At 38.5% G+C, this 1112526-nt stretch overlaps 6 protein-coding genes and 1 non-coding gene across 8 annotated transcripts; 3 read left to right on the forward strand and 4 right to left on the reverse strand.

Annotated features, from left to right (window-relative positions):
- Positions 1-9163: 9163 nt before the first annotated feature.
- Sos (Son of sevenless guanine nucleotide exchange factor) lies at positions 9164-539322 on the reverse strand. 2 transcript variants are annotated; one of them, XM_089247363.1, is made up of 26 exons: positions 539115-539322; positions 530788-530965; positions 512807-512974; positions 484775-485035; positions 465214-465297; positions 442857-442937; positions 417063-417257; positions 403707-403847; positions 351220-351330; positions 347440-347538; positions 326601-326728; positions 298351-298481; positions 271135-271329; positions 238247-238364; positions 214748-214831; positions 193425-193634; positions 190564-190701; positions 173158-173314; positions 152306-152413; positions 123891-124046; positions 112364-112546; positions 100547-100664; positions 60440-60609; positions 56815-56931; positions 33605-33878; positions 9164-10270 (listed from the first exon to the last, which is right to left on the reverse strand). In XM_089247363.1, exons 3-26 carry the CDS (start codon positions 512891-512893, stop codon positions 9699-9701), a joined length of 3918 nt encoding a protein of 1305 aa, XP_089103489.1. In that variant the 5' UTR covers positions 512894-512974; positions 530788-530965; positions 539115-539322; the 3' UTR covers positions 9164-9698. The 2 variants fall into 2 exon arrangements, with proteins under 2 accessions (XP_089103489.1, XP_089103488.1); XM_089247362.1 differs by lacking the exon at positions 530788-530965 and having other exon boundaries at positions 539115-539320.
- A 19917-nt stretch (positions 539323-559239) lies between these two features.
- Positions 559240-560520, reverse strand: LOC149088351 (uncharacterized protein F54H12.2-like). Its single transcript, XM_089251874.1, has 2 exons — positions 560052-560520; positions 559240-559892 (listed from the first exon to the last, which is right to left on the reverse strand). Exons 1-2 carry the CDS (start codon positions 560518-560520, stop codon positions 559240-559242), a joined length of 1122 nt encoding a protein of 373 aa, XP_089108000.1.
- A 49729-nt stretch (positions 560521-610249) lies between these two features.
- Positions 610250-892936, forward strand: LOC149088352 (ferric reductase 1-like). Its single transcript, XM_089252900.1, has 7 exons — positions 610250-610663; positions 730767-731013; positions 732228-732298; positions 793854-794050; positions 833287-833391; positions 875333-875486; positions 892454-892936. The coding sequence occupies exons 1-7, from the start codon at positions 610384-610386 to the stop codon at positions 892627-892629; spliced, it is 1230 nt and encodes a 409-aa protein (XP_089109026.1). The 5' UTR covers positions 610250-610383; the 3' UTR covers positions 892630-892936.
- LOC149088353 (U6atac minor spliceosomal RNA) lies at positions 658736-658855 on the forward strand. The gene has a single exon (XR_016195452.1). It is a non-coding gene; the product is annotated as a U6atac minor spliceosomal RNA (small nuclear RNA).
- A 158273-nt stretch (positions 892937-1051209) lies between the features above and the next one.
- LOC149088354 (uncharacterized) lies at positions 1051210-1051677 on the forward strand. The gene has a single exon (XM_089251882.1). The coding sequence runs from the start codon at positions 1051210-1051212 to the stop codon at positions 1051675-1051677; it is 468 nt and encodes a 155-aa protein (XP_089108008.1).
- A 12751-nt stretch (positions 1051678-1064428) lies between these two features.
- On the reverse strand, positions 1064429-1065178 carry LOC149088355 (uncharacterized). The gene has a single exon (XM_089251889.1). The coding sequence runs from the start codon at positions 1065176-1065178 to the stop codon at positions 1064429-1064431; it is 750 nt and encodes a 249-aa protein (XP_089108015.1).
- Positions 1065179-1079262: 14084 nt separating this feature from the next.
- On the reverse strand, positions 1079263-1079691 carry LOC149088356 (uncharacterized). The gene has a single exon (XM_089251905.1). It carries the CDS (start codon positions 1079689-1079691, stop codon positions 1079263-1079265), a length of 429 nt encoding a protein of 142 aa, XP_089108031.1.
- Positions 1079692-1112526: the final 32835 nt, after the last annotated feature.

The raw sequence follows: 1112526 nt of genomic DNA on the forward strand, positions 1-1112526 counted from the left end.
GGTATGAGAAACACACGGATTCCATAGGTGACGCAAAATTTTCGCTGCCACAGGTGCAGCTACAGCCGATCAAATTTCAGATTCCTTTTTCTTGATATATCTCACCGTAGATTCACTGATTCCGTAATGGCGAGCCACAGCAACAATAGACTTACTTTTGTCAAGCTTAGCCAATATATCCAATTTTTCTTGTAAAGTTTTCACTTTTTTTGTCTTTTCAGAGCATTATCAGTAGCACTAGACAAATGAGCCATCCTAAACACGCACAATTCAAATTTTGTAAAAAAACACGTGAATAACGATTGCTAAAAAAAATTCCAATAAAGGAAAACAACCTGCAAATATGGGAGAGGCGACTTAAATCATTTTGTGGTAATATACCATTGTGAAAAGCACATTACAGGCAGAATGTTAATATATATAAATGTCCTTTCCACTTGTTAATACAAGATTCATTGAAAGACTGGTTATTTGTAGAGATGTGTGAAGATTACAAGGAAGAAAATTCACCACTGCCCCCCCCCCCCATGGGGACACTAAACCCCTGTCTCTTGCTTGCTGAAGGAGTGCTCTACCATCTAAGCTATGGAAGCAGATAGAATATTTCAACTTTGGAGAGTACATATATATGTTGAAAGGCTCCATACACTGATGGCGGCAGCAATCAACTAAAAGTCCCACAACTGTCCCTGTGGGGGCAGTGGTGAATTTTCTTCCTTGTAATCTTCATCTCCACAAATAACCAGTCTTTCAATGAACCTTTGAATATTGATACTTTGCCACCATCACCCCTTACAAAATCAAATTGTGTATATGATCTTGCACACAATACCAGTTTCCTTGGAAATCTCACACAGAGATAATTGAATTCAAATCTTTTTCAACATATAAAGGTTAAAGGTTCTTTACCCGCAGGCAGGAAAAAAAAGCAAGAGGATAAAATGTTTTTTCAGAAGAGATAGAAAAGAAATTAAGAGCTGGTATTGCCTTTGTTTTCAACAATGGAAAGAAGGGTCGCTCCATTTTAGATCCCTTCATCTTTTAATGAGAGGGTAGATTGTTCCTTGGCCAATATTGTTTTCCAGTATGTAAAATCCCACCCTTCAACTGATAAGACATTTCTCTCAGTGGGAAAATGCTGATAAGGATTTTTTTTTCTCTCCCTGAGGATCTGAAAAATAATCTTCCATGGAAAAAAAGTGAAGGTAAACCACTTGAATGTAGATTTATCCTCTTTAATTTTTTTCCCCTTTAGATTTTCCCTGACTTTTGACAATTATTTCACATGTTCCCTGCCCATTTTCTGATTCCCTGATCGTTGGGAACCCTGTATGAGCTGTTTTTTGAAAAGAAATGCGACTCATGGTGGAAAAAAATCTGTGGATGTTTGTAGCAGCAAAGCTCCCCAGCTCAGTCGCAGGCACTTATCTACAATGGGGATATACACATTTTTTTTTTCATCCACATTTGTTTCTTTTTCAGGAGACTATTGTACAGGGCCTGACATCCTAGACACCAGGTTGTCATGGCAAAACGAGAAAATTGGGATTGATGGTTATAATTTCATGTTTGTAAATACAACAGGGTGTCCAATAAATTTTTAAATACATTAAAAATTTAATTTAAAAAATAAAAGGAATTTTTGAATGCAGTTTGTGAAAAAATTAATTCTCACGAAGGGGGATTTTTCCTTGTATAGAAAAAAAAAATCTAATTTTTCCCAAAAGAGGGTGTTGCACAAAAGAAAATCACTAAAAATCTTATTTTATTTATCCATACAATATTGTTTGGCCAAGGTCTATACAAGAGGATTTGACATACGCGATTGATGCTGTATACAAAATCAGAGATTAAACTACATAATTTGATGGAACAATCAATAATCGGGGATGGAATGATGTGATGAAGGAAAAAATTAACAAAGGGAGCTTTGTGGTTGGATTAATCATCATAAATAGAGATTTTAAACAGATACCGAGATTTTGTTGGAAAAAGCAATTAGATGTCTAGAATAGTAAAATATTCTAGTTAGTTCTGAAATGGCTTGAACGAGATCAGACTTGAGGAAAATATATATAACACCATTGTTGATACTGTGATTGCCTGAAACAGACTGCATTTTATGCCAATCTCTATTCCGGGTAAATTCCAATCACCAGTAATAATTACGTTGTGAGAGTTAAAAAAATTATCTGGAATTGATTCAAATTCTATGGAACAGTTTGTGGTGCAAAGTAAAGGGGTAAAATGGCTGTAGGGGTGCAGGTGGGATAACACCTTTCAGGACCAACGATTTCTAAATTAAAAACCACAGGAATTTCGATAAGAGGGATAGAGCTGTTAAAGACAAGGGTGACACCGCCCCATGGGAGTTAGTCTTTGCTGAAAGCAGAATAGTTTGGAGGTAAAATTTCAGAGTTGCTGTGTGATGTTGCTATTTAGCCATGTTTTGGTGACAGCTAGAAAATCAGGATTATGAATTAATAGGATTGATTTGAAGGAACAAATTTCATTGACTATACTTCTGTTTATGGTTTCGATTCTGAAGGGTTTTTTATTTTTTTAGATATCTCATGGGAAACTAAGGGAATGCTGCTCGTGGGGTGGGACCTAAAGGGGCGGAAGGAGAAGGTCAAAGGGGGTTTAGTTCTAGAAAGATCATACAAGAACAGGACCAACGACGACTGACGAGAATCATTAAACGTGACAGACGTGCAACCCTTCCGCAAATTGCTGCAGATTTCAATACTGGGCCATCAACAAGTGTCAGCGTCTAGATACAACTCTAGTCCATCTAGATCCGACGGAATTGGACAATTTCAGCAGGACAATGCGACACCCCACACGTCCAGAATTGCTACAAAGTGGCTCCAGGAACACTCTTCTGACTTCAGACACTTCCACTGGCCACCTAAATCCCCAGACATGAACATTATTGAACATATCTGGGATGCCTTGCAACGTGCTGTTCAGAAGAGATCTCCACCCCCTCTTACTCCTACGGATTTATGGACAGCCCTGCAGGATTCATGGTGTCAATTACCTCCAGCACTACTTCAGACATTAGTCGAGTCCATGTCACGTCGTGTTGCGGCACTTCTGCGTGCTCGCGGGGGCCCTACATGATATTAGGCAGGTGTACCCGTTTTTTTGGCTCTTCGGTGTATTTGGTGTTCTTGTAAGGGCGGAGTTGTGAAATAATTTGACCTTCAAGACGTTACTGCAGAATTTCTGGAAAGCCCTCCAAATTTCATCTCTTAGTCTACGTGTCTCAGATGAAAAGTCCTCGGAAACTGAAAAGCAGCTGTCTTTAAAATTGTAGACATTTTTTAGAATTTCAGATTTGACTTTGAATTTGTTGAATTTAATCATTGAAAGTCTGGGTTTAAGGCTCCTTTTGGAGCCAAGTCTATGGCAACAACTGATATCGGATGGTGAAACTTCAATATTTAATAGTTCGGAGCAACATTTGATTATTTTACATTTAAGAACAGGGGGATTTAACGTCTGAGGCTTCCTCTGGGATACCGCAAAAAATCAGATTGGCACTGCGGTCCTCCAGATCTATTAGTTTGTAGGAAAGTGAGGAACAAAACTCTGAAAAGTCTAAAGAAAGGTCAGAGATTTGGTTTTGAAGATCATCGATAGGGAAAAAATTTCTCTTCCACCGCACTTAAACGTTGAGACCATCCATTTGTGTGCCGAGGAATTCATGTTTTTGTCAGAGGAGTTTGTCTAGAATGGCTATTTAAGTATCATGGAAATATGCAAATCAGAGTCCTACTAAATGCAAGGTGTACAATTAACAGCTCATTTCCGAATGTCTCCTGTCACTGACACTTGCATAAGGTTTTTGTGAGGTTGGGATTGGTGAATAAAGCACTATTTGTGAAGTTGTTTTACCTCGGCCATGAATTTCTGGCTGAAGCTTTATAAACACTTCAGATCAGGCACGGATCCAGGGTGATGTTGGTGGGGGGAGGTGATTTTTTATAGGAAGGTTTCTCATCTTTCTGCTTGTATGATTTTTAGACTGTGGCTTTAGTCTGTTGAGCATGAACCAGGCCACGGTCGCCCCACGGTATGAGTAATGCTAACTCATAAATTCTTTGATTTCTCTAGATACTTCTCTTTTTATAGATCTGTATCTATCTTGGTAGTACTGATTTAACGTTCTTTGCCATTTCCTCCTAAATTTGTTTTTTAATTTGATGTGTTCCTTAATTCAGCGGGGAATACCCAGTGGATTATTAGTGGGAGCATCTCGGGTGGATTCCTTAGCAGTGTTAGTGATGGTTTCTGTGAGAAACAATAACTCAGATTCAATTTGATCAATATTGCCACCTGTGAAGGAAGACAAGGTGATTCTGGCTAGCTTTCGCTTAAATAATGGCTATATCACTATTTTCTTTGGTTTACACATAAAAGGAATATTGAAATCCGCCACCAGAAATATAGGGTTGTGATCACAATCCGTGACAGGTTGAACGTGAACCGACATAGCAAATGTAAGGTTCTTAGCAAGCACTATGTCAAGAATATCTGGTGACTAGCCACCCTGGTCAGGAAAATGAGTTGGAGTGTATGGCGCATAAGGTTGAATGTTCTTTCTGATACAAAAATTTTTGAGCACCCTGCCTTGGGTGTTTGTAGAGTATGAGTTCCACAGAAAGGATTTAGCATTCATGTCCCCACACATTATCACTGGGTACTGACAATTGAAAAATTCGTTAAAAAGTGGAATGTCCATAGTGTTTCTCGGAGGTTTATAGCACACTCCTATCCTAAGTTTTTGATTGTTTACGTAGATCTCTATTGCTATTACCTCACATTGTGTCGAGGGAGGTAGCTGAATAATATCATAATTAATGTGTCACTTTACATATATAGCTACTCCTCACCCTGGACCAAAGCTTCTATCCTGTCTGATAGTCATAATTTGCTACTTTGGCAGTGTGATAAGGACGAAGCCAAGTTTCCCCCACCAGTGCCAAGTGAACACCCCTCAGTGTCAAGGATGTCCCTGAACTCAGTCATGCTAGAGACCAAGCTTTGGGCATTCCAAGCCATTATCTTCATGTTATGCAACACAATGTTTGATGTACTAGTACATTTGTGAGTGTTGAAGCAAATAAGTGTTCAGCTGCTGTTAGAAAACAGTTGAAGAAAATTTCTATTTTCTCTTCGTTTGAAGTAGCTCTGAGGATTTTCAGAAAGCAGTCCTTCGTAATAGATATTAGTTGTTGAATTGGGAAAATTATGCTATTAGAGTTCATATTGATATCGTTATTTGCTATTTTCGTGGGTTTTTTCTCCACATGGTTGCCACCACACATGTCAGATCGTTGATTGGAAGCCGTTGGTTTCACCACATTGCAGTTTGTTACTTTACTGCTATTGGAAGCTGCTTTGGAGACCCGCACGTCTCTGACAGCTGTTGCCGGTGATTCACTTCGTCGAGGACCTCAGTATTTTGGCAAAAGGCACCATCTCGTCGGTAGCCCGCTGAACCACAACACTCTCGTCATCATGAGTTGGCACTGCCTCGGCCGTTGGTACAGTAGAAGTCCTTTTAGGTTCGTTGAACCTTCCCTTCCTTCCTTTGGGCCAGCCTCTGGCTGAACTGACGCTTGAGCAGTCATCATCATGGTCATCTTGAGATTTATATTGAGATTTGTGACTTAGTCTCAACTTGTCGGATTGTCTATCATTTTCACGATTATGCATACCTATATTTGGTCTTTTTCTTGGTATATCTGGACGTCTTGTCGTGTTTTCATTTCTGGCCATTCTGCCTTTGCTAGTGGGGCACGATAAACAGCCTCTGTAATTTGCACTGTGTTTTCCTCCACAGTTGGTGCATATCAGGTCTTGCTCACCCCGCTTCAGGCTGCATTCAGAGGAGTGATGTACCCCTGGAGACACTTGACACAGCGTGGATCACTATGACATGACTTCGATGTATGTTGCCAGGCCTGACAATTGAAACACTGGACCACGCCCTGGCATTTTCTATACATCTCAACTCGAATTCTGATGTAGTTCAAAAGAAGTCAACTCATAAATTTCCTTACTCCTGTTTTTTCAGGGCATTTCCACTAGCCAAATCGAAATTGGTACTATTATTCTGTCAGGGCCCTGTCCTCTATGGCTTTTTAATTGAGCAACATTTATAATTTCAAAGCCCTTGGCTTCAAGCGACTCTTTGATCACTTCACAGGGGGTATTTTTTTTAAGTCCTTGATAACCACTTATATTGTCTTATCTGAATGAAGCATGTATGTGCTATACTTTATGTTATTCGCATCGAACATTTTTGTAATTGCACGGTGGTCATTTTCACAGTTCAAAAACAACATCATATTTTTACCAGTTGTTTTTGCCGGAAAAATCTCTTGGCAGGCTTTTAATTTTTTGCAGCAATTCCATCCAGTTCCCATACTTGGTAAGAGTCAATGGGGGAAATGCGAACTTTCTTATGAGAGACTTCTCTCCATTGATTAGGATTATCAGGGTCTGGATCATCAATTTCTTCATTTTCTGAATTATTTCCCGAGTTTCCGATATTTTGTCCTGTATTTCCCGCATTTCCTACGGTACTTGTTGATAGTACAGCTTCATTGACATGCGCTCCTGCGCGTCTTATTGCTGGTTGAGTCCTGATTGGCTGTAGCAATAACGTCACAAGTAGCTGTTTGTCCATTGACTGGAGCGACTACGTCATTACTTGCTGTTATAGCATTGGTCAAATCGACCTGTGATGTGCTGGCCACAGCGTAGGCGCTAATAAGTGGGGATTCGTTTGAATCATCATTACACAGGGTACCCTGCGGCACCTCACACCTTTCTACAGTAATGGGCTCACAAATAATGTCCTTCAGGCCATTATCTCTCTTCTTTTTCTTCCTATTTCTTTTTTTCTTCTGACCTCCCTTTCCATTGACGCTATTTGCATCGCCATCAGATGATTGATTTCAGTTTCCATATCATAGCATCCTCAATTTCGTACTTGTCATAATCAACTTCACAGTTTACGAGCCTAAAGCCCAGTTCAATAAGTTCATAGAAAGAATTGTTACCACTGCACGCGCCTCTTAAAGACGATTTAATCTCTGCATGTCTCGTATGGGACGAATGCATGTCGAGAGTTTTTAGTATGGTGACTATTAGGTTGTGTCTAACACTAGCTTCGTTAGGGGCCCCATCGTTGTCACTACGTGCATTCATATCATATTCAATTAATGAAATATGAGCATTAGATACCTTATTCCATGCCGCACAATGGCTGGCAAAAGAAATCCCATTAAAAACACAATTGCCACATACTCTTACTTCTCATTTTACAAGCGCACTGACTGCCCAACAAAAATGAAATCGCCAAATCAGAAGACTCACCCCTTACAGCAACCCATGGCGGCATTATGAATGTGTCAATGCACCCAAAAGAAAAGCTGGTTGGAGGTTACCGAAGCCTGTTCGTCAGTCAGAAAAAGTGAAACTGATAAGCGCAATTGACGTGTGTGTGTGTTTTTAATATCATATATACACTGCTGGCCACCCAAATTGCAACACCAAGAAAGACAAGAGATATCACAACAATATTTATTTTGTAGATAACATGTTGACCAAGCATCAAATGATTAAATTTATAGACTTCTGTGAAGTGTGGTTCCTGCCAAAATCAGTAGCCAGAGTAGCCGCCATTGTTGGAGATCACCGCTGCCACACGACTCGGCATTGATTCAAAGAGACTTTGGATGTGTTCTTGGGGTACAGCAGACCAAGCAGCTTCCACGCGTTGCCAAAGTTGATCTGGTGTGGCAGCTGGGGATGTAATCTGCGTCAATCGTTGAGCAACCATGGACCACATGTTTTCTATCGGCGAAAGATCCGGAGAGCGAGCTGGCCAGGGAAGCAATTCAATCTGGCGATTGACAAAGAACCTTTGGACAATGCGTGCCACGTGTGGTCGCGCATTATCCTGTTGAAATATGGCTGTGGGCAAGCCCTGAAGGTAAGGAAGGACAACTGGCTCCAACACCTCGGAGATGTAGCGCTGGCTTTTTAAAGTACCGGCAATGCGTACTAGAGGAGTGCGAGAGTGATATCCAATACCGCCCCATACCATAATACCCGGTGCAGGACCAGTGTGGCGGTGGATAACGCAGCTGTTCAGCATCCTCTCTCCACGGTGTCTCCAGACTCGAATCCGACCATCGTGGTTTGGCAGACAGAAGCGTGACTCGTCAGTAAAGACAATTTCATTCCATTGTGCCGTCTACATCCTTCTTTCATCGCACCAATGGCGGCAGAGATGTCTGTAGTTCTGCATGAAGGGTAGACGAAGCAATGGACGTCTTGTGGACAGACCACTCTGCTGTAAACGGCGTCGAATGGTACGTGCAGACACTGGATGATGCGGTACAGACTGAATGTGCTGTGCTATGGTTCGTGATGTGGCTGAGCGATCCGTCACTGCCATATGCACAATACGCCTATCATCACGTGAAGTGGTGCACTGAGGTGGATGCGATCGAACACGTCGGTCTGTCGTACCCTCCTGCATCCAACGATCACATATCCGCATTACAGTTGTTTGGTTTCGTCCAACACGACTACCGATTTCCCTGAAAGATAATCCACAATCTCGGTAGGCCACTATCCTTCCTCTGTCGAACTCGGATACTTGATCAAAAGATGATCGCTGTTTTCTATGAGGCATAATTGATCGTTTTTTTGAAAAAACCACAAGAAAAACACAATTGCCATACTTCAAATCATCGAAATCTCCAAGCCTTAAATAGCGCTTTGAAGTGGCGCCACAGGCGCACGTGATGTGCGTCTGCGCTGAAATTCTAACATTTGCATATCTCACCTCTGCTAATGCATGTTGTAAATTTCATATTATTTGCATGCTTCCTTCAGGGTGTTGCATTTACGGTGGCCAGCAGTGTATATATATCTTCGCATCAGCGCCAGCTAGTGATAATAACCTTGTCAAGCGAAATTTCCCTCGTGTCATCAATGTTTTTGTTGGCTCTGTATGTAATTAAAGACATTCAGAAATAAAACACCTTATTTATAAATACTAACCTTTTTTTAATGAATTTCAACATATTTTACACAAAGCTATAATATAAAGCATGATATATATATATATATATATATATATATATAATAAATATTCATATGTCCATGCACGAGTTATATTTACAAATAATGTTTTTACAGACATAATATTAACAGCTAAACACATAAAAGATATTACTGTTTTTATCTTCTGAAACAAAAAGGTATACAGCAAATGTCGCATATCACGAATCCTCAGAGTAATTTCCATCAGTAGGCCTATTCAGCATAATTTTTCACTAATTTGCCACAGATTGTTCAATATACTGGACATGAAGACATCTGTTGAACCTGTAGCATATCAGCCAAAATTTTACACATACAGTGATAATGTGTTTTCCTAAAGTAGACACACACAGTTTTTCTTCTGAAAATGAACAATTTATTTCATGGGAAATACCTGACCTAATGACCATGTGTGGTGGAAATCCATATAACTTTGAAGACTAATTGGTATGTGATATTTTATTATATATTTTATTTATTCACTATTTGCTGTGCACCTGTTTATTACACTTAAAAACAGTAAGAGCCTTGTTGGCTACCTTGTGTTTATGATGTAAGAAATGCTACCTTGGTGGAATATCCCTATAGGAACTTATTGTTTGTCTATAAGTCTTTGGAGGCAGCTGTGGTGTACTATTATTACACGTAGCACTTTCTTCAGAAGTATTGCTACGGTTTATCACAGGTGAAGAAAAACTGCTGCACTGTAAATTCATTAATGCTTGCTCTTCAACAGACATTTGGGATTCACATCTTTCAGCAATTTGTGAACTGGGAGCTACAATATCCATAGCTGAATTTCTTCTTGGCAGACCAATACTATCGCTAATAGAAACACAACATCCTGTTTTCTGCGCTGGAGATAAATGTGAACTAGAATGATGGCGCAATAAAGTGCCAAAACTAAAAGAGTCTCTTCGAGGGGGTAATGGTGGTGGACTGCAATCCCTTGGAGGAATATTGGGTAAGTAATCCTGCTTGGTATTTAAAGATGCATCAATAACACTTTCTCTCTTCCTTCTAGGTGGCAAAGGTGGTGGTGGTGGTGGTAAGGAAGGCATTGATGCAAATGAGATAAATGTTGGACTTGATGGGTGGCTATTGTTCCCCAACATTTCAATGCCCAAATCTGGAGCTAGAAATACAATAAATTACAATATAGACACAAAAAGATCAATCATTTAAAGAACTGAACGTACATAACTTAATCATTCAAGAAATAGATAAAAATATGTATACGTGTTTTGAAATCCAGGAATCTAACCAAGGTCTTTTTACAAGCTAGGCAAGTGTGCTACACCAGACCTAAAGGGGTCTTTGTAAGCAACTGTCTGGCATGGTCGGGGATTGTATATATCAGTGCTTCTCAACCACCAGGCCGTGAGTGATTCATCCTTTAATTTTCCCCCCATTAGTCATGCTTATGACTGAGCCTTCAACTCATTGAGAAAACCACTGGTGTATATATATAGTGCCATATATTTTCTGGGGGGGGGGGGGGGTGTTGATTTATTTTTTTATTCTGAAGGGGTTTTTTTTTTACATAGTTTCCTGCAAAATAATACTATGATCTTAGATGGGGGAGACTTCCTGAATACTCTAATGTATAGTGTTGTGTGCACTGATGATGTGTGGGGAGATGTATTTCAGGTTCTATTTCCCAGATGCTTGGTTCCCGAAACATCTATTTCATACATGTTTCATTCCCTACATTGAGGTGTAAATGTGACACAATCTCCCTGTTCGCTACAGAGAACAACCGTCCTACAATGGTACAATTATTGAATCGTTACACTTCACTCATAATCAGAAAGATTGATGGTAGATGGTAGCACATCACATAGAAACAAACTTCACATTACGTTTTTCAAATTGCACCAATTCATTAGAAGTTCTGCATAAGAGTATGGGTGAGGTGCACATGTGGTTTAGTAGCACATACAAATAAACATGAATGTAATGGTCGCATTGATCATTACTAATTCTGTGTCCAACAACAATATCGCCAATAGTTTGAAATTTAATACTTCATAAATATTTTTCGTTTTTATTTTGTAATACTTCATTTTTTTGGTTTTATGAATGAAAGTCATGCATTTTGTCCACTCTATTACAAAAACAAATATCACTGTAAACAATTATTTCTGCTTTTTTTTATCTCTTAAAATAATGAAATCAGCTTATTTCTTACACATGTGCTGAAAAAAGGACAAAGTTTAAAAAAAATTGACTTTTACCCCGTCATTTTTATTTTTATGGTTTTTCATAATTTTTTCAAAATAGCATACAGAAAAGTTTATTTTTTACATATATTTAGAACTTAAAATGAAAACTTTTTATATCTGACAGACAATGGGTTGGTAATTAATAATTTAACATCTTAGTTTGAAGAGTTCTTAATTTTTTTTTTTTCCTGTGAACAGCAGAAATACTTCTTGTAACAGAGTGAACAGAAATGTTTAACTGACAGAAAGATACCTCATGTATTCTAAATATTTTTAATTACAATAAGGTTTCAAATGTGCAGCTACTTAAAACCGCAAAATTTATTTGAGGGGTTGTATACATGAAAAAATAAAGAAAAATTAACTTTTTTCTAAAAATTAATGAATTGGAATATCTCTGTGAATCACTTGGAAATTATATATATTTTTTCATGTAGATGACCTCTGAGACAAATTTTGCGGTGTTAAGTAACTGCACATCATTTGAAAACTTTTTTGTAATTGAAAGTATGTTTTGAAAGTCAATAGCTATAGAAATACAATATCCGCTATGAAAACAATGAGACAGTTCTTATAGTGTAATACAGCCTCACACTGATTGTCTTCTGAGCCCCAGTGACAAGAATAATGAGAATTTTTAAATTTTAACGTCATGTTTTTTCATCACATTTATTAACCAACAAATTGTAGTTAAAAACTGCTTATTATATCAGTGAGTTCTGGGTGATCAAAGCGATCTAGACGTCAGATGTCAACAGCAATACTCCTCCCCTTCTGATGCATCGATTTTCACAAGCCAAGTTTATCACTAAAAATGCTACTAACTTGGTGGAAACCCTGATGAAAAATTATTTTTGTAGCAGCAAAAAAGTTGTTTTTGTAACAGCATTTATCAGTTTTGTAACACTTTAAAATTTTGGCAGTGAATAAAATACAGTTTTTATTTTCATATATGCTGTATCAAGGACGTAGCGGGGACGGATGGACTTGAGGGTCTGGTCCCCCTCCCCCGAAATGTGCGAAAATGACTGGAAAAAGATGGCCAAATCTATTGTTCTATCACTTTGGTCTCCCCCACCCCGAACGAATTTTCTGGCTATGCCCCTGTGCGGTAGCATACACAGGATTACATTTTACTTCAAGAAACAGTGCTTTTGTTCTCTTCAGTTTGTAGCATTTTTGAACGTTTGATCTTGCTTCTTTTACCAGAATTTACCCGTTTCATATTTAAAATGATAAGTGTTTCTTTTTGAGTTTGCTCTTGATTATATTACCTCAATTTCATTCAACATACTTCAAGATAACTTCTTTTGCTGGGTCATTCTTTGAATATTTATTAGAAATTCTCGGAAATTTAATAGTGATTAAAAATTAGACTCTTGAATTGTTTTTAACTACAGAAATAAATCTATAGAATAATGATTAAACTACTAGAAATTTACACTGCAGAGCCAAAAAAACTGGTACAACTGCCTAATAGTATCATGTAGGGCCCCTGCGAGCCCGCAGAAGTGCCGCACCATGACGTGGCATGGATTCGACTAATGTCTGAAGTAGTGCTGGAGGTAATTGACACCATGAATCCTGCAGGGCTGTCCATAAATCCGTAGGAGTAAGAGGGAGTGGAGATCTCTTCTGAACAGCACGTTGCAAGGCATCCCAGATATGTTCAATAATGTTCATGTCTGGGGATTTTGGTGGCCAGCGGAAGTGTCTAAAGTTAGAAGAGTGTTCGTGGAGCCACTTAGTAGGAATTCTGGATGTGTGGGGTGTCGCATTGTCCTGCTGAAATTGTCCAAGTCCGTTGGAATGCATAATGGACATGAATGGGTGCAGGTGATCAGACAGGACGCTTACATACCTGTCACCTGTCAGAGTCGTATCTAGACGTATCAGAGGTCCCATATCACGCCAACTGCATGCGCCCCATACCATCACAGAGCCTCTACCAGCTTGAACAGTCCCCTGTTGATATGTAGGGTCCACGGATTCATGAGGTTGTCTCCATACCTGTACTCATCCATCAGCTTGAAGCAATCGGAACCGAGACTCGTCAGACCAGGCAACGTGTTTCCAGTCCTCAACAGTCCAACATCAGTGTTGTCCGGCCCAGGCGAGGCGTAAAGCTTTGTGTTGTGCAGTCATCAAGAGTACACGAGTGGGACTTCGGCTCCGAAAGCCCATATCGATGATGTTTCGTTGAATGGTTCGCACGCTGACACTTGTTGATGATCCGGCATTGAACTCTGCAGCAATTTGCGGAAGGGTTGCACGTCTGTCACGTTTAATGATTCTCGTCAGTGGTCATTGGTCCCGTTCTTGCATGATCTTTTTCCGGCCGCAGCGATGTCGTAGATTTAATTTTTTACCGGATTCCCGATATTCACGGTACACTCGTGAAATTGTCGTACCTGAAAATCCAAATTTCATCGCTACCTAGGAGATGCTATGTCCCATCTCTTGTGTGCCGACTATAACACCACGTTCAAACTCACTTAAATCTCGATAACCTGATATTGTAGCAGCAGTAACCGATCTAACAACAGACACTTGTGTTATATAGGCGTTGCCGACCGCAGCACTGTACTCTGATTGGTTCCATATCTCTTTATTTGCATACGCATGCCTGTACCAGTTTTTTTGGATCTTCAGTTTAATAGAATGATTCTATTTTCACAAAAAATTCGATCCGAGTACATTTGTTTTCACTCTTTATTTTTAACTGATTTGTGATTGCCCCGTGCATTTTACTTTCCATCATCTTAAACAGATTTCCAGTCTCTTGTTTTGCTTTCAAGTTCCTTATTATTCATTTCCTACTATTCATTCTCTTGATATGCCATTTCCTTTTACAGCATTCACTGACATGTTTAGTGTTTAAGGCCCTCCGCACACGGAGCGATTTTTTTTTCCAACCGAGCACAACTCTGGTCTATCGCCATAGGCCTACCTACTGAGTTGTGGCAGAAGTGTAAGTGTGTGTGTACCTAACAGTCTGAGTGTGTATGATTTTTCAGTGCTACCATATATATCTCAGAAGTGAAGTGAGTGATGTGTAGTGACTGAATATTTGTACTGTTTGTAGGGCTGCTGCTCTCTGTGGCGAGACTTTTTAACGGGGAGATCGGCTCGCATTTGCGCCTCGAAGTTGAAAACCATCTTCAGCCGACCACCACTGTGGTGACGGTGGGGCTCAAACCCAGGTACCCGCGATGCGAGTCCGTCACTATGACCACTCGACCACCACAGAGCACATGGAGCGATTACTGGGCGAGAGAGTCAAGCAGCGAGTCACGAGCGATCGCGGCAAATTTCCAACGATACAGGCGATTATACGATTGGCATCCGCTAATGGGCCGATTTTTTGCGCCAGCGAACTGGACGATTTTTTGCCTTTGCACCCGTGCTCTTCCTACTTTCCCGCCACTTCTTCCACCTGTTCTCTGCCTTGTTATTTTCTTATTTTGTGCACTTAATAAAAGTATAATTTTCTAACATGTATTCTATTTTTCATTGTTGAATTATGGAAAGTTCTAGCGACGAAGAGGCTATCCTCATGTTCTATTTCCACAAAAAAAAAGCAAAAAAAAAAAAAAAGCAAAAAAAAAAAAAGCAAGCATTGGGTTCATCCCTACATAGAAAGGAACTTGCATTGCAGGCTGTTTGTGGCAGCAAGAGAACTGCAGGAAAGTGATGCTAAGTTCATGGCATTTTATAGAATGTCCAAACAGACATATAATGAGCTGGTGGAAATTATTTCGCCAGCTATAAGGAAACAAAACACCAACATGCGAGAATGTATAGGTACACAAGAACGACTTCTGATCACATTGAGGTAAGTTTTTTTCATATTACTTTATGTATCAAAATTTGAACAATGAATAGACACCCCAATTTATTTAAAAATGAATTTATTAATTTAGGAAATTATATAAAAAGTCAATATTTCTCCAAGGGGCACATAAATACCATGTTGGAAAATGAAAAGGCACATAAAACATAAATCATATTACACAAGTGGGGAAAAAATATTGATACATAAAAAGTTAATTTATATATATAAAATTGATTTTCTGTGTGTCTGTGTGTGTGTGTATGTTCTCTATACAAATGTACAATTTTAGATCGATCGTCGCCAAATTTTGCATATATACCAAATGGAACCCGACTTGAACGATAGGCTACTTTAAAATTTCGTCAGACCAGGGCAAATGCCCCAAATGGGCAAAAAACTGTCCGGCAACAATGGTTTTTGGGCCTCAACAATCACTTTCCGAACGTTTACTTTGGTTACCGTGGTTCCCTAGCGATGAGTTTCAGACGTGTTTGTGTCTTTACAATGGTTTGTCACTTCTTTAATGCTGCCAGTTATGTATAATAGTTTATGCCTTTATAATGGTTTGCCACATTTTCAATACTATCAGTAATGAGGCTTTTTGAATAGACGTTATAATCATCACCATCATCACTTTCATGGTCAGGAAAAGGGTGATCCTCATAGAAATCAGTATTAAAATTGCCGATTTAACTGCATAAATACGGAAATTTAGGGCGGGGGAGGGTTTTCCTGCCACATCAATAATTTTAAAAATTAAATTGAATTCTCGATTTTTGAAATATTGAATTCACTTGGAGATACGAAGCCCAGAAAATTAAAAATATGAATAATTTGCCGGATCTTTTGAGTTGGATATCCATGTAATAACATTGATTTCAACTTTTTATTTATATCTTCTCAAGCATGAAAATTAATGTCTCCGTATTGTCTTTTGATATTTATTTGCATAAATTCATATAGTTTAGGATGTTTTTAAAATTAGTTTTGGGCCCCGTAAAGTGCATCGAAAAAATTCCACAGCTTTAATTAAGCATTTTTGGAAGCTCAAACAGGCAGAAATAGATAACTTGAAGTTCAGGGGGAGGGAATCGAAATACCTTACACCCATAAAAAAAAGGGGGGGGGGAACTATTCATTTCTACGTTTCTTTAAATGTAGATTTGTTTCTTTCATGAGTCGCGCAGGACGTTGCCATATTGGTTAACTTAGACACGGTTTGCATGTCCCTCAAAGAAAGAAGGAGATATCGCATGATCCAAAAAGCCTCATTGAAGAAAACCCGGGCAGCGCCGGGTATTGTAGCTAGTTATATATATAAAATTCACAAACAGATATAAAATTGATCCAAGGACCTGCTAGATACCCGCATTGGGAAATTGTGAAACAAGTAAACAAAAATGCACCATCTAATATTACTCATAGAAAATGCAAGACGTATATGGGTCAGTAGCCCAAAATTGGACAGAGATTTATCAAAAATGAATCATCGTCATAAAGGGATAAACATGTCTGAAACGCATTATTTTGTAACCAAAGTAAACATTCCAAAAGATAGAGGTCCACGAACCATTTTACCCAACCTCCAACCACTCCAACATTTCTTTTTCCCAGCTTTGCCAAACTTCTACAGTAGCCTATCATTCAAGTCTGGCATAAAATTGTAGATTTATTTAGAGAACGCACACAGCAGATAAAAAAATTAATGATACACACAGATCATACTACTTCCTAACAGAATATGGCAATTTAAATTAGCCTCATTTTAATAATGAATAAAATGGCCAATAGTAAATTCAAATTACCTAATTTTTTTTTAATTTAAACATCATACATTCATCGAAGGACGATATCACTCTCGGCTATCCATAGAAGGTTTTTTACAGCTGGCTGATGCAAAGACATATTCAGGAAAGAGAGAAAATTCAACTGCCCTTGTGAGTAATCGAACCCCCTCTCCTCTCACTTGCCAGGTGAGTGCCCTACACCACGAAGGCAACAAATATTTTGATCTTTTCTTGGAGCTTGCATGCACTGAACGGGACCTTACATGGATGGTTAAATGTAGTTACGTAGCCATCTGGTGGCAGTGTCAACAATTGCGAGCTTTGGCCTAAATTGAGTCAGACAGCCCATGTACAGTGGCGTTCAGTGCACATGAGCACCAAGGAAAGACTAAGATTTTCATTGCCTTTGTAGTCAAGGGTGCTCACCCTTCAAGTGAGAGGATGTGGGTTCGATTCCCCGCAAGGGCAGTTGAATTTTCTCTTTCCTATATATATCTCCCATTCAGCCAGCTGTTAAAACCTTCATATTATACATTTAAATTATAAAATTCAAACATCAATAACCTAATAATGTAGTTGGCATATGAAAAATATTTCTTCATAAAAGAAATAATGTATGTGAAGAAAACAAATTTTAGAATAGGTAAATATCAGACTGGAACCATATCTCTAGATACAATGCAGAAAGTATACAATTATATTAAGTGGTATATAATTAATGTTTGTCACAAGATGAATAAAAGCAGTGAAATAAACATATTTCTCGATAAAATCAAATGATGAGATTAAATAAAAAGGTCTAGAATGAAAACAACTCAAGTTTGGCTTCTTTTGGTCTTTTTCATATTAGACCTTTTATTTAATTTTAATTCTTTGATAACGAAATCCATAGTTTCAAAATGATAATGAAGTTTTATCTAAACATTTGATTTGAATTTGTTGAGAAATACATTGATTTCACCGAGTTTATTCAGTCAAACTTGTATCAGCCTGTTCATATGGAAGGAAGGATGCTAGAATTGAAGCTAACATCTGAGCACTGATGTATCAATTCCACTGGTTGGGCAACAGCTTGTGTTGTCTCAAAGGGACTGGTTCCAAGAATTTCGTCTATCAAAAGGATCAACTTCCTCTTAAATAATCTGAGCTGTGTGCTAGTCATCAACCTGAGATCGGGTAAAAGGCATCCGATGAACTGTTGCATGGACTCTTTCAGATCATCTGTAGGAAGAGGTGCAGCAGAAACAGCAGTCATTTTTGCCTTCTTTATGCTGAAATATTCGGCAAAGGCGGCATCTGCATTGTTGGTGCTGCAGGTCTTTCACTTTTGGGATATCCCACTGCTGCTCTGAAATTGTGTGTTAGGAAGTGATGCTGCAGCTAATGTTAACGGAGGAGTGGTGGTTGGTTTGGGTGGCGAGTCTGGGATATCTATGTCATCAAGACCCAAAGAGTTGTCACCAGTTGACACTTGAGAGCTTTCAAGTTGATTAGCGATTTGGGAATGTTCCATTGGAACAGGCAACAAATTCCCACTCGGCGCCCCCACAGTCTTCACAAAAGGTAGGGCAATCTGCATGGCTTCATTCAAATAATAAGGTTTTTTGACTTGTGTTCCTGAACCGCTTGGAAGAAGTCTCAGTTTTCGCACAAAGGTAGTTCTCAAATTTTTCCATTTATCTTTGCAGTCGTGCACTGCAAAATAAAAACACGAAAAATTAACACAGAAGGCCTAGGATGAAATGCATATTCAATGACCAAGTTATAAAGTATATATAGTCAAACCCTGTTGTAACGCCAACCCCGCTTAGTGACAAAATTTTCCAGTGAACAAATCCTTCACATAAAAGGAATTAAAAGTGTTAATTTGTTATTGGATATGACGCCAAACTCATTATAGCGCCAGAAACCTGCAAGACAAATGGTGGCGTTACATCAGGGTTAGACTGTATATTTTAAAAGTGAGGTGAAATACAATTTTCAGTTTTTTAAAAAAATTCAGCAAAATAAAAATAATTTTTGGTTTGAATTTCGATACATTTCTGTTGTCCCCAACCCCCATGTAATTGATATAAATTATTTTGCAGGTATCTGGCTACAGGATGTACCTTTGTCTCCCTCGGTCTGAACTTTGCCCGAGGGAAGACCACAATCGGGCAGATTGTAGCTGAGACTACAATCTGCCTGAATATTGTGGGATGAGCTAGACGCGCAATATTTGGCAAAATCAGACACGCAGCAACGATGGAGAAAAATTGCAGAACGTTTTCTGTCATTGCGGAACCTGCCAAACTGCATAGGTGCAGTAGACGGAAAACATATCCGTATAGAAAAACTTCCAAAGACAGGTTCTACCAACTTCAACTACAAATCGTACCACTCCATCGTGCTGTTAGCAAGCTGCGATGCAGATGGTGTATTCACGATGGTAGAGCCGGGTATGCGGGTAGGAGTAGTGATGGCGGCATATTTCGAGCATCTGCTATGAAACATTGGTTGACACATTCGCAACTGGAGATTCCTGCTCCTTCTAGACTGCTCTGCCATGAACATGACAGTGCTTTCCCCCATTACTTTGTGGCAGATGAGGCATTCCCGTTGTCGCAAAATTTAATGTGTAAGAGAGTCTTCAATTATAGATTGTGAGGGGAAGGAAAACAATTGAATGCACCTTTGGCATGATGACTGAAAAGTTTCAAGTGCTAAGTGTGCCAATACGGTGCCGCAACAACAGCAAAGTAGTGGATATAGTGAAGAGTGTGTGTGTGCTACACAATTTCATCCGGAAAAAAGAGGGATGTACATATACCCCGAAGCAATTTGAAGCAGCAACCGAGGCACACACCATCTTTACATCTTCATCGCCGCCAAGTGTTCTGCACCATAATTCTACTGCAAACACTGTCAGGAATTACTTGACACATTATTTTTTGAGTCCTCAGGGGTCAGTGCCTTGGCAATGGAATTATTGTATAATTCTTTATACAATTCCCATTACATAATATGCATAAAATATTGTAATTACTGTACATATAGTGTGATTTATATATCCTCACACACACACACACATCTATGTTTTCCTGTGCACCTTGAAAATTAATGTTAAAAGTTTTTGAAACCAACTGCACACTGCTTATAACGGTGGCTCCACCTTTGACACTGGGGGAATTCTGCCTCCTCTTCCCCCCAGATCTCTGCCCATGCTGATTTATAACAAATAATTCTTATAGGGGTGTAATGCTACACGGCACACTTCAATGAAATTACAGTAGTTGGCTGTAAACAGTGTTTATTATGCAGGGTGTTTCAAAGTTAATGTTTTTGTGTAATTTCTAGGAGAAATTTTTTTCATAGAGACCATTGTTACAGGAATCACATATCTTGATATGCTTGAAAACGCTTTTCCCACAGTTAGAAACCGATTCGGATGGCTTCATTTTCCAGTAAAATTTTGAAACAAATTTGACTACTGTATAGACATGCCGTGCATCCCAAGGTGGACATATTAAGCATCTTTAATATGATTTATAAAAAAACTATGGTTAGCCCTGTAGTATAAAATTAATTGTAATTAGCACCAATGTTCAATATTTTTCGTAATATACACATTTCAAATCGGGTGATTCTTTTTTAAACACACTGTATACCAAATAAAAAGCTTTCAACATAGGTTGAAGTTTGATAGACGTAAACGTACACATCTTTTGTATCTAAATTTTTCTAGCTGGCCCTAAAGCAGAATGTTTTGCAACGAGCCCTCAGCTGAGAAAAAATGTTCTGCAGTGAAAATTCCATGATAGTGTTTCATGTGCAGAAGAGAGTTCTGTTCTTAAAGTTTTACCGACATTGTTTTGCAACAACACTGAATGTTCTGCAACATATGTTGCAGTTTCTAGTATATTCTGCCACAACCTTCCCTCAGGCATATTATCAAGTCATTGTTAAGATTTGAGCATGTTTGCACCTTGTTTGGAAATGTTTGTAATCAAAATAAACACTACAGAAGCATGTACTTGATGTCTAAAAAGCAATGGTGTGTTTTTTTTCTCATCTCAATTTCAATCATCTGTCACAGTGTTAAATTTTTTTGAAGTAATTAGGCCTTCATGTCAGTAAATAGTGGAACCTCCACAACTCTGGAGTGTCCATGTTGACCTAAAGCAGATGTTATGTTCGTGAAGAGTTTTATGTGATCGTACTTTCACAATGGTTTGTTATCATTGTTGTATTCATGCATAATCATATATATGTGTGAACAATTCTATATCTCAAACAAAATTACCTAATTTTTTTTTGCAAAAAGTTTTTAAATCTCATATTAGAGTCGCGATAGCTGTGTTTCAAAAAAGTGGGATAATTTATTTGGGTCGTAGCCAGTAGGTTTAATTTTCAGGTTCCAAACAAAGGGAAGTGACCCGAGGTGTGAAGAATATCTGAAGTGTTTCACACCTGTGGATGACCATCTTGAGCTGTAAGAAGGTTGGTTTAATTTTTGAATAAAATGTGCTTGCCACAATTCTGTGGGTACTCGAGTACACTCCCGGCACTGACACCGCTATGAGTAAAAACAATGAAATGAGGAAATGTTGAAATATGAGTGAGCAATGTTTTGAAACTTCATTGACTTGACCAATGCAAGGGTAATTTGAAAAATTAATGGTGATAGCACAGCACAAATTTCAGTTGACTTAAACAGGGTTTAGACATCTTGGAGGTTTCTCCCGTTGAGTTTAGTAATATGCCAAACATGAAAATAATATTTGTCAAGTTACCAGGGTAGTCGCTTATCTAGGTTCTGCAGCATTTATTTTTAAACACGTACTAAAAGGGCTAATATTTCTAAAAATATTTTCGCAAAATGTAACAAGGAAACTGGTTTTTTTTTAGCTTAGGTTTTTTAGGGCATAAATGCATTTGTTTAGTAATTCCCAGATCATAAAAAACCCTTTTATAATGACCATAATATAATGAACAGTAATTATAAAGATCTGACACTTATTTTTTTCACAACAAAAAAAAATTATCCACATAATAAATAAGCAGAACCTAATTCATTTATTAAATCATCGAAAAGCAAACCACATATTAAGTTTTTAAGACAAAGTTTACGATAACATTGCATACCCAGCTAAAAGCACGTGGGATACAGCATGCTTTTGCCTCCCCCCCCCCCCCCCATGGGCTGAAATTTTTCACAGACCCCCCCCCATTAAAAGCAAATCCTACTGTATTAAGCCAGAAACTAAACAACAATTCATCCCGTACCGGCTGAATGCCATGAAAATATGTCCAGTTTTCATCACGTTCATATATGTAAACAGTGAAAAAATAGCTATACTGTGATGAATTAGTATGGTGTTTATTATATGAAAAAAAAATGCTACATACCTGATAAATTTACTTCCTTCCCTATTTCACTCCAGGCTTTCTCAACAGCATCCTTCCTGGAGTAACTGAGCCTCATGTAGTCGTACGATTCCGGATATCTCTCAACGAAACTCACAAATTTTAGATTGAAAGCCTCCGTTTTTTCCTGACGATTTGGACGATTCGATTAGGATCGCACTTCTTTCCAGATTGCTCGAAGCACCAATCACTTGCTCGGCAATCGCGCCGTTGGCGGTGTCCAACTCATTTAGTTGAGAAGTGAGGGAGAGGGAAAAAAGAATTGTAGTTCGCTCGCCACGGAATCACTCCGTGTGCGGACGGCCTAATGGAAAATGGTTTCCAGATAAGCATTAATTAAAATTACTTTGTCTAGACTAGCGGTTCTCGACCGGTGATCTGCAGAGTTCTTGGGGATCAGTGTGCACTTCCCAGAGGCTCTGCAGCCACTCAAGGATAATAAAATAAATCAGTAAAGTTGATAAAGAAAAAAAAAAGGCCTAAAGGACACTGCCATATAAATAATATATTAAAAAGGGCTTCTCGAGTTAAGCAGGGCTATGCCATAGAAATTATACACTGAAAAGGGCTCCACAAGTCAGAAAAGGTTGAGAACGGCTGATCTAGACCATAGTCGTGTTTGGTACAAAAAGATAATTCATGTAAGGGGCAATTCAAGTATTATGTCAGCAAATATTTAGCTATTTTTAAACCCCTCCTCCGTTAGCAAAACTCTGACCCCCCTCCCCCTTGTCAGCAAAATTTCGTCTGCACTGCCCCCTACCTTCTAACTGGATGGGGCATAGGGGACTCGTGTGCCTCCCCCAGACAAAAAAATTTTAATGTAAAAAACATTTAAAAAAATTAAAATTTGAAAGAAAATGTCGTTTTATGTTATTATAATCAATTTCTGTTAATTTCAATGCTATTTGAAGGGTAAGAACTCAAACTTTCTCTTTAAAAAACTCATTGCGACCCACCCTTTAAGCCGTATAAGGTCAGGGCTGGGCTTAGGAATTTCGCGGCCCGGTGCAAAAAAAATTTTATGCAGTCTCTGATCGATCTGTAGGGCTCTTTCGAGTTGTGAATAATTCTCTTTTATCTGATGTATTATTTGGAATAATCATTATTGTTTCTGTAGTTGAAACATAACTACCTCGTTGTATTATAGTGAAAAAAACTTTTTTTTATATTCCCACATATGCGGGACTCCTCCAAGTGCGGAGTCCTGTGTCGCCGCAGATGTCGCACACCCTAGACGGGAGGATGACTGGTCAATTTAATGGAATAATAAAAAATATGTATGTAAAATGAATAGCCATAGTTTTTTTCAGTGCATTTGTGGTGTGAAAACAAAATCAAAACAACATTTGGGTCCACGGAGCTGTCTTCTTCTACTCCGCCTTGGGTGTACCTCTGGAAGTAGTCATCGGTCAGCTATACATATACAATATAGTCCAATGCTTGAGCGAGTCATATGATGTGAATCATGTAGAGAAGCAAAAAAGTTCTGATTTTCCTCTGCTTTTCTAGCATGGGCTACATCCAACTGAAACACCACGACTAACAGCCATGGACCCCACACGGGTGGGATTGACAGGACTTCAGCCAGGGGGGACCCGATAACTATTTTTTTTCTTCTATGGGATCAGTGAAACATGTGACAAGGAGGCCTGCCAAAGATCCCAGCCCGGGTAAAACTTATGCAAAAAACTTCAATGCTTAATTGATTTGAGTTGCTTTGTATTATTTTTAAAATTCAACTTCATTCTTTTTATTATATCTAGAACTTAAATAAGTATTTTTCTCCCTAGACTCAAATCCCGCTACAACAATTTTTTTTTTTTGCGCATGTTAAAAATTGGAAATTCCTTTATAATGAAATTTCGTTATAACGAAGTGATTTCTTTGGTCTCCTGGAGTATGTTATAATGGGACTCGACTGTATAATTTATTTAATAGTAGGCAAACATTGTCTTATCAGAGAATGAACTATCGGGGCAGCCGGAAGAAGGAAAAATATCAGGGAGGCTCCGCCGCAATCAACATAGCCTACATCCTAAATTTTCTGACCTTTGTGCTCTTTTGTTTCTATGCATGAACTCTCTATTCACGAAACAAAATATCTCATGTTGGTACTGTACTAGGTGATAATCAAATTGACAAAAAAAAAATCAGAGAGAGAACCGTCTTAACTTTTTTTTCGGAAGAGAGTTCAGTAGTAAAAATTGCCAAAATTTATAATTTACACATTATATATCCGTCTTCTGGAATATATGAGAGAATGATTCAGATGGTAGTGTTTATGACTTGTGGTGAGATTCGATTTGTATTTTATCTCACAGATGGCGGCACTTGTAAAGCCGACGCCATCGGATTGTCACGCGGGAAATCGGAGGAGAAGCGATCGAACCATCAAGAGCTCAATATGTCGCTCCGTAGATTTTTATTTTGTCTTATGTTTCGTGTTGTAAATAAATAATTATTTTAAGAAACTAATCAATTATCGGGAATCCTTCGTTTTATACAAATCACGCAACCTAATAACCCAAAGTATGGTGACCGCGGACTTCAAACAAGTTCCAGTTTCTTCATGCGGCACGAGGCAATCTACGGGCGTTTCCCGTCAGTGAACTTTCGCTTTCCGGAACTTGACATCACTTTTCCTGGATTTTCAGCATGGAAGTAAGTGCCGCTCAGATACCACTTTTTAACCACCATGATCCAGCGCTGTGGTTCATCATGTGTGAAAGCACTTTCGCTCTCGCTGTTCCGAAACCGATAACCGAATCTGTCTCAAAGTACAACTCTGTTGTCACGAATCTGCCTCCGGAAAGTGCGGCTCTTGTCCGAGACATTCTCGTTAATCCGCCGGCCACGGATCCGTATGAAAGGCTGAAATCGGAACTGATTAAACGGTCGAGCGAGTCGTCGTCCACTCAACTTCGAAAGCTCTTAACATGCGAGTCATTGGGAGATCGGAAACCATCCGACATTATCCGCGAATTGCGACGACGAGCGGAAACCATCCGACATTATCCGCGAATTGCGACGACGAGCGGAATCGCATTCTGTCTCCGACGAATTGCTGATGGAGCTTTTTCTCCAGCACCTACCGGCATCAACTCAGTCCATTCTCGCTGCTGTCACTCCACTCGTTCTCGAGAAAGCTGCTCAACTCGCCGATAAAATTCACGAAGTGAACCCTCAGCATGTTGACGCAGTTGAGAAACCGCAACAGCCGTATTCCGTCGCGCAACTTCGGGACGAAGTGGCTCAGTTACGCCGCGAGTTGAAAAACGCCCTGCGTTCGCGTAGCAACTCTCGTCAACGTACCTCACGTGCGCGCAGTCCGCATCCACGATCGGAAAACTGCTGGTATCAACGGTATCAATTCGGCAACAACGCCAAAAAGTGCGTGTCGCCGTGCAAGTTTAAAAAAAACGCGAAATGCTCCTTGCCACAGGCATCTCGTCGCCTTTTTACCATGGACAGAAATTCCAAAATTCGATTCCTGATTGACACTGGATCCGATGTTTCTATCCTTCCGGCACCACCATCACAACGACGCCGTGACGCCACTATGAAGCTCTCTGCTGCTAATGCTTCATCCATTAGTGTTTATGGTCAAAAGAGGGTGACATTAGATTTCAATCTCCGTTGTAATTTCACTTGGACTTTCTTACTGGCAAATGTTTCTACACCCATCATTGGGGCAGACTTTCTGTTCAACTTTGATCTTGTTCCGGATCTCAGACGACGATGTTTACTGGATAGGACAACAAAACTCAATGCTGACTGTGATCTTCACATTGCTGAAGTTCACTCAATCAAACTCATCGAAGGTGACACCATCTACCACAGCCTTCTCAGCAAGTTTCCCGACATCATCAAGCCACCACAACCAGGACAACCTGTGAAACACTCTGTCGTGCATCATATCGAGACTGTTGGTCCACCTGTGCATGCCAAACCAAGACGTCTAGCTCCTGATCGATTGAAAATCGTGAAGCAAGAATTTCAGCAGATGCTTGACCTCGGCCATTTACGACCATCTAACAGCTGCTATGCATCACCTCTGCATTGGTCCCGAAAAAGGACAGTGATGAATGGCGTCCAGTTGGTGATTACCGAGCTTTAAATGCACAGACTATGAAGGACCGGTACAGTGTTCCAAATGTTCTGGACTTTACATCTGAATTGCATGGTAGTAAAATCTTTTCTCACATAGATCTCATCAGGGCCTATCATCAGATTCCTATACATAGAAGAGTTGATCCACTTTGCCCAAGAATATTTAGAAGACACCAACGAATAAGGCAAATATACAAAAAATAATAAAAGTCCTAATGCATTTCAACACCAATGGGTGCCGTCTTCAGAGGAAAAATTTAACCACTAGTTTCGCTGACCGAGTTTCCCATTTGGGTTGAATACCAAATCTTCACGCTCGGTTGCTCAGCGGAAGAAGTACGTCTGTTCACTTTAAATGGCGTGGTCAGAATGAAGCTGTGAGCCTGCGTGAGATACTAATGCAGCGTCCTGGTTGGACCTTTGCGGAATAGTGCTATCCGATTGGTCCATTCGAATTTTCTTGTAATTCCCGCTCAAAATGAATTTAAGCCATGGTGTTGCGATCGGGGGTGTAGATTTATTATCGTTCACTAGTATATTTTTGAAGGCCCGAATATATGTGCCTTCGTAGAAATCTAGATCAACTGTGGACTTGACTTTGTGACTTTGCCGTCTTCAGAGGAAAAATTTTTCCTCTGAAGACGGCACCCATTGGTGTTGAAATGCATTAGGACTTTTATTATTTTTTGTATATTTGCCTTATTCGTTGGTGTCTTCTAAATAAAAAAGATTCCTATACATCCTGAAGATGTCCATAAAAGTGCTATTATCACACCGTTTGGGTTATTCGAGACCACTCGAATGCAATTCGGCCTTTGCAACGCTGCAGCCACATTCCAAAGGTTTATTGACGAGGTCACTCGTGGACTTCCATTTGTATATGCCTTTGTTGATGACATACTGCTAGCCTCGAAATCACCAGAAGAGAACATCGAACATCTAAGGTTGTTATTCGAATGTCTGCAAATATATGGCCTCAGCATCAAGCCCTCTAAATGTGTATTTGGTGTTTCATCAATTGAATTTTTGGGTTACAAAGTTTCTGGATGTGGCATCGAGCCTTTAACAGATCGTGTTAATTGCATCCTGAACTTTCCTAAGCCAAACACCATCACTCAACTACGACGTTTTCTTGGTCTCTTCAACTTTTATCGTCGTTTTGTGCCCAGAGCTGCACACATCTTAACACCCTTACACAAGTTTTTGGAGGGGATAAAAAAAAAGAAGAAATCCAAAAGAGCTACTCAAATCAAACCAGCTGATATCCTTCAGTGGACTGATCCAGCTGAGCAAGCATTCATCGATGCAAAGCAAGCTTTAGCAGGTGCAACATTACTTCACCATCCGATTCCTGGTGCCAAGCTAAGTCTTTGGGTCGACACCAGTGGTTTAGCAGTCGGTGGTTCGCTAATGCAATCAAATGGAAGGGGAGGGGAACCCATTGCATTCCTGTCCATGAAACTGACAAAAAGTCAACAGAAGTTCTCCACTTACGACCGAGAACTGTTAGCAATGTACACTGCTGCTAAAAGATTCTGGCGCATGCTAGATGGCCGTGAGTTCACAATTTTCACCGATCAGAAACCTCTTGTCTTCGCCTTCAAGCAAAATCCTGATAAATGCAGCCCACGTCAATGGCGACACCTTGACTTCATTTTGCAATTCAGCACTGATGTTTGTCATACTAAAGGTGCAGATAATGTGGTAGCTGACACTCTTTCAAGAATAGAAATCAACTCGATTTCCGAATCACCATTCCTGGGTTTTGACCTTTTTGCAACTGCTCAACGAGAGGATTCTGAATTGAAACAGTTACAGCAAGATAACTCCAGTTCACTGACTTTCACGTCAATGACAAGTCCATTTACCTCAACAGAACTGGTATGTGATGCGTCTACAGACTCACCAAGACCATTTGTTCCAGCGAGCTTCCGCAAGACTATTTTTCATCATTTCCACAATCTTGCTCATGCAGGGGTAACATCATCTACTCAGCTAATATCTGCAAGATACGTTTGACCGAACATGAGAAGGAACATCAAAGATTGGGTAAAGTGTTGCAATGAGTGCCAACGCTCAAAGGTTCATAAGCATACCAAAACACCTTTAGGCACCTTTGCAATACCCGATGCAAGATTTTCTCATATTCATATCAATCTGGTTGGACCTCTGCCTCCTTCAGAAGGAAAGACATACTGCTTAACAGTAATTGATCGCTACACCAGATGGCCGGAAGTCATACCTGTAGCAGACATCACAGCAGACACAGTTTGTCGTGCCTTGTTCGATGGTTGGATTTGCTGTTATGGATGTCCATCAACCATAACAACCGATCAAGGACGGCAGTTCGAATCATCACTCTTCAGAGAACTGATCAACCTGCTTGGCACTAGCAGGATTCGTACCACTGCTTACCACCCACAGGCCAATGGCATGGTCGAACGGTTCCACAGTGTCTTAAAAAGCTCATTGAAGGCACATGAGAATCCAAAGTGGACCGTCACATTGCCAGCCATCTTACTTGGTCTCAGGGCAGCCGTCAAGCCGGATATCAAAGCCTCTAGTGCCAAGTTAGTTTTTGGTACATCTTTGAGATTACCTGCAGATCTCTGCACGGATACACCCGGTCAGCTCTCATCAACAAACACATATGTACAACAGCTCAGAGAGCGTATGAATAGTATCAAACCATGCAAAACATCAGCTCATGGTCAATCCAAAATTTATGTGCATCCTCAACTGCAAACATGCTCACATGTGTTTCTTCGAATTGACAAGATCACACAACCATATACTGGACCCCATGAAGTGCTTTCTCGTAATGAAAAAAAATCACTTTAAATCTAAATGGGAGAAAGACCTGTGTTTCACTTGACAGAGTGAAACCCGCATTTATCTTTAACGATGTCTGCGTGGAACTTGACAAAAACAAGCTCGAAGAAAAGAAAAATGACGCTGTGCCAGTACAACCATATGTCACTAGGTCTGGCAGAAAAGTCAAATTCAGTCGTAGGCTGATAACCGAAATTCATTTTATTTCGAACTGTGCATCATAATATTTTTTTTTTGCATCATATTATTCTACATTTCATTAATTTTTTTTTCCATCTTGTATTTCATGCATCTCATTTATATTATGCATCCGATATATATATTTTTACACCTTATTGAATTTTCTGCATTTAATTTTACATTGTATATTTTTAAGTGTTTACTTATTCCACATGATTTCCTGCATCATTGTATTATGTCTTGCACATCTATTATTCTGCATCTTATGATTAATTTTTTGTATCTCATTTATCGTTCACTCACCATGTTCCTTCACTGGGGGGGAAAACTCATGTGGTGAGATTCGATTTGTATTTTATCTCACAGATGGCGGCACTTGTAAAGCAGACGCCATCGGATTGTCATGCGGGAAATCGGAGGAGAAGCGATCGAACCATCAAGAGCTCAACATGTCGCTCCATAGATTTTTATTTTATATTAGATTATTATACGAATCACGCAACCTCATAACCCAAAGACAAACTAAGAAGTTCTCAAGCCTCCCTAGAGAAACATCATGACACTTCAGAGATTCCCAGGAAAGCACGCAATTAACACTCTGGAAGACAGTCGAAGTTGCCTCGCTCCAGGGCAGTCATCATCTAGAGATGTCCATGCTACAGACCAGATAGTAACTCTAACGAGAGGGGAGGTTTTCAAGGAGAAAAAGTTACTAGATTTCTTTTAAGGTGCTCATTTTCACTTGCTGCCCTACTCATTTTTTTTCTTGGTTAATTCTGTTATTCTTTACTTGCGGAAAGAAAGGCCAGACTTTTTTTCAGGGGTAAAGAATGCGACCACCTGCATGCACTCTTTTCCTCTTTGAAATAAGCCAGATAATAAGCCATGCCCGATACAGGGTTCATACTCATTTTCGTAAAAAAATTTTGCTGACTTTTCCAGGTTTTCCAGTCAAATTTTCAAAAAATTCCAGGTTTTTTTTTAAATCAAAAAATTGATATAAATTAATAAAAATTTAGAAAAAATTATTTATATTAATTATAAAATTAATAATTTTAATTACAATATCATAATGACATCATAATCGTAGATTTTTTTTACACACATTTATGCTTTTCAAATACACCTGATGGAGAAGAAAAATGGAACACAATTAAGGAATGAAAGATTTCCCTTTTCGGCAATTTCAATGCCCACAAGATTTAAGCCTTTACAGTTGTTTCCTTTGTGACATAATTAGTCAAAGATGTAGTTGGTTTCACTGCATCAAAATTTTTTAAAGTTGGCTTGCACTCGCGTAAGCACTAGAACCGAGAAGCAACGCAATCGGGGGTTGTTCACTGAACTCTGATTTCATGTGCTTGGCATAGTTTTGCCCATGTTGCGAGTTTTACCACAAAACTGCCACCATGCTTTATACGGGTCATTTTTGACTGCTTCGATCCAATCAGCCTACTGACGATCCGCTCAGACAAGTTTTCTTACAACGTATTGTTTTCAAATAAAAATACTCACGTGGAAAATCAAAACATACCCGTGCGTCATCTGTCGTTGCTAACTGAAGTCAACTTACGAAATTATCGCAACTGCGCTTTGTACCCATGGCTTTCCAGGATGCATAGTTATGATGTTTCTGGGGAAGCACTAGAAAAAGTTACGATAAAGTCGTAGCAATACGCTTTTCCAAGCGGACTTACGAAATCCTCGTTCCTCCTAGGCAGTATCTAACGTTTTTTGCGATATATTGTAATATTTTACGGATTATCAATATTTACGATGTTATCGGAATTCCCTTTTTCATCCTGACGGATTTTTTTTTCCTCATTATTATTTTTGATCAATCTTTTTTCCCGATCAGATGACAATCGTGACGATTTTCCAGGTCGTTGTCTGAAATTTCCAGGTTTTAAAGCAAAAATGGGCCATTTTTCCTGACTTTTCCAGGTTTTCCCTGACCCGTACGAACCCTGTGATAACACTAAAAATGATGTTACTGTATAGGGGATTTAAACTGATAGCCTCCTTTCACACAATCAATATGGGAAAAAAATTAAATTTTAATCAAAAATTTCCAAAACATCTGCTGAAAAAGGAAAAGGTTTTTGTTTGGAAAAATTGCGGCCCCTGAAATTTTGCGGCCCAGTGCGACCGCACTTTTCGCACCCCCCTAAGTCCGGCCCTGTATAAAGTATACCCTTGACCTGGGGACCAAATGTGGCTCTGAAGGTTATCTGATGCGGCTTGCTAATTCAAACCTAATTTTGTAAAAATGAATTTGGCAAATTTACAAATCACCCGTGGCACAATTCCAGAGCATTTAAGTGGCCTGTACCACATTTTCAGATCACTGAAGTAGGCCCGTGTCACATTCAAAGATCACTTAAGTAACCAGACACAGTTCCAGTACACTTAAAGATCCCTTGAGTGACATGCGACTCAATTTTAGAGCACTTAAGAGGCCCTCTAGTGTGGTTCTACATCGCTCAAGTTATCTGCGGAACATTCCCAGATTACTTAAGTGATCTGTGGCATAATTATGGATCACTTAAGTGATGCGTTGCACAGTTCCAGAGCACTTAAGCAGCCCGGACACATTTCCTGAGCTTTTGAAGGATCCGTGAAACATTTAGAGATCGCTGAAGTGGCTCTGTAAGGGATTTATCATTAGGGAGAATGTCAGTTCAGGTGCCCACAAACTAGCGAAAGATTTATCTCATTTTTGGCACACCGTGAAAGATGCCATAAGCAGCATCCAAACCCCTTACCCCCTTGTCATCAAAAGTCAGCAAATCGGAAACCCCCCCCCCCTCCCCATCGATGCTGACGCAATACTTGAATGACCCTTAAGTGTTATGCTTGTTATGTGTTCAAGTGTTTTGCGATCTATCTTCCAAATCAAAAACAAACATTTTTCCTGCAAATTTCATACTATGGCTGTATTGGATGGAATAATTTTCAGAAACCATTGTAATTTCTGATTCATTTCATCTAGCTGGAACACCACTCAGATAGTATACAATAAATATGTATAAGTTTATGAAGTAAGTGAATATAAACGTATACAGTCAAACCTCGTTAATGAGTCACTCTTGGGAGAACAAAAATATGACTTGGTAAGTGGAGTGACTCGTTAAACGGAGTAAGCCATAGCTGTGCCGTGAAAAAAATTACTCACTTGGGGGGGGGGGGAACCGAGAACAAAATGGCCGAAATGAGTGTCTAAACATGATTTAGCAGAAATCTGGTATTTTGTGCTTCTGCACATGGTATTTTGTGGAAGAGCCACTCAATGAGCTAAAGAGCCGCATATGGCTCTCGGAGCCACGGTTTGCAGACCACTGGTCTAGACAAAGTAATTTTAATTAATGCGCAACTGGAAACCATTTTCCATTAAACATGTCTGTGAATGGCGTAAAAGGAAATGGCATATCAAGAGAATGAATAGTAGAAAATGAATAATAGAAAACTTGTAAGTAAAACAAGAGAAAGAAAATCTGTTACAGATTCTGGAGAATAAAATATGTGGAGCAATCACAAATCAGTTAAAAATAGGGAGTGAAAACAGATGTTACTCGGATGGAATTTTTGTGAAAATAAATTAAATCAGTCAGTCGACTTTTTTTTGTTGAAAAAATAGCTGGAAACAGCGTTTGAAGGTTTTTTTTTCGTTCTGTGGATGAGCGGTAATTCACTTAGTTTGACCCCATTTTATACCTTGTCGGAAGCTTATGTGCCAAATTTTGGAGGGGGTGCCTCAAGCTAATTCCATTTACAGCCCCCAAAAAATAAAATTGTGAAGAGGACAAATGGCGTCATTGAAAAGTATACTTCTATTGCGACACAACTTCCAAGTTTCTTAAGGGAATTTTTTTTTTTTGGCACAAGATAGCGCAGAATTTTCAGTGTTTTTGTAGTAGTATGAAGGGAAAATTGTCAAAATTGTAGCAGAATGTAGCAGACGTGGAAAATTGTTGCAGGTTTTCCACTCCTGTTTGCTGTAAAAGGTATATCTTATATTGGGAATTAACCTGTTGGTTTTTCAATAAATAACCTAAAAAATCTTGTAGAAAAAAAAGTAGTTAAAAAATTACCATTTCCAGCAGCTGCTCCAATCATCACAGGAGCAAAAATACTATGATCACTGTTGGGACAGACAGCGCATGGAGATGTTAGTGGGGTTGAGGAGTTTGGTGGTGTGACAATATAAAACTGACAGTCATCTCCACTTTCTTGTAAACTTGATGTTACTTGATTGTTCAAGATCATTCCTCTGCAGTCAGACGATAATGATGGGTGACCATATCTTCCAAGAAGACGAGATTTGATGCCAGGCGATTTCAGAGGAACATCAGGCCATTTTCTTGGCTAGAATTATCAGGCATATATATACAATTATATAAAATGTTTACCAGAAATATTTAGCATTGAATGATGGAACAGTAGATAAATGAAAAAATTCACATGCAATTCAACTGCCTCAAAGAAAAAAATAAGTACACGGGCATCGAAGAGATTCTATGAATTTCTGGCAAGGTCGCCGCTTTTAACAAAAAAGCATGACATGAAATCAAATGCTGGTCTGATGTTTCGTTATGATTAGTGTGATCATATTTGAACGAGATAAAACAGTAAAGTGGCCATAAATATGAGATATCACTAATTCTCGCCAAAAATATTACTGTCAGAGAAATTACCAAACATGGTTTTAAGGACCCCTGGCGAAAAATACAGTATTAGAAAATATATGCAATGGTTAGAAATTTCATGGGAATAAAAATATCATGGGAAATAAGTGAGATAAATCAGTCATATTCACTTTTTACACAATTTGAAATCATGTAAAACAGGCCTGTAGCCAAAAATTTCGTTCAGGGGACCAAAGTGTTAGAACAATAGTAGATTCGGCCATCTTTTTTAATTTTTTCTGTGATTTTCTCACATTTTGGGGGGAGGGGACCAGAGCCCCAAAGTCTCCTCCCTCGCTACTGCCTTGATGCCAAATACTTCTATCTTTGATTCTAGTTCAGATTAATGCAAAATTTCATCCAAAAAACGGGAAAAAAATGACGTTTTTGTAATGGAAAAGTCTGAAAGGGTAAAATTATGGGAAAATACAGTTATGTTCTGTATATGGGTCTTGTTAATTAAGAGCATGTCAGAATGCCTAACATCTTAAAAATCCTTTTTCACATCATTAGAGATGTCAAAAACACCATACAACAACTGAAAATGTGTTATATTCAAGTTCATAGCATTTTCATTGATATTAAAAGCAAGGTTCATTAACATTATTTTCTAAATTATCAGCCCAGACTGTCAATTTTTGGTGCAATAACTGACGTGTAGTTATTTGACAAACTTGAATTGATTTACACTTCACTTAACCTAGATTTTGTTCAATATGAAATCAGGATAAACTTGATATTTCTGACACAAGTTCTACAGCTATAACAAGGTAAGGGCACTTTATAGAACAAGGGGCACTGTGAAGAGTGACTGGTACTTGCAGTTTTTCAAGTTGCATTATAAAAAAATGAGAGACGATTTCTTTTTTATCATTGCATTCGATTGACATACAAAATTATAGTTTTGATTCAGTTCTGTTCATTTCAGTCAAGTTTATCTAATGCAAAATGCTGATGTTTTAAAGAAACATTTAATCAATTAAATACTAAAACTAACAATGGCTGCTTAGCACGAAAGAAAATCTTATTCAATACAAAATGTTTTTAATTATACATAATCAATGCTAGATCAGTTTGCAATAATTTACGATATGAACAGTTGATAATTTTTTTGAATTACTTCATTATATTACTGTTGCTTCACAAAACAATAAAATAGATAACAAGAAATTTATTCATATGAATGTGGTACAACCTTGTCGAGCGAGGGAAGCAAGACCAATGAATTCTTTTCTTCCTCCCCGGAAGTGAGCTTTTTCTTAATGATCACAGCGACACAGTAACACCCCCCCCCCCGTGCGGATTGTGCAAACTAATTATTGACAACAAAAGAAAAAAAAAGATACATACACTCATAAGGACGTAATCCTATATAAATATACACATTAGATTAGTCTACTCCACCGTTAACGCTGGGGGGGGGGGCGGTGTGTATCTCCGCCCATGCTCTATACCCATTACTTTTTCATTAATTTATACTCATTTACTGCTGAAAATCATAAGCAAGCTTATTGCTATTATGCCATGTAAAAGGGATAAAACATCAATCAATAGTCTCATCAGTGTAGTTAAAAAAATTAAAAAAAAAGTTGATGAGAAAATAAAACTTGTAAAATAAAACAAAAAATAATAATAAATGCAATAATGACATAGCTTTGTTATCTGAAATTCATACCACATAAAAAAATCATACTACAAAATCATTTATTCCAGCGCTAGTACCAAAATTAAAATTCAAAGCTCAACGTAAGTATAAATAAACAAGTACACACAGAAACATGTATTAAAAAAACATCCTAGTAAAATGAGATGCTGTATATTGAGATTCAAAGATGGAGAAATGGTTCAACGTTTATTTTTCCCATTTTTCACCATTTCTGACAGTGTGGGGGAAGAATTTGTGAAGAAAAAAATACATAAATGACTTCAAATAAAAAGAAAAGATACACAATGTTTTAATTATCACAATGAAGTCGAAAACACCAGGAAACCTCTCCGCTACTACTTCCAAAACACATTTTGGCATTCTATATTTACAGAAGACAAATCTCAACGATGATTCTTCTGCATGAAAGAAAATATGATTCGATAAATGTGATCAAACACTGATTGCATGCACCATGAAAATTAAGACATTAAGAAAATTAATGTCTCGTGCATCTCTTTTCTGGACATACATGCATACACAAATTATACATCATGTGCAATGGAAAAGTGAAGGAATTTTTTAAGTAATTAAAAAAAATATTTTAATTAAATCACTATATTTATTTTAATTTGCATGGTTTTTTTTTTCATTATTTTTCCGCACTGCCAACAGTAAAAGCCACCATCCACCCCCCTCACACAAGGAGAACCTACAAATTCATAGAACCAGAATCACAATTTTAAGGTGATCATCATCAACAACCATTTTCAATCCACTGCTGGATGAAGGTCTCCTCTAATTTTTCTTTTTTTTAAGGTGATGCCTGGCCCATTGAACACTTTTCCAGACGTCTGGCTTGCTCATTATCCCCTAGGGTTGACGAAACAGAATTTTGCTTAAAAAAGGACACCATTAACCGAATATCGTTGTCATTTTCTTCCCACATTTCTTGTATTCATATACCCATGTGATTTGCGTTGTGTTGTTCAAAATCAAAGCCCACACCGATGCCTGTGGGCACCACAGGGAAATGGGAGTTGCAAACGGATATAGCTTCTTTATAAATGGAACCAAATATTTCTATAGGAAGAGGAAAAAATCGTTTTGCAGAGCCATTCAACACATGCGTTCAATTAACAATATTTCAGCTGTCTGTCTTTTTTCTACTCAGCGAAAAGAGAGCCGCTGATATAGCATACAATTAGCGTGCAGCCTGGCTGTTCCTTGAATAGATATACAGTATACCTACCATATGAAGGGGAAAAAATCGTTTCTGCTGGACTTCCTATGGTGTATACTTTTTTCTCCGCTCAATGTGTCTGTCGGATGACCAGCTACATGTAGAGAATCGAACCATTCCTTGCCGTTCGTGTAAGATTCAACTATTTATATCAAATAGTAGTAATCACAAATTTGCTCTATTCTAATAATGAAACGCTCCTATGTGAGCAAAACAAAATGCTCCGGATTAGTTTTTTTTTAAAGGATTTCATAGTGACATATTGATGAAGTAAATTCTACCCCACGTAAGTTTTCTTTCATCTAAATGACATTTTTTTTGGCTTTGTTTTATGTAATTAACTGTAGAAAAACCACTGTCGTTAAACTGGGAATATTGCCAATAACTTTCAAGTTCAGCTCTTAAATTCCGTAAATTGTACGTTGTGCAGATGTCGACGCCCAATTTCCGTATGGCCAAGTTCAGCATTTGACCTCACTAGGCTAGGGCTGACATGGGAACAGGTGGGACAATTACCATAATTTTTTGGGTTTTTTAAAGCTCTAAATTAACTACAGAAGGGCCCCATGAGAAGTTTTGCTGGGGGGGCAGATGCAAATTAAAGTCAGTTGAGGCCCCGGACGCAAAAGTAAATACTGGACCCCTTAAATTAGACAAAAAGTGTAATGTTTGGGTTTTACGCGGCTCAGGGTGTGCGCCTGCCCTTAAATCTGCCTCTACTTGGGCCCGCCAAAAATCCCGGTCTATGGGATGTGAGGGCATAGCCCAGCCAACAAAATTTAAACAACAGATATTCACTGACTGGCCAAGCATCTCTTCACCTTAGTCTCGGCACCCTGTTCTCTGATTCTTGCTTTGCCGTCAGTGGAGAAAACGGTTGAGGCTTCCAAAGAGAAATGAGAAAAAGTGATTTCCACTGTGAACGTGAAAGCCCCTCTTAGGAATGTGCGATAGGAGCGGTCGCACCGTGCTTTATGGGGCCCCCCACACTCACGGTAAAATATTGGAGGCTTTCATGAATTTTGAAATTACTTCTTGCATTAATTCTGACGTTTCAATAATTCTGAACCCCCCCCCCCCCCAAAGAGAAAAGAATTAGCTTCTCACAGAATTTAACCCTTTACCGATTCTTGAAGGATACTGGGAGGTTCGTGAAAATAACCTATTTTTGCTTTCTGAAATGGACTCGTCCAAACTTTTACCCCTCACCTAATCCCCCGTCCTTCCTTCCATTCAGTTCCTATTCATGCTGGCCACAGCATTGCTGTTCACGGTAAACTGAAATCACCCTTCTTTATATAGCATTTTTCTTTTATGTAAAAAGGAGTAGGCACCCAACCCTTTTTTCTTCATGAAAGACATGTATATATGCATACAAGTTAATTTTATCCCTGTACGCGTATACAGGTCCAGCTGAAGGTCCGGTTAGTTATTTATTCGTGAGCGGCGCGGTATATCGGCCTTTCTCTTCAAGATATTCTCGCCAACTTTGCGAATTTTTTTTTCCTTTTCCCAATTGTTTTATTTTGTAGAAATGAACTACACTGCTCAAAACAATTAGGGAAGCAAGCAAAAAAGTGAAGAAAACCGTGCGAGATAGCCACGTATTGGCATACAATGGATAGTACACGCGTATCAATGCGCAATACAGAAAAAAGACGTAAAAAAATTTGGAATTAAGCTTTAATTCAGCGTTAATTGGAAAAAACATGAAAAGATGATTTAGGGCAACAATTTGGTTACATGTAAATGATAAAAAAAAGTACTGTTTAGACATCATGCATGAGTTTTAATAGGGCGTGTGGTCTCCTCGAACAGCTAAGACTGCTGCACACCTGTTTGCCATGGATGCGATGAGGTTATCGATCAGACTTTGGGGAATACTGTTCCACTCCTCAAGAAGTGCAATCTGCAAGTCTCGGACAGTAACAGGCGGCCTTGGTCGCGCAGCAATGCGTCGTCCGAGCATGCTCGATTGGATTCAGGTCAGGAGAGTACGCTGGCGATTCCATACGCTGTATTGTTTCAGCTTCAAGCATGTTCTCCACCAGACGAGCTCTATGCGGTCGGGCATTATCATCCTTGAAAACAAAGGAATCTCCAATGGCTCCAGCGTAAGGGATGACATGAGGTCGCAGTATCTCGTCTGCATACCTTCGGGCCGTCAAAGTGCCATTCCGAATGATATGCAGGTTCGTACGTCCGTCTATGCTGATTCCACCCCATACCATCCAACCAGCTCGTCTGTATTGTGACCTTTCACGAACGAATCGGGGTTATTTTGAGTGCCCCTGTCCCTCCATACCAGAACACGTCGGGTGTCACACTCCAGACTGAATCGGGACTCGTCTGTAAACAGCACTTGGCTCCAATCATGTTGCTCCCAATCTCGATGTTCAGCAGCCCATCTTCTTCGGGCCGCACGGTGGCGGGGGGTCAACGGAATGCAGACCACGTGCATAGAGCCCTCCCTCATGAAGCCGATTACGTACTGTTTGGCTGAACACCCTTTGTCCTGTTGCCAAGAGCAACCGTCTTAGCAGCTGCATAGCATTCTCTGTTCTGTTTCGACGGGCTGTTAACCGTACATACCGGTCATCAGTTGCTGTAGCCGACCTTGCCCTGGTCGACGTCTAACATTTCCTGTTTCTTGGAATCGATTCCACAGCCTTGCAACAACACTTCTGGCGACTCCAACAGCGTCTGCGACACTACGTTGTGTTTGCCCAGATTCCAGTCTGCCTATAACATGCCATGCCATGGATTCCGGTAAATCACATTGTTGAGACATCCTCAAGTCATCTCGTCTCAAAAAAAAAAATACTGCGCAATCGAATTTCACAGTTACGGCAGTAAAACAGATGTTTCTGCAACATCCCGATTTCTGCCCTTATCTCCTTTTTCTGGTTTTTGACGTCATGAACTTTGATTTGCATATGAAGTTTTCTTCTGTTTCCTGCTAGGCTTTAAATTATGGATGATTCATTTTATGTTACTTATCGGTGTACATCTTTGCGTAATTTTGTTAAAACCATGTGCTCCCCTAATTGTTTTGAGCAGTGTATTAATATGAATTTTTAATTCAAAAGAGAACTTCAAAAATGAGAAAAGACAAGGGTTCCCAGATATAAACTTTCGTGTATCTCAATATGAAAACAAATAAGCTTTACCAAAAAAAATTCAGGCCCCATTCCAATTTTACGTTAGCATCAGGAGGGGGAGGGGGTGTATTCGTTGATTTTTGATTACGAGAAGGGCGACAGTACGAAGCTTGTAAAAACATGAAATTGGGTCCAGCCTGGTCTAATTTTTTTGAGTGGAGTGTCTGTGCTATGCTGACTTTTGACAAAGACAGGAGTAAAAATATTGCCAAAATTCTGCCGACAAAAGAGGAATCTAATTTATTTTTGGTTCTGTCAGAGAAATTACGAATAACTGACGTTCTCCCCAGGGCCGCAACCAGATGCTTGGTCACCTGGGGCAAGTGCGCATTTTGGCACCCCTTTGTAATGTTGAAGGTAAGGTTTGAGAATGAAATTTGCGCCCCCCTCTGGTCCAGCACCTGGGACACGAGACCCGCCTGCTTCCCCCTAGTTGCGGCTTTGGTTCTCCCTCTCCATTAGAAACAAAAAGTGAAGATGTAACATAATATTTTTGCACACTTGTTGCTGATGTTACGTTGAAACTTACAGGCCTACAACTAGGAACATGATCGGAATGTATTGGAGGTGAGAGGATAAACTTAATTTTCCCGCTTGCAAAGTTGCAAAAAGTGCTTATGCGCAGTATATCTCCTTGAAAAATTTCACCCTGCTACTGTACCTCTAGTTCCAACTATATTGAACTTCCTCCAACTCTTCTTGTGATTGGGGGGGGGGGGTGATACGGAAGGGCATTATGTTTACAGTTTACCCATGCATACAAAAGCGACATGAGATATTCACAAATATACGGATAATCATTCAATCGTAATTCAACCTCCCTCCTCCCAGCTGTGGCCCTCTTGCATTTTCAGTGTATCTCTGTCATAGGCACCTGCAGAATTTTCTCGAGGGGTTCAAAATTTTTTCCTTCTGGGGGGGGGGGTTACGTTTTTTCCTGCAAAATAACACTATAATCTCGGTGTTTGAGGGGAGGGATTAGAACCTCAATATTTCCCCCCCCCATGTAGCCAATGATCTCTGTCCATGCTTATGCTTGTGATAAAAAGTAATCAGAAAGGGAATTATTTGATGCTGCGTGTCCTTTTTTTGCACATAAGCTGGCTCTAATTGTAAGTCAAGTTCCAGGAAAACGCAACAATCGCAAAAGTACAAGATACCATAAATTCTAAATATCTAAAAAATATAATCTATTACAAGAAATAAATTTAACACATCTTAATAATTTTAAAATTCTGTTCCCAAAATTATTTCGCAAACATCGTGGGTAGTATAGGCCTATCTGTACAGCTGCATATAAAATTACACAGGTTAGTTCATTTTTTACTATTACATGAAATGCATTGATGAATATTCTGTAATATTATTATTGCAAATATAGTTAATTTCATAATCCCAATTTTCATAAACTCAGTGCTCTACATAGGGACAGGGCTTTATTAAGTTAATTGATAATATTGGCACTGTGCTATTTGAATCTTTTTTTTTTAATGTTATCCTTCAACATAAGAAGTTTTTAAAGAATAAACAGTTGGAGGGAATTTAGAATAATTACAGAAAATATATTTCATGGGCCGCCACCTCCTCACATCCAGGAGCCGAGCTTCTATAAAATTTTTAGTGGATCCCACTCTAATATTTCTCATTGGAGCCTTTGATGGAACTTCAAATAATTACGTGAAAGGAAATATTTTATTTCATGCCCCCTTTTCCTGAAACTGGGTCCCTTGGTAAGACCTGCTAGGGTCAAAACAATGAAAATTCTAATTTTTTTAATGTTATAATTTCAACTAAATACATTCACAAATTTTGAAAAAATTCAAACATCTAATGATGCTTTTATTTCATGTCAATAGGTGTGTATGACTTGGACAGTATCATGGGATCAGATCAGAATCATGTGAATTTGCTGATCGCCCAAGAAGAGTGAGGACTGGATAGAACCACCAGACCAGCATCAAAGTTTTCCTCCATGCCCAGCTCCATAAGGGCTGACTGTAGGACTACAGATGGGCCCAGATAGGCATAGGCGTAAACTTCTATACGGCCCATGGGCCCAAGCCCCCCCAACAACATTTTTGAAGACACGGCTCAGCCCCCCCCCCCAAAAATTCGTATGAATATATGGCTTATTCATTTTGCAATGATGAAAAATTTTTTTTTAACCAAAAGTTGTCCTAATTATGAATTAGTTAATGGAAACACAATCTGCTCAAAATTCAAAATTTTAGTTCTTTTAAAAAATCTGGATGGTCTTTGGCTTTCTTGTTCCATGACAATACGTTTATCTCATTTCTTCCCTGCCGTTCAATCCCCAATTGCACCCTCCATCGGTTTTCCAATCCTTACTGCCAAAAGGCACGGCTGAGAGGAAGATTCTTTGAGGTGTTGAGGGGGCTCTTTATTCTTTGCCTGTGGCAAAAACTGAGTGTCTCTTCTTTTGTTCACTGCGACCGGAGGACGGCCATGGTGCCAACATGAAAATAAGCCCAAAGATGCATGGAGGGGGGAGGTTGAAAATTGGGAAGCAATGATATTGAAACCGAAATAAATGACACTCTATAAAGAATAGGTGCCAGAACCTAGAGGCTGAGGCCATTTGAGCTTCCCCCCCCCCCCGCCGCAATAAATTTTGTAAGGGGACTGAGCCTCCCCAGTAATTACTGAAAAAAACCATTGTGCAATGCATTCTCCCTCTCCTTCGTACACGCTTGAGTCCCGTATATGCGGGAGGACCAATAACTTTTAGGCCCCCCCCCCAATGTTTTTTTAAAAATATTGGGGAAAAAAAGCATATTCTAAATGCCCATTCATAACAGATCTTGAGGACCGATGCCGAAACATTTTTCAAGCCCCTTTACAACAAAATTTGACTGGGGGTGGGGGTAGAACATAGAATCAAATAAACAACAAGTGAATTATAATATTGATTTTAAAAAAGGAAATGAAAAATAAATGATAATTTTTCAAAGGTCCAAGACCAACAGCTCGACCGGGTTTTATTGGCCCATTCGTTAAGTCACCACTACATTTTAACAATTAATACAAAATATTATCTCTATAACTAAGGGATTCCTGAACTATTTACGTTCGCAGCACTCATGGAAATTTTAAATGTTGCCCAACACCTCAGCCAACGTCTTCCTAAAGAGTGTAGTCAACACCATAACCCTTGTTTTGTGGAAAAGATTTGCACCCTCCACTAATATAATTTGACTGGCTGTTCGTTTTCGTAAGACTGCTCATTTAGGAAAGAAAATTAGAATTTTTTTTTTGAATTTTTGAGTAGGAAAACTGAATATCCTAATCTAAATTGTGCATGTGTATCAATAAAAATTGTACAAACTGTATAATTTTTATTGATGAGGTGACTGAAAAGGCAGTGACAGCAACGCCAATGAGGTATGTGATATCCCCGCCCCCTCAACGCTTTCTCCCCATCTGGTTGGGAATTTCGAAGATGAGAAACAAAACTAAAACTAATTCAATAAAAAGTTATCAATTAGGTCATTGCAAAGATGGCCTACTACACATTATCGGTGAGGGGGGGGGGAAGGGAGATAGCCTACAAGTTGGCTACAAGACTCATTCATTCATAAGAAAAATATCGCTTACAAATTGAAAAGAATTTCTTCAATTTAAAAAGTAAAAATTACTCTTCAATTACCTAAGGAAGCTGGTTGGCCACCCCTTTATAAATAGTGAAATGCATGCACAATATCGGTATGTAAGTGCCGCAAAATGTATCTATTTAAAATTCAATAAATCATAAATAGTCAGTCCTCGGTATAACGTCACTCGGGGACCAAATAAAAATGACCGGAATCTGCGATAACTTGATAACGAGTAATCCCATTTCACTAATTTTGTTGGCAAGGACTATAAAAGAGATGTTATAGGCATCCCCTATCCTGCATCAGGGCCTCAGGCTGGGGCCTTTGGTGGATATAGTGAATTTTTCGTGTGAAAAACAAAAAAATGATAGGGAGGGGAGGGGGGATCATCCCCCCACACTGGAGCCCTGTTAATCCAATACCTTCTAAAGCAGCTTGCTCTAGAAGGTGTTGGTTAGTCCCACCGTTGAGCGGGGGGGGGGGCATGTTTATAGTGCAATGTATGTCTGATGATAATGACTTTACAACGAGATCTTTGGACGAGAGATCTTTTCAAGCCTCTCTCACTGTCATCCGTTTATAAGATTTCAAATTGTTCAACAAAGAAAAAATTATAGGTTTTCTTTCCATGTTTAGCGAGAAAATTCTTTTTCTATGAACACAGGACCATAGCGTGCCTTTTCGGGGCCCCCAGGGCACACTTTTTCTGGGGGCCCTTGGAAAGGATTATTATTATGCAAAATAAATGTACATTATTTTGTGGCGCCCAATTAGGCATGTGGCCCTGGTGCAATGCCCCGGTTGCTCCAGCCTAGTTAGGGGGCCTGTATGACCATATAGTAGTTATTCCAGACAACCAGCTTTCGCGGGTAGATAGGACAAGGCAAATCGCTTTGGGACAAGATCAAAGAAAAGCGTTGGGTCGCAATAGGCAGGATTAACCATTGAGGACAACAAAGCACGTACTTCTGACACGGGCATCAGAAAAGAGCAATCACTAATTTATTTTTTCTTAGCTGAGGATTGTTTACTGTCACTGTAGATCGGCTGGCGACAAAAGTAGAAAATGCCATCAGTGAATCCTCTTGAATGCACTTCTGTACTATGCTTGTGACAGATACCCATTATGAGTTTAAAGAAAAAAGAAAAAAAAAGGAGAAAACTGTTCAACAGAATACACCCCAACCCCCTCCCTCACTTGTTAACTTGGGAACTGGTTGACGGGTCTATATCGCTTCCTGTACGATCTCCTTCCTCATTGTTCGTACACCCCTCTGGAGGTAGCAATGTATTATATGATTGCAATAATGAGATGGATGTTGTAGTTTTCCTGTCAGCGGCGCTTTGACTATTTTTGTTCCACTGTAGAAATTTAGTAGCCTTTCTAGAATACAACTACCCTGAAGCGAGGCGGAGCATACACAAACACACACATATATATAGGTGAATTCCGAACAAAGACGCACCCGAATGGGCAGCCAGATGTATTGGAAATTTTTCCCTGAGAAAGCGTGAGAACTTTCCCGAAATTTTCAGTCATGGATACCGCCATCTAACTGAATCATGTGTTTATAGGTGTTTAAGTAACACACATCTATGTGTCCCTCCTTCAGGAAGCTAGCACAGTGTTACATTTTTATGTTGTCCAGATGTACTAACCATGAGAAAAAAACTAAGAATAAGACATCCGAAATGTTCACAAAAGATGAATTCGGCTGGTCAAATGGTGATTTGACCAGCCGAACTATAGTAGTTACAAAAGGTAATTGCCGACAAATGGTTGCGCACGAAGACGTGAGAAATTTTTCTGTACAGAGTTGACAATACCGAAAACAGGATTGTCATATTAACTATAGCATATAAGAAGAGGAAGAAACATCCAGTTGTTTTTGAATACAAGTGTCATCGTTGAGTGTTCATGTTACAAATTTTCAAGTCAACGCTGATCGATCGTTGCATCCTTACTCATCCTTCATGATGAAGGAATCATCATCAAAGCCCAATTTGTAGCAGAGCAACAATAATCTTGGTGAGTACAACCTCATTAGCAGTTTCTCTAATTTTTTGGGAATTTTGCGATTGCATAAAATGTTTATACAGATATTCTTGAGACCAAAAGCTTTTACGACAAACATTGTTTGGAACAAGATTGCTAAAGAAATCTAAAGTACAATAGAACCTCGATTATCCGAGGGTGGATTATCCGGAGTTCAGAAATTACAAAACTACAAAAGGTGAAAGAAAACCGACCATGAAATTATTGATCAGACAACACAAGAGATTTTGGTAATAATATTCGGTGATAGTGATTAGAAGAATGGGAACAGAGATTATTATTGAAGTTATGATCAGTTAGATCAGAGTATCCGATAATGGGCAATATTGCCCCTTGGGGGCATGGAAAGGTCTGGGGGGGGGGGGGATTGAGAAAAAAACAAATTCTGAAGAGGAGGACGATGAAACAAAAAGTTTGGAAAACTGCGAGTTGGATTATTCAAATTTGTTTTGCTTAAACAGTGGTCTCTAATAACAAGGAACAAAATAAGTCGAAAATAATTTGTGTAAAAAAACATCTTATGACACCCAAATTTTTTGGTTTTTCTGCAAGTCAGGACCTTTGACTTGAAGTGCCCCTAGAAAAAAGTGGACAATTATAACCCTGCATAAATAGGGTCAAAGATGTTTAGTTTATTAGCGAATAGAGTAAATACTGTGCTGTTTAAATTAAATGGGCCACTTCATGCAGAAATTAGGACCAGTTCAGAAACTATATAATTGTATAAATAGGTTCTTGTGTGTATTTTTTGCGTAAATTTAAATGTGAGTATTTGACATGAACAACATGAGGATACAATAAATATTTATTTTAAATCAACGAAATGTATAAATATGCGTTTCATTCGAACTGTTTGCTATTGCTGCTATGTTTGGTTATTCCTGGTGATTTAAACCGTGGTTTTCGATAGGCCGTGGTCAGCATTACATGATTGAAAATTTTTATATCGTTAGATTATTAAATTATTTTTGTTAAAATTAATTTTTAGGATAAAATATGAATGGCATTTCTATCACGTGGGTGTTTATGGTCAAAACTGATACCAATTGATTTATTGAAAATGATTGCAAATAAGATAATGCTTGACCAAAAATAATTACTGGTCCTGCAGGTCCTTCAACATTGAAATTTTTTACATACATCAGTAGTATATGAGCAAAAAAACACTATATGTTGAATATAAGTGTTATACAAATACTAAAATTTCGGTTAATAAGCACTCGCTCAGACGTATATTACATGTAAACAAAGATTTTCCCCCTTCTGATTTATGAATTTAAAAAAAAAGTATTTATACTTTTACTGATATCAGTATGACTTCGGTATTATACTAATACTGAAATGTTTGTTGTTAAGAAAAATAAGCGAGCTGCTATGCCAATGGATTTTTAAACGTTTGCTATCTGCGGCACACCTTAATATTAATAGCAACTGATCACCTATGTTGGCCAAATAAAATCGAAACCAATGTTTTTATACCCTCTATGGTTCTCCTCCATAAAACGTATTGAAAATTATTTTTTTTCCAGAAACCGATGTAAATTGGCACTGTTAGCATATTTTTAACTGAAACAATACATCATCACAGCAATTTAATTAATTATAATGGATTTAACTAGCTAAAATAATTAATTAAGGGTAAAATATAGTCTGCCTTAATTTTAATGTTATCTATAAACAGATAGAATTTTGCTCAGCAAAGTTGAATAGTTTCGTCCTTGAATTTTATTTCCATTTCCCTCAATTTGGTGCTATAATATAAATCTCTGAGCACGTAAAATTGGGACAGCTCTCAAATATGACACCAACAAGGAGTCGGCTTTTTCTAGATAGATAAAAATTATTGTACTTATATAGCTGTACCTTGTACTGAAATGACACTAAAGGATGTACTTTCTGAAATACCAAAAAACCTGTTTGTGTTTTTTGACCATTTACCATGTCTATTCAAAAATCAATGGGACTATATAGGGTTAATGCGCAAAAAAGTTGCTCTTCCTTCACATTTTTTTGATTGATTTCATAATGAGATTATCACCATATCAGATATTATCTACACCGAACTTTTGTCATTAATTACGCAATAATAATTTTCTCATTATTAATACGTGAAAGAGCTCAGTATGGTGTTGCATTTTTCCTCTCTTTAAACACTGCACTCACTCAGACATTTTAATATTTTTTGTTTTGTTTGTTTATATTGAATTTTTTGAAAATCAAATACGGTACTCCTGTACTATATTGAAATGCACATTATTGAACACAAATGAAACGAAATTAAGTATTTCTGCTCGAAGAAATGCCGACCAACAAAAAACCAAAATATCAAATAGTAATATTTTCAGTGATTTTGTCCTCTTCCCTCCCCCCACCTCTAAAGAGAAAAAAAAAATGAACATGAAGTAAAATCATTTGTCAAACATTTTATAGGATAGCGGCTCTGGCTGCATAAGCCTATATGACCATGCTTTTTGAATTTTTCATCGAGTATAAATTTCAATACTGTTTTAAAACATTGAATGATTCCTGTTTTGATGTCATTTGAATATAGCCGATCTTGACAAATCAAAAACTATGGAGGAAACAGCCATATTCCTGAAGCGCCAAGCATGGTTTTTGCTGAAGAAGTTTTTTAGATTTTTTCAGGACTTACGGAGACCCCCCCCCCCCCCCATGTTGAAAGCCACACTGTTTTCGTCATCCTATGATTCCACTCTAGCAATCACATGCAGAGAATGTTTGGTGCCGATACAGATTTTCTAGTCGCCATGGTGACCTGGAGCCCGAGATTTGTCAAGCCCTGGTATATAGGGACAGAGTTTGTACCCTCCTTGAAAATCCTTGGAGAAAAAGTTCATTTTCAAGTCTTTAAAAGTCCTTGAAAAAAATTATAATCATTTTCAAAGTGTTCCTGCGGATGTGACCACGGAATGGAGGTGGCTTCAACAATATCTGTTGCAAGTTCCGAAATGAACTGACTGCTAACGGAGGTTGATTGTTGACCGTAGATGCACGCAAAAACAGTTCTTTAAAACAGAACTGATTTTTTTCAGAAGAGCTGAACTCGATGCTTTATTGACTTTTTTCTTGAATATAGAAATCGAACAACACAGACGAATTTTTTGTTTAAGTTTATAAATAACGCATTTTTGTATTTCAAATCTTGAAAGGAACATCATAAGAGTGCTTGAGGTTTATGAAACAGCAATGTTATGTCAATCTTAGTGCTGTATTTCGAGTAATTTTTTTTTGTAATATAATTTTTTCTTGATTTCAATTTCATGAAATATGGTTTTGAATTACAATAATTTTTAGTTTTTTTAGGGAAATTTTTGCGGAAGAGTAAGGTAGAGATAACGTTTCAGTTATACGATTTTTGCATTTATACGACGCTTTGACCCGACTGTTCGGCGACGTGCTTAAAAACCTCGTTTATACGACGCGAATTATCAAAATGGGAGAAAACATTTTCCCCATAAATGATGGCCTTTTGATATTCAACGTTCAGTGGGAATGGGGCCGTTCAAGTATTACGTCATCATCAATGGGGGGGGGGGGAGGTGTTTCTGATTTGCTGACTTTTGATGACAAGGGGGGAGGGGGAGTTTGGATAATGCTTACGTCATCAACTACCCTTTATGAAAATTTGAGTTAGGATTCAGAGGGGCAGAGCTGATGACTAAATTTTGCTGACAAGAAGGGGGGGAGGGGGTCAAAAATGGCTAAAAATTTGCTTACGTAATACTCTTGAAAGGTCCCAATGTATAAATTGGAATAAGTTATGTTTTAATCTTTTTCTTATAACTCGGCCTTACATTCAGAGCCGCAACTGGGGTAGAGCAGGCGGGCTTGGTTTGAGGGGGGGGGGGGTAAATTTCACCCTTTCCCCTCTCCTTCAATCAACATAACAAGCAGGGCCGCAACTAGATGTTTGGTCACCAGAGGCAAGTGCACATTTTAGCACCATCTTGTAATGTTGAAGGAGAGGTTTGGGAATAAAATTTGCGCCCCCTCTGGTCCAGCGCCCTGGGCACGAGACCCCTCCCCCTCCAGTTGCGACCCTGATTACAAGGGAATGCCAGAATATGTACTTGCTTGGCTGACCAAGCATCGGTTGCGGTTCTGCCCACATTACTTGTTGAACATAGAACAGGGCCTGATTTCCGCATGGGGAAGTGAAGCATTTGCTCTGGGACAGGACCGGAAATAGATGCTTGATCAGTCGGAGCAAGCAAGTATTTTGGCGTCCCCTTGTAATGTCGAAAGAAAGGTTAGAGGATAAAATTTAGCCCAGGATCTGGAGCACCAGACCCACCCGTTCCCCTCCGGGTTACGGCCCTGACCGGCAGCTCCAACATTTAAATAACATGCGTTCACTGATTAACAAAACGTCTTTGATCCAGGTTACGGATACCCCCATGTCTGATTTGGTCCCCGACATGGATGTTCAAACTCTTCGGTTTGCGGGCCATATGACAATGAAACCCAGGATAAAATTCATTTCATGTGAAAAAAAATTTCATAATAAGAAATGTTTAATTCATGCTTGAATAATTTCTGCATAGTTACTACTGCATCACAATCATTAGTGCATTATATAACATAATTCGATTTCACATACGTGTTACCCAGGCGTGTACTTTTTAGCTGCAGGCCACAAACTCTCTCTGATACAATTATCGTGTTGTAAGCACTAGGTACTTCCTTAACAACACTTTTTCGCAAGCCGTATGGAATCTCTTGTCATCCCACCACTGTAGGTGGTTGTCCCGTATATACGGGACTCTAGCCCTTATCCGGGAGGGGCAGTGGATGTTGCATTGTATATTTATTAATTATGGGGGGGGGGACTCAGCCCCCTCGCAAAATTTATTAGGGAGGGATTGAACAGCCTCAACCCCAGGTTCCAGTGCCTATGTCCCGGGGGCAGGACTGGGTTTAATCATTCAGCGGTCTGGTGCAAGAACAGTTTTGCGGTCCTAGTGATAGGGGGTTAGGCCCTGAGGTTAACTAATTTTTGCTCTATAAATCCCCCGAAATTTCTTTTAGGGGGTGGGGGAGGGTCTTCGAATTTAGATCCGTAAAAAATCTTTCCGAGGAGGAGGCTCCAGTAAGTAGGGTCGTTCTAGCGCATAGGCAGTGCAGGTGGTTACAAAGCTTCACGTTTACGAGAAATATGTAAAAAATTTTAATGTCTAACAGGGCTGCAATTAGGGGGTGCAGGCAGGTCTGGTACCCCGGGCGCTGTACTAGAGGGGGCGCCAAAATTCATGCTTACCCCGGCCTGGGCCGTCTTAAGAGTATCATGGGCCCATGGGCCAAGTGGTTTTTCGGAGGCCCTACCTGGTAAATCCTAGAAAATTTCAACCAGATCTCATTTTTGTGAGGCTCCCGGGCTGTGTCAGGGTGGGCCCATGCGTTAAGACGGCACTGGCCCCAGCTGACCAAGCATCTAGTTGCGGCCCTGATGTCTAATAATGTGAAATAAGATTTTGAATCTGGATGAGACTGGCGCTATGAGTCTGATAGGGTAAGTCCCTTGCACAGAGGGCTCATCACAGTGTTAAGGATCAGCAGAATATTTGCGGTACAAAAAGCAATGGCATCTCAAGATGATGTGGCTCACCATTTAGGAATCACAGCCCTGTCACTGTCTTCAATATAATCCCTAACATATCTCGCGGCACTGCCGTACTCGGAGGGAAGAGCAGAATCGTCTTAAGAGCATCTTGGGGTCCCCGGGAAAATTGTTTTTTTTTTAAAACCTCCCTACCTAACTAGAAATGGTTACACAGTGCCGCAACTAGATGATTGGTCAGTCGGGGCAAGCACGCATTTTAGTGACTCCTTTTAATATACAAGGAGAGGTTAAATGTTGAAATTTTCGCCCCTTCTGGTTCAGCGCCCAGGGCACCAGACATGACTGCTCTCTCCTCCTTGTGGCCCCTGTGATTGCTTATCAATTTGCATGCCTAATCTCGAACGATATACCATTATCATGAGGGCCACCTCTGCGTGAGACCCCCCAGGCCATGTCTGGGTGGACCCATGCGTTAAGCCTACACTAGGAAAGAGCTTGATTACTTTTTTTAATGCAGTTAAAAAACGAACGAAAACCCCTTCCTCTTGTTATTGCCCCTTACCCACGGTCCCGTGGCATCCTGTTTGGGAATCAATTTCACTATATTATAACTGTTTAAAAAGTTCAGGTGTGGGCGAGTTCAAAAAAAAAAAAATTAATAATAATAAAAAAAAATTAATAATAATTTACCAAGAAATTTTTCATCTTTCCCATTGTACGATTTTTAGGCTGAAAAATTAAAATAATATGTACCATAATGGTGAGATAAACCAATTAGTTATTCTTGGAAATGCTTTGAAAAATGAAAAGGTAATGAATATATTCTCGCGGCCCAGTACGATTGATGTCATGGTGTGGTACCGGGCTGCAGCTTGGCAGTTGAGAAACACTGTTTTAGACGACAACTTCATGGTGATAATCAAAAAAGTCTTTGAAAAGTCATTTATGTTTTTTTTCACAAATTATCCCTCACACTGCCAGAAGTCATGAAAAATGGAAAAAACAAGCGTCGAACCATTTCTCATTTGACTAGGATGTTTTTTGTTTAATACATGTTTCTCTGTCCGTATTTGTTTATTTAAACTTATGTTGAGCTTTGAATTTTAATTTTGGTAATAGCATTGGAATAAACAATTCTGTATTCTGATTTTTTTTTGCGGTATAAACTTCAGATAACAAAGCTATGCCATTATTGCATTTATTATTATTTGTTGTTTTATTTTACAAATTTTATTTTCTCAGCGACTTTTTTTTTGTACTTTTCAAGTTCATCGATGACACTATTGATTGATGCCTTTTAACCCTTTACACGGCAGAATAGCAATAAGCTTCCTTATAATTTTCACCAGTAAATGAGTATATAAAGTAATGAAAGAGTAATGGGTATGGAGAAGTTTTTTCAAAGTGTGCATCACGGTTTCTAGAGGCATTGTCAACCTTTATGTGCGGTGTTGTGACGACATGGGCAGAGGGACGTGGAGGGTGGGTGCCCCCCCCCAGAGTCAATATATATATATATATATGAATTGACATCATCATCATTGTGCCCCCCCCAGACTTCCAAGTCTATCTCCGCCTATGCATGGAGAGCTTGAGATATTGATTTGTGCACCTATTTATGCTTTGAAGGAGTTATTTTATACAGGAAAATATCTATTAATCTATCCTGAACAGCAGCTGATGAATCATGAATTAGGCAAGGAAGCCGTGGTTGACAAAAGTTAGTGAAACATTGGTATAGGGAAAAGTGTTCCACTGAGAGAGGGATTCACGTTACAAAATATTTGGGCTTGCCAATGCTAAAATAAGGAGGCGAGTTATATCTTGTTAATGCCACTTCAAAGGGTTGAGATTCGTCTGAAATCAGCGATAAAATGTACTGTCTCAAGTCTATTGCTGTGTGACTACTGTTGCAGTATTCAGATTCTATGATTCTCATTTTATTCTCATGCTTAATAGACACATAGGGTGTATGGGAAAGTCCCTTGGACCTAAAATGATTTGCAAACAAAAAGAGCTACAGCAATGCAACTTCTTACAAGGAAAGGGTTCCACGGATATGTCTCCAAAATTTTAATTAAAAAAAACACTTGCAGTGCAATATTTGAGCTATGTTCAAATGATTTTAGCGCAAATCAGTTTTCACTGTAATAGCAACAATCTTTGTAACCAAAATTTCTTGTATGTCCTACCATACCAAACTAACGTGTTGGAAAATACTCCTCTTTTCTGCTTCCTCAAGTGTGGAAGTTCTCACGTGCTTTTATAACTTTTTTTTCTCTTCTTTTTTGTACACACATATGGTATTATTTGTATTATATTTATTTGTGTTATTATTATTGTGCCGTTATTATTTGTATTGTTCTTTGCCCTTCTGTATTGCAACGTGCTATTTATGTTTGTTTTTTACTTTTTGCTTCACTCCACTGTAATTGGGCATACGCCTGTTATGTGAGTTTATATATATATAAATAAATTATAAACGAAAGCAAATATGTCCCGGTATTCCTGTTTATACAAAAATATGTTTGTTTTTTTTAATATTTATTTTCAAATACGTTTTCAATTGTTTATATCTTTCAAGGGGGTTGCCCCCGGAGTACGCCTATGCAAGTACCCACTCGTCAAAAATAATTCTGACGCCCGATTATTAAGGTGTTTATTCTGAAATAATTTCTATCAGAAATTAGGAAATTATTTCTTTTATTGATTTATAAGATATCTCTTACTAATTTTGAAATTGTGTTTCAAAAATTCTAGAATTATTTTTCAGTAATTCAGAATTTTTGCCAATTCTGGAATTATTCTTTTATTTATTCTAGAATAATTTCTTTTCTCAATTCCAAAATATGTCTTTCATGAATTATAAAATTAATCATTTTTCAATGATGTCAACCATTTTCAAAAAATTATCGGCGGACCACGCCGAAAAGCTTTGAGAGCCAAATCGGGTCATACATTGAATTTCTTTTGAAAAATAATAGTATAAGAACTAATCTAGTAGTCACCGCACCCTTTGGCACGTGTACTTTAGTCCACTCTCATGTTATTTCTCAAATGCTATCAATTGGGTTATTTATTATTATCTATTATTATTACTATGCATTTTTATGTCTTTTTATAATTACTAAATTCAGTCAACTTAAATTTTATTTCTAAGCAAAGAAAAAGGCCTAGTGAAGCTTTAAAAGAGGGAAAAAACAATTTTTTGTTTTTGATTGTCTTCTTGTATAATAGTAATTACAAGATTTGATTCAAAAAGTTTGTTCTTTCTGTTGAAAAATTTCTGTTCAAAATAATCTGATGGAAAATCACTCGTATACAGGGGCTTGAAAAATCCCAGGCACTAGGTCATCGTGGCGACTAAGTGAAATTGGCTTTAAGGCCTAATATTTTTATGTACGACAACTGATAACTAAATTGAAGTCTCAGGACAGTACAGAGTTATCGAAAATTGTATCGACTTGTCTACTAGCATGGAAGGGTTCCTGGACAAATCAGAATACAAATTTTTGGATGGATTTTGTCGGGGAAAAAAATCTTGTTGCCTCTAATATTCTGTTCGCACCTAAATTGTTTTTTGTCTAAATTGTAATTGTCAAGCCCTGCTCACATATATGCACTCATGTATTTGAGCATATGTATAACATTAATAGGCCTACATATACTGTTTGCAGACTCAGGGACATGCACAGAACCAAACTTTGTGGGAGGGTATGTCTCCCAGAGGAATTTTGAATCGTTAACCTTTAAAAAGGATTTAAAATAAACTGCAAAAAGAAAATGCATATAAATGTTATACGCAACTTCTGTTGATATTTTAATTTATTCAATAAGAAAAATACTTTTAAATTTTTGGTCATCTTGAGGCAGACACCCATAGATTTACCATATTTTACTGAGGTAAAAATCCAAGTTCTTCCACCTTCGTAGGTTGAATTACCCATTATCTCTGAAATCAAATACAGATTCGGGACAAAAAAAACAGTCTAGTTCGAAAAAGGACACATGGTCAATGGTAATTTGGTTCCCTTTGCCTGACCTGCTTGTTCAGTGTGTTGCTCTCATGCAAGTAATATAGTTTCTCCTTTTTCATTATGCTGAATTAATCTTGTTAACCAATGTAAATAGTTTTCTAAAATTAAACTACCTTAAATTATCTACTATTATCTTATTCTTTAATTGGAGTCAGAATATACACCATCCACAATGAGTGCCATCTTACATCACAGTGGTGACTAGGATAACAATGCAACAGCACAGTAAGTGACTAGGATAACAATGCAACAGCACAGTACGTGACTAGGATAACAATGCAACAGCACAGTACGTGACTAGGATAACAATGCAACAGCACAGTAAGTGACTTTTAAATGTTTCTCATCTTGTTTCTAAAACCACACTAGTTTCGTTGACGCATATTAAACTCTCAGCATATTAAACAGTTTCAAGAGTGGCTGTTAAGCCAATTATGGCGTTATAATATTGAGCTATCATCCTCAGCTCGATAAGGGCACCCATATCTTCATGACCGCGATGAAAAAACCTTTACAGCAAGCATACGATGGACCGTTCAAAGTGTACAAATGTTCTGAGAAACATTTCACAATCGACCAAGGTACTACGGAAGCCACAATTGGTGTAGACAGGATAAAACCCGCCTTCACATTTCTAGACACATTGACGATACCAAGTCATACTCAAACTATCACAACAATACGCTCTGGTAGGAGCATGCTTTTCAACCCTAAGTACAGCTACTCGTATGTATAATCAGAAATCATACCGTTGATACTTGGTGGGGGGAATAGTGTGATGTATCTAGTGCATCCCAGAAGCACCCAATGCAGACAGATCCAGTGTTGCCAGGAAGAAGCAGAAAAAGAGATATGAATCTAGCAACACTGGGAGTTAATATACTTGGCCAGACCACTCGATTCTGATATAGGATGCTCTTCCGCCTCTCTACTTAAAAATATGTAATCATTCTGATAATTATATTTCGCCGATGAAACTAAATTGGTTCTACAGTCCAACTCTTATAACAAATACGGATAATACAAATTCTCACGTATAAAAGAAGTTTTTTCTCATTTCCTGTGAGTTTCATATCACTTATCAACCTGGTAAAGATATAACAAAGTTTGCAAATAATGAATATTTTAGCTGTTTTTCAGACTTTGAAAAGCGGGTATTTGTAAGCTGTATTTTGTTTTGGCCAATATTACTAAAATATTTTGCAATTTCTCAAAAACAAAAAAAAAACATCTTTGATGAAGTGGTGAAGAACAAATAAAAAATATTTAAACTACTTACAAATTTTGGTGGCTGTTTACAACTACGTGGTTCGATTTCCAAAGACTTGGTATACAAGTAGTCATTGAAAGCTTTTTCAGAAAGCCCTTCTAAAGGGTCCAAATTTTCCAAGAATTTCTGCGAAAAAAAAAATCATGCATGCTATCAATTTGAATGCTTCAGAAATGTATTCTTCAAAATAATCCTATGTGAATTTAATTTCTTACGTAGAGACCAGAACTGCTAACAGTTAAAAAAACTCTTTCTAACAAAAGAGGTGAAAATCATTTGTAATATCAACTGGTTACCAGAAATCCTTTATAATAAAATTTATTGTAAAAAAATATTAATTCAAAAAAATTTCTTTTGAAACAATAATTGCACTAATACAAACACAAAGGCCACAACAGGCAAAATGCCTGGTGAGATGGCTGAAAGAAAGGAGCCCATAAAAAATATGGATATCTAACATCACCAAAATACAGCAACCCAATATAAAAGCATATATCATGAAAGAAAAAACTAATAATTAATACTATATATACACTAGAAGATTATGGTTGTCTTAAGTACAGATAGCTTCTCAATTTATTCTACTGTGTTTATTGTACTTCTTTTTAAGCATGTCAATTGTGTTCGCATTTGCAACCCCTAGGGGTAAGCTATTCTATTTATTAATAACCTTATTAAAGAAAAAATGCCCTGCGACACCACAACCTAGAACTGTCCCTTACTAAATGATTCTTTCTTTCAAACCGAGCACAACTCAGGTCTATCACCAACTTCTAAATAAATAAAAATAATATAAAATAATAAATTAAATTAAATAATTTATTATTAAATAAATTAAAATAAAATGTTTATTAATGTAATTAATACTATTCCCATATTAATTAATCAATAAATATTTCTTACATTTTTAAAAAACCAACGTTTGCAATTTAATTATTTTTTCCTTAACTCAATGGATTACTTTGTGTTTGAAAAAATATAAAGATGTTTTCTCCAGTTACTTTCAGTATGCTTAATTAGGAAGCTATTTTGCAAAAACTGTAATAAAAAAAATACTTGAATATAATGTATTCAATGAAGCATAAATAATGCAGATTAATTAGCAATGATTTATGATATACAATGTGATTATAACTAAGGTTCTGATTTCAAAACACTGTAAAAAAAAGGAACGATTGTCAGAATGGCTTGAAAACTGACATGAATATTCCTGAAGAAATGGAATTTTATTAAGTAAAAGGGGAAAAAAATACTTAAAAATGTAAAATTAATGACATCCAACACGTGGGAAATTTGCTCGGAGAATGGAAACAATAGCCAGTCATGGCAAAATGATAACTTAATTATAGCATTACACAATTTTATAATTCATGGAAAAATCACAAAAATAGAGTGGAGTAATTGAAAAAATAACTACAACTTACTCAAGAAATGCTAAATATGTTGTCCACTGTGTTCTGGCTATGAGGTGAAAGCACAAAAATTCTTGTTCAACAACAGATAAGAGTATGCGATGGTCATGATGTGGATGTGCTTGCATTAACCTTTATTAAACCACAAACGTGCCCCACGTTAATATTCCTGAGGAACTTCTGACATATAGAGGATGCGCTGAAGCTTGCAATTCACCAAAGTTTGCAATCCGACCTCAGACCACTGTTCATATCATTTTGAGGTACCACCCACAGCCAGAAGTTGCAAAGGTTCAGGTCAAGTGAACTGACGGCTGGCCAGGTGTCGTGCTATCCTGTTATTGTCAAAATGGGTATTCAGCAGCTGCTTTGCTGGTATGGCAATGTGCATCTTGATAAAAGTTGTGCTATCCACACACTGATGCTGTTGAAATGCCAAGATGATGTGATTGCACAACATAAATTATAGGCCTACTGCTGGCCAAGTACAGCATCATCTACTTGCACATTTTGTACTACTCGTACTTTTTTTCCCTTTTCTTTTGTCAAAGAAACTTCCATTGCTTCAGGAGTATCTATGCAAATTTTCAAGTCATTCTGACCAGTACTTATTGTATAATTTTAGAATCAAAACTTCAATTATAATCACCCTGTTTATAGCTGATTATTTTTCATAAATCTGTTACTACTACTATACAGTAGAACCCTGATTAACTGGGCCTAATAGTGAAAGTATATATATAATATGTTATATTACAATTATGTAAATAAGGTCCTACTACTACTACCCTGAGCCATTGATGACCTCATTGCTCTAGTCGTCGAGATGGTATTATTGATTTGGACACTAAAGGAACTGGCAGTGAAATATTATCTCACAAATTTGTTTATGCTAAAAAGAAAGGTGATTCTAATCATTTTATAGAACAAATCTTTATGCCAGACCTTTTCAAACGAATTTTGTAAGCCTGAAAAAGCCACAGCAGCCATATATTCTAGCTTCTCATAGAGTTTCTATAACTCGAAGTAGCTGTGTTGTTGTTGAGTGTCCTTCCCTGAAACCATGTTGTTCAAGACCCAATGCAGGATTTGTTTTTCATAATTGAAAATTCCTGATGCTACTACTCTCTCAAATAATTTTCCAAGATTGCTCAAAAAGGAAATGAGCCTCCAATTACTTGAAAAATGTAAATATTGTCCAGATTTAGGGATTAATTTAACTATTTCTCTGGCTTCAAATTTGATGAAATTGTAATTTAATTCCAGTAATGTATTAAAAATTTTGGAAAAGTCAAAATATTATCTGGCAAGGATTTTATGGTAAGATTTGAGATAGAATCATAACCTGAAGCTTCTTGAAATTTTAAATGTTTGATAATTCCTTTTAATTCTTCATTTCTGTCTGTTGAGTAGAGAGCAGTTTGTGGTTCAGAAGGTGGATTACCAAATTGCCCTTGAACTCTTTCAACTTGAATGTGTAGTGTGTCTGAGTCCATATAGATGATGATTGTTTGTAAAAAGTTGAGTTTGACTTGTACTGCCAATATGTAAACTATGTCTTATTTCTTGTAATGCTTCTTCCTCAATTTAATTCTTCTCAACAAAATCGCCAGCTATTAGGCGACCGCTGTTCTAGAGCTTGTTTTTACCAGCTAGATGTATGAGTATCTGGATCCATTGGCATACATAAAGGGGGTTTTGGGGTTCTAACCCCCCCCCCCAAGCCGAGATTATAGTGTTATTTCGCAGAAACAATATAACATTTACACAACAATATAACACCCCCCCTTAAGAAGAAAAAAAATTGGACCCCCCCCCCCCCCCCAGAAAATGCTATGTATGAGACAGAGCAATAAGCTGGCCACATCACGTAAGGGAGAACACCCACGAACCACCACACTGTATTGTTACTTGGTGTAAAATAAAAATACCTTCAGCACCTCATCTTCCTTTGAATTCTACATCCAGCTGTTCATCTCAGCCTTTAGTAAATTTTTAATTTTTTTTCATAGTGCTTCTTTGTGTTTTATAGAAATTATATTTTAATTCTGATTGTACCTAGAATGAATTAAATGATTTTTTACAGAAACCTATGAAACAAAAATCTAAATTCTTCTAATGAATGTGATTCTGGAACAAATTTTCACCATTAGCATAGCATCATTGTATCTAAGGACGTACTGTTTTAAATGTTCAAGCTAGAATACAATAAAACTACTTACTCTTATATCTGGAAGAACAGTTAAACAATAAGGCTGATTTTGATATTGCTGGATTTCTGCAGTAATCTCAGCAACTTTTCTTCTTTTGCTGAAATTAACTAAACCTTCAAAATTCGGAAGAAAATCTGGGTTTCCTTCCTCAATATGCAGTATATTTGTCAAGTACATGCCTAAAAAAAAAAATTCCATTTCAAATGACGTCATCGTTTTTTTTTTATATCAAGTGAAAATATTACTTGAAAATGGTTTGAGATAGGACAGGGTGTTAGTGGAGTATTTCATGATCCCCATGGGCTCATCTGTCAGCCTCTCCTTTGGCCTGTTCTCAGACTTCAATTTAGTTATCAGTTATCATACTTAAGATTATTAGGCACCAAAGCTAATTTCTAAGTCACCATGGTGACCTAGCACCTGGGACAGTGCCGTCTTAATGCATGGGCTCATCCGGGCACAGCCCAGGAGCCTTGAGAGGAGAGGGCCTCAGTAAAATGAGTAGTTTAATTTTTTGAGAATTTTCCATGTAGGGCCTCAGAAAAATCACCTTGACTGCAGGCCCATGATGCTCTAAGGGTGACTCTGTGCCTGCAATTTGTCAAGCCCTGCATATAAGTGATTTTTCCATCAGACTATTTCGAACATAAATTTAACAGAAGGAAGGTTCAAATTTTCTGAACCAAATCTTATAATTACTATTATGCATGAAGACACAATCAGAAATGGTCTTTTTTCCTCTCAAAAAAGCTCAACTGCGTCTTTTTCTTAGCTCAGAAATAAAATTGAAGTTGACTGAATTTAGTACTAATAAAAAGACACAAAAATACATAATAAAATTATTAGAAATAAAAAAAAAATTAATAGATAACAAGAATTAACTGAACTAATAGCATTTGATGGGTCCAGGGGGAAAAACAACTTCACAGAAATTTTACGAAAATGAGATAGCAGTGTCTTCTTTTAGCTTTTAAGAAATACTATCCCCATATGCATACATTTTTGGGGCACAACGATTTTGAAGCAGTAAAAATAGCGATAATATTTTGGTTTAATGGGAAAAACCATTATAATTCAAACTTTCAAACTTTTTTTTTTCTCAAAATCTAATTTTTGCTGTAAAGTAGTTTTCCCCATGGACCCTTCATTTAAGAAATAACATGAGAGGTAAATGATTTACATGCACCAAAGGGTGTGGTGACCTACTAGATTAGATCTGATACTATATTTTTCAAAGGTACTTAAATATGGATGGCTCTAAGCCAGGACTCTTCAATGCATGGCCCGATTTGGCCCTCAAAGTTTTTCGGCGTGGCCCGCCAATGATTTTCAGAAAATGGTTGACACTGAAAAACGATTAATTCTAGAATTGATGAAAAACATACTTTTGGCATTGAGAAAAAAAAAAAATTTCGGAATTGATGAAAGACATTATTCTAAAATAAATGAAAGAATAATTCCAGAATTGGCAAAAATTCTGAATTACTAAAAGAAATAATTACAGAATTTTAATAAATAACATCTTAATTATTGTAAGAGAAATAAATGATTTCCAGATGTTTTGAGAAGAAAAATAATTTTAGAATTACCAAAATAAATAGTTAAAGAATCATTTAAAGTGGTTTCAGATAATAATTAATTTTGTAATTAACTAATTTAATCAGCAATTAATCAGACATTTTCAGAATTAGTGAAAAAAAATTACTTCAGAACTAATTAAAATTAATAATTATTAAAAGAAATAATTTCAGAACAGATAAGTCTTCAATTACTTTTCTCCAGGTTTAATTCGGAGCCCTATTCGCCTCTTCTATTAATATGTCATGATATTACATGATTTGGTGGCCCGCGGGTTTCCTAGAAAGTTTAAATTTGACATGCCGCGTTTAAAGGTCAAGTTCCCTGTTGTAAGCTGATACCTCCAGCAATACGGAACCACCAGATCAACACTTTGCCAAAAAAGCCCATGTTTTGAGACAGCCTTGAATAGAACCAGGGCAATTAGAGAACAACACCATCTGTGTAGTGAAGCTCACTAAACTCGAGATCCCAGGAGTCCTGAGACCAACAAATTTATAAAAATTTTGTTCACTATAAATTTGCTGAGTTAAATAAGTAGCGAGTGTCTTGCTCCTCGAGAAGTGGGAAGCGCCTAATGATAAGACAAGGGAACATGAGAAAATATTGTTTGGGGGGGGGGGAAGTACATGGCCAAAAAAAAGACACTGATATTTCTACATGCTGTGATTCCTAAATTTTTTTTAGTTCACAATGTTGTTTGTGTATCAAAATTTTCTCTAGTGTAGGGTGGTGAAATCCCAAGCACCAGATCATCATGGTGACAAGAAAATTGATATCAGTACTTAAAATTTTACATAAATAGAAATAAAAGGCCACAACAGACGAAATCCCAAACGAGGTGATTGAGAAAAATTGTGCATCATTGCTAAACTGAAGTGTATGACAATTTTTTTTATTTTATAACAACACATGGAAAGGGTCATAAAATCCCGGAAAGTTAAAATATATATATATATATATTTTAACTTTCCGGGATTTTATGACCCTTTCCATGTGTTGTTATAAATAAATAAATAAATATATATATATATATTTTTAGGACTGTTCTTTCTTGAGGAAAAACATGTTTGGCTCCTAAGAAACTTGGCTGAATTTTTCTTTATTTGTCCAGCCATGCTCTCATTGAAATATCATTAAAAATATTATTAAAATATTTAACCACAACGAAGAAGTTTGAGATTTCTTTGATCAAATTTTAAAAGAATTTTTTTTTTTTAATTACGAAAGAAGTACAGTATTTATGAATGGATCTCAAATCTTTTAAGAGCAGAACAGTTTCCTTCATTTTGAATCAATTTCTATTTAATTACATTGATATCAGTACTACAGCTATAGAAGAGCATATCATTCTTTTTGCCAGAACCTGGTTCTGTTTATATAGCACATGCGACCAGGGATGCAACTGTGGGAGAAGATGTAAAGGGTTTTTTTTGAGGCACTTCGTAAGTCTGGCTCAAGGGCGCGGTCGGTGCGCCCACCATTAAATCTGCCTCTGCTTATCACTTGCATGCAAGTTAACCAAGTGTTTATCAGCCTGATGACCAATTTTCATTTGATTTGAAAAATACTGTGTTAAAGAAATGTCGAATTGAATTGCAAGAATTCAAGACCTTTTCACAAATTGTTCTCCTTTCAATCATTTTTGGGCCATGGTATTTTGTTAACATTCAAATAAAGTTAGAAAATATATATATACAGTCAAACCTCGTTAGTGCGTCACCCGGTTAACACGTCACTCCGCTTACCGGGTCATTTTTTGGAACTCCCAATTGGAATTGGCACAGCTATGGCTTACTCCGCTTAACGAATCACTCCGCTTACTAAGTCATATTTTTGCTCTCCCAAGAGTAACTCATTAACGAGGTTTGACTGTATATATATATATATTGCACAGATTTCATTCTTAGATACAATGTAATTTTCAACAAAAATTGTACATCATAAATTTCGATCAGATGATTTTTTCAAAATAATTTCCTTCTATTGTGGGTAATAAATTCAAAATATGTTTACCTGCTTAAACCTTGACCGGAAACAAAAATGTTTTCTCTCGCTGTATGCAAGCCAGCAAAGCTGCATTAATTAATTAATTTATTTATTTAAATACAAACTACAGGCAAAAGCCCCGTTGCAGTTTGCATATAAGAATACAAGAAAAACATGTATATACAAAATTCAAAGTTTAAAAATATGCATCATCAGCATTACTGCATCTCAGAAATCGGTACAATGGAGAATTTTTCTAAACATCAGAAAGATATGGAGGGACATAAAAAAGATTACGGCATCTAAGATTAATTTGTGGGCAATAAAAAGTAATAAAGTTTAGAATATCAGTTGCATCAATATCAGAGTGAAGAATTTTTACAAAAAACAGAGTAAGGACCCTGAGACGGTGAGTTTCAAGGGAATCATAATTGAACAATGAGTGAAGTATTTCGTTTATCAAGTAGTGATTGTATGACTGATGTTTCTTAAAATATACATAGCGTAAAAACCTGTTTTGAACATGTTCAATTTTAACTATATTAAATAAGCAATGTGGATTTCAAATTATGCTACAGTATTCCAAAACAGATCAAACAAAATAGTTTCAACATTGTGAAAAAGCTTACTATTACGAATTACTTAAATTAAGCTTACTATTAATAGCATAATAAGCCTCTTAATAGTATAATTAACTTTCAAGTGGTTTTGCAAGTCAGTTTCTACATGGCACTTTTACATTTTCATTTCAAATAAAGTTGAAAAAAATCAACAAAAATGATGATGAAAAAAATCAACAAAAATACGGCTAGGACAAACAACAAATGTAACTTAAGCGATGCTCCAACAAAGGAATTTGGCCCTTGGAAGAACCTTTTAAAAATTAAATAAAATAATGGATGAATTTCAAGTATGAAAATGAAACAATGAGTAAGCACAAGGGGCAATAAAAAAGAATGGTAGTAGAGGAAAATACACTCGCCTCAGTTGCCCGAGCATAGTTATGGCCCTACCTTGAACCCGTAAAGTTCTTCCTTGAAGAAAAGAGAAACATCCACAGTGGAATAGCGAAAGAGACTGAGGTCAGTTTTTTTTAACTTTTAGTGTAAAAAGTACCCCGTGCGAAAGTGAAAAACTTTGTGAAACCCATTGGCATGACATAAATAGTGTATAGAAATACAGAGAGTATAAAAAACTTGAAGATTTGCTGAAACAAAAAATCAAATTCCTCAAAAGATATATATTTTCAAAATGAATTTCTTAAATGTGATAAAAACAATCCAGATTAGTGAACTTAAGAAAAATTGGTCATGAATTGTTTTATGATGAATTGCTAAATGATGTTAAATTGGCTGAGGTTTTTAATGATTTTGTCATCAATACAGTTGAAACATTTCTCTCAATCTAAATGTAAATATGGATTCTATTCTCATAGATTCACATTTTCATTCCAAAGAAGATTCAATGGTATTTAGCCAAATAAGTGAAAAAATTTACGAATAACAGTATAGTTTGTATAATAATAAAGCGAGTGGTTATGATGGTATTACTGAAAAGATGTTAAAAATAGTGTAGAAATATCATTCCATTCAAAAACATAGATTTTTGCTCTATCTTGTAATTTGCACTCCTACGTAATAAGGTAAATTTGTGGAAAAATTAAAATATGCAATCGTGTGTAAAACCCATCTATAAGATCTGAAATAAAAATGATTTAACAAATTTTTGCCCATATTTTCAAAAGTAATTGAATCAGTCATGAGAAATCAAATTGTTGGTTTTGTTGACAGAGTCATTTCCGAGTTCATGTTTTCGTTTCTGAAAAAATATGAATACAGAAAAGGCCAATCGGAAAATTTTTGAACATATCTATACAGGAAATAAAACAAAATAATAAAAACTTAACGATTTTCTTAGATATAAAGAAAGTATTTGAGAGCATTTGATTATGATATATTAAAGAAAAAATTCTGCAGGTTTAAGAGGGAAAATCTATAACTGGCTAGCAAGGTCTTGAAAATAGAAAGCAAGCTGTTAGAATAAATAATATTATAAGTGATTACAAGATAAGAAAAAATTCCCCAGGAATCAAATTTAGGACCACTGGCATTTTTAGTACATATAAACGATATTCATTCTTTGTAACTGCATAGGAAAATAGTCACATTTGCTGATGATGCTGCATTGAACAGCTTCAAACGATCAAGTATTAAAGCAATATACAAAAAAAGACTTGAAAAAAATTCAATATTCGCTCTATAAAAATAAACTTCAGTTATACGTCACAAAAACAAAATACATAAAAACTGCTTTTCAAAGCTATGATGTTGATCATTTATTTCACCACCCATGACCCCAAATCCTGGATCAGGGCCCCTAGGCTGGGATCTTTTGCTTGGCCCTGGTCAGACTGTTCACGGACCCTTCTGTACTTAATTTACAGCATAAAAAAGCAAAAAATGACAAGAATTGTCTCAGGCTCCAGGGTTAGAGCCCTGTCAGCTCCAACCTTGTGCAGGCCATGATTACACCCAAACAGGGAAGCCAGAACATATCTGCTCAGGTTGCTAAAGCAATACCAATCATTTGAATGGTATTGATCAGCAATACCACAATTACCATTTGAACATAGCTCAAATATTGCACTAAAAGCGCCTTTTTTAAAAAATTCAAATTTTTGAAAACATATCCATGGGACCCTTTCCTTGTAAGGAGTTGCATTGCTGTAGCTCTTTTTGTTTGCAAATCATTTCAGGTCCACGGGACTTTCCCATACACTCTATATGTCTATTAAGCATGAGAATAAAATGATCACCATAGAATCTGAATACTGTAACAGTAGTCACACAGCAATATACTTGAGACAGTACATTTTATCGCTGATTTCAGACGAATCTCAACCCTTTGAAGTGGCATTCACAAGATATCTCGCCTCCTTATTTTAGCATTGGCCAGGGTTGTTTGGTTTAAACCTTGGTTTTAACCAACTGGTTTTTTTCAAAAAATCAGATAAAAGTGGCCTAAATATCATTTTTTTCCCTGAAAAATATATTTGTTCATTATTAGCCAAAATGTTTCATTTTTACCTCATTTTATATCCTTGGGGTACATTCTGACGGTATATCTTTAAATGACATAAGATTTTATGAGTGGTTTTTTCAAAAAGTCTCATAAAAGTGGCCAGAATATATATATATTTTTCATATGAAGTATCTTAGTCATTTAAAGTTATATATAACAGCCAAAACTTCTCATTCTTACAACATTTTCTAACCTTTGGCTACATTCTGATGCTCTCTCTATCTTAAGCAAATTCATGAATAATCATCACACATCTAAATGTAGTGGTGTATTATCTCACATGGTTTCTTTTTCCCTTCACAAAGAAGCAGCTGCAGTAGTGACACCATCATGCTAGGAGCAGGTGGTCCTATAATCCAATAAAGACACCAGCTGTCCTTAAAGGACAAACACTAATGAACTAGTTGTTACATTACCTCACATACATTTTCATTTTCTTTCCCATAAGAAGTAGCACATCTCCTACTGTATATCTCCCAGTCTTAATACTCAATAGTTGTTTTTTTTTATACTTTCACACACACACTGTTAAGCCCAGTTAATCAAGGTTCTACTGTATAGTAGTAACAGATTTATGAAAAATAATCAGCTATATACAGGGTGATTATAATTTAAGATTTGATTCCAAAACTATACAATAAGTACTGATCGGAATGACTTGAAAATTTGCATGGATACTCCTGAAGCAATGGACGAAATCTTTCGCAAAGGAAAAAAGTGCAAAATGTGCAATTAGATGATACTGTACTTGGCCAGCAGTATAATCTATTTTGTGCAACCACATCATTTCGGCACTTCCACAGCATCAGTGTGTGGATAGAACTTCTATCAAGATGCACATTGCAATACCAGCAAAGCAGCTGTTGAAGACCCATTTTGACAGGATGCACCTTAACCCTTGCCACTTCTGGCTGTGAGGGTACCTCAAAATGTTATAAACAGTGGTCAGATTGCAAACTTTGGTGAATTGTAATCTCCAGCACATTCCCTATATGTTAGAAGTTCCTCATTCCTCAGGAATATGAACGGGGGAAAGGGGGCGCGTTTGGTTTAATAAAGCTGAATTGCAAGCACATCCACATTATGACCATGGCATACTCCGATTCTGCTGTTGAATAAGAATTTTTGTGCTTTCAGCCTCATAGCCAGACACGTGGTGGACAACATACACTCATTGCCATAAAAATTTGCGCACCAAGAAATAATTGTGGGATCGAAACGAAAGTTGGCCTGAAGGTACATGTCGGGCAGATATGCAAATGATTAGAAATGCAGCGTGATTGCGCATTGCATAATGCCACTAGAGGGCGTTGAACTTCGTTCTCCTTGGAGTATAAAACAGGTAAGCAGAGCTTGCTGGAGTGTATTTAATCGTTTGCAAAGGAAATGCTGAGGTAGACATGCCGTTACGGCGCCGTCGAAGACCATATGAGCAGTTGTCAGAGTTCGATAGGGGAAGAATCATCGGGATTATGGAAGCTGGGTGGTCAGCTTGGCGAGTAGCTCGTCAACTAGGCCATTCTGATTTTACTGTGAGGAGGTGTTGGGACCAGTGGACAGAAGAGACGTCATTTACACGGCGACCAGGTTCAGGACGCCCTCGACAGACCAGTCGTCGAGAAAACTGTCACATCATCCGAAACGCACGCGTAGAGCCAACTGCCTCATTGGCCGCTATCCAGACACAGGCAGCAGCTTCACTACAGGCCCCTGTGTCTTCCCGAACCATCGCAAGGCGCCTGGCTGAAGGACATTGCTTCAATCCTGCCTTCGCTTTACAGCGACACACCGCTCCCACAGCTGGTGTCATGGTATGGGGTGCCATTGCTTACGATACACGGTCACCCCTAATATTGATCCATGGCACAATGACAGTCCAGCGGTACGTCCATAACATCCTTCAGCCACATGTGTTGCCACTCATGGCAGGGCTCTCAGGAGCCATTTTTCAACAAGACAATGCTAGGCCACACACAGCAAGGATGTCACAAGACTGCCTCCACCACATTACCACTCTTCCCTGGCCTGTTCTATCCCTAAATTTGTCACCAATCGAGCATATCTGGGATCATTTGGGACGGCAAGTTGGACACCCTACGAGGTTGGTTGAACTAGAGGCGCATTTACAGCAACTGTGGAACGAGATGTCTCAGGACATCATACGGAACTTGTATGCCTCAATGCCCGCTCGTATCGCATCATGCATTCGCGCTAGAGGGGGTCCAACAGAGTACTAAAACTTCTGTTCATCTGTACCTTTTCTGCAATAAATTATCCTTTTTCTTGGATTTTCTAATCACTTACTTATATCAACATAGTACTTCCATGTGTAAAATTTCGTTTCATTTCGACGACTTCTTCTGGGTGCGCAAATTTTTATGGCAATGAGTGTATTTAACATTTTTTGAGTAAGTTGTAGTTATTTGTTCAATTACTTCATTTTTTTTGTGATGTTTCCGTGAATTATGGACTCGTGCAATGCTATAATTAAGTTATAATTTTGCCATGACTGGCTATCGTTTCCATTCTGCGAGCAAATTTCCCACATGTTGGATGATGTCATTAATTTTACATTTTTAAGTATTTTTTCCCCTTTACCAAATAAAATTGCATTTTTTCAGGAATATTCATGTCAATTTTCAAGTCATTCTGACAATCACTCTTTTTTTACAGTGTTTTGAAATCAGAACCTTAGTTATAATCACCCTGTATATCGTAAATCATCGTTAATTAATCTGCATTATTTATGCTTCATTAAATGCATTATATTCACCTAATTTTTATTACTTTTTGCAAAATAGCTACGTAATTAAGTATACTGAAAGTAACTGGAGAAAACCCTTTATATATTATATGATTAATAATAACATTAAAAGAATTTTCAAACACACAGTAATCCATTGAGTTAAGCAAAAAATAATTAAATGGCAAAAGTTGGTTTTTGTTAAAATTTAATAAATATTTAATGATTAATTAGCATGGGAATAGTGTTAATTACATTAATAAATATTTTATTTTAGTTAATTATTGGAAGTTCAAATGATTTTTCAGAAAATTTCATTGTTTTTAATGTTAATACTATTTAAAACAAAAAAACCGGTTTAAACCAAAAAAACCTGGTTTAAACCAAAAAAAACCCGGTTTTTTGGTTTTTTTCAAAAAAACCGGTTTTTTGGTTTTTTTCAAAAAAACCGGTTTTTTTACGAACCCTGGCATTGGCAAACCCAAATATTTTGTAATGTGAATCCCTCTCTCAGTGGAACACTTTTCCCTATACCAATGTTTCACAAACTTTTGTCAACCACGGCTCCCTTGCCTAATTCATGATTCATCAGCTGCTGTTCAGGATAGATTAATAGATATTTTCCTGTATAAAAGAACTCCTTCAAAGCATAAATAGGTGCACAAATCAATATTTCAAGCTCGCTACGACACGCCACATAAAGGTTGCCGATGTCCCTAGAAACAGCGACGCACACTTTGAAAACACTAATTTATACATATTACTTTTTCATTACTTTGTACACCCATTTACTGCTGAAAATCATAAGAAAGCTTATTGCTATTATACAAATACAAATACAATGGCGCAACAGGCAAAATGCCCAACGAGGTGGCTGATAAAAAGATGCCCATAAAAATACGGATGTCATATATTTAAAAAATACAGCAACCCAATTAAAAATGTAATTAACACAAATTATAAACAATATATACACATGATAAAATATTATACAACACCCATAAAGAATACTTATAGTTGTCTTATTCTAAGAATGGATAGCTTCTCGATTTACCCCAACATGTTTATCGTATTTCTTTTTAAACGTGTCAATTGTGTTACAATTTACTACCTCCGGGGGTTAGCTATTCCATTTATTAACAACCCTATTAGAGAAAAATTCTATGCGACACCATAACCTTGCATTGTCCCTCACAAATCGATACTGGTGTCCCCTTGTAAAAGCAGTCGATTGGCAGTGTACTAAAGGTTCATGGTCCATCCTATCCATCCCATTGAAAATTTTGAACACTTCGATCATATCTCCTTGACACCTGCGTTCATCCAATGTAAACATATTCAAAAAATGAAGTCTCTCTTCATAACTCAAGCCCGTGTGCCAATAAGGATACGCGTAGCTCTTCTCTGCACCCCTTCAACCACGTCTATGTCCCTCTGTAGGTATGGTCTCCAAAACCTTACAGCATACTCCAGTCCAGGAAGATATATTTTGGAAAGAGAGACATTTAACTGCCCCTGCGGGGAATCGAACTCACGTCCTTTCACTAGGGCGTTCACCCGGAAAGTGAAAGGACGTGGGTTCGATTCCCCGCAGGGGCAGTTGAATTTTCTCTCTTTCCAAAATATATCTTCGCAACAGCTAGTTGTTAAAAAACCTTCGTTTGATATAAATATACTTGATAATAATGAAATCTCTAATTACTTAGATATAATGGCTGTTGGTGGCTTTGTGTCCTTACAGGAATCTATTACAAGAGAAACTGAAGTAGGAGGCATGTGTATTGATCATGTTTTTTTATAGAACGAAGAAAAATACTACACAAAAATTTAATGTGTTCAAAACTCAACTAACAGACCATTATCCAATATTAGGATACATTGATTTTCAAGATATAAAAAAAGTAACAAATAATATTGAATGTACTAAAACCATAATTGATTATAATAAATTAAAACTTTATATCAAATATCTCTTTTAAAAACGTCTGTGATGAGAAGTTGGTCCATCAAAAATATAACCGCTTTCTAGTTATTATAACACTCAACTCAAACCTGTCGACTAGGAAAAAGGCAAAAAGATCAACAGGTAAAAATAAATGGATTAAAAAAGAGCTCATACAAAGAAAATAAACATCAAAGAAAAATTATATAAAAAATACAAAAAGTATCCAGGCATAATTACATATGAAATGGAATACAAAAACCATGATGAGACACTGAAAAACCAAATTAAGCAAGCCAAATGTGAATATCAAAAAAACAAATTTTTTGAATGTCATAAAGACAAAAGAAAACAAATATATAAACAACTTTGTACTCAGCAAAAATAATTCAAATAAAATTCTTCCAAATCACCAAGACTCAATAATATTGGCAAATGAACTTAACATAGACTTTACTACAAGAAACCTGGATAGAGAAGATAATGAACACATGTATGAAGATGACAATGACTGTGTTTCAAGTTCAATGGTCAGCATGGAAATCAAAATACCCATTTAAAAAAAATTAATAAATGATTTAAATGAACATAAATCAAGTGGGTATGACGGGCTAACACCAAAAATGTTGAAAATTATTGCACTATACCACACTGATATCTCTCTTGAAACAACTAATTGATTCATGCATTTAGAAAAATCCTCTCCACTTGTCAATACAAGATTCATCGAAAGACTGGTTTAACCAGTCTTTCGATGAATCTTGTACCTAATTGATTCTTCAGTAAGTAAAAGTCATTTTTACGATGAACTTAAGTTCTCCCTCGTACATCCAATCTACAAAAAAGGAGATCCTAACAATATGGCTAACTACAGACCAATCTCAGTTCCAATATTTTCAAAAGTTATTGAAAAACATATGAATGGACAACTAATTAGCTTCGTAGACCATAACAACTTTATTGCATGCAACCAGTATGGATTCCAGCAAAACAAAAATACGGAAATATCTATACTAAAAGTCTGTAATAATCTAAATAATGGTTACAATAATAACAAATACGTATTGCATAATAGTCTATATGGATTTAAAGCAAGCATTTGATAATGTAGACTTAAATATATTAACAATAAAATTACATAAGGCTGGAGTCAGGGGAAATTTACTTTAATGGTTCAAAACTTATTATTTACATAGACACCAAGCTGTTACTATAAATAAGAAAATGATTACCACGAAACCAAAAAAGGTGTTCCCCAGGGATCAGTGTTGGGTCACACATTATTCTTAATTTAGATAAATGACTTTTGCAAAATGCACCTGAACGGACAGCTAATCTCATTTGCAGACGATGCAGCATTATATATAGAAAATGACGATATAACTAATCTTTTAATAAAAACTGAAAATTACCAGAGAAATATCAATCAGTGGATGACAAAAAATAAACTTAAACTAAACATTAGTAAAACAAAATATCAATGCATAAAAACATGAAGCATTTGTGGGGATTATTATTATAAATTTTGCAAAAAGCATGTTTTAGCCCGATGAGCCAATTTTGCCTGCATAATCGAGCGAGTAGTTTCTTTCTATGCTACAGCCACGAGGATGAGGCGTTCCCAGTGAGTTCGCTCTGGATTTTCGACATGTATAGTTAGTTCTCAATTTTCTCCGTGTATATTTCTTTTTAGAAGAGTTGATCCATTTGCCCAAGAATATTTAGAAGACACCAACGAATAAGGCAAATACACAAAAAATAATAAAAGTCCTAATGCATTTCAACACCAATGGGTGCCGTCTTCAGAGGAAAAATTTAACCACTAGTTTCGCTGACCGAGTTTCCCATTTGGGTTGAATACCAAATCTTCACGCTATTTCTTTTCCTTAATAATTGTGATGTCATGTTTAATTATGGATTAAAATGTTTAATACGTTCGCGAGTCGCTCATCTCTTTTTTCCACATCATCGGCAATACCCTTCCACATTGGTGACCCAAAATCCTGTAACATCGCATGGACGACGATATTCATTCCTGACTATGGTGCTGCTGATTCTTCACGCCTATACATTTACCGGGTGAACGACACTTCGCTGGGGGGGGGGGGGATTTCAATGCTCAAGTTTGCCGTTTTAAGGGGCGAGTTGCTTGTTTCTTATTTTGTTGGCCGCCGCTAAATTTATTTTTCGTCATGCCAACCGAAACTTCAACCACAGCGATTACGCCTCAATCTCAACTCACTAGAGTTGCATTTCGTGCACCCCCTTTTTGGAAAAATAACGCCGAACTATGGTTCATTCAGGTTGAATCCCAATTTCAAGTTGCTGGTATAACTAATGACCAAACTAAATTCAACAACGTTGTCGCCGTGCTTGATAATGATGTACTGCTTTCTGTTAGCGATATAGTACGCAACCCCCCCAGCGAAGGTGCCTACGACGCAATTAAAAACCGTATAATCGCCCAGTACGCAGAATCTGAAAATGCGCGATTACGTTCGCTTCACCAAGACTTACAATTGGGTGATGAGAAACCTTCTCAGCTGTTGCGACAGATGAAAGATTTAGCACAAGACCATGTCTCTGACGATGTGTTGAGATCATTGTTTTTACAACAACTCCCAGTAAACATGCAGCAAATATTATCAGTCAGCAAAGATCAACTGACAGAGTTGGCCTTGGTCGCAGACAAAATCGCCGAAGTTACCGACATTTCACCGGTTATCGCGGCTACCTCTACAGACACGATCATTCAAACTTTTGAAAAATAATTAGAAGCTCTCAGCGAGCAAATTGAGCTTTTGTCGCGGGGGCGTTCTCCGACAAGACAAGACATTTTCAGAGCTGAAATCGTTCGAATTCGAGAACTAGAAATCGTTCTAAAAATCGTGTTTCCTCCGAAAATCATTGTTGGTATCACAGGCGTTTCGCTGAGAAAGCTCGCAAATGCATCAGCCCCTGTAGTTTTTCGGGAAACGCGCGAGATCATCAGAACTAGCGGCATCTGATGTTAGCCGACTCAACTGCCGCTTATTCATTCCAGATCGCAACACTGGGTTGCGTTTTCTGACCAATTCAGGCGCGGCATATTCCGTCTTTCCCGTGAGTCACATACGTGATCGCAAACCAGTTGTGGACGAAAACTTCATTTCATAAGCTGCCAATGGAACCGCTATTAATACATATGGCAATAAACATTTAGTGCTCGACTTGGGTTTACGCAGAGACTTTCCTTGGTCATTTGTCATCGGCAATGTCTCCGGCCCTATCTTGGGAGCTGATTTTATGCAGCGATTTGAGTTATTGGTTGATATCAAGAACCGTCGACTCATTGATCAATTGACATCTCTTAACGCACGAGGTAATGTTTTGCCCGGTCAGCCTCCTGGTTTGAAGACCATTTTTGGTACTTCCCAGTACCATCAGCTACTGTCCGAATTCCAAAACATTACGCAGACTGCCCTCAATCAAGTTCCTATTGATCATTCAACAACACACTGTATTCTCACTGATGCTCCACCTGTAGCTTCAAAAGCCAGACGTCTTAGCCCAGAGAAGTTGGACGCGGTACGACAAGAATTTCAGATGCTCTTGGCTCAGGGTATAGTTCGCCCGTCCTCAAGTCCTTGGGCGAGTCCCATTCATCTCGTTCCGAAGAAAGATGGATCCTGGCGTGTCTATGGAGACTTTCGTAGGCTCAACGCCGTCACAATCCCGGACCGATACCCACTGCCACTCATCCAAGATGTTGGCATGGAGTTGAATGGTAAAATTTTTTTCTCCAAATTGGATCTCGTGAGAGCTTACAACCAAATTCCAGTTAATGAGGAAGATATACAAAAAACAGCTGTCATAACTCCGATAGGACTTTTTGAATACACTCGCATGACTTTTGGTTTGAGAAATGCAGGCCAGACATTCCAGCGATTCATTGACGAAGTCGTTCGTGGTCTCAATTGCTATGTATACATCAGCGAACTGATCCTCCACGAACTATCACAACTCGTTCTGGACGAACTGTAAGGTTTCGAATTCCTCCAGTCTGACCGACTTACGGTCTCAGGGGGGAGTACTGTGGGGATTATTATTATAATTTTTGTAAAAAGCATGTTTTGGCCCGGTGAGCCAATTTTGCCTGTATAATCGAGCGAGTAATTTCTATGTTACAGCCACGAGGCTGAGGCGTTCCCAGTGAGTTCGCTCTGGATTTTCGACATGTATAGTTAGTTCTCAATTTTCTCCGTGTATATTTCTTTTCCTTAATAATTGTGATGTCGTGTTTAATTATGGATTAAAATGTTTAATACGTTCGCGAGTCGCTCATCTCTTTTTTCCACATCATCGGCAATACCCTCCCACACATTCATCATGACACTGAAATTCCCGTTAAAATCCATAGCTGTCACCCACAGGAACAACATAACTGTAATTGTGAACTCATAGAAAGAGTTTACGAGTATGAATATCTAGGAATAATCATTCAAGATGACCTAAAATGGAGTGTTCATTGTAACAAACTTGTCAAAAAACTTAGATTACACACAGTTCTGATATATAGATTGAAGTACCTAAGGCCCCTTTCACACGGAGCGGATGCGGATGCGGAAGCGGGTCCGCATACCCTTTCACACGAGCACTGAAGATGCGGGTGTTTCGCCCGCATCTTTAGGTTGAAATTCGTGCATAAAAACTATTTTTTCGCAATTTTTGTAACTGTTTTTCTCCTTCACCCCTGATTCAGTGCCTATAGGCAGCCTAGAGGTATTCTTTGGTGGTTTAGTCTAGAGCCACATAGAATATGGGAATAAAGATATCTTCATTCCGATCCTCACAAGTAGTCGATGGGAGAAAATGTCTTAAAATATTTTCAAAAGATTTTGAAAACAAATCTGTCTTTCCGGAAAAATATGAAAGAAAAATTCCAAAAACACATCCAATGTTCGAAAAATCCAATCCAAAAACATCCGAAACTAATATGTTCCTAAAAAAAAAATTCAGGAGATATCAAAGAATTTGCAAGTAGAAAAAAAGGGGAGGGGTGGGGACGTTCAAAATGTCTGTGCTTAGAAATATTCACATCACAATTCTGTCTTAGGCCGGGATTACAGTATAAAAGTTTTATAAAAGTTAGTTTATAAAACTTGAAAAATGCAACCGATAGGCCGATCAGTTAAGTTCGTTCGAATGTAACAGATGTGTTTATTGATTACATTTTTCAAGTTTTATAGTGTAATACCAGCCTTAGGCCGGGATTACACTATAAAAGTTTTGTAAAAGCTCTTTGATAAAACGTGAAAAATTCAACCAATATTATCTTATTGGTTGAATTTTTTGAATGCAAAATGTGTGTGCGTGTGCACCGGTTGCATTTTCTGGAATGCAACCGATGCGCCTATTGGTTGAATTTTTCAACTTTCATAAAAGTTCTTTTATAAAACTTTATAGTATAATCCCGGCCGGATTACACTATAAAAATTTTATAACAATTATTTAAAAAAAAGCAACTAATAAATTTATCAGTTGCATTAGAGCAAATGCAACCGATAAATTTATTAGTTGCTTTTTTCAAGTTTTATAAAATAACTTTCATAAACCTTTTATAGTGAAATCCCATCCTTAGATTAGTCATTTCTGAAATATAAAATTTCATTTTTTCAAGTTTATAGACTGAATATCGTGTAAAATAAACTTGTAGGTATCGGGGGAACCACCAAAAATATTCAAGTGCTAGGGTCTTCAAACGACTTAATCCGGCCCTGAGTGAACGTCGTACGGGGATAACGTTGTTTAATAAAAGTATTTTTTTTAAAATTTAAAAAAATTAGATTAAAAATTTAAAAAAATAACAAATATTTAAAATAATATTTCAGATATTTTTTAAATAATTTAAAAAATTTAAAAAGAAAAAAATTAAAATTTTTAAATTAAATTTAAAAGTTATTAAAGTATGTAGTCAATTAAATATTCGTAATGCACAGAACGGCTTATCATTTTTGTTCCGTCAGTGGCCGTTGTTGGCAGGTTTTATTGTATAAAATTGTAAAGTATGGACAAAAGGCAGTTAAAGTTGCTATATCTCAATCTCAGAACGAAACAAAGGGATAGACGTATGTAGGTACATTATATTAATGAGCAGGGACCATCATATGGTGTTTTATGATGGTCATTTTATCATTATGGCAAATAATTAAAAAAAATTCCGTGAAAAATCACCTTCAAAAAGTACCCAAAGATGCGGACGAATTCGCTCCGCATCCGCATCGTCTGAATAGCCCCGAATAAACCTATTGTCAAAACTTCTATGTGCGGATGCGGAGCCCGCACTTAGGTTTTGACACATGCGGACGACGTCCGGACCCGCATGAACATTTCCTAGGTGCGGAGATTTTTCGGCTCGTCTGAAAGGCGCAGTATATTCCAATTGTTAAAACTTCTTCCGGACCCGCATCCGCTCCGTGTGAAAGGGCCCTAATAGAAGTGGACGTCCTAAAAGATATTTTCTATGCTTGGGTTTTCTCTATAATAACCTATGTGCTTGGGGAGGTGCATACCAAACTAACATTGAAAAACTAAGCAACATATATAATAAAATAAGAAGTATGATAATGGATACACATATCGTGAAAACAATAATATAAATAGCCATACTTTTAACATCAGACAGCTATATATTTACAGAATGATTAACTTCTTAACAAGAAACAACGAATGGTTACAGAGAAAAACAAATAAAACCTCGGTAAGACTTAAAAACGAATATCAAATACCAAAAATTAAAAAACATCTCTTCCAGAAAAGTTTCTCTTTCAATGCACCTAAAATAATGAATTTTTTCCAATAGGAGTATCAAACAACTAACAACATTAAGAAAAAGTATGAAATATATCAATATGTAAAAATGTCTGAAATAATGAAAGTGATATTTTCTTAGTACACTATGAAATGTTTTGATTGCTCTATTCCATTTTCACATGTCCTGCTAATAGCATATCTAGACACTATCACATAAATTATGTCTTGCACACTGAATCACCTACAATATATATAATTCTTGAACTTTTTGCGAAACCTTCGCAATTGTGAAATTACAATCGTCTATTTCATATTTTTTCTCTGATAAATTTTATATCATTGCTTTGTCTTTATGCAAATAGAAAACTTAATAACATTGTAATGTACTTTGGTTCAAATTCGCGGCTGAACAAATAGAAATATTCAAAGGAAGAGAAATATATATATATATATATATATATATATGTATGTGTGTGTGTGTGTGTGTGTGTGTGTGTGTGTGCATCACTCATTGTATTACTTTCACTATTACTTTTCTTTTTTATTTCGTATTTAATTATTATTATTTTTCTCTCTTATTTTACTTGTGTAAATAGAGAAGATATAAATCTTATAGGCTTCCTGGAAGGACAATTGTCCCTTGGAGCCACACAGATGTCTTTATTATTTGCGTGCGCGCTCAATTTCATATGTATATTTGTGTATTGTCAAATTAAAAAAAAAAATAATAAATAAAATAAATGCAATAATGGCATGGCTTTGTTATCTGCAGTTTATACAGCAAAAAGAAAAAATCAGACTACAGAATTGTTTATTTCAGTGCTATTATCAAAATTAAAATTCAGACACAGAAACATGTAATTAAAAAAACATCCTAGTAAAATGAGATGCTGTATATTGAGATTCAAAGAGGAAGGAGAAATGGTTCGACGTTTGTTTCCTAATTTTTCACGACTTCTGGCAGTGTGAGGGAGAATTTGTGAAGGAAAAAAAAATACATAAATGAATTCAAAATAAAAATAAAATATACACAAGGTTTTAATTATTACCATGAACTTATCGTCTAAAACTGTTTCTCAACCGCACCGTGACATCAATCGCACCGGGCCGCGAGAATATATTCATTACCCTTTCATTTTTCAAGCATTTCCATGAATAACTAATTGGTTCATTTCACTATTATGTGGTACATATTCTAATTTTTCAGTCTAAAAATCATTTACAAGGGGAAAGATGAAAAACCCTCCCAGAACAAAGGCTTACAGCCGCATTTGTAAATTATAAGAATTTGGAGGAGAGAGGCCCCCCCCCTCTCTCTTCCCCTTATCGCACTGGAAATCCTTCGTTTTGTTGCAAGGCCCAAAGGAAGGGAAACATGTCTCTGGTCCTTCCCTCCCCCTCGAAACTAGTATTTTTTTTTCTCATTTTCATATTTTTGAGTATCTGTCTTCATGAGACCCAAACAATACAGCAGGGGTGGGGAATGTTTTTCCATACTTTTCGTCTCTCTTCCCCAAAAATATCCTACTGCTTTAGGGCTCTCTGTTGACAACCAGATGACCCTGTTGTTTGCGTGTTCACGGTTTGCCATTGTCAGCACCACAGAAAATGACCTGAAGAAATAATGCCATGAGAAAAATCAGTATCCCACGTTCCTTGGAGAAACATCTGTGCTACTCGCCAAGCTGCATAACTTCAAAGGGGAATAAGCTTCTTTTTTTCCTCAGAAACAAATATTTCTATAAAGAGAGGAAAAAATTGTTTTGCAGACCCATTCAACAAATGCGTTCAATTAACAATATTGAAGCTGTCTGTCTTTTTTCACTCAGCGAAAAGAGAGCCGCTGATAGCATGCATTTAGTGTGTGGCTAAAATTCCCTGGCTGTTTTCTTGAATAGATATACAGTATACCTACCGCATGGGGGGGGGGGGGATCGTTTCTGCTATACAGCAATACGGATTCCTATGCTGAACTCAGGGCCACAACTAGATGCTTGGTCATCCGGGGCAAGCACACATTTTGACGCCTCCTTGTAATGTTGAAGGTGAAATTTCAGAATGAAATTTGCACCCCCCTCGGGGTCTAGCGTGCGGGGCAAGCAACCCGTCTGCTCTCCCCCTAGTTGTGGCACTGGCTGGACTGTAATTTTTTTCCCCGCTCAATGTCTGTTGGATGACCAGCTGAATGTAGAGAATCGAACCATTCCTCGTAGTTCGTGTAAGATTGAACTATTCATGTCAGATAGTAGTAATCAAAAATTTGTTATATTGGAATAATGAAACACTCCTATGTGAGCAAAAAAAAAAAATGCTTAAGATTTGTTTTTTTTCAAAGTTCAAAGGATTTCGTAGTGACACATTGATGAACTAGACTTCTACCCCACGTAAGTTTGCTTTTATCTAAATATTTTTTTTCTTTCTTTTGTGTAATTAACTGCAGAAAAACCGCTGTCAACTGGGAATGTTGCCAATAACTTTCAAGTTCAAGTCTTAAATTCCGTAAAATTATTGTGCAGATGTAGAAGCCCGATATCCGTATGGTCAAGTTTGGCATTTGACCCCACAAGCGTAGCCAACATGGGAACAGCTTTTTGGGGCCTGCGACAATTACCATAAATTTTTTGGGGTTTTTTCAAGCTGTAAATTCACTACACAAGAGCCCATGAAAAGTTTTCCTTGGGGGGCAGATGCAGATTAAAGCCAGTTGAGGCCCTGGATGCAAAAGTAAATAATGGACCCCTTAAATTAGAAAAAAGTGTAATGTTTGGGTTTTACATGGCCCAGGGTGTGCGCCTGGTGTGCCCGTCCTTAAATCCGCCTCTGCTTCGGGCCGCCAGAAATCCCAGCCGACGGGATGTGAGGGCATAGCCCGGTCAACAAAATTTAAACAACAAATATTTACTGACAAACGGTTGAGGCTGTCAAAGAGAAATGAGGAAAAGTGATTAACGCTGTGAGAGTGAGAGCCGCTCTTAGGAATGTGCGACAGGAGCTGTCACACTGCACACTGTACTTTGTGGGCCCCTGCACTCACGGTAAACTATTGGAGGCTTTCATGAATTCTGAAATTACTTCTTGCATTAATTCTGAAATTTCATCAATTCTGGAATCATTTCTTTCAACAATTCTGAAATCATTTCTTTCAACAATTCTGAAATTTCTTCCCTCCGTAAATCCTGAATTTTTATTGCGTGTGGTGCAGGAATTATTTCTTTCAATTATTTTTGATTCATCAAGTCCGAAATTTTTTATCAATTTCAGGATTTTATTTTCTCTCATTAGTTTAAAATTACCTTCAGTGCTGAATTTTTGCCAGTTTTTGTGTTAATCTATTGAATTGTGTATTTAACATTTTCTGTATGGATATTTCACAGCATTCTTGTATATTTTGAAATAATGGATACTGAATCATCAGGGGCGTAGCCAGAAATTTCGTTCGGGGGACCACTTTCATTTCAGGGGGGGGGGGGACCAAAGTGATAGAACAATAAATTTGGCCATCTTTTTCCCTTTTTTCGGTCATTTTTCACATTTCGAGAAGGGACCAGACCCTCAAGTTCCCCCTCACTACGCTCTTGCCATTCCAACCCCCAGATATATAAAATCAGGCAAATATTTTTAGTGTCCGAAACTATTGAGACGCACCAGGCCCCTTAGGTAAGCTGTCATTCAAGTATTACGTTAGCATAGATGGTGGGAGAGTTCCGATTTGCTGACAAGGGGGGGAGGGGGGTTTTGGATGATGCTTACGTCACCAACCACCCTTTATGAAAATATAAAATATTATTTGCATCTTACTTGGTCCGTCAAAAACGAAAAACCTTTGGATAGATTGTGGGCGCCTGCACTAACATTCTTCCTAATGATAAATTCCTTACAGAGCCTCTTCAGCGATCTCTAAATGGTTCACGGATCCTTCAAGTACTCAGGAAATGTGTCCGGGCTGCTTAAGTGCTCTGGAACTGTGCAAATGATACCTAATTATGCCACAGATCGCTTAAGTAATCTGGGAATGTTCCAGGGAATGCGTCTTATACACTTATATGTAAGGGACTCTCAAACTTTTTCCACCCGCAGCACCTCTTTTCCTAATCAACGCTTATCCGCAGCTCCCCAGAGTAAATTAACAGTCTCTTCGGAAAACCTTTGCAGGATGCCATGGCACACAGTTCGAGAACCCCTGCATTATGTACTTGCATCACTTTCTGTTTTAAATGTAGGCTTCCCCATTATTCTGAAACACTGTACTCAAATGACCCGCAACATTACCGTGTGGTGATGGTTGTCAATTTAAATTATTGGAGAACTTGAAACACGAATTCAACTAAATCATCAACAATCCAATCCAAAATTATAGATTAAAAACTATAAAATACATACGATAGAACTATTCGATTTCAGAATACGCATTAGCATTGTTTTAAAGAATTAATGATCAAAACCATCATTGATTGATAATTAAACCCATTTTCCACCACTTTATCGGTTTATAATAGAATTCTAGTTTTATGTGAATATTATGAGGGGGCACTCCGGGCATCTGTCCCAGAGACATTTTGAATTCATTACCTTCAAAAAACATTTTAAATTAACAGAAATTGAAAAATATAGCACACTTAAAAAGGTATTTTCTTTCAATATTTTAATTTATTCAAAAAAATAATTTTAATTTTTGATTGTCTCTTGGACAGGGTCGTCTTTAGAGTATCATGGGTCCCAGGGCTAATCGATTTTTCTGAGATCTCGCCTGGCAAATTCTCAAAAACTTTAACTGGTTCTCATTTTTGTGAAATCTGCGTTCTCTTGAGGCCCCTGGGCCGTGCCCAGGTGGGTCCATGCATCAAGACGGCACTTGTCTTGGGGCAGACACGGGACCCCTATACCACCTCCTGCATAGGTTTGTTACATTTTACTGTAGTAAAAATCTTACCACTACTACAAAAGTATGTTGAAGAACGGGTCCTCGTTAAAATCAAATAGATTCGAAAAACAGGACCCTCTACTTCAAAAAAGGGATGTATGGTCAGGCAAAAATATATGTAAATATTATGGCCTGTACAGAGAAATGACTCACATACTTTGAGCAACACCAATCACTTCTGACTTTCGGCGTCCCTGCACCTAAAATTGTATGGATGAACATTGCCCTCAAATATAAAAAACTGCAACCTTCAAGTATTTAGGAATAACATTCAGTAAAGATTTGAAATGGAAAAATCTTATAAAATTATCAACAATAGAATAAAATACACCAATATTAGAATGCATAACCTCCGAAATATTGTATCAGAAAATTTTTTAACAACTATTTAAAATGTATGGATTCTCTCCACTGTTCAATAGGGAATTTGTGTATGACAGAGGGGAGATTATATCTGCAATATCCAAATACTACACAAAACAATAACAAAAAGTATGAATATATAATCACATGTATTTTTAGTTGATCTATGAAATGATTTCATTTATATAATTACACTTTTTTACAATGAATAATGTTTACACAATACAAACGGGAATGCTGGTAGAGGAAAATGTGGCCCGTGCATGGTGAGACACAGACACGCGCGTCGGTGAGTAGGACAACAACAACCGAGCCAGACGCCTTTGACTCCCGATTTCTGTTGTGATGCCACCAGCAGAAAATAGACTGATAATTATACAAGCTGGGAAGATACGCCATCGCGTGGGCAGCACTACAGTACCCCCCTCGCAGTCCGAAGGACGAGGACAAAAGAGAGAGAATTAAAGTTTAAAAGTCACGTGTTTCGATGAACGTAGACGGTTTTTCCAAATATTTTTGCAGGTCGTTGTTTTTTTAAGATGCTTTTCGGAACGACGGAGGAAGTTTTTGGCACGGATACATCTGTGTTTTTGTTGGTTGGCTGAGGCACACTGCCGGTGAGCAGAAAGGCAGGTTTTAACCTGTCGACCGATACCGTGGAAGGCTTTCCTTTTATGAGATTGTATACTTTGTATGGTCCGTTGTAAGTGGGGACGAGTGATCGTTTCAATGTGTCTGACCACAGGAAGACGTGGGTGGTGTTCTTCAGTTCCGAATGTATGTACAGTCGTGCGCTTCACCATGCGCTGTTGCAGGAGTTGGCTGTAGCTGCTGCATCTGGTCCCTTAGAATGGAGGCAAATTCTGTGGGGCACAGTATGTTGTTACTACTGTTGGTGATCAGATCGCCAGGCAATCTGAGCTCTGTGCCGTATACGAGTTGTGCTGGTGTGGCTTTGAGGTCTTCTTTGTAGCAGGAACGTAGCCCTAACAGGACTGTTGGAAGTGTGTTCACCAAGTTCATGTTTCACCTAGCTATCAGAGCTGCTTTCAGTTGTCGATGAACTCTTTCTATCATCCCGTTAGCTTGAGGATGGTAAGGTGTCGTCCTGATGTGCTGAATGCCAAGGAGTTTGGTGAGTTCGTGAAAGATGAAGCTTTCGAACTGTCGACCTTGGTCTGTTGTTATTTTCTCTGGGGTTCCGAAACGACTGATCCAACCAGAATAGAATGTTCAAGCAACAGTGGCTGCTGTCATGTCCTTCATCGGTAGAACTTCGATTCAACGGCTTCATCGATCGATGCAAGTGAGACAATATGTGTAATCTTGGGATGACGGAAGTGGACCAATGATATCGATGTGAACGTGCTTGAAACAAGCGTCTGGCATTTCTATTTTTCCTGGAGCGGAAACAGTATGTTTGTGCAGCTTTGACTTTTGGCAAGGCACACAACATCGAGTCCAGGTGGTGCAGTCTTTCCGAATTGAAGGCCATACAAAGCGATCGTAGACAAGACGTGTAGTGGCTTTGATGCCTGGGTGACATAGATTGTGAAGAACATCGAAAACGTGTCTTCGAAGAGTATTCGGTATATATATGGACGTACTCAATTGCAGGATATGTCACACCAGAGTGGTTTGTCTATACCAACTAAATTGCAGATGTTGAGTTTTAATGAGGAGGAATGCTTGAGAGAGTCAAGTTCGCTGTCGGTCGCTTGAGCTTCTGCAATCTTGGAATAGTCTATTGATGGAGGGCATACAATGGCTTGTATTCTAGAAAGAGCATCAGAGATTAGGTTCTGTACGCCTGATACGTGTCGTAGGTCGGTGGTATGCTGTCCGATGAAGTCAAGATGTCATGTTTGTCTGGGAGATGTCTTGTGAGGCTTTTGACGAAATGCAAACGTCAAGGGTTCATGGTCGGTGTAGCAGATGAAATGTTTTTCTTCGATCATGTGTTGAAACTGCTTCACTGCCACATACGCTGCTAATAGTTCTCTGTCGTAAGCGCTATAATTCATCTCAGCTTTGATAAGCTTCCTGGAGTAAAAAGCGAGAGGTTGCCAGTGCGAGTTGACAAGCTGTTGTAGGCAAGCACCGATTGCTGTGTTGGATGCGTTTACCATGATAGAGAGTTCGGCTGATGGGTGTGGAAAAGCAAGAAGGGTTGCAGAAATGAGTTTTTTCTTGCAATCTACGAAAGCTTGATTTGATGTTTCCGTCCACTCGATCTTCGCGTTGCTTTTGGCTTTTTTTTGAAGATGTAAACATAGTAGAGCTTGTGTTTCTGCTAACCCAGGAAGGAATCTCCGATAAAAATTCAACATTCCTAGAAAACGTCGAAGTTCTTGGATGGTTGCCGGCCTTGGAAAATCTTTTATCGCTTTCACTTTATCATGAAGAGGAGAAATTCCTTTTGATGATATCCTGTGTCTGAGAAATGTGACTTCATCTTGGAAGAATTTATATTTCAGAGAGTTGATCTTTAGACCATGTTCGGCCAGTCGTTTGAAAACTAAGTCCAGGTGCTGTTTATGCTGTTCAGAGTTCGCTGATGCGATGAGGATGTGATCTATGTATCCCGCTGAAAAACTGAGACCAGCCAACACTTGGTCGATGTACCTCTGGAATGTCTGGGCGGCATTGCAAAGTCCGTAGGGCATGAAAGGAAATTCATAAACCCCGAAAGGCATGATGACGGCAGTCTTGGGCACGTCAGCTTCTGCCACTGGAATTTGTTGATACACCGAGACGAGGTCGATGGTCGAGTAGATTGCAGTCCCATGAAGCATGTGGGTTAGGTCATGGATATGAGGAATGGGATATCTGTCTGGTGTGGTGATCTTATTTAGCTGACGGTAATCACCGCAGATACGCCACGCACCATTAGGTTTCTTGACCATATGAATTGGACTGGCCCATGCACTGTTTGATGGCCGACATAATCCTTGTTTTTGCATGTCCAGAAATTGCTTTTTGGCGCAAGATAACTTTTCTGGAGAGAGACGGCGAGCTTTAGCAAAAATTGGTCTACCTGTTGTCTCGATGATATGCTCACAGCACAGTTTGGAGTTCAGCGAAGATTTGCTGAGCAGGCTTTGATAAGTTGCGTCACCGTCAAAAAGTTTGATTGAATGCACTTCTGACTTCTTTAGTTGACAGTTTGAAGTGAGTTTTGTCCTCATGTCGAGGAGACATCGTCGTCGTAAGTCCGGAAGCAAATTGAAGTTGTACAAGAAATCGGCTCCAAGAATCGGTTTCAGTACCGCGGCCAAGAGGAAGACTCTGCTGAGATGAAAATCTAAAGTGACTGTTCGCTCACCATAGACGTTTATTGGAGACGAATTTGCAGCGGAAAGTTGGAGAAGTGGTTGACGTTTGTCAGTGCTGCATGCTGGAAGTATTGAAACCTCAGATCCAGTGTCTACAAGGAATGAAATGTTGGTGCTTCGATCGACTAGAAATAAGCGACGAGATGTCGTTGGCAGGGAGCATGTCGCAACTACTCTCCGCCTTCGTCGTTTTTTGTAAACCTGCATGGTGAAGTGCACCTTCTGGCTTGATTGCCGAATGTCTTATGGTACCAACAAAATTGCCTATCCGGCAACGTAGGTGGTGATGTTGATCTCTTTGAACGGGAGAAACACGAGCGCAAAACACTACAGGAACGCACACGCAAAACTGTTTTCATCTCGCGCATGGTTGGGCAATCTCTCCTTGTAGTTGTGCGTGTGCCTACATGAGGTGGGCTTGCTTCTTGGATTCTGTTGGCCAGCTCTGCCGTTTTGTCAAGGGTTAGTGGGCTCACGACAGCGAGTATAGATCGAGTAGATTTGGGCAGTTGTTGCAGGAAGAGTTCTGTCAATAGTTTGTCCGAAACGCTGAGAGATTCCGCTCTTCGTTTTAATTCACGAAGAATGTCAGACGGTTTCAGATCTCCTAATGGTTCACAAGCGAGAAGTTTCCTAAGCTGTGTAGACGAGGATTCGCTACAATGTGTGACTAGTTCGTGCTTTAGTTTTTCGTATGGCTCCGAAGTTGGCGGGTTCATGAGAATGTCTCGTACTAGAGATGCGTTATCTGGAGGAAGATTTGCAACGATGTAGTTGTATTTCGTTTTTGACTCTGTTATCAGTTTCGGAGCGGCTAACTCAAAAGTGCTTTCACACATCACGAACCATAACGATACATCACGCACGTTGAATGGCGGTATAACTACGGCACTCACCTCTGCCATGGTGGTTTCTTTTGCTTCACGTCCGATGTCGCCAATCTTTAGTTGATCTATGAAATGATTTCGTTAATATAATTACACTTTATTTACAATGAATAATATTTGCACAATACAAACGGGAATGCTGGTAGAGGAAAATGTGGCCCGTGCATGGTGATACACAGACACGCGCGTCGGTAAGTAGGACAACATCAACAACCGAGCCAGATACCTTTGACTCCTGATTTCTGTTGTGATGCCACCAGCAGAAAATAGACTGATAATTATAAAAGCTGGGAAGATACGCCAGCGCCATCATGTGGGCAGCACTATATATTCATCATCCATTAAATATCCAAAAAAATTACTACAGATTCAATATCTGTAAAACTTATGTTTACTATTACACTTTCTATTCCGAAATACAAATTCAAACAAATATCTGACATAACAGAACTCAATTTCTAAATCATTCTTTTCCATAAAACCAGGGATGCCGGAAATAAAAAATAATTGGTGTTGCTTGAAGTGTGTTTTTTTTGCAAAATAATAATAATAATGGAGCAAAATTCTTTAATTTACCAGAGACCATACGTCCTGCTTTCAAGTAGAATGTTCCGTAATGCTCTAGGCGGATGTGCTGTGGATCGGTTGGAATCAGAGTTCACCCTTTCGCTTCTGAATGAACATTGCAAGAGCCTGCCAGAATATAATATGTTCTGGGCAACTTGTTGCCCAGATATTCAATTGCAGATCTGTTACATATTTTACTTATTTTACGCATGTATTGTGGGTTTGGATTGGATTCTGTGTATGGAATGTTTAGCAGAGATAGACTGTATTTTTATTGATAACATGTGTGCACATGGTGGTCACACCCAGGGTCGCAACTAAAATAGTTCAGGGAGTCTGCTGGTGGACCAGAAAGAGTGCTGAATGCCAGAAAGTCACTGCCGGCAGGAAGTGATGGTCTGACACCAAGAATGATTAAGATTATCTATTGTCTCTACCCATCACTAATAACCCATTTAATTAATAAATCTCTAGATAAAGGAATATTTTATAATGAACTCAAAAAGTCTATTCTTACGCCTATATACAAGAAAGGTAACAAAGGTATGTAAATGACATGAACAATTACATACTAATTTTGATTATACCTATGATGTCGAAATTATTAGAGAAATGGGTAAACAACAACTTAATAGTATTATAATTACTTACACATCATCGATTTGGCTTCAGGAAAAGAAGGAATACTGAAATAGCTATGAGATTAAATTAATGGATTACATATAAATTAAATAAAAACAAAAAAGTAGAAGCTGTATTTATATATATCAGTAAAGCATTTGATACTGTAAACTGGGATATCTGATTGGAAAAACTATATAAAAAATATTGGAATAAGAGGGCTCCCGCTCGATCGGTTCAGATCTTTTATAACTGAAGGCAGACCATTAAAGTAGGCAATGCGATAAGTCGCGTAAGGGCAATAGATACAGGCATACCTCAGGGATCTGTTTTGAGGCCAATACTTTTTCTATTTACATTAATGAAATTCATACTATCAATGTTTCCGGTCAACTTGTCTCATTTGCAGATGATACAGTTCTGCACTCAAACAACTGGAAAACTGATAAAAAATTTGGAAAAAGATATCTATACAATAAATAAAAGAATTCAAAATATTTGACTCAGGATAAATGCTAACAAAATTAAATGGGTTCTTTTCAACTTAAACTAAAATACACAGACAGATGTAATGAAATTTCATGAATGTAATGCCTTCCCTTCTAATACTATATGTAACTGTTCATACATCAGGGGTGGGAAGTGACAAAGTCCATTTCGGAGCAGCTCTGGAGCAGCAAAATTCAGGATTTGGAGCAGTAAAATATAAGATTCCGAGCAGATATTTATAAATTGGAGCAGCGAAATTAACAAGAATATTTTCGTTAAGTCCCACCAGGGTTGTTTGGTTTAAACCAAGTGGTTTTTTTTTAAAAATCAAATAAAAGTTGCCTAAATATAATTTTTTTCCTTGAAAAATATGATATTGGTTCATTATTAGCCAAAATATTTAATTTTTACCACATTTTATATCCTTGGGGTACATTCTGATGGTATATCTTTAAATGACATAAGATTTTATAAGTGTTTTTTTTAAAAAGTCTCATAAACGTGGCCAGAATATACATATATATTTTTCATATGAAGTATCTCAGTCATTTAAAGTTATATATAAAAGACATAATTTCTCATTCTTACAACATTTTCTAACCTTTGGCTACATTCTGATGCTCTATATATCTTTAGCAAATTCGTGAATGACGATTGCATCACACATCTAAATGTAGTGGTGTATTACATAGCTGCCAACTTTTGAAAATTAAAATTCGGGAGATTTTCGCGCGAACCCGTATTTTATGCTAAAACCACTCCCTAATAAATACAATAGGGATTTTTCCAAATAAAATAGGGATTTTCCAAACATAAAAATTAAAGCGTAGGGAATAAAATCCCTACTCAAAAACTGAAGTCAAATTAAAATAGGGATTTTACACACATGGAAGTTAAACCCTTGGAAATAAAATTCCTACGCAAAAAACAAGTGAAATTGGAGGCCAAAACTTCAGTGATGTAAAAATAAATATTGTGTTCAATCAGAAACGCTGTGAACAAACATTCTGCGCGAATGACCCCAAAATCATCGGAAGATGATGGAAAACACCGTCAATTTTTGAAGAACACTGATTTTTTGTGACACTTGCTTGATGGTTTTTTTTTTTCATTTCACATGAGTGATGATGTCAGTCTTTCCATGACCGATGTTTATGTCCGTAACACAACTTGTACAAAAAGGAAAAGTCGGCCCTCTTCTGGAACGTTTGATGAAAGGAAATTCATCGGAATAAGTATCTTTAAAATTGATTCAATATGTTTTTGCTTATCAGTATTCATGCTTTGTTATATCGCACGTACGTAACTTCAACAAAAGAAATTTTGACCATATGCGCGTCACTATAATCTTCAATTATTATCCAGGACTATTGGCTGCTAAGAAATTTCCCTGCAGGATAAGACAAACAACTTTCTTGTTACCATCCGAGGGTTTGTAAAACTTCATTAAAAAGGGAATTTCCCCATTTACGACGTGTGACGTCATTTCGAAAGGAAAAAAAAAAGGGCTTCGTGCCCCACAAGAAATTTCTTAGGGATTGTTTTCATAAGCGGGGATTTTTTTTTAATGAAGTAGGGAATGTTTAGGGACAATTAGGGATTTTTGTGATTTTCGTAAAAATTCGGGAGATTTAAGAACTTTTCGGGAGGTCGAGCAATGAAGCTAAAATTCGGGAGATTCCCGAAAAATTCGGGAGACTTGGCAACTATGGTATTATCTCACAGGGTTTCTTTTTCCCTTCACAAAGAAGCAGCTACAGTAGTGACACCATCATGCTAGGGGCAGGTGGTCCTATAATCCAATAAAGACACCAGCTGTCCTTAAAGGACAAAGACTAGTGTATCAGTGGTTACATTACCTCACATACATTTTCATTTTCTTTCCCATAAGAAGTAGCACATCTCCTACTGTATATCTCCCAGTCTTAATATTCAATAGTTGTTTTTTTATACTTTCACACACACACTGTTAAGCTCAGTTAATCCAGGGTCTACTGTATAGTAGTAACAGATTTATGAAAAATAATCAGCTATATACAGGGTGATTATAATTTAAGATTTGATTCCAAAACTATACAATAAGTACTGATCAGAATGACTTGAAAATTTGCATGGATACTCCTGAAGCAATGGAAGTTTCTTTCGCAAAAGAAAAAAGTGCAAAATGTGCAAGTAGATGATGCTGTACTTGGCCAGCAGTATAAATCTATTTTGTGCAACCACATCATTTCGGCACTTCCGCAGCATCAGTGTGTGGATAGAACTTCTATCAAGATGCACATTGCAATACCAGCAAAGCAGCTGCTGTAGACCCATTTTGACAGGATGCACCTTCACCCTTGCAACTTCTGGCTGTGGGGGTACCTCAAAATGTTATAAACAGTGGTCACATTGCAAACTTTTGGTGAATTGCAATCTCCAGCACATCCCCTATATGTTAGAAGTTCCTTAGGAATATTAACGGGGGGGGGGGGGCACGTTTGGTTTAATAAAGCTGAATTGCAAGCACATCCACATTATGACTATGGCATACTCTGATTCCGTTGTTGAACAAGAATTTTTGTGCTTTCAACCTCATAGCCAGAACACGCGGTGGACAACATATTTAACATTTCTTAAGTAAGTTGTAGTCATTTGTTCAATTACTTCGTTTTTTGTGATGTTTCCATGAATTATAAAATCGTGAAATGCTATAATTAAGGTATCATTCTGCCATGACTGGCTATCGTTTCCATTCTGCGAGCAAATTTCCCACATGTTGGATGATGTCATTAATTTTACATTTTTAAGTATTTTTTCCCCTTTACCAAATAAAATTGCATTTTTTCAGGAATATTCATGTCAATTTTCAAGTCATTCTGACAATCACTCTTTTTTTACAGTGTTTTGAAATCAGAACCTTAGTTATAATCACCCTGTATATCGTAAATCATCGTTAATTAATCTGCATTATTTATGCTTCATTAAATGCATTATATTCACCTAATTTTTATTACTTTTTGCAAAATAGCTACGTAATTAAGTATACTGAAAGTAACTGGAGAAAACCCTTTATATATTATATGATTAATAATAACATTAAAAGAATTTTCAAACACACAGTAATCCATTGAGTTAAGCAAAAAATAATTAAATGGCAAAAGTTGGTTTTTGTTAAAATTTAATAAATATTTAATGATTAATTAGCATGGGAATAGTGTTAATTACATTAATAAACATTTTATTTTAGTTAATTATTGGAAGTTTGAATGATTTTTCAGAAATTTCATTGTTTTTAAATGTTAGTACCATTTAAAACAAAAAACCGGTTTAAACCATAAAAAACCCGGTTTTTTGGTTTTTTAAAAAAAAAAAAACGTTTTTTTTACCAACTCTGACTCCCACCCCTTTTCAAAATAAAACAACTGCACTGCCTTTTGTTATCAAACATCTTTTTATCAGCTTGTATTTTGTTTTTGATGTTTCAGGCTCTTGACACCTTGTTTGAAAGAGCGGCTGTGATAAAATATTTCCCACCAGTCTATTTCAGATGATTTTTGCTTACTGAGGGCACTATTTGCTGTCTAGAACAGAAGCAGTTCAAATGGGCTAAAATTTTTCCATAAGTTTTCAATATTTTTATACTCGGAAAGAAATTGTTGAAATATGGGAGAGAATTTCGGAAGAATCTAAACTATGTTTGCGATTCCGCACTCATTATTTGGCGAGATTGGCGATCTTACACTCGTTATTTGGCAGTTTCTAAATTAGCATTTTTAATTCAGCGGACATTTGATTTTTACTTCCAGAATGGAAATTTTTTTCACGAAACATCGGGATTTGATGAATTAGCAATCGACTACAGTAATTTCTGCTGCTTCCAGCAGCGACTTTTTTGAAAACGGAAACTGACTCACATTTGCGCTTTAAAGCTGAAACACCATTGCAAACCACCTTCAGTTGCACGATCACAGATATTATCGGGATTTCGCGATGGAAAGCCTGATAGTTTAAATAAGGCAATAGTTTAAGTACAGTGGAATAAAACGTCTTCTCCTTGGAAAGAATCGTTTCGCAACAAGCAGGAAAAAGAATTTTCCCGGCATACTGCAGCAAAATTCGCTATTTGGCGTAGAAAAATACGAAAATATACTATTGGAGCAAGATGTTAATTTTGGCGCAGAGTTCCCACCCCTGATACATTGAAAGAGCACTGCATTACAAATATCTTGGAATTATTATTCTGGCTAACCTCAAATGGAAAGATCATACTGATCAAACTGTAAATAAATTACGATCAATTACAACAATGATGTATAAATTGAAGATTCTCATCTCATACCAAAGGTTGAAAAAGTGTTTTTTGCATAGGTGTGTTTCCACATATTTTATATGGAATAGAGAAGTTTGGGGGGGGGGACATATAAAATCTATACTATAAATCATCTTTATGACTGCTTTCGATGTGACGTTCTACAAACCAACAGTTCTTATAAGTAACAGAAAATTTATAGAGTATCATTAATCCAATTTAATATATGTCAACTTTATTTTCATAAAGTTTTACTATTCATGTATAAGAATCCACATTGGTACCCCAGAGTGAATATACAAAGAAGCACTATGAGATCACAACATCTATATCATATACCATTACCTAAAAAAAACAATTTTCAAAAAATCATGTTTTTTTCCTCCAAGAATATGTAGAGAATTTGGTGATATTATTAGACAGCAGTATATGTTTAAGAAGGCTATAAAAGATCGCATACTCGAAATAACAGATACTGAGAGGTTCGTTTCATTCAATGGTTAATGAATTTGTAAATTTTAAGGAGTAAAATTTGTATATATGTTTGCTGTAGGAAAATACTTCTAATGTATAACATCAGACTGTAGTATAACATTTGAAAGCAATATATTTGGTGTGACATGCATGCAGCTATTGTAGTAGAATATACCTTTGTATGTTGGCAAAAATTTTTCTATGTACCGTATATACTCGTGTATAAGCCGAGTTTTTTTGTGGAAAAATTTGTTCCCCAATTGGGGGCGGGGGGGCGGGGGTCGACTTATACTTGGGTCAGGTTTTGATGAGAAAATATTGACCCCTAACAATCAGTAGTCATTTTTGTAGCAGTGTTCGAGAAACTGGCATTATTGGTATGGGATATGATCAAACCCCAACAGAACTGATAATGTCAAAGCCGAGGCAAAGAAACCGAAAACATCATTGATTGGTGGTGGCTAACGTTTATTGTACAGCCTTTAGATGTGAGCATCAAAAAGTCTCTCGAAGACTATTTGAGGAATTTGAGGATCAAATGAATGAGTTCCGATGATAAAGAAACTAGATAAAGTGATACTTTGAAGAAACTTGACATTGGCCTAGATGGGTACATGAAGCGTTTAATTCTGTTTCAACCGAAATTATCGTCTGATCCTTGAAAAAGTGTTGCATTAGCAATGTGATGGACCGAACTGAAGATATCCTCTTTGAAAGTGGCAATGGCGTTGAAGATAAAAAACAAAGATGCTGCACCCCCTATGATGATCTGATGGATTACCATGATCTTGGAGACTTAGAAGAAACAGATTAAAAAGTTTGAATCATTTTCTATTGTAAATTTCCGTAAGATATTTTTTCATTTTGCATGAAAATGTAAGAATTTTTCTGTGAAATGCACGAACTTTTTCGGGTCTGCTTATACACAGGTTTTCAATTTATTGCGGTTTTGGTGGTCCTGAAGTGGGGGATCGGCTTATATACGAGTCGGCTTATACACGAGTATATACAGTAATTTACTAGTATGACACTTGGAAGGTTATTCATATCCTTTTGGGTTGAAAAGTGTTCATTTATAATTTTTTGTCTGTTTTCTCCATTGTGCTGTTTGTTCAATAAAAAAAATTAAAAAAATTAATAACTAAAATAAAAACTTTGTCACCTGTTTTCCCTCTCCTGAAGCCATCTGATATCAATATTTTGCACTAAAAAATCATTGAAAGCTGAAGCAATTCATTGGTATTGCTACTTTCTGTGCAAGACATGAAAGTGCAATGCAGTAAACTTCTTCACAGGGCAATACATTTTAGTGAATTTTTATAATAAATTGATCAATTACAATTTTTTGCAGCAAATAAATACATAAAAACACATTTTCTGATGGTATTAACAATGTTGATGCAGAAAAGATGACAATAAAAGCATAAATTAGATCTCACATTAGGATAATTTTGCTTCTCGATATAACTATACTCAATATAAATATACAAAGATATATTTTCTTGGTCTGCAGAACATCGTTATATCGAGGGGTTTCACTATATTAAAAAACTTTAATTTTTGACAAAAGTAAGTGTTCATTTTATTGCTATTCAAGGGAACATTTTTATTATAAAATTCAACTATTAGTGCAATTAAATATGAAATTTCAAATGTATAATTATTTGAAACAGCAGACATGAAAAAATTCAAAATAATAATATGTAAGTCTCTAATTAACACTCGTTGGTTTATAGAAGTTAGGGTGATGTTCTCAAAACTTAAGTTTCATAAATGATAGAAATAAATCACTGCATATTCAGTAAAACCTTGAACAGTCGTCACCTCATCGAAAAATTATGACTGCTTAAGCGGAGTGACGACTTAAGTGAAGTGCCGTCAGTTTTAATGTGCAGTATTGTGAAAATCGTAAAAATTTAAAGTAATATTACATTTATTAAAATATGAATTAAAATTATATTAATACAATTTATAGATTGCAAAAAAAAAAAAAAAGAATTTTTTACCTTTTTTTAGAGCTCTTGTTACTTAAATTATTGTTTTAAAATATACTAGTATACTTTGATTTATACTAGTAATTTTTAATTTAGACTAATCAGAGCAACTGTTAGAATAGTTTGATTTTCTTCACAACAGAAATACTGCACATCAATTTTACGTATAGGTGAAATTTAATTTTAGTGTTTCATGTCTTTATCATGAACTACTACATCTTGGTAAAATTTATCAAGGTAATCTTTCACATACTAACTACAAGGTAATCTCGAACACAGAATCCACAGAATCCAGGGTCTTGTGGAGGGCCCGGGGTAGAGAAAAGCACACATTAGTAGACCTCAACTTTGGAAAAAAATGTCTGGTTTTTCAACAAGGATAATTTGTTTAAATTTGGAGCCCTAAATTAATGGGGCCCATGCAGAAATCAGGTCTTGCTTGAACATAACTTAATGTTTCAAAAACTTATTCGGCAAATGAACTTCCCAGGTATAACTTTCATTACTTGAACTGTTCCGTTTTGACACATAAGGCTTTTATGGTGACTTTTAATACAAATACAACGCCACAACAGGCAAATTGCCCAACGAGGTGGCTGACTTGAGAACATCATGGATCCCCGAGCCATTTTTTGGAGGCCCTACCTACTACTGTTACACCACACATGCACCCCGCCCACACAACCCCCCACGAATCGGTACATGCGGGAATGTGCGTGTACGTGTAGTGAAACCTGACGTGAAGTTTTTTGTTTCTCTGTAATGGTTGTTATGTGTAGTGCTGCCATCTGCCACCAGTTTTTCTAACTATGAGTGAAGTGTTATGATTGAATGATTTATCGTTGTAGGACTGTTGCTCTCTGTGGCGAGACTTTTTAACGGGGAGATCGGCTCGCATTTGCGCCTTGAAGTTGGGAACCACAGAAAACTTCAGCCGACCACCACTGTGGGGTTCGAGCCCGGATCCTCGCATCGCGAGTCCGTCACTATAACCACTCAACCACCACAGCGGCAAAGTGTATTTTTCTGTAGGTGGGTGGGTTTGAACCCATGTACCCTGAACCCATCCCATCTGTAACTCCGCATCTTACCAACCCACCACAACAGAACTAAATAAGTTTATGATAATAAAGCATATGATAATGCTGTTAATAAGCTATTTTTTAAAGGAAGCCATAGAAAGTATCTGTTCCTCACTCTCTCAAACTTTTCCATGGTAAAGAGCTAACGAAAATTAGCGATGAGTAAACGAGGGTTTAATATCATTGTTGTATACGAAAGCTGGACAAGTCTGAAGAAAAAAAACGACTTAACCAGAGTGACGACTTAACAAGGTTTTACTGTATTTTTATGTGCACCTCTATAAATTGAAAACCTGGAAAATAATTTCAATCTCTTGGCCTTCTGTTTTATGCAGGTTTCAATGTACTCATTACAAAATTATCAATAGCAGAAATAAGAAGCAATATGTTAAAATGGTTTGTAACCTCTTATTATAATAGGAAACAGGCTGTTAAAATGAATGAAAAAAATAAGCATATTTCAAGAAGTCAAAAAAGGTGTACCCACGAGGGTCATCATTGTTTTTGAATTATATCAATGATTTTTGTAAATTGAGGCCAAATGGCAAATCGATATCTTGTGCTGATGATACTGTGCTATATATTAAGACGGGGTTTACCAACATCAAAGCTTGTGCGGAACCGTTTATGGTTACAATGCTATTCCGCGGAACCCTTAATAAATTTTGAATATTACTCTAATATACAGTGTCCCAAAAGTTTGCATTTGCTCTGCGGAACAAGAATCCTCATTTGTAGTACATAAAAGTGTCAAATATATATATATATATATATATATATATTCGTGAGTGTGACCATATGATCCCTATTTTACGGGGCAGTATTATTTTTCATAATATTTGGCTGTTTCATCGTTTTAGTAAAAATGTTAATTTTGTCAAGATTGCTAAAAACTCACTTTGAAATTTTTAAATGAAATGTGAAATTTCAAAAAAAAAAAACCTTTCAAATTTTGAATTTGTTATCTTAACATGAGCTATGCACCGATGACAATGTCTGTTTTTTTTTTTCATTTGATCATCCAATATACATAGCTTCAGGATAACCAAAAAAATATTCATTTAATTTTTTTTTCTACAACCTTCATTTTCTGCACAATATGCATAATTATACCGTTACTTATACAGTTCACAGCCGATTCCAAACGGCTTTTATTGTTTCTCACAGAGAGGTTCGAACACCAAATGTTTAATGTGCAGACTTTTTTCAAAAGCAATGTGCTGTTTGATCATCATGGCGCTGTTTTTGCAATAGTCCCTTGTACTAGAAAAGGCACTCCTAACGACAAAAGAGGGTATTGAACACACAACATCTCTGAGCATCTTGTGGCACAGTTCGCAAGTACAGTCAAACCTCGTTAGTGCGTCACCGGGTTAACCCGTCACTCCGCTTACCGGGTCACTTTTTGAAAATCTCAATTGTCCTCTATGGGGTACTAATGATATTGAATTCATGATAATGCGTCACTCTACTCCGCTTAATAAGTCACTTTTGCGAAAGCACCCTTTCGAAAATTATCATTCAAATCCGAAACTCTTCGTACAATATACACGGAAGTTCGTCGTTCACTCTTGCTGTGTCAAAGATTTATTATACCTATAGCATTTCTCAAGCAGAAACCACTGAAGCCGTCTTCATTCCCCCATCCATACCTTTTCCTACAGGCTTGTTAACAGAATCCTTCTGTCAACATTAGGCTGTTTCTTGTTTGGGAATGGTTCATCAAGAATTTTTTTTTTTCAGAAAGTTGCGGTTTTTGGGCAGCATTAGCTGAAAAAGCAGTATCCATGGCAGAAATTCGCCAGGGGTTTTTTTTCCCTTTTAAGGTGAAAAAAATGTTTAGTTTATAGGGCGAATTCAATATTTTTGGCTGCTTTTTGACGTTTGAAACAAATCTTGGCTAGACGATTGTAGAGCATCTATTAACCCTGGTGTTCATTACAGAAAAAAAATCATGAGGTTTATTTTTCTAGTTTTCACCAGACATACACAACATAGTTTTCTGTGTCCGCTCTCATCCAACTGTCAGAATGTTCTCCAAATTTAAAAAAAATTCGTTCACCATTAAAAACAAAGCAGCGTTAGTGGTTGCGTATGAAAAATCGGGAATGAGAAAAGTTGCATTTGCTAAGATGAAGGGAATACCCCGTACAAGTTTAAACAGTATCCTGGTATCTAAGGAGTTTATTATTTCTGCAGCGCACGATGGGGTTACAAAGCGCAAGAGATTTCGAGATTCGAACTTTAAAGACATCGAATCCTGCTTGCTTGAATGGTTCAAGCAAGCCAAGAAAAACAAAAGAAATTAGGAATACAAAAGCAATAAAAAAAGTTGAGCTTGAAAAAAGAAGTTGCAATGTCTTGAAATGCACAATTTAGTAAGCTTACAAGAGGCAAAACAAAAATCTTCATTTGATAAGAAGGGAGAAATTATCCATGATGCAAAGTGAGGGAAAGACTTTCATGACCTTCAAACTCGCAGTGCCATGATCATCTTATCAGCACGATGAGAAAGAAGAGAAAAAAACAGTAGCCTCTGTATGAAAACATTTTTTGGCAGGGAGGTATAGAAAAAAAAGCACTATAACAGTACATTCAAGAGAAAAAAATATTCAAATTATATATGCACGGGATCTGTGGGGGTGAAACAGTACTGAGAGAGAGACATTGTACCACAGGTTTGAAATGGTCAGAGAGCACCAGAATAATATGTCGTGTAAAGGTGCCAGAACAAGTTTTAAATTAAATTAAAATATACTTAACACACTAAAAAATACATTGTGACATTTAGGTTGTGAACAAAATATTAAAACTTTAATTATTTATTATTTAAAAAAATTTCCATTATTTCATATATATATTCTATCACAATATTTCAACTTCATTTTTAGAAGTTAAAATATTGTGATGGGAAAATGGTGTTCATGACAATATTATATATGAAGGAAATTATACTTATCTTCTTACCAAAAAAAGGAACACAAGGTGGATTGATAGAACGCAACTTTTCCTGATACTTTTTGAAATGATCAGAATTGAGGTCTTGAGCTTCTTCCAATGCTTTCTTCAAATTGCATTTTACAGTCTGAAAAAAAATCAGGAAACAATCTTTTTTTATACATGGTGATATAAAAATGATAAATACGTAGTATAGTGCAGTGTTTCTCAACCACCGGGTCGCTGCTCAGTACTGGGCAGTGACATCATTCATACTGGGCCACAACTGATCTGCAGTTTTATATTTCCCTTCATTTATTTTTCATTAGTAGTGTATTTGACTGGACCTTCCACTTACAAAACAAATGAAGGGTAGCGGGCTTCCAAAGGTTGAGAACCACTGGTATAGTGGAGCCTTGATAACTCGACACCTTAAGGGGATTGAAAAACATGTTGACTTGAGCAGATGTCAAGCTAGCAAAGTTTAATTTCAGTTCACCTTTAATAATTTTAGAAAATTGTTTATGCATGTACAGGGTGTTTCACGAAGGACCATTAACTTTGAAAATAAATAACTCGGAAACAGTGATAGATAGAAGCATGAAAGCAGTGGTATATTTATTAAAAAACTAAGAATCTGATAAAGAAGCCGCAATACTTTTAGTTACAAATTAAGCCAGTAGATGATGCCGCGGCGGCATTACAGATTCCTATAAAGAGAGATCAGACACCGAGAACGATCAGTCGTCAAAAATTTCACCGTTGAAATGTGACTGCTATTAGCGTACAATGAAAGAAATTCCGGAAGTGATGTATTCCATGGAGGAACATGTGTTTATTCTGTTGGAGTATCACCGATTAAATTACAGTCCTACTGCTACAAGAAGTTTTCGAATGCAATTTCAAGTCGCAAAGGGCCCAGATGGGAAAACGATTCGTGAGCTACTGAAAAAATTTCGACAGACAGGCAACGTGCTCGATGCATTAGTCGGAAATGAGGGTCCCAGCCACTCCGTTGTTACACCTGAAAACGAAATGACACTTGCTGCAGTTATTTAGTGTGCCGCTGTGGTGGACGAGTGGTCATAATGACGGACTCCCATCGCGGGGATCCGGGTTCGAACCCCACCGTCACCGCAGTGGTGGTTGGCTGAAGTTGGTTTCCTGTGGTTCCCAACTTTGAGGCGAAAATGCAAGCCGATCTCCCCATTAAAAACTCTCGCCACAGAGAGCAACACAGCTACAACGATAAATTATTCAATCATTACACTTCACTCACCATTAGGAAAACTGGTGGCAGATGGCAGCACAACACATAACCAGCATTACACAGAAACAAACTTCACGTCAGGTTTCACTACACGTACACACACATTCCCGCATGTACCAATTTGTTAGAGGTTCCGCAGAGGAATATGGACGAGGTGCATGCGTGGTTTAGATCATTTGATCATTTTCGTTGCACCACGGTCATTTTCTGCACATGAGGGCTAATTAGACTGGGACCTACAATTTATTGCTGATTCCGAACGGCAAGCTTGTTTTTTATACTCGTCGAGAGGTTGGTGCGCTAACCCCTCGATGGGGGACTCCCTGCGGTAGCAATTTTTTGCTGCGGTCAAGTCGCCGTTTTTTTGTTGTACCCCTGTGTCAGGTAAGTTTTCTGACAAGGACGAATCGGGTATCAAACTTGCGACACCTCTAAACATCCTTTGGTACTTTAGGCGAGTATCTTATCGACCTGGGCTACTGCGCCCTAAGCGTGGTTTAGTAGTAGTAGTTATTGAGTGTCATCCGAATAAATCTGTCCGCAGACTTACAGCATGTACAGAATCCTGCGGAACACATTACACGTTTATTTCCGTACAGGATTCAATGCCAGCACCCCATACCAGTTCGAGATGAATGACAAGGAGATTCCATAGGCAAAAACTTATTGAAAATGTTGAGGGGGGGGGGGGCTCAAATAATGGAGCCTCATTTATATGACGCGACATATAACTGCGAAAAATGTATGACTGGAACTTTTTTTGAAAATTATCCCTTCCCTTTTCCACAGATGTTTCCGTTTCCCAAAAAAAGGTTTTGTAAAAATTCTGTCGTTTTGATTCAAAATTATGCTTGAGAAGAAAAATTATACTATCATAACATTACTGCTGCTATAGTCTCAAGCAATCTTACGGTACTCATTTCACGATTTAACAGAAAAAAATGTGTTATTTAAACCTTATGTGAAATGTCCTATACTTGTTTGTTTTGCTCTTTCTCTCTTTCGTTTTCTATATCTAAGCAAAAAGTAGATGTATCGAGTTCCGTTGCTGAATGAAAGATTTTTCTCTTAAAAGAAAGAACTGATAGTGTACATGTTTGCTATCAGCAGGGCCGGAACTAGAGGGGGAGGACAGAGGGGGCAACTGCACCTGGTGCAACGTCCCTTATGGGGGTGACTTGCCCAGTTCGAAATATCCTGTAATTGTAGTAGCAAACAACAAATGGAAAATTATCACAACTAAACTTTCGCATGAAAATATTTATTAAGTTCGGGCGTTAGTCACACAATTTTAACAGAACATTATTCTACATAAAACCCTCTATTCGATATTGAGAAAGGAACCCTCTCACTAGTTTATGGTCAGTAAATAATCAGTCTTTTATTTGCCGGTCGGGAAGCCGTGGTTGACTGGATCACGTCGATCATTTCCAGGGTGCCTCTCGGTTGAGGGAGGGACCAGCTCCAGGGGGGGCCTGTCGGTTGAGGGCCGGACCAGCTCGATGTTACGTTACTGCATGTACCTTTAGACGAGGCCAGCTGCTATGTTATTTTCCGTCCAACACCAACAATGAAGTTTTTTTCAACTATGAAGATAAAATAATTCGGTTCCGGACCTGCCAGAAAACAAATTCAGACACTTTAAACTATTTCATTTTGAATAACTATTGGATCATTTTCCCAGCCTAAGGCCAAATGATGTGGCAGCAAGACGGACAACCGTCCAACTAGAGGGTTTTAGTTTGAATGAACAAAACAAAGGAAGAGAAGAGTTAGCCAAAGAGGGAGGAATTTATACACCCATTTCATAAAATTTTAGGACCACACGTCCTCGCAAGGCCTTTTCGCCTCAACAAAAATATCTCATTTGCATACTCCTGCGTTAATAAATAATAAACATCACAAAGAAAATATCACATCGGAAATCTGGCAACATGACCCAATTCGGAGAGCTGATCAGACTCTCCCGACTATGTAAACATTAAACAAATAACACAAAAAGAAATTAAATGTTCCGACGGAGGTCTGCAGCCCCCCACCAAAAACAAGTGAGTACAACTCTATGTTTTCCACATAACGAGACTTGCAATAACTCCCCCGGGAGGTCCTTTAATGGAAATAAAAACATTTTTCAGGACGAACCCTTAAGCCTCGCCCAACCTACACAAAATCTGAACCAGAACCCTCCACAAAAATAGCAACATCGTCGTCATGAGGAAAATTAATTTATATGGGACATCAGTGGCCCGACCTCAGACCCGTTCTTGTTCGACAGCCGAAAGACCACACCTGCCGAACTAAGCAAACATTCTGGCCCTTACCGGTTTGCTGGCGGGTCCTCAAGTGGTTTCCGGTAACAGAGGTCCCTGGGGTCTAAAATAAGAAGGAATTTCCCACACAACGACAAGACCACCATTAACGTAGAGGGATCGGATCCCGATACGTTAAACTGACAGGAAAATTTAGGTGGTGGCAGTTTTAGATGGGAACAGAGAACACTGTCATAAAATTATCGAATGTGGGGACGGCAAAATCATGTTTGTCCAGGTCGACATAAATCCTAGTTACGGCCCTGGCTAACAGCATACAATAGTCCGTTGAATAATTATTTCAGTACCTTGTCAAAAGCCATTGAACTGGTCAATCATCTTAAATTTTATGGCTTTTTCAGTAAAGAATATAAATGAGAAACAACAGTTGATCCCGCTTACAACGTTCCTGCTTAGCTTGGAACGTTTTTACGCTTAATACGATTTACTTTCGTGTTCCATCTATCTCACAGGAAATCTCAAAATCTCACGGGAAATTAGGCGTTTAAAGCATTTTTCCGCTTACAACGTTTCTTCATGAATGGGTTTTTGAAAAAAAGGATGCATTGTATTTCAGTGACGAATTTTTACCAATAAAAATTATGTGATTCGATTGATAGAAATGATGTTGTTTTCCAAACACAAGAGTTTGAATTGAAAACGTTGATTAATTGAAGTATATACACGAGTGGGCCTTCGGCTCCGAAAGCCCATATCGATGTTGTTTCTTTGAATGGTTCGCACGCTGACACTTGTTGATGACCCAGCTTTGAAATCTGCAGCAATTTGCGGAAGGGTTGCACATCTGTCACGTTTAATGATTCTCGTCAGTCGTCTTTGGTCCCGTTCTTGCATGATCTTTTTCCCGCTGCAGTGATGTCGTAGATTAAATTTTTTACCGGATTCCCGATATTCACAGTACACTCGTGAAATGGTTGTACGTGAAAATCCAAATATCATCGCTACCTCGGAGATGCTATGTCCCATCTCTTGTGCGCCGACTATAACACCACGTTCAAACTCACTCAAATCTCGATAACCTGCCATTGTAGCAGCAGTAACCGATCTAGCAACTATGCCAGACACTTGTTGTGTTATAGGCGTTGCTGACCGCAGCGTCATACTCTGATTGGTTCCATATCTCTTTATTTGCATACGCATGCCTGTACCAGTTTTTTTGGCTCTTCAGTTTATATGGAGTTTTTCAGACGATGTAGAATGCACCCAAACTTTCAAAGTGTTCATGTGGGTCAGGATGGCGTCCACATGTGCCAAAACTGTAGTGTATTTAGATTTGTAAACAAGAAATAACGACTAAATATGTGGACAATGAGATAGACTCAAGACCTGCTGCGTCCGTTTTTCTACTGACATCTTTACTCTACCAAACATAAACAAAACATAGTGTTGCCACACACTTGCAACTAAATAATAAGGATGAACTACATAATCGATATACAATCGATATATCATATAGCAAAAATATCTCTGTACTCATTAACTAGATCCAAAACAGCTTCTTTTGTAGCTTTGACACTTTGTGTTTTTACTTGGTGGATGCGGTCCCACTTCAGCGACAGAGACCCTATCCATTCGCGTCCAAGTATTGAAGAAAAGTCTTGTTCCACAATATAAACAGGCAGTTCCATTCGCTGATTTTCGTATGCAACAGCGACTTTGACAACTCCCATGGGAACAATAACATTCTGACTGTAGGTGTGAAATTTAACGTTGGTCTTGCTGAGAGGCTTGTCCGAAATTTGTCGAAATGTAGAATTGCCACACACTTGCAACTAAATAATAAGGATGAACTAACAATCGATATATCATATTCCTCCCCCTTTACAAATTGAGTCTTTCTGGAGGTTTTATATTTCTTCGGGTCCGTCGCACAGCTAATGGTGTGTCTGGGGACTTCAACACAGGATCATGTCCTTTAACAGCAGTTGGTTGTGTCATGGTTGAACTTTCCACCTCTGGCGATGGAACATCACTGTCTTGAAGTGATGGTGCTTGCACTGGTTCAGGAGTTATTTCCTGTGATGGTGTTGGTATTATCGCTGGAGTTAACGCTATGCTTGGTCCAACTGGACGAATCTGGTCACTGTGTCTCCTCCATAGCTGATTTTGTACCGATATAGTATACTGTAGTTCCCCGTCTCTGGAAACAACAGCACCAAAAACCCACTTTTTATATGGAGATCTGTAGTCTCTTACAGCCACTTTCTGTCCCACCTCGTAAACATGATCAAGAAATGTAACTCTCTTTCTGGTCTTTGCTTCTACTTCTCTGACTATGTCAGGCCGTGATAAGTCCAATCTCGTGTGCAATTCCCTTTTTAAAAATAATGACGCTGGACTATATCCAGTAGAAACCTGAGGTGCTCTTCTATAGGCAAGAAGAAAGATATTGAGAGCTTTCTGTTCGGGTAGGTTTTTACTTTTGAGACATCGTAATGCTTGCTTCAAGTTGAAAACATGTCGTTCCGCCTGTGCATTTAAAGCTGCATGATAAGGTGGTGAAGTGAGGTGTTGTATTCCACATGACTTCAGAAACTGTTGCATCTCTTCCCCCACAAACGTACTTTGATTGTCAGAGACTATGGTACCTGGCATTCCATAACGTGCAAACAAAGAGTCCAGAATACTGATCAATGTCTTAGAGTTCATGTTAGGAACGATGTAAATTTCTGGCCATTTGGAATGAGCATCCACAATAAGTAAGTACGTCTTGTTCCCATACATGGCATAATCTATATGAATTCTTTCCCATGGTTTTGAAGGATATTCCAGTAATGAATGTCATTTTTAGGTGGAGAACCTTTGAACTGAGCACAGCTAGGACAATTTCTGCAAAGTCTTTCAATATCTGTGTCAATTTTTGGCCAGTACACATATGATCTTGCTAACGCTTTCATTTTCACAATTCCCATGTGACCCACATGTAGCTCTTCCAAGATTGAATTTTGAAATTTCTTGGGTATGTAGACTCTAAGTCCATTCATGATGCACCCACTTTGTAAGGAAAAGTTTCTATCTCTTGCACCTAAAGTGATACCTTGGCGTAATTTTTCCAATGTCGGCCTCAATTCAGGGTCTTGAGAAGAAGCGATAGCTATTTCTTTGTAGCTCATAGGAAGTTTTGATATGTGTTCCAGGTGATGCAATGAAACACTGTCCATTGAAAACAGTTCTTCACAAGCAAGTGGAAATCGTGACAGACAATCTGCATTTCCATTATTTTCAGATTTCCTGTAACAAATGTCAAATTGAAAATTTTGCAGGAATAGAGCATAGTGAAGTAAGCGTGTAGCACATAATCCTGGTAACTTTGATTTTTTTCCAAATATGTGTATCAATGGTTGGTGATCTGTGATCAATGTGAATCTACGTCCCATCAAATAATAATGAAATTTTTCGATCCCCCATTTTATGGCTAGTGCTTCCTTATCAATTTGGCTATAGTTCCTTTCGCTATTAGTCAAAGTACGGGATGCAAAAGAAATTGGGCATTCTGATCCATCAGGAAGCATATGCGAGATGACGGCACCCAGTCCTCGAGGCCCTGCATCCACAGCTAACACAATTGGCTTTTGTGGATCATAGTGTACCAGAATTTTGTCCGACGCAATTTCTTCTTTGATTTTCCTGAAGCTTCCCTCACATGCTTGAGACCATTTAAATTTTGTATCCTTCTTTGTGAGATCATGTAAGGGTGCAGCAATTGCAGATAGTTGAGGAAAAAACTTTGCATAAAATGTAGCCATTCCGAGAAAAGATTTCAATTCTTTCACGTTAGAAGGTCTTTGAATTTTTAAAATAGCTTCTACTTTGGCACTGGATTTCTTCACACCACCTGACGAAATAGTAAATCCTAGATAGTTGACTTCTTTGGCAAAAAATTCACACTTCTTAATATTGAGATGTAACCCATTTTCCCGTAAACGTTGGAAAACAGTTCTCAACTTGCAGAGTAACTCATGCTCATTTTCAGCAGCTAACAGAATGTCATCAAAGAAAATACATAGTCCTTCAATGTGGACACTGAGTAAAACTGAATCAATGTACTTTTGCCAGATAGCAGGGGCAGCATTTATTCCAAACATCAATCTTTTCGGTTGATACAGACCTTTATGTGTATTTAATGTGAGCAGCTTTGATGTAGCTTCATCAACAGGTATGCTATGATATGCAGTGCGAATGTCCATCTTTGCAAAAATTTTTCCTTTGGACAACTTGGCAAACAGATCTTCTGTTCTTGGTACAGGATACTGTGGCACTTGTAATTGAGGATTGACTGTATGAGAATAGTCAGCACACAGTCTAAGTGAACCATCTGGTTTTTTGACTGGAACAACTGGTGTAGCAAAGTCAGAAGTTTCTACTTTTTGCAAAATACCTTCCACTTCAAGGCGCTGTAATTCTTTTTCCACCATGGGCTGTAATGCATAAGGAACAGGTCGAGCCTTCTGGAAGACTGGCTGTGAATGTTCTTTGAGAACTAATTTAGCAGTGTAATTAGATGCTTTCCCCGAAGTTTCAGCAAAAATATCTCTGTACTCATTAACTAGATCCAAAACAGCTTCTTTTGTAGCTTTGACACTTTGTGTTTTTACTTGGTGGATGCGGTCCCACTTCAGCGACAGAGACCCTATCCATTCGCGTCCAAGTATTGAAGAAAAGTCTTGTTCCACAATATAAACAGGCAGTTCCATTCGCTGATTTTCGTATGCAACAGCGACTTTGACAACTCCCATGGGAACAATAATATTCTGACTGTAGGTGTGAAATTTAACGTTGGTCTTGCTGAGAGGCTTGTCCGAAATTTGTCGAAATGTAGAATAGCTCAACAGAGCCTTTGCACTACCTGTGTCGATTTCCATTGCAACTGGATGACCTTCGATCAATACTGTAGTGAGCAGCGGATGATCACTTTTTATGTGATTCAATGAAAAAGTCTCACCGACATCCTCTAATTTGTGTAGCTTGGATTTACTTCGGCACACTTGTTGAACATGACCTTTTTTTCCACACAGTTTACAATGAAGATTTTTTTTCCTGCAAGAAGGAGCCTTGTGATTTTCATCACCACAACGGTAGCATTGTATTTTCATTGTAGAAGGAGCTTTAGCCTTTGGTAATTTGGCCTTAGCTTTCTTGTTTACCTCTTGCGTCGTAGATGGCTTGAGTTCATTCATGGACGTGAAAGCAGTATTCTTTGAATGAAGAATATCTTGAGTACTTGACTGTGCTTGCTCTATTGCCAAAGCGCGTTTGAGAACCTTATCCAGATCGGGATCATCTTCTTCGAACATTCGGTCGAGCATGATTTTATCTAATAATCCACTAACGAAGACGTCTCTGAGCATCACCTTCAGCTGAGCCTCTGGGTAATTACATGGAATAGCAAGACGCCGTAATGCTGAAATATAACTGGAGATGCTTTCCCCTTCCCTCTGTCGCCTATTTAGAAACGTATGATGACTTGGAATCACGAGAGGTTTCGGCTTCAGATGGGCTATCAGACGATCCTTGATCGTATCAAATCGTGACGTTTGATATGTCTCTGGATGGAGCAAATTCTTCAGAAGCGAAAATGTACTTGTCGGCAACAACGTAACGAAACTAGCCACCTTTTTCTATTCCGAGTAGCTGTACAGCGTGGTCAAAGTTTCGAATTTGTCCACGAAATCTTCTATGTCCTCTCCCTCCACGTATTTTTCTAAATGCGGCGATGAACTTGAAGCGGTGGAATTCCCCAGTAGTTGTACAATTCTCGTCTGGACCTCCAAGTTCTGACGAAGAAGCTCCTGCAAGTCAGCCATAGTGATAGGAAGGAAAAAGAAACCGAGACGATCACCGTATCACGACGCTGCTTAGACTGTAAACCGGGCTTCGTTATACAATGCCACGTAGAGCGAGAACCGACTGCGCCATTTTGTAGTGTATTTAGATTTGTAAACAAGAAATAACGACTAAATATGTGGACAATGAGACAGACTCAAGACCTGCTGCGTCCGTTTTTCTACTGACATCTTTACTCTACCAAACATAAACAAAACATAGTGTTGCCACACACTTGCAACTAAATAATAAGGATGAACTACATAATCGATATACAATCGATATATCATATAGCAAAAATATCTCTGTACTCATTAACTAGATCCAAAACAGCTTCTTTTGTAGCTTTGACACTTTGTGTTTTTACTTGGTGGATGCGGTCCCACTTCAGCGACAGAGACCCTATCCATTCGCGTCCAAGTATTGAAGAAAAGTCTTGTTCCACAATATAAACAGGCAGTTCCATTCGCTGATTTTCGTATGCAACAGCGACTTTGACAACTCCCATGGGAACAATAACATTCTGACTGTAGGTGTGAAATTTAACGTTGGTCTTGCTGAGAGGCTTGTCCGAAATTTGTCGAAATGTAGAATAGCTCAACAGAGCCTTTGCTAATATTCTGACTAAGTGCGGGCTCCGCCCATCCACACATACAAGTTTCATTCATTCGGTTATTCGGAGCTATTCATACGATGCAGATGCGGGTCGAATTCGTCCACATATTTGGCTACTTCTTCAAGATGATTTTGCATGGAATTTTTTTATTATTTGACATAAATACCCTTAAAAACACCATATGAAGGTCCCTATGCATTAATAGGATGTACCCACATACGTCTATCCCTCCGTTTCCTTCTGAGGTAAAGTAGTTATAGCAACTTTTTTAATATAGTACATAACTGCCTTTTGTCCATACTTTACAATTTTATATAATAAAAACCTGCCAACAATGGACACCGACGGGACCAAAATTATAAGCAGCAGTAACCGATCTAACAACTATGCCAGACATTTGTTGTGTTATATAGGCGTTGCCGACCGCAGCGTCATACTCTGATTGGTTCCATATCTCTTTATTTGCATACGCATGCCTGTGCCAGTTTTTTTGGCTCTTCAGTTTACAATGCAATACATCGTTTTGCCTCCTGCGCACGGGCTGAAGCCCCATATATATGGGACAAATAGTTATTTTCAGCTGCTCTCAATATTCATTTTCTTCATGTCGACACCTCTTGTACCCAGTTTCAACTGGGTCCCTACCAAAGAAAAGTAAGGCACTGCCCCCAGTGCTGTCTTAACTCATGGACCCACCTGGACAGTGCGTAGGGCCTCAAGAGAAGAGGGATCTCAGAAAAACGAGTAGTTGAAATTTGAGAATTTTCTAGGTAGGTTCTCAGAAAAATCACTTAGCCCGGGGGCCCATGATCCTTTTAAGATGGCCCTGACTGCCCCTATGCCCCAAGCAGAATGGGGCCCTACAAAAATTTAAACTTGTTTTGCATAATAATAACCCTTTCAAGAGGGGCCCCCAATTAAAAGTCTGCATGAGGCCACAAGAAGGCACACTATGGCACTGCGATCATGGGAATCTTTTTTTATCCTAAGCACACATCCTGGATCAGGGCCCCTAGGCCAGGATTTTTCATGAGGCCTCTTTATAATAAATCTATAGCATGAAAAAGCATAAATGATGGTAATTACCCAGGCCTGAAGAAATGCCAGCCCTATACCCTTGTGGGGGCCATAAAGCTGGACTCATGAGATATCAGGGCAAGATTTTTTATATGGTTCTCAGTAAATAGTAAATTTTTGCATAAATTATATGGTTGGTGCCATCTGTGGCCACATAGTTCACAGGATTCGAGATCCAGCCCTGAAGTATGTAGGTACATATCAAATATGAACATGGAAATGCATTACTTAAAATCTGTACACTATACCTATTTGAAATTTTACATTCTATGATTTAAACGTGACTGAAACTTCAATACAATGATAATTGGCTATCTTACTCTTGATAACATTCCATCATGTTAATATATTTCATCAATAATAATAAATCGTGTACAAGTATTTTTCTCTCAGTCCTTGAACATCATTAAATTAGGATTTCATTGTTTATGATTTTTTATTTTAAATGGAAGTTATAATGTATGTGTATATATATATACTTACACATAATCATCAGCAGACTGCCAACGACTTGCAGCTTGTGAAGGAAGGAAAAAATTCAAGCATGAACACTAGGATCTCCTATATATGCGCACCCCACAAACGATGCATCCCTAGCTTCATGGATTTATGCACGAAAAATTATGGTCGGATGGTTTTTGAAGAAACCTCGTATAGTAATTATACTATGTCTTTAAAACATTTTTTTAATAGAAATTTTTTTTATTAATTGCAGGATGCACAGTACTTACATTGAAAGTATGCTCTAAACGGTGCACACAAGCTGAATTCATAGCTCCTACCACTTCCAGAACTCCAGTGAAGTTATTTAAGTCCTGCAGAACAATCATAATTTCAAGGATTCGAGAAACAACTGCTATACGCTCTTCAAAATTTTCTGTTTCAACAATACATTTCATCAGCCAGAAACTAAACTAAATAAAAAAAAAATAACATGAATTGTAATTTAAAAAAAAAATATTATTATATTATTTTAAATATGCTAATCATATTAAAAGAAATTCAAACAGCCTTTTTAAGACAGGTATGATAAAAAATTTTCCTGAAGTGGTCATTTTGACCACTACTGTAGAAATACAGCGGAACTTCGGTTAACAAGCAAAAATTTTGACTCGCTAACAAGCAATGATTTACATTACAACCAAAAATTTCAAGCTCTATTTATTGTCATGTTATTGAAACTGAAATGACGGTTTTTGCTTTTGCCCACACGTGTTACGGAACTGTAGGTAATATTCTACCCCAAACTCTCTAGTAAGTGCACCTCACTCAAAAAATTAACACACGTGCGAATAAATACTTTTATGATACAAAACTAGATGTAGCATTGTAGACATGCGTATGTGCGCTTGAAGTTATTTTTCAAATTCTGCTTGGAGTAAACTGTGGGCTGATTGCATTATTGAATGTGGGCATCTTTTTCCTCAGCCACCTCATACCCACATTTTGCCTGTTGCGATCTTGCATTTGTAACTAGCTCAGCGTTTCCCAACCCTTTCAAGTTTGGGGCACCCTTGGGAATAATATTAAAAACTTGAGGCACCCTTTTCCTTGAAAACAGGAAAACCGGACGCACCTCCATGTTAATATTTATATAGCATTTATATAGTGAACGTATAGGAGGCACGCCGGAAAGGCGATAAACCCTCCTGAATTCCCAAGAGCAAAAGGCACCACATGCTGCCACCCACACGGTACATGCTACGCAGGCCTCCCTCTGTACCGGAAACTCCCCATCCTTGAATACAGAATATTTTCAACAAAAATCACTGGGTAAAAAAAAATACATCAATAGAGTTTTGTTTGATTATTTTGAAACTTGTGATTGATACTTTGAGGATACTTCACATTAGGTTCAGAACACATACTTACACATTCCGGCATATACCAATTCATTAGAAATTGCATAGAGGAATGTGTACAAGGTCATGTACGGTTGAGTAGCAGTAGTCTTGCTTTGCATTTTATAGTTAACATAGCAGAGAAGGCTTGCTTGCATAGATATGATGTTAAAAAAAGCATAAGTGCATTAATTGTTTTCTTCATTAGATTGGATAAGCCAAAAAAGCAGGTACCGACGCCTCACTCTTGGTGAACTTACCTTTAAGCAGGGGCGGTCTTAGGGAAGTGCAATCGGTGCAATTGCACTCAGCGCCAAAGAAGAGGCCTCAAAACGTGTTAAATATATTATACACATTTATAAAAAAATAACTATAAAATGTACATGCCTGCTCTTTTCGTTTACCCCTGCTGAGATTATTTGGGGGGGGGGGAGAAGCAATTTCTTTCTCTGTTGTTGTGCAGTAAAAAATAAAAATGATGGAGGAATCGCCCTCGGTCACCCAATTTCTCTACAAACGAGAGCAAAAGTGTTTTCCTTTGTTGTGGGGAGTATTATTGGAATTGAAGGTGTCTTCTGATGTGGGAGAGATTTTGAGCCTTTCATGCCTCTTTTTTCCTGACTTGCATTACTTTTATTAAAAACACAGAATCGAATTGCCAACACAGCACAGTATTTTGAAACAAAACATTTAAGAAAACAAATGAATGAATTAAAACCTATTATCAGCTGACCATTTTAAATAGGGATCCTGCACTTGGTCCTCGTTCCTACCTGTCACACAAGGAGAAACACAAAAATGTGCTCACACGAGAAAACCCATGCACTTTAATGCCCCTGATCACTGGCCAGTCTCCCGACTTGCCAGACTTTCCTATTAGTTCAAAAAGGGGCAGATCAGTGGCACTGGGTGTGCTCTAGAAGGGCATGGGCATCAAATTCGAAGTGAAAGGGTAAAAAAAAAAAAAAATTCGAAAAATTATTTGTGCCCACTGTAGGAGAGGTGCCAAGTCTGAGATAGGCATGGAGAAAAAAAGTTAAGGGAAATTATTTCTGCCCCCCTCTAGAAAGGAGGAGGGCAAAATCCGGCGTAAAAGGGTGAAAGAAATTACAGAAAATTATTTCTGTTCGCTTTAAGAGGGTCGTTATATCTGAAGTGGGAATGCAAAAAAAAAATTAGGAAAACTTATTCATGCCCTTTCTAGGAGGGGTGTTAAGTTTGAGGTAAAAGGGCAAAAAAATGGGCAAATGATTTCTGTCCGCTCTAGGAGGAGCACCAAATCCAAGGTAAAAGGTCAAAAGAAATTCGTCATGATATGTTATGACATAAAATATCACTGTTCCTTTCAACGCATCAAAACAAAGTGATTGAAACAAAAGTTTTTTTTTAATTGGGGAGGTCACGGGCCCAAAAATAGGTCCCACTCGGGTAGAGATTTTTTCTCAAGCTGCCCCTGAGTGCAATGTATGTGTGTGTGGAAAATTTTAACAAACCATACATATACACAATTGAACATCTTTTCAGTTTCATGGATCTTGTTCCAGGTACCCGGTGAGTAATGGTAAAGCCTCCTGAGGTGTGGCCACAACAGGACTCTAAAACGACATCTTTTTCCTTTCAAGAAACTATAAAGAAACGTATGTTGGAAATTAAACTTGATTTTTTTTCAACTGACTTTCAAGGGCCGAAAACCTCAATATAAATTCGATCGAAATGAAAATCTGGTGATCTTAGTGAAATTTTCAATTTTAATTTTTGTTGTATTAGTTTTGTAAGAATTTTAATCATCCTAAAGAAAGTCATTTTGAAGGTAAGTCATTTCCTCTATGGTAATCTTGAATAAGAATTAAACAAACCTATCGAATTTTACAGCTTATAATCTGCAGATGCAAACTTCGCTAGCGTGAGGAAAAAAAGCACCATGTATAGTTCGCGGCAGTATATAACCCACATGAGAAAATTTCATTTATCAATATGAAATTGCTTTCAAGGAGGAGGTGGGGGTTGTTGTTTAACAAGGTTTGGTAGAAAAAATGGCAATTTTTGCACTGGCACCTACTGAATCTATAAATATTTCAAAAATATATGTTTTTGTAATTAAATTTTTAACGTAATCATAACTAATGAAACCTCTCTTGGAAAAAAAATAAAGCTGTAGATAAGACGCAGTGGTGTGTGTATATATAAGTATATTTACGTGTGTGTGTATTCATTATATGCACAACTTTCCATTTCTTACATGTGTATTTTTTTTCCCTTCAAATCTTATATATGTATATATATATTTTTTTAATTTAGCGGAATGTATAACCATGCATGCTTTTCACCTGTGTATCATTTTTTTTTATGTATTTCTTTTTATGTATTTATTTTTTTGTTTTTACTCCAGTTTTTTTTTGTTCGCATATATATATATATATTATATTTATTTATTTATATTTTATATATATATATATTTTTTTTTTACATGCATGTATTTCTTATAAAACAAACATTTAACTGTTTACCTTGTTTCCTTGTAACAGGGCAATTGGCCCTAAACAATAAAGATTATTATTATGCCAATTTTGTGTAACTCATAATGTGATTACAATGTGTGTATATATAATCTTATATATAAATGTGAAAGTATGTATGTATCATAGGCGGAGATAGACTTGGAAGTCTAGGGGGGGGCACGATGATGATGATGTCAGTTCATATATACATTAGATCAGTCGACTTCACCTTTGACGCTAGGGGGGGAGGGCGATGCCCCCACGGCCCTCCCTGTATCTCCGCCCATGGTATGTATGTCTGTTCTTTATACAAATACACAGTTTTAGACCGATTGTTGTCAGATTTTGTATATATACCAAACAAGACAGGGAATGAATCGTAGGTTACTTTTAAAGTTTGTCAGAGCTGAGCGAACGCCGAAATGAGCGAAAATCTGTCAGGCAACAATGGTTTTAGGGCCTCAACAATCACTTACAGAAGGTTCATCTTCGTAACCGTGGTTACCAACAATGCGTTTCAGACGTATACGTGTCTTTACAATGGTTTGTCACATCTTTAATGCTGCCATCATAACGGTTTATTCCTTTATAATGGTTTGTCACTTTTCCAATCCTCCCAGTAATTGAAGGAAACCCTATAATATATAGGCTAGCAAAAATACCCGGGTGTCATGTAAGTGCTAATGTGGCTTTTATCTCATCAACTGTCCATCATAGAGGTATAGCTTCAATTTAAAAAATACTTAAAAGGCGTATGGATAATATTCGGTGCACAAGCTGGACATATGACGTCACTAACAACAGAGAACAACAACTACAACGACAAAACTGAGAATAAATATGTTCAGTGTCAGCTGGTGAACTCAATGCTTGCCTCAAATCATCAACACTCTGGCACAAAGTTAAAAAATTATCATTATACACCAATATGCGAGTTAAACTGCAAAATGACTCAGCACTGCTATCAACTTTCACATCAGTTGATCAAACTTGGCAATGGAAGAATTTCCATAGATGCAAGCACTGGACTGATTACGTTCCCAAATGGATTTTGCCAGTTGTTAAACTCAGTTCAAGAACTTGCAGACAAAGTGTTCCCAAACATTCAGCAAAATCGCAGAAACCATAAGTGGCTTTTTGAGAGCGATTCTGCTGGCACCAACAAATGACAGTGAGAACAAGATCAACGAAAAAATCCTAAAAATTATTCCAGGAGACTCCACATCTTACAAATCGGTTGACACTGTCACAGACACAGCACAGGCAGTTCTGTATAATACAGAATTTCTGAACTCTTTGGATATTCTGGGTGTGCCACCACACAACTTGATCCTCAAAGTCGGAGCACCTATTATGCTTTTAAGAAATTTGGAGACACAGAGACTCTGCAATAGCACCAGACTCTGCGTGAAGAAATTGCACAATTACATCATTGACGCATCGATTCTAACTAGATGTGCCAAAGTAGAAGACGTCTTCATTCCACGTATCCAAATTATCACTGAAAAAATGCCATTCAGTTTCAAGCGATTACAGTTCCAGATTCGTTTAGCTTTTGCCATGATAATCAACAAAGAGCAAGGCCAGTTGTTAACAGTGGCAGGTATCAACCTACTTGAGCACGGTTTTTCTCACGGACAGCTTTACGTCACCTGTTCGCGTACTAGTAATCAAAAAAATTTTTACATCTACATACCAGATGGAAAAACAAAATATTGTGTATCCACAAGCGATTGCCTGAAGTTCTTAATTGAAATATTTAAATTATTAATAGCTAATATTACAATATTAGCTGGTTGATGCGAAGATAAAACGAAGAAAGAAAATTGGTCTTGTGGGAAATCGAACCCATGTCCTCTCACTTGCCGGGTGATCACCTTAGACCAATAGTGCGCAAATCATGGTTCGCATCAATGAACTAGTGGGGGTTGCGGGAGATTCTACAGAATAAAAATTTCCAAATAAGAAATTCATTTTTATTCAAAAATATGTTAGAACTAAAAAATGTCTTTATTCAGCTGAGCCAATTACCATGTACAATTACCAACGTAATTTTATCAAATTCTACCTGTACAATAATCAATACATCGGTTCCGTCATACCAGAATTACAGATGTGCAATGTCCTTCCAAAAAAAGAATGTGGGGAGTGAGGTTTGAATGTTTACTCTACCCATGTTACTTTATGCAAGTTATTTTCCTAAAATGTTTTGTAACATGTGTTTCAATAGGGATACACGTTTACGTTTCAGGCACATCCATGCAGCTGTTTAAAAGAAAGAAAATTTGTGCATTCGTGCTTCTGGCATGCGGCGGACAATATCAAGTTAGTATTTTTACAGGGTTGACTTGGTGAGAATCGCCCGATTTCAAAATTGCCAAGGACCATACATCTCGCTACACTTCCGTCTTGCATAAGGGACACTAAGTACATAAAAAAAACAAAGATATTTAAAAAAAATTGAATGCCTTTGGAAGTCAATATCGCCAAATTAAAACCGGAACAAGCGTTTTGAAAAGGGGTGTTGAGACAGCACTGTTAGTTACAGACACAGTTACACTTTCGGTATAACTCACTAGGTAGTAAATCGCCCATAGATGGTGATTGACCTGAGTTGTACTCGGTTTGAAAGAAAGAAAAGAAAGACCATTTAAACTAGAAAGCCAACGAATCCTCTTTTGTGAGCTGTACATGACAGCCAGACCTAACTCAGACCGAAGCTCACATTGCTGACACTGCCACCAGATAGCGACTTATTCGATAAGTCTGTCACACATGAGAGTAATTAATTTGACTTAATTTAACATCTTAAGTGGAACATATTTTTTTCACTTATCTCCATATTATCTCGCGGCACCCCTCAGCCCTCAGCAAATATTGCGCCACCCTAGGGCAGGGTTTTCCAACATGAAAGCTCATGCGGAACCTTTGATTACGAAATTTTCCGAGCAAATTGGGACACATTTGTAACAATAAACAGGAATTCAATACAGCACTCCTCAATCTTTTCAAAACTGCATCTGGCAACAGTATTCCGACCGCTTTCTTTAACGACATTTCCAGAAAAATCTTCAAAACAACAATCTCTCCATTCTTGAGGTATGTCCAGTGATTTATTGACTACTTTTTTTGGACCTTTCAATTTATTTTTGACATTTTTCATAATCCTTGTAAAATATACACTGTAATTATTTTATTCCTAAAACTTTGTATATATTTTTTTCTCATGCTTCTCTTTGAACTTATAATTTGAAGCTCTGTATATATTTTCTAATATTGTATTTTTAACATTTTTTCATTGTCTTTTTTCATTCAACATGTTTTTGAGAAGGCAGGCGTCGGGGAACAAGGGTTGATTTCTTGATGTATTTAGGCATAGCCACCCTTCAGAAACACCTACACTTTTTCGAACCATGCATGGGGTTCCCTGTGATGAAGACCCACTGCATAGGTTCTATTTCACTCTCATAAAATTCAATTTTTACTGCTTTTTCTAAAAATAATTCTTTTTGTATATATATATATTTGAAAGAACAAGTGAGCAGCACTAGCGCTTTTGTCATTCAAAATATATTTTTCACTACATCTTCATTTTTTATCTTCATTTCTCTTGTATTTTTATCCTACTATATATATAGTTACACATAGTATGACCATATGGCTCATATTTCGTTTCAGTAAGTGTTAATTTTATCAAGCTTGCCAAAAAATGCCTTACCTTTTTGAAATTTTTTAATCATGAATTCGTTATTTTAACATGAGCTACAGGCCTTACATCAATGAAAATGTTCATTTCTTTTATTTTTTTTTATTTGGTCATCCTGGTAATGCACATAGATTCAGAATAATGAAAAACATGCTCGTTTGATTATTTCTTTTCTCCACTACCTTCATTTTCTGTGCAATAGGACTAATTGGACTATTACTTACACAGTTCACAGCCGATTCCAAGAACAGCTTTTTTATGTTTCTTACCAAGAGGTTCGTAAGCCAAATGTTTTTGTGCAGACATTTCTCAATAGCAATGTGCTGTTTGATCACATCATGGCGCTGTTTTTGTAATAGTTCTTATTTCAGAGAAGGCACTGGCAAAGACTAAAAGAGTATCGACACATGAAATACCTGAGCATCGTTTGGCAAAAATTGATGAAATCAGGGTCTGAACTACAGGGGGCAACTGCATCGGGTGCAAAATTTTAGGGAACCGAAAATATCACAGAAAACAAAAACATAGTTATAAAATCATCTGAATTGGAAGTGGAGGAGGTGGAAAAATTATGTTTGCCTTCTCACAAAAATCTTAGTTACGACACAGGATAAAATGGTCTTTAATGATTAATAAATAATACTAATAACAAGATACAGAACAAGAGGAAAAAAAATATTCACTGTACTTGGTCAGCCACGTTGAGTGGAAAATTTGGAATACACCATTCTCATCCAAAATGCTGAACGAGTGGTCAAAGGAAGACAAAGGGTGAATTCTCCCCTCCCGGTCCAGTGTGCCAAACCAGCACCAGCTGGTTAATATAAACAAAAACTATTTATTCTTATGCTTTTGCAAAATAAAACAAGACAAGTTAAGGCTTCACACAAACAAGAACATTGAAAACTACACCAAAGTCACTAGATCACTTCTCCTCTGACGAAAGAGAGCCACAGACTGAAATTGTGGTCTCAGAGGAGCGGAAAATTCCAACTTCAGCAAAAACATGGAACATGAAGTGAAAGGACAGTTTTTAGCAATTGACCATGTATGTCTCTTTAGTTTTTTTAAAAAAGTATGGTAATTGTTTATTTGTCACCTGATGTTATATGACCAGCACTGATAGAACACTGAGAGCGATTATGTGTTACTCGGGTGTGGAATCTTTAAATTTTTGGTGAACTCACCCACATACAATAACTGTCACTAGAGGGAAATTTCCCTTACGCTTTACTTTCAACATTTAACAAAAGAATAATTGGAAGGGAAAAAATTCAGTTCAATGTCAATGCCTTTCTCGAGTTTAATGTAGTTCAAATGGCTAAAGTCCCCCACGGAGGAAGTTGGGAGCAAAAGAAGAGCCATTGAAGTGTGAAATTTGCACCTACTCTGGTCTGGTGAATAGGTCATCAGACTCCCCTATCCCCAGGCTCCTCCTTAGTTTCAACTTTGCTCAGAAATAGTTAAAAAAACACCCACTTCAAAGCATTAAACAGGCAAACAGAAATGTCAAAAGCTTGCCACCAGCACTTGACAAAGGTCGGCGGTGTCCGCTTGAGAGCCATGACGCACGGTTTGAGAAACACTGATGAAGTATTTCGGTTCTTTACTTTTAGACAACTTTTAAAAAGCTGTACTCAATGCACTATCTGCTTTGCTTAGATATGGAAAACAAAAAAAAAATATATTAAAGAGTGAAAAATTACATTTTTCTTTTCAAATCTTCAGGAGAATAATACAACAACACTCAGCATTTAAGCAATGGTGATGTGATGCGAATGACAGCTATTTAAGTAATTTATATGGTTTTGAATAATTTAATGTGTTTAATTTCTCTCAAGAATGGTTATTATATAACAAACCAAATTCAATTAAAACCGTTGAATTTTTGTAGCATTTCCCTTGAGGTATATGGGAAGGGGGCATTTTCAGCGAAGTTTCAGTTGTACGATATCCACCCTTATTCGACGTTTTACAGTGGTTTCTTGAATGCTCCATTTTGTGGTGAAGAATCTGTAGAATGGGAAAATAACCTCAGGCAAAAGTTAGAAAGCCTTTCCTTTTCTCTGGCTTATGATTGCTGCATAGGATTTGCTAATAAGAAAAGCGATAATAATCCGACATCATGAAGCTAGCTCAATTGGCGATCGTAAAAAGAGAGACAGGAGGAACACAGAATGCAAAGAAGCAATTTAAAAGTTTGGTATCTTTGCAGGAAGACCCTCATAAAATCTAAATGTAGGTCTTGAGTATCAGGAATGCCAATTCCCAGGAAGTCTTCTTGACTCTGTTATTGTCTGAAGGACTTGTGTGTGAGAATAGGAAGAAAGAAAGAAACCAACACGAATAATGTTTGTCTCCTAGGTGTCGATCTCAATATGATGTCCAAATTGTTTCAGAGTACATGTTCTCAACAAAAATAAAAAATTGCTTCAGGTGAAACAGTAAAAGAAAGTTTTTGAAGCTATGAGGGTTCCAGGATTCTTGGGGTTCCGTCACTTTTGATACCGCAGAACCCCAAAAATGCTCTCACGGAACCACGGTTCCGTGAACACCAGTTGAAAAACCCTGCCCTAGGTGCCGGGACTAACCAGTTGGGAAACACTGGTCTAGCTCATGAAAAGGAGCCACTGCTTGTGAAAAAAATTGTGTGCTTGGGGAAAGACCATGGACTGGAGGTGCATGAGGATGCCATTCAAGAACTAATGCTGAAAAATGTCTAGGAGTTGACGATAGATGAAGTAATGAATCTTTTTTGCACGCACCAGCAAGAGTTTATGGACGGTATCTCATCTGAGGAAGAGAGAAGTCCCTCACATAAAATGAAATTAGAAAGATGTGTAGAATGTGGGAATCTCTGTGGGAAACTCTGTAGAAAAGAACCACCCAAATAAAGCTGTAGCAGTAAGCGAGCAATGAATCCGTCCAACGAAAACTTCAATTTCCCATTTCCCAGAAATCCAAAAACATTAGGCAAAAGCAAGCAGGATTTGATAATGCCTTTTTGAAAGTCACACAAAAACAGAATTAGTTTGCAAACAAAAGCGAGTCTCTAAATCGTCCTAAACGATAGTTCTCCTCTCTCTTGTCATTTAGAGTAAGTTAATTCGTAAACATTAGCATATTGATCTTTATTTATGGCACTATATATATTATTGTGTTTACTTATTGATTGAATGCCGTTTTTATTAGTCGTTTTTATGTGAATTGTGGATCGAATTACCAGAGTTTCCATAATTTCCTATGGGGAAGTTTGATTCGAATAACGAGCAATTCATATAACGAGCACATTGGTGGTACAAATTAAGATTGTTAACTGAAGTTCCACTGTACAATATACAGCTGTGAATGTGCATTTACTTTTGTGAGACCATAGTATTAGAAAAAAAAGTTACTAAAGGTAAAAATATGTTATGAACAACTATACTTCAAAAACTTTTGGGAGCAACAAAAATTTACACACTAATTCAATACTAATTTATTATTATGAAATGTAATATACAGTAGACAAATGCCATCCTAACACATGGGCCTGACCGGGCATGGCCTTGGATCCTCAAACAGAAAGATACTCATGAAAATGAAATCTGGTTGAAATTTTTGAGAGTAATAATGAATTTCTAACCAGGTAGAGGCTCCACTTTGCCGGGGGCCTATGATACTCTTAAGATGGCCTGACAGAGGACGCTGCTTATTGGAATCACAAATAATTTTATTCATAAAGTATGGATTATCATAACATAAATATGCTTAATACCTAATACCATCAATAGATGGCAGCACAATTCTGCCTTGTAATGTGAGAATTATAGCAATAATAATGAAGAACGAAAGTCTGGCTCTGGACGCCATGCGAACTGGCTAAAGTGTTCATAACTCTGCAATCTATGTTCATCACGGTAGTTGGTGGAACAAAGAGTAAATAACCAAGTAACAAAAATGTATCGCATAACATAGGAAAAATTTGGTCGATAGATTTCATTGAATTTCTAAAACATAAGCTATGTTTAAAGAAGATAAATCTGATTTAGGAAAATTTGAGAGCAGAATAAAGATGAAAATATGAAGGTTAAAATATTTTCAGAAATGTTTCACGCTGTGCTACATGAATTACCAATAGATATTCATAACAAATATAATACAATGTTATAAATTTATATTTAAAAATTGATGGAAGAAGTGTGAAGAAGCATTAGTGTTCAAAAAAATTTACATTTGAGGAATGATGGATCATTTTTAACAAATTTGGTGAAGTTTTGAGTTTTTCTTTTTTCGTCCATACACTGCCAACCAGTTCAGAAGGTTTTACTGCTCTATACAGATCAAATTCCAATAATGTTAGCTGCCTGGCTAATTCAGTCGGATGAAGCTAAAGAAAATAAAATAAATTGATAATATAGATACGCTGCAAAAGTGAACTTAAAAAAATACATAGAAACAAATCTAAACAATATATATGTTCCACATGAAAAAAAATTAAATCCATGCAAGATGTACAAAATTAAAGCTCTCAAATTTCATAATGGTGCATGAAAGAAAAAAAAACCAAGGGTGAGGATTATTTAAATTTTTTTTTCACAAAAATTTTTCAAGGCAATGAAAAATTTTTAACAAGAGGAAAAAAATACTGAAACCAAAATCTATTAATAAAGAACTATTATTACAGGTTTGAGTTCATTATTTACTGTGAACAAAGCATTTAATTTAATAATTTCATTTGTTTTGGCTGTCTCCTTGATCATATCTCCTGATACGCATTTATATAAAAATCCTTATTTTAGAAGTTAAAATTTAAACCAGTAAAAATTTTCAACTGATTCCCAGCCCTACTTAGAATCCGACGAATGTTAATAATATTTCAATGAATGCTACCATGTAAAACAAAGATGTGAAGACAAGATATGCATATTCAAAGGTTTTTAACAGCTTGGCTAATGCGAAGATATATTTCAGAAAGAGAAAATTCAACTGCCCCTACGGAGAATCAAACCCATGGCCTTTCACTTTCCGTTGTTCCGATATTTGTTGCTTTTGTAGTCAAGTGGTCTAGGATGTTCACCTGGAAAATGAAAGTGGATTCGATTCCCTGCAAGGGCAGTAGAATTTCCTCTTTTTCTTAAAGATATCTTCGTATGAGCCAGCTGTTAAAAACCTTTGTATGGATAGTGGAAAGTGACATCATCCTCGGTTAAGTCACCATCTCGTGGCATATAACATTTTAACAAACAATTATCACAGTTAACCTTTTCTCTCAAATATTACGAGACAATAAAACAGAACGATCTCACCGTCATGTCTAGGTATTCACGTATTAGTTAATATCATCCACAAGACACTCCAAGATGTCTACTTCAGGGCAGAAGACTCCCCAACACCAGGTTCAGATGGGTTTGGTGTCTCGAAACAAGTGCTGAGGCCACAGCTCAGCCACTGTGTAGGAAACTGGAGGGGGGGACGTCCGAGGGTAGCCGGTCTGGTCACTAACCAGTCCATAGACGACGGGATCCCGATGACGTTGAATTATCACATGAAGTCAAGCGATGAGACGGTGAGGTGCCAAAGGCACACCTTCCCAATTTTAACACATTGTTCTATCTGAGAGACGATCTGGCTCACACTTCGACAAGGCGTGACACCTTAGTGAGGAAGACAGGAAGTTAGTCGGAAGTAGTAGAGTAAGTCGTGCAGACCTCTATCTGGTTTTTATACAGGAACGTTCCCACAATGCTTCATGACGGAACCAATCACAAGATCGAAGGTGTGGTATTGAGCTTGTGTCTAATTTACATAAATTCATGAGAGAAAAAAAAATATTGTAAAAATTATAATACTGAATCTGGCAACCAATCATAACAAATTGGAGATCTGGCCAGGATCCACAACTCTTAGACCTATTGCACATTGCATAAGCTCATGACATTATGGACCGTGAGGTTGTCCTAGGACCCACCGACGGCGTGGAGGGTGCAATATATTGCACATTTATAAAACACTTTGCTGATCATTTACGTTATATTGCACAATTAATTAAACATTGAGTTTGACAACGACTCGGCGCGGTTCCCACCGAAGAGCCACGGGACCCCCCAGAGAGAAAAAGAAGGTAACTAGATGAGCTATTGGGATCTCTGACATGGATGTAAAACGGAATTAATATGGGACGTCGGCAGCCCGACCTCTGGCCCCATTCTCGTCTGACAGACAAGAGATCCCACCCCACCATCAAACTGGTCTGAACTGGATCACCAGCGGAAGCCCCGGGTGGTTACCGATAGAGAATGAACCCTGGGGCCTAAACAAGATTAAATGAACATTGAGATTGTAAGAGATCCCAGGTCGTCATGTTACAGGCAGTGTCAGCAATTGTGAGCTTCGAGTTAGATCTGACCGTCCATGTACAGTCCAGTTCAGTGCACACGAGCTCCAAGGAAAGATTGAGATATTCGTTGCCTTTGTAGTCTAGCAGTATAGGGCATTCACCCAGAAAGTGAAAGGACGTGGGTTCAATCCCCCACAACAGCAGTTGCATCTTCTCTTTTTCCTAAATATATCTTCGTATCAGCCAGCTGTTAAAACCTTTGTATGGATAGCAGAAAAAATATCATCCTCGGATAAGATATGCATACTTATGAATATATAACACAACATATTTTTACAGTTTTTATACTCCATCACCAGTCATATAGAAACATAATTTTGCATCATAATAAGTAATTTATTTTACTAATGATCATAAACATACTTTTGCAAATATATACAGGGTGATTCAGAAAAGATGGGGAAAAACGGACGCCATCCTATATGTTGTAAATGTTAGAACGGTTGCAAGCTGGAATAACTTCACGGGGATGGCATCCGTGCCTTTTATTCACTGTGACACAGATTTGCATAAGGCTTCTTCTTCTGCAGGTTACATTTGCATGCATGGTGTTCTTTTTCTCCCGATAAATTTTTTAACATGACAACCTAGGATCTTCACAAAATCTTTCATTTCAATTTATTAATTCTAGTTTAAGCCCCAGGGATCCCTCGGTTACTGGAAACCCCTCAAGGTACCCTCTGGCATTCCGGCTCGGACCAGTTATGTTCGCTAAGTCAGGGTGGGGTCTCCAGTCTGGGTCATTCCATGTCAAATCACCGGCCATGACACCCATAGTCTAAGATTTCAATGATTTTTTTGTTTATTTGTTGCTTTCACCATCCTTATTAACTGTGTGAAATATTATTTGCATATCTCTAAAACTTTTCGAGAAAAAAAATGTTGAAATTTATCAAAAAATTATGCAGATGACTTTTCAAAGGCTCAATTTTTAAGTGGCATTGTTTGAGAAAATAAATCGTAACTTTTTCAATTTTCAATATATTCAAGTGAAATTTTCACTAAAGTGTTCACAAAAACATACAGAATATGAATGAAAATAATTCATACGCTTACATTTGAAATTTAAATGCTAAAAAATTATGTAAACTTTGTTTTTGTGGAATTTTTCGTTGGAAAAAATACAATTTTTCTAATGTATTTTTAGACCAGAGGCACAGCAGTTACCAAAACAACTTTTATTTTAAATTCTCATAAATATATGAAGTAAAATACTGGAGAAAAAAAATATTGGTTTTTTGACCGTTAATATATTTATTCTGGCTCGCAACACAAAATTCATCAAAATAAGACTGGATCGCTCCGATTTCAAATTATTCAACTAGATACTGAAATACAACCCATCATCCCAGATTCCAATTATTATTTTTTGTTTATTAATTTTACCATTCTTGTTGATCATGCAAAATTTCATGTACATATCTCAAAAACATTTTGAGAAAAAAAAATGTTTTCTAACCTCACAAATGACGTTTCTAAGGCTAACCCCATTCAAGCAATATTATTTATGAAAATATATCATAACTTTGCAGATTTTCAATACATTCAAAAGAAATTTTCACTAAAATGCTCACAAAAAAAAAAAAAATGCAGATTATGAATAGAAAAGAAAATGTAAACCTTATAGAGGAAAAAGGTCATTTTAATTTAATTTTTTTTATTAATTATTAATTTTTTTATTTTTAACACAATTTTTTAAACACTTTTTTGGATGCACAGCATGAATTTTCAATTTTTTTCAAAATTTAATCCTATTAATATATTAAGAAAGTCTTTAGAAGAGTAAACATTATTTTGACAGTTAATACATTTGAGTAACAAAACAATTGTACTTATATGACTAATTAATTTGTTAATTTGTCACTAAATTAAGTTTCATGAGTAGTTAATGCAAATCATTCAAAACAATTGATAAATTTTAAAATTCTAGGATTAAATGAATTCATGAAATAATTAGAAATGTTAATGTAATGTGTCAAATCAGAGTTGGTTAAAAAAAAAAAGGTTTTGGTTTAAATTCATACTTAAAATAAATTCATTTATTGTTGAATAAAATAATTTTTTAAATTAAACCTTCATGTTCAGATTCTTATAAAAGTGTTCAAATTCCAAATAATTAAAAGAATAATTAATTCCACTTTTAATTGATTTATAAATATTTCTTATGATGCAACAAAGGTGAACTTTTGCAATCTAATATTATATTTTTACATAAAGAATTGTTTTGTATCTGATAAATCCAGATAATATTAATCATATAGATATAGATGTATTTTGAAGTTTTTTTTAACTTAAATTATAAAGTTATTTTACGAAAACAGTTTAAATTTTTTTTTTAATTTGATTTTTACAGCATATATTTTAATAAACATATATTTAATATATATGATAAATATGAAATGGTTATACTTGTGTAACAAAAAATTCTACATTATAATATTTAATGCAGGCCTATAGATTTTTCCCCAGAAATAATTTAAAATTGCTGATAAAAAGCCAGAATAAGAGGCATCAAATCACAAAGAATGAAATAATTATCAGATACAACTTGATTGTTGTAGCTGAGGCAGATGGAAGAGAGTAGAATTAAAACCTAATGTATATAATGCCTGGTGGTGATATATTAGATGTGATGTTTCTTGTTGTGATGATGATTGTAAAAAATAAAAATATCTTCTGTAAAGATATAAACTATGGCACACTGGTCTTTGTCCTTTAGAGGGCAGCTGGTGTCTTGTTTAATTATAAGACTATCATCTGAACAGGTGATGATAAAGTCACTGCTGCTGCTTCATTGAGAAAACTAAAACGAAAGTGTTAGAACTAAACTGCCCCCCCCCCCCATCAAATGATGCAAGCCTTAATTATGATCTTGCAGATCTTGACAGATAATGTGCTCCATAAAGTAGCCTACTCCAGGGTTAGTAAATTTTTCTTATGATAACACAATTTCCATTTGAGGTAAATATTTTATATCATCATTTTGGAATTCAAAGCAAAATGTCAGAAAAGACACTTGAAATTTATAGTGTTGGAAAAGAAACTGGATCTGACCATCATAAAAAGTGTTATGCAAAAGTGAAAAATCTGTTACCCATTATACCATTGGACCCATCAGACAACAAGCTTTTGATCTTGAGGAGTGGAGAAGTTCTGAACATTTATCTACTGTATGTGAGCATCATAGAGCTTTTTTCTCATAGAAGTAAGAAATATACATGAAAGCGTGCTTTAATCCTGTGGCGCTACTTGTCTTGCAAAATTTTTACATTTTTATTATATTTTTTATGCCACTCACTAGCTAGGCATTATCTAGCGTGTTCTTGTATTGGAGTTCAGTCTGGCTCCAACTGTCGACCGAACATGTCGTAAAAATCTCTCTCTCTTCTATTAAATAACTTAAAAAAGAAAAGAAGTCATGACTCTGTATGAAACAAAGACTCATCCACCAGCACTAGCATCACCATAGTACTGGTGACTCGCATAAAGCAGATGTCTGACAGCCACGAACGAAAACAAGTACTCTTTCTCGCTTCGTAATGTGACTTGCTGCCTTTTTTTTTCCCCTGTGTGTGTGGTGCGTTTGCTGACTGATTGAGGGGGCATCTCCTCAATTCTCTTCCTGGATTGTGCTTAACTTTTTTTGGATATGCCAAACGCGATCAAAGAAACAGGTATGTCTTCTGAATTAGACTTTTCGCATGTTTCTTATCGCGCGCCTTCGATTTGGAAATCCGGTGTCGATCTTTGGTTTCTTCAGATTGAATCGAAATTTAAAATAGCCAGAATTACTGATCCTAAAACGCAATTTCACTGTGTTGTGACAGCTCTCGATGTCGAAGTGTTATCATATGTTAGCGATTTGATCAGAGCTCCTGTTACAGATGATTCTTACAACCAGTTAAAAACAAGCATTTGTCAACAGTTTTCACTGTCGGAAACTTCCCACTTATGAGTTCTACTCCAAGAGCTCACTCTTGGGGATAAGCGACCTTCTCAGTTGTTGCATGGGATGCATACATTGGGTGACGAGAAAATTTCAGATGAAGTGCTTAAAACCCTTTGGTTACAACGTTTGCCTATCCATACACAGCAGATACTTTCTGTTAGTAAGGATACATTGCCGGATTTAGCAGAAATGGCAGATAAAATTACCAAAGTCACTGGGCACACACTGACTATTTCTGAGGTCAGTTGTAACAAAACCATCAGCTTACAATCACTTCAAAGTCAAATTTCGACTTTGACCGTTGCTGTTGTCTTCTATGCTTATCCTGCTGAGAAAAATTTAAAAAGAAAAATTTTAACAAAAAGGGAAGAGCTCGTTCAAATTCTCGGTCTAGTGGTGATGGTACATCCAAACGTAAACCTTATTGTTGGTATCATTTCAAATTCAGTAGAAAAGCATCAAAATGCATTAAACCCTGTGACTGGATGGAAAACTAACTGGCCCATCTGTTTTGGTGACAACAGGTGATGGTCGGCATTTAGGTCGTCTTTTTGTTCATGATCGAAAATCTGGTACTGGTTTTTTAGTGGACCCAAGCGCTAGCATTTTGGTTTTCCCACGAGATACACAGGTACATAAAGCAGCAGATACAAACTTTTTGCTATACGCAGATAATGATACTAAAATTTCTACGTATGGTTGCAAATCTTTATCAGTGGATTTAGGGTTATGCAGACTATTTAGATGGTCTTTCGTTATAGCTGATGTTAATCGCCTGATATTAGGTGCTGATTTCTTAGAACATTATGGTCTATTAGTTGACGTAAAAAAGTCTTGTTTGATTGACAGTTTGACTTCACTTTCAATCAAATGTAGCAATGCCAGTTGCACTACCTTAGGCTTAAAGACCATTAGTGGAGATTCGCCCTACTTAAAAATTTTATCTAAATTTCCGAATCTGACGAATCCTTCTATGCTTGGGGCTACTTCTAAAAAACACTGCGTTACATATTGCATTACTACTAAAGGTTCTCCTATCTTTACCAAAGCCCGCAGACTTTCTCCAGAAAAACTTGCTATTGCAAAGCGTGAAGTTCAATCGCTAATGGATCAGGGCATACTGAGACCTTCAAAAAGTCCATGGGCAAGCCCGATACACATTGTTCCTAAACGTAATGGAGAATATTGTTTATGTGGGGATTACAGAAAACTTAATTCTATAACGTGTCCAGACAGATATCCTATACCACATGTTCATGATTTCAGTTACGGTCTGCAGGGAGAAAGCATTTTTTCTAAATTGGACTTGGTTAAGGCTTATTATCAGATACCTTTAGATCCCGAGTCTGTTGAAAAAACTGCCATTATTACCCCATTCGGACTTTATGACTACTTATATATGTGTTTTGGATTGTCTAACGCGGCACAATCATTTCAACGGTTCATAGATATTGTCTTAAGAGACTTGAACTGTTATGCATATTTAGATGATGTACTAGTTGCATCAGCAACAGAAGAAGAACATCTTAAAGATCTAGAATTGGTTTCTGAACGTTTAAACAGTTTTGGTATAATTCTTAACCCTGATAAATGCATATTTGGGAAATCTGAGATAGAGTTCTTAGGATTTTTGTTTAACAGCAACGGCATTTCTCCTTTGCCAGAAAAAGTTGACATTCTTCGTAACTATCCGCAACCAAAAACGGTTGATGAACTTCGAAGATTTCTAGCAATCCTCAACTTTTTCCACCGTTTCTTAAAAAACGCAGCATCTGACCAGGCTCCCTTGCACTATTTGTGCAAAGGAAAGAAGAAAAAAGATAAATCTCTCATCACTTGGTCGGGGGAAACTATTGCTGCTTTCGAAACGTGTTAACATGCTATTACCAACGGCACGCTTTTGGCTCATCCTAAACACGATGCTGATCTTTCGTTGACAGTCGACGCATCAGATTTCGCTCTCGGAGCTGTTTTACAACAAACTTCCGATGGTGTCGTCGTACCACTCTTATTTTTTTCTCGAAAGTTAACGACAACTGAAAAGAACTATAGTACTTATGATCGCGAGTTGCTTGCGGTTTATAGTTCTATTAAACATTTCAGACACATGTTAGAAGGCAGACCATTTACGATCTACAGTGATCATAGGCCTCTAACTTATGTTTTTCACAAAGTTAATGATAACAGCTCTCCCAGACAACGTCGCCATTTAGAGTATATATCACAATTTTCTATGGACATTCGTTACATTCAGGGTGAGCGAAATGTTGTAGCGGATGCTTTTTCCAGATTGTCCGAAATTAATTTACCTGACTCTATTGATTACGCAGCTATTGCTACTTCACAGAGTACAGACGCCGAATTAACGGCCCTCCGACAACCAGGTGGGGTGCTTGATATAAAACCTATCAAATTCTGTCCTCAGGGTACAGAACTTTTTTGTGACTTATCCACTGGAATTATCCGTCCCTACGTGTCAGAAAAACACAGATATCACGTGTTACAGTCCTTCATAACCTCGCCCATCCAGGCGTTAAATCAACTGTAGACCTTATTTGTCAACGATTTGTGTGGAGCAACTATATTGTCAAATCGTCGTACTTATATTGTCAAATCGTCGTACTTATATTGTCAAATCGTCGTACTTATATTGTCAAATCGTCGTACTTATATTGTCAAATCGCCGTACCTATATTATATATTTTTTTTACATTGTGCCATATGCCGTCCTTCAGACTCGTGGGGGAGTACTGTGGCACTACTTGTCTTGTACAATTTTTACATATTTATTATATATTTTATGCCACTCACTAGCTAGGCATTAACTAGCGTGTTCTTGTATTGGTCTAAAATCTCTCTCTCTCTCTCTTCAATTAAATAACTAAAAAAAGAAAGGAGTCATGACTGTATGTTTCTGAAATAACAACCAGACACATCCACCAGCACTAGCATCACCATAATCCTTTTAAATGCCACGAGAAAAAAATAACAAAAGGTTTAAAGATATTAAACTTGTATTTTTCACAGAAAATAAATGAAATAGATGGCTTTACAAAATCAATTTTACGGCAAAAGATATGCCATGCTTGTAGGGACAAAGTGAATAAACACATCAATAAATTAGATGAAGAAACTGAATATTGTGAAGAGATGAACAGTGATATTGATGTAAAAATAAATAACTTGGAAATGTCAATTCCTAAACAAGAAACACTTGAAGAAATAAATTCAACTCTACAGAACATAGAAGAGTCACCAATTAAACTTTATAGGGTAGCTCCACAGTGCAGGTCAAACTATGCCAAAAGAAAAGTTGAATCTACCTATAACACTTTAAAATCAAAGGTTTGTAAAGTTTTTGAAGAAGAATTACTAGAAATGAATCTTAAAGCACACAGTAAAGTTCCCCTCTTCTTCTTATCGGTCGTAGGTCCTCGGCTGTACCTCCACTACGATTCCAGGGCGAAATAACTGGATTCTAGACTCCCAAAAGGAAGAAAACAACACTTTATTTAATTTATTATCCAACACCTCCACGAAACCGTCCTGTCTCTTCGGTACAAACTTTTACACTACTTCTCTTTTTCGAATGTCTCAAATCGTTCTCGTTTCTCTCTCTCGCGACTCCTGTTTCTCCTCGGCCTTTTTCCAACCTCTTTTCTCCTGAACCTTACACGTCCCATCATCGAAAAGCACATCCATCATTTTTAAATGATGATGATGCTTCAAGAGCGTAACTCGGTTTCTCACTGCTACTGTGACAGGGCGTCGGCATTATCTTGCGTATCACCCTTTCGGGACCCCCAGGCCAACGCATGACGCTATCCGGTAGGCGAGTGTTGTACCGTGCAGTAGCAGCTACTTTGGCGGCGGCCATACCACCCTTGAATGGCAAATAACGGTTGTTCATCCAAGAGTTTATGGGGTGGTGGTCACCACCAGCACAAGAGAAGGATGACCTTTCCCTGCCCTGATTCCTGGGTACACCGTTGTTGACGATTGAAGATTTAGCCGGTTGGCTTCTGGTTTTCTCGGTCTTCGACTGCCGGTTCGTAGCTCTGTTGATTCCTTTGGCAAATGGACACGAAAACAATCGCCAGTCCGATTGCTTGGACGTTTCCTGCCTAGCCGGGAACTGGTTCGTTGCCGATCTCCTCCTGTTGACAGCATGACCATCGTCGTATCGTTTCGAGTTCATCTCCTTGAGCTGCGAGGCCTTGCCCTCGGATGCGGACGCGTCCCGATTGGTCTTGCACTTGACGAGGGCGAGCGTCTTCTTCACCATGTTCCCGTTGACGTAGGGACAGCGCCTCGTACAGACATATGGTATCTTGGATCCTCGATTGACGACTGCCACGTCGACGACTTCTCCGTGTTCTGATATAAACTGCGACACTGACTCGGGTGTCATTCCCTTGGACGGCATGTTGCAGACCGGGGTCATTTTAGCGCATCTGGTCTCGCAAGCCGGTACGGGCACAATACAGCGCACTTTAGTGCCTCCTCCGTTGACTTGGAATTTGTTCGAGTTCCTGAGACAGTACCGGACGACCCTCCAGTCCTTGGTCAGAGTCTTGACCTTCCTGAAAGATGAGACCAACCTCAAGCTGATGTAGCCCTCCTTGTTTCTCTGGATTTGTTTCAGCAGAAAGTTGTTCTTCATGATGTTGAAGTTGGTGAAGTAGCTCTCGACTTGGGATATGATCCTCTCTTCAAGTTCTTCGTTAGGTATGCAAAAATCGTTGTTATTGCCGTTGTTGGCCTTCTGTTTGCCATCGGCAGATGAAGTACACACACCGTCCCTACGGCTCGGCTCATTGATCGGACTTGGAACTGGTACATTTTCCAAGAGTGCGTCGTATGCCGTCGGACATATTAACATTTCATTTATCAAGCGACTCGACACTGCGCAAGTAATTGGCACGTATCCGTGTTTGCCGTCGCTGATCTTCATCATACATATTTTGAGAGGGGCTATCTCACTTTCGCCAAATGCGGACTTGATCCTTATTCTCCCCTTGCCTTCACTGTCGTCGATCTCAACCAAATCAGATCTAACGACTGAGATCTGGGTCCCAGAATCAACTACGCCTCTTATTGTCTTCTGACCACATTTCAAACTCATGGTCTGCGGTGTGTCAATGTCCGCACCAACACCAGCTGCCGGCACCGTGATATGTGCTGTTAGAACTGTGGTTTATTCAATCATATCCCCCTCTTCTGTCTGGACAGAGTTCACCTGGGCCCGACTCAATGGCTCCTGCTGGTCTCTTGCAGAACAAAACCTTGCTATATGGCCTTCTGCTCCACACGCGTAACAAGTGACTGCAGCTCTCTCTCTGGAATTCGAACCCATCGTCGCCTTAGGTGTGAAGGACTCACCCTGAAGCCTCTGGTTTCCGCTGGCTTTCCATCTCGGATTTTGATGAACCGGTCTTGGGGTTCTCGTCCTGTCACTAGGAAAGGGTGTCTTCAGAGTCCTCTTCACATCATCGAATCTATCTAGTTTCTCCGATAGCTCACTTGGTGACACCATATCACTCCATTCGTCCAGATAGTGTTCCTTAAAATCTGCTGGGACGCGTTTTTTCATTTGATCGGTGATGATTAAATCTCTTAGTTGCTCAAACGTCGTGACCCCCAAAGCCTCCGTCCATCCATCAAAATAGGTACACAGTTCGTGGTAGAAATCTCTCCAGGTGCCATCTTGATTCTTATGGCACGAAGAAAACATCTGTCGGAACTTCTCTGGGGTGAGTTTGAATCTCCGCAATAACAATTCCTTAACTTGATTATAGTCCTGTACTTGCTCTTCCGGCTCGCGGGCAATTAACTGGTTCATCTCGTAGGGTAGAAGTCCCAAGAGCTCAGCTAACCAATCTTCCTGTGCCAGGGCCGCGCGACGAGCTTGCCGCTCGAACAGCACCAGGTACAGACTTATGTCTTCTTCCATTCTGAACTTTTGCATCATGTTCTGGAAATCCCGGCTGGGGGTTCTGCCGCGCCCAGCTTGATTATTCTCCTCTCTTCTGACTCCTGTCTCGATCCTCAGTCTTTCGAGTTCATGTTCCATCTCCTTTTCTCTACGCCGCTCCTCCATCTCCATCTCTTTCTCTCTACGCCTCTCCTCCATCTCTTTCTCTCTACGTCTCTCCTCCATCTCTTTCTCTCTACGCCTCTCCTCCATCTCTTTCTCTCTACGCCTCTCCTCCACCTCTTTCTCTCTACGCCTCTCCTCCATCTCTTTCTCTCTACGCCTCTCCTCCATCTCTTCTCTTTCTTTCCTATTGCCTATGATCGTTTTCAGCATCTCTCTGCACGTCGCTTCGTTGTACAGTTCACTTTCCTGTATGGTACTCACTAGTTGCATTAAGTTGAACTCCGGTCGGACTTCTACCCCCAAGTTGGCGGCCATGGTCTCCAGATCCTCCTTGTTCCCCTTTGCCAAATACGCCATTTTTATTTATCGTCTCGACACCGCCGTAGAACACTTGCTCCTTTTTGCCTGGGCAGGATTGCCCCTCTCAGCACCGGTTGTCGGGTTGACTTCACGAAAAAAAAAAAAACAGCGTGGGTGCTTGACGCTGCTACTATCCTTCTATACGAACCGGGTGGTTCCACCGTCGCTAGGACACTCTTCTTCGAATTCAGCTCGCAATCTTGAGTCGTTGACGCTACGACCTCATCCTACCGACTGCGCCAGTAAAGATCCCCTCTTCTTCTTATCGGTCGTAGGTCCTCGGCTGTACCTCCACTACGATTCCAGGGCGAAATAACTGGATTCTAGACTCCCAAAAGGAAGAAAACAACACTTTATTTAATTTATTATCCAACACCTCCACGAAACCGTCCTGTCTCTTCGGTACAAACTTTTACACTACTTCTCTTTTTCGAATGTCTCAAATCGTTCTCGTTTCTCTCTCTCGCGACTCCTGTTTCTCCTCTGCCTTTTTCCAACCTCTTTTCTCCTGAACCTTACACACACTTAATGAAGATATTAAACAGAAAGCAAATGATATTATTTTAATAGAGTTAATTCGAAAAAAGACTCAATTTAACCATCACAAGAAGGGAAAAATTTCAAATTTTAACTCTGGCCCTGCTTTGTGGAATAAGAAAAAAAATCTACGAAGAGTTCAATGTCACTGAATATGCTGTGCGAAAAGCAGGAGAGCTTTTGTAAATGAAAAAGCAAAGGTGAGCCATTGTGTTTTTATTATAAAAATAATCAAAAATTAAATTTCAATGATTTTTTTGCAATCTAATTTTTTAATGCAAAAGTTTAAATTTTCTTTCCTAGTCATAATCTAAAATTTTTGTGAGTATTTAAGTGGAAATTTCAATTGAATGTATTGAAAATCTGCAAACTGCAAAGTTATGATACATTTTCACAAATAATATTGCTTGAATGGGGTTAGCCTTATAAGTTAACCTCGATAACTTGACAAATATTATTCTCATGTTTGGCATATTACTAAACTCAATGGGAGAAACCTCCAAGATGTCTAAACCCTGTTTAAGTCAACTGAAATTTGTGCTGTGCTATCACCATTAATTTTTCAAATTACCCTTGCATTGATGAAGTCCATGAAGTTTCAAAACATTGCTCACTCACATTTCAACATTTCCTCATTTCATTGTTTTTACATATAGTGGTGTCAGTGCCGGGAGTGTGCTCCAGCACCCACAGTATTGTGGCAAGGGTCAGAGCACCCACACATTTTATTTAAAAATTAAACCTTCCTTCGTACAGCTCAAGATGGTCATCCACAGGTGTGAAACACTTCCGACGCCCATGTTTGCAGATATTCTTCGCACCTTGGGTCACTTCCCACTGTTTGGAACCAGAAAATTAAACCTACTGGTTACGAGCCAAATAAATAATCCACCTTTTTTTAAACACAGCTACCGTGACATGATACACTTTTTTGCACTCTAATATGAGATTTGGAAACTTTTTGCAAAAAAAAAAATTAGGTAATTTTGTTTATTTGAGATATAGAATTGTTCACATATATATGATTATGCATGCATACAACAATGATAGCAAACCATTGTGAAAGTACGATCACACAAAACTCTTCACGAACATAACATCTGCTTTAGGTCAACATGGACATTCCCGAGTTATGGAGGTTCCACTATTTACTGACATGAAGGCCTAATTATTTTAAAAAATTTAACACTGTGACAGATGATTGAATTGAGAAAAAAAACACACCATTGCTTTTTAGACATCAAGTACATGCTTCTGTAGTGTTTATTTTGATTACAAACATTTCCAAACAAGGTGTAAACATGCTCAAATCTCAACAATGACTTGATAATATGCCTGAGGGAAGGTTGTGGCAGAATATACTAGAAACTGCAACATATGTTGCAGAACATTCAGTGTTGTTGCAAAACAATGTCGGTAAAACTTTAAGAACAGAACTCTCTTCTGCACATGAAACACTATCGTGGAATTTTCACTGCAGAACATTTTTTCTCAGCTGAGGGCTCGTTGCAAAACATTCTGCTTTAGGGCCAGCTAGAAAAATTTAGATACAAAAGATGTGTACGTTTACGTCTATCAAACTTCAACCTATGTTGAAAGCTTTTTATTTGGTATACAGTGTGTTTAAAAAAGAATCACCCGATTTGAAATGTGTATATTACGAAAAATATTGAACATTGGTGCTAATTACAATTAATGTTATACTACATGGCTAACCATAGTTTTTTTATAAATCATATTAAAGATGCTTAATATGTCCACCTTGGGATGCACGGCATGTCTATACAGTAGTCAAATTTGTTTCAAAATTTTACTGGAAAATAAAGCCATCCGAATCGGTTTCTAACTGTGGGAAAAGCGTTTTCAAGCATATCAAGATATGTGATTCCTGTAACAATGGTCTCTATGAAAATAATTTCTCCTAGAAATTACACAAAAACATTAACTTTGAAACACCCTGCATAATAAACACTGTTTACAGCCAACTACTGTAATTTCATTGAAGTGTGCCGTGTAGCATTACACCCCTATAAGAATTATTTGTTATAAATCAGCATGGGCAGAGATCTGGGGGGAAGAGGAGGCAGAATTCCCCCAGTGTCAAAGGTGGAGCCACCGTTATAAGCAGTGTGCAGTTGGTATTTCAAAAACTTTTAACATTAATTTTCAAGGTGCACAGGAAAACATAGATGTGTGTGTGTGTGTGTGTGAGGATATATAAATCACACTACATGTACAGTATTTACAATATTTTATGCATATTATGCCATGGGAATCATAAAAAGAATTATATACAATAATTCCATTGCCAAGGCACTGACCCCTGAGGACTCAAAAAATAATGTGTCAAGTAATTCCTGACAGTGTTTGCAGTAGAATTATGGTGCAGAACACTTGGCGGCGATGAAGATGTAAAGATGGCGTGGCCTCAGTTGCTTCTTCAAATTGCTTCGGGGTATATGTATATCCCTCTTTTTTCCGGATGAAATTGTGTAGCACACACACACTCTTCACTATATCCACTACTTTGCAGTTGTTGCGGCACCGTATTGGCACACTTAGCACTTGGAACTTTTCAGTCATCATGCCAAAGGTGCATTCAATTGTTTTCCTTCCCCTGCTCAATCTATAATTGAAGACTCTCTTCGAATTGTCTAGGATTCTTTTAGAATAGGGACGCATTAAATTTTGCGACAACGGGAATGCCTCATCTGCCACAAAGTAATGGGGGAAAGCACTGTCATGTTCATGGCAGGGCAGTCTAGAGAGAGCAGGAATCTCCAGTTGCGAATGTGCAACCAATGTTTCATAGCAGACGCTTGAAATATGCCGCCATCACTACTCCTACCCGCATACCCGGCTCTACCATCGTGAATACACCATCTGCATCGCAGCTTGCTAACAGCACGATGGAGTGGTACGATTTGTAGTTGAAATTGGTAGAACCTGTCTTTGGAAGTTTTTTTATACGGATATGTTTTCCGTCTACTGCACCCATGCAGTTTGGAAGGTTCCACAATGACAGAAAACGTTCTGCAATTTTTCTCCATCGTTGCTACGTGTCTGATTTTGCCAAATATTGCGCGTGTAGCTCATCCCACAATATTCAGGCAGATTGTAGTCTCAGCTATAATCTGCCTGATTGTGGTCTTCCCTCGGGCAAAGTACAGACCAAGGGAGACAAAGGTACATCCTGTAGCCAGATACCTGCAAAATAATTTATATCAATTACATGGGGGTTGGAGACAACAGAAATATATTGAAATTGAAATTCAAACCAAAAATTATTTTTATTTTGCTGAATTTTTTTAAAAAACTGAAAATTTTATTTCACCTCACTTTTAAAATATACAGTCTAACCCTGATGTAACGCCACCATTTGTCTTGCAGGTTTCTGGCGCTATAATGCGTTTGGCGTCATATCCAATAACAAATTAACACATTTAATTCCTTTGATGTGGAAGATTTGTTCACTGGAAAATTTTGTCACTGAGCGGGGTTGGTCAACAGGGATGTTTGATGATTGAGGATGTCAACAGGGTTTGACTATATGTACACTGCTCAAAACAATTAGGGGAACACATGGTTTTAACAAAATTACGCAAGGATGTATACCGATAAGTAACATAAAATGAATCATCCATAATTTAAAAAAGGAAACGGAAGAAGAAAACTTCATATGCAAATCAAAGTTCATGACGTCAAAAACCAGAAAAAGGAGATAAGGGCAGAAATCGGGATGTTGCAGAAACGTCTGTTTTACTGTCGTAACTGTGAAGTTCGATTGCGCAGTATTTTTTTTTTGAGACAAGGTGACTTGAGGATGTCTCAACAACGTGATTTACCGGAATCCATGGCATGGCATGTTATAGGCAGACTGGAATCTGAACAAACACAACGTAGTGTCGCGGACGCTGTTGGAGTCGCCAGAAGTGTTGTTGCAAGGCTGTGGAATCGATTCCAAGAAAAAGGAAATGTTAGACGTCGACCACGCGCCACTACAGCAACTGATGACCGGTATGGACGGTGAACAGCCCGTCGAAACAGAACAGAGAATGCTACGCAGCTGCAAAGACGGTTGCTCTTGGCAACAGGACGAAGGGTGTCCAGCCAAACAGTACGTAATCGGCTTCATGAGGGAGGGCTCTATGCACGTAGGCCAATGGTCTGCATTCCGTTGACCCCACGCCACCGTGCGGCCAGAAGAAGATGGGATGCTGAACATCGAGATTGGGAGCAACATGATTGGAGCCAAGTGCTGTTTACAGACGAGTCCCGATTCAGTCTGGAGTGTGACACCCGACGTGTTGTGGTATGGAGGGACAGGGGCACTCGAAATAACCCTGCATTCGTTCGTGAAAGGTCACAATACAGACGAGCTGGTTGGATGGTATGGGATGGAATCAGCATAGGCGGACGTACGGACCTGCATATCATTCGGAATGGCACTTTGACGGCCCGAAGGTATGCAGACGAGATACTGCGACCTCATGTCATCCCTTACGCTGGAGCCATTGGAGATTCCTTTGTTTTCCAGGATGATACTGCCCGACCGCATAGAGCTCGTCCGGTGGAGAACATGCTTGAAGCTGAAACAATACAGCGTATGGAATCGCCAGCGTACTCTCCTGACCTGAATCCAATCGAGCATGCTCGGACGACGCATTGCTGCGCGACCAAGGCCGCCTGTTACTGTCCGAGACTTGCAGATTGCACTTCTTGAGGAGTGCAACAGTATTCCCCAAAGTCTGATCGATAACCTCATCGCATCCATGGCAAACAAGTGTGCAGCAGTCTTAGCTGTTCGAGGAGACCACACGCCCTATTAAAACTCATGCATGATGTCTAAACAGTACTTTTTTTTATTGTTTACATGTAACCAAATTGTTGCCCTAAATCATCTTTTCATGTTTTTTCCATATTTTCAAAGAATTAAAGCTTAATTCCAAATTTTTTTACGTCTTTTTTCTGTATTGCGCATTGATACGCGTGTACTATCCATTGTATGCCAATACGTGGCTGTCTCGCACGGTTTTCTTCACTTTTTTGCTTGCTCTCCTAATTGTTTTGCGCAGTGTACTTTATAACTTGGTCATTAAATATGTATTTCATCCTAGGTCTTCTGTGTTAATTTTTCATGTTTTTATTTTGCAGTGCATGACCGCAAAGACAAATGGAAAAAATTGAGAACTACCTTTGTGCGAAAACTGAGACTTCTTCCAAGCGGTTCAGGAACACAAGTCAAAAAACCTTATTATTTGAATGAAGCCATGCAGTTCGCCCTACCTTTTGTGAAGACTGTGGGGGTGCCGAGTGGGAATTTGTTGCCTGTTCCAATGGAACATTCCCAAATCGTTGATCAATCCGAAAGCTCTCAGGTGTCAACTGGTGACAACTCTTTGAGAATTGATGATATAGATATCCCAGACTCGCCACCCAAACCAAGCACTCCTCCGTTAACATCAGCTGCAGCATCACTTCCTAACACACAATCTCAGAGCAGCAGTGGGATATCCCGAAAGCAAAATACCTGCAGCACCAACAATGCAGATGCTGCCTTTGCCGAAAATTTCAGCATAAAGAAGGCAAAAATGACTGCTGTTTCTGCTGCACCTCCTCCGCAACAGTTTATCTGATGCCTTTTACCAGATCTCAGGTTGATGACTAGCGCACAGCTCAGATTATTTAAGAGGAAGTCGATCCTTTTGATAGACAAAATTCTTGGAACCAGTCCCTTTGAGACAACACAAGCTGTTGTCCAACCAGTGGAATTGATACATCAGTGCACAGATGTTAGCTTTAATTCTAGCATCTTTCCTTCCATATGAACAGGCTGATACAAGTTTGACTGAATAAACTCGGTGAAATCAATGTATTTCTCAACAAATTCAAATCAAATGCTTAGATAAAACTTCATTATCATTTTGAAACTATGGATTTCGTTATCAAAGAATTAAAATTAAATAAAAGGTCTAATATGAAAAAGACCAAAAGAAGCCAAACTTGAGTTGTTTTCATTCTAGACCTTTTTATTTAATTTCATCTCTTTTTTGAAAAACTGAGTTTTATCTCATCATTTGATTTTATCGAGAAATATGTTTATTTCACTGCTTTTATTCATCTTGTGACAAACATTAATTATATACCTCTTAATATAATTGTATACTTTCTGCATTGTATCTAGGGATATGGTTCCAGTCTGATATTTACCTATTATAAAATTTGTTTTCTTCACATATATTATTTCTTTTATGAAGAAATATTTTTCATATGCCAACTACATTATTAGGTTATTGATGTTTTAATTTTCTAATTTAAATGTATAATATGAAGGTTTTAACAGCTAGCTGAATGGGAGATATATATAGGAAAGAGAAAATTAAACTGCCCTTGCGGGGAATCGAACTCACATCCTCTCACTTGAAGGGTGAGCACCCTTGACTACAAAGGCAATGAAAATCTTAGTCTTTCCTTGGTGCTCATATGCACTGAACGCCACTGTACACGGGCTGTCTGACTCAATTTAGGCCAAAGCTCGCAATTGTTGACACTGCCACCAGATGGCTACTTAACTAGATTTAACCATCCATGTAAGGTCCCGTTCAGTGCATGCAAGCTCCAAGAAAAGATCAAAATATTTGTTGCCTTCGTGGTGTAGGGTACTCACCTGGCAAGTGAGAGGACAGGGGGTTCGATTACTCACAAGGGCAGTTGAATTTTCTCTCTTTCCTGAATATGTCTTTGCATCAGCCAGCTGTAAAAAACCTTCTATGGATAGCCGAGAGTGATATCGTCCTTCGATGAATGTATGATGTTTAAATTAAAAAAAAATTAGGTAATTTGAATTTACTATTGGCCATTTTATTCATTATTAAAATGAGGCTAATTTAAATTGCCATATTCTGTTAGGAAGTAGTATGATCTGTGTGTATCATTAATTTTTTTATCTGCTGTGTGCGTTCTCTAAATAAATCTACAATTTTATGCCAGACTTGAATGATAGGCTACTGTAGACGTTTGGCAAAGCTGGGAAAAAGAAATGTTGGAGTGATTAGAGGTTGGGTAAAATGGTTCGTGGACCTCTATCTTTTGGAATGTTTACTTTGGTTACAAAATGATGCGTTTCAGACATGTTTATCCCTTTATGACGATGATTCATTTTTGATAAATCTCTGTCCAATTTTGGGCTACTGACCCATATACGTCTTGCATTTTCTATGAGTAATATTAGATGGTGCATTTTTGTTTACTTGTTTCACAATTTCCCAATGCGGGTATCTAGCAGGTCCTTGGATCAATTTTATATCTATTTGTGAATTTTATATATATAATTAACTTTTTATGTATCAATATTTTTTCCCCACTTGTGTAATATGATTTATGTGCCTCTTAATTTTCCAACATGGTATTTATGTGCCCCTTGGAGAAATATTGACTTTTTATATAATTTCCTAAATTAATAAATTCATTTTTAAATAAATTGGGGTGTCTATTCATTGTTCAAATTGTGATACATAAAGTAATATGAAAGAAACTTACCTCAATGTGATCAGAAGTCGTTCTTCTGGACCTATACATTCTCGCATGTTGGTGTTTTGTTTCCTTTTAGCTGGCGAAATAATTTCCACCAGCTCATTATATGTCTGTTTGGACATTCTATAAAATGCCATGAACTTAGCGTCACTTTCCTGCAGTTCTCTTGCTGCCACAAACAGCCTGCAATGCAAGTTCCTTTCTATGTAGGGATGAACTCAATCCTTGCTTTTTTTTTTTGTGGAAATAGAACATGAGGATAGCCTCTTCGTCGCTAGAACTTTCCATAATTCAACAACGAAAAATTGAATATATGTTAGAAAATTATACTTTTATTAAGTGCACAAAATAAGAAAATAACAAGGCAGAGAACAGGTGGAAGAAGTGGCGGGAAAGTAGGAAGAGCACGGGTGCAAAGACGAAATTCGTCCAGTTCGCTGGCACAAAAAATCGGCCCATTAGCGGATACTAATCTTATGAATCGTATAACCTCCCGTATCGTTGGAAATTCGCCGCAATCGCTCGTGACTCGCGCTTGACTCGCTCGCCCAGTAATCGCTCCGTGTGCGGAGGGCCTGAAACGTCATTTGTGAGGTTAGAAAACATTTTTTTTCTCAAAAAGTGTTTGAGATATGTACATGAAATTTTGCATGATCAACAAGAATGGTAAAATTAATAAACAAAAAATAATAATTGGAATCTGGGATGATGGGTTGTATTTCAGTATCTAGTTGAATAATTTGAAATCGGAACGATCCAGTCTTATTTTGATGAATTTTGTGTTGCGAGCCAGAATAAATATATTAACGGTCAAAAAACCATTATTTTTTTTCTCCAGTATTTTACTTCATATATTTATGAGAATTTAAAATAAAAGTTGTTTTGGTAACTGCTGTGCCTCTGGTCTAAAAATACATTAGAAAAATTGTATTTTTTCCAACGAAAAATTCCACAAAAACAAAGTTTACATAATTTTTTAGCATTTAAATTTCAAATGTAAGCGTACGAATTATTTTTATTCATATTCTGTATGTTTTTGTGAACACTTTTGTGGAAATTTCACTTAAATATATTGAAAATTGAAAAAGTTACAATTTATTTTCTCAAACAATGCCACTTAAAAATTGAGCCTCTGAAAGTCATCTGCATAATTTTTTGATAAATTTCAACATTTTTTTCTCAAAAAGTTTTAGAGATATGCAAATAATATTTCACACGGTTAATAAGGATGGTAAAAGCAACAAATAAAAAAAAAATCATTGAAATCTGAGACTATGGGTGTCATTTTGCCGGGTGATTTGAAATGGAATGACCCGGCTGTCAGATGAGAACGGGACCAGAGGTCGGGCTACCAATGTCCCACATAAATTATGCTTACACCCGTGTGGAGGATCCTGGAGCTTTTGTCATATTACCTTCCTCTCCTGATCTTAGGGTCCCGCGGATCGCTGGTGAGGATTCCGCATAGTTGTTGTCTAACTCAGTGTAAAGAATATGAAAATATAATTGTGCAATATTAAATTGTGATAAATGTTTTGCAATATATAAATTATACATGAAAAATGTGCGATGTTTTTACTTCATGCCATTAGTGGGACAGCGGACCACTTTACGGTTAATAACTTCATGAGAATTTCAATGTGCAATAGGCCATTAAAGTGGACCCTGGCCAGGTCTTCAATGTTTATTCCTTCTATGTTGCTAACTTCCATATGTCAAAAGTTGAAATAGTATTTTATTTCGTATGATATGCAAATCAGTTTTACTGTTCGAATATGCTAAGTTTTTACAGGCACTGACTGATCCTGCCATCTGATTGGATGTTGGCATGGGAAGATTCCCTTAAAGGGGGCCAGTGTGCTGAGAAGAGCGGAAAATACACAAACGTACACAATGATCTGCTTTTAACAAGATGTTTCACCCCGAATAGGCATATGTCTCCATGTCCTGATGATCCGACAGTCTAATTCAAGTTCAGACGTAGCGGCTTAGGGCCACCAGGTTCTTGTTCCTGTCCACCATAGCACGGGCATCATGGAATGCTACTATTCTCCCCGGGCTCTTGTTCCTGTCGGCCATAGAACAGGCGTGGTGGAGTTCTGGTCTTCTTGCCTGGATGCTGACTTCTCTCCCGTCTGGAAATCTGGTCGTGTATCATTCCCATAGAGTAAGGAGATCTCGCTCATGATAACCAGGCTGATCTGATGCCATCAAAAAACCTCGACCACCTGTGATGCTGAGCTGATGTAGTCTCAAAGCTCGACCACCTGGGACATACGCCAGTAATACTAGTGTGGGGACAGAGCGGGGGCCACGGTTGGTCTGGAGGTAATACTAGTGCAGTTGAAGAAGGGTGATGCTGATATGGAAATGTGAATCTCGTCTAACAGACTGATAGAGTAGTGAGATCTTATTTATTTTAACCTCACAAAATCTCACTATATGCTGCAAATAGATCCGAAATCTAAACATTTGGCAACAAAAATCTAGTTCTGAATCTTAGACTAAGGAGGGACTTTCCTTCGTTTTCACTGTGGCAGATGCTTCACATCCCATTATTGGAGCTGACTTTTTGGAAAGATTTGGTTACCTTATAGATGCTAAAAATTCTTGTTTGATCGATAACTAAACATCGCTATCAGTGAATGGTTTAGAATCCCAACATGGTTATTTTGGTTTAACGCCGATCTCTGGTGATTCTCCATACCACTGCCTATTAGTCAAATTTCTTCAGCTTACCAGCTCAGTTTTAAATGCAGTTCCAAAGGAACACTCTGTCATGCACCTCATCGAAACTACGGGGCCACCAGTTTTCGCAAAAGCTAGAAGATTGTCTTCTGAAAAACTTGCAGCTGTTGAAAAACAATTCAATGAACTTTTGCAACAAGGGATAATTTGGCCCTTAAAAAGCCCTTGGTCGAGTCCCATCCATCTTGTACCCAAAAAAAGTAACGAATGGAGAATTTGTGGGGACTTCTGTGGACTCAATGCAATAACCATTCCAGATAGATACCCGCTTCCAAATATACAGGACTTTTCCATCAACTTGAGTGGTAAAAATATTTTTCAAAAAATCAATTTAATAAAGGCATATCACCAAATACTTATCAATCCCAAAACCGTCATAATTACGCCCATTGGGCTGTACGAATATGTTTATATGTGATTCAAACTGAAAAATGCAGTTCAAACGTTTCAGCGTTTTACTGACGAACAACTTTGTGACTTAGATTGTTTTTACGCATATCTTGATGATTTGCTAATCGCTTCCAGTGACGAAAAATCTCACGAAGATGACTTAAAATGCGCTTTTCAAAGACTGAATGACTATGGTATCGTGATCAATCCATCTAAATGTGTATTCGGTCAACGTCAAATTAATTTTCTGGGTTTTCTTGTTTCTCCCAACGGGATTGCACCTTTACCAGATCGAGTACAAAAATTGCTCGATTATTCATTGCCATCGACAGTGACTGAATTGAAGTGTTTTTTGGCAATTGTGAATTTCTATCACAGATTCCTTGAAGATGCCGCCAGGGTGCCTTTGCATGAACTAGAAAAAAGCAAGATAAAAAAGATAAAACTGAAATAGTTTGGTCCGAGGAGGTCAAATCCGCTTTTTTGTCATGCAAGCAATCAACTGCCAATGCCACTCTCCTGACCCATCCCGTTCTGAACGCAAAATTGTTTTTGACTGCCGATGCGTCCGACACTTCCTTGGGTACAATCATTCAACAGCAAATAGGAAACAAAACCCAACCATTGCCATTTTTTTCCCGTAAGCTCAGTTCGACTGAGAAAAAGTACAGTACATATGACCAAGAGCTCTTAGCAATATATTCTGCTGTTAAGTATTTCAAACACATTTTGGAGGGACGCAACTTCATAATTTTCAGTGATCATCGTCCTCTCACATATGCTTTCAAACAATGAAATGTTCTCCCAGGCAACTTAGACATCTCAAATATATCAGTCAGTTTTCGACAGATTTGCGATATTTGCCTGAGCATAGTAACGTCATTGCCAGGCAGATGATGACGAATTGCATACCTTGCTTCTTGATCTTTACACATTGCAGTAGATATTACCACCGGAGATATCGAGGCGTTTTAGTTGAAACTGGGCTTCAACTAAAACACCTTGATATCTCAGGTGTTAATATCTACTGCAATGTGTCTACTGACGATATACGCTCGTATGTTCCTGTTTCAATGCAACGTCCAGCGTTCGACTGTGCATAATCTGTTCCATCCTGGGATTAAAACTACTCTAGTGCAACGTCCCTTATGGGAATTGCTTGCCCAGTTCAAAATATCCAGTAATAAGGTGGCAAACGACAAGTGGAAAATGATTGCAAGTAAACTTTCGCATGAAATATCATTTGTTAAATTCAATATAAGGTTAGTCAATTTTATCAGTAGGTTAGTACAACATGGAGCCCTCTATTTGACATTGACAGAAAGATACTGGCTCACCAACTGATGATGATCAACAGTCAAACTTTTATGCTGATCGGACATCCGATGTTGTTAGTCACTTCGATGTAGCTTTTCCCCGCAAGTATCAGTGAAGGTCTCTCGGTTGAGAGCCGGATCGTTTCGATTAACACCAGGAGGCCTCTCGGTTGAGGGCCGGACCACCTTGATCAGCTCCAGGGGGGGGGGGCCTCTCGGTTGAGGGCCAGACCACTTTGATTAGCTCCAGCGGGCCTCTCGGTTGAGGGCCGGACCACTTTGATCAGCTTCAAGGGGCCTCTCGGTTGAGGGCCGAACCACTTTGGTGTCACTTACAATGTGTAGTCTTGACAAGGCCAGCTGCTACGTCTATCATCAGCAATGAAGAATTTTGACTATGAAGATTAATTAATGCTTTCAATTCCGGACCTGCCGGGAAACAAATTCAAATACTGTAAACTATTTCATTTTAACTAATTATCAGCTTATTTTCCCAGCCTAAGGCCAATGGATACGGTAGCAAGACGGTGAACCGTCCTACTAGAGGGATTCAGTTGAAAAGAACAAACAAAGGATGAATGCAGAAAGATAGAGTGAGAGTTGTTACAATGTACGGCCGGTATTTAAAGGAAAAGCTCCCGACCACACGTGTCTAATCAAGCCAATCGGCTTCGAGGTCACCTCATTTGCATGCGATCGTAGGCGGACATCATCATGATTGGCCTTGATCGTCCCCTAACGATCACCGCTGCAGATGAATAGTAACAAAATTTATGACAACAGATTTGCGTGACGGCGACTACAGACTTTTATGCCGGGGGAATATCGGCACGTTACACTAGGTAGGACTAACTACTCTAGCAAACGATTTATTTGGAAATCGATTGTGAAAGACTGCAAAAATTAGTGTCATACTTGCATCGCTTGCCAGAAGTCGAAGGTTATAAAACATACCAAGTCTCTTTTAGGCTCTTTTCAAATTCCTGATTCTTGCTTTGCACATGTTCATCTGGACATTGTAGGACCCTTGAATCCTTCTAAAAGATACATGTATCTCTTGACATGCGTGGATCGGTACACAAGGTGGCCTGAAGCAGTACCAATGTCTAACCAAGCTGCCGAAACTACAGCGGAGACATTTTTTTCTATCTGGATATGTCGGTTTGGCATTCCTAAAAAAGTGACCACAGATCAAGGTTGTCAGTTTGAGAGCAATCTATTTCGCTCTCTTGCACGACTGTGCGGCATCGAAAAATCCTGCACCACTGCCTACAATCCAAAGTGCAACGGCCAGGGCAAGAGATTCCACTGCGATATCGAAGTCTCTCTGATGTGTGTCCTCAAAGGTAATGAGCACTGGACAGAGGTTCTACCTACAGTTCTGTAGGGGTTACATTCCAGCATCAAAGAAGATCCAAGTATCAACCGCTGAGTTGGTATACGGCACAGCCCTACGCCTTCCTGAGGAACTCTACCGACACTCTGATAAGAGACGTCCTACCTCGATATGACTTCTTGAAGAGACGGAGAGACCATTTCTCCCATGTGAGACCAGTACCACCCTCTCATCATAATTCGTCCAAGCCCTTCGTCTAGACGGACTTGCTAACTTCTCCATCAGTATTCATCCAACAAGACTGTGTACGCAAAAAAACCTCTACAACAACCATACACAAGACCATTTGAAATTATTTCAAGAACTGATAAGTATTTTATGTTGAACATGGCAATCATAAAAATTTATCCACAGATCACCTTAAGCCACGTTTTATGTTAAATAATAATTTATGTGACACTTTCAAAAATCGGTATATTTCCAGGTCTGGACAAAGAGAAAGATTTTGTATTGACCCTTCAAAATTGTATGATTCATATTTATGTAAAGTATATATATATATTGCAATTTTTTTTATCTGCATGATTATTATTCAATTTTTTTTTCTGAAATGTTTCGTCTTAGACTGGACGAGGAGCACTGTAGTGCGTTCTTATCCGTATAGATGGTGCACCCACCTCACGCTCCTGGTGATTGTAAAAAAGCATGTAAGTTGAAATTGTACCACCGATTAGTATATAAACATGTCTTCCTTCTCGTTATATTTCTTTTATATATGTATATTAAATCGTTAAGTTTTGATTGTGTTTTATCTCGTCACTACAAGCACTGGATCATAGCCTATATAGACGATGCATTGAGAATCTCAAGAAAAAAACAAGTGCCATCACTTTTTTTTAGTAGACAAAACAGCAAATATTGAAAAATAATGAATATTCTTTTGAGAATAGGAAAAAGAAAATGCTGATATAAAGTACTGGATTAAAGAAAATCCACAATTGCTAATTAAATTCAAAGACAGTTTCGGGACTAAGCGAGAGATAAGAGGTGGACAGCTAAAAAAAATTCATTGATGGTAACACAAGGAACAAACATTAAAATACACAAAGATAAGCACTACTGAATGTATGGATGAAGCACTGTCTGATGTCATTCCTAAGAGCATAAAAAAAAGAAAAAAGTATTTAAGAGGACATTAAAAATTAATGAAAAATACCACCCTTTTCAAAATTTATTTTCTATATCCATTATCTATTTGTCAAGATCATTCCGATCCCAATGATGAAAAAAATTTGACCCTTTAGAAGTCTGGTGCACTGATACAACAGTTGCCTGTAACTGTTACAAAAGCATTGATCCTTTCCTTCCTTGGATGACTATGCAATGGATAGTTGGATACAACAAATTGACTAGCAAATAGAGAGATGATGTTCCTTTCCACTATTTGCGCAAAGCATAGACAAACTGGATACAATGTAGAGATGAATTTTTTTTTGGGGGGGGGGGGGGGAAATGTACAGTGCAGAGAATCAAACCACTTTTCAGGGTAACTAAAAAAAATCAACTGGGACACATTAAGACAGATCTTTTAAACTGGAATATGCCAGTTCACAATGCTTCTGGGTATGCCTAAAATAAAAAATGAATGTTCATTTTAGGATTTGCTAGTGAGTTGAAAAAGATGACTAATAACAAAAAAGAAGAAAGAAAAAGCTGAGATCTATATATTCCAATACACTACATGTTCTTACTTTTAACAGAAAATTGATTTCGTTCATCTCCTTTTGATGTTGCCAGATATTTTTATTTATTGAAAAATATTTATAATTTTTTTCCCTTTCCATATTAAATAATTCCTCTGTAAACTTAAATAATGTAAACTCTGCATCAGTAATAATCTTTCTTTCTAAACCAATTATAGAGATATGCCCCAAATCTTTAGATAGATTTCATTGAATAACAGGAAAACTTCTGACTTACTGTTAGAAGGTCCAAACTTTCTGGTACAATGCTCAAATACTGTTCGATTGGGGGAGGTATTTTTTCAAATCCGAATGTTATTTCTCTGGGCTCTTCAAAAGATTCTACCTGCAACAGATCATAATTTTTGTCAAAACATTTTTTTTTTACTGCAGTCTGTTCGTGGTTAAGTTTTTAGCAAAGCAAAGGGAAAAAAATATATCCTCATGCTGAAAAATATAGTTTCCATATATCGGAGGTTGTGAGAAGAAGCATGTATACGGAAAGTTGCAAAGTTGACTATGGTTTTGGAAAAATACGGCAAAATATGTTGGATCAATTTCAAACCAGTGGAATGAATTTAAGAGTAATTAATTTGAAAAAATAATTTTGTTAATATTATTAATAACCTATAGCACAACTGCTGTCACATTTTGGCTCATTATCTACAAACATTTCTTTGCCAATATCACTGTTTATTTCGTTGATCTGTGTGTATTTTGCTACAATTATTAATATTTTTATTTTGCTTATACTTTAATAAAATAAAAAAGACGAAGCTATGTAACATCATACAGTAGTTACATAGACCCAAACACTCTTATTTTTCTAAGATGACGATGCAGATGAATTCAGATATTCTACCTTTCATTGTTGCCATTTCAAAATGTCTCATGAACCATCATTTGCTATTCTTCTGTATTTTACTCACCGCGTTATAGGGGAAAAAATTAATTGTGTTTAAATTCCGTGTCCAGAAATTTTACTGTAAATCGTTAACTGTAATCACCATCAAGTGAAACAAAGATCTCAACTGAGTAGCGATCTTCCATGAGAAAGATCATGCAACAACATTGATGCACAATCAACCAAGACAGACATCTTCAGCAGGTCATCATTGAAGCTAGCACAGGTGGAAGAGAACAGTTTTTATGGCAATGTTTCCCAAAGTGCGCATCACAGCTCTTGGGGACGTCTCAATCAGCTATTAACATTGAAGTGTGCTATGAAGTTGTTCATTTTTTTTACTATTCTGGAGAGCAATGGTCTGTTTACATGGGTTAAGTAATTTGGTATTCAACTAAATTTTAACTTAATTTTCACTAGTCAAATATTTTCAGATTTGTCTCAACATAAATAACAAGCATTTTAGTTAAGCAAATTACCACTAGATAAAACCAGGCTTACTTTTTCCACAATTTTTATTGCTGTTTACTGAATGTGGATGAGTTTCCACAAACATAAAATAATGATAATTTTTTTCAATTACAAACTATTTTTTTGTATTACAATGTAACATCCCACCTAAATTTCTTTTCTGATTGCAAAAATTGTTTTCTAACTTCGGAGAGAAAGTATCAATAATGCATTATTATTTTTTTAATGTTATAATTATCATTGAAATTATTATGAACATGTTTTTGGTAAAAGCACTACATTTTTTCTCAAGTGAGCTTTGCAAAAATCGATTGTACCTTACAGAGGATGTGCATTGATGCATTAGTTGACAGGCTTTCATTGCCACTGAAACAAATGATGTAGTTTATTTGTAGCTTTCCCTTTACTGCAAACTTAACTATGAACTAACAAATGTATTATGATTATCAGAGTTATGGTTTTAAGATGAGAATGTTACAAATAATAATCTTACAAAACAATTATTAATGCTTAATCAAATGTCACCTACATTAGGAAATGCTTCATTTCAACTATTTTTTTTTGGTAATCTTGTTTTTTGTCTTTTCTTTTTTTAAATTTAAGTTCATTGGGGTCTTAAATTTTCAGATTTCAGTTGAAAATGTATCGTACCAAACCTGAATGCTTTCAATTCCAGAAAATGGTTATTTTGCACGATGAATTGATTTAATTTTAAAAATATGTATATGCCATAAGCTAACTGAAAAATCCAGCTTATTGTAAAGAGCAAAGATGGCACTAGGCTCAACGATGGTGATGAGGTGAGAAAAAAGGAAAACACAGCAATTGACTAAGCCTTACACAAGATACTCATGCCAGAAGAAATAACCAATATGACAGTCAAAGCAGACTTTGAAATCATTGGTGGTCCTTGGGTTTCCTTCCAAGACCATTAAATAAACAATCAGACCACCAAGAAAAAAATTATGATCGTCAGTAGCCGAAAACTTCTTTATCTTCCACATTTTTCCTTCAGATCAATACTCCTTCAGTTCTTGCAGCCATTCAAATGGTGAATTATGACAAAAATTGTCAAATATTGTGTACCAACATTCAAATATTTTATATGCAAACGAAATTTTGTCCTGATAACTATACACAATTTTTTTAAATCATGTTATGATAGTGGTCGATTCAGTGCTTGATGAAACTGATAACAATAGCTGAAAGATAGCTTTACTTGTTATGCTAATGAACAGCAGCTAGTGTACATTTAAGTAAGACACATTTACTAGCTAATCAAATGTATAGTCCGTTTCAGGTTAACTTTGCAGTGAAGGGGAAGCTACGAGGGAACCGCATCACTCGTTGCTATGGGAACGAAAGCCTCTTAACCAATGTATCGATGCGCAGCCTCGGTAAGGTATGGCCGATTCTCGCCAATCTCACTGAGAAAAATATTTTTTACGTGTAACGTAATTGCACAGTTAAATTAGTAATAATTATAGAATTAAAAGAAAACCACTGCCGATACTTTCAGAAATTAAAGTGAGGTTTTTGAAATCATTTGTTTTGTTTTTTGATTAGAAAATGTTTTAAAATTTAGAAAAAAATAATTATCTTCTATCAGCGTGTCACTTGCTCTTCATTGATGTGCCGTAAGTAACATTAAAAATTTCAAAAAAGTCATATATTTTTCTGCAATATTTCCCTTCCCTCAGCTGAAATTTATTTACAAAACAAAATCTAAACAATATTATGAAAGCAACGTGTAATTTTAAAATACTGTATATTAACCATGGCTCTCAAAAACTTGGGGATTTTTAATTTTTTCTTCAATTTATATGGAAAAAATTAATGTTAAATAAATTAAGAAGAAGCAGGTTAACTCTGTTTTCACGTGTAAATGCAGGAATAGCACCAAATAATAATAATGATACGGAAAAGTTTAGAATTTTTCTACTCACTTTTCTTGCCGAAATTTCTGACGCCCATCTCCCCCCCGTCCCCGAACGGTATACGCCGATGCCGCTTGTTTGTTTTCACGACAGTTTTAGTCTTTTGTTACGGTTGATGTGCTGCTCATGGTTGTTACGGATGATTCTTATGGAGTTTTGTTTACAACGAATATTCAAAAACCAAAAATATAGTATTCAGGAATGGAAGAGCAGAGAACTTTAGCGTGGCTATCTCTATTGAAAATTAAGACACAACTGTCACATAACAGATGAAAGCCCAAACCACTGTGGACCCCCCCCCCCCACTCATTTATTGTATCTGAAGAGATGCTAAAGGCAAGGGGCATGAGGAGAGACAGGTGGGTGGAAGACGGCGTCCGTTCGTGTGAGTGGAAGTCGCGACTCTGTCAACATTCTCCGTGATCGGAAACTAAAACTATCCCATAAACATTGCAAAAAATAAATAATTAAAAAAAGGAGGATCTATAACCAAAACTTCTGCACCCATAGAGGGCCTCTCACAAGTCACAATAGTATCGGCACTCTCGTGGAAGAGAAACACTTCTTGTAATCTATGAGTGAATATCTGAACTCACTGAAGCCTATTTTTAGGAGAAAATAAAACTGATTGAATATTCGTTTTTATGTAAGCCTACAACTGCATGTAAAACTGAATGAAAAATTGTATCGTTATGGAAAATTCAACCAAATAACGAAAAAAAAAAATGTATATATACAGTATATAATTGTGTAACGAAAAAAAACACGACAGTGATATTGGCGGGAAAAATTTCTAGGATATCGCGCCAGAGTGTCGTATGGATTTTTAATAATGGTAACCAATATTTTTTATAATTTAAAAATTTTAAACAAGTAAACATCGGTTCAAAACGATTTTTTTTTCAGTATTTTTTTCAAAATCATAGAAAAAATTGAAATATTATGTATAAAGGTTCATCTTAAACCTTCGATATATGAGAACTATATTTTGCGGCGAATGAATACACTCTCTACCTTTCTCTTCACTGCAAAGTTAACCTGAAACATACTATAGATTCTTTTTGGATCGATTTTCCATTCCACAGAACCTTAGCTCTTTCAATAATATCTTCTGATTCATTTAACACTAGAACAGCGGAACTTTTGGTATACCTGGAACTGCGAACAGAATAAAATTGACCCAAACAGTGTTTCATGGCAAAAACTAAAATATATTTTTGGTTCCTGGGTTTTTTCTTTACTTTTATTCAAAGTTGTTTAATTATGTATTCAATAACGGAAAAATATATTTGTTTATGAATATGAAATAAGCTTCAAAATTAGCTAAAAAATTATGTAATTCAGTAAAAATAAGATTTTGTATACAGTACACCATTCAATACAAAAACTTTGTTTCAGTAATTCCATAATATGGCAAAGATGTAGAGTGTGTATGAAAACAAGTATGTCAAATTTAGTATGAGAAAGTCTATAATGAGAAAAATTCTGTCAAAATAAATATTGATTTCTCATCGGTAAATAGAATTAATGATGAGCAGTTTGGAGCAAATTATTTTTGTCATTTTTGTACATTTACCGAATGTTGAAGTTGCACAACCAGTGCAGAAAGTAACCGATTTGTTTCCACATTTTGATGTTGATGATTAACGAACAGTTACATGATCAGGAGAGCATGAATGTGTCCTCTTGCGCAAGGGTGACACGTATGATGCTTTCTGTACAAAATCTTCTATACAAAATCCAGGAATTTATTATAGTAGTAGAAAACATGGACAGAGGCAACCTCCGTTATGCTACCTTTACAAATATTTTCTGGTCATTTGATCCGCTACATCTATGACGAATTTTGTTGAATTTTAGTCTGGAAAAGCTTTTTTTGGGGCTGCTACTGTCAATATTGACTGTCAGATGAAGCGTGCTGACTGATAAAACATTTTTATAATTTTTTCCTAGATAAATTTTCATTATGTCATCACTGTATTCCAGTAGTGATGCTTCATGCGATTGTAGTTTCACTATCTTTATTGTGTCAGGTATTTCTCTTTGGTTTTGTCTCACCGTCCCTACTAAGCTCATATTTTTTTGGCTTTTACTATTTCAGCCAGCTTCAGTGTAGTGAAAAAAGTTGTCAGTTGTGAAATATTTCTGCCCTTGTTCTCAAATGGATCACTAAGTGCTCTGAAAGAGAGGGATTCATTGGACGCTGATCCTTCCCTAGGTTTGGAAATCAATTCAAAATGTATTTAGGGTCTACCTAAAATGTAAGCCATAATTCTATTCCCTCTCTGTGACATTGTTTGCATACAGAAATTTTTTCAGCTACACGTTTTTTCTAGAGTTGAGTTTATATTTTTCCAAAACCTTTTTTGAGTCCCATCAGAATACCAGGTATTCATCAAGTTTACAAAGAAAAAGAAATATTTAGCTCTTTTTGCCATTCCTCAATTGAAAAAAAAAGATAATCTCTTTGGACAAAAAATTGGCCTTTACCTTGAAAGACCTTTATTCTTCACTATTTTCTTTAGAAATACATTTTAGAAAGGAGTAACCACTTCCGAGAAAATTCTACATCCATTTTTCCCCATAGAGTAACATGTTGGGTAAAAATGACCCAAATTGCAGTTCTGGGAATAAGTGCTTATAGCTGTGGAATATGAAATGTGTAGAGAATAAAATTTCCATGAATTAATAATTCATACGACATCATGAAGTCACAAAACTTTTTTACCATCTGCGCTTAAGTTTTCGAGATAAATGAAAAAGCAGTTTCATTTGGGTCAAATTGACCCACCCGCAAAGTTCTAGTGTTAAAGCAGGGGTTTCAAGCTTTTTGAAACGTAACTCTCCCCACATAGGATGTTACATATTTTTAGGACATTTCCCAGTTTTTAAACAAAAATAAATGTGCTTTAATTTTGGAATCGAAGAGATCAAATTATTTTTCAATATTGAGTGGATAGAACTGTTTTATTATGAAATTTCTAACTACCCACACATTTTTTGGCTTTGAATCCTGCAGACAGTATCATCAACACGGCTGCAAGTTGAAGTGGAATGTATCTTGCGCATCGTAATGGTGCAGAGTGGATAACTTTGTAGCCAAACTCCATTCACCATTACCAAACACAAGCAGTGACTTCTTAATGCATGGGCACTGCCCGGGGCCTCACAAAAATGAAATGTGGTTGAAATTTTCGAGAATTTACCTTCTAGGGTCGCAGAAAAATCACTTGGCCCGGGGACCCATGATGCTCCTCAAACGGCCCTGAACACAAGGCCCAGTGCAAAAATATTTTCAAGTTCCTTCATAGGAAAAACAATTTTAGGTGATCTGCTATGTTATTTTAAATATTCTTAACATTTTCATGGTTGTGGCACAGCCACTTTTGCTTTATTATATAGAATTATTTTTCACACTTAAAGTAGTATTTTCTTCTCTAGCGAATACCTGATATTCTCTCAACAATATTTTCATATCCAGTCCTATCTCCCGATATTTTGAGCCTACCTGTTGAATTTGTAAACTTTTCCTTCTCCTCCTAGATGGCACAACACCCCCTAGGTTCTAAGGTCTGGATGTGGTATGGTTAGTTTTGGTTTCACGCCCTGTTTTGGTGTTGTTGCTTAGGGACCTAAACGAAACACTGTCACCCTTTTTTTCTTTCTCTTGTTGTTGCTGCAGCTGTTTTAAAAAGCAGCAAAGATGCTTTATATTTGTGTGAACGTATATGTTATTATTTAGTGTTAAAGCATATTAAACATGATATTTCAAAGATGTAGGAGTTCTCTTGATGAATCCTTTACTCAACAGAGAGACAATTTCAGCTGGAGAAAAATGTCTCTTTACTTTTCCTTTTTGTTCTGAAGAAGCACAACCAAGAAAATCTACACAATCTTGAAAAATGGCTTTTCTTAAGTTTATTAGTAAATTAATATCTCACCCAGATGGTGTCTGGACTAACTGAGATAATTTTATGCGGGTTATCACGTAAAAAGTGGCGAGCCAGCCAGGATGCAAATTATTGAAATTGATATTCATTATTTGAGAAAATAAACATTTCATGACATCCAGTACTTAATTGAAAAAATTTTGAAATTATAACTTTTGTATTGAACTTTTTAGAAATTTTGTGTCAATAATTTTTGTTTAGTAATTTGCAATTTAATTTTTTTTGATAATGGAGAAACTTGTTAAAAGAAGAGCTCCCATTTGAGCATCTTTTACTAGAACTGTGAATCTAATAATTGATGAATTAGATAAAGATTTTATATTTTGGTTTACTAACCGATAAATTCACCAAATTGAGAAATTTAAAAGCCGAATTGTATGAACTTGATAATTTGGTAACGGATGTACTTCTGGATACAGAAAATGTTAAAGATGAGAAAATTTCTAATGAATCACAGGGGTGCAGAGGACTAGGCAGACAGGTTCATAAATATCGAATGATTTGGTGAAAAGACCAGGGTAGCTAACTCTGCTCAGAGTGAAGCAGCCGCAAGAATTCTTTCTGAAAATAAGACAAAATTTAAGCTTTCCAAGATTGAGTTGAAAAAATTTGATGGACAATTGATCAATTTTCTTCCATTTTGACAACAATTTAAGCATATCCATGAGTCTGGGGAGTTATCTCCGCCAGACAAATTTCATTATTTGTGTCAAGCAACGCAGCCGGGCACAAAAGCAAGTAAGTTTATAGATGTGTACCCGCTAAAGGAAGAAAACTACCCAAAAACTATAGACACATTGGAACAGTGCTTCGGGGGAAAAGGAACTTTAGTCGAAGTGTATGTTCGAGAACTATTGAAATTGGTCATTTGTAATGTGGGTAATACTGTGAAAACATCTCTCAGCAAATTAGAAGATAAGATTGAAGCCCATTTAAGAGCAAAGATATTCAATCTCCCCCCTCTTCGGGCATTCATGAGGTTTCCTGATCCTCCCCCCATCAACTTTGACCCCCCCCCCTGAACAGGAAACACACTTAAGACTTTCACGGTTAATGGCTTTTATTCACTCTGAAGTGGAAAATAAAAAGAGACTGACACTAGCTAGGCAGGGTTTTCATACATGTGCGGAAATATTTAAGGACAAACAAAAACTAAAGAAGTCATTGTCACCCCTTTTGTACACACAGAGATCGAAACTAGCTGCGTTTTCTGCAGTCACTCCAATGAAAGTAGGAACTGCCATGCCCATGCTATTAAATGACAGAATCACTAAACTTAAAGAAAAAAGATGCCGCCTGAGATGCTTGAAAAAGGGGCATCTGGCAAGGTTCTGTAGGAGTTTCGTCTGCTGTCACATATGCAAAAAACAGCACTATTCATTGCTCTGAACCGATATTCCTTCTCAAAGATATAATGAGTCCAAGGACTTGGACAAGGAGGAAATTGTATATAGCGGAGTGATAAAAAAAAGCTACAGTGGTTCTGTGTCGTCACTGACGTTAGAAATAAATACCATGGGTAAGTCCAAAAAAAAAAGGTTTGTGCCCTTTTAGATTGTGAGTCACAGAAATCCTATATTAAACAGTCTACTGCTAAAGAAATAGGTTTGACTCCAATCGGAACACATAACATTTCCCATTCCCTTTTTGGAGGGTGTGTAATTGAAGCAAGGTCCCACCCCCCCCCCATGTAAATATCGTGTTAAGGTAGGAGCGGTTGGCAGGTGTGCTAAAGCGGAATTTGAATTTGAAGTTTTGAGTCAGGAAGTCATTTGTGGAAATATTCCTCAAATTTTTCTCGATCATAGACTTTTGAAGGAATTCAAAAGGAATAAGATGTGGGTCCAGATTGGCCCGAGATAAAAGTACTTACTGGAGCGGACTTTTATGGGAGTTTTTTAACTGGGCAGTTAAGGCAATTACAAGGGGGTTGGACAGCTATTGAAACTAAATTGGGATGTGCTGTTTGTGGCGATCTGCAACAGAGAAGTGAATAGCAATGCCAGTGCCACGCATCTCACGAATCTATCCATCCATTGAAAGTTTCAGATTTATTTGAGTTTGGAAACAATTGGTATTGGTGAAAATAGGAGTCATCTGACTAAAGCGGAGGTGGAAAAGCAAAAGAAAATTTTTTTGTATCACTCGATAGGAAACAAAATGATAGATACTGTGTAGGACTACCAAGGTTGAACGGATGTCAAGATATATTCCTTCCAATCTGCACATATCTGAAAAAAGGTTGTATACTGTTACCCAGTGGACGTTCTTTGCTTAGCCTCCTAGACATATCACAATTAAAGTACACACCAGATCCAATGATAATAATTTATAATCACATTACACAGATATCTAAACCAGAACGTTCAACATGCTCTCTCGTCCAACAGTCAATTTATTTGGCCTTTTCACCTGATCCAATTATTATGCATCACTTCATTTAACTTCCAACACAATCCCCCCTTTTATGTTTATTTTTTTCATAAAAATTACTAGTTCATAGTGTCAACTAGCAGATAGTGCCTGGGTTTCCGCACCACATGACCGTATTGTGTTGCTCTGATGGAGATGGATGTTTGTCTTCCTGCTTTCTTGGCAAATTGTCGTCAGATTCTGAAACAGACTCAGGGCATTCAGTCTTGTTCATGTGAAACCGATTGCTTCTCACAGATCCCCTTGGCGTCTTGATGATGAAAGATTTTGGGGTATCTGTCCTGTGCTCGATTTCACCCAGTATTGATGTTCGCCTCCCACACAGCATCTCCTAGATTCAGCTGCTCTCAAGTGCGGACACTATGGCGATCATTGAAATTTTTCCTCTGCTTCTCAATTCTTGCCTTTTCCTTCCCCTTAAGCAATCGTCATCGGGTTGGAAAGGCTTTAGCAGACGAGGGTAAATCAGAACCTGTTCTAAGGTGACGCCCCATCAGTAGTTGAGTGAACTATAGTTATTCTCCAATGGCGTGTTCCTGTACTGCATCAGTGCTAGGTATGGATCTGAATTTTTCTTCATCAGTCCTTTGGCCACCAATCCATACATCCATGCAAGTTCTTGGAATTGGGAGTTTCTCACATTCTTGAATCAACCCCCATTGTCACTGCATACCTCCTTCGAAATGTCATGGTGGGCAAAGATCGATTTGAAGTGCTCAATAACATTTGCAGAAATGAGCGAATTTAGCAACACATACTCTACTACTCTCTCTACCCAATCAGCAAGAAGCAAATACCATTTTCTGTTTAACTTGAACAAATCAATGGCCACCATTTCTCATGATCTAGAAGGGAAGTCTGTAGGAATTAGTGGATCATGTCTGCTGTTCCTATTCTGACAACACATAGCACATTTCTTAACCCTATCTTCAATTTACATTGACAGACTGGGCCACCAAACACACACTCTTGCAAGGGCACGACACTTGTTCACTCCTAAGTGACCATAATGAAGTTGTTCTGGAATGTCTTTCTGTAAGACTGATGGGATTGCAAGGCGATATAAGTCGTCCTCGATGAACACCTTGTCATGTAAGCTTTGGTCTCTTTGTCCAATTCACCAGAATTGTCACTTTCAAGAGGGGGGTCATTCAAATATTACGTCAGCATCGATGGGGGGGGGGGGAGGGGGCGTCCGATTTGCTGACTTTTGATGACAAGGGAGGAGGGGGGGGGGTTTGGATGATGCTTACGTCCTCTAGGGGGACAGAGCAGGGGCCATGGTTGGTCTGGAGGATGATGCTTACGTAATTAACCACCCTTTATGAAGATATGAAGTATTCTTAATGGCATCTTATTCGGAGTGCCAAAAACGGGAAAACCTTTCAATAGTTATTGGACACCTGAACTAACATTCTACCTATTGATAAGTCCCCTACAGCAGGGTTTTCCAACCGATGTTCCGTGGAACCCTTGGGTTCCATGAGAGCTTTTTTGGGGTTCTACGGATACAAAAGGGATGGAATCCCGGAACCCTGGTAGCTTGAAAAATTTTCTTGTTACTGTTTCACCTGAAGCAATTTTTTTTTTTTATTTCTGTTGAGAACGGGTACTATAAAATAATTCAGAGAAAAATATTGGAAAATCAACCAGTAGAAGACAAACAATATTCTTGTTGGCTCTTTTCTTTCTTTCTTCCTATTCTCGCACACAAGTCCTTCAGACAACAACAGTCAAATGACTTCCTGGGAATTAGTATTCCCAAAACTCTCAAGACCTACATGAGGATTTTTATGAGAGTCTTCCTTCAAAGATTCTGACGTATTAAATTGTCCCTTTGCATTCTGTGCCCTCACCAGATTCTTACAAATTCATTACCACAAATGGAACCTTGTTTACACAACGTTCAAGAGGCCACGTCAAAACGTCGTATAAGGGTGAAAATCGTACAATTGAAACCTCTTTGAAAATAACCCCCCCCCCCCATCCCATAGACCTCACAGAAGGTGCGGTAACATCGCCCACGTCAGGGTAAGCTGTCGACATTGCTGATTGCCTATTCAGTGCTTTAAAGGAGTGTTTTTTTAAACTATTCTGAGTAGGGCTGTAACCAGAGAGGAACTTGGGAGTTCTGGTGACCCGGGCGCCGGACCACAGGGGGCGAAAATTTCACTCTTTAACTTATTCCCAACATTAAAAGGGGGGGGGTTTTCTTAATGCGTGTTTGCCCCGGCTGACCAAGCATCTGGTTGCGGCATCTGATACTGTACCTCTGTCAACAATCAGTCAATTAGTTGATCATCAAAGTTTAGGGCTTTTGAAGTGACAATATGCAATGAAAAACAAATATAGTGATAAATTTTTGTAATCCACAATAATTACATCGATTCAAATATATAGAAATGATCATTCTCGGAAGAAGGTCTCAAGAAAGGCATTGACATTGACCTGCGTTTTTTTCTTCCAATTATTCTTTTGTTTAATGTTGAAAGAAAAGAGTAAGGGAAATTTCCCACGAGTGACCATCATTGTACGTGGGTGAATTCACCGAAAATGTCAATATAATTCCCACTCCTAGTAATAACACATAATCGCTCTCAATCTCTAATCAGTGTTGGTCATGTAACATCCCATGACAAGCAAACATTTAGCATGCTCCAGGAAAACAAAATGGTCAATTGCTAAGAACTGAACGTCCTTTCACTTTCATGTTTTTGCTCAAGTTGGAATTTTTCACTCCTCTGAGGCCACGATATCAGTTTGTGCTCTCTTTCATAGCAAGGGAAGTGATCCAGCGATTTGGCTGTAGTTTCGTTGTGTTCTTATTTTTTGAAGCTTCAGCTCGTCTTGTTTTACTCTGTTGAAGCTTAAGAATAAATATTTTTTGTTTATATTCACTATAGGCTGGTGCTGGTTTGGCACCCTGGAAAGGGGGGGGGGGTTATAGTCACCCTTTCACTTACTTTGACCACTCGTTCCACATTTCGGATGAGAATGGTATATGAGAAAATTCACACTCGACCCATGACCAAGTACAGTGAGTAGTATTTTTTTCCTCTTGTTCTGTATTTTGTTATCAATATTATTTATTGTTAACGACAATTTCATCCAGGATAGTGACTACGATTTTTATGAGGAGGGGCAAACATGATTTTGTCACCCCTCGCCACTTAAATTCTGATGATTTTATAACATTATGTTTGTTCTTCACTGATATTTGCCGCCCCCCCCTAAAGTTTGGCGCCCAGGGCAGTTGCCCCCTCCCCAGTTCGGCCTTGATTTCATCTATTTTTTTTACTGGTTTCTTGTTCTTTTGACAGTTTCTTGAATTTCGTGAATTTTAATGTGAATACTTAAACGAGAAATCAGTGATATTGTGTACTAGTTGTCAAGATTAAAAAACTGGGTATTTGTGAAATACTAATTACATAGCAGTGAAATATGGTAGCCTAGGTCGATAAGATACTTGTGAACTGTGCCACAAAATGCTCAGAAATGTCATGTGTTCAATACCCTCTTTTGTCCTTCACAGTGCTTTTTTCTGATACAAGGAACTATTGTGAAAACAGCGTCATGATGATCAAACAGTACATTGCTATTGAAGAAAGTGTGCACACCAAACGTTTGGCGTTCAAAGCCCTCTCAGTGAGAAACAAAAAAGCCGTTTGGGATCGGCTGTGAACTGTATAAGTAACAGTCTAATTAGTTTATTGAAAATGGGGGAAAAAAAAGATTAAATGAGCATGTTTTTCATTATCCTTAAGCTATGTGCATAACTAGGATGACCATATGAAAAACAAACAACAAAAAAAAAAAAAGGACATTTCCATTGATCCATAGCTCATGTTAAAATAATAAATTCACGATTTAAAAATTTCAAAGTGAGTTTTCTTAGAAAGCTTGAAAAAATTAACATTTTTATTAAAATGATGAAATAACTGAATATTATGAAAAATAATTCTGCCCTGTAAAATATGGATCATATGGTCACAGTATGTCTAACTCACAAATATATATATTTTTTGACACTTTTATCTACTGCAAGTGAGGATTCTTGTTTCGCAGAGCAAATGCAGGCTTTTACGACACCCTGTATATTGAAGAAATAATCAAAATTTTTTAATGGTTCCGCGGAATAGCCTCGCTACCATCAAAGTTTCCTTACGAGCTTTCACGTTGGAAAACCCTGTCCTACAGAGCCACTTTAATGATCTCTAAATGTTTCACAGATGCTTCAAGTGCTCTGGAAATGTTTCCGGGCAGCTTAAGTGCCCTGGAAATGTGGCGCGCATCACTCAACTGATTCTTAATTATGCAACGGATCACTTAAGTAATCTGGGAATGTTCCACGGGTAACTTGAGAGATATGTAAAACTATGCCACATGTCAATAAAGGGATCTCTAAATGTGCCACAGATCATTTAAGTGTTCTGTAACTGTGTTGCAGGTTACTTAGGTGATCTTTGAGACCTACCTCAGTGATCTGAAAATGTGCCACGGGCCACTTAAATGCTCTGGAATTTTGTCACTGGTAATTTAAATGATTTGTAAATGTGCCGCTTAGTTCATTTTTACAAAATTAGGTTTGAGGGGAACAAGCCACATCAGATAAACTTAAGGGCCACATTTGGTTTGCAGGTCAAGGGTTTACCATATATGGCTTAAAGGGTGGGTCGCAATGAATTTTTAAAGAGAAAATTTGTGTTCTTACCCTTCAAATAGCATTGAAATTAACAGAAATCAATTATAATAACATATAAAGGTATTTACTTTCAAAATTTTATTTATTTTTCGTCTGGGGGGGCGGGGGAGGGAGGCGTACGAAACCCCTATGCCCACCTTCTGCGTACGTTTTTGATCCTACCAATATGCGTTAGAAGGTAGGGGGCAGTGAAATTTTGCTGACAAGGGGGGGGGGGGCTAAAATTTTGCTCACGTAATACTTTAACGGCCCCAGGGGCTCTTGAGAAGGTGTCTGCTGCTAAAAGCTGTTTACCTGGAGTGTATGAGATTGAGAATGAATATCTTATAATCCGTAGCCTGAAGTGTCGCAAACGAGTCATTAATTCATCCAGTTACTTGGTTGAAAATATGGGCACAAGTGGTTTGTGATCGGTCTCAAGATGCACATCGAGTCCCACAATGAAGTCTTCAAATTTCTCACAAGCTCGAGTGCTAACGCTTCTTTTTCGATTTCAGCGTATCTTCTTTCTGCAATGGACATAGTTCTTGATGCGTAGGCCACAGGGTACCATCCTTTTGTACTTGAAGCAACACTTCCCATGCCATAAGACTATGTAATTTGCAGAGACGATGACTGGTAGCTTAGACACGATTTTCAATAGCGGGTGAATCTGAGCTAAAATTTCGCTAAAATTTGGTATGAACTCAGCCAAATATTTCACCATTCCAATGAAATATTGCATTTCACGTACATATTTTGTTGGTTGAAGATTTTCTGTGGCTTCTACTTTCATTGGGTCTGGCCGGATTCATTTGTGGTCCATCAGATGGCCTAAGAACCTTACTTCAGTGATGCCGAAGACACTTGTCCCTGTTGAGGGTGCAGTTCGCATCACGGAACCATCGAAGAACTTCTCTGAGATGTCTGTCATGTTCTTCGAGTACCCCATACTAAAGTGTTGTCTGTCAGGTTTGTCACGGCTGAGATACCCTGTAGAAGGTTTGCAACGTCGCGTTGAATAACTTCTGGAGCTTAAGAAACTCTGTGTATGTATATATATATATATATATATATATATATAGAAGTTTCAAGAACCTGAACCTCGCAAAAGGCGTGATGAAAGTCATCAACCTTCAAGACTTTTGTGCCAAAATCCTGTTTTGGCATCGATCTTGGAAAAGATCCTGGCTTCTGGGGATATCTGAACATTTGGTTTCGCTGCTAACCCAAGTGGAGCACACCATTCATTCGGTTCTATGACTGATTCAATTATTCCATCCTTCAACATCGCATTGAGATGGTATTACTTTATCCATCAATGGGATAGGAACTAGCCTTGGAACATGAAGTGCAAAGAGTATGACACCAGGATTCAGTTTGATTTCGTATTCTCCCAACAGTTCTCCAAGTCCATCGAAAATTTGAAGAGATTCTTTTTCCAGGTTGACTACTTGAGCTAGGATGTGAGCCGTCACTTTGAGTCGTTGAATCAACTTCAGTTGGATACAATGTTTTCTTGACAATAGTGAACGATCGGGTCCCTTGATCCATAGGTGGAGATAGACTTGGAGGTCTAGGGGGTGGGGGTGAGGTGGGGGGCATGGTGATTATTTCCGGGGGGGGGGGGCACAATGATGATGATGTCAATTCATATATGCATATATACATTAGATCAGTCGACTCCACCTTTGACTCTGGGGTGGGGGGCAATGCCCCCCAACGCCCCTTCCCCCATCCCGTATCTCCGCCCATGCCTTGATCACATAGACTTTTGTTGACGTAGAGGCTGATTTGCAAGCTAGTTGGCACTCAAACATTCTCTTGATGTCCAAATTCGCTGCACCAGGACTCGAAAGGTTTCAGTCAGGAAGTTTGAGTTTTTGAAATCTGTTTTTCTTCCATCTGTAGAAACTAGCTAGGACACCTGTCACGTCTGCTCTTGAATCTACCAGATGAGTTGATTCTGACATTTTCATCCAGTTGACTCTGACATCTCCAACTAAGATGGTTTCCCAAGTCTCTTTGCGCGATGACGCGGATGATACTAAGTAGCCAAGGAATGTCTTTGATGTCTTCATCCCAACTTTACGCACTGGTGAAGTGTTCACAGTTACCCTTGACTTGCAAACCCCAGCAAAGTGATTTTTCTTACCTCACTTATGACACGTGGCATCCTTGGGCAGAAATTCTTGTCATGAAACCGCACCAAAAAGAAGAAGCAGCTTCATTGCTACTACGGGTCTGGCCCTGCTTTTCCTTCATTGATTGCTCTTTTTTCTTGGACTCTGAGCCATGGCTCTCCGGTTGATTCCTGCAACCGTGGCCGGGTTCGTGGGTTCCTAGCTTGCTCTAAGCTGGTTTAACGCAGGGTTATGTATCTCCTCCAGCTGCTTCTTCACCAATTAAAATTGCCTTGCCATGGTGATAGCTTTCTCCAGTCAGACCTTGCTTCAGTTTTGGACAATCCTCGGTTGCTGACACCCACGGCGATGTGGTCGTGGATCATCTCTTTTCCAGCAAGTGGTGAAACATACAAGAAATTGTTGCTGGTGAAGGATCAAAGTACACTGATGCGACTGAAAATTAAAATCATTGAGAGGGATGATGAGTTTTCATTTCGTTATCCTATTCTGCTTCCATCTAAACATCATGTACTGAGGTGTCTAATCAGAGAATATGACATAAAAAATAACCATGCTGATGTTCAAATTCTAGCTTCGAAACTTAGAGAGCTGTATTAGATCTTTTCATCGAGACGAGCTATAAGATATGTGTGATTTCACAGTGTGTGACTTGTAAAAGATTCAACTTGAAAGCCTTGACTAATCTACCCATGTTTCTGCCATTAGATCGAGTGAGAGATGATGCTGTGTTCGAAATCATCAGAATGGATTTGTGTGGTGCTCTATTCCTGAAGAACAATATTTCAAAGAAGTAGGAGTTCTCTTAAAAAATGTTTTCTCTTAAGTTTATGAAATTAAAATCTCAACCCAGATGGCGTCTGGTCTAACAGAGATTACTTTATGTGGGTTATCACACCCCCTTTCAATATTTTCAATAACTTCACTTTTTTATCAAAAAAGAGCTTCATAAACGACACATTAGCGTTATTAATTGTTCATAATTTGAAATGTGAAAATTTTCTTTATACAATTCACATACACTGAAGAGCCAAAAAAACTGGTAAACCTTCCTAATATCGTGTAGGGCCCCGCGAGCCCGCTGAAGTGCGGCAACACGACCTGACATGCACTCGACTGAAGTAGTGCTGGAGGTAATTGACACCATCAATCCTGCAGGGCTGTCCAAATCCATAGGAGTAAGAGGGGGTGGAGATCTCTTCTGAACAGCACGTTGCAAGGCATCCCAGAAATGTTCAATAATGTTCATGTCTGGGGATTTTGGTGGCCAGCAGAAGTGTCTACAGTCAGAAGAGTGTTCCTGGAGCCACTTTGTAGCAATTCTGTCCTGCTGAAATTGTCCAAGTCCGTCGGAATGCACAATGGATATGAATGGGTGCAGGTGATCAGACAGGATGCTTACATACCTGTCACCTGTCAGAGTCATATCTACCAGGTGTACAAGGTTAGGCAAGTTGCCTTTTTGTGGCTTCTGTATTTGTAACTGAATGTACTAGGTGTACAAGTATGAAATGCATCAACAAGTGTCAGATGCGCACGAGTGATAAATTGGAAAAGTGTGTGCATAGTGTTGTATTGTTTTGTTCAATATATCGAAAGTTATACGGACGTTTATATTATATATTATATGTCGAAAGAGCATTCACGGACAGCATTAATTTTTTTGTTTTCATTTGAAGAAAACTGCTGCTGAATCATACCAATTACTTCGAGAAACTTATGGTGAACATGCTCCATCGCAAGATACGTGTGAATGATGGTTTCGGTTTTTCAAAAGCGGCGACTTCGATGTTGCAGACAAGGAACATGGAAAACCGCCAAAAAAAGAAGAAGACGTGGAATTGGAAGCATTTTTGGACGAAGATGATACTACACAGACACAAAAACAACTCGCAGTGCAATTGGGCATTAATCAACAAGCTGTTTACAATCACAATGCCCCATGACAACGTGAAATGCTCCTTGACAATGTTCAATGGTCAATGTGCAATGCTCCATCACATACAGCAAAAGCGGTTCGCGGCACTTTGGAAGCACTCAGCTGGAAGTTCAACCTTATGCGGCTTACTCACCAGACTTGGCTCCTTCCGATTACCACTTGTTTGCTTTGATGGGTCATGCACTTTCTGAGCAACGCTTTGGTTCATACGAAGCTGTGAAAAAATAGCTCGATGAATGGTTCCCAGCAAAAGGGGAAGACTTTTACTGCCGTGGTATTCACAAATTTCAGGAAAGATGGGGGAAATATATAACAAGCAATAAGAGCATACTTTGAATAAAGCACTTTTTATCATTCTTCCGAATTTAACGTGTTTTTTTGAAAAAAAATCCGCATTTTATACTTGTACACCTGATAGACGTATCAGGGGTCCCATATCACTCCAACTGCACATGCCCCATACCATCACCGAGACTCCACCAGCTTGAACAGTCCCCTAATGACATGTAGGGTCCATGGATTCATGAGGTTGTTTCCATACCCATACACGTCCATCAGCTCGAAGCAATTGAAACCGAGACTCGTCACACCAGGCAATGTGTTTCCAGTCCTCAACATTCCAATGTCGATGTTGTTGGGTCCAGGCGAGACGTAAAGCTTTGTGTCGTGCAGTCATCAAGGGTACACGAGTGGGCCTTCGGCTCCGAAAGCCCATATCGATGATGTTTCGTTGAATGGTTCGCACGCTGACACTTGTTGATGACCCAGCTTTGAAATCTGCAGCAATTTGCGGAAGGGTTGCACATCTGTCACGTTTAATGATTCTCGTCAGTCGTCTTTGGTCCCGTTCTTGCATGATCTTTTTCCGGCCGCAGCGATGTCATAGATTCAATTTTTTACCGGATTCCCGATATTCACGGTACACTCGTGAAAGGGTCGTACGTGAAAATCCAAATTTCATCGCTACCTCGGAGATGCTATGTCCCATCTCTCGTGCGCCGACTATAACACCACGTTCAAACTCACTTAAATCTCGATAACCTGCCATTGTAGCAGCAGTAACCGATCTAACAACTATGCCAGACACTTGTTGTGTTATATAGGCATTGCCGACTGCAGCGCCGTACTCCGATTGGTTCCATATCTCTTTATTTGCATATGCATGCCTGTACCAGTTTTTTTGGCCCTTCAGTTTATTACTTATCACTGTTTTTAATTTTTGAAAATATATAAATTTTATGAAATCGTATAATTCTTTCTTAATTCCCCTGTAAAAATATTGATTTGATCTATTTATTATTGCACATGTAGAATTTGATAAAATTACATTGTATGGTAAGTGGCTGTTCAACTGAGTTGAGGTATTTTTTTTAGTTTTGTGATATTTTTATTTACATTGCGAAAAACACTGTTTTATAAGGATTGTTTCATTTTAGAGAATCTCTCCCATGCGATTCAAACTTTCAGAACAACTGATTTCAAGCAAATGATTCCCATGATTATTGTCTGATTCCTATAAATCCTTGTGGAGCAAATTCAAGCTGAAATTTTTCTTTCCTTTCCTGATGGTCAATGATTTAGCTGCTAAATCTTAGGCACTAAAATCTAGAGGCTGAGGCCATTTGAGCCTGCCTCCCCCCAATAATTCCTGAAAAAACAATGCAATGCACTTTCCTTCTCCTGCATATGCACTACGGTGCCATGTATACAGGTACACAGGACGAACAGCAATTTTCAGCTCCCCCAAATGTTTTCTTTATGTTGGCGATTCTGAATATGGGAGCTATGTCAGAATTGCGTTGGTGAAACCCAACCGTGTGCTTGAGCATCCAGCATTGTGTGTGTCTTGCATTCAATAAGTAGGCCTCACGGGAAAAGAGGCCTCATAGAAATGAGAAATGATTGGAAGTTTTGAAAATTTGTCAGGTAAGGCCTCAGGAAAATCACTTAGCCCAGATGGAATTCTTAAGAGTCCATGATGCTCTTAAGACAGCCCTGATCTCTCCTCCAAACTGCCAATGTAGGTTTGCAATTAAATGTATATTTGTGTTGTAAGTCTACAACTACTTTAACCTACATATATTTTTATTGTCAGAGTTGTGCTTGTTTCGTGTTCTTGCTGGTGCTGCCACCTGACTTCTATATTTTGAAGTCAATATGGTAAATGCTTGAATTTCCATGTCGTGAAAGTATCATGTTGAAGGTTTACCTGTCTTCTTTTGACAAGTTCGTTTTTAAGGAAATGCGTTATTATTCTGAAAACAGATTTTTCTTATCAGACTAGTCATGATGTCAGTGAACCCAGTAGGTTTTCATTTTCACTGGCCCGTCGGACTAGTGACTTACTACAAGTAGTGACTTACTTATTTTTCAATTTTAACGTTGCAGAGAAGATAATGTCATTCCAAACTTGACAGAACCTGCTATAATTGAATGTGTATATATATATATATATATATATATATACATGTTTTTTTCCCCATTACTAGTATGTGTATACGGTGAAACCCAGTAATAACAAAGTTCAATTGACTGAACTGGTGTGTCCAGTTATCATCTAAAACATCCTGTGGCAGGTATGAGATTATAATAAAGTAAACAGAGTTTTATAACAAAATAAAAAGTTCTTACCCTGCGTTGTATAACTTTGTTTATTGATTCTGACCACTTTTTCATATTTTTTCCTTTTACTTTTTCAAGAAATGAGTGCAAGTTTTCCAGAAGCATGATGTCTCGTTCAAAATCATAGAAATGATGGTCAACCCAATGGCGCAAAACATTGAGTACTCTTTTGAAAGTAAACAAAACTGACATGTAAACTCATATAACAATTTAAACACTCGATAAATGAAGGGTTCAGCCGAATAACGGTCTATGTGGCTTTTTAAAACTAGACACAAAAAAAGTTGTAGCTGAAACTATGGAAACAACTTTTTTGCCTGGATTGCAGCTGTATAAAGTGGCATAGCTACATCTGTTGGTTTCTGCAGGAGATACCTACTTAATAACAGAAGGTACATATAACAGATGGTACAAGAATGTTATTCAGTAAAAAACCTGATTTTGCACGTTAGTTGTAGAGCGTTATATACTCGGCTGAAACCTTCAAACAAATAACTACCTTCAAATGGGAGATAATTGTCAGATGTGAGAAATAAAGTTCATATTTTATGCCAAAATACTCTGAAAAATTTATCATTTTTATGATCTTTTATGTTTGCTTGAATGCATACCAACACAATTACAGTGGAACTTCAGTTAACTAGCTTAATTTGTTCTGCCAATGTGCTTATTATCCGAATCGCTCATTATGCGAATCAAACTTCCTGATCGGAAATAATGTAAAATTGAATAATTCATTATACAATTATTCATTCGCATGAAAATGACTAATAAAAACGTCATTCATTCACAATTATGCAACATAATAATAATATAATAAATAATAGAGATCATAATATAATTAATAAAATAACGTATTTGAAAAATAATAATACCATAAATAAATATACAATACGATAATGTTTACAAATTAAATTGTTCTAAATGACCAGACACTGGACTACCACCATTTAGGATGACATACGCACTGCACTCACCGTCTGTAAACTTATTTGAAATGGAACTCGATCTATGCCTCTGTTGTTTTTTTTTTTTGGAAATGGGAGATCACACTATCATTTATTATTCGCACTACTGCAGCTTTATTTGGGGGTGCTTCTTTTCTACAAAGTTTTGCACAGATATTCTCAGGTTCTACACATATCTTAATCTCATTTGAAGTGAGGGACTTTTCATTTCTCTCTCCGTCTTCCTAAGAAGTGATCATAATAAGCTGTTGCGTTAATCATAATAAGCAAGATCTTAATTAGCTCAATGGGTATTTGCTTTGCTGTTGCACGCAATGAACATGTTCCTCCCATCATTCTTGAATGTCTGGCTCATGCACCTCTAGTCTCATGGTCTGCGCCTGAGTGGCATGGTGGTAGGATGCTCGTCTACCACCCCGAAGGTTGCTGTCACGGTCCTGAGTTCGAACCTGACGGAGGATATAGATAAGATATTTTCCCTAACAAACTTGAGGCACCCATCAATAGACAGCACCTTCATTTCCAACCAATCTCATTAATGGCAGTAAATTGCAATATAGCGAAATAGCCAGAGTTGGTGATGGTGTAGTAGTCTCATGGTCTTCTCCAAGGACACAATCCCCTAAGAAATGGTGGCTCTTGTTCATGAGCTAGCCCCTCAAAGTCCCGGTCATTAAAGCAATCAGGCCAAAGTTTTTCTCCAAGCAGAATTTGAAAAACATCAAATGCACATATGTGTGGTTATAATGCTACATCTAGTTTCATAGCATAAAACAGTCATGTTTGTAAAGGTGTTTAGTTTTTGAGTTAGGTGCATTGACCGAAGGCTGCTTTTACGGTAAGTACATTACCTATAAATTCACAGCACTTGTGTGGACAAAAGTGAAAACCATCAGCTCAGTTATGATAGCGTGAAAATAAATAAACAAAGCTCAATATTTTTGCTCGTAATGTGAATAATCACTCGTTAACTGAATCAAAATTTGTTCAAAATTTTTGCTCGTTAATTCAAGCTCCACTGTATAGGGCTCCTCCTCAAAAAATGAGAAAAGTAGGACTGAAGTAGGATGAGGGAACCCCTTACACAATATAATCACACACACACACACATACCATAATTACAAAATTCCTCAAAATTTTTTTTTTCAATAAAAAAAAATAATTCATACCACTATTTCAGTATCCTATAAGATTGACTCAAGTTAAAGCAAAATGACAGAAATGACTTGACAAAAGCAACTTTTGGCCAAAACAGTGTACTATAGAAACCACAGATAATTCTTTCCTGTCTCTTCTCACAATATATATTACATTTTTTTTTGGAGTCTTCCACAAACCAGTCTGCCAACTCTCTTCGACAATGCAAAGCAAATTATGAAGACATGAAAGTTTTCTTTTTGAAAGAATGAAGTTTTTTTGAGAGCAGTTTCAAAAGCACAGTGCAAATGTTTAAATTACAGGGTCCAATGTAAATACGTTAGGTCAACTAGATTGTTTTACTGCATTGTCCATCCCTTTTTAAAGGGATTTGTTTAAATTTTACTGTTCAAAGCCAGTGCCATTGTTTTTGACTGAAGAAGCTTTTTCATTTCTAGCTCTTTGCTGAGTATTGTGAATATTGTTTATGCCTCTGCACGCACGCACACACACACACACGCCCTAAAATACAGAAGACAATTGAATGCTATTGGATAGCATCAGAATCAACAAACCTAGAATAGGCCTATGTATTCAACTGCTTTGTTATGCAAACTGTTGTTTCACCTATACACAAAATGTACACCATAATTTTGAATGATGAATGCTATTTACTTTCCAAGAGACAAATGAAGTACCAAATACAAAATTTTTTTCATCCTGATGGAAGTTCTTTATGACTACTCTACTTGTTGAACCCTCAAACTAAGCAAAAGAAAAATTAATAAACCAAATAGTCCACATACTACCCATGAATAACCTGAAAAATGATACAATTTCTGCTTTGGTAGAATCATTAATTTCAATCTATTACATTTGCATTATTTGGCAATATATCGATGATTCCCTCATTAATTAACATCAATTACACAAATTTTGTTAGTAGCATTTGGTAAAAAAAAAAGCAGGGAAAGTAGGACAAAACCTAAAAAGTAGGACCGTGTTTGAATTTATATATGTATTTTTTTTTCTTCCCATGAAAAGTTTATTAGTTTTCAATTTTTTTTATGACCATAACCCCAGTATTGGCAGCCATTTGCCTCTTGGGTGTGTTATTTTTGAGAATGTTAAAAAAATTAGACATTTTACCAAAAAAGTAGGAAAAGTGGGAGCCCTGCAATTATGATGATTTCTATTCCATTTCACATTTTTGTGCAGAATGTTTTTTGGCATATTCAGACAGTGCTCAGCTTTTTGTTAATATGACATATTACTTCTGAATATATTACATTGGATAATTTCTTTTTACATTGACAATAACATTGTATATTAGGTATGTAACTGCAAACAGTTTGCAAAAATGGCATATGTCATACAATAGAGGTAGGTTTTAAACCCTAACATCTCTGCAATATTCTTGTGATTATGCTTCAATTTAAGGAATGAAGCCGGGGGGGGGGGGGGTTACAGAGGGAGCGCATGCTCCCCCAATCAAAATTCTGCCAACATTGGTGTTTATTTTCCTAAGAACGACTAACGAAGTCTTCAAAAATTGCGACAAAAAAACAAGTTCAGAATTTTTTACTGTCATTTTATGTTGATTTTACTGAGGGTCCATACATGCTTAGAAGGGACTGGGGGAGAGGGGTTGGGTTTAGACTTCTTTTGCAGTTACACTGTGAGCTCCCATAGCTTTTCACAGGCATGCACTGGAAGGATAAGGTGCAGTGATGTATTGGAACCCAGCAATGAGTCAGAGTTAGCTTATGTATGAGTCGGGGGGGGGGAATTCAGTACTCTTGAGATAAAACACCCAAGGTCAAACACAACAACAGGGTTTGTTCTAGGAAATGGAAGGTGGGTCCTTAAGTAAAAGAGATCCAAGGCTTGGAAGTTCCTTAAGTTGTTGTGCGCCTTTAAATGATTGCAGTGAGATAGTAAATGACAACTGTGTGTTAAATGTTGGATCCACCAACAGACACGTCTGCCCAGACAGACATTCTAGATCAAATGAGTAGATAATTCTTTTATCTCTCTGGAGGTGTGCATGGTCTGGTGTCAAAATGGCATCATTTTTTCCAAGAGGATGAGTGGCTTCAGAGATATATATGGCAGAAATTATTCCAAGAAAACGACTGATACCTTCAACTCTTTTCCACATATGCACTTGATGGCCGTGTACATACAAAGATGAACACAATTAAGCATACACTATACAATTGATAAAAGCAAGTTTTTGAGTAAGGAAAAAGAGGGCTTAGAATATACATGGATTGCAGTTGTCTCGCAAAGCTCATAACTTTTTCCCAGAAGCTTGTGTTCGTTTTATAGTATCATTGCTTCTCTACCACTTCAATATTGATATCTTCATACCCTATATATAAGTGGAGTACTAAATTATTTTTTTATCAAGTGATCAATATTTTTTCTAGATATTTTCTTTTCCTTAATATTCGATTGGTGAGTACATTTTTGAATACATATTATTTCTTTGTGTTCACATATAATATAAACTACTACTATTTATATTTGTTTCTTCAGTATTATGTTATGCTATTATGACAGCGATGTCATGTTAATACTGTATACCAGGAGCAGTGATTTTGCAAAATCTATAAATGTATGCATTGGAAAAACAGGCACAAGACATTATTGCCATTGGGTATCTCAAAATGGTAGTTGAAATAAAACCAGGAACTGGTTGCTCTAGGACTGGACAAATCTCCAAAAATTTTCATGCTCAAATCAATATTTTGTGTACTAGTGCTGGATACATATGTAGGCAGAGAAAGAGGAGCATGGAGACGATCATCCCCCTCCATGTTTAGTGAAAAAAATTGTTGTATTATTTACATAGGTGGAGGTAGAACTTTGCCACCCGCCCCTGTTCACTGAACACGCTACCTCTGTGATTTGCAACGCCCCCTCCCCCCGTTCAAGGAGTCTGCATTCACTTATAGTTGGGTATTTAAAACTTTTACATACGCCCAAGATTGTCTGACAATAGATTCGTTCAGCCCTGGTTTTCTCCCCAAACAGTAGCATAAAGTTACCTAATGTATTGCGTCAAAGCATCGTTGCAGGGGTTCATGAATTTATACCTCAATTACACTTTCATCATTGAATTCATAAATTCTCATTACAATGAGCACTCAGAATGCATTCTTAAATAACGAAATTCATCCAAATTATGAAAATCAATTTCAGACTCTCGAATCAACTGCTTCCGAATTAGCGGGAAAGTGCAGTATTCCTGTTGAGTACAAAAAATACAGGATGCAAAAAAAACTTTTCCATGATGAGATCACCAAAGATAAAGTTGTGTTGAACAGTCAGGGAAACTTCATCAAAGCTAGTCTCACTAGATTCCATCATTAACATCTTAACAGAAAAATTCAAGCAGTTCGAAGAAAGAGCGTGCAACTTTGTCTCCCTGGATCCAAATCACTTTTCTGAAGACAACACACAAGAAAAAAATAACTGTTTTGGCTAAAGAATGCAACGATGTCTTAGATCAGCGGTTTTCAACTGGTGTTTTTTAGTTCTAGGAAAATAAAAAACACATTAAAATATTTAAAAAAAATAATTATAAATATTTTCAAATAGTAAAAATAAATTAGTAACTTTAATGAATAATTGAAAATGGGCCTACAGGGCTCCGCCATTGAATTTTTATACCAAAAAGGGCTCTGCAAGTCAAAAAATGTTGAGAACCGCTGTCTTAGATAAAGACGAACTGGTGAAGGAATTTCATTCATTTATAAACCTCTGCAAAGATATATATCGGACGACATAAAAGCATTGAATATCAGCACTATGCTAAAATTCATGATTATACATGGAATGAAAGCGGAAAAATTGTACAGAATTTATTTTAGCCAATGAGCTTGATATTCAAAAAATTAATTGAGCACTTTTCGAATATGAAAAAAAGGCAGAAAAAGTTCTGATTATTAATTTTGCTCTTGCAAAAATTTGCGTCAAAGCTCAGAGAGGAAGTGGATCATATAGGTTTTAATCGAACTTTTTTCAGCTTCACTTATGAGTGCAAAACTGTTGCATAAACATCCCATGATAAAACAATATTGCATACAAGATATATAGAAGACTGGATGTTGTGAAGATATTTATTATTTGAGATGTTACTTTTTTAAGGAAGGAAAAAACTCATCTCTGCCTCTACCGGGAGTCGAACCCGGGTCCCTCGATTGCCGGACGAGTGCTCTGACCACTAAGCTACAGAGGAGATAGAGATTTTCCTTCGCTAGAGCGTATATATGCCGAACGGAACCGTGCAATGGACGGTGAAACCAATCAGCTAATAGCTCATGGACGACGAGCCACCAGAGGGCTATATATATGACATGAATGTCGCTCTCCACTTGTTAATACAAGATATATAGAAGACTGGATGTTGACTCCCGGTAGAGGCAGAGATGAGTTTTTTCCTTCCTTAAAAAAGTAACATCTCAAATAATAAATATCTTCACAACATCCAGTCTTCTATATATCTTGTATTAACAAGTGGAGAGCGACATTCATGTCAATATTGCATAGTTCAAGAAACCCATAAATATTTTTTTTCACTGTCGTGACAAGTTCAATTTTTTTATGGTTTTTTGTTCTGCATATCTTGTAGTTTACACTAAACTATATTTACATTTTTATTTTCAGTTATAAAAAAGTTGTGTGAAAAATAAACACTTAAACAAAACATGAACAAATGAAGTTTTTATTGAAATTTTAACAAGTTTCTTTGTATACTTAATTTTTTTTAATTGCGCCTAAATGAGGAACAGAATAAGGCACCTTATTGTATTTCGCTCTCCCACTGATAAAAACCTGGCTACGCCACTGCCTGTATCTAATAATAAAAAGTCTAAATAATCGAGTAAGAATTTCATTTCATTTGGGTACAATACTTGAACACAAAGATAGAAAGAAATCTAGATAAAAGAAAGCCAATATGGACTTTCCAAATAAGCATTTAAGTTGCCAAAATAACACAAATTTCTCAATTATGTTGAAATCTTTGAATATTGCATTTAAAACGATAGAATTTTTTGTAAATGACTTCTCGGAGCAGAATTTAAATTTCACAAAACTGGAAGTTATAGCACTTAAAAGTTAATTTTAGTACTGCTTTACACCACTCAGAAAATATAGACATTTTAAGAAATTGCAGGTTATTTGAAATTTTTTTGATTGGAAGTATATTTCTGAAGTCAGCAGTTTCAGAGATGTCTGCTGGGCAAACAATTCGGGATAGCCTGTATGGAAAAGAGCTACAGGGATTACTATGACAAAAGATGGGACCAGCATGGGTTTTCAGTGACAGATCATTTACTAGTATGCATAATTGATCAAGAGGTCAGAAAAATGTCATGGTAAATTGAAACCTAAGGACCATTTGCAGTTCATAAAAACTTTCATTGATACTCTATTTCAGTGATTCTCAACCGGGGGCCATATGGCCCCAGGGGGGCCCTAGGATATTCCAGGGGGGCCACGGATGAAAATCTTGCAAAAGGGGAGCCACGGCTACTGATACGGGGGCCACGAAGAAATTTGTGACATTACATTTTTTTTAGTCAGAGTGACTAAAAAATTTAATTTCAATCAAAGTGCATAGAATATCTTTTTCGTAATTTTTCCCCATTCAAGTAACATTAACATGAGGAAGAAGGAAATAAAAAAAAGTGGTTCATGTAATCTCGGTGGTTTTACGACTTGGGGTGACAGTAGGCCCTGACACAAACTATAGATGAGGTTTAAGCAAAATGGAATAACTGTAAAGACAGAAAATTGTGTGTGTTCAGACTTTTCATTCAAAGAGGGCTGCCATGAAGAAAACAGACAAAGCTTTGTTGACCATTTATTGACATTCTTTTGAGTGCTGGTAGTAAATGTACTCCCCAGCGCGACCCAACCCGCAAGGGTAAAAGGCTTATATCCCGGGAGGGACAGAGCCTGGGTCGTGTCTGGTCTGTCGGTAGTAAATGTAATCCAAGAAGTAGATGGGTGAAAAATGAAAGCTTGTAAAAAACCCATCATTTTCATGCAATTACAGACGGATAGCCATCTAGTTTAGCACAAAGCTATCTTCAGCCGTGGTCAGATGGTGAATATATTTATAAAAATCGAATAGACAATGATTGCTCTGGGGTATTTTTTTATGAATTTTGAAAGGGGGTGCCAATCCATTGCTCTGCTGAAAAGAAATAAAGTCGAATTCAGTTATAACGAACTCCAAGAGATCATATCATACATGGGGAAAAATACCCGCGAAATTTAAAATTTTTTAAAACTACATTGATGTGATAATGTATTGGGACAAGGGCGGCAAAATTCACGACATCACACTAAAGCGTGATGTCGACTTTAGTAGAGTCCTACTATACCTCGACAATGGAAACGTTGAGAAAATACACAAGGCCTCTGATTGTAATACCAGAAACAAGAATGGAAGCTATCTTGGCGGCTCGAGACTAAATCTGTACCCGTGTGGGACTTATTTTTTGCACCTCCTACCTATTGCTCCCTCCATAGCCCCTACCTCATGCGTCAGGGAATCTTTCGTAGGGTCCATGCCCGATTTTCCACAGGGCCCCTTCTACAGTTAATTTATAGAGTGAAAAAAGAAAAGTTATGAGGATTTTGTCCCGGGCCTCAAGCTATAGCCCTATCAGTCCTACCCTTAGAAGGTGTCATGCCCATCCCTCACAATTTATCCAAAAAATTCCTAACAAAACATTTTTTCGGCCCTTCATTTCCGATTTTGCGCCCCACCCCAGAGCCGACAGTTTGGTTTTTTTTGGCAAATTTAATTTTTTTTTACCCATTCACCCTGGATTTAGCAAGCGGTGCCCCGTGTGGCAGCAATAGGTTGCGTGGCCAAGCGCCACCCCTGTACTCTATTACAAGGGCCATATTGGTTCCCTCACCCATGGCCCCCACAAGAGCCCGGGATAATTCTCATAAATTTTTGGCTTTTTCAGACTATAAATTAACTATAGAAGGGGCCGTGAGAAATCTGACTGGAAGGGGGCCTGCGAAAGATCCCATACCCTCACTCAGAATTTGATCCACAATAGTCAAATGAATGCAAAGGAAAATTTTGGTTTTTCACTTGTCCGGCCCCTGGAATACCAGAAACACCTTTGAAAATTTTTTCTTAATAAAAATTACCCCGTTAAATATCATCTTCACAAAAATAAGTGCTCTTTCAAGGATTAAGTTATCTGGCATTTATTAAGAATGGTAAAATGATTCTAGAACAAAAAATGTTCTACTTCGAAAGCGGGACGTATGGTCACGCACATTTTACACGGTAAACAATAATGTGCGGCATTCTTCTGAAAAAAAATCAGGTTTATCTCGAGGTGCCCTTCACCGAATCCCTATCAGCCTCCTGGCAGGGTCACCAGTAGGGGTGGCACATGAGGCTTCGCACCCGGGCGACAGGTAAGCTCGAGCCGGCCCTGTATTGGGACTTCCTCCAAGATTGACACCACATCTTTAAATTGGTGACCTCCAAACATTGACACCACATCTTTTTTTAATCCATACTGTAATGCTTCCTTTTAACTGCCCTACTACTGGCCTGCTGCATCCTAAATAATTTCAATGCAATTTTCCTATCCTGCAAGAACAATATTGTGGACATTAGAAAAAAAAAATTCTAAAAAGGCGTATGACTACATTTAAAGCAATTTAAATCCGTTCATTAGAGACTCACTGCGTCTGCTGATTTCTAAAAAATAAATAAATTCTCACGTAAGTCTTCACTTTGAAATGTCCATAACCCGCTTAATGCGTCTCTTTGTATGTCAACCTAAAATTTATGGTTTTTAGTGTTACACATGCAAAGCCAATTCAGCGGCGTGTTTTCACAATCTGCAAAAACTGCTTGGATTTGATAGTTGGAAATGATGTTGAGTTTGAATCAAAATGAAAATGTCAAATAATTGAAATTGTGCTTCGTATAAATGAAATATTTTCACGTTTCTAAGTGCAATATTCACCGAGATAAGCGAATTCAAAAACTTGAAGAAATTTGGGAAAAAACCGCATTAGGTAAAATGGTTTCCCCTCATTTAATGCGGTTTTTTCCCCAACTTTTCTCGAATATCTCAGTGAAAATTTGAACTTAGACACGTTGATTTTTTTTGTCGGAGACCAGGAAACAACTTTCCAATTGGGTTTTGGGGCACAGGGTGTCCGCATAAAAAGTTAACATTTTTATTTTAATAACTCTGTAACCCCTGGCAACATGAATCAAATGTCTGAGTACTACACATTATTCGGGTACTTTTTCCAACTGGAAGTATGCCTCTAAGACCAATGGTTCGCCAGTAAAATGCCATATGCCCCGTTACCTATGCGCCCTGTATATGAAATATAGTACGGACTGTTATGTGAAATATTGTGTTGTGTTTAAGCCAACACGCATGTTGCTTCGTTCGCCTGCGAGAGAGCAGTCACATTATGAACCAAAAAGCCACTTGAAGGCTGATGCCATCCAACGAAATGTCAGATTTTCACCGTATCGAAATTGAAGTCAACAAACTGATAATTTTCGCATTTGAAAATCTGATTATTTATATTTTCCAATGGGCTTGAAATCCTGATAATGAATCATTATTATGTTCACACGAACAGTTTTGTCACTGCGTACGATTTCTCTGGAATGAATGGTTCAAACAAATATTTAAAAAAATTTTCACACGCATTTTAGTTTTTTTTTTAAATTCATAGTAGGACATGAACCTATTTCAAGCGCAGAGTTTACATTGATTAAAAAAATATTTTTTTAATTGGACTGACACAACACATAAAACATACAAATCAAACTGAGAAAAACACAAAACAATGAACTTCACAAAAAGTAACATTACGATGATACAGACCCTTTGTGTGACCCCAAGGGATTTATTCTATTTTTACTGTATTCTATTATGTTTGTTTTGCTTTTTCGTTATTTTCATAAATTAAAAATTAAATTAATCAAATTAAATTCAAAAATATTTATACTTCAGACAATTTTTGAATAACTATCTTCTAATGGGAAAACGGGGAGGGGGGGGGGAAATAAAGGAAGGGGGAGTAGAAAATTATTCATGTTCGCAAGAGGGCCACAAGAATGAGAAATGGTTGAAAGGGGGCCATGGACAAAAAAAGGTTCAGAACCACTGCTCTATTTGATTAGGGATTTTGACAATAATGTCAAGAGACATACAGTGAAACCTGCCTATAACTATACTGTAGAGACCAGGAAAAAATATTATTATAGACAGGCTATCGTTGTAGACAGTTCGAGTATTTGTGCAACGAATGTTTATATACATATAATGTATACGTGTAATATAACTAATGCATAGTACTAACTAATTATATTGTGCTTAATGATTCATCTAACCAATTAACAAACTCTTAAACAAATTGAAAATGAAATGAGGTGACAAAAAATACCTACAGCAACAGTCACGTTACTGAGGAGAATGAAAAAAAAGTAAGGGTGAAAGCCACAAAAAAATGCTGAAAACTGTAGTTCTAACCCTTACCACTTTAATCATGTTGGCACGCAAGTTTACGACAGATTTCCTTCATAGACAGAGTGACAATGCTTTATTTTTTAACCAGGTTTGGGTTCGATACTGGCAACATCCCTATCTTATCTATAATGGGTGTTGACAGTGCCCACCCAGAGACAGAGGCAAAGTCCTCTGATCCCTCTGGAATCATTTGTTATTACTCACATGTCACAGTCTTTTGTTATCTCACACTGAAATAATTGGTGGTCCACTGATCTGAGACCACTAATTAAACAATCAGACCATCGAGAAAAAAACTGTGGTGGTCTGAAGGACCAGAAGCAAAAAATTTTACCCCTCCCCCTAATCACAGTGATACATCGATCATGGTAGAATCTCTTATGGGAGAATCACAGATATAGGGTAGTTTTATATTGTCTTGCCTATTGAATGTCATTGAATGATAAATGCTTACTGCTGTAAAAAATGTTTAGAAAACTGCGTTCTCAGCAGAAATTCAAAAATTTATGAGTGAAACTGATTCTTATTTGTTGCATTATACAGTATGAGTATTAAGTGGCGCCTCAATCCTTTTTAGCATCCATTCCATGAATTATTATTTTTCCAACATTTTCATGTCATCCTAATCTTTTATATTCTCACAAATTAAATAACTCATTTTTTGATTCAGGCTGAATTTTTTAAATAAATATTGCCCCAAAAATGAACTTCTATATTCATGCATTTCACAGATCTTTCTATAATGAACTATAAGTTTTTGATCATAGCAGGAGGGACTCCCAGAGCCAAAATCATGTTCTTATGAAGTGAAAAATGAATCCCTCCTCGGGAAGGGAAAAAATTTTCCTTGCTTTGTATTTGTATCCTAAACATGATCTTCATACTGAATTTCATGTTTTTAGGTCTGCCAGAAGTGCTTAGGTTTTTTGATGATTGGTGAGTCAGTGTTAAAATAAAAAAATAACAAAACTTAAATTTCTCAAGAACTACAAATGATAAAAAAGTGAAATTTAGAGGTTTGATTGAATTTGTGAAATACTCTAGATATGAGAAGTTTCAAGTGTCTGAGCAACTTTAATACGAAGATATGAGGGTCTCAAAAGTACCTAAGTTGCTTCCAGAAAAGGATGTTACGCCATACTTGTTTTGCTCAACATGGTGCCCCCAGAAATAACCAATTGTACAAAGAATATGAGCAAATGGAATTGATTTATATTTCAATTAATAAACGTTCATCTTCATTTAATGTGATATCATTAAAAATGTAACTGAACTACTGTACTTTACTTGTGAATGTACCTTTTATGTGAAACTACTAATTTTATATTTTATTAAATGGAATACTTGTGTGAATATACGTTTTAAAAGTAATTAAATAAAATATCTTTTTATTTAAAATAACAAACTATAATATAAAATTAAAACTAACAAAAAATTATTTTATTTTTTTAGCAAATTTCTCATAAATTTAGTGTAGTGACCGGGTGGTAAGGAGCACTCAACAACAGTGTATGCACGAAAACACAATGGAGGTTTAATCCATCAATGTGAACTTATTAATACATTAGAAACTAATCACAGTGCAGTTAAAATGTACAAACGAGGGAGCATCGTTTTGAAACGCTCAAAGGTAGATTGTGAAATCAGAGCATAAGGTGCTCCCGTATCAACTTCCATTTCAAGATCGAATTTTCAACTCGAAGAATCACAAGCACTGGGGGTGGAGCTTGCGGTAATTGCAAAGCAGCAGCGTTAAAGTTTGAGAGTTTGAATAAAATATATGTTTGATTTGAAACTAGCAACACAGAATCATTCTTATTTTTCGGATCAAACCTTTTAACTCCAGACTTGGCATTTGATTTTTGTGACGATTGACATATTTAGGCAAGATGTCTGATTTTTGAAAACGCATGACAAATAGTTTTTATATGCAGACACGAAGATGAAAAATGTTTATTGGATCCGCACTGCATACAGCAATTTTTACGGAAGTTATTTTTAGTAGTACATTTACTAGAATTAACAGGCTGTCGTTCCCGTAATTCTCTATCTCTTGATCGCACCAAGTTAACGCTTGGAGAAGCAGTAGAATTTTTAATGTCACCAACACTGCGTGTACCTGAATCCATGGCGCATAGCTGAATCCATCCCGACGGCACGTTGTAAAGTTAGATTTAGTTCAGCGACCAACTTCAGAGTTATTTCTTCGCATTCAATTCCACAAACTATTCGATCGTGTAACATACAATCCAAGAAATTGGCAAAATTGTGATATTTCAACATGCGATGCAGTTCCACGACGAAGGTTTGTACCGATTACCTGGCAAATGATTTCTCCTAAAAATTTTAGTCTCAATAGTCTCTGAAGGGGTCGGTTCAAAATGTGTTGTTATAAGCTGAACCAACTGCGCTAAAGTTTTGTCAGTGGATAATGCAGGAGAGAGCAAATCGCATAGCCTACTGCAAGTTTCTGAGCCTACTAGCGTTAAAAATACGGCTCTCTCTTGAAGTGGATACACAATTTCATTCACAATGAAATATCACTTCAAACGTGCAACATATGGCAACCAGTGTTCGACGGACGGATTAAAAACTTGAACGCTTCCCGATGTCATGTTCACAAAAATAACAAATTGAAAATCTTACTTCATAATTTACTGTCATCAACTGAACTAATTCTCTTCGTCAGTGTAGTGACCGGGTAGTAAGGAGCACTCGACAACAGTGTATGCAAGAAAACACAACGGTGGTCTAATCCATTAATGTGAACTTATTATTATTATATCATTAGAAACTAATCACAGTGTAGTTAAAACATACAGGCACGCGAACACACATGAGCTTCACCGCGGAAGACATAATGAAAAACAAGCAAGACAGAGAGACAAGCAACAGGTTGCACAGGATATATAGACATACAAAAATTCCAGTGGTGCTACCTAAGGTTTATAAACACAAATATACAACATTCAGTAAAACTATAAGCTCAAAATGGCCACCTTTACAAAGTTTAATTTTTTTACACACTATTTTTAGTTAGTATGTAATTTAGTTAGTACTATTTTAGTATTGTTTGGGTAATTTCAACTAAAATTAGCTCTAAATATACAAGGAAAACAAGTTTATAACAAAATAAGTACAAATTTTCATAAAACCTAAATATTTAAATTTAGGGATGACCGACAATTCTGAGAGTTGTCTAAGGGTATAATTGTCTAACTCATTATTTTATGAGTCTGCATACCTTAAACATCAAATACCAACAATAAAAAAAAACTTATTAGTTCAAAACAGGGTTCGACGAAAAATCTCTATTTGGCTGCTGGACTATAGGTCACGTGACTTTGAAAGTCTGAACCAGGAAAAATATAGTTTCCCCTCTTTCTACTCCTATACTTACTCTAAGCTATAGACAGTCTGTTCCAGTCCTTTTTTTCTTTTTCTTTTGTCTGTCTTGGCAGCTTTGTAGGCACCTGGAAATGTCTTATGTTTTGCTTAGGCATACGCAGAATTTTCTCAAAAGGTGGGGGGGGGGGGGCCTTACAGATTTTTTCCGCCTGGAGGGGTTTACATTTTGTCCTGCGAAATAAAACTACAATCTTGGCTCAAGGAGGGGTGGGGGTGGGGGGTTTAGAACCCCTAACGCCCGCCCCTTTGAGTATGCCAATGGTTAGGTTAAATTAAATTAAAACATGTGCAGCAGCATTCACAGGATTGTCTTGGGGGTGGATTAAAGTTTGTACTGCCAAAATTTCGGCTCAGCCTGTGGGAGTGGGGTGTTAACTCTACCTCCATCTTACAGACTTCATATGGTAGCGGGGTCACAAAATTTGGCAAAAGAAATGGAAGAAATATATATATACAAAATTACTTTCTTTTGTAGTCATGCAATAATAATTATTATTTAACAGCAGTTTATTATAATTTCCTAATGGTTAGGAGAGGAGTTCATTAACTATATTGTTAATAAGTAAGAGACCTGTCAACTCTCCGGAGTTGTTAAAATTTCTCCGGATTCTTGCAGAAAATTCAATTTTATGTGAGCTTTCACGTAGTCGTGATGTCAATGACTGCTGTCGTCGTTAGGGAAAACACTTATAGAGGACAGCTGTGGTCATTCCTATCGAGCAGCTGTAAAAAAGTCATGGTGACCGCGTTTAAGCAACCGGCAAAGACGTGACTTTGTTTAGGTAGCATTTATCTGCAATCATTTATCAGGGGCATGACCTTGGTTGCCAAAATGGCTGTATAATTGATATTTTATTCCATTAACACCCTTGCGGTTGAAGTTTTTTTTAATTGTTTCCTCCAATTAAATATGTCTTCAGAAAGAATATACAAAACTTTAAGCTATATAAAGCTTTTAATAGTTCATATCCCCAAGTTTATCAATCACTGATAGCATCCATGAAAGGAAACTTATGTTTTATGAACAGTTGTAGATGTGATTTCTTTATTCTGCATGGAAAGAGTGACATGGAATTACATTTTGCTCGGGGGGGGGGGGGGCAATGCAAAACCTGTCTTGGGGGGAGAAATTGAACTTTTTCTTAATTGATTAAAAAAAAAATCGAAAAATTTATTTGTGAAGATCGAGTCTATGAGTGCAGGGGGTGGGGGGGGGGGGGGGGGGGTTACCTCTGTTCGGAAGAATCTCCAGATTTCTGGATTCAAAAAGTTGGCACGTCTGGTTTAAATGTTGCTTCATAGATAACAAATACACTCATGTAAGTATCTATTTTGAAAGGTTTTATTAGTTATATATAGTTGGACCCACATATAACAAACCCAGTTTCAGTGAGAGTCTGGATTTAACGAGCAAACTAATGCGTTTTGTTTAATACCATGCTAATTATATAGCAATTCCATCACTCATAATGAGCAGGTTTTTGATAGTATCTCAGATTTAAAGAGAAATTCAAAATGTTATCTTAAAAAAATTGAATAAGAAAATTACACAACTGAGAGAGCGTGAAAAATACTTGAAAATGCAAGGATAACTGAAAAATTATGATTTTTTTTAAACCTATTTACATAATATGGAGATGATGCTTTTTGATAGGGGATAATTATCAATCAAATGGTTAGATATATACTGCATATAGTTAGATTAATAATGCACACCCTGGGATGATATTCTATAATTAAATATAAAAAAATATTGTTTTCTAAACTTATTTGATATTATTTCACACCCATTGAGATGAAATAAGTCTTTATTACATGTACTTATAATCAAAACAAAATAAATAATTAGTGCACTTTATTTTGTTTCAGTTAAAATAATTAGTGCACTTTATTTTGTTTCAGTTAAAATAATTGGTGCACTTTTTTTTCTATTCTTCCATTTCTACCTGTTTTTTCTAGTTTCTTCTACAATCTCATAAGTAGGTTTCTTCTGAAAGAACCTCACCCTGATACATACATAATTATCTAACTGTGCACTGGTTTTACCCTTTATTTAACACATTATGAAAAATAGAATAAGGAGGAAATAATAAAAAATAAAAATATGAATATGGTGATAGTAATATAAATTACCATGTAAATTATTTGGTCAGTATTTTAGTTCTAATTAGATTAAAAAAAAAACAACTAAAAATCTAACCTGGTACTTTAAAGCACCATCAATAGATTAAAGGGTTATATCCTTTCATTTGACTTGATTTTCTCTAAACAGGCTGGCCTCCAATCCTACTTAAGCAGGTTAAGGAATGTTCCATTATACTGATAACTATCAGATATGCTTGATTTACCTGAATTGCACAGGTTGACAATATTCTTTACGGAATTTTTTCAGACCTTCTTTGTAATTTTTATTGATTTCTGATTCAGCTGAATTTAAAGAATCTTCAGAAGCTGTGAAAGGTGGTTCTGGTTCTGGAATTTCAAACCTATGAAATGAATGTAAATAAGTATTAGCTAACGAACAAAAAAAATTTGAAAAGATTTCAGTGCTCGATACTAAAATAGTCATTTCTCATGCAATTTGGTGTGCTAAACACGAATTTGATCATTAAAAATCTAGATCGAATACGGTTTTCCCTGAAATAGCATATTTAATATACATATCCATGCAAGGTCGGTCTTAGATCTAGTGGCACCCTGAGCAAAAACAGTAGTCACAGCCACCCCCCCCCCACGCCAGGCGCGGATCCAGAGTGATGTGTCAGAGGAGCTAGTTTTTGCTAGTCATTATTTTTCCGTAAAATACGGGACAGATTCATTCTCCCATATAATCAGGCTCTTAGTGGGGTGATCATTTCCATTACCCCTACACCTGTCCCCCCTCTTGGTTGAATATAAAGGGATGAAGTCAGAAAAAAGCTTTCTTCCTAGAATGGGACTACTGCTATTTAACTTGTGAACAAGCATAAACACCAACTTGCTTGATTTAATTAAGAGAAGCACACAGACACACATTAGAAAAACAAAACATCACTCATTTTCAAAGGATACTCATCACAAAAAAAAAGGTTACATAAGTTTATCTTCTTCACACAAATTTTAATTGAAAATTTTATGATAAAATATGTATACTATTCTGAGGTAACTTGGGCAGTGCCCCAAGCCAAATGGGGGTGCTCAAAACCTTCGTAGTGAAGTAATAGAGAGTATCATCATCTTCGGATAAGTTGCCATCTGGCGGCAGTGTCAGAAATTGTGAACTTTGCCCTGAGGTAGATCTGGCTGCCCATGTACGGCCCCATTCAGCAAAGACAAGCTCTAAGGAAAGAGGATTCGTTGGCTTTGTGATCTAGGACGCTCACTTAGCAAATGAGAGGACATGGGTTTGATTCCTCACAAGAGCAGTTGAATTTCCTTTCCTGAATATCTTTGCATCAACCAGCTGTCGAAACTTTCGTAGTGTTAGTGGTAAAAGGCATGATCTTTGGATATTATCAAAGACTTTTTGCTAGTAAGAAAAGAAAAGCATTGTCGGGGCGAGCGGGGGGGGGGGGTGACCTTCAATGTCCGTACTTAGAAATATTCACACCATAATTCTGCCTTAGATTAGTTACTTCTGAAATATAAAATTTCATTTGCAATTTTTTTCATTTATAAATTCAATATCGAGCAATTAAGTCTAATACTTGTAGGGACTGGGAAGGGTTTGGGGGCACCAAAACCATTCAAGTGCTTAGGGCCTTCAAACGTCTTAATCTGGCCCTGGTTGCAATGGTATTAAACTCCTGATAATGCATCTCATTATCATCACCCCATCCCGGTTAAGGAATAACTTTCGTGAAAGCACTCTTTCGAAAATTAACATTCAAATCAGAAACTCTTTGTACAATATACACAATATGTTTGATGTTAGCTCTTACCATGCCAAAAGATCTACCTGGCATTTTAAGCAGAAACTACTGAAGCCCCTATTTCTCCCCCCCTCCCTTTTTACAGCAGGCTTTTTGACAGATTCTTTTAACATTGAATTATGTCTTATTTGGGAATGGTTCATCCAGAAATTCTTCTGGATGTCCTGGTGAACAGCACTGACAATAACCACTTAGAACACAGCATTTTTCGGAAACCTACTCATACAGACCGGTACCTCCACAAAAACTCTAATCACCATCCAAAACAGAAGACAGCTGTGCTATAGACACTGGTGAACGGTGCTAACTGCATCTGTGAGTCGTAACATCTAGACATAGAACTGATCTATCTACATAAGCGCTTCAAAGCTAACGGTTATAGGATACAAGAGATTCAAAGAGCCGTAAGACCTCACATTCAAACAACAATATTACCTAAGAAAATCAGGAACCCCAAGTCAGAGCTTATTTAACATACATCCAGAAGGTCATCTATCGAATAAGGAAAGTTTTGGAAAAGTTCAACATGAAGCCCATTTCCAAGCCCACCAGAAACTTAGCACAATTGCTACGATTTGCAAAAAGTCTGAGAGATCTGCTTTGCATGGCAGGTGTTTACTGGGTTTCATGATCGTGTGGAAAAGTATACAAAGGAACAACATAAAGAAGTAGGCCTACTGCTACAAGAATAAAGAAACACCAAGGAAGTTGCTGCTTGGAAAAAGGAGAAGTTCAGCCATTGCAAAAATTCAGCCACATATGTTCTGCAGCCATTGCAAAACATGTATGGGAAACCAAAATTAAATTTAAAATATGGAGATGATGAAGGTGCATCCAACTTCAAGAGCATGACACATTCACACAAGCCAGCCAATGTGGTTCTTTTGAGGCTGATCAAGCCTCAGAAGTGTATATAGAGAACAAGTCTTGATGTAAGAAGCCTTTCTCACTTGTCGCGGAGACCTATGTCCGTTTAACCTCAGAAGATGCCTGCCATAGATGTTAGAGATACATTAAGAAGAAAATGCCTTAGACCATGGCCTAATAGCTCGGAAACCTCTTGTAAGTCATTGTACGCCGACCATGAAAGTAGCATTATAAATAATTTGAGAATAAGAATATCATAAGGATTGGGGGGGGAAGAGAGGATAAAGAGGATGGGAGGGATCCTATTCTCCTAAGGGTTCAAAAGATTTTGATAAGGGTGATACAGTTACAGATTATTACAAAATCTGCTAAATGACAAAGAAATGTTTTCTGAAGGATTCATATATATATACACAGAAAAGAAAACTCACCGCTCTACAAGAAGATCAAGCAATTCTTGGGGTTGACAAAATGATCGATAAGTAGTCAAAAATGTTCGTACAAACATTGGATCTGCATACATATGATAAGTAAGTCTTTCAACAAGCTTCAAGAGAGTAGCACCCTTGATAATGGGAACTCCAAGACTTGATTTAGCTTCCTCAAATATAATATTTTGTTCTGAATCTGCTACAGAATACCTGAATATAAATTACATATATATACTATTTACAAGATTGAAGGAGATAAAATAATTTTATAAAAGCAAATATACAGCTGAGAGAAAGCATAAAAAATAAAAACATTAATAGAAGAAAATGCAAAATTGGGGATAGAAAACTATAAAACATTTAATGCTATGTAATGGACAAATTAATTTAAAAAATAAAACTGCACTTCAAAATTTTTTACAAAATAGTTTAATAGTCAAAAATTGTCTACAGCAGTAAATAACAGTAATTTAAATAAGGATTAAATTTTATAAAAACTGCAAAAGATCAAGCTTCACGTAGATTATAAGGATGAATTCACAAAGTTTTGTCAACTCTTAAGTCTTTAACTTCAAAAATTGTCGATTTGCAGAAAATTAATACATTTTTAAGATAAACTTTTTTTTTATTTTTACTAGTTTATGCCTCTCAGCTTTATAATGCAGAGCTGTCTTCAGAACTTCATGGTCAGAAGCCACACATCAGTAAAACTGTTGAAGAAAGGAGTGATGTTTACTTTTGGTCGTGAGGGAGTTCGCCTTTATATTAGCTTTGTTTGGGGAACATGATGGCCAATCCATTTGAAGGATTCCTTCATCGAAATGGAAGTCATCCACAAGCCGAGCACGAGTAGTATTATTGTCCATGAAAAAGGATTCCTTTCCAACTGTGCAGCATAGGGGGATCACAAAGGGCAGGGGCAGCTCGAGCCTACCTGCAAAGCCTCATATGCCACCATTAATAGTGATCCTGGCAGGAGGCTGTGAGGGCTTCAGTGAAGTTGATCTCAAAATGAACCTGAGTTTTTTTTCCAGAATAAAGTTGTACATCACTGTTTACTGCGCAAAATGTGAATGACCATACGTCCCGCTTTTAAAGTACAATTTGTTTTGTTTTTTTGTTCCAGAATTACTTTACCATTCTTAATAATGCCAAATAACTTAATCCTTCAAACAGCGCTTATTTTTGTGAGCCATCATCATTTATCCTGTAAAATGATTTATAACAAGATTATTTTTATTGAGAATTTTTTTTTCAAAAATGTTTCTGGTATTCCAGAGACCAGACAAATGAAAGGCAGAATTTTTCCTTTGCTTTCATTTGACTAATGTGGAACAAACTCAGGGTGAGGGCATGCCCCTCCTCCTAGAGCAGGGTCCCTAGGCTGGGATCTTTTGCAAAGTCCCCCCCCTCAGTCAGACTTCCCACAGGTCCTTCTATAGTTAATTTATAATGTGAAAAAGCCAAAAAAATTATGAGAATTGTCAGAGGCCCTGTTAGCCCCACCCTTGTGGGGGCCACCATGGGTGAGGGAACCAAAATGAACACTTGCCCTTGTGGTGCAGTACAAGGGCGGCGCTTGGCCGTGTGACCCATAGTGGCCGCACAGGGTGCCACTCAAGAGGGGTGCTAAATCCGAGGTGAATGAGTGAAAAAAAAGTTCCATATTGGCCAAAAAAAAATCAAAGAAAATTTTTTCTGTCAGCTATGGAGGGGTGCAAAATCTGAGATGAAAGGACAAATTTTTTTTTTTGATAGAAATTGTTTGGACTAGTTGTAAGGGAGGGGCATGACCCCAAGGGTAGGGCTAACAGAGCTCTAGCTCGGGGGCCAGGGACTAAATCCTTATAATTTCTTTTTTTCACACTAAAAATTAACTGTAGAAGGTGCTCCATGGAAAATTTGGCTTGGGTCCCACAAAAGATTCCAGCCTGGGGGCCCTGATGACAATGTAGGGGTTGTGGGGGGGAATAGGCAGGAGGCGCAAAAAATAGGTCCTGCACTGGTACAGATTTGGTCTCGAGCCACTCTGATAGCTCACATTCTTGTTTCTGGTATTATGGTCAGAGGCCATCTATTTTTCTCAATGTTTCCATTGTTGAGGTATGACTCAAAAGCACGTCATGTGAATTTTTACTGTGGTAAATCAGGGCCAGATTAAAATGCTTGAAGGCTTTAAGTACTTGAGTAATTCGATGCCTCCTCTCCTGCAATGAATCATTGAATCATTCAATTGAAGAAAAAAAATTGGGGTAAACATGACTTCAAGTTTTGCTGTGAAAACGTTCTTTGTGATTTGAATTACATGGTAGGTAATGACATAATTAAATTGGTATCATAAAATTTGTCAGAAATAACTAATAGATGATACTAATGTTAACCATACGCATTCTGTACCTTTTGTGTGATATATAGTTTAAAACAACGTTACCAACGGGGACAGCGAGCTTGGTGTTGATCTACCCGCAGACATCAATATCACTGATATATACTGGATACTTCTTGATATATGAGCATTTAAATAATGTCATCTTCGAAAAGTTTCACAACTTTTTGTGAAAGTGCCCAATATCATCAAATGATTTAAAAGGGGGGGCCCTCCCTGCTTTTTCTAGTTTTGCAAATTCTTTGATGACATCATCAAAATCAATGCCACATAACACATCTGCTTGTACTTTTAGTTCAGATGAAGCATCAAGCCTCTTTATTGTTCTGCAAATTTTTGTTTCAGTGCTTGACATAATTCTGACTTGAAAATGACAGTGACATTTCTGTAGCTTTTTCAATAAAATTTTTCTTATTTAATATTTCTTGTAATTAGGATGTAGAATTTTCATTTGTTGAATTGAGTAAGCTAAAGAAATGCAAGTCAATGTGACTATTACAGTTTTTTGAATTTTTCAAAATGTATGTTTCAGAATTTTTATTTCATGTTCTCGAAAAAGTCAGACCTCAGATTTTTACCTTTTGTTCTAGTCTAATGTTTCTCAAAGTGGATGATTGAATGGTCCAGGAGGGGAGGGGGAAAGCAATAGAAGCTAAGGATTTAACATACGATCCTATGGGTTCACTTGAGTTGGGAGCGATGAGAGGAAAGCAATTTCTGAAGGGGGCGATGAAATGAAAAGTTTGAAAATTTTTAGTCTTTTACAAACATTTCAAGATATTTCCTCCCATTGACTGCTTTATAGAATTTCCCAAACCAGCTTCAGAAGGAACCATCAGGGGTGCAAGTGCCCCTCACCCATTTTGCAGCAGAAATTTTGATAATGCAGCAGAACTAAAAACCAACTATATCTGCAATATAAGGAGTAATTTTTCTGTGAAATGGCCAAAAGTTTTCCCAAAAATGTTTGGAACGAATAATTTTAAATAAAATTTCTTCACAAATTAAAGTCAATTTAAATTTTTTCTGAAGTATCTTATCTATCACTACTAAAACATGCATTACTGAAATGACGAATAAAAATTATTAGATTTTTTCAAGTTAAACACCATGCATACTGAAAACCTAGGCAGCAAGAATTTCCGCTGCTTGAACACCAAAATCTTATAAAGCGATCATTATAAAATCTTTAAAAGCGAAATGCAAAAAATGAGAAAAATATATATTAAAAAAAAAATACTTTATTTACTTAAACAATTTCTCAACATAATAGCATGTAGACAGATTAAAAACAAAATTTCTGCTGTTTTCTCAACCTGAAATCTGTTACAATATTTTCTATACGAATCACGAGTCGCTTTCAGAAGTTCAGCATCTCAACGACAATTTTTTCTAATTTTTCATGTCCTTGAACATAAGATTTTGTGTGTCTTATTCCATTAAAGCATTGGATGGACAGATTTTTCACTGTTCAAATAGACTTTTGCTAACACTGAATTCTCTTTCACTGTCTGTGTTACCACGTGCTAAAGCTAAAAAGCCTTCATCAAAACTGGCGAAATGTTGAACTTTGGGCTGCTTTCAAGGTTACAAAGTTTGAATATGTCTGCCAGTATCTATCTATCTATCTATTCTCTGTCCTGATTTCACTTCTTATAATTATTTGAATTGTAGTGCAACCCATTCACTCATAATTGATAGTTCTGTTGGTGATACAATGTTAAGAAACATCCCAGCAATACGTGAGGGAGTAATGTACCATCATATCAATGCACGAGATAGAGTGCGAAAAAAAAAGAAGAGAGGGTGCAAACATTTCATTCTCTTCAACAACATGTTTTGGAAAGGTAGGACATTTATATATATAAAAGGTATATCACAGAAGTTATGTAAAATGAGCATGCTCCAGTGCAGAGTTCTTACTTTAACTATTGTTAAAAGAAGTTGTTTTAACTTTTACAGCCATCCACATTTTTGACTTTCAAAAAACTTCTTAAACAATACTTATTTCAAATAGTCAATATTGAAAACTACTTTTGATTTCGTCCTCAAATTCACACTCCCTTTTTTGCTACAGATTGACTTCCCGCTCAAACTGGTTAATTTCTCATTTAAAATTCCTTTTTGTTGTCAGCTCTGCTGTGCTATTTCAAATCATATTATATAAACTCATATATATCATATTATATAAAATATGTTGATTTATTTATCGATTTTTTTTTATATAAGTAATAATGCACCCCCTGCCTGTTACATCATTATATTGTATTTTATATGTAACTTATGTATTATATTTGTGTGTGAGTATATATATTTTGATTTTTTCACTTTATCTTTTTTTTCTCCTCCAAAATTACTAAACACTGTAATTATATTTGATATTGTCATGCTACATGTTTATAAATTAACTTCATTGTAACAACCAGTATGGGACCTATGTGTCTCTTTGATGGTTTTCATTAATCAAATGTAATACTTTTAATAACCTTATATTAATTAATAAATTGATTCAATTTGTAATTTGTGAAGGCACACACACACACACACACTCCTCCCCCACCAATGCAGAAACGGACCGTGCAGCCATATTGGGCACCACTCTAGAAGGGGTGCCAAAAGAAATTGAAAGATCGAAAAACGCTTTTTGATTTAAAAAAAAAACGTGGTTAGCGCCAAAAATGAGTTCTGCATGGGTAGAGATTCTTTCCTCGAGCCGCCCCTGTTTACTAAATCCTGATTTTTGTGATTTGAAATTGTCACAATCACAACCGCCAAGGATAACCACATGACTGCATAGTGGCTAGATGACAAACTATGGATATTTTAGCTGGAGTTTTTACAGATCCTGTTTTTTCTGAACGATCTCAGAAAAATTTTGGTAATTTAAATGAGTGAACCAATCCCCCTTTTCGATTCTTCCCAAAGGCGAGTATGCAATCTTGTGGGAAACAGCTAATTTACGCCATAGATATGATGTCTTTGAACACAGGTTGGTAGTTGCGAAATTACAGTTTTTTTCAGTATAAAACCTGCAGGAGAAACTCTCTGAAATCAGAAAATTCGGCATATTCATTCAGTGACTTTGATAGCCCGCGAGTTATACCAATAACAGTACAGGACTTTGTACTTCAAGGTAGAACTATTTTCCAAGGTCACGAGGTAACGCGATTGTGGTAGATGGCGCAATTATACACGGCCAAGACTGGAAGTCGTCGCTGACTAGTGCATGTATTTTCTAACATTTTGGATATGTCAGCGATAAATGCCTGGATTTTTTACAAACACAAGTCACAAGAAAAAAATCACTCAGATAACTCACATATTGTAGTTATGTGAAGAACTCTGTGCTGAGTATTTCAACTTGAAAACTACAATTCAAAATGTGATAAGATGCAAAACACCTATTGATGGAGACAAAAAACGACAGAAATGCCAAGTGAGAAGGAACTGCACACTCAATAAAACACTTCAGTCTTGTACGGAATGCAAAAAACCTGTGTGCGGCAAATGTCTATCGAGAGAGGTGATTTGTACAGAATGCTTTGAGTGTTACATAAAAACAAAATATATCAACAGACCAGTGGTTTCACCCTTTGTTTTATGTGTTATAACTCTATTTATGTTTTAAAAATAATATACTGTGATTTAAAACATTAAGGTATCAGAAAATTGCAAAAAACGATGGTGGGGGGGGGGGGTCATTTTGACCCCATCCCGTCTTTCTAGGTATACTCTTGCGATCCGTCTTTCTAGTGTTAATGTCTTGTTGAACATTAAATGGGGTGATAAAATGTGTGCTTGCCTTGGCTGATCAAGCATCTAGTTGCAGCCCTGGTAGTCGGTATTCAATCTCACGGTCTTTGAATTTAACGATAACAGCTATACTATGATATTTTTCTTCATCCACAGAATATCGTTATATCAAGATTTCACCTAGTTTTATTATGAATATAGTTTCAAATATATCCTTAGTTTCTCTCAGATAAGTTATCCACCGCATCTCATCAGCTTCTTTGCTTATCAAGCAAGTATACTCATACTATTCTGCAATATTGTTGGAAATAATGTACAGTAATTTTATAAAAAAAATTTAGAAAAATTTACTTAATTACAGAAAAATTGATTTTTTTTCCATTTTGAATAATTTCAATACTTATAGAACAATAATTCAAAAAATTTGAACTAGGTACAGTGATCTCTCACTTATATGTTTCTCTTGGTTATAAGATGATTTTCAGCACTCAATTCAATTCAAATTTATTTTAAAATTTGTGTGAATACATGTTATATGATATTACTGGCAACCAAGGAGACAGATGTCCCATACTGGTTGTTACAATGAATAGGTTTAAAAAATATAGTACAGTGATATTATTTTCAGATATATGATTGGAAAAAAATATAAAAAAGATAGTAGTTACAGATAAAAATAGTATAATTAACAAAAAATGAATGTTAAAAATTGCAATATAAACAATAAAGAATATTCTCATGCAACGGCGGAGGTGCTATAAAAATTACATATGAATAATATCAACATGAGTTCTTAACATAGACTTAATATTTACCCAAAATACACAAAAGAAAAAAAAATATATGAATAACATGTTAACGATATACATAATAAATATGGAGCCAACACATGAATTTGTAAAGGATTATGGGAGGTGATTTAAAGATATGATTTAATTAAGCATAATGTTAGAGGATGTAATCAGAAATGGGACTCAATGTTAATGAGTTCGAGTAGGTAAAGTTTGAGGCGTTTTTTAAAGGAAGTAAATGCAGTAGTGTCAGTGATTTCTCTGGGTAGATTATTATAGAATTTTGGAATCAGAAAGCAAAAATGTTTTTTAAGAATATTTTTTATGAACTAATGGCAGTGAGTAGATGGCATTTAGACGAGCAGAAGTACGAGATACATTAAGAGGTAAGGAGTATTGGTGTTTTTTTATTATTAAAAAGGATTTATAAAAGTAGAGGTAACACACTGGGAGAATTCTTAATCGATGAAATTGATCAATTAGAGGGGAAACATAATCATTAGTGATGCATCTGATAGCTTTATTTTGGAGAGAAATAATAGGCTTAATATTAGTTAGATAATCTCCTCCCCAAACTGAGAGACCATACATTAAATATGAATGAAACATTGAATAATAGAATGTTATAAGGAAATGGTTATTAATGTACGGTTTCAGATGATAGAGCTTATATAAAATGAAATGGAGCCGAGTTTGAAGGTATTTAATTTGCAATTTCCATTTCAAATTTTGGTCAATATGAATGCCAAGGTATTTAATGGATGTTACTTGTTCAAGACATTGGCACGTGCACAAGGTGAAGTGTGAACATACATGGAAAGTTATATTATGGTTGATTTGAGGAATGGATTGAAGAGAAAAATTTATAAATTTACTTTTTGTTACATTTATTTGTAAATCATTGCATTGAAACCAATTTCTAATTTTGATGAGGTCATTGTTAATAATGTTAGTGAGTGACAAATATTCCGTTCCTGAATAAAGTATGACTGTGTCATCAGCAAAGGTTATAATTTTACCTACTATGTCGAGATTACAAAGATCGTTAATAAAGATTATGAATAACAGCGGGCCCATAACCGATCCTTTAGGGACTTCCTTTTTTATTTGCATGACATTACTCAGAAAGCTATTGCATTTTACCATCTGGGTTCTATTGTCAAGATAAGATTTGATGATACTAAATGCATTTCCTCCAATTCCGTAAGCATATAATTTCGAGAGTAGTACACTATGATTAACACTGTCAAATGCTTTCTTGATGACTAGAAATACTCCTATTGTTTTTTTAGAATGATCTATATTCTTATAAACAAATTCAGTGAATGTCAATAGAGCAGTTTCTGTATTACTGACAGGTAAAACACCATGTTGATTTTTCGAAAAAAAAAAAAATTAATAGTAGATAAAAAACAGTAAATTCTGGATTTAATAACTGTTTCAAAAATTTTAGAGATTTGAGATAAGATAGAAATAGGTCTATAGTTATGCAGACAATTTGAATCTCCATTTTTGTAAATAGGGATCACAACTGCTGATTTGAGAGACTTAGGATATTCCCCATTTTCAATACAATTATAAGATCTGTAAGAAGTTGTAAAGTACAGGAAAGAAGACTTTTTAAAGCCTTTGCAGTTATGATATCAAAACAAGTTGCCGAATTGCGCAAGGACCTTACAATTTTTGTAATTTCACCAATATCTGTCGGAGCAAGAAAAATAGAGTTTTCATTGGAACATACAAATTGTAGAAAGTTATTTTGTACCATTGTTTGTTGTGTGATATTTATGAAATGAGTGTTAAAGTTATTAGCAAGGAGGCGTAAATTTGTTTCAGTGGGTAGTATGCGATTTTTGAAGTCGGATCCTAGTATTTTATTCGTTAGTTTCCAGCGTTCAGTTGACGTGTGGCAATTTAAAAATTGTACTGTGTAATAGTTTTGCTTAGCTATTTTTATTTTGTCTTTGAAAAGCTTTGTAACATTTTTGATATAATGTTCAAGCATGCTTACAAAAATGTTACAAAGCTTTTCAAAGACAAAATAAAAATAGCTAAGCAAAACAATTACACAGTAAAATTTTTAAATTGCCCCACGTCAACTGAACGTATGGATATTTTTCAGTTTTTAAATATAATTTTTGTTTAATCTCAATTAAGTGGGCTAAGTCTGAATTTATCCAAGGTTTGTAGGATTTCTTGTTAGGAGTTTTATGGTAGTATTTAGAATGATTGTGTATTAGAGTTTGTAGTTTTAACATAAATTCATCAAAGATGAGTCCAGGGGTGTGGCTCTTAAAAACAAAATTATAGTTTTCTAAGTAAGATGTTAGTGTTATAAAATCCGTTTTTCTAATGTATTTCTCCATCTTATCATCTGATTTTAAAGCATGATAATTGAAGTTTAATTTGCAAATAATAGGGAAATTATCTGTTATTTCTGTATTGTAAATAGATGATGAGATTTCATTAATTTTATTAGAGTTTCGAATAAAGATATGATCAATGCAGATTTGCGAGAGAGATCTAGTTGTATTCATGATTAAGGGTGTAAAACCATGATAACTTAACATGTCCTGATAGTCACAAGAACACTTTCACTCCCGGTCAAAGATATGTTATTCCATTATATGCTTCTCTCACTTATGCGTCTTTTTTCCTTGCTCCCTTGCACTGATGCATGAGAGATCACTGCACATTTTGGTGACAATTCAATTTCAAACTTTGACAATCTTTCAGCGTTTGTAGCTTGTCAATAAATTCAGATATTTCAATGAAAATGTCATCTCTTATAGGATTTTTTCCGTTCTTTTCAAATATGTGCTTAGTTTGCATATAGGTCCCTTAGAAACTTCACAAATGCTGGTTTTTTAAGACTTCACACATATTTTTGTCAATCTATTATCCACCATAACTCGAAAACGTTTTGAGATAGGACAGGGTTGGTGGGGCATCTCATGATTTACTTGGGCTCATCTATCACCCCCCTTTCATTTGGCAGAATAAGTCTGATTCACCCTGAGCGTGTGTGTGTATATATATATAACAGAGAAATAGAACACATACAGGAGAGAAATCTAATGCATCTCCCCCGCCCCTATTTCTGACATGTGAACAAGAAAACCAATTTCTATATATATTTATAGTAGACACTTCAAATACAGGTAGTCCAAATTTGTTGCCAAAAGCTTGTATCTTAAGGGGTTAAAACCTATGTTGGAGACGTCTACCATGAGATACAGTTACTGGCCAGATCAATGAAATGAAAGGGTTGCAACACCCCATTCATAGAATATGATCTTATAGCATTAATGAGGCAGTGTAGAACGAAGAGGGTCAGATTCTGTAAGGGTGGATTCATTTTCCTGTTTTTTATGTTAACCTTCTACATTACTACTCACATCTGCCTCCCACCTATCTATTCTGGAATTTCTTTGATACATGGTTCATACAAAATTTCCTAAATAAAAATTAGAGAGTCTTTAAGGAGTTTCAAGCAGTTTTTAAGGAGCTATGGCAAACTTCATAACTTACAAGTTTTATAGCAGCAAAAAAAAAAAAGTGGGACACATGCAAATTTATTTTTAATTTTTGCCAAACGAATTTTCCCTCTTCTGAAAAATATAGATGTAGAAGTGGTTAAGAAATTACAACTTTTGATTTGTTACCCAGCATCATAAGAATTCATAAAATAATCGATCTACATACATACTTTTCTGTTGTCACCAAAGTGTTCTAAAACCTTCAAGTTTCGGTCGAAAATATAACTCGTACAGCTTCACATATAAATTCTAAAAATTCTAAAAGTGATATTCATTCCCCCTCCAATTATTCAAAATAAAAACAACAGCTGACAAAGATTTTTCTTGCAAAATTATTTATATTTGCAGCAACTCTTTATTCAACTGGATCAACACACAAATTTTTTAAAATTAAGTTTTTAAATTTTCCTTCTTTTTTCAGTTATACTCAGAAAAAACTGTTGCAAAATGGGAGCAAATTTCAGGACATACAACACGATGTTTGGCAATTTAGCACTCATTATTTGGCGAAATTTACAAATTAACTCGTAATTCGGCGGACTAGCTCTTATTCACGAAATGATTTTTTTTTAACAACAAAACATCGGGATTTGACGCAGTGATGATCAACCATAGCAATTTCTGCTGCTTTTTCTGTGCAGTGCTACCTTTTTTTCCTTTTTCTTTTTTTTAAACGGAAACCGCGGTCGGTTGTTGAGAAGCATTGGACTAGAGTAAAACCATATTCAGCTGTAGGATTAAGGATATGATCGGATTTCACGATGAAAAGCCAGATGAGGGGCCGATAATTTGAATAAGGAGCTGCGGTTACCACAATCCGATTTTCAGGGACAAAATCAAAACAAGAGCGGAAACTTGTCGGGAAAATTTAATACGCATCTAAATTCAATTTCAATTTTAAAAATTTTGTAAATGACTGAAAGTTACTTTTTCAAATTTTGCGTAACTTTTTTAACGCTAAAATAACGCTTAAAAAAATAACAAATTTTTAATAATATTAATAAAAAAATTTATTTTTTAAATACCTTGTAAGGTTCAGGAGAAAAGAGGTTGGAAAAAAACCGAGGAGAAACTGGAGTCGCGAGGAGAGAGAAACGAGAACGAGTTGAGACATTCGAAAAAGGGGGAAGCATAAAAGTTTGCACCGAAGAGACAGGACGGTTTCGTTGGAGGTGTTGGATAATAAATTAAATAAATTGTTGTTTTCTTCTTTTGGGAGTCTAGAATCCAGTTATTTCGTCCTGAAATCGTGGTGGAGGTACAGTCGAGGACATACGACCGAGAAGAGGTTGGGGGAAGTTTACTGGCGCATTTGACAGGATGAGGTCGTGGCTTCAACGACTCAAGATTGTGAGCTGAATTCGAAGAAGAGTGTCCTACCGACGGTGGAACCCCCTCGGTTTTTATAGAAGGATAGTAGCAGCGTTGCGCACCAACGCTGTTTTTTCCCCAAGTGAAGTCAACCCGACAACCAGTGCTGAGAGGGGCAATCCTGCCCAGGGAAAAAGGAGCAAGTGTTGTATGGCGGTATCGAGACGATAAATAAAGATGGCGTATTTGGCAAAAGGGAACAAGGAGGATCTGGAGACCATGGCCGCCAACTTGGGGGTAGAAGTCCGACCGGAGTTCAACTTAATGCAACTAGTGAGTACCATACAGGAAAGTGAACTGTACAACGAAGCGACGTGCAGAGAGATGCTGAAAATGATCATAGGCAATAGGAAAGAGAGAGAAGAGATGGAGGGGAGGCGTAGAGAGAAAGATGGAGGAGAGGCGTAGAGAAAGAGATGTAGGAGAGGCGTAGAGAGAAAGAGATGGAGATGGAGGAACGGCGTAGAGAAATGGAGGTGGAACATGAACTCGAAAGACTGAGGATCGAGACAGGAGCCAGAAGAGAGGAGAATAATCAAGCTGGGCGCGGCAGAACCCCCAGCTGGGATTTCCAGAACATGATGCAAAAGTTCAGGATGGAAGAAGACATAAGTCTGTACCTGGTGCTGTTCGAGCGGCAAGCTCGTCGCGCGGCCCTGGCATGGGAAGATTGGTTAGCTGAGCTCTTGCGACTTCTCCCTACGAAATGAACCAGTTAATTGCTCGCGAGCCGGAAGAGCAAGTACAGGACTATAATCAAGTTAAAGAATTGTCATTGCGGAGATTCAAACTCACCCCAGAGAAGTTCCGACAGATGTTTTATTCACGCCACAAGAATCAAGAGGGCACCTGGAGAGATTTCTACCACAAACTGTGTACCTATTTTGATGGATGGATGGCGGCTTTGGGGGTCACGACGTTTGAGCGACTAAGAGATTTAATCATCACCGATCAAATTAAAAAACGCGTCCCAGCAGAATTTAAAGAACACTATCTGGACGAATAGAGTGATATGGTGTCTCCAAGTGAGCTATCGGGGAAACTAGATAGGTTCGATGATATGATGAGGACTCTGAGGACACCCTCCCCTAGTGACAGAACGAGAGCCCCAAGACCTGTTCATCAAAATCTGAGATGGAAAGCCAGCGGAAACCAGAGGCTTCAGGGTGAGTCCTGCCCACCTAAGGCGACGATGGGTTCGAATTCCAGAGAGAGAGATGCAGTCACTTGTTATGCGTGTGGAGCAGAAGGCCATATGGCAAGGTTTTGTCCTGCAAGAGGCCAGCAGGAGCCATTGAGTCGGGCCCAGGTGAACTCTGTCCAGACAGAAGAGGGGGACACGATTGAAGAAACCACAATCCTAACAGCACATATCACGGTGCAGGCAGCTGGTGTGGACATTGACACACCGCAGACCGTGAGTTTGAAATGTGGTCAGAACACAATAAGAGGTGTAGTCGATTCCGGGACCCAGATCTCAGTCCTTAGATCTGATTTGGTTGAGATCAACGACAGTGAAGGCGAGCGGAGAATAAGGATCAAGTCTGCATTTGGCGAAAGTGAGATAGCCCCTCTGAAAATATGTATGATGAAGATCAGCGACGGCAAACACGGGTACGTGCCAATTACTTGAGCAGTGTCGAGTCGCTTGATAAATGAAATGTTAATATGTCCAACGGCATACGACGCACTCTTGGGAAATGCACTAGTTCTAAGTCCGATCAATGAGCCAAGCCGTAAGGAAGGCGTGTGCACTTCATCTGCTGATGGCAAATAGAAGGCCAGCCACGGCAATAACAATGATTTTTGCATACCTAACGAAGAACTTGAAGAGAGGATCATATCCCAAGTCGAGAGCTACTTCACCGACTTCAACATCAGGAAGAACAACTTCCCGCTGAAACAAATACGGAGAAACAAGGAGGGCTACATCAGCCTGAGGTTGGTCTCATCTTTCAGGAAGGTCAAGACCCTGACCAAGGACTGGAGGGTCGTCTGGTACTGTCTCAGAAACTCGAACAAATTCCAAGTCAACGGAGGAGGCACTAAAGTGCGCCGGATTATGCCCATACCGGCTTGCAAGACCGGATGTGCTGAAACGATCCCGGTCTGCAACATGCCGTCCGAGGAAATGACATCCAAGTCAGTGTCGCAGTTTATATCAGAACGCGGAGAAGTCATCGACGTGGCAGTCGTCAATCGAGGATCCAAGATACCAGATGTCTGTACGAGGCGCTGTCCCTACGTCACCGGGAACATGGTGAAGAAGACGCTCGTCCTCGTCAAGTGCAAGACCAATCGGGACGCGCTCGCAACTCAAGGAGATGAACTCGAAACGATGGTCATGCTGTCAACAGGAGGAGATCGGCACTGAACCGGTTCCCAGCTATGCAGGAAACGTCCAAGCAATCGGACTGGCGATTGTTTTCGTGTCCATTTGCCAAAGGAATCAACAGGGCTACGAACTGGCAGTCGAAGACCAAGAAACCAGAAGCCAACTGGCTAAATCTTCAATCGCCAACAACGGTGTACCCAGGAATCAGGGCAGGGAAAGGTCATCCTTCTCTTGTGCGGTGGTGACCACCACCCCATGAACTCTTGGATGAGCAACCGTTATTTGCCATTCAAGGGTGGTATGGCCGCCGCCAAAGTATAAGTAGCTGCTGCTGCACGGTACAACGCTCGCCTACCGGATAGCGTCATGCGTTGGCCTGGGGGACCCGAAAGGGTGATACGCAAGGTAATGCGACGCCCTGTCACGGTAGCAGTGAGAAACCGAGTCACGCTCTTGAAGCATAATCATCATTTAAAAATGATGGATGTGCTTTTCGATAATGGGACGTGTAAGGTTCAGGAGAAAAGAGGTTGGAAAAAGGCTGGGGAGAAACAGGAGTCGCGAGGAGAGAGAAACGAGAACGAGTTGAGACATTCGAAAAAGGGGGAAGGGTAAAAGTTTGTACCGAAGAGACAGGACGGTTTCGTTGGAGGTGTTGGATAATAAATTAAATAAAGTGTTGTTTTCTTCTTTTGGGAGTCTAGAATCCAGTTATTTCATCCTGAAATCGTGGTGGAGGTACAGCCGAGGACCTACGACCGAGAAGAATTCGGGGGAAGTTTACTTACCTCCTCTTAAAATTTTGAAGAGGAGCAAAATTACTCTTCAAATTATTTTCCCGGATAATTCCAAGCGCAACTATGGAAGATGGGAGGAAGGGGTGGTGTTGAAGTACGAAGGAATAAAACACGCTCCTTGGGAAAGAATCGTTTCGTGGAACGCAAAAACTAAACTTTTTTTTGTGCCCTTTTCCGGAAATCTGGGAATTTAATGCGCTGAGCATGTCATTGTACACACGAAAGAGAAGAAATATAAGTATTCCTCTTTCTCCTATAAGGCAGTGGTTCTCAACCTTTTCAAGCCTGCGGCTCGGTTTCATTCACTTTTGTGAGTTGAAGGCCCGGTCAAACACCAAAGGAAAAATTAAATGACTAATCATTTGCGGCCCGGTATGAATGATATCGCGGCCCGGCGGTTGAGAAACACTGCTAGTGTGTTTCTAAGGCCAGGATTACACTTCAAGTTTTTTTAAAAGAGCTTTTTTAAAATTTCAAAAATTCAACAAATAAGATTGTCAGTTGCATTTGCACAAATGTAATCTATGAGCTGTATTGGTTGGATTTTTCAAGTTCTATAAAAGGTATTTTATCAAACTTTCATAGTGTAATCCCGGCCTATGGAGGTATAAAAGTATTTCGAGGAGTTTCCAAAAACAGAAAACAAGCGCTATTTGAAGCAGAAAACTATGAAAATACACTATAGGAGCAAGATGTTAATTTTAGTGAAGAATTTACACCACTGGTAGTAGCATCATTTTCTGGTAGGAATGATAGTTAGAACTTAGCTAACTTCTTTATTTCAATTTCATTGTCAATTTTTTTGACAGCGCAACAATCTTCTTTTCCCGTTTCTCTCAACATATCAGAAGCGGGTGTGGCCACTGTAGTCCAACCAAACAGGTGCCGCTAATCTCTTAGCTGCGCTGGTCGTCGGCAGAGCTGTTCGTTCCCACCCGCTACAGGGTGACCTTGAAATGACTATAAAGAAATCTCCCCCCACCCGCCTTGTTTTCTTTTTCCTTCTTTTTTCCAGGGACTTTCAGCATCAAGTACTACTCATCAACCTTAGCAGGAAATATTTCAGCGTGGGGGAAAAGTCGACTTTTTTAGAAACAGCTGGAAGGATTTTCAGGAGTTTTTTAAGGCTCTTAAAAAGGAAATGAAAATTAAGGAGTTTTTAAGCACTGTACGAACCCTGTGGGAAAATACTGACCACTTTCAGAAACACTGCTTCAGGCGAATAGTAAAATTTTGAAAACATCCCAACCAAAGGCGTAAACTTGTATTTGGCATATAGGCCTGAGCTCCCCCAACATTTTTGAAGAGCCAGCTTGGCCTCCCGAAAAATTTGAATGGATATATTTCTCACACTTGGCTCAGAAAAAATTTTTGACAAAAAATTTCTCTAAATACAGTAAAACCTCGATAAGTCGCAAGTTATCGGAGCCATAAAAATAGTCTGTTCCTCTTTCTCAAACTTTTTCATAGTGACGAGTTAACCGAAATTAGCGACGAGTAAACAAGGGTTTAATAACATTGTGGTCTATGAAAAAGCTGGAAGGCTTGACGAAAAATGCCGACTTAACAAGGTTTTTTACTGAAGTAGAAATCCATCTGCTCGAAATTTTATTTTTTACTTTTCTTTAGAATCTCAATGCACTTGTTCTGTGACAATAGCAGTCTTATCTCACAATCACACTGGCATCCATTCATCCTTAATAGCATCCTCTCAGAGTGGAGAGATAACTTGGGAGGAAGGAATCCTTTCTCTCACTTGTACTGTCGGTAAACTTAAAAGCATCTCTTCTTCTTTTGAGTGACCGTTGGGGATGGGGACATGAGAAAACAAAAAAAAAGTGGGAGGAGGTAAAGTGAGCAACGATTAAGCATATTAATAAGTTCGCGAACGCCGGATTTTTCGAGCCTTCACAACAGAGGCGCGACATGAAGAAATTAACATTGGGTGGAGAGAGAGCGCTGAAAGTTGCTGGCCGTCCCGTATATACGGGGCTGAAGCACATATGCAGGAAACTAGAGGATGCACTGCATTGTTTTTCTAAAATTTATTGGGGGTGGGGCTCAAATATCCACCGCTCCTAGGTTCCGTGCTTTTGATGAGGAATCAAATAATAGTAAAATAAGCCCCTGAGCCAGGTACCATTGCATTCTAATACTAGGAATATGAAATTTCCTCCTTACAAATCAGGGATTCTCAAAGTATTTACGCTCACAGCGCTCTTAGAAATTTTAAATATTTCAAGTTATACTGAAGGGAGGTTAAAGGGTGAAATTTGCACCCCCTCTGGTCCTGCACCCTGAACACTTGACCCTCCAGTTGCAGCCCTGTTTCCAGTACCCCAACACTTAGGTAGCCACAAACTAGGGAAGAAGGCAGTTTTCACAGTCGGAACAGTCCCCCCCCCCCAAGCCAGACCTTTCACAGGTAATGGATTCACTATAATGGATTCATAGCATGAAATACTAAAAATTATGGTAATTGTCCTAGGCTCGTAACTAGGCTGGGGCAACTGGGATAATGCTCTAGGAACCTGAGCTAAATGGGTGGCCCCCAACAAAACAAATTTACACTTATTTTGCAAATTTCTTAAAATCTTTGACGCGTACAGAGGGCAGAAATTTTTGGGAGAAAGAAAGCTGGAAAAGGAAAAAAATCAGTTTCCGAAGTTGTTTCAAACATTTCAAAATTTCTTTATTCCATGTATTTCAGTCTTTTTTTTTTCTTTTCATGATAAAGGCGGCCGCACCCTGCACAGCTGACAAAGATCATTTCAATATGGTTCAGTTTCGGCTGCTTCAATACAGGTTTTCTGAATACAAGCACCATTTCCTAATTAGAAGGACAGGGAGTGTATATATTCTAGAAACCTTGGTATAGCGTGTCCCCTACATGGAGAATATGTCACCTGGAGGCATCAGTCTATATAGGGACTCCTCCTCCATTCTTTTTGACGCCCCTAGCGCCGACCAGGGCTTTGCTAAAAGCTTTTTTTTATTTTTTCTCTTCCGTTTCTTTATTTGCGCTTAATGGATGGTCATCAGTGAAACAGGGACGCCGACAGAAGCAGTTCCATAGATGATCCTATTTGGAATATAAAGAAATTATGGTGGTGAAAAAATCGAATTATAGACATGGTTTGTGGTTCTGCAGAATAAGAATAGCTTTGTTTGGAGCCCCTTGTCTTTCCCTGAAAAAACCCCACAAATGTTGAGATAGGCAGTTCCACAGTATTTTATGGTTTGTGTGGACCACATTCGGTTGTGCATGTACAGCATAACCTTCCGTTAGTAGAACATGTTGCATTACAAGAAAAAACCGAAAAGTTCAAGTTCCTCGTGTTTCTGCACAGTTTCCTGACAGAAAAAGTAAGCAATATATTAAATATAGTTACACATTTTTGATAAATTTATACATTTTTCATTTAAGCATTTTCTTCAATGATAATTTATTCAGAATCTTCAAGATATCTAGATACAGTATTTTTCAGCTCTCTATCATACTTATAATCAATAAAGCGTAGCAAAAGAATTTTTTTTCTGTTAGACATATCAATAAATTAATAAACCTTACCACATGTTTTATTTTTTTCAATCATATTTAAAATTTAAGAAAAACTTAAACTTCATTTGGCTTGCGACTTCGAAAAGTGACAATATTTAAATCAAATTTTTATTAAGAAATTTATGGAACTAGAAATTTTTTTTTCCAATTTAAAACCTGATATATGACTCAATATATGAGTAAATTTAATCTCAAATAAGTGAAATGTAATTTGATTTTGGGGGAAATATACGCTGTATTATAAAATATAAATAAATACAGGGCTTGACAAATCGGAAAAAAATTAGGCGCCAGCCAAATCCCGTAGGAGCCAAGCGTGGTTTTTTTCCGAGAAAAGTGTCTTAATTCTTATTTTTGACCTTTCTGGGAATTGATGACACACCTTCCCAGGGCCAAAACTAGATACTTTGTCACCTAGGGCAAGTCCGAATTTTGGCACCCCTTGCATGCAGAAGAAGAAGTTAAAAGGTTAATTCGACTCCCATTCTGGTCCAGCGTCCGGAGCACCAAAACCGCCTGCTCTCTCTAGTTGGGGCTCTGCTCCTTTCCATGTTGGAAGACAATTAATTATGAAATCAGAAAATTTTGAGCCATCCCTAGATTCAGAGATTTAGCAATCACATATACAAAATTTTAGGCGCCAATACAGATTTTCCAGTCACCATGGTGACCTAGCACCTGGGATTTGTCCAACCCTGGAATAAATAAAGGTGTATATACTGTATAAATTTTTTTGGATATTTTTACTTGCATTCATTGTATAAAATCGTTTTCGTGACCCTTACCAGGGATTTCGGGATTTATGAGATCTGGGGGACCCAAGGGGATATACTCAGATTTACGGCACAACTCGACCTGTAATAAATTGCCTATGGTGATAGACTGGAGTTGTGCTCAGCTTTAATGAGAGAGAGAATGAAAGTATATCTTTAATTGGACCGTGATCAAACTAGAACGGGGCTCAAGGGCAGAGGTGTACGCCCCTCAACAATTAAATAAATTTTTGTTAATTAAATGCTTTTGGAAAATTGGCACCAACTCAAAAATTCTCTGGAAGGAATTCCGCCCCCCCCCCCTGAAATGTGAGAAAATGACTGAAAACAGGAAAAAGATGGCCAAATGTATTGTTTCATCACTTTGCCCCCCCCCCCCAAAATGAAAGTGATCCCCCGAATGAAATTTCTGGCTACGCCCCTGTCCCAATCACTTTGGTACAATACATGAAATGATTGTTATAATTAGAGCCCGAATTTTCACTTAAAAATGGCAAAATATGAACTAAAACTGAAAAAATATATGTTAAAGAACAAATAACCATGCAAAAAACGCAAATGCGTTTTTAAATGCATCTTTTCTATTTGTCTTGGTGCATATTCATTTCAAATACACCTTCTCATGCAAATGACTTTGACATGTATTTTATTTAAGAATTTCTAGTTACTAGTACTAGTAATAGGAAGAAAAATTGCTAGACAAAGAAGCAAACTACACATGCACACAAGTAACAAAACATGAATAATGTCAAAAATGAGCGGATTTTTCACCTGAGAGATTTTACTTTTTACTTGAAAAAGAAATGACAAGCAAATAAAGCACCCAGGCTTTGGGTATGGCCCATTTTAGTTTGAAGTTCCTTGGAGTTGAGCAGCCAAACATCAAACTATTTTAAAATGTCGAATTTCCGATTAGATGGAAAATGTTGACAGATCCATATATCCATGGAAGTGAGCGTGAATGTAAATAGTTCAGACTTTTAATTGTTCAGTTGGCCATCTAAACCGCTTTGATAACACGAAATTCTATGAAAAACGTCTTATACTCTTAGAGAATCAACTGCTTTGAGATCAAAAACCAATTTCATGACGAGAGTTCTTTTCATTCGTTAATATTAGAACGAAATGATCTCGAAGACATTCCAATGCAGATAAAGCAGCAATTTTCAATAGTTTTATGTCCTTACAGACCAAAAAGTGAAAATTCGTTTATAATGAGAAGTACATTGCAACGAAAAATTTTCTACTGTGATTTTGTAAAGGGGTGTTCTGTTCCCAACTAAAACTAACACCCCCTAAATTTTGCTGCCCGGGGCAGTTGCCTTCTCTGCCCCCCTCTAGTCCCGGCCCTGCTGATAGCAAACATGTACACTAATTAGTTCTTTCTTAAAGAGAAAAATCTTTCAACAACGGAACTCAATACATCATCTACTTTTTGCTTAGATATAGAAACTAAAAGCAAAACAAACAAGTATAGGACGACGTTTCACATAAGGTTTAAATAACACTTCTTTTTTCCTTCTGTTAAATCTTGAAATGAGTACCGTAAGATTGCTTGAGACTATAGCAGCAGTAATGTTATGATAGTATAATATTTCTTCTCAAGCATAATTTTGAATAAAAACAACGGATTTTTTACAAAAGCTTTTTTTTGGAAAATGTCTGTGGAAAAGGGGGAATGGATAATTTTCAAAAAAGTTTGTCATATGGTTTTCGCATTTATACGATGCGTCGTATCAATGAGGCTCAATTATTTGACCCTGAGCCCCCCAACATTTTCGATAAGTTTATGCCTATGATCTAAACTACAAACACAGCAATATAAAAATTGAAAAAAAGTTCAGCTAAAGAAATGGAGATTAAAAAATTTCTGGTAAAGGTAACAGAAAAAAAAAAAAAGGTATTGAATAGGCTGGGCATTATTAACCACATGAGCTAGAAATTAACTTAGCAAATTCAATAAGCCGTAGCTTTATGCAGGTAATTTATAATAGCCATTGAAAAGTGTATTTGTACCTGTAATCTTTCTGTGATGGCAACTGCAATGGATGTTTTTTCTCTTCTTCCATGATTATGATGTCGAGAGTCCGTTCTAACATACTGAAAAAAACCAAAAGTGAAGTGAATTTGCGAATATTGAAACTAGCGTTTCTTTATTTCTTTGCCAAATGTTTCTGAATGTTACAGAAAAAGTTGCCCCTTTATTACCTCCCTCCCAGTTCTGACCCTGGTAGGTTGTTAAGAAGTTTTAAGCTATTTTTTTGTGTTTGACATACCAATAAGTTCAATTTGATAAAATAATTAGAGAAGAAAAGAGGTTCAATAGGAGGAGTTTTCACGGCTATAGAGCATTGGTCCAGGCAGAATTAAACCATACATTGGCGGTCTGCACCTATAGTAATTATTTTCAATGTTGACAAAGTGATTTTCCCTAAATATTAGATAAGATTGAAGACAAAATTGGAAATGTGTTGGTAAGTAAGATAAGCGGGGATGTGTTTGTTGTGTATAGTAACTGCAGGCTTATGTTCCATGGGACTAGCGTAGAGTTGTGAATTAATCAAGAGTAACCCAAGCCAGTGTGTTCTGGTATTGTTGTTCACAACTCTACACAAGTTCTATGCAATATATCCACAGTTACTATAAATGACATAAGAATTATAGCTTTGTAATCAGTCATATCTGGTAGTCAATGAGATCACTTCATGGCCACTGAAAATGTCTACTGCAGGCACAGAGGAAATGCCAGGTTTAATTCAGCAGGCAGGACCAGACTGATTTTATGGAGCCCTGGGTGAAAAACATATTGGGGGCAAGGGCGTAGCGAGGGGAGGAAAAAGATGGCTAAATCTGTTATTCTATCACTTTGGTCCCATCCCCTCCGCAAAAAATTTCTCGCTACCGGCCTGTTGGAGGGCTCCCTCGACTATGGTCGAAGAAGAGGTTTACTACATCGGCAACTATAGTACATGTTGTTTGTAAACACATCAAAAAAGTATATGCATTATTTTAAATGAGAAATGTAATGCAAAATTCTCTGTGAAACATATATTACAACAAAGGTTTTTTTGCACTCATATGAGGAAAATCATTGATCAACAAAATCTAATTTTTGAGTTATCTCAGCTTCAACGCACAAAAAAACTAAAGTTGACAATTTTTCTTGTAAAAGACTTGAATGAACTGATGGTTTTATCCTTTTTACTAACAAGAATGATATTTCTCTAGAACAGTTTGATATTGGTGATGTTGTCAATGATGATTCAATGCTGTCTCTCAGCATTTGGACGTGTCTTTTCTCAATTTTTAGCCTCATTTAACACTAGAACCGCGGAGTGGGTCAATTTGACCCAAATCAAAATTCGTTTTCATTTATCTTAAAAACTTACACGCAGATGTTAAAAAAATTTCGTGACTTTTCATGATATTATATACAAATACAAATACAACGCCACAACAGACAAAATGCCCAACGAGGTGGCTGATAAAAAGATGCCCATAAAAATATGGATGTCACATATTTCAAAAATACAGCAACCCAATTAAAAATGCAATTAACACAATATCAATTCACGAACATTTTATCATCTTCACATTTCGTGTTTCAGAGGTATAAGCACTTATATCTAGAGCCGCGGTTTGGGTCATTTTGACCCAACGTACTATTCTATAGGAAAAAAAGGGTGCAGCATTTCCTTGGAAGTGGTTACCCTTTCTAAAAGTATGTGTAAATGAAGACAGTGAAGAATAAAGGTCTTTCAAGGTCAAGGCCAATTCATTGTCAGAGCAGATTATCTTTTTTTCAATGGGGTAATGGCACCAGTAGAGCTAAATATGTTTTTCCTTTGTAAACTTGAATACCTGGAATTCTGACGGGACTCAGTGAAGATTTTAGGAGAGTGAAAGCTTAACTCCAGAAAAAACGTGTAGTTGAAATTTCTGTAGGCAAACGATGTCACAGAAAAAGAGTAATTTTCTAGTTTGCACCAAGTATGTTTTGCACGGATTTCAAAACCTCGGGTATCAGTGTCCAACGAATCTCTCTCTTTCAGAGCACATAGTGATGCAACTGATCAAGCCATTTGAGAACAAGGGCAGAAATGCATCAACCGACACTGTTTTTTGTCACTACACTGAAGCTGGCTCAAATGCTAAAAGCCAAAAAATACGAGCTTAGTAGAGACGATGAGACTAAATCGAAGAGCAATATTATCTCACACAATAAAGATAGTGAAAATACAGTTGTATGGAACAATGATGCCACAATGACAATTTATCAAGGAAAGAACAATATAAGTTTTTCATTACTCAGCACGCTTCATCTGGCAGTCAATATTGGAAGTAGTTAGCTTCAAAAAGCTTCCTCATACACACAGAAACTATTTCACACTACAATTCAACAAAGTGTAACGATCGTAGTTGTAGCCATCAAATGCCCAGAAAATATTCGGCATCATAGACGTTTTCTATAACACCCTGGATCTCACTATAAAAATATTCCTGTATTTTGTATAGAGCAGTACAGAAGGCCAGAACTATTTTTTGAAAGCAGTTCCTCTAAAATCTTATTGAAGAGCTGCGTTCATCATACGTGTTGCCCTTGCGCAAAAGGAAACGTTCGTGCGCTCTTGATCATGTATCTGTTCGTGAGCGATCAAAATAATAATAGTAATAAATAAAAATAAACGAGTCTTATATGTCAGGTAACATAAAAATGTGGAAACAAAACTGTTAATTTTTGCATGGGTTGTGCAAATGTGCAAGAATATTCAAAAAAAAATTTCCTCAACTGCTCATCATAAATTCCACTATCAGTAAGAAATCAATACTTATTTGACAGAATCATATTATAGACTTTTTCATGCTTAATTTGACGTGCTTATTTTACATCTATGTCATATTATGGGATTACTGAAAAATCTTTTTGGACTGAATAGAGTAAATAATGTATACTAAATCTTATTTTTACTGAATTACATAATTTTTTTAGCTAATTTTGAAGCCCATTTTATATTCATAAACAAATATAATTTCCCATTATGAATACGCAATTAAACAACATTGATTAAGAGTAGGGAGAAACCTAGAAACCAAAAATAAATATCCTGTTTTCGCTATGAAACACTGTTTTTTCGAAGTTTGGGTCAATTTGACCCAGGCCGCGGTTCTAGGTATACCGAAAGTGCAGCGGTTCTAGTGTTAAATTTTGTGGTATTATGTCACTAACTTGAACCAAGGATGAAAATTGTTGCAGTTCATTTGAAAAAAAGTTTGCAAGATCAGATGCATAAAGTTTTGCATTGCAAATATACAAAATTTTCATGAAGATTTGAGGATTTCATGTTGATATGACATCGTTGTTTCATACATTGTTTTGCAATCAAAAAGATGTGAAATTGAGGAATTGAACAAAAGACTGACATTGAAACATATTTTTGCCATGGAGTTATTACTGCAATAGATACATTATACATGCTGTGTAAAGTCTATTACTGATTGATATAACATTAAAATTGATATTTAATAGGGTTTGCTAATGATGGGTACTTTAGAAATATCATGATGTGATTCAGAAAAATTCTTTGATTTTCCAAAACTTCACCAAATAAAATTGATAAAAACTGAGTAAAGTACATACTGTTATAAATTTAGGGGGGGGGGCTAAAAATGTGGGCGCTGGGCAAATGCTCATGTTGCCTATGCAGAAATCTGGTCCTGTATATATGGACCATGGCTCTATAGCAGGGAAAATATTTCTAATAAGTTTAATTTGATCTGTAATGGTCCCAATTATATTGCAGCTGGGTACCCTAACCTATTTAAAATTACATTATTAATAGAGTTTTGGATTTATTGGTAAATCATGAAGTCACATATTAATTTCTAAACATTAAAAAAAGGGAAAAATACTTCTGGAAATGTGAACATTTGACTTTAGATGTAACATACAAATATTTTCTGATGATAAAAAAAGGGAAATAAACGTAAGCAAATAATGAAAAAAAAATTATATATACAGTTGAATCCTGTTTTAACGAATACCGTTATAGCAAAAATCTCGTTTTAACGAACACTTTTCTAATCCCCCAAATAAGTTTACATAGAAACAATGCTAGGTAACATGGAATTCCTTTATAATGAAATTTCGTTTTAATGAAGTGACTCCTTCAGTCTCTTGGCGTTCATTATAATGGGATTCGACTGTATATACAGTGAAACCTGTCCAAGACACTGTATGAGATGGAAACCTGTCTGATACACTGTATGAGATGGAAACTTGTCTAAGACACTGTATGAGATGGAAACCTGTCTAAGACACTGTATGAGATGGAAACCTGTCTTAAGCGGAACAAATATATAGTCTAGTGAATTATTAATGCTTTTTCAATATTAAGAAACTTCGTTAATACGGAAACTGTCTAACACAGAAATGGATGACATATTTAGTCTATTTGTAGACACAAAACCTGCTAAAACATAAAAAATGTTTGTCCAAATGCAAGTTTTTGTCCTTTGGATGGGAGGAAAATGTTACGTCGTTCTGATCCCCTTTTTGTTAGGTGAACAATCTTTCACTTCTTGCAGAAACAATGAATGCTTATTATCTATCTGAACTGGTTCTGGGGATTGGGCTTGAGAGGAAGCGGATTTACAAGTCAAAATTTAGTAAAAGTTTGTTTAGCATTTGATTTATGATGGAAATGGTGACTTTGGTTAGAAAACACCCCTATTTCTTGGAAAAAGTTAGATAATTTCAGGAGACAGTAATACAAGAGGGATACTGAATTATTGTTCATAAATTAGCTACTGCAGAGATTTTCATTCAGTGCAGAGATGGCACTGACGTCTGCTGAAGGAGTTGGCTAAGAGCCTGACCTCTTGAATGTTTCTACCAGGCTGTTTCAATCCATATATGTCCTTGAGAAGGTGATGAACCACTTCTCCAGATGGTAATGATAATCCCTTTTCTTTGGAGACTTCCCCAAGGTCTTTAAAAATTTCCATGTAAGGGTCTTCTTACAAATGACCTTGGCAACAACAGCATCTACATCAACAATTGACCAATTGTTCAATGTTGCAAGGGAGATATGAAGAATTTTTAAGATTTCATCTCGAACTGCTGGTGAAAATGTCTCCTTGTAATCTATAAAAACTTTTTTGCAAACAACCCTTTGCTACCAGTCCAGCTTTGTAGTGTTCCTTTGATTCATCTGGGGTTTACTTGATCCAGAACATTGATTTTGTTTTGATAGTTCCTCTACCTCGAGAAGTAGAGCCTATTTCCGATGTTTTGTTTCTATAATGAGAATCCAGTTCTTCTTTGATAACCCCTTTCCCTTAGGCGTGGTTTACTGCTTCTTCATATGAAGATGGAATATGTAATTCATCGATATCCTCTTCGAATACAGTCGACATCATCAAATGGCATTGATGAGATATTCTTGACAGTTCTTAGTCTGATAAGTATGCCAGTTTCTCCAGTTATCGAGCAGATCATCTGACATCATCATTTGGACTAGAGAAATTAGAGTTATTTCTATTTTCGTATCGATTTCTGATGCAGCTAAAGTGGTCATTTCAACAGCAAGAGCTATTCCTTTTTGTAGTAACACTGGAAAAATTAAATGTTATTATAGAGCTGCAGACCAGCTTCAGATGTGATCCCATTGTCACATCCATTTATTTTTTGGAACACAACATCTCTGGCTTCTGTGATCTTGTGTGTTTCAGGATCCAACAGCCTGTATCCTTAGCTGTCCATAGAATATCTGACAAATATATTTTCATTTGCCTTTTCATCCCACTTCTTATGTTGATTTTCAACATAATGCGACTGAAATCCCAACATTCAAATATTTTCAAGTGGCTCAGGCCTGGATTTTCTCCTGTCCACACCTCGAATGGAGGCCTTGAAGTCTACAAATTTGGCAAAAGTACTATCTCCCAACTTCAGGAATAAAACAAAACTCATTCTTGTTTTGTCATCAATTACAGTAATGAAATATTTTGCTCCACCTATGGATGCTAAACCTAGCCACAATTTTATTGCTTAATTTATCAACCGATTTACAACTTTTAACATTGAAAACTGCTCATATATCTCGTTTCTCTGCAAGGTACTTCACTGAAATCAAGTTAGCAGTAAGTTTTGGCACATATAGAACATTGGTAAGTGACCTCAATTATCTGGCTATTTCTTTCAATATTTAGCGTGACCTTACCTTGATCTTCGCTGAAAACCGTGGTCCCACCAGTTTTGATCAGGAATGGTCGTGTTGCATTTCAATAAAGTCCTTGAGAAGACTTTTATGGCATGTTATATGTCTATTGGCTACAGAATCGATGATCTATGGATCATTGCTGTGTTTTCCAGACTGAGTTGTTAACACCCAAGCTTCTTTCTTCATTGGATTGGAATTATTAGTATTCTGTTCCCAATGTTCTGGTTTGGGTGGCAAAACCTCTGTTTATGTCCACTTGACTGATGATTTTCCATTTTACTAAAATTCAACCAACAATTTTTCACATATCTTTAGCAGTGTCATAAGCTTGAATCTCTTTTATTACGTTACTGGAAATTCTGCTTACAATGGCAGGTTATACTTTTTGATCACCTACTGAGTCATAGTTGACATCTGTTGTGCATGCTTCATACAAGTCCCTGTCCCCCAAGTGATACTGTAGCGTAAATTCCCACTTGGCTTAATTCACTCGTCCTCAAAGCTTTTCAAAATTACCCAGGACTGTACTAGGCAGTATCGGCAATAACATACTTTATGGTGTGGCTCTGTTACCTTCACCACTGAGAGAAAATATCCTCTGAGTTTGACAACTACTTTCTGATTTTTTTAGGCTTAACTTATCTGACGCTTGATTTCAGCAGTTTTAGCAAAAGATTCATGCTCACACCTGAACAGCGGTTTCACATCTAGGTAACTCATAACCTGTTAAATATCTCATGAGTTAGCTACACTCAGAGTGGCCTAAATAACTTGAATACATGAACATATGTTTTAAGAAATGAACATCGTCCAAGAAGATAAACAAAACAGCAGCGCCAACCAAACATAAAAACAATATAGTTTCCAAGAGAGTTGTTCATGACTGTGGCATGTGAAATCATTTCAAATTCAATTTCTTAAACACATAAGACTTCGGAAGTCCTAATAATATTAAAAGTGCAACTTCCCTACGCATGAAAGCATAGCTGACATTACACAATTTCAATATAAATCCACCAACATGCCACAGTATGACTGAACAGATTCATCTGGACTCACTGTGGTGTTGAGAAATGTTTTCATGAGCAACAGTATATATGCAAAAGTCTGAACCTTGTATGCATTTCTTGAAGAACTTCCCAGGTGTCCCTGGCACAAGAGCAGTCCCCAATGTCATCTAGATATGTGCATTCTACAATAAGAACCATGAAAGATAAAGCTTCACATTTTTTCTCTCATTTTCAGACATTTCCCATACCATATCCAGGGTCAACTGCTTCCCAGCACCATTTTTGGGACCATCATGGTGTGGGCATGAATCAACTATGACAGGGGTTCTTAAACTTTTTTTCACCCGCAGCACCTTTTTTCCCTAATCAATACTTATTCGTGGCTCCCCAGAGCAGTTTAACAAAGAATCTCTTCAAAAAATCATTGTCAGTGCCGCAGTTGAGCAGCGCTCCTGACAAAGATAATAACCAAAGCTTCTTTGTCAATCTGGGAGTATCCTTGTTCTGATTTCATCGGTGTATGAGAAGCAAAGGCAATTGGTGTTTTTTGTTCCATCAGGTAAGACATGTGATAGAACTGTCCTTATTTCCAATGAAGAAGCATCGGAAGATAGGGTAAAAGGCAGGATCAATGCATGAAATTTGTTTCGAGTAAATTTCCTCCTTGATTTTCTTGATTGTAGTTTCACACTTTTTAGACCAAAGTGACAGAACATCTTTTTTTGTCAGCTCATTGAGAGGATCAGAAGGGAGAGAGAGAGAGAGGATTTGGACAGAATTTCTACGGGAAATTTTGTCGAAATCATCACTCCCAGAAAATTTTTTTTGGTGCTAGAATTTTCAAAATTACCTCAATTCTCTCATTTGTTTCACTTAAGCCGCTTTTATCGATTTTGTGGCATAAGAAATTTATTTCTTTTTTGAAAAAAAAAACATTTCAGATTTAATTTTTTTTCTTTTTTGAAAAATTTCACCAAAGCCAAGAGATGTGATTCATCATTTATTCCAGTCACTCTGGCATCATCCATCAGGGTCAGTGCCAGGTATGAGGAAATGAGGCATTTATTGCGACAGATTTATGATGACTGTTTTCACACTCAAAAACTTTTATGCGTTTAAATAATTTTGAAGAGGGGAAGTGTGAGAGGATAAATAAGCACAGGTAAATGCAATGCTATTCAACTCTTTCCTATTTAATGCTTAATTCATCTCAAAACACCACCTCTCTTGCACTTCCAAAACGTGCCTGCCACCTGTCTCTAGAGAAGAAAAAATCTGTCTCTGAAAAAATAAATAGGTTCCTTCTCTTTTTTCTTAAGAATCGTTTCACTCTTTATTAACATTTTTCCAATCAATTTTCTTTTCTTTAGTTGAATCGCCCAGCACAAGCTTGGATTTCTTGTTCATTTTAAGAGAAATGCCTCTTTCAGCCAACACCATACTAGAAGTATCTCTAGTGTGGTGCTGTATTGGCTCTGGAATGTTCTGACTGCCCATTTCTATATATTTCATACCTGTATCTGTTCTTTATATCAGAGGTTCCAACATTAGATTTATCATGGAACCCTTGATACTTATAAGCATGGCTCCCACATCCTAGAGCAGGGCCCCTTTAGGCTGGGATCTTTTGCGGGACCCCCGACCACACTTTCACGGGCACCTTTATGATGAATTTATAGCGTGAAAAAGCAAAACCATTGACTGTACCCAGATTCAACCCAGATTTTCACCATTTAAAAATGGTGAAAATCGTCCCAGGCCCCAGGGCTGGAGCCTTGTCAGCCCACCTGTTGTGGGGGTCATGCTTATAAGGCTGTTTAGCTGAACCCTTGATAATAATGAATCTGTTCTACAGAACTGATGGAAATAAAACTTCATCGGAAAAAATGTCAAGAAAATATTGAAAAAAATTACACAGTGCAGTATTACATTACATGTGAGAAAGACATCAATGAACTAGAACCAGTTCCTCCATGTATCAGATTAAACGGTTAAAATTCTTCAATCAAAATTAGCGACTAGATTTTGATTAATGTACCGCATGTAACAAGCAATATTATGATACTGGCTATAATACCCGGCGCTGCCTGGGTTTTCTTTAATGAGGCTTTTTGGATCACGGTGATATCTCCCTCTTCTTTGAGATACATGCAAACTGTATTAACCAATATGGCGACTTCCTGCACGACTAATGAAATAAACAATTCTAGATTTTAAGAAACGTAGACATGTATATATTTTTTCCCTTTTTTTAAGAGGCACTAAGTATTTCAATTCCCCCCCCCTCCCCCGAACTTCAAGTCATCCATCTGCCTGTTTCAGCTTTCAAAAATGGTTAATTAAAACTGTGGAATTTTTTCGATGTACTTTTTACGGGGCTATAATTGATTTCAAAATATCCTAACCCACATTAATTTATGATTGAATATCAAATAACAATATGGAGAGATTAATTTTCATACTTGAGAATATATAAATATAAAAAGTTGAAATCAATGTTATTGCATGAATATCCAACTCAAACGTAAAAGTCTGGCCAATTACTTCATATTTAATTTTCTGGGCTTCATATCTCTAAGCAAACTCAATATTTCAAAAATTGACAATTTTTAAAATTACTGATGTGACAAAAAACCCCACCAAATTTCCGCATTTCTACAGTAAAATCGGCAATTTTAACACTGATTTCTATGAGGATCACACTTTTCCTGATCCTCAAAGCGATGCTGAAGATGATTATGACGTCATTCAAAAACCTTATTACTAGGAGTATTGAAAATGTGCCAAACCATTATAAAAAGGCATAAATATTATACATATACTGACAGCCTTGAAGAAATGACAAACCATTGTAAAGGCATATACACGTCTTAAATGCATTGCTAGGGAACCATGGTAACCAAAGTAAACGTTCGGAAAGTGATTGTTGACGTCCAAAAACCATTGATGCGCGACAGTTTTTTGCCCATTTGGTGCATTTGCCCTGCTCTGGGGAGATTTTAAAGTAGCCTATTGTTCAAGTCAGTATATCATTTGGTATATACGCAAAATTTGGCAACGATCGGTCTAAAATTGTAGATTTGTATAAAGAACATACATACACAGATATACAGAAAATCAATTTTATATGTATAGATTAGCTAATATTTTATAAGCAATAATATTAATTGAATTATCAAGTTTGCCTCAAAATTATAACAGTTGCTATTTGTACACAGTAAAACAACATTAGTAAAATTAAAAGTGTAGCAACCCTCAGCTTTCTTTTTTTTTTATTGCAATCACGGGAAGCCTACGATGGCTACACTTTGCGAGTTTTACTAACATTGTTCTACCAAATGCATATAACAACTGTTAAAATTTTGAGGCAAACTTGATAATTTAACTAATATCATTGCTTATAAAATATTAACTAATATTATTGCTTATAAAATATTAACTAATATTATTGCTTATAAAATATTAACTAATATTATTGCTTATAAAATATTAACTAATATTATTGCTTATAAAATATTAACTAATATTATTGCTTATAAAATATTAACTAATATTATTGCTTATAAAATATTAACTAATATTATTGCCTATAAAATATTAACTAATATTATTGCTTATAAAATATTAACTAATATTATTGCTTATAAAATATTAACTAATATTATTGCTTATAAAATATTAACTAATATTATTGCTTATAAAATATTAACTAATATCATATGATATTGCTTGTTCAATGCGGCAAATTAATGAAAATTCGGTAGCTAAATTTCAAAGAATTTTGACAGCTTTATTTGATAGGTGGTGGAAGGGGCTTCTGCTCATTGATGTTTCTCCCATGTAATAAAGGAGGATTCTAAATTCATGGGGCAAACTTTAAGAGGTGATATAAGACAACTGAAAACAAACATTTTTCATCATATAATGTGCGATCAAATAGCAACAGCAAAGGAGGTCGAGAGTATTTTTGGAGAGTACACAACAGCACTTCATCAAAAATAAACATCATATTTTCCAGAGGGATTTGCTATGATACGTTACATCACCCATTCGTGGGTGAATATGCATTTTTGGATTGGATTGGAGTTTGTTTTTTATTGGTGCAAGGACCATCAAGGTTTATGCAGTGCCAAACAATGATCATGTGGTACAATGACTGGTGGTAGAATTTGCATTACCCAAGTTGCATCATAAGAAAACCTACCACATTACAATACCCTGCGCCCTGGTCACGAACATTGGCGTACACAAGATCGGCCTGTAGAAAGGGGGGGGGGGGGAGAACACAAGGAATCTCTCCCAGAGAAATTTTGAGGTACTAATCTTCAAGAAGCATTTCAATTAATAAAAATGGATAAAGATGATAGGTAGTGTGTATAACAGTGATAGGCAGAATAGACTTAAAAGTCTAGCGGGCAGGGCATTATTGCTGGGGGAGGGCATGATGAGGATGTGAATTCATATACATTAGATTTTTTTCCAACGAAAGAAAAAAGATCTAATGTAGACAGAGTTCATATTTATTTTTAGAGGATTTGCAGGAAAAAGAACTGGAAAGAATAAATTGGGACATCTTAGGCATCTGTGAAGTAAAAAGAAAAGGAGAGGAGAAAATTAATCTTGCCAGTGGACATGTATTTTAATACAGAGGAATAGTAGATAATATAGTAGTAGATAATGAAAGAACTAGTGGAATAGGATTTCTAAAAGTAATAAAAAGTATAAATAAAAATAATCTAAAGTATAAATAATAATAAATTTCATAAAAAGTGGAAAAATCACATCATTGAGTTAGATGGTACATCTGATAGAAATGCAAAGTTGGTTATGCAAATATAAAGCAGATATTGAATACAGATCATACAAGTCTAAGCACCAACAAAGCTATTATGAGGAAGAAGACTTTCATAAAGAATTAGACGAGATGAATAGTGAAGGAAACCATCATATATCAAAATAGTAATGGGTGACTTCAATGCTAAAATTGGAGAGAGAAGAAATGGTGAAAGCTCAGTTGGAAGTCATGGTTACAGTGTATGAAACGAAAGAGCAAACAGACTCATTAAATTTGCAGAGTGAACAGTTATGGATCATGAATTAGTTTTTTAAGAATAAATCTCAAAGAAAATGGATCTGGAGAAGCCTAACTGGAACAACATGCGTAAAAAGACTGGTGAGACATAGAATAACACTTAACACTAGAATGGAAATAGTGAAACTTATCAAAAAAAAATACAAAAACTGTCATCGATATGGCAAAGCTTCAAGATTATCAAAATAATAATGATCATATAAATTCCAGAAACGATTAGATTTGCTATATAACACCACTGAAGATGGACAAGATGTTACCACGATGAACAGAACTTTAACCACTACTCAAAAAGAAGTCGCTGGAGAAAAAGAAATCAAACCAATGAAGAAAATAACTGAAGAAACAAAGAAGCTGATGAAAGACTGGAGAGAATTTCAGATTAAGGTGAATGACCCTAAATCCAATGTGGAATATGCAGAACGTTGTAAGACAGTACGAAAGTGGATTACAGAAAATGTCAAGAAGTTTAATTGCAATATTGTAAAGAAAGCACTCGAAGAAAATAAAACGTTAAAATCAGCAAAACAAAAACTGTCTGTTCGAAGAAAAAAAATTTTTGCACTAAAAAGGAAAGATGGAACTATCACAAAAGATGGAAATGAAATTATTAGTATTGTTGAGGAATTTTATAATACTCTATACAAAAATGAAGAACAGGATCGGAACAGAGGAAAGGGAGCAGGAGAAAAAAAGATTGGAGCAAAATTTGTGCAGGTAGTGCCTGTGCTGAAAGAAGACGTCAAAGCTATAAGATGCATGAAAAAGCCTAGGTGAAGATGGGATTTTAATAGACATTGTTAAAGAAGCAGGAGAAGAATTTGTCAGAATGTTAGCTACTTTGTTCACAAATTACCTCACAAAATCAGATGTGCCTGAAAATTGGAATAACGCGATGATGATTCTTCTGTACAAAAAGGGCAAAAAAGAGGATATCAAGAATTATCGACCTAATTTATAATATCTTCACCAACGTGCTGACACATAGGCTTAAATCCCTATTGGACTAAGCCCAACCAAAACAACAAGCAGACTTTCGAAGTGGATTTAGTATAATGGAGATCACATCCAAACAATCAGAGAACTCATAGAGAGACACATATAATACGAATTACCATTGTGTATGGCCTTCATTGATTTTGAGAAAGCGTTTGACACTGTCTTCACATATGCTGTTGTTAAAGCTTAGATGTAATTGGGTTAGAGAAGACTTACATCAATATCATCAAGAAAATATATGACAAAGCAACTGCAACAATTTGTTTGGATAAAGGAAGAGCAGATATTAAACTTGGAAAGGAGTCAGACAGGGTGATACTATCTCACTAAAACTCTTTACCTCTGTTTCAGAAGAGGTATTCAGAAAACTGGATTGGGATGAGAAAAGAATTGAAATAAATGGAGAATTTCCCAACCATTTGCATTTTGCCGACGACATTGTTATCAGCAGTAATCCAGATGAACTAGAAAAAATTATACAAGAACTGGCAAATGCAACTATTCAGTTGGGCTTGAAAATTAATCTGCAAAAGACTAAAGTTATGTTCAACACCTTTGCATTAAAGAGGACAATCTTGCTCAACAACACAGAAATAGAAGAAATAGAAAGCTATGTATACCTGGGACAAGAAATTACAATGGACAACGGAATCATTAATGAAATAAATAGAAGGATCAGGCTTGGATGGAGCATTTTTGGTAAAAACTGTAATTCTGAAGAGTCACATGCCATTATGTCTGAAAAGAAAAGTGTTTAACCAGTGTGTACTACCAGTACTGACTTATGGGGCTGAAACATGCACACTCACAAGCAAGATGATACAAAGGCTACAGATAACACAAAGGAGTATGGAAAGATGTATACTAGGCATCGCAAGAAAACGATTCACTTGGATAAGGAACCACATAAAAGTATATGACATGAATGTCGCTCTCCACTTGTTATAGTATAAAGTATATGATATCATGGAAAGAATTTAAAGTTTGAAATGGAAATGGATGGGACGAGAAGACAGGACAACTGGTGGACTCCAAGTTTTCTACATTGGTACCACCGTGGTGTTAAATGCCGGAGAAGGCGTTCCCACGCAAGATAAATTGATGAGATCAGAAAAGTGACTGGAGTCAACCAGACAGAGCAGTATGGAAAAATTTATAAGAGACCTTCATCCAGCAGTGGATTGAAAATAATTGTTGTTGATGATAATGACATTAGATTGGTTGATGACACCTTTGACACTGGAGGGGCAATGCCCCGTATCTCTGCCAATGGATACAGTATAAAGGTATTTTATTTCAATATTTAAATTCTGTACTAAAATATTTGAAAATATTTTTAATTGGCTTGGGGATGCCACAGGGCCCCCTTTGCTCTCTACTGTGTACAACTCTGGTCACAAATGTATGAACTCTGGGATGTAATTTCGCTAGAAAATTTTGAAGCAACGTATAAATAAAAAGGAAGAAAACCTTATCTTTATGCTACCCAACATAACACGAATAATAACTATTTTAAAAACTAGGAAATGAGGAGAGTGACACTTGAATTTTCAATGAATAATTTTTGTCTTTGGATTCAGAATAAACATAATTTATTAATTTTCATGTGTTCTCATAAAAGAGCACAAAAGCACATTTGTGATACTTGATTGAATAAGACTTTTTCTTCAAATTATTTTATGTAGAATTATAATGTGGAAAATGTACATAAATTTTATGTAGAATTTTAATGCGTTATATGTGCTAAACAGCTCATTTAGTCTTTTGAAAGCAGGCATTTTCCCAAAATCCACAGGAAAAAATTTAAATTGGTGCGCCCCCTATTAATGGGGACACCCCCCCCCCACTTTAAAGAAGAGTTATTATATTGATTTAGCCACACTCAGTGGCTTAAAAATTAGGAAAACTCCTCCCTCAAACTTTGACTCATCTGTATACCGATGTAATAAACTATATTAGCTGATAAAAACTTTCTCCTGGTCAGAAGCATGAGTTTACACTAATTTGCTGTTCATGGGGGGAAACAAAAGATATGAGTGACTTTGAACGGGGAATAATTGTGGGTGCCAGAAGGGGTGGTTCTAGTATCTCAAAAGCCACTAATCTTCTTGGCTGTTCTCCTACAACAGTATCTTGAGTCTTCAAATAATGGCAGTAAGCCAAAAAATTTTGAGGGGGAAAGTGGGATAGTGGACAGAAATCACTTGTCGACAAAAGAGGTGCCAGGCGACTCACATGCAGCAGAAGTGCTACACTGCTACAAAATGTACCACAATATAACTCAGGATCATCATAAAGCATATCTGTATGCTCTACAAGATGGATCTTAAAACAAATTGGTTTTAATAGCCAGCAACTAACAAGAGTCACTTTGATTTCACTCTAAAACTGAAAAAAAAGAAGACTTTTGTGGGTTAGATAATGCCAAAATTGGATGCTTGATGAATGGAAGAAGGTTGTCTGATGAGTCACGATTTCTTCTCCATGACAGTGATGGCAGGATGCGTGTGTAGCACAACCCATGGTGTAAAAAGTAAAAAGCTACATGAAAACTGTTTTAGTGAGTGGTGGCAGAACCACGGTCTGGGTAGTATTTTTCTGGCATACTCTTAGTCCCTTATTTCCACAATAAGCATCCATCAATGCCAGCGCCAACCTCCACATTGTTACTGACCATGTGCACTCGTTTCTAGCAGGGCTGGATTAACTATTAAGCAAAATAAACACATGCTTAGGGCATCAGGAGAAAAGAAGTGCCACAAAAATGATCAAATAGGAAATTTTTTTTAAATGAACAATTTTTTTTTCAAGCATAAACCATCCAGTAGAAAATCCTAAAATTTTAATAGTAGAACAGCCAGATTTTGGACTAACCTAAAACCGCACTTCAGGGTCAACTTGATCCCCCCATAAGAGATTCAAGCCTAATTAAACATAATTGTTGTTTGATTGATGAACAATGTTGAAATGACCATATACAGTAAGACCTCTATGTCTTATGGCTTTGTCCTCTTTTAACCTCACCCTACCTATAATACAATTTTTTCAAAAGTTCTGCTACTTTACCGCACACCAAATCCGGTCATATATTGCCATACGAGAATTTACAACCAGAAGAACTGGGTGGGAAATGAGGGCTCCATCCATCAGTGGTCGCCCCAGGATCGGTAGGTAAAAAACTTGCTTTTGATGCTCTATGCCCAGATTAAAATCCATGGACTTATGGTAACCTTCATAGTGGAAGACGAGCATCTTACCAATGTGCCACTTTGGCTTCGAAAGTTCTGTTAGCAAAATTGGCAAAAAGCTTTACTCGTTATTAAATCATTCCGCTTATGAAGTCAACTGAATATTTTCATTAGGTTCTAGAGGTATATTGTCAGACTTGGGTATAAATTCAAGATTTATAACTTGTTTCACAACTTTTGCATAAATACAAATTATAATAGAGTAAAAAGGGCTTATGTAGGGATATGGCTCAAATGTATTGTAAATTAGTACAGCTCAAAGCAAAACTATATTCATGAGCATGAACGAACCCACAATATGTTCTAAAGTTTGTTAGACATCAGCACAAGTTGTGAACAATATGCATGCTTGACATTGACAGCAGAATGTTTTCCAAAAAACAGTTTTTAGCATCCTTCACACTATTAGAAGCCTCATTTGGTCTCTTGCCAAGTTGAAGGCACATTTCTTTTGCTTTTGGTGTAGGAGAATTGGAGGGCATTTGTTGTGCAAAGCACCAGCACAAAAAGAAATCCTCAACGTGAAACTGTGGAGCCTGAGAATTCCTTGAAAATTATGCAAGCATTGAGTGTGACAATGAAAAGGACGTCGTAAAATACATGAACAGGCTCCCTGTGAGTTCTGCACGTTATAGTGTATTTCCTCAGCATCTCGTCTACTACTACATCAACGCCACACTTAGTGCCATTGTAATAAATGACAGTGTTCAGCAATGGTCCCCCAGCGTCAAAAGTGGAATGGACAGAATCTTAATGCATATATGAACTGGCATCATCATAGTTTGCCCCAAAGCAATAATAACCGTTCCCCTTCCAGACTTCCAAGTCTATCTCTGCCTATGTGTTCAGCTTCTTCTTCGCGCTGCCATATATAAGAAGATATAGAAGATAAGAAAAAGAAAATTCTAAGTTTTTTTTCTCCTTATAACACATCTTGCTCATGCATGGAACTGCAATGTATATATATATGTACAGCTGACTGATCAATGTCCCAAAAGGTCATGAGTTTACGTCTTGGCTATGCAGGAGTTGAAAGGACCCTGCACCTGTATTATATTGAGGCTCATTTTATTTTTTACACCATAAATGTACTGCAAACAACAGTGGCATGTTATTTTAGGTATTTAGTGTTCTACTGAATTGACCAGACTCCCAAAGGGCCATGTGATAAGTGCGGCTACACCGTGCCCTGCCCTTAAAGTATATGTCTGTATATGTTTGGTAGTTGGATTGGATTTTTGATTTAATGGCGCAAGGGCCAATAAGGCCAAAATGCGCCAAAACAAATGATTAATTAAAAATCAGATGAAACTTATTCTTGTCAAATGCAGAAAATAAAACTATGCGTAAAAAATGACATGAATTGTAAAACACTATAATTTGTCAAATAAATCAATGGCTTTGATGAATTTAAAAATGTGAGATGCATCGCTATTGTCACATAAAATGTCACGAAGTGAATGATGATTCTGACCAAAAGCGGTCGTAAAATGATGATGATGATGGTGCGAAGAAGTAAAAGCATGAGCAATGGTAAATGGACTTTGACAATGAGGGCACTGTGGTTGACTCTCTCGTAATAAAAGATATGATTGTGTGATGCGACTGTGTCCTATGCGCAACCGGGCAAGCAGAACTTCCTCCTTTTGGTTAGTTCTGCAGCTCGAACGCCAATGGCCAAGTGTGGGCTTGATAGCATGTAATTTGTTATTAATTTGATTGTCCCAATGATCCTGCCAGCGGCGATACATCATTTCCCGGAGGATTGAGAAGTGGTCACTGACAGGTACCAAAAGGCTATTATCGATATTGGTTGTTGTTCAAGCTGCGGTGTCTGCTTTTTTGTTGCCCAGTGTACCAACATGACCTGGTACCCAGTAAAATTTTATTGTGGTACTGTGATGGATGAGGTAGTGTAATTCATGAAAAATGGCTTGAATGAAAGGATGGGTATGAAAACTTAAGGAACACAGTGCTTGCAGTGCGCTGAGAGAGTCACTGTAAACGATGCATCGGCGGTGGCGTTTGCTTCATATACGACGTAGAGCATGAAGGATAGCGTATAGTTCCGCCGAGTAGATACAGAATGAATCTGATAGTTTAAAAGATGTCTTCTCACAGCAGATGAAGGCACAACCGACATGGCCAGGGCTCTTGGAGCCGTCGGTATATATGGGGAAGTACCTGTTGTACCTACCCCTGTGCCTAAGGAATATTTGTCGATATATGACATCTGTTGTGGTGGCTCTAGGGTATAATGATAATGAAAGAGACACATCTGGCGGAAACTGCTGCCACGGTGCCAGTTGCCGAGCAACAGGTGCCACAGGACTGATGTCTATTTGTAGTTCTTCTGTGAGTGCCCTCATACGAAGACCATAGGATGGAACACATGAAGGGCGAGCAGCAAAAAGTCTATGAAATGAGGGATTGAAAATGACATTATGAAGTGGATGATCTGGCAGAGACTTCATTTTAATATAATATTTCAAAGAGAGCTGTAGGCGTCTTGTTGTAAGAGATGGCTCGTTGCATTCCACAAAGAGACTCTCCATGGGAGAAGTTCGGAAAGCTCCTGACCAAATCCGGAGGGCTAAATGGTGGACTGGGTCGATCACACTCAGATAACTACAGGGTGCTGACCCGTATATGATGGAGCCGTAGTCGAGCTTCGATCTTATCAGAGCTTTATACAGGTGAATAAGAGACTTACGGTCTGCTCCCCATGTTGTAGAAGAGATGACCTTCAAGAGGTTCATCATCTTCATGCAACGAGCTCTCAACTGTGAAATATGAGGTTTAAATATAAGTTTCTTGTCAAATATAATGCAGAGGAATTTTGTGTTCTCTACAATAGGTATTTGACTATTATTTAAAAATAATTGTGGGCCATCATGAAGCTCACGGCGCCGGCAAAAATGCACAGCGACGGTTTTGTCGGCAGAGAAAGAGAAACAGTTATCATGAGCCCACTTGCTGATTTTGTTAAGAGCGGTTTGTAATTGTCTCTCGGCTGAACTCATATTCACTGATTGATACGATATCAGCAGATCATCCCCATATAGTGCGCCAGTGACAGACAACGGGAGTTGGTTCAACACCCCGTTGAGTCTTAAAATAAAAAGTGTTACACTTAAATTGCTACCTTGAGGTGCACCTTGTTCTTGAATTTGGGGAGCTGATAATGTGCTTCCGATCCGTACCTGGAAGATGCGGCGAGCGAGAAAGTTCTTAATAAAAATGGGCAAGTTGCCCCGCAAGCTGCAATTATAGAGGTCGGAAAGAATTCCGTGCCTCCATGTACGGTCATAGGCCTTTTCTATGTCAAAAAATATGGCTATCATGTGCTCCGTCTTTACAAATGCTTGTCTAATTGATGTCTCAAGGCGTAACAGATTGCATGTTGTGGACCTGAACCGTCTAAAGCCGTTTTGATGTTTAGATAAAATATTGTTAACCTCAAGGTAGTGCATAAGGCGATAGTTGACCATGAGTTCCATGAGCTTACATAGACAACTGGTCAAAGCAATAGGTCTGTAACTGTTCGGTTGCTGAGGAGTTTTGCCAGGCTTCGGGAATGCAAGAACTATGGCTGCTCGCCAGATGTCAAGAAATGAATGACTGACCCAGATCCGATTAAATAATATGAGTAGATATGACAGTGATTCTGGTGAGAGATGCCGAATCATGGAATAATGAATGGCATCGGGCCCTACAGCTGAGTCAGGACTTCGCTGCAATGCCATCGTCAGTTCATGAAGGGTGAACAATGAATTGTATCCCTCCGGTGTAAAAGGCCGGAAGGTGTACGATGTACGTTCGGCCGATGATTTAATGGGATGAAACAATGGGGGATAGTTCGCATCATTGGAGACAGCGGCGAAATGGGCAGCGATCGTATTCGCAATATCTTTCACATCGCTGATGATAGTGCCATTGGTGTTTAAAATAGTGATCGGATGAGACTGATAATGACCATTTATTTTTCGGATCCGGTCTCAAATGACTTTAGATGAAGTAGATGAATTGATTCCCGTGGTAAACTTTTGCCAGGACTCGCGTTGAGCCTGGCGCCTGGTTCTTCTCGCTATCGCCTTTGCTTTTAAAAATGCCAACTTGTTGTCATGGGTAGGATACCGCCGGAACCTACTCCATGCTTTCTTTTGTGCTTTAATCGTAAGATTACATTCGTGGTTCCACCAAGGTTTAGGAAATTTAGGAAGTTTCGAGGAGACTTTGGGTATTGTTTCATTTGCTGCAGAGATGATACAACTTGTCACAAGGTCGACGTCGGGTTGCGAAACCATATCCACCGTGATTTCTGCCTAGATCGTGAAGTCTGCCCATCGGGCGGCCACAAGCTTCCACCGAGGAGGTCCCTCAGGTATGCTATGGCGTCGGTCGAGGCACTTAACCACTAGAGGAAAATTATTGCTCCCGTGGAGGTCCGGATCAACCGACCAGGACCAGTTGTGCAAGAGTGAAGGTGAGCATAACGATAAATCTATTGCAGTGAAACTATTGTTTGGGGCATGGAAATGAGTGAAACTGCCATCATTCATGATAGCGAGGTTTATGTCGTCTAACAGACGTTCAACCATTTCCCCACGAGGGGTGGATATGTTTGGTAGTATGAATATTTTTTTTATAACAGTATAACATGGTGGCTGTGTTTCAACCATAAAAATATAATTATAAGTTTTCCAAATAATGCAACCAATAAATGAGAATCATTCATAACTCGAAAGAATAATCCCCACATAATCATTTTCTCTATGGGCTTTGCTTTGAACGGATGGTGTTCGAAATACAGCATTTAGTAATGCTGCTCTGGAATCTTGAGCAATTACAAATACTTTATTTTGGTACAAAACCAATTTGATTTCGAAAATGTAGTTAATATGAGCTATAATTGAAACTGTAGAGGCAGTGAGTACAACCACTTTTTTAACCAATTTTTGAACACTAAATATCTAGGCTTTTAGTAATTTTTTCTTTATCCTGTTAATTATAAATGACTTTTTTAGTGCGTATTCTAAGCTTTTTTAGTGCCTTTTTGTCTGCCTATTTTGACCATTTTTAGTGCCTAAACTTCCGGGCTTTACTAATTATGAATGCACAATAATCAACAGATCAAGTTATTATTAATGTATTAATATACCGTATATACTCGTAGAGAAAATATCGACCCCCGCAATCAGTAGTGATTTTTGTAGCAGTGTTCAAGAAACCGGCATTATTGGTATGGGATATGTTCAAACCCCCACAGAACCGATAATATCAAAGCAGAGGCAAAGAAATCGAAAACATCATTGGCTTTGATACCAGGTGGGCTAACGTCGATTGTACAGCCTTTAGATGTGAGCATCAATAAGCCATTCAGACTATTTGTGGATCGAATGGATGAGTTCCGATGATAAAAAAACTACAAAAAGTGGTGCCTTGGAGAAACCTGACATTGGCCTAGTGTAGTGTGCCAATGGGTGCATGAGGCGTGGAACTCTGTTTCTGCCGAAATTATCATCCGATCCTTCAAAAAGTGTTGCATCAGCAATGTGATGGACGGAACTGAAGATGATATTCTCTTCGAAATTGACAATGGCAATGACAGCCCAGATGAAGACAAAAACGAAGATGTCTAAACTCTTGATGGAAAACTCTTGTCTAAAGGGGGGTTGCGCTCCAAAAATGTTGGTTTGGGAACCATTTACCATATGTTAAACTGCTGCTTATAGATATAATGATGATCTGTAACGAAGGACTTACTGATCATGTTTTATTACTAGGCCCGTACAGAGGAAGATTTAACGGCGGCCGCACTGGGCGCTGCCATCTAAAAGGCTCTGAAAATTAAAACTCCACACTTTTTCCTAATTCAAGGAGCCCAATATTTTCTTTTGCGCCCGGGGCCTCTGTCAACTTTAATCCAATACTGGGCCCGTAACTAGACAAGGCCAATCTATCTTTTTCATGCATAAAGCTATTATATTCCTAAGTTTTCCTCTACCATATGCAACCAAACTACTGATTTTTGAGCGACTTCTGAAGGCTGGAGGAGTGGTTAAAAAAATTACAGTAATTGAGAAATTAAATCCTAAGTACAACATCTGCTCTCTTTGCAGACCAGACACAGTTTAATATCTAGTGTTTAACTTTATTGCAGATCTTAAAAAAAAATAGTGTAATGTGATGATCATTAAGGAAATGAATCTGAAATGATTATTTTTTCAATTTCTGTGGTGAAAATTGTTCTCTGCCGCCAAATACAAGAAACTTATTTCTCTTGATAGACTCTGAGAACATCAAAACATTACACATGCACATACATATGACATTCATTTTCAGAGATTCTAGGGAATACACATATGTCCATGAACCACACTGCAGTAAAAAAAAACAAGTTGAATTTTAAAAAAAATCGTGGGTATTGAAATAACTTCCTTCCCTCAATTTATTGCGTTGTGCAGTAGTCACAAATTTTGATTGCAGTTTTTATTAGAATACAGGATATTTCCTCTAAATTTTGGTCCAGATTTACTCATAATACTTAAAAGTATTTGAATGTAAAATCATGACTTCTTTGGCACATTTATCATCAGTCCCAACAGAGATGTAAGTAGGGGTGGGGACATAGGGAGTCTCATGTCCCTTCCACCAAGACAATAAAAAATTAAATTGAAAAAAGTACTTTCATGAAAGAATAAAAACATCAAAAAAGAAATATTTTTATACCCTATTTGAGCCAATTTTTGTAAATTTAAATGATTTTTAAAAGTTTGCAACTTGAAATTTATCTGGAAGAAATTGCTTGAGCCCCCTCAAGCCCTTTGTTCCCTCCCCCCCAAAAGGTTGATCCACCCCTGGTCCAGCATATCACACAAGTTTAGAAGTATTATTATAAAGAAATTCTAGAGAAATTTTTTGAAAGTTATAATTGAACATACCTTCGAGTATTCAAAATTATTAAATTAGCCATCCAGTTGCTTTTTTCTTCAGATGACTTAGCAAAAAGCACAATATTCATCATGTCACGAGGAGCAATTTCAAAACTATTCTTGAGCTCTTGAAAAAAAAAGAAACCACAGTGTCATGATAGAAAATGCACAATTTCACTTTAAAAAAAACAAACTGTAACTAAGTAACAAATGCATTTTTAGTTTAGTATACCGGTATATATAGGCAAAGATACTGGGAAGAGAACATGGGAGCATCATTGACGACCCCCCCCCCCCAAGACTAACAATGTTTACGGGTGCAGTGGCATATTTACAGGAGGGCTTAGCAAGCCCAGAGTGGTAGGTTTGGAGAGGTGGCAAAAATTTGAGTCATGAGTGGGCAAGAAAAGTAATGGAATGGGAGTAAAGTGGCAAACATTTTTTTTGTCTTCGGCTGTAAAACCATAAATCTGCTTCTGCTGAGAACGAGGGACTAGGTCAGTGAGTGATCAAACGAGTTACTTAGAGAATTTGCAAGCATGTAAATGACCAAAGGAGTGACCTAGAAAACAAGGGATCAGGTCAGTGAGTTACCAAAAGAGTGACCTAGAGAGCCAAAGACCAGGTCAGTGAGTAGAAAAAAAAGAGTTTATGACCAAAATGGTGAAAGCATGTGAGTGACCAAAAACAATTAAGCAGCACGGGATCAGGTCAGTGGGAGATGGTAAGAGTGACCTATTTGTTTTCTTCAAACAAGAGTTTCATTCTGGTTTTTATCAGTCGGCCATAACAAGACCTTTTCTCAGGTTCTTTGAGTAGTAGGTCATTGTCAGAATGAATTTGCAATGGGAACAGTTTCTGCATTGGCCACACAAGGAAACCTGATTCCGTTGAAATCTGAGAAACACGGGGATGTCCATCTCTGCTGGAAAATAATTTTTTCACTTTACCCAGAGGCCAGTGGTTCTCCATGCCAACCGATACAACGCAGCACATTTAATGTGCTGCTCTTCTCACCAGTACATTGCACGAGTTGGCTCAGGTACTCCCAGCGGAAGCGGCTCCTGAGCTGTTCTGTTATACTTTGGGATGTATCTCACGCTCAGGGATTTGGCATGGATGGTGTCGATATCACGTCCCTTATCTGCTGGAGCAACATTGTAGGTGCCAGAGGGAACATTTCCTCTGGTCCATCTGACATGTACGTAAGAGACCTACTGTTGACTGTGGCTTCCACATCACACATGAGTATTAGTAACTCTTCATGTAGCTGAGAGACGCATGTCTGAGTACTCACAGAAAGAGTTGTTTGATGGAACCCATAAGACACTCCCACTGTCCTCTTCACCAGGCGGCTGTAGGAGGAATAAGCTTCCATTGTATGGGCGCAAGATCAGTCAGCACTATTTTGCAATGAAGTATTTCCAGAGAACTACCAGCTCCTGTAAAGTTCATGCTGTTGTCCAAATGGAGGGTTTACCTCTCCTTGCAATGAACCTTCCAAATGACTGGATGAAAGCCTCTGTGCTCAAGGAAATGACTATTTCCAAATGAATAGCCCTATGTACAGCACAAGTATAGAGCACAATCCATCATTTTGTGTTCTTCAGGAATAGAGCACCACACAAATCCATTCTGATGATTTCGAACACAGCATCATCTCTCACTCGATCTAATGGCAGAAACATGGGTAGATTAGTCAAGGCTTTCAAGTTGAATCTTTTGCAAGTCACACACTGTGAAATCACACATATCTTATAGCTCGTCTCGATGAAAAGATCTAATACAGCTCTCTAAGTTTCGAAGCTAGAATTTGAACATCAGCATGGTTATTTTTTATGTCATATTCTCTGATTAGACACCTCAGTACATGATGTTTAGACGGAAGCAGAATAGGATAACGAAATGAAAACTCATCATCCCTCTCAATGATTTTAATTTTCAGTCGCATCAGTGTACTTTGATCCTTCACCAGCAACAATTTCTTGTATGTTTCACCACTTGCTGGAAAAGAGATGATCCACGACCACATCGCCGTGGGTGTCAGCAACCGAGGATTGTCCAAAACTGAAGCAAGGTCTGACTCTGGAGAAAGCTATCACCATGGCAAGGCAATTTTAATTGGTGAAGAAGCAGCTGGAGGAGATACATAACCCTGCGTTAAACCAGCTTAGAGCAAGCTAGGAACCCACGAACCCGGCCACGGTTGCAGGAATCAACCGGAGAGCCATGGCTCAGAGTCCAAGAAAAAAGAGCAATCAATGAAGGAAAAGCAGGGCCAGACCCGTAGTAGCAATGAAGCTGCTTCTTCTTTTTGGTGCGGTTTCATGACAAGAATTTCTGCCCAAGGATGCCACGTGTCATAAGTGAGGTAAGAAAAATCACTTTGCTGGGGTTTGCAAGTCAAGGGTAACTGTGAACACTTCACCAGTGCGTAAAGTTGGGATGAAGACATCAAAGACATTCCTTGGCTACTTAGTATCATCCGCGTCATTGCGCAAAGAGACTTGGGAAACCATCTTAGTTGGAGATGTCAGAGTCAACTGGATGAAAATGTCAGAATCAACTCATCTGGTAGATTCAAGAGCAGACGTGACAGGTGTCCTAGCTAGTTTCTACAGATGGAAGAAAAACAGATTTCAAAAACTCAAACTTCCTGACTGAAACCTTTCGAGTCCTGGTGCAGCGAATTTGGACATCAAGAGAATGTTTGAGTGCCAACTAGCTTGCAAATCAGCCTCTACGTCAACAAAAGTCTATGTGATCAAGGCATGGGCGGAGATACGGGATGGGGGAAGGGGCGTTGGGGGGCATTGCCCCCCACCCCAGAGTCAAAGGTGGAGTCGACTGATCTAATGTATATATGCATATATGAATTGACATCATCATCATTGTGCCCCCCCCCGGAAATAATCACCATGCCCCCCACCCCACCCCCACGACCTCCAAGTCTATCTCCACCTATGGATCAAGGGACCCGATCGTTCACTATTGTCAAGAAAACATTGTATCCAACTGAAGTTGATTCAACGACTCAAAGTGACGGCTCACATCCTAGCTCAAGTCAACCTGGAAAAAGAATCTCTTCAAATTTTCGATGGACTTGGAGAACTGTTGGGAGAATACGAAATCAAACTGAATCCTGGTGTCATACTCTTTGCACTTCATGTTCCAAGGCTAGTTCCTATCCCATTGATGGATAAAGTAATACCATCTCAATGCGATGTTGAAGGATGGAATAATTGAATCAGTCATAGAACCGAATGAATGGTGTGCTCCACTTGGGTTAGCAGCGAAACCAAATGTTCAGATATCCCCAGAAGCCAGGATCTTTTCCAAGATCGATGCCAAAACAGGATTTTGGCACAAAAGTCTTGAAGGTTGATGACTTTCATCACGCCTTTTGCGAGGTTCAGGTTCTTGAAACTTCTATATATATATATATATATATATATATATATACATACACAGAGTTTCTTAAGCTCCAGAAGTTATTCAACGCGACGTTGCAAACCTTCTACAGGGTATCCCAGCTGTGACAAACCTGACAGACAACACTTTAGTATGGGGTACTCAAGAAGAACATGAAGGACATCTCAGAGAAGTTCTTCGATGGTTCCGTGATGCGAACTGCACCCTCAACAAGGACAAGTGTCTTCAGCATCATTGAAGTAAGGTTCTTAGGTCATCTGATAGACCACAAATGAATCCGGCCGGACCCAATGAAAGTAGAAGCCACAGAAAATCTTCAACCAACAAAATATGTACGTGAAATGCAACATTTCATTGGAATGGTGAAATATTTGGCTGAGTTCATACCAAATTTTAGCGAAATTTTAGCTCAGATTCACCCGCTATTGAAAAGCGTGTCTAAGCTACCGGTCATCGTCTCTGCAAATTACATAGTCTTATGGCATGGGAAGTGTTGCTTCAAGTACAAAAGGATGGTACCCTGTGGCCTACGCATCAAGAACTATGTCCATTGCAGAAAGAAGATAAGCTCAAATCGAAAAAGAAGCGTTAGCACTCGAGCTTGTGAGAAATTTGAAGACTTCATTGTGGGACTCGATGTGCATCTTGAGACCGATCACAGACCACTTGTGCCCATATTTTCAACCAAGTAACTGGATGAATTAACGACTCGTTTGCGACACTTCAGGCTAAGGATTATAAGGTATTCATTCTCAATCTCATACACTCCAGCTAAACAGCTTTTAGCAGCAGACACCTTCTCAAGAGCCCCTGGGGCTGTTCAAGTATTACGTAAGCAAAATTTTAGCCCCCCCTCCCTGTCAGCCAAATTTCACTGCCCCTTACCTCCTAACGCATATTGGTGGTATATAACACAACAAGTGTCTGGCATAGTTGTTAGATCGGTTACTGCTGCTACAATGGCAAGTTATCGAGATTTAAGTGAGTTTGAACGTGGTGTTATAGTCGGCTCACGAGAGATGGGACATAGCATTTCCGAGGTAGCGATGAAATTTGGATTTTCATGTATGACCATTTCACGAGTGTACCGTGAATATCGGGAATCCGGTAAGAAATTAAATCTACGACATCGCTGCGGCCGGAAAAAGATCATGCAAGAATGGGATCAACAACGACTGACGAGAATCATTAAACGTGACAGACATGCAACCCTTCCGCAAATTGCTGCAGATTTCAATGCTGGGCCATCAACAAGCGTCAGCGTGCGAACCATTCAACGAAACATCATCGATATGGGCTTTCGGAGCCAAAAGCCCACTCGTGTATCCTTGATGACTGCACGACACAAAGCTTTACGCCTCGCCTGGGCCCGACATCAGACTGTTGAGGACTGGAAACACGTTGCCTGGTCTGACAAGTCTCTGTTCCAATTGCTTCGAGCTGATGGACGTGTACAGGTATGGAGACAACCTCATGAATCCATGGAACCTACGTCAACAGGGGACTGTTCATGCTGGTGGTGGCTCTGTGATGGTATGGGGCGTGTGCAGTTGGAGTGATATGGGACCCCTGATACGTCGAGATATGACTCTGACAGGTGACAGGTATGTAAGCATCCTGTCTGATCACCTGCACCCATTCACGTCCATTGTGCATTCCGACGGACTTGGACAATTTCAGCAGGACAATGCGACACCCCACACGTCCAGAATTGCTACAAAGTGGCTCCAGGAAACACTTCTGACTTTAGACACTTCCGCTGGCCACCAAAATCCCCACACATGAACATTATTGAACATATCTGGGATGCCTTGCAACGTGCTGTTCAAAAGAGATCTCCACCCCCCTCTTACTCCTATGGATTTAAGGACAGCCCTGCTGGATTCATAGTGTCAATTACCTCCAGCACTACTTCAGACATTAGTCGAGTCCATGCCACGTCGTGTTGCGGCACTTCTGCAGGCTCGCTGGGGCCCTACACAGTATTAGGCAGGTGCACCAGTTTTTTTGGCTGCAGTGTAGCTCTAAAATACAGCGGCGGGTTCTCAGGGTCATTTTACAACTTATACGCTAGAAGAGAGCCAAAACTACATCTCACACTATTGACAGTTTAGTCAGGAGCCGCCCTTGATGCTGGGACCTCACACCTTGGTATCAAGCCGCTCGGGCTTGCTTCTTTCACTGAATCCCAGACTTAGATTTTTCGTGCCCCTGCCCTAAATGTCAATACTGTGTTTTGCACAAAATAAAAAATAAACTTCCTATTTCTTGGAACAAGCACCGCGTCAGCATAGTAGTTAGTCTTTTCGCTTGTATTATGCAGGAAAAATATTTGTTAAAACGTCCTTGCTAGATGCTCAGCACTTCCCAGCATGGCCCACACAGTCAAAAGGCTTAAATCCCTGAAGAGACAAAGGCCATGTCTGGTATGACAGACGCTCAGAACTGAATCTCAATAGCATGCAATTTAGTTGATTACTTGAATTTACTTGGGGAGTGAAGAGAATCATGGCTCCCTCGAATTCGGGGCTGACAGGGCTCCAGCCCAGGAGCCCAGTTTTTCACCTTACAACAAATTCTCTTTGTAGGGGCCCATGAAAAATCTGGTCTGGGAGTCCTGCTGCAGCCCATAGCAGGGTGGGGGGGGGGGGATACAGGGAATATCTTATGAAAAATTTTTTATTACTAACGTTAAAAAATTGGCATTTCAAAACGAAGGAATTTAATTAAAATATTATTGATATTTTTCTTTGAATTTTTAAACTATCTATTTCTGATCCCACAAGGAAGAGCAAGAACTGTCTTTGTCCCTTTTTGTCCCTTCTCTGCGTGCGCTTCTAGAGCCATGGTTTCATTTGAAGTGATATTTTTGACTTTCAAAATTAAACAGTGCAGAGTAGAGCCAGCACCTCCTAGAGATAGAGGAAGATCTATCTCTAGGAGGTGCTGGTAGAGCAGTAATTCCTGAACAGGTGTGCCGTGAGATAGGTCAGGGCAGGGTGCCGCTATACAGTATTTCCGAGGTAGAATTCAGTGGCAGCTCCTGGCAGGAAATTTTTTTCAGGATGGGGGGGGGGGGGGGGTTGCTGAATCAAATATTCATTGTTAGATACAGGTGGTCAATTTTCAAAAACATTGTTATTTTAATTAACTTTGATAACTAATTTGTTCTAATTTTTTAGATAATTTGTGAAAAAAACTATTGCTACATAACATCTACATCAGTATAAACCTTGTCGCACAAAATCAAGTCTATTTTCAGTCATCTGAATGTTATATGTATGCAGCATTATTTACAATTTTCCTGGAATACAAATGCAATGCAGGAAAGAGTTTTGTGTAACAAATGAATGATTGGCTGTTCATACGCTGCAGTAAAACTAAATTTTTTGTGTGTTTTTAATTAATTTTTTTTGTCATGCTTTATATCATCCACACCCGAATACATTGAATTATCATTTAGACGTTTCAGGGCATTAAACTGATGGCTCTAGGAAAGTAGGGGAGGGGGAGGGGGAGCTCCTTTCCACCTTCATGACGAGCTGCCCCCTGGTAGAAAATATATTTAACGTGATAATAGAACTGTAATTACCAATTTGTTTGTCACTGTATTTAAGGAATGGTGCTAGTGTACATAGGGATATTTGATGTTTCTAAAATTTATGAAGGGAATAAAAAGATGGAGCCAGGAAACGATGCATAAAGGAAAAGGATAAGAGAAAAAATTTTGACCCTGGCAAAAATCTATGATAATGAGCAGTAGCCAATATAAAATAGTTTTCTTAACAATACTAAATCGTTCGATTTTTTTCGTCTGGTATAATTAAAAAGTGAATGATAAAGTGAGTGAGGCCAAAAAGTCAGCCAAAGGTCTAATTTTTTTCCCATACGATAAATGTATTTGAGAGATGCCCTTAAAAATTCTGGCCTGAAAACCCACTTGGGGGTACATGAATAGCAATTGCTTGAAAAGGGGAGGCACTTTCAACATCCCATATCCTGAAGCCGGGTCCCCAGGCTGAGATTTTTCGAAGAGCCCAAGCCCAAGTTTTTACACAAGCAGCTCTAAAACAAATTTGTAGTATAAAAAATACAAAAATAGGAACTCCCTCAGGGCTGGAGCACTGTTAGTCTCCTCTCCTTCTCATGGAGAGGCCACGATTTTTAGATACTCACTCTAAAACAGAAGTGTTCAACATTTTTCTAGTCGTGAGAACTGCCTGTACCCATCATCAAAAAAAGAACACTCTTACGGCAAGTTTGACATTCCCATGCTTCAACACGATTTGTGCAAGGTATTTACTTGGGCCGTTGATCAAGTGATCGTATGAAAATCGGACATGAGTACTCTGGATGCTTCAAAGAGCACAGCGGTGCTCACGAGTAACGGGTTAAAGATAAGATGCTAGCTCTAAAAGTAGCCTTGTGCATGATCGCATGAGCTCAAACATTCTTTTGGGTTGCATTTTGGTTCTTTGAAAGGATTTCGGGGGGGTTGGATGAGGAAGTAATTTACTCTTTTCTTTTATTATATACTGAATATTATCCTATAAGGGGGTATCTGCGACCACCACAAAGGGTCCGTGGAATACAGAAGTACCCCTTCCTCAAACCAATAGAAATCTCGTCGTTCTTCCATTCACGTTGACTTTTCATTATGATGTTTGTGAAAAAAGACAGACAAAAATCCTAATCCCAATGGGAAATGTTTTGTTATGTTCTTTCATGGTCAAACATATGGTTAGCTATTTTCTCAGCGCTTCTTCCCACCCCACTATCATCTGTGCATGTTGTCTTTTATTTGGTGGAACTTACCTGCCAAACAAAACCTGCCCTTGCCTTCCAGGCATAACAATGACCATTTGAACCAACCCACTCGAAAATGTCACTGACAGACGAATGTCTGTGTGCTCATTATGACTGAACAAAAAACCGAAAAGAGAAAGAAAGAAAACTTACCTAGGCTAATCTCCCAGATCTCTTTCGTATTTTTAGAAGAAAAAAATGTTTCAACTGTGAAACTTTATTGGACTGATGATTCTGGCAGAGAAAACTAATTTCCATTAGATTGGGTGCCTAAATTACCATATACGGATCGTTAGAGGTGTCACAAGATCAATACCAAATTTGTCCTTGTCAGAAACATTCCTGACACTGGGGGAAACAACAGAAACGACCACATGACCACAGAAAAAGATTTACACTGGGAAAGTCCCACACCTAGGAGTTAGCGCACCAGCCACTCGGTGAGAATAAAAAAGACTGACATTCAGAATCAGCAATAAATTGTATGTCCCGGTCTAATTAGCCCTCGTGTGTAGAAAATGACTGTGGTGCGACAAATATACGAAATATAAATATACAGAAAACAAATATACGATAAAACTATACATTTTATCTAGCTGAGAAAACATTTGCAAATTTTTGGAGTCTCTTTACTGATGCGCCAAAGGGACACTGAACCAATGTTTCGCATGGATCACCCGGCCCAAAATATACAGCGACGGGGCTCTCAACTTTTTTTGTGATGCGAGCTCTTTTTAGTACATTATTTCCATGACAGAGCACCGCACACAAGCCTCTTTCTAATTATCAGATTCATTGATTTATTTTATTACCCTGGAGCAACTGCGAGCTCCCGAGAAGTGCACATGGAACCATAAGGGCTCCGCGGAACACTGGTTGAGAACCACTGTTATACAGTGTTTCTACAAAAATATAAACAGGAAAAAAAATCAAAATATTTTTTTACAATTTCACAAATACGTTTTCAATTTTTGATATCCTTCAGAGAAGTGGGGAATCCCCCCCCCCTCCGGTGTGAGCACCAGCAGCTTGAAAATACTTCAGACGCCCTGCCACTAAGGGATATAAGCTGGTCCGTCTCAGGAGAAGTGGGCCACGGTGGAAAAATCTAATGGCATCCAAGACCAGCAAACCCCCCACACGCAGTCACAAGCCAACCAGCAGCAGAATCATACAACTTCATCCCCCCCCCCACACACACACACACCCACACACTTCCCCACTTGTTGTACATGAAATGATACATCAATACAAAGATATGCGGGAACATGGGCATACGCAGAGACGCACATCGCCTGCAAGCCACGAGTGGGGCCCACGAAACTAGTTATACAAGTTATATATTTATACATATATGAGCATATATAGACAACAATACAATTATGAAAAGATAAAAAAGAATTGCGAATGATACATGGTGATCATAGATGCAACAAATACAACGTACAAAATCAAAATTTAAAAAAAAGAAAAAAAGAGTAGTCTAAAAAGTAAAGAACATTTGATTTGTGCAAAAAAAAATACATATATATATATAAACTGAAGAACCAAAAAAAACTGGTTCAGGCATGAGTACGCAAATAAAGAAATATGGAACCAATCAGAGTACGGCGCTGCGGTCGGCAATGCCTATATAACACAACAAGTGTCTGGCATAGTTGTTAGATTGGTTACTGCTGCTACAATGGCAGGTTATCGAGATTTAAGTGAGTTTGAACGTGGTGTTATAGTCGGAGCACGAGAGATGGGACATAGCATATCCGAGGTAGCGATGAAATTTGGATTTTCACGTACAACCATTTCAGGAGTGTACCGTGAATACCGGGAATCCGGTAAAAAATTAAATCTACGACATCACTGCGGCCGGAAAAAGATCATGCAAGAACGGGATGACTGACGAGAATCATTAAACGTGACAGACGTACAACCCTTCCACAAATTGCTGCAGATTTCAATGCTGGGTCATCGACAAGTGTCAGCGTGCGAACCATTCAACGAAACATCATCGATATCGGCTTTCGGAGCCGAAGGCCCACTCGTGTACCCTTGATGACTTGAACTACCAGACAGATACCCAAGCTAATATTCCTTACGGAACTTCTAACGTAAAGGGTATCAGTTGGAAAAGTAGCAACACCTTCCCCAGCCCATCAAATCCATCCACCCTACCTGATCAAACATGAGAACACTTTTTCAAAGTATATGGGGGAAAAAATTAAAATATATATAGTAACCACAAAATAATGTAAAAATTAAACATTTGCTGAAGCACAATGCACGCCACAGTCCAGGCACATATATATATGAAAAGGGTGGGGGAAAACACAGAACAATGAAAAATAAAAATAATCTGTGGTAAGCACAATGCAAGTCACAGTCCGAGAGAGAAAAAAAAAAAAACGGGGAACAACAGAAATGCAAATATAAAGAACACGAAAATGCAAATATGGTGGGCACAAGAAATATTCAAATCTTAAGCATCTGTAGTAAGCACAATGCATGTCACAGTCCGTCCAAGTACATATGTATATGAGGAATAGAAAATAAACATCAGTTAAATCACTATGGGAAACACAAAAAAATGTAAAAATTAAACATCTGTGGTAAGCACAATGCACGTCACAATCTGAGAGAAGGAAAAAAGTGTGAACACATTTTTACAATTTCAGCGTAGTCATTAGATTTGGGGTGTCGATGCTGATCTGGTCATCGATCTAGTCACCATGGTGACTAGATCGAATGGTGACTGAAGACAGGGATGTCTTCACTACTCTCATCAGATTATAAGAGATCTTCATTTTTGCTGTGCAGTAACGACAGAATTACCTCTAGAAAGTTGATAAGTTTAACAATGTCAGCCCAGTTTTTAGTTTTCATTACTTGATGTTTCCAGTGATGACTGCACGACACAAAGGCCTCGCCTGGGCCAGACAATGGACTGTTGAGGACTGAAAACGTGTTGCCTGGTCTGACGAGTCTCGGTTCCAATTGCTTTGAGCTGATGGACGTGTACGGGTATGGAGACAACCTCATGAATCCATGGACCCTACATGCCAACAGGGGACTGTTCAAGCTGGTGGAGGCTCTGTGATGGTGTAACATTTTAATGATACTTCCCGAATTATATTTTTTATCCTCAAGTTTTTTGTTTTGACAGCACGAGGAACTAAGACGACAACAGAGTTCAAATCAAGACATTTATTCAATTATAAAAACTAAACACAGTTACAATATTAATTCAGAAATCTTCCAACGATATTAAAAAAATTAGTTTAACGTTAAATTAAAAATATAATCATATCACAGAGACTTTTTCATATATTGCACTTATCTGGGGAAGGTCCGGAACTTCGGCATATGGTTATAAGAGAGACACTAAGTCCGGTTTTGAAGTGGATGTCCGCGGAGACGAGACCCGTCAGAGGCCGATTCTCACTGGCCCTGAGATCATTGAAGTTGGCTGGGAGCCGTGTTTCCAATTTCAGGGTGCACTGTTTCAAATTAGCACAACATCAGAACCAAGAGTCTGGCGAAGCAACAGATGTGAATCTGTAGAAGAAACGATCGTAGAATGTCAATCCAGCGGGTGCCGAAGAGCTAGAGCTGCAGGAGATCGGGAATCAGGCGGCGATGAGGCAGATGTTGAGAACAGCTGTTATCGACACATCTATTTCACACAGTTGGCGATACCAACTAGACCAGGAACCCTCGGTAGAGACCTTTCGACATCACCCGGTTAGCGTTAGAAGAACCAAGCCGTTGCTCTTATATAAAGCTACTATTAAAAAGTTCGGACCTGCCGAGACACAAATATAAAATTAGATACTCATGATAGGATACGATTCCAAGCCTAAGGCTAGAGGATGTCACGTTACATTAGACTTGACTAGATGATTAGCACCACTGTACTATAACATCGGAACACCGAACTCGTTAAACGAGTGAGGTGAAGAAAAATGCAACGAGATGTGATGAGATGTAATGCGATCATTCAATAACCACAACTTGTATATATACGCTAGTGGGGAACAAGTATTTTGGTTCATTTGGACTGCGGAAATACTCCGTCACATCATGAAAAATATTACGTCACAACAATAAGAACATCGGTATAATTTGCATATAATTTCAAAATATTAGTATAAACATTAAATTACCGTTTGGCAACACGCCAGGCGAACTGGCCAGGTTCACCCAACACGACCAACAACAATTGGGAAAGTTTACCAACGGAGGTCCGCGGCCATACGCTGGCAAACAAAATACTATGTTAACATAAAATTTAGAACATACGAAGGAAAACAACCTCCAATGAGACTAGGTGACATCTCTCCCCGAAGACACCAACAGATTAAGAACTCTAAAGATAAGTACTCTCTTGACATTAATTAAGGAAACATGACCCGGAGGATGTCATGTTACAATGGTATGGGGTGTGTGCAGTTGGAGTGATATGGGACCCCTGATACGTCTAAATACGACTCTGACAGGTGATAGGTATGTAGTAAGCATCCTGTCTGATCGCCTGCACCCATTCATGTCAATTGTGCATTCCGACAGACTTGGACAATTTCAGCAGGACAATGCGACACCCCACACGTCCAGAATTGCTACAAAGTGGCTCCAGGAACATGCTTCTGACCACCAAAATCCCCAGACATGAACATTATTGAACATATCTGGGATGCCTTGCAACGTGCTGTTCAAAAGAGATCTCCACCCCCCCCCCTTTACTCCTACGGATTTATGGACAGCCCTGCAGGATTCATGGTGTCAATTACCTCCAGCACTACTTCAGACATTAGTCGAGTCCATGCCACGTCGTGTTGCGACACTTTTGCGTGCTCGCAGGGGCCATACACGATATTAGGCAGGTGTACCAGTTTTTTTGGCTCTTCAGTGTATATATATATAATGAAGGATTGAACGGACATCAAAAAACTCAGTATACAAAACTCGGTCTAAAATTTGAGAATTACACTTGCTACATGATCACATTCAAATCACTTTCCAATAAAACTTTGACAAAGGTTACTCGTGATACAACAACAGAAAACTGACACAATGGAAATTTGCAAATTAAATGTTATGTTTGCAAAATTAAAAGTTTGCAAATTAATGTATCGAAAGATGTTCAGAACAAGAATCATTTCGCAGAACGTTTGAAACATCGAAAAAACTTAAATGTGGGACAAAAACTCTGTACAGAAGATTCGGTTGACAATTCAGAAATTACATATTCGAACGAGAAAGGGTATGGGACTAAGAAGAGAGTTCCCAGTGTTCATGACAAATCGCACAAGTATAGAGTACATAGCAATGGAAATCAGCCGAATGTCAGTGTCCGTGTTGGTACCGACTGTTTATGGCAAGAAATCTTCATCAGAATTTGACGAGGAGTCAGCATCCTGATCTGTCAGTTGACCCTTCAGATATGTGGGAATTATGGAGTCATGATTGTCTTCAATGAAACAAACAAGTTTGGCAATTTGCTGACAGCAGGACTTCTTCTGAAGAAGATGTTTCCACAGAGTTTTGTTTGCCTCAGAGAATTTCCCAAAGTGAAATTTTTTGGTAAATTTGCACTCCGTGGCGTAATGTGTAACATTCCCTTCACCTCCGCATTTACAGGTACTCTGGGTGCGTTTACCAAATCGGTGAAGATACAGGGGGAATGGCCCGTGCTCTGTGAAGAAGTAGACCATTTCCCTAGTCCATCTGAGACATCAGAAGGCCACTGCTGGGACGATTTCGTGAACTTTCCTCCTGGAACGAACTGTACAGTTCCAGTAATGTTGCCATCTATTCAATAGTTCCTCCTTCAACAGCTTTTTTGGCCCACGAAACTGGTGAAGGCAGTGAAACACCGATCTCTTCACTCTTCGCTGTTTCTTTGGCCAGTCGATCCGCTGTCTCATTTCCCCAGTTCTGTGCATGTGCCTTGACCCATGATAGGGATATGTGGGAATGTTCAGATCAAAGCATACGAATATCCTTGGCCATGAAGTGGGATGGCGGGGGAAGGGGGGTTTAGAATAACATATAGCGAAGAAAGAGAGTCTGTATAGATGTTTTGACTTTTCTTGTCCTGGCAGCATATTTAGTGGCCTCACAGAGCGCCAGAAGCTCGGCCTGGAATACTCTATTGCAAATTTACATCTTTCTAGACCATTGAAATAGTATTGTCTTATCTCTAACTACCAAGAAAGCAGCAGCGGTACCGTCAACGGTTTTGGACCCGTCTGTGAAGATGTTCGTACTTTGAGATGTTGGTGGTTCCCCCTTCTCGGTCAAAGAGATTTGATTTTGAATCAAATTTGCAGGATGATGAGCCCATCCAAAAGCCTTAGATTGAAACTCTTCGGGTCAGAGTATATTGCCATTGTCCAAGGTTATTGCCGTCTGTAGTCTGGTCATTAGAGTCCTCTTGGTCTCAAATTCCACCCAAACGCTGAGGGGGGGGGGAAGGCCTAGAATAACATGAAGGGCATTATTTGGAGTTGTTGAATATGCTTTTGAAATATATTTTATAAAACCTCGTTGAAGTGAATTGACCCTAGACTTCAGTGCACTTGTTAGATGGTCTCCCCAAATGGCTGCAGCATAAACAGCAATGCGTTGAATAACCTATATATAAAGTGTTTGTCTCATTGAGTCGTTGATGCTCCATCGATGACCGGCTGTACTCATCATCCTCGTCAATAGATTGTTGACCTTGGTAGTCTGTTCAAGGACATGTTGTTTCCAGTTAAGTTCTTCATCAATGAACACTCCCAGAAGCTTCATGACCTTCGTTCTTTTGATAGAGTTGTTGTTCAGTCTGATGGTAGGAGGTCTGTGAGAAGATATCCAAAAAAAATTGGTTTTTTCTAATGCAATGTGGTTAGATGATGATTGCGGAGCCATGTATCTATTATTGAAAGTACCGACATTGCTCGATCTCCCACTCGTTGCAATGTTGGACTAGAAACTATGACTGAAATGTCGTCTGATAACCTTGATATTCCTCGGCCATTGGATTTTGATGATGCTGTTCCAAAAGATAGGCCCCGAGCAGGAGCCCTGGGGACATCCTCTCGTAAGCTTCTTATGAACAAAGCCTGTAGAGGTTTCTTTGTGAACAAAGCCTGTAGAATTCTCACAGAATTCTCTCCAGGCTGCTCTCCTAGTTCTTCTGATAGTCTTGGTGTATTTGGGTCTATTCTTATGGAACACATCCCACCAGTGGGGTTTTGAAGCTGTGTCAGCCCTTAGAAACCTCTCTTGGCTGCTCTTACACCCTTTCGAAGAATTTATAGTTCTTGCGTCCACCAGGGGGTTGATTTAATATCATTTGACCTTTGAACCAAGAGGGTCTTGGATGCCGCATCGTTGATAATGTCAAAGATGTAATTGGTTGTTCGATCAAGGTCCTCTTTATTATTGGCTGACCGAATTGCCCCCGTGATTGTTGGTAAAGATTGTTTAAATAGTTTCGAAAAGTTCTATATTCTTCTTCTTGAGTTAGAAAAGGTTAGTTTATGAATAGTTGTTGGATCTTGCATAATCTCGATCAAATATATTTGTGAGGACTCAAAGAGACCTCATCTTCTGTGTGTCAGGAGATACTAGTCAACACCATGGATTGCATAATAAGAGTAATGTCAGGGCTTCCGGATGCCTCTTTGAACTGGTATGTAATACCCCCCATCATAAAGGATAACTAGATTATGGGATTGGATGAAATCCAACATTTTAACTCCACGGTTAACAATATCCTTGTATCCAAACACAGTGTCATGGCTGTTGACATTGCCCCTAAGAGTAGCGGAGTGTCTTTGGCACAGGCAACGATTGAGTTGAATTCGGCAATCACAATGTCTACCAGTTGGTTTGGAGACGAATAAGCAGACACTAACACAAGTTCTTTACTACCCATTTTGATGGAAACAGAGTTGCTGTTAGTGATGAAAGTGGAACCAAGAATTAACTTATTTGGGATTATAATGGCAGCTTTGAGATTAGACGAAGACCATTTAGCCCAGTCTGCTGGATATCCCTTTATAGAATTGTCATTTATCCAAGGTTCTTGAACCAATAGAACATCATAACTGCGTTCCACTGCCTGTTTAACCAACAGTTTACTTGCATTTATACATTGATTGACATTGAACTGTAAAATTCTCATGGAAACTATTATGGAAAAGATGTAGAGATGACGTTATTTGGCACTTTATTGTTGATATTTACTGTTATAAAAGGTCTGCATATTATTTCTAGGATTAAAATGCTCTAGCCGCCTTATAGCGGAATTTGATCGGGTGGCGTATCCAAATTTGAAATTTGTGGAGTATGTATCTGGCCTTCCATGTTGAGATTGCACTCGTGGATGTGTTGGGATGATTGCAAAGTACCGCTGTCTCAATGGTTCGCTGGTCCGGATCCAATTTTTGATTGCAAAGCAATCCGCTGTTGAATTACAGTCAATCGCTATGCTATTTTTAATATTCCTTATACTGTGTATAATACCACGGTGCAGATATAAAAACGTGGAATCAGCAAGGTTCTCTCGAGTGTTGGAGTTCCTATTGTTGTATATCAATACGGTGTAGGAACATCTACCATCATAACTAGTCTTGTTCTGTGTATACCGTTTTGGATGTCGTCTGGAGTCTTTCCCTTTCTTTGACAAGACCATTTTAAAAGAGGCTGCGTCATCGATAGTAATGTATGAAGCTTTAGCACTATCCTGTTTACTCCATTAGATAGATTAGTGCCATTGCTCATATGTCCAAGTTGTAACATTTTGTGTATGTTGGAGTCTCTGGCGTTAGAAGCTCGGGTAGACTTAGTGATTCTCCGACTAGACGTTTCGTTATTATCTTCAGAATTCTCAGTAGGTTTTCATTGAGAATTGTGAGAGTGTACCCGTGAATACGATGGGATGGTTACGAAGTACCGCTGTCTCAGGGATTTGTTGGTTAGAATCCAATTTGTGATTGCAAAGCAATCCGGCATTGAATTACAGTCAACAGCTATGTCGTTTTTAATATTCCTTATACCGTGTATAATACCACGGTGCAGATATAAAAACGTGGTATCAGCAAGGTTCTCTCGAGTGCTGGAGTTCCTGTTGTTGTATATCAGTACGGTGTAGAGACTTTTGTCATCATATCTAGTTTTGTTCTGTGCATACTGTCTTGGATTCCTTCAACAGTCTTTTCTTCGGCAAGATCATTTAAAAAGAGTCAGCATCATCGACAGTGACGTATGAAGCTTCAGAACTACTTGTATTTACATCCTGAAGCTGTGCTTGATTAGCGTTATAGTTCGTACCAAGAGTTGCAACATTTCGGTTGCATTTGAGTCTATGGCACTACAGGCTTGGGTATTCTTAGCAGTTTGCCGACTGAATATGTCGTTGCTGTCTCCAGCTTCCTCAACAGCACATTTCAGATTTCTCGCACTAGATATATAGTCTTTGTCGACAAGATCTGTCTGAGTAGACTTATGCCTTCCTCTAGGCAGTTTGGGTGGGGCTTCATTGGCTGAAGATGCTTGCCGGTATGATCCAGTACTCAAATCAGTGGTTCGGCACTCATCCTATTGTTCCATATTGTGGTCTTAAACCCATGACCTGATTAACTCTAGTAGTTTATTTGCTCGAAGACTTGGAGTTAGTAATTCCCCCTGGGCGAAGGTCGACAATACAGTTAATCCAATTCAGCATCTGTAGAACGCTCATACATTTTTGAGAGAATGAGAATTCTTTGAATGCGATTTCCTCCTCAGAGTCGTAGTTGGTTTTTCGATCTGCAAGTTTAAATAATATTCTGTGATTGTAGGATTCAGTTGACTCCTGTTCTTTGGAGGTTGTTGGAGTTGGAGTAGTGATGTCCTTGCCCTTGAGAGTCTAGATATTTGAGTCCTGGGTCTTAGGGGAGAGGTGTTGAGCATGATTAGGTGTCTTCTCAACCGTCTCTGCTTTTCCCTGTGATGTCCATTCTATTTCTTCTGGAGGGGTTTTAAATTTTTCCTTGCAAAATAACACTATAATCTCGGCTGGGGGGGGGGGTTAGAACCCCAAAACCCCCTTTGCGTACGCCAATATACCTGCATACACTTCATTGTGGCTCGAATCATATTGAACAGACATACTTTTAAAGTCTTTCATTATCTTTATAAAAGACATGTTACAATTCGATAACTTTGATCATTTTTCGAATCTTTTATTGTTGTTTTTGCTCAGCTAATGTAAATAATAATAGTAAAGGAATCAAGTACTGGGATTCACAAAAATAAAGTGTATTCTGTTTAATGTTCCCACTTGGAAAGTTCTTGCTGAGTATGACTTATATTTTCATAATTCTAACATTTACCTAACACTTGAAATTTCCAGTTTAAAGCATTTTCCCGCCTACAAAATTTTTTATAACGAGATTTTGACTTGTTTATATGAGCACTCTGATGTCATTACTTGTTTAAAACCAAGAGTTTTTTGTCACAAATAATATCCAAGATTGTAACCTCAATATTTGAATATTCAAACTGGAAATTCAAAAAGACACCCTTGTATAGGTTGTTAAATATTAGCAACACTAGCTGCAATCAGTGTAAACCTCAGATATAATTTATTTAATAGTTGGCAAACACATTTTCTTACCAGAGAATGAACTACCGGTGTAACGGTATGAACCTGCGGGGAGTGGAGAGGAACCACCTCATTTGAAATAAGTGCTTTAAAATAAATTTAGTTAATTCATTCTCTCACCTAAATGTTGTAGGTCATTGGTGCTGGTCCAAGGTTGTCGTCCATCTGGAGCAATCGGTAAACATCGCTCCCGAGGAACTTAACTGATTGGTCAAATGACGTCATTTCTACTACCGCTGCATCACGATTCACTGCTTCTCATCCGGAATGTATGCAATTGGTGCTGCGGTCGATGGTGATTGGTCACTGCTTCAGTATAAAAGGCAGTGATAGTGTTGTCTCAACACACATGTATTCTTACTTAACTCAATCCAACTGTACTTCGCCACTCGTTGGTTAACTCCACTTGTGGAGTTGGAGTGCTATAGCTTGGAATGCCTCTGTAAATCCTCCATGTTCCTGAACTCTTAGTGACAACTTAAACGTCACACCGGGGCTGCAAGCAATATAGGTCCGTATTTACCAACAGAGTTTAGATGAAATTGCAGGTTAACACTAGAACCGCGGAGTGGGTCAATTTGACCCAAATCAAACTTCATTTTCATTTATCTCAAAAACGCACACGCAGATGTTAAAAAAATTTCGTGACTTTTCATGATATTATATGAATATCAATTCACGAAAATTTGATCATCTTCACATTTCGTGTTTCAGAGCTATAAGCACTTATACGTAGAACTACCGTTTGGGTCATTTTGACCCAACGTACTATTCTATAGGAAAAAGGGGATGTAGAATTTTCTTGGAAGTGGTTACACTTTCTAAAATTTTTTGTAAATGAAGATAGTGAAGGATAAAGGTCTTTCAAGGTCAAGGCCAATTCATTGTCAGAGCAGATTATTTTTTTTCAGTGGGGTAATGGCACAAGTAGAGCTAAATATTTTTTTCCTTTGTAAACTTGAATACCTGTTATTCTGACGGGAATCAATGAAGATTTTGGGAGAGTAAAAGCTTAACTCTAGAAAAAACGTGTAGTTGAAATTTCTGTAGGCAAACAATGTCACAGAAAAAGAGTATACTTCTGGCTTGCACCAAATATGTTTTGCACGGATTTCGAAGCCTTGGGTAGTATCAGCGTCCAACGAATCTCTCTTTCAGAGCACATAGTGATGCAACTGATCAAGCCATTTGAGAACAAGGGCAGAAATACCTCAACCGACACCTCTTTTCACTACACTGAAGCTGGCTCAAATGCTAAAAGCCAAGAAATACTAGCTTAGTAGAGACGATGAGACGAAATCGAAGAGCAATATTATCTCACACAATAAAGATAGTGAAAATACAGTTGTATGGAACAATGACAATTTATCAAGGGAAGAACGATATACGTTTTACTCAGCACGCCAAAAAGCCAAAAGCTTCCAAAAGCTTTTGGACACACACACACACAGAAACTATTTCACACTACAATTCAACAAAGTGTAACGATCGTAGTTGTAGCCATCAAATGCCCAGAAAATATTCGGCATCATAGACGTTTTCTATAACACCCTGGATCTCACTATAAAAATATTCCTGTATTTTGTATAGAGCAGTACAGAAGGCCAGAACTATTTTTTGAAAGCAGTTCCTCTAAAATCTTATTGAAGAGCTGCGTTCATCATACGTGTTGCCCTTGCGCAAAAGGAAACGTTCGTGCGCTCTTGATCATGTATCTGTTCGTGAGCGATCAAAATAATAATAGTAATAAATAAAAATAAACGAGTCTTATATGTCAGGTAACATAAAAATGTGGAAACAAAACTGTTAATTTTTGCATGGGTTGTGCAAATGTGCAAGAATATTCAAAAAAAAATTTCCTCAACTGCTCATCATAAATTCCACTATCAGTAAGAAATCAATACTTATTTGACAGAATCATATTATAGACTTTTTCATGCTTAATTTGACGTGCTTATTTTACATCTATGTCATATTATGGGATTACTGAAAAATCTTTTTGGACTGAATAGAGTAAATAATGTATACTAAATCTTATTTTTACTGAATTACATAATTTTTTTAGCTAATTTTGAAGCCCATTTTATATTCATAAACAAATATAATTTCCCATTATGAATACGCAATTAAACAACATTGATTAAGAGTAGGGAGAAACCTAGAAACCAAAAATAAATATCCTGTTTTCGCTATGAAACACTGTTTTTTCGAAGTTTGGGTCAATTTGACCCAGGCCGCGGTTCTAGGTATACCGAAAGTGCAGCGGTTCTAGTGTTAAATTTTGTGGTATTATGTCACTAACTTGAACCAAGGATGAAAATTGTTGCAGTTCATTTGAAAAAAAGTTTGCAAGATCAGATGCATAAAGTTTTGCATTGCAAATATACAAAATTTTCATGAAGATTTGAGGATTTCATGTTGATATGACATCGTTGTTTCATACATTGTTTTGCAATCAAAAAGATGTGAAATTGAGGAATTGAACAAAAGACTGACATTGAAACATATTTTTGCCATGGAGTTATTACTGCAATAGATACATTATACATGCTGTGTAAAGTCTATTACTGATTGATATAACATTAAAATTGATATTTAATAGGGTTTGCTAATGATGGGTACTTTAGAAATATCATGATGTGATTCAGAAAAATTCTTTGATTTTCCAAAACTTCACCAAATAAAATTGATAAAAACTGAGTAAAGTACATACTGTTATAAATTTAGGGGGGGGGGCTAAAAATGTGGGCGCTGGGCAAATGCTCATGTTGCCTATGCAGAAATCTGGTCCTGTATATATGGACCATGGCTCTATAGCAGGGAAAATATTTCTAATAAGTTTAATTTGATCTGTAATGGTCCCAATTATATTGCAGCTGGGTACCCTAACCTATTTAAAATTACATTATTAATAGAGTTTTGGATTTATTGGTAAATCATGAAGTCACATATTAATTTCTAAACATTAAAAAAAGGGAAAAATACTTCTGGAAATGTGAACATTTGACTTTAGATGTAACATACAAATATTTTCTGATGATAAAAAAAGGGAAATAAACGTAAGCAAATAATGAAAAAAAAATTATATATACAGTTGAATCCTGTTTTAACGAATACCGTTATAGCAAAAATCTCGTTTTAACGAACACTTTTCTAATCCCCCAAATAAGTTTACATAGAAACAATGCTAGGTAACATGGAATTCCTTTATAATGAAATTTCGTTTTAATGAAGTGACTCCTTCAGTCTCTTGGCGTTCATTATAATGGGATTCGACTGTATATACAGTGAAACCTGTCCAAGACACTGTATGAGATGGAAACCTGTCTAAGACACTGTATGAGATGGAAACCTGTCTTAAGCGGAACAAATATATAGTCTAGTGAATTATTAATGCTTTTTCAATATTAAGAAACTTCGTTAATACGGAAACTGTCTAACACAGAAATGGATGACATATTTAGTCTATTTGTAGACACAAAACCTGCTAAAACATAAAAAATGTTTGTCCAAATGCAAGTTTTTGTCCTTTGGATGGGAGGAAAATGTTACGTCGTTCTGATCCCCTTTTTGTTAGGTGAACAATCTTTCACTTCTTGCAGAAACAATGAATGTTTATTATCTATCTGAACTGGTTCTGGGGATTGGGCTTGAGAGGAAGCGGATTTACAAGTCAAAATTTAGTAAAAGTTTGTTTAGCATTTGACTTATGATGGAAATGGTGACTTTGGTTAGAAAACACCCCTATTTCTTGGAAAAAGTTAGATAATTTCAGGAGACAGTAATACAAGAGGGATACTGAATTATTGTTCATAAATTAGCTACTGCAGAGATTTTCATTCAGTGCAGAGATGGCACTGACGTCTGCTGAAGGAGTTGGCTAAGAGCCTGACCTCTTGAATGTTTCTACCAGGCTGTTTCAATCCATATATGTCCTTGAGAAGGTGATGAACCACTTCTCCAGATGGTAATGATAATCCCTTTTCTTTGGAGACTTCCCCAAGGTCTTTAAAAATTTCCATGTACGGGTCTTCTTACAAATGACCTTGGCAACAATAGCATCTACATCGCTATCCTGTTTTCGCTATGAAACACTTTTTTTGCAAAGTTTGGGTCAATTTGACCCAGTCCGCGGTTCTAGGTATACAGAAAGTGCTGCGGTTCTAGTGCTAAAGGATTAGAAATTGATACGGATTGGTTAAAATCACGAATTTAACCAATCTATTTCGATCTCTAATCCTTTAACCTGTGATTTCAGTTAAACTCTGTCTGTGAATATGACCGATAGCAAATATTTGTGTGAGACCTTTGTGCTCTTAAATGTTTTTATGCATGGACTCTCTGTTCATGAAACAAAATATCTCTAATGTTGGTGCTGTACTAAGTGAGTAATTAGATTAGAGAGAAAAAAATCCAGAGCAGAGACATCTTACCTTTTTTTTTAAAGTTCAGTTCTAAAAACTTTCAAAATTTAGAATTCATACATTGTATATCTGTTTTCCGGAATATATGAGAGAATGAATCTCAGATGGTGGTGTTCAGATGGAAATTTCAAAGAAGTTTTCAAGGCTCCCTAGCAGGGCTGTAACTAGGCTGGGGCAACTGGGTCACTGCCCCACGGCTCCGGGCTAAAAAGAGGGGGGGGGGGACACCAAAAACATTTACACCATTTTTGCTTAATAGAAACATTTTCAAGAAGGGCTCCAAGGAAAAGTCTACCCCAGAAAGGCACACTATGGCCTTGCTTCCTAGAGAAACATCGTGACAGTTCCCAGGAAGGTATGCAATTAGCACTCTGAAGGACAGTTGAAGTTGCCTCACTCCAGTACAATTGTCATCAAGATATGTCCATGCCACAGGCTACTATGGCTATTGAAAGCACCACCGGAAGAAATTACACATTGTGCATACTATTGGTACCTTCAGACTAGATGGTAACTCCAACGAGAGGGGAGGTTGCCATGGGGAAAAAATTACTCTATTTCTTTTGGGCTGTCCCTTTTGTTTGATGCTCTAAGCATGTCTTTTTTTTTGCTTGATGTAGCCCTGTTATATCTTTAATGCCAGAAAAAAGACTAGAGTTTTTCAGGGGTAAAGAATGTGACCACCTGCATACACTATTTTCCTGTTTGAAATAAGCTAATGCCTTATAATAAAGTAATGTCAAAACCTCTATTAGCCACATTATTCCAGCCACAAATTCACCAATTATTTCCTGTTTTTTTAATTGTACGTCACAAAGATATTGTCCATCCATGTTGAACTTGTACATGCTTCAATTTGTCCTTATTAGAATCCATTCAGGCCACAAATTCATAAATAATTAACAAGACTACTATTGATCAGGACTCCCACTCAAAAAATGAGAAAAAGTAGGAAAACGCAGGAATAAAAAGTAGGATGGGGGAGGGTAACCCCCTTAGACAACATAATCATAGCATAATGGAAAAAATTCCTTAAAAAAAATTTTAATTTTGAATAAACTTTTTTTTTCATAGCACTATTTCAGTTTCCTATAAGATTGACTCAAGCCAAAGCAATGATAAATGACTTGGTTACAAAACCAATTTTTGGCCAAAACAGTGTACCAGCAACCACAGATAATTCTTTGCTGTCTCTCCTCATATATATTATTCTTTTTTTGGAGTCTTCCAAAGTGCAGAGCTTGTCAACTCTCTTCGACAAGGCACAGCAAATTTTTAAGACTTACGTTTTTTAAGAATGACGCTCCTTCGAGACCACTTTCAAAAGCACAGTGCAAAATGAGTAGATTGCAAGATCCGATGTAAATAAGGCAAGGTGAACCTGTTTTACTGCGTTGTCCATGATTTTTTAAAGGGATTTGTTCACATTTTACTGTTCAATGCCAGTGTAATCATTTTTGACTATTGAAGCACTTTCATTTCTAGCTCTTTGCTGAGCATTGTAAATATTGTTTATGCCTCTTCATGCCTTAAAAATACAGAAGACAACTGAATGCTATTGGGTAGCACCAGAATCACTAAACCTAGAATAGGCCTATGTATCCAACTGCTTTGAAATGCAAACTGTTGTTTCACCTATTTGCACCATAATTTTGAATGATGAATGTTAGTTACTGTCCAAGACCACGAAGTAATAAATACAAAATTATTTTTCCCATCCAGACAGAAGTTTTTAATGACTACTATACTTGTTGAACCCTCAAACTAAGCAAATGAAAAATTAATCAACCAACTGGTCCACATACACCTCCCACCCCAAATAACCTTAAAAATGATAAAATTTCTGCTTTGGCAGAATTATTAATTGCGTTCTTCAACATTTGTAATATTTGACAATATATCAATGATTTTCTGCTCAATTAAAATCAATTACACAAATTTTGTTGATAGGATTTGGTAAAAAAAAAAATAGGAAAAGTAGAACAAAAACTAGAAAGTGGGACAAAAGTAGGACATTTTACCGAAAAGTAGGACGAGTGGGAGCCCTGATTGATGTTTCTTTCAATTTTTTAAGATGGCATAGAGAACCGGATTAAGTAAGTAGATAAATTATGATGATCTGATTCAAATTAAATTACTATTGGTCCACACTGCATAGCAAGTAATGATAGTGTGACAGCTCCCATCAAGTCAACCTATAGATGCATATAATGCTTTCGGACCAATTCTTTATTGATTTCTAAAAAATTATTCTGTCCTTTATCTCTACTAGCAAATAGTTTGTAACATTTGGGGGGGGGGGGACTGGAAATTTCCACCAAAAAAAAAACTTGAAAATTTGGTGATGTTGCTTTATTAACAGATAAAATGAAATTTTATTTTATTACTGGGGGGGGGGGTAATAAAATTTTATTTTATTACTGACGCCTACGGCATCCAACCCCCCTCTCCCAACTCCTCCAATGGAGCTAACTACTCGTCACATCTTTAATTATAAAGCAAAATATTCCTCAGGCACTGCAAATGCCTGCGAAATAGTCATTAAATTGCCAGTTTCCCACTCTGATTTCGATAAGCAATGTACTGCCATCATAAATACAATAGAATACTCGATGCACCACAATATGCAATGCACCACCATATCCGCAATGCAGCAAATTAAGTAGTGATTCACTATATACGGTGTATCACAACACGCATAGCACCACCATCTGCAATAAAGCACAATATTCAATCTACCACTATATGCAGTTCACCACAATGAGAAATACAGCACAAAACGCAATGAACCACCATCGGCAATGCAGCAATAAGCAATGCACCACTATATGCAATACACCAACATCAACAATGCTGCAAAATAAGTAGTGTACCATGATAAGGAATGCACCACAATACGAAATACAGCACAATACGCAATGCATCGCAATAGGCAAAGTACTATAATATGTACCACAATACATCATAAGCACTGCATTACAATAAGCAATACAGCACAATATGCAATGCACCACAGTACATAATAAGCACTGTGTTGCAATAAGCAATACAGCATGTGATGCACTACAATATGGAATACACTATTTGCAGTACACCTAAATAAGCAATACACCTCAATATGCAATAAGCACTCATTAAAATAAGCAATACAGCATGCAATGCACTGCAATACGCAATGCATTACAATATGGAATACACTACTATTTGCAGTACACCTAAATAAGCAATACACCTCAATATGCAATAAGCACTCATTAAAATAAGCAATAAAGCATGCAATGCACTGCAATACGCAATGCATTACAATCAGTAATGCACCACCATTTGCAGTGCACCACAATAAGCAAACGTGATGTATCGCATCAAGCAAAGCACAATAATACGCATTGCACCACAGTACAGCACACAATACAGCACAATACGTAATAAGAACTGCATTACAATAAGCAATACAGCACATTATGCACTATAGTACGTAATGCATAACAGTACAAATCAACAATGAGCAAAATAAGCAATGCACTGCAATCAGCGACTTACCACAATACGTAATACAGATTGCATCGGACTGCATTATAATAAGCAATACAGCATGCGATACACTAAATCAGCATTGTATTTGCAGTGCACCACAATAAGTAATACAGACTGCATCGGACTGCATTATAATAAGCAATACAGCATGCGATACACTAAAATCAGCATTGTATTTGCAGTGCACCACAATAAGTAATACAGCACAATACCCACTGTATTAGATTAAGCAATACAACACACGATGCACTACAATAAGCAATGCAGCACACGATCCACTACAATACACAATGCATTACAATAAGCAATTGCGAAAACCCAGCATAATTACCCAGGATTCTGGTCTGGCGAAATCGGTGCAATTGATACACAAAGGAGAGAGACAAATGATTTCAAAGAAATTTCTAGTTTTTAACAAAAGTAAATTTATTAATTCTTTAACAATTAAAATTAAATAGGTTACGAATAACAGAATTATTTCTCAATTTTCATACCGTACACCAATGCAAGTCTGTTGTCTCAATCTAGTCCGACTGCAGGAGTTAGGCGATCTTTATCGGATGATCTTACCGTGACGTCATCGACCTTGGACGAAGGTCACGTTCTGAAGCGAAGGCTCACATGGCGGGAAGAGCTGCAAACACAACGGCCGAGATGACGATCGGAAGCAATGACCGATGTGGAACCTTTCATAGACTTTGTCGGAAGGTCACGACCCGAGGCGGGAAGAACTGCAAACTGAACGGCCGAGATGACGATCGGAAGCGATGCGGAACCATACGACGGACAGATGAACGATGACAGGAACCCAGATGACAACGATTGACTAGAGATGTGGCATGATGGGTCCGGAACCAGCCGGCGATGTATAAACACCAGTGAGACGAACTATTTCATTCTTCAGATGACTCACCCAACGGCGACCACCTTCACCTAAAGTGATGTATCTCGAGTTGGAAGGCGAGAACGAATGCGAGCTAATGCGAAGTGGCGGCGGGAATTTATACCTATAAAAGGAAATACAGAACGATCCAACTCCTGGGACCGACCATCTCAGAAAAATACACATCAGCCCACAGCCAATAGGAAAATACAACGTCTAATTTACATAAATAAATGACAATAGATTTTTTATAGGAACTTTTACAAAAATAAGAATGGCAACAACAATAAATTAAAATGGCGATGTGATCAAGATCGCACATTTTACCGGACTATGAACAATGAAAATATCACAGACTAATTGAATCAACCGTGCACGGTTATAAAAGGTAAGATAACATAACAAATTCTATTAAAGATTATACAATTACAACTATATAAACATGTTTCAAAAATAAGAGATAGAGGCAGGTTTGGCAAATTCCCCAAAGGTTCCCAACTATTGTTACACAATACAGCACAATAGCAATAACCACTGCATAAAGGCCCGTTTACACGAGGCAAGCGCTTTAGTTGGTAACTTAATTTTTAGTTGTCAAGTACGATACAATGTATGCAGACGATAAGGGCCGTTTACACGGCTTTAGTTGACAAGTGCGCAAGTGATTTAGTTGGGATTTAGTAATTTAGTTGGTAAGTGAATACGAATGGTTCTATTTTTTCCGGTTAAGTAGACGTATGCGCATGCGCCAGTGGGCGTGACCTGCCGCGCTGGAGGGGTCTTTTTGCTCTCTCACGGAGGGGTTTATTTTGACTTCAAGCGTGAACCTGTTCATGCTCCGTCGTCTCCTGAAGATTCACTAGAATTCCGCGGAAATATTGGATGGTGAGTTGGCCAGAGGACACAAGCTTCAAGTTTGGTGAAAAATATCTTCGCCATGAATGTTTGTTGAACTATTGAAATGAAAATTACCTTAACAAACAAGCTAAAAATTATTCGATGTTGGAAAAAGCTATGGAATATTCTGTCGACGTGATGTCAGGAGTTGAAAAAAATTGAAGATTCATAAATATATATCAGGTGGGGAGGATTTATAAATTAAAAACTGGAAGGGGGCTTTCGAATATTTCTCTCGTCCAGAACGAATTTGCTGCCATCTGTTGTAAAAATACATGATCAAATATTCAACATAAAGATGTCATCTCTATAGATTAAATTAAAAAATAATAATGATTTCGAAAATTTGGAAATAATTTTTGTTTAATGAATTTTTATTATTTAATTTTTAAACCTTAGAATTTCCTACGAATGCCAAGAATCTTCTCCCATATTTTCGACTTACATAATTCATAATTTATCTCCTCTTTAACTTCAATTAAAATATCATATAATCAATATTTACAACTTAGAGGAGAAATAGAGAACTCTTATATTTCTTCTCGATGACTTACTATTCTTTTTCCCCTGTGGCGTCATCTCTCGCCCCCCTTACGTGCACCTCCTGATGCGTGGGTGGCAGAGGCAAAAAAAGGGGACAAGCGAACTGTTTCCCTTGCGTGACCTACTTCTTGCTCAGTGTGTTGCTCTTGCGCAAGTGATATAGTTTCCCCTTTTTTATTGAATAAATTTATTTAAGTGAATAAATTTATATTCTTTAAAAAAAATATCATATAATGTGGCTCTGATCACAGTATTCTTAAGTTCTACCTGATTATCTTCATCCATCGTTACGAAAGCTATGAGCTTTAAAAAAAGCACCTCTCTGAATGCCAGATAAATAAAAAATTATTGCTATTATACTCCCGCGCGTTGCGTCTATCTCTCTCCGTGGATTTGAGTAGACTGGAGCGCGCATGCGCTAACTGCGCTCACCTCCGTAAAAATTATCCAATGAGCATCTACTTACCACTAAATCGTGTGGACACCTTCAAGAAGAATCGGTACGTTAAAATTAAGTTGCCCACTAAAACGCTTGCCTCGTGTAAACGGGCCTTTAGATTAAGCAATACACTACAATACGCAATGCATTACAATAAGCAATACACTACAATAAGCAATACACTACAATACGCAATGCATTACAATAAGCAATACACTACAATATGCAATGCATTACAATAAGCAATACACTACAATACGCAATGCATTACAATAAGCAATACAGCACAATAGCAATAACCACTGTATTACATTAAGCAATACACAACACATTACAATAAGCAATACACCACAATACATAATACACCACAATATATAATACACCACAATACATAATGCACTACAATACGGAATAAGCACTGCATTATAATAAGCAATACAATACGTGATGCATAACAACACGCAATGCACCATATTGCAGTGCACTACAATAAGGCCTACAGCACAATAAGCAGTAGGCACGGCATTATAATAAGCAAGCAATACGAAACATGATGTACTACGTAATGCATACAATACGTAATGCATACAATACGCAATGCACCACAATCAACGGTGCACCACACAATGCGCATACTGCATTGATGCATAACAATAGGCAATATACCCCATTCACCATATTGTAGTGCACCACATCAAGCAATACAGGACAATACTTAATGCACCACCATCGGTAATACAACACAGTGTTTATTGCACCACCATAAGCAATACAGCACAATAATTAGTGCACCACCATATTCAAAGCACTGCAATAAGGAATGCACCACTATATTCAGTGCACCACATTAAGCAATGCACCACAACAAGCAAAACAATACAACACGTAATTTACCCCCATCGGCAATACCAGAGCCAGACACAATAAGCAATACGCCACAATACGCAATGAACCACAGTGCATCATAAGCACTGCATTAGAATAAGCAATATAGCATGGATTCACTAAAATACGTGATGCATAACAATGTGCAATTGGCCAATATTTACAGTGCACCACAATAAGCAATGCAATACCTCATCTACCGCAATACCGCAGAATATGCAATGCATCGCACTAAACAAAGCACCATAATACGCAATGAGCCATAATAAGCTATAAGCACTGCATTACAATAAGCAATACAGCACTCAGTGCACTACAACACGTAAAGCATCACAATCAGTAATGTAGTAATGTGTGTTGTCAGTAATATTGTACACCACAAATAAGCAATGCAGCATAGTATGCGACGCATTGCAATAAGCAAAGCACTATAGTATGCAATGCACCACAATACACATCAAACACTGCATTACAATGAGCAATACACAGCACGCGATGCACTACAACATAGTTTCCCAACCTTTTTTGTCCCATCGCCCCCTTCTTCAAAAATTGTTTTTTCACATCGCCCCCAACACAATCTAACCCATAAGATCCTATGTTATACTCGTAGCTTCTACAGCCCCCCTAGAACTTTCCATTGTCCCCAAGGAGACATTAACGCCCACGTTGGGAATCACTGCACTACAATATGCAATGCACCGCAATCAGTAATGCACCATTATTTTTGCAGTGCCACAATAAGCAATGCAGCACAATGCGCAATGAGAAGCAAGTATTCATCCTCGACTCAAAATGAAACCTGTCAATTTCCCCGTAATGAGATCTGTCCAATGCCCCACCCTGGGTACCCAGACCCTGTTGGGAGCACTGGTGATGTATACATACCTCTGGGTACATGCACAAAACTTGGTCCCTATAAGTCAAGTGGTTCCCGTGTGCTCAGGAGTTAAATGAAAACTCGACCCAAAATCGTAACCGACTTCCGTAACACAAAAACGTAACAGATTTCCGTCACCCATTGCCATAACATAAAACCGTCACTAATTTTGGTTGCTTAGAAACAGGCCCTTTTCGAGTTTGTGATTTTATATTATAGAGTAGATAAGCATAACAAATGTGATAAACAAAAATATAAAAAATAACAAAAATAGATAGGAAAATTTGAAGAATTAGGCTGAATAATGGTCTATATGGTTTGTTTTTAAACTTTAGAGGAGCCACAATAAGTCATTGCAGAATTAGGGAAACATAATTTTTTTGCCCAGAAAAGCAATATATTCAGCCGAACTCCCTATGGAGCATGCGGAAGGTAACTGAAGAAAATAGTAGATGCAATGGCAGCATGCACCATTGTTTGAATTACAGAACCCATGGTTGTAATTATGTAAAAATGGCTATTGTTTGTTTCTGTAGGAAATGATTTTGCTAAAAATGTAACAAACCGTTATTCAGTCAAACCCTGCATTTGTGAAGGAACAACAACAAAAAAATTAACAAATAACATGCAACAAATTCTTTATACTTAACAAAAACATAGTAGCAAACCTACATGCATACATAGTAAAACTTGGTTAATTCAAATTTTTGATGATTCAAACTCTTATTAAATTTCCTTGAGAATTTTCTAATTAATTTACTGCTAAAAAAATTTTCTTGATTGATTCAATTTTTTTTTCAAGTGTTTTGGATAATTTGAAGTTTGAGGAAAAAATTATGATTTTCGTGTGAGCAAATTTAGTTTGGAAAAAATTCTATACATCAGATTTTGCTTTTCTTGGAACCAAGTTGTTAAAAAAACATCTCCAAAGACAATTAAAAAGTTTTAACATTCGGTTTCTCCTGCATTTTTCTCTAAGTTAATGCCCCTTTTTAACATTGTTCAGCTGAAATACAATGGGAATATGTACCACTTAACAAGCTTATGTTGTTCAACCTATGGATCAAAGTGTATCATTGAAAAAATAGGAATCCTTTTTTATAGTCATTGAGAGGATGGAAATATCACTTAAAGTACAAATTTTAATACATTAAATGAAAATATATTTCCTTGGCAGCATAAGAATAACAAGGGAAATTAGGAAAGTGTAAAGTATAAAATAAAGATATGATCATCAATTTTGTAACTGATGATCATGAACTGTTTGTGTAAATCTGGCTTTGAGAATGGTTAAATTCTGCAGTGATGCTGATTCTAGAATGATGTAGCAGCTATGATCAATTATTATAATCATAAATTATTCAAATGTAAGAAATCATTTCGTAACTGATAATTACTATCCTATGTGAATGTTGATGATTAAGTTGCATGATTTGTATAGTCATTTTTCAGATCTAGGATAGATTAATTGGATAATTCAAACTTTTTTAAAGTGACTTTGGACTTCAAATTAACCAAATTTGACTGAATTCAAAAAAACTGACCTTCATTGTCCTCTCTGTCCAAAATATCTAATTTTCTAATGTAAAACTTTTCTTTCAGGCGATATTCTCCTATTTGACCAACTACCCCTGTGCGTTTATTATTAGATTTACACATGATCATCAGTCCATCAAACAAGAAAACATGTCGTTCAGTGAACTTTTTAGTGCTTGAACCATATTTTCCTAGAATTCCATCTGAAAAATTATAGCAGCATATCAATATGAAATAAATTTATTCAACATGGATGTTTGTTCTCATTTAATAATTTTTTAAAGATATAATCAAGATTTTTCTAAAAACTAAAATGATGTTTAGATATTTTCAATAAGAAGTGAACCAAGCAGAATGCAACTCATTTCATTACAAAAAATAATTTAACCCTTTGAAAAAAAAAGGGCTATTCTTTACAGTTGAGGTGCATTAAAATATTTGTGTTATTGAGATTGATTTAAGGGAAAAAAATCATTTAGCTAATTAGATTAATTTTTTAGACGGAAGTGTGTATGAATTATTAATCATCAAAATTAATTAATTTTTTTTGTTTCTGAAGTCAATGCTAGATGGTAGCTCTATGAAAGGTTAAAATACTTTAGCACGGACATTTAAAAATTAATGAATTTGGTGGGAAGTATAATTCCCACGACCTTAGAAAGAGTTTAAAAAAATTAAATTGAGACATTTGTGAATCATTCAAAATGTTATACAGTAAAACCTGTCTTCAACAGGGATCGAGGGACCAAACTTCTGCAAGGGACTGAGATTTTCTTCCATTGAACACAGGTTTCTGCTTAACAAAGGTTCAATTGATATATGTGATATGTAAAATTATGTAACAATCTTGTGTGTAATTGAAATAAAATAAAAATAAATTAATTTAAGATAAAGTAAATAATTTAAAAATAGTTAAAAAATATAGTTAAAAAAAAATAATTAATTAGTCTATAATTACTAAATACTGTATTTAGGTTTCGACAGCATCTATATAAAATTCCAACCTACACTGTTTTTTGACCTACACAATGGCATGTACACATCCTTTTTAACTTCCTCAAAAACTTTCAATTAGGGTGCCAATATCTGTCATGTCAGATTCAGTTTGTACATTATCATCTATGTTTATGTAATCCACAGCATCAGGGCTGTAACTAAGAATTTTGTGAGAGAGAGAAACATGATTTTGCCGCCCCTAACACTGTAAAATTAGATGATTTTATAACAGTGTCTTTGTTCCCACGTAAATTTGAGCAGTTGCCCCTTTGCCTCTGATTAATTCCGGACCTGGTCAGCTTTGCAATCACGGAATGCACACAGCTTTTATAATGTCTGTGATAAAAGAAGAAAAACATATATATTTGATGGACCTGTTTGTCACATTGGTAGCATTTATACATAGTGTTTTGTTTTGGCAAACCACAAACCGTCCTTGCATGGCAGACACAATATAATGGCCATCAGATGACCTGACACCTTTCTTTCAGTTGACAACGTGAACCTGGATGAATAATTAACCCCTCCTTAGATCGCAGAAGGTTCATTGTCACTTCTCTTCGGAATTCCAAATGAGAAATAAGATTCGCTTCTTGCAACTCTGAATGAATTATCCAACGTGCTATAATGGCATGTGCGGAAAATTCACCGACAACAATTCGGCACCGGAAAATTCACTGACAACAATTCACCGCTAGGAAAATTCACCGACCAACAATTCACCGACTAGCAATTCACAGACAACAGTTCAATGCGAGTCAGTTAGCGAGGGAGTCAGTGATTGAGTGACCCAGTGAGTGACTGAGTAAGTAAGTGATTGAGTGACCCAGTGAGTGAGTGAGTAAGTAAGTGATTGAGTGACCCAGTGAGTGACTGAGTAAGTGATTGAGTGACCCAGTAATGACTGAGTGACCGAGTAAGTGATTGAGCGAGCGAGTAAATTGGTTAGTGAGTGAGGGAGTGAGTGAATTGGTTAGTAAGGGAGTGAGTGAATGGTCAGTGAGGGAGTGAGTGAATTGGTTAGTTAGTTAGTTTTTAACCTAGTAGTGTCACAAATGATTAAAAAATCGGATTGTTCTGAAAACGTATTCATGATGAAGTGTAGATTTGAAGACACTTGGATCGGGCATCCTCTTCGTCGTGGTGGTCGTCGTCAGCCGCGCTTTGACATCGACATTTGGAACTGCTTTCAAGGAGAACACGTAACTATTTCCCTAATACCAACAATTCTATAGAAGGATGGCATCGAGCGTTCCAACAGCAATTATCTGCTCACCACCCAGATATACGGAAGTTCATTTGATCATTTTTGTTGCACCACGGCCATTTTCTGCACACGAGGGCTAATTAGACAGAAACCTACAATTTATTGCCGATTCCGAACGGCAGGCTTGTTATTTTTATACTCATCAAGAGGTTGGTGCGCTAACCCCTCGATGGGGGAACTCCCTGCGGTAGCAATTTTTTGCTGCGGTCAAGTCACCGTTTTTTGTTGTGTGTACCCCTGTCAGGAAAGTTTTCTGACAAGGACGGGTCGGTTGGTAGGGTAGGGGGATGGTAGCCTGGTCGATAAGATGCTCGCCTAATGTACCAAAGGATGTTTAGTTTTGTTGTCGCGAGTTCGATACCCGGTTCGTCCTTATCAGAAAACTTTCCTGACACAAGGGTACAACAAAAAACGACGACTTGACCGCAGCAAAAAATTGCAACTGCAGGGAGTTCCCCATCGAGGGGTTAGCACACCAACCTCTCGATGACTATAAAAAACAAGCCTGCCGTTCAGAATCGGCAATAAATTGTAGGTCCTGGTCTAATTAGCCCTCGTGTGCAGAAAAATGGCCGTGGTGCGACAAAAATGATGAAATATATGGAAGTTCATCAGTGCCATGAAAAGAGAACAGAGTTTGAATGAAGTTCGGATGGAGCAAATTGTAAGTGGACAAAACCATCACATTAGGAGAAAGAAATACTGGGACTTTACGCAGAGATTAAAGAATTTAGTTGATAAGTATCATCAAGGATGTGACATTAAAGACTATTTGAGAGGTATAGCTCATAATGTATCATTTTAATTATGATATCAATATTTGTGAGAAATGAATATTTTTCTCCCGTTTTTTCTTACATTTGCGTGTTATCTGTTTTTCTAGATTAGTAGATTGGAACACTTTAATTATAAATATGTAAGGAAGAAAATCATGTCGAAAATTGTTAAATAAATACTGTATGTTTTGAACGAAAATTATGTCAGATATTACTAATTAAATATTGTAGGTTTTGATTGAAAATTACCAATTAAATATGTATGTAATGAAAACTGTGTGAAAATTATCCTTCTAAAATACTCCTCTAACATTGCCCAAAAAGAATGTAATTTTTTATATCGTTTTTTGAAGCTGTGGTTCCGTGAGTTTCAGTTTTCGAAAATGTTATTTGTCAACCAAGAGGTTTTATGTCCAAGAATTGGATGTTTAAAACGAGATAACTTCATAAGATTTTTGAACTCACGCATATAACTTTAAACAATATGAGGCTATGGCTTACTTTTACCAGTTTTGCTGATGGAGAAAATTTAACTTATCTTTATATTCACTTTATTCCATTAATTTTTTTCCCAGCATCAGTAGTAGGACATAATTATATGACCTCTACAAAACGAACTGCGTCGTAGCGAACTAATATGAGGTGGAAATCATACATAATCACCGGTAAATGTAACCGGTAAAATAACTAAATGCACCGGAAAATAACTAAAAGAGCTCTAGAACAATATTCTAAAACTGAAAGCAATACAGCCAGACTCGGTTATAACGCCGAAATCCCGCGGAATCTTCGATGTCATTATAACCAAGTTTAACTGTATTTAAAATACTGGTTTTAATAGGTGTGGCATCGATCAACCACCAATTTCAATCCACTGCTGGATGTAGGTGTCCTCCTTAGATTTCCGCTCAAACGACATGCAATATTTTATGTAATTTTCGGATTTTCTATATGGTAATATTGCAACAACAAATTAAACAACAAATTCAAGAAAACTTCGACTATGAACAAGTAAAACCGTGACATTTTTCAAAAAGTCTGGATGGAGAAGAAAAAACCGGACTGTCACAGAAAATACGAGACAAAATGCAGGACATGTGGTCACCGATGCTTAGACTAGATTTTTAAAGATTTGTAAAATCACCCCTACCAACAGCGAGCTCTCAATCCACCTCCGTCTTCAACATATAGGCTTGTGTCATCTGCGAATGAAATTATTTTACCGTTCTACTTCATTTTACATAAATCATTAATATAAACTAGAAATAATTACGACCCAAGGGCCGATCCTTGTGGTCGAAAGGGCCCTCCTTTCATTATACTTCAAATGTGCTGATTTTACCATTTATTATGGCAGCTTCTTTCCTGTTGTAGTAATATGTTTTAAACCAATATAGTACATTACCTCATACGCTTGCTGAGAAGTGTTTTTATTTGTTAGAATATTTAAATCAACATAATCGAATGCTCGTTTTAAGTCTAAGACTGTAAGTCAAATGTAAAAATTCAACTCCTTTAATAAAGGGGGGGGGGGTTCAAAGGTTATATGGAGTAATCATTACTGAGCCGAAATCCCTGAAGCCATAAATATAAAATTTAGTAAGCATTATATTTTATTACCAGTTGTTATCTGCGGCTTCGCTCGCGTGGATTTTGCAATCTCAAAATTACTCTCACCTAATAACCCCCATGGGTGATGAACTTTCAGAAATCCTGTCTTAGTGTGTGTATGTACATTATAAAATATAATACTAACTAAATTTCATATTTATGGCTTAAGCGACTTCGGCTCAGTGCTGATTGCTCCATATAACTTTTGAAACCCCCCTTAGGGGGTTGAACTTGGAAAAATCGCTTCTCAGTGAGTCTATATTACAATATTGATCTACTGTCATATTTATAGCTTCAGTTGTTTTGGCTCGGCATGATTTCAACGTTGACCCCCCCCTCTTATGACGCCCTTAGGTTATCAAATATGGAAAAACCATTTCTTAGTGAGTAGCAAGTCTTTACATCGTGAAAAAAACTATTCACAAAATTTGATATTTACAGCTTCAGCGGTTTTGGCTCAGTGATGATGAATCAGTCAGGTCATGTTATTTTATATACAGTACTAGGGGGCTCTGCCCCCCCTACCACCTTTGGCAGCCAACACCCCCCCCCCTTTTCTCTTCACAACATATCTTGTTTATTTCGTCCCACTTCATCAGCGTGCTATGGAAAGGGACACGTGAAAGCACCAGCTTACTGAAGAAGCAAATTTTATAAAAATAAAGCAACAAAAAACAAATGTGATTCATCAAGTAACCCCAGAAAACTTCCCCATGGGGGTCCCCAAACTCCAATTCGTTGAATTTTAGTGGGGGCCCTGACTGGATTTATCTCGGGCTACCGATGTGTTGCAAATTTTACAATGTTAAACAACAAAAATCAATGAGATTCATGCAGGGACACCCGAAATGAAACCTGTCAACTTTTCCATAGGGCCCCGACCTGAAGGCTTGTCGGACATACCCCCTTTGAGTGGCCACAAAAATTTTAAAACGAATAAAATCCAGGGCCCACATCCAGTAACGGGGACCCAATACACAGATATTTAGTGGGGCACCCAGACACTGGATTTATCTCGGGCTTCCGCTGTTGAAAATTCTACAATGTTAAACGACAGAAAAGAGTGAGATTCATCCAGTGCCCCCAAAATGAAACGGGCCCTTGACTCGGAAGCTAATCGGGCATCCCCCTGTGAGGGCCACTGCAAATATTAATTTTACCAATGAATAAAATCCAGCCCCCCCCCTCACGCAATTACCCTTGACTGAATTTGCAAAGACTGGATATGCCTTGGGCTTCCGCTATCACAAATTTTTCAATGTTAAAAAGAAAACAATGAGTTCCATTAAGGACCCCTGGAAATGAAACCTTTTAACTTCCCCATGAAGGTATATGTGCAATCCCCCGGGTACCCCGACCCTGTATGTTGGGAGCACTGGTGATATCTGTATATTTTACGTATACATACCTCTCGGCATGACCCCCACGAGGGCAGGGCTGAAAGGGGCCGGAACGTTTCTTATCGCTTTTTGATATTTTCACACTATAAATTAAGCACAGAGGGGCCCGTGAAAAAGCTGGTTTGGGGGCCCGCCATCTATTTCAGCTTAGGGGACCTGCTGTAGGATGTAGGAACCTCTGGGTACATGCACATAACTTGGTCCTGATGTGTCAAATGGGTCCCGATATATGCAAGAGTTAAATGAAAACTTGACCCCAAAATCGTAACCGACTTCCGTAACACAAAAACGTAACAGATTTCCATAACTCAAAAAACGCAACAGATTTCCATCACTCAAAAAACGTCACCGACTCCCGTAATAAAAAAATCGTCACTAATTTCCATTGCATAGGAAGTATATATATATATAGAGAGTACATATAGATATAGATATGCACTAAGGCGGGATTTCTGAAAGTTCATCACGTGAAATCGTGGATAACAGCTAGTTCAGCATAAAAAAAATCCATTGGTTACTGATGATCAGCAATGTTTTTTATAATATCAAAGTGATAACAGGAGATGATTTTAAGCAATTTTAGGGGGTTGATTTATCGCGTATCCACTTACTTTATTATCTTTTAATTCTGTTATTACCCCATTTAACATTTCATTAGAAGTTTCTGAGTAAAACAGAGTTAATGGAATTTTGTTGAATATACTATCTTGTATTGGGCAACAGCAATTTGTAATTTATACAAATACAAGGCCACAACAGGCAAAATGCCCAGCGAGGTGGCTGAGAAAAAGATGCCCACAATAAATATGGATGTCATATATTTCAAAAATACAGCAACCCAAATCCGTATCATCTGAATTTCTTCTCATAAAGTGATTATTTAAACTTAATTACTCACTCAATAGATCGCTCACTCGCTTAGCAGCTCGCTCACTCACTCACAGACTGACTTACTCGCTCATTGAATCAGTAACCCACTCGCTCACTCAGTAACTCAATCGCTCATTCCCTCGCTAACTGACTTGCATCGAACTGTCGTCGGTGAATTGCATGGTGGTGAATTCTTGGTCGGTGAATTCTTGGTCGGTGAATTTTCCTAGTGGTGAATTGCATGGCGGTGAATTGTTGGTCTGTGAATTGTTGTCTGTGAATTTTCCGGCGGGTTTATAGGGTTTTTTTTTAAAACCCTATAATGGTCATATGGTAAATCTTTTCCAATGGAATCCAGAGCTGAGGTTTTGATCGGATTCTAGAAGGAATTTTTTTTTTTTTATCCCACATAATATTTTTTTTTTCGGATTGCTCAAAATTGTCTTGCTTTTTCTTTAAACTTGAGTGTTGCACTTACGTTTTGCTCCTTTTTCCTGCCCTAAATCTTTTGAAGAACACGTTTCAGGAGTTTTCTAACAATTCATCCTCGTTGTTGCAAAATTACCTATCATTTCACACACATCAGTTGGAGCTGTTGATACTGGATGATTTTCAACAATATCATCTTCATCTACGATGTTCCCATTTTCATTAGCCCGTAATTAGAATATATCTACATCCTCTAATTTGGAATCTGAAAGAGTTTCTAAATATCTTACAGCTTCTTCTAATGTGAGATATCTTTTTGATATGGTTACACTCAGCTGAACACAACAAGACTATCTAAGATTGGCGAACTCTGTTTGATTAGACTACAGTTTGCTAAAATATACATTTCTAAGAATGCAAGAATAAAAAGTACTCATCCAATATAAACAATCCACCCCAGAAAGCACATTCTTCTGTGTCATATTAGCCAGAATTAGCCCTTATACGCATGTTAAACGATGACAACACCTTGGGGTTCAAACGGGAAAATCGAAGCAGTGCACTGCTCATTAGATATCGCTAGAATCCCGCTCTCTTGAAAAACAAATGTTCCATAAATGGAACATGCATTTTTGAACGCACGTAGCTCTTTAACGTTTAACAGTACAAAGAAACCAATTGATTTATTTTGATTGATATATTAAGTGGTAGAAACACACAAAATAATTTTCAATTTACTTCAAAATTTAAATTTTGGCAAATTTTAATAGAAATGGGGAAAAAATACTCGAAAAATGTCAAATTTCAGCCAAAAATTTTTACATCAACCTGAAGTTTCCTAATTTATTTAAAAAAATACTTCAAACTCTCCTCTATACACGGTAAAAAACTTGAAATGTTTGAATCAAGTTTTGATTATATTTTTGTAATATTCTGATATTCTTGTAAATAAAAACTATGTTCCATTTATGGAACATTGGCCTTTAAAGGGTTAAAGACAGGTTTTACTGTATCAGGAGCATCAAAAGTGTTTTAGACCTGTGGGTACTCAGCTTGAATGAAACTTTCAAGCAGGACAGGAGTGAGTTGTGCAACAAAAGTAAGTGCATTCATGGAGGACAAAGGGCCTGTTTAGCATTAATTAGCCATAAAATGCTACAGGTGACAGTAAAGGTGAAAGTGGTGGCAGGACCCATAAAAAACTGACACCTAATCTAGTGGCGACTAATGCAGACCCCACAAACAGAATTTTTTTTTGTGGTTAAAAAACCATAAAGAATAACCTGCTCAGAGCTCATACAAAATTTCCTAAAAATTAATTAACTGCAGTTTTTCAAAGGACATTTTAAGGAATCATGGCAAACTCCAGAACTTATGAGTTTTATAGGAAATAAAAAGGGGATGGGAAGGCGCATATGCAGATGTAGTGTTTTTAAATCTGCCAAACAAATTTTCCCTATTTTCAAAAATAGAGATGTAGAGCAGCTTAAAAACTATAACTTTTGATTTTTTTTTTATCCTGTATTATAAGAATTCATACAGTAATCAATCCACATAAAGATAACACTGGGGAAATTTTTTTCCCATTTTCTGTTGCATGAGATTTTTTAACTGATCTAAGTTATTTTCTTATCGCTGATTTCAAATCTGAAATCAATTTCTCTCTCACTTTTTATGGAGTTAATATTATATATTGATACATGGCCAAACGTCCCTGGCTATAGACTTATGACTACTAGCATAGTTGTTGCACTTTAGTTGTGCTACTATATAGGTTCACTAGGATGTCAATATATAAGTCTGTAGCATCAGTTTTATAAATTTAATCTAGGGGACACAAGAGGGCAGCACTTTTCTAGCATGTAGGGTGTGGCGTCAGGAAGATGGCCACAGTACATTTCAATTGGCAGTAAAAGTGTGATATGCAGATGTGATAAGGAAATAAAATTTTTCTTTCTCTTTCGGTGTCAGTTTTTTTGGGTAAATTTTTTGATCAGTTTTAAACCGAACACACAAGAGCATTCCTTGAAATATGTTTCAGATCTGATCCATGGCTTCTTCAAGTAGATGTAGATGTTCAACTAGTCCTAATGCCCTCTGTTATGTATGCGGTTGTAATACAATTGTTCATCAATTTCAATAATATGTTAGATGAATGATAACAATACATTAGGTTGGTGAAAACCACCAAGATACACGAAGGTACCATACTGGTTGTTACAATGAAGTTAATAACATTTCAATTCTCATACAGTGTAAAATAAAGAGTCACTATGTAGTGATTTTTGAGAATGAAAACAAAAAATTATGAAAAAACATCAAAATAGGAAGGGGGGTTGGGGGAATGAGATTACACAAACACACATAATACATAAAATACAAATATATATAAATAATGCAATGGTCACGGGGGGGGGGGGGTGCTTTAGTGATTATAAAAAAAATATATAAATCAACATACAATTATGTATGAATTGGACTGGCAGAGCAGAGTTGACAGCAAGAGTATTTTAATGAATAATTCGACCGCGGGAGGTGAAAAGACAGTAACACACACAACAAGGAGTGATGGAGAATCTGAGGATAAAATCAGAAATAATTTTCAATATTGAAAATTTGTAGCAAGTTTTTTTAGGTTTTTTCTGAAAGTTGAAAATGAGGAAGACTGTATTAGATCATTTGGAAGGCTATTAAAAAATTTAAGAATGAGAAAGCTAAAATATTTTTTGAGGATAGTTTTATGAACTAAAGGCATAGAGTAAATAAAATTGTGTCTATTAGATGTTCTTGACGAGTTCAGAAGTAAAGAGAATTGGGTTTTTTTAATTATAAGTATGGATCCGTAAAAGTATAGATGTCTTAAAGGAATGATGTTTAATTGATGAAAAAGTTTATTTGTTGGAGTGATGTAATTGCTTGCCAAAATTCTAATAACTTTTTTTTGTAAAGAAATAATGGGTGCAATATTGGTGGCATAATCCTTCCCCAAAGTGGCAGACCATAAAGTAAGTGTGAATGAAACATTGAATAATAATAGATTAACAAGAAAGATCAGTTTACATATGGTTTCAGGTTGAAGAATTTGTATAAAATGAAACCAAGTTTTGATTTTAAATGATTACAATGAGTTATCCATTTTAGATTTTGACCAATATAAATACCTAGGTATTATATAGAGGATATTTGTTCTATACGTTGACAATCACATGAATTATTGTTTTTCTAGATTGGTCAATATTCTTGTACACATATTCAGAAAAGTTTAAAAGAGCAGATTCAGTATTTCTATTTGGTAGGAAACCATTTTAATTATTGGAGAAGAAATTATTGTTATTTTAAAAAGAATAAATCCTAGTTTTAATAAGTGTTTCAATGATTTTCGAGGTAGGTGATAATATGGAGATGGGCCTATAAATGCTGAGGTTATCCTGATTACCATTTTTAAAAATAGGAACAACTATAGCTGATTTGAGTGATTCAGGAAATTCACCCCTTTCAATGCAATTATTAATTAGGTCAGCCATTAGTTGATACATGCATTCAGGAAAGCTCTTTAGAATTTTAGTAGTCAAGGTATCATAACCAGACACAGCGTCTTTAAGAGATTTTGCTATTTTGCAGACTTCAGTTTGATCTGTGGGGGCCAGAAAAATTGATTTGTCACTGCGAGGAATATACTGCTCAAAATTTCCATATTCATGGGTTTGTTGTGTAATTTTTATGAAATGGTCATTAAAATCATTAGTCAGTACATGTAAATTAGTTTCCGAAGGCAGAGTGTAGTTTTTTTTTTATCATATCCAAGTATTTTGTTAATTAGTTTCTAACGATCGGATGATGTAGAGCAATTCGAAAAACAAGTTGAGTAATAATTTTTTTTGTCGCTCTAATTTGTTTTTTGAGATATGTTGCGACATTTTTGTAAGCATTCTTGACTATTATGTCAAATGGGTATTTTTTTGTTTTCAAAAAAAGTTTTTGTTTGATCTTGGTTAAGTAAACTACACTGCTGGCCACCGTAAATGCAACACCCTGAAGGAAGCATGCAAATAATATGAAATTTACAACATGCATTAGCGGAGGTGAGATATGCAAATGATTAGAATTTCAACGCAGACGCACATCACGCGCGCCTGTGGCGCCACTTCAAAGCGCTATTTAAGGCTTGGAGATTTCGACGATTTGAAGTACGGCAATTGTGTTTTTCTTGTGGTTTTTTCAAAAAAACGATCAATTATGCCTCGTAGAAAACAGCGATAATCTTTTGATCAAGAATCCGAGTTCGACAGAGGAAGGATAGTGGCCTACCGAGATTGTGGATTATCTTTCAGGGAAATCGGTAGTCGTGTTGGACGAAACCAAACAACTGTAATGCGGATATGTGATCGTTGGATGCAGGAGGGTACGACGGACCAACGTGTTCGATCGCATCCACCTCAGCGCACCACTTCACGTGATGACAGGCGTATTGTGCGCATGGAGTGACGGATTGCTCAGCCACATCACGAACCATAGCACAGCACATTCAGTCTGTACCGCATCATCCAGTGTCTGCGCGTACCATTCGACGCCGTTTACAGCAGAGTGGTCTGTCCACAAGACGTCCATTGCTTCGTCTACCCTTGACGCAGAACCACAGACGTCTCCGCCGCCAATGGTGCGATGAAAGAAGGATGTGGACGGCACAATGGAATGAAATTGTCTTTACTGACGAGTCACGCTTCTGTCTGCAACACCACGATGGTCGGATTCGAGTCTGGAGACACCGTGGAGAGAGGATGCTGAACAGCTGCGTTATGCACCGCCACACCGGTCCTGCACCGGGTATTATGGTATGGGGCGGTATTGGATATCACTCTCGCGCTCCTCTAGTACGCATTGCCGGTACTTTAAAAAGCCAGCGCTACATCTCCGAGGTGTTGGAGCCAGTTGTCCTTCCTTACCTTCAGGGCTTGCCCACAGCCATATTTCAACAGGATAATGTGCGACCACACGTGGCACGCATTGTCCAAAGGTTCTTCGTCAATCGCCAGATTGAATTGCTTCCCTGGCCAGCTCGCTCTCCGGATCTTTCGCCGATAGGAAACATGTGGTCCATGGTTGCTCAACGATTGACCCAGATTACATCCCCAGCTGCCACACCAGATCAACTTTGGCAACGCGTGGAAGCTGCTTGGTCTGCTGTACCCCAAGAACACATCCAAAGTCTCTTTGAATCAATGCCGAGGCGTGTGGCAGCGGTGATCTCCAACAATGGCGGCTACTCTGGCTACTGTTTTAGGCAGGAACCACACTTCACAGAAGTCTATAAATTTAATCATTTGATGCTTGGTCAACATGTTATCTACAAAATAAATATTGTTGCGATATCTCTTGTCTGTCTTGGTGTTGCAATTTAGGTGGCCAGCAGTGTATGTCAGAGGTAATCCAAGGTTTATTTTTTTTAATTTTTCGGTTTGATCTGTAAGTATGATGTATAATTGTTAATTATGGTTTCAAGTTTAACTATGAATTCATCAAAAACCAATCCTGGATTTTCATTTGTAAAAGCAAAGTTATAATGTTGAAGATAGGTTGCAATTCCAGATAAGTCTATTTTTTTTTAAAGCGTTTCCTGTCAGTATTATCAGTTCTTGGATTAATCAATAAAAACTTGAGTTTACAAGAAATTGGATAATGATCGGTCAAATCTGCAGTAAATACATATAGATGAAGAAATTTCCTTGATTCTAGATGAGTTACGAATAAAAATATGATGAATACAGGAGTTAGAGTGAGGTCTTGTTATTTTGAAAATTAAAGGGGCAAATCCATGACTGGAGAACATGTCCTGATAATCTGAGTGGGTACCAGAATCAGTTTTAAGGATGTCAATATTTATATCACTAATTAGTAAAACATCTCTATATTTGATATTTTTAAAAAAAGAATCAAGTTCTTCAATACATTGAGTTTGTGGGAATGAATGCGATCTGTAAAAGCTGAAGATGGTAAATTTTAATGTAGGCTCTTGAATAACTATCAATTCTCTTGTTTGCATTACTATAGAATCAAGTTCGAAAAACTGAAGGGATTTTTTTGTACAAACGAAAATTCCGCCTGAATTGTTATAATCTCTGCATCTCATAAATAAATTATAATTTGGCAATCTATAGTGATCAACCTCATCCTCAAAAACCCAAACCTCAGACAAAACAAGAATAACAATATAATCAATAGATTCATTCAATAGGACCATCAGTTGGTCAAAATTTGCTTTTATGCTACACATGTTGAAGTGAACAATGTTAATAACATAAAATTTATCATAATCATGCATATTTTGGGTATGAAGAAAATTAATGAACTCCTCCAGAGTGCCCAGATCAGAGAATTTTATGCTAGATATTCCAAGAAAATGTAGATTTATATATAATAACTACCAGCACACCGGAGGAAACATCAATTTTTACACCCAATTTAAAAATTAAAATGTTATCATGCAGAAAAACGTAGCACAAGTGTACAATTGTAATTGGAAATTTAATTAATTTTAAGTTAGATACACATTATTCACATTATACTAGCAAAAAATTCGTGTTGCCAATAATCAATAATGATCACAGGTGTGTGATATTTCATTGTTTGTGAAGCATGCTTATAAAGCCTGTTTTAAAATTCAACTTGGGGACCAAGACAAGAGAGTTGTCCCTCATTTTGTTTGTCATAACCATAGGCGTGAGCAGAATTTTCTTGGGGGAGGGGGGGGGGGGTTAAGTTTTTTCCTGCAAAATAACACTATAATCTCGGTTTGAGGGGAGGTTAGAACCCCAACCCCCCCCAACTTTGTGCACGCAAATGGTCATAACTATGAGGAAATACTTCATGACTGAACAAAAGTAAAACAAAAGAGTTTGCCTATTGGAATTTTCGTGTGTAGTTTGGCGGGAACCCACAGATCACACAACTAACTGATATTTTCACCTGGTCAACACAAAGGGTATCTGCAAGAAAAATCTGCACAGCATCTCCTACACCTGATAGAATGGTGTGGAATCATAAGCATAGAGGATTGTATTCTTCCGATTCCACACTCTGAGCAACTCCCAATTCCAGTGTTTAATGGTTTTGACTCATCCAAAGATGAAGGCACTGAGCAAGATCAGCAAATGTGTGGAGTGTTCATGAAATCCAGCTTCCAGAAATGATTTCAAGATCACAAGGCTCTACACCTTCTAATAGCCAGGATTCAAGTCCCTCAGCCTTTAATTCTGCTTTAATGACCCCGCACAGGTCATTCAAGCAGGATTAAATGACCTAGTGCAGGATTTGGTCCTCTCTAAAAAAGCAGCTGAGGTATTAGCCTCCAGGCTTTCCCCCCCCCCCCCAACTGAGCACAACTCAGGTCTATTGCCATAGGCAATTTACTACCTAGTGAGTTGTGCCGGAATTGTAAGGGTGTGTTCCTAACAGTCTGAGTGCGTATCTAGTGTTGTGTATGATTTTTCAGTGCTGCCATCTATATCTCAGAAGTGAAGTGAGTGATGTGTAGTGACTGATATTTGTACTGTTTGTAGGACTGCTGCTCTCTGTGGTGAGACTTTTTAACAGGGAGATCGGCTCACATTTGTGCCTCGAAGTTGGGAACCACAGAAAACCAACTTCAGCCGACCACCACTGTGGTGACGGTGGGGCTCGAACCCGGATCCCCGCGATGCGAGTCCGTCACTTTTTATGACCACTCGACCACCACAGCGGCTAGCCTCCAGGGAAAGAAAATCTACTTGATTCCTCTACAAAAGTTTCTTTTTTCCGAAAAAGGGATCAGGCCTGAAAAAAAATCATTTCTAGCCCTCTTTTCTGAAGATGAACAGTTGGTTTACTGCCACAATATCCCAGGTCTCCTCGGAAAATTAGGGGTGTCATCTTCTATAGTGCAAAAGAGTAGCAGTTATTTTTGGATAGTAGTAAGCACAGTCTAAAATATGTACTATTGCATAATAACAATGTGTATGGAGCCATACCAGTCGGCCATTCAGTGAATTTGCAAGAAGCACATGGTTACAATAAAATGGCCATTGACTTATTGAAATATCACTATCATAATTGGATCAGTTGTGTAGACCTGAAAATGGTTAACATCCTACTTGAACAACAGAAAGGATTCATGAAATTTCCATGCCTTCTTTGCATGTGGGACAGCTGAGCTTGAGACAAACACTGGACCCAGGAGTGACCTATCCATAAAACTCTGGAAGCAGGCAAGCCAAACATTGTGAATGAACCAATTGTCAGCCGAGAGATGATTGTTTTTCCACCATTTCACCTCAAGCTTGGATTGGTGAAGCAATTTGTCAAGGCATTGAATTTGAATATCGATGGTGAATGTTTTCACTATATAGTTTCTTCTTTTCCTGCTTCGTCTTTTGAGAAGATCAAAGCAGGTGTGCTTGATGGACCTCATATTCATGCCCTCATGCATGAGCTTTAATTTGTCACGAAGATGAATGAAAAAGAGAAGTCTGCATAGCTGTCTTTTAAAGCAGTTGTACAAAAAATTCTTGGTAGCAGAAAAGCAGATGCAACGTTTATCTTGCATTTCCCGGTTCTTTGAAATTTTTTCCCCAGTAACCACTGAATGGATGACAACAATGAAAGAGACAATATTTTGATTAAACAATAAGCATTTATTCAATTATATATTAACTATTAATAAAACGTTTTAACAATTATCACAATTAAACATTTCTCTCAATATTATAACAGAACAATAAAACTGAACGGCCTCACCACCATGTCCAGGTTTCAACGTATCAGTTCACATCGTCCTATAGACACTCCCAGGTGTCTACCTCACAGCAGAAGACTCCCAGACACCAGCTTCAGATGGGTTTGGTGTCTCCAGTCCAAACACACGTTGAGGTCACAGCTCAGCCACTGCGTAGGGAATTGGAGGCGAACGTCCACGGGTAGCCAGTCTGGCCACTAACCAATCCACAGGCGATGGGATCATGACGATGTTGTGTTTTCACATGAAGTCCAGCAATGAGACTAGTGAGGTGCCAAGGACACACCTTTACAATTTCAATTCATTGTTTTTGAGAGACGATCTAGTTCACACCTAACAGGGCGTGACACCTTAGAGATTAAGACAGGACGTCAGTCGGAAGTAGTAGAATCAGAGAAAGAAGCACATCTCCATCTGGTTTTTATATAGGAGCACTCCCATAATGCTTTATGATAGAACCAGTCACAAGATCAAAGGTGCGGTACTGAACTTGCATCTAATTTACATAATTTCATGAGAGAAAAGGAAATATTGTAAAAATTATAATACTGAATCTGGCAACCAAACATAACAAATTGGAGATCTGGCCAGGATCCACAACTTTTAGGCCTATTGCACATTGTATAAACTCATGACATTATAGACCGCGAGATGGTTCTAGGACCCACCGATGGAACAGAGGTAAAATATATTGCACATTTATATAACACTTTGCTGAGCATTTACATTATATTGCACAATTAATTAGAGTATGACGACAAGGTTCCCACTAACGAGCCACTGGAACCCCCCAGAGGGAAAAAGAAGGTAACTAGACGAGCTATTGGGATCTCTGACATGGATGTAAAGCGGAATTTATATGGGACGTGGGCAGCCTGACCTCTACCCCCGTTCTTGCCCGACGGCCAGGAGACCCCACCCCCTGACCGTCAGACTAAGCGAACTAACTGGCCCAAACCAGATTTCCAGCAGAAGCCTCTGGTGGTTTCCGGTAGCCAACGAACCCTGGGCCTAAACAAGATTAAACGAACATAAGGATTTTGTAAGAGATCCCAGGTCATCATGTTACACAGATAACTGTAGCGACAGCATCCACCATGGGATGGCACTGTCTGCATAATGGGAAAGGAGCGTTCCTGCACAATAGAGGAAAGTGGACTTACATTATACCTCTCCAATGAGATGGTCACACGGTGCACTTGTATCGATACGTCCTTGTAGTTTCTATAATGTTTAATTATCTTTGAATTGTGAAAGTATTGCCTTTAACCGCATCATTCCTTCTACAACAGTTGGCGCCCGGCCAATCCCGAACTCTCTTCTGCTCAATTTACATTCCGCCTCCGCTATTACCTACTGTCATGGCGACGAATATAAAACTGACACCTATCTGAAGCTGCTAACCCAAAGTCTTCAGCAGCGCAGAATCCTTGCTCTTCATTCACAAGATCAAAGATGATCTTGCAAAACCGCTACTTCATTCTACGGACCCAACTGAAAGCACCTACAATAACCTCAAGGATACTTTACTTTCTAAATATGCTGCATTGAAGCAAGCCAAAACCAGGCTTCTGCTGCAGCCCTGTCTCAGAAGTCAACATGCTACAGCCCTTCTACGAAGTATGCAAGGACTTTTTAAAAATTAACTCTCCGACGATTTCCTTGAATCACTGTTCCTGAACATATTCCCGCCACAAGTGCAGAACAGTTTCTCAGCACCTTAGTGGAACAATCGTCCCCATCCTCGCAGTGGCTCTGACAAAAGCCAAAAGGATAACTGTGTCATCGGAAGTGTCAACTGCTCGTTTGATAGCAGAGCTCACGGTAGACAAGATTTCCAAAGTTCAACAACAGCACAATGATGTACCGGCTCGATGCAAGAGCTGATTGCCACAGCGAGATAACGCAGTGTGTAGTAACACACATCTGTGAGATAATGCAGATATGTGTTACTACCATTCGTGTTTCAAAGATAAAGTGTGCAAATGTTCGTTTTTTTGCATTTCATCCAATGCTGCCAACCACGGACATGCAAAAAACTTCTGAGCAGGGAGGGAAAAGAGGTGCACTTCTCCCTTCTTTTCAAACCAGTAAGTCGTCTTTTCGTCTGTAATATCAACGACAACTGGGTGTTCCTGGTCAACACTGGCAGCCAAGTCAGCATTATACCTCATTCGTCACCCACGTTGTTTCAGCCGAGTCAAGTTTATACGCCCTGAAAGGTGAGATAATACCAACGCGGGTAAGCAAGTCGTTTTGCTGAACCTCTGCCTCCGTAGACACTTCAGCTGCCATTCCATCTTTGCCAAAACATTGCAAGCCATTATTGGCAGGGATTTCCTAAACCACTACAAGCTGACAACGGATATGGGCAACAATCAGTTGACTGACTCGACGACAGGATGGTCAACAAAAGGTAAGCAAGTTATCTTACAAACATTCTCACCGTACGTTCATATGGAGAGAACCAGCCCTCTACCTACCCTCTAATGTCCGCGAAATAGACCATTATGGCAGAAGAGGTTTAATGGTCAGGGCAGGCATCATGTTGGATGGCCGCACACCTCTCCATGTCTTTGAAAGAGGCACTGTGACTGGTGTGAAGTATAGGGATGAGGTCTTGGAGCCCTATGTTCGCCTTTTCAGGGGGTGCAGTTGGCCCTGAGTTCATTTTAATGAACGATAATGCGAGGCCACATAGAGCTCTTCTGCTCGACGGTTTTCTAGAGAGTGAGAATATTCGCCGGATGGATTGGCCAGCCAGATCTCCAGACTTTAACCCTATAGAGCATGTCTGGGACGCTCTGGGAAGGGCAATTGCAACTTGCAACCCCCTTCCGGGAACCATCCAGGGAATGAAAACAACGTTGCTGAACGAGTGGGACCAATTGCCACAGGAAATGATAAACTGCCTTAGTGCAAGTATGAAATCACGCAACAAGACCTGTATATCTGTAAGAGGGGACCATACCCCCATTAACCCATTTTTTTTGTTTATTCTGCAACCGCTGTTTCATACCTTCCGACTCCAACGAGTGTTACACACGATCATGCGTGTGTATAACAATTATTGAATGGTTATTTGTTTGGTATTGTATCAATGTATGTACATATCAATTTCATTGAGATCAGTACTGTAGTTCTAGAAATAATCGACCAAGTCTGCAATTTCTCTTAATTTCTTACGTCAGTGTATATTGAATATATGTTCTTTACCCCCCTCCTCCGGAAGAAGTTGAAATAATGGCCCTGATTTACAAAAATATGTATGAAAATTATTTGAAAACATTTTTAAACATAACCAAATCATTCAAAAAATGGATTCATGAAAATACAGATTCAGAGACCACAATAAAGGAATTTTCAAAGTAGTAACTGAAGGAAAAGAGAAAGAAATACTTCTCATAAAACATAGATATAATTTTAATTTATTTTTTAGATTTTTATTCTAATAAGTATAAACTGCCTCATTTTTTTCTTTGCCTTGAACTGACACAAAAATATATATTTCATTTCCAGTTTTCCTAAAGATTCTGAAAGAAGGTAGCTTTGGGATCCCTCCAAAATTTTTCTCTAAGCATTTTACAGAAGATAGTTTTGATCGGTAGAAGTTTGGGGGTTCATGGCTAAAAAAATTAGAGTCACCAAAGAAGTGAAAAACTGATGAAAAATTCAATGAGCTTAGTACGAATAAAATGCAGGTAACAAAACAATAACATTATTCAATTTTCTATTATAATCTAGTATAAACTATTTTTTCATAAATGAATTCAATTCTAGTCTGTCATGAGAAAACTATCTAAATGTGCAGATGTGGAAACTTGTGGACATTATATATATGTCTATATACATATATATATATATGTTTCTCTTAACACAAAACTTTATTAATGTTTTCATGTTTATTGAAATGAAACTGACATTTGTCACTAATTTTACAGTCAACATATTTTACAGCTGCCAGAAAGAAAAAGAAATACTACTTGGATTCTGATGATAAAAGGTTTCCCAATGAAAGCCACTGAAGCTTTGAAAATAGATAACTACAGGATAAGCTAATAATAGCTGAATTACAGAATTGAGCAGAAAACAGAAGAGGCTCAAGAAAAAAGTTTGTTCTCTTCAAGAAATGATGGAAATCATGAAAAAAAAGTCTTCAATCTCTGACGCAGCTTCCAATATGTTAGAGGTATGGTGGCATTTTTAAGATTATTCTATATAGACCTAGGGTCAATTTGCGGGCAGTTCAACTCTGATGAGCCAAATATCTGCTTGAGTTAAAGTTTTCTTTCTTTAAGACGAAGTTTTTGGTTTGAGATGAATTAAATTCATTCTGTCAGTGAAGAATTTAAGTACGCCATATATAATTTAAAAGGTTTTTATTATTTTCCCCTTCTTTTTTCTATTTTTGTAAATAACCTAACCAATGACAATCAACTTGGTTAACAATGCTTGCAAATCTCTTGTTGCATGTACGGTCACATCAATATAGTATTCTTATAGATTCTAAACGCCAGCTATAATCAGAAGGTGTGAGTTATGAAATCGGTCCAGAATTGTTTCAAGTTCAATGAAGTAGTGAGGGGACAAGACAGGGGGTATTTAAAAGGGAAAAAATTGCAATGGGGGTGCAGTTGGGATGATGCCATTTGGCACCAACAATTTCAATATTTGGTTCAAGAGGAATTTCCATTAGGGAGACAGAACTGTTGAAAACAAGGCACCATTTGGCACCAACAATTTCAATATTTGGTTCAAGAGGAATTTCCATTAGGGAGACAGAACTGTTGAAAACAAGGGCAATGCCCCCTCCTCAGGTATTTCTATCTTTTCAAAAGGCAGAGAAATTTGGTGCTGCTAATATCACTATCCAACCATGTTTTTGTAACCCTTAGGAAATTGGGATTATGAGCCAGCAAGATGGATTCGAAGGAAGATATTTTATTGATTATGCTTCTTGTATTAACAGTTCCAATTGTGAAGGGATTATTCTGGAGAGGAAAATGAGAAATTAAGGGGGGGGGGCAGTTTGTGGGGTGAGGACTAAAGGGAGAGCAGGCAAAGGCAGAGGAAGGTCAGACAGAGGGGCAATACTGGGAGGGGTTTGGGAAAACAGGATAATGCCATTAACGCTGGGATCCCAAATGTATTTGATGTTATTGATAAGGGCAAAGTTATGAAAGAGTTTAATACTACTTTCAATCCGGATTCACGGAATGTTTAGGGGCCCCCAAATTTGTCCACGTACCCTGCCTCAGGTAAAAAGTCCTTGGAAATTGAAATAGTACTGTTTTTTAATTTAAATGAATTTTTAGGAATTTTAGTTTTGGTTTTGAATTTATTAAATTTAAGTATTGGAAGTCTAGAACTGGGTATTCTTTTACAGTAAATTCTATGACAACAATCAATGTCAGAGGCAGAAATTTCAAGTTCCAGAAGATCAGAGCAGTATTTAATTATTTTAGATTCAAGAGTCGAGGTAGATTCAAATGTCCGAGGACTCTTCAATTATGCCATGGAAAATTAGGTTTGACCGACACGTGAGTGGTCTTCTAGGTCAATAACTTTTGAGGCGAGTGAAGAACGAAGTTTGGAGAGGTCTGAGGAGAGGTCAGAGACTTGGTGTTGAAGATCCTCAATATATATATAAGTAGAAATTTATCCTCCACCACACTTATGCATTCAGATAATCCGTTGAGTTGAATACTAAAAGAATCTTGCTTTAGGAATAGGAGCATGAGTTAGTTTAATATGGCAAGTTGGGTATCCTGAATATTGAGAAGGATGGAGAAATCAGAGGGGGAAGGGTTGTCTGGTGCTTTTGAAGGGTCAGAAAGGGAACTTGATTGCATTTGAATTTGGGAAGCTTTGGGAGAATGGGTGACCCTAGGACCGGGGTTAGACTCGATATCACCAGGGAGCAAAAGCAGTAGAGACAGGTGGGTAGATGGATGAAAAAACTGCTTATTTTGAGAGGAACAATCCTGAACAAAAAATAGCTAAGTAGGCCAAGACAAAAATAAACATGTCATAGGTAGAGGAGCTATGGGAGGAAAAAAAACAAAGTACATGAGAAAATCAAATCACACCTCGGCCTACGGAGAGTTCATGTCCGCTGAACCAAAATGGATGTAACTTTTCTCTGACAGCCTTTGGCCAGCCATGCTGGATGTATTTCTTGACTTCCCCTAGAATAGGATTTTCATTTATAACAGCAGCAATTCGGTGAGAAGTTAACAGACTGTCATCAAATTGTCTCAATAGTAATACCACATCTGTTGGCACAGGTTCTTCATTACCCTTGATATCCATAGGTAGATGGCTCCATGCATCTGCATGACCAAGTTGTGAACCTTTCCTGTACTGTATTTTGTATGAGTACGCCGACAAAATGAGTGCCCAGCGTTGGATACATGCAGCTGCCACAGCACTGGCTTTGTTTCTGACAACAAACTGAGCAGGGGTCGATGATCTGTCACCAGTGTGAATTGCCAACTCAACAAATACTTTCTGAAGCGCATCACTCTAAAGACTAGAGAAAAGGTTTCTCGCTCAATTTGACTATAGTTCTTTTCAGCCTTACACAAGGATCTAGAAGCAAAAGCAATAGGCCTTTCTCCTTCTTTTGTCTGATGAGACAACACAGCACTGAGTTCATAAGGGCTAGCATCGCATATTAAGATAACTGGCTTATTCTCGTCATAGTGCACAAGAAATGATGAAGTTTCTAATACACCTTTAGCACTTTGGAAAGCCTTCCCCTCCAAGCTGGTCCACTTCCACAATTGCTGTTGCTGTAAGAGCTTGTAAAATGGTGCTAACATAGTTGCCATGTTTGGCAAGAACTTGGAATATTAGGTGATTAATCCAAGGAAGGATCTAAGTTCATTCACATCTTTAGGAAACAGAGCTTTTCTAATTGCCGTCATCTTAGATGTAACTGGATGCAAACCTTCTTTATTAACACGATGGCCTAAATACTCCACAGATGATTGGAGAAACTGACACTTTGCTGGATGCAACTGTGGTGAGATTTGATTTGTATTATATCTCACAGGTGGCAGCACTCGCAAAGCCGACACCATCCTATTGTCACGTGTGAAATCGCGAGATTGGCGACCGAACCATCGAGTGAGCAACATGTCGCTCCCGTAGATTTTTGTTTTGTCTTATCATGTTTCGTGTTGTAAATTAATTATTATTTTAAGAAATTAATTAATTATCCTGAATCTTCATTTTCTACAAAATCATGCAACCTGTTAACCAAACAACCATCCAAGTCTTTTAATCTGGTCAGAACTTCTGATCTTGTGTCATGGCTTCTGACATAACAAATGTCCTCATTCATATATGTCAGTATGGCCAAACTGTAAGAACAGCTACAACTGATATTTTGTAGGTTATAGTTTTTCTGGCAATGGGCGACAACTGGGGTTTTTGCCACGCAGCAATGCGAATGATGTTCAATGCTTCCTATCATTTCTTTAATTAAATCCTAATTAAAATATATCTTTGATGCTATGTTTCATCATTTGAGTGATTTCAAGCTCATGGAAGAGGATATAGAGAGGACATTTCATATAGAAAGGATATTTTAATGACAGCATCCCTGTCTACCTTCCAATATGCCTATCAACCAGGCAAATCCACTGATACTTCTTTATATAATTTGTCTCATATATTAGACAGAAATATGAATGTTAAAGAAATAGCATTGGCTGTATTTCTTGATATTGAGGGAGCCTTTGATAAGGTTCCTACTGACACTATTCTTCGAGCTCTTGAGAGAAAAAGTGTTAATAAGACAATTATTAATTGGATCAATAATTTGTTATCCTTCAGGTGCATAAATGCATCTTTATGTGGAGATAACATGACAAACAAGCTAGATAGGGAGGACTACTCTATTCTATCTTGTGGTGTGTAGTTGTGGACTCACTTCTGGAAAATGTAACTAACTATGGAATGTCTTGCATATGTTATTGATGATGCAATTGTCACTAGGGGCAAGTTTATTGATAGGGATCTTGCCTCATGCTGTATCTGTCTGATGCTCTTAAGATCAAAAAGTGGCGTGGCACAGTGAAGGACTTTGTTAACCCACAAAATACTATCAAGGTTGCTTTTATCACAAAAAGAGACCATTCTTTGAAGAACATCATGTTCTTCATTCAACCTCTTGGATATGCCAGTGGTTAAATTATTGGGTGTATACCTAGATCAGAAACTGACCTGGAAGAAGCACCTTGAGTTTTGTCTAAACAAAGCTAAGAGAACTCTTTGGGCCTGCTCTACCCAAGGGTATAGAGCGGTGATTTCCAATGTGGGCGATGCTCTGAAGAAGTGGGTGATGGGGCAAAAACGGTTGGGAAACTATGGTATAGAGGCTGAAGCAATCATCTGTATGAAAGGATTCAAGAATTTCCGTCATTGGGAAAGAGTACTCACAGTACTTATAATGTGATAGTCGTGATGTAAATGTTACACCTCAACATGCCAAGTTAAGGCATACTTTCCAAATTTCATTTAGTAAGCCTTATAAGATTCAATTCCCTTCTAGGAAAGACTGGGGGATTGTTCCTACTCACAATGATGGGAATCTTATACTAAGGCTCTAAGCTTGTATTGAGAAATTAATTATTTGTGCAATATAGAATATTAGTGTTTTGTAAAATATATACAGGGTGATTATAAAAAAACTATCCCGACATATGGGCCCCTAACTATCATACCATTCACAGAAACTGAATGAAATTTTGGCATAAGGTATTTTGATGTATGCGCTCAAGAATGATATGGAAAACAACAGTGTCCCTCTAACAGTTACGGTTACAGTGAGAAAATTTCGAAAATATCAAATGGCAACACCAAATTTTTTGTATTGGAATGTGATCTCCATTGTGAAAAACCCTAAATAGCGTTCGAACGGCAACTGTAGCATGAAAATCACCGGCGGTAGATAGGCTAAACGTGAGGACAACCAATAAGGACAAAGAAACAGCATAAAATAAAGCATTTTATTGTGTTTCACAAATTTTCCACATGACCTTGTGGAGGACTAATCAGGCTGGGATCTCAGCCGAAGAAACGGTGTGACGAATGAAATGAACATTAATGCTCTAGTGCATGGCAAAGTCCTTTTTACTTTTTCCTTGCCTAGCTCCGGGGATTTTCGTGCTACAGGTGCCATTCCAATGCTATTTAGTGTTTTTCAGTATGGAGATCACATTCCAATACAAAAAACTTGGTGTTGCCATTTGATATTTTCTCACTGTAACAGTAACTGTTAGAGTGACACTGTTGATTTCCTTATCATTCTTGAGCGCATACCTCAAAATACCTTATGCCAAAATTTCATTCAGTTTCTGTGAATGGTATGATAGTTAGGGGCCCATATGTCGGGAAAGTTTCTTTATAATCACCCCGTATTTGTGTAATATCAAATAATAGTGTCCTGCAAAAGTGTTATAAATAAATGTGCAATAATTGTACCTTCATGCCGTTGGTGGATCACGAACCACTTTTACAGTAAAATAATTCAATGAAATTCCTCAGGATTTTTTGCAATAGGCTTAAAATTGTGGACCCTGACCAGGTTTCCAATTTCCTGTATTCGTGCTGTTACCAGATTCTGTGATATATTATTTTGAGCAATATTATTTTCCTTCTATAATAATATGCAAACAAGATGAATTCAGTGCCTTAAGTTTGTCTCGATGATTGGTTCCTGTCATGATGCATGATGGGAGAGCGGCTCAGATAAATACCGGATACACAGTGAGATGCATCACCGATTCCAGCTCAGTGATGTGAAACAGTTGTCTTATCATAAAGGCGTTTTGCCTTGTCGAGGCGTGCACCAAGTGATCTCTCAATCATAGTGATCTACTGAAAGTGGAAAGGCGTGCCTTGGCACCACTTAGGTCTATTCATTCGTTCTAAGGTTTCACCCATGGTTCAGCTGGATAACTCCAAATATATAAACTCCAACGATATAACGTCATCTTGGTTTCGTCATTTACTCCATGGATTGACAGGTAGCCTGACTGGCTGCCTCTGGACTTCCCTCGATGTCAGCCTGATCTTGTCTTCTATTTTATAGTTGACCGGTAGCTTGTCCAGATACCTTTTGGTGTGAATCGACACTATCCTGATTCTTGCATCTATCCAACTGTTCGGCATGCAAAGGACTAACAGATCGACTGACAAGAAAGTCTCCTAACTACCTCCAAATTGGATGAGTTTTCACTGATATGAATGACGCGATTGAGATAAGTGTATTCCCAGTTGTCGCGGCAAATGGTGAGATTGTTCCGATTATTGATCTAGTTTGTTGAGAAAAAAACTAACTGAAATAACTAAATGTTAGAAAAATGTTTTTCACTAAGATTACCAAATTTTAATACTCAACAGAATAAATGTTTATTTTATAAAGAACTATCTGGTTCGTTTCATTGTTGCCATCTGTTCAGTGATTAATACTAACCTTTAATAGTAATAATAACCTTTAATATTAATAGTAAACCTTTGCCAAGTAGATTCTCCAAATATTTCCTAGAAGAAACTAAACACAATAGTAGTTTTTTAAACATCTGAAACTGCATCTCATAAAATTCATTGTGATTCTAGAATGTACCGAGGAACAGCTATAATAATACAGAAGTTATATAACTGCTGACATAACAGTTATACATAAGGTAGATGTTCATTCTGATTTGGTGAGAGAATTTTAATCAAAAAAGGTAAATTTATGAATTTTTTGTTTATTTCTTATCAAGATAAGGAATGATAAAACTGAAAAAGAAGAGATAAAATAATAAGAAAATTATAAGATCATATTTTTAAATTTTAAGGCAATACAGTCTACACACCGCTTATTATAATCATGGATAATGCTATCATTAGGCTATTCCTTCACTAGTTAGTGAAATCCTTCATTAGTATGGGAAAATATGCTGCTCTTAAATTAGAGGCTCGTAAAATCGAGCGTTCACTGTATAAACATGAATATTCATTTTAATAAGTTTCATTAATTTATTTGGGTCAAAGAAGGGTACGATTGGACACTGAATATAAATTATCAGCATTGTAAGACTTAAAAAAATTACCCATGATGAAATCATTGCAGCACTGTGCAATATCTTTTCCTTCCCAACCATCAATGTTTTTTTGGATTTCATTCATTTTCTGAAGAGCATTTTGCCTACTTGTTCGGCAATTGGGCCTAAGAAGGCATTCACTGAAAAACAAAATAAATGATTCATAAAGAAGAATTATATGTAAACAATAATATGAAATTATTATAATCATACCCACATACGATTCTATATAACAAAAAAGCCCTTTGTTATACTATGTCCCGTCTACCATTAGAGAACAACTGCTAAAAATATAACCAACATTAGAACCTGGATATCATATCAACATTAGGGTGAAGCGAAAAACACAAAAAACTTTTTTCATGAGCATTTTTATCCTATTTCTTTTCAACACCTCATTAGGCAAGTTGCCTTTTTGTGGCTTCTGTATTTGTAACTGAATGTACCAGGTGTACAAGTATGAAATGCGGATTTCAGAAAACAGATGGTGTACCAATGCAGTTTGTGATATAAAGATTTGACGCTGCGCCATTTTGTTGTGTCATCAACAAGTGTCAGATGCGCACGAGTGATAAATTGGAAAAGTGTGTGCACAGTGTTGTATTGTTGTGTTCAATATGTCGAAAGTTATACTGAACAATGAGCATTCACGGACAGCATTAATTTTTTTGTTTTCATTTGAAGAAAACTGCTGCTGAATCATACCAATTACTTCAAGAAGCTTATGGTGAACATGCTCCATCTCAAGATACGTGTGAATGATGGTTTCGGTTTTTTAAAAGTGGCAACTTCGATGTTGCAGACAACGAACAAGGAAAACCGCCAAAAAAAAAGATGATGTGGAATTGGAAGCATTGTTGGACGAAGATGATACTACACAGACACAAAAACAACTCGCAGAGCAATTGGGCGTTAGTCAACAAGCTGTTTCCAATTGCAATGCCCCATGACAATGTGAAATGCTCCTTGACAATGCTCAATGGTCAATGTGCAATGCTCCATCATAAACAGCAAAAGCGGTTCGCGGCACGTTGGAAGCGCTCAGCTGGAAGTTCTACCCTATGCGGCTTACTCACCAGACTTGGCTCCTTCCAATTACCACTTGTTTGCATTGATGGGTCACGCACTTTCTGAGCAACGCTTTGGTTCGTACGAAGATGTGAAAAAATAGCTCGATGAATGGTTCGCAGCAAAAGGGGAAGATTTTTACTGGCCTGGTATTCACAAATTTCAGGAAAGATGGAGGAAATGTATAACAAGCAACAGAGCATACTTTGAATAAAGCACTTTTTATCATTCTTCCGAATTTAACGTGTTTTTTTAAAAAAAAAATCTGCATTTCATACTTGTACACCTGGTATATTTGGTGTTTTGTTCACAGTGACGAAACCTTTTTGAAGTGGATGCACACTCATAAAGACACCTATGAATTACAACTTACTAAGCTACACAGGGCCTAATAATTCCAGAGAGCCAGGCTCATAGCCAGAGCCAGAATTTCATTCGGAGGGGGACTAGTTGCATTTCATAGGGGACCAAAGTGATAGATTTTGGGCGTCTTTTTTCCTCTTTTTAAGCATATTCTTACATTTGGGGGAGGGGGGAACCAGGACTCCCCCCGCTAGAGCCTTGCAAAGAGCAAAAATGTGTCATGTGGGATGATTGGGTTCATATTGTGCTGTTGAACAAGAGAGTTCCACACCCAGACACAATTTTTTATGTAGAAAACAGAAACAGTCATCTCCAAATTTCGACATAACTGGTTGGCGGCATTTCATGTTGAAGCAGACTAACACTTTCCACAAACGAAAATACTGATACTGTGATCCAAGAAGGTAACTTAAGTAATAAGAATAAATGTATTGCAAATCTGGTTTCGTGTATCCTCATGGACATACAGACAGACATGACCGCTGACTGCCCAGAGAGACCATCTTGGGATGGTTTGCACTCTTGGACATACAGGAGGACCAGGAAATGGTGCATGTGTGCATACTTTTAGGGGCTGTTTAAGAGAGGGAACAAGGGCTGCAGTGCATTTGGCGGCAGCATCTTAGGCTTTAGTTAGGAAATAAATTTTACAAATATCAAATGAGATCATGCTTTTGAGCAATACTTTGATATCACAACAGACAAAATGCTTAACGAGATGGCTGCGAAAAAGATGCCAACAACAAATATGAATGCCATATATTTCAAAAACACAGCAACCCTATTAAAAATGCAATTACAAACAATATATATACACATGATAAAATATTATATAATGCCCATAAGGAATATTTGTGGTTGCCTTATTCGAAGTATGGATAGCTTCTCGATTTACCCCAACATGTTTATTGTATTTCTTTTTAAACGTGTCAAATTGTGTTAGAATTTATTACCTCAGAGGGTAAGCTATTCCATTTATTAACAACCCTATGAGAGAAAAATTCCCTGTGACTTCATAACCTAAAATTGTCCCTTACCAATCGATACTGGTGTCTCCTTGTAAAAGCAGTTGATTGACAGTGTACTAACAGTATTAAAATAGTAAATGTACTAATGGTACACTGTCAATCAACTGCTTTTAAAATAATTCAACTAATAATACAATAATTCTGCTATTACAATAATTCACGGTTCATCCTATCCATCCTATTAAAAATTTTGAACACTTTGATCATGCCTCCCCGACACAGTGATTTCCGATCAGCAATTACCAATACATAATTTACAAAATCAAAAAGCTTAAGACCAAAGAATCATTTAAATGATGCTTCAAGATGACTGAGGGAACAAACATTACCTTCTGAGAGTTTTATAAAAACATTTCACAACACCATGCACTGCATAAAGATCATCGATTTCACAACACCATGCACTGCATCAAGATAATCGATTTCACAACACCATGCACTGCATCAAGATAATCGATTTCACAACACCATGCACTGCATCAAGATAATCGATTTCACAACACCATGCACTGCAAGATCATCGATATAGCCCAGGATGGAGCCATCAAGAGAAACCTTAATTTTGCTTAGCCAGAAAATTGTGGGCTGATTGCATTATTGAACATAGCTTTGTGGGGGAGAGGTTATTTCATAAACATTTGTTATGTATGTGAATCCCTTATTGTTGGACAGATGGCACTACCATATCGTATTACGGCTATTGAACGTTTAGTGAGTTCGCACCGCGTTGTTGTTACGATAGCATCTTTGTAATCGTGTGTCCGTTATCATCATGTATTTGCGTATGTCTGTAACCAAATTATTATAATTAACTGTACCATTAAACAAAATAGAAAACAACATTAAAGTGTCTAACAGGTTGTGTCTTGGGAAAGACCATGTGACTAGAGGTGAATGAGGACGACATTCAAGAACTAGTGGAGGGACATAGTCAGGAGTTGACCACAGAGAAACTGATGGATCTCCATTGCATGCAAGAGTTTATGGACAGGTTCTTGTTTGAAGATGAGAGAAATGAGACGGACTCTGTCACTTCAAATGAGATTAGAGAGATGAGGGAAGCCTACTACCTCCTAGATACATGTATCTCTAGGAGGTAATGGGTAACTCTGAGCAAAATTTTGTAGAAAAGACCCACCCAACTAAAGCTGTAGCTTCCCGTCTTGCAGATGTTGCCACCTTGTCGCGGTGAGCGGGCTAGCGTGTGTTAATGATCTTGTGAGCTATGCTGGTGGTAGAATTAGCTACCAGTAGGGTCAGTAGTGAAACACCTGACTAAAAGTGGTACCATTGGAGACCGTGAGGGAAGCATTCCCCTCTCACAAAAGCTAAATAAAGAGAATGTTGATCTCATTCAGCAAGAGATCCTTGGGAAGATTGACCTAATCCCTATGGGAAGTCATGTACCTAAGATTCAGGGGTTCAACCTTAATTGGTGGAGCATTGATGATCTACTGTCATGATGCTGAAACAGTGGAATGGGTGAAAACCACCTTCCATGGTAATAGGCAAGTTTTGAGTGGCGATGCACTCAGGGTCTAGAGTGACAAAGAGTTGCCGAAGCCTGTCAAGGTCGCCTTCAAAACAAAGGATACGTACACCACAGAGCCTGTGACTTTGCTAAGGCGGACCAATCGTTACAGCCAGCCCACAGTTGAAATTTGAGGAGTGGAAGGTGCTACAGAAATCTGTGGAGCCACATTCCTTAAGATGGATCTTTGAGGTTGGACAGGAGGCTGCAGAAGCAATCAAACAGGTCAACTTTAGTGCGTATACTGGTATAGATCGAGGGATCTTCAAGATTCTCAATGATCCCAAAGTGAAGGAGGGTACACAAAGTGCATCTGTGATCCCCTCACAAGCAAATAATTTGAGCACTTCCAATGAGGAAGCTAAAGCAAAGGAAGGCATGTTAGAGCAATCTGCAACCTCCTCTCAAGCAAGTAATTCTATTGCTCCGCAAGTTAATGAATTACTTAAAATTCATGATTACATCTGGCTCGGAAAATACAGTGCAGCCTGACTCAATTATGTCTGAAGGGGAGATTAATAAGGATTGGCAGGACTTGAGTGAAGAGGGTGTCCCTGACCTACCCTCTTCTGATTAGTGAGGGCGATTTGCCTTCATAGTTTTATTACTATCATCTAACCTTTTATGGATTGTGAAATCAAAGTTGTTCAAGTCAATCTCCATCATAGTCGCTCTGCTTCTGCCATACTAGGTATGAAGATGACTAGAGCAAGATTGACATTGCCTTGATACAAGAACCTTGGACTGTAAATGGTAAGGTAAAATTTTAGGTCTGAACATCAAGGAATATAATATCTTTTATGATGTTCTCAGTGACAGACCTAGAGCTTGCATTATTGCCAGTGCTAACCTCACTGTGATAAATATTGTAAAATATCTGAGCAGTGGCACTGTTGCTATCAAGATAGCTTATGAAACGCAAGGACATAAAGAAATCATCTTGATGTCAGCATATCTTCCGTTTGAAGAAAAAGACCTACTTTCAAATGCTGCTAAAGAACTTTTCCAGTATTGCAGCATGGGTAAAAAGAAACTCATCCTTGGTTGTGATGCTAATGCTCACCATGTATTATGGGGAAGCAGTGATTGCAATAAACGGGGTGAGGATCTCTTAGAATATATATTACATTACAATCTGTACATTCTTAACAAAGGTAATGAACCTACTTTTGTTACTGTTAATAAAAGTGAGGTTATTGACTTTACATCATGTAATAGCTCATGCTATGATCACATTGAAGACTGGAAGGTCTCGGATGAAATCATGCAGTGAGACCACTGTCTGATCATGTTTATTCTGTTGCAAAACTAATTAGAACAGTAACAGTAAGTAGAAATCCAAGGTTAACTAATTGGGTTGCTTACAAAGAGGATCTTCAAGCCTTATGACATCTGGTCAATTTGGAAAGTTTTCCTCCATACTTGATTCGGAGCTGTCTGTTGACCAGCTGCAACATGTCATTCTCCAATATTTTCACAAAAATTGTAAGACTACCAATGCGGAAAAACAGAAATTAGTGCCTTGGTGGTCGAAAGAGCCGAGTAAAATGAGAAAAAGCTGTAGAAGGCTTTTTAATAGAGTTAAAAAAGTGGTAAATGGCAGGAATATAAAACTGCACTCACTGCGTATAATAAAACCATCAGATTCCAAGAGAGGATCTTTGAGAAAGTATTGTGATGATATTAATGATATCCCTGCTACGGCAAAATGATGTCCAAAGACAGAAACTGTGGTTTGAATACCATCAAGCTACCTAATGGTAAATTTATAGAATCTCGGAAATAAACTCTAGCTAAAATACTTAGCGTACATTTTCCAAGATCTATTCTGACTGATAATAGTGCTAGCCATCATACTCTTTCTACAACTACTTGTAGTAAGAGAAAATCGGATCTAGCCAGAAAGGTGGTCACGTGTGACAAAATTATTGTGGGCTATAAACTCCTTCAAACCATATAAAACTCCTGGTATGGATGGAATTGTTCCAGCTCTCCTTAAGGAGGGTAAACAAATTCTTACTCCAATTCTCTGCAGAACCTACAGATCATCTATTGCTTTTGGGCATGTACCAACTGCCTGGAGGCCCACTACGGTAATTTTTATATCAAAAATTGGAAAAGATAATTACTATGAGGCTAAATCTTTTAGACCAATCAGTCTTACGTCTTTCTTACTGAAGACGATGGAGAAACTCATTGATAGATATATTAGAGAGGTTGTTTTAATGACAGCGCCGCTGTCTACTTTTCAATACGCCTATCAACCAGGCAAATCCACTGATACTGCTTTATATAATTTGTCTCATATATTAGAGAGAAACATGAATGTTAAAGAAATAGCATTGATTGGCTGTATTTCTTGATATTGAGGGAGCCTTTGATAAGGTTCCTATTGACACTATTCTTCAAGCTCTTGAGAGAAGTGTTAATAAGACATTTATTAATTGGATCAATAATTTGTTATCCCTCAGGTGCATAAATGCATCTCTATGTGGGGATAACATGACAATTCATGCACAAGCTGAATGTCCTCAGGGAGGTGTACTCTCTCCTATCTTGTGGTGTCTACTTGTGGACTCACTTCTGGGGAAAATGGCTAAATCTGGAATGGCTTGCATTGGTTATGCTGATGACGTTGAAATTGTCGCTAGGGGCAAGTACACTGATACTGTATCTAGTATTATGTTTGATGCCCTTAGGAAGGTTGAAAAGTGGTGTGAGAGACAGTGAAGGACTTTGTTAATCCACAAAAGACTACCATGGTTGCTTTTACCAGAAAACAAAGACCTTTCTTTGAAGAACATCAAGTTCTTTGGTCAAACTCTGGAATATGCCAGTGAAGTTAAATTTTTAGGTGTGTACCTAGATCAAAAACTGACCTGGAAGAAGTACCTAGAGTTTTGTCTGAACAAAGCTAAGAGAGCTTTTTTGGGCATGCAGAAATGCTATTGGAAGGACATGGGGATTAAATCCTAGAGTCATCCACTGGATCTACTCCCTATCATTACTTATGGATCTGTTGTCTGGTGGTCCAGAACAAGGTACAATACGGTTAAGTCAGACTTAGCTAAACTACAAAGAATGGTTTGCATGGCAATCACTGGCTGTATGAAAACCACTCCTACTGAAGCACTCGAACTTTTACTCGGGATGTATCCTCTACACATGCGTATAGAGGCTGAAGCAATCATCTGCATGAAAAGATTCAAGAATTTGGGTCATTGGAAAGAGTACTCACAGTACTTATCATAGAGTGGTCTTGATGTAAATGTTACACAGCATCCATATCTCAACATGCCAAGTTTTCCAAATTTGCATTTAATAAGCATTATATGGCTCAGTTCCCTTCTAGGGAAGACAGGGGCATTGCTCCTACTCACAGTGACCAAAATCTTATACTGACGGCTCTAAGCTTGGAAACAGCACTAGAGCTGGAGTAGGCTGTCCTGGAGATCGTACACAGTTATCATATCCTTTAGATGGCTACACCACTGTTTTTCAAGATGAAATATTTGCAATTCTCATGTGTTGTAAAATTTGCATAGATAGAGGTTTTAGTAGAAGATGAATTTTATATGTTCTGATAGTCAGGCTGCGCTGATGGCTCTTCAGAAGTATGAAATCACCTCTCATGTGGTCTGGGAGTGCTACACTGGACTCTGTAATTTATCTAACAACAACAGAGTCAAGCTTTGCTGGGTACCAGGTCATTCAGGGAGCTCAGGTAATGAATTGGCTGACAAGCTGGCTAGAAGGAGTGCTAAGCCAGCTTTAGGCATTTCACGGGAATTGATAAGAAATACTGTTTTCAACTCATTCAGGAGAAAACAGTATCAAGATTGGCTGAACACTGACTGTCAGCAACAGGCAAAAGAGATAAATTGTGACTGCCCTAGTTTTAGGCAGAAGGAGCTGATGAAGCTTAGCAAAAATGGTATTCATAGAGCTGTTGGTCTACTTACTGGCCACTGCACTTTTAAAAGGCATCTTAATGTCATAGGAGTAAGTAGTGACTCAACCTGTAGAGGTTGTTTATATAAGGAAGAGACTGCTACTCACTTTCTTTGTAAATGTGAAATGTACTCTGCACACAGGTTTGAGCACTTGGGTCGTTATTTGATTAAACCATGGGAGCTTCAAGATATTCCTATTAGATCTTCGCTGAACTTTGCTTCAGCTACAGGTCTCTATTAAAGACTTTTTTTTCTTCTTTTTGGGATAGTTCAATAGACCTCTGGTCACATTGCTAGGTTCTATGAAACCACCCACCCATAAGTCTAAGTCTAAAGCTGTGTGCGAGCAATGAATTTGTCCAATGACGATGCAATTTCTCATTTGCACGAAATCCTCAAAAGGAGTCAAAAGCAGGCGTCATTCCATTGGTTTCTTTCCAAATTGTTACAAAAAGAAAAAGATTGATTACAATTAACAGATTACAATTAGTTTCAAAATATACTCTTCCTCTCTCTGGTCATTGCAAAATTATTGTATTGTATGTTTATACTAATGGTGTGTTGCATTACTAAATAAATTATTATTGTATTATATTATTGATGAAGTGCTTGTATTAGTCATTGTTATAAGAATGAATAATTGTGGAACAAATCATCCGAGTTTGCATTATATCCTATGGAAAAATTTGATTTGTTATGCGAGCAATTCGGTTAATGAGCACATCTACTGGAACAAATACAGCTAGTTAACCAAAGTTCCACTGCACTAGCAACCACAGATAATTATTTTCTGTCTCTCCTCATAATATACAGGACGTCTATAATTAAAAGACCCATTTTAAAGTAGCCTACAGGCAAAACCAGTCATCAGAAAATTGTGAAATTTTGTGGAGGACTTCATGAAGTGATGGAAATTTGTTTCAGGGGAAAAAAATTAGGCGCACATGTCACCACCAGAGAGCATTTTATTAAGAAATGACACATTTATGCAAATGTTTGCAATTTTAACAATTGTTAAACACTTTTACAATTGCTACTGCACCAAAACATATTTCACATGATGGCCATAATTTTCAGATACCATGTGAAATCGCAAGATGGTATGTTCGACAACTGAACGGAGTGTGTGCGGGAAATGTTCATCACGTGGCATGAAAAGCTGCCTTAAAGGTCAGGTAAAGCTCTTGGATCGTCACAACTTACCAGACGCTTCAAATGTTCCCAAAGTCAAAAATCTCATGGATTCCACGTCCGGGGATTGTGGAGGCCATAGATTAGGGAAGGGCCAGCTGATGACATGTTCTTCAGTAAAATGTGCTTTAATAACATTCTTAACATACACTGCAATGTGTGGAGTGTTAGAATATTATGTTAATGAACAAACAATTGATTTATTTATTTCTATTTTTGATATTAGGCAACACATTATTAGTCAAGTATTTAGTTTCAGAGTTTTCACGTAACAGTGCAAAAACATGGTTGCTCAAGTCTGAACAAAAACAGGTGTTGTCTCTCACTTTAAGTGTTTAAGGCAACTGACTACGTTCAAATGACGATTTTTTTCGAAAATTGTCGAAAATGGTTTTGTAAATTCATTTGGAAGAATTTTTTACACAGAATCCAAAACTATTTTATTCTTGCACATGCAGTACGTAGCAACAAAGTTATGGTTGATTTAAATCCTCTGGAACAATGGTTTCGAAGGCAACAAACAATTTTCAAACGCGTTATTTGAGGATTCATTTCTTCATTACTTTAGTTCATGCGAAACCTAATTTCTCAAACACTATGCAAGATATTCTCATGAAATTATTCAACAGTGTTCCAGATAACGTTAGCTGTGCAATGAACTAGAATCTTGGCCATATGTTTAGAATTCAATATTTTACAGCTGTTTGAATGAAAAAAAATTGAATTTTTTTGTGAAAATTCACGTATTGTATCACGAAAACTGCTATATCTCAGAGAAAATATGTTATGTATCTTAAAACTTTTAGTTCATTGCACAGACAACAGTCACAGAAACATACATGATCAAAATCATTCAAGTAAATTGTGTGGTTTTTAGTGTACAATGTTTGGCATAAGTACTGAAAATGAGCCAATTTCGAGGGCATAATTTTGAATATCTCAAAAAGTTTTAGAGGTATTTCAGAAATTTCACTGGATTTCTTTATTTCATACAGTACTTTTATTCAAACCCCCAAAACTTGTTTTGTGAAAATCACTGTGTTTTCAAAAAAAGTGTCCTGCACGTAGTCAGTTGCCTTAAATCTCTATTGAACATGTGTCTGTTCAATTGAATATTCTGGTTATAATTATTTACACTCACACGCATCATTAGTAAGAAGGATATATCAACAGATCCAAAATAGTAAGAGGTTATGGGTCTCTTCATGCTGACTTTGCTGTGTGTGAGAGTAAACAATGAATTCCTAAGCCTAAAGTAAAGTTTCCCCCCCTCGTCTTCTTATCAGTCGTAGGTCCTGTATCCGTATTTGGATCCGTCCGTATTTGCTTCAGCAGGAATTTGTTCTTCATGATGTTGAAATCTGTGAAGTAGCTCTCGACTTGGGCTATGATCCTCTCTTCAAGTTCTTCGTTAGGTATGCCAAAATCGCTATCATTGCTGTCGTTGGACTTGGCCTTCTGTTCACGCTTGGCACCGGAATTGGCAGATGAAGTACACACATCGTCCTTATGGCTTGGCTCATTGTGATCGGACTTAGAACTAGTACATTTCCCAAGAGTGTGTCGTATGCCGTTGGACATATTAACATTTCATTTATAAAGCGACTCGACACTGCGCAAGTAATCGGCACGTACCCGTGCTGCCATCGCTGATCTTCATCATGCATATTTTCAGAGGGGCTATCTCGCTTTCACCAAATGCGGACCTGATCTTCCTGATTCTTCCTTCGCCTTCACTGTTGTCGATCTCAACCAAATCTGATCTAACGACTGAGATCTGGGCCCCGGAATCGACTAAGCCTCTTACTGTCTTCTGACCACATTTCAAGCTCACTGTCTGCGGTGTGTCAATGTTCGCACCTACACCAGCTGCAGGCACCGCGATACGTGCTGTTAGGACTGTGGTTTCTTCAATTGTGCCCTACTCTTCTGTCTGGACAGAGTTTGCCTGGGCCCGGAACAATGGCTCCTGCTGACCTCTTGATGGACAAAACCTTGCTATATGGCCTTCTGCCCCATACGCATAGCAAGTGACTGAGGCTCTCACCCATCATCACATTAGGTGGGAAGGACTCGCCCTGAAGTCTCTGGTTTCTGCTGGCTTTCCACCTCAGACTTTGATGAACCGGTCGTGTTCCTTGAGCTGTCACTAGGGAGAGGTGTCTTCAGAGTCCTCTTTACATCATCAAACCTATCTAGTTTCTCTGATAGCTTACTTGGTGACATCATATCCAACCATTCGTCCAGATAGTATTCTTTAAAATCTGCTGTGACACATTTTTTCATTTGATCTGTGATGATTAAATCTCTTAGTTTCTCAAACGTTGCGACCCTCAAAGCCGCCGCCCATCCATCAAAATAGGTACACAGTTTGCGGTAGAAGTCTCTCCAGGTGCCCTTTTGATTTTTGTGGTGCGAAGAAAACATCTGCTTCTGTGGGGCGAGTTTGAATCTCCTCAATATTAATTCTTTAACTTGATTATAGTCCTGTACTTGCTGTTCCGGCTCACGGGCAATTAACTGGTTCATTTCGTAGGGAAGAAGTCCCAAGAGCTCAGCTAACCAATAATCCTGAACCAGGGCAACGCGGCGAGCTTACAGCTCAAACAGCACCAAGTACAGACTTATGTCTTCTACCATCCTGAATTTTTGCATCATGTTCTGGAAATCCCAGCTGGGGTTCTGCTGTGCCCAGCCTGATTATCCTCCTCTCTTCTGGCTCATGTCTCGATCCTCGGTCTTCCGAGCTCATATTCTTTTTCTCTACGCTGTTTCTCCATCTCTTTCCTTTTGCCTATGATCGTTTTCAGCATCTCTCTGCATGTCGCTTTGTTGTACGTTTCACTTTCCTGTATGGCACTAACTAATTGCACAAAGTTAAACTCCGGTCGGACTGTTACCCCCAAGTTGGTGTCCATGGTCTCCAAATCTTCCTTGTTCCCTTTTGCAGAATACACCATCTTTATTTATCGTCTCGATACCGCTGCACAATATTTGCTTCTCTTCCCTAGTCAGGATTGCCCCTCTCAGCACTGTAGTCAGGTTGACTTCACAAAAAAAACATCGTTGGAGCTCGACGCTGCCGTTATATTCTTCTTTTAATTCAGCTCACAGTCTTGGGTCGTTGAAGACATGATCCTATCCTACCGACTGCGCCAGTAAAGTTTCCCCCGTCGTCTTCTTATCGGTCGTAGGTCCTCGGCTGCACTTCTACTACAAAATAACTAGGGTTCTAGACTCCCAAAAGGAAAAAACAACACTTTATTTCATTTGTTATCCAACATTCCCCAATGAAACTGTCATGTCTCTTCGGTACAAACGTTCACACTACCATCTCTTTTTCGAATGTCTTAAATAGTTCTTTTTTCTTTCTCTCGTGACTCCCGTTTCTCCCAGGCCTTCTTTCCACTCTTTTCTCCTGAACCTTACACCTAACTCCAGTCAAGAAGTCTACAATTGAAGTTCCTAAAGATGAAAGCTTGCAAGATTCAAGTTAAGCCATTGAGTGGCAAAAGAGATTGGACACTATGGAAATATAGGATAAAATTTGCATTAAGTTTTCTATGGTGAGGCCTTTGATGTAGTGAATGAGAAAATGCAACTATTTGAAGCCACATCTGAAAATCAACTGTACAACATTTGTTTAGAGTTCTTCCAGTTTAAGTGGTCATCAACTGAGGAAATGGCAGCAAACTTATCCAAATTGAAGAATCTGTGGAATAAGCTGAAAAAAGGTTTAGAAAGTGAACAAGAAACCAAGCTTCCACATATGCTGCTGATATGCAAGATACTTAATGTTCATCCTCAAAATTATCCTGTCTTCAAATCAAGTTGGTTACTTTTGAGTGAAAAAAAGAACTGTTGATGATTTAACGACACCGCTATGTTCTCATGAGCAGGAATTGAGGACAAACATCAATGAAAGTGAATCAGGTCATGCAGCACTAGTTGCAAGTTACAAACAGAATATCCAGAATCATCTGAAAAGAGACGAAAGCACATCTTCAAGTAATAAATATAGTGTGAGCAATCATTACTGTCATCTGGAAGGACATTCCGTCAAGAACTGCCGTGTATGCATTGCTGATGGTAAACCACAGAAACCCAGTTCAAGTCATTCCACAAGATATCAGAGTAAGGGCGAAAAATTATCTCTACAGATATACACTATCTACCAATAAGTATTTGGACACCTATGCAAATGACGATATCTGCGGTCCTGAGATACGTCACGCCCTCCGCCGGTATATATCGTGTAGGAAACAACATCGGCATTAGTCGCATGCAAGATGCCGCGCAGTTCGGAGCTCTCTGATTTCAAGAAAGGTATAATTATCGGGTATCACAAAAATGAACTATCCTTAAGGGACATATCTAGCGAGCTGAAGTACCCAAAATCGACAGTGGCCTATGTGATTAAGAAGTGGAAGGTGAGCTGTGATTGTCGGAATTTGCCCTGAGTCGGCAGACCAACAAAACTGGGAGATAGAGACCAACGGGTGCTGTCCAGAGAAATTCGGAAGAACCGCACCCAACCGATGGCCCTCATCTGCGAGGAGTTTCAACAGACATCCGGGAGTATTGTTTCAATGAATACCATCCGTAAGGAAGCACATCTGATTGGTTTTCATGGTCGTGCTGCTGCCCATAAGCCTTTGATCACAAAGTCCAACCATGTTGCTCGGTTAATGTGGTGCAAAGCACATCGAAATTGGACCGTAGATCAGTGGAAACAGGTTCTTTAGAGCGACGAATCAAGGTTCACCCTCTACCGTTCGGATGGCAGGGTCTGGGTCTGGCGTCTGCCTGGAGAACGTCCCCTGCCAGAATGCATTGTGCCAACAGTCAAGTTCGGCGGAGGTGGAATTATGGTCTGGGGGTGTTTCTCCTGGTATGGACTGGGACCCTTGGTCCCCAATCATGGTAAGCTCAACGCCGATGCCTACTGCACTATTTTGGATGACAATGTGCTTCCTACGTTGTGGCAGTTTTATGGGGTGGACCCCTGTTACTTCCAGGATGACAATGCCAGCTGTCATACTGCGAGGTTAACCAAGGCTTGGTATGGTGCCAATGGGGTTCATTGAATGGACTGGCCTGCCCAGAGCCCAGACCTGAACCCTATCAAGAACCTCTGGGACGAGTTGGATCGCCGAATTAAGGGGTGCCCTACCCGTCCAAAATCGGTGAAGGAACTGACATGTCTTCTCCAAGCCGAGTGGAAGAAAATACCACTAGCCGTCACACAAGGACTTGTGGAAAGCATGCCCCGGAGGGTTCACGCTGTAATTGCCTCTCGTGGAGGCTCTACCAACTATTGATTTTCAATAAAGTTAGTTTTTCTTTTCTATCACAGGTGTCCAAATACTTATTGGTAGATATGGACCATTTTGATGTATCGAGAAGAATGTATCGATACTTTGCTGCTTTGAAGGACCATTATTCCAAGTTCCAGTAAGTTTCGAATAAGAAATTCTTAAAGCAGAAATCAGAGGCGGCAAGTGCACTAGAAGACCTTTCAGCTCATGCTAAAAACTTGGGGCGTAAAGTTGAACAAATATAGAGTGACAATGGTGGAGAGTTCAACAACCAAGCAGTCCAAACAATTCTCAAGAAGAATGGAATTATTCACAGATTGACTGCATCGTATACTCCTACATAAAATGGAAGTAGCAAACAAGAGAACAGAACTCTTGTTGAGATGCAAAGAACTCTCAAGTATTCCAACAAAACAATGAGCTTTCCAGCTTTCCTATGTGGGCTGAGTTTATCAATACTTCAGCTTATATTCTGAAGAGGACTGGAAAATCTTCATTTCATAATGCATGTCCATTTGAGCTATGGATGAAAAAGAAGCCTCGAATAAGGCATATGCGTATCATTGGGTCAGTCTGTTATGCTCATATCCCAAATCAAAGGAGGAAGAAGATGGATAAGAAAGCAACAAAGGGTTATCTTATCGGATACGATGGAGATGAAAGAAAGATATCACATCTATATCAAAGAAAGGCAGACAGTAATTTGCTGTCATGATGTGGTATTTCAAGAGAAGCCCTTACAGACTGAAAATACAGTGACATTTCCAATTGAAAGAAATGATAAAAATAAAGAACTTTCAAATGAGGGAAAGTATATCCATAATGAAGAATCAGAGAAAGATAGCTGTAGCTCAGAAGATGAAAATGAAGATGCTGAAACAAAAATGTCAGACAGCTCAGGAACAGAAATGAGTTTAAAAAGCCTGAAAAGTTTGAAGACTGCATACATTATGTAGGCAGATGTCTTCATAGCTGATGCAAATGAACCAGAAACTTATCAAGATGCAGTCAATTGTACAGACAGTACATTTTGGAAGAAAGCCATGGACTCTGAAATGAATTACTTAAGAGAAAATCGTACATGGGTTCTATGGCCGTTACCTAAAGAATCTAAAGCTATACCTTGTAAGTGGGTGCCAGGGTTTAAGCTACGGTCGCATTTTTCACGAAATGCAAAAATCATAGAATGTGCAAAAAGTAGCAGTCACTTTCGCAAAAATGCATACAGCAGGTACGCAATGAGACGTCCAACCATCAAACATTACATTAGCATTGCAGCATTTTGCTAAAGCTTTTCCCCCCATTTTTGCTTTTTTGCGAAAGGAATTTTTTATCCAGCTTAAACCCTGGTGGGTGCATTGTATCAAAAAGAATCCAGATGGTAGCATTGACAAGTATAAAGCAAGACTTGTAATCAGAGATTCATTCAACGTCATGGTATTGATTACAATCAAACCTTCAGTCCGGTAATCAAGTTAGGAACAATAAGATCGATAATCAGTATTGCAGAAATTGCGAAATTGCATTTGACTCAATTTGATGTCTCTACAGCATCTTTATATGATGATCTAGAAGAAACCATCTATATGCAACAACCTGAAGATTATAATGAAGTACACAAGTAATGTGTGTAGACTCAAGCGCAGTCTTTATAGCCTTAAGCAAGCTCTTCTCTGCTGGAACAAGTGTTTTGGAGATTTTTTATTGAAACTAGGATTCAAAACAAGTGAAGCTGATCCTTGATCATCAGAGATCATAACAGAAAATTACTTGCAACTTTATATGTTTATGATGGCCTAGTCGTAGCAACTGATCAGCAAGAAGCTGAAGAGTTCATTAAAAAGTTGAAAATGAAATTTAAAGTTGCCATAAGCCAGTAATATACTTCTTAAAATTGGAAATTAAAAAGTTTTCTAATGGAAACATCAAAATTAGCCAACGAACATATGCAAAGAAAGTGCTGAAGAAATTTGGTATGGAAAATTGTAGACCAGTTCATACACCTATTTTGAAAGTGCCATCAGAGGAAAATGGTCTTGAATCACAAGCAGATGAATCATTTCCTTACAGAGAAGTAGTCTGAGCTATCATGTATCTTATGGTAGGCACCAGACCCGACCTAGCATACAGTGTAGAAGTTTTATCACAAAAGCTAGAGAATCCTTCAAATGAAGATTTGGCAAAAGCCAAACATGTTCTCAGATACATTACAAGTTGCACAAGTACAGACATTATCTGCAGCAGTGTTTCCCAACAGGTGTGCCCCGGCACCCTAGGGTGCTGCAATATTGGCTAATGGATGCCACGAGATATTGCGGAAATAAATTTTAAAATATTATGGTCCACTTAAGGTCTTAAAGTTGAATTAATTACTCTCATGCACGATTAATCTCTCTCCCTGTGTGTGTAGTTTGTGGTGAAACACTTAGCAACCAAGCCATGGTACCTAGCACACTGCAGCGGCTCTTACAACAAAGCATCACAGTGTGTCACAGAAAAGTTTGCCGTATTTTTCACGTCTACTAGAAAGAAGAAAGCAGCACTGTGAATGGTTAACAGAGTCACCATAGCAGACACTGCTCTTGAAGCATCGTTCAAAGTATGGAACTGATAGCTAAAAGAAACCTCTGACTCTTGGAGAGGAAATCATTGGTCCTGCATGTAAAATTATTGTTTCAACAATACCTGACGAAGGAGCAGCTGATAAAGTTTCAAAAGTTCCTCTCTCCAACAGTACAGTCAGCCGCAGGATGTCTGAAATGTCATGCAATATCAACAAGCAAGCCGTGGAGAAAATAAAATCTCATAGAAAATTTGTGTTGCAAGTAGATGACGGTATAGATATTGAACACCCAAGTGGCGTGGTAGTCTAAGACAAGATACACTGTGATAGACAAGATGCTTGTCTATCACCGTGAAGGTTGCTGTCACTGTCCCGGGGTCGAACCCAAGGGAGGATATAGATAAGATATTTTCCCTAATGAACATGAGGCGATCACCGATAGACAGCGCCTTCATTTCCAACTCATCTTATTAATGACAGTAAATTGCAAAGTGACGATAGGGCCAGAGTTGGTGTTTGGTGAATTAAGTATCGATACTGGTGACAAAAAAAAAAACGCAACTCCTTGAGTTTATCAAATATATTGATGATAAAGCTATCCGTGAGCAGTTTCTGTTCTATAAACCGCTGGAGTCTACAACTACAGGCCATGATATTTCCGTGTGTATTACTTCCTATCTCAATAATCATTATCTTTCATGGAAAGATCTGTATCTATGTCTGGGAAATTTACAGGTTTTACTGCCAGAGCTCTCGATGAAAATTCATCCTTATTATAACTCACTGTTTTTTGCACAGACAGGCATTAGTCGTGAAAACGTGTAATGAAGAGTTTACTGTAGTTTTTAACCAAGTTGTGAAAATGGTGAACAAGTCTCGATCTTTGAAGTGCAGGATTTTTGTCGCAAAACGTATGCAGTAGGGGACAATAAAATACAAACAAGCAAGAAATAGACTGCAAGACCTTGAGGACGATATGCGTGTTTTGATGTCAACTGTAAGGCCTGATATCAAGTATATATGCTCTAAGCATCAATCACAAGTTCCACATTAATTGTTAATCGAACAAAACTCTAGTGATGTATTTTTACTCAGTGATTTTTTTTTTGTAGTATATTGCAATCTGTTTTCAAGGAAGGGTGCCCCAAGGTTTTAATGTTATTCGCAAGGGTGCCGCATACTTCAAAATGTTGGGAAACACTGATCTACAGATATAACTGCAATCCCAGAAGGTTGGAATGTTATAGTGATGCTGACTTTGGAGGATGCGAAAAGACTGGTAGCAACATCGACCACTGAATCAGAAATTGTTGCAGAAAATGAATGCTGTAAAGAAGCAATTTGGTTGCAAAGGATATATGAAGCAGTTGTACAACTTAAAGAAGTTTCAGTGATCCGAATTCATAATAACGCAGCTATAAGACTTGCAAAAAATCCAGAGTTCCGTTGCTACACAAAGCACATTAGCATTAAACATTTCTTCATTTGTGAAAAAGTGATGGAAGAAGAGATTTGCAATACAAAAGGTCTCTACAGAGCATGCCCTGACCAAAGATCACAAAATTCTCTTCGCGAACACCCAAGCGCTATCCAACGACAAGAGATATTTTCCATGTATTTTTGGAGAAGCAATTGAAATTCAAAGGCACAAGAACTTCTTAAACAGAAAGGAAGAGAGGATGAAGATCATTTGCTTGGTTTCCCATTTTAAAAATGGTGAGACTGAAATCCAAGCATTATCCAGAACCCTTAAAGACAACTTTGGCTAATGGGGAAAACAGACTGGCTCAACAGACCAATCCAGACAAGGCAGTGCAACTCAAGTAGGGAGAAGGTGTAAGTAATAGCCTTTTGCCCATGATACGCAATTCTTGAAAATATTCGCCCCTCGTATGAATGAAACGTCGAAAAACAAAAACTAATTCACATCGGCAAAAAAACCGAAAAACTTTTAAATTTAATTTTAATTTACACGATGGCCAAGAGAGCCCCTTTTTTTGTTTCATTGAAAACAATTATCTTGACAAGCGCCCTGATATGTGAATTTTCTGTCACACAACCTCTATTCAGTGGTTACCTCTGCAGACTGCTACTTTTTTGGGGAGTGGCCATCTTAGAGGAGTTTCACTGTACCTCATTATGTACATGGCCTATATGCAGGGTGAATTTGACATATTCTGCCAAACGAAAGTGGGGAGGGGTGGTAGACGAGCCGCAAGTGGATCATGAAACGTCCCACCAAACTGCTATCTGGAACAGTTTGAGTTATGGTGAGAGATTAAGAAAAAATATGCCAAATCTAAAAAAACCTGCATTTGTGAAGCTTTTAGGAGACCTATACACAAACTAAGCACATATTTGGAAATAATGGAAAAAATCCTACAATACGATGTAATTTTCATTAAACTATCTGGATTTATTGATGAGCTACAAGCACTGTAAGATTAGCAAAGTTCGAAATAAAATTGTTGCCAAAATTTTTCATCGGCAATTACGCAAATACCCTTCTAGCTATAATCTGTCAAATTTACAAAAAACCTGTACATTGTACCAGCTTTCGAATGCACCATCCAAGTGAAAATGCACTTCATCTGTTCAGAGCATATTCCAAGGCCATTCTGAACTGACCTCAACGCAAGCTAGAAACTGCAGTCAGAACCGAAGTCGAGCATCATAATCATGTGGAAGCATAGGCGTATGCAGAATTTTCTTAAGGGGGGGGGGGGTTTAGAACCCCAAACCCCCCTCTACGTATGCCAATGTATGGAAGCAACTGCCACACAGGCGAAAGTTTGTATGGGTAATATCGGAGAATATTCCGCATGATCTTATAGACAGTTGAACATGGCCTATCTACATGCCTGACACTACCATGAGAATTTGAAGCTCTGCCCTCTTCTACCTGAAGTGAAACCTCCTGTATTGTGTCCATAGAAAAGGGTTTTCTTCCTCTTCGAGGAAAACATCCAACGATCCTGTGGTTTTAAATTTTGTTATCATACTCTGAAGGTTTTCAACATTAATTGGACCTTTTCGAATCCTCTTCTAAGTGCAATATTTTCATAGAGCAGTTACTGAAAAATTGCTGTTTTGATAAAAAAATTTGATCAAGAAAGCATTATCTTGTAAACTTAGGTCATTGTGAGCAGCAAACACATTGACAAACAAGATCTCTGGAAATGTTTGTAGGCTTTATACCAGCTGCTGTGTGACATCATATAAATTTAAATGTTTACACATAGGCAGAGATAGACTTGGATGTCAGGGGGGGGGCAAGGCCATTATTGCTGGGGGGCACGATGATTATGCCAATACATATATACATTAGATCAGTCGACTGCACCTTGGATGCTGGGAGCAATGCCCCCTCCCACACCCCCTGCATCTCTGCCCATGTGTTTATTACAGGTATTGAAAGTGAAACACCCTCCTGGTGGCAACATCTGAAACTAATTTCCCTCCCGAAATGAATTCCCATCACTTCATGAAGTCGTCCACAAAATTTCACAATTTTCTGATGACTGGTTTCGCCTCTATATATAGGCTACTTTAAAATAGGGTCTATTAATTATTGATGCAGACTGACTAACATATGATGTGCATATTAGTCTTTTTTGAATCTTCGAAAGTCAAGTCTTTCAACTGGAGCGTCTGAGTGGAGCAGTGGTAAGATGTTCATCTTCTACTATGAAGGTTGTTGTCAAGCTTCACGGGTTCAAATTCAGTCTAAGAACATCAGAGAAACAAGTTCTTTACCTACCGAACCTGGGGCAGCCACCAATAAATAGGTGGTGCTTTGATTTCCCACCCATCTCTACTAGTTGGAAATTGGTGAATGGTGATATATGACTGGAGTTGGTGTGCGGTGACAAAGTCTGTCAACTCTTTTTGACAATGCCCAGCAAATTATAAAGACATGTAACTTTTTTAAGAATGATGCTCTTTTGTGACCACTTTTAAAAGCACCATGCAAAATGTGTATATTACAAGATCCAATGTAAATAAGTCAAGTTGAACTTCACTGGTGAACTTAGTTTTGCTGTGTTGTCCACATTGTTTTTTAAAGAGGGGATTTGTTTACATTTCACTGTTCACAATGCCAGTATAATCATTTTTGACAAATGAAGCACTTCCATTTCTAGCTCTTCGCAGAATGCTGTAAACATTGTTTATGCCTCTTCATGTTCTAAAAATACAGAAGACAGATAAAAGCAATTGGGTAGCACCAGAATCACCAAACCTAGAATAGGCTTATATATCCAACTGCTTTGTTATGCAAACTGTTGTTTCTCCAATACACAAAATATGCACCATAATTTTGAATAATGAATGTTTGTTACTGTCTAAGACCATGGGGCAATAATGACTTCTTCCTATTCCCAAGACTCAAACTTGCTTTGAAAGAAAAGAGATTTGACGATATTCCTGACATCCAAAGAAACGTGATGAGGCTTTTGAACTCCATCCCAAAAGAAGACTTCTTGCAAAGTTTCCAGGACATGCATATGAGATCTCAGCGGTGCATAGTAATGGGAGGTGACTATTTCGAAGGACAGTAAGGTAACTTTCGTTCACATTCCATCTACGTTAATGTTACAGGACTATTCACCGAACTTTATTGTCAGAGGTTGTATAAGTGCTGCCAAATATAGAAGACAATGCATGTTTGCATATTTCTGGATACATTTCTTCAGACACGTACTTAGAATAAAAATCAATTAATGAAGGAATTTCAAAAAACTTGCATTTAACTGCATTGTCACATTGTAAATCTGCAAATTCTAATTGTAGCTCAGGTGGAAAACTTTCGATACCGACCAAGAATGGTGAAAAAAACATTTTCATAGAAATTTTGTTCTCTGGGAAGTATGAAAATCTGCTTCTGAATTACATTCTCATATTTGAAATTCGCTGTACATAATCATCTGGTTTCCAAGTTGTAGATGTATTTACCAACTCTAATAAGTTAGGAAAATGTAAAGGTTCCACAATCAAATATTTTATTTCTACATATTTCCAGTTGTGAATCAATGAATTGTATTGTTTAAAAATCTTTTTGGGGGTTTTCTCTTGTTATTTTGGATCCGTTGATATATCCTTCCTACTAATGATGTGTGTGTGAGTAAATAATTATAACCAGATTCAATTGAAATAAGACACATATTTAATAGAGATTTAAACATTTAAAATGGAAGACATTTGTTGCAACAACAAATATTGTCAATATGTCTCTTTTTACTGTTGCCAAAACTCCAAATCTAAATACTTAATAATAATCTGTTACCAGGTACCTGAAACTGAAATAAATACATCAATTGATAGTCCATTAACATAATATTATAACACTTTCCCTTGTTAATAAAACAAACAATTCTGTTACAAGTCCCATTTTAGCAGACAGTGTTATCTCGGCTGGTGTAGTGGCTTCCTCATCATATCAGCCAACTGACACTCTGTAGAGACTTTTGTACTGCAATTTCTCCTTCCATCACTGTTTCACGAATGAAGAAATGTTTAATGCTAATGTGCTTTGTGCTGCGATGGAATTCTGGGTTTTGAGCGAGTTTTATAGCTGCATTATTATAATTTGGAGCACTGGAACTTCTTTAAGTTGTACAACTGCTTTGTACATCTTTTGCAACCAAATTGTTCCTTTACAGCATTCATTTGCTGCCATAATTTCTGCTTCAATGGTAGATGTTGCTACCATAGATTGTCGTTGACTGAGGCATGAGATAGCTCCACCAGCATAAAAGATCACCACTCCTATAATTGAGCGACCAGTCTTTTCACATCCTCCAAAATCAGCATCACTATAGCATTCTGATACTCTAGGATTGAACTGTAAAACACCTCATAATGGCCATCTCATAAGCGGTTACCCCTATTTTACGGGCCAAGTAACATTTTCTTTTAAGTATAATGAAAGTATGCATTTCAAACTCCTGAACAGTCACCCCTCTTTTACGGACGAATTTTTTTGTCCCGCCAGTGTGATTGAAGACTATTTTCCTTTGACGGCTCTTTCAAAATAGGTGTATGAACTCTGGTCTACAATTTCCCATACCAAATTTCTTTAACACCCCTCTTTGCATATGCTTGTTGTATAATTTTTTTATGTTTCCATTAGAAAACTTTAATTTTCAATACTAAGAAGTATGTTTACTGGCGACATTAAATTTCATTTTCTATTGTTTAATGAAATCTTCAGCTTCTTGCTGATCAGTTGCTGCGACTAGGCCATCATCAACATATAAAGCTACAAGTAATTTTCTGCTGTTATGATGTCTGATGTACAAACAAGGATCAGCTTCACTTGCTCTTTGAATCCTAGTTTCGAAGAAAACTCCAAAACACTTGTTCCAGCAGAGAGGAGCTTGATTAAGACCATAAAGACTGTGCTTGAGTCTACACACATTGTTTGTCCCCAACATTATAACCATCAGGTTGATGAATATAGATGGTTTCTTCTAGATCACCATATAAAAATGTTGTTTCATTTACATCAGCCATGAAGACATCTGCCAACATAATATAGTCTTCAAATCTTCCAGGCTTTTTCACCTTGTTTCTGTTTCTGAGCCTTATTCTAGGCTTCTCTTTCATCCATAGCTCAAACAGACATACATTATGAAACGAAGATTTTCCAGTCCTCTTCAGAATATAAGCTGAAGTATTGATGAACTCAGCCCAAATAGGAAAACTGGGAAGCTCATTGCTTTGTTGGAGTACTTGAGAGTTCTTGGCATCGCAACAAGAGTTCTGTTCTCTCATGCGTTACTTTCATTTTGTTCAGGAGTATATGGTGCAGTCAATCTGTGAATAATTCCATTCTTCTTGAGAATTCTTTGGACTGCTTGGTTGTCAAACTCTCCACCATTGTCACTCATTACTTGCTCAACTTTATGCCCCAATGATGAAAATTGTTTTTTCAGGTTCGAAGACCGTCGTCCGTTTGAGTTAGTTCTCAACGTTTCCCTAACACTAATGGTTGGCATCATCAGGAGAATAGATAAACTGGATGAAAGTCAAGTTTTCCGGAGTCTCAGGTTGTATTTACGTACATAAATGGCTTGACCTACACTATTGTTTTGCGATTGATCAGTAGATTCTATGGCTGGCAGCGGCGTATTGAAAACAGTTGTTATGTTGGTAGAACCTGATTGGCCGAGAGATGTGGAGTTATCTGATTGGCTGTTGTCGTCATTCTGTTGCTGGATCTTGAAGGGGAAGGTTCTTGTTCTTCTGAGAGCTGGTGTCCAGGATCTGCTCAATTTCAAAGTTTTTTCTCTTCTATTACAGCTGTTTTTGAGCTTGTATATTTCAATAGCCTCTCTGTAGATTTGTGGAAAGAAGTGGTCAACATTAGCTATTACCTGTGTTTTGCTGAACTGTACACTGTGGTTGTCGTTAAGTGCATGCTCTGCACTACCGACTTTTGTGTTTGGCCCATTCTGTAGCATTGTTCGTGCTCTTTTATTCTCGTGGCCACAAATCTTTTTGTGGTTCCAATATATACCTGACCACAGGTGCACGGTATTCGGTAGATCCCGGTGTTGGATGATGGCTGCGAAAACCTTATCCACTATTTATGCCCCAAGTTTTTAGAATGAGCTAAAAAGTCTCCAGTGCACTTGAGACTTTTTAGGTCATATGCAATCAAAGCACCCCATCTTTTTATTTAGAATTCAGATTTTTAGGGGTGCGAGGTACAAAACGTCCCATCTCTAAGAGAAGGAAAAGGAGGCCTCCCACTAAAATTGGATTTTGAGGAAGGGGGTGAAATGTGACCCCCCCCCTTTTTGTGTTTCCAGGGTGATAAAAATTCTTTCTGGCCTGCTAAAGAGGCCAGTCACCTCGACTTTTTCAATGAAAATTTGATTACATGAAATTTGTATACATGACTTTCTGTGTCATTTTCAATGTAAAATTTGCAATTTAGCTATTTCCCTCATGGTGTCACAGAAGCAGGGATGCAAGTGCCACTCATCCATTTTGGAGAAAAAACTTCTATTTCTGGAGCAGAAATTTTGAAAATCAAGCAGGAGTGAAAAAATGGACATCATCTACAATATAAGAGGTAATTTTTCCCTGAAATGCTGAAAGTTTTTCCAAAAACAGTTAGACCAGATAATTTTAAATAAATTCTCTTCAAAAATTAAAGTACATTTAAAATTGTTCTGAAGTCTATCACCGCTAAAGCATACAATACGGAAATGAAAAAAAAGAACCAATTATTTGACTTTTTTCAAAACATATAAATACATGCTTAAAGTCAAAGCAAGAATTTCTGCACCCACCCCCTGCCTGACAACATATAGCACAATAAAAAACACTCAAATTTTTTGTATATTTTTTAAATATTTTAAAAATTTCAGAAGTTCATTTAACACCCTTTGGCACCAGAATCTAGGAGCTCAGGCCATATAAGCCCCGCTTTCCTGCAAGCAATCCATCCCTTCAATCCATCCCTTCATATGCCCTTTTGGGTCATATCTTTGGTTGCATGTCAACCCTAGGCGAAGGACCATAGCGTTCCTTCTCAGGGATCCAGGGCAGACTTTTTCATTAGGACCCTCTTTGAAAAGGTTGAGAAACTAGGAAATAATTAGACTTCTAACAATGTTTTTGTTGTATCCAAGTTCCTTTGGCACGTACCAGGAAACTTTCCAAAATGAGCTCTGTAGGTGTGCCCACTGAAAATGTGTCAGCGCATGAAAAACTACTAAACACATTATCGATCTGTATTAAATCGGATCCACACTGGTTCTGTTGCATTGTGAAGTACTACTATAGTAGAACCTCTCGACAATGGACACCCATGGGACTAAAATTTTTGTCCGCTAACGGGGAGTGTCTTCTACTGGGGAGGCACAATATACAGCGAAACCTTGTTTATATGACCTTCAAATTTAAATGACATTTGACTTCGGCTGCAATTGGTTCCTTACATGTTACAGCTAAAGTGATACACCAGTGGTTATGCATAATTACAGATCATCTCGATAAAGAAAGTTTGATTAAATTTCACTAGACATATCATTTTACAACTCCCAAATAAAATTGGAAAGTCTGATAAATATAGGAAAAATTTATAACCTTTGTTTTCTTGACTAAACCAATTAATTACTTTTACCTGTAAACGATATGTGCACTACACATATTTTGCAATAAAAATTAAATCAAAATAAAATAACTGTATATAGAGAGATAAAAACCATTATCAGTCTTATAAGAATTAATTCACAAGTATCAACATGTGCAAACAAAACCAACATTCAGAATAATATCCTGGGCGATAGTTTTGTTCAGTTAATGAAGTAATTAACTGACGAATTATCATATTTACCAATACGAGCTTGGGATTATACATAACCACCGTATTACACAATATGACAAATGTATCAATACATGATAAACTCTCAGTTTATGAACAAAAATTAATAAATTAGATCTTTAAAAAAATTATAGTTTGTGCTACTTTACTATTTTACTGTCCGCTATCAAGTGTCCACTAATGGGGAGTGAAATATATTGAAACCCTATTTGACGGGACAGGGGATCGGAAAAGTGTCTAATAGTAGGTGTCTGTTAGAGGAGGTTCCACTGTACTACTAAACCACACATGAACCTCCCTTGTCCACATTTCTTTGTGGAACTTCTAACAAAATGGTACACGTGGAGTGGGTGGATGGTAAGTGTTGTGAGCCTAACGAAATTTTCTGTGTAATGCCAGTTATGTGTAGTGATGCCATCAATTTTTCTAACCACGAGTGAATTGTAATGATTGAATAACCGTATCGTTGTGAGCTTGTTGCTCTCTGTGGCGAGACTTTTTAATGGGGAGATTCGCTCAAACTCATGCCTGTGCGGAAATTGGAAAAAATTCCAACCTACTTTTTTTTCTTTTCTTTCAAACTGAGCAAAACTCCTGTCCATCGCCATGGGCAATCTACTACCAATGAGTTGCGCCTGAAGTGCGAGTATGTGTACAGTAACAGTCTGAGTACATATATATAGTGAGAGTTTTTGGGGTAACATCTATAATTATATTATTATAAAAATATTGATGGTACCCTGAGAGACATGGGCAGAGGGGGGGGGGGGGGGGAAGTAGGGGGCATTGCCCCCCCCCATCGTCAAAGGTGGATTCGATCAATCTAATTTATATATGAATTGACATAGTCATCGTGCCCCCCCCCCAGCAATAATGACGTTGCCCCCCCCCCCAGACTTGTGTGTACATTGCAAGGAGATTTTTGGAAGCCCTCATTTTCATACTCTGATTGGCACAGCCTGCTGTGCAGGCAAGTTGGGGAAATCAAAACTACAGAATAGGAAGGATTGTTAATCAGTATATAAGGAACATATATCTTTCAATTTTCTTTCTTCAAATAAGCAAATATTTTATAAAACATGTGAATTAAATATAAAAAATACAGACTGCCCCGCTTAATTAAAAACTTTAGCACGTAATATTTTATTGTGTGGGTATTCAATTATGTGAGGAACAACAAAAGAACCTCCAAGTCACAGCTTTGACATACTGACTAGTGAAGGACAAATGAGGCTTTTCAAATAGACAATATAATCATGATCCCTTTGCCATCATCCTGTGCTTGTTTGTCAATAGAAATTAATATTAAAAGTGCATATTTCAACTGGGAAAATGTGAAATTTTAGCCAGGTTTTTTGCTAGTTGTAATAATTTAAAAATATGAATTCTGTTCTAAAAATCGTTAGCTTTCTTATGGATAAGAAGCTGTGAAAATTAAAATGATAAACCACATGATTTTTTAAGTTGTATATACATGCTATAAAAAACTTCGAATTTGAATTTATATTTCAAGAAGTATGAAAATGAAAATATACATTTATATATTTTAAAAGTCTTTTAATATTCAATTGCATCAATTCATGCAGAGATATATGTTTTTAAAATTTCAAACACATATATTTTGCCAAACAGAATTATTTAAACATAACAATTATACATTTTCATGTTTGTTATGTCAGAAACAAATTTTTGGAGTAATCTGGTTTTGGAGTTTTTAACGTCACAAACCCAATCGTTCTTGACTAGACCTCATAAATGTTATGTATCAAGTTGTTGGTGTACAAATAATTTTAGTATATAAACAACCAAAAGCTCATTTGATACTAAAAATTTTACTAATTTAGTCATGTTATTCAATTATAATTGCACCCTCATGATTTTTATTGATCTTAAACAAATTTACTCACTTTTGCTTACGTTTATTCAAAATATTTAGGCTTAACCTTTCTAGCTCTGCTTTCAAAGGTTGAAATACACCTTCTGCTTGTTGTAAACTTTCAAGGTCTTCATCCGATGGGCTTAATTTCTGTAGTAACTACAAATATAATTCAAAAGAAAACTGTACATCTGCTTCATTGAATTAGAGTTAAAATTTCAACCATAAATCATATTTAGCAGTGGCCTACATGTTTCTAAAGAACTGATAGAATTTGTTCAATAGAGAAAAAAAATTAGGTGAACTTTTTTACAGTATACCAGGTGTGGTACTGTTCTTTGTACTTGAAGGCTAACATAATGATTGTGGGGACTGTTGTGGCTGCACAATTTCCGACCATAATAACATATACAATTATAAACTCTACATGTTTTATAGTTATGGGTACAATTAACAGCATTGAAATTTGTTCACAAAGAGAAGGAAACAAACTCGAACAAAGAAAACTATATAAATAGCTGGAGTGCGTGCAAGCTGGGGGGGGGGGGGGTGACATGGAATCATTCGTACACGTTTTCCTGGAGTTCCTAAGATTTTTTTTGTCGTAATTTTTACCCAGTTTTAAATGTTCTATTTTTTTTTAACACAATTCTTGCCCTTTTACCTGGTATTTATTATTTCTAACTATTTTTATTCATGAGGAAAACAGTAATAAGCAAAACAGAAATACTATCAATAAAATGTTTATTCCCGCAAGTAATCAGCTGATAAACATAAACAAAGGTAGTTTGACGAAGTGTTCTAGAGCAGTGGTTTTCAACCTGGGGCCATATGGCCCCCTTGCGGTCTTGGGATATTCTAGGGGAGCCACGGGAGAAAATCAGAAGAAAGGTGATCCACGATGAGGGACTGAAGGGAGTCATAGAGAGAGCTCACAGCTTCAAAAGTGAAACATGGTTGAAAAATATTACTACTTTCAGAATCCATCAGATCCGTCCATAGAACCAGGGACATCCTAACCCTTGGGTCTATGTGGGCATGACAGTGGTCTTCATGTCTATAATGAAGGGAGGGGGACTGCACTATATGGGATCTGGTACTATTATTTTCATACGTAAGCTGTTACTTCCAGCTATGTATGGAGGGCTGCCAGAGCAACGGTTGTGTTAGGAGAGTCGATTTATCGTGTAGGTTTGCTGGATCGCCCCGTATTTTACATAGACCGTTTTTTACTGAGATGATAATCAACCATTTGAATCCATGCCTACCTAGGATTCCAGAGATTGATCTGATTTATTAAAATTCCATTCACAATAAAAAAAAATAGTTCTTCTGCATAATTATTATTTGATTATTTGTGTGTGAGTGAGTGAGAGAGAGGGGGAGGGAGGGAGAGAGAGAGAATCAACAAAACAGATATTTTGTAACAAAACAGATATATTGATGGTTGGATATGTCTACTCGTTTGTACCTCCTGCACACATTTTTACAAAAGTAGCTTTTATTTCTTTTGAATTCTAAGATTTTCTTTTGCATTTTGCAAAAAATACGACCGTAGCTTAAACCCTGGTCCATTATGACGAAACAATGCTATTTTGACGCTACTCCATTTGGTTTGGGAGCTGTTTTATCACGTCATAGACAAAGACATATAAACTGCTTCGAAACTTGCTAACGCTGCATCTACCCAAGGACTGTGATTATGAAGAGGTTGTCAAATTGCTTCAAGAACATTTTTGTCCAGCACGATTACCATCGCTGAAGGATTAAATTGCACTGACGAAATCAGAAAAAAGGTGAAAGCATCGCAGAGAGACTCAGAAATTTCAATGGTCTTCGGTGTGAGCATGGCTCCGAGGAATACGAAAATCGACTGGCTCCAATTGTTGAGCAATGGAGTGATACAGATCAGTTGCTGGTTGCAAATTTCCTGTGCCTAGACTGTGATGTAAGACGGGATCAACTGCCAAAAAACATTTTATCAACTTTGATGGACTTGAATGGCTTGAATCAGAAACTTCAGTCATCTGACGCCGAAGACGACGACCATCATAGTGTTTCCATTTCCAGTGCCGAAGAAAAGTCAGATGGTCAACATATGTATCACGACTCGGACTCGCGAACCGACCTCAGCGTTACAACAGATGTCAAAGACGGTTCTTCCTGTAAATGAAGACAACGAATCGATAGTTCCAAGACCTGGTTCTGCTGATTCCCAGTGCTTTACGATGAACTTTGCCATGAATCTGAAAGATGTCGAGGACTCGATACAGCCATTTGATGGCACAAGCACCTATCCAGTCGAGAAATTCGTCGAGGAGCTGGAAAACATGGCTCAGATTTTCAGGTGGCCGGAGTTGCATTTGTTTGTGTTTGCGAAGAAACGACTCAAAGGTCTCGCAAAGTTATTCATCCAAGGTGAGCGAGGTATCAGCTCGTGGGCGATCTTGAAAGATGCGCCCATGGGTGAGTTTGGTTCAAAATTGAGCAGCGCTCAAATACATAAGATGTTATCTGAAAGGAAACTGAAAAACGAGACAGCACGTGAATATTTCTTACATATGAAAGAAATTGCTGGCAGAGGCAGTATCGAGGATGCGACAATTATCGAGTATGTCCTAGACGGCATTCCAGAGGACAAACACAAAATCTTGCTATACAGTGGGACGACGGTGAGAGAGTTCAAGGCGAAGTTGGTGGTGTATGATGACTTGAAAACTAGCAATAATCAAGGGTACCGCTACCCAGCACCTTCGACCGAGTGTCAACATGAGGGCGGAAACAAGCCAAGAGCTTCTTACAACCCGATGCCAAGACCAGATGTGGGTCAAAGAGCTAGCATCAGATGTTACAACTGTGGAGAAAGAAATCATCTCTCAAAAGACTTTAGAAATAAGTCGAGTGGCGTTAAATGCTTCCGGTGTAATAAGTTCGGCCACAAATCTATTGATTGCTCGCGAAAAGATGTGAATAAAACAGTCAGTGTCCCAGATGAATGTAAAAGAAGTAATTGTCGAAAAATCGTGAAGGTCATGGATAAAGAAGTAGATGCATTATTTGATACCGGAAGTGACGTAACCATAATCAATCAAAGTTTTCATTGTGAATTAGGATCACCCAGTATGTGTCTTGATGGTGTGACATTGATGGGTATAGCCGGAGAAACTGTCTCTCCCTTAGGTTTTTTTTGTGCTGACATATTCATAGATAGACACGCTGTTTCCACGAAAGTGTATGTCGTAAAGAACCTCTGCAATCAAATGGTTATGGGTGCCGATGTCATATGTAAAGTAAACATCTCCTTCACTGAGAGAGGCATTGAAGTTGGTGGTTTACGTGATGACGCTGAAACTTCAGTAAAGTATGCTCAAATTGTGTGTTTACAAGACGACCAACCAACGCCAGTGACTGAGGGAAAATACGCTCGCTTAACAGACGGCGATAAGACTGCATCATCAAATTGTGTTCTGTCGACAGCTGCGGTGAGTGAAAACGAAGTCGACTTGGGACATATCATAAACAAGGTCGTTAAGGAAAAGTTAGAAAAGAGAAGTAAGCAGATTGAGTTGGAGGACAAGAGTGTTATTGAACACCTGAAACAAGAACTATCTGAGATGATGAAAAGACACCAAATGGAGTTGATGTTGAGACTGAATGAAAAACAGATGGAACTGAAAGCTGAATTCGAACGAGAGAAAGAGGATTTGCTGACGGAGCAGAAGAATTTCCTGCAAAGGGAGAAAGAGGATGAGATGAAAGCATTGAAAGATTCGTTACATCAAGCCATTGACAGAACTGTTTCATGGTCCATGGGTGCAAATGAGAGTTGAAACACTCTTGACTGAGGCTTTGATACCTCAGAATGCGGAAATAAAGGAACATCGGAAGGCATCTAAGAAACAGATCGATGAAGTGACAGACGAAGAGAGGAAGACGTTCAACTCAAGACGGAAGATCGCAGATAAATGTCGTGCTGCTGTTTTGATCGCGATGAAGGGATATCAGTTCGAGGACTTGAAGACTAGTCTTCAAGTCCTCGCAGGTGGGAAGTGACTAAGTCCATTTCGGAGCAGCCTTGGAGCAGCAAAATTCATGATTCTGAGCAGTTTTGGAGCAGCAAATTCAGGATTTGGAGCAGATATTCATAAATTGGAGCAGTGAAATTGACAAGAATATTTTCATCAACCCTCAACCCTTTTCAAAATAAAACTGCACTGTCTTTTGTTATCAAACATCTTTTCATCAGCTTGATTTTTGTTTTTGGTGTTTTGGTTTTGTTTGTTTGGCTTTTGACAGCTTGTTTGAAAGAGCGGCTGTCATAAAATTTTTTGCACTATTTGCTGCCTTGAACAGCAGCACTTCAAATGAGCTAGAAAAATTTTATAAGTTTTTAATTTTTTTATACTTGGAAAGAAATTGTTGCAAAATGGGAGAGAATTTCGGAAGAATCAACTCGATGTTTGGCGATTCAGCACTCATTATTTGGCTGAGATTGGCGATTTAACGCTCGTTATTTGGCGATATGGACGATTTAACACTCGTTATTTGACAACATTGGTGATTTAAAACTCGTTATTTTGCAACATTGGCGATTTAACACTCGTTATTTGGCAACATTGGCGATATTCGGCAAAGTTTCTTAACTAACATTCGTAATTCGGCGGACATGCGCTTTTTACTTCCGGATTGAAAATTTTTTTCACGAAACATCGGGATTTAACACAATGACAATCGACTACGGTAATTTCTGCTGCTTCCAGTGACGACTTTTTTTTTAAACAGAAACACTCAAATTTGCACTTTAAAGCTGAAAGGCATTGCAAACCATCTTCAGTTCCACGATCACGGACAATATCGCGGTTTTGCGATGGAAAGCCCGATCAGGGGGCGATAGTTTAAGTATAGTGGAATAAAACACGCTCTTCTCGTAAAGAAACGTTTCGTGGCTAGCAGGAACAAAAATTTTTTTGGCGTCCTTTCCGATATTCCGGGCATACTGAAGCGAAATTCGCTATTTGGCGCAGAAAAATGCGAAAATACGCTATTGGAGCAGGATGGCGCAAGATATTAGTTTTGGCGAAGTGCGGCGCAATTGGCGCAGAGTTCCCACCCCTGCGCAGTCAGTGTGTCAAAACCTCGACAGACGGGTGAAAGTCAAGATGAAAGACGCATACGACGAGATCGGTGATTATGACGTACCATCGAGAATCGTCAGCTGTGCTGAGTGCATGATGAAGTGGATGTTTCGGAAAAACAGATCTTCCGGGACGGAAGATTTGCAGGATGGCCGATTAGGGAAAGATGGCGCCACATGCCGGGATCGAGTTGGTGACTGTGTGTGGGCGCGCGTGCGCAGAGTGTGGACGGAAGACGTGTAGGAATGTCTGTAACTGTAAATAATAATTATCGTTCATGATTAAAATCTCACATACATTTGACACAGAAGAGTATAATATATTTTCAGTGAATTCAATTAATAAATTAAATGAGGAATCTTGTTTCTTGGTTAATGTATCTACATGATCTGTGGTAAAGAATTAAAAATGAAGTTAGATACTGTGGCAGGCGTAGCCATTATCTCCGAGTGTTGGCTGAAGAAAATTTTACCTCACTTGTTCCCAGATTTACGAATGTATTTTTTAAGAATTACAATCAAAATCCTATTGATGTTTCCGGGGAGGTGATTGTAGATGCCACGAGAACCAGACCTCCAAGTCCCATGCTATAATTGCCAAAGATGATCGACCAGCACTGTTTGGAAGGGATTGGATAAGATATTTCAAGCTGAATTGGCCTAAAATATTTTCTATACACAAATAGATACTGCCACGAGGTTGACTAATAAATATTTCAAGCTTTTCAAGGAAAGTTGTGAACCAATTAGACGTTGTCTAGTTTGTTTTCAATGATTGATTGACCTCAATCATAAGTAAACGCACACAGCCACTTTTATATATATTTGATTTAATCATAATTTTTAACAATAAACATTATACTATTAATACATCCTCCTTGCTTACAGTCCACAGGAGCCACACTCTAACTAACCAAAAACATACCAAGCTTCTTTCCTCTTCTACGCTGAGGGCCTCTCTCTCCTCACCCCTTCTAATACCATCATGTCTCTTCCTAATGGGGGGAAACCTTACAGACATATCAAGGCAACACTGAAAATGAAGGATGTTCAACCAGTTTTTTACAAATCACGTCCCGTGCCTCATTAATTGAAGTGACAGTTGCCGAAGAAATTCACAAATCCGTACAACATGGAGTGCTAGGTGCCATGCCTGCAATAAAATTGGACATATTTCTCCAGTATGCAAGTCAAAGCAGAAACATTTCACTGCTAAAATGATATCTACTGCAGATAAATCAGACACTGAAGAGTATAATTTATTTTCAGTGAATTCAATTAATAAATTGAATGAAGAATCTCGTTTCTTGGTTAGCGTACAGATCTGTGGTAAAAAATTAGAAATGGAGTTAGATACTGTGGCAGATGTAGCCATTATCTCCGAGTACTGGCTGAAGAAAAATTTATCCCATGTTGTTTCCAGATTTACGAATGTATTTCTCAAAGATTACAATCAAAATCCTATTGATGTTTCTGGGGAGGTGACATTGTAGATGTCACTTATGAGAACCAGACTTCCACAGACTTCCAAGTTTTGTGCAATAATTGTCAAAGGAGATCGGTCAGTATTGTTTGAAAGGGACTGGATAAAATGTTTCAAGTTGAATTGGCCTAAAATATTTTCTATACACAAAGTGAATGAATCTAGTGATCCTGCCAAGAGGCTGACTGATAAATATTACAAGCTTTCCGAGGAAAATTTGTAGAGCATTCCAGTTGGGCAGCATCTCTTGTGATTGTGCCAAAAAAAATTGTGATGTTCGACTTTGTGGTGATTTTAAAGTCACTGTGAACAAGTATCTTGATCAAGATCAGTATCCACTGCCTACACAGCAGAATTTGTTTTCTACTCTCAACAGCAGAAAGTCTTTTTCAAAGTTAGACTTGAGTCATGCTTATCAACAAATAGCACTTGATCACTGCTCTCAAAAATGTCTTACTCTCAACACTCATCTAGGTTTAGTATGTCTTTCGAGATTGTTGTATGACATAAATAGTGCACCAGCATCAGCAATTTTTCAATCAATTGAAAAGATCATTCAGGGTTTGCAATCAGTGATATATTTTCAAGATGATATTTTGATTTCTGGTATACAATTGATGCACATTTGAAAACAGAAAAGGTATTTCAACGATTTTCTGATTATAATGTCAAACTTAATTTGTCAAAACATAGATTTTGCAAGAAGTGTAGAATTGGCTATATAATTGACAGTCAAGGTATTCATCCTACTGATGAAAAGATTAGGAGCATTAAGAAAATGGAAGCTCCCACTAATGTTACTGAATTCAAGTCATTCTTAGGTCTCTTGAACTAAGTTTAAACACAAAGTTTATTAAAAATTCTGCTACGCTATTGTGAGGCTTCTATATAAATTGCTTCACAAGAACACACCATGGAAATGGTGAAAATCATCTCAGTATGAAGAAAGTTTTCAGAAATGTAAAACATTTATCGGGAATTATGAGAGGAATCGGTTGTGTTATTAGACGGTTGCGTGTAGTTTCAAGACAGAAACATGCATTTTTCTCTTACACGAAAGGACAGACTTTATTTACACAACATACTATGTACAGGACGAGAAACAAACTGCGTGATAACTTGAATAATCACATGATGGCGCTTTGAGCATGTACATCAATCATTGCGCTGAGGAAATGGTTTTCTTCTCCCACGGGTGTCTGCAGCAACGCCACAGACTATCCTCCCAGTGAGCGAGCGAACGATAATGAAGGAAATACAAGATTGATATTCACATATTAATGGAACGAAATTACAGCAATCAAATAATAACTAATGTGCATATATAAATATGTGCGACAGGTTAGAATTCAACATTTTGCAAAGACGAATGAAAACTATGAATGTATATGATGTGAACACATTTGCAAGGATTTGAAAAAATAATGTAAATAAACACATATATGTGTACACAAAGATGTGAAAAAAAAAAACTAATAATGTAAACACTTATGCAAGAAAATGTGATAAATACTATAAACACATATGCGAAAATGTAAGGACATAAAATACAAGAATATAAATGGGTGTAAAAATATATGCAATCAAAAATACGAAACAAATCGTTCTGGAAAATGAACTTTTCATCCATAACGAGTTGTTTTTTCTATAGTTTACACTGGACTTTTGGAGTCCTGTTTAGAACTGATATCATTTGGTAGTTCGGTGACTGCAGGTAGTTCTCTGTCATCCATGATGAATGCAGGTTTGACTCTGTCAATAGACACTGAGATTCAAGGGCGTAGCGAGGGGGGGAGGGACTTGGGGGTCTGGTCCCCCCCCCCCGAAATGTGAGAAAATGACAGAAAAAAGGAAAAAGATGGTCAAATCCATTGTTCTGTCACTTTGGTCTCCCCCCCCCCCCGAACGAAATTTCTGGCTACACGCCCCTGCTGAGATTTACCATTCACTTTAATTACAAAAACTTTATCGGTCCTTTGCACTACAGAATATGGTCCAGTGTAGAGTGCGCTTAATGCAGGTCGAACTTTGTCTACGCATAAGAACACATGAGAACAAGATTTTAAGGAAGGATGAACATAAATCTTGAAATTATTCTTATGAGGTGGAGAAATAGGTGATACATTGATGCATAGGTAGCGTCAGGTGCAGATTTGGACACCTCATCTAAAAGTAGGTCAGATGGCAATCTAATAGTGGTTCCATACACCAGTTAGGCACAGGTAGCTTGAAGATCCTCCTTGAAAGCGGATCGTAGACCCAGGAGGACTATAGGAAGCGATTCTGTCCAGTTGGTATTGTCGTGAGCAATGATGGCACTTTTTAGGGTGCAATGAAATCACTCGACCAGACCATTGGCAATTGGATGGTATGCAGTGGTTCGTATATGATCTGTTCCTAGTAGTGCTGCGAGCTGCTGGAAGAGATGAGATTCAAATTGAGTTCCACGATTTGTGGTCACTGTTGAAGGACAACCAAAGCGACTGATCCATGAATCAAAGAATGCTTTGATTCATTCGGCGTACTTCGGGCCATCTTGTAAATCTGTCTATCATGGTGAGACAGTAGATGTTCCCATTTGATGGTGGATAAGGGTCTATAATGTCAATGTGCACATGTGAAAAATGAGCGTCGGGAAGTGCGAAGGTGCTCAGAGGTGCTTTTGTGTCTCTGGATTTTTGATCGATGGCATGATTGGCAGCAGCGTACCCAAGCGGTGATGTTTTTGTTCATGCAGACGTGCCAACTTTTGGAATCCAAAAATCCGGAGATTCTCCCGAAGGGGTAACACCCCCCCCCCCCCGGCACTCATAGACACGAACAAAAAAAAATTCACAAAAATTTTTTTTGAAAAAAAAACCCAATTTTTTAATCACAAATTAAGAGAAAGCTACACCCCCCCACAAGGCAGGTTCTGCATCGCCCCCCCCCTCCTGAGCAGAATATAATTCCATGGCAGCCTTTCCATGCAGAATACAGAAATCACATCTACATATATACTGTTCATAAAACATAATTTTTCTTTCGTGGATGATAGATAATTTTGGGTATATGAACTCTTAAAAGCTTTATATAGCTTCAAGTTTTATATTTTCTTTCTGAAGACATATTTAATCGGAGGAAACAATTAAAAAAACTTCAAAATACAAAGCTGCTGACGAAAAAACTTGTGTTTACTGCACAGCTGTTAATGAAATACAATAATGATTATACAGGAATTTCAACTAAGGTCATGTCCCTGATAAATGATTTCCGATAAACGCTACATAAACAAAGTCACGTCTTTGCCAGTTACTTAAATGCGGTCACCAAGACTTTTTTATGGCTGCTCGATGGAAATGACCACGGGTGTCCTCTATGGGTGTTTTCCCTGACGACGACAGCAATCATTGACGTCACGACAACGTGAAAGCTCGCGTAAAATCTAATTTTCTGCGAAAATCTGGAGAAATTTTTAACAAATCCAGATAGTGGGAGGAAGGATGAAAAATCCGGAGTCTTCCACCTAAATCCGGAAAGTTGGCAGGTCTGGTTCATGTTTGGCTACACAAATCGTGAGCAAATGAGGTTTTTTGTTACAGCGATTCCAGGATGCGATAGATTGTGAAGGTGGTCAAAAATAAGCTTTTGATACGATTCTGGAACGAAAGGTCTGGGTGAGTCAGTTGAAATGCCACACCATAATTCACCATCTGTTAGATGACATGGCTGCAGTTCAACCTGTAGAGATGTGTTGTTATGCTTCAAAATTTCTTTCAGTTCCGGGTCGCTTGATTGACATTCCCCAAATTCTTTGAAATTAATGTTTTTTAGAATCAATTATTGTGTCGATTTCGATTCTTGACAGTGCATCTGCGACATAATTTTGAGAGCCTTGGACGTGACGGTTACCGGTTGAATAGTGGGATATCAAGTCCACATGCCGAAGCTGTCGTTGACAACATTTGTTTGGATTTTGCTTGAAGGCATAAATCAGGGGCCTCTGATCTGTGTAGATAATGAACTCCCTGCCTTCGAGCATGTGCTTGAATTTTTTTTATAGATGAATAAATTGCAAGCAGTTCTCGGTCGTATGCAGACCATTTGTTTTGACTTTTGGACAATTACATAGAGAAAAATGCAATGGGTTCCCATTTGTCGGCTAATTGCATGAGAGCACCACCCACTGCAACATCTGAAGCATCACCCAAACACTTAATTTAGCTCCAGGACGTGGATGTCTCAGGAGTGTCGCGTTTGCCATGGCATCTTTGGCCAAAGTGAACAACTTTGTTTCTTCATCGGTCCACAAGAGTTGATCATTGGCATGAGCAGAACGAAATGATTTTTTATTTTTATGACGTTTTAGAAATTTTATTAACGCATGTAACAAATTGGCAGCTTTCAGAATGAAACGTCGACAAAAATTGCACATACCGTGAAATCTTCGAAGTTGCGTCACACACGAAGATACACTGAACTCGATCCGTCAGAGGTTCGATGCTGCTTGCAGATAGCCGGAATCCAAGGAAGGTCTATGGTCTCTTTACCGAAGTTGCACTTGGAGAAGTCTGTTGAAGAGAGTCTTGAGATGATGGATGTGTTCATCAGGATCTTTTGATGCAATCAGGATGTCGTCGATGAATGCTTAAACTCCAGGAAGTCCTCTGGTCACTTCATCGATGAATCGCTGGAAGGTTGCACAATCCGAATTGCATCCTGGTGCTTTCAAACAATCTGAAAGGTGTGCATATTGCTGTTTTGTGGATGTCATCAGGATTTATTGGGATCTGACGGTAGGCTTTTATGAGATCTACATGGCTGAAAATTTTAGTACCATGCAGTTCAGCCGTGAAATCAGCTATGCAAGGAATGGGATATTTGTCTTTTAATGTTTATGCATTTAAAGCACAGTAATCCAGAACAGGTCTCCATTCCAAGGTACCCTTTTTTGGAACCATATGAAGTGGTGAGGCATAATTACTCCTCGAAGGTCTCAAATGCCCCAGTTGCAGCACACACACGTTGTGAAATTCCGATTTCGCTATTTTTAATCGGTCTGGAGCTAACCTACGAGGTTTCGCCACCACAGGCGGTACTTTTGTGGATACATGATGGATGGTGTTGTGCTTTACTGGTGCATTTGGATTAGGAAGTTTAGTGAACTCCGAGAATTCAGAAATCAGCTTGTGATACACTGAGTCACCGGCAATCGTTTTCCCCGAACGAATGCACGTTGCGTTTGAGACGCGTCCAGGACTTTCCAATTTCGTTTTCAAGTCACGTAGGAACTTGTTATGAAGGTCCGGGACTAAGTCGAAATAATGAAGGAAGTCCGCACCCAGTATAGGCGTTGACACATTCGCGACGTAAAATGGCCAGGAAAAATTCCGTCTCAAGCCGAAATCCACGGAAAGGATACGTTGGCCGTACACCTCGATGGATGATGACAGGCCGTTGCTTGCGCTGAGAAAGGCTTGCCGGCAAGTTTGAAACATCACTGCCCGTATCAACGAGGAAAGATAGATTAGTTTCCATGTCTTTCACAAACAGGCACTTACCGCTTGTGGTGCTACGCACATGACGCGATCGGCGATGTCAGCCGCTTTGTCCAACGTAAGTGGTGTGACCGCAGCCAGGATGGATTGCACAGATTTCGGCAAATGCTGAAGAAACAGTTCCAACATGAGCTCGTTCAGCATGCTGTGAGATTCTGCACGATGCTGCATGGCGCGCAAAAGTTCACTTGGGTAACGATCACCGAGTTGCTCTCCAGTGAGAAGTTCCCGTATCTTTTACTGTGACGATTCACCGCTGCGCTTGATTAATTCCGATTTCACGTGTCTGTAGGGATCTGTTGCTGTTGGATTCGTGATGACATCGAGGATGATGGAAGCTGCTTCCGGTGGTAGATGGGCCACTATGTAGTTGAATTTTGTGCGGCTGTTCGTTACCGGTTTCAGAATCCCCAGTTCGAAAGTTGATTTGCACATTAGGAACCATAGTGTAGGATCGGCGAATTGGTACGGTGGTATCTTTACCTCTGCCACGTCCGTCATGATTTCGCTTTTGCGTGGGCGAGAATGTTCAACTACATGTGTTGTTTCCGTTGAGATGGGCCCGCTGTTTTTAAATATAATGTCTCAACTGATGATCAGACTTTCCAAGGTCACCAATATAGGAAATTATGAGAGGCATCGGTTGTATTATTAGACGGTTGCGTGTAGTTTGAAGACAGAGGCATACATTTTTATCTTACACGAAGGGACAGACTTTATTTACACAACATACTATGTACAGGACGAAAAACGAACTGCGTGATAAGTCGAATAATCACATGATGGCGCTTTGAGCGCGTACATCAATCATTGCTCTGAGGAAGTGGCTTTTTTTTCCCACATGTGTCGGCGGTGACGCCACACATTCTATCATAGCAGTAGTTGTCCATTATGATAAAACATTGCCATTTCGAGTATCTTGTGATGCTTTTCCATTTGGTTTGGGAGCTGTTTTATCACATGCCATAGACTATGCGTCCAGAACATTTACTAAAGTTGAACAAAATTATTCTCAAACTGAAAAAGAGGCAGGAGCAATTACTTTTGCTATTAAAAAAATTTCAGCAGTATTTGTATTGGTAACTGACCTTCATCCCTTAATAATCATTTTTTCATCAGGCAAAGATGTCCCTGTAATTGCAGCAGCTAGGCTGCAGAGGTGGGCTTTGTTGTTATCTTCATTCAAGCATTCTATTGAATACAAAAAGGGTTCTGATAATGCCAATACTGATGGATTATCTCATGTCCGGTAAAATCTGAGACGGATGCACAATCTGATCTATTTAAGATTTTATATTGTGAGGATTTGCCGATAACTAGTTCAGATATTGCTAAGGCAACTCGAAATCACCCAATTTTGGGAATGGCCTTGAAGTATGTTCAAAATGGTTGGACTGAAAGACTTGATAATGAGGCTTTAAAATCATTTTTCATACGTAGGGATCAGTTGTCCGTGGACTGTGGTTTGTTGGTGGGGAATGCGTGAGATCATTCCAGAAAAACTTAGAACATGTTTATTAGATTCACTGCATGATACACATTCTGGAATTTCCAACATGAAAGCTATTGCCAGAAGTCATAGTTGGTGGCCACAGTTGGACAACCAAATAGAAAATCTTGTTCAACATTATTCTGCATGTCAGAAAGTAAGCGAAGCTTTACCAGAAACCCCACTTCAACCGTGGGTGTGGTCCGAATTCCCATGGGATAGGGTGCATATTGATTTTGCACAAGATCCAAAGAATTATCTTTTGGTTGTTGATAGCCACTCTAAATGGTTGGAGGTGATATAAATGACTTCTATTACTTCTGTTAGTACCATTGATGTTTTCCAACAGTTATTTTCTTGATATGGTTTATTGTCAGAGTTGGTTTCTGACAATGGTCCTCAATTGGTTTGAGGAATTCAGATCCTCTTCAAAATCTAATGCAGTTATTCGTACTCTGATACCAACAGATAATCCTCAATCTAATGGACTAGCAGAGAGGTCAGTACAGACCTTCAAGCATGCATTGTCAAAAATGCAAAATGATCCAAATGATCATAGTTCATCGAGTAATTCCTGATGACATATCGTTCTACACCTCATTCTACAATGTATTTATCACCCGTTGCATTGTTTTTGTCTACACAACTCAGAACACCATTGTCTCTTGTACATCCGTGTTCAAGCAAGCAAGGCTGTACCTTCTCTGGGCATACATTTTCTTGTTGTAAATTGGTGTGTTAATAAGTTGTTAACAAATTTACCTTTTCATTAAAATTCAAAATCTCTCAAAATTCTGTGTCTCTCACTATCTGTGTACATCATGCACCAAATTTATAGGATCAGAACCTGGATCGTATGTAAGGACATTGCACAGTGTCATCAACATTTCTTTGAACTGTTAAAGTTGTACACAGGATGACTAGAGGCGACCCGCTGTCGTAAGAGATAGCACTCCACACCATCCCACCAGGGGAAATAGCTGTATGCCTCTGTAAAACAAAGTTTGATTGCAATCGCTGGCCTCGGCTCCTCCACTCACGGGTCCAATGGTCATCTGCTCCAAGACTGAAGCGGGATTCATCACTGAACACTGTGCAATGCCAGTCTTAGGGCATTGATCATCGGAAACAACTCTGTCAATGTTGTGGGGTTTAAGGCAGACATCTTAAAGGCTGCTGTGAGCATAACCTCACCTCCACCAAGCGCTGTGAAATGGTAGAAGATACCACAGGTAGTATGAAAGAGACTGTAGCATGTTGGATAGAGAGCAATGATGTTCTTGGGAGAAGCTTGGGACTGTCGCACAATTATCTGATCTTGCCTCACATTTGTGTTCCTTGGCCTTCCCGAGTCATCATTTGGCTGCTGAGTTCCTTGCAGCAAGCACTGCTGCCAGCACTTTTGCACAGCAGTGTTTGAATGGTGCAGATCATGGGCGGAGATACGGGGGAACGTAGCATTGCCCCCCTCCCCAGTGTCAAAGGCGGAGTCGACTGATCTAGTGTATGTATGAATTGACATAATCAACATTGTGCCCCCCCCCCAGCGATAATGACCAGTGTTCCCCAGACTTCCATGTCTATCTCGGCTATGGTGTAGATTGTGGCCTATCGCTTGTATGACCAGCCAGCTTCACGTATTCAGACTATATGACCACGTTCAAAGCCATCCAAGTGGCTATTAAGGTGTTTGACAATGTCATAACAGGATTATTGGTTGTGTCTCCAGACAACTGCAATGCCAACAACGAAAATAAATAAACTATGGGGTTTGGGGTTCTAACCCCCCAAGCCAAGATTATAGTGCTATTTTGCAGAAAAAATGTAAAAATCCCCCAAAAAAATTCTGCATACGCCTATGTATACAATGTTAATTTCGCAGTCAAGAAACCCTGGCTAGGATCAAATTTATTGGCTTTGAAAATTAAATCATTTGCCTACCTGGTATAAAGGAATTTTCATGCGAAACTTCAAGATGATAACATTATTTTTTAGGGGTGCTTCGTTTTTTTGCAGAAGAGTACTTTATTTATTGGTTTTAAACAATATATTTTTCAGAATTTTATCCAACATAATAAATAACGCTAAAAACTTATATGTATGTATATATATATGCTTCTCAAAACCTCTGATATGCAGGAGTTATATTCAGTGGAACGAGAATACATTCTCTACCCTTCATTGCAACATTAACCACGAATAGACTGTAATTACATTCAAGTTTGTTGCCCAAAACCTGCTGAACAGAGCGTTAATATGAATAATTTGCCTCCGTTTCAATTCATGTGCTGATAATGGTACAGGGTGATCCAAAAGTCATGCAAACCGTTACAAAATAATTTTTTTCTCAAATTCTACTGGTTGTGAATGCAAAGTTTTTCCATAGCTAGCAGAACTATACTGTTCACGATTAAAAGTCTTTTATTTTTTCATGAGCACCCATGCTCTTAGTGGTTCAGTGTATGATCAAGATGGTTTTTTGCCAAAAACAAAGAATATTGTTCAGTCATGAAATTTTTTTTAACTCATTTATTTGAAGCTGTTATTGAGGCATTCAAAAATGAATTCCCAGATGTTTCTGTGACTAATAAGACCAATCATCCAATTGGTGTCCTATTTTTGAGAAACTGAAATGTTAAATGTTAAAGACCAAATCGTGAACAAGGACAAAATGTTGAACTCACCTTTAAAAAGTGTAAGAAAGTTGTTATCACAGATAGCTATGTCCTGTGGTACTACTCACAGAGCCATGAAGAAATTAAAGTTTAACGCTTATCGTGCTTGCATTGTTCATGAGTTGAAAGCTCCTGATGAGATCAAATGTTTGCATTATTGTTGACAGCCCAGATCCTTTATTGATGAAAATGGTATTGATAATCTTGATTCTGTGTTCTTTACAGATGAAATCTGTCAGACCAGACACGAACCAGACTCTGTCCCTTCTGGGATCTAAGCCTTTTACCTGCGTAGGTTACACAGATGAAACTTGGTTCCATCTAACAGGCTATGTAAACAGCCAAAATAACAGAATATGGTGCACCAAAAATCTGCACAACTATCATGAAAAACCTCTGCATTCGATCAAAATCAGTGTGTGGTGAGCAATTTCACACCATAGGATAGTAGGTTCACTTTTACGAAACAAAAAATGAAATTCATACAATGGGACTAAAAAACAAAGTTTTAATTTCAGGCACAGCTTTTAGTGTTGAGGTATATACATTATAATTAAAGGAAGCAGATTAGTGTTTGAAACATATTACTACTTCAGTATTTGGGTTATGGCCTTGCTGTGTGTGTGCAAATTTAATTTTTTGCCAAAAATTGTTTTTGATTTTGTATGTATGGGTAACGACAGAAAAAAAATTTCCATGTCGAATACTTAAGAACTTTAAAATATAACATTTTGAGATGTTATGGAACTGAAACTTTTAACATTTAAACTTTAAACAAGCATTTATTTTTTAACGATGTTGTTAGTAAACAGCTGATATATATATATATATATATTGTATATACATTTGTGAGAATTTTCTAACTCTTGAAAAATTTTGTTTCCCAGGAACTTGGCTGTAGGTAGCTACGAAGTTATGTGAAGGTTTTCAAGGTTAATAAACAATTATACCAGAGCAAACAAAGGTAATTTTAATTCTTTGTATTTGACTGATGCATGATTTAATGACATAAATTTTAACATTATGTTGTATCATTTTCACTGATTTCATTTGTATCAACAACCCGAGTGGAACAAATACAGTCGAACCCCCGATTTAATGCCACCATCCCACCCAAAGAATTTTGCCGTTATATCAGATCGCAGACATAATAGCGTTTCGGAGAGGCTGTATTACAAAATTCACATGTTTATTAAGAAATGTATTTCAGTGTCTCATTTATGTTGCATGATGAATAAAATAATCTATTTTATACACATTCAATTTTAAGTTGAGAAAATTCATAAAAATTGTAAACTATAAAATCAATTGAATATTTCTCAATATAAAACTTAACAGAAACATACTTCCCTCTGAAATTATTGTAATTTCAGCAACACATTTTATATGTGCAAAAACAAAATAAGCGGGGGGGGGGGGGGGAGGAAGGTGGCATTGTTTTTAGTCCATACCATATTGGTTTTTCTCGAGAAATATCTTGCTATGAGTAATTTTCTTTATAATCATAATTTTTTCAGATACTATTGAAAGAACAACTCTTTTTGACATAATTGAATTGAGCAAATTAAGATAGATTTCTTAATGGCTACCTGTACCAATCAAAATTTGACCAGTGCAAGTAAAAACATGTATACTGTTTTGAACTTGTCTAGGCTATATAAATGAGAGGGAGGACATTAAAAAAAACCTTTAGAAGCTTTGCTAACTGAAAAGCAATATTAATTCTTTGAAAATGTTATTATCATATTTACTGATTAGCAAATTTTGTGAATGGAAATATTGAAACAATTAATATAATTGACAAATAATATCATACTTTTTAACTAGTGAGACCATACAACACTGCAAAATTTCTATGTTAATTTAAATAGGGTTCCCGATCCACAAGAGGTCGCTAAGAATGTGTTTTAATGCAAAGCTGAAAGTAAAGTGAAAATATAAAGTAAGCTGCATGCCAATAGGTTTTTTTACTTCATCTGTCTGACCAAAATTTTAGGGTAGAAACATGGCTCGATAAATTGAAAAACATTTTAGGCGCCGGCCAAATTTCTTGGCAGCCAAGCATATTTTTAGGAGAAATAGTCCAAAATAAAAACAAATTATATTCAACTTTTTCAGCACTTAGTGATGATAACTCCTAAAATTCCTAAAATTTGTGAAGCCCTAGGCAAATACATTTAGACAAGAACAAGTGCATCTGTGTGCAATGCCAGGCCTCCCTTGTAAACCACAGTTGATGCATTTTGGATGCTACTGTGATAAAATGGTGGTGAGTCGACAAAGTGTTATTGTGCATGAATTATCTCTACTTATGCAACTAAAGACTGTTATGATTTGAAATCAAATATACAGTACATTTAAAGATTGATAAGCATAATAAAAGTGTTTTTTTCTTCCTCTTTCTAATTTCAGGTAAATCAACATTTGAAGATGCAAATGAAAATTAATGAATCTCAAAAAATTATATTCTTGAAAGGTGTGACTTCTAAGAAAAGTACAACAAATAAATTGTGATTATGATAACTTTCTATGAACATATGTTTGAAATAAAATGTTTTTGTATGACAAATCATGTGTGCAAGTTGTTATTCAATTCATGTTTATATTAATCAACTTCAATCAATCATTCATCTTCTAATCAACTGAAATGAAATATACGATCAAATGAAAGTTATCAGGTGAAGTTATTTGTTGGAAGCTAAATATGAAACAGATAAATTGATGAAAGATCTTTAATATAGAAGTATATATATTTTAAATATTGAAGTATTCACTTGCATTAACAGGTAAGTGCTCATTCATAGAAAATCATGTTCTGATAATATTTTTTAATACTGAGGAGAAACCCATAGTTTGAAACACAGAACTACAATACGCAGCAAGGCAGTCAATTCTTTTAATTATAAATTATCAATAATTTATTATTTTAGTTGCTCCAGAAAGAATTTGCAATTTGTTGTTTCAATGAATTTAAAACGAATAAAAAATCATTTAACAAATTGGTCTTTAAAACAAAGTGGCACTCAATATTAAAAATAGTATTCAGCTGGGGCCTCAAGTAGGGCTCCTGAGGTGAATAGGGGGCCCAAAAATCTATAATTATTTTGCATAATAACCCTTTCAAGAAGAGCCCCCCCCCCCCAAAAAGGGAAAGTCTGCCCCGAAAAGGCACATTACGGCCATAGGCTCAACTAGTGCCGGTAACCTTAATTTAAAATCTTACATTTGGTTGTAAGAATTTTTTTTCAAATTTTGATTTCATCAGTGCAGCTGGGGTCCCATATACTCGCTTCTTCAAGCATCCAAAAGTGGGGTCCATGAGCTCGGACAAGAAAAATACTTTGACTATTATTATATACTGAATCTTATTCTAAAAAAAAGTCGCAAAATGAAAAATGCAACGTCCTTATACATTTACAAAATAATTAAACTAGCCAGCGATATTAGAGTAAAAAAAATTGCAAAACACGGGTGACAAAAAAATGTATGGCGAGTCCCTCGGAAAAAAAGTTCGTTTACAACATGTTTGTTTGTAAACATGAAATCGCTGCCACAACCCACTGCGGAAAAACGATTGTTAAATAATTAGTAGTAGTTGTAGGCTTCAAACGGCATCCCAATTGGTTAGAGATCTGTTACTCTCGAAACCAAAAATTTTCTCCCCCTCTAACTACTGTTTCACGTCACGTGACCTTAAGGACTGGTAGTACCTCTTAACTACTAGTAGTTGAAGCGGTCCTTAGCTTCAATCCTCCGACCGGTAGTTCATTAGGACTAGTAACTACTAAGGACTGCAGAGATAGTTCACCCCCAGAAGACCTGATTATTCCCAGTGGGGACACCTGAAGGCAAATGTATAGAAGCATAATCCCCATTCCATTGACGAACTGAAAAAAAATTCAATCAAAGATTGAAAAGTAAGTGCGCTTACCCTGAGGAAAATGGAAAGAAATCTGGCAAAAAAATAAATAAAAAATACACGCTTGTATTCACATGAAAGGTTTAATTTTGAACACGTCATGACATTTTGAAAAAAAACTTTGTTTTCGCATCAACGAATGTTGTTTCATTCGAACTGATATAGTTTTTTGATTTATGTCTTGGTATCATGACTTTTGGATCACTCTGTATATATTTGATCAAAGAAATGGAAAACATGTATTATTACTGAACACACACACACACACGCACGCAAAGAACCATTTTTCAAATTATAATTATTTTATCCAATTAAAAGCAAGAGTTTAAATACACCATTCAAAAATGTAAAATTATTATATACAGTGAAATGCTTATATAACTATATTCAAGGGACCACAGATTTTAATTTACAACTATGTGGGGACAGTACAGTAACATTGTTACCCAGGCAATTAATTTTATAGTGGGAATCATTATACAGGACTTTCACTTTATATAATTCTTAAATGGTTATAAAGTTTTTAAGTTTTATTCAAATATTAAACAAGCATTCAAGTGATAAAAACTATGTAAGGTTACATAGGCCTGAATGTTTCTAATGTAGAGTAAATCTGTAGAGCAGGTAACATACCTTCAGACAATCAAAGTACTGAAAGCAGCGAAAAACTGGAGTCAGGAGTAACTTTGGCAAAGCATATTTTACAGCAAGTATGAAACCCTGACCAGCACTCTGTTTAAAAAAAATTAAGATTATGAAATCTGATGAATTAATAAATAAACTATATATGTTACAATATGAATATATATGAATCAATCAATAAATCTATATATGTTACATATATAAAATGTGTATATTACATTTTTCTGCATAAGTGTCACACAGTTGAAGAAATTCAATATAAAAATACTTTTGTTCACCAAAACTTCTGCATATATTTTTTAATGATAATTTGAGTTTTACGTATAAACTTAGTGAACACTGGAATATTGCACACCATAAAGCTGCAGAAATTCAAATGTGTCCGATCTCATTACTCATTTCCATTCTCACTTCACCTACTTATCAATTTCGAACGCAGCTGTCGCATTAATAGTGCAGGTCATTTTAACTTCATTCACAACTCATCCATCCCAAGCAGAAGTTCAAGAGCTTATTTAGTCTATGGCTTTAATTCTAACTACAGCATTATTTCTCAGTACCCTTTTCTCCCATTAGAAATGTATCACCTTCTCCAGGCGAAACTATGGTTGTTATATCATACCGTGATTTCTGCAGCATCCACCCTGCAGTTCAGCTCATCTTGTGTGTGTGGGACCATTTGAAGTCGTCTTTTTATAATTTTGTTCCAGTTAAAATATTGATAGCCATTCTATCTCCTTAATTTAGAAGAATGAATAAATATAATCACAACTGTTTCACAAGTTTTACAAAGCTTGTATTTGGCTGAATGAATGAACCCCAGAACTTTGCCACTGGACTTATCCCGTTGCCGAGATCTCTTCCAGCCCAGCTTCGTGGCAGAGTCTGGAACACATAAGCTTGTATTTGGCTGTATGCTTGGTGAAACTAAAACTTGAGCATTGTTATTACGCACTGATATGCAGCATTGTTTTTCAAAAAAACTGCAACTGCAAAATATTTAAAAAGCATAAATAGGCTATCTTATAAGTTTAGAATAAAGAGGTGTATTTATTTGAAGAACCAATATACACTGGTGTAAGAAATTAAGAGAATTTGCAGACTTGGTCGATTATCTCTAGAACTACTGTACCGATTTTAATGAAATTTGATATGTACATACATTGATACAATATAAAACAAATAACCATTCAATAATTGTAATACACACGCATGATTCGAAATCCAAGAAATTCGCCGAGGTGTGCTAGCAAACAAAATGTGTCTTAACTTACGCGCGCTTATAAAGCCTGTTTCTCTACTGGCTCCGCCTACACACACGTGTTCGCTTATGTATTTGACGTACAAGATTTGCATTTTTGTCTAGAAGCAGTGGTTTTACATTCAGTTCAGTTCTTTTCATGAAATTCGATAAAATATGCAAATTCTCTTAATTTATTTCACCAGTGTGTATATACAGGGTGATTATAAAAAAACTATCCCGACATATGGGCCCCTAACTATCATACCATTCACAGAAACTGAATGAAATTTTGGCATAAGGTATTTTGATGTATGCGCTCAAGAATGATATGGAAAAAAACAGTGTCACTCTAACAGTTACGGTTACAGTGAGAAAATTTCGAAAATATCAAATGGCAACACCAAGTTTTTTGTATTGGAATGTGATCTCCATTGTAAAAAACCCTAAATAGCATTCGAATGGCAACTGTAGCATGAAAATCACCGGCAGTAGATAGGCTAAAAGTGAGGACAACCAATAAGGACAGAGAAGCAGCATAAAATAAAGCATTTTATTGTGTTTCACAAATTTTCCACATGACCTTGTGGAGGACTAATCAGGCTGGGATCTCAGCCGAAGAAATGGTGTGACGAATGAAACGAACATTAATGCTCTGGTGCACGGCAAAGTCCTTTTTACTTTTCCTTGCCTAGCTCTGGGGATTTTCGTGCTACAGGTGCCATTCCAACGCTATTTAGTGTTTTTCAGTATGGAGATCACATTCCAATATAAAAAACTTGGTGTTGCCATTTGATATTTTCGAAATTTTCTCACTGTAACCGTAACTGTTAGAGTGACACAGTTGTTTTCTATATCATTCGTGAGCGCATACCTCAAAATACCTTATGCCAAAATTTCATTCAGTTTCTGTGAATGGTATGATAGTTAGGGACCCATATGTCGGGATAGTTTTTTTATAATCACCCTGTATATACACACTGGTGAAATAAATTAAGAGAATTTGCATATTTTATCGAATTTCATGAGGAATTTTTTTAAAGTAAGTAACGTTTTGAAATTGTGCCACTGCAGCGCTGCGGTCGGCATTCTGCACATGCGCACTGTCTACCTACATCTGTTGGCAAACCACAGACAAAATTATGGAAACATTCGACCATGTTTAAGTTTGTTTGTGAGTATTTAAAATGCCTCAGACTGTGAAATACCCACTGTGATTCGTTTTGTTAGTGCTAAAGGCTCTGAAAAGCGGCTGAAATTTATCGTGAGATTAGTGAAGTGTATGGAAGAAACATCATGAGCAATGGAATGGTACGGAAATGGGTTAGAGCTTCTAAAGATAGCAAGCCGCACAAATGTTCATGATGAGGAACGAAGTGGGTGACCTTCTGTCATTACTGAAGATTTGGTGCAGAAAGTTGATGAAAAATTGAGGGAGAACAGAAGCTTTACGATTTTGTCATTATCTAATGAGTTTCCTCAAATTTCCAGAAATGTTCTCTATGAAGTTGTGACCGAACGCCTAAATTATGGAAAGTTGTGCAATCAAAAACAAAAAGCGTGGCATGTTGAGTAAGGGAATCGTTTTGCTTCATGACAATGCCCACGCACACGTGGCTAATCAAACCATAAATCTCATCGCCTCATTTCACTGGGAACAACTTGATCACCCTCTGTACAGTCCTGATCTAGCACCCAGTGACTACCACATGTTCCTGCATTTGAAGAAGCATCTGGGTGGTCAGCACCATGACGACAACGAGGTCAAAACAGCTGTATTGTAGTGGTTGTCAAATCAGGGGGCAGACTTCTATGCGGATGGGATTCAAAAGCTGGTTGTATGATACGATAAATGCCTAAATATTGGTGGAAAGTATGTTGAAAAGTACATTAAGGTACAGACTTTCATGTAAAAAAAAAAAATTGTTAAGGAAAGTCAACTTGTCTTCTCTTAATTTCAAAACGGTACTTATATATATATATATATATATATTTTTTTTTTTAACCTCCTCTAACAAAAAATATAAAATACTGCATTTTAACATGTATAAGGAACCCACTTTCTGCCAGAAATTTGTCCCTGAAATGAGGGGGGGAGGGTGGTTTCTTATACACACATGGATAGTATCTTCAACATTTTCCCAAAATTTGATCCCAAAAAAATCAAGTGTTTCTTTACACAGTAATTATACGAGTGACACCAAAAATTTCTTATAAAAATAAAATAAATTGAGCTGTTCAAACTGTCTATGACATTTGACGTGAACATACATTGAATGGGACATATGCTTCAAATTTTTAAGAATCCTTTTTCTAAATTTCAGGTGTAGCATGTTGAAATGGTGGCTGTGTCAAAGTGCAAGTAGCTGAGGTTGATGTTTTCAACTCATAAAAGTGGGGGAAAAACGACTTGACTCTAAAAATATGTTATAAAACTGTCCTATTTAAAAAAGTAACTTTGCGTCAAAAAAAACTGTGACTCATGCAAGAGCGCCACTTTTTCTCTTGAGAGGCATTCTAATTAAGCATACCTGTAAGGAATGACACACTTTTGGACACTGGAGAGCTTCCATTAGTTTTTCTTCACTTTCTGTATTCAAAATATCACGTGCATATTTATCATATACATCAAATTCTTGATACTGAAAATAAAAATTTAAACAACCTTTTATTACAATGCACAGGATTTTAATAATTTTTTGCGTACATGGAAATTCATTTATTTATATTCACAATGAATAAGGCAATAACAAATTAAAAAATATCTGTTTTGTTATAAAAAAAATTGAGTAGAACAATAATATAAGAAGAGCCTCTCTATCTAGAAATTGACAGGAACACAAAATCATTTCAAGACAGTTTCTGGAAAGCACAGTGATTACATAAGAAAGTAAAAATATCATAATCACAAAATTACTTTCCAAAATCGTGGTTCCCATTACATGAATTTTTTTTCCTTAGCATGGTATAAACTGTTGTGGAACAAGATGCATATCATAGTATATTAGCAAAAAAGTTGTGAATATATTGGACCACTTTCTACATTTTGCTCAATTATTGTCAAACTATTCGGCCAAAAATTTTTAAATTGATTAGGATAAGCAACCATTTATGTTCGCAAACATAGTTGTATATAATTTCTGTGCATCTAATTTTATTTCCAAATTGTATCACATACAGTATCAGACCTGATGCTTCTTATGGTAAGAAAATGAAAATGTCAGGAAATGTAACTACTGTTGTACACTGGTCCTTGTCCTTTAGAGGCAGCTGGTGTCTTTATTGAGTTATAAGACCACTTGCCTCTAACATAGTGAAGTCACTACTGCTGCTGCTGTCTCTTTTTGAAGGAAGGGGGGGGGGGGCGCAGGAAGTCTGTGAGATGATACACCACTACATTTGGATGTGTGATGCAATCCTCATTCATGAATTTGTTAAAGAATGTAGAAATGTAGAATACATCAGAATGTAGCCCAAAACTAAGTAGCAAATGTGGTAAGAATGTTAAATTTTGTGGCTAATACATATAACTTTAAGTAACTAAGATACTCAATATGAAAAAATATATATTCAGGCCACTTTTATGAATTTTTTTGAATAAACCCACTAATTCAGCATTTAAAGGTATAACATCAGAATGTACTCAAACAATAGACGATATCGTAAGAATGAAAAATTTTAACTAATAACTAACCATTATGATATTTTTCAAGGGAAAAAATATTTAGTGCACCTTTTTATGTCATTTTTTGAGGGAAAAAACCAGACTGGTTTAAAAAACACGTGGTTAAAACCAAGGTTTAAACCAAACAACCCTGGCCCATTCTGGACTAAAAATATTGCCCTCCTCAGTTAAAAATATCAGACCCTTCTCTATTGAAAATAATAAATTACCCTTCTCTATTGAAAATAATAAATTACCCTTCTCTATTGAAAATAATAAATTACCCTTCTCTATTGAAAATAATAAATTACCCTTCTCTAATAAAAATATCAGCTCATTTTGATGGATGCCCATTCTGAAAAGAATATTTTTATTTTTGAATTATTTACAGATGAACTAATTTGTGTTTGAAGAATTTATTTACCCATGAAAATATCAATATTTTTTGACTGAAAATATTGAAAATATCATGCAAATAAATATTAGATATATATCTATATATATAAAATTGATTTTCTGTCTGTCTGTGTGTGTGACTCTGTGTGTGTATGTTCTCTATACAAATCTACAATTTTAGATCGATCGTCGCCAAATTTTACATATATACCAAATGGGACCCGACTTGAACGATAGGCTACTTTAAATTTACTACTTTTCGTCAGCCCAGGGCAAATGCCCCAAATGGGCAAAAAACTGTCCGGCAACAATGGTTTTTGGGCCTCAACAATCACTTTCCGAATGTTTACTTTGGTTACCACGGTTCCCTAGCAATGCGTTCAAGACGTGTATATGCCTTTACAATGGTTTGTCATTTCTTCAACGCTGTCAGTATATGTATACCATTTATGCCTTTATAATGGTTTGCCACTTTATTCAATTCTCCCAGTAATGAGAGCTTTTTGAATAGACACCATCATCAGCATCACTTTGAGGGTAAAGGGCCATTCAAGTATTACGTCATCATCGATGGGGGGAGGGAGTTTCCGATTTGATGACTTTTGATGACAAGGGGGGAGGGGGGGTTTGGATAATGCTTATGTCATCAAGTACCCTTTATGAAAATATGAGTAAGGATTCAAGCTGGTGACGGAAATTTGCTGACGGGGGGGGGGGGGGTGGAGTGTCAGCATTTTGGTGACTTTTGCTGACAAGGTGGGGGGGGGGTCAAAAATGTCTAAAAATTTGCTCATGTAATACTTGAACGGCCCCCTAAGGCAAAGGATGATGCCCCATAGAAATCAGTGTTAAAATTGCAGATTTTACTGTAGCAATGCGGAAATTTGGTGGGGTTTTCTGTCACATCAATAATTTTAAAAATTGTATTCAATACTCAATTTTTGAAATATTGAGTTGAGTTCGCTTAGAGATATACGAAGCCCAGAAGATTAAATATGAAGTAATTTGACGGACCTACTTTTGAGTTGGATATCCATGCAATAACATTGATTTCAACTTTTTATTTATATCTTCTCAAGCATGAAAATTCAGTTCTCCGTATTGTCTTTTAATATTCAACTGCATAAATTCACATATAGTTTAGGTTGCTTTAAATTAATTATGGGCCCGTAAAAAGTACATCAAAAATATTCCACAGCTTTAATTAAGCATTTTTTGAAGCAGAAATAGGCAGAGATAGATAATTTGAAGTTCAAAGGGTGGAATCGAAATACCTAGCACCCTTTAAAAAAAGAAAAATATATGTATTTTTTTTTACGTTTCTTTAAATCTAGATTTGTTTCTTTCATAAGTCGCGTAGGAAGTCGCCATATTGGTGAACTTGGACACGGTTTGCATGTACCTAAAAGAAAGAGGGAGATATCACGTGATCCAAAAAGCCTCATTTAAGAAAACCCAGGCAGCGCCAGGTATTATAGCTAGGCGCATTTGGCCAAAATCCTTATTAGTTAGATTACAGGGTATAATCTATATTGATCATCCAGATTTATCTCCTGCATTTTTGTAATTATACAAATCCACATTCCTCTACCATTTTGGCAATTGTGCAAGTTCGAAACATGTTCCCTTATTAATTTTTGTAATTATGCAAGTTGCAAAATGTTTTTCTTTCATTTTTGTCGTTAAACAAGTTCGTAGCATGTTTTCTTTCCCATTTTTGTACCCGGGCAACGCCGGGTATTATAGCTAGTCTATATATAAAATTGATTTTTTTGTGTGTGTGTGTGTTCTCTATACAAATCTACAATTTTAGATCTATCATCACCAAATTTTGCATATATACCAAATGGGACCCGACTTGAACGATAGGCTATTTTAAAAGTTCGTCTGAGCCAGGCAAAAAAACTGTCGGGTAACAATGGTTTTTGGGCCTCAACAATCACTTTCGGAACATTTACTTTGGTTACCGTTGTTTTCCTAGCAATGCATTTCAGACATGTATATGCCTTTACAATGGTTTGTCAATTCTTCAATGCTGCCAGTATATGTACATAATAATTTATATGCTTTCATTTTATAATGGTTTGTGACTTGTACAATCCTCTCATTAATGAGGCTTTTTGAATATAAATAATCATCAGCATCACTTTAAGGGTCAAGCGAAGGATGATTCCCATAGAAATCGGTGTTTAAATTGCCGACTTTACTGTAGAAATGCAGAAATTTAGTGGGGATTTACACCACATCAATAATTTTAAAAATTAAACTGAATTCTCAATTTTTGAAATATTGAGTTCACGTAGAGATATATATAGGAAGCCCAAAAAATTAAATATGAAATAATTAGGTGGACCTACTTTTGAGTTAGATATCCATACAATGACATTGATTTCATCTTTTTATTTATATATTCTCAAGAATGAAAATTAATGTCTTCGTAACGTGTTTTAATATTCAACTGCATAAATTCATATAGTTTATGTTGTTTTAAAATAAATTATGGGCTTGTAAAGTACATAGAAGAAATTTCACAGCTTTAATTAAACATTTTTGGAAGCTGAAACAGGCAGATGGATAACTTGAAGTTCAAGTTAATATAACAAAATAATAAAAATCCTAAAAAAGTTTTGCCACTGGCGTTTGACCATTCGCACTAGAGATGTGAGGTGAGAATATTCTCTCAAAGGACTACTGTTATAAATTACTAGAAAATATTCTTATCAAAACTAATAATTATTCTCAAATTATTTATTTAGATTATTTATTATAATACATGTTATTACATATATTCTTGATAATACTCTCTGGAAAGATTTCGGTAACTGAAGAATATTCTCATCGAGGAGAATATTCTCTGGAAGGACTATTATTAATAACTTCAGAATAATTATTTTTATTTCTATAAGAATATTCCCCAGTAATTTATGAAAGTAGTCCCTCCAGAGAATATTCTCAAGGATATTATTTGTAATTATTTATTATAAATAAGAGGACAATATTCTCATCAAGAACTTATAAAAATATTGTGAAGTTATTTATAATAGTAGTCCTAGCAGAGAATATTCTCCTCGATGGGAATATTCTCCGAAAGATTATTCTCAAGAATTTTACATCTCTAATTCCCACAACGGAAAAAAAAGGTCCGTGCATTTCTGGGTTTAGCCTCTTTTTACCGTCATTTCATACCAAATCACATACATGCTGTGATGTCACTGATTCAGCTAACAAAAAGTGACACAAAATTTAATTGGACTGAAAAAGCTCAAAATTCATTTGACACATTAAAAAAGTATGTGCCAAAAGAATTTTGTCTTCATGTCTAAAACTTCGTGAACCTCACAAACTATGGTTCCTGTACACAGATGCATCTTCAGAAGCAGTAGGTGCAGTCCTGATGCAGGATGATGAGAAAGGTATCCGTCACCCAGTCACTTTTGCTTCACGCAAACTCAAGCCAGCAGAGGTCAAGTACAGTACAGTACAGTAGAGCGTGAACTTCTTGCCCGTGTCTTTGCTACATCTTACTTCAGACAGTACCTGTACCAGGAACATATCTTTATTTTTTGTGACCAGGCTAGCATCTTCAATGTGTTAAAATTAAAAGACCCACACTCAAGAATTGCCAGATGGCTGATGTTACTACAACAGTATAATTACACTCTCATACATAGACAACACTTACAAGCACACCGTGCTCAGGACAAGTCCCAGATGCTGATAGTTGCAATCGCTTCTCATTCAGACCAGAGAATAGCGATGGATTGTGTCGGTCCATTACCACAAACATCTGCAGGAAATAATTACATTGTTGTCATCTCTGACTATTTCACTCGTTGGACAGAAGCTTTTGCTGTCTCAAACATAAGGTCAGAAGTCATTGCACAAGTCTTGATTTGATACATTGCCACTCATGGTATTCCAGAAGAGATCATCACTGACCGTGGTGCAAAATTTCCTCCCTAAGATTATGACAGATGTCTATTCTACCCTTAGATTCAAGAAAATTACTACCCACGCCTATCATTCCTAGGCTGATAGTGTTCTAGAGCGTTTAAATGGAACTCTGGTCAAGTCTCTCTCACTTGGTAAATGACACACACAAATTGGGATATTCATCTCCAATGGGCTCTCATGGCTCACAGATCAGTACCACATTCTTCCACGGGTTATTTGCCAGCATATCTTTCATTCGGTCGTGAACTTCCAATCCCAGCAAATATGCTCTACAATGGTCCAGCCCCTTCGTACACACATACATCTCATGCACAGCATCTTCAAGAGACTTTTTCAAAATCATTTGAAGTAGTTAAAGAGAATCTTCGTGTTGCAGCAGAAATCCAGGAGTCGAATGGTTCCGTGAAAGCAGTCGACAAGAACATACAGGTTGGAGACCTTGTATACTTTTTCACCGTTAAAGTGCCACTTCATCTTTCAAAGAAATTCTTTAAGAAAAATACAGGAACGTACAAAGCATTAGACAAACTGTCATCAGTAAGTTTTCGTATCCAAAAAAGTTGATAATGCACAGGATACCCAGGTTGTCCATGTTGACAGATTGTCAAGACCAAATAGAAAATCTTCAGTTATTTCTTTGGACTCTAACGTAAATGAAAATTGGCCCTCCAATTCACAAAACCCAGAGTCTAACCAAGAGACACAGTACATAAATGATACTCTTTCTTTGTTGTCTTTGAGTGACATTGGTTTGTTCACGTCATTTAATGTGCCTATTGTTCCCAGACATAATGTGCCGATTTTGTTTGAAGACATAACCAATTCCATAATCTCCGCCCCAGTGTAGTTTGACCTGCAAGGTTTAGAGACTACTTATTTTATAGTATTTCAGTCTATATGTGTGTATATTAGTGTTAACGTTATAATTTTCTTTGAGTATTCATCTCTAAAAATATATTCTGTATTAGTTGTCTGACACATGAAAAGTTTTTATGTCTTCGTAGAACTGTTCATGTTAAGTGTGATGTAAGGATTCCATTCATTTTTGTTTTGTGTGTCTATAATCAAAACTAGTTTATCAGTTTGTACTCAGGGTAGACATGTGAACATAAATACTCAGTTTTCTCTTTTCTTCATACATTGATGTCATGTAAGTGCTGCGTCTCTTTAGGAAGTATGATTGAGTTGTCAAAAATCTTTTTCAAAATTAGGCTGTGACCACACACAAAGTCTGTGCAAATTTGAATCAAATCCTACATAAGGATACACGAAGCAACAAATTTTTCTTGTCCACTGCAAATTGGACACATGGTCAAACTAGTCAATTCTCACTCTCCAGTGTAAACTTTCATGAAACTCAGACATCCATTGAGCATGTGCATATCATGAAACTTGGTATGTCTAGGCAAAGAAATGTTGCAAATGTTTACAGGTCTCTAAAATTCAGTACTACATTTCTTGGAAATGTTTGTCACAATCCTAAAGATTTGCTCTGTTATGGCGTAGGCTGGTGTTGTGACTATGATGAACAGGAATCCTTAATACCCTGTTTTTCTCACTTTAACTTCGTAAGTTTTCATTAGACCCTAGGGTTGTAATTGCTTTGCTTGGCCTCCTAGACATATTACGATTTAAGTATACATGGCTCCATGGTCTTTTCACCCGATCCGATATACATCACTTCATTTCACTTCTGACACATCCCCCCTTTTATGTTTATTTTTTTTCATAAAAATGACTCTAGTTTATAGTGTCAGTCAGCGGATAAGGCTGGGGCTTCTGCACCACACGAACGTATCGTGTTGCTCTGATGGGGATGGATGTTTGTCCTCTTGACGACTGTCTAGTTGGCCTTCTCGGCACTTTGTTGTCATCCCGGACTGTGGGACCAGTAGGTGGGAGCTCTACAATTCCTGGATCCAATTCTGAACCAGGCTTAGGGCGTTCAGTCTTGTTCAGATGGAACTGATTTCTTCTCACAGATCCCCTTGATGTCTTGATGATGAAAGATCTTGGGGTATCTTTCCTGCGCTCAATTTAACACCACGTCTTCATATCCGCCACCCACACTGTGTCTCCTACATTCAGATGCTCTCGAGTGCGGACGCTGTGGCGATTATTGTAATATTTCCTCAGCTTCTCAATCCTTGCCTTCTCCTTCCCCCTTAAGCGATCTTCGTCGGGTTGGCAAAGCTTTAGCAGATGAGGGTAAATCGGAACTGTTGTTCTAAGGCGATGCCTCATCAGCAGTTGACTATGACCATTCTCCAATGGCGTGCTCCTGTACTGCAGCAGTGCTAGGTATGGATTGAATTTATCTTCATCAGCCCTTTGGCCACCTTGACCATACATTCGATGAAACCGTTTGCTTGGACTCAACGTCACGTGCTCAAATCCATACGTCCGTGCAAATTCTTGGAAAACTGGGAGTTTCTCACTTTCTCGAATTGACCCCCGTTGCCACTGTGTACCTCCTTCAGAATGCCATGGCAAGCAAAGATAGATTTGCAGTGCTCAATAACATTCGCTGGAGTGAGAGAGTTTAACAACGCATACTCTGGGTATAGCAAGTAGTAATCAGAAAGAAAATACAATTTTCCGTTTAACTTGAATACATCAATGGCCACCATTTCCGATGGTCTAGAAGGGAAGTCTGTCGGAATTAGTGGATCATGCCTGTTGCTCCCATTCTGACAACACACAGCACATTTCTTGATGCTGTCTTCAATTTGCGTTGACAGACCGGGCTACCAAACACACACTCTTGCAAAGGCAAGACACTTGTTCACTCCTAAGTGACCACAATGAAGTCGTTCCAGAATGTCTTGCTGTAAGACTGGTGGAATCATGAGGCGACTGTTTCATATAAGTAAGTCATCCTTGATGACTTACGATGAACAGCTTGTCCTTGACGTAAAAGTATGGTAATTCTGCTTCGCTCAATGTTTTCTTATCTGGCCAGGTGCCAACAATGAAAGAAATTATCTTCGAGATCGTGACATCTTTCTTCTGCCTATATTTGATCTCTAATATCTTAGTTTCCGAAGCAGGAAGTGTAGAGGTGACAAGTCTCGCGTAGGCCTTAGTCTCTTCCTCCAATTCACTGGAGTTGTCACTTTCAAGAGGGGCTTTTGAGAGGGCATCTGCTGCTAAGAGCTGTTTACCTGGAGTGTATGAGATTGTGAATGAATATCTCATCATCCATAGCCTGAAGCGTTATAAACGAGGCGTTAATTTATCCAGTTGCTTCGTTGAAAATATGGGCATGAGTGGTTTGTGAACGGTCTCAAAAGACACACTTCGAGTCCCATAATGAAGTCTTCAAATTTCTCACAAGCCCAGGCGATTGCTAACGCTTCTTTTTCGATTTGAGCGTATCTTCTTTCTGCAATGGACATAGTTCTTGACGCGCAGGCCACAGGGTGTACCGTACCGTCCTTGTGTTCTTGAAGCAACACACTTCCCAAGCCATAAGACGATGCATCCGCAGAAACGATGACTTGTAGCTTAGGATCAAACAGTGCTAGGATTGGTGCCGACGTAAGCAAGCGGTTGATTTCCTTGAAGCATCGAGCTTGCTCGGAGTCCCACACAAAGTTATTGGCTGTTTTCAGTAGTGCTTGAATTGGAGCCAAAATTTCGCTCAAATTTGGTATGAACTTGACCAAATATTTCACCATTCCAATGAAGCGTTACGCTTCACGTATATTTTTTGGTGGTTGAAGATTTTCTATGGCTTCTACTTTCATCGAGTCAGGCCGAATTTCTTCGTGGTCTATCAGACGATCTAAAAGCCTCACTTCAGTGACGCCGAAGACACACTTGTCTTTGTTGAGGGTGACGTTTGCATCATGGAATAATCAAAGAACTTCTTTGAGACATCTGTCGTGTTCTTGAGTGACTCCCCACACTAAAGTGTCGTCTGTCAGGTTCGTAATGACTAGAATACCCTGTAGAAGGTCTGCAATGTCCCATTGAAAAACTTCTGGAGCTGAAGAAATTCCAAACGGAACCTTCCAAAAGAAGTCGTCAACACCTTCGAGACTTCTCTGCCAAAACCCTGTTTTGGCATCCAGCTTGGAAAAGATCCTGGCTTCTGGGGGTATCTGGCCCAACAGATGATCAACTGAAGGTTCTCACATTGAACGCTGCTGTTCAACTTGGTCAGATTGACGCAGAGCCTGATGTCTCCAATCGGTTTTGCTGCTAACACAAGCAGAGCACACCATTCACTCGGTTCTATCACCGATACGATTATTCCAACCTTCAACATCGCATCAAGATGCTGTTTTATTTTATCCATTAATGGGATAGGAACTCGCCTTGGAACGTGAACTGCAAAGGGCACAGCACCGGGCTTCAGCTTGATTTCGTATTCTACCTTCAGTTCTCCAAGTCCATCGAATATTCGTGGAAATTCTTTTTCAGGGTTGACTTGAGTTAGGCTGTGTACCGTCACTTCATTGAGTTGTTGAATCAACTTTAGTTGGACGCAATGTTCTTTTGACAATAGTGGACGATCGGGTCCCTTAATCACATAGACTTTTGCCAACATAGAGGCTGACTTGCAAGTTAGCTGGCACTCAAACATTCCCTTACCGTTCAAGTTCAATGCACCGGGACTCAAAAGTTTTCGGTCAGGAGTCTTGAGTTTTGGAAATCTGCTTTTCTTCCGTTTGTAGAGACCTAGGGCTGCATTTGATAGCAAATATTTCACTCGTTTTTGTTCAGAGTCGGAAAATTCAGCCACGACCCTCTCCTTGAGCGTACAATATAAATTTTCAGCTGGGGGATTCCTCATAATGTCATTGACATACGACAATACTTCAGAGTTTAGGGCAGAAACTACAGCATAATACTTTGTCTGATCCCGGGTAATATTAACAAGAGCAAATAGCTCTTCAATATTGATAAACCATAAGTCGGCATCTTTGTCCCAAAATTGTGGTAGTTTAAGTGTGACCCTGTCTATCTCCGTAGACCTGTCTGGGGTATTGGTCATGTTGATGGCAATGAATAAATACAAAATCGGGGATTGAAATTGAATCGCCTGCACAAGGGAAATAACACGGAAAAAAAAATGTTGTACACGCTGAGCTCATAGACGTACTCAGAATTTTCTCGAGGGGGTTTCGGGTTTTTTTCCCTTCTGGGGGGGGGGGGGGTGTTACTTTTTTACCCTGCAAAATAACACTATAATCTTGGCTCAGGGGGGTTTGGGGTTCTAACCCCCCCCCTTGCATACGGCAATGGCTGAGCTTACTTAGTAATCTGGCGGAGCGGACACAGGAAACTACTCAGCTTATTGTCCCCTGATGATGGACACCTATAGAAGAAGCACGATGTTGACATTCATATTGCTATCCCTCATTTTTTCCACTGCTTGAAGGTTGTGCGCTCTTTCCACGAAGTCACCACTAAAGAGTACGAAGATGATCCTAATTTTCTGTTTATTAACAATTAATTAACACATAATTATAATACTGCTATTATCCACAATTTTAGATTATCGAAATTCAACACGAACACTTAACAAATTTTAAATGGAGTTCATACGGGAGATAATCCATGGCATTCTGAAACTAGTGTAGACTACTCGCGTAACAGTTTTCTTCTTTCGCGTCTCTCCTCTGCACTTTTTCTTTCCCTACATGCCGCATGTTTTTTGAAAACAAAATATATAAAATATATATATCACTAACACACTAGTCATTAATCTATGCTTTTTTTTAAAGAATATAAAATTAAAGAAATTTAAACTTACAAAAACAATGACTATTTAAAAAATATTTGCAAACTAAAGATAAAGAATCATATACTTGTGAAATATTTCGGAAAATTTTATTAAAAAAAGGAAAAAAACTTCTTGAATAAATATCTTACATCAAGTATTAAATAATTTAATCCTGTGTGAATAATGAAACATATGTTTCATTAGAAACACTAGTTTGAATGCTTTGTCTACTCTTAATCTGTTTAGCTATTTGGAATGAACTGTACCTTGAAAAAATCCTTTCAACACAGGCATCAATGATTTGGCTGTAGTTAGCATGTTTACAAATCACATATCACTCTCTGTAATTGTATCTTTACCTAAAACATTATAAAAACTATTCCGCCACTCAAAATCACATATTGTATCAACAACCTTAGGGTAAAAAAAAAATATTTTTTTAACATGAAATGGTTCCAACCTTCCCAAAAACTTTAATGTAATTCCCAAGAAACCAGAGCCACATTTTTGTTTGATAAATTCAAGAGCCTTATGTCTCTCTTCTTTTGTGACATTAATTCCGTATCAGAAGTTAACACTGATGACCTTAGAATAAATGCAGCAAAGTGTGCATCTGTTAATGATTGTCATCAGAGTATAAAAATATATATGAACAAAACCTATTTATTGTTTGATGTTGATACTTCTATCTTCAATTGCAGCGTTTCCTATGTCAATTCACATTCAGCTATAGAGCAATTGTGTGTGTGTTCCTTTGTACAAAATCGTTAATTAATTTGCTATTGGTTTCAGAATTGCAATTATGCTCCTGATATTTCTTTTTGAATCAATATTTAAGATGTTACTATCTGAGATCTGTGGTCTGCACAAACTTTGGTAACTGACAAATTTTTAACAGAAGACTGAAGAGAATCACAATAAGTATTCCATCGTACCTCTGCCAAAAGACCAATGCACTTCCACCTTACACATGATTAGAGATGTGAGGTGAGAATATTCTGCTGGATGTAAAAATTGGAGAGTAATCAAGAATTATCATTTTTCTTTTAAATAATTTCGTTTATATTGTGAAATATAAATCAGTTTTAATGGCCTGAAACATTTACAACAAAACAATTTTTGGTATAATCGCCCACAATGACAACTTCAGTTCGAGAATATTCTCCAGGTCATGATGAGAGGTTTTAAAAGTTTGGTTACAAAGAATTTAGAAACCTTTAGATTAAACCCTTAAAAAATTATTTTAAAATTAGATAAATTTTCAGAAATATGTTCAAAATAAAAATTAAACCAAAGTTGATTGATAAAGGAAGCTATTCTCATATAATCACCTTCATTCTAAGATACACAACTGTTGTTTTCTTCAATGCACATACACATAAATTTTGTATCACTCACATTTCCTTAAAAGTAGTGCAATTCAGCCCTGTTGGTTTAATTTTCTTGCTTTTGAACTTTAATATTGTGGTCTAAAAACTTCAATATTCCCATCTTCTTGACGGGAAGAGAGACGCGGACCAGGGCTGTCTCAAGAGCATCATGGGCACCCGGGCCAAGTGATTTTTCTGAGGTTCTACCTTCTGTATAGTATATTTTTGATGTAAGTGAACAGTGATTACATTTTTTGTCAGCTCCCCTTCTCACTCTACATGCAAGGGGCTATGATTAAAATTGTTCAAAGTATGTATGTGACATATTAATAATATACAAATGTATAATTTGAAATTTTTATACTACCCGATGCACCAATTTTGAAATTTTTTTAGAAGTTGAACATAACACAGTGAAACTGCAATACAATGATAATCATAAGGTTCACTAATCATAATCATCAATAAGCATGCGATAAGTGATTATTACACTTTATGAAAATCAGAAAAAAAGGAATCAACATGTGTTCTCATGGGTGTAAATGTGGTTAAAATGGTAAACTTATATAATACAACCTTGAAAAATTTAGTGAAAATTAATTATCAAATAATATTTTTAGTATAGACGATTCTTACAATAATGATGGTAATTTTGTATAATTCATAATATAATTTGGATGTACAGTATATATGAAGTTCACGCATTGAAAGATTAAGCTCTGGGTGTGATTGTGCAGCTGAATGTTATACAGGGTTGTCGTGAAGGAAATACTGCGGAGTTGGAATATCCCTCATAACATATATATGGCCTTGCTACATTGAAATAATCTATGTTCTTTACATTTATTTCATAAAACCTTGACATGAAAAGTCCAAGCATAGGTCTCCATACAAAACTAACAAAAAAAAATAAAAAAAACAATAATTTGAATTCTACACAAAATGTTTTCAAAGTGATGCATTTGTTTGTAGTTAATGTGTACAATTACAGACTATTTATATAATTTACAATAAAATAAGTATTAAGTATAAGTATTACACCAATGACCAGACCACCAAGGATAAGGCATGAAAAATACAAAAATTCACTTTTCGTGTATTTGCCTTATTCATTGGCGTCTTCTTAATATTCTTGGGCAAAGTTGATCAACTCTTCCAAATAAAATAAGTAACACATTTGAATATTGATTAAAACCCATTTTGTTAGGTCACAAATAAAACGCCAATAATCAGCCAAAGAAACACATTTCATTTTGCACTAAAGAGTAATAATTTCATACCATCATATTCTAAATACAAAATCAATTGTGCTTTAAAGACATGAAACAAATTGTACATGGAGTTGAAAGGGTCGCATATTCTAGGGTCAATCATTTTCACATTATTCAAATTGCATGACATGCAACATTATTGCAATCAGGCCTACCAATCTTGCTTGACTGGTACCCTCCTCTGTAAACAATCTTAAATATATTTTTGCCTTCAAACATACTATATCTTTTAAGAGAATTCTTTTCTATCCACATATGCAGATATTAAGACAAAAAAAGAATGTGACTAAATTCCTGTAGAAGCAACTTCTCTCAAATGCTTAAATACAGTAAAACCTCGTTAAGTCGTCACCCTGATAAGTCGTCACTCCAGTTAAGTCGTCATTTTTCTTCAGACCCTTCCAGCTCTCATAGACCACAATGTTATTAAACCCTCGTTTACTCGTCGCTAATTTCGGTTAAGTCGTCACTGTGAAAAAGTTTGAAAAAGAGGAACAGACTATTTTTATGGCTCCCATTAAAAAAACAAGCTTGTCAACAGCATTGCCATATGCTTAAAAGTCACCATAAAATCCTATATACCCAAACGGAACAGTTTAAGTAACGAAAGTTACGCTGGGAAGTTCATTTGCCGATTAAGGCTTTTGGAACGTTGGGGACTGTTCAAGCTAGATCTCATTTCTGCCTGTCTCCAATGGAGAAACTGGACAAACCGCGAGACACCCAAGCTCTGCCGCAAGAAGCAAAGTAAGAACTTTTGGGCATGCAGGGCATCTCCGGCAAAACCAAAATTTATTGATACGTCAAAGATTACATATAGTGCAAGGAAATTAAAAATTATGTAAATCAAAGAATCAAATTAATTAAGTTTAAGTGCAACGCAGGCACGGATAATAAATAATCATAGAAAGCATGGACTCTACTAATTTAGGGCTTGAAATTAAAACAAAATATCTATGTTGAAAAAAATTAGACATTCTTTCCCAAGTTGAGGTCTTCTGTTTACTTTTCCCTTCCCAGGTCCCCTCCACCAAGTCAAAGTTCGTTCGAGATTACTTTGTAATTGCATTGAACTACTGATGAAGAACTAAAACACTAAAATTAAATTTGATGTATATGTAAAATTAATGTGCGATAGAGAGTTTTTATTATGAAGAAAAGCTACCTATTCTAACAGTTGCTCCGTTAGTCTAAATTAAAAATTGCTAGTATAAATCAAAGTGTACAGTACATTTTACCAAAACAATTTAAGTGATAAAAAGATAAAAAATTGCTATTATTTTTTCTTTCGCAATCTGTAAATTTTATTAATATTGTTATTTTGATTCATACTTTAACAAATTTCATACTACTTTAAATTTATATGATTTTCACAACATTGCACATTAAAACTGATGGATCTCCTTAAGTCGTCACTCCGCTTAAGCCATCATAATTTTTCGATAACTTGAGGTGACGACTTATCAAGGTTTTACTGTATAAAATAAAAAATGAAGCTTAGAAAACAGAACAAGCAAAAATTGGAAAAGAAAATAAGAATAAATAAAACAAGTCAAAATAAAAATTAAAGTAGTTTCATGTGTTTGTGTCACTTTTAAATGTAAAAAGAAATGCTCTCTCAAAACTACATATAACTATATGCGTGTTTCAAGAAATAAAAGAAAAATAATTGCTCAAGGTTTGAGATCGACAGGAAATAATAGGTGTTTTGTTCATGTATAAAATTATGTGTTTTACATAATATGTCTAGATATTATTGCATTCTTTCCACAGTTCAAATCGGAAGCGCAGCACCTTGTTTATTCTTTGGATAAAAAAAATCTCCTCTGAAAGAATGCAAGAAAGTCAAATTTTCATTTTAAATTATTATAGCAGAGACCTATTCCAGTTATCATATTTTTCAGTGATGTTTCTTTTTTATAGTTTTGTCAAACCCATTACATATTTTTCATTGTTTTCATTCAATATCTGGGTGGCCCTTTACTGGTACACGGACTGTAAATATTATTTTATTTATATAATTCTTAGCAGTCAAAATTTGATTTAGTAACAATAACAAATGAGTCTGAATTATAATAAAAAAAATTATTGTACAAATAATTACTTCAACTATTAAAAACAACTGATTAAATATTTTGAACTGGCTCACTATTGTTACATTTACCTTTTGTAACAGTAAAATTATATTTTTTATGTTCAGAACACATAACTGTTTTGCAGGGTTGTTAAAAAAACCAAAAAACCAGGTTTTTTGATTTAAACAAGGTTTTCTTGGTTTAAACCAGTTTTTTTGTTTTAAATAGTATTAACATTAAAAACAATAACATTTCTGAAAAATCATTCAAACTTCTAATAATTAATTAAAGTAAAATGTTTATTAATGTAATTAACACTATTCTCATATTAATTAATCAATAAATATTTCTTACATTTTAACAAAAACTAACTTTTGCAAAATATAGTTATTTTTTTCCTTAACTGAATGAATTACTTTGTATTTGAAAATTCTTAATGTTATTATTAACCATATAATATACAGGTTTCTTCTCCAGTTACATTCAGTATGGTTACTTAGGAAGCTATTTTGCAAAAACTACAATAAAAATTAGGTGAATATAATGTATTTAATGAAGTATAAATAATGCAGATTAATTAGCGATGGTTTATGATACACAGGGTGATTATAACTAAAGTTCTGATTTCAAAACACTGTAAAAAAAAGAACGATAATCAGAATGACTTGAAAATTGACATAAATATTCCTGAAGAAATAAAATTGTATTTGGTAAAGGAAGAAAAAATACTTACGAATGTTAAATTAATGACACCATCCAACATGCAAGAAATTTGCTTGCAGAATGGAAACGACAGCCAGTCTTGGCAAAATAACTTAATTATAGCATCACACGAATTCATAATTCATAGAAACATCACAAAAAAATGAAGTAATTGAACAAATAACTACAACTTACTCAAGAAATGTTAAATATGTTGTCCACCATGTTCTGGCTATGAGTTGAAAGCACAAAAATTATTGTTCAACAACACATCAGTATGCCATGGTCATGATGTGGATGTGCTTGCAAAGCAATTTTATTAAACCAAACAGCCCCCACGTTAATGTTCCTGAGGAACTTCTAACATATAGAGGATGCGCTGAAGCTTGCAATTCACCAAATTTTGCAATCTGACCACTATTCACAACATTTTCAGGTACCCCCTACAGCCAGAAGTTGAAAGGGTTAAGTTGCATCCGGTTGTTGTCAAAATGGGTCTTCAGCAGCTGATTTGCTGGTATTGCAATTTGCATCTTGATAGTTGTTCTATCCACACACACTGATGCTGTGGAAGTGCTGAAATGATGTGGTTGCACAAAATAGATTATATTCCTGGCCAAGTACAGCATCATCTACTTGTACATTTTGCACTTTTTTCTTTTGTGAAAGAAACTTCCATTGCTTCAGGAGTATCCATGCAAATTTTCAAGTCATTTTGACCAGTACTTATTGCATAGTTTGAAATTAAAACTTTTCAATAATAATCACCCTGTATATAGCTGATTATTTTTCATAAATCTGTAATTACTACTACTATACAGTAGAACCCTGATTAACTGGGCATAACAGTGAAAGTATCAGGGGTGGGAAGTGACTAAGTCCATTTTGGAGCAGCAAAATTCAGGATTCAGAGCAGTTTTGGAGCAGCAAATTCGGCATTTGGAGCAAATTTGGAGCAGCAAAATATGGGATTCGGAGCAGATATTCATAAATTGGAGCAGTGAAATTAACAAGAATATTTTTATTAACCCTCAACCCTTTTCAAAATAAAAATGCACTGTCTTTTGTTATCAAATATCTTTTCATCAGCTTGATTTTTGTTTTTGGTGTTTTAGGCTTTTGACACCTTCTTTGAAAGAGCGGCTGTCATAAAATTTTTTGCACCCGTCTATTTAAGATGATTTTTGCTTAATGAGGGCACTATTTGCTGCCTTGAACAGCAGCACTTCAAATGAGCTAAAAAAATTGTATAAGTTTTTAATTTTTTTATACTTGGAAAGAAATTTTTGCAAAATGGGAGAGAATTTCGGAAGAATCAACTCGATGTTTGGCGATTCAGCACTCATTCTCTGGCGAGATTGGCGATATGACACTCGTTATTTGGCGAGATTGGCGATATGACACTCGTTATTTGGCGAGATTGGCGATTTAACGCTCGTTATTCGACAACATTGGTGATTTAACGCTCGTTATTTAGCAACATTTGCGATTTAACGCTCGTTATTCGGCAACATTGGCGATATTCGGCAAAGTTTCTTAACTAACATTCGTAATTCGGCGGACATGCGCTTTTTACTTCCGGATTGAAAATTTTTTTCACGAAACATCGGGATTTGATAATGATAATCGACTACGGTAATTTCTGCTGCTTCCAGTGAAGACTTTTTTTTTTTAAACGGAAACACTCAAATTTGCACTTTAAAGCTGAAAGGCATTGCAAACCATCTTCAGTTCCACAATCACGGACAATATCGGGGTTTCGCGATGGAAAGCCCGATCAGGGGCCGATAGTTTAAGTATAGTGGAATAAAACACGCTCTTCTCTTAAAGAAACGTTTCGTAGCTAGCAGGAACAAAAATTTTTTGGCGTCATTCCGATATTCCGGGCATACTGAAGCGAAATTCGCTATTTGGCGCAGAAAAATGCGAAAATACGCTATTGGAGCAGGATGGCGCAAGATATTGGTTTTGGCGCAGTGCGGCGCAGAGTTCCCACCCCTGAAGTATATAAAAAACAACTATTGAATTTTAAGACTGGGAGATATATAGGAGATGTGCTACTTCTTATAAGGAAGAAAATGCCTAAGGTAATGTAACTATTAGTGTACACTGGTCTTTGTTCTTTAGGGACAGCTGGTGTCTTTATTGGATTATAGGACCACCTGTGCCCCTAGCATGATGGTGTCACTACTGTTGCTGCTTCTTTGTGAAGGGAAAAAGAAACCCTGTGAGATAATACACCATTATATTTAGATGTGTGATGCAGGGCTCAGCACGGATCATAGCCTCAAAACTAGTGAAAATAGTGACCAAAATGTTTAAAAAAGTGACCAAATAGTGACCAAAATAATTTTAGGAAAAGACCAAATGGACAATGAAGTTTGATTATTACCAAATTGAATGAATTGAAATTGAATTTAGTTTTTACTAAACTTTGTATTTCAATGGAGCTCATCGAAATTGCTTTTTTTACATAATAGTGTGAAATAAATCACTCAAATGCATTCTGCTAACCAGAAAAGTTTTGAATAACTTATCAAATTTATCAACAACTATGTGTGAGAGAGTAACATTACATCCTTTCTAAGTAACAGTAGCAATGCCTTTCCCCCCATAGGGGCTGTTCAAGTATTACGTCATCATCGATGGGGGAGAGAGGGGGTTTCCGATTTGCTGACTTTTGATGACAAGGGGGGAAGTTGGATAACGCTTACGTCATCAACCACCCTTTATGAAAATATGAGTTAGGATTCAGGGGGGCAGAGCTGAAGACGAAATTTTGCTGACAAGAGGGGGGAGGGGGGTCCAAAAATGGCTAAAAATTTGCTTATGTAATACTTGAATCGCCCCATATTGCTTCCCACAGCCCATCTTAAAATCAATTTAAGCAGGAAAAACTTCAAAACGGGGGAAAAAGTTTTCACATTCAAAGAAGGAAAAAAAATGAAATAACACAAAATTTGATGAGAGAATATGTCCCATCTACATTCTATTGGAATTTTCATTCATGTTATGCTATGAATGACAGTATACAAAATGTACTCAAACTTTTTTCAACTAGTACAAATTGAGTTACATAATTAGGTTTGTATAATACCTTCCAACAAATTTTAAGAAATTTACTATAATGATTGATTTAAAAAAAACTAAAATTACATTTTTAACAATATTAGTTTAAATTATTAAATTAAAATATTACTTAAATTACTGAATTAAATAAATTATTTAATTAACTAAATTATTTTAATTGTTAGGAGGCGTTCAAGTATTATGTCATCATCGATGGCGGGGGGGGGGGGGGTTCCGACTTGCTGACTTTTGATGACAAGGGGAGGGAGGGGGAGTTTGGATAATGTCATCAACCACCCTTTATGAAAATATGAGTTAGGATTCAGAGGGGCAGAGCTGATGACGAAATTTTGCTGACAAGTGGGGGGGGGGGGGTCAAAAATGGCTAAAAATTTGCTTACGTTAAATTGAACGGCCCCTTATACGTTGAGGGAGGGCAATCCATCCTTCCCCCCAGCGTCAATGGCAGAGCCTACTGATGTATACCAATTGTCATCTGCCGCACCCCTAAGACCTTCAAGTCTATCTCCACCTATGGCTGGACTGGGAAGGGTGGGTGGGTGGGTGTACTCTTTTACAGGCGGAGGGGGCTCCAAAATAATACTGCCCTTGGGTGAGAGAGAAAATAAACCAGTTTTGAAATAGTTTGGTTTTTGAGAGAAAAATTTGTAAATATATATTTTCCTTTTTTTTTTTTACACACAACATACACCATTGCAAAAAAAACATTTACTACTTTACCCAGAAACAATATAATTTTGCCCCCCCCCCATAATTTTTAACAGAAAAAGACTCAGCGGTCTTTCCCGGTACCTTGAACCATGAACCTTGTAAGCACCAACGTGGCGACTTTTTCCCGTGCCAATCAATCGCCATTTTGCGGCGGTCAATTCAAGATGGCTGACAAAGGGCACATAAAATTACAAAAAAATATATAATTTATAACCTGAATCAACCAAATATGCGGCAATATGCGAAAATCGATAGAAATATATCGGGAAATACGGAAAATTAGGATAAAATGAACACAAAAATCGAATCAACGACATACAGGGTTTATAAATGCGGTCGTCACATTAGCTCTGACTCCTCCCATAATTTTCAACGAACAAAAACAGTGAATTCGTACCCCCACCCAGAGCACCCGATTTACCATGGCTGTAATACGATATTTTTTCTGGAGGGGAAACGTAATTTTACTCTGCCCCTTGACTATGAAATTCAATAATTTTGCAAAGGAATTTATTTCCTTTTCTTAAATATACCATTCCATCAAAAATTCCATTCGAGGCATTGCCCCCCCCCCCCGGTTTGGATTTGATCACGGTATGTAGCAAAACGGGCCGCAAGTACAAACGAAAATTTACTATTGCCCGGGGCCAGTATCCATTTTTTTAAACGGAAAAAAGAGTAAACTCGGCACCCTTCCTCGTTCACCACCCGTGGAACCAGACCCCGACCTCTCCTATTGCGGTCATAACAGCGACTCGACACAAAAACGTTTTAATAACTTCCGAGGTCTAAAAAGGGGATTTTTTTAAACAACACCGAGAATGGAGCGCAATATGTCGATATTAAGTCAACAATCAGCATCGTGAAGATGCTCTAAATTAAGTTACGGCCAGAAGCGGATAAAGGTCAGTTGTTGACGGCCCCGGGTATAAAAAAAAAAATTAATATTAGGCCCCTTAAATTAGGAAAAAAGTATAAAGTAGGGGCCAAAGGCGCGGTCGGTGTGCCCACCGTTAAATCCGCCTCTATGTACGGCTCGCATGCACGTTAACTGAGTTTTCAACAGCCTGATGACCAATTTTCATCTGATTTGGCTAAACTAACGTTATGTTAAACTAAACGTTGAATCCGAAGGTTTTAACAACTGGCTGTAGTGAAGATATATTTTGGAAAGAGAGAAAATTCAACTGCCCCTGCGGGGAATCGAACCCACGTCCTTTCACTTTCCAGGTGAATGCACTAGACTACAGAGGCAACGAATCTCTCAATCTTTCCTTGGAGCTCGTGTACACTGAAAAGGACCAGCTCACAACTACGCTGCCACCAGATGGCGATTTATGGAAGGATGACGTCACTCTCCGCTACCACACGAAGGTTTTTAACAACTGGCTGTTGCGAAGATATATTTTGGAAAGAGAAAATTCAACCGGAAAGTGAAAGGAAGTGGGTTCGATTCCCAGCAGGAGCAGTTGAATTTTCTCTCTTTCCAAAATATATCTTCGCAACAGCCAGTTGTTAAAAACATTTGTATGGTAGCAGAGAGTGACGTCATCCTTCCATAAACGTTGAATTGCAGGATTCTGTGATCTTTTCATAAATAGTTCTACTTTCGAACATATCTGGGGCTACGGTTTCTTGCTGAGATTTAAATCCAGTTAGAAAAATAGTACGAATTTTATTTCTAGATAGATCGCGATTTTCAGTCGGATGATTTTTTTTTTATTGTAAGTAAATGCAAAATACTTGTGAGCTTCTTTAACGTTGGCCAGCTACAAGAGTATTCTCCAAAGCGTACTAATAATACGCTTAATACGTATTAATAGTACGCATCTTTAATATGCGCGCTTTGGTTTTCTCCTGCTGCGCGTAAGTTAGTTTCTGCACGGGCTCTCTTTATAAACTCGCTCAATGTAAATGAGCCTTTAAATCGTCATTTCAAATACACTCATTGCCATAAAAATATACGCACCAAGAAATAATTGTGGGATCGAAACGAAAGTTGGCCTGAAGGTACATGTCGAGCAGATATGCAAATGATTAGAAATGCAGCGTGATTGTGCATTGCGTAATGCCACTAGAGGGCGTTGAACTTCGTTCTCCTTGGAGTATAAAACAGGTAAGCAGAGCTTGCTGGAGTGTATTTAATCGTTTGCAAAGGAAATGCTGAGGTAGACATGCTGTTACGCCGCTGTCAAGGACCATATGAGCAGTTGTCAGAGTTCGATAGGGGAAGAATCATCGGGATGATGGAAGCAGGGTGGTCAGCTCGGCGAGTAGTTCGTCAACTAGGACGTTCTGATTTTACTGTGAGGAGGTGTTGGGACCAGTGGACAGAAGAGATGTCATTTACACGGCGACCAGGTTCAGGACGCCCTCGACAGACCAGTCGTCGAGAAGACCGTCAAATCATCCAAAACGCACGCGTAGAGCCAACTGCCTCATTGGCCGCTATCCGGACACAGGCAGCAGCTTCACTACGGGCCCCTGTGTCTTCCCGAACCATCGCAAGGCGCCTGGCTGAAGGACATCTGGTATCGCGGCACCCATTACGTGTGCTGCCAATGACACCCACCCACCAATGCCTCCGTTTGGAGTGGTGTCGAGCACGACGGGACTGGACTGCAACGGAATGGAACCAGGTCGTCTTCAGCGACGAATTGAGATTCAACTTGAGCAGTGAGGACAATCGTGTTCGTGTGTGGAGGCCCCGTGGTGAACGCTTCAATCCTGCCTTCGCTTTACAGCGACACACCGCTCCCACAGCTGGTGTCATGTTATGGGGTGCCATTGCTAACGATACACTGTCACCCCTAATATTGATCCATGGCACAATGACAGCCCAGCGGTACGTCCATAACATCCTTCAGCCACATGTGTTGCCACTCATGGCAGGGCTCCGAGGAGCCATTTTTCAACAACACAATGCTAGCCCACACACAGCAAGGATGTCACAAGACTGCCTCCGACACATTACCACCCTTCCCTGGCCTGCTCTATCCCCAGATTTGTCACCAATCGAGCATATCTGGGATCATTTGGGATGGTAAGTTGGACACCCTACGAGGTTGGTCGAACTAGAGGCGCATTTACAGCAACTGTGGAACGAAATGTCTCAGGACATCATACGGAACTTGTATGCCTCAATGCCCGCTCGTATCGCATCGTGCATTCGCGCTAGAGGGGGTCCAATAGAGTACTAAAACTTCTGTTCATCTGTACTTTTTTCTGCAATAAATGATCCTTTTTCTTGGATTTTCTAATCACTTACTTATATCAACGTAGTACTTACATGTGTAAAATTTCGTTTCATTTTGATGACTTCTTCTGGGTGCGCAAATTTTTATGGCAATGAGTGTATTAAAAAAAATTAATTAAAGTAACGATAGAACAAAGAACAAATGTAACTTGCTCGATGCTCCAAGAAAGGAATTCAGCCCTTAGGACTAAAACTTTTCAAAACCAATAAAATAAAGGATCAATTTTAAAATAAGATGAAAATGAAAGAACGAGTGGGGAAATAAGAAAGAATGGTAGTAGAGGAGGGGGAAAAATTCTTTGATGTAAATACGCCTTTTACGCTATTTTTTTCCGACCGGCTTTTCCATAAAATGACGACTCTTTAACTAAGGAGCTTTCTTTCCAAGCGCCTTGAAATCAAGTTATGCTGACGGCACACGGTATGCTCCCGGGAAGCCTTCATATATATATATATATATATATATATATATATATATATATATATATATAGGGGTTCCTTGTACGATCGTAGTTCAATGAAGGGAGGGAGAAAATTAGCGACCTTGACCCGGTAAAGTTCCTCCTTGAAGAAAAGAAAAACACTGACAGCAGAAAAGCGCACGAGACCGAGGTTTTTTTGCTAAAAAAAGTGGAAAAAGTGACCTGTGCCGAGCCCTGGTGATGCAATCCTTATTCATGAATTTGCTAAAGATATATATATATAGTCTTGTTATTTTGGATCTGTTGATATATCCTTATTTCCAATGATGTGTGTGAGTGTAAGTAATTATAACCAGAATATTCAATTGAAGAGAGACACATATTTATAGATATTTAAACACTTAAAGTGAGAGACAATATTTGTTGCTGTTCAGACTTGAGCAGCCATGTTTTCTATGCTGTTGCCAATACTCTGAAACTAAATACTTGACTAATAATGTGCTGCCAGATAACAAAAACAAATAAATAAATAAATTGTTTGTTCATTAACATAATATTCTAACACTTTTCCTTGTCCCATGTAAAACATATCCAATCAAAACTTTGTTTTATAGTTTATAAATTTTATTATCTAAAACATTATCTAAATAATAATTTTGTGCTGTCATATTATTATTCCCTTTTTCATTCTCATTTATTATATGGACTAACTGTTTGGGTCAGTGACTACATCAATACATTGTAACCCATCATCCAGACCCAAAAGAAAATAATCCGATCACTAACTAGCAATTACTCAACTCCGTCATTTGATCTCTACCGGCAACTTAACAAACTTACTTATCTTTTCTCAATAGCTAACATCAACGATTATTTTTGAAAAACAAGAAAAAAAAAACAAAAAACAAAAACAGAGCTTTATCGATCAGTGCTAAATCGAATTTTATAAATGTCTAAGTACACTTCCTGCTGTTTGCCTCCACATGTCGAAGTCGCTGAACAATTCTCGCATCAATCTAGCATTCCACAATCTTCACTTATAATGTATATGAAAACATACTGTATATCTGAAATGTTGTATTGTATTGTAATTGCTCACAGATGCAGAATTATTTTGATATAATTATCAACCTTTTTTCCCCCCCTCTTTTTTGTTTTTGTTTGTTCTGTCCTTGAAACTGTATTGTAATTACTCATTGATACTTCGTGTTCATCAGTACAGATCTACGGGATCTCTTGATGAATTCGTTTTATTATTATGTGCTATTTCATCATGTTAATAAAACAAACAATTCCGTTACAAGTCCTATTTTAGCGGACAGTGTCACTAATTTTGGCTTGTGCAATGGCTTTGTCAGCATATCGGCCAACTGATATTCTGTAGAGACCTTTTATACTGCAATTTCTCCTTCCATCACTGTTTAACGAATGAAGAAATGTTTAATGCTAATGTGCTTTGTGCGGCGATGGAATTCTGGGTTTTGTGCGAGTCTTATAGCGGCATTATTATCAATTTGGATCACTGGAATTGCTTTAAGTTGTACAACTGCTTTGTACATCTTTTGCAGCCAAATTGTTCCTTTACAGCATTCATTTTCTGCAACAATTTCTGCTTCAGTAGCCGATGTAGTTACCATAGATTGTCGTTGACGTAGCCATGAGATAGCTCCACCAGCATACAAGATTACCACTCCTGTAGTTGAGCGACCAGTCTTTTCACATCCTCCAAAGTTAGCATCACTATAACATTCCAACACTCTGGGATTGCAATAAATAATGCCTTTACTTGTGGAACTTGCAATGTATCTGAGAAGACATTTGGCTTTCACCCAATCTTCTTTTGAAGGATTCTCTAGCTTGCGTGATAAAACTCCTACAATGTATGCTAGGTCGGGTCTAGTGCCTACCATAAGATACATGATAGCTCAGACTACTTCTCTGTAAGGAAATGATTCATCTGCTTGCAATTCAAGACGATTTTCCTCTGACTGCACTTACAAGACCGGTGTATGAACTCGTCTACAATTTTCCATACCAAATTTCTTCAGCACTTTCTTTGCATATGTTCGTTGGATAATTTTTAAGTTTCCATTAGAAAACTTTTTAATTTCCAATTTTAAAAAGTATATTACTGACTTATGGCAACTTTAAATTTCATTTTCAACTGTTTAATGAACTCTTCAGCTTCTTGCTGATCAGTTGCTACGACTAGGCCATCATAAACATATAAAGCTGCAAGTAATTTTCTGTTATGATCTCTGGTGTACAAACAAGGACCAGCTTCACTTGCTTTGAATCCCAGTTTCAACAAAAAATCTCCAAAGCACTTGGTCTAGCAACGAGGAGCTTGCTTAAGACCATAAAGACTGCGCTTGAGTCTACACACATTACTTGTCCCATCATTATAACCTTCAGGTTGTTGCATATAGATAGTTTCTTCTGGATCACCATATAAAAATGCTGTAGAGACATCAAATTGAGACAAATGCAATTTCTCACTTGCTGCAATACTGATAATCGAGCGTATTGTTCTTAACTTGGTTACTGGACTGAAGGTTTGATTGTAATCAATACCATGACGTTGACTGAATCCTTTGATTACAAGTCTAGCTTTATACTTGTCTACCATCTGGATTCTTCTTGATACGATGCACCCACTTACAAGGTATAGCTTTCAATCCTTTAGGTAATGGCTGTAGAATCCATGTACAATTTTCTCTTAAGGAATTCATTTCAGAGTCCATGGCTTTCTTCCAAAATGTACTGTCTGTACAATTGACTGCATCTTGATAAGTTTCTGGTTCATTTGCATCAGCAATGAAGACATCTGCCAACATAATGTAATCTTCAAACATTTCAGGCTTTTTCAACTCATTTCTGTTCCTGAGCTGTTTGATGTTTGTTTCAGCCTCTTCATTTTCATCTTCTGAGCTATAGCTATCTTTCTCTGATTCTTCATCATGAGTATACATTCCCTCATTTGAAAGTTATTTATTTTTATCATTTCTTTCAATTGGAAATGTCACTGCATTCTCAATCTGTAAGGGCTTCTCTTGAAATACCACATCACAACAGCAAATTACTGTCTCCCATTCTTTGATATAGATGTGTTACCTTTCTCTTTCTCTCATCTCCATTGTATCCAATAAGATAACCCTTTGTTGCTTTCTTATCCATCTTCTTCCTCCTTTGATTTGGGATATGAGCATAACAGACTGACCCGATGATACGCATATACCTTATTCGAGGCTTCTTTTTCATCCATAGCTCAAACGGACTTACATTGTGAACCAAAGATTTTCCAGTCCTGTTCAGAATATAAGCTGAAGTATTGATAAACTCTGCCAATAGGAAAGCTCATTTCTTTGTTGGAGTACTTGAGAGTTCTTGCCATCTCAACAAGAGTTCTGTTCTCTCGTTCACTACTTCTATCTTGTTCAGGAGTATATGGTGCAGTCAATCTGTGAGTAACTCCATTCTTCTTGAGAATTCATTGGACTGCTTGGTTGTTGAACTCTCCACCATTGTCACTCAATACTTGTTCAACTTTATGCCCCAAGTTTTTAACATGAGCTAAAAAGTCTTCTAGTGCACTTGCAGCTTCTGATTTCTACTTCAAGAAGAAAACATAGCGGAACTTGGTATACTGGTCCTTGAAAACAGCAAAGTATCTATACTTTATACACGATACATCAAATGGTTCACATATATCTGTAGAGATAAGTTCTCCTGGTTTTGTGGCTTTCTCTCTAGTGCCGAATTCAAACGATGAGCCTTTCCATAGATACAGGCTTCACGTAACTGTTTATTAATGTTGACCTTGATATTGAGTTCTTTTTCCATTAATGACTTCACATGCTGTTTATCTTGATGTCTTCATCTTTCATGGTAAAGCTGAAGAAGAGAATCATACTTGCTCACCATATTTACTTCAACTGGGGTTTCTGGTAGCAGCACTTTAATTTCAACTCTGAAAAAACCACCGCTGATATCTCATGATCCGCTAAGGACTGGTTTGCCATTAATTTTCAGATAACATTTTCTAGATGTTGATTCAAATACACTGTTCTGGTTTCTGTCTTGCGTTGCTAATACTGAAAACAGATTCTTGCTAATATCAAGAATGTACCAGACATCTTGTAAATTTTTAAATTGTTTTCTACCATTTACTATGGCCATTATTTTTATTGTACCTTTCTCTACGGCTGGTAGTACTTTTCCCATTTGCCACAGTTATACCATGCGGATATTCAAATTTTTCAAAGTCTACGAAGAAATTACAACTTTTGGTAACATGTTTAGATGCACCATTATCTCCATACCTGTGGTGATGCTTGTCTTGCACAATTTTTATATTTTTATCATGTTTTTTATGCCACTCACTAGCAAGGCATTATCTAGTGTCTTCTAGTATTGGAGTTCAGTCTGGCTCCAACTGTCGACCGAACATGTCGTAAAAATCTCTGTTCTATTAAATAACTAAAAAAAGAAAGGAGTCATGACTCTGTATGTTTCCGAAATAACAACCAGACATCCACCAGCACTAGCATCACCACAGTACTGGTGACCCGCGTAAAGCAGATGTTAGACAGCCACGAACAATGAAAACAACTTCTCTTTCTCGTTTTGTAATGTGACTTGCTGCCTTCTTTCTTTTTTTCCCCTGTGTGTGGTGCGTTTGTTGACTGATTGAGGGGGCATCTCCTCAATTCTCTTCCTGGATTGTGCTGAACTTTTTTTGGATATGCCAAACGCTACAGAAGAAACAGGTATGTCTTCTGAATTAGAAATTTCGAGTGTTTCTTTTTGCGAACCTTCGATTTGGAAATCTGATGTCGATCTTTGTTTCTTCAGATTGAATCAAACTTTAAAATTGCCAGAATCACTGATCGTAAAACGCAACTTCACTGTGTTGTGACAGCTCTAGATGTAGAAGTATTGTCATATGTTAGCGATTTGATCAGAGCTCCTGTTACAGATGATTCTTACAACCAGTTAAAAACATGCATTTGTCATCAGTTTTCACTGTCAGAAACTTCCCGCTTACGAGTTCTACTCCAAGAACTCACTCTTGGGGATAAGCGACCTTCTCAGTTGTTGCATGAGATGCATACATAAGCTGGCAAGAAAATTTCAGATGAAGTGCTTAAAACCCTTTGGTTACAACGTTTGCCTATCCATACACATCAGATACTTTCTGTTAGTAAGGATACATTGCCGGATTTAGCAGAAATGGCAGATAAAATTACCAAAGTCACTGGGCACACACTGACTATTTCTGAGGTCAGTTGTAACAAAACCATCAGCTTGCAATCACTTCAAAGTCAAATTTCGACTTTGAGCGCTGCTGTTGACCATTTATCCCGCTATAGAGAGAAAAATTTTAACAAAAAGAGAAGAGCTCATTCAAATTCTTGGTCTAGAGAGAGGTCTAGTGGTGATGGTACACCCAAACGTAAACCTTATTGTTGGTACCATTTCAAATTCGGTAGAAAAGCATCAAAATGCATTAAACCCTGTGATTGGTCGGAAAACTAACTGGCCCATCTGTTTTGGCAACAGCAGGTGATGGCCGGCGTTTAGTTTGCCTTTTTGTTCATGATCGAAAATCCGGTACTGGTTCTTTAGTGGACACGGGCCCTAGCATTTCGGTTTTCCCACGAGCTACACAGGTACATAAAGCAGCAGATACAAACTTTTCGCTATGGATACTAAAATTTCTACGTATGGTTGCAACTCTTTATCACTGGATTTAGGGTTACGCAGACTGTTTAGATGGTCCTTCGTTATAGCTGATGTTAATCGCCCGATATTAGGTGCTGATTTCTTAGAACATTATGGTCTATTAGTTGACGTAAAAAAGTCTCGTTTGATTGACAGTTTGACTTCACTTTCAATCAAATATAGCAATGCCAGTTGCACTACATTAGGCTTAAAGACCATTTGTGGAGATTCGCCCTACTTGAAAATTTTATCTAAATTTCCTAATCTAACGAATCCTTCTATGCTTGGGGCTACTTCTAAAAAACACTGCGTCACACATTGCATTACTACTAAAGGTTCTTCTGTCTTTACCAAAGCCCACAGACTTTCTGCAGAAAAACTAGCTATTGCAAAGCGTGAAGTTCAAACGCTAATGGATCAGGGCATACTGAGACCTTCAAAAAGTCCATGGGCAAGCCCGAAACACATTGTTCCTAAACGTAATGGAGAATACCGTTTATGTAGGGATTACAGAAAACTTAATTCTATAACGTGTCCAGACAGATATCCTATACCACATGTTCATGATTTCAGTTACGGTCTGCAGGAAAAAAGAATTTTTTCTAAATCGGACTTGGTTAAGGCTTATTATCAGATACCTTTAGATTCTGAGTCTGTTGAAAAAACTGCCATTATTACCCCATTCAGACTTTATGAGTACTTATATATGTGTTTTGGATTGTCTAATGCGGCACAATCATTTCAACGATTCATAGATATTGTCTTAAGAGGTTCGAACTGGTATGCATATTTAGATGACGTACTAGTTGCATCAACAACAGAAGTAGAACATTTAACCAGTTTTGGTTTAATTCTTAATCCTGATAAATGCATATTTGGGAAATCTGAGATAGAGTTCTTAGGATTTTTGGTTAAAAGCAATGGCATTTCTCCTTTGCCAGAAAAAGTTGACATTTTTCATAATTATCCACAACCAAAAACGGTTGATGAACTTCGAAGATTTCTAGCAATTCTCAACTTTTACCATTGCTTCTTGAAAAACGCAGCATCTGACCAGGCTCCCTTACACGATTTGTGCAAAGGAAAGAAGAAAAAAGATAAATCTCTTATCGCTTGGTCGGGGGAAACTATTGCTGCTTTCGAAACGTGTAAACATGCTATTACCAAGAAACGCTTTTGGCTCATCCTAAACACGATGCTGATCTTTTGTTGACAGTTGACGCATCGGATTTCGCCCTTGGAGCTGTTTTATAACAAACTTCAGATGGTGTCGTGGAACAACTCTCATTTTTTTCTCGAAAGTTAACGACAATGGAAAAGAACTATAGTACTTATGATCGTGAGCTGCTTGCTGTTTATAGTTCCATTAAACATTTCAGACACATGTTAGAAGGCAGACCATTTACGATCTACAGTGATCATAGGCCTCTAACTTATGTTTTTCACAAAGTCAATGATAACAGCTCTCCCAGACAATGTCGTCACTTACAATATATATCTCAATTTTCTACGGACATTTGTTACATTCAGTGTGAGCGAAATATTGTAGCAGATGCTTTTTCCAGATTGTCCGAAATTAATTTACCTGACTCGATTGATTATGCAGCTATTGCTACTTCACAGAGTACAGACACCGAATTGACGGCCCTCAGACAACCAGGTGGGATGCTCAATATAAAACCTATCAAATTCGGTCCTCAGGGTACATAACTGTTTTGTGATTTATCCACTGGAATTATTCGTCCCTACGTACCAGAAAAACGCAGATATCACGTGTTTACGGTCCTTCATAACCTCGCCCATCCAGGCGTTAAATCAACTGTATACCTTATTCGTCAACGATTTGTGTGGAGTTCCATTCGCAGGATGTCACGCGATAGACAAGGGCGTGCATCGAATGTCAACGTTCAAAAGTGCATCGCCACACTTGATCTTCCATCAGTGCATACCCTTTGCCTCGATGCAGATTCTCGCACATTAACATTGTTGGTTCTCTTCCTCCTTCTCAGGGTTTCACCTACTGCCTTACTTGTGTGGATTGATACACCAGGTGGGTAGAGGCTTTCCCAATGGAAAACCAAAACGCAGAAACTGTCGTAGAAACATTCTACTCTGGCTGGATTAGCAGATTCGAAGTTCCGGAATCGGTTACCACAGATCAAGGGAGACAATTCGAAAGTGATTTTTGTCGCACATTCGTTCATTTTCTTGAAACACAGAAAATACGCATGGCAGCGTATCATCCGGCCTCCAATGGCATCGTTGAAAGGTTCCACCGGCAGCTTAAAGGTGCCATATGCTGCCATGCCACGGAACGTTGGACTGAAGTGTTACCTACCATACTTCTGTCCATCCGAGCCAGCATCAACACTTCTGCTGCTGAGATGGTTTACGAATCACCATTGCGCCTACCTGGTGAATTCTTCCGTAGTTCTGACTCTCAGCCAACACAGCTGGAATTTCTACGGGCTCTACGAGATCACATAAACACGTTACGTCCAATCCAAACTTCAAGGCATGGGACTCACAACATTTTCGTTGATAAAGAACTTACTGTTTCTTCCCATGTGTTCGTGCGGCTGGACACCATACGAAAGCCCATTCAACAACCATATTTGGGGCCATATGAAGTGATTGAACGATCTCCAAAAGTATATACAGTGGCAAACTAACGAAAATCTCTATAGACAGATTGAATCCAGCATTTTTGCTTGATTGCACTTTTACTGAGCGATCACCGTTCACTGAACTGAAACATGAAACAGCCTTATGTAACTCGATCAGGGCGTACTATCTATTCTAGTAATCGTTATTTTATATACGTACATTTACTAATTTTTTTTATCATTTGTGATTTATTTTTTGGTCGACTATTAATTTGTGCATATGAATATTTCTTTACTTTTGAAAAAATTTTTGTATTACATATTTTTTGAAATTTTTGAACAAATTTTTTTTTCTTACATGTCAATGTTATATTAGTTGCCGTAACTATATTGTCATATCGTCGTAACTATATTATCATTTTTTTTACATTGTGCCATATGCTGTCCTTCAGACTCGTGGGGGAGTACTGTGCCGCTGCTTGTCTTGCGCAATTTTTATATTTTTTATGCCACTCACTAGCAAGGCATTATCTAGTGTCTTCTAGTCTTGGACTTCAGTCTGGCTCCAACTGTCGACCGAACATGTCATAAAAATCTCTCTGTTCTATTAAATAACTAAAAAAAGAAAGGAGTCATGACTCTGTATGTTTCCGAAATAACAACCAGACATCCACCAGCACTAGCATCACCACAGTACTGGTGACCCGCGTAAAGCAGATGTTAGACAGCCACGAACAATGAAAACAACTTCTCTTTCTCGTTTTGTAATGTGACTTGCTGCCTTCTTTCTTTTTTTCCCCTGTGTGTGGTGCGTTTGTTGACTGATTGAGGGGGCATCTCCTCAATTCTCTTCCTGGATTGTGCTGAACTTTTTTTGGATATGCCAAACGCTACAGAAGAAACAGGTATGTCTTCTGAATTAGAAATTCAGGAAAAAAGGAGTCATGACTCTGTATGTTTCCTAAATAACAACCAGACATCCACCAGCACTAGCATCACCACATACCAATCATCACAATTCACTTCTGCAGCGAAAACATGTTCATCTACAGCCAAGAGAGTTGTACTGACTGCAGCAGCAGTACCACCACCCTTACTCTGGTATCTTTTGGAACGACTTGAACTGGGTTTCGGTGGTTTACTATTGGCAGTCCATTTACACAGCAGTTCTTGACCCAATGTCCTTCCAGATGACAGTAATTACACATACTATATTTCTTACTTGAAGATGTGCTTTCTTCTCTTTTCTGATGATTCTGGGTATTCTGTTTGAAACTTGCAACTAGTGCTTCGTGACCTGATTCACTTTCATTGACGTCTGTCCTTAATTCCCGCTCATGAGAACACATAGCTGTGTTGCTAAATCATCAACAGTTCTTTTCTTTCACTCAAAAGTAACCAACTTGATTTGAAGGCAGGATAATTTTGAGGATGAGCATTGAGTATCTTGCATATCAGCAGCATATGTGGAAGCTTGGTTTCTTCTTCACTTTCTAAACCTTTGTTAAGCTTATTCCAGAGATTTTTCAATTTGGATAAGTTTGCTGCCATATCCTCAGTTGATGACCACTTAAACTGGAAGAACTCTAAACAAATGTTGTACAGTTGATTTTCAGATGTGGCTTCAAATAGCTTGTGTAACTCTAGCCATAGATCCCTAGCACAATCAAATCTCGTCACTTTCTGTAATCTGTCCTGTCATTGAATTTGTTAGAACCATCACAGCACAGTTATTTGCTTTATTATACTCCTTCAAGTCAATCTTGTATTGACTTACAATAGTTTCTGATGAACCATCCAATGGCTTCTCTGGCAGTTGCATTTTCCCATTCACTATATCTAAAGTCTCACCATAGAAACTTAATGCAAATTTTATCCTATATTTCCATAGCGTTCAGTCTCCTTTGCCACTCAATGGCTTGGCTTGAATCTTGCCAGCTTCCATCCTTTGGAACTTCACTTGTAGGCTTCTTGACCGAAGTTAGGCTTAGGAACTCTTTGTTTACTCACACACACAGCAGAGTCAGCATGAAGTGACCCATAACCTCTTGTTATTTTGGATCTGTTGATATATCCTTATTACTAATGATGAGTGTGAGTGTAAGTAATTATAACCAGAATATTCAATTGAAGACACACACATATTTAATTGAGATTTAAAGACTTAAAGTGAGAGACAATATCTGTTGCTGTTCAGACTTGAGCAGCCATGTTTTCTGTGCTGTTGCCAAAACTCTGAAACTAAATACTTGACTAATAATGTGTTGCCAGGTACCAAAAACAGAAATAAATAAATTGTTTGACCATTAACATAATATTCTAACATATAGAGCATCAGAATGTAGCCAAAAGTTATAAAATGTGATAAGAATAAGAAATTTTGGCTTTTGTATATCACTTTAAATAACTAAGATACTTCATATGAAAAAGAAAATATACACTGCTGGCCACCCAAATTGCAACACCAAGAAAGACAAGAGATATCGCAACAATATTTATTTTGTAGATAACATGTTGACCAAGCATCAAATGATTAAATTTATAGACTTCTGTGAAGTGTGGTTCCTGCCAAAATCAGTAGCCAGAGTAGCCACCATTGTTGAAGATCACCGCTGCCACACGCCTCGGCATTGATTCAAAGAGACTTTGGATGTGTTCTTGGGGTACAGCAGACCAAGCAGCTTCCACGCGTTGCCAAAGTTGATCTGGTGTCCACCAGACCAAGTGCTTTGGAGATTTTTTGTTGAAACTGGGATTCAAAGCAAGTGAAGCTGGTCCTTGTTTGTACACCAGAGATCATAACAGAAAATTACTTGCAACTTTATATGTTTATGATGGCCTAGTCGTAGCAACTGATCAGCAAGAAGCTGAAGAGTTCATTAAACAGTTGAAAATGAAATTTAAAGTTGCCATAAGTCAGTAATATACTTCTTAAAATTGGAAATTAAAAAGTTTTCTAATGGAAACTTAAAAATTATCCAACGAACATATGCAAAGAAAGTGCTGAAGAAATTTGGTATGGAAAATTGTAGACGAGTTCATACACCGGTCTTGTAAGTGCAGTCAGAGGAAAATCGTCTTGAATTGCAAGCAGATGAATCATTTCCTTACAGAGAAGTAGTCTGAGCTATCATGTATCTTATGGTAGGCACTAGACCCGACCTAGCATACATTGTAGGATCCATTGTTGATCATAGGCCACTATCCTTCCTCTGTCGAACTCGGTTACTTGATCAAAAGTTGATCGCTGTTTTCTACGAGGCATACTTGATCGTTTTTTTGAAAAAACCACAAGAAAAACACAATTGGCGTACTTCAAATCGTCGAAATCTCCAAGCCTTAAATAGCGCTTTGAAGTGGCGCCACAGGCGCGCGTGATGTGCGTCTGCGCTGAAATTCTAATCATTTGCATATCTCACCTCCGCTAATGCATGTTGTAAATTTCATATTATTTGCATGCTTCCTTCAGGGTGTTGCATTTACGGTGGCCAGCAGTGTATATTCAGGCCACTTTTATGAGACTTTTTGAAAAAAACCATTATACTTATACCATCTTGTTGAATTACGGTATCTCGCCAACCTTGGCGGTGACTTGGCGACCGAAACATGTAGTACCGCCAAGTCAGTTCGTTTGTCGAGATCTGTACTTGCGGAGACTGGGTTGTGTTTTGTTAATGTGCTAAGCATGTAATATTCATGTAATTCATGTAATATTTTTTGTTTCACTTTACTGTTAATTAAAGTAATAATTGAGTATGAAGCACTCCGTATTACTTTGCAATCTCCGTTATCTACTCTGCGACACCTTGCGTCTGTAGAAATCGCAAGAGGTTATTGGCACCATGTCACGTTGTCACTGCGCGGTAACCAGAAGTGAAACCGAAATGGCTCCAATGCACGTTAGGCTCCAGATCGACAGATTGCAGTGTCAAAAGGACTGGACACGATGGAAAATGTCGACAACTCTATTGCTGAATACCCATGAACTTTTGGATTTTGTAAAAGAGAGAAAGTTCCTCCGAGAAAAAAGGAAAATTCGTCGCTCGCCGAGGCAGCAGAGTTTCGTCAATCCAAAAAGGACTTCGATGTAGGTGACGCTAAAGCACTGTTGCTCATAACTCAGAGCCTAGATGAAACAAACTTTAACTTTGTAAAAACGTGCACAACAGCCAGAGAAGCGTGGGAAAAGCTGCTAGCGATCTACGACAAGTCATCGTCGCATCGACTAGACCGGCTGTGGACGGAGTTTTTCACCTCGAGTGGAGCGAGAAAGAAACTGTCGCGTCTTTCAGCAGTCGCTGCCAGAATATATTCATCGAAGCAAACGACGTGCTTCGCCGCATTTTAAAATGCGAGGTTCCCAGTGCGATGTTGCTGTTTCGTATTGTGTCAACACTACCGAGGGAGTACCTGGCCTTCAAGACGGTATGGGATGGTGTACCACTGGATGAACGGTCAATCGAGCTCTTAACAGAACGGTTGTGCGGATTTGAACAACAAAGCAAGTTACAACGGGGTTCAGACGGCTCTGCGTTACGCGCGGAGAAAATGGATTCCTTTCCCAGCGAAAAGAAACTCGTATCGAAAAGGAAAGACGAGAAATGGAAACAAGGACAGAAAAATCACGGGAAAACTGGATATACCGTGAAAATAACGTGTTTCCTGTGCGGAAAAATCGGTCACAAGAAAATTGACTGCCCTCAATGAAAAATCGACGAATGTTCGTCGCCGAATTCGGGCTCCGCGATGTCGTGTTGGATTGCGGACTCGGGAGCATCACATCACATGACACCGAATAGCGATGTATTCGTGAATTTCGAGAAATTCGAACTTCCGGAAGTTGTCAATGCTGCTGGTGGGGAGAAGCTTCTTGCCTATGGTTGTGGTTGGATAAACGTAAAAACGAAAGTCAACGGTAAGTGGAATCGCAACTTTCTCACCGATGTCTGGTACGTTCCCCATTTGAAATATCAGCTCTTCTCCGTAACGCATGCTCTTGAGAAAAATCTGTGTGTGATTTTTGTGAATAGGTACTGCTACGTAAAAAGAAACCACGTGACTGTTGCAGTCGGGCAAAAATCGAATAATGGTTTGTTCATCATGAACATGGTTATTGAGAAACCAAAAGTATCTGTACCAGGACTCGTTTCAAGTTCGAGTGACACTCCCCAGTTAATGCACGAGAGGGTGGTGCATCAAAATAAAAAGCACTGTGAAAAATTTCTCAAGAAGAAGGGAATTTCCGTGTCTGCTGGTGACACTCAATTTTGTGTTGGGTGTGCGTATGGGAAGTCCCATAGAAAATCATTCAAATCTCGAATGATTAGAGCAACACAACCAGGTGAACAAATCAATGCTGATGTTGTAGGACCCATGGAAGAAGTCTCTGTTGGAGGTTCTCGTTTCATGCTGATTATGAAAGATGACTACACCAAGTTTTGTCGTGTTTTCTTCTTGAAAGCTAAAAGTGAAGTGGCTTCTTGCATCGAGACTTTTCTCAACGAAATTAAAACAGCGGGTCATGTTGTGAAGCAATTTCTGTGTGATTCCGGAACAGGATTTGTAAATAATGCAGTGAAGAAAATTCTTAATGATCGTGGTATTGAGATGCGTGTGTCCATGGTTGAAACACCTGAACAAAATGGGGCGGCTGAACGTGAAAATCGCATAGTTGTGGAAGCAGCCAGGGCCATGGTTCATCATAAGCAACTTCCTAAGAAGCTGTGGGCAGAGGCTTGCAATACTGCTGTATTCGTTCTCAACCACACAGGTCCAACTCCAGTAGATGGTAAAACACCTCATAAGCTGTGGTATGGTAAGCCAGACAATTTTAATTTCAAACGCCTACGAGTGTTTGGTACTAGGTGTTATGCTCATCAACCAAAACAAAAGCGTCGAAAGTGGGACAGAAAGTCTGTGGAAGGACTGTCTGTTGGTTACCAGGCTCACGATGGATATCGTGTGTACATACCATGTAAAAACGCTGTCGAATTAACCTGTAACATTATTTTCTGTAAAGAATCATCATTCAAAGCAGAAACTGTGGATTTCATTGAAAATTGTGATGAGTGCAGTGATGAAGATGATAACATTCAAGTGTCCCTGAGGACTGATGATGAATGCCAAGAAAAACCAGAAATTTCCGAAAGGCAGTATTCTCTTCGAGAACGTAGACCACCTCCTTTTCTTACAGAAAATTATGTGCTGTTGTTCAGTACCTTGACTGGTGTTAGCACTCCTAGCAGTTACAGTGAAGCTGTAAGTTCGCCTGAAGCAAAAATGTGGCATCATGCCATGGAGGAAGAAATGAGGTCTCACGAAGAGAATCAAACATGGGAACTGACAGAACTTCCTACCGGTAAAAGAGTTCTTGACAACAAGTTGGTATACCGAATCAAAACAAAAGCAGACGGATTACTTGACAAGGTGAAAGCTAGGCTTGTCACAAGAGGTTTTGCGCAGAGAAAAGGTCAAGACTATGATGACTTGTTTTCACCCGTTGCTCGTTTTGATACCCTGCGTACTGTTCTCAGTGTTGCGGCTTCACATAAATTGTATCTTCATCAATTTGATGTGAAAACAGCTTTCCTGTATAGATTTCTTGATGAGGAAATTTATATGCGACAACCAGAGGGATATGATGATGGCTCTGGTCGAGTGCGTTGTTTTATATGTTTGCTTTATGGACTAAAGCAAGCTCCTCGATGTTGGAATCGTCGATTCGTGCAATTTATCACCAAGTTGAATTTTCAACAATCTCAGGCCGATCCATGTCTGTTTATTAGAAAGACAGAGGAAGAGATGCTCATCATCGCTCTCTATGTTGATGACAGACTGGTAGCTGGATCAAGCAAGTTGGAGATAGACAAGCTGATCGCTGATCTGAAGCAAGAGTTCAAGACAACTGATGGTCCACTAGACTCGTTCTTGAGTGTCCAAGTTGAACAGAAAGAAAATGGGGACATTTTCATATCTCAAGGCCTGTATGCTGAGAAAATCTTGCATCGTTTTGGTATGGAGCAAGCTAAGCCAGTAGCTACTCCATGTGAAATCACTAAAGCTAAGGAGGGAGCTGATCCTGTCGATGTTCCTTATAGAGAAGCAGTTGGGTGCTTACAGTATCTAGCTGTGGCTACTCGCCCGGGTATAGCTTTTGCTGTAACTTTTGTGTCTTGAGCTTTGTGCAAACCAACAAAAGATGACTGGATTCGTGTGAAAAGGATTTACCGATACCTTCGTGGTACCACTGATTTGGGCCTGATGTATCGTTCATCTCTGAGATCAAGCTTCTGTGTTTACAGTGATGCAGATCATGCTGGTGATCTGAAAACTCAAAGGTCAACTTCTGGAATGATCTCTTTGAATTCAGGTGCTGCTATCACCTGGTGGTCAAGGCTTCAACACAGTGTAGCCATCTCCTCGACGGAAGCCGAATATGTAGCCGCAAGTGAAGCTGCTAATGAGCTGGTGTGGTTGAAGCTGTTGTTCAAAGAACTTATCGGATTCGGTGACATTCCAGTTCTCTATGTGGACAACCAAAGTGCGATAAAGCTGATGCAAAATCCACAATTTCATCGTAGATCAAAGCATATTGACGTTCGATTTCATTCAGTGCATGAAAAATGTGAAAATAATGTAATGTCTGTGATGTATGTACCGTCCCGAGATCAAAGGGCTGATATCATGACAAAGCCATTGTCAAGAGTAATTTTTAATTGTATTCGTAAAAATATTGGGCTTAATATCGGGAGGGAGTGTTGAATTACGATATCTCGCCAACCTTGGCGGTGACTTGGCGACCGAAACATGTAGTACTGCAAAGTCAGTTCGGTTGTCGTCAGTCGAGATCTGTACTCGCGGAGACTGGGTTGTGTTTTGTGTATGTGCTAAGCGCCATGTAATATATTTTGTTTCACTTTACTGTTAATTAAAGTAATAATTGAGTATGAAGCACTCCGTATTACTTTGCAATCTCCGTCATCTACTCTGCTACACCTTGCGTCTGTAGAAATCGCAAGACATCTTATGCCATTTAAAGATATTCCATCAAAATGTACCCCAAGAATATAAAATGTGGTAAAAATGAAAAATTTTGGCTACTAATGAACCAATATGATATTTTTCAAGGAAAAAATTATATTTAGGCCACTTTTATTTAATTTTTTGAAAAAAAAACCACTTGGTTAAAAACCAAGGTTTAAACCAAACAACCCTGTTGTTCTGTGTAGTAGTATTCATAAACTAAATTCTGAATTTAACTAGAACTTTACGTATGCATCAGAGTTTTTAAACTAGGGTGCTATGTGAGAATTGTAGTTGTGGCATTTTTTTTTTTTAAGGAAATTATCAGATTAATTTTTAGAAGAAGTCTGAAGCCACAGATATTGATTATACAGTAACAGAGTACTTAAGTGCAAGGAATTTATTAATTTTTTTTTTCAAATTAGATGTATGTGTAAGAGGGGAAATGGAGCAATTAAGAGAAAACAATAGTAAAAATATTGGCCATGGTTCATTTCTGTTATCACTTGATGGAAGAATTTTCAAGAATTGCAAAAAAAAAAAACATATAGAAATACTTCTGTTCTCGTTATCATCAGGGGCGTTGCTAGAAATTTCGTTCGAGTTGGGGGGGGGGAGGAACGAAACCAAAGTGACAGAACAATAGATTTGGCCTCCCTTTCCCCTTTTTTCGGCCATTTTCTCACATTTTGGGGGGGGGGGGACCACCACCCCCCCATCGCCCTTGGTTTACATACGTTATTATATTTGTGGAAAGAAATCTTTTTTGCATTTCATTTGATACTACGGAATACAGAAATCTCTTACAAATAATAAATCTTGCAAGAAGATATTTAAACCTATCCCTGCAAAAATTCAACCTAGCAAAAGCAGACATTGTAAACTTTATTAAGTTACTCTTATTTAACGTTAAATTAAATTAACAGCAGAACGGCTGAGTTTTTGAATTTTAATTTATTTTTTGTGACCAATCATAGTAAATAGTTATTTAAAACAATTCCGTGACTAAATCATAATAAAAAATTATTTTTCTATTTATTCAAATTCAAGTGTGCCACAGGATGAAGAAAGGGCTGACTTCTCAAAATAGAGCTGTGTCGACATACGTTTTATATTGTAATAACGTAAGTCATAGATAACATAATCGTAAACGTCAAACTACGGCAACAAATATATGTAATTTTTACATAGAACGATGTCGAACGGTATCAAAATATATACGTTGCTCTATATCAAAGTGCTACTGGGGAAAGAAAATCTTAAAATGTGAAAGAAGTATTAGCCACTTTTGCAAAAATGCATATGGGAGGTTCCGAACGAGAAGGCATCCAACCATAAATCATTAGCATTGTAGCATTTTGCTGAAGCTTCCCCCCCACTTTCGCTTTTTGCTAAAGGAATTCTTTATCTAGCTTAAACCCTGGTCTCCATCTCTCTTCCCGTCAAGAAGATGGGAATATTAGAATTTGTAGACCCCAATATTAAAGTTTGAAAGCAAGAACATGAAACCAACATGGCTGAATCACACAACTTACAAAGAAATGTGAGTGATATAGAATTTAAGTGTATGTACATTGAAAAAAAAAACAACAGCTCTGTATCTTCTTAGAATGAAGGTGATTGTATAAGAATAGCTTTAATTTGCTTCAACTTTAATTTAATTTGTTTTGTGTTGTGAACTTATTTCTGAAAATTTATATATTTTTAAAATAATTTTTTATGGTTTTAATCTAAAGGTTTCTAAAATCTTTATAACAAAACTTTTAAAAACTCTCATCATGACCTGGACATTGGGGGTGATTATGCCAAACAAAATTTTTGTTGTAAATGTTTCAGGCAATGAAAACTGATTTATATTTCACAATATAAACAAAATTAATATACAAATTTAAATTATTTAAAAGAAAAATGAATATTCTCAATTATTCCCCAATTTTTACATCCAGGAGAATATTCTTGTTATCCGAGAATATCACCTCGTATCTCTATGTAAAATATTCCTTTTTGAAAGTTGAAACGTCTCTCACTAGACATTTATAAGAGTCAGACTGAAGGAGCATTCGGAATTACACAATAGCATAAATACGCTTTATTCCAACATTAGTACAATAGCTACGGAGAAACACAACCGACCGCCATGGCCGCCAGAACTCGAATCCCACAGCAATCCAACAGCGTGCGCTTATTGAAGCTCGTGCTCTGCACTGTTGCCAAGTCATACATATAAATATAACATATATATAACACCTTCCCTTCTAAAAGAAAAAAAAAAGTCCACTAAAATGCACAAGTTCAGTTACGCAACACACTACACACCTAGTCTTTCAGGTGGTCGCCTGTGACGTTGTGATCGCCTCAGATGAGGTGATGAATCAACAACTTGAGGATCACTTGCCTTCTTCGGTTCATTTCTGGTGGACTCGGTATTCTTCGTCTGATTGGGCCCCTCTGATTTATTGGGCTGCTGGGATATCTCAGAACTAGCTGAACACGAAGGTGACACTGAAAGCCGTTGACACAACTGGGATCGTAATGCAGCGACCATAGCAGCTGACGATGTCGAAGACACCGGAATTGCTTCCAACCACTTAGTGGCAGCATCCACTACTAACAAACGATGTGGTTATCAAACGGGCCTCCATGGTCGATATGAATTCTGCTCCAAGGCTCTGTTGTGGAAGGCCATGGTGCCAAGTTTGATGGAGCAACGGAAGCTTCGACTTGACAATCAATGCACAAACGTACCAAGTCCTCAATGTCCTTATCAATATTTGGCCACCACACAGACTGTCTAGCCAAGGCTTTGAGAGCACCCATACCTTGGTGACCCCCATGAAGCTCCGACATCACGTACTTCCTGTACTTTAGTGGCACATATATTCTATTCGCACATATAATAATACTGTTTCCCACCGACAAGTCAGTTCGATAGAGCCAGAAAGGACGAATTTCAGCTGTTACACGCCTGGGCCAGCCTTGTGCTATGTATCTCTTTACTTTCAACAGAACAGGATCAGCATCTAACTCCTTCTGGAAATGAAATCTGGTTACTGCGCCATCATCCATAGATTCCAGCAATAATACTACATCAGCAGGCGTTGGAGAATCAGTCACAGTTGTCGGCACAGGTAGCCTACTGAAAGCATCAGCATTAGCATGAGAAGATCCTTTCCGATACACAATGTTGTACGAGTACCCTGATAGTACAAGCGCCCATCGCTGAATGCGAGAAGCAGCCATTGGAGCCACTGGTTTAGTCTCAGAAAACGGGCTCACTAAGGGCTGATGATTGGTTACCAAAGTGAATGTTCTTCCAAGAAGATATTTCCGATACCGTGTAACCCCGAAGACCAACGACAAGGCTTCTCTTTCAATCTGGCTGTAGTTCCTTTCCGTTTTCGGCAGGGATCTAAATGCAAAAGCAATAGGACGATCGCCCACAGCTGAGGGATGAGACAACACAGCTCCTACTCCGTACGGACTAGCCTCACACTCGAGACGAACTTCCTTACTTTCATCAAAGTGGACCAACAACGAAGACGTAGACAATCTTCTCTTTGCTTCTTGGAAGGACTTCATCTCCTGCTCAATCCATTTCCAACATGAATTCTTATTCAACAACTTATACAATGGTGCTAGCATAGAGGACATATTTGGAAGGAATTTTGCATAATAAGGCAGCAAATCTATGAAAGACCTCAGTTCATCCGCATTCTTTGGTTCAGGAGCTTTCTCAATGGCTTCCAACTTCGTTTGCACTGGATGTAGTCCTTATGAATCGATTCTATGCCCCAGATATTCTACTGACGTCTGCATGAACAAGCACTTCGAGGGATGTAGCTTGATACCAGCTTCCTGCAAAGTACACAATACTTTACTCAGATTCCTTAAATGATCGGAAACAGAGCTGCCTGTTATCAGCAAGTCGTCCATGTAGCACAACGCATTCTCATGCCCATGCAAGAGCTTGTCCATTTCCCTCTGAAAAATTGATGGAGCTGACGCTACCCCAAAAGGCAGTCTCGTGTACCTGAACAAACCTTTATGAGTGTTAATTACCAATAAGTCCCTGGAAGCTTCATCCAGTTCCAATTGACAGTACGCATACAATAACTCAATCTTTGAAAAAGTCACTCCCCCTGAAAGACGAGCGAACAAATCCTCGATTTTGGGTAACGGATACCTCTTGAGATCTGTAGCAACGTTGGTGGTGAGCTTAAAGTCACCACACAAGCGAATCCTACCGTTCGCCTTCAGGACTGGTACTACAGGTGTCGCCCATTCCGATGACGACACTCGTTCCAAAATGCCTAAATCCAAAAGTCTACTTATTTCTTCTTCTACCTTCTTCTTATAAGCGTAAGGCACGGGACGAGCTTTGAAGAATTTCGGTGAAGCACAGTCTTTTCTTTTCAGACGAACCTTCACATTTTTCAGCTTCCCGAGGCCCCCTGAAAACAGTTCTTGATGTTCACCCAAGACGGCCTGCGTGTTTGTAGAGCCAGCCGAATAAATAGTGCTCAACACCCCTAGTTCGCAGATCCAGTTTCATCCCATCAACATCACTGAACACTGATCCACCACCAGGATCAGAAGCATTTCACATTTGGATTCATACTTCACAGAAACATCCATCGTGCCCACTATCTTCAGACTATACCTTGTAAAAGATCTGAGCTTGATACGAGTCTCTTTCAAAGTTGGAAATCGACATCGGTGCTTCTTGAACATCGAATAAGGCATCACCGAAAAAGGTGCTCCCGTGTCCACCTGCATTACCATCGGTAGCCCTTCAATCACGACTTGCACGGTACAAGGTGGTGGGAAATCAGACATCAAGTTCAACGTCAACACATCGAACGCTGGAGACAAGTTATCCAGATGGTCGACTTGATTCACTCTGTTCGCACAACGTCCTTGGCCTTTGACTCCAACACTCCACCTGTTCTTCACTGACGTGCATACTCTGGCTAAGTGTCCCGTCTTCCCGCATGAATGGCACGTACTCTTGGCAAGTTGAGGACTTGTGTCCACTCGCACCACAAGCATAGCAGGAAAACATAACCTTGGTTTGTGACGGGTGATGAACTCTGGAACTCTTCCGTGGCTGCTTCACTTGTCTTTGCTTAACAAACAGCACTTCCGCTGGAGACGCGTTGTCACCATGCAGGTTAGAGGCATCCATCGACATCGCGATCTCTGACGCCCGATCGAAAGACAAATCTCTTTCCGCCAACAGCCTTCTCTGAATAGCGTCATCATTTATCCCACACACGAGCCGATCTCGTAGCATTTCCGCTAAAGTATGCCCATAATTGCAAAACTTTGCGAGAGTTCGAAGTTCGGCTATGAAGGTTGGCACAGACTCTCCCGGCTTCCTACAGCGACAGTTGAATTTGAACCGCTCTACGATCTCCGACGGAGCCTGTTCAAAATGATTCCTCAGAACGTCTATCAATTCTGCTAGTGTTCGTTCCGTGGGTAAGGCTGGGGACACCAGACTTCTCATCAAGCCATACGTCGGTGCACCCACCAGCGATAGGAATATCGCATGCCTGCGGACGTCATCCGTAACTTCATTCGCCATAAAATACTGCGTGTCCGGAAAATTCACCGCCAGCAATTCACCGACAACAATTCACCGCCGGAAAATTCACCGACCAACAATTCACCGCTAGGAAAATTCACCGACCAACAATTCACCGCTAGGAAAATTCACAGACCGACAATTCACCGCCATGCAATTCACCACTAGGAAAATTCACCGACTAGCAATTCACCGACAACAGTTCAATGCAAGGGAGTGAGCGATTGAGTTACTGAGTGAGTGAGTGACCCAGTGAGTGACTGAGTGAGTCAGTGATTGAGTGACTGAGTCAGTGATTGAGCGACCGAGTGCGTAAGTGATTGAGTGACCGAGTGATTGATCCAGTGACCGAGTGAGTGACTGAGTGACCAAGTGAGTGAGTGACCCAGTGAGTGACTGAGTAAGTAAGTGATTGAGTGACCGAGTGAGTGGCTGAGTGACCGAGTAAGTAAGTGATTGAGGGACCGAGTAAGTAAGTGATTGAGTGACCGAGTAAGTAAGTGATTGAGTGACCCAGTGAGTGACTGAGTGACCGAGTAAGTCAGTGATTGAGTGACCGAGTGAGTGAGTGACCCAATGAGTGACTGAGTGACCGAGTGAGTGAGTGACCCAGTGAGTGAGTGAGTGACCGAGTAAGTAAATGATTGAGTGACCGAGTGAGTGACTGAGTGACGAGTAAGTAAGTGATTGAGTGACCGAGTGAGTAAGTGATTGAGTGACCGAGAGAGTGAGTGACGAGTAAGTAAGTGACTGAGTGACGAGTAAGTAAGTGATTGAGTGACCGAGTGAGTAAGTGATTGAGCGGGTGAGTGAGCAATCCAGTAGTGACTGAGTGAGTAAGTGATTGAGCGGGTGAGTGAGTGACCCAGTAGTGACTGAGTGACCGAGTGAGTAAGTGGTTGATCGAGTCAGTGATTGAGCCAGCGAGTAAATTGGTTAGTGACTGAGGGAGTGAGTGAATTGGTAAGTGAGGGAGTGAGTGAATTGGTTAGTTAGTTTTTAACCTAGTAGTGTCACAAATGATTAAAAAATCCGATTGTTCCGAAAACGTATTTATGATGAAGTGTTGATTTGAAGACACTTGGATCGGGCGTCCTCTTCGTCGTGGTGGTCGTCGCGCTTTGACATCGACATTCGGAACTGCTTTCAAGGAACGCGTAACGATTTACCAACAATTCTATAGAAGGATGGCATCGAGCGTTCCAACAGCAATTATCTGCTCACCACCCAGATATATGGAAGTTCATCGGTGCCATAAAAAGAGAACAGAGTTTGAATGAAGTTCGGATGGAGCAAATTGTAAGTGGACAAAAACATCACATTGATTAGGAGAAAGAAATACCGGGACTCTGCGCAGAGATTAAAGAATTTAGTTGATAAGTACCATCAAGGAGGTGACATTAAACACTATTTGAGAGGTATAGCTCATAATGTATCATTTTAATTATGATATCAATATTTGTGAGAAATGAATATTTTTCTCCCGTTTTTCCTTACATTTGCGTGTTATCTGTTTTTCTAGATCAGTAGATTGGAACCCTTTAATTATAAATATGTAAGGAAGAAAATCACGTCGAAAATTGTTAAATAAATACTGTATGTTTTGAATGAAAATTATGTCAGATATTACTAATTAAATATTGTAGGTTTTGATTGAAAATTACCAATTAAATATGTATGTAATGAAAACTGTGTGAAAATTATCCTTCTAAAATACTCCTCTAACATTGCCCAAAAAGAATGTAATTTTTTATATCGTTTTTTGAAGCTGTGGTTCCGTGAGTTTCAGTTTTCGAAAATGTTATTTGTCAACCAAGAGGTTTTATGTCCAAGAATTGGATGTTTAAAACGAGATAATTTCATACGATTTTTGAACTCACGCATATAATTTTAAACAATATGAGGCTATGGCTTTCTTTTACCCGTTTTGCTGATTGAGAAAATTAAACTTATCTTTATATTCACTTTATTTCATTAATTTGTTTTCTAGCATCAGTAGTAGGACATAATTATATGGCCTCTACAAAACGAACTGCGTCGTAGTGAACTAATATGAGGTGGGGATCATACATAATCACCGGTAAATGTTAGAAAATAACTAAAAGAGCTCTAGAACAATATTCTAAAAGTGAAAGCAATACAGCCAGACTCGGTTATAATGCCGAAATCCCGCGAAATCTTCGATGTCGTTATAACCGAGTTTAACTGTATTTAAAATACTGGTTTTAATAGGTGTGGCATCATCAACAACCAATTTCAATCCACTGCTGGATGTAGGTGCTCTCCTTAGATTTCCCCTCAAACGAAATGCGATATTTTATGAAATTTTCGGAACTTCTATATGGTAATATTGCAACAAAAAATTAAACAACAAATTCAAGAAAACTTCGACTATAAACGAGTAAAACCGTGACATTTTTCAAAAAGTCTGGATGGAGAAGAAAAAACAGAAAAACCGGACTGTCACGGAAAATACGAGACAAAATGCAGGACATGTGGTCACCGGTGCTTAGACTAGATTTTTAAAGATTTGTAAAATCACCCCTACCAACAGCGAGCTCTCAATCCACCTCCGTCTTCAACATATAGGCTTGTGTCATCTGCGAATGAAATTATTTTACCGTTCTACTTAATTTTACATAAATCATTAATATAAACTAGAAATAATTATGACCCAAGGGCCGATCCTTGTGGGACTCTTTTCATTATATTTCAAATGTGCTGATTTTACCATTTATTATGGCAGCTTGTTTCCTATTGTAGTAATATGTTTTAAACCAATATAGTACATAACCTCATTTGCCTGCTGAGAAGTGTTTTTATTTGTTAGAATATTTAAATCAACATAATCGAATGTTCGTTTTAAGTCTAAGACTGTAAGTCAAATGCCAAAATTCAACCCCCCTAATAAAGGGGGGGGGGTTCAAATAGGGGAAACAAGGGGGGGGGGTTCAAATAGGGGAAACAAGGGGGGGGGAATATGGAGTAATCATCACTGAGCCGAAATCCCTGAAGCCATAAATATAAAATTTGGTAAGCATTATATTTTATTACCAGTTGTTATCCGTGGCTTCGCTTTCGTGTGTTTTTGCAATCTCAAAATTACTCTCACCTCATAACCCCCATGGGTGATGAACTTTCAGAAATCCTGTCTTAGTGTGTATGTACATTATAAAATATAATACTAACTAAATTTCATATTTATGGCTTAAGCGACTTCGGCTCAGTGCTGATTGCTCCATATAACTTTTGAAACCCCACTTAAAGGGTTGAATTTGGAAAAATCCCTTCTCAATGAGTCTATATTACAATATTGATCTAATGTCATATTTATAGCTTCACTGTTTCGGCTCGGCATGATTTCAACGTTGACCACCCCCTCCCCTCTTATGACGCCCTTAGGTTGTCGAATATGGAAAAACCATTTCTTAGTGAGTAGTGAGTCTTTACGTCGTGAAAAAAACTATTCACAAAATTTGATATTTACAGCTTCAGCGGTTTTGGCTCGGCGATGATGAATCAGTCAGGACATGGTATTTTATATACAGTACTAGGGGGCTCTGCCCCCCTACCACCTTTGGCGGCCAACCCCCCCCTTTTCTCTTCATAACATATCTTGTTTATTTCGTTTCACTTCATCAGCGTGCTATGGAAAGGGACACGTGAAAGCACCAGCTTACAGAAGAAGCAAATTTTATAATAATAAAGCAACAAAAAACAAATGTGATTCATCAAGTAACCCCAGAAAACTTCCCCATGGGGGTCCCCAAACTCCAATTCGTTGAATTGTAGTGGGGGCCCTGACTGTATTTATCTCGGGCTACCGATGTCTTGCAAATTTTACAATGTTAAACAACAAAAATCAATGAGATTCATCCAGGGACACCCGAAATGAAACCTGTCAACTTTTCCATGGGGCCCGACCTGAAGGCTTGTCGGACATACCCCCTGTGAGTGTCCACGAAAATTTTTAATTTTTATCAATTTTAAAACGAATAAATCCAGGGCCCACATCCAGTAACGGGGACCCAATACGCAGATATTTAGTGGGGCACCCAGACACTGGATTTATCTCGGGCTTCCGCTGTTGAAAATTCTACAATGTTAAACGACAGAAAAGAATGAGATTCATCCAGTGCCCCCAAAATGAAACGAGACCCCTGACTCGGAAGCCAATCGGGCATCTCCCTGTGAGGGCCACTGCAAATATTCATTTTACCAACGAATAAAATCCAGCAACCCGAATCCGTATCATCTGAATTTCTTCTCATAAAGTCATTATTTAAACTTTCCGCCATATCTTTAGGATATGGCACTTACTCACTCAATAGATCACTCACTCACTTAGCAGCTCGCTCACTGAATCACTTACTCACTCGGTCACTCAGTCACTCACTGGGTCACTCACTCACTCAGTAACTCAATCGCTCATTCCCTCGCTAACTGACTCGCATCGAACTGTCGTCGGTGAATTGCATATCGGTGAATTGTTGGTCGGTGAATTTTCCTAGCGGTGAATTGCATGGCGGTGAATTGTTGTCGGTGAATTTTCCGGCGGTGAATTTTCCGTAAACCAAAATACTGATACAACCACTCGGCATACTCTGAAAACAGTTCTTTCGCGCAGTTGAATTCTCCGATTACACTGGACCCCGTCATTTTTTTGAGCTTGCTTCTATCTTGTTCCTGTTCCGCCGAGATGATGATTTTCAAGTCCTGCAGACTGACGATAGATCCCGTCCTCGTCGCCACTGAAACGTCTCTCACTAGACATTTATAAGAGTCAGACTGAAGGAGCATTCGGAATTACACAATAGCATAAATAAGCTTTATTCCAACATTAGTACAATAGGTACAGAGAAACACAACCGACCGCCATGGCCACCAGAACTCGAATCCCACAACAATCGAACAGCGCGCGCTTATTGAAGCTCGCGCTCTGCGCTGTTGCCAAGTCATACATATAAATATAACATATATATATAACAAAAGTCTTGTTGTTGTAACTGCAGGTACTTGAAATTTAGATCTACAGATATGATTTAAATAATTTTTTTTTTTTAAATATTTGTTAACTTACGACATTTTGTCAATGAAATCAAATAACTAAAATATTGTGCTATGTTCTTGTTCTGTGTGTTTTGCTCTGTACATGCTTGTTAGGAATAAATGAATATATAAACTAATTTCATATCTCTGTGGAAGTAAATTGCCATAAAAAGAAGAGCCCTAGAGAAAATTCCATACATTTATTACACTGAAGAGCCAAAAAAACTGGTATACCTGCCTAATATCATGTAGGGCCCCAGCGAGCACGCAGAAGTGCCGCAACACGATGTGGCATGGACTCGATTAATGTCTGAAGTAGTGCTGGACTTAATTGACACCATGAATCCTGCAGGGCTGTCCATAAATCCGTAGGAGTAAGAGGGGGGGGGTGGAGATCTCTTTTGAACAGCACGTTGCAAGGCATCCCAGATATGTTCAATAATGTTCATGTCTGGGGATTTTGGTGGCCAGCGGAAGTGTCTAAAGTCAGAAGAGTGTTCCTGGAGCCACTTTGTAGCAATTCTGGACGTGTGGGGTGTCGCATTGTCCTGCCGAAATTGTCCAAGTCCGTTGGAATGCACAATGGACATGAATGGGTGCAGGTGAACAGACAGGATGCTTATGTACCTATCACCTGTCAGAGTCGTATCTAGACGTATCAGTGGTCCCATATCACGCCAACTGCACACGCCCCATACCATCACAGAGCCTCCACCAGCATGAACAGTCCCCTGTTGACGTAGGTTTCATGGATTCATGAGGTTGTCTACATACCCGTACATGTCCATCAGCACGAAGCAATTGAAACCGAGACTCGTCAGACCAGGCAACGTGTTTGCTGTCCTCAACAGTCCAATGTCGGTGTTGTCGGGCCCAGGCGAGGCGTAAAGCTTTGTGCCGTGCAATCATCAAAGGTACATGAGTGGGCCTTCGGCTCCGAAAGCCCATATCGACGATGTTTCGTTGAATGGTTAATGAGTCTCGTCAGTTGTCGTTGGTCTCGTTCTCGCATTATCTTTTTCTGGCCGCAGCGATGTCGTAGATTTAATTTTTTACCGGATTCTCGATACTCACGGTACACTCGTGAAAATCCAAATTTCATCGCTACTTCGAAGATTCTATGTCCCATCTCTCGTGCGCCGACTATAACACCACGTTCAAACTCACTTAGATCTCGATAACCTGCCATTGTAGCAGCAGTAACTGATCTAACAACTATGCCAGACACTTGTTGTGTTATATAGGCATTGCTGACCGCAGCGTCATACTCTGATTGGTTCCATATCTCTTTATTTGCATACGCATGCCTTTACCAGTTTTTCTGGCTCTTCAGTTTACTTGCATCACTATATTATCTGTGTCAAGCAACAAGAAATTGTACTTACTTCTGCTAATTCTTCATAACAAGCACCTATTGAAGGACTCTGATTTTCATCTGCCATTTCCAAAGCATCTTCAAATGATGATAGCAGAGTGATAGATAAATTATGTACATCTACAATATTGCTGAATATTGCATCAAGATCCTGCAAAATTCAAATATTTAATTTCTGTGATATATGAGTTGGAATTTCTATTATTTTACTTAGCAAAATTATTTCATAAATTATGTATAATAGTGGCTTCTTTATACACACGCTTCAGTACGTGTGATAGTTGTAAACAACTTCAGAACCATCGTCAAGAGTGTGTACAAAGGCAAAAAAATATGCAGTTTGGAGTGCACACTGGAACTGGGCATTCCAGCATTCAATCGCGAACTGAAAATTGTATGTCTCAACGTAAAGCAGCCCTACAGGCAAAAACAGGGCAGATCCCCCATTTCTGGCATCATCTTTATTCATATGCTTATATATTTATATATGCTGTAAATAAATATAATACACTGGGTAATTCATGACAGTTATTATGTATATAAGTGTATTAATAATAATCAGAACAGAACATTAAATTAATATTAATAAAAATTTTAGCTAGTTTCATGTGTGCTTAAAGCGTAACCAGAGTTCAAACACCTCTAGTGGAGAAACACTGTTCCCAAATGATAAGAAGGAACATAGCATTTATTAGAACTGTGATGAAAAAAACAAAAACCCTAACAAATTATTTGTAAGCAACTAAATTCTGAAACACATCAATCTGACTGGACTGAATAATGGATGTTTTTCCTCCTGAACAGCAGCATTTCACCATTTCTTTCTGCTGCTGAGCTAAACAAGTTATGTGTATAAACTGTACAAGTTCTAAAATTTTACTTTGAGAGAAGTGTAACTTTCAGTGGTAAAATTTAGTCAGCAAAATGCCAAGAACTGAAGGTTCTGGAAGAAATTAGTCCATTGAATGGACTATAGTGAATAAAACTGATAACAAATGACAAGTGACTTATGTAAGTTTTGCAATACTATAGTTAGTGGAAAGAATCCGTGCTCATGTGAATGAATGCAAGAAATAGGAAGCTTATTCTTGTTTTCGTGTTCATCAAACACGATGATAATGAATCTTCATGAAGTGAAGAGACATCTACTTCATTGAAAAGAAAGCAACCTCTTGAAGATGTTTCTACATGCGGAAGTTTAAATATTATTGTGGATGCTGGAACATATCAAAAACCAAAGGCCAATACGACAATTTATTGTTAAAACACATGACTGCTAGAGGTTAGTTCTTGAAAAGTATCCAAATTTTTTTATACTAATAATATACCTTTTAACATAGCCGATAGCATTTAGAGTAGTGGTTAATGCTTTGCATTCAGGTTATATCCCTCCTAATAGGAAGAAATTAGCTGGATCATTATTAGATGAGGCAGATAAAGCTGTCGATATGCTAATGACAGAGAAATTGAAAAATGCAACTATCACTCTGATGTTGGATGATTGGTCAAATGCAAATGCTGACTCCATCACAGTGAGTATCCACACTAGCTAGAGCACCCAATTAATAGAGACTGTAGAATGTGGCTCACACAAGAAAAAAGTACAATTCTGTGTATAAATACTGAAAGGGCTATGGATACTATAATATAATAATAAAAGTGTTTTTGCTGATTTTTGCGATAATGAGAAAATGAAAAAATTTCATGACATAATTGTCCAAAACCATCCACATGTCCTTGCTTTTGGCTGTTCAGCCCATTTTATGAATCTCCATTCATCCATGATTACCAAAAATACATAGAAATATCCATTGAACTCGAAAAGAGAAATCAAAAAAAGTATTGTGATGTTTTTAGATAACAAAGGATTATATAAAGAATATGTCAACTTGCAAATGCAGTGATCGAGTATTGGTAAAGCATTAGAGATAATTTACAAAGAGATAGCTGTACTCTTGGGCAGACTGTAGAAATATGGCTAGAGATGTATTGGAAAGTAAATAATTATCTTTGTGTAAGGAGTATGTTGCACATCACTTTGAAAAAGCACTAACTCCATTTCATTTCCTTGCAAATATGACTGATCCTGTTTTCAGAGGAAAAAGATTAACTAAGGAACAAGAAGCTTCCGCTGAACAATGGATCGAAAAACTGAATATAGAATTTGTTATTGCACTACAGATGTTTCAAATAGAAGACGCAGAGTTCTATCCAGGAACAATGTTTTCATAAAACATGATGGAGTCAGTTGAAGCAAAAAAGTGGCAGAAAATCGTGCATTGCAAGGCAGAAAAAAATAAGATTTTAAATGCAGACTTTTGCAAATTTTTGGAAGACCCGCATTCAATTACATCTGCATCAATTGAGCGTATTTTTTATATTTTTGGACTAGTATGGTCAAAACTGAGAAATAAACATGGATGTGAAAAAAAAAGAAACGAGAGAAAGAAATAGTGAAAGATCACTCAAATCAAAAGGTGTAATTGAAAAGGATTGGTAATTGTGAGTTAGAAAACATTAATGAAAATGTTTATTTTCTTTACTTGTAAAAAAAATGAATTTAAAATATAATGGGAAGAAATATATAATTTAAATAACACATCGAATACACATATTTATTTATGTATTTCTTTTGAGATAGAGTATGACAATGCAATAACATAATTAGAAAGTATACTGTTTGGGAGTAAATGCAGTTTTAAGGTGTAGTTTTTCTTGGGTTTTTTTGATTTGGGCAAAATCGGACCAACCTTACCCCCATTACAAAACACTGTTGATGTATCTTGGTTCCTACTGTGATAAAATGTAAGTTGTAATTCAGGTAAATCAACATTTGAAGATGAAGATGAAAATTAATAAATCCCAGATAATATTTCCCACATAATATTCCATAATGTATTCTATTCTTGAAATGCTGTGACTTCTAATAAACATGCAACAAATAAATTGTGATTATGATAGCTCTCTATGAACATATGTTTGAAATAAAATATTTTTGTATGACAAATCATGTGTGCAATTTCTGTGATTTAAGTCATGTTTCTATTATATTATTCTATCATGTGTATATACAGTTTTTAGTTTTTTTAAATTGGGATGCTGTATTTTGGAAATACAGTAAAACCTCGCTAAGTCGTCACCTCATATTATCGGAAAATTATGACGGCTTAAGCGGAGTGACGACTTAAGCAAAGTGCCGTTAGTTTCAATGTGCAATGTGAAAATTGTATAAATTTAAAATATGACATTTATTAAAATGTGAATAAAATTACAATATTATGAACATTTATAGATTTCAAAAGAAAAAAATTGAATTTTTTTCTTTTTTTTAGAGCTCTTTATTACTTAACTTAATGTGTTCAAATATACAGGTACACTTTGATACTAGTAATACTTTTTAATTTAGACTAATCAGAGCAACTGTTGGAATAGTTAGCTTTTCTTCACAACAGAACTACTGCATATTAATTTCACATATACACGAAAAAAAAAAAAAAAAATGTAAGTTTAGTGTTTTAATTCTTTATCAGTAGTTCATGAAACTACAAAGTAATCTGTAAAATTTATCAAGGTAATCTTTCACATACTAACTACAAGGTAATCTCAAACACAGGGTCCACTTTGAGAGACTTGTGGAGGGCCCAGTGTAGGGAAAAGCACAAATTAGAAGACCTCAACTTTGGAAAAAATGTCTGGTTTTTCAACAAGGATAATTGGATTAAATTTGGAGCCCTAAATTAGTGGGGCCCATGCAGAAATCAGTTCTTGCTCAATCCTTAATGTTTCAAAAACTTTACTCTGCAAATGAACTTCCCCAGCCTAACTTTTGTTACTTGAACTGTTCCATTTTGGTACATAAGGCTTTTATGGTGACTTTTAATCATACACTGGTGAAATAAATTAAGAGAATTTACATATTTTATCAAATTTCATGAAAAGAACTGAACTGAATGTAAAACCACTGCTTCTAGACATGCAAAATGCAAATCTTGTACGTCAAATACGTAAGCGTACACGTGTGTGTAGGCGGAGCCAGTAGAGAAACAGGCTTTATAAGCGCGCGTAAGTTAAGACACATTTTGTTTGCTAGCACACCTCGGCGAATTTCTTGGTGTTATTTTGCAGCAATTGGTTAATTTCAAATTGTAACAGTAAAAATGAGTAACCACCAATGTTTAGATGATGGAATGAGGTGGCGAATTGTGGGGAGGCTAGAAGCAGGTCAATCTCAAGTCCAGATTTATAGAGAGTTCAATTTAACGCCCAGCATCGTGTGTAACTTATGGAAACGGTTCCAGGATATAGGATCCATCGAGAGAAAGCCTGGGCAAAGTCGTCCAAGAGCCACGACGGCCAGAGAAGATCACCATTTGTCAATTATAGCGAGGCGTAACAGGAGTGCTACAGCTTCTAAGCTCTCTCGTGACTTGTATGCAGCCACAGCAACCCGTGTATCAAGAGTGACTGTTTCCAAAAGACTTCATGAGAGAGGGTTGTTTGCAAGAAGACTTGCTGTTTGCGTCCCGCTCACTTCTACGGACAGGAGAATCTGTTTATCATGGTGCAGAGAGCATAGAGATTGGAGTATGGATCAATGGGCGACCGTTCTCTTCACTGATGAGTCCCGGTTCAGCCTAAGCACAGATTCTCGCCGTACGTTCATATGGAGACAACCAGGGACCCGCTACCTACCCTCCAATGTCCGTAAAATCGACCATTATGGCAGAGGAGGTTTAATGGTCTGGACAGGCATCTTGTTGGATGGCCGCACACCTTTCCATGTCTTTGAAAGAGGCACTGTGACTGGTGTGAGATATAGGGATGAGGTCTTGGAGCCCTATGTTTGCCTTTTCAGGGGTGCAGTTGGCCCTGAGTTCATTTTAATGGACGATTACGCAAGGCCACATAGAGCTCTTCTGCTCGACAATTTTCTAGAGAGTGAGGATATTCGCCACATGGATTGGCCAGCCAGATCTCCAGACCTTAACCCTATAGAGCATGTCTGGGACGCTCTGGGGAGGGCAATTGCAACTCGCAACCCCCCTCCGGGAACCATCCAGGGAATGAAAATAACGTTGCTGAACGAGTGGGACCAATTGCCACAGGAAATGATAAACTGCCTTATTTCAAGTATGAAATCACGCTGCGAGACCTGTATATCTTTAAGGGGGGACCATACCCCCTATTAACCCATTTTTTTGTTTATTCTGCAACAGCTGTTTCATACCTTCCGACTCCAACGAGTGTTACGCACGATCATGCGTGTGTATTACAATTATTGAATGTTAACAATTGAAGTTAAGACACATTTTGTTTGCTAGCACACCTCGGCGAATTTCTTGGATTTCGAATCATGTGTGTGTATTACAATTATTGAATGGTTATTTGTTTTATATTGTATCAATGTATGTACATATCAAATTTCATTAAAATTGGTACAGTAGTTCTAGAGATAATCGACCAAGTCTGCAAATTCTCTTAATTTCTTACACCAGTGTATTTTTTTAAAGGAAGTCATAGAAATGATCTATTCCTCTCTCTCAAACTTTTTCATGGCGATGAGTTAACTGAAATTAGAGATGAGTAAATGAGGGTTTAATGACATTGCTATCTATGCAAGCTGGATAAGCCTGAAGAAAAACGATGACTTATTAGGGTGATGACTTAACGAGGTTTTACTGTATACATCCATATGTTATGAGAATTTTTTTTCAGCCACCTCATTGGGCGTTTTGCCTGTGGTGGTCTTGTATTTGTATTAATAATTAACTGAAATGAAGTACACAGTCAAATAGAAGTTATCAGGTGAAGTTTTTGTTGGAAGCTAAAGTATGAAACAGATAGCTTGGTAAAACATCTTTGATATACAGGTATATATATATATATATATATATATATTTTTTTTTTAAGTATTGAAGTATTTGCTTGCACTAACAGGTGAGTGCTCATTCATAGACAACTATGTTCTGATAATACTGATACCCAGAGTGCAAAATACAGAATTACAATGAGATGAAAGACAGTTAATTATTTTTAATTAAAATTACTTAATTTAAAATTTAGTTGCTCCAAAAAGAATTTTCAGTTCATTGTTTCAATGAAGTCCTTTCACAGCAATAAATTGGTTAATAGAAAAATCATTTAATGAACTGATCTTTAGGTAACACTCTATATTAAAAAGTATTCAGCAGCACCCTCAGGCGAAGATGTGCTTTGGGGGGCCCTCAACCAGTGCTGGTGACCTTAATTTAGAATCTTATATTTTATTGTAAAAATTAAAAATTTTTTAGTTCGAATTTTGGACCCACTTCAATATCAGACCCACCTCTATGCAGCTGGGACCCCACTTGTTTTCTCAAGTGTCCAAAAGCATGGGTCCATGGAAAGATTTCAAATGGGGGAGGGGTGATGAGCTCGGACAAAAAAAAATTTTTTTAGTATTATAATATACTATTTACAAAATAAATAAACTAGCTAGCTATATCAGTGTAAAAATAATAAATTGCAAAGCACAGGCAAAAAACATTTGTAGCGAGAAAAAAAAAAATCGCTCAGAAAAAGTTCGTTTACAATGAAAGTGTGTTTACGTGAAATTGCTGCCATAACTACTGTTGAAAAACTATTGATAAATAATTAGTAGTGGTTGCAAAGTTCAAGCGGCATTCAGATTGGTTAAAGATCCATTACTCTGGAAACCAAAAATGTATTCCCCCAATTACTATTTCACGTTATGTGACCTTAAGGAGTGATAGTTCGCATTTCTTTGTGGTTGCTCTCAACTACCAGTAGTTGAAGCGGTTCTTAACTTTGGTCCTCTGACCGACCGGTAGTTAATTCGGATTAGTAGTTACTAAGGACTGCAGAGAGAGTTTACCCCCGGAAGAATCACTACCCAGTTCAGAATACTTTTTATATCCACAACAGCTTCATCTTCTTCATAACTTGAAATTGTATAATTTTTTTTTTGGATTTCGTCGACAATGTTCACATCAGTCATCTGGGGTTCTACTAGTATGTTCTTATTAACATATACATAAGAGCCAAGATGGCCGCTGCTACCTCGCCATGTGTGAATGAGCTGCTCTGTTTTGTTTGTTCTTACATTTGTTCCATGCCAAATGACGAACTTGCAAATATGTGCCTTAATTTCTATAATGATGACGCCATACATGCGGGAAAAATTGAGATGATGGATCATCTTCTTGATGATTTTACATCCAAAAATATGAATCGTTGTGGTTCGTCAACTAATCTTCGTTCAGTGCTTGAGATGGAAGACATCATCATCATGTTTAGGCTTGCAATGGATAAGGGATTTGTACCTAATTTCGTTGCGCAAGATCTTTGCAATCTTCCCACAGTTCATGTACTCAACAACATCTCCAGAATGGAAGAACAGCTGCTTGCTTTGAGAAAGGCGATCAAAGATACAAGTCAGAGGAAGTCGCATGACAATCCCTGTAGGTCTTCTGCATGGCAGTCAATTCCTCCATCGGTTAGTAGGGGTAATGCCGCCCCCCCCCCCACCAAAGAAGCAAAGGGGCTAAGAATATTGCCCCATTCGACTGTGACAATGAAAACAAAAGAGAAGGAGAGAACACTGGTGCTTTTTTCACCTCTCCAAGAGTGGAATCTGACCCTACTGCACCTCAGCTGGTAAACGTCAGCCCTCCTCTGGAGGTTGAACTTCCGAATGAGGAGAAACAAGATAATGCTTCCTTTGTAGAGCAAAGAAGATGTCGAAAAAAAATGACCTACACTGACGGGCTCCCGAGATGTGAAAGAATGCTGCTTCTCTGCTGGTATGAGTTTTTCCTATTTATATCTAGGCTGATGCAGAAATGATACCACTGATGAATCAATTATTTCTTTCTTGAAATCGGAGGGAATATAAGTTCATGAGTGTGAGCGTCCAAGTGTACCCTCTGCTTATAACTCTTCATTTAAAATTAAAATTACGAGTAATAAATATTATTTATTGATGAATACTGCTTTATTCTGGCCTTCTGGTGTTGTAATTAGACCGTTTTTTCCGTCTAAGAGAGGAAACGGGTTCAGATCCACTCAAGTAAATGCATGACGCAGTAAGTCGAGTTATGACACATGTGGATCCCCTCAGGACTCTTACAAGCTTAAGCACCAATTCATATCTGTTTACTACCAGAATGCACATGGACTCAGAGCTAAGACACATGATTTTTTCATCTTGGTTATTTCTTCCGATTTTGACATAATATGTATCACTGAATCCTGGCTTATTGATAGCATATCAAATGAAGAATTATTTCACAATAGATATTCGGTCTAAAGACGTGACTGCCAATCTTCTACATCTATGAGAGGTGGTGGTGTTCTAATTGCTGTAAAAAATATTTTAATTTCCAATAGAAGTTTGAATATTGAAACCTCAAATGAAGATATTTGGGTCATTGTTAAACCTCCACCTTCCTTCTGTGTGTATATATTTCCCCCTTCATCTAGATATATGTTATATAGTAAGTTTTATAATTCTGTTGATGCTTTATCTGTCTAAATCTAATTTTTTAATCATGGGTGATTTTAATTTGCCTTCAATTGACTGGATATTTAGTGATCCAACTAGCAATGCTACAGCTAGAGCAGTTGAATTTGTAAACTTTGTCCAAAGCCACACGTTTTCTCAAATTAACAAAGTTATGAATTTCCATGATAAAATTCTTGATTTAGTGCTGGTAAATGATAATTGCCTTCGATGTAGTCTTTATAATGGTCCTAGTGCTCTTGTTTCCGAGGATCCATACCAACCAGCATTAGCACTTTCAGTCAGTTCATTTTTAGCAAAGCTTGATAAGGGAAGCGGTAATATCGTTTTTGACATGAAGTATAATTTCAAGAAAGTTTACTATGATGCATTGATAAGTATGTTTCGATGTGTCGATTGGAGTTTTTTACTCAATGTTACCAATGTTGACGAAGCTTTAATTAAATTTTATGATGTGATATTTAATATATTTAATGCATGTATAACCAAACTTAAGCCTAAGAAAAGCCATTTTCCTCCTTGGTTAACTGTGGAAATCCTTAAGCTAATCAAACTGAAGAACAAACTTTGCAATTCTCTACGTCATGGACATAGAGTTTCTTATAAGGATCTGAGAATTATAAAAGCTGCGATTAAAAGAAAAATATGTTTTCAATATCGCGCAATTATTTGAATTCACTTGAAAACAACATTATCCAGAACCCTAAAAAATTTCGGTCTTTTTGTAAAAATTTCGGTCTTTTTGTAAAAATTTAAAATCTCGAAACCATTTTCTAAACGAGATATCTTACCTCGGCAAATTTTCCTCTGATGTTTTTGAAATTGCTGAATTCTTCAAAGGGTTTTTTGGTTCTGTTTTCCGTAATTCTATAATGATAAGCAGAATGCTCGAATTCAACTTATTAAGTCTTCGAATTTGCGTAGCTATGTTTCGAGGACATTTTAAAATCGACAACAAAATAAGAGAGGCAATCTGTCTTCGAGAAATTTCTAGCCGAAGCAGGAAACATCTTAGAAAAAAAAAGGGTTAGGTCTCCATCTGAATTTCTCTGAAATTCAATATTTAATCGGATACTTCTCAATCTTTTTTCCCTTTTTCCTTTCCCCATCTTTCTAGCTGTCCAAAAAAAAAAAATTGCTCTTAAAAAAAAATTGTTTTTTTCATATTTTTCTCTTTTTAAATCGATACTTTTTCTATCTTTTTCCCAGCTTTTAAACATAATTGTACTAACACTGTCTCTTTTTTCCCATCACTTGCCACTAACTTGTTTTTTGTGCATAAAATGTATTTTTCCAGATTCCAGCCAATGAGGAATCGAGTTAGCGTCTAAGCCAATACGAGACGTGCAGGTCAACATCAAGATGTTGCCCGACCGGGCTTCTTCACAAGCGAAGCTAATAATAATAATACTAATAACGTAAGGCAGTGGCGGCATTTTACCATCGTTCAATTTTAAATAATCGCCAGGACCATTTAATTGACCACCGATTTTTGACAAAAAGAGGATTTATTGCCAAACCTTCCCAATTCATACATGCACTTACACAACTTCACATACATTACTCACTTGTCTTTCCCTTCATCGGGGGTCCCCAAGGGGCCACCAGCCTGTTTGTTGGCTAATGGCCCGCTTTAAGGGCCAGTCACCATCGAAAAATTTTGAGTCTGGTCTTTCCGTAATTCTAATAGTATATGTGTTGATTATGTCAATGATTATGATTTCGCTGACAACTGTTTTTTCAGTCCTATTACTGAGAATGATGTACTTCTTGCCATTAAAAAAACTCAAAGATCATAAAGGACATGGTGATGATAATATACCACCTTTTTGGATGAAAGGCTGTGGCCCTTATTTGGCAACTCCACTCACTACCATCTTTAATCTTTCAGTTAATTCGGGTCTCTTTCCTTCACTTTGGAAAAATTGCACCATTGCACCCATTTTTAAAAAAGGCAATCATGCCGATGTATTAAATTATCGACCTATAATCAAAACGAGTGTCTTTTGCAAGGTATTTGAACTTGTTGTACATAAGAGAATTTATAGCCATGTCCGATCCCGGATCTCTGCACATCAGCATCGTTTCGTGCCTAACTGACTGCTAGTACGAATCTTGTTGTCGTATCTCAGGCTATTTCTCACGCTATTGACAGAAACACGCAACTGGACGTAATCTACACTGATTTTTCCAAAGCGCTTGACAGCGTTAACCACACTATCCTTCTTTCAAAAATTAGGGCTAGGGGGTTTTTCAGGTCACCTTGCTAACTGGTTGGAATCCTACCTCATAGGTCGATACCAACAAGTTTTAATGGTGCGACATCTTCCAGTTATCCTTGTTTTACTGGCGTTCCTCAGGGATAAATTTTGGGTTTGCTTTTTATTTTATTCATAAATGATTTGGAAAATCATGTAGATTCTAATTGCTTTATATATGCTGATGATGTTAAAATCTTCCACGTAGTAAATAATACAGATGACGCTGAGACGCTACAAAATTCTATCAAACAACTCAGTTCATGGTGTAACACCAATAAGTTAAATCTGAATATTACCAAGAGTGCAAATGTTTGTCTTTCAGTGAGAAGCATAATCCCATCCTGTATAATTGTAATATTGATGGTCAAACGCTCGAAAGAGGAAGAATACATGAAGGACTTAGATGTCACTTTTGATAAGACTCTCAATTTCAACCAGCATATTAATAACATTGTTTCAAAACCATCAAGGAATGTCAGGTTCATAATCCGCAACAGCAAATTTTTTCAAAATACAGAAACCTTGCTGCATCTTTACAATTCTTACGTAAGATCAGTTCCACAATATTGTTCCATAATCTGGAATCCGTATTACTTGTACAATAACATGAGAATTAAACACACACAAAATAGGCTTTTGCGCTTTGTTTACTTCAAGTTTCAAATTTTTGATATTCGAATTCCTATGCATTGATCACCTTTTTTGTGAAAATTCTGCACTTCGACTTGGATGTACCAGACATTTTAGCGCAAATCAGTTTTCACTGTAATAGCATTAATCTTCGTAACCGAAATCTCTTGTATGTCCCACCATACCGAACTAACGTGTTGGAAAATTCTCCTCTTTTCCGCTTCCTCAAGTGTGGAAGTTCTCATGTACTTTTTTAACATTTTTTTTCTTTTTTGTACACACATATGGTATTATGTGTATTATATTTATTTGTGTTATTATTATTGTGCCGTTATTATTTGTATTATTCTTCGCCTTTCTGCATTGTAATGTGCTGTTTATGTTTACTTTTTTCTTCATTCCACTGTAATTGGGCATATGCCTGTTGTGCGAGTTTATAAATAAATAAGCCTGAAAAGAAAATTCAGGAGCAATCACTTTTTTTTTGTGCCAGGTGAATCCAAGTATTATCATCATGTGAATTAGAAGCAAAATGTTTCATTTCTTAAGGCTCATCAAACTTCTCAACCCTTCAGAAAAAAATCTCAGAAGTCATCCATGCTTTTTTAACAGATAGACAAAGTTTGAAATTTTTATCACTTATTCATTCTTCTCCCTATAGTTTTCGGAGGGAGCAACTGATAAAACATCTCAGTCTCGTGTGCAATAAATAAATAAATAAGTCCTTTACTGGTTTTAACCATTTTCAACAGCTTCACTGTCAACCGAAGCACTTTTGCCAGAACTTAATTTACATGTTATACCATGGTGACCTTTAAACCTTTGTAACCATTCGCGTTGAAATCATTTTTACTTATTAAGCATACAATATGTAATGCTTTTTCTTTCAGCAAGGTATCTGTCATTTTGGAACACACATTTTTTCATCTCACTTCTTCAAATCCTTTCAAAAGAGCTGCTTCCACATCAGTATGAACTCCTTCTCTGAATCTCTTCTTGGAGATGGTCAGCTCACCATCTCAAAACTTACTTTTCAATTCCTCCTTTGTCTTCAAAACTGTGGGTATCAAACTTAGAGGAATGCAAAATTTCTTCGAAACCAAACTTTATTTTTCATTTTCTGCTCTCAACCAACTGTATGGCTTTAATTTTTGAAGCAATAGATAATGTTTTGTGCTTGGACAAACACCACCACAACTAACGTCCGAATCTGGCTACCAAGTACACGAGTGCACTAAAAGTGTTATTAGATTGTTAAAAATGGAAAATCTTCATTTTTCCTTTCTAATGAGGTTTTCTGCAGGCAAAATAGAACTTGACAAACAAAAAGAAAAAAAAGGAAAGCATAAAGGATTTATACAGTACTCAAAAACGGCCTAATAGAATGCCTTCCAAGGAAAAAAAAAAAAAAGAGACGACATCAGTTGCAGCTACGCATTGTAGAAGGGTAGATTTACTGATAAGATTACAAAGAAATTCGGGAAAATTCTTGCTTAAAAACTGGTTTAAAATTTGTTATTTAGTGTAGGTACTTTGCTTATAACAAACATTGATTTCAGCAATCAAAATAACACAGATAAGCACTTCAAAATTCTAGGAAAGCTGAAAAACTTTGTCATAAGTGAAAATTTGTAATATCTGTGTTCATTATAAGTGAGTTCTACTGTATTTTGCAGTTTCTCTGAATTTTTGCAGTGAGATGTTGGCTGTAAACAAAAGAAGGGAGGGATGAAATAGGAATATAAGAGGTAATCCCCAGGTAAAAAAGGACGATTGTAGTAAAAGTAGGAAAATAGGAGGACATTTCTAAAAAATAGGAAAAGTAAGAAAAATAGAAGCGCTGCAAGGCCTGCAGTCTCTTGGTGTTGCAATCTCAAATTGCATGAGTGCAGTCTTGGGTACTTTTGGGCATCTGCTTAAAAATTCATTGGACTCAGCAAAAATAATTAACTACCTTGCTATTTTTGAAAATCTTGACAAAGGGATCTCTGAAAACTTTCACTATCATATTTAAGTCTCTGATATATTGCTTCTCCTCATGTATGAGGTCTCTCACAACTTCATCATAAGTAAGTGACGTCCTTCTAGCAGGTTCTTCATCTATGTTCAAAGCAACATCTTCATCTTGATAAAACATATCCATCAAAACCTTGAGAGAAAGATAAAAGCTGGTAAATTTTTATAATACATTCACATAAAGTTGGCCAAATTTCTTAAATTAAAATAAATTACTAATTATATATATACATTAATAATCACTTAAATTAATTACTTTAGCAATTAACTCGCTCTAATACCCCACGCTGCTCAAGTTTTATCCATATACTGGTAGAATTAAAGTAATAAACCATTGCAAAGGCATATACATGTATAAAACATATCGTTAGGGAACCATAGTATAACCAAAGCAAACATTTTAAAAGTCATTGTTGAGGCCCAGAAACCATTGTTGCCCGACAGTTTTTTGCCCAGTTATGAGGAACATTTAAAGTAGCGTGCCAGTCAATCAGGGTACCCACGCGGGTAAAAGACTTATATCCCGGGAGGGACAGAGTATGGGTTGTGTCTGGTTTGTCTGAGTCAATCAGGGTCCTCTTTGGTATATATGGAAAATTTGGCAATGAATGGTCTAAAATTGTAGATTTGTATAGAGCGGTAGATCTTAAACTTTTGAAGACTGCAGCCCGGTTCATATATTTTTCATAATTGGAAAGCCCACCCCAAACAGGGGGGGGGGGGTGAAGGAGAGAACTGATTATGCAACAAACTGGACTGTAATGGAAGAAAAAGAAAAGTAATGAGAGAAAACAGACAGTTGATGTAGGGATCTGCGAGGAGGCAGATGTGGACAAAAAAAGAGAGAGGCCACTGGAAGTGGCAAAGGAAAAAAAAAAAAAGGCAATCCAGTCGGTTTCCCGTATTCGCGGTTCCCATACTCGCAGTTTTTCTTTCCTTTATTGGAATTTTTTTTTTTCAACACAGAAATCGTCATTCATGTGCTTTGTTTACAAAATTTGAGTTGTGCATGTTTAAGATGGCTCGCTAAAGACATTACTGTCATAACTAGAGCCGTGGCAGCTCCCAAGAGAGAAACAGTCACCTCGGGTTGGATTAACATTTGGCCCCAATGTGCGCTAAAGGACACAACCATTTCTACAGAGCCAACTAAAGAGACTATAAAAGACATTGTCACATTAGCAAAACAGGTGGGAAGGGGGGGGGGGGAAATGGTTCAATGATATGGATGTAAAAGAAGTCGAACAGCTAATTAATAGTAATTCAAAGGTACTGACCGAGAAGAAATTAATGCAGTTGAATGCTCCTGAAACTGAAGCGGTACCAGATGAAGAAGATCAAGATGTGGAAGAGAGACAAGTTCATACCATGAGTAACATAGCGGAAGGGCTTCTCAAGTTCAAATCAGCGATAGATTGTTTTCATGACATAGATCCTTCTGTGGTACGCTCTTCACATGTACAAAAATTGGTAGAGGAAGCCTTGTCAACATACTCTAACATACTTTATGATATGAAGAAGAAACGGCAAACAGAAATCACAATGTTCTTTCAGAAAAAATCGCCAATAACCCCGCTGCACCCTTTTTTACATTCCCTTATACCTCTGCGTTACCCTGCTCTCCTCATGCTGTTCAATAAATGATACATACAGGAAAAAAACTATGGTTTCTGTTATTCGCGGATTTCCCTTATTCGCGGTCACCTCCGGAACGTAACACCCGCGAATACGGGGGGCCGACTGTAGTTAATGAAATTGTGGTAAAATATGTTGGTAGTTTTTGTACACATGAGTTTTTTGTTATGTGTTGTCAGAGTTATTAAAATCTCAAAGAAAAGTACAGCATGCTGGTATGATGAAATTGTGTATTTTCTTTTATTGATGAAAGGGTTTTGCTGATGAACAATGAAACAATACAGTGGTGGCAGCGATGACACACCAGAAGAGATTGTTCGGCATCAGACTTTGTGAACTTCGCAGTATCAAGTAGTGTGAACGTTGGTTGAGTAGGTTGGTACAGCAGTAAGTTTCTGAAGGCAACGAAGGAGCACAAATTCAGTGGAGGAATGCAGGTTGAGTAAATCAATGTTTCTGTTCTTTTTCTCTTTCCTTAGAAGTTATAAATTGGAATTTAGATCGAAATCCTATTTAGATGGTATAATAGATTTGATATATAATATATATAAAAATTTATGCTAGCTTTTTTTTCTCCTTTTGAAAGTGTAAATGAAAGAAGAGCGGTGATTCACAAGGACAAGCACTTATGAAATGAGATGCAGTTTTTTTGTTGTTGGCAAGTGCAAAGGTATACTGCAATGATTGAGCTTGTTTATAATTAGATATGCACAGTGTCCTTGAATGATTTCAATTCTTTGTTTGTTATTGTTTTGCCATTGAGATTTTATCATTCTTTTCCTTTGTATGCATGAATGTTATAGATATAGGTCTATATATTTACCCATACATATACTATAGCAGAATGTTCTACCTATTGAAAAGAAGAGCTTAGGGTGCTGGCCATAGAGCTAGGAGAAGAGGTAGCACCAGATTCAAAGATGTTGAAGTTGAATAACATTATTTTGAACAGCAAAGTGTACAAGGAGAAAACAGTTAGAGTGCTTTTAGACACCATAAAAAATGAAAGAGCAGAGAGGGAGGAAATCTAGAGGGGGATTGAACAGAGGGAACGTCAGTTTAGGCTGGAAAGCAAGGAACGGTTAGCAATGGAGAAGTTGCGCATTGACAATGCGCATCCATCCCCCATGTGGCGATGGGCCCGGGGGTAGTGTCCTAGTTGCCCCAGCCTAGTTACGACCCTGAATAAACCACTCACTGCCTAGTTTATCCAATGGCAGAACCTGGCGGTTGAGAAACGCTACACTAGACCAACCAAGGGCCCTTCCAAAGGATGGATTTCACATATTCCTTTTCCTATCAGGTGCGGATTCTGGGTGATGTGTTGGGAGAGGAGATTTTTTACAGTGAAGGTTCCGATATGTGAGGCCCAACCTAGTGTCCGCAGACGCCAAACACGCTTAAAATATAAAAATTAATATATTTTTCAAAATTAATTAAAATTAAATTAATTAAAAATTAAAACTGAATTAAATTTTATATTATAATACAGGTTATATTTTTTATTTTAATAAGCAACACACTTATTTAAGAAATTGCTCATAGTAACTAATGTTATAACTAATGAATTAGCTTTTTTCAACAATAAATTTGGACATTTTTGTCGGCTACCCTCGCAAAAAAATAATGTATGTAAAAAGTTTGTTGGGCAGACTGAATAATCTGTTTTATTTATAAGCATTGTAAGGCCTCTTTAGCCACTCACAATCGAGTGTTTAGGGAGCTAGCTTCTGACTTTGCAAGTCTGGGTTCGAATCCTGGCTTGGGCATGGATGTCTACGTCTACTACCACTAACAAATTCCCTGGCCAGCTCATAAAGATATCTTGGGAATACACGAGGATCACATTAATTCTGATGTGCATTTCTAGCTAAAAAATTTTAAATTAACAGTACAAATGAAAAGTTTGCAGATGAAAATAGAGCAGAATATTGAAAGCATATGAAGAATTATTTTAAAATGCTTCTAGAATCATACTTTCTTCTCTTTTGCTTGATAAAAATTAAGGCTTACAGTTAAATGGACACAACAGTATACACAAATAAAAAATACATCTGTATGTATATATTCGTTAAATATTTTTTTCTAACTTTTCATGTCAAAATAGGTACATACTTTTCTTATTAATGCATTTTTTTTTATCCCTGTGAAAGTATTAAATGTATCTCTCTGCGAAGTTTTGATAACAATTACGCAAAATAATATGAATAAAGTAAGGATCTCGGTCAACTAGAGGAAACCAATTCTGAGCTACCTCGGATACCAGATACCTCGTTTAATAGAGACGATTCTTGAATATTTGAAGAAAAAAAATTAATACAAACTGACACACAAAAATAAAGCAGTTATCAATTGAGTATGTACCACAGACAGTGCCGTCTTAAGTCTGGGGGGGGGGCCCTTAAGTCTGTCACCTGGGCCTCAAGAGAAAAGGGGCCTCACAAAAATGGGATCTGGTTGAGATTTTCAAAAATTTGCCTGGTAGCGCCTCAGAAAAATCATTTGGCCCGAGGGCCCATGATGCTCTTAAGACGCCTCTGACTGCAGACACACAATTATAGTCCCTTACCCATAATGGGTCACACTGCGCTTGCGAAAAATGTGTGTGATTGCTGAAACTTTAAATGGCCACATGCTATCAGAAAAGAAAAGCCAAACCTAAGCGGCAAAGCTTTTGCCTCTCACATGCAGGTTCCATGATAAAACAGTTTTGGTTTCAGTGCAGCACAGGATAATTTTGATATATATTTAGATTTTGCATGACACTGCTGGGACCAGCCAAATGAGCTTCATTTACATCGGTGAGGGGCCGTGGTGTCCCTCTGTGGTCTCTGCTTGTCTCGTTCAATATCCCATGTATTAGCCGGCCAATTCATGAGAAGTCCTCAGTTTTCTCTTACTTTATTTATATCAGCTCCGTACTTGCCACTAGACCTGACCAAAGGGACTTCCCTGAGGGACCCTCAGGTGGGTTTTCTGTGGTTTGTTTCACTCAGTACCTTGTTTAATCTTTACCCTTGATCTGCTTGGCATATGCACTAAAAAGGTTGGGAACCACTCTTGGAAACTCAAGCGTCCATTAACTTCTGGTGTTCACGAATACGCTTTGAAGACTTTGTTTAATGTTCCCCAAACAAATTGCTTTCTTCTTTCAATTACCCTGCTTGGCGGGCCCTTAAGTCAGGTTAAAATGGGCCCCTCTGTAGTGAATTTACAATGTGAAAAAAAGATAAATAAGGGTTGTCACAGCGATTGAGCTGTAGGGGCCGGAACCTTGGAGCTGCGGCTATTTGAACTCCTATGGCCCACATACTGTGGTTGGGCCGTTAGACTAAGATCTTCTCGGGCCCTTCTATAGTGAATTCATAGCATGGGAAAATCAAAAATGATGGTATTTGCCTCGGCCATAGGGATTTTCAGCTCCCTCAATATTTTTTTCATGTCATGTCAGCACCCCTGCAACCCAGTTTCAACTCAGTCTAGCTTCTACCAGGGACTCAGCTTCAGGATGTGGGGGGGGGGGGGAAATGCCTACTTGGTGATGGTGAAAAAATATTTATTAGCCTATAAACTAAATAATCATGGGCAAGGTCTGATGTTAAGTTCGACGTACTTCAAAATGGTGTGGAGGATCAAATGAAAACAGCAAGTACTGAATATAATTTATATATATTTTGTCAAACTTTTTTCATGCACACGTGGTTAACCAAACATAAAATTATTTATATGTTGAGTTTTAAGCTAATTTATCCTGCATCGTGTTTGGGTAAATGTATTTGAGTCGTCTGAATTAAAAATCATGTATGTTTTTGGTGGAAAAATTGACAAGTTTTATTTGTTTATTTTCTGTGTACTGTCAATATTTCCGTACTGGATTCATACCAAATGTTTTTTTAAGCTGGATTTTTTTGTGTTAATAATGTTTCTTGTGGAAAAAAATGAAACAATGGAACCTACAAATAGTTCCACAAATAAAGCTATTTGGGGAGGATTTTCCACTTCTACCCTCTCGCCTATGCTAATAATACAAATTTAAATGGTGGTGGTGGTAGGGGGGGGGTGGCTTTGATAAACTTGATATTTTTCTCAATTTTTTACTCATAAATTTAGTAGAAAATATTGATCTTTTGAGAAGTGATCGCACTCAAGTGCCATGGGAAAAGATGTAGGGAGGGAAGCACCAAAATATGAGGAATATTTCCCAGTTATATTTACAAATGGCGATATTCACACAGCACTAGTATTTCTAAACTGTTGTCTGAGCAATGGTTTTTACAATTATGAAATTTTATGAAATCCAAGCTGATTGTGAGTTTCTGTTCAATATACTCTCTGCTATATTAAATGTCCCACTATGTGTGCCACGTTACTTGCTCGCAGCTATATTCTCATCTCGCTTCTCTTCCTTCTCATTCGTCGCTTTGCTCGCCGCTCCCACTATGTTCTTAGCCTTAGCAGATTCTTGCTGACATAATTGGGTGAGGTCTTACATGTTATATATTGAGAATTTGGCAATTGTGTTCAACTATGTTTTAATTGATTTATTTAATGAACGTAACATAATATGAGGAGAAGTGAAATAATAAACTATTTAATTCGGAAATTGACTATATTTTTTTTTAGTTTGCCAATGACTTACATTATGGATGTACGAATCACGGAACGTAGCCTATAGGAGATGCTACAAATTGGGGCTCGACCTATTTAAGTCAAGTTCTGGCAATATTTGGCAATTTTCTATTGATTCGTTTTTTATATGTACATATTTTTCTGTTTTGAGTGAAAATGTTTTGAATCATGGACGATAATTTGAATAGCGCTCCCAATGCCAGAGTTAATCCAATGCGTTCGTGCAAACCGACCCCGAATATGCTACGGGTGTAAATATGTCTATGACAAATCCTTTTTGCGAGACAACCAGTGAATATGAACCAATGAATAACCAGTGTCTTTCACCAATCCTTTTTGTGAGACTCGACCGGTTTTTCCTGATGCTCCTCCCTGCATTCCAACTATGCACTACAAAACCGCCAGTTCAACGCTTTGGGGCTGGAAACCTGGTATTTTCAGGACAAAATGAGGACATTAGAAGTTTCTTATTGAAGCGTAATTCTCATTTTCAATTGTGTAATGTCCCAAATAAGAATGAACTGGTGATAAGCGCATTAGAGAGAAGAGTTATTAGACCATTCAGAATTATCGTGGTGGCAAGGCATAGGCCGATATGAATGGCAAACATTGGGACAGATGGGTTCCTGAGAAAAATTCAAGCAATTATTCAAGCAAACATTCTCGAAATATCATACCCGAATGGAGTTGGCACGAGCCCTGTTTTCTGAGAGTTACACAACAGGCTCTTACTTAGATTTTGTACTTCATAAATTAGATCTTTTTCAATTAGATTTGTTTGTTCCTGACTCTGACAAAATCGAGTTAATTGTTTCTCAGTTACCATATACCTTGAGGACTTACCTAGAGGTTAAGAAGGCCAGAGTCTCTACAAAATTTGTCCACAATGATAGACCAGTATACTCAATCACGAGAAGTTCAGGTTGAGATACTCTACCCTAATTTCGCAATAACCAGGGACAAGTTCAACCAAGAAATGGTAGACCATCAATCAGGTGCTATCAGTGTAACTAGTCCGGACATATTGGCAGACAGTGCGCATTGAATCAGGTTCAGGGAAACGGGCAGTCAGATGCATAGGTAGGGGCAGTGTGTCCAACAATGAGTAGTCCCCTGAATTAAAATTCTTGCATCCCGTGGCACATGTTAACCATATATTTTCAACAGCCGTGGTGGACACCGGTGCCGATAGGTCCATCATCAACTTTCGTTTAGCTCAAACGGTGGGTTTTTCCCAAAACCAGGTACAACCATATAGAGGTCCGAATTTTCGATTGGCCTCTGGTGGGCACTGTTGACCCATGGGAGCCCTGCGGGCTCAACTAGAAATACAAAATAGTGTTGCGCACACAGAGTTGATAGTGCTCACTAGAGTTCCTTTCGACATCCTAATAGGAAAAGATGTTTTGAGGCAGAGATTATTGTAGATTTCAAAACTTAAGAACTTAAAGGCGGTCTCTTAAGATACAGAAGAATTGTTAACCAACAAAAAATTGAACAACTAATTACAAATTCTGAGTTTAATTTACATGAAAAGCATGAATTGTCAAAATTGTTAAATAATTTTCCTGACCTATTTAGAGACAAACCAGGAAGAACCCATGTGACTGAACACAAAATTATAACCGATAGCAAACCAGTTTTTATACCTCCTTTTTCTCTTCCGAAATGGGAAAAAAGACTAGTAGAGGAACAAGTCCAAGAGATGTTAAAAGACAACATAATTGGACACGTCTCCACAAATTGGGGCTCCCCTTGTTTTCTAATTAGTAAAAAAATGGCAGATGGAGGTTCCTAATTGACTACAAAAACTTAATAGAATCACTGCACCTCATCGTTATCCATTACCATGCATCGATCAAACATTGAAACGAATAGGTGATTCAATCGATGTGTCTACGTTTGATCTGGATATTGGCAGGTTCCCGTCAGGCTTGAAGACAGAGACAAGATTTCATTTCTAAAAGAGTCCGGAATGTACTGTTTCAAAGTTATGGCTTTTGGGCTGAACAATGCCCCTGCCACGTTCCAACGGATGATGACAATGATCTTGGGTCACCTAGTCTGCAAATGTGCAGATTGTTACCCCAATGACAGTTGTTTACAGTAAAGATTTCCAGACACACTTAAAAAATTTAGAAATAGTTTCCTCTTGTCTGAAAAATGTAGGTTTAACCTTTAAACCAGAGAAATGTAACTTGTATAAACGAATCCTTGAATACTTGGGACTCAATTTAACCTGACAGGGTTGAAATGTCAAGCCCAGTCAAACAGAAACAATTCAACAGTTTTCGAGACCCACCACCATCAAGAAACTACGTTTTCTGGGACTGTAGTTGATATTGACAGTTTGTGCCACATTTTGGAGACATCACTCACCCACTCTACCAACTTACCACGAAGAAACAGAGGTTCAAGTGGGAAAAGGGTCACCAAAAGGCCTTCTACAAATTAAAAAGAGTTAACTTGTGCTCCCGTCTTAACAACTAGAAAGTCGAACTGTCCATTGAAAATATATACTGATGCATCAGGCACTAGAATTGGAGCCATGCTTCAGCAGATGGAACCAAGTGGTGAGAAGCCCTTAGCATACGCAAGCCGTACTTTGAATTCAGCAGAAAGAAATTATTCCGTTTCGGAACAGGAAGAGCTTGCGATAGTATGGTTTTGTAATAAGTTTCAAGCTTGGTTTACCGGTGAACCCATTACTGTCGTGACTAACCACAACACAGTCACCTGGTTCTTCGACGCCGAGCAACTAAAGAGAAGACTAAGCAGATGGGCTCAAGTGCTTCAAGAGTACCCATTACGTATTGAGTACAGACAGGGTTCTGCTATGCAAGCTCTGGACGCATTGTCAAGAACCCCCATCATTGCAAATAACGAGATTGATTTTGAGGAAAATTTAGACAACAAATTATATCTTTTCTCCTTGTTAGATTTGTCTGAATTAGTTAATAAACAACGATTAGAGTACACAGTCCAATATTTTTTCAGACAAGAATTTCGGAAGTCAAAATTACGATAAAAAAATTGAAGACAGTATTTATTCGAAAATGGGAAATTGTTTATTCGGCATGATAAAAAACTTTTTAAGTTATTCCTCCTTCATGCCGAGATAAGTTCCTTTCAGAAATGCATTGCCACCCATTTTCCGGTCACAAGGGAGTTGGAAAGACATATCAGCGCTGTGTCCAACACGCCTATTGGCCTGGCATGAGAAAAGACATCAAGAAATTCGTATTACCATGCAAAATCTGTCAGACATGCAAATACGACAACAAAAGACAATGAAGCAATATGAACTCTACCACTGCAAATAGTCCTGGAGAAATAATGGGTGTAGACACCATGGGTCCTTTTTTGATATCTTCTAGAAGTATTATTTATCTATTAGTCATAGTTGACTATTGCACAAAATGGGTCGAATTATTTCCGCTACGGCATATCACAACAAACGTAACAGCCAAAAAATTCATACATGAATATTGTACCAGATATGGGTTCTCAAAGAATTTAGTTTCAGCCAATGGTCCTTGTTTCATCTCCAATCTTATGAAAGAGACATGCAAAGTCTTTCAAATAAAACAACATTTCACCACACCCTACTATCCCCAGCCAAATTTGACAGAACGTATTAACAAAACAATTAAACAAATGATCTCATGCAATGTAAATTGTAATTTTTTGGTTTGGACACAAGATCCATCCCTTCTGAAACTACCGAACGACAGTGCCGTCTTAAAGCACGGCCCAGGAGGCTCAAGGAAAGAGGGGCCTCACGGAAATGACATAGTTACAATTTTCTATAATTTACTTGGTAGGGCCACAGAAAAACCACTTGGCCTGGGGGCCCATGATGCTCTTGAGACAGCCCTGACCAGCAGAGCTGTTTCTAGGGAGGGAATTAGTCCTACCCTTCGATTGGGGAATGGATCTTCCTGCCTGGGAGAGAGTTAGCTTGCTAGACAAATTGCTAAAGCAGGTCCATGACAGAGTTTAGAAACAGCAACGCAGACAACATTATAACTATGATAAAAGAAGAAAACAACATAGTTTTGATGACGGGGACCTTGTTTTAGTAAGGAGTCATTTCCGATCCAACGCTCAGGGGAATGTTATGGCCAAACTAAAACCCAGATGGAATGGTCCGTTTCTGATCTATAGAAAAATTTCAAAGATAGTTTATTCAGTTATTGAGTCCGAGAATAGAATCGTAGGAAAATTTAATGCATGTGACAAAGAAATTTGTGGGAGATGTTGACGGGTCTCCTCATATGGACATTGCAGACGAGGTCATTGAAAATTCTCTTAACGTCATGTCGGGAGAATTTAATCAAACAACCAGCTCTGGGTTTGATGGAACACTTGACATAGCTATTGAAAATCTAGAGTTAAATTATAGTATTCCTGCCACCACTAACGATACAGAGGAACAAACCTTACCTAAACCCATCTCACCCCAATTTCAAGCTGTTCCTCAGGTATTTCAAAATTTCTCATTCCAATCCAACAGGGTTGGTAACAGGTCATGGTAAAAAGGAAAAAAAAACCCAGAGTGGACGTTTATTATTATTCTCCGGACGGCAACAAATTTAGGAGTAACATAGAAATTGGAAGATTTTTAGAAGGAAAAGACAAAGGTTTACCAAAAAATCTTGTTTCCGATAATGGTCCGTGCTTTATTTCTAATTTGTTGAAAGAAACTTGTAATGTCCTGAAGATAAAACAGTGATTTATTACCCCATATCATCCAGTCAAATTTGACAGAAAGAATAAATAAAACATTGAAGCAGATGATTGCCTGTTTTATTTCGGATAACCACCGTACTTGGGACAAAAATTTATCCTTTTTTGGTTTGGCTTTGTGCTCTGTCCCATCAGAAACCACTGGTGTTTCTCCCTCTAAGTTATTTCTCGGTCGTGAACTTGCTTTACCCTTTGACTGGGCTCTGGATACTCCAATTTGGGAAAGGGCCAATATACCAGATGTTTTAGACCAACAGGTTAAGGAAAGAGTTAAAAAACAGCAAAGGAGACAGAAGTACTATTATGATGAAAGGAGAATTCAACCCGAGTTTAATGTGGGAGATAGTGTGTTAGTCCGTACTCATTTCAGATCCAGCGCTCCTGGAAATGTTATGGGCAAACTGAAGCCAAGGTGGGATGGACCATTTTTCGTTGAAAAAAAATATCTCCTGTTGTTTATTTGATTTGTGATCAAAATTTTGTGTTTGTTGCTAAATATAATGCCTGTGATCTTAAAGCCTTTGTTGTGGCTGGGGAGAGAGGAGAGATTAGTCTTTAAACTAATTCATCGTTTACTGGTCAAGAAGCCTCCCCTGTTCAGGAACAGACATATTGGACAGAAAATGTTAATTCTGGTCAAAATATTATTGCATCTAATGGTGAGTCTAGTCAAAATTTGAATCTTTCGACTGAACATGTACCTAGTGACGAGACACTGCCAAAGGTTGGAACTCGTTCAAGTTTCCATAATCCTCGCAGATTTTCTGAACTGATGGTTTCTCTACAACGAGGTTGGCAAAGAATGCTAGTTAAGAGAAAGAAAGGACCTCGTGTGGACGTATACTACCATAATCTTGACGGTTTAAGGTTCCATAGCTCAGTGGAGGTTCTTCGTTATCTCAGTCAACAAGACACTGATGTTCGAATTAAAAAATTTTGTTTCAATGGTCAAAAGTCTTTACAGGGAGATAGTTATCATGTTGTGGATAAACGGCACTAACAAAAAAACAACTCAAAATTTCGCTGTTCTACTTAGGTTAGATATTACTTTTTTGTCTCTGTGTTTCACTCCTTGTTTGAGAGTGGGCAAAATATTTTTTTTTTTTCTTCCTTTAGTTGAGAAAATTTTTTTTGGGGTATAAAATTTTTTTTTGTAGAGGGGGAGGAAGTGTAACATGACGACCTGGGATCTCTTACAAAAAACCTTAATGTTGATTTAATCTTGTTTAGGCCCCAGGGTTCATTGGCTACTGGAATCCACCCGAGGCTTCCGCTGGCGATCTGGTCGGGCCAGTTAGTTTGTTTAGTCTGATGGTCGGGGTGGGGTCTCCTGGCCTTCGGGCGAGAACGGGGCCAGAGGTTGGGCTGACAATGTCCCATATAAATTCCGGTTTACATCCATGTCAGAGATCCCACAATAGCTCATCTGGTTACCTACTCTTTCCCTCTGGGGGGTTCTCATGGCTCGTCGGTGGGAACGGCGCCGAGTCGTCCTCATCAAATTCTATGTTAATTAATTGTGCAATATAATGTAAATGATTAGCAAAGTGTTATATAAATGTGCAATATGTTTTACCTCCATGCCATCGGTGGGTCCTAGGACCATCTCACGGTCTATAATGTCATGAGTGTTTATACAATGTACAAAAGGCCTAAAAGTTGTAGATCCTGGCCAGATCTCCAATTTTTTATGTTTGGTTGCCAGATTCAGTGTTATAAATTTTACAATATTTCTTTTCTCTCATGAAATTATGTAAATTAGATGCAAGCTCAATACCGCACCTTTGACCTTGTGATTGGTTCTTTTATGGGGCATTGTGGGAACGCTCCTGTATAAAAACCAGACAGATCTGCACGAACAGCTACTTCCTCTGACTTCCCTTCTGTTTTCATCACTACGGCGTCACGCTCTGTTGAGGTGTGAGCCAGATTTTTATGCTAAGAAATTAAAATAATATGTACCATAATAGTGAAATAAACCAATTAGTTATTTGTGGAAATGCTTGAAAAATGAAAGGGTAATGAATATAGCGACCCGGCGGTTGAGAAACACTGTTTTAGACGATAACTTCATGGTGATAATTAAAACGTTGTGTATCTTTTCTTTCTATATTTGAAGTTATTTATGTATTTTTTTCCCTTCAAAAATTCTCTCTCACACTGCCAGAAGTTGTGAAAAATGGAAAAACAAACGTTGAACCATTTCTCTTTCGTCTTTGAATCTCAATATACAGCATCTCATTTCACTAGGATGTTTTTTTAAATACATGTTTCTATGTATTTGTTTGTATTTGTTTATTTAAACTTATGTTGAGCTTTGAATTTTGATTTTGATAATAGCACAGGAATAAACGATTCTGTATATTGATACATTTTTTTGCGGTACAGACTTCAGATAACAAAGCTATGCCATTATTGCATTTATTATTATTTTTTGTTTTATTTAACAAGTTTTATTTTCTCAGCGATTTTTTTTTTTTGTATTTTTTAACTACATCGATGAGGCTATTGATTGACGCTTCTTAACCCTTTATACGGCATAATAGCAATAAGCTTCCTTATGATTTTCAGCAGTAAATGAGTATATAAAGTAATGGGTATATAGCAGCTTTTTCAAAGTGTGCGTCACTGTTTCTAGAGGCATCGCCAACCTTTATGTGGGGTGTCGTTCTTTTATACGGGAAAATATCTATTAATCTATTCTGAAGAGCCGCTGACGAATCATGAATTAGGCAAGGGAGCCGTGTTTGACAAAAGTTTGTGAACCATTGGAATAGATTGGGAAAATGTTCCACTGAGAGAGGGATTAACAAAATATTTGGGTTCGCCAATGCTAAAATAAGGAGGCGAGATATCTTGCTAATGCCACTCAAAAGATTGAGATCCATCTGAAATCAGCGATGAAATGTGCAATCTACAGTCTATTGCTGTGACTACCGTTGTGGAATTGAGATTCTATGATGCTTATTTTATTCTCACGCTTAATGGACATATAGGGTGTATGAGAAAGTCCCTTGGACCTGAAATGACTTGTAAACAAAAAGAGCTACATCGATGCAACTCTTTACAAGGAAAGGGTCCCACGGATACGTCTTCAAAAATTTTAATTTAAAAAAAAAAAAACGCTTTCAGTGAAATATTTTGAGCTATGTTCAAATGGTGATTGGTATTGCTCAGCAATACCATTCAAATGATTTGGTATTGCTTTAGCAACACCAGCAAATATGTTCCAGCATCCCTGATCATTTGTGATAATTCTAATAATTCTCTTATGGGGAAGAGACTGATTATAAGGAAAAGGGTTGACAGATAGTCAGATCCCTAAATAGTTAGGCCATTTATATTAAGAGCGACTGAAACAAGGACTAACAAAGCATTAGTAAAAAAGATTGAAGTAAGGTTTGAGATAGTAGAATTTATAAGTTGCTCTAGCCTTAGCCTTTTTTCACAAATATTTAACATGACTCTTCCATTTGAGATTGTGATCAATGTACATGCAAAGGCATAGGCATACGCAGAATTTTCTCAAGAAGGGGAAGGGCGAGTTTCAAAATTTTTTTCCTTTTCAAAGTTTTTTTCATTTTTTCTACAAAATAACATTAGAATTTTGGCTTTGATGGGTGGGTGGGTGGGGGGGGGGGGTTTAGAACCTTAAAAACCCCCTTTGCATATACCATTGTTCCAAGATATTAATTGTAGTAACTTGTTCAGTACATGTGAATTACAATCAGAACTAACAGTATAATTGCGATTAGGGAAAATTAAATTAGGGCTAAAATCAGGGTTGGGGTTTCGATATCAAAAACCAATTTTTGATAGGACAAGAATCAAAAACTGGTTTATCTGTCAAAAACCTAAATGAGTTGGGTGATATTTTGAATATAATAACATGAGAAACTTACTTTTTTCACACATTACAATGTTTTATTTTTAAACACTAATTTATGACAATAATTGAAACAGAAGATAATTTTTTTTTGCAATTTTAAATTTTTCATCATAAAAAGAGTCTAAAATAGATAATATATAATTTCATGGTTCATTTTACTTGAACTACTAATTACCTGTGTTCAATTTACTAAACGAAACAGAGCTCTTCATTCAAAATATGTGCGATAGGAGGTTTCGAGCCTCAGTTTTTTTTATCTCAGAAACCAACTCAGTATTAAAACAGTCAAATACTTATTGGCAATATTAGGTCGAACAAAGAACACTATTATAAAATTATCAAATTTTAAAGTTGTGGGAGTGGCAAAAATCCTAGTTATGGCCTTGCATAATAAAGTATTTGATGTCTCTCAAGTCAATTCCAGGGTCACCATTAACAAACGCAGAGCCCGAAGAGAAAATGATTTGTGGGGCTTCTTCGAGTTGCGAATAATTCTCGTTTGTTTGTTGTATTATTTAGAATAATTATTATCGTTTCTACAGTAGAAAAGTAGGCTCCTTGTTCTAGTGTTGTAAAAAATTGTAAATTTTCTTTTAACATTCCCCCATATGCGGGACTCCTCCAGCCCTGTGTGACACATCTATCATCAAATCAAATATCTCTGAGGGCGACTGGCCAATTTAATCAAATACCAAAAAATATGTAAAATAAATAGCCATGGTTGTTTGCAGTGCATGTATGGTGCAAAAACAAAATCAAAACAACATGGGTCCCAGAGCTCTGTCTTGTTTAGAGCTTGTCAACTGATGACCTCTTGGAACGATCATCTGTAGTCCAATGCCTGAGTGGAACATAACAAAAAGCATGCGGAGAAGCAAAAATTTCAAATTTTCCTCTGCCTTTGTAGCATAGGGCTGCATTCATTTGGAACACCACGTCTAACACCCATAGTGGGCACAAGAGTGGAATAGAGCATAGCTCTATTCAAAAAGTTCCCTTCTACAATTCCCCCTCCCCTGCACACACACTTCCCTCATTTGCTGTACAAAAAATGACATATCAAATACATAGATATGGGTGAACATGGGCAGGTGCACAGACGCACATCGCAGGCAGGCCACGAATAGGGCCCACAAAAAACTAGTTATACAAGTTACAGATGCGTATTATCCACACATGCAAAAAATATGATAAATCACAAATTTAATAAAGCATGGGGCTTATAAATAAACTGCACGTTATATATCGGTATTTTAGAGTAATTGAATATCTTTGATCTTCTCATGGCAAAGGAAATCGAAGGACAGTCGAATGTCAATGTCCATGACTTATATCAGTTGAGCCCTTTCCTTATCTGAGCTCTCTTCGGAGTGAACCTACATCCCACTTGTCTCCTGCCTCTGGTGTGGAGGAATGATCTCATCATGGTGGTGTTCAATAAATCAAATTAGCTTATGTATCTGAAGGCAACACAACTTTTTCTTAAGCAACTGTTGCTTCCATAGTACTCCGTTATTAGACGAAAACCTGCCAAAGTGTAGTCTGTCCGTGATCTTACATTCAATTGCATAGTACGCCACCATCCCCTCACCTTCGCATTTGCAGATGACTTCTTTTACCAAATATATGGAGGTATGCAGGGAAGGGCCCGTGCTCTGTAAAGAAATGAACCATCTCCCTGCTCCATCAGAGACTGACAAAGGAGACTCTTGGGACTATCTCATGGATTTTCCTCCCTGATCTGATGTCAGTCCCAAAGATGCTGCCATTTATTTCTCAGGTCTTTCAGAATCTTCTTGGCCCATGATCTGGGGAATGGAAGCGAATCATCAATAGAAGTTAACCTAGTTGCCTCTTTAGCATGAAGATTTAAACCGAGCTTTGCAATCAAATGGATATACACCCCAGGAGATCAGGAGAGCTATCCAATTCAGAAGACCAATGAAAAATCCCAGGATGTTCCAGACAAGATGAGCACAGCCTACCTCCCATATGTAAAAAATGTCAGACTGATTCTATTCCATATTGCAGAAACATGTTTCCATAAACTACAAACCCACTCGAACAATAGGCACCCTCCTTTGATCGGCTGAAGACTTTCGAGACCCTCCCACACCCCACTATTCAAATCTGAAAACTTTGAACCTCAGCCATCCAATCAGAAACCATGTCCCAGCAACATCGACACATCACTTGCTTGACGTAACGATGACGAGGTTGATCCTTCCGTGTGTGTCCAGCAAAAGCGTCACAGTGGATAACTAATTCTCCCAACTTTGAGGCACAAATATGAGCCAATCTCCACATTAAAAAGTCTCGCTGCAGAGAACAACAGGCCTACAATGGTATAATATTCAAACATTACACTTCATGTATAGTTAGAAAAATTGATGGCAGCACTACATATAACATTACACCAAAACAAACTTCACGGATGGTTCACTACACATGCACACACACATTCCAACATGTACCAATTCATCAGAAGTTCTGCAGAGGAATATGGATGAGGTGCATGTCTGGTTAATAGGATAACTAATTCCAAGGACGTTGTTTCGTCTCCTCACTTGTCAAAAACTGAAATAAAGGTGTCCACCACAGTAGTGGATGAAAAGCCTGCTTCCAAGAAGCCTAGAACCGCACATAACAGCCCGAAAGGTATGAAATTTATTATAAATATTAATAAGCTTCCATTTCTTTTTGTTTACAATCCCCTTTTGTAAACTATTTTTTGTAATATTTGTTTTAATTAATTTTCTGTTTTGTTTTTAGTTCATTAACAATGCATGCAGAGGAAAATTTAATGGCGGGTGCACCAGGCACATGCCCAGGGCATTGACTTCTAAAGGGCCCCCAAAAAAACAACAAAAACTTAACACTTTTTTCCAATTTAAAGGGCCCAATATTTTCTTTTGCGCCCAGGGCCTGGACCGACTTTAATCAGCCGATGCATGCATGGTATGCTGTTTCATAGATCTTGTTGAAAGGCATTTCAGACTTTTTTGAACAAAATTTTTCTTTCCTACAAACCTTATGTAACAATTTTTCATCCAATTATTATTAAACTTAAGTATTCTCATAGTACAGTATCTGAAAATATTTTCAATAGAGTTTGAATTTACTTTAAATAAACCCATAATTTTAATACAGTGAAATCTTGATACAATGATACTCTGTGTATCAAGAAGAAATATTGTTGCAGAGGAATTTATTGTTATATCAAGTATTTTTATAGTGCAGGGTTCCCAACAAAATCTGCTTGATCATTTCCCTGACCATGACTCAAAATTTTCCCTGACCTAAAACGCATACACAGGGTTCCCACTCAAAAAATTAGAAAATGTAGGATGGGGGGGGGGGGGTACCCCCCTAAACAACATAGTCATAGCATAATATTTAAAAAGTCCTTCAGAAATTCTTTTTTTTTTTAGTTTGTAAAAAATTCAAAAATTATTTGCTTTTTCACGCCACTATTTCAATATCCTGTAACAGCAGTTCTCGACCTTCTTTGACTCGTGGAGCCCTTTTAAGTAAAAAATTCCATGGCAAAGTCCTGTAGGCCAATTTTTTAATTATTCATCAAAGTTACTGATAATTTTTACTATTTAAAAATATTTAATTTTTTTAAATTTTACTATTTTTTTATATTTTACTATTTTTTTATATTTTCCTCGAGCGGCTGTGTAGCCCCTGGAGAGTGCACAAGGAGCCCCAAGGTCTCCGCAGAGCACCGGTCGAGAACCACTGTCCTATAAGATTGACTCAAGCTAAAGCAAAATTACAAAAATGACTTGGTAACAAAAACAATTTTTGGACAAAACAGTGTACTTGCGTACTTGCAACCACAGATAATTTCTATCCTGTGTCTCCTCACAATGTTACATTATTATTTTTTGAAGGGTCTTCCAGAGTCCAGTGTGTAAACTCTCTTCCTCAGTGCACAGCAAATTACGAAGGCATGCAAGATTTTTTAAGAATGACGCTCCTTCGATACCACTTTCAAAATCACAGTGCAAAATGTATAAGTTGCAAGGTCCAATGTAAATAAGTCCAGGTGAACTGTGTGGTTTTACTGCACTGTCCATCTTTTTCAAAGGGATTTATTTACATTTTAATGCTCAATGCCAGTGTCATAATTTTTGATAAATAAAGCACACTTTTATTTCTAGCTTTTTGCAGAGCTTTGTAAACATTGTTTATGCCTCTACATGTCCTAAAAATACAGAAGATAATCTAATGCTATTGGGTAACATCAGAGTCACAAAACCTAGAATAAGTGGTTCTTAACCAGGGGTGCGAAAGAGCATTTTAAGGGTGTTTTAGAAGAAAAAAAAACATGTTGACTGATTATTCAGGAAAATTAAAATCAGGGGCGGCTTCCCAATCCAGATCAATTTCAAGAATTTTTTTGCAGAAGTTGCAACCTCTAATTTATCAGATTCCAATCTTGCAATAAGTTTTCACATGAGATCTTGAAAAGAGCTTCAAACAAAAAAAAGAGCAAAATGTTTGGAGCTTTGAAATCTTTTTAGAAATAAATGACTTGCACTCTAGAGAGACGGTCTTAAAAAACTCATCTCACACTTAATGGAGTATCTTTTACTGCCAGGCCAACAGAGGTAATAGGCTTACCTCAAAGAGACTTGTTGTTCTATATAAATTTCACATTGCCAAAAATGTCTATAGCTCTTTCCAAACATTATACATTATCAACCCATCTCTTACTAAAAAAATTCAGAGGAAACAATTCTTTTTCAATTTTACCCATTTGTGGTGTCTTGTAATGTCTGTGAACTGTGTGTAGCGAGAATTCTATAAGCAAAAAATATATACTACTGAGGAGTTGTTTCAGCTTATCCAACTGCCTTCCATACAACCCACAGGTACAACAACAACTCCCCCGATCTTGACATATTTGAATTGCCCCTTATACAGAGACAGCAAAAGAAAAGCAAGCGGATAAACCATTTTCTCAGAAGAGATAGAAAAGAAATTAGCAGGGTTAATACAAAATTTCCAAAATAAAAATTAAGGACTGTTTAAGGAGTTTCAAGCAGTTTTTAAGGAGTCATGGCAAACTTCATAACTTACAAGTTTTACAACAAAGAAAAGGGTGGGTTACATACGCAAATTTATATATTTTTTTGATTTACCGAACAAATTTTCCCTCTTCTCAAAATATACAAGATAGATATAGAAGTGGTTCAGAAATTACAACTTTTGATTTGTTACCCAGCATCATAAGAATTCATAGAATAATCAATCCACAGATAATCCATACTTTTCTGTTGTCACCAAAGAGTTCTAAAACTGCGGTTCTGAACCTTTTTTGACCCACAGAGTCCTCTCCAGTATGTAATTTCTATGGCAGATCCCACGATGCCAATTTTTTTTATTTATTCATCAAAGTTTCTGAGTTATTATTAAAAAATACTAATAAATATTAACATTTTTAAAAATATTAAATTATTTTCTTTAAATTAAATTAAATTTATTTTTTTTTTTTTTCAAATATACTGGGTTTAGGGGCTGTGGAGCCCCTGTAAGTTCACATGGAGCCCTAAGGGCTCAGCACCAGTTGGGAACCGCTGTTCTAAAACCTTCAAGTTTCGGTCAAAAATATAACTCGTAACAACATCACATAAATTATAAAAATTCTAAGTGATATTAATTTCCCCAAATTATTTATATTTGCAGAAACTCTTTATTCACCTCTCGCTCAAAATGGATCAACACATACACAAATTCTTTAAAATTACGTTTTTCAATTTTCCTTCTCGTTTTTTAGAAAGAAATTGTTGCAAAATGGGAGAAAATTTCAGGACATTCAACACGATGTTTGGCGATTTAACACTCGTTATTTGACGAAATTCACAAACTAACACTCATAATTCGGCAGACTAGCTCTCATTCATGAAATGAATTTTTTTTCCCCCATGAAACATCATGATTTGACGCAATGACGATCAACCATAGTAATTTCTGCAGCTTGCAGTGACGACATTTTTTCCTTATCTTTTTTTGAAAACTAAAACCGTGGTCGGTTGTTGAGAAACACTGGACTAGAGTATACCATCTTCATCTGTACGATCAAGGATATGATTGGGGTTTCACGATGAGGGGCCAATAATTTGAATAAGGAGCTGCGGTTACCACAATCTGATTTTCTGGGACAAAATGGAGAGCGGGAACTTGCCGGGAAAATCCAATACTCATCTAAATTCAATTACAATCCTCCAAACTTTTTCGAGGACTGAAAATACTCTTGCAAATTTTGTGTAACTGTTTTTTTCATAAGATAAAATACCACTTAAAAAAATAAAAAAATTTAATAATATTAATAAAATTTTTTTTTTTTAAATACCTCCCCTTAAAATTTTGGAGAGGAGTGAAATTTCTCGGATAATCCTAAGTGCGACTATGGAAGATGGGAGGAAAGGGTGGAGCTGAAGTATGAACGAATGAAAAACACTTCCTGGGAAAGAATCGTTTCGTGGCACGTGAAAACAAAACTTTTTTGTGCCCTTTTTCCGAAAATCTGTGAATTTAATGCGCTTAGCATGTCATTGTACATACTATAGAGGAAAAATATAAGTATTTCTTTCTCTTCTAAAAGGCCGGGATTACATTATAAAAGTTTTTTAAAAGAGCTTTTTTAAAATTTGAAAAATTCAACCAATAAGATTATCGGTTGCATTTGCACAAATGTAATTATTTGTAAATATGCTTTATTGGTTGGATTTTTTCAAGTATTATAAAAGGGATTTCATCAAACATTTATAGTGTAATTCTGGCCTAAGGTACATACAAGGCAGGTATAAAAGTATTTTGAGAAGTTTCCAAGTCCACACAAAAAAAAAGCAAAAAAAAGCGCTATTTGACGCAGAAAAATACGAAAACACACTATAGGAGCAAGATGTTAATTTTGGCGCAGAGTTCCCACCACTGATAGTAGCATTTCATGACAGGAATGATAGTTAGAACTTAGCTATAACTTCTTTATTTCAATTTCATTGTGAATTTTTCAACAGCACAACAATATTTTTTTCCCGTTTTTCTCAGCATATCAGAAGCGGGTGTGACACTGTAGTCCGACCAATCAGGTGATGTTATCTCTTGGCTGCGCTGGTCGTCAGCAGAGCTGTTCCTACCTGCTAAAGAGTGGCCTTGAAATCCCTATAAAGAAATCTCTTCCCCCCCCCCCCAAAACGCCTTTTCTTCTTTCAGGGACTTTCTTTCAGCATCAAGTACTACTTATCAACCTTAACAGGAAATTATCACAAAAAATGAGTAACTTTGCCTGGTTTTAATTTATACAAAATTTAATTTTGTTTAATGTTTGTTTTTGTTTTAATTTAATTTTTGTATAAATTAACAGGAAATATTCCAGGGTGGAAAAGTCGAAATTTTTAAGAATCAGCTGGAAGGATTTTAAGCAGTTTTTAAGTGCCCTTAAAAAGCGAAATGAAAATTAATGACTTTTTAAGGAATTTTTAAGCACCGTACGAACCCTGATTAGAGCTGGTATTGGCTTTGTTTTAAACTATGGAAAAGAGGGTCTCCTCCTTAGACCTCCCCCTTCATCCATTTACTGAAAAAGCAGGTTCAGTGACCATTGCAGCACTGGTTTCCAGTAAAATCTCACCCTTCAACTGATAAGACATTTTGCTCATGTACACCAAGGTGTCTCTCAGTAGGGGATCCAGAGGAAAATGCAGATAAAAATTGTTGATAAGTAGGGATACGTAAATTTCGCAAAAAAAAAATTTTAAATCAGAAATTTCGCATTTATTTTGCAAAAAAAAAAAGAAAGAAAATGCAGATCAGAAATTTTGCATTTATTCACAATAACGAATTCCAAATAAAAAATTTCACTTTTGTTCACACACACACAAAAAAAAAAAAAAAAAAAACTCGAATAAATGAAACGGTTGAAATCAAAAATGCCACAAAAAAAAAAAAAAAAAATGTATCCCTATTTTCTATTAATATAACCATATTTTTCAAATACTTTTTATAGTGCCATTTACCGAAATTCAAAAAAGTTACATATACAGTCGGGTATACTTATAACATAACCGGTGGATAAAAGTACGGCTGTGATATCCTTAAAATGTCTCCCACTCATGTCTATATATTTTTATCTGTTATAGCATACCCTGCTTAAAACATACACTGTGGATATAGCAAGCCAAAAAGAAGTGGGATTAACCAAAAAAATAATCCCTGCAAAAAAAAGAACCCAGGAAAATATAGTCAAAAACAGCCTTTTATGGACAACATTCCTTGTATACGGGTGATATCTTAGACCTAAATTTTTTAAATAAACGCGAAAATACATGGATGTAATAGAGACTTCCTAATCAACAGATAGCACTGAATATTATAAATAACAAACTTTAACGCCACCTGTCGATAATAAATAACTATTTTGGCAATAAAATTTTTGACATTTAATAAATAAAAAAAATCCTGTCTTCCTGTGCAGAACTGTATCGTCTATGCTTTTCGGAATTATGGAATTTTTACTTGTTTTTATAACTTTGTGATCTTTTTATTGGTGGTCTTAATTCAAGTTGAGATTGGTGGAGTACTGGTGGCTAATTCAAGTGTATTATTGATTGGTGAATTCATAAACATCAGTGGAATTATTTTTTCTGAATTTTTTAATTGCACAATACCGTCAACTCTTCAAAGGGAAAAACCATTATCATAAACTCAAAAAAATCATTAACATTTAAAAAAATATGTGCATGTTGTGTATATTATCTCATTTTCTAATAAATTTCCAAAACTTTCAGATACCAATCAAAAATTATATTTATGCTATATTATATTTCAATTATTAAGAGGAAAAATTTTGACGTTGTTTACCTTGATTTTCAGAAGGCATTCGATCGGGTCCAACATGGCAAACTCTTGAAGCGTTTACATGAGATTGGAATTGGGGGCAACTTGCTGAATTGGATAGAATCAGGGGTTAAGAGATAGGTTGCAACGAGTTATGGTGAACGGGGAATTCTCTGGTTGGACAGACGTCACAAGTGGAGTTCCTCAGGGAAGTGTCCTTGGCCCCATACTTTTTTCACTTTTTATCGATAAACTCGATCAGGGTATCGATGGGATTACTAGCAAATTTGCAGATGATGTGAAGCTAATGGGAGTAATCGAGAATGAAAGCAATAGGGAGTTGCTCCAGACCAACTTGAACAGGATTGCAGCATGGGCAAATGAATGGAACATGACGTTTAGCGTTGATAAGTTAATGGTCCCTCATTTTGGTTCGAACAACCCACGGTTCCCTTACGAGTTGAATGGTGTCACTACCCCGGATGCAACTAGGGTCACCAATTTGGGAATTCTCATTGACGAGCGACTTAGGTTTTCTGAACATTGTTCAGTGGTGGTCAAAAAAGCGAATAGAATGCTTGGTCTCATTTTCAAAAAGGTCTCTTCGCGTTCTCCTAGAGTCATTCAGCCAATCGACTGCTTTTACAAGGGGACACCAGTATCGATTGGTGAGGGACAATGCAAGGTTATGGTGTCACATGGAATTTTTCTCTAATAGGGTTGTTAATAAATGGAATAGCTTACCCCCGGAGGTAGTAAATTGTAACACAATTGACACGTTTAAAAAGGAATACAATAAACATGTTGGGGTAAATCGAGAAGCTATCCATTCTTAGAATAAGACAACCATAAGTATTCTTTACGGACGTTGTATAATATTTTATCATGTGTATATATTGTTTATAATTTGTGTTAATTGCATTTTTAATTGGGTTGCTCTATTTTTGAAATATATGACATCCATATTTTTATGGGCATCTTTTTATCAGTCACCTTGTTGGGCATTTTGCCTGTTGTGGTGTTGTATTTGTATTATGTGAGGCATAAGCTTATTTTTTCCACGACAATCTCAATAATGCATATACGTCATTGCTACGTAAGCTAATTTAAACGCCACACTCTTATAACATACACGTAAGTTATTACATACACTTCTTGAATCACCTAGGGGCTATGTTATAACCAAACTCGACTGTATTTACATCTAACACAATGCCAAAGGGGAAAAAAAATTATGCTTGTGGTTTCCCCCCTTTAAGCATGCTCACAAGTACAGAGAAAAAATTATGACTTTCCACTTCAAAAAATGTAAATCACCCAGATTTCACAAAAACGTAGTAAAAAAATCAAATTTCAGCATTTGTTCGTCAAAGTTGGCAAATTTTCGCATTTATCACATTTCATAAATTTTGCATTTATCGTGGTTATTTCGTAAATACGAAATTTATGTATCCCTAATGATAAAGGCTTCCTTATGCTCTCCCAGAGGATCTGAAAGAGATAATCTTCTATGGGGAAAAAAGTGAAGACCAACCACCTGGATGGGAATTCATCCCTCCTTTTAATTTTTTTTTCCCTTCAGATTTTCCCTGACTTTTGACAAATATTTAACATTTTCCCTGACCATTTTCTGTTTCCCTAATTCTCCCTGACTTTCCACGTTGCTGTAGTGGTTCCCAATAGTTTAATGTACTGATATAAATATTATATGACATTTTTTTTGAGAAGTTAATTCTAGATTAAAAAGGTAAAAGACATGTATTTTTTAGCTATTTTCCTGCAAAACTAAAATCCAGTTTTATGAAAAATCCTTACATGATGAAAAAAAAAATGCATATGACCAAAAATACACCAGGAACAGTTAATAGATTCCACACACACACAATTTTCTATAACTTGAAATTTGCAGATCTGTATAATTCATGAGAAAATTGCTTAGAAATTTTGGGATTACTCAATAACATATTGAAAAAAAATTACCTTATCTGCACACATTGCAACCTTTATATCCTGACAAGTGATTTCGATGTGACGAATATTTTTCACATAATTTCCAGCAAGCTATAATAATGAAGAAATGTCAAAAATGAAGTCAATGATGTCGGAGAAATTTTCAGGGAAAAAAAAAACTTTCTGTACCTGTAAAATTACAGTGGATGCTCACTACACAGAAAACAGACAGATATAAAATTATACTGAAAAATTCAGAAAAGATTCTTAAAAAAATTAATTACTTGGATGGAATGAAAATTATGTTGCTTAATCTTTTATAATTGTCTGATGAAAATGTATCAGGTTAAAAAATAATAATAAAAGTTTAATTAATTGTATGTAAGTATAGTTACATACATGCAATTCAAGGTTATGGTGTCATCCCTACTTCATATTAAAATGTTGAATGAATGTAAAAAATAAAGTGCTGATTTCCAGCATAATAACATAAGTTTATTCGTCTGTACTTTGAACCAAAGTTATATTCACTTTTAGTGCTGTGTTTTCACATCAAATAGTTTATAAATGAAAAACTCTCTTTTTAAACATATTTTTCAAAAAATACTATTATTGACATTTTGAGTTTGAAAAATGATTTCTGAAAATCAATTGATTGTACCACTACAAAATTTTAATACGATATTCTGCTGTATACTATAGCTGCCAACTTTTCAGAATGAGAATTCTGGAGGTTTTTGCTCATCCAAATTCCGCACAAAAGTAAATATAACAGGGATTTTCAAAAAACAATAAAGGGATTTTTAATTAATAAAAGTACAATTACAGGGATTTTTTCCCCTTTGCAGAAATGTGACATCCTGCAAATCATTGTAGAGTAGCATCAAATCACCAATTATGGCCAACCAATACGTTAAATTAACTGTCATTAATCAGGTCATCAAATCAAATCTTGAGAACAAAGAAAACAAAATACGCAATCTGGCCCAAAACAGGACGTATGCAGACTCGACCAGAAATACATATAGTCAAAGCAGATACAAATCCTCTTGCTAATTTTGGAAATGGAAAGATTGCATTAAGGCTGGTTGTTTCGCAAATTTTGTCCACCCTCCCCCCCCAAAATGACCAGACCAGACTTGAATTTGGAGCAGATTCCCATCCGTTTTGGGGACGACTGTCGGCATACGAACTGACCAAGAAGGTCTATGAAGAGGGAAAAGGAAAAGAGTTAGAAGAAAAAGTGAAAAGATATAGTAATATGCGTCAGACTATACAAAATTAAGTCAGGAAAAAATGCCACCACAACCAAATCCAGATCGATCAGCAGGCCACATTTTTACATCGACAGACAAATTCTAAAAGTTCAGGGTGGAAAAGAGGACAAATAAAAAAAACACTGCATGGGTATCGCAGAGCAAAAACCTCATTCAATTTTAAGGATCAATATAAAGTACAAATGTGTGGTATAACAATATACAAGAAAATGAAATAAGACACTTTACACAGTTCTGCTCAGTAAGTGCTCATCAAAAATAAGTAAACATGAATATGTACACAATAAGACAATTGAAGGAATTTACCTTCAAAACAAGAATTTACAAAATTTCACAGATATTCCAGGAGTTGTACTACAGACAATTCTAATCCAGATGTAAAATTTGTTGTGGTCTTCTATATTTTCCCAATAAATGAGCATCATAATCCACAACGTCTCTCAAATGCTGATGCTCCGACTCTCTCATCCTATCATACTGTTCTCCATTTATTTTCTTTATGTAGTCAAATATGTGGGGGATTTTTAAGTCATTCCTGATGTTGATACCTCTAATGTACCATGGTGCTCTGGTGTATCTCCTGAGGAATTTGTTCTGCACCGTCTGTAAATTTTTTATGTTCATTTTACATGCATGTGACCATGCAGGTGAAGCATAAAGCATTGTAGGTCTGATAATAGTTTTAAAAAGAATTATTTTATTTTTCAGTGTAAGTTTTGCCTGTGGGAATGTGATTTTTTTTAGCATCCCTGATACTCTATTTGTTTTATTTTTAACATATTTTATGTGAGGTGTGCAGGAAAGATTTTTATTTAGTAGGCACCCCAAGTATTTTACCTGTGAAACAGGTCTCAGTACACTGTCTCCAATTAGGAGAGGCTGTCTAGGAAGTATTCGTCTTCTAGTAAACCAAACAAATTTACATTTCTCAAAATTGAGTTTGATAGCTGACTTATCACACCATGATTCAACATAGTCAATGGTCTCTTGTAAATTATTTAGAGCTTGTGTAGCATCCCTACTGCTACACAAAATCGCACAATCATCTGCAAACAGAGCAATAGTTCCATTTTGTGGACCAGGAATATCGTTTATGTAAAGTAAAAATAGCTGAGGTCCCAAAACACTACCTTGTGGGACCGAGGCCTGAATTGGCTTAACAGCAGATAATTTATCCTGAATTTTCACTTGGAAAGTTCTTCCCAAAAGATACTTATAGAAGAATATAATAAAATGTGGTGGGAAGTCAAGATCAATCATTTTGGAAAGCAAAGTGGCATGATCGCAACAATCGAAAGCATTTGAAATATCCAAAAATGCAGAAGCCACAAAGTCAAAATGGTTAAAAGCATCTGTAATAAATTCTGTGACTCTGATAAGTTGCGTTACACATGAATGCTCTGCCCTGAACCCATGCTGTTCCAGTCTAATAATATTGTTTACTTGCAAAAATTGTGTGAGTCTTGAGACAATGATACGTTCGAACACCTTACTAAAATTACTCAATAGGCTGATAGGCCTGAAGTTTTGAGCAATTAAAGGATCAGTATTTGACTCATGAATAGCTTTTATGATTGATTTTTTCCAAGGTGTAGGGAAATAATTATTCTGAATAGCAGCATTAAAAATATTGTTAACAGAGTTTAAAGTGTTTACTGGAAGACATTTGAGCGCTTTATTGCTGATACCATCTATTCCAGATGCTTTTTTGACATTTAATTTGTTTATTGTTTCACGTATCTCATTTGTGGAAGTAAGTTCCATATGAGAGTTGGTACGGCTGCCATAGTGATGTAGATACTGAGCAACCCTACGTCTGATTCTGAGCGATGTAGCTGCAGGTTGATTAGAATTTCGTGTAAACTGCCTTTCATATCCTTCAGCAAAGGAATCAGCAATTTCTTGATCTGTAAAGACAAGTTCTCCTAAGCTATTTTTTAGTTTGTTTATTCTAGTGGTCTTAGGTTTGCACAATCTCCATGCACGCCATAGTTGCCCATTTTCTGCCGTGACATTGCTTATAAAATCTGAGAATCTTTCGTTCACATGTGCCGCCACCTCCTTTTTGATTTCCCTTTGAAGTTTGTTTAATATAATCTTGTCTATGTTCCCTCTAAAGGTTTGCCACCTCTTTCTCACCCTGTTTTTGTATTGAATCTTATCGAGAATTTCCTTAGGGAGACCAAAATTTTTATTACTTATGTTTTTTTCAGAGGAAACCTCGTTAATTGTGTTCTTAATAAGTGTAGTTATATGTTCTACTGCCTGATCAATGTCTTGGGCACTAGGATCATTTAATTCTAATGTAGGTAAATTATCCAGTATTTCAGTATATTTTACCCAATCAACTTGTTTCAAAATTTGTTTTTTCCTAGGGATTAAAAAGTCAATAGAAACGAAAAGTGGATTATGTGTTGAGTAAAGAATAGGTTTAACATGCATTTGTATGTCATGAAGAAAATTTTTTGTAATACCGAAATCTATTACATCAGGCTGTCCAATATTTTGTGGAGGATGGTGCGTTGGTTCAGGTGATGAGATGATATCCAGAAAATTGTCCAAACAAAATTTCCTCAGGATTCTGCCCTGCCTGTTTGTAGTCCTAGAGTAAAACAGTGATGATTTGCAATTCCAATCACCAATTGCCATAACTGGGATAGATGTGTTGAATATTTCTCTTAAAAGTTCAAGGTCCACAAGATTGTTAGGTGGTTTGTATATAGCACAGAATCTCATTTTGACTCTGTTTATGAAAATTGTAGCTGCAACAGCCTCTATGTTATGAGAATTTGGGAAGGGAAATTGTTGACAAGGGATATGATTTCTCACAAACAATGCAACACCACCTCCGCGATTATGAATTCGATCATTTCTAAAACACTGATAGCCATTTATGTCGAATATGTTGCTCGGAAGGAGCCAGGTTTCACTAATAAGTGCTATATCCACCTGATAGTCATAGAGTGTTTGTTTAAAAAGTTCTTTTGAGCCACTCAGACTACCAGCATTCCAGGCCATAAGCAAAGTGGCCTGGGGGGGGGGGTGCATTAATTAATTGTGTAATTGTTAGGAATTTCCAGAATCTGAATCAAAGTTTCAATAATCAGCTGTACTTTGGTAGGGTCCATACTAGCTGATTTAAGTAATTTATCAAAACTCTTGATAAGTGTATTGCTTTCTGTTGGGGAGCACATTTCAATGACTACATTTTGTTCTTTCATTGTAGGCAAAACTATGCAGTTTACAGTTCCAGAGTCTTTTATGGGGCTTGTTAATTTACCTTCCTCTATAACATCAAGTGTTTCTTCATAAGAGTCAATGCCACTCATATCGATTTCAACTGTATGAGTAATCACATCATGCATAACGTCTCTGTGAATCATATTTTGTAAGTCCATTTGCAGCTCTTCGAAAGTTTTGTGATTTTTTTCACGACCAAGTGGATGGGCACCTGCATGAATAGTATTGTGCAGTTTATCCTGCCTCTGTTTGAGGTCAGCCATCTCCTTTTCAAGATCTTCACGTGAGGGTTTTTGAGTATCAATATCAGTGTTTAAAAGTCCTTTTGAGGACCTCACAAAAAGCGAGGACCTTCCAATATTGAACTCATCCTCATTAGATCCAACTAATGATGGAAAATCTTCTGTCACAGGGGGTTTACATGTAGTGGGTAGCAAAGGCAGAAAGGTGCGGGTATTTTTAGTCACAAAACCCGGTCTAGATCGACAACCAGGATATCGAGCAGTATGAGGGCCACCACAAAAGTGACACTTCAAAAAATTTTTATCACCCTTTACCACACAGCTCCTGGTTTCATGGTTCCCCAAACAAAAGGAACAGATAGGCATATTTTTACAAAAATAAGAGCTGTGACCGATCATCATACAGTTTCTACATTGAAGGGGAATTTGATTTCCCCTGTACCTCTCAATACTAATAGGTATGTCACCTACATGAGTAATGTTTGCAAAGTTCTTGTAACTAATAGCTACTTCTACTAAAAATAGTGGTAGAATTCTACCACTAGAGTAGTTTTTCATGTTTGATACTTTTACCGTCTGAATATCCTGTTTTTCCAGATCCTCAATAATTTCTTGTGTTTTTATATTGGCCGGTAGACCTCTTATGACAAATTTTATGGTACGGTCACCCCTGATCTGGTAGGTATGGTACTTGAACTTCTTTTCATTGAAAATCTTTGTAACCACTCTATGGTCCTTTTCCGAGAAAACCTGAAATGTCTCCCGTAGGTTTTTGCTGTGGGGGAAACTCGCACATTGCCTTGATTTCACTAAAGTCACTTAACCAATTATTTCCCCAGTCCGTCAAAATTAATGGGGGAATATTTCCCTTCTTTTTATTTCTTGTGACCGTTACGAATCCGTCCTCATTATTCTCTGTGTTAGTAAAATCATCACTACTTTGCCTTTCCTGTGTACATCCATTGGAATTTAATTCCAAACCCGTTTGATTATTTTTCCCTTTTTTATTGCAAATAACTGTTGCAAAGCCATCAGCACTATCTGCAATTTCAACCTGAGGGTCATTCTCATTATATTTTTCTTGATTCGTCACACCCCCCGACTGTGTATCTGATTTGGGTCTAATAACTACATTTTCCATGTTGTCACTCACATCCGTATGTAATGCAAGTATTTGACCATGGTCATTTGCACCGGAATCATCTGAGTTGTTTTCTGCCAACAGAGCAGTCGCATTTATCCTCGTGTTCCTCTCAATAGGGGATACAGAGATATCCCCAACTGCACCGTCCCCAGAAATATACAAAGTGCTATTTTGTATATCCAATTTGGGTAAGGAAGAGTCACTGGGAACAAACGAATCCAAGGTAGTATTGTTATTGTTAGAGGACATTTCACCTGAGGTTTCATAAGTAGAACTACTGGTACTACTTGAACTAGTGGAACATGTATCACATGTATCACTGCTTGACCCAGAAGTTGTCAATGAGTCATAATCTAGTTTTTTGTTTAACTTGTTTACACAAATCTTACCTTTTCCCCTAATAAATTCACTCTTAGTGCTTAGTGCTTCGCCAATTTGAGGCGCCTTGATTAAATCCCCATTACTCACTTCTTTTGAGTGATTCTCCTTCATCCTGATCTTTTTTTTGTCCCTCTTTTTCTTTTTCTTAGCAACAGGTTCCACAGAAGGGGGAGTTTCACTGACTTTGGGAATTACAGTTTTGAACCTGAGTTTACTGCTATGTATACATGTTCTAACATTTAAATCCTCAAAAAAGGATTGAGCCGCCTTTAACACCATTTCATGCAACTTTTCTTCTTCTTCTGAGGGGGATTCAAGCAGTTGCACATATACAGAAAAGACAGACTCTAACCTCTTAGCTGTATCACAATCATCATTTCTAGTAAGGGAGTTCCCTTCCTCATATCTATCTTTTAGCCATTGAAATACAAGCTTCTCAAATCTTTCGCCCTGATCAGGAGATTCATGGAACTCCTCCACAAGTGAACACAATTTTTTAACCACCAAAATATTATCCGGGTTTGCAAAAGGACAAATAAACCCCATGAGCACTCACTAAAATGAACAGAACTTACCTGTAATAAGTATCCAAGAGAAAACCCATGAAGAAAAATTTGAAGTTCACAAGAATTTCACAAAAGGGAGAAAAAAGGGGCAGACTTTGCACTGGGGGGGGGGGGGGGTCACACACATATCACAAAATTGAGAGCGATGAACACTCAGGATCACAGATGACCGTTATTCCGCACTGCAGATGTACTGTAGACGAATCAGCAGCTCCGAAGGAACAGGTCGCACCCAACACCGTAGAAAGATTGAAGTCCGTAGAAGCCAACGCGTTATGATACTAACGCCGTTGAAAATTGGAGCATCGAAGAATACGTCCTCTCTCCTCGAAGGCCAGCACCCAAATGTGTGTTGATAGTTAAATTTCTTATGTGTTCCCCCCCCCCCAAAATGAAATATTTTTTTGTGATTTGATGAAAAAACAACAATTTACATTACATTAGGCTGAGAGATGTCTCCTGGCCAATCATTCTCCCAGCATAAGAACTGATTTCAATGCGCTGCCAGCCATAGAATCAACTGACCAATCACAAAACAATAGTGTATGTCAAGCCACTCATGTATGTAAATACAACCTGAGACTCCGGAAAACTTGACCTTGATCCAGTTTTATCAATTCTCCTGATGATGTCAACCACTAGTGTTGGGGAAACGTTGAGAACTAACTCAACCCGAACAAACAATTTACATTACGCTTATGATATAACTAGCTGTAACCTGTGGCTTCGCTCGCTAGAATTTGGCCATCTGAAAATTGTTCTGCAATGATTTCCCAGCATAATATTTGCACCCCGTTGGGGGTTAAATTTTCAGAAATTCTGTCAGTGATTCTTTGCATTAGAAAATATAATACTCACAATTGCATCATATATGCCTTTCCTTTGAAACCCCCCTCCCTAACATATGACGCCCTAGATGTTGAATTTTGAAACATCCCTTCTTAGTGAGTCTCTACATTACAAACTGAAACTGTTCACCAAATTTTATATTTATAGCTTCAGTGATTTCGGCTCTGAAAAGACCCTTTCTTGGTGCTTTTTTTACTTCATGAAATGAAACTAATGACCAAAGTTCATATTCATAACTTCAGTGGTTTCGGCTCAGCTATGATGAATCAGTAAGTCAGGACATGTCATATATATATAGATTTGGGGCAAAAAAAAAATTAATGGTGTTTTTTCCAGGCAAATTCCTTAAGAATATTTTTTCCCCTAAAAAAGTAGGGAATTTTTGCAAACATGGTTGAAATTCGGGAGATATAAGAATAGTTTAGGACTCCGGGAGACAGAATAACAATTAGGAAGCCACCCGGAAAATCCGGGAGACTTGACAGCTATGCTGTAAGTTTATTAAAACCTAAGGTCTGAATATAATTATTTGTCAAATTATAGTGATACTATGGGGGGGGGGGGTGTGACAATTTCCCCCCCCCTGAAGTTTCGCCATGCAACCTCCAACAATACAGCATGTTGTGATGCACTAGAATATGTAACAAATACAGTAAATCACTATTTAAAGTGCACCACAATCCAACACAATGCACCACATTATGTGCTTTATCGCACACACAATAAAGCAAAGCACCCTAATTCAGAATGGACCACAATACCCCATAAGCACTAAAATACAATAAGCAATTCTCAGGGGTGGAAAATGAAAATTTTTGATTTTTGTAGCAGGAAAAATTGTTTTTGTAGCAGCATTTATCAGCTTTGTAGCAGTTTGAAATTTTGGCAGTAAATAATATACAGTTTCTATATGCATATGTTACGGTAAAAGCAGAAGAGGTTTCACCAAGTTGAGTTGGTAAAAGCCAGAAAAACGCTGTAAACGTATACATTTTGTACTTGTACCAAGCACTTCGGTAAAAGTTGACATTTACCAACTTTCATGAAAATTACTAAAACTGTGAATTTTCTAATTTTCATAAATTTGAAAGCATGTCATTTATTAATCACAACAATCCTGATGCTTATGATAATAATTAACTAACTAATTAAACATTCAAATTCATGAAAATTACTAAACTTATTGTTTATTAATCACAATAATCCTGATGCTAATCAACATCATAATTAATTAGTTATTCAAATTCGTGAAAATTACTGAAATTGCTAATTTTTAATTTTCATAAATTAGAAAACATGTCATTAACGATATTGATGCTAATTAAAATCGTAATTAACTAACTAATTAGTAATTCAAATTCATGAAAATTAGTAAAATTGCAAATTTTTTCATTTCCATAAATTTGAAAGCTCGTCATTTATTAATCACAACAATGCTGATCCTAATTAAAATTATAATTAATTAACTAATTAGTCATTTAAATTCGTGAAAATTAGGGGCCATTCAAGCATTACGTAAGCAGACACTGACCACCCCTCCCCCGTCAGCAGCTTAGAATATTTCATATCTTCAAAAAGGGGTGGTTGATGATGTAAGCAACCTTCAAACCCCCCCCCCTTGTCATCAAATGTCAGCAAATCCAAAACCCCCTTCCCCCCCCCCCTCCTTGATGCTGATGTAATACTTGAATGACCCCATATATGGAATGAAGACGTCTTCTCCTTTGGCACATCCAGTTAGAATTGGTGCTTCCATGATGTAATTGTGCAATTTCTTCACGCAGAGTCTCTGTGTCTAGAAATTTCTTAAAAAACATTATAGGTGCTCCGACTTTGAGGGTCAAATTGTGTGATGGCACACCCGGAATATCCAGAGTTCAGAAATTCTGCAGAATACAGAACTGTCTGCACTGTGTCTGTGACAGTGTCAACCGATTTGTAAGATGTGGAGTCTCCCGGAATAATTTTCAGGATTTTGTCGTTAATCTTGTTCACACTGTAGTTTTCCGATGCCAGTGTCCCCTTCTTCCCCCTCCTCGATGCTGACGTAATACTTGAATGACCCCTTACTAAAATAACAATTTTTATAGTTTTCATATATTTGAAAACTTGTCATTTAGTAACCACAACCATCCTGATGCTAATTAAGATAATTTAATCAACTAATTAGTCATTCAAATTCATGGAAACTACTTAAATTAAAAGTTTTTCAATTTTCATAAGGAGGAGCTTTCAACACATGGTCCACTGGCTACATATGGCTTTCGAAGCTTCTTGCTGTAGCCTGCCGAAGAAAAATCTTACATAGCTACAGAATTTATGGAGATGCTTGGGAAAAAACTCTTGATGAAGGAGGGAGGGTATTGGAGAGTATTCATTGAGGGAATTCCACCTGTGATTTTTATTTTTTATGTTTGTTATGGAAAAATTAGATTCGCATGAATGTAAAGTTAAGAATGAAAGAAGTATTGTGCTTCTTTGGCATTATTTCAAATCCATAGACAAGCTATCATAATGGAAGCAGTTATCAATGAAATCAAAAATCTTGTTATATCTTTGGGTGGTTTGTCAAATAGAAACTGCGACACCTTTACAAACTCTTACTGAATGCTAAAAAGTTATGATAAAATGATGACAAATATGTAAGATGAATTTCCTTATTTATAGTCGTTATTATCACAATTAATGAGTTGAAAATACAGTAATTACAATCATTGATTTCAATAAAGTCTAAAAATTAAAGTTGGCTTCATTAAGAATAAGTGAAAAAACCAGAACATTTTTATGAAAAGGTCAGCATGGCCAAAATTACGTGAAAATATGGGAATGTCTCGGGAAATACAAAATGAATGGTTGCTCTACTCATACCTACCAGTTCTGCTACAAAAATGTCCCAAACAGAATTCAAGTCCATCCATTTAACCATTGGCACCTTCCAGGAGTCAGAGGGGAGATTAAAAAGACAGCATATCTAGCTGAGCGTGTCTAAGGCTGTAACAGTGCCGGATTTAGATGTTTGTAGGCCCTGAGCACTTGAATGATTTTGGTGTCCCCTCCCCCGGTCCTTACAAGTATATTTTACTCAATATTGAATCTATAAATAAATAACTAAATGGAATTTTATATTTCCGAAGTAATTAATCTAAAGCTCTAAGGCAGAATTATAGTGTGAATATTTTTAAGCATGGACATTGAAAAGGTTTCTCCCCTAATGCTTTTCTTTTTCTACTTGCGAAGGCTTTGACAATATCCGAAGATGTCTCTTGCCGCTATTACTACGAAGGTTTTGACAGCTGGAAAGAAAATTCAAATTCCCTTGTGGGGACCCAAGTCCTCTCACTTGCCGAGTGAGCGTACTAGACCACAAAGCCAACGAATCCTCTTTACTTAGAGCTTATGTGTGCTGAATGGGGCCGTACATGGACAGCCAGACCTAACTCAGGCCAAAGCTCACAATGTCTGACATTGCCACCAGATGGCAATTTCGACTTTCTATACATACAAGAGCCCTAGGTTAATCGTAAAGAAGTTTGAGTTTTCCCAACTGTACGATTTGGTCTTCAAGTGATAATAAAGTTATTATAGTGCAGATTTCACATAGCTGTCAACCAGCTCTCTTTTACATTGGCCAACATGTTGTGGCAGTTCAAGTACAGCTGCAAAAGAACAATTGCATAACAACATCTGCTTATTCTTCACCATATGATGGCCTTCACGAGACTATTGAAGAAATCGAGCAGATCCTCTACAAGGCTGGAAAAACAGACGTCATCATTGCGGCAGATTTAAATGCACATAATCAGTTATGGGGATACAGAGAAAATAACCTAAGGTGTACGTGGCTCTTAGATCATATAATGGATAACAATTTAATTTTGTTCAATGCCAATCATGATATCCCAACCTTTTAGTGAAATAAAGACAAAGGTTGGCCAGACGTCACCTACACAAATTCCCTGAGGCTCTTCAATTGCAGCAGAAGAATTATCTCTGAGGAAGGTGATATTGGATCACACAGGAGTATTAAAATTTTTATGTACGAATCACTCCAAAGATGTACAAACAAATACTTCAAGACTACCCAGAGGAAATTAAGGGTATTTCAAAGGAAAATCAACCAGAATTGATACGTCTCAAACCAGAAATCCGCGAGATTCAAGACCCTGACGTGTTGAACCATTTCACAGATAAGAACATGGATCTGATTTAGAGCTGCTGCGAGAAGTTTCTAGGCTACAGGGAGAACCAAAAAGTTACTCAGCTTTCCCGGTGGAATCAAGATTTAAATATTAAGAAGAAACAAGTAAGAGCCCTTGAGTGAAAGCTGAAATCTGCAATTAGACATGGGATTGATGTTCAGCAATGCCGGGAAAAATATAAAACAGCTATTGCAGAGTACAAAAAACTTATCAGGTACACAAAAGCCAAATGCTGAACAAAATATTGTGAAGAAGACAGAAGCATTTGGTAAAGCTTACAAAGCTACTTTAAAAAAGAAAAGATTCACCACACAAATCATTATGCAAAACATTTCTGGAACCAATATTTCCATTGGTCAAGCTGCAGAGGTGCGATTGAAGCAATTATTTCTCTGCAATATCCTCTGTTAATTACACAAACATCTCAGATCATACAATTTCATTCTTTGAAATAGAGAAAATTCTTCATGAACGTAATCCTAAAAAAGCACCAGGGATCGACTTCATCACTAATCCAATAATGAAAACTGTATATCAAGCTTGCCCTTTGCTAACTATAGGGACTTCTTCAATAAGTGTCTCGAGCTGAGAACCTTCCCTAATCGTTTCAAGATCGATACAAACTTCTCTTCTTAAAGAAAGACAGAAATTCAATGATTTTGGACTGATATCGCCCAATCACTCTTTTACCTGTGTTTGGCAAACTGCTGGAAAAAATATTAATCCAGAGGCTTACTTATTTCATTGACACGAACAATGTGGTAAGTTGTCATCAATACAGCTTCTGCTGTGGAAGATTTTGTGAAATGGGTCTGCTCGACTTAATGAAAACTGTACAACAATACATACAGGAAGATTTCCTTGTAGCGGTGATCACGCTTGATATTAGAAAAGCATTCGATTTGCTGCCTCACAATTATATCATAAATACACTGAGGGAACTACAAATCCCTGATGATCTAGGCCGAACACTCTACAACTTTTTGTTTGATAGGAAAATCTGTCTAACATTCGATGGAGGAATGGCGCAACACTCAATGCGACGTGGCACTCCACAAGGATTGTGCGGAGGGCCAACCCTTTGGAACTTGGCCATCAACCAACTGTTGGACCAGATTCAACCAGCAAGAGTCCACCTACAAGCGTACGCCGATGATTTAGTATTAGTCATTGCTGACAAGTCAGTAAAATATATGAAAGATCGGGCCAGAGAAATCCTGAACTCAATAAACGACTGGGTCACCAAACATGGACTAGAGATAGAGTGGAGCAAGACTAGCTATCTCTGGCCTAATAAGAAATGCAAACTACCGAAGATTTACATGAGTGGCCAGAGACTTCGGCATACCTCTACATTAAAAATTCTGGGGATAACATTTGATGAGAAATTTAATTTCACTCAACATTCAATGAATCTAGCAGTTACAGCAAACAATATATTATATAAACTTTGTTGTACGGCCAAAGGATACTCTAGACCAGTGGTCGGCAAACCACGGCTCGCGAGCCACATGCGACTCTTTGGCCCCTTGAGTGTGGCTCTTACCCAAAATACCACATGCGGGTGCACAAAAATTCCAGATTTTTGCAAAATCATGTTTAGACACGCATTGTTCTCGCTCCATAAAAGACTATAAAAAGAAAATAAATGAAAAAGAAATACGATAAACATGTTAGGGTATACCGAGACACTATCCATACTTAGAGAGAGAATAAGAGACGACCATTTATGGGCATTGTATCATTGTATATATTGTTCATAATTTTTGTGATAGTGTTTTTAATTGGGTTGCTGTATTTTGAAACATACGACATCCATATTTGTTTTGGGCATCTTTTTCTCAGCCAACTCGTTGGACATTTTGCCTGTTGTGGTGTTGTATGCCTGTTGTTTGGCTCTGTTGAATAATGAGTTTGCCGATCACTGCTCCAGATTTATTTATCGATCAGAAAATAATACAGATGACAAACTTGTAGTGATACTATTACATAAAAACCAACAACCAGCAGATAGCATTAGCCACCCACGATTGTTGCTGAATGCTGGGAAAATACATATTCATACAGGTATATGCATAATTATATCACTGGCAAGCAGAGAGAGCCGAGATTTAATTAAATTAATAGTAATTTTAATAGTGGTAAATATATAAGTACTATATATAAAGTATTATATTAAATATATAAATTATTTTAAGTCAACGTGTGCAATATACAAATACAAATACAACGCCACAACAGGCAAATTGCCCAACGAGGTGGCTGACTTAAGAACATCATGGATCCCCGAGCCATTTTTTGGAGGCCCTACCTACTACTGCTACACCCCAAATGCACCCCCGCCCACGGAACCCCCCAACGAATCGGTACGTGCGGGAATGTGCGTGTACGTGTAGTGCAACTTGACGTAAAGTTTGTTTCTGTGTAATGTTTGTTATGTGTAGTGCTGCCATCTGCCACCAGTTTTTTTTTCTAACTATGAGTGAAGTGTTATGATTGAATGATTTATCGTTGTAGGACTGTTGCTCTCTGTGGCGAGACTTTTTATCGGGGAGATCGGCTCGCATTTGCGCCTTGAAGTTGGGAACCACAGAAAACCAACTTCAGCCACAGAAAATCAACTTTTGTGATGTCCTTTCACTTTCTTTTCACTTTCGTGAAAGGATGTGGGTTCGATTCTCCGAAGGGGCAGTTGAATTTTCTCTCTTTCCAAAATATATCTTCGCAACAGCCAGTTGTTAAAAAACCTTTGTAAACATAAATTTCCTTATAGATGTTGGGTCAGAGATTTCGCTTATTCTGGCGAACTCTGTCGATAGCATGTAACCAGTGTTATTCACTTTACATGCGGCAAATGCATCTAACATTAATGTATATCGACAAAAACTTCTCACAATTGATTTGAATTTATGAAGAAAATTCCAATGGCCATTTTTAATGGCAAATGTGTCCACGCCAATAATAGGCACAGATTTTCTTTTTAAATTTCGGTCTCACTCCTGATCTAAAATTAAGAAAAAGTTTTGATTCTTTCACGAATTTATCATCTACAGCAAAAATTCAATCAGCATCAATTCACTCAATCAAGCTGATTACTGGTGACACTCAATATCATCAGTTACTTGAAGAATTTCCTGAGATAACAAAACCACCATGTGCAAATGCAGAAATAAAGCATGAGATTGTGCATCATATCAAAACTATAGGTCAACCCGTGTTTGCAAAACCACGATGACTTGCACCAGATCATTTACACACCACAAAAGATGAATTTCAGCAAATGATTAATTTAGGCTATATGCCACCTTTCAAAAAGTCCTTACGCTTCTACAATACATTTGGTACAGAAAAAAGACTGCACAGACCAGTCGTGATTATCATGCACTAAATGCACAAACAGTCAAATACAGGTATAGTGTGCCTAATATTATGGATTTCATTGCGGAACTGCATGGAAAAAAAAATATTTTCGCATGTTGACTTGATTAAAACCTATCATCCAATACCCACTAAGATGATATTCATAAAACTACCATAACTACTCCTTTTGGCCAGTATGTAAGTACAATAATGCAATTTGGGCTATGCAATGCAGATGCAACATTTTAATGATTCATAGATGAAGTTATTCACGGTTTGCTTTTTGCCTACGCATTTCTGGATGATATTCTGATTGCTTCCGAATCAGAGAAAGAACATCTGAAACACCGCCATTAGTAAAATTTCTTCACAGTCAGCAAAATAAAAAGAAATCAGAACTAACCAAAGCATGCAATCAAACTGACAAACTAGTGGAACCCTGAGGCCAAAACTGCTTTTCATGATTTGTATCACAGTTGACGTCTCTGATAACGCTGTTGATGGCACATTAATGCAATATACTGACCACACATGGGTACCGATAGCATTTCTTTTTCAAAAACTATCAGACACCCAAAAGAAATGGTCAACCAATGATAGAGAATTATTTGCCATCTATACTACCATAGGAAAATTTAATTACATGTTAGAAGGCAGAAATGTTTCTATTTTTACAGATCAGAAGCCATTAATTTTTGCTTTCAAACAAAAATCAGAAAAATGTTCTCTAAGACAATTCTGCAAAATTGCTTTTATATCTCAGTTTCCAACTGATATCTATATACACTCATGTCCACAAATTAAGGATAATGCCAGCTCCGGCAAATAAAGGTTCAGAAACAAAACAAACGTTACTTATTCATAAAGCCCATTTATAAAACAAAAGATGAACAAAAACGATGGTGTATGTATGATACCATTCATAAAAACTACGATTTTTGCTCCCTGGAGCAATTGTAAAAAATATCTCCTTTATAAAAACTTACTATTACATGGTTGGTATGATGGTTAATACATTGTATGTCTCCCATGCGATGAAACACAGTCCGTACAACGACCAGGCATGCTGAGTATCAAATTATCGATCTGATCTTGAAGAAGATCACTCCACTCAGTAAGCAATGTTCTGCGAAGTTCCGGTACACATGTAGGAGGTGGTTGACGGGCTGCAACTCGTCGGCCAAGCATGTCCCACACATGCTCTATCAGATTCAAGTCAGGTGAGAGTGCTGGCCTTTCCATACAGGTTATATCCTCAGATTCAAGGTATTCGTTTACGATGTTTGCTTGGTGAGGACAGCGTTGTCATCCATAAACACAAATTCTGCACCCATGGCACCCCTAAACAAACGTACATGTTGTTCCAGAATGATGTCCCGATAAATTTGGGCTATTATATATATATATATATATATAATTATATATATATAATAGTTTATGCCTTTATAATGGTTTATCACTTTTTCAATCCTCCCAGTAATGAGGCTTTTTGAATGGAAGTCAGAATCATCATTAGCATCACTTTGAGGGTCAGGCAAAGGATAGTCCCCATAGAAATCAGTGTTAAAATTGCCGATTTTACTGTAGAAATGCGGAAATTTATAGTGGGGTTTTCCACCACATAAGCAATATTAAAAGTTGTATTGAATTGTCGATTTTTGAAATATTTAGTTTGCTTAGAGATATATACGAAGTCCAGAAAATTAAATATGAAGTAATTAGCCGGATCTACTTTTGAGTTGGATATCCATGCAATAACATTGATTTCAACTTTTTATTAATATCTTCTCAAGCATGGAAATTAAGTTCTCAAATTAAGTTAAATTGTCTTTTAATATTCTACTGCGTAAATTCACATATAGTTTAGGTTGTTTTAAAATTAATTATGAGCCCATAAAGCACATCGAAGAAGTTCTACCAGAAGCTTCCAAAAATGCTTATTTAAAGCATTTTTGGAAGCTGAAACAGGCAGATGGATAACTTGAAGTTCAAGGGGGGGGGGGGGGGGGGGGGAATCGAAATATCTAGCACCCTTTAAAAAAACGAAGAAAAAACATTTTAATTTCTACATTTCTTTGAATCTAGATTTGTTTATTTCATGAGTAGAGCAGGAAGTCACCATATTGGTTAACTTGGACACGGTTTGTATGTCCCTCAAAGAAAGAGGAAGATATCACATGATCCAAAAAGCCTCATGAAAGAAAACCCGGGCAACGCTAGGTATTATAGCTAGCAAGATATAAAAACGGAACAGACAATGTCATAGCAGATGCATTAAGTCGCATTGAGGTAGATTCAGTTTCATCAGTAGATTTAGATTTCAGAAAATTTGCTGATGCACCCTCTTGGCCTGCGAGAAGAAAGGTGATGTCCGGCTAAATGGACATGGACTTCTATGGTAAGATCCACCCCTTGTATAACTAAAACTGATGTTTGAACAAGTGACAATCCAAAAAAGTTGTTTTTTTATGAATGAATCTAGCTTAACGTAAAATAACTAATACTGTAATAAAGCAATTGAGGTGATACAAAAAACTTGTTTTTATTTCCTGATGATTGTCAGTCTTAACGCAGGATATTTCGAACTGGGCATGTAATCCCATTAAGGGATGTTACAGCCTGAATTTTAACGCAAAACTATTTTTCAGCATTTTCATAACCTTTCCCATCCAGGGGCTTCAGCCACAATAAACTGATATTTGCCTGATATGTATGGCCATAAATGCAGAAATCTATTAAACTATTAGTGCAACAGTGTACACAATGTCAAACACGGCAGTCTTAGGGCAGTGCGACTGGTGCAATTGAACTGGGCGCCAAATGAGAAGGGGCTCTGAAACACGTTAGATATACATTACTAGAAAAATATCTTTAAGAGATATGTATTTAAAAAACTATAAAATTGCCTCATTCCCTCCAAAATTAGTACATCGCTCTAGAATCTCAACTGAATAATTACTCTTCTTATGTGGAGATCAAGGTTTAAATTTAAATATTCCTCCAAAGCTATATTTGTTTTTAGATTTTTATAGAGAGGGAAATGAACAAAATTAGTAATTTGAGATAAAATGTGTTGAGCATCTTGATCTTTCAGATTTAATATTATAAATGGTAGGTGAAATTTGGCAATTAGATAGTTAGTTTCAAGTCTGAGGAAGGAGAAACCAGCATTATCAAGGATATCCCAGAGAGAGCAAACCCAATTATACTTAGAATCAAAGTTGTGCTTAGCCCTCTCACAAAGGCTGAGAAAACTTATCTTTGGGAGTCTCTTCTCATTTATTTTCAAAACGTGAAGCCAAAAATTTAAAATACGCTTTTTGATGATGATACTCAGGCTTGATTGACCCAGTTCAGCGCAAATCATGTAAGGTGGTATCAGTTTTGAGAGAGTGAAGAATCTTCGGACAAAAGAACTGAACAAGGTGTCAATGTCACTCTGGTATTTAACAGCCCAAATTTCAGCACCATACAATGATGTTGAACTTCTTAATGATTGAAATAGCACTATAGCTGCTTTTAAAGAGGCCACTGTTGCTTTACTGGCTGTTGCTTTTGCTACAAAGTGGAGCTTTGCGGAGTGAAACATGCTTGTATATTGGAAGGGTAGGCTTAAATAAGTGCACTGTGACACTGTTGAAATTTCTCTATTAGCATAATACCAATGTTCACATTTTTTCAGGCGTCCTCCTCTTCTGCAAGCCATAATTCTAGTTTTTTCCAAGTTTAATTGAAGATCGAAATCAAGTTAAGTTATGTTAAGCTCATAAACAAAATGTCATATACTGATGGTTCTTTTTTTTTTTTTTTTTCTGATACAGTGACACATACGGTCATGTGGTGATTATTCCAAGAAATGTGGTACTGTATTAAACTACATGTACCACAACAAAAAAAATTTATGCAATGAAATATAGAAACAAAAGACCACAATAATATATACACTGCTGGCCACCGTAAATGCAACACCCTGAAGGAAGCATGCAAATAATATGAAATTTACAACATGCATTAGCGGAGGTGAGATATGCAAATGATTAGAATTTCAGCGCAGACGCACATCACGCGCGCCTGTGGCGCCACTTCAAAGAGCTATTTAAGGCTTGGAGATTTCGACGATTTGAAGTACGGCAATTGTGTTTTTCTTGTGGTTTTTTCAAAAAAACGATCAATTATGCCTCGTAGAAAACAGCGATCATCTTTTGATCAAGTATCCGAGTTTGACAGAGGAAGGATAGTGGCCTACCGAGATTGTGGATTATCTTTCAGGGAAATCGGTAGTCGTGTTGGACGAAACCAAACAACTGTAATGCGGATATGTGATCGTTGGATGCAGGAGGGTACGACGGATCGACGTGCTCGATCGCATCCACCTCAGTGCACCACTTCACGTGATGACAGGCGTATTGTGCGTATGGCAGTGACGGATCGCTCAGCCACATCACGAACCATAGCACAGCACATTCAGTCTGTACCCCATCATCCAGTGTGTGCGCGTACCATTCGACTGCCGTTTATAGCAGAGTGGTCTGTCCGCAAGACGTCCATTGCTTCGTCTACCCTTGACGCAGAACCACAGACGTCTCCGCCGCCAATGGTGCGATGAAAGAAGGATGTGGACGGCACAATGGAATGAAATTGTCTTTACTGACGAGTCACGCTTCTGTCTGCAACACCACGATGGTCGGATTCGAGTCTGGAGACACCGTGGAGAGAGGATGCTGAACAGCTGAGTTATGCACCGCCACACTGGTCCTGCACCGGGTATTATGGTATGGGGCGGTATTGGATATCACTCTCGCACTCCTCTAGTACGCAGTGCCGGTACTTTAAAAAGCCAGCGCTACATCTCCGAGGTGTTGGAGCCAGTTGCCCTTCCTTACCTTCAGGGCTTGCCCACAGCCATATTTCAACAGGATAATGCGCGACCACACGTGGCACGCATTGTCCAAAGGTTCTTCGTCAATCGCCAGATTGAATTGCTTCCCTGGCCAGCTCGTTCTCCGGATCTTTCGCCGATAGAAAACATGTGGTCCATGGTTGCTCAACGATTGACCCAGATTACATCCCCAGCAGCCACACCAGATCAACTCTGGCAACGCGTGGAAGCTGCTTGGTCTGCTGTACCCCAAGAACACATCCAAAGTCTCTTTGAATTAATGCCGAGGCGTGTGGCAGCGGTGATCTCCAACAATGGCGGCTACTCTGGCTACTGATTTTGGCAGGAACCACACTTCACAGAAGTCTATAAATTTAATCATTTGATGCTTGGTCAACATGTTATCTACACAATAAATATTGTTGCGATATCTCTTGTCTTTCTTGGTGTTGCAATTTGGGTGGCCAGCAGTGTATATTAGTTATTGCTCATTTCATTTTTAGTTCTAATAAAAAATTAATTACCACTCAGTAAATCCCACAGTAATTTGTATTTAGAATCAATTTAATATAATAAATTTGATTATTCACACCTTTGGAATTGAAATTTTGGAAAATTGACTAAAAACTGACTTTCGTCGCCTGGCAGTCGAGTGGTTAGGGAACTAGCTGCTCACTGTGCAGGTCTGGGTTCGAATCCAGGTTCGGGCATGGATGTTTACTAACACTAACAAATTCCCTGGACGGATCATGCTGATCCCTTGGGAATACGTGTGGATCACGTTATTATTATTTAAAAAAAAAAAAAAAAACTGATGAACATGCCAAGTTTTGAAAACCATGAAGTTTTTTGATGCATTTCTGGTCACTGATTTTAAACATGGCTCATTTTTGAATAACATGTAAAACGTTTTTGCAAAAATTGATTTTGGTACAACAGGAAAAAAGCTATAAAATATGTATTATTCTAACCTTTTAAATACTAAACTAATTTTTCGAAGAATTTCTTACATAATCTATACCAACAGTTCTCAACGGAGCCCTAAGGACTCGTGTGAACTCCCAGGTAAATTTGAAAAAAAAAATCAGTAACTTCGATGAATAAATAAAAAATAGGCCTACGAGGCTCCGCCATAGAAATTATATACCAGAGAGGGCTCCGTGGGTCAAGAAAGGTTGAGAACCGCTCATCTATACTATTGTATTTCTTTATTATGTAGCTTTCAATATAAAAGTAGCATAGGGAAAAGAACAAAAATGGAAAGTATTCTCTGAGATATTTGAATTCGAAAATCGGAGGGAAGTTGGGAAAAAACAGCAAAACCCAACGTACAATGCTTCTTTCCCAACTTTTCTCAGATTTTTGAATTCAGATACTTGTATCTCTGCAAATATTGCACTTAGAAAAGTGGAAATTTCTTCGTTGGCATCAGAAGAGAAAGGGCAACAACTTTTTAATTCAGTTTTTGAACACAGGTTGTCCCTTCAAAAAGTTTTTTTTTTTCAAATAACTATACAAAAAATTGATAATCAAATTTTCAGTTTCAATTCATCCGTTGAAACATAAATGACGTAACTTAAATTCCTGACTTTGCACATTTACATTCCACAAGAATGACTTAAGTATCTGTCAGTTTTCTTGCTATTCCAATTTTGAAAACCGTCACACGATTGAGGGACACTCTGTGTATTCAAGTAATGCAAGCATTTAAACCACTAGAGTGCACAAACCATTGGCCGACCCCGTCTAGAATTTTAATTGGTCCACGAAACAATTTTGAAAAAGTATTTCATTATTTCAAAATACACTTTAGGAAGTGTGGTTAAAGATAATATATATAGATATTATGCAATGAACTTTATTGATTTTGTTGCCAGACTATAACCAAGTACGCAGAAAGTATGCACCATACATTCGAATTAAATTTATCAGTGTTTTTCATCGATGTGTGTAGATACCTGCGGGCTGGAGGTTGAGCACCCCACCCCGTTATATGGCAATCATTATGGATTGGAATAGGATACAAATACAGAAAAGAAAGTAACACTTAAGCGCAACCACATATACAGTACCGATTTTTACCTTTTGTTTGTTTATGGATTTATTAGCAATGGCATGGGAGGGGGTGGAAGAGGGGGTAAAAAAGTTAGACTGAAATAGAAGAGAGTGGCAAAAACATAAGTACAGTCTTGTATACAGGATTTTTACTATACCATTCATGGTTACAGATAAATTCTAAATTTCACTTACTTTCAGAATATCAGCAGATATGTATTCCAAAACAGCAACAATGTAATATGTTACATGCAGGTCCACCTTGTACCCCAAAAGCTCCTAAGAAAAATATTTCTCTTCATCAGATTGTTGTACAATACATGAAACATCAATGAAGAAATAACATTTTTCTCAGCAACTGAAACAAACCATCACAACATAAAAATATAGACAGCATAGACTCAGTTATCTGAACATGATGAGCCAGAGGCATGTAAGGATTATCAAATGGGTATGTGTGTGTCTACTGTTACTGTAGATTTTCTTTTCAGCCTTTAAACTGCAAAGAGTCAGATATATACAGGGTGATAGTAATTAAAGTTCTTGTACTCAGGGGGTGAACTATCTCTGCGGTCCTTAGCCGAAAAAAAGTAGTTAAGCCCCGATTTGTCCTTAGATGGCCAGTAGTTCGACTTTTCGGTACTATCTCTAAGCTAAGGACTTTTTTTAGTAGTTACTTAGGACCGCTGCTAAGGACTGCCTAGCACCAGTCCTAAAGCAGCAAGAAAAGTAGTTCACGGCGGCCATCTTGGAAAAGAGGAAATCGCCTCTGGCCGCGAGCTCTCGCTGTGATATTTAGCGATGAAATATGCTGTTTTTTTTTTCGAATTAAAAAATTTTTTACGATAATAATGACAGATAAAACTTGGATTATATCTTCGGTGTCATCAAAGTTGAAGTGATTCATCGTTATATCCTCAAAAACCTGCTGTCGTATACGTTTCTGTTGACATCGGCGATCGAAGCCACGACGAAGTGCTAGCATGTTCATTACTGAGGTAAGAATTATTTTATTGCTATCGAACTATATAAGAAAAGTGTTAGAGATACTATTAATATTTTTTTGCTCGGTAAATGCGTTATTTAAAAATATAAATGGACATAATGTCACGCAATCAATAGGGCAGTGGATCCCACTTGGTAATGCTGGAAAAATATCAAATAGCCCATGTATATTTTGGGTTGTATTGAAAATATTTACATGGCGAATGAAAGATGAATCTTCAATTACGATAATATCAAATTGAAATTTTACATTCTATGTTTTTTGCTACATTAATTTTTTTTAATGAAAAATTATGTCTAAATGAATTGAGCACATGCGTAAATAAATAATTACAAATATAATTCATTGATAATATTATAATAATTATAGCACCTAAATGACAAAAAATTTTAATTTTTTTGTGATGAGTAATGGTGAAATTGAAATAAAGCATGGTAAAAATTGGCAGTAATGTTAAATATTAAATTTTGTAAAACTCATTCACTAAATTTAGTGTAAAGGATTAAACTTTAGATTTGATATTTTGAACTGTTCAAATGAACAATATTGTAATACTTACTGAAAGTTAAATTTTCAGAAAAAAATCATATGCTACTACTTTAAAAATTGCACTCTGTAACTCGGTCTGAGATGAATATTTAATAAGGAATCATTATATTGTTTTGTTGATATAAAAAATGAAATTCGTACAATGGAACTAAAAAACAAAGTTGGAATTTCAGGCACAGTTTTTATTGAGGTATATACATTATAACTAGAGGAAGCAGATTAGTGTTCGAAACGTATTACTACTTCAGTATTTGGGTTATGGCCTTGCTGTGTGTGTTCAAATTGAATTTTTTGTCAAAAATTGTTTTTGATTTTGTGTGTATGGGTAACGACGGAAAAAAAATTTCCATGTCGAATACTTAAGAACTTTCAGTTCCATAACATCTCACAATGTTATATTTTAAACTTTTAACATTTAAACTTTTAACAAGCATTTATTTTTTAACGATGTTGTTAGTAAACAGCTGATATATATATATATATATATATATATTGTATATATACATTTGTGAGACTTTTCTAACTCTTGAAAAATTTTGTTTCCCAGGAACTTGGCTGTAGGTAGCTATGAAGTTATGTGAAGGTTTTCAAGGTTATTAAACAATTCTACCAGAGCAAACAAAGGTAATTTTAATTCTTTGTATTTGACTTTGAGCAACAGTTTCCATTATTATTTTCATGTAAAATAAAATATTTCCATGCATGATTTAATGACATAAATTTTAACATTGTGTCACATCATTTTCACTGATTTCATTTGTATCAACAACCCTAGTGGAACAAATACAGTCGAACCCCCGATTTAATGCCACCATCCCACCCAAATAATTTTGGCGTTATATCAGATCGCAGACATAATAGCGTTTCGGAGAGGCTGTATTACATAAATTCACACGTTTATTAAGAAATGTATTTCAGTGTCTCATTTATGTTGCATGATGAATAAAATAACCTATTTATACACATTCAATTTTAAGTTGAGAAAATTCATAAAAATTGTAAACTGTAAAATCACTTGAATATTTCTCAATATAAAACTTAACAAACATACTTCCCTCTGAAATTATTGTAATTTCAGCGACACATTTTATATGTGCAAAAACAAAATAAGCAAGGGGGAAAGGTGGCATTGTTTTTAGTCAATACCATATTGGTTTCTCTCGAGAAATATCTTGCTATGAGTAATTATCTTTATAATTTTTTCAGATACTATTGAAAGAACAACTCTTTTTGACATAATAGAAGTGAGCAAATTAAGATAGATTTCTTAATGGCTACCTGTACCACTCAAAATTTGACCAGTGCAAGTAAAAACATGTATACTGTTGAAAAACCTGTCTTGGCTATATAAATGAGAGGGAGGACATTAAAAAAAACCTTTAGAAGCTTTGCTAACTGAAAAGCAATATTAATTCTTTGAAAATGTTATTATCATATTTACTGATTAGCAAATTTTGTGAATGGAAATATTAAAACAATTAATATAATTAACGACAAATAATATCATACTTTTTAACTAGTAAGACCATACAACACTGCAAAATTTCTATGTTAATTTAAATAGGGTTCCCCGATCCACAAGAGGTTGCTAAGGATGTGTTTTAGAGCGAAGCTGAAAGTAAAGTGAAAATTTGAAGTTAGCTGCGTGCCAATAGGTTTTTTCACTTCATCTGTCTGACCAAAATTTTAGGGTAGAACCATGGCTCGAAAAATTGAAAAACATTTTAGGTGCCGGCCAAATTTCATGGCAGCCAAGCATATTTTTAGGAGAGATAATCCAAAGTAAAAACAAATTACATTCAACTTTTTCAGCACTTGGTGATGATCTTCACATATTGGAAGATGCAGGACATAAACTCCAAATATTTTATGATCTGCATAGAAAATTTTAGGTGTCAGTATGAATTTTTTTTTGCAATGTTGGCTCTTAAGATTTGCCAAGCCCTAGGTAAATACATCTAGACATGAACATGTGCATCTATGTGGAACGCCAGGCCTCCCTTGCAAAACACAGTTTATACATTTTGGATCCTACTGTGATAAAATGGTGGCGAGTCGACTCAATGTCGACTAAGTGCTATTGTGCACGAATTATCTCTACTTATACAACTAAAGACTGTGTTATAATTTGAAATAAAATATACAGTACATTTAAATATTGATAAGCATAATAAAAGTGTTTTTTTTCTTCCTCTTTTTAATTTCAGGTAAATCAACATTTGAAGATGCAGATGAAAATTTATGAATCTTAAAAAATTATATTCTTGAAAGATGCAATTTCTAAGAAAAATACAACCAATAAATTGTGATTATGATAACTCTCTATGAACATATGTTTGAAATAAAATGTTTTTGTATGACAAATCATGTGTGCAAGTTGTTATTCAATTCATGTTTCTATTAATCAACTTCAATCATTCATCTTCTAATCAACTGAAATGAAATATACGATCAAATGAAAGTTATCAGGTGAAGTTATTTGTTGGAAGCTAAATATGAAACAGATAAATTGATGAAAGATCTTTAATATAGAAGTATATATATTTTAAATATTGAAGTATTCACTTGCATTAACAGGTAAGTGCTCACTCATAGAAAATAATGTTCTGATAATATTTTTTAATACTGGAGGAGAAACCCATAGTTTAAAATACAGAACTACAATATGCAGCAAGGCAGTTAATTCTTTTAATTATAAATTATCAATAATTTATTATTTTAGTTGCTCCAGAAAGAATTTGCAATTCGTTGTTTCAATGAATTTAAAAGGAATAAAAATGGATAATAATTTAACAAATTGGTCTTTTAAAAAAAATGGCACTCAATATTAAAAATAGTATTCAGCTGCGGCCTCGATTAGGGCTGCTGAGGTGAAAAGGGGGCCCAAAAATCTATAATTATTTTGAATAATAACCCTTTCAAGAAGAGCCGCCCCCCCCCCAAAAAAGGGGAAGTCTGCCCCGAAAAGGCACATTACTGCCATAGGCTCAACTAGTGCCGGTAACCTTAATTTCTTGCATTTTGTTGTAAGAATTTTTTTTTCTTCCAAATTTTGATTTCATCAGTATGCGACCCACTTATATGCAGCTGGGGTCCCATATACTCGCTTCTCCAAGCATCCAAAAGTGGGGTCCATGAGCTCGGACAAGAAAAATACTTTGACTATTATTATATACTGAATCTTATTCTAAAAAAAAGTCGCAAGATGAAAAATGCAACGTCCTCATACGTTTACAAAATAATTAAACTAGCCAGCGATATTAGAGTAAAAAAAATGTATGGCAAGTCCCTCGGGAAAAAGAAGTTTGTTTATAACATGTTTGTTTGTAAACATGAAATCGCTGCCACAACCCACTGCGGAAAAACGATTTTTAAATAATTAGTAGTAGTTGTAGGCTTCAAACGGCATCCCGATTGGTTAGAGATCTGTTACTCTCGAAACCAAAAATTTTCTCCCCCTGTAACTACTGTTTCACGTCACGTGACCTTAAGGACTGGTAGTACATAGTACCTCTTAACTACTAGTAGTTGAAGCGGTCCTTAGCTTCAGTCCTCCGACCGGTAGTTCATTAGGACTAGTAGTTACTAAGGACTGCAGAGATAGTTCACCCCCAGAGTTCCTCACAGGGAGGGGGACAAAGTGCTTCCAGGTACAGAGCCTGGGCGTCTTTCTCAGGTCCAGTCAATACCTCCTATAGATACGTATCTCCTCGTGTAGGTATTGGTATATATGAGGTATTGGTCGAGTCGGCGTTTTCTTAACGAGTGAAAAAAAAAAAAGAATTCATCTATGAAATTTACTTAAATCACCCCCTGAAGTCAAAACGACCGTTTCGGAACATATGGTCACCATTCACTTTGAACCTTTGACAAGTGATGGATTGCTCTTTGCAGACAAGAGAGACCGACACCCCAAAAAGCTAAAAAATATAAATAATTAAAATGGTAATTTTCTTTTCCGCTTCTTCTCTTATCCTCTCTTTGTTGCGGTACGACACATACCCTTCTCTAGAGATCAGTGTTCTTTGCCGAAAAAAAAAAAAATATATATATAAATAAGGGGAGAGAGAGAGAAAAAGACGACATACTTAGAAAAATTCAAAGAAATCCGCTGAAATTGATGAAAATATGCATTTATTTCGAAAATTATGTAGTTTTATGCATTTATATGCTTTAACGACAAAAAATGCTAAAATATGCAATGGCATATGCTCATATGCATTTGCATATTATCCGGGCTCTAGTAATCACGTTAGTTTATGAATGTCATTATAACCGAGAAGGCACTCTACGACCCTGTGTTCATAGAAGAAAAAGGTCACGCTAAACATGGAAAGATAATCTATCAATACATAATTTTTTCTAAATTAATTTTCAATTTAAAATCTTATATAAGGACGACAGCGAGAGAGGCTTGACAAAGTACAATAAAGAGCTCGTTGTAACGTCAACACTAATTAACGTCATCAAGCATACATTACATCAGGGGTTCTCAACCGGTGCTCCGCGGAGATCCAAGGGCTCCGTGTGCATCTCCTGCTGGCTCCGTGGCGACTCGAGGAAAATAATATAAATCAGTAAATTTGATAGATAAATAAATAAATAAAAGAGGCCTACAGGTTCTCTCTACCATAAAAATTATGTACAAAAAGGGCTCCTCGAGTCAAACAGGGCTCCGCGAGTCAAAAAAGGTGGAGAACCGCTGCATTACACTATAAATATGCCCCTCACCACTCGCGGGACCAGGACGATTCTTCCCTATTATTTTTTTCACACAAAAAATTCACTATAGAGTGGCCCACCAAAGAACCAAGCCTGAGACCCTGCTGCAGTATTGGGGATGCCTATTATCGTCCCTTTTTTAGTGCCTGCCAGCACAATAAGTGAATCGGGATTACTCATTATCAAGTTATCACCCCTTATAGTCATTTTTATGTGGTTCCCTAGTGACGTTATGCCGAGAACTTACTATTTATGATTTGTTGAATTCTAAATAGACATACGTTTTGCGTCACTTATGTATACCCATATTGTGCACTGTTTATGAAGGGGTGGCCAACCTGCTTCCTTAGGTAATTGAAGGTCCTTAGGTAATTTTTACTTTTTCAGTTGAAGAAATTATTTTTAATTTGTTAGGGATATTTTTCTTATGAATGAGTCTTGTAACCAACTTATAGCCCCCGCACCAGCTTTTTATTGAATTTTAGTTTCGTTTCCCATCTTCGAAACACCCAACCAGACGGGAAGAAAACTTGAAGGTGGGAAGGGGAGGGGGGACGTAACTACGGTCTTTGCAGCCTGGAGCAAACATTCCGTCGCCCCCACAACTTTCAAATTGGATAATTTTACAAAGGTCCTGCCCGAGGGGCTCTTGAACCTTTGAAAATTATTTATTTATTTTTTATTTCACACGTTTTGTAAATCAATATTATAATTCACTCGTTTTTATTTTATTCCCCCCCCCCAAGTCAAATTTTGTTGCAACGAGGCTAGAAAAATGTTTTGGTATCGGCCGTTAGGTTCTCCGTTGTGAATGGACATTTAGAATGTGCTGTTTTCCCCCCAATATTTTTCAAGAAAACATTGGGAGGATGGGGGGGGGGGCACCAAAAGTTGTTGGTTTCCCGTATATATACGGGACTCAAGTGCGTACGAAGGAGAAGGAAGGTGCATTGCATTGCTTTTTCAGAAATTATTATTGGGCGCACTCAGTCCCATTACAAAATTTCTTGCGAAGGCTTAAATGGCGTCAGCCCCTAGGTTCCGGGGCCTATCCTGAACAGACTGTAATTTTGTCTTATCTTGGTTTCAATATTATTTACCTTCCGATTCTCACCACCACCACCACACATACGCGCTGGAACCTATGGGATGAGGACATTTGAGCCCCCCCCCCCACAATAATTTCCGCAAAAAACAATGCAATGCGCCTTCTCTCTCCTGTGTACTCGCCGAGTCCTGTATATACGGGACAACCAGCATCTTTCAGCCCCCGATGTTCTTTGTGTCTGTGCCTTTTCCACCACACATCTTTGGGCTTCCTTTCATGTTGGCATCATGCGCCCCCCCCCCTTTCCCTTGGTCACAGTGAACAAAAGAAGAGACACTTTTGAGTTTTTCCAGGCACAAACAAGAAAAGACCCCCCCCCCACTCAAAGAAAGTTCTTTGAGTCAGTGGTGCTTTGGCAATAAAAGCACGGCCGACATTCATTGTTTAGTGGGCTATGGTAAAAGGGGGAGTGAAACTGGGGGGACTGAGCGGCAAGAAAGAAATGAGAGAGAATTATTTTGGCATGAACAAGAAAGCCAAAGACCATGGAGAGTATTTAAAAGAAATACAATTTTGAGCAGATTGTTTCCATTATCTAATTCATAATTAGGACAATTTTTAGTTAAAATTTTTTTTTGGTCATAGCAAAATGAGGAAACCATTAACACAGCGGTTCTCAATCTTTCAGTATTTGCGACCCAATTTTCAATCATAATTTTCATCCCCCCCCCCACAAGTGCAGTACAGAGGGGCACCCCCCCCCCCATGAAATTTTTGGAACTTTCATATGGAATATTACATTCAAATAATTTGCTGAAAATTACTTTTATCAACTTATTTTAAACGAAAATAAAACAATCTTTCCTCTGAGAAAGTCACGAAAATACTGAACAATATGGGATGCATTCTAATTATTAAATACATTGTGCAGTACTGATAAAGTCCTATTTGAAGTGTATTATATCAGTGTAAATGCGAATTTTATTTTTTATTATCTTATAATGTATTTTGTTTTTCTTTCCTTTCAGAGTAAAATAATCATTTTTTAAAATAATACATATTTCTTTCGATATGCTAGTGCGCCCCTTTCAGTACACCCACAGGTTGAGAATCGCTGCATTAACACGAATTTTTTTTTGGGGAGGGGGCAAGCCGGCTCTTCAAAAATATTATGGGGGGTGGGGGGCTCGCGCCCATGATCTGGATACAAGTTTACACCTATGCCTGTAAGTGCTAATACGGCCTTTATCTCATCAACCGTCCATCGTAGAGGAACGATTCTATTTTAAAAAATGCCAGAAAGGCGTTTAAAAATTACCCTGTACCAGTTTTGAGAGTTAAAACACAGTGTGTCACAAAATAAAAAAATATAAATTTTTATACTGTCCCCCCGTCCTATAACTTCCAATTAGAATATTGTTGTCCTGTCTCTCCTGGTGCAAAAACAAATTCCATGTTTTCTAAGTGCAATATTCACAGAGATATTCGAATTCGAAAAACGGAGGAAAAACTTCGGAAAGAACAGCGTTAAATGCGGAAAACCCATTTTACCCACATTTAACAGGTTCTTTCTGAAAAAACTGATTTTTTTTTTCAAAAGAGCTGACCTCAATGCTTTATTGACTTTTTGCTTTTATGTAGAAAATGAACAACAAAACGCGATTTCTTTTGTTTAAGCTTTTAAAAATAACGCATTTTATTATTTTAAATCTTTATTAAAACTGTGTGGGTAATTCCAAACGAACTACCTATTTTTAAAATTTTTATTCAAAACTGATCAAAAACATCATAAGAGTGTTTGAGATTTAAGAAACGTAATGTTATGCCAATCTTAGCACTCTGTGTTCTGAGTAATTTTTTTTAATAAAGTTTTTTTCTTGATTTTAATTTTATGAAATATGATTTTAAATTACAATAGTTTTTAATTTTTGATTTCGAGATTTCCCTAGGGATATTTTTACGGAAGTGGGGAGGGGGTCATTTTCAATAAGGTTTCAGTTATAAGATTTCTGCATTCATACGACGCTTTGACTCGCTGTTTCGGTGGCATGATTGAAACCTTGTTTATACGGCGAGTAGTATAAATGAGGTTTTGTTGAATAGGACCTGAGCCCCACCAACATTCTCAATAACTTTACGCCTATGAATTCTAATGTTTCTTACAATCCCCAAAGCAGAATATGCCAAAATCTGCGACGTACGCGCAGAACAATTTACTGCTACTACAGAACAATCTGGAAAAGTTTTAAGTAAAATGTAGAAAATTTTAGCAGGGCCGCAACTAGTGGAGAGCAGTGGGGTCTAGTACCGTTGGTGCTGGACTAGAAGTTGCGCCAATTTCACCCTTTAACCTCTCCTTCAACATTACAAAGGGACGTCAATATGTCTGCTTGTCCCGGCCGATAATGCATCTAGTCGCGGCCCTGTGTGAAACTGTCATTCATGAAACCAATTAGGCCGGGCACGGCCAACACCTTCTAAAGCACACCTTCTAGCTATAGATGGCGTTGGCATGGTGGCCATCTTGGAAAAGAGGAAATTTCGCCTCTGGCCGCGAGCTCTCGCTGTGATATTTAGCGATGAAATATGCTGTTTTTTTTTCGAATTAAACAATTTTTTACGATAATAATGAAAGACATAACTTAGATTATATCTTCGATGTCATCAAAGTTGAAGCGATTCATCGTTATATTCTGCAAAACCAGATGTTGACATCGGCGATCGAAGCCACGGCGACGTGCTAGCATCTTCATTACTGAGGTAAGAATTATTTTATTGCTATCGAACTATATAAGAAGAGTGTTTAGAAATATTCTTAATATTTTTTTGCTTGGTAAATGCGTTATTTAAAAATATAAATGTCACGCAATCAATAGGGCAGTGGATCCCACTTGGTAATGCTGAAAAATATCAAATAGCCCATGTATACTTTGGATTGTATTGAAAATATTTACATGGCAAATGAAACATAAATCTGCAATTACGATAATATCAATTGAAATTTTACATTCTATGTTTTTTGCCGTATTAATTTTTTTCAATGAAAAATTATGTCTAAATAAATTGAGCATGTGTGTAAATAAATAATTTGAATATTGTTGGCACAATAAAAATTGTGCTTGGATGACTATGCTATGAATAATCGCCTATAAATAAGGAAATTGAAAATTTGTGTTTTAGATCAACCTCCCTTCAATGCACAAAGTAACTAATAAGCTACAATTCATTGATAATAAATTACAGCACCCAAATGACAAAAAATTTAATTATTTTTTTGTGATGAGTAATGGTGAAATTGAAATAAAGCATGGTAAAAATTGGCAGTAATGTTAAATATTAATTTTTGTAAAACGCGTGCACTAAAGGATTAAAATATAGATTTGATATTTCGAACTGTTCAAATGAACAATATTGTAATACTTAGTGGAAGTTAAATTTTGAGAAAAAAATCATGTGCCACTTCCTGAAAAATTGCACTCTGTAATTCGCTCTGAGATGAGGAATATTTAATAAGGAATCATTATATTGTTTTGTTGATATGAAAAATGAAATTCGTACAATGGAACTAAAAAACAAAGTTGGAATTTCAGGCACAGTTTTTATTGAGGTATATACATTATAACTAGAGGAAGCAGATTAGTGTTCGAAACGTATTACTACTTCAGTATTTGGGTTATGGCCTTGCTGTGTGTGTTCAAATTGAATTTTTTGTCAAAAATTGTTTTTGATTTTGTGTGTATGGGTAAACACAGAAAACAAATTTCCATGTCGAATATTTAAGAACTTTAAAATATAACATTTTGAGATGTTATGGAAGTGAAACTTTCAACAAGCATTTATTTTTTAACAATGTTGTTAGTAAACAGCTGAGAGATTATATATATATTAGTGTATATACATTTGTGAGACTTTTCTAACTCCGAAAAATTTTGTTTCCCAGGAACTTGGCTGTAGGTAGCTACGAAGTTATGTGAAGGTTTTCAAGGTTACCAAACAATTCTCCCAGAGCAAACAAAGGTAATTTTAATTCTTTGTATTTGACTTTGAGCAACAGTTTCCATTATTATTTTCATGTAAAATGAAATATTTCCATGCATGATTTAATGACATAAATTTTAACAATCATCATTTTCACTGATTTCATTTGTATCAATAACCCAGTGGAACAAACACAGTCGAACCCGATTTAACACCACCATCCCACCCACAGAATTTTGACGTTGTATCAGATCATAATCATAATAGCATTTCGGAGAGGCTGTATTACATAAATTCCCATGTTTATTAAGAAATGTATTTCAGTGTCTTATTTATATTGCACCATGAATAAAATAACCTATTTATACACATTCAATTTTAAGTTGAGAAAATTCATAAAAATTGTAAACTGTACAATCACTTGAATATTTCTCAATATAAAACTCAACAGAAACATACTTCCCTCTGAAATTATTGTAATTTCAGCGACACATTTTATATGTGCAAAAACAAAATAAGCAAGGGGGAAAGGTGGAATTGTTTTTAGTCCATACCATATTGGTTTCTCTCGAGAAATATCTTGCTATGAGTAATTATCTTTATAATAATTTTTTCATATACTATTGAAAGAACAACTGTTTTTGACATAACTGAATTGAGGAAATTAAGATAGACGATTTCTTAATGGCTACCTATACCACTCAAAATTTGACCAGTGCAAGTAAAAACGTGTACTGTTGAAAAACTTGTCTTGGCTATATAAATGAGAGGGAGGACATTAAAAAAAACTTTTAGAAGATTTACTAATTGAAAAGCAATATTAATTCTTTGAAAAACGTGTTATATTTACTGATGAGCAAATTTTGTGAATGGAAATATTAAAACAATATACTTGACGACAAATAATATCATACTTTTTAACTAGTGAGACCATACAACACTGCAAAATTTCTATGTTAATTTAAATAGGGGTTCCCCGATCCATAAGAGGTTGCTAAGGATGTATTTTAGAGCAAAGGTGAAAGAGTAGAGTGAAAATATATAGTAAGCTGCGTGCCAATAGGTTTTTGCACTTCATCTGTCTGACCAAAATTTTAGGGTAGAACCATGGCTCGAAAAATTGAAAAACATTTTAGGTGCCGGCCAAATTTCATGGCAGCCAAGCATATTTTTAGAAGAAATAATCCGAAGTAAAAAAAAATTATATTCAACTTTTTCAGCACTTAGTGATGATCTTGACATGTTGGAAGATTCAGACATAAACTCCAAATATTTTATGATCTGCATAGAAAATTTTAGGTGTCAGTATAAATTTTTTTTTTGCAATGTTGGCTCTTAAGATTTGCCAAGCCCTAGGTAAATACATCTAGACATGAACATGTGCATCTATGTGGAACGCCAGGCCTCCCTTGCAAAACACAGTTTATACATTTTGGATCCTACTGTGATAAAATGATGGCGAGTCGACTCAATGTCGACTAAGTGCTATTGGGCACGAATTATCTCTACTTATACAACTAAAGACTGTGTTATAATTTGAAATAAAATATACAGTACATTTAAATATTGATAAGCATAATAAAAGTGTTTTTTTTCTTCCTCTTTTTAATTTCAGGTAAATCAACATTTGAAGATGCAGATGAAAATTCATGAATCTTAAAAAATTATATTCTTGAAAGATGCGATTTCTAAGAAAAATACAACCAATAAATTGTGATTATGATAACTCTCTATGAACATATGTTTGAAATAAAATGTTTTTGTATGACAAATCATATGTGCAAGTTGTTATTTAATTCACGTTTCTATTAATCAATTTCAATCAATCATTCATCTTCTAATCAACTCAAATGAAATATATTGTCAAATTGAAAGTTATCAGGTGAAGTTATTTGTTGGAAGCTAAATATGAAACAGATAAATTGATGAAAGATCTTTAATATAGACGTATATATATTTTAAATATTTAAGTATTCACTTCCATTAACAGGTAAGTGCTCATTCATAGAAAATCGTGTTCTGATAATTTTTAATACTGAGGAGAAACCTATAGTTTAAAATATAGAACTACAATACGCAGCAAGGCAGTTAATTCTTTTAATTATAAATTATCAATAATTTAATATTTTAGTTGCTCCAAAAATAATTTGCAATTCATTGTTTCAATGAATTTAAAAGGAATAAAAATGGATAATAAAAATTCATTTTTAACAAATTGGGTCTTAAAAAAAAGTGGCACTCAATATTAAAAATAGTATTCAGCTGGGGCCCCCAAGGCGAATAGGGGGCCCAAAAATCTACAATTATTTTGCATAATAACCCTTTCAAGAAGAGCCCCCCCCCCCCCCCAAAAAAAAAGGGAAAGTCTGCCCAGGAAAGGCACACTACGACCATAGGTTCAACTAGTGCCGGTAACCTTAATTTAAAATTTTGCATTTTGTTGTAAGAATTTTCTTTTTTTCAAATTTTGATTTCATCAGTATGCGACCCGCTTATATGCAGCTGGGGTCCCAGATACTCGCTTTTTCAAGTATCCAAAAGTGGGATCCATGAGCTCGGACAAGAAAAATACCGAATCTTATTCTAAAAAAAGGCGCAAGATGAAAAATGCAACGTCTCATACGTTTACAAAATAATTAAACTAGCTGGCGATGTTAGAGTAAAAAAAATTACAAAGCACGGGTGACAAAAATGTGTGGCGAGTCCCTCGGAAAAAAAAAGTTTGTTTACAATGAGTTGTAAACATGAAATCGCTGCCACCACCCACTACGGAAAAACGATTGTTAAATAATTAGTAGTAGTTGTAGGCTTCAAACGGCATCCCGATTGGTTAGCGATCTGTTACTCTCGAAACCAAAAATTTTCTCTCCCTCTAACTACTGTTTCACGTCACGTGACCTTAAGGACTGGTAGTTCATATGACCTCTTAACTACTAGTAGTTGAAGCGGTCCTTAGCTGCAGTCCTCCGACCGGTAGTTCATTAGGACTAGTAGTTACTAAGGACTGCAGAGATAGTTCACCCCCTGAGTAGCTTTTGAGAAAAACTACTCATCCAAATACAGCCAAAGTTTCAGGATATATTAATGAGGCCATGGGAAAGAGATTTATGCAATAAAAAATTCTTGTCCATTCTTGTCTCCGCCGTCGTTGTGATCGGTCGTGCTTTCTTCGCGCTGCGTTCACCGACCAATAGCAACAGTGTATTTACTGTGATTTTGATATCTCTGCACAATCGGATCGAACCATCCTTTTTCAACACTGGAACAACTGGAGCAGCCCCACTCTGCTGATTTCACTGGTTTTATGATACCGATTTGAACCAAATCATACAGTTCTTTTTCCACTCTTTCTTCTAATGCATATGACACTGGTTTCACTTTGAAAAACTTAAGAGAAACATCAGAACGCATACCTTCAGGTGAACTATCACTCCTTTGATATGACCTACTCCAGGAGAAAACATGTCACTATGTTTCCGCTGCAGCATTTCCAATGTGCTAGGCACTGACTTAACTTGGTTTACACTTCCAGCTGACTATGCAAGAAAAGATAGGCCTACCCTACAGGCCTGATCCAATTTCGACCTGCAAGGCTTACTGAACTGTCCTCTACCACTAGTAGAGGTAGCTTCACAATGTTCGATTTATCCACAGAGACCTTCACTTGCATCACCCCCCAACATCTTGATTGGATGTTTTGTAAATGACTATAGTCAAATTTCAGTTTTCTCTAGCTTTAGATAAATGTTCTTGTACACTGCCACAAGAATTAATGAAAACGGTGCTCCAGAGTCGATGTCCATGGTGATTTCTTTACCTTAGATATAGCAACACACCCATAACAGTGGTGGAGCCTGTCCCACAGGATTGAGATGAAGAAAACTAATTTCTGATGACATCAGTAAGAGAATACAGTCCCTCTCTCGATGACTCAGATTGCAACTTGTTAACTTCTGGGTATTATTTTTCGATTTCGATTGACATACCCATGCGAGATGCCCGATTTTCTTGCAACAGAAGCAAGTTGAACTTTTGAACTGGCAGACATTACACAAATGTCATGGATCCCCACAACAATAACAGCTTTGTTCTCCGGTGAAACACATCTTAATACCAAAATTCTTGATGCTTCGCTTGTTGGCTTCCTTACACGAGTCAATGATGAAATGTTGAGTCCATTGTCCGGTTTCTTCCTGGGAGGCATTAGCATCCGAATTTTGTGAATATTTTTCATTGTTGGTTCACGCCAGTCCACTGCATCTCTCTTCACAGCCTCCATCAAAACTGTTATTTGCATTGCGCGAGCGAACATAAATTAACCTCAGTCAGCAACCTCTGCTGTATAGACTCATCTTGTAAGCCGCAAACGATATGGCCATGGAGCATGACATCCAACATTATGCCAAAATTGCTAATTCTGCTAGACGTTGCAATTTGGCAAATATAAACGGAAACTGACTCACCCGCTCATTTAACATGACTTTTGAACTTGAATCTTTCAACGATCTTGGACGGTACCGGATCGAAGTGCTGATTCAATGCTTGAATCAATTCATTCCATGTCTTCTATGTCGAAGGATCCGGACAGTTCAACAGCAGTCTGTACGTTGATGCAATGATGACTGTATAGTTATGTGAGCTGGCTTTGAGACATAACTATATTATTCGAAGCAGTAGTTAAACAATAAAACAATTATTTATTTACAAATATAAACAAAGGTAAAATAATATGGGATTCGGACGAGAGCAGGGACATGTACAAAGATGCGACCGGAAAATATAAACAACAAAAGCTCTCTGGCCAGACGGCCTTAACATTGGATTTTTTGGTGTTGCCACAAAGACGAAAATCATTTTTCGTAAGTGCTGGGAATTACTCCCCCCTCTAGTGAACAGAAGAGAGCGATACATAACGAGAAGGTGGTTTGATGGGTCTTCCAGAACGAGTCTGTCGTTGCGGTTCCGATTCATCAGTCTCTCCCGAAGTCTTTACTGTTGTGTTAAAATGAACCTTTTCCTTCGTATGAAGAGGTTGTGAAGTCTTCGGATGAGGTGCTTGATTTTCGTTAGGTTTTCCATTGACTTGAGATGAGTTGAGGTTCTCGGTGAAGCAGGGTTTTTTGTCGTTTACTGAGAGAGTGTAATATTGGTCTGTTCTTTTGATGACTTTGTATGGACCTTCAAATACAAATACAAATACAACGCCACAACAGGTAAAATGCCCAACGAGGTGGCTGATAAAAAGATGCCCATAAAAATATGGTTGTCATATGTTTCAAAAATACAGCAACCCAATTAAAAATGCAATTCACAAAAATTATAAACAATATATATTCATGATAAAATATTATACAATGCCCATAAGAATACTTATGGTTGTCTTATTCTAAGAATGGATAGCTTCTCGATTTACCCCAACATGTTTATCGTATTTCTTTTTAAACGTGTCAATTGTGTTACAATTTACTACCTCCGGGGGTAAGCTATTCCATTTATTAACAACCCTATTAGAGAAAAATTCCCTGCGACACCATAACCTTGCATTGTCCCTCACCAATCGATACTGGTGTCCCCTTGTAAAAGCAGTCGATTGGCGGTGTACTAAAAGTTCATGGTCCATCCTATCCATCCCATTGAAAATTTTGAACACTTCGATCATATCTCCTCGACACCTGCGTTCATCCAATGTAAACATATTCAAAAAATGAAGTCTTTCTTCATAACTCAAGCCCTGTGTGCCAATAAGGACACGCGTAGCTCTTCTCTGCACCCCTTCAACCAAGTCTATGTCCCTCTGTAGGTATGGTCTCCAAAACCTTACAGCATACTCCATTCCAGGACGAACTAAGCCTCGAAAAAGCGGAAGAATGACTTTAGGAGAACGCGAAGAGACCTTTTTGAAAATGAGACCAAGCATTCTATTCGCTTTTTTGACAACCGCTGAACAATGTTCAGAAAACTTAAGTCGCTCGTCAATGAGAATTCCCAAATGGGTGACTCTAGTTGCATCCGGGATAGTGACACCATTCAACTCGTAAGAGAACCGTGGGTTGTTCGAACCAAAATGAGCGACCATGCACTTATCTACGCTAAACGTCATGCTCCATTCATTTGCCCATGCTGCAATCTTGTTTAAGTTGGTCTGGAGCAACTCCCTATCGCTTTCATTTCCGATTACCCCCATTAGCTTCACATCATCTGCGAATTTGCTAGTAATTCCATCGATACCCTGATCGAGTTTGTCGATAAAAAGTGAAAAAAGTATGGGGCCAAGGACACTTCCCTGAGGAACTCCACTTGTGACATCTGTCCAACCAGACTTCGTACCAACCAACTTCGTACGGAGCTTGAAATGGTTTTCTTACAGAGCGTCCGTACGAATGAATACACTAGGACAGGTGTTTAACGCTGAAGAGATGAAAACATGCGATGTTGAATGCCTTGACGGCGGAACTGTTCTAAGGTCGTTGAAATGGTCACAAAGATGTTGAATGAAATCGGAAGAAGATGGTGATGAGGCAGATGTATCGAGAAAATCCCCCCGGCAGTCGGATGTTCGTGCCGTAAACCATTTCAGCTGGGGTTGAGTTGAACTCTTCCCGGAATGTGGACCTTAATCCCAGGAGGACTGTAGGTAACACTCAAGTCCACTGCTTGTGGCTGTGCCATCTGATTGCAGCTTTCAGGGTTCGATGCCATCTTTCATTGAAGCCGTTGCATTTTGGATTGTAAGCGGTGTGCGCTGTCTTTGGAATCCGATTATGCGTGAAAGTTCTGTAAAGAGGTGGACTCAAATTGGGAAACTTGGTCGGTAATAATGACACTAGGAACACCAAAACGAGCGATCCATCCGTAGTATATTGCTGCCGCCACTGTGTCAGCTCAGATATCTGGAACTGGTATTGCTTCAGGCCATCTCGTGAACCTGTCAATCAAGGTTACGCAATACTGATGTCCTTCTGAAGAGGGTAAGGGACAGATGATATCCAAATGTATTTCGTCAAAGCGCTTGGAAACTGGTTGATAATGTCCCACAGGTGCTCTGGTATGCCTGTGTATCTTGGACTTCTGGCATGTCAGACAGGATTTTGCCCATGTTTTGCAATCTTTTTTGATTGAAGGCCAAACAAATTTTTTTGCAGTAGTTGTGGCAGTAGCTTGGATGCCAGGATGTGGAAGTCCATGAACAGAGTTGAAAACAGTTTTCCGGATGGACTCTGGAACATACAGTCTGCTTTGTCCAGTGGAAACATCACAGTAGATTTGTAAGTTGGAACCAAAAACTGGAAATTTTTGAAGTTTGAGACTTGTGTTTGAAGAAAGTATTTTGATGAATTCATTGTCATGTTCCTGTGCTTTAGCCATTTAAGTGTAGTCAACTGTGTGACTCATGAATCACGTCCGGATCACCAATATATAGTTATGTGAGCTGGCTTTGAGACATAACTATATTATTCGAAGCAGTAGTTAAACAATAAAACAATTATATATTTACAAATATAAACGAAGGTAAAATAATACGGGATTCGGACGAAAGCAGAAACATGTACAAAGATGCGACCAGAAAATATAAACAACAAAAGCTCTCTGGCCAGACGGCCTTGACATTGGATTTTTTTGGTGTTGCCACAAAGACGAAAATAATTTTTCGTAAGTGCTGGGAAGACACTACAACTGTCAGGAATATCGTATATTTCTGACCATTGTTTTTGACATTAATTGCAATGAAAAATGGCTGTAAATGTTCTTTATATTGAGTCCATGACTCCAGCGCTGGATCAAAACTAGTCACATTGCCGAAACTTATCAGGAGAGAAACCTAAGCAGTTCGGCAAGTCACTTAACGGGGGAGAGCAAAAAAAAAAAACAGCATGGAGAAAAACACCCCATCCTTGTCCCCAATGTAGAATAATCACTTAGAACTTCTATTGAACATTTAATTGACACAAAAACATGGACGGTTATACACACAACGGGTGCCATTACTATTCCGATATCACTTCCTATCTTGTAAAACACAACATGCTTCTTCGACATCAAGCTTGTGCTGCCATCTGCTGGTCACCTTTTGTGAGTTAGTTGTATTTACAACAGTTATAGAGTGAGCTATCATAATAGAAGATATTGTTGTATCAAGAGGAGTTTAACATTAAGAGGTAAAGGCAATTTCAATGTATATACAGAAAATTATCATTGTAGCAAGCTTTCTCTGTATATCAATTGATACAGACTTTCATACTCAAGAAAAATGACCATTAATATACTTGCAATTTATAGTCAATTTGTGACAGCGTACGAATATTTCAAGTCCAAATTTTGGATAACATGATTATCATTATTATTTTTTTAGTACGCTTGGAAATTAGTCGAATAAACCAAAAGTTTGACAGTAAAAACCATAAACTATGATAATATAAGATTAAAAAAAAAACAAATAAAAATGAAAAAATTGCCTTTTGTAGCAGATTATGTATTTTTTCAACGGGGAAGACAAGAGAAGATTTTTTCTTTCCTTTTTCTATAGCATTTTGGGCATCACCAATAGCCCACTTATCAATAGGATGAGGAAACGTTTTCTGAACTCGTTCTTCCACATCTTGAATCATGTGTGGCTGTGATGAACAAAGCATCCCAAGCAACTGAAAGATAAGCGATTCCACATACTGCAGTGCATCTTCTCTAGCTGTAAGGGATGGGTGAACTTGAAACTGCACCTGAAAGAAACAACAATTTGTCTTATCTAATGTTTAGTCATGATATATCCAATTATATTGTCAATACATCTAGATAATATAGTGCAGTGGCTTCCAAATTGGGGGGGGGGGGGGTCACGCGTGGGTGGAGATATGTAGGGAGACTTTACCTGCCTCCTAGCATCAATGACAAAGCTGACTGATCTAATGTATATGCATATATTTGAACTGACATCATCATCATCGTGTCCCCCAGCCTCACATGTCAATCTCCACCTATGTGGGTCACGTTGATGAACTGGGAGGGGGAAGTGTGTGAGAGACATTCCCCAAAATGAAAACATTCCCCATATGAAATTCATTTTTCGCAACATAAGTAAAAACATATCAAAACCAAAAAATGCTGCAACTTAGCTGAAAAGATACTTGCCATATATGTATCATATAATGTAATTTCATCAAATTATATATGTACAATAATCAATAGATCAAGTTATTATTTTTACAGAGTGGGGAAGGATTTGGATAGGAACAACCGATTTTAAAATATTTTAAAATATTAAAAGTGTGGGGGACTCTGTCAAAGTCGACCACAGCGTCAAAGGCATCAACAATGTACAGTAACATTTGAACGTGCTTGTGAATGGCTGTGGTTGTTGTTGTCAGGGAAGAAAGTTTTTATATCTTTTTAGTCCTGTGCCCCGTACACATTAAAATTAAATATATTTTTATACACGATGTCGTCACTCCTTCTATCCTCACACCTATAATCGGTTAAAGCGGATGTGATCATGAGTCTAATATATTACTTTTCTTTCCATCCCAAATCTCACAATGAACTAAGTAATGTAAATTGGGTTGCAATCAAACCACTTCAGTTCTGCCGTTCAAATCCATCTGTGCGGTTCCTTCAGCTTGAATCACAATTCATTCTTGCAGGAGTGACGGCAGAAATAACAAAGTTCCATTACATCGTGGCAACATTGGAACCATCGGAATTATCCGTGGTTGCGACATGATTGCTAGTCCTCCGACTGTGATGCCATACTCAACTCTGAAAGATCGCTTGTGCGCTCAGTATGCCAATACTGAGGCTCAGTGTCTCAAGGACTTGATCTCTAGCATGCAGTTGGGCGACAAGAAAACCATCCCTGCTGCTTCTGGAAATGTGGAGCAACGCGTCTGCTCACATCAACTACGACCTCCTAAAGACTTTGCTCCTGCAACGCTTTTCAACCCATGTCCAGCAAATATTGGCGATCTCCGACAACATGCTGGACAAACTAGTAGACATGGCCAATGGAATCTTCGCGGCATCCGACAACATTACCATCTAAGCAATATCATCAACTCACAGTCAGCTAAAGGACATGCTGCTTCAAATCACTTTGCATTTGCACCATTTAAAAGTTCAGTCCCAGCCTCATCGACAGAGCTTTCTTGGCTGTTCCAGATCACGATCTTGCAGCCGAAATCACAATTTCACAGAGGGACAGTGGTGGTATCACTGACGCTTCGGAAACGAAGACCATAGATGCTCCAAGCCATGTAACTTCGGCCAGAAGAACACATCGGGTGGCAGCACATCAATCATACAGCATCTGCAACTCTCAGATTCCTTCTGCCAGCCTGCATATTCTAATAGATACTGATGCTGATATATTGGTACTGCCACTACGCAAAGAAGATTCCCGACGTCAGCCAAACTTCAGTTGTTTGCTGCAAATGGGACTCCGATCAATACCTGGGTCAGCGATTGTTAAAGCTAGACCTAGGATTTCAACGTGTATTTCATTGGTCGTTCACCGTTGCTGCCGTTTCATATCCAGTCATCTGATCTGACTTCCTGCGACATTTCTGATTGCTTATCAATGTTTGCCACGGTCAATTAATAGATCCATTCACTCAGCTTCGCTCATGTTGCAAGATTCCTGGTGTGGACGTATCATCCCCAGCAGTGAAATGCCTCCAGAACAATAGTGAATTTCATCAAATTCTCACAGAGTTCCCTGCACATACAGAGCAACGTTTAATGCTGTTAAGCATGACGTCCAACACTGCATTGAGACCAAAGGCCCGCCAGTTGCATCAAAACCTCGGATAAGCTGTGTGCAGCCAAGAAGGAATTTGATCATCTAGTTGCGCAAGGAGTCTGCCGACCCTCTCAAAGTTGCTGGGCAAGCCCACTGCACATGGTACCCAAGTGCAACAGAGATTGGAGACCCATGCAGTAACTATAGAAGACTACTACTAAACCAGCATGCACCTCATCCATATTCCTCTGCGGAACTTCTAATGAATGGGCACATGTTGGAATTGAATGTGTGTGTGTGTAGTGAACCTTCAGTGAAATTTGTTTCTGAGTAATGTTTGTTATGTGTTGTGGCATCTGCCATCAATTTTTCTAACAATACATGAAGTGTAATGATTGAACAGTATACTGTTGTATGCCTGTTGCTCTCTCCGGTAAGACTTTTTAACAGGGAGATCAACTCACATTTGTGCCTCCAAGTTGGGAACCACAGAAAACCAACTTCAGCCGACCACCAAAGACTGAATGCTGCTACTATCCCAGACAGATATCCCATTCTGCACATCCAGTACTGTATCTAGGGGCTAGAGGGGAAACAAATATTTTCCACCCTAGATTTCACAAAAGCTTTTCATCAAATCCCTGTGAGAAAAGAGGATATATCAAAAACAGCCACAACACCACCATTCAGGCTGTTCAAATTTCTCTTCATGCCCTTTGGATTGTCGAACGAAACTGCAACACACATTCCAGATATTCACACATATGGGGCTGCAGGGTATTATATCTTGTGTAACATTTCTACCATGTTCTTGTGGCATCTACAAATACTGAAGAACACAAGGAACATATGTTTTGGAGAAAAATCATCACTTTGATTTTTGGGTCACATAATCCCTGAAACTGGCATTGCACTTGTTCCAGAGAAAGTATCAGTCATCACAGAATACTCAAAGCCAGACACAATCAAAGAGCTCCAAGGATTTTTTATCTCCTCAATTTTTATCACGGTTAACTTTCAAAAGCAGCAGAGAGGCAGGCACTCCTGCATACCAATGAAGCATTCCTGCAGTCTAAGATCTGTGGCAGATTCAACATCTTCAGCATTTTCAGTGGTGGGAGCATCTTTGGCTATTGTGGTAGATGCTTCTGATGTTGCTATGGGCACAACTACTTTGCAACAATATATGTCAGGATCTTGGCAACCACTTGGGTTCTACTCTAAGAAGTTATCTCCTGTCCAAAAGAATTACAGTGCCTATGATCGAGAGCTGTTAGCAGCCTACGCTGTTATCAAATACTTCCGGCACATGGTTGAAGGCCATCCATTCGTTCTGCACACAGATCAAAAGTCTCTCATATATACCTTCAGCCAGACTACTGGCAAGTGCTCACCTTGTCAGCTTTGACACCTCAATTTCATTGGCCAGTTTTACCACTGACATCTGACACATAAAGGGTGCAGAAAATGTAATGGCAGATGCATTGTCTCGGACATGCATATCTACTATACAGACTACTATCATCTTCCACTAACTTCAAACGAATGGCAAAAGAACAGCTCAAAAACGAGAACATTCACCCACTACTTCATTCCACTACAATCCTTCATCTACTTCCTGGAAAATCCAGTCTCTTCCTGTTGATAACTCAAAGCTTCAGAATTCTAGAAAATGTTGACTATATCTCATTTTCGCGAGGCTCCTGTGTGGGCCCGTGCGTTAAGATGGCACTGCCCACATGGGGAATTTTCACCATCTTATGCGAAGTTTGAACATGTCCATATAGATGTTGTAGGCTCTTTGCCTCCGTTGGAAGGCTACAAATATTGCTTCACCAGTGTGGATTGCTTCACCAGTATGGATTGCTTCTCTACATGACCTGAAACCTTCCCTATTGCCCTGCTGACACTTGAAGATCCTGTTGTGTCGGGAGCCAAAAAGCAGAATATGTCAAAATCTGCGACACACACAGCAAAACAATCTGCAGAAATGTTTAGATAAATGTAGAAAACACCATTATGGGAATTTTTATATTATAATTAAGCTATTGTGAAGTATCCGACCAGGGTTTAAGCTGGATAAAAAATTCCTTTCGCAAAAAAGCGAAAATGGGGGGAAAAGCTTTAGCAAAATGCTGCAATGCTAATGTAATGATTGATGGTTGGACGTCTACTTGTTGCGTACCTCCTGTACGCATTTTTGCGAAAGTAGCTGCTACTTTTTCCACATCCTACGATTTTCTTTCTCATTTTGCGATAAATGTGAACGTAGTTTAAACCCTGTATCCGACCCTACCCTGGGCAAAGGCGTTTTATTTATTTTTTTGACCCCACTTGATTGGAAACACCTGCTATCCAATTTACAGTCTAAATGTTGAAATGTTTGACTAGATCTCATTGCCATGAGGCCCATTCTGCACTTGAGATCCACGGGCTGTGCCCTGGTGGGCCCACACATTAAGACGGCACTAGCGCTGACTACATGCAGAGCTTGCATCAGAAGGCTGATAGTGCAACAGCCCTGGGGGCTTCATGATGAATCTATGTATTTTTTTTACATTATAAAATAGGTGAATTAATAATAAATGATAAAAATCCTCTCATTTTTATGATGATTTAATTACTGAAAGCAATTACTTCTCTCTCAAAACTGACTTAAACTGAAGAAATAATTTCAAAGTCATTAAATGTCTTCAATTATTTTGGCCCCCTGTTCAACCAGGTTCCTGTTGGCTCATTGTACACTGAATTGAGCCATTGTGAATTGCCGATTGAGTTGTTGACCTGTGGGTTTCGTGAAGAGTTCTAATTTTTCTCGAAATGTTTGATAAGTTAAAACCCCTGGATTAGACAATTGAAATTTTTTTCATATAAAAAAAAATGAAATTTATTTTTACAAATAGTGCAATTTGAGGATTAAGATTAATATATTCTTCATTCTCTTTAGCAGATATTAAACTGATCACAGAGAAAAAAGTAAATTGGCAATGTAAACATGAATAGGCAACTTAGCAATAGGAAGCGTCCATTCGGCTAGAAATGTAAAATTCTCTAGAATAATTTTCTGGAGAATATTCTCTGGTAGACTACTTTCATAAATTACTAGGGAATATTCTTATAGAAAATTTTAAGAATTATTCTGAAGTTATTAATAATAGTCCTTCCAGAGAATATATGTATTACATTGTAAGGTTCAGGATAAAAAGTGTGAAGAATGCCTGGGAGAAACAGGAGTTGCGAGAGAAAGAAAGGGGAAACGAGAACGATTTGAGGCATTCGGAAAAAGGGAGAGAAGTGTAAAAGTTTGGACCGAAGTGACCGGACGGTTTCGTGGAGGTGTTGGATAACAAATTAAATAAAGTGGTTTTTTTTCTTCTTTTGGGAGTCTAGAAATCCAGTCATTTCATCCTAGAATCGCAGTGGAGGTACAGCCGAGGACCTACGACCAAAGGGAAATCGGGGGAAAGTTTACTGGCGCAGTCGACAGGATTAGGTCGTGGCTTCAACGACTCAAGATTGTGAGCTGAATTCGAAGAAGAGTGTCCTAGCGACGGTGGAACCACCCGGTTCGTATAGAAGGATAGTAGCAGCGTCGAACACCCACGCTGTTTTTTTTCGTGAAGTCAACCCGACAACCAGTGCTGAGAGGGGCAATCCTGCTCAGGGAAAAAGGAGCAAGTGTTGTACGGCGGTATCGAGACGATAAATAAAGATGGCGTATTTGGCAAAAGGGAACAAGGAGGATCTGGAGACCATGGCCGCCAACTTGGGGGTAGAAGTCCGACCGGAGTTCAACTTAATGCAACTAGTGAGTACCATACAGGAAAGTGAACTGTACAACGAAGCGACGTGCAGAGAGATGCTGAAAACGATCATAGGCAATAGGAAAGAAAGAGAAGAGGCGTAGAGAGAAAGAGATGGAGGAGAGGTGTAGAGAGAAAGAGATGGAGGAGAGGCGTAGAGAGAAAGAGATGGAGGAGAGGCGTAGAGAGAAAGAGATGGAGGAGAGGCGTAGAGAGATGGAGATGGAGGAGCGGCGTAGAGAAAAGGAGATGGAACATGAACTTAAAAGACTGAGGATCGAGACAGGAGTCAGAAGAGAGGAGAATAATCAAGCTGGGCGCGGCAGAACCCCCAGCCGGGATTTCCAGAACATGATGCAAAAGTTCAGAATGGAAGAAGACATAAGTCTGTACCTGGTGCTGTTCGAGCGGCAAGCTCGTCGCGCGGCCCTGGCACGGGAAAATTGGTTAGCTGAGCTCTTGGGACTTCTTCCCAACGAGATGAACCAGTTAATTGCCCGCGAACCGGAAGAGCAAGTACAGGACTACAACCAAGTTAAAGAATTATTATTGGGAGATTCAAACTCACCCCAGAGAAGTTCCGACAGATGTTTTCTTCGCGCCACAAGAATCAAGAGGGCACTTGGAGAGACTTCTACCACGAACTGTGTACCTATTTTGATGGATGGACGGCAGCTTTGAGGGTCACGCCGTTTGAGCGACTAAGAGATTTAATCATCACCGATCAAATGAAAAAACGCGTCCCAGCAGATTTTAAGGAACACTATCTGGACGAATGGAGTGATATGGTGTCTCCAAGTGAGCTATCGGAGAAACTAGATAGGTTCGATGATGTGAAGAGGACTCTGAGGACACCCTTCCCTAGTGACAGAACGAGAACCCCAAGACCTGTTCATCAAAGTCCGAGATGGAAAGCCAGCGAAAACCAGAGACTTCAGGGCGAGTCCTTCCCACCTAAAGCGACGATGGGTTCGAATACCAGAGAGAGAGAGCCGCAGTCACTTGTTATGCGTGTGGAGCAGAAGGCCATATAGCAAGGTTTTGTCCTGCAAGAGTCCAGCAGGAGCCTTGGAGTCGGGCCCAGGCGAACTCTGTCCAGACAGAAGAGGGGGACATGATTGAAGAAACCACAGTCCTAACAGCACATATCAGGGTGCCGGCAGCTGGTGTCGGTGCGGACATTGACACACCGCAGACCGTGAGTTTGAAATGTGGTCAGGAGACAATAAGAGGCGTAGTCGATTCTGGGACCCAGATCTCAGTCGTTAGATGGGATTTGGTTGAGATCGACGTCAGTGAAGGCGAGGGGAGAATAAGGATCAAGTCCGCATTTGGCGAAAGTGAGATAGCCCCTCTGAAAATATGTATGATGAAGATCAGCGACGGCAAAAAGGGGTACGTGCCGATTTCTTGCGCAGTGTCGAGTCGCTTGATAAATGAAATGTTAATATGTCCGACGGCGTACGACGCACTCTTGGGAAATGTACTAGTTCCAAGTCCAATCAATGAGCCAAGCCGAAGCGACGGTGTGTGTACTTCATCTGCCGATGGCAAATAGAAGGCCAACAATGGCAATAACAACGATTTTTGCATACCTAACGAAGAACTTGAAGAGAGGATCATATCCCAAGTCGAGAGCTACTTCACCGACTTCAACATCATGAAGAACAACTTTCTGCTGAAACATCCAGAGAAACAAGGAGGGCTACATCAGCCTGAGGTTGGTCTCATCTTTCAGGAAGGTCAAGACCCTGACCAAGGACTGGAGGGTTGTCCGGTACTGTCTCAGGAACTCGAACAAACTCCAAGTCAACGGAGGAGGCACTAAAGTGCGCCGGATTGTGCCCGTACCGGCTTTCGAGACCAGATGAGCAAAAATGTTCCTGGTCTGCAACATGCCGTTCGAGGAAATGACACCCGAGTCAGTGTCGCAGTTTATATCAGAATACGGAGAAGTCGTCGACGTGGCAGTCGTCAATCGAGGATCTAAGATACCGGATGTCTGTACGAGGAGCTGTCTCTACGTCAACGGGAACATGGTGAAGACGACGTTCGTCCTCATCAAGTGCAAGACCAATCGGGTCGCGTCCGCATCCGAGGGCAAGGCCTTGCAGCTCAAGAAGATGAACTCGAAACAATACGACGATGGTCATGATGTCAAAGGGAGAAAATCGGCACCGAACCGGTTCCCGGCTAGGCAGGAAACGTCCAAGCAATTGAACTGGCGATTGTTTTCGTGTCCATTTGCCAAAGGAATCAACAGAGCTACGAACCGGCAGTCGAAGACCGAGAAAACCAGAAGCCAACCGGCTAAATCTTCAATCGCCAACAACGGCATGCCCAGGAATCAGGGCAGGGAAAGGCCATCCTTCTCTTATGCCGGTGGTGACCACCACCCCATGAACTCTTGGATGAACAACCGTTATTTGCCATTCAAGGATGGTATGGCCGCCGCCGCCAAAGTAGCTGCTGCTGCACGATACAACGCTCGCGTCCCGGATAGCGACCCGGAAGGGGGATATGCAAGGTAATGCCGACGCTCTGTCACGGTAGCCGTGAGAAACAGAGTTACGCTCTTGAAGCATCATCATCATTTAAAAATGACGGATGTGCTTTTCGATGATGGGGCGTGCAAGGTTCAGGATAAAAAGTGTGAAGAATGCCTGGGAGAAACAGGAGTCGCGAGAGAAAGAAAGGGGAAACGAGAACGATTTGAGGCATTCGGAAAAAGGGAGAGAAGTGTAAAAGTTTGGACCAAAGTGACCGGACGGTTTCGTGGAGGTGTTGGATAACAAATTAAATAAAGTGGTTTTTTTTCTTCTTTTGGGAGTCTAGAAATCCAGTCATTTCATCCTAGAATCGCAGTGGAGGTACAGCCGAGGACCTACGACCGAAGGGAAATCGGGGGAAAGTTTACTTACATCGAGGAGAATATTCTTCAGTTACAGAAATCTTTCCAGATAGTATTATCAAGAATATATGTAATAACATGTATTATAATAAATAATTTTGATAAATATCTTGAGAATTATTATTATTTTCGATAAGAATATTCTCTAGTAATTTATAATAGTAGTCCTGGAGAACAAAAATTGTTTTGTTGTAAATGTTTCAGGCAATTAAAACTGATTTATATTTCACAATATAAACAAAATTTGTTAAATTTTTTTAATTATTTACAAGAAAAATGAATATTCTCGATTATTCTCCAATTTTTGCATCCAGAAGAATATTCTAGTTCTCCGAGGTGCGAATATTCTCACCTTACACCTCTACATTCTGCATGAAAAAGTCTGATAGGGTTGCAGAATAACAGGATCTCTCTCGCCAAATCCACTGCAGCATAATACAGGGGAATCTCATTTATGTCGCTTTCAAGTGCAGAGTCAAAACATTGTATAAATGAGTAGAATAACTGAGACTTGAAAAATAAAAGGCTTCCCCTCAGACATACACAATATTATACTGCGAGAAATGCAAATCCTGACAGAAAAGGCAAAGTGCTGCATATACGGTGAAACTAAAATTTTCAATTTGACCCCGTCAGGAATATGACCAGACCCATGTCCTACTACTGATGCTGGAAAAACAATTAATGGAATAAAGGGAATATAAAGATAAGTTTAATTTTCTCCATAAGCAAAAATGGTGAAAAGTAGCCTCAGCTTCTTATTATTTAAAGCCATGCTTGAGTTCACAAAAACTGTGTTAACTCGTTTTGAACATCCAATTCTTGCACATAAAACCTCTTGGGTGACAAAAAAACATTTTTGAAAACTGGTTCATGAAACCTCTGGTACCCCTGTGTCAGTAAAGTTTTCTGAAAAGGATGAACCGGGAATCGAACTCCTGTGTTCGATAACAGGGTATCAAACTTGAGACACCTCTAAACATTCTTTGGTAATTTAGGCGATCATCTTATCGACCGGGCTACCGTGCCCATACGAGCCCTGGTACAGAGAATAAGTGATTTTTTGTAATCTGATCCTTGGGGAAAATTTTGCCAGGAGTGATGACCATCCTGTGATTTTCGTATTATACTCCTCGGATATCAGGGTCTTTTGTCTTGTTCACTTGCTTCTGGAACCTTAGGAGCCTCATGACATTGGCTTCGTACTCTAGTTTGAGGCTCAGAGTACCGGTTGAGAACCGCTGCTCAGTGTGCCCTTCCCAGGGGCTCCGCGGCAACGCGAGGGAAATAAAATAAATCAGTAAATTTGATAGATAGTATAAAAAAAACTGATCTACAGGGGTCCGCCATAAAAATTATATACAATAGGGGCTCCTTGAGTCAAATAGGGCTCTGCCATAAAAATTATATATTGAAAAGAGCTCCGCGAATTAAAAAAGGTTGAGAACCGCTGGCTTAGAGGATGTATGTCATAGTTTGTAATGTGTTTGTAGGGGGTGGTGCAATACGTTCTAACAATATATAAGAAAAAAGGCCTTTGTATTGTGTCAATCTTTTTGGTCATCTGAACTTTGGGGTTTGCCAGCTATACAGAGGCAACATAGGCCATAGTTCTTTCTGCTGTAGATTGGTACAAGATCCTTCGCATATTTTTAGTTATTCCCCATTGCGGACCGGCTGCTTGCTACATATTCTGAAGGATTGAGTTTGCCTTGGTCTTCTGCTCTTGAAGGTGTGTTTCCCATGTCAACTGGTTATGTGCACCCTCAGGTACTTAAGCACCCGTGTTCTTTTGATCAGCATAGGTGGATTGTTGGTGGTCGTTTGTGTGAGAACCATAGGAATCTAGTTGTGCTTGTAGTGAAGTTTACATGTTGTGTGTTGAGCCATTGTGATAGGGTTTAAAGCAGGGTTGTAAAAAACCCAGCCCGGGCGGGTTTTTCAGAAAAATCTGTGTTTTTTGGGTAGAAACCCTTGGTTTTTTTGGGCAAAATGGGTAAAATTGAATTTTCTTTTTCCACAACCACAAAATATCTAATTTAAACATGCGCACATCTTACATTATGCTTAAATACATATTTTTAGTGCATGTTAAACTATGTATTTGATGAATAAAATTGTGAATAATAAAATAAGAGAATAATTATTCACTTACAGCCCAGGCGGGATTTTTGGGCAAAATGGGAGGAAAATTGAATTTCCTTTTTCCACAACTTCAAAATATATAACTTAAACATGTATGTACAACAAAGTGGGTTGAAAAAAAATGAAGTTTTATTTTCAAATTGCTATAGTGCAGAAAAATTGCCTCTTTTAATAAGAAAAACATCATAAAAAATGTTAAGATCAGTTGATATCTTTCGGTCACGCATAGTACTTGAAGATTATGAAAATTGACAAAATTGAGCATTTTTCTTAATTTTTTAATATTACTTAAAATTTGACGATCAACGTGCAAAAGTTTGTTATGCTATGGTAAAATAAATTAAAACATCATTGATATTTGAATGTTTATCGGTCGCGCAATGTGTTTGAAAAACTGGAATTGACCAAATTTTTGCAAGTTTCATTGTGCAAAAGTTAGACTTTAAACATGAACACTTGGAAAAGAAACAATAGTAATAAAACTGTAAACCAGTAAATCCTAGTCAATTTTGGTAACTATAATGTAAATTACACACTCTCTCCTACTTTGGATGGTTGCTTGGATAGAGTGTAGGTGGAACTCGATGTGCAGCCACCTCTTCATGGTAAATTCTGGGTCATTTCGTTCTGATAAAGCATGCGAAGAGCTACACAATGAAACTGGCAAAAATTTGGTCAATTCCAGTTTTTCGAACACATTGTGCGACCGATAAACATTGAAATATCAATTATGTTTTAATTTATTTTACTTTATTGAACCATAAAATAAGCATAAGAAACTTTTGCACATCCATCGTCAAATTTTAAGTAATAATAAAAAAATTTAAGAAAAGTGTTCAATTTCGTCAATTTTCATAAACTTCAAGTACGATGCATGACCGGAAGATGTCAATCGATTTTAAATTTTTTACGTCATTTTTCTTTTTATTAAAGGAGGCTACTTTTCTGCACTATAGCGATTGCAAATAAAAAATTTTGTTCGACCCACCCTAATGTACATCCTTTACGTGTGCATCTTATATTATGTATAAATATACATTTTTGGTGAATGTTAAACTATGTATTTGATCAATGAAATTGACCTGGGGAGCAAATTTGACAACCTTGGTTTAAAGGGCAATTTCTGTGAGTGAGCTTAGTTTTTTTCAATGTACAGCCCGATGAAATCAAGATATCATTAGCAAATGCCTGGGCCCTCACATTGTCAGGCCAAGTAGTTTTAAGGTCATCGATCACTGCGTTCCACAACAGTGGTCCAGAGCAAGATCCCTGGGGTGATATTTTGCTTCTTTGCCCTACCAGCGTCTATTTCCATTATTAATGCCGTTGATGAAGGACGTCAGCCATCATCTTAAGTTGTTGGAGAATGGGCATTTGTTGGAGGTAATTTTTAACGGAATTGTACTGTAAGTACAATGGCCAAAGACACCACTGCGCATCATATTCATTGCTTCATTGTGCTAGCAGTTCCTCCATCAATGCCTCTACTGCCCAGAGATGCCATTGACGTGCTATAACGCGTCAAATACCTGAAATTTCGGGAAAGGACACATAAAATTTGGTTCACGTGTCCTCCATGATGCATTCTTTCCTAGTTCCCAGATGAAGAAAATAGAGAGAAAAACCTCCAAAACTGTTTTTTCCTTTTTTATTCTTTTCACAGTCTTATCAAGATCAAACGTGACCTTGAAAAAGTGGTTTTACTACTTCGTATACTGTACTGTATTGATATACACGTGGGTTTTATAAGATATTTAATTTCAGGGAGGGGGGCGTGTACCGAATTTTCGAAGAGAATTTCAGAGGATTTTCTTACCTCTGGTTACATATCGGAAATTACGTACTATCTGCCGGTATTCAAAGACAGCGGTCTCTACGGCATAAATTCACCTTGTTCTTACAAGATTAAGATTTTTCAAAAATGCACATTCGCAAAGAATTTGGAACGCCTGTTCAAAGTGTAAAACCTGTTTTCCCGAGATTGTTAAAAAAAACAATTTTACAATTTTGAATTGGCTATTATTTTGAAAAAAGCTCCGGTCGCCATGAAAATCACACAGACCTACAACACAATAATAAGACCTACGTACATTTTAAATTTCAAATCCATGAAAAACCAATTAGGAGGATAGATTAGGGGCCACAACTAAGAAGGGGGGGGGGACAGGCAGGTCTAGTCCCCCGGGCTCTGGACTAGAGACACTGCATGCTGGACACACACACACAAACACACTTGAGTTTCACCAACACAAATATGACATAGCTCCCATATTCAGGTGTGAAAATACGTGCAGTTAAATGGTGACAAATCAGAGCGGTGGACCAACAGGGAGGGGAAATATAATCATTCTACCAGGAAATCGCTTCGAAAGGATTGGTATGAAATCCCTGTTTGTATGAATAGAGAGAATCGGAAGATAAGTGTCCGAGGGAATGAGTACTGAGAGAGCTAAGATTTTTTTAAAGAAATGAAAAATCAATCAAAGGGAATTTATAGATTGATTTATTAGTAAATATATAAATGTGTGCCTCTAACTTTTAATTACAGTTGATCCTGCTTATGATACTTTTCAAAAAACTGTCATAAAAAACGTAAGCAGGAAAAACTTTAAACAGAAAAATCTTAATAAGAATTACTAAAAGTTGGGACCAGTGAAAATCAGTTATACCAAGTGGAAAAATGTTCTAAATGGGAACGTTATAAGCAGGATCAACTGTATATTTGGTTTAGATTTGTTATATGTGCTACATTCCATATGTTAAATTCTCATTAATGGGCTTCTTTGCAAGCTTTTCCTATTAGCAGACAATGAAAGTAAATGAACCTTTGGATGGAACATGTTTTTAGCAATGAATCATTTGATTCACAGAGACACCTCCTTCTCCTACCCATAACATGGCTGCTGCTCTGTCTCAACGAAGAGATACAAGCAGGTGATGAAAGACCTCAAGCATGCTGGGAAAAAAAAATTCATACAGATACCAGTGAATTATGGGGAAGGGGGGCATACTTTTTTTCAAGATAATTTTTTTTGAGAAAGACCCACTTTCACTCAAAAGGGACCCAGATCTTTTGAATACCCTGGGTCCCGGGACCCAGGTAAATGAAGGTACAGTGGCATCTCTGACTGCCATTTCTGCCGATGGTTCCTCACTCAAGCCGAATTGGTTTTCATTCCACAGGGTGTGTACCAAATATCGAAAGCAAAATTTGGTGGCTTTTTGGGGACTTGTCTGTGACCTTTTCTTCTTTGACAAAATGAACTATGCTAGACCGTTTTCTTATATCAGTGGTTTCCAAACTGTGAGTAGCAACACCTGGGGGAAGGGTTAATAAAATGGGGCGGGGTTGTAATGAAAGGGATAATGCGAGTGAATTTACAAAATAAAAACAAACATTTGATAAGAAATAAATTATTTCATCCGTCGAAACTTTCCACAGAGTATGATGAAGATGTCAATATAGAGATGTGAGGTGAGAATATTCTCCGGAGTACGAGAATATTTTGAGAATATTCTCCTGGATGCAAAATTGGAGAATAATAGAGAATATTCATTTTTCTTTTAAAAAATTTAATTTTTTTAACTAATTTTGTTTATATTGTGAAGTACAAATATAAATCAGTTTTCACAGCCTGAAACATTCACAACTAAACAATTTTCGGTATAATCACCCTCAATAACAACTTTAGTTCGAGGTTATATTCTCCAGGTCACGATGACAGATTTTAAAAGTTTGGTTATAAAGATTTTAGAAACCTTTAGATTAATAACTTAAAAATTTATTTTAAAATGAGATAAATTTTCAGAAATAAGTTTAAAAACAAAAGAATTAAACCAAAGTTGATTGATTAAGGAAGCTATTCTAATATAATCACCTTCATTCGAAGATAAAGAACTTGTTTTCTTCACAATGCACATACTTAAATTCTGTATAACTCACATTTCTTTAAAAGTTGTGTAATTCAGCCATGTTCGTTTAATTTTCTTGCTTTCAAACCAGGGTTTAAGCTATGGTCACATTTTTCGCAAAATGTGAAATAAAATCGTAGAAGGCGAAAAAAGTAGTAACCACTTTTGCAAAAATGCGTACAGGAGGTACGCAACGAGTAAACATCCAACCATCAATCAAACATTAGCATTGTAGCATTTTTCTAAAGCTTGTTCCCCCATTTTCCCTTTTTTGCAAAAGGAATTTTTTATCCAGCTTAAACCCTGTTTCAAACTTTAATATTGTGGTGTTAATAAAATTCTTGAGAGAATATTCTCTCAAAGGACTACTATTATAAATTATTAGAGACTATTCCTATCGAAAATAATAATTATTTTCAAGTTATTTATCAAGATTATTTATTATAATACATGTATTACATATATTCTTGATATTACTCTCTGGAAAGATTTTGGAGGAGGATATTTGAGAATATTCTCTGAAAGGACTATTGTTAATAACTTCAGAATAATTCTTATTATTTTCTATACGAATATTCTCCCAAGTTATTTATAATAGTAGTCCTACCAGAGAATATCCTCGAATATTCTCCGAAAGATTATTCTCGAGAATTTTACATCTCTATCAATACATATACACACATACAGACATGCCAACATTGGCATGAAGCCTCTCAGTAGTGCTGAATGTTGAGCTTGAACATGATGGGGGTACAACCCCTCCAACTACAACAAAATGGATAAAAAACAACAGCACATGGAAACTGGACCCTAAGGGGCTCTAGCCACATAAGCCGTCCCACAAAAGTATCCGCAGCAACAGGTTGTTTCTTGAACGGGGAGAGGTGTGGTTGCAAATGTCCACCTTCTACTTTTCTGCCTATGCCAATAATTTTTTTTAATCAGTGGGGGGGGGGGGGATCGTCCCTATCACCCTCCCTCTCTGTATCCCTACCCATACCTTCAACAAACTTTGTGAGGTTGCCTATGCTCTCAGTAGATCATGAATATCAAATGCAATCCATCCCAGCATGCACCCGTGTGTCGTATATACGGAAGTCAGACAAACCTAGACTCCCAAACCCGCATATGTTTGCCATATCAGAGTTCCTTTAGCAACTATGACAAAAATTTCCAAAACAAGCTCCACGGGCATGCCCATGCAAGTTAAAAACACGCCCTACGAATGCAAAACTACTGAACACATTATTGATCAATATTAAGCCGTGTGTACGCAACAGCACCAAAGGAACAAGGCCACCACACGGAGCTTGTGATGTCACTGAAGAAGCCAATTTCTCCTATTGCCATTGGATATACTGTAAAAAAAGGTAAAGATATCGCATGCGTTGGCCTGTTATATCCAATCGCAATAGGTGAAAGGGCCTTCTTAAGTGACGTCACAAGCTTCTAGCAGAGGCCTTGTTCTGTAGGTGGTGTTGGTGCACGACAGTCGCATTGCATTGCAAAGCGCTATGATACATAGCAATAGTGGGCACAAAACAGAGCAAAAGAGCCGAATAATATTGAACAAAGTGAGAAGTAAGTGATTGAGTAGTTTGTAGACTGTCGAAATCAGCAGTTTGCCATCAGCATCGACGCGCAATGCCAGACAGGGATATGGATCAGAAGAAAACGCCATCTAAATAGAATTGCACGAATACGCCCATTTCTTTACTGATTGCATTATCAGGTACAGACAAAACATATCGCCACAGGTAAAATAAAAAAATTAAAAGAAACCTTTCTTATATAGGAGAGCCAAAACCATCGTTTGAGCATACAAACATAGTCGGGTCAATTTTCCAATTCTGACAGTGATTGCCCCGTTCACCCACGCAGGCAAGTACAGTAAGGGGCTAGCAGGGTTTTAGCCGGAGGACCCAAGATATAATTCTCAATTTTCCTTTTCACACAATTAAATCACTATACAGGGGTCTGTAAAAAATCTGGCCTGGTCCAGGTGAAGATCTCAGCTTGGGGGCTTTACTGCAGGATGTTTCAAAACATTTGGAATCCCGCGGCATAATTGATTTCTTTTCTTGATTGGAAGTCCTGGGTGTGTAATTACTATCCCTACTATCTTAGTAGCACAGGAAGCATTAGCACGCCGGTGATTGGTTACTGCGAGCAAAAAAGCTAGCAAAACGTCACGAGAGGCAAAATTTGGGCGAAACTAAATTTCAAAGTTCATTGACGAAAAATGAAAATACTTTTTATTGAATCAGTAAATGACAACTGGGCCCTCAATTTGCGAGCCGTTATTATTGTCTTCTCAATACACATAAACCGTGTTTGATTAAATCAGAAACAAAAGTGGAAACATTTATTCGTAAATCAATAAATGACAGCAAAAATGGGAAAAAAATTTGGATGGGTTTCAAACCAAATCGAACACACAACCTTTGATACGTGCATTTCGTGCATTACCATTACTCCAATGGCAGATGTTGGATTCCAGCACAATTAAATGTATTTATTGTTAAACATCGCCAGCAAATTGTTTCTTCAGGTTCGAAGATCGCTGTCTGTTTGAGTTGGTTCTCAATGTTTCCCCAACACTAGTGGTTGCATCATCAGGAGAAAATCTCCTGATAAACTGGATCAAAGTCAAGTTTTCCGGAGCCTCAGGTTGTATTTATGTACATAAATAGCTTGACCTACACTATTGTTTTGCGATTGATCAGTTGATTCTCTGGCTGGCAGCGTATTGAAAACAGTTGTTATGCTGGTAGAACCTGATTGGCCGAGAGATGTGGAGTTATCTGATTGACTGTTGTCGTCATTCTGTTACTGGATCTTGAAGGGGAAGGTTCTTGTTCTTCTGAGAGCTGGTGTCCAGGTGGAAACACAGAACACATGAACACAACACATAACACAAAAATTTTTTAACACATGAACGCAAGAGTCGGGTGACAGCTTCCAAGGTGAATAGACGTGTTTTTTATTTGCTCCTATCTTCGACAACGTTAGTATTATAACGTTCCGGATTCATCCATAGAGCTACGGACTTCGGTCATCATACGGAGTTGGGTGCGACCTGCGTCTACAGGGATCCTGGTTGGCTTTCAACATATCTGCATTGCGGAATAACAGTCATCTTCGATCCTGCTTGTATTATCGCACTCAAATTTGTGAAAACTGTGATTCTCCCCCCCCCCCCCCAGTGAAATGTCTGCCCTATTTTATTATTTTTTTTTAGCCCCTAGTGATTTCTTCTATGGATTGTTCCTGTTTTTTTCAAGGTAAGTGGTTATAGTACATGCGAAATATGGGTAAAATATGTCCATTTGCAAGCTCCGAGTTGGATAAGGTTAAGAAATTGTGTTTTCTGGCTTCTGAGGTCAGTGAAAATGATGAATATATGTTTGAGTTTCAAGAAATATTGTTGTCTTTTGTGAAAAATCAAAAGAGGTTAAGTGACGACCTTTATCACAAAGGTGAGAATTGTAATTTTGCGAGAGAATTTGATATAATTGTTATTTCAGATTATGCGTGCTGGGAAACTGCTGATAAGGCAAATAAGGAGAAATTTTTTGATAGTTTCGTAGGTAATGCTATTACCTTTTTCGATTCTCTGAACCTAGAGTCATGTAAGCACAAGCAGTCTGCATCGTTCAAAAAAAGTTTTGGGACTGTATTGACTTCTACCCCTATATCCGATTCGAGGGTTAGTGTTTCTTGTAAGAAAAAAAGAAAGAAAAACAGTGACAAGGGGGAAAATAGGAGTTCTCATAAAGGGGAAGCTAAGGCTTCTTCAGATAGTGATAGTAGAGATGAGAAATCACTCGTAGACTCTACTAAAGGGCTAAATAGCACAAAAAAGAGAAGTTCAGGGAAAATTAAGGGACAGAAGGAGTGCAAGAAAATGACTACTCACAGTGACGTTGAAAACGAGGCGCCTGAGCTCTCAAAAGAGCAAAATACAACTAGCAGTGAAAATACTAGTTCCACTTCAAACTCTTCAACCTCTAATGGTTCAAATGGATCTACTGATAGTAACACAACGCAAAGTGACACTGATTTAAAAGAATCTGACCATGAAACGTCGGAGAAAGATGGGCACAGGGAAAATTGTGTGGAAAATAGATCAATAAATCATATGGGCACACAGGGCATTGATGTAAATACATCCATTGATTTATTAGTGAACAATGATGCCAGTACTTTGGGGGGAAAATTTTGTGAGACGCCTACTGTGAACACACAAAGAGTTAAACATAAAAATTTCAAAATGATTCACGAAATTAGTGAAACGGATGAAGAGGATAGGAATGCTCACAATGACAATAACGATGGTTTTGTCACAGTTAATCGAGCAAAAAAGAAAAAAACTAGTACTCAAATGAATACCAACAACAATGAAAATGTTGTTAATAAGAATGGTGGCAAAAATGTACTGTCGAGTCCAAAGGGAATACCCCCTATCATACTAACTGATTGGGGCAACAAATGATTGCAAGATTTTGCAGAAATCAAAAAAAATGTGATATATCGCCACAATTCAAGACAACAGCTAACACGCTGGTATTTCAAGTATATTCTGAAAGTGATTATCGTACTGTAATAAAATTGTTTGATAGTAAGGAATATAAATACTATACATACCAAATGCAGAGCGAGCGTACTATAAAATTTGTAATCAGGGGTCTCCCCGCTAATGTTGACACCAAAGAAATTAAAATGGATCTGGAAAAGAAACAATTTCACCCTATTAAAGTGTTCAATATGAAAAATCTCCGAACTGGTAGAGCTCTACCTTTGTTTCTGATCGAAATACCGATTTCTGATAAAAACCTTGCTAACATAACACAAATTGCAGATGTAAATATTGAAATTGAGAGGTATCGAGGTGCTCAGGGTCCCATTCAATGTAGGGCATGTCAAATGTACGGGCACAGCTGTTATGGATGTAAAAACGCCCCGGCATGTGCTTTTTGTAGTGGTAAACATGAGACAAAAAATTGTAGGGACAAGGGTAATCCAAGGAAAATAAAGTGCTTTCACTGTGGTGGTCCACATACGGCCACATATTCTGGCTGTCCTGAATGACCAAGTGCGAATCAGAATAGAGCTAGAATTTTCTTACCACTGATACCACCTGATGTAAAAAAGCAACATGAAGCTGAGACACTACCTATAGTGACCAATGAAAATCCACACAAACATGATAACAATGTTGTACATGCTGAAAACATACAAGAGACAATAATAATAAGCTCATCAGAAAAACCAAAAACTTGGAATATGGTCAATATTAATGAAAAAACTGATATTCAGATTTCTAAGGATTTAGAGAAACAAAAAATTCTACATAACACCATATATAAAGGTGTACACCCGCTTGCCAAAAAAAAACAAGAATCTGGAGGTAACTCCACTTGAACTGACTCTACAACTCACTGAATTAAATGCGAAAAAAACATTTACTAAGATGCTTCACCAGTTATTGATAACAACTAAACGAGAAAATATTTCTTCTATATCGGAAGCTTCAACAAGCAATTTCTCTGAGGAAATGCTGAATATTGGCGACACTAATACATTTGGTGAAGTTGAAAATCAAGGACTTACAGAATATACACACTCTACGCAAAAACCCACAAATTCAGTACACATGGAGTCACATTTACAGGATACAACAATTGTGAATCAGTCTGGCAGAGACAGAATTACAAATTCAAATGAATTCAAGCAACTAAATGTCGTCCTTAGTAATTTCCTTAGTGCTGCTGGTTTTTCGCACGTAAAAATAAATTTATTGATACAAGCTTTGATTAATATTTTACTTCTACCTAACAATTAGTACGCTAAGAGAATCTGCACCTAGACCGTTGAGCATTATGGTTTGGAATGCCAATGGCATTAAAGATAAAATTCCAGAACTTAAAGAGGAATTATTCGCTAATCAAATAGATATTCTGCTTTTATCTGAAACATTCCTCTTACCAAGCCAAAGTATCAAATTAAATGGTTTTAAAATAATAAGAAATGATCGAATTCATAACAGAGGAGGAGGTACTGCTATTGCGATAAGAAATAGCATACCCTTCCAAGAAATAAATCTCCCATTGTCTTCCCAAATGGAAGCAACAGCGGTTACAATTTATGTCAATGGTATTAATATGATATTCTGTGCAATGTATAAACCTCCCAGGAACTCAATTGACACTGTTTTACTTGATTTTTTGTTTGATACAAATATGCCTATTATGATTGCTGGTGACTGGAACTGTAAGAACAGACTGTTTCATAGTCATGGTAGCAATAGATGTGGTAGAATATTGCGTCTTTACTGTTTGAGAAAATTTTTGTATATTCACTCCCCCAAGGTGCCAACCCATATTCCGCCCCAAAATAGATATAGGCCGGATATTATAGATTTTGGCCTGTCAAAAAACATTCTCTACGAGGTGGAAACACATACTAAAGTTTTCTTAAATTCTCCACATAACCCTGTATTTTTTCGGATCAATTTCTTGTGTCCACGTAATAAACATATTTTTAAACAAATTAACTGGACAGGATACAGGGACATACTTGAAAATGAATCACCCATCACCTTGGTAGATCCAGGTGCTAGGGAAATAGATGATGCAGTAATTCAGTTAACTCAGACAATAAAAAACGCACTGCATGAAAATACAACAGAAATAACTCAATCAGATAACCAATATGGTCTTCCAAGGGACATATTACAAAAAATCAGACACAAAAATAGAGTTCGTGGTCTGTGGCAAAAATATAGAAGATGATCAGACAAAATAACACTTAATCATGGTTCGTACTCTTCCAACGAAAAAAAATTCAAGGACTACTCAAGCACTTTTCAAGGAAAAACTTAAAAATTCAAGGACTTTTTTTTACAAAAGCATATTTTTAACATGAATAGGCGCATATTTAATTTTGATTAAAACTTTCAGAGATTACATTTCTACCTACTTTATTTCACATCATCTGTAATGAATAAAGGAGGCCACATACACATATATATTATACAAAACATATGACACATTGAATAACACAGTTCGTGCCTGTCAATTTCCTCATTGAAACGTTGTTGAGTCTCTAAATATTGCACTTAATTTCCTTTTAAAGACTAAAAAAAAGAACTCTTCTAAAGATAGAAAAAGATTAAATTATTTCTTTCATTAATTCTGAATTTATTTATTTCATCAATGCTGGAATAATTTCTTTCAACAATTCTGGAATAATTTCTTTCAACAATTCTGGAATAATTTTTCATAACTTTTGGAATAATTGCTTTCATCAATTCTGGATTTGTTTCTTTCGCTAATGCTGAATTCTTTTATTGATTCTAAAATTATTTCATTAATTCTGGAATTATTGCTTTATTAATTTTGGAATTATCTCTCATTAATTTTGGAATTATATTTCATTAATTCTTTCATTAATTCTGTAATTTTTTCTTTCATTAATTCTGGAATCATATCATCGATACTGAAATTATTTCTTTCATTTATTAAACTCCTTTAAACAACTATGGATGCCATTAGAAAATAACGGAGATGCGCCGACATTCAACGCGTCACGTGATCTTCCAAGTAATTATATAGACCACTGACGTCATACCAGCGCCGGTACTAGAACGCGGGAGGGGGGGGGGGCAACTGCCCCGGGTGGCAATTTTTAGGTGAACACCGTTATAAAATGATCGAATTCCGAATTGGTGGGGGTGGCAAGACAATACAAAAATCCTAGTTATGGCCCTGCGTCATACTCCCTCCAGTAATATAAGCTCAATAGATTTCAGCGCCGATTCACCCATTGAAGTACAGCTTGCATTTGGTGACATTTTTGTCCGGCACACTCAGCAACCAATCTTGATAGAAGGGATTTTTCAACCACACAAGTAATTAAAAGTACACACACTTGTTACTCATTTTTTGTTTTCTTTCTTTAAAGAACCTCATACAACCTTAGACAGCAGGGACGGAGATACGGGGGGGGGGGGAGGGGATGTGAAGTTGACTGATCTAATGTATATATGCATATATGAATTGACATCATCATCGTGTCCCCCCCCCCAGACTTCCAAGTCAATCTCCGCCTATAGTTGACAGCAATCAGAGGAAGCTTCGCTCACTTACGGACCGAAAGGCTGAAATTATTTCGGCAAAAATTATGACACTTTTTTATTAAGATATCCAGAAAATCCTCCAGAAAAAAATACCTAGTACAAAAGTTTAATGACTTCCAACGACTCCAAATACGTCTACATACGATCACAGGATACATGCTACCATAAAGCCGGGTTTTCCTAGAAGTGGGTTGTTGCAATACCTTCTAGAGCAGAAGGACTTGTACTCTAGAAATAGGTATTGGTTGGTTGTCAGGGGCCAGAGCGTGCCGACTGAGCTGAAGAAAAAAAACAACGATCGGAAGTTCATTTTGAACTCTAGCTTTTATTCCATAAAAGTTGCAAGGAAAAAAAACAAGATCATTTACGATCATAAAAGAAATAAATAAATAAAACGGCCGACAAATAACAACCGGCAATCTCGGAGAAAAAAAAACAATCCCGACATAGACGCGGAAAAAAACCAGCCTACAGTACAAAGCCGAGCTCCCGTGAGGGTGAGAGCATGCCGCCAGCGATTTACATATTGTGTCGGGCCGAGCGGTTCCACGTGCACAGAGAATAAAAAGGGAAAAAACATTCCAACATAGGTTTTTAGCACCGCATGAACCGAACTGTATCATTTCGCGTTGACAGAAACGTTTTACATAATCACACTACGCGTTTGTGTATTCCTACCGTGGCGCATCAGCTCACGGCCCTGCTATCAGCTACTCTGTCATCTGCATGCTCCGGTTTGAAGGGAAGCATTGAGCTCGATGAAGGGAAGTGAAAGAAAACAAAAATGAAGAGAAGATCGGTAAAACGAGTGGCGCACAACGTTTTTGACTCCTCCAGAAATAGTCGGCCAATCACGCCCGACGTAAAACACTGCCGTGTGAGGCTTGTTGCGCATTCTAGGAAAACAGTCGAACTTGTTTTCTTATTATTGGTGAGTGGACGGCGTGTCACGCTGGGCGATTCACTTTGCATGCGGCACAAAAAACCTGCTCCTACGAAAACCCGGCTTTATAATAATTCGGAAAAACGTGCTTTAAATCCAATTATCCAGGGTTATTGGCTACTAAGGCTTTTTCCCTGTGCTTTGCACTTTTTTAAGGACGTCACTTACGAAGTAAAAAAAAAAAGTGGCGAAAACTATTTCGGAAAACACAAATTTTTCAAGGACTCTCACAGAATTCTTAAAAAAAAATTCTTTTTCAAGGACTTTCAAGGCCTTGAAAATGAACTTTTTTTTTTCAAGGTTTTCAAGGACCGTACGAACCATGTTAATAGACTCACAAGAGAAATAAAAACGGAAGTCACTCATTTTATTAACAATAGATTTACTGATTTTATTGAAAACGCAAGCGCAGAAAATAATAACATATGGCGTGCTTGGAAATTATGTAAAAAAAAAGGCATTTCCAATGTCAACAAAATTCAAGGGGAAAACGGAATTGTTTTCTCTGAGGAGCAAATTGCAGAAACTTTTGCATCAGCATTTGAGAGACAATTCTCCCCTAATCACGTTCAGGACATCGAAACACAAGTTCAATTGCGACATAGAATAGCAGAGTATATTCAACATCATAGACTCTACAGTTCTCAACACTTTGAACCAACTGACATCATTGAGGTATCAGACATTTTATCGAAGCTGAATGTCAAAAAAGCTTCAGGTGTTGATCATGTCTCCAATGCTGCACTAAAGAACCTTCCCACAACAGTTGTTGTTTCACTCACTAACATTTTCAATGCACTACTTTTTGCTAATTATTTTCCAACTTCCTGGAAGCACTCGATTGTAAAAACCATTCACAAAACAGGCACTGACCCATTGATGCCAAGTTCTTACAGACCAATCAGCCTCTTATCAAACATCAGCAAGGTATTTGAGCGAATCGTTCTAACACGCTTCGATAAAATTAGCATCGAGCTCAATCTGGTAAGACCTGAACAACACGGATTCAGAAAAAATCACTCCTGCGTTACTCAGCTAGTGAGAGTAACTGAATATATAACGAGTCATTTTAACAACAGAGACTATGTTGCAGCAGTCTTTCTAGACATTTGCAAAGCATTTGACAAGTGCGATCACCCAACGCTACTTGTCAAACTTATAGACTGCAACTTACCACCTTACATAATAATTTTTTTCTATAAATATCTTGTTGGGAGAACGGTTTGAGGTCAGAATCGGAGGAAAAAATTCATCAAAAAAAATAGTACGTGCATCGGTTCCACAAGGAAGTGTGTTGGGCCCACAGCTCTTTTCGCTTTACATAAATGATATCCTGGCACCTTCCAATGGAATAATAGCCCTATTTGCTGATGATGCTGTGGTATTGTGTGGTAATAGAAGTGCAACACAAGCGGTCAACAACTTACAAGAAACAATCGATGACATCACGGACTGGTGCATCGACTCAGACATAGTTCTAAATCAAGAAAAATGTAAGTTTGTTTGGTTCACACACTGCCGAAACACTCCCCAGAATAAAAGAATTCACATTAACAACACAACACTCTGTCCAGTCTCGAAGGTTAAATATCTCGGCTGCATTCTAGACAAAACTTTGTCATTCACACACCAAATCAGAAACACGCGCAACAAGACTAACAATATCATGGGAGCACTCAACAAAATTACTTTCCCACAAGCAAAGCTAACCATGAAAAACAAAATCTTACTCTTCAAGTCTATTCTTCGGCCAACGCTAACTTATGCCTCACCAGCATGGGCACATGTCAAGAAAAGTAATATAAAAATCCTTCAACGTGGACAAAATAGAATCTTCAGAAGATTTGTAGGAGCTCCATGGTTCGTTAAAAACGAAAATATACAAAAAGACCTTGGTATCCCTCATATTTTTTCATACATCAAAGAATACCAGCATATACGTGACATTGTTGACTACCATCGTGCCCCAACTCCACGTATCTCGGCAAGGAGGAAGGCCTATCGTAGGCCCCAACAAATCTTTCATCTCCAATGGGAGAATGAGAGATAACAAAAATACTATGTACATAATACTGACAAATTGGCACCTATTTATTTTCACATATTTATCTTTCCTCTTTTATGTTTTTTGTATATCACCCCTTGATATTTGCATCTGATTGTGGCACCTATTTAACCTGTACTTGGCACCTATTTAACCATATTTAACCGCATTTAAATCAAAATAATTAAAAAAAAAAGAAAAAGAGAAAAAAAAAATCTATTCTGGCGAACTGAGCTGGTTTGAGGTGTATTTGTGTGACCTGCTTTCTCTCTGTGAATATGCATATAGTTTTATGAAGGTTTTTTATGAAAAATTGTTTGTACAATGTTGATGGACTGCTTGAATGTAGAATGTTGATTAATGGAGCTTGTTATATAAAATTGCATTCGCATGTACTTGACCACTGTTCAATAACCATGTATGCTAAATTTTTTCTCCTTAGATGAAAGAGTTGTGACAGCATTTTACACAACTAAATCCCTGGGTTTAATTTTTTTTTAGCAGCGACCGACCAGGACCATTCCTCCCAATCTTTGTCATGCTTGTTTTTCTTCTTTCTTCCACTTTACATACACACACAAACTACACTACAAGTTTCTTTCATTCTTCATAGGCCCTTCATGGCCCGTTTGTAATCCCACAGTCAGCACACACGGAGCTGGGAATGGGGGGTAAAACTTTAATTCTGGTCTGGTCTGGTCCAGGATCTGCTGAATTTCACAGTCTTTTTTCTTCTATTATAGCTGTTTTTGTGCTTGTATATTTCAATAGTCTCTCAGTAGATTCGTGGAAAGAAGTGGTCAACATTAGCTATTACCTGTGTTTTGCTGAACTGCACACTGTGGTTGTTATTAAGCGCATGCTCCGCCACCGCCGATTTTTCTGTTTGGCCCATTCTGCAGCATCGTTCATGTTCTTTTATTTTCATGGCCACAGATCTTTTTGTGGTTCCAATCGTTGTGTACTTTACACAATCCTTTTTTGTTGATGGTACAAGAAGTTCCACCATTTGTGAAAAATATTAACCTTTATTCACAGTGCTGCTTTGATTTACTATGGTTCATCAGCTGACTACATAGATTATAATTACTAAATACATAGTAGTTCACTAACTTGCAATGTTGAGAATAAACATGGCAAAAACAAACACACAACGTTGTAACTAAAATGTGTCTACTAGCAAAATCTCTGTAAAGGTCAGACAAAGAGCTGAAAAAACATGTATTGTGAGGTTATGTATGTCTAATGTCTTGCACTCCAAAAACATCAGCAAGAATACATTACTATTAAAACTATTTCATGTGTTTTAAATTTTATTATGGTCAAGGTACAACAGTTACCTCTAAAAGCAGCAAGTTCAAGTAGCTGAGCCATATTTAAGTTTTGTTCGAAATAGAAATATTTATCAGAGAAATATTTAAAAAGTAAGAAGATTGACCTAATGGGTAGAAAGAGACTCTCCATTCAATTTTCTGTCTATGATCAGAGTATAAAATGAATATTAAAACTGGAAAACAATTAGTTTTCTGAACTTCTACTTTTGAAATTTTTTTTTTATTAACTGGAATAAATACTGTATTGAATTAGTTGTTTATTGTTTTGAACTGAATTACAATTTCTGGGAGAGCTCTTCAAAATGGGCCCTCTGGCATCTCTAAAAGCAATGATAAAAAACGAGTAGAAGCTAAGATTTGTGGTCTTGATAGTGGTACAGGCTAGAGGAAAAAGGTTAGCCATCACTGCCTTAAGAAATTTTTGTAAAAAAATTAAAAGATCAATTTAAAATATAAATGATGTGAAATATTACATAAAATGAAGTGCAGTTGATCCAATAACCACAGCAAAAAAACTAGAAAAATACCTTTGAAAGAGCATTTACGATAAGACCTTTCCATTTATATGCAGAACTTTCATCATATTCATCAGTTTCACGATTCGGAGCAAACATTTCCTGGACTTATATCAGTAAGTCTTGACCACTAGATTTTGATGTTCATGTCAAAATAAATGTGATGTGACACCATCTCATCTGTAAACAGAGCAAAATCTTCAATATCCTCACAAACTCACATTTTCTGTATTAATCAAGGCTTGACAAATCAAAAAATATTTCCGTGCTGGCCAAACTTTTTTTGGTCTGTCCCAATGTAAGTAATCAAGTAGTTAATGATCATTGGATAATACAAGGCCATGTCCACTGATGAATGTGCATAATACATACTACTTATTTGGAAAAAATATTCTTGGGACAGACTCTATATATATATATATATATATATATAAATAAGTTTGAACCCTTGTCTTCGGGTAATAAAATTTTTGCAGCCTAAAATTATTTTTTTTTGCCGTTTTTATTAATTTTCAATTAATTAATTGAAAATTAATAAAAACGGCAAAAAAAAATAATTTTAGGCTGCAAAAATTTTATTACCCGAAGACAAGGGTTCAAAATAATGCTTCTTTTGACTGTTTTCTGGCATAGTGACCCTTTCATGTCAGCATATATGCTGATAATTTCAAACATTTTCGTACTGCTATCAGCCAGCAATTTAGGAATTAGCCTACACGAAGAAAGTTTTAGGCAGCAATACCATTTTTTTTGTCGCCATTTCAACCTGACACCTGGGTTTTGTCCAGCCTTGCTTTACAGATGTGAACATTTCTCTGTAATAATCTTTAGGAGAATATTCTTTGGAAAAGCTACAGTGGTAAATATCTTCATCTTAAAGTTTTACTAATGAATAAATATCGAAAAAAATGTTTATAAAATGTTACATGTTTAAAAATAAGTTTGAAAAAAACTAACAATAATAGGCTAAGCTTATTGCATTAATATGAGAAAGCCTATTTTGTTTGATTTTTCTGCACTAGCTGTGCGAAAAATCAAAGCTGAACATCTCCATTCTCAGAAGAGACTCAACAGCAGTTCTATGTTCTTTGACTTTATTTACAAGTACATGCACAATAATATGACTAGTAAATTAATTCTTGCATGATAGATTGAGATAAATAAAAAATAAAATAAAAAAATATATTTCAGCTGGGTGTATAAAAAATTTGCACAGTCCTGTGATGAAATGGATGAGATAAAATTATTACATCTGTCAAACTTATGAGTCTGGGTCATAATTCAGACAGACAAAGTCCAGACAGGGTCAAATTAAAAATTTTAGTTTCACTGTATGAGCCACACTTTCTGCTCTGTCGGAATTTGCATTTCTCGCGACGAAGGGCATTGAGGCACAGATCAAGATAATACATTTTGATTATATAAATTTTTCAATTTTAATTTTCACAGTATAAGCCGCACTTCACACTTTCTGTTGGGATTTGCATTTCTCACAGTGAGGGGACTTGATCAAGATGATAAATAAAAATTGCGATCAAGTAAATTTTTGAAATTTCAAGTTTCACCATATAAGCCGCACTCCGCTATTTCTGTTCGGATTTGTATTTCTCACAGTCAGGGACGTTGGGGTGCAGATAAAGATAATAACAATCAAGTAAATTTTGAAATTTTAATTTCACTATAAGCCACACTTCATGCTTTCTGTCTGGATTTGCAATTCTCATGGCAAGGGGGATGCTGATAAGGATATTAAACTGCGGTCAATTAAATTTTTAAATTTTAATTTTCATCGTATAACCCACATTTTGCTTTTTGTGTGTGGATTTGCATTTCTCACAGAGGGGGCCATTGGGATGCAGACAAGGTAATGAATTACAACAAAAAATAAAAATTTCAACACGTAAGTAGTGCTTTATGTTTTTTTTGACTGGATTTCTTGCACTAAAGAACAACTATAGGGTGGTGGATTAGAATAATAAATCAAGTCGTCAGAAAAATTTGTACCACAGGAATCTGTTCTTGGACCATTGTTAATTTAATTTATATCAATGATTTTTGTAAATTGAAGCTATGAAATGTAGAATTGATATATTTTGCTAATGATACAGTGCTATATGTTGAGAGTACATTAGACAATTTAAGATCAAATTATAATTTACTTTCATCACATATCTAGATTCAATAATTAACAAAATTGATGTCCTTGTATGTCTGACCTTGTATGGGCTTACGCTGCCGAAGTTGATCTTTACAAAATTTCAACATTCGTCATATCTAAAATTCCAAGGAAGAGTGAGCCGAGAAGAAGGGGTGCGCGAATCCGGATCATAGGTTGGGCACAGGCAGGAGGAGGAAAGGCTGATCCCCCCTTCCAGTGGACGCAACCCCTCTGTTATAGAATATTTTATTGATAGGGAGGTCAATATATTACAACTGATATTAGTTTAAAAACTACCTAAACTACCTACCTTTTTAAAATTATTTTTAAAATCTTTTTAATCGTTTTGTACTTTTTTTAGATGGGTGACTGCCATTACCATTTTATTTTCTCTCACACCCTAACGGTCTCTCTCATATCCCAGGGGGTATGCGTACCCCCGATTGGGAACCGCTGGTCTCCAGCGGTTGGGACCAGCGGAATGTACTGCAATCGGTCAACTTGTCTATCAGTGCATTCGAAGCTGTTCCAAAACAATCTTTGTACTGACGTTAAGTGCAATTTTCCAATAGTTGCTTTTGAAAGCAGCAGTTCTTGCGCCTCACATCCTACGGCTCCAGTAGACATTAGTGCATTTGCTACTTCACTGGGAATTCAACTAGCGGACCGTCACTCGTCCGACGACATTCCAATTCAAATTCTCATTGGTAGCAATTATTACTGGAAAATAGTGAAAACAGATTCACCGGTCAAGTTGTCAGACACTTTTGTTCTTCCGTCTCATCTCGGACATATCTTGAGCGGTACCCATTCCAACGTTCTTGTCCAACATACTCCTGTTTCGAACAACACTAATGTTCATTGCATGGCTACTACTTGTGCTGAAGAAATAAATGACTCGTTCAAACGCTTCTGGGAACTCGAGGCCATGGGAATCACCAATGTAAACGAAAAATCACTCCCGACTGGTGAAGCAAAAATATTGCAGGACTTCCACGAATCTTACAGCCTGGAAAACCATCGTCGTGTCGTTTCCCTACCATGGAAAGAAAATGCGTGCCTCACGTCAGACAATCGACCTATTGCCTCACACTGCCTTGACACTCTTCGTAGATGTCTGGATAAAGATTGTTTCGGGAAATGTACATTCAGCAAATGGGACGTTACATCCAGAACAGCCATGTCGAAATCGCGCCAGAATCGTCAAGTCCGAGAATTTATTATCTCCCTCACCACGTTGTAAAAGACCATTCCTGAGTCTGAGAAGTGTCGATTGTATTCGATGCATCATCTCACGTCAACGGACACCTATCTCTGAATGATGCTCTTGAGACGGGTCCAAATCTACTACCTTCGACAGAAATTCGTCAGACTGTGACAAGTTCAATATTAGTATCTACGACTCCCCAGTGATTGACATTTCTTATTTCAGTTCTTACGTGAAACTAATTTGGGTTACTTCGTGGGGGTCATTCCATGTGAAATCAACACAATTTTTATATAAATTTTAACTCACCATCTCAGATTTTGATGAAACTTGGCACAGAGGTAGCCTACATGTAGATAAAGAAAACTACCCAATTTCATTAAAATATGTCAACCCATTTTGAAAATATGGCGGTGTGAAGTTGTCAAAATTCACTAAAAAACACCCCACGGCCATAATTTCAAATTGCTGTAGCAACTCTCCTAATTAAGCTAAAATGATGGGACAGGTGTCATTTTGCAGCATTTTCTATGGGCTTTCCTATGATATGCAACACAATATGGGTTTGAGATGAAATGTTTTTTTTTAAATTTAAATTAAAATTTAAATTTTGAATTTATCAAAAAGCGCATCTTCAAAATTTTTCAAAAAATTATATTCAACATTTCACATTGTTGTTAACTAATTCCCTAAGTATGAAAGTGGGACTGTCATGGGTTCACAACTTTATAAAATTTCAAAAATATATATTTTACTAAAAAAAGTGACATTTTTGTAAAATTTATAGATTTAAGCAGAAATATACATAACTTACCCATAAATAAATTTTCACATTTTCATAAATTTATTTTTAATGTGTTTAAAATGCAAATAGTGACTATGATAGGTGATTATTTTATGGTTTAACTGGTTTAAACTACTTTAAACCAGTCCAACTGGTTCCAACTGCCTGTGGGCATAGGCAGACTGATCAGTCTTCATACTGATTCATTGGCAGTTGGATGTGAATGTTGTTGGTGATTAAATGTGATGGTATTAAGTTTCTTTTTTAAACGTTAATATTTTGTGATGTGTTGGTATTAGTGAAAAAAAATATATTATTTCAGCGCCCAAAACACTGCATTTTAGCAGGACATAGTGGAACACACTCAGTATGTGTTTGCACTACACATCAAAATGTCAAACTTATGATAGAAAATGCTAAGCTCGGTTTGTTAACCAATGGAGAATTGGCCTCTTATAAACACTGTTTGGCAATTCATTGCCATAATGCAATTCATTGCATTATGGGAAACTGTAGTTCTTGCCCAGGAAGTGACCAAATAAAAAGTACACTACAAAATTCATTTGATAATAATATGGTTGAGAATATCACTTTTCGACAATGGGTTTCAGTAGGCAGATGTAACTTAGAAACCATACAGAAGACCTCATTGGAGTTTATCGAATTATTTTCTGAGAAATTGACCACACTGATACTCCATGATTTTCTAGCTAAGCAGCAAAGCTCTTTTGTAAATGAAGTCAAGGAAAACTTGAATGAGGGTGAATATGTTGTTACATGTGACTTCTCCGAGAATTACACTTTTGTGATCCAAGATGAGGTCCTGAGTTATCATTGGTCAAGTGATCATGCAACAGTGCACCCCTTTGTAATGTATTACAAAGTTGAGAAGAAAACAGAGCATATGAGCTATGTCATAATTTCTAATTGTCTAGAGCATAACACTATAGCAGTTTACTGTTTTCAAAAAAAGCTAATTCAATTTTTAAAAAACAAATTTCAAACTGTACAGAAGATATATTACTTTTCGGATGGCAGTGCAGCCCAGTACAAGAATAAAAAGAATTTTATAAACTTATGTTTCCACAAAGAAGATTTTGGCATCGATACAGAATGGCATTTTTTTGTCTCTGCACATGGAAAAGGACCTTGCGATGGTGTCGGTGGCACTGTTAAGAGATTAGTAACAAAAGCAAGTCTGCAGAGGCCATATGAGAACCAAATTCTTACTCCACAACAACTTTTTTATCAGGTAGTTAAAAACATAACATCTGTACACTTTGAATTTTCAACACAAGAAGAGTACATTGAAACTGAAAGATTTCTAGAACAACGCTTTAGTCAATCTGTTACCATCAAAGGAACACAGAGGTTACATGCCTTTATACCGATAGCATCAAGTACATCAAAAATATTAGTAAAAACTTTTTCAGGTACAACAGAATCTACTGTTGAAACAGTCACAAAATCTCTGGAAAAACTGGCTTTAAGAGATATTCATGGATATGTTACTGCCATCTACGACAGGAAATGGTGGCTAGCTTATGTTTTAACAAAAGACGAAGGTCTTGATGAAGTTAAAGCTACTTTCCTTCACCCAGATGGCCCATCACTGTCTTATGCATATCCTACAAAACCTGATATTCTACGGGTATCTGTAAATGATGTTCTTTGTAAAGTAAACCCAGTAACACCAACAGGAAGAATATATCAAATTCCTGGGGATGATACTGTAAAAACAAATGAAGCGTTCAAAAAGACAGTGTAAATCTTAAAAAATATACTGTTTGTATCAGGTTTGGCAAGTGACATTTGAATGTATGTGTTAAGAGTAAATTTCAATGTGTACATAGATATATTAAGAATAAAGACTAAAGATTTATTTATGAGTTATGTATATTTCCACTTAAATCTATAAATTTTACAAAAATGTTAATTTTTTTAGTGAAATATGTATTTTTGAAATTTTATAAAGTAGTAAACCCATGACAGTCCCACTTTCATACTTAGGGAATTAGTTAACAACAATGTGAAGTGTTGAATATAATTTTTTGAAAAATTTTGAAGATGCGCTTTTTGATAAATTCAAAATTTAAATTTTAATTTTAATTAAAAAAAACATTTTATCTCAAACCCATATTATGTTGTATATCGTAGGAAAGCTCATAAAAAATGCTGCAAAATGACACCTCTCCCATCATTTTAGCTTAATTAGGGGAGTTGCTACAGCAATTTGAAATTATGGCCGTGGGGTGTTTTTTAGTGAATTTTGACAACTTCACATCGCCATATTTTCAAAATGGGTTGACATATTTTAATGAAATTGGGTAGTTTTCTTTATCTACATGTAGGCTACCTCTGTGCCAAGTTTCATCAAAATCTGAGAAGGGGAGTAAAATCACTGTGTTGACTTGACACGGAATGACCCGTGGGTGAAACGATTCGTATACAACTGTCAAACGTCTTGCAAACTTCAGTGCGAATTAACAGCAAAAGAACTCGAAAACGCGAAATGTTATTGGATTTGTCAAGTTCAAATAGATTTTTTTTTTGTCTGATTATGATGCTCTTCGACATAGTAAACAACTCCCAAAAGAATCGAAAATTGCACAAACCCATCCATTGTAGTATACCTCTCATTATGTCCATTTATTTATATCAGAATCACTGAGTATGTTTTTTTTTTTTGCTTATGTAGGGATGGAATGTCATGCGTTCATATTGTGCATGGCAACACTCATGGAAAAATGGTGGTTAAGGCCGCTCATATGTAAGCACCGAGAAAGAAAATGTTGTTTATGTTTTGAGCCGTGTCTTCTACCTAGGGCGTAGCGGCGGCGAAGGGGGCGGGCTTAGGGGTTTGCCCCCCTCGAAATGCGAGAAAATGACAGACAAAATAGAAAAAGATAGCCCCAAATCTATTGTTTTATCACTTTGGTTCCCCACGGACGAAATTTCTGCCTACGCCCCTGTCTTCTACGTAGAATCCAATGCGGATTATGTACGACTGTGTGTCAGTAATTACATACAAAACAAATTCAGAGCTGGCAGGTCTTGATACCCAAAGTATTGTTTTGTACTAGAGATGTAAAATTCTTGAGAATAATCTATCGGAGAATATTCTCATCGAGGAGAATATTCTCTAGTAGGACTAATATTATAAATAACTTGAGAATATCCTTATAAGTTCTAGATGAGAATATCCTCCTGTTATTTATAATATAGTTACATATAATTGAGAATATTCTGTGGAAGGACTACTTTCATAAATTACTGGGGAATATTCTTACAGCAAATAATAAGAATTATTCTGAAGTTATTAATAATAGTCCTTCCAAAGAATATTCTTCAGTTACCAAAATCTTTCCAGAGAGTATTATCAAGAGTATTTATTATAATACCTGTTATTACATATAATCTAGATAAATAACTTGAGAATAACTATTTTTGATAAGAATATTCTCTAGTAATTTATAATCATAGTCCTTTGAAAGAAGAAAGACAAAGTTCCCTTCAAGAAGATAGGTATATTGAAGTTTGTAGACCACAATATTAAAGTTTTAAAGCAAGAAAATTAAACCAACAGGGCTGAATTACACAACTTTTAAAGAAATGCGAGTGATACAGAATTTAAATGTATGTGCATTGAAGAAAACAACAGTTCTGTATTTTCTTAGAATGAAAGTGATTGTATAAGAATAGCTTCCTTTATCAATCAACTTTGATTTACTTTCTTTTGTTGTGAACTTCCTTTTTACTATCCCTTATCACTTTCAACACTTTTCTTTTATCAGTAAGCAATGATAGGTCACCTCGTCCACTTTTATACTCTCTAAATGCTCTTTTCTTTTCAAGATAAAGGTTAGCCTACGCACGCTATCCGTGAACCATAGAGGGTGCGATGTACAAACATGCATTTTTCGAACAAAGGGTATGACGTCATACAAAACAGGGGACAGCTTTGTACTAAATTCTCCCCACTGACTTACCACCCCAACTGATTCCAACCGATCTTTGAAAACTTCCGCTAACTTTTTTCTCAATACATCAAAGTTAGTTCTCCGAAAACAAGGAACCAGTGTTTTGTTATCAACCTTACCCGAGGAAAAGTTACAGTGAAATCTGACGATACGATGATCACTGGAAGAAAACTCTTCCCCCACCGAAACATGTTCAACAAGATCCTCGAAACTAGTAAGAACTAAATCCAAAATAGCAGTGTACCCCTAGTGGCTTCTGATACATGCTGATACAAAAAAGTTTCGAGCACCAACTTAAGATCTCCCAATCAATACCTGGGTAATTGAAATCCCCTAGTATAACACCCTGTTACGCTTACACATATAGGAAATTTTATCATTAAATTTGGTGATGTAGTTTGGATCCCTATTCTGTGGATTGTAACATACCCCAACAATATGTTTATGATGTCTTTTGTTTTCAAGCTTAACCCCAGGAATGCCAGAAATAAAAAATGATTGTTGTTGCTCAAAGTGTGGACATTACTCAATACGGGGGGTGGGGGGGTTGTCACAAAATATATTTCCTATTGACCATACGTCCCTTTTCCTTCTTGAACTAGAATGTCCCATTTTTTACCCTCAATCTGTATTTGATTTCAGCGATGACGGGTAATTTAACCTACTTTTGTGGAAAAAGATTTTTGCCTCAGTAAAATATGGTAAATCTATAGATGCCTCAAGATTATTGAAAATTTAGAGTATTTTTTTTAATGAATTAAAATATCGACAGAGAAGTTGCATACAGCATTTTCTTCTTATTTCGGTTTGTTTTAAATTGTTTTTAAAGGTTAGCGGTTCAACTTTTTTCTGGGAGAGATACCCCAGTCTCGCCCACGAAGTTTGGTTCTGTGCACATCCCTGAGCCTGCGTACAGTATATGTAGACCTATTGATCTTATACATATGCTCAAATACATGAGTGCATACATATACATGAGCAGGGCATGACAAATCCAAAAAAAGAAAATTTACGTGCCAACAAAATATTATAGGCGCCAAGATTCCCCCCCCCCCTCCACCACCACAAAATTCGTCCAAAAATGGCTATTCTGACTTGTTCAGGACCCCTTTCGTGCTGGCAGACAAGTCGACGTAATTTCAGATAATTCTGTACTGTCCTCAGATTTTGATATAGTTATCAGTTATTATACATAAAAATATTAGGCATCAAAGACAATTTCTTAGTCGCCATGGTGACCTAGTGTCTGGGATTTGTCAAGCTCTGTATTTTTCCATCAGATTATTTTCAACAGAAATTTTTTGACAAAGAATTTTGGAATTTTTTTTCTCTCCAAAAAGCTTAATGATGTATTTTCCGTTGCTTAGAAATAAAATTTAAGTTGATTGAATTTAGTACTTATAAAAGTATACAAAAATGCATAATAATAAAACAATAAGAAATAATAAAAAAATAATAGATAATAATAAATAACTGAATTGATAACATTTTGAGAAATAACATGAGGAAACATCGGCAGGCCACGATGGAAAGCTTCGAGGACCAAATCTGGCCATGCGTTGAAGACCCCAGGCTAACAGGGGGGGGGGGGGGGGGGGGTCTTGGCTATACATAATATGGAAGGCTTGAGCCAGGGGTCTTCAACACATGGCCAGATTTGGCTCTCAAGCTTTTTGTCATGACCCGCAGATGATTTTCAGAAAATGGTTGTCATTGAAAAACGATTAATTCTAGAACTGAAAGAAACAATTTCGGAATTAATTAAAAGTAATAATTTCCGATGAAATAAATTCTAGAATGAATGAAAGAAATAATTCCAGAATTTGCGAAAAATTCAGAACTACTGAAAGAAATTTGCGAAATCAATAAGAGCAATAATTTCGTAATTTCTGATAGAAATCATTTCACACTCAACAAAAGTATAATTGCATAGTTATTGAAAGAGAAATAATTTCAAGATATTTTGAGAAGGAAAATAATTTCAAAATTAACACAATAAATAATTAAAGAATAATTTAAAGTGTTTTCAGATTAAAATTAATCTCATAATTAATTAATTTAATCAGCAATTAATCAAACTTTTTAGAATAAATGAAAAAATAATTTCAGACTGAATCAAAATTGATAATTAATAAAAAATAATTTCAGAACAAATAAAAGTCTTCAAATATTTTTCTCCGGGTTCAACACGGGGTCCACTTCTATTAAGATGTCACTAAATCATGAGATTTGGTGGTCCGTGGGCTTCATGGAAAGTTTAAATTGACCCATCGTGTCTGAAAAATTGAAGACCCGTGCTGTAAGCTGTTACTTCTAGCTAAGTACGGAACCCCTAGAACAACACTTTGCCCAAGGGTTCATGTTTTTAGACAGCCTTGAATAGAACCAGGCCGCTGTGGTGGTCGAGTGGTTATAGTGCCGGACTCGTGATGCGAGGATCCGGGTTCGAACCCCACAGTGGTGGTCGGCTGAAGTTGGTTTTCTGTGGTTCCCAACTTCAAGGCGCAAATGCGAGCCGATCTCCCCGTTAAAAAGTCTCGCCACAGAGAGCAACAGTCCTACAACGGTAATCATTCAACCATAACACTTCACTCATAGTTAGTAAACCTGGGGGCAGATGACAGCACTACACATAACAAGCATTACACAGAAACAAACTTTACGTCAGGTTGCACTACACGTACACGCACATTCCCGCATGTACCGATTCGTTGGGGGGTTCCGCGGGGGGGGGGAGGTGCATGTGTGGTGTAGCAGTAGTAGGTAGGGGCTCGGGGATCCATGATGCTCTTAAGTCAGCCACCTCGTTGGGCAATTTGCCTGTTGTGGCGTTGTATTTGTATTTGTATTTGTATAATTAGAGGACAACAACAGGGAAGTGTAGTGAAGCTCAATAAACTCGAGTACTTTTGGTTTGCACTAAGGTCTTTTTTGTCAATTTCAGACAAAACAGCTGGAAGAGAGATGAAACATTTCGGAAAATGACTGATGTCATATTCACCGGAACCTAGGGGCAGAGGCCCCATTTGAACCCCCCCCCCCCCCAATAAATAATTTCTGAAAAAACAATTCATTGCTGCACCTTCTCTCTCTCTTGTGTACGCGCTTGAGTCTCGTATATACCCATAGGCGTAAGTAGAATTTTCTCTGGGAGGGGTTTCAATTTTTTCTTCTTCTCGAGGGGGGTTACGTTTTTTCCTGCAAATTAACACTATAATCTCGGCTTGAGGGGGTTAGAACCCCAAACCCCCTTCCTTTGAGTACGCCAATGTATATACGGGACAACCAGCGACTTTCAGCACCCCCCAATGTTTTCTTCATGTCGACGCCTCTGGCTGATATGAGGAGTATAACATGCTTGTCTATCATTCTACCCCTTCCCCTCCCCCAAAATAAATTTCTGGCTACGACCCTGACGTCAATAATACAATACCTTCTTCTAATCATCAAATTTTCCCTTCTCGGTTGTGTTACCCTATACCTTACGTTATTCTAAGGAACAATTGTTTTTTTTGGCACTCTATTACCTCCTGGCACTTATTCCTCCTTCTATTATTTTGGCACTCTATTAATTAATATTCAGTACAAGAATATTAATTAAGAGCCATGATTTTTTTGCTGTGAGGTCAGAAATTAAACTGGCTAGAGGTGTGCAACAAGCACCCATTTTCAGGGCTCCCACTTGTCCTACTTTTCAGTAAAATGTCCTACTTGCTCGGATTTGTCCTACTTTTTTACCAAATTCTATTAGAAGTTTAGAAATTTTCGCATTCCAATAAATCCATCTCCAGTTATAATCCACCCCCGGATAATTGACGTTATATTGAACTTTGATTAAATTTTGTCACAAACAATATATATACAGTACTCCGTAAGAACTGTTACAATAAAAAAAAATGATCGTGTTAGCTATTACAGTACTGTTGTGATAGCGAATCAACTTAAATAGACAGACGTCATAGCTCCCCAAGGCAGAGGCGTACGCAGGATCAGGGCCGCAACTAGGGAGAGCAGGCGGGTCTCGTGCCCCGGGCGCTGAACCAGAGGGGCACAAATTTCATTCTCAAAAATATTCTTCAACATTACAAGGTGACCAAACATCTAGTTGCAGCTCTGCGCAGGGCCGACTTTCAAAGGGGGCATAAAAAAAAATTTTCAGAGAAATTTTGATTTACCAACCCTCAAAAAACATTCAAATCAACTTTACAATCTGGTTACCACTGGTATTGCACATTTGATTATACATAGTTAAAAAGAAAATATGGTCAGCCTGCGGACGATAGCTAAAGGCCCGTTTACACGCGGCAAGTGCTTTAGTAGTAACTTAATTTTTAGTTGCCAAGTACGATACAATGTATGCAGACGATAAGGGCCGTTTACACGGCTTTAGTTAGCAAGTGCACAAGTGATTTAGTTGGTAAGTGAATACGAAGTTCGTATTTTGAATTTTTAAATTCAAAACAGTATATGCAAAGGGTTGGAAACGAAGAGGAAACATGAAAAGTGTAAATTATTTTTCATTTTATAAATTTTTTGTCACTTTCTGAATGTTTTTTTTTTTTTTTTTGAAAACAATACAGGGTGTTTCAAAAAGTTAGACCAAATATTAGAGAGGTAGTAGAATACCCATTTCAGTACAAGAATATTAATTAAGAGCCATGATTTTTTGCTGTGAGGTCAGAAATTAAACTGGCTAGAGGTGTGAAACAAGCACCCATTTTCAGGGCTCCCACTCGTCCTACTTTTCAGTAAAATGTCCTACTTGCTCGGGTTTGTCCTACTTTTTTACCAAATTCTATCAACAAAATTTATGTAATTGATTTTAATTGAGCAGGAAATCCTTGATATATTGCCAAATATTACAAATGTTGGACAATTAATGATTCTGCCAAAGCAGAAATTGTATCGCTTTAAAGGTTATTTGGGGACGGGTGTATGTGGACCATTTGCTTAGTTTGAGGGTTCAATAAGTATAGTAGTAATTAAAAACTTCTGCTGGTTGAAAAAAAAAAAATTTTGTATTTATTACCCTTCATGGTCTTGGACAGTAACTAGCATTCATCATTCAAAATTATGGTCCAAATAGGTGAAACAACAGTTTGCATTACAAAGCAGTTGGATACATAGGCCTATTCTAAGTTTGGTGATTCTGATGCTACCCAATAGCATTCAGTTGTCTTCTGTATTTTTAAGGCATGAATAGGCATAAACAATATTTACCAGAGTTGGCAAGATTTTGGATAGTACGGTAAAATATAAAATTGTACTGTCCAAAACTGTCCTAATCTGTCCAAAACCTCATATTTATAACTAAGTGAAAAACTTTGCAATTTGATGAAGTGGTAACTTCTATAATCAAATAATAAACTTTATATTAAATAAATTATATTATAATATTAAAATTACATTAAATATAAAATTTTGAAATTCAAAACAGTATGTGCAAAGGGTTATATGACTGATATCAGGTTATCAAACAATTGAAACTGAACTGTCTTGAGGTTAGATATTAGATTTATGAAAACATGAAAGATACAAGAATGGGATAAAAAGTTGTTGCATGGAAATCAGAAAAAAACAATAGATATGACTACAGAATGAAATTAAACTTATGCAAAACCATCAGGAGTATCTCGTGCTCCGGGATTCACACTGGACAATTCTGTTTTTCTTTTCCTACAATTTCAACAACAGGACGCAAATCCTTGGGGGGGGGGGGGGGGGAAGGATGAATACAAGAAATATTGGGAAGTACATCACGACAATGGCATTTGGTTAAGGATGCCTTTTTAGCCAAATACTGTTTTGTCATCCCCAGGGCTAACGAGCTAGTGCTAGACATTTTTAGATATGCAAGAATTTCATCAATTGGTAGGTTCCCGGGGAGGAGGGGGAGATTGGTAGCTGTTGGTAGTGCGTAAAAGAGGCGAAAAAATAACTCAAATTTATAGCGATTTAAATTTTTTTTTTTTTCACGCAAACATAGAAAAGCGCTTTCAGTGTAATATATGAGCTATTTTTAAATGTGGTAGAGCCCGGAAATTTACGCACTAAAAATTGTTGAAATAGTCAGGCAAAAAGGCACTAGAAATGCATAAAATAGGCACTAAAACAGGTATTTATAAGTTTTGGAAGGAAGAAAAATAATTAAAAGCAAGGATATTAAGGGTCCAAAAACTAGCTTAAAAATTGGTTGCACTTAATCCGTCCATTGTTTTAATTATAGTTTATAATAACTGCATTATTATCTAAGTTAAATTGATTTCAAGTAGATCCACAGGATTAGGGTAATTCCAGGACCCCCATTACCAGACATGGAGCCAGTAGAGAAAATCTCTCAATCAAAAATTCTCATTTATTTGCTGTATTATTTGGAATAATCATTATCATTTTTACAGTTGAAACATTGCTCTCATTTTTTTTTAAAATAGAACAACTTTTTTTAAATATTACCAGATATGAGGGTAAATACAAGCACAGGCGTACGCAGTATTTTATCGGGGGGGGGGGGGGGGGGTTAGTTTTTTCCTGCAAAATAACACCATAATCTTGGCTCAGGGGGGGTGAGAATCCCAAAACCCCCCTTTGCGTACGCCAATGAATACAGGCCCCTTCAAGCGCAGGGCCCTGTGTGGTTGTATCTGCCAAACGCCCCTGAGGGCCACTCTGGCCAATTTAATCGAATATTAAATGTTGTATGTATGTTTAATAAATAGCCATGGTTGTTTGCAGTGCACTTATGGTACAAAAAATAAAATCAAAACACCATGGGCCCTATCTGCTCCTACTCCACCTTGTGTGGGCCATGATGTCAATTCATGACCTCTTGGAAGAGCCATCAGCTAGCTATGCACATACAACGCAGTCTAATGCCTGGCCGAGACATCATGTAAAGCATGCCCGGAGAGAAACAGAAACTTCTGGTTTTCCTCTGCTTTTCTAGCACGGGCTGCGTTCATCTGAAACAAAATCATTCATATCTAACACCATCTGGCCAAAGCAAAGTTTATGCATGGCAACACCAGTCTGTCAGATCACTTATTTGCGTGAAATAGGCTGGAAGTGGGGGTGGGGACTTTCTAATAATAATTAATACTGAAAGTTGGAAAATTTTAAAAATAAATATTTTTTTTGAAGTTTTTAATGCCCAAAATACCCAAGTTTTACAGATTATAGCCTCTGAAATTCACTAATAAACTTGAAACTATGTTGAAATAGGCATTTATAGCACGAAAATTTCAAAAAAGGACATTTATGGCATTTTACCTCCTTATTCCTTAAACACTCTGTTCCCAAGTTACCTAACCATAGAATTGCAGAAGATTAAACCCTTATCACTATCTCCCTCTACCTCATCCACTACCATCCATTTGTCCTCAAAACTGCCGTTGTTCGTAGAGACTACTTCTTCATCAACAGGTGGCTCCGTTATAACCGGGACCTCTAGAACCCTAACTTTTTATCGTAACGCTCCAACCTCGAGTTCCAACGTTGCCCTATCCAAGCACAATTTACAATTGAAACTATCAGCTACTATACCCCTAGACCAGGGAAATCTCCCGTCGCAAGCTCTACACAAAACTAGTCGAGGTTGAGGCATACTAACACTATTTCTAAACTAGATAATAATAAAAAATAGGAAAATCAGGGTTCCCAGAAAAATCTGCTTGATCATTTCCCTGACCAAAAGCGCATACACTACTTCACCAAACACCAACTCTGGCCATATCGCTATATTGCAATTTACTGCCATTAGTGAGATGGGTTGGAAGTGAAGGCGCTGTCTATCGGTGGTCGCCTCGAGTTCGTTAGGGGAAATATCTTATCTATATCCCCCCTTGGGTTCGAACCCGGGAACCTGACAACAACCTTCACGATGGTAGACGAGCATCTTATCACCATGCCACTCGGGCACAAGCGCATACACTGTAACGAGCATAACAATTCTAAACCAGTGTTTCCCAAAGTGGGCAATATCGCCTCCTGGTGGGCAATGAAATAGTCCAAGGGGGCGATAGAAGCTGTGAGTATAACATAGGATCCTATGGGTTCACTGGAGTCGGGGGGCGATGAGAGGGAAAAAAATTGTAAAGAAGGGGGCGATGGAAATAAAAAGTTTGGAAAACTATGTTCTAAACCATCCAATATCACTCTAAATTATCATCCCCCCACCCCGTATTCATGGGGGTTACATTCCAGGAGTGGGGAAAATACGGCAAATCTGTGAATAACCGAAAACAGTTTTATTTGTTTATCTCGTTTCTTGAACATCATGAGAAGAGCAGGACGACGCAAAAGTATAAGGGAATGTAAAAGAGGGTGCAGCGATTGATTGTTGATGTTTTATGAAAGAACATTGCGATTTCTGTTTGTTGTTTCTTCTTCATATCATCAAGTATGTTGGAGTGTGTTGACAAGACTTCCTCTACCAATTTTTCTACATGTGAAGAATGTACCACAGAGGGATCTATATCATGGAAATAATCTATTGCTGATTTCAACTTGCGAAGCCCTCCCCTATGTTACTCATGTGGTGAACTTGTATTTTACTTCTTTATTTTGATCCGCCTGGTACCGCTTGTTTCATGAGCAATCAGCTGCATTAATTCCTCCTTGGTCAATGCTTCTGAATGGCTATTAATTAGATTTTTGACTTCTCTTCTATATCCATATCATTGAACCTTTCTTCACCCACCTGTTTCGCTAACATGACTATGTCTTTTATAATCTCTTCAGTTGGCTCTATAAAAATGGTTGTGTCCTGGAGTGCACATTGTGGCCAAAGATCAATCCAACTGAGTTGATTGTTTCTCCCTTAAGAGCTGCCATGGTTCTAGTGATGACAGTAATGTCATTAGTGATGGTGTAATTCTTCCATACCTTCAAGATATTTTCTGCATTTGCATGCACAATCATCCTCCTTGAGTGACATGTAGTGAGCTTTGAATGTTCGCATTACCCCCAATCAAGGGGGATAAATGATATATGTTGTATTAGAAGACATATAACAGACTTCCACACCATCAACTTTGAACTAATTGACATCTGGGTGTCCAAGAGTTTTATTCAGTACCAAAAAAACTTTGAATGGCATGTCTTCCCTCTCAAGGTACTTTTGGAATGAAACATTGTTTAAACCAGTGTTTCCCAAAGTGGGCAATATCGCCCCCTGGTGGGCGATGGAATGGTCCAAGGGGGCAATAGAACCTACTGATTTAACATAGGATCCTATGGGTTTACTTGAGTTGGGGGACGAGAGGAAAATATTTCTGATGAAGGGGGCGATGGAACAAAAAGTTTGGGAGACACTGGTTTAAACCAATCCAGGAAAAGTGTTTTCGTAGTCCAAGCTTTTCTAATGTTCATCAAAAATACTGTGCAGGAGATTTGGCTTATCCTTTCCCTTCAATGCTCACGGATTCATAGATTTAAAAATGATGGTGGGCTTCACCATGTACCCATACGCATTTGCACAAACATAGTAAGTTTACCTAAACTACCGTAAGACTGCCTTAAAACCAGGGGCTCGCTTTTCTGCGTGGGTGATATGTTTTCTGCGGCTTTTTCTTCCAAAATTAGTGCAGTTTCATCAGCGTTAAACATCTGCTGAGGTGAATATCAATTCGCTTCAATAATTTTCTACAAAGTCGTTGGAAATTTTCTAGCTGCCTCCTGGTCAGCAGTGGCTTGATCGCCAGTGATTTTTACATTGTGTAGTCAAAATCGTTTCTTAAACCAATGAAATCAACTTTTACTTGCATAAAATTCTGATGAAAGAGATGTTTCACTACCCCTTCCCTTTATAGAAGAGTAAATTAATCTTTTCGCTATTTCCCATTATAATATTATGATCAATGGGACTACCTTCTTTGTAGCAGAAGACTGCTACACAGAAAATGCTGGTAAACCACTTGAATGTAGATTTATCCTCTGATTTTTTTCTCCTTCAGATTTTCCCTGACTTTTCCCAAGTATTTAGAATTTTTCCTGACTTTTGACAAATATTTAACATTTTCCCTGACTTTCCAGGTCGCTGGGAACCCTGAAAATGAGAAATGTTAACACGAAATTAAAAAAACGTAAAATACATCACAATGCGAAATATATGTAAGAGATTGTATGAAAAAATTTAGTAAAATAGAATGCTCAACACTAAATCATGAATAAAATACATATGTATATAAAGAATACAACACACTCTAAAAAAGTATTAAGCTACGAAGTACAATTTATTTAAAATTAGCTAACTATTCACTAACCTAAAACAGTAGGACTGAAAATGAAGAAAAAAAAATTACTGAGAATACCTGGGAAAACGTTCGCTAACACTAATGCCCAAAAACTCACGAAAATATATCAAAAAATGGGAAAGACATGAAATATGGCGCAAAAAATTGATTACGACAAAAAGCAACATTCACAAACCTGGCAAAAGTACACTGAAAATGAACTGAGCGAGAGAAAATAAAATTTTATACGACTAAAAATACCAACGCAAATTAAAAAATTTAGAGCAATAAAAAAACCACTTATCTCTTAAATCCAAAGATGTGCTAGAAAAAAAAGAAAACACAGTGGAATATGACCCAAAAATAAAAAACATGCTAAGTGGCGTGTTTTAAACCTCTTATAAAACCTCTCATCATGACCTGGAGACTCAATATTCTTAGAATATTCTCGAACGAAAAAGTTGTCATTGGGGGCAATTATACCAAAAATTGTTTTGTTGTAAATGTTTCAGGCAACGAAAACTGATTTATATTTCACAATATAAACAAAATTGGTAAAAAAATTTAAATTATTGAAAAGAAAAATGAATTCTCAATTATTCTCAAATTTTTCCACAGGAGAATGTTCTCCGAGAATATTCTCACCTCACATTTCTATTTTGTAAACGCTTAAAATACCGCTTCAACTGGAAAACCATTGTATAATAAATTATAGTAAATGTACCATATCATAGTCAAACTTAGTCATTCTTATTTTTGCATTACCAATACGTTACAGGAATTCCTTATGCATCATATGCAATTAGCACTGCCAAATTAAAAGATATTTTAGTCCTACAATTCAGTATGTATTTTGATATTGCTAGATGTATTCTAATATTATGCACACAATCGGGGTATTGTTTTAAGTTTGTGATTATTTATAGAGATGAAACAAATATTCGGTTCAGCCAAATGTTTAGGTATTCTGCTGAATATCTGAGTAAATCCAAGTATGACAAACTAATTTTAAAAAATATATTAATACTTATACTTTTAATATATTATACTTTTCACATTGTTTAAAAATTTGCTGTGATTATCGTATTTTATTATGCAGTGCCTTTCTGTGAAAGAGGTTATTTCCAGGGTTGCAAAAAACCCAGCCCGGGCGGGTTTTTTGGACAAAATGAAGAAAATTGAATTTCTTTTTTCCATAACCTCAAAATATGTGACTTAAACATGTATGTACATCATTTATGTATACATCTTATATCATGTCTAAATATACACTTTTGGTGCACCTTAAATTATGTATTTCATTAATAAAATTGACCATAGAACAAGGGAACATAAACACATAACACATTAACACATAAACACACCCACTTCTGCATAATTGTATCTGAACCCTGAGTTGTATGCAGAACTGCAGCAAGAAAAGTTTTTGTGGTAAAACAAATGAATTTGGATAACGAAAATTCTTATAAATCAGGATGGTGTCTGAATTTTTTTTCTCCAAATTTTTCAAACACTGCGGAAAATGTATTCACAAATTTCCTGATCCGTCAAAAATAAAAATTTTAACTATGTATTCAGAACCATCAAGTTTTTCTTTTTTTTAAATCAAAAACTTACTATTGAAGAATATCCCTGCTTCATTAAATTAAATTCTGAAATATTTTTAAAAGAGCAGTGATAATTTAAAAAAAGAGATGATTAAGAGGAAGAGATAGCAGTCATTCTGAGGATTCATTACTCTGGAGGTGTTTTTCACTTGTACAAATTAGCCATTTTTGGGAACTTAAAACTACAGAATAATGTGAATTATCATTAAATACAAATGTCAATAACATTATTATGTATTATTATCACTTTATACACGACAACCTGCCATGTATAGCAACAGAATGCCTTCATTTGGCTGATAATTTTAACAGGCTAATTTTGGGGGGTTGGACTTATATTATGAGTATCTTGAAAAATCAAGCTAAGGCTTATTTTCTGATTAGGTGTTATTTTCATAAGAAAAACTGTACTTTTTGTTGTGTCACTTGAAGGTGTTCGTTACCAATGCTCAATTCAAGAATCCCACAAAGTTATTTTCTTTTTGTTATGAGATAATGTTATTTTTGTCTCTTGATATTTCAGTTATGAAAGTCTGATGTACCTGTTGCTATATTGTTTGCCCAAGGCCTATACAAAAGGATGTGATAGATTTGTACACATATGCTTTGAAACACTTGAGAAAAAATCGAAGATCGTGGGGAATTAACAATAGTAGATGGGAGCTTGTTCCATTCACCTATGGTATTGGGAAAGAAACTGAATTTAAAACAATCTGTAGGGGCAAAAATAGGTTTTAATTTTTTGGGGTGGTCAAGTCTATTGGAAACATAGGAAGGCCTCGACAAAATACCGGATGTATCGAAATTTAAATGACCATGTAAAGCATGACTAAGTGGGAGATAAGTCGGTGAGTAGAGAGTGGGTGGAGATTAAGTTTGAGTTTAAGATTGGAAACTGAACTAAAAAATGACCAGCAGTCGTAAATAAAGTGGGAGGATTTATTTTAGATAGATTCAAGTTTGTCAATGTTATTAGAGGTGTGGGGGTCCCAGACCTCAGCTGCATAAGAAAGAATGGGAGAAATATAAGTTTGGTAGCAGAGAAGTCGGACGTCACGAGTAGAATGTTTGAGGTTGCAGTGAAGGAAAAAAAGTTTTTTGAGATATTTCTGGTAGACATAATCGATATGATTATCCAATAGGGGGAGAGAGAGTGAGAGAGATCAGATCATACTCCAGATATTTAAATTGAGAAACTTGGGATATGGTTAGGTTATTGATCGAGTATGAGAATTCGAGGGGAAGAGTTTTATGAGTAGCTCTCACGAAAACTGTTTTAGATAGGTTGATAGACATATGCCAAAATGAACACCAATTTGAGATAGAAACAAGATTACGTTGGAGAGTTTCTTGATTAGATTTGTGATTAATTGTGCGGTAGATTACAGTCATCAGCAAAAAATCTAGTGGCGTAGTTGAAGGTTTCAGGGCGATTGTTTATATATATTGAAAACAATAAAGGCAAGAGAACTGCTGCTTGAGGAGTACCTGAGTTTACAGTTGAAAAATGTGAATCATGATCTTTAAAATGAACGAATTGTTTACGATTTTTTAGGAAAGCTTCTCTAACCATTTGAGCAATTTTACATTACGACCAAGATTTGAAAGTTTAAGTAAGAGTCTATCGTATGGAACTGGAACTTTTTCATAGGCTTTAGAAAAATCCAAGATGATTATATCGGTTTGTAACGTGTTATCAATGGCTTTGGAAAGATCATGCATGAAAAGGGACAGTTGGGATATAGTCGAATGGGATCGTCTGAAGCCGTGTTGGTTAGGAAAGAAAAAGTTAATGGAGTCTAAATGAGTGCAGATTTCCTTTGCTATAACATGTTTGAAAACCTTACAGCAGGATGAAGTAGGCATAATAGATATTGGTCTGAAGTTAAGGGGGTCAGAGAGGGGACCGGTTTTGTGAATGGGAATAATTTTATTGATTTTCCAATCGGTGGGGCGGATGGCGGTGTTCAGTGAGACATTAAATAAGATTAGAAGATAGTCTGAGATTTCTTCCTCACAATTTTTGAGAATGGAGTTTGGAATGTCATCTGGGCCTAGAGAATGGGGTTTCAGTTTTTTTAATAACTTTAAAATACCTTCTTTAGTGAAAAGGGTGGGATTTGAGTTATGGACAGAATCAACGAATGATTATTGTGGTGGAGTGAGATGAAAAAAAAAAATAAACTGAGAAAAAAACTGAGCAGAATTTTTAATTTGAGATTTTGAGAGATGCGGGTCCAACAGATTTAGGTCTGAGGAAGTTCCAAAACTTGATAGGATTTATTTTTAAGTAATTTGATAAAGAGTGGGATATGTACTTGGACTTTTGGGTGGAGATAAGGTTCTTGAGACTCTGAGTGGAGGTCGAAAGTGAGGATTTTGGATGCTTTAGATTTGTTGGATTAATAATAAAAAATGTAATGCAAACATGTAAATATATTTTTTAAATGAAAATTCAGTATCACATTTTTGCTCCCAAAAAAATTGTTTAAAAATACACTGCTGGCCGCCCAAATTGCAACACCAAGAAAGACAAGAGATATCGCAACAATATTTATTTTGTAGATAACATGTTGACCAAGCATCAAATGATTAAATTTATAGACTTCTGTGAAGTGTGGTTCCTGCCAAAATCAGTAGCCAGAGTAGCCGCCATTGTTGGAGATCACCGCTGCCACACGCCTCGGCATTGATTCAAAGAGACTTTGGATGTGTTCTTGGGGTACAGCAGACCAAGCAGCTTCCACGCGTTGCCAAAGTTGATCTGGTGTGGCAGCTGGGGATGTAATCTGGGTCAATCGTTGAGCAACCATGGACCACATGTTTTCCATCAGCGAAAGATCCGGAGAGCGAGCTGGCCAGGGAAGCAATTCAATCTGGCAATTGACGAAGAACCTTCGGACAATGCGTGCCACGTGTGGTCGCACATTATCCTGTTGAAATATGGCTGTGGGCAAGCCCTGAAGGTAAGGAAGGACAACTGGCTCCAACACCTCGGAGATGTAGCGCTGGCTTTTTAAAGTACCGGCAATGCGTACTAGAGGAGTGCGAGAGTGATATCCAATACCGCCCCATACCATAATACCCGGTGCAGGACCAGTGTGGTGGTGCATAACGCAGCTGTTCAGCATCCTCTCTCCACGGTGTCTCCAGACTCGAATCCGACCATCGTGGTGTTGCAGACAGAAGCGTGACTCATCGGTAAAGACAATTTCATTCCATTGTGCCGTCCACATCCTTCTTTCATCGCACCATTGGCAGCGGAGACGTCTGTGGTTCTGCGTCAAGGGTAGACGAAGCAATGGACGTCTTGCGGACAGACCACTCTGCTGTAAACGGCGTCGAATGGTACGTGCAGACACTGGATGATGCGGTACAGACTGAATGTGCTGTGCTATGGTTCGTGATGTGGCTGAGCGATCCGTCACTGCCATACCCACAATACGCCTGTCATCACGTGAAGTGGTGCACTGAGGTGGATGCGATCGAACACGTCGGTCCGACGTACCCTCCTGCATCCAACGATCACATATCCGCATTACAGTTGTTTGGGTTCGTCCAACACGACTACCGATTTCCCTGAAAGATAATCCACAATCTCGGTAGGCCACTATCCTTCCTTTGTCGAACTCGGATACTTGATCAAAAGATGATCGCTGTTTTCTACGAGTCATAATTGATCGTTTTTTTGAAAAAACCACAAGAAAAACACAATTGCCGTACTTCAAATCGTCGAAATCGCCAAGCCTTAAATAGCGCTTTGAAGTGCCGCCACAGGCGCGCCTGATGTGCGTCTGCGCTGAAATTCTAATTATTTGCATATCTCACCTCCGCTAATGCATGTCGTAAATTTCATATTATTTGCATGCTTCCTTCAGGGTGTTGCATTTACGGTGGCCAGCAGTGTACTTCAAAATATACATATTCTAAACACTGCACTATGCAGCAATTTTTAGAATATATAACCTAACCTTAAAATTGAATTTTAACCTAAAAGTAACACATTTTCCTCGAAAACAAACTATCTTCACAAAAACAAATCCAGCCCGGAAGGGGGGGGGGGGAAGGGTATCTACCCGGGGAGCAAATTTGACAACCCTGGTTATGTCAGGGTGAATTTCTAGGATAAAGAAAACATGAAACTGAAAATAGAATCCTACTGCAATAAGATAAAAGTAAGCATGTATTACACAAGTTCACTAACTGAAGGATGTGCCTAGACAAGAAACATATTAAGCTAATAAAATAGACGAAGAACATTTGAAGGAAAAATAAGAAAATAAGTCATAAATTTTACGATGCATTACTAATTGAGAGTAAATAATGGTTGACATTTTTTTTGATTAGATGTAAAATTTTGACAAGTATTTAAAAAATTGTGATTCATTAAGTAATTATTAAAATACAATAGGCCTACAGTAGAGCTTGGTTAATTCGAATTTTAGATAATTCAAACTTTTACGAACTCCCCTAGAGTTTTCTGTCCAACCTGATAACATTTTTTGTTTAATTTGACTGTTTTAAATAATTCAAAGTTGAAGGAAAAAAATTATGATTTTTGTATCAGCAAATTTAGTTTGGAAAAAATCCAGAAATAAAAAAGTCACAGACTTTGTTCTATTTTGGCGAAGTTGTTAAACAAATTTTCAAAACAAAAATTTCGAGAATATTCTGTTTTTCTTTATTTTTTCTATGATAATTTAATGTCCATTTTCATATTGTTCAGTTGGAGTGCATTGAGAATGTGTACCACCTGATACTAATTTCGTTATTCAACCTATGAATCAAGGTGTACCATTCAAATCTTTTTACAAAGTACAAATTGTAATACGTTAATAAAAGTGTATTTCATAAGAATGGCAAGCAAAATTTGGAAAACAGTTTCGTAATCCTAACTGATGATCATGAATTGTTTTTGTAAATAAGGCTTCAAGCATGGTCAAGAAATTCTGCAGTGATGTTGATTCCAGAATAGTAGCTAAGATCAATTATAGTTATAAATAATTAAAATTTGGGAGTTTCATAACTGATGATAAAATTTTAATGATCAATAAGTATTATCCTCCCCATGTTTTTTAATGGGTCTAGGATAGATTGATTGAATAATTTAAATTTAGGATAAATCAAATTTCTTCCAGTGACACTTGATTTTGAGTCAATCAAGTTCGACTGTATATCATAGTTAAATTTGGTTGTCAGAATCGTGACAATAGAAATCTTTCAATTACCACAGGTTTTAACAGTCATTTAAATAATAAACTGCATAATTGAAATTAATATTATTTAAAATTAACAATTTCATTTTAAATTAAAAATGCCAATTTTATTTGGATCAGTGGTTATCAACCTTTTTAGACTCGCTGAGCCCTTTTTATATATAATTTTTATGGCGGAACCCCGAAGGCCTCTATTCTTCATTTATCTACCAAATTTACTTATTTTACTTTCCTTGAGTCGCCGCAGAGCCACTGGAAAGTGCACACGGAGCACCGGTTGAGAACCGCTGATTTAGATGAATTTTAAGTAAATCGATATTCGGCCGCTGAATATCAAAAAGTCAGCAAGTCCGAAAACCATTCCCCCCCTCTCCCCGACGCTGACATAATACTTGAAAGGCCCCTGAATATGTCTGTGTTTTTCCACAAATTTTTTCACAATACATTTCTATCATCATTTCATTCTTTTCATACTGAGAATCTTAATCTTTCATTTTTATCATATTGAGAAACATGATTTGAGCTTAATATTTCAGTTTCTTGTAACATTTCATTGCATAATATTTCACATTTCTTGATCCAAACTACTAGACCAATGAATTTTGTGCAAATGACCCATCATAAAACAGCAAATTTCATTGTTACAGCATGACTATTTCAGAGGTCCATTCAAAATTTCACTTCACCAGAATATTACGTTCTGGAAGCATTTCCAATCGAATCCTGGAATTTTAATGTGAACTTTGAAAGAGGAAAAAAATATCACTGTACGTTGTTGCGCATATCAAATTCATTCGTGGAGAACAAGATTAAATTCATTCAGTCTTTGAATCCATTTTCTTATTCATTTCGTGGAAATTCACTGATTGTTAAATGAATGCGATTTATTTTTAAATTCAACACAAGCTGCCAACTTTTTGTTGAACATAACCGATTTCATATTTTAGTCTATATTATTTTTTAAGGTCCGTTGATCGGTTACTTTTTGCCTGTTACCTTTTCACTACATTCATTGATAGGTGTAAATAGGATAATAAAGAGATACACACTCATCTCTTTATTTTAGGAAAGCTGGGGTATGTTCACGCGATTGGGTGAAGACATTTATTGAGACTTGAGCAAATCAAATAAATATTCACCTTTTTCAGCAGTCAAAATACCTGCTTCGAAGACGTTTCCATAACCACAGAATGACCGAGAATTTTAAACTTACATCAAATGGATAAATTATCTATCATAACATCTATATGTATATACCACAGCACTGATACTTATAACTTGTAACGTAATTTTCCACTGGTTTCGGACTCTTTTGATCCATTCCTGCTTTTTCCTCAATTTCAATAGGTTTATTCCATAGACCATATAGAGACAAAAACAGTTTATAACATACAATGGTTGACTATATGGATACGACTAGGCTGGCCATATTTCCTCGAGAGAAATACGGGACATTGCCAATTATCGCCAAAAATGACGCTAAAACCGAAAAAAGTCGCCAAATATTGTTGAAATAACGGAGAAATCACAATGGTGGGAAATGCAGCATTACTGCTAATTGCAGTGGATTAAAATGAATTCCACGAAAAAAAATTTTCACTGAGACAAATGTGGGAGATTCATATACTCATTTATAGTTGCAGTTATCATAATATAATTTATAAGTTGAAAATAATTTCAATCTTTGACTTCAATAAGGAATAAAAATTCAAGTAGGCTTCGTGCAAAATACGGGAAAAACCGGGACACTTTTGCTAAAAAGTCGGGACAGCCAAAAAAACAGAAAATACCGGGACTGTCCCGGGAAATACGGGACGTATGGTCACCCTAGATACGACCAATATTTTTTGGAACATATTATAATCAGATAATTCCTGTGACTATATTTCCTAGAGAAAAATACAGGAAATTTGATTCGCAAATACGGGAAATCGCCAATTTTCGAGAAAAAGACGCTAAATCATTACGAAATTGCTGCAAACAAAAATTTTCTAAAATACCACAAATACCTGTTTTTAATCTGCAAGTTTGAAAAGATTTTCAGAAGTTCGTTTGTGGTGATTTGAGAATACGGCGCATTGGTGGTAAAGTATGACCGACAGTGTTGATTCCAAACAAACATTAGCTGAGCGAGATTATAAAGGAAAACGCCATAGGACGTAAATATTATTAATAAGACTTGCGAGCTCTTGAAATGAAAACTTCAAACTCTTGTAAATATGGAATGTTAAAAATATAATAATAGTTCGTCTCTATGAGTGCTTTTTATTTCTCGCATGCTATCCGTTCACATATGTTTAGCCTGATTGCTCTAACTATACAGTAAAACCTCTCGATATCGGGCACCCATGGGACCAAAAATTTTATCCCCTAACGGGGAGTAACTAGGGTAGCTATACGTCCTGTATTTCCCGGGACAGTCCCGGTTTTTTCTGTTTTTCTGGCCATCCCGACTTTTTTGCAAAAATGCCCCGGTTTTTCCCGTATATTGAACGAAGTTTACTTGAATTCGTTATTTTCATCAGAAATGGTGATACAGTTAATTTTCATAGTTCAATAACTAGGAATAGACGAGTTGACATTATTTTCAGTATTTTTTCTGTATGTTAAATGTATTGGCAACACTTTTCGACAATTTTCCCCGTTATCACACCATTTCTTGTAAAAATACGCATTTTGTGGATTTTCGTCTTCGAGAGAAAAAAGTTTTTTCAAATCGTGAATTTTTAATTCTAATGAAAATTTCCCATCCATGAAATGTCTCGTTTTGAGATATTGTGGATGCATTCAATACTACTGTGCTGTTGTTGCATAGATGCTCAAACCATGGCCAATTGTGTTCCTCGGACTTATCTGATGTAGCCAGCGACCTCAAACTTAATTTTGTAAACATTTTCAGATCACTTGAGTGACCGCCGCACAGTTCCAGAGCACACTTAAACGGTCCGTGGCACATTTACAGGGAACTTGAATGGCTTGTGGCACAGTTTAACATTACTCAAGTGACCCGCGACACGACATATACACAAATCACTTTTAGTGACCTGCGGCATGGTTCTAGAACACTTGAGCGGACCCGACACATTTCCAGATCATTTAAGTGATCCGCGGCACATTTCACTTAAGTGGCCTTTGGAACAGTTCACATCGCTCAAGTGGCCCGCGACACATTTACAAATCAGTCGTGACCCATGACATATTTACAGATAATTTAAGTGACGTGCAGCACAGTTCCAGAGTAATTAAGTGATGTGCGGCACAGTTCTAGAGCATATAAGCGGCCTGCGGTGCAGTTCCACTTCACTCAAGTTACCCGTGGCCCAACTCTAGATCACCCAAGTGGCCAACGGCACATCTCCACATGAACTAAGTGGCCCGTTACACATTTTCAAATCAACGAGGAAGTGGCCCACGCTCTCCTAAAGATTGAGTATCCTTGCATTAAAGTAATGTTGCAGCGAAGGGTCCATGGAAAGATTCCAGTTGGTCCGTGTAATTACACGGACTAAACTTTTTTCACTTCCAAGCTTATAAGCTTGGAAGTGAAAAAAGTTTCGTCATGATTCTTATCAGTAGTGTTTTCACAACAAGAGAGCCACTAGATCAAATGGACCCTAGGACCAGGGCAGCAGGCAGATCTGGTGCCCCGGACCAAAGGGAGCGCAAATATAATCTATTAACCCCACCTTCAACATTAGAAGAACGAGGCACGAAAATGCGTGCTTGAACCGGCTAACTAAGCATCTAGTTGCGGCCCTGTCCAAAAATTTATTTTTGAGAGGCGGGGGACAAAGTAATAGAGAGCAAACGAATATACCATGTTACAACATATATCTCTGCCATTTTCTTAGGTTTTGATGGGATGGACCCCCAGGCACTGATGGACAATTGAAGCAGCACCTTGAAGGCTCTTACCGATTTTCAAATTTTTTCCGAAAATTTGCAATTTTCATAACTACAATTTTATAATTACTCGTCATAAATTTTCAATTGTGCATTTCTTTCATTCATTCTAAATTTTCAACAATGGGGTTACACAGGGCCGTCATTTCAACTTTTTCCGGGGGGCGGCAAGCACATGTACTCAATGTATGTATATATATATATATTTGTATATACACTGCTGGCCACCGTAAATGCAACACCCTGAAGGAAGCATGCAAATAATATGAAATTTACAACATGCATTAGCGGAGGTGAGATATGCAAATGATTAGAATTTCAGCGCAGACGCACATCACGCGCGCCTGTGGCGCCACTTCAAAGCGCTATTTAAGGCTTGGAGATTTCGACGATTTGAAGTACGGCAATTGTGTTTTTCTTGAGGTTTTTTTAAAAAAACGATCAATTATGCCTCGTAGAAAACAACGATCATCTTTTGATCAAGTATCCGAGTTCGACAGAGGAAGGATAGTGGCCTACCGAGATTGTGGATTATCTTTCAGGGAAATCGGTAGTCGTGTTGGCAGTTGGACGAACCCAAACAACTGTAATGCGGATATGTGATCGTTGGATGCAGGAGGGTACGACGGACCGACTTGTTCGATCGCATCCACCTCAGTGCACCACTTCACGTGATGACAGGCGTATTGTGCGTATGGCTGTGACGGATCGCTCAGCCACATCACGAACCATAGCACAGCACATTCAGTCTGTACCGCATCATCCAGTGTCTGCGCGTACCATTCGACGCCGTTTACAGCAGAGTGGTCTGTCCGCAAGACGTCCATTGCTTCGTCTACCCTTGACGCAGAACCACAGACGTCTCCGCCGCCAATGGTGCGATGAAAGAAGGATGTGGACCACAGAGTAATAATACTATAGAGTGCGCGCGAGGGGTTACAATGTGAAGCAAAGATCCGGAGTCACGTGACTCCGGTCGAAAGGCTGGTCAGGGAATCTCTCTGGCAATGCTTTCCTTATGGCTACTCGTATGACGATCTACACGCGCTGTCTTATTTTTGATTAGAATGGCCAACACTTGCGCAGCTTTAGGATGTTCTGAGCGGTTTAGGAAAGGGGGACCAGTATCCTTTCACAAGGGAATACTTTTTTGCTTATTCCTCTTCTTATAAATTAAAAATTGGAATATTAAATTGACGATGCAATGGATTTCTGACGTAATCTCAGTTTTTAACGACTCCATTTTGGATTTAATTCAATTAAAGTTCCAAGTTTTGGTAAAATTCAAATGCCATGAATCATTATTAAATGTTTTAATAGAATTTTTGGCAATAAATGATTGAAATTGTGAGTTTTATGAAGTTTTAACTGAAATATACGTCTCCGCAAGATTTGGCGAGATTTGGCGAGCTAGTGAGTTCATTCGAGTTTTGCTCAACTTGGAAGAAAATATGCTTTTCAGAAGGAGAAATTTATGAAAAATATTCCATTTAAATAGAATGTGAGGAAAACTTCCCCCCCCCCTCTAGACAATTGCAGTTTTGCATAAAAATGCATAACAACCTCTAAAAATAATAGTATTTTTACCCCTCTTCACACCTGAGATAAAACTATTACAGAAAAGAAATTTTTTTATTTATTAATTTATGTTTGTTGTATGTGAAATTGCCGCTTCAAACAAGAAAATTAATTATTCAATTGATTTTTTGAGTCAATATCTGTACTAAGACCTGAAGTCATATATTGTGTACCTCAGATGTTATCTTGAAAAAGAATCATTCTAAAAACGATTTAATACCTTAAATTAAGATTAACATATGCATACTTCTGGAGCGAAGAGATTACATATGTCACACATATATATATATATGTGTGACATGTGCAAATATTATATTATATATATATATATATATATACACACTTTGAATTATTACATATATACTCTACATAGAATTTTAATTCTTATAATTTAGAGAAATTGATGGTGAGATTCTGTAATTTTCTTGAGTAAAATCTATTTTAATCCTGAAATATTATGTAAGTGTTTACAGTTTTGTGTGATGAGGTTATAAAAGGTTTTTCAGGAATGTTAGAAATGAAACTTTTTCTTATTGTTTGAATATTATTTCATGACTGAATATGGTATGAGTGTGAATGTGTTACATTACATAACATAATATGATGCATTATAATTAATTATACATTAATTATGAGTATATAGAGTAATTGTAATGTTCTGGAAAGATATATTTTTGTTTTAATAACCCCTAGTATAAATAAATTTTCGAAATTAAAAGCGACAAAGTGAATGAAGAGAATATTTAAAAATATAAATGAATTAGGCTTTACAACATATACGTTGTTCCGTTTTCCAATATTTGTTTATTTTATAGAATTTATTTTTTCAAATCTGATACTCACTAAATACTGCTCATCTTTTCTTCACGTTCGACAAGTTTTATGAATAGCGTGCGCGATCTATTTATATCTTAAGTCTATGGTGGAGAGGCAGATCAGTGGGCGAAGCGCACTCAGCACCCCTGTGAGTTAGCGCGAGCAGCGAGCAATCTCATAACGAAATAAGTTTTACTTAAATACTTATTACTATTAATTCAATTAATAAGTGTTATTCGCACTAGTATTTACATAACTATTGAACAATTATTAATTAATCAAGACGGGTGGGGCACTATTAAATTAATTATGTTAAATTAATTCATTTAAAACGGGCTTTAACTGGTAGGAGCAAATTAATTATGAGCATCAATTACTTAAATAGCGTCAAAACCTCATCGTGGTGGTTATTTCGTTTGATTCATTATTTGTTTATAATTATTAAATTATTATTCATAAACATCATCAGTAACAGATAAGTTCGTGATGATTAACTGATTCATTTAAAACGGACTTTTGACTTGGTAAAAATCCGAAATGAAAATGTTTACAAGCGTTTTTTGGACTTTCACCGACTCACCTTGACAAAATCCGAGTCTCTGGGATTTTACCGTGACATATGAGTCGCAATAAGTAATATGATGAAACATGGAAAATTTTTAGTCGCTAAACATTCACTCTGGGCGTTGTGTGTATATTCCTCAACTTCTTCATAAACTGACATATTCATTATTCATTAAGTTGCGTTCCCAGATAGATGTAATGCATCAAAATAATTAGCTTCTTCCGAAAATTATTTCATCCAATACAATCATCCACGCAGTGGCGTCGGAGCAGGGGTGCTCAAGAATCCACAGTAATTTGTGGCATGGATCCGAGCACTCCCAGAATTGATCCAGAAATTAAAATTTTTCAGATATAAAACGATCACCCACAAATTAGAAACACTTCCGACGTCTCTGCATCCACATAAGCTTCATGTTTTTAAAACCGAAGCAATTACAAAGGTTGCAAATGATAAATTTCCTCTCATAGCAAATGGTAAAAAAAATTTCTTCATCCATAACTACTACCAGCAACAGCACAACACTAACGAAGACTGACGAAATGACAAACTGACGAAAACTTTTGCAAAAACAATTTTATATGAATCTTTTATAGTGTAATGTGGTCCATTTCCTTTATAAAATAAATTTTGTAAAAAAAAATTTTAATATAAAATTTATAAAAGATTTTTGTCAAATTTTGTAAAAGAAATTTTATCAAACTTTTACAGTGTAATACCGGCCTTAAGCACGAACAAAAAATGGTGTATTTCACAATTTCGCTCCCCGACGGACCAAAACCTGGCTACGCCACTGTTCACTGTATATACTTTTGGAGATCGTTCAATCACTTCATATGACCCCAAATATGGTTGTTGAAGGGGCTTTCGTACGGTGTCCAGCCGCACGAACACATGGGAAGAAACAGCAAGTTCTTTATGAACGAAAACGTTGTGAGTCCGATGCCTTGAAGTTTGGATCGGACATAAAGTGTTTATGTGATCTCGTAGACCACGTAGAAATTCCGGTTGTGTTGGCTGAGGATCGGAACTACGGAAGAATTCGCCAGGTAGGCGCAATGGTGATCCATAAACCATCTCAGCAGCAGAAGTGTTGATGTCCGGTTTGATGCTAGCTCGGATGGACAGAAGTATGGTAGGTAACACTTCAGTCCAACGTTCCGTAGCATGGCAGCGTATGGCACATTTGAGCTGCCGGTGGAACCTTTCAACGATGCCACTGGAGGCCGGATGATACGCTGTCATGCGTGTTTTCTGTGTTCCAAGAAAAGGAATGAATATGCGAAACAAATCACTTTCGAATTGTCTCCCTTGATCGGTGGTAACCGATTCCGGAACTCCGAATCTGCTAATCCGGCCAGAGTAGAATGTCTCTACGACAGTTTCTCCTTTTTGGTTTTCCAACGAGGAAGCCTTTACCCACCTGGTGTATCGATCCACACAGGTAAGGCAGTAGGTGAAACCCCGAGAAGGAGGAAGAGGACCAACAATGCCGATGTTAATGTGCGAGAATCTGCATTGAGGCAAAGGGTATGCACCGATGGAAGATCGAGTGTGGCGATGCACTTTTGAGCGTTGACAATCGATGCACGTCCTGGTCCATCGTGTGACATCCTTGCGAATTGAACTCCACACAAATCGTTGAAAAATAAGGTCCACAGTTGATTTAACGCCTGGATGGGCGAGGTTATGAAGGGCCGTAAACACGTGATATCGGTGTTTTTCTGGAACGTAGGGACGGATAGTTCCAGCGGATAAGTCACAAAAAAGTTCTGTACCCTTAAGACCGAATTTGATAGGTTTCATATCGAGCATCCCACCTGGTTGTCGGAGGGCCGTTAATTCGGCGTCTGTACTCTGTGAAGTAGCAATAGCTGCGTAATCAATCGAGTCAGGTAAATTCATTTCGGACAATCTGGAAAAAGCATCTGCTACAATATTTCACTCACCCTGAATGTAACGAATGTCCGTAGAAAATTGAGATATGTATTCTAAGTCAGTGGTTCTCAACCGGAGGCCATATGGCCCCAGGGGGGCCCTAGGATATTCCAGGGGGGCCACGGATGAAAATCTTGCTAAAGGGGAGCCACGGCTACTAATACGGGGGCCACGAAGAAATTTGTGACATTAAATTTTTTTTAGTCACTCTGACTAAAAAAATTTAATTTCAAACAAAATTCATAGAATATCTTTTTCGTAATTTTTTCCCATCCAAGTAACATTAACATGAGGAAGGAAATAAAAAAGTGGTTCATGTAATCTCGGTGGTTTTACGACTTGGGGGTGATAGTAGGCCCTGACACAAACTATAGAAGAGGTTTAAGCAAAATGGAATAACTGTAAAGAAAGAAAATTGTGTGTTAAGACTTTTCATTCAAAGAGGGCTGCCATAAAGAAAACAGACAAAGATTTGTTGACCATTCATTGACATTCTTTTGAGTGCTGGTAGTAAATGTAATCCAAGAAGTAGATGGGTGGAAAAATGAAAGCTTGTAAAAAAACCCATCGTTTTTATGCAATTACAGACGGATAGCCATCTAGTTTAGCACAAAGCTATCTTCAACCAGCACTGAGTGGTCTGATGGGAAATATATTTATAAAAATCGAATAGAGAATGATTGCTCTGGGGTATTTTTTATGAATTTTGAAAGGGGGTGCCAATCCAGTGCCTCTGCTGAAAAGAAATAAAGTTGAATTCAGTTACAACGAACTCCAAGAGATCAAATCATACATGGGGAAAAATACCCGCGAAATTTAAAATTTTTTAAAACTGCATTGCTGTGTGATAATGTATTGGGACAGGGGCGGCTTAAGCGAGGGTGCAAGGGGTGCGGCGCACCCGGGCAGCAGGTTGTAAGGGGCGGCAGCGTAGACTTAAGACAACAAAATTTAACACAGTAAAAATTCACGACATCACGCTTTTGAGTCATACCTCGACAACGGAAACGTTGAGAAAATAGACAAGGCATCTGATCGTAATACCAGAAACAAGAATGTAAGCTATCTGGGCGGCTCGAGACAAAATCTGTACCCGTGTGGGACTTATTTTTTGCGCCTCCTACCTATTGCTCCCTCCATAGCTCCTACCTCCTGCGTCAGGGAATCTTTCGTGAGGCCCATGCCCGATATTCCACGGGGCCCCTTCTACAGTTAATTTATAAAGTGAAAAAAGAAAAGTAATAAGGATTTTGTCCCGGGCCTCAAGCTGGAGCTCTGTCAGCCCTACCCTTAGAAGGTCATGCCCCTCCCACACAATTTATCCAAACAATTCCTAACAAAACATTTTTTTTTGGCCCTTCATTTCGGATTTTGCGCCCCTCCAGAGCCGACAGTTTGGGTTTTTTTGGCCAATGGAATTTTTTTTTACCCATTCACTCCGGATTTAGCATCCTCTTAAGCGGTGCCCCATGTGGCCACAATGGATCGCATGGCCAAGCGCCACCCCTGTACTCTATTACAAGGACCATGTGTGCATTTTGGTTTCCTCACCCATGGCACCCACAAGAGCCCGAGATAATTCTCATAATTTTTTGGCTTTTTCAGGCTATAAATTAACTATAGAAGGGGCCGTGAGAAATCTGACTGGGAGGGGGCCTGCAAAAGATCCCAGCCTAGGGGCCCATACCCTCACTCAGAATTTGATCCACAATAGTCAAATGAAGGCAAAGGAAAAATTTGGTTTTTCACTTGTCCGGCCCCTGGAATACCAGAAACAGCTTTGAAAAAATTTTCTTAATAAAAATTACCCCGTTAAATATCATCTTTAAAGGATAAGTGATAATATCTCACAAAAATAAGTGCTTTTTCAAGGATTAAGTTATCTGGCATTTATTAAGAATGGTAAAATAACTCTAGAACAAAAACTAAATTTTTCTACTTCAAAAGCGGGACGTATAGTCACGCACATTTTGCACTGTAAACGATGTGCGGTTTTCTTCTGAAAAAAAAATCAGGTTTATCTCCAGGTGCCCTTCACCGAAGCCCTATCAGCCTCCTGGCAGGGTCGCCAGTAGGGGCGGCATGTAAGCTCGAGCCGCCCCTGTATTGGGACTTCCTCCAAGATTGACACCACTTCTTTAACGTTTTTTTAATCGATACTGTAATGCTTCCTTTTAACTGTCCTACTACTGATCCTAAATAATTTCAATGCAATTTTCCTATCCTCCTTAACAATGTTGTGTGGAAATTAGAAAAAAAATTCTTAAAGGGCGTATGACCACATTTAAAGCAATTTAAATCCGTTTATTAGAGACTCACTGCGTCTGCTGATTTCTAAAAAAAGTGCAATAAATTCTCACGTAAGTCTTCACTTTGAAATGTCCATAACCCGCTCAATACGTCTCTTTGTGTCTGTCAACCTAAAATTTATGGTTTTTAGTGTTGATAATACGCATGCAAAACCAATTCAGAAACGCGTTTTCACAATCTGCAAAAACTTCTTGGATTTGATAGTTGGAAATGATGTCTAAATGCCAAAGATCTGGAGTTCGAATCAAAATGAAAATGTCAAATAATTGAAATTGTGCTTCGTATAAATGAAATGTTTTAATATTGAAAGCTATAGATATAGAGATTAATCGTGCCCGTAGTCAAACGTCTCATAAATGTGAAATTTTGTCATAAAACTGAGAGTGAGGAACGAATCCCCTTGCGCACAAGTGGAATTTCGAGGGCATTTACGCCCAACCGAGCCCGTCTTGGCCAATTTTTCTTTTTCTCCCCACTCTTTCTTCCTTTTGTTTCCTTCCTAAATTTATAAAAGTAAAAAGGACATAATCATTATAAAAAGGACTGTTTTCAGATCAAATTGCCGAAGTTCAATTACTTTACTGCAAAAATATCAGAATTTTTTTGGGGGGAAATACAGTCAAACCCAAAGCGTATTAAAGACCCTTTATTAATACGATTTGGTCAAACCCCATTAGACTGGAACTCCAAGAGACCCGAGAAATCACTTCTTAATAACGAAATTTCGTTACAAAGGAATTCCAGATTTTTATATTGTTCCTATGTAAACCTATCCGAGGGATTTTCATTAAAACGATATTTTTCCCGTTATAATGGTATTTGTTAAAATGAGAGTTGACTGTGTTTCGTCTCAAGCTATTTTTTTACGTGTGGGCGGTTGCATGGGTAACACGGCGTATGGCACTTTACTGGTCGGCCATTAGTCTTAGAGACATACCCAACTAGAAAAAGTATCCAAATCACGTGTCCAACTCAGATATGTCATTCATGTTGTAAGGGGTTGTATAGCTATAAAATAAAAATAAAAAACTTTTTATACCGTCCCCGTGTGCCAAAGAACCCAATTAAGAAGTTGTTGTTCTGTCTTTCCCGATGCCAACTAAAATAATTTCATGTTTCTAAGTGCAATATTCACCGAGATATGCGAATTAAAAAAATTGAAGAAATTTGGGAAAAAACAGCATTAAATGCGGGTAAAATGGTTTCCTCCGCATTTAATGCTGTTTTTTTCTCCCCCAACTTTCTTCGAATATCTCAGTGAATATTGCAATTAGAAACGTTGAATTTTTTGTTGGAGACCGGGAGACAACTTTCCAATTGGGTTTTGGGGCACAGGGTGTCCGCATAAAAAGTTAACATTTTTATTTTAATAACTATGTAACCCTTGTCAACATTAATCAAATATCTGAGTACTACACATTATTCGGGTACTTGTTCCAACTGGAAGTATGCCCCTAGGACCAATGGTTCACCAGTAAAATGCCATATGCCCCGTTACCTATGCGCCTTGTATATTAAATATAGTACGGACTGTTATGTGAAATATTGTGTTGTGTTTAAGCCAACACGCACGTTGCTTCGTTCGCCTGCGAGAGAGCGGTCACATTATGAACCAAAAAGCCACTTGAAGGTAGCTTGTCATCCAACGAAATATCAGATTTTCACCGTATCGAAATTGAAGTCAACAAACTGATAATTTTCTTATTTGAAAATCTGATTATTTATATTTTCCGATGGGCTTGAAATCATGATAATGAATCATTATTCTGATCACATGAACAGTTTTGCCACTGCGTATATGGTTTTTCTGGAATGAATGGTTCAAACAAATATTAAGGAAGTTTTCACACGTATTTTAGTTCATTTTTTTAAATTCATAGTAGGGCTAAAACATGAACCTATATCCTTGATACATGTATTATTGTTAAAAACGATGTGAAAGGTTGAACTTTTCAATTGTCATTCATTTGTGTGACTACTCCCTCATTACTACTTTTATCCGCACGAAGAGAATAAAATTAATAAAACTGCTTGCTACCACTTTTTGCGATTTTTATCATTATAAGAATGCATATTTTGGAAGCTGCAACTGACATTTCTCAATGAAACCATAATCTTTTACACAAAAAAAAAAACTAATTTGAAAATAATAAAAATTTCATCCAGTACAGTAACTTGATGACATTGTGCCGTCTTCAAGCGCAGAGTTTGCACATTGATTAAAAATATATATATTTTTTAATTGGACTGTGTGACACAACACATAATACATACAAATCAAACTGAGAAAAACACAAAACAATAAACTTCACAAAAAGTAACATTACGATGATACAGGCACTTTGTGGCCCCAAGGGATTTATTCTATTTTTACTGTATTCTATTATGTTTATTCTGCTTTTTCGTTATTTTCATAAATTAAAAATTAATCAAATTAAATTCAAAAATATTTATACTTCATACAATTTTTGAATAATTATCTTCTAATGGGAAAACGGGGGGGGGGGGGAGGAAGGGGGAGTAGAAAATTATTCATATTCCATGGACAAAAAAAGGTTGAGAACCATTGTTCTAAGTGACGACGTTGTCTGGGAGAGCTGTTATCATTGACTTTGTGAAAAACATAAGTTAGAGGCATGTTAGAGGCAGTTAGGTTGCCGCTGTGGTGGTCGAGTGGTTATAGTGACGGACTCGAGATGCGAGGATCCGGGTTCGAACCCCACAGTGGTGGTCGGCTGAAGTTGGTTTTCTGTGGTTCCCAACTTCAAGGCGCAAATGCGAACCGATCTCCCCGTTAAAAAGTCTCGCCACAGAGAGCAACAGTCCTACAACGGTAAATCATTCAACCATAACACTTCACTCATAGTTAGAAAAAAAACTGGTGGCAGATGGCAGCACTACACATAACAAGCATTACACAGAAACAAACTTTACGTCAGGTTGCACTACACGTACACGCACATTCCCGCATGTACCGATTCGTTGGGGGGTTCCACGGGGGGGGGTGCATGTGTGGTGTAGCAGTAGTAGGTAGGGGCTCGGGGATCCATGATGTTCTTAAGTCAGCCACCTTGTTGGGCAATTTGCCTGTTGTGGCGTTGTATTTGTATTTGTATATGATCACTGTAGATCGTAAATGGTCTGCCTTCTAACATGTGTCTGAAATGTTTAACAGCACTATAAACCGCAAGCAACTCGCGATCATAAGTACTATAATTCTTTTCGGTTGTCGTTAACTTTCGAGAAAAAAATGAGAGTGGTTCGACGACACCATCGGAAGTTTGTTGTAAAACAGCTCCGAGAGCGAAATCCGATGCGTCGACTGTCAACGAAAGATCAGCATCGTGTTTAGGATGAGCCAAAAGCGTGCCGTTGGTAATAGCATGTTAACACGTTTCGAAAGCAGCAATAGTTTCCCCCGACCAAGTGATGAGAGATTTATCTTTTTTCTTCTTTCCTTTGCACAAATAGTGCAAGGGAGCCTGGTCAGATGCTGCGTTTTTTAAGAAACGGTGGAAAAAGTTGAGGATTTCTAGAAATCTTCGAAGTTCATCAACCGTTTTTGGTTGCGGATAGTTACGAAGAATGTCAACTTTTTCTGGCAAAGGAGAAATGCCGTTGCTGTTAAACAAAAATCCTAAGAACTCTATCTCAGATTTCCTAAATATGCATTTATCAGGATTAAGAATTATACCAAAACTGTTTAAACGTTCAAAAACCAATTCTAGATCCTAGAATTGGCAGTTTTTTCAACAGACTCAGAATCTAAAGGTATCTGATAATAAGCCTTAACCAAGTCCGATTGAAACTGATGTCCAAGTGAAAACTGATGACAAATGCGTGTTTTTAACTGGTTGTAAGAATCATCTGTAACAGGAGCTCTGATCAAATCGCTAACATATGACAATACTTCGACATCTAGAGCTGTCACAACACAGTGAAGTTGCGTTTTACGATCAGTGATTCTGGCAATTTTAAAGTTCGATTCAATCTGAAGAACCAAAGATCGACATCGGATTTCCAAATCGAAGGTTCGCAAAAAGAAACACTCGAAAGTAGTATAAAAAGGACAGTTCAAACACAGGGGGAGGCGCGGAGGCGCGCGCCTCATATCCTCCCCCTCACGCACTTCAAAAATCCTCACCCTCATTCCTCAAATATACATCCCTCACCGTGTTAGATAAGAGGGTTTAAATACTCGGGGTAAACCATGATAACCATCTCACTTTTAGTCGAGTCCACCTCAGTCGTTTTTTTTTTCGCTTCGAGTTTCTGCTTTTAACGATGTCGCAGTTTATCAACTTCGGAATTTCGGAACTGGAGTTCCATGATTTAACTGTTGATGATAGAGCATCAACCTTAACCAACTTCGGCATTTCCGAAAGGAAGTTTGACTTAATTTTTGAGAATTCGGACATGTCTGATGACTTTATGATACCCGAGTTGGAAGAAGATTTTTTTGAAAAAAAATAATCAATTCATCTGTGTTAAAAGACCGGCAGAGGATTTGAATCCAAGGGTAAAGAAGACGAAAGTCACCGTGAGTACTCTTTTTTAAAAAAAAATTCAGTTCGTGTAATTTTTTAATAACCATAATTTCCGATAATTAAGTTGATAATATAATTCTCCCTCGTCGTGGTTAATTTTCGGTGCTCGTTTTCAGGAATGTGAAATCAATGTCGGGGTTAGTTGCTCGACTGCAGAGCAACCCGTAGGAATTGTGAGTGTTATTTTTTTTTTTTAATTTCACTTATCAAATTTTTTAAATAACCGTAACGTACCCTCGCTCGCGAACATTGATAATATAATTCGCCCGAATGGTAGTTAATTTTCGGTACTCGTTTTCAGGTGTGCAAAGGGGTTGATCGTGTGACCGTAGAGCAACCCCAAAGAATATGTGAGTTCTGTGCGAAGGAGTTTGCTAAACCATGCGACCTCATTCGTCACCGTAAACTCCACACAGGGGAAAAAAACTTGTCGTGTGGGGAGTGCGGCAAACACTTCTCAAGGAAAGATAACATGCGGAGACATGAACTTACGTGTTCAAGCATCCAACGGGGTGAAGGTGACAGACCCATTAATGCATCTCGCCTTTGTGAGGTTTGCGGAAAAACTTTCCGAAACAAATATCACTTTAACAGGCATGTCAAGCAGCACACAGGTGAAAAGAAATTCGCGTGCAGAAAATGTGGAAGGTATTTCGCACGAGATGACAATCGGAAGAGGCATGAACTTACATGCATCCGTGAAACTCCAGTTGCAGAACAACCTCCTATAGTAGTGGAGCCCCCGCTTGCAGAAGCGGAGGTAGAACCACAACAAGAGGCGTTAAATACATTTAGCATTTTTACGATAGAACCATCACCTGATAATCAGTTTGATTTGATAACATTTTTAAATCATACCCGGAGTCAGCTGCGGGATATTTTGATCCGAGAATTAGAAGAAAGGAAGGGTGTGAAGTTTTATATAGTGGTTAAGGTTCTATTTTCGAGACAAACCGAGTTGGGGGAGATAGAATACGCTGAACCATTTTTTAGATCGAGGGTTGAGGTTCTACTTTCAGAAGATGGGTTTGATGATAAGATAGACACCGCATGCAACAAAATCTTATCCTCATTCGACGAATACATCAAGCGGTTGGGTCTTCGAAAAAGTGTTGAAGTTAGACATTCATGTTGCGTCATATATACCCCTAGCGCCGGCCTCATATATTCCTCTTCCTCCATCGATTGCGAAAAAGAAAGCTGTCATCAACATACAGAATGATGATAACAAGTGTTTCCTATGGAGCGTACTGGTCGCATTACATCCACCTGTTGTGGCGTTGTATTTGTATGAATTTATGTAGTTGAATATTAAAAAACAATAAATAGACATTAATTTTCATGTTTGAGAAGATATAAATAAAAAGCTGAAATCAATGTCATAGCATGGATATCCAACTCAAAAGTATAGGTCTGACTAATTATTTTATATTTAACTAGCTATAATACCCGGCGTTGCCCGGGTTTTCTTCAATGAGGCTCTTTTGGATCACGTGATATCTCCCTCTTTCTTTGAGGGACATGCAAACCGTGTCTAAGTTAACCAATATGACGACTTCCTGCGCGACTTCATGATATAAACAAATCTAGATTTAAAGGAACATAGAAACGAATATATATATTTTTTCTTTTTTAAGGGGTGCTAGGTATTTCGATCCCCCCCCCCCCCGAACTTTAATTTATCCATCTGCCTGTTTCAGCTTTCAAAAATGCTTAATTGAAGCTGTGGAATTTCTTTGATGTACTTTACGGGCCCATAATTAATTTTAAAACATCCTAAACTATGAATTTATGCAGTTGAATATCAAAAGACACTACGGAGACATTAATTTTCGCTTGAGAAGATATAAATAAAAAGTTGAAATCAATGTTATTGCATGAATGTCCAACTCAAAAGTAGGTCCGGCTAATTACTTCATATTTGATCTCCTGGGCTTCGTATATCTCTAATCAAACTCAATATTTCAGAAATCTAGAATTCAACACAATTTTTAAAATTATGTATGTGACAGAAAACTCCACAAAATTTCAGCATTTCTACAGTAAAATCGGTAATTTTAACACTGATTTCTGTGGGGCATCATCCTTTGCCTTACCCTCAAAGTGATGCTGATGATGGTGTCTATTCAAAAAGCTCTCATTACTGGGAGGATTGAATAAAGTGGCAAACCATTATAAAGGCATAAATATTATACATATACGTACAGCATTAAAGAAACGGTAAACCATTGTAAAGGCATATACACGTCTTAAACGCATTGCTAGGGAACCACGGTAACCAAAGTAAACGTTCGGAAAGTGATTGTTGAGGCCCAAAAACCATTGTTGCCCTACGGTTTTTTTGCCCATTTGGGGCATTTGCCCTGATCTGACGAAATTTTAAAGTAGCCTATCGTTCAAGTCGGGTCCCATTTGGTATATATGCAACGATCGATCAAAAATTGTAGATTTGTATAGAGAACATACACACACACACACACAGACACACACACAGAAAATCAATTTTATATATATAGATAGATTTTTTGTGGGCTTCGTATATCAATATATCAAAAATCAAGAATTCAATTCAGTTTTTTAAATTATTGATGGGACGGAAAAATCCACTAAATTTCCGCATTTAAATCGGAAATTTTAACATTGGTTTCTATGGAGATCATCCTTTGCCTGACAATCAAACTGACGCTGATGATGATTCTGACGTCTATTCAAAAAGCCCTATATAATGGGAAGATTGAAAAAGTGCTAGCCATTATAAAGGCATAAACTATTTTAGATATATACTAACAGCATTGAAGAAGTGGCAAACCATTGTAAGGGTATGTATTGAAACGCACATTGCTAGGGAATCACGATAAGTAGAATAAACAGTCCAAAAGTGATTGTTGAGGCCCAGGAACCAGACCCGTCATTTGGGGCAGGGTCAGGGGGCCCCTGGCTTTTGAAAATACACTAAAAATGGTGTATATATATATATATATGTACATAAGTAGTAGAAAACCAATGTTTTTTTTGTTTTTTTTCAAGATAGAGCAAACCGTTGTCGTGGTAAAACCGGTAGCTGTTGTGTTCCCTAGGATGAGGGTTACTCCGGAGTCATCATCAGAACCATCCGCTGATCTTTGGCCTTCCCCCACCCGCAGAGATGATGATGCACGATGGTCACCCCCTCATGATGAAGCATCAACGGAACCATTTCCAAACCACGGGGATCCCTCAAGCCCCGAATCGCCCTCAAACCCTGGATCACCTGGGGATCCCTCAACATCATCGATGCCTGAGATTGAGTATTTAGGCAGGTTGTGGTACTTGTCAGAAAGCGACGACGATTTTGAATAAATTTTTTATTCATTTCCAAATGTAGTTTATCAAGAGACGCAATTGTTTTGAATTCAATATTATCTGCGTTTTATTATTCACAAACATTCTAACATCGTATGTTGTGTTACAGTGAGTTAAAAAAACATTATCACCGAGCGGCTCGGAAACAGTACAGTTCTTTGATATCAGCACGATATGTTCAGAGACAAGTGTCACTACCGTTATCAGCGAGAGAAGAGAAGCCGCGGTTAACAGCCCTCTAAATACACGCAGCTTCACAGAGTCAACCATTTCTTCTTGAACTTCTTGTTTCTTATCAAGTGTTGCGGTAGGCGTATCTTTTGTAAACCATCTAAGAATTCTTTTTCGGCTGGAAGGCTCTTCTTTTTTTGTACACTAACAACTTTCGATATCAAATCGGAAATGTTTGAGTTTTTCATCTTCACACCTTTATATATGAGTCGACCATTCGGCGACCATCGGATGACGTCTGGAAAGTCTTTTAAATAATTCAAAATTTTTCCTGAAAAAGGACGGTGAGATTTCGGTATAGTCAGCAACGGGTCCGGCGGTTTGTCGAGATCGCGCACTTTCGGTTTTTCTTCTTCCTCTTCAATAAGCGAAGAAAGATTTAACGGTGAGTTATTCTCCAGCGTGGTGTTCCTCTTATTCAGAACTTGTTGATAAAACTTTATCTTAACATCGTCGGGTAGTTTACTGTTTATTATCTTGTCCATCTCGCGGTCAAGTTCCGAAAGCTGTGACTCTTTGACAACGTGACGATTTACTCTTTCTTCTGGGACGGTGACCACCATTTTTTTTCGTGAATTCCATATCCTATTAGGTTGGATATCAACCCGATAGCCGCCGGTAATAGAACTTGTAAAAACCCACCCTTTTGTATAAGGACTTCTCTCTTTCTATACAAAGGTACCTTCTTCTCTGCTAACACTCGGAGTGTGTTCTTATATTTTCGAAGTTTCTCCTTCTCCTTGACCGATACCGGAATATTACCGTGCAGCAAGTTCAACGCGCATTCACAAACTGTTTTAACATCTGATTTTGAAAGTCTTTTTAATAATGTCGCACGTTGTTTTTGAGGACATGCGCGTAACAACCTCAACACTTGTTGCTTTCTCGTAGACATGACGTTAAATAAAAAGCTCCGCTCATTGCCGCAGTCTTTTAACGTCTCGGTTGATATACGTATTGCACCTGCGTAGGTAACACGTTAGTGCGTAAACGCATTTTTTCATCGGTCTCTTGTCGGAGATCAATCAAGAGGTATGAATAAGCGGATTTCGTAGCATCTGCGTAACTTTCTTGGAAGAACTTAATTTTTGTAGGATACAGCTGTCTACCCAAATGAGTGACTTGGTTCAAATCTCTCCTATTTTTGAACAAAAATATATAATGTGAATTTAGCGTAATTTCCCGCAGCCCTTTATGAAAAAGTTCTGAGTTATAAAAATCACTGATAAATTTCTATGATGACTGTATTTAGTGAATAGTTTAGACATCTTCTGCTCGGACGAAAGCTCAGACATAAGATCGTCAAAAATGAGCAACGCGTTATTAACCCCCTCAAAATCATAGTCGTCTCGGAATTCGACATCTTTAATTTCCGCGTGCAGTGGTTGGGATTCACCGTAGAACCATATTATTCGTTCCGGTAATGGTTTTATGAGTTTATCACGGTGTTCAAGCAACCCTTTCAGAAAATAAGTTTTTCCGCTGCCGCTTGCTCCGGCACAGACTGCCGTGAACGGGTGGTGTAATGTTAATGGTTCAATTTTGAATAATGACGAGATGCGTACAATGTAAATCAGTTTTATTAGAAAGAAAAATATTTTCTTACAAAATTGAACACGCGCAAATCGTTGGTTACATTGAAGCGGGATACAATCGAATTCATGCTCTCTCCCAGACATTTACAGTGCACGTAATAAATGACGTAATGTCCACAAACTTGTGTATCAGCCGACTGTAGCGCCACATCGTTGTAGTTGAGTCGTTGATATCTTTTCAGGAATTTCGTTATGTTACCTTTCTGGAAATTAGAAGGCGGTCTTCCGAATGAATCGAAGAATTCTGCAGTCATGTTATCGTGGAGATAAATCGCCAACCAGTGTGTTCCGGGTTCAGTGTTAGTATCAGTGTTAACGATCAAAGCTGCTGGATACTTCTGTATTTTCAAGGGTAAAGTATTACTAGCGTAAACATCTGTAAATGTTTTCTTAGTTATCGGGTTTGTTCGAAGAGCACGTCGAATTTGATCGGAATCCATTAGCTTGAGAAATCACACAAGACACTTCTAGACTTTGTAACCTCTATTAGACTCTGAAATTCACCGTAAATGATTACCGAGATGGTTTTGGGTAATGCCTGTGCAAATTTCAGTTCCACACGTAAGTTACCCTGTCGGACTAAATGTAGGTGTCCGCAGTCACTTTGATCGGGGAGCAGCGAGAAACAAAAGAGGGTATAGCCGTTTTGGAATTCCTGTTGGCTTATATCGATGCCACGATCTTCCTCGATTCTGAATAAGTTGTTGTATGCTCTGACTGTGTTCCCGGTTTCAAAGTTGGGTTCCAGAGGTTTATGAGGCACCGGACGTCCGTCTACGTATACGGAGACAAAGGTGAGGTTGTAATGCTTGAAATCAAACGGGTTACTTGTAAAGGTACCATTGAATGCTTCGTTATCCACTAAACCAATTGTAACTCGACGTGGCATTGCACCGAGGTACACATTATCTTGCACGAATGACATGCTACCCTGAGCCACTGAATAGACTTTTGTGAGAACCCTATCGATGGGGTATTTGGCTGTGGTCTTCTCTAAAGCTTTTGCATGTCCGATGGCAACGGCGGGACTAACCCTTACTTTTCTTACGAAGAGGCTGGCATGTTCAATGATGATGTCGTAATTGCTAGTTGCTGCGATTAGGAAGAACGAAGGTTTAGAACGCACTAGACGGACTTTCAAATCCACCAAATTGAGTAACAGTCTTTGTTAGAAGAATAAAGAGCAGTGAATTCTTCCCATCATATCGTAAGATCGGCTGTTTGCGATTTTTTTGGTTCTCTTCTTCATACCATCATTATTTGTTGCGTCGGCCATATGTCCCGCGGTGTCCTTGTGATAGCCTTCCATCGTGAGCGGCCCAATCTTCGCATCTCGACCGTAGTTTAATAAGGTTTCTATGTATGCTCTATACGGATAGGTGTGAGACGAATTCGTGATGTTCCTCCCGTTTAGAGATACATCAACCTGAGAGAAGAGAGAATGTAGCGAGAGGTTAACGAGAGAGACCGGATCTTTATCCGGTAGAGGATTACCATCTTTCGTAACTTTCAACTTGATATACAGTTGTGTAGCTGATAAGTCGATGTAATCTTCAGTGCTTCCAGCAATATTAAACTCCAGCGGACCGTCTCTGATGCCTGAGAGCGGGAGAAATTCGATCCATTCACCTCCTTCAATAGCGGTTTGCGTGGGAGGTAAAGCAAACAAGTCCACTTCGCTTTTCAAGCACTCGGGTGAGTTTGTCATGATTAGAGTCATCTTTTCAATCAAAAATATCGTGTGTTGTTACTTTCCTCGCTTTCTTGCGAATGACGTTTCTCCTCGCTAAACGCTTTCTTTTATGACCTCCAAGCATTTTCTTTACCTTTGTTGACGCTTTGTCGCTCAGCGAACGACCCGCTTCTTTGGCTCTTTCCAGTGCTGCCGTTTTCGCATCTCTACCTTGCACGACATCGTTCGCAAAATCGACCCCGGATTTCAGAACCTGTCGACCTAAAACTTTTGCTCCTCTTTTCAGTAGCGGCATAGCAGATCGGAATAAGGAGCTGAAAATGGATCCAAAACCATAACCTCGTTGTAGTGGTATACCCTGATAATATCCAAGTCCTTAACCTGCCTGGTTGACGTAATAATCGGTAACGCTGGTTATACAGCAGCGGTATGGTTGATACGACATGTTTATAAATGTTTCAGTCTAAAGTGTAGTTTAACTATCACCTTCCCACGTTCAAATGACACGAGATGACCTGTATGTGTCCTTATATGAACGTGAACTGTTTCAAAACTCCTTCGGGCTAAAGGGATGTAGTGACCTCTCTCGAATGCAGCATTGACGATGTCGCCATCATGTCCTTCGGTTTTCACGATTCTTAGTAATGGGGCGAGGGTGTTGCCAACAATCTGCGGTTCTACTATATCACAATAAACGTACAACAGATGAAAGTCCAGTTTCGGATCAGCCGTGAAAGGTCCTTCGGTCACCATTCCCTTATATTCACCGGGTTCAAAACCTAGGTTCTCTGCTATCCCTGTATGCAGAATTAACTTGGCACTTTTCCTCGTAAACACCTTTACTTTTTTCGTGGTTTTGTTGAAAGTCAAATCAATGTCTTCCTTTCTAAAATTTCTCGTTATCGCCTTAATGAGGTCGGTGGTAGTCTCGTAGAAACCGCAAGGAATGACACCTTTATTTAACTCACCATCTCCGGAATCAAATTCAAAGCCGTTAGACCGTTCCGTTATGTTGTGGAAAGAATGGGGAAATATCAGCTCCGAGAGAGCTACTTCCATGTTAGACTCGAGTTCCAATGCATTCGGGAGCTTTATGGTGAAGTTTGAGAGAGTATTATCGGGGAAAAAATTCATGCTAGCATCGCTGGGCAACGTGAGGTAGAAAGAAGACATGTCGATGTAATGAATCCAGATCATCGCGGAGTGGGGTATTTATAGCTCAACCCACATGTTAAATTTGTCACCGTAATGTTGAAATTTCACAAGATGTTCCGTTTTCCCATTCCGCTTTCTTTTCCTCAACACTTTTTCAATGGGGAACGTCTCATCCAATTTCACCTTCACCAACTCATCTGTATAAAAAGTCCCTTTAATTTCTTCACCCATTAAATCTTTCAACTTATATACGGGTACCTCTCTCTCGATACATTTATCCACTACGAAAATTTCATGGGAAAAATTAGACTCGTAACCTTTTTCGAATGGGTGTTTCGAGCGGGTAATGCGAACGTGGTCACCAACTTGAAATTTTTGGTAAACTTTTTTCCTATTCTTTCGCATGTATAGGTTCTCCCATACCAACTTCTCGTTTTCTTTATCTACTTCCGAAGGGGTCATCTTTATGCTGCTATGATGAGTGTTATTATAACTAAATATTAAGTCCGGTAAAACGTCGATATATCTATACGTGCTCTTCGCTGTGAAGTGCCGCCACATCTTAGATTTCAGGGTTCGGTTGAATCCATAGACTTAAAATATAAAGTATATTATAGTATATTACTATATATATATATATATATAGTATATTAAATATAGTATTATTACTCTGTGCTCTCCACGCATTGCATCATGACCCTGGACCCCTCTGGAGATGTTGGGACACCAACTAATTAGTACAAGTGAACCTAAACCTGGATAAGTGGCAGCATTTAGGAAAATTAATAAGTTCATTACCGTTTTTTTGTTCTTCAAAACGGGTTTTTACTGTTGAAAATAAATAATTAATCAACACATTAATTCCTAATTAATTTAATTTTAAACTGTTCAATTACGATATTTATTGAGTAATTAATAAGCGTCAAGAACTAATAAATTAATGATGGTTTATTGACTGAATAAAAACGGGTTTTGACTTGGTAATGAGCCCCAAATAAAAACGTTCGCATCATTTTTCGGACTTTTACCATCTCACCTTGTCTCCGAGCTTTTACCATGGACCGTGGCATATACATCAGAATGGATGTAGCAACTGAACATTATATTGGCCCTCGAATAGAAAGAAGTTGACCACTCATGATATAATAGATTAATTTAATCTCCACAACCTCAGATGATAATTAAATAAATGTATCAATAATTTGAGCCATCAAATCCAGTGATGTGATATGATAGGGTTTTTCAAAGTGGGCGCCGTGGCTTTTAGGGGCGTCCAGGCGAGATGAAGATATTGATTTGTGTGCCTCTTTTTGCTTTGAATTGGTGCTTTTATAATTGAAAACACCAATTAACTACAGGGCCGTCTTAAGAGCATCATGCCCCCCGGGCCAAATGATTTTTCTGAGGCAAACCAAACAAATTCGAAAAATCTCCGCAAATTTTCGAAAATCTCAACCAGATCCCATTTGTGAGGCCCCCTTTTCTCTTGAGGCCCCCGGGCCGTGCCCAGGTGGGACCATGTCTTAAGACGGTACTGCTTAACTATTCTGGGGAGCAGCAGTAAAACCATGAACTGGGCAAGTGAGCTACGGGTGACATAAAACTAATTTTCCTATAAGGCCTTATTGTGCCTTCACGGGGCCGACTTCTATTTGGGGTAAGCAGGGGTCTACTCAGACTTTATTGCAGGATCCTGTTTGTGAAAATGTTCTTTATTTTTGTGAAATGTGCCATTAATTTTGTAGGAAGCGAAATAATCTAGTTGATCTAGTGAATAATTCTATTGAAAAGAAATGAAATTTCAAATTTATGGATTCATTATTTTTTTATTTCGTGAAGGGTTCGTTTTTCTGATCCGGAATTTTGTGAAGGGTCCGGAAAACGGACATAAATTTTGGATGAACAGACCCCTGGTTAGTGTAAATATTTGTGGGCTGTATTTAGCTCGGAGTCCTGGGACTCAGTGCCCCAGTTGTCCCAGCCTAGTTACTTCCAGATTTTCTATCACATTTAATGTTGAAAACACAAGTTTTTTTTAATCCAAGATATACAGAGACAATGTTGGATAAAAGATTTTACACCTCACGTTATGTATTGGCTCGCTTTCGACCATCTCGGATGATAATGACATAAATGTATCATCAATATGAACCAACAAATTCAGTGATGTCATGCATAAATAGTCGAGCCCGGATATAACCAAGTCATACGGGAACGTGAAAACATTCGACATTTCCGATATTCGTGAAAACCGATACACCATAAAACTACTTGACCTATTCGCGATGGGTCTGTACGAGGACCACCTGTTCCTCGTACAGACTTGAAAATTTAAGAAAATTAAAATTATTTATGTACGTGACAAGCCTTAAAGATATTCACGTAGGGGGTTTGAATTAATACCCGTTTACTGCAAATCAATGTTTCTCAAAATGTTAGTCGCAGCTTCTAAGGTAGTCACAAACCTTTACCAGAAACGAGCTGTCTATATTGATTTGTTCAGTGCTTTGAAGTGCTACTTGAAGTATGAAATGGAAGGCAAAAATTTTAAAAATCACGGATGTAAGTGGTCCGTCGAACTGTCACCGATATTTCAATAGTTCTGACGTTTACAAAGACTTTCCTTCAAACCGAGAACAACTCCGGTCTATCGCCATGGGGGAATTTGCTACCGAATGAGTTGTGCCGGGATTGTGAGTGTGTGCCTTAGTCTCAGTGCGTATAAGGTGTTGTGCCCGATATTGCAGTGCTGACATCAATATTTTAAATTGGGAGTGAACCGTAGTGAGACTGAATATTTGAACCGTTGTAGGCCTGTTGCTCTTAGTGGCGAGACTTTTAATGTGAGCTCGACTCACATTCACGTGGCTCGAAGTTGAAAATCAACCTTAGCCGATGACCACTGTGGTGCATGGTTTACTGAGGACCTCTGACACAAACCTGTAGTTATGTCGATCCTTCTTCGAATGGTTCTGGGAATGAACAGAACCAGCTAACGCTGGTTATATCTAAAACTAGAGATAGCCATCTAGCTATAACGTTGACAGAACACACCTGAAGCCGATTTTCGCAATAGTACGGTAGTACTTCAGATTCGGGGTTTTTTCCTTGAAATACAACTTTTGATTTTATGGAACTTAATCCATTGAAACAAAAATCGATCCACCAGTGTGTGGCTTCCCAAAGGAAACCTTGGAAACAACCCCGCCCCCCTAAAATTTGCGGACTCCATGACCCTGCCCCGTCCTAGCTATAACCCATGTCTGTAAAACTTGAGAGCCTCGTGAGGCAGGGCCTCAAGCCGAGTGATGTTCTGGGACCCACTACCTGATTGCAAAAGTACCAGAAGTATAAACAGGGCTGTCTTAAGAGCATCATGGGCCCCCGGGCCAAATGATTTTTCTGAGGCCCTACGTGGTCAATTCTCGGAAATTCAACCACATTCCATTTTTGTGAGGCCCCTTTTCTCTTGAGGCCCCGGGCCGTGTCCGAGTAGGCTCATGTGGTAAGACGGCACTGAATAAAATACCTTCCAATTTACATATATGATTTCCGAAAGTACAGTATTTATCACTTCATATATCTACCAAACAAATATATATACCAAAATTTCATATATACCAGCCCAACATATACCCAATTTCATATTTCCCTACCTCTATTGTTCACACAATCATCATTTGAACACCCCTTCCACCCACCTTGTCATTAAAAGTCAGCAAATGCGAACCCCCTCACGATTGGTGACGTATTACTTGAAAATGACCCCTTATATCCCATAGATATAAATATGTCCATTCGTTATAACGATATTTTCAACATTATTTTATTATTGTATTGCAGGTTCATTAGGACGGAATTAAATTCGTTACAACCGATAAGCATCCAAACGCGTTTGTTTCTGTTTTTTTTCATTCAGCTAGAGAAATTCAAATCTGATGTTCACATAGGGAATTAAAGTCTTTGTAGCTCCCACTAACTTCAGTGTATGTGATGGAAGTAAAAAAAAATATTTTTTCTTTAGTTTATTTAAAACCATTTTTATATTTTTTTATATTGTTCATCGAGACGAAAAAAAAAAACTTGGATATCCAATTGATACCTACCAGTCATTTTTTAATTACTTTATCAACTCGCAAAGTACATAGTATATAAACTTGAGCAATTGAAACTGCAGCATAGAAAGCATCAACATCAATCTTTTTTCAAATATTGGATGAGAAGGCTGACTTTGGTAAAAGAAACTTTGATAAAGAGCGTTTTTTATCAAAGTTGCCCATTACACTATCAAATTTTTTTGTCAAACTTATTTTATAAGTTATCTTTGACAAAGAACTTTTATAGTGTAATACCGGCCTAAGGCGCAAACTTAAAATTATGCATTAGTAGAAAGAACTTTATAAATTTCCCAATTTTAAAAAAAATCAAATTTATTTTGTTTTTCAGTTGATGTTATTTTTCAAATTATAAATTAATTACTTTTCTATTGATTAATGTATTTTAATTTTTTAATTAATTTTAAATTCTATTTTATGTTTTGTGTACTTATGCAAATGCAAACACCAAAAACAACTGGGAAGTCACCCTAACAGGTAGCTGGAAAAAATTTAGATTAAAATATAAAAAAAAATGATAGGAGAAAATAAAATATAAAAAAGAAAAATATATATATTTTTCTCTCTCTAAAATTATTCCAAGATATGAAAGCATAGAGAAATCTTCATGCTTCCATTTAATCGCTTTTATCATGTTACACTCTTTTCGTAAACACGTATCACACTATCACACGTATCACTACTTCTACTTAATCGTGCATGTACTTCCAAGAATTATGGAAGATAGCAAGACAGATTTATGGAATTTCTAACAAATTAATGCATGCCGGAAAGTTATTTCTTATATTATGCGTGACCGTAACGTATATATGATGTCATAGTTATTTATGGTTTCAGTTCGAGAAGTTTTGCCATCTGTCTTCCATATTAGAAGTAAAACTGGCAGATGCCCGAAGTTTCGTGTTATGCAAATGCCACGGTGAAAGCCTGCCTGAGGGGCGCGGTAGCCCGGTCGATAAGATGCTCACCTAAAGTACCAAAGGATGTTTAGAGGTGTGAGTTCGATACCCGGTTCGTCCTTGTCAGAAAACTTTCCCGACACAGGGATACAATAAAAAAAACGGCGACTTGACCGCAGCAAAAAAATTGCTACCGCAGGCAGTCCCCCATCGAAGGGTTAGCGCGCCAACCTTTTGATGAGTATAAAAAACAAGCCTGTTGTTCGGAATCGGCGATAAATTGTAGGTCCCGGTCTAATTAGCCCTCGTGTGCAGAAAATGACCGTGGTGCGACAAAAATGATCAAAGCCTGCCTGCTCTCTGCGGGAAGGCTTTCCAAACGAAAGCGTTAGTATTCGTACCTAGAAATTGAAAAAAAAAAAAAACTCGCTCCGGTCACCGCCACTGTGCCACTAGTGGGGTTCAAACCGGGTTGAATCCCCCATGATGTCCACACGATCACAGTGGTTATCACGTACTACTAGATTGCAGACGCAGAGAGGGTGGCCTGAATCCAAAAAGGTTTAGGAACCACTGCTTTAAACGAATTAGTGTGCGCCAGAAATAGTCGTATGCGTCCGTAATCTATTTAAGTATCTCTGAGGCGTGTTTGTAATGCCACTGCTCATCTTCCGAATCGAAGTGAAAGTAGCAGGTGTATGAATCGATTGAAATATTTTTTATGTTTTATTATCTACCAGCTTCCTTTGGAGATATTATTTAAAGGGGAGCTCTCTCTCTCTCTCTCTCTCCCCGCTCGAAGTTAAAGAACTTAAAAAGGCATTGTGCTTAGTAATGTATATTTAGTTATTATTATATCATGCATATTTATTTCTAGTGAAATAAATTCATGCCATGTGTTTTATAACAAATCAGAAGAATGGAAATATGTTTAGTAATGAATGGTAAAAACTAGCGCAGGGGTTCTCAAACTTTTTCCATCCGCGGTGCCCCGTTACTTTAATCAATGCTTGTCCGCGGCTCCCCAGAGCAGTTTAACAAAGATTCTCTTTGAAAAACCTTCGGATGCTCCGCGGTGCCTCCGACAAAGGTTGGTGACGCACAGTTTGAGAACCCTCTGGACTAATAAGTTCTTGGATTTTTCCACTCGTAATTTGACCAGAGGGCAAACCTCATGACGCCATAGTTCATATTAGAAAGTATCGTAAACGCTCGGATAAGTGCCAATTAAAAATCTAGATAATGTTTTAAGACTCAACGTTTCGTGGACACTTTGTTTTTCTGAAATAGTATATGTATGTATCTTCAGTTACTTTTAAACTTTCCTCATAATACGTAGACAATTCGAGGCCCGGTCCAGGTGCTTCAAGTGCAAAAGGGAATGAAGATGAGAACCAGTTAAAATTTTCGAGAGTGAATTGTTAGGCATGCATTTCTGAACAGGTAGAGAGCCTTAGAAAAGTCCCTTTGATGGTCGTAACACGGCCCTGCGTAGACCACCATGTGTTGTTGTGGGAAATAAAGAAACAAATAACGCCCGGAATTCTGCTTTAAAAAGCGATGAGTATACACATTGTGCATTTTTATTATTTTATTTATAAAATATTCAACGGATTCTCAAAGTGTATGTGCTTGTGGCTCATCGCCACCTTTTTTTGAGGAACGTCTCAACGCATTGGTGTATTGATGCGTACTCATTCAGCTCTTTGTAGTGGGTTTTTTTTACATTAGGACAAGGGGTTCTCAAACTGTGCACCGCGATACCCTTGTGCGCCTCCAATCTTCGTCAGGGGCACCACGGAGCGGTGACCCTGACAAAGGTTTTTCGAAAATATTTTTTGTTAAACAGCTCTAGGGAGCAGGCGGACCTCGCGGATAAGCATTGAATAGGGGAAGAGGGCGCCTCGGGTGGAAAAAGTTTGAGAACCGTCAGGCTGTTCTGAGCAGTCACGGATAAATGATGACGAAGTCGGGGGGAGGGCCACGGGTGCCAAATGTTTAAGAAATACTGAGGATAATTGGAGGGGAGATATATGTCATGAGTTAACAAACACACCGGTCATAACTTTTTGCAGGGAATAATTTCGCCGATTCGGCACACTGCTGTATATGCATAATGATGAAACAAACAGTGATTCGTGGAAACAAGAAACTACACCATGAAAAAAGGCAATGCTTTTGAAAAAGTCACATTTTAACATAAAACTATGCACTATCACCGTATAATATAGTACAATATATTGTCGTACAAATATAGAAGATTAATTTTCTCTACATATCGGAGCACTATTGGCCCAAGATTATAGGTTTTTTATTCACCCATTTTTTTTAAGAAAAACTCTTCCAGAACCCCCTTTTGTGCTCTAAAATCTTGGGTTTTTAGGGCTCAAAAGATCATAGCTGTTTTCCACCTTTTTTCAGTCTTTGACACTGCCCTACACACAAGCTAGTAGCTTTTGCCAAGGCAGATAACGTGGCATTTCTAGGCGTTATGAATCTAGCTAAGTCCCCCATTCATAAAGTGTTATTTCTAGCCTAGAAATTCTAGGAACTCAAGCTCTACCTAAGGCGCCCAAAGAAAAGGCGATACTTCTTGGAGCTTGAATCTTAGCCATTACTTCATAGGTTCAGTGGTCTGTCCAATATAGGTTCCCGCATGGCCACCACATCCTGTAGCGGTGCGCCTAGGCTGGAATCTTTTGCGGGCCCCTCGGTCAGACTTTTAACGGGGCCCCTTCTGTAGTTGATCTATAGCGTGAAAAAGCAAAAAAAATGATGATAACCGTCTCGGGCCCCAGGGCTAGAGCCCTGTCAGTCCCCCCATGTGGGGACCATGGGTTTCCGTGCCTAATTTCTTCAAAAGGAGCCTTAGTCAATGCTCTTGGTGGCCCTTCAGAACAGAATGAGCATTTCGTGAACGTCATATCCTCATACCAATGTAAGGTATTTCTAGGAGCTCTACCGAGAACAACCAATAGCAAGAGAAAAAAGAAGTGGGCAAGATTTTGTACTTTAATAAAGGTGGGGGAACAGAGACTGGTCTGAACATACTTCCAGATGAAGAGCTTGAGAGCAATTGTCAAAAATGGTAATGAAAACCTCCATTTTTTTTTCTTCTCTTAAGGATTAGTACAAACCCAATCACTGTGAAACTGCAAGAGGCGCAAATATAAATGTATATTTTTTTCCTTACTCATCATTTTAGTCAATGAAGGTAGAAAGTGAAAAAATCAATATTTTTCAAGTTTTTTTAAAGATCTAAAGTCATTTAGAAAAATAGGCGCCAATGTAGGCAAAATTTCGATTGGGGGAGCAATCGCTCCCTCTGCTTCCCGCCTGGCTACGCCACTGACAGTGAAAATGAAAGGCAAACTGACGAAAATCTCAATAGACAGATTGAAACCAGCATTTTTGCTTGATAATGAGCAATCATCGTTCACTGAACCGAAACAGCCTTATGTAACTCGATCAGGATGTACGGTTCGTATAAGAATTCCTTGATATTATTCTTATTTGCATATTTTTTGAAATGAATAATATTATTGTTTTTTGCAACATTTTTTGAAAATTAATATTATTATGTTTGCAAAATTTTCATTTTTCAATTTTCTTATATACGTCTATTATCTATTCTAGTAATCGTTTTTGCATATACATACATTTACTAATTTTTGATCATTTGTAATTTATTTTTTACTCGACTATTAATTTGTGCATATGAATATTTCATTACTTTTGATAAAATTTTCGTATTGCGTATTTTTTGAATTTTTCGAACAATTTTTTTTTTGCACATGTCAATGCCATATTAGTTGCCGTAACTATATTGTAAAATCGGCGTACCTATATTGTCATATATATATTTATTTTTTTTACATTGTGCCATATGCCATCCTTCAGACTCGTGGGGGAGTACTGTGGCGCTGCTTGTCTTGTAAAATTTTTATATTTTTGTTATATTTTTTATGCCACTCACTAGCTAGGCATTAGCTAGTGTGTTATTGCATTGGAATTCGGTCTGGCTCCAACTGTCGACCGAATATGTCGTAAAAATCTCTTTCTCTTCTATTAAATAACTTAAAAACGAAAAGGAGTCATGACTCTGTATGTTTCCGAAATAACGACACATCCACCAGCACTAGCATCACCATAACACGAAATGAAATGTTCAAACAACAAACTATTATCAAATTAAATTCTTCGGTGCCAGTCGTTCTATGTTTTATTTTTACACTTATAAAAGTATTGGAAATATTGCACAAATAAATTGAGCTGTTCAAAATCTCGTTTGTTTGTATGCGCTCACGTTAACAGGTTTCACCCAAGTCTTGTGCTTTAATCACTATCATCACTAGAGGGATGATGGCTAGGATGGGAAGACAAGCAACTTGTTTTTACATTGCTTTGTACTAAATATTATGGGGAAAGAGTTAATTTCCCCCTGCGCTGTAAAGACAGTGCAAGAAATATTTTTTCCCGGGCTAATTGACTTGGATCCCAAGATGATGTCCAACCCAGAAAGCACAAACGTGGTAAACTTTTTCCTCACTGTAGATATATATTTTTAACCTAGTGAGTTCAGCCCTGACTTGAAGGATTGTATGTGTGTTATCGTTGAATTCAAGGTCTGAAAGGGTAACATTTTTTTTGTATAGGCTACCATTACTGTCAAAAAAGCGATACCCAAATACCTTTATATTTTTAAAATTCAATATCATTCAAAACATCTTTCCACTTCTTGAATATCAAAATTCATGAGCCAAGATCTGGTGAATATAAATAAATTAATACAGTAATAGAGGATAGGAATCAGACTTGTTTAGAAAGAGTTCAAAAGCACCTCCGCTCCAAATCCTAGCAAGTCGTGAGAGTTCAATGAAAATTTCACATCATTTTTGTAAATAAATCACAAAATAAATTGAAACTGAAGTATTTATTGATAATGAAATGAAGTTGATAATGAAATTAGTTGATAATGAATATTATCAACTAATATTCATTTACAAAACGTATGATTGCAGCCACTATGCTCATGCAAAGGACTTTCTAAACTTTCGATCATTTCTACTTTCTTAGCATAAAAGTGTCAAACTCCTGTTGGATGTTGTGTCTTTTTGGTGATTAAATGTTTCCTTTCCAGAACTGAAACTAATGAATCACTGATATCTAGTGTTTTGTGGAGAAAGACCCCAGCTTTCATTTCATCTGGAAAGGGAATGAAAACAATTGTAAAATACTAGACAAGCAGTTATGATAAAAAACCATTCATTAAAAATTAATAATACAAATACAAACTCAAAGGCCACAACAGGAAAATTGCCCAAGTGGGGACTGATGCTGGGAATAGGTTTTTAACTCAAGCAAGGACAGTGAGAACACAGACGGTGTTTCAAAAGAGATGGGATAGTTTCAAAAAGATGGCAGAACAGGTGAAACAATCTCATTTTCACCTTAGCAATGTATGGAACAAAAAACGTGCTACAATACACTTGAGAGCAGAATTGACTTCTGAAGGGGGGAGGGGGGACCAAGGGATTTCCTACAGAAAATCTTGAGTTACCAACCCTTAAAAAAATGATTTAAATTAATTGAAACTGATTGCAATAGCATATAAAAGGTGTTTTCTTTTTTAATATATTTTTTTCTGAAAATATTTCGAATCATTATTATATATTTGAAATTTTACTGACAACGGAGGTGGAGGGTGTCGGAAAAGGCCAAGATTCTTCTTACACAATACAGTAGACGCGGTTTATTGAAATCATGCATAATGCTATCATTTGGATATTGCCATCAATCACTAATACAAAATATAGAATGAACCAATATTGTAACATAGGGAAAAGTTCATTGATAGTTATCAGGACTTATGGTTTTCGTTATTTTTTTTTTTGCACTTAGAAGCCGAGGTTTAACCATACTTTTGTAGGAGATTGTTATTGTTATCAGAAACTAAGATTCACATTTCTTTTTCTTTTTGTATCCTGTGTATATAATATGGCAAGTGTAAGATACCAGATGAGATGGCATGGGGGCCCCTCTCCAATTGCTTTTAAAATATACTTCCATCCTGATATGTATACATTCGTCCGTCTTAACTAAACCTCGATACTTTTCTCCAACTCCCAATCCCATCTCGTCTGTATTCACCACAAAACTTGTTAATCGCGACAGTACCCAATTGTTCGGGGAAAATATGTTGTAAAAATTTTGTGTTTTTTTTTGTTTTTTTTTTGGACACAAAATGAAGTGTTTCAGACTCTGCCACGATGATGGGCTGGAAGAGATCTCGGCAACGGGGTAAGTACAGTGGCAAAGTTCTGGCATTCATTCATTCATTGTTATCAGAAACTATGAGTCCTAATTTTGGAAGAAAATATCGGATTGTTTTTTTCTTCATTTTTTATGAAAGCCCCATTTTTTTGTGATTTCAAACCAGGCCTTCGATGCTTAGAACCGAAGTTACGTCCACTTTAGAGTTGCATTTTTACCAAGATTGGCAAGTTTTTGACGGTTTAAACTTTCACATCAAAAACCTCTAATATTGCTTTTCAATATATAAATTCCCATTGGAAATGCACATGTTAATTGCATGTAATGTTTAAAGTGACTGTTATACAAAGAATAAATACTTAATATGATTGTAAAATAACAGAATTATTTTGGACAATATATGTTTTCTTTCTTACAAAATATACACTTCGAATAAAGCATAGCATAAATGCTGAACGAAAAACTATGGAATGATTTAATATTCTTCAATCCAAGATGATTCTTCAATCCTCCAAAATTTCTTTAACTGCTTATATATGTGTATTGATATAAACCATCTGCTGTACTCTTTTCATAACAGATAGGTATTTAAAAAGTTATTTTACGTCATATATGTAATGTTGATTTCTGTTATTTTTAAATTAACTAAATAATCACTGATACTCTTATTGTAAGCGATACCCTTATTGTGCATAACATTAGAATATATCTAGCAATCAAAATAATAAATTGTAGGACTAAAATTTTCTTTAATTTGGCATTGCTGGCTTGTATATGATGCTTAAGAAACTCCTGTAACTTATTCTTAGTTCATAAGTAAGAATCAGTTTTTGTCTACACTGCTCAGAACAATTAGGGGAGCAAGCAAAAAAGTGAAGAAAACCGTGCGAGACAGCCACGTATTGGCATACAATGGATAGTACACGCGTATCAATGCGCAATACAGAAAAAAGACGTAAAAAAATTTGGAATTAAGCTTTAATTCTTTGAAAATATGGAAAAAACATGAAAAGATGATTTAGGGCAACAATTTGGTTACATGTAAATGATAAAAAAAAGTACTGTTTAGACATCATGCATGAGTTTTAATAGGGCGTGTGGTCTCCTCGAACAGCCAAGACTGCTGCACACCTGTTTGCCATGGATGCGATGAGGTTATCGATCAGACTTTGGGGAATACTGTTGCACTCCTCAAGAAGTGCAATCTGCAAGTCTCGGACAGTAACAGACGGCCTTGGTCGCGCAGCAATGCGTCGTCTGAGCATGTGCCAAACATGCTTGATTGGATTCAGGTCAGGAGAGCACGCTGGCAATTCCATACACTGTATTGCTTCAGCTTCAACCATGTTCTCCACCAGACGAGCTCTATGCTGTCGGGCATTATCATCCTGGAAAACAAAGGAATCTCCAATGGCTCCAGCGTAAGGGATGACATGAGGTCGCAGTATCTCGTCTGCATACCTTCGGGCCGTCAAAGTGCCATTCCGAATGATATGCAGGTCCGTACGTCCGCCTATGCTGATTCCACCCCATACCATCCAACCAGCTCGTCTGCATTGTGACCTTTCACGAACGAATGCGGGGTTATTTCGAGTGCCCCTGTCCCTCCATACCAGAAGACGTCGGGTGTCACACTCCAGACTGAATCGGGACTCGTCTGTAAACAACACTTGGCTCCAATCATGTTGCTCCCAATCTCGATGTTCAGCAGCCCATCTTCTTCGGGCCGCACGGTGGCGTGGGGTCAACGGAATGCAGACCATTGGCCTACGTGCATAGAGCCCTCCCTCATGAAGCCGATTACGTACTGTTTGGCTGGACACCCTTCGTCCTGTTGCCAAGAGCAACCGTCTTTGCAGCTGCGTAGCATTCTCTGTTCTGTTTCGACGGGCTGTTCACCGTACATACCGGTCATCAGTTGCTGTAGTGGCGCGTGGCCGACCTTGCCCTGGTCGACGTCTAACATTTCCTGTTTCTTGGAATCGATTCGACAGCCTTGCAACAACACTTCTGGCGACTCCAACAGCGTCCGCGACACTACGTTGTGTTTGCCCAGATTCCAGTCTGCCTATAACACGCCATGCCATGGATTCCGGTAAATCACGTTGTTGAGACATCCTCAAGTCACCTTGTCTCAAAAAAAAAATACTGCGCAATCGAATTTCACAGTTACGGCAGTAAAACAGACGTTTCTGCAACATCCCGATTTCTGCCCTTATCTCCTTTTTCTGGTTTTTGACGTCATGAACTTTGATTTGCATATGAAGTTTTCTTCTTCCGTTTCCTGCTAGGCTTTAAATTATGGATGATTCATTTTATGTTACTTATCGGTATACCCTACATCTTTGCGTAATTTTGTTAAAACCATGTGCTCCCCTAATTTTTTTGAGCAGTGTATGATATGGTATACATTTACTAGCATTTATAATGCATTGGTTTTTTTGACTGAAGCTGTACGTATCTAAATATGCAATAGGTACCATGTCCAGCCAGCTCTTCTTTGATTAAAAGTACTTGTTAAAACTCTGGATTTATATGACCTATAAGCTATAAAATTTTTAGGTGAGAATAAATGAGCAGATGGATATAGACTTTGTATGTGTTTCTTGTATAACTAATTATTTTATTTACTTTTTTTTCACCTTTTTTTTAACGATACTAGTTGTTTCATGTTGAGATACTTCGTGATTGTTTCAGGTTTGCTTATGTTAATGTTGTTACTGTAATGTAAATTGTGCATGTAAATTTTGTGTAGCTACCCACTTTGAAATTGGCTTATTGCCAAATCAATAAAGTAAGTCTAAGTTTTTGACTGTCTTAATACTGAGCTAATTTCTGAGATCACAAACCTATCCCTGATCTCCTATCACACATATATTGAATAAACATCTTCACTTTGCTAAGTAAATTGAACACAGGTAATCAGTATTGTACATAAAATGAAACATATGAAAGTGTTTTTCATCTTGTTATATACTTATTGTGTTCAAAAAATTATCCAAAAGCATTCATTTTGACGGTTTTAAACCAGTTTTTGACACTTATCATGTCAAAAATCCAACCTTGGTTTCTACACCAAGTAATCTGTGAATGAAAATTTTAATGGCGTTTTATGAAGAATGTTATTTCTGACATTTTACTTGGGTTTGAAACAATTTCTAAAAATTTGACTATCATTGCAAAATTTTATTATATTTTGCCATTTATTGTTAAGTGTCATAAACCAAAATTTAAGGTGTATAAAAATCTAAGTATTTGTCTAATTGCAATGTTTTACATACACGATATGTTAAGTGAGATTTCAAAAAATTCCCATGTACATCAATTGAGTGAAATACTTTTGCCAAAATTTGGGATTCGAATTGGAGTGAAAACTTAGTGTAGTTGAAGTTATATATAGAAATGTCCTTCCCACTTGTCAATACAAGATTCATCGAAAGACTGGTTATTTGTGGAGATGAAGATTACAAGGAGAAAATTCATCACTGCCCACGGGGCAGTAATAAGTGTCAAGTCCCCGTGGGGGCAATGATGAATTTTCTCCTTGTAATCTTCATCTCCACAAATAACCAGTCTTTCGATGAATCTTGTAGTTGAAGTTATGCGATGCATAAATGAAATATAACATTTTTTTAAAAAAGTATAGAGAATAATTGAGGCTAAACCTAAACGTAATATAAATGAAAAAGTATTATAAATTAGTATATAAAATATAAATTAGTTATATAAACATGGTTCCACTGTAAATAAGTGATTTCCCAAATTCTCTGGAAATACAATTTCCTGTTCTCGGAGGCTCAAAAATGTCAGGAATTTAGAAACCCTACTGTCAACCTCTCGCGCAAGAGTTTCCTTTAGGGGCAGCACATGAGGCTTTCAACCGGGCTGCAGTTAAGCTCGAGCTGCCCCTGGTGGAGGGGACTCACCAGGGCAGTCTCTAATATAACATTGATTTTTAGATTGTTTCTGTAGTTATCATGTATACAACATTTTTGAAAAAAAATGCACAATTGAACATAAAAACTTAGGTTATATATTTAATATTGTTAGTTTATATTTAATATTGAAAAACTTAGGTTATCATGTTAATGGCTTCATTGCTACCAACATGTCATTAAATAGAGGTATAAGCTCAATAACTAGAAAAGATGCATTAAGAGGGGGGAATCACTCACAATTTCTTACCTCTCTGCTTTAGTAAGAGCCAAAGGTTTGCTAAAAGTGACTTTGCCAGTGCTGTACTTTGATTCCTGAACTTTCAAATAATATTATATTATTTCAGCAGGACACTAGACACATTCATCTTCCCGCTACCCTGACTTTTGCAACCTCTATGGCCAGTGCATCTGCTGGTGAAATTTCCTGACCTATGATAGATAAAGGTCTTCCACATTCATTCTTTTGCATTTATCTGACGCTGCTTTTGATAGAAATATTTTGACTACCTTTCCAAAGATCAAAATCTACAAAAAAAAGAAAATCATGTATTTCAAAAACACAACTCAGGGCCAGAACTGAGGGAGGAGGAGGCAAAATTCAGAAGGGCTGATAAATTTACATGGGAAAAAAACAGTTGTAAAATCATTAATAAAACTGTGGTGGGAGCAGCAAAATCACACTTGGCCCCACAAAAATCGCAGTAAACCCTTACAGCGGCAATCCTGAGATATCTTGTTAAACTTGTTCTACTTTATTTTGGTCATCCTGAAATATCTCGGGTTCTTTTAACACCGCTTTTATAAACATAAGTGGCAATTACGATGCACATCAGGAAAATTTTAAAAACCGCTTAAAGGGTTAAGGTTCTGGCATAATTCCCCTTTTCAGTCATTTTAAAGTTGTCGCCACTGGCGATTTCATGGTGGGGTGAAAAAAAAATGTTTTAGCTTTGTGTTTGCTTTCCACGCAACAAATGTATAATATTTAAGAAATATGTTAGATACTAAAGACATTTGTTTACGTAGATTAAATGAATTAATGGAAATTAATCAGTCAACAAACGTTATAACAACCATGCTATTATCACCACCCAATTCTTCAACGTTTCCTATAGTGGAAAAACCATTTCTTTATTCTGATTAGCTTATTTGTTTAATATAAACTGAAATCAATCTTATAAATGTGTCATGATATCCTCATTGAACCTTGGTTTTCCTGCATGCTGGAAAGGACCAGACTACAGATTTCAATAAGCTGGAGTATCTCAAACAATTTTTATGCCATACCAGCTAATGCAGAAAATAGGCTACTGTAATTTTGATGTAAGTAAGTCATCTTAATGCATGGGACCACCCCAGCATGTGGGGTCGTCCACCACAGACCGAGGGCCTCGAGAGCAGCATGACTGAGATCCGGTTTAAATTAGACTACGCATGGCAATTGGTGGGCAACAATTTCTGTCCAGGTGGGGGGTCCCCATTAGGGACGTTTGATACATTAATTTATTCCTAACTTTGGTCTGCTTGGGAAGGGCCCCCGGCACTTTCGTGAAAAAGGATCTGTTGAGGGGCGGTATAAAATATTATAATTTCTCCGAATTAAAATTTCACAGAATGTTATTTTCTTTTTTCCGGAAACGTTTCCCCTTTCGCTCTCGTGAAAAAGGACCTTTTGAGGGGCAGAATAAAATATTACAATTTCTTCGAATTAAAATTTCACAGAAGTTTTGTTATTTTTTCTCGGAAACGTTTCCCCATTCGCTCTCGTGGAAAAGAATCTGTTGAGGGGCGGTATAAAATATTACAATTTCTTCGAATTAAAATTTCACAAAATTTTCGCCATTTTTTCCCGGAAACGTTTCCCCTTTCGCTTTTGTGTAAAAGGATCTGTTGAGGGACAGTATAAAATATTACAATTTCTTCGAATTGAAATTTCGCAGAATTTTCGTCATTTTTTCCCAAAAACGTTTCCCTTTCGATTTGTGAAAAAGGATCTGTTGAGGGGCGGTATAAAATATTACAATGTCTTCGAATTAAAATTTCACAGTATTTTCGTCATTTTTACACGGAAACGTTTCCCTTTCGCTCTCGTGAAAAAGGATCTGTTGAGGGGAAGAATAAAATATTACAATTTCTTCGAATTGAAATTTCGCAGAATTTTCGTCATTTTTTCCCGGAAACGTTTCCCTTTCTGTCTCGTGAATAAGGATCTGTTGAGGGAAAGTATAAAATATTACAATTTCTTCGAATTAAAATTTCACAGAAGTTTTGTTATTTTTTCTCGGAAACGTTTCCCCATTCGCTCTCGTGGAAAAGAATCTGTTGAGGGGCGGTATAAAATATTACAATTTCTTCGAATTAAAATTTCGCAGAATTTTCGTTATTTTTTCCCAAAAACGTTTCCCTTTCGCTTTCATGAAAAAGGATCTGTTGAGGGGCGGTATAAAATATTACAATTTCTTCGAATTAAAATTTCACAGTATTTTCGTCATTTCTTCCCGGAAACGTTTCCCCTTTCGCTCTCGTGAAAAATGATCTGTCGAGGGGCGATATAAAATATTGTAATTACATCGAATTAAAATTTCACAATGTTACTTTCTTTTTTCCGGAAACGTTTCCCCTTTCGCTCTCGTGAAAAAGGATCTATTGAGGGGCGGAATAAAATATTACAATTTCTTCGAATTAAAATTTCGCAGAATTTTCGTCATTTTTTCCCGGAAACGTTTCCCTTTCTGTCTCGTGAAGAAAGATCTGTTGAGAGACAGTATAAAATATTACAATTTCTTCAAATTAAAATTTCACAGAATTTTTGTTATTTTTTCTCGGAAAAGTTTCCCCATTCGCTCTCGTGGAAAAGAATGTGTTGAGGGGCGGTATAAAATATTACAATTTCTTCGAATTAAAATTTCACAGAACTTTCGCCATTTTTTCCCGGAAACGTTTCACCTTTCGCTTTTGTGTAAAAGGATCTGTTGAGGGACAGTATAATATATTACAATTTCTTCAAATTAAAATTTCACAGAATTTTTGTTATTTTTTCTCGGAAAAGTTTCCCCATTCGCTCTCGTGGAAAAGAATCTGTTGAGGGGCGGTATAAAATATTACAATTTCTTCGAATTAAAATTTCGCAGAATTTTCGTTATTTTTTCTCGGAAACGTTTCCCCTTTCGCTCTCGTGAAAAAGGATCTGTTAAGGGGCGGTATAAAATAGTACAATTTCATCGAATTAAAATTTCACAGTATTTTTGTCATTTTGTCTCGGAAACGTTTCCTTTTCTGTCTCGTGAATAAGGATCTGTTGAGGGACAGTATAAAATATTACAATTTCTTCGAATTAAAATTTCGCAGAATTTTCGTTATTTTTTGTCGGAAACGTTTCCCCATTCGCTTTTGTGTAAAAGGATCTGTTGAGGACAGTATAAAATATTACAATTTAGTCGAATTAAAATTTCGCAGAATTTTCGTTATTTTTTTCCCGAAAACGTTTCCCTTTCGCTTTCGTATAAAAGGATCTGTTGAGGGGCGGTATAAAATATTACAATGTCTTTGAATTAAAATTTCACAGAATTTTTGTTATTTTTTCTCGGAAACGTTTCCCCTTTCGCACTCGTGGAAAAGGATCTGTTGAGGGGCGGTATAAAATATTACAATTTCTTCGAATTAAAATTTCACAGTACTTTTGTCATTTTGTCTCGGAAACGTTTCCTTTTCTGTCTCGTGAATAAGGATCTGTTGAGGGACAGTATAAAATATTACAATTTCTTCGAATTAAAATTTCACAGTATTTTCATCATTTTTACACGGAAACGTTCCCCTTTCGCTCTCGTGAAAAAGGATCTGTTGAGGGGCGGTATAAAATATTATAATTTCATCGAATTAAAATTTCACAGAATTTTTGTCATTTTGTCTCGGAAACGTTTCCTTTTCTGTCTCGGGAAGAAAGATCTGTTGAGAGACAGTATAAAACAATACAATTTCTTCGAATTAAAATTTCACAGAATTTTTGTTATTTTTTCTCGGAAACGTTTCCCCATTCGCTCTCGTGTAAATGAATCTGTTGAGGGGCGGTATAAAATATTACAATTTCTTGGAATTAAAATTTCACAGAATTTTCGCCATTTTTTCCCGGAAAAGTTTCCCCTTTCGCTTTTGTGTAAAAGGATCTGTTGAGGGACAGCATAAAATATTACAATTTCTCCGAATTAAAATTTCGCAGAATTTTCGTTATTTTGTTTCGGAAACGTTTCCCTTTCGCTCTCGTGAAAAAGGATCTGTAGAGGGGCGGTATAAAATATCTCAAATTAAAATTTCGCAGAATTTTCGTCATTTTGTTTCGAAAACGTTTTTCTTTCGCTCTCGTGAAAAAGGATCTGTTGAGGGGCGGTATACAATATTAAAATTTCTTCGAATTAAAATTTCGCAGAATTTTCGTCATTTTTTCCCGGAAACGTTTCCCTTTCGCTTTCGTGAAAGAGAATCTGTTGAGAGACGGTATAAAATATTACAATTTCATCGCATTAAAATTTCACAGAATTTTTGTTATTTTTTCTCGGAAACGCTTCCCTTTCGCTCTCGTGAAAAAGGATCTGTTGAGGAACACTATAAAATATTACAATTTCTTTGAATTAAAATTTCACAGAATTTTCGCCATTTTTTCCCGGAAAAGTTTCCCCTTTCGCTTTTGTGTAAAAGGATCTGTTGAGGGACAGCATAAAATATTACAATTTCTTTGAATTAAAATTTCGCAGAATTTTCGTCATTTTTTCCCGAAAACCGAAAACGTTTCCCTTTCGCTTTTGTGTAAAGGGATCTGTTGAGGGGCGGAATAAAATAATACAATTTCTTCGAATTAAAATTTCGCTGAATTTTCGTCATTTTTTCCCGGAAACGTTTCCCTTTCGCTTTCGTGAAAAAGGATTTGTTGAGGGACAGCATAAAATATTACAATATCATCGAATTAAAATTTTGCAGAATTTTCGTCATTTTTAACCGGAAACGTTTCCCCTTTCGCTCTCGTGAAAAAGGACCTTTTGAGGGGCAGAATAAAATATTACAATTTCTTCGAATTAAAATTTCACAGAAGTTTTGTTATTTTTTCTCGGAAACGTTTCCCCATTCGCTCTCGTGGAAAAGAATCTGTTGAGGGGCGGTATAAAATATTACAATTTCTTCGAATTAAAATTTCACAAAATTTTCGCCATTTTTTCCCGGAAACGTTTCCCCTTTCGCTTTTGTGTAAAAGGATCTGTTGAGGGACAGTATAAAATATTACAATTTCTTCGAATTGAAATTTCGCAGAATTTTCGTCATTTTTTCCCAAAAACGTTTCCCTTTCGATTTGTGAAAAAGGATCTGTTGAGGGGCGGTATAAAATATTACAATGTCTTCGAATTAAAATTTCACAGTATTTTCGTCATTTTTACACGGAAACGTTTCCCTTTCGCTCTCGTGAAAAAGGATCTGTTGAGGGGAAGAATAAAATATTACAATTTCTTCGAATTGAAATTTCGCAGAATTTTCGTCATTTTTTCCCGGAAACGTTTCCCTTTCTGTCTCGTGAATAAGGATCTGTTGAGGGAAAGTATAAAATATTACAATTTCTTCGAATTAAAATTTCACAGAAGTTTTGTTATTTTTTCTCGGAAACGTTTCCCCATTCGCTCTCGTGGAAAAGAATCTGTTGAGGGGCGGTATAAAATATTACAATTTCTTCGAATTAAAATTTCGCAGAATTTTCGTTATTTTTTCCCAAAAACGTTTCCCTTTCGCTTTCGTGAAAAAGGATCTGTTGAGGGGCGGTATAAAATATTACAATTTCTTCGAATTAAAATTTCACAGTATTTTCGTCATTTCTTCCCGGAAACGTTTCCCCTTTCGCTCTCGTGAAAAATGATCTGTCGAGGGGCGATATAAAATATTGTAATTACATCGAATTAAAATTTCACAATGTTACTTTCTTTTTTCCGGAAACGTTTCCCCTTTCGCTCTCGTGAAAAAGGATCTATTGAGGGGCGGAATAAAATATTACAATTTCTTCGAATTAAAATTTCGCAGAATTTTCGTCATTTTTTCCCGGAAACGTTTCCCTTTCTGTCTCGTGAAGAAAGATCTGTTGAGAGACAGTATAAAATATTACAATTTCTTGAAATTAAAATTTCACAGAATTTTTGTTATTTTTTCTCGGAAAAGTTTCCCCATTCGCTCTCGTGGAAAAGAATGTGTTGAGGGGCGGTATAAAATATTACAATTTCTTCGAATTAAAATTTCACAGAACTTTCGCCATTTTTTCCCGGAAACGTTTCACCTTTCGCTTTTGTGTAAAAGGATCTGTTGAGGGACAGTATAATATATTACAATTTCTTCAAATTAAAATTTCACAGAATTTTTGTTATTTTTTCTCGGAAAAGTTTCCCCATTCGCTCTCGTGGAAAAGAATCTGTTGAGGGGCGGTATAAAATATTACAATTTCTTCGAATTAAAATTTCGCAGAATTTTCGTTATTTTTTCTCGGAAACGTTTCCCCTTTCGCTCTCGTGAAAAAGGATCTGTTAAGGGGCGGTATAAAATAGTACAATTTCATCGAATTAAAATTTCACAGTATTTTTGTCATTTTGTCTCGGAAACGTTTCCTTTTCTGTCTCGTGAATAAGGATCTGTTGAGGGACAGTATAAAATATTACAATTTCTTCGAATTAAAATTTCGCAGAATTTTCGTTATTTTTTGTCGGAAACGTTTCCCCATTCGCTTTTGTGTAAAAGGATCTGTTGAGGACAGTATAAAATATTACAATTTAGTCGAATTAAAATTTCGCAGAATTTTCGTTATTTTTTTCCCGAAAACGTTTCCCTTTCGCTTTCGTATAAAAGGATCTGTTGAGGGGCGGTATAAAATATTACAATGTCTTTGAATTAAAATTTCACAGAATTTTTGTTATTTTTTCTCGGAAACGTTTCCCCTTTCGCACTCGTGGAAAAGGATCTGTTGAGGGGCGGTATAAAATATTACAATTTCTTCGAATTAAAATTTCACAGTACTTTTGTCATTTTGTCTCGGAAACGTTTCCTTTTCTGTCTCGTGAATAAGGATCTGTTGAGGGACAGTATAAAATATTACAATTTCTTCGAATTAAAATTTCGCAGAATTTTCGTTATTTTTTCCCAAAAACGTTTCTCTTTCGCTTTCGTGAAAAAGGATCTGTTGAGGGGCGGTATAAAATATTATAATTTCTTCGAATTAAAATTTCACAGCATTTTCATCATTTTTACACGGAAACGTTCCCCTTTCGCTCTCGTGAAAAAGGATCTGTAAAGCGGCGGTATAAAATATTATAATTTCATCGAATTAAAATTTCACAGAATTTTTGTCATTTTGTCTCGGAAACGTTTCCTTTTCTGTCTCGGGAAGAAAGATCTGTTGAGAGACAGTATAAAATAATACAATTTCTTCGAATTAAAATTTCACAGAATTTTTGTTATTTTTTCTCGGAAACGTTTCCCCATTCGCTCTCGTGGAAATGAATCTGTTGAGGGGCGGTATAAAATATTACAATTTCTTGGAATTAAAATTTCACAGAATTTTCGCCATTTTTTCCCGGAAAAGTTTCCCCTTTCGCTTTTGTGTAAAAGGATCTGTTGAGGGACAGCATAAAATATTGCAATTTCTCCGAATTAAAATTTCGCAGAATTTTCGTTATTTTGTTTCGGAAACGTTTCCCTTTCGCTCTCGTGAAAAAGGATCTGTAGAGGGGCGGTATAAAATATCTCAAATTAAAATTTCGCAGAATTTTCGTCATTTTGTTTCGAAAACGTTTTTCTTTCGCTCTCGTGAAAAAGGATCTGTTGAGGGGCGGTATACAATATTAAAATTTCTTCGAATTAAAATTTCGCAGAATTTTCGTCATTTTTTCCCGGAAACGTTTCCCTTTCGCTTTCGTGAAAGAGAATCTGTTGAGAGACGGTATAAAATATTACAATTTCATCGCATTAAAATTTCACAGAATTTTTGTCATTTTTTCTCGGAAACGCTTCCCTTTCGCTCTCGTGAAAAAGGATCTGTTGAGGAACACTATAAAATATTACAATTTCTTTGAATTAAAATTTCACAGAATTTTCGCCATTTTTTCCCGGAAAAGTTTCCCCTTTCGCTTTTGTGTAAAAGGATCTGTTGAGGGACAGCATAAAATATTACAATTTCTTTGAATTAAAATTTCGCAGAATTTTCGTCATTTTTTCCCGAAAACCGAAAACGTTTCCCTTTCGCTTTTGTGTAAAGGGATCTGTTGAGGGGCGGAATAAAATAATACAATTTCTTCGAATTAAAATTTCGCTGAATTTTCGTCATTTTTTCCCGGAAACGTTTCCCTTTCGCTTTCGTGAAAAAGGATTTGTTGAGGGACAGCATAAAATATTACAATATCATCGAATTAAAATTTTGCAGAATTTTCGTCATTTTTCACCGGAAACGTTTCCTTTTCGCTTTCGTGGAAAAGGACATTTTGAGGGGCGGAATAAAATATTATAATTTCTTTGAATTAAAATTTCACAGAATTTTTGTTATTTTTTCTCGGAAACGTTTCCCCTTTCGCTCTCGTGAAAAAGGATCTGTTGAGAGGCGGTATAAAATATTGTAATTTCACCGAATTAAAATTTCACAATGTTACTTTCTTTTTTCCGGAAACGTTTCCCCTTTCGCTCTCGTGAAAAAGGATCTGTTGAGGGACAGTATAAAATATTACAATTTCTTCGAATTAAAATTTCGCAGAATTTTCGTTATTTTTTCACAAAAACGTTTCCCTTTCGCTTTCGTGAAAACGGATCTGTTGAGGGGCGGAATAAAATATTACAATTTCTTCGAATTAAAATTTCGCAGACTTTTCGTCATTTTTTCCAGGAAACGTTTCCCTTTCTGTCTCGTGAAGAAAGATTTGTTGAGGGACAGTATAAAATATTACAATTTCTTCGAATTAAAATTTCACAGAATTTTTGTTTTTTCTTCTCGGAAAAGTTTCCCCATTCGCTCTCGTGGAAAAGAATCTGTTGAGGGGCGGTATAAAATATTACAATTTCGTCGAATTAAAATTTCGCAGAATTTTCGTTATTTTTTCCCGAAAACGTTTCCCTTTCGCTCTCGTGAAAAAGGATCTGTTGAGGGACAGTATAAAATATTACAACTTCGTCGAATTGAAATTTCACTGTATTTTCGCCATTTCTTCTCGGGAACGTTTCCCCTTTCGCTCTCGTGAAAAAGGATCTGTTAAGGGACGGTATAAAATATTACAATTTCTTCGAATTAAAATTTCGCAGAATTTTTGTCATTTTGTCTCGGAAACGTTTCCTTTTCTGTCTCGTGAATAAGGATCTGTTGAGGGACAGTATAAAATATTACAATTTCTTCGGATTAAAATTTCGCAGAATTTTCGTTATTTTTTCACAAAAACGTTTCCCTTTCGCTTTCGTGAAGAAGGATCTGTTGAGGGGCGGTATAAAATATTACAATTTCTTCGAATTAAAATTTGACAGTATTTTCATCATTTTTACACGCGAACGTTTCCCTTTAGCTCTCGTGAAAAAGGATCTGTAAAGCGGCGGTATAAAATATTGTAATTTCACCGAATTAAAATTTCACAATGTTACTTTCTTTTTTCCGGAAACGTTTCCCCTTTCGCTCTCGTGAAAAAGGATCTGTTGAGGGGCGGTATAAAATATTATAATTTTATCGAATTACAATTTCGTAGAATTTTCGTCATTTTTTCCCGGAAACGTTTCCCTTTCGCTTTCGTGAAAAAGGATCTGTTGAGGGACGGTATAAAATATTACAATTTCATCGAATTAAAATTTCACAGAATTATTGTTATTTTTTCTCGGAAACGCTCCCCTTTCGCTCTCGCGAAAAAGGATCTGTTGAGGAACACTATAAAATATTACAATTTCTTTGAATTAAAATTTCACAGAATTTTCGCCATTTTTTCCCGGAAAAGTTTCCCCTTTCGCTTTTGTGTAAAAGGATCTGTTGAGGGACAGCATAAAATATTACAATTTCTTTGAATTAAAATTTCGCAGAATTTTCGTCATTTTTTCCCGAAAACCGAAAACGTTTCCCTTTCGCTTTTGTGTAAAGGGATCTGTTGAGGGGCGGAATAAAATAATACAATTTCTTCGAATTAAAATTTCGCTGAATTTTCGTCATTTTTTCCCGGAAACGTTTCCCTTTCGCTTTCGTGAAAAAGGATTTGTTGAGGGACAGCATAAAATATTACAATATCATCGAATTAAAATTTTGCAGAATTTTCGTCATTTTTCACCGGAAACGTTTCCTTTTCGCTTTCGTGGAAAAGGACATTTTGAGGGGCGGAATAAAATATTATAATTTCTTTGAATTAAAATTTCACAGAATTTTTGTTATTTTTTCTCGGAAACGTTTCCCCTTTCGCTCTCGTGAAAAAGGATCTGTTGAGAGGCGGTATAAAATATTGTAATTTCACCGAATTAAAATTTCACAATGTTACTTTCTTTTTTCCGGAAACGTTTCCCCTTTCGCTCTCGTGAAAAAGGATCTGTTGAGGGGCGGTATAAAATATTACAATTTCATCGAATTAAAATTTCACAGTATTTTTGTGATTTTGTCTCGGAAACGTTTCCTTTTCTGTCTCGTGAATAAGGATCTGTTGAGGGACAGTATAAAATATTACAATTTCTTCGAATTAAAATTTCGCAGAATTTTCGTTATTTTTTCACAAAAACGTTTCCCTTTCGCTTTCGTGAAAACGGATCTGTTGAGGGGCGGAATAAAATATTACAATTTCTTCGAATTAAAATTTCGCAGACTTTTCGTCATTTTTTCCCGGAAACGTTTCCCTTTCTGTCTCGTGAAGAAAGATTTGTTGAGGGACAGTATAAAATATTACAATTTCTTCGAATTAAAATTTCACAGAATTTTTGTTTTTTCTTCTCGGAAAAGTTTCCCCATTCGCTCTCGTGGAAAAGAATCTGTTGAGGGGCGGTATAAAATATTACAATTTCGTCGAATTAAAATTTCGCAGAATTTTCGTTATTTTTTCCCGAAAACGTTTCCCTTTCGCTCTCGTGAAAAAGGATCTGTTGAGGGACAGTATAAAATATTACAACTTCGTCGAATTGAAATTTCACTGTATTTTCGCCATTTCTTCTCGGGAACGTTTCCCCTTTCGCTCTCGTGAAAAAGGATCTGTTAAGGGACGGTATAAAATATTACAATTTCATCGAATTAAAATTTCACAGAATTATTGTTATTTTTTCTCGGAAACGCTTCCCTTTCGCTCTCGTGAAAAAGGATCTGTTGAGGAACACTATAAAATATTACAATTTCGTCGAATTAAAATTTCGCAGAATTTTCGTTATTTTTTTCCCGAAAACGTTTCCCTTTCGCTTTCGTATAAAAGGATCTGTTGAGGGGCGGTATAAAATATTACAATGTCTTTGAATTAAAATTTCACAGAATTTTTGTTATTTTTTCTCGGAAACGTTTCCCCTTTCGCACTCGTGGAAAAGGATCTGTTGAGGGGCGGTATAAAATATTACAATTTCTTCGAATTAAAATTTCACAGTACTTTTGTCATTTTGTCTCGGAAACGTTTCCTTTTCTGTCTCGTGAATAAGGATCTGTTGAGGGACAGTATAAAATATTACAATTTCTTCGAATTAAAATTTCGCAGAATTTTCGTTATTTTTTCCCAAAAACGTTTCTCTTTCGCTTTCGTGAAAAAGGATCTGTTGAGGGGCGGTATAAAATATTATAATTTCTTCGAATTAAAATTTCACAGTATTTTTGTTATTTTTTCTCGGAAAAGTTTCCCCATTCGCTCTCGTGGAAAAGAATCTGTTGAGGGGCGGTATAAAATATTACAATTTCTTCGAATTAAAATTTCGCAGAATTTTCGTTATTTTTTCTCGGAAACGTTTCCCCTTTCGCTCTCGTGAAAAAGGATCTGTTAAGGGGCGGTATAAAATAGTACAATTTCATCGAATTAAAATTTCACAGTATTTTTGTCATTTTGTCTCGGAAACGTTTCCTTTTCTGTCTCGTGAATAAGGATCTGTTGAGGGACAGTATAAAATATTACAATTTCTTCGAATTAAAATTTCGCAGAATTTTCGTTATTTTTTGTCGGAAACGTTTCCCCATTCGCTTTTGTGTAAAAGGATCTGTTGAGGACAGTATAAAATATTACAATTTAGTCGAATTAAAATTTCGCAGAATTTTCGTTATTTTTTTCCCGAAAACGTTTCCCTTTCGCTTTCGTATAAAAGGATCTGTTGAGGGGCGGTATAAAATATTACAATGTCTTTGAATTAAAATTTCACAGAATTTTTGTTATTTTTTCTCGGAAACGTTTCCCCTTTCGCACTCGTGGAAAAGGATCTGTTGAGGGGCGGTATAAAATATTACAATTTCTTCGAATTAAAATTTCACAGTACTTTTGTCATTTTGTCTCGGAAACGTTTCCTTTTCTGTCTCGTGAATAAGGATCTGTTGAGGGACAGTATAAAATATTACAATTTCTTCGAATTAAAATTTCGCAGAATTTTCGTTATTTTTTCCCAAAAACGTTTCTCTTTCGCTTTCGTGAAAAAGGATCTGTTGAGGGGCGGTATAAAATATTATAATTTCTTCGAATTAAAATTTCACAGCATTTTCATCATTTTTACACGGAAACGTTCCCCTTTCGCTCTCGTGAAAAAGGATCTGTAAAGCGGCGGTATAAAATATTATAATTTCATCGAATTAAAATTTCACAGAATTTTTGTCATTTTGTCTCGGAAACGTTTCCTTTTCTGTCTCGGGAAGAAAGATCTGTTGAGAGACAGTATAAAATAATACAATTTCTTCGAATTAAAATTTCACAGAATTTTTGTTATTTTTTCTCGGAAACGTTTCCCCATTCGCTCTCGTGGAAATGAATCTGTTGAGGGGCGGTATAAAATATTACAATTTCTTGGAATTAAAATTTCACAGAATTTTCGCCATTTTTTCCCGGAAAAGTTTCCCCTTTCGCTTTTGTGTAAAAGGATCTGTTGAGGGACAGCATAAAATATTGCAATTTCTCCGAATTAAAATTTCGCAGAATTTTCGTTATTTTGTTTCGGAAACGTTTCCCTTTCGCTCTCGTGAAAAAGGATCTGTAGAGGGGCGGTATAAAATATCTCAAATTAAAATTTCGCAGAATTTTCGTCATTTTGTTTCGAAAACGTTTTTCTTTCGCTCTCGTGAAAAAGGATCTGTTGAGGGGCGGTATACAATATTAAAATTTCTTCGAATTAAAATTTCGCAGAATTTTCGTCATTTTTTCCCGGAAACGTTTCCCTTTCGCTTTCGTGAAAGAGAATCTGTTGAGAGACGGTATAAAATATTACAATTTCATCGCATTAAAATTTCACAGAATTTTTGTTATTTTTTCTCGGAAACGCTTCCCTTTCGCTCTCGTGAAAAAGGATCTGTTGAGGAACACTATAAAATATTACAATTTCTTTGAATTAAAATTTCACAGAATTTTCGCCATTTTTTCCCGGAAAAGTTTCCCCTTTCGCTTTTGTGTAAAAGGATCTGTTGAGGGACAGCATAAAATATTACAATTTCTTTGAATTAAAATTTCGCAGAATTTTCGTAATTTTTTCCCGAAAACCGAAAACGTTTCCCTTTCGCTTTTGTGTAAAGGGATCTGTTGAGGGGCGGAATAAAATAATACAATTTCTTCGAATTAAAATTTCGCTGAATTTTCGTCATTTTTTCCCGGAAACGTTTCCCTTTCGCTTTCGTGAAAAAGGATTTGTTGAGGGACAGCATAAAATATTACAATATCATCGAATTAAAATTTTGCAGAATTTTCGTCATTTTTCACCGGAAACGTTTCCTTTTCGCTTTCGTGGAAAAGGACATTTTGAGGGGCGGAATAAAATATTATAATTTCTTTGAATTAAAATTTCACAGAATTTTTGTTATTTTTTCTCGGAAACGTTTCCCCTTTCGCTCTCGTGAAAAAGGATCTGTTGAGGGGCGGTATAAAATATTGTAATTTCACCGAATTAAAATTTCACAATATTACTTTGTTTTTTCCGGAAACGTTTCCCCTTTCGCTCTCGTGAAAAAGGATCTGTTGAGGGGCGGTATAAAATATTATAATTTTATCGAATTAAAATTTCACAGAATTTTTGTCATTTTGTCTCGGAAACGTTTCCTTTTCTGTCTCGTGAATAAGGATCTGTTGAGGGACAGTATAAAATATTACAATTTCTTCGAATTAAAATTTCACAGAATTTTCGCCATTTTTTCCCCGAAAAGTTTCCCTTTCGCTTTTGTGTAAAAGGATCTGTTGAGGGACAGTATATAATATTACAATTTCTTCGAATTAAAATTTCGCAGAATTTTCGTTATTTTTTCCCGTAAACGTTTCCCTTTCGCTTTCGTGAAAAAGGTTCTGTTGAGGGGCGGTATAAAATATTACAATTTCTCTGAATTAAAATTTCGCAGAATTTTCGTTATTCTGTTTCGGAAACGTTTCCCTTTCGCTCTCGTGAAAAAGGATCTGTAGAGGGGCAGTATAAAATATCTCAAATTAAAATTTCGCAGAATTTTCGTCATTTTTTTTCGGAAACGTTTCCCCATTCGCTCTCGTGAGAAAGGATCTGTTGAGGGGCTGTATAAAATATTAAAATTTCTTGGAATTAAAATTTCGCAAAATTTTCGTCATTTTTTCCCGAAAACGTTTCCCTTTCGCTTTCGTGGAAAAGGATCTGTTGAGGGGCGGTATAAAATATTACAATTTCTTTGAATTAAAATTTCACAGAATTTTTGTTATTTTTTCTCGGAAACGTTTCCCCTTCCGCTCTCGTGAAAAAGGATCTGTAAAGCGGCGGTATAAAATATTGTAATTTCACCGAATTAAAATTTCACAATATTACTTTCTTTTTTCCGGAAACATTTCCCCTTTCGCTCTCGTGAAAAAGGATCTGTAGAGGGGCGGAATAAAATATTACAATTTCTTCGAATTAAAATTTCGCAGAATTTTCGTCATTTTTTCCCGGAAACTTTTCCCTTTCGCTCTAGTGAAAAAGGATCTGTAAAGCGGCGGTATAAAATATTATAGTTTCACCGAATTAAAATTTCACTATGTTACTTTCTTTTTTCCGGAAACGTTTCCCCTTTCGCTCTCGTGAAAAAGGATCTGTTGAGGGGCGGTATAAAATATTATAATTTCATCGAATTAAAATTTCACAGAATTTTCGTCATTTTGTCTCGGAAACGTTTCCCTTTCCGTCTCGGGAAGAAAGATCTGTTGAGAGACAGTATAAAATAATACAATTTCTTCGAATTAAATTAAAATTTCACAGAATTTTTGTTATTTTTTCTCGGAAACGTTTCCCCATTCGCTCTCGTGGAAATGAATCTGTTGAGGGACGGTATAAAATATTACAATTTCTTGGAATTAAAATTTCACAGAATTTTCGCCATTTTTTCCCGGAAAAGTTTCCCCTTTCGCTTTTGTGTAAAAGGATCTCTTGAGGACAGTATAAAATATTACAATTTCTTCGAATTAAAATTTCACAGTATTTTTGTCATTTTGTCACGGAAACGTTTCCTTTTCTGTCTCGTGAATAAGGATCTGTTGAGGGAAAGTATAAAATATTACAATTTCTTCGAATTAAATTAAAATTTCACAGAATTTTTGTTATTTTTTCTCGGAAACGTTTCCCCATTCGCTCTCGTGGAAATGAATCTGTTGAGGGACGGTATAAAATATTACAATTTCTTGGAATTAAAATTTCACAGAATTTTCGCCATTTTTTCCCGGAAAAGTTTCCCCTTTCGCTTTTGTGTAAAAGGATCTCTTGAGGACAGTATAAAATATTACAATTTCTTCGAATTAAAATTTCACAGTATTTTTGTCATTTTGTCACGGAAACGTTTCCTTTTCTGTCTCGTGAATAAGGATCTGTTGAGGGACAGTATAAAATATTACAATTTCTTCGAATTAAAATTTCGCAGAATTTTCGTTATTTTTTCCCAAAAACGTTTCTCTTTTGCTTTCGTGAAAAAGGATCTGTTGAGGGGCGGTATAAAATATTATAATTTCTTCGAATTAAAATTTCACAGTATTTTCATCATTTTTACACGGAAACGTTTCCCTTTCGCTCTCGTGAAAAAGGATCTGTAAAGCGGCGGTATAAAATATTGTAATTTCACCGAATTAAAATTTCACTATGTTACTTTCTTTTTTCCGGAAACGTTTCCCCTTTCGCTCTCGTGAAAAAGGATCTGTTGAGGGGTGGTATAAAATATTATTATAATTTCATCGAATTAAAATTTCACAGAATTTTTGTCATTTTGTCTCGGGAAAAAAGATCTGTTGAGAGACAGTATAAATTAATACAATTTCTTCGAATTAAAATTTCACAGAATTTTTGTTATTTTTTCTCGGAAACGTTTCCCCTTTCGCTCTCGTGAAAAAGGATCTGTTGAGGAACACTATAAAATATTACAATTTCTTTGAATTAAAATTTCACAGAATTTTCGCCATTTTTTCCCGGAAAAGTTTCCCCTTTCGCTTTTGTGTAAAAGGATCTGTTGAGGGGCGGAATAAAATAATACAATTTCTTCGAATTAAAATTTCGCAGAATTTTCGTCATTTTTTCCCGGAAACGTTTCCCTTTCGCTTTCGTGAAAAAGGATCTGTTGAGGGACAGCATAAAATATTACAATATCATCGAATTAAAATTTCACAGAATTTTTGTTATTTTTCCTCGGAAACGTTTCCCCATTCGCTCTCGTGAAAAATGATCTGTAAAGCGGCGGTATAAAATATTGTAATTTCACAGAATTAAAATTTCACAATGTTACTTTCTTTTTTCCGGAAACGTTTCCCCTTTCGCTCTTGTGAAAAAGGATCTGTAGAGGGGCGGAATAAAATATTACAATTTCTTCGAATTAAAATTTCGCAGAATTTTCGTCATTTTTTCCCGGAAACGTTTCCCTTTCGCTCTCGTGAAAAAGGATCTGTAAAGCGGCGGTATAAAATATTATAGTTTCACCGAATTGAAATTTCACAATGTTACTTTCTTTTTTCCGGAAACGTTTCCCCTTTCACTCTCGTGAAAAAGGATCTGTTGAGGGGCGGTATAAAATATTACAATTTCATCGAATTAAAATTTCACAGTATTTTTGCCATTTTGTCTCGGAAACGTTTCCTTTTCTGTCTCGTGAATAAGGATCTGTTGAGGGACAGTATAAAATATTACAATTTCTTCGAATTAAAATTTCGCAGAATTTTCGTTATTTTTTCCCAAAAACGTTTCCCTTTCGCTTTCGTGAAAAAGGATCTGTTGAGGGGCGGTATAAAATATTATAATTTCTTCGAATTAAAATTTCACAGTATTTTCTTCATTTTTACACGGAAACGTTTCCCTTTCGCTCTCGTGAAAAAGGATCTGTAAAGCGGCGGTAAAAAATATTGTAATTTCACCGAATTAAAATTTCACAATATTACTTTGTTTTTTCCGGAAACGTTTCCCCTTTCGCTCTCGTGAAAAAGGATCTATTGAGGGGCGGAATAAAATATTACAATTTCTTCGAATTAAAATTTCGCAGAATTTTCGTCATTTTTTCCCGGAAACGTTTCCCTTTCTGTCTCGTGAAGAAAGATCTGTTGAGAGACAGTATAAAATATTACAATTTCTTGAAATTAAAATTTCACAGAATTTTTGTTATTTTTTCTCGGAAAAGTTTCCCCATTCGCTCTCGTGGAAAAGAATGTGTTGAGGGGCGGTATAAAATATTACAATTTCTTCGAATTAAAATTTCACAGAACTTTCGCCATTTTTTCCCGGAAACGTTTCACCTTTCGCTTTTGTGTAAAAGGATCTGTTGAGGGACAGTATAATATATTACAATTTCTTCAAATTAAAATTTCACGGAATTTTTGTTATTTTTTCTCGGAAAAGTTTCCCCATTCGCTCTCGTGGAAAAGAATCTGTTGAGGGGCGGTATAAAATATTACAATTTCTTCGAATTAAAATTTCGCAGAATTTTCGTTATTTTTTCTCGGAAACGTTTCCCCTTTCGCTCTCGTGAAAAAGGATCTGTTAAGGGGCGGTATAAAATAGTACAATTTCATCGAATTAAAATTTCACAGTATTTTTGTCATTTTGTCTCGGAAACGTTTCCTTTTCTGTCTCGTGAATAAGGATCTGTTGAGGGACAGTATAAAATATTACAATTTCTTCGAATTAAAATTTCGCAGAATTTTCGTTATTTTTTCCCAAAAACGTTTCTCCATTCGCTTTTGTGTAAAAGGATCTGTTGAGGACAGTATAAAATATTACAATTTAGTCGAATTAAAATTTCACAGTATTTTCATCATTTTTACACGGAAACGTTCCCCTTTCGCTCTCGTGAAAAAGGATCTGTAAAGCGGCGGTATAAAATATTATAATTTCATCGAATTAAAATTTCACAGAATTTTTGTCATTTTGTCTCGGAAACGTTTCCTTTTCTGTCTCGGGAAGAAAGATCTGTTGAGAGACAGTATAAAATAATACAATTTCTTCGAATTAAAATTTCACAGAATTTTTGTTATTTTTTCTCGGAAACGTTTCCCCATTCGCTCTCGTGGAAATGAATCTGTTGAGGGGCGGTATAAAATATTACAATTTCTTGGAATTAAAATTTCACAGAATTTTCGCCATTTTTTCCCGGAAAAGTTTCCCCTTTCGCTTTTGTGTAAAAGGATCTGTTGAGGGACAGCATAAAATATTGCAATTTCTCCGAATTAAAATTTCGCAGAATTTTCGTTATTTTGTTTCGGAAACGTTTCCCTTTCGCTCTCGTGAAAAAGGATCTGTAGAGGGGCGGTATAAAATATCTCAAATTAAAATTTCGCAGAATTTTCGTCATTTTGTTTCGAAAACGTTTTTCTTTCGCTCTCGTGAAAAAGGATCTGTTGAGGGGCGGTATACAATATTAAAATTTCTTCGAATTAAAATTTCGCAGAATTTTCGTCATTTTTTCCCGGAAACGTTTCCCTTTCGCTTTCGTGAAAGAGAATCTGTTGAGAGACGGTATAAAATATTACAATTTCATCGCATTAAAATTTCACAGAATTTTTGTTATTTTTTCTCGGAAACGCTTCCCTTTCGCTCTCGTGAAAAAGGATCTGTTGAGGAACACTATAAAATATTACAATTTCTTTGAATTAAAATTTCACAGAATTTTCGCCATTTTTTCCCGGAAAAGTTTCCCCTTTCGCTTTTGTGTAAAAGGATCTGTTGAGGGAAAGCATAAAATATTACAATTTCTTTGAATTAAAATTTCGCAGAATTTTCGTCATTTTTTCCCGAAAACCGAAAACGTTTCCCTTTCGCTTTTGTGTAAAGGGATCTGTTGAGGGGCGGAATAAAATAATACAATTTCTTCGAATTAAAATTTCGCTGAATTTTCGTCATTTTTTCCCGGAAACGTTTCCCTTTCGCTTTCGTGAAAAAGGATTTGTTGAGGGACAGCATAAAATATTACAATATCATCGAATTCAAATTTTGCAGAATTTTCGTCATTTTTCACCGGAAACGTTTCCTTTTCGCTTTCGTGGAAAAGGACATTTTGAGGGGCGGAATAAAATATTATAATTTCTTTGAATTAAAATTTTACAGAATTTTTGTTATTTTTTCTCGGAAACGTTTCCCCTTTCGCTCTCGTGAAAAAGGATCTGTTGAGGGGCGGTATAAAATATTGTAATTTCACCGAATTAAAATTTCACAATGTTACTTTCTTTTTTCCGGAAACGTTTCCCCTTTCGCTCTCGTGAAAAAGGATCTGTTGAGGGGCGGTATAAAATATTACAATTTCATCGAATTAAAATTTCACAGTATTTTTGTCATTTTGTCTCGGAAACGTTTCCTTTTCTGTCTCGTGAATAAGGATCTGTTGAGGGACAGTATAAAATATTACAATTTCTTCGAATTAAAATTTCGCAGAATTTTCGTTATTTTTTCCCGGAAACGTTTCCCTTTCTGTCTCGTGAAGAAAGATTTGTTGAGGGACAGTATAAAATATTACAATTTCTTCGAATTAAAATTTCACAGAATTTTTGTTTTTTCTTCTCGGAAAAGTTTCCCCATTCGCTCTCGTGGAAAAGAATCTGTTGAGGGGCGGTATAAAATATTACAATTTCGTCGAATTAAAATTTCGCAGAATTTTCGTTATTTTTTCCCGAAAACGTTTCCCTTTCGCTCTCGTGAAAAAGGATCTGTTGAGGGACAGTATAAAATATTACAACTTCGTCGAATTGAAATTTCACTGTATTTTCGCCATTTCTTCTCGGGAACGTTTCCCCTTTCGCTCTCGTGAAAAAGGATCTGTTAAGGGACGGTATAAAATATTACAATTTCATCGAATTAAAATTTCACAGAATTATTGTTATTTTTTCTCGGAAACGCTTCCCTTTCGCTCTCGTGAAAAAGGATCTGTTGAGGAACACTATAAAATATTACAATTTCTTTGAATTAAAATTTCACAGAATTTTTGTTATTTTTTCTCGTAAACGTTTCCCCTTTCGATCTCGTGGAAAAGTATCTGTAAAGCGGCGGTATAAAATATTGTAATTTCACCGAATTAAAATTTCACAATATTACTTTGTTTTTTCCGGAAACGTTTCCCCTTTCGCTCTCGTGAATAAGGATCTGTTGAGGGACAGTATAAAATATTATAATTTCTCCGAATTGAAATTTCACAGTATTTTTATCATTTTTACACGGAAACGTTTCCCTTTCGCTCTCGTGAAAAAGTATCTATAAAGCGGCGGTATAAAATATTGTAATTTCACCGAATTAAAATTTCACAATATTAATTTGTTTTTTCCGGAAACGTTTCCCCTTTCGCTCTCGTGAAAAAGGATCTGTTGAGGGGCGGAATAAAATATTACAATTTCTTCGAATTAAAATTTCGCAGAATTTTTGTCATTTTGTCTCGGAAACGTTTCCTTTTCTGTCTCGTGAATAAGGATCTGTTGAGGGACAGTATAAAATATTACAATTTCTTCGGATTAAAATTTCGCAGAATTTTCGTTATTTTTTCACAAAAACGTTTCCCTTTCGCTTTCGTGAAGAAGGATCTGTTGAGGGGCGGTATAAAATATTACAATTTCTTCGAATTAAAATTTGACAGTATTTTCATCATTTTTACACGCGAACGTTTCCCTTTAGCTCTCGTGAAAAAGGATCTGTAAAGCGGCGGTATAAAATATTGTAATTTCACCGAATTAAAATTTCACAATGTTACTTTCTTTTTTCCGGAAACGTTTCCCCTTTCGCTCTCGTGAAAAAGGATCTGTTGAGGGGCGGTATAAAGTATTATAATTTATCGAATTACAATTTCGTAGAATTTTCGTCATTTTTTCCCGGAAACGTTTCCCTTTCGCTTTCGTGAAAAAGGATCTGTTGAGGGACGGTATAAAATATTACAATTTCATCGAATTAAAATTTCACAGAATTATTGTTATTTTTTCTCGGAAACGCTCCCCTTTCGCTCTCGCGAAAAAGGATCTGTTGAGGAACACTATAAAATATTACAATTTCTTTGAATTAAAATTTCACAGTATTGTTGTCATTTTGTCTCGGAAACGTTTCCCTTTCGCTCTCGTGAAAAAGGATCTGTAAAGCGGCGGTATAAAATATTGTAATTTCACCGAATTAAAATTTCACAATATTACTTTGTTTTTTCCGGAAACGTTTCCCCTTTCGCTCTCGTGAAAAAGGATCTGTTGAGGGGCGGTATATAATATTACAATTTCTTCGAATTAAAATTTCACAGAATTTTCGCCATTTTTTCCCCGAAAAGTTTCCCCTTTCGCTTTTGTGTAAAAGGATCTGTTGAGGGACAGTATATAATATTACAATTTCTTCGAATTAAAATTTCGCAGAATTTTCGTTATTTTTTCCCGTAAACGTTTCCCTTTCGCTTTCGTGAAAAAGGTTCTGTTGAGGGGCGGTATAAAATATTACAATTTCTCCGAATTAAAATTTCGCAGAATTTTCGTTATTCTGTTTCGGAAACGTTTCCCTTTCGCTCTCGTGAAAAAGGATCTGTAGAGGGGCAGTATAAAATATCTCAAATTAAAATTTCGCAGAATTTTCGTCATTTTTTTTCGGAAACGTTTCCCCATTCGCTCTCGTGAGAAAGGATCTGTTGAGGGGCTGTATAAAATATTAAAATTTCTTGGAATTAAAATTTCGCAAAATTTTCGTCATTTTTTCCCGAAAACGTTTCCCTTTCGCTTTCGTGGAAAAGGATCTGTTGAGGGGCGGTATAAAATATTACAATTTCTTTGAATTAAAATTTCACAGAATTTTTGTTATTTTTTCTCGGAAACGTTTCCCCTTCCGCTCTCGTGAAAAAGGATCTGTAAAGCGGCGGTATAAAATATTGTAATTTCACCGAATTAAAATTTCACAATATTACTTTCTTTTTTCCGGAAACATTTCCCATTTCGCTCTCGTGAAAAAGGATCTGCAGAGGGGCGGAATAAAATATTACAATTTCTTCGAATTAAAATTTCGCAGAATTTTCGTCATTTTTTCCCGGAAACGTTTCCCTTTCGCTCTAGTGAAAAAGGATCTGTAAAGCGGCGGTATAAAATATTATAGTTTCACCGAATTAAAATTTCACTATGTTACTTTCTTTTTTCCGGAAACGTTTCCCCTTTCGCTCTCGTGAAAAAGGATCTGTTGAGGGGCGGTATAAAATATTACAATTTCATCGAATTAAAATTTCACAGAATTATTGTTATTTTTTGTCGGAAACGCTTCCCTGTCGCTCTAGTGAAAAAGGATCTGTAAAGCGGCGGTATAAAATATTATAGTTTCACCGAATTAAAATTTCACTATGTTACTTTCTTTTTTCCGGAAACGTTTCCCCTTTCGCTCTCGTGAAAAAGGATCTGTTGAGGGGCGGTATAAAATATTATAATTTCATCGAATTAAAATTTCACAGAATTTTCGTCATTTTGTCTCGGAAACGTTTCCCTTTCTGTCTCGGGAAGAAAGATCTGTTCAGAGACAGTATAAAATAATACAATTTCTTCGAATTAAATTAAAATTTCACAGAATTTTTGTTATTTTTTCTCGGAAACGTTTCCCCATTCGCTCTCGTGGAAATGAATCTGTTGAGGGACGGTATAAAATATTACAATTTCTTGGAATTAAAATTTCACAGAATTTTCGCCATTTTTTCCCGGAAAAGTTTCCCCTTTCGCTTTTGTGTAAAAGGATCTCTTGAGGACAGTATAAAATATTACAATTTCTTCGAATTAAAATTTCACAGTATTTTTGTCATTTTGTCACGGAAACGTTTCCTTTTCTGTCTCGTGAATAAGGATCTGTTGAGGGAAAGTATAAAATATTACAATTTCTTCGAATTAAATTAAAATTTCACAGAATTTTTGTTATTTTTTCTCGGAAACGTTTCCCCATTCGCTCTCGTGGAAATGAATCTGTTGAGGGACGGTATAAAATATTACAATTTCTTGGAATTAAAATTTCACAGAATTTTCGCCATTTTTTCCCGGAAAAGTTTCCCCTTTCGCTTTTGTGTAAAAGGATCTCTTGAGGACAGTATAAAATATTACAATTTCTTCGAATTAAAATTTCACAGTATTTTTGTCATTTTGTCACGGAAACGTTTCCTTTTCTGTCTCGCGAATAAGGATCTGTTGAGGGACAGTATAAAATATTACAATTTCTTCGAATTAAAATTTCGCAGAATTTTCGTTATTTTTTCCCAAAAACGTTTCTCTTTTGCTTTCGTGAAAAAGGATCTGTTGAGGGGCGGTATAAAATATTATAATTTCACCGAATTAAAATTTCACTATGTTACTTTCTTTTTTCCGGAAACGTTTCCCCTTTCGCTCTCGTGAAAAAGGATCTGTTGAGGGGCGGTATAAAATATTATTATAATTTCATCGAATTAAAATTTCACAGAATTTTTGTCATTTTGTCTCGGGAAAAAAGATCTGTTGAGAGACAGTATAAATTAATACAATTTCTTCGAATTAAAATTTCACAGAATTTTTGTTATTTTTTCTCGGAAACGTTTCCCCTTTCGCTCTCGTGAAAAAGGATCTGTTGAGGAACACTATAAAATATTACAATTTCTTTGAATTAAAATTTCACAGAATTTTCGCCATTTTTTCCCGGAAAAGTTTCCCCTTTCGCTTTTGTGTAAAAGGATCTGTTGAGGGGCGGAATAAAATAATACAATTTCTTCGAATTAAAATTTCGCAGAAATTTCGTCATTTTTTCCCGGAAACGTTTCCCTTTCGCTTTCGTGAAAAAGGATCTGTTGAGGGACAGCATAAAATATTACAATATCATCGAATTAAAATTTCACAGAATTTTTGTTATTTTTCCTCTGAAACGTTTCCCCATTCGCTCTCGTGAAAAATGATCTGTAAAGCGGCGGTATAAAATATTGTAATTTCACAGAATTAAAATTTCACAATGTTACTTTCTTTTTTCCGGAAACGTTTCCCCTTTCGCTCTTGTGAAAAAGGATCTGTAGAGGGGCGGAATAAAATATTACAATTTCTTCGAATTAAAATTTCGCAGAATTTTCGTCATTTTTTCCCGGAAACGTTTCCCTTTCGCTCTCGTGAAAGAGGATCTGTAAAGCGGCGGTATAAAATATTATAGTTTCACCGAATTAAAATTTCGCAGAATTTTCGTTATTTTTTCCCAAAAACGTTTCCCTTTCGCTTTCGTGAAAAAGGATCTGTTGAGGGGCGGTATAAAATATTATAATTTCTTCGAATTAAAATTTCACAGTATTTTCTTCATTTTTACACGGAAACGTTTCCCTTTCGCTCTCGTGAAAAAGGATCTGTAAAGCGGCGGTATAAAATATTGTAATTTCACCGAATTAAAATTTCACAATATTACTTTGTTTTTTCCGGAAACGTTTCCCCTTTCGCTCTCGTGAAAAAGGATCTGTTGAGGGGCGGTATAAAATATTATTATAATTTCATCGAATTAAAATTTCACAGAATTTTTGTCATTTTGTCTCGGGAAAAAAGATCTGTTGAGAGACAGTATAAATTAATACAATTTCTTCGAATTAAAATTTCACAGAATTTTTGTTATTTTTTCTCGGAAACGTTTCCCCTTTCGCTCTCGTGAAAAAGGATCTGTTGAGGAACACTATAAAATATTACAATTTCTTTGAATTAAAATTTCACAGAATTTTCGCCATTTTTTCCCGGAAAAGTTTCCCCTTTCGCTTTTGTGTAAAAGGATCTGTTGAGGGGCGGAATAAAATAATACAATTTCTTCGAATTAAAATTTCGCAGAATTTTCGTCATTTTTTCCCGGAAACGTTTCCCTTTCGCTTTCGTGAAAAAGGATCTGTTGAGGGACAGCATAAAATATTACAATATCATCGAATTAAAATTTCACAGAATTTTTGTTATTTTTCCTCGGAAACGTTTCCCCATTCGCTCTCGTGAAAAATGATCTGTAAAGCGGCGGTATAAAATATTGTAATTTCACAGAATTAAAATTTCACAATGTTACTTTCTTTTTTCCGGAAACGTTTCCCCTTTCGCTCTTGTGAAAAAGGATCTGTAGAGGGGCGGAATAAAATATTACAATTTCTTCGAATTAAAATTTCGCAGAATTTTCGTCATTTTTTCCCGGAAACGTTTCCCTTTCGCTCTCGTGAAAAAGGATCTGTAAAGCGGCGGTATAAAATATTATAGTTTCACCGAATTGAAATTTCACAATGTTACTTTCTTTTTTCCGGAAACGTTTCCCCTTTCACTCTCGTGAAAAAGGATCTGTTGAGGGGCGGTATAAAATATTACAATTTCATCGAATTAAAATTTCACAGTATTTTTGCCATTTTGTCTCGGAAACGTTTCCTTTTCTGTCTCGTGAATAAGGATCTGTTGAGGGACAGTATAAAATATTACAATTTCTTCGAATTAAAATTTCGCAGAATTTTCGTTATTTTTTCCCAAAAACGTTTCCCTTTCGCTTTCGTGAAAAAGGATCTGTTGAGGGGCGGTATAAAATATTATAATTTCTTCGAATTAAAATTTCACAGTATTTTCTTCATTTTTACACGGAAACGTTTCCCTTTCGCTCTCGTGAAAAAGGATCTGTAAAGCGGCGGTATAAAATATTGTAATTTCACCGAATTAAAATTTCACAATATTACTTTGTTTTTTCCGGAAACGTTTCCCCTTTCGCTCTCGTGAAAAAGGATCTGTTGAGGGGCGGTATAAAATATTATAATTTCATCGAATTAAAATTTCACAGAATTTTTGTCATTTTGTCTCGGAAACGTTTCCCTTTCTGTCTCGGGAAGAAAGATCTGTTGAGAGATAGTATAAAATAATACAATTTCTACGAATTAAAATTTCACAGAATTTTTGTTATTTTTTCTCGGAAACGTTTCCCCATTCGCTCTCGTGGAAATGAATCTGTTGAGGGGCAGTATAAAATATTACAATTTCTTGGAATTAAAATTTCACTGAATTTTCGCCATTTTTTACCGGAAAAGCTTTTGTGTAAAAGGATCTGTTGAGGACAGTATAAAATATTACAATTTCGTCGAATTAAAATTTCGCAGAATTTTCGTTATTTTTTCCCGAAAACGTTTCCCTTTCGCTTTCGTGGAAAAGGATCTGTTGAGGGGCGGTATAAAATATTACAATTTCTTTGAATTAAAATTTCACAGAATTTTTGTTATTTTTGCTCGGAAACGTTTCCCCTTTCGCTCTCGTGGAAAAGGATCTGTTGAGGGGCGGTATAAAATATTACAATTTCTTCGAATTAAAATTTCACAGAATTTTTGTCATTTTGTCTCGGAAACGTTTCCCTTTCACTTTCGTGAAAAATCATCTGTTGAGGGGCGGTATAAAATATTACAATTTCTTCGAATTAAAATTTCGCAGAATTTTCGTTATTTTTTCCCAAAAAACGTTTCTCTTTCGCTTTCGTGAAAAAGGATCTGTTGAGGGGCGGTATAAAATATTATAATTTCTTCGAATTAAAATTTCACAGTAGTTTCATCATTTTTACACGGAAACGTTTCCCTTTCGCTCTCGTGAAAAAGGATCTGTAAAGCGGCGGTATAAAATATTGTAATTTCACCGAATTAAAATTTCACAATATTACTTTGTTTTTTCCGGAAACGTTTCCTCTTTCGCTCTCGTGAAAAAGGATCTGTTGAGGGGCGGTATAAAATATTATAATTTCATCGAATTAAAATTTCACAGAATTTTTAATATTTTGTCTCGGAAACGTTTCCCTTTCTGTCTCGGGAAGAAAGATCATTTGAGAGACAGTATAAAATAATACAATTTCTTCGAATTAAAATTTCACAGAATTTTTAATATTTTTTCTCGGAAACGTTTCTCCTTTCGCTTTTGTGTAAAAGGATCTGTTGAGGGACAGCATAAAATATTACAATTTCTCCGAATTAAAATTTTGCAGAATTTTCGTTATTTTGTTTCGGAAACGTTTCCCTTTCGCTCTCGTGAAAAAGGATCTGTAGAGGGGCGGTATAAAATATCTCAAATTAAAATTTCGCAGAATTTTCGTCATTTTGTTTCGAAAACGTTTTTCTCTCGCTCTCGTGAAAAAGGATCTGTTGAGGGGCGGTATAAAATATTAAAATTTCATCGAATTAAAATTTCACAGAATTTTCGCCATTTTTTCCCGGAAAAGTTTCCCCTTTCGCTTTTGTGTAAAAGGATCTGTTGAGGGGCGGAATAAAATAATACAATTAAATTACTTCGAATTAAAATTTCGCCGAATTTTCGTCATTTTTTCCCGGAAACGTTTCCCTTTCGCTTTCGTGAAAAAGGATCTGTTGAGGGACAGCATAAAATATTACAATATCATCGAATTAAAATTTCGCAGAATTTTCGTCATTTTTCACCGGAAACGTTTCCTTTTCGCTTTCGTGGAAAAGGACATTTAGAGGGGCGGAATAAAATATTATAATTTCTTTGAATTAAAATTTCACAGAATTTTTGTTATTTTTTCTCGGAAACGTTTCCCCTTTCGCTCTCGTGGAAAAGGATCTGTTGAGGGGCGGTATAAAATATTACAATTTCTTCGAATTAAAATTTCACAGTATTTTTTCATTTTGTCTCGGAAACGTTTCCTTTTCTGTCTCGTGAATAAGGATCTGTTGAGGGACAGTATAAAATATTACAATTTCTTCGAATTAAAATTTCGCAGAATTTTCGTTATTTTTTCCCAAAAACGTTTCTCTTTCGCTTTCGTGAAAAAGGATCTGTTGAGGGGCGGTATAAAATATTATAATTTCTTCGAATTAAAATTTCACATTATTTTCATCATTTTTACACGGAAACGTTTCCCTCTCGCTCTCGTGAAAAAGGATGTGTAAAGCGGCTTTATAAAATATTGTAATTTCACCGAATTAAAATTTCACAATATTACTTTGTTTTTTCCGGAAACGTTTTCCCATTCGCTCTCGTGGAAAAGAATCTGTTGAGGGGCGGTATAAAATATTACAATTTCTTCGAATTAAAATTTCACAGAATTCTCGCCATTTTTTCCCGGAAAAGTTTCCCCTTTCGCTTTTGTGTAAAACCATCTGTTGAGGGACAGCATAAAATATTACAATTTCTCCGAATTAAAATTTTGCAGAATTTTCGTTATTTTGTTTCGGAAACGTTTCCCTTTCGCTCTCGTGAAAAAGGATCTGTAGAGGGGCGGTATAAAATATCTCAAATTAAAATTTCGCAGAATTTCGTCATTTTGTTTCGAAAACGTTTTTCTCTCGCTCTCGTGAAATAGGATCTGTTGAGGGGCGGTATAAAATACTAAAATTTCTTCGAATTAAAATTTCGCAGAATTTTCGTCATTTTTTCCCGGAAACGTTTCCCTTTCGCTTTCGTGAAAAAGCATCTGTTGAGGGGCGGTATAAAATATTATAATTTCTTCGAATTAAATTTTCACAGTATTTTCGTCATTCTTACTCGGAAACGTTTCCCTTTCGTTCTCGTGAAAAAGGATCTCTTAAGGGGCGGTACAAAATATTATAATTTCATCGAATTAAAATTTCACATAATGTTGTTTTCTTTTTTCCGGAAACGTTTCCCCTGTCTGTCTCGTGAAGAAGGATCTGTTTAGGGCAGTATAAAATATTACAATTTCTCCGAATTAAAATTTCACAGAATTTTTGTTATTTTTTCTCGGAAACGTTTCCCTTTCACTTTCGTGAAAAAGAATCTGTTGAGGGGCAGTATAAAATATTACAATTTCTTCGAATTAAAATTTCACAGAATTTTTTTTATTTTTTGTCGGAAACGATTCCCTTTCTGTCTCGTGAAAAAGGATCTGTTGAGGGGCGGTATAAAATATTATAATTTCTCCGAATTAAAATTTCACAGAATTTTTGTCATTTTGTCTCGGAAACGTTTCCCTTTCACTTTCGTGAAAAAGGATCTGTTGAGGGGCGGTATAAAATATTACAATTTCTCCGAATTAAAATTTCACAGGATTTTTGTCATTTTGTCTCGGAAACGTTTCCCTTTCACTTTCGTGAAAAAGGATCTGTTGAGGGGCGAATAAAATATTACAATTTTGTCGAATTAAAATTTCACAATATTTTCGCCATTTTTTCCCTGAAACGTTTCCCATTTCGCTCTCGTGAAAAATGAAATGTTGAGGGGTGGTATAAAATATTACAATTTCTTCGAATTAAAATTTCACAGTATTTTCGTCATTTTTACTCGGAAACTTTTCCCTTTCGTTCCCGTGAAAAAGGATCTGTTGAGGGGCGGTATAAAATATTACAATTTCTCCGAATTAAAATTTCACAGAATTTTTGTCATTTTGTCTCGGAAACGTTTCTCTTTCACTTCCGTGAAAAAGGATCTGTTGAGGGGCGGTATAAAATATTACAATTTCTCCGAATTAAAATTTCACAGAATTTTTGTCATTTTGTCTCGGAAACGTTTCCCTTTCACTTTCGTGAAAAATCATCTGTTGAGGGGCGGTATAAAATATTATAATTTCTTCGAATTAAATTTTCACAGTATTTTCTTCATTTTTACACGGAAACGTTTCCCTTTCGCTCTCGTGAAAAAGGATCTGTAAAGCGGCGGTATAAAATATTGTAATTTCACCGAATTAAAATTTCACAATATTACTTTCTTTTTTCCGGAAACGTTTCCCCTTTCGCTCTCGTGAAAAAGGATCTGTAGAGGGGCGGAATAAAATATTACCATTTCTTCGAATTAAAATTTCGCAGAATTTTCGTCATTTTTTCCCGGAAACGTGTCCCTTTCGCTCTCGTGAAAAAGGATCTGTAAAGCGGCGGTATAAAATATTATAGTTTCACCGAATTGAAATTTCACAATGTTACTTTCTTTTTTCCGGAAACGTTTCCCCTTTCACTCTCGTGAAAAAGGATCTCTTGAGGGGCGGTATAAAATATTACAATTTCATCGAATTAAAATTTCACAGTATTTTTGCCATTTTGTCTCGGAAACGTTTCCTTTTCTGTCTCGTGAATAAGGATCTGTTGAGGGACAGTATAAAATATTACAATTTCTTCGAATTAAAATTTCACAGAATTTTTGTTATTTTTTCTCGGAAACGTTTCCCCATTCGCTCTCGTGGAAATGAATCTGTTGAGGGGCGGTATAAAATATTACAATTTCTTGGAATTAAAATTTCACTGAATTTTCGCCGTTTTTTCCCGGAAAAGTTTCCCCTTTCGCTTTTGTGTAAAAGGATCTGTTGAGGACAGTATAAAATATTACAATTTCGTCGAATTAAAATTTCGCAGAATTTTCGTTATTTTTTCCCGAAAACGTTTCCCTTTCGCTTTCGTGGAAAAGGATCTGTTGAGGGGCGGTATAAAATATTACAATTTCTTTGAATTAAAATTTCACAGAATTTTTGTTATTTTTTCTCGGAAACGTTTCCCCTTTCGCTCTCGTGGAAAAGGATCTGTTGAGGGGCGGTATAAAATATTACAATTTCTTCGAATTAAAATTTCACAGTATTTTTGTCATTTTGTCTCGGAAACGTTTCCTTTTCTGTCTCGTGAATAAGGATCTGTTGAGGGACAGTATAAAATATTACAATTTCTTCGAATTAAAATTTCGCAGAATTTTCGTTATTTTTTCCCAAAAACGTTTCTCTTTCGCTTTCGTGAAAAAGGATCTGTTGAGGGGCGGTATAAAATATTATAATTTCTTCGAATTCAAATTTCACAGTATTTTTGTCATTTTGTCTCGGAAACGTTTCCTTTTCTGTCTCGTGAATAAGGATCTGTTGAGGGACAGTATAAAATATTACAATTTCTTCGAATTAAAATTTCGCAGAATTTTCGTTATTTTTTCCCAAAAACGTTTCTCTTTCGCTTTCGTGAAAAAGGATCTGTAAAGCGGCTTTATAAAATATTGTAATTTCACCGAATTAAAATTTCACAATATTACTTTGTTTTTTCCGGAAACGTTTCCCCATTCGCTCTCGTGGAAAAGAATCTGTTGAGGGGCGGTATAAAATATTACAATTTCTTCGAATTAAAATTTCACAGAATTCTCGCCATTTTTTCCCGGAAAAGTTTCCCCGTTCGCTTTTGTGTAAAACCATCTGTTGAGGGACAGCATAAAATATTACAATTTCTCCGAATTAAAATTTCACAGAATTTTTGTTATTTTTTCTCGGAAACGTTTCCCTTTCACTTTCGTGAAAAAGAATCTGTTGAGGGGCGGTATAAAATATTACAATTTCTTCGAATTAAAATTTCACAGAATTTTTGTTATTTTTTCTCGGAAACGTTTCCCTTTCGTTCTCGTGAAAAAGGATCTCTTAAGGGGCGGTATAAAATATTATAATTTCATCGAATTAAAATTTCACATAATGTTGTTTTCTTTTTTCCGGAAACGTTTCCCCTTTCTGTCTCGTGAAGAAGGATCTGTTTAGGGACAATATAAAATATTACAATTTCTCCGAATTAAAATTTCGCAGAATTTTCGTCATTTCTCCCCGAAAATGTTTCTATTTCGCTCTTGTGAAAAAGGATCTGTTGAAGGGCGGTATATAATGTTACAATTTCTTCCAATTAAAATTTCACAGTATTTTCGTTATTTTTACTCGGAAACGTTTCCCTTTCGCTCTCGTGAAAAAGGATCTGTTAAGTGGCGGTATAAAATATTATAATTTCATCGAATTACAATTTCACAGAATGTTATTTTCTTTTTTCCGGAAACGTTTCCCTTTTCGCTCTCGTGAAAAAGGATCTGTTGAGGGGCGGAATAAAATATTACAATTTCGTCGAATTAAAATTTCACAGTATTTTCGCCATTTTTTCTTGGAAACGTTTCCCATTTCGCTCTCGTGAAAAATGATCTGTTGAGGGGTGGTATAAAATATTACAATTTCTTCGAATTAAAATTTCACAGAATTTTTGTCATTTTGTCTCGGAAACGTTTCCCTTTCACTTTCGTGAAAAAGGATCTGTTGAGGGGCGGTATAAAATATTATAATTTCTTCGAATTAAATTTTCACAGTATTTTCGTCTTTTTTACTCGGAAACGTGTTCGAATTTATAAAACAGTTTAGAAAAATAATACAAAATATAGAAGGTCTTGAAAAACTTTCAATGAGAGATTTAGGCAGAATTATCATATGATAATATCGTGCGAAACTCCATCAAATTATCAGGCAAAAAAGAATAAATTCATAAAAAATAAGTTCAATATTAATTGTCAATAGTAATTTAAATTTTTTTATTTGGTGCTTGAAATTTCGAGATTCATTCATGGAATCTCTATTTTATCTTTAAATGAAATATTAAGTGGATTATAAAAAGCTTTCTGTTTCTAAGAAAAATGAATTTTTGAGAAAATTGAAGTCGTCCATATCTTGAAAAGCGTCGTTTGATTTCAATGCAATGAAAATATCTTAAATTCTACATCCTTCAGCTGCAGTGCCACGGCAGCGTGTTTATGCGTTGTACATCTTGAATTTTGTTCTCTATTTTCCTTGACGAATTCCCTTTATTTTCACATGAATCTTTTAAACCCTACGCCTCCTCCCAGGAAACGTGTCCTTACTTCCGACAGCGCTTCTCCATAATACTATCTCTCTATTCTACCCTCGCCTTTCATCTTATTTCTTATATACGAGTTCCACCATTTTTATTTATCATCATCATTTTACGGACTTGCGTTGACATTTACTTTTATCTGCGCTCCCGTTCTAATAACTAAAAGCTTGCGCGCCACTACAGAAGCGAAAGGAAGGTCACGTGAACTCCCGCCGGTTGAAAGGCGCGCTCAACCAAAAATGACCGCTGAGTGGCAGCATTACGTAGTTTGTTTCTGGATCCCGTCCTTTCGGGTCTCTTACTCCAACCACATTACCTAATAAATGCGAGGAGATCAAACCTTGCGAAAATAGTAGCGTGTGTGAGCGATTCCACATCTGAACAATCCCGCCATCATGGTTCCGAATCATATCGTTTTTTACAGCCTGTCTTGCCTTTTCTTGGGAGGTTTGATCGAGAGCCTGTTGACTGGGTTTCCAAAAGAAAGATGCGACGATATGGATCCTACGCTGGTACTTATTGAGAATGTTAATTCAAATTCTGAGCTAAACGATTCCTCTTCAGATTATGCTTTCGACGAGCAGCCTCCAACGTCTGTACAGCCTTCCGGAAGATTAAACTTGTATAGAATTGTAACTTCTTCATCCAAGTATCGAAGGGCAAGGCTCATGGACAGTAAGTTATTCAATTTATTTTCAGATGTTTTATTTTATTTTTTTCTGTTTTTTTTGGAACCGGGAGAAGAAATGAAATGGTGGGATGGTAAGCTGAACTCTCTGCAGAATTTTTTTCCTCTTAAATATTTTCTAACATTTTATGGGGGAAAGGGGTGGTTCTTATTCAGAGGCATGAACATAAAGAGCTTCGTGTCCCTTTGAACAAGGCTTCTTTGACCACCCTTTGCGAGCACACACAGTAATCAGATTGAAATTAAGTGTTTTAAAGCGAATTCCAAAGGGATAAACGTTTGAAATTTTATATAGTCTTTATATGAGTTCTAAATCCTTTTTTAACAAATTTCAATGTCATCACTGTGTGTGCTCACATGAAGGGTGATCAGGGAAACTTTTTTTTTTTCGAACAGATGGTACGCGGACATTCGTCTAATCTATATTGTGGAAGCTTCATCTAGTCCAAGAGAGTTTAAAACGTTCGCAATTTTCTCTAAAGAAATTTTTTGTCCACAAAAAATTATTCTAGAAAGTTTTTCACAAAAATTTTTGGATCATTACTATTCTCCTCTGCCACTCTGGAAAAAAAACCGGTCAAACCGTTTTTTTTGCCTAGAATAAAATTCACTGCTTTTGAAATTATTAACCAGTGTCTTAGACATATTAATATCCTTGTCAATTTTTCGAGAAATTAATTTACACTTTTTTAAAATGAGGATTTTACCTTTTTCTGTAAGAGATAGCCTGTCACTTCGTCCCATCTTTACGAATCGAGCTTCGAGGTAAACCACCTCAAACTATTCGAGAAGATCCCAGAAATGATGCCTAGTCATAAAGGATATGAAAATAAGGTAATTGATGCGAGTAAAGGGGAATGGCCAGATAGTTTACATTCTAGAAATAAGAGAAAAAATTACTAAAAAGGTATTGCAAATTTTATGCATAAGTATCAAAACATAATTTCTCATGTAGTCATCATTCCTAAAAAAAAAATTTCGGACGCTAACGTTTTTTTTAATTGATATTTTTCACACCTGGCTATAATTTCTTCCACCCACTGTAAGACAGCTGATTTCCTAAAATACGATAAGGAATACGAAGGTCCGAAAATGTTGGAAATTCAGAAACCTTAGAGCAGTCTGTTAATAATTATCGTAAAATGATATTCTCGTAAACATTGAAATGGATACTCAACCTGGGGGGGGGGGGGAAGTTGACAGTGACTAAACTACAGTTGAGAAATGATGAACCCCTCCACAGTTCCAATCCATCTGGCTTCTTTCAATCAGATGCATTCCATCTATCCCGATGAATGAATTCCCCAAAAAATCAGAGCCATACCCACTTCTCCCGTTCTGGAAACAGGGAAAAAGAGATCATTCTATTTAGATTATCTTAGTTTTTTATATTTGGATACTGGATTGGTTTTGACATAATGCTATATCTTTGGCATATGACACAGAAGACTTACATGAGATTGAATATTCTCATTAGGGTCTAATACTAGTTTTTTTCACTCAACGGGGGGGGGGGGGGGGCGATCGCCCTCATCGCCCAGCCTGTCTGTATCCGACTTTGACGTAAGCATTATGAAGTATTTCGTTTTCGTTTTCCTATCAATTTAAAGATGTGTAATGAATTATCAAAATTTATATGTTTTGATAAATGCAAGGGTTCTTACAGCCGCGACCCAAAATGAACAACAAGATCATCTTTGTGCCCCCCATGGGACAGTTTGTTCTTTGAAATTAGTGAAACCAGTGATACAATAGGTGCATTAACAAGACTGTAAGTACAACTCACCTCAAAAGCCCCTGTGAATCAAGTTTGGGTCGCAACTCATAGCTCAAGAACCACGGCTGTTAGTGGATGTGTACGACCTATCACGGAAGCCCCTGCGAGTCAAGTCTTAGTCACGACCCATAGGTTAAAACCCTAAGACCAATACCATCAATACGAGCTTTGTACTTACACGAAGTTGCATATTTAATGATTAACCTAAGGTGCCTATAAAGGTGGTATTTCAAGGAACTCTATAGAGTTCCTGTAAACTACAGTTTAACCAATCTAGATAGATTGGGTAAGACAGTGGTTCTCAAACTTTTGATACCCACGGGTGCTTTGCCCAATTCATGGTCAATCAGCGGCTCCCGGGAATAGTTTGGCAGATATATTCCCACTAAAAAAGAACTACTTCAAAGCATAAAAAAATAGGCTCACAAATCAATATCTCCAGCTCGCCGCGGCGCCCCTGACAAAATTTAGCGACGCACATTTTGAGAAGCACTGGGGTAAAATAATGAGAAAATGTTAAAGGAGCGTAATTTCACGTCAAAAAATGTCCGGCACGCTTTGCTACGATGCATAATATCTGCATGTAAAAGGCACCTTGCCACAATAAGGAAATGGTCAAAAAATGAAAAGTATTTTTTTTTAGTATGGGCTTTTTACGGCTCGCTTGCTTGCGAATATCTCTGTTATTTAATTGAAATAAGATTTAGTGCCTTAGGGACCGTTCAAGTATTACGTCAGTATATTTTTAGCCATTTCTGACCCCCCCCCCCCCAGCCAGCAAAATTTCGTCAGCTCTGCCCCTTAAGGCTGCTACACACTACGTTGACGTGATGTGGGACCGCGTCACGTCAGATTAACGTCGAAATCTATTTAGTGAGGATTCTGCGACGTAGGGATGGCATATTCACGTGATTACCCCGTCACAGAATTCCCAAGAACCAGAATTTGACGTGATTCTGACGTTATGAGGGACCACGTCATGTCAGCGTAGTGTGTAGCGGCCTTTACCTCCTAACACATATTGGGATCAGGAAAGTGCACGGGGGAAAGAGGGTACGAGCTGCTTTAAGCTCCACCCCGACGATCAATTTTTTTATCCAAAAAAAAAAATACTTTAAAACAAATTAAAATGTCGGAAAAAATACTTTTATATGTTATTATAATTAATTTCTGTTGATTTCAATGCTATTTGAAAGCTACGAACTCAAAATTTCTCTTCAAAAAAGTCATTGCTACCCATCCTCTTAGCCTTATATGCTGAAATCCAGGGCCGTCATTTCAACTTTTTCCGGGGGGGGGGGGGAAGGGGCAAAACACATGTACTCAATATATGTATATATATTTGTATATACTGTATATATATATACCATTTTTAATGTCTTTTCAAAAGCCGGGGGGAGGGGGGCAACGGCCCCCCTGCCCCCCCTAAATGACGGGCCTGGCTAAATCTATGACACGCTGGCCAAATGAATCTCTCAGAGGTTATTTGATGTGGCCCGCCACTTCAAACATAATTTTGAAAAATGAACCAAGCACACATTTACAGATCCCTCATGCGACCCGTGGCACAAATTCAGAGCATTTAAGCGGCTCATGGCACATTTTCAGATCACTCAAGTTGGCCCGTGACATATTCTCAGATCACTTGAGGGACCCGCGGCTTAGTTACAGAACACTTAAGCGGTCCGTGGCACATTTAGAGATTTCTTATGTGACATGTGACACAGTTTTGGAGCACTGAAGTGGCCCGCAGTGCAGTTCTGCATCGCTCAAATTACCCGATGCTCATTCCCAGATTACTTAAGTGATCCGCGTCATAATTACGGATCACTTGAATGATGCGTGACACAGTTCCAGAGCACTTCTGTGGGCTGTGACACGTTTAACGGCCGGGCATATTTCCAGATCACTTGAAAGATCCGCGAAACATTTAAAGATCACTAAAGTGGCTCTGTAGAAGACTTATCCATGGGGGAATATTAGTTCAGGTGTCCGCAATCCAAGGAAAGGTTTTTCCCGTTTTTGGCACACCGATTAAGATGCCATTAAGAATGTTTGTATTTTTATAGAGGGTGGTTGATGACGTAAGCATGACATTCAAAAGTCAGCAAATCCAAACCCCCACCCCCTACCACCTATCGATGCTGACGTAATACTTAAATAGCCCCTTACACCTGTGTGTGGTGTAACGAAAGTACAGCAAACACGGGGAGGTGATGTGAAATGTCTATCTCTACCCTAACCGCCTATGCCAATAATATTTTCCTGAACGATCGCTTCCCTCGCCTTCCTCCTGTATTCACGCTGTCTATTGAGGGGGCGGGCGGTGCGAATGGGAGAAAATCCTTTAAAAATGAAAAAAAAAAAACATACAAAAATTTTTATTTCGTCTTGAATTTTGTATTTTAACATTCACGAAAATTGAAGGTTAGATAAATAAGAATTGAATGTGATCATTTTATCATGATAGTGGACGAATGGATGCTAGAGTCCGAGTTGACCGTATGTTGTCAGTACCGTCCGAACGCATGGGCCCATCCGAGCGCGGCCCGGGGCCCTCAAGTTCAAAAGGGATTGATGGAAATAAGATTTTGTAAATTTGGTTAAATAGATGGAAATTTTCTTTCAAGAGTAAGCATGTAAATTGGTAGGCAGGCATTTTTAACCAGGTGGAGGGCCTCAGAAAAATCATTCTGCTCTGGGGCCCACGATTCTCTTAAGAGGACCCTGCATGCTGTACTTAGTAAATTTTTCAGCTTAAAAGTTGGTCCGCTTACCCTAAATTAGAAAAAAAATGTGAAGTTTTGGTTTTTCGGGGCCCATTACAAGCCAGGGGTTCCGGGCGTGCGCCGTTAAATCCGCCTCTGGGCACAGGAAATATTTCCAGAGAAATTACTACGTTATACTAACCTTCGTAAAAGCATTTTAAATTAACAGATATTGATGTAGGGATTAACAGATTTTTGATTTTTTGTAAAGGTATTTCATTTCTTTATTTTAATTCTTTTTACAAAAATATTTTCAATTTTTAATCGTCATTTGGAAGGTACGGGGCCCCTACCTGCGTAAGCCTCTGGAGCCTTTAAGAATGTCCTGTACTTATTTTATGGGAAATTTGTGACATTTCATTCAAAAACTCAGCATTAATGTGTGTGTGAACTTTAGTTTGCAATATTACTAGTTTCTCTAGATTTGAGATTTCAATATTGCTGCTGTGGAAATAACATGTGCTATTGTGCGTCTCATCTTGTGCCAGAGAGAAGAATTTTATGTAAGATATTAACACACTTATATAAACTGAAGAGCCAAAAAAACTGGTACAGGCATGCGTATGCAAATAAAGAGATATGGAACCAATCAGAGTACGGCGCTGCGGTCGGCAACGCCTATATAACACAACAAGTGTTTGACATAGTTGTTAGATCAGTTACTGCTGCTACAATGGCAGGTTATCGAGATTTACGTGAGTTTGAACATGGTGTTATAGTCGGCGCACGAGAGATGGGACGTAGCGATGAAATTTGGATTTTCACGTACGACCATTTCACGAGTGTACTGTGAATATCGGGAATACGGTAAAAAATTAAATCTACGACATCGCTGCGGCCGGAAAAAGATCATACAAGAACGGGACAAACGACGACTAACGAGAATCATTAAACGTGACAGACGTGCAACCCTACCGCAAATTGCTGCAGATTTCAATGCTGGCCCATCAACAAGTGTCAGCGTGCGAACCATTCAACGAAACATCATCGATATGGGCTTTTGGAGACGAAGGCCCACTCGTGTACCCTTGATGACTGCAAACACCAAACATGGCCCCCGCTCTGTCCCTTGTGGGATATAAGCAGGCTACCTTGCGGCTGGGCCATGCTGGAAAAAAAAAACCGTAAGCCACAGGGCCCAACCCCGCCGAGGCCCCCATCGCCTCCGAATCACGGCAATCACATCCCCAAAAATCACACCCCCCCCGGAAACCCCCGCCATGGAGCTCGGGCGGATCGCCCGCAAGAGGCCAACGAAAACATTCCGAGCCATCCGCCTTCATCACTGTGCTATGTCCCCAACCATCAGCCAATCTGCAACACCAACTTCTCTCATCTTGTCTTCTGTTGGAAGGGTTTTTTCATAGGTCCGAATCTGAAAATAGAACATGAAAAACGGGATACACATGTACAAATTCAGGTCCAATGAACTATAAATATGTGAGTGGGAATTATCAATATTGATCAATTGCTGGTATTAATAATATCACAAGACTGAAGGAGCCGGGGGGGACTTTCCATTGCCAGTTAGAGACTTATTTAGATATGGATATTATAGACCTAATGACGAGATCAAGTCCGGAGAAAGTACAAAGTTCACTTGAATATACAAGGTTCAGTTGCGCACTAATGGATTCACCGGCGGTATACATTCGAATACATGAATGTATTGATGAAAAACAATAATTATGGCGTTTCGTATAGCAGTTGAGAAAGTATATATAATGTGATTATAAGCAGGTGTCCAAGTGCAACGTCAGAATTTTTATAACAGATGGGCTCTGGGAATGATCTAGACAAAAAGCGATGCCACGAAACGTAAGATATATAGCGTACATACATGATGATACGATGTAAACATTGTATAGTATATAACATAAGCGTAGTGAATATACATGAAATAGGATAAAATTTAATTATGCGTAAAGAAAAACATCTACAAACTACGCATGATTCATAATAAAAATTCAGACAACAATTGAACCAAAAATAAAAATTCTATCGACAATGCAATCAATAAAAAAAAAAATTCAATCAACAATTGCGCTCAGCCCTTCAAAGCAGAGTAGCAAAATTCAAACAGGATATTATTAAACATTGAATCTGAAGTATATGCTTTGGATAAAAGAATATATCATATATGAACATGGAACGAATACATACTGGCATCACTGACAATGAGAATGATAAATTTCATCAAAATATTACTATATATATTTTATAGCACATGGGATTAGGAAAGACGTCGCAGTTATGGTACATAGTCTGAGTCCGAATCAGAGTCCAAGGGATCTTCTCTGTCTTCTTATGCAATAGGTCTCGGGAAAATGTATAACTCTTGATTATTTTCCATAAAGTTGATAAGATTTTTAATCTTATGATAACCAGGTAGCTCTTATGTACCAGGATTTTGGAAGACTTTCAACTTCCAAGACTATGTGTATCAGCAACAGGGATTTGTAAGTGGATGTCTTTGGTCAACGAACAGGCTGTAGCGTAGTGGATGACCGTGCCCTCCCCGCCACATTTGCATTTCTCAGTCTGTCGATGAAACCTCGCCAGATATGCTGGGAAAGGACCATGTTCAGAAAAGAATATAACCATTTCTCTGGTCCATTTCCCATATTTGTATCTAGCTGTGGGGAGGAGGGCATATATTTTCCTGCCCACTTTGCGTTCTGTCTGCCATCGATTTTGCCACTTCTGCATCATTTCCTCAGATAATATGTTTTTTGCCCACGACGTAGGGAAGAGCAGCGAAAAGTCAGACGTCACTCTTGCAGTCGCAGCTTTTGCAAGTTGATCTGCCTGTTCATTCCCATATGTTCCTGCATGAGCTTTCACCCAATTGAGACTGATTTGAGGATTGGCACACAGAACCTTCCTGATTTGCCTAGCGATGAGGTGTTGAGACAGGGGATCCCTGATTGAATGGAGTGATGAAAGTGAGTCTGTGAAGATAATGTTCTCTTCTGGAATTCTTCCGCTTTCTTAATAGCCATAAGTAAAGCAAAGAGTTCGGCTTGGAATACCGTGTTATTGGTATTCAATTTACAAGACCATCTGTAGAAGATGTCATCTTTCTGAAGGATAGTAAACGCAGCTGCAACTCCATTTTCCTTCTTTGAACCATCGGTATAGATGTCGAAATAGGATTTTTTAAACAGTTCCGTGTCAGTCGGGTCTGTAGATATTTGTCTATCATCAGGATATTCTGCCGGGTGTCTCGTCCATCCGGTGATTTTCCTTTGGAGTTGAGTGTGACTGATGTGAGTTGCATCATGTAGTTGGATATTGCGTTTGTTCCGAAGTGCCCCTATTTTAGCTTCGTACTCCACGATATATCTTAGTGGAGGCAGACCAGCCAAGATTTGCAGGGCGTTTGTTGGTGACGTCGAGTAAGCTTTGAGGATGTACAATAAGCAACCACGTTGGATAGAATCAAGACGTCTACCCTGTTCCTCCGTTAATGTGATACCCCAGGCTGGGGCACCATATGCGATGATCCTCTCAGCCACTGTCATATATAGAATTCTTCGCATTGACGTGGTGATGCCCCATTCCTTTCCGGTAGAGCACCATAATCTTGGCATGAGGGCATTAATTTTCGTCGAAATTGTAGCTATATGGCTATACCAATTGAGTTTGTCATCAAATGTCACCCCGAGAATCTTGATATTAGATCGTTTCTTGATGAAATTGTCGCCAATTTTTACCGATGGTGGTCTTTTGGAAGAGAGCCACAAAAAGTTGGTTTTATCCATAGCAATGCTGAGTCCATGTTGGTCTAACCAATGATGGATTTCATTCAGCACATATGTGGCTAGTCTACCTGTGCCTTCTACCGTAGGGCCCGAGGCCATTACCGTAATGTCATCGGCGTAGGCCTGGACCCTGACATTCTTCGGCCACCTCTTAACGAGACATTAAGAAATAAGTTCCAAAGTAGTGGCCCAGAACACGATCCTTGAGGGCATCCCCTTGTCATTCTATGTCGAGCTGTTCCTAATGGTGTCTGGATCTGTACTATCCTGTGTTGGAGCATGCTTATCAGGATATTGGCTAGATTAGATGGTATAGGCAGATTAAGCAATTTTTCCCTGATAATATTATGATTGATGTGATCGAAAGCCCCCTGGATGTCCAGGGTAATTATTATGACGTTATGTTTTTTAATTCTTTGATTTTTGATCTCTGTGACAATGTCCATGAGAGCTTGTTCTGCCGAACTCCCATGGCAAAATCCATATTGAAGGGGGCTGATGACATTAGATTTTTCCAAGAAGAAGATAACTCTCTGGCAAATGACTTTTTCGAACAATTTACCCAATGTTGATAACAAATGAATGGGTCTATATGATTTAGTCGATGTTGGATCTTTGTCTTTTTTGAGGAAGAAGAGGACATTGCTAATCTTGAAATGTCGTGGAAAATGTTCAAGTTGAAGGCATTTATTAAATAATACGGAGAACAACTCAGGAAAGCTTTGCAGTAGAGCTTGAAGGGTTACATTATTAATTGCGTCTTCGCCAGGAGTTTTTTTCTTATTTAAATGACTTGCAATGTGCCACAGTTCTTGGCGTGAGATTTTCTTATTATCCGGCTCATGAGACACCAAACTAGTTGTTGAAAAGTTTATTTGATGATTGGTTGGATAGTTAGCCTCAGGGAAAAATTCTTGAAGTTGCTTTTGGGCTTGTTCTAGGACAGTCAAATTCTCGTTTGTATCAGTTTGGAAAAAAAGTTGTGGGGACAGAGAAGATTGTTTCACCGTTGCTTTGTAAAATATACCGTACGGATTTGTAGCTGAGTTACACAATTTCCTCCAGGAGTTTCTTTTTGTCTTCCTGATTAATTTTGAATAAAAGGCCCTGTTACGGTGGAAAATGATTCTCAAAACCTCCTTATTATCTGGATTTGCCGCTAGATACCTTTTCTTACTCGCTTTGCATTTCCGTCTAGCGACCTCTAAATCTTTGGTCCACCACCCGTCGAAATATCGTGTCTTTTGCTTTGATATAAGGAGATACTTGTTACCCTGCGTTTTCAAGAGATTGAAGAGATTATTCGTGCATTCTTCCAATTTTTCAGTGGATGTAGCTAAGTTGATATTTTGTACATGTAGAGGTAATTGATCAACCAATGATCTCGTGAACTTCTCAATTCGGCGTCTCGAGTTGGAGAATTTGACCGTCTTAATCATTGATGGTTGATCAGACATAGAAATTTCTATATGTGAATGCGGGCTATGTGTAACATCGAGATGCCTGACCTTCCAAGTTAGGTTATCAAGCGGTGGAACAAAATTTGACAATGTAACGTCTGGAGCACCTGTGACCCCGAAGTATTCGTATGTGTTCGAGCCATCATTGTGAAATATCAGATGATTGACATTAGCGAAATCTAGAAGCGACCATCCTCTGTTGTTGTTATCCTTATATCCCCAGCTTTGGTGGTGGGCGTTCATATCTGCAGATATTAAAATTGGAGAGTTACCAGCTTTCCCACAAATAAGGTTCAGTTCTTGAATGGTATTTTCAATTTTCTGGTATGGGGATGAATATGCCGAGACTAAAATTATTTCTCCAGCAATGGTGCAAATTTTAATTGCCACACAATTTGTCATGATGGAAAAAGTGGCACCGGAGAGATATTGACTAGCAAGGACTATCGCTGCTTTTTTATTTAGAGAGATCAATTTCGGCCAAGACGCTGGAAGTTCGAGTAGTTTACCTTTACCGATCAAAAGTTCTTGTAACATCAATATACCCCCAAGAGTTTTTGGTGGCTTGCAACGGAAGAAGCGCAGTTGAATTTCTGCATTTGTTGGCATTAAATTGTAATATTTTGATGCCATTTGTGGAAGATGTTGGAGCAGACACTAAACGTTGGAGATTGGGATTAGATGAGCTAGATGAGTGAGAAGATAAGTTATCAGGAGAAGGCATAATCCCATATAATGACAAATAAGGTGTTCTCTTAAGGGATGTTACACAAAAATTTAGAACCACGAGAAGAAGAAAAGTCTTTTGATCTCACGATAAGCCTGAGGATTAGATGACGCGTAGGTGAAGTTTGAGTTTAAAATTGTTATTGATCTCTCTCCTGATCGTTGCTTGTCCATACAAGGATGAGCAATCTATAAAAAGACCATTCGGGCCTTGAGAAATACGCCGAACTAGATGTTGGAATCCGGCATATTTGAGCTGTTCCTCCAGGTTTTTCCTTGTGAGAGTTGGATTTCTACTGCTACAGTAGGTCATGCGAATTGAAAATTTCTCCCGTTCCTGATATTGCCTGATATTGCCTATTTTGGAGTTCGAAGATTGTGTTTGGTTCCATCGGTCACTCTTTTCACTAGGTATTCGAGATTTGATAAAAGCAATAGCATGATGATTTAGATTGTCATTATTCTCCAGGGCTCTTAATATTGTAGCAAATTTCCATGGATTTACATTGAACAGCTAGCCCATTTCTAACTGGACTAGTACGAATAATTTCTGAGTCGAATTCATCAAGATATTCAATGAGGCTGATTGTTTCTTGACCTGTTGACTCTCTTCTCCTGTAAATTAAAACCGTCCCTGTCTGTAGTGCCTTATCCCGCTCTGGGTAAATATTTGATCAAGATTCAGTATTTTTACTAGATGATAATGTATTCCCAAGAACTCGATGAATTTTTGACGATTGTTGGCTATTTCTATCCCCCATTTGGGAGTTGTTCGTGGGGATGGCATAGATATTGTCTCTTGTCATTTTTCTAGAGAGGACAGCTGCTTTTATTTCTTGGCATGTTTTATTTTGGTAGCAATCGAGTGCATATCCTCTGCTTATTTTCCTGATTCTTCCTATGCCATTATGAAATTGGTTAAAAATTATTCGAAACTCATTAAAAATATATTTTTTCCTAGAGTTATTGTTTTTCAAAAGAAGAATTGTAAAAAAATCATCTGGATTTCTTCGTTCCTGTGAGGTTCCTTCTTTCTGTACCTTTCGCTTATTCTTTTTCTTCCTCTTACGCACCTCTTGAAATTGTTCTTGTATTGTTTTGTCTTCCTGTTCTAAGATTAGCTCTTCTACAATCTCAAACTGTTCCGATTCTTCTGACGCCGTTGCTATTTCAGAAGCAAATTCTATTGGAGGCGGGATAATTAGATTATCAATCTCGGTCTTCTCTTTATCCACCGTATTGTTTTCCTGGGTCTGTGAAGAAGAGGGATTTTTGAAACTCACTTTCTTCACCTTTTTCTTCCTCTGCGGAAGGGGGGGGGGGAGGAAGCCCGAGAATTTTAGTGGAATTTCCCTTCGTTATCTTTGCACCGTCCTCTACAACTGAAGGATTTTTCAAAATTGTATTTCCTCCAATTGCTGTTTCTCTTGTGCTGTTTTGGACAATTTCTCATTTTCTCTACAACTTTCTTCTATCCAGTCTTCCACGAGTTTGATTAATTTATCTGCTCTTTTGCGGGCGGCTCGAGGGATGTTGTGTCTAATCTTGTTCTCTACAGTTGTAGAAGAATGTACAATGTCCGTGATACAGGTCATCATTTGCAGAATATTTGTGCATTTATCAAATCGTCCATATTCCTTGAATTGAATTTTTTTGCGATCAGGCTGAAGTCGGAACGCCAAGTCTTCCGCTTCTCGGTTTGTTTTCATAGTACTCCTCCAAATTACTGTTTTCTTCAGTACAATATAGACCTTCTAGTCTCTCCAATAGTTTTTTAGTCGCTAAATCTCTAAAAGATGCCTTACAGTGTCCACAAACTGGTTCGATACCCTTCTCAACGTCCGAGTCTGTAATATTTTGTGGATTACTGTCCAGGAGATTAAATTCTTCCGTAATACAATTGAATTGATTTGTTTCTGTACTTTTTTCATCTCGACGATTGTTGGGTGTATTCTTATCCCTGATATTCCGAACATCATGTTTTTTTCCCCCCCTTAGTTGAAGATAGGCTTTGATGTTTTTTTGTTTTCTTGAAACTTTTTCTTCTTGTATTCACCTCGTCCATCAAAGCAGTATCGTCCTCTTGTGAAGAATAACTTGAGTCAGTGCTCCTGAAGTATAGAGATTTTTTGTTGACCTCTTTTTCCGTTTGTGGTATATGAGGTGTTCCCATATACTCAAGTTTGTCGTCGGTTTTATTATCTTGACTCAAATGTCCTGATGCGTCCTGTTTTTGTTGTTCATTTGTGGTTTCATTAGGCTGTTTGATGATCTCCACTGGCTCCTTGATACGCTGTTCTGTGTTGACCTCGTCTGCTTCAAATTATTCATCCAGAACATGATTGATACAGTTTGTGGAAAAAGACATGTCTTCATAATTTACATTTTGAAGTGTATCTGTTGAAATATGGTAACTTTCCTCAATGGACTCCGTTCTAAGACTATGATTCGGCCTATCTTGATTTATAAAAAACCTCTTTCTTAATCGGGTGCTTTTTACGCGTGTTTTCCCGATTGAACCATAAGTTTGTCTTTTCTTCTTGTTTTTTGCCTTGTCTTCTGTCTGTTTTATCTGTTTACCATTCTTTTTAACTCTTATATCTTTCTTTTTAGCACTGTTAATATGAGTCCCATCCTGGAGGGCTGGAGATTTCATCATCCCGATGGCTCCAATTGTGAATCCCAGTTGAAACTCCAAGGCTTCTTTCTTTCTGTCTCCAATGTTATTTATGTCTGATACTTTTTTCCCAGATCTTTTACTGGGAATGGGATGAATATCCTTCTTTTCCCTCGTCTTTTCTTTCTGTAAAGGTTGATCCTTCATCATACTTGCATCCGAGATGTCCAGCTGCGTTGTTGATCCCGTACATTTGTAGTAATCAGGTCTGTCAATATTGGCACCCTTGAAAATTGTCTTTTCTTTAGATACCGTATCCATAATTCTTGTTTCCGGTTCTCGATTCGTTTCTATTATCTTGGAAACTTACTCAATCGTCGGTAGGGAGGAAGGATAGTGAACTAGTCGCGAACGAGTAATCACTGGATGAAAGTTTAGTTATGCTGTTCTGTGATCAATAAATCACTCTTTGACAAAAGATTGAAATCGTCAAAAATTTCTAAGTTCTAGGTGTAAAAATATAGAACAATATTCAATAGAAGGGAGTATATTCTATAATTATATAATTGATTAGTAACTTACATTAGAGCTTCGAAAATAATCTTAATCAATGCAGAATAATTAACTGAATATATATACAAAATTTCAAACCAATCTGACTGTAAACACTGGAGAAAAACGCTAATTGAATATTGATTGGCTCCACAAGTTAGTTAAATTGCTCCGGAAATAAGCGGAGTAACATGGTTGTGTTTAGTGTCAAGGAGTATAGAAAAACAATCTCTATTATTTGGTACCAATAAAAAATGTATACAACAATTAGGGAGCTTAATTGCTCCTCACTCATTAGAAATTAATCAGAAAATTTCAAATGCAAAACAAAATGGGAGGAACAATATAACCAATATATGAACACAATATTAATAATTTATAGTCAAAAAAGTACCAGATATTAATATTTTCAAAAAATCGTCGAAATTTTCCAATACCTTAAACAGTTAAATTTGCATTGGAATTGGAATTATCCCCTACGTAGAAATAGCAAGCATGAGCATATACTGTATATATATGTAACATCATAGTAATTCAATAAGGCCGATTTTGATAAATAAAACGTTGAATGCAACAGCCCATGGGATTAATAAATAGATAGATAAGAAGCGGTTCAATATGAACCGTTATTATTATTAACACTCACAAAGATGCAAAAAATACGTTCACTATTTATGAGGTTGAACTTTTGACGAAGCAAACGCAGAAGAAACGAAAGAGGGGTTCAGTATTTATGAGATCTGTGGTGACAGCTCAAAAGCAGAAAACGGTTACACTTTATTGTCCCGCCAAAACATGAGAAGATATATACAACACGTACTTCTATATCTTCCTGTCCATATATTAGGATAACTATATAAAATGTGGATCACAGGAAACCGTTGGTGAAAGAGAACTTTGAAAAACAAATTATATAGTCGGCAAGAGCTCGCAGACTTAATTAAAAAATTCTTTTTTAATTGCACCTTGGCGCAATTATCAGACCACGATAAAATTACAAAAATATAACGTTTGACAATACTAAAAAATAATCAAAAACAAAAACAAAAAAACAAAAAAAAATGTATAATGCAATTAATTCAAATACTGAAACAGGCCCGGAAAAAATATTATATGCATTGGTTAAGTATGTGCCGTGCCAAAGACAAAAATGAGGTAGAAGTTGCAACATAACAGCTAATTTGGTAGATTTTCACAAATTAAGTTCCTCTATCTTTCACAATACAAATATTAAAATAAGTATAATCAGTCAAAAAAAAAAAAAAACAGAATATATAGTAATTAGGAACACACTTATGGTGTCAGAACATACTATTGACCATAAGGTGACAAATCTCAAAGATTGTGAAAGTCTGATAAGTGGTTCTTCTTAATTATCGTTTTATCGTTGATTAACTATCCACCAATTAGTAAATATCTCAAGAACGGTAGGGACATAATGAAAAGCTTGGCAGCAACGTGAAGGTATCCTCACAAAGAAAATTTTGAGTTATACTACAAAATGAAAAATTCATCGGAACAATTAATTTAAACACAAAACAAATTGTCAAAATGGTGAATTAATTGTATACAAAACCAGTTGATAAAGTCACAAACAAACGAGGTAAACAGTGATTTGCGACAACCAATGTATGGAGAAAAAAGTGACGGTTATGAATATGTGGTAAATATGATTATATATATAAAATTACTCCTTAATTACTCCTGTTTACTTTTGGGCAATTAAGGATTATTTCCTGAACGGAGAGAGATATTGACTCCAGACAACTTCGAAAAAACATATATATGTACACAATGAACATGAAAGTCATATGCAATTCTACAACAACAACATAAAAAAAAATACACCACTATTATAATTATTATAAGACAATAACTATTTTCTTTCCTTTCCAATGCTTGGGGCCCTCGGAAGTCACATATTTTCCAGAAAAAAGTTAATAACTTCGGAAATAGTTAACGGATTTTCACAAAAAGAAGTTTAAAATACACAGAAAAGTCTGGCCGACAACAATTCGGTGAAAAAATGTGGGATCATCATTGAAAAATTAAAGTTATAGATCCTGAAATCTAAAAGTACTCACATATTCCGGCGCCCGTGTTAACCCGATCATAAAGTCAAAAATCACAACAATCACTGTTTCACTAGAAAAATTCAGTATGAGACAAACAAGAGTCAGGGCTATCCATGGTGCCCTTCCTCTTCACAAAACACACGCAGGTGGACACACAGCAAGCACATAAACACAACAATAACTATTCTCGGTTCTGGGAGCCAGCCACTGTACGTCTTGCCAGCTTGAGCTGGAGTGAGTGGAACAATACCCATTCAAATATGGGAAAAACAAAAAATGCACCAAAACGTCAAAGAACTGCTCTTAGTGAAACAATTGTCACAGAAACCGCTTCTTCAAATCTGTCATCTGTCTCATTCTTCTTCTTGCATAGCTCTGATACCAATAAACAGCTGTCAAAAGTATCACCATTCTTGATTGATAAAGCTCTCTATGGCGCAGTTGGAACTCTGAAATCAGTGAAGGCTCTCCGTTCAGGAGACCTTCTCGTCGAAACTAACACTCCCAAACAAGCCGAACTCATTCAAAAGCTCACATCTCTCGGGGACATTCCCATAACAATCAAAATCCACCCCACGCTGAATTATTCACGTGGCGTCATCTCAGACCCTAACTTAATTAACATGGATGAAGATGAACTAACCCAGGAGCTAGCGTCTCAAGGCGTAACATCTGCCAAACATATATATCATGAGCCGCAAAGATGGCAATCTAGCTCCATCACGAAATATAATCCTGACATTTTCATCCCCAACATTGCCGAAAGATGTCAAAATCGGTTACTATAACCTCCATATCCGGCCATACATACCTAACCCTGTAAGATGTTTCAACTGCCAAAAATTCGGTCACTCACGAATGGCGTGCCGTGGTCAACCCACCTGCGCAAAGTGCGGCGAGAGGGACCACATTTCGGACAACTGCAATAATTCACCATTCAAGTGCGTCAATTGCGGTGGCGACCACCCCGCATTTGACAGGAAATGTCCGAAATGGCATGAAGAAAAAGAGATCCAGAAGATCAAGGTCCTTAATAACATCTCATATATTGAAGCACGCCGTCGTGTAATCCCTAACCAAACTCCAATAGCTAGTACATCATACTCTAATATGGTAACAAATCCATCAACAGCTAATAAGACTAATAATATCACGAAAGCATCTGTAAAAACTCAGACTGAACCTATAGCTGATACATCAACTCAAACATCATCTAACCAACCATGTAATAGTTGTGGCTGCTGTTGCTCTGCTGGAATACGGAAGGAGTCCACCACCTCCGAAGAAGCAGGACAAGCAACAGCGAACACATTCAAAGTAACTACAGCTACTAAGCCAAAATTCAATAGTGGAAATAAATCTAAAATTAAACTATTCAAGACCGGATATTCAAGAAAAGCCATTCAGAGAGCAAAGAAGAACCCTACATTACAAAACATGTCACTTCTTGATGACAAATCAATTGGTGACATGGATCTCGATAATCCTACAGAATCCGGTACTACTCGCCGGAAATTGGACCGAAATAAGTTCAAAGACCTTGAACCGTCTACATATATTTGAAATTTATGGCCAACATTATTCAATGGAACATTCGTGGTCTTAGATCCAATTACGAAGATCTCAAGGATTTGATCAATCGCTATCATCCTGTTTGCGTGGCACTCCAGGAAACTTTCACGAAGCCCTCGGAGACATGGAACATCAGGCGACATTCCCTGTTCCGTATTGATTACGATGACGGGAGTAGAGCCTGCCGCGGTGTTGCTCTGCTGGTTCCACATCATGTATCGTCGCGCGTTTTAACGCTGCGCACGAACCTGCAAGCCATCGCGGTGGAAATCTCTACAGCCCTAAGAATTACCATCTGTTCCATTTATTTGCCACCAAATGACACCATCTTACAGAGAGATCTAGAAGATCTGATTGATCAATTACCTCCACCATTTTTTCTTCTTGGAGACTTCAATGCACATAACATGATTTGGGGTTCTAACAGCAACACCCCTCGTGGGGAAATGGTTGAACGGCTGTTAGACGACATGGACCTCGCCATCATGAATGATGGCAGTTTCACTCATTTCCATGCCCCAAAGAATAGTTTCACTGCAATAGATCTATCGTTATGTTCATCCACACTCTTGCCCAACTGGTCCTGGTCGGTTGATCCAGACCTCCACGGGAGCAATCATTTTCCTCTAGTGGTTAAGTGCCTCGACCGACGCCATAGCATACCTGAGGGACCTCCTCGGTGGAAGCTTGTGGCCGCCCGATGGGCTGACTTCACGGTCAAGGCAGAAATCACAGAGGATATGGTTTCGTATCCCGACGTCGAGCATTGTGTCGACCTTGTGACCAGTTGTATGATCTCAGCAGCCAATGAAACAATACCCAAAGTCTCCTCGAAACTTCCTAAATTTCCTAAACCTTGGTGGAACCACGAATGTAATCTTACTATTAAAGCACAAAAGAAAGCATGGAGTAGGTTCCGGCGGTATCCTACCCATGATAATAAGTTGGCATTTTTAAAAGCAAAGGCGATAGCAAGAAGAACCAGGCGCCAAGCTCAAAGTGAGTCCTGGCAAAGGTTTACGACGGGAATTAATTCATCAACTTCATCCAAAATCATTTGGGACCGGATCCGAAAAATCAATGGTCATTATCAGTCTCATCCCATCACCATTTTAAACACCAATGGTACTATCATCAACGATGTGAGGGATATTGCGGACACCATCGCCGCCCATTTCGCCGCTGTTTCCAGCGATGCAAACTATCCCCCATCGTTTCATCGCATTAAATCATCAGCTGAACGCACATCGTATACCTTCCGGCCTTCTACACCGGAGGGGTACAATTCATTGTTCACCCTTCATGAACTGACGACGGCCTTGCAGCGAAGTCCTGACTCGGCTGTAGGGCCCGATGCCATTCATTATTCCATGATTCGGCATCTCTCACCAGAATCACTGTCACATTTACTCATTTTATTTAATCGGATCTGGGTCAGTCATTCATTTCCTGACACCTGGCGAGCAGCCATTGTTCTTGCATTCCCGAAGCCTGGCAAAAATCCTCAACAACCGAACAGTTACCGACCTATTGCTTTGACCAGTTGTCTATGTAAGCTCATGGAACGCATGGTCAACTATCGCCTTATGCACTACCTTGAGGTTAACAATATTTTATCTAAACATCAAAGCGGCTTTAGACGGTTCAGGTCTACGACATGCAATTTGTTACGCCTTGAGACATCAATAAAACAAGCATTTGTGAAGAGGGAGCATATGCTAGCCATATTTTTCGACATAGAAAAGGCCTACGACCGTACTTGGAGGCACGGAATTCTTTCCGCCCTCTATAATTGCGGCTTGCGGGGCAACTTGCCTATTTTTATTAAGAACTTTCTCGCTCGACGCATCTTCCAGGTACGGATCGGAAGTACATTATCAGCTCCCCAAATCCAAGAACAAGGTGTACCTCAAGGTAGCATTTTAAGTGTTTCACTGTTTATTTTAAGACTCAACGGGGTGTTGAACCAACTCCCGTTGTCTGTCACTGGCGCACTCTACGTGGATGATCTGTCAATATCGTATCAATCAGTGAATATGAGGTCAGCCGAGAGACAATTACAAACCGCACTCAACAAGATCAGCAAGTGGGCACATAATAACGGCTTCTCATTCTCCGCTGACAAGACTGTCGCTATGCACTTTTGTCGGCGTCGAGACCTACACGATGACCCACAATTGTTTCTAAACAATAGTCAAATACCAATAGTAGAAAATACAAAATTCCTCGGCGTCACATTCGATAAAAAACTGACTTTCAAACCTCATATTGCGCAATTAAGAGCTCGTTGCATGTAGACGATGAACCTCTTGAAGGTAATCTCGTCTACATCATGGGGAGCTGACCGTAAGTCGCTCCTTCACTTATATAAAGCTCTAATACGATCAAAGCTCGACTACGGTTCCATTGTATACGGGTCAGCACCTCGGAGCTATCTGAGTGTGCTCGACCCAATTCATCATCTCGCTCTCCGCATTTGCTCTGGAGCTTTCCGAACTTCTCCCATGGAAAGCCTCTATGTCGAATGTAACGAGCCATCACTGACATCAAGACGCCAACAACTTTCTATGAAATATTATATCAAAATGAAGTCTTTACCAGGTCATCCACTGCATAATGTCATTTTCAATCCATCATTTCATAGACTTTTTGCTGTTCGACCTTCATGTGTTCCATCTTACGGTCTTCGTATGAGGGCACTTGTAGAAGAAATACAAATAGACATCAGTCGTGTGGCCCCAGTTGCTTGGCAGCTGGCACCATGGGAGCAGTCTCTGCCAGATGTCTCTCTTTCATTATCATTACACCCTAGAGCCACCACAGCAGATGTCATATATCGACAGATATTCTTCAGGCACAGGGGTAGGTACAATAGGTACTTCCCCATATATACCGATGGCTCCAAGAGCCCTGGGCATGTCGGTTGTGCCTACATCTGCTGTGAGGAGACATCTTTCAAACTTCACGACACATTCTCTATTTATTCGGCAGAGCTGTACGCAATCCTTCAGGCTCTACGTCATATACGACGCAAACGCCACCGACGATGCATAATTTATAGCGACTCTCTCAGCGCATTGCAAGCACTGTGTTCCTTCACTTTTCACACTCATCCATTCATTCATGCCATTTTTCATGAACTACATCACCTCATTCATCACGGTACCACAGTAAAATTTTACTGGGTACCAAGTCATGTAGGAATACCGGGCAACGAAAAAGCAGACAACGCAGCTCGAACAACAACTAACATTGATAATAGCCTTTTGGTACCTGCCAGTGACCACTTCTCAATCCTCCGGGAAGTGATGCATCGCCGCTGGCAGGATCATTGGAATAATCAGATAAATAACAAATTATTTGCCATCAAGCCCACACTTGGCCGCTGGCGTTCGAGCTGCAGAACTAACCGAAAGGAGGAAGTTCTGCTTGCCCGGTTACGCATAGGACACAGTCGCATCACACAATCATATCTTTTACTACGAGAGAGTCAACCGCAGTGCCCTCATTGTCAAAGTCCATTGACCATTGCCCATGCTTTTACTTGTTCGCACCATCGTCATCATTTTACGACCGCTTTTGGTCAGAATCATCTTTCACTTCGTGACATTTTATCTGACCATTGCGATGCATCTCGCATTTTTAAATTCATCAAAGCCATTGGTTTTTATGACAAATTATAGTTTTTACAATTCATGTCATTGTTTTATGTTTCATGTTGCTTTTTTATCATGCACAGTTTTAGTTTTTGACATGACAAAAGGACATTTTTCTTATTTTTACATTTGTTTTGGCGCAGTTTGACCAAATTGGTCCTTGCGCCAATAAACCCAAAAATCCAAGCTTGAGCTATCGGTTTGGACTCACCCTTGATGACTGCACGACACAAAGCTTTACGCCTCGCCTGGGCCCGACAACACCGACATTGGACTGTTGAGGACTGGAAACACGTTGCCTGGTCTGACGAGTCTCGGTTCCAATTGCTTCGAGCTGATGGACGTGTACGGGTATGGAGACAACATCATGAATCCATGGACCCTACATGTCAACAGGGGACTGTTCAAGCTGGTGGAGGCTCTGTGATGGTATGGGGCGGGTGCAGTTGGCGTGATATGGGACCCCTGATATGTCTAGACACGACTCTGACAGGTGACAGGTACGTAAGCATCCTGTCTGATCACCTGCACCCATTCATGTCCATTGTGCATTCCGACGGACTTGGACAATTTCAGCAGGACAATGCGACACCCCACACGTCCAGAATTGCTACAAAGTGGCTCCAGGAACACTCTTCTGACTTTAGACACTTCCGCTAGCCACCAAAATCCCCAGACATGAACATTATTGAACATATCTGGGATGCCTTGCAACGTGCTGTTCAGTAGAGATCTCCACCCCCTCTTACTCCTACGGATTTATGGACAGTCCTGCAGGATTCATGGTGTTGTGGTGTCTCACGCAGACGACCCCCCAAGAGTCGGGTCAACGACCTCGGGTGTGTCACGTGATCCCGGGTACTGGAGACGACCGTCTGGAAAACAGCAGAGCAGAGAGTCACTGCACACGAAAGCGTGAGGTTCGAAAATTTCTATGTCTGCCTTCCTTTTTCATTAACCAAGATAATCATGTTTGTGTCGTCGTAATAAATGTTTATTCGGAAGCTGTGGCTCTGTGTAGTGACTCCGCAGTGGTGACCCGGGATAAAGAACTAGAGGAACTTCTAAAGAGCAAATCAGCTTTGCAACTGAAGAAAGTATTTCTTCCAGACGCAGCTAAAGCGCTCTACTGCGATTTATCAACAGGTGCTGTTCGACCTTATATTCCAAAAAAATTTCGATATGATGTGTTTTGGAATATGCACAAACTCTCACACGCAGGAATTAGACGCACTATTGATTTGGTCAGAAAGCGATTCATTTGGCCATGTCTAGCTAAAGACTGTGCTAAATGGACAAAAGTGTGCATACCATGCCAAAGATCCAAAGTGCACAAGCACACGAGATCCACACTACAATCGTTTGTGGAACCTTCCCAACGATTTCAACATATTCATTTGGATATCATTGGCCCACTGCCCATTTCCGATGGATATTCTTATTGCCTAACAATGATAGACCGGTTTTCACGATGGCCAGAAGCGGTACCTATCCGCGACATCACAGCAACCACGGTAGCTACAGCTTTTCTTTCCACCTGGATTTCTCGATACGGCACACCTTTGACAGTAACAACTGATCAAGGTCGCCAATTCGAATCGCAGCTATTCCGGGAGCTTTCCAAATTCATCGGAGCAAAACGGGTCAGGACAACTGGGTACCATCCACAGGCGAACGGTATGTTGGAAGAGTGGCAATGCCCTCTCAAAGCCGCGTTGAAATGCGATCAAACCCATAAATGGACTGAAGTATTACCTACAGTTCTACTCGGTCTTCGGTGCTCTCTGAAACAAGATTTGGGGTGCACACCTGCAGAACTTCTGTACGGAGAAACTTTACGATTACCTGGTGAATTTTTCCAAGCACGAGCTAATTCCAACTCAACTGACGCTTCTGAGTTTCTACAAATGCTGAGAACTCACGTCCAAACTTTCCAGCCACGACCAATTAAACGGCATGGAGGACATCCTACATTTGTTCACCATGATTTGAAAACTACTTCTCACGTTTTCGTGAGAACTGATAGGGTGAAACGTCCTCTGGAACAGCCATTTGAAGGACCATACAGAGTGATCAGCCGGACCGACAAAGTGTTCAACGTGGACATAAGAGGAAAATCAGTGTCAGTGTCAGTCGATCGGCTTAAACCGGCATTTCTCGTGAATCCGACGGTGGAACCGGTACCTGTATCTCCAAACGTACCAACTGCAGTTACGTTTGACAGACTCGCAGCTGATTCTGCTGTGAAACCAGCCAGAACCACTCGTTCTGGACGTACTGTCCACTTTCCAGATCGTCTACAGTGCTCGTGATCACTGATGCTACTCCATAGTACGCGATCACCTCTTATTACTCGTGATCACTGGGGAGGGAGTGTGTGGTGTCTCACGCAGACGACCCCCCCAAGACCAAGAGTCGGGTCAACGACCTCGGGTGTGTCACGTGATCCCGGGTACTGGAGACGACCGTCTGGAAAACAGCAGAGCAGAGAGTCACTGCACACGAAAGCGTGAGGTTCGAAAATTTCTATGTCTGCCTTCCTTTTTCATTAACCAAGATAATCATGTTTGTGTCGTCGTAATAAATGTTTATTCGGAAGCTGTGGCTCTGTGTAGAGACTCCGCAGTGGTGACTCCGCAGTGTCAATTAAGTCCAGCACTACTTCAGACATTAGTCGAGTCCATGCCACATCGTGTTGCGGCACTTCTGCGTGCTCGCGGGGGCCCTGCACGATATTAGGCAGGCGTACCAGTTTTTTTGGCTCTTCAGTGTATTACTAGCTATAATACCCGTCGCTGCCCAGGTTTTCTTTAGTGAGGCTTTCTGGATCACGTGGTACCTCCCTCTTTCTTTGAGGGACATACAAATCGTGTCCAAGTTAAGCAATATGGCGACTTCTTTCGTGACTTTTGAAAGAAACAAATCTAGATTAAAGAAACGTAAAAATGAATAGTTCCTTTATGAACTGAATAGTTTCTTCCTTTTTTAAGGGGTGCTGGGTATTTCTATTCCCTCCTGAACTTAAAGTTATCCATCTGCCCGTTTCTGCTTCCAAAAATGCTTAATTAAAGCTGTGGAATTTCTTCGATGTACTTTACGGACCCTTAATTAATTTTAAAACGTCCTAAACTACATGAATTCATACAGTTGAATATTAAAAGACAATATGGAGACATAAATTTTCATGCTTGAGAAATAAATAAAAAGGTGAAATCAACTGTATTGTATGGACATCCAACTCAAAAGTAGGTCCGGCTAATTCTTCATATTTAATTTTCTGGGCTTCGTATCTCTAAGTGAACTCAATATTTCAAAAAATCGAGAATTCAATACTGTTTTTTAAATTATTGATGTGGTGGAAACCCCCACTAAAAATTTCCGCAATTTTACAGTACAATCGGTAATTTTAACACTGATTTATATGAGGATCATCCTTTGCCTGTCCCTCAAAGTTATTCTGATGATTATGACGTCTATTCAAAAAGCTCTCATTACTGGGAGGATTGAAAAGTGGCAAACCATTATAAAGGCATAAACTGTTATACATACACTGGCAACGTTAAAGAAGTGACAAACCATTGTAAAGGTTAATATACACGTCCGAAACGCATTGCTAAAGAAACCACGGTAACCAAAGTAAACGTTCCGAAAATGATTGTTGAGGCCCAGAAACCATTAATGCCCGACAGTTTTTCGCCCATTTCGGGCATTTGCCCTACTCTGACAAACTTTTAAAGTAGCCTATCGTTTAAATCGGGCCCCATTAGGTATATATGCAAAATTTGGTGACGATCGATCTGAAATTGTAGATTTGTATAGAGAACATGCACACATACAGAAATCAATTTTATATATACAGATTCTTTCTCATATATTTTTTCTAATTTCTTATTTACTTTATTTTCACTAGCCCATCTTTAACGGCTAGGATTTCCTAGGCTCTTTACTTCAATTTTCTCATTTTCAGCATTGTCCACGCAATCTAGGACCGGATCCAGCCAATACCGATGCTGCAATCAAGATTGGACCAATCACCGCTGGTCGTCGTCTTCTCCGGCGCACTTTACAAGCGATTGATCTCTTCTCTGACACAACTAATCATGATTGTTGTGGTTGCATTTTCATCGTAATCGTTTCCATAAAATTTAATTTCAATTAAATTTCGTGATTATTCTCCCTATTCTAAATTCATAATTTGATTAAATAAGCGGATTTTACCCAATTGTTACATGGCCTTTGAGATATTTCTATCTCATCGATTTTCAGCCTGGCAGGCCTTCTGTAAGCCGCTGTAATCGACTTGAGGGCAGGACTTGACACAAAATTCTCGCATTCCGCAAGTCAAAAAGCTGGGTTAATGATTTCCACGTTGAACTTTGATTTTCGCTGCCTGTAAGCCGAACTATGACGTCACTACAAGAGAAACACCATTCGTTGTAATCGGAGTTTCTTTTCTATTGGTCGAGAGAGCCTTCTTCAAATATTCGAAGTTCGAAGATGTTGATCAGAATTTCTTGGTCCAAAGTAACTGCTTGCAGAGAGAAAAGGGGAAAATAGACCAGAGCCCATGGCTGTGGCTTTTTAGGGCTGTAACACAAAAAACCCCTTTGATGGTAAATAAATCCTTTCATCATGATCAACGCCACAGCTCGCTGGAGCGAGTTAAAATATTTAACGTGTCCGTTGATGACTTCTATTAGTCTCTGCGCAACCTCTTCATTATCTTGGAGATGATTTATCGAGATTTCGTTGAGAGTTTCCTTGATGGTTACAACAAGCTTGTTTACAGGATCAGCTTGATTTCTATCTTTTTAAGGATTAGTTCCAACTGCCGGAGTAACTTTGGTTGCTTGCGTTCCAATGGCTCGCTCAATAACCCAGTAGTGACAGGTAGTTTCTTCATAGCCAGCACCATGTTCTCTTTAGATGATCCCGGTACACGGACTTGAATCTCCTCTTCTTTTCTGCCTAGACCTACAGTAGGGAGAGAAAGAGCAGTTCCGGTAATTCGCAGTGTGGAATATTTTACAATTCACATACTGTGTGGGATCCTTTCCCCGCACGTTGGACAGTCTCGACTTCCATGCTCCTTGATGCACTTGACACAACGCTCCGGTTTCCTGCAGCCTGTGCTGTGATAGCCCAGGCCATACATTAGAAGCACTCGATGAATCTCTGCCGATTATTGCTGAACTTTTTCACCTTGACCCTCAGGTGGTCGAGTTCTTTCAATTCCAGGATTCTGCTCGAGTCGGGGAACTTTGGCACTTCAACCCACCAGGTAGCTTGGCTTCATCCTTCCGTTAAGCATTCACTTTTTTATAAATAATATACGGTGATAAATTCTTTACTATAATAAATTTTTGTACATATAAAAAATTATGTGAATTTCTTGATGCTCGGTATTTTACCGCTGTCTGCGTATCTGTAAAGCGCCGAGAGGTTTAAAGAGAAATATTTAAAAAAATTAGTTTATAAAAGATCATTTTCAAAGGTTTCTAAATAGTAAAAAATTAAAATTTCAGCATAAAACGCTCTTGGCCTTTTTTTCACCAAATACTTTTCCATTCCTCAAAGTTTTATTGCTAGTGAACTACAGTCGAATCCCACTGTACAGTTCTGTAACGCATTATCATATGGCGTTGTGTTTACCTTTTCTTTATTTTTCTCGTGCAGATGTATGGGCATCGGTGCTCCTTGGGCCCGAGATAGTGTGTTGTTACCTCTGTTCAAAAGAAATGGTAGATTATGTTATGTTTTTCTGATCAATTCGGAGTTTATTAAATTGCTCTTTTTCGTTTAAACCAAGAATTCTATTTTTTCGTAAACGCGAACAGAACATTTTTGTGGGTTCGTCCAGGATCCGAATCTGAATCAGATCATCTTGCCTTAAAATGCCGAGTCAGACGAAAATCGTCAAGCTACGAGGACAAGAGAAGGCCACTTAGACTCGCATTACTAGTTTCGCTGCGTCGCTGGAGGAAGCAGTCCTACATCAGCGGAAGCAGTCCTGGCGAGACTAGAACAGACTGAAGAAGCCCTCAGACGGATCATGGAGTATGACAAAGTCCTTCCAGACGAGTTATCGTTGATGGGATACATCGAAGATTAGTATTTCGACGTCAAATCAAAGATGAACCGATTCATCAATTCCAAGAAGATGGCTGAGGCGTCTCACTTCAGCTACGTAGATCAAGTTCAGAACTCTATCGCTGGGGCAAGTGGGTTCAAGCTCAAGAAGCTGAACACTCCCGCGTTCAGTGAAGAATACAGGGAATGGCTCAGTTTCAAGGACATGTATCGGCCGGAGTTTTCTCGAGGAGTCCTTTAATGTAACTTCCGTATTGAGCTTGGAGTTCCGTTGTTGTTTCCGTATTACAACATAATAACGGAACTCTCAGCTCAATACAGAAGTTCCATTATTTGAAAGGACTACTCGAGAAAGCTCCAGCCGATATCATCCACCACATTCCAATCTCGGAGGCCAACTATCAAGAAGCTTGGGGAAATCTGGTGCAGCATTACGACAAGAAGAAGCAAATTGAATTGCCAGCTCGTTAGTTTCCACTTTCTTGAATCAGCCCAGAGTCACCAGGGTAAAATATAACTTATGATGTCCGACACTTCCAAACCAGTCGTCCGGGTTTGAAAACACTCACTTTCTTTTTTTTCGCTTCTAACCTTGAACAAGAGGTGGCTATGCCCACTGGCAGTTGATTGAGTGGAGTGGGTTGGAGAATAGAAAACGTGTTTTACAGTAAATAACTTCAAAGCGTTTTTGGAAGACGAAATATTTCTGTTTGGCTGAAATAAAGCAGATCAGTTTGACGAGATATCTCGGGATTGCCACTGAAAGGGTTAAAACCAACGTGGTTTAAACCAGACAACCCCGTGAACGGCGCATTTATAGATCACTTAATTCACTCGCTTAATTCAGATCTCTGAAGTGACCCGGCACATATTTACAAATCATCCGAGTGATCCTCGGCACCGTTTAGATTACTTGAACGGCTTGCGTGGCATATTCTCATATCGTTCAAGTGACCCGCAGTACACTTACAGATCACTTTAGCAATTCGTGATGCATCTTCAGAATTCTCATTGGCTGCTGCACGTTTTCAAACCACTTAATTGACCCGCGATGAATCACTGAGGGCAGTATTCACCGACGTAGTTTAAACTATAGTCACAACTTTTTGATAAGAGATCACATGGATATTGGTTAAATTCAAGTTTTTAACCAATCTATGTTGATCTCTTATCCAAAAATTGTGACTACAGTTTAAACCATGACGGTGAATACGGCCCTTAGTAAACCGTGGCACATTCTCAGATCACTTGAGTGCCTCGCAGCACAGTTCCAGAGCACTTAAGTGAGCTGCGGCACATTTTCAAACCAATAAAGAGGCCCCGCACTCTCCAAAAGGCACTCTCCATCCTTGCCGTAGAGATATTGGAATGTAAGGTGAAGATTGAATAAGAGGTTGAAAATGTGCATTATCAAACCCATTTTTTAGTAGCAGATTCTATAAAAATTAATGTGTACGGCTTGTAAATAACGTTCTGTACTTGGGGAAAATTTTATCGGCATTTTTATTCAAATTAAAATGAATATACTTGTTTAATGATCTTCTTGAGATGTTATTGCCCATCTATTTATTATGAAACTTTTGTTATCGTATACTGAGTTCGTTATTCGTCCGAAATTCTATATGCTTTGAACTCGGCTCGAAGTTTTATATTTGACTTGAACTGACGAGGGTCATTCTGGGGTGTGGGGGGGGGGCGGGGATTCGGAATTGAACTTGTGCTGACGTCGCGCATGAAAGCTATTTCTTAATAACAGTAAAAAAAGTTGTACGTGTTAATATCAATTTCCGCTCTGTTTTGCCATGCGTACAGAAAAATGAAGCGACCTTCATATGCTTTTCGGTTCCCCCTCCTCCATTTGTTTATTCATATCAATAGGCATTATCCGCCACATAGGCATGAAGTTGAGGGTTAAATCTCGTTAAACCGAATTCATGAACATGTACCAAGCGGATGTCCGAAAGTTCGACTAACAAAAAAATAAGCTTTTGTGGATGCGCAGCAAACCATTCATTCCTAACGACTTTCACCTATAATACCACGTATAACTACGTAGAATAGCTAGCTAAACACGAACCTTTTCAGAATTGTCCCACCCCCCCCCCCCCCCATTTCCTTCAGGATTCACTCAAAAGTACCATTTTTGTCACAAACTGGTAATGGTAAGTAAATGCATTGCCGCCAGGTTTGGTAGATCTGGGTAGAAATTCCGCAAAGGAGATTATGAAATTTCTTGTTCGGAGTTTCTTCAAACTGTTAGTGTCTTTATACCAAATACGGAATCGGATCACTGATAGCCAGGGCCGGATAAGCGAAATAAGTATATGCTTAGGGCATCAGGAGAAAAAGAGCACCACAAAAAGTTATCAAACTACTTTTTTTTTTTGTTAATGTACAATTTTTTCCACAGTATCAACAATTCAGTAGAAAATTCTTAAAGATAATATTGGAAACGAAAGTGTATATATATATAAAATTGATTTTCTGTCTGTGTGTGTGTCCTCTATACAAATCTACAATATTAAATCGATCGTCGCCAAATTTTGAATATATGCCAAATGGGACCCGACTTGAACGATAGGCTACTTTAAAAGTTTGTCAGACCTGAGCAAGGGCCCGAAATGGGCGAAAAACTGTCGGACAACAATGGTTTCTGGGCCTCGACAATCACTTTTCGAACGTGTACTTTGGTTACCGTGGTTCCCTAGCAATGCGTTTCAGACGTGTATGCCTTTATAATGATTTTGTGACGGTCAAGACGGTCAAGACGTATTCGTGAAAATAGGTAGCGCGCCCGAGATTCGCTCTCGTGCCAGTCGTGTTCGAGAGTTGTTCGAACAAGGAAGTTGTTGTGATGTCGCCCACGGGGTGCATGTTTTGTTGTAGACAGGATTTTTCCCCCCAGATGTAAATTTCTAATCCCTTCTTGAAAATAAATATAGTAGTTTCAACCCTACGAGACTACAATTTGACGCCCAACGTGAAGTATGACGGTTTTTCAACTCGAGCGGAATCGTCAGCGTTCAGCCTGAACATACCTACTGTAGTGACCTTATGTTCTTTGAATAGTGAGCACTCATCATGACAAACATAAACAGAAATTTATTAATAAAAAAATTAAAAAAGAACGTAAATATGCGACGACGATCCTACTCGATCGCTTTCCCACACACTTCTCCCTCTCTGTTTATTTTCGAATGTCCAATTTTGTTTTTGCAATCTTCCATCTCCTGAGGCTTTTCTTCTTCTTGCGCTCTCGAGTTTTATACCATATTGTTACGTCAAGGTTCTCAACTGAGAGACGCCCTACAGAACACTACATCTACCAATTGGTAAGAAACTTTCGTCGCAAATGTTCGTCCGATGTTCGTTTTCAACCTGAAAGGAATTCATCGCATCAGCTGTTCGAAATTCGCGAAAGTGTTTGTCGGGTGTGAAAATGTTCGTCCGATGTTCGTTTTCAACCTGAAACAAATTCATTGTATCCAGTTTTTTCGAAATTCTCGAAAGTGTTCGTTGAGTGTGAAAATGTTTAATGTTCGGTTTTTTTATATCGAGTCTCCGCGAGTCTCAAAAGTGTAGATTTTTTTTGTTATTGTTATTGAAACATTGGTTTATACATAGTGTGATATGGCTTATTTAGCAAAAGGAAAGAAGTAAGACCTCATCGTTCTAGCTCAAGCATTGGGAGTAGCAGTGTCAAGCGACATGACAGTCGTTCAGATAAAATCTGCAATAGTAGACCACGACGATTATGATGAGACTTTATGAAAGAATTCCTGCTAACTGTCATCGATGAGAGAATTTCGGACTCTAAGCGCCAAGATCAAAGGGAACAAGCCACGCCTCAAGCGGAAAAGGAAATCGAAATCCGAAAGTTGGAAATGCAATTCGAACTTGAAAAACTCAAACTCCAAACCGAAGTGGCTTATAACAGTGTCAGCTCTGTGTCAACGTCACCAGAACTTAGATTTGAACTTCATAAACTGCTCCCGAGTTTCGACGTTCAAAAGGATGACATATCCTTGTTTCTGTCTCTCGCTGAACGGAAACTCAAATTGACGAAGATCCCTGAAGAATTTTGAGTATCCCACCTCATCACAGTCCTGCCGAGCAGTGTAACATCGCTCATCGCACAGGAACCTGAAGATAATGCATCTGATTATCAACATGTAAAAGGGGGTCCTCCTGAAACGTTTTCGATTATCAGCTGAAAAATTCCGTCAACTGTTTGCTACTCACAAGAAATAGAAAGGCAGTACTTGGCGTGATTACTATTTCGAGCTCAGGTCGTTATTCGAGAACTGGTTAACTGAATCGAACATCACAACTTTCCATGGCTTAACAGACTTGATCATCACCAACCAGATGAAAAAAAAAGTCCCTCCTGAATGCAAAGAGCATCTAATGGATAATTTAAGGATTAGTTATTAAGGATTAAAGATTAATCTAATGGAGTTCTTGCGGATAAACTTGATGCTTATGATAATATTAAAAGTGTTTTCAACCGAAACAATTTTTCGTATAAACCCGAACAAGTTCATAAAACTGTGCAATAGGGTGGAACGAAAAAAAAAATTCGAAATTGCCATCGTAATAGAATTTAAAATATGCCTTTATGTGAAGAAATGCCATTCCTAATTTTTTTCCCCAAAATTCCAACTTCCTGAGGTTTCTCATCGCCCCTGAAGTTTTTACGCACGCGTGGAATTCTGTAACATGACACCGCGAAGAAGGTTTTCCTATTCCCCTGAACACGTGATTCAATCAGTGACCTCGATGTTTTTTCCTTGTTTTCAGTATTCATTTGTAATCTTACCCCTTAAAAGAAAGGGTGTTTAGCAGTCAGAATGATGAATACAAGCTTTTATTGTTGTGACATTTTAGGAAATCCCCTAACAGAGTGGGATTCTCTGGTCTCACCCACCTATGGCGATGTTAAGCTTTGTTACTTGCTGACTCAACGCAATATGAAGGCACAACAATCAAGAAAAAATCCAGCTATTGCAGACATTCTTGAAATTATCGTGCCAAACATAGAAAATATTTGGAAAACTGCTTCAATTCCTACGGTTTCTTACCAACGGATATGCAAAATTTTCAAAGACTTTAACTGTAAATACAAGAGTCTTCAGAAAAATATGAAAGTAAGGAAAGATTCTCAAACTTTCAAGTTGTACTTTTTTTTTTAAAAACTTTTCAGTGTGAAGCACGGAAATTGTTCGACATTGCAGCATGCAAATGTGATTTTGAAGACTGTGACAAGTTTAGAAAGGTCCCAAATTTAGAGCGAGATCAAAGAAGTACACGCAAGATGACCATTGGTCGAGTAGATGTCCTAACAACGAAGAAATTGAAAAACAATGAACAAAGGAAAATGAAAATGGTATCCCGTTTGGAGTCATCTCAAGAAGAAACGGCGGAAACTAGTTCATCAACCACTGAAATCTCATCCATATCCAACGATTCTGAGGAAAGTGATCTACATGAGCCAAAACACAGTTTGTCGTTGAAGTTAGCATTTCCATCTACCAGTACTGAAGTTGGTCCATCAATCGGTGCCGAAGCAAGTACTTCATTCGCTTTTGAAGTTATGGTCAGGAGCATGGGCTGAAGTTAAATTTGAAAAAGAGCACATTTTTTCAAAAAGAAATAAATTTCTTAGGTCACAAAATTGATGAAAATGGCCTAAGTGAAACAAATGAGAAAACTGAAGCAATTCTGAAAGTTCCCGCACCGAAAAACGTTCAGGAAATAAAAAGTTTCTGGGCATGGTAAATTTCTACGGGAAATTTTGTCCTAATCTGGCAACCATTGTCTATCCTCTCAATGAGCTGACAAAAAAGGATGTTCCGTGGCATTGGTCTAAAAAGTGTGAGACTGCATTCAAGAAGATCAAAAAGGAAATTTGCTCAAAGCGAATCTTGATGCACTATGATCCTACACTACCTCTTACTCTTGCTTCGGATGCTTCTCCAGTGGGAATAGGAACAGTTCTATCACATGTCTTACCTGATGGAACAGAAAGACCAATTGCCTTCGCTTCTCGAACGCTGACAAAAACGGAACAGAGATACTCTCAGATTGACAAAGAAGCTTTGGCAATTATCTGGGCAGTAAAGAAATTTATGCTTTACTTGAAAGGCAGAAGATTTACTCTCATAACAGATCACAAGTCTTTGGTAGCGATATTCAGCTCGAAGAAAGGTCTACCAGTGTTGACGGCTACTCGACTTCTGCCTTGATCTTACAAGCATATCAATTCGATATCATTTATCGTAACACACAGAACCATGGTAATGCAGATTGTCTTTCCCGATTACCTTTAAGGTCGGAAGACTTAGTTGTCAAGGATGACATAGAACTCCTCCAGTTGAATCAAATCGAAACACTACCAGTGAAAGCTCAACATTTAGCAAAAGACACACAAAATGATGAAGAGTTGGGTCCATTGCTGAGGAAATTGAAATTCGGTGAACCTTTAGGAGGGAAGGAAGCCGAGTATACCTTGCAGGACGGATGTATAATGCATGGCCAAAGAGTTTTTATTCCGAAGAAATTTAGAAATCAAATTCTTGATGAGCTCCATCAAGGCCATCTGGGCATTGTTAAAATGAAAGCAATTGCTCGATCCTACGTCTACTGGAGGGACATTGATAGCGACATAGAAAAAGCTGCTAAAAACTGTCCAGATTGCTCCAGATTCAAGTCCGATCCGGTGAAAGCAAGGGTACACCATTGGGAATATCCGAGTGCTCCGTGGAAGAGAATTCACGTAGATTTCGCAGGTCCCATATTCGAGCATATGTTTTTGATCGTAGTCGATGCTCATTCTAAATGGATGGAAGTATACCCGATGAAATCAACAAACACGTTCAAGACAGTTGAATGCCTACGGGACTGTTTCTCTCGATTTGGACTGCCTTTAGTGTTAGTGAGTGACAATGGTCCTCAGTTCACATCACACGAGTTTGAAATATTCATGAGGAATAATGGAATAAAGCACAAAACGTGTGCTCCCTTCAAACCATCAAGCAACGGGCAGGCAGAGAGATACGTTCACACCTTAAAACAATCCCTTCGGGCGATGCAAAGATTTCCCGGAAACATCTACCAAAAAGTGAGCACGTTTCTGTTGAATTACAGAAAAGCGCCAAATGCGACTACCATGCAAAGCCCAGGAATGTTATTCCTAAAAAGAGAAATCCGAACTAGGATAGACCTAGTCTTGCCAAATATCAATAACAGGGTTCAAGAAAGAATCAGAAATGGGGTCACAGACTTCTATGACCGAACTTTCGAGCCAGGAGATCGTGTGGCTGTGCGAGATTACAGATCCGCCAATAACAAGTGGAAGTTCGGAACTGTTCTCAACAAAGACGGAGTTCTACACTACACTGTAGATGTAAATGTAACTCTCTTCCGACGTCACACCGACCAGATGAGAGCAGCTGGCAATCAAGTCCAGCCAAGCTTGGTGATACCCCGAGTTCCAGGCAAACTTTCATCAACTCCTGTCGCTGCTTTGGGCACCCGGTTTAGGGACCGATGCAGGGCACCGGTGTGCAGGCGCCTATCTGTAGGACCGGTTGTTGAGCTCCATTATTAAATATAATAACAATCAGAAGGTTTTATATAATACATGTTTAATTTGGTACGGACACATAAAACTGAAAGACATCACATGACAATGGTTGCTTGCCGACTGCGAAGAAAAACATTCGATTTTTTATCGCAACTCGTGTTGCTAGGCAACAAATATTCGCACCAGAAAATTGCGAAGTGCGACGTCATAATTTTTCCGCAATCGGTGAAAGTTCAAGTAGAGGTCGCTACACACTCCCCCCCTAGTGTCAACGAAATGTCGTGGTCGAGTATCTGTCGGGGAAGTGGACATGACGACCGGAACGAGTCACAGTTGCTGGTACTGTACTTGGATGGACGGGTGACGTCGAAGGCACTTGGGTATGCTGGTCACTTAAGAAAGCTGGGATCAACCGATCGATGGAGATTCTCCTGGATGTCCCGTTGAAGTCGATGTCGAAGAATTTATCTCGTCGATCTTTGACCAGAAATGGGCCTTGATACGTTGGTTGCAAGGCAGAGTGTGGTGCATCGTTACGCAGGAAGACATGAGATGCGGATTGTAGACATGTAGGAACATATGTTGGCGTAGATCCGTGAGTTGTTGTAGGTATGGGTTTCATTGAACGCATTAGTTTTTGAAGTTGATGGACGAAATCGGATTGTTTGATGTCTGGTATTGCGGAGAAGTACTCGCCAGGCAGTTGCAATGGTGATCCGTAGAGGATTTCGGCGGAGGAGCATCCTAAATCTTCTTTCACTGCAGATCTTAGGCCTAGTAGTGCTAATGGAAGAGCGTCAACCCAAGCTGCATGGGATTGGATTCGGCATCTTAGGGCAGCTTTCAGAGATCGGTGTTGTCTCTCGATGAGTCCATTCGCCTGAGGATGATATGCGTTCGTCTTGTGATGTTGGAATCCGAGGTATCTGCTTAAGGTTTGGAAAAGATGACTCTCAAACTGTCTTCCTTGGTCTGTGGTAATCTTCTGTGGTATGCCAAATCTGGCAAACCAGGTCGCAATTAGGGCTTTGGCGACTGTTTCGGCAGTTTGGTCCGGCATAGGTGCGGCTTCGATCCATCTGGAATATCTGTCTATTATCGTTAGGAGGTACCGTGAGCCTTGGCATAATGGCAATGGGCCAACTATGTCGAGATTGATGTGTTGAAATCTATTGTTTGGTACTTTGAATTCGGCCAGAGCGGAACGAGTGTGTCGGTGAACTTTAGAACGTTGGCATGCAATGCATGCTCTAGTCCACGCCTGACAATCTTTTTTGAGGTTGCGCCAGATGAAGCGTTGAGAAACCAACTTGGTAGTAGCTTTGATACCTGAATGAGAAAGCGTATGGAGTGATTCAAAAGCTTGTCTTCTGTGTGATTCTGGAATATAAGGACGGATGTGTCCCGTAGAAATGTCACAAAACAAGTGCTTCGTTATATTACTATCCGGCAAACGCAGTTTGACGATTTTCAATGATGAGCTTTGTTGGAGTTCACGTAATTCATCGTCACATTGAGAGTCGGCAATCGCATCGTAGTCGATTGGTGATGGAGAAGCAATAGTTGCGATGCGTGACAAAGTGTCAGCAACTACATTGTTTGGTCCGGGAATATACCTGATATCAGTAGTAAATTCTGCGATATAATTTAATTGCCGTAGTTGTCGAGGCGAAGCTTTGTTCGGGTCTTGTTTGAAGGCATACATCAATGGACGATGGTCACTATAAATGGTAAAATGACGTCCTTCTAGCTGGCATTTGAAATGTTTAACTGCGCTATAAATAGCTAGAAGTTCTCTGTCATACGCACTGTATTTTACTTGAGACTGGGAGAGTGTGCGAGAGAAAAAACTGAGGGGTTGGATCACACCGTCATGCTCTTGCTGTAACACTGCACCGATGGCATTGTCCGATGCATCTGCTACGAGAGAAATGTGCGCGTTTGGCTTTGGATGAACGAGCAAAGTGGCGTTGCATAGCGCTTCCTTGACATCTGCGAAGGCTTGTGAAGCTTGTTGAGTCCAATTGAGTGGTTTCCGGCTGTTTTTCGCATGACCTGCTAACATAGCGGTGAGTGGTCGCTGCAGGTCTGCACACTTAGGTATGAACCGGTGGTAAAAATTCAACATGCCCAGAAATCGGCGCAAGGAAGTGGCGGAAGTGGGTTGCATAAAGTTCTTGATGACATCTACTTTGGCGGATAACGGTTTGAGTCCATTCTTGCTAATTTCATATCCCAAGAATTTGATGGTCGGGACGCCAAATATGCATTTTGGCACATTTATGCACAGTCCGTATTCGTCAAGTCGACTGAATACTTCACGTAAGTGTTGGAGATGAGTTTGCTCGTCTGGAGAAGCTACCAGGATATCGTCTAAATAACAGAATACGAATTCCAATCCTTGTAGGATCGTATTCATGAATCTCTGGAAGGTCTGCGCTGCATTGCGTAATCCAAAGGTCATATACGGAAATTCGAAGAGTCCAAACGGTGTAGTAATTGCTGTTTTTGGAATATCCGGCTCGTGCACTGGAATTTGTTGATACGCTCTAATCAGGTCGATTGAGGAATATATTGTCGTTTCGTGGAGAATGTGCGAGCAATCTGTGAGGAAAGGAATCGGGTAACGATCAGGAACTGTGATTTTGTTTAGTGCTCTATAGTCTCCACACGGTCTCCAGTCGCCAGATTTCTTTGGCACTAGATGGAGTGGACTAGACCAACTGCTCTTCGAAGGCTGACAAAGTCCTTGTTGCATCATGAACTCGAACTCTTTTCGTGCAACTTTCAACTTTTCCGTGGAAAGCCGTCGAGGTCGGGCAAAAACTGGTGGACCTGTAGTCTCAATGAAGTGCTTGATATTGTGCTCTTTAATTTTCTTATTTTGGATGTGTGGACGGAGAATATCAGGAAACTCTTTGACTATATCCCGATATGGCGATGATAATAGATCGATACCGTTCAAGCAAAAAGATGGAGCTGCGATGTCTCTCGCAATGGAACAAGTGGTGGATAGCAGGGTCGTTCCATCGATGAGGCGATGATGTTTGCTATCGACTAACAGGTTGAAATGCGATAGAAAATCTACACCAATAATTGGTTGGGTTACGTCGGCTGTGATGAATGGCCAAGCAAATGTCCTTCGGAGGTTCAAATTCAATGTTAGCAGTTTGGTACCGTAAGTTGAGATAGAGGAACCATTGGCGGCTGTAAGAATCAACTTCTCGGGTTTCTTGTGGGTATTGACGACAGTTCGCGGGACGACTGACACATCAGCGCCCGTGTCGATCAAAAAAGTCCAGTTGGTGGAAGGATCGGCCAGTATGATTCTGTCGACGAATTGGCAGCCGTGGCCTTGGCCGGTGGACGACTGCCTTATTAGTTTCCCGGTGAGGTTTTGAAGGAGCAGGACTGTTGACATTTCTTAGCCTGAGCTCCGAAACTGGTGTGATAGAAGCAGAAGCCATTTTCAGCTTGTTTGTATTGGGCTCGGCTGTGGGATCGCGAGCGAGAATACCGTTCTCGATGACGGAATCGAGGTCTAGGCCGTCGCTGTGAAGTGTGAATAGCGGCCTTCAGCTCACTCAACTCTTTGGTCAGAGCTGCGACTTGTTGCTCCAGTGATTGGCTGATTGCGTTCTCAGGTCGACCGGATGCTGAACAGATATTTGGAATGGCCAACTCAGCGATTTTATCTGCTATCGAAGCGAGTTGTGGAAGCCTTTCGCTCGAAGCAGCTAGTATAGCTTGGACGTTAGCGGGGAGTCGCGCTAACCACAACGATTTCAGCAAGTCATCACTAAAGTTACGTCCGGCAAGCTCACGCATTCGGGCAAGCAGATGCGATGGTTTTTGATCTAGTTCTAAACCTTGCAGTAGCGTACGGATTTTCGATGATTCGCTCTCCGCGTAAACCTGAATCAATCGTGTCTTCAGCGCGTCGTATTTATTCTGCTGGGGAGGTTCTAGAACTAAATCTTGGACTGTCGATAAAATATCGGCATCGATACCAGCGATAGTATGGTTGAACTTCGTAGCATCGGCAGTTATCGCTGCGATCGAGAATTGTGCTTCTAGTTGGATAAACCACAAGTTTGGATTGTTTCTCCAAAATGGAGGCGGCTTTATAGCGACGCGATCGACATTCGGCGGATTGTCCATTTGGAACGGAGAAAACGATTACTCGCTTACCTTGAGAAGCTTGCTGTTCGAAATCATGGCGCTGTTCGAAATCACGTCCGGCGTCGCCAGTTTAGGGACCCGGTTTAGGGACCGATGCAGGGCACCGGTGTGCAGGCGCCTATCTGTAGGACCGGTTGTTGAGCTCCATTATTAAATATAATAACAATCAGAAGGTTTTATATAATACATGTTTAATTTGGTACGGACACATAAAACTGAAAGACATCACATGACAATGGTTGCTTGCCGACTGCGAAGAAAAACATTCGATTTTTTATCGCAACTCGTGTTGCTAGGCAACAAATATTCGCACCAGAAAATTGCGAAGTGCGACGTCATAATTTTTCCGCAATCGGTGAAAGTTCAAGTAGAGGTCGCTACACTGCTGACTCCGAAGTGCAGTTTGCTCCAGAAGAACAGACAACTCCGGCAGAGATCAGTAGCGATCTACCAACACCAGCTAAGGCACCAGCGATGTCCAGTACTTCCTTTCCTTTGCGACGTTCCCAACGAACCAGGAAAGCTCCTGTCCAGTTGGATCTTTAAATTAGCGGGGAGGAATGTGGTGTCCTTATAAGAAATGACTAAAAGAACTAAACTGATAAGAACATACAACGCCGCCTAGTGTTGTGTAAGGGGAAACAGGGAGTTCCACCTCGGACATCAAGTAGACAAGATGTCTAAATGTTCTGCTCTTTCCGCTTTATAAATTCTTCCTATCTATATGTATGTAATCTATCTAAGTCTAACGTAATAATAAATACTCATCAAAATAAATACCCATGTGTTATCCACTCGGCTAACAAAGTGTTAAAGAAAACACAACAGCCATCATCCTCTCAGATGAGAACTGAATTACCAAATGTTCCTCTTGCTTATGATAGAACTGGTGTGTCTGATCGATCAGCTGCAATTATTGCGAATGCTGTGCTGGAAGATGTTGGGTTATTGACGAGAGAGAAGCCAAATATGACAATAGACCGGATGAAAATAAGGCGTGAAAGAGCATCACAGAGAGTTCTTTTGCAAGATAAAATTCCTAGAACAAAATGTGCGAGGAATATATTTTGATGGTCGAAAAGACAAAACCTTAGCTAATGTCAAAGAAGGTGATTCTTTCCATAGAAGAACCATATCTAAAGAACACGTAACCATATTGCAGGAACCCGGGCCAATTTATCTCGGTCACACAACTCCAAGAAGCAGTAGAGCAATGGATATAAAATCATCAATCCTAGACTTTTTGAAGCAAGATTTTGATACGAAGGAATTGATGGCGATCGGATGCGATGGGACTGTTACCAATACTGGTTATAAAAATGGTGTTATCAGATAAATAGGGAAAGAAATAGGCCATCCCTTGCAATGGCTTATTTGACTTTTTCACTTTAATGAGTTACCTCTAAGGCATCTTGTAAAGCATCTTGATCAGTGATTCCCAACATGAGTGTTAACGCCCCCTGGGGGGCGATGGAATGTTCCAGGGGGGCGGTAGAAGCTACGGGTATAACATGGGATCCTATGGATTAGATTGTGTTGGCGATGGGAGAAAAAAACTTCTACGCCCACTCAGGGAATTTATTACTCTCATTATTCTCAGATGAGAATCTCATTTACAGAAAACTGGGAATCAAGAGAATTCTGAAAATTAGAAATGAAGAATTATCAGAAGCAGAAATCCGTACATTCCATTTTCCATTCAATTCAAAATAAAATCAAAGAGAACTCTTCCATCATTTAAAAAAAAAGTGGACTATTTTGCAAAAAAGTGAAATGTAATAACAGTGTGATAATAGAGAAAGCAATTGACACATTCTCCTGACACCTATATATATATTTTTTTTATTAATAATTCAAAACAGCACACATAAATACATGGACACAGATATACAAAATAAAATAAAGACAACAGAACAAAAAACAAAACATACACTATGCAGCTCTTAGGGACCTATTTGGTCCGTCCTAGAGCTTAATAAATATTATATATAATAAACGGCACGCTCGATTTATATTTCATTTCATTCATTTTTTTTTCTAGATATTTCAAATTTTTCCTTGGTTACCTATTTATATTTTCAATAAACCTTTCAAAATTCGTTATAGAGTTTGAGAATGTGAAGATTTCTTTCTTGAGATGTTTATTTATTCTAAGGTCTGATAATTTTTTTCCGAATTTGTTACAAATAGTTGGTCCTAGGTAATTTATACTTTTTTGAACAAGGTATTTGTTTGTTTTTGGAGTTATATACAAGAAGTTGTATCTATTTGAGGTTCTATCGTTATTAGTTTTAAGAAATAAATTATGGTTTTTAGTCATAAAAATTATCATTTTATACACATAAATTTGTCTTAGATCAAGTATTAAAATTTCTGATTTCAGTAGATCTGGATTATTAAATAACATTACCTTACGTTTTATGCGATTATAGATGTTATTTAAGTTCTTAATATTGTCGTGATAGGCACCTCCCCACACTGTAATAGCGTAAGTTACTCTTGATTGGATCCAGGCGTAGAAAATTGTTTTAAGGAGTTCCGGACTTACAATGTTTCTTAATCTATATAAAGCTGCAATTTGTTTTCTTATCGTTTCTTATCGTTGTTTTCTTATCGTAACATTGTTAGAATGGCTATTCCATTTTAGGTCGTCTTGTATAACTACACCTAAATAACTATATTCTGTTACTCTTTCTATGTGACTGCAAGAACAAATTTGGGAGGGGTATTTACAAACGTGTAATCTTAGTGATATTGGAGTTTCTGGTTTAATATCTCTAATTTTTAGACAGATGAATTTTGTTTTGTCTACGTTTGGAAGTAATTTATTTTTTGTTAGCCATGTGTTAATCTGTCTAAGGTCATCTTCAACTTCAGTTATCAAATGAGAAATATTTTTACCTTCAACATATAATACGGTGTCATCCGCGAAAGACACTATTCTACCATGCAAATTTAGAAGGCATAATTCATTTATATATATCAGAAAAAGTGTGGGGCCAAGTACTGTTCCCTGAGGTATTCCTTTTTTTATTTCAAGGTAATCACTTTTTTCATTTTCTATATAGACTGCCTGTATTCGTCCATAACAGTACATCTCGAACCACCGCAATAGTTCACCACGAATTCCGGCATTCTCCATCTTATGTAATAACAGAGATGGATCTACATTATCAAAAGCTCTTTTTAAATCGATAAAAACTGCTATTGAATAATTATTGTTGTTGAAGCTCTGGTTTAGATATTCATTCACTTTTGCGATTGCCATTTCAGTGCTTTGTTCAGTGCATTATATCGTCAAACTATGTTTTTTTTTGCTTTTTAATTTGGAACATGTTTATAGTTTTGTCTCCCCCCCCCGCAAAAAAAAGGGGTTTATTTTCATCTCCCTCAATCACTATATTCGGAGTGCTTGAAAAATTCTCCTTTCAAATGCCATGACAGCTGCATATTTGCTTGTCAGTTATTACTTATGTATGGAACTCTTAACTTGTGAGTATTTCTGTGGGTTTTTATATATATATTCAGTTTTGCTTCATGTGTACTGAATAACGTTAAATTAAGTGTTTATCTTTTTTTAAAAATACTTTTTAAAAATCATCAACTTCGTTTATGTTTAAAAAGATTTTTAAAATGTGTACTCTTAGAAAAGTCTATTTGCTCGACCTTTAGGGTCTGTGAGGAACCTCAAGATATTAAAATATTTTCCTAAATTTGGTATAACTTCTTAAAACCTTGAAAGGCATCTTTTGGATACTAAGGCAACATCAATTTTAAAAAAAAGTGAAAAAAACACCCTTTTTCGTTCCACCCTACTGTGCAACCCCAAAAATTCGTACCTTTACATGACAGATCGTCTATCGTTTGCTATGGATGTCGTATGCCAGGGTTCATCAAAGCAAAATGTCCAAATTGCTCTCCATCGACTGCGACAGCTGTGAAATCTCTAAACAACGCTATTTTGTACAGCTGTCAACCCATAGATGCTCAGGTATCGCTACCGCTGATGGAAATTCAAGTATGTCGAGATCGTGGTGTCCCAGAGCTGCTCTCAGCGTCTGGGGCGGATACTCGAGATATCAATTAATATCACTCAATTATTCAACCCTTGTCCTCAGGTCGGAGTAAATTATTATTTATTTACAGCTATAACAAATAATGTATATATGAGGATGTATTTAAATTACATACTTATAAATCAGTACATATGTTTTATGCTACTACTCCTTGAGCGAGAGAGGAATGGAGAAAGCAATAGGTCAAGACTTACCCCAGACTTTCGTCATCTTCCGCTCCTTCCACTTTCCTCCAAAAACCCCGGACAACCACCTCTCATCAAGACCTAGTTCGTTCTGTCTCCCTCAACCACCTTCTCTCGTCCAATTTCCTCCTGTTTCCCTCTCATTGGTTCCGTCTCCTAAACGTCACACCCCCTCCCCTTTGGGTCCCAGACTAGAATCCCTTACTGGAATCTCGCTGCTGCCCCGATGTCTACATACCAATGATAAATCCATCTGCCACTCCTTCTCAAGGTACCACTGCCCAAAGGGCAGGGTCAATTCTGAGAATCTGCAAAAGGCGTTGGAGGTAACACCTGTGCATATAGGTGCCTCACCTATTTCTATACACGATATCTGAATAAAAGTCCAACCCAGTTCCCAGACTGTCTGGCGTTATAAATAAAATTATATTCTAAAAGGCTTCATTAAAATTTAACTACAAATTAATGTAACAAGTTAGCGAGTAGCTAGTGGTCTCATATGCATCGACACAGGTGCGACACACTTGGTTGCAGGGAACTGTTATACAAGCTTTTCCTAAGTAAAAATATACCAATAAACAGTGTCACCACGACTATTTTTCTGGCTGATGGTACCCGGTCTATCAGCAAGGTCTATGAAGTCTCTCGAACGAAAGTGTCAACTTAGCGCTCTGCTAAGCGAACATCAGGATGTCTTCAAACCAGGGGGACAGCCTACTTCATTCGTTCAACATCATATCAACACTGGTAATAGTTCACCAACACCTGTGTCTCAGTACCGAATGTCTCAAGCGAAAACCAAGAAGGGTCGCAAGCCTGTCCCGTCTGGACTCGTGGACATCCGAAGCCAGAGAGAAAGGGGACGCAAAAAGACCGAGAATATGATAGAAACGACGGCTATGCCGACGATGCAGAAGAGCCAGTTTCAGAGACACGTTGACGAGCAACACTCAAGAAGCCATTCCATGTCCCAAAGTCACCAACTTCAAGCAGCGGCAAGGTCGTGTCCGCCAATCACTCGCAGGCTGCCTACGCTTGCGAAATCTGCCAGTCCACATTCAGTCGGAAATTGCAGATGATAAAGCACGTCATGACCCACATGAACGAGGCGTACGCCGAGGAAACGACAGCGTCATCGCCAGAAGCGCGACAGCCGATTCGCGTCCAGATGATCGTCTGTCAATACTCTGAGATGACCTTCAAGGACGAATCCGTCTTCCAGGAGCATGTAGAGTTTCCACAAGACGAAAGAAAAAGACAAAAACTGTTGACGCTCATCGCCGAAATCCCAGAGATCTCATGTAGACATGATGTGGCCAGTACATCTTCACCTCAGGTATCGCTTGGAGTGAATCATCAGCACTTCGACCTTGCAAGAACATTGCACAGACACCGGTGATGCCTATGCGTCGACGAGGCCACCCTCCGTAAAAGTTGCAGATTGATCTACCTACAAGTCATCGTTCTCGTGAAGAATGAACTATATATATTATTTTTGAAAATATGTGGGATTTTTTTTTCTTATTTTATTGCCTTCCATTATTGAAAGTGTTCGTCAGATATTTTTGATTATTGTTTATGTGTAACGTATTTTTATGATTGGATTATGCACCGCATTGTTTGTTTGTAGATCCTTCTTGGTTTCATACCGAGATGGTTTCACGAAACCAGAGGGGGAGTCTGTGACGGTCAAGACCGGCCGTATTCGTGAAAATAGGTGGCGCGCCCGAGATTCGCTCTCGTGCCAGTCGTGTTCGAGAGTTGTTATACTGTAAAGGAATTAGCAAGGTTAAATAATAGTATCGTTCGAGGGATAATGGTATGAAAGGATGGACTTTGAAATTATGTATTTCAAAGCCATACCAACCAGGTGTTATCCAGTTGTTAGGAGTTAGAGAGGCCCAAAGAATATGGATCATGAAAGAAACCTATAAATTTGGCGCGTAGCACGTAAGGAATACGGGATCGAAGAAGTAGTATAAAAAGTAGCCATAAACAGATCTATAAATATGGGGACTGAAATGAATCGTATAAAGGGTGCAGGACATTATCAAAGAAATCGGTATAAGAAGAATATGGTAATAAAATTCAGCGGCCGCGCTCATATTTCAATGATATTTGCAGCTGGTCAGAATTTTGTATACACGTAAAGGCGTGAGAAAGTCCGGGGTTAGAGCAGATGGTATTAGGTGAAATGAGATTTTGCGAATTCTGGGAATAGTTCCCACAGGAACGTCAACCGAACCAAAGGGATAGCAGTAGCCAATGAAACGCATGTCCATAGGAAAATGTTATCCAATAATGTAAAGTGAAGAGAAGTTTGGTAAAGAAAATTTAGGAAAGAAAATCGGAATTAGCGAATGAGATGAAGTTTATGGAATATAGGTAGGAGTAGGCGGATAGCCAAAGAAAAATATATATATGAAGTTTGAGAAGAGTGGACACACAGGGGAGTTAGAGAGAGATGAGAGTGAGCTTCAAAGAGTATAGGAAAAGGAGGAAAACTCAGAGACTGAGAAAGTGTGTAGAGTGATTCAGGATAGTTTCTAGAAGTCCACAGGATAAGTGAGATGTGCACTCACGAAAGAGAGAAGTTGATCTTCACCGGAATTGGGGTAAGTCACACTTCCGACTTTACGAACCATTTATCACTCTCCATGTAAATTGAAAATATGTAATGCACTATCCTAGCTTCTATTTGTAAATCGTATATTTATGCCATTATTTATAGTAGCCTAATAATTAAAGATTAATTAACTATTTTATCTTTGTTTCCTTGGACTTGTCATTTACACGGGCCTGTGGTTATTGACTTAGTTTCACAGTGCAATGATATCTATGGAGCACAAAATTCGTAAGATTATGAATTAATTCGATCACGGCAGTTGGGATGTTTACATTAGTGGGATGATTAGATTCAATGTTGCAGTAGGGTAACCAAGACCTTTGTAAGTTGGTGAAATGAAATAATGAAACATTATAAGAATAGGGTCGAACCCGTTAACAACGGCTCTCGTTAACATTATGAATAGTGCCCCCGTTAACAGAGTAGTTCGAACAAGGAAGTTGTGATGTCGCCCACGCGGTGTATGTTTTGTTGTAGACAGGATTTTTTTCAACCAGATGTGAATTTCTAGTTCCTTCTTGAAAATAAATATAGTAGTTTCAAACCTACGAGGCTACAATTTGCTTTTTTTTCAATAGTCGTCCGAATCATCATCAGCATCACTTTGAGGGTCAGGCAAAGGATGATCCCCGTAGAAATCAGTGTTAAAATTTCTGATTTTACTGTAGAAATACGGAAACTTGGTGGGGTTTTTCTGCCACATCAATAATTTTGAAAATTGTATTGAATTCTCGATTTTTGAAATATTGAGTTCACTTAGAGATATATAACGAAGCCCAGGAGATTAAATATGAAGTAATTAGCCGGACCTACTTTTGAGTTGGATATCCATGCATTGATTTCAACTTTTTATTTATATCTTCTCAAGCATGAAAATTAATGCCTTCGTATTGTCTTTTAATATTCAACTGCATCAATTCATATAGTTTAGGTTGTTTTAAAATTAATTATGGGCCCGTAAAGTATATCGGAGAAATTCCACGGCTTTAATTAAGCATTTTTTGAAGCAGAAACAGGCAGATGGATAACTTGAATTTCAGGGGGGGGGGGGTCCGGAATCGAAATACCTAGCACCCCTTAAAAAATGGGGAAATATATATATATTCATTTTTACGTTTCTTTAATCTAGATTTGTTTCTTTCATGAGTCGCGCGAGAAGTCGCCATATTGGTTAACTTCGACACACTTTGTATGTCCCTCAAAGAAAGAGGGAGATATCACATGATCAAAAAAGCCTCATTGAAGAAAACCCGGGCAATGCCGGGTATTATAGCTGGTGTATGTATATATATATATATTTCTTTTCATGAATTTAAAGTTTTTTTTTTTGATTTTTTGAAAGGGTATAGATGGAAAATAAAAGTGGATATAGTAAAAATCTAGAATAAAATATGATTAGCGTATAGGCCGAGGCCTAGAGACCTTCCATAATCCATCTTTATCGAATTCTTTCCGCTTGGATAGTGAGATCACATAATAATTGCAGTGAGACACCGTCCGTCATCTTCAGCCATAAGAGATATAATGGATTGTAGATCTTCAACTGCTTTTTTTATGATCAGAGAAAATTTTCTCGGTCGGTTCGGCGATGAGAGCTCGATCACTAGTGAGGCTCTTACCGTTTGGCTACCCGTAATCGGTGTGGCAGGAGTTGCGTCGGTCTTGCCACTTCGGATTCCCGGTGCCGAACTGAGAGTTCTTTTTCAGAATTTTTAAGAATTCTGGGCACTTTTTGAAGTTCGCTGGGTGAGATCCCGAGCAGAGAATGCGGTGGATCAACTCCTCGCACTTTGCTACATTGACCGGGCTCGTGTGCGTCCGTGCATTTGACTCACCTGTATGCATTGGAACAGGCCTTTACGAAGTGCGATAAGCCGAGGCATCGGCGGCACTGAAAAGCATGAAACTTTCAGATCAATTTTTCCACGGTGATGTCTAGATGGAAGAGACTCTGGAGCATGGGCGTACCCAGCGAGGGGCTCTGTCCCTCGAGCCAGACGATAAATTGTGGTAATTGACACCACAGCACAGACGTATAAATTTAGTATCGGTGAGTTGCCCCCCCCCCTCTAGTTCAGATCCTGGGTACGCCCTTGCTCTTAAGTTTTAATGCATCCAAGTCATAGGCGGAGATTGACTTGGAAGTCTAAGGGGACAAAGTCATTATTTCTGGGGGGGGGGGGAGCACGATGATGATGATGTCATTTCATATATACATATATACATTAGATCAATCGACTCCACCTTTGACGCTGGGGGGGGGGGGTATCTCCGCCCATGATGCGATAGTGAGCAACAAATTTTCATCCGAGCCTTTTGATTGGCCGGGGGAGACAGGTTGATTAATGGTGTTGTATGAAAGGAGACAAGGTTATCACTCCCCTTGACAAGGACGGAATGGCCTCTGGGCCTACAACACAGGTTGTAGGTGTTACTACAAATACGGTTAAGGTTGACCAATGGTGTTACATTGGTACAGGAGCTGATGGAGTTCGGATTGTTACTGCAGGTATCGATGATTCCATCGTTTGAAGACAGACTGAATCTGCGGAAGTGGGTTCTACAGTCAGGGCCGTCTTAAGAGTTTCATGGGCCCCCGGGCCTAGTGGTTTTTCTGAGGCCCTACCTTGTAAATTCTAGAAAATTTCAACTGGATCTCATTTTTGTGAGGCCCCTCTTCTCCTGAGGCCCCCAGGCCGTGCCCGGGTGGGCCCATGCGTTAAGACGGCACTGTCTACAGTTTCTATTGGTTTGTCAGTGATTAACTCGGAATTTACTGACTCGGTTTCCGAATTTTCAGTTGTCTCAGCTTGATCATCGGACCTGAAAAGAGAAATTGGCGAACAGTTCATTTCTTCAGAAGGGATTTCAGCAGCACCTCTTAGAGATAGAAGGCCTCCGCACGCTGCTTGTGACGTCAGTAAGTAGTCCCCTTTCCCTCAGAATATTCAGGGAAAAAAAATTCCCCGCTCGTGCCATTATCATCGTTGTGCGAAAAGAAACGATCGGGCTCAGAATTGGCGATTTCTATGCCCCACATCCAATCACTATGCGGCATTTGTATGCCAATCAGGAAGATTCTACGCCAAAATAAGAAGAACCTAAATAGAATGCTGTGTTTCAAAATGCGGCAAACTTGCTAAGTAGTCTGAATGACGTTTATGGCAACCCGTGCGGAGGCCTTCTATCTCTAGGAGGTGCTAATTTCAGCCACCGTTGCTGCATACCAGACCTGGAAAGAGAAGAAGAAATTTCTCGAATAGATTTTTCCGAGATTCCTTTTCTTCTGGGATAAGCGAGCACCATGAGTCTTTCAATCTGCGTAGAATCTAGGCAGCTTTTGGATTAGCAATGTACTTGTTCAGATCTGAATGAAGGCTTGACCATTCGAACAGACACACGTTAAGACGTTCTGGGATGATGGTTCGGCATTGATTGCATCGAGAAGAGTACACGCTGCTTTTGTAGATTGAATGAGTGATGAAGCTGGCTTGATTGAGAGTGCCTAGTGACACGTCAAGGCCTCACTGCCGGAATATAGGCAGGGGAGATTTCAAATTTTATTTGGCTTTTTTTTTTGTTCCAGCTGTCTTACAAAGGAAAAAAATTATATTTTCAATTCATTTAATTACATATTAATTCACGTCTCAACAGGCAAGGATTGCCCAATTACAAAGATGGACACGAGAAGAAAAATACAAAAACGCAAATACAATATACTACAAAAAAAAAACGAGTGGAACAATAGAAATACATACGGAAAAGCATAATAACATGAATATTCAATACTCACACATAACTTTAAAGAAATTCTCTTATAGTTGAATTGAACATATCGGGTTTCACATCGCACTGATTATATATATTGTACATCTCAAAAATAGGGGACCGTCGTAAAATATTTGTTTGGGGTTTAGGGAGGTGAAAAGTTCGCCGTCCATGAGCTATTAGCTGATCGGTTCACCGTCCATTGCACGGTTCCGTTCGGCACACATACGCTCTAGCGAAGGAAAATCTCTATCTCCTCTGTAGCTTAGTGGTCAGAGCACTCGTCCGGCAATCGAGGGACCCGGGTTTGACTCCCGGTAGAGACAAAGATGAGTTTTTCCTTCCTTAAAAAAATTAACATCTCAAATAATAAATATCTTCACAACATCCAGTTTCCTGTATATCTTGTATTAACAAGTGGAGAGCGACATTCATGTCATCAATTATATTATTGACAAATAATATAAGTATAATTGATGACCTTCGCTTTTATAGAAAAAGCGAAGGTAACTTCTTCTTCGGCATTCCAATGATTGGAAATGGAAAAAACGTCGCAGTTCAGTTGTACTTACGTCATTGATGTAGACGTGAAATTGCCTGTAAAACATGTAACGTAGAAATCTGTTCTGGACTCTTTCTAGAATCAGTGAGTCTAGATTGTTGTGAGGACTCCATATAATAGTGCAGTACTCTAGTTTCGGGAGCACATAAGTCCTGAAAAGTGTCGCGATTGATTTGAAATTATTGCTGTTCCTCACAACAAATCCTAGCAATTTTAAGCATTTATTGGTGAGTTCATATATATGATCGGTAAATGCAAGCTTAGAGTCAAAGAAAACATCAAGGTCTTTGATTACGGAAACACGACTGATCGAGACAGCATCAATGGTGTAGTCGAATTCGGTCGATGACAGTTTCTTGTATAATGATGACGTGGCATTTTCGAACATGGAGCTGGAAGAAATTAGCTCCACACCAATGATGGAGAGACTGTAGGTCTCTTTGTAGAGCCATGCAATCTTCCAGACTCCCAACTTCGCGATACATTTTCACGTCATCAGCATACATCAGACACTTTGATGCACTGAAGCACTGAGGAAGGTCATTCACGATTATTAATAAAAGCAATGGTCCAAGATTCGAATCCTGGGGAACAACTGATCCACTGACATATTTTGTTGAAATTGCGTTATGAAATACAACTTGGGATGTTCTCAAATTTAAGTAGCTGGTGAACCACATGATAGAGTTCTCGGACACATTGAAAGGACGGAGCTTGTAAAGTAGTGTCTGGTGATTTATTTTCTCGAAAGCCTTAGTGAAATCCGTGTAAATGACATCTGTTTGCTTGTTAGCGTCGATTGACGTAGCAAGATCGTGAGTGAGATGAACAAGATTTGTTTCAGTAGAGAGATTCGGCAAAAACCCATGTTGAGATGGAGATAATTCCAGACGGATATGGTTGTGCAATTTGCAATATACGATGTCCTCGAAGAGTTTAGAGACGGTGGATAAAATAGAAATGGGTCTATAGTTGGTGACTTCGGTTACTAGACCGCTTTTTGAAATCGGAATGACATTTGCGAGCTTCCAAGTAGATGGGAAAACATTTTTACGCAAGGAGAGATTGAAGAGAATTACGAGAGGTTCTGAAAAAATATTTCCACATGCTTTGATTATGTAGGCTGGAATACCATCTGGGCCTATGGATTTGACAGATTTCATATGCCGTATAGCGCCGATAACATCACTTTCAGTTATTTCACCAATGTCAAAAATATCAACTCTATTAGCTATCTGATGTTCACTACTGTAATCTTCCCAAGATGCGCTTTGAACATGAGAAGAGAATACAGACCTGGAAGTACTCGGCGAATTTGTTTGCAATATCCTCATCCTCCGAAAAACCCATTCCAACATGATTGAAGTTTCTCGTTGTAAGTTTTCGTCGTTGAGATTTCATAAAGTTCCAAAATGTGGAGGGGCCCGTATGAATATCATCTTCAATGCGGCGATAATACGCATCTCGTGCACTTCGGATCAGGGATTTAACGAGTCTACGTTGGTCACGAAAATTGTTAAGATGCAATTGACCATTACTAGATAGAAGTTTGTTTCTAATTGAACTTGCGTATTGCCCTGGTTACATTAGTGTCGAACCAACGAGGAATAGATTTTTTGGAGTCACTTTTTCGAGGGACAGCAGAGTCAAGTGCAGCGAAGATTAAACTATAGAAGCAAGTAAGAGCATTGTCTACTTCATAGTGAGCTCGAAGGCAAAACCAGTCTGTTTGATCCAGAAGATTATACAATAAGAAGAAGTCCGTCTCACGAAAGTTGTATTCACTGCTGACGTACTTTCTAGCGACACCCCGAGAACTATTTTTTACACAAAAAATGTTTATCTCGAAACTGGGGTGATGTAGGTCTTCTCTAATTAATGGATCATCACATGTGGTCACTACTACATTGACACGAAGAAGCTTCACAAGGCAAAGATCCAAGTAGTGTCCGTTAGAATTCGGCGAAGATATCAATCATGCTGAAAATCATGATACTTAAAAAATGATAAAAATTAAGGTCAGTGTCTCGCAGACAGTTGTGTTGAGGTACGCCACTGACCCAATTTAAAGACGGGAGATTAAAATCACCAACTATTATGCAGTCAGATTCAGAGAATTCGCGATTGTGGGCAATGAAAGAGAAACATGTCCGATACAACTCCACGGACGAGCCGGGAGGAATGTATATTACGCCAAACACACCCTCTTCAGGTGCCGCATCATGAATTATCTTTTTCGCACATAGAGAATTTTTGACTGCAATAAGAGATCCTCCTCCTGTTCGTTTGTTTGTGAGCACAAGGTTTCTATCTTGCCTAAACACAATGTATCTATTGTCAAAAAGTTCTGAGTCAGAAATGTCGTCTTGAAGCCATGTTTCATTTAAGCAGATTATATCAGTTATTTGTGGCGGAATTAAGCCATAAATCGCGAGATTTTGTTCGCAAACCACGTACATTTTGATAGTAAACTGTATGCAGTGCCGTAGCTCCACCATATTTCAGTCATTGTGGACAGTGCTCACCTGGGGTCTGTTCGGATCCGCTCGTTGCTTCCGAGTTGATAGCAGCTTCGTCAGTCGGATTTTCCGTAAGATGTCTCACTTTATCTTTGACCCCCGTCGTATGCTGGGCCATCATCTCTAGCGGGTAGCCAATAGCTACGCCAGTGGTAACGAGTGAAGGAAGATCACTCACCTTTGGAATTGTTGTGGAGGATTCTTTTCTATTGAAAAATGCAAATCTTGATTCGGACCACAATTCCCGTTTGTCAGAATGCTGGGCTGGACAGCAGGTGTGCAGCCTTGCCAGCTGGGACAGTGATTCTGAAAGACGAGTGTATGGCAGTTTCGGTGCTCAAACGTTTGCAGTCGGAGACGAAAATGTTTTCTGACAGCATGAAACTAACCACCGTCTCTTCAGTGGTGTTTTTATCGCACCCCCCTAAGTAAATCACAGTCTTTCAGGATTACGGGACCCGCAGAAAGGTCTGAACACACATATCCGCACCGAGTGTAGGTCATCATACGGTCAAAGAATAATTCTTCGCTAAGCAATGCAGCCGTTCACACATCTCCGCATCGCGTCCGTACCGTCACCAAGTATTATTTTATATTTTTACGGTGAGGGTGCGGTTTCGGTAGAGAGAGCCCAGATTTTTTTATAAAAGAGGAGAGAGAGAGAGAGAGAGCGCTCATTTATATTATGTCACTTCTCAGTTTTCATCAATTGATGAATTATTAATTCCATTTATTTCTTGATTTTAATCAATTTTGGCATTATTACTTTTATTAATTCTGAATTTTCAATAGTTCTGCAATTATTTAATTATAGAGTGAAAAAAGAGGTAATAATCGTCTTAGTTCCCGCGGCTGGTGCTCTGTCATCACTCCTCCACTGAATACTATTCGGTGCTCTGCGATCTCCTCCCTTGTGAAGGCCATGACATCGGACATTGCTGTTCAAGAGACTGACTTTGGCAATAAATACTTTAAATTATCGAATATTGTTATGCAAACGGAAAAAACGCTCTGGGAGACTTAACACTTCCAACGATTTCCAGTATATTTGTTACCAATCGCAATGTGCAGAGGGGCGAATTCTGGCCGGGACCTGACTACGGCGCGGTTGCAGGCGGTTGAGGTTGGGGGGGAAGGCATCATCTATAGTTTTATTCTGTCAACGCACAGATACAACTGCAACCGCTGAGCGCGGATTTTTCAACCGAGAAAATCCACATTTTTTTGGACGGTTGGGGTAACCGGAAAGCTGCCATCATGTATTGGAAAGGCTTGAACACCCTGATGACGGTTTCGCTGGACCTGCGGTTGCTCTCTTCCATTGTCTATTAAGTGGTTTGACAAGGAGGGTGATGGGATTTCGGATGCACTGGACAAAGGAATTGCTCTCCTTCTCAGGTTGCCATAAAAATGAGGGGAAAAGACAAATTCGAAGAACAGTATGGTGAAGTTCTATTCGACAGAAGCTAATTCTTTGTTTGGCGCTTTTGCACTGATAACAATAAAAAAAACCAATGAAGAAAAAATTAAATTTTTCTAACTAGTGAAATTTTTTTGCTTTCCTACATGAGCATACATTGAAACTCGGTTATAATGACATTCATAAACTAACGTGATTACGCTAAAACCGAGATGTATATTTTAGAACACTTGAATGAAATGCATTGGATCCCGATTATAACGTTTTAGCGAAAAACCAATTAGTTACCTCATCCAAAAGAGGACAAATTACCACGGGGCCCAACCATTTATAATAAATTCATAAAAAATTAGAAGTAAAAATAATCAGACATCTGAAGGAATATATTTTTATATTTGCAAATTCTCCATATCAAACTTTTGAAACATTTATTAAAAGCCTAAGTATGAACCGGGGATCAAATACGTCCCTAAGAGCTGCATTGCGTGTGTTTTGCTTTCATTATTCTGTCTTTTTGTTATTTATTTTTGTATCGTATATGAATGTGGCTGTCTATCTGTTGTTTTTGCAATGAAAAAAAAACCATCTAGGCCAGTGGTTCTCAAACCGGTGCTCCGTGTGAACTCCCAACGGCTCCGCGGCCCTCGAGGAAAATAAAAAAAGAACCAGTAAATTTGAAAAAAATAGTTATGAATATTTTTGAACAAAAATAAATCAGTAACTTTGATGAATAAATAAAAAATGGGCCTACGGGGCTCCGCCATAGAAATTATATACTTGGAAAGGGCTCTGTGGGTCAAAAAAGATTGAGAACCGCTGATCTAGGCAAAACGTTGTATGTGGGTAATATAGAAGAGTGCACTAAGACAATTTTCACACTTACCGTTCTTTTCAAGAGTTTTTAATTTACATACACACACAAAGCCGCAACTAGGGAGAGCGGGTCCACTGTATCGAGTGCTGAACTAAAGGGGGCGCCGAATTGCCCCTTTAACACCACTCCTTCTAACCTTTCCTTATACGGGGACGCCAAAAGCTTGCTAGCTCCAGTTAAAAAAGTATCCAGCTGCGGCCCTGTATGTACCTTAAACCCTGCAACATACATACTGATGTACACGGCCACAACGACATGCGTGGTCAGCCGGGGCAAGCACGCATTTTGGCGCCCCCTTTTAATATTGAAGGAGAGATGAAGGGTTAACATTTGCGCTCCTGTCTGGCTCGGAGTTCGGGGCATCAGTCAGTGCCGTCTTAACGCATGGGCCCACCCGAGCACGGCCCGGGTGCCTCAGGAGAAGAGGGGCCTCCCAAAAATGAGATCTGATTGAAATTTTCAAGGATTTACCATGTAGGGCCTCCAAAAAACCACTTGGCCCGGGGGGCCCATAATACTCTTAAGACGACCCTTCATAATGTTGTATCATAATGTTTTTTAAAATTTGATTTTTTACAGTTTTTAAAACATGAAATTTTCAGAAATTTTAATATGTTTTTAATATGTTATTTAAATAGTTTTTAATATGTTATTTAAATAGTTTTTAATATGTTATTGAAATAGTTTTTAATATGTTATTGAAATAGTTTTTAATATATGTTATTTAAATTAGTTATGATGATTCCAGTCATCATATATAAAAAAATTTGTACGATTTGGTCAAGAATCGTAAAATCATCAAAAATGGGTCAACTTGTAGGCTGTCTTTCTTCAACTCTGAATTCATTCCAAACGGCAAATATTGTTACAGAAAATTAAATTTCATTTCATGAATATTTTTATTAGTATATACAGTAAAACCCCTCCTTTTTGTGAACACGGACAGGACAAAAAAATTAAATCCATGTAAAATGGGTGACCGTTAAAAAGAGGTTTGAAATTCATACTTTTATATATTATACAACTGTAAATTATTATTTCCCGTAAAAGAGGGAGTATCCGTTAAGAGGGGGTTTTACTGCAATGCAGCTTATGAGCACGAATTTGCATGCTAGCTGGAACCAACTTCAGCTTGGCGAAAATAATTTAGCCAATCCCGAGATGTCACGTGACATTAAAAAATAAAAAAACCCCGGTTGCTAACAGCAGTGTGTGTTTCACGCGAAATTCTACGGTTGCTGATAAGATCAACCGCACCAGCCGAACCGTAGTGTGCCGGCAGCCTCTGGGTTAGAAGATTCTACATACGTACACAAAGTGGGATATGCTGTTTCTATGTAATTGTGAGGAAGGGTAGTACGTATACACCCACAGCTGGGGGTCTTATCGCAATTTGACACCAGCTGCCCCAACAGATGACTGTTGACTCTGAAAAAAAGAAAAGAAAATGTGTGCGTGTGTGTGAGGAAGAGTACTCTCTCCACAGGTATTTTTTACTTTTTTAGTGTCTTTTTTTCTCAATATATCTCTCCAGGAAATTATTCCCTCTCCGCCAACGGCATATAAACAAAAATATACACAGTCAAATAGCACCCGGGCTGGTCATCTTTCTTTTTACTCTCAGCTGCTCTTAAGATTCTATAGTTCTTGCAAGTTCCTGTTTGTAACATACAAAACAATTTAGTGGAGGTTAGTCCAAATAAAAAACACCACACACACACACACAGAGACAGAAGAAAAAAAAAATTGTATGCATATATGGATAGATTATTTACTTTATTCATTCCATACATGAAATTGTTCTACACATCTATTAAATATTTTAGAATTTACATTTAAAATTGAAAACCCAAATAAAAAACTGGATAATCTCAAAAAAATTGTGGCCTCATAGCGTAGGGAGAAGATTATAACACAAACATTAACGAAATTTTGCGAATGCAAAATTAATTTAATAAAATTTTATCTGATTTAAATGGAAGCATAATAACTACACAAATTTTAACATCTTATCCATGAGACATTTATATTTTTATAAAATCTGTTTTGCCGTCCTAAAAACTTGAATTCAGTGCAATAGATGTGATTGTTAATAAAAATATTTTATATGAAAACTTCATTTACTTGCCCCAAAGCACAATGCAATAGCTTTTTTTTGCCCATTTTTTTTCTCGATATATATTTTGCATCTTTTCTTTTCAAATTCTCCTCTTCCTCCTCTCCTAACGCCAGGGCTATTATAGCCAAATCACCATTACTAAATTTGCTGAACAGTTTTGAACCGGCTACGTCAAAATCTTAAAGCAAACTGACATGGTTCGATGGCCAGCATACGGTAACGGCACGGGCTACACGCGGAAAGGTGTGGTCTGAAGGGGGACGAGCCGAGTCACGGCCATCTGATGCCCAAGCTACGGTCCTGGCACGGTGCAAATATGTGTGTCCAGACCTGAAAGAGCACAGCCGTCTTCTCTAGATCTTTTTATCATATGTCTCCTGCGGCGTTTTTCCACCACCTCTTTGAATGGAGCGTCATTATTGTTGTGCTGAAGCTCTCAATTTGGAATAGCCGGGGGGGGGGGGGCAGTCCACGACCAGTTCTGATGACGATGACGTCACTGCAAGAGGAGGAATTCTTGTACAGCGGTTCGGCGAGTTGGCTGGTGGAGACAGTCGTTTTCCGGAACATTCACTGTTGGCGACAAATGGCAGCTGAATAAGTTAACGAATTCATCTGCGGAGACAAAGAACTCGACGTGACGCTTGACATTTTATCATTGGTGATTATCAACTCCAACAGCTGCAGTGATCATTTCACTGGTGGCAGCCTTGGCATCATCACGGATGACTTTCTCCATATTATGCTTCGAACTAAGAGCACTGAGCACCACCTCTACCTTATTTTTGAACAGCGTTACGACGCACGTGTCCTTCTTGTTAGTAGCCATCTTGGCGAAAAAACTTTTTTGGAGATAATTAGGGATATAAAATGGGAAGATTACAAAAAATTCGGGGTTCCAATATCCGACTATATGCTTTCCAGCGATGTTTGTTTTGTTTGTATACATGTCGATAATTCCCCCAGAAAGGTACAAATTGGAGGGTATTTATTTTCATAATCAAGGAATCAGAGTATTTACACTGCTGGCCACCGTAAATGCAACACCCTGAAGGAAGCATGCAAATAATATGAAATTTACAACATGCATTAGCGAAGGTGAGATATGCAAATGATTAGAATTTCAGCGCAGACGCACATCACGCGCGCCTGTGGCGCCACTTCAAAGAGCTATTTAAGGCTTGGAGATTTCGACGATTTGAAGTACGGCAATTGTGTTTTTCTTGTGGTTTTTTCAAAAAAACGATCAATTATGCCTCGTAGAAAACAGCGATCATCTTTTGATCAAGTATCCGAGTTTGACAGAGGAAGGATAGTGGCCTACCGAGATTGTGGATTATCTTTCAGGGAAATCGGTAGTCGTGTTGGACGAAACCAAACAACTGTAATGCGGATATGTGATCGTTGGATGCAGGAGGGTACGACGGATCGACGTGCTCGATCGCATCCACCTCAGTGCACCACTTCACGTGATGACAGGCGTATTGTGCGTATGGCAGTGACGGATCGCTCAGCCACATCACGAACCATAGCACAGCACATTCAGTCTGTACCCCATCATCCAGTGTGTGCGCGTACCATTCGACTGCCGTTTATAGCAGAGTGGTCTGTCCGCAAGACGTCCATTGCTTCGTCTACCCTTGACGCAGAACCACAGACGTCTCCGCCGCCAATGGTGCGATGAAAGAAGGATGTGGACGGCACAATGGAATGAAATTGTCTTTACTGACGAGTCACGCTTCTGTCTGCAACACCACGATGGTCGGATTCGAGTCTGGAGACACCGTGGAGAGAGGATGCTGAACAGCTGCGTTATGCACCGCCACACTGGTCCTGCACCGGGTATTATGGTATGGGGCGGTATTGGATATCACTCTCGCACTCCTCTAGTACGCATTGCCGGTACTTTAAAAAGCCAGCGCTACATCTCCGAGGTGTTGGAGCCAGTTGTCCTTCCTTACCTTCAGGGCTTGCCCACAGCCATATTTCAACTGGATAATGCGCGACCACACGTGGTACGCATTGTCCAAAGGTTCTTCGTCAATCGCCAGATTGAATTGCTTCCCTGGCCAGCTCGCTCTCCGGATCTTTCGCCGATAGAAAACATGTGGTCCATGGTTGCTCAACGATTGACCCAGATTACATCCCCAGCTGCCACACCAGATCAACTTTGGCAACGCGTGGAAGCTGCTTGGTCTGCTGTACCCCAAGAACACATCCAAAGTCTCTTTGAATCAATGCTGAGGCGTGTGGCAGCGGTGATCTCCAACAATGGCGGCTACTCTGGCTACTGATTTTGGCAGGAACCACACTTCACAGAAGTCTATAAATTTAATCATTTGATGCTTGGTCAACATGTTATCTACAAAATAAATATTGTTGCGATATCTCTTGTCTTTCTTGGTGTTGCAATTTGGGTGGCCAGCAGTGTATTATCTCAACTCAGAAATCAGTATGTATATATATACATATATTACAGTATTTGAAAGAAAATGCAAAGAGAAAGAAAGAAATATTTGAATGGACACGGTATAAGTAGAACGATTAATTCATAATGTGATGAAGAAAGCTAGGACAGAACAGTAGCTGAAAGCTAGTAAAATGCTCTAGACCCTATGACATCTCTGTACGTGTGATACACACAAATCTTATTTCTTTTCACCTGAAAGATAAAAAGAACGAAGTATATCGGCCCAATAGGTGTAAATATATTTATTAATTAAATTAAAAAGTGAATGGTCTGATGGCAACCAAAAGCTGATATAACAAAATTTCATGCTACGGTTTTTTTCACTTTAATTAAATGACAAATTTTTAATAATTTAAAAGGGAGAGAAAAAGCTACACAAAAATAAAAATTATAATAAAATAGAATCTACACTTGATGTTAACTATCTACATAACCAAATCGAGTTATTGTTTCCATTTAAATTTACCTGTCGAATTACTTATTATTTGATATAGAAAATTTGACATCAGGTTAAATTAATTTTTCATTTCATAATATTTGTTTAAATTTCATTTATTGTCTTCCTATTCATTAATTTGTTAATGTGACATTGCTATTGCAGTACTTTACTAACCACAGTTAATGAAACAGAAGAAAAGTTGCTTTCACAATCAAAGGAGTCAAATCTGAGTTTCTGTGAAAAGTTCATAATTGGTTGTATACCCAAGTAGAACAAAGATATGGGGCCGTTCAAATATTACGTCATCATCGATGGGGGAAGAGGGTTTTCGACTGGCTGACTTTTGATGACAAGGGGGGGGGTAGAGTTTGGATTTTGCTTACGTCATCAACCACCCTATATAAGGGGTAGGTACCGGTTTTTTCTAAACTTATTGAAAAAATTCTTTCAATTAGAATATATAATATTTTGTATTCAGGGAATTTTTTTGCTAAAAACCAATTTGGTTTTATAAAAGGACGAGGTGCTGAAAATGCCATTTTGGCCTTTTCGAAATTTATTAATAATGGCATTGACAAGAACAAATTTACCGCTGCAATATTTTTAGATATTTCAAAGGCTTTTGACAATGTGAACCATTATACTCTCATTCAAAAATTCTATTCAGCTGGCATTCGGGGTCATATGTTAAATTGGTTCACTTCATATTTATATAATAGAGAACAAAGAGTCAAAATACAAGATAATTTAAGTTATTATGCCCATATAAATAGAGAAGTCCTAGAAGGATCTATATTACGTCCTTTGCTTTTTCTGATTTTCATTAATGATCTTTGTAATTTAGAATTTGACGGTTCCATGATCACTTATGCCGATGATTCTGTATTAATGTATTCATGTGATGATCTTGACAGCCTTAAGAATCATATTAACCACGATTTAGTATTAATTCAAAAATGGTTCTACGCTAATGATTTAAAATTAAATTTACAGAAGACAAAATACGTTAATTTCAATCTTATGCAATATGATTTACATCTTAATCTTCAATTTCACACCCTCGCTTGTGATTTTCAACCTCATTGTCATTGCGATGTAATTCAAGAAGTAAATAGTATTAAATACTTAGGTTTAAATGTAGACAGCAATTTAAAATGAAATCTCATGTTCACGAACTACTTAAAAAACTTCGTTTTGTTTTATATAATTTTTATCATATAAGTAAGAAAGTTTCCGCTAATTTCTTAAAAGACCTATACTATGCTTGGTTTTATTCACTTATAAATTAAGGTACAATTATATAGGGTGGTGATTATAAAATTAATTTATTGCCTTTATTTTCAATACAAAAAAGGGTTTTCAAAATTTTGAATCGGGGTTAGTCTCATTCTCTTCTACAATTTTTAGAAATCTTAATCTACTTCCCTTTACGCCATAATGCTCTTTTTCGTATTATTCTGTTCTTAAATCGTAATAAAGGCTTATGCAGTTTAAAAGATAATGTTTCCGAGCGAAGACCTCATATGATTTACCGTATTCCTACTTTTAGGAAAGAAATTTTTCGTAAACATTTTCATTATTTAGCTCCGAAATTATAAAATTCACTACCACTAGAAATACAAAATATACCCACACAACGCAGCATTTAAAAAATCATTATTCAAATGATTAATTTCAACAGACGATGTAGACACTTATTTTTCATTATTATTATCCAGCTTTAGCAATAGTGTTAGTATGCTTCGACCTCGACTAAAGTTGTGTAGAGCTTGCGACGAGAGGTTCCACTGATCTAGGGGTATAGTAGCTGATAGTTTCAATTGTAAAGGGTGCTTGGATAGGGCAAGGCTGGAACTCGAGGTCAAAGCTTTACGGGAAAAAATTAGAGTGCTAGAGGGCCCGGTTATAACGGAGCCACTGGTCGTCGAGCCACCTGTTGATGAAGAAGCAATCTCCACGAACAGCGACAGTTTAGAGGGCGAATGGGTGGTCGTGGATGAGGTAGAGGGCGATAGTGATAGGGGTTTAATCATCGGCGATTCTATGGTTAGGGAACTTGGGAACTGAGTGTGTAGGGATTTTCGGGTGTCGAGCGCTGTTGTCTTCCTGGGGGGAAGATTGGCAACGTTCGAGACGTTTTTCATCGCCGAAAGTAGCCTTGCGGGTGATTCTGTGGGTGGGAACAAATCAGGGAGGAGCGAATATTAGTGAGTCTCTGTCAGAGAGTACCGGGATTTACTATTATCCACTAGGGAGGGGGGTTCAGATGTGGCAGTGATTCCAGTGCTGCCAAGGGGTAGTAGGGGGTATAGGAATAGGATATACCAATTCAATATAGGCCTGAAGGACATTTGCTCCTCACTTGGGGTCACGTTCTTGGAGCTTCCCGCATTTACCGATAGGTGGCTTCGTTCGGATGGGATCCATCTAAATAAGAGGGGGGTCTGGGAGGTTTACGATATAGGTCAGGTTTTTTACTCCCAGACCACGTAGTCGGGAATGCGGGTTAGTTAATGGTAATCACAACAGTACTGACGAGGAATTACCCACCTCTGACTTGGATGGCTTCTCGATTGACAACAAACCACCGGGCAAATTAAAATGTGTGTTAATAAATGCCAGGAGCTTGGGTAATAAGAAAGATTTTTTAGAAACTATGATAGTTGTGGGAGGCTTGGATCTTATAGCCATTACAGAATCTTGGGCAAACGATGGGGATGAATCTTTCTTACACATCTCAGGATACGATACTTTTTTGAGAAATAGATCTGATAGGAAAGGGGGTGGAGTGTTGATATACGTGAAATCATGTTTGAAGGATAGAGAGTGTAACGTGCAGAGAAGTGATATTGAAACCATATGGGTTGAACTTGAGAACAAAAGACGGCATAAACTAATTGTTGGGGTTTGTTTCAATCCACCGAATAGGGATCCAAACTACATCGCCAAATTGCATGATGAAATTTCCTACATATGTAAGCGTAAGAGGGTTCTCATACTAGGGGATTTCCATTACCCAGGTATTGATTGGGAGAACCTTCATCTGGAAATCAGTATGAAAAAGACTTTCTTAAGTTGGTGCTCGAAAATTTTTTGTATCAGCATGTATCAGAAGCCACTAGGGGGTACTGCTATTTTGGATTTAGTTCTTACTGGTTCTGAGGATCTAGTTGAACATGTTTCAGTGGGGGAAGAGTTTTTTTCCAGTGATCATCGTATCGTCAGATTTCACTGTAACTTTTCCTCGGGTAAGGTTGATAACAAAAGACTGGTTACTTGTTTTCGGAGAACTAACTTTGATGTTTTGAGGGGAAGCTTAGCGGAAATTTTCAAAGACCGGTTAGAATCAGTAGGGGTGATAAGTGAATGGGAAGAATTTAGTACGAAGCTGTCCTCTGTTTTGCACGACGTCATACCCTTTGTTCGAAAAAAGCGTGTTTGTACATCGCACCCTCTTTGGTTCACGGATAGCGTGTGGGAACCTTTATCTTGAATAGAAAAGGGCATTCAGAGAGTATAAAAGTGGACAAGGTGATCTATCATTGTATACTGATAAAAGAAGACTGTTGAAGAAAGCGATAAAGGACAGTAAAAAGGAAGTTGAATCTAGGTTGGCAGATAACACTGGCTCCGACCCAAAATCATTTTTTCGATACGTCAATAATGAATATAAGGGGATAGTTGCTCCCTCTCGATAGGAGGCTCTAGGTTAGAGAGCAATGTAGGCATGTGTAGTGCTTTCAATGACTTTTTCGCGTCGGTTTTTAATGAAGATAATGATATTCAATATACGGGTGTTGCATGGGGTAATAAAACCCTCAACGATATTCAAGTAGAAGACGTGGAGGTCCTAAATCTTCTAAGAAATGTATGTGCAAGCAAAGCACCAGGACCAGATGATATCTATCCCAGGATCCTCAGGGAATGTGCTAATGAATTGTTGGGGCCAGTCGCACAGGTATACAGGAGTAGTGTTGCTGAGGGTATCGTCCCAAGAGATTAGAAACTTGCTAACGTTGTTCCGATATTTAAGAAGGGTAGAAGAGAAGCGGTGTCCAATCATCGTCCAGTGAGTTTGACGAGCTCCACCTCGAAAATTTTGGAAATTATCATCAAAAGGCAGCTTGTGGAGTGGATAGACGATAATAATGTATTGTCGGATAATCATCATGGGTTCAGGAAGGGGAAGTCATGTGTAACTACCCTCCTTTGCTTCTATGATCACGTGACTAAGGCTTTGGGTAAGAGCAAAAATGTAGATGTTGTTTACCTTGAGTTCCAGAAGGCATTCGATGGGGTCAAACATGGCAAACTCTGGAAGCGTTTACACGATATTGGGATTGGGGCCAACTTGCTGAATTGGATAGAATCGTGGTTAAGAGATAGGTCGCAACGAGTTATGGTGAACGGGGAATTCTCTGGTTGGACAGACGTCACAAGTGGCGTTCCTCAAGGAAGTGTCCTTGGCCCCCATACCTTTTTCACTTTTTATCGATAAACTCGATCAGGGTATCGATGTTATTACTACCAAATTCGTAGATGATGTGAAGCTAATGGGGGTAATCGGGAATGAAAACGATAGGGAGTTGCTCCAGACCAACTTAAACAGGATTGCAGCATGGGCAAATGAATGGAACATGACGTTTAGCGTTGATAAGTTAATGGTCCCTCATTTTGGTTCGAACAACCCACGGTTCTCTTACGAGTTGAATTGTGTCACTGTCCCGGATGCAACTAGGCTCACCGATTTGGGAATTCTCATTCACGAGCGACTTAAGTTTTCTGAACATTGTTCAGCGGTGGTCAAAAAAGCAAATAGAATGCTTGGTCTCATTTTCAAAAAGGTTTCTTCGCGTTCTCCTAAAGTCATTCTTCCGCTTTTTCGAGGATTGGTTCGTCCTGGGCTGGAGTATGCTGTAAGGTTTTGGAGACCATACCTACAGAGGGACATAGAATTGGTTGAAGGGGTGCAGAGAAGAGCTACGCGTGTCCTTATTGGCACACAAGGCTTGAGTTATGAAGAGAGACTTCATTTTTTGAATATGTTTACATTGGATGAACGCAGGTGTCGAGGAGATATGATCGAGGTGTTCAAAATTTTCAATGGGATGGATAGGATGGACCATGAACTTTTAGTACACCGCCAATCTACTGCTTTTACAAGGAGACACCAGTATCGATGGGTGAGAGGCAATGCGAGGTTATGGTGTCGCAGGGAATTTTTCTCTAATAGGGTTGTTAATAAATGGAATAGCTTACCCCCGGAGGTAGTAAATTGTAACACAATTGACACGTTTAAAAAGAAATACGATAAACATGTTGGGGCAAATCGAGAAGCTATCCATTCTTAGAATAAGACAACCATAAGTATTCTTTATGGGCATTGTATGACATTTTATCATGTGTATATATTGTTTATAATTTGTGTTAATTGCATTTTAATTGGGTTGCTGTTTTTTTTTTAAATACATGACATCCATATTTTTATGGGCATCTTCTTATCAGCCACCTCGTTGGGCATTTTGCCTGTTGTGGCGTTGTATTTGTATTTATTTTCACTTTAATTATGTATATTTTTTCAATTAAAAAAATTTGTTTGTGTTTGTCTATGTATGTGCGAGTTTCATTTTTTTCATTTTTTATCCAATTTTTTTTTTTTATTTCTCGCCATGCATTAAGAGCTCTGTCTTTTTTGTGTTGTGTATGTTTTTTCGTTCTGGATTTTTTACCTTTAGGTATTTTTTTATTTGACAGTGATAATTTTGTCTCTTTTATGATGTATATGTGTCTTTTTTTATGTTTCTGTTGATGTCGTATGCTTTATATATTTCATTCTTTAATTATCATGTAAATTTTCAATCATCCGTACGAGCATCACAGCCTCTGGATGATAAATATGTTTTTTAAACTAATCTAAATCTCTGTATGTTGGAAATGAATAAAATTTGATTTGATATTCTCATGCAAATGACTTCTATATGTATTTTATTCAGGAATTTCTAGTTACTAGTACTGTAGCTGCTCACTAATAGAAAGAAAAAATTGCTCGAAAAAGAAGTAAACTACACGTGCGCACAAGTAACAAAACATGAATAAGGGGCCGTTAAAGTATTACGTAAGCAAATTTTTAGCCATTTTTGACCCCCCTCCCCCCTCGTCAGCAAAACTCTAACCCCCTCCTTGTCAGCAAAATTTCGTCACCACTACCCCCTGCATCCTAACGCATATTGGTGGGATCAGTACATGGGGAGGGGGGCATAGGGGGCTCATGCACCTTCCCCCCCCCGACGAAAAAAAAAAATTTTTTTAATGCAAAAAAGTGCAATTTAAGTGCATATTTTAGCAGTTTTAAGCGCATATTTTGCCACTTTTTAAGTGCATATAACCCGGGCTCTAGTCATAACTCAAAATTTCTTTTTAAAAATTCATTGCGACCCACCCTTTAAGCCATATATGGTAAACCCTTTGACCCGCAGACCAAATGTGGCCCTGAAGGTTATCTGATGTGGCTTACCCCCCCCCCAAACCTAATTTTGTAAAAATGAACGAAGCTGCACATTTACAAATCTTTTAAATCACCCGCGGCATAATTCCAGAGCATTTAAGTGGCCTCGTGGCGCATTTTCAGGTTACTGAAGTAGGCCTCAAAGATCATTTTCATATTCAAAGATCACCTAAGTAACCCGCGACACAGTTACAGAACACTTAAACGATCCGTGGCACATTTAGAGATCCCTTGAGTGACATGTTTTATAGCACTTAAGCGGCCCCCAGTGCGGTTCTAGATCACTCAAGTTACCCGCAGAACATTCCCAGATTACTTAAGTGATCCGTGGCATAATTACGGATCACTTGCGTGATAAGTGACACAGTTCCAGAGCACTTAAACGGCCCGGAAACATTTCCAGAGAACTTAAGGATCCGTGAAACATTTAGAGATCACTAAAGTGGCTCTGTAGGGGACTTGTCAATAGAGGGAATGCTAGATCAGGTGCCCGATAGCTATACAAAGGTTTTTTTCAGTTTTTGGCGCATCGAATAAGATGCCATTAAGAATATTTCATATCTTCAAAACGGGTGGTTGATGACGTAAGCATCATCCAAACCCCCCCCCCCGTCATCAAAGTCAGCAAATCAGAAACCCCCCTCCCCCCATCACGTAACACTTGAATGACCCCTAATGTCAAAAATGGGCGGATTTTTCTCCCGAGAGATTTTACTTTTTACTTGAAAAAGAAATGACAAGCAAATAAAGCACCCAGGCTTCGGGTATGGCCCATTATAGTTAGAAGTTCCTTGGAGTTGAGCAGCCACACATCAAACTATTTTAAAATGCCGAATTTCCGATTCGATGGAAAATGTTGACAGATCCATGGGAAGTGAGCATGAATGAAATAGTTCAGACATTTAATTGTCAAGTTAGTCGTCTAAACCGCTTTGATCATACGAAATTCTATGAAAAAAACGCCTTATACTCTTAGAGATTCAACTGCTTTGAGATCAAAAATCAATTTCATGACTGGAGTTCGTTAATATTAGAACGAAATGATCTCAAAGACGTTCCAATGCAGATAAAGCAGCAATTTTCAATAATTTTATGTCCTTACAGACCAAAAAGTGAAAATTCGTTTATAATGAGAAGTACGTTACAACGGAAATTTCTCTCGTGGTTGTGTGAGCTGTCGTTATAACGAACTTTTATTGTATTATGAGCAATATTAATTTGAAAAATTATAAAAATGTAATTAATCTTCCGCAAAACTTGAAAATATGCACTTATTCTGAAAATTATTCAATTACATATATTCGTACACACACTAATGCTAAAAATAGGTTAAAATATATAAATGCAAAAAACAGGACTAATAACAAATTTATAAATATAGTGCAAAAAAATCAAAAATAAAAAGATCAATTTCCCGTCTCCCATTGGGTGACCTTTCATTAAATAAAGTTGCATAATAACCAAGAATGGCCACTAAAGCAGTGTTTTCCAAAGTGTGAAATATCGCCCTCTGGGGAAGGGGGCGATGCAATAATGCAGAGGGTCAGTAGAAGCTCTGGGTTTAGTATAGGATCCTATGGGCGGACTTGAGTTGGGAGAGATGAGGAAAAAAATTTTTTTTTAAAAAGGACTGAAACAAAAAGTTTGGAAAATTTTTCACTGAAGCAACGGTTGTCAACCGGTGCTCCGTGTGCACTTTCCGGGGGCTCCGCAGCCACTCGAAGAAGATAAAATAAATCAGTAAATTTGATAAATAAATAAAAGAGGAGACTACGGGGCTCCGCCATTGAAATTTTACGCCGAATAGAGGCGGCCACTGAAGCATATTTGTGTTTGAGTACAGGTGATCATCTGTGGAGATTTTACTGCGTTTAGGAAAAGGTAATGGAACCCTTTCTATACGTCTCCCTATTACGTTTCTGACCTTACTCATTTGTACGACGTTTGGCTTCAGTTGCTATACATTCCTATACATTATCCTGTATACAGTGCCCAATTTCTGCTTTACCCAAGGCCCTGCCTGTACACTTCAATTGATCGACGTTTTCACTTCGATTCAAACTCCCAAGTCTTTGGAAAACAACACCATTTCTATCAATCGAATCACATAATTTTTCGATTGGTAAAAACGCGTCACTGAAATACAGTGTTTCCCGGTTATCAAAAACACATCATGAAGAACCGTTGTAAGCGGAAAAACTAAGCGGGATCGACTGTAGTTTCTCATGCATATTTTTTACTGAAAAAGCCATAAAATTTAAGATGATTGACTGGTTAAATGGCTTTTTGACAGGTACTGAAATAATTATTGAACGGGCTATGGTATGCTGATAGCCAGCGCCGTAACTAGGATTTTTGCCGACTGCGGCAAACATGATTTTGCCGCTCCACACTCGATAATTTTGTAATCTCTGTTCCCACCTAGCCACCCCCTAAATTTTTCCGCCCGGGGCAGTTTCCTCCTCTGCCCCCCTCTAGTTCCGGCCCTGCTGATAGCAAACATGTACATTATCAGTTCTTTAAGATAAAAATCTTTCACAACGGAACTCAATACATCATCTACTTTTTGCTTAGATATAGAAACCAAAAGCAAAACAAACAAGTATAGGACGTTTTACATAAGGTTTAAATAAAAAAATTTTCCTGTTAAATCTTGAAACGAATACCGTAAAATTTCTTGAGACTTTAGCAACAGTAATGTTGCGACAGTATAATATTTCTTGTCAAGCATAAGAATTGAATCAAAACGATTGATTTTTTACAAAAAATTTTTTTGGGAAACGTCTGTAATAAAAGGGGGGGGGGTAATTTTTGAAAAAGTTCCAGTTATACGGTTTTCGCATTTATACAAGCGTCGTATAAATTCCATTATTTGAGCCTGAGCCCTCTAACATTTTCAATAAGTTTACGCCTATGTCCCTCAGACAGGCGCGAATCCAGAGCAATGTGTCGGGAGGGGCGATTTGTTATGTAGTTTCTTTGGATCATACCGTATTTTACGGCTGAGACAAATTTTTCCTCTTATTATTGGATTCTTGCAAAGGCAGATTCGGGGGCGTCGGAAGTGTTTCGAATATGTGGATGCTTGCCTTGAGCTTTATGCATGAAATTTTAATTTCTGAATATACTCCAGGGTGCTGGACTCATGCCACAAATAACTGTGGGTACGCGAGTACTCACAGAAGCCCCGGCTCTTATGCCACTGCGTGGTTTCCAAACTTCGAGCCGATCCCTCGTTAACTGTGTAATTTAATCTCTCCCCATAAAACTATAGGCCAGTGTTTCTCAAAGTGGGCAATATCCGCTTCCGGTGGGAGATGGAATGATCCAGGGGGAAGGATAGAAGCTACTTTATGACATAATATTCTATGGGTTCGCTTGAATTTTGGGGCGGTGAGAGAAAACAAATTCTGAAAAAGGGGAGTGATGGAACAAAAAGTATGGGAAACTATGCTATAGACCAGTGGTTCCCAACCTTTTTCAGTCCGCGAACCCCCAGCTGGCTCGGTTCCTTTCCGCGTACCCCCAACCCCGAATCCTCCTGACTCCCCCCCCCCCCCGCCCAATCTGTTTCACCCATTACAGTTTTCGGAAAACTTAAAGAAAAAGGTACATGTTGAATATTAAATTAAATGGTCTATTTTTCATTATTTAGCTTTTTTTATTTTTCAAGTAAGCAAACAAATTAACACAAAGACTGGAAGAGAAATTAATGTGATGTTTGGGACTGTGAATTGAATTACAAAGTTGTGGAAAAATTAAGCTCAAAACAAGATTAATACAAATCCGGAGATGCGTTCAATTTGCTTCTATATTTATTTTTATGTAAATATACGAAGAAAACGCCCGTTCAACAAGCCCCGTGCTAACAAACGGCAACAAAAACAATATGGCTTTTGTAGAAAGTTCAACGCATTCATCACCGCGGCAAGCGCAAAAACTAGTTTCACCATTCCGTCATTGAAGAGGATCTTCACAGGGTCTCCTTTTCTGGAATCGCCAATAAAGCCGGTTCAAAATACTCTTCTTTGAAAGGATTAGATGTGCGTGTGTGTCTACCGATCACCCATTTCCGGCTCTGAAAAATATTTTTCAAACGAGGATTTTAATCCGTCCAAGTGGATGACTACTACTACACCGCACACCAACTCCGGTCATATATCGCCATACGGCAACTTCCAACCAGTGGAGTTGGGTGGGAAATGAAGGCTCCATCCATCGGTGGTCGACCTAGGCTCGGTAGGTAAAGAACTTGCTTCTAATGTTATATGCCCGGATTCGAACCCATGGACCTTGACGGTAACCTTCATAGTGGAAGACGAGCATCTTTACTCGGGCACAAGTGGATGACTGTCAAATTTAGCTCGGCTTGTGACAATAAATCGTGAAGTGTTTTAAACACTTCCTAAAAAAAGGGCTACCTCGTTCCGAAGTTCGAACAGTAACATCAGGACTTAAACCCGAGACAACCACGTAACTTCGGTGTACAAAAGCAAAGTGTTGTGAAGGATATCCATGTCTTCCCACAACCAGGGCCGTCTTAAGAGCATCATGGGCCCCCGGGCCAAGTGGTTTATCTGAGGTTCTACCAGGTACATTCTGGAAAATTTCAACCAGATCTCATTTTTGTGAGGCCCCTCTTCTCTTGAAGCCCTCGGACCGTGTCCGGGTGGGCCATGCATTAAGACGGGACTGCCCACAACAATTTAAACAACCTGTAATTGATAGGATTCACCTTGACAAAGTTGAAAACCTTGATCGCCTCATCAAGAACGTTTCGCAAATTTGGAGGCAACGGTTTTGTTGCAAGGATCTGTCTGTGAATATAGCAGTGAGTCCATTTCATTTTGTGAGCGACTTCTGCCACGCGTGCATGACGGCCTGAGTAGCAACCTTCCGTAGATTTTCCTCCATCTGTTGTGAGCGCAATGCATTTTGACCATTGAATTCTTTTTCAATGAAATAATGATCAATTGCTTCAAATAATTATTTAACAGTCATACGACCCCCTTCAATGGGTGACAAATAAAAAGATTTTCTTCGAATTCTCTTTCAAGTGCTTAGCAATTACAAGTAGCACAGAATATTGCGCAAAACGTCGATACTTTCGTCAATTTGGATAGAAAAAAAAATTCACAACCTTTGACGTGACTTATGGCTGTGCTCTCAACATCGTCTGGCATGTCCTGTATTCTTCGAGACACCGTATTATTTGACAGAGGTATTAAACTCATTATAAGAGCACTTTCCTCTGCAAACATGCATCTGACAGTATCTTCTCACTAGTGGTGTGATTTTTTCCTCGTCTGCAATATCATATCTAATGTAGTTGGAGGTTTCGGTAGCTTTGGCAAAATCACTTTTGGAAGATTCAAAATATGTTTTCACGTTTACAGGTGCACGGTATTTCATTTTGTTGTTTCAGTCCGCTTCCGAAAAGATCTAGTTTTTAGCCACTGATCCATAGCGCAAATCACGTGAGTAGTAGGTGCTCGGTAGAAAAGTTGACGCAGAAAATTGTGGGAAAAACACGCACACGCTTAATACAAACGTCCACAACAAAAGTTAAACACAACACGAATTAATTATTCGCAGCCCCAACATGTGTCAACAATCAAATCTAAAACACCGAAGAAAAGTGAGCCGAGAGGAAGGAGTTCACGAATTCCGATCATAGGTTGGGCGCGGGTGGGAGAAGAGAAGGCCGAATCTTCCAGCGGACACAACCCCTCTGTTATAGAAGATTTTATTGATAGGGAAAGGTCAATATATTACAACTGACGATATTAGTAAAAACCTCTACCTACTTTTAAAAATTCTTTTTAATGTTTTTTAATTATTTTGTTCTTTTTGGCCGCCATTACCATTTTCTTTTCGCGTACCCCCTAACAGCCTCTCGCGTACCCCCAGTTGGGGACCACTGCTATAGACTAGTGTTTCTCAACCCTTCTTAATCCAAGGACCAGTAAAATGTCTGAAACAATTCGACGGACGACTTGCGCCACGTATTACGGGACATTTTTGCATTTTTAGTGGTTCTGAATTTCTTTTATACATTTGTCCCATTTTTTCAATGATGTTTATTTAAATTTATGATGTTTACTAAAATCATTAATAAACAACGTTTTTATAACTTAAGACAATTTTGGGTATAAATACAAATATCCATCTCACATTGTCAAGTTAAACTGTTTCTCCCCAATTTTTTCACAATTGTAACTGCAATCGGGGATTTTGCTGACTTATGGCAACGTTTTTAAAGACAAATGGTGACGTCCTGTATTTTACAGGGGTGTAGGTCGATTGCGCCCAAGATGAACCGTTTTTGGTAAGAAATAGGTCGATTGCGTTCACCCCCGATTTCCAAAAATTGCAGGTAAACTCTTTGTCTAAATCATTGTTAGGCCAGATCATCTTTATTTGGACGGCAAGCGTCGGTAATTCCTCATACTCCTATTAAAATGCGACATTTGATAAGGGTACAAAGAGGGAGATACACGTGACCTGAACACTTGAGACCTTCTCGAGATCTTTCTATTTCTACTCATACCATAGAAGATATAATTGACTCTGTGTTTTCGGTATCCTTACTTTCAGTGGATGTGGGGTTCATTTTCAGCAAGCAGGGGGGGGGGGGAATTGATTCTCTATTCAAATTTTAAGTTTCGCAAAGCATGCAAAACGAATGAAGGCATCAAATGAAGATGTACAAATAAGAATTGCACTGCAAAGCTGTACACTGATGAAAATGGTACAATAATTTTCAACTCGGGATTACCTCACAACCACGAACCTTACAATTATCTCGAGAGACAAATAATATCGAATGCCGCAAAAGAAAAGCGGAAGAAAATATCTTTGAAAAACCATCAAAAATCATAAAAGAAGAAATTAGTGTTTCACGTGATTCCGAAAATATCAACGTGAAAGATTGGGAATATATAAGACAAAATATAGGCGAGCGAGGCAAAAAAATCTATCCACGTTGCCAAAAGCTTAGATGAAGTGCAGTGCATTAGAAAACCTTGACGTAACATCATTTCGAGGTGAGAATTTGCTGCAATTAAGAGGCCTTTCACACGGAGCGGATGCGGACGCGGGTCCGGAAGAAGTTTTAACAATTGGAATATACTGCGCCTTTCAGACGAGCCGAAAAATCTCCGCACCTAGGAAATGTTCATGCGGGTCCGGACGTCATCCGCATCCGCACATAGAAGTTTTGACAATAGGTTTATTCGGAGCTATTCACACGATGCGGATGCGGAGCGAATTCGTCCGCATCTTTGGCTACTTTTTGAAGGTGATTTTTCCACGGAATTTTTTTAATTATATGCCATAAATACCCTTAAAAACACCATATGAGGGTTCCTGTTCATCAAATATGATGTACCCACATACGTCTATCCCTTTGTTTCCTTCTGAGATGGAGATATATAGCAACTTCAACTGCCTTTTGTCCATATTTCACAATTTTATACAATAAAACCTGTCAACAACGGCCACTGGCGGGACCAAAATTATAAGCCGTTCTGTTCATTACGAATATTTAATTGACTACATACTTTAATAAGTTTTAAATTTAATTTAAAATTTTTTAATTTTTAAAATTATTTAAAAAATATAAATATCTGAAATATTATTTTAAATATTTATTATTTTTTAAATTTTTAATCTTTTAACTTTTTTAAACTTTAAAAAAAATACTTTTATTGAACAATGTTATCCACGTATAATGGTGTTCACTCAGGGCCGGATTAAGTCGTTTGAAGACCCTAGCACTTGAATATTTTTGGTGGTTCCCCCGATACCTACAAGTTTATTTTACTCGATATCCAGTCTATAAACTTAAAAAAATGAAATTTTATACTTCAAAAGTGAGACTAATCTAAGGATGGGATTTCGCTCTAAAAGGTTTATGAAAGTTATTTTATAAAACTTGAAAAATGTAACCAATAAACACATCTGTTACATTCGAGAGAACTTAACTGATCCGCCTATTGGTTGCATTTTTCAAGTTTTATAAACGAACTTTTGTAGTGTAATCCCGGCCTAAGACAGAATTGTGATGTGAATATTTCTAAGCACAGGCATTTTGAAAGTCTCTACCCCTCCCCTTTTTTACTACTTGCAAATCCTTTGATATTTGCTGAATTTTTTTTTTTTTTGGAACATCGAATGTTTTGGATGTTTTTGGATTGGATTTTTCGAACATTGGATGTTTTTGGAATATTTCTTTCATATTTTTCCGAAAAGACAGATTTTTTTTTCAAAATCTTTTGAAAATATTTGAAGACATTTTCTCCCATCGACTACTTGTGAGGATCGGAATGAAGACGTCTTTATTCCCATATTCTATGTTGTGGCTCTAGACTAAACCACCAAAGAATACCTTTAGGCTGCATATGGGCACTGAATCAGGGGTGAAGGAGAAAAATAATAACAAAAATTGCGAAAAAACAGTTCTCATGCACGAATTTCGAACTAAAGATGCGAGCGATTCGTCCGCATCTTCAGTGCTCGTTTGAAAAGGTATGCGGACCCGTGTCCGCATCCGCTCTTTGTGAAAGGGGCCTTAATCGTCACATTGTTTGTCTTGCAGCGAAATCAACTTTGAACTATTTGAGAAAACAAAGTAAAATATTTGTCGACGGTACTTTTGCTTACTGTCCAAAATTTTTTTGTTAGCTGTTCACTGTCCATGTTGTTGAGAATGAGCGTTATGTCCCATTGGTATTTTTTTTGCTCTCAGATAAAACCAGTCAAACTTCTGTGAATTGCTTCAAAATGATTATTGAGTTATGCGAAAAAGGTTTCAAGCCGCTCGAAGTTGTTGCTGACTTCGAAACTTCTGCAAAGCTGCGAAAGAAGTATGGCCCAACTTTAGCATCACTGGTTGTCGGTTCCATCTGACCTAAGCATGGTACCGGAAAATTCAAAAATATGGCATCAGTGGGATTATAAAGATGCTAATTCTGAAAAATCTCAGTGTGTTTAATAAAAAAAAAGAAATAATATTATATAAAAATCACTTGTGTTTCCGCTTGCTATTTTTGGAAGATGAAGATGTTTCTGACGCATTCGTAGAAGACCTCATTTCGGACCAACCTACAGGCAAAAATATTGAGAAATTCGGGGATTACATGACGGAGAATTACATATCGGAGGACTCAAAATTTTCTTGAGCAATATGGGAAAGTCCCTGTGTGACTTCAGAACGTACGATGAATGCATGCGAATCGTTTCATTCACGGTATAATGACAGTTTTTTCCTCCCAATCCAAGCATATGCTGTTTTTTGAAAGTTATTATAGATATTTATGTAGAAATTCATGTTTCGAAAAACGGTGGGTGCAAAAGGTTTAATCAAAAATATAAGAAATGGGACGTTGTTATTGAAAATCTTCTGAAACAATACTATGCCCGAAAAGAAATATCAAGGAAGCAATTTCTGACAGGAGTAGCTTTTCACTACAAAAAACAAGAAAGTGATAATTTTATTCTTAATTGTGTGTGTGTGTGTGTGTGAGCATTAATTTTCTTTATTATTATATCTACGCAGTATTTTTATCCACTGAAATTTTAAAATCGAAATTTCCCGATACTGAAATGTAGGCCTATAATCATGATTCATATTTGAACACTAGTATAAAATTTGCATGATTATTTAAAGAAATACATATATATATATACGGGGTGATTATAAAAAAACTATCCCGACATATGGGCCCCTAACTATCATACCATTCACAGAAACTGAATGAAATTTTGGCATAAGGTATTTTGAGGTATGCGCTCAAGAATGATATGGAAAACAACAGTGTCACTCTAACAGTTACCGTTACAGTGAGAAAATTTCGAAAATATCAAATGGCAACACCAAGTTTTTCGTATTGGAATGCGATCTCCACTAAATAGCGTTGGAATGGCACCTGTAGTACGAAAATCCCCGGAGCTAGGCAAGGAAAAAGTAAAAAGGACTTTGCCGTGCACCAGAACATTAATGTTCGTTTCATTCGACACACCGTTTCTTCGGCTGAGATCCCAGCCTGATTAGTCCTCCACAAGGTCGTGTGGAAAATTTGTGAAACACAATAAAATGCTTTATTTTATGCTGCTTCTCTGTCATTATTGGTTGTCCTCACTTTTAGCCGTTCTACCGCCGGTGATTTTCATGCTACAGTTGCCGTTCGAACGCTATTTAGGGTTTTTCACAATGGAGATCACATTCCAATACAAAAAACTTGGTGTTGCCATTTGATATTTTCGAAATTTTCTCACTGTAACCGAACTGTTACGGCCGTATTCACCACTCACGGTCCTGAAACGCGGATCAGTTGAAACCCGTTTCAGTTTTAGAACGAATTTGGCATTCACCAGTGAGTCTCCAGTGCGTATCAAGTGAAACTCGGTTCAGTTGGCGAGTATTTGGCGTATATTAGCTTGGCGAGAGTAGATCCGACGCTGATTGGATGAAGGGTTTTTGATCTTCTAATGAAGTAGAAAACTCAACGGTTGGATTCTTGTGTTTACGTTTTTCAACAATTTTTTTTCCATAAGCAAAATATGGTTTTATCATCCCCTTTTTAATGGAAATTCCATTTCATTCCAGCTACGGTTTTCTTTCCTACTTCCGCTATATCTATAATGATGGTTTTTCATTTCGCTACGAAATTGCTAATATTCTCAGATTAGATAAATTATATATTGCATGTACAATCAGCTTATGCGCTTTTCATTGCTTTGAAGAAAAAAAAAATGTATCAGCACATACAAATTTTATTAATCGTGAATGAAATGAAGGAAAAAAGGACGGTCGCAATTGTGTAAAATTTATATTTTAAAAAATACTAATAAATTTGGAAATTTTTCAAAAAATAATTTTTATCTGAATATTTTTTAAATTATGATTGTTTTGTACCTGAAATCAAATTTTTAGATACACATATTAAAATGAAAAAGTACAAAATTCAGTGAATTTGATTTCCAAAAAATTTTATGCTAATAGTAATTAGCACTAGTGCTAATAGTAATTCTTGTGATGCACATTGAATATTAAATTACTGAACATTAATAGCTATATTTCCTATTAGCCAAATAAGTTAATATCTGAGACTGATTTTTTGTAATTTGTTGAAACTTGTATGATAGTTGCATGCAATCCTTCCTACACACAAGATGTGCCCCCTCTCAATGTATAAAATGCTAAACCCAACAGTTTTCTTTTCAACAAAAAACTGTTCCAACATGTGTACTAGTTTTTTTGATTAGCTTACATAAAAAGTTAGATTCAGTTCAAAACAGTTCATTATATTATTAAATATAAGTTGAAAAGACGTCCTTGAAGCTGAAAGATTCTTAAAAATAAAAAATCTGTAAACAAAGTTTCAAATCTGACAGTCAATACAAGCATTAGTGTATGGACAATTTTTTTTTTTTTTATGTGTAAGATGCATTGCCTTTGAATCATGTTTAACTAAAGGGTAAACTAATATCCAAGACTAAAAATTAAAAAAAACTTGACATATATTGATAGATTCAACGTCATTATTCATCAACAAAATCATTTTCCATCCCTCTTTTTACTAGCAGGATTGGTAGTTAAATCTGGATTTTTTTTTTTAAATATATACTGTATTTACATGATAATCACAATCTAGTAATTCGTTACTTTCAAAATTTACACTGTAAGGCACAAATTCAAACTACGTAAAAAAACGCTAACATTTTCCTCACTTAAGAAATAACGACAAATCAATTATCAAAAATAATTTATTCATATTTATATGGAAGTATTTGAGATTGCTAAAAAAAAAATAATGGTACGTATAACACACACACAAACATTGTAAATAAATATTGAGATTTTCTTCCGTGATTGAGTCAGCTCGTCTTCAGTGGCCACATTTTATCATAGATGTGTTTTTATCCTACTTTTGCTCCCAAATACTTGTTTCATCTGAAAAATTAAAAACATAGTTTTCATGAAAAAAAATTTCCCTAAAGAATGAAGCAAATCATATACTCATGTGTTGTGATTTCAAATACAGTGAAATCATACTGCATAATACGAATAAAGCACATGTAATCAGCAATCACGTGGTACTAGTTATGTAATGATAGATTACTTAAATATTATAAATTTCACTCAATCATTGCCCAATGCAGGCATGAACTGCACATAAATAAGGTTCCAAAAAGTAATTTCATGAATTTTTGAATTGGTGTTTTGAGCACGAAAGGTATGATCACACACTAAAATCTCAATAAAATGATATTCTGCAAATCAAGAAAAAATATCATTGTAGAGGGATTGCTGTTGTATTAAGATTAGAGATGTAAAATTCTTGAGAATATTGTAACGAAGGACTCTGGAAGGACTACTATTGTAAATAAGTTAAGAATATTCTTCAGTTATTTATAATATAATTATATATAATATCCTAGAGAATATTCTTTGGAAAGACTACTTTTATAAATTACTGGGGAATATTCTTATCAAAAATAATAAGAATTATTCTCAAGTTATTTCTCATATTAATATTCTCATCTCTAATCGAGCGGCAGCAGTTTAACATTATACTATAGGAATTTCCAAACAAGACTTTCAAAATATTGATGTAGAGGGATTTATTTTTATATCAAGTATCATTGTAGTGAGGTTTAACTGTAAATAATAAACGAATGAACTGATATTTATACGCAAAATACTGATGCACAAATAGAATGAAATGAGCTGATAATTATATGATTTTGGATAATGAGAGTGCATCACAGAAAATATTTTTTGTTGTGCACGTGTTTTCATTTGTGCAAATACTGTGGATTCTGCTTATAAAGGTTTTTTTTTTTCAAAAAATTACCATGAAAAATGTAAGCGGGGAAAATGCTTTAAACAGGAAATCTTAATAAAAATTAATTTGAGTACTAAGCAGGAAAATATTATACATGGGAATGTTATAAGCGAGATCGACTGAATATAGAAGGAAAATGTCATGTTTACACACAGCAGCAAAATATCATGTCATAAATATATTCCTGCCAAGAGGTAAAAGCTAAAAAAAAGTAATATATTTTGCTTGGCATTAATATGAATATTTTCATATTATAGACGAAACATTTCATACACAAATCTATATTTTAGAGTGTTGGTGAATATTGTTTTGGTTAGGAATTAAAATGCACTACTGTAATGATCGCTTTTGCCTAGTACATTTTGCGAGTTCTTAACGTACGAGGCTCCTCAAGAGAAAAAAAGGCCCCACAAAAATGAGATCTGGTTGAAATTTTCTAGAATTTACCAGGTAGGACCACAGAAAAATTTCTCATCTCGGGGGGGGGGGGGCATCATGCTCTTAAGATGGTCCTGGTTAGGGAAAAAAATTTTTGTATACAAGTAATACAAAAAAAAATTTTTTTGTATACACTGTATACAAGTGACTATTCCTGCAATTCAAGAGAGATATTCATGACTTCTTTTCAGACCAATGATACATTATTTTCAGAGAGGAAAAAACTTCAAAAGCGTGACACTATACCCTGCCATTTTAACCTTTAGGTCAGGACCGTAAATAAGCTGGGGCAACCGGAGCACTTCCCAAGGGTGGAGAGAATGGGGGCCCTCACAAAAATGTACACTTTATTTTACATAATAATACTTTCAGGGGCCCCCACTCAAGAAAAAAGTCTGCATCGAGAGAGCCCACTACCAGTGCTGTCTTAACGGATGGACCTACCCGGGGGCCTCGAGAAGAGGGGCCTCACAAAAATGAGATTTGGTTGAAATTTTCTGTAATTTACCTGGTAGGTCCTCAGAAAAGCCACTTGGCCCGGGGGCCCATGGTGTTCTTAAGACGGCCCTGCCCGCTACGACCCTGTTTCAGGTACCATAAAGACGAATTTGTCATTAATATCAATACATGAGTATATTACTCATATTATTAAATAATCATTATTTGATAATGATCATTTTGTTAGCGAATGAAGTTCAGATTTGAAGGAAATCACAGAAAAGTATCATTACTCACCTTCTTTCGGCACTTATTGATGGCTTCAAGTAGTAGTTGGAAGCTTTCATTGATCGGGGATAATTACTTAACATATATTTAATACCTAAACGCGGTCACTCATCACCTTATAATTAATAAATTATTCTAAATTCCCTATTTCATTCCGGGTCATCGTAAAAACAATTCAGCGCGACCGCCATTACTATGTGGATGTTTGTGTTTGCAGCGATGATAATGTTCACTGCGCATGCGCTGAAACTCGATCCACCCTGCTGGATCGCCGATATCGGAGGTTCAGTTTCAGGCTCGAAAAGCTGGTCCATGGATCTCGATTCAGGGGTGGTGAATACCAATTTTAAGGTGAAACGCGGTTTAGAACCTGGATCGCGTTCTGAACCTGGACGGTGAATACGGCCGTTAGAGTGACACTGTTGTTTTCCATATCATTCTTGAGCGCATACATCAAAATACCTTGTGCCAAAATTTCATTCAGTTTCTGTGAATGGTATGATAGTTAGGGGCCCATATGTCGGGATAGTTTTTTTATAATCACATATAATGAATTGTGATGTGACGTTTGATTTGTATGTACCTGTATTGCACCTTATAAATTATAACTATTACGTTAAGAAGAAAAAGTCATTTTATTTATTATAAAGTTTACGTTTACAGAATACCTGTGCGTGGCTAATTTTCAGAAAACTGGACAAAAGGGGCATTTTTCAAAAAATTCGGATGGAGAAAAAAACCAGAATTGTCACGGAAAATACAGGATAAATGTCCCCCCATGCAAACAGTCACCCCATGCAAACTTATGTTTAAGCTATTTGTAAAATCACCCCTCCTAAGAGTGAGCTCTATATCCACTGCTGCATCTGCGACTCCCTAGAATAGTTCAGCAGATATTTTTATTCACAAAAGAACCTCATCAAAAAGAGACGAATGCAGATGACCGGGTATAGTCAACCGGTCATCATTCATATGGACAGAACAGGCAGATGCGTTGACTGTGCGCTCATGAACATGGCGCAAGACCTCTGCTTTAAAGCACGGACCACAGGTCGAGGAGCAGAGAAGGTCCCAGTTTTCTCCTCACAATAGGTCTGCGGTCGACTCGACAGTTATTAGCGACGCAGAGATTGGTAATGCGTGACGCTCGAAGAGAAAGGTGTAAAAGTAAGTTACTTACGATAGGCCTGAATCATGACTGTGAATTAACACGAAACTGGTGACATCACATTCGGCAAAAAACAACCAAGTAAGGCATCTCCTCCAATTAAACGCAGACAAAGATAAGATCTGTATCGAACATATGACATTTTTCGTAAGAGCACAGTCAGTAGATATGATTGTACTTCAAGAACCATGGCAAAATAGAGGCCTTTTGCGTGGTATTCCACAATCATGGCAGTCGTGGACGGCGCAACTATGCAAAAGTGCTATATTAGTCCCATTGACTTATATTAGACCGGCCACGTACAAGATCGGCCACCACCTGGTAGCCGTTCAGATAAGTCTGCAGAGACGTGAACATATAATTGCTAGTGTCTACATTTCTCCGTACAAGAAGTACACGAAGCCATAGAGGAGATAGATTATCTTTGCGAGTCAGCACCAGGTATCGACATCATCTTCTGTGCGGACGCAAATTGTCATTCTTCGTGGTGGGGCTATCGAGAGACGGATCCAAGAGGGAGCACGATGCAGGAATTTCTCACCAGCAGAAACTTGTTTCTGTTTAATTCTAGACGGACAAGACCTACCTACGAATTTTATGACGCAAAAGGATGGCCAGATCTTTCTACAACTCAATATTACGCCTAGATATAAAAAACCCACGAAGTATAGATCTACCGCAAGACGATCAGGCCTGCTACAGAGCAGATCTTCATGGACCGCCAAGAACAACTTCACATGGTTTTGGACGAGGATCAGGTTAATGCATGCTTTGATGCCTCAGTACAGCGGCTGAAAGATCGATGTACCCAGGTGTTGGGCTATGCACAACCGCGTATTGCCCCTTCTCTGAAATGGTGGACGGATGAGTTAGCAGCTTGACTCAGGCATCTCCGTGAACTAGAGCGTCGTTTCATTAATGCCAAGGGTGATGATAGAGTTCTGGCGAGGAAGGAGTTTAGAAAATTCAGAGTAGGACATATTAAGGCCGTAAACAAGGCAAAAACGACTAGTTGGATTGCCTTCTGCACAGATTAAAGCCGTCCATTTGGACAAGCATACAAATCTATGTTCAAAACGAAGCGTCTACCACCACAGGTAATGATGTCCAACGGTCCACATACTGGTGCCACGATGCTGGAAGCGGCCCAAGCACAATTGGAGGAGATTTTTCGAACCTGCCAGATACTATAAAATTGACGCCATATACGCCACCTATGATTATGACGGACCCACCATTCACTTATACGGAGATCAATCAAATAGTCAGAAGACTGGACAATAAACGAGCTCCGGGTATCGATAAAATAAATATTCATCTTTTGAAAACACTGGTCGCAACCCCATGGTCATGTTATCATAGTTATTTTCAATAGTTTAGTCAAGTTGTTGGTGTTCCGAAAGTGTTTCGAACGTAGTAAGATCTTGCTTTTCCTGCCGGAAGATGGGGATCCAGGGGTGCTGCAGTCGTATCGCCCCATCTGTTTACTCTCTACAATGGGTGAAGCCCTAGAAAAATTGGTGGTGCAATATATCAACTACTATCTAGACTTCTAGAGAAGGTAGACTTCTAGACTGGCTTAGTCCAAGACAGTTCGGATTTCGTACAGGTGGCTCGGCAGAAAAAGCCGTAGCATCACTGATGGAGGAGATCATGACCAGACATCGACGAGGTCAAGTAACGGCCTTAGTTTCCATAGGCATTCGCGGTGCTTTTGATTCAGTCCGCCACGCCACGAGATAATAATCAATACTATACGAAAATTACCGATTCCTCACAACTTTATTTGTATAGTGGAGAACATGCTAAAAGATCGAACGATGCCAACTGATGGAGGAGAAAAGCATCAGGCCATGGGCTGTCCTCAAGGCTCATGCAGCGGTTCATCGTGCTTGACTAACTGCTGAAAAAGAATTGGGGACCGGATGTCTATGTCCAAGCTTTCGCCGATGATCTGGTCTTTCGTCTTTGTAATCTCCATGAGAACCCCCAGCGACATTGGCAGCGCTGCGAATGCCGCGTTTGAGGAACTGTCGAATTGGCTAGAAGATCGGCATGAAGTCTCGGCATGGAGGTGACTAAAACTAAATTACTATGGCCACACCCCAAGAAAAAACGTCCTTGCATAAGAAATATCTAAATGCATGAAATATCTTGGAGTGCATATTAACCATCAGTTCAAATTCACGACGCATAGCAGTCGTCGCCGCCTGGCAGTCGAGTGGTTAGGGAACTAGCTTCTCACTGTGCAGGTCTGGGTTCGAATCCCGGTTCAGGCATGGATGTTTACTAACTCTAACAAATTCCCTGGACGGATCATGCTGATCCCTTGGGAATACGTGAGGAACACGTTTTTATAATTGATGTGACGAAACAAATTGATAAGGTCCAAGACACTATGCAAAAATTGAGACGCATAGCAAGCCCAAAGTGGGGTATACGCCAAAAATTTAGGAACATTTTGTACAAATCGGTTCTACAACAGCAAATTTCATACGCAAGTGCCATCTGGTATAAAAACCCGACACAGAGACTCCGTAAATTACTATAGTCTGTTTCAGGTTAACTTTGCAGTGAAGAGAAAGGTAGAGAGTGTATTCCTTCGCCGCAAAATATAGTTCTCATATATCGGAGGTTTAAAATGAACCTTTATACATAATATTTCAATTTTTTCTATGATTTTGAAAAAAATACTGAAAAAAAGTCATTTTGAACCGATGTTTACTTGTTTAAAATTTTTAAATTATAAAAAATATTGGTTACCATTATTAAAAATCCATAGCAACGGCAACGACACTCTGGCGAGATATCCTAGAAATTTTCCCCGCCAATATCACTGTCGTGTTTTTTTTCGTTACACAATTATATACTGTGTATATACATTTTTTTTCGTTATTTGGTTGAATTTTCCATAACGACACAATTTTTCATTCAGTTTTACATGCAGTTGTACGCTTACATAAAAACGAATATTCAATCAGTTTTATTTTCTCCTAAAAATAGGCTTCAGTGAGTTCAGATATTCACTCATAGATTACAAGAAGTGTTTCTCTTCCACGAGAGTGCTGATACTATTGTGACTTGTGAGAGGCCCTCTATGGGTGCAGAAGTTTTGGTTATAGATCCTCCTTTTTTTAATTATTTATTTCTTGCCATGTTTATGGGATAGTTTTAGTTTCCGATCACGGAGAGTGTTGACAGAGTCGCGACTTCCACTCGCACGAACGGACGCCATCTTCCACCCACCTGTTTCTCCTCATGCCCCTTGCCTATAGCGTCTCTTCAAATACAATAAATGAGTGGGGTGGGGGGGGGGGGTCCACAGTGGTTTGGGCTTTCATCTGTTATGTGACAGTTGTGTCTTAATTTTCACCAGAGATAGACACGCTAAAGTTCTCTGCTCTTCCATTCCTGAATACTATATTTTTTGTTTACAACGAATATTCAAAAACCAAACTCCATAAGAATAATCCGTAATAACCATGAGCAGCACATCAACCGTAACAAAAGACTAAAGCTGTCGGGAAAACAAGTGGCATCGACGTATACCGTTCGGGGAAGGGGGGAGGTCGAGTGACGGAAATTTCGGCAAGAAAAGTGAGTAAAAAAATTCTAAACTTTTCCATATCATTATTATTATTTGGTGCTATTCCTGCATTTACACGTGAAAACAGAGTTAACCTGCTTCTTCTTAATTTATTTAACATTAATTTTTTCCATATAAATTGAAGAAAAAATTAAAAATCCCCAAGTTTTTGAGAGCCGTGGTTAATATACAGTATTTTAAAATTACACGTTGCTTTCATAATATTGTTTAGATTTTTTTTTTGTAAATAAATTTCAGCTGAGGGAAGGGAAATATTGCAGAAAAATTACTTTTTTGAAATTTTTAATGTTACTTACGGCACATCAATGAAGAGTAAGTGACACGCTGATAGAAGATAATTATTTTTTCTAAATTTTAAAACATTTTCTAATCAAAAAACAAAACAAATGATTTCAAAAACCTCACTTTAATTTCTGAAAGTATCGGCAGTGGTTTGCTTTTAATTCTATAATTATTACTAATTTAACTGTGCAATTACGTTACACGTAAAAAATATTTTTCTCAGTGAGATTGGCGAGAATCGGCCATACCTTACCGAGGCTGCGCATCGATACATTGGTTAAGAGGCTTTCGTTCCCATAGCAACGAGTGATGCGGTTCCCTCGTAGCCTTCCCCTTCACTGCAAAGTTAACCTGAAACGGACTATAGATGTTGGCCCAACGTCCGTTCTTATCTGTATGTAACTGGTGCATACAGAACTACGGCCAACGATTTCCTGTATACTGCTACGAGAAATCCGCCGCTCATCCTATATGTTGAATCAGCGCACTCCACATGAAAATACTCGGCGAATACGCAAGCATTTATACAACCATCCGTCTATTAGTATCAAAGGGGTCAAAGGCCATAAAGGAATAGCGGGGGATGAAACTGCGGACAGATTGGCCAAAGAGGCTCTGAATCTCCCAACGGAAGAACAACTCTTGCTGCCACGCAGTCACATCAAACAGGTACTAAAAAGCGACCTGTTACAAAAGTTTCAACTGCTATGGGACAACGAAGTTACAGAAACGCATCCGTTGGAATAGTACCATTTGGTCTAGAGAGAAAGTGATTATGATAACTGAGCGCGGCCCATTGCTGACATATCTAGAACGTTTCAAGAAGTCGGACACCACCAAGTGTGCTTGTGGTGAAATTGGATCTTTTTGGCATTACCTGACATCTTGTCCGTATACAAAAAAATTTCACTTTGGTGCTATCCCCGAGAACGGTCGACTGTTTCGAAAGGGGAGTTTTGAAGATTTGCCCTATGAGCCTTGTTTGGGTGAGGTGGATTATATTGTTCCTCGATAACAACTTACACCACCGCATACATACTAAAAAGACTGGCAGTGCGCGTCTGAGCGGTGGGAGCGATGACGAGTTCAAACCGGCAAGAGCCTCAGTGATTGATCTTAAGAGGAAATATGATCTTCGACCACGTCGGCGTCAACGGAAGTAACCAATGAATGGAAAACCTAAGCAAGTTCACCTGTAAGGAGTAGGTAAATCAAGTCATTGATGTCAAGGACGAATTAAGTGTGATTTACTCATCTATAATGAATTGTGCTGATTTTAGTTCACCTGGTGACGATTCCAGTAACGACTTGCGGCTTAGACGACGACGATCTGCGACTAATTCACCGTGATTCGAAATTTTATATTCCAAGATTATCGGCAATCATTCTCTCGATCAATTGACGATTACTAGATTCTTATACAAATACAAATACAACGCCACAACAGGCATATGACTTCAAGTTGACGATCATTTTTTATGTCATTTATTTATTTACTGCCTTCGTCTGAGGGGGTCATGTTACGTTGTTTTTAATAACACTTTCGGGATACACCCATCCTTCAGCAACGCTTCGATATCTCTCCGAGATGGGAAGCGTGGTGTATACGGTCTTCAAAGGTCAAAGTTATTCTTTTTCCTTTTTCTCTCGCTTAGTGGTGGCAATATATCCTCTATATCAATCAATTGCATGAGCTGTTTCGCCCTTCATTCTCCCCCCCCCCCCACCCGTGTCCGATCACTCTTTTTTTACTTGACAGTGGGCTTTTCTATCTTCTTACTGATTCCAGGTTTCGAAGGGAACTCGTGCTCTTCAATCTTCTCGATTGTGGTTATCGGAAGAGATGGGGGGGGGGGGGAATCACGACTGATAGACTGGTTAGAAATAGACGTTTTTTATCATAAAAATTAGGAGGTTCTCTGTTTGTTTTGTTTATGCGTGCTTCTGACCCATGAATTTCACCATCTCTGAACTATGATGGCAGCGTGTCTTTATCTTGTTGTTACAGTCGGTCGGTCGGCACAGCGAAGCGAACGATATACAAAAAAATGAATATTTCTTACGAATTTTTTTCTTATCACCCTCGAACTACTTTCATGTACAAGCGGAATACCTAATACCTAATATATAACCGCAAAATGTTGATTGTTTATAACCAAGAGCGGGTTATCTCGCTCTTGCCAGTGGTAGCTTTGTAATTGGAATAATCTGCGGTAATATGTAGAATAATCTGCGACTGTCTTCAGATCAAGAAAAATGCCCCTCCAAATTTATTATATATATCCATTGACGTACGCAAACGAGGGTTTGGGGTTCTAACCTTCCCCCCCCCCCAAGCTGAGATTATAGTGCTATTTTGCAGAGGGAAATGTAAACATCCTTTCCTTCAGAAGGAAAAAAATTCGTAACCCCCTCTCCCAAGAAAATTCGTACGCCTACGTGTATATCATTAACATGTTTTATTTTTTGTATTGAATCTATATTGAGAATTCATGTTGATATTATTCATATGAAATTTTTTATGCACCAACACCGTGCATCAGATTATCCTTTAGTACAATTACTAAACTTATACTTATGTTACAATTTTTATCGAGGGTTGACAAACCAGGTGGTGTCCAGATGTGGTTGATGTGTACTTAGTCACATAAAATACATAAAATAACTAAGAATTTTGATACTCACTTAGAAATGAAGTGGTGCAAGTTCAAGCTGATAAAATAGCCTACAGATGGCAGCAATATAATTTTCCCGAACACGATAATTGCTATTAATTTCAAATACAAATTTCTTTGTATTTGAGTATATCTTTGTATTTTAGATAAAAAATTTCAAAGCGACTTTGAAACACCACTTGAATTCTCAACACATGTATATATATTTTTTATTCATTATGTTTTTATTGTAACTACAGTTCTCTGGTATACCTTTTTTCGTCATATATCTGAAAATGGCATTACTACTTCACCGCAACACCAACTCCGGTCATTATCGCCATAGGGAATTCCCAACCAGTGGAGTTGGGTGGGAAATGAAGGCTCCATCCATCGGTGGTCGCCCTAGGTTCGGTATGTAAAGAACTTGCTTCTGACGTTCTATGCCAGGATTCGAACCCATGGACCTTGACGGTAACCTTCATAGGGGAAGACGAGCATCTTTACCACTGCGCCACTCGGGTACCAACCGTAATGTCGGTTACAGTACTGTATTTTATAAACCTTTTTATTGTAAACAACCAGTATGAGACATCGTCTCTCTCTTCTTGGTTGCCATTAACATCACATAATAAGTATTCACACAAATTGTAAAATAAATTTGAAATTGCCTCGAAGTTATTATAATTCCACTGGGTTCTGACTAATGTGCAAATAAGTTTACACACTACTTCTCAGAGGTGTACAACATCCTGTCCGCAGGCCAAATGCAGCACACCAAGGGGGTCCATCCGGCCTGCGAAAGTTATTCCTTTCTTTCTTTCAAACCGAGCACAAATCCGGTCTATCGCTATGGGCAATTTACTACCGAGTGAGTTGTTCCGGAAATTTGAGTGTGTGTACCTAACAGTCTGAGTGCGTATATCGTGCTTTGTCAAATTTGTCAGTGCTGTCATCTATATTTAAGAAGTGAAGTGAGCGAAGTGTATATTTGAGTGATTGAATATTTGTACCTGTTGCTCTGTGTGGTGAGACTTTCCAATTTCAGCTCGCATTCATGCCTCGAAGTTCGGAACCACAAAAACCAACTTCAGCCAACCACCACTGTGGTGACGGTGGGGGTTGAACCCGGGTTCTGGCAATCATTGTTATGGGGCCTCTCATGGTTTGGTAGTTATAAAGAATCAAAGATTAGCACTGTAAAATGTCCTACACCGTAATTTTAAAATGCACAGGATTTACCATGTTCAGAAGTAATACATAGAGTGAAATTTTTTTCATGAAACTTTCAGTGTTTATGGTCGGTTACAAGAGCTGTAAAAAGTGACATTCGTTGTTGTGGGGCCTCTTATGGTTCGATAGTTATAATCAATCACAGGTTACACTGAAATATTCTACGGCTTCATTTGCACGAACTTAATTTTTTTTTAATTCTAACTTTGAATGGTGCAAATCCTGAAACCAGAACACTGATACCAGCCGCACTTTTGTGGGTTACGATGGCTCCAATAATGGCCAGTCATAAGCAAAACCAGTCCCAGGGGGATGCTGGACCTTCCATTCCCAAATGGTGGTGAAATCTGTGACAGGAGGCTTTATCGATCAATTACAGTTACAATACATCTGGAATGTGAAGAGCATATTCAAAGGGGGAAAACACTTTAGCTCTGATCCCTTAACAGATGAAACAAGTACAACTACTTTGTGCAATATTCTTAGTTTTTTTTCGACCTTAGGCTCGGATATTTACGAAGGCTTTCTTGGGAAAAGAGTCCGCGTTTTCAAAAACTTATTTTTTCCTCTCGTCCTCCCATTGCCCCCTTATGTCCATTCGTCCCCCCCAATCGTGTCTGTAGCTAGTATCGACCCGTTGAATAATCCCATCGCCCCCTTTGGGAAACACTGCTCCAGATAGCTGAATAAAATCCTTTTAAGGTATTCCGGTATTACAAATCCTTGTAGTATTTTCTTAATTTTCTGAGTGTTAATGGAGTTGAAGGCGTTTGTGATGTCCAGTATTATGCAAGTTAATCTGTCTTTTTGGAAATTTTCTGTAACAGTATCTATTATCCGTTGCAGGAAAGCTATAGCACTAATGTTCTTACGGAAGGCAAACTGAAGTACCACCTTTGGTGGTACAAATCTTGTCTTCGTCGAGATTCTCGTCATATCATTCGTACGTCTTCAATACAAACATTCTCGTCTTCGCAGTGGTTGGGAACGGACGTGCTTTTATCGCGCTCCAATCACCGACGAATAGCAGAAGTTTTATCCGAAACAGTGGCCGGGGATTACCGAAGGATTATCCGTCACGTCAGTGCGCCATTTTGTGTCTCTCTTTGTGTTTTCCTTCGTTCTCGTGAGTTTTACTTAGCGTGTGGTTTATTCTTGGGTCATATTCTGCGGTGTCCTCTTTTTTTTCTAGCACACGTTGGATTGCGAGATAAGTGGTTTTTTTTATTATAATGTTCTCAATGTTTTTTAATTTTCGTTGTGTATTTTCAATCGACTTAAATTTTTTTTTCTCGTTCGCATTTCATTTTCATTGTATTTTCGCCAGGTTTGTGTTTTCTCGCTTCTTTGATATAAATTCGTAGGTTTTTTGGATGTTAGTGTTAGCAAACAGTGTATAATTTTTCCCGGGTACTCTCAATAACTTTGTTTTAACTTCCACTTGGGCCTAATTGCTGTAGTGTTAGTGATTTGAGATCGTTAGCTAATTCTAATAAGTATAAATTGTACTTTGTAGCTTAATACTTCTTTTAGAGTGTGTTTTTTTCTTTACATACATATATTTTCTTCTTCGTTATTTAGTGCTGAGCATTCTATTTTACGAATTTTTCCGTACAGTCTCTTACGTATATTTTTCATAGCAATGTATTTTACATTATTTTAATTTCCTGTTAACGTTTCTCATTTTCCTATTTTTAATTATTATTATTATCTAGCTTTAGCAATAGTGTTAGTATGCTTCGACCTCGACTAAAGTTGTGTAGAGCTTGCGACGAGAGGTTCCACTGATCTAGGGGTATAGTAGCTGATAGTTTCAATTGTAAAGGGTGCTTGGATAGGGCAAGGCTGGAACTCGAGGTCAAAGCTTTACGGGAAAAAATTAGAGTGCTAGAGGGCCCGGTTATAACGGAGCCACTGGTCGTCGAGCCACCTGTTGATGAAGAAGCAATCTCCACGAACAACGGCAGTTTAGAGGGCGAATGGGTGGTCGTGGATGAGGTAGAGGGGGATAGTGATAGGGGTTTAATCATCGGCGATTCTATGGTTAGGGAACTTGGGAACAGAGTGTGTAGGTATTTTCGGGGTTTCGAGCGCTATTGTCTTCCTGGGGGGAAGATTGGCAACGTTCGAGGCGTTTTTCACCGCCGAAAGTTGCAATTGCGGGTGATTCTGTGGGTGGGAACTAATCAGGTAAGAGCGAATATTAGTGAGTCTCTGTCAGAGTACCGGGATTTACTATTTCCGCTAGGGTGGGGGTTCAGATGTAGGAGTGATTACAGTGCTGCCAAGGGGTAGTAGGGGGTATAGGAGTGGGATCCACCAGTTCAATATAGGCCTGAAGGACATTTTCTCCTCACTTGGGGTCCCTCTCTTGGAGCTTCCCGCATTTACCGATACGTGGCTTTGTTCGAATGGGATCCATTTAAATAAGAGGGGGGGGGGGTCTGGGAGGTTTACGATAGTCTTAGGTCAGGTTTTTTACTCCCAGACCACGAAAGTCGGAAATGCTGGTTAGTTAATGATAATCACAACAATACTGACGGGGAATTACCCACCTGACTTGGATAACTTCTCGATTGACACTAAATCACCGGGCAAATTAAAATGCGTGCTAATGAATACCAGGAGCTTGGGTAATAAGAAAGATTATTTAGAAACTATGATAGCTGTGGAGGGCTTGAATCTTATAGCCATTACTGAATCTTGGGCTATTTTGGATGGGGATGAATCTTTCTTACACATCTCAGGATACGATAATTTTTTGAGAAATAGATATGATAGGAAAGGGGGTGGAGTGTTGATATACGTGAAATCACGTTTGAAGGCTAGAGAGTGCAACAAGAAGAGAAGTGATATTGAAACTATATGGGTTGAGCTTGAGAACAAAAGACGTGACAAACTTATTGTTGGGGTTTGTTACAATCCACCGAATAGGGATCCAAACTACATCACAAATTTGCATGATGAAATTTCCTACATGTGTAAGCGTAAAAGGGTTCTCATACTAGGGGATTTCAATTACACAGGTATTGATTGGGAGAACCTCTCATCTAGAGATCAGATTCTTATGTATCAGAAGCCACTAGGGGTACTGCTATTTTGGATTTAGTTCTTACTAGTTCTGAAGATCTTGTTGAACATGTTTCGGTGGGGGAAGAGTTTTCTTCCAGTGATCATAGTATATAGTCAGATTTCACTGTAACTTTTCCTCGGGTAAGGTTGATAACAAAAGACTGGTTCCTTGTTTTCGGAGAACTAACTTTGATGTTTTGAGAGGAAGGTTAGCGGAAGTTTTCAAAGACCGGTTGGAATCAGTAGTGGTGGTAAGTCAATGGGAAGAATTTAGTACGAAGCTGTCCTCTGTTTTGAACGACGTCATACCTTTTGTTCGAAAAAAGCATGTTTGTACATCGCACCCTCTATGGTTCACGGATAGCGTGCGTAATGTTCATCTTGAAAAGAAAAGAGCATTCAGAGACTATAAATGTGGACGAGGTATCATTGTAGACTATAAATGTGGACGAGGTATCATTGTTTACTGATAAAAGAAGGGCGTTGAAGAAAGCGATAAAGGACAGTAAAAAGGAAGTTGAATCTAGGTTGGCAGATAACACTGGCTCCGACCCAAAATCATTTTTTCGATACGTCAATAATGAATATAGGGGGATAGTTGCTCCCTCTCGATAGGAGGCTCTAGGTTAGAGAGCAATGTAGGCATGTGTAGTGATGACTTTTTCTCCATGACTTTTTCACGTCGGTTTTTAATGGAGATAATGATATTCGATATACGGGTGTTGCATGGGGTAACAGGGGCGAAATGTACTGGGGACGAAATGTCGGAGGCGAAATATCGGGGGGGGGGGCGGGCAAAGGTTCCGTAAAGGTTTCCCACATATATTACTTATCATTCTGTGTTTTTAATGTTTAAGAAATATACAATTCTGAAATCGGGTAATTCTCCCTGAGTCACCCTGTTAAAGTATTAACTTGATATATTGATTATTGTAAAAGCACATTTGATAAAATTACATTTATATGATACACGGTAATTAGCTCAGCTGAGTAAAGAAATTTTAATTTCGACGTATTTTTAAAATAAAAATGAATTTCTTATTTGGACATTTTTATTTTGGAGAATCTCTCGTGACTCTCCCCCCCTCTAGTTCATTGACGTGACCACCCGGGGGTCACAACCCACACTTTTGGAATCACTGCTCAAGGATCACCAGTTCGCCAGTAATTTGTGGCAAAAGGACCGCTCAGCCTGTGTATTGGCGCTTCTGATGGAATCTTTTGTTTTGAAGTTGCCGTTTCTAAGGAATACGAATCGCGATAAACTGCCGACACACGTTAGTCTCGTTAGTCACGTTCGGATTTCGCTGCGATTTTATCTCGCTCATGTGAAAAAATATATGTATTATGTAATAATAAAAAAACGAGAAAAAGAAAATACGAACCAATATCAATGCAAGATGCGGGCGATCACGTAACTCGTTAAATATGCTGAAAATTGCGAAACATTCAATTTCGAGAATGTGGTGGTTGGCGTCAAAGGATGAACGATTGACTGCCAGCGACATAAGAAAATACAATATTTAGAAGCGATCTCCATGGCAATAGTTCAATAACGCGGAACAAAAACAGGAAATGCATTAGATGCAATTATATCTCGACAGAAAAAAGAAAGACGTCATGGACTCGTTCGCCTTCCACACTCTACTTGGTATTGAGCACCCCCCCCCCCCAACAGGCAACTAGAGACGATCTTTTCCCCAGAAAATATTGCCTCTTCAGTATTATGAAGACATTTTGGGGAAAGTTTCGTACTTTTCATTTTCGTTTAAATTCTGATTTATACCAAATTTCTCATTTAAATTTTCAACTTAAAAATTTACCGTATATTCATATTCTCTGCATTGCCTGGCATGATAGAAAAATGGTTCCTTATTCCTGGTAATTCTTAGTTGAGAGCCGGCCCCCCATTTAAAAAGTTTCTTCGCAGGCAGACCTTCAACACGATACTTACACAAAATTTAAATTCAAGCATTTGCCACTTTCACTAAGAAATATGGAAGACCGATGGCAGCACCAGTAGAACACGAAACAAGTATAACTCTGACAGCACATATACGCATAATTTTTTTTTATTTCCATAAATAAATATAGTGCAGACCCATAGGGTCATCGATAGCAAGCAAAATACAAAACTTCCATTCTTACAGAGATGCTTGTCACAGCATATTCTACAAGAAAATAACATCAATAAAATGGTTGTGCAACATATTGAAAAAGCATTGTAACAGAAAATAAAATACCATCAGAGCAATAATAAAGTTACGAAGAATGAGACTATTTATTAGAAATCACGAATACACATTGTGCCAGGTCGAGTGTTTAGTTGATCTATGAAATGATTTCGTTTCTATATTTACACTTTATTTACAACGGATAATATTTACACAATACAAACCGGAATGCTGGTAGAGGAAAATGTGACCCGTGCATGGTGAGACACAGACGCGCGCGTCGGTGAGTCGGACAACATCAACAAAACGGGCCAGGCGCCTTTGACTCCCGATTTCTGTTGTGATGCCACCAGCAGAAAATAGACTAATAATTATACAAGCTGGGAAGATACGCCAGCGCCGTCGTGTGGGCAGCACTACAAGTGCAAATAAAATTTAGCACGGTAACAAAATCTTTTCAGATCTCAAGTAGGGAAAATATTTTGAGTACGTTTAGTCAGTTATTTTGAGTAATTTTCTTGTCTGTAGGTTTTCTATAAAGGACACGAAAGAGAGACGCGTTTCCATGTTTCTATTGATTCAACTTTTACAGATTGAGCATGTTTCATATAGCTATTGACCTCGAAATAGGCATTTTTAATGTACACCGATTTTGACATGCCCTCAGTCAGGGTACCGCCTATTTAAATCAGCTCGATTTAAATCATGATTTGATTTTTTTTTCAAATCATCGATTTGAATGATAAGAGATGTCATAACCCCCTCTTGAAAAAAAGCGAAGTTCCCACCCATTCCACCACCATTAACAAAACAATGGGTTCCTCAATATTTAGTCGAACCGACTTGTTTTTACTCATTGGCCGGTGGAAATGGGGCATACAATATGTGTCCACTGATAGAATTTTCTTGTCTTCATTGGCCTTTGGGCCCGTCTGTTTCCTCACGTTTTCTCACTATCTTCATTGTCACTGTATGACTCAAAAGACGGTCAGCGCATAGTGTCTTGTGAATTTTTTTCCCAAAATTTTAAAAATTCATGTGCCTAAAGAAAAGCCTATTTTCCGACTCTTTACAACCTGCAGTTCACGCCTTGCACCTTCGATTACGCCACCCCGGGTTACTTTGGTGTATAAGCCGCATCAGTGAAGCGATCCCAAAAATTCGCAACTGTGTTCCTAACTAAATACAATGCATCAAAAATTAGTTTTCTCCGAGAGTCATTAATCCAAAAAAAAAAGTAGTTTGAGTTTTTTACACACATAACACTGTTTCTAAACTTTTCTGCAATTATTTTTTCTCTTCACTCCTGATCTAGTACTTTTCCCTATAGCGGTGCCCGAGCGGTCACAAGGGTTACACAGCCCAAGAGCCATCCCTGTTTATACAGGGTGATTCAGAAAAGATGGGAAAAACTTTAAGAGATGATAGTACACCCAATACAAGCAATTATCATCAAAGAATGCATGGTCTAACACATAGTTTCCCAAACTTTTTGTTCCATCGCTCCTTCTTTAGAACATTTTTATTCCCATCGCTCCCCTACCCACAGGAGGCGGTAGAAGCTATGGGTCTAGTATACGATCCTATACTAGACCCATAGCTTCTACCGTTCCCTTAACCATTCCATCGCCCACTTTGGGAACTACTGGTCTAACATGAAACACAAACGCGCTAGCTCATTTCGAAACGGCCGCTCCGGGAACGTTAAAACGACACTCCTGTTGAAATTTATCGGAAGAAAAAGGACACCACGCAGGCAAATGTAAACTGGGGAAGAAGAAAAAAACCGTATGCAAATCTGCGTCACAGTGAATAAAAGTGGTTTTTTTTGCTTTGTTTTTGTGTGTACTACCACCTCCTAAAGCCCCTCACATCCTTTCGGATCACCCTGTATACAATACTATATGCAACAATCACAAAAAAAGACACCAATGCAGAACAAAAACGCTAAGCTAGTGCAAAGGGGAACAAAATACGAATGTGCATGTAACAAGTAGATGCAAAGAAAGCGGAAGTTATATAACGTATTACATGATGCAGAGCGAAACGCTATAAAATGCAGTCACCCTGTATGCTCTGTTACAATATATATGATCATTCTCATCATCTTTCTACATTGCCTAAAAATTAATAAAAATATGGAATGTAGGCAAGTTCCAATATTCCAATATTTAACACAATACACGTCACGCAACGCTCTATTCTTTCCAGCTTCTCTCTCAGTACCCAATAAACTAATTTTTATTTTCCGTGATCAGCCGTTCAATTTCCCTTTATAGTTAACAACACTGCCTATTAAAAAATTAAGCTCTTCATGGTGTGGTGTCCTTTCAGTAGTTTAGAGGTACCTCGCTGCAGCAACACTTGATACATGTCGATGAACTTTTCTGCAATCATATCTTTTTGAATATTTGTAATTACTACAGGGCCGTAACTAGGGTTTTTGCCGCACGGAGCAAACATAATTTTGCTGCCCCACAAAAATCATAATTTTATAGGGCGTGGTAGAACAGGTCGATAGATACTCGCCTAAAGTACCAAAGGATATTTAGAGATGTCGCGAGTTCGATACTCGGTTCATCCTTGTCAGAAACTTTCCTGACAGGAGTACAACAGAAACGGTGACACGACCACACAAAAAGATTGCTACCACACCAGTCCCACACCGAGTGGTTAGCGCACCAACCTCTCGATGAGTATAAAAAAAACTGCCGTTCGGAATTTGGCAATAAACTGTAGGTCCCGGTCTAATTAGCCCTCGTGTGAAGAAAAATGACCGTGATGCGACAAAAATGTTCAAATGATCATAATTTTATAACGGTATTCATGCCCTTTACCCCCTCTCAAGGGCAGGGCTGACTGTATCAGGAACGATTCTTATCACTCTTTTTGATTTTTCATACTATAAATTCACTATACAGAGGCTATTAAAAAATCTGGTTTGGAGGGCCCAGCCAACGATTCCAGTCTAGGGTCTCTGTGGCAGGGGCCATGAAGATGTTCTTTGTTCCCACCTAAAACTGCTGCCAGGAGCAGTTGACCCCGCTTTCTAGTTCCGGCCCTGAATTACTATTTGCCTAAAGCAGGGCCGTCTTAAGAGTACAATGTGTGCCCGGGCTAAGTGATTTTCTCAGAGGCCCTACCTAGCAAATTTAAATGCTTACTCGCGAAAATTTCCAAATCTCATTTTTGTGGGGTTCCCACAAGGGCGGGACTGACTTGGGCTGTAGCCTGACATTTAAAAAAAATGTAGGCACAATCACTGAATGAGAAATTGCAATAAAAAAAACGTTGAACAAATGGCAAATATATGAGATGCATATTTATAATTTTTGTCATAATTATCATAATAGGCCTATAATTTATGTTATGAAAATGCTATGTGTGTGTGTTACGACATTAGTAATTATTACAAATTCAGTTGAAGCACTTATTTCAGAAACCCCTAAGTACAGAATTTCTAATTTTCAGAAATCAAGAAAACCTAACTTGACTAGAAGCAGATAATTTTTAACGAAAAAATAACTGAATGAGGATAGTTCCATATATAAAATGGAAACGTGATACAGTATCAAGTTTCAGGGGAGAGGGGTAAAAAAATTCCAGACTGCAGCTAAGGCGTTTCTGCAATAAAATACACTGCTGGCCACCGTAAATGCAACACCCTGAAGGAAGCATGCAAATAATATGAAATTTACAACACTGTTTTCAATTTTTATGATAATAAGTTAATTAGTTAGGGGTAAAAATAAACAAAGCTGACTTTTATTTTGGTGAATTGCAGATATTTTGTCGAAATAAAATAATCATATGTAATATCATATTCACTATTCGGAATATTCTTTTATTCTAACATCAGATGTCGATCAACTTAAAATCATGTAGAATTGAGCGTAGTCTGTGTCATATCCAGTAAGCTTTTGCAGATTATCAATTTTTTCTTGTTAATTGGGATTTTTCCAGTGGAGTAGGCTTAGTTGGTGGTTCAAGAGAGCGAGTGGACTTCCTCAGAGTAAATCTTGACATGGCCAAACCATTAATGAACGTCTTTGCTTTCACTTTTCTAAGTAAATCCTAGCTGAAGACAAAGTGTTCGCACGTGGGTGTTTTAAATAGGATTCTTTTCCCCTCTCGAATGCTCCTTCCTGACGTTCAGTCACAGTTGACGGTTTCCTTCTTATATATTGCAGAAACCTTGGGTTTCTTTGTATGAGCACGGCCTCTACTTTTCAAAGATACTTGTATATTTTTGCTTTCAACGTAATTTAATAGAAATTACTTCAAATTTCACTCAGAACTTTTTCGTAGAAGAGAGAATTCGACGAGAAGAAGCTGGCAGGAGAGAATGAACCGGCGAGCAGAAAAGCAGTTTGAACTCGAGAAACTGAGGATAGAAGCTGAGGCCAAGCTTCGGTTCGACCTGATGTGATGAATCGGGACTTTCAAGTATCAGTTCCGCGTTTTGAATCATCGGACGACATTACGTTGTTTTTGGTCCTGTTCGAACGGCACATGGAATTACACCAGATTCTGGAAGAATTGTGGATTACGTATCTCATCAATAGATTACCGAAGGAGGTGGGTAAGATCTGTGCCAGGGAGCCTAACGACAAGTTCAAGGACTATAGGTATGTCAAGGAACTGCTTTTGAAGCGATTTAAGCTGCATGCGGACAGATTTCGACATTTTTTGTAGAGCATCGGAAGAACTCGGAGTGTTATTTTAAAAGCGTATTATTTCGAGTTGAAACATATCTTGAAAGGTGGTTAGGGGAAGTTAAGGTCACAACTTTCGAGGACTTGATCAATCTAGTTATAGCGGATCGGATGAAGAAGTGCACGCCGCAAGTGAAAGAACATTTCATCGAAAGAACATTTTAACATGTGCCTGATATACTGTATACTGCATGCAGTATTTTGACATCTGGGCAGACCTGTTGTTACTCTGCATCAGGGCCAGAACTAGAGGGCGGGGGGACAACTGCTCCAGGTAGAAAATTTTAAGGAAGTAAAGGAACAAACATATGATAAACTTATCAAATTCTACATGAAGGGGGGGGGCAAGATCATGTTTCCCCTTACACACCTCACAGAAATCAGTCACGACCTTGCTCTGCATGCAACATTTTGACATCTACATGGACTTGTTAAAATGTTGCAAGTCCAGAGTAACCCAATTGTCCAGATCTATTGTTAGTACCACTACTTAACCGTACATGCACCTCGTATTCATTTCTCTGCAGAATTTCATCTGATCTGTTACTGCAACATTTCGACATCACACAGAGTATCAACTGGTGTTACTCTGTCAAAATATTTTGATATCTGCGATGTGAAATTTTATGCTTATTGCATATAAAACTTTTTGACTAATCGACTAAATATCTTGTGCTTATCAATAAATTATTCTGTGGAACATGCGATGAGTCACAGCGGCACAATTCAAGGCCGACGAAGCTGGAGGTCACATGACTTCCGCTTGAACCTTCAGCATGGCAGAATCGATGTGTTTGGTAACATGACGCATTCTAGCTGACGTGCTGGGGGCAAACGTAAGGAATATATTTAATTGTAGAGGATATATATATAGTAAATGGGATGACGAGAGTTCATTGGACAAGTACGACTATGTTACAAAAACAAATCTTCCATATAAGGTGGGGAAAAAAAGCTGAAATAATTTTTATGGGACAAATATATATCGATTCTTAAATTAAAGGGAAATGAGACGTCTGTCAAACATATTTAACAAGTTATTCTACGAATCCTCGTATATAATGTAGGTTATACAGTACGAAATATATTATTCAATAATTATATTTTTCTTTGATGAATAACAATTCATAACCTACATGGTATCTATTAGGGGGGAAAAACGAAGATACAAAAGCTTAAAAATCATATTAACATTTTTTTATTCTCGCTTCTGTTTACACAAATATCAAACGTTACACAGATAAAACAATGTTTTAACTCTTTATTGCACGATAATACAGTATTCAAAAAGGTATGCTTAACAACTATAGTAATGAGCAATTCTTACGAATTTGTAGTCCAGACTTTAACCTTTACCAAGACATCTAAACTTGTTATCCCATGAATGACAAGATGCTGTGCTTTTCACTCAGTATTTGCACATGATTCACAACTTCTCGTGTTTCAGTGGCTCTCATTTTAAAACACATAATATGCATTTCTTGCAAACCAAGGCTTGACAAATACCAGGTCGTCATGACGATTGAAAAATTGGCATTGGCTCCTAATATTTTCAATGTATAATCACTGTTCAGTAAATAGTGATTTCAGCAAGGAGAAAGCCGTCTTATGGAATGCTAGTTCTAAAACGCGTATCATCGCTGACAGAATTGGAGACTTGTATTTCCTGCAGAGTAGTGAAATGGCAACTACAGCAAGTGAATCTTTTGACACGCAAACAAAAGGGAAAGTGGATCCCGCGAGATGGCATGAAAGAATGGGTCATCTAAATGTTCGTGATATCGAGAGGGCTGTGAATCAGCGGTCATTCAGTGGTTTGGTCAACGTGAATTTTCCGGACGATTTTGTGTGTGAAACCTGCATTGAAGGAAAGCTGAGCCGAGCATCGTTTCCGAATCGTGCCGTGAGATAGATGTTCAGAGAAGCTTGGGATCGTTCACTCGGATATTTGTGGTCCTATGCGAACACAATCAAAAGGTAAAGCTTCTTATTTCCTAACTTTCATTGACGATCATTCACGTTGGTGTGAGGTTAGGTTTTTGAAACATAAAAGCGAGGCGCTTGCTGCTTTCAAATCGGTTAAAGCATTGATGGGAAAGAAAACTGGTTGTAAAATTAAGGTGCTGCAATCAGATAACGGTGGTGAATATTTAAGTGAGAAATTCAATAACTATTTGAAGAGTGAAGGAATTACTAGGAGATTAGGTGTTATAAATACTCCTGAGCAAAATGGAGTTTCTGAGAGGAAAAATCGCACGCTGTTAGACATGGCTCGATGTTCTTTGATTCAATCGAAGTTGCCTACTTCTTTTTGGGCCGAAGCCATATTAACGGCGAATTATATCAGAAACAGATGTCCTTCAAGTACTCTTGATTACAAGACGCCATTTGAAATTTGGAATGGCCGAATTCCTAATGTGAGCTATTTTAAAGTATTCGGCTGCAAAGCTTATGTTTGGAATAATAATAAAAGTAGGGGTAAATTTGAAGCTCGCGCGAAACCAGGTGTATTCGTTGGATACTCTGAAGAATCAAAAGCTTTTCGTATTTGGTTAACAAATGAAAAACGAATGGAAATATCTAGAAGTGTCAAGTTTTTGGAGACTTTTACAGACATCGCTGGTGAGCGATTCGAGGACTTCGAACCCGAAAATCAGTCAGAATCCGAAAATCGTGAAATTGAAGTACCGCTACTCCAGATCAACCCCGATGATGGTTTTTGTGAAGAATCTGAAGATGCTAATGGAGATACGAGTGCTGACAGGACTGTGACCAGCAGTTCAACGAGGCATGGCAGAGGACGACCGAAGATGATTCATTCCGGTTCAAGTGGACGCCCTCGGAAGCAGTATCAAACAGTGGATTTTGATACAGCTCAGACAGCCGAGATACCCGTTGACTCAGCGCTATCTTCTTCGAATTCAAGAGAATGGAAAAATGCATTGGCTGAGAGAAGAACTGAAGTGTATTTTAAAAAATGATACATGGGTAATAGTTGATCGACCTGAGAACTGTAATATAATTGGTAGTAGATTTGTGTTATCAAATAAGTATGGGTCTTTAAACCGTAGAAAAGCTAGGCTAGTTGCTCAACGTTTTAATCAAAAACCTGGTGTAGATTTTGGCGAAACGTTTGCACCTGTTGCTCGCCAAAGCTCTATCAGATTGTTAATGGCTGTAGCTGTAAAAATGAATGTAAATATGCATCATTTTGATATTACAACTGCATTTCTAAATGGTATTCTTGAAGAAAATATATTTATGGAATGTCCTAAATATTTGAATGATATATTATGTGATATTTTCTATGATGAAAAGGATCATGATTTAGTTGCGAAAGCTAAAAATATGTTGAACGAATTATCAAGTGGTAACAAAGTATGTAAATTGGTCAAAACATTATATGGTTTGAAACAGTCTGGGCGACGCTGGTTCTTGAAACTTGATCAAATTTAGAAATTTTTTGGTTTTGATAAAACCGTTACAGATCCTTGTGTATATTTTATGTCACGTAAAGGTAAGTTAACTATTTTAACTGTATATGTGGATGATATTCTGGTATTTTCTCAAGATTGTGATACAATTTTTGAATTGAGTGAGCATTTGAAAAGGGAATTATCTGTTAAATATATGGGACTAGTCTTGGTGTGGAGTTCAATCAGAAAAATGGAAAAATTTCAATGAGTCAATCTGGTTATATTAGAGATCTTTTAGATCGTTTTAACATGGCTGATTGTAATCCCGTTTCAACTCCAATAGACATTAGCACAAAGCTCAAAAAGTCTGATTGTAATGGAGAAATTGATTTTCCCTACAGGGAATTAGTTTGGGCTTTGATGTATTTAGCTGTTTGTACTAGACCAGATATTGTTCACGCAGTCAGTAACCTAAGTCAATATTTAACATGTTTTGATAATTCTCACTGTATTGCTGCAAAACGTGTATTGAGATATTTGAAGAAAACAATTAATTATGGCTTAATTTTTGAATGTTGCAATGATTATTTATATGGATATACAGATGCAGATTGGGGAAATGATAATAATGATCGTAAAGCTTATACTGGATATTGTTTTGTACTAAGTGGAACTGTAATTTCATGGGAATCCCGTAAGGAAAAGACTGTTGCTTTAAGTTCAACTGAAGCAGAATACATGGCACTCACAGAAGGTGTTAAGGAAGCCATTTATTTACAAAAAGTGATTTCAGAGTTAGGAATTCATGATATATGTGAAACTAAAATATTTGTTGATAATCGTAGTTCCATAAAATTAGCTGAAAACTCTGTGTATCATCTAAACATATCGATATTCGACATCATTTTGTTAAACAGGCTTTAAATGAAAATATTAATATCATTAGAATATGTGTCCACGACTAAGATGGGAGGTGATGTTTTAACCAAAGGTCTCCCACAATGTAAACTGTCTGAAATTGCTTGGTGTACATAATGTTTCTGAATTGTAATTTTTTGTAAGCAATCGACATTTACATTCAGGGGGAATGTTGATGCTATGGAATGCAATTTCCGTATTGAGCTCAGCGCCCTCATGCGGTAACGTGGACTATTTGCCAGTTGCTATTTGGCGGTTGTACCGTACGCACGTTTGTATCTTTGTTAATCCCGCTTTACTTTATTATGTGTAATAAATGTTTATATTACACATAATGCGTGTCTATGGATTCTTTCACCGACGTTCATAGAAAATGTGATATTCTATATCGCCCCTCAACAGATCCCTCTTCACGTGAGGCAAAGGGAGACGTTCCCGGGAAAAATGACGAAAATTCTGTGAAATTTTAATTTGACCAAATTGTAATGTTTTATACCGCCCCTCAACAGATTCCTTTTCACGAGAGGCAAAGGGAGATTGTTGGGAATATAGCAGAGATGTCGTTTCAAAGCATGAACTGCTCATCAATTAAGTAACGAAATATCTAGTTTATTATAAAGAGATTAATATAATCACACGATAAAACACAATACGACCATCACGTTTATCGACTAACAAGCTACTCTCTGTATTGGCAGGAAAACATACATGGCCTACTTTCTCTCGGTGCGATATCAGCGCCGCCATACTTGAGTTACAGAGCAGGTAAGCGGTGAAGAAAACATTACATGAAATATCTCAACAGAAACGTTTCCGTAAAAAAATGACGAATGTTCTGTTAAATTTTAATTTGTCAAAATTGTTGTTTTATACCGCCCCTCAAAAGATTTCTTCTCCCGAGAGACAAAAATTAACGTTTCCGGAAAAAATGAGTATTCTATAAAATTTTAATTTGACGAAAATGTGTCATTCTATATCGCCCCTCAACAGATCTCTCTTCACGAGAGCCAAAGGGAAAAAAATGAAAAAATGTTCCCGGAAAAAATGACGAAAATTCTGTGAAATTTTAATTTGACGAAATTGTGATATTTTATACCGCCCCTCAACAGATCCCTTTTCACGAGAGCCAAAGGGAAAAGTTTCCGGAAAAAATGACGAAAATTCTGTGAAATTTTAATTTAACGAAAATGTGATATTTTATACCGCCCCTCAACAGATCTGTTACGCGTTGGAGGCGCGACGTCGTTCGGTAGGCTAGCTCACAAGTTGAATACAGCGATTGTTAATTATTTACATGTTTTATTTACAATTTATACAACCATTATAACTTTAACGGAAGGAGCGTGTGGCAGACGTACCGAGAAACCGAATGTAAACAAACAATAATGATAGTCGGCTTTGACTACATAAAAATAGACATATTACCACACTGACATAAATAATAATAATAAAAAGAATGAGAATAAACATAGTTGGAAAAAGGGTCGCTACATGACCCCCTCCCTGTCGAGAGGATCATAGGCTCTCGACGAATTATACATTGAAACGCACTTTCTTTCCGGAACGCAGTTCCAGTTCTTTTTGGCCTGAGGATAGTCTTCAGCAAGAAGGCAGGGTTCAGTCTGTCAACACTTATAGTAGTGACACGGAACTGCAATGTGAAATGTCTATCACCTCTGCCGATGACTGGGTAAGGGCCATCATAAGGCGGTCGCAAGGTAGGCTTAACTGCGTCACATCGCACAAAAACGTGAGAAGAGTCATCTAGAGCTGGATGCCAGAAGATTTTGTGCGAGCCATGTGTGGTTGTAGGAAATGGACGAATTAGCGACATAGTGTTGCGGAGGGGTTTCCACAAATTCATCGGGCGGAACATCGTTGGAGAGCTGGAAAAACTCCCCCAGGTAAGCGTAGTTGCGTCCCATAGACAAGTTCTGCTGATGAAGCTCCGTTGTCCTCCTTTACACACCTAGAAGAACGCTAGGAAGCATGTTGGTCCAGTGGTCAGTTTCGAGGAAGCGTAACGCTGTCTTCAGGTCACGATGAAAACGTTCAACACAACCATTTGCGGCCGGATGATATGGTGTGGTACGAATTCTTTTAATACCAAGAATTGTAGCAAGGGCTCGAAACAAAGAACTTTCAAACTGTCGACCTTGATCACTGGTGATGGTTTCAGGGGTACCAAAACGACTGATCCAACCTGAAAAGAAACACCTTGCAACAGTTTCTGTTGTCATGTCCTCCATGGGAATAACTTCCAGCCGAGTGAAACGATCCACTATTGTTAGGCAGTACCGGAATCCACGGGATGGTGGGAGTGGTCCCACAATGTCTATGTGCACGTGTCCAAAACGTTTATCACACAACGGGAATTTTCCAAGTGGCGCTTTGGTGTGTTTGCTGATTTTAGATTTTTGGCATGCAAGGCAAGTCTTGCACTATTCTGCGCAGTCTTTCTTCATATCTTTCCAAACGAAACGACTGCAGAGCAAGTTTTCAGTAGCTCGTTTACCAGGATGATTCAAGTTGTGAACAGTGCTGAATGCCTGAATGCTTGAAGTCTGAATGGTTCAGGAATGTAAGGTCTAACTTTTCCAGTTGAAACGTCGCATAAAATTTCAATTTCGCTGTTGATCAGCATGGGTTTGAACTCTAAGCTAGTAGAAGTGCGAAGTTGTTTCAACTCTTCATCTTCCCGTTGAGCTTTGGCAATTTCCTTATAATCGAGAGGAGAAGGAAATTCGATCGAACTGATACGGGAAAAAAGCGTCAGCAACAACATTTTCAACACCAGATATATGACGAATTTCGGTGGAGTATTGCGATACAAAGTCCAGATACCTTATCTGCCTGGCTGAGTTGTTCTTATTGATGTGACTGAAGGCATAGGACAATGGCTTATGGTCACTAAAAATTATAAAGTGCCGTCCTTCTAATAGGTATAAAAAATGCTTTATAGCAGCGTATATGGCTAATAGTTCTCTGTCGAAAGCACTGTAGTTCTGCTCAGATTTTGACAATTTACGAGAGTAAAATGCGATGGGTTGCCAGTCATTTCCAACTCGTTGTTGTAGGGCTCCTCCAATCGCATAGTCGGATCCATCGACCATCAGTGCCAACGCAGAATTTTGCTGTGGATATGACAAAAGGGTTATATTAGCCAAATCAGTCTTGCAATTTTCAAAGGCGATTTTTGATTCTTTAGTCCATTGGATGAGACGTTTATCGTGCCTTTTGCTATCTTTAAGATACGCGTTGAGCAAAATTTGCTTTTTCGCGGCGTTTAGGATGAAGCGTCTGTGAAAATTAAGCATCCCGAGAAATCGGCGCAGCTCTTGAATGGTCTGTGGTTGTAGACAGTTCAAGATAGCTTCAACTTTCTTTTCCAATGGTTTGATACCGTGCTCACTCACAGTATGTCCTAAAAATGCTACTTCAGATTTTCCCGAAAGTGCACTTATCAATATTCAAGACAATTCCGAATTCGGAGAATTTCTCGAAAATGTATCTTAAGTGAACGAAATGTTCCTCTGGACACGTCGAAGCGATGAGTGCATCATCCAAGTAAGGAAAACAAAAGTCAAATTCTTGAGTTAATGTACAGAGTTAATGAACCTTTGCAGTGTTTGACCGGCATTGCACTAACCGAAAGGCATGTAAAGAAACTCGTACCGTCCGAATGGAGTGATGACTGCCGTCTTCTCAATGTGTGCTGGCTGTACAGGAATCTGGTAGTAGGCTTTAACCAAGTCAAGGGTACTGAATATCGTTTTTTCCAGAGAGAAAATTAGCGAAGTCATGCACGTGTGGAATTGGGTAGCGGTCGGGTTTCGTTCTGGCATTCAACATGCGATAATCCCCGCAACAACGCCATCCTCCATCTGCTTTCGCAACCATGTGCAAAGGACTGGCCCAATTGCTTTTGGAGGGCCGACACCAACCTTGACTTTCCATGTAAGCGAATTCGCGTTTAGTGATAGTAAGCTTGTCTTGCGCCAAACGTCTGGCCTTGGCAAACACAGGTGGGCCTGTCGTCTCGATAAAATGAGTAACGTTATGTTTAACGGACTTGGTCGAGAAATTTATCTTAGTTCGGGAAATTCGGATAACAGCTTATGATAATCAGTAGTATCATGCATAGCAAATGTCACACCAGTGGAAGGTACTTCTGCCCTGGATCCGGCTATGGACATTTTCGAATCTTGTGAAACTAATCGACATTTGTTCATGTCAACCAAAAAGCTGTATCGACTTAGAAAATCAGCGCCTAGGATTGGCTTATTGATTGAGGCCACAACAAATTTCCAAACGAAATTCTTATGCAGACCAAAGTCCAAGTTCAGTATCTTAGTACCAAATGTAGGAATCTGAGTGCCATTAGCAGCAGTTAACTGAAAAGAATTGGTTTTGTTTGATAATTCAGATTTTTCAGCGGGTAACACAGATACTGATGCTCCAGTATCAACAAGGAAGTGCAATCCGTTTTTACGATCATACACAAATAGGCGACTTGCAATATTAGCATTTTCGCTGGGCGACCCCAACGAATGCTCTACTCGTTTTTTGAGAGCTTGTAAGAGCAGCGCGCTGTGCACTTGTGCGCTTTTTCTCTGAATTTCCTGTGGTACCAGCATTTTTGAGATGTTTGTCCCGCTAAGAGAGATTGGCGAGACCTAGATCGTGAACGATAACGAAAACGGTGACCATGAGGTATAGTTTCTAATCTAGACAGGCGAGTGCAGATCTCATCTAATCTGGTATCGATTGGACACGGCTGGACTGAACTGACTTCCGTGGGCTTGGTAACGTCCAATATGCCGTCTGCTATCTCCGCAAGCTTCGGCAAGTCGTCAGTGCTTACTGCTAATATCTGCTGAACAGCTACTGGCAATTGTTGTAACCACAAGGTTTTCAAAATTTTATCATCAAAATGCTTGCCAGCTAAATCGCGCATCTCCAAGAACAAACTGTGACGGGCGCTTGTCACCCAAAACTAGGCCTTGCAAAAGAGCCTTTAACCTAGAAGATTCGGAATCGGCATACTGGGATATCAACCGCTCTTTCAGGACATCATAGCTATTTTGAGCAGGTGGATTCATTAAGATATCCGAAATGAGTGAGAGCTTCTGCTGATTTAAACTAGTAATTACATAGTTAAATTTCGTCGAGTCAGTGCTAATTTTGGAGAGCGAAAATTGCGATTCGATCTGTTTGACGAAAATGTGATATTTTGTACCGCCCCTCAGCAGAATCCTTCTCCCGAGAGACAAAGGTGAGCGTTTGCGGAAAAAATGAATATTCTATAAAATTTTAATTTGACGAAAATGTGTTATTCTATATCGCCCATCAACAGATCTCTCCTCACGAGAGCCAAAGGGAGATGTTTCCTGTAAAAAAGACGAAAATTTTGTGAAATTTTTATTTGACGAAAATATGATATTTTATACCGCTCCTCAACAGATCCCTTTTCACGAGACCCAAAGGGAAAAGTTTCCGGAAAAAAAGACGAAAATTTTGTTAAATTTTTATTTGACGAAAATATTATATTTTATACCGCCCCTCAACAGATCCCTTTTCACGAGAGCCAAAGGGAAACGTTTAAGGAAAAAATGAAAATTCTGTGAAATTCGTATTTGACGAAAATGTGATATTTTGTGCCGACCCCCTACAGATTCCTTCTCCTGAGAGACAAAGGTTAATGTTTTCGGAAAAATGAATATTCTGTAAAATTTTAATTTGACGAAAATGTGTCATTTTATACCGCCCCTCAACAGATCCCTCCTCACGAGAGCCAAAGGGAGACGTTTCTGGAAAAAATGACGAAAATTCTGTGAAATTTTAGTTTGACGAAAATGTGATATTTATTTTGACGAAAATGTGCAGTCTGTATCGTCCCTCAACAGATCCCTTTTCACGAGACCCAAAGGGTGAAGTTTCCGGAAAAAAAGACGAAAATTTTGTGAAATTTTAATTTGACGAAAATGTGGTATTTTATACCTCCCCTCAACAGATAGCTTCTCCCGAGAGCCAGAGGTTTAACGTTTCCGGAAAAAATGACGAAAATTCTGTGAAAATTTAATTTGACGAAAATGTGATATTTTAGATATTTTATACCGCCCTTCAACAGTTCCCTTCTCCCGAGATGCAAAGGTTAACGTTTCCGGAAAAAGTGGATATTCTATAAAATTTTAATTTGACGAAAATGTGTGTTATTTTATATCGCCCGTCAACACATCCCTTTTCACGAGAGCCGAAGGGAGACGTTCCCGGAAAAAATAACGAAAATTCTATGGAATTTTAATTAGACGAAATTGTAATATTTTATACCGCCCCAACAGATCCTTGCTCACGAGAGTGAAAATGAAATTTTTCTGGGGAAAAAAATAGTGTCATTCATCTAGAAATATATTAGAGTTTATAATTCAACAAAAATCTCTTATTTTATTTGGCGCATTCGGCATCCTGCGGCTTGTATAATGTAAATTTTGTCAATGTTTTTTTATAGATGAAGAATTTCATACTTTGTCTGATTGTGTTTAGGCAAAGTATAGAATAAAACTGGTATTTCATAGTTTGCCTGAAACGACCAGTCATTGTATAGAATGCACATACACTGCTGAAAACAATTAGGGGAGCACATGGTTTTAACAAAATTACGCAAAGATGTATACCGATAAGTAACATAAAATGAATCATCCATAATTTAAAGCCTAGCAGGAAACGGAAGAAGAAAACTTCATATGCAAATCAAAGTTCAAAAACCAGAAAAAGGAGATAAGGGCAGAAATCGGGATGTTGCAGAAACGTCTGTTTTACTGCCGTAACTGTGAAATTCGATTGCGCAGTATTTTTTTTTTTAGACAAGGTGACTTGAGGATGTCTCAACAACGTGATTTACTGGAATCCATGGCATGGCGTGTTATAGGCAGACTGGAATCCGGGCAAACACAACGTAGTGTCGCGGACGCTGTTGGAGTCGCCAGAAGTGTTGTTGCAAGGCTGTGGAATCGATTCCAAGAAACGGGAAATGTTAGACGTCGACCAGGGCAAGGTCGGCCACGCGCCACTACAGCAACTGATGACCGGTGTGTACGGTTGACAGCCCGTCGAAACAGAACAGATAATGCTACGCAGCTGCAAAGACGGTTGCTATTGGCAATAGGACGAAGGGTGTCCAGCCAAACAGTACGTAATCGGCTTCATGAGGGAGGGCTCTATGCACGTAGGCCAATGGTCTGCGTTCCGTTGACCCCACGCCACCGTGCGGCCTGAAGAAGATGGGCTGCCGAACATCGAGATTGGGAGCAACATGATTGGAGCCAAGTGCTGTTTACAGACGAGTCCCGATTCAGACTGGAATGTGACACCCGACGTGTTGTGGTATGGAGGGACAAGGGCACTCGAAATAACCCCGCATTCGTTCGTGAAAGGTCACAATGCAGACGAGCTGGTTGGATGGTATGGGGTGGAATCAGCATAGGCGGACGTACGGACCTGCATATCATTCGGAATGGCACTTTGACGGCCCGAAGGTATGCAAACGAGATACTGCGACCTCATGTCATCCCTTACGCTGGAGCCATTGGAGATTCCTTTGTTTTCCAGGATGATAATGCCCGACCGCATAGAGCTCGTCTGGTGGAGAACATGCTTGAAGCTGAAACAATACAGCGTATGGAATGGCCAGCGTGCTCTCCTGACCTGAATCCAATCGAGCATGTTTGGGACATGCTCGAACGACGCATTGCTAGGCGACCAAGGCCGCCTGTTACTGTCCGAGACTTGCAGATTGCACTTCTTGAGGAGTGGAACAGTATTCTCCAAAGTCTGATCGATAACCTCATCGCATCCATGGCAAACAGGTGTGCAGCAGTCTTAGCTGTTCGAGGAGACCACACGCCCTATTAAAACTCACGCATCATGTCTAAACAGTACTTTTTTTTATCGTTTACATGTAACCAAATTGTTGCCGTAAATCATCTTTTCATGTTTTTTCCATATTTTCAAAGAATTAAAGCTTAATTCCAAATTTTTTTACGTCTTTTTTCTGTATTGCGCATTGATACGCGTGTACTATCCATTGTATGCCAATACGTGGCTGTCTTGCACGGTTTTCTTCACTTTTTTGCTTGCTCCCCTAATTGTTTTGAGCAGTGTAGAAACGTCCTCTGCACTAGTCAAAACAAGATTCATCGAAAGACTGGTTAGTTGTGGAGATGAAGATTACAAGGAAGAAAATTCATCACTGCCCCCACGGGGACTCGAACCCCGGTCCCTCCACAAATAGCCAGTCTTCCGATGAATCTTGTATTTATGGAATGCCTGGATTTCATACTTTGCCGGTAACATATACAATTGTTTATGGAAATGTTTGAAATGAAAACGAATTATATTAATAAATATGTGATAGCGCAAACCTGAAGATCATATATGTGGTGAAAGAAGATTAAAAAATTGTTGGAAAAGAATTTTAAATGATCATAAATGCTATATGAAAAAGAGATTAAAGGTGGTAAATGGGAAAAGAATTGCCCTGAAATCATTCCATTTAAGAAAGGATGGTATGATAAATGTAAATATGAATACACTAAGGGAAATATATATATTTTTTTTTATGTTGAAACCAAACTAGAAACAAAAACTCGTGAAGTAAATCTAGTTATATGTGAAAATTATGATGGTAGCGAAGAGACATTTAAAAATGAAAATGATTTCTGTGATTGGTTATTTCAAGAAAAGCATTTTGGATACACTGTATTAGTTCATTATGGAAATGGATTTTATATCTATTCTATAATATAAAATCACAAACAAACTCGAAAAGGGCCTGTTGCTAAGCAACCGAGTGACGGAAGTGGGTGAAATTTTTGAGTGACGGAAATCTGTTACGGAAGTCGGTTTCGATTTTGGGTCAAATATTCATATATCGATATTCACATTCATATATCGTACATTCACATTCATATATCGTACATTCATATTCATATATTCATATATCGATATGATATCATATATCATATATCGATATTGGGTCGATATTCACATATCGGGACCCATTTGACCCATCGGGACCATGTTATGTGCATGTACCAAGAGGCTCCTACATCCTACAGCAGAGCCCTTAGGCTGGAATTTAGATTTCGAGCCCCCAAACCAGCTTTTCAGGGGCCCCTCTGTGATTAATTTATAGTGTGAAAAATCAAAAAGTGATAAGAATCGTTGTGGCCCCTGTCAGCCCTTCCTTTGTGGGGGGGGGGGAGGTCCATGCCGAGAGGTATATATATGTATAATATACACACACAACAGCAGTGCTTCCAACACAGGGTCGGGGTACCCGGGGAAGATTTCACGTATAAGTAAAAAGTTTTCATTTCCAGGGGCCCTTGATGGATCTCATTGTTTTCTTGCTGCTTTAACGTTGAAAAATTTCGATAGCGGAAGCAAAAGATATATCCAGTCTGGGGCCCCACCAAAAGTATGCGAATTGGTGTCCCGGGTAATTGGTTGGGGGCCCTGGATTTTATTCGTTGGTAAAACGAATACAAATGAAAATTTTTCATGGCACTCGCTCCGGGGGATGACCGACAAGCTTCCAAGTCGGGGGCCCCATGTTTACAGGTTTCATTTTGGGGGCCCTGGATTTTATTCGTTGGTAAAACGAATACAAATGAAAATTTTTCATGGCACTCGCTCCGGGGGATGACCGACAAGCTTCCAAGTCGGGGGCCCTATGTTTACAGGTTTCATTTTGGGGGCCCTGGATTTTATTCGTTGGTAAAACGAATACAAATGAAAATTTTTCATGGCACTCGCTCCGGGGGATGACCGACAAGCTTCCAAGTCGGGGGCCCTATGTTTACAGGTTTCATTTTGGGGCCCTGGATGAATCTCATTCTTTTCTGTTGTAGAATTTGCAACAGCCGAAGCCCGAGATAACGCCAGTCTGGGGTCCCACCAAAAGTATGCGAATTGGTGTCCCGGGTAATTGGTTGGGGGCCCTGGATTTTATTCGTTCGTAAAACGAATACAAATGAAAATTTTTCATGGCACTCGCACCGGGGGATGACCGACAAACTTTCAAGTCGGGGGCCCCATGTTTACAGGTTTCATTTTTGGGCCCTGGATTTTATTCGTTGGTAAAACGAATACAAATGAAAATTTTTCATGGCACTCGCACCGTGGGATGACCGACAAGCTTCCAAGTCGGGGGGCCCCATGTTTACAGGTTTGATTTTGGGGGCCCTGGATGAATCTCATTCTTTTCTGTTGTAGAATTTGCCACAGCCGAAACCCGAGATATAGCCAGTCTGGGGCCCCACTAAAAATCTGCGTATTGTGTCCCCGCTACTGGATGTGGGGCCCTGGATTTTATTCGTTGTAAAATTGATAAAAATGAAAAATTCCCACAGGGGGGTGTCCGACAAGCTTGCAGGTCAGGGCTTCATGGAAATGTTGGCAGGTTGTAATTCGGTGCCCCTGAATGTATCTCATTGATTTTTGTGGTTTAACATTGTAAAATTTGCAACACATCGGTAGCCCAAGATATATCCAGTGTGGGGCCCCACTGAAATTCAGCGAATTGAATCTGGGGACCCCAATGGGGAAGTTTTCTGCGGATACTTGATGAATCTCATTTGTTTTTTGTTGCTTTATTATTATTTTCATTAAAATTCGCTTCTTCAGTAGGCTGGTGCTTTCACACGTCCCTTTCCCCTTTTCCATAGCACGCTGATGAAGTGGGACGAAATAAACAAGATATGTCCGGGAGAGAAGTGGGGAGGGGGGGGGTTGGCCGCCAAAGGCGGAAGGGGGGCAGAGCCCCCCTAGTATATTCTATAAATTATAAAAAGGTGTAAAACCTAGGTTTTACCAAGTCGAGTTGGTAAAAGCCCGAAATACGCTTGAAAACGTATACATTTCGGGCTTTTACCAAGAACTTCGGTAAAAGCTGACATTTCGTAACTTTCATGAAACTTAGTGAAAATGGGAATTTTCTAATTTTCATAAATTTGAGAGCTTGTAATTTAACAATCACAACGATCTTTGTGCTAATTAAGATCATAATTAATTGGCTAATTAGTCATTCAAATTTGTGAAAATTAATAAATTTGCGAATTTACTAATTTTTATAAATTTGAAAGCTTGTAATTTAATAATCACAACGATCTCGATGCTAATTAAAATATTAATTAATCAACTAATTAGTGCTTCAAATTCGTAAAAATTAGTAAAATTGCGAATTTTTTAATTTTTATAAATTTGAAAGCTTGTCATTTAACAATCACGACGATCCTGGTGCTAATTAAGATCATAATTAATTAACTAATTAGTCGCTCAAATTCGTCAAAATTAGTAAAATTATGAATTTCCTAATTTTTAAAAATTTGAAAGCTTGACATTTATCAATCACAACGATCCAGATGTTAATTAAAATATTAATTAATTAACTAATTAGTGATTAGAATTTGTAAAAATTAGTAAAATTGCGAATTTTTTAATTTTTATAAATTTGAAAGCTTGTTATTTAACAATCACGACGATCCTGGTGCTAATTAAAATAATAATTAATTAGATAATTAGTCATTCAAATTCGTCAAAATTGGTAAAATTGCGAATTTCCTAATTTTTAAAAATTTGAAAGCTTGCCATTTATTAATCACTACGATTCTGAAGATAATTAAAATCTTAATTAATCAACTAATTAGTGCTTCGAATTCGTAAAAATTAGTAAAATTGCGAATTTTTCAATTTTTATAAATCTCAAAAGATTTTATAGCTAATCCCAGTGGGGGGTGGGGGGGGTTTACCAGTTCCAATCTGTAATACCATGGTGGCCATGGTTCGATACGCTCGCGTGATATAAATTAGAGCTGGTCTTTGAATCACGTCCATCTTGCCAGACGCCGAGCAGAGGGTAAAGAAAACCAGATGGGAGACCCATGGGCAATCTGTCGATACAGTACAGTTCTGTAGAGGGTGTTCTTCAGATTACGATGGTATCTCCCTCCCCCCCCCCCGCACCCAATAACCATCTGAAATGATCTAGCGTATTGGTAGCTTTTTTAAGTAAGTAATGTGAGTGTGCCAAAAAATATTAGCTTGTTGACGAACCATATTGCTAAAATTTTGAGACCTTTCCGGCAAACTTAATTTGTTCCCCGTTAGTTTTCATAGTGGGACTCTTTTTCCTCTTGTTTTGCCAGAGAAATGATGATTTGGATAGTTTCACTTGCAGATCATTTTGTTGTAACCATTCGGAGATCTGTGTCAACGCAGCGTTAACAGAGGCTGTAATTTCAGTGGATTCCTTAGCAGACATGAAGAGAAGGAAGTCATCGGCCAAGGCTTATGCTGTGATCCTCGTGGCCCCACTGGAGTAGAAGTAATGAATCGAATGTGGTATTCCTAGAAAGCGGGTCCGCTACATGAGCCCTGGGGGCAACCTCAAATCAACGTTTTGGATGCTGGTGCTGTACTTATATTAAGAGTGATGGGGTGCGTCCCGAGAAAATGTCCTCCAAAATTTTTCTTACCTGAAGAGGAATAGACATAATTCGAAAGCTATTAGTTATTACCTCATGACGCACAAAATAAAAAGCTCTCTTAATGTCGATGGAGATAACGCCAGTGAGTAGATGTTCCTTCCTCAATCTGTTCCATTAGATGAAGGACATCATCTGTTCAGCGAGCCATACAGAAACCAAATTGAAAAGATGAAGGAGGCCGTCCTGGTCGACATAGTAGGAGAATCTTTGCATAAAAAGTTTTCCAAGCACCTTTTTTTTTTTCTCTTGTCCATCTACAGGATGATTCAGATATGATGGGAAAAAACTTTAAGAGGTGATAACGCACACCAACACAAACAATTGCCATCAAAGAATGCATGGTCTAACATGAAACGCAAACGCGGGAGCGCGTTTCGAAACTGCCGCTCCGCAAACATTAAAACGGCATTCCTGTTGAAAATTATCTGTAGATAAAGAACACCATGCATGCAAATGTAACCTGGGAAAAAAGAAAACAGTACGTAAGTCTGCGTCACAGTGAATAAAAGGCGCGGACTTCAGCTTTGTAAATTTATGCCAGCGTGCAACCGTTCTAACAGTTGTAACGTACTGGATAATGGCGCACTTTAGTAATACTGAGTCCACGACTTTTATTCACAGTGACGCAGATTTGCATACGGTTTCTTTTTCTTCCCCAGGTTACATTTGCATGCATGCATGGTGTTCTTTTTATTCCGATGAATTTCAACAGGAATGCCGTTTTAACGTTTGCGAAGTGGCCGTTTCGAAAGGCACTAGCGCGGTTTACGTTTGATGTTAGATCATGCTTATTTGATGACAATTGTTTGTATTGGGTGAACTATAACTTCTTAAAGTTTCTCTAATCTTTTCTGAATCACCTTGTATTATTCGTAAGACCTCATGTTCCTCAAATGGTGGCTATGCAAGAGGGCTATTCAGATGGTCGTTTTGGATCTGTATTGATGTACACACCTCTGGAAAAAGGCTTGCCAGATGTTTCTCTGATTTATCTTTTGGTGTGGAGCTGGACTGCATTGGAAGTTGCATCTGCGTTGGCCTGGGTCGAAATACTGCCTTATAGGGCATACCCTATTCCATAGCAGCTTGCGTGCAGAGCCTATTCCAGGAGCTGGATTTGGTTTGCATTATTGCTCGTTTGAAAAGTGTTCGAGCCCTTCGAAAGAAGGCCATAGTGCTTTGATAATATCCGATGATGATGTCTCTCGCCGCTATTACTGCGAAGGTTTTGACTGCAGGGAGATAAATCCAGGAAAGAAAATTCAAGCGTCCTTGTCCGGACCCACGTCCTCTCACTTGCCGGGTGAGCGTACTAGACCACAAAACCAACGAATCCTTTTTGCTTGGAGCTTGTGTGTGCTGAATGGAGCCGTACATGGACAGCCAGACCTAACTCAGGCCGAAGCTCACAATTTCTGACATTGCCACCAGATGTAATTTATCCGAAAATGATGTCACTCTCTGCTGCGAAAGTTTTGACAGCAATCTGGCTGTCTATGTACGGTTTCGTTCAGAGCACGCGAGCTGCAAGGAAAAAGGATTCGTTGGCTTTGTAGTTCTGTGTGCTCACCTGGCAAGTGAGAAGAAGTGGGTTCAATTCCTCGCAAGGCCAGTTTAATTTTCTTTTCTGGATTTATCTTAGCATCAGCCAGCTGTTAAAAAAAAAACCTTCGTATGGATAGCGGAGAGTGACATCATCTTCGGAAAAACTAAACTGTCTCACGACGGTTCCAGGCGGCGGATAAGCTCGAACCGCCCCTGGGAGGGGGACAGTGCTAATAAGATAATGCCTCACGCGTGAGGCCTTTCAAAATATCTATAGTAAAGCACACTTTAAAAGAGCTTCAAACTTCCCGTAGAGTAGATAACTGTCCGGCAAAATTTAGCAATTTTTTTGTGAAAAAAAGAGTAAAAAGTTATTGATACAGGATAGTTCAGACAAGTGGTTTTGAATATGGCTGGCTTTTTTTTTCACACAAGATTTCTAGCAGTTCCAAAAATTGTAGAAAATAAAATGGAACAACACCTACTCACTGCGCTTGGAACCCACGCTGCTTAAGCAATGACAATGATTTAGAGAACATTTCTTTGAACCAACTTTGATTGGAAATTCGTTTAAAGATAATTAATAGGAATAAGATTTTTGGCTATTCGAAAAACACATTAGCTGGTACAATTACTATTAATTAAATTCAATAAATTTCCCAAGATAATCGTAATCAATCATTTCCATAATTTGTAAATTACAGTTATTACGATTGAATATATCACAACACTATATAGTTTTGGTTGTTCCAAAGATGAAAAATCCCGAAATGAGCTGTATAATTACTGTTTACTGCCAATGATCATTAAAATATCCTGAACGTGTGCACTCGATGGCGTTGAGGAAATTAGAAAAATTCATGAACTTGAATGACTAATTAGTTAATTAATTATGATCTTCATTAGCACCAAGATCATTGTGATTGATAAGTTATAAGCTTTCAAATTTATAAAAATTAAAAAATTCACAATTTTACTAATTTTGACGAATTTGAATGACTAATTAGTTAATTAATTAAGATTTTAATTAGCATGAGGATCGTTGTGATTACTAAATCACAAGGTTTCAAATTTATCAAAATTAAAAAATTCGCAATTTTACTAATTTTTACGAATTTTAATCACTAATTAGTTGATTAATTAAGATTTTAATTATCATCAGGATCGTTGTGATTAATAAATGGCAAGCTTTCATTTTTATAAAAATAAAAAATTCGCAATTTTACCAATTTTGACGAATTTGAATGACTAATTAGTTTATTAATTATGATCTTAATTAGCACCAGGATCGTTGTGATTGTTAAATGACAAGCTTTCAAATTTATAAAAATGAAAAAATTCGCAATTTCACTATTTTTTTACAAATTTTAATCACTAATTAGTTAATTAATTAATATTTTAATTAGTATTTGGATCGTTGTGATTGTTAAATTACAAGCTCTCAAATTTATGAAAATTAGAAAATTCGCAATTTTATTAATTTTGACGAATTTGAGCGACTAATTAGTTAATTAATTGTTAAGAGTTAATGTTAATAGTTAATAGTTAATAGTTAAATTACAAGCTCTCAAATTTATGAAAATTAGAAAATTCCCATTTTCACTAAGTTTCATGAAAGTTACGAAATGTCAGCTTTTACCGAAGTGCTTGGTAAAAGCCCGAAATGTATACGTTTTCAAGCGTATTTCGGGCTTTTACCAACTCGACTTGGTAAAACCTAGGTTTTACCACTCTTCGGGCTTTTACCGTAACATATATACAGCGGTATAAGAAAGAGTAAAAAGGTATATAGTAAAGGTAAAAAAAACCTGTAGAATCTAGGAAAATAATAAATAAAATATTTGCTATGAAAGGAGAAGGTCTCAAGATTTTTTCTTCTAAATAAATGGCTTTTAAAATAGATGAAAATGATTATCATTATACCGATGATATTGAAAGTTATGAATACAGATAGATTAGAGAACATGATAATACACAGAACAAAGATGATCTTTACGAGATATCTTTTTAATATAGATAATATGCTAATGCTTGTATTTTATACTCAGAAGGCTACCTTCAACAAGAACTAAAAATCGTGAAAATTAATGGACATAGCATACGTGATGAAGACGTAATTCTAGTTAATGGTGATGGGCTTTTAAGATCATCAGAGCTAACATTTGAAACTGCAAAAAACGCACGCTTTTGAGATTTTTGGGTGTCTTCTAGGGGGCCCTATATACTACTCATACCTCTACGACGAACGGTTATTGAGATGAAGGCCGTATTACAGCTTGCAGGAAACCCCTTATAATATATCCGATGATTTTTGAAGCAGTTTCTTTCTTTAAATGAAGTATATCTTTCATTGCAGTTACTATTCGTGGCCCGGAATTCAACGCCTTCATGCTTCAAGTGCGAAAGATCGGGCCCGATGAAAGAAGAGGTTTCGATAAGCCCGTACGTGTTGGAGAGTTCGTCAAATGGCCATCGTCTCTACAATCTGTTACGTGCGACCAAGGTAGAGCTACTGCTCTCACTAATAAAAATTTTTCCCCGAAAAGCGACATCACCGTCACGTGGAAAGCTCCAGCGGAGAATGTCGGAGATATTCATGTCGTGTAAGTAGCTTTAAGAAATACCGTAGTTAAGCGTTTAGCAGCTTTTTATAGCTTAAATTTATACTATATGCATATAGAAACGTCCTCTCCACTTGTCAATGTGTCAATGATACAAGATTCATCGAAAGGCTGGTTATTTGTGGAGATGAAGATAACAAGGAAGAAAATTCATCACTCAATTCCATAGTGAGTGATGATTCCACTCATCAGAAAATTCCATAGTGATGAATTTTCTTCCTTGTAATCTTCATCTCCACAAATAACCAGTCTTTCGATGAATCCTGTATTGACAAGTGGAGAGGACGTTTCTATATGCATATGGCCATCTGGTTGGCCTTTGTCATTCACGAGCTATTAGTTGATTGTTGACGCCGTCCTTGTACGATGCCTTTCAACATATATATACGCTCCAAGGTTGAAATATTCTATCTGCTTCTATAGCTTAGATGGTAGAGCTCTCTTCCGGCAAGCGAGAGACCAGGGTTCGAGTCCCCGTGGGGGCAGTGATGAATTTCCTTCCTTGTAATCTTCATCTCCACAAATAACCAGTCTTTCGATGAATCTTGTTTTATACTATATGGTTACCAATACATTTGTCATAAATCATTGGTACTTGAAAAATTCGATTAAAAATTCAGTTAATCAGTCGATTAAAATTTTTTTAACCAGTTAAAATTTTTCACCAATTCTCTCTCTGATCCCGATTTTTATTCCACCCTCTCTCTCTCAAAAAAATAAATAAATAAAAATAAAACTGAGGACAATACGATGCAATATTCAACACGTCTGAATAGTCTTCAGACTACAGACTGGAAACTACGGTGCTTGCCTAGGAGGTCCCTACTAAACGCTACATGCATCTCGTAAATATTCCTCTGGGAAATTTCTAACGAATCGGATCGTGTCGTAAAAGAGGTGCGTACGATGCGTGGCCTTAACGTATTTATAACGAATATGCATGTTTCGTATTCTTGAAGTGCATCATGGATAAAACAAGTAGTCTCAAAAGCGAAGAGTTAAACACTTAGTCATGGCTATGTACCGTAGATGCCCTCCGATTAGCCCTTGTGTTCATAAAATGGCTTCAGTGTGACAAAAATGATGAAATAGCCGGCTTTTTGGAATGCACGCTTGCTGAAAAACATTCGCTCTTTCTGATATAAAAAGCGTGTGTGTGAGTGTGATAAGTATTATATTTTTTGTATTTCATCCAGTGGAAGATTCGTCTCCGGTGACGAGTACTGGCAGATATCCGAGACCAGAGAGATCCCCATGAATGAATTCCGTAAGTCTCTTCTTACTTTTTACTAATTACTTTTTTTACATATTATGGGCCTGATCTTGAATGAATTAGGAAGAAAAAACTTTTTTAACCCTTTATACGACCACTGACGTAATATTGCATCCAAACTCCAGTAGAATAAATTCAAACAAGTTGTCTGTTTTTTTCACTCCCTCTTCACCATCCCGAAGCTTTATAGTAAAATAAACATTATCAACTGAAAAATTACTTTTCTTTCCCTTTTTTCTGTATAAATGATTTTTTTTTCTACATATGTAATGTATCTTTCACTATATGCATGCAAGAGTGAAAGCGAACCCTTATTAGAGTGAGGGTGAAAAGAGAATGAAAAAACTCTTATATACTGTGTGTATATATATATATATATATATAGGCTTACCATCATTAGAAACATTTTTGCAGTTTGGAGCAATGTGAGGGATTCCCCCTTGAGAACGACCTCCTCATTGATCCATATTTTTTCTTTTTTAATTTTTCAATAACTTCTTATCTTTCGCCTTTTCATTATATATATACATATATATACTCTTTCCTTTTATACAGCGAGACCTTCCGACAACGGTTACTAACGGGATAGAGCAAATGTGGTCGTTACTGGGAGGTTACCGTTGTTGATAGGTTTAGTATATCTGAAACACATACTAAATACTACATTTTAGAGAAAAAAATTCTTATATTTTCATGCAAAATGAATATCTTACGGAAATTTACAATAGAAATTTACTCAAAATGTTTAATCCGTTTCTTCTGTCTCCGAAGAATGAATAGAATTGAATAATCTTTATTGTTTTTTGGGACAATTACCCCGTTACAAGGAAACAAGGTGAACAATTAAATTTTTGTTTCATTTGAAATATATGCATGAGAAAATATACAAAAACAAAAAGAGAAGGTTAAAAAAAAAACGAATAAAAAACAGGTGAGATGCATGAGTGAGTATATTTTGACCAAACAAATATCTATATATATTAATGATTAGAGAAAAAAAATTATAAATTACATATGGAAAATTGTGCACATAGTTGGAAAAAAAATACATATTATATGTATTTATTATATATATATATATATATATATATAATCTCGTATATACTCGTGTATAAGTCGACCCCCAAAAAATCCGTACATTTTAGAGAAAAAAATTCTTATATTTTCATGCAAAATGAATATCTTACGGAAATTTATAATAGAAATTTACTCAAAATGTTTAATCCGTTTCTTCTGTCTCCAAGCTCATCGTAATCTATCAGATCATCATAGGGCGTGCGGCATCTTCGTTTTTATCCTCATCTGGGCTGTCATCTCCATTGTCATTTTCAAAGAGGACATCATCTTCAGTTCCGTCCATCGCATTCCTGATGCAACACTTTTGGAAGGATCAGCGGAAACAATTCTACGCCTCATGTACCCATTGGCACACTAGGTCAATGTCAGGTTTCTTCAACGCACCACTATTTTGTAGTTTCTTTATCATCGGAACTCATCCATCCGATCCGCAAATTACTCAAATTGTCTTTGAGAGGCTTGTTCATGCTCACATCTAGAGGCTATACAATCGACGTTAGCCCACCTGGTATTAAAACCAATGGTATTTTCCATTTCTTTGCCTCGGCTCTGACATTATTGGTTCTGTGGAGTTTGAACATATCTCATACCAATAATGCCGCCTACAAAAATGACTACTGATCGCGGGGATCGATATTTTGTCATCAAAAACTGACCCGAGTATAAGCCGACCCCACCCCCCCCCCACACTTGAGGAACGAATTTTTCCACAAAAAAACTCGGCTTATACACGAGTATATACGGTATATGTATATATCATACATTGAACATGTTTACAAAATGAAATTTAAAAAAAAAAGTCAGGAAAATACAATAAAAAAATTAATTAATTAATTAATTAAATATAACAAAAAGCATACAAATTTATTCATAAAAAATAATAACAATAGAAAGCCGAGCAGGGGAATGAAAAATGAATTAGTTAAATTACAATTTAAGAAAAGGGGAGGGGGAATAGAATAGCAGATACCGTATTCATTCCCCTTCCTTTTCTCGGGAAAAGAACATCTGTATTCCTTCGCTCTCTGCTAAAATGAAATTTCTTAGTTTTAGGGTGGACGGACAGGAGAAAGTTTACAATTTGATGGTATTTTTTATGTCTGTATGTTAGAAAGGAATGCATATTATTATGGATCAGGATATTAAAAAAAATAATTTTTCTGTAGAACTTATAAGTCGGACATTCTATAATTGATCATATGATACATGAGATCATGTTTCTAGTTTTTTCAAATTGCAGAAATTACAATATTTGTCAGAAATTTTAAAAATTTTACCATGTATAAATATAGAGTTTTGCAGTGTTCTTAATTGAAAGAGGATTCTTTTAATCGACAAATTAATTTTCGAGAGTATATAATCCTCCGCAAACATCTGTGGTTTAATAAACTTCTGTGAGAACTTCTTACGCTATTTTCCATTGCGCTCAAATCCTTTTGAATATTTTGGTCAATATAAACTTGTAAAATCTGGGGTTGATATTTTGCAACTATATTAGGATCTTGCGAAAACCAGACGAAGGCAAATCCAGAGTTTTCCAAGAGAAGTTTGAGATCTGAGACCCAGTTAGAATTATTTTCTGCAATTGAGTTAGGAAAATGCAGATAGGAGATCCTACAAAATCTAGATTCCGGCATCTTAAGAATGCGTATCCAGTATTTAATCATCAATTTTATGAATGCCACAGATAAAGCAGTATAACCGAGTTCTGATCTTATCATATAACCTGTAAATATTCGTCATTCAGCTCAGCTCATCAGGAGATTTATCAGCGATTACCTCGGAAACTGGGTTTCCGGAATTTTTGCTTTCTCGATGGTAGCATCGGACCTGAAAAGAGAAGGTTGGGAAATGTCCATCTCCTCTGGGGAAGATTCATCCGTCTTTTCCTCAACTTGCGACCTAGAAAGAGAAGAGATGGGTTGGTAGGAAATCGGAAATCCTTTGACTCCGGGATGAGGGAGTACCATGTGTCTCTCAGCTTTCGGATTCTCCAGGCTTTTCTCGCAACGTTGGAGGGGTCGATCGAGTAGCCAGTTAGTAAGTCGGCAAAGGTTTGGCCATTCGAGCAGGCACACGATGAAACGTCCTGAGTCGGCAGGTCTGCCAAGATCGAGTCCATAAACGTGCGGGCAGCCTCGTGAAGTTGAGGGATCGCTTCTTGATGTGAGATGAAGTCAGCTTGAACGCTTTCATCAATTGCATCGAGGGTGGTGGCTGGAAGGTTCCAGTCAAAGGCATTTTAACTCAGCGAGATATGATGGAGGAAGCAGTAGCCTTACCTGCTGGCTTGTTGTCTCTGAGCTTTGGGTCCCTTCTTCGTCCTTGCCATGATGCGGTCCGGCTGGTCAGTGATAGCGACACCTGAAAAGAGAGATAACTCTGTCGATGTTCGGAGCCGAAAAAACATGCGTCCGTCCGTCCGTCCCCTACAGTGACTGGGACCCCCCTTTTGAATTTTTTGAAACGATTTGGAATTTTATGATTTGTGATTAAATGGTTGAACTGAACTGAATTGAGATTGATTCGCTGGTCCCGTGGCACTTATTAGGCCGTTCTACCAGACTTCGTATTTACAAAGAATTTACAATATTTACCATATTTACAACTGCCACGGGCGATGTAAAATATTCTGAGGCCTGTCATATCCAAAATTATCGCTGGGTCATAGTTGACTATCTCAGCCAAATGTGCAAACTCGGAATTTCGGATTGCGTCGAATCGCGATTGCGAGAGTTTTCTTACTTGCTCAAGGAAGGCGTTAATTCCAAGGTCCCTTTTCTTAAGTCTGCATTTCGCATAAACCAAAATGCTCGGATAATTTTCCTAAAAGTTTTGTTTTCGAAGACTTGCAATGTACTGATGTTCCCCTTTCTAGCAAAGACCCAGACGGGTGAAGCATAAGTCAATGTAGGGCGTGTGACTGTGTTATAGAGAATCATAGAGAATTATAGAGAATTAGTGTAAGTTTACTCTGTGGAAAGTAGATTTTATTTAGCATTCTAAAGTTTTTAGTAGCTTTTAGTTCAACGTACTCAGTATGCGCTTTGAAGTTTAGTTTGCGGTCTAGTATTACCCCAAGATATTTAATGTGGGGTTTAGGTTTTAATTCTTCGTTTCCCAATTCTAGCTAGTGGTTTGGTTCCCCCTTCTGGTGGGTTTTTCTTCTTATGAAACCATATAAAATTGTATTTGTTTGCGAGAGCTATGTCAGATTTTTCGCAATATTCCTCAACGTAATCCATTGTTTCCTGTATATTTTTTGTTTGTGAGTAATAGTACATCATCGGCGTACTGGCTGATCATACCTCTCTGTGGCCCCGGAAAATCGTTTACGTAGAGAGAAAACAATTGTGGTCCTAGCACGCTTCCTCGGGGGACCGATGCCCTGACTAGTCTTGTAAACGAGAGACTGTCTCTGATTTTTACTTCGAAGCGTCTGTTGGCTAAATAATTCTCTACGAAATAAATGATTTTCGGCGGGAAATTCATCTCGATGAGCTTTACTAGAAGTGTCTCGTGATTGGTCCGGTCAAAGGCACGAGCGAAATCCATTGCCAATCCTTGTTGTTCACTGCGTCCATTAGCAATTCTGTTGTTCGAAGTAACTTCGTAACGCAGGAATGTTCCCTTCTGAGACCGTGTTGTTCTGCCTTAACGATTGAGTTGTTTTGGCAGAAATTATTCAGCCTATAGTTAAAATTTTTCTCAAAAACCTTGGAGCAGTTGCTCAGAAGGGTGATTGGGCAATAATTTTGTGGGAAAAGAGTGTCAGAATTGTGTTTTAGAATGGCCTTGATGACTCAGAATTGTGTTTTAGAATGGCCTTGATGACAGCTGTTTTTCAGCAAGTTGGAAAGTAATTAATTTTGAGCATTGCGTTAAAGAGATTCATGAGCGAGATTTTTGCCGAAAAGGGGAGGGCTTACAGCGCTTGGTTTGATATATTATCCAAGCCAGGGGCTTTGCGAATTTTGAGCTTTTTGATGATCTGATTAATTTCTTCAATCGTCTTGAGGGGAATCTCCACGGTCTCAGAAAGGGGGGTGGGTGGGTAATTTCTTCTGAATTCCTCAATTTTTTTGCAGATATTTTCTCTCATAGTTCGGTCTTGAAGGTTGTTTGACGTGAATTGCTTCTCGAATTGATCAACCAGGGCCTCAGCTATTTCTGGGGGAGGTGAAAACTATGCCAGAATTTTCGCTATGTATGCTGGAAATAAGCTCTTTCTTGGGCTTGCAGATTTTCAGCGCCCTCCACAGCGATCCGTCTTGAATATTGACTTCCTCTATGAAGGTGCTGAAACGTTCGTTGACATAAACTTTAATATAAATACAACGCCACAACAGGCAAAATGCCCAACGAGGTGGCTGATAAAAAGATGCCCATAAAAATATGGATGTCATATATTTAAAAAAAAAAGCAGCAACCCAATTAAAAATGCATTTAACACAAATTATAAACAATATATACTGTATACCTGCTGCTGTAATTTCTCTTTCCATCATTGTTAGTGTTTGTTTATTCCCTGGGCGTCTATACTTTTTTTGCCATGTTTTTCTAATTTTATTTTTACCAGACCAGCATCAGAGGCTTACCCCCATCCCCAAAGGGCTGATAGTGGGACATCCAAACGGGCCCAGATAGGCATATGAAGAATTTTATTTTTTGCTCTGATTTTTTTGAGTAGGTCAAGGGAGAGCCCAAATTGGTGTTAGTATACCTTTGTTTTGATTGTATACCTGTAGATGGCGCTACCTAAGTTGTTAGTAAGCAGTTCGATTTTTTCATCAATAATATCGATAGTCGGATTCTCGATTGTAATAATCGGTTGCTGGTCTACATCATTTGAGAACAGTTCCCAGTTTGTTTTGTACACGTAAGGGATTTTCCCTGAGATTATTGGGTTATGCGGTGGATCTAACAATTTTGGCGAGGTAACGGAAATGGCGGACTCGAAATCTTTGGAAACAGCAAAATCCAAATTCGCTTGCGACCGTTTACAATTCCATGCCGTGTGGTGCAGATTCCAATCGGCCGTTATTAATGTGGGTTTCGAAGAGTTAAAGATAGAGGAGAGCAGATTATAGTCTAATTCTTGATTAGAAGGCTTGTAGAGCGAGACGATATTAATTTTAGTGTTGTTGATACAGATATAGTGACTGCTACAGCTTCAGTAGAAGAAGACTTAATGAGTTCTAGACCAGTAAAGAGTATGTCGTTCCTAACGAATACGGCCACGCCCCCTCCTCTGTTGTGCCTCCCATCTTTCCTTACACCTGTGTATCTTGGTATTTTTATCCTATCGCTTGGGAGCAACCAGGTCTCCTGGACCAATAGAATGTCGATGTTTTACGAAGTGATTAAATTTAATTCAAGTTATTTAATCTTCATGTTACAGGGAACATGTGGATATGAAAAAAATTCACTCTCCGTTGAGACACGAGAGGAGAAGCACGTCTCTAACAGTGCTCTGATGATCGAATAGTAGAGCCCGATCTCACTTACCGAACTAGCGGCATGAAGCTAGTCATCGTTCCGTACCCAGTCGGACTCATCTGAACTGAAACATTTTAGGGTTTGAAATTTTTTAAATTTATTTTGTAATTCTACCCTCAAACGACTTTGACAAAACTCCCATAATGGCACTTGAACTGAAAAAGCAACCGATATGTTTCCTTCATGGACACTCGTTATCCCCTGGCAACAAAGCATGCTGCTGAGCTGAATAAAGCCTATTTTGCCGGTTCCGCGGCACAAATTCTATGGCCGTTCTACCGGTCTTATTAGGGGGTCACTATGGAAGTGACCTATCATGTATCGTGTACGTGCATGAGGTGTATAATGTGTGTTTTGTTGTGTAAAAGTTGGACAAAATCGGGATTCAAAGCTCATAACAACACAATTTTCGCAGGTAAAACGCCACCGCCTTCTGAAAACAAGAAAGAGTAAGTCATGAGATTAATACGCTATGACAATGGTCAGTTCCGGTTAGTTCGTTCTGAAGCTTAGATGTTATTTCGAGGAAAAACAATACTCGATCTTTTTGAGCATGAAAAAACCTCAAGACTTCTTTTGAGGGCCGTTAAAAATAGATTAAAGATAAGATAACAATAAATAATAATAATAAAATCGACCATGCCGATTTGAAGTAGAGGTGAACTCTAATTTTTAACTGTTTTGCCTTCTCACAAGTATCAATGTCCATGAATGTTAGGGCGCCATCTATTATCAACATTTAAAGTGACTATTTCTGATATGGGGGAGCAAATCCTCTACAAGGCTTATACACATGTTTCAAATTTATAAAATACAATTAGGTAAAATACAATTAATGAAAAATTAAGGAGAAAAAAATATCTACAATGTATTTACAAATTTCCTATATACAAATTTACACTTGCCAAGTTCTATATAGAAGATTCTGCGGCCTTCCATACCTGAAAATTAGCGCTGGATCATAGTCAACTAGTTCAGCAAGCTGAGCATTCTCTGAGTTTCTCAGAGTTTCATACTGGGTCTCCGCAAGTCTCTTTATATACTCAAAAAATGAATCCATATGAATGTCTCTCCGTATGTCTATGTTCCTCATGTACCAACTGGCACCCGTAAATTTTCTGAAATTTTTATTTTCAAAAATCTGAAGTGTCTGAATATTTTTCTTTGTAGCAAAAGCCCATACAGGCGACGCATAAGAAATAATAGGACGAATAACTGTTCTATATAGATGTAGTTTATTTCTAAGAGAAAGACCACTCTTTGGGAAAAATATTTTGTTTAGCATCCCTAGGTTCTTTGTAGCTTTCATTCTCACTTGCTCAGTGTGAGCTTTGAAGTTAATTTTTCTGTCCATTACCACTCCTAGATATTTGATATGTGGCTTCGGGGCAAGTGTGACATTTCCTAGCTCTATATGGTAATTAGGGCCCATAGGAGGATTGTGTCTTTTATGAAACCAGATAAAGCTACATTTCGAGTGATTCAACGCTATATCCGAGTCTCTGCAGTAATCGTCTATTTCGTCCACAGTTTCTTGTAAGTTATCAAATGCTTTCCGTGCATCTCTGCAGTTCGTACTGATTAAAACATCATCTGCATATTGGCTTAGCAAACCTCTTTGAGGACCAGGAAAATCATTCACATATAGTGAAAACAGTTGAGGGCCTAGGACACTTCCTTGGGGGACGGAAGCCCTGACTGGTCTAATGGTCGAGTGTGCGTCCCCTATTCGTACTTGGAACTGCCTCCCACTCAAGTAGTTTCGTATAAAGTAAACAAACTTCGTAGGAAAATTCATCCTTATCAGTTTATAGATAAGCGTATCATGGTTTGTTCTGTCAAAAGCCTTTGCAAAGTCCAGAGCCAAAGAACACACATACTCTTTGTGATTCACAGCATCCATTATAAACTCAGTGGTTCTAAGGAGTTGTGTGACACACGAGTGCGCCCCCCTGAATCCATGTTGTTCCGGTCGAATTATTGCATTGTTACTACAGAAATTATTAAACCTCTTGATGTAAATTCTTTCAAACAATTTCCCTACATTAGACAATAAACTGATGGGGCGATAATTTTGTGGGAAGAGCGGATCAGTGCCCGGTTTGTGAATAGCCTTAATAACGGCCATCTTCCAAATCTCAGGAAAATGATTAATCTGCAACATGTTGTTAAAAAGATTGACCAGAGACCTTATGATGTTCGTGGGCAAGGCCTTAAGGGCAAGGTTCGAGATCTTATCACGCCCTGGAGCCTTTCTATTCTTGAGCTTTCTGATAAGCTCATTGACTTCCTCCATGTTAGTAAGCGGTACTTCTGCCGATTCCAAAACCGGGGGTGTGTGTGACTCAGTGTATTCTCTGATACATTCTTGTATCTGTTCCCTCGTCGTTGAGGGTTGCAAGTTATTCGGCGCAAATTGCTCTTCAAATGTGTCAGCAAAAGCTTCCGCAATATCAGGGGGGTTAAAAACAACGCCACCCCTTTGCCCGTGAATTCTGCTAATAATTGTGGCTTTCGGCTTGCAAATCTTAAGGGCCCTCCAGAGAGAGCCGTCAGCAATGTTGACTTCCTGCATAAAAAAGTTAAATCTCTCATGAGTGTATGCTCTGATCTCAGCCCTAATTTCCCTCTCCATGCTATTGAGAAGCAATTTGTCACTTCTGATTCTAAACCTTTGCCACCTCTTCCGTACTTTGTTCTTTGCCCTGATTTTGTTCAATAGCTCCCTTGAGAGCCCAAACTGATGCTCACTAGTTTTAACTTTGATAGTACAACGACAGATGGCGCCATTAATCTCGTCAGTAAGGGAAGCAACACTGTCATCTATTGCTTGCTCCGTGGGATTTTGAAGACTAATTACTGGAACAGCCAAAAGTTCATTAGTGAATTTTTCCCAGTCAGTCTTAAGAATGTAAGGAATCTTCCTTGAGATTAGAAAATCAAGTTGCAGTACAATCGGATTGTGATTTGAATCAACAAGCTCTGGGGATGTGATCGAAATTGCCGATTCAATGTTTTTCGCTAGCGCAAAATCAATGACCGAAGCACGTTGCAGAGAGCATGATGGGAAGTGTGTGGGGTCCTTGGTCGCAATAATATCAATAACATTGTTTTGACAATAATGAAATAATTTAGTGCCTGCCCTTTGATCGTAGTCACAGTTCCAGGCAGTATGATGTAGATTCCAGTCTCCTGCTATAATAGTGGGGGTGTCTTTGTTAAACAAATGTGTAAGCAAGTTATAATCCAGGTTATTGTTGGGGGGTTTATACAGGGAAACAATATTAATGTTGGTGTTGTTAACACAAATGGTTACTCCCACCGCCTCAGTAGTATTAGAGTTCGGTAATTCAAGTACATCATAGGGAATGTTGTTACGAATGTAAGCAGCGACTCCTCCCCCCCTATTATGAAGTCGATCGCGTCTGACGCACTGGTATCTAGGAATTTTAACAGTGACGCTTGGTATGAGCCATGTCTCCTGACAGAGAAAAACATCCACATTAAATTCTACAAGTGCCTCTGTTAATTCTTTAATGCTGGGTTTGAGACTCGTGGCATTCCACGAGAAAATCGTAAGTGGCCTCGGAGGGCCACAGGTAGGCATTGTTGTTGTTGTACTAATTTTTGGTGCCTTTTGATAGGAAGTTAAGAACTTCAGTGAGACTACGAAGGATTTCAGAGAGAGTCCTTTCGACCTCTTTGGGCGGTTTACAACAATTTGTTATTTTCTGCATGGATAACATAATAGATTTAATTTCATAATTAACATTAGTCTCTGAGGGAGAGAATTCCATAGAATTAATAGGTTCCTCCTCTCCCCTTTCTAATAATGTGGGCGTGTCTTGTTTGTTTACATCAAATGTGTTTACCACTACAACGGGTCTCTCCACTACCTCCTTGACCATTTCTGTCACAATTTCTTGCACGTCGCTAGCCATCTTTCTATCCAATGCCTTCTCAAGTTCAATGGCATAATCATGTTGCTTCAAGGAGAAGCCCTTGTAGAGAGGGTGTGCCCCCTTTTTGTTATAGTAGTGAGAAATTTTAGTGAAAGCCAAGGAGTTGGGTTTCTCAGTGAGAGGCGTAAACGAATTTCGTCTTACAAGTGGAACGTGTGATGATATCTCCATGGGAGCATCTCCCTCTTCTTCTTCTGCTAGTACGCAGTCCCCAATGGGCGTTCCCCTGATCACTTCAGCAAAAGAGCGGGTTTTATTACTCCTATTTATAAGTGGGTCATCTCTAATAATTGCTGGGAGGGAGGGAATAACTAGCCTACCTGATCCCTGCTGCTGTCTTTGCAGTTTCACAGGGCATCCCCCATAAGTAGAACAATGCTTACCATTACACAAGAAACACTTCTTTAAATTGATGTTGCCTTTATTAGGGCAGTCCCGCCCACTATGCAGTTGCGCACAAAAGGCGCAACGTGATCTTTCTTTGCAAGACACCGATGTGTGCCCTAGGATAAGACAATTTCTACATTGCAGGGTATTCCTGTTTCCTTTATACCTTTCAATTTGTACAGGTATCCCAGCAATCTCTGTAATATTAAATATCTCTTTATCCTTGATTGAGAATTCAACAAGGTATAGTGGGTAGTCATAACCCGTCCTGTAGTTTTTCATTTTTGCTACTTTAATAACCTCATGCCCTTGTGACATGATATCCTCCGCTATATCATCAGGGGGCACATTCACAGGGAGTCCCCTAATCACTATTTTGAGGTTCCTCTCACTTTCCATTTGGAAAGTATGAAATTTGAAATTTTTCTCATTACAGTATCTAGTAACTTTCCTATAGTCATTTTCACAAAATACTTTGATGGACACCGTTGTCGGAGTTGACTTAGACTCCGGCGGGAAATCACACATTCTCCTAATCTCCGCATAATTTTTTAACCATTTGGGGCCCCATTCAGAAAGAACTATTGGTGGGATATTGCTTTTTCTCTTCTTATAACTAACTTGGGTGAAACCATCATTATCATCTGTGTCGAATACCTCTGAGGGCATGTCTCCACTATTTATGTTTACATTCTCTTCCGGGAGAGTCTGGGAGCAACTCCTTCGCTGTGATTGATCAACACTATTTATGCCACTGGATATTATGGGAGGAGTTGGTGCCTCCTCATTAGTCTCTTCATTAAGTCTCCTGGGATTGTTAATTTCAGAATCCAGTACCTCACTAGACATCAGGGTACTTCGTCGAGGGGACGGGATAATTGGAGAAGTACCCACTCTAGGAATTATGGGAGGGCTATCCTCCTGCGATATTATGTGATTGTCCTCCTGCGAACCTTTTTCACCACCCATATTAGCGTTCCCCACGCTAGAATTAGGGCTAGCAGTAATATCTCCTTCATAGCATATAATAGAATCTTGCGTATCATCAGAATCTATAGCAAAAGCTAAAGTCTTCTTTTCTGGGGAAGGGCTGATTACATGCAGCCTTTTCCTCTTACGAGAGGTATCCAATTTTTGAGCAATGCTTTCTGGGGACTTGTCTACTTTGGGTCTCTTGCGAAATTCAAGAGCAAGAATATGACAACATGGTTTGAGGGCAATAAATTCAAAGAACTCGCAAAGGCCTGTCACTAGAGCCGCAGAGGGGTCCTGCTGGAAACTTTCGTCACTGTTTAGATGATCAGAGAACAGAGACAAAATGTTATCAAACTTCTCGGCCGTTTCACAATCAGCATCCTCAATTGGATATAGATTAAGTTGAGCATCATGAAAAAATCCCAACCAGGGTTCAATAATACTAATCAATTCCTCTAGATTTTCATTAAACAACCGGGCAAAATTATCTCTAATATAACAAAACTTATCATCTATATTGCCGCCATCAACGGGACGGATTGCCGGACAAAATCTGACCATCATGAAAAATAGCGCATAATCCCAATTGACTTACCCGGGATGACAAACGCTGGAGATTCGTGGCTTCTCCGCAGATCCTCGATAGAACGTTATAATACTGACGTCGTCGAAGAGCTCCAAATAGTGCGACTGTTCCTCAGCTTTTCCGTGTTGTGTTCATAAATACAACCTGAGACTCCGGAAAACTTGACTTTGATCCAGTTTATCAATTCTCCTGATGATGCCAACCACTAGTGTTGGGGCAACGTTGAGAGCTAACTCAAACGGACGACGGTCTTCGAACCCGAAAAAACAATTTTTATCAGTGATTATTGTGATTTTTGACTTTATGAGCGGTTGAACACGGGCGCCGGAATACGTGAGTACTTTTAGATTTCAGGGTCAATAACTTTATTTTTTCAGTGACGACCCCGCATTTTTCACTGCACTGTTGTCGGCCAGGCGAGACTTTTTCGTGTATTTTAAACTTTTTTTCGTTAAAATCCGTCAACTATTTCCGAAGTTATTCATCTTTTTCTGTAAAATGACATTCGAGGGCCCCAAAACATTTGAAAAGGAAAGGAAATAATTATTGTCCTATAATAATTTTAATAGTGGACTTTTTGAGATTTTCATATGACATTTATGTTCACTATGTATAAATTTTTTTGGAAGTTGTCCGAAGTCAATATCTCTCTCCGTTCAAGAGATAATCCTTAATTACCCAAAAGTAAACAAGCGTAATTAAGGAGTAATTATATATATATAATCATATTAACCACATATTCATAACCGTCACTTTCTTCTCCATACATTGGTTATCGCAAATCACTGTTTACCTCATTTGTTTGTGACTTTATTTTATACAATTAATTCACCATTTGACAATTTGTTTTGTGCTTAAATTAATTGTTCCAGTGAATTTTTAATTTTGTATTATAACTCAAAATTTTCTTTGTGAATGCCTGTGAGAATGCCTTCAAGTTGTTGCCAAGCTTTTTATTGTACCCCTACTGGTTCTGGAGATATTTACTAATTGGTGTGGATAGGTAATCAACGATAATTAAGAAGAACCACTTATCAGATTTTCACAATCTTTGAGATTTGCCACCTTTTGGTCAATAGTATTGTAGAGCCTCAATATATATTCTTATATGTATTATTATTATTACTTTACTTTGTACATTGGCTCTCTCTTAACAAGCACGCTCTGGTCACGTGAAAGAATCTCAGTACATTCTGTACTGAAACACGAGATGATCACGTGACCGGATGCCTCTTCGGAGGGTCCGAAGGGCCATGTGTGTGAGAACATCAGTTCAGCTCCAGCTCTCACACGAGATGCACCAACGTCGTCTTTCTCTCTCTTAATATATGTACCATGTAAATAATATCTTCTATATAGCATCATCATTAAAGATAATGTATTTACAACTAAGTCTCATTCATACGGAGTCAGATGCAATTGCGCTACCGTCACCACTTAGCATTAGATTTAGCAGTATATTCTGACACCAGGAGTGTGTTCCCAATTAATATATTTTCTGGTTTTTTTTTGTTTTTTTTTTCACTGATTATACATATTTTAATATTTGTATTGTGGAAGTTAGAGGAACTTAATTTGCGATATCTACCAAATTAACTATATATGTTCAATTTCTACATAATTTTTCTTCGGAACGGCACATACTTAACCAATGGATATAATATTCTCTTGGGGCCTGTTTCGGTCTTTGACTTAATTGCATTCTACGTTGCTTATGTCCATGATTATTATTTTAGTATTCTCAAACGTTATTTTTTGTGATTTAATTGTGGTCTGATAATTGCGCCAAGGTGCATTGTCGGCCAGGCCAGACTGTTTCGTGTATTTTAAACTTTTTTTTGTTAAAATTCGTCAACTATTTCCGAAGTTATTCATCTTTTTTTGTAACCAACGGGTTTCTGTGATCCTCATTTTATATAGTTATCCTAATATATAGACAGGAAGCCATAGAAGTACGTGTTATATATATCTTCTCATGTTTTGGCGGGACAATAAAGTGTAACGGTTTTCTGCTTTTGAGCTGTCACCACAGATATCATAAATAGTGAACGCCCCTTCCGTTTCTTCGCGTTTGCTACCTGTCAAAAGTTCAACCTCATAAATAGTGAACGTATTTTTTGCATCTTTGTGTGTGTTAATAATAATAACGGTTCAATGTGAGAGCCGCTTCTTTTCAATTTATCTATTTATTAATCCCATGGGCTGTTGCATTCAACGTTATATTTATCAAAATCGGCCTTATTGAATTACTATGATGTTACATATATATACAGTATATGCTCATCCTTACTATTTCTTCGTAAGGGGTAATTCCAATTCCAATGCAAATTTAACTGTTTAAGGTATTGGAAAAATTCTACGATTTTTTTTTTGAAAATATTAATATCTGATATATTATTAACTATAAATTATTGATATTGAGTTCATATATTGGTGATATTGTTCCTCCCATTTTGTTTTACATTTGAAATTTTCTGATTAATTTCTAGTAGGTGAGGAGCAATTAAGATACCTAATTGTTGTATACATTTTTTATTGGTACAAAATAATAGAGCTTGTTATTCTATACTCTTTGACAATAAACACGACCACGTTACTCCGCTTATTTCCGGAGCAATTTAACTAATTTGTGGAGCCAATCAATATTCAATTAGCGTTTTTCTCCAGTGTTTACAGTCAGATTGGTTTGAAATTTTGTATATATATTCAGTTCATTATTCTGTATTGATTAAGATTATTTTCGAAGCTCTTATGTAACTTGCTAATTAATTATATAATTATGGAATATACCCCCTTCTCTTGCATATTGTTCCATATTTTTACACCTAGAACTTAGAAATTTTTGACAATTTCAATCTTTTGTCAACGAGTGATTTATTGATCACAGAACAGCATAACTAAACTATCATCCAGTGATTTCTCGTTCGCGACTAGTTCACTATCCTTCCTCCCTACCGACGATTGAAGAAGTTTCCAAGATAACAGAAACGGATCGAGAACCGGAAACAAGAATTATGGGTACGATGTTTAAAGAAAACGCAATTTTGAAGGGTGCCAATATTTTGACCGTGTGCGGAAAATTCACCGCCAGCAATTCACCGACCAACAATTCACCGCCATGCAATTCACCCCTAGGAAAATTCACCGACTAGCAATTCACCGACAACAGTTCAATGCGAGGGAGTGAGCGATTGAGTGACTGAGTGACCGAGTGAGTGACCCAGTGAGTGACTGAGTGACCGAGTAAGTAAGTGATTGAGGACCGATTGAGTAAGTGATTGAGCGGGTGAGTGAGTGACCCAGTGAGTGACTGAGTGACTGAGTAAGTAAGTGATTGAGTGACCGAGTGAGTAAGTGATTAAGCGGTTCAGTGAGTGACTGAGTGACCGAGTAAGTAAGTGATTGAGTGACCGAGTGAGTGAGTGACTGAGTAAGTAAGTGATTGAGTGACCGAGTGAGTGAGTGACGCAGTGAGTGACTGAATGACCGAGTAAGTAAGTGATTGAGTGACCGAGTGAGTAAGTGATTGAGCGGGTGAGTGAGTGACCGAGTGAGTAAGTGATTGATCGAGTCAGTGATTGAGCGGGTGAGTGAGTGACCGAGTGAGTAAGTGATTGATCGAGTCAGTGATTGAGAGGGTGAGTGAGTGACCCAGTAGTGACTGAGTGACCGAGTGAGTAAGTGATTGATCGAGTCAGTGATTGAGCGGGTGAGTGAGTGACCCAGTAGTGACCGAGTGAGTAAGTGATTGATCGAGTCAGTGATTGAGCGGGTGAGTGAGTGACTCAGTAGTGACTGAGTGACCGAGTGAGTAAGCGATTGATCGAGTCAGTGATTGAGCGGGTGAGTGAGTGACCCAGTAGTGACTGAGTGACCGAGTGAGTAAGTGATTGATCGAGTCAGTGATTGAAGTTGAATTTTTTTTCCAGCATCAGTAGTAGGACATAATTATATGGCCTCTACAAAACGAACTGCGTCGTAGCGAACTAATATGAGGTGGGGATCATACATAATCACCGATAAATGTTAGAAAATAACTAAAAGAGCTCTAGAACAATATTCTAAAAGTGAAAGCAATACAGCCAGACTCGGTTATAACGCCGAAATCCCGCGGAATCTTCGATGTCGTTATAACCGAGTTTAACTGTATTTAAAATACTGGTTTTAATAGGTGTGGCATCATCAACAACCAATTTCAATCCACTGCTGGATGTAGGTGTCGTCCTCAGATTTCCCCTCAAACGAAATGCGATATTTTATAAAATTTTCGGAACTTCTATATGGTAATATTGCAACAACAAATTCAAGAAAACTTCGACTATAAACGAGGAAAACTGTGATATTTTTCAAAAAGTCTGGATGGAGAAGAAAAAACAGAAAAACCGGACTCTCACGGAAAAAACGAGACAAAATGCAGGACATGTGGTCACCGATGCTTAGACTAGATTTTTAAAGATTTTTAAAATCACCCCTACCAACAGCGAGCTCTAAATCCACCCCCGTCTTCAACATATAGGCTTGTGTCATCTGCGAATGAAATTATTTTACCGTTCTACTTCATTTTACATAAATCATTAATATAAACTAGAAATAATTATGACCCAAGGGCCGATCCTTTTGTGGGAATCCTTTCATTATATTTCAAATGTGCTGATTTTACCATTTATTATGGCAGCTTGTTTCCTATTGTAGTAATATGTTTTAAACCAATATAGTACATTACCTCATTTGCCTGCTGATAAGTGTTTTCATTTGTTAGAATATTTAAATCAACATAATCGAATGTTCGTTTTAAGTCTAAGACTGTAAGTCAAATGTCAAAATTCAACCCCCCTAATAAAGGGGGGGGGGGTTCAAAGGTTATATGGAGTAATCATCACTGAGCCGAAATCCCTGAAGCCATAAATATAAAATTTAGTAAGCATTATATTTTATTACCAGTTGTTATCCGCGGCTTCGCTCTCGTGTGTTTTTGCAATCTCAAAATTACTCTCACCTCATAACCCCCATGGGTGATGAACTTTCAGAAATCCTGTCTTAGTGTGTATGTACATTATAAAATATAATACTAACTAAATTTCATATTTATGGCTTAAGCGACTTCGGCTCAGTGCTGATTGCTCCATATAACTTTTGAAACCCCACTTAGGGGGTTGAATTTGGAAAAATCCCTTCTCAGTGAGTCTATATTACAATATTGATCTACTGTCATATTTATAGCTTCAGTTGTTTTGGCTCGGCATGATTTCAACGTTGACCCCCCCCCCTCTTATGACGCCCTTAGGTTGCCGAATATGGAAAAACCATTTCTTAGTGAGTAGTGAGTCTTTACGTCGTAAAAAAAACTATTCACAAAATTTGATATTTACAGCTTCAGCGGTTTTGGCTCGGCGATGATGAATCAGTCAGGACATGTTATTTTATATACAGTACTAGGGGGCTCTGCCCCCCTACCACCTTTGGCGGCCAACCCCCCCCCCCCTTTTCTCTTCATAACATATCTTGTTTATTTCGTTCCACTTCATCAGCGTGCTATGGAAAGGGACACGTGAAAGCACCAGCTTACTGAAGAAGCGAATTTTATAATAATAAAGCAACAAAAAACAAATGTGATTCATCAAGTAACCCCAGAAAACTTCCCCATGGGGGTCCCCAAACTCCAATTCGTTGAATTTTAGTGGGGGCCCTGACTGGATTTATCTCGGGCTACCGATGTGTTGCAAATTTTACAATGTTAAACAACAAAAATCAATGAGATTCATCCAGGGACACCCGAAATGGAACCAGTCAACTTTTCCATGGGGCCCCGACCTGAAGGCTTGTCGGACATACCCCCTGTGAGTGGCCACGAAAATTTTTAATTTTTATCAATTTTAAAACGAATAAAATCCAGGGCCCACATCCAGTAACGGGGACCCAATACGCAGATATTTAGTGGGGCACCCAGACACTGGATTTATCTCGGGCTTCCGCTGTTGAAAATTCTACAATGTTAAACGACAGAAAAGAATGAGATTCATCCAGTGTCCCCAAAATGAAACGGGACCCCTGACTCGGAAGCCAATCGGGCATCCCCTGTGAAAATATTGGCAAATATTCATTTTACCAACGAATAAAATCCAGCCCCCCGCCCCCCACGCAATTACCCTTGACCGAATTCGCAAATTTTATGGGGTCCCAGACTGGATATACCTTGGGCTTCCACTATCGCAAGGACCCCTGGAAATGAAACCTTTTAACTTCCCCATGAAGGTATATGTGCAATCCCCCGGGTACCCCGACCCTGTATGTTGGGAGCACTGGTGATATATGTATATTTTACGTATACATACCTCTCGGCATGACCCCCACGAGGGCAGGGCTGACAGGGGCCGGAACGTTTCTTATCGCTTTTTGATATTTTCACACTATAAATTAAGCACAGAGGGGCCCGTGAAAAAGTTGGTTTGGGGGCCCGCCATCTATTTCAGCTTAGGGGACCTGCTGTAGGATGTGGGGAAACTCTGGGTACATGTTCATTACTTGGTCCCGATGTGTCAAATGGGTCCCGATATATGCAAGAGTTAAATGAAAACTTGACCCCAAAATCGTAATCGACTTCCGTAACACAAAAACGTAACTGATTTCCATCACTCAAAAAACGTAACTGATTTCCATCACTCAAAAAACGTCACCGACTCCCGTAATAAAAAAATCGTCACTAATTTCCGTTGCATAGGAAGTATATATATACGTATATAGTAAATATAGAGTACATATAGATACGCACTAAGGCGGGATTTTTGAAAGTTCATCACGTGAAATCGCGGGTAACAGCTAGTTCAGCATAAAAAAAAACCATTGGTTACTGATGATCAGCGATGTTTTTTATAATATCAAAGGAGATGATTTTAAGCATTTTTAGGGGGTTGATTTATCGCGTATCCACTTACTTTATTATCTTTTAATTCTGTTATTATCCCTTTTAACATTCCATTAGAAGTTTCTGAGTAAAACCGAGTTAATGGAATTTTGTTGAATATACTATCTTGTATTGGACAACAGCAATTTGTAATTTATACAAATACAAGGCCACAACAGGCAAAATGCCCAGCGAGAAAAAGATGACCACAATAAATATGGATGTTATATATTTCAAAAATACAGCAACCCGAATCCGTATCATCTGAATTTCTTCTCATAAAGTCATTATTTAAACTTAATTACTCACTCAATAGATCACTCACTCACTAGATCGCTCACTCACTTAGCAGCTCGCTCACTCACTCACGGACTGACTTACTCGCTCATTGAATCAGTGACCCACTCGCTCACTGAATCACTTGCTCACTCGGTCACTCAGTCACTGGGTCACTCACTCAGTAACTCAATCGCTCATTCCCACGCTAACTGACTCGCATCGAAATCGAACTGTCGTCGGTGAATTGTTGGTCGGTCCTAGTGGTGAATTGCATGGCGGTGAATTGTTGGTCGGTGAATTTTCCTAGTGGTGAATTGCATGGCGGTGAATTGTTGGTCGGTGAATTTTCCTAGCGGTGAATTGTTGGTCGGTGAATTTTCCTAGCGGTGAATTGTTGTCGGTGAATTTTCCGGCGGTGAATTTTCCGTAAACCAATATTGACAGACCTGATTACTGCAAATGTACGGGATCAACAACGCAGCTCGACATCTCGGATGCAAGTATGATGAAGGATCAACCTTTACAGAAAGAAAAGACGAGGGAAAAGAAGGATATTCATCCCATTCCCAGTAAAAGATCTGGGAAAAAAGTATCAGACATAAATAACATTGGAGACAGAAAGAAAGAAGCCTTGGAGTTTCAACTGGGATTCACAATTGGAGCCATCGGGATGATGAAATCTCCAGCCCTCCAGGATGGGACTCATATTAACAGTGCTAAAAAGAAAGATATAAGAGTTAAAAAGAATGGTAAACAGATAAAACAGACAGAAGACAAGGCAAAATACAAGAAGAAAAGACAAACTGATGGTTCAATCGGGAAAACACGCATAAAAAGCACCCAATTAAGAAAGAGGTTCTTAATAAATCAAGATAGGCCGAATCGTCTTAGAACGGAGTCCATTGAGGAAAGCTACCATATTTCAACACATACACTTCAAAATGTAAAAATTCTGAAGACATGTCCTTTTCCACAAACCGTATCAATCATGTTCTAGATGAATCTTTTGAAGCAGACGAGGTCAACACAGAACAGGACCCGGTGAAGATCATCATACAGTCTAATGAAACCACAAATGACCAACAAAAACAGGACGCATCAGGACATACGAGTCAAGATAATAAAACCGAGGACGATCTTGAGTATCTGGGAACACCTCTTATACCACAAACGGAAAAGGAGATTAACAAAATATCTCTATACTTCAGGAGCCCTGACACAAGTGATTCTTCACAAGAGGACGATACTGCTTTGATGGACGAGGTGAATACAAGAAGAAAAAGTTTCAAGAAAACAAAAAAAACATCAAAGCTTATCTTCAACTTAGAAGGGAAAAAAAAGCATCAAGTTCGGAATTTCAGGAATAAGAATGCACCCAACAATCCTCGAGAGGAAAAAAGTACAGAAACAAGTCAATTAAATTGTATTATGGAAGAATTTAATCTCCTGGGTAGTAATCCAGAAAATATTACAGACTCGGACGTCGAGAATAGTATGGAACCAGTTTGTGGACACTGTAAGGCATTATTTAGAGATTTAGCGACTAAAAAACTATTGGAGAGACTAGAAGGTCTATATTGTACTGAAGAAAACAGCAATTTGGAGGAGTACTATGAAAACAGAGTCCGAGAAGCGGAAGACTTGGCGTTTCGACTTCAGCCTGATCACAAAAAAATCCAATTCAAGGAATATGGACGATTTGATAAATGCACAAATATTCTGCAAATGATGACCTGTATCACGGACATTGTACATTCTTCTACAACTGTAGAGAACAAGATTAGACACAACATCCCTCGAGCCGCCCGCAAAAGAGCAGATAAATTAATCAAACTCGTGGAAGACTGGATAGAAGAAAGTTGTAGAGAAAATGAGAAATTGTCCAAAACAGCACAAGAGAAACAGGTAATTGGAGGAAATACAATTTTGAAAAATCCTCCAGTTTTAGATTACGGTGCAAAGATAACGAAGGGAAATTCTACGGACTTCCTCCCCCCCCCCTTCCGCAGAGCAAGGAAAAGGCGTAGAAGTTGAGTTTCAAAAATCCCTCTTCTTCACAGACCCAGGAAAACAATACAGAGGATAAAGAGAGGACCGAGATTGATAATCTAACTATCCCGCCTCCAATAGAATTTGCTTCTGAAAAAGCAACGGCGCCAGAAGAATCGGAGCAATTTGAGATTGTAGAAGAGCTGATCGTAGAACAGGAAGACAAAATAATACAAGAACAATTTCAAGAGGTGCGACAGAGGAAGAAAAAGAATAAGCGAAAGGTACAGAAAGAAGGAACCTCACAGGAACGAAGAAATCCAGATGAATTTTTTTACAATTCTTCTTTTGAAAAACAACAACTCTACGAAAAAAAATATTTTTAATCAGTTTCGAATAATTTTGAACCAATTTCATAATGGCATAGGAAGAATCAGGAAAATAAGCAGAGGTATGCACTCGATTGCTACCAAAACAAAACATGTCAAGAAATAAAAGCAGCTGTCCTCTCTAGAAAAGTGACAAGAGACAATATTCATGCCATCCCCACGAAAAACTCCCAAATGGGGGATAGAAATAGCCAACAATCGTCAAAAATTAATCGAGTGATTGGGAATACATTATTATCTAGTAAAAATACTGAATCTCGATCAAATATTTACCTAGAGCGGGATAAGGCACCACAGACAGGAACGGTTTTAATTTACAGGAGAAGAGAGTCAACAGGTCAAGAAACAATCAGCCTCATTGAATTTCTTGATGAATTCGACTCAAATTATTTGTACCGGTCCAGAGTTAGAAATGGGCTGGCTGTTCAATGTAAATCCATGGAAATTTGCTACAATATTAAGAATTCCCTGGAGAATAATGACTATCTAAATCATCATGCTATTGCCTTTATCAAATCTCGAATTCCTAGTAAAAAGAGTGACCGATGAAACCAAACACAATCTCCGAACTCCTCCGATAACAGGCAATATCAGGAATAGGAGAAATTTTCACTTCACATGACCTACTGTAGCAGTAGAAATCCAACTCTCACAAGGAAAAACCTGGAGGAACAGCTCAAATATGCCGGATTCCAACATCTAGTTAGGCGTATTTCTCAAGGCCCGAATGGTCTTTTTATAGATTGCTCATCTTTGTATGGACAAGCAGCGATCAGGAGAGAGATCAATAACAATTTTAAACTCAAACTTCACCTACGCGTTATCTAATCTTCAGGCTTATCGTGATATCAAAAGATTTTTCTTCTTTTCGTGGTTCTAAATTCTTGTGTAACATCCCTTAAGAGAACCCTTATTTGTCATTATATAGGAATATGTCTTCTCCTGATAACTTATCTTCCCCCTCATCTAGCTCATCTAATCCCAATCATCAACGTTTAGTGTCTGCTCCAACATCTTCCACAAATGGCATCAAAATATTACAATTTAATGCCAACAAATGCAGAAATGCAACTGCGCTTCTTCCGTTGCAAGCCACCAAAAACTCTTGGGGTATATTGATGTTACAAGAACTTTTGATCGGTAAAGGTAAACTACTCGAACTTCCAGCGTCTTGGCCGAAATGGACCTTTCTAAATAAAAAAGCAGAAATAGTCCTTGCTAGTCAACATCTCTCCGGTGCCACTTTTTCCATCATGACAAATTGGGTGGCAATTAAAATTTGCACCATTTCTGGGGAAATAATTTTAGTCTCGGCATATTCATCCCCATACCAGAAAATTGAAAATACCATTCAAGAACTAACCTTATTTGTGGGAAAGCTGGTAACTCTCCAATTTTAATATCTGCAGATATGAGAACGCCCACCACCAAAGCTGGGGATATAAGGATAATAACTACAAAGGATGGTCGCTGCCAATTCGCTAATGCTAATCATCTGATATTTCACAATGATGGCTCGAACACATACGAATACTTCGTCGAGGCCACATGTGCTTCAGACGTTACATTGTCAAATTTTGTTCCACCGCTTGATAATCTAACTTGGAAGGTCAGGCATCTTGATGTTACACATAGTCCGCATTCACATATAGAAATTTCTATTTCTGATCAATCATTAAGACGGTCAAATTCTCCAACTCGAGACATCGAATTGAGAAGTTCACGAGATCATTGGTTGATCAATTACCTCTCCATGTACAAAATATCAATTTAGCTACATCGACTGAACAATTGGAAGAATGCACGGAAGATCTCTTCAATCTCTTGAAAACGCAGGGTAACAAGTATCTCCTTATATCAAAGCAAAAGACACGATATTTCGATGGGTGGTGGACCAAAGATTTAGAGGTCGCTAGACGGAAATGCAGGGCTCGTAAGAGAAGGTATCTAGCGGCAAACCCAGATAATAAGGAGGTATTGAGAATCATTTACCACCGTAACATGGCCTTTTATTCAAAATTAATCAGAAACACAAAGAGAAACTCCTGGAGGGAATTGTGTAACTCAGCTACAAATCCGTACGGTATATTTTACAAAGCAACGGTGAAACAATCTTCTCTGTCCCCACAACTTTTTTTTCAAACTGATACAAACGAGAGAATTTGCCTGTCCTAGAACAAGCCCATAGGCAACTTCAAGAATTTTTCCCTGAGGCTAACTATCCCATCAATCATCAAATAAACTTTCCAACGACTAGTTTGATGTCTCATGAGCCGGATAATAAGAAAATCTCACGCCAAGAGCTGTGGCACGTTGCAAGTCATTTAAATAAAAAAAAGCTTCTGGTGAAGACGCAATCAATAATGTAACCTTCAAGCTCTACTGCAAAGCTTTCTCCAGGTGTTCTCCGCATTATTTAATAAATGCCTTCAACTTGAACATTTTCCACGACATTTCAAGATTAGCAATGTCCTCTTCTTCCTCAAAAAAGACAAAGATCCAACATCGACTAAATCATATAGACCCATTCATTTGTTATCAACATTGGGTAAATTGTTCGAAAAAGTCATTTGCCAGAGAGTTATCTTCTTCTTGGAAAAATCTAATGTCATCAGCCCCCTTCAATATGGATTTCGCCATGGGAGTTTGGCAGAACAAGCTCCCATGGACATGGTAACAGAGATCAAAAATCAAAGAATTAAAAAACATAACGTCATAATAATTACCCTGGACATCCAAGGGGCTTTCGATCACATCAATCATAACATTATCAGAGAAAAATTGCTTAATCTGCCCATACCATCTAATCTAGCCAATATTCTGATAAGCATGCTCCAACAGAGGGTGGTACAGATCCAGACACCATTAGGAACAGTTCGACATAGAATGACATGGGGATGCCCTCAAGGATCATGTTCCGGGCCACTACTTTGGAACTTATTCCTTAATGATCTCCTCCTTAAGAGGTGGCCGAAGAATGTCAGGGTTCAGGCCTACGCAGATGACATTACGGTAATGGCCTCGGGCCCTACAGTAGAAGGCACAGGTAGACTAGCCACATATGTGCTGAATGAAATCCATCAATCCATCATTGGTTAGACCAACACGGACTCAGCATCGCATTGGATAAAACCAACTTTTTGTGGCTCTCTTCCAAAAGACCACCATCGGTAAAAATTGGCGACAATTTCATCAAGAAACGATCTAATATCAAGATTCTCGGGGTGTCATTTGATGACCAACTGAATTGGTACAGCCATATCGCTACAATTTCGACCAAAATTAATGCCCTCATACCAAGATTATGGTGCTCTACCGGAAAGGAATGGGGCATCACCACGTCAATGCGAAGAATTCTATATATGACAGTGGCTGAGAGGATCATCGCATATGGTGTCCCAGCCTGGGGTATCTCATTAACGGAGGAACAGGGTGGACGTATTGATTCTAGCCAACGTGGTTGCTTATTGTACATCCTCAAAGCTTACTCGACGTCACCAACAAACGCCCTGCAAATCTTGGCTGGTCTGCCTCCACTAAGATATATCGTGGAGTACGAAGCTAAAATAGGGGCACTTCGGAACAAACGCAATATCCAACTACAAGATGCAACTCACATCAGTCACACTCAACTACAAAGGAAAATCACCGGATGGACGAGACACCCGGCAGAATATCCTGATGATAGACAAATATCTACAGACCCGACTGACACGGAACTGTTTAAAAAATCCTATTTCGACATCTATACCGATGGTTCAAAGACGGAAAATGGAGTTGCAGCAGCTTTTACTATCCTTCAGAAAGATCACATCTTCTACAGATGGTCTTGTAAATTGAATACCAATAACACGTTATTCCAAGCCGAACTTTTTGCTTTACTTATGACTATTAAGAAAGCGGAAGAACTCCAGAAGAGAACATCTATGAAGTTGAAGTTGAAAAATTTCTAGCGGGGCCTATCTGTTTACAGACATCTGCCGCCTTCAAAACCGGCCCGCGGGGGACCACTGTGAAGAGAAAGGCAAGGGTGCAAGTGTTTGTGTAATGTGAAGTGCGTGTGGTATGCTAGAATTTGGGAGCTTGACTACGTTAATTAAAAATTTAATTAACCAGGAAAAATTAACATGTCTTTCCGAACTTGTTAGTCATATTACTTATTAATATTTTCGGCAGGAAAAGTAAAGTGGACTGCTTCTGCGACGCCATCTTGGTTCGTCGTGGCTCATCCTCATTGGTCGGAAGAGTTGCTTGTCAGGGATTGGCTGAAAAGGAATGAAAATACACAAAAATACAATTTATTAAAAATTATTAATTAGAAGGTGAAGAAAAAAGAGGAATAGAATTAGTCATATTAAAAAGTTCGTAGCGATAGATGGAGAAGAGATTTCATTTAAAATATATGAAAATTTTTTAATTTTTTTTGAAAGTTTTTTTAAAAAAAAAAAATTTTAAGTTTTTATGGGATTTTTTAGGAAATATTTTTGAAAAAGATGGGTAAAGGAAGCGAAGAAAAAGATGGAGTTGCAACGCTAATGTTGCTAATTATGGGAGCTGCTCTCGGCTCCTTGTTTTTTTTTTTTTTTTTTTTTTTTTCTCGTTGGTTATCGATCGAGAATACGACCAGCCTCTTTCAGAAATTTTTGCAGAGTAGCTCGTCTCTCTTTCTTCGAGCATTGCTGGACGGAGTTCTGAATGCATGCCTTGGCAATATCGAACAAGTCCCGTGCCGAATCAAGAGAACATCTATCTTCACAGATTCACTTTCATCACTCCATTCAATCAGGGATCCTCTGTCTCAACACCTCATCGCTAAGCAAATCAGAAAGGTTCTGTGTGCCAATCCTCAAATCAGTCTCAATTGGGTGAAAGCTCATGCAGGAACATATGGGAATGAACAGGCAGACCAACTTGCAAAAGCTGCGACTGCAAGAGTGACGTCTGACTTTTCGCTGCTTTTCCCTATGTCATGGGCAAAGAACATCTTATCTGAGGAAATGATGCAGAAGTGGCAAAATCGATGGCAGATAGAACGCAAAGTTGGCAGGAAAATATATGCTCTCCTCCCCAAAGCAAGATACAAATATACGAAATGGACCAGGGAAATGGTTATATTCTTTTCCGAACATGGTCCTTTCCCGGCATATCTGGCGAGATTTCATCAACAGACTGAGAAATGAAAATGTGGCGGGGAGGGCACGGTGATCCACTACGCTACAGCCTGTCCGTTGACCAAAGACACCCACTTACAAATCCCTGTTGCTGATACACATAGTCTTGGAAGTTGAAGGTCTTCCAAAACCCTGGCAGTTATAATAAGATTAAAAATTTTATCAACTTTATGGAAATTAATCAAGAGTTATACATCTTCCCGAGACCTATGTCATATCAAGACAGAGAAGATCCCTTGGACTCTGATTCGGACTCAGACTATGTACCATAAATTGCGACGTCTTTCCTAACCCCATGTGCTATAAAATAATATAGCGATATTTTGATGAAATTTATCATTGTCAGTGAGGCCAATATGTATTATTTCCATGTTCATATATGATATATATATATTTTTTTATCTAAAGCATATACTTCAGATTCAATGTTTAATAATATCCTGTTTGAATTTTGCTACTCTGCTTTGATGGGCTGAGCGCAATTGTTGATTGAATTTTATTATTGATTGAATTATTGATTGAATTATTGATTGAATTATTGATTGAATTTTATTATTGATTGAATTATTGATTGAATTTTATTATTGATTGAATTATTGATTGAATTTTATTATTGATTGAATTATTGATTGAATTTTATTATTGATTGAATTATTGATTGAATTTTATTTTTGATTGAATTATTGATTGAATTTTATTATTGATTGAATTACTGATCGAATTTTATTATTGTCGATTGAATTTTTATTTTTGATTGAATTGTTGACTAAATTTTTATTATTGAATCATGCGTAGTTTGTAGATGTTGTCCTATACGCATAATGAAATTTTATCTCATTTCATGTATATTTACTATGCCTGTTATATACTATACAATGTTTACATCATATCATCATGTATGTACGCTATGTATCTTACGTTTCGTGGCATCGCTTTTTGTCTAGATCATTCCCAGAGCCCATCTGTTATCTGACAACATCTCTATCAACATCTCTGACGTTGTACCCGGACACACCTGCTTATAATCACATTATATATACTTTCTCAACTGCTATGAAACGCCATAATTTTTGTTATAAATCAATATATTCATGTGTTCCAATGTATACCGCCGGTGAATCCACTGGTGCGCAACTGAACTTTGTATATTCAAGTGATCGTTGTAATTTCTCCTGACTTGATCTCGACATTAGGACTATAATATCCATATCTAAATATGCCTCTAACTGGCAATTAAAAGTCCCCCCCCCCCGGCTCCTTTAGTCTTGTGGTATTATTAATACCAGCAATTGATCAATATCGATTATTCCCACTTACATATTTATAGTTCATTGGACCTGAATTCGTACATCCTGTTTTTCATGCATGACCTGTGAAAAAACCCTTCCTACAGAAGATAAGATGAGAGAAGTTGGTGTTGCAGATTGGCTGATGGTTGGGGACAGAGTAGAGTGATGAAGGCGGATGGCTCAGGATGTTTTCGTTGGTCTCTTGCGGGCTATCCGTCCGGGCTCCATGGCGGGGGTTTCCGGGGACTTTCGGGGTGTGATTGCCGTAAGTCGGAGACGATGGGGGGCCTCGGCGGGGTTGGGTCCTGTGGCTTACGGGCCTGGGATGCCTGCCGGACCCGGACATCAAGACAGTTTTTCCAGCATGGCCCAGCCGCCAGGTAATCTGCTTCAGAGCTGGGTCATGTTTGGTGTTAGTGTCTGCAATCCTTTGCGTGGGTCGGAGGTCGTCCCGTGGTCATGGTAGATAGCGGGGCTTTTTCTTTTTTCCAGCATGGCCCAGCTGCAAGGTAGCCTGCTTATATCCCACAAGGGGCAGAGCGGGGGCCATGTTTAGTGCTTGCTTAACTTCGGTGATCGGACGAGAACTGGTGTTTTCAGCATGGTACGGCCGTTGGCGGGCTCACCCGAGCCAACGAGGGAAAACGTGGTTCAGGACCTGGCCTAGCCACTGCGGAGGACTCATCCGAGAAAACAAGACAACGAGGGAAGACGTGTGGTCCAGGACCTGGCCTGGCCACGGTGGAGGCTCACCCGAGCCAACAAGCAAATGAGGGAAAACGTGGTTCAGGACCTCGCGCTTGGCCACAGAGAAAAACAAAGGGTTCAAGCTCAATAGAGCTAAAAATACTTCAGAAGAGCTCATCGAAATAAATTGTATATTGTACAGGGTGATTATAAAAACACTATCCCGACATATGGGCCCCTAACTATCATACCATTCACAGAAACTGAATGAAATTTTGGCATAAGGTATTTTGATGTATGCGCTGTGTGTCACTCTAACAGTTACGGTTACAGTGAGAAAATTTTGAAAATATCAAATGGCAACACCAAGTTTTTTGTATTGGAATGTGATCTCCATTGTGAAAAACCCTAAATAGCGTTCGAACGGCAACCATAGCAGGAAAATCACCGGCGGTAGAACGGCTAAAAGTGAGGACAACCAATAAGGACAGAGAAGCAGCATAAAATAAAGCATTTTATTGTGTTTCACAAATTTTCCACATGACCTTGTGGAGCACTAATCAGGCTGGGATCTCAGCCGAAGAAACGGTGTGACGAATGAAACGAACATTAATGTTCTGGTGCACGGCAAAGTCCTTTTTACTTTTTCCTTGCCTAGCTCCGGGGATTTTCGTACTACAGGTGCCATTCCAACGCTATTTAGTGTTTTTCAGTATGGAGATCGCATTCCAATACAAAAAACTTGGTGTTGCCATTTGATATTTTCGAAATTTTCTCACTGTAATCGTAACTGTTAGAGTGACACTGTTGTTTTCCATATCATTCTTGAGCGCATACCTCAAAATACCTTATGCCAAAATTTCATTCAGTTTCTGTGAATGGTATGATAGTTAGGTTCCCGTATGTCGGGATAGTTTTTTCTATAATCACCCCGTATATATATATATATATTTTTTTTTTTCTTTTTTGGGTATGGTGGTCGGGTTGCGCTACGGCGGCCGCAGCGTTGTCGATGTGAGAGGCAGGAGATTGGGAGGGACGTCTGGCTCTGATGTCGAGGCTCATTTTTCCGCTATAGCTCACCCAATTGGGTAAAAGGCAGAAAATCACTTCATTGTGGTAGGCCTCCCAAGTACAAAAAACTTGGTGTTGCCATTTGATATTTTCGAAATTTTCTCACTGTAACCGTAACTGTTAGAGTGACACTGTTGTTTTCCATATCATTCTTGAGCGCATACCTCAAAATACAAATACAAATACAACGCCACAACAGACAAAATGCCCAACGAAGTGGCTGTAAAAAGATGCCCATAAAAATATGGATGTCATATAGTTCAAAAATACAACAACCCAATTAAAAATGCAATTAACACAAATCAAAAACAATATATACACATGATAAAATATTATACAATGCCCATAAAGATTACTTATGGTTGTCTTATTCTAAGAATGGATAGCTTCTCGATTTACCCCAACATGTTTATCGTATTTCTTTTTAAACGTGTCAATTGTGTTACAATTTACTACCTCCGGGGGTAAGCTATTCCATTTATTAACAACCCTATTAGAGAAAAATTCCCTGCGACACCATAACCTTGCATTGTCCCTCACCAATCGATACTGGTGTCCCCTTGTAAAAGCAGTCGATTGGCGATGTACTAAAAGTTCATGATCCATCCTATCCATCCCATTGAAAATTGTGAACACTTCGATCATATCTCCTCGACACCTGCGTTCATCCAATGTAAACATATTCAAAAAATGAAGTCTCTCTTCATAACTCAAGCCCTGTGTGCCAATAAGGACACGCGTAGCTCTTCTCTGCACCCCTTCAACCAATTCTATGTCCCTCTGTAGGTATGGTCTCCAAAACCTTACAGCATACTCCAGTCGAGGACGAACTAAGCCTCGAAAAAGCGGAAGAATAACTTTAGGAGAACGCGAAGAGACCTTTTTGAAAATGAGACCAAGCATTCTATTCGCTTTTTTGACCACCGCTGAACAATTTTCAGAAAACTTAAGTCGCTCGTCAATGAGAATTCCCAAGTCGGTGACCCTAGTTGCATCCGGGATAGTGACACCATTCAACTCGTAAGAGAACCGTGGGTTGTTCGAACCAAAATGAGCGACCATGCACTTATCTACGCTAAGCGTCATGCTCCATTCATTTGCCCATGCTGCAATCCTGTTTAAGTTGGTCTGGAGCAACTCCCTGTCGCTTCCATTCCCGATTACCCCCATTAGCTTCACATCATCTCCGAATTTGCTAGTAATCCCATCGATACCCTGATCGAGTTTGTCGATAAAAAGTGAAAAAAGTATGAAGCCAAGGACACTTCCCTGAGGAACTCCACTTGTGACATCTGTCCAACCAGAGAATTCCCCGTTCACCATAACTCGTTGCGACCTATCTCTTAACCACGATTCTATCCAATTCAGCAAGTTGCCCCCTATTCCAATCTCGTGTAAACGCTCCAAGAATTTGCCATGTTGGGCCCGATCTAATGCCTTCTGGAAATCAAGGTAAACAACGTCGACATTTTTGCTCTTACCCAAAGTCTTAGTCACGTGATCATAGAAGCAAAGGAGGTTAGTTACACATGACTTCCCCTTCCTGAACCCGTGCTGATTATCCGACAATACGTTATTCTCGTCTATCCACTTCACAAACTGCCTTTTGATGATAATTTCCAAAATTTTCGAGAGGGAGCTCGTCAAACTCACTGGACGATAATTAGACACAGCTTCTCTACTACCCTTCTTAAATATCGGAACAACGTTAGCCAGTTTCCAATCTCTCGGGACGATCTCCTCAGCAACACTACTCCTGTATATCTGTGCGACTGGCCTCAACAATTCATTAGCACCGTCCCCGAGAACCCTGGGATAGATATCATCTGGTCCTGGTGCTTTGCCTGCACATACATTTCTTATAAAATTTAGGACCTCCACGTCTTCTACTTGAATATCGTTGAGGGTTTTATTACCCCATGCAACACCCGTATATCGAATATCATTATCTCCATTAAAAACCGACGCGAAAAAGTCATTGAAAGCACTACACATGCCTACATTGCTCTCTACCCTAGAGCCTCCTATCGAGAGGGGACCAACTGTCCCCTTACATCCATTATTGACGTATCGAAAAAATGATTTTGTGTCAGAGCCAATGTTATCTGCCAACCTAGATTCAACTTCCTTTTTACTATCTCTTATCGCTTTCTTCAACAGTCTTCCTTTATCAGTAAACAATGATAGGTCACCTCGTCCACTTTTATACTCTCTGAATGCTCTTTTCTTTTCAAGATAAAGGTTCCGCACGCTATCCGTGAACCATAGAGGGTGTGATGTACAAACACGCTTTTTTCGAACAAAGGGTATGACGTCGTGCAAAACAGAGGACAGCTTCGTACTAAATTCTTCCCATTGACTTACCACCCCTACTGATTCCAACCGGTCTTTGAAAACTTCCGCTAACCTTCTTCTCAAAACATCAAAGTTAGTTCTCCGAAAACAAGGAACCAGTCTTTTGTTATCAACCTTACCCGAACAAAAGTTACAGTGAAATCTGACGATACGATGATCACTGGAAGAAAACTCTTCCCCCACCGAAACATGTTCAACTAGATCTTCAGAACTAGTAAGAACTAAATCCGAAATAGCAGTACTCCTAGTAGCTTCTGATACATGCTGATACAAAAAATTTTCGAGCACCAACTTAAGAAAGTCTCTTTCATACTGATTTCCAGTTGAAAGGTTCTCCCAATCAATACCCGGGTAATTGAAATCCCCTAGTATGAGAACCCTCTTTCGCTTACACATGTAGGAAATTTCATCATGCATTTTGGCGATGCAGTTTTGATCCCTATTCGGTGGATTGTAACAAACCCCAACAATAAGCTTATGACGTCTTTTGTTCTCAAGTTCAACCCATATGGTTTCAATATCACTTCTCTGCACGTTATACTCTCTAGCCTTCAAACAGGATTTCACGTATATCAACACTCCACCCCCTTTCCTATCAGATCTATTTCTCAAAAAAGTATCGTATCATGAGATTTGTAAGAAAGATTCATCCCCATCGTTTGCCCAAGATTCTGTAATGGCTATAAGATCCAAGCCCTCCACAACTATCATAGTTTCTAAAAAATCTTTCTTATTACCCAAGCTCCTGGCATTTATTAACACACATTTTAATTTGCCCGGTGATTTAGTGTCAATCGAGAAGCCATCCAAGTCAGAGGTGGGTAATTCCCCGTCAGTACTGTTGTGATTATCATTAACTAACCCGCATTCCCGACTACGTGGTCTGGGAGTAAAAAAACCTGACCTATATCGTAAACCTCCCAGACCCCCTTCTTATTTAGATGGATCCCATCCGAACGAAGCCACCTATCGGTAAATGCGGGAAGCTCCAAGAACGTGACCCCAAGTGAGGAGCAAATGTCCTTCAGGCCTATATTGAATTGGTAGATCCTATTCCTATACCCCCTACTACCCCTTGGCAGCATTGGAATCACTGCCACATCTGAACCCCCCCCCCCTCCCTAGCGGATAATAGTAAATCCCGGTATTCTGACAGAGACTCACTAATATTCGCTCCTACCTGATTTGTTCCCACCCACAGAATCACCCGCAAGGGCAACTTTCGGTGATGAAAAACGTCTCGAACGTTGCCAATCTTCCCCCCAGGAAGACAACAGCGCTCGAAACCCCGAAAATCCCTACACACTCGGTTCCCAAGTTCCCTAACCATGGAATCGCCGATGATTACACCCCTATCACTATCCCCCTCTTCCTCATCCACGACCACCAATTCGCCCTCTAAAATGTCGTTGTTCGTGGAGATTGCTTCTTCATCAACAGGTGGCTCGACGACCAGAGGCTCCGTTATAACCGGGCCCTCTAGCACCCTAACTTTTTCCCGTAAAGCTTCGACCTCGAGTTCCAGCCTTTTCCTATCCAAGCACCCTTTACAATTGAAACTATCAGCTACTATACCCCTAGACCAGGGAAACCTCCCGTCGCAAGCTCTACACAACACTAGTCGAGGTCGAGGCATACTAACACTATTGCTAAAGCTAGATAATAATAATACTTAAAAATAGGAAAATGAGAAACGTTAACTGGAAATTAAAATAATGTAAAATACATTACTATGCAAAACATACGTAAGAGATTATACGAAAAAATTACGTAAAGTAGAATGCTCAGCACTAAATCACGAAGAATAAAATAAATATGTATTTAAAGAATACAACACCCTCTAAAAAAAGTATTAAGCTACGAAGTACAATTTATACTTATTAGAATTAGCTAACTATCTTAAAACACTAACACTACAACAATAGGCCCAAATGGAAGGAAAACAAAGTTATTGAGAGTACCCGGGAAAAAGTATACACTGTTTGCTAACACTAACGTCCAAAAAAACCTACGAATTTATATCAAAGAAGCGAGAAAAAACAAACCTGGCGAAAAAACAACGAAAATGAAATGCGAAAGAGAAAAATAAATTTAAGTCGATCGAAAATACACAACGAAAATTTAAAAAAAAATGAGAGCAATATAATAAAAAAAAAAACCCACTTATCTCACAATCCAACGTGCGCTAAAAAAAAAGAAAATCACCGCAGAATATGACCCAAAAATAAACAACACGCTAAGTAAAACTCACGAGCACGAAGAAAAACACAAAGAAAGACACAAAATGGCGCACAAAATGGCATACCTTATGCCAAAATTTCATTCAGTTTCTGTGAATGGTATGATAGTTAGGGGCCCATATGTCGGGATAGTTTTTTTACTGTATTTAGTTTTATACTGTGTGTGTGTGTGCCCCAGTAGCACAACGATATAGTACAATATCTGGACCATATTGTTATATATCGAAATGTCAGAGGAATATCAGATGTCATAACTATGATATAGAACGATCTCGTCTTATATGGTGCAAATTATTTATGATGTTAATTGATCAAGTCTTTAATTTTTCAGCCGAATATGTATTTGATTTCATGTGAATAATCTCTACTTTAAAGGACAGCAACTTGGGACAATAAATAATTTTAATATACTTTGAAAAACATAGATCTATATCGTGCACCTGGCAAAGATCTATATCAGATTCTCGATGTAGACCTGATATAGATCTATCAAAGAAGACATAGCTCTATATCCTGAACATGACATACATCTATATCGTGAACCTGACAAAGATATATATCAGATACACAATATGTTGATATATCAACATATTGTGTGACTTTAAATAAAAATATTGCCTTCAAATAAAAATTTGGGGAAAATTTAAAGTCGAGCGTACAATTTTTTGTTTGAATTGAAATTAAAAACGTTTGAATGAATAATTTTTATATGAAATTTTAATTTTAATAGGATTGATTATGTTGATATATCAAAATCATTTCGTCAATTATAATTGAATCCTTACTGTGTATGTTTTACATCGTAGATGTTGGTATTTTAGGAGGAGCGAGCACTTATCCACCGTAACTTTAATTGCCACTTTATAATTGCACATATTTTTTAATTAAAAAAAATTGCTCTTGTTTTTGTTGTGTGTTTTTCATAAAATTATTTATTTTTTCCCTTCGATGTTTTCATTTTTTACCATATTTTTCACATATTATTTATTCTGTATTTTTTGTTTTATTAGCATAAATTAATAATTTTAAATAATTAATATACTACACAATACATTAATTTGATTCTTGTGTTATATATAATTTTTCAATTATCTGCCTCAAAATGATAAATATGTCTCACAATTTCTATTTTGTAACTTTTGTGCATACATGAAAATGAATAAATTTGATTGAAAATACAAGTAAAAAAAATTAGTTACTTGTAAATTAATGTTATAATAACAACTAGTAACCAGTGCTGTAGTGGTGGGTTGGTAAGATACGGGGTTAGAGATGGGAATAGTTCAGGTTACATGGGTTCAAACCCACCCACTTCCAAATAATTACACTTTTTTTTTAATTTCTTCCGAAAGGGCGCCATCTATCGTCCAAAATTTGAATTATTTGAATATATCACGTTCACGATATAGATCTATTTATCTCCGACTATGCCTTTTTTAGCCAGAACGATATCGTGGCCCGATATAGATCTATATTGGAAACTGAAATTTTACGATATAGATCTATATCTTTGTGCTACTTGGGTGTATATATATATATATATATATACACTTTTTTTTAAATAATGTGCTTTTATATTCATGTTCATGTATTTTATATGCATAATAAAGCACCCGACACCACCCAGCCCCCTCATCCGGGGCAATGGCTAAAATTGGCAATGGTCGATAGAACCTGGGCGGTGCCCGGTATGAAATGAAAATGGAGAAAGCGTGAGACACCCAGGCTCTGTCGCAAGAAGCAACGTAAGCACTTCAGCCCCCAATGGGGGACCAAGACATCTCCGTCAAAAACGTACTTTTACTGTCAGGAAGAACTTGTTTTCCGTTTTTTTCCTTGTGTAATCCAACATGTTAGACCAGTGTTTCCCAAAGTGGACGATATCGCCCCCCCCCAGGGGACGATACCAGCTACAGACGTGATTGGGGAGCTACGAATGGGCATAAGGGGGCGATGGGAGGACGAGAGGAAAAAATTGGTCTTCGAAAACTGGAACCCTTCTCCGAAGAAAGCCTTCGTGAATATCCGTGCCTATGGGCAAAAAAAAAAAAAAAACTAAGAATATTGTGCATACAGTAGTTGTATTTGTTTCATCTGTTCAGAAAGAAGCAGAGCTAAAGTGTTTTTCCCTCCTTGAATATGCGCAGTACATTCCAGTTGTATTGTAACTGTAATTGATCGATAAAAGCTTCTGTCGCAAATTGCAACACCATCTGGGAATGACTGGTTTTGCTAATGACTTCATTATTGGAGCTATCGTCCCCCCAAAAAAAAGTGCAGCTGGTATCAGCGTTCTGGTTTCAGGGCCCCGAGACGATTCTCGTCATTTTTTTTCCATATTATAAATTCAATACAGATTGTGGCCCACCAAAGAGCCTAGCCTCGGGACCCTGCGGCAGGATGCGGGTGGGGGGAGCATGATTTTAGCATCAATGTTCATTCACCTACGGCTATGGTCTTTTTTGTATATGCTGGTAATTTTTGTATAAAAGAACCGTTTAGGAACAGACGCAAACATCAATGGTCAACAAACAGCTCGTCACGACACCAATAGGAACTCAGACGATCAGTTTGAGAAACTGCCGTAATAGAAAATTTTCTGTAATGTATTCGTTCAAGTTCGTGAATTACTTAAACCCAAAGATAACGTGTGTGAAGCAATATATGAATATGAATTATACCAAAATATGAATTACAAACGAGCAGTCTTGAATTTTCGTGCAAAAAAGTCACATATCTAAAATGTTTGTTATACAACGGATGGACCTCCATTTCATGGTTCAAACATGCATATCAGCTTCAGCCACCACGTTGGGCAATTTGCCTCTTGCGACATTTGTGTTTGTATTTGTAATTTCGATGGTGTCCGAAAAAAAATGAATGTAATGCGGAAGATGATGTGTTTGTTGAATCCACACCGTAAGTACAATGATGTATTTTTTTCATCAAAATTTTGATGTTACTAAATCCTCTTATATTGACCGATTTTCATGACTGGAGTAAGGCACTTGGGCAGTACTATCTATCTCGGTGCCTATGCTATCTAATCTATTAATGCTTATCAAGAGCGCTATCCGTAACAGCACTGATTATGACAATAAGGATAAAAGAGAAATTTTGGTACTATCTCCGAAAACAATCATCGTTTCTCCTTCGAATATTGCAAAGAATATAGGGATGGTGCGATACACGTTCCTTCAGCATCGGATGATAGAAATTTCTTCTCACGATGGTGTCGGTTTAGTAGAAAATTTATTAAAATTTATTTTTCTGACTTGAAATCTTTTTTACGGTGACTTGAATGTCTCACGAGCTCCCAAGATCGATAATTTCAAAAATGGATTTATTTTAACGATTAAATTTTGAAACTTCGAAGGGGAAAAGTCATAAAGCAGTAGATTGCCAGGTGTGGATTTGGTTGCCGACCCATGCTTCAGAGAGTGTGAATACGATTGCGTATTTAGTGCGTTACAACAACACTAATTCTAATTGGATAGCCATGTGCGCATATTTCTAAGACGGTCACTATAAAATCGAAACCGCCGAGTAGTTTGCATTAATTCCGTATTAAATATATATATATAATTATTGGGTTTAAGTTTTCTGAACATTGTTCAGCGGTTGTCAAAAAATCGAATAGAATGCTTGGTCTCATTTTCAAAAAGGTCTCTTCGCGTTCTCCTAAAGTCATTCTTCCGCTTTTTCGAGGCTTAGTTCGCCCTGGACTGGAGTATGCTGTAAGGTTTTGGAGACCATACCTACAGAGGGACATAGACTTGGTTGAAGGGGGTGCAGAGAAGAGCTACGCGTGTCCTTATTGGCACACAGGGCTTGAGTTATGAAGAAAGACTTCATTTTTTGAATATGTTTACATTGGATGAACGCAGGTGTCGAGGAGATATGATCGAAGTGTTCAAAATTTTCAATGGGATTGATAGGATGGACCATGAACTTTTAGTACACCGCCAATCGACTGCTTTTACAAGGGGACACCAGTATCGATTGGTGAGGGACAATGCGAGGTTATGGTGTCGCAGGGAATTTTTCTCCAATAGGGTTGTTAATAAATGGAATAGCTTACCCCCGGAGGTAGTAAATTGTAACACAATTGACACGTTTAAAAAGAAATACGATAAACATGTTGGGGTAAATCGAGAAGCTATCCATTCTTAGAATAAGACAACCATAAGTAATCTTTATGGGCATTGTATAATATTTTATCATGTGTATGTATGTTTGTAATTTGTGTTAATTGCATTTTTAATTGGGTTGCTGTATTTTTGAAACATATGACAACCATATTTTTATGGGCATCTTTTTATCAGCCACCTCGTTGGGCATTTTGCCTGTTGTGGCGTTGTATTTGTATTTGTATTTATTTGTATATAATTTCTAATCAAGCCTTGTTGAAAGTGACTTTGTTCGAACTTGAATAATAAGGATTGGCTGAATTTTATCATCAATGAAGTTTTATGCATTCACCGGAACTTATCATCAAAACCTTATTTTGTGTTCCATGTCAAAGTAGAACACTTAACTCCAACATGCGTTGGGGCGAATAATTTTGTATAAAATAAAATTTCTGGATACGCGATTTCATAGGAGTACGTAACACATGATAATGTAGTTTAAATTGTTTCAGGAATGTGAGATGCAGTTGACAATAGGGAGAGGGGGCGTGTAGAGAGATTAAAATAGTATTTATTTTTTATGTAACGTGATCATCGCGTATTCCCAAGAAATCCTCACAATCTGCAATGAAATAAATAACCGAAAACCGAAAACCATAATTGGTGAGACAGGGTTCCAATGGGTAGTTATAACCCATCAAACCCCCTTCATCATGTTTCTGCCAATTCCTGTTGCAGTAGTGCGCTTTGCAAATGAAAAGAAAATAAAGATCAACGAGGTGGGTGAAAGACTTAAGTTCACCTGAGACCCAAAGGGTAGCAAAAAAAATTTTTTTTTTTGATAAATAAGTACTTGAGAAATAATACTTGAGAATACTCCTGAGTATTACACTGTTCCAGTGCAATTTGCTTTCGCAAGACATATCTCGCAAGGATAAAATTGAATATCACGAAAAAATGCGGGTAGTAAAAATGATTAAATGTATTTACATTCCCCCCCCCCCAAAAAGGAATCTCATCAGGGCCAAGGTGAGTACGGTCACCGTATAATTATAATTATATGAGTATTAATATATATAAATAGATGTACCGACATGCAGCATCACCTCGTTTTCAAGAGCAATGTGCAATGTTTTTGTATACTTCGTACAATGTTCACAGACCTGGCAGCGCAGGCCTGGGCATATGAAGAAAATTTTTTGGTCTTTTGAGACGTGCTTCATCTCTGCTGTCATATGACGAAATCTCCATGAGATGTGGAATTTCAGAGTGGCTTAGCCTGTTGAGCATGACCGACGCCGCAGTCGCCCTGCGAACGGCATCCACACACTGCCGGGAGAAACCGAATCTCTTGTCCGCAATCACACCCAAATATTTATTGTGAGTGACAGGGTTGACAATAATTCTTTGCACCTCTATAAATGCCTGTTGTGGTAGTGATGTTTTGTTCGTGAACCAGATGAACTTAGTCTTATCTGCATTCAGTTCAACACTGGTTCGCACACACCAGCGCTCGACCAGTCTCACCATTTCTTGTAAATTTGAAAGGGCCTTGCTAGGGTCCTTATCTGTGCAACAAAGAGCACTATCATCAGCATACAAAGCCGTAAAGCCTTTAGGGGCAACTGGGAAGTCGTTCATGTGAAAATTGCGCAGGATGGCACCTAACACACTTCCCTGCGCTGTTGATGAACGAATCTGTCTGGAATTAGATATTGAGTCATTTATCTGTACTCGGAAAGAACGCGAGTCGAGATAATTGCTCACAAATTTAATGATGTTGTATGGCATACCCATGTGAATCATCTTAAGCAGTAGCCCATTATGCCAGACCTTGTCAAAAGATTTCTTTAAGTCAAAGAAGGCTACTGCTGCAGTATGTTCAAAAATTTTGGCTTCTTGGATTCGTTCTACGAAGCGTAATAGTTGAGTGGTAGTCGAGTGCCCGCAGCGGAACCCGTGCTGCTCTGGACCGATAATGTTGTTATCTTCAATGAATTTATGTAATCTGCTAGCCACCACTCTCTCAAAAAGTTTTCCTAGAGAACTAAGGAGTGAGATTGGGCGCCAATTCTGCGGATGATGTAAATCTTGCCCAGCCTTAGGGAGAACCTTAATTTTAGCAAGTTTCCATTCTGCCGGGAAGTGATTTGTTCGAAGCAACTCATTGAATATATTGACCAATTGGCGAACTATGTTTTCGGGAAGATTCTTAAGAGTGTTGTTTGTGATGGCGTCCTGACCAGGTGACTTTTTCTTTTTAAGGTTTTTAATAATAGACTTTACTTCATCAATGTCTGTTGGAAATAAAGCTGAAGGTTGTTCTGGAAGAATATCTCTAAAGTATACCTGAACTTCTCTATCGACATTGGCTATAACTTGAGGAGGAGCGTTGTCACATGGAGAGAACTGCCTCTCATACGTGTCGGCAAAAACCTCCTTTGTCACTATCACTATATGCTGTTCCGCCTATGCCAATAATCGGAGGAATCCTCGAATGAGAGGGCTTGCATGTTTTATATAACGTGCTGTGACGATTGAAGTTTTTATAGATTTTTTTTATGTGTGACGATTAAATTTTTTTTTCTGATTTTCTTCATCGGCACCAGTGTGATGATGGTTGTTTTTCACGGCACCAATTATGTTGTGGTGATAAATTTGTTGAGTACTATTTAAGTTGACAGTACTCCAAGAAAGAAAACTTTTGGCCTGGTGATCATATTAGTGGGGTACCATTTTTGAGTTGTTACCGTGTCCGCAATAACCCTTTGTGTGTCGGTGAGTAATTCTTCTGAATAAATATGTACTAGAGCATTTTAACCGAAACAATTAAGTCACAAAGAAAAAAGGAATATGTCAACACACAGAGGTCTAAATACACATTAGGTTCTTTAATTCTTAATTCATATAACCAAAAACAAAATACCAAAAAGAAAAAACGATGCTCAAATACCTTACTTTACTTATCGAAAATTTAAAAATTATTTTGGTGCAAAAAACTAAATATAGCTGCAGTTTGGTTTTTCCTGACCACTCAACAAAATTTGAAAGAGAAAATTTACTCACTATCTCCCATATTAAGGTCACTTCATTCTTGACAACCGGATTTCGATGAACAGTTCCCTTTAACTTGAACACTCAGTACGGACAGTTCGTTATTTTATGTCATCCTTAGACGGGCGAATCTGCTTGGCCAATTGAACGATTAATGTCCTCTGTATCTGCTGAAGCGACGGTCCGTGCACATACTTTACGATGTCGGAGCATCAAAGTTCTCCATCTGTACTACCACTCGGGGTAGTGTGGTCGAAGTACCATCCTTGGACTGGACTGCAAGAGACAGCTGCTGGGCTTCATCTTTCTGGCATGACAGTAAACCTTTCTTCCTGGATCCGTTGGGAGCAACTGATATGACGAGACGATGCTTCATACTGTTATTTTTATAGCTGTTTTTCTTGAACTTACATCTTCAAGTAAAATGTTACGACTTTTGGCAGTTCAGAACTACATAGGGGTTTTGAGTGACTTGACTTGGGATTTGAGTTTCAGGGGCTCTTCAAGTTACGTGTGGGGGGGGGATTCTTCAACGGCGGGACCGCTCTTTCTCGTGCAACTGGTCCCGATGAACTGCACGCCTCCAAAGTTTTTCAGTGATAATATGTAAATTGAGTGATGGACGGGGCTTGAGAAAGCGCACCCTCTAATTCGTCGCGCAAACTGCGTCATCCAAAATTTTATCCAATTGTATCACGCGAACACAAACATGAAACCAAAAGAAAAATATCTTCTCTCAATACGGGGTCGATTTAATTTCAACACATGAGACGACCATTTGAAAAGCTGAGGAACAGTCGCACTATTTGGAGCTCTTCGACGACGTCAGTATTATAACGTTCTATCGAGGATCTGCGGAGAAGCCACGAATCTCCAGCGTTTGTCATCCCGGGTAAGTCAATTGGGATTATGCGCTATTTTTCATGATGGTCAGATTTTGTCCGGCAATCCGTCCCGTTGATGGCGGCAATATAGATGATAAGTTTTGTTATATTAGAGATAATTTTGCCCGGTTGTTTAATGAAAATCTAGAGGAATTGATTAGTATTATTGAACCCTGGTTGGGATTTTTTCATGATGCTCAACTTAATCTATATCCAATTGAGGATGCTGATTGTGAAACGGCCGAGAAGTTTGATAACATTTTGTCTCTGTTCTCTGATCATCTAAACAGTGACGAAAGTTTCCAGCAGGACCCCTCTGCGGCTCTAGTGACAGGCCTTTGCGAGTTCTTTGAATTTATTGCCCTCAAACCATGTTGTCATATTCTTGCTCTTGAATTTCGCAAGAGACCCAAAATAGACAAGTCCCCAGAAAGCATTGCTCAAAAATTGGATACCTCTCGTAAGAGGAAAAGGCTGCATGTAATCAGCCCTTCCCCAGAAAAGAAGACTTTAGCTTTTGCTATAGATTCTGATGATACGCAAGATTCTATTATATGCTATGAAGGAGATATTACTGCTAGCCCTAATTCTAGCGTGGGGACCGCTAATATGGGTGGTGAAAAAGGTTCGCAGGAGGACAATCACATAATATCGCAGGAGGATAGCCCTCCCACAATTCCTAGAGTGGGTACTTCTCCAATTATCCCGTCCCCTCGACGAAGTACCCTGATGTCTAGTGAGGTACTGGATTCCGAAATTAACAATCCCAGGAGACTTAGTGAAGAGACTAATGAGGAGGCACCAACTCCTCCCATAATATCCAGTGGCATAAATAGTGTTGATCAATCACAGCGAAGGAGTTGCTCCCAGACTCTCCCGGAAGAGAATGTAAACATAAATAGTGGAGACATGCCCTCAGAGGTATTCGACACAGATGGTAATGATGGTTTCACCCAAGTTAGTTATAAGAAGAGAAAAAGCAATATCCCACCAATAGTTCTTTCTGAATGGGGCCCCAAATGGTTAAAAAATTATGCGGAGATTAGGAGAATGTGTGATTTCCCGCCGGAGTCTATGTCAACTCCGACAACGGTGTCCATCAAAGTATTTTGTGAAAATGACTATAGGAAAGTTACTAGATACTGTAATGAGAAAAATTTCAAATTTCATACTTTCCAAATGGAAAGTGAGAGGAACCTCAAAATAGTGATTAGAGGACTCCCTGTGAATGTGCCCCCTGATGATATAGCGGAGGATATCATGTCACAAGGGCATGAGGTTATTAAAGTAGCAAAAATGAAAAACTACAGGACGGGTTATGACTACCCACTATACCTTGTTGAATTCTCAATCAAGGATAAAGAGATATTTAATATTACAGAGATTGCTGGGATACCTGTACAAATTGAAAGGTATAAAGGAAACAGGAATACCCTGCAATGTAGAAATTGTCTTATCCTAGGGCACACATCGGTGTCTTGCAAAGAAAGATCACGTTGCGCCTTTTGTGCGCAACTGCATAGTGGGCGGGACTGCCCTAATAAAGGCAACATCAATTTAAAGAAGTGTTTCTTGTGTAATGGTAAGCATTGTTCTACTTATGGGGGATGCCCTGTGAAACTGCAAAGACAGCAGCAGGGATCAGGTAGGCTAGTTATTCCCTCCCTCCCAGCAATTATTAGAGATGACCCACTTATAAATCGGAGTAATAAAACCCGCTCTTTTGCTGAAGTGATCAGGGGAGCGCCCATTGGGGACTGCGTACAAGCAGAAGAAGAAGAGGGAGATGCTCCCATGGAGATATCATCACACGTTCCACTTGTAAGACGAAATTCGTTTACGCCTCTCACTGAGAAACCCAACTCCTTGGCTTTCACTAAAATTTCCCACTACTATAACAAAAAGGGGGCACACCCTCTCTGCAAGGGCTTCTCCTTGAAGCAACATGATTATGCCATTGAACTTGAGAAGGCATTGGATAGAAAGATGGCTAGCGACGTGCAAGAAATTGTGACAGAAATGGTCAAGGAGGTAGTGGAGAGACCCGCTGTAGTGGTAAACACATTGGATGTAAACAAACAAGACACGCCCACTTTATTAGAAAGGGGAGAGGAGGAACCTATTAATTCTATGGAATTCTCTCCCTCAGAGACTAATGTTAATTATGAAATTAAATCTATTATGTTATCCATGCAGAAAATAACAAATTGTTGTAAACCGCCCAAAGAGGTCGAAAGGACTCTCTCTGAAATCCTTCGTAGTCTCACTGAAGTTCTTAACTTCCTATCAAAAGGCACCAAAAATTAGTACAACAACAACAATGCCTACTTGTGGCCCTCCGAGGCCACTTACGATTTTCTCGTGGAATGCCACGAGTCTCAAACCCAGCATTAAAGAATTAACAGAGGCACTTGTAGAATTTAATGTGGATGTTTTTCTCTGTCAGGAGACATGGCTCATACCAAGCGTCACTGTTAAAATTCCTAGATACCAGTGCGTCAGACGCGATCGACTTCATAATAGGGGGGGGGGGGAGGAGTCGCTGCTTACATTCGTAACAACATTCTCTATGATGTACTTGAATTACCGAACTCTAATACTACTGAGGCGGTGGGAGTAACCATTTGTGTTAACAACACCAACATTAATATTGTTTCCCTGTATAAACCCCCCAACAATAACCTGGATTATAACTTGCTTACACATTTGTTTAACAAAGACACCCCCACTATTATAGCAGGAGACTGGAATCTACATCATACTGCCTGGAACTGTGACTACGATCAAAGGGCAGGCACTAAATTATTTCATTATTGTCAAAACAATGTTATTGATATTATTGCGACCAAGGACCCCACACACTTCCCATCATGCTCTCTGCAACGTGCTTCGGTCATTGATTTTGCGCTAGCGAAAAACATTGAATCGGCAATTTCGATCACATCCCCAGAGCTTGTTGATTCAAATCACAATCCGATTGTACTGCAACTTGATTTTCTAATCTCAAGGAAGATTCCTTACATTCTTAAGACTGACTGGGAAAAATTCACTAATGAACTTTTGGCTGTTCCAGTAATTAGTCTTCAAAATCCCACGGAGCAAGCAATAGATGACAGTGTTGCTTCCCTTACTGACGAGATTAATGGCGCCATCTGTCGTTGTACTATCAAAGTTAAAACTAGTGAGCATCAGTTTGGGCTCTCAAGGGAGCTATTGAACAAAATCAGGGCAAAGAACAAAGTTCGGAAGAGGTGGCAAAGGTTTAGAATCAGAAGTGACAAATTGCTTCTCAATAGCATGGAGAGGGAAATTAGGGCTGAGATCAGAGCATACACTCATGAGAGATTTAACTTTTTTATGCAGGAAGTCAACATTGCTGACGGCTCTCTCTGGAGGGCCCTTAAGATTTGCAAGCCGAAAGCCACAATTATTAGCAGAATTCACGGGCAAAGGGGTGGCGTTGTTTTTAACCCCCCTGATATTGCGGAAGCTTTTGCTGACACATTTGAAGAGCAATTTGCGCCGAATAACTTGCAACCCTCAACGACGAGGGAACAGATACAAGAATGTATCAGAGAATACACTGAGTCACACACACCCCCGGTTTTGGAATCGGCAGAAGTACCGCTTACTAACATGGAGGAAGTCAATGAGCTTATCAGAAAGCTCAAGAATAGAAAGGCTCCAGGGCGTGATAAGATCTCGAACCTTGCCCTTAAGGCCTTGCCCACGAACATCATAAGGTCTCTGGTCAATCTTTTTAACAACATGTTGCAGATTAATCATTTTCCTGAGATTTGGAAGATGGCCGTTATTAAGGCTATTCACAAACCGGGCACTGATCCGCTCTTCCCACAAAATTATCGCCCCATCAGTTTATTGTCTAATGTAGGGAAATTGTTTGAAAGAATTTACATCAAGAGGTTTAATAATTTCTGTAGTAACAATGCAATAATTCGACCGGAACAACATGGATTCAGGGGGGCGCACTCGTGTGTCACACAACTCCTTAGAACCACTGAGTTTATAATGGATGCTGTGAATCACAAAGAGTATGTGTGTTCTTTGGCTCTGGACTTTGCAAAGGCTTTTGACAGAACAAACCATGATACGCTTATCTATAAACTGATAAGGATGAATTTTCCTACGAAGTTTGTTTACTTTATACGAAACTACTTGAGTGGGAGGCAGTTCCAAGTACGAATAGGGGACGCACACTCGACCATTAGACCAGTCAGGGCTTCCGTCCCCCAAGGAAGTGTCCTAGGCCCTCAACTGTTTTCACTATACGTGAATGATTTTCCTGGTCCTCAAAGAGGTTTGCTAAGCCAATATGCTGATGATGTTTTAATCAGTACGAACTGCAGAGATGCACGGAAAGCATTTGATAACTTACAAGAAACTGTGGACGAAATAGACGATTACTGCAGAGACTCGGATATAGCGTTGAATCACTCGAAATGTAGCTTTATCTGGTTTCATAAAAGACACAATCCTCCTATGGGCCCTAATTACCATATAGAGCTAGGAAATGTCACACTTGCCCCGAAGCCACATATCAAATATCTAGGAGTGGTAATGGACAGAAAAAGTAACTTCAAAGCTCACACTGAGCAAGTGAGAATGAAAGCTACAAAGAACCTATGGATGCTAAACAAAATATTTTTCCCAAAGAGTGGTCTTTCTCTTAGAAATAAGCTACATCTATATAGAACAGTTATTCGTCCTATTATTTCTTATGCGTCGCCTGTATGGGCTTTTGCTACAAAGAAAAATATTCAGACACTTCAGATTTTTGAAAATAAAAATTTCAGAAAATTTACGGGTGCCAGTTGGTACATGAGGAACATAGACATACGGAGAGACATTCATATGGATTCATTTTTTGAGTATATAAAGAGACTTGCGGAGACCCAGTATGAAACTCTGAGAAACTCAGAGAATGCTCAGCTTGCTGAACTAGTTGACTATGATCCAGCGCTAATTTTCAGGTATGGAAGGCCGCAGAATCTTCTATATAGAACTTGGCAAGTGTAAATTTGTATATAGGAAATTTGTAAATACACTGTAGATATTTTTTTCTCCTTAATTTTTCATTAATTGTATTTTATAAATCTGAAACATGTGTATAAGCCAGGTAGAGGATTTGCTCCCCCATATCAGAAATAGTCACTCTAAATGTTGGTAATAGATGGCGCCCTAACATTCATGGACATTGATACTTGTGAGAAGGCAAAACAGATAAAAATTAGAGTCACTCTATGATGTCACTTCAAATCGGCATGGTCGATTTTATTATTATTATTTATTGTTATCTTATCTTTAATCTATTTTTAACGGCCCTCAAAAGAAGTCTTGAGGTTTTTTCATGCTCAAAAAGATCGAGTATTGTTTTTCCTCGAAATAACATCTAAGCTTCAGAACGAACTAACCGGAACTGACCATTGTCATAGCGTATTAATCTCATGACTTACTCTTTCTTGTTTTCAGAAGGCGGCGGCGTTTTACCTGCGAAAATTGTGTTGTTATGAGCTTTGAATCCCGATTTTGTCCAACTTTTACACAACAAAACACACATTATACACCTCATGCACGTACACGATACATGATAGGTCACTTCCATAGTGACCCCCTAATAAGACCGGTAGAACGGCCATAGAATTTGTGCCGCGGAACCGGCAAAATAGGCTTTATTCAGCTCAGCTCACGGGGTCGATTTAAAATTTAAATTTTCGTGGACGAGGTTTCGAGCCAAAGCTGCATTAAGAGTTAACTTTCAAGCGGCTTTGTTTCTAGCAGAGACAACACACAACATTAAAAGTCGAAATTTAAAAAAAGACATCGAACTGGGACGCCGTCACGAACGGTCGACTTTTTCCACCCTCCTTCAACATTGCAAAGTGCTAGTGCAGTTCTCCCGTAGGTGGTAAGGGCAGGTGGAATACCGCCCTGCCAAAGGGAGCTAGTTACGGACCCTAGGCATAGGCTGGACGGGTCGGGGCTCTTCGCTCTCAAGGTCAAATATTGACATAGCCCACTTGTGTGCAAAACTCAAGTTGGAAGAAAGGCTGGCATGGCCTGCTAGATAGCGGCGTGCTAGCCATAGATACCAAATCCCCCCCCCCCCAAAAAAAAAAGATCTTTCCCCCCGCTCCCTGCTACACCAATGCTTCAAGGAAGTGATACACACGGTAAGTAGTAACAGGTGAGTGTAAATCCTCTTGCATGTGCTCTGTGTAAGATGGGCATAATCTGCCCCTTTGCCGATACTGACGGCGCCGAAGCCGTAGCTAAGTTGAAAAATCTTGCGGGGGACCTGGACGAATCCGGCCCCAGGGCAGAGTTTGGTAAGGCTTTTCTGCCATGGATAGATAAGCTCAAAAATATTGTTTTGGGGGAAAATGTGGCCCACAATAGATGTATCTTTGAGGAAAAGATCGAAAATCTTGTGATTGAATACTATCAAATCGAGCAGGAAGGGAAAAACAAGGTTGCCCTTAAGGGCCTCGAAGAGCTCTTCTGCGAGGCAAGGGACCTATTTGATCTTATGGGAAATAAAACCTGCTGCCACAAAAGGGCGCTCATGTTTAAGCGCAATCTTACTTCAACTCCCATGCTGAAGGGTGACTCTGACCCCCCCCCCCCCCCACCCGAAAATGGTGGTCGGAGAAAAAGGTTGAAAAAGAAGAAAAGGAAGAAAAAATCTAACTCACAATTGGGGTCCTCAACTGCCCCCGGAAGTTCTTCAGACACGCAGAAGTCTGACTCAACCATGAACACCACAGAAAATTTGACCCACGGGTCCGCATCAAATCCAAACATAAACATCAATTTGCGTCTCAGCCTTACTGATAACACGCCTGCAATCTCTGAAAACAGCACCAATATTTCAGAGCGTCAAAACTCAAGTATTTCCGAGGAGAGAACTGATACCCCCTCGACTGAAAACACCACTGACTTCACTTCGAGTCTAAACAGCTCCGGATCTCAAAACGGCTCCACCGCTCATTCCAGCTCCACTGCGGATAGCTCGTTGCCAGATAACACCACTGCCACAAACGACGTAAGAGTGCATCAAGCTATAACAGATGCATCTGAACATCTGTCTTCTCCCCCTGCCCCCACTCCGATCTCGCCCCTCTCTCCGGTATCAGACAAACCGGATCATGATAGCATGTCAACAGAGCGAGCTCTGTCACCCAATTCAGTGGGAAACGCCCACTCGAACATAAACAACACTGAAGGGAACGCCCCTCTCCATTTGGTAAGCACTACTTACCCGAATGTAAACACCACAGGAGGAATTGCCTCCCCTAATATGGTGGGCCAAGCCCACCCGAACGATAACACTCCAGTGGGAAACGCCCCCTCATCACCGCCGGGCAACGCCCCCGTAGCTAACATAAACACAAACAATGCTCCTACGCCCCCGTCGGACGAGGACGAAAACGACCAAGATGACATACAGAATAATGCAGGTTTCCAACCTGCACGACGCCCTCGTAGGCGTAAAAACATACCTGCCATCATCCTTAGGAACTGGGGAAACACCTGGCTGACAGACTTTGGCGCCCTTCGAGCCCTCTGTGAAATACCCCCCACTTCCAAACCAACACAAAATACCCTAGTGGTCGAAGTTTTCACAGAAACTGACCACAGAACAGCAACCAAATTTTTTGATGAACGGAAATTTAATTACAATACTTATCAATTATACTCTGAAAAAACACTCAAATTTGTCATCAGAGGGCTCCCAGCAAATGTTAGACCTGATGAAATAAAGGAAGAGCTCCGAAAACAGAACATTAATACAGTTAAGGTCTCAAACATGACGACCAGAGCAGGAAACAGGCCCCTACCCTTATTTTTGGTGGAAATCACCATTGAAAATAAAAATTTTGCTAACATAAAAGAATTAGCTGGTATCCCCATCGATATAGAACGATACAGGGGCAACGCCGCCCCAATACAATGCAGGCGCTGTATGGCGTTCAACCACACGGCCCTCTTCTGCAAACATAAGCCCGTATGCGCCTTCTGTTCCGGGCCGCATGAAACAAGCAAATGTAGGGATAAAGGAGACAGAAGAAAAATAAAATGTGCCTTCTGTGGTGGCCCTCACACAGCCACCTTCCCAGGTTGCCCTAGACACCCCAATAAAAAAAAACAAGAAAAGGGCAGAATTATCATCCCCCTGCTCCCCCTTCACCTCCGGCCGATATCTGCTGAGGACTTTCCCCCCCTCCCAGGAAGCGCCCCCCCCGGAGCCCACGAGTACCCAGTTGGGAACTAACCTGCCAACTATCGAAAACGAAGAAGAGTTCACGCTTGGTACCGACACTCTCACTATTCGCCCTTCACGGCCCCACGGGCCAGGAACCGGGCCGAAACCTCAGCCCCCTTATGAGATACCCCTTGCTCAGCAAGCCAAAATAATGCAAGAAAAACAAGCCAAATTGCATAACACAATTCAGGCCGGCGTACACCCGCTAGCTGTGGAACACAAACAAGCCCCATTAGATGAACTTTCCTCCAAGCTAGAGGAGATGGACACCAGCAAAAGAGCAGCTACAGCTGCATACAATTACTATATCCTTAGAACCGAAGAAATTGACTCGGACGAAGAATCATACGAAGATGCTCACGAGTCACTCCCAGAAAAAGAAAACCTTGAAATCAACGACAAGCAAACAAACACAAATTTGGCCCAGGACGTCACTGGACCCGAAACCCAAGTGAGCGCACAGACCCTCACAACTGAAACAGATGTTCCCAAGCAGTTGGCCTCGGCCCCCACCAGCACATTACCCGAAACACTTGTTCACCAGCTAACACAGCTTAAAAAAGAGGAAATAACAACTCTAATTTTACTACTCCAATCCCTGCTTAAAAATAGCTCAAACAATTAGTGCCCCCCCCCCCAGACCATTACGAATTATGGCTTGGAACTGTAATGGTCTAAAAAATAGCCTGAAAGAGCTGCAGGAGGAGGTCCACCGAGCCCAGCTTGATATAGTAATGCTTTCTGAGACCTGGCTGCTCCCCAGCAACAAACCGAAACTACAAGGTTTCACTATGGCACGAAGGGACAGAATTTTAAATAGAGGAGGCGGAGTAGCAATTTACATCCGGAACACCATCCCCTTCCAAAATATTGTACTCCCAGCCTCATCAGAAATGGAGGCCATTGTCGTGGAAATTTTCGTAGAGCGTAAAAAATTCATCTTCTGCTCAATCTACAAGCCGCCCCGAAACAAAATTGACGTCAACCTTCTAAATACTATCTTTGACCCAAACACCCCAGTCTTCGTCGGGGGCGATTGGAACTGCAAGGACCCCCTCTTTTGCAGCAAAAAAAGAAATAAGCATGGCGTGGCCCTCCGACGATACTGCATGAACAAATTTCTTCAAGTTCACTCTTCTCCCACCCCTACACACATCCCCGGTTGCCCACGGCAAGCTCCTGATGTTATAGATTTTGGGATCTCAAAAAATTTCCTCTGTGACATTGACACACACACCAAGGTAATTTTAAATTCCCCCCATAACCCTGTTTTTTTCGAGGTCGACTTTCACATCCCACGATCCAAACGAATCAATAAACGGGTCGACTGGACCAAATTCCAAGAATTAACAGAAAACGACAATGTCATCCCAATCACAGCGGAAACGCCCACGCAAATTGATGAGGTTGTCTCACAACTGTCAACCCGCTTTCAGGAGGCCATTGACCTCGCTTCTAGTGAAGTACACTTCTCTGACCTCCGATACGGCCTCCCGAGAGATATTCTACAAAAAATAGCCTTTAAAAACCGAATTCGAAAAAAATGGCAGCGTTTTAGACGACGACTGGACAAAGTGCTCCTTAATCGTCTACAAAGCGAAATAAAAAGAGACGTTGCAGAATACACAAATGACAGATTCTCAGAATTTATTGGTAATGCTACAGCCGAAAACGGGAACCTGTGGCGAGCATGGAAAATTTGTAGACCTCCGCAAACACGACTCACAAAGATCAAAAAAGGAAACGGTTTCGTTTTCTCTGAGCCTGACATAGCCGAAACCTTCGCTGACGCCTATGAGCGTCAATTCTCCCCAAACAGGGTCCAGCCAAGGGACGACACAATTAACATTTGCCAACGCGTATCCAACTACATACGCTACCACAGGGAAAACAATCCTGGACATATGGCAAACACAAATGAAGAGGAAGTAAAATCACTCATACAAAACTTGGATCCCAAAAAAGCCCCAGGAGCCGATGGCATCAGTAACAAGGCAATTAAACTTATGGCCCCTGCACACCTCACAACACTTACTAATATTATAAATGCATCAATCAACATAAATCACTTCCCAGTTCCTTGGAAACACGCAGTCATACGGGCCATACACAAACCCGGAACTGACCCGGATGTTGCTACCTCTTATCGCCCGATCTCGCTCCTCAAAAATTTCTCTAAACTCTATGAGCGAGTCATCGCCACTAGGCTATTTCAATTCACTGACACAAATAATATAATCCGACCGGAGCAGCACGGTTTCAGACCAGAACACTCTTGTGTCACGCAACTGCTCCGAGTCACTGAATTTGTGACAAACGCCTTCAATTACAAGGACTCAGTGGCAGCCCTGTTCTGCGACATCTCGAAGGCGTTTGACAAGTGTGAATACGCAACATTACTTGCAAAATTAATTAACATGAACTTTCCACCACACTTCATACTGTTTTTCTTCAATTACCTCATGGGACGAACCTTCCAAGTAAAGATTGGCCAAACCCTCTCCTCCTCAAGGCCCGTAAGGGCCTCTGTCCCTCAGGGAAGCGTTCTTGGGCCACAGCTCTTCTTGCTCTACATGAACGATTTCCCAACCCCCAGAAATGGAATCATTGCCTTATTTGCGGATGACGCAGCAATTCTCTGCAGCCACAGGAAGCCAGCCTACGCCCTTTGGAACCTCCAGGATGCAGCCCTCGACATAGAACAGTGGTGCACTAACTCCGACGTCCGCATGAATTTCAACAAGTGCCAATTCATGTGGTTTTCCCGGAAAACTAAGCTTCCTAGGCACACTCTACGTTTCGGAGGCCATAACCTCCCACCAGTACAACTAGTTAAATATCTGGGAGTCCTTCTCGACAAGAAACTCCTCTTCCGCGAGCATGTCCAAATGGCCAGGAACAAAACAGTTAACATTATGGGCATGCTTAACAAGATCACTTTCCCCCAAGCCAAATTGTCTCTAACCAACAAGACAATACTTTACAAATCAATTCTGCGCCCCACAATGCTCTACGCTTCACCAGTCTGGGCCCACGCTCGGAAACTCAACATAAAAGGCCTGCAAGTACGCCAAAACAAGATTCTCAGACAACTAACGAGAGCTCCTTGGTTCCTTCGTAATGCCAACATCCGCCTTGACCTCCAGATTACACACCTCTGGCCGTACATACTCGAGCTAAACCAAAGCCAATTCGATAGAATGAGCGAATCCCGTTACCCACACATCAGGAATATTGTTGACTACGCCACTGATGAAGTAAGAAAGTACCGGAGACCAAAACAAATCTGGGCACTCCAGTGGCACGATCTTTAATGGCACGCATATCATACACACACTTCTACGCTTGTCCAACATAAACATAAACATCAAAGGGGAGTTCCCCCTTTTTAAAAGTCCGCTCTTTTTTCCCAAAATTGCCTTTCCCAGGCAGAGCAGAATCATCTCCAAGCTGAAATAACGAGAGAAAATATCTTCTTTTCCCTCCCGCTGACGTCACGAACCGCCGTTGTTGAAGGTCAGGGAGAGAGAAAAAGAGGGAAAAGAAAGGAAAAAGACGTTGGCTGCTCCAAACAGCTGTTTTTCCCACGCTTCCTCTCTCTCGTCAGAGGGCGCTGCGGGGAAAAAAAAGAGAAAGTTTTTTTATTACTACTATAATCGCGAAGGGCTTCCCTCGCGTACACCAAAAAAGGCTTAACAGAAAAGGCTTAACATGTAAAGCTGGCTGCCTTGCAGTATTTCCCTCTTCTGTTGGGAGCTACTCGCTTCATGCGGATCGGGGTAACGGTCAGCTCGCGACCCGCTCGCATGAGCCCGAGCCTCAGGGACCCAGTCGAGGCAGATTACCTCTGTATATATTTATTCTGCATAAAATTCTTGTAACCATGTCCTTGTAAATACATTTATTTAACCAAGCTTTTTTATTACCCAAGAAATTGCTCGTAACCTAGGAACTTTTTCATACTCTGGGAATAGAATTTCCCCCAGGATACATGTAATTTACCCGTTAGGGTGGGAATTTCTCTAATCCATGGAGGAAAAAAAATAAAAAATTTTCGGAAATTTTTTAAACTGTATTTAACGGCAAACAGAGCAAGAGATTTTCACTTTTCTGTTGTTGCTTGTGTGTTGTATTTCATGCTTCCTCCCCCCTCCTTTCCTTTGTCATCCCCTTCCCCCCCCCTAACAACTACTAACAACTTTCTCTATCCCCCCCATAACTTCCTTTCTCCTCCCCCCCCCCCTCTTTTTTTGATTTCACAAAACTTGTCGCATTGTCCGGCGGAAATGAACTCTCACTGAAAACTTCAAAAAATTTTTTTTTTAAAAAAATGGGGGAAAAAAAAAAAAACCGGCACGTTCTTCACAGCTTCATTTCACTGTCCTCTTCTCCTGTTAAAAATACTAACAGAAGGTTGTGGCGCAATTTACCTGCAAAACGTGTTACCAGACCAGTCGTTAAACTTAACTGACCATCCCGATCTTGACAAATTTTCTCATACACATGCACAAAAAAAAAACACATACTCTCTTGTCTTTCTCTTCATACGTAGTCTCCGTGGCTGCAATTTGTAAGCCCGCAGTTGGCCCGAAAGGGCCAGGCCCGGGAAAATAAATTTCATTCTGGTCTGGTCTGGACGGGGTCGATTTAAGAAAATGAACGGCTTTCAGCAAAGCTTATAATGACAACAATAATTTTCAATATAAGATTTCCGGATTAAATGCACAAATATTCATCAAAATGAAAAAACATTAACATCATTGTGTGGGGAAAAAAATTAGCTTTCCAACGATATGCGACATCATATATAAATATTCTTGTTTCGCGACATGCCGAAAAATTTAAATCCAAACAAAGGAAATTCTTAAAAAAATTCAAATTCAACACTTTCTCGATGACAGAGAATAATTTCAAGCATATAACATTATTTCAAAAGTTTCTCTCCCTCAAAATATTTTACAACACAAGCCTTTTTTTTTCCAAAGCATCGAAAACAGTGGAGAGAAAAAGAAAATATATATATATATATTTTTAAAATTGAAATACTCACACGGTCTCAAAATTATTTAACTCTTGATTAACAAAAATGTTTGCTTCCCTTATTAAAAAAAAAACCCATCGACTCAGAATATGCAAAAGGCGAAAAATCGGCTTTTCAAGCATTTTAAAAAAATATATACAACAGATTACGAACAAGTGAGAGAGAAAGAAAAAAAAAGAAAAGGAATCTTATCTTTCCTTTACACGTACCGAACGCGTTCGTGTGGGAACCAGAAAAACTGACTCATCAAGATGGCGATAATATCTTTGATTATCAGTGGATCATTAGGTGTGTCTCTCTCACAAAAGAAAGAATATATTATTCAAAAGAACACACATTTTCTCGTTCAATTTAACTCGGAATTTCTCAAAATTTTACAGGAAGAATCAGAAAAATTCAAGGAATTTGGTATTGAGCTCAAATGATTGAGATGTCAAAGCATTTAATATTTAGGATTTTCCGACAAACACATACAGTGTGATGCATAAAGAGTGTGTGTCCACTCTATACAAACGATCTGTGGTTCAGATCTCGGGCATTTTATGAATATCAGACGGAATGATAACACAAGAGGAAAGGAACTAGACAACCATGAGATTCAGCTCAGCCTTCCACATTAAAATGAAGACAGAAGCTCAATAATTATTTTCCACACGACAAACACAATTAAATCTACATTTAGCAAATTTCACTTATTTGACATGACTATTCTAGGTTAAAATTATGTCAGACTTCTTTGTCAAAGGGGGGGAAAGTGTCCTACTTTTCCCACCGTGACAGTGCCATCAGCACAGTTTGCCTCTCGCAAAAAACTTAAGTAATGTTCGCTCATAAATTCTCTGATCTCTCTAGATACATCTCTTTTTAAAGATCTGTATCTATCTTGGTAATACGGATTTAACGTACGTTGCCATTTCCTCCTAAATTTATTTTTTAATTTGATGCGTTCCTTAATCCAGCGGGTAATGCCCAGTGGATTATTAGTCGGAGCATCTCGGGTGGATTCCTTTGCAGTATTAGTAATGGTTTCTGTGAGAAACAATAGTTCAGATTCAATTTGGTCAATATTGCTACCCGTGGAGGAAGGCAAGGTGACTCTAGCCAGCTTTCGCTTAAATAATGGCCATATCACAATTTTCTTGGGTTTACATATAAAAGGGATATTGAAATCCGCTACCAGAAATATAGGGTTGTGATCAGAGTCTGTGACTGGTTGAACATGAACCGACATTGCAAATGTAAGGTTCTTAGCAAGCGCTATATCAAGAATATCAGGTGTCTGGCCAGCCTGGTCAGGAAAATGAGTAGGTGTGTATGGCGCATAAGGTTGTATACTCTTCCTGATAAAAAATTTTCGAGCACTCTACATTGAGTGTTTGTAGAGTATGAGTTTCACAGAAAGGATTTTGCATTCATGTCGTCACACATGATAACGGGATATTGACAGTTGAAAAACTCGTTAAAGAGTGGAATGTCTATTGTGTTTCTCGGAGGTTTATAGCACACTCCTATCCTAATTTTTTGATTGTTTACAAAAATCTCTATGGCTATTACCTCACATTGTAATGAGGGAGGTAGCTGAATAATATCATAATTTATATGTCGTTTCACATAGATAGCTACTCCTCCCCCAGGACCAAAACTTCTATCCTGTCTGATACAGTCGTAATTTGCCACTTTTGCAGTGTGATAAGGACGGAGCCACGTCTCTCCCACCAGTGCTAAGTGAACACCCTCAGTGTCAAGGATGTCTCTGAACTCAGTCATGCTCGAGACCAGGCTTTGGGCATTCCAAGCCATGATCTTCATGTTATGCAACACAATATTTGTTGTACTAGACATTTGTGAGCGTTGAAGCGAATAAATGTTCAGCAGCTGTTAGAAAACAGTTGAAGAAGATTTCTATCTTCTCTTCATTTGTAGCAGCTTTGAAGATTTTCAAAAAGCAATCCTTCGTAATTGAAATCAGTTGTTGAATCGGGAAAATTATTCTGTTAGAGTTCATATTGATGTCATTATTCACTGTATTTGTGGGTTCACTTTCCACATGGTTGCTACCACTCACATCGGGCCTCTGAACCGAAGCTGTTGGTTTCGCAATACTGCGGGCAGTTTCTGTACTGTTGCTGGGAACCACTTTGGAGACCCGCACTTCCTTGAAATGAAATAAATAATCTGTACTGAATGAAAATAACAATTTTCGATACTTTTCTTTTCAATCTCCAATTATCACAATAACAATTATCACATTTACAAGAAAAATTGACAGAAATAGCATTAAAAGACGGTCTGACGTTCAAATTTGAAGATGGCTATTAATTTTTCTGGCTACAAAAGCAAATACTGTACCTGGAATTTATGGGGATATACAGTGGAGCTTCCCATAACGGACACTTTATTTCTTTCAAACCGATCACAACTCAGGTCTATCACCATTTATGGGCGATTTACTGCCTAGTGAATTGTGCCGGAAGTGTAACTGTATGTACCTAACAGTCTGAATGCGTATGTAGTGTTGTGTTTGATTATTCAGTGCCACCATCTATATTTCAGAAGTGAAGTGAGTGATGTGTTATGATTGAATTTGTGCATGTCTGTAGGTCTGTTGCTCTCTGTGGTGAAACTTTTTTAAGAGGAGATTGGCTCGCGCATTCGCGCCTTGAATTTGGGAACCACAGAAAACCAACTTCAGCCGACCACCACTGTGGTGACGGTGGGGTTCGAACCTGGGACCTCGCAACGCGAGTCCGTCACTATGACCACTCGACCACCCACAGCGGCCATAACGGACACTCCCCGGTTTTAGCGGACACCTCCAGTTACCAAATACTATTTTGAATTACGTCAACGGGACTTTCGATATGAGACTGATTTTTTTTTACTATTCATTAACGGACACTCCTCGTTAGCGGCGAAAATTTTCGGTCCCGTGAGTAAGTAGTTGAATTTTTTGAGACGTTTCCAGGTAGGGCCTCAGAAAAATCACTTGGCCGTGGGGGGGGGGGGGGTTCCATGATGCTCTCAGGACGGCCCTGCCGTCAGTGTCCGTTATTGAGAAGTTCTAATATAGCTAAACATTTTTCATGTGCGAGACGTTTCAATGCAGTCACAAATCTTTCGACAAAAATCGAAATCACCTACAGATATTCAATTGTGAGGATTTGAGAACGCTGCTTAGTAAAACCAAGTGACAATCATCACACTTAGAAAACATCTATTAATAATAAAATTATTTTTATTGAAACTAATTCACAATTGTAGTTTTGCGTCTGTTTTTTTAAATAATTTTAACATTAATGAATATTTTTTGTGTGATTGAGAATATTACTTTGACCAGAATAAATGCAACAAAATGCATATGGTTTGTGCTATATGCATATGTTTATAATTCACAAATTTAATTTTTTTGTTTTGCGATGAAGTTTACTGTAACTTTATTAATTGTAATTATTTTAGAATTTTTAACCCTTTTTCAACTAGAAATGTTTCAGGAAAACAATGATGCAAAAAAAATCGAAAATTTGTCACTGCATCTTTCAACTTTTTAATGTGGGTTTTTAACATCTCTTCCAGGGGGGCGGTGAGAAATTTTGTTTTTGAAAAGGGGGCGATGGGCTAAATAAGTTTGGGAAACACTGTGTTAGACTAACGGAAGGTTATACTGTATACGCACAACCGAATGCGGAATGCGAAAAAATTTGCGGAGTTCTGCCCTCAGGCCTATTTCAAAGGCTTGTGGAAAGCCTGGCAGGCTGAAATAAATAATGTAGTACACACAAACCATAAAATACTGTGGAACTGCTAATCTCAACATTAGCGGGTTTTTCTCAAGGTTTTCTATTTTTTTTTTTTTTTTTGCTGCTTTTTATTTCAAGAGGCTCCAAGCAGAGCTTTTCTTATTTTTTACAGTAAGCAGAAGCACAAGACCAGACCCCGCCTATAGCACATTTCTTCTATACACTGATTTCTATATATTCCAATTATAGATCGGCTAGGGATGCTATGGAACTGTTTTTTGTCGGTGTTCCTGTTTCTCTGATTATTTTATGGTCATCCACTGAGCACAACAGCTTTTACCAAAGCCCCGACCGGCGGCGCCAATAAAAAGAATGTAGTTTTCATTTCCGGGAGACAGCAGGGACCCTTGTATTGACGGATGCCCTCCAGGTGACACATTTCCCACATACGGGTACACTCCCGACGTTCTAATTAGAAAATGGTGCTTGTATTCAGAAAACCCAAGGTTTCTAAAAAAATATATAGAGCATGTTCCCTTCCCCGACAGTCACACTCAAGATTTCTAAAATACATATATAGAAACCCTGCGTGACACAATAAAAGAGGAAGAGATGCTCTTGAGTTTGAGAGGTTATCGTTGTCACAGAACAAGATTTTCAAAGAACTGCAGTGGATTGAGATTCCAAGAAAAAAGCAATAAAACAGAATTTCAAGCAGATTGTTTCAACCACAGCGCTTGAAGAGCTCATCTGTCTCAAGCGCTTTGGTTTCTACTAGCTACTATTTAGAAAAAAAAATTTGAGCCAAGTTTGATAAACATATCCACCCAAATTTGTGAGGGGGCCGAGCCGGAACTTCAGAAATGTTTGGGGGGGGGGGACTGGGGCCCATGGGCCGGATACAAGTTTACGCCTATGGTGCTTAGTATGTTTTCAGAATGTGCTCCCATCAAACACATTGCGTTTAAACTCGGCGGTCAACGTATTGCGACCGACGAAGGGTTAATATGCACTAGATCAGCGGTTTTCAACCTTTTTTTGACTCGCGGAGCCCTTTTTGGTATATGATTTCTATGGCGGAGCCCCGTAGGCATATTTTTATTTATTGCATCAAAGTTACTGATTTATTTTTATTATTCGAAAATATTTATAATTTTTTTTTTTCGAATTTTTCAGGGTTTGTTTTATTTTCCTCGAGTGACCGCGGAACCCCTGGAAGTTCGCACGAAGCCCCCAAGGGCTCCGCAGAACAGTGCCGTCTTAACGCATGGGCCCACTCGGGCACGGCCCGGGGGCCTCAAGAGAAAAGGGGCCTCACAAAAATTAGACCTGGTAAAACTTTTCTAGAATTTACCAGGTAGGGCCTCAGGAAACCCACTTTGCCCGAAGGCCCATGATGCTCTTAAGACGCCGGTCGAGAACCTCTGCACTAGATAAAAGCTTACTGAAAAAACACCTGCACTCGTTAAAAGAACTGGCCATTGCACAACAAAAAATTGTGTACTCATTCTAGATTTTTCAGAGTAATAGTTTTTAGAATGATCGCTTTGATTTTGCAGCTGTGAATCTCGGAAAGTGTGGGAAAGCAAAATCCTGTGTCCTATACTCGGAGGTGAGCGAATCGTGCCACGAAGACAGCTGTGATTACATCCTGACTTACAACATCATCAACGGTTCTTCCGTAGAATTTGTTCTCGGTGGAAGTACAAAGGGCGAAAGTAACTATTTAGCCGTTGGATTCTCGAAGAACCCGCAGGTAACAAATTATTTTGAAGATGATTGTAACCTAATACTGCAATAACAAAATGTCCAATCGAAACTGAATAAGAATTGTAAAATAGCAAAAATAGACATTGTAACTAGCAAATACGTACCGGTACGTATTAGCTAAAAACACTTCTTATTGTGAATCGTGTTCAGCATAATCGTTGCACCAAAAAATGGGCAGTTTTTTGGTGCGACTCCGTCTAGGACAGTGGTTCCCAACCTTTTTCAGTCCGCGTACCCACAACTGGCTCGGTTCCTTTCCGCGTACCCGCCCCCCCCCCTCCAATCTTTTTCACCCGTTACAGTTTTCGTAAACCTTCGAAAAAAAGGTACATATTGAATTAAATTAAATAAATTCATTATTTAGCTTGAAAAATAAAAAAAAATTTCAAGTAAGCAAACAAATTAACACAAAGACTTGGAAAAAAACTAATGTGATGCTTGGGATTGTAAATTGAATTACAAAGTTTTGAAAAATTAGGCTCAAAAGAGGATAACTGCAAACTCAAATCCGGAGCTGCATTCAATTTGCTTTAGTATACGAAGAAAACGCCTGTTCAACAAGCTCCGTGCTAACAGGCGGCAACAAAAACATTATGGCTTTTCTAGAAAATTCAACGTATTCTCACCGCGGCAAGCCCAAAAACTGACTAGGTTCACCATTCCGTCATTGAAGAGGATCTTCAGAGTGGTATGTGATGCGAGCTCTAGCAATTTCTCCTCTTTTGGAATCAACAATGAAGCCGGTTCAAAATACTCTTCTTTGAAACGATTAGATATCCAACGATCACCATTTCCGGCTCTGAAAAATATTTTTCAAACGAGGATTTTAATCCTTCCAAGTGGCCGACTGTTAAATTTAGCTCAGCTTCTGACAAGAAGTCGTGAAGGTGTTTCAAACACTTCCCAAAAAAGGGCTACCTCGTGCCGAAGTTCGAACAGCAACGTCAGGACTTAACCCCGGGACAACCACCTAACTTCGGTGTGCAAAAGCAAAGCGTTGTGAAGGATGTTCATGCTTTCACATAACAATTTAAACAACCTGTAGTTGGTAGGATTCACCTTGAAAAAGTTAACAACCTTGACCGCTTCATCAAAAATCCCTTCGCAAATTTGGAGACAACGGTTTCGATGCAGGGATCTGTCTGTGAATATAGTAGCGAGTCCATTTCATTTTGTGAGTGACTTCTGCCATGACAACCTGAGTAGCAACCTTCCGTGGATTTTCTTCCATCTGTTGTGAGCCCAATGCATTTTGACCATTAAATTCTTTTTTCAAGGATTAATTGCTTCAAATAAGTCTTTAACAGTCGTACGATCCCTTCAATGGGTGACAAATAAAAAGATTTACTTCGAATTCTCTTTCAAGTACTTAGCAATTACAAGTAGCGCAGAATATTGCGCAACGTCGGTACTTTCGTCGACTTGGATGGGAAAAAAATTCACAACCTTTGACATGACTTATGGCTGTGCTCTCAACATCGTCTAGCACATCCTTTATTTTTCGAGACACCGTATTATTTGACAGAGAAATTAAACTCATTATAAGAGCACTTTCCTCTGCAAACATGCATCTGACAGCATCTTTTCACCAATAGTGTGATTTTTTCCTCGTCTCGCAATACGATACCTAATTTAGTAGGAGGTTTCGGTAGCTTCGGAATCACTTTTGGAAGATTCGAAGTACGTTTTTACGTTTACAGGTGCACGGTATTTCATTTTGATGTTTCAGTCCGCTTCCGTACAGATCTAGTTTTTAGCCGCTGATCCATACCGCAAATCACGTGAGTAGTAGGTGCTTGGTAGAAAAGTTGACGTAGAAAATTGTGGGAACAACACGCACACGCCTCAATACAAACGCCTACAACAAAAGTTAAATACAACACGAATTAATTCTTCGCTTTTGTGCGCAGCCCGGCATGCGTCAACAATCAAATCTAAGGCTGGGACCTGACTACGGCGCGGTTGCACGCGGTTGAGGTTGGGGGGGAAGGCATCATCTATAGTTTTATTCTGTCAACGCACAGATACAACTGCAACCGCTGAGCGCGGTTTTTTCAACCGAGAAAATCCACATTTTTTGGGACGGTTGGGGTAACCGGAAAGCTGCCATCATGTATTTGAAAGGTTTGAACACCCTGATGACGGTTCGGCTGGACCTGCGGTTGCTGTCTTCCATTGTCTATTAAGTGGTTTGACAAGGAGGGTGATGGGATTTCGGATGCACTGGACAAAGGAATTGCTCTCCTTCTCAGGCTGCCATAAAAAAATGAGAGGAGAAGACAAATTCGAGGAACTGTATAGTGAAGTTCCATGCGACGGAAACTAATTCTTTGTTTGGCGCTTTTGCAATGATAACAATAAAAAAAACCAATGAAGAAAAAATTAAATTTTTCTAACTAGTGAAATTTTTTTGCTTTCCTACATGAGCATACATTAAAACTCGGTTATAATGACATTCATAAACTAACGTGATTACGCTAAAACCGAGAAGTATATTTTAGAACACTTGAATGAAATGCAGTGGATCCCGATTATAACGTTTTAGCAAAAAACCAATTAGTTACCTCATCCAAAAGAGGACAAATTACCACGGGGCCCAACCATTTATAATAAATTCATGAAAAATTAGAAATAAAAATAATCAGACATCTGAAGGAATATATTTTTATATTTGCAAATTCTCCATATCAAACTTTTGAAACATTTATTAAAAGCCTAAGTATGAACCGGGGAGGAAATATGTCCCTAAGAGCTGCATTGTGTGTTTTGCTTTCATTATTCTGTCTTTTTGGTATTTATTTTTGTATCGTATATGAATGTGGCTGTCTATCTGTTGTTTTTGAAATGAAAAAAACCCATCTAGGCCAGCGGTTCTCAACTGGTGCTCCGTGTGAACTCCCAAGGGCTCCGCGGCCCTCGAGGAAAATAAAAAAAGAACCAGTAAATTTGAAAAAAATAATTATTAATATTTTTGAATAAAAATAAATCAGTAACTTTGATGAATAAATAAAAAATGGGCTTACGGGGCTCCGCCATAGAAATTATATACTGGAAAGGGCTCCGTGGGTCAAAAAAGATTGAGAACCGCTGATTTAGACAAAACGTTGTATGCGGGTAATATCGAAGAGTGCACTAAAACAATTTTCACACCTACCGTTCTTTTCAAGCAGTTTTTAATTTACATACACACACAAAGAAGCAACTAGGGAGAGCGGGTCCACTGTATCGAGTGCTGAACTAGAGGGGGCGCCGAATTGCCCCTTTAACACCACTCCTTCTAACCTTTCCTTATACGGGGACGCCAAAAGCTTGCTAGCTCCAGTTAAAAAAAGTATCCAGCTGCGGCCCTGTATGTACCTTAAACCTCGCAACATACATACTGATGAACAGGGCCACAACGACATGCGTGATCAGCCGGGGCAAGCACGCATTTTGGCACCCCCTTTTAATATTGAAGGAGAGATGAAGGGTTAACATTTGCGCTCCTGTCTGGCCCGGAGTTCGGGGCATCAGTCAGTGCCGTCTTAACGCATGGGCCCACCCGAGCACGGCCCGGGTGCCTCAAGAGAAGAGGGGCCTCCCAAAAATGAGATGCGATTGAAATTTTCAAGGATTTACCATGCAGGGCCTCCTAAAAACCACTTGGCCCGGGGGGCCCATAATATTCTTAAGACGACCCTGGCACCAGTCCCACCTGCTACTCTCTGGGACCTGACTACGGCGCGGTTGCACGCGGTTGAGGTTGGGGGGGAAGGCATCATCTATAGTTTTATTCTATCATGAATGATCTTCTGAAAATTCCATTTTCAGAATAAATTTCAGTAAATTTTTTTGCCAAGAGAGGCAGAATCCATTTTGTCGTTTTCAACGCCCAGCGCGGTTGCGAGTACAATGGTCATTTTGTGGAGAAATTAGAGGGGCGTGTGCTAAGTCAGCTTAGTGATTCTTTATGGGGGGAAAGCAAGGCAGTATATTTACGGCCAGGACCATTTGGAAGTCGAAAAGTTCACACGTAAAAATACGGCCTGGACCGTTTGGAAGGCATCAACTTCACGCGTACATATACGTGCAGGACCGTCAGTCGGTTAAAGCGATGTAAGGTTGCCGGGAAAGGCCCATGACCGGTGACAAATAAGATGAGCTCTCGTGACCAGCCCCTGCTCCTAGTATCTACTTTCTTTATAACTTCATGAGTTGATCTTCCTGACGCCTCCGACATATCCCAATGCAATTGCCAATTTGCTATCATGTCCCTCCAGAGGAGTGATTTTGCGTGAGAAGATGGATATAAGAGTTCGTCGTAAAAGACTCCGGTATTGGTCGCTTCTTTGGCCGCCGCATCCGCAAGCTCGTTTCCCCACTGGCCGTTGTGGGCTTTTACCCAGGAGATGCGTATTGATGGGTGAGATACAAGTATACTCCTGATCTTTCTCGCCATTGTTTTTCAGAGAGCGGGTTTAGAATGGCCTCAAAACTTGAACGGCTATCCGATCTTATTACAGTCTGCCTCCTGTTTGTAGCTGCATCCAGAGCTGCTGTAAATATAGCGAGCATCTCAGCTTGGTATACTGAATTATTTTCTTTTAGTTTAGCAGCCCATTTATCCACGATCTCCGTTCCCACGGTTTTTATACAGGCAGCTCCTGTACCTGGTTCCAGTTTAGAGCCACCCGTGTAATATACGACAGATTTCTCCTCAGGTGTATCATCCTCCGAAGAGTCTAGGAGTACTTGATTGGCTTGCAGAGATTCTGCAGGATGCGAGGTCTAGCCTATAGTTCTTTGCTCGAAGGCGTCCGGGACTAATGTTTCCTCTAACAATGGACATGACTTGTGAAGCTTTAGAAGACGTGTGACTATTGCCAGGAGTTCTATCTTGAGGGATAATGGCGGATAAATAAAGATCACCTGAAGAGCATTCGTAGGTGTAGTCCTATATGCACCAGAGATATAAAGAAGGAAGGGTCTTTGTATAGAATAGAGCCGTCTGAACATCTGGACCTTGGGAGAATGTCATATTGAAGCTCCATAAGATATCATAGGCTCAACCACAGTCAAGTAGAGGGATCTCCTCGGAGCCCGTGTCAGTCCCACTGTGGTCCGGCCGTCAGGTGCTCTTCAGAAGATGCGCCTGATGCTTTCTGATTGCGTCTTTTGCGATACGATTTTATACAACTTTCTATGATTATTTATTATCCGTGCCCGTTGCACTTTACTTTAACTTGATTAATTTGATTCTTCGATTTACATAATTTTTGATTTCCTACTATATGTAATCTTTGACGCATCAATAAATTTTGGTTTTACCGGAGATGCCCTGTCCCCCCCCCCTGGGGGGGGGGCCGAAGTGCTTACGTTGCTTCTTGCGACAGAGCCTGGGTGTCTCGCGGTTTCTCCAGTTTTTTTTTATTGTCTTTCCCATCATCCAAATCGATGGGGGACGCTTCTTTGAGATCCAGAGAAATCTCGTTTTGCTCGCCGACAGGCAAAGGCTATGGAATGATAACCAATATGTGATGGATTGGAGCGCTTTTTCCGCTAGCTCTGCAGTTCCTTTGATCGTCGGGTGAGACGCAATAACAAATATATCATAGGCAAAGGCCTGGACACGGATATTGGCTGGCCACTCTATTTTCAACAGCTCATCGAGAACTAGATTCCATAAAAGAGAACCCGAGCACGACCCTTGTGGTGCTCCCTTTTGCAGATATTTAGTAGTCGATCCCGCGTCAGACAATCGCAGCTTGTCGATCGTGCAGAATGTCACACAAAATTGCCTTGAGCTGTGGAGGTACAGGCATTTCCATGTTTTGGCGAAGGATAGATTCGTACCTTATGTTATCAAAGGCACTTTCAATGTCCAGAGATATAACGGCTACATCGTTTACTTTGTCTCGCTGAGACTTAATTTCTACCATCATAACTTCTAAAGCCATCTCAGCTGATTTGCCTTATCGGAAACCATACTGATGAATGTGCCACCAGTCAACCCTTTCCGTGTAATACATGATGCGCTGAACTATAATTCGCTCCAATATTTTACCAACAGAGGAGAGTAAATATATTGGCCTATATGACCTCAAGTCATTGGGGTTACGGCCTCTTTTAGGAAATAAGAGGAGCTTTCCGATTTTAAAATGACTTGGGAAACATTCGATTGAGGAGCACTTGTTGAATAAAGTGTGTAGTAGATCTGGAAAGGATCTGTTGATTGCCTTGGCCATTCGATTATTCACCCTATCCAATCCAGGCGCCTTGTTATTCTCTAAATTGTCTATAATCCTTCTGATCTCTGATTTGGAAATTGGTCTGTCACGATATGTCGGAGAGTCAGGATATGCTGCTAACCTGGTGAGAATCTTGTGTGGATTGGGTTGAAAAGACTGGGACATTTAGATATATTGTTTGAAGTTGTCGGGTGGAGGCTTCTAGGATTGTCTCGTTATCTGTCTTCTCCATCATGACTTGGGAAAAGATTTACTTTTCATTGTTGCTCGATAGTTGGTGCCGTAAACCACCGTTGCATCTTCACATGACTTTCTCCAAGACGCAATCTTAGTTTTACATATCATGTTTGTATACATCTCCCGGTGTTTACAAAACATCGCCGGCAACCTGGGTTTGTCCTCTTCTGAGGCCTTCTAAAAGCGCCTCTTCAAGGCTTTTGAATTTATATTTATTTATCACACAACCCAGTAGGCAGATGCACTTACATTGGAATCAAACAGGAAACATAAAAAAAACCATAAATCAAATGGAAAAACACTTCATATAAGGAGTAAAGTTAAAGTCGTCCAAGGAAGAGACGAATCCAGCATAGGGGGCAGAAACGAGGTCGTGAGGCAGATTGTTCCACAGTTTAGCCGAACGGCATCTGAAGCCATAGAAGTAGCGGTCGCCTCTGGCCACTGGAATTTTCAGTTGAAGACTATGTCTACGGAGGTTAGGTCGTCTGCTCAAGACTTCGAAAAAATGATTATCGGAAGGTAAATATACCATATTGTGTACCAGTTTATAGCACATAAGTAGGTCAGATCGAGCCCTCCTCTACTCCAAGGAGTGAAGGCCAAGTATCTCGAGTCTCTCTTGGTATGATCTTCCACTAATACTTGGAAGACATTTAGTAAAAGCCCTTTGGGGACTCTCGATGAGTAATATGTCTTTAATTTTGTATGGACACCACACCTGCGAGTAGTATTCTAGAATCGGTCGGACATATGTGCAAAAAGCGAAAGACAGGGTATGCATATCGCACTTGCTGTTAGCCGTACGTATCATATATGCGACTATTGGCCCTGCATACCATATTACGATAATGATCAGTGAAGTCGAGAGATCCGGATAACGAAATACCCAGATCGGAGCATGTGGTCAAGTGTTGTAAAACTTCAGGACCCATCTGATAACATACGGGGTCGGTGGGTCTGCCTAGATGCATAGAGCCACTCTTGAACGGAATAGCCACGATAGAAATAGTAAGATTGTTCTGGCTGCTCCAACGGAAGAGACGAAAGCAGGCAGTCTCGAGACCCATTGCGTTGTCCGTCGTTGAGAATAGCTTTATATCATCTGCAAATTGTAAAATGGGTATGGGAGAGACGACTTGAGCTATGTCATTAGTGAACAAGGTGAATAGAATAGGACCCAACACAGATCCTTGGATGACACCGCTTGAATGTTTCCTTTCGATTTCTAACTCTTTGTTCCACCATTTCGACTGGTTCTTTTTGTCATTGACTCTGTCATTGGTCTCGGCTGCAAGAAGTGTCCGGTCACTTGCCGTCGTCAGTACTTGGAACAAGGATTCCGTCGCTTTCTCCTGGTCTTATGAAGTATAACATCTCTTAATATTAGCTATTTGGGCTGGAATGCAATTTTTAAGATATCCTGTAAAGTTTTGGAGCCTTCTTTCGGTGGTGCGATAATTTTTTCTTGTCGTAGTCATGGTTGTCGTTTTTATAGACATATGGATATAAGAATGACTACTCTGTGTCGTCTCCTCCCCTACGTACCACTCTATATTTTGTGCCAGCACTGGAGAGTTAGTCAGGGTTAAGTCGGGCCATCCATAGCTTCCTGTGTGGCCATATGTGGGTGTCTTATTATCGGCGTTCAACAAAATTAAATCTTTCGCCAGAATGAGATCTAGTATCATCTGACCTCTTTCATTATTATCATCACAACCCCATAGACTATTATGACCGTTCCAATCAGAAGATATAGTAATTCTATGTTTTGAGTTCTTCTCTCACGTGATCATTTCCTCCATTTCTTGTATGACCTCGTATAAGTTCTTGTAAGGGGATGAGTACGAACTTATTAGGACAAGTTCTTCTCCATCCACATGTAATTGGATTTCCACTGAATTTTCTTTGGTTTCCAAAGAAGCCCCATGGATACAGGTATTCCTAATGACAATTGCTGCTTTACCATTGTGCGATACCCACCGCGGCCAGCTTGTCGGAAGACCCTTTAGCTCATAGCCATGCTCCGTGCGCCAAATCCATGGTTCTTGTATCATCATAATGTCGATATTTTGACCATTTGCTGTTACTTCGAGTAAGTAGCTGGCCGCCTTGGCTCGATCAAGATTTATTTGAATCATATTGATTTCCGTTAGTACCATCAAAAGTGTTTCACTTGGTATTATAAGTCTTATGAGAGACACTGTTTTTCACATTTAGCACCTCCGGCTCCCGGCCACCAGGCCACGCCGACCACACACTAACAGGTGTGAGGAGCATTTTAGGCCCATTACCTTATGATTGATGTCCATTGCCGTCTGATGTGCCATGTTATCATCCAGCAGTTGCTACACCGCCTTGCATCCCGTCTGCTCATTTTCAGTGGAAACATGTGGGTTGGAATGACGCCACTGTGCCTCTCTCTGAATGCGACTGAATCTAGTCTGTACCGGCCTACGATCTGGCATTACATTGGTAGATCCACAAAAATTATTTTTCTGTTCCTGCCATTCGTCTGCTCCGTTAGTAGCTTCACTCTCGAGTATAGCATTAATGTTTCTTCCTACGCACTTACTGCCTCTTCGCGGAAAAGAGCCACCTCCTTCCTTTCGCACATTTGAAGGATTATGATAATTTAGGTTATAATTAGCATTGCGTATCTCATTATATGTTTTTTCAGTACCGTAGCGCATCCTCATGCGGTTATATTCAACTTGGTGGTGACTTAAGCAAGCAGGTTCATTTATTTTGTGGTATGGGTCGTAATCAGTGTGCATCGCCATGTTATTCATGAAACAATTCACGCATTTTCGTATACGGTGGCAACGACTGTTTTCTATGGGATAATTAAGAGCATTGTCCTTATCTACGCTATAATAACGATATCGATGATTCTTTGGTGGCTTTTGTTTAGCCATGCTAGCTGTTTTTGCCGTAGTCTTATTAGCATGGTGACTCTCCGACGTTTTTTTTTCTTTTTCTTTTAACAACTGGCTGTTGCGAAGATATATTTTGGAAAGAGAGAAAATTCAACTGCCCTGCGGGGAATCGAACCCACGACCTTTCACTTTCCGGGTGAACGCACTAGACTACAGAGGCACCGAATCTCTCAATCTTTCCTTGGAGCTCGTGTACACTGAAAGGGACCGTACATGGACGGCCGGACCAGACTCAGGCCAAGCTCACAACTGCTGACGCTGCCACCAGATGGCAACTTATATAAGAATGACGTCACTCTCCGCTACCATACGACGGTTTTTTTTTTTTTAACAACTGGCTGTTGCGAAGATATATTTTGGAAAGAGAGAAAATTCAACTGCCCCTGCGGGGAATCGAACCCACCCCAGGAAAGATTGAGAGATTCGGTGCCTCTGTAGTCTAGTGGTCTAGGGCAGTGGTTCTCAACCGGGGGCCATATGGCCCCCTTGTGGTACTGGGATACTTCAAGGAGGCCACGGAAAAAAATGGAGAAAGGGGCCATGACAAGTGGTTTGGAGAGCTGAGAAGAAAAATTAAGGTGTGGAGAAATAAAGATTTTATATTAGTGACTAACACTTATAGTGAGAGAGAGAATCCAACAAAACCACCCATAAAACTAGGGCCTTCTTTAGGGCATTGACCCACCCAGGCCTCACCGCCTACATTTTGCAACAAGTTCCCTAGGATGAGGTTTTTTTCAAGTAACCGGCTAAATTTTTCAGACCCCCCTTCTCTATATGAAATTTATTGTATGAGAAACAAAAAAAAAAAAAGATGAAAACCATATTAGGCCCCGGGCTGTAGCTCTGTCAGTCCCACTCTTGTGAGGGGTCATGCCCATAAGTGACCCCACTTTATATTTTGTATAGTACAATTCATTTTGAAAATAAGTAGGAAATATGTAGGCTGTTTATTTTCAGCTAAAGTATGGGACTACCATAGCATCACTTTGCCTAAGGTGGAGGCCCCATGATGTTGAGACGGTCCTGATAGAACTCGGACTAGCGGGGAGATCAATAAATTCTGGGCTAGTGGTCTGGAGGCCAATTTTCTTTGCAAAATTTTCATTCAGTATAAATTCACTGAAAAAAATCATTTCAATACGTATAAAGTGTCTTGCTTCTAGATGAGAGTTGAAAACTCTGGGTAAGACAGGGGAGCCACGAGAAAAAAAAGGTTAAGAAACACTGGTCTAGGGCGTTCACCCGGAAAGTGAAAGGACGTGGGTTCGATTCCCCGCAGGGGCAGTTGAATTTTCTCTCTTTCCAAAATATATCTTCGCAACAGCCAGTTGTTAAAAAAAAAAACCGTCGTATGGTAGCGGAGAGTGACGTCATTCTTATATAAGTTGCCATCTGGTGGCAGCGTCAGCAGTTGTGAGCTTGGCCTGAGTCTGGTCCGGCCGTCCATGTACGGTCCCTTTCAGTGTACACGAGCTCCAAGGAAAGATTGAGAGATTCGGTGCCTCTGTAGTCTAGTGCGTTCACCCGGAAAGTGAAAGGTCGTGGGTTCGATTCCCCGCAGGGCAGTTGAATTTTCTCTCTTTCCAAAATATATCTTCGCAACAGCCAGTTGTTTAAAAAAAAAAACCGTCGTATGGTAGCGGAGAGTGACGTCATTCTTATATAAGTTGCCATCTGGTGGCAGCGTCAGCAGTTGTGAGCTTGGCCTGAGTCTGGTCCGGCCGTCCATGTACGGTCCCTTTCAGTGTACACGAGCTCCAAGGAAAGATTGAGAGATTCGGTGCCTCTGTAGTCTAGTGCGTTCACCCGGAAAGTGAAAGGTCGTGGGTTCGATTCCCCGCAGGGCAGTTGAATTTTCTCTCTTTCCAAAATATATCTTCGCAACAGCCAGTTGTTAAAAAAAAAACAAAAAATCCGTCGTATGGTAGCGGAGAGTGACATCATCCTTGTATGGTGACTCTCACTTCGAGGTTTGGTGGATAATGACCTTCGGCTACTGGTGAGAGTATCATTCAACCTAGTGAATAATTTGTCGTTGTATACTACTTTATCGTTAAATGTTACTTGTTTGCGGCACCATTCTTCTCCGATAGAATATTCATCATCATGACTAGGGAACCAATTCTTGCTTTGTTCACTGCAAGAACTTGGATTCTGTTGTTCCTCCTCGCTATACGTTACTTTGTCACTAGATGTTGCTTGCTTGCGGGGCCATTCGTCCACGATAGTGTATTCATCCTGTCCAGGGAACCAGAAGTTTGTTTGTTTATTGCTTGAACTTGGGTACCACTGTTCCCGTTAGTGAGCCGTAGTTTCCAGAAATCCGTGTGATTGGGGAAGAACAGCTGCTCGATGTTTCGGAGAGGTGCTCTGCGAATAATCATCGATACCCATACCAGTGACCTCAGCAGTTGTACAAGCTGTTCTCACATTTCCGTCTCTCTGTAGGGAGCAATGAAAATATGTGTTATTTTTTGATGTCCCAGGTAGTACTGGCCATGGCTCAGTACTACCTCATAAATCCTGAGACGAATGTTCGAGCAACTGTGTCAGCAGATATATCTGGAATTGGGTAGACTTCTGGCCATCTGATGTATGTGTCAACACACGTTATTTGCAGCTATCTGATGGTGCAAGTGGACCTACCAGGTCTATGTGCACTTGATGAAATCTTGCAGAGGGCAGATTAAACATTTGTGGTGAACTGCGAGTGTGTTTGTTTACCTTACATTTTTTGGCATTAAGCACACGACATAGTCCATTCTGCAACCTCTTTCAGCATGGAAGGCCAGATGACGTTCCTGAATTAGTCGTTTTGAAGCACGGATAACGGGATGAGACAGATTGTGCAGGGATGTGAAGATTTTACGGCGTAGATTATGTGGCACATACGGGTGAACACTTCCAGTGTTTGTGTCGCAAATAACATGAGTAGAGGGTGCTAGTTCCAGTGATTTCCATTGTAGCTGGGAGTCTGTCTTCTTCATCGAGTTTCGAAGCTCTTTATCTTCTGCCTGAGCTGTAGCAAGTTCCATACGGTTCGGGCATTGGAGGTTGATTTCATTGATGCGGGACATTGTGTCAGCGACTACATTGCTGGAGCCAGAACTGTGTCGGATGTCAGTGCTGAACTGGCCGCCGCTGTGGTGGACGAGTAGTTATAGTGACGGACTGGCATCGCGAGGATCCGGGATCAAACCCCACCGTCACCGCAGTGGTGGTCGGCTGAAGTTGGTTTTCTGCGGTTCCCAACTTTGAAACGTGAATGCGAGCTGATCGCCCTGTTAAATAGTCTCGTCGCAGAGAGAAACATGCCTACAACGTTACAATTATTCATTCATTACACTTCACGAACTATGAGTTGAGAAAAACTCATGGTTTGAAAAAATGATTGCAGATGGCAGCACTACACATAACAAGCATTACACAGAAACAAACTTTACGAAAGGTTCACTATACATACACACATATTCCAACATGTACCAATTCGTTAGAAGTTCCGCAGTGGAATATGGACGAGGTGCATATCTGGTTCAGTAGTGCTGAACTGGCCAATGAAGTCCAGGTGTCGAAGTTGGTGAGGAGAGCAGGAATTCTTCTGAAAGGCATACCCCAGGGAACGGTAGTCTGTGAAGATTATGAAGTTGGTGCCTTCCAGGTAGTGGCGAAAATGTTGAATAGATACTCAGAAGCACTCTGTCATGAGTAGAGCAGAGCAGTTACGCTCGGCAGGCGAGCGAGAGAAAAACCAAGGGCTGTAAACCAGAATTTGTGTGAGACTGGAGACAACACCTAGAGCAACGTCGGATGCGTCAACTGAAAGTGACAACTTGTGATCGGGAGAGTGACATGTTAGTGCAGCAGCGTTGGCCAAATCTGAGTCCGCCCAAGGAATAGGTCGTTTGTTGTTGTTCTTGGAATCTTTGAGGAACTCATGTAATGGTACTTGCGTGTGGGCAGCTTGCGAGAGGAAACATCTGTAGAAGTTAAGCATGGCCAGGAAGCGTCGGAGTTCATTGGCTGTCTTGGGTTTTGGGAAGTCTCGAATAATCTGGACCGTCTCTGGAAGAGGCTTCACATCGGTCGAAGTAATAAGGTATCCAAGGAACTTCATTTCTTCTGAGTACACATTTTGATGGGTTGAGTTGAAGACCCTGGTTTTTCAATCGGTTGAAAACTTAGTGAGATGTTGAATGTGTTATTCTTCACTGGTTGATGCTATCAGAAGATCGTCAAAATATGGGACGCAGAAGTCGAGACCGAAAAGGATTTTGTGCATGAATCGTTGGAAGCTTTGGCCGACATTGCGGAGGCCAAACGGCATGCAGGTGTATTCAAACAGCCCAAAAGGAGTAGTAACTGCTGTTTTGGGACGTCTTCTGGATTCACTGGGATTTTATGATATTCGCGGGTGAGATCCAGACATGAGAAAATCGTCTTGCCATGAAATGCGTAGTCTTGCAGATGTGGCACTGGATAAAGGTCGGGCACAGTGATACAATTCAAGCGACAGTAGTCTCCACATGGACGCCATTCACCGTTGGCTTTTCAAACCATATGCAGAAGACTTGCCCAAGGCAATTTTGATGGTCGAATTATTCCAGCTGACTTCAGAAATCTGAACTCTTTTCGGGCTATCTTCAGCAACTCAGGTGATAGCTGCCTAGGTTTGCAAAAGACAGGTTGTCCTTTAGTTTCGATGTGGTTAATTTCAATTTACTGTCGAAAGTTCTGCTTTATTGGATACTTGAGACGGATTGCTTTATTGGATACTTGAGACGGATTGCTTTATTGGATACTTGAGACGGATTGCTTTATTGGATACTTGAGACGGATTGCTTTATTGGATACTTGAGACGGATTGCTTTATTGGAAACTTGAGACGGATTGCTTTATTGGATACTTGAGACGGATTGCTTTATTGGAAACTTGAGACGGATTGCTTATCCCCGGTTACTTCGCGAGAACTTCATGTAACCGATAATCACCCAAAAGGTGACTGATGGTGGTTTACGACAAGTGTGAGCTAGGTGTTTGCCAGGGGAAGACAAGTTAGTGTTACAATCAATGAGACGAGAGTTCTTCACATCAACCAGTAGGTTGAAGTGTTGTGAGAAGTCGATCCCGACAATAGGCTGTACGTCTGCCACGATGAATGTCCATGTGGACATTCTGGACGGCGTAGTTTTAGGTCGAGGATAAGTCTTTTGGTGCCAAAAGTTGGAATTTTTGTGCCAGTTGCGACAAATAGGAATAAGTCCATTGGTGTTTTGGCTTGGGGTACGAAATTATTCGGGAGCACCGAGTTATAAGCACCCGTATCTATGAGAAATTTTGTTTTCGAAATGTGGTCAGCCAAAACAATTCTGTCGATATAGCGATCGTTGTTGTGGCCATTTAGCGATCGCTGTTTTAGTTTTCCAGCTAGGGTCGGTAAGCACATAGAAGATTGCATTTCTTGGCTCTTTAACCAAAGTTCTTACGGTAAAAACACATACCGTTCTCCGGCTCCTTGTACTGGCAATTTCTTGAGCTGTTCCTTCGGCGGAAGTGGGACTACGCTCGTAGCGGCAAGATGCATGGACGACAGCCGTTAGCTCGCTCACCTGCTTGGTAAGTTGCGCCACTTGTCTCTCCAATTCCGATTGTTGTGATGGCACCTGTATAGCAATGACCTACGCTGGAAGGGCCAGTAACTCAGCGAGGACACTGAGTTGTGCTCGGTTGCCTGACGAACCACACAGAGGTTCCCCCACACTACTCCCGGCTAATGCGTGCATACGTGTCAGGAGCTGTGATGGACGCTCGTCACCCAGTTCGTCCTTGCAGCAATTCGCGAGAAATTTTCGAGATTCGCTTTGCGAGTGTAGGTTGATAAGCTTTTTTTGGAGCCTTGTACTTGTTCTCTGTTGGGGGGGTTAATAATGAGATCGCTGAAATTGCGCCTCCGCATGGCTGAATCACAAAGTTGGATTCACTTTCCATAACGGAGGGGGTTTTACTGCTGCTACACGGGAGATTTGTGTCGCTGGTGCGGGCGAATTGTGGTCGTCGGTGTGAGGAATGGATGACAAGGAAGATACGAAACTATATGACGAAAATAATGCGGATTAAAGGTCACCATTGTAAAGCAGTATCAACGACTCCAGGACAATCAGGAGGATAAATTTAATTTTTAATTATATTAAACATCTATTCTAATTCTAACATAATGAGAATCATTTTTGTGACATGAGATACGAACGTGCATCGGCTCTGGCGCGTCGAGTCAACAATCCACAACAACACGTGCAGCTCGTACAACTAAAAAAAAATAAAAAAAAGGAAAAATATGTACTATGTGAGGATGGAAGCACACCGTTGCATGGTGACGCCATCTAACGAGTGAAGAAATGAACTTAGGACGTCGGCATACCACAAAAAAAACACAATTTGCCTCATGTCAAACGATCTGTAGAATCCTGACGATCGCGATTTTTTTATTTGCTTCTGGACTTATTACTCTGACGAGAACGAGAAAATTCGTCAAAACGAGATTTCAAATCAGCAATTTCTTTTCTCAAAAATTCAATTTGGGAATGTTTCCCCGAAACTTCAGCTGCAGTAACTAAACCCTCATACATCCACAATACGATCAGTGATTTCTGCAACAGATACAAGAGGATCCCTGCATACGGACAAAATTTGCTGTACACTAACAGGCAACCTTTGCTGCCATAGGTTATTAAATGCTTCATCACAGATGGTATTGTTAGATAAATTACGCATTTCTCAAATTAGTTGTGACGGTTTTTTGTCACCCAAATAGCATTCTTGAAATAAAGATTTCAAACAAGTGGTCTCTGACTTGGCGAATCACGCGAGAATACGTTTCTTTATCGTATCATACAAATTTTCCGTGGGAAGGTTACGCACTAAATCTCTAACATATGACAAAACTTATGTATGTTTTTAGACATACTACACAAGCGCCACTTTCGCATTCCCACATGTATTTATGCGAAACTTCTCTCTCGCATTCAGTGATATTTCCGGTGCTTCACCGTCATTGTGTACCTTCTTTCTGGTGTATTTTTGTGTTTGTTTATAATCTAAATCTGGTAGCATTTCTTTTGCTGCTGCTTCATATTTTTCAAAACAATTTAGAAAAGTACATAATTGATCCGCTAATGAATCATAACGATCTGCCCAAGTTTTTAAGTTCACTTCCTCATTCTACAAAACTTAACTCCCTCTAAGAAAATTGTGTAAAACCTCATTCTCCAAAGATGCAGCATCAACACGAATTCTAGTTCCTGTCTTATTGGCAATGTTTAGGGATACGTAAATTTCGTATTTACGAAATAACCGCGATAAATGCGAAATTCACGAAATAAATGCGATAATGCGAAATTTGCTAATTTTAACTAATAAATGCATAAATTTGAATTTTTACTGCTTTTTTTTGCGAAATCTCGATAATTTAAATTTTATTGTTAAGTCTTCCGTGTGTTTCTCCAAGCTATAATTGACACCTTAAAAGAATACGAAACTAAATACGAAAATAAAGGAGTTGGTATCAGACTCCACGCGTTACATGACTGCGTGCTTCAAATTATCAAAAACACTTCTTGGTGACAACATTTTGCACTACCAATGCTGAGCGCATAAAGTGAATCTTGTGGGTGACGCATTCATTAAAGAATTCAAAGACAGAATTAACTGTTGTGGTCAAGACGAAGATAACTTTTTTGCACTCAAGAAAAATGAGCAGTGCGTATTTAAGGGGGTCATTCAAGTATTACGTCAGCATCGAAGGGGGAGGGGGTTTCGGTTTGCTGACTTTTGATAACAAGGGGGAGGGGGGTTTGAAGGTTTCTTACGTCATTAACCACTCCTTTTTGAAGATATGAAATATTCTAAGCTGCTGACGAAATTTTACTGACGGGGGGAGGGGGAGGGGTCAGTGTTTTGCTGACTTTTTGCTGACGGGGGGGAGGGGGTCAAAAATGGCTGAAAATCTTCTTGCGTAATACTTGAATGGCCCCTAAGCTACCGAAAAGAAAAAAAGTATCACAGTATAAGTCGTGGTTCAAAGGTGTCATTCATCTGAGAGAATATCATATTGCTGATTTTCTCAATAAATATGACGATTACTCCATAAGTTTCTTAAAGATAAGTCTTGACAATGAAATTCTAGCTCCTAAAATACGGGTTCAGTTGACTTTTGTTTCCGAGTTCTGTAGGAAAATTATGCTAATCCACAATTTAAAAGGACCAAACTTTTTGCATTCGCACATGTTTTGTAGAGTAAGTTAGTAGATTTGAAATATTTTGGGCTCAAATGTCAAGGGCATTTTTACGAGAAAATTCGACGAATGAGTACAGTAGTCTCGCTTATCCGACATAAACGGGCCGACAGAACGTCGGATAATACAGATGTGTTAAGGAAAAGCCTATTAAACGTCAAACTATGTTATAATTTTGCACATTACAAACCTAATAATCATGTTTACAACAAAACAACAGAAAAAATTAAGTGAGAAAATGAACTTACAGTTACAGAATACTTCGAAGTTAAATACAGTACTTTAAAAAGTTCAGTCCTGTGATGATTTAAAAATTTTTTTGATCGCAGTCTGCTTTCCTGACGAGTGTCGTTTCTCCGCTGCCAAATCTCGTCATCTTTGCAGCACATTATGTCGATTCCTATAGCTTCTTCTTGTTGCTCAATGTATTTAATTGCTGTTTATAGAGCCTTAACTTCGTCGTTATGTAAAATTCTGAAAGCTCATGAGATCTGGTTCAAATTATCGAGAGTAAGCATTTCTAGCTAGGTGGGGGGGAGGGGTCTTCAGAAAATTCATTTTAGCCGAGGGCCTATGATATACTATTTTTGTAAAATATATTTTATTTATTTTTTGGTGAACAAATACGAAATTTCTGACTTGAATTTTTTTTTTTTTTTTTTTTTTGCGACTAAATGCGAAATTTATGATTTTAATTTTTTTTTTGCGAAATTTACGTATCCCTAGCAATGTTGTTTGCTTCTCTTCTTGTGTGTCCTCCTTTTGATAATTGTCTTCAACTATATAGTCTAGTCACTAGACTCTAGTGCGTCTAAATTTGCTTCCCATCTCGTGTCAGAGAGGGATTTCAGCGCACTTTCATTATCAATTTGTAATTTCAGAATTTTCCACCGGGAGGTTGATGCCGCAAAAAAAAATGCATAGAGTAGTTGAACTATAGAAAAGCAGTTTATACTGCATCTTGGCAGCAGTCCACAGCGCTACATCCTGCCAGATTTAAGGAATAAGCTGTGCAGGGTACGTACATGCGCAAGGGGGGCGGGGTTTGGGGTTCTAAGCCCCCTCAAGGCGAGATTAGTGTTATTTTGAAGGAAAAAACCTAACCCCCCCCCCCTGAAAAGAAAAAAAAATTGAAACCCCCCCCCCCCCCGAGAAAATTCAGCGTACGCCTATGGGTACATATATAGCAAACTTGTTTGCTTCAATAATGTTTTTTTTGCATTCCCCTTATAACGCCCAAACAGATCTGCAGCATTATCATACGATTAGCTTCTACGTTTCGTGAAGTCTAGTTTGCATTCATCGCTTAAATAATACAGAACTTGGTTTGCCATTTCTTCTCTAGTATGGCTTTTCATTTCTAAAAAAGTTAAAAATCGTTCTACGGTTGCCCATTTTTTAAGTACCTAACTATAACACTTAACTGGTCGACATGCGATACATCTGGTGTCGAATCCCCAGACTATAGTACTCAGAAGATTTCACTTCCTCTATAATGTACGCATGGACATTTTCAGTCATAATTCCTCACAGATCGTTTTCGATAAATTGGAGGAATTTCCTTTCCCAGAATTGCCGTATTTGGAAATGTGCCCGTTAAAAATGTGTCAAACTGAGAAAGAGCTCCAAGAGCCCTAAAAATTTCCCAAGCTGTAAAGATCCGAAACTTTCTTCTGTTCCTCGGAAAGTAAAGCCACGTTCAGCTAAAGTGCGAATAACAGCAACGATACGTTTCAAAACATGTTCCCAGTATAATCGCACTCATTCTGAATTTGTTTTTCCCATAGCTGTTTCATCCCCATACCTTATATGCGTGTTAAGTAAGTTAACATGCAATCTCGGTGAGTAATAATTTTTTTTCATGATTATCAATGACGATAGTGTTTCGCCAGTCACTGAACCCTTCTCTAATCACAAAATGTGAAAATTTTATCGGAGCAAACAGTTTACATACAAAACAGTAAACTGGTCCGGTTGATGGTGTGTACAACAGCCATTCTCTCTTGAAACTTTCACCATTAGATTTTGTTCCAAAGAAAAGTTTTTGTGGGCAGTATCTCATTGGTTTACTGCTACTGAAATGACGGCAAGATTTGTCAAATGACCCACTGTGGTGTTTACAATCGCTAGGACTTTGTGATATCCAATAAGCTACGTCATCAGCAGAAAAATCAAGCCAAAACCCTGCATCTTTTTCTAAATTCACCAAATCATTCATAGGCTTCGCTATTTCAATATGACAACCATGGTTCACTGAATTCTCATTTTCAGCAGTTGCTTCCACACTTGAATCCAAAGATTCAAAGAATTTGATTTTGTATGAATAGAAGAAGATGAACAAGTTTGTGATACTGAAGATTTAGAAGTGATAAAAACATTTGCGTCTGATTCTGAAGTCCATGATTGCGTTTGTATTGACATCGGTGTATCGTACTGTGGGCTTCAGGTAAAGAAATTAGTCAGCTTAGCATTTTTGGGCACTATTACCATAGTCTTCTATTGCTTTTGTCTTGATAATTTCCACTTTTCAGCACCACTCAACTGAATATGCTTTATCTTGCTTGGTTCTTGGGATCAATGAAATAAATAGCATTTTATTAGTTCATTACTTTTAAAAATTCTTGGTTCTATTTTTTTATATTAAAAATTCCTTTATCAGTAGCAATCAGATTCGTTTCATGCAATAAATAAAAATTTATTAACATTATAATTTTGCAGTTTAATAAGCATTATTCGTAAACCGTAATTATTTGGGGCAGAAGGATAACGAAATGTAAATGCCACATACAGAAAAATTGCCGAAGTTTGTGCGTGGTTGTATTTAATTTTCATTCACAACAAAAAAAAATTACATTTTTCCGTTATTCCGTACCTATAATACGCTAATCTACATATCAAAATTTCTCTAATTTGGTGAAAATTAGAGAAAAAAATCGTATTATCTGCATAATCCGGTTAAGTATAAAATCAAAACGCTATCGACCTTTCAGCATGAATATACAGGATGTAAAGTCATATCTTTATACTTTATCACCTTTATCTCTTTTGAACCGTTTGTGATAGAAACATTGAACTTCATAGAAACATTGAAACATCAACTTTGAACTAAAAAAAAGTATCCAAATGATGTGTTAATTTTAGAGATATGTCATTTCTTTTACTAGGGGCCGTATATTTACTGAGACACAGAATTTAATTTTTCATAGGGTGCCTCTGTCCTCTAATTTTCAATGAATAGTTTTTGATGTGTCATTCCACAGCCCCCCCCCCCCCAAAAAAAAACCATATTTACAAGTGCAATATTCGCTGAGATACTGATTGATCATTGAAAGTTATGAGAACATCTCAGAATACAAAGTTTTAATGAGCTGTGTTCTGTTCGCGTCTGCGAAAGAATGGAATTCCCAGTTTAAAATGAAACAACAAACTTTATTTAACTCCGAATTGATCAGATCAAAAATTTAGCTGCCATGCTTTTCGAACGGTGGTAACAACAACACTTATTCGGACACACTTAGCGCCGAGGACCAAACATCCACATACGAAAATTAAAGAAAAAATATATTAAAAAAATGTGAACACAACGCCATCTGCTGGCGTATTACTGAACTGTAAACATACTCCTGCCCTAATTAATAACTATTAATTAATATGCATTCGAGTCACAAGGGAAGCTCGATAACCTTGGTGATAGTCCGGTTGTAGAGGCCCTTGCTAGTCTTCACCGTTACTACACGAACGAGTCCATCAGTTCCGGGATGTATTTCCACAATTCTAGCAATCGGCCAAGTTGATGGTGGAAGGTTGCTCTCCTTAAGTACCACAATATCACCTACGGACAGGTTGGGGCAGGTGTTCTTCCATTTATGCCTTTGTTGTAGAGAATGGAGATATTCAGTGTGCCTTCGTTTCCAGAAACTATTCCTCAGATTCCGAACAAGTTGCCATCTCGTTGACGGATGATTGACATCGTCCACTTCTTCTGGAACTGAGCACAGAATATCGCCAGTCAAAAAATGAGAGGGTGTCAACACTTGCATCGAGTCTATGTTTTCGTCGTTCTGAGCCACCAATGGTCTGGAATTCAGTATCCCTTCGATTTGACACACTAGAGTAGATAGCTCTTCAAATGTCAGGCGTGAATCTCCAACGACTCTTTTCAAATGAAACTTGACTGATTTAATTCCGGCCTCCCAAAGCCCTCCAAAATGAGGAGAAGAAGGTGGTATCATGTGCCACTGAATGGAATGTTGGTTGAGGAAATATGAGATTTTTGGATTGTCGTCTATCTCCTTCGCGAAAAACGTTAGTTCGTCGAGCTTACGCCTTGCACCAACGAAATTCGTTGCATTATCACAGTACATATTCAATGGCACGCCACGTCGAGCGTTTAATCTCTTCAAGGCCGCAATGAAAGAATCCGATGAGAGATCACTCACAATTTCGAGGTATACAGCCTTAGTTGCCAAGCATATGAAAAAAGCAATGTATCCCTTCGCGAATTTGGATCCACGACCCTTATGAACCTTTATCTCGATAGGGCCAGCAAAATCTACACCACAGTTCGTGAATGGTCTGCTCATGGTGACTCGAGGACCTGTTAAATCAGCCATCAACTGAGAAGTTGATTTGCAACGGAACCGGAAACACACAATGCACTTGTGAATAACGCTATGAATTATCCTCTTAGCTCCAATAATCCAATACGATTGTTTCAAGATGTTGGATAGAAGCGTCGGACCAGCATGCAGATTCGCAATGTGAGATTCACGAATAATAAGCAGACTAATTGGATGATCTTTTGGCAGAATGATCGGGTGTTTGGCTCCATACGTCAATTTTAATCGTTGAATCCGGCCTCCTGCCCGTAAAACACCAGCTTTATCGATAAATGGATTCAATGTTCCAAGAATGCTTTTACAGTTCAATGGTCTTCCGTTACGAAAGCAATTTATCTCATCATTGTAAGAACAGTCTTGAACCCACCGAATGATCACTTTCTTTACACGTTCTATCTCAGACAACTGCAATGGCTTAATAGTGGGTTTCGCGGTGTTGCTGCCAGTGGGTTTTGTCCCGATGCATTTTGATAAAAATCTGAAACAGTATGCAACGATACGAATTATTTTAGACAGAGATGAATATTTTTCAAATAAATCACTCAGAGTGTCGGTGATCGATGTTGCGTATGTGTATATGTGTGTGTGTGTGGAATCCAGTCTTTCTTCGGGTATAGGTGATGATTTCAGCAATTCATCATTTGTCTTAGGCCAGGTCGTAGATGGATCACGGAGAAATGGTGGTCCATGCCACCACAGTTCACATTCTTGCAGCAGCTCAGGACTAATTCCTCGAGACGCAAGATCAGTTGTGTTATCCTTTGATGCGACATGATTCCACACACTTACTGATAGCGTATCGAGAATCTCTGAAGTCCAGTTGGCGACAAAGGTTTTCCATCCTCGTGGGTGTGACGACAACCAGGACAAAACCACTCTGGAATCAGTCCATGCAAAAACTTGAATGTCTGGTAGGTTGATAATTTTCAGCACCAATTTGAACAGCTGAGCTAGCAGAAATGCACCACAGAGTTCAAGTTTTGGGATCGACAGTTGTTTCACAGGCGCTACCTTAGTCTTTGACACAAACAGAGTGACCTTAGTATTCCCAGAATTTTCTTGACAGTAATAAACCACAGCAGCATAAGCTTGAGCAATCACAAAATCCATGTAATGATATCGGACCCTCTGATGCCGATACACAACGAGGCACCTTTAGCACATTTATTGCATTAAAATGAGTTTGAAACTCAAGCCATTCCTTCGTTAGAACATCGGGTAATGGATCATCCCAATCACATTTCACCACCCACAACTTTTGGTAGAATGTTTTGATCCATACTATACATGGGGAAATTAATCCCATTGGATCTAGAGAGGATTTTGCGTTTCGTCAAGGGAACATCAATGTTCAAACATGGTGTGAATAAAAATGCATCATCCACTGAGTTCCAGTTCAATCCCAATACCTTGGACTGTTCATTGCTGTCAATTGCAATATTGTAGTCATCACAATCTGCATCCAGCTCCCTTAGAAGTGGCTGCGAGTTCGATCTCCACTTACGAAGCTCAAAACCTCTGATTCAAAGTAACGAAGACACTTGTGAGCACAACAGCTTGGCATCTTCCGTAGTATCTGCACCGGATAGCAAATCATCTACGTAGAAGTCATTAGAAATGATTCTTGCTGCATCTGGACAATCGCCTTGACTGTCAATGCTTATTTGCTTCAAGCATCTAGTAGCCAGGAACGACGAGGAAGACAAACCGTAGGTGGCAGTTTGTAATTTGTACACAGCGGCAGGATCAGAGGAATTGTCACGCCATAAAATACGTTGGTATGATTGATCAGAAGGAGACGCAAGTATCTGTCTGTACATTTTTGCAATGTCTGCCGAAAATGCAATTTTATGCACTCGAAAGGTAAGCAATATTTCAAATATATCACGTTGTAATTTAGGACCAACACCAATAATGGAATTCAATGAGACGGAATTCTTACTAGCACATGATCCGTCGAAAACGACTCTCAACTTTGTGGTTGAACGAGAATGCTTATGAACAGCATGGTGAGGGAGAAAAAATTTCTGATCATCTGGGATCATCGAGCAGTCAACATCAGTCTGTGACCCAAATCCTTGTATTCTTGCATAAACGATCTGTATTCCATTGACAATTCTGGGTCGTGCTTGAATTTTCTTTGCATCGACTGCAGACGCGAGAATGCAGAGTCATAAGAATTTCCCAATTTGACATCAGGTTTGTAGATTGGAAGCTTCACAACAAAACGTCCATTCTCGTTGATCGAGACATTTTCCCTGAAATGCTTTTCACAGAATTCCGTCTCAGGAGTTAGTTCAGGAACCTTTGCACAAGGAATTGATTCGATCTCCCAAAACCGTTTCAGTTCGTCATTCACGCTGAGATTTGTCACTGTCAGTCCAACAACCGAAGAGACATTGTTGATTTTGCCAGTAACGACCCATCCCAATCTCGAATTTTCGGCAATGGGCTCCTTGTTTGCGTTCATCACCTGACCAGGAAGAATTATCGAGAAGAAATGATCAGCTCTTATGATTAAATCAATATCATTTGGAGTGGAAAACGTTGGATCCGTCAGCTTTAAACCATCAAGCATGTCGCAATCTTTGAACTTGATCACCGAAGATGGTTGAGGAGCAGTCAATCTCTTTAGCACAAAAGCATCCCTGTTGAACATTTCGCGTTGATCGTATTTTGATGTTATGCACAAACTGACAGTTCCTTGAGTAGTAGTCGGCTGAAAAGATGCCAATCCAGCTACTGGGACACGAACACAAGATGATAGGCTATCTTAAGGCCAAGCCTCTGGGCAGTTGATTGAGAAATTAATGTTGTCTGAGAGCCAGAATCAAGTAGGATTCTAATATTTTGACAACGACCCCAGGCATCACGGACCGATGACACTGCAGTAGGCAACAATGCGATGTTTCCCTGTGCAGCGTTGAGAGATAGATCAGGCGGCCTTTCCAAAGAATTTCCAGTGCACTTGACAGCTGTAGTATAGTTAGTATATATATATAAAGCAGTAGCATAATTAGAATACATTTGCTCGTGGAGACTGGAATGATGTCTCGCGTTGCATATTCGACATGAAAACTGAGAGCAGCATTTCTTGCTCAAGTGCTTGTTTGACAAGCAATTAAAGATTTTTCTTCCGCACAAAATCCTTGCGTGCCGCAACACTCAGACTTTCGTAACTAACACAATTCGCGACGAAATGGTTACCATTACATTTTGAACACTTCACGTCATACAATCTAGATGCAGTGCTACACGTACCTTTGGATTTCACTTCAGATGCGGAATCGACTGCCGTATCCTCGATAGCCGATGATCTCTCGTTGAGGAAATCGATGAAGCTCTGGAACGTTGAAAATTCTTTGTCGACGGTCTTCTCGAACCACAATCGGCGAGTAACGGCGTCAACCTTTTTGAGCAGCAAATGTATCAACCATACGTCTGGGCTGACGGCCCCATCACCAAGAGTTTTCAAGCCCCGGACGACTTGTTCGGAAATGTCAGCTATACGTCGTAAGTTAGATTTCACACTGGTCACTCTGGGTTGATTCAAGAAAGTAGAAACCAGCGAGCTGGCTATTTGCTTTTTCTTGTCGTAGCGCTCCACCAGCCTTCCCCAAGCTTCTTGATAGCTAACCTCTGAGATCGGAATGTGGCGGATGATATCGGCTGGAGCTTTCTCGAGGAGTTCTTTCAAATAATGAAACTTCTGTATTGGACTGAGAGTTTCGTTATTATGCACAACACCTAGATACATGTCCTTGAAGCTGAGCCATTCCATGTAATCGCCGCTGAACGCGGGAATGTTCAGCTTCGGGAGTTTGAACCCACTTGACTTAATGACCGGGTTCAGGACTTGAGATGCGTAGTTGGAGTCCGACGCCTCCACCATCTTCTTGGAATTGATGAATCGGTTCATCTTCGATTTCACGTCGAAATACTGATCTTCGACTTCTCCCATCTCCGACAACTCGTCTGGAAGGGCTTGGTCATACTCCATGAACTTTTTGAAGGCATCTTCAATTCGTTCTAGTCTCACCAGGACTGCTTCCGTTGATGTAGAGTCCTCCAGCGAGGCTGCGAAACTGGCAATGCGAGTCAGAGCGGCCTTTTCTCGTCCTCGTAGCTTGACGATTTCCGTCTGAGTCGGCATTTTCAGGCAAGATGATCTGATTCAGATTCGGATCCCGGCCGAGCCCCCAAAAAATGTTCTGTTCGCGTCTGCGAAAGAATGGAATTCCCGGTTTAAAATGAAACAACAAACTTTATTTAACTCCGAATTGATCAGATCAAAAATTTAGCTGCAATGCTTTTCGAACGGCGGTAACAACAACACTTATTCGGACACACTTAGCGCCGAGGACCAAACATCCACATACGAAAATTAAAGAAAAAATATATTAAAAAAATGTGAACACAACGCCATCTGCTGGCGTATTACTGAACTGTACAGGATGTAAAGTCATATCTTTATACTTTATCACCTTTATCTCTTTTGAACCGTTTGTGATAGAAACATTGAACTTCATAGAAACATTGAAACATCAACTTTGAACTAAAAAAAAGTATCCAAATGATGTGTTAATTTTAGAGATATGTCATTTCTTTTACTAGGGGCCGTATATTTACTGAGACACAGAATTTAATTTTTCATAGGGTGCCTCTGTCCTCTAATTTTCAATGAATAGTTTTTGATGTGTCATTCCACAGCCCCCCCCCCCCCAAAAAAAAACCATATTTACAAGTGCAATATTCGCTGAGATACTGATTGATCATTGAAAGTTATGAGAACATCTCAGAATACAAAGTTTTAATGAGCTGTGTTCTGTTCGCGTCTGCGAAAGAATGGAATTCCCAGTTTAAAATGAAACAACAAACTTTATTTAACTCCGAATTGATCAGATCAAAAATTTAGCTGCCATGCTTTTCGAACGGTGGTAACAACAACACTTATTCGGACACACTTAGCGCCGAGGACCAAACATCCACATACGAAAATTAAAGAAAAAATATATTTAAAAAAAATGTGAGCACAACGCCATCTGCTGGCGTATTACTGAACTGTAAACAACTGCAAAGCAAAAGAATCGGTTTTTTTCTTGAGTTTGTCCCTTGACATATGCTGTTCTTTGTTTAATTTTTAATGATTTTGGAACTCAAACATTGCGGATAATATTGCACTTTATAAACATGATTTTTTTTTGTTTCTGGGAGGGGGAGGGGCTTAAGAGAAACAGGGCAACAACTTTCTTGGAAGTGAGGAGGTAGGGGGATCATATGAGAAAAATTAAATTTTGCACTTCAGTAGGTATACACTCTCTTGTGAAAGAAATTCATACATACCTAAAATGAACATACAATTTGGATACTTTTTTCAACTGAAAATATGTATCTATCATCGACGGTTAAAAAAATAAAGGGTGCATAAGGATAAGAATTTTCACCAGGGCATGTGTGAAAAATTTCAAAGAAAATTTAGTCACTAACCGAATATTTGATGAGCCAAGTGTATTTCTTTTTTCTAGACCTAGTAATTACATATAAAAAATTGTAGGCGCCAATTAAGGCTGGATCCTGATTGCTATTGCTCGACAACCCCGGGGCGGCATGTAAAAATGTGGCATGTATTTTCGCCAATCACATGTCTGACATGAGCATATTAAAAAAAAAACCCGAGGAATTAAAACAATCTAAACGTAATTCGGCTATGATTCCATCACCAAAGTGAACAGTGTAACTTACCGACTGTTTTCAGATACTAACAGCGCGGAAAATTATAATTGAGTGATCTTTGATTTCCAATTAGTGGGCGTATTAATTTTACGAGGATCAGCATCGATAGTCCAAAAATTGATAAATTTGACCCCGAATCTAATGGGATGTCTAAGCACAGGGGAGGGAGGCGATAGGGATAAACAATCCTGACAAGGGTCGGTAAGACATAAAATTGAGAAGGTCTTGTGCTGGTTTTAATCATAAATATCAAGAGTCACAATACTTAGTACTAAAGAAGATACAGATGATGATTTATATTAAAAATTTGTGTATTCTTTATGATTTTTTTAAAGATTATTATGTGAATAACTATTACATGGAGCTCTATTTGTGCGTTCTTTTTAGCAATGAGAAATGATTTTTACAATGTAATATAGTATTTTAACATGTTATACGGGGTCTCGGGTATAAGGAAATGTGACTGGTTTTTTGGGTTTAAAATTTTGAAAAATTTGAAAAGATATGTCTGTAATAAATAATTAAGAAACTGCTCCTATTTTCGGGACCCAATTTTCGGCAAAAAAGAGTGCTTTATACACGTTAGAATACGATAAGTATGAATTCAGCAATAAGGTTTAGTAGCTAATACATTAGTTTTCGAGTATGCAATTATTTTGAGTCACATGCCTGACTAGGCATGTAATTTTTTAAATATTTGTCCGGCCCTGACACCAATACCAAATTTCAGTAGTAATGGTGACCTGGCGCCAAGGATTTGTCAAGCCCTGCTTCGTACCTTGCATATGTTCAAGTAAATTTTTTTAATCCATGATTACATATGCACATGTAAATTTTTAAATTAATTTGATCTCATCGGGACTCAGGGTTTCTGATAAAACTAACCAAATGATAACTATATCCGAAAAAATTCCGTTTGCAAGTACGATGATCTTACATTCCGATGGGATGGGATTCATCTGAATAGGAGGGGTGTCTGTGTGTGTTTGGGAGGTTTACGATAGACTTAGGTCAGATTTTTTACTCCCAGATCACGTAGTCGAGAATGCGGGTCAGTTAATGATAATCACAACAGTACTGACTGGGAATTACCCGCCTCTGACTTGGATGGCTTCTCGATTGACACTAAATCACAGGGAAAATTAAAATGTGTGCTAATTAATGCCAGAAGCTTGGGTAATAAGAAAAGATTTTTTTAGAAACTATGATAGCTGTGGTGGGCCTGGATCTTATAGCCATTACAGAATCCTGGGCAAAAGAAGGAGATGTATCTTTCTGACACATCTCAGGATACGATACTTTTTTAAGAAATAGATTGAATAGAGGGTGGAGTGTTGATATACGTGAAATCATGTTTGAAGGCTAGAGAATGTAACGTGAAGGGAAGTGATGTTGAAACTACATGGGTTGAGCTTGAAAACAAAAAGCGTCATAAACTTATTGTTGGGGTTTGTTACAATCCACCGAATAGGGATCCAAACTACATCGCCAAATTGCACGATGAAATTTCCTACATTTGTAAGCGTAAGAGGGGATAGTCATACTAGGGGATTTCAGTTGCTCGGGTATCGATTGGAAGAATCTTTCAGCTGGAGATCAATATGAAAGTGACTTTCTTAAGCCTCTCGGAAAAAAGAAGTTTGAATTTGGTCAACGGAAAGAAACTGATTAGGAACTGAAGGAAAGGGTTTTATTTTTTGTCATACTGGATTGGATTGGATTTTGGGTTTATTGGTGCAAGGACCAATTTGGTCAAACTGCGCCAAAACAAATATATAAAAAAAAAATGTCCTTTTGTCATGTCAAAAACTAAAACTGTGCATGATAAAAAAGCAACATGAAACATAAAACAATGACGTGAATTGTAAAAACTATAATTTGTCATAAAAACCAATGGCTTTGATGAATTTAAAAATGCGAGATGCATCGCAATGGTCAGATAAAATGTCACGAAGTGAAAGATGATTCTGACCAAAAGCGGTCGTAAAATGATGACGATGGTGCGAACAAGTAAAAGCATGGGCAATGGTAAATGGACTTTGACAATGAGGGCACTGCGGTTGACTCTCTCGTAGTAAAAGATATGATTGTGTGATGCGACTGTGTCCTATGCGTAACCGGGCAAGCAGAACTTCCTCCTTTCGGTTAGTTCTGCAGCTCGAACGCCAGTGGCCAAGTGTGGGCTTGATGGCATGAAGTTTATTATTAGTTTGATTGTTCCAATGATCCTGCCAGCGGCGATGCATCACTTCCCGGAGGATTGAGAAGTGGTCACTGGCAGGTACCAAAAGGCTATTATCAATGTTAGTTGTTGTTCGAGCTGCGTTGTCTGCTTTTTCGTTGCCCGGTATTCCTACATGACTTGGTACCCAGTAAAATTTTACTGTGGTACCGTGATGAATGAGGTGATGTAGTTCATGAAAAATGGCATGAATGAATGGATGAGTGTGAAAAGTGAAGGAACACAGTGCTTGCAATGCGCTGAGAGAGTCGCTATAAATTATGCATCGTCGGTGGCGTTTGCGTCGTATATGACGTAGAGCCTGAAGGATTGCGTACAGCTCTGCCGAATAAATAGAGAATGTGTCGTGAAGTTTGAAAGATGTCTCCTCACAGCAGATGTAGGCACAACCGACATGCCCAGGGCTCTTGGAGCCATCGGTATATATGGGGAAGTACCTATTGTACCTACCCCTGTGCCTGAAGAATATCTGTCGATATATGACATCTGCTGTGGTGGCTCTAGGGTATAATGATAATGAAAGAGAGACTGCTCCCATGGTGCCAGTTGTCAAGCAACTGGGGCCACACGACTGATGTCTATTTGTATTTCTTCTACAAGTGCCCTCATACGAAGACCGTAAGATGGAACACATGAAGGTCGAGCAGCAAAAAGTCTATGAAATGACGGATTGAAAATGACATTATGAAGTGGATGACCTGGTAAAGACTTCATTTTGATATGATATTTCAAAGAAAGTTGTTGGCGTCTTGATGTCAGTGATGGCTCTTTGCATTCGACATAGAGGCTTTCCATGGGAGAAGTTCGGAAAGCTCCAGAGCAAATGCGGAGAGCGCGATGATGAATTGGGTCGAGCACACTCAGATAGCTCCGAGGTACTGACCCGTATACAATGGAACCGTAGTCGAGCTTTGATCGTATTAGAGCTTTATATAAGTGGAGGAGCGACTTACGGTCTGCTCCCCATGATGTAGAAGAGATGACCTTCAAGAGGTTCATCGTCTTCATGCAACGAGCTCTCAACTGTGAAATATGAAGTTTAAATGTAAGTTTCTTGTCAAATGTAATGCCGAGGAATTTTGTATTCTCTACAATAGGTATTTGACTATTATTTAAAAATAATTGTGGGTCATCATGAAGCTCACGACGCCGGCAAAAATGCACAGCGACGATTTTGTCAGCGGAGAAAGAGAAACCGTTATCATTAGCCCACTTGCTGATCTTGTTGAGTGCGGTTTGTAATTGTCTCTCGGCTGACCTCATATTCACTGATTGATACGATATTGACAGATCATCCACGTAGAGTGCGCCAGTGACAGACAACGGGAGTTGGTTCAACACCCCGTTGAGTCTTAAAATAAAAAGTGTTACACTTAAAATGCTACCTTGAGGTACACCTTGTTCTTGAATTTGGGGAGCTGATAACGTGCTTCCGATCCGTACCTGGAAGATGCGGCGAGCAAGAAAGTTCTTAATGAAAATGGGCAAGTTGCCCCGCAAGCCGCAATTATAGATGTCGGAAAGATAGGCCTTTTCTATATCGAAAAATATAGCTATCATATGCTCCCTCTTTACGAATGCTTGTCTTATTGATGTCTCAAGGCGTAACAGATTGCATGTTGTGGACCTGAACCGTCTAAAGCCGCTTTGATGTTTAGATAAAATATTGTTAACCTCAAGGTAGTGCATAAGGCGATAGTTGATCATGCGTTCCATGAGCTTACATAAACAACTGGTCAAAGCAATAGGCCTGTAACTGTTCGGTTGTTGAGGATTTTTGCCAGGCTTCGGGAATGCAAGAACTATGGCTGCTCGCCAGGTGTCAGGAAATGAATGACTGACCCAGATCCGATTAAATAAAATGAGTAAATGTGACAGTGATTCTGGTGAGAGATGCCGAATCATGGAATAATGAATGGCATCGGGCCCTACAGCCGAGTCAGGACTTCGCTGCAAGGCCGTCGTCAGTTCATGAAGGGTGAACAATGAATTGTACCCCTCCGGTGTAAAAGGCCGGAAGGTGTACGATGTACGTTCGGCCGATGGTTCAATGGGATGAAACGATGGGGGATAGTTCGCATCACTGGAGACAGTGGCGAAATGGACGGCGATGGTATCCGCAATATCCCTCACATCGCTGATGATAGTGCCATTGGTGTTTAAAATAGTGATCGGATGAGTCTGATAATGACCATTGATTTTTCGGATCCGGTCCCAAATGACTTTAGATGAAGTAGATGAATTGATTCCCGTGGTAAACTTGTGCCAGGACTCGCGTTGAGCCTGGCGCCTGGTTCTTCTCGCTATCGCCTTTGCTTTTAAAAATGCCAACTTGTTGTCATGGGTAGGATACCGCAGGAACCTACTCCATGCTTTCTTTTGTGCTTTAATCGTAAGATTACATTCGTGGTTCCACCAAGGTTTAGGAAATTTAGGAAGTTTCGAGGAGACTTTGGGTATTGTTTCATTGGCTGCTGAGATCATACAACTGGTCACAAGGTCGACACAATGGTCGACGTCGGGTTGCGAAACCATATCCTCCGTGATTTCTGCCTTGACCGTGAAGTCTGCCCATCGGGCGGCCACAAGCTTCCACCGAGGAGTACCCTCAGGTATGCTATGGCTTCGATCAAGGCACTTAACCACTAGAGGGAAATGATTGCTCCCGTGGAGGTCTGGATCAACCGACCAGGACCAGTTCGGCAAGAGTGAAGGTGAGCATAATGAAATATCTATTGCAGTGAAACTATTGTTTGGGGCATGGAAATGAGTGAAACTGCCATCATTCATGATGGTAAGGTCCATGTCATCTAACAGTCGTTCAACCATTTCCCCACGAGGGGTGTTGCTGTTAGAACCCCAAATCATGTTATGTGCATTGAAGTCTCCAAGAAGAAAAAATGGTGGTGGTAATTGATCAATCAGTTCTTCTAGATCTCTCTGTAAGATTATGTCATTTGGTGGCACATAAATGGAACAGATGGTAACTCTTAGGCCTGTAGAGATTTCCACCGCGATGGCTTGCAGGTTCGTGCGCAGCGTTAGAACGCGCGACGACACATGATGTGGAACCAGCAGAGCAACACCGCGGCAGGCTCTACTCCCGTCATCGTTGTCAATACGAAACAGGGAATGTCGCCTAATGTTCCATATCTCCGAGGGCTTCGTGAAAGTTTCCTGGAGTGCCACGCAAACAGGATGATAGCGATTGATTAAATCCTTTAGATCTTCGTAATTAGATCTAAGACCACGAATGTTCCATTGAATAATGTTGGCCATAAATTTCAAATGGATGTAGACGGTTCAAGGTCTTTGAACTTATTTCGGTCTAATTTCCGGCGAGTACCACCGGATTCTGGCGCATTATCAAGATCCATGTCACCAATTGATTTGTCATCAAGCAGTGACATGTTTTGTACTTCTTTGCTCTCTGAATGGCTTTTGTCGAATATCCGGTCTTGAATAGTTTTATTTTAGATTTATTTCCAGCATTGATTTTTGGCTTAGTACCTGTAGTTACTTTGAATGTGTTCGCTGTTGCTTGTCCTGCTTCTTCGGAGATGGTGGACTCCTTCCGTATTCCAGCAGAGCAACAGCAGCCACAACTATTACATGGTTGGTTAGATGATGTTTGAGTGGATGTATCAGCTATGGGTTCGGTCTGAGTTGTCACAGATGCTTTGGTGACATTGTTAGTCTTATTAGCTGTTGATGGATTTGTTACCATATTAGAGTATGATGTACTAGCTATTGGAGTTTGGTTAGGGATTATACGACGGCGTGCTTCAATATATGAGATGTTATTAAGGACCTTGATCTTCTGGATCTCTTTTTCTTCGTTCCATTTCGGACATTTCCTGTCAAATGCGGGGTGATTGCCACCGCAATTGACGCACTTGAATGATGTTGAAGTGCAGTTGTCCGAAATGTGGTCCCTCTCACCGCACTTTGCGCAGGTGGGTTGACTACGGCACGCCATTCGTGAGTGACCGAATTTTTGGCAGTTGAAGCATCTTACAGGGTTAGGTATGTATGGCCGGATATGGAGGTTATAATAACCTATTTTGACATGTTTCGGCAATGTTGGGGATGAAAATGTCAGAATTATATTTCGTGATGGAGCTAGATTGCCATCTTTGCGGCTCATGATATGTTTGGCAGATGTTACGCCTTGAGACGTTAGCTCCTGGTTTAGTTCATCTTCATCCATGTTAATTAAGTTAGGGTCTGAGATGACGCCACGTGAATAATTCAGCGTGGGATGGATTTTGACTGTTATTGGAATGTCTCCGAGAGATGTGAGCTTTTGAATGAGTTCGGCTTGTCTGGGAGTGTTGGTTTCGATGAGAAGGTCTCCTGAACGAAGAGCCTTCACTGATTTTAAAGTTCCAACTGCGCCATAGAGAGCTTTATCTATCAAGAATGGTGATACTTTTCACAGCTGTTTATCGTTATCAGAACTGTGCAAGAAGAAGAATGAGACAGTAGATAAATTTGAAGAAGCGGTTTCTGTGACAATTGTTTCACTAAGTGCAGTTCTTTGACGTTTTGGTGCATTTTTTGTTTTTTCCATATTTGAATGGGTATTGTTCCACTCTCACCCACCATGCCCACCATGAAGCCCTACGAGGGGACGCGCCCACGTAACCGGTGAAGGTTAGTAGCAATGTCAGGTTAGGTGAGAGCTATACACCACCAAAGCAGGCGAGCAGACGTGTTCAAGATCCAAGATCGTCGTGAAGCAGCACCAACAAACCTCAACGACGTCCGGCAGGCCCGGCCCCTCTACCTGCCCAGTAGTGTAACCCCTTCAGCCACCGAGGCGACCACAGCCGATTGACCTGGACGGGGCTAATCCGAGCCTCCCGTTTCGGCTGAATCCGAGGCGCATCAGGCTAACCAGGATCCCCATCTCCAGCCTTACGGGCCTCCACGCACGGCAAACACGCAGGTAGACAGCGTCCCGGATGGAGCATACGCTAGAAGCAATGCCCCATCCGGGAGGACCCCTCCCCGCCTGAGCGGGGCCCACAATGAGGGGTTGGACACAGAAGACAAACATGTACAGGACAAAACGAGACGCAAGACATGTACTGCAAGATGTGTAGAAATAAACATGTAATTTGGGCTATTGAAGGTGAAGTATATGAGCACAAAAAGCGATGACAATGACGTGTGATAGATTTGGCGTTACCCAGAGTGCACCACGAGGAGGCCTATCACATTACACCCCTTGTCATACTGTGCTATGATATACTTCCTATAGTACTTTAACTATAGGAAGGCTATTGCAAAAGCAGCTTCACATGTACATGCATCACACTGAATACTACGGGCCGATTACGATTACGGAGTATGGAAATGTTCGTCAACAACGGAAACACCTGCAGCACATAGTCAAAGCAACAGTATTTTTGATCAGCAATGCCACGCATGCGTAGTGGCAACACCACTACTTGCTCCTATTTTGCACGCGTGCGCACTACTTGTTTCATTACTTTTATTACCCCTTGCGTTTTTCTGGCGACTGTTGGTTTGGTGCCAATATATTTCCTGGCTACGTTTAACAATACATTTACTTAATTCTACATAAAACCAATCATCCCAATTAGTGTATGGGTTAATATAAAGGTTTCTAACATCAAAGGTTGAGGGTTCGAATCTCTCTCAGGTCAGCTGTTATTTTTTTTCCATCTTCATTTTTTGATCTCTTGAATTAATTTTAATTGTTCTGGTTCTAATCTTTCTAGTAAAAATTAGAACTTCGGAACATTTCCGGCCGCGGTATAGTATTACCTCCGCGGTATAGTATAGATTCAACCTCCCCCTCCTTCCGAGCCAAAAGATCTTAATGACTTTTGCGAAAAAAATCGATAATCCCCCCGCATTCCTTGAGAAAATTTGACGTTCGCCTATGTTGATACATAGATTATAGAGAGGGAGGACACTCACAGAAAAATTCTTCCAGAAAATATGTTGAATCACTGACTTCCAAAAAAAAAAAAAAAGTATCACATAATTTTTTATAACACATAAAATTCTTTTCACCCTATAGTGTTCTTTCTTACACGATTGATGTATGTAAAAAATGTCACGTTACAAGACATAATAGTTTTTAGTTAAGCATTATCTTATTTACAGACATTTCTATTAAACAAATTATCAGCGTCCCCGTGCACATTCATAATAGATACGTTAGCCGTATTTTACTTTAAAACTTAATAATAAAAAACAAATCATAACTAATGAAAATAACTGTAAAAAGATAACGATACAAACATTTTCAGTTTTGCAACGTTGGCTGAACTCAGAACCTAAAAATCTATGAGAATCTCTCTCTCATCATTACTTCGCAGAAAATGTTTCAAGCGTAGGCCTATGCCACTTGTACTATATATCTGGGAAATTTCAAAATCGTTTCCTTAGAATCGATTTTGAAAATTGATTTTTTAAATCTGGATCATTACATGATCCAGATTTAATGAATGCATGTAATCTTTTGATTACATGCATTTGATTTGAATGCTTTTATAGTTGCTTCATTCATAAAAGTTTAGTTGGTTTTTTTCATGTACGGAAATAAAATTATAATTGAATTCAGTAGGCGATGTAAGTACATGTGGTTACCTAACAGTAAAAAATTTTCATCTGCAGTAGAACCTCGTTTTTCCAGGTAATGTTGGAGAAGAATATCATGGATATCCGGAAACCACAGTTAAATCACCAGGAATAATCAAACATAACAGTAATCAAAAAATAGTTTTAATTCGATACATGTATTCATAACTAGAACGAGTTCGATGAGCCCGTTAATCGCATCCGAACCAGTTGTTAATAGCAGCTAAAAATTTAAGTTGAGTTAATCGACTAGATCAATTCGATTAAAATTGAATAAAAATTTTCGAAAGTCTGAATTTATTTGATTAGTTCGACGAAACCGGATAAATGTCTTAACTCATTTTTTACCGCTCCGCCAATTAATTTCATGACCAAATAGTACAATTTTTTTTTTTACAAAACTATGACTGGCTACTTAAATAATATATTTGAGAAGTTTCAAAAAATTGAATATTAATTTAGCATGTTTTTTTTTTTGTAAATAATGTAAATTTCCAATTGTTAACTTTTTAATTAATATAGATTAATTGAGTTTCTTAATTAAAATAATTTGTGATTATGAGATTTTAGGAGATCTCATGTATCACGCAGAAAAAGAAATTTAAGTTAACGTTGATATTTTCAGAATGACGTGAAGCACTAATATCTTCTTTTATGATTTTTGATTGTTTGTCGAAGAGATTTTCTTCCGCTTTTCTTTTGATGGCATTCCATATTATTTGCCTCTCGAGATGATTCTCAGGTTCGTGGTTGTGAGCTAAGTCCGAGTTGAAAATTATTGTACCATTTTCATCAGTGTACAGCTTTGCAGTGCAATTTTTATTTGTACACCTCCATTTGATGCCTTCATTCGTTTTGCATGCTTTACGAAACTTAAAATTTGAAGAGAAATGATTTTTTTTCCTTGCTTGCTGAAAATGAACTCCATATCCACTGAAAGTAAGAGTAGTGAAAACTGAGTAAATTATATGTTCTGTGTTATAAGTAGAACTAGAAAGACCTCGAAAAGGTCTCAGGTGTTCAGGTCATGTGTACCTCCTTCGTTGTACCCTTATCAAATGTCGCATATTACAATAGGAGTATGAGGAATTACCTACGCTTACCGTCCAAATAAAGATAATGTGACCTAACAATGATTTAGATAAAGGGGTTACCTGCAATTTTTTAGAAATCTGGGATGAGCGCAATCAACCTGTGATTTGGAAATTTGGGTGAGCGCAATCGACCTATTTCTTATCATAAACGGTTCATCTTGGGCGCAATCGACCTACACCACGACCTCCTATATAACCTATCTATAAGTTATCTAGGTGGTCGTGCCTACACCCGTAAGAGCTATGGGGGGGGCGGTATTGGCAGAAGGCGTAAAATTATAAGTCCCGCACTGGGTAGAAATTTTGTCTCGAGCGGGAACCCTGAATGGCGTAGTTTTTTCATTATTGTTTCTGGTATTACGGTCCCAAGCCCTGTCTATTCCCTCAAGTTTTCTCAACATCTCTGTTGTCAAGATGACTCAAAAGCGTAATGTCATGTGAATTTTTACTGTGTGAATATGGTTATAAATTTTGGAGTTATCCATGTCTTGGTTAAGGTGTAAGTTGCCGCCGCGTACAACCTGCCACCCGGGTCCACTGTACCCCTTGCACCCTCACTTAACCGCCCCTGAGATAGCCTTTTGCTTCTTCCCATCTTTGCGAATTGAGCTTCGCGGAAAATGACAGCATCGAATTATTCAAGAAGCTCCCAATAATGATACACATAAGGATATTCAAATAAGGTAAGTGATGCGAGAAAAAGGGGTTGCCTTACAGTTTTCCCATTTGCATTATAATGATAAGAAAAAACATTTTTTTACTGAAAAAGTATTGCAAATTTTTGGAATAAGTTTTCATGATAGTATTTCCCATCGTAGTCATCATCTCTGGAATTAGCTTTTTTTCCAAAATTTTTTGTTTATAAAAAATCTGATGGTTACTTGTTTTTTAATCGCAATTTTTCAACTGGTCATATAATTTCTTCCACCACTATACGGTATTGAACCAAGTTTTACGCCAGCATTACAGTATGAATGATTTAGAAAAGTTCTTCTATAAAACTTAATTATATTGGTTGATTATGGTCGTTTTTTTTTTTTCAAATTTTGTAAAAGCTCTTTTATCAAAGCTTCTTTTTATAATGTAATCCCGGCCTTAGTAATGTACATAAAAGCCTTGACCACAACAAATTGTATATAATATGTCATAACGAATATTAAACTAGTTCGACTGTACAGCATTACCATTTCGCAGTCTGTTATATTTTCTTTGATATTTCAAGGGAACAGATATGAAAATGATTGCCTGCACGAAAGCCAAAACTGCCGCTGAGATAAAATTTTTCTCCGTTTCAACGGCAGAGGAAAATTTGGTGGAGCACGGAATGGTAAGACGAGATGTTTCATATAGTTTTTCGACACTAAATTAAAATAATTTTATATGCAGTAGACTCGCGACTATATCCGGTCCAGTTAAAGATTAATACGTACATAATAATTATCTGTGATTCCAAACTGCAAAAAATCGGTTGTGGGGACTACGCAAAATCGACCATTAAAATGCGTCGTGGAAGAGGACTAAAAGGGAGAAGCCTTCAATTATCCACATCAAGGACTTTTAAAAACTAAAAACTGTGAGTTTTGACTTTTTTACCTTAGGCTTACCTTTGAGATTTGGGGTTATCATTCATCTCGATGAAGTTTGAAATAAGTTTAATTAACTTTTGTACGAGAATTAAACTATTATGTTTTACGTTAATGTTTTGTTTATTTTAAAACCGTGCGGTATATGTTCATACTGCACAGGACTGTATGTTTCCTCTAATCAAGATAGACATAAAAGAATTTATCCCAAAACCTAAAATGTGCCAACATCTAGGAACATTAATTCCGTAATAAAATTTATATAAAACGTACATTCAGTACATAACAAACATTTTTCAAATACTCGAGTTCTCGCCTGTACTTACAGGTCAGAAAATATGAATAGGAGCAGGTTTTGGTATAAAAGAGTTTGGCATTTTAAGGCATTTGAGTTGAGGTAGGAAATAAGCATTATATAACTCCGACTTATCCGTCTTTTCCTTCATCCGGCCAGCCCTTCCGCCACATAAGGCCGAATAATCCAGAGTCTACTGTATTGAGAAAGATCAATGAGTGAAGAAATGTGTTTACACACATACTATAGCAACATAAGTATTTTGAATTTTTTTCAAATAACATTTTTATCGATCAAATCAAATAAGCCCGAGTTAGATAGCATATAAATGAAATAATTTTTATTATTAAGGAAATGGATTTTTTCTGGATATTACGTCGAGGTGAAATCTTAAAGCAACGTCTACTGTCTCTGTCGGGAACCGAACCTCAGTCCTCTTGCAATAATTCTAAGCGTGCTAATCAAAAAAACCCCCGAGACACGGCTTTGCTTTCCTTATAACTTGACGCGCGGAAGTAGAGACTTCGCAGCAGTCGTGTCTCTCATGGTGTGTGTGTATGAATAGAGTGCTTGCCCGAATCGCAAAAGGAATGAGGCTCGATTTCTGGCGGAGACCAGTAGACTTTTCTTTCCGATTTCACCTCGGTATAATATCCAGAAAATGTTTCTTTCCTTTATGTATAAGGTCTATGAAAAACCATCTTAATTGAATATTATTTTTTTAATAATAAAACAAAGTTTCTGTGCTCGCTTTAACAATGGATATGTTTATGAAATGTAAACGATATAAGAAATTAGTGTTATACAGTCGAATCCCGTTATAACGAACTCCAAGAGAATGGAGAAATTACTTCGTTATAAAGGAATTCCAGGTTTTTGTGTGTGTAGTGTTCCTACACTGGTGTAAGAAATTAAGAGAATTTGCAGACTTGGTCGATGATCTCTAGAACTACTGTCCCGATTTTAATGAAATTTGATATGTACATACATTGATACAATACAAAACAGATAACCATTCAATAATTGTAATACACATTCATGATCGTGCGTAACACTCGTTGGAGTCGGAAGGTATTAAACAGCGGTTGCAGAATAAACAAAAAAATGGGTTAATGGGGGGTATGGTCCCCTCTTACAGATATACAGGTCTCGCAGCGTGATTTCATACGTGAAATAAGGCAGTTTATCATTTCCTGTGGCAATTGGTCCCACTCGTTCAGCAACGCTGTTTTCATTCCCTGGATGGTTCCCGGAGGAGGGTTGCGAGTTGCAATTGCCCTCCCCAGAGCGTCCTAGACATGCTCTATAGGGTTAAGGTCTGGAGATCTGGCTGGCCAATCCATCCGGCGAATATCCCCACTCTCTAGAAAATCGTCGAGCAGAAGAGCTCTATGTGGCCTCGCGTTATCGTCCATTAAAATGAACTCAGGGCCAACTGCACCACTGAAAAGGTGAACATACGGCTCCATGACCTCATCCCTATACCTCACACCAGTCACAGTGCCTCTTTCAAAGACATGGAGAGGTGTGCGTCCATCCAACATGATTCCTGCCCAGACCATTAAACCTCCTCCGCCATAATGATCGATTTCGCGGACATTGGAGGGTAGGTAGCGGGTCCCTGGATCTCTCCCAATGAACGTACGGCGAGAATCGGTGCTTAGGCTGAACCGGGACTCATCAGTGAAGAGAACGGTAGCCCATTGATCCATACACCAATGTCTATGCTCTCTGCACCATGATAAACGGATTCTCCTGTCCGTAGAAGTGAACGGGACGCAAACAGTAGGTCTTCTAGCAAACAACCCTCTCACATGAAGTCTTTTGGAAACAGTCACCCTTGATACACAGGTTCCTGTGGCTGCATACAAGTTACGAGAGAGCTGAAAAGCTGTAGCACTCCTGTTACGCCTCGCTATAATCGACAAATGGCGATCTTCTCTGGCCGCCGTGGCTCTTGGACGACCTTGCCCAGGCTTTCTCTCGATGGATCCAGTATCCTGTAATAATCCTGTATAACTGTTTCCATAAGTTACACACGACGCTGGGCGTTAAATTGAACTCTCTACAAATCTGGACTTGAGATTGGCCTACTTCTAGCCTCCCCACAATTCGCCACCTCATTCCATCATCTGAACGTTGGTGGTTACTCATTTTTACTGTTACAATTTGAAATTAACCGATTGCTGCAAAATAACACCAAGAAATTCGCCGAGGTGTGCTAGCGAACGAAATGCGTCTTGACTTACGCGCGCTTATAAAGCCTTTTTCTCTACTGGCTCCGCCTACACACACGTGTACGCTTACGTATTTGACGTACAAGATTTGCATTTTTGTCTAGAAGCAGTGGTTTTACATTCAGTTCAGTTCTTTTCATGAAATTCGATAAAATACGCAAATTCTCTTAATTTATTTCACCAGTGTTTTAAAACTTATCTGAGGGATTAGAAAATTGTTCGTTAAAACAAGATTTTCGCTATAACGGTATTCATTAACACTTAGACTACCGCCAACATTGTATACCTTTCAGTACCGATGGGGTCCAATGGATCCACACTGAATATTTATGTATTTTCCTCAATTTAGTTCAGCAAAGCCCCCACGCCAGGATTTTTCGCGGCCCCACCCCGAAAAATTTTGTTCTCCTCCCTTGAGAAAAGGTCATGGTGTATTTTTCCAATAAAAAAAAGAAACTTCTTTCGGGAAGAAAAAAATTTTGAATGCCGCCCCCCCCCCCCATGAGAAAATCCTGCATACGCTACGGCACTTGTATAAGCAGCAAAACATCGCTACAGCGATAATCGATAATAAATGCATCTACAATGATATTTGTTTCAAATCTTGTTTGGAATTGCCTGGTTTAATGTTAAACTCTCGGTACAACGACATCCTCTACTATGATAAACACCTCTATAACGATATTTTTAGGAGATTTTTAAAATCGCTACAACAATATTTTTTGCATTTTATTTTATTCAAAATCATTTTGAATTTAATTTTAACTCGTCACTTCTTCTCGTTCTAATAACATCAAATGATCACCGAATGCTAACGTTATTTGTATTGCTACACTCTGTGTACGACACAAAAGCGCTATGCGGTAAACTTCCTTACAGGGACAATGCACATGTAAGTAAATTCGATAAATAAACTAATCAATTACAATTTTTTGTAACGAATAAATACATAAAAGCGTATTTTCCGACGATATTAACAATGTCGGTATAGAAAAAATGACAACAATAGCATAAATTTGATCACACGTAAGGATATTGTTGCTTCTCTGAAATCCCTCTACCACAATATTTTTTCGTGGTCCGTAGAATATTTTTATATCGAGTTTTCACTGTATATTTAAACTAAATAATAAAGTATAATTGTGTGTGTGTAATAAATATTATTACATTTCGATATGATTATGTAATTTGTATATAATTTTACGCGATACAATAGAGCTCCCCATAGGCGCAAACTTATCGAAAATGTTGGGGGCTCAGGGTCAAATAATAGAGCCTCGTTTATACGACGCGTCGTATAAATGCGGGAACCGTATAACTGGAACTTTTTCGAAAATTACCCCTTCCCCTTTTCTACAAAAAAAAAATTTCCCAAAAAAAAAAAAAAAATTGTGAAAAATCTGTCGTTTTGATTCAAAATCTTATTATTGAGGAGAAGAAATATTATACTATCATAACATTACTGTTGCTAAAGTCTCAAGCAATTTTACGGTATGCATTTCAAGATTTAACAGGAAAAAAAAAGTTATTTAAACCTTATGTAAAACATCCTTTACTTGTTTGTTTTGCTTTTGGTTTCTATATCTAAGCAAAAAGTAGATGATGTATTGAGTTCCGTTGTGAAAGATTTTTATCTTAAACAACTGATAATGTACATGTTTGCTATCAGCAGGGCCGGAACTAGAGGGGGGCAGAGGAGGAAACTGCCCCGGGCGGCAAAATTTAGGGGGCGGCAGTTTTAGGTGAGAACAGAGATTACAAAATTATCGAGTGTGGGGGCGGCAAAATCATGTTTGCCGCAGTTGGCAAAAATCCTAGTTACGGCCCTGGCTATCAGCATACCATAGCCCGTTCAATAATTGTTTCAGTACCTGTCAAAAGCCATTTAACCAGTCAATCATCTTAAATTTTATGGCTTTTTCAGTAAAAAATATGCATGAGAAACTACAGTCGATCCCGCTTAGTTTTTCCGCTTACAACGGTTCTTCATGATGTGTTTTTGATAACCGGGAAACACTGTATTTCAGTGACGCGTTTTTACCAATCGAAAAATTATGTGATTCGATTGATAGAAATGGTGTTGTTTTCCAAAGACTTGGGAGTTTGAATCGAAGTGAAAACGTCGATCAATTGAAATGTACAGGCAGGGCCTTGGGTAAAGCAGAAATTGGGCACTGTATACAGGATAATGTATAGGAATGTATAGCAACTGAAGCCAAACGTCGTACAAATGAGTAAGGTCAGAAACGTGATAGGGAGACGTATAGAAAGGGTTCCATTACCTTTTCCTAAACGCAGTAAAATCTCCACAGATGATCACCTGTGCTCAAACACAAATATGCTTCAGTGGCCGCCTCTATTCGGCGTAAAATTTCAATGGCGGAGCCCCGTATTGTCTTTAGTCCCGTAGTCTCCTCTTTTATTTATTTATCAAATTTACCGATTTATTTTATTTTCTTCGAGTGGCTGCGGAGCCCCCGGGAAGAGCACACGGAGAACCGGTTGAGAACCGCTGCTTCAGTGAAAAGTTTCCCAAACTTTTTGTTTCATAGTCCTTCTTTTTAAAAAAAAAATTCTTATCTTTTCAAACTCAAGTCCACCCATAGGATCCTATACCCATAGCTTCCTGAACCCATAGCTTCTACCGAACCTTTGCACTATTAATATTGTGATATTTCACACTTTGGAAAACACTGCTTTAGTGGCCATTCTTGGTGATTATATAAGAAGCCGTTCAAGTATTACGTAAGCAAATTTTTAGTCATTTTTGACCTCCTCCTCCCCCTTGTCAGCAAAAGTAAGCAAAACGCTGACCCCCTCCCCCCCCCCTTGTCAGCAAAATTTCGTCATCAGTACTGCCCCTCTGAATCCTAATGCATATTGGAAGGATAAGAGACGTACACAGGGGGGCGGGGGGGGGGCCCAGACACATTTCCAGATCACTTGGATCCGCAAAAAATTTAGAGATCACTAAAGTGGCTCTCTGTAGGGTACTTATCAATAGGGGGGGGGGGATGTTACTTCAAGTGCCCACAAACTACCGCAAGGTTTTTGTCGTTTTTGGCGCGCCGAGTAAGATGCATTAAAAATATTTCATATTTTCATAAAGTGTGGTTGATGACGTCAGCATTATCCAAAGCCCCCCCCTCCCCCCTTGCCATCAAAAGTCAGCAAATTGGAAACCCTTCCCCCCCCCCCACCATCGACGATGACTTAATACTTGAACGACCCCTAACTTAATTTAATGAAAGGTCACCCAGCGGGAGACGGGAAGTTGATCTTTTTACTTTATTTATTTTTTATTTTTTGCACTATTTATAAATTTGTTATTAGTGCTGTTTGTTGCATTTATATATTTTAACCTATTTTTAGCATTAGTGTGTGTACGAATATATGTAATTGAATAATTTTCAGAATAAGTGCATATTTTCAAGTTTTGCGGAAGATTAATTACATTTTTATAATTTTTCAAATTAATATTGCTCATAATACAATAAAAGTTCGTTATAACGACAGCTCACACAACCACGAGAGAAATTTCCGTTGTAACGTACTTCTCATTATAAACGAATTTTCACTTTTTGGTCTGTAAGGACATAAAATTATTGAAAATTGCTGCTTTATCTGCATTGGAACGTCTTTGAGATCATTTCGTTCTAATATTAACGAACTCCAGTCATGAAATTGATTTTTGATCTCAAAGCAGTTGAATCTCTAAGAGTATAAGGCGTTTTTTTCATAGAATTTCGTATGATCAAAGCGGTTTAGACGACTAAAGATAAGAATTATAAAGATAAGGTTTTCGAAAATATTCTTTGTTAAACAGCTCCGGGGGAGCTGCCGGAGCTCGCGGATAAGCATTGAATAGAGAAAAGGGGTGCCTCGGGTGGAAAAAGTTTGAGACGCCCTGCTCTAACGTGAAGTTATTCTATGCAATGCTTTTTCTGATTAAAACGAAATGATTCCGTTATGCCAGGCGATTCACTACAGGCGTCCAAAAAGAATAAATGAATTTAATGAATTAAAGAGTTAATGAAAACTATTAAATTTGCTATTACTAAATAATGAAGTAAATAAATTAATTAATAAATTATAAACTATTACTAAATAATGAAAACTATTTACATTGGCCTTGGCCGGCACCGTCCTGCAAAATTTAACTGAAATAATTAAAATATTTATGCTCACTCCATCTATTCAACTAAGCAACTTGACAATTCTATTACAGTCGTTTATACGACGTTCAAGAGGCCGAGTCAAAACGTTTTATAAATGTGTAAGTCGTAGTCGAATAACTGAACCTTTTTGAAAAATTATTCCTTCCCCCCGCCCTATACGTAAATAATGTCATAAAATTTAATGTGTTTGATTGCATTCCAATTCTGTTCTAAAAAATATCATTTCATGCTTGAGAGAAAATTAAATCACATTTCAAATCATTTAAGGAAATGAAATTTAGCACAACACACACATTACCTTTGGGGCACGACATTGGGTACAAAATTGCAACAAAAACCTTCTCGACTTGCGAAAATTTCCCCAACTTGGACTTTTTTTTTTGGCAGTAGATGATTTTCAATCAGGAGCTTGCTAGTTTGTTTTGTTTCCCTGCTTTATAAAAGTTTCAAAAAATTGAAACGAGGATATTCAACTGGTTTGCAAGATGAACTTTCGTTATTAATTTAAAATTCTTGTTGAATTCTTCCAAAATTTCCTTTTTTTAGAGAGAGCGTTTTTTGTTTTTTTCGACATTACGAACGGCGGATTTGACAGTCAGCAAGCAGTGTCGTCTGAACGCATGGCCCGGGGGCCTCAAGAGAAGAGGGGCCTCACAAAAATGGGAACTGATTGAAATTTTCGAGAATTCCCCAGGTTGGGCCTCAGAAAAATCAATTGGCCCGGGGCCCAATCATGCTCTTAAGACGGCCCTGTCAGCAAGCAAACCACCACATCGAAAGAAAATTCTACAGGAAATAATCGAAAGAACTTACTGTGCATGTGTACCGTATCTGTCTCTTTTCGGCAGACCTGTACCCTCCAAATGCTTGCAGTTGACTTTCTCACCCAAATGAAAACATTGGGAGAAAAAATTCTGAAAGGACATATGGCCGTCAAAACAATTGAAACCCATTTCATCGGGACTCGCCACATCTGCGTATTCTCAGAAACAAGCAATAAACAAATCACCCAAGTGTCCACTCTAAATTGTCATCAGCCATCTCACTGGCAATTTTTGTATACGTCAGCAATCACCCTAAAATTTATGTCTTTTGCAGTGACAATATGCAAGAAAAACTGTTGCAGCAACGCGTTTTCACTGAATACAAAACTTTTGTGCGCATTTAATGGATGTAAATGACATTCGAAGTGAAAACGTCAAATAATTGAGGTTTTTTAAGTTAAATAAATGAATGAATTATTTTAACATTAAAATGTAAGAAACCAATTGCTACTAAAGCTAAACGTCGTATAAACGTGAAATTCGTATAACTGAGTGATGTAAGTTTACTCTGTAATTTGTAATACGTCCTATTAAAAAATAAGCGTTTTAAAATTTATGAAACAGAATTCAACAAACATTGCAACTGGGCTCGTGGCAGGGCCAAACTCTTCGGATATAGGTTTATTATCAATCAATCAATCATTTAATTTCGCTTATGGGGCCAAACCCGTGCGAATGGTTGGCTCGAATACAAAACATAGGTCAACATCGTATCAGCAATACAGAACAGTTCAATTTAACAGGTTTAGTAATTTGATCGTGTCATTGCAAAAAAAGTACAGATTTCGGATTTGAAGCTCGGAGAACTTTGTTATAGAGGATAGAAGATTTTGTCGGTTAGTGTTGGGTTTAAAACAGGAATTTAAATATGCAGCACGTTGTAAACTGAATAACGGACATTCCATAAGCATATGGAATAAATCGAAAATTTGATTTGTCGCATTGCTGCAATTAGGGCAGTTTTTGTCCGGATCAAGTATCGCATATCCGTTAGAGGTGCGCAGGAATTTTCCCCCAGACCGCATTTGGAAAATCAGTCGTTTCCATAAAAATAGAGCATTACAGCAGAGATAGTTTTCCATCGTCAAATTCCGGAAGAGTTGATTGTAATACGAATAGTTTGTTGAACGATAAACTGAACATAGATCGTCTTGGATAGTAATGTTTACATAGCTCGAGACAACCAGTGAGAAATGTTTCATAAGTGAGTCTGGTGCAATTTGGAGGTCCCAAATATATGAAAGTCCGAGTGTTTGGAGAAATTTTAGGATGCTGTAGGCCCAATTGCGGTTATTGTTTATAGGGGGACGTCGAATTAGAGCGTTATAACTGATTTTAGGAAGACGATTATTGGGCATGAGTAGTAACTTATACCAAAAAAACAGGGTGTATTTATGGATTTCTATCGATATCGGGCGTCTGGTCGATTCTAGTCTTAATATGTATCCGGGGCAATATCTGGAAGTTGCAAAAGGTTTGCGCAAAAAATTATTCTGCGCCTTTTCAATATCTAGAAAGTAATCTAGAGCCCAGATTGGAGAGGCGTAAGTCATGACGGAGCTCACCATGGAATCAAAGAGTTTGAAGCCTGTGGGTATAGATGCATTACCGGATTTGCATTATCAAGATTTGGATAACTTTTCCGGTAGCAGTTTTGGCCTTAGCTATAGTGCTATTACTGTTTTTCCGAAATGTTCCGGTGGTGGAAAAAATTGTACCCAGATAGTTGTATTCGTTTACAATTTCTATATTCTGTCCTTTCCATGTGAAGCGATCGCCACTAGCTATTTTTCCGCCCTTTCTAAAGATCAGAAGTTTTGTTTTATTGAGATTTACAAATAGCTTATGTTTGTCGAAATATGTCGTGAGTCTATCGATTTTTTTCTGAAGAGATATTGAATGTTCTGAAAAAAGTACTATATCATCCGCGTAAATGAGGCTATGCAATTGATTTGTGTGATCAATGGAAACACCAGTAAATTCAGAGTTGAAGGTGTCATCCAGGTCTGCTAGGAATAAGGAGAAAATAAGTGGGGAACATGGATCTCCCTGTAACACTCCGTTAGTTATACTAATGTGATTTGTTAGCCCTTCAGTTGTTCTTATCCTGGCTTTGGCATTGCCAAAGAGATTGCGGAAAATTGTCAGAATTTTGGTACTTAATCCCAGTTCATGGAGTTTGCTCCATAGCAGAGAGCGGTCTACAGAATCGAATGCCTGGGACAGATCAATAAAACATGTATATAGTTTTCCTTTTTTGCGGCGAGTGTGTAATTGTATAAGAGCGTTTAAGGTGAAGATGTGATCGAGGCATCCCCTTCCTTTCCTGAAAGCATTTTGGTTTTCTGGTAATATTTCTCTCCGGTCAGCCCATTGTTCTAATCTCTTGACAAGAACTGAAGAAAAGATCCGTTCCATTAGATTAAAAAGTGATACAGGTCTGTAATTAGCAGGGAGGTCCCTATCCCCTTTCTTGAAAATAGGTGCAACGATCACTTCGCTCCATACGGCCGGACACTCACCAGATGAGATCACATTGTTAACCGACTGACGGTTTGAGGGTGTTGAGAAAATCTACTTGAAAAAGGTTCAGGTAATTGTCACAAAACCTCTTCGAAAAAAATCCAACAATTTTTCCTTCCCCCCGTACAAACAGCGGGATATCGGATTTAGTGTTGTGTGGTTTAAAATATTTGTTCCGCCCACTGTTGAATGCTTCTTTGTAGGAGAGGAAAAGAAAAGGTGTGTTCTCTCGTAAAAGGATTCAAACTAAGTACAATACTTGGCTTTTTTGTGGGCTCGTATTTTTTCCCATTCCTCTGCGAACGTATTTTTTACTTTTCGAGTAAAGATCTTGGCAAAATGGAAGTGATTACACGAGCGCTGATTTGAACAACTACCAAATTATTTTACTCAAAAATTTCAATTAACTTACCGTATTCCCACGCATTGGCCGGCATACCGTAAAACACGAGGGCACCAGCTTTTTGTATGTTGTGGTCTTGGCCACTTTTGGCATGCCGGAAAAAGTGAGGTTATAATAGGATCACAGCATGCATTCAGCTGAATCGGTGGATTTTCCGAATAAAGTTGATATATATGTGTATATTTTCCTAAATCACACTTCCTCATTTTCAAAAAAATAAGTTTTCTTTAAATATTAATTTGTCTCGTTCTTCCTCAGGAATAAATTGAATCTATGCATTATCTTGTGTTCATAAAACTTTGAAAAGAAAGTATTTTATTTACATAGTTCCTGAATTTTATAACTCTATGCCATCTGATATGAATTCAACTATCAGCCTTCATTCACACACAGGGCCGCAACTAGGGGGAGCAAACGGGTCTCGTACCCCGGGCGCTGAACCCGAGGGGGTGCAAATTTCATTCTGAAACCTCTCCTTTACCATTACAAGGGGGCGTAAAAATGCGCGCTTGCCCCGGGTGACCAAGCATCTAGTTGCGGCCCTGTTCATACACATGCATAGAAGACTAATCAAATTTTACCTTCTTTCAATTACAGTACCGACATTGAACAATATTTCTGATTCTCTCTGAAATATTTCATTTCCTTCTTCCTCCCATTCAGCTATTCATTCTAATATTAAATATTCAACTGTTTGTTTTCACTAACATCCAGTAAGAGCCATCATTGTTGGCTCCGTGGATATGTATAATCTATTTTCCTGATAAGAAATTAATAAAAAATAAAGATATTCAAGAATTTTCCAGAATCCGTGAATCGAATTTATCGGCATTCCGGAAAATACGGATATTTTCAGCATGCTGGTCTGCCTCACTGTTTCCCGGCATGCCAGCTAATGTGGGGGAAGTACGGTAATTATTTTACTAAGAAATTAGTTTTTCTCACTAATTGAATTCAATTGCTGTGGCCCGTTTTACATCCAGGAGATGAACTGTTTTTGATCGTTAAATTTCTTCCTAAAAACATTATTGTGCAAATAAATGTTATGTTAGGTTGTTTGGCCTCAAGACCTGTAAGACCTTTCTATTATGTGGGCAATGGTGCTATTGGAAGAGCCGTAGCCAGAAGTTTCTTGTGGGTTGGGGGAAGGGAACTGACAGTGCAGTACTTAGTCAAGATTCCACAATATATAAGTAAAATTCTGGCATTTAGGGGGATGACTGGCAGTGGGGGTGGAGCCAGAGGGTGCAATGAGTGCTCGAGTACCTACAGTATTCTGTACCACTGATCTGAGCACCCCCAAAATTCATTTTGCACCCACGGTTTCGTAACTCTTCCGACGTATCTAATGGCTGGGCCACCAGATCACTATCTTAGATGGAAAAAAAAGAAGTCAGTCAACCATTTGGATGTTTCGTTTGTACACTGAGCACACATTTTATAAGAAGTGTGATAAATGACCAAAAGGTACAATAAAAAAATATTTTATTTTATTTTTAAATTTAAATGTACTTTTTTTTCGTTCAATGTTGAGGCATTGTGCTTGATGAGCACGTACAAGCTTATTCATGTCCTGTCACATGAGTGTGAGGAATTGATAGATGAGCTGCACATTTTTTTTTTTTTTGTACGGAATGCTTAATCATAAGCCGTGGCTCAGCTTTTACAGCACAATACTTTTTTACTGGATTTTCACCCGTAGCCACTTAGTATATTCTAGAGCTACTGTGTCGTCGCGTGGACATCATTCTGGGATCTCATCATGAACATCCAAGTTTGTACCTCACTGGCGGAAGAGTGGTGGTCTACCGAAGCTCGTTTTCTGTGGCTTTTCCACTTAATGAACGGTTACAGCAGCGGTTCTCATCCTTTTTGGGCGGAGCCCTGTTTCACTCGAGGAGCACTTTTTGCATATAATTTTTATGGTAGAACCCTGTAGGCCTCTTATTTTTTATTTATCTATCAAAGTTACTGATTTGTTTTATTTTCCTGGAGTCACCGCGGAGCCCCTGGGAAGTGTACATGGAGCCACATGGGTTCCGCGGAGCACTGGTTGAGAATTGCTGAGTTACAGGTTTATCCTGCTTGAAAGTTCGAATTTACTCATGACCGGTCAACAATGTGATAACATGCTTATATTTATTTCCACTTCCAACTGTTTTTTTTTTTTTTTTAATTCTTACTATAACCGATAAAATTAAAAAAAAAAGCCACACACAAGTGCCCTTGCATTATTTATTTTTTAGAGCATTGCTCAGCGAAGCGATGAACAATGATATAAAAATGTATATATTTGTATAAGTACTGGTACTAACTGAAAATTATCAACTAAGCAATGAAATGTTGCAGAGATTGAATACATGCGTGGATTTAGGTATTGCAAATGAGCCGCATTCTCGATTTCACTGAACATTAGCATGGCATAGTCAGTGGCGGATCATGATTTTGGGAGGCCCCAGGCGCAACCTGATCTGGAGGCCCCCCTATCAGGGGCGGATTAAAGGTAGGGGCTGTCCCCCCCCCCCCCCGAGAGCAGAAAAATTAAATGGAAAAAAAATGTTTTCTACGTTTTTGACTGAATAACAAACCAAGAAAATAAATTTGCTTAAAAAAGGGGGAAAATTCAGAATTTTTTCCAAAAAAATCAGAACCGTCCTGAAAAATTGAACACATGGTCACAACCACCGCCCCCACCCACAAATTTGCGTTTATCCACCACTGCACCCTTTTGGCCCTAATAAGAACGAGATGGTTCACTAAAATGAACAATATTATGAAAATCATAACTTTTTTTTTATTTTTGCATCACCAAAACCATAAACACAAAAATAAGATAAGGAAATATAATGATATTCTCTGGTACTAGATGAAAAATAATCACACTCCCATTAAAAAAAAAAATCACAGTAAAATTCTGCATCCTATTTTTAGTAATCTAAGATGTCCGTCCTGGTGCCTTCAGCCAAACGGCAAAAATGGAGATCCGTCATAGTTTTAGTAATTTAATATTACTGATTAATAAAGATTTGATAATATCTCAAATATAATATATTTGATTTGATATAAAGATACTGATAATATTTAATAAAAAAAACATTTCTTCAATAGAGGGAATAGAGGGAAGAAATTATATCAGAGTAAATATAAGAATTATATTTTTAATGGTAGAAATTAGTTCAGAATGAATTAAATTTAATGAAAGAAATTATTTCAGAATGAATAAAATTTAATGAAAGAAATTATTTCAGAATGAATTAAAATTATTGTCAATGAAAGAAATTATTTTAAAGACTTTTTTTAGAAATTATTATTTTTTATTTGTTTATTCTATTTTATTTTTACTATTATTATATTAATTATTATTATTTTCTCTTTCAGCCACCTCGTTGGGCACTCTGCCTGTTGTGGCCTTTGCCTTTGTATTATTTGTATTCAGAGTGAATAAAAATCTTCTATATTATGCCCCCCCCCCCGTTTCGTTTAATAACGAAAAATGCCACAGTATAACATTGTGGCCCGCGTACTTTATAAAATGTTTCAATATGGCCTGCTATGCCTCAAAGGTTCCTGCAGTAGACTCTCGCTAATCCGGTACGTATTAGACCACGGTGTGCCAGATTTTACCGAAATTGCTGGATTAACTTTGAAGAAACCCATTGAAATAATATATGAAATTTCGTGCAAAGACATAGTCAGGACTTGATCAGCAATTAAGAAATATTAGAACGTGTTAAGGGGTTAGGGCATCAGGAGAAAAGGGACACCACACCACCTAAATATCCTGGACTACTGGACGTGCTGGATTAGAGCACGACCGAATTCTCGAGAGACTACTGTAGTTGAATTGAAATGCTCAAATAAAAATTTATCGGATAATTTATATATTTTTAGTTTTGCTTACCGTTATTTTTGGAGATTCTGCAATCTAAATCCTAAAGGAAATCTTGAGGATCGGCATGAAAATTTTTTTCGTTACAATAACACACATTACAATTACATTAACAATAAACACTTTTGGGTCTGACACAAAGATGTTGTCTACACAAGCCTCCTTGACCAATCCAAAAATGTAGGTCTTTTTTTTAGAAAGAAGGAAAAGAAACCCCCTTGATTTTTTTCAGCCGGGGAGGGAGTGTTAAAAGAGAAACAGAAAAATCACGTGATTCAGAATGCATGTCATTCAGCATTCATTTCAAACCCCACTTTTTTTTTGTCGTATGGTTCCAGTCATAGATTGCAAATGTATATGTTGTTTGAACCAGCTTATAGTATTTCATTCAAACAAGTGGGAGACAAAATCGCAATAAGAGCTCTACTACATTCATTTTAATTAGTACGAGTGTCTCTTGTCCTGTCGATGTCGCCGCTTGCCGATAGCCATCTTGTCATCCATTATACTGTATACAAAAGCTTACACCAAAGCTGTCGTATTATCGGCGCCCATAAAAGCATTTAATACTGTGGAATGAGGCCATGGCCCCCACATCCTGGACTAGGGCCCCTAGGCTGGAATCTTTTGCGGGGGCCCCCCGACCAGACTTTCGCGGGCCCTTTTATGATGGATTTATAGCGTTAAAAAACAAAAATAATGAAAATCGTCCCGGGGCCCCAGCGCTGGAGCCTTGCCAGCCCACCCCTTGTGGGGGCTATGAATGAGACATCTGTTTATGCCTTCACTCCAATTTTCATTTCGGACAGACATTAGGACCTGCTGTTCTCACCCCTCCTCCAGCTTGTGCCCTTAGGGAAATACTGTTTGAAAATGACCCTCCCTGAATGATCGCTTTACAATGTCTCTTCTTTCTTTGTAGGGGAAGAACAGTGGCCCTTGAGAGCTGCGTCTTGTAAATTGTTATTTTCTTTCAGTTCCCGTTTTTCTTCCATAATCTACGTACAGTGTACATAAAAAAAAAAAAAATTTGCGGTTAAAAAAAAAAAGGGGGAGAGCAGATACTGTACTGTAGATGTAACAGGTTTTTTTTTTTCTTCCTTTTCCTCTCTAACATTTTTTTATATACACTTTTAAAAATTAATTTTTTTTCGGGGGGGGGGGGAATTGCCAAAAATCGGAAATATCATTTTCTCAGAGGGGGAAAGAATGCACATTGTTAATTGATATAACAATGAGACATTATTCTAGAGCAGTCATTCTCAACCACTATTGTAGTGGGATAGTTCAAGAGATTTGTTGATGCGCATGTAAATTCATTTGTAGGATGAAGCACACAACTATTTGGAGGCCCCCCGCTCTGCCGAGGCCCCAGGCGCGCGCCTCATGCGCCTGTGCGGTAATCCGCCACTGGGCATAGTTTGCAAAGCTAATAGAATTTCATACATGTTATGTACGCCTTACCACAAATGTGATGCGTATACGTTCCCATATGCTTTCTCTGTGTACGTTCGCCCAACTCTGGTTCACAAGTATGGGCTGATCCAGGCATAGTCCGGGGGGTATAATGTCTTCATGGGGCCTACATGATAAAATTCTGGCACACAATAATTTTTGAAAGTATGTAAATATGTAAGCTGTTACTTCCATCGAAATACTGAACCCCCTTTCCCGAATATCACTTTGCACGCGGGAGGGGGTCACAGTGTTTCGCAGTCAACGAGTTTTAATACGATGTGATATATTTTTTTTTTCATGCCAAAATAAAAGTGAATGCCAGTACATATCCAACAATCAAGCGATAAGAATTTATATAATAAGATAAAGACGTGCCTTTTAGGTGGGGCATTTCTTGCTGAAGAGCAGCCTTCTTTATACTTTCTAAAAATTCCTCTTCGTTTACAAAAGGATTAAGGCTTCTTTGAACTGACTATTCAAGAGCTCCTTGTCAAACGTCTGTATCTGCTAAGTTAATTGAAAACTGTCCCCTCCCGCCGAAGAGGCAGAAGCCATTTTGTCGTTTTCAACGCCCAGCGCCGTTGCGAGTACAATGGTCATTTTGTGGAGAAAGGAGAGGGGCGTATGCTAAGCCAGCTTAGTGATTCTTTATGGGGGGAAAGCAAGGCAGTATATTTACGGCCAGGACCATTTGGAAGTCAAAAAGTTCACACGTACATATACGTGCAGGACCGTCAGTCGGTTAAAGAGCAGAAGAATTTTTTCCAATATTATATCAGAGGAATTGATCAAAAATTCATTCAGTAACCCATCACTGCACAGATCGGTTTATAGGTTTATTATAGTTGAATCTTAATGCTCAAAATAAAAATTTAACAAAAATTTACATTTTTAGCTTTGCTTACCGTTCTTTTGGGCTAGAACCGTAGGATTCATTCACGTGAAAAAAAAAATTAATCCTTTATGTACGCTCTCGTTCAACTATTTTATTAAAAGATTTCGAGCAACTGTGTTTTTGCAGACGTGAACCGTAAATATTTTTCTGTTCAACCAATCCAACAAAATGTCGTCTGTGAATAGATGTTTTGAGGGGAGATGTGTCCTCAAGACAGTACAGCGAATATAAAAGGCCGATGCGGAATACAGCCTCTTTTTCAGAAGCAAGGAAAACACCCTTGATTTGTTCGGACTGGAGGAGGGAGGGGATTATTAGAGGGGCCGTGAACGAAATCACGTGATTCAGCACACCTCATTTAACAGCCATTTCGTACAATACTTTTTGCGGGAAAACGCTCTAAACGAGAAATCTCGATGAGTATTAGTATAAGAGTTGGCACCAGAGAGAGAGGAAAATAAGTCGCACTAAGGAGGGAAACGTTATAAGCTGAATCCACTGTATTGTGTACAAAAGCTTGCAGCAAAGCTGTCTCAGTATAATGGCCCGCCCGCAAGAGTGGGGCTGGCGGAGCTTCAGGCCTGGTGCCTAGACCATTCTTGTCATATTTTGTCTTTTTTTTTCACACTATTAGTTCACTATAGAGGGGGGTCCGCTGAAGAGTGCAGCCTGCGGGTTCCTGTTCCAGGATGTTCGGGGGGGGGGAGGGTTCATGTACTTTATCGGCACCCAAAGGCAATTTCACTGTAGAATGCGACATTTGTTTATGCCAATTTTCATTCCATCCAGACGTTATGGCCTTTCACGAACTGAAACAGCAGGGGTCACGCGGTAGCCCTGAGGACACACATAAAATGCTAGTGTCCTTATACGTCAGTAGCTATGACCCGAGGCTAACGAGAAAAAGAGGGCTATGGCACTCGGTGCAGAAACGACGATCACGTGACCAACTGAGTCCTAGCTTTTTTTTCCCTGGTCCCCGAGTGCGCCCGTAGTATGACTTTCTTGCAGAACATCCTCTGCAATAGCCAAGTTTTCCAACTTTGCAGAACATTCCCTGCGATATAAATACGCATTCCCCTGTTTGCAAAATATGTTCTGCCCCAAACAGTTTATAAAGAGAAAAATGATGTAAACGAAATATTAAGCTTCTTCCAAAAGTCTTTCTACACAAATTTGAATGTCATTTTCCCTGAAATTTTGGTTAGATCTATTTTCTTCTTACTAGATAATTACTGTATACAAATCTCATGGCCCCCACTTCCTGGAACAGGGCTCCTAGGCTTCATGCGCGGATATATGGGTGGACCTCCAATGTCAAAGGTTGAGTCGACTGTTTTAATATATATATATATACACAATATATTATGCAAAAACCTATAAAAATAAGACTTTTTGAAAAATTATAAACACTAGAAGAATAAAAACTGAAACAGATTTTTTTACCCTTAAAATTGGGATAACAAACCGCGGAAAATGCACTGCACCGATTTAACTGCTTTTAATAGCTCATAAACTTTGTAAACTCTAAAAATAAAGCTGTCTGGATAAGAACCCTTCCAGTAAATCTTTTCAGGTTCACTAAGTATTATATTCCAATGCATTTTCATAACCCGCTAATGACAATTTATTTGCCAAACACATTCTGAAATTAAGTTTATTTGCATTAGCGATACAACATCTATAGCCTAATTCCATGTAGTAAAGTACAACATTTTTCACATTAAAGAAATTTTGTGAACTGCTTACTAAGTGTAAAAATATTAAAATAAGAGAAAAAAAAATCAGACAGAGAAGTGTATCAAATTTTTATTTTTCAATAATTTAATGCATAATTTATTAAAGCCGAAGTTTCGCGAGAAAGAAAACCACCGGTGTTGAAGCTACCAAATACTACAAATGTAAACAACAATTTTGCAACATAACCACAGTTGCTCCAATTTCCCTCACCCCGAAAAACAAACCACTCAAGTGGGTTTCTAGATTTTAAAATGATAGAATCCTATCATTTTTGTCTTGAACACGGTAAATATTTATTTTTGTTTATTGTGTGCTGTTTCGCAACCTACTTTGAAAATTTTTCTAAACATGAGTTCCATCAAATATCATTTTTGAAAGAAAGTTCTTTCTAACTAACACTAAATTTTTCTAGAAATAAAATAATTGTGGGAGCATATTATTACTTTGATATCTTAAATAACGCCAAAGGAATACCTATCTTAAAGCAGTTCTATGTTTGGGAATTCCAAATTATTTTCTACTGAAACTACAGATTCTGCTTTATAAGCTCAAAAACCAAATAAAAGTAATAATAATCGTTCAGGTTGTAATTATTGTATGAAAAATGCACACTAAAATGTAGTATCATATTTTAACGTCTTTTCCAGAAGAGGAAAACGTCAACTACCCTACTTAATTTCTTTCTGGAATAAAAATTACTTGGAATAAAGGGTCATCAACTCACTCGCAATGAAATGTCATCGCAAGAAATACCGTAAAAAAAAATTGCAGATCACCGTAATGACATCAAGAAATCGACGTGCACGATTTCATACTCACAGGAATGAAATCACCACTCGAAACATTGGGACCGATCAGAAACGCAATACTTGAAGCTCTGGGAGGAATCTAAAACACATCTGGCCATGCCCCAGTCGAAGATAGGGCCAGTGGGTATCTCGTCAATCAATCCACGTGCATCACTAATCAGATGACAAGGCATTAAGAGACCGTAAGAGAGTCATAGTAACTCCAGCTGTTTAACCCGCACTCGATCACAGCTCATCAGAAACATACAGCAACACGTAAATAACAACAATTACATAGAAGAAACCAGCATGTCTTTCCGACGAGACAAAACTGTTCTCAGATGCATTCAAACCTTCAGAAAGTTCCCTAAAAAATATTAAAAATAAATTAAACGAAATCGCCAGGATTTGTTACAGATGTCAAAACATTGTCATAGCAGATACAACATACAGCAAGAAACATAAAATCATATGCAATGTGCAGCAGTGTTTTTCAACGGGCCTATCAGTGAGGGTAAAATTTCTTTCTTTTTAGATTATATTTTATAAATACTGTATATTCATAGCGGATCAAACCGACGGCTCGGCAGTTGAGAAATGCTGCTTTATTTTTCACCTCCATAATAACATGATTTTTTTTCTTTTTTGTTTTTGAAAATACGGATGTGAATGGAAAAACCTGCCGTTGGTATATTTTTTAATTGAAACAATAGCATTTTAATAAATTAGATCATATTTTTTTTAATCAGCTAAAATAGTTAATTTAGGGGTACAAGATACAGTTTGCGTTGATTTTAATGAAGACAGATAAAAACCTTGCTCAGCAAAGTTGAATAGTTATTTACTTTAAATTTTATTTCCGATTTCCTTAACGTGGTGTGATTTTATAAATCTTTGAGTAGGTCCTACGTATAATTTCAACAGCTGTCACAAAATGACACCGAGAAAGAATCAACTGTTTCTAGATTTGAAAATGTAATTGTACTTTTATATTTTGTTCTGAAATGATGATAAAAGATACACTCTCTAAAAAAGCAAAAAATTGTTGCTTCCCAGTATTGTCTAACAAAGAACCGACCGCTTCATGGTGTTTTCAATAGACACACATCAAGGACAGCTCATAGCGGAGCCAAATCAAACGACAATAGTTGGTTGTGCCCCCAAGGAGAAACGGTGTGCACGTTGAGAAAAACTGGTATAATGAGTTTTTTGACCATGTACAGTATTTGCCATGTATATTCAAAAACACACCAGAGCTGGAGGATTGAAATATACCCAATGTATATCCTCATGTTATTTATGTTGAATAATCATGATTTAAGTTAAGTATAGGGAAAATACAAATTGTGGTGTATCTAGTGCGTCCCAGAAACACCCAATGCAGGAGATCTAGTGGTGCCAGGAAGAAGCAGAAAAAGAGATATGAGTCGAGCAACGCTGGGAGTTAAAATACTTGGCCAAACCACGCGGTCTGAAAAAGAACGCTCTTCCGTCTCTCTACTTAAAAAATATGTAACCGTTCTTATAATTATATTTGATTAAAAAAAAGGTTATAGTCATCCCGACGAAGCACCAATAAAATGATGACCTAAACGTGTAAAAAGCTTCTGATGCCGACTCAGTAGAAAAAAAACCTCGTGGAATGATCCATCAACATCTGAACATGTACACGAGAGGCGAGCGATATACAACAGGTTATGTGGCATATTCTGTATATTTAATGCATCCGTGAAATTATTTTTTAATTTCTACCACGATGCTCGAAGATGGAATCGGTACATGTCGATATGTCAAGCTGAGCAAATTTCCCTCTCACCCTGTTTTATTAATTTATTAATACGGTGGGTTATTTTTTTTTTAAAATAAAATTTTGCAATATATACATTACATACTCTTTATACACTTAAGAGCCAAAAAAACTGGTACACCTGCCCAATGCCGTGTAGGGCCCCCGCGAGCACGCAGAAGTGCTTCAACACGATGTGGCATGGACTCGACTAATGTCTGAAGTAGTGCTGGACTTAATTGACACCATGAATCCTGCAGGGCTGTCCATAAATCCGTAGGAGTAAGAGGGGGTGGAGATCTCTTCTGAACAGCACGTTGCAAGGCATCCCAGATATGTTCAATAGTGCTCATGCCTGGGGATCTAGGTGGCCAGCGGAAGTGTCTAAAGTCAGAAGAGTGTTCCTGGAGCCACTTTGTAGCAATTCTGGACGTGTGGGGTGTCGCATTGTCCTGCTGAAATTGTCCAAGTCCGTCGGAATGCACAATGGACATGAATAGGTGCAGGTGATCAGACAGGATGCTTACGTACCTGTCACCTGTCAGAGTCGTATCTAGACATATCAGGGGTCCCATATCACGCCAACTGCACACGCCCCATACCATCACAGAGCCTCCACCAGCTTGAACAGTCCCCTGTTGACATGTAGGGTCCATGGATTCATGATGTTGTCTCCATACCCGTACACGTCCATCAGCTCGAAGCAATTGGAACCGAGACTCGTCAGACCAAGCAACGTGTTTCCAGTCCTCAACAGTCCAATGTCGGTGTTGTCGGGCCCAGGCGAGGCGTAAAGCTTTGTGTCGTGCAGTCATCAAGGGTGTACTCGCTTCGGCAGTACATATACTAAAATTGGAACGATACAGTCATCAAGGGTACACGAGTGGGCCTTCGGCTCCGAAAGCCCATATCGATTATGTTTCGTTGAATGGTTCGCACGCTGACACTTGTTGATGGCCCAGCATTGAAATCTGCAGCAATTTGCGGAAGGGTTGGACGTCTGTCACGTTTAATGATTCTCATCAGTCGTCGTTGGTCCCATTCTTGCATGATCTTTTTTCCGGCCGCAGCGATGTCGTAGATTTAATTTTTTACCGGATTCACGGTACACTCGTGAAATGGTCGTACGTGAAAATCCAAATTTCATCGCTACCTCGGAGATGCTATGTCCCATCTCTCTTGCGCCGACTACTGTATAACACCACGTTCAAACTCACTTAAATCTCGATAACCTGCCATTGTAGCAGCAGTAACCGATCTAACAAGTATGCCAGACACTTGTTGTGTTATATAGGCGTTGCCGACCGCAGCGCCGTACTCTGATTGGTTCCATATCTCTTTATTTGCATACGCATGCCTTACCAGTTTTTTTGGCTCTTCAGTTTATGATACTCGCTTTTCATACAAAGCCTCGGTTTTTCTGAAAAAAACAAACAAACAGGTATTACAATCTATAGACGATAGATTTCGCGATTTGTTTGATGGATCTCAGAAATTATCAAAATCTGTTGATACCGGTTTCGGTATTATGCAGAGGCATGCGATTGGCGAAGAACTGGTGGAGGGTTGGGCAGAAGGTTACGCCCATCCAGACAGTGGCGTCACAAACCTGGTACTATGAAATAGAAATTTGTGGAATGTTATTTTTCTCGAATCTTCGACCAGACCTATGCCAGGCTCGAGGAGAGGGAGACTCGATGAAAAAGTCAGTTGTGATTGAACTTCGCTGTTAGCGATGTTGTTAGCTCTCCGATTAGCTTGTAAATACATGAAAATTGCTGTTCTGTGAATAAATCTGTGTTTGTCCGTCGAACCGCTTCCAAACGACAGACTTGTTTTTTATACTCGTCGAGGGGTTGGTGCGCTAACTCAATACCTTCTAGAGCAGAAAGCTTTCGCCCGTGATATTTTAATCGATTAAATTACATTAATCGACGACCACAGTGAATTCAGAAGAAAGTTTTTTGCACCATATAGACCTCTTACGTACATAATGGATATCGTTGCATCCAGTTCAAGCAAAGAAACTGACCAAGACGTTTCATTTCGACGACGATGGGCTTCAGCTTCTTTACTCTGTATGTCGCATCATTTTATCCTCTGAAAATAAGCTATCACGAATTCAGAACACTTTCATTTATGTTTTTTTGACGCATAAAATGTAGGGGCCTTGATTTTCTCTCAGTATATTTTGCGATTCTCGACGCACAGAGTTATAATAGTATATAGTTATATCTTTAGTCTATGCCTCGACATCTTAAAATTGAGGAAGATTTTATGATTTTCCATATGCTCTCCCATCTGCTGCAGCTGATCGTTTCTGTGGCTTCAACGAGGTATAACGAGTAACTTTTCTCACGATTTTACGTTTCTTGTTTCTCAATGGCGTTCTATTTTATACCAACTGAGGCACCAGTGGAGAAATAATTTCATTTTGATTTCAATCTTCGTCATCAGAACCGCTACTTTCTTCTCCACAGTTCGGCATAGGGTAGATCTATGCTGTTCTGAACTTTCATGATCACTGTTTCCAGAGTTCTAATCTTTGCATCTCCTGGAGTATTACTTCTTCAGTAAATATACGTTTTCTCGTCATTTCTAAACTAACTGTTTAAAAAGATCACATACACTCAAATTTTCTACGCCCCAGAATAAACAATTTATCGGATAATATGGCAAGAATGTTTGACAAAAACCAAAAATGACACACATGCTGACAACACTTGCAGATAAGAATGAGGGGAAAAGAAAGGTGACATGCAAGGTCAAATGCAAAAAAGACTTTCAGAAGGATTATAACCTACCTAGAAATCAATTGTGACGATGATAGTAGTATTTACCGCATAATGTGCTAGAATATAAGGAAGGGCCACTATGACCCCCTTCCGTCTTTCTAGGTATTATCCGCTCGTAGCTTCGTTGTTAAAAAAGATAACGAAAAAAGCTCTGGTATGCAATAAGAACATGCTAATTCAGGAAAAGTCGATAAATTCCCGGTGGTTCGGTTTATTCTCAGCAGAGATATGTAAGCTTAAACAGTGTGCAGGGGGTGAACTATCTCTGCAGTCCTTAGTAACTACTAGTCCTAATGAACTACCGGTCGGAGGACTGAAGCTAAGGACCGCTTCAACTACTAGTAGAGAGGTACTATGTACTACCAGTCCTTAAGGTCACGTGACGTGAAACAGTAGTTAGAGGGGGAGAAAATTTTTGGTTTCGAGAGCAACAGATCTCTAACCAATCGGGATGCCGTTTGAAGCCTACAACTACTACTAATTATTTAACAATCGTTTTTCCGCAGTGGGTTGTGGCAGCGATTTCATGTTTACAAACAAACATGTTGTAAACAAACTTTTTTTTCCGAGGGACTCGCCATACATTTTTTTTGTCACCCGTGTTTTGCAATTTTTTTTACTCTAGTATCGCTGGCTAGTTTAATTATTTTGTAAACGTATGAGGACGTTGGATTTTTCATCTTGCGACTTTTTTTTAGAATAAGATTCAGTATATAATAATAGTCAAAGTATTTTTCTTGTCCGAGCTCATGGACCCCACTTTTGGATGCTTGAAGAAGCGAGTATATGGGACCCCAGCTGCATATAAGTGGGTCGCATACTGATGAAATCAAAATTTGAAAAAAAAAAATTCTTACAACAAAATGTAAGATTTTAAATTAAGGTTACCGGCACTAGTTGAGCCTATGACCGTAATGTGCCTTTTCGGGGCAGACTTTCCCTTTTTTTTTGGGAGGGGGGCTCTTCTTGAAAGGGTTATTATGCAAAATAATTATAGAGGTGCTGTGTAGTCGAGTGGTTAAGATACCTGACTTTCATCCTGACGACCCGGGTTCGAATCCCATAATGACCAATCACGCTGCTTCTGTACAAATATAGTTCGAAAGAAGTATGATAGACATAGTGGGATAAATCGTATTCATACTTACGTTAGAAAGCCATAATCTTTTTTTCCGCTGTGGTGGTCGAGTGGTTATAGTGACGGACTCGCGATGCGAGGATCCGGGTTCGAACCCCACAGTGGTGGTCGGCTGAAGTTGGTTTTCTGTGGTTCCCAACTTCAAGGCGCAAATGCGAGCCGATCTCCCCGTTAAAAAGTCTCGCCACAGAGAGCAACAGTCGTACAACGATAAATCATTCAATCATAACACTTCACTCATAGTTAGAAAAACTGGTGGCAGATGACAGCACTACACATAACAAGCATTACACAGAAACAAAAATCTTCACGTCAGGTTTCACTACACGTACACGCACATTCCCGGATGTAACGATTCGTTGGAAGGTTCCACGGGGGGGGGGGGGGTGCATGTGTGTGGTGTAGCAGCAGTAGTAGGTAGAGCCTCCAAAAAATGGCTCGGGGATTCATGATGTTCTTAAGTCAGCCACCTCGTTGGGCAATTTGCCTGTTGTGGCGTGGTATTTGTATTTTTGGGCCCCCTATTCATCTCGGGAGCCCTATTTGAGGCCCCAGCTGAATACTATTTTTAATATTGAGTGCCACTTTTTTTTAAACACCAATTTGTTAAATGATTTTTTATTATCCCTTTTTATTCCTTTTAAATTCATTGAAACAACGAATTACAAATTCTTTGTGGAGCAACTAAAATAGTAAATTATTGATAATTTATAATTAAAAGAATTAACTGCCTTGCTGCGTATTGTAGTTCTGTATTTTTTAAACTATGGTTTTCTCCTCAGTATTAAAAAATATTATCAGAACATGATTTTCTATGAATGAGCACTTACCTGTTAATGCAAGTGAATAATTTAAATATTTAAAATATATATACGTCTATATTAAAGATCTTTCATCAATTTATCTGTTTCATATTTAGCTTCCAACAAATAACTTCACCTGATAACTTTAATTTGACCGTATATTTCATTTTAGTTGATTAGAAGATGAATGATTGATTGAAGTTGATTAATAGAAACATGAATTGAATAACAACTTGCACACATGATTTGTCATACAAAAAACATTTTATTTCAAACATGTTCATAGAGAGTTATCATAATCACAATTTATTTGTTGTATTTTTGAGATTCATTAATTTTCATCTGCATCTTCAAATGTTGATTTACCTGAAATTAGAAAGAGGAAGAAAAAAACACTTTTATTATGCTTATCAATCTTTAAATGTACTGTATATTTTATTTCAAATTATAACACAGTCTTTAGTTGCATAAGTAGAGATAATTCGTGCACAATAACACTTTGTCGACTCGCCACCATTTTATCACAGTAGCATCCAAAATGCATCAACTGTGTTTTACAAGGGAGGTCTGGCATTATACACAGATGCACTTGTTCATGTCTAAATGTATTTGCCTAGGGCTTCACAAATCTTAGGAGCCAACATTGCAAAAAAGAAAATCATACTGACACCTAAAATTTTCTATGCAGATCACAAAATATTTGGAGTTTATGTCTGAATCTTCCAACATGTGCAGATCATCACTAAGTGCTGAAAAAGTTGAATATAATTTTTTTTTACTTTGGATTATTTCTCCTAAAAATATGCTTGGCTGCCAAGAAATTTGGCCCGCGCCCTTTTCAATTTTTCGAGCCATGTTTCTACCCTAAAATTTTGGTCAGACAGATGAAGTGAAAAAACCTATTGGCATGCAGCTTACTTTATATTTTCACTTTACTTTCAGCTTCGCTCTAAAACACATCCTTAGCAACCTCTTGTGGGTCGGGGAACCCTATTTAAATAAACATAGAAATTTTGCAGTGTTGTATGGTCTCACTAGTTAAAAAGTATGATATTATTTGTCGTCAATTATATTAATTGTTTTAATATTTCCATTCACAAAATTTGCTAATCAGTAAATATGATAATAACATTTTCAAAGAATTAATATTGCTTTTCAGTTAGCAAAGTTTCTAAAGGTTTTTTTTAATGTCCTTCCTCTCATTTATATAGCCAAGACAAGTTTTTCAACAGTATACATGTTTTTACTTGCACTGGTCAAATTTTGAGTGGTACAGGTAGCCATTAAGAAATCTATCTTAATTTGCTCAATTCAATTATGTCAAAAAGAGTTGTTCTTTCAATAGTATCTGAAAAAATTATGATTATAAAGAAAATTACTCATAGCAAGATATTTCTCGAGAAAAACCAATATGGTATGGACTAAAAACAATGCCACCTTTCCCCCCCCCCCCCTTTGCTTATTTTGTTTTTGCACACATAAAATGTGTTGCTGAAATTACAATAATTTCAGAGGGAAGTATGTTTCTGTTGAGTTTTATATTGAGAAATATTCAAGTGATTGTACAGTTTACAATTTTTATGAATTTTCTCAACTTAAAATTGAATGTGTATAAATAGGTTATTTTATTCATCATGCAACATAAATGAGACACTGAAATACATTTCTTAATAAACATGTGAATTTATGTAATACAGCCTCTCCGAAACGCTATTATGTCTGCGATCTGATATAACGCCAAAATTCTTTGGGTGGGATGGTGGCATTAAATCGGGGTTCGACTGTTTTTGTTCCACTAGGGTTGTTGATACAAATTAAATCAGTGAAAATGATGCGACATAATGTTAAAATTTATGTCATTAAATCATGCATGGAAACTGTTGCTCAAAGTCAAATACAAAGAATCAAAATGACCTTTGTTTGCTCTGGTAGAATTGTTTGGTAACCTTAAAAACCTTCAATAACTTCGTAGCTACCTACAGCCAAGTTCCTGGGAAACAAAATTTTTCAAGAGTTGGAAAAGTCTCACAAATGTGTGTGTGCGTATACACACACACACACAAACACACACTATAGAATGCCTAGGCAAAGTATAGAATAAAACCGGTATTTCATACTTTGCCTGAAACAACCAGGCATTCTATAGAATGCCTTTATTTCATACTTTGCCGGTAACACATATATATACTAAGAATTATATATATATAAAAATGAGGATAGAACAAAAAATTTTGTTGTATGCATAATAAAAAATTGATACAGATTGATTATATACAGTTGCCATTGATTACTGCAAATGTGGCAACATATCTTTTAGAAAAATGAACTTTTCGTCCATATCGAGTTGTACTTTTTGCAACTGATTGTTTAGACCTCCACCGGTGCTCCGTGTGCACTTCCCAGGGGCTCCGCGGCCACTCGAGGACAATAAAATAAATCAATAAATTTGATGAACAAACAAAAAAAAGAGGCCTAAAGTGTACCTCATATACTAAAAAGAGCTCCTCGAGTTAAACAGGGCTCCGCCATAGAAATTATACACTGAAAAGGGCTCCGCGAGTCAAAAAAGGTTGAGAACCTCTGGTTTAGACTGTTCTGCTATTACAGGTTCAGAATGTTCTGATGGTGTTGCAGGTTCAGAATGTTTCGTTGTTGCATCTGAATTTTCCACAAATGCAGGTTTTACGCGATCAATTGACACTTTGAGTGTTCGGATCGAAAGTTCGATATTCACTGTCTCGTCATTTCTGGTGATCACTTTATGTGGTCCCGTGTAAGGTTGCGATAGTGGTGGACGCACAGTATCCACTCCCAAGAATACGTGTGTGCAATCTTTCAGAGATGGATGGACATACATCGCTGTTTGACCATGTGCTGATGTAGGCACATGCTTTAATGAACGCATCTTTTCTTTGAGTTCCGTCATGAAATTCGGAGAATACGTTTCTATAGGCTTTGAAGAGTCTGTGAGAATATCAGCTGGTAGACGTAATGAAGTACCGTACACAAGTTCTGATGCACTAGCTCCGATGTCTGGTTTTATTGCTGTTCTGATACCTAATAGCACTATGGGTAGTGTATCAGTCCAGTTTTGATTCTCGTGAGCTTTGATTGCCGATTTTAAATGACGGTGGAATCTCTCAATCAGTCCATTGGATCTTGGGTGAAAAGCTGTAGAGAGCGAATGCGATTTGTGCCAAGAAAATGATCGAGTTCCTTGAATAGAGTTGACTCAAATTGCCTTCCTTGGTCCGTAGTGATAGTAATCAAGCAACCAAATCTGCTAATCCATCCCGTAAACAGTGCTTTGCATACTGTTTCGACGTTTATGTTGGGCATTGGGACATCAGCTGTATCTGTCTATGATGGTGAGACAATATTGCATTCCTTGTGATTTAGGAAGGGGTCGTATGATATCGATATGCCGGCGTGAGAAACGTGTATCTGGAGTTGCAAAAGTTCCTACATTAGTTGTGCTCTTGTGTGGCGTTGAATTTTGGACTTTTGGCATTGTGTACACTGTTGCACTAATAGCTTAACTGATTTATGCATATGAGGCCATACATATCGGGCAGATATCAGTTTACTTGTGGCCGAAGCTCCTGGATGGGGAAAGGTTATGAAAATGCCTAAAAATTGTTTCGCGTTGAGATTCAGGTACGAATGGTCCAGCTATACCTGTTGACAATAAATATTTGTATCAGCTAGAGGAAATGGTATCAGTTTTAATTTTAGAGAAGTGTTTCCTTTTTAGGTAATTTTGGATTTCAGGATCAGTTGATTGAATTTTAGCAAATTCTCTGAAATCTAAATCTGGTGCTGATGAAACTGAATCTACCTCAATGCGACTTAATGCATCAGCAACAACATTGTCGGTTCCCTTTTTATATCTTATATCAGTTGAAAACTGAGATATAAAATCGAGTCGGCGAAATAGTCTTGGAGAGAATTTTTCTGGTTTTTGTTTGAAAGCAAAAATTAATGGCTTTTGATCTGTAAAAATTGAAAAATTTCCGCCTTCTAACATGTAACGAAATTTTCTTGTTATAGTATAAATTGCAAATAATTCTCTATCATAGGTTGACCATTTCTTTTGGGTGTCTGATAATTTTTGAGAAAGAAATGCTAATGGTACCCATGCGTGGTCAGTATATTGCATTAATGTGCCACCAACAGCGTTATCAGAGGCGTCAACTGTGATACAAAGAAATATGCACCTGGCTTTGGATGCTGTAGCAAAGTGGCTTGAGCTAATGCTTGTTTTGCATCGTAAAAAGCAGTTTCAGCCTCAGGGTTTCACTGTAGTTTATCGGCTTGACTGCATGATTTTGTTAGTTTTGATTTCTTTTTATTTTGTCGACCTTGAAGAAATTTAACCAATGGAGATAATATTTCCGCTGCTTTAGGCCCGAATCTCCTATAGAAATTAAATAGGCCTAAAAATCTGCGTAATTGTGTTACAGTTTCTGGACGAGGAAAATCTTGTATAACTTTAACGTGATCTGAAAGTGCTTTAATTCCCTTCTCTGAAACGCTAAAGCCTAAGAAATTAATGTTAGAAACACCAAAGATGCATTTCGATGGTTTAAGACTTAAATCATTATGATTTAGCCTATCGAAAAGTTCGCGCAGGTGTTTGAGATGTTCTTCCTCTGATTCCGAAGCAATCAGAATATCATCCAAAAATGCATAGGCAAAAGGCAAACCGCGAATAACTTCATCAATGAATCGTTGAAATGTTGCGGCTGCATTGCATAGCCCAAATTGCATTCTTGTGCTTTCGTACAGGCCAAAAGGAGTAGTTATGGCTGTTTTATGAATATTATCTGAATGAATGGGTATTTGATGACATGCTTTAATCAAGTCAACATGCGAAAATATTTTTTTTCCATGTAGTTTTGCAGTGAAATCCATAATATTAGGCACACTATACCTGTCTTTCACTGTTAGCGCATTTAGTGCACGATAATCGCCGACTGGTCTGTGCAATCTTTTTTTGGTACAAGATGTAGTGGAGAAGCGTAAGGACTTTTTGAAGGACGCATGTGGCCTAAATTAATCATTTGCTCGAATTCATCTTTTGCAGCACGTAAACGATCTGGTGCAAGTCGTCGTGGTTTTGCAAACACCGGTTGACCGATTGTTTCGATATGATGCACAATGTTATGCTTTATTTCTACATTTGCACGTGGTGGTTTTGTTATCTCAGGAAATTCTTTAAGTAACTGATGATATTGAGTGTCGCCTGTAATCAGCATGATTGAGTGAATTGATGCTAATTGAATTTTTGCTATAGATGATAAATTGGTTACCGAATCAAATATTTTTCTTAATTTTAGATCAGGAGTAAGACCGAAATTGAAAAGAAAATCTGCGCCTATTATTGGCGTGTACACATTTGCTACTAAAAATGGCCATTGGAATTTTCTTCGTAAATTCAAATCAATTGTGAGTTTTTGTCGATATACATTAATGTTAGATGAATTTTCCGCATGTAAAGTGAATAACACTGGTTTCATGCGATCGACAGAGTTCGCCGGAATAAGCGAAACATCAGATACTGTATCAATAAGAAAATTTATGTTCACCTTTTTATCTGTTACAAAAACTCGACGGGATTTTGTGGGCAAAGTGAATGCCGCCTCTACACTTTGCTTTCCGCGTTTCCCGAATTATTGTAAGTGCACGGTTGTTCACATTTTCGCGAAGAGAGACTCGATGAAAAAGTCAGTTGTGATTGAACTTTGCGAGAAAGTTGTCAGCTCTCCGATTAGCTTGTAAATACGTGCAAATTGCTGTTCTGTAAATCAATCTGTGTTTGTCCGTCGAAGCGCTTCCAAACGGCAGACTTGTTTTTTATACTCGTCGAGGGGTTGGTGCGCTAACCCAATACCTTCTAGAGCAGAAAGCCTTCGCCCGTGATATTTTCGATGCTGTGACGTCATCACGCTCCGGCCTGTTTTTTCGCCGTCGGTAGCTGATTGTCCCTGATCGCCATATCGACAGCCGTTAGCACGCACGTGCGCGCAGTTTTTTAATGATAAATTTCTAGTTTGAACGTTAATTTTATTAATTTCTTGGCAAGGCAATAAACAATATTGTTGCCCAAGTCCTTTAAAAAGAATATTTGAAAAAAACAACAGCTAATCCGGCCACCAGGGAGCTTCAGTGAACGAGGTATAGGCCTATCTGTTCAGCTGCATATAAAATCACACACAGGTGAGTTCATTTTTTATTATTACATGAAATGCATTGATCAATATCCTGTAATATTATTGTAACAAACTTAATCTCATAATCCCAATTTTCATAAACTCAGTGCCAGGGTTGTTTGGTTTAAACCTTGGTTTTAACCAACTGGTTTTTTTCAAAAAATCAGATAAAAGTGGCCTAAATATCATTTTTTCCCCTGAAAAATATCATATTCGTTCATTATTAGCCAAAATGTTTCATTTTTACCTCATTTTATATCCTTGGGGTACATTCTGACGGTATATCTTTAAATGACATAAGATTTTATAAGTGGTTTTTTTCAAAAAGTCTCATAAAAGTGGCCAGAATATATATATATTTTTCATATGAAGTATCTTAGTCATTTAAAGTTATATATAAAATCCAAAACTTCTCATTCTTACAACATTTTCTAACCTTTGGCTACATTCTGATGCTCTATCTTTAGCAAATTCATGAATAAGGATTGCATCACACATCTAAATGTAGTGGTGTATTACATATCTCACAGGGTTTCTTTTTCCTTTCACAAAGAAGCAGCTACAGTAGTGACACCATCATGCTAGGGGCAGGTCCTATAATCCAATGAAGACACCAGCTGTCCTTAAAGGACAAAGACTAGTGTACTAGTTGTTACATTACCTCACATACATTTTCATTCCCATAAGAAGTAGCACATCTCCTACTGTATATCTCCCAGTCTTAATATTCAATAGTTGTTTTTTTATACTTTTACACACACACTGTTAAGCCCAGTTAATCAAGGTTCTACTGTATAGTAGTAACAGATTTATAAAAAATAATCAGCTATATACAGGGTGATTATAATTTAAGTTTTGATTCCAAAACTATACAATAAGTACTGATCGGAATGACCTGAAAATTTGCACGGATACTCCTGAAGCAATGGATGTTTCTTTCGCAAAAGAAAAAAGTGCAAAATGTGCAAGTAGATGATGCTGTACTTGGCCAGCAGTATAATCTATTTTGTGCAACCACATCATTTCGGCACTTCCACAGCATCAGTGTGTGGATAGAACTTCAAGATGCACATTGCAATACCAGCAAAGCAGCTGCTGAAGACCCATTTTGACAGGATGCACCTTAACCCTTGCAACTACTGGCTGTGGGGGTACCTCAAAATGTTATAAACAGTGGTCAGATTGCAAACTTTGATGAATTGTAATCTCCAGCACATTCCATATATGTTAGAAGTTCCTCATTCCTCAGGAATATGAACGGGGGAAAGGGGGCGCGTTTGGTTTAATAAAGCTGAATTGCAAGCACATCCACATTATGACCATGGCATACTTCGATTCTGTTGTTGAACAAGAATTTTTGTGCTTTCAACCTCATAGCCAGAACACGTGGTGGACAACATATTTAACATTTCTTAAGTAAGTTGTAGTTATTTGTTCAATTACTTCGTTTTTTGTGATGTTTCCATGAATTATGAAATGTTATAATTAAGGTATCATTCTGCCGTGACTGTCTATCGTTTCCATTCTGCGGGCAAATTTCCCACATGTTGGATGATGTCATTAATTTTACATTTTTAAGTATTTTTACCCCTTTATCAAATAAAATTACATTTTTTCAGGAATATTCATGTCAATTTTCAAGTCATTCTGACAATCGCTCTTTTTTAGTGTTTTGAAATCAGAACCTTAGTTATAATCACCCTGTATATCGTAAATCATCGTTAATTAATCTGCATTATTTATGCATCATTAAATGCATTATATTCACCTAATTTTTATTACTTTTTGCAAAATAGCTTCGTAATTAAGTATACTGAAAGTAACTGGAGAAAAACCTTTATATATTATATGATTAATTAGGATGGGAATAGTGTTAATTACATTAATAAACATTTTATTTTTGTTAATTATTGGAAGTTTGAATGATTTTTTAGAAATTTCATTGTTTTTAATGTTAATACTATTTAAAACAAAAAAAACCGGTTTAAACCAAAAAAACCTGGTTTAAACCAAAAAAACCCGGTTTTTTGGTTTTTTTCAAAAAAACCGGTTTTTTTACCAACCCTGCTCAGTGCTATACGTAGGGATAGGGCTTTATTAAGTTAATGGATAATATTGATTTATAAATGATAATCTATGATAAAATCATTTTTTAATGGTATCCTTTAACGTAAGAAATTTTTAATGAATAAACAGTTGGAGGGAATTTAGAATAATTACAGAAAATATATTTCATGCCCCCCCTCCCCCTCACATCCTGGAGCCGGGCTACTATGATAAAATTTTTAGTGGATCCCACAATATTTCTCATTGTAGCCTTCGATGGAATTTCAAACAATTACGTGAAAAGAAATATTTTATTTCATGCCCCTCTCCTGAAACTGGGTCCCTTGTTGATATCTGTGGAGATCTTGGTAAAACCTGCTAGGGTCAAAGCAATGAGAATCCCAAATTTCTTTAAAGTTATAATTTCAACTAAATACATTCACAAATTTTGAGAAAATTCAAAAGTCTAATGGTGCTTTTATTTCATGTGAACAGGTGTGTATGACTTGGACAGTATCATGGGATCATGTGAATTTGCTGAACACCCAAGAAGAGCGAGGACTGGAGCTTGCATTGATTGTAACTACCAACCAATGATCAAATCTAGCCCAAGCAACCGTCTTGAATGATATGTCTTCCATGGGACTTGGTTGCCTCGTGCCATATCGCGCCCAACCAAATCAAGATGTGTGTGTGTGTGGGGGGGGGGGGAGGGGTGGCATTAACAGTGCGTGTTGTGAAACATTTTGATTAGATATAATTAACAATATAAAGTAGCACGCTTTTGAAATACAGTGAGCTGAACAGCGTTTCGCCGCATCCATGTATCTAATGAGAGTCTTTTGGTAGACTATTTGTGCTTATACAATCTGTCACTACAGGTTCATTTTTATCCCCAGATTTTGTTCACAGTAAATGAGAATGACCTCAATGTTCCTGCATATTTTGAAAGTACAGTTGAACCCCGTTATAGCACTCCCTGTTGTAGTGCCAACCCCGCTCGCCGCCAGAAATTTTCAGTCAACAGATCTTCCATATAGGGATTATAATGTAATGTAGAACTATAAGGGGACGTCGTGTAGGAGGTGCTATTTTAGGAGCTATCAGGAACCTCACAGTTGAGATCGAATGTCCGTTTCGTTCTGCCTTGAGTTCGAGCCACGACGTTGGGTGCCAATTTTATAAGGGGACGTCGTGTAGGAGGTGCGTCTCTTTTCCGGGAGATGGCGGAATATTTCTAAACCCTTGATATTGGAGGGGTGTCCAATTAAAGCACGAAACTGCGGAACTTAAAGAAGAAGCCTTTATTTCGAAGCACACTCAAAACAGACAACCGTACAGAACGGAAGCCACATTCCAACTCACGTTCTCTTCTCTTGGAAGATAGATTTTCTCTTCTCAACTTCTTTTAACAACGTATAAACAAACAAAACGCATTATGTGCTGTAAGGCCACAGAGAGTTAGTAAAAATATCCATACTGGGAAAATAGATTCGTTATAATCTCCCCCTCTGGCTCCGACGACGTCTCGGCGAGGAACCAGTAAGAGCCATCTTTCCTTTGGAAGTAGTTCCTGACGAACAGAACGGGAAGCTCCGGGCAACTGCTGACACTCTTGTCTCAGGTCGAAGTTCAGTCCTCGAGTCACACCGGTTCTGAGGACGTCTACTCGGGTTCGGATGCACTTTTGAAGAATGCCACTCTCTTGGGGTCCGGGTAACCACGGTTGTGGCCTCACAATCTCGTAATGGAGTCAACTCCCTTTGGAATCGGTACTGCTTTACGGGATTCAAGACGAGTTCTCGTTTCCTCCCGTTTAGGAAATCAGCTTCCTGAGTAGATTCAACGTTTTCTATGATCTTATCCAAAACATCATTCCCATGTTGGGACTCGCCGAGAGTCCGTGAACTCTTCTCCACTACAATGAAGTTCAACAGCTCACACTGCTTGGCTCCTTTACCAATTGGGCTGGATAGCTTATCAGCGTGGCTGCCTTGACAGTTACGGGCAATATGACCACGATTTTTACACTGGTAACACACTGTCTCATCCCAACATCTTCGGGCAACGTGTCCACGTCGACCGCAGTTATAGCAAGCATGCCTTCCTCGCAAGGTCGAGCGAGAATTTGAAACACGACACTTTACGTAGCCTTCTCCAGGGCCACCTTTACAGCGGTGTACCCTGTCATTACCACTCTTGTTGATCTGGTGCTTGAGGAAAGGTCTTCCTCCCCCTAACTTGGAGCATCTATGGGATTCTTCTGAGAAGGAATAAAGTTCTCGCTGCTCGATGAAAGGTATCGGGCCTCCCCTGGCTTGAAGCATCGCTTAAACTTTGTCGGGAAGGAATCAAGTTCTCGTTGCTGAGAAGTGAGGTGGGTACCTTTATCTTCACGAAGTCGACATGATTGTGACTCAGTAGGTAGTGCCAGGAGGGCACTGCTTTCAGATGGGCTTTCGACGAACGGATGTCGCTTCTCAGGAGCTTCAGAGAAGTACCACTTTCCTTGCTGAACATCCAGGACGATACCAGCATCACTGAGAAAGTCGGTACCGAGAAGGGTTCGGTTTTCTCTGGCCTGTGGTAGCACCATCATCTCGGTGGGAATCACTTTACCTTGGACGTTAATGTCCACAGTCGTAGTTAGGACTTCGGCTCTACGAGCATATCCATCGGCTAGTCTCATAACGATAGTCTTGGGGGAAAAGGGCAAACCATGTTCTTGTAGGAGATGATATAGCTTCTCCCCTGCCACCGAATGTGTGGCTCCCGTGTCCGCACACACTGCTCCACGCTTATGACATCATGACTTCCGTATTTCTTTGACGTCTCTCAGTTGAGAAACTGGAAAAGTCCAAGGTGTCGACACTAACTTCTGGGGTGTTCGTGGCAGGATTGCACGTTCGACATCGGGACTTGACGACACCAGGTTCTCCGCACCCGTAACATCTTAGGACAGGATGACGTCCTGCATCTTCCGATTCCGGATTCGCACGTGGATTAGAATGAAAGTCTCTTTGTCGCACTGGGGACCTAAGGGGTTCATGTTGCTTTGACTGCAACTTCTTCCTCTCACATTGGATCTCGCTCTTTTTGTTTCGAAGGTTATCATAAGCATCAAGCTTCTCCACTATTTCATCAGGGGTAGTCCACTCCCTCCAAACATACTGAAAATGTTCTTTTACTTCGGGTGGAATCTTCTTCTTCATCTGATCCGAAATCATCAGATCTTTCAGCTCGTCAAAGTTGCTAATGTTCAGTTCGGACAGCCAGCCTTCGAAATAACTTTGGATCTCAAAGTGATAGTCCTTCCAGGTACTTCCAGGTGATTTTCTGTGCGTAGAGAAGAGCTGCCGGAACCTTTCCGCACTCAGCTTGAAACGGCGTAAGAGAACCTCCCGGATGTGGTCGTAATCATGGGCCTTATCTTCAGGTTCTCGAGCAATGAGCTTAGCAACTTCATTCGGCAAAACTCCCAGCAGATAGGCAACCCAGTTCACCTTCTCCACTTTCAAGAATTTTAGCTGTCTTTCAAACAACTTTAGGAATAGCGATATATCATCTTCACTCGGATTGAAATTCAGGATCAACCGCTTCACGTCGAACTTGGGCTGATCGATGAGAGCGACGGATGGCTCTTCTGCCGGTTGCGAGAGTCGTTGAAACTCAAGCTGCAACCGCATCTTTTCAAGTTCAAACGAACGTTCTCGTTCCTTTTCTTCGGTGATCCTAGATTGTTCCTCAGCTATTCTAGATCGTTCTTTTTCTTCGTCGATTCTGGCTCTTTCCTCAGCTATTCTAGATCGTTCTTTTTCTTCGTCGATTCTAGCTCTTTCCTCAACTATTCTAGCTCGTTCTTCTTCTCCCTCTCTTTCTCCGATAATAGTAGCCAGCAGGGCTTTCACGAATTCTTCCTCATAACCGGAGGACTTTGTTATTATATGCTTGAGATTACTACACGCGAATCATTCGGAACTTCCTCTCCTAATTCTAGAGCGAGTAGGATCAAATCACGTTTCTTACCTTTGGCCAAGTACGCCATTTCGATTTTAGGAGCTATCAGGAACCTCACAGTTGAGATCGAATGTCCGTTTCGTACTGCCTTGAGTTCGAGCCACGACGTTGGGTGCCAATTTTATAAGGGGACGTCGTGTAGGAGGTGCGTCTCTTTTCCGGGAGATGGCGGAATATTTCTAAACCCTTGATATTGGAGGGGTGTCCAATTAAAGCACGAAACTGCGGAACTTAAAGAAGAAGCCTTTATTTCGAAGCACACTCAAAACAGACAACCGTACAGAACGGAAGCCACATTCCAACTCACGTTCTCTTCTCTTGGAAGATAGATTTTCTCTTCTCAACTTCTTTTAACAACGTATAAACAAACAAAACGCATTATGTGCTGTAAGGCCACAGAGAGTTAGTAAAAATATCCATACTGGGAAAATAGATTCGTTACAGAACTAAAATAATTTCAGAGGTAAGTGTAAAATATGTGGCTCTCTCTTAAGTTTTATATCAAGAAATATTCAAGTAATATTGTACAGTTTTTAAAATTTCACATGAATTTTCTCTTCTTAAAATTGAACGAGTGTTGAAATATTTATAGAATAACACTAATAAGACAAAGATAGTGTTTCATTATGAACGTGCGAATTTATGTAATGAAGCCTCTCTCTGAAACACTATTCCAACCATTAACCGATATAACGCCAAAATTCTTTGGGACGGGTGGTGGCGTTATAACTGGGCTCGACTGTATTATGTTAAAGAAATGTCAATTTATTTTTCCATATAAATTAACAAATTTCTCTGACTTTATTAGAAACACCAAAAAAGGCAAGATTTCAACTATACATAAATTCTTCACATAAAACAGCTTAAAATATTCAAGTGATTATCATATTGTTGATATCAACGTGGGAGTAGTGTATAATCATAGAGTATTAAATAGAATTTTGCCCCATGTCTATAAATTTGGTCAGATACATATTTTGCTTGTCTTGAACATAGATGGCTTGTTGCTTTATAATGTAATTCTCAAAATTGATCCACGTTTGGATATTATTGGCTTTATTGTTGTAGCCATCGCAACTGATATGGTGCATTAATATTATACACTGATATAGTACATTGCATTAATAACAAAATAGTGGGTTTGTCCATTAGTCCCCACATAAATTTCCATGTTCATCCTCGCCCTTCAATGTACAGGGCCAGAACATTTTACCCTGATAGTGCATCAGATTAAAAATATCAGAAAAGCTGGCTGTATTAAAAAATTATGTTTTTCCCCCAATTAGAATTTTTCCTACGCCTATAAAGTTCGTTAGGTTCATGTTTGCCCTTCTTGAACATAGATCACACGTTGCTTCATAATATAATTCTCAAAATTAATCTAGAATAGAATTCATGCATCTGTATGAATGAGAATCATGCAATCATTCATATCCAATCCATAGTGGAAGGAGCAAAGCAACGTATATTTCATGAAAAGTTTTTTCGTTTTACATATTTATTTATTTTTATAAATGACTGAAAATACTTATTCATACATGAAATATATTAAATATATTGCATGTGTGATGAAAAATACAGGATATTATATAGTTGAATTGGTCTCAAAATTTTCTTTTGGTATTCAATGGACATTTTTTTGGTTAAAATCAACAGAAGAATGAGGTTCTGAAAAATTAATGCTCTCTTGGGGAAGTTTTGAGGTCAGAGGGCTAATTTTTAAAATGTTGTCAAGTTTTTATTAAAACTCTGGCCATAATTAATACTTGAAAATAATGGTTTATAAGCATAAACTTGGCTATTCGAGTGCTCAAGTCTTTACTAATGCATTAAATATTATTGTAGCTACTAATTCGGCCTCTTTCTCTATAACATTGAGAAAAAACATAGCAACGTGGGTCAAATATAAAACACATCGGCGTTAGTGTGTGGTGCTGCTGGAAAACGATCTTACAGGGAAAACGGGTTTCGTAGGCCGAATCTCGATGACGTCACGAATCTCGGGGTCAGGCTTTCTGCTGTAGAAGGTATTGGCTAACCCCTCGATGGGGGACTCCTTGCGGTAGCAATTTTTTCCTGCGGTCTTGTCGCCGTTTTTGTTGTACCCCTGTGTCAGGAAAGCTTTCTGACAAGGACGAACCGGGTATCGAACTCGCGACACCTCTAAGCATCTTATCGACCTGGGCTACCGCGCCCATGTATGCGTTGAGACAACTCACATCGACTATGTTGTGAAACGTACCATTGGTCATATTTTTGCCTTTATAGCATCGAGTCGTTTGATCCATCATATCTGCACCAGATTTTGTTTTGTTGTATTGCAGAATTATACGTGGTTTTTCCTCTGGTGTTGAATTTTCCACCTCGGTTTGACCTTGCATTGCACTGAGAAGCGTAACCGTTTATTTTTTTTCGGACAATATAGTTGACCGTTGAATTCGGACCAACTACCATTGAATCTTTCAGAACAGGAATTCAAAAAGATTGCTGTTTATTGTCCTTTTGTGTGTGCGTGTGAGTGCATTAATCTACTTTTACACACACAAACAATTGAACAATTGATTCCGCACATTTTTTTTTGGTGGTTCAGACATACGTGTGCTGCCGTTGTTTCAATTCACAAGCTATGATACCGATAATTCACGAAATTATCGGCAGTAATATTTTCACCAGCACCTATGTGTATGCTCTGTCAGTTTCCAGAACTACTCTTTCACCTTGAATGGCTTCCCTCTCTTGTTGTGATCTATTTCTAGTGTATATCTACATGTTGCGCACATTGATGTTGTGCTATTGCAAGTTATTTGGAATTTTATACCGCATTTTCCTCGTTTACTGGGTGTCTATTGCCTAAAGGACCCTTTGAATGTAACAACTGCTTGTCCAGCGTTCCGTTATTGTTGAAATTTCTAGGATTTTTTTCATTAGGAAGACCACCGCGTGTCATTATCTGCAAAACAAAATTAATTCCCGTTCCTACTCGCAACTATTTTGAAAAAAAACTTGAACAAGCACCAAACCTTGCCCACTTGATTATTCGACTTGCCTCGGTGGTGCCACTGTTTTTGCTATGCAAGACTGGGAAATAAGGCTTTGAAGGACAGGGAGACGAACAACTGTGCTAAAAAATCTGATTTTTCATTGTTTTTTTCATAAAATTCTCATAGGGGTCCAATGGACCTCATTGGGATTGAAAGCTACAAGTTTGAATAAGTTAGGCCTAATTGGAAAAAGGATGAATGTCCATTATAAAAAAGAACGAAAAATAGAAAAAGTCAATGAAGCTTGGCTCTCGAAAACGCACAGTTTACTCTCACAAATTTAGTTTAAATACATGAGGTGAGGTCCAGTGGACCCCATCGGTAATCTAAGGGTTCAACGGGATTCGACTGTAGTGCATTTGTAAAATGGAAAATTTGTTTACCCGGTTACTGGTTTAACCAACTTTGACGCAAAAAATGGTCTCTCGAAAAGACTAAAACTTGCAAGAAGGGTTTTTGGTATGTAGGTTTTACTGTTTTTCTGAAACTCAAGGTTTTTTTAAAATAAAACCTCACAGAATATGTTAATTATTTTACTACTTGGTGCTTCGATTAATAGGAATTCTAACAATGCTAAGATTATCAGCGCTGGGATAAAGAATTATTTTTATTTCCAGCCCATGGAAAATCGTAAGATGGACTTGGATGGAAATCGGATGTGGTGCAGTTTCACTTTGCCGCTTTCTAGTCATACCGAGGAAGAAGATCTCGATTTGAATAAATCTTGGTATCAAGTGTATATGAGAGGATCAACTAACGTTACTAAAACCGGTAAGTTCTCTTGTAAAATTGCTGCAGTTTTCCCAGGGCCGGATTTACCCATATGAAAGCCCTAAGCACACAAGTGATTTTGGTGCCCCCCCCCCTTTACTTTTAACATTAACGCATGACCCGAAGAGACCTCGTGACAATTCGATCATTACAATTTTCACGAATAAGTGTGTAAATTGGTAGGCAATTATTTTTAAGTGGGGGGGAGTGATCAGGGCCGCAACTAGATGTTTGGTCACCCGTGGCAAGTGCGCATTTTGGCGCCCTCTTGTAATGTTGAAGGTAAGATTTGAGAATGTAATTTGTGCCCCCCCCCCTGGTCAAGTGCTCGGGACACGAGACTCACCTGCTTCCCCCCCCCCCAGTTGCGGCCCTGGGGGTGATCCAGAAAGATAATTTCACTCAAGGATCCCACGGCTTGGGGAACATCGATTGCCGGGAGGCCTCATGACAATTTGATCTGGTTAAAGTTTTGGAATGAGTAAGTATGCAAATTAAGTAAGGTAAGCAAGGTAGTAAGGTAGGCAGGTATTTGTAGCTAAGTGGAGGATGGGCCCTCAAAAAAATTTGTTTTACCAGGAGGCCTATGATGCTGTTGAGACAGCTCTGGACTTACGGTATTGTATGGAAATACAGCAAAATTTCAATCCAAATACTGAGAATGATACAAGTTCGTGTTTAATTAACTTACTAAGACACAATTTCGCGTGCAGTTAACTCAGTTTCTCTGCTTTTGTGTCACCCTCGGGGCCGCAACTAGAAACTAAAATTTACTCTGTTACTTAAGGGAATCTGTATCCATTTTGGCACCCCTCTCCACAATTTTTAACGAAAAAATAGTAAACTCAGTAACCTTCTTGGTTCAAAGACTCTGTGCCGTCTTAAGGCATTTGCCCACTCGGGCATGCCCCGGGCTCCTCAAGCGAAGAGGGGCCTCACGAAAATGAGATGTGGTTGAAATTTTCAATAAAAAAACCTCAGAAAAATTAATTGGCCCGGGGGCTCGTGATACACTTAAGACGGCCCTGCAAAGACTGCGCACCAGACCCTCCCCCTGCCCTCAATAACTTGTAGCCCTGGTCAATATTTCGATAAAGATATTCAACTCTGCAATCAAGTGCTCTTAAAGTTTTAGGATTTTCTACCGGATAGCCGAAATTTTTAATTTAAAAAAAGTACTACTTGATCATTTTTTGTGGTTCCCCTTTTCTCTTGATGCCCTAAGCACGTGCTTATTTTGCTTAATGGTTAATCCGGCCCTGAGTTTTCTTCTCACTGGTATAATGCGCTTAAGCATTGGAATAACACCTCTAAACATTCTTTGGTACCATAGAGTAAGAACAAGAATTTCTATGAAACAAAAAAGGCTTTCGTGGCCATCGTTTAAATTAGAATTTAGATTAATGTTATCGGGTTTTTTGGTACACGCCGTGTACTTCACGTCGGCCAAAAAAACCGGAAACTTTTAAGCTAAATTCTAAAGAATTACTATGTTTGGTGCTTCAGGCAGCTATCTTATCGACCTCTCCAGTATACAAGATTCATTGAGAGACTGGTAATTTGTAGAAATGAAGATTACAAGGAAGAAAATTCATCACTGCCCCCACGGGGACTCGAACCCCGGTCTCTCGCTTGCCGGACGAGTTCTCTACCATCTAAGCTATGGAAGCAGATAGAAGGTTTCAACCTTGTGTTGGCTCCTAAGGAAATGGCCGCAGCTTCAAATCAAAGTATTCCGGGATTTTACTAACGATTTCAAAAAACAGACTTTATTCGAATTTAGAACATTTACAAGCGTAGCCTAAATACGCCTACTTTCCTCTACCATCCATTAATTCAATCTCTCCAATACTACTGCTCTCATCCTTTTTTTATTAAGCTTCACGTTCTTACAAATCGCTCGTTCGCTCGAGTACAAAGTCACGTTACATTTCTTCCTTTTCAGCGGCTGTTCAACAGCTTCCTACACTCGGTCATCCTGACCTGCAATCGTCCCGATTGCCCCACAGTACTGGTCTTTACGTGTCGACCTCTTCGGATTACGTCTTGGTAACACTGGCTCATCTTCTTCTTGCACTGAAATGTCTTCATCATCGGACTCAGACTCACACCTCCAAGCTTTTAGTTGGCTCACGTGCGCTGTTGTCGTGTACAGATGACCTTTCACTGTTGATTCCAATTCAGTCACCCGATACGTGTCATTCGGTAATACAGCCGTGACATCGGTCCTCTATACTTAGGTTGAGTCTTCGTCGGTTGCTCCATGGCTCTCGGACTTCTCTTCATAACAACAACCTCGCCTGGTTCGAACACTATTGTAGCACATCTGCGCTTATCGAAGGTACTCTTCATTTTTCTTTGATTCTCCACGATTATATCTCGAGCTTCTTTTCTTACTTCCTCTGGATCCATCCACGAGTTATTCTCCTCATCTGCTAACCGTCTCAACATTCCATCATTGAATCTTGGAGAATATCCATGCAATATCTCAAATGGTGTCTTACCAGATGACTTGTTCACAAAGTTGTTCAGATTTCGTTCTACCAACTTGATTTTCACGTCCCAGTCCTTATGGTCTCTGTTCTCCATACCTGTAGTTATCGACGACAATATAGTCCTATTTGCTCTTTCGACCATCCCATTTGCTCTAGGGTGTTTCGTTGAATTGAGCGTATGGTGAATTCCGTTATTCTTGCAGTACTTTTCAAACTGGTGTGACGTAAAACAAGAACCACGATCGCTTATAATTCGGTCCGGTAGTCCAAAGTCATTCACAAAGATGTCGACCGATTTCATTACACAGGTAGTTGAAGTATTTCTAACTGGAAATAATCGTACCAATCTGGTAAGGTTGTCAATGATCACTAGTAGCTCCTGATTTCCCTTCGAACTTTTGACAAAAGGTCCCAGATGATCCATATGTATCACTGCAAACGGTCTTTTTCCGGGTTCGATTGCGTGCAGCAATCCCTGTTGCTTACCTGCCGGTAACTTATTGACAAACATTCCAGACACATAGCTATATGACGTTTTATATAGCGTTTCATGTATGGGAACCAGTACATTTCCTTGATCTTCCCAACTGTTCTGTCTGTGGCGAAATGCCCCATAAGATCATGAAATTTGATTACAGTACCTTTCCGCATGCACTTCGGAATTACATACAGTAGTTTCAATTTTCCTTAATCGTCCAACTTCCTGATTAGTCGGTTATTCTTCAGCTCGTACCCAAGAACTAATTGTTTTTCCTCCTTGGTCCGGTACGTATCGTTTTTCTGTAATATTTCTATATTTTTCTTCAGTTCGTCATGTGTATGCTGGATCATTAGGAATTGATCTTCCTCAGTGAGAGTTAAGCATATTGATACGAAGGCCGGTTGTATCAATTAAAATTAGACATGAATAAAATAATTACATATAACTCCAGACTCATTTTCCTTACATTTATTCCGCACCTATCTCACTGTTCAACTGATAATAAATTACATGTTCATTTAATTACGCGAGGTGACAAGTAGTGAAGAGGAAGGAGTCAGTAATTAACTTACCGCCGCCAGGCAGAGGGGTCAGCGCTCGCTTCGAAGTTTCTTGTCACTCTGTCTCTGTGTTACGGCTTCTTCCTGAAGGTCTCATTCTATCTCGCCAAACACCTTATTGTGCGCCAACCGACACCCTCTTGTGCGCCAACCGACACCCTCTTGTGCGCCAAAACAGCGTAGTGTTCCCACATAACAACTTGCAGTTACGGTTAAATTGAGCAGGGAAATTATCACAATTTATTTCCCTGTATCAATATCTCTAATTTCTGATCGATAAATGAGTCTAGAGTATCTTTTGATTCTGCTACAGGTGCTCTACTAAGTGCGTCTATATGTGCCATTTTTGATCCTGATCGATGTTTCACCTCGAAGTCATATTCCTGAATTAGATCAAACCACCTGGTTATCTGTGGATTCATGCATTTCTTTGTATTCATGTAGACCAAAGCTTGACAATCAGTGACGCTAGTGAACTTGATCCCAATTAAGAATTGTCGCAATCTATCCAACGTCCAAACAATCGCCATCAATTCCAATTTACTCGAGTGATATTTACTCCCAGTTTCTGTGGTCTTCTTGCTCACACAATATACTAGATGCCACTTGCCGTTCGTTCCTTTCTGCAACAACATTCCCGCTAACCCAATTGAGCTCGCGTCACAATGGACTTCGGTTTCCGCTCTCGCATCATAGTGTGATAGTATGGGTTGGCACATCAACGCATACTTCAGTTCTTCAAAAGCTCTTGTCTGTTCCTCTTTCCAAGTAAACTCTTCGTTCTTTCGTGTCAATCGTGTCAATGGATCAGTTTTCTGTGCATAGTTTTTTATGAATATTCTAAAATAACTAGTCAATCTTAGAAATCTACGTAGTTCATGAACGTTACCGGGAATCGGAAAGTCTTTGACAGCTTTCAACTTCCTTGAACCTGGCTGAATGCCTTCTGCATTGACACCGAATCCTAAGAACTCCAGTTCCCCTTTCCCGAATTCACATTTTGTCAACTTCAGCGTCAATCCGGCTGTTCTCAGTCTTTCAAACACTTCTCTAATTCGCTCCATCATATCTGTCCAATCCTTCCCTGGTATCAAGATATCATCGAGATAGCATAAGACCTTAGTGTTCATGAGTGGACCCAACATTTGACACATCAGTCTTTGAAACTCTGCTGGTGCATTTGCTAACCCGAATATCATACGTTCAAACTGTCCTGTTTCATCTGGAGTGATGAATGCTGTTTTCAACTTCGCTTCCTCCGTTAGCGGTATCTGCAAGTATCCATGAGCTAGATCCAACGTCGTAAACACTTTACACCCAGCCAAATTTTCCAGTAAATCATCGATTCGTGGCAATGGGAATTTGTCTTTCACTGTCTGATTATTCAATCGACGGTAGTCCACAACTAATCGGTTTTCACCTGTCTTTTTCTTCACCAATAATACTGGACTAGCATACGGTGACCTAGTTTCTGTGACTACACCATTATCTTTCCATTCTTTCACGATATCGCTGATTGCCGTCCTCTCAGACAAACTTGTTCTATACGGCGGTATACAAATAGGTTTGCTGCCTTCTACTTCCTTAATGTCCATCTTAGTCAACGATGTACACCAAAGTTCCTCAATGGACAATGCAAAAACATCTCTATACTCATTCACCAATGACAAAACTTCACGCTTTTCTTCTTTCTCAGTTGAATCGTCGAACTTTATCTCATCTAAACGAATTCCTCTTCTCTTACGTCCTCGTCCCTCACACGTAGTACCCACATTAGCAAATTTCTTATCGCGAGACTGTAATTCATCACACAGTTCATCCTTCAAGGCCACACTTGAAATGATATCATTCATCCTCACCGATTACTTCAATGTCCCTCGATCCTATGACGGCCTCACTCACGCAGCAATCAGTCGAAGGACTCACTTCTTCATCCACCAGAACATCCCAGTTTTCACGTAGCTCATCACACACAAAAGAGTTTCTGACTTCGGGGTTTCCTACAGCTTCATCAGATTCTTCTAATTCCCTCATGCTGAGTTTATCAACAACGATTGACGCACGACCGATACACTGTCCTTCACCAAACTTCACAACATGTTCCCCTAAATTCAAAATAGGAACCTTCGTTTTCCCCTTCACGACTTCTAGCAAGACATCAGTATTTCCTTCACCAGATCTCCATAACCGAATAATTCTTCTGATTTCGGCACATACTTGAGCTTCATATCCTCCGCTACGGACTTCTTCAACAATGTCACACTACTTCCAGTGTCGATCAAACATGAGATGAGACGCCCATCATTGATCCTAGCATTTTTGATGCAGTTCCCTTCGTAACAATCAGCACAACCATTTGCTGCCAAGTTGACTTTCTTCGTTGTAGTCTGATCACAGTGCTTTTGAATATGACCGGCCACACCACACAGGCGGCATGTTAACTTCTTCTTTCTTGGACAATCACGCGACACATGACCCAGGTATCCACACGAAAAACATCTGGGCTCCCAGTCCTGCCGCTTATTGTCTCTCGGAACCGTTGGCCTGACACGTTGTCCCTCGCCGTCACGAACTTCACTCATACGAGGTCGATTGTTCCGGTTCAAAGTCGTTCCCATCATCATGTCTCTCCTTGGATCCACGTGCACAATTCGATCCTGAGCAACGGTTCTTCGGTGAGCATCTACCCTTTGGTCATCTCAAAATCCGGATCTTCGTTCATCAGTCCCGGTGAACTTGCGACTCTTTACATCCTCGATCTCGGATCTCACGACTTCGTATTCATCAAGCTTCTTCGCTAATTCATCAGGGTTCACAAAACTAGACCACTGATCGATGAAATGTTCACGAATGTTCGTCGGTACCCGCGATTTCATCTGCTCTGTGACGATCAGTTTCTTCAATGATTCAAACTCGGTAACATTCAGAAGAGATAGCCACTCGGAGAAGAAGACATTCAACTCATATCCAAAGTCCTTCCAAGTCGCCTTCAGACGTCGGGAGTGCTGGATAAACTTTTGCCGTATCTTCTCTGTCGTCAGCTTGAATCGATTCAGCAACAGTCCCTTGACGAAACCATAGTCGTTAATTCTCTCTTTGGGTTCACGGATCACGATTTCGGACACTTCGTAAGGCAGTAACACTAATAAGCTAGTGACCCATTGTCCCTCTGGTACTCTCGCAAGTTCGGCCTGGCACTCGAAGTACTGTAAATACAGACTTAAATCCCCGTTATCCGCGTCGAACTTCTGTATCTTCTTCGTCAAATCGCACGGTACGATGCGATGACTTTCGGTGTCATCATCGATATTTCGCGACGCCGCACATGTTATCCGAAGACGCTCCAGTTCGAACTGCCGCTCGGCCTCTCGTTCCTGTCGCTGAGCTTCATCTTTTTCCTTCTGTCGCAGCGCTTCATCTTTTTCCTTCTGTCGCAGCGCTTCGGCTTCTTCTTTCCGTCGCAGAGCTTCGGCTTCTTCTTTCCGTCGCAGAGCTTCGGCTTCTTCTTTCCGTCGCAGAGCTTCGGCTTCTTCTTGACGGGTTTCGATGATCTGCTCAAGGAGTCCTCTAACAAAGTCCTCTTCATAGTTCTTCGACATGACGATGAGATTCTTCAGATCGGCGACTCTGTCATCTGAAGACGGCTTCTCCCCCAACTCCAACGCCAGCATCTCCAAGTCTTTCTTTCGTCCTCTCACGAGAAATGACATTTTCCTCTATCGCAGTCCGGTGCTATGTCCCGCTTCTGATAAATCTGTTGGCTCCTAAGGAAATGGCCACGGCTTCAAATCAAAGTATTCCGGGATTTTACTAACGATTTCAAAAAACAGACTTTATTCGAATTTAGAACATTTACAAGCGTAGCCTAAATACGCCTACTTTCCTCTACCATCCATTAATTCAATCTCTCCAATACTACTGCTCTCATCCTTTTTTTTTTAAGCTTCACGTTCTTACAAATCGCTCGTTCGCTCGAGTACAAAGTCACGTTACATTTCTTCCTTTTCAGCGGCTGTTCAACAGCTTCCTACACTTGGAGCGTATATATATGTTGAAAGGCACCGTACATGAACGGCGTCAACAATCAATTGAATGACATAGGCCAACTAGATGGCCACATGCATATAGAAATGTCCTCTCCACTTGTCAATACAAGATTCAATTAGAGACTAGTTATTTGTGGAGATGAAGATTAGAAGGAAGCCGCTGTGGTGGTCGAGTGGTTATAGTGCCGGACTCGTGATGCGAGGATCCGGGTTCGAACCCCACAGTGGTGGTCGGCTGAAGTTGGTTTTCTGTGGTTCCCAACTTCAAGGCGCAAATGCGAGCCGATCTCCCCGTTAAAAAGTCTCGCCACAGAAAGCAACAGTCCTACAACGGTAAATCATTCAACCATAACACTTCACTCATAGTTAGAAAAACTGGGGGCAGATGACAGCACTACACATAACAAGCATTACACAGAAACAAACTTTACGTCAGGTTGCACTACACGTACACGCACATTCCCGCATGTACCGATTCGTTGGGGGGTTCCGCGGGGAGGGGGTGCATGTGTGGTGTAGCAATAGTAGGTAGGGCCTCCAAAAAATGGCTCGGGGATCCATGATGTTCTTAAGTCAGCCACCTCGTTGGGCAATTTGCCTGTTGTGGCGTCGTATTTGTATTTGTAAGGAAGAAAATTCATCCACATGCTTCTATATGCATGTGGCCATCTGGTTGGCCTATGTCATTCACGAGCTATTAGTTGATTGTTGACGCCGTCCATGTACGGTGCCTTTCAACATATATATACGCTACAAGGTTGAAACATTCTATCTGCTTCCATAGCTTAGATGGTAGAGCACTCGTCCGGCAAGCGAGAGACCAGGGTTCGAGTCCCCGTGGGGGCAGTGATGACTTTTCTTTCTTGTAATCTTCATCTCCACAAATAACCAGTCTCTCAATGAATCTTGTATTGACAAGTGGAGAGCGCATTTCTATATGCTGCTCTCCAGTATAGTCCACAGCGGTTTATAATACGCATATATGCAAATCTATTATCTCCTACGCACGGTGCGTAGGAGACAAATACTATATAATGTGTGACAGAAATGATCAATGAGTTTTATTTTCAAAATATGCACAAAAGTACTAATCAGTACTTTTGTGCAACGAATCCAAAAAAGTAAGAATAATGTGAGTAGCTGACAGAGCGCCATAAGAGTGAAAGTCTGGAAGGGGAGCATGATGATCATGATGTCAGTTCATGTTCACACATGCATTAGGTTACGTGCCCTGTGCGACCAAGCAAAAATCGTGCCCTGTGCGATCAAGATAAATATCGTCGGGCCCTGTGCGACTAAATCCTTTTCTATTGTTCATTTCCACAACAAGGGGCCATCTCTCATGTCGTGGCATTATAATTGAATTGCTATTCTATTTCTGTAATCCATCTACAATAAAGATTATGTAACATTTAGTTTAGTATGTGATGTTAGCAAAAAAAATTTCTTCCAGTTTATTTAAAATCGTTTTTATATTTTTTTATACCGTTCAAATCGTATGAACTAATTTAGTTCATTGAGACGAAAACTTGGATTTGCAATTGGTAATAAATGCATGAACAGGGTTTGCAAAAAGGGAGTCGCTGCATTTTAGAGTGATACGAAACATCTTGAAAATAACATTATACAGTAAAAGACTTCAGTATAACGTTGACCACGTTTAATGTGATTTCTCATATAGCGTCAGTTTTTTTTGTCCTGCTAGTACAATTTGTAAAAAATTTTATTCGTTATTATGTTACCCCGCTGATGAAGTCATTTTTTTTCGGTCCCGAGGTGGGACGTTATACTGAAGTATGGCTGTAATATCAATTAAGACGGTAGTTTCCAACGGTGTGTCGCGTGTCACGTGTACGAGTCGAATTGCCCGTTCTCCCTCACACGGCGCTACTAAAAAAATATTCAAACCCGGGAAACTGTGTGAAAACAGCACAAAAATCTATAGTTCTCCTTCTTATCTTCCGGTACTGTCTTGTTAACCGGGATAGGGAAAATCTAAATTTATCAAAAATAAATGACAATCGTTACGAATAAATAAGTAAAATAGTTTCTATTATAAAAGTGAAATTGCTACAGAATTTCAGCTCACAGGGTAAATACAAAATATCTTTATTCAAATTGATATCATTTTGAAATGACAATAAAATGGTAAAATTATATAACGTTTTAGGATACTTTATTTTTTGCTTTGAGTGATTTCAACGGAAATAAAATGTCTGTTTTTTTCTTCAATAAATATGGTTCTCAGTACGTATATGTCGGATTTATTATTATATTAGTTTCAAATTATTGTCTAGTAGGACTTTTCATAGTTTCACGAAATGAAACGGTGAAAACTGCTGTTCCAAGAGGCAAAAAATAACTGTTGTTTATGTTTCAGGGAATGATTTTCCCCGAATACTCCCACGCAGTACGTGTACGTGACCTAAATTACAGGCATTCCAAGCAAGGGGAAAAATAAGGAACATCCCTATAGAGCATGTACTTGTTGAGGTACACGTTGTGAAAGTAGACCGTATTTTGAAAATTCCTAGACGTGCTTACGAAGGGCCGTCTTAAGAGTATCGTGGGCCCCCGGGCCATGAATTTTTTTCTCAGGGCCTACTTCGCAAATTCACTTGGCTACTGCTGAAATTTTTTACCAGATCTAATTTTCATGACGTCCCATCTTATTTTGAACCGGCCGTTTTAAGAGTGTCATGGGCCCCCGAGCCATGTGTTTTTTTTTTTAAGTCCCTACTTGGCAAATTCACTTGGCTACTCCTGAAATTTACCAGATCTAATTTTCGTGACGCCCCATCTTCTTTTAGAATTCCCCCCCCTGGGGTGGGGGTGCCCGAATGGGCCCATGTGTTTACCACAGACCCATCATTTGAGGGGATCAAGGGCTATTGCCCCTCCCCCGGCTTTCAAAAATACACTAGAAATGGTATATATATATACATATAGTGAGTATATGTTCTTTGCCCTCCCCCTGAAAAAGTTGAAATGACAGGCCTGGTTTACCATTTCATTCAGTGGCGTCGGAACCGGGGGTGCTCAAGCACTCACGGTAATTTGTGGCATGGATCTCAGCACTCCCAGTCTTGATTCAGAAATTAAAATTTCCGATATAAAACTAAAGATGAGCACCCAGAGTTTCGAAACGATTACGACGCCCCTGATTTTATTTTATTTTCAAAATAATATCAATTTAAATAAAGAAATCGTGTATTTACCTGTGAGCTGAAATTCTGTCAAAATTTCATTAAATGCTTTTTCGGTGACCCCTTTCTTTGAGTATTCTATAATTACTTATATATACTCTGCATTGCTTTCCAATTTACGAATGACGGAAATATGAAGGAATGCTAGAGGCGGTTTCTTCAACAAAAGTTGGTGGTGACTAGCATGCCAGTCGCCAAGTGACTGAGTCGCGTTCGATATTTCGTCGCCAATACGCTAATTTCCTCGTATGAGGACTTCTATAGCAATATACGTGCGCGTTTTCTGGAAACGGTTTCTCTTATCAGTTGCCGGACTTTCGTTTCCCCGTCGCACGGGTAAACTAAAATCGAACCCGAGTTGCCTCAACTTGAGAGTTGAGTTGACTTGAACGAGTCGAGTTGCCCGTTCTCCCTCACACGGCGCTACTAAAAAAATATCCAAAGCCCGGGAAATTGAGTAAAAACAGCACAGTCTATAGTTCTCCTTCTTATTTTCCGGTACTATCTTGTTAACCGGGATAGGAAATATCGATATTAATTTATTTATATTTAAACAAAAATCGTTACAAAGAAATAAGTGAAATAGTTTCTTATTACAAAAGTGAAATTACTACAGAATTTCAGCTCACAGGTAAATACGCAATTTCTTTGTGGCAATTTTCTTTATGGAAATTTCCTTATTTCTTAAAATGGCAAAATTATATAATTTTTTAGTATGATTTCATTTGCTTTGAGTGATTTCAATGGAAAGAAAATTCGCAATAAAATGACTGTTTTCCCTCAATAAGTATGCCTCTTGGTACGCGTATATGTTGGATTGATTAGTATATAAGTTATTGTATATTAAAGTATTGTCACGTAGGATTTTGCGTAGTTTCATCAGATGAAACGGTGAAAGCTACGGTTTCGAGAAGCAAAAAATAAACTGTAGGCAAAACTAGAGACAAACAACATGAATTGTTTGTTTCAGGGAATGATTTTCCCCGAATATACTCCCACACACAGATGTGCGTGTACGTGACCTAAATTACAGACATTCCAGGCAAGGGGGAAAATCAGGGACCATCCCTATACGACACGTGCTTGTTTTGGTACATGTTGTGAAAGTAGACGGTATTTTGAAAATTTCTGGAGATGCTTATCCAGAGCCGTCTTTTAAGAGCATCTTGGGCCCTCGAGCCCAGTATTTTTTTTCCGAGGCCCTACTTGGCAAATTCACTTGGTTACTCCTGAAATATTTTACCAGATCTAATTTTCCTGATGCCCATAAGTAACATAAAATGAATCATCCATAATTTAAAGCCTAGCAGGAAACGGAAGAAGAAAACTTCATATACAAATCAAAGTTCATGACGTCAAAAACCAGAAAAAGGAGATAAGGGCAGAAATCGGGATGTTGCAGAAACGTCTGTTTTACTGCCGTAACTGTGAAATTCGATTGCGCAGAATTTTTTTTTGAGACAAGGTGACTTGAGGATGTCTCAACAACGTGATTTACCGGAATCCATGGCATGGCGTGGCGTGTAATAGGCAGACTGGAATCCGGGCAAACACAACGTAGTGTCGCGGACGCTGTTGGAGTCGCCAGAAGTGTTGTTGCAAGGCTGTGGAATCGATTCCAAGAAACAGGAAATGTTAGACGTCAACCAGAGCAAGGTCGGCCACCCGCCACTACAGCAACTGATGGCCGGTATATACGGTTAACAGCCCGTCGAAACAGAACAGAGAATGCTACGCAGCTGCAAAGACGGTTGCTCTTGGCAACAGGACGAAGGGTGTCCAGCCAAACAGTACGTAATCGGCTTCGTGAGGGAGGGCTCTATGCACGTAGGCCAATGGTCTGCATTCCGTTGACCCCACGCCACCGTGCGACCCGAAGAAGATGGGCTGCTGAACATCGAGATTGGGAGCAACATGATTGGAGCCAAGTGCTGTTCACAGACGAGTCCCGATTCAGTCTGGAGTGTGACACCCGACGTGTTCTGGTATGGAGGGACAGGGGCACTCGAAATAACCCCGCATTCGTTCGTGAAAGGTCACAATACAGACGAGCTGGTTGGATGGTATGGGGTGGAATCAGCATAGGCGGACGTACGGACCTGCATATCATTCGGAATGACACTTTGACGGCCCGAAGGTATGCAGACGAGATACTGCGACCTCATGTCATCCCTTACGCTGGAGCCATTGGAGATTCCTTTGTTTTCCAGGATGATAATGCCCGACCGCATAGAGCTCGTCTGGAAGCTGAAACAATACAGCGTATGGAATGGCCAGCGTGCTCTCCTGACCTGAATCCAATCGAGCATGTTTGGGACATGCATTGCTGCGCGACCAAGGCCGCCTGTTACTGTCCGAGACTTGCAGATTGCACTTCTTGAGGAGTGGAACAGTATTCCCCAAAGTCTGATCGATAACCTGATCGCATCCATGGCAAACAGGTGTGCAGCAGTCTTAGCTGTTCGAGGAGACCACACGCCCTATTAAAACTCATGCATCATGTCTAAACAGTACTTTTTTTTATCGTTTACATGTAACCAAATTGTTGCCGTAAATCATCTTTTCATGTTTTTTCCATATTTTCAAAGAATTAAAGCTTAATTCCAAATTTTTTTACGTCTTTTTTCTTTATTGCGCATTGATACGCGTGTACTATCCATTGTATGCCAATACGTGGCTGTCTCGCACGGTTTTCTTCACTTTTTTGCTTGCTCCCCTAATTGTTTTGAGCAGTGTATTTCATTCAGTGGCTCATAGCCGGAGGTGCTCAAGCACCCACGGTAATTTGTGGCATGGATCCGAGCACCCCCAGAATTGATTCAGAAATTAAAATTTCCAATATAAAACTAAAGACGAGCACCCACAGTTTCTAAACAATTCCGACGCCCCTGATTTTATCATAATTTCAAAATAGTATCAATTTAAATGAAGAAATCGTATTTACCTGTGAGCTGAAATTTGTCAAAATTTCATATCCTTTCAACTGATAATTTATTACATATAATATATATACTCTGGATTGCTTTTCAATTTACTCGAATGACGAAAATATAAAGGAATGCTATAAAGGCAGTTTCGAGTTTCTTCAACGAAAGTTGGCGGCGATCAGCATGCTAGTCGCCAAGTGATTAAGTCGCGCTCGATATTTCGTCGCCAATTTCCTCGTGCGAGGGCGTCTATGGAAATACGCGTGCTGGAAACGGTATTACCGAAAAATACGGTTTTCTGGAAACGGTTTCTCTTATCAGTTTTGCCGGACTTTAGTTTCCCCGTGTGAGGAGGGCCTTAGGGTACTTAAAGATCAGAAAGGGTTACCGCTAACTTTAGATAATATTTTCATAACTTAGGGTTTTCGCACACCAAAAAGTTCCTGTGGAGAACACAATATTTAAAATTCAGCCCATCACATCGTTTGACAAGCTGTTTTCGCACTGGACTCCAAAGACAGTATAAAAACTTGATGAAAATGAGTAAAAAAGTAGGTCGAAAATTTATTATTCTTTATATTTAAAATATGATCATATTTGACGATTTCGATCAGTTCAGTGTTTCACAAACACTTTCGCTACAGGCCATTCGATAGCATAACATAATAAAACTTAGTCATTACGATTAACAGTTGTTACAGTTTTGTGAAAACTTGACAACTTAATATAAATATGACAGTATATCAAGCCAATAGTAAGATGTCCATTCAATTTAAATTATTCACTTTTTACCTATGTGAGCGTCATTATTGATTTTTGGTTTTTTAATTTCAAGGAAAAAATAGCAGAAAAAAAGTCTAATTTGATAAAGAAACTCTTCCCCCCTCCAGGCCCGTCATTTAGGGGGGACAGGGAGGTCGTTGCCCCCCCCCCCGGATTTTGAAATACACTAAAAATGGTATATATATATATATACATATATTGTATACATGTGCTTTGCCCCCCCCCCTGGGAAAATTTGAAATGACGGCCCTGCACCCCTCCCCTCCATTCCTACATTTAAATTTTGTGGAAGTTCGTGAACAATGCCGAGCACGTTCGCGGAGTGCCAAGTGAATTTAATTTTCGGAGTAAATAAGTCTTAAATATCAGATACCTGACTGAATTGGCCTCATTTTAAACGCTCGTATCATCCTGTGCAAAATAGAAGCTTTTTGTTACAGATTCATAAAAAGTGGCCAAACGTCTCATTTTCAGGGACAGTAGTGGTTTATAACCAATGTTTAGAGGTGTCGCGAGTTCGATACCAGTTTCGTCCTTGTCAGAAACTTTCCTGACACAGAAACAGCAACATGACCACCGAAAAAGATTGCTACCGCAGAGTCCCACATCGATTGGTTAGCGCATCAACCATTCGGTGATTATGAAAAAGAAGTCTGTCGTTCGGAATCGGCAATAAATTGTAGGTCCTGGTCTAATTAGCCCTCGTGTGCAGAAAATGACCGTGGTGTGACAAAAATGATCAAACGATATTTTGAGCTGAGCTACTACAAATCGCAGTAAAGAAAATTATTTCAGGAAAAAAATCGTTCATCATGGCGTGGTGACCATATTTCGTTAGAAAAATATGGAAAATTAGAATTTTATAAAGAAAAATACGGTACATCACTGAAGATGTTGGCAAAATTATCAAAAATGTTTTAAAATTTCTGAAAAATTAACGAGGGGTGAGCAATAACGGGATACTAGAAATTGCAGCGAATTTAACTCTAATTAACCGAAAAAAATTTTAATATGAAAAATACACGAGATAAAAATTTAATAATTATAGCCACAATTATAAAAATATTTTATCAATTATGAAAATTATCTTCATTTTCACAATTTCGGTAGAACTTTTAAATTCACATTGTGGAAATAAATAGAAAAATTGTATAAAGAAAATCGGAACGGCCAAATTTACGTGAAAGTACGAGAATGTCCCGTAAAATAAGAGACACGTGGTTACCCTACTGATAATATGCTATAAATTAGTGTAAAGTTGAAAAACGCGAGATTTATACTTTTAAAAATGTTTCCCTGTGTGGTTGCAGCACTTATTATAATAAAATTATTTTTAAATTATGCTGGTATATGTGGGATGACTATACGTCTTCTATTTCTCGGAATATCCCCGTATTTTCACGTAATTTTTACCATCCCGACTTTTTGGAAAAATGTCTGGTTTTTTCTATAGATTTTCAATCAAGCCAACTTGAATTTTTATTCTTCATTGAAATCAAGTATTAAGACTATCTTCCTGATTCATAAATTATAATACGATAATTACGACTATGAATAAGAATATTCATCTCGCATATGGCCCGTACTTTTTCTGGAAGAATTGATTGCAACCCACTGTCTTGTACTAATAAATGCACTGTCTTGAAATCTATGACAATAATGAAATATGATTTCAAATGGAATCTATCAAAATTGTTTGGAATTTCTCCAGCAGAATTCAGAATTTTTAAGTGAAAAATTTTCATTTTATCTCGAATGCATTTAAACTAAGCAGAGAACTGGTTACACAATTTCTCGGCTAATAGAGATGGATTCAAACAATGAAGAATAATATTTGAACGTAATCAAGACTTAAATAGATTATTTTACATGTAAATTTGCGGATGCGTCCACGAAAGCCTACTCGAATTTTTTAGTAGTGCTTCACACGCTTTAATTTTTTTTAATTTTTTACGTTTCCTCACGAAGTTGAGGACTACGCTAAATTAATAACGTAGCTCAGGGAATTCAAACATTTCCACGTCTCCCCCCCCCCCCGTATGTCAGAGTCGACATAATTGAAGTTATATGTCGTATAAATGAGAAATTTTAACATTAAAATCTCTAGGGAGCTTTGGCGTACGCAAAGAGTGGGGGGGTGGGGTTCTAACCCCTCCCCTTGAGCCAAGATTATAGTGTTGTTTTGCAGGAAAAACGCAACCCCCCCCTCAGAAGGGGAAAAAATTTAACCCCCCTCCCACTCGAGAAAATTCTGCGTACCCCTATGACAGGGGGAATTGTGATTAGTGTTATCAGAAAAAATAATTTTCAAGAGTAATTTCACTCCTCTCCAAAATTTTAAGGGATAATTTTGTGTAGAGAGGGGCACATCCGCCCACGCAGAGCACCTTTATATACCTTTATATATTTGAACATTTTATACATTTCACGTAAAATTCCAAGATGTTTTTTTCTTCTTTTTTTTTTCAGGGAATTTTCCTATTCTCTCTACCAAATTATTGGTATCGAAAAATGAAGTGAAGATCGATAAGATCAAGCTTCAGTATCATAAGATGGAGAAGCTGAAAAGCAAATCGGCAACGGCTTCCGAAGCATCGTGGTCGGCTTTCTTCTTATCATTCGTCCTGTTGCTATTAAATTATTAACCTTCTCATGAGTGTTTCGTTTCAGATTTGAACAAATATCGTTTTCATCGAAGAATTCGTATGGGTTTTCGCAGTGTTTCCTTTATCAAGAAAATTGCCTCGTTATACTTCGAGAGCTTTATGAATACGAACGACTACATTCGTATTATTAAGGGTGATCCGATACAGATGTTAGTGTTTATGATTTAATATGAGAAAAAAATTCCCAGTTATTTTTTTCCTCCTTATATTAAATCATGAAACCAGTCCACAATTTCTTCAGAAGAAATATATAATGCACGAAAAATAAATACATTTAAAATACAGTATATGGTTGTGTTAATGTGTTGCTTTGTCACCTCAACACGTCTTTCCCCCCCCCCCCCACAAAAAAAATTGACTGCTTTCTATTGGTGGGCAACCTTGGAGGAGATATAAGGCAAAGCGCAAATTGCGTCGCGTGCAGCGTTCGCAAGCGGGGTGGGACCCGAGCGCGATCACGTCAACATGCCTCACGCGTTGCGAGGAGATGCGCATATTCAGGGCTCCCACTCAAAAAAATAGGAAAACGCAGGACTTAAAAGTAGGATGGGGGAGGGTAACCCCCTTAGACAACGTAATCATAGCATAATGAAAAAAACTCTAAAAAATTGATTTATTTTTTTTTTAATTTTGAATTAACTTTTTTTTTATAGCACTATGTCAGTATCCTATAAGATTGACTCAAGCCAAAGCAAAATGACAAATTACTTGGTTACTAAACCAATTTTTGGCCAAAACAGTGTACTAGCAACCACAGATAAATTCTGTGCTGTCTCTCCTTATATATATTACTTTTTTTGGAGTCTTCCAAAGTGTAGAGTTTGCGAACTCTCTTCGACAGTGCACAGCAAATTTTGAAGACTTACGTTTTTTAAAAATGACGCTCCTTTGAGACCACTTTCAAAAACACAGTGCAAAATGTGTAAATTACAAGATCCGATGTAAATAAGGCAAGGAGACCCAGATAGTTTTACTGCGTTGTCCATCCTTTTTTAAAGGGATTTGTTAACATTTTACTGTTCAATGCCAGTGTAATCGCTTTTGACAAATGAAGCACGTTCATTTCTAATCTTTGCTGAGTACATTGTAAATATTGTTTATACCTCTTCATGCCTTAAAAATACAGAAGACAACTGAATGCTATTGGGTAGCATCAGAATCACCAAACCTAGAATAGGCCTATGTATCCAACTGCTTTGAAATGCAATTTGTTGTTTCACCTATTTGCACCATAATTTTTAATGATGAATGTTAGTTACAGTTACTGTTCAAGACCATGTGAAGTGATGAATACAAAATTATTTTTCCCATCCAGACACAAATTTTTAATGACTGCTATCACTTGTTGAACCCTCAAACTAAGCAAATGAAAAATTAATAAACCAAATGGTCCACATACAACCCCCCCCCCCCAAATAATCTTAAAAACGATTTCTGCTTTGGCAGAAATCATTTATTGCTATCTCCAACATTTGTAATATTTGGCAATATATCAATCACTCCTTGCTCAATTAAAATCAATTACACAAATTTTGTTGATAGGATTTGGTAAAAAAAAGTAGGAAAAGTAAGACAAAAACTAGAAATTAGGACATTTTAACCAAAAAATAGGACGAGTGGGAGAACTGGCATATTGGAACGCAGTACGTGCGTGAACTCTGGCCCGAGTTAACGGGCGTTTACGAAAGGAAACGATTTCGCGGAGCATTGATAATTTGATATTATATATTGGTGATTGAAGTTGGCATTAAAATGAAGGCATAACATTAATTAAAATATTAAGTACGGGAATGTTGAAAAATATCTATTAAAATACCGTTTATAAAAACGTGAACACAAAAAAATAGTGAAAAATCAGGATTGATGACAATTCGAAATTGGTGAATAATTAAAAAACTATTCAAAAATTCAGAATTTCTGATAAATTATTCTTTGATTGATGAAATATTATAATTTATGAAAATTCGGAAGTAAAGGAAAATTGTTCCGTAATAAAAAAAATGAAAAAAAACTAAAGGTGGAAATTAAATAAAGATTATTATATAACATTATATGATTAATAGAAATTGGAGTGAATAAAAATTTCGAAACTGATGGAAAATATTCCCTTAATGAATGAAAATTTGGAACTTGTGAGATGTCAAAACAAATGAAAGGATTGATCACAATTTACTATTAATAAATAATTCTAAAACTAGAAACGAATTACCTTTTGGGTTAGATAATACCAGGGAACGACCGACGTATGTTGACCCAAAATTGCAAAAAACGAACCACGGCTAAATGCGTTTTGGAACTATATGAAGTTCCTTCATCAATAGCAAAGAAAGAATAGTGAAAAATACTCCTTATAGCGGGAGTTACTCGCTGTTGTAGACAAAGAGTCGAATTCAAAATGAACCGGCAACAAGAACAAAGGGGGGAGAGAAGAAAAATGGCGGAGCCAATCACAAAACTAGCGGCTAAAAATCCGACATTTCCCTAGTGAACTTGACCAATCACAGAGGAGCGGGAATGAGTTACTCTCGAACCGTAAATATAGTGGCGTAAACACTGTAAGGTGTAAACAACAGAGTGAAACCTTCCGAGCTGTGGAGAAAAGTTAAAATAGTTATAAAAGGAAGTGGCTTGGCCGTAACTATAGACCGTTCAAGTATTACTTAAGCAAAATTATGGGGCTCTTTACCCAACACCCCACTTGTCAGCAAAATCAAGTAAACTGGACCAAAAGCTTCTAGATTAGTACCGTTATTAACAAGGGGGGCTTCGGCTGCCCTCCCCATTCTAGAGAGATACGCGGGTGGGGAATATAGTATATATTATACATTATACATATTGTATAATGTATACCCCTCGTGACCTGCAAGAAATAAAAATTGAATTTAAAAATTTAAATTCAAATAATTTAAAAAAATGAAATATCGTAGAAAAATGTTTGTGTACTGTTTTGATTAATTTCTGTAAATTTAAAATGTTTTTTGAAAGCTTGTGATGAGGAAATATTTTACAATGTGCCCCACTTTAAAGGTAGGTCCTGTGTAAGCCCCCGGGCCCTCTTTACTTCTCTTGTTGATCTGAAGCGAAATAGGAGAATAGATCGGGATTTCAGGACATTGCACTGCTGAGGTGAGCGAACTGTTACGAATAAGCAAAACAACCATCAATTGTCATTGGGCTTTATAATATTTTACTAACATCTTGCCAGCAAAACTGAAAATATAACTTTTTTTGATTCCTTAATAGTGCATGTACATTTTTAATGCCCAAAAGAGCATCGATCAAGTTGGTTTCAAAACCCCTTTGATCTAAACAATAATCTTCAACGCACGGTTTGCTGAGCTGTTTACTAAGATATGTGTAGCATATCTTGGTGCCCTGTGAGTTTCATTAAAATGTCAAATGGGGCTATCACCTCAGTATTAATGCATCATTTTCCAAATAACATATCAATGCTTTGATTAAAAGGGTGAAGAATGATTCTATTAAAAATCTATGTCAGTGCGATAAATGCTCAATTAACAGGAAATTGTTGATAATTATGTCTTTACTTGTTATGAGATACTGTATTAGATTTGGTTGGAAATGAGTACAGGGCTGCAACTGGGGGGGGGGGGTTGCCCTGGATGACAAAGTATCTAGTTGCGGCTCTGAATGAGGATACAGTACTGTATGAAGAAATTCGCTCCATAATCACTTTTGTTTGTTGAAACACAATTTCCCATAAGTTTCTATGGAATATTGTTTAATTTATTCCAGGTATGGTTCAAAATTTAAAGATAAGTTTTTTAAAATACCAAGGAATGTTATAAAGATGATAAAAACTGACCAAACGCTATAGAATGAATAGCTTTGAAATTGGAATGAATGAGAATTTGCAGGAGTATGAGATACAGAAAATCTTTCTATTTTAAACTATGCACACAATAAACACCAGCTTTATTCTGCTTAAGCCAGTGTTAACGCAGTCGAGTGTGTAGGTGCAGCACCTCCTAGAGATAGAAGGCCTCCGCACTTTGCTTGTGACGTCAGTAAGTAGTCTATTTTCCTTAAGAATATTCAGGGGGAAAAATTTCTTGCTCGTGCCAGTATCATCGTTATGAGGAAAATAAATGATCGGGCTTAGAATTGGCTATTTCTATGCCCCACATTCAATCACGATGCGGTATTTGTGAGCCAATCAGGAAGATTCTACGCCAAAATAAGAAGAATGGAAACGGGATGCTGTGTTTCAAAATGTGGAAAATTTGCTAGGTAGTCTGAATGACGCTTATGGCAAACAGTGCAGAGGCCTTTTATCTCTAGGAGGTGTTCCCCATTCGTTTGTGTTTTGGTACATCTGGAGAAAAGATTACAAAAAGGAGATGTGAGTAAATCAATGCTCGAGTGACATTCTGACAATGATTAGCTTAAATTCAGCTCATGATGCAGCCGATTTATGTCATTGCTTGCATTTGTATCAAAGAAAATGTTCATTAATCGCATCCGCTAGCCAAGGCAGAAAAACTATGAAAAAAAAATTGTTTGCAGAAAAATTCACCAGCAGAGGCATTTGTTAGCCAAAGTACTGTAGTTTCATGTCCTCAATAAACTGATGATATATTCGATTTTCTTCATACCCGATTTGAGTAAAGCCATACCAATATGTTCTCATCCAAATGATAATGATGATAATTGAAAGATTGATGATAATATCAATGATAATAATGATAATCTTCATTCCAATCCATCCCCCCCCCCTTGTTATTAAAAGGAAATACAAAACCCTATTTTTCCTTATTGGTGCTTACGTAATATTTGAACGGTTGTGAGAATAATAGAAATGTACAAATAGTTATACACAGTGAGAGGGAAAAAATTTTTGAACACACAAATTTTTTTATTAAGTCATATGTTATTGAATGACGTTTAACATAAGTAAACAAAGTTGCACACACACTGTCATAGTCCCAAAGGCAATAAGAAATAAACATGATTTTATACATTTTGAAATTCTTTTTTAATTGCTGCTTGTATTTCCATAGGTTAAAAATGATATTTTTCATAGTATTCTGTAATACTGTGCAGATGTACAAGGTGTTTTGAATTTTTATACATTATAGAATAAGCAATTTCTTGATATAGTACAGAGGATCAGACCATCAAAATTAATATGAGATCACAGACGTTCTATAACATTGAAGATAAACATATATATACAGTAGATCAACAAATATACACTGTAGAATAAACAATTATTCTAACAGCCGAGAAGATAAGGCCATCAATAAGACATTGCAGACATGATTCTACAATATTAAAAATAAACATGATCATGCATTAAATTTTTATTATTATAGACCATGTTGTTCTACCCGAAGATACCTTTTTTACCCTTTCAGCGGCAATCCTGAGATATCTCGTTAAAATTGATCTGCTTTATTTCTGTCGCCCCGAAATATTTTGTAATGCAGTGAAGCTGTTTTTACAATAAAACATGTTTTCCATTCCCTCCAACCAATCAACTGTCAGTGGGCAAGTTAGCTATTTAATTATTCATTATTAGTTCTAGGTTAGATAAGAAAAAGAAGCGAGAAAAAAAAAGTGAAATGAATATATGCTCGGTATAAATAATACAAAAAGGGTTTTTCTTCATAGAAAGCCACACACATGTAATGGCAAGGTTTTGCAATTATAATGCTGATCAGGAAAATTTCAAAAACCACTTAAAGGGTTAAATTGTAGTTTGGCTTAGACTTGCACCTTAAAATTGAAAAACCAACTTGAGCTGACCATCCCAAACAGTGGGGCTAAAACAAATTTTAATAACTTACCACTAGTCATGAGCTAATCCGAAAATATCGGTCTGAGGATGTGTTGTATTTATAGTAGCAAGTCAAGAAAAACCTTAAGGGTTGTGGAAATGATTGGTAATCTAAATTCAAAAGTCATACGCTTGTCACAAAAGTTCAGCGATACAAGCAGGAATTGTAGTAAACCACTTTGAAAGTGCTCGAATGTTAATGAATTTAGACAGCTTTATTTTTTTGGTTCCTTTCCACATTGAATAAATCATGGAAACTGCATGAGCGAAGAGACTTGCACATTGTAAATTCTATTCTATTTCATCCCAAAGATTTCTTTCATTTTATTGATTCATATTTAAAAGGGGTTGACAGAAATTAAACATATAGTTACGGTGACCCTGACAAAGGTTATCGAAAATATTCGTTGTTAAACAGCTCCGGGGGAGCTGCCGGAGCTCGCGGATAAGCATTGAATAGAGAAAAGGGGTGCCTCGGTGGAAAAAGTTTGAGACGCCCTGCTCTAACGTGAAGTTATTCTATGCAATGCTTTTTCTGATTAAAACGAAATGATTCCGTTATGCCAGGCGATTCACTACAGGCGTCCAAAAAGAATAAATGAATTTAATGAATTAAAGAGTTAATGAAAACTATTAAATTTGCTATTACTAAATAATGAAGTAAATAAATTAATTAATAAATTATAAACTATTACTAAATAATGAAAACTATTTACATTGGCCTTGGCCGGCACCGTCCTGCAAAATTTAACTGAAATAATTAAAATATTTATGCTCACTCCATCTATTCAACTAAGCAACTTGACAATTCTATTACAGTCGTTTATACGACGTTCAAGAGGCCGAGTCAAAACGTTTTATAAATGTGTAAGTCGTAGTCGAATAACTGAACCTTTTTGAAAAATTATTCCTTCCCCCCGCCCTATACGTAAATAATGTCATAAAATTTAATGTGTTTGATTGCATTCCAATTCTGTTCTAAAAAATATCATTTCATGCTTGAGAGAAAATTAAATCACATTTCAAATCATTTAAGGAAATGAAATTTAGCACAACACACACATTACCTTTGGGGCACGACATTGGGTACAAAATTGCAACAAAAACCTTCTCGACTTGCGAAAATTTCCCCAACTTGGACTTTTTTTTTGGCAGTAGATGATTTTCAATCAGGAGCTTGCTAGTTTGTTTTGTTTCCCTGCTTTATAAAAGTTTCAAAAAATTGAAACGAGGATATTCAACTGGTTTGCAAGATGAACTTTCGTTATTAATTTAAAATTCTTGTTGAATTCTTCCAAAATTTCCTTTTTTTAGAGAGAGCGTTTTTTGTTTTTTTCGACATTACGAACGGCGGATTTGACAGTCAGCAAGCAGTGTCGTCTGAACGCATGGCCCGGGGGCCTCAAGAGAAGAGGGGCCTCACAAAAATGGGAACTGATTGAAATTTTCGAGAATTCCCCAGGTTGGGCCTCAGAAAAATCAATTGGCCCGGGGCTCAATCATGCTCTTAAGACGGCCCTGTCAGCAAGCAAACCACCACATCGAAAGAAAATTCTACAGGAAATAATCGAAAGAACTTACTGTGCATGTGTACCGTATCTGTCTCTTTTCGGCAGACCTGTACCCTCCAAATGCTTGCAGTTGACTTTCTCACCCAAATGAAAACATTGGGAGAAAAAATTCTGAAAGGACATATGGCCGTCAAAACAATTGAAACCCATTTCATCGGGACTCGCCACATCTGCGTATTCTCAGAAACAAGCAATAAACAAATCACCCAAGTGTCCACTCTAAATTGTCATCAGCCATCTCACTGGCAATTTTTGTATACGTCAGCAATCACCCTAAAATTTATGTCTTTTGCAGTGACAATATGCAAGAAAAACTGTTGCAGCAACGCGTTTTCACTGAATACAAAACTTTTGTGCGCATTTAATGGATGTAAATGACATTCGAAGTGAAAACGTCAAATAATTGAGGTTTTTTAAGTTAAATAAATGAATGAATTATTTTAACATTAAAATGTAAGAAACCAATTGCTACTAAAGCTAAACGTCGTATAAACGTGAAATTCGTATAACTGAGTGATGTAAGTTTACTCTGTAATTTGTAATACGTCCTATTAAAAAATAAGCGTTTTAAACTTTATGAAACAGAATTCAACAAACATTGCAACTGGGCTCGTGGCAGGGCCAAACTCTTCGGATATAGGTTTATTATAGTTGAATCTTAATGCTCAAAATAAAAATTTAACAAAAATTTACATTTTTAGCTTTGCTTACCGTTCTTTTGGGCTAGAACCGTAGGATTCATTCACGTGAAAAAAAAAAAATTAATCCTTTATGTACGCTCTCGTTCAACTATTTTATTAAAAGATTTCGAGCAACTGTGTTTTTGCAGACGTGAACCGTAAATATTTTTCTGTTCAACCAATCCAACAAAATGTCGTCTGTGAATAGATGTTTTGAGGGGAGATGTGTCCTCAAGACAGTACAGCGAATATAAAAGGCCGATGCGGAATACAGCCTCTTTTTCAGAAGCAAGGAAAACACCCTTGATTTGTTCGGACTGGAGGAGGGAGGGGATTATTAGAGGGGCCGTGAACGAAATCACGTGATTCAGTACACCTCATTTAACAGCCATTTCGTACAATACTTTTTCACTGTAGAATGCGACATTTGTTTATGCCAATTTTCATGCCATCCAGACATTATGGCTGCCGGCACACTACGGTTCGGCTGGCGCGGTTGATCTTATCAGCAACCGTGGAATTTCGCGTGAAACACACACTGCTGTTAGCAACCGGGGTTTTTTTATTTTTTAATGTCACGTGACATCTCGGGATTGGCCAAATTATTTTCGCCAAGATGAAGTTGGCTCCAGTTAGCATGCAAATTCGTGATCATAAGCTGCATTGCAGTAAAACCCCCTCTTAACGGATACTTCCTCTTTTACGGACAAATAATAATTTACAGTTGTATAATATATAAAAGTATGAATTTCAAACCTCTTTATAACGGTCACCCATTTTACATGGATTTAATTTTTTTGTCCTGTCCGTGTTCACAAGAAGGAGGGGTTTTACTGTATATACTAATAAAAATATTCATGTAATGGAATTTAATTTTCTGTAACAATATTTGCCGTTTGAAATTAATTCAAAGTTGAAGAAAGACAACCTACAAGTTGACCCATTTTTGGTGCTTTTACGATTCGTGACCAAATCGCACAAATTTTTTTATATATCATGACTGGAATCATCATAATTTATTTAAATAACATATTTTTGTCATATAAAGCTGGTCTTTTTTCAACCGCGCTTATGATTTTTTCGGAATAACTATCGCTAGCCTTTAACGACTCGGAATCTGCTGAAGACATGGTGGCACAAAAAAATTTCGTTGACACAGCTGACTTATGGAACTGGTAAATAAGAAATGAGATGGATAAAATATGATTAGTAATGTACTGCAACACTGTGCAAGCGCCATCACGCGTTGCAATAATAATCGTAGCTGCGGCTTCAGATTGGCTTACTGATACCAAAACCTGTCTGAAGTGGACACCTCTACGGTTCCATTACAATTAAATTAAGCCGTTCGGTATTGCCGACATTCTGTGTTGTAGGATTATGACGGTGCCTTTCAAAGTTGCCCCATGTAGGAGATGTCCGAGTTGACAGGTTCCACGAAATTTGTTTTATGTTTCGCGAAGTCCCTTTTTTTAAAAGGCTAGTCAATTGGGCTTAAATGGAAGTACAGTATCTAAATTTTATGACCTTTCCCAACAGGTCTATTGCCCTTAAAATAGATAATGGTTTTTCTTATAATTCTCAGAAATCCGGATGAAGGCAAAGAAACTGAAAAACGGTTACCGACTGATATAGCCGTTTGGAAGACCTTGGCAGGGGTTCTTGAAACTTTTGCCACTCGCGGCTTCTTCGGCCTGCTCGTAAGAATAGCAACAGCCATTCCAAAGCACTGCAGGGGTTCACGGCAATGCAAAGTCGTCGTGACGTCCTTCCGAGCGATAATGCCGAACATTCCCAGAAAAAGCGACCCACACCTCGAGAACTTCTGTTTTGGGTTTGGGGTGTACATCAGAAAGAAGAGGGGGGGGGGGGAAGGGACTACTTTGCGAACTCAGCAAAGCTGTTCGTGGGACCAAGGCCATCTTAAAGCCACCCATATTCGCGTGACCCTGGGCTTCTTGTTCACATAGGGCCTACATGACCAGATGTAGTATAATGGTTTAGAGCAGGCATCTTCAACCTGTTGCTCGCGAGCACCACGGTGCTACCTGAAGCAACTGGAGTTCTCGAAGCTCCTGTCCAATAATTGCTTGCTAGAATTCGATCGACGTTTCAATCAAATTACCTCGTTCAAATTGCATTCGAGGATTAAAATCATCATAATTTTTCATGCATACGTATGATCAAACTTGTAAGGGTGCTCTCCTTTCGATGATGGGTACAGCCAGTGCTCACAACTAGAAAAAGGTTGAGGACCTCCGGTTTAGAGCGTAAATAATTACATAATGGGTGATTACAGTTTAAGTTCTCGTACTTCGAGTAGTTTTTCCTCAAAAACTGCTTAACCGAGTACATCCAAATTTTCAGGATATCTCAATGAGACCATGGGGAGATTTATGAAGTAAAACAAATACAGTCTAACCCCGTTTTAACGAATACCGTTACAGTGAAAATCTCGTTCTAACGAAAACTTTTCTAACCTCCCACAACAGTTTACATAGGCACAACGGCAACAACCTGGAATTCCTTTACAAGGAAATTTCGTTGTAACGAAGTGATTTCTCCGGTCTCTTGGAAGTTTGCTATAGTGGGATTAAGCTGCAGTTCAATTTTCGACCAACAAGTGAAACAGTGCCCCACCCGGGGTAGAAAGGTCCTGGGGAAAGATTGGGGGGGGGGCAGCACGAGAAGGAAATACGGTACAAAGGGTCATTAGCTCACAAAAAAATTGACAACCACTGGAACATATGATATTTTCGTTTAATGTAATTTTTTTTTTAATTTATTCAATCACACATGATACAGTATAACGCTATATAATAATACTAAGAACATCCATCAACGGAGGATTAGTAAATTCGTTGTGATGAACACGAAGAACCGTGGTAACGATAAACGTCATAAAACTTCTTCGTTTATCATTTCTCCCGATCAGTTATCAGATGATTTTTTCCAGATGATGCGATGACACGAAGGGAACGTAATGTCCTTATACGAAATTATTTACATGCTTCACACTAAATCCGTTCCCAGACACAGATTTATGGCTTCGCCACGTGCTGGCTATTCGAATTGCTCTGCCCCCATTCACGTTATAATTTAAAGTTGTTGACCACGAATTACTCAAATTTGCCGACCCTCTGAACTTGCTACCCCGGCCCGCTTAACACTCGGTACATACGGCATCAGGGCCGCAACTAGAGAGGAGCAGGTGGGACTGGTGCCAGGGTCGTCTTAAGAGTATTATGGGCCCCCCCGGGCCAAGTGGTTTTTAGGAGGCCCTACATGGTAAATCCTTGAAAATTTCAATCGTATCTCATTTTTGGGAGGCCCCTCTTCTCTTGAGGCACCCGGGCCGTGCTCGGGTGGGCCCATGCGTTAAGACGGCACTGACTGATGCCCCCGAAGTCTGAGCCAGACAGGAGCGCAAATGTTAACCCTTCATCTCTTCTTCAATATTAAAAGGGGGCGCCAAAATGCGTGCTTGCCCCGGCTGACCACGCATGTCGTTGTGGCCCTGTTCATCAGTATGTATGTTGCAAGGTTTAAGGTACATACAGGGCCGCAGCTGGATACTTTTTTAACTGGAGCTAGCAAGCTTTTGGCGTCCCCGTATAAGGAAAAGTTAGAAGGAGTGGTGTTAAAGGGGCAATTCGGCGCCCCCTCTAGTTCAGCACTCGATACAGTGGACCCGCTCTCCCTAGTTGCTTCTTTGTGTGTGTATGTAAATTAAAAACTGCTTGAAAAGAACGGTAGGTGTGAAAATTGTTTTAGTGCACTCTTCGATATTACCCGCATACAACGTTTTGTCTAAATCAGCGGTTCTCAATCTTTTTTGACCCACGGAGCCCTTTCCAGTATATAATTTCTATGGCGGAGCCCCGTAGGCCTATTTTTTATTTATTCATCAAAATTACTGATTTATTTTTATTCAAAAATATTAATAATTATTTTTTTTCAAATTTACTGGTTCTTTTTTTATTTTCCTCGAGGGCCGCGGAGCCCTTGGGTGTTCACACGGAGCACCGGTTGAGAACCGCTGGCCTAGATGGGTTTTTTTCATTGCAAAAACAACATATCGACAGCCACATTCATATACGATACAAAAATAAATACCAAAAAGACAGAATAATGAAAGCAAAACACACACAATGCAGCTCTTAGGGACATATTTCCTCCCCGGTTCATACTTAGGCTTTTAATAAATGTTTCAAAAGTTTGATATGGAGAATTTGCAAATATAAAAATATATTCCTTCAGATGTCTGATTATTTTTACTTCTAATTTTTTATGAATTTATTATAAATGGTTGGGCCCCGTGGTAATTTGTCCTCTTTTGGATGAGGTAACTAATTGGTTTTTCGCTAAAACGTTATAATCGGGATCCAATGCATTTCATTCAAGTGTTCTAAAATATACATCTCGGTTTTAGCGTAATCACGTTAGTTTATGAATGTCATTATAACCGAGTTTCAATGTATGCTCATGTAGGAAAGCAAAAAAATTTCACTAGTTAGAAAAATTTAATTTTTTCTTCATTGGTTTTTTTTATTGTTATCAGTGCAAAAGCGCCGAACAAAGAATTAGTTTCCGTCGCATGGAACTTCACTATACAGTTCCTCGAATTTGTCTTCTCCTCTCATTTTTTTATGGCAGCCTGAGAAGGGGAGCAATTCCTTTGTCCAGTGCATCCGAAATCCCATCACCCTCCTTGTCAAACCACTTAATAGACAATGGAAGATAGCAACCGCAGGTCCAGCCGAACCGTCATCAGGGAGCTCAAGCCTTTGCAATACATGATGGCAGCTTTCCGGTTACCCCAACCGTCCCAAAAAATGTGGATTTTCTCGGTTGAAAAAACCGCGCTCAACGGTTGCAGTTGTATCTGTGCGTTGACAGATAAAACTATAGATGATGCCTTCTCCCCCAACCTCAACCGCGTGCAACCGCGCCGTAGTCAGGTCCCAGCCTATGGCCTTTCACGAACTGAAACAGCAGGGGTCACGCGGTAGCCCTGAGGACACACATAAAATGCTGGTGTCCTTATACGTCAGTAGCTATGACCCGAGGATAACGAGAAAAAGAGGGCTATGGCACTCGGTGCAGAAACGACGATCACGTGACCAACTGAGTCCTAGCTTTTTTTTCCCTGGTCCCCGAGTGCGCCCGTAGTATGACCAGAACATCCTCTGCAATAGCCAAGTTTTCCAACTTTGCAGAACATTCCCTGCGATATAAATACGCATTCCCCTGTTTGCAAAATATGTTCTGCCCCAAACAGTTTATAAAGAGAAAAATGATGTAACACTTATATAACGAAATATTAAGCTTCTTCCAAAAGTCTTTCTACACAAATTTGAATGTCTTTTTCCCTGAAATTTTGGTTAGATCTATTTTCTTCTTACTAGATAATTACTGTATACAAATCTCATGGCCCCCACTTCCTGGAACAGGGCCCCTAGCAGGGACGCCGGAAGAAAAAAATGATTGGTGTTGCTCAAAGTTTATGGGACATTACTCAGTACGGGGGGGGGGGGGGGGGAGTTTGGGAGGGGTGTCATAACACATATTTCCTATTGACTATACGTCCCTTTTTCAACTAGAATGTCCCGTTTTTTATCCTCCATCTGTATTTGATTTCAGCGATGGCGGGTAATGTAACCTACTTTTGTGGAAAAAGATTTTCGCCTCACTAAAATATGGTAAATCTATAGATGTCTGCCTCAAGATGACCAAAAATTTAGAGTATTTTTTTAATAAATTATATAAAATATCGACAGAAGTTGCATATAGCATTTATATGCATTTTCTTTCTACTTCGGTTTGTTTTAAATTCTTTTTAAAGGTTAGCGATTCAAATTTTTTCTGGGAGAGATACCCCAGTCTCTCCCACAAAGTTTGGTTCTGTGCACGTCCCTGAGCCTGCGTACAATATATGTAGGGCTATTAATGTTATACATACGCTCAAATACATGAGTGTATACATATACATGACCAGGGCATGACAAATCCAAAAAAAAAATTTACGTGCCAACAAAATATTATAGGTGTCAAGATTTTTTCCCACCAAAATCCGTCCAAAAATGTGTATTCTGACTTGTTCAGGACCCCTTTCATGCTGGCAGACAAGTCGACGTAATTTCCGATAATTCTGTACTGTCCTCGGACTTCAATATAGTTATCAGTTATCATACATAAAAATATTAGGCATCAAAGACAATTTCTTAGTCGCCATGGTGATCTAGTGCCTGGGATTTGTCAAGCCCTGTATTTTTCCATCAGATTATTTTGAACAGAAATTTGTTGACAGAGAATTTTGGAATCTAATTTTATAAATTACTATTATATGCAGGAAGACACTCTCTGAAATAAGAATAAAACTATAGATGATGCCTTCCCCCCCCCCCCAACCTCAACCGCGTGCAACCGCGCCGTAGTCAGGTCCCAGCAACCAATCAAAAAGCAGCATATCTATGACGTCACCAACAGTGGAGATCCCCCCCTCCCTTCCTCGCTTAGCGGTGACTCGTCCTGCTTGGCGACTTGTATCAAGGTTTCTAGAATATATAAAGGACTTGTACGTCATGTTGGCGAGAGAAATTTGCGGCGTCTGTAAAAAGGATTTCAAAAGTAAATCCCCTTATTACGGACGGAAACACGCGTGAGAAATGTCCACAAAATTTTATGTGAAGGTTCCATTTCTTGCTTTGAAGAAAACTGTTTTGCAAAGTTTAGAATATTTTGTGATTACAGAGAACATTTGAAAGAAGTGCATTCTGCTACGAGGGTATAATACATCAAGAACAAATGAGTTTTCCTTCAAAAAAATTATAAACATGGATTTTTTTATAATTAAAAAAAAATCTATGAAACAAAAAAATAAATTTTATAAGTAATTTCATACTCGCTATTCATGCGAAATCTGCGTTAAAACCCTTACTTTTTTTAGTTTATTAATCACCTTTGCAATTTAAATATTGAAACAATTAAGTTTTATGTTTTTTCTATTTGAATTTTTTCTGCTTTAACAGGGGTTTGATCCTTAAAATTTCTTGGGCTGTGTACTATTGACAATAATTTAATATGATTTTTAAAAAAACAAGTAAGATTCATCCTGTTTTGATTCTATCATGTCAGACATAATATAAATAGAACATTTATTTATAAAAGCATGTTTATTTTGATTGGATAGTGGTGATATGAATGAATGACATTTAATCATACATTAAAAAAACGAAGATAGTAATGAGAAAAACAAAAAAGCCTCAGTCGAGTTAGTGGGATTCGAACCCACAACCTTCGCAATGCGTGTCTTAGGCCGGTATCACGCTATGAAAGTTCTTTGTTAACGATCATTTATAAAATAAGTTTGACAAAAAATTTCATAGTGTAATGGGCAACTTCGATAAAAGTCGCTCTTTATTAAGTTTTATTTCATCAAAGTTAGCCTCCTCGTCCTATATTTGAAAAAAGATTAATGCTGATGCTTTCTATACTGCAGTTTCAATTGCTGAAGTTTACGTATAGGCTATACTTTATGATTTCATAAATAAATTAGAAAATGGGTTGTAAGGTAGTCAGTGGGAGCTACAAATATCTTAATACCGTATATGTGAACATCAGACTACAAAAACAGAAACAAACAGTTGGATGCTTATCGGTTATAACGAATTCAATTCCGTCCTATTGAACCTGCAATGCAATACTAAAATAATGTTGAAAATATCGTTATAACGAATGGACATATTCATATATATGGGATACAAGGGGTCATATTTTCAAGTAATACGTCACCATTCGTGGTGGGGGGGGGGGGTTGGTTCGCGTTTGCTGACTTTAATGACAAGGTGGAGGGAATGAGTTCGAGTGATGATTGTTTGAGAAATAGAGTGGTACGAAAATATGAAATTGGGTTATGGTATTTGGTTGGTATATATGAAATGGTATATTATTTCCGAAAGTGAAGTATTTATGTAAATTAGGCCCTATACTTCTGGTACTTGCAATCAGGTAGTGGGGCCCCCACAAGGGGTGGGCTGACAAGGCTCCAGCCCTGGGGCCCGGGATGATTTTCATCATTTTTTTTGTTTTTTCAACTATAAATTCATCACAAAGTGGCCCGTGAAAGATCCCAGCCTAAGGGCCCTGCTTCAGGATGTGGGGGCCATGCCCGGGGCCTTATGATGCTCTTAAGTTTTACAGACATGGGTTATAGCAAGATTAGGGTTGGATGGGTCAATGAAGGTTACATGTCGTGGGTGACAATCTACGAGTCCGCAAATTTTACAGGGCGGGGTTGTTTCCAAGTTTTTCTTTGGGGAGCCACACTGGTGGATCGATTTTTTTTCAATGGATTAAGTTCCATAAAATCGAAAGTTGTATTTCAAGAAAAAAGCCCGAATATCTCTCTGAAGTACTACCGTACTATTGCGAGAATCGGCTTCGGGTGTGTTTTGTCAACGCGATAGCTAGATGGCGATCTCTAGCTTTAGATAACACTCTGATTCTGTTCATTCCCACTCAAAGAAGGATCGACTTAACTACAGATTTGTGTCAGAGTTCCTCACTCTTCGTAAGCCAATGCGCCACAGTTTTGGTCGATTTTCAACTTTGAGAAGTGAAGGCGAGTCGATCTCCCGTTAAAAAGTCGCGCCTCTGAGAGCTACAGTCCTACAACAGAACAAATATTCAATCATTACGCTTCACTCACAATTTAAAATATCGATGGCAGCACTGGAAAATCAGACAACACTAGATAAGCACTCAGACTGTTAGGTACACTCCCACATTTCCGGCACAACTCATCCGGTAGTAACTTGCCAATGACGATAGACCGGAGTTTTGCTAGGTTTGGAAGAAAGTCTTTGTAAACGTTAGAACCATTGAAATATTGATAACAATTCAACGGACCACTTACAGCCATGATTCCATGGCTCCCTTGTCTCAGTCAATGGTTTACCCACGGCTCCCTTAATACTTAAAGCACTACTTCAAATCACTGAACAGTTACACATCATGACATGAATGTCGCTCTCCACTTGTTAATACAAGATATACAGAAGACTGGATGTTGTGAAGATATTTATTATTTGGGATGTTAATTTTTTAAGGAAGGAAAACACTCATCTCTGCCTCTACCGGGAGTCGAACCCGGGTCCCTCGATTGCCGGACGAGTGCTCTGACCACTAAGCTACAGAGGAGATAGAGATTTTCCTTCGCTAGAGCGTATACCGGGTTCGACTCCCGGTAGAGGCAGAGATGAGTTTTTTCCTTCCTTAAAAAATTAACATCCCAAATAATAAATATCTTCACAACATCCAGTCTTCTGTATATCTTGTAGTTACACATCAATTTAGACAGCTTGCCTCTGATAAAGGCTGGTGACTCACTCATAGAAGCTGTGACTCACACTTTGAGAACAACTGACTTGCAGTACACGGGTATTAATATTTTATTCAAAAGCTACGTGAACATCTTTAATGTTTGTGATACATACGTAAATAATTTTAATTTAAGTCTGTTCGAGGACCACCTCTTCCATCATCGCGAATAGGTTGAGAAGTCAGTTTTCTTCATTAAACTCGAATATTTACGTTGTATCAGTTTTCACGAATATCGGATCTGTCGAATTTTTTTCACGTGCCACTTCGCTATATCTGGGCTCGACTGACACATCACTGGATTTGTTGGTTCATATTGATGATACAATTATTTCATTATCATCTGAGATAGTTGACAGTAAACCAATATCAGGTGGGAAATCTTTTATCAAATATTGCCTCCTCATCAATGTTTGATAAAAAAGTTATGCTGATGTACTTCCTATCCTGCACTGTGACGTATTAACTCTTCAAAAACCTGTTCTTTCTACGCAGGGCTGCAACTAGATATTTTGTCACCCGGGGCAAGTCGGCATTTTGGCGCCCCTTGTAATGTAGAAGCAGTTAAAGGATGAATTCGGCACCCCCTTCCTCTTTGATGCTGGGAGGCAATGCCCCCCCCCCCGTATTCCCGCCCATGCTCGGCCCCGTCCCGCGCGCCATCTCATGACGAAATAAGTTTTACTTAAATACTTATTACTATTAATTCATCAATAAGCGTCATTCCCACTAGTAATTATAATTATTAAACAATTATTAATTAATCAAGATAGTTAGGGAACGATTGAGTTAATGATATTAAATTAATTAAAACGGGCTTTAACCGGTAGGAGTAAATTAATTATGGGCATCAATTACTTAAATAGCGTCCAAAACTCATCATGGTGGTTATTTCGTTTGTTAATTCATTATTTGTTTATAATTAATAAATTATTATTCATAAGCATCATCAGTAACATATAAGTTCGTGATGATTAACTGATTCATTTAAAACGGACTTTTGACTTGGTAAAAATCCGAAATGAAAATGTTTACAAGCGTTTTTTGGACTTTTACCAACTCGCTTTGGTAAAACTTCTTTAAAACCCGAGTCTTTGGGATTTTACCGTTACACAAGGGCGTAGCGAGGGGGGGGGGGGACTTGGGGGTCTGGTCCCCCCCCCCGAAATGTGAGAAAATGACCGAAAAAAGGGAAAAAGATGACCAAATCCATTGTTCTGTCACTTTGGTTCCCCCCCCCCCGAACGAAATTTCTGGCTACGCCCCTGCCGTTACATATAAGACGCAATATTAATATGATGAAACACGGACAATTTAGTCGCTGAGCGTTGTATTCCTCAACTTCTTAATAAATTGACATATTCATTATTCATTAAGTTGCGTTCCTAGCTAAAGATGTAATGCATCAAAATAATTAGCTTCTTCCGCAAATTACTCCATCCAATACAATCATCCACACAGTGGCGTCGGAGCCGGGGTGCTGTGGGTGCTCAAGCACCCATAGTGATTTTTGGCATGCATCCCAGCACCCCCAGAATTGATTCAGAAATTAAAATTTCAGATATAAAACTAAAGACGAGCACCCACAGTTTAGAAACACTTCCGACGCCCCTGCATCCACATAAGTTTCATGTTTTTTTAAAACAGAAGCCATTACAAAGGTTGCAAATGATAAATTTCCTACAGCAAATGGTAAAAAAATTTCTTCATCCATAACTACTACCATCAACAGCACAAGACTAACGAAAACTGACAAAACAATTTCATATAAATCTTATATATAAATGTGAAAGTATGTATGTATGTATGTATGCTCTTTATACAAATCTACAGTTTTAGACCGATCGTCGCCAGATTTTGCACATATACCAAACAGGTCCGGAATTGAACCGTAGGCTACTACTTTAAAAGTTCGTCAGAGCTGGGCAAATGCCCGAAATGGGCAAAAAACTGTCGGGCAACAATGGTTTTGGAGCCTCAACAATCACTTTCGGAACGTTTACTTTGGTTACCGTGGTTCCCAACAATGCATTTCAGACATGTATATGCCTTTACAATAGTTTGTCACATCTTTAACGGTGCCATCATAACAGTTTATTCCTTTATAATGGTTTGTCACTTTTCCAATCCTCCCAGTAATTAAAAAAAACCCGAGAAGCGCCAGATATTTTTGCTTGCATGTATACAGGGTGTCCTGCAAGTGCTAATGTGGCCTTTATCTCATCAACCACCCATCGCTGAGGTATAGTTTCAATTTAAAAAGTGCTTAAAAGGAGTTTGAATAATATTCGCTGCAGAAGCTGGACATATGGCGTCACTAACAACAGAAAACAACAACTACGGCGATAAAACTGGGAATAAAAATGTTCAACGCCAGCTGATGAACTCAATGCTTGCCTCAAATCATCAGCACTCTACTTCACCAAACACCAACTCTGGCCATATCGCTACAATTGCAATTTACTGCCATTAGTGAGATGGGTTGGAAGTGAAGGTGCTGTCTATCGGTGGTCGCCTCGAGTTTGTTAGGACATCAACACTCTGGCACGAAGCTAAAAAATTATCATTATCCACCAACATGTGAGTTCAACTGCAAAATGACTCAGCACTGCTATCATTTTCACATCAGTTGATCAAACTTGGCAATGGAAGAATTCCCGTAGACCCAAGCACTGGACTGATAACGTTCCCAAATGGATTTTGCCAGTTATTATATATATAAACTCAGTTCAAGAACTTGCAGACCACGTCTTCCCAAACATTCAACAAAATCACCGAAAACATGAGTGGCTTTGTGAGAGTGCGATTCTGGCACCGAAAAATTCTGGCAAGATCAACGGAAAAATCCTAAAAATTATTCCGGGAGACTTCACATCTTACAAATCGGTTGACACTGTCACAGACACAGCGCAGACAGTTCTGTATCCTGCAGAATTTCTGAACTCTTTGGATATTCCGGGTGTGCCACCACACAACTTGACCCTCAAAGTCGGAGCACCTAAAATGATTTTAAGAAATTTGGAGATACCGATACTCTGCAATGGCAACAGACTCTGCGTGAAGAAATTGCACACTTACATGATTGAAGCAACGATTCTAACTGGAGGTGCTGGAGGAGAAGACGTCTTCATTCTACGTATCCCAATTATCACTGAAGAAATGCCATTCACTTTCAAGCGATTAGTTCCCGATTCATTTAGCTTTTGCCATGACAATCAACAAAGCGCAAGGCCAGTTGTTAGTAGTGGCAGGTATCAACCTACATGAGCCCTGTTTTTCACACGGACAGCTTTTCGTCACCTGTTCGCGTGTTGGTAATCCCAAAATTTTGTACATGTACACACCAGATGGACAAACAAAAATATTGTGTATCCACAAGCGATTGCCTGAAGTTTTTAATTAAAATATTTAAAAATTAAAGTAATTTTTTTTTACTTAATGCAGAAATATTTGATTAAGAAATAATTAATAAGCTATATATATGTACATTTTTTACAGGGCGGGCAACGTCGCCGGTTATCAGCTAGTCTTTTATACAAATACAACGCCACAACAGGCAAATTGCCCAACGAGGTGGCTGACTTAAGAACATCATGGATCCCCGAGCCATTTTATATAGTGTAATGTGGTCCATTTCCTTTATAAAATAAATTTTATAAAAAAAATTCAATACAAAATTTCTAAAAGATCTTTGCCAAGTTTTATAAAAGAAAATTTATCAAACTTTTATTGTGTAACGCTGGCCTTACGCTCTAACCACTGTACTAATTGCGGTTATAAAACACCTGTAAAATTTCGCCAAGTATGTTGGCGTCAATCAACAATCGTGCCAAATAACCAAGATCATATCCTGCGAGCAAGCTCTAGTGAAGATGAGAGGAAAAAACCTTCTCCACTCCCTATTTACTGACGTCATAAAATGCTGCTTTTTGATTGGTTGCTGGTTTTGGGTCTACCTAGAACTCCTTAATACACAGGCCAGAGTTGCCAGATTGGCGGTTTTCCCGCCAAATTGGGCTGGTTTGAAAACGGTTCGGCGGGAAATTTTTGGCTTTGGCGGGTGGCGGTTTTTTGGGCGGTTCTTCCAAAATTGTGTTCATGGCGAATTTCTCCCTATTTTTCTTTATTTTTCTGTGATGGCGAGCAAAGAAGTTTTTCTTTTTCACTTCAGTCCCCACCTCATGCTGTGTTTTCTTCCTGACAAGGCAGGAGGGGTGGGGGGCATCTCACCCAACTATGCAAAGCCAGAACTTTCAACCATAATGCCTTTGCCATCCAATAATTGAAGGGACCGTAAAACAAAAAATTGGGAAACTGTTCCAGGCTCTAGATCAGTGGTTTTCAACCTTTATGATACCGCAGCCAATCGGTTATAATATATCCAATGTAGTATAAGGGAAGTAGTATATCCAACACTATAAGGGAAATGGGAGACTTCAGTGACGTCACGAGCTTCGCGCGGAGGCCTTCTGCTATAGAAGGTGTTGCTCCGGCCCAACGGTTGGGAAACACAGTATCTAAACCACAGAAGCCTGTGAAAGAAACCGTAACCTCCACAAGCGGGGAGCTGGCAGGGCTCAAGCCCGGAACCAGTTCTGTCTTAACGCATCGGTGCACCCGGGCCTCGAGAGAAGAGGGGCCTCAGAGAAACGAGAGGTTGTTGTATTTCTCGGGGCTTTCCATGTAGGGAATCAGAAAATCACTTGGCTCTCGGGGCCCATGATGCTCTTCCCTGCCAGGAACCCAGAAGAGTTCTTAAATTTTTGGTTACTAGACCGTGAAAAATCTGGTCTGGAACCCATACCTAATTTTTAAAATCATTGTACCAAATTTCGTAAGCAACTATGCACAATTTCAAGGCACCTATACACTTTAGGCAGTACCGTCTTGACGCATGGGCCAACCCGGGCACGTCACGAAGGCCTTGAAAGAATAACGGGGCAGAGGGATAATGAGATATGGGGGTCTATTACGCTCATGTCGTTATGCCCGCGTTTCAAACGTGTTTGGGGTTTGCGGTGCATTGTGGGATAGATTTACGTCACCATCGCTAAAGGTTGATTTTTCTCACATCGTTACTAGCAAAGCTGCATTAAGAGTTACAAGCGGCTTTGGTTACTAGCGATATTCGTTATCGACATCGCTACGTAAAACGTTAACTAACGAGAACCGGAGACCACTCGTTATGTTCGCGTTACGGAAATAAACATGGCCGCTCGCGCGTACATTTTTCGATGAAGGTGAGAGCAACGGAGACAAATTAGTTAGAATTGGAAATTATTCATTCATTATTAATTTATCAAATTGTTCATTATAATGAATAATAATTCTCTGAATTACGTTACTTAATTTAGTAACATGATTTAGAGACAGCATTATCGTTTAAAATGTTATCTGTACACATACTGATTGGAAAAAATTATTCATAGTCGTAAATCGTTATAAATTATTATACTCGGTACAAAGATAAATCACTCTACAAAACGTTTTTTTTTTTTTAAATCTTGCATGGAAATGCCTTTATTCTAATCTTACTCATCTCAATATAAGAATATCATTTAACTGGTAAATCTCTCTATCGCGATGTTTTCAAGACATTTTAAAATTCGCTCAATATTTTTTTTTACACCTCGTTCAAAATCGACGTCAATATATATTTAAACGTCTCCAGATTTTCCCCTTCATAATTCGTTTAATAACATTGATATTTTGTAATATCAATTAAGTATTGCTACTTTCTGTGCAGTACACAGACGTGTAATGCAGTAAACACCATTACACACACGCTATACTCTGCGCACTAAGTACACTATAAAAAATCAAAGTAAATTTTATTAATCAACAAATAAATTTTTTCTAATCGGAGTATAAAAAAGATAACAACAGTGTAAATTTGGTGGCACTTCATTTTCATGTGTGACACAAGGAAACCAATTGTCTAATTGATGATGTAAATAAAAGGTTACTTGTTCTTGATTTTGACTTAATATCAAGACGGTAGATTAAATGTGTTAAAAACATGGTAATATATGATGATGATATTTTTGATAGTCGTTTTGCAAATTCACATAGCGTCATTGAACTTCAATAGAAAATCATTTTTTAAACGTAATAATTTAGAAAATTTCCCCGCGCGCCAGTATCATGTGTGCGCATAGCCTACCTTTTTCTCAAATATTTGATGAAAGTAAAAAGAATCCGGATGAATTAAAAAAAATGTTGCTTAGAAAATTAGGGACAACCACGAGTAAATAAAATAATAACGCACGTGCTGCAGCACTCGTTGATAGTGATGATGATTACCAGCAGCGGAAGAAATTATCCGATTGGTCCATCCCTTTCGGAGCTAACGCAACTCTCGGACCAGGGAGTTTTTCGTAAAATAGATAACGACATACCGCGGGTTGCTGAGAAAAATCAAGTTTTTGACAATGGTCGCTGAGATTTGCGTTATGAGGCTCGTTGAGAATTTGCGTTAAGGGCGTGACGTCACTAACGACCTCGTTGTATAACGACGTGAGCGTAATAGACCCCCATGGTTATATATAAGATTTGCGAAATAAAGAAAGCATGTGAATTGGTAAGTAGGCATTTGCAGTATGGATAGAGGGCTGAGGAAAATCAATTTCCCCGGGGGCCCATGATGCTTTCAAGACGGCCTCGACTCCAGGCCATCTCTGGGCCGTTTTCAAAGAAATCAATTTAAAATTGTATGCTTGAATATCGTCAAACTGTAGCTCGCTTGTTGCTTCATAGATGGCAGCACAAGTTCAAATATTTTGGGCTACTTTTTGGCTTCTTTTGAAGAGGATTTTGGCTGGAAATTTTTTAAGGACCTGGCAACTCTGACACAGGCTGGCGCATGCGGCATTCTGGGGGCTTCGGCGCTTTTTGTATACGTTGTCACTACGTTCGTCAAAAGATCTGTTTTTGCGTAATTAATGAAGTGATTAGCATAATTAATTAGTTTTTGATATCGTGACTGCTTCCTTAAGTTCCTGTTATGTTTTTGTGGCCGTATGTCTACGAGATGTGCTACAATCTTTTGGATGTGTAACGGTCGTGTTCAAATAGGCTGTAAATTGCGTAGCTTCTTGCGTTTTCGTCGCATAAAGAACTGCAGTACTACGATCATCTTTCGGTCGCCGTATAGTGTTCTACTGATATTCCTAGCGGTCGCCGTATAGTGTATAGGTTTTCTCTTGGTGGTTCCTGGCTTGTTGGGTAAGTACTGTGATTGTTATTATCATGGCTTTTAGTTGCCCTTTCAGGAATCAGGTATTTGATAGGGACCTTTATGAGTTAGCATTATGTGTTCCCTTGGCTCAAAAGTTCTCTTGGACAAAACAAGGTGTTTTTTCCAGAATTTTGGACTTTCTTGGAAAAATCTGGCTCGAAGCCCCTAAAAATCCCCTGAACTTAGTGGAAAATTGTAAAGTAGCCAGATGCTTAAATGAACTCTTGGAGATTCATGTGAAATATTTAGCAATTGGTTCTGAAAAACTTCTTGAGTTAATCTTGCAAAAGATGATACATATGGTTGAGCTATTTTCTTGTTGCTCTTGCACATATTTTACTCAGGGTGAAGCTGACTCTGAAATGGGTATAGGTAAGGCATATAGCATCCCTCCGGTCTACTTTGTGGGCTCTATTGTGAGTAATTGGGATGTTTTGGAAACTGGTGATTTTTCTGATACTGTAAATTATTTTTCTGATATTATGGAAGATAGAAATATTGTGAGTATCATTACTGAAATGTGTTTGTTGATTTACTCTAGTAAAAAATTTTCTCACCTTACTATAAATCATAGGCTCTGCTTATTTGGAACTTTATTTTGGTCAGTTTGTAAAATTGCTTTGAGTAAATTTTGGATTTTTTTGGATAGGGCAGAAGTGTGTTATAAATTCTAAGTTGCAATTTGCAACTGATATAGTTGAAGGAGTGTTGTCTTATACTAAATTGAAAAAAGTTAAAATGAAAGATATATTGCAAATAACTATTGACTTAGGTCATAAAATTGGATTTTGGGGATAAGACCCCTTGTAAATAGTGGATTTTGGGTTAATATCCCGTGTAAATAGATTTTTGGGATAATAATTCCCTGTATATAGTGGATGTTGAGGTTTAATCCCTTGTAAATACTGGATCGGGATAAAAATCTCTTGTAAATATTAATTGAGGGAAATCCCATGTAAATACTGGATTTTGTAAATAGTATGGTTTTGAGGATTATATTATGCTTCTTAATAATTAAATGAGTATTGTTATAAAATTATTGAAATATTTAATAAAACTTTCTTTTGTAATACCCTTATAAATATAAATTATGCCATGATAATAATGGTCATAGTGCTTGTTTTTCAGGTTTTATTCCTGAATTCTTATTGATTCTTAATTGATTTTTAATTATTGAAGTAAAAAGGTCTTTTTGCGCTCTAAGAGATGAGCGGTTTTTCTTACCTACCAACTTAGAAAAAATGGGTTTTTTGTTATCTTGTTTTAATATCGGAAGATAATTTTTTATCCCATATAGTTCCACAAAGAACTTGATCTGGTGTAGATGGTGATCTGTAAATGGACTTTGGCTTGTCATAAAGAGATGTATAAGAACTTGCTTGTTGATGAAGAGGAACTTGTCTTGTATGGACTGTGGTGTGCATCGTGCAAAGAAGGTTTTATTGTGACATTGGAAACTCTCTCGTTATTGGACAAAGTTTTTCCCGATTTTGACTTTAAAATTTTCCCCTCTATCCTTTCTTCTTTTACACACACAACTCTACACACATTTTCTAAACACAACAAATCTCTCCTTCACAGCCGTTTCATGGCACTTTCTAAGGTGGTAGTTGAGAATTCTTAGGAACCACCAAATCCAGTTTTTATTCAGTTCAGTTCAGTTCAGCGGCATTCTGGTCCTTTTTGTGAAAATCAAACATAATCGCCCCAGTCACCGTCGGGGACGGTCGCAAAAATTCTTGCTCCCAAATGATAGACTAAAATTGTCATTTCAAGGCCCGTACTCAGTCGGAGCCATATCAAACTAAATCAACCGAATAATCTTAATTTCCCCCCATTCTTTTTCTAGTTAACTAAGCTTTGCAATGGATCCCTCAAACGACTGTAAATATATCCCCGTGTGTTTCTTTCACGACGTGATAGAGCAACCAAACAACCCCGGTTGGCATAAACTCACGGCGGAATTTCGTAGCAAGAAATCCACAGCCGAGCATGTTCTGTCCATGCAAGACTTCTTCGAAGGCATTCATGATGACTACATCAGCCTGTTACAAGCTGACAGCATGACGTCTAAATCGTGCAACAAAGGTCTCACCTTACAGAATGCTTTCCTGGATTTTGGGAAAATCGCAGAAACATCGGAGCCAAAGGAGATAAAACGCCTTCAGTTTCTCTCAGAAGGAGGTATCAAGTACCTGATCAATTTTCCGAGCCCATGTTTCTACGATGAGTACCCTGGACTCGCCAGAAAAAGACTCGAAATCCGGAAAAAGCTGGAAAATCTTGGAATCACCAAAACCGATTTCAGACAACAGGAAAAAAGCCAAATCACTCCTGGCCCCTACTTCGAAACCACTAACGAAGCCCACAACACAGGAGTTATACCGGAACCACCGCGACAACTCTCCCGGAAAAGAAAGCGACTCCGGAGAACTTCAAATAATCCCAACGGTTATCTTCGAAAACACGACGAAAGCTATCCCACAATGCCTTGCGGCGCAACCGGCAGTGTCCCAAAAGCCTGCCGAAACGGACCAATCAAAAAGCGTCCCTGCAAAAGTCGCCACTCCCACCAACGTGAGTGACAGCTCACAGACACCGCAAGGAAACAGGCCAAGCTTCGCCGTATACATCTCGGCAGACGACCGCTGGTTTCAGCTGGCCGACCCCCTTCGGAAACTTTGTGCACACGACTTCAACGTTAAGCTAGAAAACGAACTACACAAAATTTCGTTCCAAAGCAAAAATGATTTCAACTGTGCTACAAAATTTCTCCGCAGCAACGAAGTCGAAATTCCCCAAATCGCAAACAGTGATCAAGACAGCCAGAGCTTCGTACTCAAAGGCCTCGGCTTAACAACACCTTCTTCAATAATCGAAAAAGAACTTAAAAACCTTGGCTTCTCTGCCCTGAGCATCACACAGATGTCCTCTAAGAGAAAATCCACACGACGTAGAAAACTTCCACTTTGGAAAGTCACACTCCCCCGTGACCAGACGTCCCGCAGCATAATCGAAGTTTCTTCTCTAAAATTCATCACCGTCAAATTCACCCCTTTTCGACGCTCACCAAGACGGCCCACACCAACCAGATGCACTCGCTGCCAGCGGTGGACCCATCGAGCCGAAAACTGTGAATTTGAGGAACGATGCATTAAGTGCACCAAAAAGCATACGAGACAGCCATGCTCGAACATCTTCGGAGTCCACCAGCCGACTTGTGTGAATTGCAATACTGGAAATCATCCAGCCAGTTACAAGAAATGCAGTGCATACATCGCTGAACTTAAAAAAATGAGAGCTAACCACCCGAAAAAGCAAGACGGTGCACCCGCATACAGTGTCACACAACGTAACACCGAAAAAAATCCCCCAGTTTTTGTGCCTCGCAGTGTTCAGAAAATATCTTCGGCACCAAGAAGAAAAATCTGTGTCTCACCCACGCCACCGTTGCATAAATCCATCGCCCAACCGCTCGATCCAAGAAAAAAAGACAAGGAATGCGGAATGCGAGGATTTTTGTGCCGAGTCCTGCCCTCAGGGCTATTGCAGCGGCTTACAAAAGGCCTGGCAGCTAAAAGTCAATGGGCCAAGAAATAAATTTCCTGACCCAAGGGCCATGGTCGAAATTGGGTAGAATCCGCTAATGAAATTTAAATTTTCGTAATTTCTTGCAGAGTTGCACAAAAGTGCCGGGGGAGAGAATTTAGTGAACAATGCGACAGGAATATGCGTCGTGGTAAATTTTGAAGAGTGGATCTGTATCTCGGAATTAAAAAGAAAATTAATTCCGGAGCTGAGTAATGCCGTCACAACCCCATGTTGTTACAAGATACAAGATACAAGATGAAAGATTTCTGGCGGGGCCTATCTGTTTGCAGACATCAGCCGCCTTCAAAACCGGCCCGCGGGGGACCACTGTGAAGAGAAAGGCAAGGGCGCAAATGTTCGTGTAAGTGTGGAGTGCATGTATGTCGGTCAGAATTGGGAGTACTGTCTGGTGGGGAACCCACAGTCAATTAAAGAATTTCTTTAATTAACTAGGAATTTTTAAATTGAACATGTCTGGACGAGCATGTTAGTAATATTAATTATTAATATTTTCGGCAGGAAAAGTAAACTGCTTGGTGACGTTGTCATCTCGTCGTCATGGTCGCACCTGATTCGTCGGTTGCGTGCCTCGCTCTGGTAGGCTGAAAATAGTCACATGATATACAATTAATAAAGTAAAGTTAGATTTAAGGGGAAGAGAAAAGGGGAATAGTATTAGTATTATTAAAAAAGTAAGGAAATTAGAGGGAGAGAAAGAAAATCATTTTTTTTTTTTTTTTTTTTTTTTTTTTTGTTTATTTCCAGAGTAATTCCTAAAAATATTAGGAATACTACTGCAGTTTAAAGAAAAATTTTTTTTGGGTTTTGGAGAAAATATTTTTGGAAAGATGGGTAAAGGAAATGAAGAAAAAGATAGATAGAGAAAAAGAAAATTTTCGGAATTTAAGTTTCCGGCTATTGCTGGGCTGAGTTTCGCTCAGCATACGTTTGCTAGCTCTGCAAGTTGTTCAAAATTTTCAGTGCGCTAGAATTAGCCCGGCTTCCTTTTGGAACTCTTGTAAAAGTTCGCGTTTCACTTTCCTGGAAGTGGCTTTGCTGATGTTTGTCATGTATACCTTTGCGATCGCGTAAAGTTCTGATGTTGAATCGGAGCATTCGACAGATCCATCTGATCCTGTTTCTTCAACCGTTAAATCGCTCGGTTTCGATTCAGGTTTTCTAGTGGTTTTTGCCGATGTCCGGGCAGTCTGCTCTACGGCAGTTCCTACGGTATGTTCGGGGATCGGTGCGTGCCGTGGCTGGCCCTTGGTCGCTCGGGTTTGATTGCTGGCTTCGTTACGCTTTTGCCCCGGATGTCCCTTCGGTTCGGCCGAAAGCTTGAGGTCCGTAGACTTGGTTCCTCTCAGTAGCTCTGGTTGTATCGTAGGGAGCTCCGTAGATGCAGGCTGACCAATCGCGTTCGACTTGGTTGCTTTCCTATCCTCGAGAGAAATTCGCTTTTTCCGCTCGTAGAACTGTTTCCAGACACTTCTCGGGATAAACGAAAAATTGGAATATTTTTTCGGGGATCTCCTGTATTCTGATGGTTTAATTTTTTCCTGAATTACTTCGGGCGTTGGCAGAATAGATCTTGGATTTCTAAGTTTTGCAAGTTCTTTTTTATAAGTTTCACAGCCGCGATAGATGCTGATATGGTCTTTTCCACAGTTACAGCATGTCGGGGTGTCAACACCTTTGACGTTGCCGCATTGCTTGACTTCGTGCGGGCCCGTACAAACCATACATTTAAGGGGGCGCTCGCACGTTTCTCCGTTGTGGCCCCATGTCTGGCATCGATTGCAGATGCTTAAAACAGGTCGACCGGGGTTCCTCCGGTATCTTTCGATCGATATGTCGATTAAGAAAAGATTTTTAAGATCGAAGATTCGCTTCGACTCGTTAGAGGCCGGCAGGTCAATTTTCCAGAGGGGTAGAAATTTTCCTCTTATTCTTTTCCTGCGGGAGCGTATTTGGGTGACTGAAATCGGCGAGAACCCTTCGTCAATGAGCTCGGTTTGGATATCATCGACGGGCGTTGATGCGTCAAGCCCTCGTAAGACAACGCTGAGGGCTGGGGCGTCCGGCGTGGATCGCTTAAGGATTTCAGCACTGCTGCTTTCAAGATACTGTAGGACCCTATCATAGTCACTTGTGTTGTGAAAGTTGATTTTATATTCGCCATGCGACAGTTTTACTCGCACAGTCTCTCGGCAGGTCTCCCGAATTTTCCGGGCAGTTTTCCGCCAGTTTCGATCGGCCCGCACCACGATCGAACAGTTGCCGCTGCACTCACGACTTAGTGCCGGTCGTTCATTGCCGTGCTCGTTCGTCTCAGGCAGGGTCTGTTCCTGTTCATTGCTGATCAGACGCGATTCGTCAGCTGATGCTGGTTCGATTTCTGGGGCGGGGCTTCCCTTGACGTCAATCACTTCGAGGAGTCCGGCAGAGATCCCTGCTGGGTTCTCAACGCCGCCGTCGTGAGGCCCATTTACCGCCGGCTGGTCACTGCTCGGCTCGTCAACCTCCATCAGGCGTGTGGGCGGGGCTTGGTCCATGTCGCTGTCGCGCGATTGGCTCTCGTCCGTCAGCTTGTCTGTTGAGGCGGGACTGTTTTGGGCGGCTTCCTCGGTGGGGACGTCGTCTTTGGCCTTTTCGCCGTCATCTTTTTCCTGAATTTTTCCGGGATCGCTTGACTTTTCAGGATTTTCTTTGGTGTTAGGATGTCCTTGGATACCATTCTTCTCTTCCGGAGGGTCAATGGTCTCCGTCATTGAGGTACTTGAATCTTGACTGGCCTCCTGGACAGACGATTTCCGCATGAAAAGTGGGATTTCGTCCCATTTCCTGGCCCTTTTCCAGATGTGTATGTTTATCTCATTCACATAGTCAGCCCAGATTTGCTCGTTTCCATCCTCATCGAAGAAGCAGTCGTAGCCTATTACGAAGGCCTGGCTAATATTCCACCTTAGCTGCTGCTTGAAGAGGGGAATCTCCGGGTCATCTGGTCTGGCTGCTATGGCTTTATGGTTTTCCATGGCTTTCCTCAGGAATTCGTCACCCGTGCAAAAGAAAACTTCAGTTTCTGGGCGTCTGATTCTTGGGTGTGACTTTTCCCAACAGTCATAATGGTCCCTGATGGTGTCCAGGAAAGCGATGGTGGCTCGGTTCAGGTCGGCGTTACGCGCCTTCTTCCGGCTGTATTTTGCAGACAGCTTGTGCCATTCCTCGTTTTCTCTGTCCTCATCCAGGATCATTTCGTGCAAAAAACATGCTGGTTGTTGGGCAAGAAGCTTACGGTCTGCCATATTCTTTTATTTTACTGTTTCAATCAAAAATTTATTGTTGGGGTTTATTAGTTGGTAGATCCGACTGAGTACGGATTCGTGCCTAAACTTTGCTGTACTTCACAGCATTTCAATGTTCCCTAACATGAGAAATGGGGGGAGCTCAATCGGAGCGTGCTCGCTCTCTCGTGTCTCACGCGAGTTTTTTTGCCCCCTGTTGTTAGTCGTTTTAGTGAAGAGATAATAGCTGGTGAAGAAAGCCGGAGAGACTGGTCTTCTGTGATTGGACCGCTGGATGGAGCCCTTGGATTGGCTGGACCTCTCTGCAATCTAGGATCTGAAAATAAAGAAAATAGAAGACAAAGTTCCTAGACGATAGGGAAAAGTTGGTTAGAAAATAAATTAAATGTTAGTTAAAAAAGAAAGTTTTTTTTTTTTTTTGATTATTAGGTTTTTTTGAAGAGATTTTTTTGATTTTGGGAAAGAGGATACCAGGAAAATAAAGGAAGAGAGATAACTCAGAGTAGGCCTAAGTTATCTCTGACGACCATCGGTTCTTTAGCATCTCGGCTTGTTGAAAGAAAGCTCGGAGTTCGTCGAGAGCAATGCCGTCTATTACATTGTCCGCTGCCATGTTGCCAATAATAGATGTTACGTCCGTGATGACTACGGCTAGATTTCTCGAGTCACTTTTCTTGTGAGCCGGTGAGACGGGATTTGTAGGCGAGCCTGGCGGCCGGCTGGTCGGAGGAGGTCCCGTGGTCCTAAGGCCGGGGGGTTCCTTGGTGAGGGCCGCTGGCGTTGGTCTTTCTTTGGTTTCCTGAAAAAGTTCAAATTTTTTTAGCACCACGTGCGGGAGCACGGACTTCGCTGGAGGCCGGTTGCTCCTGGAGAAGGTAATGGTGGGAATGATCTTTTTGCCTTTGATGTTGGGTCTCGCTTTTTTTTTCTGAAGCTGGTGTTCAATGAAAACCGGGCATTTCCTGTAGCTGGCTGGGTGCGGACCAGAGCACAGAGCACACTCCGGTGGGTCAGATCCCCGCACTTTGCGGCATAGGCCCGGATCGTGGGACTCCGTGCACTTGACGCATCTGAAAGGCAGAGTGCAGGTAGCCGCAAAGTGCGAGAATCCAAGGCACCGGTGACACTGAAAGGAGTGAAAGTTCTTGATGAATCGTTCCACAGTGACATCAAGATGGTGAAGAGATCTTAATTGGAAAATTTTTCTGTTTTCCTCGTTCTTTGGAAGTGAGATTTTCCAGACACCCGATTTCGTGTGCTTGGATTTCCTAAAAAGTTCAATTTTTTTTGTAGTGAAACCCAAGGTTTCTAGAGCTGATTTGATATCTTGAGCACGGGCCTGTTTTTCAAGGCCTCGGAGGAGGATCGAGAAAAGACTGGATCTTTTTTCTTTAGGCTGCACTATTCGCCCTTCCTTTCGGAGCCAGTCCCGTGCCAAGAGCAGGTCATTTTCCGACTGAAAAAGAATTTCAATCTGATTATCTGAAATGGAAGCAGAAAAAGGGTCGGCGGGGAACCCCATGTTCTCATTTACGTAACAATCGATAAACGATTTGTATTCATCTCCTGTGTCGTCTTCATGGGCGGAGATACGGGAGGCGTCGGGGGGGGAGGGCATTGCTCTTCCCCAGCGTCAAAGATAGAGTCGACTGATCTAATGTATAAATGTATATGTGAATTGACATCATCATCATCGTGCCGCCCCCCCCCCAGACTTCCAAGTCTATCTTTGCCTATGGTCGTCTTTTTTAATACGCCGGACAGCTTTTGATGTAGATTTTCGAGACATCTCACATAAAAATAATCAATCACCGTTTTTTTTCTCTCGCACAAAAGTCATTTTGTAAGGAGTCGCGAAAGGTTCTCGTACGGAATACAGCCTTTATACCTAGCTAGGTATAAAGATGTAGTAGGGTATAAAGGGTATAAAGGTACAGGTACGACACATTAGGAAAAAATACTTCGAGAGTGCGGGTTGGGTTCACAAGGGGTTACGTTGATAAACTTGAGTGATAACAACTCCCCCTCCAGTTCACAAAAAAAATGTATTGGTATAGGCCATTGTTCCCACCCTTTTTTTGTCCCAACGGCCCCTTCTTCAGAAATTTTGTCCTCCCATCCCCCCCCCCCAACGCAATCTAAGCCATAGGATCCTATGTTATACCCGTAGCTTCTACCGCCCCCGGAACATTCCATCGCCCACGTTGGGAATCACTGGTATAGTCGCAAAGGAAGAGGTCGACAATCGTCCCCCCCCCTTCTTTTATTCATTATAATAACGACTGAAATTACATACGAAATTTTAATTGAAAAATCACAACTGAAACAACAAATTACATTGCGGTTGAAAATTATGAATGCAGGGGCGACTGTTCAGCCGCGTGATCCGTACGTTCACATGGGATATCGCAGTTAGAGATTAAAAAGCAAAAAAAAAAAAAATCTTATGTACCCAAAAAAATTAGAGAAATGGTGTCTGTCCGCTCTAGGTGGGGTGCTAAATCCATGATGAAAGGGCAAAAACAAATATTATTGACCAAAAAAAAATTAGGGTAAATGATTTGTCTGCTCGTAGGAAAGGCATCTAATCTGAAGTGAAAAATCGAAAAAAAATTAGGGGACATGATTTCCGTCCACTGTAGGAAGGAGTTGGGGCAAATTTGTCACGATAGGGCAGAAAAAATTTATTGACCAAAAAAACAATTGGGGAAAATGATTTTTGCTGGAAGCCAAATCCGACGTTGAAGAGCTAAAAAAAATTTATACTGGTCAAGAAAAGAAAAATCAGGAAAACGATTTCTGTCATCTCTAGGAGGAGCAACAAATCCGAGCTGAAGAGCAGAGCCGTAATGAGAGCACCCCCCCCCCCCCCCCACCAATCCAGGGATACGCACCTAGATACTTTTTAAGCCGGAACAAACTTGCATTTCTGTGCCCCGTATAATGTAGAAGGAGCAGTTAAAAGAAGTGCATTCCTCTCCCCCACTAGTCCAGCGCCCGAGCCCCAGACCCCCCCCCCCCCCCTTAGTTGCGGCTCTTCGCTATCTGGCTAAAAATTACTGCCTATCAATTCAAAGCACTCCGAATCTTGGAAATTTGAACATCTTATTTTCAGGAGATCTGCCTCTTCTACACCTCTCCTCCCCGCGGACGTGCCCATGCGTAAGACTGCACTGGTGAGTAGACCAAATAACAATAATAATAACAACGAGAATGAGATTCCTTCCCCTTCAAGAGATGCATTCAATCCGAGGTAAAAGAGCAAAAAATAATAGTAAATAAAAAAGAACGCAGCGAAAGGGGGATTGTAAAAGCCTTTTGTGCAAAAAAAACCTTGCAAAAGGGGGAAAAAGAAAGCGTGGCCAACGTCTTCTTAGAAGGGAGGGTGGGGACTTGGGAAGAGACTAGTTGTTAAGTTCTGCAGAACAGTGGCAAGCGAAACGGCTCCCGGAGGCCTTTTAAAAGGACACGGCTCACTTGAATTTCTGCGGCTCGCGGCTCGTCACGGTTCATTTGTAGCCAATAGGAGCAGGCAATACAAGCGAAAAAAGAAGCGATTCACGGCTCATTTTCGACCAATTACAGGAGGCGTTTTAACAGGCAACGGTTCACTTTCATTTCTGCGGCTCACGGCTCTTCACGGTTCATTTGTACCCAATAGGAGCAGGCAACACAAGCGAAAAAAGAAGCGATTCACGGCTCATTTTCGACCAATTACAGGAGGCGTTTTAACAGGCAACGGTTCACTTTCATTTCTGCGGCTCTCGGCTTGTCACGGTTCATTTGTAGCTGAAAGGAGCCTGCAATATGAGCGAAAAGTTCGTATTCCGCCACTCCCCCACTGGGGGAGGGCTGAGTTCGCAGTTATTCTTACCCGGACCGTAACTAGAGGGGGGGCAGGGTGGAGGGTGACGGTCCCGGGCGGCAGAATTTAGGGGACAGTAGTTTTAGGCGGGGCAGGGGCGTAGCCAGAAATTTCGTTCGGGGGGGAACCACTTTCATTTCGGGGGGGAGGGGAACCAAAGTGACAGAACAATGGATTTGGCCATCTTTTTCCCTTCTTTCGGTCATTTTCTCACATTTCGGGGGGGGGGGGGGGGAACCAGACCCCCAAGTCCCCTCCCCTCGCTACGCCCTTGAGGCGGGGGTACAAAGAACACCATTACAAGATAGTCGAATTTTATCATTATAAATCGTTGTGGGGCACCGAAAATGATGTTTGCCCCGGACGGCATAAATCCTAGTTACGGCCCTGATTCTTAGTTTTCTACTTTCTAACACTATAAATTAACTATAGAGGGACCTTGAAAAGTCCCGGTCGGGGGGCTTGCTACAGGATGGGGGGGGGGGGGTCATGATGATATACAGATTTATGGTTTTTGACCCCCAATCTTTTCATACTTCCGATCTCCCAGTTTTGAAGCCCATTTGATGAATACGTATAATTCGTGTCTGAAACTTCTTTTGGTCTGGGCCGATTTCTGCATTGACGAGAGGGTTTGCCCAGAGCCCCTTAATTATGTTGGGCCTCAGAAAAACCACTTGGCCGAGGGTCCCATGAAGCTCTTAAGACGGCCGGCCCTGTTAACGAGTACAGGCATCCTGGAAAGTTAGAATAGCCAAAGTTTTTAATGAACCACGCCTTTATAATTTCTAATATATCATGCTATCATTTTTATAATATATAATAATAATAATTTTAAAATCAATAACGCGACGACCATGTGAAAACCATGTAACTGACATAAAATGTGCGGAAAGCCATTGTTAAAACCAAGATAATAAGCATACTATCAGGGGCGTAGCCAGAAATTTCGTTCGGGGGGGGGACTACTTTCATTTCGGGGGGGGGGGGACCAAAGTGACAGAACAATGGATTTGGCCATCTTTTTCCCTTTTTTCGGTAATTTTCTCACATTTCGGGGGGGGGGGGAACCAGACCCCCAAGTCCCCTCTCGCTTCGCCCTTGCATACTATGCTGCATTATTATTATTACTTTTTTGACATTTTCGGCAATTCTATCTTTCAAGTTGAGTCTTGTTTTGGTACATGAAAAATTAATCAATCATTAGAAAAATGTGAACACCAACGAAAACACAACACACACACACACTCCATAGCCTTTTTTTTCTATACATTTATTTACAGAAGTTGTGGGCAATCGGCAAACTTTTTTCACATAATTCATAAATAAAAAATACATAAAAATGAAATGAAATACATGGAGGAACAAACCCCTGCTTGCGAACTAATCTGGCTCACTTGAAAAAAATTTACCCATGAATTTCGAAACAAAACATTATAATTTGAGAAATTATGCATTACCAAGTGAGGTCGAATAATGTGTTCGGAATAGAATCATGTTATGCATTATACATTTTGTTGCGATTACAACCGTGAAGAATTTAAGTCAGTACCACATCATCATAGGCGTAAAATAATAGGAAATGTCGGGAGCAGTAAATAGTGGTTGGGGAGGGGTGTTCAAAACTCAATATTTGTGTAGAAATTTAGGAATCACGGAGATGCAATAAATTTAGAAAGGGGCCGGGACAGGTGGTTTGGAGGGCTGCAGAGAGCTGAGAAGAAAAATTAAGGTGTGAAGAAATAATGCTTTTATATTGACTATACACTTGCAGAATCCAACGAAACCAGGGCCGTCTTAGGGCATGGACTCACCCGGGCCTCACCCCCCACATTTTGCAGCAGGTTCCCTAGGATGGGGTTTTTCGCAGGCCTCCGGCTACATTTTTCACAGACCCCCTTCTCTATATTAAATTTAGTGGGAAAAACAAAAAATGATGAAAACCATATCAGGCCCTGGGATGCAGCTCTGTCAGTCCCACTCTTGTGAGGGTTCATGCCCGGGGGTCTCATGTACGCAAGTGACTCCACCTTATGATATTTTGTATAGTGCAATAAATTTTTAAAATAAGTAGGAAATATGTAGGCTGTTTATTTCCTGCTAAGTGTAGGACTACCATAGCATCACTTTGCCTGAGGGGCCCATGATGTTGATACGGTCCTGAATAGAATTCGGATTAGTGGGCAGCTCAATAAATTCTAAGCCAGTGGTCTGGAGGCCAATTTTATTTGCAAAAATTTCCATTCAGTATAAATTCACTGAAAAAATCAATTCAATACGTATAAACGATCTTGCTTCTAGATGAGGGTCGAAGACTCAGGGGCGCCACGAGAAAAAAAATATTCGAAGGGGGCGACGGGCAAAAAAAAAGGAAAGAGAAACGCTGCTTTATATAATAACATGCGCACAAAAAGTGCTTAACTAGTTCTTTTGTGTAGCTTATAGAGTGTAGAAAGAAAGAGTAGCTTTTTGTTTGCAGGCCTTTATGTTTTTTGTTAAGTTTTTTGCAGTTCACCACGACAACTTTACTCACAACAGAACCATTCAGTGCTTAACAACAGTTTTAATTGTCCGAAATACACGAACGATGTTGTTTGTTCACTACATCTTTACCGCGGGATATGTGATTGTGGTATTTCTCGGACACAAAACTAGACGCATGGAAACGGAAAGGTGTCAAAAAAGAAAAAAAAAAACGCTCTTCTGTGCCTGCCACCCGTGTTTTTGTGCACTCATTCGCCATATGAATATGCATCTTCTTTGCATCGTCATATTCCCACAATAAGCCGGAGAGCTTTCATGTCATTTTCTTCGTCCCCACATAAGTAGTTAAATATACTGTGTGAAGTATCTCATCACAATAGTTAACAAATCCCTGGGAACCTTTCATTCTTCAACTAGGGAACTTCAACGCTAGTCTAGACTAGCGTCCCTCAGTCGGCATCCACACAAGCACCCCATGTTAAAACCTCGATAGGATAAAGAACTACTGAAGGTAGGACACAAAAGCAAATATTTACAATGGCTCCGTACCCGGGACCATTCCTATGCTCTTTCCCCCTTTGAAGCCAGTTTTTGATTTTTAAAAGGCTTCGAGTTTGAGTCTGCTGGTCGGTTCCCCAAGGGGTTTCGTCGATTAACTTGTCTCGAGAGAACTCCCAAAATATAAACGTCTTGATCAGAAATTTAAGCTCATCTGTCCCTAAGTAAAAAAATACATTAAACCAATATGCAGTGTCTGTTAGGGTAAATTTCATCTATGCGTTGATTATGCATAATCGCCGACCATTTTGATGAGTTTGATAAATTTCGTTCAAACATGTATTCCGAATTTATCACATTCACCGTAACACATAAATACCGTAATATTTTAACTTTAAACGTTCCTATTTAGCACGGATGGAATATATTAGAATTCTACATCAACAACAATCAATACAGTGTACTCAGTACACGCATACTTAGAAATAATCAAAATATTAAGAAACTAGTAGGCAGCAGTGCCAATTGAGTCACTGTTCATTTCGAAGTAGATTTTAGCAGGAGGCAAAGAAGACCGGGAAGGGGGGACTAAAAGGGAGTCACCAATGAAATTCTTGTGGGGGAGGTGGAATTAAACAGTAAAGAAAACTTCTGAAGAATTTCTTTTTGCGATCCAAGCAACGTCTATATAAAACCCTTAAGCCAGTGGTTCTCTAAAGCTTTTTTTCGCCTTCGACTCCCTTAGACTCAGTGTCTATCCGCGACTTCTCAAAGCAGTCTGAGAATCGCTTCGAAGCACTTAACAAGTGCACATCAATAGCACACCAGCTTTCCGCGGCGCCCACTTTGAGAACCACTACCTTAAGCAAATGATTCGTTTTTCTTTTAGTCACCTGAAAAATCAAAAATAAGTGACGCACATTACACTTCCTTCCGTGGTAAGTTGGTACGATTGTCAATTGCTTCAGCATAGTCTCCCCACGTTTTTTTCTTTTACCGCCCTCGTCTCAGAGAGAAAACTTTCCTCACTGATCCTGAAACTCCTCACAGAGCGAAATTCACTATTCGAAAAAATAATTCTATACAAATCCATTTTTTCGACCCACAATGCTTTACGTCTCATCGGTGTTCGCCCACGAACGCAAACTAAATATAAAAACCCTGCAAGTGATACAAGATAAAATCCTTCGACAGCTAACAAAAGCACTGGTTCCTTCGTTACATCAACATATGAACGGACCTTCAACTCTCCCATATTTGGTCATCCGTACAAGAATTAAACCTCAATCAATTTGACAGAATGGGCAACTCACAACACCAACATATAAGAGACGTTGGGGACTACGACATGATGAGATTTGAAAATTTCGAAGGCCCAAACAAATTTTGGACCTCCCTTAGAACGAACTCTAATTCAGTTCCACTGAACACAAAATTGCAAATAAATGTGTTCAACCAAGAAATACATTTTTAATCAAACAAAAACAATTCTTTTAATCGCCAACCCTCTAACACAGGAGTTCTCAGCCTTTTTTGACTTGCGGAGCCCTTCTCAGTATATAATTTTTATTGCGGAGCCCTGTATGACTTGAGGAGCCAGATTTATATATAATTTTTTATGGCGGAACCCTTTATGCCTCTTTTTTTCATGTATCAATCTAATTTACTGATTTATTTTATTTTCTTTGAGTCACCGCGGAGCACCGGTTGAGAAACGCTGCTCTAACAAAAAGAGGAAGGCCAACAAAAACAGCTGTCTACATATAAAAAGCCCCAACTGAAGGTACGAAATGTTTGAAAAAAAAATCCATTTAAAAGAAATAATAATAACAAAAAAGTAACGCACTTGCTGACAACAGGGGAATAGCACTTCGCTCGTTGTCAGCGGATCATCGCCCATGAATTCTTCCTCAACAAAGGGCGCTGATGATCGGATCGCAGAGACAAATTTATTATTATTAGTTCACAATACAACATTATTTAGTTTACAGTACAACAATAGCATCGATGGCTTTCCCTCGATGCACCAAAAAAGGCTTAAGTAAAAAGGCTTAAGTTGTAATGTTGTCATCCGTGGATGGCTCTCCCACCGAGACCAACAATTCAAGCACTCTTCCGCGTCAGAGGGCCCTGCAGAATGAGAAAGAGTTCTCTCCTATTGTAAATATATGCTTAATCAAGTTTGAAATTATTTTACCCAGGAATTTGTTGAACTTTGCTCAACATGTATATAAAATTTTTTATTGTGTCAACAACAATATTGCCCCAAAAGACCGACATCATTGAACCATGATATCATAAATTGCTACATCATTAAATATTTTTGAAGCAAAAGCGCATAATTTTTTGTTACTTTTGATTTGTCACTGGCAAAATTTTCACCCCCTCCCTTGACATCATCTTCCCCCCACTAACAATAACTAACCAAATTTTCCTCCTATATATTCACCCACCTCCTACTTTTTCTTCTATTTCCTGAAAATGACCAGAAAAAAAAATTGTCGAAGCTCGCATTAGTGAGTACATGATGGAAACTTTCTCCAATTGTCTTTTCGACACCTTTTTTTCTCTATTCTCTTCCAAGTGTAAACATTTTTAATAGAAGGTTGTGGAGCGTTTTATCTGCAAAATTGTGTTAAAAAGTGACAGTACCAGACAGTTACCCGGATTTGACAAAAATTTTCTCTTTTACACAACCGCACTCACATAATACACACACACACACACACACACACGCAAATACTCACTTGCCTTTCTCCTCACACGTAGTCTCCACGAGGCTACAATTTGTAAGCCCACAGTTGACCCGTAAGGGCCAGTACCAGGAGGCAAAATTTCATTCTGGTTAAGTCTGAAACGTTTGGAACGATCCCACAGAAAATATTCTCCATCGCAGTTTTTTTCAACCTTCCTGAAAACAAGGACCAGTAAAATGTCCGAAACAAATTTACGGACCAATTGTGTCCCGTATTACACACACACAGTGTTTTCATTATATTACACTACATTACGATAATTATGGAAAAAACTTGTAAATATTTATCTAGCATATTTGTCAGGTTTATACATAAAAGGCCAGTATTACACTATAAAAGTTTTGTCAAAGTGCTTGTATAAAACTTGAAAAATGCGACCAATAAACTGATCGATTGCATTTGCTCGAATGTAATCGATCAGCTTATTCGTTGTATTTTTCCAGTTTTATACAAGCACTTTTACAAAACGTTTATAGTGTGATGCCGACATAAATCAGGTTTAATTTTTTGTAGCAATTTTTTTGGAATTTTAATTACGATCGATGATTATGCCTACTTCGGACAATGTTTCTGATGGCAATTGATGATGTCCCGTTTTGTACAGATTATTATTTAAGATGCCAGTTTATACCGAATTTTATTTTTCTCAATGAAATATGATCATCAGGTCATATTCGAATATTTTTTTCGTGAAATACATTTTTGTTTACTGTGATTTGCAGTAGCCCTTTATTTCCACACCATTCAGCAATTTTAGCAGTAATTAGCAAATTACACTTGAAGCAATGAATTGCGACTTTCGACTTAATGTAGTGATATCTCGTGTTCATGATTGCAATTTTGTTGCATTCCCCCTCGATGATGTGGGGAACCTCGGTACAAAGGTATAATTTTATTTGAAGCCGTATTGTAATTATTAACGTCTATTTCAAAGGGTGAATAATTTTATCGAGTGTCCATGCTGACCACTTATGCCATCGTCGCGGACCAGAGGTTGAGAAATACTGCTATATTGTATTCGTAGCTATGAACGCCCCACTAATACGTTTCATACCCCCCCCCCCCCACCCCCCGTCATTTCATGGGAAGGGGATATCACCCACTCATGGAGAAACTGGTCAAAAATGCCAACAAAAATAAGAATATAAAAACATAGAATGAATCTGCGGAAAAATTCCTGAATAAAAAAATGCAGTCGATCCCGCTTATAACATTCCAACTTACAATTTTCTACCGCTTCGTACGACTTATTTTCGTGGTATCAACATTAAGTAATTCTCGTGAAGATTTTTCCTGTTTAAAGCGTTTCTTCACTTACAACGTTTTCTCATGACAATTTTTTGAAAAACGTTATAAGCGGGATCACTGTAAAAACAAATTCTGAATGATTTGACGACTTGTAAAATGGAGTAAAATTCAAGTTATGAGGGAAATTTCAATAGAAAAAAACAAATATGTGAGATATTGCAGGGGTGAAATGGGATATTGTGTAAAACTGTAATTTTAAAAATTGTGAGTGAAATATAAGTATAATTATGCATGAAACTTGAAGACGACAGAAATTTCAATGAAAATTATATGTGGAATTGTGACTAAAAAAATTATGAGTATGAAATTATAATACAAATTATATATATATATGCATGTGAAATTTCAATTAAAAAAAACCACGATTAAAATTTCAATTAAAAAATCACGATTAAAATTTCAATTAAAAATTAATATTTATTACACAACCGTACGACCACAGGAAGCGCCGCTCTAAGAGGACGCCAAATCAGAGGTGAGAGAGCGAAAAAATATTTATATTGATCAAGAGAAAAATTAGGGAAAACGATTTCTGTCAGCTCTCTAAGAGGGGCAATAAATCCGAGGTGAAGAGCAGGGCCGTTTTGAGAGCATCTTGGTACTCCCACCCCAATGCAGAGCAGTAACTCAAGGGCGTAGCCAGGGGGGGGGGGACTTGGGGGTCTGGTCCCCCCCCGAAATGTGAGAAAATGACCGAAAAAAGGGAAAAAGATGGCCAAATCCATTGTTCTGTCACTTTGGTCCCCCCCCCCCGAACGAAATTTCTGGCTACGCCCCTGCAGTAACTAGATACCTTTTGAGCCGGGACAAGCTTACATTTCTGTGCCTCCGTGTAATGTGGAAGGAGCAGTTAAAAGGTGGATTCGGCTTCCCCACTAATCTAGCACCCGGGTACCGCACCCGCCTACTCCCCCTCTCCTTTGTTGCGGCCCTTCTCCATCTGACTAAAAATTTAGGCCTACCTCTTGCCTACGCCTACTATTAAGAAATGTAACATCTAATTTTCATGAGACTTCCTCTGAGGGACCTCACGAACACCCCCCCCCCCCTCGGGGACGTTCCCGGGTAGGCCCGTGCGTAAGACTGCACTGGTGAATAGGCAAATAATAATAAGGAAAAAGATTTCGTGTCCCCTCCAAAAGGCGCACCATATCCAAGGTGAAAGAGGGAATATTTAAAAAAAAAACAAAAAAGAAGAAAATGATCTCTGTCCACTCTAGGAGGGGCGCCGAAATCGTGAAGAAAGAGCAAAAAAAAGTTTATTGACTGCAAAAAAAATTAGCGAAAATTCTTTCTGTCCACTTAGGAGGGGCACAAAATCCGAGGTGCAAGGGTGCAATTTTAAAGAACGACACAAAAAATTTGGGGAAATGATTTCTGCCCGCTGTAAGGGGAGGGGGGGGGGGGAGACAAAACCGAGGTGGAAGAATGGAAAAAAAATTAAAGAACCACAAAAAATGAAGGAAAACGATTTCTGTCTGTTCTTAGGAAAGGCATCAAATCCGAAGTGAAAAAGTCGAAAAAAATTAGGGAAATGATTTTTTGAGGGGCGAAAAATCCGTGATGAGAGATAGAGCAAAATAAAGAAAATCTTATTATTCAAAGAAAAGTTCAGTGAAAAAATGTATTCACTCCTCTCTAGGAGAAAGTCCACATCTCTCCGAGGTGAGAAGGCGAGAAAAAGAATTTTAAATTACCAAAGAAAGAGAAATTTAAAGAAAATTATTTCTATCCTTTCGAGGAGGGGCGCCAAATCCGAGGTGGAAGAGCTAAAAAAAATTAATATCGATCAAAAGGAAGAAAAATTGGGTAAAATGATTTCTATCAGCTCAAGAAGGGTAACAAATCCGAGGTGAACAGCAGGGCCGTATTGACAGCAATCCTGGGACCCCCCCCCCCCCAATCCAGGGACGCAATTAGAACTTTTTGAGCCGGGTCAAGCTCGCATTTCTGCGCCCCCGTGTAATGTAGAAGGAGCAGTTAAAAGGGTGCATCCGACTCCCTCACTAGTCCAGCGCCCGGGCACCAGACCCACCTACTCCCCCCCCCCCCTCGCCTAGTTGCGGCCCGGCTCTATCGGGCTAAAAATTCCGCAAAACTTTTGAAAATTTTATTATCTCATTCTCACGAGGCCTCTACATCTGAGATCCTCCGGGGATCGCCTCATAAGACTGCACTGGTTAACAATTGAAATAACAATAATAATAAGGAAAATAATTCCGTCCCCTCTCCAACAGGTGCACCCAGTCCGAGGTGAAAGAGCAAAAAAAGAAAAACGTAAAAAAATAAAAATATATGTAACAAGCAAAAGGGGTGGGGGAGAAAGAGTGGCCAACGCATTCTTACTTCTTAGAGGGGAAGGTGTGGGACATGGGAAGAAACCAGTTCTAACAATCACAGAAGGCCTTTTAACAAGACACAGCTCATTTGAATTTCCACGGTTCATTTGTAGCCAATAGGAGCAGGCAACACAAGCGAAAAAAGAAGCGATTCACGGCTCATTTTCGACCAATTACAGGAGGCGTTTTAACGGGCAACGGTTCACTTTCATTTCTGCGGCTCACGGCTCTTCACGGTTCATTTGCAGCCAATAGGAGCAGGCAACACAAATGAAAAAAGAAGCGATTCACGGGTCATTTCTGACCAATTACAAGAAGCGTTTCAACGGGAAACGGTTCACTTTCATTTCTGCGGCTCTCGGCTTGTCACGGTTCGTTTGTAGCCAACAGGAGTCGGCAATATGAGCCGTCAGCCGTCACGGTTCTTTTCACAACGTTTTCAAAAGCCTGCTTGTTCTTGGTAGTTTCTTGTATGCGATGGAAGTGTAAGAGCCGCGGTTCTTTTTTTAAGAACCGCGGCTCACTCACTCTTTGAAAAGAGCCGCTCTTCTAGACGGTTCATGAGCGGATCGCCCATCACTAGACTGGAGAAGGTCCCAAGCGAGGGAAATACTCGCTGGTGATCCGATGCGATCGAAGATGGCGTTCGGTAGCCCAGAAATTGAAAGATCATTCAGCCGCGTGTGAAGTGAAATTTACGCGCGGTGACTACAGAATCACATTCACCGACACCCTGGTTCGGGACAAAATAATCGACTTTCTCAATGAAGAGAAAATCCAAATCCTGAGGCAGTCTGCACCGGACGCCGAGATATTCAGCGTAATAGTACGCGGTCTCGACCCAGCGATGCCAGCTGGGGACATTCACCAGGAACTGGTCGATCAAGGATTTGAACCGATCCGGGTAACACACATCCGATCACGGCGGCGGCGGCTCCGCTCGAAAATTCTCCCACTTTGGAAGGTAGACCTCCCAAGCGGTGAGAAGTCCAGAGCCATCTTTGGGCTTAAGCAACTGCTCTTCGTTGCAATAACGGTTGAAAGACATCGCCGTAACCCAAACCGTAAAACCCCGAGCATCTGCTTCCGCTGCCTCAAATGGGGTCATATCGGAAAAACGTGTGATCTACCACAAAAGTGTAGGTTCTGTGCAGAATTTCACGACGTAAAAATGTGCACCAAAAAACGCGGAATCGACACCCCTGTATGCAGCAATTGTGGGGAAGGGCACCCTAGTGTCCATCGTGGCTGCTCGGTGTACAAGTCACACCTCGCGGCACTCCGAAAAACTCGCGATCCGAATGAAAATACACGCGGTGAAGAAGTGACCATATCACCCGCAACTTTCAAAAAATCCGGAAAAAACTGCGAATACGCTAAGCACATCCCGAAAAAAGTCTGGAAACAGTTCCAGGACTACCAGAGACTAAAAAACCAAGAACTTACAACAAACCCGCCCAAAAACGCAGCAGAAGAAGTCGTGGCAGAGCCGTCGACGGACCTGGCAACAGAGCAGTGGCAGCCGAAAAAAGACAAGTCCCAACCTACGGGCAAACTAGCCAAGCGGCTAGTCAACTTGGCAAGCCAACGGTTGAAGCAACCGACTCAGCCCCGTCCCGGAAGCGATAGGCCAAGGCAAAACAGCTCCCCGAAGCCTACCGTCGGCAAGACCGGCGTCGCAAATGCCACCACCGCTGATGACGAGGAGAACAGCGAGCACCAGAGTTCCGGTCACACGACGGAAGAAGACACGTCGACGTCGTCGAAATCTCGATCGACCACCACTGACTCTGAATCCTCGGCTAGTGCTTCCTCAGCTCAGGACTTACTAAATTTTGCAACAACATGCATGCAAGACATTATCCAGCGTAACTCTAAAAAAGAAAGAAGAGTGATTCTTCAGCGATTTTTGAAGGAAGCTGGCAACATGATTGCAAAATAGGCCGTAAAAGCCCAGGAGCAGTGATCAGCTCCAACTTATTTTAGCAAACTTAAGAGTTTGCAACTCTATCTTTCTCTCCATTTCCTTTCCCCATCTTTTCGAGAATATTTCCTAAAAAATCCCAGAAAAACTTAAAAACTGATTTTCAATAGAAATATTGAATTTCGCAAAAAATGTAAAAAATATCTTCTTCATCTATCCATTTCGCTACTTTTTAATAATACTAACTCTATTCCTCTGTTTTCTTCACCTTCTGAACTGAACTGAATTAAAATTTTTTTCGCCGGTGCCACGACACAATTTTTTATGGCCGTTCTGCCGGTCTTAGTCGCGGGCCACGAAGTACGTGACCTATATTGTATCGTGTAAGTGTGTGTTTGTGAAAAATGTGTGTGAATGTGGTGTGAAAAATTAGTCAAGTCCGGGTTTTTCAAGTTCAAGTTCATTTCATAATTTTTTGCAGGTAGAATGCCGTCACCGTGAGCTGGAAAAGGAGTCAAGTTATGATTATGCACATCAAATAATGTCCAGGTTTAGCGAGAATTTTGAAAGCAGGTCGTTGTTAAAAAGGGTGGAAAAAGAGGAAAAATTTCCGCGATGTTGATGCGAAACAAAAAACCTCTGGGTGTAATCTTTAGAATTATTAATACTTGCAAAAATTGTAAAATATATTTCAGGTTCGTTCTTGTTAACAAAAGTTTTGTTTCATGTTCGCTTTGCGAGACATTGCTTAGGCATCAGTGCCGCCATCTATCGGGTTGTGTTTTGTTAGAGACTGTATAGACTTAAATGGACCTGGGAACGCCCCCTCCCTCCAATGGTTTTGAATACATTATGCAACATTTAGAGATACAAGGAAAAAAGAAAAGGATGATACAAATTTAAAAATGAAAGGATATTTACACTATATACACTATCTTATACTATACATATTACCACGGTCTGAAGAGGACGTTCTGCGGCCGTCCATACCGCCATATGACTCTGGGGTCATATACAACAAGTTCTGAGAGATGTCTCTGTTCCGAATTTCTTAGGATTTCATATTGTGACTCTGCCAACACCTTGATATGTTCAAAGAAGGCGTTTATTTGTAAATCTCTGCGAATATCAATGTTTCTCATATACCAGCTTGCTCTGGTGAATTTTCGAAAATTTTTGTTTTCGAATATTTGAAGGGTGTTCAGGTTCTTTTTTGTAGCGAAGGCCCAGACGGGGGCGGCGTAGGATATAACGGGTCTTATTACTGTTTTATACAAGTGCATTTTATTTTTAAGTGAGAGACCACTGTTTGGGAAGAAGATTTTATTAAGCATCCCGAGTTGTTTTGTGGCCTTCATCCTGACGTGCTCTGTGTGGGCTTTGAAGTTTAGCTTTCTGTCAAAGAATACGCCCAGGTATTTGATCTGTTGTTTTGGGGGCAGCCTCGCACGACCAAGTTCTATGTGATGATTGGGTCCCATAGGGGGGTTTCTCCTTTTGTGGAACCATATAAAGTTGCATTTGCTATGGTTGAGTGCTATGTCTGATTCGATGCAGTAGTCTTCGATGTCGTCTACTGTTTCTTGTAGATTTTCAAATGCTTTGGAGGGGTCTCTACAGTTTGTTGATATAAGTACGTCATCAGCGTATTGACTTATGAGTCCTCTCTGGGGGGCGGGGAAGTCGTTTACATAGAGAGAGAACAGTAGTGGGCCCAATACACTTCCTTGAGGGACCGAGGCTCTAACAGGTCTACTTGAAGAGAGGGCGTTGCCTATTCTTACTGAGAATTGTCTATTTTGAAGGTAATTTTTAACAAAAAGGATGAATTTACTAGGGAAGTTTAAGTTAATTAGTTTGAAAACAAGTGTGTCGTGGCTAGTCCTATCAAACGCTCGAGCGAAGTCAAGGGATAGGGAGCAGACATAATCCTTGTTGTTTACGGCGTCCATGAAATACTCCGTAGTTCGGAGCAGCTGGGTGACGCACGAGTGCTCTTTTCTGAAGCCATGCTGTTCTATTCGAATGATAGCGTTCCTGTCACAGTAGTTTTGTAGTCGTTTAATGTAAATTCGTTCGAATAGTTTCCCAATATTTGATAATAAGCTAATTGGGCGATAATTCTGGGGGAAAAGGGGGTCGGCATTAGGCTTGGGTATGGGCTTGACTACTGCCTCTTTCCAAACTGGGGGAAAGAAATTTAGTGCAAGCATAGCATTAAATATATTGACCAATGATGTCCTAATATTCGGGGGGAACGCCTTTATTGCCTGGTTGGAAATGTTGTCGCGACCAGGGGCTTTTCTCGTTGCTAGGTGTTTAATAATTTCATCTAGTTCTTGTTTCGTAGTGGGCGGGACCTCGTTGTTTGTTGACTGGGGGGCGGGGCTGTGTTGGAGATAACTTGTAATTGTGTCACGTATATGCTGTCTAGTGCCAGAGCTCTGGAGACCATTTGGAGCAAACTGCTGCTCAAATTGATCAGCAAAGCTTTCTGCTATTTCTTCTGGGGTAAATACTATTTCACCGTCACTCCCATGTATGCTGTGGATGGTGTTCATTTTTGGTTTGCAGATTTTAAGAGCCTTCCAGATGGAACCGTCGGCAATGTTTACCTCATTCATGAAAAAATTGAATCTTTCATGTTTGAAGGCTTTTATTTCGGCTCTTATTTCTCTTTCCATCTGCGAAAGCCTAATTTTGTCTGGGCCGAGCCTATTTCTCTGCCATTTCTTTCTTAATTTATTTTTGTCCCTTATTTTTTTTAGAAGCACTTTAGATAGCCCATACTGGTGCTCGTTTGCTTTTATCTTGGTCGTGGACCGACAGATGGCGCCATGAATTGCATCTGTGATCAGTGTTATTTTCTCTTCGATTGCAGTTTCAGTTGGAGAATCGATCGAGATCTCGGGGGCGGTAGCAAGTTCAGCAGTAAATGATTCCCAATTAGTTTTTGAGTAGAAAGGGATTTTGCGGGGAAAGAGGAAGTCAAGTTTAATGAGAATAGGGTTATGGTTAGAGTCCACAAGTTCAGGGGAAGAGATGGAGAAGGTGTGGTCAAAGTTTTTGGTGAGAGCAAAGTCAATGACAGAGGGGATTTGAATGGAGCATGCTGGGAAGTGGGTGGGCTCTCTGGTTGCCAGGATGTCAATGTTGTTGTTTTGAACAAATCGGAAGAGAGCGGTGCCCTTCGACTGATTATACCTGCAGTTCCAGGCTTCATGATGGAGGTTCCAATCACCAGCAACCAGAGTGGGCGTATTAGTATTGAAGATATGTGCAAGTAAGTTGAGATCCAGTTTTTTGTTAGGGGGTTTATAGATAGAAACGACGTTGATATTAGTGTTGTTAATGTTAATAGTAGCGGCTATAGCTTCCATAGAAGAGTTTGGGAGATCGAGCCTTTTAAACGGAATGTTGTTGCGTATAAATAAGGCTACGCCCCCTCCTCGATTATGCAATCGATCTTGTCGGATAGAATTAAAGCGTGGGATTTTAATTTTTGTGCTGGGCACCAGCCAGGTCTCTTGGCAGAGAAAAATGTCCACATTGTGCTCGACTAGGGCTTCAGTGAGTTCTTCTAGGCTGGGCTTGAGGCTAGTCGCGTTCCAGGAGAAAAACGTTAGTGGCCTGGGTGGGGTGAAAGTGTCTATGTGAGCTGTTGTACTAATTGTAAGTGCTTTGGGCGAGGAAGTTGAGAACTTCGGTTAGGCTGAGTAGAATCTCAGAGAGTTTATTTTCCACCTCTCTCGGAGGTTTAATAATATTGGTGATTTTCTGTGTAGATAGCATTATTGATTTAATTTCATAATTTATGTCAGTTTCATGGGGGGTGAAGACAAGTGAGGGGATTTGTTCGCAGCTGTCTTCTGTGTTGTTGGGGGGCGGGGTCAACTCGTTGTTTACATCTGAATTCTTCTCGTAGTTACTTTCTAGCTGGGGTGTGTTTAATTTTTCCTCAACTTTTGAAAGGGTATCGTCGAGAAGAGAGCGGATATCATTTTCTGATTGTTCTTCGATTGCTTTTTCAAGTTCTCTAACATAGTCATGTTGTTTCATTGAGTAGCCTTTGAATAGGGGGTGGGGCCCTTTCCTCGTGTAGTAATTGGATACTTTGGTGAATGCTGCGGAATTAGGTTTGCTTGTAAGGGGAGTGAACGAGTTTCTCCTGGAAAGCGGAACAGGTGGGGATACGTCCATGGGCGTGTCGTCCACCTCTTCTTGGATGAGAGTTGTAGTGGGCGTGCCTCTGATTATATCAGCAAAAGATCTGGTGCTGGCATTTCTGTTTATGAGAGGGTCATTGCGGATTACTGCTGGGAGGGAGGGGATAATAAGCCTCCCGGATTCATGCGCCTGTCGTTTGAGTTTGACAGGGCAGCCTCCAAAGGTTGAGCAGTGTTTCCCACCGCAGAGAAAACATTTTTTTAAGTTGATATTGCCTTTATGTGGGCAATTTCTGCCACTGTGTGCTTGTGAGCAAAAGGCACATCTGGCTCTCTCTTGGCATGAGACGGAGGTGTGGCCGAGCTTCAAACAGTTTCTACATTGCAGGGTGTTTCTGTTGCCCTTGTAGCGTTCAATTTGAACTGGAATGCTCGCAATTTCAGTTATGTTGAAGAGGCCCTTATCCTTCAGGGCAAACTCTACTAGATAAAGTGGATACTCAAAACCCGTTCTATAATTTTTCATTTTTGAGATTTTGATCACCTCAAAGCCTTGGGAGAGGATGTCATCTGCAATTTCATCGGGGTCAACGCCCACGGGGAGACCTCTAATGACAATCTTAAGGTTTTTGTCATTTTCGAGCTGAAAGGTATAAAATTTGAATCCCTTATCAGTACAGTACCTGGTTGTCTTCCGGTAGTCATTTTCGGAGTAGACTTTTATCGACACCGAGGTGGGAGTGGATTTGGTTTCGGGAGGGAACTCACAGAGCTTACGTATTTCTGCATAGTCTTTCAGCCATCTGGGGCCCCATTCTGAAAGCACTATTGGTGGGATATTTGTTTTCTTCTTTTTATATGAGACAGTAATAAAGCCCTCTTCGTCTGGGTCTTCAGTGGGCGTATCCCCGTTGTTGTTGTTTACGTTTGTACCAAACTCCCGCGGGGAGGAGGGTAGCGATGTGTTTTCCCTTTGCCCTGATTGGTTGGTGGGAGGGGATGATGATGATGATGGAGCGCTCTCCGAAGGAGTATTCCCCTGGTGCATTATGGGAGTATTATTCTGGTAGGAAGAGAGAGGTTCGCTAGGGATTATGGGAGGAGCAGAATTAAGGGGGATTATGGGAAGATTTTCGGCGCTGTGCGAGGAGGGCTCGCAAGGGATTATGGGAGTGGAGGGCTTATCGGGAATTCTGGGATGGTTTTCGCCTCCAGGGTCTCTTGTGCTAGGGATTCTGGGAGTGTTGCTCCTCTTGGGAGCGTGCTTGCCATTATTCGGGGGAGAGCTATGGTCGCCATCTTGGTCGACAAAGGACGCTACCGAGTCTTGGGAGCTGTCGTCTGTTGCAATAGCGAATGATAATGTTTTTTTCTCGGGGGAGAGGCTCATTTCATGGACTCTTCTTCTTTTTCTAGACCCAGCGAGCTTTTTTCTAATGTTTTCTGGGGAGATGTCAATTGATGGGGCTTTTCTGTAATCTAACGCCAAAATATGGCAGCATGGGTTTTTACGGACGACGTCCATAAATTCGCAGATCCCGTTGAAATAAGGAACAGAGATCTCTCCTTTGTCAGCATCCTCGCTATTGATATATTCACTATACAGTCCGAGTAGCTCGGCGAACTTCTCGGATGTATCGCAGGACTGTTCCTCAAGGGGTCCCAGGGTTTCCTGTTTATCATGATAATACCCAAGCCATGGGTCTACAAGATCGATGATGGCATCAACATCGCGGTCAAATAATTCAACAAAATTATCGCGAATATTATCAAACATTTTGAGGACAATATGGGAATTGCCGCCATCTTCGGGGCGGATTGCGGGGCAAAACCTGGCCATTACAAGAATCGCATAAGCATAAAGGACTCACCAGAGATGATCGTCAGCTGGAGAGGTAAGAAAGCGGCCGAGCTTCTCAAGGCACTTCAGTTGCGAAGGGAAGGAAGAGCTCGGCTAATTTCTGAAAGAAAGACCAATGCAGTTGGTAAAACCTCTCACCAGCCGAGTTAATTTGTCATCTCAGGTTAGGACGATGTCCTCGGAAGTGTGGCGTCACGTCCCCGGAGTGAACTCGCCTTGTATCATTCGGTGTTCGTGTCTACTGAACGAGCTGTCAGAGCTGTCTTTTCGAACGTCTGCACGTATTGGCGTCTCGTGCGCGAATGTGTTAAATTTGTGTTGTCTTCACCTTCTCACTAATTTTGAATTAATAAAATGTATTTTTGTGTATTCTTTCATTTCAGCCAATCCCTGACTTGCAACTCAATCCGACCAATGAGGATGAGGCACGGCGAAACCAAGATGGCGCCGCAGAAGCAGTTTACTTTTCCTGCCGAAAATATTAATAAGTAATATGACTAACAAGCTCGTTCAGACATGTTTTCCTGGTTAATTAATTTAAATTAATTAACGTTGACATACTCCCTAATTCTGACATACCACACGCACTTCACAATCCACATACATTTGCACCCTTGCCTTTCTCTTCACAGTGGTCCCCCGCGGGCCGGTTCTGAAGGCGGCAGATGTCTGAAAACAGATAGGCCCCGCCAGAAATCTTTTTAACTTGGAATTTGGAATCCTTTATCGTTTCATAGCAACTTTTAGCTAGTTTTCGTGCTTGATCTAGAAATGTATTGATCTTTAGATCACAGCGTAAATCTTCGTTCCTCATATACCATCTAGCCCCCGTAAATCTACGAAAGCTCTTATTTTCAAATATTTGGAGGTCCGTGATATTCTTTTTGGTCTTAAATGCCCAAACCGGAGCTGCATATGTAATTGTTGGGCGTATAACCGAATTATAAAGTAGCATCTTATTTCTGAGGGACAGTTTGCTACCCGGGAAGTAGATCCTATTTAACATGCCCTGTTTTTTGGTTGCCTGTGCTTTTACTGCTTCTACGTGTGCCTTGAAGTTCATTTTGCTATCAAATATTACCCCAAGGTATTTTAAGTGCGGTTTAGGTCTTAATTTAGCTCCCCCTATTTCGAGATGGTGATTTGGTCCGTCCGGAGGCTTTTTCCTTCTGTGATACCACATGAAATTGCATTTGTTGTTGTTTAATTTGATGTCAGATTCTTGACAATAGTCTTCAACATCCTCCATTGTCTCTTGGAGATTTTCGAATGCTTTGTTTACGTCAGTACAGTGTGTTAGTAAAAAGACGTCATCTGCATACTGACTTATAATCCCACGCTGAGGCCCGGGGAAGTCGTTAACATAGATGTTAAATAAATGTGGGCCCAACACACTTCCCTGAGGCACGGAGGCTCTTATCTGTCTAGGGGAAGAGAGTTTGTCCCCAATTCTTACTTGAAAAGTTCTGTTTTCGATGTAACTCTTGAAAAAGTATATGAACTTGTTATGAAAATCTAAATCCATGAGTTTGACAAGCAACGTTTCATGATTTGTTTTATCAAATGCTTTTGCCACATCAAGGCTGACAGCACAAACATATTCTCTATGGTTCAGGGCATCCATGATAAATTCGGTAGTCCTGAGTAGCTGGGTAGTGCATGAATGGCCCCTCCGGAAACCGTGTTGCTCGGAGCGGATAATGTTATTAGTGTGAAGGTAATAGAGAAAGCGAGAAGCAAAAATTCGCTCAAACAGTTTACTCATGTTAGAAAGAAGCGATATTGGACGAAAATTTTGGGGAAAGAGAGGATCTGAGTTAGTTTTATGGATAGGTTTTATTATTGCATTTTTCCAGAAACTGGGAAAATAGTTAAGTTGAATCATGCTATTGAAAATATTAAGCAGAGAAAGTCGAATATTAGTAGGAAGAGTTTTAAGGGCCTGATTTGAGATATTATCATGCCCAGGTGCTTTTTTAATTTTAAGATTATTAATCACCTCATTAAGTTCACTTATTGTTGTTAGAGGGAGCTCATCGGTTTCCGTGGTGACCGGTGGATTGTGTGTGAAATAGTTTTGAATTTTCTGCCGATTTGCCATCTTAGTGGCCATATCTTGTATGTCATTTGGCGAGAACTGCTCTTCCAGGCTCTCTCCAAATGCATTGGCTATGTCCTGAGGGGTAAAGACCACACCATTACTTGCACTATGCAATTTCGTAATTATTTCCCTTTTGCTTTTACAAATTTTCAGGGCCTTCCAGAGGGAGCCATCCTGAATCTCGAGCGATTCTAGAAATGCAGTGAAACGTTCATTCGTGAAGGCTCGGATCTCCTCCTGAATTTCCCTTTCCATTTGATTAAGTTTCAACTTGTCCCGTGTCTGTCTGTGCCTTTGCCACCTTTTCCTGATCTTATTCTTTTCCCTAATTTTCCTGAGTAATAGCCTAGACAGGCCGTATTGATGTTCGTTTAATTTGGTTTTCTCAGTAGCACTGTCCAGTGCAGTTTGAATGAGCAGAGAAATTGAATTCAAACCGCAGCGACAAAACCGACTCTACGGACTTCAGACCATCGAATGGATCTACCGACTTCCAGAAAAACTTCCAACCGTGCCGATCTTTCTGACAGTTCTTCCACGTCAGATGACAGCTGCCCAAACTCGACGTATTACATTTTCGAGTACGCAAAATTATGCTTCGAGGACTCTCTTCAGTTAAAAACAAAAAAAGAAAGGCAAGCGGTCTACGAGAAATTTCTTGTCGAGGCAGGAAATATAATCAGGCCTAGCTAAAGCCTCATCGAAGCTGCATTATTTAATCGGATTATCTCACTATCTTTTTTCTTTTTCCTTTCCCCATCTTTTCTCTGTCTTAATCAAAAAAAAAAAAATTCTCTCCAAAAAAAATAAATATATTTTGTGGAAAAAAAAAACGTGTTGTGAACATCTTTAATCGACTTTAAATTTTCTCTTTTATTAGTCGTTAGTCGAAATTCTATCTTTTTCCCGACTTTGTAATAATCGTACTAATACTATCTCTGCTTTTCCCTGCCTTTGCTAATTTTTTTTTTACTGTATGAAATATGTATCTTTCCAGATTCCAGCCAATAGGGAATCGAGTCAGCGTCTCAGCCAATGAGAGACGTCCAGGTCAACATCAAAGCGTTGCCCGACCGGGCTTCTTCACAACAACACAACAAAAACAACACATCAAGAAATTGAGGAACAGTCGCACTATTTGGAGCTCTTCGACGACGTCAGTATCATAACGTTCTATCGAGGATCTGCTGAGAAGCCACGAATCCCCAGCGTTTGTCATCCCGGGTAAGTCAATTGGGATTATGCGCTATTTTTCATGATGGTCAGATTTTGTCCGGCAATCCGTCCCGTTGATGGCGGCAATATAGATGATAAGTTTTGTTATATTAGAGATAATTTTGCTCGGTTGTTTAATGAAGATCTAGAGGAATTGATTAGTATTATTGAACCCTGGTTGGGATTTTTTCATGATGCTCAACTTAATCTATATCCAATTGAGGATGCTGATTGTGAAACGGCCGAGAGGTTTGATAACATTTTGTCTCTGTTCTCTGATCACCTAAACAGTGACGAAAGTTTCCAGCAGGACCCCTCTGCGGCTCTAGTGACAGGCCTTTGCGAGTTCTTTGAATTTATTGCCCTCAAACCATGTTGTCATATTCTTGCTCTTGAATTTCGCAAGAGACCCAAAATAGACAAGTCCCCAGAAAGCATTGCTCGAAAATTGGATACCTCTCGTAAGAGGAAAAGGCTGCATGTAATCAGCCCTTCCCCAGAAAAGAAGACTTTAGCTTTTGCTATAGATTCTGATGATACGCAAAATTCTATTATATGCTACGAAGGAGATATTACTGCTAGCCCTAATTCTAGCGTGGGGACCGCTAATATGGGTGGTGAAAAAGGTTCGCAGGTGGACAATCACATAATATCGCAGGAGGATAGCCCTCCCATAATTCCTAGAGTGGGTACTTCTCCAATTATCCCGTCCCCTCGACGAAGTACCCAGATGTCTAGTGAGGTGCTGGATTCTGAAATTAACAATCCCAGGAGACTTAGTGAAGAGACTAATGAGGAGGCACCAACTCCTCCCATAATATCCAGTGGCATAAATAGTGTTGATCAATCACAGCGAAGGAGTTGCTCCCAGACTCTCCCGGAAGAGAATGTAAACATAAACAGTGGAGACATGCCCTCAGAGGTATTCGACACAGATGATAATGATGGTTTCACCCAAGTTAGTTATAAGAAGAGAAAAAGCAATATCCCACCAATAGTTCTTTCTGAATGGGCCCCAAATGGTTAAAAAATTATGCGGAGATTAGGAGAATGTGTGATTTCCCGCCGGAGTCCATCAAAGTATTTTGTGAAAATGACTATAGGAAAGTTACTAGATACTGTAATGAGAAAAATTTCAAATTTCATACTTTCCAAATGGAAAGTGAGAGAAACCTCAAAATAGTGATTAGAGGACTCCCTGTGAATGTGCCCCCTGATGATATAGCGGAGGATATCATGTCACAAGGGCATGAGGTTATTAAAGTAGCAAAAATGAAAAACTACAGGACGGGTTATGACTACCCACTATACCTTGTTGAATTCTCAATCAAGGATAAAGAGATATTTAATATTACAGAGATTGCTGGGATACCTGTACAAATTGAAAGGTATAAAGGAAACAGGAATACCCTGCAATGTAGAAATTGTCTTATTCTAGGGCACACATCGGTGTCTTGCAAAGAAAGATCACGTTGCGCCTTTTGTGCGCAACTGCATAGTGGGCGGGACTGCCCCAATAAAGGCAACATCAATTTAAAGAAGTGTTTCTTGTGTAATGGTAAGCATTGTTCTACTTATGGGGGATGCCCTGTGAAACTGCAAAGACAGCAGCAGGGATCAGGTAGGCTAGTTATTCCCTCCCTCCCAGCAATTATTAGAGATGACCCACTTATAAATCGGAGTAATAAAACCCGCTCTTTTGCTGAAGTGATCAGGGGAGCGCCCATTGGGGACTGCGTACAAGCAGAAGAAGAAGAGGGAGATGCTCCCATGGAGATATCATCACACGTTCCACTTGTAAGACGAAATTCGTTTACGCCTCTCACTGAGAAACCCAACTCCTTGGCTTTCACTAAAATTTCCCACTACTATAACAAAAAGGGGGCACACCCTCTCTGCAAGGGCTTCTCCTTGAAGCAACATGATTATGCCATTGAACTTGAGAAGGCATTGGATAGAAAGATGGCTAGCGACGTGCAAGAAATTGTGACAGAAATGGTCAAGGAGGTAGTGGAGAGACCCGCTGTAGTGGTAAACACATTGGATGTAAACAAACAAGACACGCCCACTTTATTAGAAAGGGGAGAGGAGGAACCTATTAATTCTATGGAATTCTCTCCCTCAGAGACTAATGTTAATTATGAAATTAAATCTATTATGTTATCCATGCAGAAAATAACAAATTGTTGTAAACCGCCCAAAGAGGTCGAAAGGACTCTCTCTGAAATCCTTCGTAGTCTCACTGAAGTTCTTAACTTCCTATCAAAAGGCACCAAAAATTAGTACAACAACAACAATGCCTACTTGTGGCCCTCCGAGGCCACTTACGATTTTCTCGTGGAATGCCACGAGTCTCAAACCCAGCATTAAAGAATTAACAGAGGCACTTGTAGAATTTAATGTGGATGTTTTTCTCTGTCAGGAGACATGGCTCATACCAAGCGTCACTGTTAAAATTCCTAGATACCAGTGCGTCAGACGCGATCGACTTCATAATAGGGGGGGGGGGGGAGGAGTCGCTGCTTACATTCGTAACAACATTCTCTATGATGTACTTGAATTACCGAACTCTAATACTACTGAGGCGGTGGGAGTAACCATTTGTGTTAACAACACCAACATTAATATTGTTTCCCTGTATAAACCCCCCAACAATAACCTGGATTATAACTTGCTTACACATTTGTTTAACAAAGACACCCCCACTATTATAGCAGGAGACTGGAATCTACATCATACTGCCTGGAACTGTGACTACGATCAAAGGGCAGGCACTAAATTATTTCATTATTGTCAAAACAATGTTATTGATATTATTGCGACCAAGGACCCCACACACTTCCCATCATGCTCTCTGCAACGTGCTTCGGTCATTGATTTTGCGCTAGCGAAAAACATTGAATCGGCAATTTCGATCACATCCCCAGAGCTTGTTGATTCAAATCACAATCCGATTGTACTGCAACTTGATTTTCTAATCTCAAGGAAGATTCCTTACATTCTTAAGACTGACTGGGAAAAATTCACTAATGAACTTTTGGCTGTTCCAGTAATTAGTCTTCAAAATCCCACGGAGCAAGCAATAGATGACAGTGTTGCTTCCCTTACTGACGAGATTAATGGCGCCATCTGTCGTTGTACTATCAAAGTTAAAACTAGTGAGCATCAGTTTGGACTCTCAAGGGAGCTATTGAACAAAATCAGGGCAAAGAACAAAGTTCGGAAGAGGTGGCAAAGGTTTAGAATCAGAAGTGACAAATTGCTTCTCAATAGCATGGAGAGGGAAATTAGGGCTGAGATCAGAGCATACACTCATGAGAGATTTAACTTTTTTATGCAGGAAGTCAACATTGCTGACGGCTCTCTCTGGAGGGCCCTTAAGATTTGCAAGCCGAAAGCCACAATTATTAGCAGAATTCACGGGCAAAAGGGTGGCGTTGTTTTTAACCCCCCTGATATTGCGGAAGCTTTTGCTGACACATTTGAAGAGCAATTTGCGCCGAATAACTTGCAACCCTCAACGACGAGGGAACAGATACAAGAATGTATCAGAGAATACACTGAGTCACACATACCCCCGGTTTTGGAATCGGCAGAAGTACCGCTTACTAACATGGAGGAAGTCAATGAGCTTATCAGAAAGCTCAAGAATAGAAAGGCTCCAGGGCGTGATAAGATCTCGAATCTTGCCCTTAAGGCCCTGCCCACGAACATCATAAGGTCTCTGGTCAATCTTTTTAACGACATGTTGCAGATTAATCATTTTCCTGAGATTTGGAAGATGGCCGTTATTAAGGCTATTCACAAACCGGGCACTGATCCGCTCTTCCCACAAAATTATCGCCCCATCAGTTTATTGTCTAATGTAGGGAAATTGTTTGAAAGAATTTACATCAAGAGGTTTAATAATTTCTGTAGTAACAATGCAATAATTCGACCGGAACAACATGGATTCAGGGGGGCGCACTCGTGTGTCACACAACTCATTAGAACCACTGAGTTTATAATGGATGCTGTGAATCACAAAGAGTATGTGTGTTCTTTGGCTCTGGACTTTGCAAAGGCTTTTGACAGAACAAACCATGATACGCTTATCTATAAACTGATAAGGATGAATTTTCCTACGAAATTTGTTTACTTTATACGAAACTACTTGAGTGGGAGGCAGTTCCAAGTACGAATAGGGGACGCACACTCAACCATTAGACCAGTCAGGGCCTCCGTCCCCCAAGGAAGTGTCCTAGGCCCTCAACTATTTTCACTATATGTGAATGATTTTCCTGGTCCTCAAAGAGGTTTGCTAAGCCAATATGCTGATGATGTTTTAATCAGTACGAACTGCAGAGATGCACGCAAAGCATTTGATAACTTACAAGAAACTGTGGACGAAATAGCAGTGGCGGATCATGATTTTGGGAGGCCCCAGGCGCAACCTGATCTGGAGGCCCCCCTATCAGGGGCGGAATAAAGGTAGGGGCTGTCACCCCCCTACCCCCCCCCCGAGAGGAATTTTTTCCAAAAAAAATCAGAACCGTCCTGAAAAATTGAACACATGGTCACAACCACCCACAAATTTGCGTTTATCCACCACTGCACCCTTTTGGCCCTAATAAGAACGAGATGGTTCACTAAAATGAACAATATTATGAAAATCATAACTTTTTTTTAATTTTTGCATCACCAAAACCATAAACACAAAAATAAGATAAGGAAATATAATAATATTCTCTGGTACTAGATGAAAAATAATCACACTCCCATTAAAAAAAAAAAAAATCACAGTAAAATTCTGCATCATATTTTTAGTAATCTAAAATGTCCGTCCTGGTGCCTTCAGCCACACGGCAAAAATGGAGATCCGTCATAGTTTTAGTAATTTAATATTACTGATTAATAAAGATTTGATAATATCTCAAATATAATATATTTGATTTGATATAAAGATACTGATAATATTTAATAGAAAAACATTTCTTCAATAGAGGGAATAGAGGGAAGAAATTATATCAGAGTAAATATAAGAATTATATTTTTAATGAAAGAAATTAGTTCAGAATGAATTAAATTTAATGAAAGAAATTATTTCAGAATGAATTAAAATTATTGTCAATGAAAGAAATTATTTCAGAATGAATTAAATTTAATGAAAAAAATTATTTCGGAATGAATAAAATTTAATGAAAAAAATTATTTCGGAATGAATAAAATTTAATGAAAGAAATTATTTCAGAATGAATAAAATTTAATGAAAGAAATTATTTCAGAATGAATTAAAATTAATGAAAGAAATTATTTCAGAATGAATTAAATTTAATGAAAGAAATTATTACAGAATGAATTAAATTTAATGAAAAAAATTATTTCGGAATGAATAAAATTTAATGAAAGAAATTATTTCAGAATGAATTAAATTTAATGAAAGAAATTATTACAGAATGAATTAAATTTAATGAAAAAAATTATTTCGGAATGAATAAAATTTAATGAAAGAAATTATTTCAGAATAAATTAAATTTAATGAAAGAAATTATTTCAGAATGAATTAAAATTATTGTCAATGAAAGAAATTATTTAAAAATTTTTTTTAGAAATTATTATTTTTTATTTGTTTATTCTATTTTATTTTTACTATTATTATATTAATTATTATTATTTTCTCTTTCAGCCACCTCGTTGGGCACTCTGCCTGTTGTGGCCTTTGCCTTTGTATTATTTGTATTCAGAGTGAATAAAAATCTTCTATATTACGCCCCCCCCCCCCGTTTCGTTTAATAACGAAAAATGCCACAGTATAACATTGTGGCCCGCGTACTTTATAAAATGTTTCAATATGGCCTGCTATGCCTCAAAGGTTGAAGACCACTGCAGTAGACTCTCGCTAATCCGGTACGTATTAGACCACGATGTGCCAGATTTTACCGAAATTGCTGGATTAACTTTGAAGAAACCCATTGAAATAATATATGAAATTTCGTGCAAAGACATAGTCAGGACTTGATCAGCAATTAAGAAATATTAGAACGTGTTAAGGGGTTAGGGCATCGGGAGAAAAGTGACACCACACCACCTAAATATCCTGGACTACTGGACGTGCTGGATTAGAGCACGACCGAATTCTCCAGAGACTACTGTAGTTGAATTGAAATGCTCAAATAAAAATTTATCAGATAATTTATATATTTTTAGTTTTGCTTACCGTTATTTTTGGAGATTCTGCAATCTAAATCCTAAAGGAAATCTTGAGGATCGGCATGAAAATTTTTTTCATTACAATAACACACATTACAATTACATTAACAATAAACACTTTTCGGTCTGACACAAAGATGTTGTCTACCCAAGCCTCCTTGACCAATCCAAAAATGTAGCTCTTTTTTTTAGAAAGAAGGAAAAGAAACCCCCTTGATTTTTTTTCAGCCGGGGAGGGAGTGTTAAAAGAGAAACAGAAAAATCACGTGATTCAGAATGCATGTCATTCAGCATTCATTTCAAACCCCACTTTATTTTTGTCATATGGTCGTATGGTTCCAGTCATAGATTGCAAATGTATATGTTGTTTGAACCAGCTTATAGTATTTCATTCAAACAAGTGGGAGACAAAATCACAATAAGAGCTCTACTACCTTCATTTTAATTAGTACGAGTGTCTCTTCCTGTCGATGTCGCCGCTTGCCGATAGCCATCCTGTCATCCATTATACTGTATACAAAAGCTTACACCAAAGCTGTCGTATTATCGGCGCCCATAAAAGCATTTAATACTGTGGAATGAGACATCTGTTTATGCCTTCACTCCAATTTTCATTTCGGACAGACATTAGGACCTACTGTTCTCACCCCTCCTCCTGCTTGTGCCCTTAAAGAAATACTGTTTGAAAATGACCCTCCCTGAATGATCGCTTTACAATGTCTCTTCTTTCTTTGTCGGGGAAGAACTGGCCCTTGAGAGCTGCGTCTTGTAAATTGTTCTTTTCTTTCAGTTCCCGTTTTTCTTCCATAACTCTAAAAAAAAGGGAGAGCAGATACTGTACTTAGTTCAAGAGCTTTGTTGATACGCATGTAAATTCATATGTAGGATGAAGCACACAACTATTTGGAGGCCCCCCCGCTCTGCCGAGGCCCCAGGCGCGCGCCTCATGCGCCTGTGCGGTAATCCGCCACTGCGAAATAGACGATTACTGCAGAGACTCGGATATAGCGTTGAATCACTCGAAATGTAGCTTTATCTGGTTTCATAAAAGACACAATCCTCCTATGGGCCCTAATTACCATATAGAGCTAGGAAATGTCACACTTGCCCCGAAGCCACATATCAAATATCTAGGAGTGGTAATGGACAGAAAAAGTAACTTCAAAGCTCACACTGAGCAAGTGAGAATGAAAGCTACAAAGAACCTAGGGATGCTAAACAAAATATTTTTCCCAAAGAGTGGTCTTTCTCTTAGAAATAAGCTACATCTATATAGAACAGTTATTCGTCCTATTATTTCTTATGCGTCGCCTGTATGGGCTTTTGCTACAAAGAAAAATATTCAGACACTTCAGATTTTTGAAAATAAAAATTTCAGAAAATTTACGGGTGCCAGTTGGTACATGAGGAACATAGACATACGGAGAGACATTCATATGGATTCATTTTTTGAGTATATAAAGTGACTTGCGGAGACCCAGTATGAAACTCTGAGAAACTCAGAGAATGCTCAGCTTGCTGAACTAGTTGACTATGATCCAGCGCTAATTTTCAGGTATGGAAGGCCGCAGAATCTTCTATATAGAACTTGGCAAGTGTAAATTTGTATATAGGAAATTTGTAAATACACTGTAGATATTTTTTTCTCCTTAATTTTTCATTAATTGTATTTTATAAATCTGAAACATGTGTATAAGCCAGGTAGAGGATTTGCTCCCCCATATCAGAAATAGTCACTCTAAATGTTGGTAATAGATGGCGCCCTAACATTCATGGACATTGATACTTGTGAGAAGGCAAAACAGATAAAAATTAGAGTCACTCTATGATGTCACTTCAAATCGGCATGGTCGATTTTATTATTATTATTTATTGTTATCTTATCTTTAATCTATTTTTAACGGCCCTCAAAAGAAGTCTTGAGGATTTTTCATGCTCAAAAAGATCGAGTATTGTTTTTCCTCGAAATAACATCTAAGCTTCAGAACGAACTAACCGGAACTGACCATTGTCATAGCGTATTAATCTCATGACTTACTCTTTCTTGTTTTCAGAAGGCGGCGGCGTTCTACCTGCGAAAATTGTGTTGTTATGAGCTTTGAATCCCGATTTTGTCCAACTTTTACACAACAAAACACACATTATACACCTCATGCACGTACACGATACATGATAGGTCACTTCCATAGTGACCCCCTAATAAGACCGGTAGAACGGCCATAGAATTTGTGCCGCGGAACCGGCAAAATAGGCTTTATTCAGCTCAGCTCAGCTCAGGCTTCTTCACAAGCGAAGCTAATAATAAATAACGTAAGGCAGTGGCGGCATTTTTTCGACGTTAAAAGTTAAATAATCGCCAGACCATTTGATCAATTAATTGACCATTTTTCTAAAAAAGAGGATTTATTCCCAAACTTTCCCTTCTCATACATGCACTTTCACAACTACACATACATTACTCACTTGTCCTTCTCTTCACCGGGGGTCCCCAAGGGGCCCCAGTCTTTTTGTTGGCTAATGGCCCATTTCAATAGGGCCAGTCACCATCGTAAAATTTTGAGTCTGGTCTGGTCCTTTTTGTAGCACTGCTTACTATCATCGCATTGTAGGGTCCCTTCAACGCTCCTATATATTAGTTAAATTTATTGTGTTTTTAGTTGTTTTTATCGATTTTTTTTGTGAAATAACTTCAGAAATGCCTTGTTGTTCGGCTCCAAAGTGTTCCAATTCCGACAAAAAAGGTTTTATAGAATGTTTAGATTTCCGGCGGAAAAAGAACGACGCGAGAAGTGGATCGTGAACTCCAGGAGAGACGATTTCATACCAGGAAACGGAGCTCGCCTGTGTGAAGTGAGTTAAATTTAATTATTCTGTGTGAATTTTATTTTTTCAAAATCGTATTTGTGATAATGATTTTAAATGAGAACTATATGAAAAAATAAATCGTTTGGAGTTAGCAGACGATATTTGGCGCCATTGCTCACGTGTTGTGTTTAGATATAAAAGTTATGGTGATTTTCAATCATTTTCCCGGTTTTTTTTTCCGTAAAAGATGCGTAGGTACATAATTTTGACCAAGAGAACTAATTTAAATTCAAATTATTTATGAATTTATCGTGGAATGCTCACTTTCTCGGCTCTCAGTTTGGCGATTTATCGCTACTACGACGAATTACTGTTATAGTGAATTTTAACTTATTTTGTTATGTTTTGAGGCAAAATTTCATGTGATATTTCTGTGGAAAATAGAAATGTTTTAATTTTGGCATTTTCAACTAAGAGAACAAGGTGATTTCAAATCAGTTGGAAATCGGTTCTTCAATCATCCTTGCTTGCAGTAGTGAGCTCTGCTGGTTTGGCGACTTATCGCTTGCAGATTGGGAGTAATTAGCTAAAATTGTATCTTCACTGAAAATCAAATTTAATGGGATTAAAAATTAATGTGATAGACGTCGTATTTCTATTGATTTCATTTTTTGTCCCCCATAATTCTTTTAACAGACTACAAAATTGTGATTGGTATCATTAGTTTGTGTTACTGGACTGGTGAGCACTCTCTCTTTCCTGCAAGGCACATGCAGTGACTACTTTGCAAATTAATTACAAAGAATTAATTTAATCTTACTATTTTAAAATCAATTGCATGTTCAGCTTAAATCATTATCTTGCTTGGAAAAAGGTTTTTAAATGTTTTCACTCGCACTACATGCATGAGTTTTGAAACAAATACCTCATGGATTAAATTTTGCCCATGCAAAAACTGGTTTTTTCTTCTTTCTCAAGAATAATACATTCCAATTTCTTTGGAGTTTCAAGAAAGTATGATGGAAAGTAATTTTTTCAAATTCGGAATTTAAAATTTCTATTTTTTTTTAATTTTAGACATTTTTATAATTTTTATTAAATTTAAACATTTTTAAAATTTTCAATGAATCTCAAAAATTCTATCTATATCCCTATAATAGCTTAGTGTATAAGCCTATAGTGCATCACCTTAGCAAGTGTGAAAAATTGCATAACAATGTCAAATCATTCGCCAGTAATCAATTTGAGAAAAACACATTTATGTATTGTGAAGCAGAAATGTTGAAATTTTTTTCTCAGACCCAGCACCATACAGACACATGAAAATAACTTCAATATTCAATAACGTACTATTTTTTATATTGCTATCTTACTTTTATTTATCCCTTTAATGCTTTGAAAAGCCTGCCGCTTCAAACACTGGATGCTCAGCAAATTAAAAAAAGCCATAGATTAAAAAACTGATGAGGTAAAAATTCAATTGAATTTATTTTGCAGTCTGTTATCTATTTAATATGTTCTGAGAGTAATATTTGAGGCAAATTAGCAATTACTATGAGAAAGATGATAAAAAAATAGAAATTGACATTATAACCGTCAAAACGCATTATAAATGTTAATATTTTTTTACATTGACATTGGCATGAACAGATTTTCTGGTAAGTGTGATACAAAAGACGCGTAACAATTACTTTTTTAAATGAGTATTAAGCTCAACAATGTGTGCATAATTTTCAGTAGAAGTTTCGTCAACTGTCACCACCATATCTCATTGCATAGATATGCAATTGCGAAACACGTTATAATGATAGCAAGAAAAATCTTTTTGAAAATCAGTTTTTTTTTCATTCACTACCTATATACTTATTTCTGATGTCCGTTATCACAATACACAAATTCACAACAAATCACACAAAACACTGCACGTCAATATAAATTTTGTGCTGCCTCCATTGTTTTAAGTGGTATTATTATAATTATTTATTCATCTGTGGAATTTTCCCCATTTCATGAAAATGGTTTTAAGTTCATTGACCAGATTGTAAGCACACTGATAATATACGGGGTGATTATAAAAAAACTATCCCGACATATGGGCCCCTAACTATCATACCATTCACAGAAACTGGATGAAATTTTGGCATAAGGTATTTTGATGTATGCGCTCAAGAATGATATGGAAAACGACAGTGTCACTCTAACAGTTACGGTTACAGTGAGAAAATTTCGAAAATATCAAATGGCAACACCAAGTTTTTTGTATTGGAATGCGATCTCCATACTGAAAAACACTAAATAGCGTTAGAATGGCACCTGTAGCACGAAAATCCCCGGAGCTAGGCAAGGAAAAAGTAAAAAGGACTTTGCCGTGACTTTACCAAAGCATTAATGTTCGTTTCATTCGTCACCACACCGTTTCTTCGGCTGAGATCCCAGCCTGATTAGTCCTCCACAAGGTCATGTGGAAAATTTGTGAAACACAATAAAATGCTTTATTTTATGCTGCTTCTCTGTCCTTATTGGTTGTCCTCACTTTTAGCCTATCTACCGCCGGTGATTTTCATGCTACAGTTGCCGTTCGAACGCTATTTAGGGTTTTTCACAATGGAGATCACATTCCAATACAAAAACTTGGTGTTGCCATTTGATATTTTCAAAATTTTCTCACTGTAACTGTTAGAGGACACTGTTGTTTTCCATATCATTCTTGAGCGCATACCTCAAAATACCTTATGCCAAAATTTCATTCAGTTTCTGTGAATGGTATGATAGTTAGGTTCCCGTATGTCGGGATAGTTTTTTTTGTAATCACCCCGTATATATATATTTTTTTTTCTTTTTTGGGTAGTTTTGGGAGGACATTAATTTTCCTGCTTGAGAAGATATAAATAAAAAGTTGAAATCAATGTTATTACATGGATATCCAACTCAAAAGTAGATCCGGCAAATTATTCATATTTTTAATTTTCTGGGCTTCGTATCTCCAAGTGAATTCCATATTTCAAAAATCAAGAATTCAATTTAATTTTTAAAATTATTGATGTGGCAGGAAACCCCCCTCCCCCACTAAATTTCCGTATTTATGCAGTTAAATCGGCAATTTTAATACTGATTTCTATGAGGATCACCCTTTTCCTGACCATCAAAGCTATGATGGTGATGATTATAACGTCTATTCAAAAAGCCTCATTACTGAGAGTATATTGAAAATGTGGCAAACCATTATAAAGGCATAAACTATTATACATATACTAACAGGATTAAAGAAGTGACAAACCGTTGTAAAGGCATATACACGTCTGAAACGAATTGCTAGGAAACCACGGTAACCAAAGTAAACGTTCGGAAAGTGATTGTTGAGGCCCAAAAACCATTGTTGCCGGACAGTTTTTTGCCCATTTGGGGCATTTGCCCTGGTCTGACGAAATTTTAAAGTAGCCTGTAGTTCAAGTCGGGTCCCATTTGGTATATATGCAAAATTTGGTAATGATCGATCTAAAATTGTAGATTTGTATAGAGAACATACACACACACAGAAAATCAATTTTATATATATAGATATCAGAATAGATCAATGCAGTAATGATATGCTCTATAATGTTGCATTTTGTCCACTAAAATGAACACAAAATGATATTAAATTAATTCAAGGGGAAGCACTTGCATGATTTTCTGTTATGGGTTATAAATGTCTTTCATAGGAGGCTTCGGTAGAGTAATCAGCCATCATACGCGAGGCTCGAGCTTGCTTTGATAATTCTGTTCCATTACTTTCATATCTTGATGAAACCGCCTCTCTAGTCATTAAAATGACTCAGATTGTCTGTGAAATTGCACCAAGTAACTAAGAAGAAAATGCGCCTTTGTGCTCATGTTAACAGCCTATTTTTCAAACGTTTGAAAATTTTTAAATTCAAATTACAAATTAATCGTATTTTACTGCAATTCTTCATCGTTCTCTGCTTTGTAATCATTAAAAAAATTCTCAACAACCGATACGAAACATGATCAAACTGAAGAACGACCGGAAGATCGCCCAAAAATGCTGAAAATTTCGAATCATTAAGAAATTTATGAATTTGAGAACCATCAAAAATCCCTGCTCACAGCTTTTCATTGTTCAGTCCAGGAAACGTTTTACAAATTAATTGGAAGCACTCGCCACTTTATTTATTGAGCACCTTTATCGAATTGCTCCACTAAGCCGAGTTTTATATGAAGTGTTGGGAGATGTATTTTGTCTATGAACCGCTGGCTCTCTAAAAATATTTTCTTCGTTGTCCCAGTAAGAGGTTAATCAGCTCAAGATCATGACAAATAACGAATGTCTGATGATGTGATATACGTAAATCTTGCGCATAAAATTTCGAAATTTCGCAAAAATAAAATTTTCTAAATCGGAGATTTTGCATTTATTCGCAAAAAAAAGAACAAAACTAACGATACATTTTTCCTTCAGGTTCCATTTTGAAGCGAAGTAATAAAGTACTTAATTAAAAGCTAATATTTCAGTAGTCTCTCCATATCTCCTTCTTTAATAGTACTTCCCTCTGCGAGTAGTAACGGCGTTGTAGGTACATAATACAGTCGACTCTCGGTTTACGAAGTTAATTCGTTCCTGAGGTAGGTTGGCAAACCGAAACACATTTGCCCATAGGAATTGATGTAAAAATAGATTCATTCGTTTCCAAGACCCCGAAGATTCCTACAGTGTCAATTTTTACACTTTTTCACGTTCAAAAAAGTGAATAACTCGAAAGCTATTGAAATAATCATACTGACACTAAAAACACTTTTTTCCAGAGAAAATCCAGACTTTTCGAGAAAACGGGCATATATGCTATACATGGGCAGAGCTGTACCCATGTCTTGTCTGATTAATTTCACCTATTAATCTCAGTGTCAAAGCTCTCGAAATTTCTGCCTGCAAAGCAATCTGGCTACAATGCGTTTCAAACCGAATTCATGGTTTTATAAGTCACTTGCTGCCAAACTTCATCAATAAGTTCTATGAGCAATGTGGGACATTAAAATGATGTTTCTAGAAATCAGATAGTAGTAATTATATATGTGTCAGAGGTTATTGCAAAACGTGTTTCAAAAATTTCTTTGATGAAAACCGTCCCAAAATTTGAAATGACATGCTGATCTATGAGCTGGATAAAAGGAGTCGAATTCGGAGGAATGTATTTGAAAAAATCGAAATGCGGCCGTAGACACTACAATTTCTTCATTATCATTTCGAATTTAGTCAAATATTTTCCTGCTTGCGTGTTCGTAAACCGAATCAATTTTTGTTGTTGGTAAACCGAATTATACGCAAACCGAGACGTTCGTAAACCGAACGTTGACTGTATCAGCATTCTTGCTATTAGCGGGACTACGAAGACTTTGAATAACTGCCTTTGCAAATTAGGTAGCACAATTTCATGTGCATGGCCATCAACAGAAGTCTTTTAGATGACTACTGAAAGTAGTATGATTCTATTTATCAATGACTTCATAACATGCCATAACGTTGCAAAAAATATTATCTTGGAGAAGCTTTCCAAAGCACAAAATTTGGGTGCAAAGTTGATGTAAGTGTTGTCACGGCGTCAGGCCTATCTGACGCCGTGACAACACTAGACGCAATATTAATAGCAACTATAGCAGCAACTATAGACGCAATAATAATATGTTGCGTCGAATATCGTGTAAAATAAATGTATTTAAACTCTTCTGCTGCTGTCAAACTTTTTTCTGTCTTTTCGAAAAAATGGCTCTGACTTTTGCGTTCATGAGAAAATTAACTTGATGCGCAAAACGTGCGCGAATGGATATATAGTTTGGTCCTTCTATAAATAGTCAATAAGATCCATAATTTTCGGACAGAACTCAGAAACGGAAGGCAACTGAACTCTTAATTCACGAGTTAGAATTCAAAAGCATTTTGCTCAGCAAAATCACAACCTATTTTCGCTTAAAATTATAAATCTTCGAAATTTTGAGGAAAAGTTATAAAAATCAAAATGTTCGTATTTATTCATCTACATCGGCTAATTTGACTTTCATCGCATTTATTCCGTAAATATGAAAATTACGCTTCCTTAATGATGATATGAATGCAATAATATTGAGAATAAGTTAGGAAAATAAATAAAAAAACACAAAAGTAAAAATTTGCCGCAAAAAATAGTGATTACAGACTACATTGGAATGTTGAGAATATGTATTATCTCAAAACTAGAGTCATTTCGTCAAAACCAACACCAGTTTTGGAATCAGCAGCCACTAAAACCTAAAACCTTTACTCTAAAACCATTGAAGTTTCTTTGGTAAACCGATTTTTTTTTGTTTTGAGCAGTGTTATAGAGGAAAATTTAATACTTCTAACGAAATTAGACATTCAATGTGTCTGCCCCAGTCTGGCTGTCTCTATAAGGGAATTCGTTTTTATTTATTTTATTATTTTTTTTTTTATTCATTATTCAAAGTTCTTTATGACTTTTTTTCAAAAACGTTATAAGCGGGATCCGAATTGGACAAAAACCGAGACTGCCATGTAAAACCAACAGACCCTATCCACCCTATTCACCCTATTTTGTAAGTTAACTATCATTCTCCTTCGACGAAAAAAAAGTTTACTCCCCTCCCCCGCACTCATGAGAAAATCTTCCGTACACTACTGAATGGAATTCGCTGCACACACAATGTACTTACAGTTCCCGTTTGAACTAGACTGGGACAGAAGGAGTCTTCTCCTGAACTGGGGTCTTCCGTGTACCTATAATAATTAGCTAAAATTTTTCACAAGCATCTTTATAGTTAATTTACTGTGCTATCAAACAAAAAATATAGCATTTATATATCTGCAAACCATGTCAGTCTCCCTTATAAAGATTTCATGGGTCTTCGCAGTCCTAATCTGTAACGAATTAAGTTATTGAATTAATAATAAAGCAGGGGAGATTGTGTCTGAATAGGCAGGTCCAAAGAAGAGAAACTAGAAAAATAATTGTTTTAATGTAATTATTATACAGTATCTCATCAAATGGAAGTAAGTTCCTTATAGCCGTTAACTGCTCATGTTTCAAATGCCGCTACACAAGTAGAACGCGGATGGGGCTCCAGCTTTGTGACCCAGGATAAACGTAGTATTTTCTTAACATTTTTTATTATATTTACCTTTAAATCAATGTAGCGCCCCCCCCCCCCCTCTCGAGAGTCGTTTTCTATCGTTTTTCGGATAATCCGAGTCGGTGCTGTGGGTTCTGAGCACCCATGGTAATGGTAATTTTTGGCATGCATCCGGTACCTGCAGAATCGATCAGAAAGCAAATTTATTTGTTTAAAACAAAGATGAGTACCTACTGGTTCGAAACACTTCCGAAACTCCTGATCTTAGTCCTTGGTAATCTGAGGTAGTCTCGGTGCCATTCACCCCAGATTTTCGACCAGTGACCCCAGTAATTTTTCTCGAACGGTTGAATATAAGCAAAGGGTGTCCGGCCTCCTCCTCCGGTCCATACTCCTCTGGAGCATTTGAAATAAATTTCTTAGTAAATGTAGTTATTCGTGCTCTTTACCCATTTTCGGACAAGTGTAACTAATGATGGTTCATCAATAAGAGGTGCAATGTGAATCAAGTTATCAAGCATAATCAAGAACAATAAAAAAAATCCTGGACCACAAAACGGGTAAGTTTATTCAAACGTGGGACGTATGGTCACGCTTATTTTTTTCTTCAATAAGGTGGAAGCTAGCATGAATTACGCAAGTTCCACTAACTGAAGGTTGTACCTAGACCAGATACGTATTGAGCTCCTGAATGAGACAAAGAACATGGAAAGGGAGGAAAAATAAGAAAATAAGTCGTAAATTTTATGATACATTACTATATAGTTGGGAGTAAATAATGGCCGAGACATTTTCTTGATTAAAGACGTGAAACTGGTAACGAGTGTTGAAAACAAAATTGATTCCATAAGTAATATTGAAATACAGTACATCATCCTTAAATTTGATTGTCATTATCTTGGCAATAAAAATCTTTTAATATTTATTTAAATAATAAATAGTATAACTGAAATTCAATGTCAGTCATTTGAAATTACAAATAATTTTATTTTCAATTAAAAACACCAGTTTTATATATGATTGTGTTGAATTTTAAGAAAATACATACTCGGCCGCCGAGTATTCGGTTATTCGCTCAAATCACTATTGGTCCCATCCTTAATAAGACAGTTATAGAATTTCAATTCTGAATCAATTAAGCATGAAGATCGCATGTATCTACTTGATATCTATCATTTCGATTCATTATGCTCAACTCAAAGATTTTTTAATAGACTACCTATTATATGCAAATGCATAAATATTAAATAATGCAGTGGATCCCGCTTATAACGTTTTCCAAAAAACTGTCATGGAAAACGTTGTAAGCGAGAACCGCTTTAAATGGGAAATCTTAATGAGAATTACAGTCGATCCTGCTTATATAGTTTTCCCGCTTAGTACGACTTATTCTGGTGTTTCCAACTCACTAATTCGCTCTAAGATTTTCCATTTAATGCATTTCCCCGCCTACAATGTTTTTGTGACAGGTTTTTTGAAAAATGTTATAAGCGGGATCCACTGTACTTAGAGTTGAGACCACAGAAATAAGTCGTACTAAGCGGGAACGTTAAAAACGGGATTGACTGTAATCGGAATAAGTGTGTGTGTGTGTGCATAGTTTTAGATCACTTCATTAGAATAAAATCTTTTTTTAATGTTTCTGTAGAACTAGTTCACATGTTTTCTATAATATCATATTTCTATCCACGTGTGGCATCTGTGAGTTGCCGTGATTTTTATTGATTAAATTTAGTTCAGTTGATGTAGTTATTTTTCTTTTCCCACGATATATCTTGCATGTACGATCAATCGATATCGTTTATGTATATGATCGTATAAGTGCTCATTAATTTATGTATGATTTTACTAATTTTCCCTCTTATGAAACAATCAACTTCCTTTGGTTTGACAATGCCGTAGTCCACGCACTGTGCTGATAATACTCAGGCGAGATTAGTTGTAGAGACCCTTCCTAGGATAGAAATCCCTCAGGATAAGGACTTATGATCACCTCCGCGCCGAGCCCAGTAATAATAATGGCAATAGTTCTACTGAAGCTATATATTATTATAGCGTTGGTTATGTCGGCGTTTTTTTTTTTTTTTTTTCGTGTAGCAATCCATCACTTGTCAGTGGTTCAAAGAGGACGGGTTTTTCTTAACTTGTTCTGGCGACTGGTGGACGACTCATGTCTTTCATTGTTCAAATTTCATCAAAAGTTTCTCTGTATGTATTAATAATGTCCATCCAAGAGAAAATCGCCACTTAGCAGCTTGGTGGAAAAATTAGGGATAAACCGCCAACATCGCCGGCTCGGCAAAATTTGTCCGATTTTGACCCGGTTTCTTGTTGTATCCATTTTGTCGTCATTTAACAGGTTGGAGAAACAAATGGGAGATACAGCGCCAACATCGAGGGCGCGGCAAAATTTGTCCGATTTTGACCCTATTTCCATGTTGTCCGCATATGTCCCGTCCGATTCTGACTCGCTACCATACAGTCACCAAGAAATAGGCAGGATATATGAGCAATAGTCATCAATCCCATACTGATCAGCGGCACTCTTTTTACTTTGTAAAAAAGGCATTGCAATACAATTACTGAGTTCAGACGCCGACCTAGGGGCGGGTGTGTCACCTGCTGTGCAGGAAAGAATTGGGTTTGGGTGCATGCTTTTATGTGCATGGATAGCCATCGGCAAAAGACAATCACGGACAGCAGCTGCAAGGCCGTGGCGAGAGGGGGAACTGGGAGGTCTGGTTTCGCACCCAACATATTAGAAAAAGGCAAAGAAAAAAATCTGTTGTTCTGTCACTTCAAACCTCCTCCGAAAGAATTTCTGGCAATGGCTCTGATAAGCTCCTTCGAATTGTTCAGAAAATTTGTTCATTCGTTTAAGAAATTAAAATGTAAGGCTTCAAAAGGATAGTAATTTTTTAAACCTATAAAATTTTATGATTAAAGAAAAATAGGCAAGAAAAAATTTTAAAATGGGCATAAAAAATTTTAAAATGGGCATAAAAAAAACCATTTATAAATAAAGGAAAAAAATGAAAACCTAAAATTAAGGATTTAGAAACTGACAAGAAAAAAAAATATATCACACTTATGCCACATACTATCAGGTGCCGTAGCCAGAAATTCCTTTCGTGAGGGGACGACCGAAGCGACAGAATAGACAGAATCAACTTTCATCCCGTATACAGGGCCGCAACTAGATGCTTGGTCAGACGAGGCAACCAAGCATTTTGGCGCCCCCTCATAATGTTGAAGGAGAGATTAAAGAGTGAAATTTGCGCCCCCTCTAGTACAGCGCCCAGGACACCAGATCCGCCTGCACCCCCCCTAGTTGTGACCCTGCCCATATATATCGGTAATTTTCTTATATGGCTGGGAAAGGTGATCCCACAAGTCCCCCACTAGGTTTTCTCTCCTGTGATCCATTTTTCCCGCGATCCCGCACCTAGAATTCAACCGGGAATTTCTCTGGAATCTGAACTCATTTCCCGGGATCCCAGAAGTAGAATATGGTTGAAGAACATCACATTTCTGTACTGAATTTGACATGTCTAAGAAATTTTTATCACTATAGAAGCATGCATTTTATAAACTGTAATCATTGGCGTACGCAGGGAAGGGGGGGGGTTCTAACCCCGCTTGAGCCAAGATTATAGTGTTATTTTTTGCAGGGAAAAAAGTAAACCCCCTCCTCAGAACAAAAAAAATCTGAAACCCCCCCCAAAAGAAAATTCTGCGTACGCCTATGACTGTAATCAATAAATTTTGAATACAATTAATAGTATTATTAGATAAATTATTAAATTAATGAAATACACGCTGTATATTCAACCCTGTAAGCGGAACTAACAAAATATCTCGTCAATCTCTCGCCTCTAATTTTAGCGTTTACAAGACCAGACATTTTGTGAAGTTGATCTCTCAAAAACTTTTCAATTCAACTTATTATTTGTGTTATTATTTTGTTAGGTTCGTCTAATTTTTTTAAATACCCAAAAGTGTTTTTTTTTAATTCCAAAAATAACTTGCAAAAAAAATTCATTAATGTCTGCTCAAGATTGGGGGATTAAACACCCCCACACTCGAATTGGTAGCGAGTCGAAATCGGACGGAACATATGCGGACAACATGGAAATAGGGTCAAAATCGGACAAATTTTGCCGCGCCCTCGATGTTGGCGCTGTATCTCCCATTTGTTTCTCCAACCTGTTAAATGGCGACAAAATGGATACAACAAGAAACCGGGTCAAAATCGGACAAATTTTGCCGAGCCGGCGATGTTGGCGGTTTATCCCTAATTTTTCCACCAAGCTGCTAAGTGGCGATTTTCTCTTTGATGGACATTATAAAGACATGCAGAGAAAGTTTTTGATGAAATTTGAACATTGAAAGACGTGAGTCGTCTACTAGTCGCCAGAACAAGTTTAAAAAAAAAACCCGTCCTCTTTGAACCACTGACAAGTGATGGATTGCTACACGTAAAAAAAAAAACGCCGTCATAACTAACACTATAATAATATATAGCTTCAGTAGAATTATTATCATTATTGTTACCGGGCTCGGCGAGGAGGTGAGTCCTTATCCCGAGGGATTTCTATCCTAGGAAGGGTCTCTACAACTAATCTCGCCTGAGTATTATCAGCACAGTACGTGGACTACGGCATTGTAAAACCAAAGGAAGTTGATTGTTTCATAAGAGGGAAAATTAGTAAAATCATACATAAATTAATGAGCACTTATACGATCATATACATAAACGATATCGATTGATCGTACATGCAAGATATATCGTGGGAAAAGAAAAATAACTACATCAACTGAACTAAATTTAATCAATAAAAATCACGGCAACTCACAGATGCCACACGTGGATAGAAATATGATATTATAGAAAACATGTGAACTAGTTCTACAGAAACATTAAAAAAAGATTTTATTCTAATGAAGTGATCTAAAACTATGCACACACACACACACTTATTCCGATTACAGTCCATCCCGTTTTTAACGTTCCCGCTTAGTACGACTTATTTCTGTGGTCTCAACTCTAAGTACAGTGGATCCCGCTTATAACATTTTTCAAAAAACCTGTCACAAAAACATTGTAGGCGGGGAAATGCATTAAATGGAAAATCTTAGAGCGAATTAGTGAGTTGGAAACACCAGAATAAGTCGTACTAAGCGGGAAAACTATATAAGCAGGATCGACTGTAATTCTCATTAAGATTTCCCATTTAAAGCGGTTCTCGCTTACGACGTTTTCCATGACAGTTTTTTGGAAAACGTTATAAGCGGGATCCACTACATTATTTAATATTTATGCATTTGCATATAATAAGTTGTCTATTAAAAAATCTTTGAGTTGAGCATAATGAATCGAAATGATAGATATCAAGTAGATACATGCGATCTTCATGCTTAATTGATTCAGAATTGAAATTCTATTACTGTCTTATTAAGGATGGGACGAATAGTGATTTGAGCGAATAACCGAATACTCGGCGGCCGAATATGTATTTTCTTAAAATTCAACACAATCATAAATAAAATTGGTGTTTTTAATTGAAAATAAAATTATTTGTAATTTCAAATGATTGACATTGAATTTTAGTTATACGTTTATATACGTCCCACGTTTAAATAAACTTACCCGTTTTGTGGTCCAGGATTTTTTTTATTGTTCTTGATTATGCTTGATAACTTGATTCACATTGCACCTCTTATTGATGAACCATCATTAGTTACACTTGTCCGAAAATGGGTAAAGAGCACGAATAACTACATTTACTAAGAAATTTATTTCAAATGCTCCAGAGGAGTATGGACCGGAGGAGGAGGCCGGACACCCTTTGCTTATATTCAACCGTTCGAGAAAAATTACTGGGGTCACTGGTCGAAAATCTGGGGTGAATGGCACCGAGACTACCTCAGATTACCAAGGACTAAGATCAGGAGTTTCGGAAGTGTTTCGAACCAGTAGGTACTCATCTTTGTTTTAAACAAATAAATTTGCTTTCTGATCGATTCTGCAGGTACCGGATGCATGCCAAAAATTACCATTACCATGGGTGCTCAGAACCCACAGCACCGACTCGGATTATCCGAAAAACGATAGAAAACGACTCTCGAGAGGGGGGGGGGCGCTACATTGATTTAAAGGTAAATATAATAAAAAATGTTAAGAAAATACTACGTTTATCCTGGGTCACAAAGCTGGAGCCCCATCCGCGTTCTACTTGTGTAGCGGCATTTGAAACATGAGCAGTTAACGGCTATAAGGAACTTACTTCCATTTGATGAGATACTGTATAATAATTACATTAAAACAATTATTTTTCTAGTTTCTCTTCTTTGGACCTGCCTATTCAGACACAATCTCCCCTGCTTTATTATTAATTCAATAACTTAATTCGTTACAGATTAGGACTGCGAAGACCCATGAAATCTTTATAAGGGAGACTGACATGGTTTGCAGATATATAAATGCTATATTTTTTGTTTGATAGCACAGTAAATTAACTATAAAGATGCTTGTGAAAAATTTTAGCTAATTATTATAGGTACACGGAAGACCCCAGTTCAGGAGAAGACTCCTTCTGTCCCAGTCTAGTTCAAACGGGAACTGTAAGTACATTGTGTGTGCAGCGAATTCCATTCAGTAGTGTACGGAAGATTTTCTCATGAGTGCGGGGGAGGGGAGTAAACTTTTTTTTCGTCGAAGGAGAATGATAGTTAACTTACAAAATAGGGTGAATAGGGTGGATAGGGTCTGTTGGTTTTACATGGCAGTCTCGGTTTTTGTCCAATTCGGATCCCGCTTATAACGTTTTTGAAAAAAAGTCATAAAGAACTTTGAATAATGAATAAAAAAAAAATAATAAAATAAATAAAAACGAATTCCCTTATAGAGACAGCCAGACTGGGGCAGACACATTGAATGTCTAATTTCGTTAGAAGTATTAAATTTTCCTCTATAACACTGCTCAAAACAAAAAAAAATCGGTTTACCAAAGAAACTTCAATGGTTTTAGAGTAAAGGTTTTAGGTTTTAGTGGCTGCTGATTCCAAAACTGGTGTTGGTTTTGACGAAATGACTCTAGTTTTGAGATAATACATATTCTCAACATTCCAATGTAGTCTGTAATCACTATTTTTTGCGGCAAATTTTTACTTTTGTGTTTTTTTATTTATTTTCCTAACTTATTCTCAATATTATTGCATTCATATCATCATTAAGGAAGCGTAATTTTCATATTTACGGAATAAATGCGATGAAAGTCAAATTAGCCGATGTAGATGAATAAATACGAACATTTTGATTTTTATAACTTTTCCTCAAAATTTCGAAGATTTATAATTTTAAGCGAAAATAGGTTGTGATTTTGCTGAGCAAAATGCTTTTGAATTCTAACTCGTGAATTAAGAGTTCAGTTGCCTTCCGTTTCTGAGTTCTGTCCGAAAATTATGGATCTTATTGACTATTTATAGAAGGACCAAACTATATATCCATTCGCGCACGTTTTGCGCATCAAGTTAATTTTCTCATGAACGCAAAAGTCAGAGCCATTTTTTCGAAAAGACAGAAAAAAGTTTGACAGCAGCAGAAGAGTTTAAATACATTTATTTTTTACACGATATTCGACGCAACAAATTAACCTCTGCAGCATATACAGTGGTTTTATGCTGGGCCTATCTGACGCCGTGACAACATTTACATCAACTTTGCACCCAAATTTTGTACTTTGGAAAGCTTCTCCAAGATAATATTTTTTGCAACGTATGGCATGTTATGAAGTCATTGATAAATAGAATCATACTACTTTCAGTAGTCATCTAAAAGACTTCTGTTGATGGCCATGCACATGAAATTGTGCTACCTAATTTGCAAAGGCAGTTATTCAAAGTCTTCGTAGTCCCGCTAATAGCAAGAATGCTGATACAGTCAACGTTCGGTTTACGAACGTCTCGGTTTGCGTATAATTCGGTTTACCAACAACAAAAATTGATTCGGTTTACGAACACGCAAGCAGGAAAATATTTGACTAAATTCGAAATGATAATGAAGAAATTGTAGTGTCTACGGCCGCATTTCGATTTTTTCAAATACATTCCTCCGAATTCGACTCCTTTTATCCAGCTCATAGATCAGCATGTCATTTCAAATTTTGGGACGGTTTTCATCAAAGAAATTTTTGAAACACGTTTTGCAATAACCTCTGACACATATATAATTACTACTATCTGATTTCTAGAAACACCATTTTAATGTCCCACATTGCTCATAGAACTTATTGATGAAGTTTGGCAGCAAGTGACTTATAAAACCATGAATTCGGTTTGAAACGCATTGTAGCCAGATTGCTTTGCAGGCAGAAATTTCGAGAGCTTTGACACTGAGATTAATAGGTGAAATTAATCAGACAAGACATGGGTACAGCTCTGCCCATGTATAGCATATATGCCCGTTTTCTCGAAAAGTCTGGATTTTCTCTGGAAAAAAGTGTTTTTAGTGTCAGTATGATTATTTCAATAGCTTTCGAGTTATTCACTTTTTTGAACGTGAAAAAGTGTAAAAATTGACACTGTAGGAATCTTCGGGGTCTTGGAAACGAATGAATCTATTTTTACATCAATTCCTATGGGCAAATGTGTTTCGGTTTGCCAACCTACCTCAGGAACGAATTAACTTCGTAAACCGAGAGTCGACTGTATTATGTACCTACAACGCCGTTACTACTCGCAGAGGGAAGTACTATTAAAGAAGGAGATATGGAGAGACTACTGAAATATTAGCTTTTAATTAAGTACTTTATTACTTCGCTTCAAAATGGAACCTGAAGGAAAAATGTATCGTTAGTTTTGTTCTTTTTTTTGCGAATAAATGCAAAATCTCCGATTTAGAAAATTTTATTTTTGCGAAATTTCGAAATTTTATGCGCAAAATTTACGTATATCACATCATCAGACATTCGTTATTTGTCATGATCTTGAGCTGATGAACCTCTTACTGGGACAACAAAGAAAATATTTTCAGAGAGCCAGCGGTTCATAGACAAAATACATCTCCCAACACTTCATATAAAACTCGGCTTAGTGGAGCAATTCGATAAAGGTGCTCAATAAATAAAGTGGCGAGTGCTTCCAATTAATTTGTAAAACGTTTCCTGGACTGAACAATGAAAAGCTGTGAGCAGGGATTTTTGATGGTTCTCAAATTCATAAATTTCTTAATGATTCGAAATTTTCAGCATTTTTGGGCGATCTTCCGGTCGTTCTTCAGTTTGATCATGTTTCGTATCGGTTGTTGAGAATTTTTTTAATGATTACAAAGCAGAGAACGATGAAGAATTGCAGTAAAATACGATTAATTTGTAATTTGAATTTAAAAATTTTCAAACGTTTGAAAAATAGGCTGTTAACATGAGCACAAAGGCGCATTTTCTTCTTAGTTACTTGGTGCAATTTCACAGACAATCTGAGTCATTTTAATGACTAGAGAGGCGGTTTCATCAAGATATGAAAGTAATGGAACAGAATTATCAAAGCAAGCTCGAGCCTCGCGTATGATGGCTGATTACTCTACCGAAGCCTCCTATGAAAGACATTTATAACCCATAACAGAAAATCATGCAAGTGCTTCCTCCTTGAATTAATTTAATATCATTTTGTGTTCATTTTAGTGGACAAAATGCAACATTATAGAGCATATCATTACTGCATTGATCTATTCTGATATCCTAAGTATATTCCCTTATTTTCATTCCATATATTATACGATATATAAATTTATACACGATATGTATAATGTATATTATACATACATATATTGTTTTACTTTTATTCTGAACATAAATGTACCACAAATTTCGTGTGACGTGCATTGCCTGCATATTGAAATCTGATAATTGAGTGGAGTATTTTTAAAGATGTGCATTTATTGATTTACAAATACGCATTATTTTACTGTCAAGGACGGCCTTACGCATTTTGTGGCCCTCGAAAACGGAGTTTCCTAATCCCTGAGTAACCATGAACACCCTGGAGCACGCCAGGTTTACATAGGCGAAATGAACATCAAACTACTATTTCATGGTCATATAAAAAAATCATTCGAAAATAAATTTGAACGATATTGCCCGCTGCTCCCAGATATTTAAAGGTTGGAGAGCTGTCGGGGCCATTGAATCGATTACCTACCCAGGACCTCAACTTCATACTCTTTCAGCCGGTCAAGTATGCATTATGTATGCCTTGTGTAATTTTTTAAATTTTAAAAGAAGAATTTAGCAACCCATCGTCCGGAGCATTAGATCCACCTCCATCCTTTACTTGACTTGGAGGAAGGGGTTCTGTGAAAACCATAGGCAAGAGGAATAGGGTTCGACGTCTGAATTTTAAAGGTTTTAGACAAAATTTTAAGCTACAGCGAAACCTCGATACAACGACTCTGCAGACCAAAAAAAAATGTCTTTGTAGATTATGTAGGGATTATATATCGTTATGTCGAGAGGTAACAGTTTAACATTAGAGTATAGGCATTTTCAAACAAGGCTTGAAAAAATATCGTTATAGAGTAATTTATCGTTATATTGAGTATCGTTGTAGCGAGGTTTAAATGCATTCGCTTTGTTGAAAACGAAGTTTTTAAATTAAAATGCAATCAAAGTATTTTCTTCCATCACGTTTTTGCGGCCCCTAACATTTAACGCACCGGTTGCGGCCAACCTTCACACTTACCCAAGTCCGGTCCTAAGTATCATCAGTATTGACTTATATTCCGATTTATGTATTGATTTTCATGATTAAATTGCTTACTTTTCATAATTAAATTGATTTATTCCATTGATTCAAGCTTTCTAGTGATGTAAACTGCTCGCAGATTTAAATGCGATTTGTGTGCTGCTTATGCAGTACTACTGAAATTTAGTTTTCACTTTATGTTAAAAATTAGAGCGTTTGAAAAAAAATAATGCCAGATTCACACACAGAATCAGCACTCAAAATTACCCTGAAATCACTAAAACATTTTTGGCAATAAAATTAGTGTTGAACAGTCTACGTGTCAAAGCACTCGAAATTTCTGCCTGAAAAGCAATCTAGCTATAATGCGTCCCAAACGGAATTCATGGTTCTGTAAGTCTAGAGCCGCCCTTAGAGGTGTGCGGCAGGTGCGGTTGCACCGGGCCCCGCACTCACGGTAACTTATTGGAGGCTTCCATCAATTCTTAAATTATTTCTCGCATTAATTCCGAATTTTCATCAATTCTAGAATTTTTTCTTCCGTTCATTTTCTAATTTTCTCTATTTTTGTAATTAATTCTGAATTTTCATTGGTGTTGGATCCATTTTTAGTTATTTTTAATTCTGAAATTTTCATCAGTTTCTGGAATATTGTTTCCTCTCATTACTTTGAAACTACCTTTAAATACTGAATTATCATTAGTTTTTTTATTTACATTTTATTGCGTATTCAAAATTTTTTGTTAGGATATTTCTCAGCATTCCTGCATATTCTGAAATAATAGCTGATGATCCCCCCCCCCCCCCACAAAATATATAAAATCGGGGCTAAGGGTGTCCTAAACATTTTTGATGCCTCGAAATTTTTGAGATGGCCCCATGTCTGATAACGGCGTCCCTGTGTGTCCCTTTTTGCAAAGCTTCATGAATAAAAATTATGAGGAATGTAGTGTATTAGTGTATTAAATTATGTTTGCAGAAGTCAGCGATTGTTAATTCTGTGGCAGAGATTATTGCAAAACAATAACAAACAGTCCTTTGATTTAAACCTTCTCAAAGTTTTAAAATTACTTTTTTATCCATGGGCTGGATAAGAGTCTTATTTGGAGGTACGGACGGCAATGTTAGAAAACGACGTTTCTCAGAAGAAAACAAGGCGACAACTGACTCTGACACCCCTTTAATCCTCCCAGCTCTCAGTCAATTCATTCTTCTCCATAGTACAATCTCCCATGGGGTCGGCAGCCGAGCCGACATATATTGATTCTTCTTCAAACTTTCCAGGAACTTATTACTCCCCCCCCCCCCCATTCAACACATTTAGAAAATGTAGCTCGAAAAATCGCCAGAATCATTCGCCAATAAGTGTTAAATTATCGGTTAACATAAAATTTCCGATTTTGACCCGATCGCGACCGGAGAACGTAACTTAAAAATCGCCAGAATTACTCGCCAGTAACGTTTGATTATTGGTAAACATAAAATGTCCGCATATGTCCCGATTTCCGACATGTCCGCTTTTAACCCCTAATCCTCGAATTGACCTTTAGAAGGGGCAGAAAAGGAGCGCAAAGAATTTCTTCCAGAAAAATTCCGAGTTACTAACTTTCAAAAAGCATTTAAATTAAACAAAAAAATAATTAAAAATTGTCTGTCGCCCGGCTGGAGCCTCTCAATCCGACCCTCGTGGAGGTCATGGTTTCGTTATTCCAACAGTGCAAATTTGTGATTATTTCATAATTCATTAATTTAATAGTTTTTCTATCTATGAGACAAAAAGGAACGGCAATAAAAGGTCCATGCTATATGCAGCTGGGTTACAATCAAGGACGAGTTGAAAAATTTGCCACACCATAGCATAGCTGCCAAGTCTCCCGAATTTTTCGGGAATCTCCCGAATTTTAGCTTCATCACTCGATCTCCCGAAAAGTTCTTAAATCTCCCGAATTTTTACAAAAATCACAAAAATCCCTAATTGTCCCAAAAATTCCCTACTTCATTAAAAAAATCCCCGCTTATGAAAACAATCCCTAAGGAATTTCTTGTGGGGCATGACGCCTCTTTTTTTTCCCTTTCGAAATGACGTCACACGTCGTAAATGGGGAAATTCCCTTTTTAAAGAAGTTTTACAAACCCTCTGATGGTAACAAGAAAGTTGTTTGTCTTATCGTGCAGGGAAATGGCTTAGCAGCCAATAGTCCTGGATAATAATTGAAGATTATAGTGACGCGCTTATGGTCAAAATTTCTTTTGTTGAAGTTACGTACGTGCGATATAACAAAGCATGAATAATGATAAGCAAAAACATATTTAATCAATTTTAAAGATACTTATTCCGATGAATTTCCTTTCATCAAACGTTCCAGAAGAGGGTTGACTTTTCCTTTTTGTACAAGTTGTTTTACGGACATAAACATCGGTCATGGAAAGACTGCCATCATCAGTCGTGAAGTGAAAAAAAAAACACTAAGCAAGTGTCACAAAAAGTCATTGTTCTTCAAAAATTGATGCTTTTTTCCCCTTCATCTTCCGATGATTTTGGGGTCATTCGCGCAGAATGTTTGTTCGCAGCGTTTCTGATTGAACACAATATTTATTTTTACATCATTGAAGTTTTGGCCTCCAATTTCACTTGTTTTTTGCGTAGGAATTTTATTCCCAAGGGTTTAACTTCCATGTGTGTAAAATCCCTATTTTAATTTGACTTCAGTTTTTGAGTAGGGATTTTATTCCCTACACTTTAACTTTTATGTTTGGAAAATCCCTATTTTATTTGGAAAAATCCCTATTGTATTTATTAGGGAGTGGTTTTAGCATAAAATACGGGTTTGCGCGAAAATCTCCCGAATTTTCATTTTCAAAAGTTGGCAGCTATGGCATAGCTTCTAGTCTAACTTTTTGGTAAGTATTTATATGGACCCCACATCCTGAAGCAGGGGCCCTCTTAAACTGGAATCTGGCGGGCCCCCATAGTGAATTTATAGCATGGAAACAAAAACAATGTTAGTTATCTTGGGCCCCAGAGTTGTATCACTGACAGCCCTACGCTTGTGGGGGGGGGGGGAGAGAAACAGGATTATTGGTGTTGCTGTACTGTAGAAACGAGTTTTTCTTTATGTGGAAAATATACTGTATATCATTTCAAAAAAAAAACCAGGGACCATTGACAACAGGCATCCCTCATTGTATGCTTATCAGCAGCTCTTTTCACTGAGTAAAAAAGGCGGACGGATTCAATTATTGTTAATTGCATGTGCTCAGGGTAAACAGCCTTCAAAACCATCTGGAGTGTCTGGTGCCCGAGCGGACTTCACACTGGACACCGCGATTTTTCTTTTCCTACAATTTCAACAACAGGAAGCAAATCCCTGGGGGGGGGGGGAAGGATGAATACAAGAAATATCGGGAAGTAGATGACAATGGCATTCGTTTACGGATGCCTTTTTAGCCAAATACTGTTTTGTCATCCCCAGGTATAATGAGCTAGTGCTAGACATTTTTGGATATGCAAGGTTTTCGTCAATGGATAGGTTCCCGGGAAGGAGGGGGACAATGGTAGATGTTGGTAGTGCGTAAAAGAGGCGAAAAAAAATCACTGAAATTAATAGCAATTTAAAATTTCTTTTTTTCTCACGCAAATATAGAAAAGCGCTTTCAGTGTACTATATGAGCTATTTTTAAATGATGTGGTAGAGTGCGGAAATTTAGGCACTAAAAATTGTCGCTGTGGTGGTCGAGTGGTTATGGTGACGGACTCGCGATGCGAGGATCCGGGTTCGAACCCACAGTGGTGGTCGGCTGAAGTTGGTTTTCTGTGGTTCCCAACTTCAAGGCGCAAATGCGAGCCGATCTCCCCGTTGAAAAGTCTCGTTACAGAGAGGAACAGGCCTACAACGTTACAAATATTCAATCATTACACTTCACTCACAATTTGAATTATAGATGGCAGCACTGAGATATCATATACAACACTAGCTACACACTAAGACTGTTAGGTGCACTCACTTTGTTCCAGACTCTGCCACGAAGCTGGGCTGGAAGAGATCTTGGCAACGGGATAAGTCCGGTGCCAGAGACTCTGGCGTTCATTCATTCAGGCACTAAAAATTGTAATAGGCAGGCCAAAAGACACTAAAAATGCCTAAAATAGGCACTAAAAAAGGTATTTGTAAGTTTTGGAAGAAAAATAATTAAAAACAAAGATATTAAGGGTCCAAAAAGGAGCTGAAAAATTGGTTGCACTTAATACACCCACTGTTTTAATTATAGTTTATAATAACTGCATTATTATCTAAGTTAAATTGATTTCAAGCCCAAAATAAAATGATAGTAGATCATCAGGATTAGGGTAATTACCGGACCCCCCATTACCAGACGTGGATCCGGTAGAGAAAATAATCTGTGGGGCTCCTTCGAGTTCAATAATTCTCATCTGCTCTCTCTCTCGGCAAATAATTCTCATTTATTTGCCGTATTATTTGGAAATAATCATTATAATTTTTTATAGTTGAAAAACGGTGCTATCTCATTATTTTTACAAAAATAGAACAACTTTTTTAAATATTACCACATATGAAGGTAAATACAGTCATAGGCCTACGCAGTTCAGATTTTTTTTCCTTCTGGGGGGGGGGGGACGATTAGTTTTTTCCTACTACACTATAATCTTGGCTCAGGGGGGTGAGAACCCCAAAACCCCCCTTTGTGTACGCCAATGAATACAGGGCCCCTTCAAGCGCGGGGCCCTGTGTGGTCCTATCTGCCAAACGCCCCTGATATTTACTCTGGTCAATTTAGTCGAATATTAAATGCTGTATGTATGTTTAATAAATAACCATGGTTGTTTGCAGTGCATTTGTGGTACAAAAAATAAAATCGCACAAAACACCATGGGCCCTGTCTGCTTCTACTTCGCCTTGTGTGAGCCATGACGTCAATTCATGACCTCTTGGAACAGCCATCAGCCAGCTATGCACATACAACGCAGTCCAATGCCTGGCCGAGACATTATGTAAAGCGTGCGGGAGAGAAACAAAAACTTCTAGTTTTCCTCTGCTTTTCTAGCACGGGCTGCGTTCATCTGAAACAAAATCATTCACATCTAACACCATCTGGCCAAAGCAAAGTTAATGCAGGGCAACACCAGTCTGTCAGATCACTTATTTGCGTGAAATAGGCTGGAAGTGGGGAGGGGGGGGCGACTTTCAAATAATAATTAATACTGAAAGTTGGAAAATTTTAAAAATTACGATTTTTTTTAAGTTTTTAATGCCCAAAATACCCAAGTTTTACAGATTACAGCCTCTGAAATTCACTAATAAACTTGAAACTATGTTGAAATAGGCATTTATGGCACGAAAATTTCAAAAAGGCATTTTTACCAAAAAAGTTTGAAAATAGGCAAAAATGGGCATTTTGCCTGAACTTCCCGGCTCTAATGATTAGTATTGCTGAGCAATACCATAAAAGTGATTGGTATTGCTTTAGCAATACCAGCAGATATGTTCCGGCGTCCCTGGCTCCATGGCGGATATATGGGGGGACCCCAATGTCAAAGGTTGAGTCGACTGTTTTAATATATATATATACACAATATATTATGCAAAAACCTATAAAAATAAGACTTTTTGAAAAAACCGATTTAACTGCTTTTAATAGCTCATAAACTTTGTAAACTCTAAAAATAAAGCTATCTGGATAAGAACCCTTCCAGTAAATCTTTTCAGGTTCACTAAGTATTATATTCCAATGCATTTTCATAACCCGCTAATGACAATTTATTTGCCAAACACATTCTGAAATCAAGTTTATTTGCATTAGCGATACAACATCTATAGCCTAATTCCATGTAGTAAAGTACAACATTTTTCACATTAAAGAAATTTTGTGAACTGCTTACTAAGTGTAAAAATATTAAAATAAGAGAAAAAAAAATCAGACAGAGAAGTGTATCAAATTTTTATTTTTCAATAATTTAATGCATAATTTATTAAAGCCGAAGTTTCGCGAGAAAGAAAACCACCGGTGTTGAAGCTACCAAATACTACAAATGTAAACAACAATTTTGCAACATAACCACAGTTGCTCCAATTTCCCTCACCCCGAAAAACAAACCACTCAAGTGGGTTTCTAGATTTTAAAATGATAGAATCCTATCATTTTTGTCTTGAACACGGTAAATATTTATTTTTGTTTATTGTGTGCTGTTTCGCAACCTACTTTGAAAATTTTTCTAAACATGAGTTCCATCAAATATCATTTTTGAAAGAAAGTTCTTTCTAACTAACACTAAATTTTTCTAGAAATAAAATAATTGTGGGAGCATATTATTACTTTGATATCTTAAATAACGCCAAAGGAATACCTATCTTAAAGCAGTTCTATGTTTGGGAATTCCAAATTATTTTCTACTGAAACTACAGATTCTGCTTTATAAGCTCAAAAACCAAATAAAAGTAATAATAATCGTTCAGGTTGTAATTATTGTATGAAAAATGCACACTAAAATGTAGTATCATATTTTAACGTCTTTTCCAGAAGAGGAAAACGTCAACTACCCTACTTAATTTCTTTCTGGAATAAAAATTACTTGGAATAAAGGGTCATCAACTCACTCGCAATGAAATGTCATCGCAAGAAATACCGTAAAAAAAAATTGCAGATCACCGTAATGACATCAAGAAATCGACGTGCACGATTTCATACTCACAGGAATGAAATCACCACTCGAAACATTGGGACCGATCAGAAACGCAATACTTGAAGCTCTGGGAGGAATCTAAAACACATCTGGCCATGCCCCAGTCGAAGATAGGGCCAGTGGGTATCTCGTCAATCAATCCACGTGCATCACTAATCAGATGACAAGGCATTAAGAGACCGTAAGAGAGTCATAGTAACTCCAGCTGTTTAACCCGCACTCGATCACAGCTCATCAGAAACATACAGCAACACGTAAATAACAACAATTACATAGAAGAAACCAGCATGTCTTTCCGACGAGACAAAACTGTTCTCAGATGCATTCAAACCTTCAGAAAGTTCCCTAAAAAATATTAAAAATAAATTAAACGAAATCGCCAGGATTTGTTACAGATGTCAAAACATTGTCATAGCAGATACAACATACAGCAAGAAACATAAAATCATATGCAATGTGCAGCAGTGTTTTTCAACGGGCCTATCAGTGAGGGTAAAATTTCTTTCTTTTTAGATTATATTTTATAAATACTGTATATTCATAGCGGATCAAACCGACGGCTCGGCAGTTGAGAAATGCTGCTTTATTTTTCACCTCCATAATGACATGATTTTTTTTCTTTTTTGTTTTTGAAAATACGGATGTGAATGGAAAAACCTGCCGTTGGTATATTTTTTAATTGAAACAATAGCATTTTAATAAATTAGATCATATTTTTTTTAATCAGCTAAAATAGTTAATTTAGGGGTACAAGATACAGTTTGCGTTGATTTTAATGAAGACAGATAAAAACCTTGCTCAGCAAAGTTGAATAGTTATTTACTTTAAATTTTATTTCCGATTTCCTTAACGTGGTGTGATTTTATAAATCTTTGAGTAGGTCCTACGTATAATTTCAACAGCTGTCACAAAATGACACCGAGAAAGAATCAACTGTTTCTAGATTTGAAAATGTAATTGTACTTTTATATTTTGTTCTGAAATGATGATAAAAGATACACTCTCTAAAAAAGCAAAAAATTGTTGCTTCCCAGTATTGTCTAACAAAGAACCGACCGCTTCATGGTGTTTTCAATAGACACACATCAAGGACAGCTCATAGCGGAGCCAAATCAAACGACAATAGTTGGTTGTGCCCCCAAGGAGAAACGGTGTGCACGTTGAGAAAAACTGGTATAATGAGTTTTTTGACCATGTACAGTATTTGCCATGTATATTCAAAAACACACCAGAGCTGGAGGATTGAAATATACCCAATGTATATCCTCATGTTATTTATGTTGAATAATCATGATTTAAGTTAAGTATAGGGAAAATACAAATTGTGGTGTATCTAGTGCGTCCCAGAAACACCCAATGCAGGAGATCTAGTGGTGCCAGGAAGAAGCAGAAAAAGAGATATGAGTCGAGCAACGCTGGGAGTTAAAATACTTGGCCAAACCACGCGGTTCTGAAAAAGAACGCTCTTCCGTCTCTCTACTTAAAAAATATGTAACCGTTCTTATAATTATATTTGATTAAAAAAAAGGTTATAGTCATCCCGACGAAGCACCAATAAAATGATGACCTAAACGTGTAAAAAGCTTCTGATGCCGACTCAGTAGAAAAAAAACCTCGTGGAATGATCCATCAACATCTGAACATGTACACGAGAGGCGAGCGATATACAACAGGTTATGTGGCATATTCTGTATATTTAATGCATCCGTGAAATTATTTTTTAATTTCTACCACGATGCTCGAAGATGGAATCGGTACATGTCGATATGTCAAGCTGAGCAAATTTCCCTCTCACCCTGTTTTATTAATTTATTAATACGGTGGGTTATTTTTATTTTTTAATAAAATTTTGCAATATATACATTACATACTCTTTATACACTGAAGAGCCAAAAAAACTGGTACACCTGCCCAATGCCGTGTAGGGCCCCCGCGAGCACGCAGAAGTGCTTCAACACGATGTGGCATGGACTCGACTAATGTCTGAAGTAGTGCTGGACTTAATTGACACCATGAATCCTGCAGGGCTGTCCATAAATCCGTAGGAGTAAGAGGGGGTGGAGATCTCTTTTGAACAGCACGTTGCAAGGCATCCCAGATATGTTCAATAGTGCTCATGCCTGGGGATCTAGGTGGCCAGCGGAAGTGTCTAAAGTCAGAAGAGTGTTCCTGGAGCCACTTGTAGCAATTCTGGACGTGTGGGGTGTCGCATTGTCCTGCTGAAATTGTCCAAGTCCGTCGGAATGCACAATGGACATGAATGGGTGCAGGTGATCAGACAAGATGCTTACGTACCTGTCACCAGTCAGAGTCGTATCTAGACATATCAGGGGTCTCATATCACGCCAACTGCACACGCCCCATACCATCACAGAGCCTCCACCAGCTTGAACAGTCCCCTGTTGACATGTAGGGTCCATGGATTCATGAGGTTATCTCCATACCCGTACACGTCCATACCCGAGCGATATACAAGAGGTAATGTGGCATATTCTGTATATTTAATGTATCCGTGAAATTATTTTTTAATTTTTACCACGATGCTCGAAGATGGAATCGGTACATGTCAATATGTCAAGCTGAGCAAATTTCCCTCTCAACCTGTTTTATTTTTCCCGGTATTTACCGCATTTTTAATTACTCGCATCTAGATTACTACATTCTTCGCAACACATAAAAACACGTCATGGGTAACAATTCCGAGCCGCAAAGCAACTGCGTTGCCATTAAGCTTCCCCATTTTGGAAGACGAACCCCACATTATGGTTTATGCAAATAGAGGCCCAATTCTCCTTGGCGAAAATCACCGTAGATACCACAAAATTTCATCACGTGGTATTGGCTATGGAATCCGATGCCCTCAATTCGGCAAGCGACATCATTATAAACTCTGCTGAAAGTGGCAAGTACGAGCGAACTTTCAGCTACTGTCCATGCGTCCCACTCACATAGATGTTTCTCGTATCGCCGACCACGCAGTCGTTCCCGCAATCGCCAATACAAACCCGCTGCAAATAACTTGTGTTTCTATCACACTAATTTCGGCGAAAAGGCTCAAATATGTGCAGCCGAATCATCTTGGCCGACCGTAAGAATCGAGTAAACTTTCTCATCGATACTGGCTTCGACATTTCGGTACTCCCAAAAATCCAACGCCCACAAGAAGAAACCGATGATGGTCTGCTGCAAATGGCACCAAAATCTCTACATATGGTACTAAGCTGCTTACTCTTAACCTAAATTTACGTCGTGTATTTACCTGGTCATCCGTAGTAGCCGATGTCGAACATCCTATCATAGGCATTGATTTCCTCAAGCATTTAAATTTACTTGTCGATGCCAAAAACAGTTGCCTCATCGATAAAGAGACCAATATCTCTTCATATGGTAAAACCGCTGACATCAGCTCATCTAGCGCCAGCGTCACTATTCTTTTTGAAGCTTCCGACTTCAACCAAATACTTCTAAAATATTCAAAAATCACAGAAGTCCTTCTCTTTTATCTGATAAGACGGAGAATATCACAGTATTCCACCATATTGAAACAAAAGGGCCCCCAGTATTTTTTAAACCGAGATGCTTATCTACCGAATTATCGTCGGTAGCACGCGACAAGAGTTTGAATTCATGATGGCACAAGGTATTATTAGACACTCTAGAAGTCATTGGGCTAGTCAAGTTCATATGGTTCGAAAGTCCAATGGTGAATGGAAACCCTGTGGAGATTTCCGCCGATTGAATGCCATCACAGTACCAGACCGCTATCCCGTCCCTCACATCCATTACTGCACTCAACTATTCCACGGCATAACCATCTTCTCAACCTTGACCTCACACGGGCATACCACCAAATTTCAGTGCACCCAGATGATATAGCAAAAACCGCTATCACAACTCTTTTTGGATTGTTTGAGTTCATCACTATGTCATTTGGCCTCAAACATTCTAGTCAGACTTTCCAAAGATACGTTCACCAAGTGTTAGCAGGGTTGGACTTCTGTGTTCCATACTTCGATGATATTATCATCACTTCCACCAATGCTGAAGAACATACACACCATCTCTATCAGGTCTTTGACCGTTTGAAACAACATGACCTCAAATTGAATCCAGTTAAGTGTGTTCTTGGTAAGAGTGCAGTCAAATTTTTAGGTTGCCTCATTACCACGCAAGGTGTGAAACCACTGCCAGAGAAAGTACAAAACATCACAGACTTTCCAACCCCAAAAACCGTAGCCGGTCAATTTGTCGCAATCAACTTGTCGCGCTCAACTCGTCGCGCATCAATTTGTCGCAGTGCCAATTCGTCGCGGTACAAATTCGTCGCAGAGCCAATTCGTCGCGGTACAAATTCGTCGCAGTGACAATTCGTCGCGGTACAAATTCGTCGCAGTGACAATTTGTCGTGTAACCAATTCGTCGGGACGTCAATTTATCGCAGAGTCAACTCGTCACGCGATCTGTATGTAGGTTTTTTGTCTCATACGTGAAAAAATAAACATGAAGAAAAGTTTTTTTCCATCAAGAAATGCACACAGTTTACTAAATTTTTTTTTTGTCATTTCGAAAAAAATCATCGAAATTAAAATTACAATTGATATTAATGTTTTATTATGTAATTATTGTAAATGTTAAAAAAATCATTTTTTCTATGATAAAATTTTAAAATTCTGTAAAAAAATGTCGGTGTTTATGATATTCCCCAAATTACAGTACAGCGGAGGCTGTCTGATACAAGTGTAAACTTGTATCTGTCCCATGTGGAATCGAGACTCCCACCAACATTAACCACTACAGTATCTCCACAAGAACCTGAAATAATTAATAATTTAATTTAATTAATATTTCATTTTCACCGGATAAGCCACACTTGTCGCTTTCTCTCGAGATTTCCATTACTCGTAGCGAGGGGAGTTGGGGCGCACACCGAGATGATAAATTGCGATCACATACATTTTCAAAATTTAATTTGCACCGGATAAGTTGCTCAAGTTAAAAACTCAAAAAATCCAACCAATAAAGTTCATAGGTTACATTCGAGCAAATGCAACCGATAATCTTATTGGTTGAATTTTTCAAGTTTTATAAAAGGACTTTTAGAACACTTTCATAGTGTAATGTTAGCCTTAGATATATTGTCGGTAAAAAATTCCTCAAAGATGTATTCCCTACATGGCAGATACATATTCAATAGTGAATTAGGGCCATTCAAGTATTACGTAAGCAGATTTTCAGCCATTTTTGACCCCCTCCCCCTTGTCAGCAAAAATCAGCAAAACACTGACCCCCATCCCCTCCCCCGTCAGCAAAATTTCACCAGAAGCTTAGAATATTTCATATCTTCAAAAAGGAGTGGTTGATGACGTAAGCGACCTTCAACCCCCCCCCCCCCCGCCATCAAAAGTCAACAAATCCGAAACTCCCTCCCCGATCCTGACGTAATACTTGAATGACCCCTTAGGCAAATTGTGCTTTGGGATGGGCATTGATCCTAATTTATCATCTTGGTGTGTTCCCGCAACACCCCTCGCTGCGAGAAATGGAGATCCCGCCAGAAAGCGGGAGTGCGGCTTATACGGTGAAAATTTAATTTTGAAAATTTATTTTATCGTAATTTATCATCTTGGTGTGTTCGCCCAACGCCACTCGCTGCGAGAAATGGAGATCCCGCCAGAAAGCGGGAGTGCGGCTTATACGGTGAAAATTTAATTTTGAAAATTTATTTTATCGTAATTTATCATCTTGGTGTGTTCGCCCAACGCCACTCGCTGCGAGAAATGGAGATCCCGCCAGAAAGCGGGAGTGCGGCTTATACGGTGAAAATTTAATTTTGAAAATTTATTTTATCGTAATTTATCATCTTGGTGTGTTCGCCCAACGCCCCTCGCTGCGAGAAATGGAGATCCCGCCAGAAAGCGGGAGTGCGGCTTATACGGTGAAAATTTAATTTTGAAAATTTATTTTATCGTAATTTATCATCTTGGTGTGTTCGCCCAACGCCACTCGCTGCGAGAAATGGAGATCCCGCCAGAAAGCGGGAGTGCGGCTTATACGGTGAAAATTTAATTTTGAAAATTTATTTTATCGTAATTTATCATCTTGGTGTGTTCGCCCAACGCCACTCGCTGCGAGAAATGGAGATCCCGCCAGAAAGCGGGAGTGCGGCTTATACGGTGAAAATTTAATTTTGAAAATTTATTTTATCATAACTTATCTATCATCTTCGTGTGTTCGCCCCTCGCTGCGAGAAATGGAGATCCCGCCAGAAAGCGGGAGTGCGGCTTATACGGTGAAAATTTAATTTTGAAAATTTATTTTATCGTAATTTATCATCTTGGTGTGTTCGCCCAACGCCACTCGCTGCGAGAAATGGAGATCCCGCCAGAAAGCGGGAGTGCGGCTTATACGGTGAAAATTTAATTTTGAAAATTTATTTTATCGTAATTTATCATCTTGGTGTGTTCGCCCAACGCCACTCGCTGCGAGAAATGGAGATCCCGCCAGAAAGCGGGAGTGCGGCTAATACGGTGAAAATTTAATTTTGAAAATTTATTTTATCGTAATTTATCATCTTGGTGTGTTCGCCCAACGCCACTCGCTGCGAGAAATGGAGATCCCGCCAGAAAGCGGGAGTGCGGCTTATACGGTGAAAATTTAATTTTGAAAATTTATTTTATCGTAATTTATCATCTTGGTGTGTTCGCCCAACGCCCCTCGCTGCGAGAAATGGAGATCCCGCCAGAAAGCGGGAGTGCGGCTTATACGGTGAAAATTTAATTTTGAAAATTTATTTTATCGTAATTTATCATCTTGGTGTGTTCGCCCAACGCCACTCGCTGCGAGAAATGGAGATCCCGCCAGAAAGCGGGAGTGCGGCTTATACGGTGAAAATTTAATTTTGAAAATTTATTTTATCGTAATTTATCATCTTGGTGTGTTCGCCCAACGCCACTCGCTGCGAGAAATGGAGATCCCGCCAGAAAGCGGGAGTGCGGCTTATACGGTGAAAATTTAATTTTGAAAATTTATTTTATCATAACTTATCTATCATCTTCGTGTGTTCGCCCCTCGCTGCGAGAAATGGAGATCCCGCCAGAAAGCGGGAGTGCGGCTTATACGGTGAAAATTTAATTTTGAAAATTTATTTTATCGTAATTTATCATCTTGGTGTGTTCGCCCAACGCCCCTCGCTGCGAGAAATGGAGATCCCGCCAGAAAGCGGGAGTGCGGCTTATACGGTGAAAATTTAATTTTGAAAATTTATTTTATCGTAATTTATCATCTTGGTGTGTTCGCCCAACGCCACTCGCTGCGAGAAATGGAGATCCCGCCAGAAAGCGGGAGTGCGGCTTATACGGTGAAAATTTAATTTTGAAAATTTATTTTATCGTAATTTATCATCTTGGTGTGTTCGCCCAACGCCCCTCGCTGCGAGAAATGGAGATCCCGCCAGAAAGCGGGAGTGCGGCTTATACGGTGAAAATTTAATTTTGAAAATTTATTTTATCGTAATTTATCATCTTGGTGTGTTCGCCCAACGCCACTCGCTGCGAGAAATGGAGATCCCGCCAGAAAGCGGGAGTGCGGCTTATACGGTGAAAATTTAATTTTGAAAATTTATTTTATCGTAATTTATCATCTTGGTGTGTTCGCCCAACGCCACTCGCTGCGAGAAATGGAGATCCCGCCAGAAAGCGGGAGTGCGGCTTATACGGTGAAAATTTAATTTTGAAAATTTATTTTATCATAACTTATCTATCATCTTCGTGTGTTCGCCCCTCGCTGCGAGAAATGGAGATCCCGCCAGAAAGCGGGAGTGCGGCTTATACGGTGAAAATTTAATTTTGAAAATTTATTTTATCGTAATTTATCATCTTGGTGTGTTCGCCCAACGCCACTCGCTGCGAGAAATGGAGATCCCGCCAGAAAGCGGGAGTGCGGCTTATACGGTGAAAATTTAATTTTGAAAATTTATTTTATCGTAATTTATCATCTTGGTGTGTTCGCCCAACGCCACTCGCTGCGACAAATGGAGATCCCGCCAGAAAGCGGGAGTGCGGCTTATACGGTGAAAATTTAATTTTGAAAATTTATTTTATCGTAATTTATCATCTTGGTGTGTTCGCCCAACGCCCCTCGCTGCGAGAAATGGAGATCCCGCCAGAAAGCGGGAGTGCGGCTTATACGGTCAAAATTTAATTTTGAAAATTTATTTTATCGTAATTTATCATCTTGGTGTGTTCGCCCAACGCCACTCGCTGCGAGAAATGGAGATCCCGCCAGAAAGCGGGAGTGCGGCTAATACGGTGAAAATTTAATTTTGAAAATTTATTTTATCGTAATTTATCATCTTGGTGTGTTCGCCCAACGCCACTCGCTGCGAGAAATGGAGATCCCGCCAGAAAGCGGGAGTGCGGCTTATACGGTGAAAATTTAATTTTGAAAATTTATTTTATCGTAATTTATCATCTTGGTGTGTTCGCCCAACGCCACTCGCTGCGAGAAATGGAGATCCCGCCAGAAAGCGGGAGTGCGGCTTATACGGTGAAAATTTAATTTTGAAAATTTATTTTATCGTAATTTATCATCTTGGTGTGTTCCGCCCAACGCCACTCGCTGCGAGAAATGGAGATCCCGCCAGAAAGCGGGAGTGCGGCTTATACGGTGAAAATTTAATTTTGAAAATTTATTTTATCGTAATTTATCATCTTGGTGTGTTCGCCCAACGCCACTCGCTGCGAGAAATGAAGATCCCGCCAGAAAGCGGGAGTGCGGCTTATACGGTGAAAATTTAATTTTGAAAATTTATTTTATCGTAATTTATCATCTTGGTGTGTTCGCCCAACGCCCCTCGCTGCGAGAAATGGAGATCCCGCCAGAAAGCGGGAGTGCGGCTTATAGGGTGAAAATTTAATTTTGAAAATTTATTTTATCGTAATTTATCATCTTGGTGTGTTCGCCCAACGCCACTCGCTGCGAGAAATGGAGATCCCGCCAGAAAGCGGGAGTGCGGCTAATACGGTGAAAATTTAATTTTGAAAATTTATTTTATCGTAATTTATCATCTTGGTGTGTTCGCCCAACGCCACTCGCTGCGAGAAATGGAGATCCCGCCAGAAAGCGGGAGTGCGGCTTATACGGTGAAAATTTAATTTTGAAAATTTATTTTATCGTAATTTATCATCTTGGTGTGTTCGCCCAACGCCACTTGCTGCGAGAAATGGAGATCCCGCCAGAAAGCGGGAGTGCGGCTTATACGGTGAAAATTTAATTTTGAAAATTTATTTTATCGTAATTTATCATCTTGGTGTGTTCGCCCAACGCCACTCGCTGCGAGAAATGGAGATCCCGCCAGAAAGCGGGAGTGCGGCTTATACGGTGAAAATTTAATTTTGAAAATTTATTTTATCGTAATTTATCATCTTGGTGTGTTCGCCCAACGCCACTCGCTGCGAGAAATGGAGATCCCGCCAGAAAGCGGGAGTGCGGCTTATACGGTGAAAATTTAATTTTGAAAATTTATTTTATCGTAATTTATCATCTTGGTGTGTTCGCCCAACGCCACTCGCTGCGAGAAATGGAGATCCCGCCAGAAAGCGGGAGTGCGGCTTATACGGTGAAAATTTAATTTTGAAAATTTATTTTATCGTAATTTATCATCTTGGTGTGTTCGCCCAACGCCACTCGCTGCGACAAATGGAGATCCCGCCAGAAAGCGGGAGTGCGGCTTATACGGTGAAAATTTAATTTTGAAAATTTATTTTATCGTAATTTATCATCTTGGTGTGTTCGCCCCTCGCTGCGAGAAATGGATATCCCGCCAGAAAGCGGGAGTGCGGCTTATACGGTGAAAATTTAATTTTGAAAATTTATTTTATCGTAATTTATCATCTTGGTGTGTTCGCCCAACGCCACTCGCTGCGAGAAATGGAGATCCCGCCAGAAAGCGGGAGTGCGGCTTATACGGTGAAAATTTAATTTTGAAAATTTATTTTATCGTAATTTATCATCTTGGTGTGTTCGCCCAACGCCACTCGCTGCGAGAAATGGAGATCCCGCCAGAAAGCGGGATTGCGGCTAATACGGTGAAAATTTAATTTTGAAAATTTATTTTATCGTAATTTATCATCTTGGTGTGTTCGCCCAACGCCACTCGCTGCGAGAAATGGAGATCCCGCCAGAAAGCGGGAGTGCGGCTTATACGGTGAAAATTTAATTTTGAAAATTTATTTTATCGTAATTTATCATCTTGGTGTGTTCGCCCAACGCCACTCGCTGCGAGAAATGGAGATCCCGCCAGAAAGCGGGAGTGCGGCTTATACGGTGAAAATTTAATTTTGAAAATTTATTTTATCGTAATTTATCATCTTGGTGTGTTCGCCCAACGCCACTCGCTGCGACAAATGGAGATCCCGCCAGAAAGCGGGAGTGCGGCTTATACGGTGAAAATTTAATTTTGAAAATTTATTTTATCGTAATTTATCATCTTGGTGTGTTCGCCCAACGCCACTTGCTGCGAGAAATGGAGATCCCGCCAGAAAGCGGGAGTGCGGCTTATACGGTGAAAATTTAATTTTGAAAATTTATTTTATCGTAATTTATCATCTTGGTGTGTTCGCCCAACGCCACTCGCTGCGAGAAATGGAGATCCCGCCAGAAAGCGGGAGTGCGGCTTATACGGTGAAAATTTAATTTTGAAAATTCATTTTATCGTAATTTATCATCTTGGTGTGTTCGCCCAACGCCACTCGCTGCGAGAAATGGAGATCCCGCCAGAAAGCGGGAGTGCGGCTTATACGGTGAAAATTTAATTTTGAAAATTTATTTTATCGTAATTTATCATCTTGGTGTGTTCGCCCAACGCCACTCGCTGCGAGAAATGGAGATCCCGCCAGAAAGCGGGAGTGCGGCTTATACGGTGAAAATTTAATTTTGAAAATTTATTTTATCGTAATTTATCATCTTGGTGTGTTCGCCCAACGCCACTCGCTGCGACAAATGGAGATCCCGCCAGAAAGCGGGAGTGCGGCTTATACGGTGAAAATTTAATTTTGAAAATTTATTTTATCGTAATTTATCATCTTGGTGTGTTCGCCCAACGCCCCTCGCTGCGAGAAATGGAGATCCCGCCAGAAAGCGGGAGTGCGGCTTATACGGTGAAAATTTAATTTTGAAAATTTATTTTATCGTAATTTATCATCTTGGTGTGTTCGCCCAACGCCACTCGCTGCGAGAAATGGAGATCCCGCCAGAAAGCGGGAGTGCGGCTTATACGGTGAAAATTTAATTTTGAAAATTTATTTTATCGTAATTTATCATCTTGGTGTGTTCGCCCAACGCCACTCGCTGCGAGAAATGGAGATCCCGCCAGAAAGCGGGAGTGCGGCTAATACGGTGAAAATTTAATTTTGAAAATTTATTTTATCGTAATTTATCATCTTGGTGTGTTCGCCCAACGCCACTCGCTGCGAGAAATGGAGATCCCGCCAGAAAGCGGGAGTGCGGCTTATACGGTGAAAATTTAATTTTGAAAATTTATTTTATCGTAATTTATCATCTTGGTGTGTTCGCCCAACGCCACTCGCTGCGAGAAATGGAGATCCCGCCAGAAAGCGGGAGTGCGGCTTATACGGTGAAAATTTAATTTTGAAAATTTATTTTATCATAACTTATCTATCATCTTCGTGTGTTCGCCCCTCGCTGCGAGAAATGGAGATCCCGCCAGAAAGCGGGAGTGCGGCTTATACGGTGAAAATTTAATTTTGAAAATTTATTTTATCGTAATTTATCATCTTGGTGTGTTCGCCCAACGCCACTTGCTGCGAGAAATGGAGATCCCGCCAGAAAGCGGGAGTGCGGCTTATACGGTGAAAATTTAATTTTGAAAATTTATTTTATCGTAATTTATCATCTTGGTGTGTTCGCCCAACGCCACTCGCTGCGACAAATGGAGATCCCGCCAGAAAGCGGGAGTGCGGCTTATACGGTGAAAATTTAATTTTGAAAATTTATTTTATCGTAATTTATCATCTTGGTGTGTTCGCCCAACGCCACTTGCTGCGAGAAATGGAGATCCCGCCAGAAAGCGGGAGTGCGGCTTATACGGTGAAAATTTAATTTTGAAAATTTATTTTATCGTAATTTATCATCTTGGTGTGTTCGCCCAACGCCACTTGCTGCGAGAAATGGAGATCCCGCCAGAAAGCGGGAGTGCGGCTTATACGGTGAAAATTTAATTTTGAAAATTTATTTTATCGTAATTTATCATCTTGGTGTGTTCGCCCAACGCCACTCGCTGCGAGAAATGGAGATCCCGCCAGAAAGCGGGAGTGCGGCTTATACGGTGAAAATTTAATTTTGAAAATTTATTTTATCGTATTTTATCATCTTGGTGTGTTCGCCCAACGCCCCTCGCTGCGAGAAATGGAGATCCCGCCAGAAAGCGGAAGTGCGGCTTATACGGTGAAAATTTAATTTTGAAAATTTATTTTATCGTAATTTATCATCTTGGTGTGTTCGCCCAACGCCACTCGCTGCGAGAAATGGAGACCCCGCCAGAAAGCGGGAGTGCGGCTTATACGGTGAAAATTTAATTTTGAAAATTTATTTTATCGTAATTTATCATCTTGGTGTGTTCGCCCAACGCCACTCGCTGCGACAAATGGAGATCCCGCCAGAAAGCGGGAGTGCGGCTTATACGGTGAAAATTTAATTTTGAAAATTTATTTTATCGTAATTTATCATCTTGGTGTGTTCGCCCAACGCCACTTGATGCGAGAAATGGAGATCCCGCCAGAAAGCGGGAGTGCGGCTTATACGGTGAAAATTTAATTTTGAAAATTTATTTTATCGTAATTTATCATCTTGGTGTGTTCGCCCAACGCCACTTGCTGCGAGAAATGGAGATCCCGCCAGAAAGCGGGAGTGCGGCTTATACGGTGAAAATTTAATTTTGAAAATTTATTTTATCGTAATTTATCATCTTGGTGTGTTCGCCCAACGCCCCTCGCTGCGAGAAATGGAGATCCCGCCAGAAAGCGGGAGTGCGGCTTATACGGTGAAAATTTAATTTTGAAAATTTATTTTATCGTAATTTATCATCTTGGTGTGTTCGCCCAACGCCACTCGCTGCGAGAAATGGAGATCCCGCCAGAAAGCGGGAGTGCGGCTTATACGGTGAAAATTTAATTTTGAAAATTTATTTTATCGTATTTTATCATCTTGGTGTGTTCGCCCAACGCCCCTCGCTGCGAGAAATGGAGATCCCGCCAGAAAGCGGGAGTGCGGCTTATACGGTGAAAATTTAATTTTGAAAATTTATTTTATCGTAATTTATCATCTTGGTGTGTTCGCCCAACGCCACTCGCTGCGAGAAATGGAGACCCGCCAGAAAGCGGGAGTGCGGCTTATACGGTGAAAATTTAATTTTGAAAATTTATTTTATCGTAATTTATCATCTTGGTGTGTTCGCCCAACGCCACTCGCTGCGACAAATGGAGATCCCGCCAGAAAGCGGGAGTGCGGCTTATACGGTGAAAATTTAATTTTGAAAATTTATTTTATCGTAATTTATCATCTTGGTGTGTTCGCCCAACGCCACTTGATGCGAGAAATGGAGATCCCGCCAGAAAGCGGGAGTGTGGCTTATACGGTGAAATTTAATTTTGAAAATTTATTTTATCGTAATTTATCATCTTGGTGTGTTCGCCCAACGCCACTTGCTGCGAGAAATGGAGATCCCGCCAGAAAGCGGGAGTGCGGCTTATACGGTGAAAATTTAATTTTGAAAATTTATTTTATCGTAATTTATCATCTTGGTGTGTTCGCCCAACGCCCCTCGCTGCGAGAATGGAGATCCCGCCAGAAAGCGGGAGTGCGGCTTATACGGTGAAAATTTAATTTTGAAAATTTATTTTATCGTAATTTATCATCTTGGTGTGTTCGCCCAACGCCACTCGCTGCGAGAAATGGAGATCCCGCCAGAAAGCGGGAGTGCGGCTTATACGGTGAAAATTTAATTTTGAAAATTTATTTTATCATAACTTATCTATCATCTTCGTGTGTTCGCCCCTCGCTGCGAGAAATGGAGATCCCGCCAGAAAGCGGGAGTGCGGCTTATACGGTGAAAATTTAATTTTGAAAATTTATTTTATCGTAATTATCATCTTGGTGTGTTCGCCCAACGCCACTCGCTGCGAGAAATGGAGATCCCGCCAGAAAGCGGGAGTGCGGCTTATACGGTGAAAATTTAATTTTGAAAATTTATTTTATCGTAATTTATCATCTTGGTGTGTTCGCCCAACGCCACTCGCTGCGACAAATGGAGATCCCGCCAGAAAGCGGGAGTGCGGCTTATACGGTGAAAATTTAATTTTGAAAATTTATTTTATCGTAATTTATCATCTTGGTGTGTTCGCCCAACGCCACTTGCTGCGAGAAATGGAGATCCCGCCAGAAAGCGGGAGTGCGGCTTATACGGTGAAAATTTAATTTTGAAAATTTATTTTATCGTAATTTATCATCTTGGTGTGTTCGCCCAACGCCACTTGCTGCGAGAAATGGAGATCCCGCCAGAAAGCGGGAGTGCGGCTTATACGGTGAAAATTTAATTTTGAAAATTTATTTTATCGTAATTTATCATCTTGGTGTGTTCGCCCAACGCCACTCGCTGCGAGAAATGGAGATCCCGCCAGAAAGCGGGAGTGCGGCTTATACGGTGAAAATTTAATTTTGAAAATTTATTTTATCGTATTTTATCATCTTGGTGTGTTCGCCCAACGCCCCTCGCTGCGAGAAATGGAGATCCCGCCAGAAAGCGGGAGTGCGGCTTATACGGTGAAAATTTAATTTTGAAAATTTATTTTATCGTAATTTATCATCTTGGTGTGTTCGCCCAACGCCACTCGCTGCGAGAAATGGAGACCCCGCCAGAAAGCGGGAGTGCGGCTTATACGGTGAAAATTTAATTTTGAAAATTATTTTATCGTAATTTATCATCTTGGTGTGTTCGCCCAACGCCACTCGCTGCGACAAATGGAGATCCCGCCAGAAAGCGGGAGTGCGGCTTATACGGTGAAAATTTAATTTTGAAAATTTATTTTATCGTAATTATCATCTTGGTGTGTTCGCCCAACGCCACTTGATGCGAGAAATGGAGATCCCGCCAGAAAGCGGGAGTGCGGCTTATACGGTGAAAATTTAATTTTGAAAATTTATTTTATCGTAATTTATCATCTTGGTGTGTTCGCCCAACGCCACTCGCTGCGAGAAATGGAGATCCCGCCAGAAAGCGGGAGTGCGGCTTATACGGTGAAAATTTAATTTTGAAAATTTATTTTATCATAACTTATCTATCATCTTCGTGTGTTCGCCCCTCGCTGCGAGAAATGGAGATCCCGCCAGAAAGCGGGAGTGCGGCTTATACGGTGAAAATTTAATTTTGAAAATTTATTTTATCGTAATTTATCATCTTGGTGTGTTCGCCCAACGCCACTCGCTGCGAGAAATGGAGATCCCGCCAGAAAGCGGGAGTGCGGCTTATACGGTGAAAATTTAATTTTGAAAATTTATTTTATCGTAATTTATCATCTTGGTGTGTTCGCCCAACGCCACTCGCTGCGACAAATGGAGATCCCGCCAGAAAGCGGGAGTGCGGCTTATACGGTGAAAATTTAATTTTGAAAATTTATTTTATCGTAATTTATCATCTTGGTGTGTTCGCCCAACGCCACTTGCTGCGAGAAATGGAGATCCCGCCAGAAAGCGGGAGTGCGGCTTATACGGTGAAAATTTAATTTTGAAAATTTATTTTATCGTAATTTATCATCTTGGTGTGTTCGCCCAACGCCACTCGCTGCGAGAAATGGAGATCCCGCCAGAAAGCGGGAGTGCGGCTTATACGGTGAAAATTTAATTTTGAAAATTTATTTTATCGTAATTTATCATCTTGGTGTGTTCGCCCAACGCCACTCGCTGCGAGAAATGGAGATCCCGCCAGAAAGCGGGAGTGCGGCTTATACGGTGAAAATTTAATTTTGAAAATTTATTTTATCGTAATTTATCATCTTGGTGTGTTCGCCCAACGCCACTCGCTGCGAGAAATGGAGATCCCGCCAGAAAGCGGGAGTGCGGCTTATACGGTGAAAATTTAATTTTGAAAATTTATTTTATCGTAATTTATCATCTTGGTGTGTTCGCCCAACGCCACTCGCTGCGACAAATGGAGATCCCGCCAGAAAGCGGGAGTGCGGCTTATACGGTGAAAATTTAATTTTGAAAATTTATTTTATCGTAATTTATCATCTTGGTGTGTTCGCCCAACGCCCCTCGCTGCGAGAAATGGAGATCCCGCCAGAAAGCGGGAGTGCGGCTTATACGGTGAAAATTTAATTTTGAAAATTTATTTTATCGTAATTTATCATCTTGGTGTGTTCGCCCAACGCCACTCGCTGCGAGAAATGGAGATCCCGCCAGAAAGCGGGAGTGCGGCTAATACGGTGAAAATTTAATTTTGAAAATTTATTTTATCGTAATTTATCATCTTGGTGTGTTCGCCCAACGCCACTCGCTGCGAGAAATGGAGATCCCGCCAGAAAGCGGGAGTGCGGCTTATACGGTGAAAATTTAATTTTGAAAATTTATTTTATCGTAATTTATCATCTTGGTGTGTTCGCCCAACGCCACTCGCTGCGAGAAATGGAGATCCCGCCAGAAAGCGGGAGTGCGGCTTATACGGTGAAAATTTAATTTTGAAAATTTATTTTATCGTAATTTATCATCTTGGTGTGTTCGGCCAACGCCACTCGCTGCGAGAAATGGAGATCCCGCCAGAAAGCGGGAGTGCGGCTTATACGTGAAAATTTAATTTTGAAAATTTATTTTATCATAACTTATCTATCATCTTCGTGTGTTCGCCCCTCGCTGCGAGAAATGGAGATCCCGCCAGAAAGCGGGAGTGCGGCTTATACGGTGAAAATTTAATTTTGAAAATTTATTTTATCGTAATTTATCATCTTGGTGTGTTCGCCCAACGCCACTCGCTGCGAGAAATGGAGATCCCGCCAGAAAGCGGGAGTGCGGCTTATACGGTGAAAATTTAATTTTGAAAATTTATTTTATCATAACTTATCTATCATCTTCGTGTGTTCGCCCCTCGCTGCGAGAAATGGAGATCCCGCCAGAAAGCGGGAGTGCGGCTTATACGGTGAAAATTTAATTTTGAAAATTTATTTTATCGTAATTTATCATCTTGGTGTGTTCGCCCAACGCCACTCGCTGCGACAAATGGAGATCCCGCCAGAAAGCGGGAGTGCGGCTTATACGGTGAAAATTTAATTTTGAAAATTTATTTTATCGTAATTTATCATCTTGGTGTGTTCGCCCAACGCCACTTGCTGCGAGAAATGGAGATCCCGCCAGAAAGCGGGAGTGCGGCTTATACGGTGAAAATTTAATTTTGAAAATTTATTTTATCGTAATTTATCATCTTGGTGTGTTCGCCCAACGCCACTCGCTGCGAGAAATGGAGATCCCGCCAGAAAGCGGGAGTGCGGCTTATACGGTGAAAATTTAATTTTGAAAATTTATTTTATCGTAATTTATCATCTTGGTGTGTTCGCCCAACGCCACTTGATGCGAGAAATGGAGATCCCGCCAGAAAGCGGGAGTGTGGCTTATACGGTGAAAATTTAATTTTGAAAATTTATTTTATCGTAATTTATCATCTTGGTGTGTTCGCCCAACGCCACTTGCTGCGAGAAATGGAGATCCCGCCAGAAAGCGGGAGTGCGGCTTATACGGTGAAAATTTAATTTTGAAAATTTATTTTATCGTAATTTATCATCTTGGTGTGTTCGCCCAACGCCCCTCGCTGCGAGAAATGGAGATCCCGCCAGAAAGCGGGAGTGCGGCTTATACGGTGAAAATTTAATTTTGAAAATTTATTTTATCGTAATTTATCATCTTGGTGTGTTCGCCCAACGCCACTCGCTGCGAGAAATGGAGATCCCGCCAGAAAGCGGGAGTGCGGCTTATACGGTGAAAATTTAATTTTGAAAATTTATTTTATCATAACTTATCTATCATCTTCGTGTGTTCGCCCCTCGCTGCGAGAAATGGAGATCCCGCCAGAAAGCGGGAGTGCGGCTTATACGGTGAAAATTTAATTTTGAAAATTTATTTTATCGTAATTTATCATCTTGGTGTGTTCGCCCAACGCCACTCGCTGCGAGAAATGGAGATCCCGCCAGAAAGCGGGAGTGCGGCTTATACGGTGAAAATTTATTTTATCGTAATTTATCATCTTGGTGTGTTCGCCCAACGCCACTCGCTGCGACAAATGGAGATCCCGCCAGAAAGCGGGAGTGCGGCTTATACGGTGAAAATTTAATTTTGAAAATTTATTTTATCGTAATTTATCATCTTGGTGTGTTCGCCCAACGCCACTTGCTGCGAGAAATGGAGATCCCGCCAGAAAGCGGGAGTGCGGCTTATACGGTGAAAATTTAATTTTGAAAATTTATTTTATCGTAATTTATCATCTTGGTGTGTTCGCCCAACGCCACTTGCTGCGAGAAATGGAGATCCCGCCAGAAAGCGGGAGTGCGGCTTATACGGTGAAAATTTAATTTTGAAAATTTATTTTATCGTAATTTATCATCTTGGTGTGTTCGCCCAACGCCACTCGCTGCGAGAAATGGAGATCCCGCCAGAAAGCGGGAGTGCGGCTTATACGGTGAAAATTTAATTTTGAAAATTTATTTTATCGTATTTTATCATCTTGGTGTGTTCGCCCAACGCCCCTCGCTGCGAGAAATGGAGATCCCGCCAGAAAGCGGGAGTGCGGCTTATACGGTGAAAATTTAATTTTGAAAATTTATTTTATCGTAATTTATCATCTTGGTGTGTTCGCCCAACGCCACTCGCTGCGAGAAATGGAGACCCCGCCAGAAAGCGGGAGTGCGGCTTATACGGTGAAAATTTAATTTTGAAAATTTATTTTATCGTAATTTATCATCTTGGTGTGTTCGCCCAACGCCACTCGCTGCGACAAATGGAGATCCCGCCAGAAAGCGGGAGTGCGGCTTATACGGTGAAAATTTAATTTTGAAAATTTATTTTATCGTAATTTATCATCTTGGTGTGTTCGCCCAACGCCACTTGATGCGAGAAATGGAGATCCCGCCAGAAAGCGGGAGTGCGGCTTATACGGTGAAAATTTAATTTTGAAAATTTATTTTATCGTAATTTATCATCTTGGTGTGTTCGCCCAACGCCACTCGCTGCGAGAAATGGAGATCCCGCCAGAAAGCGGGAGTGCGGCTTATACGGTGAAAATTTAATTTTGAAAATTTATTTTATCATAACTTATCTATCATCTTCGTGTGTTCGCCCCTCGCTGCGAGAAATGGAGATCCCGCCAGAAAGCGGGAGTGCGGCTTATACGGTGAAAATTTAATTTTGAAAATTTATTTTATCGTAATTTATCATCTTGGTGTGTTCGCCCAACGCCACTCGCTGCGAGAAATGGAGATCCCGCCAGAAAGCGGGAGTGCGGCTTATACGGTGAAAATTTAATTTTGAAAATTTATTTTATCGTAATTTATCATCTTGGTGTGTTCGCCCAACGCCACTCGCTGCGACAAATGGAGATCCCGCCAGAAAGCGGGAGTGCGGCTTATACGGTGAAAATTTAATTTTGAAAATTTATTTTATCGTAATTTATCATCTTGGTGTGTTCGCCCAACGCCACTTGCTGCGAGAAATGGAGATCCCGCCAGAAAGCGGGAGTGCGGCTTATACGGTGAAAATTTAATTTTGAAAATTTATTTTATCGTAATTTATCATCTTGGTGTGTTCGCCCAACGCCACTCGCTGCGAGAAATGGAGATCCCGCCAGAAAGCGGGAGTGCGGCTTATACGGTGAAAATTTAATTTTGAAAATTTATTTTATCGTAATTTATCATCTTGGTGTGTTCGCCCAACGCCACTCGCTGCGAGAAATGGAGATCCCGCCAGAAAGCGGGAGTGCGGCTTATACGGTGAAAATTTAATTTTGAAAATTTATTTTATCGTAATTTATCATCTTGGTGTGTTCGCCCAACGCCACTCGCTGCGAGAAATGGAGATCCCGCCAGAAAGCGGGAGTGCGGCTTATACGGTGAAAATTTAATTTTGAAAATTTATTTTATCGTAATTTATCATCTTGGTGTGTTCGCCCAACGCCACTCGCTGCGACAAATGGAGATCCCGCCAGAAAGCGGGAGTGCGGCTTATACGGTGAAAATTTAATTTTGAAAATTTATTTTATCGTAATTTATCATCTTGGTGTGTTCGCCCAACGCCCCTCGCTGCGAGAAATGGAGATCCCGCCAGAAAGCGGGAGTGCGGCTTATACGGTGAAAATTTAATTTTGAAAATTTATTTTATCGTAATTTATCATCTTGGTGTGTTCGCCCAACGCCACTCGCTGCGAGAAATGGAGATCCCGCCAGAAAGCGGGAGTGCGGCTAATACGGTGAAAATTTAATTTTGAAAATTTATTTTATCGTAATTTATCATCTTGGTGTGTTCGCCCAACGCCACTCGCTGCGAGAAATGGAGATCCCGCCAGAAAGCGGGAGTGCGGCTTATACGGTGAAAATTTAATTTTGAAAATTTATTTTATCGTAATTTATCATCTTGGTGTGTTCGCCCAACGCCACTCGCTGCGAGAAATGGAGATCCCGCCAGAAAGCGGGAGTGCGGCTTATACGGTGAAAATTTAATTTTGAAAATTTATTTTATCGTAATTTATCATCTTGGTGTGTTCGGCCAACGCCACTCGCTGCGAGAAATGGAGATCCCGCCAGAAAGCGGGAGTGCGGCTTATACGTGAAAATTTAATTTTGAAAATTTATTTTATCATAACTTATCTATCATCTTCGTGTGTTCGCCCCTCGCTGCGAGAAATGGAGATCCCGCCAGAAAGCGGGAGTGCGGCTTATACGGTGAAAATTTAATTTTGAAAATTTATTTTATCGTAATTTATCATCTTGGTGTGTTCGCCCAACGCCACTCGCTGCGAGAAATGGAGATCCCGCCAGAAAGCGGGAGTGCGGCTTATACGGTGAAAATTTAATTTTGAAAATTTATTTTATCATAACTTATCTATCATCTTCGTGTGTTCGCCCCTCGCTGCGAGAAATGGAGATCCCGCCAGAAAGCGGGAGTGCGGCTTATACGGTGAAAATTTAATTTTGAAAATTTATTTTATCGTAATTTATCATCTTGGTGTGTTCGCCCAACGCCACTCGCTGCGACAAATGGAGATCCCGCCAGAAAGCGGGAGTGCGGCTTATACGGTGAAAATTTAATTTTGAAAATTTATTTTATCGTAATTTATCATCTTGGTGTGTTCGCCCAACGCCACCCGCTGCGAGAAATGGAGATCCCGCCAGAAAGCGGGAGTGCGGCTTATACGGTGAAAATTTAATTTTGAAAATTTATTTTATCGTAATTTATCATCTTGGTGTGTTCGCCCAACGCCACTCGCTGCGAGAAATGGAGATCCCGCCAGAAAGCGGGAGTGCGGCTTATACGGTGAAAATTTAATTTTGAAAATTTATTTTATCGTAATTTATCATCTTGGTGTGTTCGCCCAACGCCACTCGCTGCGAGAAATGGAGATCCCGCCAGAAAGCGGGAGTGCGGCTTATACGGTGAAAATTTAATTTTGAAAATTTATTTTATCGTAATTTATCATCTTGGTGTGTTCGCCCAACGCCACTCGCTGCGAGAAATGGAGATCCCGCCAGAAAGCGGGAGTGCGGCTTATACGGTGAAAATTTAATTTTGAAAATTTATTTTATCATAACTTATCTATCATCTTCGTGTGTTCGCCCCTCGCTGCGAGAAATGGAGATCCCGCCAGAAAGCGGGAGTGCGGCTTATACGGTGAAAATTTAATTTTGAAAATTTATTTTATCGTAATTTATCATCTTGGTGTGTTCGCCCAACGCCACTCGCTGCGACAAATGGAGATCCCGCCAGAAAGCGGGAGTGCGGCTTATACGGTGAAAATTTAATTTTGAAAATTTATTTTATCGTAATTTATCATCTTGGTGTGTTCGCCCAACGCCACTCGCTGCGAGAAATGGAGATCCCGCCAGAAAGCGGGAGTGCGGCTTATACGGTGAAAATTTAATTTTGAAAATTTATTTTATCGTAATTTATCATCTTGGTGTGTTCGCCCAACGCCACTCGCTGCGAGAAATGGAGATCCCGCCAGAAAGCGGGAGTGCGGCTTATACGGTGAAAATTTAATTTCGAAAATTTATTTTATCGTAATTTATCATCTTGGTGTGTTCGCCCAACGCCACTCGCTGCGACAAATGGAGATCCCGCCAGAAAGCGGGAGTGCGGCTTATACGGTGAAAATTTAATTTTGAAAATTTATTTTATCGTAATTTATCATCTTGGTGTGTTCGCCCAACGCCCCTCGCTGCGAGAAATGGAGATCCCGCCAGAGAGCGGGAGTGCGGCTTATACGGTGAAAATTTAATTTTGAAAATTTATTTTATCGTAATTTATCATCTTGGTGTGTTCGCCCAACGCCACTCGCTGCGAGAAATGGAGATCCCGCCAGAAAGCGGGAGTGCGGCTAATACGGTGAAAATTTAATTTTGAAAATTTATTTTATCGTAATTTATCATCTTGGTGTGTTCGCCCAACGCCACTCGCTGCGAGAAATGGAGATCCCGCCAGAAAGCGGGAGTGCGGCTTATACGTTGAAAATTTAATTTTGAAAATTTATTTTATCGTAATTTATCATCTTGGTGTGTTCGCCCAACGCCACTCGCTGCGAGAAATGGAGATCCCGCCAGAAAGCGGGAGTGCGGCTTATACGGTGAAAATTTAATTTTGAAAATTTATTTTATCGTAATTTATCATCTTGGTGTGTTCGCCCAACGCCACTCGCTGCGAGAAATGGAGATCCCGCCAGAAAGCGGGAGTGCGGCTTATACGGTGAAAATTTAATTTTGAAAATTTATTTTATCATAACTTATCTATCATCTTCGTGTGTTCGCCCCTCGCTGCGAGAAATGGAGATCCCGCCAGAAAGCGGGAGTGCGGCTTATACGGTGAAAATTTAATTTTGAAAATTTATTTTATCGTAATTTATCATCTTGGTGTGTTCGCCCAACGCCACTCGCTGCGAGAAATGGAGGTCCCGCCAGAAAGCGGGAGTGCGGCTTATACGGTGAAAATTTAATTTTGAAAATTTATTTTATCGTAATTTATCATCTTGGTGTGTTCGCCCAACGCCACTCGCTGCGACAAATGGAGATCCCGCCAGAAAGCGGGAGTGCGGCTTATACGGTGAAAATTTAATTTTGAAAATTTATTTTATCGTAATTTATCATCTTGGTGTGTTCGCCCAACGCCCCTCGCTGCGAGAAATGGAGATCCCGCCAGAAAGCGGGAGTGCGGCTTATACGGTGAAAATTTAATTTTGAAAATTTATTTTATCGTAATTTATCATCTTGGTGTGTTCGCCCAACGCCACTCGCTGCGAGAAATGGAGATCCCGCCAGAAAGCGGGAGTGCGGCTAATACGGTGAAAATTTAATTTTGAAAATTTATTTTATCGTAATTTATCATCTTGGTGTGTTCGCCCAACGCCACTCGCTGCGAGAAATGGAGATCCCGCCAGAAAGCGGGAGTGCGGCTTATACGGTGAAAATTTAATTTTGAAAATTTATTTTATCGTAATTTATCATCTTGGTGTGTTCGCCCAACGCCACTCGCTGCGAGAAATGGAGATCCCGCCAGAAAGCGGGAGTGCGGCTTATACGGTGAAAATTTAATTTTGAAAATTTATTTTATCGTAATTTATCATCTTGGTGTGTTCGCCCAACGCCCCTCGCTGCGAGAAATGGAGATCCCGCCAGAAAGCGGGAGTGCGGCTTATACGGTGAAAATTTAATTTTGAAAATTTATTTTATCGTAATTTATCATCTTGGTGTGTTCGCCCAACGCCACTCGCTGCGAGAAATGGAGATCCCGCCAGAAAGCGGGAGTGCGGCTTATACGGTGAAAATTTAATTTTGAAAATTTATTTTATCGTAATTTATCATCTTGGTGTGTTCGCCCAACGCCACTCGCTGCGAGAAATGGAGATCCCGCCAGAAAGCGGGAGTGCGGCTTATACGGTGAAAATTTAATTTTGAAAATTTATTTTATCATAACTTATCTATCATCTTCGTGTGTTCGCCCCTCGCTGCGAGAAATGGAGATCCCGCCAGAAAGCGGGAGTGCGGCTTATACGGTGAAAATTTAATTTTGAAAATTTATTTTATCGTAATTTATCATCTTGGTGTGTTCGCCCAACGCCACTCGCTGCGAGAAATGGAGATCCCGCCAGAAAGCGGGAGTGCGGCTTATACGGTGAAAATTTAATTTTGAAAATTTATTTTATCGTAATTTATCATCTTGGTGTGTTCGCCCAACGCCACTCGCTGCGAGAAATGGAGATCCCGCCAGAAAGCGGGAGTGCGGCTTATACGGTGAAAATTTAATTTTGAAAATTTATTTTATCATAACTTATCTATCATCTTCGTGTGTTCGCCCCTCGCTGCGAGAAATGGAGATCCCGCCAGAAAGCGGGAGTGCGGCTTATACGGTGAAAATTTAATTTTGAAAATTTATTTTATCGTAATTTATCATCTTGGTGTGTTCGCCCAACGCCACTCGCTGCGACAAATGGAGATCCCGCCAGAAAGCGGGAGTGCGGCTTATACGGTGAAAATTTAATTTTGAAAATTTATTTTATCGTAATTTATCATCTTGGTGTGTTCGCCCAACGCCACTCGCTGCGAGAAATGGAGATCCCGCCAGAAAGCGGGAGTGCGGCTTATACGGTGAAAATTTAATTTTGAAAATTTATTTTATCGTAATTTATCATCTTGGTGTGTTCGCCCAACGCCACTCGCTGCGAGAAATGGAGATCCCGCCAGAAAGCGGGAGTGCGGCTTATACGGTGAAAATTTAATTTCGAAAATTTATTTTATCGTAATTTATCATCTTGGTGTGTTCGCCCAACGCCACTCGCTGCGACAAATGGAGATCCCGCCAGAAAGCGGGAGTGCGGCTTATACGGTGAAAATTTAATTTTGAAAATTTATTTTATCGTAATTTATCATCTTGGTGTGTTCGCCCAACGCCCCTCGCTGCGAGAAATGGAGATCCCGCCAGAGAGCGGGAGTGCGGCTTATACGGTGAAAATTTAATTTTGAAAATTTATTTTATCGTAATTTATCATCTTGGTGTGTTCGCCCAACGCCACTCGCTGCGAGAAATGGAGATCCCGCCAGAAAGCGGGAGTGCGGCTAATACGGTGAAAATTTAATTTTGAAAATTTATTTTATCGTAATTTATCATCTTGGTGTGTTCGCCCAACGCCACTCGCTGCGAGAAATGGAGATCCCGCCAGAAAGCGGGAGTGCGGCTTATACGGTGAAAATTTAATTTTGAAAATTTATTTTATCGTAATTTATCATCTTGGTGTGTTCGCCCAACGCCACTCGCTGCGAGAAATGGAGATCCCGCCAGAAAGCGGGAGTGCGGCTTATACGGTGAAAATTTAATTTTGAAAATTTATTTTATCGTAATTTATCATCTTGGTGTGTTCGCCCAACGCCACTCGCTGCGAGAAATGGAGATCCCGCCAGAAAGCGGGAGTGCGGCTTATACGGTGAAAATTTAATTTTGAAAATTTATTTTATCATAACTTATCTATCATCTTCGTGTGTTCGCCCCTCGCTGCGAGAAATGGAGATCCCGCCAGAAAGCGGGAGTGCGGCTTATACGGTGAAAATTTAATTTTGAAAATTTATTTTATCGTAATTTATCATCTTGGTGTGTTCGCCCAACGCCACTCGCTGCGAGAAATGGAGGTCCCGCCAGAAAGCGGGAGTGCGGCTTATACGGTGAAAATTTAATTTTGAAAATTTATTTTATCGTAATTTATCATCTTGGTGTGTTCGCCCAACGCCACTCGCTGCGACAAATGGAGATCCCGCCAGAAAGCGGGAGTGCGGCTTATACGGTGAAAATTTAATTTTGAAAATTTATTTTATCGTAATTTATCATCTTGGTGTGTTCGCCCAACGCCCCTCGCTGCGAGAAATGGAGATCCCGCCAGAAAGCGGGAGTGCGGCTTATACGGTGAAAATTTAATTTTGAAAATTTATTTTATCGTAATTTATCATCTTGGTGTGTTCGCCCAACGCCACTCGCTGCGAGAAATGGAGATCCCGCCAGAAAGCGGGAGTGCGGCTAATACGGTGAAAATTTAATTTTGAAAATTTATTTTATCGTAATTTATCATCTTGGTGTGTTCGCCCAACGCCACTCGCTGCGAGAAATGGAGATCCCGCCAGAAAGCGGGAGTGCGGCTTATACGGTGAAAATTTAATTTTGAAAATTTATTTTATCGTAATTTATCATCTTGGTGTGTTCGCCCAACGCCACTCGCTGCGAGAAATGGAGATCCCGCCAGAAAGCGGGAGTGCGGCTTATACGGTGAAAATTTAATTTTGAAAATTTATTTTATCGTAATTTATCATCTTGGTGTGTTCGCCCAACGCCACTCGCTGCGAGAAATGGAGATCCCGCCAGAAAGCGGGAGTGCGGCTTATACGGTGAAAATTTAATTTTGAAAATTTATTTTATCATAACTTATCTATCATCTTCGTGTGTTCGCCCCTCGCTGCGAGAAATGGAGATCCCGCCAGAAAGCGGGAGTGCGGCTTATACGGTGAAAATTTAATTTTGAAAATTTATTTTATCGTAATTTATCATCTTGGTGTGTTCGCCCAACGCCACTCGCTGCGAGAAATGGAGATCCCGCCAGAAAGCGGGAGTGCGGCTTATACGGTGAAAATTTAATTTTGAAAATTTATTTTATCGTAATTTATCATCTTGGTGTGTTCGCCCAACGCCACTCGCTGCGAGAAATGGAGATCCCGCCAGAAAGCGGGAGTGCGGCTTATACGGTGAAAATTGAATTTTGAAAATTTATTTTATCATAACTTATCTATCATCTTCGTGTGTTCGCCCCTCGCTGCGAGAAATGGAGATCCCGCCAGAAAGCGGGAGTGCGGCTTATACGGTGAAAATTTAATTTTGAAAATTTATTTTATCGTAATTTATCATCTTGGTGTGTTCGCCCAACGCCACTCGCTGCGACAAATGGAGATCCCGCCAGAAAGCGGGAGTGCGGCTTATACGGTGAAAATTTAATTTTGAAAATTTATTTTATCGTAATTTATCATCTTGGTGTGTTCGCCCCTCGCTGCGAGAAATGGAGATCCCGCCAGAAAGCGGGAGTGCGGCTTATACGGTGAAAATTTAATTTTGAAAATTTATTTTATCGTAATTTATCATCTTGGTGTGTTCGCCCAACGCCACTCGCTGCGACAAATGGAGATCCCGCCAGAAAGCGGGAGTGCGGCTTATACGGTGAAAATTTAATTTTGAAAATTTATTTTATCGTAATTTATCATCTTGGTGTGTTCGCCCAACGCCACTCGCTGCGAGAAATGGAGATCCCGCCAGAAAGCGGGAGTGCGGCTTATACGGTGAAAATTTAATTTTGAAAATTTATTTTATCGTAATTTATCATCTTGGTGTGTTCGCCCAACGCCACTCGCTGCGAGAAATGGAGATCCCGCCAGAAAGCGGGAGTGCGGCTTATACGGTGAAAATTTAATTTTGAAAATTTATTTTATCGTAATTTATCATCTTGGTGTGTTCGCCCAACGCCACTCGCTGCGAGAAATGGAGATCCCGCCAGAAAGCGGGAGTGCGGCTTATACGGTGAAAATTTAATTTTGAAAATTTATTTTATCGTAATTTATCATCTTGGTGTGTTCGCCCAACGCCACTCGCTGCGACAAATGGAGATCCCGCCAGAAAGCGGGAGTGCGGCTTATACGGTGAAAATTTAATTTTGAAAATTTATTTTATCGTAATTTATCATCTTGGTGTGTTCGCCCAACGCCACTCGCTGCGAGAAATGGAGATCCCGCCAGAAAGCGGGAGTGCGGCTTATACGGTGAAAATTTAATTTTGAAAATTTATTTTATCGTAATTTATCATCTTGGTGTGTTCGCCCAACGCCACTCGCTGCGAGAAATGGAGATCCCGCCAGAAAGCGGGAGTGCGGCTTATACGGTGAAAATTTAATTTTGAAAATTTATTTTATCGTAATTTATCATCTTGGTGTGTTCGCCCAACGCCACTCGCTGCGAGAAATGGAGATCCCGCCAGAAAGCGGGAGTGCGGCTTATACGGTGAAAATTTAATTTTGAAAATTTATTTTATCGTAATTTATCATCTTGGTGTGTTCGCCCAACGCCACTCGCTGCGAGAAATGGAGATCCCGCCAGAAAGCGGGAGTGCGGCTTATACGGTGAAAATTTAATTTTGAAAATTTATTTTATCGTAATTTATCATCTTGGTGTGTTCGCCCAACGCCACTCGCTGCGAGAAATGGAGATCCCGCCAGAAAGCGGGAGTGCGGCTTATACGGTGAAAATTTAATTTTGAAAATTTATTTTATCGTAATTTATCATCTTGGTGTGTTCGCCCAACGCCCCTCGCTGCGAGAAATGGAGATCCCGCCAGAAAGCGGGAGTGCGGCTTATACGGTGAAAATTTAATTTTGAAAATTTATTTTATCGTAATTTATCATCTTGGTGTGTTCGCCCAACGCCACTCGCTGCGAGAAATGGAGATCCCGCCAGAAAGCGGGAGTGCGGCTTATACGGTGAAAATTTAATTTTGAAAATTTATTTTATCGTAATTTATCATCTTGGTGTGTTCGCCCAACGCCACTCGCTGCGAGAAATGGAGATCCCGCCAGAAAGCGGGAGTGCGGCTAATACGGTGAAAATTTAATTTTGAAAATTTATTTTATCGTAATTTATCATCTTGGTGTGTTCGCCCAACGCCACTCGCTGCGAGAAATGGAGATCCCGCCAGAAAGCGGGAGTGCGGCTTATACGGTGAAAATTTAATTTTGAAAATTTATTTTATCGTAATTTATCATCTTGGTGTGTTCGCCCAACGCCACTCGCTGCGAGAAATGGAGATCCCGCCAGAAAGCGGGAGTGCGGCTTATACGGTGAAAATTTAATTTTGAAAATTTATTTTATCGTAATTTATCATCTTGGTGTGTTCGCCCAACGCCCCTCGCTGCGAGAAATGGAGATCCCGCCAGAAAGCGGGAGTGCGGCTTATACGGTGAAAATTTAATTTTGAAAATTTATTTTATCGTAATTTATCATCTTGGTGTGTTCGCCCAACGCCACTCGCTGCGAGAAATGGAGATCCCGCCAGAAAGCGGGAGTGCGGCTTATACGGTGAAAATTTAATTTTGAAAATTTATTTTATCATAACTTATCTATCATCTTCGTGTGTTCGCCCCTCGCTGCGAGAAATGGAGATCCCGCCAGAAAGCGGGAGTGCGGCTTATACGGTGAAAATTTAATTTTGAAAATTTATTTTATCGTAATTTATCATCTTGGTGTGTTCGCCCAACGCCACTCGCTGCGAGAAATGGAGATCCCGCCAGAAAGCGGGAGTGCGGCTTATACGGTGAAAATTTAATTTTGAAAATTTATTTTATCGTAATTTATCATCTTGGTGTGTTCGCCCAACGCCACTCGCTGCGAGAAATGGAGATCCCGCCAGAAAGCGGGAGTGCGGCTTATACGGTGAAAATTTAATTTTGAAAATTTATTTTATCATAACTTATCTATCATCTTCGTGTGTTCGCCCCTCGCTGCGAGAAATGGAGATCCCGCCAGAAAGCGGGAGTGCGGCTTATACGGTGAAAATTTAATTTTGAAAATTTATTTTATCGTAATTTATCATCTTGGTGTGTTCGCCCAACGCCACTCGCTGCGACAAATGGAGATCCCGCCAGAAAGCGGGAGTGCGGCTTATACGGTGAAAATTTAATTTTGAAAATTTATTTTATCGTAATTTATCATCTTGGTGTGTTCGCCCAACGCCACTCGCTGCGAGAAATGGAGATCCCGCCAGAAAGCGGGAGTGCGGCTTATACGGTGAAAATTTAATTTTGAAAATTTATTTTATCGTAATTTATCATCTTGGTGTGTTCGCCCAACGCCACTCGCTGCGAGAAATGGAGATCCCGCCAGAAAGCGGGAGTGCGGCTTATACGGTGAAAATTTAATTTTGAAAATTTATTTTATCGTAATTTATCATCTTGGTGTGTTCGCCCAACGCCACTCGCTGCGAGAAATGGAGATCCCGCCAGAAAGCGGGAGTGCGGCTTATACGGTGAAACTTTAATTTTGAAAATTTATTTTATCGTAATTTATCATCTTGGTGCGTTCGCCCAACGCCACTCGCTGCGAGAAATGGAGATCCCGCCAGAAAGCGGGAGTGCGGCTTATACGGTGAAAATTTAATTTTGAAAATTTATTTTATCGTAATTTATCATCTTGGTGTGTTCGCCCAACGCCACTCGCTGCGAGAAATGGAGATCCCGCCAGAAAGCGGGAGTGCGGCTTATACGGTGAAAATTTAATTTTGAAAATTTATTTTATCGTAATTTATCATCTTGGTGTGTTCGCCCAACGCCACTCGCTGCGAGAAATGGAGATCCCGCCAGAAAGCGGGAGTGCGGCTTATACGGTGAAAATTTAATTTTGAAAATTTATTTTATCGTAATTTATCATCTTGGTGTGTTCGCCCAACGCCACTCGCTGCGAGAAATGGAGATCCCGCCAGAAAGCGGGAGTGCGGCTTATACGGTGAAAATTTAATTTTGAAAATTTATTTTATCGTAATTTATCATCTTGGTGTGTTCGCCCAACGCCCCTCGCTGCGAGAAATGGAGATCCCGCCAGAAAGCGGGAGTGCGGCTTATACGGTGAAAATTTAATTTTGAAAATTTATTTTATCGTAATTTATCATCTTGGTGTGTTCGCCCAACGCCACTCGCTGAGAGAAATGGAGATCCCGCCAGAAAGCGGGAGTGCGGCTTATACGGTGAAAATTTAATTTTGAAAATTTATTTTATCGTAATTTATCATCTTGGTGTGTTCGCCCAACGCCACTCGCTGCGAGAAATGGAGATCCCGCCAGAAAGCGGGAGTGCGGCTTATACGGTGAATATTTAATTTTGAAAATTTATTTTATCGTAATTTATCATCTTGGTGTGTTCGCCCAACGCCACTCGCTGCGAGAAATGGAGATCCCGCCAGAAAGCGGGAGTGCGGCTTATACGGTGAAAATTTAATTTTGAAAATTTATTTTATCGTAATTTATCATCTTGGTGTGTTCGCCCAACGCCACTCGCTGCGAGAAATGGAGATCCCGCCAGAAAGCGGGAGTGCGGCTTATACGGTGAAAATTTAATTTTGAAAATTTATTTTATCATAACTTATCTATCATCTTCGTGTGTTCGCCCCTCGCTGCGAGAAATGGAGATCCCGCCAGAAAGCGGGAGTGCGGCTTATACGGTGAAAATTTAATTTTGAAAATTTATTTTATCGTAATTTATCATCTTGGTGTGTTCGCCCAACGCCACTCGCTGCGACAAATGGAGATCCCGCCAGAAAGCGGGAGTGCGGCTTATACGGTGAAAATTTAATTTTGAAAATTTATTTTATCGTAATTTATCATCTTGGTGTGTTCGCCCAACGCCACTCGCTGCGAGAAATGGAGATCCCGCCAGAAAGCGGGAGTGCGGCTTATACGGTGAAAATTTAATTTTGAAAATTTATTTTATCGTAATTTATCATCTTGGTGTGTTCGCCCAACGCCACTCGCTGCGAGAAATGGAGATCCCGCCAGAAAGCGGGAGTGCGGCTTATACGGTGAAAATTTAATTTTGAAAATTTATTTTATCGTAATTTATCATCTTGGTGTGTTCGCCCAACGCCACTCGCTGCGAGAAATGGAGATCCCGCCAGAAAGCGGGAGTGCGGCTTATACGGTGAAAATTTAATTTTGAAAATTTATTTTATCGTAATTTATCATCTTGGTGTGTTCGCCCAACGCCACTCGCTGCGACAAATGGAGATCCCGCCAGAAAGCGGGAGTGCGGCTTATACGGTGAAAATTTAATTTTGAAAATTTATTTTATCGTAATTTATCATCTTGGTGTGTTCGCCCAACGCCACTCGCTGCGAGAAATGGAGATCCCGCCAGAAAGCGGGAGTGCGGCTAATACGGTGAAAATTTAATTTTGAAAATTTATTTTATCGTAATTTATCATCTTGGTGTGTTCGCCCAACGCCACTCGCTGCGAGAAATGGAGATCCCGCCAGAAAGCGGGAGTGCGGCTTATACGGTGAAAATTTAATTTTGAAAATTTATTTTATCGTAATTTATCATCTTGGTGTGTTCGCCCAACGCCACTCGCTGCGAGAAATAGAGATCCCGCCAGAAAGCGGGAGTGCGGCTTATACGGTGAAAATTTAATTTTGAAAATTTATTTTATCGTAATTTATCATCTTGGTGTGTTCGCCCAACGCCACTCGCTGCGAGAAATGGAGATCCCGCCAGAAAGCGGGAGTGCGGCTTATACGGTGAAAATTTAATTTTGAAAATTTATTTTATCGTAATTTATCATCTTGGTGTGTTCGCCCAACGCCACTCGCTGCGAGAAATGGAGATCCCGCCAGAAAGCGGGAGTGCGGCTTATACGGTGAAAATTTAATTTTGAAAATTTATTTTATCATAACTTATCTATCATCTTCGTGTGTTCGCCCCTCGCTGCGAGAAATGGAGATCCCGCCAGAAAGCGGGAGTGCGGCTTATACGGTGAAAATTTAATTTTGAAAATTTATTTTATCGTAATTTATCATCTTGGTGTGTTCGCTCAACGCCACTCGCTGCGAGAAATGGAGATCCCGCCAGAAAGCGGGAGTGCGGCTTATACGGTGAAAATTTAATTTTGAAAATTTATTTTATCGTAATTTATCATCTTGGTGTGTTCGCCCAACGCCACTCGCTGCGAGAAATGGAGATCCCGCCAGAAAGCGGGAGTGCGGCTTATACGGTGAAAATTTAATTTTGAAAATTTATTTTATCGTAATTTATCATCTTGGTGTGTTCGCCCAACGCCACTCGCTGCGAGAAATGGAGATCCCGCCAGAAAGCGGGAGTGCGGCTTATACGGTGAAAATTTAATTTTGAAAATTTATTTTATCGTAATTTATCATCTTGGTGTGTTCGCCCAACGCCACTCGCTGCGACAAATGGAGATCCCGCCAGAAAGCGGGAGTGCGGCTTATACGGTGAAAATTTAATTTTGAAAATTTATTTTATCGTAATTTATCATCTTGGTGTGTTCGCCCAACGCCCCTCGCTGCGAGAAATGGAGATCCCGCCAGAGAGCGGGAGTGCGGCTTATACGGTGAAAATTTAATTTTGAAAATTTATTTTATCGTAATTTATCATCTTGGTGTGTTCGCCCAACGCCACTCGCTGCGAGAAATGGAGATCCCGCCAGAAAGCGGGAGTGCGGCTAATACGGTGAAAATTTAATTTTGAAAATTTATTTTATCGTAATTTATCATCTTGGTGTGTTCGCCCAACGCCACTCGCTGCGAGAAATGGAGATCCCGCCAGAAAGCGGGAGTGCGGCTTATACGGTGAAAATTTAATTTTGAAAATTTATTTTATCGTAATTTATCATCTTGGTGTGTTCGCCCAACGCCACTCGCTGCGAGAAATAGAGATCCCGCCAGAAAGCGGGAGTGCGGCTTATACGGTGAAAATTTAATTTTGAAAATTTATTTTATCGTAATTTATCATCTTGGTGTGTTCGCCCAACGCCACTCGCTGCGAGAAATGGAGATCCCGCCAGAAAGCGGGAGTGCGGCTTATACGGTGAAAATTTAATTTTGAAAATTTATTTTATCGTAATTTATCATCTTGGTGTGTTCGCCCAACGCCACTCGCTGCGAGAAATGGAGATCCCGCCAGAAAGCGGGAGTGCGGCTTATACGGTGAAAATTTAATTTTGAAAATTTATTTTATCATAACTTATCTATCATCTTCGTGTGTTCGCCCCTCGCTGCGAGAAATGGAGATCCCGCCAGAAAGCGGGAGTGCGGCTTATACGGTGAAAATTTAATTTTGAAAATTTATTTTATCGTAATTTATCATCTTGGTGTGTTCGCCCAACGCCACTCGCTGCGAGAAATGGAGATCCCGCCAGAAAGCGGGAGTGCGGCTTATACGGTGAAAATTTAATTTTGAAAATTTATTTTATCATAACTTATCTATCATCTTCGTGTGTTCGCCCCTCGCTGCGAGAAATGGAGATCCCGCCAGAAAGCGGGAGTGCGGCTTATACGGTGAAAATTTAATTTTGAAAATTTATTTTATCGTAATTTATCATCTTGGTGTGTTCGCCCAACGCCACTCGCTGCGAGAAATGGAGATCCCGCCAGAAAGCGGGAGTGCGGCTTATACGGTGAAAATTTAATTTTGAAAATTTATTTTATCGTAATTTATCATCTTGGTGTGTTCGCCCAACGCCACTCGCTGCGAGAAATGGAGATCCCGCCAGAAAGCGGGAGTGCGGCTTATACGGTGAAAATTTAATTTTGAAAATTTATTTTATCGTAATTTATCATCTTGGTGTGTTCGCCCAACGCCACTCGCTGCGAGAAATGGAGATCCCGCCAGAAAGCGGGAGTGCGGCTTATACGGTGAAAATTTAATTTTGAAAATTTATTTTATCGTAATTTATCATCTTGGTGCGTTCGCCCAACGCCACTCGCTGCGAGAAATGGAGATCCCGCCAGAAAGCGGGAGTGCGGCTTATACGGTGAAAATTTAATTTTGAAAATTTATTTTATCGTAATTTATCATCTTGGTGTGTTCGCCCAACGCCACTCGCTGCGAGAAATGGAGATCCCGCCAGAAAGCGGGAGTGCGGCTTATACGGTGAAAATTTAATTTTGAAAATTTATTTTATCGTAATTTATCATCTTGGTGTGTTCGCCCAACGCCACTCGCTGCGAGAAATGGAGATCCCGCCAGAAAGCGGGAGTGCGGCTTATACGGTGAAAATTTAATTTTGAAAATTTATTTTATCGTAATTTATCATCTTGGTGTGTTCGCCCAACGCCCCTCGCTGCGAGAAATGGAGATCCCGCCAGAAAGCGGGAGTGCGGCTTATACGGTGAAAATTTAATTTTGAAAATTTATTTTATCGTAATTTATCATCTTGGTGTGTTCGCCCAACGCCACTCGCTGCGAGAAATGGAGATCCCGCCAGAAAGCGGGAGTGCGGCTTATACGGTGAAAATTTAATTTTGAAAATTTATTTTATCGTAATTTATCATCTTGGTGTGTTCGCCCAACGCCACTCGCTGCGAGAAATGGAGATCCCGCCAGAAAGCGGGAGTGCGGCTTATACGGTGAAAATTTAATTTTGAAAATTTATTTTATCATAACTTATCTATCATCTTCGTGTGTTCGCCCCTCGCTGCGAGAAATGGAGATCCCGCCAGAAAGCGGGAGTGCGGCTTATACGGTGAAAATTTAATTTTGAAAATTTATTTTATCGTAATTTATCATCTTGGTGTGTTCGCCCAACGCCACTCGCTGCGAGAAATGGAGATCCCGCCAGAAAGCGGGAGTGCGGCTTATACGGTGAAAATTTAATTTTGAAAATTTATTTTATCATAACTTATCTATCATCTTCGTGTGTTCGCCCCTCGCTGCGAGAAATGGAGATCCCGCCAGAAAGCGGGAGTGCGGCTTATACGGTGAAAATTTAATTTTGAAAATTTATTTTATCGTAATTTATCATCTTGGTGTGTTCGCCCAACGCCACTCGCTGCGACAAATGGAGATCCCGCCAGAAAGCGGGAGTGCGGCTTATACGGTGAAAATTTAATTTTGAAAATTTATTTTATCGTAATTTATCATCTTGGTGTGTTCGCCCAACGCCACTCGCTGCGAGAAATGGAGATCCCGCCAGAAAGCGGGAGTGCGGCTTATACGGTGAAAATTTAATTTTGAAAATTTATTTTATCGTAATTTATCATCTTGGTGTGTTCGCCCAACGCCACTCGCTGCGAGAAATGGAGATCCCGCCAGAAAGCGGGAGTGCGGCTTATACGGTGAAAATTTAATTTTGAAAATTTATTTTATCGTAATTTATCATCTTGGTGTGTTCGCCCAACGCCACTCGCTGCGAGAAATGGAGATCCCGCCAGAAAGCGGGAGTGCGGCTTATACGGTGAAAATTTAATTTTGAAAATTTATTTTATCGTAATTTATCATCTTGGTGTGTTCGCCCAACGCCACTCGCTGCGAGAAATGGAGATCCCGCCAGAAAGCGGGAGTGCGGCTTATACGGTGAAAATTTAATTTTGAAAATTTATTTTATCGTAATTTATCATCTTGGTGTGTTCGCCCAACGCCCCTCGCTGCGAGAAATGGAGATCCCGCCAGAAAGCGGGAGTGCGGCTTATACGGTGAAAATTTAATTTTGAAAATTTATTTTATCGTAATTTATCATCTTGGTGTGTTCGCCCAACGCCACTCGCTGCGAGAAATGGAGATCCCGCCAGAAAGCGGGAGTGCGGCTTATACGGTGAAAATTTAATTTTGAAAATTTATTTTATCGTAATTTATCATCTTGGTGTGTTCGCCCAACGCCACTCGCTGCGAGAAATGGAGAACCCGCCAGAAAGCGGGAGTGCGGCTTATACGGTGAAAATTTAATTTTGAAAATTTATTTTATCGTAATTTATCATCTTGGTGTGTTCGCCCAACGCCACTCGCTGCGAGAAATGGAGATCCCGCCAGAAAGCGGGAGTGCGGCTTATACGGTGAAAATTTAATTTCGAAAATTTATTTTATCGTAATTTATCATCTTGGTGTGTTCGCCCAACGCCACTCGCTGCGACAAATGGAGATCCCGCCAGAAAGCGGGAGTGCGGCTTATACGGTGAAAATTTAATTTTGAAAATTTATTTTATCGTAATTTATCATCTTGGTGTGTTCGCCCAACGCCACTCGCTGCGAGAAATGGAGATCCCGCCAGAAAGCGGGAGTGCGGCTTATACGGTGAAAATTTAATTTCGAAAATTTATTTTATCGTAATTTATCATCTTGGTGTGTTCGCCCAACGCCACTCGCTGCGACAAATGGAGATCCCGCCAGAAAGCGGGAGTGCGGCTTATACGGTGAAAATTTAATTTTGAAAATTTATTTTATCGTAATTTATCATCTTGGTGTGTTCGCCCAACGCCACTCGCTGCGAGAAATGGAGATCCCGCCAGAAAGCGGGAGTGCGGCTAATACGGTGAAAATTTAATTTTGAAAATTTATTTTATCGTAATTTATCATCTTGGTGTGTTCGCCCAACGCCACTCGCTGCGAGAAATGGAGATCCCGCCAGAAAGCGGGAGTGCGGCTTATACGGTGAAAATTTAATTTTGAAAATTTATTTTATCGTAATTTATCATGTTGGTGTGTTCGCCCAACGCCACTCGCTGCGAGAAATGGAGATCCCGCCAGAAAGCGGGAGTGCGGCTTATACGGTGAAAATTTAATTTTGAAAATTTATTTTATCGTAATTTATCATCTTGGTGTGTTCGCCCAACGCCACTCGCTGCGAGAAATGGAGATCCCGCCAGAAAGCGGGAGTGCGGCTTATACGGTGAAAATTTAATTTTGAAAATTTGTTTTATCGTAATTTATCATCTTGGTGTGTTCGCCCAACGCCACTCGCTGCGAGAAATGGAGATCCCGCCAGAAAGCGGGAGTGCGGCTTATACGGTGAAAATTTAATTTTGAAAATTTATTTTATCGTAATTTATCATCTTGGTGTGTTCGCCCAACGCCACTCGCTGCGACAAATAGAAATCCCGCCAGAAAGCGGGAGTGCGGCTTATACGGTGAAAATTTAATTTTGAAAATTTATTTTATCGTAATTTATCATCTTGGTGTGTTCGCCCAACGCCACTCGCTGCGAGAAATGGAGATCCCGCCAGAAAGCGGGAGTGCGGCTTATACGGTGAAAATTTAATTTTGAAAATTTATTTTATCGTAATTTATCATCTTGGTGTGTTCGCCCAACGCCACTCGCTGCGAGAAATGGAGATCCCGCCAGAAAGCGGGAGTGCGGCTTATACGGTGAAAATTTAATTTTGAAAATTTATTTTATCATAACTTATCTATCATCTTCGTGTGTTCGCCCCTCGCTGCGAGAAATGGAGATCCCGCCAGAAAGCGGGAGTGCGGCTTATACGGTGAAAATTTAATTTTGAAAATTTATTTTATCGTAATTTATCATCTTGGTGTGTTCGCCCAACGCCACTCGCTGCGAGAAATGGAGATCCCGCCAGAAAGCGGGAGTGCGGCTTATACGGTGAAAATTTAATTTTGAAAATTTATTTTATCATAACTTATCTATCATCTTCGTGTGTTCGCCCCTCGCTGCGAGAAATGGAGATCCCGCCAGAAAGCGGGAGTGCGGCTTATACGGTGAAAATTTAATTTTGAAAATTTATTTTATCGTAATTTATCATCTTGGTGTGTTCGCCCAACGCCACTCGCTGCGACAAATGGAGATCCCCGCCAGAAAGCCGGAGTGCGGCTTATACGGTGAAAATTTAATTTTGAAAATTTATTTTATCGTAATTTATCATCTTGGTGTGTTCGCCCAACGCCACTCGCTGCGAGAAATGGAGATCCCGCCAGAAAGCGGGAGTGCGGCTTATACGGTGAAAATTTAATTTTGAAAATTTATTTTATCGTAATTTATCATCTTGGTGCGTTCGCCCAACGCCACTCGCTGCGAGAAATGGAGATCCCGCCAGAAAGCGGGAGTGCGGCTTATACGGTGAAAATTTAATTTTGAAAATTTATTTTATCGTAATTTATCATCTTGGTGTGTTCGCCCAACGCCACTCGCTGCGAGAAATGGAGATCCCGCCAGAAAGCGGGAGTGCGGCTTATACGGTGAAAATTTAATTTTGAAAATTTATTTTATCGTAATTTATCATCTTGGTGTGTTCGCCCAACGCCACTCGCTGCGAGAAATGGAGATCCCGCCAGAAAGCGGGAGTGCGGCTTATACGGTGAAAATTTAATTTTGAAAATTTATTTTATCGTAATTTATCATCTTGGTGTGTTCGCCCAACGCCACTCGCTGCGAGAAATGGAGATCCCGCCAGAAAGCGGGAGTGCGGCTTATACGGTGAAAATTTAATTTTGAAAATTTATTTTATCGTAATTTATCATCTTGGTGTGTTCGCCCAACGCCCCTCGCTGCGAGAAATGGAGATCCCGCCAGAAAGCGGGAGTGCGGCTTATACGGTGAAAATTTAATTTTGAAAATTTATTTTATCGTAATTTATCATCTTGGTGTGTTCGCCCAACGCCACTCGCTGCGAGAAATGGAGATCCCGCCAGAAAGCGGGAGTGCGGCTTATACGGTGAAAATTTAATTTTGAAAATTTATTTTATCGTAATTTATCATCTTGGTGTGTTCGCCCAACGCCACTCGCTGCGAGAAATGGAGATCCCGCCAGAAAGCGGGAGTGCGGCTTATACGGTGAAAATTTAATTTTGAAAATTTATTTTATCATAACTTATCTATCATCTTCGTGTGTTCGCCCCTCGCTGCGAGAAATGGAGATCCCGCCAGAAAGCGGGAGTGCGGCTTATACGGTGAAAATTTAATTTTGAAAATTTATTTTATCGTAATTTATCATCTTGGTGTGTTCGCCCAACGCCACTCGCTGCGACAAATGGAGATCCCGCCAGAAAGCGGGAGTGCGGCTTATACGGTGAAAATTTAATTTTGAAAATTTATTTTATCGTAATTTATCATCTTGGTGTGTTCGCCCAACGCCACTCGCTGCGAGAAATGGAGATCCCGCCAGAAAGCGGGAGTGCGGCTTATACGGTGAAAATTTAATTTTGAAAATTTATTTTATCATAACTTATCTATCATCTTCGTGTGTTCGCCCCTCGCTGCGAGAAATGGAGATCCCGCCAGAAAGCGGGAGTGCGGCTTATACGGTGAAAATTTAATTTTGAAAATTTATTTTATCGTAATTTATCATCTTGGTGTGTTCGCCCAACGCCACTCGCTGCGACAAATGGAGATCCCGCCAGAAAGCGGGAGTGCGGCTTATACGGTGAAAATTTAATTTTGAAAATTTATTTTATCGTAATTTATCATCTTGGTGTGTTCGCCCAACGCCACTCGCTGCGAGAAATGGAGATCCCGCCAGAAAGCGGGAGTGCGGCTTATACGGTGAAAATTTAATTTTGAAAATTTATTTTATCGTAATTTATCATCTTGGTGTGTTCGCCCAACGCCACTCGCTGCGAGAAATGGAGATCCCGCCAGAAAGCGGGAGTGCGGCTTATACGGTGAAAATTTAATTTCGAAAATTTATTTTATCGTAATTTATCATCTTGGTGTGTTCGCCCAACGCCACTCGCTGCGACAAATGGAGATCCCGCCAGAAAGCGGGAGTGCGGCTTATACGGTGAAAATTTAATTTTGAAAATTTATTTTATCGTAATTTATCATCTTGGTGTGTTCGCCCAACGCCCCTCGCTGCGAGAAATGGAGATCCCGCCAGAGAGCGGGAGTGCGGCTTATACGGTGAAAATTTAATTTTGAAAATTTATTTTATCGTAATTTATCATCTTGGTGTGTTCGCCCAACGCCACTCGCTGCGAGAAATGGAGATCCCGCCAGAAAGCGGGAGTGCGGCTAATACGGTGAAAATTTAATTTTGAAAATTTATTTTATCGTAATTTATCATCTTGGTGTGTTCGCCCAACGCCACTCGCTGCGAGAAATGGAGATCCCGCCAGAAAGCGGGAGTGCGGCTTATACGGTGAAAATTTAATTTTGAAAATTTATTTTATCGTAATTTATCATGTTGGTGTGTTCGCCCAACGCCACTCGCTGCGAGAAATGGAGATCCCGCCAGAAAGCGGGAGTGCGGCTTATACGGTGAAAATTTAATTTTGAAAATTTATTTTATCGTAATTTATCATCTTGGTGTGTTCGCCCAACGCCACTCGCTGCGAGAAATGGAGATCCCGCCAGAAAGCGGGAGTGCGGCTTATACGGTGAAAATTTAATTTTGAAAATTTATTTTATCGTAATTTATCATCTTGGTGTGTTCGCCCAACGCCACTCGCTGCGAGAAATGGAGATCCCGCCAGAAAGCGGGAGTGCGGCTTATACGGTGAAAATTTAATTTTGAAAATTTATTTTATCGTAATTTATCATCTTGGTGTGTTCGCCCAACGCCACTCGCTGCGAGAAATGGAGATCCCGCCAGAAAGCGGGAGTGCGGCTTATACGGTGAAAATTTAATTTTGAAAATTTATTTTATCGTAATTTATCATCTTGGTGTGTTCGCCCAACGCCACTCGCTGCGAGAAATGGAGATCCCGCCAGAAAGCGGGAGTGCGGCTTATACGGTGAAAATTTAATTTTGAAAATTTATTTTATTATAACTTATCTATCATCTTCGTGTGTTCGCCCCTCGCTGCGAGAAATGGAGATCCCGCCAGAAAGCGGGAGTGCGGCTTATACGGTGAAAATTTAATTTTGAAAATTTATTTTATCGTAATTTATCATCTTGGTGTGTTCGCCCAACGCCACTCGCTGCGACAAATGGAGATCCCGCCAGAAAGCGGGAGTGCGGCTTATACGGTGAAAATTTAATTTTGAAAATTTATTTTATCGTAATTTATCATCTTGGTGTGTTCGCCCAACGCCACTCGCTGCGAGAAATGGAGATCCCGCCAGAAAGCGGGAGTGCGGCTTATACGGTGAAAATTTAATTTTGAAAATTTATTTTATCGTAATTTATCATCTTGGTGTGTTCGCCCAACGCCACTCGCTGCGAGAAATGGAGATCCCGCCAGAAAGCGGGAGTGCGGCTTATACGGTGAAAATTTAATTTCGAAAATTTATTTTATCGTAATTTATCATCTTGGTGTGTTCGCCCAACGCCACTCGCTGCGACAAATGGAGATCCCGCCAGAAAGCGGGAGTGCGGCTTATACGGTGAAAATTTAATTTTGAAAATTTATTTTATCGTAATTTATCATCTTGGTGTGTTCGCCCAACGCCCCTCGCTGCGAGAAATGGAGATCCCGCCAGAGAGCGGGAGTGCGGCTTATACGGTGAAAATTTAATTTTGAAAATTTATTTTATCGTAATTTATCATCTTGGTGTGTTCGCCCAACGCCACTCGCTGCGAGAAATGGAGATCCCGCCAGAAAGCGGGAGTGCGGCTAATACGGTGAAAATTTAATTTTGAAAATTTATTTTATCGTAATTTATCATCTTGGTGTGTTCGCCCAACGCCACTCGCTGCGAGAAATGGAGATCCCGCCAGAAAGCGGGAGTGCGGCTTATACGGTGAAAATTTAATTTTGAAAATTTATTTTATCGTAATTTATCATGTTGGTGTGTTCGCCCAACGCCACTCGCTGCGAGAAATGGAGATCCCGCCAGAAAGCGGGAGTGCGGCTTATACGGTGAAAATTTAATTTTGAAAATTTATTTTATCGTAATTTATCATCTTGGTGTGTTCGCCCAACGCCACTCGCTGCGAGAAATGGAGATCCCGCCAGAAAGCGGGAGTGCGGCTTATACGGTGAAAATTTAATTTTGAAAATTTATTTTATCGTAATTTATCATCTTGGTGTGTTCGCCCAACGCCACTCGCTGCGAGAAATGGAGATCCCGCCAGAAAGCGGGAGTGCGGCTTATACGGTGAAAATTTAATTTTGAAAATTTATTTTATCGTAATTTATCATCTTGGTGTGTTCGCCCAACGCCACTCGCTGCGAGAAATGGAGATCCCGCCAGAAAGCGGGAGTGCGGCTTATACGGTGAAAATTTAATTTTGAAAATTTATTTTATCGTAATTTATCATCTTGGTGTGTTCGCCCAACGCCACTCGCTGCGAGAAATGGAGATCCCGCCAGAAAGCGGGAGTGCGGCTTATACGGTGAAAATTTAATTTTGAAAATTTATTTTATCGTAATTTATCATCTTGGTGTGTTCGCCCAACGCCCCTCGCTGCGAGAAATGGAGATCCCGCCAGAAAGCGGGAGTGCGGCTTATACGGTGAAAATTTAATTTTGAAAATTTATTTTATCGTAATTTATCATCTTGGTGTGTTCGCCCAACGCCACTCGCTGCGAGAAATGGAGATCCCGCCAGAAAGCGGGAGTGCGGCTTATACGGTGAAAATTTAATTTTGAAAATTTATTTTATCGTAATTTATCATCTTGGTGTGTTCGCCCAACGCCACTCGCTGCGAGAAATGGAGATCCCGCCAGAAAGCGGGAGTGCGGCTAATACGGTGAAAATTTAATTTTGAAAATTTATTTTATCGTAATTTATCATCTTGGTGTGTTCGCCCAACGCCACTCGCTGCGAGAAATGGAGATCCCGCCAGAAAGCGGGAGTGCGGCTTATACGGTGAAAATTTAATTTTGAAAATTTATTTTATCGTAATTTATCATCTTGGTGTGTTCGCCCAACGCCACTCGCTGCGAGAAATGGAGATCCCGCCAGAAAGCGGGAGTGCGGCTTATACGGTGAAAATTTAATTTTGAAAATTTATTTTATCGTAATTTATCATCTTGGTGTGTTCGCCCAACGCCCCTCGCTGCGAGAAATGGAGATCCCGCCAGAAAGCGGGAGTGCGGCTTATACGGTGAAAATTTAATTTTGAAAATTTATTTTATCGTAATTTATCATCTTGGTGTGTTCGCCCAACGCCACTCGCTGCGAGAAATGGAGATCCCGCCAGAAAGCGGGAGTGCGGCTTATACGGTGAAAATTTAATTTTGAAAATTTATTTTATCGTAATTTATCATCTTGGTGTGTTCGCCCAACGCCACTCGCTGCGAGAAATGGAGATCCCGCCAGAAAGCGGGAGTGCGGCTTATACGGTGAAAATTTAATTTTGAAAATTTATTTTATCGTAATTTATCATCTTGGTGTGTTCGCCCAACGCCACTCGCTGCGAGAAATGGAGATCCCGCCAGAAAGCGGGAGTGCGGCTTATACGGTGAAAATTTAATTTTGAAAATTTATTTTATCGTAATTTATCATCTTGGTGTGTTCGCCCAACGCCACTCGCTGCGAGAAATGGAGATCCCGCCAGAAAGCGAGGGGAGTGCGGCTTATACGGTGAAAATTTAATTTTGAAAATTTATTTTATCATAACTTATCTATCATCTTCGTGTGTTCGCCCCTCGCTGCGAGAAATGGAGATCCCGCCAGAAAGCGGGAGTGCGGCTTATACGGTGAAAATTTAATTTTGAAAATTTATTTTATCGTAATTTATCATCTTGGTGTGTTCGCCCAACGCCACTCGCTGCGACAAATGGAGATCCCGCCAGAAAGCGGGAGTGCGGCTTATACGGTGAAAATTTAATTTTGAAAATTTATTTTATCGTAATTTATCATCTTGGTGTGTTCGCCCAACGCCACTCGCTGCGAGAAATGGAGATCCCGCCAGAAAGCGGGAGTGCGGCTTATACGGTGAAAATTTAATTTTGAAAATTTATTTTATCGTAATTTATCATCTTGGTGTGTTCGCCCAACGCCACTCGCTGCGAGAAATGGAGATCCCGCCAGAAAGCGGGAGTGCGGCTTATACGGTGAAAATTTAATTTTGAAAATTTATTTTATCGTAATTTATCATCTTGGTGTGTTCGCCCAACGCCACTCGCTGCGAGAAATGGAGATCCCGCCAGAAAGCGGGAGTGCGGCTTATACGGTGAAAATTTAATTTTGAAAATTTATTTTATCGTAATTTATCATCTTGGTGTGTTCGCCCAACGCCACTCGCTGCGACAAATGGAGATCCCGCCAGAAAGCGGGAGTGCGGCTTATACGGTGAAAATTTAATTTTGAAAATTTATTTTATCGTAATTTATCATCTTGGTGTGTTCGCCCAACGCCCCTCGCTGCGAGAAATGGAGATCCCGCCAGAGAGCGGGAGTGCGGCTTATACGGTGAAAATTTAATTTTGAAAATTTATTTTATCGTAATTTATCATCTTGGTGTGTTCGCCCAACGCCACTCGCTGCGAGAAATGGAGATCCCGCCAGAAAGCGGGAGTGCGGCTAATACGGTGAAAATTTAATTTTGAAAATTTATTTTATCGTAATTTATCATCTTGGTGTGTTCGCCCAACGCCACTCGCTGCGAGAAATGGAGATCCCGCCAGAAAGCGGGAGTGCGGCTTATACGGTGAAAATTTAATTTTGAAAATTTATTTTATCGTAATTTATCATCTTGGTGTGTTCGCCCAACGCCACTCGCTGCGAGAAATAGAGATCCCGCCAGAAAGCGGGAGTGCGGCTTATACGATGAAAATTTAATTTTGAAAATTTATTTTATCGTAATTTATCATCTTGGTGTGTTCGCCCAACGCCACTCGCTGCGAGAAATGGAGATCCCGCCAGAAAGCGGGAGTGCGGCTTATACGGTGAAAATTTAATTTTGAAAATTTATTTTATCATAACTTATCTATCATCTTCGTGTGTTCGCCCCTCGCTGCGAGAAATGGAGATCCCGCCAGAAAGCGGGAGTGCGGCTTATACGGTGAAAATTTAATTTTGAAAATTTATTTTATCGTAATTTATCATCTTGGTGTGTTCGCCCAACGCCACTCGCTGCGAGAAATGGAGATCCCGCCAGAAAGCGGGAGTGCGGCTTATACGGTGAAAATTTAATTTTGAAAATTTATTTTATCATAACTTATCTATCATCTTCGTGTGTTCGCCCCTCGCTGCGAGAAATGGAGATCCCGCCAGAAAGCGGGAGTGCGGCTTATACGGTGAAAATTTAATTTTGAAAATTTATTTTATCGTAATTTATCATCTTGGTGTGTTCGCCCAACGCCACTCGCTGCGACAAATGGAGATCCCCGCCAGAAAGCGGGAGTGCGGCTTATACGGTGAAAATTTAATTTTGAAAATTTATTTTATCGTAATTTATCATCTTGGTGTGTTCGCCCAACGCCACTCGCTGCGAGAAATGGAGATCCCGCCAGAAAGCGGGAGTGCGGCTTATACGGTGAAAATTTAATTTTGAAAATTTATTTTATCGTAATTTATCATCTTGGTGCGTTCGCCCAACGCCACTCGCTGCGAGAAATGGAGATCCCGCCAGAAAGCGGGAGTGCGGCTTATACGGTGAAAATTTAATTTTGAAAATTTATTTTATCGTAATTTATCATCTTGGTGTGTTCGCCCAACGCCACTCGCTGCGAGAAATGGAGATCCCGCCAGAAAGCGGGAGTGCGGCTTATACGGTGAAAATTTAATTTTGAAAATTTATTTTATCGTAATTTATCATCTTGGTGTGTTCGCCCAACGCCACTCGCTGCGAGAAATGGAGATCCCGCCAGAAAGCGGGAGTGCGGCTTATACGGTGAAAATTTAATTTTGAAAATTTATTTTATCATAACTTATCTATCATCTTCGTGTGTTCGCCCCTCGCTGCGAGAAATGGAGATCCCGCCAGAAAGCGGGAGTGCGGCTTATACGGTGAAAATTTAATTTTGAAAATTTATTTTATCGTAATTTATCATCTTGGTGTGTTCGCCCAACGCCACTCGCTGCGACAAATGGAGATCCCGCCAGAAAGCGGGAGTGCGGCTTATACGGTGAAAATTTAATTTTGAAAATTTATTTTATCGTAATTTATCATCTTGGTGTGTTCGCCCAACGCCACTCGCTGCGAGAAATGGAGATCCCGCCAGAAAGCGGGAGTGCGGCTTATACGGTGAAAATTTAATTTTGAAAATTTATTTTATCGTAATTTATCATCTTGGTGTGTTCGCCCAACGCCACTCGCTGCGAGAAATGGAGATCCCGCCAGACAGCGGGAGTGCGGCTTATACGGTGAAAATTTAATTTTGAAAATTTATTTTATCGTAATTTATCATCTTGGTGTGTTCGCCCAACGCCACTCGCTGCGAGAAATGGAGATCCCGCCAGAAAGCGGGAGTGCGGCTTATACGGTGAAAATTTAATTTTGAAAATTTATTTTATCGTAATTTATCATCTTGGTGTGTTCGCCCAACGCCACTCGCTGCGACAAATGGAGATCCCGCCAGAAAGCGGGAGTGCGGCTTATACGGTGAAAATTTAATTTTGAAAATTTATTTTATCGTAATTTATCATCTTGGTGTGTTCGCCCAACGCCACTCGCTGCGAGAAATGGAGATCCCGCCAGAAAGCGGGAGTGCGGCTTATACGGTGAAAATTTAATTTTGAAAATTTATTTTATCGTAATTTATCATCTTGGTGTGTTCGCCCAACGCCACTCGCTGCGAGAAATGGAGATCCCGCCAGAAAGCGGGAGTGCGGCTTATACGGTGAAAATTTAATTTCGAAAATTTATTTTATCGTAATTTATCATCTTGGTGTGTTCGCCCAACGCCACTCGCTGCGACAAATGGAGATCCCGCCAGAAAGCGGGAGTGCGGCTTATACGGTGAAAATTTAATTTTGAAAATTTATTTTATCGTAATTTATCATCTTGGTGTGTTCGCCCAACGCCCCTCGCTGCGAGAAATGGAGATCCCGCCAGAGAGCGGGAGTGCGGCTTATACGGTGAAAATTTAATTTTGAAAATTTATTTTATCGTAATTTATCATCTTGGTGTGTTCGCCCAACGCCACTCGCTGCGAGAAATGGAGATCCCGCCAGAAAGCGGGAGTGCGGCTAATACGGTGAAAATTTAATTTTGAAAATTTATTTTATCGTAATTTATCATCTTGGTGTGTTCGCCCAACGCCACTCGCTGCGAGAAATGGAGATCCCGCCAGAAAGCGGGAGTGCGGCTTATACGGTGAAAATTTAATTTTGAAAATTTATTTTATCGTAATTTATCATGTTGGTGTGTTCGCCCAACGCCACTCGCTGCGAGAAATGGAGATCCCGCCAGAAAGCGGGAGTGCGGCTTATACGGTGAAAATTTAATTTTGAAAATTTATTTTATCGTAATTTATCATCTTGGTGTGTTCGCCCAACGCCACTCGCTGCGAGAAATGGAGATCCCGCCAGAAAGCGGGAGTGCGGCTTATACGGTGAAAATTTAATTTTGAAAATTTATTTTATCGTAATTTATCATCTTGGTGTGTTCGCCCAACGCCACTCGCTGCGAGAAATGGAGATCCCGCCAGAAAGCGGGAGTGCGGCTTATACGGTGAAAATTTAATTTTGAAAATTTATTTTATCGTAATTTATCATCTTGGTGTGTTCGCCCAACGCCACTCGCTGCGAGAAATGGAGATCCCGCCAGAAAGCGGGAGTGCGGCTTATACGGTGAAAATTTAATTTTGAAAATTTATTTTATCGTAATTTATCATCTTGGTGTGTTCGCCCAACGCCACTCGCTGCGAGAAATGGAGATCCCGCCAGAAAGCGGGAGTGCGGCTTATACGGTGAAAATTTAATTTTGAAAATTTATTTTATCATAACTTATCTATCATCTTCGTGTGTTCGCCCCTCGCTGCGAGAAATGGAGATCCCGCCAGAAAGCGGGAGTGCGGCTTATACGGTGAAAATTTAATTTTGAAAATTTATTTTATCGTAATTTATCATCTTGGTGTGTTCGCCCAACGCCACTCGCTGCGACAAATGGAGATCCCGCCAGAAAGCGGGAGTGCGGCTTATACGGTGAAAATTTAATTTTGAAAATTTATTTTATCGTAATTTATCATCTTGGTGTGTTCGCCCAACGCCACTCGCTGCGAGAAATGGAGATCCCGCCAGAAAGCGGGAGTGCGGCTTATACGGTGAAAATTTAATTTTGAAAATTTATTTTATCGTAATTTATCATCTTGGTGTGTTCGCCCAACGCCACTCGCTGCGAGAAATGGAGATCCCGCCAGAAAGCGGGAGTGCGGCTTATACGGTGAAAATTTAATTTCGAAAATTTATTTTATCGTAATTTATCATCTTGGTGTGTTCGCCCAACGCCACTCGCTGCGACAAATGGAGATCCCGCCAGAAAGCGGGAGTGCGGCTTATACGGTGAAAATTTAATTTTGAAAATTTATTTTATCGTAATTTATCATCTTGGTGTGTTCGCCCAACGCCCCTCGCTGCGAGAAATGGAGATCCCGCCAGAGAGCGGGAGTGCGGCTTATACGGTGAAAATTTAATTTTGAAAATTTATTTTATCGTAATTTATCATCTTGGTGTGTTCGCCCAACGCCACTCGCTGCGAGAAATGGAGATCCCGCCAGAAAGCGGGAGTGCGGCTAATACGGTGAAAATTTAATTTTGAAAATTTATTTTATCGTAATTTATCATCTTGGTGTGTTCGCCCAACGCCACTCGCTGCGAGAAATGGAGATCCCGCCAGAAAGCGGGAGTGCGGCTTATACGGTGAAAATTTAATTTTGAAAATTTATTTTATCATAACTTATCTATCATCTTCGTGTGTTCGCCCCTCGCTGCGAGAAATGGAGATCCCGCCAGAAAGCGGGAGTGCGGCTTATACGGTGAAAATTTAATTTTGAAAATTTATTTTATCGTAATTTATCATCTTGGTGTGTTCGCCCAACGCCACTCGCTGCGAGAAATGGAGATCCCGCCAGAAAGCGGGAGTGCGGCTTATACGGTGAAAATTTAATTTTGAAAATTTATTTTATCGTAATTTATCATCTTGGTGTGTTCGCCCAACGCCACTCGCTGCGAGAAATGGAGATCCCGCCAGAAAGCGGGAGTGCGGCTTATACGGTGAAAATTTAATTTTGAAAATTTATTTTATCGTAATTTATCATCTTGGTGTGTTCGCCCAACGCCACTCGCTGCGAGAAATGGAGATCCCGCCAGAAAGCGGGAGTGCGGCTTATACGGTGAAAATTTAATTTTGAAAATTTATTTTATCGTAATTTATCATCTTGGTGTGTTCGCCCAACGCCACTCGCTGCGAGAAATGGAGATCCCGCCAGAAAGCGGGAGTGCGGCTTATACGGTGAAAATTTAATTTTGAAAATTTATTTTATCGTAATTTATCATCTTGGTGTGTTCGCCCAACGCCCCTCGCTGCGAGAAATGGAGATCCCGCCAGAAAGCGGGAGTGCGGCTTATACGGTGAAAATTTAATTTTGAAAATTTATTTTATCGTAATTTATCATCTTGGTGTGTTCGCCCAACGCCACTCGCTGCGAGAAATGGAGATCCCGCCAGAAAGCGGGAGTGCGGCTTATACGGTGAAAATTTAATTTTGAAAATTTATTTTATCGTAATTTATCATCTTGGTGTGTTCGCCCAACGCCACTCGCTGCGAGAAATGGAGATCCCGCCAGAAAGCGGGAGTGCGGCTAATACGGTGAAAATTTAATTTTGAAAATTTATTTTATCGTAATTTATCATCTTGGTGTGTTCGCCCAACGCCACTCGCTGCGAGAAATGGAGATCCCGCCAGAAAGCGGGAGTGCGGCTTATACGGTGAAAATTTAATTTTGAAAATTTATTTTATCGTAATTTATCATCTTGGTGTGTTCGCCCAACGCCACTCGCTGCGAGAAATGGAGATCCCGCCAGAAAGCGGGAGTGCGGCTTATACGGTGAAAATTTAATTTTGAAAATTTATTTTATCGTAATTTATCATCTTGGTGTGTTCGCCCAACGCCCCTCGCTGCGAGAAATGGAGATCCCGCCAGAAAGCGGGAGTGCGGCTTATACGGTGAAAATTTAATTTTGAAAATTTATTTTATCGTAATTTATCATCTTGGTGTGTTCGCCCAACGCCACTCGCTGCGAGAAATGGAGATCCCGCCAGAAAGCGGGAGTGCGGCTTATACGGTGAAAATTTAATTTTGAAAATTTATTTTATCGTAATTTATCATCTTGGTGTGTTCGCCCAACGCCACTCGCTGCGAGAAATGGAGATCCCGCCAGAAAGCGGGAGTGCGGCTTATACGGTGAAAATTTAATTTTGAAAATTTATTTTATCGTAATTTATCATCTTGGTGTGTTCGCCCAACGCCACTCGCTGCGAGAAATGGAGATCCCGCCAGAAAGCGGGAGTGCGGCTTATACGGTGAAAATTTAATTTTGAAAATTTATTTTATCGTAATTTATCATCTTGGTGTGTTCGCCCAACGCCACTCGCTGCGAGAAATGGAGATCCCGCCAGAAAGCGAGGGGAGTGCGGCTTATACGGTGAAAATTTAATTTTGAAAATTTATTTTATCATAACTTATCTATCATCTTCGTGTGTTCGCCCCTCGCTGCGAGAAATGGAGATCCCGCCAGAAAGCGGGAGTGCGGCTTATACGGTGAAAATTTAATTTTGAAAATTTATTTTATCGTAATTTATCATCTTGGTGTGTTCGCCCAACGCCACTCGCTGCGACAAATGGAGATCCCGCCAGAAAGCGGGAGCGCGGCTTATACGGTGAAAATTTAATTTTGAAAATTTATTTTATCGTAATTTATCATCTTGGTGTGTTCGCCCAACGCCACTCGCTGCGAGAAATGGAGATCCCGCCAGAAAGCGGGAGTGCGGCTTATACGGTGAAAATTTAATTTTGAAAATTTATTTTATCGTAATTTATCATCTTGGTGTGTTCGCCCAACGCCACTCGCTGCGAGAAATGGAGATCCCGCCAGAAAGCGGGAGTGCGGCTTATACGGTGAAAATTTAATTTTGAAAATTTATTTTATCGTAATTTATCATCTTGGTGTGTTCGCCCAACGCCACTCGCTGCGAGAAATGGAGATCCCGCCAGAAAGCGGGAGTGCGGCTTATACGGTGAAAATTTAATTTTGAAAATTTATTTTATCGTAATTTATCATCTTGGTGTGTTCGCCCAACGCCACTCGCTGCGACAAATGGAGATCCCGCCAGAAAGCGGGAGTGCGGCTTATACGGTGAAAATTTAATTTTGAAAATTTATTTTATCGTAATTTATCATCTTGGTGTGTTCGCCCAACGCCCCTCGCTGCGAGAAATGGAGATCCCGCCAGAGAGCGGGAGTGCGGCTTATACGGTGAAAATTTAATTTTGAAAATTTATTTTATCGTAATTTATCATCTTGGTGTGTTCGCCCAACGCCACTCGCTGCGAGAAATGGAGATCCCGCCAGAAAGCGGGAGTGCGGCTAATACGGTGAAAATTTAATTTTGAAAATTTATTTTATCGTAATTTATCATCTTGGTGTGTTCGCCCAACGCCACTCGCTGCGAGAAATGGAGATCCCGCCAGAAAGCGGGAGTGCGGCTTATACGGTGAAAATTTAATTTTGAAAATTTATTTTATCGTAATTTATCATCTTGGTGTGTTCGCCCAACGCCACTCGCTGCGAGAAATAGAGATCCCGCCAGAAAGCGGGAGTGCGGCTTATACGGTGAAAATTTAATTTTGAAAATTTATTTTATCGTAATTTATCATCTTGGTGTGTTCGCCCAACGCCACTCGCTGCGAGAAATGGAGATCCCGCCAGAAAGCGGGAGTGCGGCTTATACGATGAAAATTTAATTTTGAAAATTTATTTTATCGTAATTTATCATCTTGGTGTGTTCGCCCAACGCCACTCGCTGCGAGAAATGGAGATCCCGCCAGAAAGCGGGAGTGCGGCTTATACGGTGAAAATTTAATTTTGAAAATTTATTTTATCATAACTTATCTATCATCTTCGTGTGTTCGCCCCTCGCTGCGAGAAATGGAGATCCCGCCAGAAAGCGGGAGTGCGGCTTATACGGTGAAAATTTAATTTTGAAAATTTATTTTATCGTAATTTATCATCTTGGTGTGTTCGCCCAACGCCACTCGCTGCGAGAAATGGAGATCCCGCCAGAAAGCGGGAGTGCGGCTTATACGGTGAAAATTTAATTTTGAAAATTTATTTTATCATAACTTATCTATCATCTTCGTGTGTTCGCCCCTCGCTGCGAGAAATGGAGATCCCGCCAGAAAGCGGGAGTGCGGCTTATACGGTGAAAATTTAATTTTGAAAATTTATTTTATCGTAATTTATCATCTTGGTGTGTTCGCCCAACGCCACTCGCTGCGACAAATGGAGATCCCCGCCAGAAAGCGGGAGTGCGGCTTATACGGTGAAAATTTAATTTTGAAAATTTATTTTATCGTAATTTATCATCTTGGTGTGTTCGCCCAACGCCACTCGCTGCGAGAAATGGAGATCCCGCCAGAAAGCGGGAGTGCGGCTTATACGGTGAAAATTTAATTTTGAAAATTTATTTTATCGTAATTTATCATCTTGGTGCGTTCGCCCAACGCCACTCGCTGCGAGAAATGGAGATCCCGCCAGAAAGCGGGAGTGCGGCTTATACGGTGAAAATTTAATTTTGAAAATTTATTTTATCGTAATTTATCATCTTGGTGTGTTCGCCCAACGCCACTCGCTGCGAGAAATGGAGATCCCGCCAGAAAGCGGGAGTGCGGCTTATACGGTGAAAATTTAATTTTGAAAATTTATTTTATCGTAATTTATCATCTTGGTGTGTTCGCCCAACGCCACTCGCTGCGAGAAATGGAGATCCCGCCAGAAAGCGGGAGTGCGGCTTATACGGTGAAAATTTAATTTTGAAAATTTATTTTATCATAACTTATCTATCATCTTCGTGTGTTCGCCCCTCGCTGCGAGAAATGGAGATCCCGCCAGAAAGCGGGAGTGCGGCTTATACGGTGAAAATTTAATTTTGAAAATTTATTTTATCGTAATTTATCATCTTGGTGTGTTCGCCCAACGCCACTCGCTGCGACAAATGGAGATCCCGCCAGAAAGCGGGAGTGCGGCTTATACGGTGAAAATTTAATTTTGAAAATTTATTTTATCGTAATTTATCATCTTGGTGTGTTCGCCCAACGCCACTCGCTGCGAGAAATGGAGATCCCGCCAGAAAGCGGGAGTGCGGCTTATACGGTGAAAATTTAATTTTGAAAATTTATTTTATCGTAATTTATCATCTTGGTGTGTTCGCCCAACGCCACTCGCTGCGAGAAATGGAGATCCCGCCAGACAGCGGGAGTGCGGCTTATACGGTGAAAATTTAATTTTGAAAATTTATTTTATCGTAATTTATCATCTTGGTGTGTTCGCCCAACGCCACTCGCTGCGAGAAATGGAGATCCCGCCAGAAAGCGGGAGTGCGGCTTATACGGTGAAAATTTAATTTTGAAAATTTATTTTATCGTAATTTATCATCTTGGTGTGTTCGCCCAACGCCACTCGCTGCGACAAATGGAGATCCCGCCAGAAAGCGGGAGTGCGGCTTATACGGTGAAAATTTAATTTTGAAAATTTATTTTATCGTAATTTATCATCTTGGTGTGTTCGCCCAACGCCCCTCGCTGCGAGAAATGGAGATCCCGCCAGAGAGCGGGAGTGCGGCTTATACGGTGAAAATTTAATTTTGAAAATTTATTTTATCGTAATTTATCATCTTGGTGTGTTCGCCCAACGCCACTCGCTGCGAGAAATGGAGATCCCGCCAGAAAGCGGGAGTGCGGCTAATACGGTGAAAATTTAATTTTGAAAATTTATTTTATCGTAATTTATCATCTTGGTGTGTTCGCCCAACGCCACTCGCTGCGAGAAATGGAGATCCCGCCAGAAAGCGGGAGTGCGGCTAATACGGTGAAAATTTAATTTTGAAAATTTATTTTATCGTAATTTATCATCTTGGTGTGTTCGCCCAACGCCACTCGCTGCGAGAAATGGAGATCCCGCCAGAAAGCGGGAGTGCGGCTTATACGGTGAAAATTTAATTTTGAAAATTTATTTTATCGTAATTTATCATCTTGGTGTGTTCGCCCAACGCCACTCGCTGCGAGAAATGGAGATCCCGCCAGAAAGCGGGAGTGCGGCTTATACGGTGAAAATTTAATTTTGAAAATTTATTTTATCGTAATTTATCATCTTGGTGTGTTCGCCCAACGCCCCTCGCTGCGAGAAATGGAGATCCCGCCAGAAAGCGGGAGTGCGGCTTATACGGTGAAAATTTAATTTTGAAAATTTATTTTATCGTAATTTATCATCTTGGTGTGTTCGCCCAACGCCACTCGCTGCGAGAAATGGAGATCCCGCCAGAAAGCGGGAGTGCGGCTTATACGGTGAAAATTTAATTTTGAAAATTTATTTTATCGTAATTTATCATCTTGGTGTGTTCGCCCAACGCCACTCGCTGCGAGAAATGGAGATCCCGCCAGAAAGCGGGAGTGCGGCTTATACGGTGAAAATTTAATTTTGAAAATTTATTTTATCATAACTTATCTATCATGTTCGTGTGTTCGCCCCTCGCTGCGAGAAATGGAGATCCCGCCAGAAAGCGGGAGTGCGGCTTATACGGTGAAAATTTAATTTTGAAAATTTATTTTATCGTAATTTATCATCTTGGTGTGTTCGCCCAACGCCACTCGCTGCGACAAATGGAGATCCCCGCCAGAAAGCGGGAGTGCGGCTTATACGGTGAAAATTTAATTTTGAAAATTTATTTTATCGTAATTTATCATCTTGGTGTGTTCGCCCAACGCCACTCGCTGCGAGAAATGGAGATCCCGCCAGAAAGCGGGAGTGCGGCTTATACGGTGAAAATTTAATTTTGAAAATTTATTTTATCGTAATTTATCATCTTGGTGCGTTCGCCCAACGCCACTCGCTGCGAGAAATGGAGATCCCGCCAGAAAGCGGGAGTGCGGCTTATACGGTGAAAATTTAATTTTGAAAATTTATTTTATCGTAATTTATCATCTTGGTGTGTTCGCCCAACGCCACTCGCTGCGAGAAATGGAGATCCCGCCAGAAAGCGGGAGTGCGGCTTATACGGTGAAAATTTAATTTTGAAAATTTATTTTATCGTAATTTATCATCTTGGTGTGTTCGCCCAACGCCACTCGCTGCGAGAAATGGAGATCCCGCCAGAAAGCGGGAGTGCGGCTTATACGGTGAAAATTTAATTTTGAAAATTTATTTTATCATAACTTATCTATCATCTTCGTGTGTTCGCCCCTCGCTGCGAGAAATGGAGATCCCGCCAGAAAGCGGGAGTGCGGCTTATACGGTGAAAATTTAATTTTGAAAATTTATTTTATCGTAATTTATCATCTTGGTGTGTTCGCCCAACGCCACTCGCTGCGACAAATGGAGATCCCGCCAGAAAGCGGGAGTGCGGCTTATACGGTGAAAATTTAATTTTGAAAATTTATTTTATCGTAATTTATCATCTTGGTGTGTTCGCCCAACGCCACTCGCTGCGAGAAATGGAGATCCCGCCAGAAAGCGGGAGTGCGGCTTATACGGTGAAAATTTAATTTTGAAAATTTATTTTATCGTAATTTATCATCTTGGTGTGTTCGCCCAACGCCACTCGCTGCGAGAAATGGAGATCCCGCCAGACAGCGGGAGTGCGGCTTATACGGTGAAAATTTAATTTTGAAAATTTATTTTATCGTAATTTATCATCTTGGTGTGTTCGCCCAACGCCACTCGCTGCGAGAAATGGAGATCCCGCCAGAAAGCGGGAGTGCGGCTTATACGGTGAAAATTTAATTTTGAAAATTTATTTTATCGTAATTTATCATCTTGGTGTGTTCGCCCAACGCCACTCGCTGCGACAAATGGAGATCCCGCCAGAAAGCGGGAGTGCGGCTTATACGGTGAAAATTTAATTTTGAAAATTTATTTTATCGTAATTTATCATCTTGGTGTGTTCGCCCAACGCCCCTCGCTGCGAGAAATGGAGATCCCGCCAGAGAGCGGGAGTGCGGCTTATACGGTGAAAATTTAATTTTGAAAATTTATTTTATCGTAATTTATCATCTTGGTGTGTTCGCCCAACGCCACTCGCTGCGAGAAATGGAGATCCCGCCAGAAAGCGGGAGTGCGGCTAATACGGTGAAAATTTAATTTTGAAAATTTATTTTATCGTAATTTATCATCTTGGTGTGTTCGCCCAACGCCACTCGCTGCGAGAAATGGAGATCCCGCCAGAAAGCGGGAGTGCGGCTAATACGGTGAAAATTTAATTTTGAAAATTTATTTTATCGTAATTTATCATCTTGGTGTGTTCGCCCAACGCCACTCGCTGCGAGAAATGGAGATCCCGCCAGAAAGCGGGAGTGCGGCTTATACGGTGAAAATTTAATTTTGAAAATTTATTTTATCGTAATTTATCATCTTGGTGTGTTCGCCCAACGCCACTCGCTGCGAGAAATGGAGATCCCGCCAGAAAGCGGGAGTGCGGCTTATACGGTGAAAATTTAATTTTGAAAATTTATTTTATCGTAATTTATCATCTTGGTGTGTTCGCCCAACGCCCCTCGCTGCGAGAAATGGAGATCCCGCCAGAAAGCGGGAGTGCGGCTTATACGGTGAAAATTTAATTTTGAAAATTTATTTTATCGTAATTTATCATCTTGGTGTGTTCGCCCAACGCCACTCGCTGCGAGAAATGGAGATCCCGCCAGAAAGCGGGAGTGCGGCTTATACGGTGAAAATTTAATTTTGAAAATTTATTTTATCGTAATTTATCATCTTGGTGTGTTCGCCCAACGCCACTCGCTGCGAGAAATGGAGATCCCGCCAGAAAGCGGGAGTGCGGCTTATACGGTGAAAATTTAATTTTGAAAATTTATTTTATCATAACTTATCTATCATCTTCGTGTGTTCGCCCCTCGCTGCGAGAAATGGAGATCCCGCCAGAAAGCGGGAGTGCGGCTTATACGGTGAAAATTTAATTTTGAAAATTTATTTTATCGTAATTTATCATCTTGGTGTGTTCGCCCAACGCCACTCGCTGCGAGAAATGGAGATCCCGCCAGAAAGCGGGAGTGCGGCTTATACGGTGAAAATTTAATTTTGAAAATTTATTTTATCATAACTTATCTATCATCTTCGTGTGTTCGCCCCTCGCTGCGAGAAATGGAGATCCCGCCAGAAAGCGGGAGTGCGGCTTATACGGTGAAAATTTAATTTTGAAAATTTATTTTATCGTAATTTATCATCTTGGTGTGTTCGCCCAACGCCACTCGCTGCGAGAAATGGAGATCCCGCCAGAAAGCGGGAGTGCGGCTTATACGGTGAAAATTTAATTTTGAAAATTTATTTTATCGTAATTTATCATCTTGGTGTGTTCGCCCAACGCCACTCGCTGCGAGAAGTGGAGATCCCGCCAGAAAGCGGGAGTGCGGCTTATACGGTGAAAATTTAATTTTGAAAATTTATTTTATCGTAATTTATCATCTTGGTGTGTTCGCCCAACGCCACTCGCTGCGAGAAATGGAGATCCCGCCAGAAAGCGGGAGTGCGGCTTATACGGTGAAAATTTAATTTTGAAAATTTATTTTATCGTAATTTATCATCTTGGTGTGTTCGCCCAACGCCACTCGCTGCGAGAAATGGAGATCCTGCCAGAAAGCGGGAGTGCGGCTTATACGGTGAAAATTTAATTTTGAAAATTTATTTTATCGTAATTTATCATCTTGGTGTGTTCGCCCAACGCCCCTCGCTGCGAGAAATGGAGATCCCGCCAGAAACCGGGAGTGCGGCTTATACGGTGAAAATTTAATTTTGAAAATTTATTTTATCGTAATTTATCATCTTGGTGTGTTCGCCCAACGCCACTCGCTGCGAGAAATGGAGATCCCGCCAGAAAGCGGGAGTGCGGCTTATACGGTGAAAATTTAATTTTGAAAATTTATTTTATCGTAATTTATCATCTTGGTGTGTTCGCCCAACGCCACTCGCTGCGAGAAATGGAGATCCCGCCAGAAAGCGGGAGTGCGGCTTATACGGTGAAAATTTAATTTTGAAAATTTATTTTATCGTAATTTATCATCTTGGTGTGTTCGCCCAACGCCACTCGCTGCGAGAAATGGAGATCCCGCCAGAAAGAGGGAGTGCGGCTTATACGGTGAAAATTTAATTTTGAAAATTTATTTTATCGTAATTTATCATCTTGGTGTGTTCGCCCAACGCCACTCGCTGCGAGAAATGGAGATCCCGCCAGAAAGCGGGAGTGCGGCTTATACGGTGAAAATTTAATTTTGAAAATTTATTTTATCGTAATTTATCATCTTGGTGTGTTCGCCCAACGCCACTCGCTGCGAGAAGTGGAGATCCCGCCAGAAAGCGGGAGTACGGCTTATACGGTGAAAATTTAATTTTGAAAATTTATTTTATCGTAATTTATCATCTTGGTGTGTTCGCCCAACGCCACTCGCTGCGAGAAATGGAGATCCCGCCAGAAAGCGGGAGTGCGGCTTATACGGTGAAAATTTAATTTTGAAAATTTATTTTATCGTAATTTATCATCTTGGTGTGTTCGCCCAACGCCACTCGCTGCGAGAAATGGAGATCCTGCCAGAAAGCGGGAGTGCGGCTTATACGGTGAAAATTTAATTTTGAAAATTTATTTTATCGTAATTTATCATCTTGGTGTGTTCGCCCAACGCCCCTCGCTGCGAGAAATGGAGATCCCGCCAGAAAGCGGGAGTGCGGCTTATACGGTGAAAATTTAATTTTGAAAATTTATTTTATCGTAATTTATCATCTTGGTGTGTTCGCCCAACGCCACTCGCTGCGAGAAATGGAGATCCCGCCAGAAAGCGGGAGTGCGGCTTATACGGTGAAAATTTAATTTTGAAAATTTATTTTATCGTAATTTATCATCTTGGTGTGTTCGCCCAACGCCACTCGCTGCGAGAAATGGAGATCCCGCCAGAAAGCGGGAGTGCGGCTTATACGGTGAAAATTTAATTTTGAAAATTTATTTTATCGTAATTTATCATCTTGGTGTGTTCGCCCAACGCCACTCGCTGCGAGAAATGGAGATCCCGCCAGAAAGAGGGAGTGCGGCTTATACGGTGAAAATTTAATTTTGAAAATTTATTTTATCATAACTTATCTATCATCTTCGTGTGTTCGCCCCTCGCTGCGATAAATGGAGATCCCGCCAGAAAGCGGGAGTGCGGCTTATACGGTGAAAATTTAATTTTGAAAATTTATTTTATCGTAATTTATCATCTTGGTGTGGTCGCCCAACGCCACTCGCTGCGAGAAATGGAGATCCCGCCAGAAAGCGGGAGTGCGGCTTATACGGTGAAAATTTAATTTTGAAAATTTATTTTATCATAACTTATCTATCATCTTCGTGTGTTCGCCCCTCGCTGCGAGAAATGGAGATCCCGCCAGAAAGCGGGAGTGCGGCTTATACGGTGAAAATTTAATTTTGAAAATTTATTTTATCGTAATTTATCATCTTGGTGTGTTCGCCCAACGCCCCTCGCTGCGAGAAATGGAGATCCCGCCAGAAAGCGGGAGTGCGGCTTATACGGTGAAAATTTAATTTTGAAAATTTATTTTATCGTAATTTATCATCTTGGTGTGTTCGCCCAACGCCACTCGCTGCGAGAAATGGAGATCCCGCCAGAAAGCGGGAGTGCGGCTTATACGGTGAAAATTTAATTTTGAAAATTTATTTTATCGTAATTTATCATCTTGGTGTGTTCGCCCAACGCCACTCGCTGCGAGAAATGGAGATCCCGCCAGAAAGCGGGAGTGCGGCTTATACGGTGAAAATTTAATTTTGAAAATTTATTTTATCATAACTTATCTATCATCTTCGTGTGTTCGCCCCTCGCTGCGAGAAATGGAGATCCCGCCAGAAAGCGGGAGTGCGGCTTATACGGTGAAAATTTAATTTTGAAAATTTATTTTATCGTAATTTATCATCTTGGTGTGTTCGCCCAACGCCACTCGCTGCGAGAAATGGAGATCCCGCCAGAAAGCGGGAGTGCGGCTTATACGGTGAAAATTTAATTTTGAAAATTTATTTTATCATAACTTATCTATCATCTTCGTGTGTTCGCCCCTCGCTGCGAGAAATGGAGATCCCGCCAGAAAGCGGGAGTGCGGCTTATACGGTGAAAATTTAATTTTGAAAATTTATTTTATCGTAATTTATCATCTTGGTGTGTTCGCCCAACGCCACTCGCTGCGAGAAATGGAGATCCCGCCAGAAAGCGGGAGTGCGGCTTATACGGTGAAAATTTAATTTTGAAAATTTATTTTATCGTAATTTATCATCTTGGTGTGTTCGCCCAACGCCACTCGCTGCGACAAATGGAGATCCCGCCAGAAAGCGGGAGTGCGGCTTATACGGTGAAAATTTAATTTTGAAAATTTATTTTATCGTAATTTATCATCTTGGTGTGTTCGCCCAACGCCACTAGCTGCGAGAAATGGAGATCCCGCCAGAAAGCGGGAGTGCGGCTTATACGGTGAAAATTTAATTTTGAAAATTTATTTTATCGTAATTTATCATCTTGGTGTGTTCGCCCAACGCCACTCGCTGCGAGAAATGGAGATCCCGCCAGAAAGCGGGAGTGCGGCTTATACGGTGAAAATTTAATTTTGAAAATTTATTTTATCGTAATTTATCATCTTGGTGTGTTCGCCCAACGCCACTCGCTGCGAGAAGTGGAGATCCCGCCAGAAAGCGGGAGTGCGGCTTATACGGTGAAAATTTAATTTTGAAAATTTATTTTATCGTAATTTATCATCTTGGTGTGTTCGCCCAACGCCACTCGCTGCGAGAAATGGAGATCCCGCCAGAAAGCGGGAGTGCGGCTTATACGGTGAAAATTTAATTTTGAAAATTTATTTTATCGTAATTTATCATCTTGGTGTGTTCGCCCAACGCCACTCGCTGCGAGAAATGGAGATCCTGCCAGAAAGCGGGAGTGCGGCTTATACGGTGAAAATTTAATTTTGAAAATTTATTTTATCGTAATTTATCATCTTGGTGTGTTCGCCCAACGCCCCTCGCTGCGAGAAATGGAGATCCCGCCAGAAAGCGGGAGTGCGGCTTATACGGTGAAAATTTAATTTTGAAAATTTATTTTATCGTAATTTATCATCTTGGTGTGTTCGCCCAACGCCACTCGCTGCGAGAAATGGAGATCCCGCCAGAAAGCGGGAGTGCGGCTTATACGGTGAAAATTTAATTTTGAAAATTTATTTTATCGTAATTTATCATCTTGGTGTGTTCGCCCAACGCCACTCGCTGCGAGAAATGGAGATCCCGCCAGAAAGCGGGAGTGCGGCTTATACGGTGAAAATTTAATTTTGAAAATTTATTTTATCGTAATTTATCATCTTGGTGTGTTCGCCCAACGCCACTCGCTGCGAGAAATGGAGATCCCGCCAGAAAGAGGGAGTGCGGCTTATACGGTGAAAATTTAATTTTGAAAATTTATTTTATCATAACTTATCTATCATCTTCGTGTGTTCGCCCCTCGCTGCGATAAATGGAGATCCCGCCAGAAAGCGGGAGTGCGGCTTATACGGTGAAAATTTAATTTTGAAAATTTATTTTATCGTAATTTATCATCTTGGTGTGGTCGCCCAACGCCACTCGCTGCGAGAAATGGAGATCCCGCCAGAAAGCGGGAGTGCGGCTTATACGGTGAAAATTTAATTTTGAAAATTTATTTTATCATAACTTATCTATCATCTTCGTGTGTTCGCCCCTCGCTGCGAGAAATGGAGATCCCGCCAGAAAGCGGGAGTGCGGCTTATACGGTGAAAATTTAATTTTGAAAATTTATTTTATCGTAATTTATCATCTTGGTGTGTTCGCCCAACGCCACTCGCTGCGAGAAATGGAGATCCCGCCAGAAAGCGGGAGTGCGGCTTATACGGTGAAAATTTAATTTTGAAAATTTATTTTATCGTAATTTATCATCTTGGTGTGTTCGCCCAACGCCACTCGCTGCGACAAATGGAGATCCCGCCAGAAAGCGGGAGTGCGGCTTATACGGTGAAAATTTAATTTTGAAAATTTATTTTATCGTAATTTATCATCTTGGTGTGTTCGCCCAACGCCACTTGCTGCGAGAAATGGAGATCCCGCCAGAAAGCGGGAGTGCGGCTTATACGGTGAAAATTTAATTTTGAAAATTTATTTTATCGTAATTTATCATCTTGGTGTGTTCGCCCAACGCCACTCGCTGCGAGAAATGGAGATCCCGCCAGAAAGCGGGAGTGCGGCTTATACGGTGAAAATTTAATTTTGAAAATTTATTTTATCGTAATTTATCATCTTGGTGTGTTCGCCCAACGCCACTCGCTGCGAGAAATGGAGATCCCGCCAGAAAGCGGGAGTGCGGCTTATACGGTGAAAATTTAATTTTGAAAATTTATTTTATCGTAATTTATCATCTTGGTGTGTTCGCCCAACGCCACTCGCTGCGAGAAGTGGAGATCCCGCCAGAAAGCGGGAGTGCGGCTTATACGGTGAAAATTTAATTTTGAAAATTTATTTTATCGTAATTTATCATCTTGGTGTGTTCGCCCAACGCCACTCGCTGCGAGAAATGGAGATCCCGCCAGAAAGCGGGAGTGCGGCTTATACGGTGAAAATTTAATTTTGAAAATTTATTTTATCGTAATTTATCATCTTGGTGTGTTCGCCCAACGCCACTCGCTGCGAGAAATGGAGATCCTGCCAGAAAGCGGGAGTGCGGCTTATACGGTGAAAATTTAATTTTGAAAATTTATTTTATCGTAATTTATCATCTTGGTGTGTTCGCCCAACGCCCCTCGCTGCGAGAAATGGAGATCCCGCCAGAAAGCGGGAGTGCGGCTTATACGGTGAAAATTTAATTTTGAAAATTTATTTTATCGTAATTTATCATCTTGGTGTGTTCGCCCAACGCCACTCGCTGCGAGAAATGGAGATCCCGCCAGAAAGCGGGAGTGCGGCTTATACGGTGAAAATTTAATTTTGAAAATTTATTTTATCGTAATTTATCATCTTGGTGTGTTCGCCCAACGCCCCTCGCTGCGAGAAATGGAGATCCCGCCAGAAAGCGGGAGTGCGGCTTATACGGTGAAAATTTAATTTTGAAAATTTATTTTATCATAACTTATCTATCATCTTCGTGTGTTCGCCCAACGCCCCTCGCTGCGAGAAATGGAGATCCCGCCAGAAAGCGGGAGTGCGGCTTATACGGTGAAAATTTAATTTTGAAAATTTATTTTATCGTAATTTATCATCTTGGTGTGTTCGCCCAACGCCACTCGCTGCGAGAAATGGAGATCCCGCCAGAAAGCGGGAGTGCGGCTTATACGGTGAAAATTTAATTTTGAAAATTTATTTTATCATAACTTATCTATCATCTTCGTGTGTTCGCCCAACGCCCCTCGCTGCGAGAAATGGAGATCTCGCCAGAAAGCGGGAAGTGTGTCATGAATACCATGAAAACTGAATTTTGAAAATTTATTTGATCGGCGTACTGACTCTGCGACAAATTTGTACCGCGACGAACTGATTCTGCGACAAATTCGTACCGCGACGAACTGATTCTGCGACAAATTTGTACCGCGACGAACTGACTCTGCGACAAATTTGTACCGCGACGAGTTTGTAGCACGACGAATTGACGCTGCGACAAATTGATTGCGACGAATTGACCTAAGCCCCCAAAAACCATCGCTGAACTCAGACGTTTTTTATCTATGATCAATTTTTATCGACGTATCCTTCCGAATTCTGCGACTACAAATACAACAAATACAAATACAACGCCACAACAGGCAAAATGCCCAACGAGGTGGCTGATAAAAAGATGCCCATAAAAATATGGTTGTCATATGTTTCAAAAATACAGCAACCCAATTAAAAATGCAATTAACACAAATTACAAACAATCTATACACATGATAAAATATTATACAATGCCCATAAAGAATACTTATGGTTGTCTTATTCTAAGAATGGATAGCTTCTCGATTTACCCCAACATGTTTATCGTATTTCTTTTTAAACGTGTCAATTGTGTTACAATTTACTACCTCCGGGGGTAAGCTATTCCATTTATAACAACCCTATTGGAGAAAAATTCCCTGCGACACCATAACCTTGCATTGTCCCTCACCAATCGATACTGGTGTCCCCTTGTAAAAGCAGTCGATTGGCGGTGTACTAAAAGTTCATGGTCCATCCTATCCATCCCATTGAAAATTTTGAACACTTCGATCATATCTCCTCGACACCTGCGTTCATCCAATGTAAACATATTCAAAAAATGAAGTCTTTCTTCATAACTCAAGCCCTGTGTGCCAATAAGGACACGCGTAGCTCTTCTCTGCACCCCTTCAACAAAGTCTATGTCCCTCTGTAGGTATGGTCTCCAAAACCTTACAGCATACTCCAGTCCAGGGCGAACTAAGCCTCGAAAAAGCGGAAGAATGACTTTAGGAGAACGCGAAGAGACCTTTTTGAAAATGAGACCAAGCATTCTATTCGCTTTTTTGACAACCGCTGAACAATGTTCAGAAAACTTAAGTCGCTCGTCAATGAGAATTCCCAAATCGGTGACTCTAGTTGCATCCGGGATAGCGACACCATTCAACTCGTAAGAGAACCGTGGGTTGTTCGAACCAAAATGAGCGACCATGCACTTATCTACGCTAAACGTCATGCTCCATTCATTTGCCCATGCTGCAATCTTGTTTAAGTTGGTCTGGAGCAACTCCCTATCGCTTTCATTTCCGATTACCCCCATTAGCTTCACATCATCTGCGAATTTGCTAGTAATTCCATCGATACCCTGATCGAGTTTGTCGATAAAAAGTGAAAAAAGTATGGGGCCAAGGACACTTCCCTGAGGAACTCCACTTGTGACGTCTGTCCAACCAGAGAATTCCCCATTCACCATAACTCGTTGCGACCTATCTCTTAACCACGATTCTATCCAATTCAGCAAGTTGCCCCCTATTCCAATCTCGTGTAAACGCTTCAAGAGTTTGCCATGTTGGACCCGATCGAATGCCTTCTGGAAATCAAGGTAAACAACGTCGACATTTTTGCTCTTACCCAAAGCCTTAGTCACGTAATCATAGAAGCAAAGGAGGTTAGTTACACATGACTTCCCCTTCCTGATTATCCGACAATACATTATTCTCGTCTATCCACTTCACAAACTGCCTTTTGATGATAATTTCCAAAATTTTCGAGAGGGAGCTCGTCAAACTCACTGGACGATAATTAGACACCACTTCTCTACTACCCTTCTTAAATATCGGAACAACGTTAGCCAGTTTCCAATCTCTCGGGACGATACCCTCAGCAACACTACTCCTGTATATCTGTGCGACTGGCCCCAACAATTCATTAGCACCTTCCCTGAGAACCCTGGGATAGATATCATCTGGTCCTGGTGCTTTGCTTGCACATACATTTCTTAGAAGATTTAGGACCTCCACGTCTTCCACTTGAATATCGTTGAGCGTTTTATTACCCCATGCAACACCCGTATATCGAATATCATTATCTCCATTAAAAACCGACGCGAAAAAGTCATTGAACGCACTACACATGCCTACATTGCTCTCTACTTTTGAGCCTCCTATCGAGAGGGGGCCAACTGTCCCCTTACATCCATTATTGACGTATCGAAAAAATGATTTAGGGTCAGAGCCAATGTTATCTGCCAACCTAGATTCAACATGCTTTTTACTATCCCTTATCGCTTTCTTCAACAGTCTTCTTTTATCAGTAAACAATGATAGGTCACCTCGTCCACTTTTATACTCCCTGAATGCTCTTTTCTTTTCAAGATAAAGGTTCCGCACGCTATCCGTGAACCATAGAGGGTGTGATGTACAAACACGCTTTTTTCGAACAAAGGGTATGACGTCGTGCAAAACAGAGGACAGCTTCGTACTAAATTCTTCCCATTGACTTACCACCCCTACTGATTCCAACCGGTCTTTGAAAACTTCCGCTAACCTTCTTCGCAAAACATCAAAGTTAGTTCTCCGAAAACAAGGAACCAGTCTTTTGTTATCAACCTTACCCGAGGAAAAGTTACAGTGAAATCTGACGATACGATGATCACTGGAAGAAAACTGTTCCCCCACCGAAACATGTTCAACTAGATCCTCAGAACTAGTAAGAACTAAATCCAAAATAGCAGTACCCCTAGTGGCTTCTGATACATGCTGATACAAAAAATTTTCGAGCACCAACTTAAGAAAGTCTCTTTCATACTGATTTCCAGATGAAAGGTTCTCCCAATCAATACCCGGGTAATTGAAATACCCTAGTATGAGAACCCTCTTTCGCTTACACATGTAGGAAATTTCATCATGCATTTTGGCGATGTAGTTTTGATCCCTATTCGGTGGATTGTAACAAACCCCAACAATAAGCTTATGACGTCTTTTGTTCTCAAGTTCAACCCATATGGTTTCAACATCACTTCTCTGCACGTTACACTCTCTAGCCTTCAAACATGATTTCCCGTATATCAACACTCCACCCCCTTTCCTATCAGATCTATTTCTCAAAAAAGTATCGTATCCGGAGATGTGTAAGAAAGATTCATCCCCATCGTTTGCCCAAGATTCTGTAATGGCTATAAGATCCAAGTCCTCCACAACTATCATAGTTTCTAAAAAATCTTTCTTGTTACCCAAGCTCCTGGCATTTATTAACAAACATTTTAATTTGCCCGGTGGTTTGTTGTCAATCGAGTAGCCATCCAAGTCAGAGGTGGGTAATTCCCCGTCAGTACTGTTGTGATTATCATTAACTAACCCGCATTCCCGACTACGTGAATGCGGATACACAAGCTCCTCTGAATGAATTTCTGAAGGATTCAAAGAAAAACGATAAACGTCTTGTCCTATGGACCCCAGAGTCTCTCGCTGACTTTGAGAAATGCAAAGCCGACTTATAACAAGCGACGACTCTTGCATTTGAGGCCCCTGGGCAACAATTCTCTGTAATGGTCGATGCCTCAGACATTGCCATCGGAGCAGTTCTTCATACTCACGAAAAGGATGGGTCCTAAGCCCTTAGCATTTTTTTCAAAAAAGCTATGTCCCACGGAGCGCAAATACAGCACTTATGATAGGGAGCTCCTTGCGATTTACGCTTCTATCAAATACTTCCGCCATAGCCGCGAGGGCCAGAATTTTATTATTTTTACCGATCATCGCCCTTTTACATTTGCGTTCACCTAGATTTCAGACTCTGTCTCCCCTAGGCAACTCAGATATTTATCGTACATTGCTCAGTTTAGTACCGACATTCGACATGTATCCGGCTCTAACAATGTGGTCGCGGATACATTATCACTCATGCAGAACATCAATGCCCAGGCCATTGACTTCACCGCCACGCTGGTGTACAACAGAGCGACAAAGAACTTCAAAAGTTGCTGAGCGATCCAACGTGTTCCCTTCAACTTCAAAAACTAGAACTCTCTCCTGTTGTGGAACTGGTATATGATTGCACCGGACAAAAAATACGACCATTCGTTCCCGAGAACTACCGAACTGTTCTATTTAATGCATTGCACGGCTTGCCCCACCCTGGTATTCAGGCCACAAAAGATCCTCTGTGAGAAATACATATGGCCATCCATATGTAAAGATATCGTTTCACGGACACGTGCCTGCATTGACTGCCAACGGTCAAAAATCACTAGGCACACTAGGAATTCCCGATGTCTTCGAGCAGGTTCGACCACATTCATCTTGACTTGGTGGGTCCGTTGCCTCCATCTTACGGGTTCACCTATTTACTCACCTGTGTGGACCGTTTCACCAGATGGCCTGGGCAATTCCGATAGAAGACATCTCGGCTGAAACCGTTGCTCGAGCTTTTGTTGGGCAATAGATTTCTTGATTTGGGACCCCATCCGCTATCACTACCGACCAAGGACGCCAGTTCCCGTCCTCCCTCTTCTCTTGCTTATCGAAATTATTGGGCGTTAAACAAATTCGCACGACACCATACTATCCTGCTAGCAATGAACATGTGGTGCAGTTCCACCGATCATTGAAGCAGTCGCTTCGATGCCACAACGATCGTCGATGGACCAAAACACTGCCGCTTTTCTCCTAGGTTTGCGAGCAGCCTTCAAAGAAGATATACAGTGCTCCACTGCAGAGATGGTGTACGGTTCTCCAATCCGACTACCAGCCGAATTCCTCAATCCAACACCCAAATCAGAGGAGGACTTATCCGATTTCATCCTTCGACTGCGAGAAAATATGCGAAAGCTGACACCAGCGCCAACATTATCTCACTCAAAACTGATAACCTTCGTTCATCCTCAGCTCAATAAGTGCCCCCATGTCTTCGTGCGCCGCGATGGAGTGAAAAAACCTTTACAGCAAGCATACGATGGACCGTTCAAAGTGCTTAAACGTTCTGAGAAACATTTCACCATCGACCAAAGAACTAGAGAAGCCACAATCGGTGTAGACAGTCTAAAACCCGCCTTCACATTATTGGAGGAGAACTGTTCATCGACAATCTAAGCAACAGATACGACGTAAGATCGTATTCTAGATACATCGACGATACCAGGTCCTACTCAAACCACCACAACAACACGCTCGGTAGGCGCGTGCGTTTCAACCTTAAGTACAGCTACTCGTATGTATAGTCAGAAATCGTACCGTTGGTATTTGGGGGGAGGGGGAGTAGTGTGGTGCATCTAGCGTGTCCAAGAAACACTCAATTCAGACAGATACAGTAGTGCCAGGAAGAAGCAGAAAAGGAGATATGAATCCGGCAACAATAGAAGTTAAAATACTTGGCCGAACCATGCGGTTCTGAAAAAAAGGACGCTCTTCCGTCTCTCTACTTAAAAATATGTAACCGTTCTTATAATTATATTTGATTAAAAAAATGTTATAGTAGTTATTTAAGAAAAGGCTGGCTTTATAGTTATCCCGACGCCGAAACACCAATAAAATACACCGTATTTACACGATTACGTTGATAACTAACGTAAATGCGTTGATAACATAACATAATGATAAATAAATAAGCTCTGTCTAATATCCGCATCGATAAGTGGGCATTTACTCGGCTCTCACAATTTTATTCCTCAAATTTAAACAGTATACATTCACTAATGAACTAAAATATTACTAGGGCCTGGTCCTATTAATCGATTAATGGGGGTCGGCTAATCGATCAATTGTTAATCGCAGTTGAAAATTTAAATTGAGTTAATCGACTCGATAAATCTGATTAAAATTAGGGTAAAACGTTTGTAATTTAACTTTATTTTTTTAACGAAACTGATTAGATGTCATAAATTACGTACCTATGTATAACATTTTGGATAAGTGTCCATATTTAAGAATATTTGGATCAATATTTTTACCAAACTTTTCGGGCAGGGGGCATACAAATCGATTCAACGAAAATTGATGATTTCAGTTTCAAATTGAATTTGAAGGGAGTTTTAGAAGACAAAAGACCAAAATTTATTGTCTCCACTATGTGAACGGTAGTTTTTCGTATTCTTGGAAGCATAAGCTCCCCTATCCCCAAGTACCGTTTGGGGAAGTTTTTCTAGAAAAAGAAGCAACAGTATGATCAAAAGTAGTTTCGAAATCACTGAGTAACCTAAAAATTACTGTTTAAAGAAAACGACAAGATCTAAGTGAAGAATTTCCAAGTTTTGGGCATGTTATGTTTTGACATTATGTTCAGCAAATCAATTGTTTCAATCGAGTAGGCCTATATATACACAGTAAAACCTCGTTAAGTCGTCACCCTAATAAGTCGTAACTCCCCGGTCAAGTCGTCATCTTTCTTCAGGCCCTTCCAACTCTCATAGACAACAATGTTATTAAACCCTCGTTTACTCGTCGCTAATTTCGGTTAACTCGTCACTATGAAACAGTTTGAGAAAGAGGAACAGACTATTTTTGTGGCTCCCATTAAAAAACATTGCCATATGCTTAAAAATCACCATAAAATCCTATATACCCAAACGGAACAGTTCAAGTAACGAAAGTTACGCTGGGGAAGTTCATTTGCCGACTAGGGTTTTTGGAACGTTGGGGACTGTTCGAGCTAGATCTCATTCCTACATGGGATCTACTGGAGAAACCACGAGACACCCAGGCTCTGTTGCAAGAAGCAACATCAGCACTTCGCCCCCCCCCCCTTCCCCCGGGGGGGAGGACCAGGGCATCTCCGGCAAAACCGAAATTTATTGATACGTCAAAGATTACATATAGTGCAAAGAAATCAAAAATTATGTAAATCGAAGAATCAAATTAATCAAGTTAAAGTCAAAGTGCAACGGGCACGGATAATAAATAATCATAGAAAGCATGGGCTCTACTAATTTAGGGATTGAAATTTAAACAAAATATCTTTGTAGGAAAAAAAATTAGACATTCTTTCCCAAGTTGAGGTCTTCTGTTTACTTTTCCCTGCCCAGGGCCCCTCCACCAAGTCAAAAGTGTTCGAGATTACTTTGTAGTTGCATCATAAACTACTGGTGAAGAATTAAATCACTAAAATTAAATTTTATGTATATGTAAAATTAATGTGCAATAGAGAGTTTCTATTATGAAAAAAAGCTACCTATTCTAAGTTGCTCTGTTAGTCTAAATTAAAAATTACTAGTATAAATCAAAGTGTACAGTACATTTTACCTCAATGTACTTTTATTTTACCCACTGTAATAAGAGATAAAAAAGGTAAAAAATTGCTATTATTTACTCTTCCGCAATCTGTAAATTTTATAATTATTAATATTGTTATTTTGATTCATAGTTTAATAAATGTCATATTACTTTAAATTTATACGATTTTCACAACATTGCACATTAAAACTGACGGCACTCCGTCATCATTTTTCGATAACTTGAGGCGACGACTTTGAACAAACCAGGATATCTCATTTGATTCGTTCAAGACATCACGGACGACTAGTAGTCATCACACATGGATGTAGCCATAGCACCCTAAGGCAGGGCCAGAATTAGAGGAGGAACTGCCCGGGTGGCAAAATTTAAGGGGTGGCAATTTTAGGTGGGAACAAAGAACAGCATTATAAAATTATCGAATTTTAAAGTTGTGGGCGCGACAAAAATCCAAGTTGCTGCCCTGCCCTAAGCACCATGGTGCACAATTTGAGTACCACTGGTATAGACATCCGACCAATTTGGATATACAGTGGATCCCACTTATAACGTTTTTCAAAAAACCGTCACGAAAAAACGTTGTAAACAGGAAATGTAAGGAGGAAATATCAATTATAAGTGAGAACAGGGACCACGAAAATAAGTCGCACTAAGTAGTATATGCAGGATCCACTGTAGTTCAAAAGAAAATATTGTCGGTCTGAGAGACAGAAGATCACTAATACAAAGTTAATCATAAAAAATAGAAAATTCTAATATAGTGAAACCTCGATATAGCGATACTCTGTGGGATTATCGTTATATCGAGAGGTGTGACAGCTTAACATTAGAGTAAAGACATTTCAAAACAATACTTGAAAAAATATCGTTGTAAAGGAAATTCTCGTTGTTTCCGACTACGTTGAAAACGTCATATGGATTTTCATTTTTTTATTTTTTATAAAAGCCCTGTTTGTTGTGATTTCAAAACGGGCCTTGTTTTGTTTATATGATGCTTAGAATCAAAGTTACGTTCACTTTAGTGTTGCGTTTTTACATACAAGTAATACGCGAATAAAGACTGTAAACGTGTTTTACGAAGAATACTATTTTTGACATTTTACTTGACTTTGTGACATGAATTGTAAAAATTGATTCATTGCATCCTTACGAAATTTTAATGTGATATTTTGCTATATATTGTTGAGGTTATGAACCAAAATCTAAGGTCTATCACATATATTTTTTGAATTACAGTGTTTTATAGACAAAATGTAGGATGAAATTTCAAAAAAATTCACGCGTACTTATACATATTTTGGTGTAACTTGCCGTGTGTCCGAGGAATTTGCTACTAGGTATTGTGGATAGCCATCGGCAAAAATAGATCACCGACAGAAGCTGCTAAAAATTGAATACTGTACGTATGTTCAAAACATTTATTCATTTGTTTAAAAATTGAAATCTAAGGCTTCACACACACAGAATTATTGAAAGAAATAATTCCAGAATTGATGAAACTTCAGAATTAATGTGCAAGTAATTTCAGAATTCATGAAGGTCTCCAATAGTTTACCGTGAGTGCAGGGGCCCCACAGAGCACGGTACCCAGTGCGACCGCTCCTGTCGCACACTCCTAAGAGCGGCTCTCACTTTTTCATAGCGGAAATCACTTTCTCTCATTTCTCTTTTATAGCTTCAACCGTTTTTTCACTGTAGGCAAAGCAAGAATTCTGGAAGGGGAGGGGCGAGACTACGGTGAGGAGATGCTTGGCTAGTCAGTGAATATCTGTTGTTTAAATTTTGTTGGCTGGCCCTCACATCCCGTAGGATGGGATTTTTGGCGGGCCCCAAGCAGAGGTAGATTTAAGGACAGGCGCACACCGTGGGCCCCGTAAAACCCAAACGTTACACTTTTTTGCTAATTTAAGGGGGTTCAGTATTTATTTACTTTTGCCTCCAGGGCCTTAACTGACTTTAATCCGCATCTGTCCCGTACGCAAAACTTTTCACGGGCCCTTCTGTTGTGAATTCACAGCTTGAAAAAACCCCAAAAAAATTATGGTAATTGTCTCAGGCCCCGGGCTGTTCTCATGTCAGCCCTACCCTTGTCGGGTCAAATGCCGAACTTCCGAACTTGGCCATACAGAAATCGGGCGTCGACATCTGCACAACGTCTGTTTTTCTACAGTTAATTACACAAAAGATAGCAAAAAAAAAAAAAATGACATTTAGATAAAAGCAAACTTACGTGGGGTAGAATCCAGTTCATCAATATGTCACTATGAAATCCTTAGAACTTTGAAAAAAAAAAAAAAAACTAATCTCAAGCATTTTTTTTTTTTTTTTTTTTTCTTTGCTCACATAGGAGCGTTTCATTATTCGAATAGAGCAAATTTGTGATTACTACCATCTGACATAAATAGTGCAATCTTATACGAACGACGAGGAATGGTTCGATTCTATACATGTAGCTGGTCATCCTATAGAGATGAGTGGGGAAAAAAAAGTACACACCACATAGCAAGTGCAGCAGAAACTATTTCCCCCCCCCCCTCATGTGGTAGGTATACTGTACTGAAGTTGGTTTTCTGTGGTTCCCAGCTTCAAGGCACGAATGCGAGCCGATCTCTCCTTTAAAAAAGGGTCGCCACAGAGAGCAACAGACCTACAAACAGTACAAATGTAATTCAATCATAACACATCACTCACTTCTGTAATATAGATGGCAGCACTGAAAAATTAAAAAAAAACACAACGCAACACGACATACGCACTCAGACTGCACACGGTACACACGCAGTTACACTTCCGGCGCAACTCACTAGGTAGTAAATCGCCCATAGCTGGTGATAGACCTGAGTTGTGCTCGGTCTGAAAGAAAGAAAAGAAAGGTATCTTATATATAAATGTGAAAGTATGTATGTATGCTCTTTATACAAATCTACAGTTTTAGGTCGATCGTCGCCAGATTTTGCATATATACCAAACAGGACCAGGATTGAACCGTAGGCTACTTTAAAACTTCGTCAGAGCTGGGCAAATGCCCGAAATGGGTGAAAAACTGCCGGGCAACAATGGTTTTGGGGCCTCAACAATTACTTTCGGAGCGTTTACTTTGGTTACCGTGGTTTCCAACAATGCGTTTCAGACGTGAATATATGCCTTTACAATGGTTTGCCACACCTTTAATTCTATTATTATAACAGTTTATTCCTTTATATTATTCTTATATATTCCTTTTTCCAATCCTCCCAGTAATTGAAGAAAACCCGGGAAGCGCCGGGTATTTCAGCTAGCCTATATACAGGGTGTTCTGTAAGTGATAATGCGGCCTTTATCTTATCAACCGCCCATCTTATAGGTATAGTTTCAATTTAAAAAACTCTGGCACAAAGTTGACACTCTGGTACGAAGTTAAAAAGTTATCATTATCCACCAACATGCGAGTTCAACTGCAAAATGACTCAGCACTGCTATCATTTTCACATCAGTTGATCAAACTTGGCAATGGAAGAATTCCCGTAGACTCAAGCACTGGACTCATTCCGTTCCCAAATGGATTCTGCCAGTTGTTAAATTCAGTTCAAGAACTTGCAGACAAAGTCTTCCCAAACATTCAACAAAATCACCGAAACCATGAGTGGCTTTGTGAGAGAGCGATTCTGGCACCGAAAAATGACAGTGTGAACAAAATCAACGAAAAAATCCTAAAAATTATTCCGGGAGACTCCACATCTTACAAATCGGTTGACACTGTCACAGACACAGCGCAGACAGTGCTGTATCTGTGGATATTCCGGGTGTGCCACCACACAACTTGACCCTCAAAGTCGGAGCACCTATAATGCTTTTAAGAAATTTGGACACACCGAGACTCTGCGTGAAGAAATTGCATCATTCAAGCAACGATTCTAACTGGATGTGCTGGAGGAGAAGACGTCTTCATTCCACGTACCCCAATTATCACTGAAGAAATGCCATTCACTTTCAAGCGATTAGTTCCCGATTCATTTAGCTTTTACCATGACAATCAACAAAGCGCAAGCCCAGTTGTTAGTAATGGCAGGTATCAACCTACTTGAGCCCTGTTTTTCACACGGACAGCTTTACGTCGCCTGTTCGCGTGTTGGTAATCCTAAAAATTTTTACATCTACACACCAGATGGGAAAACAAAAAATATTGTGTATCCACAAGCAATTGCCTGAAGTTTTTAATTAAAATATTTAAAAATGAAAGCAATTTTTTCTTACTTAATGCAGAAATATTTTGATTAAGAAATAATTAATAAGCTATACATATATGCATTTTTTACGGGGCGGGCAACGTCGCCGGGTATCAGCTAGTATGTATGTTCTTTATACAAATCTACAGTTTTAGACCGATCGTTGCCAGATTTTGCATATATACCAAACAGATCCGGGATTGAACCGTAGGCTACTTTAAAAGTTCGTCAGAGCTGGGCAAATGCCCGAAATGGGCGGAAAAACTGTCGGGCAACAATGGTTTTGGGGCTTCAACAATTACATTCGGAACGTTTACTTTGGTTCCGTAACAATGCGTTTCAGACGTGTATATGCCTTTACAATGGTTATCACATCTTTAATGCTGCCGTTGTAACAGTTTATGCCTTTATAACGGTTTGTAACTTTTCCAATCCTCCCAGTAATTGAAGAAATCCCGGGAAGAGCGCCGGGTATTTCTGCTAGCCTATATACAGGGTATCCTGTATATAGGCTTGCCTTTATCTCATCAACCGCCCATCGTAGAGGTATAGTTTCAATTTAAATAATGCTTAAAAGGCGTTTGAATAATATTCGCTGCACAAGCTGGACGTATGACGTCGCTAACAACAGAGGACAACAACTACGACGACAAAATTGGGAATAAAAATGTTTAACGCCAGCTGATGAACTCAATGCTTGCCTCAAATCATCAACACTCTGGCACGAAGTTAAAAAATTATCATTATCCACTAATATGTGATTTAAACTGAAAAATGACTCAGCACTGCTATTATTTTCACGTCAGTTGTTCAAACTTGGCAATGGAAGAATTCCCGTAGAGACAGAAGCACTGGACTAATTACGTTCCCAAATGGATTTTGCCAGTTGTTAAACTCAGTTCAAGAACTTGCAGACAAAGACTTCCTAAAAATTGAACAAAATCACCGAAACCATGAGTGGCTTTGTGAGAGAGCGATTCCGGCATCCAAGATGAACGAAAAAATCCTAAAAATTATTCCGGGAGACTCCACATTTTACAAATAGGTTGACACTGTCACAGACACAGCGTAGACAGTTCTGTATCCTGCAGAATTTCTGAACTCTTTGGATATTCCGGGTGTGCCACCACACAATTTGACCATCAAAGTCGGAGCACCTATAATGCTTTTAAGAAATTTGGAGACACCGATACTCTGCAATGGCACCAGACTCTGCGTGAAGAAATTGCACAATTGCGTCATTGAAGCAACGATTCTAACTGAATGTAACAAAGAAAAAGAAGTCTTCATTCCACGTATCCCAATTATCACCGAAGAAATGCCATTCACTTTCAGGCGATTACAGTTCCCGATTCGTTTAGCTTTTCCCATGACAATCAAAAAAGCGCAAGGCCAGTCGTTAGCAATGGCAGGTATCAACCTACTTGAGCCCTGATTTTCACACGGACAGCTTTTCGTCGCCTGTTCGCGTGTTGGTAATCCCAAAAATATTTATACATCCACACACCAGATGGAAAAACAAAAAATATTGTGTATCCACAAGCAATTGCCTGAAGTTTTTAATTAAAATATTTAAAAATAAAAGTAATTTTTTCTTACTTGATGCAGAAATTTTTTTGATTAACAAATTATTAATAATTTGATTAATATTGATTAACAAATAATTACAATTTTTTTGATTACAAAAAATTAATACATATATAAATTTTTTACGGGGCGGGCAACGTCGCCGGGTATCAGCTAGTATAATACCCTATGTTCAAGAAAACAGCCAGGGAATTTTAGCCGCACACTAATTGTATGCTAGCAGCGGCTCCATTTTCGCTAAGTAAAAAAAGACCGGCAGCTTCAATATTGTTTATTGAACGCATGTGTTGAATGGGTCTTCGAAAGGATTTTTTACTCTCCCGATAGAAATATTCGGTTCCGAGGAAAAAAAGAAGCTAATATTCGTTTGCAATTCCTATTTCCCCATGGTGCCCGCGGGTATTGGTGCCGGCCTTGATTTTAAACAACATAACGCAAATCACACGGGTAGGGGGATGAATATAAGAAATGGTGGGAAGAAAATGACAACGACATTTGGTTAATGGTGTCCTTTTTTAAGCAAAATTCTGTTTTTTCAACCCTAGGGAATAATGAGCAAGCACCAGATGTTTTAGGAAAAGTGTGCAAAGTTCTCAAACATGAATTCATAGATTCTCCGTGGGTGTGGGGGGGGGGGGGTGGCTTTTTCCGTTGGCAGTGCGGAAAAGTAATGAAAAAATACGCAAATTAAAATAAATGTAGTATTAAAATAAATTTCCTTCACTTTTCCATTGTACAACACGATGTATAATTTGTGTATGCGTGTATGTCCAGAAAAGAAATAGATGCACGAGACATTTTTGTCTCAATTTTCATGGTGCATGTAATCAGTGTTTGATCTCGTTTATCGAATCATTTTTTCTTTCATGCACAAGAATCATCGTTGAGATTTTTCTTCCTTAAATATAGAATGCTGAAATGATTATTCACATGCGTTCTGGAATTAGTAGCAGAGAGGTTTCCTGGTGTTTTCAACGATAACTTCCTAGTGATAACTAAAACGTTGTCTATCTTTTCTTTTTATATATTACATATATTTGAAGTCATTTATGAATTTTTTTTTTCTTCACAAATTCTCCCTCACACTGCCCGTGAAGGATGGAAAAACAAACGTCGAACCATTTCTCCTGCCTTTGAATCTCAATAAACAGCATACTAGGATGGTTTTTTTTTTAAATACATGTTTCTGTGTCTGTAACTTGTTTATTTATACTTATGTTGAGCTTTGAATTTTAATTTCGTAATAGCGCTGGAATAAACGATTTTGTGTGTGTGTAGTCTGGTTCCCCCCCCCCCCCCTCCTTTCCGGTATAAACTTCAGCTGTCATTATTGCATTTATTTATTTTTTTATTTTACAAGTTTTGTTTTCTCAGTGACTTTTTTTTTGTACTTTTTAACAACATCGATGAGACTATTGATTGACGCCTTTTAACCCTTTACACGGCATAATAGTAATAAGCCTCCTTATGATTTTCAGCAGTAAATGAGTATAATGTAATGGAAAATAAAGTATGGAAAAGTAATGAGAGTACAGAGCAGCTTTTTCAGTGTCGTCGTGTTCTATGCGTCACTGTTTCTAGGGCATCGAAAACCTTTATGTGGGGTGCCACAGCGAGCTTGAAACATTGATTTGTGCGCCTATTTTTTTCTAAAGCATGGATACGTAAATATATATATACCGTATATACTCGTGTATAAGCCGACTCGTATATAAGCCGACCCCCACACTTCAGGACCACCAAAACAGCAATAAATTGAAAACCCGTGTATAAGCCGACCCCAAAAAATCCGTGCATTTTAGAGAAAAAAATTACTATATTTTCATTTAAAAAATGAATACCTCGCGGAAATTTACAATAGAAAATAATTCAAACTTTTTAGTCCGTTTCTTTTAAGTCACCAAGCTCATGATAATCCATCAGATCATTATAGGGGGTGCGGCATATTCGTTTTAATCTTCATCTGGGCTGTCTAATTGCCATTGTCACTTTCAAAGAGGATATCATCTTCAGTTCCGTCCATAGCATTGCTGATGCAACACTTTTAGAAGGATCGGATGATAATTTCGGAGGAAACAGAATCCCACGCCTCATGTACCCATTTTCATACTAGGCCAATGTCAGGTTTTTTTCAAGTCACCACTTTTTGTAGTTTATCATCGGAACTTATCCATTCGATATACAAATTCCTCAAATAGTCTTTGAGAGGCTTGTTGATGCTCACATCTAAAGGCTGTACAATCAACGTTAGACACCACCAGCCACAATGATGTTTTCGATTTCTTTGCCTCGGCTTTGACATCATCAGTTCTGTGGGGTTTGAACATATTCCATACCAATAATGCCAGTTTCTCGAACACTGCTACAAAAATGACTACTGATTGCGGGGGTCGATATTTTCTCATCCAAAACTGACCCGAGTATAAGCCGACCCCCCAACTTGGGGAACAAATTTTTCCACGAAAAAACTCGGCTTATACACGAGTATATACGGTATATATATATATATACAGGGTGGTTATAAAAAAATTATCCCGACATATGAGCCCCTAACTATCATACCATTCACAGAAACTGAATGAAATTTTGGCATAAGGTATTTTGATGTATGCGCTCAAGAATGATATGGAAAACAACAGTGTCACTCTAACAGTTACGGTTACAATGAGAAAATTTCGAAAATATCAAATGGCAACACCAAGTTTTTTGTATTGGAATGTGATCTCCATTGTGAAAAACCCTGAATAGCGTTTGAACGGCAACTGTAGCATGAATATCACCGGCGGTAGATAGGCTAAAAGCACAGAGTAAGAATAATATGGAGAAAGCGCGAGGGGTTACAATGTGAAGCAAAGATCCGGCGTCACGTGACTCCGGTCAAAAGGCTGGTCAGGGAATCTCGCTGGCAATACTTTCCTTATGGCTATTCGTATGACGATCTACACGTGGTGTCTTATTTTTGATTAGAATGGTCAACACTTGCGCAGCTTTCGGATGTTCTGAACGGTTTAGGAAAGGAGGAACATTATCCTTTCACAAAGGAATACTTTTTTGCTTATTCCCCTTCTTATAAATTAAAAATTGGTTCCATTTTGGATTCAATTCAATTAAAGTTCGAAGTTTTGATAAAATTCAAATGTCATGAGCCATTATTAAATGTTTTAATATAATTTTTGGTAATAAATGATTGAAGTAATGAGTTTTATTAACTTTTAACTGAAATATACGTCTCCGCAAGATTTGGCGAGCTAGTGAGTTTATTCGCGTTTCGCTCAACTTAAAGAAAATATGCTTTTCAGAATGAGGAATTTATGGCAAATATTTTATTTAAATAAAATGTAATGTAAACTTACCCTGTAGACAATGGCAGTTTTGCATAAAAATGTATAACTACCTCTAAAAATAGTATTTTTACCTCTCTTCACGCTTGAGATAAAACTATCACAGAAAATAAATTTTTTTTATTGATTAATTTGTGTTTGTGTTGTATGTGTGAAATTGCCCTCAAACAAGAAAAATCAATTAATTAATTGATTAATTAATATTCAGTCAATATCTTTATTGGGACCGTCTGAGTTAAGATCTGAAGTCACTATGTGTACCTCAGATGTTAACTTGAAGAAAGAATCATTCTAAAAACTACTTAATGCCTAAAAAAAATGAACATTCACATATGTATACTTCTGGAGCGAAGAGGTTACACATATGTCACATGTAACATACATTTACGTACTCTAAATTATTACATATATACGCTACACGAAATTTCATTTCTTATAATTTAGAAAAGTACTGACGATGAGGTATTGCAATTTTCTTGAAAAATTCATTTTATTCCTGAAATATTATTATAATATAATATTACATTTTTGTGTGATAAGGTTATAAAAGGTTTTTCAAGAAAATGTTGGAAATGAAACTTTTACTTATTATTTAAATATTTCATGACTGAATATGGTACGAGTGTGAATGTGTTACATTACATAACATAATATGATGCATTATAATTATATACTCAAAATAAATGTATGATTAGAGTAATTTTAATGTTCTTGGAAGATAATTTTTATGTTTTAATAACCCGTAGTTAAAATAAATTTTCGAAATTAAAAGTGGCAAAGTGAATGAAAAGAGAATATTTAAAAATATAAATGAAATAGGCTGTATATATAAGAGATAGGTTATATAATAATATTTAAAAACTCAACAGTCTTAAATTATTAGGAATTATCCCTTTTGGAAAATAAAAAAATTTCGTTTTTCAATATTTGTTTATATTATATAGAATTTTTTTTTTTTCAAATCCCACATTCCCTAAATACTTTACGAAAGAATGAATGAAATTCATTGAACAAATGAAGGAAAGTTTTCATCAACTCGATCGAGTCAAATTTCGTTACAGCAACATCCTAGCATTAACACGAAATCATCTGCGAAAACTAGCCAAATGTAATAGCGCAGAACCTGTTCTTCCCCCGACAATACTGCTCATCTTTTCTTCACGTTCGACAAGTGTTACGCGTTGGGGGCGCGACGTCGTTCAGTAGGCTCGCTCACATTTAGAATATAGCGATTGTTAATTATTTTCATGGTTTTATTTACAATTTATATAACTATTACAAACTCAACAGCAGGAGCGTGTGGCAGACGTACGGAGAATAGGAATGCAAAACAAACAATAATATAGTCGGCTTTGACTGCATAAAAATACACATGTTGCCACACTGACATAAATAATAATAATAAAGGATGATAATAAACAGTTGAAAAAGGGTCGCTACATGACCCCCTCCCAGTCGAGAGGATCATAGGCTCTCGACGAATTATAAGTTGAAACGCACTTTCTTTCCGGAACGCAGTTCCATTTCTTTTTGGCGTGAGGGTACAGTCTTCCGTGAGATCGAAATTATGTCCTTTGGCTTCATTAAGAAGGCAGGTTTCAGTCTGTCAACACTTATAGTAGTGACACGATCCGGGAACTGCAATGTGAAATGTCTATCACCTCTGCTGATGACTGCGTAAGGGCCTTCATAAGGCGGCCGCAAAGTGGGCTTAACTGCGTCACATCGCACAAAAACGTGAGAACAGTCATCTAGAGCTGGATGCCAGAAGATTTTGTGCGAGCCATGTGTAGTTGTAGGAACTGGACGAATTTGCGACATAGTGTTGCGGAGTGTTTCCACAAATTCATCGGGCGGAACATCGTTTGAGAGCTGGAAAAACTCCCCAGGTAAGCGAAGTGGCGTCCCATAGACGAGTTCTGCTGATGAAGCTCCGATATCCTCCTTTACACACGAGCGGATACCTAGAAAAACGCTAGGAAGCATATTGGTCCAGTGGTCAGTCTCGAGGCAGCGTAACACTGTCTTCAGGTCACGATGAAAACGTTCAACACAACCACTTGCGGCCGGATATGGTGTGGTACGAATTCTGTTAATACCAAGAATTGTAGCAAGGGCTCGAAACAAGGAACTTTCAAACTGTCGACCTTGATCACTGGTGATGGTTTCAGGGGTACCGAAACGGCTGATCCAACCTGAAAAGAAACATCTTGCAACAGTTTCTGCTGTCATGTCCTCCATGGGAATAACTTCCGGCCATCGAGTGAAACGATCCACTATTGTTAGGCAGTACCGGAATCCACGGGAGGGTGGGAGTGGTCCCACAATGTCTATGTGCACATGTCCAAAACGTTTATCACACAACGGGAATTGTCCAAGTGGCGCTTTGGTGTGTTTGCTGATTTTAGATTTTTCGGCATGCAAGACAAGTCTTGCACCATTCTGCGCAGTCTTTCTTCATATCTTTCCAAACGAAACGACTGCAGAGCAAGTTTTCAGTAGCTCGTTTACCAGGATGATTCAAGTTGTGAACAGTGCTGAATGCTTGAAGTCTGAATGATTCAGGAATGTTAGGTCTAACTTTTCCAGTTGAAACGTCGCATAAAATTTCAATTTCGCTGTTGATCAGCATGGGTTTGAACTCTAAGCTAGTAGAAGTGCGAAGTTGTTCCAACTCTTCATCTTCCCTTTGAGCTTTGGCAAATTCCTTATAGAGGAGAAGGAAATTCGATCGAACTGATACGGGAAAAAGCGTCAGCAACAACATTTTCAACACCAGATATATGACGAATATCGGTGGAGTATTGCGATATAAAATCCAGATACCTTATCTGCCTGGCTGAGTTGTTCTTACTGATGTGATTGAAGGCATAGAACAATGGTTTATGGTCACTAAAAATTATAAAGTGCCGTCCTTCTAATAGGTATAAAAAATGCTTTATAGCAGCGTATATAGCTAATAGTTCTCTGTCGAAAGCACTGTAGTTCTGCTCAGATTTTGATAATTTACGAGAGAAAAATGCGATGGGTTGCAAGTCATTCCCAACTCGTTGTTGTAGGGCACCTCCAATCGCATAGTCGGATCCATCGACCATCAGTGCCAACGCAGAATTTTGCTGTGGATATGACAAAAGGGTTATATTAGCCAAATCAGTTTTGCAATTTTCAAAGGCGATTTTGGATTCTTCAGTCCATTGGATGAGACGTTTATCGTGCCTTTTGCTATCTTTAAGATACGCGGTGAGCAAAATTTGCTTTTTCGCGGCGTTTGGGATGAAGCGTCTGTAAAAATTAAGCATCCCGAGAAATCGGCGCAGCTATTGAATGGTCTGTGGTTGTGGATAGTTCAGGATAGCTTCAACTTTCTTTTCCAATGGTTTGATACCGTGCTCATTTACAGTATGTCCTAAAAATGCTACTTCAGATTTTCCGAAAATGCACTGTCAATATTCAAGACAATTCCGAATTCGGAGAATTTCTCGAAAATGCATCGTAAGTGAACGAGATGTTCCTCTGGAGACGTCGAAGCGATGAGTACATCATCCAAGTAAGGAAAACAAAAGTCAAATTCTTGAAGTACAGAGTTCATGAACCTTTGCAGTGTTTGACCGGCATTGCACAAACCGAAAGACATATAAAGAAACTCGTACAGTCCGAATGGAGTGATGTGTTATGTTGGATTTTCTATAGAGAACACGGCACCATTCTGTTATGGTGCTAAAGAGATATTTTAGCTTTACACTAATATTTATGAGAACTATGACCATTTTTTCCCCTTATATGAATATCTTTTAACACCTAGGCCAGTGATTCGAATAGGGCAAACAAAGCGTGGTTACCTTGACCACAAAATAACCCTTATCTACGGGGAGTGCTAGTGTTCCATCTTAATTAACATTTACCACATGAAAACAAGTAAAAAGAACCAAATTACTACAAGTCACACATACACATTTATAATAGTTAAGATAATTAAATTTTAATTACTTTTCTTCCTCAATGAGATATTTTAACAATACAGCAGCATCATTTAAAATACTTCAAAACTGACATTGAGCAAATTCAAAAGTCTCTTATTGCACAAATAAAATGCTTTTCCAACATCAACATTTAACAAACCTTTACTTTAAACAGCGAAACAAACAGAATACTCCCGAAAATGTGCATTGTCATAGCGATCATTAGAATTAAGACACATTAAAGAAATTTCTACTTAACTGAAAAATTCAACGGGGTGGGAGTTTGATCTAACCTCAAAGAAATCATGATATTAACAAAAATTCACAAATTTCCAGATCACCGCCACGAACTCAAAATAAATGGTGAATGAGAGAGAGAACAAAGAGGAAATTACCTCACATACTCACAAATTCCGAGTGACTCGACGTTCTGCCACCCAGGGGTCAGTGTTCCTGCCACAGTTCTTGGATCTCGAATCAAGTTCTAGGGGCATCGGGAAACAGGCGGCCTATCCAAGATAGGACAAAACTCTCCGGATCCTTCTCCGCTGGCATAACAGGCTCTGCTCTGGACATGCTGACAGGCTTCAGGATTGCCTCGGCAACAAAATGGAGAAACTACTGCGGTAGCGAAAGCAACATCTCGCGAGAACGATTTCACATTACTAACATCAAATTTACCGCGTTTTTCTCGACGAGAGAAAACACGGAAGACTGAACCAAGACTGACCAACGACTAACCAAAACTGACCAACCCACCGACGTTTCGAGGGTATAAGTAAAATGACAAGTGGGCGTGGCTTCGAAAATGCGCACACTTTGATTCGTGGCGTAAATTTTTACGACATCAATTTTGACCAATTAAGGTGAAAGGGCAAGTCTAAAATCCGGACAAAATAACGCCCTGAACGAAACTTTCTTCCTACGGGGCGACTCTTCTGATCCCAAGGACAATGCACTAAATGTTATACAAAAAGGAAAACGCTTAATTATGCACACACATCATTAAAAAAATACAAATCAAATTTGACCATTAGACGGGAAATTAATTCCGCGTTCCAATGATAGGTCACATGACATACTTCGACGCATAATTAATGATACAGAAAGAATTTCGTCATATGACAGAGAAAATTAAAAAAATTAATTAACACATGATTTTAAATTCAAGATGACACATAGAATACACTTTCTTGAAATATCTAAATATTTTCCAATCAGAATTATTATCCAAATTCAACGTTAACAAATATCAACAGCACGTGTGTAAGTTTCCATTTAAAAAAAAAAGAAATTATTAATGAATTACTTAATTAATGACTCCACAAAATAGATCGGCATGTATGTCTCATCCTCCAGAAAAATTCTGATGACGTTGCAAAAAGTTTCAAACACGAAAAGCGGTAATTTTGTGTGTTTCCCTCTGCAAAAATAAACCAACAAACAAAAATTTCTCTCCGCGTCACCTTCGAGATCGGAAACGAAAGTTCGAAAAATGGCCATCTCCTGCCTTACTATCCTGGAACAAATTTTTTTTTACAAACTCAATTTTTCCAACAAAGATGCCTCAAAATCGGTTGACTGTTGACACCAAGGAGCAAAATTTCCAGGGGATTAATTTAGAAAAATCGGTCAAAGTCCACGATATCGAGATCGTGTGGAAAATCAAAAATTTCGAAAACACATACCGTGTGTACAAAAAATTGGTGTGTAACCTACTCGTTTTCCCAACTGAAAAAAAGGACAACAAACTAATTTTCTTACAACACATGACACATATCTACTATTTGACACAAAAATATGACACATAAATAAGATATGAATAACTCTCGATTACAAAAACACTATGTCATATGTCAAAAGAGGGGGAAAAGTGTGGCATGACTTTTCCACCTTGACATATTACCGACGGATCTGAAAAAAAAATTTCACACTGGGAAAATTTTTGAAGACGGAACATCCACAAAGAAAAACAGGTGTCAGGGTAAAAAGCTGAGGATATGTCACTGTTTATGCCAAAAAGAAAATGAATGAAAGAGTGACTGAGTGAGTTGTCTGGCAATAGCAAGTGCGGTTTTAGAAGAAAAGAACAAGTGCAAACGCTATACCATTCCATGACTAAATTCTGAGAGGAGGAAAAAGAATATTGTCCACGCAGACGAATAAAATCAAAGTGTGTCACCTGAGCAAGTCCATCAAAGTACCTCATGTTGATTCTCCTTCACAAAAAAATACAAAAATACTACTTCCAATTCACCGATGTCTTCCTGGCTAGGACTCTGCACACGAACTATGAAAACGTAGAAGAAATGAACGTGCAAATACTTGAATCATCAATACGCAACAGTGATCTGGTGTTTCACAGATACCACAAATAAGATCTGGTGTTTCACAGATACCACAAATAAACAAATTTCAAATCTACAAACCGACTTCTTCCGAGATTCTTTTGATTGTCGACAAACATCTACATCATTACATCCATGGTTAACACTGATTTGCTATCAGAATTTTTTTTTCGCTTTTGTTTTCCTCCCTTTTTTTTTTTTTTCTGGAATACTCAAGTAACAACACATGATTAGTATTCAAAAGGTGACACATTTTTTTTTTTTCACATATGGACATTTGTTATGCATAAGAAAATATATATTCTTTAAAACATGTTACATAAATGAAAAATACATCCAAGCATGTGAGATTTCCAGTCTCTCTCTCATTCTGGCGGTCTGGTAAACAAATGCAACTTGTTACAGAGACATATGAAATAGTGAATGAAAAAAAAAAATTTAATGTGGTCTCGAGAGGGGGGTGCTGTGACGTGGCAAAGATGTAGAAATCAATTATGGATTGAAAACCAGGATTTCGATGAGTTGCAATAGCCCGGCCTCTGGCTCCCAATCCTCGCTCCACAGTCAAAGACCCTACCTTCAACTGTAGAACTCAGTGGATTAATGCCGGACAAAAACGAACAAGCCGAATTTGCCCAAACAAACTGGCCCGAACCGGATCACCAGGGGTTTACCTCGGGTGGTTTCCGGTAATCACAACCCTAGGGTCTAAAGAAACTTGCGAAGTTAAAAGTGAGAAAACAGGGTATAAGGGATTCCTGTTCACCATGGTCACAACACCAGCCTACGTCATAAGACAAATCTTTCAAAAAAAAAAATATAGCGACAAACATTTTCATGACATATATACTGAATACTTGAGACATGTATCTTACAATATTTCTTTGTCTAGAGACACCAATTCTCATGATCTACACATGTTCAATGAACGTCTGATTTTTCCGAAAGTTTGCACTGGAGAGTGAGAAATTTGGGCTAGTTTGACAAATCCTTTCTCTTTTTGTGTATCCCTATGTAGGATTCGAAATTTGCACAGACTCTGTGTGTGTGTGTGTGGTTACAGCCTAATTTTTGAAAGAAAAAAAAATATTTGGCAGCTCAATCACCTTTCCCAAAGAAAGACACAGCAGTTACATATCATCAATGTATGAAAGAAAAGAAAACCTGAATATGTACGTTCACATATTTATCCTGAGCACATTCACAATTAGTTTTGATTATAAACACAGAAAACAAAAAAAATAATAATGAGTAATTCTTACATCACACATTTTATAGCATGAACGTGAACAGTTCTACAAAACACCAAACCTTTTATATGTCAAATAATTATTACAGAATATACTTTTAGAAACAACAAGTACTCAAAGAAAATTATAACGTTAAAACAAATATATATACATATACAGCTGAAATATAATAATGTAACTAGTCCCGAAACCTTGCAGGTCGAACAATACTGGGACGAAGGTTATGAAATTGGTTATGTCTTCGAACAATAGGTACATTACGTCTGGAAACAACAGGCACATTAAATGACTTGAACAAAGGAATGTCACTAAATGACAACAAAGAAGGAGTATTACTCATGTACTGTGTCTTCGTTCGACTCTGGCTTTTGGGAATTACTGGACTGATTTTGATCTACGTTAGAGTCCAAAGAAAGAGGTGGAGATTTTGTATGTGGTCTTGACAATCTGTCCACATGGACAACCTGGGTATCCTGCTCATTATTGACTTTCTGGATACGAAAACTCACTGGTGACAGCTTATCTACTACTTTGTACGGTCCTGTGTTTTTCTTGAAAAATTTCTTCGAAAGGTGAGGTGGCACTTTAGGAGTGAAAAGGTATACGTGGTCTCCAACCTGTATATTTTTGTCAACTGCTTTCACTGAACGATTCGACTCTTGGATTTCTGCTGCAACACGAAGATTCTTTTTAACCACTTCAAAGGATTTTGAAAAGGTGTTGTGAAGGTGCTGTGCATAACTAGTGTGTGTGTAAGAAGGAACTGGACCATTGTAGAGCATGTTTGCTGGTACTCTAATTTCACGACCGAACAACAAGAATGCGGGAGAATAACCAGTGGAACAATGTGGTACTGATCTATGAGCCATTAGAGCCCATGGGAGATGAATATCCCAGTTAGTGTGCGTGTCATTTACTAAGTGAGAAAGAGACTTGACCAAAGTTCCATTTAAGCGTTCAAGAACACCATCAGCTTGGGGATGATAAGCGTGGGTAGTAATTTTCTTGATTCCAAGGGTAGAATAGACGTCAGTCATTACCTTAGAGAGGAAATTGGCACCACGGTCAGTGATGATCTCTTCTGGGATACCATGAGTAGCAATGTATCGAATCAAGACTTGTGATATGACTTCTGACCTTATGTTTGGAACAGCGAAAGCTTCTGGCCAACGAGTGAAATAGTCGGAGATGACAACTATGTAAGTGTTTCCAGCTGAAGTTTGTGGCAACGGCCCAACACAATCCATCGCTATTCTTTGATTCGGACGAGACGTGACTGGAACTCTCAGCATCTGTGATTTGTCTTGAGCGCGGTGTGCTCTTGATTGTTGGCATGCGTGACAAGATGAGATGTATGTTTTCAACAGTGAGTACATGTGAGGAAACCAATAGGACTGTCGCAGTCTGGCAAGAGTCTTAGCAAAACCCTGGTGCGCTGAGGAAGGTACGTCATGAGACAACTGGATAATTTCCGTGATCAAGGAATCTGGTACAACGAGTCTGAGTCTTTCAGGAACATCCGCAGAATGAACATGAAGAAGTTTGCCCACTAGAAAGAAAGTTAAATTCTTATATTTTGGGGATACATCAGGCTTAGCTTCAAAGTTACCATCAGAGTCAAAAAATTTGGAACAGAACGGATCTGACTCTTGGAGTTGATGGAGAGTCTTCAGTGTGATTCGGAACAGCCATGGTCTGCATCGAGGATACTGGAAAAGCTTCTCGGGAGAGAAAATCTGCTGTAGTATTCTGACGACCTGGTTTATGTATAACGGTGTAATTATACTGCTGGAGCAACATCAACCATCTGGCAATTCTTGAGTGTGGGTCTTTCAATTTCAAAACATTGGATATGCTAGCCTGGTCACAATAAATCACAAAATGTTCTTGGTAGAGGTACTGTCTGAAGTAAGAAGTAGCAAAGACTAGGGCAAGAAGTTCACGCTCTACTGTACTGTACTTAACCTCTGCTGGCTTAAGTTTGCGTGAAGCAAAAGCAACTGGGTGACGGATACCTTTCTCATCATCCTGCATGAGGACTGCACCTACTGCTTCAGACGAGGCGTCTGTGTAAAGGAACCACGATTTGTTTGGTTCTGGGAGTTTAAGACAAGGAGACGAAATTATTGACTTCCTCAATGTGTCAAAAGAATTTTGAGCTTTTTCAGTCCAAACGAATTGAGTGTCACGTTTAGTTAGTTCAATAAGTGGCATAGCAACCTGTGTGTAATTAGGTATGAAACGACGGTAAAAGGAAGTTAAACCGAGAAATGCTCTGACCTTTTTTTTGTTAACAGGCCTGGTCAAACTACTCTCCAGTGGCAAAACCTTCTTAGGATCGGGTGTAACAAATCCACTTTTTACAACAAAACCAAGATAAGTGATCGAATCTTGGAGGAAATGACATTTCTTAGGTTTGAGTTTCAAATTGTGGTTTCTGAGTCTCGAGAAAACTATACGTAACTTATCCAAATTTTCATCTACTGTATTACTTGCGACAATGATATCATCTACGTATGTTGCTATGTTAAGTGGTTTTAGGCCAGACAAAACTATCTCCATGAGACGTTGGAAACTGTTCGGGGAATTTCTCAGCCCAAAAGGAACACGCTTCCATTCATACAAGCCTTGGTCTGTGATGAAAGCTGACTTATACATGTCATCAGGGTGTATTTGCATTTGGTAAAACCCTGAGCATAGGTCCAAAGAAGAAAAGACAAGTGATCCTGCGAGCATGTCTAACAATTCAGTCATGTTTGGAAGAGGATATGAGTCTGGAATTGTTTTTGTGTTTAATTTCCTCATGTCACAACACAATCTGTACGATCCATCTGATTTTCTAACCAAAACTACTGGTGCTGAGTATGGTGAAGAACTAGGCTGAATTATGTCAGCTTCGAGTAGTTCATTTATTTGTGACTGAAGCTCATTTTTCAACTTGTATGGGACCTTGTATGGACGTTGTCGAACTGGAATGTCATCTTCAAGGAAGATGCGGTGTAACAGTGTGTCACAAGAGCCTAACTCTGATACTGAACTGGCAAAAACGTCCTTGAATTCAAGAATTAAATTTTCAAGTTTTGTTTTGTTTACATGTGACAAGTGAGACAAATCAATGTCAGAAAAAGAAGAGAAAGTGTCACAAAAATTTTCTTCAACAGACGAGCATATGTCATGTGTGACTGAGTGTGCAATTGAAAGTGGTTCCACTTTAGCAATTTTCGTGCCTTGTTCAACCAAAGCTTCCTGAGAGGAAGGGTTGACTACCTTGAGTAAGTACTTGTTATCTGTAAGAGACTCATAAACAGCATTCGCCACATGAAATACCTGGACAAGCGAACGATTTCCCTCAAATACCAGAAGATTTGATGACACACGAGGTTTGACAACAATGGGAATGAATATCTCAGAGTGTGGAGGAATTTTGACTTGTTTGGTTGACCTACCATATGCTATTCTGTGTGTAGTTGACCATTCTTGTTTAGAGTCTGGGAATGTCAGTATCAAACCATTTGAAGAAAACGTGAAGTGAGCCTTGTGCTTGTTCAAGAAGTCAACTCCTAAGAGAGCTTCATACAACTGTGACGAACTAGCAGGAATAACAAAAAATGTCTGCTCTACTGTTTTGTCCAAAATTTGGAAAGAGAGAGTGATAGTGTCTTGAATTTTAAGTGTCTCTCCGGATACACCTTTAATGACAACAGGCGTTATATGTGTGTACTTATGAGTCAATTGATTGTTTCGACACCAAACATGAGAAATCAGAGTGAGCGAAGCACCTGAATCAACGAGACATGGGAGTTTATGACCATCCACTGTGACATCAACAACTGGTAGTGATTTGTCCGACTCAGAACAGTCTACAGTCTCTTCATTTGTCTGCACATTGTCTTGAAAAGTGACCCTTCTTGGAGAAGAGGAGCGTGCATTGTTTTCATTTGTGGTTTTTGGTGATGTAGGCCTAGTTTCATGTTGTTGTAACTGTGTATTCTCATTACGTGTGAAGTGTGAGCTTCTGACAGGACGATTCTGGTTAGGACGTGAAAATTGTGGACGATGAAATGACTGGTTACGAGAAGAGTGTCCACGTGAGTAAGTGTTAGACTGACGAGAAGACTGGTCTCTCAACCTTTTGCGGCATTCTCTAACAACATGGCCAGGATATCCACAATAAAAGCATGTAACTGGATGCTTACGAGTGTCACTGTAAGGTACATTTTGTGACTGGAAGTTTTGTGGTTGAGCACTTTGAGTAGACGAATGAAAATTTGGTGAACGTGAACGAGTAGTTGGTACACTAGCCTGAGTTGAAAGTGACAATTCTTTCAATGACTTTTCAAGTGACTGTACCTTGTCCATAAGTGACACTAGCATGTCTGAATCAACACTGTGTGACACTGAGGGAGTCATGTGTGACTGCACCTGTGGAAGAGATGGTTGAGGTGTGGTTTGTGAAGCTGTGGCAGCCCAAGCTGTGAGATCAGTCATGTTAGTCACCGACTCAATTCGGTGAGCGATCTGCACTGCAGCTTGAAATGTGGTGGGACCTTGTGTCGCCATCAACTGTCTAAGTGTGGGTTTGACACCATGAGTAAATCTAGAAAGGAGTAGTGAATTCCTCAAGGTCGTGACAGATTCATCCTCAAGGTCGTGACAGATTCATCCTCACCTTCAGTGACTGGCACTGCTTTACGACAAAGAGCTTCCAATCTGTCTGCAAAGTCTTTCACTTTTTCATCATCCTGTTGGACTGAACTGGTGAGCTGTGCTAATGTGTGTTCAGGAGTGACATGAGCATCGAAACGCTCAATTAAGTACTTTCTCAATTGATCGTAGGTAAGCTGAGATACTCTGTACTCATTTTCTCGCAAGTGTGAGGCCACCTTGCCTGCACACTTCTGCAGTACAAGTTGTTTTTTCTGTGGGGCATTCCAACCTGCCAATGCAGCAGCATTGTCAATGCAACGAAACAGTTCACGAGCTGAGGGTTCAGCTGTGCCAGAAAATATGGGCAAATTATTATAAGCACCCATGAGAATAGGCCACAGAGCTTGTGTATCTTGTGCTTGTGCCATGGTCAATGTATGTGTGTCACTAAAACAAATCAATGAGATGTAGAAAAAAAAATGAAAGAGGTCACCCCTAAATGATTCGATCAACAATACCTTGTATCATGTATTTCAACTGTTACAACAAAATGACAAATGCTCCAACTCCCAAAATATATATACACATATATATTATATACTTTCAAATGAACTTTTTTTTTTTTGTGTGTGTGACTTGCTTGACACATTGACAAACTTGATGCATTTCAACAAACAAACAAACAAAAGAGAAACCTTGTTAGCTTACAGTGTGTTGCACTGAGCACTCCAATTCGAGTGGGAACGGCACCAATATGTTATGTTGGATTTTCTATAGAGAACACGGCACCATTCTGTTATGGTGCTAAAGAGATATTTTAGCTTTACACTAATATTTATGAGAACTATGACCATTTTTCCCCTTATATGAATATCTTTTAACACCTAGGCCAGTGATTCGAATAGGGCAAACAAAGCGTGGTTACCTTGACCACAAAATAACCCTTATCTACGGGGAGTGCTAGTGTTCCATCTTAATTAACATTTACCACATGAAAACAAGTAAAAAGAACCAAATTACTACAAGTCACACATACACATTTATAATAGTTAAGATAATTAAATTTTAATTACTTTTCTTCCTCAATGAGATATTTTAACAATACAGCAGCATCATTTAAAATACTTCAAAACTGACATTGAGCAAATTCAAAAGTCTCTTATTGCACAAATAAAATGCTTTTCCAACATCAACATTTAACAAACCTTTACTTTAAACAGCGAAACAAACAGAATACTCCCGAAAATGTGCATTGTCATAGCGATCATTAGAATTAAGACACATTAAAGAAATTTCTACTTAACTGAAAAATTCAACGGGGTGGGAGTTTGATCTAACCTCAAAGAAATCATGATATTAACAAAAATTCACAAATTTCCAGATCACCGCCACGAACTCAAAATAAATGGTGAATGAGAGAGAGAACAAAGAGGAAATTACCTCACATACTCACAAATTCCGAGTGACTCGACGTTCTGCCACCCAGGGGTCAGTGTTCCTGCCACAGTTCTTGGATCTCGAATCAAGTTCTAGGGGCATCGGGAAACAGGCGGCCTATCCAAGATAGGACAAAACTCTCCGGATCCTTCTCCGCTGGCATAACAGGCTCTGCTCTGGACATGCTGACAGGCTTCAGGATTGCCTCGGCAACAAAATGGAGAAACTACTGCGGTAGCGAAAGCAACATCTCGCGAGAACGATTTCACATTACTAACATCAAATTTACCGCGTTTTTCTCGACGAGAGAAAACACGGAAGACTGAACCAAGACTGACCAACGACTAACCAAAACTGACCAACCCACCGACGTTTCGAGGGTATAAGTAAAATGACAAGTGGGCGTGGCTTCGAAAATGCGCACACTTTGATTCGTGGCGTAAATTTTTACGACATCAATTTTGACCAATTAAGGTGAAAGGGCAAGTCTAAAATCCGGACAAAATAACGCCCTGAACGAAACTTTCTTCCTACGGGGCGACTCTTCTGATCCCAAGGACAATGCACTAAATGTTATACAAAAAGGAAAACGCTTAATTATGCACACACATCATTAAAAAAATACAAATCAAATTTGACCATTAGACGGGAAATTAATTCCGCGTTCCAATGATAGGTCACATGACATACTTCGACGCATAATTAATGATACAGAAAGAATTTCGTCATATGACAGAGAAAATTAAAAAAATTAATTAACACATGATTTTAAATTCAAGATGACACATAGAATACACTTTCTTGAAATATCTAAATATTTTCCAATCAGAATTATTATCCAAATTCAACGTTAACAAATATCAACAGCACGTGTGTAAGTTTCCATTTAAAAAAAAAAGAAATTATTAATGAATTACTTAATTAATGACAAAATAGATCAGCATGTATGTCTCATCCTCCAGAAAAATTCTGATGACGTTGCAAAAAGTTTCAAACACGAAAAGCGGTAATTTTGTGTGTTTCCCTCTGCAAAAATAAACCAACAAACAAAAATTTCTCTCCGCGTCACCTTCGAGATCGGAAACGAAAGTTCGAAAAATGGCCATCTCCTGCCTTACTATCCTGGAACAAATTTAAATTTTTACAAACTCTTAATTTTTCCAACAAAGATGCCTCAAAATCGGTTGACTGTTGACACCAAGGAGCAAAATTTCCAGGGGATTAATTTAGAAAAATCGGTCAAAGTCTACGATATCGAGATCGTGTGGAAAATCAAAAATTTCGAAAACACATACCGTGTGTACAAAAAATAGGTGTGTAACCTACTCGTTTTCCCAACTGAAAAAAAAAGGACAACAAACTAATTTTCTTACAACACATGACACATATCTACTATTTGACACAAAAATATGACACATAAATACGATATGAATAACTCTCGATTACAAAAACACTATGTCATATGTCAAAAGAGGGGGAAAAGTGTGGCATGACTTTTCCACCTTGACAGATGACTGCCGTCTTCTCAATGTGTGCTGGCTGTACAGGAATCTGGTACTAGGCTTTAACCAAGTCAAGGGTACTGAATATCGTTTTTCCAGCGAGAAAATTAGCGAAGTCATGCACGTGTGGAATTGGGTAGCGGTCGGGTTTCGTTCTGGCATTTAACATGCGATAATCCCCGCAACAACGCCATGCTCCATCTGCTTTCGTAACCATATGCAAAGGGCTGGCCCAATTGCTTTTGGAGGGCCGACACCATCCTTGACTTTCCATGTAAGCGAATTCGTGTTTAGCGATAGTAAGCTTGTCTTGCGCCAAACGTCTGGCCTTGGCAAACACAGGTGGGCCTGTCGTCTCGATAAAATGAGTAACGTTATGTTTAACGGACTTGGTCGAGAAATTTATCTTAGTTCGGGAAATTTGGATAACAGCTTATGATAATCATCATGCAAAGCAAATGTCACACCAGTGGAGGGTAGTTCTGCCCTGGATCCGGCTATGGACATTTTTGAATCTTGTGAAACTAATCGACATTTGTTCATGTCAACCAAAAAGCTGTATCGACTTAGAAAATCAGCGCCTAGGATTGGCTTATTGATTGAGGCCACAACAAATTTCCAAACGAAATTCTTATGCAGACCAAAGTCCAAGTTCAGTATCTTAGTACCAAATGTAGGAATCTGAGTGCCATTAGCAGCAGTTAACTGAAAGGAATTGGTTTTGTTTGACAATTCAGATTTTTCAGCGGGTAACACAGATAGTGATGCTCCAGTATCAAGAAGTGCAATCCGTTTTTACGATCATGCACAAATAGGCGACTTGCAATATTAGCATTTTCGCTGTGCGCCCCCAACGAATGCTCTACTCGTTTTTTGAGTGCTTGTAAGAGCAGGGCTCTGTGCACTTGTGCGCTTTTTCTCTGAATTTCCTGTGGTACCAGCATATTTGAGATGTTTGTCCCGCTGGGAGAGATTGGCGAGACAAAGATCGCGAACGATAACGAAAACGCTGACCATGAGGTCTAGTTTCTAATCTAGACAGGCGAGTGCAGATCTCATCTAATCTGGTATCGATTGCACACGGCTGGAATGAACTGACTTCCGTGGGCTTGGTAACGTCCAATATGCCGTCTGCCATCTCCGCAAGCTTCGGCAAGTCGTCAGTGCTTACGGCTAAACAGCTACTGGCAATTGTTGCAACCACAAAGTTTTAAAAATTTTATCATCAAAATGCTTGCCAGCTAAATCGCGCATCTCCAATAGCAAACGTGACGGGCGCTTGTCGCCCAAAACTAGGCCTTGCAAAAGAGCCTTTAACTTAGAAGATTCGGAATCGGCATACTGGGATATCAACCGCTCTTTCAGGGCATCATAGCTATTTTGAGCAGGTGGATTCATTAAGATATCCGAAATGGCCGAGAGTTCCTGCTGATCTAAACTAGTAATTACATGGTTAAATTTCGTCGAGTCAGCGCTAATTTTGGAGAGCAAAAATTTCGAATCGATCTGTTTGAACCACAATTCCGGGCGATTTCGCCAGAAGGACGGCATTTTTACCGCGACTGGGTTGATTTCCATCGATTCGGGTTGAGTCTTTGACATCGTGGCGTTTGCGACACACAAATCAAGAAAAGTTCAAAAAGAGCCTACCGTATGCTTGACAACATCTTCAGAAGGTGAGATGACAGCATCTGTTTTCATCGGAAACCGTAAACCGCCGGTCGCAAGTTCACGGTCGTAGCACAAACAACGTGGTCGGGAAAGGGAAACAGCAACTTGCATCTCACATGTTCAAAAAAAACAAGTCACCACTGTTACGTGTTGGGGGCGCGACGTCGTTCAGTAGGCTAATTATTTACATGGTTTTATTTACAATTTATATAACTATTACAAACTCAACAGCAGGAGCGTGTGGCAGACGTACGGAGAAGAGGAATGCAAAACAAACAATAATATAGTCGGCTTTGACTGCATAAAAATACACATGTTGCCACACTGACATAAATAATAATAATAATAAAAAGGGGTGATAATAAACAGTTGAAAAAGGGTCACTACAACAAGTTTTATGAATAGCGTGCGCGGTCTATTTATATCTTTAGTCTATGGCAAAAAGTGTTGGTAAACCAATAAGGACAGAGAAGCAGCATAAAATAAAGCATTTTATTGTGTTTCACAAATTTTTCATTAATGCCCTGGTGCACGGCAAAGTCCTTTTTACTTTTTCCTTGCCTAGCTCCGGGGATTTTCATGCTGCAGGTGCCATTCCAACGCTATTTAGTGTTTTTCAGTATGGAGATCGCATTCCAATACAAAAAACTTGGTGTTGCCATTTGATATTTTCGAAATTTTCTCACTGTAATCGTAACTGTTAGAGTGACACTGTTGTTTTCCATATCATTCTTGAGCGCATACCTCAAAATACCTTATGCCAAAATTTCATTCAGTTTCTGTGAATGGTATGATAGTTAGGTTCCCGTATGTCGGGATAGTTTTTTTTATAATCACCCCGTATATATATATATATATATATATATATATATATATATATATATTTTTTTTTTTTTTCTTTTTTCTTTTTTGGGTATGGTGGTCGGGTTGCGCTACGGCGGCCGCAGCGTTGTCGATGTGAGAGGCAGGAGATTGGGAGGGACGTCTGGCTCTGATGTCGAGGCTCATTTTTCCGCTATAGCTCACCCAATTGGGTAAAAGGCAGAAAATCACTTCATTGTGGTAGGCCTGAGCTATAGTCGGTTTCAGATAAAGATAAAGCCCTGCCCATGGATTGAAAACACTTCCGAGGCCACTGAGATCTGAGTCCTTGGTAATCTGAGGTGGTCTCGGTTCTATTCATCCCAAAGTTTCCACTCTACTGCAGAGGTCTTCAATATAAAAGATCTTATGGAACCCTTGATGATTATGAGGCTGTTCCGCAAAACACTATGTGGCCAGGAGCGGCGCGAAACCACGCGAGCGCCCAGTAATAATAATAATAGTAAGTTAGTTCTAAGCCAGGGTGAACATACGTCATATATTTTTTTTCTGGTTGTTCCCGACTTGTAGCTCCCACTGACTACCTTACAACTCATTTTCTAATTTCTTTATGAAATCATAAAGTATAGCCTTTTTGCAAAAATGTCCCAGTTTCTGCCGTATTTTCAATACAGTCAACTTGACTATTTATTCTTCAAATCAACGATTAAAATTATGTTTCAATACTGTTTGAAAGGTAAGAACTCAAAATTTCTCTTTAAAAAATTCATTGCGACCCACCCTTTAAGACATATATGGTAAACCCTTGGCCCGCGGACCAAATCTGGCCCTGAACGTTATCTGATGTGGCTTGCCCCCCCCCAAGGGCGTAAAGTTATTGAAAATGTGGGGGGGGGGGGGCTCAAGCCCCATACAATGGAACCTCGTTTATTCGTCGCGTCGTATAAACGAGGTTTTTAAGCACGTCGTCGAACAGTCGGGGTCAAAGCGTCGTATAAATGCAAAAATCGTATAACTGAAACGTTATCTCTATCTTACTCTTCCGCAAAAATTTCCCTAAGAAAACTAAAAATTATTGTAATTCAAAACCATATTTCATGAAATTGAAATCAAGAAAAAATTATATTACAAAAAAAATTACTCGAAATACAGCACTAAGATTGACATAACATTGCTGTTTCATAAACCTCAAGCACTCTTATGATGTTCCTTTCAAGATTTGAAATACAAAAATGCGTTATTTATAAACTTAAACAAAAAATTCGTCTGTGTTGTTCGATTTCTATATTCAAGAAAAAAGTCAATAAAGCATAGAGTTCAGCTCTTTTGAAAAAAAATCAGTTCTGCTTTAAAGAACTGTTTTTGCGTGCATCTACGGTCAACAATCAACCTCCGTTAGCAGTCAGTTCATTTCGGAACTTGCAACAGATATTATTGAAGCCACCTCCATTCCGTGGTCACATCCGCAGGCGATCAACGACCAGCCTGGCCCCAAGAACTTTTTCAGTACACATGTTATATCGATATGTTATACCCGGTTCCTACAGGAAAGTCTGTTCAAAGGTTCTGGTGCACCATGCGCTGGACCAGAGAGGGTGCCAATTTCACCATTTAACCTCTCCTTCAACATTACAAAGAAGCGTCAAAATGCGTGCTCACCCTGGCCGACCAAGCATCTACTTGCGGTCCTGTTTGCAACTGACATTCATTAATTTAATAGTTTGAAATAATTTCAGAGCAATATCTCAAGTGCAGTATTTTTCTGTCAGATTTAAGAGCAACACCTTTTAAAGCTCAGAAATACCTCAGATATGCGTGACCATGTATTCTGTTTTGAACATTGTCCCGTAACTCAAAGGTTCTGACTTTTGTCAGCAGCGGCTTTTTGCCCAATTCATGGTTCATCCGCGACTCCACGGAATAGCTTGGTAGATATTTTTACTTATAAAAGAACCACTTTTCAAAGAATAAATAAGCATACAAATCAATATTCCAGCTTGTCGCGCCGCCCCTGACAAAGGTTAGCTACACCGCTAGAAGCCACTACGCACACTTTGAGAAACACTGACGTAACTCATATGATCGTTGTTGTTCAGTTCGTTTCCATCTCAGCAGAAAGTAGTTTAGCGGGGATTGCGGAGGAGGGAGGAGGGAGGGAGGGGGGGGGGGTAAGACAAAAATTGATGGAAGAAATTCACGAAAAAAAATTCAAACACCTTGAAAATGATTATAACTTTTTCAAGGACTTTTAAAGACTTGAAAATGAACTTTTTCTCTAAGGATTTTCAAGGAGGGTACGAACCCTGTCCCTATGTACCAGGGCTTGACAAATCTCGGGCTCCAGGTCACCATGGCGACTAGAAAATCGGTATCGGCACCAAACATTCTCTGCATGTGATTGCTAGAGTGGAATCATAGGATGACGAAAACAGTGTGGCCTTCGACATGGGAGAGGGAGGGGGGGGGGTCTCCGTAAGTCCTGAAAAAATCTAAAAAACTTCTTCAGCAAAAACCATGCTTGGCTCCTCAGGAATATGGCTGTTTCCTACATAGTTTTTGATTTGTCAAGATCGGCTATATCCAAATGACGTCAAAACAGGAATCATTCAATGTTTTAAAACAGTATTGAAATTTATACTCGATGAAAAATTCAAAAAACATGGTCATATAGGCTTATGCAGCCAGAGCCGCTATCCTATAAAATGTTTGACAAATGATTTTACTTCATGTTCATTTCTTTTTCTCTTTAGAGGTGGGGGGGGGGTGAAGAAGACAAAATCACTGAAAATATTACGATTTGATATTTTGGTTTTTTGTTGGTCGGCATTTCTTCGAGCAGAAATACTTAATTTCATTTCATTTGTGTTCAATAATGTGCATTTCAATATAGTACAGGAGTACCGTACTTGATTTGCAAAAAATTCAATATAAACAAACAAAACAAAAATATTAAAATGTCTGAGTGAGTACAGTGTTTAAAGAGAGGAAAAATGCAACAAACACCATACTGAGCTCTTTCGCGTATTAATAATGAGAGAATTATTATTGCGTAATTAATGACAAAAGTTCGGTGTAGATAATATCTGATATGCTGATAATCTCATTATGAAATCAATGATGCAATAACTTTATTGCATCAATTAAGAAAATGTGAAGGAAGAGCAACTTTTTTGCGCATTAACCCTATATAGTCCCGTTGATTTTTGAATAGACATGGTAAATGGTCAAAAAACTACAAACAGGTTTTTTGGTATTTCAGAAAGTACATCCTTTAGTGTCATTTCAGTACAAGGTACAGCTATATAAGTACAATAATTTTTATCTATCTAGAAAAAGCTGATTCCTTGTTGGTGTCATATTTGAGAGCTGTCCCAATTTTACGTTCTCAGAGATTTATATTATAGCACCAAATTGAGGGAAATGGAAATGAAATTCAAGGACGAAACTATTCAACTTTGCTGAGCAAAATTCTATCTGTTTATAGATAACATTAAAATTAAGGCAGACTATATTTTACCCTTAATTAATTATTTTAGCTAGTTAAATCCAGTATAATTAATTAAATTGCTGTGATGATGTATTGTTTCAGTTAAAAATATGCTAACAGTGCCAATTTACATCGGTTTCTGGAAAAAAAATAATTTTCAATACGTTTTATGGAGGAGAACCATAGAGGGTATAAAAACATTGGTTTCGATTTTATTTGGCCAACATAGGTGATCAGTTGCTATTAATATTAAGGTGCGCCGCAGATAGCAAACGTTTAAAAACCCATTGGCATAGCAGCTCGCTTATTTTTCTTAACAAACACACACTTCAATACTGAAGTCATACTGATATCAGTAAAAGTATAAATACTTTTTTTTAATTCATAAATCAGAAGGGGGGAAAATCTTTGTTTACATATAATATACGTCTGAGCGAGTGCTTATTAACCGAAATTTTAGTGTTTTTTTGCTCATATACTACTGATGTATGTAAAACATTTCAACGTTGAAGGACCTGCAGGACCGGTAATTATTTTTGGTCAAGCATTATCTTATTTGCAATCATTTTCAATAAATCAATTGGTATCAGTTTTGACCATAAACACCCACGTGATAGATATGCCATTCATATTTTATCCTAAAAATTAATTTTAACAAAAATAACAATAATCTAATGATATAAAAATTTTCAATCATGTAATGCTGACCACGGCCTATCGAAAACCACGGTTTAAATCACCAGGAATAACCAAACATAGCAGCAATAGCAAACAGTTCGAATGAAACGCATATTTATACATTTCGTTGATATAAAATAAATATTTATTGTATCCTCATGTTGTTCATGTCAAATACTCACATTTAAATTTACGCAAAAAATACACACAAGAACCTAGTTATACAATTATATAGTTTCTGAACCGGTCCTAATTTCTGCATGAAGTGGCCCATTTAATTTAAACAGCACAGTATTTACTCTATTCGCTAATAAACTAAGCATCTTTGACCCTATTTATGCAGGGTTATAATTGTCCACTTTTTTCTAGGGGCATTTCAAGTCAAAGGTCCTGACTTGCAGAAAAACCAAAAAATTTGTTTTTTTTACACAAATTATTTTCGACTTATTTTGTTCCTTGTTATTAGAGACCACTGTTTAAGCAAAACCTTCCAAACTTTTTGTTTCATCGTCCTCCTCTTCAGAATTTGTTTTTTTCTCATCCCCCCCGGACCTTTCCATGCCCCCAAGGGGCGATATTGCCCATTATAGGATACTCTGATCTAACTGATCATAACTTCAATAACAATCTCTGTTCCCATTCTTCTAATCACTATCACCGAATATTATTACCAAAATCTCTTGTGTTGTCTGATCAATAATTTCATGGTCGGTTTTCTTTCACCTTTCGTAGTTTTGTAATTTCTGAACTCCGGATAATCCACCCTCGGATAATCGAGGTTCTACTGTACTTTAGATTTCTTTAACAATCTTGTTCCAAACAATGTTTGTCGTAAAAGCTTTTGGCCTCAAGAATATCTGTATAAACATTTTATGCAATCGCAAAATTCCCAAAAAATTAGAGAAACTGCTAATGAGGTTGTACTTACCAAGATTATTGTTGCTCTGCTACAAATTGGGCTTTGATGAATATGATGATTCCTTCATCATGAAGGATGAGTAAGGATGCAACGATCGATCAGCGTTGACTTGAAAATTTGTAACATGAACACTCAACGATGACACTTGGATTCAAAAACAACTGGATGTTTCTTCCTCTTCTTATATGCTATAGTCCTGTTTTCGGTATTGTCAACTCTGTACAGAAAAATTTCTCACGTCTTCGTGCGCAACCATTTGTCGGCAATTATCTTTTGTAACTACTATAGTTCTGCTGGTCAAGACCAGCCGAATTCATCTTTTGTGAACATTTCGGATGTCTTATTCTTCGTTTTTTTCTCATGGTTAGTACATCTGGACAACATAAAAATGTAACACTGTGCTAGCTTCCTGAAGGAGGGACACAGAGATATGTGTTACTTAAACACCTATAAACACATGATTCAGTTAGATGGCGGTATCCATGACTGAAAATTTCGGGAAAGTTCTGGCAGCCCATTCGTGTGCGTCTTTGTTTGGAATTCGCTTATATATATGTGTGTGTTTGTGTATGTTCCGTCTCGCTTCAGGGCAGTTGTATTCTAGAAAGGCTACTAAATTTCTACAGTGGAACAAAAATAGTCAAAGCGCCGCTGACAGGAAAACTACAACATCCATCTCATTATTGCTATCATATAATACATTGTTACCTCCAGAGGGGTGTACAAACAATGAGGAAGGAGATCGTACAGGAAGCGATATAGACCCGTCAACCAGTTCCCAAGTTAACAAGTGAGGGGGGGGTTGGGGTGTATTCTGTTGAACAGTTTTCTCCTTTTTTTTCTAACTCATAATGGGTATCTGTCACAGGCATAGTACAGAAGTGCATTCAAGAGGATTCACTGATGGCATTTTCTACTTCTGTCGCCAGCCGATCTACAGTGACAGTAAACAATCCTCAGCTAAGAAAAATTAAATTAGTGATTGCTCTTTTCTGATGCCCGTGTCAGAAGTACGTGCTTTGTTGTCCTCAATGGTTAGTCCTGCCTATTGCGATCCAACGCTTTTCTTTGATCTTGTCCCAAAGCGATTTGCCTTGTCCTATCTACCCGCGAAAGCTGGTTGTCTGGAATAACTACTATATGGTCATACAGGCCCCCTAACTAGGCTGGGGCAACCAGGGCATTGCACCAGGGCCACATGCCTAATTGGGCGCCACAAAATAATGTACATTTATTTTGCATAATAATAATAATCCTTTCCAAGGGCCCCCAGAAAAAGTGTGCCCTGGGGGCCCCGAAAAGGCACGCTATGGTCCTGTGTTCATAGAAAAAGAATTTTCTCGCTAAACATGGAAAGGAAACCTATCAATGTATAATTTTTTCTTTGTTGAATTAATTTTCAATTTGAAATCTTATAAACGGATGACCGAGAGAGAGGCTTGAAAAGATCTCTCGTCCAAAGATCTCGTTGTAAAGTCATAACTATTAACATCATCAGACATACATTGCACTATAAACATGCCCCCCCCCCCGCTCAACGGTGGGACTAACCAACACCTTCTAGAGCAAGCTGCTTTAGAAGGTATTGGACTAACAGGGCTCCAGTGCGGGGGGACGATTCCCCCCCCCCCCTCTATCATTTTTTGTTTTTCACACGAAAAATTCACTATATCCACCAAAGGCCCCAGCCTGAGGCCCTGATTCGGGATAGGGGATGCCTATAACATCTCTTTTATAGTCCTTGCCAACAAAATTAGTGAAATGGGATTACTCGTTATCAAGTTATCGCAGCTTCCGGTCATTTTTATTTGGTCCCCGAGTGACGTTATACCGAGGACTGACTATTTATGATTTATTGAATTTTAAATAGATACATTTTGCGGCGCTTACATACCGATATTGTGCATGCATTTCACTATTTATAAAGGGGTGGCCAACCTGCTTCCTTAGGTAATTGAAGATTAATTTTTACTTTTTAAATTGAAGAAATTCTTTTCAATTTGTGAGCGATATTTTTTTTATGAATGAATGAGTCTTGTAGCCAACTTGTAGGCTATCTCCCCCCCCCCCTCACCGATAATGTGTAGTAGGCCATCTTTGCAATAACCTAATTGATAACTTTTTATTGAATTAGTTTTAGTTTCGTTTCTCATCTTCGAAATTCCCAACCAGATGGGGAGCAAAGCCGCTTGAAAGATAATCTTAATGCAGCTCTTAATGCAGCTTTGATGGGGAGAAAACGTTGAGGGGACGGGGATATCACATACCTCATTGGCGTTGCTGTCACTGCCTTTTCAGTCACCTCATCAATAAAAATTATACAGTTTGTACAATTTTTATTGATACACATGCACAATTTAGATTAGGATGTTCAGTTTTCCAACTCAAAAATTCAAAAAAAAAATTCTAATTTTCTTTCCTAAATGAGCATTCTTACGAAAACGAAGAGCCAGTCAAATTATATTAGTGGAGGGTGCAAATCTGTTCCACAAAACAAGGGTTATGGTGTTGACTACACTCTTTAGGAAGACGTTGGCTGAGGTGTTGGGCAACATTTAAAATTTCCATGAGTGCTGCGAACGTAAATAGTTCAGGAATCCCTTAGTTATAAAGATAATATTTTGTATTCATTGTTAAAATGTAGTGGTGACTTAACGAATGGGCCAATAAAGCCCGGTCGAGGGGTTGGTCTTGGACCTTTGAAAAATTATCATTTAGTTTTCATTTCCTTTTTTAAAATCAATATTATAATTCACTTGTTGTTTATTTGATTGAGGGAGAATGCATTGCACAATGGTTTTTTTCAGTAATTACTGGGGAGGCTCGGTCCCCTTACAAAATTTATTGCGGGGGGGGGGGCTCAAATGGCCTCAGCCTCTAGGTTCTGGCACCTATTCTTTATAGAGTGTAATTTATTTCGGTTTCAATATCATTGCTTCCCAATTTTCAACCTCCCCCTCCCCCCCACCATGCATCTTTGGGCTTATTTTCATGTCGGCGCCATGGCCGTCCTCCGGTCGCAGTGAACAAAAGAAGAGACACTCAGTTTTTGCCACAGGCAAAGAAGAAAGAGCCCCCTCAACACCTCAAAGAATCTTCCTCTCAGCCGTGCCTTCTGGCAGTAAGGATTGGAACCGATGGAGGGTGCAATTAGGGATTGAACGGCAGGGAAGAAATGAGATAAACGTATTGTCATGGAACAAGAAAGCCAAAGACCATCCAGATTTTTTAAAAGAACTAAAATTTTGAGCAGAGTGTTTCCATTAACTAATTCATAATTAGGACAACTTTTGGTTAAAAAAAAATTTTTCATCATTGCAAAATGAATAAGCCATATTCATACAAATGTTTGGGGGGGCTGAGCCGCGTCTTCAAAAATGTTGGGGGGGCTCGGGCCCATGGGCCCTATAGAAGTTTACGCCTATGTGCCCCCCTCAAACCTAATTTTGTAAAAATGAACTAAGCGGTACAATTACAAATCGCTGAAATGACCCGTGGCACAATTCCAGAGCATTTAAGTGGCCCGTGGCACATTTTCAGATCAATGAAGTATATTCGGCCCATAGTCAGTCGCGGTTTCCATATATTCGCAGTTTCCGTATTCGCGGTTTTTTTTTTTCCTTTATTGAAAAACTTTTTGATAACACTCAGCAATCGTCATTCACGTATTTTGTTTACAAAATTTGAATTGTGCTTGTTTAGGATGGTTCATTTTTCTAGTTCTACTAATAATGTTTTGAAAAGGTAAATAAAAGTGAAAACTTGACAAGAAAAAAATTGTATATATTGACTATGCTTGGCGAAAGTAAGTCAATCCTGCTGTGGTCAGCCATTACGAAATCAACGAATCTACGGTGAGATATATCAAAAGAAAGGAATCTGAAATTCGTTCAGCCGCAGCTGTAGCTGCACCCGTTGTGTTCAAAGCTTTTCAGCGCCTACGGAATCCACGTGTTTCTCTCGCAGAAAATGCTGCTTTTTGTGGGTACAAGACTGATACAAAAAGGTATTCCAATTGATTGTAATATTATAACGCAAAAGGCGAAAAATTTTACTCTTCCATAAGGAAATTGCTGGTGAAACGTCTATTTCATCAGAATTTTATGCAAGTAAAGGTTGGTTTCATAGGTTTAAGAAACGATTCGGATCACGCAATGTAAAAATCACCGGCGATGAAGCCTCTGCCGACCAGGAGGCAGCTAGAAAATTTCCTGACTTTGTATAAAATTATTGAAGAGAAGGGTTACGCACCTTAACAGGTGTTTAACGCTGACGAAACTTCACTATTTTGGAAGAAAATGCCGCAAAGAAGTTAAGCAAGAGAAAAAAATCGAGCTCCCTTTTAAGGCAAGTAGAGATAGACTTATACTATGTTGTTTTGTGCAAATGCGTATGGGTACATGATAAAGCCTACAAACATTTTCAAATCTGCGAATCCGTGAACATTGAAGGGAAGGATAAGCCAAAGCTCCCAGTATTTTGGACGAACGATAAAAAGGCTTGGGCTATGAAAACACTCTTCTTAAATTGGTTTAAACGGTGTTTCGTTCCGGAAGTCAGGAGGTACTTTGACAGTGAATACATGCTATTAAAAGTTCTTTTGATACCGGATTGACCGAAGAGGAATTAATGCAGCTGCCTGGTCCTGAAACTGAAGCGGTACCAGATGAAGAAGATCAAGATAAAGAAGTAGAAGACAAGTCCACCACAAGTAACATAGCGGAAGGACTTGACAAGCTCAAATCAGAAATAGATTATTTCATAACGTAGATCCCTCTATTTTACGTTCTTCACATGTAGAAAAATTAGTAGAGGAAGGGAAGGATAAGCGTTGTTAACATGCTGAAGAAAAAGACACGACAAACAGAAAAATCACAACGTTCTTTCAGAAAACATCACCAACAATCACTGCACCCTCTTTTACATTCCCTTCTACCTCTGCGTCACCCTGCTCTTCTCTGATGTTCAGTAAACGAGATATGCAAAAAAAATTTGGTTTCGGTTATTCGCGGATTTACGTATTCGCGGTCACCACTGGAACGTCACCTCCGCGAATACGGGGGGGCTGACTGAAGACCTCAAAGATCACCTAAGTAACCCGCGATACAGTAACAGAGCACTTAAACGATCCGTGGCACATTTAGAGATCCCTTGAGTCACATGTGGCACAGTTGTAGAACACTTAAGCGGCCCCCAGTGCGGTTCTACATCACTCAAGTTACCCGCGGAACATTTTCAGATTACTTAAGTGATCCGTGACATAATTACGGATCACTTGAGTGATGCGTGGCACAGTTCCAGAGCACTTGAAGGATCCGTGAAACATTTAGAGATCACTAAAGTGACTCTGTAGGGAGCTTATCATGAGGGAGAATGTTAGTTCAGGTGCCCAATAAGTATCAAAAGGTTTTTTCCGTTTTTGGCACACCGAATAAGATGTCATTAAGAATATTTCATATCTTCATTACGGGTGGTTGATGACGTAAGCATCATCAAACCCCCCCCCCCTGCCATCAAAAGTCAGCAAATCGGAAACCCCTTCCCCCATCGATGCTGACGTAATACTTGATTGACCCCTTAAGTATAGCTAGTGTTGGTTATGTCTTACGTGACCATACGTCCTGTATTTCAGGGGTCAGTCCCGGTTTTTTCTTTTTTTCTGGTCGTCTTTTCTTTTGCAAAAATGTCCCGGTTTTTCCACGACCACCTACATAACCGGCCTCTGCACACGTGATCAGGAATGCTGTGGCGTCAGCAAGAGTAGTGCTATCGTTCCTCCATGACCCTACTCAGTGAAGCACGATTGAACGTGTTTGTTTGTTCTTCATCTCTGCTTCACACGTGTTTTTATAATTTTATTTTAACTCTCAGTTTTTTTCGAATTTGTATTTTTATATATAGCTGATGCCATTCACGATAGTCGTGCCGAATTATAAATTAAATTGAAGGAATGATCCAAAAGTCACCGTGCTCAGATGCCGAGAAATAGCATGCCATCGAAAGGTTTTCAAAATTACCAGCAATAGTAAGGTAAGAACGTTCTTGTATTATTTAATAAAATTTTCTTGAATTTTTCTGGTTATAAGAGCATTAGTCCACTAGTTTTATGATAATGTTGAAGGCTATTCCATGTCGAAAGTGCAAAATCGCTGATTTTTTTATGATATAATATATATCAATATGGTATATATTTTTTTCCATAACAACAAACTTCGATACAAATGAAAGTTTATTTAACTTTTTTTCTGTTGTTGTTTTATTAATCAACTCCAATAATCAAAAACTGATCATTGTTCAAAATTGAACAGATGAGGTACAGCATTTGTGTTTAGATTACAAGTTTCACATATTACTCAATTTTTTGTCCATTTGAAAAAAATTTCTTATTTTATCTTTACATAATTTTAAAGAGTTAACATTAGTTCAATTTCTTACTGGCAATAAACTCAATGAAAATTAGGCATGCATGGAATTGTGCACCTTGGGAATTTTTTTTCCTTTCTTAATTTTCAATGTTTTTTAAAGAACTTAATCATTATGAAAATTTGTCATATACTTTCAACATTGTGAAATGAAACAGTTTTAATTTTTTATGCTTAGATATTTTCAGAAATATTTTTTAGAAAACTTATTGTTTCAAGATGTACCTTCAAGTAGGAAATCTTGTGATAGTAGAGAGAGAAAAAAATTTGTAATCATAATAAAATTATATTATTTTCAAAATAAACTGATTTAACGCCATAAATTTTTATAAGGGCTCTTTTCTCTTATCTTACAGGTATGTAAACCACATTTCAAGCCAGATTCTCAACAAGCTATTTATGAACCCTGAGGAAGCGTTCCTGATTTCATATCTACTCAGCGCCAAACACGGTCGTGATTCAACGACATTTATCCTCCATCAACGAATTCAACAAGCTTCCTGATCGGCAAATCTACGGATAAAGTAAGGTCTCTATGATGTACCACTGTTGAATCACTTTGACCATCGGTGATGCCTTTCAAAGATCAAACTCTGACAGTTCACTCGACTTCTGCCAATCTGCCAGAGATAGTTGTGTAGTCACACTATGAAGACTTCCAAGAGCCTTTAGAAACAGACTTAAGAATTAGGTTCCCTTGTAACTTTGCACGTATAATTACAATAATTATTACAAGGCAGGAGTATGTTCGTGATTGCTAGGTTGCCAGGGAGTTGCTCTTTGATATCCATCGAGACAGATCAAAATTTTTTTTACTTATGGTCAATTCAGATGGTTCTTCCATGTGTTTTTGTATACTGGGACTCTTGTGTTTCACCGTTCCACACTTCAAAACGAGCCAGAGAGAAAAAGAATACGAAACCGGTAGGAGTATTTGAAATGTGTAAACAACAAGCTTATATAATGAACTTCCTTGATATTTGAGATTATTGGACGCTAGTAAATAACAGAGACTGTGGTATGTTTCTTCATATAGTGGAATCCCAATCCAAAGATGATGAAATCATCTGTTGCTAGTGACAACGATTTAAATGTTTCTGCTAGTAGTGGTAATTTGGCAGGTATGTAGCATATCCTTAATCACCACTAACATCAATTAACTCCATGTCACGTAAGAATAGCACATGAAATAACATGCAATTTATTGATTGAAAGGGAAATTTTTCTATCAGAAAGATGTGAAAAACATTTATGGATAACACTATGAGGTCACGTATATGAGTGTATGTTTTATTACTGGTGCATTCGCAAATACTTTCTATAAAAAAAAATTACTTGTGATGAATTTGAAACAAAAAGGAAAAAATGCCAAGTGAAAGGTAATAGAAAATGCAAAAACTTTCTAAATATTCAAAGAGGTCACACCAACGATAAAGATAAAGAATAAGGAAAAGCCATGAATTTCTAATGGTTTTTGAAAATTTTCAAATTTTGAGTGAGGAACTCTGTTTCAGAGTAAGAAAAATCATGACACCCCCCCCCCCGCCCCTGCTTTTGCTTGAATCATAGCTTTGCCTTTATCATCGTTGGTTTTATCAAAAAAATTAAAAAATTGTTTAAAGGAAAATGAAATAAAATTCGCTAACTTGACATCTGCTTACATCAACATAATTATTTTTCGATAGTCTTTGGGTTTCAAGTTATTGGGGTTCTATAGTATGTTACTTGGTACACGCCACAGATGATCACAAAAAATATATTTTTAACTGTACTGTTTACTCAAAACCTCCAACTTACATTAAAATCAAATTTGCGTATTTTTGAAATCAATATATCTGAAATTACTGAAAATCATTGAAATCAAATTACTGAAAATCATTGAAATCAAATTACTGAAAATCATTGAAATCAAATTATTGAAATCATTGAAATCAAATTATTGAAATCATTTATCAAATGTGTATTTTTGAATTTATTTCATGTGTGGACAGATTTGTTTTTCCTACATCAATGAAAGGATTTTATATTCATGTAAAATAAAGTTGTGTCAACATTTTTCGAAAAATGTAAATAAACTTTTCCAATTTGACATTATTATGGTGTCTTTTATTGCTATCAAATAATATTTAGAAGCAAAAAAGATACAAGGCTTTTTTTTCTCATTTATCTGTTCAAAAATCAGAAGTTTTCAAGATATTTCTGCAAAGGTTGAATTTTAGGAACACTCGATTTTTTTTAAATGAGTCTAATGTGTTTATTGTTGAAAAATATCGATGTCTTTTAAAAAAAATTTCTGACTGGTTACGTGATTCAAATTCTTCAGGGAAAAAAAAAGGAGGTGGAGGTTTAGCACTACTTCCAGTGACGTCACAACGCTACGCAAAGGCCGGTTATATAGGAGGTGGTGGTTTTTCCCGTATTTTGAACGAAGTTTACTTGAATTCGTTACTTTCTTCAAAAATGTTGATACAGATAATTTTTTCATATATAGCTATGAGTTATTTTTTTATAGCTAACTAGGAGTTGACTAGTTGATATATTCCAGTATTTTTTTTAATGTTAAACGTATTGACAACACTTTGAGTTTCTTACTAACGCACCAGTTCGAGTTCCAGAAATTGTTTTAATTCGGTTTCTGAGTTTCTACTTATGCTGTGAGAAGGGTGGTCCTCTTTAGCTCTCTATTTGACTTTGCTTTCATCAAAACATCGTAGGGAAGGGTCTATTTTTTGAAAATTCTTTTTGTTTCCATTTCGTTCAAGTTGAATGTCTTTATGTTGAGATCTTTTTTGAACTGAAAAGTTTCGGCAATATCCCCTGTGTCGATTCACTATTATGTTCTACTTCCTCATTGTGGGTGCCGATCGCTCATATGTTGATAATTTCCAGGAGTTTTTCGGCCTTTTTCCTTTGGAGCATAGGTATTCCGAATTTAAAATTTTCCCTCTCCTGTGTAATTTCTAAATATTTGTGTTAGCTCTTGGAAAATATCCTGGATGTTGAAGATACCATTTATAAATTTCCTTGGTGAGAAAATGTCTATTACATTCGTATTCTTGGATGTTGATGCAATTTGTTAGTCATTCTTCAAAATTCTTTGTGCATCCAGTGCGGGATTGCTTGAAGAGTAGTTATGTCCACAATTTTTATTGCTGTAATTGCAGGAATTAGTTTGTAGTGGAGGTAAGTTCAGACTTTCTTGTAAGTTATCATTTCCAATAATTGATCGTTCATTGGAGATTGACGATCTTGCTATTGTTGTTGACACACCACCGTCAGGAAGGATAAATTTTTCCGATACAACCGCAGGATTCAACTCTTCAGGGATTCCTGTTATTTCCTGGCTGTTCTTATCTAGTAGAGTAGTTTTTTCTCCTTTGGTACTATTACTATATCAAGATCTTTTGATTCCGTCATTGAATACGGGATGTCGAGCAATTTATCTTCCTCATTTTTTAATTTCCTCGTCTTTTTCTGCCCTTTTTTGTTTCTTTTCGAGGAAATATTTGGTGAATCTACAGGATTAGGTGCTTCTTACTCCTGACATTGCCTGTAGATATTGCTATTACGTGAAAAAAACTCATTAACTGCGTTTCCAAAATGTTGTCTCGTAGAAGTATTTTCCATGGTGTTCTGTGTGTGGTCTTTTGCGGTCAAGTCACTGTTACGGTAAAATCCCGAAGAGTGGAAAAACCTAGGTTTTACCAAGTCGACTTGTAAAAGCCCGAAATACGCTTGAAAAAGGTATACATTTCGGACTTTTACCAAGCACTTCGGTAAAAGCTGACATTTAGTAACTTACATGAAAATCAGTAAAAACGCGAATTTTCTAATTTTGATAAATTTGAAAGGTTTTTAGTTATTAATCACAATGATCTCGATGCTAATTAAGACCATAATTAAGTAACTAATTAGTTATTCAAATTCGTGAACATTAGTAAAATGGCGAATTTTCTGATTTTTATAAATTTGAAAGCTTGTCGTTTATTAATCACAACGATCCCGATGCTAATTAAAATCATAATTAATTAGTCATTCGAATTCGGAAAAATGAGTATAATTGCTAATTTTCCAATTTTCATAAATTTCGAAAGATTTTATAGCTAGTCCCGGGGGGGGGGGGAGGATTTTCCAGTTTCAATCTGTAAAAACGTGGTGGCGATGGTTCGATATGCTCGCATGATATTAATTAGAGTTTGTCTTCGAATCACGTCCATCTTTTCCAGGTGCCGAGCTGAGGGGGAAGAAAACCAAATGGGAGCCCCAAGGGCAATCTGGCGATACAGTATACAGTTCTGTAGAGTGTGTTCTTCAGATTACGATGGTATCCCCACGCTGCACCCAATAATCGTCTGAAATGATCCAGTGTGTTGGTCGTTTTTCTAAGTAAACAGCAAACTAAGTAAGGAAGTAAGTTCTTGTTGGCGAACCATATTCCTAAAATTTTGCGAACATTTTCGGTAAACTTAATTCCTTCCTCGTTAGTTTTCACAGTGGGACTCTTTTTCCAGACCAGACTCAAAATTTTACGATGGTGACTGGCCCAAGAGGTGGGCCATTAGCCAACAAAAAGGCTGGGGCCCCTTGGGGACCCCCGGTGAAGAGAAGGACAAGTGAGTAATGTATGTGTAGTTGTGAGAGTGCATGTATGAGAAGGGAAAATTTGGGAATAAATCCTCTTTTTAAAAAATTCATGGTCGCTTAAATGGTCTGTCGGTTATTAATTTTAAAATTTAATATCGGTGAAATGCCGCCACTGCCTTACGTTTTTAGTAAGCTTCGCTTGTGAAGAAGCCCGGTCGGGCAACGCTTTGATGTTGGCCTGCACGTCTGGGATTGGGTCAGACGCCTTCGTGATTCCGTATTGGCTGGAATCTGAAAAGATACATGTTATGCACAAAATAAAATTATTAGAGGCAAGAAGTGGGAAAAAAAGAGATAGTGTTAATACGATTATTTTTCAAAGTCGAGAAAAGATAGAAAAACGATGAAGAGAAAGTTTAAAATCACGATTTTTTTTTTTTTTTTTTAGATTTTTTCTAAGTTTTTTTGGAGAAGGTTTTTTTTTTTTTGACAGAAAGAAAGTTATGGAAAGGAAAAAGAAAAGAAAAGTATACTTTCCGATTAAATGCTGAAAAAGATTTTTTGATTTTTTGGCGAGGCTTAGGTTTCCGAGATAATGTCCCCGGCCTCGTATAAAAATTTTTCGAAGACTGCTCGCCGATCTTTTTTTGAATTAAACTTGAGGATATCCTCGAAGCAAAGTTTCGCATATTCAAACATATATAATGTTGAATTTGGGCAATGGTCTTCATCAGATCCGGTGAGGTCGCCGGTGCTGTCGGCCTTTTTGGTTGCCGATGGTGCCGGGCGTGGTTCGGCATCTTTCTTGCGTTTCGGTGCGGCTTTGCTGGTCGAGGTCTGTTTACTCGGGAATTTGTTTTTTGTAAGGTCCGTAGATGGAGGGTTTGTTGCGAAGTCCGTAGAGTTTGAACTCGTCTTAGGATTGGTTCTTGTGATCTCGACGGACTTGGTTTTTTCTGCCGATGCAACTTCTGGACTTGTATTTTCGTCGATTTCTTGGTAATTTTCCCTTTGGATGTAATGTCTATTTTTTCGGTGTTACGAGACGCGTTTATATTTTTCCATACGGATCTCGGGAGAAACGTTGGGCGTTCCTTCGGTTTTGGTGGATTTTCGGTGACTGCTTGGATGGGGCGTCCCTTTTTTACGGGTAACGAGTTTCCGGGTTTTAGCCGTTGGAGTTCAGCTATGTAAGAGCTACATTTTTTATAGCTCGCTGGGTGGCCTTTTTCCTTGCAGTTCACGCATTCTGGTAGATGTGTCCCTCTGATTTTGTAGCACGGTTGGCCGATGTGGTTTTCTGTGCATTTGATGCATTTTTCGGCGAAATTGCATTCTTTGGCTCTGTGAGTCCATCTTTGACATTTAACGCAGCGCCTGGGAAGTATGCGGCTTGGGTATCGTCTAAAGATCTCAACTCGGATCGGCACGAAGTTAAGTTGGTGCAGTTGAAGAATGGTTCTTGATTTCGCATCACGAGGAATCACAATTTTCCAGAGGGGCAGTTTACGTTTTCTTGGTCTCCTTTTTTGAGAAGTGAGTTGGTGAATGTCCAGAATTTTGTATACAAGCTTTGCGAGCTCGTCCTTGATGTCCCCTGTGGGTGTCTGGGGGGTCTAGGCCTTTTAGCAGAACGGCCGTTGACTCGCTTGCTTGTGTAGCGTAGTGGATTATTTCAAATCCTTTTTCGTGCAGAATTTTCAGGACTTCATTTTGTAGGAGAATCGTGTAACTTTTTATTTTAATTTCGAACTGTTGTGCACAGATATCACTGATGGATCGAGCGATCCGGAACCAGCGGCCGCCGCCGACGAAGGTGACGGCATAGCTGTTTTTTGCTGCCGTTGGAGTAGGCGAGCTGTCACTCATAGCTGAGGGCGTGGTGATTTCCATCGGGAACCGTTTTGGTTGGTCCGTTGGGTGATGATCGCTCTTGGTGGTCTGTGGAAAGTTCGATTTCGATGGGGGATGGTCATCGTTATCGATGTTTCTTTCAAAGATAATGGTGGGTATATAGGCATCCACTGGGGGGCCATCTATCGACGCTGAAAGGAGGCTCAGGTTTGACAAGGCAGGGTTTTCCTTGGTTATCGTGTCGGCGGTAATTGTGCCGACTTGGTTGACCGTTGCCGGTGGGTCTTTTCCCGTTGAAGGTCTTCCGTTCAGCTGGTCGAGGTTCCTTTTCACTTCTTCGCGTTTCATTTTTGCCAGCCCTGGGTAGTCCTCGTAGTAACAGGGATCGGGATAATTGAGGAGATACTTGATGGCTCCTTCGACGAGATTCGAAATTCGTGTGATCTCTGCATGATCCTATAGAGTCTGGATTTTTTTGAAGTCCAGCAGGGCTGTTTTGAAAGTGTGTCCACTTTTGCAGGCTTTATCCGAGGTGGTAATTGCCTCGATGTATGGGCTGCGATTTGTGATAGTATCTTTGAGAAGCAGAAGAAGCACTTTCTCCTTGGTGTCGCGATTTGCCTTCCGTTGGTACACCGCAGTCAGTTCACTCCAGCACTTGTTGGTGGGCTGATTTACAAAGTCGTGAAAAAGACATACGGGCACTTGGATTGGACTGGTAGAATCAGACATCATGGGAAAATATTTACTTCACTTGCTTAGACTGTTAAATATTTTTTCATTGGTATAATTATTAACTTGGTGGTTAAGTTAATGTAGCGCCGACTGAGTACGGGCTGTAGAAGCTATTAAATTAAGAGAGCATCTGGGAGCAAAAATTTTTGCGACCGTCCCCTGCGAGGTTTGGGGATTTTTTGATTAAAAAAGATTTTTTTTGATTTGATTTTGAGTGGGACTCTTTTTACTCTTGTTTTTCCAGAGAAATGATGATTGGATGGTTCCACTTGCAGATCATTTTATTGTAGTCATTCGGAGACCTGCGTCAACACAGCGTTGACAGAGGCTGTAATTTTTTAGTGGGTACCTTAGCAGACATCAAGAGAAGGAAGTCATCGGCAAAGGCTTCGCTGTTACCCCCCGGGGCCCACTGGAGTCGAAGTAATGAATCGAATGTAGTATTCCAAAAAGCGGCTCCACTACATGAGCCATGGGGCAACCTCAAACCACCGTTTTGTATGCTAGTGCTGTACTTATGTTAAGAGTGATGATGCGTCCCGAGAAAATGTCCTCCAAAATTTTTCTTAGCTGAAGAGAGGAATAGACATAATTCGAATGTTATTAGCTATTACCTCATGACGCACACAATTGAAAGCTCTCTTAATGTCGAGGGAGATAACAGTTGTGAGTAGATGTTCCTTCCTGCTATTGTCAATCTGTTCCATTAGATGATAAAGGCCATCATCTGTTGAGCGAGCCATACGATAACCAAATTGAAAAGAGATGAAGGAGGCCGTTCCGCTCAACATAGTAGGAGAATCTTTGTATAAGAAGTTTTTTGAGTACCTTTCTCAAATTGGAAATCAACGTAATGGGCGAATCGAGTTGGTTACGTCAATTCCCCTCTTAGAAAGAAGAACTAGGTTTGAACGCTGGGAAGAAGTCGAAAAAACTTCTTCTACAGAGAATGGGATTACTGCTATTTAACAACTGCTAGTAAAACAAGCATAAAACCCCAAAACATTAAAACATTAAACATTAAAACATTAAAAAAGCATAAAACATTAAAAAAGCATAAAACATTAAAAAAGCTAAAGTCACACATTTATGCAGGATACTCATCTTCATCATACTTATTTTAATTGAATTTTATGGTAAAATTCATGTAGTGCGCGCATCATGTACGGGCAAAGCTGATAATAAAAGTGGTTAAATTAAAGTTATAAGGGGACGTCGCGTCGAAGGTGCGTCTCTTTTCCGTGAGGTGGCGGAATATCCCTTAGCACTTAATATTGGATACAATTTATACACGAAACTACGGAGCTTAACGAAAAAGACTATATTTCGAAGCACACTCAAAACAGACAACCTTACAGAACGGAAGCCACATTCCAACTCACGTTCTCTTCTTTTGGAAGATAGATTTTCTCTTCTCACCTTCTTTAACAACGTATAAACAAACAAAACGCATTATGTGCTGTAAGGCCACAGAGAGTTAGTAAAAATGACCATACTGGAAAAATAGATTCGTTATAATCTCCCCCTCTGGCTCCGACGACGTCTCGGCGAGGAACCAGTAAGAGCCATCTTTCCTTTGGAAGTAATTCCTGACGAACAGAACGGGAAGCTCCGGGCAACTGCTGACACTCTTGTCTCAGGTCGAAGTTCAGTCCTCGAGTCACACCGGTTCTGAGGACGTCGACTAGGGTTAGCTGTCATTTTGGGTGGACGGCCCCTTGGTTTCAGAGGGGCCACGGGCGTAGTCTCAGTGCCTCGGAAATGTGTCAGGGCCGATATATGGTAGGTTCCGATAGGTTCGGTGGGCTTTTCTAGACTTGAAACCACATACGATGTAGGAGATTTCTTCGTCAAAATGAGATAAGGGCCATCTCTCTTCGGCATGAATTTGGAGGTTAACTTTTTCTTAGCATTACTGACGGAATGCAAAGATACCCATATTTTGTCACCAGGGTCTAGAAACAGTTGACGACGATTCTGATCATAATATTTCTTGCGCTGGTCTTGCTTCATCTCGACCCGATCCCTTACATAGTTTGTAATCGATGCGAAACGCTTCAAGTAAGGAGTGATTTCAGATGCGAAGTTGTCACTTCCCACCACCGTCCGCAAATCTTGAACTACGTCGTCCACGGTCCTCATTTCTCGTCCAAATTGTAAAAACGCAGCGGTACAACCAGTAGAGTCACATTTGGCAGTATTCATGGCAAAACGAATGACTGGGAGTTTGGAGTCCCAGTTATCGTGTGTATCCCCAACAAGAATTGCTAGTCGAGGCTTCAAATCTCGATTCTTCCTCTCCACCGGGTTAGCTTGAGGAAAGTATACTGGGTTAATGTTGTGGTCTATCTTTAATGTGTAGCACACTTGTTGTAGAACCGAGCTAACGAATTGCGGTCCATTGTCACTTATAATCCGCCGTGGTATCCCATACCGCATGAACACTTCTTCGATTAGGACGGAGGCACACTCACGAGCAGTAGCTCGGTCGAGGGCAAACAATTCAACCCATTTAGTGGCGCAATCTTCTACAATGAAGGTCCACTGTTTACCGGTTTCGGTCTTGGGTAATGGTCCAAACAAATCAATAGAGATGATCTCAAAGCGCTGAGAATACACGGGAGTTCGAAGTAGTCCAGCCGGCTTCTGATTGGTTGCTTTGTAACGGGCACATTCAGGACAGTTCTTCACATAGTCAGCGATGTATCGTCGCATGCCAGTCCAGTAGTAGCGCTTTGCAATCCTATGATAAATTCCTTCTTTCCCATAGTGTCCAGCTGCTGGATCATCATGGTGATACCGAAGTATGGATTCACGCTCGTTGTTCGGTATGACCAATTGGGCCTCTTCTGAGTCGGCATCTGGGTCATATCTGTAAAGCACTCCTTGGTTCAACACGAATCCACGTTCTGTCCAGTTCGCGTAATCTTCAGTTTTCCGGGTAGATTCAAAGCTTTGAATAATTTTCCTGCAGGCTGGTATATTATCGCTTTTTGCTGATGATGCGGTAGTACTCTGTAGACACAGAAAGCCAGGTGATGCTGTTGACTTTCTTCAGGATTCAATAGACGATATCACTGAATGGTGTAAAGACTCAGACATAGTCTTGAATAGCAATAAATGTAAATTTATCTGGTTTACTCGATGTAAAAAGATACCCAGATTGCGTCGATTACATATTAACAGCTGCTCCCTCGCTCCAGTTGACCAAATTAAATATCTGGGTGTAATTCTTAACAGTGCTCTTATATTCAAACAACATATCAGATATGTGCGAAATAAAGCCAATGGGATACTTGGTGCTTTAAACAAGATTACGTTCCCTAGAGCGAAACTTTCTACTAAAAACAAGATTTTGCTTTTCAAAGCAATCATTAGGCCCACCCTTCTGTATGCCTCCCCAGCTTGGGCATTTGCTAATAAAGCTAACATTAAATCATTACAAACTGCTCAAAACAAGACTCTTCGGAGGTTCACAGGGGCACCATGGTTTATAAGAGGAAAAAACATAAGAAAAGATCTCAGGATTAACCACATCTGGAAATACATTAAAAAGCTTAATAAAAATCAATTTTTACGTATGGCTAATTCCACATACTCTCATATCAGTGAAATTGTCAATTATAGTGAAATCCCTCCACCTAGGACTTCCAGAAGGAAGATCTACAGACGTCCAAAACAGATTTTTCATCTCCCCTGGAGAAACATTTAGTCATCTTTCTTACTCTTCCCTTGTGTAAATATGTACATAGCTCTCATCACACTTTGATTTTTCACTGTATTGTACGATGTCTTGGCTCCTATTTATCCTTTTTTCATGGGAAAATCCCAAACTGCATTTTGTTCTATTGAAATCTATTTAACCTCTTTTCTTATGTGCTTTTGGTTACTTCTGTATGTGTTACTTGTACAGTATTTTTTCTTTTACGTTTTGGCACCTATCTACTCTCTTGGCACCTATTTACTCAACATTTACCCGTATAAAAATGAAAAAAAAAAAATCCACACCCGAGTGGATCGAACTTCCTTTGATATTGGGTAGGAATGGCAAAAATGCTTGTGATAAAAAATTTTTGTTGACACACAAGGTTAATCACTGCTTTTGTTGTGATGTCCCTGTGATACTGAGTGTACTGCTTTTGGACTTGCTCTCTCGACTGTATATTTTATTTCAGGTGTGGCGGCATTGCAAAAGACTTACAAAATTAGGCTAAGTTCTGGGGAAGCCATGACCATTTTATTTGACCAGACGTTGACTTGCTTTCTCACGCACAACACATCACTCACTCATTTTCTAACACACACCAGACACAGTCTCCTCTTTCAACTTCTTCATAGGTCCATCTGGACCCGTCTGTAACCCCACAGTCAGCCTCAACGGCTGGGAATGGGGGTGAAAATCTAATGCTGGTCTGGTCTGGATAATTTTCCTCAAATCTTCGTCGCCAAGTTGGGACTCTCGAATAGTTCTAGGAGTTCTTGCTGGTAGGTCAGCCACAAATATATTCAAAACTTCGCGAGAATTCACTTCAGCACAGACTGGGCGTGACAACATATCAGCTATACTATTCACTTTTCCAGGTATATACTTTACTTTCAGGTTGAAAGATTGTAATTCCAGCGCCCATCTTGCAAGTCTTCCCGATGGCGATTTGAGATCGAGAATTGGAGGGTGGTCGTCATGATTGTGGAATATGGTTTGCAAAGCTGTTTAAAAAAAATCAAATTGAATTTCCAACATACGTTCCTCATTAGTTTCTTGAAAGGGAAAAGATGTCTTTTTTAGAGTCCCGTTGTGGCCACACCTTACCAAGGTCATACTGTCTAGGAGCCAAGCCTCCTTTAAGGCTCCAGCCTCATAGGAGGCTTTACCGTTACTCACCGGGTATCTGGAACAACATCGATGAAACTCCGGAAAGATATTCAGTTGTGTTTGCACGGTTTGTTACAATTTTCGACACACACACACACGTTGCACTCACGGGCGACTCTAGACAAAATCTCTACCCTAGCGGGACTTATTTTTGGGCCCCTGACCTCCCCAATTAGAAAAAATAACTTTTGTTTCAATCGCTTCGTTTTGATGCGATCAAAGGAACAGCGATATTTTATGTCATAACACATCATGTTGAATTTTCTTTTTGCCCTTTTACTTTGGCGCTCCTTCTAGAGCTGGCAGAAATCATTTTCCCATTTTTTCGCTCTTTTACTTCGGACTTAACGCCCCTCCCAGAGAGGGCACAAATAAGTTTTACTAATTTTTTTTCTGCGTTTCCACTTTGGATATGACGCCCCTCCTAAAGCGAGAAAAAATAATTTTCTGTACTTTCTTTCACCTTTTACGCCGGACTTGGTGCTCCTACTAGAGGGGGCAGAAATAATTTCTTCTAACTTTTTTTTCACCCTGTCTACCTCAAACTAGGCGCCCCTCTTACAGCGGGCACAAATAATATTTCCTTTTTTTTGCCCTTTCACTTCGGATTAGACGCCCTTCTAGAGCACACCCAGTCCACCGAGCTGCCCCTGGTTGAACTAATAGGAAAGTTTGGTGAGTCGGGAGTATGGCCAGTGATCGAGGGCGCCAAAGTGCATGGGTTTTCTCATGTGAGCACATTTTTCTTTCTTCTCGCGTGACAGGTAGGAACGAGGCCCAAGTGCAGAGTCCCTATTTAAAATAGTCAGCAAATCATAGGTTTTAATTCATTCATTGGTTTTTTTATATTTATTCAATGTTTTTTTTTCGAAATACTGTACTGTATTGGCGATTCGATTCTGCGTTTTTAATAAAAGTAATACAAGTCGGGAAAAAAGATACATTAAAGAACGTACTGCGCATGTACTGTATGTACTGTAGTGTGCACTGCCCATCGATTCTTTTTTTTATTTTCGAAAAATAACCGTAATATTATATACACACAAACCTCCAATTTTTCTCATCTCGATCATTTTTCATGTATGTTTTATAGTTATTTTTTTAAATAAGTATGTTAAAGATATTTTTCCAGTAATGTATATTTAACGCGTTTCGGCGCCCCTTCTCCTTTCGCGCCCGGTGCAACTGCACCGGTCACACTGCCCTAAGACCGCCCCTGTTTCTTACGCATCTCGGGATACGATACTTTTTTGAGAAATAGATCTGATAGGAAAGGGGGTGGAGTGTTGATATACGTGAAATCATATTTGAAGGCTAGAGAGTGTAACGTGCAGAGAAGTGATATGGAAACTAAATGGTTTGAGCTTGAATACAAAAGACATCATAAACTTATTGTTGGGGTTTGTTACAATCCACCGAATAGGGATTCAAACTACATCGCCAAATTTCATGATGAAATTTCCTACATGTGTAAGCGTAAAAGGGTTCTCATACGAGGGGATTTCAATTACCCAGGTATTGATTGGGAGAACCTTTCATATAGAGATCAGTATGAAAGAGACTTTCTTAAGTTGGTGCTCGAAACTTTTTTGTATCAGAATGTATCAGAAGCCACTAGGGGTTTGGATATAGCCACTATTTTGGATTTAGTCATTACTAATTCTGAGGATCTTGTTGAACATGTTTCGGTGGGAGAAGAGTTTTCTTCCAGTGATCATCGTATAGTCAGATTTCACTGTAACTTTTCCTCGGGTAAGGTTGATAACAAAAGACTGGTTCCTTGTTTTCGAAGAAATGACTTTGATGTTTTGAGAGGAAGGTTAGCGGAAGTTTTCAAAGACCGGGTGGCATCAGTAGGGGTGGTAAGTCAATGGGAAGAATTTAGTACGAAGCTGTCCTCTGTTTTGCACGACGTCATACCCTTTGTTCGAAAAAAGCGTGTTTATACATCGCACCCTCTATGGTTCATGCATAGCGTGCGTAACTTTTATCTTGAAAAGAAAAGAGCATTCAAAGAGTATAAAAGTAAACGAGGTGACTTATCATTGTTTACTGATAAAAGAAGAGTGTTGAAGAAAGCGATAAGGGATAGTAAAAAGGAAGTTGAATCTAGGTTGGCAGATAGCATTGGCTTCTGGCACACACCCAAAATCATTTTTTCGATACGTCAATAATGGATGTAAGGGGACGGTTGGCCCCCTCTCGATAGGAAGCTCTAGGTTAGAGAATAATGCTTTCAATGACTTTTTCGCGTCGGTTTTTAATGGAGATAATGATATTCGATTTACGGGTGTTGCATGGAGTAATAAAACCCTCAACGATATTCAAGTAGAAGACGTGGAGGTCCTAAATCTTCTAAGAAATGTATATGCAAGCAAAGCACCAGGACCAGATGATATCTATCCCAGGGTCCTCAGGGAATGTGCTAATGAATTGTTGGGGCCAGTCGCACAGATATACAGGAGTAGTGTTGCTGAGGGTATCGTCCCGAGAGATTGGAAACTGGCTAACGTTGTTCCGATATTTAAGAAGGGTAGTAGAGAAGCGGTGTCCAATTATCGTCCAGTGAGTTTGATGAGTTCCCTCTAAAAATTTTTGGAAATTATCGTCAAAAGGCAGTTTGTGAAGTGGATAGACGAGAATAATATATTGTGGGATAATCAGCATGGGTTCAGGAAGGGGAAGTCATGTGTAACTAACCTCCTTTGCTTCTATGATCACGTGATGGGTGAGGGCAAAAATGTAGATGTTGTTTACCTTGATTTCCAGAAGGCATTCGATCATGTCGAACATGGTAAACTCTTGAAGCGTTTACACGAGATTGGAATTGGGGGCAACTTGCTGAATTGGATAGAATCGTGGTTAAGAGATAGGTTGCAACGAGTTATGGTGAACGGGGAATTCTCTGGTTGGACAGACGTCACAAGTGGAGTTCCTCAAGGAAGTGTCCTTGGCCCCATACATTTTTCACTTTTTATCGATAAACTCGATCAGGGTATCGATGATATTACTAGCAAATTCGCAGATGATGTGAAGTTAATGGGGGTAATCGAGGATCAAAACGATAGGGAGTTGCTCCAGTCCAACTTAACCAGAATTGCAGCACGGGTAAATGAATGGAGCATGACGTTTAGCGTTGATAAGTGCATGGTCGCTCATTTTGGTTCGAACAACCCACGGTTCTCTTACGAGTTGAATGGTGTCACTATCGCGGATGCAACTAGGGTCACCTATTTTGGAATTCTCATTGACGAGCGGCTTAGGTTTTCTGAACATTGTTCAGCGGTGGTCAAAAAATCGAATAGAATGCTTGCTCTCATTTTCAAAAAAGTCTCTTCGCATTCTCCTAAAGTCATTCTTCCACTTTTTCGAGGCTTAGTTCGTCCTGGACTGGAGTATGCTGTAAGGTTTTGGAGACCATACCTACAGAGGGACATAGACTTGGTTGAAGGGGTGCCGAGAAGAGCTACGCGTGTGCTTATTGGCACACAGGGCTTGAGTTATGAAGAGAGACTTCATTTTTTGAATATGTTTACATTGGATGAACGCAGGTATCGAGGAGATATGATCGAAGTGTTCACAATTTTCAATGGGATGGATAGGATGGACCATGAACTTTTAGTACACCGCCAATCTACTGCTTTTACAAGGAGACACCAGTATCGATGGGTGAGAGGCAATGCGAGGTTATGGTGTCGCAGGGAACTTTTCTCTAATAGGGTTGTTAATAAATGGAATAGCTTATCCCCGGATGTAGTAAATTGTAACACAATTGACACATTTAAAAAGAAATACGATAAACACGTTGGGGTAAATCGAGAAGCTATCCATACTTAGAATAAGACAATCATAAATATTTTTTATGGGCATTGTATATTATTTCATCATGTGTATATATATTTACAATTTTTTGTTAATTGCATTTTTAATTGTGTTGCTATATTTTTGAAATATATGACATCCATATTTTTATGGGCATCTTTTTCTCAGCCACCTCGTTGAGCATTTTGCCTGTTGTGGCGTTGTATTTGTATTTGTATTGCCTGGCCCTGCTGCTTTTTTCGGGTTAAGTCCGTCTACAATTCTACAGGGTGATTCAGAAATGATGGGAAACATTTCAGAGGTGGTAATACACACCAATACAAACAATTGGCATCAAAGAATGTATGGTCTAACATGAAACGAAAACGCGCTAGCGCGTTTCGAAACGGCCGATCCGTAAACATTAAAACGGCGTGCTTGTTGAAATTTATCTGGGGAAAAAGGACATCATGCATGCAAATGTAACTTGGGGAAGAAGAAGAAACAGTACACAGATCTGCGTCACGTTGAATAAAAGGCGCGGACTCCAGCCTTGCAAATTTATGTCAGCATGCAACCGTTCTAACAGTTGTGACGTACGGGATAATGACACACTTTAGTAATACTGAGTCCGCGCCTTTTATTCACTGTGACGCTGATTTCCATACAGTTTCTTCTTCTTCCCCAGGTTACATATGCGTGCATGGTGTTCTTTTTATTGCGATAAATTTCAACAGGAATGCCGTTTTGACGTTTGCGAAGCGGCCGTTTCGAAAGGCACTAACGCGTTTTCGTTTCATGTTAGATCATGCACTCTTCTTGATGGCAATTGTTTGTATTGGTGTGAACTACCACTTCTTAAAGTTTTTCCATCTTTTCTGCATCACCCTGTGTTATTCGTAAGACCTCACGTTCGTGAAATGGTGGCTATGCAAGAGGACTGTTCAGATGGTCGTTTTGGATTGGCATTGATGTACACACCTCTGGAAAAAAAGCTTGCCAGATGTTTCTCTGTTATATCTTTTGGTGTGGAGCTGAATTGCACTGGAAGTTGCATCTGCGTTCGCCTGGGCTGATATACTGCCTTATAGGGCATACCATATGCCGTAGCAGCTTGCGTGCAGAGCCTATTCTAGGAGCTGGATTTGGTTGGCATTATTGCTGCTTTGAAAAGTGTTCGAGCCCTTCGAAAGGAAGCCATAGTGTCATGGATATCCTGCTCTTCATACGGTTTAGTTTTCTCTCGATGGCCCGTACTTGCCTTTTTTCGTCGTTTGAGCTCCTCCGTCCACCATTTGATACACTTAGAGTGTGAGTGGGTTGCTTTTTACAACCTAAGACAGTCTTGCAGTTGATGCTTATTATTTCTATCAGTCTTATAGAATGCTGCTGTAGCTGGTTTTGATCGGTAATCTGCATCAGCTCCTCCTGAAAACTCTGAAGTGTCGCATGCATACTTCCTTGAAAACTACTTAATCTTCTTTGTGTGGTGTGAAACTTTACTTTTGGTAGAGAGTAAAGCGAATTCTTTCTAATATTGAGACAGATCTGAATAATACTTGTGCGTGCTCGCTTATTCTTCACCTTTTTTTAAACTGAGCATTACTGAGGTCTATCGCCACGGGAAATTCACTACCTAGTGAGTTGTGCCGGAAGCCGAACGCCGCCAAATTTCGCACATATACCAACCAAGACCGGGATTGAACCATAGTATACTTTAAAAGTTCGTCAGAGCTGGCAAATATCCGAAATGGGCAAAAAAATCGTCGGGCAACAATGGTTCCTGAGCCTCAACAGTCACTTTTGGAATGTTTACGCTCACTTCATTCATTCGTTCAAACCGAGCCCAACTCCGGTCTACTCACTTGTACTTTCCACTCGTTCATTTTTTCTTTCACGTGTTCTTCGGAGGCTTTAGTCAAGGAGCTTTCAACACATGGCCCACTGGCCACATGTGGCCTTCGAAGTTTTTTGATGCGGACCGCCGATGAAAAATCTTAGTTACATAATTTATGGAAATGCTTGAAAAAAAACCCTTGATGAAGGAAGGGGGGTATTCGAGAGTATATTCATCAAGGGAATTTTCTACCCTGTGATCAGTTGTTATTTTTTATATTGTTCGTTATGGAAAAATTAGATTCACACGAATGTGGAGTTAAGAACGAAAGAAGTATTGTGCTTGTTTGGTATTATTTCAAATCCGTAGACAAGCTATCATAATGGAAGCAGTTATCGATGAAATCGAAAAATCTTGTTATATCTTTGAGTGGTTCGCCAAATAAAAACTGTGTGACATCTTTGCAAACTATTTTACTGAATGATAAAAAGTTATGATAAAATGATGACAAATATGTAAGATGAATTTTCTTATTTATAGTCGTTATTATTATTGTCTTTTGTAAATTGGCTTTATTGAGAATACGTGAAAAAACCGGAACATTTTTACGAAAAAGTCGTCATGGCCAAAATTACGTGAAAATTCAGGAATGTCCCGGAAAATACAGAACGTATGGTCGCTCTACTCATACCTCCTAGTTCCGCTGCAAAAATGTCCCAAACAGAATTCCGTCCATTTGAGATTGGCACATTCTTGGAGGGAAAGAGAAGATTAAAAATACAGCATGTAGCTGAGCGTGTGTAGGGGCCTTAACAGGGCCGGATTAAGATATTTGTATATTTTACTCGATATTGAATCTATAAATAAATAAATGAAATTTTATATTGCCGAAGTAATTAATCTATGGCTCTAAGGCAGAATATTATAGTGTGAATATTTCTAAGCACGGGCATTGAAGGTATCTTCCCCCCCCCCCTCCCGCTAACGCGTTTCTTTTCCTACTTGCAAAGTTTTTGATAATATCCGAAGATGATGCCTCTCGCCGGTATTACTACGAATGTTTGACAGCTGAAAGATAAATCCAAGAAAGAAAATTCAAGTTCCCTTGTGGGGACCCACGTCCTCTCATTTGCCGGGTGAGCGTACTAGACCACAGAGTCAACGAATCCTCTTTGCTTGGAGCTTTTGTGTGCTGAAGCGAGCCGTACATGGACAGCCAGACCTAACTCAGGACGAAGCTCACAATTTCTGACATTGCGACCAGATGGCAATTTATCCAAAAATGATGTCACTCTCTGCTACGAAAGTTTGGACAGCAGTCCATGTTAGGTCTGGCTGTACATGTATGGTCCCCTTCAGAGCACACAAGCTGTAAGGGAAGAGGATTCGTTGGCTTTATAGTCTAGATTGCTCACCCGACAAGTGAGAGGAGGTGGGTTCAATTCCCCGCAAGGCCAGATGAATTTTCTTTCCTGGGTTTATCTTCGCATCAGGCAGATGTTAAAAAACCTTCATATGGATAGCGGAGAGTGACATCATCCTCGGAAAAAACTAAACTGTCTCACGATGGTCCCGGGCGGCGGATAAGCTCGAGCCACCCCTGGGAGGGGGACAGTGCTAATAAGATAATGCCTCACGTGAGGCCTTTAAAATAACTATATTAAAGCACACTTTAAAGGAGCTTCGAAACTTCCCGTAGAGTAGATAACTGTCCGACAAAATTTAGCAACTTTTTTGTGAAAAAAAGAATAAAAGTTATTCATACAGGGTAGTTCAGACAAGTGGTTTTGAATCTGGCTGGCTTTTTTTTTCACACAGGATTTCTAGCAATTCCAAAATTTGCAGAAAATAAAATTTAACAACTCCTATTTACTGCGCTTGGAACCCACGCTGCTCACTCAATGACAATGATTTAAGAATAATTGTTTGAACCAACTTTGATTTGGAAATTTGTTTAAAGATAATTAATAGAAATAAGATTTTTGGCTAATCTCGAATTATCACGAATTTGAACGACTAATTAATTAATTAATTAAGATTTTAATTAGCATCGGGATCGTTGTGATTAATAAACGACAAGCTTTCAAATTTATAAAAATCAGAAAATTCGCCATTTTACTAATGTTCACGAATTTGAATGACTATTAGTTAATTAATTACGATTTTAATTAGTATTTAGCATCGGGATCGTTGTGATTGATAAATGACAAGCTTTCAAATTTATGAAAATCATAAAATTCGCAATTTTACTCATTTTCACGAATTTGAACGACTAATTAGTTAATTAATTAAAATGTTAATTAGCATCGGGATCGTTGTGATTGATAAATAAGAAGCTTTCAAATTTATGAAAATTAGAAAATCCGCATTTTTACTCATTTTCATGAAAGTTACTAAATGTCAGCTTTTACCGAAGTGCTTGGTAAAAGCCCGAAATGTATACGTTTTCAAGTGTATTTCGGGCTTTTACCAAGTCGACTTGGTAAAACCTAGGATTTACCACTCTTCGGGATTTTACCGTAACATCACCATTATCCTGGGAATCCATTATTGTAGTCAGGGGGGTTGAATTACCCATCGTGATACCAAGAAGAACTTGGACCTAGAGATACTGAATGATACTGATTCTAGGATGTTTTTGAAGATTCCGTGTCCATATCGTTGGGTCCGTCGGTCCTGTTTAATTCCCTCAAGGATGTTGTTTTCAAGGACTCTGTCGTTGTGTCCACTACCACCAAGAGAGGGGTATAAGCG

Source organism: Pholcus phalangioides, unplaced genomic scaffold, assembly GCF_987345545.1.
Source record: "Pholcus phalangioides strain wild (caught in Gottingen) unplaced genomic scaffold, Ppha-v1.0 ptg000003l_1, whole genome shotgun sequence".
In the NCBI taxonomy this organism is placed as follows: Eukaryota; Metazoa; Arthropoda; class Arachnida; order Araneae; family Pholcidae; genus Pholcus; species Pholcus phalangioides.

What these genes read in the sequence shown, in the direction of transcription:
- Sos (XM_089247363.1), bottom strand. Translation starts at nt 512,893, where the DNA reads ATGTTTGCTCCGAATCGTGAAACTGATGAATATGATGAAAGTTCTGCA. An exon ending in TGTCAACCTGTGCAATTCAG is followed by an intron (nt 173,315 to 190,563) that starts GTAAATCAAGCA and finishes TACTTTCAAAAG; the next exon opens with AGTACTCAATGTTTTGCGCC. An exon ending in ACCTTGTGTTCCTTTTTTTG is followed by an intron (nt 60,610 to 100,546) that starts GTAAGAAGATAA and finishes TTTTTTTTTTAG; the next exon opens with GCATGTACTTGACAAATATA.
- LOC149088351 (XM_089251874.1), bottom strand. Translation starts at nt 560,520, where the DNA reads ATGACTCTAATCATGACAAACTCACCCGAGTGCTTGAAAAGCGAAGTG. An exon ending in CGACGCAACAAATAATGATG is followed by an intron (nt 559,893 to 560,051) that starts GTATGAAGAAGA and finishes TCCTAATCGCAG; the next exon opens with CAACTAGCAATTACGACATC.
- LOC149088352 (XM_089252900.1), top strand. Translation starts at nt 610,384, where the DNA reads ATGGTTCCGAATCATATCGTTTTTTACAGCCTGTCTTGCCTTTTCTTG. An exon ending in GTCGGAGATATTCATGTCGT is followed by an intron (nt 731,014 to 732,227) that starts GTAAGTAGCTTT and finishes TATTTCATCCAG; the next exon opens with TGGAAGATTCGTCTCCGGTG. An exon ending in AACTAACGTTACTAAAACCG is followed by an intron (nt 875,487 to 892,453) that starts GTAAGTTCTCTT and finishes TTTTTTTTTCAG; the next exon opens with GGAATTTTCCTATTCTCTCT.
- LOC149088354 (XM_089251882.1), top strand. Translation starts at nt 1,051,210, where the DNA reads ATGCCACAACGATCGTCGATGGACCAAAACACTGCCGCTTTTCTCCTA.
- LOC149088355 (XM_089251889.1), bottom strand. Translation starts at nt 1,065,178, where the DNA reads ATGACAGCAGAAACTGTTGCAAGATGTTTCTTTTCAGGTTGGATCAGC.
- LOC149088356 (XM_089251905.1), bottom strand. Translation starts at nt 1,079,691, where the DNA reads ATGTCAAAGACTCAACCCGAATCGATGGAAATCAACCCAGTCGCGGTA.